The sequence below is a fragment of the Apis cerana genome, linkage group LG11, assembly GCF_029169275.1.
Source record: "Apis cerana isolate GH-2021 linkage group LG11, AcerK_1.0, whole genome shotgun sequence".
NCBI lineage: Eukaryota > Metazoa > Arthropoda > Insecta > Hymenoptera > Apidae > Apis > Apis cerana.
Window position 1 is genome coordinate 690,403 of NC_083862.1, and position 1,153,433 is coordinate 1,843,835.

Here is a 1,153,433-nt window from a genome sequence, read left to right on the forward strand (position 1 = left end):
TTACACAGCCTTCTCTTATCCTTCTGAATCGTTCTCTCTCCGTGAACAGGGCCTGCCGTAAGGCTCTCCTTCTTTTCACGTGACCGAGGTGACTCGCTTTCTCGCTCGGCCCCGCTATCCCTCTGTCTTCCTCTTTCCTGCTCGAACTCGTGACTCGTCGGTGTTCGGCCGGTGCCTCTCGCGGCACCTCTCGCTTTCACTCGTCCGTGTGAAGAGGCTATCGCGGGCCCTGAGAGCTCAGTATCCGCCGGACCGTCGCGTGGTTCGATGTCGTGCACGCGCCACGACCGGTGCCTCGTCTCGGAGTAGAAAGAAAGTGTTTCTTTCCCGTCCTTTTTTCCCCATTTTCCTGTCTCCACCGAGTTGTTGTTGTTTCGCAGCCGTTCGAGATATCGTATTTCACTGTTTTCGGGCCGGCCAGATCTCTCTGTGGGCACGCGTGACCTTTGTAAAAATAGTGATTCGTTCCTTCCTTTCGAGAGTAGATAGAGAAGGAGAAAGATCTCTGGCCTAGGGTTTCTCTCGCGTTGCATCGAACATGGGGAGACTCGACTCGTTCAGGTAAGGATTTTTGCGATTAATTTTATTTGGGAAGAATTTTATTTCGACCAGATTCTCGGGGGTTAGGTCAGGGGTTAAAGTCGTTCTTTTGGGGGGGAGGGGGGATCTTGCTGATGGAATTAAATTTAATTTAACGATTAAACGTAGTTTTGTTTTTATCGACGAGTGCTTTACTCGTTGTATTGGTAAAGGGTATAAGAGATCAGTTTTGATTTTAGTTTCAATTTTTAAAAATAACGATTGTTTATGTTATTGGCGTGAATGTCGAAGTGTAATTTTTCAATTGATAACTCGAGTTGTCCTGACACGACTATGTACTATGATTTTTGATAGCTCAAGATAATTTATTACTAGGGAATTCTAAGGGTAAAATTTAAAAAATAAAAAGGGTGAAAAGATGGATTTTTATTTATTTTCATGTAATTTGTAACGAACGAATCAAACTGTATTATCTATTTTATTTCTCGAGAAATATTTTCCTCGAGTAATTACTTTGAAAAAATAATTGAAAAATACATCGATATTTTGTGTGACCTCCTTTTGCCGATCTCAACATCAGCAGATCTTTTGAGAAAGTCGTTGAATAACTTTTTAATAAACTCGTCTGACATTTTCTATCATTTTCTCTTCGATATTTCACGTAGCCGATTTCCATTTTTTGACTTTCTTCTCTTTCCCGCTCTCGTTTAAATAATTTTGTTTTACCACGATTTTACACTCTCGTTAATTAAACCGATATTTTTACAAATTTTATAAAATATTGTTCGTAACAAACAAATTTTATTGGATGCTTGTACATATATTTGAAATGATCGAACTATGCGAGAAACTACTAGAGAAACTATTAGAAATTATTCAGAATTTAACAATTATCGTTAAATAATATTCATTTTAAGAGAAGTGCGAACACGAATGAATTGTTTTGCTATACAAAAATTATTAAACGGTACAAAATTTTAAATATAAAAAAAAAAAAAACAAAAATCGATCAAAGATATCGATCCAAAATATCAAAAAATTTGGTAAATGAGAAGAGTTAACTGGTATTACAAGTCTTTCCAGTTTCTCAAATTGATTATAATTCAAAGATTATGCGTTCCACATTACGTAGTAAAAACCACGAAAACTTTCAGAAAATGCACCATTAAGAATCTCATTAAATTTCAAGTCACGAGTCACAGACCAGTCGCGTCTCAATTGTGCTGCCGTTGTTCAGAGTAATACTACAATGAAACTACAATAACACTACAATAGATACAATTTCTAAGCACGTAAGACAGTTCTTCCTAGCGAGTCTGACAACCAAAATCATTTATTATTCTTGTAAAACCCGTTATACGAGTCGTATCATCCCGATATCTATAATATTTTAATTAAAATATGGTATTTAGCATTTTTTCGCGTTTCAAAATCATTTTCTTTAACTCATAACTTTGCGTAGAGGGATCTAAAATCTAGGAATCCCTAGATCTAGAAATATAATTTGTACTCTTTTTAACAAACATCTTTTCGCACGCGTTTAAAAAGAAATTATCAGGAACAACGTATTCTAGAATACTATAATTATCACATCCACATCAACAATTTTATTATTTTTCATTTTTTAAATCGTATCGAAATACTTGAAACTATTCATTAACCTTCGTTTAACCGAGGCCATTACTTTACGTAGAGATATCTAAAATCTAGGGATCCCTAGATCTAGGAATCTAATTTATACCTTTTCACGCATGTTTAAAAAGAAATCTAGAATACTGTACTCCACGTAGTAGATATAAATTAGAATAATCCCAACTCTGAAAATTCCTAATTCGTTCTCAATTCCATCCAGACAGAGGATAGAGAAGAGGAGGAGGGGGTCAATCGCGTGACTCGAAAATTTGAAAAATGGATTCGTCCGTCGACTTTCACTGTTCGCCCGGCCACTTCCTGTCCCGAAAGACCAATTCATCATCGATTCTCATTCCCCGCACGCGTCTGAAACGGCGCAACATTACCACGAGAAAATCTGACATTTCTGTATCGCGTACTCGCTAACACCCACGCGTTACTTAACTCGTTACGTTGATACACGTCAGATCTTAGGCAACCGTGCACAATTAAACGTGTACACACGCAACGAGCGAGGATTCATCAGCCTTCGAGTCTCCTAGTTGTTTCCTAGTTTCGCCCGAGCAACTCGTACATCTCTTATTGGTTTGCGGATGAAATAGAATTCGAGTCGAAAACGGAGACTAATTTTGGAGACACGTATTATTAAAGTCAAAAGAGTGATAAATTTTAATTGTATACACATATATAAAATAGTGATCGTGCTCAACGATTATTAAACGGTAAATCGAGAAAATTTTTACTTGCTCGTGTAAAAATTATGATTAAAAGCAAGAGTTTTAGCAGTTGATAAACGTTTTGCTTTTCCTCTTCATTCAACAAAGTGATACGGAGGAGACGTCATCTCCATAAGGAGCCGTTTCCTTTCCGGTAAATTGTTTGACGTAAATGTCGAAGAGGATCGCGAGTGGATTTTCCTTGCCAATTATCGCTGATCGATCGACGTAATTGAGAATCATTTAATCATTTGTACAATTAGCGTAATTCTTTTATAAGCTCTTTAATGTTAAGAGAAAAATGTCTTTATAAAAGTTTTTATTTGCTCTCGTCGAAAAATTAAAAGGTAAAATTGAATTACGCGGGAGATGAACGAATTCGAAGTAGCTCGAGGAAAATTCGCCCGCTCGCGTCCGACCTATATCGCCTCGTACTACTTGCGCTGGAATCTCCATTTCTCAGTTCTCGAAGCAAATGCTGTCGCCGTCGTTGAGAAAATATCAGTCTTGCGAAATTTTTAATAAGGATTCCGATATTATAACGTCGTCACGCGAGAGAATGATTAATTGTTAAAAAAAATTGTTAATTTTTTATCATGATTATTAATATCTTTAAAAGAAAATCTAATTGGGCCAAATATAATTCAATCGATATCAGATTTTCTTTAACATTTGAGAGTAATTATTAATATTTAAATTCTTTTTGCGGATATAATATAATTCTATTGGATTATTTTGAAAGATTCGTATTTAATAATCATTCGAAGAGTACGTTTTTTCTTATTCGATCGGAAGAAATGTTATTTGGAAACAGAGGAGGAGGAGGAGGAGGAGGATGAACGGTTTGATTGAACCGTGCAATTTTCGATTAAATGACTCGAATCGATGCTTCTCGGAGTTCCATGTCATTTTATCGTGACCGAGAATCTTTACTTCTTTCAATTACGCTAACTACTCGTTGCTTCCTCGATTCAACGAGATATCGATCTCTGATTTCGAAGGACTGCGCGATAAATCACGATGAAAAATCCGAACGTTTATTAAGATGTACAATTTTCTAATTCGAGTTTTTTAAAAATTCGAGAAACGTTTTGTAATCGTGATAACACGATCTTTCAAGTATCTTTTTAGTATCTATAATAATTGAATTAAATTTCGTTTCTTTTCCTTTTTTTAATTAGCCATCAGAAGCAAGCGATTACGAATAATTGAATTTAATGATTAACCTTCGATGATATATTGAATCACAGGATAAATCGCGCGGGCAAAGGTTCAACGAAGCAATAAGAAAAATATTAAAATTCATCGAATCAAATTGAATCTATCTTTCAAATAATATTTCATTCATCGATATTTATTATTTGTATTCCTTTTTCGCAGATAATCGTCTTCTCATCCTTGTAAATAATGTTTATAAATTGCTGCTATTTAGTTATAGCAAGGGATATCCCATGGAATATCCCTAATTAAATTCCAAGCTTGAATAATCGTGTTTCGCAACGTTTGGTTGTGCATTATATAAAATAGACAGAAACTCATTATTTTATACATCGTTAACTTTATTACCATCACTATGGTAATCGTTGCAACTCATTTCAATATAGATTAAACATCACGTTTTAGTCGGCCGATACGTCTACGATCTTACACTTGCATGCGATTTTTTCATCAGTGTTCCATGATACCAGATCGACGCACAAATATTTGAATATCTCTCGTAGAGAAATCGTACAAATGATAAGCGTACGATTACCCTGTTCTCGATCTAGGGATCCCTAGATTCGTTTCTCTGTTAATTTTAATCAAAAGTTCGATCAAGTGCACAAGATTCTGAGTATTTCGATACGAACACGGTCACATGGTCGGAGACATTTCGGGAAATTTTTAAACGGGTCACAGTTGCTCTCCGCGATGTTCAATCGACTCGCGAGTTCCGTTCGATAAGATGTAATTTTTTTCATCTTGCCGTTTGAAAATTTCCTGTTCAGTGAAATTAAGGACACGGTGGAACAGGGGAGACTATCTCGAAGGACGTTGCACTCCGACTAAGAGGATGCTTGTGTTTACAACCGTAGTGGATTTACGGTAGAACGAGCACGTGCGTTATTAAATTATTAATCGTCGTAATCGCTCGTATAGGACGATAACCGTAACACGAGTGTGTTCCACTTTTCGTGAAATTCCACGGTCAGAGTAGCGGTGATCTAGCGTACGAAACGTATGCGAAAATTGGAAACGAAAAGACTCGGATAGGTGAAGTAAATTTACATTTTCTAGGGATCCCTAAAAAAGGAACGATTTCTTCGATAATTTGAACCAAGAATTTCGAGATCTGGGGATCCCTAGATTTCAGGTATATTTAAAATTCGAAAAATCTGAACAAATGGTTATATATTTTGCCTGACTTGTTCATATATTTTGTCGATTGTCAAGTTTCGCGAGAAGAATTATCGAACTAGGAAGACTATACGCGCATGATATAGAAACGAGATGAAAAAGTTGCAGAGAAATCTGTCGAACAATGAAAGTGGATTTCATTGTCGAATGATAGTAGAATAATTATTCTTTTGAGTTTACGATTCTTTAGAGAGAAATTTACCAAACGGCTCTCGTGTATTGACATTGAAACACGATTTTATTGTATTTGTTTAAAGTAAAAGTAAAAGATCCCTGACTCATCACAAGGATTGTGAAATTAATGTGAAAATAGAGGGAAGGGAACGAAATTGAATAGAATTTTATACCGTTACGATGATAAACAATTTATTTCGCAATACATGAAACTTTTATCCAAGATTTCACACGCGAGATTATTAAATTATCGATTTCCTTGCTCCCCCCCCTAATTTCTACAACTGACAATCGGCCAAACCGTGGCAAATGTATAATTTCAATCGTATCTCACTTCTAGTTATTATCCCGTGATACGTCACGAATATGTGAATCGATTCCAAACATACCAGAGCTCCTCTTTTCCCTTTTTTGCGACGAGAATGCATTAACCTCGAACCAGCACAACTACACTTTCTCTCTCGAAACTACCACAGCTATCAGACGCTTTACTCTTCCCAGTCATTTTCGTCGTCCTCGCCGTCCCATTGATATACTCGAAAAAGAGGAAGAGGCATCGTCCAATTGGCGACGTACGCGACGGATCCTTGGCTTTCTCCTCCCGGCGCAGCTCGAAATTTGATAGGGGAAATTATGCCGTGGCGGATTTCCGGGTATACACGCGAAGAATCCGTGGAGGGACGTGGAAATATGATATGGAAAGAAGGCAGAAATTGGCGAAGATGTTGCCGCAATAGAATATTCGTGCTTACAAGGATTACAAGTTTCCCCGGAAGGCGAAATCGAGTCGAAATTACGTTTGGAAATTGGATAAAAATTGTTGGTGATTTTCTAAATCTCCAACGAGTTTAATTATCCGCGGCGTGGGATTTTTAGATGAGAAGAATGGGGCGATTTCGAGCGAAGGAAAAATTGCCCGTTGTTGCCCGCATCATAAAAATTGATCGACAATTCGAGTCTTTGTCTCGTTTCAAAAGATGATCCAAATCTCGAGCTTGTACGCCTAAAATTGCGATATCGATGGAAAGATCGGGCGAGGATCGAGTAATCGATTTTAAAAGAGCAACGACACGCGATCACGCGGCGAAAAGTTACGTAAAATTATTGTCACACCTGCGTGTCGTCCTCTCGCGATTATGGTAAGAAGCGTGCGTAACGAGGATAACGATGTCAAAGACGAGACGAAGTCAAGGAGAGCGACTTTCAACGTAGATCTTTCTTTTTCTCTCCTTCTTATTTTCCCTTTCTTATTTATCACCACTACGATTTTTTGTCAACGTAATCGTGCGCTTATCGATTATCGAAAAGAAAAGAAAATTTCCTCGATCTGGGGAATTCTTCCTCTCAAATTACGTAGTAAAATTTCAATCTTTCTTCTTTCTTCTCTCTCTTATTCTTCCTATCTCCTATTTCCAAAGTGTCGAAACTATCATTCTCTCTTTTTCTCAGGGAACAATAATTAGTCTTACTGTTTCTATCGATGATTTATTCGGTTTAAATGTCATTGCTGCAACCTAACCTAACCGAACGTAAAATTTAAAAAGCGCGCGTGCTGAAATTATCCGTGGTACGATCGTATAGGTCGATAATCCGCCATTCCATTGTTCAATGGGAGCACGTTCTGTATCTTCGATACATAGAATTCTTCGAGGCGTAGAATTATTAAATGGAAAGAGAAATCGAACGGGCGATCGATTGTTTAAAACGTAATAATAGTAATTGATGTATTAATTGCGCATATGCACATTCTTAATTAGAATTTATTTGCATTTTATTTAAATGAATTACAGATTTATTTTTAACCTTCGAGATACGATTGTATTATTGGAAATAGGAAATGCATTCTTTCGCATTGTTATTTAAATATTTATAGTTAAATATTTTTTGGAATTTTCGTTATTTAGAGATGATTCTTTTTTTTCTTTTTTTTTGAATTCGATAAAACAAGAAAGATGCCAAGTTTAAATTTAGGATTTAAGGGAGATGGATTTATAAGAAAAGGAAAAAAAATACTTGTGACAAATATCTCTAGTTGGCAAATGATTTCACCTTTGTTGCATAATAAAAATCGATATCCTTGAGAATCAGAAGAATCGGAAGAGAGGAGAGAGAAAAAAAGAAAAAAATTCAGAAATGACATTCACTTACATAAAAATTAACGAAATGCGCCGAATTTTTGATTTCGTCGCTTTCACTTTTATTCGCCTGCCTCAAATATTTGTAATATGCACAAACTTGAAAAGTTTATTCAATTTCAAAAAAAGACCGAGCAAGCGCACAATTTCGCATGATTTTATATGAAATTTCGAAAAGTAACTTTTTCCGCAATTATTTAAAGAGAAAAGATTAGATACGTTTTTTATTGTTCAAGTTACGTGAACGTATTATTATTTTTGATTAATATTTTCTTTTTTTTTTTTTTTTTTTAAGAAGCATTTCCGAAAGTCACTGAAAAGATGCGTGAAATTTCACGTTGCGACACATCTCGAAAAAAAAAGTACTAAAAAAGATAGCGTATTTGAACTATAGAGATTCGAAAGTTACCAAGAATCAAACGTTATTCGCCGTTTTAAAAGAGATTCGCATGTAAGTTCAAACATATCGCAACATTGCGACTCTTACGAAATATCGCAACTTTGGAAAAAAGAAATAAGTTAAAAGTTTAAGCTCGAATATCTTCGATTGACATCTTTCGAAAAGGAAAAAAATTACTAGATTTATAGAGACTTGAATTGCCCTAATATTTCCCTAGAATTTCTAGCAACGGTGGAGTACTTTCGAATTCGGCAAAAAAATAGTAGATTACATTCGATATCGAAGAATAACGGATTCTAGACAAGACGGTTCAAATAAGGATATCTCAACTGGATTTCAACTGGATAATCGTGGTCACGGCGACCTTCGATCGCGAGTTGGAAAGACTTGTCCGCCACGGATCCGCTTTTCTCATGGGCAAACGTGTCGGGCCACTCTCGACGAACGTCGTCCCAGAAGCACTTTCACCTACGGATACTTCCTCGACATCAACATCGATTTTATTCCCGTTTTATCGCTCGAGGAAACGGCCGACCCTCGCTCGTTCACCGGACCGCTCTTCTTTCCTCCCTTTCCACATCTCGAAATAACGTTTAGGTTAGGTCGACATCGATATCTCCTCGCCAAATTCGTGCTCTGGGATCCAGAGGATGTTACTTTCTTGCATTCTTTTACGATATTTAAACGTGTTTCGGTTTGGGTTTTAGATTAGGTTAGGTTAGGTCGAAATTTGCCGCGAAATTTCAATTTCAAATCGTACAGTTTGCTTTAACTTTCTGCACATTGAAATTTTAAAGTACGATACGTGCAGTTGGTCCGTCGTTTCTATGAAATGTAGTCTCTTTCCCTTCAGGCACTCGAGATTTTCTAATTTCGAAATAACGTTTAGGTTAGGTCGACATCGATATCTCTTCAAATTCGTGCTCTGGGATCCAGAGGATGTTACACACTTTCTTGCATTCCTTTACGATCTCATACTTTTATTTAAACGTGTTTCGGTTTGGGTTTTAGATTAGGTTAGGTTAGGTCGAAATTTGCCGCGAAATCTTTTAACTTTCTGCACATTGAAATTTTAAAGTACGATACGTGCAGTTGGTCCGTCGTTTCTATGAAATGTAGTCTCTTTCCCTTCAGGCACTCGAGATTTTCTAATTTCGAAATAACGTTTAGGTTAGGTCGACATCGATATCTCTTCACAAAAATTCGTGCTCCGAGGTTCAAAGGATATTTATATACCTTTTTATATTCTTTTACTTTGCAATATTTATGCGTAACTTTGGATTGGGTTAGGTTAGGTTTTCGATAAGATCGAAATTTGCTGCAGTTAATTTATTGTTTCCTTTATCCTTATTACGTACTTTCTTGCATTCTTTATGCTAGTTTTAGATTAGGTCACCATTTTTCAAGATGGATTCTTTTACTTTGCGATATTTATGCGCAATTTTGGATTGGGTTAGGTTAGGTTTTCGACAAGATCGAAATTTGCTGCAGTTAATTTATTGTTTCCTTTTCCCTTATTACGTACTTTCTTGCATTCTTTATCCTAGTTTTAGATTAGGTCACCATTTTTCAAGATGGATTCTTTTACTTTGCGATATTTATGCGCAATTTTGGATTGGGTTAGGTTAGGTTTTCGACAAGATCGAAATTTGCTGCAGTTAATTTATTGTTTCCTTTATCCTTATTACGTACTTTCTTGCATTCTTTATCCTAGTTTTAGATTAGGTCACCATTTTTCAAGATGGAATTCCAAACCCCAAAATATTTGCTTTTAACTTTCCGTAGATTTAGTTTCTTCGACAAAGTGCAACATCGAACGATCCAATAAATTTTCGTTAACGGTATTTACAGCAATGATCGAACGAAATTGACCATAAAATATTGTGAAGCGCGTCTTCCAAAGAAAGAACGGACAAGGTCTCTGCCTTGCGCGTTGTGCAAACAATGAAACTAGCGCAAAACGATCGTGCAATCGCTCGAGCAGAATTGCCCAACGCCTTTGATCCTTCGATGCGTTTCTCGATATTTATCCTGTGCAAATCTGAATTCCCCTTTTTCCTCGTCCACTTATTTTTCGCAAAAAAAAAAAAAGAAAAGAAACGTCCCATAAAATATCCCTCGTGGACGAAGCCTGGAAGCACTCTCAAGTACAAAGGGTTAATTTACGACCTTGCTTATCTCGCTTTATAACATTCTCGACTGGATACGAGTCACGAGCACTCGTTGATTCAGTGTCAGTGGGTCAACGGAAACTGGAGAAATCTTTCTCCTCCGACAACGCGCCGTGCCTCTTGCATTTTCACCACCTCCAAAAATCGAATCGTCCAAAAGAACGTCAAACACTCTCCGTGTATATAAATTTCTCGTCTAATCCATCTACTCGATCCCTTCTCCCTTCCTTTCTTTTCCAAATGTATGTATATACATGTATACACACACCTTTTTCCTCTTCTTTTTCTTCTTTTCTTTTTGGACTCGATCCTATTGCACCGGTTACTGTTACTTTCACGTCCCCACGAAGAGAAGTGAACGTACCGATTTTTATTTAAAGCGATTTTTTAGTAACAATGCAATTATCGTCGTTGATAAACTGTATCGGTGAGTGGAGAGAGGGTCCTCACTTTCTTCCCTTTCCCTTCCCTTCCCTTTTTAAGAACTCTGCATTGCCGACAGAGGGATTAAACTAAGAGAGCGATTCGATTGGAGTATCGATTTTCTGAAAAAGAGTTGGATACGAAAAGCTGGTGGAAAAAAGGGGAAAAAAGGAAGGATAAGTATTTATCGATTCGGCTCCTGTTTGCGCGTACACGTTTCTCCTACACACGCGCGCATCCGGTAGCTGGTAAATACCCATCACGCTCGTTTAATAATCATTATGCGCACGATCCTCTCCAACAGATCGTTCTCTCGCGATAGAAACCGTTGAATGTATACCGGTTATTGTGGTTTTTCCGTTGGAAGGGAAGAGAGCTTATCCTTTTGTGCTTCTTCTTGACAAATTATACGTAATATATATATATATATATATATATATATATACATTTTGTTACACACTTTAGAGGATTGGAAATGGCGAGTTGTTTGCAAGCGAATAATTGTTTTTCGAGCCAGTGGAAACTTTTTCTATGGAAATGATTCCTTTTAGACGAGGTGTGCAGCACGTCTCGTAAAATGTCGAGCGAGATTTATTTTGAAAAAGTGGAAAAGCGTATTCTCTTCTTTTCTTCTTTCCGATTTTTCCAGAGTTTTTTGTCAGGGAATTACACGAAGAAGATGAAAGAGATGTCGTGCACTTTCTACGTTAGCCTCTGAAAGTTGCGAGCAAATACGATCTTTTTAATGCGGGAGAAACTTATATTTGTATCAATAACGGCTGAATTGTTGGGATTAATAATTATCAGCGTATAGCACGCTTGATCTGTATCTCTATGATGAGAGAATCAAAACGACAAACTGCGTGGTTTATATAAATTGCATTGATGGAAACTTTTACTTTTACGTGAAAAAAGAAAAAAGAATTATATAAAAATCTTTCTATTTCAAAAATCTCACGCAACGAATTAAACACTTCGCTTGGAACAACTTTTAATAAACCTTCTTATCTAACCCGAAATGGTAATTTCCTTTCCATAGCTTATAAAATCCACGAAGGAATTTTCTTTCTTTCGTTTTCTTTTCTCTTTCCTTTTTTCCTTCCTGGCAAAGCTCGAGTACGGTAGAAAAGGAAATCGTTCGAGACCGGATTAAGAAAGGGGACTACTTCCGCGTTGGAACGAAAATTACTTACCTCTTCGATTCTTAATTGCTCGTTGATCGATGACTGGTGGATCGTTCTGACAAGGTGAAATCCGTGTAAAACCGTGTTTGGAAAATTGTCTCGCTCCGTAAACTTCCTTGCGTATACGTACGAAGATTAAGGAATTACCGACGCACGGTATAGAAAATTTTACTAGAATATCCCTAGGAAGTTTATTAAGTTCGTATATGGAAGTTTTGTTATCGCAGATGAATGGAATGAAAAATTAAATATCGAAACGGAAATCGGGGCGAGAGTCGGAAGTTTTCTCGTTACACAAGAATGTGAAAGTTTTGCACCACCCGGTCGGGGAAGCGAAATTCCGAAAATTCATCCGCGTGTCGAAAATCGATATCGACGATCGGGATGGACCGATCTTCTTCTGGACGTTGAATCGATCCATTCGGAGAAACGAGACGAGGAAAAGTTTCACGCATCGAGCGTCTCGTCGAGCGCGGTGAAGGTGAATAAACGGTGATGGAGAGAAACACAAAGTCGACATTTATTGGCGTGGAAAAGAGAGAAGGAAAAAGAAAAAAGGAAACAAAGTCCGTTCGATTTCCAGAATAAAATAGGAAAGAAAAAAATGTGTGTATATATATATATATAATAATAATAATAATAATAATACGTCGATAAAATGAAATAAAAATAGCGTTATTGCGTAATAACAATAAAATTTCACGATAAAATAATTTGTCGGATGGATCAGATGCTTTTTTACTCGTTAAACTTGTTTTACGAATTATTTTATACATATATATATATACAAATGAAGATGGTTGTCAGGATTTATGAAAGGATACGAGAAAGTGTTATACAGTGAATGAGTTAAGTATCGAGAAAGTAATAATATTGCAGATGAGTAAGATACTCGTCGCAATGAAAGTAACATTATGCGTGAAATCAACGTTGATTTATTGCCAAGAGCGTGCAACATGTCGATCGTTTTTGATATTTCTTTCGCCTGTTACACGAGAATGGAGCGAACCCGTAAAACGGACGAGCGATAAATTCATATTCGAATCTATCCAAATTTTCCGATCCCAATATCATCCCAATCTCGAAATCGAAAATCGTGGCCCACCTCGAACAAGCGAACCCGTTCCGGCTTAAACCCATCACTCCCGTGACCCCGTATCGCGGTTAAGGTCGTCGCGGTTCGAGCTCGGCGATTTAAAAATGGCGCTCGTGTTTTTTCCCACGGATTGGAAAAGAAGGAAAAGAAAAGGGAAAAAGGTAAAAAAATTTCCATACAAACGGACGGCGAGCGTGGCGTTCGAAGAAAAATAACGAGTCTTTATTAAACAGGTTCTCTTTCTTCCACCGACTTTCTTAACGCTTTCGAAAGCCGTGAAAGGAATTTCGTGCCGCGTTCCCCTCGATAACGCCCGATACATGCTTTAATTTCGCTCTTCTTTCCTCTTCCCCTTCGAGGGGACCCGATCTTCTTCCAGTCTCCGACGTATACACAACCTTGGACCCAGAGAGACGCTCGAAAAATTTGGCAACAGAAATTTTCCCTATTTTCGACCGAGCGCATTTTCTCTTCTACGGAAAAGACGAGAGATCCACGCTTGCTCCGGTTTCCGCTTCGCCCCGAGGGAAGAAGACGACCCCACCTTCTCCTTCCGTCCACCTACGTGCGCGCGAATATCGTCGAAAGTCGAAATCGAGGGCCCAGTGTTTCCCAACTCGGCCCCTGTCGAAATGCAACACTCCTCTTTCTCTCCCCGTGTAAATATCGTGGATTGGCAAACGGCCTGCAAATACCAGAAAAGTGCTTTTTCGATCTTATCGTTTCGAGAGCGTGCGATTACGGGGAGCAGACGAAACGGGTGTGAATCAAACGGTATCATCTCGACGCGAAAGAGAATTCAGCCAGTTTGAAAGTTGAGTGAAAGGTTAGGTTTTGGATCGAGTTTGAAGGTTAGGTTGTAATTACGCGTTGTAAGTACAAGGAGATTTGAATGCACGAGGCTCGTTAGAAAAAAGAAATAAAGGAAAATTTGGATGGAAAAGGATCGAGAAGAAATGTTGTAAAAGTTGGGAAGGTTCGTCTATTTTTACGAGCGCTCAAGCGAAAAAGGAATGCGCGAAAGATGTTAAGAAATGAGAATAACGAAATACCTATTCGACGCGATTTATGGTATGAAAGGTCAACGATTACGAAGTAATCGGTGTCTCTCTCTCTCTCTCTCTTCAGATCCTTCTCGATCCTACTCACCCACACACCCGGCTCACTTTCGAAAAAATTCCGCTTAATTCAGTCGTTCTCAACTCTCCGTTCTCTCTTTGTCTTCTCGTAATCTCTCTTTACGGATCGTTGTTATTAATAGATCGATCGGACTTTTCAACTTTTTTCCGATTCGAATTTATGGCGCCAATTTTAAATAATTCGAGGGGAAAGAAAAAAGAAAGGAGGATAATCGATTATTCGTTGCGGAAAAAAATATATAATTAATGCCTTTTCCTAGATTAATCTCTACAACGAATACTTTCATTCATTCAAAAAAATAATTATAAGATTAAGAGAAGTCGAAAAATTTCACCAAGGATTCCTGCTCCTCCTCCTCCTCTTTTCCTTTTTCCTCCACGGAATACACGTAAGAATTACTAGTGCGATAAATTCGCGATAATTTTAACGGTCGGACGATACCATTACCACAGGACGAGAGGGAAAGGTATAAAGTTCTCGACGCGTAACTCGAGATTCGGATGGCAATATAATCGAGAAAGAAAAATTTTTTGCAAGACATCCTCGAACGAACCAGCTCGCTGCTCTTGATCTTTTATGTATATATATATATATATATACCTTTCTCTCTTTCCGTGTCTATCTCTATCCTCCTTTCTCCGTCTGTCTATCCTTTTCCAGCGGCAGAATCCCCCCCTGCTCCCGCGGAGAAAGTATGCGAGGTTCAGTGACGACGACATTCGTGAACTCGCATACCGACGATTTTAAAGATATCTGGAAGCACTCGGCGAATGACGAGAATCGCGTCACGTCGAGTTATACGGTAAAAGCGATATTGTTAATTATATCGCGTGACTCGGTTGGTAAGTAGGCCGCTTCCCTTATCTATGGAGAACGTCGATGAATGGGAAGAAATATTTTTTTTATCGCTTTACGGAAATTACACGCAAATTCAAATATACGAATTCATTCACGCTCGTTTTTCCAAGCATCTGCAAAAGTATTTCTCTCGTAACGGGAAACTAATTTTACGTATCCGTTGCATTTTTTGGAAGAATTTTTGCCAAGATATTGAAGGAAAGTTAAAAAAAAAATAATAATAAATAACTAATGTTGAATTTTTCGTACGTAATTAATTAATTACGATTTATTCGAATATCTTTGGATGACTTCGTATTAAATTGAAAACTGAATTCTTTTTTTCGTTTCCAGATGCAGTTTGGGATTACTGTCGATCGTAACTTTTACGACGCTAGTGGCGATCGCGTCGACGACAGTTCATCAATTCGATATTTCAGGCGAGTAGAAATTTTTAGTAGCAATTTATATTATGTAAAATGAATAACAATGAATGAATATTTATGGCCTGTTTCAAATATTTGCATAATATTCTACCATGTCTTGTTAATAATTTAAAATAATGATAATGAAAATGGAAATTTTTCCGAAAAATCTTGATCAAATGTATAAACGTTTATTTTTTTCTACACTTTTATGAATTATGAATCTTAATCAATTCTTACTTACCGATTATACTAAATTTCACTATTTAAATTTCGATTTGCATATGGCAAAGAATTTGGCCTTCAATTGTGCAAAATTGGAATTTCTCGAAAATTCCCCAATTTGCAAAGTTCAAGGAATATCTCTGCCGCACGTGTTTTGGCAAAATCGTGATGTAAAAAGAAGAAAATAAATATTACGCAACTTTGGAAAGAAACGTTACAACTGTTACAATTTTGAGGGCAACGATCGAAGACAATAGTGAGATTCCTCTCACGCTGTATCGAAAATCGATCGTTGTTGTTGTTGTTGTCGTTGATCGCGATGATGTTGCATCACGAACTTCGACTTGGAAAGAATATCTCGTTAGTATTAAGGAACTCGTTAATGTAATCGTCCTTTGTGTCGCGTGCTAACATGCTAATTAATAATCTTTACGATCAACAAAAAAAAAAAAAAAGATAGTAAATAATTAAAAAAAATTTCAAAACAACAAATTTATTTCGCGAGTGTTTCTTTTTCTTTCTCTCTCCTTTTTCCAAACTGTTAAGAGGATATCGTTGGATAAATTTGTTTTTCATCCACAGATTATCTGTACGGGATAGATCACGATTTACAGGCAAGAGCACGTGCAGGAATCGAGGCCGAAAGATTTACCTATCAAACGAAGGCTAGGTGAGCAGTATCCCCTATCTATTCTCATTAATTTTATAGTAGTAGAAACTTCGATACCCATCATAACGATTTTTACATATTGATCTTTATTAACCATCTTCGTTCTCGCATTTAATTATAATATTTAAAAAAAAGAAAAAAATCACCGTTTATGATAATTTCGTTTCCATTAGTCATTAAAAATGTTTAAGAAAATTTAAAATATTAAAAATAAGTGTTTATGTAAATTATCGTGAAAAGAAACTTGCATTAAAGTATACGTAATTAAATATAATCGAGTGATAAAAATAAGTTTGTTAAATGCGCGATTAAAAAGTAATTATTCGCAGCCGATTGAACACGTTTGAAGAATAATAAATGGCGTCGAACTGCGTCGATTCGTCACTTTCACGTGATTAATTGTGCAACAGAAGCCAGTGTTACTTTTCATTCAAGGTAACGTGACAGTTTCGTTAGGTTCAATGTAATTACCTAATTCGCTCGGCTCTCCTCGCTGAATTTTTCTATCTACTGGAGATATAGAAGGCCGCTTGCTTCATTGAATTTATAATGGAACTCGTCACGGTTGAGTTACTGCAACTTCTTGATGAAAAAAAGATGTTACTTTTCGTGAAATAATTTTTATCCAATTTAAATTCAAAAGAGAAAAATTAATTATATCGTTGTACGCGTTATAATAGTACTCGACTCGATGCTGATACTTGAAATTTATTAAAAAAGAAAGAGAGAAAGAAAGGAGGAAAAAAGTTAGGTTATGTTTCACGCGCGTATCGCAAAGGTACATGTTTGAAAATAATATTTATCCTCGGATAGTGTAGCATCATTTTTCAGAATCCTTACGCAACGTTTCTTTCTTTCCAAAGGAAAGAAACTTGATCTAACTCGTGGAGAAAATCAAAAGCTCGTCAATCTGACGAAACGTAAGAGATCGTTGCAGCGCGCGCAATTATCGAACTATACACCTTTCGCCGAATCGGAGAACGTGTGGTTGAACGTATAGAAAGTGAATCGGAATTGCGAGAAGATACGATCTCCTCTTCTCTTACGAAACCTCGGAAAGATTTATTCCAGAAGAGAGGAACCATGTTGGGAGGAAACGGCGAATATTTATTTATTACGCTTTTGAGTAATTCTCTGAAAGGATCCGAAAGATTCGCTGTCGACGAGTGACTATCTTTTTTGGAATGTCGTTTCGAACAAAGAAACGAAGAGCTTTAAAACGAAACTACTCTTTTCAACGTCTTAAATTTTACATCGAATCGTTACTTCGGTATTCGTCGAATTATCGAATATTTAAATGTAATTAATGACTCGGAGTATTAATAAATATAATCGATAGCCACGAATGATAAAAACCATTCACTTTATCTCTTTTCCTATTCATACTATTGTGAATTATCGAAAATTCGCTGAAATTTATTTCCTGTATTTCAATAAAATTTTAAAATCCCGATAATTAATGAAGAAAACATTTTTTTTCACATTACAATAAAAAATGACATAACCCGTCGTTTACCTCGTTTATTTATGCCCGGAAAAATGCAAATTTCTTCACAAACGCTTCGCGCGAATGCCGAAACCGTAACAAAGGGGCGTGTTTAAATCCATAACGCGACGCAACACAATCACCTTGCCTTTAAACTTCAATTACCATACCTTGTTGTGTCGTTATTATTACTCCTCTTTCATTCGTCAATTCGTTGGACAAACGTAAAGGCAAACAAATAAATCAGTTTGGCAAACAAACGTTGAAGAAAGGATCGCCGACGACGAGATGAGGAAGTCGAAGCCGGGCCGAGAATAATAAAAAGTATCGAAGAGAGCGAACGTGGCGAGCGGTCCGTCCTTCCTGCTCCATTTTCCTTCTTTTTCTCGCCGGTGGGAGCGCCACGAGCGAACTTTTACTTTCATGGCCGAGAAAAGGAGTGTCGGCGTGCCGTCCTTCCGCGCAGCAGCGGCATTTCAACCACGAGGAAGGTTTCTCGTACGACCGTTAACGGTGCTATCCCCTTTCCACGGCCGTGCGTTGGCAAGCGCCACACCGCAGGCCCTACCACTTCCTCGCCACGATCGAAACCATAACGGTAGGCTGGTTTGCGGTATTCCATTACCGATTTCTTTATTTTCGAACGTTTAAATTATTCCACCGGTCGAATATACCTTTTCCTTTATATATACTCGAATATACTTTTTCCTCCTCGTTTCTTTATTTTTTACGAGATAAAATTGATTTTAGGGGCCAAGTCTAGATATTAAATTAGACTTAAATTATTAGATTAAGTCAGGATTAGGCACGCGACTTACTTTTCAACGGATATGGTTGTATCTCGATTTCAGAATCAATTCGTACAATCTTATATATCTTGTTGTGAAACGCATCGCCGGGGGCCTTCCTGACTGACCGAGAATTTTATGCTCATCGTTCTTTGCTCCCTGTCTCCGTGGTTGGAAGGCCGGTTCTTCTTTTTTTCCCCTCTTCCTTCCTTCTTTCTTTCTGTCTCTTTTTTTTTCTTACTACCGATAGAAAGTAGCCACGGTCGGTTTAATTACAAGCGACAGGGTCGCTTCTTGCTCTCTTCCTTTCCTTTTCTACGGAGAAACGAACTGTATCGTCATGCGCATGCGTGTTTGTCACGTGTGTGTACATATATATATATATATATACACACGCTTGAACTTGATTGCCGGATTGCGTGCACACTTTTATTTCTTGTTATTCGAGCGAAGCGTGAAAAATGTTTAGAATTTTTCTAAAATTATGTAACATCCCCCTTACATAATTTTTTTCCCCTCTCCCTCTCTCTCCCTTTTTATATAATAGAACGAGATAACTTGTTTCCAAATAATTTTTCTCATCAAATAATAATAATAATAAAACTAAATTAATCCAACGAATTTCCAAATTAAGGATAAAGAAGACGCATAATATTCTCTCTCTCTCTCTCTCTTTCTCACGCGAAAAAAGATCTCGTTCTTTCGATTATTCTTCGTTCGCAGGGAACTGTAGTTCCTCTAATTGATAATACTGTCATAAGAGCCACGATACAAGTACGGATATTGTTCCCGCGGAGCAATTTATACGTACACGCATAACACGCGATCCTTCACCAATTTGATTTATAGCCGTGCCACATGCATCGGCAGATTACAACTTCTCTTATTGTTGGAAGATTCGAACGTGGGCTCGCATATGACTCATTCCCGTGAATTAATACTTCCTCGTTATTGATGGAGACGACGATAGCGTGAATGGAAAAATTCTTTCTCTTTCGTATCGTTTTTCCCCCCTTTGTCTCATATTCCCCTCCTCTTTCTCTCTCTCTCTCGCGCGCGAACCAATCGATATTAGAATGAAAATGAACGAATTTTATAGATATTTTATAATCATTGAAAAAATAATGGATGGTTTTGAGGATGTTTAAAATATCCATGCATTTTGATTTACACGCGAGTTTTATTTTTAATTGTAATTTTAACCACTCGTCTACGAAGATGGATCAGATATCCCTCTCTTCCACTCGTTTCATGCGAATTATCCTTGGTGCATTTTATTTTTAATTGTAATTTTAACCATTCGTCTACGACGCTTGGAGAAGATGGATGAGATATTTTTTTTTTCTTTTTATTCGTTTCAATAGGTATCAAAATACGAAAGACGCGCCTTGCAGAATCAAAGGGGACAGGCCTTGCCCGCCAAGCAAGTATAGGACACCTTCCGGCACGTGCAACAACGTCAGGCATCCTGTTTGGGGTGCTCGCAGCGCGCCCTTTTTGAAAATGTTGCCACCGGCGTACTCGGACGGTGAGTGATAAATTTCGAACACGACTATTGATCGTTGTTTCTTTTTCCTTTTTTCCTAGTTACTTCCCAGTAAGATTAGATTCGTCGTTATAAATTTCTTTTAAATATTTTCTGCTTATCCCGCGTATGGGATGTGTGGCTGCGTTTTCTAAACGTTGGTTTAGAAAGAATTTCAGAATTATCAGGGATCGTGTATTATCGGGATATCGAGATTACAAGAAAATTGAAAACTCGTAAAAATATACGATGTACAAGATTGAAATGTCAATTTTTTATTGCGACTGCAATCAAACTGAAAGAATTTCTCGTGGAATTTACGAGCTACAATACTAACAAGAAACGTTAATAACTGTATCCGACATCGATAATTATTATAATATAGGAAAAGCGGGTAGTAGCGAGAAATTATCTTTCTTATTGCAAATCATTAAACGAGTCGTACGTGCATACAATTTAATACTTTAAAACTAAACAATTAAATAACTAAAATTATTTATGAATGCCTCATTGAAATTTTATCGAACCTCGCAACATCTCTAATAAACCGTCTCGTGCCTAATTTCATCACGAATTATCTTTTCCCCTTGCAAATCTTAAATTTTCCACGAACGTTCGACATTTTTAAATATTAATCAAGGGAAAAAATTCGAATATTAAAAACTCAAGAAATATCAACAAATATATCTAAATCATCTACAATTATGAAATATTAAAAATTCGATTATTTCTACGAATAACGAATACGTAAAAGTGGCCACTATTCGTGGACCGATCTATGATTCCTCAATCGATAACCAGTTCTAAACGAGTGCCGCAGTTGTACGCACTTCCCGCAACGCGAAAGGAAAGTGAAAATTGGAACGAGGCAGATTCATTTCGAAGAACGTTGGCATGCTTGTCTGGATTAGAAACTGCGAATTAGCATGCTGGAGGGAGCGGAGAGCGAATGAAATAGAGAGTCCCTAGGCGAGCATCGATTGCACCATCGTCGGTGTGAATAATAACCTATAACACTTGAGTTCACCGTTCGATTTGTCCAAGTCTTGCGGATCGAACACAATTGTTCCGGCAATATTTTTCGGGGGAAAGGAGTACACGATAAGAAAACTTTTCTCGAGAAAAAGAAAGTATATTGGAAGAATGAAGTAAACAATGTGCGGTTCGATGGTTCGATGTGATATTACGTGCGATGATTAATTAATTTTGACGTAACTTGAAAGCTGCTGAATCGACACGGTGAGAGTTGATTAAGATAGATTGTACATGTGTATAATTCAATATTATTGGACCTGTTTTCTGGATTTAATTAGTAAGATTTAGATTAGCTGTAAAAGATAAAATATAATAAATAAATGAATAAAAGTGCCAATGAAATGTTGAAGAAAAAGTTAGCTAGATTTGAAATATCGTAACTTTCGAAAGAAATGGAGCAGAATGCTCACTCAAAGCTCATTCTCAACAGAAAAGAGTCTAAAATAGCGTAGGATGCAACAGACTTTTCTGGGTCCTATTCAGTGACGAATTAAATGAGACGAGCGTATCTTGAAACTCAAAAAATTCACTAATCCTCGAAATAGCATAACTTTCGATACAGAAGTCGTAGAATGTTTAGTCAAAGCTCGTTTTAAAGGAGAAGAATTGTAGAATAGCGTAGAATGCCACAATTTTTCCTAATACTGCTTTCTAATCAATGATGAGTGAGTGGAGGAAGAGGAATTGATAAAGAAAAAGAGGAGGATTGATAAAAGAAAGGACAAATGCTACAGTTTTCTCGGAGACTGGTTTCTATACAATGACGAATTAAATGAATGAAGCGATTCTTGGAGAAAAATCACTAATCTTTGAAATGGCATAACTTTGGATACAGAAGGCGTAGAATGTTAAGTGAGAGCTCGTTTTGAAGGGGAAGAATTGTAGAATAGCGTAAAAGTACGGAGTTTTTCCGAGGCCTGCTTCCTATTCAATGACGAATTAAATGAATGAAGCGATTCTTGGAGAAAAATCACTAATCTTTGAAATGGCATAACTTTGGATACAGAAGGCGTAGAATGTTAAGTGAGAGCTCGTTTTGAAGGGGAAGAATTGTAGAATAGCGTAAAAGTACGGAGTTTTTCCGAGGCCTGCTTCCTATTCAATGACGAATTAAATAATTGAAGCGATTTTTGGAGAAGAAATCTCTAATCTTTGAAATAGAATAACTTTGGATAGAAATGGCGTAGAATGCTCAGAGAGAGCTCATTTTAAAGGAGAAGAATTGTAGAATAGCGTAGAAGTACATAGTTTTTCCGGTGACTGCTTCCTATTCAATGACGAATTAAATAACTGATGCGATTCTTGGAGAAAAAATCACTAATCTTTGAAATGGCATAACTTTGGATAAAGATGGTGTAGAATGCTCAGTGAGAGCTCATTTTAAAGGGGAAGAATTGTAGAATAGCGTAGAAGTACGGAATTTTTCTGGGGACTGCTTACTATTCAATGACGAATTAAATAATTGAAGCGATTTTTGGAGAAGAAATCTCTAATCTTTGAAATAGAATAACTTTGGATAGAAATGGCGTAGAATGCTCAGTGAGAGCTCATTTTAAAGGGGAAGAATTGTAGAATAGCGTAGAAGTACACAGTTTTTCCGGAGATTGCTTCCTATTCAATGACGAATTAAATAATTGAAGCGATTCTTGGAGAAAAAATCACTAATCTTTGAAATGGCATAACTTTGGATAAAGATGGTGTAGAATGCTCAGTGAGAGCTCATTTTGAAGGGCAAGAATTGTAGAATAGCGTAGAAGTACACAGTTTTTCCGGAGATTGCTTCCTATTCAATGACGAATTAAATAATTGAAGAGATTCTTGGAGAAAAAATCCCGAATTTTTGAAATAGCATAACTTTGGATAAAGATGGTGTAGAATGCTCAGAGAGAGCTCATTTTAAAGGGGAAGAATTGTAGAATAGCGTAGAAGTACGGAATTTTTCTGGGGACTGCTTACTATTCAATGACGAATTAAATAATTGAAGAGATTCTTGGAGAAAAAATCCCGAATTTTTGAAATAGCATAACTTTGGATAAAGATGGTGTAGAATGCTCAGTGAGAGCTCATTTTGAAGGGCAAGAATTGTAGAATTTCATAGAAGCACACAGTTTTTCTGGGGACTGCTTACTATTCAATGACGAATTAAATAATTGAAGAGATTCTTGGAGAAAAAATCCCGAATTTTTGAAATAGCATAACTTTGGATAAAGATGGTGTAGAATGCTCAGAGAGAGCTCATTTTAAAGGAGAAGAATTGTAGAATAGCGTAGGATCCCAAAGCATTTCCGGAGATTGCTTCCTATTCAATGACGAATTAAATAATTGAAGCGATTCTTGATGAAAAATTGCTTCTCTTGAGATTTATATTAGGAAACTATAATCCTATCGAAAGTTATACGTGAAGTTTTTGTTATAATTTCGTATATATTAATATATTTACCTTTATGCTTACCTTTTTCCATTGATATATTTAGGAATTAATTAATTAATTATTTTGTTCACTATTTTACTTAAATCTATGCGATTTAGGACAGTTCTATATTTCTTCTTCTAGTTTTATACTAATTACAATTATAAAACAATATATTTTATTAATAATATGTTATAATATTTTTTAGTTACATAAAATATATATAGAAACTTAACTGAAATGTATAAAAATATATATATAAACTACTTAAAAAAATTAATTACATTCTAATTCTTATTGTTTTTTTATTATAATAACGCCAGGTACTCTCAGTTGCTAATTTTAGTAACATATTATCTATAAAATAAATAGTTTAGTACTCTGTGCACTATATTTTATACAATTATAAAAAATTATTTCGCATGTTCGAATATACAGAAATGTTTGCCGTGAACGTCTGTCACGTCGAATTGAAATCTATGAAGCACGAAGAGCAGGATTAAGCGTTAATTGACAACTGGAGATTGTGGCGCTTTATCAGAAATGTGCCTCTAGACATTGCGAAAGGGAAGGCGATTGACACCTGTGCGAAAGAAAGAAAAAAAATGGAAACGGAAATATGAAAGTGAAAAGAGGCGAAGAAAGTGATTCAGGTGTTCTTCCATGACCAGTGGCTCCCTGCGCCAACGTTGCCTTTCGACTACGTTGACCCAAAATATTTCGATCGTCATCGTATTTTCGTCGCGTCGATTCAATTGAAAGTCTCTGATGAGTGGCTAAAATGTCGACGTTGACTGGAATAATAATCGAACGAGTTGATAGATAGATAGATTGATGGACTTGTCAAATTCACTTTTCTAAATAGCTCGATATTATCTCGAATTTCATTATTTCACATTTGTTTGAATGCAGCATACCGTTGATTCGTTCGTTAGATTTATAACAAGATCCTTATATGTAATTTAATCAAAACAGCCATAAATGAATATCCTCTAGTTTTAGAATTGTTGACATTGAAATGCTACAAAAATAGAGTAAGAGCAATTATCTATTAGCAGAGTAAAATAATAAGAAGTATTCTATAAATATAGTTACCAATCTTTATATTCTAAATTTCTATTATATTTATTGCATTATACCTATAAAAAAGTAGAAATGGAATTTCTTATCGTATGACAATTAGTTGAATTCAAATACTCATATATATATATATGTATGTATGCATATGTACTATTATGATAATTTTAAAAATTTAAAAGAGAGAATTATCAATTCCAATTCCAATGACAATCAGAGGGAACAAGAAACAACGTATTATACATTTATGGCAATATTAATTTAAAAACCGCTGTTTCTGTATGCTCCAATGCTGCGAACTTATCTACATGCGCATGAATCAATCTTATTAGGGACGAGGACGGATCCTATTATAAATACTTTTTCGCTCGTTTTTCATTGTTGGACAAATAACCATATCCACATCGTCATCATAAATTCTGCCATATGTATACCATCATATATTCTGAATATAGATGCGTCGAATCGTAAAAGCACGTGTTGCTCGTTGTCGATCTTCTTTACCCGTTGAGATTCCGTCGAGAACCATGCGCAGCCATGACACAGAATTCGTCACAAATTGCGCATCACGAGACTAGGTTAGGTCCTCTTTCTCTCGTGCCGTCGCTTGTCGGTGATGAACGAAAAAACTAAAAATGATATAAATAATCTCGGGTAAGAACGAATTATTTTATTGAAATTGAATAAAATATAACTTTTATGTAACTTACGCTACAAAAATTCGAATTCCAGTTTTATTGTACGTGTTCCTTCTTTCATTTTTTTTTTTCTTTTTTTTTAGTTTTAATTCATTCGTTTAATTCATTTGTTTAACTTTAAACGAGGATAAAAGTGATATATTATCTAATAAAAAAACGATAGATATTTCCATTTAATACAAAACATTGATAGGAACATGCATAAAACCGCAGAACGTGCTTATGGCATTCGTAGTAACAATAATGACGGAAGACTTTCGATTTCTAACCAACGTTATTCGGTTTCAATGTAGGACGTAATCGGAAGATGAATAACCACTTCGGCATCGATCTAGAAAGTTGTGCGTAATAAATTTCACTATCTCTAATAGCATGCAGGATCAAGCAGGTGTATGCATGTGATATAATTATATCGGAATAGAAAGTCGCTTTATTTTATGAGATAATAGAAAAAAAATTTAGACCGCGATATTGCGAGATAAATTTATGCGATTTATTTAATTTAATTTGACTTATCTCTGTTACTCGATCTTATTCTTTTCTCGCTGTATTGTATTTATTATATTTTTTAGAATTGAAACGTAATTGAAGATTAGCGAGAAAATTAGAAAGAAAAAAAATTTATACTTTACAATTACTATACTTTAGACATTTTTGTTTTAAAATTTTCCTTATTTAGCGTAGAAAGTTTTATAATACGCTATATAATGGAAGATGAAAGTACGATTTATTATAATATCCAATCTTCAGTTACGTTTATTTCATAATTACGTACAATTTCTCGTTTCTCACTCGGGTCAAAAGCAGGTAAAGGTACAATTACGCTAATTTGATAAAATTTGTCGCGTTGAAATCTATAGAATCATGTGCGCATAGCGTAAAATCGATTTTCCGTGTAATATAACCGAGAATAATAAACTGTGTTAGGCAACGTCTAATTTGACACAGATATTATCAATTTACTACGTGCAACGATTTAATCTCATTTACATCGTACATCCTCGTGAAGTAAGAGTACAAACCGCAGCTTTATTATATAATAAACTTGAGAGAAAAAATTATTTTTCGCTTGTGCGACCAAGTATTAGCGCGATTTAAAGAATATCTCTGTACTGTACTTTCGTAACGAGAATTCCGACAATTCACTCGACAATTGATGCGATTGTTGTTTGAAAAATTTGCGTGAAAAATCGAAGAAATTTATTTTGACACCGTATGAAATATATCCGTGTTTTATACCAAAATTTTATACCATTATTTAATATTTTATTCAACAACGAATTGTCTATATTACGATACGAATTATTAATAATATTTCTAATTAATCATTTCGATTAAACGCTTCACAATTTTCTCTCTCTATTACAACTAACCTTTTTGTCTTTCTCGAGACAATAATTTTTCATCTAAACACGCGTTTACGTTTCATTGTCGCCAGATGTCGCCAGTCCTCGCCAGTCGGTAGGAAATCACGTGCTTCCGACACCTACGAAAGTAGTGTCGTCACTGCTCAACCATTTACGCCCCTCTCCGGAGGCTCACGAGGGTCTGACCAGTTTATCGGGAATATGGTCCGAACTAATATTCAACGACATCGCATCCGTCGTCTATCCATCCCACAAACTGGAGCTATGTTGTTCCGGGAAAGCGAAGCATCCAGAATGTTACGACATCCGCGACGAGCAAGATGGATGTATAGGTTATTGGCGGTCTGTACCGACTCTCTCTGTGCACAAGTGTAACTTCGAAGGCAGGGAACAGATGAACGGTGCATCGGCGTATTTGGACGGTTCTCACATTTATGGATCCACCGACGAACAGCTGCACCGAATCAGAACGTACAATCGAGGAAGGGTCGACATTTCTGCCTGCCAAGTGTGCAACAGTACCAGGGACAAGCCTCTTGGAATGGTGTACGCTGCCTTTTTGAGCGAGCACAATCGCATAGCGGAGGCGTTGGCCGACGCCAACGAGCATTGGGACGACACTAAGTTATTCTTGGAAGCTCGACGATTGGTCATGGCGCAAATTCAACACGTCACTTTGAACGAATACGTACCGAGTATTCTCGGGGAGGGTGCTCGAACGGATCCGGAATTAATGCCCGTTTCGAGCGGGTTCTACAACGGTTACTCGTCCTCCAACGTAGGGGGGACGTACGATGCTGTCGCGCTGGCGGCTCTGCGCGCTCTGATGTCGCTGCGCAGCCACAGACTCGACAACGCCACGTGCTTGGAAGACCACGTGATCGCCTCGGCCAATCGCGTGAGCCTCGATCTCAGGCACTCCGCTTTCGAATCGAGAGTCGACGCGAACGCGCGCTTTATACACGTGGGCCGTGATCATGGAATCCCCGGATACGTCGAGTTCGTAGCCGATTGTTCCGGACACAACGTGACCGTACGTTTGTGCAATTTGCATGTATAGAATTTTTTTTTTTTTTTCGTACTGCTGCGATATAACTTTGAATATTTGAGAAATTCATTTCATCGATATATCTGAAACGTATCTTTTGTTTTTTTTTTTTTTTTTCATAGATCCAAAATTTCATGGATTTGGAGCATCTAATGCATCCAGTGCACGCGGGGCTCTTGGAATCCGTATACTCGCGGGTGGAAGATATAGATTTGCTGCTCGGTGGAATTTTAGAAATTCCTAGAAGGGGTGCAACGGTAGGGCCGACGTTCGAATGCCTTCTCAAGAGGCAATTCATCAAGACGAGAAACTCTGATCGATTCTGGTACGAGAATGACATCCCACCGTCCGGACTGAATCCAATTCAACTGGCTGAAATTAGAAAAGTTTCTCTGGCCGGTATCCTGTGTGCCAACACGAAGATCGATAAGATTCAACCGAAAGCGTTCATACAGCAGGATCCGTATCTGAACGCGAGGATCAATTGCGACCAGCACAGTGTACTCGACATCTCTCCTTGGCGAGAAGAGCCGCTTCCAGAGCCGGCCAAGGAGGTAGTGATTGGCAGCAGATCAGCGATCCCTGAATTCATCCCAGAACTGAGCCCGAGTTTAATAGCAGCAGCCGTGAAGAAAGCTGAAGCAGACTTGATCGAGAGAAAACAATTGGAGTACAATTCGTGGCTGCAGCAGAGAATAGCGGATCCCAAATCTCCGGCTGGAACGGCTGCCAGCTTCTCGAAAGCGAACAGGGATGCCCTCCTGTTGGCAAATTCCTCCATCATGTACGAGTTGGCCACCAATGAAATTTTGAACGGGATACACGGGCTAAAGCGCAAGAAACGACAGATCTTCGACACCACGGACAACATACTGGGCTTTCCCAACAACGATTTCTCGGATCTGCTGCAGAACGTGGACATTTCCGGATTCCTGTCCCAAAAGAAGCCCACGAATCACGACGAAGTCGAGTGCCCCGTGGACGATAGCCCCTGCGACCCAACCTCTCCGTACAGAACCCTCTCGGGCCACTGCAACAATCTACGCAATCCCAACTTGGGCAAATCGTTGACAACGTTCGCCAGGTTGCTGCCTCCGGTCTACGAAGACGGGGTGTCGAAGCCGAGAAGCACCTCCGTGACAGGGGTGCCTCTACCAAACCCCCGAGTGATCTCCACGGTGATCCACCCCGACATCTCCAACTTGCACAATCGATACACTCTGATGGTAATGCAGTTCGCCCAATTTCTGGACCACGACCTCACCATGACGCCTATCCACAAAGGTTTCGCCGAGTCTATACCCAGCTGTCGTTCTTGCGACTCGCCCAGAACGGTTCATCCCGAGTGTAATCCCTTCCCAGTGCCACCTGGCGACCATTACTATCCCACGGTGAACGTGACGTCGGGCGCGCGGATGTGTTTCCCATCTATGAGGTCGCTGCCCGGCCAACAGCATCTCGGGCCGAGGGAACAAATTAATCAGAACACCGCCTTTCTCGATGGATCCGTGGTCTACGGAGAGAACACTTGCATCTGCAACATACTTCGTGGCTTCAACGGTCGCATGAACATCACTCAGAGCCCCCACAGAGGGGCCAAGGATCTCCTGCCTCAGTCGCCCACGCATCCCGAGTGCAAAGCCAAGTCCGGTTACTGTTTTATCGGCGGAGACGGGCGAGCCTCCGAGCAGCCTGGGTTAACCGTCATGCACACCATGTGGGTGCGCGAGCATAATAGAATCGTGGAGGGATTAAGGCAGATCAACCCCCACTGGGACGGCGAGAAACTGTTCCAACAATCTCGACGCATAATCAGCGGGATGCTACAGCATATCACGTACAATGAATTCCTGCCCCGGATACTCGGCTGGAACGCTGTCACTCTCTACGGATTGAAACTGTTGCCGCAAGGCTACTACAAAGAATATTCTCCCACCTGCAACCCGAGCGTGCTCACCGAATTCGCTTCGGCGGCGTACAGGATCGGTCACTCGTTGTTGAGGCCGCATCTGCCGAGAATGGATCGCAACTATCAGAACATGGAACCGTCCATCCTGCTCAGAGACGGTTTCTTCGACCCGGATGTGCTCTATCAGTCGAACATGATGGACGAAATGACGCGAGGATTGGTCGCCACCCCTATGGAGACTTTGGATCAATTTATAACCGGTGAGGTGACCAATCATCTGTTCGAGATCCGCGGAATACCGTATTCTGGAATCGACCTGGTTGCTCTTAACGTTCATCGTGCCAGAGATCACGGTATACCCTCGTACAACAATTACAGGGCTCTGTGCAATCTGAAAAGAGCGACCACTTTCGAAGATTTGTCGAGGGAGATGGCGCCAGAGGTGATAGCTCGGATGAAACGCATCTACGCTTCCGTGGACGACATCGACTTGTTCCCAGGCGGGATGAGCGAGAGGCCTCTTCAAGGTGGATTGGTGGGGCCCACGTTCGCTTGTATAATCGCGATACAGTTCAGGCAGGCGAGGAAATGCGATAGATTCTGGTACGAGACCGACGACCCGAATATCCGCTTCACCGAGCACCAGCTCGCCGAGATTCGTAAATCCACCTTGTCCAAGGTTATGTGCGAGAACATGGACAATCAGAACGACATGCAGAGGGCGGCGTTCGATCTGCCGAGCAATTTTCTGAATCCGCGAGTCCCTTGCGGCTCGATGCCGCAAATGGACCTGACTGCGTGGAGAGAAACGAGGCACGGTTGCCAGATCGGAGGAAGGAACGTTGCTCTTGGAGAGTCTGGCTTCCCCACACCTTGCACCAGCTGCGTTTGCACCGCCGAAGGCGTACGTATTCGACTTCTATTTCGTCCTTTCGCGGTTGTATACACATTGTTTCGTTCCTTTTTAAATTCTGTCCCACTTTTACGTGTACATACGTAACTGAATACTCCTTGAAATCCGATACGCGGTTATTATGAAATTGGATAGCTCGCAGGGATATCTGGTTTCACTCGACTTTTCGAAGTTCGGTAATCGAGAGATTTCTTCTGGAAAGCCACTTGCTTTTCACGCGATATTTATACAGGTTAATGAAACGAATAATTGGGGGACGGATATGAAAGATTAAATTACGATTCTTTCTGTTTTCAGACTCAATGCGCTTCTCTGAGGATTACCGACTGCAATCAGCTCTTACGCGAAGCTTCTCGCGAGGCAATTCTACGCGATGACGTGTGCACGGCTCAGTGCGGTTTCGTTTTGGCAGCGACGGAAGCTTCCTCGAGACTTCAACAATTTACCACGCCGACCAGTTTCCCCGGTTTCGTGTCGCACAGAAATAGTTTGAGAAGCGCGCCGACGCCAGTTTCGTTCAACGGATTCAAGTTGCCCGATCTGTCGCAATTCATAGGTTGAGCGGTGGAAAGAAACGTTAACAAAGACTTCTCTCCTATAACTGGTTGCTTACTAACTATCACACGCAAGAGAATCACTGTCTTCCTTCCGAGAGATCGTACAACGACAGTGATGTTAAGGTTTTTTAACGAGCTGCACTCATCGTAAAAGGTTGAACAATTTTTTTGTAAGGAATACGAGTCAAGAATCACGGTGAATGTGTTATGCGCGCGAAGAGAGGTTAAGAAGTTAATATGTATTAAGATTCGCTCATGTATTATATACTCGACTGGAAATGTTTTAAATATTTCATTTTGTAACGAATACCTCTCTCTTTTTCTTTTGTTTTTCTTGTTATGTTTAGTACTATTTTGTAGATTGTAAGAAGTATTTAATTTATATTTTATATATATATATATAATAAATATATATATATATATACATAAGTAAGAAGGTGTACTGGAATAAGGAAAGTCAAAAGAGGTCGGTACACGATACTACTTGTATAAAACTGTCATTGCCAGTTTGAAGGAAAAATTGTGTACAGTGATCTCGTAGTACGTAATTGCTGTGTGAGGAAAAAGGACTTTAATAAATTGTCACGGTATTGTGACGTTTGTTAGACAAAAGGAATAAAAATGTGAATAATAGGCGAATGAGTGATATGTATATTAAAAAAGTTGCGCTAGCAGTGGCCCAAATAAATCCTTTTTATACTTGTATAGTAATGTTAACGCGAAAATAACAAATGCGAACACAAAATTTAATTCTGAATTGTCTTTCTTTTTGTCATTACACCTCTATCTAATTTTGTAGTATAATAGTGACATGTATAATGTTAATAAATGTTAATATTTCTTTTTTTTTTCTTTTCTACAATAAATAGTAAACGGCGTCCCAGACTTCCATTACTTATTAAACTACGATGAAATTGCTTCTCCCGGAATATCGCGATTATTTAGGCTGATTCAAGACATATCATAGAGATCTGATATATGTACAAAACATATGACAGACATCAGCCGATTAAATACAATTTCAACGATATAAATTGCCATGAAAATTCGTGATTTATCATTTATATAATACGTACATCTCTCGATGAAGTATTCTTCTCTTTTTTTCTCTTTTGGAAGGTATTAAAATACATTATTTATGAATCATCAGATCTTTAACTGGCAGGAACTTCTTGTTTATTATTAAGCACAGCAGTATTTTCTTGTATTGCAGGTGTTTGTTCTATACATCGCCAGAGACCGTAAGTTTTGCCAACGGTTGTTTGCCATAATCTCAATGTACCATCCTCTGAACCACTAGCATATAATTCACCATCCGGTGAAAAACGTACACAGTGCACAGGTCCAAAGTGTCCTTTAAATGATTCTAAAAATAACATTAAATATTTGTAAATATGTTAAGTGTAAAGAAATATAATATAATTATGTTATCAATTTCCTAGTTAATATTAATTTACCAATTTCCGCGCCCGTGGAATAATCGAACTTGTACATTTTTAAATCTTCTCCTCCACATACAAAAATACTACAATCTGGATGCAAACTGGCACTATTCATTTGCGTTGGTGCAGTGTATTCGCGTAATTTGGTTAATCTGTACAGATAATTAAAACTTTTATTAGTACATAATTAAAAAAATATCGAATAAAAGATACAAAACTTTATTAGAATGTAAAGTATTGTACTAGAAAATATTTCCTAGTGAACCAAGGCTAACTTGAAGGTCCTACAACAAATCCATGCTCAGGATATTAATGTACCTGTACTATAATAAGTACATAAAAAAATATATATTATATATTAAGATATCTTGAACTTGTTTTGTTATATAGCTTCTTATATTTCTTTCTTTTCAATAATGCAATCTACAGATTTACAATTACAAATTTACAAACGCAAAATAAAATATAAAAGAAATGTACATACTCTCTACTATTCCAAAAAGTAACTATGTTGGAATGAGTCGTGGTAATGATATTTCCATCTCTTGATACTTCCATGGAATTTGGAATTGCCGGAAAATCTAACCTTTTGACTTCTTGGCCGCTATTCCTATCCCAAACTCTTAATGTTTTATCATCGCCACAAGTAATTAATGCAGTATTATTATTGAAAAAGGTAACATGTCTGATACCATTTTTATGACCTGAGAAAACCTGTTGATATTATTATTGATTAAAAAAAAAATGCAAAATATTATTTTTTCAAATATGAATTTATGAATATATACTTGTGGTGCTGCATCTGGTTTGTTAAGATCATAAATTCGTACAAGTTTCTCGTTAGAGCCAGTGCACAAATAATTAGAATCTGTACTAAAGTTGACAGATTTAACAATATGTTTATGTTGAAACGAATGAATTTCTTCTCCTTTTATTGCATCCCAAACTTTAGCATTAAAATCTGCAGCACCTGAAGCAGCTCTCGTAGCCTGAGGATTTAATGCAACACCCCACACTGCTCCTTTATGTCCTTCAAATGTTCCAATCCAATCTCCAGTATCTCCTTGTCGTAACATAGGTTTGCCATCTAAAAATGTAATAAAAAATTTTTTTTCTTTTTATAAATATATATATATATATATAATATATATATATATAAATGATTTATTAAAACGTTATATAACTTCAAAAATAAAATAAATAAAACATGCACGTGATTCAATAATAATCTTCGCTAAAACAGGTTAGAAAAATTTTTATCAAGATAATATATAAATACATATATGATCAATGTATAGGCTAATTCGATCAATTCATACATTCGTCTTGAAATTATCGAATGGAATACAATAGGAAATCGTACGAACGTCGCAAATATACAGTATCTAACCTCGAAATACGTAAGTTATAAAAACCTTGGTTTTCGAAGAAACTGGGCCAAGGCGAACAAGAACGTGTCGGTCGTAAAGAAAAAAAGAAAGAGATTGACCGATACGAATCACCGGCGAGTTTCTCTTCAAGGCAAGAAAAATCGAAAATTAATTACCTTTGCACGCCGAAATCAGATAATATCCAGATTCAGTGATATCGGAGAATGCGAGATGCACCACGGGTCTAGTATGTCCACTACACGTCAGTGGAGTTTGTCTTAAATTTGCCATAATGTACGATTGCAACTGCGAATGACGATACTTTTCCCTTTCTTCGATGCACCTACACTCGGTAGAGCGCGAGGAAGAGATTTATTCGCAAATATACTTCCACATTCCCGGTGAACTTTCCATTAACTAAAAATCCTCTTCCAACGAACCGTCACCATCTACGTACGACGCGACACTGAACGTAGTGAACGTAGCAAGCGCACAAAACTGTAGGCCAAGTTCAGGCAGGAAGAATATTATGGCGGCCTCGATGATGTTTTTCAAGTCGCTTTAACCAGTTTCGAGGACGAGAGTGTTGTTTATTCCTGTTTTTCCATTAACAGCCACACATAAAATTGTTTCTTGTCAATAATTCAACAAATATGATAAATAATTTATTTGTAATATAGATTTTATATATGTTTATAAAAAAAATTTTCATCGAACTTTTCTTAAAAATTTTACAACATATAATATAATCTAATTAATAAGAAACGGATAAATAATAATTGACGGATAAATAATATTGATACAAAAGATCAAAAACACGCCAAATTTATATATTTTAATTCTAATTCATTTAATGATATTTAACAATTAATTAGATTTTAAAATTAAGTTTTTAATATCGTAATGTATATTAATAAATTTTTAATATGAAAAATTTATATAAGAAAAAATAAAAAATAAAAATGAAATAAGAAATATTAAAAAGAATATTAAAAAGAATTATAAATAATATATATGTAATAATTATTGAACAACTTTTTACATAATTTTTTTTTTAATTTTTTAATATATGAATGACGTTTAACGTTTCAGTAAGTAAAATCTAAGTTAAACTTATTCGTCCTTGACAATCTCTTTTGTCTCTCTTTTAAATTCGTGGTTTGTTTACGTAGTATTTATATCCATCTTTGTCTATCATATGATTTCGTCGGCGACCATGAATTGCAACCAATCTCTCTCCCTTCGAATAACCTTAACGCCTGTTCTGGGAAATGTAAACTTGTACATCGTGCTAAGACTGACAAGCAGCAGGATATGTGAAACAATGTGATAAAAGTAGGTCGAGTTAGAGAAAAGAATGACGAATGCAAAACCATGGACAATAATTTATCCAGTGAGTATTATTGGAACTTGACCAATTATCGTAGCATATTGTTAGTACGTCAATGAAGTTCAACAAGTGTGCGATACGATAAATCTATAAATCCTTTACGATATTTATTTATTTTAATATTCTATTCAAATCGATATTAAATTCAAATAATTGTTATATAAAATATTCAAAGAAGTTTATATCACGAAAGATTACTTTATTTTTATAAAAATATTAACATTTAGGTTATGATGTTTCGAAATGCGTGATAATAAAATAAAAAAGATAGAAACTAAAAATTGAAGATATATTTTATATTGAAAGAAAATGCATCGTGGTTATGTGAAAGAAAAAAAAAAAAAAAAAAGATTAATTGTATTTTAGAATTAACGAAATGACAAGTCGATCGATCTTTTTAAATTTAGTAAAACCGCCATTAAAAATTTTAATAAAACAAGCCGAAATAGCTCAGCTGGGAGAGCGTTAGACTGAAGATCTAAATGTCCCCGGTTCGATCCCGGGTTTCGGCAAAAAATATTTCTTCTTTTTCCATCTTTTATTCTTTTACGAATATTTAAATATCATATCCGAATATATTCTATTCAAATTTATCAAATTTTTTTTTGTATCGACAAATGTTATAAATTAAATCAAATATCCGTATATAACGTAGAATTATAAATAGATCTCTTATATTTAAAATATATTTTATAATTTTTGATTATTATTTAAGCATTTTTAATAACGAAAAATCTTTTTTTGTAAAATTATTTGCAACCATGTTTACGGTTCAAATAATTCTTTGAAACTGGTCTACTACGTTGAATGCGTCTGACAGCGACGAACAATCTGTCATGCGAGTAAACAGGGGGGAAAAAGCTGGTTTTTCGACGGGAAACAATATGCAGTTTGAAATTACGACGCGTAAATAATTCACGAACAAACAAAATCAAAATGAGAATTTCCATAATATGTTTTAGTAGGAGTTGATAAGCAATTTTTAAAACGTGGATTTGTTTCAATATATAATACAAGTAATTTTATTATATACGTAATATACGTATGGAATTTTATATAGTTGAGAATATGATAAGGCTAAATGATAAAGGAATGGAATTTCAAATATTATTGTTTTTAATTGTTATATTATTTATTTTTTGATAATTTGATCACATGCGAATTTTAATTTTCGTGAAATGTGTAATTTTATTCATAAAAAATTATTTAAAAAGATTATTTCTACCTTTGAAAATTACATAATATGATTAGTTTTTATCGTACGTTTTTTTTCAAATAACGTTATAGAAACATATTAAAACAATATGTCAAAAGGTGCTCCCGTATTTCGATAAAAAAATGTAATCCCCAAATATAGAAAAATAGTCGCATAACACGTAGTTTATATTTTCAAAGTTAGAAACTTTTAATTAAATTTATTGGACAATATATATGCACTTTTTTGAAACGAATGAATAAAATTTACGGGATATGCATAACGAGAAGAGATTAGAAACCCATAAGGCGTGAATATACACAATGTACTTTGATTCAATATAAAAATGTATTAAAATCCTTGCTTTGATAAATCATTGATATTTTAACTAAATAAAAATAATTCGATTACTCTAATATCATGGATACAATTACATAAAAAAAAAAAAAAATTCTCCGAACAACTTACAAACACCATTATAATTCTCATAAGCATCGTATACCAGAAAATTACCTTTCTCCATAAATCTGTTTAAACACCGCAAGTTCAGATTTCACGTTCTCGCGTGCCTGTTGCGCTGCAACGCGCGTGTATGCATACTCTGGAGCGTGATGTGCACACACGACACGCTCGATCCGAGTCTCGCGTTACGCGAACGACGAAAGAAAAAGCCTGGTCGGATGTCAGAATTTTACGGCGACAAGAGGCTGGCGGAGTCTGTTTCCATGGATCTCGTGTACGAAAACAGGGAAAGGCACTTTTTAAATTCGAGAAAAAAAATCGCGGAACATCGCGTGCGGTTAGCAATGGCCATTCGTGCGTTGCGATTGGTCGACGCTCGCACGTGCGCATAACCCCTTTTTCGGACAACGATGCAAAGGGGCTCGATGCGCCGTGCTCAGTCGGTTTCGATCCTTGTAGGAGGGAGGATGTTGTCCGCTCGTTTGCCGGCGACGAAACGTCAAGCGAAGTTCGGTTAACGTTTCTCGCTTCCCGACATCGAAAATATTAATTGTTATGGGACGATAGGGGTACGCGTCGGATCGTGTCGGATAGTTGGACGTCGAGAATCGAACGTGGTAACGTTATCGCAAATGTTTATTACGTGGTAAGAGCCAGTGCACGGACTGAGAACACAGAAGGGTTCTTCGCGATTGTGCGACGTTTACACGTGCGTTCCTACGATATATATACGATCATCGATCGATTTGGCGAGTTGGTCTGTCAGCAGGGCTGCGGTTCGAATCGAGTGAAAAATGAGAACTACATCGTTGCTCGCTCTCGTTGTCTGTCTGCAGTGCCATATCGCTGGTATCGTAGCTGGTAAGTCATATTTTTCGTCCATTTATTTGCCTGTTTGTCATTCGATGACGGATCACGTGATTCTTGAACATAGAAACGTTTCGTAATTAAAATATACACGAATGACGATATAATTGTATTTTACTTTACGTATCGAATAAAATAATTTTCATAATTTTCTTTCGAGTTTTTTTTCTTTTACTCCGTTATTTTTCGACTTGCGAAATTTAAAGAATAATGTTTTTTCAAACGTATTATATTTCTTTTATTTCAAAAAGGAAAGTATAATATTCTCCGGTATAAACGCTTTAAAATACGAAGCGAAAATAAATATTTGCATCAAGTACTATAGGTAGAAGGCAAGACAGGGATAGAACGTGACAAGTGATGTAAGACCTCTATTATCATATTTTACTCGTTACTCGACATTTAAGACATTATATTACGCGGGCAACATTTTATAGTAAAATATACGAGATCCAAGACAAGAATTTAAATTTGAATAAAAATTCAATTATTTTCTTTCATTTCACTCGTTCGAAATCTCACCAGAAGTGTATCAAAATTCAATAAAAAAAGATATTTCTATATCCTATTAAAACGTACGATTGTTTACACTATTCTTTCACGTCTTTAAAATCAGTCTAATCTCTAATCGAATTTTCCTTTGTAATAATCGATATTTGTTTTCACATTCTGCTAAGTTCATTTTTGTTCCTCGTGCACGAGTGAAATACAATGCGAATGCTGCTTGTGGCCGTCTGTGCATTCGAGATAAGATGCTTTAATCCGTCGGTATAACGCATTCGCGATCGTAAACGAGAAAATTCCTTCGAATAAACACACGTCCAAATCGCTCGAATTTTTCTCCCCTCGTCGTTGCAATTTCCTAAAACTCGAATATATTATTCTACGATGGAATTTCACAGATTTATCCTTTTCTTTTTTAAAGAAAAATTCACTTGTCCAAAATGTTATGTTTAAAAACGAGGAATTATCATCATCAATTAAGATTATTTCCTACCACAAAAAACAATTCAAAACAATTCTCTCTCCCTCTTCCAAATATTCAAGCAAATTAATCCAACCAAGTTTCGATTGGATATAAATTGAAATCGCAGCCAAGCCTGGCACACGAAATCTCACACGGGGGGAGGGGGATAGGTTACATGGAATGGTCGAGGCCATCTTTATGGGAGGGGGAGAACAGGGATCTCTTCATGCCCTCTGCAAGTTGTAACAGCTAACGAGCAGGGTGGAGGCCACCCTTCCAAGTTTCCTCTCCGCCTTTAAGAAGCTCTCTCTCTCTCCCCCTCCCTCCCCTCGCACCCTGGTCCCCCGGAACGTTTGTTTCCATCCTCCGGAGAGCGAGCAATTTCGAGGGAAATTTTTTGGAGCTGAAGTAATGAACAATTTCGACGATAACCCTCTCCTTCCCTTCCCTTCCCTTGCCCTTTGTTCGACCTGTTTGCATGGCCGCCTCACCCTCCTCGTGAGAGATTTTTCGAGCATCGTTGTCGGTGTTCACTCGCAGCGCAGGCACAGACAGCTCGTCGAGCAATCGTGAAGAGGGACGAATGAGGGAGGGGTTCGAGTAACAGGTTTCGTCGATTTGCTTCGTGACGATCTTCTTAATTTTGCTTTCGAATGCTTCATGCTCTTCCTTTTTGTTGACATGTAGACTCGTATATTATTGGATAAGAGAATGAATAATGGAAATAAGATAATTGGTAGAGAATTTGAATTAATATTACAACGGAAACAATTGGCTGCTTTATTCAAAGGAAATTTTTCTTCAAATTCCAAGACGAGTAATTAAGAGGAGAAGAGAAAAAGATATGTACGCGTCTCTTAAAATAAGAAAGCTGATAATTAGAGAGTGAATAATTAAGAAGAAAGTGTCGATGAGATTTTTGTTCAACGCTTGGGGAAAAAAGGAAAAAATGGTAAAAGTGTGAATATTCGTCGTCACGAGATCATCGTAAAATTTAGTCGAATCTCCGCCTGATGATTCTTCGTTTAGCAAAGCGTGTTCCACGGAGAACCCGTAAACCCGCGCATTCTGGGTGAACAGTAAAAAGAAAAAAAAAAAAATACGAGCACTTGACCCTTTTATAATTAGCGCTCGTTGCTCTTCCCATTTCCTCCTTTGCCTTTTCCTCCAATTCATCGTCGAATTCTATCAAGAACGTCGTTAAGATGAATTAAATCTACTAATGTACGAGGTGTGGTGGATTGCGATACCAAGATTTGGTTATTTCATAATTTAATATTCATTTTTTAACGTAATTTGATTATTTACTTCTTTTTCTATTTTCTTTATTCGTTGTACAACAATAATACAGGTTGAGAATTGTGAAAATTTATCACTATTTCACATATGATCGTGTGACATGGAGTTGACTCGGAATTTATTGGTGTAAACTACTCGTAGTGCCTCTCAATGCGTTAAAATTTCAAAAAAATCGTAATCCTAACCACTTTTTAAAACTATCTCGTTTTATAACGTTTCTCAGGAATCTTAAAATTTAAAGAAAAAAAAAGACTCACGAAATTTCAATTAACACCATCGCAAACGATTTATTACAAATATTGAAAAATATCGGAGAAAGAGATTTTAAACTACTATTTGGAACTCATCCAAAGGACGAACCAGTTCTATTCCCGTGAATACGAGTCCCGGGGGATCGAAGAGGAAGAGGAGGTGGAGGGGAGAATCTCCTCGTCGACACGCCTAATCGACGGGTTAAATCTTAATTTTCTTCAGACACGTCTTTTCTCGAGAAACGAGGCTTTATATTACGCATTGCGCCAGAGAACATCGTTGGAAAAGAGAGGGGGAGGGGGATGTTGGTAGGGAGGAGGAGGAGGAGGAGGTGGAGAGGTTGATTAAATTTCTTGATTATCTTGATTCACCACGGCTCGATGCAAATGGACGAGGAAGGTTTCGAAAACGAGGGTTTTCTTCTTGCAAAGAGAATATTCCCTCTTCTTTTGCGTCCCCTTCTTTGTTTGCGTTTTGGACGCGGTGATTGTGACGCGTCTGGTAAAGTCTGGTCGTTTGATGGAATAAATTTTTCGCTTCGACGAGTCGAAACAACGGGGAAGGGTGGTAAAAAATCATAACTGACGACATATTTCAAGGATACTCTTTCGTTAAAAATGTATTAAAATGAAGGTTGTCAAGTTGTGATAATTTCGTTCGAATATAAATATCGAGCGTTAATTTTGAATGTTAATTTAGTTTCAACGACTATATACTTCTAATATTTGCAAAAATAATAATAAACTTTAAGCTTTAAAAGAGGAAATCAGGTTTACTTTAATATTGCGTGCAAAAAAAAAAAAAAGATCGTGAAGGATGAAGCAAAATCTACTTAACTTTCCTTTTCCTTCGCTCTTGTTTATATAAATTTTATTTCGCACAAACAAACTCCAATCTAGAGACGAGAGGAAAGAACAGAAAAGAAACTAAATAAAATGATTCGAGTGAAATGAGCAATAAAGAAACGTTTAAGAGAATAAATTCTATTTTTCACCTCGATGAAGAATGTACATTATGTGATCGGTAAAATATAATCTCTCGTGTTTCGTAATACGTACATATTTTACCAGCCCGAAGAACTTTTACGAATCCATCCATCCTTTATATCGACAGGAAAAAATTAATCGTGCAAAACAACGTGCGATCCAGCCACGTGTTCCAACATTTTATTCGCCAACAATTACCGCCGCGTGCATTTCGCATAAATCCATTGGTTGTGCCCGTTATTTCTGGAAGGAAAAATGGGAGAGAAAAGTACGAGGAATAAGGAAATAAAATAAGGTTGCTCCGCGGGATATTTTGCCCCGCGTAAGTGGGCCGCGACCGAGAAACTTCGAGAAACATCTCCGCCTACCAAAGCTCGTCCATTCGCAATTATATGGTTCCACACGCTCGCCACGCCTAGTAAACATCTCAACTGCGATAATAAGAGTCGAAGAGTTGTGAAACCATTCGTGTACAGTTTTATCGAATTAAATTTTCTTATCTTCCGATCTTATCCAGTTTAATATCTTCGTCGATTCGGTTGAAAAGATAACCGTAGATCTTTTTAATCATTTCTTGCTATTTATATATTTGTTACATAACACGCTGAAATACATTTCACCGGATCTTTCAATTATTCCATCGATCGATAAATTTATACGATGTAATTTATTTCTCAAGGATTAGAACGTATATATACTCGTGGCGTTCATCGAGAAGCCTTGCTTACTTGTAGCAGAGAGTGTACGCAGCACACGTGTGCAAACAAAAACGACGACTATCTGCTGTTTTTCGACCTTCGGTCGGTTATTAACGGCGAATTTAAATGTCCTTTCTAGCAAGCGGAGTGGAAAAAATCTCTCGTTATCTTTGAAAGCGATGTTTCGTCCCGTGGCGGAGTTTCCAGTTCCCTCTGCACGCCTCAGGGACGCGAAAATGCGAAATAAAGTGAAATTGAAAGGAGAAAGAGAGAGAGAAAGAGAGAAAGAGAGAGAGAGAGAAATTCTGCCTCCGATCCACACCCTCTCCAGGATATCCCACGTATAGTCTCTTTCTTACCCGACGGCGAAACGTTATACGAAGTTGGATACGAGGTTCGTGCAAAGCTCGAGGCTTTGCTGGTGTTATTTAAGCTATGGTGGAGGTATATATTATCGAGGTCTGACTTATTCTTTGCCGAGCTACTTGCTCTCGCGCTGACATAACTTATTCTCGTTTATTTGTTTATTATTAGGTATGAGAATGTAAGATTTGAAAGGAATGTAAGATTGTATATAAATGGTGAAAAGAAAAATTGAACGTAAAAGTAAAATTTTGAAGAGTAGCCATTACAAGACTTATCCTTTGCATGTGAAAAAACGTAAAATTTAATCGTTATAAAAGATCACAGGGTTTATTCGTTAGTGAATGCGAGAAAATGTAAAATTCGATTGTGAAAGGTAAAATTGTAATGTACAGATGGCGAAGAAAATAAAAATTTGTTCTTAAGATAGTTAAAATTAAATTTATCTTTTCCCTTTTATTTAATTAATTATGCATGAATTACTTCTTATAGAAATTTCAATATTGAAATTAATTATTTTTTAATACGAGTTTTTGTGTAAAACTCTAGACAGTGATAGATCTGTACGCTTGAGCAGACGAATCGCTTCAAGTCTGGCTTATCCTTTACCACGCTACTTACATAATAAACAGCACTTATGTACTTAGAAGGATAAAAGGAATTCTTTAGAGCAGAAAAACGACAGAAATAAAAATTACGATTTTTTCTATAAAAAAAATTATATGTAACCTTAAAACCTTTGATACTCTCTACAAATATAAATAAATTCCTTAAATCAAACGTTTGCTAAAATATTAAATTTTACTGGAAAAAAAAAAAATAAAAAAAAGCGTTAAAAATTATAAATGCATATAAATGGCGTAACAAATGATTAAACGAAACATTCCACACAACAGCTACTACAAAAACCAATCAAATATCCAACGTTTCACGCGAAGAAATAACACCCGTTCAATTCACCATAGGCCATAATCGCAAATCGAGAAAAAATTCAAGAAATAAAAGAAAAGAAAAATCTGTATTTTCCCTGTAACGAAATTTCGGAATTAACCGGTCTCCAAAAAAAGGAAAATCGTCGACAAAATTATTTACGAACCGGATTCTGAAGCCGAATTCGACCGAACGTTTATCGTGAACGAGAACATTTACAACATCGACTCCAACCGCTCGATTTCTTTTCTCTCGCCATCCGACATTTTTCTTTCCCCTTTTCCTCCTCGTCGCGATATTTTCCAACCTTTCTTTCGCCGCTTAGCAACGAAAACGAGCAGTAAGCCCCGCGGTAAGATAAATCGCCACAGGTCCATTGCCTTTTCGCCCATTAAATTACCTTTGCGCGCAACGCGCCATTTATCCCGCGTGGAGAAAAACGTGTACGGATATAGATGGCGCTGTTCCACATCTGATACAACTGCATTCGAGAATACTGGTCCACAAGTTCGAGGAGGAGAAAAATTTGAAATGACGAAGGGGACGAGATTTATTATTATTATTATTATTATATTAACTCTTTTACATATTAAACTGTATTTTTCATCTTTTTCTAGGAGGCTTTGGAGATCTTCAAATTAATGAAATATCGAGATTCCTTGTCATAAGCGTTGCGATATTTTTAATACGAAACGAAACGTATTTAGAAATTTTATACGTCTATTTTGATAATTCTTTTTGAAAATTTAGAAATTTCGATTAAATTAAAAGTTAGACTGTTTCGTTACAGAAGTAGGTAAAATCGCGTTGATAGAACGCGGATCTTTTAAAAATATTAGGAAAAATAGAAAAAAAAAAAATGGAGCATTGAAGGCGATTTCAACTTCAGGAGTGTTGCAATAAAAGTTTGCGAAAAGCAGCCGGTATTAAAAGCGGAAATATAGCGCAAGGAAAAAAACAGCTTGGCAGTCGAAATAAAAACAAGCGTTAAGAATATTCAAAAGTAGTTTCATCGAGTTGTAAAACATTTACAATGATGTTACAGAAAAGAAAAGAAAACTTTTATCGGATTAATTAATTGGGAACGTAAACTTTCACAGAGGAAAGTGATATCGAATATTTTCTCAATAACGTATTGTTTTGTGATTAATAAAATAAAAGAACGAAGGATAAAAATTCGTCGCCTCAAAGATTCGAAGAGAAAAAAAGAGATTTAAAAAAAAACAAAAATTTTAACATCTTAACATCACACTTTTCGTTCATTTTCACGTACGTAAATTATCAATAATCCAAAATCAGTCGGATTCGTTTAAAAACTTTCCAACGAACAAATTCTATCCCTCGATATATTCCATTTATTTTTCGTAGAATCCTTGCATTATGCTCAAATAACCTTAAATTCAATAATCAGGAAAATAAAAAAAACCGACGAAGCGAATTTTTAAACCAGGAAAGATATTACATCAATTTGCGCAATCGCATACGTTATCGTTGGCGAGGATAACAATACTAACGTGAACAATCCAGACAAATCTTATTTATAATTTTATTTTCGATATTCGCCGTATGCGTCGCTGCACGCTTTTATTCCCTTTGACGAGCGATGATTAAAGCGCTTGGCATACATCCGTTTGTATCGCGATTCGTTCTTCGCCTTTTTTTTTTTGGGGGGGGGGGAGGACTCTAATTTTTTTCCGACTCTTTTTGTGTCGCGTCTTGGTTGAAATTAATTTTTCAACGTCGCCAGTTACGATTATTATCGTTATTATTATTTTTCTAGGCAGAGTTTTCAGACTTGACGCGGAGGAAGGTGGAAAATGGACTTTTTTTTTTCGCCAATGAAAGAATTTTTAAACGTCGGTTTAAAAATGTTTTACGTCGACTATCGGGGAATGAGATTTCTTTTTTTTTTTTTTTTTGGTCGGAGAAAAATTTGAATAAAACCTTCTCCTCTTTGTTGTTAATTAACGTCACGAATAAAATCTGGAAATTGAAAATTTTCGTTTGAGAAACGCTTTTTACATCATTGGATGGGATAATTAACGACGTGATGCGAACGATTGGGGAAAAATGGGGCTCGATTTTCCAGAAGAATGGAAAGTGTACGCGTTTTTATTATTGGTGGTGCAAATTTTAATAAAGACGGGATCTCCAAAAGGGATAAAACCTATCTCGATTCTCGAAAGAATTTTTCTTACGAGATTCTCCCAGAGAATTTTCTCCCAACTTTAAAGAATTTCTAGAACTTTGAACGAAATTCTCGAGCGCAAAATATCGGAGACCTCGACCTTTTCTCGTCGATTAAGCTTGTAGAAATAAAATAATTTAATCTACGTAGAGGAATTCCTGTTTAATTTGTTACTTTCTATTCCCAGTTGTATTTTATTTGTGTTTTATTAATACAAATTTACGAATAATAATAATAATAATAATAATCCAACCTCAACTTCTGTGATTAAAAATCTGCTGATTCGAGCTCAGAAACTACTCCTCAAGTACTCGACTTAATATCTGTCAACTAGGAAAATTATATAAAAATTAACAGTTTTTACTTTTCTCGTTGCCTTCGAGACGAGATCAATCCAGTCTATCCATCTTCAATCTAATATCTGCTCAAGGTCGAGATCCCAATAAAAATTCATCGACCAATTTATTCCTCGGCAAACTCTATCAAACTTACCGGTTAAACTGGATGCAGGGTCGTCGCGAGCGAAAGTCCAAGTTCATCCCTGGTCCCTGGTCTTTCAGGCACCGAAACTTTCCATCAGGAGTTCCAATCTTATTCGCGATACTTTGTCGAACGGAACAAGTTTCTCCCTGTGATCTAAACCGTATCGAGACGATGTATTTCCGTTTGGGACTGTTTGTCGTATAGCTGCTACCGGCTCACTTCGACTTTTAGTCGATCTAGAGTTATCGACTGCTTGCGAGGACGAAAAGAGAGTAATTTTCTATAAATTGGAGGAAAAGTTTCTTTTTTCGTAAGAATTGTACATATTGTGTATATTAATCCGTGACTTAATCCTCTTCGAATTATTTTTAAACATTTTTAAATTTCTTTTTCAGGAATCGTCTCGTGCTCGGTTAAATGATACAGAGAATACGAAGTCTATGAGTTTATGCTACGAATATGTACGTGTATAGGCTCTGTTTTGTTAAGTTGAACGCTATTCAACGATAATTTACGATTAAATTGAAAAATAAAAATATATACGTACGCGAGACAATATTTTTGCACAGTTTCTTCGTTTTAACCTCTCCAGAGTCGAGCCTCAAAACGTATCCTACGGAATATATCGAACACAAAACGCAATGCAATAATGTATAAATAAATATAAATAAAAGAAATCTTCCAAATCCCCCAGAAGATAAAAGTAAAACTTTTTAGTTAAAGAGCACACGTAAGCCCTCGAAAGCGAATAGATTCGCTTAAGAATCGCGACATTTACGGCCACGTGGTCCGTCCAAAGTGTCTTTTGTTCTTTCGCGTGCATTAACCAGGCGTGAGTGTGTATGGCACATAAAAAGCGCGCATACACTCGGACACGTTGCGTGCGCATACGGAGGGATAAGCGAGCACGAGCGTTGTACACAAGACCGAGTGCTTTTTCGTTAAAAGCGGGTAGCCACGGAAGAGCATTTAGGCGAAAAACGGCACAGCCTTATCTTCTCAAGTGGCAACAGCTAAAGGACGCCGGTTGCCTTTAATATTTCGCATTTTCCTTGATTACTCTCCACGTCCCCCTCTTTTCTAACTCCTCGATAAAACGTATCTTTTGTATATTGTGAGTAAGAATGAATTCGTGTATATTACGGAGCAATATCTGGTTACGACGTATCGTTCCAGTCGATAAATAGATCGCGTTGTATGTAGTTTCTCGATACGTATTGAAGTGAGAAGATTATTTTCGTGAAACATAACCTCACTTTACGATGAACGAACGATGTATGGGGCATAGTGTTGGTAAAGATGGCGTAATCCAGAGTGTAATTCGAAGAATAATCACGGTAATTTTATAATTGGCTTAATTTACAATATTAAATTTATGAAATAAGCAATGAAATGACAATAGAAAAGAAATAGGAGAAACGTTATGCGCGATAGGCTCAATGATGGAAGAATTTTATCTATGTAGTTGAAACAGATCCGCTCGAAATTTCGCTAAGTTTAACATCTTGGTGGGAAAGAACCTGAGGAGAATCACGGGTTCAGCTTTCTCGCCGGCGAAATTAGCGATTCAATTCTGAAAGTTGCGGGTGGAAAAGAGAAACTCGCGAAGAGAACAGTTTAGGAAAGTTCGTTCCTCGTTGTTTGAAAATTAGAGAGAAGTTTATCCGGATGCAAAGGAGGAAGAGACGAAGAAGAAGAAGAAGAAGATTCGTGCAAGGTGCGAGAAGCATGAGGTTTTCGTGGTTGCATCGAGGGATTGGCAAGCCACTTTTGATAGCCGCGAGTTGTTCGGAAATTCGAGTTGAAGGAATCAAAAGTAAATTTGTGAAAATAAAATGGAGAATTTTATATCGATTACATAAAATTATATTTAGAATATTTTATTTGCACACTAAAGATTAAAAATTTTAATTTTGAACATGGATTCTCGCATGATGATAACTCTAATAATTTACACAAGAATAAAAAATATTAAATTCAGTCCTTGAAACGATATTTTTTTATAATTCCTTGTATTAATATCTGTGAAAAGCAAATATTTTGTTACTTCATTTTTTCGAATTTATATATTCAAAAATTAAGATAACTATTAAAATATTCAGATGAAAATTAGTCGACGCTTTGTCAGAGATACCTTGTGACATTTTTTCCACAAACATTCAGGCTCACGCTATACAATTTCAGAAAGGAAAAAACTCGCGTATCAGTGAAAGCTTCAGCTTCATCTCGATTGTTGCATACTGGCTGTAGAGAACGCTTTTTCTTCTATTTTCCCTTCTAAACTGCAGGTGGAAGCGCACAAAAGGTACTCGGATTGCGTAACTATACAATTGTTTTGCCTTTGTTTTATTCCCCCATTGTTTCATATTTCTAACAACGGCGCGATTGTCGTTCATAAAATTAACCATATAAATTGAACTCTTTAACGTTTCAATTCTTACTTCGATTCAATTGTTCGTGAATCCCCAAGTGGATAAAGGTAATTAAGTATATTTTAAATGCGTGGCAAATTTCTGTTCCGGAATAAATTTGCACCAATTTTTTGCAAATCGAATGTAATTAGAAATAAAGAAGAATTACAAAGAAATAACGATAGAAAACACTTTTCCCTTTATCGTTTGAATCGTATTTTATTTAATTGGAAAAAGACTTTGAATATCGTTATCCCTTGCGGAGTGGATACAGTCGTTCATATTCGATCATCAAGTGCAGTAACGTTAGGCACGATTAATACTTGGATGGGTGACCACCGCTTAGAAAAACACGAACTTTGTGCGTTGCAATTTATATTATTCCGAATTACCTATTTCGGCCAAAATATCACCCTATTTTCAACTAAAACTTTGTTTCCAACTTATAAAGGTCTATATCTAACTATAACCTACTTTTAAACATTCAAAAACTCTAAAATACACTTATGACACAAATTGTGTGCAGTATATATTAGAAATTGGTTTTCTCGTTTGTTTGATCACCAAAATCCGTCACAATTTATAATGAATAGATTTTTCGTATGTGTGAAGATGATAAAATGAAAAAAATACGAAACAACTCTAATTTAATGTCTAAAATATCAGAAAATTTAGAATCATTTCGATTCTCTTTGAAAATCTTGGAAAGGTCTTCATTTAGACGATAGGGGTGTGTTTTAATTTAACGAAATTTAAATAAATCTTATTAAATAATAAAATAAACAAAACTTCATTCTTATATATAATATATATATTAAAGTGATCTTTGAAAATCTCTGACCCAAAGTCAATTTGCAACACGAATATGTGTGGTTAACACCAAGCATAGTAGCAGCACCTCCCATAAGCTATGCATATAACCAGCTTAATACAGTATAACGCGTTTTGCACGTGTACGGACAGCCGCATGCGATACTTGTCGCCGTCTAATTTCCGGTGGCAGTTAAAGTCGTAGGCGGCGGGAACTTTGAGCCACGACACAATCTGTGTCAAGTGAGCCTGTAATTGGAAGGCACTCGTATAACCTCGTTCCACGCGTATAAGGAGGAATACAGTGCCCTTTTAAATACGTCAAACCTCCTCGAACGCGGCTCACAGACTTTTTGCTTTCATCATGGACAATCGAAATTTCACGCTCGATTAACCGTGCATATACCATTATTTTCCTTGTCTTGGTATTGCTCTGGAAAATTCCACATATTTTGGATATCGATAAAGGGAAGAACAGATAAATATTTGAATTGTGATATTTAAAAAAAAAAAGAAGAAAATTCATAATTCACTCGGTTATTAGCTTCTAATTTCCAATTCTTGTCTCGCGTTATAATCGCGTCGATATGCCAATTTGCATTCGTTCGATCACCGTCCACGCGCAAATTAGATTTAATCACTTTTAATAATTACTAAACAAATACATAAACGAATTAATTAGCGACGATGCAACACGTACAATAACCGATGCCACCGACTGTATTACGCCACTAGGAGTGTTCTATAATACTCATTAAATAAGTCGGATTACGATCACTCTGGTTTAATTAATTGAATTTGCGATAATCGAGTAATTAATAATTTTCTTCAAACCACGTTCACTCGATATTAAAGAACGACTGGAATTATTATAAATTATAATTGCTTTGCGTTATTGTCTTCCCCGACGATGAAAAAAAATTAATATACATTCGTACAATTTTTCCATAATAATCGTAACAATTTCTCACAAACGCATAAATATCCGTAAATTAATTACAATCGAACAGTTTCATTCGTGGAAATATGCAAATACATCATTATTAAAATGAACGTAAAAATAATTTGCATAACGCTCGGCGCGCCCATCAAAAATGGAATAATATTACATATCCTTCAATTATAATAATTACATTCCCGTTTGTTTAATAAAAATACACTCGTTTGTAAATTTATTCCTGGAGGAGGGGAGGGGAGGGAAGAAAGAAAAAAGAGCAACACACTCTGTTCCCTCAACGCAAAAATAATTCTGTGGACGTGTTTAAATCGGGATAAATGCGTAATTAATTTATCGCCATTTATTAGAGGTAAATTTATTATCGGATCGGTCAACCGAATTATGATTTATCTTCGGCCAATTGCTTGCAAATCGATCACGCGTACGCAAGTGTATATATACGCGTATATATACTTGTTTTCGCACGCCTACACGGATCGTTTGATCTAATATAGCGGTCGGTTTCGATGGCACGCCACAATTTCTCTATTTTAATGAGAGACGTGATTAATTTTCCTGCGGGGCGGGTAACGCTTTTCGTAAAACGGTTCGATTGTTGGTATCGAGATTTTCGTGGATGGAAAAATATCGAGAATGAAATTGTATCACTCGTATGTCGGCTATTTATACCTATAAGATTATACGCATAAATATGCATACTGTATTTATTTAAAAAAAAAAAAAAAAAACGACGCGAAAAAAAATTAAACGAAGAATATTAAACGTTGAAAAATTTATTAAATCTCTGAATTGTATAAAAAAAAAGAAAAAAAATTGTACGAGAAAAATATTAAGATAGAATTTTTTAATATTAAATATTAAAAATACCGTATGTAGAAAAATTTGTCCCTTGAAACGAAATATTTGAATTTTTATTTATAAACACCTTCTTTTTTCCTGCATCCTATGATTTTCAATTCTTCGAGTTGCGAAAAAAAAATTGCTTTATCAAATTAACGAAATAACGAGAAATTGATAAAAAAGAAATTCGTAAAAATTTAACAATTTTCTGAAGTATCCATCGGATTATCCAGTGCAGACAAGTATAACGCGAGTGCAATTTAGGAAGGATTTGGCTGGTAGCTTATGAGTCGACGGCGTGCAATCCTCTTGTTTTTTCCGCTTTGTCGAACGGTTAAAGCGAGCGAGAAAATGGGTCAGCGGCGCGTTGCGAAATCACCGGCCGTGCCTTATGAACCGCTTTGTGATTTTCTATGTTTCAGCCCGCGAAAAAATTCCTCCCCTTTTCGCGAGAGAGCGAAATCACGAGATCTCGGGCCGCGTAAATGGGGCTTTTTATCGGGGCCATTATCGAAAACTTGACTGCTTTACCTCGATTAGTGCAAAATTGTTTCAATATAATGTGCATAATAATATTTGTCGAAAAAAGTTATCCTGTAATTATTGGAATATTCTACTTACGTTGTTTCTACTTATTTGTTTCACGTACGTATTTAACGCGGAGATATTTTAATAATTATCCTTGTCAGTAGAATTTAAGTAAGAGAAAAATAGGAGGAGAGATTCGATCCTGTGTACGATTTCAAAAATTGGACAATTCAAAATTGGACAATCAGGAGCGGATCGAGATTGCGTCGATTAATTTATTTGCAATATGACCGACCGAGCCAATAACGACGATACACGTGATCGGAAATGGTCGAGCTACGTAATTCGATTCGTCGGTAATTTAGGATATCTGGACGACATTGCGCATCTGTTGACGGATATAGCGTACCAGTGGACTGTCTGCAGACAATGTCTGTCAATAGAGATAAATCTTTAACCAACTTGTATTATCTAAAATACTAAATTGGAATATCTAATATTTCTTTCATTCTTCCACATTTATCGCGAATATATTTGTGTAAATATATAACGATTAGAAATTAACGATTCAACCTACTATTTCCTTTATTCTAATATCCATCGGAAAATTACAACTTCTCACCGATCTCTCGATATATTTATCACGAAATCTTTTTCAATCTTTCTTTTTCAATTTTTCTCTCAAAATGCTGATACACTCCGTTCAGTGGTTGATCGTTAAATCGACGCAATTTTTCCTCCATTCTTTTCCTCTGAAAGAAACAAAGAGAGAAAGAAAGAAGGAAAAAGCGATTATCTTTCGATTCGTATTCGATCTTTGACCGAATGTCCTAATTAACTTAATTTCTCTAGTTGGAATGGTGAGCGGGCGCGTATCGGCGTTGCCGTGCGGTTTAAATGCGGCAATTTGTAGATGGCGTCGTGTAATTTGCACTCGACAGTCGAGTGCAATTTCGATGGGTTCTCTCCCCCACCCTTCTCCTCCCTCACTCTCGATCCGCACGCGTACACATTGTGTCACGGAACGCTTCGAACAATATGCACGGCTTGTTGTTTTCCGTAAGGCTCGCCTGTGTCGGATCAAACGGCCGTTTGTTAACGCCATTCGTCTTTGCTCCGTCGGTAATGAAACGACTTACGATCATACACAATTTCTTACGTAACGCGATACTCGTGAAATATTTCGTTGCTCGACGATGAAAATTTGAAAAGAGACTCTGTTTCGCATTTCTCCAGGATTTAAATATTTAGAAATTCGAAGGACACGAGTATTCCGATATTTTGAGAATTCGCTCTCGAGCAAATATTAATATTCCTTGTACTAAATACAATTTAATACAATGTTGGAATGTAGGAACGCTATCCATACTATTAAATTACCCGAATCGCATTTACAATTGTGACAATGGATAAAGTCACAGGCATGGATAGTCCATGAATTATATAATCAATAGAAGATAACACGTAGATCGATCCATTTGAAATTATGCGAACTGAATTTGCTTCGTCTGAAATAGATAATATTAGAGTCACGTTTGACGATGATTTGTTTGAACGAGATTGCAACGAGAATATCGAAGAGAGGACAACTCGACAACCGAGTTAATTTGAACCAATTTAAACCAAAAACTGATAACTATGATTTTAAAAGAATAATTAATCCCTTAAAAATAAAATAATTGAATTCGCTTTTCAAAATTTTCTCTCAAGAAACTCTTTTAATACATTTTCTCCAATCATCATCGTAAACACTGATATAGAATAAAAAAAAAAAACATTAAAAATCAATAAACGCGTATAAATAATAATTGAGAAAATATTTGGCCTGGTGGAGTAAATGTTATCTCTCGAGAAAGAAACTTTCCGCGGATATGGAATTTCTCTGAAGGAAAAAAAAAAAGTGGAACAGAATTCATCGTTCTATTTTTCCTCCCTTTGATCGACGATACGAGAACGACGAGGTGTAACTTTTTCCCTTCTCACGCGAGAATATGTGACTTTTTCCACCGAGCGTTGTCTAGCTTTTGATAAGGAATCTGAAGTTTTGGAGAGGAATCGGTAGACAAACGGCTCCTTTCACTCATCCTGCACCCAGTGGCGAACAGAAGGGAGAGGGAGGGGAGGCGGGGATCTCTCTAGCGATTTTTCAGCGGGGAAAGAATATCGACGTTTTTCCACGATACCTGTCCATTGTTATCCATATTCCAGTTTCGAGACGAGATTTTTCGGCGCGGGGAAAATTTTATTCGAGGAAAGTGTGAAACGAAACTGCAATTTATTTATTATAATTTTAATTTTACGATCTAAATCACGTACGGTGACGAATAATTAGTAGAAATTAACGAAAGAGGAGGGAATTTTAGCAATTATTCCATATAATTAGAAAACTGTTGAAAATAAATAAAAAATAATAGTTAAATAAAAATTCGACGAATAGAAATTTTTATCAGGCGCATTCTTAATAACGCCAGAAAAGAATACGTCTCTCTGCATTCTCTGTGTTTAAATATTCGTACCGTTGAAGAATAAAACAAGGAATAATTTACACAGCGTGGATTATTAAAAATCGTTTAAAACTCTTTGATGTTATAGCCTGTTTTTTTTTTTTAATACTCGATAAAATTTCTTTTTTTACAACATCGTATTGGAAATGAACGAGGTGTTTCAGCTTTAATTGTTAAGTAATTTTATTGTGAGTAAAAGGTGACGTGGAATATTATACAGATCGTAAAACAAGATTATTTCGTGGGTATGTAGCGCGATATTAAACGACGGAAGAAAATATTGAGAGAGAGAGGAAGGTGAGAACCGGGAATGAAAATTCCTCGTTGACCGATCCTTGGTCTTTCTTTATTTTCTTTTTTTTGTATCATTTTCCATTCGTTTCCACTTTTCTTCCCACTTCTTTTCTATTATTCTTTTTCCTTTGAATATTATTAATTCGTCGATTCGAATAATTACAGAGAATTTATTTCTTTTCCTTTTCAAGTTATTTCTTCGTTTCGATTAGATCGATCTTATGCAAGATGAAAAGTGTGGATTTTCTTTACGAGTATTATTATTAAACCAGGAAAAATTCTGTGTACGTATATATATACGCCACATGATATCTTATTCGAGACGGTGCAAAGTTCTTTATCAAAAGTACTTCAAAATTTAATATACGCCATTTTGTATCCTGTATGTAGGACAAGTATATTCTCTTTGACTAAAGAAACTGTTGGAAGTGGTTTTCTGTCAGAGTGATACATATTTTTACGTATTCACTTTTGCAAACTTTTGAAATTGTAATAATCATCGTTGCAAGTAACGATTCAGAGAAACGTATGATAAAAGAATATACATGATCCATCGAATGTGAATGCAAATAAAGACAGAATTTGATTGATTTATAGAAATCGTGGAATGTCGAATCAGATTTTAAAAAACGAGTGATTAATCGAATAAGGATGATGTAATGCTAAAATTGATTAATAATTAATAATTAAAAACGAAAGACAATCTTAAAGGATAACATCAAGATTAAATTTCAAATTTTGTAAAATTTCCAATGACAAATAAAATCGCCCAAATTAAGCGTCCAATCAAATTATCCGATAATAATCGAAGAATGAGAAAAAATTCGAATATTCCACCGACGATACGAAAAAACACAAATTGTAAAAAAATTCCGATATATTATTAAAAATTTTTCCGAAATACGAGCGGAAGTTCACATCCACGCAACTTCCGCTCGAGGAAATATCGGTTTCCGCGAGACGGTTCCCCTTTGTGTCCTCGAGGAGTGATCGCGATGAAAACTGATCCGACATCCCCCATTAAATCGCAGCTATGCGACATACGTCGATCTGGCTCCCAGTTACAGAGCATAATGGACGGAAGGAATGCAGCTGCACGTAGTTCGATAATCACAGGCACGTTGCGCCGTATCGGTATCGTAGGAAACGAATCATCTCTCTCTATCTGTCTCTTCGATTTCTCATTCCGGGAAAATATAGCGAACGAGAAAGAGATTCTTTGTGGAGAGGAGTCGATATCCGTGTCAGCGAAATTTTTCCAATTTTTAGTTATATCGAAATTTTCTCTATCATAATTTTATCATTGTTTTCGTCAATGTTTATGTATCGATGTTATTATGGATTTATCGAAGAAGTGATCCTCCGTCGGTAAGTATGTACTCTACGATACCGCATCGAGTTGTATCGAGTTTTTCTGTCGATGCTTTTTTCATTAATATTTTTAACGCGTTTCAAACACGAATTTAAGTTTTTCGTTAAGAGAGAGGAATTTTTCTTTTCTCTTTCTCGGGGACAACGAAGTTTCTCGAGAAAAGAAATTGGAAAAAAAATTTATCGATTTAAAAATTTTTCGTTCGATGTAAAAGTTTCGCGGGATATGAAATGCTCAAATATTAGCAGGAACGTGATACGAGGATTTATGGAGAAAATTCTAGAATAAGGAATATTCTTTTGAACTAAATGTTAAAAATGTTGGCAGAGATATGGGGATTTATAGGAAGGAAATAGAATTCTTCGAAGCGCAGAATAAATAACGAAACTAAAAAATTGTAAAAATATCCCTTCTTATTTGTTAAGAATGACGTAAAATGAGATAAAATAAAATAAAATAGAAAATATCAAAATTGTATCCGTCTATTAAAATTTTTATATACCGTTAAAAGTAAAGAACGAACGAGATATTATCTGGTGAAATATTAAATTTAACAAATATAACAAATATAAAATGTACCGGGAAAAAGATTAAACGTAAACTTTCTGCGGAATTTATCTTATGTAAATTACAATAAAAAAGAAGGAGAGAGAGAAAGAGAGAAAAAAAAAAGAAAAAAAGTAAACGAAGCTAAACATTTCTCTAAAGCAACATAAATAATTTCGTAAAAGCAACCGAGCATAAAATACCGCTTTATATTTCTGTTTCTCATAATTTACGATATTACGTTTCGCGGGTAAGTTCATCAAATTTTGTTTTACATAATTTACACCCCACCCTTCTCAAAGCGAATACCGTATAAGCAAACATCTATCTATCCTGCTGAACTTTAAAATTTATCTTACGTAAATAACCGAATCTCCTTAATAACGAAATTATAATTTGTAATTTCTTATATAATATTATTACGTGTTATATTTAAAACGATCTAAAAAAGGAAAACCGTAGCTTATCTCCTCCCTCGTTATCCTAATAGTCGGTGCGAAATCGCGTTTCAAATTCAAATCGACCCCTTCGAAAAAAAGTCTATCTCGCGAAAGAAGGCAGCGTTTAAAACGCAATTACTATCGACACGTTCGATCACATTCCCAAATCCAATCATCCTTGTTAACTATTTCTCCCTTCCAACGCGTTCTTTTAACACTGGTTCCACCACGATAGTTCCCCTTCGATCGTCGAATTTCTAACGAGGCCAGGCTTTTCGACCGATCATTTCAATCGAATTTCACCTCCTTCCGTATCCTTCCTTCGAAACCATTTTATTTTCGTCCCGTTCAATACAATTCTTTTTTCCAGATTCCATGCGTTCTTTCAAAGTACGGCTCGAAATCTAATTTATTTCTCACATTAAAATATTCTTGAACGAAAGTGAAAAATCTTTTTACGCGTTTTTCTTACAAATTTATTCTTTGAAAATATATATCGAATTATCTAACATTTTAACTAAAATGTTGTTTTTACAGAATCTAGGGGTCCCTAGATCCGACTTATTCGTCCATAGGGAAACATTACGAGAAGAAAGAAACGTTACGAAATCCCAGCTAGGAAATTTTAACGTTAGAACATTCCCTCGGTTGATCGTTAATAAATTTTCAACTAAGCTGAGCTTTTCGATGTTCGACCGAATTTTCAATCGAATCCGGTGAATTAGAATCCGTGCGACTCTAACCACGACCCAATTTCGTTAAATTAAAACGAGGCGTTAAGCACGTGTCCGACCAGATACGGGATACGTCTGCAGCCGATCAATCGTTACCGATCGAGCGAAAGCCGCCGCTCGTGTCGCGTTAAACGCGGACCTCTTCCACTGGATTAAATCTCGGGGAGGGGAGTGGCCGGCAGCGGTCGAGCGATTCAACCGGGTCGAATAATTTATTCGATCGTCGAAGCGTTGACTTTCGACGCGTTTCGAGGAGGACAAAGATCCCGCACACGTGGTTTTCCTTGCTCTTTTTATCGTTACAAATTTTAGTAGCGGAATAACGTTGCTCGATCTACGCATCTTGTTGGATTTTTTGGAGGGAGAGGTAACCGAGAACTGTTTAAAATTAAAATTTATGTTATATTATATTGTTTTTGGAAATTTTTCTGTTTCTCAATCTGTTATTAAACTTTGCAGAAACGAAATCATCGGAGTTTTAATCAACAAAAGTTACACGATTATTTATATATCGAGCACGAAAATCCTACAGAAATTTCTCCCGTGAGAAAAGGCAACGAACAATTTATTTTCGTGCTTTAATAACAGCTTGATGATTTTTTTTTCTAAAATTGCATCGTTTCGTTTAAAATAGTAATCAGAGATCATGGATATATTGGACGTTCAAAGGGACAATAAATATATCTAATATCAAAGCAGTTCGGTGATTCTTGTGATTTTATCACAGAATTCTAATCAGCATTTATCCAAAGTACTCGTGAAACTCCATAAAGCAATGCAGGAAATCCGTGATCCTTTCAACTTAAGTTTTTCACTTTTCCAACTTTTGGATTTTTCCAACTTAAATCCTGGCAGTGGGCGTTCGTCAAAGATTCAAAAAGCCAATAAATAGCAAAGCAGCAGTTCGTTAAAAGATAATTCCATCTTGTACGGAACTCTAATCTCTTCAGAGATTTTTATTCGATATTTGTTATTTACGGGATAGCGCGTCGATCCTCCCAATTTTTCAGATCACCCATCTCGATTCATATCTTTCGATTCTCAAATTAAATTTTCTGATCCTCCAAAATTTAAATTCCTTCCAGCTTGTGTCTCACTTAAATCACATTTAAATAATAATCTAAATAATTGTGTCTCACTTAAATCACACCCATTCCTAAACAATAATCTAAATAAATATAATTGTGTCTCATTTAATAATCTAAATATAAGCATAATTGTATTTCACTTAAGTCACCTATTCCTAAATAATAATCTAAATAAATACAATAATAATCTAAATAAGCATAATAATAATCTAAATAAGCATAATAAATAATTTAAATAATTGTATCTCACTGAAATCACACCTATCCCTAAACAATAATCTAAATAAATATAATTATGTCTCATTTAAATCACACCCATCCCTAAATAATAATCTAAATAAATATAATTATATCTCATTTAAATCATACCCTAAACAATAATCTAAACAAACATAATAATAATCTAACAGCAACTAAATCAAGCTCGATTAAGAGTGGAAGAGATATTTTCGTTGCAAATACTTTCTTCCATCCAATTCGATAATTTCATTCTCTCGTTACGTGTTGCATTGTCATTTCAGCGGCTTCGTGAATCGTCCACGTTCGTAATCGAGTGAAATTGGTCGCCGAAAATTCGGGCATCGATCTCGCCTCCCCTCCAACAGCAAATTGTCTGAAGGCGACAATTAGGATAATTGATCCCCGTTAATTCGAAATAGGGTTTGCTTTAAAGAAGAGTTATTTAAACTCGTACGAAGAATTCTTTCTCTTTTCCTCCAAAGGAACGATATCCAAACATGTTTATCCATTCAATTGAGTCTTCAATGCTTTTTCAATCGACTCGAGGAATTGAAAACACTGGAAGCAATATAATAAAGGAAAAGGCGAGAAGGAATTCTCGACAAAAAAATATTAAGTCCGTTCGTGGTGTGGAGAAAAGAGCAGATATAATTGCAAAATTCACAAATTCACAGCTCTGAAGCATTATTCGAGTTTGTAGTAAAGTAATAATCGATCGATTTAATTTTATTTACGTAATAAATAATAATTGAAATGTAAAAAAACCTACAAGATGAATAATTAACGAATAATACTTTACAAATGTGAGTTACAAATATGCGCATGGTATATTCTTTTTAAGAGTGTCAATGTGTTAGGCGGTTGATTAATAATTATCGTAATATCTTCTTTTCATCTCTCTCTCCATTTCTCTCATCAATTTTTAATTTTCATTGGCGAGAGCAACTCCATTCTCTTTTCAACGAAGCTTTTCTCACTTTTCTTTCTTTTTACATAAATTTACGAATCCTAGAGACAAGTCTTTTCTTTTTTCCATATCTAGAATAAGGGAAGAAGCAGCCTTCGAATCGATATCACGAAGAGACGAAAATAGAAACTGCTCGATTTCGAGCCTCCCCTGTCCTCAACCTTTCGCTTATCAAAATTTCAAAGGGCAACGTTTCTTAAACTCATATCCCTGTTCAATGAACCGATCCGATATAATTTCCAAATATTCCAATTAATAAATCCGAAACGTCCAAATACGCGACTATTTTTTAAATAGAGTTCCCTCCTCCCCCTCTCTCCATTGAAATAATTGATATTTACGTTTCTCTACATCCCTGCTACACCCTGAATTGAAGCAAAAGGGTCGAGAAGGATCGTTATTTTTTTTTTTTTTTAGGAAAGGTAGGGAAACTGGAAACAAAAGGCACGTTAAAACGTGGATATCAAAACTCGTGGAAAATTTTGAGCTTGCTTGGAAACCTTCCAACCGGACTTTTCAGTCTGGGTAGATGTCTCCAAGCTGGGAAGAACACGAGAGAGTGCTTGGAAGAAGGGGGGATGGCTGGCAGTAATTAAACGTGTCTCGTCCTTTCGCTACTTCCAAAGGATATCTTTCCATTCCCCTCCCTTTCGTTTCTCTTCCTCACTTTTTAATTTCTTATGAAAAAGGAGAAAAGAAAGTGAAAGTTGGAAAGAATTCTAGTAGGGACGAAAAATGAGAATTCCTTGAAAAGAGAATGGAGTTATTTTTAGTAATGAAAATGAGTTGATGAGAAGCGAGAGAGGGAGAGAGAGAGAAAGAAGAGGATGAAAGAACGAAGTTGAAGAGGGGAAGTGGAAACATGTAACGAATAATGGAAACACTTTTTTCCTTTCTTTTTCTCTCTTCTTCACTCTTCTTACTATTGCCTAATTAAACGCATATTTAGAGTAACATTTTTTGCCTCTCTTCACTTACTTTTCTCATTCCCCCTTTTCTCATCCGCATTTCGCTCGTCTTATTCCCTTCCTTCTCTTTTTAATCCTCTCTCTCTTTCTCTCTCTCTCGCATTTCCATTCGATGGCCCAATTTCTTCATCGAACCGTGAAGATCGCAAGTAAATTCTTCGCGTCATATTTTACACGTCACACGTTTGTTTTAACGTTGTTTTAATTCATATATATATATATAAATATTTGTATCTTTCCAACGATTTTTGCAAAATTAAAATTAAAATTCCAAAAGCTTAAAGTTTCTCTTTCTCTCTCTCTCTCTCTCTGTATATATATATATAAAATATTCCAATGACTCGATGATTCCCTGCAACAAACGTTAACCCGAAATAAGAGAAACGTAGAACCGGCAAATTGCAGAGGACACAAACTCGTTCCAAACTAAGCGAAAGATCGTATTACGACATTCGCTTTCATCGTCGTGCCAGATGTCAAGAGGACGACGGAACGAAAACAAAAACAATAACAACGGCAACTTCTCTCTCGCGCTACACTTTTCTCCTTCCCTCGACGTAAATTATTACTGCCCGATCTCATTCTCCCGTTGAATAAAACGAAACGTGATACACACGAAACAGAGAAAGTAATAGAGGGTATTGGGAACGCGTGCAATTATATATTTTCGGATATATTTTCATCTGTGTGTGTTTATCGATTTTTGTAACACTTTCTTTTTCTCTTCGATCGTTTCTCTTCGTCCAACGTTCGAAAGTCGAATCGTATCCGACGAGGAAATCCATTTGTTCCATGATTAACGCGATTGAATATATCTGTATTCGCGTATACTCTTGATGAAATTTTTTCTTCTCTTTGATCTGAACGCACGACGAAGTTTTATATTTTTTGGTAACAAGTGAATGACGAAGACTGGGAATTTTTGTTGATACTTCAAAGCCAGATATTTGGATCTCAATTAAACGCTATTCAAATTATAGTAAAAATTTAATGAATATCATAGTGGCTACTATAGTTTGGCCAGATATATAAAGTTTAATAAATATTACAATAGCTATAGTTTGGATATTTTCAAGGCTGGATATTACGATTAAATCCAAATTATAAAATTAAATGAATATCATCTTAACTTTCGAAGCATCAAAGAGTAGTATCTTTCAATCTACGCATCTTAGATCAATTCCAACTCGGATTCCTTTATACGGAGAATGAAACTTTCGAGTAAATTCGATCTCTGAGATCGGCTCGGGCTTTGTCCGCTTTTCTCCATCCTTCCCTCCTCTTCCGACCAATCGTGGACGCGGTTCGCATATGAATCGAGCTTAACGAGTCGTCTGGAGTCTCGTAGCTTCAGCTTGCACGAGAAGAAATATGAACTTTGGCCCAAGATTTTAAAAGTGGCGAGGCGACACTTTCCCCTCCAAAATAACCGCGCTAGAAATTTTCTTCAGCATAAATTAGTCCCGAGGAGAAATTTCGGGAATCGCGAGAAATGCGCGACTCTTTCGAGCAACTTTCTCGCCAAGTTTAAAAGTGGGCAACGCCGCATTAATTTCTCCGCTGGGCCTCTAATTAATCCCTTTCGAGCGTTTCTCTTTCCCCTCTTCTTCCTTGTCTCATATTTCATGATTCTCCCTATGATAAATATTTCACTACGTGTGCTTTTACAAGGAAAATTTAAGGGAGAATATTTTTATCTCGTTATAAGCACATTCTCGTACGATTACAGGAAGTTATAATATCGTTGCTGGAAAGTTTTTCGTCAAAATTGCTGGTCCAGAAGAAGGGAAAATTTTCTCATTGAATCTCAGTTTTTGATTCATCCCGATCGCCTAGATAAAAGCGCTCGAAACGCCCATAGCGCTTGAGACAGTAGAGTAGAGATTATGAATGAGCCGACGGCCCAGTAGCCTATATTTTCTCCTCGACTCGTGTCTGTCACTTGTCTGGAATTTGGGATAGGCCAATGAGAAACGAGAGCTCTTCCTCTTTCTTTCCATCGTCGTCTCCTTCGTTTCCTCTTTATTCTCTCTCGCGGAAACGTGTATTATATTTCTCCGAGTAAGACGGTGAACGATTAAAAAATTATCCTTTTCTTTACACGACGATATCCAGGGAACCGAAACTCGTAGCGAGACGAATGAAAAAGCATTTTAAAGAGGAAGGTTTAGCGCTTCTAACCGTCTTTCGTTTATCAACCGGAAGTCGTTATCTTCGGAATTATAGCGATTCAAAATTTTCCTAATTCCGATAGGATTTAATAAAGGTAAAGTAAACGATCGAAAATTACTTTCTCTCAACACGATGATATCTCGGGAACCGAAAGTCGTAGCGAGACGAATGAAAAAGCATTTTAAAGGGGAAGGTTTAGCGCTTCTAACGGTCTTTCACTCATGAACCGGAAGTTGTTATCTTCGGAGTTACAGCGATTCAAAATTTTCCTAACTCCGATAGGATTTAATGAAGGTAAAGTAAACGATTGAAAATTATTTTCTCTCAGCACGATGATATCTCGAGAAATGGATGTCGTAGCGAGACGAATTCTCAACTAACACAGATATCGCTACAATCTTCGAAGGTACAGCAGTGGTTCAAAGTTATCCGAATTTTTGTCGTCTCGTTTGAACGACGATAATTTTGAAACCGGAAGACGCATCGTGCGGAATGAAAATACGTTTTAAAGAGCAAGGTTCCGCGCTTCCAACGATCTCATTTTAAAGAGGAAGTGCTTCTAATGGTCTTTCATTTATTAACCGAGAGTAATTACCTTCGGAGCTGTTAAAATTTTTCCTAATTTTAATACGATAAAAAATTGCCCTCTTTTTCGCGTAATCTGATATCTTGGGAACCGGAAGTCGTGTCGGAATAAATAGAATATTCCTTCCAATTTTTCTCGAAGTTATAACGATTTAAAACTCTCTCCATCCAACACAGATAACACTTCCTAATTATCGAAATTATCATACTCGTCGAAAAGAAGGAAAGGAAGAAAAATATCGTTAACAAACATTTAAAGAAAAACGAAACGAAATTTCCACTCGATACGGGATAATTCAAGTTCAATTGAATAGTCACACTCGCGGATTTCATTTTACACGGTTTGTTGTTTCGCGTAAACGCATCGTTTAATTAATTCGCGTAATTTCTCGCGTAAGTCGATAACGGGAAGAATCGGTTCGCTTGTTTCACGAAGATAACCAGTTTCCAATCGTTGTTCCGTTTCGACAAACGATGGAAAATATAACGATATACAAAATTACACTTTTTTTATTTTTCATTTCAAATTTCATCATATATATATATATATTTTTATATTATTTTTATATTAAATAGCGAACCAAGTGGCTCGAAGATTATCGAATTTCCCAGTGCAAACAATGGAAATGCAGTTCCCGGTTATAAAATAGTAGAGGGATACTGTTTATACAGAAAAATCGAGTCGAGGCGAGTTTCGATCGAGTTTCGATGTTTGACAACGGCGTCGAACCCGTTTCGAGTTAATTTCAAGGTTTTGATTAAAAATCCCCCTCCCCCTAAAAGTTAGTCACCGCGTTAAATAAATAAATTCGATATTCGAAATATATTTCGATTTATGCATACAAAACGAGATATTCGAAATATTCGTCTCCTCTTTTAAAAAACAATTTCTCCTTCTTTCTTTCTTTTTCTTTTCAACAAACTCTCCCCTTTACAATTGTTCATAATTGACAATCACGCGATCGGAAGGAACAATGCCTCTCCAATGTTTATTTCGATCCACAATGGGTCCAATCAACTGCACAAAACTCGCATTATCATTATTTCACACCGCCCTCTTCCCTCTCGATTCATTTCGACCGACGCTATCGATGGACTGTAAAAGGGCGAGGGGAGGGCAGGAGGAGGAGGAGGAGGAGACACAACATTTGGGATGACATTTAACTAGTTAACGCCCTGAATAATCCACCATTTCGCGTCGATTCGGACAACCGAATCGAATACAACACTTTTCACGTATTCGCGTCGCGGCCGATTAAATCATCGTCGCGGATTCGACGAGATTTTCGGTAAATTCGACCGGTTTCTCTTGTTCCTATACCATTCTTGCCAAGTAGAAAATGTCGTGGAAATATTTCCAAATATACGAAAGCTTCGGGCACCATCTGTCCAGTGTACAGTTTTTGGTAATAAAGAAATTGTTTAAATAATTTTCTTATAAAATTCGATTAAATTGGGTCGAAATATTCTTTCTTCGAGTTTATGGGGTTTAAACGCTGTTTCCAAGATAACGGAGTGGCTCGGAGGAATTTTTCGACGAGACGAATTTGCCAAGATTCGAGGAATTTTTGCTTTCACACGCCTGAAAAGATGTATTTGAAAGTGAAAGATTCTGGAGAATGCGATGATTTTTGATAATCATTCAGGAATTATTTCAATCAACCTTCAAGATATTGATTTAATTTCAAAAGTTTTACTCTCGAATAATATTCGTCTAAAATCCACTCGATAAAGTTCTTTCAATCTTCGAAATATTAATCTAATTGCAAAAGGTTTACAGTACTCGAGAATCATTTTTCAAGATACCAACTTGATCCTTACTTGCAAAAAGTTTTGCTCTCGAATACCTTGAAACGAAGAAGTATCGAAGAAACCAGAACAATGATGGATAAAGTATGGAAAAAATAGTAAAAAAAAAAAAAAGAAAAAAAGGAAAGAAAAAAATGGACGTAGGTAATCTTGATGCAGGGAAGGACAGGTGACAAACGGCGGGAAGACGGCGCGCAGTTAGGTTGACTGGAGGTAGAGAATCGATCGTGGGGGAAGAAAATTGGATGGCACATTGTCCCGCAAAACAAATGAACAGCGGCTGTGCCACGTGATTGGCTATCAAGTTGGGAACGATGTTGGGATATTAACCGATCGAGAGACGGTGGTTTCTCCAACGAGAAATCTGGAAACGGAGCGTGGACGATGACGAAAGTGAAGACGAAGAACGAGCACGATCCGCGCGTGATACGGCAATGTATATTCGAACGAGGGGACAAAGGGATGGAAATTGAAGTTTTGGAATTTATAATTTCTCTTGTTTATTGCTGATTCCACTTTTTTAGATTCTCGAAACTTTCGTGAATGGTGTATGTAGGAATTTAGGATTTTCGAATATTTCAAAGTATCTTGAAAAATAAATTAGATTTATATCCCTAAATCTAGGGATTGCTACAAAGGCACGTACAGCTTTTTATATATTAAAAAGAATAAAGAAATGAATACATTCCGAATATTTTAACGAGAGGGTAAAAATGGAAAAATCGAAATTGAGACGTGATTTGAGAAACGGAATTCGTAATTTTTTTTTTTTTGTTGAATTTTGTAGAATTTATAGAACCTTGAACTGAACAGCATGTAGATTTATAATAGCCTTAGATCTAGGGTTCCCTAGATTTTCTGCAAAGACACGCAGAATTTTCTACCTGTATTAAAAGAATATATATTGAACTCTGATAATATATTGAATTATACTTTAATAACGAGAGGATAAAACTGGAAAATTTCAAAAATAGAATTCATAAATTTTTTTATTAAACATTTTTCTAATTCAATTTCTAGATCTCAAGATTCTAAACTTTCTGAAACAGTATATAAGAATTTATAAAATCTTTGGATCTAGGGATCCCTAGAAATAAAAGTGGAAAATCGAAATTGAGACGTGATTCGAGAAATAGAATTCATAAATTTTTTTATTAAACATTTTTCTAATTCAATTTCTAGATCTCAAGATTCTAAACTTTCTGAAACAGTATATAAGAATTTATATTTACAAAATCTTTGGATCTAGGGATCCCTAGATTTGCAAAGAGTTTTCTATATGTATTAAGAGAATATATATCGAACTCTGAATACTTTAAAGAGAAAATAAAAGTAGAAAAGTCGAAATTGAGTTTGTGATTTGAATTCAATTTCTAAATTCCTAAACATCATACAGAAATGTAGGATTTTAGCATCGAGTATTTCAATGTATCTTGAAAAATAAATTAAATTTACAATACCTTTAGATCCCTAGATTCCCATAACTTTCCATATTAAAAGAATGCGCACTGAATACCTTAATATATTTTCAAAAAATAAATCCAAGATATTTTCCTGAAATCCTGAAATCATAACGTATACACGAATACCTCGAAAGAAATCTTCCATTTAAGAAAAGGGAGGAAAAAATCCAACGATTCTCAACCTCAAGTTTTATCCCATCCTTCCACTATGCGGTCCACAATATCTTTCACAGAACAATGTCCTCACATCGTCTCTCTCTCTCTCAAAACATTTCAAACACTCGTTTCCATAACAGAGACAACGTTTCATCCCCTCGATCTCTTCACTCGTCCCACCACCAGCCGGGATAATTCGATGAAAACAAGATTACGAATTAAACAACACCTTTAATCCCTCGATCATTCGAAATTCAATTAGACTTAAAAGCGATCATTCACGCGACGCCCGATTAATTTTTCATCGCGGATTATCCCTTAATTCTTGATTACCCTAAGCGCCCCTCTCCTCCCGTCTCTTCCCCTCCTCCTCTTGTTTGCGCGGTTCATTAGAGGCTCCGCGGGACCTCCAATTTCCCAATCCCTCTCGATCGAGCTTCGCCAGACTGCTCCTCTTTACTCCTCCTTGCGTTTCCCCAACAGCTTTCCTATCGTTTCATCTTTTCCATCAATGAAATTATCAATTTGCTCCAAATTTTGAAGAAAAAAAAAAGGAAGAAAGGAAGGAATAAATAGAAGAAAGAAAGAAGATCCCCTTTTTCCAAGGATTAGAGAAAGAAAAAGAAAAAGAAAGAAAGGGATTCGTTTCAATTTTCCATGGACACTCGATACAGGGGGGAGAGATCCTGGTTTCGAGAATATCGAGAGATCTCGCGGTCGATCGCGTGGAAACGCTCGATGCACGCACGTACAAACGTGCAAACAATGAGAAAAGGGGATAAACGAGGGGAGGGGAGGGGAGACAGAAAATGGCGCGTTGTATTCGTACGAGACGAGACGAGACCCTCCCCTTTTCGTCGATTCTGCTCTCCGAACGGGGATTTCGAAAGTTATATACCTGGGAAGAGAGAACAAAAGAGCTGGCAGTACTCGAAGTATTTGCTTCCCTTTCCTTTTTTTCCTAACCCGTGCGTTTAATTGCGAAAATTTCATACAATTTATTCCTTTCACGGCTCGACCATCCGATGAAAATTTATTATCGTTGCGAAGGAGACGAATAAATATTTTCGAGACAATATTTTGAAAAGATAAGGGATCCAAAATTTCTATGCAAAAAAAAAAGAAAAATGAGAATGTAAGAACGGAGATAAACGTTGCGAGGTTAAAAGATCGGAGTCGAGGAATATATCGCGTCGATTCCTAATTAGAGTGGTTTCTGGCTACTCTCCATCCGAGCGAGAAGCTCGATATCCGCGACGCGAGGAAGGATCTTCTTAGGCAAGGAGGGATTTTAGGGATTAGGGTCGTTCGTGACTTTTCCTGCGCCTGCGAAATCTCTTCCCACCCCGAGATTACATATCGTCGAGGAGAAAATTGAAAAAGTCCCTGTGCGTTCCATTTTCTCCCTTTTTTTTTTTTTATTCCTACTCCGCCTTTCATCCAGCCGAGACGTCGCCGTTCCTTTCATCCATCGTCCATTCTCAATAGTTTATATATAGATATATATATATTCGAAAAATCGGAATTTCTCTTGAATTATCACGAATCGTCGTGTCTAAATTTTCTTATTTATAACATAGATTGAAAATTGATAAAAAATGTGTGAAACGATGTTGGAGAAATTGTTACGTAAATATTCGTACGATTGTGAAATGTTGAAAGAATTTTCGCGGATCGGTACACGGCTATTTTGATCAAAATTCTCGTAACAAGGACAAAACAAAACGTGGACAGACAAATCCGATTAACTCCTCGAAAATTCTATCCTCGTGTATCGGATATATCATTCTTTTCCACCCAACATCCACGCATCTGGATCGTAAAATTATACTCACCTGTTATACCGATCGAGCGTTTAAATTTTAATTATCTCGAACGAATGCAATCTGTGTGTAAATCGCGATACGAAAATTTAGGAAAGAATGTGAACGATCTTGGAAAAAATTTAATCTACTCGAAATTTTGGAGAAGATTTTATTTCGATTTAAAATATTCGCGCGCGGATTATTAATGCATCCAATTTGAGCAAACTTGATTCGAAGGCACCAATTGAAGCGAGCATGCAGTGTCGATCTCTGCTTTCCAAATAACGAAAATATTTTATTACCTACCGTGGGTAAACGTTCAAACATCCGCGATACAACCAATCGCAAAAGTATTGTATACAATCGTACGATAATTTCGCGTGAAATTTTTTTTTATCACTTCGAAGAGGTGAAATCGAATCTCCTTAAAATATTATTTTCCTTCTTTTTTTTTTTTTTTAGTATACGAACAAGTTGTACGTAAAAGAAAAAAAAAATGATGAAAATTTTGACGATAAATTTTTCAAGATGGGATGAATTTTCATACTTTTGCGATTGACTGTACGTTATCTCGTTTTGTTCCGAGCTCGCGATAATTTTCGGTATATGCGATATAATGCGAAATAAACAATTACACGGGAAATGGAACAAGAAGAATTCAATTATCGCGATGACTGTATTTCATAGAATCGTTATTTTTATACAGTTACATTCTCTGATTTTTTCCCCCTTTTTTTTCTTTTTTTCTTTTCTTTTCTTTTTTTTTTTGTTTTTTGAGCGGAAATGCATTTACCGTTTCAATTAAAATTAAACGATTTCGAACTCGAAATAATGAATCAGGTATTCGTTTCATTTTCGTAATTATCGGTCGGGAAAAAATGTACATTACTATATGAATGAATAATGAAGATGTGATCGATACGAGACGAGATCGAGATTATTAAATTAACCGAGTGGCGAAAATCAACTGTCGAAAGTTTTCACATTAAATGGAATAAAAAAATCCAGTGAAAAGATAGAGTTTTTTAAAAAAAACAAATCGAAAATGAATTTTGTAAAATTTTGAAATTTTAAATTAATATATAATACGAATAATCGTACAATACCTTCTTTATCTCCTGGATTCGACAACAAAACGAAACGTGGAGATGTATCGTCATAATTATCGAAAATTATTTAATTAATAAAAAAAACCATTTCGTCGACTTTAAAAGCGCAGTTACGACTTAATTGTTCTCGTTGCGAAATTTCCTTCCCACATCCTCCTTTTATACAATCTCGTCGCCATTTGCAAGATTGAACGAGTCACAAATCTTGGGAAAATTAAAAACGTTCGTCCGATTCAAATCATTTCTTTCGAATCTGTTTTACCTACAAACGATAATCGTTATATAATCCCTAAATTCCAACGCCTCTTCAAAATACACAACGTCCTATTTCAACACCCTATACACGTCTAATTAACCGAACGTTTCAAACTCGACGATCAATTCCCACACACACAGAGATAGAGAGAGAGGCACGACCGATCGTGCAACACAATTTATTCACAACCTCGCTGCGATCCGATTCCCTAGCTGCGGGCGCACACACCGCTATAGTACAGTGCATACGCGCTGGCAGGAATTGTTGAAAGGCTTCCCTCTAGAGAGAGAGATAGACGGATCCTAATCCTATAAACATAATCCGCAAATCCTAACCGTCTAAGCACCTCGTTGCACGGTGAATATCAAGAAGCAACCGCTCATCCGGCTCTTGCCTCGAGATTTCTCCTGTAATCAAGGGATCATGCTGCTATATACGTTGTGTCTCTCCGCCCCTCCTCGTGCAGAGAACGAACCATTTTTTTTTTCTTCTAAAACTTTACGATTATTTATCGTGTTTTCCTTTTTATGTCTAGATTTTTGTTCATGTATAAGTGAAGTCAGTCTCGGATGAATTTTCTCGTCTCGTGCGATCGAAGAGCAGATATTTAGCAACGAAATATCGTATCTCGATCGGACAATTTTTCGACTCGGTTCGATTCATCGATGCCAAAATTATATTCGATTTGAAGTGAAATGTCGAATCATTGAAATTAAATAATATGGCGGCTTTTTATATCTAATTAGAGAAACTTTGTCTATTAATTTGATAATCCAATTTGATAAGAAATATTTGAGTTTGAGATATTTTGTAAAATAATAATTCAAATCAAAGTATAGTATACTCGAGGTTTAAGACGAGTTTCAATAAATTTAATTTTTGGAATATTTATTTTAAGTATAAAAGAGAATTTAAGAGTAAATTGAAACTCAAGTTGACGTATTTAATATTTAATTGTTAAACTTTATATATTTACGAGATTAATTTGAGTTTTCTTTTGCGTTCGATTCACCGAAAATTGTTGTAAGTTGATGTATTTAATATTTTTTTTATACGCTCTTAAATTACTTTCCTTTCCTTTCCTTTCCTTTTTTCAAGGCGAAGGAAACGAAGAAACACAATCGTATCGCGAGAATCTTGATATCCAAATTAATTCACCCGGCATCCTCGTAATCTTTCGTTTCGTTCACGGAATAATCCCGGAAATTTAACGAGTTATCCGACTTTAATCCCTGAAGAAGAATTCTCCAGACCCTTTGGCGAGAGAGTTCATCCTTTTTCCCCCCACGATGGATCTCAAATCTTCCCTTTAAAGCAACTCCTTGTTTATAATTTCCTTGTTGCTCCAGAAAAATTGTACAATCGTCAACCTTTCGTACAACCTTTTAAAAATACCAAAATAATCGTTTCCAATTACCCTTTTACCCCCTTTATCGCTGCATTCGTTCAAGAAAAATTGAGCAAATTAATTAAGCATTTAAAATAAATATGATAAATTTAGAAGAATTTCTGCCTTCCAATATTATTTCTCTCGCATTCTACTACAATGTTCTATTACAATTTCATTGATTCAACGATATCTAAATTAATATTCTTAACGAAAGATTCTCAAGAAGCACGTCCACGTTGAAAATTTTAAAAATACAGAAAACGGAATCTGGATGGAAATCTGGAATTTTATTTCATTTCGAATATGAAAGAGTTGAGAGAAACCGAAGCTTGATAAACTCGATATACAACGTAATTTCGATATTTGGTAGCGCGAAATTTCGACCATGTCGCGAACTTTGATGGCGAATAGTCGTGAAATTTAACTACCCCCACCAACGTGAGATTCGACTGTGAAATTTGGTATCGCATTTATGCCAAATTATGCGGGGAGATTCTTGTTATTTCAAATAACAATCAATCGAGATTGGTATATTTCTTTGATGAAATTTTTACGAATATTATTACTCGTTTTTTTTTCGAGCTTGAAATTTTTAGCATCCTTTCTTTTTCGTAAGTTAGAATTTAAAATGGAATCCGTGCGGCGAAAATTTTATTAAAAAAAAAAAAAAGTGAAATAACGACAAATTGAATTACTACGTTCGATATAATAATATAATTCGCGAAACATTGAGCGCGAAAATGTTGAAATTCGCGAAATTTGATAAGTTTGAAACTTGCGAGCGAAATTTAGCGGTGCGCCATCCTGAAATTTTTATCGAAATTTTTCTTCCTCGAGAATTGAAAAAAAAAAAAAAGGGAAGAAAATTCGATATATAAATTCCATCATCCGGAACATTTCATAACGATCGCTTTTTCTAAAATATTCGCGTAAACCGAGAAAAATAATTGAAGAGGGAGGGGGAGGAAGATCAAGATTTCTCGTAAAATTTGCTCTTATATGCTAATTGGTTTATCGAAAATTCACGGGGACGTCGGTCTCTGTACCCATTTGGTCAGTTCCTGACTTCGAGATAAGCCAGTTTCCTCGAAATTAGGAACATATGGGACGCAATCTCGTATTGTGCGTGGTTGTGGTTGGCGCGAGACAAAGATGCGGTGTATTATGCAAAATTTAGGAAACGTATTCGAATTCTCCGTTCCGTATTTTCCCCGTGCTTTTGCGAACTGATTTTCTGAAAAAGAAAAACATTCGATTTCGAAAACGAGGATAAATGGAATAATTCGAAATGGGGTATTATTTAAATTGAATATTCGGCAAAATTATTTTTTTCTTTTAAAATTCTTTTAAAAAGAATTTTAAGGAAATGAAAAACATATTAGAATGTTTTACACAATTATCGAATCGACGTGTTTGTAATTAGAAGATTTATCTTAAGGTGAGATTATATTAATTGTTGATTAATATTGGAATTAATTAGAGACTCTAATGTATCGTCCAATTAATATTCGAAACAATTAGAAAGCTGGTGGATTAATGAGCAATTAGGTTCGAGTAGCAGTCTCAAAGGGTATCCGATTATGAATCAATTGTTAACGATTATTTCATCTCTGTTAATTAATGCAAACGTGCTGCGATATCCAATCTTCTTAACTTAATTCAATCCTGTCCAATTCCAAATTTTATCACTCGCATCACTTCCCCTCGTAATCCAATATATCCAATCAAAAACTGTTAATAAGCAATTGCTTATAAATTATACAAGTACATAATTTTTGTATTCTAACACGTTAAATTCATTCACAATTACCTCTAATTAAAGATTCCGTCACGTGTAATTTTTCCTCTGAAACTTAACAGTAACAAAGTCGCGACATCTATCCAATCCTAATCAAAAAATTTCTTAATAAATAATTTCTTTATAAATAATACAAATATATACTTAATTTTTATATTCTAGCACAATTACCACGAACTAAAACTTAACAAAATCACGACATCTATCTAATTCTAATTTCTTAATAAATAATTGCTTATAAATAATACAAATACATATTTAATTTTTATATCCTAGCACAATTACCACGAACTGAAACTTAAAATCCCGATATCTACCTAATTCTAATTCTAATCGAAAACTTTCTTAATAAATAATTGCTTAAATAAATAATACATATTTCTGTATTCTAACACGTTAAATTCATTCACAATTACCTCTAGCTAAAAATTCCTGTAACTCTTCCTCTGAAACTTAACAGCGCGTAACAAAGTCGCGACATCTACCCGACCGACATCTAACCAATCTAATCATATACGAACAAATTTTCCAATTGTTTCTCCTTTACTTGCACGGATTCGAAATCAGCCTTCGACGAAATAAAACTCGTTCACTTGTCTCGCATAAAACAAATCCGGACCGAGCGTTTCGTATCAAAGCGATCGGTGTGAAACGAGCCTAAGACTTTATTTTCGCGTATTCAGAACACGAAATCAGCCTTCGACGAAATAAAACTCGTTCACTTGTCTCGCGGGAAACGAATCCGGAACAAGAACCATTTACCCAATTAAAACTGGGTACAACTTGGTCGAACAAACTCAAACGATGTCCGACCGAGCGTTTCGTATCAGAGCGGTCGGTGTGAGACGAGCCTAAGACCGAAACTCGTGGTAACCAACGTGTTACGTGGCTCGGTCGCGTGATCCCGGGCCATGGTTGGGTCACGTTTTCATTCGTGTTTCCTATCAAAGCGGGATAGCACATCCCCGGTATCTACGTTAATTTTCGAGGTGAATTGAGGGGGGATGGATTTGAAACGATCCGAAATCTCTTGGGCGGCGAGCATGAAACTTTGGCAACACTTGGCCAATATTGGAATTATCACATTAGGTTCGTTGGAATAAATATATTTGCTGGGGAGTGGAAAATATTTATTTCGAATTATAGGTTTTTTTTCTAAATTGCCTGGAATAAATATTCGTGAAAATATTCGATAAAGGGGAAAGAGAAATAATTCTAAATTAATTTTTACGTTTCCCTCGTATCTTGAGCTTTGGTTCGAATCGTTTTAAAATTTAATCCAGAAATTTCGCTCGATAGTTTTACGAATTTTCTGAAGCTCCGCAAGTTTTTGAATTTTTTATAGCTGGTTCGAAAATCGAAGCACCGAATGGTTCATGGATAAATACGAAAATTTCGAAACGCCAATTTTTCGATCGAAAACAATTCAATCCCTCCGTTTCTCTCGATTTCGCCCTCCCAAAAAAAAAAATCGAAATTCGATCGAAAAAAGACAAAAAAATAAATAAATTTCATCTCGAAGAATTTCAATCAGCGCGCAAAAAGGAAAGTAAAAAAGAAAAATATCACCCACACTTGCCTATATACGTCTCATTGCTCTCTCGATCTAAAAAACATATTCCAACGAATCGAATTAAAATGTAAATTTCGCGTTCTCGAGGGGGAAGAAGTAGCGACGATTTATTAATTCCACCATGAAAATAGAAGGAAGATCTCCTCGGTTCAGGAAATTTTCGAACGTTATTTATCGGCACCGATCGTTCCACGGATTCGCTTCATCATCGATAAAAGCATTCTCCTCCTCCTCTTCCTCCTCCTCGTACTCGACACGCGTCGCGATACCGTATAGGATTTATTTGTATCCCGAATCGAAAGGAGTATGAGAATAGGTGTATCTCCAAGGATATATGGATTTTTGAGAAGAATAGCGCCTCGTTGATTCGCTCGGTGGATAAGGAAGAAATTATTATCGACGGACGCGTAGAAATTTCGGGAACGTTCGAAGAAGAAAAACGAAAGTAAAAGATGTAGATACAGAAATCTCCGTTGGAAATACGAAAAACTTTCTAAATAATGATAGGTAAAAGATGAAAAGAATAAAATGTTCTCCTCTCTTCCTTTATCAATTATAACAAACAATCTCACCCGATAAGTCAATCCTCTTCCCTTTAAAACGACTCTAGTCATTTTCGTCCCAATAAATATCGATCGCCTCGCGATTCCAAGAGCGGAGCACTCGACAGAGAGGTCGAAACATATTATGAAGGAAACGTAGCGTAGCCAGTAGAGCTTTATTAGCCGGTAACCCGTCATAGAGAAGGAGGAGGAGAACTATTCGCCCTTGTCGCGGTTAATTAAATTTCGGCCGATTAATGGGCCGACGAGGAAGAATGGGGCTCGGTGTCACGGTTGATAGATTCGATTCGAGGCGGCTGGTTGGAAATTGCGGGAAGAGAATTTCCAACTTAGGGGAGTCGTTTTTGGTTTGGGGAGGGGGGAATATTGATATTATCGATGGAAGGAGATTTTTTTCGTCGAAACAAGGGTTTCGTTTTTTTTATTACCGATTTTTCAAAGAATCGTTTCGTTCGATTCGGTCGAATTTTAATTGGAAAGGATGGAAAATTGGTGAGAAAGAGTGAGAGAGATCTTTTTGAAAATACGGAGCAGAGAAAAGGATTAAACGTTACGAGCGTAATTCATCTCATTTCTTAAATATTTGCAAGTATTTTTTTTACGAAAATTTAGTTTTATTCCGAGCGTTAATTTAAACGGAGTGAAAAATTTGACGGAAGTGGACGATGCTCGATAAATTTCGACGCTTGGACGGGGATACATAATGCGAAGAGCGCTCTAATTAATTCGCCAATTTTGCTTTCCTCGAGTTATCGTTTTTTCGAAAGACAAACGCAAAAACAAACATAAATCGAGACGAAATAGTTGAAAAAAAAATCTTCTCGTTTGATGCTTCCTTCGAAAAAATAAAAAGAGATACGTAAAATTGTATTTTCTCGTGTCACCTTATAACTAAAAATAACACGTAAAAAGAAAAAAAGAAATTATTTAATTTATAATATTGGTGATTTTTTTTAATTAGTGAAAATTACTTAATAATTTAATTTCTTAATAATTAAGAATTTCATTCGAGAATAAAAAGTAACTTCGATTTAGGAAAAATGAATTTAATGGAGAAAATAATTATTGCAATTTTTATTTCTTTTTTTTTTTTTTCTATACTTCGAATGAAATTTTCACGTTTTCGTCACGTTGGGAATTTTTGTACAACGGTAAGTCAAGTTTTTAACAGTCGTAGTAGGAAATCGATACGAGGTTTTAGACCCTCGAGGAAATTCGGCGCGTTATAGCGAACTTTCATCTACGTGGATGAAACGTGGGACAGAAATCGTTACCCCTAAGGGAAAGCACAGGGGTGAACGAAAAGGCGCGAACCGAGCTTTGTTTTCAACAGCTTTCCTTTCAAAAATTCCTCTTCCTTCTTTCTTCAACAAAATCTGCCGATCGAAATTTTCAAAATTTCTCCCCCTCCCTCTTTTTTAACGAAACTCCTTGGAAAGAGGTTTCTTCCAATTTTCCCAATTATGCAGAAATCTAATCTAAAATATACATCTCTCCATGATTGAGCGACTGTAAAAAAGAAAAGGGGAGAAATTTTGAAACGAGATGGTCCATCTTCGATAATGGAAATGGATACAATTTATTATTTAAAAATTGTTTGGAACGTTTTTTGGTAGCTAAAAATCTGGGTAATTAATCAACAGGAATCGAAGAACGTTTAACCATTTAGATAAATTTTGTAATTGTGTAAACAATATTAAAAATATTACTATAAATATACATTGTACGTGAAATTGAGAGATTGGCCAGATCTCACACTGTGATTGTCCAAAAAATTTATTCCAACTTTCCAGAAATTGTTATTGCTTTTCCTAATTCGACATGAAAGAGTGAACGAATCTGAAAATAAAATATGGATTATGCTGCTATTACACTTCGTATCAATATTCTGCATTTTCATCCTCATGAAAATGAAAAATAATTGATAGGTAAAAAAAAAAAAGGAATAAGCATCTTTTACGAAGCATTTTCTATTTATTTTATCATCCACGTGGCATGCACTTAATTATAAATACTTGATCGATGTATCCTTCAAATTACTTATGTGTGTTATTATCTTAATTGAAACTGATCTGTCCAAGCAAATTAATTTTCTAGCCACATAAGTTATACAATTTATTTATTAGAGGAAAGGAGAATGTTTTTCGCGTTTCTTGTGTCAGAGAATATAAGGAAACACGATCAAGGAGACGTGGATAGCTATAGAAAATTTGTTAGAATGTGTCGACAAAATGGGAGAAGGCCAAGATGGCGATAAAGAGTATGAGGAGCAGGATGGCATTTACAAGAGTGAAAAGTACATTGTTTATTTTGACATTTAATATTTCTTATCCTACCTATCACAAATCTATGTAAAAATTTATCTATTGCTTTCCTGACCATATAAAAATCTAGATCCAATAAGAATATTGAAAGATTGCTGAAACAAAATAATTAGTAAAATTCAATAAAAAATAATTAGCTCGTGAAATCCAAACTCCGTTGTACGTCTCTTTTTTCTTCTCCTTTCATCTTCCTCGATTCGTATCTGTAACAAACTCGATAGCAGGATTAAAAAATAATTTATATCTAAAAAAAATGTCAAGTAACTCATAATCTTTCACGTTTCACAATTTTGAAAATTAAAAATTTTAACAAACAAAAATTTATTCGCTGATAACGAATATATATTTTTTAATAGTATTTTTAATAATAAATTCTCTGTTTACAAAGGGCTGAAAAAATAAAGAAATGATAGTCAGAAGGATTACCAAGATGATGTCCACTCAATGTAAAACCAAATTGAGTGGTTCTTTTCTTTTTTGCAACATTAATTAATTAATTAATTATTGATAATTAATTAATTAATTAATTAATTAACAAAATAAACCGCTTGAAGAGTGCTTCAATTTTGCGATACAATTATTAATTAAAAAATAGTAATTGAAAAAAAAAGGATGAAAAATTTCCGAATTTATTTAACACTAATCGATATTTTAATTTATGCACTCGTACTTTAATATACGCAATTCTAATAGCGAAAAACTGCAGCCATATCAGACTGCGCCGTTGTACAACCACCTTTATGCGGCTCTTGTAACTGCATTACGTGATCCAGCAACATTTTCCACATTCATCGTGGAAGAATATTGGATAATCGAAAAACGCGATCGTTTATTTGCGAAACATTATTATTCGAAACGATATTAATTATGTTATTGTGAAAAAAAAATGTACTAATTTTTTAAAAAATTAAAAACAATATCAAATCATTAAAGGAACCGCGATCGATAATTTCTTCGCAACTGTAATTCAAACCGAAATTTATTTATCGCAACGCTAATTCAAAAATCGCGATTTGTCCATTAAAATTGGATGGGCGATTATTTATTTATTATCGATTGTAGAATGAATTTAAATTCGAATAAAAAATAAAAAAATAAAAAAATTATACCAATTCCTTATAATTTATAACGCAACGCTAATTCAAAAATCGCGATTTGCCCATTAAAATTGAATGACGATACAAAAACGTATTACTAAAACGAGCACAGTGACGAGGTAGTAACAATGACTTCCCATTCTTTGGACCCGAAACGAGATCCAAAAAATGAGGAGCCATTCGTTGCAGCCCTCTTGGCGACAATTTGTCGGGCCTCTTCGGTCTTCCTCCTTCGGGCGCGATGCCCGCTGAAACTTAAATCTAGGCTCGAGATTCCCTACTCGCGAAAAAAATAAAAAAGAAAAGAAAAAAAATCACGGAAGCTAAATACGGAATCTCGAGCGCGACGTTCGTTTCGAGACCGAATCGCAACCGCGAAATTCGAAAAATCGATGAGCGAAGCCTGAAACGAATGACGCACTTCGCTCGTTCCAGCTTTGCCCACGATTCTTCCAATTTTATTCCCTGAAACAGATTGCCACGCGAAAACGCGCCTACCCTACTTATCCACTAACATTCGCACCAGAAAGTACGCTACCTAACCTGCCTAACCCTATATTTAAAAAATGGCAAAGCAGGCACACCAACACATTCGTTCCAACGATTCTCACGCATAACGCTCGGGCGCAAAGAGCCTACACTAGGGAAAGCGTCCCGGGACGCCTCCGACACCCGAGCTTGGCACACAACTCGCACACTCTAACTTTACGTACCATTTTTCCTGAAATCGATCGACGATGGCTAGTGACCATTGCGTGAATCGCGATAAAATCTTGTACGCATCCCAATTTTAATCGTGAATGTTCATAATTGAAAAAATACATGTATTTTCCAAAAAACTAAATAGATAATACGAATTTTGATATCATTATTATAATTTGAGATAATAGGATTAATAATTTATTAATTATTTGATATTGTTACTGTGCAGATTCTTGTGATAATTCGATAATTGCGAATTAAATGATAGTCGTAACGACGCAATTCCACAGCCTAACCACACACACGCACACACAATGTGGAAAATACGTCGCGCACGATTCACTAACGCATCGTCAATCGCTGAGAAATTGTTAGAAACTTATAAACTAGGCTCGTCATGCTCGTCACCTTTCTCTCACTCAAGTAGCACCTGGGCACATGAGCGAGATCCTGGCAATGAACATGGAAGGGGTTAAATCTGAAAATCCTGAACTAAAAAAATTATTATAATATTACATTAACGGGCTAATTTATTACATTAACGGACATTGATTTTCTATATTCTTGTCTTATTTGACATTTTAATCGCTCTATTTTATTTCCAATGTAATAAAATATTGAATTCTAATATTCTACACAAAGAATAACTAATCAAAAGAAAATGCAATATTGAAAAAGAGATTAAGTTACAATGCAATGAAGTAATTGATTCAAATTTAAATATTAATGAAAATACCCTCAGGCGATTCCTCCATCAAAGCATATTTTCAAAAATGCAACAAAAGTATTCAAAACTTGTAGCTTTGATATCAAAATCTACCTGTCGCGAAGTATCTTCTTGCATTAAAATTTATTACATTTTTGCCATCTTAAAAATGAAGCAACTAAATCATTTAAGACGTTATAATAAAAAATTATATATCATATTATTTATTATTTGTTATATTTTTCGAATATTCGTATCAATGTATTATTATTAGAATAATATTAGTATTAAAAACGCAATATGCAAGAAGATCTAGCCTGATCTAATAAATAAAATATAGAAAATGTTACTATACATGGGTATAAATACTCATGGTCACTGTGCTCGTGCAAAATTCTACGTATACAACCAATCACCCGTGTCGATTCGGACCTTTCATCCTACGACATGATTGAGTGATTGGAGGAACCAAATGCATGCGACTCACCATTAGATGCGAAGAATCTGCTCTGTCATCCATAAAAAGTCATAGAAAAGTCATCTGATAGCAAGATCTATATAAAAATATATAAAACATTGATTATTTAAAAATATTCAAATAAAAAAGAACAAAAAATTAATGGGAAATATATAAAGATATTTATCTCTTCGCGTGATAGATGATTATGCTCTTGAAAGAAGCACTATCTCTATTCTGTATCGAGAACGAAAGAAAGAAAAAAATGAATAAATAAAAGACTATTAACGCGTGAATTATAATCGAACAAACACCGAATTTAATTTCGCGTATAATTTTAATTAAATTAGAAAGCATTTGTGCTCTAAAGAATATGAAAAATATCACGAAACAAACACTGACTCTATCAACCGTATTGCACGCAGTCATAAAAGTTTTATTTTATGATATTTATTTTTCTATCGAGCATTTGTTCCAAAAATTGATTATTAATTTTTCAGGAATTAACAATAATTGCTAATAATGAAAGTAGAGAGAATATATATGATATAATATATCAAACTTTTCCATGTCTTCATGAAAAAGCAATATTGGCGCCATATTGGAACTTTTCCCGCCTTTGAAATTTAGCAATCTAGCAATCGGCTAATAATCCGTACAAAAAATCAAAATTTGAAAAAAATAATTATAATATGTATAAATTTAATCAATTATATAAAATAAAACAATAATCAAGCTAAAATTCCACTTTATAAAATCACAATATGAATTATTCGTATCTCTAACCTTCAAATAAATGGATAAAAAAAAAAGAATAATTTACCTGTCAAAGAATTTTCAATAAACACAAATAAACACGTATAAACAACTATATTGATATACAAATAATAAACAACAACTACGGAAATAAATTTTATGTAAAAAAAAATCACATACTTCAAAGAAAAATGACACGTCTTAACAACCATACAATAACCGACACTACAATGGCGTCCAACATCGCGATCTCGATTATCGAAATAGAAATTAGAGAAAGAATCGATAAATCGAATATATAACATGAATATATAATAATCAAATATATATTAACCAATCATATTAAAATTAAATAATATTTAAACTGAAATTATTTTAAAAAATTATTTGAATTTTGAATATAAATTTTAAAAAATCATATATCATTCTCTCTAATTTTCAAATAGATGAATAAAGAAAACAAACACTTTAGAATTTTCAATTATATCAATAAATATAATATTAATTTATTGTATTACGATAAAGAATGATTATGGAACTAAATTTTTATGTAAAAGATAAATCACATATCTCAAGGAAAAGAGACACGTCTCGACGATACAATAGTCGACACTACAATGACGCGTCGCACGCGATTTCGATTATCGAAATAGAGAGGGGATACGGTTGATTGTTCCACGCCGAGTCGAACGTGGCACGAAGGCAAACGAAAACAAAACGAAATTTCTTTGAAAAGTTTTATATAGACGAAAGAAAGAGAAAGATATATAAACAATATAGCTAAACTTGGCAACAAAATATGCATGCGTTATTAAAATAATAATATTATATTAATTAATTAATATAATTATATTAATTATTAATATAATTATTATTTATTAATATAATTAATATAATTATTAAAATAACTTGAAATAAAATTTATTACAACGAATTGTTAAATATTTGTTTCAGTATCTATCTTTATTGTTTCATATATTTATCTTTATGAAAAGAAATAACGTGTTACCTGATATACGAGAAAATCGTTGGCAATAAATTATCATGACGTATGCATGCAATAAATCATAATTTCGAAATTATATTGACGCAATCAACCGTTAATCTAGACAAATAAAAAGTAAAATTATAAAAATAAATATATAAAATAAGAAATTATAATTAAATAAAACAATAATAAAATCATGATTATAATACGAGCTATTGATAACCTCAACTTATATAGATGTTCGAAGACCGTAAAGAAATTCGAAAAATAATAATTAAATAATTTTTTATTATAATGTTCAATGGATTACTAAATAAACAATAAATTATATATTTATTAATAAAATAGAAAGAAAATTACTTACTACATAATAGGAATCACGAACCGGCGTCCCTTCACGCTGATTTCCAACCGAAGAATGACGCCATACATCGTACGATCATCTAGAAGCTTTCTAATTGGCTAAAGCAACTAGTTCCTTATTTATTTAACCGCGCGAAAATTAAAAGATTGTATATCGCATTTTTAATTATAAATTTCTATATATTAAAATACAAAGATTCGATTAAAAATATAATAAGAATATAATAAAAACAAATTATGAAAATTATATGTAAATTATATATAAACATTTTAAAAAAATTTAATAATAAATATTTATAATATTTAAATAATACTTTTATATATTATATTATAAATTGAAAGATAATATAATATTAAAATGCTAATGTGAATAACTATAATATAATATAAAGTAATTATAGAATACAAATCTAATTTACTAATTTACTTAAAATTTAAGTCAAGCTGTACATCACGTTGACAACTATATCCCACGATGCGAAAACAAAAGATAAACTTAATCTATCTTAATCTATCTCCTTTCACGACTTTAACAAATTTAATCTATCTTAATCTATGTCTAAGCACAACATCCTTAGTCTATTTTAGATTTCGAAAATTTAAAAAGAACTTTTGAAAATAGACTATAATATTTTAAATTTAGTATATATATATATATTTCTTTTGATTAATTCTAAATATCTACTTTATCGATTAGAGAATTCAAACAATATACAAAAAAACTGGTCATTTGTGCGTTATTTGGATGAAACACAGTTTTCTTATATAAATAAAATAAAGAAAAGTTTCGAGAGAGGAATGACTTCGTCGTCTTCAACATCACAATTGAAAGAAAAATCGTTTTACCGTTTTGAAATCCAATTTTTATGCGAAAAATGAAAAAAAAAACCACTGGTAATAAAAGAAATCCTCCACCAATTATTAAATCTTATCAATAGATATTATTACACAACATATTCTACTTATCTAAAATCAACTTATCTAAAACAAATAAATTCTTATATCCTTAAAAGTACCAGATCAGAATTATTGAGACTGCCCAGCACATTTCGGCCTGTCTAAAACCTAACCTCACTATCTGGAATCGTCATCTCCTCCTCTCGGATGCCATCTCGATAGTATTTTCGTTACTCGTAATAATTTTTTCCAAGTGGAAATGGGCAACGGTCCATGATAAAAACGGCGAGACGATAAAAAGAAAAGAAGAGGCGCGATAAGAGTTGGATCTCGCTGGTAAATCGGAATATCGTGTAAGCGTTCTCCTCGGTCGAAGAAGCCAGGAGCCTAATTAAAAATGCTTCCGTCACGAGACAAAAGGAACTTATGAATTACGCGAAGAATTCTTCAGCGGTCGCTCGTTTCTCGACCACGGGATAAAAAAGGCCACGAGAGGCGAAGCGAAGAAAAAAAAGGAAGAAAAGAAACTTTGTAGCTTTGGTTTTGAATCGTTACGTTGTCGCGAACGAACAAACGAGAATTTCGATGGAAATTAGATTTTTTTTTTCGCTTTTTCGAGTTAAGGAAAAAAATGTATGTATTTTGTATTTTGATGCATATTTTGTTCAAGAGATTAATTACATTTCTGATAAGTTAATTCATTTTGAATATTTGGAAATATTTGTACAGTTTATATAGTTATTAGAGAACCAATTAAAGTTATCGAATAAATAACAATTTTATAAATAATTTGTGCTTTGAGAGAGAGATTAATTATATTTTTTGATATCGATAAAAATTGATAAAAATTAAAATTGAATAGAGGAATAGTTTACTTTGAATATATATTATCGAGTAATTAATTGATTATTAGATTATTAAAAAAAGAAAAATAGGCGTTGATTAATTTTTCAGAATATAGAATTAATCGATCGTATTTTAAATAACTTTTTGAATAAATTACAAAAGTATATGGTTCCAAAGCATTGTGATATATTCAAATCAGTGGTTATTACCTGCATAAGCCTTTTTAAATTAATACTTTCACGAATATTTAGAATGCATTCCCCAACTTGAAACTCATAAAAAAATTACTGGATGATATACGATATGAAATAATGAAGTTTTAATAGTTTTAGATACTACTTTTTTAATAGTATTATTTAATATTCATAGACGCACTTTAATATTCAACAGACGAGCATCCTATCAAATTTCTTCCATATTTATCGTAGTTTTTAACAATTGGAACAAAGTTTAAAATCCTAAATATATACACAAATTAAAATAACCTGCTTCATTAAAACTATATAAAATTTAATACATAATAACAATATACTTTTATAATAATTTAATATATTTGATATCTATAATAAATTTAATATAACGCACGTAATTTAATCGTAATTTAATTCTTAATTTAATAATCACAATTTTGAAATGTATTATATAATCTATCTTGTACAAACCATGTATAGAACAATTATTATTCTTTTTTTTTTACTTCATCATATTTTATCCATCTGACATCCTATATTATATTACATAATATATTACATTCATTAAAATTCTCCACGCTAAATATTCAAATATTCCAATACTTGTTCCACTTTCCATCTAATTGACACAAATGATGAAAATATATATTAGATTATTAATTAATTTATGTAAAAAAAATAGCAAGAATTTTTATATTCTTTAACTTTCTATCGTACAAACAATATATCAATTACTAAGATGAAATTAAAGAAAAAATTATTGCTATTTATGCGTTGTGATCCTATGATCCATATATAAACTGTCTCCATTACACAGATTCGTCGACGAGCCGATTAATCACTGTCCGTCCGCGTCAAAGTCATTTCTAATCACTGGATGCCATCTTCGTCGCACTCTCAGAGAGAAACTGACACGATATCGACCTCGTACGGATTTACCTACTAACCTAAATAATTTCAAATATGCCTAAATCCGAAGGATTCGTTTGCCGCAATATCACTGAATGGAATGGAACTTCTCCCTGTTTCGTTCTTCGAATGAATTCGGCTATTCCTCGTTATTTAATTGTTATTCCAATTGCATATTTCCAACTTTCCTCGTGATAATACTTAGTTTCAATTAAAAAATTTCTACCAGAAATTGTACTCCACTTATATTCCGAGTGCAACGTAGCCAAAATAATTAATTGTATCAAGTGGCGAGAGGATAGGATAGGATTCCAACCTTAAATATATCCTCGTGTAAACTTGTATCCATCCTCGCTCGTTTCTGTAAAAAAAAATTTCGCAGAAAATAATGCAATCAATGCAAAAAGTACGTGTGATTATTCGCAACTTACCTCGAACTTTTGCACTTGAATATTTGATTGGATATTAAACTTTATGCGTACCTTTTTTGAAGAGGTTAGGAATTCAATTCTCACCTATTCATCCCATTTCAAATTCATAGGTTGCGAGAAATCCACGTCCTCGACGATTTTGACTCTAGTTCGAACCATTTCTGAATTTAATCCGGTCAACATCGATAAAACTTGAAAAACTGTAAAGTTTCGGGAGCGTGCGATAAAAATGGAAAAAAAAAACTTGAATCAGTCGATGCTCGAGCAGCGACGGTTAAACGCCGCTTCCGCACGTTTCAATTAAACGGCCATCAACACCGAAAATTCGCAAAATCTGGTGAAAAAAAAAAATTGGTCACGTATCAACTGGTCGATTTGATTCGCCGTTGATTGGCCGATTTGTGAATTAAGCCGTGGGATAACGAAGATAACGTTCGATCTCGGGCACGATAACAGGTTTGAAATGATAAAATAGATCGAATCGAGATATCGAACAATGATCCTCTATGATCCTCGAAATCCTCGAGACCTTATCGAATTAAGGGTTCCGTTAATGAAGATGGAATCCATCGTTATCCAATTTGCGATGGTTAGGCCATCTGGATCATCGCATCCAGATGGCGTAATCGACAACGATAATATCAACGATAAATTTCGAGTCGGTTTTGTGCGAGAATTTTGGATTTTCTTGTTGAAAATCGTTCGATCGATGAAAATTCAGAACGTGCTTTTTTTCTCTGGGAATCGAGTTGTGTTTGTCACTCGTTATTCGTAATTATGATTCCGCAAACTCTTTGAGAAGAGCGGGGAACAACGAGTTTGTTTAATTAATGAACGTTGAACGAACGTTGAGGCGAGTTACCATGCGAGTTAAATTACACTTCGATCACGAGCATCGTTATAAAACAAAAAAATTGTACAGCCGCGTGTATTAAATCAATTTTAATTATTACGAATCCGCGCATATTGCGCGCGAGGAAAATTTAAATATCTAATTTTGCGCCATTAAAGCAACGCGTTAACGCGGTGACAAACACGTCCCCGGTGGGAACATTGAACGATTTGCATTTGCGGAAATGAAATTGTTATGGGGCCGCGAAACGCGAAACAGTGAAAGTGGCATCGTTAATGGGCGAAATTCATAAACGAGAGAATCCTTTGAACACGATGAAAAATATTTCTATTCTAGATATAAAAAGTGTTCAAAAATTTCAAAAACTTGACTATCCGAGGCCGAAAGACAAATTTTTGCAAAAAGCACGAGAAGAAATTAGAACAATTTTGTCAAATTACTTACTCGAGAACTTAGAGGAAATCACGCCATGGAATTCATTTTTTGATTCATTCCGATATCTCAATCGGTTGTCGAGATATAAGCGCTCAAAGTGTCCATAGTGTTTAAAATTCTAGGAATTATACACGAGATTTTACCAATGGTCGATATTTCTTTTTGGAATCGCATACGTTTATCCTGGAATCGTGTCTGCCATTTATCTGGAATTTAAGATAGAATAAGCGAGTAAGGCGTAAGATAATAAACGATTAAAAATTACCTTTTCTTTACACGATGATATCTCGGGAACTGGAAGTCGTAGTATAACGAATGAAAAAGTATTATAAAAAGGAAGGTTCAGCGCTTCTAACGGTCTTTCATTTATCAACCGGAAGTCATTTTCTCCGGAATTATAGCGATTCAAATTTTTCCTAATTCCGATAGGATTTTAATCAAATCTAAGGTAAACGATTAAAAATTACTTTCTCTTTACACGATGATATCTCCGGAACCGGAAGTCGTAGCGAGACAAACGAGAAAGCATTTTAAAAGGGAAAATTTCGCGCTTCTAATGGCCCTTATCATTTATCAACCGGAAGTCGCTATCTTCAAAGTTACAGCGGTTGAAATTTTTCCTAATTTTAATCGAATTCAATAGAGTTTCGAACTAAATTTTACTTTTACGACGAACATGTTCATTTCTAGAAGAATATTTCACAGTATCTCGTTCACGAATTACGAAATATTCACGGTATGAAACAAGCGTCTAATTAATCTCGTTTCTACAAAAAACGACTGCTATTTTCAACTCAACGTCCTTTGTCAGCAATTAACTTCCTTCAAAAAATTCTCCTACCTTTCGTACGGTGTCTAATCGCTCGTTCATGCACAACGTACATGGCACACATGGTCGCACGACACACACGACGCGAATAACAAGCGTTTAATTAATCTCGAACGATAACGAGCGCTACTTTTAATTCAACGTTCTTTGTTCGAATGGAAAGGAAGCACGACCGTTGTCTCGATGAATAATACACCCATTACGAATCCCATTGTGAAACAGGTCGCCGTTTAATAATGCCGTGTCGAAGACGCGTTTCAGTATCAATAGCTCCTCCTCCCTGGAAAATATAATCGATGAATTAATTTTTAACATGCAATCGCAATAGATCTTCCGACATATACGATTAATAGGATCGATGGACCCAAGTATAGATTCTTAAACGCAATATCGATCGATTTGAAAATCGATCGGTCGAAAATTTTTCATTTCTCTGAATTCAATTTATTTCAAATTATTTTTTTATTTATACTCTCGATGGAGATGTTCTAATTTTTTACTCCTATATCATAAATTCTAAAATCGCTCGAAACTATTAATTGAACATACTAAAAAATGCAAATTTTGCTTAACAAGAAACAACGTCCAGGGGATTCGTCTGCTCGAAAAGTGGAGGAGGATCGTAAATCACGTCGTTCACGAGCCTAAGAGCTGGACACGTGTCGTATCTTGAGCAGGGGAGAACTTTATCATACGGTTGCCATATATTCGATACGAGATGCAAATCTAAGTCAGGAAATTCAGATAAAGGGGACGGCACGTGAATAGAATTTCACCCGGAGAATTTCGATCATGCTGGACGATTCGAATTCTATGGATGAATGCGGAAAAATCGTATACTATATTGCGCGTCATGAAAATCAATTCTCCTAATAATGCAAAAGATTTCTCTTCTTCTCCTTCTCCGTATCCTTTCTGTATTTCAATAAAATTTTATATATTATATATCATCGATTATATCGCGAAGAAAATTTTGTTCGAATATTTGGGCAGGTAAAGAAGATTGGAAACTCAAAATTTGTGTATTGATTAATAATTATTGAGATTGAAACAAATTTTCACTGTTAGAAAATAATACTTTTAAAATTCTTAGTACTTGTAATAAGAATAAAATTTTACTATAAATTATATATAACAAATAAAATTTTTGATACTTTTAACGACCTTAAAAGTAATATTTTTTAAAATTCAGAAATAAACTTTATCAAATCTTGTCTATTCTAAATTTCAAATTATACGGGCAACTTTTTTCGATTATTAGAAAGTAATAAATTTGAAACAATTGCAAGCAATTACTCGCGTTCCAAAGATATAACGTATCTAACGTACCAAAGTTAAGCAAAATTTTAATAATTGAGGTTAAGAATAACTTGGATAATTTATCACCATTCGAAGCATCGAATAATCGCAAATAAATAATGTCAAAGTTATTCGAAGATCGGATCAATCACAATAAATGTCAATAAATAAAGCATTGGATAACTTTATTCGAGATTTTTAACTAATTACTTACTAGTTCTAGTTACTTTTTTACAACATTCTGGCACACGCTTGGTAAGAGTCGAGTGATTAGCCGCTCGATAAACAGTAGTAACGAGCGTTTCTGGTCGGACAGACGCGGCCTCTCCCACGTGCAGTGATCGATACCGGCAATTGGTCGGACGGAAAGGATGGTGGCAAGCCATATGGAACGCGTGCTATCGCCGCGAATTTATCAACGACCGGCCATTTGTTATGTTTATACGGCGAGGAGCGAAATTAATCGTTCCAATTGAGCCACGATCGGCCATGATTCGAAATTCTGGGATCGAATTCGCGATAATTCGCTGTGTACATTGCCGCGCTCGAGTTTACTTTTGCGCGTTCGCGTGTTTGTCCACGAAATAGAAATAGAAATCCGTGCCCGGATTTGCTTCTATCCGCTCTCTTTCTCTCTCTCTCTCTCTCTCTGTCTCTCTCACGCAAAACGTGAAATTGAAAATCTTTTTTTTCTTTTTCCTTTCTTCCGTTTTGTTTTCGAGAAAGGGAAAGAAAGGGGTTTCTTTTGGGGAGATTTCTCATTTGGTAAATGATGAGACGAGGATGATGGATGGATTGCATTATCGAGTCTAGTTAAGATGAATGGAATCGAATCACGTGGAAAATAATCGTTTCGTTAGTTACAAACTTGGATATACGGTAAAATTGTTGAAGTTTTTGAGTCGAAGCAAATACAACGAGGAAAAAGAAATCTTAATTTTTGATTCATCGTAATCGTTCTAAAATGACAATTAATAAATTTAAAAATGAGAAAATATTTCTTCCAACCAATTTCACCGATTCCATCATTTCCACGATGATAGTTTACTCGTATAAAAAGGATATCGCGAAGATCGAATAGTTTTTCTTTAATCTATAATAAGAAGTGGCATAAATTAAATTCGTGATAAAAATGAAACCAAGCCTTAAAACTTATTTGTCGCGTGCATACCGCGCGAATGTACACAGTAATTTTACACGCGGTGTACAGTTTCATAAACTCGAAGTGACGCGAGGCACAGGCATTGAACGAAGAGAAAAATAAGACGGTGTCATTCGTGTCACCGTTTTTATACACAAAAACGGCGACGGTTAACCGGGACACTCGACCGCGTTTAAATATCCGTCCGTCCCCACCACATTTGCATCCTTCGAGGAACATCGGCCTACGTAATACCAAACAAAATAAATATTAACGAGTCGTATACCGCCGTTAAAACTTTTTCCCAACGTTTTTCATCGACTAATATTTATAATTTAAATTACTGGTAAAAATAGAATCGTCTCCGAATATATCCGTTTTCTATATAAATTTTTAACTTCTTATTAAACGAGCGTTTCTTTGCATGCTCGTTTAAATTTATGAAAAAAATGCAACACTTTGAATCTTCATCGATCCTCCTATGATTCTATGAAGATTAATTAAGAAAAAAAAAAAAATGAAGAAAACATTCCTTCGATAAAAATCTTGTAACCTAATTTCAAATATCTTTCAACACGTTCACACGGTTTACATGTACTTCGAACTTCTCTTCGATGTACAACAGCGAAAAAGATTTCCAGGGAAGGAAGGGGGGGAAGGTTAAGTGTTTTCCGGAGACGCGGAGATCGAGAACATCCGCTACTATGTTTCCGTATCGAGGCGAAAAAAAGAGAGGCCATTCGTTGCCCGAGAAAACTGGGGAAAGTTCGTGATTTAAGGATACTTTGAAAATCTTTCGCCCCTCCACCTTCCTCTAGCCTAGTTTTAATACAAGCTTCTACAGAGACGTCCTAAAAATCTTAAAAGTGAGTATTTGAGAATTTGTTGTAGGTAATTTTTTCGAATAAATTTTTCTGCCTTAACGAAAACAAGATGGGTGATTGTAGACTCGCCGCGGTAGTGTTGGGTATGTACCGTCCGCTGAGCTTGAACAAATAATCGAGGCAAGTGTTGAATAATTATCGAGAATCGAGTTGTACATAATCGGTGAACAATCTAATTAATTTGAACGAAGTAAGTGAGGTGAACGATCATTTTGAATTACCAAGTGAACTAATTAGTTGTTCGTTAGAGGCACATACCCAACGCTATCGAGTACGTATTTGTTAATAGCGTTAATAAAATATCTTAAAATATTTTAAACGATAAAACGATGATAATCGTTCCAAATTTTTAAATTTCTCTGAAAAACCCATTTCTCGAAAAAAGGGAAAAGAAAAAAAAAATGTTTGAAACGGACACAACACAGTTTCGCTTACCCAACAACGGTTAACCCATTCCCGATGTTTTTTTCACTTGCCCGGCATTTTGCGCGGCATACTTCGGACAATCAGCATTGTTATGCCAAATAATGCTCCCGGTTCTGGTGTTCCTTTGTGCGGGGGTGGTTGGTAAATGGCGTGCGGGTAGGTCGCATCGTTTTCCCTTGTCGTTCTTCCATCCGCCAGTCTTTTATCGCTCGTTGAAAAGGGGCCAAGAGGCAGCGAAAAAAAAAAAGAAAGAAAAGAGCAACAGTGCCGAGCCGAGTGCAAGCATTCGAGGGGAAAAATTGTGCCGGGGATATATTTCCTATCTAGCTATAGCTGGGAGCAGAAGGACTTCCTCCTTCATCTCTGGCTAACTGAATTTCGAAATATCCTTTATCTAATCTAATGTAATTTTCCGTTTGTTACGCGTGATTTCGAATTCTTTTTGATAAATTGAAGCAGAAGAAGAGAGAATAATGTGGGATATTGGTTTGGATTCATATATTTGATTTGATATGTTTGAGAATTGGAATATTAAGAGTTGAATTTAATATTTCTATTTACTTTTTTATAGATCAATTAGGTACAATTATTCGATTGAAGAAATATATTTGCTAATCGATATTAAAATATTATTTTTAATATTATTGGAATATTTTTTTATTAAAAATTTAAAATAGAATTCATTTTACATTGTTACGAGTATTCCTCTCTTCTTTTTTATCTAATAATCTCAAATTTGCCGTGTCTTGGATAAGCTTCCGTTTAGTAAGCTTTCTTCTAATTGCACTTATGCATTAAGCTTTCTGCACGAGTCGAGTATGCTTTGAAAACATACTTGCTTAGTTCTGGCTAAATGGCGTTATTACAACGAGTCTGGAGGAGTTTTGATTTTAATAGCGAGAGATTAAAAAATAAATTGAAGATAAACCACGCGAAATTAAATTATTCGCATAATTTTACATCAATTTCTTATATTTTTATTCATATACCTTGTTGATTATAACGCAATCGTAATTACAATTATCTCTCAGTAAATGCAACAAGAATTACTATGAAATTAATTCAATGATTTGATTTTATTAATTCAAGCGTATATTATGTAAATATTTATTTTTAAATTTCTATTGATCGAATGTTTCATTTTACCGATTTTCTTGTGAATAACCAAAGGGAAAAAATGAATTCTATTTATACCTATTTGAAACAGTTGACAAATTAGTATGTATATTGCACCAAAAAAATACAGGCGTGAAAATATTGTTTTTATTTTCCTTGATTCTTGAATTCAACTTGTAAAAAACAATGGAATTATGAAATAATTAAAAAAATTCTATCAAACAAATTATACAGTTATAATAAGATAAGATTAATTTCAGGAAAACAAAATTTCAATAATAAAAAGAGGTAGAATCGAAAAAAATTCCAATCTCAAAGATCGAATTGAAAAAAATTTGATCGCGATAAAAATGGACATAAATCACAGATCGACGATACCTCAATCACATTTTTATGACACATACGGGGCACATTGCGATCGATGTTTGGATAAAAACAATGTGACAAGAATGTTTAAGCAACCGTACTTTGACATCCACGCACATATATATCCATATATTACATAAAAATTTAACAATTCTCAATGCATTTCTGATAAAAGAACGATAAAAGAAACATAATGTACAATCTATAATTTGTAACTTAACCAACTCGAGCAAACGTAATATAATCCATCAACTAATATTATTGATTGATAAATCATGATATGAGAGGATTCTGATGTATACAAGAAAATTACAACTTATAATTCAATTAACTTATTCGTAATTTATATTTTAACTAATATTAATAATTGATGAATTATTTTATTTAAATATATATCTAATCTAACCTCCAATTTGTCAATCGATTAATCAATATTGTTAAATTATTATACAAGAAAATTGTATCATCCAAATATTTTATCTATATTGCCATATGAATTCAACGATTCTTGATATATTTCAAAGGGGCAAAAGGAATGAAAATATTCGAATAAATATTTCGACAAAGTGCAGGGAATCGTTTGCAACGATTTCAAAGTGTGGAAATGGAAGAACGAGATTCCTTCCCTTCCAGAACGAGAATGCACACATGGATCGATGCTTTCGGCCGTGCAGTTAAAACAGAACCGACACGGGGTTGGGGTTTGCCAGGGTTACAATTTAAACGCAAATGTAAACGGCCGGTTTGCCAGGGTGGAGGCGTGCAACAACGTTCATGGCTGGCAGAAATCGATTGTTGCCGTGTCAGTGGCCCATAGTCGTAGCAAGACGGAGAATAATGGAATCTGGGATTAATCGTGAGAGAAGGATTGCTTTTTCGTCTATTTTGCTTTCTAACTTGTATTCGTATTCCTCTTACATTCGAAATATGTTCTTTTGTATATGAGATTGACGACACTTTTGATTTTATCGTATGAAGATACAAGCAGATTGATCTAATAATGGAGACAATAAAGTATCCAAATTGTTATCTAATATTTATAAGAAATACTAATCAGAGTTACAATAAAGAAAATAAATTGTTATATAAGATGATTATACAGTAATAAGTTCTTAGTGAGGATAAGGAGATCCTAACCTATCTATCTATTGACATATCTTTTTCTATCGAAGATTACGTTCTTAAAAACTTAACCTAATCTAATCTATCTAATCTATTAAGCTATTTATCGACTGAAGATTTTAAGAGAATTTGTTTTCTTTCGTATTTTTACTTACTGAGCAACTGTATCCTCTGTAGAGCCATGTTTCAAACAATTCTATGTATAAAAGGAACATATTGAAAAATTCAAAATATTTGACTCTGTAGGTACATCACCAAAGGACTTATCGATGTGGCAGATCTTTTTCTCGGCATATACAAATATTGTTATGTTTATTATATTAAACTTATTAGAATTGTCAGATGATCACTATTTAAAAATTTTTGATGATTTGTATATACGATAAATATCCAACGTATGAATATGAAATACTTGTATGGTCACGTGTCACGAGGTTTAAATGAAAGAAACGTGTCTCGAAAGCCATTAGTCCCTCTTGCGGAATTCATGTCAAATTAAGTAAAAGAATTTGAATTTTTCTTATTTGATGAATATATGACTGTGTACATATTAAATTAAGAAAGATCTAAATTGTATCTTCTCTGAGATGAATCAGGAAAATATAACTTGCTTTTTTTTTTCTTTCTTTAATTTTTTAAATGACTAATTGGAATACACAAGGTACAAAATATTAATATTCTTTGTTATAAAGAATCAAAATATTTTTACTCTAATATAGAATAGGATTAACAGCAACTGATAAATATTCTAATCTAACATTTTATCTGAAGAATAAATAAAATTAATAATAAATAAGAATAAATAAGAAAATAATTTATTAATACATGTGCGAATGAAAATTACATAATTATTTTTATATATTTCTTAAGAATATATTTTTGTGATTATTAACTTTCAGATCTATATATATAATATATGCATTTTCAGTCGATACTTGCAACAAAACTTTCCAATAAATTGTTGTATACGCGTAAAAAGAAAAAAGTGAAAAAAATATATTCTTATACGCGATATTTCCACAAAATACTATAAAACTTTCGAAATCGATGATTCTTTAATTACTTTCGAGCGGAGTACACTGGCATCGAAACTTTTTAAAACTGTAATGAAAAGAAGTTTCGAAAGATCTGTATCCTCTTTACCATGCAAGTCTTGTTCCCCAGATTTATCGTCTCCACCGTCTTCGATGGAGACGAAATTTTTCATAAGATCACTTTGTATCCTTCCTTAAAGTGCAGAAAAAAATCTTCACCATATCGGCTCTCCCAGATTGAACAAGAAGGTTAAATGGCACGTTGAAGACATTGCACCTCAGCTGAGAAATCGATAAGTTTTAAACGTGGAACAGATTGATCGTTGATATTTTCTGAAATAAAAGGTTAAACGATATATTATTGAACGATAAAATAACGAAATATCCTTCGTTTCATCCACAGTTTTCACCGTTTACTCGATAATTAGAGTAATCGTTCAAAATTGCTTTTAATATTGAGATAATTAATAACAATTTTAAGTACAATTCTTATCTCGATAATTAATGAAATATATAATAAGTGAAATATTTGAAAAACGAAAAACTAAAAATAATGAATAATTACATAAATAGAAAAATGTTAAGCTATTAAGAGTTAATAGCTATTAATTGTAATTGATATTTTTAGTTATCTATTTTCGTTGAAATTTCTTTTTTGAATATTTTTTTAATAATGAATTCGAATGTTATTGAGAAAATAAAATATTTAGAAATGTTTATTATTGAATTTTTAAAAATCTAGAATTTTAAAGAAATTTGAATAGACGAAATAGATTATTGACCTTTTTTTCATAATTTTGAAAGTCTATATAATATTGAAAAAATTTGAGTTTGAGTTTGAAAGATTGAAATGGAAAGGCTTTTCAACTACTAAATCTTAATCAAAATTCAACAGCTTGAAATCAGAGAGGTATCAATGTAAACGATATATCTCTTCAAACACAATTTCTTTCGAGTCTCATCACTTTAAATGAACAAGCATCATTCGAAACAGAACGTTATATTCAAATTGATTATCTCTGTTATACCTCTCTCGACGCTTTATAACTAGATTTTCTTTGCTCGTGAATTCTTATAGAAGAAGATGAAGCTTATTCTTGTAAAAAGGATTAGAAAATTGAATGAAATCAGGAAAAACGAATCTTGCCAATTCTCTATTAATTTATTAATTTATATCTTCTCAACAAATCTAATGAAAAATTCATTTACATATCCCAAGATGTTTCAAAATAAAAAACAATTAAATCTCGTTTTAATATATTTACAATAATTTAAAAATTGGATATAATTTTAACAAAATTTTCAAATTTTAAAATACTATAAATACAAAATTTTTTATCTTCCTTTATAATCTTCTTCCTTAAGAATATAAATTATAAAATCTTTTTTACAATCACTTTTAAATACATCTTCGTCGAAATTCAACAAAGAAAGGAAATGTTCTGTTTTCGAATTTCTATTTCCGGCATTATAACTTCTCTGCATAACTGTACTCTGTATATCCTGTTCATGTCAGAATATCCTATATCTACGCGTCATTCAACAATAATTAAACACTCTGGTTAATTCCATATGCTCATTGTATTCGTCCATGTACGACTTTAGCCTTTGAATAACTTTGCGACTTCTTTTTGCACTTTGTTAATTCGCGACACGAATTAAAAACTCTAAGTTCCATTGGCTACGATTCATTCCTCGAGGCTACATCGATATTCAAAGTTATCCACAACAGCAACAAGTAACAAAATTCGTCGATCAGTATCGTCAAATAGCTTTTTCATCTGTGTGTAAAACTGGAACTAGTGAAAAACTCTGTCGACAGAATGACTGTATATTTTTCAAACGTTTGAACTCGAAGCCACGAATTATCACTCTTCGTTTTGTCATACACAAAGTCTTTTTCATCAGAAGATTTAAAGGTAATGGCATTTATTACATATATCTTTCAACTTGATATCGGTTACTTATATCACAGTAAAAACGGATAAATTTATTTTCGTTATCTCGTAATCTTTGTCACGTAACCATTTTATTCTATTCTGCTTCACTTTATGTAAGCTTCAATAAATAAACCAAAATCGATACATCAATTTTTTTTGTTCATTTATCTGTAGAATCGACCCTTCAAAGATACATAGGAATAGATTAATACGTCTTATTCTAAAATTTTACAACTGGAATAATAACATTAGAACAATCAAATCCATCAAAATGACAGATTTCATATTTTTTGTTTTACGATTATTGAGAATGTAAAAATGTTTTTAACAAAATTAATATTCCAATCGAGATTTATTTTCACGACATCGCTTTAAACATAAATTCATAAAATAAATAGATTAATAAACTTACGTTTAATTTAATGTCCAATTACTCATAGATGTAAAGATCGCACCTATGTACAGTTATCGGAGAGGAGTAAGTGTAAGAGGTAGAATTTAAAGCGGGATCGGGAACAGTCTATGTACAGACCGACTTGGTTTCGTGGAGCGTGGAAATCGATTTGTCGTGTTCACGCCCTCGAACAGAAGGGAGACAGAGGATGAATGCAACGGGTAATGGGATGTAGGATTAACCCGGTGAAGAAGGATTGCCCGTTCCTTCCTTTCCGCGAATTACCTTCCTCTACTCGAGGAAAACGCTCCTCGGTAGTCTGGCACTATGGGTTTTCCATGGATGGAAATGTTGCCAACACCACTCTCGCCTTTAAGATCTCCACTCAACTTTTCCTCCGCAGTTTAATCCGCTCGAGGAACGTAAATCTGGAGCGTTGCAGATGCTCGTCGTGGAACACAACGACGACGCGACGAGGATTTTTGATGTCGATGAACGCGATTGAGATGAAGATCGCGATGGAAATTTGGAATTTTTAGAGATACTGTCTTTGATCTTGCTTGTGAAAATAGTACAAGTAGCGTACTGGTTAGAGGTTAAGAGTGAAATTATGACAAGGGATAGAGTATATAGTACTTTTTTATTCACTAGGCTAGTAATTATTATTTACTAGGTACATTAGAATTAAACATATGATTCGTCGATGTATATTTATCTAATTTGATCGATTTATGATAAAATTAAGGATAAAAAATAAGGATAAAAAATGATGTATAATATTTTTTTACGAAATCTATCAGTGTAGTGATACACGATTTATATTATATACAGCCTTAACTTTCATATGTTTATACTAACAGACTTTGAGAGAATCTTATTAGTTGAGAAAAAAGTAACTAGACAAATAGAACAATTTAAAAAAAGTACAGTTTCTTAAATAAAAAATTCTTCTCTACACACTTTTCAAATTATTAATTTCACAATACATAATAATATTCTAGAGAGTAAATTTTCCTTTATTAAATTAATCTCTAAACAAAATAATATAGTTATTTGTATGCATATCGAGTTTCACATACTAGGAAATTTTCTACTTTCTAATTTATATTATTAACGCAAAGTAGTTCACGTAAGTGGCGTTAAGACGCAAATTAGGTGAATTTCGAAAACTCGAGGAATTAATTTAAGGTAGGCGATATTAATTTATGATTACGTTGTAGGTCGATAAGTTTCAGGTATTCGATTAACAGTCAACGTCACCGCTTCTCACAGGAACAATGAATCGAGTGTCTCTCGACTTTTAAAGCCGATATTCCAATATAAATATCGGTGATTTAGATTCAAAAAGGGTGCAAGCTTCGTATTCTTGGCATAAAACCAGAAATAGTGTGGCCCACTTGCATTCGTTAGTTCGAAGTGGATTTGTCAGCACGGGCAACTCGAGTTAGCGCGAAGAGACTGCTTTCTTCATTAAAATGTAGAGTGTTCGTCTTATTACCGGCCATCGTTTTCCATCGTAAATGACAGGTGAACGAAGAGAATGAACAATTTTCATATTTTAAACATTTATAATTACAGATAAACCATAAAATGACAACATTTTGGACAATTAAAATAATTGTATATTAATTAAATTAATTTAATTAAATTAAATTAATAAATTATTTAATTTATGAACTAAGTAATAAGGTTATCGCGTGAGCGAATAAATTATATTATCGATATCATGCCTCCAATGAGTTTCGAAGGTTTGATGTAAATATATTATGACATAATTTGAAACTGTTAAATATATGTATGTAAAACAGAATAGGAAATATGTTTCTCGAATTCACGTTTGTCATTCACGATATAATAATAATTTTGTTACATGCTTTCTTTTAAAAAATTTAATCAAAAAACAATTTTCGAAATATTAATAATTAATCAAATTTTGTGATTGCACGACAAAGACATGAAATAATATTTCACTGAATTTATCTTTGGATAAAATACTTTTTTTTTAACATTATCATTAATAAAAATCAGCTTATAAATTTTCTAAATTATATATAATTATAAAGTATTCATAAATTAGAGATTTTCTGCTCGTTAACTCATTCAATTTATCCACAAATAAAACCGCCTCATTTCTCTCACTCTCCCGGGAACATTATTAAAATTACTTTCCATCTGTCGCATGTAACACTGATATTCGTTACCATCATTATAAAGCTTTTGATTCTGACGAATTTCTCATCTGTCTGTATTAAAGTTAAAGTTAAACGAGATCAAATAGAAGAGAAGATTTAAAGAAAGAGAAGAAAATATAGGAATATTTTTATCACGAATCGTTTTTTTCCATGTAGACTGAAAATATTCTAGACTTAATATAGTCACGTTTGTATGTCAAGTTAACTCTTGTGTTAACATCTAAGTTTTCTTGATACAAAGTTCCTGTTTCTTTTACAAAATGTTCAAATCTTTATTTATTACATTTCTTTCAACTTATATTACAAATTTGAGATTTTATTATCCAAAAATGATTAAAAATTAAATAATTTTATTTACAGTATTTATCTTTTTACTGATTGCAAAACGAATTTAAGTCGAGAAATCTAATCTAATCTAATACATGAAGTAATGGAAGAATGATAATGGAAACGCAGATTTGCAAAGAAAATATAAAAGAGAGAACTATCGACGACTGTCTACGATATTCTAGTCGAAACGATGTAATCTCATAAACGTCTCGTATCTCGATTACATCGAATGGATTTAATTTGTCACCCCCTATTGGACAGCTTGTCAATATTTATCAGCTGTTTCCATTTGTTTTATTGCGTCCTAGACGAGAAGGTTCGACATAGATTATCCTTGCTTATCCCTTTCTCATTCTTTTCCCAGTTTTATGAAGCAATAGTGAAGTTAATTGTCATCGAAGATGATTTTCACAGTCCTGTTTATTAAATAAGAAATTTAATATTGCAACATTAAGATTACCATTAACATTTAATTTTATTTTATTAAGTTCTAATAAAATAGTGATCTTATTTTTAAAAGAACAAAAATTAAATTGTATCATTTTTTCTGTTAATATCTATCGACATCAGACATTAACTCAATAAAAATAGAATAAATTCCCTTTAAAATAAGAATAAAAAGAATATTCTACTCCAATCCAAAGTTACAATAAATCGAAATATGCCAATTTTTTCATCAAAAATTCATGATACCCTTTGTCAGTACGTGAAAAAGCATCCCCCAAAAAACTGATAAACACTATGAAGGCTTCTATCCCTTTAAAATGAATTCTAAATTGTTACTTTATTCTTATTTTGTTGAAAGCTATGGTATTTCAAAGATTGATAATTTTTTTTTTTACATATACAGAAAAATAGGTTGTTTTTCTTTCAAAATGAGTTCAAAAGGACTATTGTATTTAGTGTTCATCTAAAATTACAATAATTATTGGTGTTATATAATAAATTTTGTTATGTGACAGTAAATATATTATGCATCTATCGTATAATTCATTATATTGTCTCTATTTATTTTACTTTTAAATCTAGTTAAAAAGTTTGTCAAGAATTATTTTTCATTATCTTCATTAATATTTAAATCAATCGATTATTAATAACAAAATAAAGAAAAATGATTCTTGTCCATAATTTTCATGTTCATCTTACTTTTATTTATTTATTTATTTTTTTTTTTCTATATAATTATATAATTGATTCCAACTTCAATTTAAAAATAATCATTCAAGAAAAGAGAAGAGCAGGTATTTTTAAAACCTATATCTAAGAGAATTCCATTTTGCAAAACGATAAAAGCGTCGTTAACCAGCTCGTAGAAATGGAGCCGTGAGAAAAGCATTAGATGTCGATGTAGTAAGTAAATTTCTCCGCAAAAAAATCGAGTAACGTCGAAGTTGCAGGATAATGGCGTTTCGCATGCAGCGGTGGAAACTTTTCCTATAACGAACGAAAATAAAACGATTCGAAAGTTCGGGGGAGAAATTGGAGAAGAAAAAATTTCATGTAACAAAGAGGGGAGAGGGGAAAAGCGCGAAAGAAAATTGTTAAAAAATTTTTAAACTTAAAATGGGATGGGAGAAACATTTTCCATTTTTAACAATTAAACTTAAAAGAGATTAAAGCGCTTAATTTACAAAATATTTCGATATCTCTTTCTGTAATTATTAATGAAAATAAAAATTCTATAATTATGATAAAATTTACTCGATTTCGAATGAATATTCTATTTTCTATCCACGAAGCAAGGCATTTCTGGAAAATTTTTATCTCTGTTAATAGGGAAAATGGAGGAGTTCAATGATTTTATAGAATTTATTCTCATTAGCAGTGGAATATTTTTATTTAGTTCAAAATTCATTTTAGTTGTGTTTCAAGTTTATTTCATTCTATTTTCATCAAATTCTCTTACAATTCCGCATAATTTATCCTCTCCTAAGAATAAAATATTTCTCACCGTTCAATTTTCCTCGTACGACCAACATTTTATTAAAAAATATTCAACCGATATCAGCTTTCTAATCTCCATACTTTTCTTTTAGTTCCAGCAAAAACGACTGGGGAAGTTCTTCTCGGGGAAGTAGACATAGCGGTGCAAGAAGATGGTAGGAATGAAATAACGACGGAAGAATCGTATCCGAAAAAATGCATCGTCGATGAGAATACGTATTCACACGGGCAGACGGTAGGTAAACAGAAATCACGATCACTCCCCACCCCTTTCCTTCTTTCCGCCATTTTATTTATTTTATTTTATTTTTTAATCGACTCTCACAATTATAAGATACGAACGAATACGTGGAACGATGCCAGAGATTTTTGTTTTCATAGATAGATAGATATACGTGAAATGAAATACCATTTTGATAATGTTTGCGTACATGGAGATTAATGCACCTGAAATCCAACAAACGTTTCCGTGTGTTTCGAGTAAAACGCTTACACGTATCGTTCGATAAAGGGGTTTTGAAAAATACACGGGAAATAAAATATTCATCGGATCTATCGCAGTATCGTGCGAGACAATTTCAAAACGCAAGTATCCGGCAGTATTTTATTTCATTTTGAAAAGTAAATTTGTATTTTTATATAATTTATCATTTTAATTTTAAATTGAAATAGACAGAAAATATTTTGGGACACTGGGGAAAAAGATTTGTCATTTCTTTGCAACAAGGATTTTTTTTTAATTTTCACTTTAATTTTTGTTAAAATCTAATAAATTGTACATTTTTTTTATAAAATTTTGATATTGTCACGTTTGAATTCGACAAGAACGAATAATGGAAATATACAATTAATTGATAGATACGTACGAGATACATACACGAACGTTAATTAATAATAGAGATCAATAACAATGGCTGCGTGGAATCAATGTGTATATGCCAATTAACGCAGTTAACAGTTTCCCGCTTTCGATTGTCTCTTCTAATATTTATTCAATCCTTATCTCTCGTATCCTGTCTACGTATTAATAATCTGATATGAATATTCGTAGATATATATATATATTCTCACACGTGCTTTTATTGCTTTAAACAGCACGTGCTTCGAACACGAAAGAAGAAAGAGAAAAAATTTTCACTCGATACGTTTGAAATAATATAGTACAGATGTATGTTTCGAATGAATCAATCAAAAAGACGGAATCGAATGTGTATCAAAGATATTCGAAATATGGAATGCTCGAGCAAATTCGGACAAAGTCGGGTAAGCTCGGGAAAAATCGGACGGGCTCGAGTAAATACCGATAATACCGACCGATCCAATACATTATTCTATGTTTATTCTTTATTATATTCTCTTTTGTGCTTCAGACAATCTGAAAAAATTCTTTTAAAAATTCAGAAAAATTGATTAATGTAATTTCAAATATCTATTTCGAGGTTAAATTTATCTATATATAAATATTTTATTCTTCGAATATATAGAAATATTCGATTGTTCTTTCTCAATATCCAATTGCATATTCTCTCTTTTCGAGTCTAACAAATATCCTATCCTTTCTATGTGACTGATACAAGCTCTATCCGCCATAATTTTCAATCAACCTTCAGTAACTTTACCTCAAAGCTAACATTCATCATATTTCTCATATAAATTCTCGATTACCCTCTTTGAATACAAACGAATCTTTGTTTCTGAAGTCTGAAGCGATAGCGATTTCGTGAATAAATCTGTGTTTCTATGCATCAAATTAACTCAATTAAATTGAATAACTATAACTATAAGATAGAAACGATTTGATTAAACGATATAACAGTTTCAAAAATATCTATATTTGGTCATCTCTGGACCAAAGGCTCATCGTACAATTTGTACCAAATTTCACTTCGGTTTTGTAATAAAATCGATAAATCTTCGATGTATGGCGTGATATCACAAACAAGTTCCATTTTGCCAATCGCATTATTACGTTATTGGCTACCTTGCGGAATTTTCTCGCAGTGAGACATGCATCCTGCTGCACGTCGAACAGGCGCGTCACGTTCCAATAATGTTATCGATGTTACCGACCGAACACAGGGATAAACTCGGACGTTAATAACGAACGAATGAACGAACGGAAGGCGATCTCGACAAGGGGCCACTGTGAAAAATGAAATACGTGCAACGAAACGATTATATAGTTCATTGCTATCGTCTCGAAGGCTGGATGAATGGCAAGTCTCGAACAAGGTTCAATTTGTGGACTGTATCTTTTCGATATCGTTACGTGATATCAATACAAAGTGAATGATTCCGAAATGTTTATTATTTTCATTTTATTTTTTCAAAAGATTTTACTTGTAATAAAATTTATTTTTCACTGAAATTATTTCAATTATTCTTTTGATTCTAAAATATCTATTTTTTTTTTAAATCATTTAAAAAGTTTACCAGTTTCGTCATACATAAAATAATACGAAAAAAATTCGAATACAATTGAAAAGATAAGATTGAAAAAAATTAATTAACAAGATCGATATTTACAAATATTTCTAGTATTTCTTTCAATAATGATATGTCGTAAAAAAAAAAATTCGAAATCTAGTATTTTTTATATATTTCGTTGAAAATTGGTAAAAATAAGAAGAAAAGCGAAGCGTATTAAAAGAGCTCGACGAGTCGACGAAACGTGTCATTAATTACTATACACGCTGCTCTCGTAACGAAGAAACGTGAATCCGTCGCGACGGCGTCGCCTCTCGAAATTCATTGGAAGTCATCCCGCAGGGCCACCATTAATTAATAATATTAACGCTCGACGTGGCATCGACGAGCAAAAGGACATCTTTCGAAAAGAGAAGAGAAAAAAGGGAGAAAAGGGGAAAAGAGAAAAAAGATAGTAGATAGTAGAAATCGAATGAAATCGAGGAAGGAAGAAAAATATTAATTTAAAAAAAATAATATAATAATTATTCGAATTAAAAAGGAATTGTAATAATAATAATAATATAAAATCTAATGAAAGAAGAAAGAAAGAAAAGTGGATCAAATTAAAATTAAAAGCAAAAGCAGAGAATAATAATAAGAAGAAAAAGATTTGAAATTGAAAAACGTTAACGCGGGAAATTTGAAAAGATTTCTCTTCTGACGACCTATTAATTGGATAAACAAAAAGCCGTGAAATTTTACAATTGACATAATAATATTATAAAATTGGGATAAAATTGTAGAAATTTGGAACAATTCGAGAAGATTGTTTCGAAAATTTTCGAAACATCGATCATCTTGTTGTAACGGTTATTACGTTTCATGATAATTATTCGGGGAAAAAATCGAGAAGAATCGTCATCAAAAAAAAAAAAAATTAACGCAAGCGGCAGACAAAAAAAAAAACGAAGAGAAAAATGGAGGGTGAAGAGTCGGAGAAACGTCACGAAATTATTAATTTCACGACGCGACGATTTTCGATCTATTCTCACAGGTGTTGCCCGATAACGCTTCATCCTATTAATTGGACACCTATCTCGAGAGAGGGACTGTTGTTACTCGCACAAACTTCTGACGAATGTCAGTGAAATATTTATGACGCGTCGAGAACACTTGCGAAAATATAAAATTCGAACGAAGATTATAAATAAAAATTCTACTCTTCAAATTTAAATTTCCAATTTTTTTTTATCTATTCCTCTTCACGAACCAGTATTGTTTATTTAAATTGTAAAATACAGAGATTTAAACGAAGATTGAAAATTAAAATATTGAAAATTTATATTCTTTTTTTTTTTATTTATTTATTCATCTACCAAGAATAATTGTTTATTTCAATCCTTCGTATTTATTGCAAATGTGGGCGGAATACGTTTCCAGAATTCAGATTGATTAGCGATAGATGAAGATCTTGTTAAATCTTAACAATCACGTTCGAATAAGCCCTCTTCAACGAATCACCGAAATACACACATATATCTTTTAATACGTGAATTGAAAAAATTGAACTGTGCATTGTTGCACAATATTTTTGGAATCGAAGATAAATTCTGTTTGAAATGAAAAAATAAACTTTCTAACTATCCTGATTTTCATTTAATTAATTGTAATTTATGACATTATTCGCTGAAATTAAACAATTTTATTTATAATTTTATTACCGAATGTTCCCAGCAGCGCTATTTCATTTGCATACGCTCTTACTATTACATCTTACAAAATCGTAATATCTCTCTCTCTCTCTCTCTCCTCCAAAGAGCCCAATCCAAACAAGGTATCCAGCTACAGGATAAAACCCCCTTTTCCCTGTTTTCGTCATAATCGTAATAGCGAACGTATGAATTTTCTCGTTCCAGATACCGTCGTACGACCCGAACTCTCATTGCATGTGCGTCGCCGGCGAGGTGTATTGTTGGTGGCAGAATTACAATCCGAGCACCGACCCCTCCGCCGGCCCCTCGTTCCTCCCATCGACCACGATAGAAAGTAATTACACGCCGTCCCTGGAAGGAAGCACGGACGCCGTAGACAGTTTCGAAGCTTCCGGTGATCCAGCGCAGGAGGCATCGCTCGAGCAACAACAGGGATACGGGGAGATTAACGCGACCTATTCCTCGACTACATCGCAACCGGCCCCAACTACGTGTCTCGTCATGGGTAATGGATCAACTCGCTTCTCCCCACCACCTTCTCCCTATTTCTCTCTCCGCGATTCTTCGCCGCGAGATATCGATTCATACGCGCGGTTAGAAAGCCGTGGAGGAGTGGGGGAAGAAGGAAGGGGGGAGCGCAATTAGTCTCGCGTCGCGCGGACGGATTTCCCCTATACGGAAATATAGGGGAAATATCGGGAGGATGTATCGTTGATCGACTCCCCTTTGTGCGACGATTGGTCGGAATAACAGTGTTCCGACCCTTCGAGCGATTGCCTCGATGTTTTGTACTTAACTGGCTCGTAATCATTAGGATTAGATGGGCGGGAAATTTAATTGAAATTTGATCAAAAATGATTTCCTATACTGTTACCGACTGAGATATAACCAAAGACAGTAGTAGAAATTACGAATGGACCGACTGTCTATTCTTTCCCCGAAAAGAATGAAAGCAACGAGAGATGATTTTCTTCGATCGAAAATGTAATTCTTTTATATTCGAAGAAAAGAAACGAGATTAACGAGATTAATAACCAAATTATGAAGTAAAAAACGATGCGGCCTTCGATTCAAATTTTCAAACACCTGTATGATCCACGAGAAAAGAAAGAATACGTGAAATGGCATGTTCTGATGGATGGACAAAATCTGATTACAGGAAGGGAGTATCGCGAGGGCGAGTTGCTCCCGCACTCGACCGGGAACTGCATCGAGTGCAGCTGCGGATCCGAGGGCCGCGTCGAGTGTTCGCCGCGGGACTGTGTCGCCCTTCGACCCGAGATACCAGTTGCACCGGATATACCGGACGCACCGGATGGCGATTTCGAAGTGTTCAACCTCGCGAGGGACCGAGGGATCGACGAGAGCTTTTAAAGTATTCGATGAAGTCGATCGTCGCCTGTTCGAAGGATCGAGACGCGAGCTACGTTTCTAGATCTTTATTCTTTATTGGGGAATTGTCGATCGATATGAATTATCTATCAATTGAACAGAACATTTAATCTGATTTTTAAAGATCGAATGTAAAGAGAAATTTTCGTGAGAATGTGATATGTTTTGTGAGTTATACAATGTATATATATTTCGAATAGTTTTTTAGTAAGGTTGGAAGTTTATTCTAATGTGATAATTAAATATTTATTTCATTTAATATAATATAAGAACAGCAATAATTTTTCTAAACATAGTTTCGAGACATATCGTATGTGTATATTATTATTGTATTAAAAAAGTAACAGAAAGTACAATTTCTTCCCACGATTACTTTCATATCGATCAACAATAATAATAATGATTTTGATAATAATTTTAATAAACGCTTATCGAGTTCTCAACCGTGTATAAAATTCTTCCAATCACGAGAAACAATTATAGAAACATTTGAACGGGAAAAATATTCCAAATGAATACGATTACACGGTTGAAAAATCTGTAAGTATTAATTAGTTCAATTTATATATATATATATATATTCTTATTCGTGTTCTCTCGAGCTTCTTCCCTCCCTTTGTTCCGGAATGAAAGAGTTTCCGGTCGAAAGAGAACTCGTGAAAAAATCGATTATCGATAATGAAACAATAGAAACCTTAAACGCTTTCTTTTCGCGCACCCGAACGATTAATCGAGGCGTAAATATAAAGAGAGAGAGATAGCTCTTAATTGCAAGGAAAATTATTATCCATCTATCGATGGGAATCACAACGATGATTAAAAAAAAAAATGACCAATGATTCTATTTCCACGTGGTGATAATTATTATTAGATTAAATTGTGGCCGAATAACGTATTTATGTTCGATTTAACCATTCAGCAAGATCGATAGTGGGACACTAATTAAGTCAGGGATGCTCTTCCGGCATTCACGAGCAAAGTGTAATTTTATTACCCTATGGGGTTTCTAAACGTTTCATTGGCGTGGGCCTAATTTATCAAAAGATGGATCTTGGCCACGATCCATCTTGTATCGATTCTCGTCTGGCCTCTATCGCGTTATAAATTTCATTTCTCTGTGTAGATTAATATCGATGATACATCGTTACATTATTATCTATCAACAGATTTCGATGCGGTTAAAATTTTTATATCGTTATTTTTCGATATCGTTATTTTCCAAATATTTATCTATTGTGCAAGTAAAATTAATACTGAGAGAAGAAAGTATATTTATTTATATAATTTATGTAATTTGCGTAAAAATCAGCAGTCTAATTATCGCGTAAAAAAAAAAAATCTCGAAAGAATGTTCCTCAGCGCCACGAAAGTACCAAACGATAGATCGATAAGTATTAGATTGTACTTGTTACATAAAAATTTTCGCTTATTTCGAACATTTAATATTTCCTTTCAAAATTCAAAAAGTATTTCTTTTAGGTTCCAAAGTCGAGACTCGCACACTAAGATAGATCCTCAAACGAAATAATTTTTCTAACAGGCGATCTATCTTCACACGAATCCTCGCGACGATCGTCATCGAGTAACGATGTGATCGAGGCAGAATCGAGGAGCTTGCAGCAAAAAGGAGGCAAATTCATTTAGAGGAGTTACGTAATAATTTTAGAGAAATTAAAAGAAATTGCTTATAATTAACTTATGCTAATTAGTAGTTATTGATTTCCCAAGTCTTTAAAAACAATTTAAAATTAATAGAAATTAAGTCTCAGAATATCATCGAGTTTCTTGAGTCTCAATATTCTATTCTATGTTAAAATTTAGATAAGAATGTTTTTAATTTTTGAATAATTAATTGAAATATATTTTTTAACACACATACATATATAAATTTCATATTATTACCGTATCAATATTACCGTCAATAAAATTAATTTCTGCATCCAAAAAGGTCCTCTAACATCCATACAAATATTTCTGAAAGAAAAGAAAATTTTTCAAATCTAGATAAAAATTGTTCTTAGATACTATAACTACTTATAATTAAGATTATTCGCGAAATTAACTAAAAAATTATCAATGGATCCGCCTCCCTTTTACCACAAGATCCTCGATTCTTGGCCAGTTTGGCCGCAAATTTTCTATCAGATAGACAACCCCGTAGATTAGCCGCAGGTTCGAACGACAAAATCCCGCGCGCTTTAGTTCTCCAAAAATAAGTTAGGGAGCGTTCACTCGTCTGTCGTGGTTTTTGTACACATTCTCGAACGAGAACGGGGGAAATATTTAATTTCCACGTTCGACGACACAGCGATGAACAAAATATAATTGTGTAGACGTCGGCCTACAAATGTACGAATTAATATTGCCGGGTATCAGGAAAACCGTGGTCGATCCGGTATTCCGTTTTAAAGGATGAAGCATTGCAGAGCTTGATAGCCCTCGATCTTTGTGCGGTGAGACGGTAGATGGCACTCGCGTCTCCTTCGTCTATATATATATATATGTATAGACTATATATAACCGAGACGTAGTCATATCCTGTTCGAGGCCGTTTCGCTTGGCTCTGCGTCATGAATCCTTGCGACGACCACTTCCTGTGCTTCTGCGAGTTATCAATTGTACGAGGTGTTCAGGAAATTTATTGAGCGATCTGAATTTGGCCTTTGTGGATTCCGTGAAACGAATTCTTTTCAGTTGAATACAAAATATCAATCCTTACGACCAGGGAAGATATACTTTAATAGTGAAACCATCGAAATCGAATTGACTTGTTTCGGATTCGTGTTTTCTGCAATTGTTAAGAAATGGAATAAATAAAAGTATGTTTTGACAAAATCAGATAGAAATAATACTTACTGTTGTTAAAAATTTAGACTAACCGATGATATGTGAGGATCGATTAATACTGATCGAACATTTCGTACATGTATATCATATCACGAGTGAATATAACAAATCATCACTGGAAAGAAAAAAATTAAAGAGTTTTAAGATGAATCGATTAGCATTAGTAAACGATTAATTAAGAATTATAATTAGAGAAAGTGAAAAAAAGCGTAGTGTGGAGTAAAGTTCTCGAGGATATTCTTAATTTCTTTCTTCTTTCTCCCTTCCTTGCTCAGATCAATGATTTATTAAGTTGTCCTTAAAATTTCTTTTCTAAAATTTATTTCCTCTATTTTTTTTTTAAAAAAAGCTTCTATTTTTAATACGCATTTAACATTTTATTTTGATTTACTTAATAAGAATTAATAAGAAATGAAAAAATTCTTTTCCTTCATTTCAAAACAGAAAAGGATATTTCATACAGAGTTAAAAAAAAAATTTAAAACATGTTTATTAAATGACCCGATCTGTTAAAGTTTGCTGATCATTGGAATCGAAGAGAACTTTGAGATAACCTAATAAAATACGTATATTATCAATTAAAAAACCACGTTATATAAGATAAAAGAAAATTAGAACGATACGAAGCGAAAAAAGTATTTAATAAAAATCGATAGCGTGATTTCATCATCTGAATCCAATCTTAAATAGCCTCCCGATCTATATACCGTATGTATATGTATTGCTCTTAAGAAGAAAAAAAAACAAATGGAATCCCGTGTTGTATGGATCAATTATTGATTAATACATACATACATATATATATATATATTCGTATATATACATATAAATACACGTATATACACGTATCTATATGCATTACACAAAGAACCAAATTATCAAGAGATAATATTATGCGTATTTATGCATATAAATATATATATATATATTTAATTATATATAGGAATAGGATATCCAAGCGTTCCGACTTATGCACCTTTTGTAGATATATATCCGCCTATCCGTTTTATGGTACGTATTTTCCTGTATAATTGCAGCGTTTCAATAATCGAGCTACGTTTGCGAGAGACGCGGAATTATTTCGAAAAAAGAAAGATAGCTCTGGGTTGTCAGCTACACGCATTCTAATAGCCTATAAATATAAATGTAATATTGGAAGATAGATGGACCACCTGTTTTAAGTACTCTTGACTCGTTATTTTCAGAAAATTAAATAATTTAAAAAAATAAGAGAAAAAAATAAACGTTGTGAAAGAATTTTTTATTTCTACAGAAAAATTATTTATTATTTGTGAAATAATGAAAGAAAGATTATTTTAATCGGATAAATTTTATTAAAGCAATGATAAAAATGGTAAGCAATAATAATGATAATTATTATCATTAAATACATATCGAGAGAAATGATCCATCTATTTTCAATATATTTCCATCTATTACCATAAATACATATGATCATGAAGAGAATATATCTCAGCGTACAAATAGTTAATGATCTTATGGTAACATCGATTACGATACAGAATCAGATACGAAAGAAGCGAAGGGTTGTAATTATACTTTTATGACGAGTTAATTGTTCATAGTTAGTCGCATAGTTAGGTAGAGATCCAATGTGATATATATACATTCAAAAGGTAACTTTGTCTAAAAGTTTTACAATACGTATATAGAAGGAGAAGCCACGACGTCTTATTGCAAGATTTGCCGTAACTTCTATGAACGTTCGTTCAATTAGATGTATACTATCATAGAATATCGAGCAACGTTTTGAACAATATCGTCGGGTTCGCTTTTTGCAACGATACGAGTTTACTGTCACACACATACGTATTAATCGCATTTTCGTTGAACGAGCCCGCGTAATCACATCATGACACGGCCTGTATACTTATATTATATCTTTGATGATAGTCAAAATAGAAAACAGGATGATCTCGAATGTTTATGACTACCGTGGAATAAAGATCGAGACTACTATTTTTTAATTGTGTCATTTTTCGAAGGAATCGCGAACAATCGCTATATTATCGTTTCATAACGATCTATTTCCTCGAGATTCAAATATGAAATTGCACAAAAAAAGGAGAAAAATAAAAAAAAGAACAAATGGGAGAAAAAAAATGGGATCATCACGAGATCACGCGGGACCATCATGGCAGTTCGTTTTTCCGTTAATCTTTTTCGTAACGATCTCGTACGTCTTCCAATCATCCCACATACTAATACCATTGTATCTGTCTTGTACCCGTGGGATCTCCTGTCTTCTTAAAAAACGCTAAATAAAGAAAGATCTTATGATACGTGTCAATTTTATTTCAATTTTTACCTATTGTAATTTTACATTTTATTATTTATTATTTATATATACAAAACTCCGAGAATTTTATTCACTACAGAATTTTATTTTTTATTGTCAAATTGTTTCGTTCAGTTAAGTTAGATTATTGATTTCACTTGTTTCATATTAAATTTGACTAATTTTTATCGAAATATGTTGGATATCCTATATGATATTTTAAGGTTAAAATAATTCATGAGTGATTAAAATTAATCCGAGATAACTATAGTATATGTTTAAATATATCATAGAAACAAATGAATAATTTAAAGAAGTATTTATATGTTACTTACCTGTAAAATTTCGTTTTCGATTTCGATCTTGAAAAATGTACTCATAATAAATTGAAAGGATCGCGTATATTTTCAAAGAATGCATATATATATATAACGTGACAAATAATTTCTATAAATAATAATTGCTAAATAAAATTTATTTATTTATTTATTTATTTTTTATAACAAACGATCTTTATAACGGCAAATCACAATTAACTCAACAATACAAAACCGATTTTAATATCGATAGTTCGATAGCTAATAATTGAACTCGCAATGTTTATCACGTGATTTGATTTGTAGCAAACTTTACTTATTTCCGAAGAAAAAATGAATCAAGAATCGAATGATATAAAAAATATAATGAATAGAAGCAAAAAGTGAAATCATCACGAAATCAAGCGATGATAAAAAATATATTAATAAGATGTTACGTAATAAAAGTATTATAATTATTTATGTATATTAAAATAACGAATAGTTTACAATACGTTTCATCGAACTGATATAGTAAGTGATATAAATTCATAAAGTTATATAATCAATCACAGAATCAATGATCGCAAACTGCTTTGATGTTCATTTTTTTAATGTGTTTAATTTTATTCTCAATTGGTACTATATGTAATGCATCTTGTATCGAGTTATTGTATTGAGGAATATATTTAGCGTGAGATGCGTAACGTATGGATGGAATGGATGTATACATATATGTATAATAGAACATCGATGATGTCATATAGTAAAATTGTGTATTAATTATGCATGTAAGATGACTAATTCAAGAAAAATAAGAAATAACGAATTAAAAAAAGAAAATATATGAATGCAAGAAGATATTAAAATTTTGAAATAAATGTAAAATGCAAGTACGAAATAATCTTTAATAGCAAGCCTAGTAAATAAATCTGTGAGAAAATAAAACGATTTTGGTACTCAAGTTTTTTTGAATTTTTCACGAAAAATTTAAATAAAAATAATCCCTATATTATTTTTGTGAGTGTTTATTTATTTTAATTTATAATCAGTTTTTTTATTGATACGTTATTTTTTTATTTGTTAATCGATTACTAGATATGTTCATATAGATTTTTATTATTAAATAAGTTACGTTATTTTTATTAATATGTGTTAAATGTTAATTTTTATTATTTTTTATAAATAAATTCCCTTTGTATATATATATATATATCTATTACATTTATTCAAAACAATTAGATCTCAATTAACAATTATAAGAAATATATCATGACAGCACAAGTTATATTAGAGTGCGCTACAATCATAGTTAAAAAAAGTTTAATTTTTAAAATTACAAAAAAGAAAGTATAAATTTTGTTTTGAATAAAAAATATTTCTAAATATTGATAATTTTAAAAACTGATAAAAAGAATGTTAAAGAGAAAAAATACTTTTAACAATATAGATGTATACCGATTTGATATCAATGATATAACCTGATATTAAAGGTTAGGTGTCAAACATTATATATTAGAACGTATATATGTTAAAACATTTATTCAATTATATTTATTTCAAGTTATTTTAATTTTTATAAAATATATATTTTTTTTAATATTTCTATATTATAAATATACGGAAACACCTGTTAAGATAATTATGTATATATATATGATTTCATAATTTCATTTTATAGATATATAAATGAACATATTTCGTTATCTATATTAACAGCTGGCAGATATTAAAACATAACGTATATATATATAAATACATAGATATAGAATTTCCGTTTGTTGAGCCTGTTATCAACATAATAGATTTTTTATATCATTATGATTCTTCCTATGACATAAATAGGAAAGAAAATCTTTGTTTAAATTAACAAATTGAAAATTATTTCAAAGTTATCTACAGAACAGTGCAAATTAGAAGGATGGAAACTGAAATCATAGAATCACAACCATTTAAGAATTTACAAGAATTATATGATAATGTGGATAATCTAAAACCATGGCCTGATATTAAGAAACTAAGAGAATCAACAGATTATGTGTATAATGGTTCGGAAATAAATATACAAAAGTTGTATTTGGAAAAATTTGATAGACAAGAACAACCAAGAACATTACTATGTCATGATATGAAAGGTGGTTATCTGCAAGATAGGTAATATGTGTACAAATTATTATGTTTGTTATGATATAAATATATGTTATTCATAATATAATTTTCTCTTCAGATTTATAGATGGATCAAAGTCTTATGAGTCTTACTTATTTTATCATTGGAGTGTTATTGATACATTTGTATACTTTAGCCATTATTTTATTACTATTCCACCTTACGGATGGATTAACGCAGCACATAATCATGGAGTTAAAATTCTTGGTACTGTAATAACTGAAAGAGAAGGTATATGGGATCTTATACTTATATCTCAGGAGGATGTGAGAAAATTTGCAGATGCATTAATAGTTGTTGCAAAATTTTATAAATTTGACGGCTGGTTATTAAACATTGAAAATGTGATTAAAAATGAACAAATCAATAATTTAATTTATTTTGTGAAATATCTAACAGACAATATTCATGAAGCAATAAAAGATTCTGAAATTATATGGTATGATAGTGTGACTAATGAAGGAACGTTAAACTGGCAAAATGAACTTAATAATAAAAATATGTAAAATTATTATTTCTATATTTTTATAATTATTTTTAAATAAGTAAGATTATTTTTATAATTATTTCTGTTTTTTATGTTTCAGAGATTTTTTTTTAAATTGCGACGGTATTTATTTGAACTACAACTGGAATAAATCAAAATTAGAAAATAGTTATGCACTTGCAAAAAATCATAACAGAAATGTTCATGATATTTATGTGGGATTAGATGTTTGGGGAAGAGGATGTCCTGGTGGTGGTGGATTTAATTCAACATATGTAATTATAATGTTTCATATTTAAAAGAAATGATTATTTAATATCTAATTATAATAATTTCCAGGCTTTACGAAAAATACGGCAAGAAAAACTTTCGGTCGCAATTTTTGCTCCTGGTTGGACTCATGAATTTTTCGGATCCAAAACATTTCAAGAATTAGAAGATTTATTTTGGGCACAATTGTTTCCTTATTTATATATTCATGTACTTATCTATGAAGAAGAAATATTTAAAACATCATTTTGCCGTGGAAGTGGTAGTTTGTATTATAGCTGTGGTGAGGTATATTAAATATTTGATATTATTTTTAAATATTATTTAATAAATATATTAATGATTGTATTATTATGTTGTTATTAATGTATTTGTTTGAACGTATTAATATATAAATCTTTTATAGATACAGTTAGATATGCGTACTGTAGAAGGTAAAAATATTTGGGAACAAAGATCATTTTACAACTTATCCAAACAAATGCCACAAATATCTGTACCTACACCACATTTACAATTTACATATGTTCCACAACTTCCTGAACCAAAAAATGAAAACGATCGAAATGAGTGTTCAAAACAACCGATACAATATATTTACGAAACAAAGAGAAACGTTATTCGAATATTAGAAAATGTTGTAAATATTCAAGACAAAATGCCAATCCTAGATATAAATTGCTTCGAATTTTGTAATCAATTTTCTTTTGAAGGTGGTGGTTGTTTAAAATTAATTACGAATGATCTTAGATCGTATCATAGGTAAGAATTTTACGTTTTATAATTAAATTTATAATATGATGATTATTTTAAATTTAATTTATATATAAATAAAATATAAATTTATAGTTTAAATTATTTATAGATTATTTCTTGTTCATATCGAATTCCAACAAGACATTGAAGCAACTATCATTTACGAAGAAATGATATCTTCTATGACGAACGGAACTCGAAGTGAACCAATTTTAATTTTGGGCAATGATACTGGCTTAAAATCTATTATCCATTATAAATCAGAAAATTTAAACTCAAGATGGAAGAAATGGTAAATTTATAAAATTTAAATTTAAATATTTTAATGTTATAAAATAAAAGATTTATATCGAATTATAAGAAATTAATAATATAATTAGTAATATCATCGTTCAATATAACGAACGAACGAATATAACATCTTGAAATTATTCTTGATTCTCAAGAGTCAATAACTTTAAGATAATTTTACGCTACCATACTCTTGGGATCTGCCATTCCGAAGTGCGATAAACTAGAACTCGAACTTATATCCTCAGATACAAAATACATCCACTATCTCGCGAGATACAAAATAGAGTTTCCAACTAAACTAACAAAGAACTTTCAAATAAACGTGCGAAATTTATTTATGCGCCTTTTAATCAAAGTGATTAATCTCGCGAAACAAAAAATCTAAAAGTACTAAATATATGAACTAGCAATTGAATTCCAAATCTCATTTATCGAACATTCAAAAAGTAACGTTCATATCAACGAATCAATTCCATATTTGTCTAACAGGAAATTTTCCTTTTTGCCGGCAGTGTTTATCTAACGAATATGAGGACTGTGAATGAGATCGGTATATCTTTCGCAAAGAAGAATATCTGTTATCTAGGAGAGATCATTCTCGAACAAAAGGGACATCTGAACTGTAAGTTTGCCACTTCGTAATGTATACTATCGCTAGCATTTTGTGCTCTCTCGAGAAATGTAACTATGTATATAACAGGTGGATTGCGTCACGATAAAAGTGTATCGCAAAAGAACGAGGTTCTCGACCGTGTAAAGAACCGTTCTCCGATTATCAGATCGAGTTGTGTACACCATTTCGTCTTTGAGAACCACTTTAGTGAAAGGAATACCGACGTTCCAACGCCTATTCAATATAACTTATCGCTCGATATTTCACAGGTCGATTTCGCGATTATGCGATAAGACCATTTCACATTCGATGTTATTAGTTTAAGATCATAAAACTAATCATTTTTTTTTTTTCATTTTTTGATTTAAATTTAAATTTATGCTCAATTCTCACTTGCAATTTCACGTTTTACTACCGTTATTTGGTGTTATTGTCACGATGCAAAAGTGTCTGCATTCCGCGGCCGGTAATTTGTTTGACGGAAGGACGAAAAATGTCCGAGAACCTTCTTGTATGGAGAACGAACGGAGCTATAAGAACGAGGTCACGACACCATAACTTCCACTACTTTTTTCATTCATTAGTCGCATTTCATGCATTATGCGCGGATTATTTTTGATTTCGATTCATCATTTTTGATTGGCATGTAAACTCAGAAATGTGTTAAGACGATTGATAAATTGACGATTGATAGAAAAATTTTTTTTTAATTTCATTTATAATATTTTCTATTTTATAAATACAATTTTCCATAATGTATTCATCTTATAATACACTACAATTCATATTTTTAGTATTTAAATACGTTATTATAGATACTATGAAATGAAAATATCGAAATCTTATTGAAAATTTTTATTTTTTATCTTGAATTAATTTCTTAAAAGTAGTATATATATTCTACTTATTAATCAATAGAATATGCTGGTATCTTTCATATCATAAAAATATTAATCATTGTCAAATAGAAAGTTCTTCAGGATACAAGCTGCATAAAATATTAAATAACCGCATTAACCTTAAAAAAATTGTGTCAGTGTAACAATTTATTAATATTAGTTTGCTGTGATCTAAAAGTCGTCGATAATTTTTCCAATTGACAAGTTGCGTAGTTCAAAATTCATGACAATGCACAACACCCACTTCAAAACGAACGGTAGTTGTAAGGAGGACAATCTGGTTGGGATTATTCGCAATGTATACGTTGATGTGAAATATTTGCAACTGTGGAATGTAGTATATTCCACGTATTCCATTTCAATTTTAAATTAGTTATAAATTATTAACTCATCTTCTTAAAATTCATTCATATTAGAAATCTCACAATTTGGTTAATTTATTATTATATTAACACAATTATAATTTATTTGTTATTTTTCCTCATCGGGTTAGATTAGATTTACAATAATAGAAATTATTTCAGATTCGCTTTTAAATTGCACTCAGCATGTGAAAAAGGCAATCGCTTGAAATTCGGCTGTGTAATCGATGCGATCCAATGATTTGTCGGAATATGGCCTAATACCGTTGAACCGTGACCAACAATCAACAATTTCACTGGCTACAGTGATGAAGTTAGCGCCAACAATTTTCAGGCGTGCAACAGTCACTAATGGTGCACCATTCATTACGGACCTCTAGATGTTCTCGAAGCAAACAAGTCATGGGCCGGTTGCTCGTTTGTTTTAGCAGTCACAGCGCAAATGAGAAACCCAAATTACGTTTTCGAGCTGTTATATGTCGCAACAGGGACTATTTGTAATCGGAGAATGTGGCCAGTTCATTGATATTCCTGCGGTTATCGGGTCGAATTTTTTTGTGGTTCTATACCTGCTGTTACACTTTGCATTATAAAACTTCTTTTCTATTCCTTTTTTCTTTTTCTTTTTCTTTCTTTCTTTCACGATGTGTTATTTCACTCGTCAGTTACATCAAGTATATACCTTCGCATTGTAATACATACGATTGCTTTCGATTTGCATGTAACCTTTTCGAGCGCATTGTTTTTCGATTTGCACGTGGGTATCGTACTTTTCATCATAAGTAAGTCTCATAAGTACTTCAACAGTTTGGCCAACTGTTTGATAACGGTATTTGAATTTAACCAAAATGTACAATAGAAAATAACCATAAATTATTTGAAAATTATTATTTTTATTCTTTTTACGGGTCAATTGTTATAAAGTATATATTGTTTTGAATATGTAATTTTGAAAATAAAAATAAAAAATTTATATAAAAAAATAAAATAAAATTTATATTCACAAAATTTTATTTCGTAAAGATATTCCATCATAATTTTCCGTCCAGATCCTCAATTATCCTCAATCGGGCAGAATCGATTCGAAAAAAACATCGAACACGCTAAAATTTGTCCTAAAGCCACAATGTTGGGAACGAACCGGTGTAAAAATAAAATTCATTTCACAAGTGGGACGATAAACGGTACCAAAACGATTGCGCGATCGAATCTATTCGAAAATACGATAAAACATACGGCAAAATAATGGTTCGTTATCTCTATGCTAGGTGCTTGCTCGACAACAACTACAATATTTTTAGGATCCTTGATACGACGTTTAAATTACCTCAAGGATGATCAGATCGTACGATTTATGAAACGTATAATCAACCGTGGCGGGGATCGGCTCTTGTCACGGTCGATAAAGCGAAAGAATGTCGTTTTTGGTCCTTAACGTATCGCATGGATGTTCTTTCGCAACTATTACCATGAGTATCTTCGACGTTTCTTTCAAGCTATCGCGGCCGTGTTTACGACAGAAGATCGATGACTCTTCTCCCTTCCGTCATCGTGTCGGCGCATCCTCCACCTTCTATCAGCGTGTAGGAAGCAACAAAGTGGGTGTTGAACTCCGTTAGAAGCGTTTTACGAGAATTTACCACAACCTTGAGTGCATTCTTCGAAGAATGCGCTTTCTTCGCGCCCATTCTTTCGTGCGATTACGTGATTTTTCTTTATTCGTGTATTTTTTTTTCTTCTTTTTTTTCTTCGATTTAATCCTTTGTGAAATGTCAATTTGCAAATTTGAATAATTTCTTAGTTACATCATCATCCATGGAACTGTATAAAGTAGCTATCGTGGAATAATGGAAAGTGAAATAAATTTTATTATAGGTCCCATTTCTTTAGTTACATACATAAAATGATGCATATAAATAGTAGATATGAATTTTTACATAAAAATGGTGATAATAAATGAAATACCGGTTGTTCTTTTGAATTTCTCACATGTTTGAGTCATATTCTAGGATTGCTAATAACTTTCTATTGTTACTCGAATGAAATTTTCAAGGCCTCACTTGACTATGATCTTTATAATTGCTAATTTTCTAAGCTTCTAAATGTAAATTACTTTTTTATTTATTTTTCTTCTTCTTTTTTTTTTCCTTTTTTTTTATATAAAAGTATACCTACGAGGGACTTCGACGATGGATTCGTTATTACAAAAAATTTCAGATCGTATCAATAATTTAATAACTAATTTAGCCATTTAAATTAATATAAAAAAATGCTATTGCAAACTAATTACAAAACAATTAACGGGGATATAAAATAAAAGATACGAGTATCTAATGAATAGAAATGAATAATATGATAATTCGAACCTTAAAAGAAAAAAAAAAAAAGGAAGACGCGTATTTATAGTTTTATTATTTTAATTTACTCGAAGGTAAACTTTTACGTGACTTTTGATTAATTTTCTTATAAATTTTTCGTTTCTCTCAGAAAGAAAAAGATTAAAAAGTGTGGATATTTATGTGTTTATCGGTAATAATTTATTTCTCGCTAGGAAGACATGACATAATTCTTGCACAGAGGTTCAATGACACACACTTATTTCTATTTCACTTCTATTGGGTCAACGACCAAATAATTTCCCGGTGAAATCTTAGAAACATCTCTGCACAGGTACTGTTTTACACCGCTTCATTGTATATATTTTCAGACAAAAGATATTTCACGTAATGACAAAGTATATATCAAAATAATAACATTTTATGCAACGCATAAATATCTTTTCATTAGAAATTACAAATAACAAATTATTAATGTTTAATTGACTTGTATTCATCGTTTAACATAATTTTTCTTTCGTTTAGTAAACGAAAATAAAAATTATAAATTTTCTTCTTTATTGGTATAATTGAATCGGTATAATTTTACAAGGAATTCACCTATCTAATTTTTTCTTATTGCCTTAATTTCTAAGATATTTATCAATATAAAATGTATAAAAATCCATTAACCAGAAATAAAATTCCATGTACATGATTGAATCGAATACCCTTTTAAAAAAGGGAAAGAGAAACATTTTTCACTGATGATAGGCTGCATTCACGATCTCGCATTACAGGCTGTAAAACCTTCATCAACGAGCATACAATATATTTTGATCCTCTATTTCTCCAAGGCTTCCAACTTCCGCCTCCAATACTTCCGTTCGACTCTCTCGAACGATCGAGTATAATGGAAATCGATGGGATTCTAAATCGTTGTTTCTTCTCGTATGGAAGAACGTTTGTGCCATTTCCATAAAATCTCCGCCATTTCTCGCTCGCGAGAGGCAACGAGAGAAGTAACGTTCATATTTACAAGATGAGATCAGACTGTTTTCCTGCTCGGCCAAGGCGATCTGGTCGTGTTGGTTCAACATGGACGAGGAGAGAGATGAAGAGAGGTCTCGTGCACGTCGGCTCGTGCCTCGATCAAGGAAACATTTTCAACAGGACAAACCTCTCTTCTATCTTCCACCGCGTTTTCTGCATTCCGTGTACGAGATACGACGGTGAAGTCTTCCCCTGAAAGGGATTTTCTTTTATTCTCATTAATGAAAATATCTTCCTTTGTTATTTTTGTTTTTGGGAAAAAAGTCACTGAGCTTCACACGTGTTTGTACAAATACATCTTACTTATTTCTATTATATATATATATTATCTTTTCAAAGTTTTCTCAATAATAATGTTATATAAGCATTATTGTGATGCAAGATCGACGAGTCGCTGGTGGAGGAAAAACCTTTTTAATACTTTCAAGTAATAGTCCTGGCCGACTGTTTATCCACCTGATACAACTTCATAATCGTGTATATCAAATATAATCGTGCAATATCAATAAAAGTTAGTTAATATTTCTCAACTTTTGATTCGGTCTAACAGAATCTTTTTTCTCTCTCTCTCGTAAAAATTTAATGGTCTTCCATTCTACGGCAGCTTCGAGAAAAGCATTACTTACTTACTTACTATTCGACAAAATTATTTGCTCGCCTCCCAAAACCGCTTTGGAAATGATCATCGCATTCGGCAATTAACGTTTTATTAACGATGGATTTTATCACTGCGAGATCCCCCGCGAATAAACGTCACGTTCGAAAGCGAAACGTTGATCTCGAAATCTGCTTGGCAAGCGGATCAAATCGTTCGTGAGATTGCTCCACGGGGAGTTAACCACTCGGGGTTGTAGCGTTCGAGCTTGAAACTGTTTTCCCTGCTGGAACCTGGAGATGTGTAACGAGTCAGCAAATGTTTTCACCTAACAGTGGCTTGCCAAGTTTGCCAGATTGTTTGCTGGAGATCTTAGGGACCCTGGCAATTGTCCGGATTCCAGTTTTCTAATCAGGGATTGGTTTCTGACAAATTGGAACTGAAAATAGAAAAGCTGCAAAAATATAAAATTTTTATCGTTGGAAATTTTTGTATTCTCGAATTTCAGTAGGAAATTCTATCTCTCTGAGGGAGGAAAGTTGAGAAATATGCGAGTCTGATCGATCAAAAAAAGGAATATTTGGAGATTTTATTTTCTGATCAGTCAAAAATGAAATGGATCGACTTAAAAATGGAATAAGTAAAATTAGATCCGATTCACTTTTACTTTATTTTACTTTATTTTCAATTTATCGCACACGTCCCCGATTAACCGTGACTTTCTACAGCGGAGCAATTAACGCATTCCTCGGCCGACAAATCGCAATCACGGACGTGATCGCGTTAGCAAAAATATCCGGATGGAAGTTAGTTTTCGCAACGAGGATCGGTTCCGCCATTAACCGGCCAACAAATTAATTTGCGGCGCCGAAAGTAAATCCAACGGCGAAACCTATCGCGCATTAATTAAAATGGGATCGTGTCTTAAATGTTGAAAGGAATGAAAGTAAAAGAGGGAGGATATTTCGAAATCCGATGATGAAGCTATTCTTTCGGAATACGATATGAATCGTGATAAATTTGAATCGTATTGAATGTTCTCGAATATTTTCTTTAATATCGAAAATAATTTCAAACGAGTTTACATCCTAAATTAGCGTCTCAGATAAAGTAAAATTGTAATTTTCTTTTTTTTTCTCCACAATTTTAAAATTACAAAAAACGATTTTAAATTCAGGTCGATTAAATATATCGAAAAATTATAGTGTAGAATAATTCGAGTTAACCTTGCGTTCATGCAAAAATATCTCTCTCATTTTACTGAGCATATTTCGAAACTTAAATCGTTCACGAGACATTCTTTCTCACGTTGATTCGCTTAAACGCCTATTTCCTGGGGAATGCGTAAGAAAACTTTCGATTCGAACGTTGCGAAGAGAATTAGAATTAGAATTATAAAAAGAAATATAAAAATCGTTCGTTAAAATTTTGGGCTTATTACCTTGTTAAACAGTAAAATTATATCGATTTGATATTCCATTTCCACGTAGATACAGAAATGCGAAAAAGAGAATAATAATTATTCGTATTTTATTAAAATCAAATGATGCGCTTCAGATAGCGGTTTTGTATCGTAGAACGATTGTTAACGGGATGGATCGAGATAAATCGATGAGCCGAGAAAAAGTGGACGATCGATTCGTTGTTATCCTGTTTGCACGAAACAGGCGATCCTCATTTGCAAGTAATTGCATTCGCGATGAGCTTACATTTCATACGTGGAGAGCGCGGAGTAGGGGGTATCAAAATTATTTGAAAAAGAAACGACATTTAACTCGTTAGAATTAATGAACGAAGTAAAATTTAATGAAGTAAAATTGCACAATCTTCGTCGTTATCTTTTTCAAATTCCTTCAAACACGATATTTAATCTTGAAGTTGCACCACCTAACCTCGTATCGTCATAATTCTTTAATTATTGCGAAGAAAAATAATTATAATTATTTCAACTTAATTATCTCAATTCATTAACTGCTCTTTACTCTAATTCAATCTAATCTAAATTGATTCCTATTTTCAGGCACCTGCTTCTACACTGTCTGCAACATTTAATTTTTAATCCTCCTAGCCTACATGCGATCCTAATACTCCACCGTCGTTTAATTTCACTGGATGCGACGCAGCTTCGACGTTAAGTATATATATATATATATATAAACTATAAAATTCATACTATTAATTACACAGAAGCTGGTCATTACATCTTATCGTTTTATTTCAATCGTAGAGCTCAATTCAAATGGAACTGAAAATTAAAGATGCGTAAGGACAAGGTACGATCATAGTTGAGAATTTTTATGGATTATTTGCTTGTGATGATTGATTTAACAATCAGTTTCACAGGAAACTACATACACGAGCCACTTTCGAACAACTTTAAAATTCAGGATCGATAATAGCTCACGCGAGAAATGAACGCTGTCACAGGCATTGACAAGTGAATGGCTCACTTGTAGTCGGTCGATGAACCTCTCGATTGAAAATCAAAAAAGATCAACGGGCAGAATCCGTGCAACGAAAGTCGGTGGTATCAGGTGGAGGAGCGGTCATTAACTTTTCCCAATAAAAATTCATGACTCTCTCCCTGTTTGTCACGTGTTCTTTATACACTTTCACCTCTGCCTATCGTTAAATAAATGAATTGTTGAGAAGAAATTGTCAAGAATCATGACGTGTCTATTGTTTATACTCGATCTATTCTTTTGTAAAGAGAATTATATTCCAATATCATTGTACCGTCGCCAATAAAATTGATGCAATAAAATTTTTCATTCGATTGCTTAATCAGAATGACGCGAACAAACAACTTTTTACCGAGTATTTGGCTTAGAAATTCAGTTTGATCGATGAAGCATAACTGTGAAATAATTATTTTCGAACGAATACCATTAAACGATGCATGAACTTTGTAAAATGCAATTATTAAGACGTTCACGCGATGTATTACGTTAGATTGGCTTTTATTGTTAAATGGAATATGCTTTTTTGAACGATTTAGCGAATTTAAAAGTAAAATTCAAAAAGTTAGAAATAAATTGAACTTAATACATAAAATACAATCCGATAAAATTGTAAAATATTTATAAAATTTTTTTGAAAATTTCTTAGAAATAATAAATTTGTAATTTTAATAAAATAATTTAAATGTGCGATTTACACGAAAATTTTTCGATAAAATTTCGATAAAAAATAATTTGTTTGTAAGAATAAAATTCTTTTTTAATTTGGAACATTCGTTGAAACAGGCGATCAAACACATCATCACCTATAATCAAAAATATGATATAAAATTTATATTTATTAAAGAAATTCAAATTAGAAATAATTTTATCTTTTCTTTTCTTAAAATTTAAATCACTACTATGTATAGAGTAGGATTTGAAAATTATGTCTATTATAATCTTATAGGTTAGGATTCGAAAACATTAAGCGCTTTATTTCAATACGTTCAATACGAAACTAAGCCAACAGGATATTTGTACATTCTAAATTGAATGGAAATAAAAGTTGGTAATGCTTTGAAACATCTAATAAACATAAATAATGAGAGAATTTCAAAATAATGATTTCCTTTCTTGCTAGAATACTTCCCTAAAAGGAGGAATAAAACGATCGGATTACAATCAATTAATTTTTCTCATTCGATCTTATAGACAGATATTTCATGGATCTAATACATATATATAAAAATAGATCGTTTACTGTGTCGGACATGGCTACCCTGGTTTCCTCTTTCCGCTCCACTGGTGTTGCATTTTATCACGTGTTATCGCGATTCGCGGATAAAAAAAGGAAAGGAAACATCATAGAAACTGGATTTTCCGGTCAACGGTGTTTCTTTTTATTTCGACGTGCACACGTTTCGACCGAATGAGATAATAACAAAATAATTCTTGACGGATAATCGTAATATACGTCACGATAAATTTCAAAACGAAAGATTGTAAATATTGTGCAATTCCAATTTGAGGTTAGATTAGAAATTCGTAAGTTGATTTTGTTTGTTATTAATTGAGTTTGTATGTACATCTTCTGGATTAAGATCAATAATCATTTATATTCTCTTTCTTTAGATGACATATTCGATATAAATACCAGATCAATTTATTATTATATCGTAAAACTTTGTAACCTAACATACGGATTCGAATATCGTTATTTCGTGTTATAGTATGATTGATTATCATTATATTATTCTGCTGTACGAGATTATTAAATGTAATAAAAATGCGAGATATTATTCTACGTTTTAGAAAATTCGATTAGAATTTGATCGATCTTGTTTAGAAGCTTATTCATCGTTAAGGAAAGTGACAGAGCGATTTAAACGAGTGTTGTGCAAGCAAAGGTAAGAAATAATTTCCATAAAGCACAGGTGCAGGAAGATCAAACGTGTGATTGAATTCTTTTAGATTTCAATTATCGGGAATAGCTGTTAACTGAATTTGTTTTTGCGTACACGGGTAAAGGTATCGCGTAAGATCCTGCGCGATGCAACATGGGATCGCATTCTTTGCCTTTTCTTGCGACAGTGCTATTTCCCTTGTAAATTTTATTCGGGAAAAAAATTCTAATCACGCGATTGCGAAATTATAAAACAATAAATTAGTTGTAAAAAATAGAAAATATATATATATTTTTAATATATTAGTTATATTTATGATACGAATGTATTTAAAAAAAAAATAATTTAATTTTTAAGAAAGACTTTTAATTTTTAATGTATGTGTTAAAAAATTGTATTGTAAGATATTTTAATATAAATATGATTCGATAATTTTTTATCATTATATCTATCACATGTAACTTAATAAATATATTTTTTTTAATCGTTTCAAAAAATTTCTAAAATTTTTCTACATACCTTTTCATTTACTTAAATAAAATTCAGATGTAATAAAGTTTAAGCTTCATAATGTGATTAAGTAGTAACGAAAAAAAGAAGAATTCAAAAAAACAGCAAAAAAAAAATAATAATTATCTCTCTCTTATTATTAATTTAAAATTTTTGAATATTTTGGCGTTAGGCCAATGGAAAATATATACTAATGCTTTCAACTCTTCATAGTCAATAAATTTGAATAATTGCGTTACGCATATTAACATTTAAGATATGAAATAATTTTATATCTCTCAGAATTCCCATAAAAATGTTTAACATCAAAGAATATCGCAATCCAAACTCTAAAAATACTTAAATCTTTTAAATTCCTATTAAATCTTAAACTTTGCTTTCTATAGAGAGAAAAAAAAAAAAAAGAAAAAAATATGATTCGACGTCTCGACGTTTCGTTTCATTGAACCGCAATCTCGATTCATCCGGAAGCATCCAAAGAGGAAGTGGACAATTTCGATCCTAAGATGAAAAATAACTGTTTGATCCGCGTTAGAACGAAAGTAAGAGCGAATCAGAGACCAATTTACTTTTAACGCGTACCTGTGTCGGTCCATTGCACTTGCTGGAATATAATATCTATCTATAATAAGAGATCGATTTCGTTCCGATCGGCAAACGTATCTCACGATTTCCATTTTCAAATTGTTACGGCAAATGCAAACGGGAGAACGCGTTTTACTTGGAGGAATAATTGGTATTAAGTATCATATACATATGATAAATTTAACGATAATAATGATTTTTGTCGTTAAATGATAAAATATAATAGAAAGTAAGGCAAATTGATCAATTTTACTTTCTACGAGATTTTTAATTTTAATGCTAATATAAATGATTTTCAAAAGCTATTAAATTAATAAGTTAACTATTAAACTAATCAGCTTTAATCGTTTTTTTAATTGACTCGTGTAAAAGTTTCATTTATTTTATTATATATAGCCTATAAAATATGAAACAAAAGAATATTTAATTTCTGTTGAAAACAACACCCACGCATAAAACTTGACCCGCTCTATCTAACTTTATTTAAAAATTAAAGAATGCATGGAACGTAAAATATAGAAAAAATAAAGAAATGCTGAAAGAAAGAAATTTATCTTAATTAAATGAAAATAGAAAGATATTTCCCATAAAATTATCGAAAGTCCAATTGACGAACGAACACCGATGACGAAACTTCCACTGAGATTCTCTTTTGTCTTGAACAAGTGTAATTACTTCATCATGTTTCGTACGCCAGTCGTTATGTAAATTAAAATTTTGCAAGCGTACATAATTACTGGGTCGTGGTTTTCGTTATTCGCTTCGCAGTTTCTTTGACTTTTCATGATGAAAAAAATAAGAAATTCGATTCCACCGATCTTTTACAACTTCCGCGACGAATCGTATTAACCCGTCCTTCTTCTTGCATATATCCGCTTGTATCGATTTGCATAGATATTTTTTTTTATTTTTCTAGAAACTATCGTTATTTCGTAGTTGGTCTTGGTCTATTAAATTAAGCAAGACTCACACGAAATTCACATTAAACACGAAGGATTAAACGCGACTCTTGTCAATTTTTGTCATTTTCTCTAGAAAGTAACAAAAAATTAATAACATCACGTTATTCGTGTTCTCTTCTACACCATGTAACATTTTTTTATGAGATATTTGTTCATATAATGAATAATTTATGATATTCAAATCGCATTACGGTTTATTATACACGGCCTATCCTGTATGATAATAAATTTCGATTAATGTAAAAGAAAAATTTACAAAAAGAATTTCATAAAAATACAATATGATACAAATAGTAATTTTTTCTCGATTCAGAATCTTCGTTACAAAATATCGAGTAATTTAAGTAGAACAAACGTGGAGGCAAATACTAAGTTGTGCTACATAACCTCTAAAAGGAACGCAATGCCGATGCAAAAGGTCAGGTTATTGCATCCGGGCAGATTGTTTCTCCGGCGAATGCACAAGGCAATACGGTTCTATTGCGATTTCTATACGTTAATCTACACGTGATTTCCCACGACCACCGTTTTCTAACTTTCCTCTGTATCTAGCTAAGATGAATTTGCAAAAAGTGGACAGTCAAACGTGCGGAACTTTCGCTCGTTCCCTTATAATGTGTGCATAAATCATTCTCTAACGAATTAGTATCTATGCTGAGTGTCGCGATCCTCAAGAGAATTGCAAAGTGGTTTTCATGATTACTATTTTATTTGCAATTACCTGTACTTGTAAAATTGCATGATCAAAATTTTCAATATTTATTTATTACAATGTAGAGGTAACGTATGATCTATTCAATGGATAATTCAATAAATATTAAAGATTCATTATGATCATTGCATATTTTATATTTACGACAGCTTTCTAATATTTTTTTTTTATTTTCTAATTTTCATTGTGCACAATTCATCTCTAAAATAATCCATCTAAAAATTATTACATATGTATTCGTTTTAAATTTTTATATATTTATAAAAATTTTTATATCTAATTAATTTTTGATACCACTATAAGCGTTTAGATCCCGATTTTCGAGCAATTTTGTTCAATTTTTATTGTATAACGATTTGGATTGGAACTAAATATTCACTAATGATGGATTCGAAATATACAGAAAAATTAAGCGAACGAAACCGACGTGCACTGGTACCTCTGGAAAATCCTCGTGGAACGGTACGTCAGCGATAGCGATGCGAGACCGCGTGTTCGTACATGGCCTTCCAGACGTTTCTCCGGCCTTTCTAAAGCGACCTCGAGAGAAATGCGAAGAGAAGCAGGAATCCTCCTTTCGATCTGACCACAACTCGGATCTTTTCATACTTTTTATCATTCCTATCACGTACACGCAACTTTGCCTCCTTCGATGTTTAGATCATCATTACGCAAAAGTTAGGTTAAGTTCTTATATTAATACATTTAAACATAATATACTTTGACAAATTTGGTTCTCTAATTTCTATTTTATCAAATTTATCATCGCAATTAAAGATACTGTAAGTAGATTCATTCTTTTGTTTATTTTAAAATTATTTAATATTTAATAAATAACATATATTGTAGAGTACTTGTTTAATAAACCGATTTTCTCTTGATTCTGTATAATATGATTTCCGAAAAAATAAATTTTTCTTCAATTTTTCTTCAAAAGACAAGTATCAAAGTATCATTCTAAATCATCTTTTTTATCGTTTTTAAATTTCTTTCTTTCTTTTATCTAAAAATTCGAAATTCATTCCCTCTTCAAAATAAATTTGATCTACAAATAAAAACAAATATAAAAACTTACCTTAAATCTCTTTCACCGGTTGTACATATTACTCTCTTCTTAATTCCTTTCAATTCTTCCAAAAATTCTTAAAAATAAATTATATCGCACCAATAAAAAGAATATTTTGATTTAACGATATCTCTAACATCTCTAAAAACTTACCTCATTCAGTTATCTATCAATTCTACAATTCTTTTTCCATACTCACTTTTAAAAATTAATTTCAATGTTGAAAATTTTGATCCAAGAATATTTTCAATATCCAAAATAATAGTTGTATTATATAGATATTACATTCATATTATAGTCACAAATTTTCCCTTACCTCTCTTTCGTATAAACTCCTCAAATTTTTTTAATACGAATTCAATCTTTCAAAAAAAAAGTTTCACTCCCGTTTCACACGTTGACGTTTCATTATTTTCAAGAACGAAACTCCACAACATGCGGAACCTTTGATTCCCACGGTACAACGCAAGGCGTGCGTTATCCGCGATTTACCTAACACCTATGGGATCGTTGATCGGTCGTTGAGCAATTTTCGGGGTGTTCCTTTGGCAAAAGGAATAACAATCCTTGGAGAGGGACAGAAAAGTAGAGGGGCGGTCATCGGTGTTCCACGATGCAAAGGAAGAAAGAGAGACGGAGAAAGGCTTGAGGAGAGTAGCAGTACCGTGCGAGTCCAACACTCCAGTCACCGATCGGATGCACGAGTAGCCGGTCGTGCGATAAAGTGTTCGTGAATTTCCGTGTCTTTGCTTTTCGCAAAAGTGTCTTGTCGTGTTATCTGGCCGCGCTCTGAACCAGGTGTAAAAGTGCGACGTGTGACGTTTCCATTAGTGAAATGTGTGCGGCGACGTTGTGCGGCTGATCATGATGTGATGATCAAAGGAGAGAACGTGACAAGCTACGACCTGGTATGTTTATTTCCTGAGCATTCTAAGACCCAGCAGGGCTGCGACCTGGCAAGTTCATGATATTAATAAAACCGCAGGATACAGACCTAGATTTTCGCCTTTGTTCTTTGGGAAAGATGTTTTTCCTTGATTAGTAAGCATGTGCTAGTATCTTTAACAAAATTAATATTGATTAATATCTGAACAAAAATATAATTAAACATATGTAAATATTTTTATAATGTGTTTTACTATTTAAATATATTATAAATCTATGTGTTATACGATTAAATATAAATGTTATCTATAATATTATCTGTAATATTGCAAAAGAATTTTTTGTTAGGGATATTTGTTGAATATATATAAGAAGATATTAATATCAGATTCAGATAATATAGAAAAATTTTGCTGTAGCTGAGAGATATTTCATCTGAAAACATTGTTGAATTTGAAAATGATTTTATAGGATTAAATATTGATTTTAGAAGATTGTTCAAATAATACAAAGAAATGTTTTTAGAAAGTTATTATTCTGAAAGATTTTAAAGAATGTTTCATTTGAGAAAATTTTTAGGAGATTCATTATAGAAGATGAAATATTTTTTTTAGGAAATTGATTAGATGATTTGAGAAATTAATTTAATATTAATTTTTATCTATACAGAAACGATTAGCTATATATGTTAGAATTATAGATTGATAATTCTGATATAGAAAAATTCTGATTTAGAAAATAGAACATTATCATAATTGAAAAATTTTTTTCAACAAAAGTTTTAAATTATATAACATTTTAATTCTAAAATATTTTTTAACAATTTAACAAAAATAAAATTTCTTGTATTATTTCGTAAAAATCATTATGTTTTTTAAATCATCAAAGAATGTTGCAAATCATAGATAATTGTTGAGTTTTTTATTTAAAAAGCAAGATCGCGTGAGATATTTAAGTTTGCCGATCGAAGAAAGTTTTTTAAGCATTCTAATAATAAAAATTTTTATCGTGTATAAAAGAAAAGATTTCACTGGCGGATCTTCAATAAAAAAATCTTTAAAGATTATTCAGTTTGGTTCTGGTACAATTTTTCTTGTAATTTGGTGAAAGGTTTATATATGAGTTATTCTGAGAAAGATGCGTATCTTTGCATGAATTTGTTCTAGTTCGATAATGGAATTAAGTGAGATACGTTGAAACATAGACTTTGGCTGTTGAGCAATCTTTTTTTCTTACGGTAATTTGGTGAAAGGTTGATAGAAATTATTCCAAAAAGGATTTCTAATTGTGTATAAATAATTTTTCTTTGAGTTAATAATGAGATTATGTGAGAAAATATTTGAAAAGTAATTATTTGGATGAAGAGATGACTTGGATGGATTTGTCTTGTAATTAAATGTGTGAATTATTTTAGAAGAAATTTATATTTGTATGTTAATCATCCTATATGATAAAAAAATCCTAATAAATCATAGACCCAATTTCTTTTCTTTACAATTTGTTGAAAGAATTACATGAATACGATCATAATAAAAATTATTATATTGTAACATCTTTTTAACGGAAATTTTCACAGAAAACTTTTCTTACAAGGAAGTTTCTTTTATAATCATATTTATTTCCTATTGAAATACAGATATACAATTGTATCTTCCTTATTTATTTGAAAGTTTTAGAAAAATAATGAAATCAGCTTCCGATATTTATTACTAATTAATCGATATTTAATGATATTTTTTATTCAGATATATTTTCATATTTTACATTATCAATATTCTACATAATCATTCTAAACTTTCAATTCTATTTTAAATTCCATTTTTAAAAAATTCGATTCTAATTCTTTCAAATATTTCAACACATTTTTACATTTTTACAATTTCTGTATAATTATACAAAATTTCTAATTTTACTTCGATTTCAATCTTTTCAATATTTCAGCATTTAAAATAATTTCAATATCAATTATAACAAAAATCGTAAAATAATAACATTTGCAATCTGTCCAATTATACAAGAATTCCATTTCTACATAAAAAATCCATTTTCTCAGAACTTCGATTCCAATCTTCTCAAATATTTCAACGCATTTCAAACAAACAATTATACTGCAATTACGTGTAGATTTCGCATTCAAATTAATGCGAACGACTCAATCTATGGTAAATCGTGCCTACCTTCAAGCAGCTAGCCGCCATATAGCAAAACAAGCGTGTATAGTTAACAACGTAACTGTAAAGCTGTACATTTACGTGTGAAAGTTCTTGTATGTCGTCCAATAGAAATATCGCTTAATACAAGTGAATGAAGAAATCACTATTCCTTTGACTAATTCATATATTATCGCATAAACAATTGTAACATTTAATAGACACCGTCGACAGTTCTCTATGCGTGTTTGCTCGCAATTCATTGTGATTCCTCGGCATGATGCGTGCGCACAAGCGCTGAGGATTCTTTTCCGGTCAGAAATTTACCGTACACACCAATCGCGGTTTCGTCTACCGTGAAGTATTCATCCAGTGGTAGGTTTTATCTGGAATAAAAATAACAAATAATAAAAAGAAATAATTACTTAAAATGCAATAAAAGATAAATTTATTTGAAATAAAATTGTTTGCAAATAAATGTAAAATAAAATAAATTATTTTTTATTAAATTTTAATAAAAGAATGGAAGATAAGGAGATAAAAAAAATAGAAACAGAGTAAAAGATAATAATAATTATGTATAAGGAATTCATTTTTAGATCAAATGTATATTAACTATTATTATTATTTAAATAATATTATTTAAGATAAAGAAACATAGCAAATAAAAAGAAAAATAAAAATTTCATTTGAATACCTATTTTGAAGAAAAATTTACTTCAATAACTATGTTCGTAGTGAAACAATATCACATAAAATATTTGTGATATTTTTTTAGAATTTTTATAAAAAAATTCATGTATGAAAGTAGGTTGAAGATAGTTAATTGGACAATTAATTGTGTGTATTAGAAAGATTTGAGAAATTGTGAATCATATAGATGAAAAATATTGTTTTCATTAAATAGTAAAATTAGATCGGCTGTAAAAGAGAGTTGTTTGATGAATCATATCTCATATTTCTTATTAGTTCATGCAGATATTTATGCATTTACAAAAAATTAAAAAGCGTGCAATATACAAAATATATTATATTCTTAAAATAAAATACTTTTTAGTGATATTTAATAATAATTTAATAATGATACAATTTCAAAAACTTTCATTTTATTTATATTTGTAATTTGTTCATTATTTCAAAATTAAATATATAAAACTATAAAAATAAAGTGTATTATATGAAAAAGTAATCTCTTCTTGTAATTTTAAATTGTTTCAATTAAAAATAAAAATCTCTATTTAAATTTCATTTTTTTAATTATATTGATAAGAAATTTAATTTACATAAACATTTTACAGTCTATTTATTATTGAATACAAGCGAAATTTAATAGGAAGAAATAAATGAGTTATGAAATTTATAAATTCTATCTTGGAAATTATATTTTATTTTTTGTTTTAAATATCAATAAAAAATAAAGTTTTATAATTTTTTTTTTATAAGTTTGACTAATTTTACTCAATTTACTAATTGCTAAATATTGGGTTTGTGAAATATAGAAAGATCAGTTTCTTTCTTTAATGTTTCCTGTTTAACCACGGAAGAAGGACAAACTTACATATTAGTTACTTCAAGGTCGCTGCACATCGTGAACCACAGAATTTTTCCGGACTGTTCATCTTAACTGTACTTGATTTACAGACATCATATTTTTCTTGTTCAGAATGTACTTTCCTTGAAATCATTCAACTTTTACCTGAAACATTATTTAATATTAGTAAAAAAAAAAAAAAACAAGATATTCTAAATGATAAAATTATATATACGATTCACTTTATATATTTCTGAATTCTCTAAACAGAAAATTATAAAATTGTAAAAAAACGATAAGTATTTACAAAATTAAAAAAACTGCAAAATACTTTCTATATCAGAAGAAATGGCAACTTTGTTAAGTACTGCAAGAAATAAATATAATAAAAAATAAATATTTCATAGGTAAGTAAATTAAAATTTATACAAAAAAATTTTCTTATAATAAAATTGTAGTAAAATTTTGCATGCTATTTCCTTATATATTTTGATATAAAATAACAAAATTAATCAAAATGATTCAAAATTCTAATTATATATCTAAATATTTTTTCTTTAAATTTTAGGAAAAATTTCGTTTGTCATTTCTTTTCAGATTATATTCTCCTAATATAAAATTTTAGTAGTAAAATTTTTTGTTTATATATATAAAAAATATATATACAAAATATATTAAAATATAAATAAAATATTATGGTTTTTTCTTTTGAGGATTCTAAATCTTTTTTTTCATTTTCATTTAAGACACAATAATCAACTACATTTATAAATACTATGGATGTATTCTACCTATCGTGTTTTCGAAATAAAATATAAAAATCATTTTTTTATTTTCTCTCTTTTTTCGAGTCCTATACGATTCATTATACTAGAACATCTGAAAATATAAAAATTACAAAATTTTGGGCTGATCAAAGAACACATTATGCACATTTATTAACGATAAATTTTACCTGAATATTACACACAATTTAGCAGGGATATAAAAGATCATAGACCGTTATCTCTTATTGCTTTAGCTTTGTACATAATGTTATATTACATGCTATATTACAAATGATATCTGCAAAATGTTTATCGTCTGAATAACAGATAGAGAAGAATAATTTTTTATTTATTTTATAAATTTATTTTACTTCATGTTTTCAGATAAATTAATTAATTTAACAAGATTACATTAAGTGTACTTTTGAAATTGCTTTGCAAAGATAGGATCTAGAATAATTTTTTTAATTTTTTCTTTGTTTATTTATATATTCAATAATTAAATTGATATTACTTATTCCATCTCGTTACGTTCATTTTTAATATATTGATATTTTCTTAATTCGAAATCTGATTTTTAAATAAAACTAAATGAATAGTTATTATAAAATGATTTATTTATAATTAAAACATACTAGCTAGTCGAATGTTTATAAAAAAAATAAAAAAATATGTGTTGTGTACATTTATTTATACATATAAACATTCCTCGAATACATATGTGCTTCCAAGAATATTACTTCTTTATTATTTCTCTTTACACTATCGTATATTCTCGTTTAAATATTTTATAATTAATCCACTGCATTCTTTTCTTTGATCTTACGAATTTTTAACGAAGAATTTTTCTTATAAATTAATTCGAAAATTTTTGAAGATCAGTGCCATCTAGCGTTTGGATCACCGAAGCTCCAACTTGTTACTAGCATAGCAGAATATGCAAGGAGGTATGCGAATTCGTGTGACGTCACAGACAAGGAAAATAATATTGTGCGAGAAGGATAGAAAATGTTTTCGGCCATTTTGACGCTATGTGGAAAATTTATTAATAACTAATTTTTTACGCAAAATTTCTGCACTTTTAAGCTTGCATCTTGAAGATAAAACCATAGACAAGTTTCTCGAATCAATTTCAACATGATTTTCGTTTCCATTAATTATTTATTAATGATTAATGTATCATATAAAATTCACATCGTTGATACGCAATAGATTTTTCATTAATTTTTCATTAATATAGGATTTATTTCTAAATATAATTATATGCATTTAAAACGTTGTTTTTCCCTCTATTTTCATATATAAATTTTATTTGTAATTTTGCTCGTGTTTAAATAAATAATATAATTGTTTGTTACTTGATTACAGAATAGAGATTTGCATCTGAAATATTCATTGTAATAATCGTTAATAAATAATTAATTTAAAGGAATTTTACATCAAAATTAATAAGAGAAATTTATATTTGAAGATCTTTAACTTACAAATTCAAAAATATAAATTTTTATTAAAAAATGAATAATTAATGAATTTTCAATATGGCGTCTTGATGCATTAGAGACTAGGAAGTTAATCACTAATAAATAATTAATCAAAGAGAATTTCACATTAAAATTGATACGAGAAATTTGTTTAGGCTTCTAGCTTCAAGATGCGAGCTCAAAAGTGCGGAAATTTTCAGTAGAAAACAAGTAATTAACGAATTTTCCATGGATCGTGGAGGAAAATTCTCTCTGTCCTTTTCGCACAATATTGCTTTCCTTGTCTGTGACGTCACACGAATTCGCATACCTCCTTGCGCATTCTGCTATGCTAGTAATAAGTTGGAGCTTCGGTGATCCAAACGCGAGATGGCGTTGATTCTAGAAAAATTTTAAACCTTCGTTTTTACAACTTATCGACAAAATGGATTCCGTCAACGGTGTATAGAATTAAAGAACAAAAAACAACACGTAATATTAAAAAATACTCATTTAAGAAATACCATAAAGAAATTTATTAACAAATATAGGAATTTTTTGCAATTAAAGGTAAAAAATATATCCAAAATATATTATGACATATATGTTATGAACATATATAAAACAAAAATATAATTTACAGAATATTATATATATACATATAAAATAAATCATTACATTGATTATCGAGAAAAATATAGAATGAATCGAATCGAATAATTTAACGTAATTAATTAAAACTAAAATTGAGTTATTAATGATGAACATGTTTTTTTTTTCTATTTATATCATATATAATAATAATTAAAATATAGGGATATAAAATTAACGGAAGATATTAATTTTACAGATATATGAATTAATAGTGCAAGAAAAATCTTTAAAAGTTTTTTTTATATACATAACATACTTTTTTCATTGCAATCTTGATTTTATTATCTCACAGGTACCGTTCCATATTGAAATCGTATTTATAATAAAATGTTACGTCACAATGGGATTATTATCTCTCAATAGAAACCGAAAGATTCCCTCTTATCGCAATTTCGGTCACTATTGAGCGTAGATTATCAACACAACGCTGCTTGCTTAATTTACAGAACGTTGGGATTCAACGGACTGTGTCAACCGGATCAACGACTTGAGCGTCTATTGACCTTTATTAAAATACGAAAAGTTTGAATAAATAAAAAAAAAAAATAGATATTTCTATCCGCTTAAAAATAAATTTATTATACCAATTAATTCAAGAATTCTCTAATAGAACGATCTATCCACTCGTTCAATTAACACAAATAAATTGTAAAAGTCAGAGGAGAAAGAAAAACAGTATGCGTTCAAACATATTTAAAATTCAAATTGAATACAAATATTTTACATGAAATAGGAAGAAGATAAAATAAAGGGAAAAAAAGGTTAAAGAACGAGAATAAATGAAGAAAAAAATGAGCTAAGAAAGGAATCTTCTATTAATAATAAATTCTTTTTTAATGAATAAAGAAGTAAAAGGAAAGAGTTAAATAAATAAATAAATAAAAAGGAAAGGAGATCGAAAAGAGATCTTTTCTAATGAATAACATATATTGGTTTAATAAATAAAAAAAGAGAGAAAGAATTCACGAGAGGAAAAAATAAATGATTGAACGTACCTGGAACGCTCCATGTGAAGAAGCAGGAAGGAACAGGTGTGTACAGTGATGTATTAGAACGCCTTTAAGAAAAGAAAGAAAAAAAAAAGTATGGAGAACGCGGCGATTGCACTTGACTCGACTGTTAGAAGTCAGGATTCGAATAATTCAAAGAATTCGAAGGACTCGAAGGACTCGAACACATCCGATTCGAAGCCAGAAAGTTGCCTCGAGTCTAAACATTCGAAGGAAATCCTTATTTCTGAGAAGCAACAACGGCAACAACCTCGAACCGTAACAAGCACGGACGATCGACAGAAGCTGAAGAACAAGGAGTCCAAGGATGAATCAACTATTCTGATGTTCACTTCTTGTGGGCAATTGCTTTTAGGTACGTTTATCTTTTCTGTAATTTTATATTTCTTATTATTTTTATTATTTTGTAAGTAATATCTTTTCTTTTGTTTTATTTTATTTTGGTTCCATTATTAAAATACATTTTGTAAGAATTTATATTAAATTTTTTTATATTAATATCTATTTTATATTTTATATGACAGGATTGTTTGAGTAGAGTGGAAAATAAATAATAAAAAAAATAAATAAATTTCTGCAATTATTTAATTCAAAATTATTTTGAGAAATACATTATTTAATGGTTAATTAATTAATTGTTTTTATAAATAATATTGAGTAACTTGATTGCATATTTTCAATTAATAATATTAGATAAAGATATATTTGACACTTGAAAAACAATTGACATTAGTTTGCAATAATGAGCGCAAAAACCTGTTTCATTGGAACTAATTTAATTAATAACATCACGGATTCAACGGATTCAAATGTATTTATCAGATATTTTAATTTCAACTGGATAGCGAATTTCTATTAATTAAATATGATATTTGACGGCGATTACTATTTAAATTTATGTTAATATGTATATTATTCTTACAAGTTCATTCGTTATCGTCCTTGATGACGCATTTTTTTTAAAAAAACATTTCTTGAAATACTTTAATTAATTCCAATAAAACAGAAAAGATATTTACATTTATATTTTAAAAAATCGTGATAATAGAATACATAATGTGTATATAAAATACAAGTTTTGTTCATGAATAATAAATATGTCGTTGTAACAAACAGTATTACATATTTCTTTATTTAAATATATTCTATTACATTTACAATTCATTATGAAGAATATAGTCCATAATTTTTTAAAATGATCCTAATAATTACAAGAGATAATGTTAAGAAAGCAAAAAATTTGTCTGAAATTATAATTCATATGATTCATGAACAAGTAAAATGAATACAAAGTTGTTAGTGTGATTTCTACTTTCGCGTGGTATCTTGATTGTTTTAAAATTCTATAAATAAAATATATACGAATTTTCACTGACTGACCACTGAGCAGCAAACATTTCTCCAAACTGCATAGAAATCGGTGTAAAAGTGAAAACATTTCACTTAGAAAGTCATACTTGTGTAACTCCTTCCACAGATTTGCAAACCGTAGAGAATTACCATGCTGTAGTTCATTGTTATTCCATATTCTCTGATATTGAAATGAACATAATTATATTCATGTATATCCCAAGTACATTTTATATTTATACTTTCTTATTATTTATATTTCATTCCTACAATTGATAAGTTCATGATCCTTACTAAATTTCAATTGCAAGTTCCACTAACTTATAATTGATTCTGCTACGACATAATTGTAATAATAAACCTAGAATGACAAAAAAAAAAAGAAATTAAAGATCCTCAAATATTTCTTCTCTAAAGATTATTTTTTATGCGAATTTTTCAATTTATAATTTAAATATATTTTAATAACTATTATCTTAAAAATTTTAAGTAAAATAAATTTAATATTATAGGTGTAGTACTTGTAGTATTTGGTATCCTGGTATTGGTCCATGGCGCTGCATTAGGAGGTTCCGGTGCAGGATTATGGGCAGGTGCGGGTGCTCTTGCCGCAGGAGCGTTTGGTGTCGTAGCAACACTTGCAACGTCAACGAGCAAAACGAATTCCAGCTTTTCCACGGCTCACCTTGCAGCGAGCCTCATTGCCCTTGCCCTTTCGAATATGGCTGCAATCACGGCCTTGACTGCTATTGTCAGGGATTCCCAGAGAACACCGGAAGTGACCTTGCTCACTGTTCCGGTACGTATTGTCTGCACTTTCACTAGTTTAGTATTCTTTTTTTTTTTTCTGAATATTGCTGTATGTAATTGTACGTTTGTACCTAAAAAGAGATTTAAAAAATTAACCTATAAATTAATTGAGAAATTTTAGAAAATTAAGATTTAATTTAAGAAATTAGAACAGAATTTTTATCATCATTCTTTTTCTTGTTTCAGAGATTTTTAAAGCTGATAAATAATCGTAATGAAATTATTGTAACAATTATATTTTCACAATTTTATTACTTTTCATGATCTCTTATGTAATTCATCCTAATAACAAAAATTTACACTTCTCGGATTTCATTAGCAATCGATGAAGAGATATATTATAACGTGAAGGTATCAATTACGATCAATCATTAGCGATAAATATAATTCAATACCCGGAGAAATTTTATTGGCGCGTGCCTATTCCATGAAGCTAACGGTGACTTCATCAGGAAATTATTACTCGAGCTGTCATTGGATATTTACTGCTTATATCTATAGAAAATAGAATCTATGGGGATTATTAAAAATTTTTCATATAAATGAACTGGTATGATCTTTGAATTAGTAATTAGCTGCGAAATTTTATTCGAAATATTATTTTATTTATCTTTGTTCATTATTTTTGTTTCTAAAATAATTTAAAAATAAGTTCATTTTATTTCAAGATCAATTATATATAATATATATAATTTTTTTTATTTTAGTTCATATTATTACGAGCTGTACTTACTTAAAACTCAATTAGTAAGCGGTATTGGTGGCCCAAATTCGTTCTTGATCATTTTCTCGTTCACCGATCAGATCGACGAGTTTTGGCGTCTCAGACCAACCAGAACAGGGCCGTTGGAACCGTTTGACCGTCAGAGAAAGTTTCCAATGCCAAGGCTAAAACGCGGTCAGGGCATCGTGAAATTTCACAAATTGCCTCTCTGCCTCTGAATCTTGAACGCGGTGAAACGCGCCTCTTCCGGTCAATGATCTATTACAAAATGTTTTGCTATGCAGTAATCTGAATTTACAAATATTTCATGAATGTCGAAGAAAATAATAATGGATTAAAATAATTGTATTTTAATTTTTTTATAAGAGAGAATTTTATTTCGCTAAATTTCCTAAAACAAAAAAAAGTTTTCAAAATAAAATATTATAAAAAAATATATTAAATTATTTAAAGCAGTAATTAAAAGTATGTAATATTAATATATAAAATATAAAAATAAAAAGTTTAAATATCCTATAATATGAAGTTACACAAGTAAAAGTAATGATGTTACTTTTCTTAGGTCAAAGTAAATAGACTTTGACGGATATACTTCCAAGTGTTTGGTAGGAGAAAGTCTTCTGAAGTAGATGTATCTTGTATCTATATTTATATTCGATTTTTAAAATAGTAAAACTTTGAAATAATACCAACAATATATGTCTTTAACAACAATATATATTATTTATTTTTATTTATTTTATTTATTTTTTATCAATATCAATATATATATTTTTTCTATCAAAATTTTTATGAAAATCATCAAATATCATTCATAAAAATAAATTTAAATCTTGCTATTTATAATATACTTGATAGTTTAAATATGAGTAGATTAAAGAACAATAGGAGATGAAAATAATAGCACAAAAGAGTATCAAATGTTAGAAGCTGCAAGATAAATATTTCCATATTATTCAAATGTTATTTAAATTATATATTTCAATCTTTAATTGAGATTATTATATATCTTATAAGTATTCAATAATATTTAAAAATTCATAACAAAACTTTCTAGATAAATAAATAATGTTATGCATTATTTCTTATCTTTATCTTATTTCCGGAAAAAGTGAAATTATACTTTCTCACCGAGAACTCTTTGTTTATATAATAATATATATTATAAATGAACAAATTCATTACAAAACATTAATTGTAAATATTAATTGTATAATTAATACAATATATATATATATATAATACGTACATTAATTGGAATTAAAATTTTTATTCTAAATTTCAAATTATCAAATTTTTTAGAATTAAAAATATTTCGAAGTACAAAAAAATTAAATTTCTTTGTTACGAATAATTAAAATAATAAAAAAAAAATAAAATAACCTCAATTGTTAAAGAATGAAGATGGAGACGCAGCAGAAGTAGAAGGTACCTGGGCAGGTATATTGGCTAGCATTGGATTACTGATAGCTAGTGTGGCCGAATTATTAGTTTCTGGTTACATTTGCTTAACCTTAACCCCTAAACTATGCGGATGCCTTCGAGCGAATAATGTCGACGAAATTGCAAGCGACGGTCGACTGAAAACCCGCAACATGGTCCATCAGTGGGTCACAGCGCAGAACCATGTACCGAAGAATCAACCGATTTACGTAGTGCAACCGATGTTACCGATACATCCGATGATCCAGGTGAGGCCTGATCTTATCTCACGACCCTTCATTCTCGACTACTACGGCTCGACAAACTGGAAGGGATAGGTCAGTGACACATGAGCTAGAAAGTTTAGACGACGAACGTTGAGAGAAACTCGTCGAGTCTTAGCTTCAGGCGATCTTTGTGCCTACATTTCGGTGATGCACGAGCTCGTTGCAGGCATTTCTGTGTCAGGAGGATAAAGCCAACCAACTTCTTCTCTCGTAGCTTTTCGGATTCCTCTTTGAGCGAAGGATGCTTGAGGCATAGTACGTGTTTGCGGTCAGAATGCCTGAGAAATTCTTGTAGTGGATGGTTGTGATTGGTTTCTGCAAGGAATGCATGGTATGTTTGTTCTCTGGCTGTTGAATTTTGTTTCTTGAGAAGATATAAGATTGTTTGTTTGATAATTGGATAGTTGAATAGAAAAGATTGTTTAATGAAATATTAATAGAGAATGATCATGAAGATAATGAATATATTATTTTGATTATTAAAATAGTTAAGTTATAGATAAGTTAATTAAAAAGAAATTGATATCTACATTTGCTTAAGAAATTTAAAATAGATACAGTAAATGTATTTTATGTTATTTTGATTGCTAGATTTTATTTAATGATGTATGAATGTTGTTTTGTTCAATAATTAAAGAAGATGAATTAAAGAAAAATTAATTTCTAATAGAATGATGAATTGAAAATTTAGAATGAATTGAGTGAATATATTTTATGGCTATTTTAATACATAAATTTTATTTTATAATAGATATTTTATAATAGATATTCTGATTAATATTTAAATAATTCAAATAAAAAGATTAATATAAAATAAATATTAGTAATTAATAAATTTGATGAATAAAAAAATCTTAGACAAAAAAATTAAAAAAAATAAAACAATAATAGTAACAATAATAACCATGATAAATTTTGTTTTGTTATAGTCACCATATGCAATCTCTGGGGCACCTGCAAAATTTCCTGGAGGATTTATGCCTACTGGACCTTTGCCAATAGCTAGTCCAGCTTATGGTGCCGTTCCTATGTTACCGCATATGCCATATGCTGCTCGTGCTCCATCACAAATTGTACGTATTCTTAATATATCATTTATTTTCAATCTTTTAAATAATCATTATTATATTCAATATCGATTCTAATTATTTCGTAATAAAATCTAAATATATAAATATATAATATAAATATTATATTAATTATATGTATAATTACGAATATAAAATATGTATTATAAATAATGATAAAAAAAAATGATAATGCAAAGTTTTTACAATTGTTAAAAGATTCGATCAAAACAAAAACGTCACATAACTGAAGATACTATGGAAAGAAAGAGGCAAACTGAAAGAAAATCGGAATCCCCGAAAAGAATGTCTTCTATAGGAGAAGATCAAGTAGATTTAGCTCAAACATATACAGGATTGGATAAAAAAATCTCAGAAGAGTTCATTTCAATTGCCATGGATCCAGAAAGGAAATCTAAAGCCTCCAGTAGTCATGGCAGTGAAATTGGTACCGCGAAAACTTCTTAAAAATGTGATGTTTTCAAATTATTTCGAATTATTTTTATAACCAATGCAAAAAAAATCCTTATACATTTACGCATGTAAATGTATATAATTTAGCATTAAAAGAAAAGTTTTGTATCATTTGAATATATATATATATATATATATATATATATATATATATATACTATATATGAAACAATTTAAACACTCGAGGCTTTATTTCTATAATTTCGTTGTATCAATTTACATCATTACTAGTATTCACAATACGCATTGCAATTTTAATTGCTATTGTAGATATTAATTATTCACCGTTCATAATTGGAAATTGTAATGAAATTCTTGAAATAAAAAATAGATATATATGCTTATATATATATTTTTTTAATTGTATAAAAATGGTTATATTTAATGAGATTTTAAAAATTAATAAATTTATTTATTTCTTATGCTATTTTATACCAATTGTTATTCATACTGTTGTATATTATTCATTAAAAAATGATATGTATTTTAAGGAGAAAAAAATCCAACTTTGAAAGAGTAACAATATAATAGCTTTGAATATTTGTTATATAATAATTTCAAAGGTAAATTATAATATTTCAAAATATTATATATAAAAATATAAATTTATTTTTAATACATAAGAATTTTTAAAAGAATCATTGGAAAATAAACATAAGAATTGTTAATATTTTGTATTTTATCTAATAATTAAAAAACTAATTTTTAAAATTTTATACTGCCAAAGTTGTCTATTTATTTTTTTAATATATACTTATATGATTACAAGAATAAATACAATAGATTTTTAAAAACATTTTTACATTTGCTAGATTTGTAAAATATACAAAAAAATGTTTTAATTTTCTATTTTTTTTAAGTTATTGAAGTTTTTTTTGCAAAGAATAATACATTTTATTTTATTAATAAATACATATATAAATTAAAACAATCTATACAAATATTGAAATTAGTTTTTAAAAAATTTTATCATATTTAAAAAAATAAAAGAATTTAAAATAATTAATATAAAAATATCTTAAACTAATTTCAATATAAAATTTCAAAGAAATAAGATAAAATACATTAAAATATTTAAAATAGTTTTTTGAATAAGATTCTATTACATTAACAAGAAACTTCTAGATACCTGATATTAAAATAGGTATTTAATGCATAAAGTCATTTGAATCATTTGTAATTATTGTCTTTTTTTATAATTTAGTTTATGAAATGTTATAAATGATGTGTAATATCGCCACTTTATTGTACAATTATATGTTAATACTCGAAGTTAATTCAATGCGAACTTTATCGTGTATATATAATGTATATCCTGTACTGTTATGAAAAAATAAATTTAAAAAATAAAACACATTATTGAGTATAATTATTATTGCCAAATAGTAAAATAAAAATTACAATATTTTTTTTAAATATTTGTTCAGTATTTTTTTTAATATAAATATTTTAAATAGTAGTATTGTTTACAATTAAATTCACTACAAGTTACTTAAGATTACTTGTAATCACATATGGCATATATTGCGCGTCTTTCAAAAAAGATATATAACTAGCATATATCTTATATACGAAATATAAAAATATCTCTATTTTTTTTAATAAGAGTAAGTTTTCTTTATTATTATTATCCATTCCGTTTTCATTATTATTTCTATAACAAAATATATAAAAATACATACATAAAAGCATCACAATTATTGGAATACTTAATATATGAATGAGATTAAAGCAATATAAAATATTAAGTTCTTTAAATGAACAAATAAGATTATTGGTATTTTTTATTTCTTTCCCTTTATATAGGTAATTTTTATTTTTTATCAAATAATAAATGATAATTCATTAATATTATTATTTATATCAAAGTTACCATTTTTATTACTTTTATCAATATCTATTTTAAAAGTAATTTTGATAAATATATGGATATATTTTGAACATTCTGGAATATAAATTGAGAGTGTAAATATTTTTATAAAAATGCTACGATATACACAATCTTAAGTACTTAATACCTAATATTGAATATCTATTTATTATCTTCTATTTTGCTTAAATAAAATTCCCATGTATCAAATTCATTCTTTTTTTTTTGCATTTATCTATATATAAGCTCTTGTTGTATTATATAGCATAAAAGTAAATCAATATTTTATCACAAAGATAAATAATTAAAATACTTATTAATATTAAAGATATAATCTTTAATATTAAGTAAGTATTAAATGAAATTAATTCAAGTATAATTGCTTTATAAGTTGTGCAGTATATATTTTTTGCTGATTCACTATTATTAATTCACATATTATTTTTTCTATTTGAAAATAATTATGGATATTATCATATTATATCAAATATCAAATAATGAGCGGTTTTTATTTATTTAAAATTATAATACTAATTTGTAAATAGACTATTATTGTTTGTTGCATCAATATGAACGTGTACATATTGAAGCGACAATCCTGTTTCTACATATAATTCACTACTATGTACAACTATAAATTTCTATCATACACTTTATACATTTTCTAAATAAGTATAGAACTTTACATTTATTAGTCAAAATTGAAGACTATATAATAAATATTATTAATATATATATTGCTAATAAAATAATTTGTTTTTTTTAAATATATTATTTATTCTAAATATTAATTAAATATTTTCATTAACTTTCATTTTTTAAACCAATTTATTAGCAATAAATTATATAGTAAGTGCCAAAACAGTTTTATGGAAGACATATGTAATATGGTATCATAATATTAAATTATTAAATTTGCTTAATATAAAGAAATATTTTAAACATATTATATATAAGACACTTGTTTAGTTTAGCCTTACAATCTTCAATTTTGATAAATAAAAAAAATATTAATCTTTTATAAAGTTCGATTTGGATTTGTTCTAACTAAATTCTTATAAAAACTGCAATGAATTTAATACAATATTTTTTTAAACTTCCAATGAATAAAAAAATTGAATTAATTTCAACTAGCATTTGATATATCTATATCAATCGTTTCTTCTTTGAGTAATGTTCGTTTATCTTCTTTGGTATTAGCTTGTCTTTTACCACCAACTTTGCGTTTACCTCTATTAAGTACACCATTTTCTTCATCCATCATGCGCAAAATTTGTGTCTGATCAGAACTTTCTATCGGTGCTATCGATATATCACGAACAGCGCGAAATTTACCGCAATTATTTAAATGTTCGTTTTCCAATCGAAAAAAATTCCAAACGAACCGCCTTAAAATAAAAATATAAACCAATTTTTATAAACCAATTGATAATATAAATATTTAGTGAAAATTAATTATATAATAAAATAATTATTAATTGATAAAATATAGCTAAAGTCTTACCTAAAAACTTCTAGAGGTGCTACTATAGATGTCATTAAATCACTGGATACATATTCACATTCGATAAGAACAAAACTCGCAATCCATGCAAATCTCAATATAAAATCTTCGATTATAGCAAAATAATAGAATCCCTAGAATAAATATTATATGCGATAAATATTTAAATAATGAAGAAAAATTAGACAATAACTTTATTTACATACAGCTGCTGAATATACAACTTCTTCGCGTAAAAATTTATTTTCACCAGCATTGCTATCTAACAAACCCCAATCCATTTTCAAATCCCAAGTTACTGAATAAATTGAATTGACAATGCAACTAATAATCCAAAGCCATAACCATGGATTTTCCCAACGAGTTTGATATTCCACTAAAATTATTATTTTTTTATCTTTTTGTTAAAATATGATTAATAATATAAAAAAATCGTCCTTACCAGCACGATAAGCACACATAGTATTACATATTACAACAAGGAATGTAGTTGAATATTTGCCAGCATTAGCTAAATGTGGAAATGCTTCTTTGGAATCACGATATCGTCGAATACATTGTGCAAAACGAAACCATGCAGGTAGACAATTAACAATAGGTCTAACAATTAAGGATCCAGACATACATTGCGTGGAATCTCCTGCCTCTAACCAATTTCCATTGGTAATATAAAAACACGCTAAAAAATGGAAATCTAATAATGCTGTGGCCATACTATTTAATTGATCCGCCAACCAAAAATCAGCGAAATTTACATATGCGAATGGCGATATTAAAACTCTTCCCTAAAAATAAAAATAAAATAAAATTTAAATTTTAATTAATTGCAATTATTTACACTATGTTATATTAATACAACTTACGATTATTTTTAATAACCAAAATCGTGCTTCATGGCGGAACATTTTTAGCGGATTTAATAAAAATGCTAACATGATACAAACTAAAACTAACGGATTTACATATGGTGGAATGCTTAAACTAGCACTGTATAAAAAGCTTAATAAACTAAGAGTCCATATAACTCCAAGAACTGCAGCTAATTCCATAAGATGTTGTTCAGATAAATGATTTCGTGGATCTAATTCAAATATCAATACATGATTCACACCAGATGATCGCCATCCATAAACATTTACACCAATAAGAAATAAAAATTGTATAATAAGTAAAGGTCCACGATATAATCTAAATGCAATTTTTAAGTTTTCTCCGCCATCGTGAAATATAGCTAAAAATAAAATAAAGAAAATAATTATAATTAATTATTTATATAATTTAATTTATATAATTATTTATATAATTTTTGCTATTACCTGAAAGTACAACTGTTACGAATAGGACAATGAAACTACCAGAGAATAATCCAACCTTAAAAGTGGTCCATGGACTTTGATGTTCTCCTAAAGGTGGAACGCGTAAACGTTTCATAGCACGTTGTCTATCTCCACCTTCTAAGTCATTTGTTACTGTAGTTTCTGTATCTTGTATGAGTTTGTCTATATCTTTTGATGTATAGAAATGTGAAGTTTCTACACATTCGACCCTCCATTTTGATCCACTATCTACGGACAATAACTGAAAATAGAAATAAAAACAATATTACATCTTGTATATATAAAAAACACAAGTTGCTACAATGTATGAGGTGTGCTGAGTTTTTACTTGTGTTTAATAGGATAAGGGACTTTAAAATAAGTATTAGTTCTTTCCTTATTTTTTCATTATTGTTTAAATGAACCTGTAAACCTAGAGAAATACAAAAAAAATTAAGTATGAATTAATGCAATGATAACTAACAGAATCTCTCTTCTGATATACCTTGTCATGTTTTTTAAGAATCTTTCGAAAACCAGTGTAATTAAGATTTTGATAATTTTGAAGAAGTATAAGAGATAAGTAAAATTCTGAGAATGCAAGTTTCAATTCTCTCAACTTTCTTGTTGGTAAATGAGGTTTAGCAATCATTTTCCCCTTATTTTTTCCTCCACCTTGTTGTAATTCTAGTGCTGTTTTCAATTCATTTTGAAGAGCTGCATATTTACGTGTAGCTTCTGCTAACTTTTCTATATATATAAAATATATAAAAATATTTATATAAAAAATAAATATTAAATATAAAATATTTTGTTGTTAATAAATATTCATTAATTTGATTTAATTTATATATAATTCATATATATTTAATCTTAACAAAACTCTCTTACCAGAATAAAATGTATTGATTTTCTTTAATTCACGATCACAAAATGTAAAAAACACTTCATCAAAAGAAGCAAAATGTCGAGATATAACTTCTGGTTCAACACTTTCAGCTGATGGTGCTTCTTCTACTGCAGTATAGAGCATAGCCTTCATTTCCTATTGATCCAAAAAGGATTATCAATTATATTAATTAATAGTTTTAATAAGATTATATTTCTATTATGTTTCTATAATAAATTTGAAATAAAATATTGATATCTTAATTTTTCATATTAATTTATTTTACCTCATAACTAATATATTGTTTACGCCATTCAGGCGTAATATGAGCAGATAGATGTTCTGCAAACTTCATCTTATTTCAATTAATGTAACAATCTGTAATAAATAAATTCATTTAAATTATTTAATATATAATATCAAAAATTTATATAACATGATTAAATATATAAATAATATATAAATAAAATATATATAAAATAATGAAAAGTAAAATAAACAAAGAATAACTATATATTAAAAAAATTATTTTTATATAAATTTTATTAAAATTTTTATATAAAAAAATATATATTTCATATATAAATTTACAATGAATATCAAAGAAATAAGATAATAAAATAAACAAATGTAATTATAGTAAAAAAAAATATAATAAATTAAATGTTTGATACTTACCTTCAATGAATTAAACAACAAAAGAGGTTATACGCAATACATATAATGTTCTTAAAATCTTTGTCGGCAACACTAAGTCAATATTTTTTCAATCCGTTTACTTCACGATAAATTATTATTACTTGAAGATAAACGTATTTATCTTTACTCTTTACGTTTAATTGTCAAATTTTACATCGACCGCAATATCACTATTTCTTCGTAAATATAAAGTACATTCTGTAAGTACAATAAATAATTCTTTTATTATCAATATTTTTCGCAAAGATATTATTTATTTTTTAATAATAATAATTCTTAATAAGAAATTGGGTAGAAAAGTTTTGCAATTAAGTAACTTTAATTTGCACATTGCACTAACTTATTTGAGATAGATAAAAATACTTACATACGTAAGTACTATAAACGATAATCTTGTTAATCTTGTTATAATTTTTAATGTTTTATATTTTTTACCTAAGATTTGATTCTAATTTTTAAAATCTATTGTTATATATCACATTTTATTGATTTTAGATTTTATTATGAACGATAATTGTATATACTTATATATGTATATATATGTATATGAATATAAAAAAAATATACTTACATATTTTTTTTGTTTTTGTATGAAAATAATTCTAAATTATAACTTTTTTTAAAAAATCAAATAAATTATTTAAAAAATATAGTTATAAAACATCGTCAGCATAAGCATTTATTTTTATTTTGTCAGTATTCGATAATGATTTTTTATTAATATTATTTCTAATATTTTCTTAATTAATATGCTCTAATAAATAATTTTTAAGATATTTAAAAACATTTTAAGATTATTTTATTGAATACTTTTTTCTATTTCATACAGAAAAAAAAAAAAATATATATATATATATATCACGTGATTAATTTAAAATGTTGTAAACTATATTTAATATTTTAAATCAATACATAAAATATTACAAGTAATTATAAAATATTATAAAAATAATTAATATTCAATAAAATAATGTTGAAATACTAAAAAATCAATTTAAGATTATTATATTATTTAAGATTATTATAAAAAATTGTAATACTTGTATATAATAAATATGAAAAAATTTGTGTTCTAGTTCAAATAATATTTTTATTTTTTTATATTATATAAAAAAATAATATTATCTGAAATTTTACTTCTATTAATTTTTATAAAAATATGGATTATGTTTATAAAAAACAGTTTTTATTTATAACCTATAATAAAATATAATTTATACTGCGTCAAAAATTATTTTAGAGATGGCACTATAAAAAAGAATATTCAATATGAATTATATTATTTACAAAGTAATAAATAATAATATAAACAAAAAAAAATAATATTTTTATTTAGATGATAGATGAAACATGCATATAGACAAAAAATGCAAATAGTTAAAGAAGGACAGAGACAGGATAAAAATATTGAAATCAATGCAACAAATGAAACACGCAAGCAAAGAACAGAAAATAATAGAAAAAGTATAGAGATAAAGTCAAAACTAACAATTAATGCCATCTTTTAAATATCAAAGATATTTTTTCGAAAGCAAAATAAGATAAAATAAGAATTGAGAATCAGCGTCATCTTGTAAATATTTTTGAAATATATCTTTAGAAAATATTTCAAAAGATTGCGTTGATCTTTAATTCTTATCTTATATTTATCCTTTTTTCACTATTTTCTGCCCTTTCTTTTTGTATTTTATTTACGGCACTCTAGAAGATGATATTACTGATTTGAATATTTCTGTTCTTTTATTATTTACTCTCTTTGTTTCATGTATGTTTCATCTAGTGACAATCTAATAAAAATATTACTTTTTTAATGTATAAGATAATACTTTTCATTATTTTTGACTCTATTAAAATATAAAATCAATAAAATAATATTTACAATTATTTTTTTACATAATATAAATAACAAATTTTTATTTTTTCAGAAATTATCATATAATTAATCCAGATTTGATATAAAATGTATCAGTTTTTATATCTATTGTTCTTTATTAACTTAATAAATAATAGTATATCATGGCAAATATTTATGAGAGGTCGAAGTAAATATGGTAATCTAGGTGCTCCAATTTTATCTGAAAATTATAAACTTCCAAATGAGCAATGGTTTACACAGTTTTTAGATCACTTTGATCCAACTGATGCACGTGTTTGGCAACAGGTAATATAAAAATATATACATATATATTCATATTCAAAATTCTTGAATTTGTAATTTAAATAAATTATATATTCTTTATGTTATATTTATATTTAAAATTTTTTAATTACTTTTTTAGAGATATTTTATAAATGGAGAATACTACAAAAAAGGAGGACCTGTATTTTTAATGATAAGTGGTGAAGGTACAGCAACTGCTAAATGGATGGTAAAAGGTCAATGGATTGAATATGCTAAACAATTTGGAGCATTATGTTTTCAAGTAGAACATCGTTTTTATGGAAAAAGTCATCCTACTTTGTATGTAATATTGTTTACAATTTAAAATTATAAACACATTTTAAATTATAATACTATATTTTTGATATTTAGAGATCTTAATGTGAAAAATTTAAAATATCTTTCCTCACAACAAGCACTTGCAGATTTAGCTTATTTTATAGAAATTATGAATATTGATTATAAATTACCAAATGATACTAAATGGATTGCATTTGGAGGATCATATGCTGGATCATTAGCTGCATGGTTGCGTTCTAAATATCCTCATTTATTACATGGGGCTGTTTCTGCAAGTGGCCCTTTATTAGCAGAAATTGACTTTCAGGGTAAGTATAATATTTATTATGAAACATATTTTACATTAATAACTATACTTTATAGAATATTATATTGTTGTTGAAAATGCTCTCAAACAATATTCTGAAGCATGTGTGAATACAATAATAGAAGCAAATAAACAATTTCACATAATGTTACGTCATCCGATCGGTCAACAAGGAATAGCTAAAAAATTTGTGTAAGTAGAAATGGAATTTCTTATTTATCAATATAAATATATATGTTATTATTGAAAAATTGTTTTTACTTGCAGTTTATGCGATCCTATTGATTCTGGATACACTAAACGTAATGATATTTCTAATTTGTATGAAACACTAGCGAGTAATTTTGCTGGTATTGTACAATATAATAAAGATAATCGTAATAATTCCGCAATGGCTAATATGACTATCGAAAGCGCTTGTGATATTTTAACGAATGATAGCTTAGGCATTGCCATAGATAGACTTGCAATTTTAAGCACTAAAATATTGAATGCATCAAAAGAGAAATGTTTAGATTATATGTACAATAAAATGATTCATAAACTTCGAAATATAACTTGGGCTAATGAAGAAGCAGAAGGAGGTAATGCAATACTTTTTTAAAAATATTACTGGTGATTTTATATTTTTATATTTTATATTTTATAAATATAATAATTTTTTATATACTTTTTAGGACGACAATGGATGTATCAAACGTGTACAGAGTTTGGATTCTTTCAAACTTCCACAGCACGTCCAAAATTATTTAGCGAAACATTCCCAATAGATTTCTTTGTGCAACAATGTATCGATGTGTTTGGCCCAAGGTTTGAAAGATAAATATATTTTTAATTATCATTAACTATATAGAATTAAAACATTTTTATACTTCCATAGATATAATATTCATTTACTGAACTCGGCAATAAATAGAACAAATATTTTATATGGAGCATTAAATTTAAAAGTTACAAATGTAGTATTTGTACATGGATCAATTGATCCTTGGCATGTTTTGGGACTTACGAAATCATCGAATCCACAAATGCCTGTTATTTATATCAATGGTGCATAAATATTAATACGTATTAATACGTATTTTTTATTTTCTAATTTCTATTCAATGTTGAAAATTAATTAAAGCTTATGACTCACAGGTACTGCTCACTGTGCCAATATGTATCCATCTTCCAAAGATGATCCACCTCAATTAAAAACTGCCAGAGTAAAAATCGGAAATCTTATCAGTCAGTGGTTGCGTAATTAAATGTGATATATTTTTTTGTTTTATGTGATACACATATTTATGTAATAATAACAATTAGATTTGCTATTATTTTTTTTTAATGAAACAATAATGATTAGAAGAATTAAGTTTTATTTAAGTAAGTTTTTAAACAATTTGAATTCGTTCTTTATAAACTTCTGTAAAGCAATCATGCTATATAAATATTTTTAATTCAAATAAATGGTGCATTTATTAAAACTAAAAGTAATTATTTACGTATATAACAAGTTATTTGTGATATAATGTTTACTATTTTATATGTCTTTTATATTAAACCACAAGAATATATGTATAGTTACAATTAAACAAATTTGCCCATAATGGCACTATTACAATTTCTTGTGATTATTGATATATTAAATAAATACATGTACAACTTATTATGAATGTATCTTATATCAGTCAACAAATAAATACATACTATTTATTAATTATGTATGTTTTATTCCAGACGAATATGGGAAAAAATGTTTAACTTGTTAAAATAATATTAAATATAAATAATTAATTAAAATATATATAGAACAGATTTTACATAACGTTTTACACGTAGCTTGTCTTAGAACGAGCACCGTATCTAAATAAATTTTGATTCTGAAATGGATAACGTCGGCCTTTCCTTAATGATATCATTTTTAAATGTCGATTTATTATGAGAAATTTGTTTAATCTTTTTAAGGCGAGGCCAAGATACCCATAACAGATATTGATCTTATCGAATATAATTTTTGTAAATTAATACCATTCTTAATATTGTAATTAAACATTCATATAATAATTTATATTAGAATTCGTTTAATCGGTAATTTTATATATAAATATATATATATATATTATTCTCATTTTTTTGGCATATCCTTTGATCAACTTATGATCCTTCTTATTCACAACTTGCATCATTAACTTACGCTACTGTAATATACGATATTTACATTATGTAATAAGATATTTGTAAATGATTTACTGTATAATAGAACAATAAACATTTTTATCTATCAATCACGTTTTAAAATTCTTCTACACAACGTTTGATTCACCACGTTCCTTTAAATTCTATTTGGAGTTACAAATTGGAATTACAATTTCATAAATGATGGCATAATGAAGTAAATGCTAATTTTATATAAAAAAAAAAGTTTTTTTAATTACAATTTGAGTTTCAATTATCTATCTCAAAAATATTTTGAGATAAATGAGATTGTGAACTAGGAAATATTTAAAAATTATTTAAAAATTAAAACTAAATATCTAAAAAAATTTCTGATTTAATAATTTGTACATGCAAATATTATCACAATTATCCAGAAATTAAAATTAAAATAAAAATTAAAAAATTAAAATTCAAACAAAAGTATTACACACTTATTTAAAAATAAATTTAAAAATCACATTGATAAAAATTTTACAACATTGCATACTTCACTTATTTCTCAACATAAAACCATCATTATTCCTCATTGTATTACCATTCGTAAAACATTAAAAAATCGCTTACTCATGATCTAACAGCAGCAACTCGTCACAGTTATCGATTCACTGAAAATCTCAAGAAAAAAATATAGGATCTTAAATAACAGATCCGGTACTCAATATCTGTGATGGGACTGGGACTGCCTCCACTCAGGCGTAGAGTTACCGTGGTGATGATGATGATGATGATGATGGCGTTTCTTGTCGGAGATGCTGGCGTGCTTACTGGTAGGATATGTGGCTACATCGCTCACAACTAATTCCGAGCCATCTCTCTCGGTGTTGTTACCACGGTAATTTTCTCGATATCCTGGTTCATCCAGGGTCTCCTTACGACGAAGAGGAGGATGATTGGTCTTATGACCAGCCGTTTCATGCAGATTCTCCCAAGCTTGACGGTAGTATCGGTTCAAACCTCCTCGACTTTCGGACGAACTGCTTCCAAAGCTGGCTACAGTGTTGCAATCAGGAGATGCACGATGCCGATAATGCTTGCTGCTTCTACCACGATTTCTGTGTAAATACATTAACAATTGTTTATTAATTTATATTAAAAATAAGGATTCTGTTCTTTTTATATTTCTTTTTTTGTTTTTCTTTAAGCGGTGTAAATGCATTATCGATATGACCTTCAGATTTTTTATATTATCTTTGTAAAATGTATATACGTGTTTGGATAATATTCTAGCCAGTGTAATTGAAGCAAATAAATTGTAACACCATCACCAGTTCGAAGATAAAAGGAGTAAGAAAGATTTAGATATAAAATATAGATGCGTAATAATATTTATACTATCTCTTAATGCTTAATCTCTTGATTGATCCCATAATTTTAGTAACTATTATTATTAAGTAACTAAACTATTCTGTAAAAATAAAAATATCAAATCATACGTTTAAATTTAATTTACATTATTATAATTTTACTTTTCAATTTTATCATTTCTCTTAATTCATTATATTTTCTAATTACATTATAATGTGGTCTGTCAATTTTTAATTATAACAGGTCACAAGATACAAGTTATAAACAATTACAAATAAAAATAATTGTGGCAGCAATTCTTTTTCACGTGCCCTATTCAAAACTACTGTGCTACGAACGTGGTACGTACAAACCAAGCCACAGGGACCTCGGTGAGGAAGTGCACAAACGCTGCATCACGTGCACCCGGAAGTGAAGCATTGAAGTACTCACTCAAGAGTGAGACTTGGTGAACGAGCTATCGCTATATAAATATTTGTGCTCATTACAAACATTGCTCGTTTACCTTGACTAGTAATCACTCGCGAGGGTGGCGCATGGCGGTTGTAGTGGTACGTGGTGATGGTTGATGTAGTGGTGGGCGGTGGTTGCGTGGAGGGTGAGGGCAATAATGGTGGACTATATATATATATATATGTATATATACACAGGAGATAAACATGAGAGAAAGAGAGAAAGAGAAAAAAAAGAAAAAAAAAGAAACTAGAGGGATGGATTGGAAAAGTATCCAGCGCGATGGGCCGCCGAGAGACCAAAGGAGTAAGGATGATCAGTGCCGCGGCGTACCGTCAAATCGCGGCGCCCCAGGTGCTGGTCGGGGAAGGGCAGCGCCAGTAGTGTGTACCAACGCGAGGGCATCCCGGCGTCACCCCTTCCAAGGCCACCACTACCCCCACCCCTCAACGCACCAACCCCACCAAGCCCCCTGCGGCGCCTTCCTCTGACCCTGCCACTGCCGCTAGCCACCGCAACGCAAATGGGCTCAGTGTTAATTGTTATATTCTTGATCGTTGCCTAATTTCCTCTGATCAATCTTTCTTTTTTTTTGTTTCTTAATTTTTTTTACCATATATTTTATTTCTATTTTGACCATGGTTAGATTAAGTTTCTATTCTTCGATTCTTTTTTTGACCAATTTTTCATTGGTTTGAAAAGTTTAGATATATTCGTGGGATAATTTTTTAAGGATTGATTTTTAAGGTTAATGAAAAGGTTATGTAAAAAAGTATATATAATATGATATATAATTTATATTCGATTGTTTATAGCTTAGTAAATAAACTTCAATCAATATTTTACAAAAACTTTTGTATTTAAAATCAACTATCCACGAATATATTAACACCCTATATATATATAGATATATATATAGTTATTATAGGGTATAACAGGGTATTCGATTGGCAAAAAGATGTCCAAAAAAAATTTAAGGAATGATTCTTCAAGGAACGATTTTTCGTTTATTCTTCTTTGTCTTGAATAATCAGCTCTTAAATTTTTTGATATTATAATTCCTATCATATTCTAAATGTTTGAATTTATAATAACAATTATTACTTGATATATAGATAGAAATTTCTTAAAAATTATTTTCATCTTGATAATTTTATATTTTTTCACTTAAAATAGGGAAAGCTTTTACAGTTGCAACAAAATTACATTATAATATACTATCAATTGATAATATTGAAAAAAAAATACAATAAAAATCAAGAGGACTTAAAAATTGTTGATCTTTACACGTAACAACCCTTTGTTATACTACAACAAATTACAGTATTTTGAAAAAATACGCGATTAAATTAGAAGAGATTAGATAAGAAGATAGGCGAAAGAATAAAGACAGTTTGAACAAATATAGAGTAAGCGATACAGTTACACATGTAGAGTCATGTATTGTATATATAGAAAAGCTATAGTATAGTCTGCCCAAGAAATAATGCCTGTTAAAAAATTGAAGAAAGTTAAAAATAAAATTGCAGATACTAAAATACAGATGATATAATTTCATGATGTGAAGATCTTCAAATCAAAAATATACAGGGTGTTCAATTACAAATGTTCAAAATTTCAAAAGATAATTAATCATCATCCATTAATTTGGAGAATCATTCCTTAAATTTCTGGTAATCGAACACTCTGTACTATTTAACGTATATCAAAAAATTCAGTCTTTTGGAAAATAAAAGAATCACTATCCTAAATTAATTTTCTATTTTGATTCTTATGAAAGTTAGCATGAAAGTACAGTATATTACAGTTAGTAATAAACGAATAAACAAAAAAAAAACAATATATCACAAACAAAAATAACATAAAATACAAAATATACAAAGTACAATCTAATGTTACATTACAACAGGCGTTACTTTTGGTGCAACTAAAAATCTTGACATCACAGAGACAAAGAAAGAATCACGCGAATCGCGGATTTATTTTAATGATTTTCCTTTACCTGCGTATAAGTATTACAACGGTGGTGATTACAGCGGCTAGGAATACGAAACCACCGAAGACACCCAAGGCGATCACAGCGCCTAGATTTAATTTCGCTTGATGAGTGTTACTCGTGTGGTCGGCATTGTCCACCCTGTAGGGTCCAGAAGGTTCTGGAACACCGGTTCCAATCCCAACTTGTGCATTATCCACCCCACTGCCCGAAATCTCATTGTCCTGAGGATGATCACTGCTATCGTCGTTCAAAGGTGGCGAAGGAGGAGGTGCTGGCCTCTGAAGACCCACATTCGGTTTCCTCGCGATAGTCTCGCGAACCGTCGCGGGTAATTCAGCGGTGCTGGCCACTCTTCGAGGTGGTACAGAGGTGGTGGTCGTGGTTGTGGTCGTCGAGATTGTCGTAGGTCGAACTCGTGGCGGTAAGAATGGTTGCCGTGTTCTGGCGGTCGTTGTTCTTACAGTTATTCGAGGTGGGGCGGTCACCGTGGTGCGTGGTTCCTCTGTAATAAAATTTGTTCATTTTTTTCTGATTTTCTTTCTTACTGTAAAGAATAGAAGTCCATTTTGAACCATATGCTGTCCTGTATCTTGTTTATAAGAGATTAGATTTATAGTGTGACAATTGTCCAAGTATGTAAATATTTTTAGGAATTTCTTCTTTGAATGAAGGAATTTTTTTTCTTTTTTTGCGATGAATGAAGAAATAGATATAGATTTTTTGAGCTTGTAGAAAAATTTACAAATTTTTCGTTATTTATATTAATGAATGAATCAATTACCTATGCAGGTGGGTGCGATGTGATCGTACAATCCAGTGGGTAAACATAATATTTGTCGGTGCCCAGTGAGTCTATAATTCTTTTCACAAGTATAAGTGACGATACTGCCTACGAGAAGACTTCGATTGAAGCTCGATTTCGATGGCATTGTTTCGGTTTCGTCGATTTCATCGATTTGAATATAACTGTGCGGCACCGGTGTTGGAGGGTCGCATAGGATTGGTTCACAACGCGGCGGTGGTCCATTCCAACGCTCATCGATATCACAAGTTAATCTTGCACGACCTTTAATGGAAATTATTTAAGAATTTTTACATAAATTTAAATTAAAAATTAAATTAAAATAAAAATTGCTTAAACAATAAAATTCTATAAAGATCCATCTTCATTTGTTTTAATTTCCATTATTACTTACTATTAATTGCTTTACAAATTCATTATCATATTTCAAACCATTTCATATATTGCTCCAAAAAGTAATAAAAATCAAGATACTAAAAGAAGAAACAAGCTGAAACTATTATTATTATCATTTACCAAAAAAGACATGCTTACCAATTTCCTCAAACTGCTCCTTTATGAAGCATTTTCGAACATACGTATCAGAGTATTATTTACAAACGATACCCATTTATCAAACAATCAAGAAATAATGGCTAGCGCCACGATAAATTCTTACCAGTCATCTCGAATCCTTCATCGCAGGAATAAAGCACCTGACTGAGATAAGTAACGGTATTGTTGATAAGTGTGTAGCCTCCGTGTTTTATGTTTGCTGGGTAACCGCACTCGATGCCTGAAACGAGCAGAATGTTGAATTTAACATCGATATAACATATATGGTTCACCAAGTTGGTCTCTATATTTCTCTGATTCTTATGCTGTCCAACTATGAGAGAGAAGCAATGCTTATTGAAGAACTTAACTAGAAATCTTCAGTCATTGACATTATTTTGCCATTAAGAAATAATATTTTAGAATACTACTGTTCTTGTATTTACATTTCTATTTTAAGGAATTATTCTTTGCAATTATTTATGAAGTTATTAATAACAGTTACTGTTCTTATTAAGAAATAATATTTTACAATACTTTATAATACAATTATTGCTCTTATTATTTATATTTGTGAATTTGTCTTTACTGTGAATGATTCTTACTTTTGCACACAGGTGGAAACTCGTTGTAGAAGCCAGTGTCGAGACAAGTGCGAGTGGACGGTCCTATAAGAAGGCTGCCAGCGTTACAGGTATATTCTACGGTCGCGCCAACTTCGTATGCACTTCCGGAATTCCGATCTGCGGTTGTGGTCACCGTCATAGTGGAATTCGGCGGCTGTTCTGGTCGACCACATGCTCGTGGTTCTAACAGCAAACAAAGAATTTCATTTTTTTTTTATCTTTTTTTACTTGGCTGAAATTGCTTGCTATTTTTATGTTCAGTGATGGAAAAGGAATTATGGTGGATCATAATCTGTGGTTTATAGTTGGGAGAACTTATACTGATGATTTTCTTTTTTTTTTTTTGGAATTTATATATAAGTATATGAAATATTCCTAATTGAAACTTTAAGTTGAAAAATATTATTAGAAAATGTTATTTTTATTTTTAAAATTAAAGTTTTAAAAAAATAAAAATTCAAGAAAAATTTATTTGTTAGTTCTTGTTGAGAGTTTGAAAATTATATACATGACAAATAAATAAAATTCCTAACAAAATTTATAAAATATTAACAACACATGCAAAAGAATAAAAAATATCTAAAATATAATACCATTAATTATGATATTTGAGGAATAAAGCAAATTTTTATTCAAACTCCATTTTTTTATAATCTTATAATTATTGATTTATAAAAATTTGATTTCACATGAAAATCCAGTGATTATTGATTCTCAGCTTGTCACGTTACATCATTCATCTAGCGCATCCATAGATAGAAAAAGATATTCGTGTCATCATATAATTTGATAATAATGAGAGAAAGGAGTACGGAAGCGACGTTAGTTTGAAACTTATACCAGGTACTCACGGTGTTGACAGATGAAATTTAATCGAGCCGTGCAAGGAGTATCAGACCAAAGCCAACCTCTGCTACCATCGTATCGAGCACAATCCTCTTCTGTTCCTTGAGGCAAGCTCCAGAAAGAAACGGATACCTCCTCGCCGCTTCCTGTCCATCTCCAAACCGTGCGATCCTTCTGATCTCTCACTGCACCCATCCAGTATTGACTCGAGGTGTCGCTCCTTAACAGGGACATAAGATATAGAGTTTTTAAAAATCTTTATTGAGAATTTTTTCAATTATTTTTTACGTTAATTATAATTTGTAAATAACAAAATATGAATAAAATTTTGTCACTTGAATTAATTTTCAACTGATTGAATTATATAAGAGGATAATATTTAGAGATGCAATAAGTGAAGAAGAATATAAAAATGTTCAAAGATCTTTCATTCAATGATTTATATTTGTTTCATAGAATTCTATATTGTGATTTTTCTAAACGACTACCTATGCCTCCTCCACAATTCCCATGAAATAAATCCTTGCAACGCAGGATTGCTTTCATCCACTAAAGTTCCACCTCGTGCACGACAGAACGATAACGCCTCCCTGAATATCATTGGTTGCCGATTATAGAATATATAACACTTTCCATTATAAGTTGCTGTTGAACCTGGTGGCTGATCTCTGAATTGTGGACATCTCTCAATAGGAAGTGCCTGTGCAAAGAAATAATTAATTAGAAAAAAATACTTTTCAAAAACCTTACTTATTGCTAATTTATTATTAAAAATTCGTATTTCTAAAAACACAATGATACAAATAATAAAAAAAATGACATACAATTTAAAAAAAGAATTTATTGAATATTGATGAGTTTCCAAACTGAATTGAACTCTCAATTTTGATTGAGTTATATTTTTGTACATTTTTATATTCAAAGCTCTTTAAAATCATTAATTTTGAGACCTTTTTCCAAATCAGATCGTTCCAAAAGATTATTTTTTTCGTACTTACAATGATATTTCATAAAATTTCATAAAATTGCCAAACCAAAGAAAAGAACTTTTGGCACAACCTGACATTTTTTACCCATTTCAAATAAATTGTGGTACCTGATCGGTATACACGAAAGCCTCGCACAAAGAGAGTTGGACTGGGATTGGTGTCGGTGTGTTTGCCTCCAAATGCACGGAAACGAAAGCTCCTGGCATAGGAGGATTGCAGGGTAGGAAAAGAGGTTGGCCTTCTTCGAGAGGGCCGGTGAAACGATTGCAAATTGGATTCGTTCCCAAGTCCGGCCGATTGTTCCCGACACGAACCACGATTGTTCCTGGTATATCGTCGCCTGTAATCAGAGAACGTGCGTGAGAAATTTGAATTCGATAACCTATGCGATAACGATATTAATATTGGAAACAATCAAAATAGACTGATTGCATTTTTTTTGTATAGATTGTTATCGATTTCGATTCAGGCAAAAATATGGTTATTCAATTATTAGCTTTAATGCTAATAGATAATATAAATAGAGAAAAATTTTGTTCCAAATTTTACACAAAATTCTGAATACTTTTATCTTTTTTTCTAACTTTTTTCCTAATTGTACAAGTTAGATATAGTGAATTGATGCAGTATCTTTACATAGAAATTGAACAGAATTTTTCATCATAAAAATATTTAAAGAGAATCGAATATCTTCCAAACCAAAATTATTGACATAAATTACAATTCAATATCTCTTTCATTCAACGGGGTAACAATGCACAGAACACTCCAATCCATCAAAGAGAGGAATACTCTCCCGCATTAAAACGATAAACTATTATACATTTTTCACATGGATCGGAATCGATCCATGCTTTCACTTGCCGCACAAATTGCTACCCTGCAATCGCAAAACATTTGAACGGATAAAATAATGTGAAATAATCCAGGTGCCTAGGCAAGGACTACATCTTCCGACCTGGAAAGTATTCCAGGTGTGACCAGATGGATGGCCAACACCAATTACATGCTTTCCACGTTTTGTCCCCGTGTAATCATCTTCTAAACAGCGACAATTTCTTGTTTATATATATATGTATATATAAAAAAATATCCAGCCTGTCGAGAAACGTCACGAGTCATCCCGTGATATTAGAAAACGCGTTTCTAACGATGCGGCATGGTTGGTGATGGTTCGAGATCGTTCGAAGTCGTTTAAAAAAATTTTTGAGAGTTTTAGTGTACCTTATAATCAAGTTTATTTGTGAATTATCTGTATATAGTCTTTAATTAATATAGATTGAATCAAAGTTATAAATGAAGCTAGGGAAATAAATTGTTACTATTAGTTAGCTGCGAATTATTTGAAATTGAATTTTAAAAAATAAAAATTTGATTTTGTACAAACTTTGCAAGTCTAAAGAATCAATTCTCAATTCTGCATAAATACAATTCTACTTGTAAACGTGTATATTTTAGTTTTTAATAAAAAAGAAAAGAGAGAAGAAAAATAATACCTACATAAAATAATACCTAAATACACACTTTCGAAAATTTTCAGGATATGCAACTTTAAAAATCAATTTCTAGTAACAAGTAAACAGAATTCTTAGAGAATAAAAATTCCCTATTTTTCTTTCATTCCTGGCTATCGAGTTGCTCTGTTTATTTTACGTATGAGTTATAATCATAACTGCTTGGCATTTTCTTTTCATATTGCCGGAAACGGCGAGCTCGCGTTTGGTGAACGATAACCGATCTCGATCGTAATTAAAACGCTCCGCTAACAGCCTCTTATCTATTAGCCGCGTGAAAGTTGCTTCTCCTTGTAAAATATCGAGTTGATTTAATTACGATACACTACACTTGTTCATCGGCGAAACACGAAGATTATCGTCACGTGCGGATGTTAGGTGAATCGTGACCAAAGAGGAAACGAGTGTTGGAATAAGGCTGCTATTTATTTGGATAACACGCAATTTTTGTACGTAACGAAAGTGTAGCTTAGAATTATAGGAAGAGAGAAAAAAAATAAATAAAATGGAAAGATATAAAATTTAAATATTCGTAGTAATTATACTCTCGAGTCCATTTGCATGTTTGCATATGCAATGTGGATGGACTAATGATTGGATTAGAAACGTGTATTTAATTTTGAATTTGTTTGGAATTTTTAATGTATATTAACTTAGGAAACAATTGTTGAATTGATGAATTAGAGATGTTAAAATTTAAATTTTTAAAAAAGGAGATTTTGTAAAAAATTGAAATGAGTTAAATTATAAATTTAAAATTTCCTCGAAAAAGAAGAATTCTTCCTATTTAAATATTTAAATAGCATCGGCTTTCCTCAAGTAAGAAAGAATTAAAAAAAAAAAAAAATGCTTATACTTATATTTGCACTTTCCTGAGAAAATAATCATTTCGAATCTTTTCTTGAAAGTTTATAGTCTTTTTAATTAATCGTCTAACAATTAAACGAAAAATATGAAAGTACATTAACAAAAAAGAAAGCAAGTTTCCAAAGAATTTTCTAGACTACGTCAAATCGATATACCATCTCTAATATGCATTATTATTATACAATATAAAATTTGCGATGCATACTGTTTCGTGAAAGATTGAGAATTATCGTTATTATTATTATTTTTTTTTTTTTTTAAGGAAGAGTGCAGTAAATTTCTTCCAAGAATAACAAAACTACTCTCACTCTTTATTTCCGTGTAAACGGCACGCCATTATCAGCCATTTCGTTTAACGGTGAAAGTTTTCCCTTGTTTGATCGGTAATACGAATCTCCATTACTTAAACTCATAACTTTAAATTTATTCCAACTAAAATTGCGGAAATTGTAATAATAAGAGGAATAAAATAAATTAGTAATGAAAATTTACGAGTGATTCGTTAATAAATATCTATTATAAATTCCGAGTAACATAAAATATTATACGGTTTAAAAGAAAATTGCAACTTTGTTTTCATAATGACATTATTGGCAATTTGATAGTTTTATTATTGTTCGTAAAATTTTATGCCAGTTGTGTAATTTTTTTAATACTTTTCTAAGATATGTCTTTAAACGATTATAATACGAGGGTTAATGGAGTTGATAGACGATATAAAATAAAATAATAAAATGGAAATTAATTTTGCAATGGCACGATATTTTTCTGTTTTCCTTATAGAATAGTACATTGGAATTTTGAATTCTCGCGTACTTTCATGCTTTTATATGATATTCAAAAAAATCAAAATGTTATTAAATTAATATTCAGATATATATTTTGAATAATTAATCGATACTTTCTTGTAAATATATATCGATTAATGATAATGATCGATACGTAAAATAACATCGTGTCTTTTAAATAGATCTTTTCTTTTTTCTTTTATCTTATTATTGGCACGCGTGAAAACTTCTAGAAACTTTCCAGTTCGACAGCAAAAATCTTTTCACTTGATCGATAAAAAACGATGCCATTTATTTTTTCATGCATATCAATTTACAGTATCAATTAGATTAAATATTTTGAATATGTATAAATATACTACTCGAAGAATTTAATTTTTTAACTACTAAGTTGAATCACAATTTTTTCAATTATTATATAAATATTATTAAATGTATCTTTGACAAAATTGGAAATATCTTTGGAAATATTGTAACTATGTCCATGATTTTCAACTCTTCCATTTATTACTAATCAATTTTTACAATGATTTTCTGATTAATTCTCTTAGAAAATTTCAAACTTCAAATTTTAATTAATTCAATAATGTTTCAATTTTTCAAATGTACACGAATTTCACGAGGATAGTCCTCTAACGATAAAATCTACGGGACAGCGTGAAAGTATCGATAACTTCTTCATCAATCGTCTACAATTTCCGAATTGTGCGAAAAATTTTCGCTCGTAGAGCGTCATTATTGCTCCCATAATTGGCTGTTTATCGATAGAAAGCCGAGGGAGATCGCGTCATTGAAATGAAAGTGGCGTTCCATCACGTTACAGGGATTAAACTTTGTGTTTACGCTTCCTGACCATTTTCACCGACGATTCATTCCTTAGCCTTTGATTTGGTATTTGGAATTTTCTGATTATCGTATTGCTGGATATTGTCGGATTGATTTTAACTCTATCCATAACTATTCGTTTATCTATTTATCCGAAAATTTTTATTAGATATTTATTATATTTCTGGTGGATCTGTAAATTATGATTTTGATAAATGAAATTAAATAAAATGAAGTTTGTATCTCGAAATTTGTTTCTTTCATTAAACAATTGATAAAGATGTGAATATATATATGAATATATATATATATACAATCATTCATTAAATCAAATGTTAGTAAAAGATTTAGAATTTTGGAATAAAATTCTACTCTTAATATGTTACTTACCGCAACACGGTTTACCAAAGTCAAGTCGTACCAATTGTACCATATAGGGTTCAAGCAGGTTCACGTACCACCAGGGTCTGTGCTCTGGTCTGGTAAGGGTGCAAGTTTGAGGGGTGTAAATTTGTCCACTGCTGCCATCCACCGCACGCTGTGGAATTCCACCCTCCGAGGTGCTCGATTGCATAGGAGCTTTGCCTCCGGCAACATTTAAAACTGTAATTTAAAAAACAAAAATTAGAACCCTTAGATTTTTCACTTAAGTTTTACATTTAAATTATATAACGAGGAAACTGTAAAATTGAAGAGAGAAAAAAAAATCATTTAAATTATATATAAATCTGTTTAATAAAAAGTAACCTTATCTCAATTATTTTATTTTTTAAAAATAAAAAGTATAGTATACTACTTATACCAGAAAATATTCCAAGATATCTAGGAAAATATTAATTAATTATTTTTAATATATTTCGAAATTTTACGAGCAATTTATTAAGGGGTTAAAATTTCATATTCAGAGCAAAACGAGTTTGAGAAATTCCTTTCGAGGTTTTCATCGAGGTGATGACGGAATAAACCGCAAGACACGCGACGGCCAGATTAGTCTCTTCTTATGCATCCCTTGTGCGGTTTCTTGCATTCCTAGATACCAAGTGTACAACACGATGCATCGCACACGACGTGCCCCGCCCCAATTGCGGTACTTGCCACACGTGCTCATAATGTGCAAAACGTCGTTACATTAACTCGTATACTATTATAGTTATTAGAGACTATAACTATCTTGAAACTGGTTATACCAGGTTTCGATCCCTTAACAATTATCGTCGATTAGAACGTTTATTCGTTACATTAAATATGTATTTGATAATTGTGAAACTCAATTGAGATTTATAGTCGAAGAAAGATTTGAAAACTCAATCAGCATAAATCATGTTTTTTTGAAAATCATCTATTTGTTTACATTTTTTAGTGATTCATTTCGATAATTTACCAACGACTGATTGAAAGTTTTAAACGATAAAATGATTTTTGAGTACTTGAACGATTAGTAGTTCTTCCGTTGATTATCCTTCTTCCGTTACGTAGATAATTTAATATATATATTGTTCTAAACTTTTTATCTGGAAAGACAATAATTTAAGATATATTTATTTGAATAAAATATAATTTTGATCGAGAAAAAAGCGTATAAAGTAATTTAATAATAAAAGTATCTAATGAGAAATTAAAATTAAGATTAAAGTTTTTATAAATAATAATCCGATAATTTAAAAGGAAATGTTATAAAGTAAAACAAGAATATCGAAAGTAAAGTAAAAACATAAAGAATCACCTTGCTCGCAATCTCATGCCCTGATTTACTTAAGATTATTAATTAGAATGTTCCACATATTAACGAGCATTATATTAAATTACATATTCATTTATATTTGACACCCTTTACATATTCTTCGTTATTCTTTAAGAAATCTCAATAATTAGCATTATTCCAATAAATTTAATTATAAATTGATTCACTACATCTATTACCAATCATCAAAGTAGTATAATATTGTATTATTATATTACATTAACCTTGTATAAAACAATTTGTAATATAGTTTCAATAATTAGCACAACGGCAATCATAAAGCTGACTCACCATAAATTATTGATTCAATGATATCCTACTTCCACTGAGTCTCATCGAAAAGACTTTGAAGACATCATAATATATCATACACCATGCAAATAATTAGTAACATTTTACTTAATAATCAGCACAACTTCTACTAATGAAATAATCCTCCATTTTGTTCGAATTTTATCAATTTACAAAATTAAAAGTTACACTATATCGATTCATAAAATTATGTTATACTTTATACAAAAACATTCGTATAATCATAAACATAACTGCAATTCAATCGCAAGGCTGATTCATAACATCATCGACAACCTATTTCCAGCCTCCGTCATAGAAGGACGAATTACTTCTCTACGAGGCTTTGAGAAAATCTACGCGGCTCATTGCCATTCCCATTGAGCGAGAAGAAGAAGGTCGGGTATCGTACGGTTGAACACTCGTTTGGCACGCAGATGCTATTCGCGAAACTTTTGTGCACATTGCACATTCGCGAAGAAGTTACCGGGCTTGCGGTAGTTTTACTGTACCGTAACGTGAGAATTTTATCGGCGCCTAACTGGCATTACCACAATCGCGGCTAACGCATCACTCGAAACAAGATCGCCATTTTTGTCATCTAGGTTAATCTCTGATCGAAGCGCCACTTATAACTAGCCAAGTTCTATGGATGAAAAGAAATCGCAAAGTTAGGTTTGAAGATTTTTTTTTCTCGATGAAAATTGGCGCGTAAAAAATAGATCGATTGTAGATTGAATTTAATATCGATATTGGTATTTGATTATATCGCGAGATAAAATTGAGGTTAAGTTGGAACATGATAGGTCATTCTAAAAATTTTCTTTTCGGATGAAATAAATATTGATAGATACAAAAGAAAAATGAATGAATGAAATATACAAAATATAAATTTTATAATTGTTAAGAAAATACAATGTACTTACGATCAATGTTATTTTTATACTTGCAGATAAAATTAGCAATATAAAATAGAATAAGTATAACGAATACAGTTATAAATCATAATATCGAAATATAAATAGAAATCGTGATTCTTTTCTATAAATGAAGAACGCATAATTGGTAAAAATTATTTTACCATGAAGCAATCGAGGTTAATCCTGATCGACCCCTATAAATCGGCGTTGCTAATTCATTCAGACGATGGGATATTATAGCTGAAGCCAATGTCACTGTGAAATCTCTTTAATAGGCAAACCTCTAATAAACGTATATGTATAGAGGCATTAGATTAATGATGCGTAGTATATTAAGGAAAAAATGAGATTTTAAATATATTTATAATATTATGTTATAGAATCTATTAAAAAATTTTCTAATTATTAAAAATTCGAAAAAATTGACAAAAACCTATTCGATATGTTTCAAAATCGAGATCCTTCAAATTTGAAAAAACATGTTATTTTCTGATTATGAGAATGATGAGAGTAGATAGTATTATACAGTAGAGAATACTGTTTTAACATTATCTTATTTTTTAAAAATTCACGAGTACGACCTGTAAAGTCACGACTTTAAAAATATATATACTTGCAGAACAATTGGAAGATATACGAATGAGACAGCAAAAGCATTGTGCGGAGGACATTAGCGAGGAGACAAGTCTGTTATAACGTTACATTGTGCACACCGTGCAAATCATATATTCTATGATTTCTAACTGTTCAATTTCTGTAGATGTTTCGAATAAAAAGCTGTGACTTATATCCTAATTATATTACAGTTATTGGACAAGGATTAGTCGAGCAGTGTTTCATCTGCATATAAAATTGAACGATAAATTATTCAAGATTTACAAATATTTCTATAAATGTACAGTAAATACTTTTATGACTCGATACGGTGGAATTATAGAATAAGATACGATCATCAGATTATATTATGATCAAAAGTCATAAAGGGAAATTTTTACTTGCTTTTATGGTAAAAAGACATCAAACGTTCTCCTTGGACGCTTTACTAAATTCAGTCATTGTAAATGGCACATTTTGCACGTACAAACATCAACATTTACGTTATACAAAATCCTTATAATCCTACTATGTACAGATTATAAATTATATAAAGTAATTATAGTATAAAATATAAAGTAACTATATAAAGATATAAATTGTGTATTGTATTTAAAAAGAATTTTATCGAATAAAAGAAATTCAAAGTTCCTCAGACATTTAAATAAATAAAATATTAAAAATACACCTGATCATAAATATCTATATTGATTATTATTCTATCAAGCGAAGAATCCTGAATATTCGAAGTAAGAAGTCGAAGCCAAGAAATTTAAACTTCTAAAGCATTGGAATAGACTTTTAAAAAAGGTATCCGATTCCAAAATCGATCTATATTCTAGAATGATTGTGAGTAGACTACATTGACTATCAGAGAATTACGTGATGAAAATATCAATGTTTTCTCAAGCAGAGAATCATGAATATTCCTAAAGCAGGAAGGCAAAAAATTCGAACTTTCAATTTAAGAAAGCAATTAAATAGATATTGACTATATTCAAATACAAGAAAATGACAACTTTTTATTATAAAATTCAGAATCTGAATAAGCTATTCTTACATTCTGCATTGACTCAATATATTAGAGTATATAGGTGTGTACTATGTATATATAAACATAACCTAGTCGTACCTACCTCGAGCGAAGAAAACCGTGAATATGCGAAGAAGGAAAAGAAGCCAAGACCACGAAGCCAAAGAATTCGAATTTCGAAAGTATTCGAACAGTTCTTAAATAGCTTTTAAGAAAAAAAATTATCCGATTACAAAGTCGAGATACGTTCTATCCAAGCGCAGATAGACTACACAGAGAACGTGTAATTGATGCGTTCTCGACCTAAACCTACATACCGACTCCTTTCAGTTATACTCGTTCCCACACGCGTTCTCGACACACACGTGGATACGTCATAATTTACAGTTACTTCTTACACGGATTATTACGAAAGGTTTCAATATATCTATTCAAACACGTTGGATCGAGCAAAAAGAGAGACGAGTTTCACCACGTGCTGGTATAGTTATCGGCCAAGACCGGAACAAAGGAAAGCGGTTTCTCGTTATTGTAGAATTTTTTTTAATTGCAACGTATAATTGACAATATATATATATATATATATATATATATATATATATATATATATATATATATATATATATGATTTTAAAGAAACGATCGAGTATTTTTCTTTAAAGTATGTATTTTTTTATATATATATTGTTTAAAAAGTAAAACAAGAGAAGGAGTTATTGAAAACCGATGAAAATATCCTCGATATTTTTCAACATTTTAAACGCAAAACATGTATCTATATACACAGGTGCATTATTTGAATATTTATAAGTTCGACTAACGATTGGAATACAGATACATGCGATTTACATGCTAAGAAGCGTTGAAGCGATTAAACCGTAATTGGTCGATTGTAATAGTTCAATTTTAGCACGTTATTGCCAGTTAGTGGTCACGCATATGCATGCGAAGGTGTTTTCTATTTCTATACACGGAACAATGTTAAAGGTGGAGAATGTTAATCGTAAGTATTTGCATATCATTGAAACTCTAATTAAGATCAGAATAATCGTATATATATATATATGCAAGAAGCGATTTAAAATTTCTTAAAAGGTTATATATATATAACCTATATATATATATATATATACATAACCTATATATATATATATAACCTATATATATATAACCTTTCAATTTTAAATCGCTTCTTGCATTATAATTTGCTTAATTTGTAAGATATAAAATGATCAAATATCATTTATAATTCTACATTCGTAAAAAAAGCTACGTTAAAAAAGAAATGATCTCGCATTTAACGGCAAAATGCTAACTGCGTTTTACATTCGTAGAAAGTATCGAACGAGTTCATCATCGTGCCAGTCATAAATACCACCGTAGTTTACGATCTCTCCGAGAAGAAAAGAATTTGCAAAAGCACAAACGGTGTTTAACTCTCATCGGAGCTTTGAAGACGATGATTAGAACCTTTACGGATGGAAAAATCGAAAGAAAACAAGTGAAAGTTGGCGTAAAAATTACGCGGTGCGCACTTAGCGGATGCAAAAAAAAAAAAAAAAGAAGAAGAAGAATTTTACTCGATAACTAGAAATGAGATCATCGGTTCACTCGTTTCGTTGGAGTGCAATTTTCCAAGAACGGTCGTACATACGTTCCGAGACGGATTTATTAAGATGATCTAAATAAAGGTATTCACTTTTCCCCTCTTCCTTCTTAAAAATTATTTATTAATTAATCTAGCGCATATTTTTTTTTAAGGTCTCTTTAAGTAAGAATAAAAATCAAGAATTAAATTAAAAATCAATGAAAGTGGCTCGCTATCGAGGAAATTTTTTATCTTCTTATCTTCACACCATTATTAAACTATTGGCTACTGAACATATAGCGATTATATGTACAGAAATTTTTTGATCTCTCAATGAAACTTGGAAATCATTGGCCAGTGTGTATCACAATATGGAACAGTATTCTTTTATTTACACTCGGTAATTAAAATTACGGTAAATGAACGCGATTACGTCGATCCAGGTAGCAGTGAACGGCGTACAAGTTTACCTTCGAAAAGTCAAGTTCACGCATAAGTGCGTAAGTGGCAATCCGCTGTCGAGGCTGGCAGAAAATTACGAGAAAACGTTTACCGACACTGCGAAATCTGTCTGCTTGTTTATTTATGAAATCAGTCCATGTCAAATTATAATATGATGGTATAATGGTAATTGATCCCGAGCAAATATATTTATATCTAAGAAAAAAGGAAAATTGCAAAATGTGATTTTTTGTGTTCGTTGCACAAATAGGAATGATAATAACAGTTGTTTAATACTGTTATGTTGTAAAATTATGTAAAAAATTACTCTTAACCAGTTGACCAATGCATTTTTTCTCGAGTTGTACGTAAGTAGAATAATCTAAAGATATTTTTGTATAATTTTGTATTACATTTACAATATATTCGTATTTATTTATTTATTTATTTATTTTATATATTTTATCCACTCGAAAACCAATCGAAACTTTCGGATTAAACGAAGTTGAAAGATCGAAAAGATCTTTATGCTCCAATTTTTATGAACATCGTTGAGTGACTAAGCTTTAAACATCGCTTCATTGGCTGTTCAGGTCTGTTGGTTGAAGTCAAACAAAGTGGTACGGTTTCCCCCGAGCAATCGAAATTACTTAGAAAACTTGAGAAATATCGATTAAAATATTCACAACTCAGTGAATATCATCAAGATTTTTGGATCTTCAAGAGGATTGCTTCAACTATTTTTCGAAGCATTGTTTCCAGGAATTTGTTCCTTTAAAGTTCCTCTACTTTTTCATTGGGAAAGAATTCTAATGTATTGCAATATTATGAAAAAAATTGAAAAACAATTAATTTTTTTCTAATTTCACTTATTTTATACGGAGATTAAAGAGTCGTAAATAATTCGAATATTAGTAAAAGAAAATAGCAAAAAAACGAAAAAAAGCATGAAAAGCATTTTTACTGTAGTTCGAATAAGGAAATGTCCATTAGTAAAACGATAAAATTCAATGCCATTATTTCCATCGAATAAATATAAAATTTAATATTATTCCTCGAAATAAAAAAATAATTTTAATAGTAATTCTACAAGAATATTCGTACACTGATCCTCATCGATCGCGAATCAATCGAACCAACGTAATATATCCTCGATAGATAGCTCGTCTAACGATCATCCGGATTGCCAATAATATCCTTAAATAATATCTTTTATCCAGTCAAAGATCACTGCACGATAGAAGTTCAGCAACGGTAAAAGGATTGATGGGATCCTGGATTCGAAGCTACTTTCCAACAGGCATACTTTATATGCTTCATCGACTTATTCAAACTTTACTTACATATATGCCTTTTAGTTTATCATTTATGCTGATCGAATGGAAATTTATGTAACGTATCGATTAAAGTGTACTTTGGAATTCTTTTTCGTCTTATCGGTAAATAAAAAAATAGGAGGAAAAAAAAGGTAAAAATTAACTGTTCTTTAATATTAGACACGAGATTGGAATGTGCGTGTAATTTTTTCAGCTACAAAAATACTTTGAATAAGGCGGAGGGCAAACGTTGCGATCGTTCCACCGTGTCGGAATCACGTAGTTCTAATTCGACGCCATGACGACCCAGTTCTTGGATATTTTATGCCGTTTCTTTTGGATTGTCGGTTACATCTCGTATCTCGTACGATTTGAATAAATTCACGTTTGAGACTGAGTGATTAAAGATAAAAATAAAATTATAAAAGCAGGTATTTATTCGAGACTTTGGATTTATCATTATAATAATAATAAATAATTTTTTTATCGTTCATAAAATTTGAATCGTTAATGTTTAATATTTTTTTTTTCTTTTTAAATTTCATTCATTCAGCTATTATTTTTGTTGTTATTGGACAAGACGAATTCATTTCGTCATAGATGATAACTGTTCGTGCAATAAAGTTCCATTAAATTAAAAACGGTTGTTCTCTTTTAAAAAAAATCTCTCTTAAGTAACAAGGCAAGAAGAATCGTAAGCGATCATTAAAGTGATTGATTTTACTTTAGAAGAAGGAAAGGAAAAAAAAAAAACTCAAATGTCATCGTTTCTTTTTTTTTACTTTACTCGTTTTCTTCCATCTATTTTGCAATCATCCATTAAACAATTTTAAAATAAAATTTTAATCGCCATTTATTTACTTCATCACGAATTATTTTACGCTCAAAAAATTTACAACCGAAATAAATAAATGCATTTCGAGCGAAGGATCGATCTCGAGAGATCATTAAAGGGGGAAATAAATTCGACGTGGGCCAGGAAGGACAGAACCTATGCGAGGAATGCGCGCCAGGTTGAGAAGGCCGCGGGCGTTGTTAGGAGGTAACAGGTTCAGACTTAACGGTGTAAGGCCCCCACTATCTTTGCCATTTCTTTTACTGTCTCCTCGGTCAAGGACACCCTGAATCAGGTCACTTGCCTCCCGAAATTTCGTACCAACGATTCGTACGTACATTCTCCTTGCAGAATTCTTTTTCATTGGAAAAAGCGAAAAAAAAAATTTTTTTCTCAAAAAGCATTAAACCGATCCTTTTCTCAAAAGTGTAACGCAACATTTTTAAATTTTGTTTGTTAAAAAACGTTTCTGATCTATTTAATTTGATTTTTAAGTTTCAGAATTTAATCATTACCATTCTTGAAAATAATTTAATTATTGCTCAACGATAACAATAATAAAATCTAACCTTTTGGTGAATTGAATTTTTTTTTTTTCTTTGCTTGAGAATTATTTTTATGCTGAGAATGTATTCTATGCATCATAAATATCAATTCGATATTTGATAAACGCTAAAAACAGGCGTGACCGGAAGTACGTATACAAGTTTCCTCCGAACGTGAAACTTTCTCTTAAGCCTACATCCGCAAACATGTTTGTACCCCGATTACATACCAACACCTTTTCCAACAATTCTTTTGTCAACGCAATCTATCCACCTCGTGTCTTTTACATACAATATTCCTTTCTCATTTTTCATTCTTCACAATCTTCCAATACAACCTATTCATCTTCGAACGTGAGAATTATAATACAAAAGAATATGCACAAAAATCAAAAGATAAATATTTACTCTACTATTTAATATTGCTTCATCAAAATACTCGATAAATTAGTAATTGAAATTCACTCTCCATCTTGTATTCGAAAAAATTTTATAATGAAAACTTACCGCAAAATGGCACTCCTTCCGGTGTCCAAGAGCCATCAACTTGGCACTGTCTTCGCGCAGGGCCGAGGAGCTCGAAGCCTCGTTCGCAGGAATACGTAGCCACGGTGCCCTCGAGCAGCACCGTGTCCTTTAGAAGGGCATCCTCCTCGTCTATAACGTCCTCGGCACTTGCACCCGTGAACCGGACACTACTATGCGCTGGGGCCCCAGGATAGCCGCATCCGGCACCGTTGCAACCTGTAAACCGACAGAGACATCATCATTATCGAGTAACCGGTGCCATTTATCAAGCTTTAACGCGCTAAACATCGGCATAACAACTAATAATAATAATGATCGTGTAGTTGGATAGTTTCAATCGTGTTCGAGCCCCGATCGATAATGTAGAGTTGTAAGAAAACCACGTTCTCGTTTAATTTTTATAAATGACACTTCGATATATCGCTTCGATAATTATATCGGAACGTCGTTTATCCGCAGTTCGATACGATAAACGAGATTCTATTGCATGATCATCATCGTTTAATCATCATCGTGGAAAGACATAAGAAGACACAAGAAACTATATAATTGATCGAACAGCTTAAAATATTGGATCATTAAACAATGGATAGTTCGAACTAACCTTAGATAATTCATACTGCTGTTGACATATTTCAAAAATGATTTCTCTACTTTACTCGTTAAAACGAGATACTCGAAGAAAGAAGTCATTGTATCGTATTATACGGAAAAAACTAAGATAAAAGAAACTCTTATACATTATATGAAAACATAATGAAAATCGACAGAACAAACGAGCAGTGTCTTCGATCGATCGTTGATTCTAATTGCGTAAAGCGAACGGAAAGAGGCAAAACGCAAGGGGGAAAAAAGACTGAATCGGTGAGCTGGATGTCTATTCGTGTTCACGAAGGCGACGAGGCTGGCCATTGAAATCATCGAGTTGAAAACTCCAACGCTCGATGAGGCAACGTCCCGGTTTACAATGACTTTAATGCAGCTCGTGCGTGATGACGTGAGTTGCATGTCCTACCTGAGGCCAACGGCAACAACATTGTGAGCCACGGTGCATACCACGTACGCCGATTACCAACCGAGCAATAAAACGTTGCATTATTCGTATAATTAGTCACGAGAGATCGAAGAATTGCATTATTTTTTAGGGAAAATGTTTCGAGATAAAGCTGATATTTATTTTATAAATGAATATGAGAAAGAAATACATGGAAAGTTTTATAAAATACACGATCCGAATATAAAATTTACTCGTGAAATCTGAAATTTGATTATTATTCAAACAAACATTGAATCTACTAGAAAATAACATAAAATCTACGTACAATCATATATAGAATATAGAAATTGTGACGAAATATTCTTGTCCGATTTTAATCATGAAATAAGAAACAGAAATATTAAGAATTTTATTAACGAAATAAATAATCAAAAAGTAGAAGAATAATATTCATTGTAATTCATTTTTTACATCTTTCCGTTCCAATGATAATTCAAGCTTCGCTTATTTAAAAAAAGAACCAACTTTTTCCAAGCTTTTCTCTTCTGATTTTTATTACCAACAAAATACCTCTCCTACTCTTCGTTCCACTCTACCCTACCAACAACCAGTACGAAACTATTTCGAGCGAGATTCTATCACGAGGGCATCACGAGCCGTTAAATCAATAATCTTTGGTAACTAGCTGCTCGCTGGTGGGCGTAGATAAGCAGAAGAAAACGCCACGGACCCGTGACGGAAACGATAATGCAAGCAGCTCACATCCTGCGGCTTTCGCGCAATCACCTAGGAAGTCATCGACTGTGCCGATGTTCTACGTACTTGCACGCTCGTCGAAGGAAGGAAGGGGAGGAGAGGGCGAAGAAAACCTCGCGAAATTTCACCTCGTCCGACGCGTTTGCGTAACGCGACGGTTTTTCCTTCCTCTCCTCTTCCTTCCACTCGGTTTTTTGTCGCCCATCCGCCATCGCCGTTCTGGCCATTGAATCGAGAGGATTCAAAGCGTTTGCTTTCCAACGATTCGATTTGCATTCCAAACACGGGGATTCCACGCGGAAATCGGAATCGATTCCTGCTCTTTTCAGGGATCCAGAGAGACGAATTAACGGAGTCGGATGTATTTATTAGCTTAATTTGTAACACGCGATGGAACGGAATGGAATATATTTAGGTGAATGGAAAGTGGAGTGAATTATACTTTGGAATTTCACTGGCTTCTTTTCTTGCAACGTGTTTTATACGCTCCAGAGAGATTAAATATTTGCATAGATACGTTGATCTTTCGTATCTTTCGATTAACGATGTTTGTAATTACCTTTCGATCTCGAAAAATTTGAAAAAATTCCGAGATATCCAGAATTGAAATAATCCTGTTTTAGAATCAAAATATCCAATTTTGAATTCTTTTCGCTCTTAAAAATTCCTGCCTCGAAGAGTTCAAATTCATGGAAATTCGGCGAAAGAATTAACTCTATTTAATCACAAAATCTATAAGTGTGCGGATCACGTGGTGGAGAGATTAGATTAGAAGGAAAGTGGTCTGAAATAGAATAGCGTCGGTATTTAGGTTTATTGCAGGATGTCGATTATCGAAGGCGGAAAAGAAAAATGAGAGAAGATGAGATTTATACAGAAGATAACGGCTTCTGGCAACTCCCGAGTAACAACAAGCGTTAACTGTAAAAGTGTTAACTCGACGAATTCATTTAGGAGACAATGGAGGAATGGCACGTGCGCGGTTACAATACCTTGAAACATATATTCGAGAAGATAACGGAAGCGTTGCGAAATGAATTCCTTTCCAGGATTTAACGTAGAGGCGAAACGAAAAAAAGACGGAAAAACAAAAATACAACTTTTTTAAAAATTTTATTCTCCGATTATCATCGATACCTTCTCGAAATCGAGTCTCTCCGCCATTTTCCTTCCAAACGGACTAAAACTGGAGCCTGAATCGATGAGGGGCTAAAGGGTTAAGCACACGAGATTCTCATTGGAATAATTATAGTCGACGTCGGAAAGTTTGTCTAAACGGCACTCCTTAACGATCTTGGTAAACGGTTTCGACTGTACACAGAGAAATGGCGACTTGACGTAACGGTTCGGTTGTACGCGATTTACATATTTATCGGCAACTTTTGTCTTCCTGTCCCAGGGGAAGAGTTATCGAAAAACTTATCCATTCCTTTTATCCAAACGCGATCCGAAAAAAAAGAAAGAAAAAGAAGAAGAAGAAGAAGAGAAAAGTGAAACCATAACTGGAAATCTAGAATCGGCCACTGATGCAATCGGTGTTTGCTAATACGGGCGATGTTATAGCCGTGTAAGCAATGATGTCAGCCGATGTAACTTTTCTCGAAATTATCGAGCGAGCCTTGTTTCCTCCCCCCCTCGTTTTACGCTTGAGATGATTAATCGAACGAAATTGCGTATACATCTCGAAACAAAATTTTTAAATACATTTTTACACATTTCGTAAACTTAGGTTACTGCATCGATTAAAAAGTTCGATGACACTTATTTCTTTTCGATTCGAATCACGAACCTCGAAACTTCCGTCTTTTGAATCACGCGTTCGGCAAAAGCGAGTGTAATGTAACACGAGGAATAAACTTACGTTTCTTTTTTTTTTCTTCTTTTTTTTGTTCTGCCCCGATTTACGGCTTAACAATTACGATGATCGACCTACATCGAGCGGATGCAACGAAGCGTCGTCCGAAGAGGAGGAGGAGGAGGAGTGGAAACTTTTGCGGAAAACGAGATGTTGCTCGATAATCTTCGGCAAGCATAGGCCAGACCTTTGCGGAAGGAGGTCGCTGGTGAGCACGATGGAAAAAAAGGAACGCCGTGGAAAGAGAGATAAATCTTTCGTTTCTTCTTTAAAAAGAAGAAAAATTTCCTTCGAAACTCGATCCTTGAAATTTAGGTGGTAATTTTATCTCAAAAATATCTCCTCCTGTTTCTGCTATTTACAAAAGGGTCAAGAGTCCGAGTGTTCTGGGATAGTAAAAATGATTTTTTTTATTCCTTCGATAAAGAGACGCTGCTCAAATAAAAAGATGATTGAGCAAGATTGGCACAGTTGTCGAAAAAGAGGGCAAACAATCTCGAATATATAAAAATTGGGAAAAAGAATTAGCGGAGAAATAATATAAAATCTCTCTCTCCATCTTTTAACAGATTTCGAAGAAATATTAAAATATTTTTTTTTTCTTTTTTTGAAATCATTTCTGATTCAATTTAAAGCTCTTATATTATATGTATCTTTGTTTTTAGGTAGATTATCTCTTACGTTTCGCATATATACGGGCGTTATATGTGGGTCAGTGGACACAACGAGTTACAATTGCAAGGGTAAAAGTTGTTCCGGTATCACCGCTATTTCAACCGTTATCCTTTGATAATGAATGGAAGTTTCATCGATTGAAGAATTTTTCTTCGATACCCTCTTCCGAGAGAGAAAGAAAATCTTGCGATTTTATATTTATAATAAACACTCTACTAGAGATTATTACAATCTCTGGAAAATTTAACGCAAGAACAGAAAGAAAAGATGATATTATTAACGAATATCCGAATATCTAACTTGACGAAGGAAATCCAGGCCAATGTTTACTTCACAAGATCACACATTTTATCGTTAAACTTTCCTCCTTCTCCCAAGATTCCTTCAAAGATCTCTCACATTATTATATCACATCCGTACAAAAGATTCGATCGATGTAATCGAATTAATTCAAGTCGATGCGAAAACTGTTGGAGCAACTTGGAAGAAGAAGTCAAATTTTTAATTTCTTTCGCATCCACCCAGGACTCGATGCAAGCTGGCAGCAACACGTGGTTTCGCCCACGTTCGAGGAAAAGTGGATAATCGGGGCAAAAGTAGGTGAGAAGAGGAGGAAGGTCGAACCCCGCCCTCCCCCTCTCCTCCTTCGCCGCCTCTCCCGTTACTTACGGGAATCGTGGGAAATTAAGGAGCCGGGCAAGGCTAATTAAACCATAGCCACGTCTTCTTTTGTTTTCAAGAGACGACGTTCATATAACAAGTTCGGTCGTTTCACCCCTCCTGGGATGTCGAATACCAAAATGTCAACTGCTTTTTTCCTTTCCTTTTCCACGATTTGCAATTATTTAAATAAAATCTAATCCCTTCCTGCTCGAAATTTCGAAACGAAGATATCTCAATTCTTTCTCCAATTTTTTTTACATCGACTGTAGCTCGTCTATTTACCCGTTTAACGCTACAATTACCAGAGATGGACATATATTTTTATTTTTTCAAAATGATTTATATTAAAGAAACAAATGAAATTCGCAATACTTAATACTTGTAAAAGTCATCTTATCTTTCAGACAGAAAAGTATTTAAAAAGGGAGAGGGGTTTACCAAAATTTCTTCGCTTGTTTCTACAGCCAAACGAAGGGTTTTTGGCCTGGAAGAGATTTAAGAGCTGGCAATTTTGACTTGAAGGCGGCGGGAAGAATTTAATAATTGGATCGATCGAAGGCAGTTGTTGGGGAAGATGCCAGATAAGTGGGAATGAAAGGGTTGGAAAGGAAAGATTGACACGACTGACTAGCGATCCGAACGGAAGAGTGTAATTAGTTGGGAACACGTACTCAGGAAGCGGTTTAAAAACTGGGAGAAAAGTGTGTGTGTGTGTGAGTGTGTGAGGAAACGACGTGGGAAATGAGAGGGAAACGAGGATTGTGATCGTCGAAACGAGTGGAAGAGGATATTTTCGTTGGCGATATTTTTTTCCGTGATAAATTTGCAATTGAATGCTTGTTTGTTTAATTTCGATTGAATTTAAGATCGGATTTATTCACTCTTCAATTACTTGTTACGGTTATTTTAGACAGACTTTTCAAATTTGTAAAGGGAAATTTCACGATTCCAGGCGATAATTTCTAAAATATCCAAAAGGGGAGGGAAATATACGAATTTCTCTTTCATCGCGATCAATTTTCAATTTTCTCGAATTTTTTCGTATCGACACCACTAACTTTTCGCAATAATTCTCCATTCCGTTTCTCGATTCGCGAAAACAAGTAATAAATAATAATTATCTGGAATAGAAATCGAAAATTTAAATTTGAATAGGCAAATATTCGTTTTCTTCCTTTTTTTTTTTCACAACTCTCCTATCTGTTTTCAACCATCTCTGAAATTACTTCACGCTTACTATTGAGCAATTATAATAACAATAATAATAATAATAATAATAATAATAATAATAATAATAATAATAATAATAAGCAAATCAGAATGGTCGTCAATGGAAACTTACAAGTCGTCGAAAAACGTTGCCGCGATAAAGATATAATATCTTCCAAGATTTTTATCTTCCACAAAAGAGAGACACAGAGCCTCTTTGTTCCCCAAGAACATTTTCCCGAGGATTTCCTTAATTAGATAATTCTAAACATTTTTCCACGTTTAATCTAAATAGAACAGGACGCCCTCTTTAAGATAAACGAGATATTTCATAAACGTTATTTCGAGCATTATCCCCCTTCTTTGCCGTTAACAATCTCGTTCAACGATCGAATGAAACTCTCCGCTCTCCCAACAGCATCACTCGAAAGAAATATCTTAGACCTATTCGAAAAAGATTGTCGAATTTTTTCCGAACGTGATACAAACCTCGTGCAGCCAAGGCGACGACGACGACGACGACCAGGATCGACACGGCCCTCCTCTCCATCTCTTCACCGATGCAAACCCCCTTCGAATCAGCCGTACCAACAACGCGCTTATCACCACCGACCGTCCTCGTCAAAATCCAGTATAAAAAAAAAAAAAAAGGAAACAAATCACTCTCGCCGATTCTCACCGAACGTATCTCGACGTCATTTCGTCAATCGTCGCAATTTTTCCTACGAGCTACGACCGAGAACACGAGAAAAGTGTCTCTCCTCCCTTATCCTTATTCTTCTTCTTCTTCTTCTTATTCTTTTTCCTTTCTGTACGTGTGAGAAGAGAGACGGGAAGGGGGAGGAGAGAAAGAAAGAGAGAGAGAGAGAGAGAGGAGAAAAGTGGAGCTCGAAACGACCGACGTGAAACGATCTTTCCTGAAGACTGAGGTGCTTACTCCCCGGCAGGAAGTCGTCCAGGTGTTCTGCTCCCCACTTTGGCTCTTACCACCTCCCCGGACAGGTAACGACGACCGATGTGCCGGTTGCCATCGGGAACGAGGCTGACTGACTCGCGAGAGGCTGATTGACTGACTGACTCCTCGGTCCCCTGCTACTCACGCGGTATATTTACCAGGTATTCAGGCCAACTTTTCTGACAGGGGCAGAGGGTCGTGGATGACGAGGGGAGACGTGGCGAAAATTCGATCCGGACGAAAGTTTGGCGGGGAACAGTTGTGCTGGACAATCATGGTCGACAGGTTGATGAGCAGGAACGTAACCTGTAATGATCAACATGTTGGAATGCTTGTATGCTTGTTGATAATTGATGATCTAGTTGGAGAGAGAGAGAGAAAGAGAGATGTAAACGGTGGTTGCAATATTCGATTAGGAGGGAAAAGCAAGAGAGAAGAAAAATGAGATTGTAATGAAATGAAAAATCATTGTAAATTGTGGGTGCATTTATATTTGTGCATAACGTATTTGGAATTAATTTAAACAATAATACAAGCACTCGAATTCGTTAGGTTAATGAATTAATTAATATTCGTTGTTATTAATTAAAGCGCGCATGGTTTACTCACACGAGAGATACGAACAAGAGATCGACTTTAAAAACATATCAATTTACATTTAGATGCTACTAGAATTTTCCAGTCTGTGGTGATAACGGGATGATGTGTGAGCAGTTTGCAAATTTGTTCGAATCGTGACGGATATCGTGATTGATTTTTAAATAATCATATCACAACGAATCTTTCACTTTACTACGAATAAATGTGTTTCATAAGCATCAATTTCGAGCAATTTTTAGAAAAATATTATTTTTCTTGTTTTCTCATTTCCCTCGAAATCAAACGTTTTCGTCGAATGCAGTATCGAGAAGATTCACAGCGATAAATATCGATAAAAAGAACAATGGTAAAACAAAAATTCTATGTATATTGATGATACAATATTTTGTCATCTTTTAAAATTCTTTGGAAAAATTTATTACGTACGCGTCAATCGTCGTAGAAATCCTCGTAAACGTATTAAATTGCTCCCACAGTACATAGACTATTTCGTTGTCGAATTAATTATTAATATTATTACAATTTTTTGCACATTATTCCACAGTATATCGTAAGATTATAAATAAATAGAATCGACAATTATAAACATCGGTTCACGTATCCATGCGTATTTCTCCATTTCCTAGAAACGATCGAAAAGGATATATACAACGATGTAGCTCGAGCATGCGAAACACTTTCTCGCGGACTATTAAATTTCACGGCTACGTTAGTCAACACGTTCGAGGTGAAGGTACGATCGCATCTCATTGTTGGCGCGAGGCAGAAACAATTAAGTTGAATAAGGAAGCTCGACCATCGAGGGTTAGACGGTCCGGTTTAGGATGACGCGGTTCGTTGATATCATTCTACTGTTCTTCCTGCTTAGAACGCCACATTGTTTCGAATCTCATTTTCTTTGCTGAAAATAAATTGATTGTATCTGCAAACCAAGTTTTTGCTATTTTAATTTCAATATAATTAATGAAACTATTATCGGAATTAAAAGTTAGTACGGATCAAATATTTTCTAATTTCCTAAGTTTATTGTATTCATTATAATGGAATAAATGAGCGTCGAAGATTTCCATTATAAAATTTTTTTATATAAATAATAAATACTTGGCCATTACCTAACGCTCGTAAATGTAAAATACGAATAATGTATATCTATTCAATCTGTTGTATATTGTATTATAAGTTTATATAAATTGTAGAAAAAAAAAAAATATACATCTTTTTATTCAATTAAGCATTCTATTCAGAAAGCAGCGATCTCAGCGTGAAACTTTACCACGAATTAAGATTAATATAGATGTGCCGACGCGTCAAACTTGGAAACTTTCTGTATCGTTTGTTAAAAAGTAGCGTTTAACCGTGTTCCTCGTCACTATCGACGTCTCTCTCGTCTTTTCCTGTTGCATTCCGTGTCAGTTGACCGAGAAGAGGTCACGATTGGATATTCGATTAGAAACGTAATGCACAAGCACGTGAAAATATATATTTCGTCATAAGTAAGAATTTAATTAAGTTATTAAAAGCAAAATGAACTTGAAATGACCGATTAAAGATTTGAAGTTAAATTTTTCAATTATACGTCGATATTCGACGTTTCTTTTGTCGACTTTATTATCAGTGAACCCGTTAATTTTCAGATATTAATAGTAAATTCATTTACATCGACGGATCGCTGCCGAAAAAATTTTTTGAGGTTAGAAAACTTTATTTAAATTTTTGAAATCTTGGATTACGTTTTAATGATTTTTGAAAATTCTATCGAATATAAAATATACAATCTCGAGAATTGTGGAATTCATAATTATTTATAATTTTCCTTTCATTTTAGAGAAAAATCTTATAGGAATGATCCATATAAAGATAATCGACTAAATATCCCAATCGATATAATGACAACGATACAAAAAGTATTTTATATTCGCAATATCTGGAAAGATTGAATATTTTTGCACCGCAAAAGATCGCAAGAGAACGTATTTCGAACTTTTTACGATTAATCGATACACGAGTCTCGCCATTTCTCACTCGACTTCCAAAGAATACATTTACCAAGCGTTAAACTTGAGATCAGGGGGTCACCAAGCACGTTGTCGGCGCGATATACTTTTTATTCCACGTGACTGAAATTCGCAAGGGAGTACGATCGTCCATTGGCGGAACTAGGTGACTCACTGTCAACCCATGCATTTTTAGGACACTTTCAGCATCACGGTAACCGACGAATTGCGTAGGACCAGATTTGGTAGAGGCGGAAATTTCGTGGCGACGAAAGCTAGCGGTGTCGAGTCACTTGTTAGTAACATCGGCTTCCTGACCCACATACCACGACCGCCATACAAACGTAACGTCCACGCATGTAGGTGTGCATCCACGGACGTACACTCAATATCAAAAGCCATAGGCCACCTATTTCTCGATAACTAACGTTGTGCATGTTTATGAAAAATTATATTTTTTGTGTTTAAATTTGTACTTGTTTAAATATTGTAACGTGCATTCTGTTTCTTTACACACTTCTAAATTTCACATAAATACATTTAATAATAATATATATTATAATATATACATCTTAATTACGTCTCTTTGATAATTTGATGAAGATATATTTTAAATTTTAAATATTTCTTTAGAAAGAATTTGAACAAACTGTAAATATCATGTTTGAGTCAAAGTTCTACGAAAATTAACATCGTATTCCCGATTAAACGCGTCATCGTTTATTCCTCCGAAAGATCAATGAATAGGTAACAGAATCTTGGACTATGTAAGGTCATCGACCGAATAGACGTCTAATCTGACCGAATCAAGTTTCTCCGTTAGTCCATGACTATATATCGATGACGTGACATCGGTTTCATTCGAGCATATGAATTCGATGGCCAACGTCCTAAAATTTTTATGCCCGTCCATTAACCTATCCACCCTACGACTTAAGGTAAAAATATTCAAATTCTTTTCTCCGGATTAGAATGATTAATGTTTCGGAATTTTCCTATAAAATGTTCTTTTCAAATCTAAAACTTCCATTTCTTATTTTTTTTTTTTCTTCGCGCGAAGAAAAAGAAAAATTTAATATCCTTCAAAATTTTAATCCTTCCTGTATTTAAAATTATCGCTCGGAAACGATTCGAAGAAATTAAAATCCATATTTTATTTTTTATAATTAACAGGGATGTGAAAAAAATTAATATCGAGATAGAAATATAATTAAACATATACCTATTTCATTTTCCTTACGGTTTATTTTAAAAATAGATAATTCTCTGAAATTACAAACGGATAATTTTAATTTTAAAGTAATTATCTCGAAATTATTCCCTAGCTATTTAACAACAATACACATTTCTTCCACGATACAATTTTCTATTAATCCGTCAAGCGTGTGTCAAGCCACGAGCGTTTCATAAAAAAAAAACCTGTTATTCACCTTACGAAATTTTGGTCAGTTAGAATAATTAAACGTTAATTAATAAAAATTGCACAAGAACGGTGGATAATGGGCCGGGAAAAAGATAGAAATTGTGAGAAAATAATACGTATACGAGCGTTGCACATGTGAACAAGGAACAATATGTATTAACTTATATCCGTATCTAGGATCTTCTTACTCTTTTGACTTTCCATGAACATCGGCCGCCTCGAGGAATCTTTGCAGGTGCTTAAATCGGGGTCACGCCGGTGCTACCGGTAACTGTGTGCAACTGTTCTATGGGAATACATTGCACATGTGTAAACAATATACACATATTTTACTGTAACAGCACGAGGAAGAAAATAAAAAATCATTAAATCCCGTACACGTTGCGCATATATATGTGTATTAGATTAGATCGTGTGTATAATTAAACGATAAATATTGTCAAGATATTGACGACACGATATATCGTAATTGTATTTTCTAAAAAAAAAAATTCTTAAGCAAAATATCTTTTAGCGGATGTGATTGACTACTTCCATCTTCTACGTCATTAATAAATATAATAAACGAATAAAACACACATAATTGTCCAAAATTCATAATCCAATTATAATGCAATTATAAGAAAAGAAGGAAAAAAGAATAACACGCCGATGCGTTAAACGCGACACAATTTAGGTTAGTTTCGCGCGCAGCGAAAGCAAAATAACATTCAAATTATTCAACAAGAAGTCGAAAAACGAACAAACAATTACAACATACGCGTGTAATACGCGATATTGCGACGATAACGAGCGATCGATCCCATTTCGAAACGAAACGATGATGGAAGCGGGGCAAGAGGCGAATTTCGAAAGACGGACGATGATTGCGAAAAGAAAAAGAAATGAAATGAAATAAAATGGGAAACGGATGATCGTTCGAGTTTGTTGGAAACGAAGGAAGGCGGAAATAATTGTACAATCTCGGCTAAACGTAAAAAAGGGGACAGGTTGTTCTCGCGTGACAAGTCGAAAGCGAGAATACGTGGACGTTCTCTCAAAGATGCTATTAAACACGTATATTCTTGCAAATGTGTTAATTATTACGCTACTTTCGAAATGGTACGAGTTAACATCTTGTTTGTTCTACCATTAAATCGTATTAGATCATCTTATAAATTATCTCATCTTTTACAAGCCCAAGTTTCGGATATTTTCGTTATTTCGAAATTCAATTGGGAAGGATTGTTATTTGTTATAAAATTTTTTCGATATAAAATTATTATGACAACGAAGAAAGAATTGCAAATCGGATCGTACGTAAAGATTTTAATTAGTTTTGTTTAACGTTTATGTTTTAAATAAGAAATTGTCCTTGTCTGTTTAAATTTTATAATTTACCATTTAGTTTTAAATTATTTAATATTTATTGATCATTAATGTAAATATATCGCAAAATTTAATTGAAAAAATGAAAGAAGAAAAAAGAAATAATATTTTTACTACGTGAAATAACAAAGCTACAGAAAGGTCAAGTTTCTATTATAACATGCTTTCTCTTACAATTAAATTAGAGAACATGTATTTAGTGGAATCACTGAAAATTCTCGTTAAAAGTCAAATTACTATTTCGACCCATTTAAGAAAGAGACAGACATTTATTATAATTAAAACCAGATGCGCAATAATTACCGAAAACTTGTACTTTTGACGTTTCCTTTACGTTTCAAACTTTTACTTTGTGATCAAATTTATTATTGTGATCAAATTCGTAGCATTTCCGTATTCATTTTGTACATTCACATTAATTTGCACAGATACAATTTTCATCATAATTGCATAATATTTCTTTACAAAACATACGAATTGTAAATATGTTAAAAGAAGATCAAATGACCGATATTGTAATAAAAATAAAAGTACACAAATTTTGAATAATTATCTAAAAATATAAAAATATATTATTTAATTTGATATTGCAAAAAAAATATATAAGTGGTATATAAGCTTATAATTTTTCTTGATGCATGTTTAAGATTAATCAGCAAAATCATAACCTCTTTCTTTCTCTAATTCTTATATTCGTTGCCATAAATTTTACCTCAAAATTTTACTTTTTCTCCAATTATAATATACCATAACGACTTTCTTTTTTTTTTTTTTTTTAAATTACGTAATACAATTTCTACGCACGTAAAACTATTATTACAGTACAATTTCTATTATTCTTTAACTTTCCTCATACGCTATAATAGTAACGACTATAAAGTACCGTTCATATCTTATTACTTCTTTCCCTATTATTTTCTTCTATTTCCCTTATTGATATCTCATCTTTTTTTTTTTTTCTATTTATGAGTTTCATTAACGTTACATTCTTCTCATAGTCACTTCCTTTGCTACGAGGAAATTACAATTGAAAAAAATTGAATTTTTTTCATTTCTTTCGGTTATTCCTTTCATGATAACATTTCTATTTTTTATTGAAGTCTCTTCCTCGAAAACACATTCCTATTTCTTTCTGCACTGCTCGACTGCTCGGATGACAATTCATTGAACTTTATCGATCAACCTTTCAAAGACTTTTTACTTTCTCCAGATCTGTTTATTCCTCGAACTTTCTAATTGATTTTATACGTAGTAAAATGGATTTAGAGATTGCATTTTTGATTGTAAAGTTCATAATAACGATGTTATTATTATTATATCGTTTAACCTAACCTATACGTACGTAAGTTGAAAACTTTTATAACTCGAATCTCGATAATTCTTAAAAATTTACGTAACTCTGATTCGAAAATCTCTATAATTCAAATTCTTTTTAATTTCTTTTTAATTCCAATCATTTATAATTTGGATCTATGATTTGAAAATATTCGAAAGTAACGAAAGTACGATTTCAATTTCTGTGATTCGAAAACTTCTATGACTCGAACTTTCATAATTCAAATATCCCTAGAATTATATATTGCTTATATTTAATACATGACTATATATATATATATACACGATAATCACGCGGATTATGTAGCTTTCTATGATAAGAATAATTTATATATCATGGCAGTTTTCCTCAAAAAAATTATATCCCAATAATGGAAAAATCAAATATTACTGTTGTCGAGATATTGTCGCAAAACTTGCTCTCGCCAATTTACTCGCGCATAGTTTTCGCTCTCTTTAAGTGACAAATCAGATATCATGGGATCTCTATTGGAGCGTGAAAATGGTAAAAGATGCGATAAGTCTGAGAAAATAAGGTCGAACTAGATCGACCAAACGAAGGTCTCGAGCTGCCACTTATTTCGCTTGTTTGCGGGAGAAAGCTACGCAAATTTACTAAGCGTGTGACTCACGTGAAATCGTTCATGCAAAATACTTAATTCTGTGTCACAGATACATCCGGTGCAACATGGTCAGAAAGATCGTTTTGTCACCTTCTCTCCTAAGTTTCACTTTTTACGTATGCATCGTTTCCTCAAAGATTTATCTCTTCTATTATCTTCTATTACAGTGTTTTCCAATCTTTTTTGTGAGAGACGACCTTCTTTCTATAATAAGTCAAATATAATCTATATGCTCTCTTCCTTTTCACATTCATTAAAAATGATGCATTTAATAAATATTGTATTCATTATTTATATTTATATCTACTTATAAAGTTTTATTTATTTATAAATTTATCTAATTCATAAATTAATGAAGTAAATAGATGCATTTTAAATTTAAATATTTTTTTTATTAAAAATAATAAAAAAATAATTATATAAAAATATTTAATAAGTTCATAATAATATTCATTATTCAATTGTGTCTATTTATAAAATTTTATTTGTTTATATTGTATTTGTGTATTGTGTATAAATTAATGAAATAAATAAACTTTAAATTTGAATAAGGCTTTGTTAATAAATATGATACTCACACAAAAATAATTTCTTTTTTGTTGCATGTTCCATGTTGTTAAAGTATAACCAATTCCAAGTATTATCTACGGAAGTTCGAAGCTAGTTGCATTAACGGTCCTCCACCTGTTAGTTCTATGCCACAGTCTATTTCAGCCTTCTGTAACAAATAATTTAAAAAAAATTTATAGAAACTAGTATTTGGTTATTAGATAGACATAGATAGATATAAAACCAAACATTATGATATATCATTAACTATACTCTTCTTTGACTTTATTTTCAAAAAAAATTATCCACATATTGTATTGATATAAGTTTTTATCCGAATGTTTTATATTAAAAACACATAAATAACTAAATAGATAAATAGATATAAATAGATATAAATAGATAAATAGAATTTACGTTAAATCTATTATTATTTTCAATTATTTATTATGTTTTTAATAAAATTGATAAAAAAATAAAAAAATTCTTTAATTAATGCATCAAAAATTGTTAAAAATTATTTAAAATATTTTTAAAAAATTGATTAAAAATTTTATTATATTTCTACAATATCGAAAGATATTCTATTTTATTATACATATATAATTATACATTATAATATTTTATTATACATATTATACATATTATACATATTCCTAACTTAATGATGAAATAATAGTCAAAAATGATAAGGTATAATTCTTAAGAACAAGATTAATCAATGATGAACTGCTCGAAATTGTGTAGTTACTGACGTTAACACAATGACTGAGATCGTCGATAAATCGACTAGTTTCACCGTATTAAATTAACCAATTACGAGTCAAATTGATCGAAACAAGATAATATCTCGAAGAATGTAGTGTAATGTGAAAGTTTCTTTCGTGGATTAAAAAGAAAAAGAAAAACATAGCACTGCTCTTTAATTAAAATTAATAACTTTTCTTATTTTCTACAACTATTCCAAACTGATTACTCAAGAAGACATGACTGAAAAACATTTTGAATGATTAAATGAATCATATTTTTCAAATTCTAATTTTCTAATGAAAAAAATTAATGAAAGGAAAAACAATGCTATCATGACTAATTTTCTAAAATTGTATTCCATATTTCCTTAAATTGGAATGATTTTTAAAATATTTTTCCTATATGCATATCGTATATTTGTATTGAATAAGAAAAACTGTTACAAAAAAACTCTTATACAAATCGAATACTGTGATATATGATGTATACATAAATATATATGATGTATACATAAAATGAACAAGTATGAAAAGTATATATACTATGTATAAAAGCATAATCAGATATACGTGTAATTAGATATCTCGTTTTATCGTGGGAATCATGAATGTAATAACAATGATACTATCAATGATGCTGGTTAAAACAATTCTGAGAGGAAAATAACTAGAAAAGGAGGTCAATTATTATAATCGATAATTATTATTTGATAATACTTAGTTGAAATAGAAAATATGTAATAATAATAATATGTACAATTTATTGTAGAAATTATTATATTTTCAATTTTCTTCAAATATAATAATTATTTTTTATTATATTGATTATAAATAATTATAATCAAAATAATGATTATAAATATAATAATATTTTAATTTAACCGCTAAAATGATTCTATTTTAAATTTTTCTAATGGTAATGTCACATATAATATTTTACTTATGTTATCGACATATGGTAATATTAATAAATATAAACCATTGAATCAATGATTACGAATTGTAAAGAGAAATTAAATTAATTATTAAATTTAATTAATCTGTACTTGCATTCAAGAGATAGCATGAGTAAATCTAAAAAATTACAGCCGAAAAATAAAATAAATATAACATTGAATGAATTTGTATCCGATGTTTTAAAATATCAACTTCACAAAAATCGAAGTATAGCCCTCTAACATAAAATTAAAATACTATAAAACTACAAAGTAAAGCTTGATTCTATTAACCATATTGCAAAAACTTAAAAATTTTTGGAAGATTTTCTTCAGATTAATAAGAAATAGAAAATAAATAAAATTATTTCCATATTTTACTTCTTTTCTTCATCAAATATTTAAAAAATAAAAATATTTAAAAAAAAATTATTATTTATTTAAAAGTATAAAAAATATTTATCTAAAGTACGTGATTGTTATTAATTTTTCATCATATAAATACGTGATATTAAGAAATAATTTAGATTATTCAAATTAGTTATTAATATATAAAAGATAATCTAATAAATATATATAATATGAACTTAAAATAATAATTGAGATCAGATTCCATTTCAAAAGTCTATAATATAAATTATCGATTCTAATAGTCACATATACATCATATACATCACAAATAATATAAAATAATAAAAAAAATAATTTTATTCTTTGAATACAATTACAATATTCAATAAATTATTGAATAAATATATTAATTGAATAATAGTACACGAAAAATAGAAGAAATAATTATTAAGAGATTAAATAGATAAATTACATACCTTAAAATAAAAAATTTAAATACTAAACTTTTAGACGATGAAATGATACGCCATCATACGCCATGATTTCGATTATCGAAATTTGGAAAGAGATCGATTTATGTAAATCGAAACATGTCAAGCATGAATGCTAATCGTCAATTTTTTGGAAACAACTATTATAAGAAATGTTTTTAACTTCGAGCAAAATAATAAAACATAGAAATAATGTACGAATTAAATTTATATTTATATATATTTATATTAATATAGATAATATATTTAGGAAAGAAATATATGAAATAAAGTTGATTGAATATCTAATTGTTATTTCCGTATGAATAAAATAATGAAATAAACTTGATAATGTTTTCTGTTAATAAATAAAATCTTATGATTGCATGGAAAATCATTAAATTATTTTTTAATTATTGTTTAAAGACATAAATTATTACGTGAATTCGAATCATATCGACAATTGAATAATAATCTGCAAATAAAAATCAAAATCCATAAAAAAATATATAAAATTAAAATTATAAATAAATTAAAATTAAATTAAAATAAAATAATAAATAATGAATAAAAATTACCGATAACTTTAACTGTAAATAATTAAATAGTTGAATAATGAAAAGCGACAAAATGCATTGTATTAAATATATTAATTTATTTAATATATAATTAAATATATATTAATTAGATAAAATTATTAATAATCTATAAATTATAAAATAATATCTTATCTATAAAAATTCTATATAATTACGCACCTCAATTGCTATAATACATCTTTTCACCAATTTTCAATAATAGACTGATGTAATTCGTCTAATGGCCAATTATAAAAAGGTGCTTTCTGATTGATTGGAATTGTATGATTCCTTATTTATATCAATCCGTGTAAAAATTAAAATAAGTATTGTATAAGAATTGTATAAAAATTTATTTTTATTATAGATCAAATATATAAAAATCAATTTTAAAAATATAATAAGAATAAATCATTATATATTATAGTATAAAAATAATATATAAAATTTTATATAAATATTATAATAAATAGTTAATATCTAAATTAAAGTTTAATTCAAGAACTATTTACTTATCTAAAATATTACTTTTTACTTATTTTTTTTTTTTTTTTTTTAATTAATTGAGTAAAATCCAAAAAGTTTTTTTTTTGGAATTTATGTTTAAACTTTAACAATCTATATTTATATTTTAATAATTTATACAAATAAAATATTTATTATAGAAAAAAATAATTGACAATATTTTCATGTTAAATTTGAATTCTATAGATCGATCACAATTATAATTCTTATGTCAAAAACAGTTGACTATTGCTACATTTAATTACTATTATTTTCATCAACAGGAGCACTGTTGTCTTATTCCATTCTGAATCGATAATATCACGTATGATACGAAAATGATAACAGAGAATATTTTATCTTCGGATGATGAGTCTATTCTAAACTTAATCTGTGGTGGTACGCCAATTTGAAGACTGCGAGCGCACACAGTGTCACGTGGTCAGGCGCGACAAGCGCATATTCGAGAGAAACCTGGCGCCCTGGTGGCGGTCTTTAGGGCGGCCATATTTTCTCTCGTGGATTTCAGTCACGAAGGTGGTGGTTCGCTGACAATTTTTGGGATGCGCCGTTTGAAGACATTCTTGTGTGTTTTATATTCGTAAATAAGTGACCAGTGCCAATCATGGCTAAAGGGAGTAATAATTTGACTGGAAGACGGTCGTCGTCGCATAATACAAAGCCTTACGACGCAAACAATGTGAGTAGTATCTCCTTGGCACAAGTCTCCTGATAGAAAGTTCTCTGCCTCTCCTCCAACGGTTATTCGCGCGTTACCGCGCAAATTAAATCTTTCGATAAATTCACACTATGTACCAAATCTTTTATAGAATATTCTTTACATGATTGCTCTTTTTTTAAAATATATTTTCATTATATTTAGACGATGTCACGGTTATGTGAGTCTACTCGATAACCTCAATCTTTTCTATACTACTTCACTCATGAGATATCCATCAAGACGCCTATAACATGTAACCTTGAAATATTGTTTTTTCTAAAAAAAATTTTTGAGAATTTGGCATATAATTCAATTCTTGTAAACTTATCATTTTTTTAATTTTATAAAATTTAAATGTTATTAGTTTACATTCATATTTAATACGTGTGTAAAAAAGGCACGCATGACGTTGGAAAATCATGTTTTGCGCAAATTCACGCAATATCTTGTAATCTTTTTTAAAGATCATTTTCCTTTTTTTGATAACAATATTCGTTTAATTCGATTGATTTAAATTAATATAAAACTTAATTTACTTTTCAAATGAACGTTTTAACCTCAATTTTAAAAATGACTTTTTATGTATTGTAATTGTTACTGTATTATGTTCTTACACATATTAATTTCATAAAATATTTATAATTAAATAATATATTTAAGTAATTAATTCATTCTTTGTATATATTTATTCAATTATTATTTAACATATTAATTCAAGTAAAATTATACATAAAATAACACATATATATATATATATATATATCTTTTCTTTATATATGATATTCAATTTCTTTTTTTTTTATTAATAGTTTTTTATTTTTTATAATATTAAATAATTTTTTAGACTATAAAGTATTTTTAAATATTATTTAGTACATATCTTTATTTTATTTACATTTCAGTCTTTTGTAAAAAAAGTGGCAACAAAAGTAACAGATCTTATACCACAAAGATTATGGATCAGTAAGTGGTTTAACTCATCTCAAAATGAAGATGTATTAGAAGATAACGAAAATCTTGAAGAGGTTGAATCAGAAGAAGATATACAAAAACCTCCACCTTTAAAACGACCATGTATTCGTATGGATGTCACTCATCCACCTGGTACATTTTCAATTCAACCAAGGACTAAATCAACAATCAACAAAACCAGTGTAGCTAAACAACAATATTCAATTCATAATGAAGTGGTAAATATATTAAAAAATGTAAATTTTAATCAATAAAAAAATTTTTTAATTAATAATTTTTTTCTAGAGTGAAGATTTTTGTAAACCTGGAATGGCCGGGCCAAGTGGAATTAGTCATTTAGTATCTTCTACACCTACAATGCAATCGAGTATTAGAAATGTAGCACCTCAGAGATCTGAATTAAATTCATTAGTTGCTACTACAAATAATGGAACTACAAATGGTACAGATGATAATTCTGAATCCAGTGAAAGCACTAGTGGTTGTAGCTCTCTTATTCCACAAACAAATAGACAAGAAGCTCCATCAAATGTCTCTTATCACTCACCATTTTCAAAGAGAAAAAGATTCAATGATGATAAATTAAGTTTCAGTAAGTCAAATTTTTCTCTTTTTTTCTTGTTGATTATTGTAATATAAATAATCATATTTTTTAATATATAAATTTTTTTTAGCCAATCATATGCAGTCTCCAAGATCTTTATTTTTAGATAATAACAACCGAGATACTTTAAGTAGTCGTAGACCGAGCTTTAATGCATCTATCATGACAAACACGCCGGATCGTGCATCTCCCTTGGCATCTCCTTTTTACAGTGGAAATATTACTTTTGGTGGAGCAAATGCAGCAGGTCTTTATAAACAAGGTCGTAATCTGTTTAATAGTTCAAATGAGGTATGAGTTATTAATTGAAATTAAAATTATTTTAAATAATTTTTATCATTTACTATAAACATTTTTTATTAATATTAGATTCAACTTAAAGTTCCTAAAAGAACAAGTGTTGAAGTAAAACCATCTAACACAGTAGGAATTGATTCATCTGGTATGAGTCAAACTGCTAAGAAAATATTGGAAGCATTAGAACATTTTTCGTCGCCAATAACTGATGCTAAAAAAATACCATTAAAAATGATGAATAATACATCATCAATAAATAAAAAAAGGACAAGGGAGGAAATGACATCAACAACTAAAGTTGGATTACGTCATTTAACTCGTGAATTAACTGTACCAACTGTACCCGATATATTAAAATTAAGACGGCGGCAAAAATTACAAGATACAACAGTTGCAGCTAGAAAAATTATTTCAGCTCGAAGCGAACCACCGCCTCCACAAGAATATCATCTCAGGTAGATATATATAATTATTTTTCATATAAAATATTTTTGTATGTATGTTTATTTATGTTAAATTATTTATGTTACTTATGTTATAAACAATTATTATATGCATTCATTATGTATAATCATTTTTTAGAACACAAACTAATGAAGATTTAAAACATCATGGAAAAACTAAAGGAGCAAAACTTGAACAGGAAGATACAATTGAACCTGTCAATTTACCAAATATACCTTTACCAATATCTTCATTACCTAATTTCAATTTTATGCCATCTACTAATACAACGATAGTAGATGAAGCTAGTACAGATAAACAAAATACATTCACATTTGCAAGTCCTATAAAAGTAACAAGTACTACGAAGAATTTAAAATCGATTAATAATTTTACTTTTAGTAGTCCAATTAATGCTGATAAACAATCAATTGATAAATCTAATGATATAAATTCATCTTTAAACAAAAATGGTATTAAACCTAATATATCTTCTAATGAATATATACCTCCTGTAATACAAAACTTTATTTGGTCTGATTCGTCTATAGCTCCTAGACTAAAAGAAAAAATAAAAAATAGTGATGGCACTATTTCTTCAGATGAATTAAAATCAGGAAGTGTTATGGATGTTCTTTGTTCTAAATCTGAAAAATTAAATGAATCAAAAATGCAATTAGATTCAGAAACAACTATTAATAAAATAAATACTGTTAGTCCAAATATAAATGATAATATTATTAAAGCTCTAAATTCACAGTCTAATATGTGGGAATGTTCTGAATGTTTGTTCAAGAACAATGATTCTGAAACACATTGCTTTACTTGTAAAGCTATTAAATCAAATCTTAAGGATAAAAAGATTTCTGAAATATCAACATCTAATAATGCCAGTGAATTAAAAACTACAGTAAAAGATCATTTTGGATTGCAATTTAAGCTTTCAAGTAATCAATGGGAATGTACATCATGTTTCCTAAAAAATAAACAAAGTGATACTAAATGTATTGCATGTAGTGCTCTTAAATCAGATATAAAGCAAGAAATTAAATTTGTTAAACATAAAGAAAGATTTGAAGAATGTCCTAAATGCAAATCAAAAGATTTTGAAAAATCAACTACATGTTCTTGCAATACATTTAAATCAAATGAATTAAAAATTACTCCACAGAAAAATACGAATTCTACAGATAATACAGATATATCTGCAAATGAAGATAATAGAACCAATACATCAACTAATACATTCTCAAATATAGATAAATTAAAATCAAGTAAAGATACATGGGAATGTCCTTCTTGTATGGTTAGAAATCTTATTTCTATTGATTCTTGTCCATGTTGTAATACAGCTAAACCAAGTATTGGAATTACTACTAAGAATATTGTGTCAACATTTCCAAATGGATTTGGAGATAAATTTAAAAAACCTGATGGTGCATGGAATTGCAACACTTGTATGATACAAAATGAAGAAAAAATTACTATATGTGTAGCTTGTGGTGATTCAAAGCCAGGTTTAAAGAAATCAGATAATTCTACTTCTGCAAATACTAGTTCCAATTTACAATTTAATTTTGATATGCCTGCAAATAGTACTGGTTTTAAATTTGGCATTGATAAGGCTGGTCAAGAAAAGACTGATAATACAATATCTTCAAATGGTTTTAAATTTGGCGAAAATCAACAAAATAGTCAAACTGGTCAATTTACATTTGGTATACAAAAAGAAGAAAAGAAAACAAGTGAAATACAAAAATCAGAAAATAATATTCTTTCAACTTCAGAAAATGCTTTTCAAACTAATGCAAGTAATAGTGAAAAGACTGATATAAAACAAAATCCAGAAAAAATAGAGAAAAACACAACATTATTTTCGTTTGGTATAGCTAAAAGTGAGAGTGCAACAATAGAATGTAATAAACAATCTGCAAATGTAACAACTGCAACAATTCCATCTACATTTACATTTGATACATCTAAACCTACAATGGTACAATCAGATACAAAGGAAGAAAAACAAATTGAAAATACTATAGTAGAAGTTTCAAAACCAAGTACAGGAACTATAGAATCTTCTAATACTATTAATACAAACACATTATCTTCAATAACTCAAAGTAATACGCAAGAAACTAAATCAACTGCTACTTTCTCATTTGGGGTACCAAGTAATACAATTGCAGTTACTAGCAGCACTTCTACAATTGTAGTATCAAGTCTTCCATCTTCTACTCAATCTTCCTTTACATTTATTGAATCAAAATCAACTACACAAACATCAATTGTACCAACTTTTGGTCAAATATCGACATCAGCTCCTACAGCTAATTTATCTAATACCTTTACATTTGGAGATAGTAAAACAAGAGAAGGATCTTCAATGACTAAAACTTTTGGAACATTACCAAATGCTCCTTCTGGAAATACATTATTCTCAAATATTTCTAATTCACCATCATTATTTAATAATGATACAAAAACTACACCAACATTTGGACAAACTTCAACTGAAGATAATAAACAACCTGCATTTGGTGCTACAAGTACAAATAAATCCTCAACTTTTGCAATACCAGAAAATAAAGTACCAATATTTGGAAATACAGAAAATAAACCAATTTTTGGTTCACCTGACACAAAAATGCCTGTATTTGGAAATACAGATAATAAAGTAACATCTTTATTCAATCCACCATTGCAACCATCAACTGCAACACCAATACCTTTTGGTGGACCATCAGCTACACCAACACTTTTTAGATCGTCCGTTACTCCTGTTTTTGGTAATAATACTACTTCAACATTTACTACTGAATCAACACCTAGTATATTTGGATCTACCTCAAAGCCAAATGAAACTGGCACATCAAATTCAAACATATTCACATTTGGCACTAGTCCTCCTCAAGCAGTAGCAAAATCAGGAACTGGATTCAATTTTTCTGCAAATACTAATCCTGGTGAATCGACACAGAAACCATTATTTACATTTGGTAGTCATACATCCACTCCACAAAGTAACAATTTATTTGGAAATACATTCAATAATCCTACATCAACAAATGCTGGTTTTACATTTAATGCACCTAAACCAGAAGCAACAGCATTTGCTCAATCTGCAGCTACAACTCCTACAATTTTCGGTACACCACAACCTGGAGTACAAAATCAAGCATCATCTTCGTTTTCATCTACTCCTTCAAATACAGGATTTAATTTTGGGACTACAACACCTGCTGTTACATCATCAGGAGGTTTTAATTTTGGTGTAGTTGTAAGTAAAATAATTATAATTAAATTAAAAATTATGATTATATTTAATCAATATATTTCAATCTATTAATTGTTTTAATTTATATTTCAATATATTGAATCATTATATTATATTAATCTAAATAATTGATTTCTATTTTTAGGCATCTGCTTCTACACCATCTGCAGGATTTAATTTTAATCCTCCTAGCAATACACCTACATTTGATCCTAATACTCCACCATCATTTAACTTTACTGGTGGCAATGCACCTCCAACATTTAAGTATGTATAAATATATAATGTATAATATAAAAAATAATTTTTATATTATAAAAAATTATTCGTAAATTATTAATTGTAGAGATTATATATTATATGTTATTTTATTTCAGTGCTACACCTACTCAAACACAACGGAAAATTAAAAAAGCTTTTAGAAGGATGCGGTAGAAGGGCAAGTAATATATGACCATAGTTCAGAACACACTCGGATGCACTTTTTTTATATCTATTTCATGCAACTGCGTGTGTAAATATGTTTTTGAATATATGATAAAGTTATAGTATGATACAATGAAAATATCATATACCGATCGGTCACATCAATGTGGTGGTATACCAAGCATTTTATGTAATATATTAATTTGTCAATAGGATATGCTTGCGTACAACCACTTGTGTTCTACAGGATCTGTAAATTATAAATTATTTAAATTATACAATAATAACAAATGATACTTCGATGTTGGCATGAAGCCAGTTTTGCAACTAAAACAGATCATAATGCTATTGCATTATTAATACCTTGCCCAAACAAGACACTGTATATGTACTGACGTGACAATTTAATTTGCTGAAACGAGATAATACCTCGATAAAGAAATTTAATAAAGCACTTAATATGTGCAATTTATTGAAGATAATGAGTGGGAGTGTATCCCTCAGGTAAGTATAAGTCATTCACAACTCGTGACAATGATTTTGTAACTAATATAAGAAGAGAGAGGGACTAAACAGTGCCGAAGTACATTGAGTAAAAATTATTTTTTTGTAAAATATGAAAGAAATGTTGCAATAACTTGCAATGGCTTTATTCTTATATTTCTATGTAAAAACAATCATTCTTACCTGACTAGTTATTTTTAATAAATTCAGTATACACGATTTTACATAGTCAGGTACACGATCTTAAAGGAGCTTAATGGAAGAGAAATATGTGCTTAACAGATGGAATTCTTTTATTCATTTCTTCTATAAATTTCGAGACGTTACGAGTCTTGTGAATCGACTGAATATCAATGATGTCCCACTGCGTATAAACATTAATTATATTTTAATTAGAATTTTGTGGACAGTTCTACAATCTTTGTAGTACTAGTCCAAAAAAACGTGTATCATATAAAAAAAATGGCATTCGGATAGTACAAACTCACGATTACTGAACAATTGCATTGAGTAGTCGAAATTGTATATTTTTTTTATATATTGAATGAGCTAATCCTATAAGAATATACTGAATGCCATTTTAATAGGATTAAATTATAGTAATGTTGTGTGTTTTATCATAGAATGAATGGAAAATGAATCAAGAAGTATGTTGAATGGAAGTAAATTATTATGGGGCTTCTAAAGAGTTACTTCTTTTTGTTACTAAATTAAATATATTTTTATAATGAGTTTCTAAAATTGATATCAATTTTGTATATTACTGTTATTTCTACTACATAAATATATCATGGAAACGTATCATTCTGTATTAACAAAACTAAGTATATATTACAATAAAATTAGTAGAAATAAAATTAAAAAATTATACTTAATTGTTAAAAGATATAGACGAAAAGTCATATTCTGACATACTTTTATAAGATATACTATTTTTTTTTCTTTTTTCTTTTCTTTTTCTTCTTTTTTTTTTTTAAGATTCATTTCTTTTATAATATTTTTCGTTCTAATGACAATGTTTATACAATTACAGATTTTAACAATGAGTGCAATTTTATCAAGAGTGATATTAATTTTTATAAATGTAAGTATAACAAAATTGTTTCCAAAACATTAAACAACCATGAAATGGATATTCTTTTTAGAAGTCCCTAAATACAGAAAGTAGTTAGTTGACGTGTTAATGATTAATGAATTAATATAAAATCATACACGTCTTATTTAAGATTAGGATAGTTATATCTATAATGTTGGCTTAAAATTGACAGTAGCCAAGAATAACTCGGCACAAGACCCACCTTCTGCCATAGTAGATATGTAAGTAGGTACAAACAACTCTGTTATATATTGTTGCTCTATATATGTTGTGTAATATTTACATTATAGATTTTAAGACATTTTTAATTTCTGTATACATTATCAAAACACAAGGATAATATATAATAGAGAAATCTTGATTTCATGTTGATAATTTATAAATTGCAAACTCTGAAAATACCCTTCGTAGTTGTTACCTATTATACTAAAATAGTATTGCTAAGTATGTAAAAAATATATCAACGTAATTAGTCCATTTTTTTTGTATAATTAAAAATGCAATTATTCTACTGTTTAAATGTAGAACAAGATTTATCGTAATTCAGTAATTGAAATAGACTAGTTAATACTTACAGTACCTCTTAATGTTATCCTTTATAAAAGAAATGATCTTCTCTACGAAGGGTTCTCTTCCGCACATAGTTATATTGTCTAAATTAAAAAATTATAGCTTTGTATAATTACCAGCTGAAATACTAACCAATGGTAAAGTGAGGCTGCGCTGAGATATGTCTATGCTGCTGTCCTACACTGTGAACATTCTCTGTCGAGGCTGTGTCGTCCATTTGTCTATCCCTAGACAAATTTCCAAATTAATGAATATATCAAATGCTGCCTAAAAGAGGCAGTACCTTTGTATTAAATCTCGTATATGGCCTTACAAAACATAACGAGCGCGTGACGTAGATGTATTAATGATTGTAAAGCAAATCATATTGGAATTGTTTTGTAGCAGTTTGTACTCTCCATTGCAATGTGTTTGCATAAATACTTGAAGAGCACTACATTAAAATCGTTCAACAATAGATATTTAACATCTTATGACTCATAGAAAATTTGCTTTTATCATTGTAACTATTGAAAATATTATATTTTTATGAAATTAAGTATTAATTGTTTAAATTAGTCACTTAATATTATAATTTATAATTTTGAACCATATGTAAAATAAAAATATATGTAATAATTATAAATATTTTTTTTCTTTTTTGTTAATGAAATCTCTTTTCTAAGCATGATGTGCAAAAATTCTGTGAGTTATAAGATGTAAATAATGAGTCAAATGTTCTGAGGCCTTATTATAATCTTAGTCCATGAAAATTATGTATTGTACTGAATTTACATGAATATCTGTAATGATTATATTGAGAATGTATTAATCAATGATCTAATGTTCACAAATGAGAGAGTTTGTTATAAAATAAGTCCAATGACTGCCTGTAATTAAATAAAATGTACATGGGAGAATGTTCACTGTATGCTTCAGGTGCTATGGAGATGTTATAACATTCTTATGTCATGGTATAATGTTAGATAATATTGTGAAAGAGTATCGGTGTTTCTCAACCGATAAATTATTAATAATTTAATAATTTTTAGTCGCACAAATGAAGCACAGAAAGCTATTAATATTCTCTTATTTCTGAATAAAAACAAAAATGTTTTATAAAATTACAAATATTTTATTTAAAAGAAAACATGAAGACGTATTTGATTTATTGAAAAATACGTAATAAACACAAAATTATATAATTAAAATAGTAGTAATACATTACATAGAATAAAAGTAGATCTATTTGCGAACGAATATATAAATATAATTATGATAAATGAAAAACTCGATAGCCTCATATAATATAATTTATTGAATAAATGTGACATTGCTTTAATGCGTAACATTTGCAATGACGAGGGCTATTGAGCTTGTGTTGAGAAACACCGTAAATAGGATACATTCACGTTAACATTATTACCATTATTATTCTTAATATTATTATCCTCCGCTGTATTCATAATAATTATATTATACAGTACTAGGATATATGAAAAATATCAATTGAAAACAATGACGTTTAATTTTGGTTTACAATTTTATTTTATAGCTAGTAAATAACGATTTTAAGGAGGGCATTTAGATAATGATGCGAACCAAGGAGTTTTTAAATAAGTACAATTATCGTGTAATATAACTACACTTTAAATTTTAATTTTTTTTTTTTAGTAAATAATGTAAAATGTACGAGAACAAATAAAGCACGTGTAGTACTTCGTAAAAACCCTTTGGTTCACATAGAGAAAGTAATCTGAAAACGAATGTTAGAATTCAGTCGCAGTCTCGAATTCTTAGGTCAAATGTATTTGTTTAATGATTACATTTCGCGTTGCTTTTTATTTCTGTAAGTATCAAGCTCACTCCTTAACAGTTCCTCAAAGAAAATATACAAAATAAGAAATCCATATTATAATATAATATTATAGTATTTGTGGTTTTATCATCCTGAACAATCATATGTCTGTTCTACATGTTTTTAGTAAAAAAATATTTTATTTTAGTTACATGATATATTTAAATGCAAAATTCAAAAAAAGCAAAGGAAAGTAATCTTCTTTAAATAGTTTGAACAAAGTTAGAGTGGGCAAAATATAAGTATTTTTTTCACACTTCAAAAAGTTTTATAAAAATAAGTAATTAAAAATTACAAAAACAAATGATTAAAAATTAAAAAAATATTTTTTTCTACATAAAGTAGCCCAGTTATTATTAATTAAAAGTTCAAATTGATTATCGTGTTGTCTACTATAAAATCTACGTATTCAGTTTCCACTTACTAGAACTATACAATAATTATATAACGTTAATTCATTTTCTTATGTTGCACAGCTGTATGAGGAGTTATGCAGAAAATAAAAATTATCTACGATTAAGATACACTAAGTGTTTGACTTATTTGATTTTGGCACACTGTACAATCTGCATTAATGATACAATGTTAAGGTGCTTTCAAAAAACACTGAGAATAAGTAACATATATTAGATTATTGTAAATCTCTAAAATTATTTACAAATTTTATACAAGTTTCAATCTTGTCCACTAAAAATTTTTGTTACATAAAATGTACTTTTTTTTTTTCTTTTACTATTAATATATTAAGATGAAATTTTAAATAAAAGAAACAGATTGCTATAATTACAAAGCAAAACTATTTTTTTTCCAAATATGTGGGAATTAGGTAAGATAATGGCGATAAAGAATTGAATTAAAACTTCTGGCACGAATTTTATTCCGAGATTTACAACAAAAATGTTTCAACTAGTTAAAATGCCGCTTAATCTTGGGATATGAAACATTGACACGTATAACATAGGTAATACAAGACGATGTGGACAATTCAATAGTTTGCAATGAACTGATAGAATAGATTCATTTTCTATTTACTTAGTGTGTTGTGTTTGCGTGTGGATAGGCCTTCTGTGCTTCCTAGAGAGGTGGGTTTCTTAATCAATTGTAATAAGACTCGTTAGCTGATAAACGGAATAGCCAATCCTCTCTAGGCAGCCCATATTCATTACTATTTTTATCACTTCTATCATAATATTATAATTTAGGTACAATCTTAATTATTCAATATTAATGAGAATATTAATAATTATGTTTTATTTTTTGCATGAATTAATTATAGATTGTAATTATAATTACTTTATAAAGTTTCTTACACTAAGAATCGTCAGACATGAAGGAATTTTGGGATTTTAGCTCCTCCAATGTTTGAATTTGTTGACGGAGAAATAATATCCTATAATATTAAAAAAAAGGAAATCAATTTGATTATTTTGATTTTTGATTTAATTTTATTATTTTGTACAATTTTAATAGTGAAAAAATAAGAATGAATATATATATATATATATATATATATATATTGTACCTTTGTTCCTGTAATGTTGCTTGAATTTCTGTCAGCCTCACTATCGATCGTGCCGTTTTTAATTCTGCTGATACTCTTGTACACTGTAAACTTCCCATTGTATGTGCTTCTTCACTAAGTTTCTGTGCCTGAAAATAACAATTATATTACAAATATGTTAAAGTATATCTTATATTATTAAATATTTCTATTATAACATACATTAAAAATAATTATTTTTATATAAATACCTGTTTTTCAAGAATATCAGCAGGAAAGGCACGCACATGTTGCGTTAAATCTTCCCGATAGTGATTAGCAAGTGATGGTGTTAAGGAAGGAGTTAAAGGAGGCTGTACTCTAGCTAATGCTTGTAAACCTGTATTACTTAAATTTCCAAGGGAACCTAATGTACTAAGATTTTGCAATGAGCTTAAACCTTGTACTCCAGAATTCGTGCTCCCAGGACTTGTTACTGTGAAAGAGAAACTTGTAGGTAATTAATTACTATGATTTTATTAAATACAAATTCATCAATTATTAACATACATTTTCGAGCATCGATGCAATCCTGAGTTTCTGAATGTGTTGGAGTAGGTGGTCCCTCACTTGTAACATTACCGCTTGTATCAACTTTTAGTGGGACCATTACATCATTTCCACTATTATTTCGTTCTCCACTAGTCGATTGCTATAAAAAATATTGAATAATATGAATATAATTATTATATTTTTATATTGAGATTAATCATACAATTAAATTAATATATTAAATTATAAATATAAACTTACTTGTCTAGATAATAGAATGGCGGCTGTTTGAAGTGTTTGTAATGCTTTTTGTGGTGTAATATCAGGTTGATCTTTATTGCCTGTGATTTGAGATAAAAGTCTCGGAAGATTTGCTAGTGAAACTGGTGGTCCTGGAGCATTACTATTACCTTGTTGCGTTGGTGAACTAAGTTTTCCAGGTGTTTGTGGTGTAGATGGTGGATGTGATGTTAACCGAGGTAATGCTATAATAATATATAAATCATTATTAATATATATTTTTTCAGTTTCTTTATCATTATACTGTTAGATACATACCAGTAGCCAACAAAACAGGACCTTGAGGCAGTGGATCGTGAGTACAAGATGTTAGAGGTTCGGAAGTTGGAGTGGAATCACCTGGAGAAATATCCATATCCTGTGCTTGACGCTCCACTCCAGTTTCTTCTCTACATGATTCCCGATCCCTTTCACGTTCTCGTTCTCTTTCTCGTTCTTTCTCTCTTTCTCTTTCTCTAATCGAAACATCTTCTCTACTACTACCACCACCACTTCCACTGCATGAACTCCAATATTCTCGTTTGTCAGACTGACGCGATTTACCATCTCGCACACTGCTACTGCTATTTGACCGCGAGTTGGAATGTTTATCGTGACCTACGAACAAAGAAAACAAAAAACCTTCTATATTGAATAATTTAACTTATATAAATTAATTTTAGAAAAAATAAAAAAATTGTATAACTTATATATATATTTAATCCAATCTATATTTTTCATATAAATGATAAATTTACATTCATTTGAAATATATATTCGATATATAAATATAATATTAAGTGGAAAAAATATTTATATCTTTATATTTATTTTAATTTCTTCATTTATATCAAGATCAAAAAGTTAATCTGCAAAGAATCGATAATAATTGATAATAAAGCAACAAATTATTAAAATAGAAAAAGATCATATTTTTGCAAAAAATAATAACAATGAATAAAGAATTTTTTAAATTTAAAAAATTTATTTAATAATATATCGTTAGACGTACTTGACCTAGAAGAATAATCATTGGATTGACGTTGTCGATTTTCTGTTCGACTAATCCATTCCCGTGGTTTTTCCCACTGAGAAACTTCTGTTTTACAGTTGTAATAATACTTCTTGCCTGAAGAGCTCATGTGTTCTGACCAATCACCAAACCTGGCTGAACGTTCCATTGCACCTCCTCGCTCATCACCACGTTTGTCCTAAACATACTGTTCTAAAATTTCCGGAAACAATTGAATCGATGGGAAATATTTATAAAAATTCCAAAACTTGTTCGAAAAGTTGAAATTACATTTGTCCACGTTGATGACTCCGTACACCTATCGAATCTCGATATTTGATAATTTTTTAATTTTCAAAATAATATATTGTGTATACCGTTTTAAAATGTTAATTATTATTAAAATCCTTGTTTATCATGTCAACTTATTTATAATATATTTAGAATATATATGAAACATATTTAAAAAACAAAAAAATTCATGATAATTGGAAGAGATATCCCCACAAAAATAATTTTAAAATATATTTTCATATGAGATTTTATTTAAAAAGACTTATAAATTTCATTGATTATACATAGTTTTATCATTATTCGTTTTGTCTAACTATAGACAAAATGAATTTTTATTGATATTTATATTTATAATCATATTTGTAAAAATATTTACAGACATGTTCCATTCTATTTTCATAATTAATTAATTTGAATCAAGACATTAAGATATTTATAAGAAATCTATATATATTAAATATAATGAAGTCATATATATTTGAGATCTAATCATAAAAATTAATCATAAAAGTTTAATCATAATAAGTTTAATAATTAACAAAGAATCATGAATTAATTATTTAAAAATTTATTCATAATTTATTAATAAAATAAAAATAAAAAAATATAAGAATATATTTTAAATGAAATTTCTATTTTCTATTTCTGTTCTATTCTGTTTTCATGAAAATAAAATCTTATATGATATAATTTATTTTAAAATTCTCTTGTTATAAATTTTATGACAATCAATATATTACAAATATATTTTAATCATTTCTTATATTTTTATAAATATATTTTTTTCTATAATAATTATATGAAGTACATTTTACTGACCTGACAGGAATTGTGTGATGGTTTTCTCTGAGATGAAGATTCTCTTGATGAATTTGACGATAATTTTATAGGATGTAAAATCTGTAAAAATCAATAAAAAAATCATTTAAATATTATATAATATAATATTATATATAATCCAGAATATTTTTGATTCATAAATCAATTATTAAAGAATATTCAAAGAAATTATTGTGTATAAATTGTTTCACAATATATAAATGAATAAAATGAATAAATGAAAAAATGAGTAAAAAAATATTTAAAATAGAATTAGAAAAAAATTCAATAAATTTATAGTAATACAGTAAAATTCAAATAAATTATTTTATTTGTTAATTACTTTAAATTGTTAATTTATATTTGTAATAATATATGATTAAAATTTTTATTGTAACATTTGAATTTATTAAAAAAAAAAAAATTAATATTTCTAAACTACATTAATTGAATTAATACATTTTAAAATTTCTACTGAAAATATTCTTACTTCTCCACTACTCCTATCATGGTTGGTCCTGTGTTCTGAATCTCTGCTCTCACGGCTTCTCTTGTCTTTTGGGGATCGTGCACAATCTACACATATGCAAGCAAGCATGTTACAGCTGAAAATGTTAAGACACAAGCCTGTTTTTATACTGAAGAAAGAAAGAAAACTTTAATTCTCAAAGTCATTATACAGTCGATTTTGCCATAACACAGATTCTATAATTTAAATAATAGTAAGACAAAATGATAATAAGCATTATTCATTAAAAGATAAAATAATTAAATATATAACATCTATTTTTTTTTATATATTAATTATTTTATATTAATTTCAAAACTTTATTTATTTTAAATCTTTTAAAATAAAGGTTAAATATAAAAGTACTATATAACAAAAATAGAATATTAATCTTCTAAAATATATTTAAAAATATTATGAAATTTATTATGAATTTATTATTTTATATTAAAATATAAAAATATAAATTTTTAAAATAAAAAAATATAATTAATTTTAATTTTTATATTAATTTCATAAATATATGATAAAATATTATTGATTACAATAATAATTATAAATAGTAAATATTATATTTATGTAAATATATGTTTGTAGATATTAATTTTTATTTTTATTAAAAATATTCTTTTAATATTATAATATTTTAATATTTTTATTTAGTCATGAATAAAGTTGAATTTTAATTGCTGAATTTTAATTATATAAATCTTTTACAAATAAAATTAAATGTTTTACAAATAAAATATAATAAGGTTATAGCAAAAATGACTGTATTATTATTTCTCACAATTTAAGTGAATCTAGTAAATTTTCCTAATTAAAATATTTGAAATACAGTATTAAATTTTTTTAAATATAGTTTTAATATTTTCCATATTTGCGGTATATATTTGTTTTATATTTTAAAATATGATAATTTTACATTACTCTAAAAAATTTAATGAAAATTTAAATGTTAATTACCTGAATACTTGTCCCTAGAGGAGGATAACTTGTAGTCTCTGTTTTCTCTCTCCTTCTTGTATAGGGGCTTGGATGTGTAACTGCGAGGACTATCTCTATCTGTTCCCATGCCCATACCCAAGCCCCCAGCTGGACTATAAGAGTTGCCATTTGGGGAATCTCGCATACGTCCTTCGTAACGACTATCTGATGATGTTGTTGATGAGGAGTAGCCACCCTTAGAACTACTATACTTTGCGTTCTGTAAAAAAATATGAGATATTAAATATAATTAAAAAATTATTTTAATTAATTATCAATTATCAATAAATGAAAAAAATATTGAAGTTTTTTATATTCTTCTTATATTTTTATTGTTAACTAATATAAAAAATAATTATTAATCAAAATTGTTATTGTGATAAATTATATAATGTGTAAAAATTAATATATATAAAATTGTTTATTATATTAAATTTCAATTATACACAAAAAATATCTAATTATATATTATATTTTACATAAAAAACATAATATAGTATTATTGTTGTGACTTAAATAAAAAAAAATTCAATGCATTAAATATAAATGAAGTATCTGAAATTATTTATTATTTTTATTAAAACACACAACTGTTACAAGTAATGTATTACAAAAAAAAAATTATAATTAATATATTTATGTAATATTTCCAATATACTATTAGTAATCTGCATAATATAGAAGAATGAATTATTGATTTTCTAAAAGTGAGGTTATGTTTACAATATTAAATAAAATTTGTATCTTTTAGCAAAAACATTAAAAGTGAGCAATTTATATAATATTTACAAGATATTAAATATAAATTATAAAATTATATTAAAAATATATGCAACTATTGCATGTTTATAATAATATTGATAATTAAATGAATATTTCCAAGGACAATATCTAGTTAAAATTTTTATATGAATTTTAAAAAAGAATATCAATTCTTTTGTTATGTTTAGTTTTTATATATTTCTTATATGATAGTAAAATAAGAAAAATAAAATAAAATAACAAAAATAAAGCTATAAAAAATTTTATACTCATATATATATATATATATAATTTAATAATTCAATGTTCTTTTATATTCATTAAATAAAATTTTTGGGATTCATCAATCGAAAAATAGGCAATAATCAATTCACTTGTAATTTTAAAATATATGTTTTTTAATATATAAAGATCAGCAAATTTATATAGAAAATAAAAACAATATTTTTTTTTATGATACATATGATTTACAAGTCATATTTTAAATTTTTTAAAATATCTATGTAAACGAAATTATTTGACACTCGATTATAGAAATCCAATATAAAAAAAATATATATACAAATATACACATAGTATATGTCGTATATATATATATATATATATCTACATATATATATACATATATATACATACATACATATATATGTATACATCAACACATACAAAAGCTATGCGATATTTGCGCCATACGAAAGGGACAAAATAGGCGGGCAAAATACATAAGAAATATTGGACACTAAATAAAAAAAATGTCGCGTATTTGGAAATCATAATGAAATTCTTATAAATAATTTGTCTATAATATCTAATTGTGACTTATTTAACAACGAGCTATAAAAAAGAAAGTAATGCAAGAAATATGAAAGAACTATTGACATAGTTGATTGCGCGATTATCGAAATAAAAAGCGCAAACAAAAAAAGAGAATTTTATTTCTTTTTTAGTGAGAATGAAAAGAATCGCGGTAAAATTGTGCATACAATCGCACTGTAGACGAATTACCCCACTCCTAAACCCCCGACACCAATTGCTCGGATGATATTTACCTGATAGGGATGGGCCTGGTGCTTTTCGAAGTACCTGCAATCATAGAAGATAAATGGTGAATAGAATTACAAGACAGCGGACATTCCAGGATGGAAAATAAAATTTCCATCGAGGAAAATCTCCCGCGAATGGCGGTAGTAGTAATGTCGAGTGGGTCGGATGGACGGACTTTGAAGATGAGAGGTGAGGTGAGTAGAGGTTGGTTGTGTCAGGATTGGGTATTTGACGGCGGTACCCTACCCATCGCTGATCCTTTGTGGTTTCCTCGCATGCATTACCATCAATGCCGGTGTCTGTGGGAAATTCGCGGCCTCGGATGTTCCCTTTTCGGTTGGTCAATGTCATAAAAACAACATTAACGCTTATTTAACAGTCAACTTTCTTTCTACCCGGACGCCATGTCACATACGTGATCGGCCGCTAGCGGTTATTATAGTCGAAAAGTTCGAGTAACGTCTGCGCTTCGGTGTGCACTTCTCTATTCAGGAGCGTATATACTAAAATCTTTGAATTGATCCATTTAACTGCACGTGACAATGTGTGATCTGTGTGCTTTAAAATTCTTTTGTCAATTTGATTGATACATTTTATATTTAAATTACATAAAAACTTATTAATTTTATAGTTAAGATAAATAAAATGATTATAATATTTGATGAAAAATTCATTTGTGAAATTTACGTGTAAATTCATAATAGAAATGATTATATTTGTTCATGTATAATCATGAAAATTATATAATCATATTATTCTATTCATTTTTTAAATATCATATATAGAAAAAAATATATATAGTTTTTTTTATTTTAAAGAAATTTATATTCGTTATAAATGTAAAAATATTCAAATATCAAATTTAAATAATTCTCGCAATGTCTGTCAGTTATACAATTATAATTTCTAAAATTTGCATCTATTGTAATAAACGGAGAAAAAGGATTTATGAAAGTATAATAACATTTCAATATATCGCCAATTTCATTATCAGTGAAAAAATATTTTTAAATTAATTTTAATAATTTTAAATTATCAACAATGTATTGGGGTTCTTTAAAGGGTGCGGCCGTACCTGTATTTATAATTTCCGTAGCAACGTTCAAATTGTTAAGATAACGGCGGCGTTGATTCAGCATTGACGCGAGGCGTCGTGTTTTACTCGATTTTCAAAGAGCTATCATAAGTTTCGAGCACATCGACAACAGGCGGCGCAAGTTGCAATAAATTTACAATTGTATGCGGCTATGCTGTAGAAAACGTAAAGAACTAAAGCTATGAGACGCCTTATTACGACAAAATGAAAGTGATGATCGTTTCCATTTAATTTCATTTTGTTGCAGGTATGTAGTAATAAATGATATAACAATGCATATTAAGAAGCGAAGATTATTTAATCTTTGTATTCTCGACACGCTTCTAAAAACAAATGCACATTCAAGGAAACTTGTGTTCTTTCATTGTTGATTGTTATTATTTAGACTTTTATAATATAACATCGACACGTGGTATTATGAATTGTAGCAATATAATATAATTGTATTAAATATTATATTAACACATGTACGTTCATTGTTAAATTTTATTTTTTACAATTTGATTAATTTATTTTAAGAAAAAACATATTTTTTATTTTATTTTATATTAATATATTATATTATTAAAAGAATAATATATTATAGTAGTATATAATATTATATACAATTATATTAAATTTTAAATTTTAATAAAAATAATTTTTAAATTGTAGTTTATTCTATATGATACAATTATAAGATACAAATATAAATAATTTTTATTTCAAATTCAGTAAATAATTCATCAATAAATATTGAGAGGCATACAAAATATAAAAAAATATATTAATAATTAAATTTTTTCAAATTTATATAAAAATTATATTTTATTTTTTTAAATATTTGTATAGTTTAAAAATAATTTTTTAAATTATATCTAAATTTAATATTCAAATTTTATATTATATCTCTTATATAATTATAAATGTATGATAATTAAATATAATATTAATTTTAATAAATTTACAGCAGAATTTTATAAAAAGAAAATAATGGATAAAAGAAATAAAGTAGATTTAATATTGACATGCAATAATCCTATAAGTATGTCAAAAAAATATGTAAATCAAGAATATACAATTAGTCATTTCAATGATATTAAATCATGTGAAAATATATTTCTATGGCTTGATAAATTTAATAATCTAATGTGTTCATCTGTGGGACATAGAAGTTACGAATTATTAAAACATTTACTTTTCCTTTATACTCAGTAAGATTATTATATTTTCTAAGAAAAAAATATATAATTTAATATATATATATATTATATATATTAAAAGAAATAAAAATATATATATAATATATAAATGAAAAAATTATTTACATTGAAATATAATTTTTATAATTTATAAAAAACTAATATTAATTAATATTATGTATTTTAGAAATATTTTAAGTAATATAAATACATATTGTGAAAAAGTATTGGATATGACAAAATTAAAAAATCATCTAAGTACTACATTAACATTTTTTCATCTTTATTGGAATGATATTAAAGAGGTATTATTAAATCATTAATTATGAATATAATAAAAATGACAATGTATTTTAAAAATTTACTAATAAATGTTTTTAATAGCATGTTAATGATTACAACTCGTATTTAAATGAAATGTCAATACTGTTAGGAATATACATAGATATAGAACTTAAAACTTTTACACACACTATGGATTCATCTAAAATTGCTTCAAAACTGCTTTCAGCATTATGGATATATTTAAGTAAGTTAAAAAAAACATTTAAAATTTAAATAAAAAATATTAAAGTATTATTTTTATTCTAGGTAACTCAGAAAAACATATTTTTAGAGTATTGCTTAAACTAAAATTTGTTACTAAAAAATATTCAAAAATTTTTGATTTTATATTCATGTATGTAAATATCTAATATTTTCTACTTTTTATTATAAAATTTTCTTACATAATATAAACTATTTTTTTTTATATCAGGAAAAGTTTTACTAGTTTCAAAAAAAGTGTGGAATCTTTAACAGATATAGAGTATGTTAGATATTTACTTGTTCTAAAAATATGGAAAAAAATGAAAGAAACTATAGAAGAAAAAAAGGAAGTGAATAAGATAGCTTTAACAATATTAGGTCCATGTATTCCAAAAATGCGCGATGAATTATTGAAGATTATATGTAAAGTTCCAACAGAATTTGAAAATGGAACTCTTACCTTATTACAACCAAATGTATTTAATTTAAAAACTGCATGTAATAATTTTTTAATATTTGAAGAAGCAATGTTTATTGAATCTAAAGATAATTTCATAACACAAAATTCTGATTTATATTTACAGGTAAATTTTTTTATTAAGAATTATAAATTTATAAATATTATTGATTATTTTGATTCGGTTATTTTTAGGATTTATATAGTGTTCAAAAAAGTTTTATAAACTGTGAATTAATAAAAAATGATACAGAAAATAATCATGCTTTTAAAGATGGAATAAAAAATAATAAAAATAATAATGAACTTCTCCCATCAAGAAACAAATTTAAAAATTATAAAAAGATATCAAAATTAAAACCCGGAGAATTAATTTTAATTGATTTAACTAAAGAAGATGAACTAAAAACAGATAAAAAAAAAAGAAAGAAAAAATGTCAAAGAAATTTAGAATGGTTAAAAATGGTAAAAAAAAAATATAAAGTACAGAAACAAATTGATGAATTAAAACATAGAAATCAAATAAAAATTTCAGATGTTCATAATATGAAGAACTCTGAAAATTTTTCCCATAATATTCTTCTTGAAAAACAACCAATTTCGAATAATAAGATTAATGAAAATACAGAAAGTAGTACTTTAATGGAACAAAAATCATTTCAGGATAATACTCATAATTTAAAAAATATGCAGGATTATATTCTCAATAAAAATGAAGTAAAATATATGTTTCAACATAAACAATGTGATACATGTAATTCATCAACAAAACAAACTGATACACAACTCAATAAAGTTCTATATTTGCTGGAAATTCTAAGCACTATGGGACAAAATATTAAAGAACCAAAAGCTATATTAAATCTACTGAAAGAAAGTAGGAATGAAAATAAAATATCTTCTGAATATAACATTTTTTATAAAAATACACTTAATGAATGTAATGAAATGAATACTCAACAAGAAAGTTCCATAAAGACAATATTATTGTCAAAGGAGTGCCAAAAGGATATTACAGATGTACAATCCATAAAACAAGAGTTACCAACAAATATAGATCTCAATGTGATAGAAAAAAATACTTATTGTCAAAATGAATCTATTTATGTACAAAGTGATCATTTGCAATCCATGAATAGTCCAGAAATAATAGAAACCATGAAACAAAATATTGCTCATGAAATTCATGAATGTACAAATTGTTGTAAAAAAATTGATATAAAACCTTTTTCCTACCATAACAACAGCATATTTAATATCACAAAAAACGATGTGGCGCAAAATACAATAGATAAGAATGCTATTGGTAAAACATCAATTTGTGACAAAAATATAATGTGTATATTAAATGATCTTGATAAATGTATGGATGTTTTAAATCGTATTGGCGAACATATTATGACTGTTTATGCGGAAAAACAACAAGAAGTTTTGGGAACTCAATCTACAGAATCATCATCAAAATGGATACAAAACATCAATTCATTGACAAATGCAGAAAGAGAAGAACTTAGCAAAATTTTAAAATTTCATGGTAAAAAAGACTTATTAAATGTATGCAAATGTCAAGATATTAATTTTTTGGATAAACTTTATAAATCAATATCTCAATCAGAAGAATATTGTTCTCATGAAAAAAATAATATTCTTCTCGAAAATAAATCACTTTCAAATTCTATAGGTAACTATATAAAATCTAAATTTGAACATCCCATTAAAGAAGAAAATAATGAAAATTTTGAAATTTTAAAAGATAAAATATTGAAAACAAATGAATGCAAAATTAGTACATCAGATAATCAGATATGTGATATATCTTCTATACATGATTTGAAAAATACTAAAGAATTAGATCAAGATATACATTGGGAAGTAGAAAATTCTAAAATAGAAAATTTGCCACAAAAAAATGATGCAAAATCATGTTCTATAGATGAATTTGAAAATATTGATATTTTAGATAGTATTCTAAATGTACATATAACTATTAAGGATGAACAAGAAATTTGGGAAAATTCGCAATCTCCATTGATGTCGCCAATTAATTATGATAATTCAAATAGCGTTTTAGATTGTATTAAAGATTTTTTTTCACCATCTGAATATATACATTCTAATGAAACAGAAGAAAAATATATTTTATCAAATACAGAAAATTCTCAAACATTATTACCTGAAGGTAGTCTTGGAATAACTGGAATATTAAGTAGTTTATTTGATTTTGATTCTCCTTCAAACGATTTAATGTATTCAAATACACAGGCAATTAATCCGCGATTAATTAAAAAAACTTTTAAAGATGAAATATCAACAAAAAATTCTAATATATCTGAATTGAATTTTGAAGAAAAAATTACAGAAAAGAATGACTTAGAAAATACATTTTTACAAGAAAATAAGGAATTATATAGTAATCAAAATCGTTATGTTGATGATAATATGGATATAGTTGGATTTGGATTGAACTCAAGTGCAGAAGAAATAATTGATTCTTATTCATTGAATAAAAGTATACCTTCATTTTCTGATCATTCAACTGTTTTAGTCAATTCAGGTAACATATCTTCTGAAGATAAAGAATTATTTCCTAAATACAGTCTTTCTAGTCCTACTGATAAGTTTAATACCAGTAATTTTATAGAAAAATCATATATTTTTCAAAAAAAAGATATTAATCAAGTTCAACCACTCAGTGATACAAAAAATCAAGATTTACCTGAAATTTGTATTACTAATAACATTTCATCAAATATGAATTATATATTAAATCAATCAAGAGATAATGTTCAGTCATCACAAAAATATGCATATACAGAACTTGAAACTAGTCCTTTTGTAAAAAAACAACCTTTAAATTCTTGTGATTTATTGTCTTCCACAGATTCAATATCATGTAACATTGATACAACATTTCAATGTGTTAAACAAAAACATAAAAATTCTATGAGACAAAGAAATATTCAAAAAACTATGCAATACAATAAAGAAAAACAAAATCATGTTACAAAACGTAAAATAAAAATTAGTACACAATCTAAATTACCTAAATGGACATTAAATTCTAAAAGGAAAATTAAAATGAAAAAAAAAGAAAAAGAATCATTTACATCTATTATTCAACCCAATCAAGATGAATTAAACTTAAGATGTTCAGAAATTACTATAATTAATCCTTTGAATTATCAAAATATACAAAATACATGTGAATCACCATTTCAAATGTCATATTCTCAAACATCTTCTAAAAATTGTACATCTAAAAAGAAAAATAAACAATTAAATTGCTCAGGCATAAAACATATGTCTCAACAAAAACAAATTTTATTAAATCTTTATGAAGATTCTATGGTGGATACAATCTACAAAGAAGATTCTAAAGTAGAAAATCCTCAAGATATCATGGAAGACATCTCAGAAGATTCAAGTATATCAAATATATCTGAAAAATCACATATATCTAAAAATAAATCTTGTTTCAAACTATCAGAAAAAAATATGGAAATTGATACTGATATAATCAAAGCAAATATCATAACAGATAAGAATACAGCTAAAGTTTCAAATAATACTGGAAAATCTAATGCCAAGTGGTCATTACAAGATATAGATATGCAACCATCAAATTCTATTAAAGAACAAATAATTACAACTTTGAATGAAGATATATCTTTGAAAAAAAGAAAATTACAACTTCAAAATTTTATTCAGCCAACTTCCACAAATGGAATTCTTTGTTCTATAAATCAGCAAAAAAAGAAAAAAAATCATTGTGTCTCTATAAAAAAAAAAGGTAATTTTAGTTTAAATATTTTTGATAATTTGTTTTACTTTAAAAATAAACTAATTATTATTTTAAAATTTATTTTATTTTCTATGTAGTTTTAGAATATCATCATGTTGAATAAATAAATATAAATTTTGTATAATTAAATATTTTTATGAAATAACTATATTATGTACAATAAAATTTATATATATTTCACATTTTGTCTACATATTCAAGTAATGGCATCAAAAACACAGTGTGGTAGTTTTATCAAATAGAGAAGTTTTAATATTTAATTAGATTTAATATTTTAATATTACATTTCAAAGACTCCAAATTAATAATTCTCCTCACGGAAGATCAACATTGGAAGACATTTTATTGTTTTGAGTGCCTTTTAAACATCTTATAAGTAAAATATTTTATATAATCAAAAATGCATTTATGCATAGAGAAGAATAAATTTTGTGTCATTTTGCAATTCAAGACTGATATTTAAATTTTAGTAACACGGATATTAAAATGTAAAAAGAAAATTAAAATGAAAAAAGAAGAAAAAGAATTATTTTTATCTATTGTTCAATTCAATCAGAATGAATTGAACTTAAAATATTCACTGAATATTATTATGAATTATCAAGATGTGCAAAATACATGTAAATCACTATTGTTAACATATTTCACATATTGTCATATTGTCAAACATCATCTAAAAATTATTATACATCTAAAAATATACACAAACAACTAAAATGTGCAGGTGTTCAACAATTAAAACGTATATCTCAACAAAAAGAACAAATTTTACTAAGTTTTCATGAAGATTCTATGATGGATACAATCTACAAGGAAGATTCTAAATTAGAGAATTCTCAGTGTACCATGGAAGATAACATCTTGGAAAATTCAAGTATGTTAAATATATTTGAAAAATCATATACACCTGAAAACAAAGTATTTTATTTTAAAATATAAAAAAAAAACATAAAGATTAATATTGATGTTATCAAATTGAATCTCATAACAGATATAAATATAATTAAAATTTTAAATAATATTATAAAATCTATCACCAAGTGATCATTACAGAACATAGATACATTATTAAATCCTCTGAAAGAACAAGTAATTGTACTTTTGGATAAACATATATCTTTGAAGAAAAAAAAATTAGATTTAAAAATTTTTTTTCAACTAACTTCAACTTTAAAAACAAATATAATTGTTTACTGCACAGTCAACAAAAATTTAAAAAAGAAACAAAATGTTATATATCTTCAAGAAAAGGTAATTATTTGAAATTTTATTTTATTTTTAATATAATAAAATAGTTTGAAAATATTATCATATTAATGTATTATCATATTATCATATATATAGTATTATCATATTAAACACACATATACACATTGCAACTTTTATAAATTAATTTTAAATATATTTTACATACCTATTTTTTAAATAATACTATTAAAAATATAATGTTAAAATATAATGTAAAAATATAATTTTATTAAGAATTGTAGAAACTTATATTTAGTTAATTTAATATTTTGAAATTATTATTTGAAATTAATAATTTGAAATTAATATTTTGAAATTTAATATTTTAAAACAAAAATAAAATATTAATAATTTTCTATATAGAAAATAATATACAACATTAGAAGATATATTTTTTTTTGAGTATCTTATACATATTTCATAAATAAAATACTTTATATAATTAAAAAATGCATTTATGCATAGAATTTGTTACAGTTTGCAAATAATAATTAAATTCTAGTACATTCAATATTTGGATAAATTAAAACATGATATAATATAATATATACATATGTTTATATTTTTTGTCTATATTTTATATGTCTCATTACAAGATAAAAATATATTTTATAAAAATTATTTAAAAAAAATAATATTAAATTTTTAAAAATTCTTAAAATAATATTATAAAGGTAAGTAAATAAGATATTTAATATTTTTAAATATATATATACTTTATATAAAAATTAAATAATTGTAATTTATTTTTTATTAATTGATTAAATACAATATAATAATAATTTTAATAATAAATATAAAATTATATATATATTTTTATATAAAAATATTATTTAATTTTTTATAATATATTAATATATATATATATTGTTTTATATTAACTTGTGTTTTTGTTTATAGGTATGATATGTACAAATAAACAGAAGAATATAGTAGGTGAGTTGATTAGAATTTTCCCAGAATAAAGCTTATTTTTTTCCAATATAAGTAAATATTTCATATATATTTGCAAATAAATTTATATTAAACTTCCAAACTAGTAAAAAGAAAAGGAAGAAATGCTAACTATTTGAATATATCCTAAATACATACATTTTTCTTAGGAAACAATAAAGTTTCCAAAATTATAGAAACAATTATTATTTGAAAATAAGATATATATCATGAAATTATAAATGGTAATTATCATATACAATTCGTAACTATATAAATAATTATACACATTGATTGTGTTACTTATTAATTTTTAAATCATGAAAATTTTTTATTATAATTATATATATTGGTAATAATTTTTTTTTATAAATTGGTAATAATATTTTATAAAATAGAAGTAGTAATATTATTATACAATTTGCACAATTGTAATATTATTTATGTGATAAAAGTTAAGTTTATTTATGTTTTTAGAGTTAATTATTATCAAAATTATTTTTATTAATGAAATAATTGCGATGTCTTTGTTTTCAGTATTAATAAACCTGTACTATATTTTACTTAGATATTTATTGATATTTTTACGATTTTTTTTATTTATTTTATTTCTTGAAAATATATATTGTTAAATTTAAAAATAATAACAATGCCATTAATTATAATAATTTTATATTATGATGTATAAAAATATTATGAGCGTATTATTTCCAAAGATTTTTTGAAGACTATTCATTTTTTTAAAAAGTCTTCAATTCTTAGTATAAGAAAAAATATAAATTATATGCACGTGAAAGAATCTTACTTTTTAATATAAAATTCTTATGCATATTAGAATTTAGAATAAATTTAACAGTTATATTAATATATAAATTTCGTATTTCATACTTCATATCTTTTAATTTTTTTTAACTATTTAACTTGTATATAAATGTGAATAATACATCAAAATATACTTTTAAATATAAAGTTTATAAATGAAAAAATTTCAACGATCTCTTTAATAATGTTTAAATTATTTTTTTTAAGACTTTAGTTACTATCATTTTACTTCTATTTTTTGGTAATTATTGCTAATTTTTTAAATGTACAAATTACTAAAGCTTTAAATAAAATTTATAATTAATATTTAATAATTTATAATAATATATCGATATAATAATATAAATTTTTTTTCATTTTATTTAATATTGAACATTATATCTCGTTAAAAAGTGTTTATTTGTAATGAGATATTATTTAATGGTAAATAATTATTTTTAATAATATAATACAGTAAAGTATATCAAGTTATTATAAATTAGAAAAATACTGTAATAAAATTTTAACTCTCTCATTTTAAATCTTTTCTAAAATGAATAATATTAGTTAATTTTGTAAAATTTGTTCAGACAGATATTGCGAACTTATTATAAACTTATTATTTAATTAAAAACTTGACAGTAATGAGTGGAAGGCAATATTGAAATAACATGTGATATTTTTCTTTTAAAATGGATTTAATTTAATTTATGGAATTACATACATTTTATTATGTTAATATATAATATTTTTTTTTCAAATTTCTTACACTTGTAATTATAAAATTTATATATAATTTTTTTATTATCAAGCTATTATTATTATTTGTTACATATTTATAATATTTATAGCAATTTTAATATTAAATGTAAATATATTTTTTTAATTTTTATGTAAAAAGTACAAAAAAGATCTTTTACAAAGTTTAATATTAGTAAATATTTTTTATTTTTAGAATAATTTTTGTTGATTGAAATTTTTATGAAAAAAATAACATGTTCTAGTTAATTTTTTATTTTCATATAAAAATAATTACAATAAAAAAGAAGTAAATTTTACAGAAAATTTTTAACATATAAAAGTTACATATATAATGTAGACAATTTATTACTATTTATTACTATATTTTTTATGAAAAAAAATAAAATGTTCTGATTAGTTTTTTCAATATAAATAAAAAGATTTAATTTTCAGTATTTTCAAAGTATTATAAAAATTATAATAATTTATGATAGAGATTAAATATAATATTTATATTTGTTTATGATAATCAATATTTCATATTTATTTCTAATATTATTTTTAATTTATTTAATTTATATGTTTGTTATTTAATTCAATTTGATTGCCTAAATAAAATTTTAAGAAATTATGATTATTTTTACATAAGCAATAAAGCATTGAACAAAATCATTATTTTTATATTATGTCAAATAATAAAAATAATTTTAAATTGAATTATATTTATAAAATAAAATATTAATTTAAAGTTTATTTAAATCTAGTTCGAAAAGTCATTTATCTGCAATTTATATATAAATAAAATAAGCAAATAATAATGTTAATATAGATGCTTGCAGAAATGCAAAAAGCCTTTTGTATTTTGTAGAAAATTGTATTCTTATTGAAATATTCAAGAAATGAATTTAAAAAAATATATATATAAAAGATTGCTTATATTATACTTTATAGTATACTATGTATACATAAGCTAAACATAGAATAAGACTAGTATTCATATGGCACAAAGAAAAACTTATTTATAAATTAATAAAATATAATGTAATTAGATATAATTTTTCATTTATGTTGTTAACAAATTTGTTTTTTTAATAATAATTTTTCGTAATAGATATTAATAAGAAATTATTCAAAAATTTATACATGTACGTTTGATTATATATCAAAATGTTTCTTTCAATACAATTCATCCATTAATGCCTACTATTTTTTTTTCTCTTAAGTATTCAAATATATTTTCAAACGTGGATGCTAATAAATATTTTTATAATTATGTATAAAATTAATTTTTATTTTCATTTCCAACAAAAACTATTAAAAAAAAAAAATAGTGTACAATATTTAATCAAGAGATGAGAAATTGTATGTTTATTTATTTCATATATTTGTTTTACATTTAATATATATTATAGATTTGTACATTTATTATTATTGTCTTATCTGAAAATGAGTAGTATATTTATAAAATATTACATATAATGTTAATACATGTTTAAGAAAATTGTAGTTAACAAAAAACTAAGAATAAAAAAAGAAAAAGAAAAATTATTTTATTAAATTAATATAATTAATATCTTAATAAATTAAAATTAATTTTATTAACATTTATATAATTTTAAAGTTTTAAGTTATTTAAAGATATTGCTTATCTGCTCCAACAATAATTTATGTAATTAAAATTTTTGAATTGATACAAAAAACATTATGTTTTTTTGAATCAAATACATAATATACTTTTTAAAATCTTTTTTCATTCTGATATTTTAATATGATTATAAAAATTTATGATTTTTTAAAATTATGACATTGTTGCAGTAAATAAGTGATATATAAAAATAAAAAAAAATAATTTCAGAATTTTCAATAGATTTTTTTTATCAATTTTCAATTAATTTATATATGTAAATAGAAAATTACAAATACTATAATCTTTTTACAAATGAATATATGAAAAATTAAACGTGTGCCATTGCATTTAATTAAACAATTTATTAATTTTTCTGTAAATTTTAATGTTAATCGAACTTAATAACTTTGTTAGATTTATGTAATTTATAATCAAAATATTAAATTATATTACATTGTCTATAATGTACAATACAGAGACTGAAACAAAAGAATAAAATTTTTTTTAAATTAATATCAAAATTTTCTATTACCAATAATATTAATATGTATATATAAATTTAATAAATAATGGAACAAATATAGATTTTTGAACATATTTTAATGAATAAAATTTATTTCATTATATTTCATGTTATTATTTTTATATATTAATAAAAAATTCACAAATACTTCAAGATTTATATATATTTACAGGTTGTTATACAGAAAAATTATTATTATATTTCTAGACTTTTTTAAACTTAAAATAATTTTAATTTTTATAATTTTAAACTTTTCTTTTTTTGAAAAGTTTAATTAAAAATATGATATTTAATATTACATAATTTTATAATATTTAATGCCTAAAGCTATATGCATAATTTTTATTATCTTTTACTTTTTCTTTTGTATTTTATTATATCTTCCTATTCTTTATATGAAAGTGATGATAATTATATTCATTATCATATATTTCGATGTTTCGATGATATTTATAGGATATTATATAAAGGATAAAAACATTTTTAATGAAATATAAAATAAGTATATTAAAAACGCACTTTACAAAATGTATCCTTGCATACAGATAAGTATTATTATAAATGAAATAAAAATCACATAGAGATATGATTCCATGTGTTAAACTAAAAATAATTAAATATAAAGATATTAAAAAAATATTTAAACAAGTACCCTGTTACAAACTACGTCTAACCCTAATCGTAAACGTAAAAAATTTACGCTGGGGACGTAAATATGAGGTAAATGTGTTTATATCATTTTTCTCAAAAAACCCAGTCTATGCATTGCATAATGCATATAATTTACAAATATAGGTAAATACAAGTTTATTCGAGATTATGACAGAATGTTCTACACATATACAGTACTTAATTTTTTTATGAACACGAATGAATGAGGCATCCGATGTAATGTTACTCTAAATTGTATCTTAAGATATCAGACTTTCCTTAATAAATGCTTCACGCATAAGATAATTTTGTCAATAACAAACTATTCATACATTCATGTGCACACATGAAAATTTTGCAATAATTTGGCAATTATTTAACTATATATATATATAATATCGACTATCAAATTAAAAATTTATTTATATTACTTCAACTTAAAACTATCAGACTTCTTTTTGAAAATTAAAAAATAAATAATGATGATAAAGAAGCAAAAACAAAAATTTGTCTTTTTATATTTTTCATTTGCAACGTGAATTCAATATTGTAAATTTTTGCAATTATAAAGTTGCAAAAATAATATATTTTACTTATATTCATTTTCATAAGAAACATAAATAATATATTTATCATTATCAAATGGAAATTAAATGAGTGAGATTGAAATGACAAAATATCCAACTTAATACATGTTTTTTCTATAATAAAATGATGTAATTAATTTAGCATTAGTTAGTTAATAATCACAGATATAAATATCAAAACATTAGAATATGGCACTGAAATATGCAAATGATTTTGTAATTTGAATAATTAATGACTGAATATAATTATTAAGTATATATAAATATCAAGAAATATCAATTTGAAAAGAAAACTGAAAATTTTTTTAAATTATTGCTTTATCTTTCTAATTATGATTAATCAATAGAATTTTTTCATTATTCGAATTTTCAAATATATGGGATGATTCTTTATTAGAGAACTCAAAGGATTTATTATTTAAAGGAGTCAATGTCATAATAATATTATATTGCTTATATATGTGATATAGTTATTGATCTTCACTATGTTTTTTTCAATGTTATAAAAGGCTAATGTAATATGTATATTCTATGTATATATATATATATATATATGTATGGAACCATATATATATATATATATATATATATGGAACAAAAATAAAGTTAGCATGGCCTTTGAATCTTCTAGCAAGAATTATCCTGTACTTTTTATTTTGATTTGCAAAAAAAAAAATAATTTTTAAGAATATATGTTAAAGTTGAACATTTTTAAAATATAAATTATAAATTTACATTATAAATTTGGATATTATATCGAATGATTTTTTATGTGATAAAGCTCTATCATTTTGGTACATATATAAAATCTAAGTACATCTTTTTAATTTTATGTGATGTTTCCACTTTCAAACTGAAAATTTTGAATATATGTTAGTTGAATTTCTATTTTATATAAATCAAAATATTAAATTTAATTCATAATTAAAAATGATGACATTATTTCATAAAAATTGATGACTAGCTATGCTACTTGCATTGTGATATCTAAGAGTATATTTATAACAAATAATATTATATGTATTAAGAGGACAGATTAAAAGTTTAAAGGAAGTTAATATTTTATATTCTATTCTTGTATGATGGTACTATTACTTCTATGTTATTTGGCAAATTTATTGACATCACATTTTGGAATTAAGCATTTCCTTGAAATTTTCCAGTATGAGGAAATAATTAATCTGAAATATAAAATGAAATATAAAAAATTTTTTAAATAAATTAAAAAAATAAAATAATTAGAATATATTATAGAATAAAAATAAGAATATTTAATTATAGAATAATTGAATATATATTCATAGAACATAATGAAATATATATTATATAAATGTAAATAATATATAATAACATATATACATACAATAATATTGATAACATTTCATTTTCAATCTTACCTATTAACATTTTTTTAGTAAATTATAATGTCATCAGCCTGGATTTCTTATTTCGCTGAATTTAAATAATTTTATGTCATTAAACTGAAAAATGTAAAATATTAGAAAAAAAAATTATATATGAATATGAAATAATAAACTAAATCGTATTTTGCTACATAAAATTGTATTATATCATTTATCTATTATTTTTATGTAGCATAATAATATATTTAAAATTATTTGTTAAGGATAAATTATCTCACCTTCCATATATAAGAGTTATAAAATTGAAACGTTTGCATAAAATTATTTTAAATTACTATATTACATTTATATAATTATGTACAAAAGTAGTTTTTTTATCTGAATATATAAAACATTTTAATTGCTCTATAAACGATGAAATTTTGCATTCTATACGATATCTATCATACTCAGTCTAATTAAAATTATTAGGATTCTATCGAAATTAATTAGTCATCAAAATCTGATAAAATGTAATATAATACTGCATAGCTTTATACAAAGCAAATTATAAACATTAAAGAATATCTTATCATTTTAGTACCAAATTGTCTATGTTCAACAAAATACAGGTACGATCTGCAAAATCTATACATCTTTTATTGTTGCTTGAAACTCTTCGAAAAATTACGCTAATTTGTTAATCTTCGGGTGTTGTACTATGCCAGTACTATCGCCAATATGCAAATATTTTCTCGAGATGATATATCTTCCCATTTATACAATATATACAAGTTTACGATGCCACAGTCTTATAAGATTAATGTTCACTCATTCATTTAAATTTCAGAAAAATTTCTTACGGTAACGAATTTTCATAATGAGGCGATATCGATCATCGACTAGTCTTTTTACGTTTGCGTTTTGACTCACCGGACGGATTCCATTCTGGATCAACATCGGTGTAAGAATAATTTACTTTAGGAACGTTTCGTTTTGAGCTTCTTGTTTGTCGTAGAGACGACTGTGTTTTCTTTATCTTTTTGTACGTTCCTTCTTGTTCCATTGGTTCTATCTCAAATTGCTTCAAAGATGCTACGTCTGACAGATTGATCTCTTTCCGTTGCGCAGATGTTTTAACTGTCCTCTGAAGACAAGATTCCTGACATATCGTATTATCAGTCTGATTATTTGTCGATCGAAATTGACATTCGATCTTTCTTGTATTTTCTTTTGCGAGATTCTGATGTGAATTAGCAACATGCATATCCTTATAATAATTTCTTCTTATCAAATTTGAACTACAATGATAGTCATTATGTGATTCTTCTTTTTTAGTAACAGATACTTCGTATTCAGATTTAACGATTTGATCGGATCCTTTTCGCGTATTGTCCAATGCTTCTAAAGCAGCTATGGACATCATAGGCATAGCAGGATAATTGTCTATATTTTTTGTTTTTATCTGTACTTCACCATATGCCATTGCATGCGCTTTTAGCCTTTTCTTCAAAGGTAATTTATTTTCTGCAGCTTTATCAAATATCCTTTCAGAATCACATTGTACTTCCACTTTTTCCAATGAATTATTTTGCAAAAGATTCTTCTCTATCTTACACAATAATTGATCGTCGTATAATTTTTCTATGACTTCATTCTTTGCTCTGTCATGTTCTTGGACGGCAGGGCTTTGTACTGAAGAGTGCGTTGACAAGAAATACGGACTACTTTCGATACAAGACACATGAGAATCCGATGCCGGGTGCATACATTGTCTGCAATGGGCAACGATATCATAAGTGCAATTTAAACAAGAACAATGCGATCTTCCACACGGATTGCCCGATTTCGCATGCGAATAAAGAGAAGAAGTAGCATTAATTTGCAAATTACACGATACCGAAGTGCAATGTTTATGATATGGTACACACAATTCCGTGTTGTCAGCACAATTTCCATAAATCGCTGGTAACGTCGTTGGATGAGTAGCGGGAATATGTAAGGGGTGTTGACTATCAACTTCTCGTGGATGCGAGTGAATTCCACTGAATCCTGGAATTGCACAATTCGATGCTATGTGATTGGAGATATTGAACTCTTGCTTGATATTTTGCCGAAAAGTAGAATTTGATTTCCTCTTATCTATCGATTTATTCATAATATTTATATCCTGATATATTTGTGAATTTATAGAGAGCATGTCAGTTGATAACTTCGTGGAATATGTTTTCATATCTGAAAAATTATCTTCCCATTCTATTTTTATTCCTTTACCTCGCACTATGGAACACTTGTTCTCTTGATAAGGAGTTAAATCCAAATTACACGATACATGATCTAAAGAAGATAGAGTTTCAAATTGTCCACAATCTTCAGTTTGAGATATCCAATTTTTTTCCTTTAATCTATTGTTTTCTTCATCATTATTGTGATCTTTAGAATTTTCAACTGCTTTGTTTATAATGTAAAGATTACTATTAGGAGATTTTTGCAGTAAAACTACAGTTTCTCCGTTTAATATTACATTTGTATTTTCTTTCACAGTTTGCACATTATTTTCTATAGGAGTTAAATTATGTGTTAATGTATCTGTGTCATAATTTAGATTTGTTTCCGGTTGAAATATGACTTTACATAATTCGCTATCATTATTTCCATTATTTGTTTCATTAGATGTTACTTCTACATGAAGTGCAACATCTAAGGCATCCTCAGGATAAATGCCGACAATTCTATTGATAATTTCTGTGGATGGATTTTCGAGCAATTGAGAAACAGTGTTTGACGAATCATTTGTATCTGCCTCATCGTCAGTAATTTGATTATAACATGCATATCTCAAAGATGCGTAATCTTTTACTTTTATTTGATCACATTTTATATCAGATTCAGGCTTTAAATGGGGTATATGTTGCGAAACACTAGCCAACAACGATAAACCATCGATATTGTCTTGTAATTCTTGAGTGATGTATTTATTTTTGGCAACATTATTCACATTTTTTTCTTCTATTATTTTACTACATTTTTTTGTCTCTATTTCCGATGACACAGAAGATATTTCGTTAGATTCGCAAGAAATATCATCCTTATTAGTACATTTTCCAAACTTATCATCGCACTTGTTTTCTATTATATCATCTATACATCTCTTAAAGTTTGTATCGATACAAGAATTTTTATTATTCTCAATATTTTCATTTGGGCACGTTGCATTATTTGTATTAGAAATATTTTTCTTATCCATAGAATAAGATTCGAAAATAGATTCTCTGATATTAGCGATGCTTGATTTATCTTCTTTTATATTCTTGTTTATTTCTTTACAAATTTCTAATTCTGTTCGCGGGCAGAATTCATTTTTTACTTTGTTTGTACATTTTGACGATTTCGATTCTATTTGTGATTCAGACTTTTCTTGCATTGTTGAAATTTTGACAAACACATGTGATGACTCTTGCTTTTCCTTATAATTTACTAAACTTTTAACAGAAGATGCTTCAATGTTCTTTATTGTTTCAGTAGAAATAGTTTCAGTTTTATTATTTTGTGCCGTAATTAATTCTTCACATCTAACTTCAGAATTAAATATCTTATTAGAATCAGATTCAAGAATTGTTTTATTAAAACAAACATCTAATGTTTTGTTATTCGGGATATTTTGATTACTTTTTTCTGTATTTCTCGATAATGTTATCTTATCGGTTATTTCATTATTAATTACATTGAAGTTAGAATGATTAGAATTAACGGCATTATCTTTGGAATTATATGGAGTACATATTGTGATACTATTTACATCTGGGCATTCTGTTTCTAGATCACAGACTTTTTTAAAACTTTCAAGTTTTTCGCATGTTTCAGGTTCTGAGAAATCATCTGTTTCTACCAGTCGCTTGATCACAGTTTGTTTATTAAATCTATCGTCTTTCTTTTCTTCATTTTGTATATTCGAATTATCTTTGTTACTTAAACAATTACTATTAACAATGCTATTTGAAACTTTTGATACTTGTTTTTTTAATGAGAGTATCTCAGTCAAAACTGCTTTATTGGTTATTGTAGATGTTTTAATTTGTGTTTTTTTAGTATTGACTTCTATATCGATTGATTTTGTTATGTTTTCTGTACAAGCTATCAATTTTTTATTATTTTCGCTATTTTTAACATCAATAACCATCTGGTTAGATTCTTGTTTTTTAATGAGATTTTCTGTGGCATCTACTAATTGAGATGATTCTTCCAATTGATGACTAACACTTCGTGAAATATTACTTTTTTGCTTTTGTTTCTTCTGTGATGCTGTTATCTTCGAATCGATGTTCTTCTTTGCCTCTTCTAACCATGCTAATTTTCTAGATTTCCTTTTCTTTATACATTTTTCAAGCACTACATCGCTAGTTAAGTCAATAAGTACAATCTCATTGGTCTTTTTACATTTTCTCCGCAAACGATTTTTGTTTGATTTCATTGTTTTAGAATTAACATGCTTTGTAGAAATATTATTCGAAAACGTACCTAAACATTTAAAACTAGTTTGTTTTTCCAAATTTAGAGATTTAAAAGTTTTTAGCAAAGAAATAGATTCATTTTGTTTATTTTTATTTGAAATAATTGAATTTATGTTATTATCTATATATTCTACATCTTCCTTAACGATATCTTCCGGCTGAGACATGTTCATAAACATAAATATTATTAATTTTATCACAACAATACTATACTTATTAAATGGAACATAAATGAAACAAATTGCCAATAAAAAAAATTAATAAATCAAATAAATATATACATACATACATACATACATACATACATATATATATATATATATATATGAATACATACATATATAAATACCATTTTTGAATTAATTCTACTGGACGAATCAATGGGAGTTGCAGGTCCGTCCTTCTGGTATACATTTCCATTGTTTTCTTTGCAATATTGTGTAAACATTACACAATGTTTCTTTATATCAAATTTTTGTTGTAGAAGAGACTTTGTAGAATTTGGTTGACTCTTTGGCACTTTTGGCAATACATCTTCTAATATACTTGATGAAAATGTTAATGGCAATGGCCCCAGAGATGCAATTGCTGCAGTTGTTATTTGATTTTTTACAGCTACATTCTCATTTATTTTTCTCCATAAACGATAAATAAAAAAGTAACGGATATACATTATATCTGATTCTGGATGTATGGGAATACTTTTTATTATTTTCCTATAAAAGAAAAAAGATATTTGAATATAACATATTACATAGGAAAAAAGTCATAAGTTTTTACAAATAATAAAATTAATTTCATATTTCTTGATTAAAATTTATAAAATGAAAATTAAATAAACAAATTAGAATTTTTAAATATTTTTTTTAGATTATATTTTATTTATTATATTTTTAGATTATATTTATACTTACGTCATAATTGGATCTAAAATATGATGATAACTGCGACACATAAATTGTATTTTCATCAATGTATCTAATAAATAATCCATGGAATGTTCTGAAAAAGATATATATAAATTCTTTAAAAATATTTTAAAAATATTATAAATTTCATTGTTTGTGTATTGAAATTTATTTTAATAAACAATTTTTAAAAAATATAATTATACCTAGATAAACATATAGACAAGAAGTAATCCTTGCACAAATTTTATCATGATCCTCTCTGCTTTTTCTAGATGCTTTTAATTCCATATCTATATAGAATGCTAATAAATCTGACATAATATTTAAATAACTGAACCTATCACAATCCTAAAAAGTAAAATTTTTTTATATTTGTATACAAATATAAAAATATAATATGAAAATACAAAGAAATAAAAATTAAAAAGAGCTTACCTTAGAAAGTTCACGATAAATATATAAGAATAACATTAAAGAATCACTAATAAAATCTTTTAATTTTCCAGCTCTCAAAGGCCTTGTGTAACACTCATTTACACTGACACTTATATTTCTGTAAGAAAATTAATTGCTGTGGCACTTTTTATTTATTTTTATGCAAATGATAAAATTTATAAATTTATAATATATTATCTATTTTTATCTCAACTGTTTTAATATATAATAAATACATTAATGGTTAAATTTATAATTCTATAACATATTTTAATCATGTTGTTATAAATTTTATGTATGTTTTATTAATTTATAACTACAAGATATCTAATATTATATTATTATAAAGATTATAACTACATATCTTTTTGAAATATAAAATTTATATTATTTCTTATTTAATATTATTTAATATTATTTCTTTAAAATCATATATTTTAAAAAATGCTTGATGTTTTTTTAAAATACAATAAAATATATAATAATTTAAAATAAAATAATTAGAATAAACACTAATTCTATTTGTAAATAATAATGTAAATAATAATTTTTTATGTATATAATAAAATTATATTATATATATTATATTATATTATATTTAATAATATAATTATTAAAACAATATATTTATATAATTATTTCATAATTTGATAAAAATACTAATAATAAATTTAAAATTTTAATAATTACTTTTATTTTTTATTAATTATTTATTTGCACTAATATTTTTTTCATTATAAATATTTTTAATAATTTCAACTTATCATTAATGTAAAAAACATCAATCTAATTTTTATCCTTTAGTTTTTATTTTAATTATATCTATATATATTATTATATAATAATATCTATAATATCTTATATATATCTTATCTTATTTATTATATATATATAATATATATAAGATATCTATTTCTACTGATTTTTAAACCAGTTCCCAGAAAATACTTTACTGGTAAACTGAAAACAACAATAATACACAAATTTATGATAATATAAATCATTACCTTAAATAAAATTTCATAAGTTCTTTTAAAGATGCCATACTTTTTTCTGTATGTATACATTTACACATTTTTCTAAATTCTAATATCCATGGAAATAATTCAATAATAGATAGTTTTGATTCATCATTGTTCAATTTTAATTTTCCACTGTTTTTAATCATTTCCTTTTTGGTATCTGTATTGATAAATAAATATTTTATAAAAATGTTTTATAAAATATTATAATAATAATAAATTAATTTTATTTCAAAGAAATAAACAAATAGTTTAAAAAAATTATTTTAATAATATTAAAAATTATGCAATTATATTTTATAATCATAGTAATTTGTACAAAACGTAATAATTAAATTATTCGAAAATATTTAATAATATATTCAAAAATATATTTTAATATAATTTTAACATATAATTTTAATATATTTATATATTATCTTTTTCAAATGAAACAAAATATTAGACTTTTTTTATAAAAAAATATAAAAATTAATTTTTATATGAAAAAATAATTCTAATTACTTTATAATTTAAATTCTTTAAAAATTAATTTCATGTATATTTGACTTAAAATTTCCAAATAATATTAATAATATGTATTTAATACTCTTACATAACATAATAGTTGGAGTCTATAGTTATATTTTATATTGTTTGGAATGAAATTTTTATATTTTTACAATTTATATGTAAAAAAAAATTATTTTTTTATCGATATTACATATCCACTTATTGTATCACGAATTCACTAAACACTTTTAATTACACTATATATAGAATTTATGAAATAATATAAAACAATTTAAAAAATTATTTTTGTTAATTATTTAATGTTTTTAAATAATATAAATTGATAACAATATCCGATGAAAAATAGACAAAAAAAACAATCATTTTAAACACTTTTTATTATTTATTATTTATTATTCATTATAAAGTATTAATAATATTTGAGATTTAGAAAATCTATTCAATTTTCATAAAAATATTTAACATAAATGTAAAATTTATACATAAGAATTATTTAAAAAAATTTGAAAAATAAAACTATTATAGAAAATAATAAAATAAATTTAATCAAAAGTACAAGAAAATAATTTAAAATAAATCTGATCAAAAAATAGTTGATGTATCTTGCTGTTACACAGATGCATAGCTCACTTAACACAAGAATGATTTTTCACAGAAAACTTATAAAACTATCACTAAAGGATATAATGTACTTGTTTAGAGATTTCATTTGAATTTCTACAAATTCAGTTCACATTTGTTGAATGACAACGCTAATAAATGTGGGGACAAATCGATTGAATGCGCGTTGAGAAAGCTAGCGTGCTTGTGGCGATAAATATTTGTAAATGATTTGAAAAACACTTTTAATCCCGACAATCACGTACCTTGTATTAGAGCATTTTCGCTTTGTATGTTATTTATCCGCTCTTCCACAACACAATTCATTTTGTTAAGATTTCAATAACGTATTAATATTACGTATAAACGTTTTTGCCTACCGAAGCGTACCTCATATTAGAGATCGAACAAACTATCGCGACCACGTCTTTCCACATACTGCGCTCTCGGCAACGGCCATATTGACACTGGCATTTGGTATACCCACCACGAGAGAGCGTCCTCTACATCCCACTGTTACCAAGTTCTCATCTATTCTTATACACTTAAAAACATATTGAAAATGAGAATTACACTTTGTAGATGTTTTTTTTAATTGTACTAAATTTATTGCTACTGTTCTATTCAAGTTTTTCAATGATATTATAAATTATTTTTGATATTGATAACTTTTGAATAATAAAATTTTGATATTTAATATTCTTTCGAGGATTAAAAACGGCGAGGATTTAGATATTAGTGGCTGATTTGTCGGTCTTTCAGGTAACTCAACCAATGGAGACTCGTCAAATACGTAGCGTACAAATCATGTACTGGAAATACTACCATAAAAGAGTCCAATCAAAATCGAGCAATTAAGTAATTGCACCACATGGAAACTTGTAAATATATATATATATATATTATTATTCATATTATCCATTAAATATTTTTTAACAATATTTTTATAAAATATTCCAGTTATAAAATAATAGAGATCAATTCTGATTCTAACAAAAATATAAGGAAAATATAATTTTTATATGATAATAATATAAAAATATATATGCAAAAGTATAAAAGATTAAAATTTTTAATTAAGTTTTTGAGGATAAATAATTTTTAATAAAGTTATTTAGAAAAATATAAAAATAATACGTTTTATAATAAATTTATTGAAATATTAATACAAATATCATTTTAGTTAAGCAATTAAATACGTATAAAAGAAAGAGAAAAATAAATTAATATAATTATTTAATTAAAAAATTAAATAATTTAGTTATATTATTTTATAAATTATATAATAAGAAAAAAACAAAAAAAGAAAACAGTTCAAACTTTGTGCATATATTGTATATTTATATATTTATTGTATCAATATTTAAAATTATCATTCTATAAATAAATTTCAATTAACATTTTACTTTCATTTTTAACGAAATTTTATTTATGGTATAAGTAATGTAATTCAATATACCTATATATTATGTTCTCATATTCATGTTTTTTGTAAAAAAAAAAAAATTAAAGTCATTAAGAAATAAAAATTAATTGATTCGAAATCTAACAGAATTTTCAATAGGTTAAAAATTGATTCAACACTGACATGCAATGCAAGGGCGCGTGCGCAATAACATCTGGAAAGCTCGGCTTGCTCTTTCGGTCCTTGTCGGCCGTAACCGCGATCCTCTGTTCCGACGGTGTCGCCTACCCCGAGCTCAGTGAGCCGATGTGTGAGCGCCGCGACGCCCAGAACAGCCTCAACGTTAAGCGTCGCCGACGTGGGTTTGACGAGAGGCCACGTTTTCTTTCTCGCCCTTGTCGTCGTCATCATTGTTGTCGTCATTTTCGTCATTCGTCTTTTTAGTTATCTTTTTTCGATTAGCTATTGTGGTGGCGCACGCGGCTACACATCGCCGATCGGTTTGGTGCGCGACGAAAGAGAAACAGAGAGAAAGACAGAGACAGAAACGTGTATAGTATATCTTCCTCTTTTTCTCTCTTCTTTTATCAGTCTCTTTCTTTCTCTCAATTTTCTCCGCCCTGAGCATTTCTATCTTTCTCTATCTTGACAATTGTATTCATTCGCTCGACATCATCGTCTCTTGCTGTCATTGCTGTCTTTTCCATCGGTGGTTCACGTGTCTCGCGAATGCGTTGCAAAACGCATCTTCTCTCTCTGATCTCCATCGGCTTCTCGTTGTTTGAGGAACGTATGGCTACAAAAAGGAAAGAGGATGACCGCGACCGAGGAAACGATCAACGATGAACCATCGACCAGCAAGAAGAAAAATGACATAAATGTAAAGGGTACATAACATACGTATTCGATCTATTCTAATCTCGTTCAATTTAATTCGTATCGCGGATCCTTCTGATATAAGAAAATCATTTATAGTCGATGCTTTTTTCACTCCTTCGTTCAAACATGTCGTTTCTTTTTCTTTTTTCTATATTTCGTTATATTATTTATTTTTTGCTTTCTTCTTTAGTTTCATTATTTTGTGTAAATTAAATATACATAAAACAAAGATAATTGGAGTAAGAGTTGAAAATGATACTGTATTTTGAAAATAAGCGAAAAAAGGAAAATATGAGAAATGAGAGCGAGAGAAAATGTGCTGTGGTTGAGTGGGCGGGTGAATTATGGAAAGAGGGTGAAAAGGAAGGAGATGAGACCAATGGTAGTATACGTGTACACATATATATGTATATATATATATACATACATATATATATATATATACATACATGTATATATATATATACATATATATATATACATATATATATATATATGTATATATACGTAGAGTGATTTGTATGGAATGCATGAGTAAATAAAGATAGCGATATATTGCGACATGATGTTTCTCGAGGATTCTTTTAAATAATGTTGAAGGAGCAATTATAAGTTTTTAATTACGTGACAATTAAGTTTATTTGATGTTACATCTATTCTTGCGAATTTTTTTTAATTTCGCTGATTGAACAATAAGTGTCTTAAATGTAAACAAAATATCGTTTAAAAAGCATTCAATGAATTATTACATTTGAGTCAAAACTTTTCTTTTAATAATATTACAGAAAAGTATTATTTTTTTTTGTCCGTATTACATTTTCAGCATGTATCGTCTGATCAACACAATGGTTAATAAGGATTTGATTCAGATTTGACCTGTTGATTCTGCAGAAAACGCTTGTATTATGCGAGATATGCATGTTACCTGATGTTAAATCAATTGAAATATATATGCTATTATCGTGCATACAATGTCATAGTTTAAAATATTTAATTATCATATAGGGAAATAATTTATTGCAAATCTTATAATTATAATATTTTTTAACAATGTCATTTAAATTTATATAATTTATATTGAAATTTTTTTGAATACAAATTTTAAATGTTCATTGACTTTTTTACATAAAAAGCGCAAAAGTTTACATAAAATCATAAAAAATTGTTATGTAATGATTGATAATTTCCATGTTATTATTCATGATGCGCTTGCATTTTTTTAAATAAAATTTATATTTACACGATTGTTAATCGATATAAAATTAAACTTGTTGAATTCATGAAAAGAAATTCACGCAGTTTCACATAATTTTATAATATAATGTAATATATTAAATATAATATATATTAAATTTCTAAATAAATATAATAATAAGTAGATATTATTTTTAAATTTAATATTTTATTTTATTATTTTTGTACTATTAAAAAAATAAAACAATGATACAAATTTAAATGTTATATAATAATTCCGCAAAAATTTTAAAAGTTAATTCTAGAAAGCTGAGAATTATATATTTGTAGAAACAAGAATGAATACAAGCTTTAAATAAAACTATAGAAATATAATAAGATAAATAAAATTATTAAAACAATCGATAAAAACAAATTATTGAAATAATTTTATATATAATATGTATACTTTTCATAATAATACAAAGTATAATACATGTAAAATAAAAAAATATTTAATATTGAAATATAAAAATATTGTACTGACATACATATTATGTATACACATGTACTAACATGTCGAAACTTTTAAAATATTGATCGTACTGTCCTGTGAAATAGAATATCTGACTACACGATCTTTTAATTAGTTTAAGTAGCGTCTATTCAATTAATTCCAATAAGTTCAAGTTCGCATTAACGACACATTAATTATAATAAATATAAATTTATCTATCGAATGACAAAGAATAGTTTTTAAATTTTTTAGGTTATCGTATTTTTTAGTCCATTAAAATCTTCTGCTGCGTCGAATCGACAATAATGTAAAACTGCAGCCAAAAGTTACGATACTTTGTACGTGGGAGTGAAAATGCACGGCAAAGAACGCGCATACATCGTTCAATTTCTCATCGCTTATTTTCTACATCCATGCAAATATTCGCGGCAGTGAACCGGCTTGTGACAAACATTGCCACGAAGGAAATTTAAAATCATATTTTTGTGTGAATCGCATGTGTTGTCGCACACGGGACTAAAGTATAAACAATGAAAGTTTGATAAAATATATTCGTGCATACAAGAGAATTGATTGCTGGACGACATCTATATGGTGAGTCCTATATGTATTGTTCTTCGTATACATATATGTTGTCCTTTTAGAGTTAGTCGTTGTTTAGAAATTAAAATTTGTATACGTTAGTTGAGGAATCAATCGATGTTCGTACTTTTGTATTTATCCTAAATCAATTTGTTAGAAAATAAAAATATGCATGTTTCGATGTTCTTTATGTTTGTATACGTAAACGAAACAATATAGAGAATATGAACTATATAATAACATTTATAATATTCTAAGAATAATATTTTAAGGTATAATGCATTTAATTTCCCATAACGTGTTTTTGTGCATAGCTGTTATGATGTATAATTCATTTACTAAAACCAAAAATTTGCAAATATATCTGTGTAAATATATAATTATAGAATTCATCAAAAATTTAATCAAAAATTTGTAAATGATTTTTGATATGAATATTATTACTTAGTTCTAAAAAATCTAAATATTCTATATCTCAAAACAATAAATTTATAAAAGAAAAATATGATATTATAATAAGTTTATTTTAATAAGTTAATTTTTTATAAATCTAATTATAAAAATAAATATGAATTGGATAAAATCTTATTTATAAATAAGATAATATAATGTTGAGACTAAACGAGAAAAAAAAAATATATATTCTTCTTTTATATCATTTATTATAATCAACACTTTTTTTTAACAATATATAATAAATATATATTAATTATTTTATAATTATTGAATTGTACATTATTAATTTGATAAATAAAATGTCTTGTAACATGTTAAAATAAATATTTGATAAAAAATTTTCAATGAAAAGAATATATAGTTTTTTGTAAGAGATTATATATATATTTTTATAATTGTATTTTAATAATAACGAAAAGCATTTTGTGTTTTCATATAATTTTTTTCTGAAATCAAGTTACTGCAAATAAGAAAAATATAATAACGAAAATTTATATAAATTTATATATAATTATTTATTATAACGTTAGTTAAAAATTTAAAAAACAAACAAACTTTTAAATATTTTTGGAACTTAAATTTTATATTATTTTTAAATTTTTGATTTTTATGTTTTATATAAGATTTTTGATTTTTAATATTTTTTTTGTATAATGCAATTTACATACTTATTAAGTATCTGATTTTATGAAAAAGATTTTTTTTATATTCTTAAATCGATTAAAAAGGGTCGAGTAAATGATATAGTATACTTCAACGCCTATCAATCTCTTTAATGTACGCTGTCACATCGTTGTAACAGGCGATAGATCAAAGGAATTGATACGTAATGTTCATTCAAGTAAGTGGTAGTCACACTTTGCGAAAATACAATATGATTTTAAAGTAATATTAAAATCAGCAGATGAAATTCAATTAAAACGAATATCGCAAGTGGAATAATATCATTCATAATCAAATTTATAAGAAATTTCCTGCAAAAGAAGTCTTAAATATAATCATTATTTTTTCATTTTATTTTATATATTATATTAATTGATAGAAATATATTTAAAAAAAATTATTTAATAAGATATAGTATATCATTTTTCCCGTTATTGAACGTCGTTATCAAAATTATCAATTATTAAAACTATATACATGTAAAATAATAAAAATAATTAAATATTTAAATATATATAATAACGAATTTAAATATACATATATCAATATTTTATTAAAAAATAAATATTTTATTCAAAACTATATAATTAATAATAAATATAAATAATAATTTCTTCATTGTATATAAAATATTATTATATATTATTACAAATATTATTCATGTAAATATTTCATTTATTGTAATGTTATGTAATATTAAAAAATTTTTAGCGTGTGCATTATAAAATTTTTATATTAATTTTTAACGTATAAATATTCTTGTTCAATAAACTTTTTTAAAATTATATAGTAAAATTATGTGGTAACTTCGTTGGAATAGATTTAATTATTTCACTTTAATCAGTTTCTCATTGTTAGTTGTTCAATTTTAATGACATTAATTAATCTATCTTATCATACAAATAGAATATATTTCAAATATGGATTTTAATAAAACAAAATGAAAAGAATATTTGAAAAAAAAGTTGACTGTATTATAAGTTGTTTATATAAAAATATTACTTTTAATAAAAGGAATTAAAATTTATTTAAAAATTTTTTTTTTAATTTTTATTTATTTATTTTATAGTCTTATATATTTATTTTGTGGAAACTTTTTATTTAAATAATTTAATGTAATTCTAAACCGATGAGATTTCATACGGGTCCGTTCATATCCCAGTATGTATAATGTTTCTGATCGTGTCACATCTCGTAAATCCTGCTTCTTTGTACTTTTTAAGTCAACCCGTATTCAAATGCCAAGTCGAGACATAAAGGACTATAGATATTTGAGTCCCACATAAGCTATGTAAATGTATACACGGATTCTTTAATTTCACATTGCTTTTACGGTAAAACGATAAATATGCCACTCACGTATTTTTTATTTCTTTAGTTCATTGATTCATGTTAATAATAATATTAATAATATTAATATATTAATTAATATTCAGTAATAATTTTTATATAAATTTAAATATAAAAATATTGAAAATAAACACGATATAAATATAGAAAGAATATAAATATCATATACTTTTTGAATATTCTTCTAATCAATTTAAAATAATAAAAGTGAAAATATATTAATCAAAATATTTCTATAAATTTCTGTTAAAAGTTTATGTACTCACCATGTTTGAAATTCGCGCCATATAAATATATATCCGTACGTGGTTCATCACGAATGATCTAACCTTAAACACACACTTAACACATTGACACATTGTACACGCGATGCATACAATCGATTAAAATCGATGTTTGTTTCTGTTTATAGGTTTTTCTTCTAAATATTCTTCAATATTATTTGACTATTATCTATACACGCGCACTACATCGTAATACTTTTTTTAGCTCATTTGCTTTGTTTTACGTTCTTTTTTTTTCGTAAAATCACTTTCTTATTTATAATTAATTTGAACACATAGTTATAATATTTTTTCTGTAAAATCTACATATATCTCAAAATGATTGTTATTGTTGTTCAAATCACAGAAAGAAATATTCTTAGAGTTTTATTAACTTGAAAGTTGTTTACCGTTTAAAGGAGATATAACAATCATGATACTTATATATAGATATTTTCATAACTATTACTTCTTTCAATTCATGGATGAGATGGAAATCAACGAATTTTGATCATTCATTAGAATCTAATTCTGTTTTAACTAATGATATTTCTTAAAAAGAGGTTAGGTATCGATAAGAATACAATTTTATAAAACGCATTACGACGTAACTCGAAAAAACAGCTGTGTGGTTTGTATGTAATTAAATTGTATGAAATCATAAAAGTTCGCACAATGTGAAATGAATAAAAGTATTGAGCTCAAAATATTGATCAATAAATTTACGTATATTGCACTTAATACCATTTTCATCTTATATACAAATATACTATTTTAATAAAACTCGCTTCGCTATGCTAAGTTGCCCAGGGCCACTAAACCAAGGACTAACATAAGAGCTCGTTTGCTGTTTTTGTCACAAGTCGTTGAAATCGTTCACAACCAAAATATACTTGATGAGAATATATCGGTTTAATCTTTTTAAACACACAGACAACGTTGAACTATTTCTTTCGCGAGGAATTTAATATTCGTCACTTCATCATTCGTCTATTAGTTACGAGATGCGATTGCTTTCAAAACAAACACAACATGAAGTTGATACGTCTTCATATATACTACGTCAGTGTTTCTCACGTTCATTTCAAATGATCAAAAGCTTAGTAAGTATGTAGTTTGTTATATATATACTACGTGACGATGCGTAAGAAAAGTGGAATGCTTCTCTGATTATAGTTATCTGTTTGTTCGTTATATTTTTTTTCTTTGCGGATTTTTGTTCGTATTTACTGTTGAAATCAATTTGTTACAATAAATGAAATATTTCGTTACGGATTCGTAGCATTCGTATATATATTATGTAAAGAATTAGAAAATTATTTATAATAAAATTTTAATTTATATTTCTTAATAATTATTTAATTGACATAAAGAAGCTTTAAATATTTCATTTTTTTAATTTTATATTAATATTAAATAATAAGAATATTATTAGTATTATGAATATTATTAATTTTTATTTCTATAAGAAAATATAAAATGTTTCGATTGAACTTTTCACTAATAATATAATAAGAATAAAAATTCACTAATAGTCAAATGCATATTTGTATATTTATATATAATAATATATAATATATATGTATATATATTTTTTGTAGACAAATTTCTGTAAACATAATTTTTATGATATTTGTATGCACAAAAATAATGGAAATGAGCAATTATGGGAACTTCATGCTGCATTTATGTTTAATATATTAATACATTTAATTTAATTTATATTTAATGTAATACATTAATACATTCTATTTAATATAAAGTATATATAAATATACATATCTAAGCGAATGTTTCAAATTTATATTATTTATAGATATTCATCGGATAAAAATTTAAATTTACATGCAAAGTTTTTAAAATTCAATTTTAGAAATTTATATGAATTTAATATATTGCTTTATGTATTCTTAAGATAAATATTTGTTTTGCTATATGCAATATACAGTGAAATGCCTATTTTAAAAAAAAAACAATTGTATGTCAGTCCTGTTCATGATCTTTGAAACATTATTTCGTGGTCTACTTTAAATAGTAACTATTTATTTTAAATTCAAAATTTATATTATGTAATATAAACATTATGCTTAATCGATATCTGATGTTCGATTATTTTTTTATATGAATTTTTATATTTTTTTCTATACCATTTATTAATATCTATTTATCTGCATTTAAGAATATTGTTGTAATAGAAACTATTCAGAACTTTAAAATACTATTCAAGAAAGAAATGCAATTGACTATAAAAGTTAAATATAGAAAATTATTGTTTTTTAAACGTTTTTAGAGTAATTTAAGTGCAAAAGAAGTAAGGAAGTTGCACTGAATTTTTCCGATCAAGATCAATTAGTAATTTGTTGAAAATACATTTTTATCTAAATTTTTATATAGAGATAATATTTGGAAAAAAAACAGGATAAAATAAGCAGTATATGTAATATATTATTTATTATACGCTATGAATAATTTTCTTCGATAATATTGAAGACGAGACGATTTGAGTAAAGTTTTTAATGCATTCATCATATGTATAATATATATGATGATTCGTAATAACAAATATAACGAAAAATTATGGACTTTCTTATTTGGGTGTGTTGAATTATTTAAATAATAATTAATTAAGATCAAAAAATATTTACAAAATTCATTTGGTTAATTTAATTATATCATAATTATTATTTATCACATCTTTTATTAATTTTATGTGCTAATTTTTGCTTAAACAATAACATGTTAAAAATGTCTAAAGATATAATGTTTAAGAAATATTAAATTTTATATGAATTAGATAAAATTAGATAAAATTTTTTCTTAATAAAGAAAAAGTGTATATCTTTATTAAAAGATATATGTATAATATTATAATGTATAATCTTTAATTTTTTAAAAATCGATTGATCTGAAATAAGTCAAGATCCCGTTAAGATTAAAGATGTTATCTTGCGGCGTTCATGCGTTTCACAATACGAAATGTCAGATTGCATTAAATTGCTTGTTATGCAGTTCGAGGAGATACAATCGAATTTCTCCTTTTATTGGTGAAGGTCGCCACGAAATTCGTGCCAAATTATAATACGCGCTATTCTTTCACTGATATAATATTGAGTCAATTGGAGCAATTGTTTTACTTGTTTTTTTCGTGTAACAAAATTTTAGATCGCAGCTATAAAAATTTCTTTTCTTTATATATTAACCTGTTTGATATTGAAAATTATTTTAATATAATTTAATAATTTAAAATATATTATAATAGCATGAATATATTTTAAAATAATTAATTATAGAATTAACGATCTTTTTTGCAATCTAATGTAATATAAATTTAATTATGTATTTAGATAATATTGTTATGTAATTCTAATTGATTTTATTAATAATAGATTTTTTTTATTAGTCATAGTAAATAATAGGACACTTTAAAATATTTCATAGTTTTTAATATTTATCATTTCATACAATTTTTGATTATAATTTTTTTACGCGATTTTCTGTTAAAATTTATTAAAATTTAGTTCATAAAATGACTTTATCATAATGTATCTCACTTTACTAATAAATATATATGTCTCAAAAAAATATTCAATATCTATAACTCTTCACTTGTCAACAGGTTTACAATCAGGTTTTTATTTTTTCTTTATTTTTTTTTTTTTTTTGACTTTTTAAATTCGTGCATTTTATTTTAATTTACATAGAGAAAATTTGCTCCAGCATCAAGTATAGCATAAGAAGTGCAGTATAAGAATAGTAAGGTAATAAAGACATTTGGCCAAAGCCCAGAAACGCATATGTAATTCTCGTGTGTTGTAAACAACTACAACAAAATCCAGCAATCGTTTTATTTTACTAGAACTTTGCTAGATCTTATTTAGTATAAATAATATACATAATACATATATACATAATATAATATATATATATATATATAAATAACATATTATAATCTCTACTCGAAATATAAAAAAAAAATTAGATTAGATTATTTATATGGAAAACTATAATTGATCGATTAAAAAAAATAATGAAACAAAGTAAAGAATATTGTTTGAAATATTGAGAATTAAGTATAGCTGTTGTATATTTCCCAATTCTATTTTTATTTTCTTCAAAGAATGTATAGTAATACATCCCCTAGAGTTAACACGTGTTGTGGAAACCAGATTTTTTCTACCTACTACTATTTAATGGTTCTAGACTAAATAAAACTAAGTAGGAGAGAAAAATTTTGAAAAATTTCATTTTGATGATCTCTCAAAAAAAAAGTTTCCTCTATTAAATTATGTTAGATTTAAACTATTAAAAGGAAATAATAAATTCATTATACATTATATTACAATTAATATAATATTTGATTTTTCCAAATTCAAATTTATGTTAATGAAATATTAATTTCTTATTTTGGTTTAGAAACAATTAATTGTTGTTAAAGAAAATTTTCTTTATAAGTAAAAATAGATAAGAAAACTTTGAAAAATTAAATATTGTACATTTTATTTATTTTTATTATATTAATATCATTCTAATATGCATACGTATGCAAATTTAAAAGTTTAATTTTCTTAACAGATATTGCAAGCATTTGATATACACGTGTTACCTTATTGCATCTGTTATAATTCATTACAACAGCTGTTCTTGTATGAAAATATAATAAAATCATACGTTACGTGTTTGAATTTTTGATATTTAATTTTTAAAAAATTATTATTTTGTATATTATTTTGTATTCTTTAATTAACTAAAAAAAAAAAAATTAATATCGTTATTATCAATAAGAAATATAAATTAGATAATTATTTCTTTGTATTTTTGTAATTTTAAGACTGCTTGCATAATTATAATTTATTTCAAAATGTATTTGAATAAATTACAAACCGTCGCTTTTCTGGTGTTTACCACAATTTTTTATCATTTCTATCTTTTATCTCTTCTTTCTTTTCTGTGGATCAGATTCTCTTTCGTTTTTTTTCTTGTTCATATTCCAAACGCCTGTATTTTTTTATTTTTTTCTGTGTTCATTTTGTCTCTCGATACTTCTTCTATTATTTTTTTCATTTCTTTCTATTCATTTACTTTTATAAAATACATTTCGAAAGATAATTCATTTTTCGTGCATTTCTGCATTCGTGATTTTAATATTTTTTTATTACAAGGAAGGAATAGAATTTAAGAAAAATTTTTCTCTTTTTATTCTTAATGTTTTTATTTTTATTATTATTTTTTTAACGAAGCAATGACATCAATAATGCATAACTGCTTAAATCTTGATCGTTAAAAAAAAAAGAATTGAATGAACGTGTTTTCAAATTCCCAAAAGAATTGCGATCCATTTTTTTGTTTCGTCCAGTTTGTCCTTTAGCCACTCCCTATCGAATAGACCCTTTTTTCAACGTCACACCTGGTCTGTTTTTCACAAACTCAGAGATCCTCAAACTTCTTCGTACACTTCTTCCAAAAATTAGTGAAATCAATAATTGTGCATTCTGATGAAACGAGCATTTATATTCATTTCATTTTTCATTTCAGATTTCATTTTAATCGTATAATTTAAAATTTATTAAAATATAATAAAGAATATTCTTTTTATCCGCAGTATTTTAAAAGATTTTACGGTGTCTTATAAACAATTTGTTATGTATGAACAATTAGAGTTTAACAACAAGTAAAATAATATAAATCCAAAATGGCGATTCAAATTAATCGATAATATATATATATATATATATATATTGTTCACACTATGTTTGAAAAGAATCATGAGATATTACGTATTATAATATAATTATACGTAAAATATTACGCGAGATATAATAATAAATAATAAATTTGAAAATAATATCGTTTGAAAGCGAGTAAATTTGAAAGTATTTCTGCTCTTTTCTGTTCACATTCATTGAAACGAAGACAAAAAAATAATCTCATAGCTTGGCACTTTTATCCGAATAGACATTCTTTTTTATCCATGGCAATTCTTTTTTAGCTTCGATAATTCAAGGAAAGAGTCTTACAAACGGATGAAATTTATTTCTTTCCTTTTTTTTTTCTTTTTTTCCTATCTTATGAACGACAATATGAAAGGGGATATTTTTCTGCAACTAAGTTCTTTCATTTATCTTGTATCCAAGTTGAAATACTTTGAAGAGGAAAGCGATTGCTTGAGAAACTCTGTTCAGAACCATTGCCGGTTTTGGGAAGACTGTCGCCTGCACGCGTTCGTCTAAATTAGGCAGACCTCATAGTTAAGAATTTAAAGGTTCCAACTAGAGAAGGTTTGGAAGCTTTCCCTTTTCTTTTTTTTTTTTGAACGCCAGTACGATAATATCGATGGATTTTTATTATTTTTAGAAAGAAGTTTTAAAAGTTTCAATAAATTTCTTCTACGCTAAATTTAATTAAAAAAAATAATTTTTTACGAATTACACGTATATTTATAAATTAATTATTTAAAAGTGTATTTTTTCTTTACTCGATAACTCAGATGTATTACAAAAATGAAAAATGAGATTTAGAAAGATGAATATATATTTATTTTACTGAAACAGAGAAAATTTAATGATTACACTTTAATTAACAACTTTTTCTCAAACTCATAATTAACTAATTTATAGATACAATTAAATAGAAAATTTTAATTGTACATAAAAAAGTCTCAACGTACTATTTAAAAATTTCATTATTCGAATATTTCTTTTCGTCTAAATTAATTTTAAAGGATCGATCCTCGTTTTTGCTCAACAATATCGGTGCCAATAAATATTCCAAAGGATCGATTTAATTAAAAGCTGAAAAAAATTCTTTGTGATTGGTGGTGCTCACTTAATTGCTATATAACGAACCGCATTTCTAGACAGAGGCGGAAATCACCGGCACGAATATTTGAATTTCAAAATATGTCGCCTGTATTGGCCGTGATTTGCAGCGGGTTCGCGCGAAAAATATTTCATCCGCGAGATCACGTATTCGTATTCACGGATGTGGAAAACACATCGATCGTGTTATTTATTATACCTCGCTCGAAGTCAAAATAGTGATCCGAGGAAAAAATTCGAGGATACACTCGAAGTCCTGTAAATTTTTACGAGTTAAAAAATTTTTTTTGATCCAGCTATATATATTCGCGAATAAATAAATAAAAAAGAGGATGTTCCAGATAACTTTACTATCTTAATGCCTTGTTTTTGAAGATATCGCTTTTACAAAAAAATCGTAGTTTCGGATAAAAATAAAAATTCTTCTTCCAGAATGGTTATTTTGAGTAGTTTTATATGTATTCTATATATTCCTTGTAGAAAATGCGACTTCCTGGACAATTGTACAATTATTTATAATTTATTCTTCTTCGAAGGGATATTTTTATTTCGTCGAATAATATATTGAGCGATATTAATATTAACTCGGTACTAAGTATAGCATATACGAAGAAAACGTTACTGTGAATGGAGCAATTTTTTAAATAAAATCTATTCTCAGCGAAACACATTGGTTGGACAATGTTAAGAGAAGAGATCGTAAAAATAAAGTACAGAATACTTGCGAAACAGACTTTAAATGACAATTTTCTTGCTTTTTATATACATTAATTTATTCGTATATATATATATTTTTTTTTAATCTAAATTTATTAATTTAAGAGAATTACAAAGCACAATTTCGAACATCTATATTATTTTTGTTTTAAAAACAAGGCATAATATTATTTTAGCATCTATCTTAACTGGAATTCAAAAGTGTATCGACAACATGCTATAAAAATATCATTTCAACTCTTAAATTAAAGTTTCCTTTCATCTTAAGTTACATTAAATGATGTTATATTAAGAAGGATTAAAATTAGCTTGGTAAATCTTTTTTCCAGTGACAACAAATCTATCTCTTTTTGTTAAATAAATTTAATACGAAACAATGGTAATAATAAGGCGTCTTTTGCATTGAAGTTGATTAGAAGATAATTATATCAAAGATTATTTCTTAATATTATAATTTAATTTAAACTTAAAAATTAATTTAAACTTAAAAATTCATTTAAACATCTCTTTTAAAGAGCTTGCAAAATTAAAAAATTAAAAAAAAATTATTCCTCTATTCTAAAACTAAATATTCAATATTCAAATGAACCAAAATCTTATTAACGCCGGAAATAATATTAAGCTCTATTTGCATGGGAAGTTAGACAATCGAGTAATCTGGTCAGTTTCACTGTCAAACCTTTCTCTGTAAAATGTCGTTGGACCCTTGACTAAATTTATGGGTCGACAACCAGCAACATCATCTCAAATTAGGAAACTCTGCAGCCTGCGATCTCAACGGTGTGTCTTCTAACGAGCATTGTAAGAAAATGTATATATAATTGGCAACAATCTGGATCAGTATTGTACTATTTTATGCAAAAGAACAAATTACAAAAAAAAAAAAAAAAGAAAGAAAATATTTACAGACAACTTTATCAGAGAAACTTTTTTCCAATTAATATATAAATATTATAATGTAAATATTTCTTTAAGATTCATCTCATAAATTTCACACGTCGACGACAATTGAAATAAAACCCTATTTTTATACATTTCGTCGAAATAAAATTTCTTTTTTTTTTACTTGAAAAATCGCGTCTCAAAAAATTAATAAAAAATTATCATTAACAAATGTACCGATGGAATCATCACGAATGATCCTTGGTATCGTCAATTCTAAAAATGCACACTGCGAATTTCGAGCTAGATCGAGGAAAAGTATCAATTCCGTTCCTCCATCATTAAAAAAAACTCTCTTCCACTTGGATGCTCGCCCGAGTTCCGCTAATGACGACAGCGTTATGGAGATCGCTTGTGGACGATCCGATAAAGGGCTCAGTCACGGGAGATATCGGAGAATTACTCAAACATCGAGAAAAGTATAATTTTCGAGTGGAATGCGGGTATTAAAACGGGCGTAGGGAAGTTTACGATGTGATTTGCGCGAGCAACTCTTTCAAAATTGCTAAAGTCAGCATGTAAAGGATGGTGGATGGTTGGAAGTAAACGCCCTCGCATTCCACTATAAACGATGCACCCTAAATGAAATTACCCGTTAGAAATTAGATCGTAGTCAAAAGGTCTCTTCCTGCGGCAATGTCCGACCGAAATTTCTACGTTGAAATTAGTGCGCCACGGGTATACGTACTGGCGTTTAGTAAATACATCGGTGTGTGTGTGTGTATACACGTAACGTTTCAGTGGCATTTGGTAAGAAACGCGGTAACTGCGCAGTTTATTTCGGGCGTATCATACACGCGTGTGTATGTACGTGCGTGGTAAACCGAGAACGTGTAAATAAGATTTTTGGTGAAGAGGGATTTATTATGAATCACTCTTACCTGATACGAAAGAAAAGATAATACAGGATGTAAAGATTATCGAAAGAGAGCGATCTATGATATCAAGGTCACATTTGTAAGCAGCGTTGTAAAAATTTGTTATTGACATCTCTAGAATATGTAATAATAGTAGACGAAGTTTTAAAATTTTATATTCTATCCTTTCTCTCCAAATTTTATATCGATCGATTATCGAAGTCTTTCGGAACTTTTATTCAAATTGAGTGAGTTTCAAACAAGTTCTTTTTATTTCTACAATTACGTCGAACGGAGTCTAAGTCGACTCGAAAGAGCGGAAAAAGCACTTAGGCGGAACTAATACGATCGGCTTTGAGCTAGAATTTTCTAGAGATTTCTAGTAACGTTACGATCTTCGAGCAGGAGACAACCGTTGTTAGGCACAGTGCCTCTTCCTATTCGTCGTTCTTCACCTGCTGGTCAACGACATGGAAACTTTCTTCGTGACAATTTGACGTATTCACCGGGGCTACTCGGCTTTTGTTGCCTTTTTAAGCGTGCAACACGAGACTCGCTAGTTGCGACTTCGCCGCGCTCGGCACGAACAACTCCAGACTTTCTTTGAAGCTACCCGGCCGAGTTGCTCTCAAGTGGAAATCCATTGTTTCTTTTTGCTACGTGCTCTAGTTTTTCGATTTAAGAGAGCTGTCAGTGTTTCTCTTTTTTTTTTCTTCCCTTCTTTTTTTTTTTTTTTTTTTTAAAGGAATAACTTTGATTGACGACTGTTTCAGTTCAAGGAATGTGCATTGCAATTGGATATTTGAGATATTTTAAACGTGAAAAAATATACGGACATGTATATACAAGTTATACAAAAATAAATAATGTACATATATATATAAATATACATATGTATTACAAAAAATATGTTAGGTTTAATTCTTATTAATTTTCACGTACGTATTTTATTTTACAAATTTACAAAGAAAATAATTTAAGAGTATAAAAAACAAATATTGTATAATTATTACAAATGATTAATTTGTTAATTAATTTCTTGTTGTATTGTTAATGTAATTAGATATTTGGCCTAAAATATTACATATTATTATTATTGTGAAAACTAATTGATGATAAAATTGAAGATATATTGTATTTTCATTTATATATATTTGTATCATGTAATAATTATTGAAATTCTTTTTATGTTAAATATAAGTACATAATTTTTTTTGCATAATTTATTTCTATTTTTATTTAAATGATATTCAATATTGAATATAATAATTAAAATTATATTTTTATATTACAAATATTTAAATACAAGAATTTAAAACTCAATTGGATAATTGTTTAAATAAAGAAGTACGATTAAAATAAATGGAGATAAAGTGTGATGAACGATTGAAATGAATGTTCAAGTATATAAAATTGGCGAGTCAGATAAAAAAAGGTGATTATTTCGCCATTTAATAAAGTAGGAACGAGAAGGTTGAATGACACGAGAGGTGTGCGAAAATGACTGTGCAAAATTTAAAAGAGAAATTCGAAACCAAATAAAAGAATATAGAAAAGGTAGAGATAAAAGAAGAGGTTCAAATTTAATGCTAAAGCATGATCAAATATACGAGGCAGAAATAAACTGCATCCATACAGATGACAACCATCATGACAAGGTAGATTTTTGTTCTTTCTAATTGTAAATCTTCAAATTTTGAATAGAGATATTTCTTTCTTTATTTATTGTGAAATCATTATTTTTAATTCTCAGGAAAAATTGATAGATCAAATAATGTACTACAAACAATGAATTAATTAGAGATTGAAATATTTTTTTATATATAATAATATTTTTTATAATTTCGATTCGATGTAAAGTCAATTTCTTCTGAAAAGAATTGTATAATATTATTTGAAAGATGAAATGCAATTTATTCTAAGCATGTCAAATATTTATAGTCCATTTGTAAATCCCAATAAAAATAAAATAAAAAATAAAAGAAGTAAAAATTTAAAGAAAAACATATAACTAATTACGTTACAACCAAAATTTATTTTTTTTCCAATTTTAAAATTCTATGTAATTACATCTATGATATTAAGAATATTTTACATTCTATCTGCAATTTTTATTATTTCTAATCCCATTTCTTTAACTAAAAAAATATATCACAAAGTTTTACATTTATTTAATATTATCAGCCATAAAATTCATTTTCATTCTAACTCGTGGATAAATTATTCAATCCTCTTTTAAATTAAAAAAATTTTGCTTCAATTAATCGATCTACATTAATTGGTAACGCCTAACTTGCAGTTAATTATAATGTTCAAGATGCAAAAGAGATGTCGAGGTAGTTCGAGTGGTCTGCTCGTTAAAGACAGAAGGTCGCAGATTGGCTTATCGTTTCCAATCGATCGAGATTTACGTTACGTGATGTTCCATATCAAGCCAACAATCGTTCCAACCCCGTTTGAGATGCAAATCGTGATCAGTGACGTGCTTCTTCTACCACCCCATTCGATACGCCTCCTCACCACTTACACGCGTATAATGATGCTGAAGATTGATTAATCACTCGGTTATCGTTATTACGTTATCGAGATTACGCTAGCTGAATTTGCAAAGATATTCTTATCGTAATTTTCTTGAAATAATGATATTTTTATTCACGTTACAACTGCTAAATTAAGTCAAATTTTTTGGTTCAAATTTTTCTTGCAATTGTTAAAAAAATGCACAAACGGTTTTGGCAAAATTAATATTATTTTTTATTAATCACATATATTTAATTATTTTTATCATAGCATTTTGATTTTAGTCATTCTCAATACGTATATAATTGTCGATTCTAATGTTAAAGAATTTTCTTTACTGTTTCTAATGCATATAAATGAATATTATATACCACTGAAATTTGAAATAATAAAATATGATATATAATATATTCATAAAAAAAATATATTTTTCAGCCAAGAAAAATAGAAAGTTAATTTTAGTTTTAGAATTTTAATTTTCTATAATTCTCTTTTTATAACTAATTTTGTAACTAATCGTACTTGTTTCTTTCTCATCTTTTTAAATTGTCTAGAAATATATTTGATAAAATATATTTGATAATGATGATGCAATCCTGGAGAACGAGATTTATCTACATATATCAAGTATATAATTAATTATTTAAAAAATTTTTTAATATATAATGGATGTAGATATATTTATATAAAGATAAAAAGGATGAGTTAATTGGATTGCTGAATAAGGCGAAAGTAATTAAAACTTGATTTTAAATCTTCTCTTGAATTCAACGTTGCTGAGATCTTGCACATTCGAAGTATTTGAAATGAAATAATTGCATTTATTAATAGTATGTAAAATAAAATTATTTCATTTATGTAACTAATTTAATCGTTTATTAAATACGATCTTCGTTGAATATAATTATATTATATCATATCGTAAAATTTTTATTTTAATGTTGTCGATGGAAAAAGATGAAGATTTTGATCGAATTAGATCAAAATTAGAATCAAAATTAGATCTTGTATTTATCAATTAAATTATATAATAGTAAATAAGCATGATTCATCGTATTATATTCATTTTAGAAAGTCACTGATAATATTATAAAAAAATAATTATGTATCAAGTAATTTATATTATTATACAATCAAAAGTGTTGTGAAATTACATAAGATATTCCAGTTTCTTAAATATCAAATGTATTTTATAAGTAAGAATAAGAGAAAAATCTAATATAATAAGATTTTATTATTTTTCTGATTATTTCTTAAAAATAAAAATAATGGAAATATCTGAAAAAAAATGTTGATAATGATAATGAACAGATTGTATAGATAATTATGCAAATCCAAAATAGAATAAAATTAAATAAAAATTTATTTTTTTAAAACGTTTATTTTTGTATTTTATAGATTTTTCTTTTTATATTTAAATTTTTCATAAATATCATGTATAAATATCTGCATACTAATAATATATTAATATTAAATTTAAACTTGAAATTATCGTAAATGATCTTAAATCGATCCATATTAATTATTTTACATTGAAGAATTATCCTTTTACTTTTTTTTTGGGATACTTGCAGTCGAACATTCCACATTCAACAATGTTTTCAAACTAACCTCAACATTCACGTTCCAATCACGTACGGCCATATTGAATAGCATTTGTGCTCGTGCACCGACTGTTAGTGTGAATTGAATGAATTTTCTTCCTATATATACCAAATCGCATACAACACATTTGAATCGGATAGACAATGGTATTTTCTCATTTGCAACTATTTAACCAATGGAATTGAATTTAATTACTATCACGATAGCTGCTAGTTCCATTTTAGTCGGTTGATTCGAACCACAATTTGCGGTTCATCTTTTTCGTCTTAACGTTGGCTGATGCATTTGTAACGTTCATTAACCTCGAAAATTCTCTATATAATGAAGAGTTGCTTTTCGATCCAATTTCGAATTCACAGCGGTATTACTCGTTTAGTGGCAATTGATTGTCACATGATTCGAGTGATGAGCATGGTGATTTGCGCGTACAACTTTACTTGTACTTCCAATAATATATATATATATATATATGTAACATATAATTATTTTTCTATTTAAATAGAAATTATGTTGAAATCTGCACATTTTTAATGATTATAAAATATTATAAAAAATCTGAAATTGAATTCGATATCTTCAATCATGAATTCGATTTTAGAAGCAATCAACGAATGATCGTCAAATCCCGATTCAAATCCCGAAGAGAATTAAAATATATTCTAACGTACACGCTTTTAGAAATTCATGATGTACTACTTTAAACTCCAATAGTTAGAATGGTCGTGGCGGGATTGTATATTAAGCCAGACCGACATGTATGCAGAGACGATTCGATTAACTTAATTACAGGAATCACGAAATCTGTTAGTCGAGTCGAGACTCGGGTCTATTCATGGCAGCTCGAGCAAGCGGGACCTTTGGACATGGTCGATGGAACACGTGGTGTAAAATTCGTTGGCTTTCCAATGGCGAGATTTGGAGGAGAGTGCAGGACCAACGGAAGCTGCCGGTGGTTACCCAGCAAAGCCTCCAATCGATACAGCTTCCCTTTACGTTCTACTCCCCTTCGTTTGGGTGTGGTGGTGGTGCTGCTGTCGGGCTACCTGTTAGATATGCTACATGTGTGTGTGTACATTCGATGATTGCTCCTCTTTCGTTTGGTCTTCTTATATCCGAGTATTAATTTCTTGGGTATGAATTCTCTAGCTTCAATTTTGCGCTCTAAGCGAAATTGGTTGTTGAATCAACCGTGCAAGATTGGTCTTCCTATGTTAAGGCCATAAATTTTGGGATCTTCTTGGCTTTCCCTATGTTTGCCTATACTTGGGTCCTAAATTTTAGACTTCTCTGCCTTCTTTCTTGCGGCTTATCTTATCTTACGTGCACTGGTAGCTGAATCAACCGTTCAAAGGTTAACCTTCCTATTTTAGCTATATAATTTCAGATATTGAGATATGGTTCTTTAGAATTTTTCATGTGTCTTAGAAATTAATCGTTGTATGAAATAATGTAAAGTCTAGCCTTTCCATGTTTAAAACTTTTAGTTTAAATTTCTTTATATTGTAGTCTTTCTATATGCGCTCTACGAAAAGCTGATAATTAAAGCGTGCAAAAATTGATTTTTTATCTTTGCGCTATAAATCTCAGAAAATAACTCCTTTAACTTTTTTCTTGCGCTTTCTCTTTGTCCTATTTTATGCGCTTTAAGAAGAATTGAGAGGACAAGGCGTTTGTTCTTTCTATGCTTAGGTCTTAAATTTCAGGACCTAAAAGATTTATGAGCTTATTTTCTAGCTTTTTAAAGCGGTTAAGAAAAAATATAATCACTGGACTATTATTATACCTGATATTACACATATTGGCTATTCCCAAATATATCTTTGAAATATTATCCACATGAAATTAACTTAGGATAAAATAATACAGATTCGCAAATCTCATGACATTTGATTTTTAACATTTAAAACCAACATTTTATGTGGCTGATTGTTCTGAATCCCTCGTGTATTACAAATCTATCCAATATTGCAGTTCTATCGCGTGTATTCGTTCTTCCCCTGCATCAGTTATATCGGCTATGCAACCAGCCAGCCGCATTCAGCGGAATTTCCACTCGAACCGTGCAAAAGCGTAATATAAAAATTTAAAGGGCGATGTTTTAATTCAAAATAAGACAAAAATCAAAAATAAAAAAAATTACCTGAAACATCTCCTCGCTCTCAAGTATATCTTCGTCTATTTTCAATCGTTAATAACTAAAGTCCTTTTATCCTTTTATTTTTATTCTTGACAGCCATTTTATTTTGGCTTCTTTTTTTTTTTTTTTTTAAATACCTATAGCCAAACTCCCTGTGTATATATTTCAATTCCGCTCCATCACGTTCGATTCCTGTGATCTCAACATGACAAGGACCGATCGCATTTCACGCTTGTTCCCCGAACAGAATATTTCCGGAATAAATAAATGCACGCTAGCCTGCTTGTTAATTACTTTCCGAAAGGCAAAGCATACTGCAACACAGTTTTTCAATGGTGAATCAATCGCGCGGAATGAATTGCATTTGACGCAACAATCCAACGAAAGATATGGCTTTACAAAGGCACGGACGCATATTTAACGGGCAAATGACGAAATATCGATGCATCAGCGAAAATCGATAGACAGGGAATCCATTCGATTATCGATGCATACTACAATATTGGTAATCGTGGTGCAATAACGGTCCTCTAGATCTAATTTTCTCCTTAATCGATCCGGAGTAGCGCTGCGTGGATTTTGGGAGTCTGGGAATTTGCAACGAGATGAACTTTGTTTTGCGAATAATTCCATGGATATGATGGAAGTTTTTATTCAATATTTACCTGAAACATTTTTTGGTATCAAAAACAAATTAAATTCTCAATAAATTTGACAAAGTTACATGACTTACTTTGTAAATTCCTGAAATATTCTATTAGGAAAATGATAAAAGAATATTTCATGTTGCGAAAAAGGCAATTCTAAAAAAGAAATAAGTATGCAAACGGTAAGTATCCGTAGAAGAAAACTGAAAAAAAAAAAAAGAAAAAGAAAAATGTTCTTAAAAAATGGCAGCTGGTAAGTATTATAAAAGGTAAGTATTTTATAGGTAAGTATAATAAAATTTGAACAAAATAAAATTTTAAGAATTTTGCCATCTCTTCTCAACTTATATTCTTCTAATACAATTGAAATTTTTATCAGAAAAAAATTTGTGTTTAAATACACGTAAAATATATATCAAACATACAAAAAAATATATATATGTAAAAAGATTTTTTTTATTGTTTGAAAATCTTTAAAAAAGTTCCTTTCATTCTGGTCTTTAAGATACAATTATCAAAGATTCTTCTGAAAAAAATTATTGGTACATTTTGTTCGTCGTGTTTCCGAAATGAAATACATTTTTCTTGCTGTTTTTATTTCTATTTTTTCCCTTCATTTCCTAAAAAGACACAATTCGCTATAATAAGAATATCTTAAAGTATGGTTTAAAATTATATTAAGAACATTTTTAAAATCTGAAAACATTTGAAATCCAGAACAATTTTTGTAATTTTTAGCTATATTTTCTTTACAGTTTTTATATTAAAAATGATCGATATAAATTAATTCCAATTCCATTCTTTTAATTTTTAACATAGCAATATATTTTCTCAATATAAAACCTGTTTTTTAAGTAAGAATAAATGAATGATTATAATAATGTATACGATTTATTTATAATAAAAAAAAAAACTAACCTAAAACACAATGTATTATTTATATTGATGAAATATTTACTTACATATGTATAGCACGTATATTCTTCAAATACAATTTCTTCAGAAAAATATTTTTTCTTTATTACTCTTCTTTATATTATTAAATATTCTTATTTAAATAAATAATTTATAAATTAGACTTTATTTATTAGGCTCTTTCCTTTGATTCTATAAATTTTGAATAGAATCCATTTTATCGATAAGTTAAACGAAGATTTAAATATTTTCTAGGATCAACGCCATCTCGCGTTTGGATCACCGAAGCTCCGACTTGTTATTAGCATAGCAGAATATGCAAGGAGGTATGCGGATTCGCGTGACGTCACAGACAAGGAACGCAATATTTGCAAGAAGGACAGAGAGAATTTTCCACCATTACAATGACACTACATGGAAAATTCATTAATTTCTTGCTTTCTACCAAAAACTTCGATACTTTTAAGCTTGCATCTTGAAGCTAGAACCTCAGACAAGCTTCTCATAACAATTTTAATGCAAAATTCTTTTTAAATAATTATTTATTAACGATTAAGTCCTCATAGTCTCTATTGCATCAAAGACGCCATATTGAAAATTCATTAATTACTCGTTTCCTACTAAAAATTTCGTCACTTTTAAGCTTGCATCTTGAAGCTAGAACTTCAGGCAAGCTTCCCATAACAATTTTACTATAAAACTTGTTTCAATTAATTATTTATTAACGATTATTGTACAGAATATCTCAGTTGTAAACCTTTGTTCGATAATCGAGTAATAAACAATTAATTTATTTATTTAAATAATAGTAAAATTATGCATGAAATTTATATGTAAAACTTGTCTGAAGTTCTAGCTTCAAGATGCAAGCTTAAAAGTATCGAAATTTTTGCTAAAAAACAAGAAATTAATGAATTTTCCATGTGGTGTCATTGTAATGGTGGAAAATTCTCTCTGTCCTTCTCGCACAATATTGCGTTCCTTGTCTGTGACGTCACGCGATTCCGCATACCTCCTTGCACATTCTGCTATGCTAATAACAAGTCGGAGCTTCGGTGATCCAAACGCGAGATGGCGTTGATCCTTGACAATTTTATTTCTGTTTAACTAACAGTAAAAGTATATTCCGTTTACAATTGCAGAATTAATACAAAGAACGATCTTTGTCAATTGTTTACAAAAAATGAAAATATTTAAAAATTAAAAATTTTTTTTAATAAATTCAAGTTTTCCTGAGCGAAATAGTCGTTATACATTGTATTGCATAATTATTGCGTGTAATGTTTGTAATTATATGCAGAATAATTATATCAAATTAAATCATAAAATTCTGATATATCTTGATTGAAACAAGGATCGTTTTTATTATAAATCCTTCATATTATAGAATAGGAAATAAATATAACAGCAATTCTATAATATTTAAATATTTGTTAATAAAAGAACAAAAAATAATCTGTATGTGTTCACAAGTAAGAAACTTGTCTTGAAAAAATTAAAATAAAATTAAAACAAAATTTCTTGAAAAAAAAGGGGAAGAAAAAATAAAAAATACATAAATATCAAAAAAATATATAAACTATATTGTTCTATACCATATAGAAATACAAATATACAATATGCAAAAATATTTGAAATCTATTACGATAGAAAATATTTTCCAATAGTCCAATTTCCATAAAATTAATATTATACGACAATAAAATTACAATTATAAAATAATACTATAAATAACACTTTAATTATTCCTTAAATCAATACTGTCAATCCAAAAATTTAAAATATAAAGTTTTAGAATATAATAAAATATATAATAAAAGTATAACATATATAACAAGAATTTAACAAAAAAATATAACATTTCTATTATAAAATCTATTATTGCTTTATTTTTCTTTGAATTTCTCCAATTTTCTGTTTCTTCTCTTTTTTTTCTTTTTTTCTCTCTCCATTCTTTTTCTTATTCTTAATCTTCGTCTATCTTCTCTTCATGTCTATTTCTTATTTTTATGATCCTTTCATATCTTTTATCCTTTCTATTTTCTTCCTTAAAATTTACTCTGCTTTGCTGCCCTTTAAGATAAAATTATATATAAATTATTTATGAAAACACAAAAAAATATATAAAATATGCGACATGTAAAAATATATTATATATCTCAAAATATTATAAAAATTGATTAAAAATTTAATCTCATCATAAAACCAATATTTCTTTAAGAAATTTTATCAAAAATTAATTCTATGTCAATCTTTATCAATCTATAAATAACATGAATAACAAAACAAGTTATTCTCTAATTTATTATAAATACAGAGAAATAGTGTACCTGCACAATGGTTCAAGCGGCGCGATGAAAAATTTCAATTTTCGCCAAACTATCTCCAATATACAACGGATCATCCTGGCAGCCGTTCTATTTTTCAAGGGATTTTTCACTTTCGAGGGCTTCCGCTGATCGCCATGTTTCAGGATGCAGGGGACGTATAGCTTCCGTGCCTGTGTTATAAATTGATTGACGCGTCTGTCAAATGCAGTGACAATGGGTATAACGTGATCAGCAGTGTGTCGATCGACGTGAATAATTGTGATGCTATTACACATCGAATGATCATTTTGATTCAACTGTTAATTAACGATGCCTGTGGCCAACACTCATATATCTTGCATAATGCGTGATGTATGGATCCTCATTAATGAACACATTGTATTAAGTTGCTCCAAGTGAATTGTCGTTTTCTTTCTTACTTCAATTAACAATACCAAGTTTAACGTTATTGTGTTTCTTTTTTTAAACTATATCACATTAAATTTAACTTTCTTACACAATTATTTTTATAACAATTTGCTATTTTTGTACAATTATACTATTCTATGAAATTAGATTTTAAACAAAATTTGAATCATGTTTAATTATGTGATAGAATTTTAATATTGGATATTTACTTTTTACTTTATTTTCTTAAATAATATAAATTATATTTTATATAATTATATGAAACTAATGATATATCTAAACAATAGTATTCAATAATAAAGATAATAAATTTTTTCTGAATTATTTTATACATTCAGTAAAATTAAAAAATTCTTTAAAAATTGTTAACTTAATATATATTCGAAAGAAAATAAAATACGGAAAATGGTAAATGATAAGTTATAAGCAGATAAATGTTAATTATGTCAGAGTTATTTTAATCATAAATAATGTCAAAGAATTTAAAAAAAATTGCTTCTAAAGATAGTACAAAATATGGATTCAAGATTTTTTTTCGCAATCTTTAATTTGAACTTTGAACCATAAACTTAATTTAGATCATCTTTGGTTAATGATAATTATATTAGTTGATTAAATGCATGTCTATAAAAAATTGAACGTGTAATATATTATTCTCATTTAAAAAATGGAGCTAATTTCATCAGATTATCTTCAATTGATCGTTGTCATAATACGATTAATTTTAACATAATTACATTTATCTTCTAATCTTAATTTTTTACTTTCTAAAAAAGTTTTTCCATTAAAAAGATTAAAAGATTGCACAACGAAAGTATAATTTGGTCTTCCGTAACTAATTATAAAGTTCATACTTTTGTATGATAATTCTGATTCAATTATAAATAAAAATATAAATGTTTAAAATGTTCTCATCTTTTCTACTAATATTATTTATTTTAATTTTTCTTATTAAAATTTTCTATCTTCCTATTAGAATTTACTATATATTCAACATTTTATTACATTAAAAATAAAATTTCTTGTATCACAAAAATTTAAACGCTTTTTCAATCTATTCCTGCAAGAACATCCATAGAAAACACGACCAATGTTTTCACAGTGCTTCACGAATTCGTTTACACGATCAAATTTATATTCTCCTCGAACGGGAGAAACTTTCATGGTGTCAAAATATTCATATCCATTAAAACTGGAATCTTTCGCTCGCATGAAGTTATCGAAGCGAATTAACTTTTTATTCAAAGATTCAACGTTCCAAACAATATCACAGCTTCACGAACAATTTTTAAAATTTGATTATTCTTTCATGCAATGAAACTCATCGAGAGCCAACTATTTGTTCAATCCTCTTACACGTTTGCACTTCGATCTTACCATCGGGAAGAATTAATATCACGAGTCGAGAACTCGTTTTTAATGAACTGGATGTCCTCGAAATATTTCACGTTATGGCCAGGTAATGAACGGCTTTTAAGAACTGTGACAACTCATTGAATTTTTTTAATGAATTCTTTTATCGATTGTAATTGCCTGATTTTGTTACTGAAAGTTAAATACCGTGAACACAGGATGTTTCATACAATTTGATCTAAACCTGTAGAGGATAAAGGAAAATTTTATTAAAATTTTTAATTTTATGAGAATTTAATGTAATAATTTTAAATATAATACCTTTAAATCTTTAAGAGATCCGACAATTTATTATATTTTTAATGGATTCTTTTTATTAATTGTAATATCAGGATGTTGTTACTTGAAACGTTCATTTATGGATATAGAATATGTCATATAACTTATATTCATTAACTATAATCAAGTTCTGAAAATAGAAATATGAAAGAGGATAGAAGAGGAAAATTTTAATAAAATGTAAAATATTGTAAGATATTTTATAAAAATGTAATATAATTTGCTTTAGGCTAATACCTGTAAATCAGTACAAGATAAAAGCAAGTTAAATTAAAATTTAATTTTATAATTTCGATTTTTGAAGTATTATAAAATATATTTATGACAAAACAAGTGTGATTTTCGCAATACGACTCTAATATGATGCAGATATTTCTTCAAATTAATTCTGTAAATAAAAATTAAATATATTTTACAAATGAAGTTTTGTAAAAATTAAGAAACATTTCTTTAATTGCATAATGTAATAAATATATAAAACCAAATCAAATATCAAATATGCAAAGAATGAATCTACATCTAAATTACAAGTAAAAAAAAAAAAAATACCTACTACATTATTCTATAAATTTATATATTTCAAACGAAAATCTTTCTTGAATATAAAAGTGTTCTTCTCGACTGCTTCATTTCTTTTTTCCTAGAACTCTCGTTATGCATCGAGGATCTTGATGTATATGAGACTTAATTGAACTGACACGTGGAATGCGAGTAAATACATATATCACCCGCACAAAGTGAATCTTGGATCATTTTGAAGCATCGGCATTGCCATGTAATTTCAAACATGATGGAGTATTTATTAAGATGCAGTTAAATGCAAAATAGATACTCTTAAAAACGATGCTTATTTTTTGCACATTTTTCTTCTTTTTCAGCATTCATATTTAAATATTTCAAATAAAAAATATACAGCTCTCCCTTTGTGTTTGTAATTTTCATTCAGTTTTGCAATAGGTAACTTCTTTTTATCAACAACATCTGTTTTCTAAGAACAGAAATTTTTTTTCAATTTTTATTACTCTACTACATTCACAAAAAAAAAAAAAAAAGAAAACAAACTTACCTTCGAACTTTATTTCAGGTCCCTGAAATAAATCATTGCTCCTGTAACAATAGAAGAAACTTGGATTTATAAAAGAAAATGTTCTTGGTCGCCATTTCATTGTCAAATTTCAGAACTTCTGCCTTACAGAACCCTGTGTCTATTGTATAACACGATCACCTCGTGAGTTCCCTGAAGTTCCCTGAAAAAAGGGCAGGAAATAGAAAATAAATAAACGAAAAAAAATCCTAAAATTTTTAATTATTCAACATTCTTAAAATAAAATTCGGAAATATATTATCAAAAATCAAACGATTCGCTATAACAATCTGATAAACCAACGATAGATTCATATTCGAAAATTTACAATTTAATTACTATGAAATCGAAATACAATAATATCAATTCTCTCTTAGAATAAAAAATAAAAATCTTCCCTTTATATTCAAATTACAAAATTACAAAAGACCATTTTTAAAATTCCCCCCCAAAAAACCAAATATTTTTACAGCCAGCCCTAATAATAATAATAACAATAAATCAAAAGACAACAATCAACAACCAAACAAACAAACTCATATATCTAGAAACTATCTTTCCCCGAGAATCCCTCTCTCTCTCCTTTCATCCCTTTTCGAATTACAAATGCATCGAGGCAAGGTTCAAGGGAATCGAGCTTCATTTCCGCGTCACGCATCAAAGTGCAGAGAAATTCACACTTTGCCGAGCCGTCCTTACGAGTCGAGAGAAAGAGAAAGAGAAAGAGAGAGCGAGAGCGAGCGGGCGAGTAAGAGAGAAAGCGACATCGAGCAAGCGAATACGAGAGAGAGCGAGAGCGAGAGCGAGCGGGCGAATAAGAAAGAGAGCGAGAGCAAGCAAGCGAATAAGAGAGAGAGCGAGAGCGAGCGGGCGAGTAAGAGAGAAAGCGACATCGAGCAAGCGAATACGAGAGAGAGCGAGAGCGAGAGCGAGCGGGCGAATAAGAAAGAGAGCGAGAGCGAGCGGGCGAGTAAGAAAGAGAGCGAGAGCGAGCGGGCGAATAAGAAAGAGAGCGAGAGCAAGCAAGCGAATAAGAGAGAGAGAGAGCGAGAGCGAGCGGGCGAGCGAATAAGAGAGAGAGAGAGAGAGAGCGAGAGCAAGAGCGAGCGGGCGAGTAAGAGAGCGACAGATGGAGTGAGTGAGAGCGAGATGGAGCGAGTGAGAGCAAGAGCAAGAGAAGAGAAAGCGGAGTCGGCGGCCCAGCAGGGCATACACACTGTGCCGCGATATCCTCGTTAAATCTTATCCCGAGAGACGGTGGACCCGCGGCGGTGCTCGTTATCAAAGGGATCCCCCTATGTTTTAACAATATACTTGCGAGACGGTGTACATACTTTGCCGTGAACAGGTCTGGCTTTCGCGTGAACAGTTGTGCGCACTTCCGTGTCTAGCCGAGGGTTCTGATATTTTCTCGCGCTTCTTCGCGACGCAACCTCGAAGCAACGGGGAAAATTGTCATTAAAGGGAGGGGGGTTTAATGAGAGAAAGGTTTTGTTACACGGTTCAGGAAATAGTTTTTCTAAATTATCCCCTTTTCTCATATTTTTCGCCTTCTTTTAAATCATTTTCGAGATGTTCTTTTTCGATTGTTCAATCTCTATAAGATAAAATTAGTTCGATATATTTTCTATTCCTTTTTTTGAACAATATTTCTCAATCAACACAACACAACAATTTTCATAATCGGCGGATTGGTAAGAGGATAAGATACGATAAAAGAAGAAGGGTAAGTAATTACGAAGATGGATAAATTTTGAAAATTGTCAACTAAAAATAACAGATCATCTTGATTTTAAATTATGGTTCGGGAAGAAAAATCCAGCCGGACTGAGCAAGCTTATAAATTCATGAACAAGATGGAATGGAGAATTTACTTCTTCCAAGTGCACAAAGTATAAATCCTAATTTTGTATTTATATTAATTTCAGCTTCTTAAAAAAGATGAAAAGTTATATTCACGAGGTAAAAATACATTTGATCGCACGGCAGGAAGTTAATTACATACTAGACTTTTTCGAAAAATCTACCCTCTCCAATTACGTAAAAACTTGACTTGAACAGGAGAGAAACTAGAACCCCATACTCTTGATAATTACAAGATAGGCAATGCATGCCGTATAATATATTTTATAGATCGAGTTATAGAATGATTAAATTACAGAGGGATATGATAAAATAAATATTTCGATAAATACGATGACGTTAATTTCACGATAGATATTATAATTTTCTCGCGTATTATAATTTCTGATCAGTAATTTAAAAAACATATATACATGTACATAATCATAATTTGTACTACGAGCTTGACAAAATTGACACGATCATGAATAATAAATTCATATAATAATATAGAAGATTATATTTTCTGGCATGCAATTTTTGTAAAATTCTAATCGAGACTTTTATTTCTAACATTTAAACATTTAAACAATTTTCAACAAATATATATTAAAAATATTAGAATTAGATTTTGTTTAAAGGAATTATTCCGACTTTGGTCATTAATTCTCTCGTTCGAAGAATCAGTGTTACATCTAAAAAAAAAAGAAGATATTATATCACATTTTCCAAAATTCGTAAAAAAAAAAAAAAAAAAAGAAATCCAAATATGTAAATATCCATTAACAAATATCGCACTCTTGTCGTAATTAGACAATGGAAGAGTTGTTCGAGCAAAATTAATTCGCATTACGCGTTTCTCAAAGTGTTCAACAACTGTCCCCAAACGTCGCCGGTGTGTCAGACATGAAAGCGAAGCGCGCTTTAATTAATGCACCGAGTAGGCAAGCCCCAAGTTTCCGTTTCCTTGAATTCAAAGCAGCCATCTGGGCATAGGCAGAGTCCCTGTTCCACTACCGAAAACGCGGCCCATGTGACGGTCAAAGCGACCAACTTCCGCTCTATCCATCATTACCTCTCGCTATTTCCCAATTTTCCACGTGGACGATCTTCCTTTTATCCTGGACAAATATATATTTCTCTATTTAAGCGAATATATTCGAATATATTTCGCGAGGAATTGTAACCTAGACGTAGGGTAATTTGAATGAGATTTTTAAAATTTTGTCATCGATTAAAAATCATTTGAAAATTACGCGAGATAAAAAGAAATCCAATGAATAATTCTTTGCACATTTGTCCGAGAAATGCAATGTCTCGAATCGGGGAAGAAATAAAGAGAAAAAAAGAAAAAAAATAACGAGACATAAATTCAAGTTTATTTAAGCTCGAATAAGCAAGAATATTCCACTGTATCTTGTAGATGGTTCGTTAGCTGTCTTTGTATTATACGTAATATATCATGTATCAACCGCTATAAGTGACTGCTCAATCTCCTTTATTACCGCAACTGAAAAATCCAACGAAACCCATCGTGGCAATGTGTGTCGAACCGTATAAACCGCAAGAGTTAAATCTGATTAAAATGGATCGCTTGCGTGCGTTTCGCCATTAAAAACCTATTTTCCATGCTCGACTAAAAATACGTGACGACAATAACAAGTCGTCTCTGCAGCGAAATCGTACAATAGCTCTGTCGGTGGACCGAACAGTTTTCAGGAACGATATTTTTCGAAAATAATGAAAACTTATTTCACACGAGATGATTTAATTAACGATGCCGTGTAATTTTCATTTTCATTTTGGAATTTTTTTTACGCGAGTACAGCGTTTGTTGTATTTCGTTTAAAAGTATCGAGTGTTTTATTCATTTCTTTTTTTCTTTTTTTACAAGATGTTGTAATTTTATTGGTATTTAAACGGGATATAATTTCACTTTACTAGCGTTTAATTTAATACATAAAATTTACGTATAACCTAATTACATATATTTTACTTCGCGATGTAACATAACCTCACTTAATAGATAAAATTTGTAGATCTTCGTTCGTTTCATCGCGTTACTTATTACGCAACTTGGAACTTACTAACGTGTAACTTATAAAATTTCTTTAATAGTATTATTTTGATTGTGTAAGAGTACGCACCGTATGTCCTTCGATCGATTAATCTAAAAAAAAATAAAACTCGTGGGTCTTCGTTTCATTGCGAAACGTGTTACCGTTATACAAGAAAATTCACTAGTCTAGTAACTTGAACAACTAATCTAACCTAAAATATAAAACTCGTACGTGTTTATTTGCTTCGTTACAAAACTTGTCACTAATAAGGAAGAAAATTAATAAATTATAAATTATTCATAGACGATTATCGTACAATTGATTGAATCGTACAGAGAGACAAATATTATTTATCCATACGATACGCTTCGTATAAATATACAATTCCACTGGAAAATGTCAACGAATTATTCAAAAATACAACTCGTATTATATTTTTCCACCAGTTACCACCTTTCTCTATGGTTGGACAGTACATCAATGTTCATTTCACGCCATCATCGCTCTCTTTATTCTCATTCGCGATATTTAAAAAAATACACAACACTGCACGTTACGAAAAATTTGCCGCAATATGCATATCTCGACGTGTCGTTTCATATGATGTCACTGTCCTCCCTCGAAAATACAACATTTTACGACTTCTCTCTCTGCCAGAACTGGAAAGAACGGATATATCTGTTGCATTGGAACTGACAGTCTCTTTCCATAGGTTGTCGTTGCCTTTGAACGAGGCTGGCATATAAATGCATCGTTGCCCGTGACGAGAAGGTTTCCAAGCGATAAAAGCGTAAACGCACGGGTATATCGACGACAGCTACATTCACGCGATTCGATCGTGCCAATCGTTTCGCTCGTGTCTGGCCTTCTTCTTATTCCTTATCTCCTTTCCTTCATCTCTTACTAACTCGGGCCAAATGTTTGCACTTTTCAACTTCAACCATATATACCTTATCTTTCGATATTTTCTCAGGAATATAGATATGATTGTTTCGTAGGAAAATAAAATTTGTGCGTCTCGTGTCAATTTTTTTCCGGGAGAGAAAGGGAGAGGAGGAAAATTAGGAAAAATTGGAATTTTTTTTCTGTTAATAAAATATGAGAAGAGAATAATAAAAACGGCGTGTTTTCAACTTTATACGATATATTTCGATATTTTGTCAGAAATGTAAATTAACGATTGTTTTATGAAAAAATAAAATAACTTTAGATGTTAATACTATGTACTGTATCAACGTTAATATCCAACGATATTTATGTAAAAAGACAATAATTTAATGCATTTTCGTATTTATATAGTTAAAAAAGAGAAAGAAGGTAATGTCGTAATAAAATATTTAAATGAAATGTAAATATTTGTATTTTTACATTGCTCAGCAAAAGTTCCTGCCAGTTTATGGTGCTATTTGATTTCGAGGAACTGGCCAGGACGTATAATTTCTTCCATCAGAATGAAAATTGCGAAGAGCCAAGTCTGGCATCGCGTTTAATCAGATCGAATAAAGGGAACCAGACTCTCGCTACAATTTCAAAGGGATTCGTGGAAAGTTTGGAAAATACGCAAGAGGCGGGAGGTCTTGCGGAAACGAAAAGTGAAAAGTTTTGCGAAAAGTTTGAGAATAAAACCGAAGATCGATCCGTGGTTGATGAAAAGACTGTTCGATTGTTTCAATTTGGGAAGATTGTCCGCATCGTTCCACGTAACCACGCTCGCCAACTTACGACGAGTTAAAAGTTCCCAATCTATCTTAAAATAAAACTGGGGAAGCGGAAGATGGAACGTTTCGCAAAATAAAATTTCCGATTTTGATTATTTTTCTTTTTTTTAGAATATTTGAAATATTCAAACATCTTTTACGTCTCATAAAATTTTATTGCAATTTGGAAGCACAAGAAGTAATGATAATTTATGAAAATTTTTACATTTGAGTGGAAAAATAAGTGAAAGATATATGATATGATATTATATCAAGATCGATTAAAAAAAAAAAAAAAAAAGGAAAATTTAACCGTATCGTAAAAAATAAAATATATTTTCTAATATCAGTTTATAAAATTTATTGGAACGATTTTATAACAATTTCTTTTTTTTTTTTTACGATCGAAGAGGTGTCCGTGTATCTATAAATGAGAGTGTACATTTGTCGAGAAGCGGGCGGAAACAATTTCGAACGAGCAGTATATACGTTTTCCATTGGACCGTATGTTATTGGAATTGTGTTTAAACCGCGTTCCGTATTCCCGCGCGCGCCAGTTTCGACACCGATAACGAATTAACGCCATTGAAAATTATTACACCTGGCGAAACCACCTGAAAATAATTCCATTCTGCCAGAGATTCGAAACAATGGGAAATCTCTGGACGGAATGGAACGATAAAACAACTGGTGCTATCTCGCCCTAGTGTTTGGACACTTTCTATGTTAATGGAATCCTGGCCTGGATTAAAACATTGGAGTAAGTCTTGGAGAAATATTATACAAGTTTGATTAATACTGAATGGGTTTGTTATTAGAGTAGAGAATTTGAATGAGAGAAGCGTGAAAAAAGAAAAATTGAAGAATTTGAAATATTTTGAATTTTGAAACGATTTTAATTTAAATGGAGAAATTGAAGAGTTCAAGGAAAATAAAATTTAAGGGATAGTTAATATTTTGAAATATTTTGAACTTCGTTCGATCGGGCGTTGTATTATTTTTCTGAAAATACACTCTCGTGCATTTTTCTTCCATTAAATTAAATTTATTCATTTTTCTACCTTTAAATTACAAACAGTTTTTATGCACTGTCACGCTCACGTATGCATGTACACGTTCCACTTTTGTAAATAAAGACTCAACATTCGCCCTTAGGCGAATGTAAAGTGTTAAAATAGGACAAAAATAATAATAAAAAAAAAAAAAAAAAAAAAAAAAAAAAAATTGAAAGTGAAAAAGTTTTTATCCTATAACTAACTTCATAGTTTCTCAAAGTATAATATATAGAATAGATTCAAAAGTATAGGATATATTTGTAATTCATGAGAAGCAAACTCCAAGTATGCAAATTGCGTGATATTTCAAAAGTTCCTTTTCGATTCTTTTTTTTTTTTCTTATTCATCGCACATTATTGTGATCTATCTTTTATAAAAATCAATTCGTATCATTGTATTATAAATAAATTGTAACAAATTGAACGAGCTTTAAAATAACTTTTTATTTATTTAATAATTGATAAAAGATGCTAAATAGCAATTTCAACAATTGCATAAATTAATGTACACTGCAAACGAGAGAGATCGGCCAATAATGAGTTAATTTTAACTCAAATTATTACAATATAAGACAAGTCGTTGATGTCTGAAGATGACTTCAATAACAAAAGGTCGTTTAGTAACATAACAGCTGGTAAATTAATGGTATTTGAAGCAATGACTTGCATCGTTCATATAACCAATTTAAACGATAATGTTTTGCTCCATTGACATGTAACAAGCAAATATACTACACGCGCAATTAGAATACATACATAGTTTCTTCTGGATAACATTGCATTCGTGATAAAAATTTATCAATCTTGCAATGGAACGTTACTCCCCTGTTCTATTTTACCTACAGTGGGCAACCAATTGGTGACAGTTGTTTCCGTTATTCGATTTGAAAGTTCCCGCGTTTAATTCCGCTACCGGAAATAATCTTAAACTTATTAAACCGTCGACCAAACGATTTCCTCCGTCGAATCGAGCCCAGATCCCAACAATTATAACCGAATCTCGCGAATAGTCGATTGGGTTAGATGTGGTTGCAAACTTACCGCGAACTCACCAAGGAACTGCAACTCTAATGGCTGATCAAGCCGTTACAGACACGTAAACGAGATAAAGGCCTCTTTTCTCCTTTCATAATTGCTCGTTACATCGTTGCTAACAGGCAGGTTGAATCGGTTAATTGGTTTTAGTTGGCAACGCTGCTTTGCAGCTTTTCGGATACAATGGATTGAATGAAATTTTAATTAAAGAGCTCGGAGCTGACAATGAAAATTTTTGGCCTTAAAATGGAGAAGAGAGAGCGATTTTGAATTTTACGCCAGATATGGTTGAAATCATTACTTTGTATAAGCCATTTTAACGGATTAGAGCTGCAATGGAAAAAAAAAATTTTTCTTTACGACGTAATCTTCATTTATTTTAAAATTCCTTAAAATTTTATCTTACTTTATGATGATCCATAGATTTAATAATAACTTATATAATAATTTTATAATTAGCAAAATTATCATTCAAAATCTATAATTATTTCTCTCCAAGTGGCTTAGTTAAATTTACTTCATTAAAAAAAAAGAAAAAGCAAATTATTTTACAAGGAATTTTCAAAGGAATGTTCTATACGAGTTGCAGCCCCATAACTTATCGATGAATTATAACAGGGACAATTATACCAGTTTTCCCATTCCAAAATTGCACTGTTGGCAACCGGCTCTGGATTTAATGGAATTAATTTGATAAGACAGAATGTGTAAACTCCATGAAATCGCATTTACTACATGGATATCTATCACCGACGATTTCGAAAACCGATAATCCTATAAACTGGCAAGATACGTACGAGAATTCCATAAATTCCCCGTCTCGCGTTGCAAATGGCCGATTCGCGTTTTCCCTCCTTCTGTCCAGGCTAAGGTAAAGAGGTGCAGAAATAAAAATGGGAAGAAGGCAATTTATCCGCGAAAAACGATTAATCTTCGGGAGTTTAATGCGTTCCTTGCGTGGGACAACGGTGACTCGAGTTATCAATTATAAAAGTTGGGTGGTCGAGGTTATGAAAAAAGGACGAAATGATTAAAATATTGTGTAATCGTTATTCTTCCGTAATTAATCATTTTGCAATTAAAGGGGCTATTATCTTTTCGCTTAGTCTCGAAATTTTCTTAACGTCTTATTTTTCCACGATAAGAATAGATCTATCGGACACGATGAATTTTCGTAAATTGGATATAAATTTTATTATACGTAAAACATTTCGACAAAATTAGAAAGATATATATATATATATTAATAATAATAATAATGAAATAATAAATTTAAAAATATTATTCAAGTATTATCTATGAAATATTCAATAGAAAAATTTTTATCGATCGTATTTTATTCAATTATGTTCTATAATATTCATCTGACATAATAAAATATTGCAGCGAGACGATAATAAAAAATTTCGCAAGAAGATTATGAAAGAATAAAGTGTTTACATGTGCTATGTAAATATGGTGGTATTCACAGAGATATTGTAATTCAAATATTAAATTTTCTCTTTTATAATATCAAACATCTCATATTAATTATTGAAAAAAATTTATTATTCGCAATTTAATACTTTTTAAAATTGATATGAATAAATGATAATTCTTAACGACAATATTTTTTTTTCTTATAAAAAATTATATAGTTGTATTAAAAATAAGAATAAAATTAAGAATAACAAGTATCAAAAATAGAAAGAATCCTAATTATTTTTATACGAGATATTAAATTGTACCGTTAAAAGCAATAACTTGTAGTTTTAAAGATATCCAACTTGACAATTTATTAAATTTATTCAAACTGAAACTGTTGTAAAATTTACACGATAGTTCTGAAGTTTGTATAAGTTGAACTGTTAAAGATGTCCAACAACTGACTATTAAAATTATTCATTGAAAAAATTTAGACAGTTCAAGGACTTTATAGGTTAGAAAAGAAGTTGCGTGATATACGATACCTCTTTTAAACGAATTGTTCTCGTTTAAAACGTTTTCTTGAAGGTTTTAACACTCATTAATACATATCGACAGGTATACAGAGAGAAACCACACAAGTGGCTCGATATTTTCGAAGAAGCTTAAGTTACAATCGATAGGAATGTTCCTTAACAACGTACGCCTAACTAATTCTATTTCCATCGTTCAAGAGTCTCTTACCTCATCGTACCGTTTATTCTAGAAAAAACGTTCGTTGGAAATTAATTGCAGGATCACCATAGATCTTCTGTACACACTTTAGAAATTTTTGAAACGAGCAAGCAGATGTATCGCCTAGTTCAATAATTACACAAAGACGTATACTTTATAATACCGGGTCACAATTCTCAAGGGGGAGGGGGGGGGGGGAATAATTACGTTATTTTATCCTAGATGGCACTCTCGTTTTCCTTATTCTTTTTCTAGTTATATTTTTAGAAACGATGATATTTACATTTTAAAATAAAAAAAAATGCAATGTAACACAAGTTTAAAATATTATTAAATATCACGAGATTAAATTAATCGTTTCAAAAGATCTTGTAGAATAAAAATTTCAAAATCTAATTTATTTTTTTATTAATAGCCTAGTTATTCTAGGGACAATGGTTCTTTTTTTTTTAAAGCAGCACAACGCTGCATACGCGATCATCTTTGTTTTGCTTGCTTACTTCATGGACTGGTATGTTCTAGATACAACGATCCTACATTCAATGACGACAAGATATTCTAATAGTTCGTAATTCATAAAACATTACACAACACAAAACTTTAAAAATGAATTTTCCGGTTCGATTTTAATTGTCAGGTTGGATAGTCTAACATTATTATATTTCAAAATACTACACGAGGGAAATGTCCATTGTTCGTGTCCCTGACATAAATTGTTCCAAAGCTGAATAGCTGTCTGTGATAAACGAGCAAGATCGATCTCTCTTAGTCACCCCTGTTTTTCCGTACTTTCATTGAATCGACCGAACTGTCTGATTCATCAGTCCCTCCCAAACTTGGGTTATTGACACAAAAGTTAGATTTTACGTCAGTTTGGATGATTCTTGACAACGATGGTATTTAAAATCTGCGCATCGAATAATAATAGCGTGGAATAATTTCAATCTCGAATTCTAAAACTCATCTTTCTGCTAATTTCCGAGTTTAAATTCGTAATTAAAAAAAAATCTTACGAACATTCTAATTATTACGTAGCATGTAATAGAAAATACGTATAAATTAAATTCTTCCTATTTCTTTCTTAATGTTCACACATGCGATATTTGAAAAATTTTACCGATTAATATTTCATTGCGTCGTTGTTAACACATTATTATTGAAGCTACGTTTCTTTCCGAAAGAAAGAAAAGAGAAGGAAAAAGAAAGAACGAATATCTTCTTCTCTTCGAAATTGCAATGGTAGAAAACTGTCTTATCGATTAGCCACGCGACTCGCATCGTGTAGCCGGAAGTCAAGCATAAATCGGGTTTATATCGGCAGTAAAATTCTCCATGCTTGAGCCGAATAACGAAATGAAACCGATCCGACATAAACTCTGACATCAAACCGATATTATCATACCCCGGGGCACTAACGAATCTCACTATAACCATAAATATAAAACTTTTTCATCCCTTCGGTTTATTTAAAGAGAGATTGTATAATAATATAGGTTAGGTTTGCACATTCGTATACGCAAATATTTGTAAAATATCTTTACTTTGAACTCGTAGAAATTCCACATATGGTATGCAAGTATGCACAATTTTACGAAAGAAAATCGAAATAGAAATTGATCGGTAACTACTATTGATCGTGCAATGAGGTATTAAAATTTTTACAAAATTTTTGAGAAAATTTACTGGTACATTACGAATTTTCGATTTTTTCCATTCAAAATTTTTATTCATAAATTAAGATAGAAAAATTTTAATACGACGAATATAAATTGTTTCATTTTATTTTTCAATTATAAATGAACAGAAGAAACACATCGCGAATTGAGAGACCATATAAAAGATCAAGAGGAAATTTCATCTTTTCTAAAGTAATTCGTGCCAATTAACTTTTCGAATCTATAAGTTTTAATTCGTTGGAGAACGATTGGAACGATTAAAAAAAAGTGCGAGCGATCTTCGATACCGGTTTCGATTGCTTCCGGCTGCGAATGAAGAGACGAGAGATAAAATGGGATCATAAGCGAGCTCTGTGTATTCTCAATACCGGTCAATTGATACCAAGTAATCCATCTTGTGTAATTGAACGCGAGGACAAGTGTAAGGATAAGCAGAGATAATTGGTATAAGAATTTTCCCTCTGGAAAAATTTTAATAACTAAATTTAAACATTTATTAAACTTGACAAAACGATAATTACTTACCTTAAACCTATTTATAACGTAATAAATAAGCGTCTTCTTCGTTTAAACAATAATTTTAATCGAGAATATTCCAAAATGTACGAGAGATAGTTTGAATGGAGGATAAATTTCACAACGTGCCAGTAAAACTAAAATAATGTATTTATGAAATATAAAAAAAGGGGGAAAATTACAATGAGCGACATTATGATGATGATCGAATAATGCACCGATAACGATATCAGCTCCGTATTTATCGTCGCAATTTCGCCCAAGGGGGTTGTTTTACATTTTATTTTCCCATTTCATGGAATATCTACAAGCTCTGTGGATAGTAAATAGCAAGTATATTAGTTTACCAATTTTATATATATATATATATACACATGTAGAAACAATAGGATCGTTCAATAGAATTTTCAATTATCGACAGGCGTTTAAAAAAATGAAAAAATTGAAAATTGCCAAGATTCTCTTTCGCTTCAAAGGTTAAGAGATTTTTAAAAAAAATACCTTCCTCTCCCCCCGATATTTGATTTTATTTTTATTTCACAATCTCGAGGTACGAGATGCTCCATCTTCCCCCCTCTTTTCTCCCATTTTTATCACTGGTCTGCATAGCAGCGCATCGAAAAGTTGCCAAAAAAGATAAAGAACTCGGGACGCAGCGAAACGGTGTATTATCTTGTCTCGATGCTTCGTTATCCTCGCGTTCCATTCATTTAAAAATGAATTATTAAATTCGAATAAATTAATATTTTTATTCAAATCTTTAGAAATCCATAGGAATACCTTTGATTCGATTCATTTATTCATCGTTTTAAGCAGCTAATTATTTGTTTATAACAACACTTTTCGGGAGAAAAAGAAAGAGAAAGAAAAATTCTTGGACGCAGTGACTCGTAATTTATAATCTCGTTTTTCCTAATAAATATTAAACGCAGCAAGGTCTTCTTAGGAGTCGCAGTCTTGCTTGGTATCGTTTCAAACGATAAATCAAGAGAGATATGAACATTTTAAATATTTATTTTTAGTTACTCTCGTACACAGTATCCTTCCATTTCCTCTCCCCGTATCTTTTTCTGTTTCAGTGCATTTCTAAAAAAAAAAAAAAAAAAAAAAAAAAATGAAAAAGAAAAAAAGAAGAAAAATCGGTTTATGACGGAATATTTCATATTGCGGGTCAGCAATTGTGCGCTGACGTATCCTGGTTCGTATCCAACCAGTTTTAATAAATAAAACCAACTGCCTACATCTCTTCCGGGATTAATTCGTATCTCCACGTTGACTCGATATTATATACATATAAATTGCTTTTTTCCCTTTTTTTCTCGAATCACGTGCAATGAATTTTTGAGATATTACAGTTTGGCAGACCGTTTTTTCTTCTCCGAATAAACAGATGATTCCACGTTGGGTCTCCTTTCCTACGATTCTCATTCCATCGTTAAATCGTGAATTCGAGAAATATCGATCGAATTATTTAAATCAATAATAATAATAATAATAATAGAGAATCTAATAAAAATCTAACAACAAAAAAAGAAATACCATTTACTCGGTCGTTAAATTAGCAAAGTTACTAGATCGTTATTATCGACGGAGATAATTTTTCACGAAGAGACGAAAATTAACAACGCATACGCGAGTCAATGAAGAGAAGTTGGTAAATTCCCTTTCACCAATGAAAATTCTGAAAATAATAATATCCCCGAGTCAGCGAAGCGAGGATACATTTATCCACCATTGTTCACCCGGCCGACCATAACTAGCGAGAACTCGACTATGTACAGCCGTAACTTCGTTCGACAATACAGGCAGCGGACGTAACTTTAAGGCTCATCTTTGCTTAGGTCATCATCGAAGCTTTGCCTTTATCCGATCCGAGGTAAAACTTCTCTGGAGATGGAACAGTCGTATTCAACTTTCTCTCGAGTTCTAACGAGTTTGCATTTAACATTTTTAAAAAAAAAAAAAAGAAAGAGTTATTATATAAAACAGAGATATTAGAAGTTTTATTATTACATCATTAGACTGAGGAACGAAGATAGATTTTATATCATATATATATTGATTTTGGACAAAAAAATTTGAAGAGAAGACAATGGGTCCGAAATTTTTATTTTGATCCTCGTTAAGAAAAAAAGAAGAAGGAAGGAAATTTCTTTTTTTACAAATCGAACACTCATAACACGTGATATATAACGACACATGTTTGAAGCGGAAAGCAAAAGTGTTAAGAGATAAATTTTGTTTCACAGTTATGAATATCTCGCCGTTGCTTTTCTCCGATCGTATTAATCAATGTCGAGCGGAAAAGAAGGCTTCGAAGGCTCGTTCGAGCGTACATACGTAACCAGAAAAAGCGGAATGTAAGTCTGATAAAACGAGCCAGTCCTCTCGATTATTTATTCCTAGCATTCCATCGAAAAACGCCCATCGGTTATATTTTTCCAAGTATAAATTTTTAATAAAAAAAAAAAAAAAATATTCACGCACAATTAATTTCAATCAGATCCTCGAATTTTCAATCTTTTTTTCTTTTTTAAAACGCGCAAGATGAATATTCGAGCTTCCCTTCGAATATTTAAATAATATGTGCAAGGTGATTCTTTTTTACGAAAAACTCTTCCCCTTTCAATTATCTTTTTTTTTTTTTTCCTCTTCTCTTCTACGAGGGAACGAGTAGAATTTCACACAGAATTTTCGAGGGGAGGGGAGAAAAAAGCGCGGCACGCTAATACGTTTACCAAGTAATGGAGATTCTTTCTCTATGCAAATTCGTTGAGTGCACCCCCATCATTGACGTCACACTGTTTTAATTCGAAAAAGCGTGGGACACCGGATAAGTTTGCGGTGTTGGCCAGCTGCGTGCGGCTCAACCTAGCCGCCACTTACCGTAATTTCTCCTCGATATTGCGATATCTTGTGTAATATACACGGTTGAAAATTAATGAAATTCCTGTCGTGGATCGGCCCCGCTCGAAAATCGCCAACCTGCCATCTCTCTGTACACACATATATATATATGATCCTGTGCTAGGAATTTATCTCGAGTCGGACCATTTTAATTTATAATTATACTAGGAAACAATATTATCTCTGTAATTACAACAATATAATTTTCGATCCATTTTTAACAATTACATATTTATATCACAATTCTCGATCATATGTTCAATCATATGATCGAATCGTGAATACGCGGTAAGAAATATTTGAGGAATCAAATTTCAATTTATAATACTAGGAAACAATGTTACCTCTGCAATTACAAGAATAATAATTTTCGAAACGATTAAAAATAAATAAGGGACACGCGAGCGCATAAAAGTGATAAGAGATAAGAGATCCTGTAGATAGAACGCGAGTTAATACAATACGAGGTTAATACTTTCGAGGAGTTTGTTTGCCCGATGCGTACGCTCGAATCACGTCGAGAGATGTTTATCGGGTCGATTTATAATAAATTACGAGATACAGGTGGTGACAGTAAAAAACCGGTTCGAGTCTTCGACCGGGCGGCCACCGATCCCTTAAAGGATCCCCGAGCATCTCTTTCTACTTGCTCATTAAAAGCAATTCGAGCAACGGTTAAAAACTTCTTGCCGCCCAATTATTTCAATGCCCGATATCTTCCATCTCCGGGCAAACGAAAAATAATTTAATAAAGGCGCGCAAGACCTTCATTACGATTATCGAAAATTACAAATTTTCGTCACGAAAGAAAAATTTACACGTAAAATAAATAATTATTCTCGGTGCGAGTACATATATATATTTGATTCTGCGTCGAACGAGCATTGCTCGTTGTCTAAATAATTTATTGGATTTAAGAATAATTGTGCAGAGCAGTGGTTCTCAACTTACAGATTGTAATACGTAAGAGCGTTGTTTGTTTTAATATGCATGGAAACACTGGTTCAGAAAATTGTTTTAAAGTATATAAACACTTGTGTGTAGATAGATCTTGTATGCGAGTCTCATCGAACCTTAAGATGCAATAGAATCTTCGATATCCGAACTGCATAACCATACGAGAGGATATGAGAATTGGAAGACATAACTGTCTGAAAGAATTTTCCAATATATTGAAAACACTCTTTTTCTGAATATTTTCGACATTCTGCAAAAAAAAATTTTTTCGTAATGATCTAAATAAAAGAATAAAAGATGCTTCCGTTTCTTTTCTTTCGCGCGAAACAATAATTAAATAATCGATTGGACGGGAAAGGTGGCTCGCGAAAAAGGATTAAAAAGTTTTCCCGTTTAATGCTATTCAATTTAATTGCGCGCCGCGAAAGGATGGCGATTAAATAGTTGGTCAATCGCGTTGAAAATGTTCAACGACCATCGACCTGTTCTTGTTCTTAATTAAAATACCAGGGAACAAAACGCACCGTTTTACCGAAATACCGAAATACGTACCGCTGAATACAATAGAAATTTTCCGACACATTTCGAGACGAGTTACGATAACAAGTTGTCGAGTTTTACTTGTTTTCGACGTGTATTAAATATGGCCGCCATTGTGTCACGTGCTCCACGTAACCGCAGGCCCGGTTGGTTGGTGGCGCGCGATTCGAGTTAACGAGAAGTTACAAATTGCTATTCACGATCGAAGGTACTTTGGGTACCATTTACGGTTTACATAATTAGGATTAAAGCTCGAGCTTTTAATACCACCACGGTGCACTTTTAGGGAATAAAAGTGGAGAATGAAAATGAATATTCAGAAAAATAAATCCTCTCGTTACTTTCCCACGCGTTTTCTCTCCTCCACCAATCTACATATTCATATTTTGTTAATATTAATAATAATAATTTTAATAATACTTCGCCGTTATTAGAATTTTATCGCTACCGTTATTGTTAAAATATCGAATGTTACGTTAAGGGAATATTGAAAAAAATCACTCGCGGACAACTCTTTGCGCGTACATCGTTTGCGTGTATTAATTCATTTGCATATTTGATTATCGATCGTTGAAGGTAAGCTGATTTTCATTCCCAGTCGGGCACTGATTGATGGAATGCTGCCGCCACGTTGATTTGTTTATTTTCGAGGATTGAGCGCGCTATGATCGAACAGCAAAAATAAATTCGATAGTAGGATTGATTACAATTAAGCGAAAATTTGCAACGTGATATTTTTACATCTTTTCCTTTTTTTATTAATCTTAGATATAAATAAATAAAATTATCGCTACTTTTAATCTAACTTAATATTAGATTGCAATTATAACCTAACCTAACCTAAAAAAATTTAGGTTACTTCATCGTCTCGATACGAAAACAATTTGTCTCGATACGTACGAATAATAAACGTAAGAATTAAATAAGAAACGTAATACGAATAATTTATACATTTTCCTAAATTTATTACACATTTATATTCGCTTCGTTTAAGCGCGATGCAACCTCGAATGCAATACACCGTAATACGCGAATGCGAATAAATCAGGATCAGCGGGCAAAGGAATGGAAACTCGCCGTTACTTTATTAGCATAAAGAACAAGAAGAAGAAGGAGAAGGAGAAGAAGAAGAAGAAGGACGCGCTCCTCTATTTTGTTATTTGAGACGTCGAAAGAACGCGGCAGTCGGGAACACTGTAAAATAGATTTTAAACGAGTGATGTTGGTATCTTACGCACACGTACACACATATACACGTACTCTAATAAAACACAGGCGAATGTTTGTCGTTGCGATGCAGGTTGTTTGCCTTGAAAATTACTCGATTAAGCGTTTGATTCATTTCAATATTTGCAGTGTAAAGTGTTGCTATAATTGGTAAATATTTTAATAATCCGTATCAATTTGCATCGATATTTGTTTTAAGGCCGTTATATATCGTAATTTTAAGAAAAATTAGCGAGATGAATATAAATTTAAAAACGATGATCGATGAAATAATGATTCGTAAATTTTCCACAATGTTCCTCGAGCATTGGAAGGAAGAACTTTATTTTTCCTGTTTTTTTTTTTTTTTTAAGAAAAGCAAGACACAATTCGGATAAGAGAAGTTTCTTGCTTGGAGAAAGAAAGGTTCTCGAGGTAAATAAAAAAGGAACATAAATCAAATGGCAACTGGCCATCGTATGAAGGGGGAAAAAAAAAGAACTTACTTTCATCGTATCACAATCCACGCTCTGAAAAAAATTGTGTACTCGAACTGAACTCCTTTAAAAAAAGTGTATAAAAAAAAAGAAAAAAGTAACGTTTCGTTACGTTAAAATCCATTTGAAAAATTGTATGCTTGACGACACGTGGCATAAAAATAAAGATGGACGTGAACTGGTATAGTGGAATGGCATGCCGGAGATTGCGAGGCAAAGTAATGAAAAGTTGCAAACAAATTTGAAATTGTAGCTATTACAGAGAAGTCGTTCCAACAAGGAAGGCTCTCTCCCTCCCCCTTAGTCATTCAAACGTGAAGAGAATTCTTACCTCACCTACTGTGCGCGCAACTTTGAAACCGTATCTTCGAGTTTCACAAGTTTCACAGTCGATCCATATTTTATATTTCTTCGACGCGATTCGGAATAAATAAATCGACGAATAAATTAATTCGTTTTTCAAAAATTACGTAATTACGATCGATATCAATTATAAACGATATCTTTTTATCTAATTCGTATTAATTGTTCAAAATATCCCCTCAAATATGTATTTATTTATTTTGAAAGAGGAATATCTTTATCTCCATCCTGTGCATACACGTACGTCCGTGTAAATATTTTACAAATAAAAAATTTGCACCGATACGGAAAAAACTGGCTAAAAGTGACGAGTAAAATATTCATAGATTTATGGACCGGCTTGCTGGTTACAGGAGTTAAAAAAAAAAGAAAAAAAAAAACTTTTTACTCGTTATTCGTTTGAAAATCAGTAGGCGGGATTAATCTACTATTCCGTGTGTCTCGATAGTGATGCTTTGAGTGGAATGTCAAATATTGCTTTTACCTCGAAGGCATAGCTACGGTAGGAAGGGTTGGAAGAATACCTTTCAACGTACATTTGTATACCGCCGCTGTCTTATACCCTTAAATCGTAAATTATTCTATCATAATTCAAGCCATACGTTTTGCATTATTCAAAGATAAATCGTGAATTCAGGGGGCAAGTTTTCCATCTATTTTTCTTTCTCGATGAATCTTTCGAAATTGATTTTTGATTAAAATAATTATTAAACTTTGCATAAAAATCCTTGGATACGTTTTAAAATTATTATCTCTTATTAATCGATGAAATTGAATGAAAATGGACGAAAATTATTCAATACTGGTGATTTTTAACTATTTTTAAACCAACTTCGAAACCAACGCGAAGAATTTACTTGGCCAAAACCGCAGCACGAAAGTTGAATTAAAATAATTTGACCACAGCCCGTTTATTACGTCGATACGTGAATGGAATCTCACGCCTACGCAATTTTCCGACATGAAACAATTTCCTTATAAAGGGCATCGATAATTGAAATTTCTTAGTAAAAATATTCTTTAGTATTATTTTCTTCGGCTACCGAAGAATTATTTATTTCGAAACATTAATGAATCTTCAAATTTATTTTCTAATAATATCAAAAAGTGGATACACATAAAATATCTGGACTGTCACACACGATAGATATATAGCATGTTATCTGTTGCTGAATATATCGAGATTTAGTATATGATTTATGAGCTACTCTTTATCACCAAGTTCTACGACATATAAATGTCTATTTAAAAATCCATAGAAAAGATTTTTTCCCCCTCTACGTGTAATCTGCCTATAGTGCTTGCAACTATGTTGAAAAAGATAATTCATATTTTTCGAATTTTATATTTATAGCTACTCTTTTTTTTCTTCCTGTTCAATGTTTGTGTTGATATATCGTGAATATTTATTGATTTTTATATATTAATTTGTATTAAAAAAAAAAACGAGACGATCGATGAGAATAATTAAAATCAGGATATTGAATTAAGTCGTTCAAATAGAATCTTTGGAATCTGTCTGAAATTTCAATTTTTTTTTCCCCGTCCATCACAAATTCACCATTCGAAAATTATTCGATTCTCCTATTAACGCGTTCAATCTTCGTTTGATTTTTCGTTCAATTTTTATCAGACTTCACACGTCGAAAGGATTTATATCGTCTCTGTTAACGAAATTTAGCTGAAAAAATATTTTCAGCAATATACAATAACAACAATTAATTACTAATTTCCCCTGGAAAAAGAACTATTTCCTAAAAAAAACAAAATACTACAAACACTCTACTAAGCCGTAATCATTTTTTTCACGGTCGAGAACGCGCGTTCGAAGGCGGCAGACGAGAAAGAGAGGAAAAAAAAAAAAATCAAACGACTTCTCGAAAATCGAATTTCCCCTCCTTGTATAAAAGCTTTTTACGTAAAGCACAAGTTGCGTGTGCCCCGCGTTCATCGATCTCCTCCTTGCAACGGCGTCTAAAGGGGTGGCGGATTGTAAAACGCCGTCGAACGACGGAAACAGCCGAGATTAGCACCGAGAGGTAACACGAGAGGTTTCCACCAAATAAAAACGCTGCGAGGAAAATTGCTTCCGTGATATATATATAAATATATTTTTCTTTCTTTTTCCCCATCTCTTTCCAAAGTTGAAGAGGGGGAGGAGGAGGCGAATGTCGAAAAGTTGGCTCTCGAAATTCTGTCGCGATGGAATTGCATTCGGGGGATCGAGGGAGGGGGAACGTCTTCTTCTTTTCGATTTCTACGAAGGGAATGTAAATGTGAAGATTAATTATCGATATTATTTGTTTTTATTAATATTTATTATTACTGATATTCGTCGATGGAAAGTAGAATTATCACGCTATGATTATCAAAATTGCCCACGGTCAGGAATTCCTCGTGTCACTCGAAATGACGGTCTGTACACGAGAAGTCGACGTAAACGGGTGAAACTCATTTCTATCTCAGCTTTGGAGATTGCGTTTATTTCGGTTGAGGAAAAAAAAAAGGAGAGGAGAAGAAAGAAAAAAAAGGAAGAATGTTCCCTCGAGGTAAAGGAAATTGCAATTTAGCTGCATGGCTTTGCCGGTTTCGAACCTTGAATTACTTCTTGTTAATAGTATCGCGTATGCTTTTCACTTTTTAGAAACTTTTGAAATAAGATTCTCGTTCCTCGATTGAAAATTATGTGAAAAATATAAACGATCATTTGATTATATATAGAAACTTTGGGAGAGATCGTTTCAAAATCGTTGTTTGATTCTAAAGAAACCTTCTTATACGATCTTTGCACATTTTCGTAAAGATAATTATGTTTTGGAGTCAGATTTTTTATTTGCTACATTTATCAAACGTGTTTTATTATTATTCCACGTAATTGAAAAATTATACACATTTTCTAAAATGCAACTTAGAAAAATTGGAAAACGTTTTAACTTGAATTTATAAATGTATAAATTGAAATTATAATTCGTGCGTAAGTGTAAGTAAATGAAAAGTGAGCTGTTGAACTTTTTAAAACTAATTTAAAGTTGGTGTATAGGTTACGAGGTTACGAGTTCAATGTCGACGTTTCACGAGTAAGAAAAGAGAGTAAGTTTTAATTCTACTTTTGTGCAAAATATTCTTATGCACGTGTTATATATACAGATAAAATTGAATTTACCATTTTAATCATAATTACCATCACGGGAAATTCTTTATTCCGTTTTTACAAAAGTTTTCTCTTCGAATAAATAATTACAAAAATTTGATTGTAAATTTTTCGAGGAACAAAGATATTAGCTTAATTTAATTCAATCACAGAATTATACCATACGCATATCTAAATTCACTTTGTTGCCAAGATAACGGATAAATATTTCCCTTTTTCAATTTCCTCACACGCGAGATTATCTCATTAGTATTATTTACCGTGAAATTTTAATTTAATCCTAATCTGATTCGTTACATCTGTCGCCGCACATTTCTTTTTCCTTCCCTTTACGCGATATTTCATCAATGCTTATCTCGAAATCAGGCCACTTTTGTTGAAAAGTGACGTGGAAAACACAGGTTTCGATCATTCCATCCAGTGTTCAATGCAGCTCTAATGCCACGTCGTTGAAAAGCCATGCCACTCTCCAATTAAACCCCTTTGATTCCGTGCATGTGGACCCCGCCCATCTTTTTGTCCCCCAACGATTTTCACATCGATCGGCGCAATGTGCGCGGAAATATTTCGTATTTAGAAAATTGAAATTTGAGGTTGGAACCAGGTTGGACCAACTCGTCTCCAACCACCTTTTGGAATTGTATGAACGAAGCCACGATGAATATAACATGACGCAGATCGGTTGTTAGACTGTCGAGAGGATATAATGGATGGTATGATGGATGACGAAATTTACATCTAAACGTTTGTTATAAATACGACGGGAAAGAATGGATCCGACAGGTGTGATGATTATCGTAATTAAAATTCGTTTCTGGATTATTTCGGAGAAGAAATCAAAATACGGATGATCGAATCAGATGATTGAACGAGAATAACGTACAACTTTACGGTTCATAAGGTGTTTAAATTACTTTCAACGGTAAATAATTCTTGTTTCTCAAACGTTATACAACTCTCTTCGAAAAACAATCCCCTCTTTTAGAGCAAATATCTATAAGAAGAAGTGTAAGTTCGAGAAACTCTCTTGCGCTTCCTCACCCCGACTTAAGACCTCGAGAGTTGTAGAGTTTAAACCACACTTCCAACACAATCACTCCTTCAGCCTCTTCTTCTCTCACAACTATCCACCGTGCTCGAAAAACCTTTTTTTCCTCGAGAAGCATTTATCACTCGCCTCATATTCGCCTTTCTTCGCTGGAACAAAGTGTGTCGCGTAACAACGAGTAACACGGCAAAAGCCCTTTTCGCTTTCGACCGAGTCCTTCGCGAATTCATGAAAACGCATCCAAGCGGTGCTTTTGAACCTCGGCAAAAATACCCTGCTTTCTCCTCTATTTTTCCAAATGTCGGTCATCCCGTAATGACTCGTTCCACGATTTACGTAATTGCGTAGCCACAATTCGCGAAAGTAGAAATTTTTTCCCAGATCTCCAGTCTCTCGAGATTTCAGTCGTGCAAACAGAGAAGGCAGAACTAGAGAGGAAAAAAAATAACCGTCCGAAGGGAATTCGATGTCATAATAAGGATTAATGGAGGATAATTAATGGAAGAGACAAAGGAGATTCTAGAATAGATATTGTAATGTGAAATTCAATAGTTGGTATAGTTGGTATATAGACGGTAATAACAATACGTGTATATTATCCAACTTCGAAGTATCAACTCGAATCTGCCTATTCGAATGCTACCTTTTACACGTCGAATCGAATAGGTAAACTTCCCGATGCGGGTTAATGGAAGCAACCGTCTATTCGAACATCACCGATCACAAAAAATCTCATGTTATTCAACACTTACGATCGTTATTTAATCAACGTTAGTATCGCACATATCACACATCGGATCTCTTTATAGATATTTAATAATTACGATTTTATTTTACTTAATATTTAATATTTAATATAAAGATTGCATTCTAATTTATACGCACTTTTAAACTAGCTAATATTTTGAATATACCGTCAGTCATCCGAGCTCGTCCGATTTTTCCCGAGCTCACCCGAATTCTAGAGTATACGAACCGAACCGATCTTTCCCGAACTCGGCCGAATGATTACCGAATGTTACGCGACGCGACATACGTAAATTTTTAAGATATTAATATTACTACTTCTCGTTGAATTATTGGAAATAATACGCACAAGTTGAATTAACAAGTGATTCTGAATGAAGGGAAATTTTTTCGCAAGCCTGGTCAAAAACATTCGGCGACTACCGAAGAAAGGTTTGAGAGAAAAAAAGTTGGCAGCTATTACCATGCTTTTTAATTGGGCTTACGTATAATGACTAGCGCGAACGATTTTTTGCGCGCACGAGAACTTGCTTGCCAATTTTTTTCTCCTCTTTGTAAAGCTGTTCGGAGGAGGAGGAAAAGGAAGAGGAGAGATCAAGGGAAAAGCTGAATGGTTGGAAAGATGTTAAATATCTTTTTTCCCCTCTTAGTTGATTACTTTGACCAATGCTTTTGACTACGTTGTACTCTTTTAAAATCAGAACGATAGAAATATCTTTCATAATATCTTTAATGATTCTTAAAATTTTGCAATATTTTTTGAAGAATGGACATTGACTTAAAAAAAGATTAACTTGGCACAGTTAAAGTTTATAATGGATTATAGAGGATAGAATAATTTCAACTTTTAGAAATCAAAACAAAATCACGATTCATAATTTAGCAAGGTGGTAAGTAATTGCAGCACGCTAGATAGATTTTAAAGTTTGAAAGTTTGAAAGCCAAGTTTTCTTTTTTTAATGTCAGAACTATATAATATGGCATTAATCTCCAACCTCCAAAGGATACTTAGCGGAAATTGCTCAACGTCATCAAGAAATCGGTTTAAGGGGAAAAAGTGTACTATGGTTAATCCGTAAATATACGATTTTCTTAAGTAAACAATCTAATTAAACCGGTGTACGTTACGTGAGTACTGCATACTATAGTGGATAATGGAAACCTTAGCGAGATAAATGCGAAGGTACTCTCTTCTCTCTCTCTTGCACAAAATCCATCCGCTTCTAGCATAACCATTTTTACGTTCTATCGAAGCTTTTCCTTTATCAAATCGCGTGCATAATCCTCTAAAATCGTTCTTTCTAATCGAAAATATTAATTTTTTCTCTCTTTTTTTTTTATATGGACTTTAAAGGGGGGAAAATAAACGATCGATACGAACCACGTTACGTAATGGAAGATTAAATTTTTATGGTTTTCTCGTTATCGCATTTTGATGCAAGATAATAATCGGTACATTGTACTCTTTTTTTTTTTTTTTTTAAAAATCGACTAACATTCATAGCCATCAAAGACACATCGTAAAAACGAATCCTTTCCTAACATTGAAAGACGAGATATCCTTGGAATTTATCATTCCATCCCAATTACCAAACTGATCCTAATATTAACCGAAATCAACGTATTATTACCACGAAAACAAACTCGAGTGAAAAAAGAAAATACCAAAATAATACCTTTTTACATCAAATTTTCAAACAAAAGCCAAACGCCTTCAAACACGAGGAGATTAATATCTGCCCATCCTCGGCTGAAAAGATTTACTCTCCACTACTTATTATCCCCTTAAAAATTCCTCCTCGCTTCTTAAAAAATCTCGCGTCTGGTGAGGTGAAAAGAGGAATCTTAATTATTTACGGGACGGAAATGACTCGTGATCTCTAAGCAACTCTGAAGAAGCATTCTCTCGATCCGGGGATGTTTACATTTCCCGGTTGAACAGGGTCGTTGGAAGAGGAAGAAAAAGGAAAAAAAGAAACGAGAAAGGGTTCGAGACCGGGTTCCACGCCGGTCTGGACCTTCTATGGGCGGATATCGAGCGAGTCTACGGCTCGAAGAATCTCGAGTTTCCGGTCGAGCTCTCCTCGACTAGGAGAACGTTTACTCGAACGAGACGACGCCTTTGAAGCCCCTTTTCTAAACGGCTAATTAACGAGGTTGGCCGCCTCGTTTAAGTAGTATGCCCGCTTCTTTCGCGAGGCTTAACATCGCCGGCCGATACGTGCCTCGATTCCCTCGACAGGTGGTGTTTAATTATTTAAATACGCGATCATTTCGAGGGAATTTTTTTTTTTTTTTTTCGTAATCGGATAAATCGACAAAGAGTGGACAGTAACGAAGGAATTAACTCGTTTATCGAGAGTGATTCGATTTGAAAGGAGAAATTAATATTGATACAACTTTTCTGCAACGAGCTTATCTTGCCCATTCCCCTTAAGATGCGAGAGACAAAAAGGAAACAGTATTGAAAAAACGATTTACAAATGTAGACCGAGATTACATCTATGGAGGACAAGTTGGGAAAGGATGAACAAAAAAAAAAAAAAATTTACTTTATCTCACCGAGAGAAAATCCGATTTCCTTTCTTAAGGATTTCTTGCTCCCTGGCGAGAGGAAGGAGAGAAATAAAAGAGAATGGGAGAATCGTCTTATTTATAGTTAAATATTTATCGTATTATAAATTTTATCAAGCATTGTTAAAAAGAATTATATTCTTTTTTCCCATCAATTATCTTTATCAATTTGTAAATTAAAAATTGTCCTGAATCGAGCACACGTATTTTATTAATCGTTATTAATTGAAAGGGGAGGAAGGGTTTAATTTGCCGCAACAAAGAGACGTCAATTCCTTTGGATTATTTTCATTATTAAAAATTGTTGAAAGAGATTCGTTTTCTTAGATCGAGTGCAATTAACGAGGATCCTGTAAATTTAATTATTGAGTAGCTTAGTCGAGATGGAAAGACACGTTTTCGAAGTGTGCCATACTGTTAGGATTATAGTTAGTCGAAAGTTTGTTTTGGATTAGTTCACAGTTTACGATGCAGCTTAGCATAGAGTTTCTTTGCTCCTAAGTACGTAGTTTAAGCGAATTTTAGAGATTTAAAAGGGAACGACAAATCTTAATATCCTGTTTAGTTCCATCCTCTTTCCACTTCTCGGGGAGGGAAAAAGTCGATCATCGATCAAAGTCAAAACTCTGCGAAAATGCAACAATAGCGGAAAAAATAAAGCAACGAAAATTTTTCACTCTTCGTTTCCCTCCCAAGAATCACTCTTGATCGAAAAATTAGAAAACAAAATATTTCCATTCCGAATTTTCATATTCCACTCCTTAAGAAAAAATTCTCGAATAACTTGAAATTTTCAATATAATTTTTAATTTCCATCTCCATCTTTAAACCTTTTAATCCCACTCCAATAATTTCCACTGCATAATGAGAAAACGTGGGAAGAGTTCTCTCTTTTCTTTTTTTTTTTTTTTGATCACAGATGTGACAGCGGCGCGTGATACGTTATCAGAGGGACGGCAGGGTATATAGGATAGGAGCGAGACGAGATCTCGATTAAATTCACGATACGTGGCCACGGGAGAAAAGGGAGCAAACAGAGGTGAATTTATTACGTCTGTTCTAGGCGTTTGCTGTCCACTGTCCTCCAAGCAAACGGAGAAAATGACGGTGAAACGCGCATGCCTCGATTCACGGTCCGCGTAAATCTTACACCTGCGTGAAATCTGATTTCGAAATGTGGCGAGAGAAAGAGCGAGACCGTGCGCGCGCGCGAGAGAGAGAAAGAGAAAGAGAGAGAAATTTCATATAACTGGAACGTGCTTGTTATTTATGCGGGAAAGGAGGGAGGGGGTGTGTGCATTTGGCCTGCAAAAATCGATTTCTCCCGCGAGCCTATTATATACGGTGTATTTGAGCGAAAAGTATTGGAAATAATTATTCGAATGAAATAAATCGAAAGAATTGTTTTATACGCGAAATATTCGTTACTTGAAAATGGTTTATTAATTGTTTAAAATTTTATAAATCAATTTACAATACTTTGGATATTTCGTTTCCCTAGAATCGTTAAAGAAATATCCAAAGTTTAAATAAATGCGCTTACGAGGTTGGCAATTCTGGCCAGCTAGTGCCAACTAGCATCGAGGATGGTTGAAATTCTAGAGATAATCTAGGCGCACATCGAAACGATGAAATCATCGGTGAAAAACGTATTTCCAGCGATCCGAAATTACGGATTCTCCCGTTTGAACGAGTAGACGAGGCCCCCTAACCGATACAGGATAAGCAGAAACACGGTATAATGGAAATGATGGAATATTTAGATTGGCACGATGCATTATGCGCTATGAAATATTTATGCCGGAATTATGAAACATATTACGTGTCTGTAAGGATAAACAGTGTGACTCTTGAGATCGCTATTATGATAACGCGACAATGGCGAATTACGATGTATCATCTGTCAACAGTCGAACGTTATCTGCCGGTATCTGTAACAACGATCAAATGTCACTTTTATGTATTTTCCACTTATGGAACAAGATCATTTCTTTCCATACTTTAATTGAAAATGTATATATACAAATGTATATATATATATTAATTTGTAAGTAGTTTCAGGAATAATTAATGAGAATAATTCTATATTATTTATTGTTAGAGATCTGACTGAAATATCCTAGAAATATTTAATGGTATCGTGATGGTATCAAATGTCCCATTTCTTTTCATTTCACTGGTAGATATATAGTAATAATTTTGGTGGAATATACAATATATCAAACTATATTTATTTATATTTCCAAGTGAGAATAATTCTAGGGTATTATTTATATCAGTAGAGATCTGATTGAAATATTTAATGGGATATCGCGATACCATAGATCGTTAATCAAAACATTTGTAATTACACTAATGTTTGAATATCGAGTTTCACTCGCCATTATATCTAATCGCTATATCGTGATTTTAATCCACGATTTTGAAGCGATGTCGTAAAACTCGTATTTTAAGTGGAAAAGCTTTTAACGCAATTTTCGTAAGTTATCATAAATCGAAGTTGGAAGTTATCTCCTGTATTGTGCACGATCCTCGTAAAGATGGAGTAAACGTCAGAGGAATGCCAAGAAAACGGTTCTGGAAGCTCTGAGAAGATGGAGGAGAGAAGGAGAGAGAGAGAGAGAGAGATAGATTAAGATGATAAAGATATTTTTTTCTGGAAAAGTCAAAAGGCAAAAAAGTAAAGTTCGGATTACGAGAATCCACCAATGGAAGTGATAGCAATTAACTGTTGTACATTAAAAAGAAAATAGTCTCGCTTGTTTAAAACTTAAGAAAAGGTGAATATCTTCGTCAGAGTATCTAATTTGGACTGCTACTAATTTATGGTTATTCGAGCTTGAAAATAAGGAAATGAATTTTTTTGGACGAATTTATAGAATAATTTCATACTATATTTTCATCTTTGATAAAAATCAACCCCATGGGGATAAAATTACCCATTTTTTTTTCAATAAACAGGCTAAAATTGACTCAACAGGAGACGATTCGGCTATAAATTAAATCCTCCACCCTCCATCCAGTGCCATCCAATGGCCGTTCATTCAAAGAGATAAGTGACACTATTTTTTGGACGAAATCCAGACGATTCCGGAGGATTCTTTATTACCGAATTTCATACGTGACCTTTCGTCGCTTCCCGTTCGAATCTTAACCACCACCCTCCCCTCCAAATTTCATACACCATCCTCCTTATCTATCGCATTATCTTTTTATCTCATCACTCGGGAAGAAACGTCGAATTTTCAAGAAAAATCAAATCTCTCTTCTTTCCTTTTCCAAATTTCGAATTTAAGGGAAACGTGTAAAATTCCTATTAGAATAGGAATAGATTTTCCAAAACTGCAACGTTTATCTCGAGGGAAATATATTTTGGCGGGAAATTCGAATCTCTTTTCAAATATATATATATATAATAATGAAAATATTTTCTTCGAATTTTATCAAAGCTTCCCGTTTTCTGTTACAGAAACTGGAGTACCGAAATACATGCAGCTCGTGAACGTAAGTTCTATTTATCCTTCATATTTAATTACATTATAAGTGTATCTCGGTTGAAAAGCGTCCATTTATCACGCGCGTGTGAATCGCGCGGCTCGATAATACGTTAATGACACGGTGTACGAAGAACGAATTGGATAATTACGTTATCTCTATCAGCGGTTAATGACGATTATCGTGATAAATTAGGGGAAATTAGCCAGGCTGGTGAACCTGGTAATTTTATAACGCCAGCCTCGATATTCTAATTCTATTCTTATCGCGCTCAACATTTATCGAATATACCTTTTTTAATAACAATGTAATCCCGATTAGTAGATTGAAAAGGGGGATGGAGATAAAATTCATGAGAATTTTCATTTCCATATTCGATTACGTGAAGGGTTATTAAAAGGAGTTTTGATTCAGTTTGAACAGGTGTGCCGGATGCAAATTTTTGGAGAAGCAGCGATTATCCTAGACCTTCTTTCTTTTTTAATTTTATCCTACTTTGAGCAATCAGGCTCATTAAAAATCGTCGATCTGATTCTTTAACTCGTTCACAGCGACTTTAGTCGCAACCATTGTCATTGAGCTACGTTTCCTTCGATCAATAGAATTAAAATTAACTCTTGGTAAAATTATTTAACTGCGTATTATTCGTAACGATTCACAATCTCGAGCAATTCCAAGCAATATATATATATATTATTATTATCATTTATCTATTATTCACATTAATTAATTTAATATTAATTTTATTAGTATAAAATATAATGATTACATATTAAAAAATATGAATAATAAGTTTATTTATTACAAATTAATTTCAAGCTTAACTCGTTGATTTTCGCAATCTCTTCTTTTCCCTGGACCGAATAAAAGGGAGAAAAAGGTCGGACGACTTGTTCGGCGACAAAATGGAGTATTTTCGCGGGCGCCTTTCACTCGCAGACGCACACGTTGGGAAATATACTATGGCGGAGATATGTAAATCGCGGGGAGAAAGGTGGGACGAGCGTAGGGAATACTTCACTCTGATGCACTTCTCCCGTGAAACGTATGTTTGCATTTCGTATGGCGCGAATTATTGCCTCGTGTTTTTTGATATATCGCGCGCCGTTCTCGTGATAATACGTGTACATGAGAAACGATACCTGATAGCGAAAATTGCAATGACCCACAAACTGGAGAACGGAATATATATATATATATTAGCGGCGAGGAAAGATATTTTGAAAGTGAATGGAAAACGATATTTAACGATGAAATATGATACACTTTTGCCGAAAAAATTATCTCCCCGATTCGAATTACACGAAAAGTAAAAATATTTATTTTAATTATGATAATTATTTTGATCATAATTATTTTATTTGGTAATAAAATTATTTTAATATATAATTATTTTAATTGGGTAACAAGAGGGAATTCAAGAAAGGATTGACACAGCTTTCGGATCGTTGACATTGTGCTGTACCGAATGTTTCAATTTCGCATCTCTCCAAGTATACGTAAGTTAGTCGTTACGTGCATAAACTCGGGAAAGATTAATGCGTAGCACGTTTCGACTCGTTTACATCAGTGAACCATACGTTACGACATGTTAAACACGAGCGTGGTGTTAACAGCGCGTCCACGATATCCGTCCAATTCATAAATTATTAATGGCTGCCTGTAAACCAACTGGCTCGAATCGTTAGCCGGTGATTAAACGGATCGAGGGATCTGAAACTTGAGAAAATTCGCGATTCTTTGCGTGCAGCAACGTATTCCTCTCCACTTAATCGATTCGATGCTTCTCCATTGGATTAGTTTTCTTTTTAATTCGTCGTTAATAACAATGAACCTGATTAAAATCAAAACCTAACCTAAAAAATATTTTTCTTAGTAACTTGTCTCTATTAGAATAATAATAGCGTAATAAAAGATAAAAGAGAGATCGATGATCGTTTTGTAAATAATTATTTATATGTGATAAGCGAGACCTATCTCGTACATTTAATATGAGAGAAATGGGATAATAATAACGGATAATAATAACTTTAAATACAAAAAAAAAATATTCGATTCAGATATATATTCGAAAAATCAATTTTTGCTCGAATAACGACTAATAGTGGCGCCAGGTTATTATGATAAACGAGGCTCGAAAACGAGGTTTAACCGGGCTGATAATTACTATTCCATACCACGCACGATTCAATTTTGGCCACTCGAAATTCACCGCGTGTTACTAGCCATCTGTTCATCCGGAAGACAACCAATTTGCAGTGCCATTGACCATGTAACCCAGTCTGACAAATTAAGTTGGAAAAATCTAACGAAATTCTATTCTGTACGAAATGAACATATCTCTAGGTGACAAGAATTTTTATGCAATACAAATGTTTTTTTTTTTCGCGAACCACTTACAGAATTGATTTCAGGTTTTTATATATATTCATTTTTTTCTTCATATTAGAAAGATAATAAACGACTATTGACAACACTTCGAATCGTCGAATTATAATTAATTGCAATATTTTATTAAAATTGACGCGATAAATTGACGTAGAAATATTTTTACAATAATCTTTGACTTTATTATTATTATTATTTTAAATAACAACGTTGTTCATTTGCATGTTTGATTATTAAAAGTAATAGTAATTCAATTTGTAGAAATTGGATAGAACGGATGGAAATTCGAATGTTGAAACACGTAACCGGAAATAAAAGATCGATATAAATTCACTGATATTTTTCAACAATTTATAATATTTTATTTCCAACGAAACAAAATATTTTGGTTTTAGAAAAATATTACGAAAATGTACACCGGATGAATATTTTAGAAATTAAAAGTTAAAAAAAAGAAATTAAAGACAAATATTCTTTGTTATTCAAATTTTACGACATGCAAAGTTCAATTACCAATTTACAGTTCATTACACTGTAAAGAGAATTTCCACGGAAATTCAACGACTGATGGATCCTCTTCCTACGCGATTACGCGAAAGGTCGAATGGATATTTTTGCCCCCTGTTGCGTACAGATAACGTTTCAATAGGAATCCAATAAAGATTCGATATTTTTTATTATAACCGAAAACCTTTTTTTCTTTTTTATTAATAAACTGTCATTCGATTCGACGATAACAGTCTATAAGAATATCTTGATTTTATTAAATACTTTTTTATGAATATTGGATTAATCGATTCTTTTATGATAGAAAAATATACGATAAAATGTAGAACTTTGTTAAATAAGAGTGTATCGTATGGAAGCACGAAAACTTTAAATTTTAATCAGAAAAGAGAGAAAGATAAAACTGTGCTAAGAAAAGTGGACTTGATAAAATTCAGATAATAATTAATGTAACTAAGTGTTAAGATAAAAGTTAGTGCTAGAGAAGTAAGAGAAGTGGATTTGATAAAGTCCAAGTAATGGTTAGTGTAATTGAAAATTCAGATAATATTTTTAGAGAAATAAGAAAAGTGGACCTGATAAAGTCCATATAATGATTGGTATAATTGGAAAAAAATAATATATGATAAAATAAATAATCATTTGTAAAATTTATATTTTATCTGGTTTACAGATATATATATATATATAAAACTGCAAATGATTGAGATTTAAAATTTATTTTTTTCCAGAAAAAAGAGAGAAATATTTAAAAATTATTAATTTTTCTTTAATAAAATTAAATTATGAATAAAAGTTATTATGAATTTCATTATTAATTTCTATTTGCAGAGATTCAGAATCAATCAGTGTAAGTCACATTTTCTGAATCTTACTTAAAATGAAAATTTAAATAATAAAGAAATTTTTGAATTATGCAAGTAATTTTCAGAAAATATTACTGATTGGTTTTTGAATTTTCTATTTATATATAATTTTTTTTCCTGTTAGGTCAAGAATATTTATTTCAAAGAAACAATTCGTTTTTTTACAACTTTTCTTTTCGCTTGCATTTTCCTTTTCCGGGATAAGAAAATGGCGAACCTTTCTTTGTTACCTAATAGTTCCCAAGAGAAATTGAAAGAAAATGTTGCGTTACCGGTTAGAAAAGACGAAAATTATTATTCCCAGGATCAGTGGCCTCATCCTTTCACTTGCAAATGCAGCCAAAGTTCAAGAATCCCTGCTTTCTGTTTATGTTCGCGTATTCATATTCAATCGGCAACTTTATCACATTCGAGTCGCGAGACACTCGCACTTCGTGGCCTTAACTTCCTTCGAGACGTAATTATGCGCATATTTAATTCGGAAGGTGGAAAAATGTGAACGTGGCTTGAAATCCGCGCGAAAATGGAAATCTTTAACCATGAACAAGTTTGCCGGACGAAATTCTCAATTTTCAATACGTGACATCACACTATTTGAAAGTAGTAAAAGAGAAAAAAAACTAACTGCGGAAAAACTAACACGACGCGACTACCACGCCGCCTACTAAGACACTTGTGTTAAGGTACGTTTTCAAGCGTATTAAATATCACGATTTTCATTATTATATTATTATATATATATATATATATATATTATATATATAACAAATTCAATGATATAATAATGTAACGAGGAAAAAAATTTATGATATTTAGTATTGTGGCCAAAAAAATAAAAATTCACTGTCGCGTGAAAATTTATTTTAACATATATATTCCGTTAGACGGCGTAGTAATCGCATCGTGTTAATACCTTTTCTGTTAACTTTTCCCCCCTCTATTATTTTCAAACGAGAATAAGTGAAATGAGAATAACATATACCGAAGATCTAGAATCTCCATTGAAATTAATTATAAATATTGGTACTTATTCGTTTTCGCTTCGTTTCAACATTCGTTTTGTGATTGTTTTTTAACAAAGGGAATTAAATATTATAGAAAAAATTTATTTTATAATAATAAAAAAATAAATTTCTTATATTTGTCTTATTTATATGAATGAATACGTATGTGAATATTAATTTTTCACTCGTGATATTAATAATTTAAAAATCAAATTGACTAGCTTCAGGTTTTTAATTTTTGCAATTATTAACATTAATACGATAAAATTAACATTAGTTTAACTAACCGATCAATTTGATTGATTTAAATTTTTTTTATTCCCGCAGTTATTAAAAATGTACAGATATTTTTCTAAAATTAACATAATTATGTGCATATAATTTGGAAATAAAAAAATGCGAATGAAGACAGATGTTAAGATTTGGAATCAATGAGAACAGAAAACTTTTATCATTAATGTGAATATCGGCTCGTTTTCGCTTTTTTTTAAGGTTCTGAAGTCGTGTGTTTTATAATTAATATAATTTCTTCGAAAAGTCGTTAATCGAAATGTGATTTGAAAGGTCACAGTGTGCTATGTAAAATTTACATTGTAGATGTATAATGTTTCAAGAAAAGTGAAATGAGACGTGAATAATCTGACTTGTTCGATGTGTCTGTGCATAATATATATATATATATATAGATTAGCTAATAAATCATTTTCTATTTAACTGGAATCACTATTTGGCATATCTGTCATTCATCTAGAAGATATAATTAAATTTAAATTAGATTAATAATCTTTCTACGATATAAGATTCTTGAGAACAATGGACAGTAATCAACTTCTGTCAAGAATAGAGCACATGGTTCATTTAATATCTAATTTCCGGCTACTTGGCAAATTTCACAATCTTGCGTGCCAAATCTCGTCTCGAATAACTTCACCTGGAAGCCATACTTGATCAGGATTTAACGTAATATGCACGAGGTAAGTTTCATATTTCAACCGCATAAAGAGTTTTGTGAATTCGACTATCAATTTATTATTTCTACCTTATTTGTGGTAATTTCTTTAAAATTTTCACCTGCACAACTCCGTTTATATACATTTTGATCATATTTTTGGCTCGTATGATTCGTAAATTTTAATGTTTTCGCAAATTACGGAAACGATCGATTGCCTAATGATCCAACTCTCTAGGTTATTCATAGAGTGTGATTAAACTATTATCCATCCTTTATAGGAGTGGTGTTCTATTTCTTTTGCGCAATTGTAATGGAAAATGTGATGGAAAAACCTTTGAACAACAGGAAAAAAATAAATTTTATACAGATAATTCAACATAAAGATATCGAGAGACGTGAAATTGATAAAAATTCATATACAAAGAGAAAATCTAATATTATAAAAGAAAGTAATAATTTGATAAAATAAATTAAAATAATAATAAATAAACACAACGATGATATTATTTATCTTCCAAGAGAAAAATTAGCAAATGTTGTTGCAACATAAATATTATTACCAAACATTTCAATAATTTATTTAATAAATGAATTTACATTGCTAATTTTATTTATCTATTTTTTTTAAATTCTCGTAAGTATCGTCATTAAAAATCTATCAAAGCTTCTAAATATTTAAAGAAAGAATCGTATATATAAATAGATAGATATTATGAAAGAAATGATGAAACATAATATTCTTCTCTTGTGCATTAAATTCTCTTCGACAGCCTTTTCACAGTTACGTAAACTGGTTTTCAAAATGTTTCTCATTCAATGAATAAAATTTCCATTTAATTAACGACAATTATGTACATTTAAATTTTACTAGAAAATAAGAACAAGTTACGGAAAGTTTCTAATTTTGAAATTTCAATGGGAAAAAAAATGTTATTTCATTAACCGAATATTGGATTATATATTGCACAGAAAAATCTTTGAAAATAACTATTCGGAGAGTCAAATTGTATTACGAATTTATTAAAACAAAAATAATCACTTGGGGATTTAAAATAAATTAGATAAAGCCAAGCCAAGCTAAAAATATTTTTCACTATTGGAAAAGGTACAAAATTTTATTCGAGAAACACATCAAATGTTAGTTTTACGTGGAAAAGAAAAATTTGATACAATTTTGACAGTGTTATATCGAAAATTAAACGACCCAATTTCTAACCATCAGAGAAAGTAAAAAATTTCATTCGAGGAACACGTCAAACGTTATTTTTTTTTATTACAAAAAAATGGAATAATATTTTACACGTCGCTACGTCAAAAATCTAAAAGAATCTAAATCTAAAAATCTCCTAACACCACACTTATTATCCAAAAAAGTTTTGAAAGAAATTTCAAAAATCACGCATTGCTGAACGATAAAATAATATATCCTGTCAAATGACAAAGTTTTAGACAAATTAAAAAATTAAAAATTGTTTTAACTTTTAATTTTTTTTTTGTCTAAAGTAATTACTGAATAAATATTAATTAAAAAATTCTTCGTTTCAGAAATATTGTTACTTTCAAAAACTTTTCAACGTCATTCTACATCGCTACCAGAAAAAGTAAAAAAAAAAAAAAAAAAAAGGCTTCATGCGAGGAACACGTAAAATACTATTTTTAAAAGGAAAAAAAAAAAAAGGCAGACTCGACACACTCTGAAATACTCACAGACACAATCACGAAAATCCTAATAGAATGTCCAAGGCTAAACCGTTTGGAAAGTTTCGGTAGCAATATCCCTATACGGTATTAGTAAAGAGCAAGCGAAGTCCATCAGCATCGACCCACACCATAACTTCCGCAACGAAGGTACAAATATACGTATATACGAAATGAAAAAAAAGAAAAAAAAAAAGGAAAGAAGGAAAAGAAAATCTAGCGTCGAGTTCCATCCATTTTCCCTTCATTCAGGAACTCGTGTCCATTGGGAACAAAATACGAGCCATTGAGAAGGCTGCCCTGTCACCCGTATTTGTATCGCGTGCCAATCCTTTTAGTCGATAGATTGATTTCGTGAGGGTCGTTGTCGTCCACGTTAGTAATCCACGACTACTGAACTGGAAGGGAATTGGCGTGTGAGATTCTATTTCCTTGTTTCTTTTTGGTAAAAAAAAAAAATCATTTTCCTATGAATATCTAAATTTGGACTAGTCGATCATTCTTCAGATTGTCCTCGTCGATCAATTTTTATTTCATCTTCTTCTCATTATACTCGTCAACGTTATCATCATCATCATCATCGTAATTTTTCTGATAAAAGAAAGAAAGGAGATCAACGGATATGATAGAAGAAAGGACGGTTGAATAATTCGATGCAAAGAGAAGGAAGCTTTAATCTTCTTTATGAAAATGAGGTTTACGTTTGAACAGCAAAATGACGGACTCCATGGGAATCAAGAAATCGTTACCTTGCTGATGTCAATTTAGCCAGGCCGTAACCATTCTTCTCTGACGCAGTAAAAGTGACAAATGAAGCGAAAAACTGGAACGTCCGCTTGTTTTGTACTGGCAGTTTTCTCTGGTGAGACTTAAAGTTCCACATGGACTGTACTGAACGTGCTCTTTGTATCGTGACATTTTATTTGTGCGATATTAGAGATGAAATATCATTGAGGATACGTAGTACCATTCACGTTCTTTCTGTTTTCTTTCTGAACTTGTTTTCAGAGAGAAAGATGCAACTGGTAACAAGTGTTAGTATTTGATATGATTTAAAGTGATTGTTTTATCAAGAATTATTGAAATATAGTAATTATATTTATTATTGCAGAATCTGAATGGATAAGAGACGTTACTTAGAAGATATTCCTTCAAAATTTATTTATAGTAAGATTGGATTATGATAATTCAATTCCTCCAATATTAATCTATTAATAGGAAGAGTGAATAATAAATCAATATATCAACACAGCTGCCTTGACATAATGAAACGTGCTTCTGAATAGATGAATTCCAAGATACAAAGTCTTTGTCAAGTTAGATATAGCTTTGGCTATACACTTTACCTTGAGCGATGCTTTGAATATAACTGGATTAAGATTAAAATATCCAATCTAGCACATTCGATTGATCGTGACAGTTACATTTCTTTTACATATATTATAATTTCATGACTATTCATGAATTTGTTGCTTATACGCAACAGTTCATTTTCGTTTAAAATCTTCAATAATTTTTGATCCATGAATTTGAAATCGTAACGCTCAACATTCTGATATTTATTCTTATATTTCAAAATGCCGATCTCATTGTATTTATTATCGATTAATTTCGAATTTATATCGAATAAGAATTTTTCGATAATCGATACTTTCTACCATTATATTAGGATTTTATCGATCGAGCAAGCATCGAAATTTATACGAGATTTAAGTTGCACGATAATATTAACCGCTTAACGTTCAACACGCCTACAACAAGAGAGAATTATACGTGTTCGCGAGAATTCACGGGCTTATATCATTTACTCGCTTTAAATATTGATCCGTGGCTCTGATATTTTTCACGGAAGTGTATGCAAATTTATGCTAAAAATACGCACGATCGTTATTTTTACGAAACTTTTGCGAACAATTTACACTTTATCCATGAATACAAATTTCAATTTTCTTTCAAAATAACACGTTCGTTCGTCCGCTTTCAATTGATCATAATTCAAAAATTAAAATATTCGATATTTTTATAATCAAAAATATTAAATCGGATTCTGATAAGACAATTCTGATAAATTATTTTAAATTACAAATTACAAAATGAAAAAAGAGAAAGTAATTATTTTCACTTGTTTCCTTAAAAAAAAAGTTAATAGGAGCATATTTTTTTCCCGAGCACGTTTTAAATTCACGTTTCTATATATAGCATCCGATAGTTATCGCGGACAATTAACGATATTTCCCTCGCATTTTTATGCGTTCGATCCACGAGGCACCGTTTGCACAAGGATCCAGGTTAATTGCCGATCGTGAAATGCACGCTATCAATAACGATTACAAATCCGAGAGTGTTTATCGAGCTAATTAGTATCGCATACTTGGCGCACAGCCAATTTTTAAAGGGTGATAAAACGGAATGATCACAATTAGTTCCGGTAATTGAGTGTTTACAATATCGACGGTTCATTGATGCGCTTCTCTCTCCCTTCGTCGGGGTATTGAATGTTAAGCGGCGTGTAAAATTATTTGAATATTTTTCCCCCTTTTGAAAATATTGATAAATGATTCATAATGTTACCAATGTGGGAGAAGAGTATATAAAAAAAAAAAAGTAGAAAAAGTAAATTAATTGATTTATACAGGACTGATTGCTACTAAATTTTAGGGAAAATCCTGTGGTAAAAGATTGGTAATTGCAAGAAATGTGATTGAATTCGATTATTACACTCTTCAACTTAATTTATCTTACAACTTGATTTATACTACTTATAAACATCTAATACCAAATTTTGCTTCGTAATTATTACAGATTTCAATATTCTGTTTTCAAAAAAAGAAAAGAAAGAGAGAAGAGGCGAATAAAGGTTTACACGAAGTGAAAAATGATTAAAAGTCGAATTACAAAAAGAGCTTGCGTATTATGCTCCTTGCAATTCCCCCATAAAAAATGAAAAAAAGGAGAAAAGAGAGAGGCGAAGCAAAGAAGAAGTGCATAGGGGTATAAGAAGCAAACTCTCTTATAGGTCAATGGATCCAGGGGGAAGGTTCGAGTGCTTAAGGAAGCCAAGAAACCGGTAGGATTATAATACCGGGTGAAAAGATCCTTAACAAACGTCGTAAAACGGGTAGTCTTGAATTTCTGGCTAAAGAAAGAACCGGTTCCAGCCTCTTCTGATGAATGTAATTAAACGTTAAAGTATTGCACTTACGCGTTTGTACTTGAAATGCGGACGGGGACGAAAGCAATTAGAAACGAAGGGAAAAGAAAAAAAAAAGAAGAAGAAGAAAGAAGGAAAGGAAAGGAAAAGGGCTCGCGTGGCGTCGATGGCTAAAAAATAGGGCTGTGCAACAGAGCAGAAAATATCGAGAATTGTTTCAGAGCAGCAACGACAAAAATTAAAAGAGCAATCTTAAAATCTACTGCAGATACAAAATATAAACATAATGGGGGTTGGTATCGACATTTGTCGTATCGTTACGTATTTGATGCTTTATAAAGATATGTTTTGATAGATACGTGGTTTATCCAACTTTTTTTCTTTCTTCTTTTTAGCAACCATGTTACAATGTATAACCATGGAATGGAAGAAAATACGAGGTCTAATTTTCAAAATGGCATATGAGATTTCATCTCTAATGGGATTAGACATGCCCCGATAGACCTCTTGTTAATAATGCTAGAAGAATCGTAACAATATCCCCATCTTTGGGGATATAAATTACTTTGGGACGTATTATCTTAATAGAAGGGGACTCGAGAATTTTTATAACAGCGTTTCTCATTCTTCCACTTTATAACTTAAACCTAGACTTGGATATATATATTAAAATTATGTATATTTGGACGCGGTTCAAATGTGTTTCGAACAGTTTGGAATAGTTGAGAGAAAGAATTCTTGTATACTTTTGTTCTACGACCCATTAAAAATCGAATACGCATAAATTCAAATTATTCGAATTAATTTCCATTTTTATGAGAAGAATTATTTTATATAAATTTTGTATTTAAAAGCGAGTCTATATTTTCAATGATTGTTTAACATTTGTGCAACATTGTGACGTGAGCAAGAGATGACAGGAAAACGGAAATCCCTTTCGTGCCGGGAAGCCATATTCTCTTCATACAAGGAGGATATGTACTATTGCGTGTGAAAGGCATAACAATACTGTATAGAATCTACATATTGTGCGGCTTCGCATTATAGTGTTTTATTTTTCTTATAGAAATATCAAGCTCCAAGTGAAATAGTAACATTGATGATAATAATTGCAAACGCACACTTTCCGTTCATTCCATCTTATTATTATCCTTATTTTAAATAATTACAAATTTTACATTAATAACCGAGATAAGGATACAAGTTTATAGGCCATAATGAAATTATATGTTTTATATACCTGTGTCTATACATGATGCATTATGTCGTGATATGCACAATTTATATTTTAAGAATAAGTTAGAGCAAAGATAACGGTAATTACGATTTTGTAAGAAAATTTTCTAGCTTGACACGTATAATTTTTTATAATTTCTCCTATAATTTATTACCTGATCTCATCAGAGATTTGTCTGCCAATTCATGGAAAATTAATTTTCTTTTCCAAGTACGGTTACACTTGTGAATAAGAAACGTATCAGATTAGATTATAATCAATTATGTTAGCAACTTATAGATGATTTTCTTTAATATTTGAATACTTATCATGGTCGAGAACAAAGTAACGAATACTTATTTATTATCCAATAAAAATTCATTATTTAAACTACTCTGAATGAAATCTTTCTTTTTAATAATTTCAGAAATAAATTCGCTACGTAGACTTCAAGAATCAAAATTACAGGTAGGAATGAATATTCGTGCAATTTCATAGAATTAAATATTACTTTATTGAAAAAAAATAAATAATCGAGTATCAAAAAATAGACTTATATCGAGTATCGAGATCTTGTCGACAAAGACACGTTTCGTACGTTTTTAATCCCAATGATTTCTCCATTTTTTATTCCAGTTAATTACTTATTTAATAAAAAATACGAATGAAAAAAAGGATTAAAAAAAAAATATTTAAACGCGACATCGAGATAATTTCTCCGCATTAACTTCCTCCGTTTCTTATTATGCACTTCGAGGCTCGAGATTAAGCGTTATCATTCCCCGTTTCGAAGTTCCACACATTGGAACGACCAATTAACGAAAGTTTATGGGTAACCTGTATCCTGAAGCCACTCGAACGCTCGTGGGAGGGTTCAATTTATTTCGAGATTCTCGACCGCGTTTTTCACCGAGACTGTCCTCTCATTTGCATCGTGGAAGCATCGTGCTGTTCCTGGTGGGGGGCAATAGGTGCCCCTTCGACGTCAGGAGCGGCTGAAGTTAGGGGCGACTACGTTTATTATACGTATAAAAATATATATTATCATTCTTTTTTTTTTTATACGAAAAAATAAATTATTTCGATACAGTGAAAATATGAAATAGCATACGTGATGTTCGATTGTAATAATTGACGAATTCGTGAAATAAAGATAAGCAAGAAGAGTAAACCGATTTATTTCACTGAAATTGAATGCTGATAATTATCTTTGCTATATATATTAATCTCGTGCTTACTCGTATAATAAACTATTGATCTCGAAAGAAATATTTTTTCTTTAAGGATCTTTGTTTCATTTTATAAAAATTAATATTTCATTTGAGTTATAATCATTATAGCGTTCAAAACTACGTGTAATGAAATAAAACATTGCATATCTAAGTTCTTGATTAAATAATATCGAATTAAGAAATCAGGTTAGAGGATATTATTTTGAAGAAAGGAATTTTTTGGAATCAATCTAGGTACAGCACTGAAACTCTCAGCTCACCCGCTAAGAAAGCAACCCTCATTACCGTGAGTGTTTTAGATTTCTTCGACTGAAATAATTATCGTGCGCTTCTTTACTATCATATCGAATTACAAATATGCAAAAATGGTGGATGCATTGAAGGATAAAGGACGATCTCGTCAATAATGAGACTTGGATCGTGTCGAATCATTTATTTTTATCTCGAAATTTTATTAACGAAATTCCAATCGATCAAAATAATGGATATTACCTATTGTTAAATGACGTATTACTGTATGTATGGGATATCTTCAAGTCTAGAGACAAAAACAAATATCGGTTAAAATTTATCGAGTTACAAGTAATTGAAATTTGCATTGGATGGAGAGCTATCTCACTTTAATGAAAACTCAAATTGCTCGTAATTTAATAAATTTTAATTGATATTTTCTTTTTTAGGTTAAATTTTGTATTTCTTTCCTTTACTCGATTTTGTCTGAAAAATTCACGAAATATTAATACTTTGCATATTATTCTTTTATAATTATAACAACATGCAATGGTATTTATTGTTATAATTAGTAGCGATATTAATTTTATTTAAATTATGCTTTTCCTAGATTCCTAGATTGTAGATTTTAGGATAATTTTTAGATAATTCATAATTTATTTGCAATGTATTTGCTAAAGATCTTAATTGAGAATAATTAAGAGTAATAAAATTAATTTAATAACGTGGATATAATTATAATATATAAAATTTTCATTATCATATTACATATAAATCAACACTCTTATTCTGATGCATTGTTCTACACAATATTTTAATTATATTCCTTAACTCGCTTATTTATATATTCGAGATCCAGTTTTAAATATGTTACATGAATTATAATAGAGAGAAATAATTTTTTTTAACGTAAGAAAATAAATTTTCATATACGATTATGATTATTTTATTCGATTATTATGTTGAATTAACACACGAAAATATTTTCACGCAATTTCAGATAATTTCAAAAACGAATAATTGCGAGAAAAATAAATTTTTCCTAAAAAATTAAATCCGCACAATCGTAATAATATTATAATTGTTATTCATAACCTAAAACGTCTAAAACACTTTGAATTAATTTTGAATTCTATACATTGTGAATGAAAGAAATTAAGAAATATATAATTTTGTAAATCGAAATCAAATAATTCAAATACGTAACAAAAAAGAAATATTAATAAAAGAAAGGACGTAAAAATAAATATCGTAACACGAACGATCACGCGCAATATGTCAAATTCACGACATCCATGGCCTACTGGCTGCGAATTGCGAAATGGGAAAAGAAGGTCACGTTTCCGGGGTTACCGACCGTAACACGAGAATCCACTAAAAGTGAGCGGGCCATTTAAAATTCTATTATTTATTTATTATTATCATTTCCATGCACGCTTGTAAATTACAAATTATCGTTGCAAATAAAATTGTCGGAATGTAATATGAAAGGAATAAAAGAAAATTAAAAAAGATATCGAGGTCGAAATAACGAAGAATATTTTAAAGCGAAGCGTATAAAAATAAAAAAAGATTGAAAAGAAACGAGAAAATAGTGAAAAGGCATAAAATTGATAATACCTATTTTCAGGGCTAATATTGTCATACCGTGTTTTATAGTATCCCCGACCGATAAATCAGAATTTATGTCCAATTTTACGTGGTAAAGCTGCGGTATAAAATAGATCGTGGCATGGCTATAAATTGCAAGATAGAGAGAGAGAGACATAGAGAAAGAGAAGAAAAGAAAAAAAAATAAAAATTGGCAAACAATATTTTCTCGTGAACAAGGATCCGCTTTCGAAAAACTACAATTTTAAAGTATCGAATCGAGGAGGTCCAAACATTCTCCTCGTTTTCCTTTCAACAGGTTGCTAGTTGTTCATGCTCACTATACAACACACGCGTCTTTGTTGTACCAGGAGTAGATTTCACGATTTTTCCTCACCGTTTCGGCAAATTGCTTCTTGAAATTGGCCCATAAGAAAAGATAAACGACAGTTGGCCTTTGATCCATTTCATTGCAATAAAGATATCCATACATCTCGTTACATCCGTTTACATATAGACGATAATGAAAGATAAATTATCAAAAATTATCAGAATTTCATTCACTTTTCATTTTCAATCGAGATTATCGTTGGTCGAATAAAATTTCTATCGCGAACAACACGATCGAACGAAAGATTCTCCTCGTTTTTTCCACCGCAATAATTTTCTTCCTTCTTTTTTCATCACGTACATTTACACGCAGACTTTAAATCACTCATTCGAAAACGCGAACCGCTTTCACAACTTAATATTATACAATAAATATATATTACAATAACACATTCGATACAGTGGTAATTGTCCACGGTACGATTTATTGGGCAACGCAATATTGCCATAAAACGTCACGTGACGGCCGCAATAACTATAACCAACCAATGAAACTTCATCCGTTCACGAACACTTGCGAAACTTTCGCGCATGCACACGTAGCACACGATCTTGTACATATACGATCAAACGCGTGTGCAACTACCCACCCACGCACAGAAATTCGAATCGTGGAAACGTCGTATACGAAAGTTGGCTAATTTCACGCGGACGCGTTCACAGCAATGGCGGATTCACACCGCCATGATAGAATTCGAAATCACGCACGCGGAGAGAATCCCTGACGAGCAGGCCAATCATAATCGCTTCGACCTATACCGAATACAGATCAGCCGTGTTAGAGGTGTCGTCTTCTTCGAGTTTTCTTTCGAAAAATGGATTTTTTTTCATTTTTTCTTTCTCTCTTCGGAAATTAATCTAACTAGATCGCTCGTCACGGGACGAGCAGGAGTGGATGTACGTGCACGAGAGCGGAAATCTAACTTTGCCTCGGGCCTCGAACAGATTTCCTAGATTTGTGGAGAATAATTTTAATTTTTAAACTCGAGGATAATTTTTAAACTCGATGCTCAAGAAAATGCGAATTTTCCTTCAAAGATGGAAATAAATGACGCGAATTCGGATTTTGTATCGAAATAATTGTCTTATTCAACAGCCAAAGATTTGAAACTCTTTTCAATCACGTTGTGCGTGGAAATGTTTTCAACGAATATAGAAACAATTATCTTATTCTTCGTTGCACTTTTTTCTGTAGAATCCAAGATAAAAAAAAAAATCGTTAAATCAAACGTGACACGATCCTCGCTAAATCGAGAGCCTCGTTAATTTATATCAAACGAAACCCACGAAGATCGGCCCCGGAAACCTCGCACTCCAATCTTGGAGGAAATCGATTTCCATTTGTCGCCGCATTCTTCAACACCGTTACCAACTTCTTCCATGAATTTATCAAGCCCGTATCTCACCGAGAAACCAGTAAAACGTCTCTTAATTATCGATAATTCCCAAACTTTCCAATTATCCTTCCAACCATATAATTTGCCCAAACTTTTAAAATTATTACCGATCCATTTCTCGTTTCCAAAAAAAAAAAAAAAAAAAAATAACTCGTATAAAATTGCAAAAATTTTTTTTTCTAATCTTTCTCCATATTTCAGCGTTGATTAAATCCCAAAAACACGACGATCGACTCTTTTCGTCGATGATAATTAGAAAATTTTCGCATCCAAAAAAATAATAATCTCCTCTCCCACTCTTTTCCCGCCCTCTCCACGTTTTCCTTTCTCGTCGCAGGAAAAAAAAAGAAAAATTTCATTCGCATCGCATCCCCGTTTACCGTTCGAATAATCAAATCTGGGCGAATCACAATTTCATTGACTTTCCGACTCCGTGATTTAATCGGCGATCAATCGGTCGCGAGCGTGGCCGGGCAAGGAGGATCGAACCAATCAGACGAGCGGGAACGTTCCAACTCTTAATTGCTCGTAATTGCATTTTTTCTTTTTTTTTTTTTTCATCCGTTTCGATGCGGTGGATAGACACAAGCCTGGACAGATTTCATATTCGTATGTAACACACGTGAAGGGGGAGATAAAGAGAGGGAGAGAGAAAAAGAGAGGCGAGTGGACACATCGATTTTCAATTATGGTTTATATTCCGTGGTATCGTCGCATTGGCGAGAGGTATTATTTTGAATTAACGTGCCGCATTGCGACTTTAGACCCCGTGTATTCTCTCTGCGGATGTCTCATGATCGGAAGTTTAAACTGCCTTGTGTTATTGGGCCCGGGGAAATTTTAATTTTGTTTAACCGGGGGAGAGGGAATTCGTTTGGTGGAAAAGAAAAAAGAAAGAAAGAAAGGAAAGGAAGAATAGAGGATAATAGAAGTTACAGTTACCAAAGAGAAATCGGGAACAATTTAGAATTAATTCGATTCGAGGTTAATTAAAACTCGAATTCCGAATCTGTTTGAACGTATTTATTCAAAATTTAGAAGGGAATCAATCCTCGTGAAATATTAAACTCGATCGAGAGTTAAGTCAATTCGTCCCCTTTAATACGAAATAACCAAATAACCAAATAACCTGTACACGTGTCGCTCTTGAAATTTTTATTAGATAAAAATTACCAAATACAAGTCTCCTCGAATTATTAATCATACAATTCTCATAGTTCTTCCTTCTCGTTTTCATATTCGCACGATGATATCTTCCGTCGATAAAAATAACTGTAACATACACGCACGTATATACATGTATATATATATATATATATATACGCATAAAAATTTTCACGGTAATATTATTTCCAAAGATATCCCCCCCTTCCCCCTCCTCGTGAGGATAACGAGATATTCACGTAACATTTTCACGGTTGAACGACGGGGCGGATCGATTCCCGGGTGTGTATACCTGCGGAATACCTAAACAGATAGGAGAAGAGCGGCCAGCCATCGTTTCCACGCGCCGGCGAAACGAATTCACCTGGCTTGGCTCTCCGTTTTAAACCATCCCTCCAATCGTAAAAACCTGTTCCGTGTTTCCCTAACGTAACGAGAAAGGTTCTTATCGCGGCTGCCTATAAAGCGACGCGGTTCGTTACAGTATTTCGCGCGCAGCAACCTTTCTCTCTCTCTCTCTCCTCCCCTCCCCTCACTTTCCTGCCTCGCCAAAAAGAGCAATTTCTCGCGCCCTTTTGATTCTGCTGCTTTATGCTCTTTCTCTCCTTCTCTCTTTCTCTCTCTCTCTCTCTCTTATTCGAAACGGACCAACTACGATTTTCAGAACCGTATACACGTATGCGCGGATACAGTACAGTCTCGTCGGTAAGTAAGAGTCGGTTATCAGCGAAGTTTTTGTTTCGGGGAATACATTATTGGGATTGGAATTATATTATACGTATATTATACGTATGGTGGGATAGATCGGTTGTTGGGTGAAGATGAATTGGACGAATGCTTTGAGTTTTATTATCATTGTTGTTTGAAAAATAGAGTTTTTTTCGGAAGAAAAGTGGAGAAACCAGATGAAAATTATCAACAAAGAAATAAAAAATATCTTGTAGATTCTTCTGATTGCTGTTTTCGAATCGATGATTCATTATTTTTCGAGATGTACTTATGAACGAGAATGTACCCTACGCGCCGCTTCACCTGTTTCCAGTTTTTCCAAACATGGGTCAAAGGAGGAAACGCGCGTGCAAAGTTAAACAAATGGATGAAACGAGAGGTGGAAGGGGGAGGGGGGGGAGGAAATGCATTTTCCAGAATACTTGCAATTAACGAAATGTACATGGTGTTTTCTAAAAAAAAAAAAAAAGAAGGAAAATAAGATAAAATCATTCCTTTCGAAAGGAAACGTTCGATTAATTGTTCTTTCTTTTCTCTCTTCTTTAATATAAATAAAAAATAGTTTGGCTCAGGTCCGTGGGCACGCCACCGCCCAAAGGACTCACGGGTACCAGGGGCTTAAATGGAATAACCGTGTCCCCGATAACCGCAAGTCCCCCTTGCGGGAAAATTATTCTCATTAACGATGATGATGAAAGAAAAAATTAATATCGAACCAAAGGAATATATGAAATAAAATCGTTACAATAATTCATTTTTCCAGTGTATTTCGATCCGCTTGATTACCCTCCGAGAGTAAATTATTATTACAGTTAGTACCGTATAATTGCCAATAGAGGGCGTCTTGCTATAGAAGAGGAAAAAAAGAAAGGAATTTGCCACGGTAGCAAGTTCCTCGTGCCAAATTTCCTCAAGATTACATCGTTTCGCCTAAGATTAACACAGATTCCCCTCCCTCGAAAGATTAAAAACGGAAAAGCGAGAAACAAAAATTCCCTAATTTTCCATTCTTCCCTTAAACGGACCAAGAAATTCTCTCTCTCTCTCTCTTTCTCGAAACCATACCTATCTCTTTTCTCGTTTCCACGGAATATCTCGTTTCCCTTAATGAATAAATGAATCTCGATCAAGGGTAAAACTACCACTACTACACAAAAGATACAATTATACACTCCTCGACTCCTCGTTCTTCAACGAGATTCCCTTCAACAGTTTCAAACACGTATGAATAATTCATACGGGCCACGCTCGGTCCTCTCGATCATTCTCGCCGGTATCTCCAATTTTTTTTCCCCCCCTCTCTCTCTTATCGATCAATTGCATAATTGCACGAAAACGATCGTCGATCGCGACGGAAGGAATGTCGCGATCCTACAATTCGACTGGCAAGAGGAGATGTCTTGGAGAGAGAGAGAGAGAGAGAGAGAGAGATAGAACAACTCGGATCGATGCTCCACTTTCTTTGGAGAAATCTTTAGGATTTTTAGATGGCGCATCCCGACCACGAATCACTATTATTCTATTTTCGCGATGGAAATCCGCGAGTGGACGCTGTTTGCCATTCCCTACGTGCCCTTTACTCTGCCCGAGCTCGTTGTTTGGCTTGCGGCTTTGATTAAATTTATCCCCCCCACTTGGGCTTGGAATTTTCGTTTTTACCACAGACCGGTGTTGGCAACTGATTAGATCCGGGCCAAAAGGGAGGGGAGGGTGGAAGTTGACTCCATCAAAGGTCATCTCGTTCAAACATTGATATCAGATGTGCAAATAAGTCCTTTTCCTTTTTTTTTTTCTCCCAAATTCAAAATTTTATTAACGTAAATTATAAGATACAGGATTCTTCTTGATTTTTGTCGAGCGATTCCTCTGGCTTAGCTCGACGATCCTCCAAATTAAAATTTCCAAATTTAAATCTTTCGTAGATGCAGTTTTTTCTCTTTTAGAAATTTTCCTTTTTACAGGCTCTTGAAATATAGAAAAGAAAAAAATGAAAAGCCGCGATACCTTTATGAACTGGATGGGATTATCTTTCCCAGGATGTGGTAATCCTGTCATATTAGGAGAACTGCATCGGGCCTAACGCCAGAATGGTTGCGGCCAGTTACGCCAGCAGCTGGGTCGTGCGAGTCGATAACAGGGAGAAGCAGGAAATGTGGATCGATAGAGGCGAGAGCCCAACCTTCTCGAATCCGTGATAGGTGATAACTAGTGCAGTCCCCAATCGAGCGAAAAAATGTGCATCGAGCGATGGTTGATCAAGATCGATTCGAATATTGATCGATTTAATTTGAAATTTCGCCAAACTTAAATTTAAATTCCTAAAAAATCTTTGAATCGAAGGTTTTACCCTTCTACGATAAATTCCTTCTACGATTCAATATCTTAATTTAAATCTGGTTTAAAACCGGATTAATTTACTACGTAATTAAAACGCATAACGTTATCCAAATACAAACAGAGATTTCGACTATTCGAATAACCGGTTCGATCGAAGATGGAAAGTTAAATTCTTCACCAATCTCCCTAGACCGTGTTGCAAATCAATCTCGAACGGGGGAGATACAAGCGGGTACGCTTTCGGTTGTCGAGGTGTCGATGGCAAATATTTCATAATAACCGAGTTACGTGCTTTGGATTGGCCGGCGACCGTGTTACGCGTCAACGTTTTCCCAACTTTCTTTGATCTGTTGCGGCAGGGCGATTCCCCCGTCAAAGCGTGCATCGAAATGCAACGCATCCGGTATTATGCGCTCGCTCGCATAAGAGCGCCGATATCGAGGAATGGTTGCGTACATGCAAATGAGAGAATGTGTTGGTTACGTGAAACGGAACGCTTGGCGTTGTTTCGTGTCGCGTTGTTGCGTTGCGTAATCGGATATTTTATGCAACGTGTTAAAACACTCGCTCCCCAACGATTTTGATGTTAAATTTGCCGGGGCAAACGAGTTTTCGATCTTTTATTCTCTTCTTCTTCTTCTTCGATTTCGATTTTGGAGAGGAATGGATTCTCATTTTTTTTTCACGGCGTGGAGACGTTCGAAAGAAAAATTTTGTTGAAAGAAGACCGTATTTCCTAACGATAAGATAAATTTCTCTTTATGCAAAATTTATTAGATTGGCCGTAACAACGATCGATAAATAAATGGAGTCGTTATATCGTTTAATTCGCCAAATTTACGATATATACATCCCTTCCCCTCTCCTTGGCCCGGGAGTAATTTCGATTTATGACGCGCCGATAAAGCAGAGTGCGCTAATTAACCTTCGTAAATAGTTCGTAAGTACATTTTCGAAACAACACTTGGCAACCAACCTCCCTCGATTATATTCAAAATTTTACGAATCCGTGTCCGAATCCATTTGCAGAATTATGCACTTACGGTGGAATTATTTGATCACGCTTCTCGGACAAATACGAATATTCGACGAGGACTGTCGGTCGATCGCTTCGAGCGATTCTTTGCGCGAGCGGATAACAAGGAAATATTTATATTGAGAAACGCACGCTCGATCGATAATATTTACAACGATTACTTGCTACGTGATAACATCGTTAATAGGATTCCTTTTTTTCTTTTCTTGAAACCATAACCGAGTTGAGTTTATACGTGTAAAGATGCGACTTACATCTTATTTATTTACGCGTGAACGTCGATTCCGTTTTCCGAACCATGCGATATAACGAGCTTAGTGTAGTAGAACAAAGGCACGACCCATATCCACGTGACGTAGCTTAAATATATTCTTTTCTATCGAGTGTTCTTTTTGTTCACAACGATTAAAAATATCGACGACAGTGCTTTTAAAATATACCTTTTTTTCTCGATTTAAGAATTAATTATCCTACGATCCTACACGGTAAAAAAATATTCATATACACTATCGCATAGAATCGCGTAAAATATTTCTCCAAATATTAAATTCCTTCTTGGCAAATAATCCGTGCGATTATCGCGACCTCCTCTTCCTTTATTATTTCCAACTTTGCATAACGGATGACCAAATGACACGTTGCGAAAGGGCAAAGGCGAGGAACGATAGAGAGACGCAGACGAGGGTGGTCGAGATGGTTGAAAAGTTAGGTTCACGTGGAACGTAAATGACACACTTGCACGAGGTCTCTCTATTGTTCCCCGACATTTCGCTGTCTAGACACTTGTTACGATCGATGCCATTTACCGACAGTCCGTCCACCCTCCCCCTCCCCCTACCCATATTCGATATGTCTTTCTACGTTTACTCGTTTTAAAGAGCTCGAATTAATATAATTGCCTCGCTCGCGAGACAGAATTAATCTCCCTTCCAATTGTAACTTTTCCCTTTCGAATCGAAATTATTTATTTATTTATTCGTTTTCGTTTAATTATTAATTATACGTGATTTAAAAGGAGGGAACGTTTCTTCGTTAATTTAGAAAATTCGCGTAGACCGATCGAGATGGCGCGGCTAGTTGTGTGCATAGATGGATCGATCCAGAGGCGACACCTGTGACAAAAGCAACTTCGTTTCGGGCTATGGCACAAAGGATGCGTGTGAAAATTTAATCATGCATGCGTTCGCCTGTCGACACCTGGTATATACACTCGTTTAAAATTGAAGATCGAACACTTTGTCAAGCTGTATACGGATTGCGGCGGTAATTGAAAGTCGCGCAACGTGAAAGAATAATCAATTTCGCTGGGAATCGAAGTTTTTGTTATAAAAATATATGAAACGACCAGATTTACGAAGAATAATCGTTATTTTTTTCTTTTTCTAAACCATTATTATTGAAATAATTTGATATTAAGGATACAAGTGTTTGTGTTTGTATCACATTTGCGCGAATACCTTCTCGATCATTCGCAACACTCTAGTTTCGTTAATATCGACATCGTGATTGTCAGAAATTACCGAAATAATTCATCTCTGTTTAACCGGTCCAATTTACCGGTCCTCCATACATTTACATGGATTTTCGTATGCAAATGGGTTAATATAGCCCCGCGATCAAAATTGATTTATGAAAGTGCTCGGTTTCATAAGGTTCTGTTATAAACTGTCAAATTTAATAATCCTTTAATTTAATTTGAAAAAAAAGAAAAGAACGAGAGGGGGGACGGAAATTGGACAAAAATTAAAACTACCATTCCAACAAATTTCCCACTATCATTTATAAAATATATTCTAAAATTAGAACACATTAGAAACTCTAAAATTAAACAAACCTTCGAATGCACAAATATAAAATAATAATTCTTTCAATTAAACCTTAGAAAGAAATCTCACAGATAAGATCTGGAACGGAATGAGAATAAATCAAGAGAACAGCTCCCTTGAAGATTGAAAGCGGCCAACGATCGGGTTAACAGAGTCGTCTGTCTCGTGTACGCTCGTTTCCGTTCCGGAAGTTGCACTCGGTTCCACTCGGTAAAAGCAAACAACAGTAACCGAAGTTGATCGCCGGTGCAAGTGATGCACGCGCAATTTCGCGGCCTCGTAAAAATTTCATAAAATGGCGGAACGACACGCGCCCACGGTAATTGAAATTTTATTGCCATCCCTGTAAAAAGATCCTGGAAGGAATCTGGGCCTCGAAACTCGAATCGGGAGAAGCCGATTATTTCCGACTCGACGAGCGTGCTCTCTCTCTTTCTCTCTCTCTCTAACCTAAAGTGACCAAGAATATTTGAGGGAGAAATAAAGAAGGAGAATGAAAAAAATTTTTCGTTTTGTTTCTAAGTCGTTGTCTTTCAGAGTTTGAGAGAGCGAAAATGAAGAATGGAAAATTGGGTTATAAAGCGGGTTATCAATAAGAATGAGATTTTTTTCCTTGTTTCCTTTTAGTCACAGTTAGTCTTTTAATTTTTAGCACTTCACGTTATTGTCGAATATAGAATAATAATTTTTCACACTGTGAAAGTTGTATATTTCGAGATGTTGCATTTGCTTGTCGAATTGGAGTCAGGATGTTAAATAACAAAGATACTGTCGAATGATCATTCAGAATCTCTCTATCGATAAAATTTCCCCGAATTTAGAAATTAAGCCATGGCCAGGAGCTTAAAATGGATCTGGAAAGTCGTTCCAGAACGGTCGTTAAAAAAAAAATGTGCTTTTAGAAGTCGGAAATGGGCGAAAAAGCGGCGCGAGAGGCTGACCCCTTCTCCCTCTCTCCCTCCCCCGGCAGTTATTCTCACTGAAGTTTAATTGCAAAGTAATTGCGCGGGGATGAAGATTCATGGAGGTGGAATTTCACGAGTTTAAAACAACATCATTCTTAAAAAAAACTCTTCCATTCCTTTTCTTCTCGCTTGTGTGTATGGGTATTTTGCCAAGTTCGCTTTTCCAAGTTGCGCGATGACACTTGGTAAGGAGTGGCGATAAACGTCGCCATAACGTTTTCCAAACATTGCGAAATATCTTAAAAATACCATTTCATGCGCTGGGAATCTTTATGTAACGTGTTCTTAATCATTCTGGATAAAGGAAAAGATGTATGGAATGTTTATTAAAAAATTTAAAACCCTTTTGTAGAGTCGATTCTTCAAAACAAAATTTTATTAACTAGAAGCTGATTCATTAAATTCCAAACTTGATTGAAATAGAGACAATAGAGACAAAATATCAATTGGAAGCTTATTCATTAAGTTGCAAACTTTATTGAAACAGAGACAAAATATCAATTGGGAGTTGATTCATCAAGTTCCAAACTTGATTGAAATAGAGACAATAGAGACAAAATATCAATTGGAAGCTGATTTATCAAGTTACAAACTTGATTGAAACAGATAAAATATCAATTGGGAGCTGATTCATCAAGTTCCAAACTTGATTGGAACAGAGATAAAATATCAATTGGGAGCTGATTCATCAAGTTGATTGAAACTGAGCACAAGATAATAAAGACAAAATATCAATTGGAAGCTGATTTATCAAGTTCCAAACTTGATTGAAAAAGAGACAAAATTTATCAAGTTGCTATCAACTTGATTGATATAAGGACAATGGAGACAAAATATCAATTGGAAGCTTTATCAAATTGTAAAATAAATAATTGAAATAGAGCACTAGCGACTTCCAAAGATAGTGTCCCACATTTTTAGAAAAAGCCAAATCTGTATATCCATATAAAGAAATTTCAAAAAGAAGAAGAGGAGCAGGGAAAAATTCGGATCAGCTTGATTCACTGAGAAACCATCAGCACAAAAGAAACTTCTACCACGCTTTTACAATCGTCCAATCTGCCTTGTTGCATTAAAAGTCGAACGAGCGATGAAAAGTGAAACGTGTCCTTGGAGAAATTTTTGATTCTCCCTTCTTTTCGTCGGTTCCTTCCAGAGGTGAAAAGACATCGGTGCATCGTTACATTCGATTCTACAGCGCTTTCTCGTCACAAAGGAGTAATCGGTTGAAAGAAGCGCCCCCTTTTCTTCGTCTTTCGAACGAATTCGGTCTTCCAATTTGAAATCTCGCTCCGCTGCTCTCCTTTCGATCCCATTAATGCCTCGTCCAAACAGATATTTCTGTTAAAATGTTTGGAATTTAATTCTTCCCGTTAATTCAACGGGTATATTGTGAACACCATGCTCTTACATTTTGCGCAAGATAGACAGTGGTTCGTAACAGCCATGCTCGAGAATCTAGAAATAAAGAAATAAATGTTCGTGATATTTGTAGAAAATATATACGTGTAGCAACTCGAATGTGAATGAAAAAGAAAGGAAGAAACAAATAATTGTAGAAATATATATATGTGAACCCTCTATTGCATCAATTTTTACGAGTCGAAAGAAAATATACATGGTTGTTAGTCTATTTAAAAACGAATATAATCATGAAATAAGTAATAACAGCATTCTAACGAATGAATCTTTGTACGTATTTTCCATCCATCTCTGCAATTGGGAATGCAATAGAAGGTTAAGTACTTGGGTAGTTAACCGTTGCGTGGCGCTAGTGTCGTTTCAATTGCGAAACATAACCAACCGAGTGGAGGACGAAATATTTATTTTAAAATATCATACGTACAGTTTAATATTAGTTTTTATGAAAAAACAAAGATTGTTCTTCAATTTCTTTAATTCGATTAATAACATTTATGAAGAATCAAAAGTGTCATCCAACATTGATTTCGTTAACCTTCTTCGTAATTTTTAATAACAGAAATTGATCGATATGAACAGGATAAGAATATTTTTTTACGAGGAAAAAATTTGATAAAACATTCTCAAAATTTCGTTCGTGGGATGAGAAGCGTTTCGGTTAAGAACCACTGATCCAGGGGGATGAATACAGAACTCATTGCATTACGAAGAGAAGTTGCAAGGTAATACCTTCTTTCTGCGCAGAGAGGAACAGTTGATTGCATTTAGCCGACGAGAGATATTTTCAGAAGCGGTTACAAATATTTGCCACGCGACTCGTTTATGTGGCTGGAATAACGCGAGATGGATTTTTCTACCCTTTTCTTTTCCCTTTTCTCCAGCGTATCGAAGAGGCAATTTTTTTTTCCTTTATCTTAATTTCCTCTAAAAATTATTCAAACGCGATTCGCTTACTTGATTAATTATTTTGAAAAAAGAAAAAGGATTGCACTACCTTTTCGTCGTGATCGAGTTAATTTTTTGAATTTTCATTTAAATGCCTGAAGGTTAAGCAGGATTAAATTGTTTTCTGATATCTGAAGAATCTTCTTTGTGCGTGTAATTAACTCTCGTTCCAATTATTCGGCTCACGGAACTCGAGCGATGCATCCCGCGGCAATTTTCCCAGTTTTAAAAAAGTTCCTGGAAATAGGAAATATTTTTTATCGAGTCACGAATAATTGGATTAAATCATACTTCCACGTCCAATCAAAATCTTCGCAATGTAGGGAATACTCGATATGAAACGACTTTCGTTTCGAAACAGAGGTTCTCAACCCGATTAATTTACATTACTATTTTATGAATATTTGTGAATATTGTAAAAATATCTCAAGTTTTAAACGGAGGATTGATTCTTATTTTAAATATCTTTGCTCCAAACATAGGAACGAATAATAATTAAATATTACTGATATATATATATATACACCAATTAAATTAATAAAATTACAATTATTGTTCTTAGAGAAATTTCTTAGAATTAATTCTGGATCCCTTAATGGATAATCCGATGCAATTCATCAACATCGATTATTATAATACGTTTTATCATCGTGATAATATTGGGAAGCATAATATTGGAAATACACAATCGTCTGCCTTATTACCATATAATATCGCACGTGTTAATTTTTACTTCCATCTTCAATCCAACTGGCGATTCAAATAGAATTTGCATCGATTCTTTTTCCCATTCTTCTATTCTAAAAGAAAAATAGAATAGGAAGAAGGAAGAAAGGAAAGAAAGAGAGACACGTGTCTCTTCCCCTGGAATGTTTCCCAGACAAAGTCTACTAAATGTTTGACTCTTGAGAGAATTCGCCCTACTAGAAAATGCAGAATGGTATTTCCTCTTTCGAGATATATCCCCTCCAACCATTCTCCTCCGTATAAATCTTTACCAAACCCTTTCCCCTCACCACGTATGAATACGTGAGAGATTTCATTCAATGAAGTCTCAATGCCTGACAAAGATATCTCCATTTCTATCTTGTTTTTCTGTTTCAAACACATTTTCAAACTCGATAATAACACTTTCTCCATTTCTTCCATTTTTCTGATTCAAATTTAAAATTTCTTTAAATTATTCTTCACGTGTTTTATTATTTCTGCAAAAAAGAGAGAAAGAAACTAAATCCTTTTAATCTTTATCCAAATTATTTTAAGAAATTATTATAAGAAAATTGTCGCTTAAACTATAAACAAAATTAAGAAATACTTTTCTGTAAATATTAACCTTGTAATTTCTTTTTCTCAAGTTTACCAGTTGAAAAATTCCTCGATAAAAACAACGAATTTCCCTCCACTTCCATCAACGTGGTGTGCAGACATTTTTAATTAAACCAGGAAAGAAGCAACGGGAACAACGAAGCGTAACTCGAGAGACTTGTTAGAGCACGTCAGTCTCACCACACCTAACTCATCTGACATCTTCGTGAATCGCTATGCAGACGTCTCCCCTTGGCGATCCCCACGTCCGATATAAATGGATATGCACTATTAAACAAGGTGGCTAGTGAAGGACACTGATTGCCACCTTCTCCTTCTCCAGAAACCTTCTCCGTACTTCCGTCCGCTGAAACAAGAACGAACGTTTTACGTATTATTTCACGAACGTATAATATTACATCTGTTTCATTTTCATCGAGATGAACAACCTAGAGTTTGAATTTTAATTTGTTGGAGGCTACGAGTATACACGTATCAATTATATTGAAATTCTTACCTTCTTATAATTACTCTTATGTTGTATATATTATTGTATAAATATAATTGTTGTATTTCATTATTCTTATATTTGGAGAATATTTGTAAATTATGCGGATGGATTGTCCGTTTTAATGCATCGAATCTTTGACAGGGGCTAATGTGGACATTTGTGCTTTGAAACCCTTTGTGATTGGACGGAGATCTGCGGTTCCAATTACCATGAACAATGGTTATTAACTACGGTGGGACCGTCGATTATCCGAATTAATAGGCAGACAACACTTGTCCCCATAATCGGCTTTCCTTTAATCAGTCTCGAGAAACGGACGTTTATTACGTAAAATTAATCATTATTCAAGATATCGACAAATGGATATCGTTCTAAATTTATATGTCTTCTCTTATTTCCATTAATCATCCCGTTAATCAATGCTTGCCTCGAAATATTGCTAATATTTTGTACTTATTTTTGATTCCAGTAAATAAATATATATTCTAATATTATCGCACGTGTTTTTTAATTAAATTCGAGAGAATGAAATTTTTCACCATTTTCTTTTCAAATATTTTATACCATCGACGTATAATTCGTTTCGTTGGATAAAAGAATCGGTCGAGCGGTGAATTCATTAATCTCTTGCCTACCTTTTTACGCTATATTTAAATGAAAAAATAAATTAGACAAAGAGTGAGAATTCTGCACGAAGCGTGTCAACAATATCAGGGTAAACACGATATATCATAGTTTGATAAATTAAAATTCTCGTACGAAAATTTCTATCATATTATTTTCAACGTGTCAATGAAAAATCAAAAGAGTGAAATTTTCCTCAATGATGAAAAATAAAAATAACACCTCTGATTTTTTTCAAATTAAAATTAAAATTTTCTACTATTCTAAATTAACAAATTCTTGCATCATTACTTACAAAAAAAAAAGAAAATTCCAATCGACATCGGGCAAATATCAAAAATGACGAAAAGGTTAATTCTTTTCCAGAAACTGCTAAATTAAAGAGAAAAGAAAGAAAACTAACCTCACAATTCCAAACAGTCGAGCACGTTAATATATCGAAAACGATACCTAAACACACAAGGAATACGATCAATTACATGCACTTTCCGCTTCATGGATCTCGGGGCTCATCATCATCGATCCCATGAAACCCAATATCCGCGTAATAAAAAGCTGTAGCGCGGGTTTCCCACCTTTCCTGTGAAACGTAAACCGATCCCAACACCATTCGAGTCATGCTCGGCGGAACAAAGCCCGTGAATTTTTCATTTTTCCCCCTCCTTCTCCCTCCTCCTATCCCCTCCCTTTTTTCGACACCTTGACGAGAACGGTGCACGCATCTTCCTCCAATCCAGCGTTCGATTTCGACTCCGGTCGTCGAGGTTCCTCCCCCCTCCATTGTGCATTTTTACCGATATTTGGAGATAAAACTACGCCGCCAGCCTTTCGAATTTCTATGAATTGATTCTATAAAATGGTGGACGATAGGACGGATTGAAATTGTCCGTCGGAATACGAAAGGGATATGATGTTTGGATATTGCCACCATGTATTGGGAAATAATTTTCGAGGTGAAATTGATTCGTGTGAATCGTGTTTCATTAGGCGAGAGAGAGAGAGAGAAATTATCTGGTTTTTTTTCCGAGAATCGAGTGAAATTATACAGGAAGAATTGTAAGTGTGAATAATAAATGATGGAATGTATAATTAATTTTATAGAATTCGACTTTACGAATGATACATTTGATACATTTTTTTTTTATAATAAAAAAGGAGGAAAAAGGAGATTGAATTTAAACTGAAAATTATAGATGATGCAACTATAGGATCGAATATCCGCTGAAAAATATTTTATTTCCAGTTTAATTTTTAGAATATATATAAAAAAAAGAGAAAAAGTAACTAAATAAATTTCTATAAAAAAAATTGTACTCGATGTTATAAATAAATATTAATAATTATTATTCAATCTTTAACTTATGTAAATAAAAAAAGAAAAAGAAAATTGCAAAAAAAAACAATGTTTAAATTGACAATTTAAAAAAAATTGTGTGACTTGAAACATTATCGCGTTACAATAACAATAATTCGTGAATTAATAATTCAACTTGCGTATCGACTTATGTTCGAAATAAAGCTGAAGAAGATTCCAGAAGAAAATTATTGCTTCATTGGCCGGTTGAATTAAGTACATCTGTTTGTTGAAAGTATACAAAAATATAACGTTCCATTCTATTTTAACTTTGGAGCAATCGGGGAGAAGTTTGGCTATTTAAGAAGAGCGCAACAAGTGTGAAATATTTCAGACAAGCAGTCTGGGAATAAAACGAGCTTCTTTTTTGTTTCACGTACGTACAATTTTTACTGCGTTATATGTTGTATAAGCAACAGCGATACTTTTATTTACTCTAACACTTGATAATATTCTGATTTAATTTTGTATTTTATTAATTTTCATCCGTATTATTTTTCGTTAATATTATATTTTAATAATTATCTCTCCCTCCTTCTTACTTTACAAAATTAAATATTTTATTAATTTAATGGAAACATTTTTTCACCTTATTTTTAATTATGAATAATTACGTTGCATCTAATGGTACGTCATTACAACAATTAAAATTATCTTCATTTTCTTTCACGAAGAAGAATAATTCGTTAAATAAACGCACGGATACGTTTAAATTAAATCTATCCTGTATAATAATTATTCGAAATAAAAATCGAGTTGAGTAAAATATTATTCGACAAAATAATCGAAAATACGTCATTCGAACGTACGAACGAAAATCGGAATACGAGAATATTCGAAGAGATACAATAAAATATTCAAATAATATTCGAGGAATAAAGCAAATCCCTGTTTAAGCTTCATTTCTTCCATAAAAATTCGATTTTGCATAAACGTAATGACAGATCGCATTTTTAACCTAGCAAGATGCAGGAACACGATATCGTAACAATGAAACGACGCATCACGACGTACGTTAAAAGCGTACGACTGTATCACAGAGGATACGATCCTAAAAATTTACGACACGAGCGATTGTAAACCGATCGTTGCCAAGGATTATATATTGAAACAGTGTATCATCTTTCTTAACAGATCAATACCTTGCAATTAGAGCTATTTGATATTATCAAGTTAGACACAATTGGTTTTTGATACAAAATCACATTTAAAAAATAAACAAATGATTTATTAATCTTTAAGAGTGATTTCACATAAATGAAGTTGGCATTAATGCCAACGTTTGATAATAATATTCCCAAGTACCAACCTACCAAATTAAATTTACCAATACGATTCTCACAAAAACATTATTTCACGTATCCTCGCTTCCTCGATAGTTATTATTTGCAACTTTAAACGGGATACCAATATCGAATTACGAATCATCCTTGTTCTTTTTTCTAATTTCCCCTTTTCCATTTTTCTCAACCGTGAATAAAACTCGAACGAATAAAACGAATTTTCCAATCGAAAACACTTCTCAACCGCTTACGCGAGGTTATATCAGAAAAGCGAGAATCGATCCGCCGTAAGAACGATCGATATAGATGGCGCGCAGATGGCTCCGTCTCCGCGAAATTTCATTCGATGAATTTGCATCCGAACGGATGCTCCTCGCTAATTGCATCCATGGGATGCGTTCGAAAAAGAGGGGTAGCTCCTGGGTTTAAACCGTGCAAAGTTAAATCTGTTTGCGCTGGGACCTGGCCAATTCCGAGGCCAGTGAATGGACCATGTGTAAACGTAACCCTTTGTTTCCATCGATGTTTATGGACGTTGAAATTTTCAGCAAACGTTTCTATCCATTTTTCTCCCATTGCGAGCGAACGAGAGAAAGAGAGGGGGAGGAGGGAGAGAGAAAGAGAAAGAGAGAGAGAGTTTTACGGAAACATTTCTGTGAAGCGAGGTTAGAAGAGAAATAAAGAATGAAAGGAAGGAAAGAACAATGTCCTTTCTGTCGTTCGTTCAACCGTGCGCGTATGAAAAGGAAATGGAGAATGGTAAAAGAGCAGAGGTTATGCGCCCTCTATCGCTAATTTTTCGTATTTATCTTATCCATCCTTCCTTACGTCTTTGTGAATTTTCTTCCTTTATTTTCCTGTTTATTCTATCCCCTCCTTTTTTACGTCTGCGACATTTTTATTGTGCGTTTTAAATTTGAACAGATAAAGTAACAGATAAATTAATCTTCCAATACGTGATATATATATGAACATTATTTATCCAATTAATTATACCATATTTATTGATTATTAAAATTATTAAAATTCTTGCCTCTGAATATTTGACGACCTTCCATCAAAAAATCATTTCGACGTTCAAATGCACCCTTTACGATGAAAAAAATCAGTATTACCCTCCGTAAGACCATTTTGTTTGCCTGTAAAGCGATGAAGTATTTTTTAATACGCTTGAAACATCTGTGCACATCGTTCCTCTGTAGAATTTTGTATACACTTATATATATATATATATATAAGTGGTGACTTTATTGGGCAACATCCCTTTACAGTTTTCTACCCTCTCTAATTAAAAACTACGATACCGTGTGCTTTGTACGATTTCACTTTTACCTCTTCCACGTTCCATTCTTTCTACTTTCTTTTAATCTCGCGTGCACCTACTTCATGCCTTCCTAAACAAAGAAAATTTTTTATTTAAAAAAAAAACCGACCCTCTTATTCGTCGAAAATTTTTCTTCTCAAGATGAACTCTTTCAGCTCCATATTAATAAATATATATATACACACCGATAATTCCTAACCTTTCTTTGACCCTCGTGCCTCGAGCATCGATGCTTCAAAAATTTCAATTATCATAGCTAAAAAAAAAAAAAAATTCGAAAAAGAATTTCCTTCTCAAAACTTATACAATTATCACGATCTCCACAAATAAAAAATTTAAATAAGCACAGTGAAAAATGAAGCTTCCTTTTTTCTAGTTTCAGGATGAACGCTACGACTTACACGAGCAGCACGTTGGCTGGAATTATGGGGCTCGAGTCAGAGATAAGGATGGATAAGGCGGGGAGCGTGGACAGCGACCTCGATATTTCCCCGGTCACGCTGTCCTCCGCGTGGTCCAGGGTGGCGAGGCTCCTCTTGCTGGCGTCGATGGCCGTCGGCGGCAGCGTTGGCAACGTCTTCATGATCTCCGCCGTGGTCGTGGAGGATCAACTTAAGAAACGAGGTAACGGAACCGCCCCGCTTTTCCCCGGAATAATTATAATTAATCTTCTCCCAACAAAGTAAAATTTCTGTGAAAAAAAAGTTTCCATATAAAATATCACAATTTATTTCTTATCTACGGAAGAAACGAAATAATAACGAATCCTTTCGCGATACAGCTTGGAATCCTGGTTCTCATCGCAATAAACATTCCCTCTTCTCCTGGGCTGCGAGAAATTCGCGCGTATCGCGTATATCCCCTGGAAAATAGGGGGAAGGGGAGGGTTTCGACCGGAGAAGGAAACCGATCTTCCACGGAAGACAGTCATCCGACGCTCTTTTGTGAAATCCACCCTTTTTTTACCTCTCGTTGCGGAAAGATCCTTTCGCTTGCTCCCGTGTGTAAAATGACAAAAGCCTGCCACGATTGGATATGACGACGCCAAGGATAATAGAAGGAAGGAAGGAAGGAAGGAAACGCTCTTTGAGTCCCTCTATTTTTGTCTACCCGAGGTAGCAGATATATATATCTCTCTCTCCTTGTATTTATTCAACCGAGGAGGAAGGGGGTGGCCATTACGATAACAGATATCGAGAATTTTCTTGAAATTTTTGTTCGAAACGTTTGTTAGAAATACAGGGAGAGGCATTGTACGTGTGTCGAGCATCGAATGATTAAAGAGAAAGGCGTTTTTAGTGGAAGAATCATGAACGAATAACTATTTTTGATTTTCGTCTCATTTTTTCTTAAAGTATCGTAGTGGAGGATGGATTATCGCGTTTCACGTTATATTACATTAATAAAATGTCGGAAAGACAGGAAATTATAGTGATAATCACGAAATAATCACGAGTACATTAAGTTCCAGTAGTTAATGGTCTCGTGGCGCTAGTGTCGCGTCATTAAGATATCCATTAATCTGAAAATTGTCCGTTCAACTGAATATATTAATATCGACAGTTTATGATATATATTTATATATATAATATTCAATAAAGAAATTCCAATCGCGTGGATATAATAATGGAAAAAATTAAATCTTCCAATTTAAGATTTATTTATTTTTTTTTTTTCTTAAAGAATCGTCTCGTAAATCCTTCGATTAAATCTTGGAGAAATAAAACGGTTTAAAAAGAGTAGTTACACTAGGTATATTTCCACTCGAGTGTCGAATATCGATTCCTCGTGAAGATGCTAACATGTAACGTGGAACAATCCGAATCGAAATAATCGGAATATTTAATCTCCTATCCGAGTTTAACGTTCATGCCAAACCAACCGTAAACGACAATTTTTACGACACGTGGGAATAATATCTCGAGTCGTAAACGATTCGACTTTACAACGTGCAGCGTCATTTATATCTTTCTCTTTTTGGTTTAATTCAATAACAACAAAATTGATCATTACGATTCGTAAATTACATCGAGCAACGATTATTACGACAATCACGCTGAGAATTATTTTTTTACGACTCTACAACGAACGAATAACGTTTGAAAAAATTTCTCTCTCTCTCTCTCTCTTGTATACTCTTTCTCTAAAAAGATTATTTTTAATTCGAGTTTTAAATAATTTTTGCAAAAATTCCCCCTCCTCTCCCCTTTTTCTTTCGAACAAACTTTCCACGCGAGATATTTTCACTCGAAAGATCCCTTTACAGGTAATTCATTTTCCGTAAATCTTGATACGGACGTAAATAATTCCGAGTTCCGCGCACTGGGGGCGATTCAGCAGGAAAATTTCGTTTCCAGTGTTACCTCGCCAATAAACTTCCCCCTTACATAACTGTTCAACCTTTTCCACCAACACAATCGTGATCACCGGCCTCCTCCTTGTAAGCAAAGGGAGGGGATTTATATCCGACTGTGTGCAACCATTTCGTGATTCCAGCGTGACAATAGCGATACAGGCCGTTTCACAAACTTGGGAAAACTCGTTTTTTTCGAACTATTCAAATTCGCTTGTTCCTTTTGCGATGGATAAATAAATTGAAAAAACGAAGAAGAAATGGATTTTTACTTTTATCAATATCGTTATTACTGTTATTTATTTTAAATTATTGGTATTATAAGTAAGATTAAAAGAGATTATTTTAAAATTGTTAACGATATAATACAATAATTGGAATCGAGGATCGATAGCAGGCGAAAAATCGAAAACGAAAAGGAAAAGAATGTACAGTTTGTGAAACAACCTGTACATTCGCCACGAGTAATAATAAGGAAGAGTCCAAGTTTCCCTGCTGATAATCTTACTTTCATCGACTTCTTTTATTTCTTACCGTCCAATCTCACGTGCCACGACGCGACTTTATTCAAATTGATCGATATCCTTCGTAAATTTATTCTGTAATTCGAGAACGAACACATCTGTGCCGATCGAAAATAATAGCTCTTACCAAAACAGGATATCGTCTATTCTCTCGTATTCTATCCATTTAAAGAACCGTATACGATTTACCCACGCTCGATAAACATTTGTTACGAATTACCATTATAACATTTACGAAAATTATTTTCGTATATTTTTGTAAAGTGATATATACGTTCTATACACAGACATCTTCCTTACCGATCGATAATAATCTCAAAAGGACGAAAATTCTTTCTCTCGAAGATTGGAAAGATATATAAAATATCTGGTCGAAATAACCAACACGATTTTTATGCTACCTTCCTATTAGTTTCGTTATAAACGAAGCCAATGAAATTAAAGCTCGTTTAAAAGAGGGAAACTGAAGTAGGCTCGACTCGAGCGCCCCCGAATTGAATTTATTTCAATTCCCAATTTATTTCACGATCATCCCGTTTTGCCAAATAGCACGCAAACACGCAGTGAAACGTACCGCAGATATTATCGATGATCTCACCACTCGAAAACTCGCGACACGAAAGTTATTAAACGCTTAAATTTGCTTGTAAATTAACCGTACGACGATCGAACGCGAAAATTCCACATTGCGATGGAGTGGCGCTCGAACGAGAATTTTATGACGAGATAAAGTTGGCCGAATGTATAACCTCCAACTTCATTAACTCGAGTTTGTAAATTTACGGTAATATTAAGTTCATTAGCGGACGGCAATAATTCGGATCATTAACACGTGAGACATTAATAGATCTGTCACTGGATTAGGCAAGTTAACGAAAAATTAGGTTAGGAATTCGATTTGCTTCCTCGATGCTTCGGCTGCAACGCATTAGAACTCTAATTTACGAAAAATTTTGATCGTATCACACCTTGCGTTTTGAGAGAAATTAAAATATTCATTTACGACGGAAATAAAGCGAAAGAGGCTTCGTTTCTCGATTTTTCGATATTTTCACCTTTCATCCTTTTTATATTTACGTCGAATCAGATTACTCGTTCTATATATTCATCGCAATTCTATTATTTTCTATTAATCCACAATCGATCTCGATTATAATTCGTGGCAATTATATATTCTGTTCCAGGGAACGCGTTTCTAGTGAACGTCGCGTTGGCGGATCTATTAGTGACAGGGCTCGTGATACCTGTGTCGGTGATCGTGATCCTCGCCGGCCATGAAGAGTCGTTGAGCACATGCCGATTCGAATGCACTCTGGAGGCCCTCTGCTTTCTGGTTACCGTACTAACGTTAACCACCATTGCCGCGGAGAATTACACTCGTTTGTGTCTGCCTCACGAAAGGTAAGAGCTCGTAACTCGTTTTATCATCGATGACGAACCTTTACCTTTGATCAACTTCAACGATGTTTAATAATAATAATAATAATCACAACGAAGATACTCGAGGCGGAAATTACCGATGTAATTAAATATCAAGGATGGAAGAATTTTATGCGGAATTTGATAATTGGGAAAAAAAAAAAAAGAGGACGGGGTGAATATTTTATATTATAAATAGTTAATATCTTCAAGGGTGAAAGAAAAAGTTTCTACGTGGAATTTGATAATCGAAGGAAAGTGGGCGAAGAATATTATGAATTCTTTTTTCTTTTTACTTTTTTTTTTTTTTTAATTTTGCGTTATTACATCTTAATGAAAATTCGCGATGTTTTATATCTATATAGGAGGTGTGCGAGGAGAAAAGGTGAAAAATGAATAATTCTTTGATTACATGCACATAATAAGAAAAGAAAAGGAGTTTAAAGGTAACGGTATGGATGAACGAATAATTTCCTTTTTTTTTTTTTGGTAACGTAAATTGAGAACGATTTTCAATTTTTGCTTCTATATTTGCTTCGTTTCGTTTTGAAAAATTACGTAATATATATTATAAATATATATACATACATATGTATCTCTCCCTTTCCGTAATTTTTAGAAATTTCATTATTTTTTTTCTATCTTTCTCACTCGATAAAGTAGCTACGATCGGAAAATTAAAATAGATCCTCGATAAACGATTCTAATTAACCTCTAAAAAAATAAAAACCAAAATTCCTCTTAACGTAATTCCAAATTAATTAATCATCAACGATTACCACTATTTGAAACACTATATGAAAACGCCTATAACGAATCAGTATTCTTAAAATATATAATTTCAATTTTTTTCTGTTTATTATAGCCTGTAATTTCAGGTTTTTAATTTTTCTTTTTTTATATCTAGAAATATAGTGAATTTAGAAAACGAAAAAGCCTGTTTAGAATTTCGAATTTTTGAACTACTTAGAAACCATTATTTACGAGCAAAACACGTGTTATCACGCATTTTTTTTACTTTGATGCAAATTTAATTATTAGATGAAAAGAAAAGTAAATAATAGCAAGTTGCATGCGAAGCATTTCTTCCTCCTCCTCCCTTTTCTTTCTTTCTTTTTTTTTGCACTGATTATTTATTACACGTTCAATTTTCACTTTTTGTCCAATATTTATTCTCATTTTATATATATATATTGCAAATAGCTGCGCAAAATAGAAACGCAATTAGTAACAGGCACGAAATAATTATCCCAAACAAATCGTAATGGCATCCACGATTATTCAATTACTCGCGATAAACGTTATGTCTTCTCTTCAATTTCTCCACTGAAAAAATACCACGAATAAACCGTATATAATTTTCATTAAATAAACCTTGACGATTTTAATAAATGCGTGTTCCAACAAAATATACAAATTTTCCTTTCTCGAATATTCCATATAATAGAAAAAAATCGTGGACACCATCCTACTTTTACCCTTTGCTTAGAATTTGGTTTTTCACGTTTAAAAAGGGGGAAAAAAAAAAATGTCCGAGCAACGAACGCAGAGCTTACAGAGTTGATCGAACATGTAGAATCGAAAAGGGATGAAAGATTTGTTTAAAGGAAAAAAACTTTATTTTCCTTAGGTTAGAGAGGAATGCAGCGATTGTTTCGATGCATTCGCTTCACCTTTCGCTTCGCCAAACAGAGCGAGTCTGTTGCAATTTCGAGTGCCTATTGTTGGCAACGGCAGAACGATCACAAGGGATTAAAGTGGTTTTCCAGTGAAGCTTGAAAAACCTGCACGTACCGCCATCGTTACCGAGATCTACGAGAAATACAGTTGCATGCACTCGCTTTAAAGATAGGAGGGGATAGATGCACGATCCTTTTCAGAGTGTCGTGGGAGAAATATTCGTAGAGAGAGGGAGGACAAAAAAATATTTGCAATTTTTAGCGCAGAAATTTAGGGAAGAATTTACAATCCTTCGAATTTATGCAGAATGTTCGGCTGGATAGATTTAAAAGTTGAAGATAATAATTTTATGAATTTTAATATTTGTTTCGAGATATTTAATTCATCGAGGATGATTAAAAAATTTTGTTCGAAAAATTATTTAGTTATTTCCTAGTTATTTGAAGACGCAAAATATCCCTAGTTGCTCGCACCAATCGAAAAAATACCGAAATGAAATTTTTGAATATTTTTCATAATTTTTAATCCCCAATAATGAAAAATGTTTATTCTTTGCTACTTAATTGAAAAAAGAACTTTTTTTATTCTTCATTCTTCCTTCTTATTTCATTTGAAATATTTGAACAGTTTTAATCGTCGATAATTAAAAAAAAGGAAAAAAAAATATCGAGGAATCATTTCTTTAATTTTTAAACACGCATGCTCGAACATCCTGCACATCTAACAGAATCGAACGACGATTTTTTTCGAACGTTGCTCCGCTACAAATATGATACCCTAGAGAAAAATACCCTAGACTTGTGCATCGTTTTTCTATCGCAATTTCTCCAAAGAGGGGAAAAAAAACGGCTTTCACTTTGAATGGAGGTCTCTTGAATACACTCCTCGTCCATGAAATTCCACGATATTGTTAAACTTGAAATTTTAGAGAGAATGGAAATTTTTTTTTTCCCCCAACGTGCTGACTGGAAGTTGGACTCGATAACGATTTTTTATTTATTTTTTTTTTTCACAATAAGTACACGTAAATTCTGCTTGATCAGGTTTTATGAAGATCTGGCTTTGATAGATTTACGATATTTCTTTTGAGGTAGATAAATTATAGTACTATCGTGGGGAGGGAACAATGTTTGAGAACTCGTGCAGCGTGCTCAGCAATTCGTTCCTTACCCCTGTCGTCGTCCACGTTTCAAACTAATATCGTGATAAATCACGTACCCACCATGTGAATAAAGGAAACCAAGTGGCTTTCTTTTTGTCTCTGCAAATATTAAACGAGATAATTTTTCATACATCATTCGATGAAAGCTATTGGATTTTTTTTTCTCCCTCCTTTCTTCTATCGAATATTATTTTCTCGAATTCGAAGGGAAGAGGGACTTTTTGTGCGGATTGTGTTCGAAATATATCGATGAAAGGATTGCAATTATATTCCATTAATTGTAATTATTTTATAATTCAAAATTAACACCAGAAGAATTGTATAAAACACACAAGATTAATTTTTTTCGCAATTCAGAAATTATGAAAGCGTGGTTCCATTTCACAGAAGGTGCAATTGCATTTGTCTCTTCAACTCTAAAATTTTCAACGTTAAAATATCCTAACATTCACAAAGGATATTCGCTCACCATTACGAGATATAAAATATAAAATTCACATATGTTTTTATAATTTTATCAAATTTCTCAATGACACTGAAAAAGTTTGCTCTCCGCCAATGGAATAACATTTATCCGAAAAATACGTGCGTGTATTTCATTATCGTCGATAAATTATCGAACCGAGAAACGGATTCGGTCGAATCACGCCCGGATGGTATTCCCAGCAATGCCATGCCCCGGATCTCTTTTGACACTTTGACTTTGATGTGGATCCGCTTTGTGTACAGCCCCACCAGTGTCACGATTGAGTTCCTAATTTCACATTCTACGCGGCCCAAACTCCGTGAAATTCGTGGCCTTCCGAGTTTTGGAACCCGTATCTATTCCAATATATTCAGACACAAAGCTCCTTGTATTAGATAAGTACCTTATTCCTAATCGATTGGCAAAATACTTGAAATTCCAAGAATAATTGGGCGTGTTCCGCGACAAAGCTCTCCGCATTCTTGTTTCAATTGTTATCGAGCACTTGTAATGCTTGTTATTCTTAATTAGGCAGCAGGATAAGAAGGAAGTCGAGAATTGAAAAAAATTTACTCCAGGTGACTAGATAAGAAAATATTCATTTCAAATTATAATTAAAATAATTGGGACCGAATATCCCACGATTCACATCTCTAAGAAACTAAGGAAACTATTTTAGAACGCTAGATTGCAAAAAAATAGTTTACAAAAGATTCACTATATCTAGGAATAAATTTAATCTACGATACGATTACTCTTATAACCATGTTCATTTATATCTAAGAAACTATGTTAAATCTAGGGGGAAATAGATCTCACAAAAGATCTATTGTATCTAATGTGATGTTCAACAAATAAATTTGATTAAAATCTACGATAATTGTAAGGAGAATGGCTTGATTCTCACGATTACGTTTCACCTACACAACCAAACCACTTGTTAAAATATACAATCCTAAGAAAAAGCTTGATCACTATCATACACAACCTAATTATTAAAACTTTTACTTGTATCATACCAGATATTCAACTACTTCCCAATATATAATATATTTCTCCAAAATATCTCAAAATCACCAGCATCGTTTCACTCTAACCTAATCCGTTCCACACTTGCAGGTACACCATTGTTTGATTTTCAAATCCAAGCAACCACCTTAAAATCCCCTCTTCTCTCAAAAATCCTCGTTTTCATCACATCTATTCCACTTGCAGATACGGCGTGCTGACCCCAAGTCGCGTCACAGCGACGATCATCAGCGTCTGGCTGATATCCGCCATGACAGTGGTGTTGCAATCATCATTGGACGTAGGTCCCGACTTCTGCCGGCGGCGTTTCACCGGTATAGCAATGGAGCAGATAATAGGCGCCACGTTCCTAGTAGGGCTGCCAACACTGACGACCATATTCCTCTACGTGAAGCTCGTGATCCATGTCCGCCACTCCACACGCGGCTCGTACAAGCCACCTATCGCATTCTCCTGGGACTACGAGTTAGCCAAGGCCAACATATACAGTTGCGTCATGTTCGTCGTGTTCTGGCTACCTTTCGGCATAGTCGTGTGCCTCAACTCGTTCAAACCGATAAGCCCACGTGTCCTGTACAACCTGGCCTGGTTCGCCCTCTCCAAATCCTGTTTCAACAATCTGATCTACTGCGTGGCGGACAGGCACTTCAGAAGCGCGTACGTCAAGCTTTTCCATTATTGCTGCTGCAAAACAACGGTGAGTTTTTCGAGGAGGACACGTGGGGAGGGGGGTCGGAACACTAGCGACGTGCGCCTCAGAGTTCACATTATACACTCGTACGCGAGTCCTGGCTCCTGTCGGCCACCTGTCGGCAGGCCTAACGGGCGTGACGTTTACGAGCTTTGAATTCGACGAAATCACCTTGTGCTTGGATTTTAAAAGGTATCAACGATCGCCGTCCAATAGAGAGATCGATTATATTTCGGTTTGTCGACGAGATATTCCCGTGATCGGTTAGGTTGTTCTTCGGTGTTGTAATTGAGATTTTATTTATTTATTTATTTAGATTGCGTTGAGGATTGAAGGGTTCATAGGGAAGACTATTCTTATGATGGCAATATTTTTTTGGTTGAGACTTATTTGTTCGATCGTTGCGGACATTTTTAATTCGCGTGAAAGAAAGATAGCTCTGTCTCCATTTAGCTTCGTCCAATGCAAACTTTAATTGCCTGTAATCGACAAGTTTCAAGTTTGCACTATAATTATTTTCCTAGACAATTCTGGGCTAACTTTAGCTATTATTCGGAATATAGTTTTGATTTTTTTTGTATCAAGTAGTCAAGCACTCTTATCGAGTTTTGTTAAGGGGAAAAAATTGGAGATTCTAAGAATAGTTTTTTGGAAAAAGAATTTTTAAGGATAGTTTTTTATTATAACCCTTTGATTTTCGAAGATAGGAAAAATCAAAGAATTTTTAATACAGAAGAACCTTTATTATCTGAAGATATAACAAGATATCATTGGAAAAATAGTTTCACTGTTTCAAAGCTACGTCTTATCCCGTTATATAGACGAAATTAAATTCCTACCAAATTATGTACATTCATAACTGATGAACATCGTAGATATAATATTCTCGTTTTAAATAACACACAGATAATTAAATGTTCAAATATTCGGATAACAGACGTTCTACTGTATCATTCCATTCTCTTATGTTCCTCTAACATTCAATTAATCGACATATTAATATGTCTTCTATAATTGTTAATTAACATTCATTTATTCATTTAAGAATACGTGGAGTATGGTCAGCAGTAAATCTTCGTTTCAAGAAGATTATGACCTTATTTTATATTTCTCGATGAACCCTTTTAATTTTCTTATAAATATTTAAAAAAGAAAAAAAAAAAAGAATAGTAATATGGCTAATGCGGATTATTTTGGTACTAACAAAGTTTAATTTAATTTTCTATTTTGGACATACACAGGATGTTTAACTACAAATGTTCAAAAATTTTTCAAGGCAAAAGTAATGAAAATTAAAAATAAAAATATTGTTTTCTTTCTTCGCTTTGTAACATTATTCGCCATTTTTTCGATTTTTAATCGTTTTATTTTTAATTTTCGTTCTATTTTGCGACGAAGAATTAATTTTGGAACATCTATGGCCAAATATTCTGAGCAAATTTTGTCCAATAGCCTGGCAAAAGTCAGACTACTCGTCTGGCATCGAGCATCGAAGGGACGTAAGTAGGATATTGACACTGAAACAGGAAATCGCCGTCCATTGGGAATTTTATCCTGTTGTCGTTCCGATACTAACGGATGTTTCCATCTTTCGGTCTGTATTCTTCCACTTTTATTCTTCCAAGAATCGTTTTACGATATAGTCACATATCCCGAAAAAAAAACGTTCGTCTGCTCTTCAAATAATAATTATTATCGTGGCCTTTTGCGATTGGTAAGATTATCCAAGATTTTTATTGATGATATCCGTAACGTTCCACGTCTTATACATGAATAAATAGTTATTCGTTGTAAATGCTCTATTTAATGTTAAAATTATCATAAATTTTTATAGCGATATCTACAGCCTGTACCACTCGTTAATTGCTATTAATTTGTAAATTATTACGCAAGATGGCCACGGTATCGACTCGACTCGGTTGGTAAGTACGCACAGATCGATTATTTAATTTCGTGTATCGATTTACAAAGTAGAATTTCTATTTCTTTCTATTTCTGTTCCGTTAGCGTTAGTTCGTTTCCATATGTCGAATATTCGAGCGTAGGAATCGAGATTCAATGGATTTAACTTTAAGATACTATTTTATGGTTTGGACGATGCACCAGTACTAACGTTGTGTGACAAAAGTTACTAGAAAATTTCTAGTTTCTTTTTACAGTGTTTAGTTACGCGTAATAATTTCGTTATTTTCGTGCGAATAATAGAAAGACATGAAATAAATCGAAGAAAATTAGTCATTTTTATTTTTTCCAATTAAATAAACACGCTTATCACGCTTTTAACGTATAAGTAAAACAACATAGCTAATATACTTCCATTTTATTTTTTCACGAAATTAAAAGAATTGTTTATTTCACAACAAATTTTGAAATGCATCATTCAATCGAAAATTGAATTATTAAAAAATTGAATAACGTTCTTTGAAATATTTGCCGTCTATTTACATTCCAAAAAAAAAAAAATAAAAAAATAAAAAAAAAATAAAAAATCGAATAACTTGGACCATAAACGTGATTATACAAAAATTTTTTCTTCGAGAATCCGCTTGGGAGGAAAGACTTGATACCTTGTTTTATTGAATTTTTCAAACAACGTTTAAACACGTTTGATTTATACAAGGACACGGAAGAATTTAATTGCCGAATTAACTTTGCTACGATTAAATTCGTTCGAGTTACGCAATCTATCTGTATTTAACGCTCGAAGCTAATCGAAGAAAAGTTTTTCCCATTTGAAGATCTGACAGTTCGAAACTTTGTAAGTTTACGAGTTAATTTAGCCGAAAAGTTCTTTTATCAAGCAACCAGGTCCTTGTACTTTCAACTTTACTCGTTTAATCGACGTTTATCCCGCCCACATTAATTATTCCAAATTTTTATTGCCATATTATGATTGTATTTTATTTTTCTTTTTTTGAAAATGAAAAAATTAACAAGATCGTTATGGAATATTTCAATTTACTTGATTCAACATATTTTTTTCATTATATTCAATTCTTATTATTTTTTTTTTCCTAAAGATAAAATTCTATTTTATCATTAACTTTCTCCACATTTTCTGATCAAAAATATTCTATATATATATATATATATATACACACACACACGATTGATCGAGATAAAAAAGAACTCCATTCTTTGGACGAACGTTTCAATTTTAATTCTCGTTTTCATTTTCCCCTACATTATCGAGCGAGCATAATAAAACGTGTAAAATGTTATCCAAACGTTCGCTTCGAGCGCGAAAGTATATATAAAAAAAAAAAAAAAATCACGATAAAGACTGGATCGATCGAAAGAACATTTTTCAAAAAATAATTAGAAATTCAAAGTCGTCGATGGACTGCGGATTTTTATGCAAAATTTTTTAACGATGGATTAATATAAAAGGAATGGAGAGATAAAGATAGAGATTCGTTTTATTTTCAAGTCAAATCAAATATTTACAAATTTTTGCATCGATATTCGCAGTTTAATTATTACATTGCGGGAGGCAAAAGGATGGAGAAAATAAGATGGAAGAGTTCTTATTATTGGGGAAAAGGAAATGCGACTGAATTAAATAATATCGTATTTAATATATTAATATATCAAATATATATATATATATATGGGAATGGGAAACAAGAATAAAGTTAAATATTATATTATAACGGTTCCAATATTATAAAGGACAGAAATTTACATGTTACTTGTTCTTATGATATACTATATATACATATATATATATATATATACATAAAATATAGCTTAAATAGTATTATATCACGGATTCTGATTGTAAGAGAAAGTTGTCTTAACTGCAACTTATTCTCGCTTCCGCGACAAATTTCTCCACGACAAATCTTATCTTTTCAATTACTATTTTACGTTTAACTTTTTTAAATTCTGTTTAAACTCGAAGGCAAGATCTTTATAAACTACGAACCTTGAAAACTGTCAAAATAATGAGTTTTTACATTCCTCTTGAATTATAATCGTTCAACTATGATCTATCCTATGAATATATTATAGATCTGAGCAATTGACAACAATTATTTTTTTTTTTATATATTTACGTATCTTTTCACGCGTTGGGGATTAATTTATGTTTTTGAGAGATTTGTCGTTTTCCACGGTAAAAAAAAAAAAAGAAAAGAAAAAAAACGAAAAAAAAGAATCAAAAATTATTCACACACGTTTCTTCTCGCATAAATACCAAATAATCTTAAGGATATTAAGTGTACTTTTAATTTTCTTCGCTCGTGAAGCGTGAAAAAATCAAGAAAAATTTCTAAACGAAAAATATGAAACGCATTCGTTTGTACATAAATAGCTCATATAAGTATAGCACGTCTTCGTAATTCTATTTATCATTATCGACCGAGAATTACCGCAAATGGCGTATATCTTCTTGACTGTATCTATAATATATTGTATGTTACATGCCTTCTGTCAATCTGTGATCACACATTTTTAGGTATTGGATTGTTCAGCAGCAACGAGGCGTGTGTTACAGTTTCCAATTTTACGTAATCTCGCCAATTTCGAAAAAAAAAAAAAAATTAAACGAATAAAGATCGTTATTATTTCGCGAAATAGTGAAATTAGTATCGATAAACATTCACCTTGAGGACCAAACTATAGCATTTTACGCTAGAATTTTATCGCGTACTTGATAAAGGAAATTTTTAAAAATTCGATTGTTTCTCCCTCGTTCAAAATCTCGTATCCATTTTTTCCAAAGGTATTTGAAAGTTTCGATGGAATTTTCGTTTTATATTTTCCACGATGAAAACAATATATTTGAAGTTTTATATACTCGAATGAAAGTAACGTCATAGCCATTAGAATGATTTTAAACGAGTAATTCACGAATAGAATATCTTTCGAAACGATGAAATTTCTAATACGTTTATCCGAAAGTTGGAAAATCGAACGCGAATAGGAATCAAAAAATGATCGAATGGGATATGCCTTCCGGAACGACGAAAAATTCTCCTACCAATAATTTTCCAAATCCCCTCTCGAAATTGGAAATCGAAAAATTCGACCGAATATTTCCGGAAAAAATGGCAAAAATTCTCATCGATAGAAATTACAGAGAAAAAAAATATCCGCGAGTGGAAATCTTGACAATTGCAAGGAAGTGTACACGCGAGAACATGGCGTGGACGGATGGAAAAATTCCGATACACCCTCGGAGATTCTATGCAAAATTGGAAACTGACGGTCGAAACGGCGCGCGCGCGACGGAAAGTTTTCGCTGAAAGTTTTCCGAAAAATCGGATCGGTTCGACTGCACGAGTACAAAACGTCGGCTATGGCAACTTCATCGGAAGCGTCCGCCATCTAAATCGGATGTCGAGAATATCGAAAGGGGCGGGGAGGTGGAATAAGGAATAGCCGATGATGATAACACGTTTGAGAAATGGGACCAGGAAAAAGTTTGTTGTAACTACTTTTCCCCCCTCCCCTACTACTTTTTTATTATACACCTTTTCTTTTTTTTTTTTTTTTATTCCGCGACCGTTGCAACGACTCGGGGCTTCGACGCTGGGTCCGTCGTCTCGTTTTACCACTTCCCTCGTACAAAGTCGTAAAAAAGGATACATTGAAAATTGCCACCGTGAGATAAAAGGAATTTCGTCTAATAATAGGATATTTCTACCGGTTACTGTGCTTCTCGACCTTGTTTTCATGCTTTCTTTCTTTCTTTGTCTCTCTCTCTCTCTCTTTATTTTTCTTTCCGTACGAATAGGACGATGAAAGGTTACGAACCAGTTTACCAGTATGCTTGTCCGATGTTTTTGATATTAATGGAAATTTTTTTTTGGTAAACGTTATATAACGATGAAAGTAAAGAAGGGAGATATTATTAGACTGATGAAAGGAGAGAAGTTGGAATTGAATAAAAGAAAAATCGGAGGCATAATAATCGGTACGAATATATATATATTTTGTATCCAGGATAATCTAATATTTGTTCGTTGATAAGGAAAATTAATATTGGATTAATCGCGGATAGAATAGAATAGATATATTTAACTTTGAACAATGGAACGCGTATAATATCGATGGAATTGAACTGAGAAAAGTAAATTTTTAAGTTTCGAAAAACGTGTAACGGTCGTGAAAACTTGTTTTATCGAGGGAAAAATTCTAGCGGTGCGACTCTTTAACGAATTCGTTAATAATATATATATAAATACATATAGGATATATCTCGCCTAAAATGAAGAATTATATATTTCACTTTAAGCAACACGAGATACGAGCCATTCTCCAACTTATCTTCGACAAGTAAACTCGAATTAATTCAACGAGTTATTCAACTTTGTCCTAATCTTGAAATATCTAATGATATTAATATAATTTTGTTATAATGAAATAACTCTATTTGTTACATTATTGTATTTTAATTTATATTTGTTCGTAGATATCATTATTAATACCATGTTGATTAATTTTGCTTTATTTATACACATTTCTTTGCATTTAATAACGTTAATTAATAATAAGAAAATTAAGACACCATATTAACCGTGTATACTATTATATAATGTATATACTTGTGGTCTTTTTACGCGTATGAATTGTATGCGAGAATGCAAGTAAACGCGCGACTAACATCGGTCGTTAATATTGAATGTTAGAACACGTTAAAGCGCATTTACGAGAGAGAGAAAAAAAAAAAAAAAGGAAGAAAAGAAGAAAAAAAAAAGAAACGACAGGCACTGCATGCGTACTCATATCGCTTGTCGTAAAAAAAAAAAAAAATTATAAGCATATCTTCGATATATTCTACGTTCTGAATATAATTGCATTTTCGTCTGAAACGCACCTACAGTTTATGCAGTGTCCGTCCAAAGGTATACTTTTAGAGAAGCAACTTCTTATTTTGTAATATAACTTATATATTATCGAGAATATATCCACGCAAAAGTAACTTGTACAAATGTTATACAATACGTGCGATTTTCAGGATAAACGATGATTTTATTGTTAAAAGGAAAGAAGAAAATATATTCGAATTTGTTACACGTGAAATAATTTTGTTTCTCTTTGCTATTTTTAATAACACATTCATTAACTCGCTTATAAAGAGTTGAAGACAATATCTCACTACTACACGATACTACACGAATTAACATAATATATAAAAAATATAAAAATAAAATTGTTATATTCCGAATTTTTTAATCATATGATTATTTTATTCAAATTGCTGAAGTTGATACGAATCGAAAGAAATCGAGTAGAATCGAACAAGATCTCGAAAGTATAGAGGATAATATAGAGTCCGATCTTACCCGAATTTTTCCGATTTCGTCCGAATTCTCCCGAAATGCATAATGAACTCGATATGCGTCTATTTATTTCGGTTAATAAAAATTACTTTCGTAATTGTTAGCAAAACACCGTTTATTTCTGAGATCAGCTGAAAGATTAGTACAAATAAAACGCAAAGGATTTTGTACCTAAAGCAGAAATTACCCTATTCTTTAAATTATCTCCAAAAAATAAGCGGTATGTAATACACCAAATGCCATTGCGATTCGTATGATTATATGGTGCTACGTGGTATATACATATACCATCGAGTATAAAATCTATTAACTTCATTTGAAATCAACAACTACTGTCTTTTGCGTAGATTAGTAGTAGTAGATGAAAAGTAGATATAATATAGTTGATGAATTAAGAAGCAGTATACCGATGTTGTAGAGAACAAAGATAATATTTGCAACGTTTTCCAATTACCAAGTTGAAATATTTCCGTTTTTCATATAAAAGTAATATTTTGATGTTACTGCTTCTATTTTTCGAAAGATATAATTCCTTTGAAGTTTTGGATACTCGTGTAGTGCATGAATAGTTAATTATTTATAGAATCGTTAATTTTGAACTCGCAATACTACTTGTTATTTATTATAAGAAATAGACGTATTACTATATTTTGCATTTTCAAAGATCCAATTATGCAAACATAAACATTATAAATATTCAATTATTTGATAATTCACTCGTTATCACAAGTTCTGTTTGCTTCGTTAAAAAAAAAATTGAGTTTCTAATATATAACAATCTAAAAATTATTTAAGAAAAATAGTATTGAATATAAAATCTTTAACGAGATATTACGGCATATCGGCATTACACATCATGTATTTCTACGATTATATCTCGTTTAATAATTTTTCGTTATTGCGAGCTATTATAATAATTATGTCGCGAATATTTCGAATTATTTACATATATTGCACATATGTGCATTTATATGTGAATTTATAACATTTCTATAAATAATAAGTACTTGACACCTCGAAGAAAAATTTATAAAACTAAACTTACTTCGCGATAATACTCGGATAGTCAATGCAAAAAAAAAAAAAAACGAGGACTGCAATTTGATATGAAAATTGAAACTTAATTACATTAGAACATTATTATCAATTGTATTGACAAATAAAAAAGAACGTTCCTTTAATTCGATTTTAAGGTTATAACAAAATTAGAATTATTCTTTATACCTAATGGGCAATGACTGTCTGGGTAAATTCATGATTTTTCGAACGAGATTGTCGAAAGCCACTCTATTTGAAACTCTGAGGACCATAAACTCACAATAAAATTTCTCGTTTTCTCCGTGTATTATATTAATCTTGATCGAAATGTTAGAAACGAAATCCATATCTATATGGAATATTCCATGTAGATTGAATTTCGTTTCGTATACTCGTGTAATGCTATTCTATACATTGTTCGAGTCAAGTCAGCGGAAGTAAATAAATCACGTGACAGACTATGATTTTAGTTATTTATGATTAATCGTGTCGTTGCACAAAATAAGTTGATATTTATTTGTTTATTTTGCTATAAAAATAAGTTATTTGTGAATGTATAATTTTCACAAATAATTCATGTTTATATCCACGAATAATTATGTGCATGAATTAATATGCAGTATAGTAATTTTTTATTTTATAATTCAAGATTGTGAATTTCCCTAGAGTGTAATCACGTGGTTTCGTTTACGCTCGATGATCACGACTCTGAGAACTGTGTGTAGCATGAAATAATTAAAATTAATCAAAAGAAAAAAGAAAAAAAGAAAAAGAAGTAAAATCGATGTTGTATTTAAATAAATGTCCATTATATCGTCTGCATGACGAAGCATACCAAATTATTTAATCATCGATTAAAAGAATTAGTTAGATTGATTAAAAAAAAAAAAAAAAAAAAAAAGAAATGTAGCATAGAAAAGATCGGTGTATTGTGTTAGTTTAGTCGAGTAGATGAATGTTACAAGCCTCGTTTAATTTATATAATTATATAATCTAAAGCAATGCGAGATTTTTTTTTAGTTAGAATAATATATTAATATACAAGATATAAATACGTTTATTTTGTATTGAATGTATTTCGCATTGATGTATTTTTCGCAAGCGTCAACTTAGACGCCAATTCCGGACACTATTAAAAATTAAAAAGAAAAAAAGTCGTCGCTTCATTTCATGAATGTACTTTATTGTGGACTATGTAAATGTAGATTTTATAATGTTGTAATAAAAGGATTTCTTTTTAAATAGATCGACTCAATTCTACGCTATTGTAGATAATGATGGTATTTATCCTTTTATAGCTTATTTACCCCTTCATTCTCTAAACATGATAGTTGTAGCGTTAGAAATGAAAGTATAGAGATATATTTATATTAATTTTATAAATATTGTTTGAATTTGATGAACTATAATTTATAAATTTATTTTAGAAAATATATATATACCTTCTATTTACATCTTATTAAATCTATTTTTATTATCTAAACGTAACTAAAGCAAGAAATATTAAATTAATACTGCTAAAAATAGAAGAAATTATTTTACTAATAATTTAATAATTTAAGATTTTATTAATACATTAAATTATGCATTGTATTTGAATATCCCGCCAATATTTAATTAGACAAAGCGATTTATAGATGGCGTGTACAATATGGCGTGTAAATATGACGTATACAAATATGGCGTCCAAGTACTAGTCGAAGTACTGATGTATAATTTCGATAACTGATACTTAATTTTATTTATTTACTATGTAACAAGTCATGACATCGCTATATTACATAGTTTTATACATCGTTATTAAAAAGAACAATAAATAAGACTGAAAACTTTTAATTGTGCATAATAGTTGTACATTAGTGATTACTTATTACTTAGGTTAGTATTGCATTTGAAAATAATAAACATTGATTATTAAGTTAATATTTTCTTTTTATACATATTTATACTATTATTTATAGTTCTTTTTTAAGTTGTTTCACTTAAGAAAATGTGTATTTATATATATGTTTCTTAAAATTCTATAAAACCAATATTAATAAATTTTTATATTTATTCTTTTAGGTATGGATCCAGAATTTCTTTCTAGATTAATACCACAAAACAAAGAGCATGTACGTCCAGCATGCAAAAAGTGTGGATATGCTGGACATCTTACATATCAATGTCGTAATTTTATTAAAGTTGATCCAAACAAAGAGATTGTTTTGGATGTTAGCAGTACTAGTTCTGATAGCGATGAAAATTATGTGACCCCGTTGACTGAATTACGTGAAAAGGAATTAAAAAAGAAGCTACAGGAAGCTAAGAAGAAACACAAAGAAAAGAAAAGTAAAAAAAAATCTAAGAAACGTAAAAGATCAACGCCAAGTGATAGTGAATCAGAAACAGAACTTTCTAATGATGAAGAAAGGAAACATAAGCATAAAAAGAAAAAAAAGAAATCAAAACATAAAAAACAAAAGAAACATAAAAAGGATAATTTATCAGAGAATGATAGTGATGATAAGAAAAGATAATTTCTTTTCATTTACATCTACTCTAATGTATATACTTTACTCAAATTATAAATACAATGTATATAAGTGATATTATACCGTTTGTAAATAAACGTTTGTAAAATTATTTATTTTTTTGTAAATAAAATGTATCAAATAATCCATTTAGTTTATAAAATAGTAAGAAAATTTTGTAATTGTTTTTTGTATAAAAGCTATATTTTATGAAATAAACAAATAAAAAAAGTAAACGTATTATGTTTAATTATATGTATTCAAATTCATATTATTATATATAAAAATATAAGTATATAACATTGAAGATAAAGATATTATAACAAGGATAATAATAATATTAGATTAAAGGAATTGCTGGAGAAAATTTAACATCGCCATCTATCCGATAGTACAATGTATTAATTCTAAGAAATAATAGATAGATGGCGTTGTATCATCGTATCATATTGCCAAACATTTTTCCCCTCCAGTTAAATTTCAGTTTATTGTTTCACTTCACAACTCTCAAATACGAAATGGATGTGTGTTAAACACATTTTAATTAGATTTAATTGAAATAAAATAAAGAAAAGATGACGCGACACGCGAGAAATTGCACAGCTGGAGCTGTTTATACATATCATGAAAAAAAGAAAGATGCAGCAGCCTCGGGTTATGGGACAAATACGCAAAGAGTAGGAAAAGATTCCGTTAAAGATTTTGATTGTTGTTGTCTGACCTTACAACCTTGTAGAAATCCTGTCATTACGTTCGTATATTTTGTATTAATTGTCATATTAGTACTTATTATTCTCAAATTATATTTCAAATTTATCATATTATTACAGAAAAGATGGCTACTTATTTGACAAAGAGGCAATATTGGAATATGTTCTAACCAAAAAGAAAGAGTATGCAAGAAAATTAAAAGAGTATGAAAAACAAAAACAACAAGAAGAGGTAAATAAAATATGAAAGAAAATTTTTTTCTAATATTTTATAAAATTCATAATTTTTACAACTTTTTAGGAACAATCTAATGAAAAAAGTGCTAACGAAGAATTACAAAAGTTGCAAAATTTTTTAAAAGGAGAGAAAAATATTGTTTCTAGAAGTCAAACTGTAGCCAAAGAATCTACATCTTCAGTTTCTAATATGAGCAATGGTAAAGATAAGATGCTACCAAGTTTTTGGATTCCATCTAAAACACCAGAAGCAAAAGAAACTATGGTACAGAAACCAGATAAAACAATCTATTGTCCTGTTAGTGGAAAACCATTGAAAATAAAGGATTTAATTTCTGTGAAATTTACCGAAGTAAAAGATCCAGATGATAAAAAATCTCTTATTGTTAAACAAGCAAGATACATGTGTCCAATTACACATGATATTTTAAGTAACAGTGTACCATGTGCAGTTATAAAAACGACGTACAATTTTTTTTATTTTCTAATAATTGTTAGTTCATTTTTTACATTTATTTTTTATTAAATGTTTTGATTTTTCTAGTGGTGATGTGATTACAATGGAATGTGTAGAAAAAATTATAAAGAAAGATTGGATTAATCCATTAAATAGTACAAAACTAACCGAAGCAGATATTATACCACTTCAAAGGGTATAATTTTTAATAATAATAATAAGATATAACGAAAATAGAATAATATAATAATATTGAATTGTTTTTAGGGTGGTACTGGATATTCAGCTGTTAATGATAGCTTAGAAGGTAAACATGAAAGACCCGTATTACAAGCATAATATAAATAAGTATTGTAAATTTTATATATATACAAATTTTGATGTACATAAATGGACTATGTTAATGTTGTAAGATTATAATAAAAAAATGACTAAAATATATATTATTTTGATTTAATTTTTAAATTCTATTCAATGATGTAAGAAAATTTAAAGAATTACATACCTCTAATTATGTAGATAGTAGTTATCAGATTTTCTTTCTTCTAAAAGTGTTTCTTCTTTTTTTTTTATTTATCTTGATATTTTAAACTTTGTCACATTCGTTATTGTCTAACTTAAAAGATATATATACTTAAAAAAAAATTATGTCGCACTTAACCACTTATATTACGTTATACGTTAATAACTATACATAATTACGTTAAATTTTATTTTTAAAACTTTCCGAATATGATTTTTAACACAATTCAATCGAAATTTTCACAATAATTTTATATATTCTCCGTATTTGTAAAAAGAAATCGAGCACGCAATCAATACGTCTTTATTCCATCACGAAGCTCGAATTTAAACTAATGATCAATCAACCGAATCGAAATCGAGTAATATGATTGGCCCGAATTTAAAATTTTTCTAGCGCGCTCTTTAGTGAGAGAAAGGATACTAATCCCATGATTCCTTTCGCGCAATATATCGATTCGCGATCCAATCGAGATTTTGATTTCTGTTAGAAGGTGTCGCCATCTCAAGGAGTACAATTTTTTAAAGCATTCCGAAATTCTCGCGCTCTGCCGGCCAGGCGGCAATCTGCGAGACTACGTTAGTGTTCGCTGTTCGCGTATAGTGCTTGCGCGTATTCTAAACTTCGTTTTTCCGCAACCGATTTTTTTATTCGGAAAATCAAGTGTCAACATCAGTTATGAAGTGCAGAAGTCATAATGATCGTACGCTAGTAGATTAAAGGTGAGTGACCGTTTAAGTGTGTCCTTTTTATCCGGATCATGTGTATTATCACGTGTGAAAATGCTATGTGATGGTAACACTTTATGCGCGTGGTAATCAGCGATTTTTATACCGTTCTCGAGTGAAAGAATCATCGAGCGCGATTATTTGCAAACGTCAATAACAAATCTTGTGTATAAATTTGACGTTTAAAAAAAATTTTTTTTTCTTTTCAATTTTATTATAAAATTTTGTTCGATATATATATATATATATACACACATACACACACATACATATATATATACATTGCAATAGCTCGATTTGATTAGTTTTGCATGTAAGTTTCCATCAACTCTGCAAATAAGCGTCTACGATAGATCCGTAAGTAGGACATGTAAATGCATCGATTAGTTGATTATCAGTGGCGGGATAATGTAATTGATAAGACGTAAACGAAATTTCAACGCGTTTCATATTCATTCGATTATTATACCTCGTTAAATGCAAAAAAAAACAATGTGTCGTTACATAAGAACAAATATGTTCATTAATTGAACCGATATGTTTTTAAGCGTCAATAATCAACCATAATTCATATTTTTCATCATTTTCATTTGCGAGTTCGCGGGTTTAACGCGATGTAACCCCACTACCAGACACCGCGACATCTCATTTTTCACGAATGTGCATTTTCTACGAACAGCATTTCTCGACGCGTTGAAAATCGTTTAAAATTAATTCATATTTGCCATTAAGCGAAACACATAAAACGTATTATAAATTTTTATTTTGTATAATAAATTAATAAAATGTATATATATATATATATATATTTAAAAAATATACGCAAAATCGATTACATAGTCGTTTATCGCATCGAATAAATCGATTTTCAGTTATCGATTTATATTGATTTTCGCGTGCCTCATTGTAACTCGAATGCCAGTCGATGCAATTGATCTAATCTAAACGATTAAAAACGAGATTGCAATTGCGTTACACTGTGTATAGTGGTTTGAATAGCGCATTATACGATGATAAAACATCTTAAGTAATTAATTAATAAATTTATATTCTTAATTAAGTTTCGGAAAATACGAAATTGAATATATCATATTGCATTGAATGATAAATAATCTTTATAATTTTTGCAAATTTTTATTTTCAAATCGTAATTGAATGTTATTTTCTTTTCTTCGAGAAAATCGAGACGCAAAATTTATTACAATGATTGTTTTTTAGTAGCTAATATTCACTGTAAAGCATTGCATACATAATGATTAATATAAAATCTACATAAACTTGTTGACATACACACAGGCACATATACGCTATATTAATCATCCGACACATGAGACAAAAAAAATGCAAATTTATCGGTGATACATTGCCATATAATAATAATAATACCAATGGCAAGATAATAACATGTAGATAATAATAATAATATATATATATATATATATATACAATTCATCACAAATATACGCGTATACAAGCGTACGCGAAACCTTGTTATATCACTAAGCACATCTGCACGCCGTCTACATAACCACAAAATATGTATCGCTCGCAATACTCGTATTTGTCATATCCGTGTTTCGTTCTTACATGCGCGCGCAAGCGTGTATACGTGTCATACGTAATAGAAGGTTAAGCTAGGTTGACCGACCATGATGCAGAGTGCATGCGTAACGAATAGTTCACGCCGATCGTACAAGAGAACACATACATACGCGAGGAGGAGAACAAAAACACGATATCGTGCGTGTGTTTTCGTGCATGCATAGATGATAAGAGGCGACACGGCGTTATATCATCGTCTACGAGGCACATGGCGAGTATTGCGACACGATTGTCGCAGTTCTTTCACCCATTCGATTTGACCGTGGTGTACAATGCGTTAATATGCATCTAACTGAAATCGGCTCGGTTGGTAATCCTTCGAGACGCGAATCGATAATCGATTCTCTGATCTGCACCAGTGGCGCTGACGATGAACCGGTCATCGTGAGTCAATGGGTGGACGAACTTGAGATGAATTGAATGTTGATTAGTCTTAAATTAGAGTTTTAATAATGGTATATGCATCAATTGTTACGGTCTGCGAGGTTGATGTAATGATATACGGATAATATTAACCGTGTACTAATATAGCAATGTCGTCACTTGATTCAGATGTGCTTTTTATTGGTGATGAATTAATTTACGGTAAATTTATTTAGTAATTTTTTAATAATAAAGATTATTTTTCGTAATACTTGGAATCTGAATTTTGAATCGTATTTCAGAATTTCTTTTACAGATTAGCGTACAAGTGTAAATTTATACAGGAAATTCCAAGTTCGAATATAATATGAAATCGTTTTATCGTATTTGTCGTAAATCATGATACGTTTTTCTTGAAATAAATTTACAATCTTGTATTTTTAATTTAACACTTTCCTGGAATCGCGTATCTAAATATCGTTCTTTTATAAATTGATTCAATTGATTTTTCAATATAAATCGATTTCTTGCATCATTATTATTTATCGTTACAAAAACAAATTTTTTTTTTTTTAAATTAATAAAGAACACGATCCACAATATATCTTCGGAAAAAGGAAAGAATTTTGTAATTTTTAATTCAAAATCGGATTTCTTCTTCGGGAAATCGTTCTCTCGACCTTCTCGTTGTTACTAATAATTACCGAGTAATTAATGTTATTTCTGTTCTTCCGATAATTACGATACGTTGACTGATTGCATAATGAAAATCTGAGAAACGAACCGATTCCTCCGATTCTGGAGCGAATTTTCTCGTCAAAGTGACTTTTTCGTCAACGAGATCAATCTCGTCGGCCACTTTTCAAGTCGGCCGTTTCATTAACGACCAAGTGCAGAGGAGAGAAAGCAGGAACTGGGCAGTAGTTTACTACCGCGTGTGGTTCGCCTTTGTTGCACAGACGTACTAAACTACTGACCTCCCTTCTCAAGAAACTCGCGCAGCAGACACACCCGTGCTTCTAAACGTAATCATAAATATGCCTGTCATACTTGTCGCACACGTTAACCTCTCGTATTCCGCGTTAGAATTTATCCAATTTTATTCCACGATAAAATAAAATATCCTGGCGTGGAATATTTTTAATTTCTTTTTTTTCGATCATTATCTTTCGACTTAATTTAAAATTCTTTTTTAAAATTAAAGAGCGAATAAAAGAATAAGAAATTTCTTCTTATAAATATACAATTCTCTATCCATTTTTTCCCCCAGACACGAATCTTTCTTATGTAAGGGAAAAATAGCAACATTTCGAAAGAAAAATTTAGAAGTGATTTCACAGTACCGGGAAATATGTTCGTATGTATGAGCCATCATCATCATTTTCAAAACATTTTCTACTTGCTTCGTCATTTTTTTTATCATCGAATTACGGTAAATCAACGAATAATGGAAAAACTTCCCATTCATCTTTTCATAGATGACACAGTAATTTCCAATCTTAAAAATTATTTTTAAAAATTCCTTTGGTTAAAAAGGAAGGTTAACGTCAAAAGTTCAATCCAAAATTCCACTTTAAGTAAAACTATACTTAAATATCTAATCATTAATACCAAAAAAAAAAGGAAGAAAAATGATAAGAAAATAATCGAATTAACACGATCGAAATAGTTCGACTCGAAAATGATCAAACTGGAATATTACTTGACAAATAAATCTAGATAAAAGGAAACTATTGATAATCATTCTCTCTCTCTCTCTCTCTCTCTCCTCCAAGAGGAAACTGTTAACCACGATCGCTCGTTAATAAATATAATACCACCAGTACCCGGTCACCAACACACCTCTTGCACACTTGAAACATTACGTAATAACGTCTTGCGTGTTTTGCGGTGCGCATTACTTCATATCAAAGCAATTCTCGAGTATGGCACGGTCATTTTCCCACCGTGGCCATACCTTCCTCCTCCCCCCCTCCACACACGCGTCGACTCGTTTCCGTTTGCAGAGAAGAGATTTTTTTTTTTTTTTTTTTTTTCTGTTAGAAAAATATTTCCGCCATTTCCTCCTTTCTTACGAAACTTGTTGGCCGCAGGACACGCGTAAAGTGGACGCTTACATCCATGGTAATGAGATTTAATTATTATTATTGCTATTTGCAATTTTAATTTAAAGGGGGGAAAGGAAGGATGGGGGAGGAGGGGGAATTAATTCATCTGGAAAATTGTGTCCTCGAGCCATCTTTGGAAATTACACCTTTGGTAAATAAATTGTAAATAAATAGTTTTTTTTTTTTTTTCCTTCTCGCCGCGATTTAATGAATAATAATCGAACGAAGTAACGAGATCCCTTTGAACAGGATTTCATTTTTGCGTTCGGAGATTCCTTTCTTTCGAATCTATCGTCGAAAAACGTAAAATAATCTAAACGCGTATAATTAAAAAACAATAACGAATAATGAAAAATATTATCGATCGATGATGCGAGGAATATTTTAAACGAGATGATATTTCTCTTCTACGTAATTAATTATAATTTTTTTCCACAATGTTAGACAACATTTTCTTTCAATACAAAACCAATGAAAAAAACCATTATTTACTCATCACAAAACAAATTTCAATATTTTCAATCCGTCTCTCTGAAAGGATAAAAATGCAGTCAAATCAGTAAGCACAATTCTCTCGAAATTCAACGATTACCAGAATCCTTATAACATCCCCCGAAATGCGAAATTTACACTCGTTACTTAAAGTTCCCTTTCCACTTTCCGCCATATTTCGATCGATCGATTCGGCGGAAAAGAAAATAAGCCCCCCCTTCCCTCCTCGCCTCATCGAGGTTAGAATCGAAATCGCATCATCGTCGCAAGGGTAGAATTCGCGAAAACGATCACGACTCGCTGCTTACGGTATATTTACGTAACGCGATATAGGCTGTGCACAAATCGGGGGAAGGGGAGGGGGAAAAAGTGAATCATCGATTACACTTGCTAGGCTGCAATATGGGCGATGGCTTCCTCGTTAAACCTTGAATGAGTAATCTGCCTCTGAGGTGCCTACGCGTTACTCGGGAAATCGCTTAATACTCTGGAAAAAAAAGGAAAAAAAAAAAAAAAAGAAAAACTTTCGAACTTTGACTCCCCCCCTCTCGATCGAACCGATGATCGGAACTGGAATTTTTCCATTTTTCAAAATTGGATCGGAACGATAAATTGCTGTGCGAATTTTTTTTTTTAACCGTGAAAAGCGAGTTCAGATTCGATATAGGTTTATTCTTTCTGTAGGAAAGAAGAGAATTAATTTGATTCTTGTTTTTCTATGTTAATCTGTAGATGAATAAGTATTAAATTGTATATATGTACACTTTAAGCACTTTATTTGTTGTGAATCTTGTGAATTTTCAAAATTTTAACTTTATACGTGTATATTTGTATTTTTCGTTCGAACGTTTTTTATCACGTCTTTTTAATTTTCCTCCTTATCTCCATACAACTGCTACAACTGCGTATCACGATTATGCGTAATTTTTCTAGTTAAGAAAAATGTATTCTTTTCCATTATCGAGTAAACATCGAACATAGAGCATAGAATGTTACATCATTCGTAGTTACTTGCAAGTTTCTCGCTGTTGACTTGGAAATTTAATATTTTACTCGGTGAAACCACCTCTCCCTCTCTCTCTCTCTCTTCCTCTTCCAGTTTTGCATTGTTCATTCTTATACATTCGTATATCTTCGTTGATGAGCGATCAGATCGCATCTTTCTGTTACAATCTTCCAATTTCAAAGAAATTAAAATATCTTGACGTTTCTCTAAACACTTATGAAAAAATATTCATGAATTTTATCAATTATATTTGAATCTATTCATTTACGTATAAGATAAAAATTATCTTATCTCAACGTTAAAACTATTATAAAACGATCAGAATGATCGTTTTTATCAAATAAGAAATATATATTTTTGACAATGTTGGTATTAAGTTTTATTAAGAAAAATCAAAAGAATGAGCGAATTCGAAGGCTAAAAATATCCCTAGATCGTGCCAACAGATTGAAAAAATAGTAATTATACTTGCAGATACGATCACAAATCTACTTGAATCACAATCGTTTTTTAATCATCGCGATTCGAGGAATGCAAGCAGGAAATACGCCGTACTTTGATTGGATAAAAATAATCGATAAAAGATGATTTTTACGTGGAAACAAGATCCAATCGTATTGAATATATATTCATATTCGTATTTCACGTTGTATAAATTATTTTGCAATTAATATTAATTCCGAAATAAACGGCGATATTCCCAGTTTCCGCTAGTTTTCTTGTATTGAAATCTTGTTGTTCGCAGATACGAGTCGGACCTTTCGACCTTCCTCGCGTTTATATAAACACGCATTCGCATATTTTCTTCCAGCATCGACGAGGGAAATGTGGATGACCCGATTTTCCGATCGATACGATTTGTTTCACAGAATAATTATGAAAAGATAATTTGCTCCAGATTATTATTGCACATTCTTTCTTAATATTCTTAATCTCTCGACGATTCTTATCTTGGAACGTGCGAAGGAACGAACGGATGATAAAGCGAACTAAAATTTGTAAAAAATATGGAGGATTAGTTTGATTTAAAAAAGAAAAAAAAGAAAAAAAAAAGAAAAGAAAAACAGCAAAGTGTCGATTATATTAAAAATTTGGACGTAAATTTGGATCGAAATGGAACAAATGATTGAGAAAAAATAAACGAAAATGAGAAAAATTCGAAAAGATAAAAATGTTTACATACCGTCTGCATATCCTCACGTAGAATTGTTGTACAACGCGAAATGGAAAGTCATGATTTTAAACATTATTGCATTGTTGCACGTGTATCTTTTTTTTTCGACTTTTTTTTTCTTTTTTTATTAATATTAATTTTACGATTATGTTAAAACGTGCATCGATGAAATAGGAAGAAACATTGGCATCGTAATTACGTGCTATTCGTGTCTTTATCATTATTACACAATCTCTGTTACTTAACGTTATCTCATTTTACGAGATTGAATTTTGCAAGTCAAACGAAATTTATTCCTCGATACTTTTCATTTGTATATTATTTTTAGTTTCGTTAGATACATATCTCGTGCAATTATGTCGTCGCACGCTTATTTGTCGTTGACGTATATTTTAGCGGAATAAAAAAAATGATAGTTCAAATTAGTAATTTCATTTATCGTGAAAAGTTTATCCATTTATTTGTACATAAAATTATAACAAGAGAAAATAGAACAGCTTTACGAATTTTACTATTTCCAATTAAGCCGAATAAGGAAATTATTTCCCCGATTAATTCCTAAATAAAACCTTCCATTTCAGCCTCGAAATTAGAAGCGAGATAAAACGAGTTGAATCGTTCCGTCACGCCACATATATTTCGCTGCATCTCTGCCTCGCTCGCTCTAATGCAAACTTACGAACGATCTTTATCCCACGAATTATTATTACAACTTTCTCTCGACCAACCCGCGACACTTTTTCACTCGCGTTTCCAATATTTAGTATCCATAATTGAGATACAGATACAGAGAATCTATAAGTCAACTCGATTCGATTACAATTAACCTAAAATTTTCGACACGAGACGAGACACAATAAACAAAAAAACATTTATCAAAATCTACTTTGCCTTAAGAATAAACGAAATCTTTGTTCCAATCACGAGAAAAAATCCGAATCTAGTACTCTCTTCCAAAAAGGATCAAATCCAACGAGTCTATCGCGTCACGTAGAAACGTTGAACGAGAAATTCGTTTCGTCTCCAGTCAACTGTGACCCAGTCAAGGCATGGCGCTAGTGTCGACCAGAGAAGCAGAGATCTCTCGCACGGCGCAGCAGATTCGAAAAGGTCGAAGCGTTTCAAATGCAAATAACATTTCTCTATTCGTAAGGGAATCCAAGTGGGTCCAGTTTCGTTAACGTCGTTTTACGTTTGATAATTATTCGCATCCAGCGGCGTGGAATATCAAGTTGGAATTCTTGAAACCACGCTACGATTCGGTCACGTCTCCACGCGTGCTGCATTCACTGCCGGCTTCACTTTCTCCGATATATGGCTCGCCGCCCCCCCCGCGCTCTCTTCTCCCCTTCGATCTTTATTATTTTCACGTCTATGCTTGCACGTTCGAGATGCTGAAACGGATTTTTCTGGTCTGATTGAATGGGCAATCTCTCATGGATCCTCTCGTATGTGTATTACATTTTCCAGACGATTAGATTAATTATGTTTCTCTTAGAGTTTCAGGCAATTTTCGATGGGTTTCGGTATCGGTCTAGAATTTTGGCATCTTTGTGATTAGATTAAAGTTTTAAATCGAGGAAGGTGCGTGGCTTTGAATACTTTTTTGGAAAATCTTCTTCGTTTAAAAATATATTCTTTTCCTAGCTAAAAATATCGAGTAGAACGTCGAAGAAAAAAAAAAAGAGAGATATCAGAACGCACGGATATTTCGAAAATTGATTTTAATAGTTGTGATTACGTTTCAAAGCAGTACACAACAATTTGTTTTACCTTGAATGCTAGATATCGAAGTGTCAACCGGTTTTTAAGTAGATAAAGTGTTTACGTGTCAGACACTGAATAAATAACTGTCAAACATAAACGAGTAACCGATAATCCAATATATAAGCCGTGAATTTTTGAATATCAAACGTCTTTTCATTCGATCCAACAGATATTCCGCGCGATACTAATAAAAAACGAACGAATAAGAATATAATAAAGAAAAATAAAGAGGTCATTTCGATGACGTGAAATTTAAATATACTTCCTCGAATATTTCCATCGATAAATAATCTCCAAAAATTTCATTTCTCTTCTAATAACGAACGATCGAGAAAAGAGGATAGATTCCACATCGATGAACAAGATGAACCCGGGACAACTCGAAGCGTGCCGCGGAGGAAGCTTGGCAAATATTTAAAACGGCCTTGCAACGCGCCAGTTCCTGCACAACTTTTACGTCACAGGTCAAGCACATAGGGGACACACGCTCGCGCTATCGGTGCACCGTGCTTCCAGTTCGTTACGTAATCCCGCATTGATAAGGAAATAAGTTGGTCGCCTTGACATTGCCCTCCTCGTAAATACGATTCTCCACTTCTTCTCGCGCTTTCCACTTTCCACGAACGTTCGAGGGAGGAGGATCCCGAAGAACATAACCTAAAAACATTTGGTTCGTCGGCGGAAGAAGAGGGAAAGATAGTCGAGAATCGATGAAATTTTATTCGAAATTTTTTCACTCTTTCATTTATTTATACCTCGTATATTCTTTAGTCTCGATTATAATAACGATATCGATGGTTAACTTGGGTTAGGTATTTAGAAAAAGGTAACGATTCGGATTTCGCGACTCCTTTAGCAGTAAATTTCGCATAGAGAATTATTTCCATCGAATTCTTGCTTCCATTTTATCTGACAGCATTGGTAGATTTGAGGAAAATTTTTCCTGCCTTCTCATCCCTCGTCTCGTTTTTGACAAACTGTAGATCGTCATATCGAATAAATATATCGTCTCTAGCCGAGGCTGATTCACTCGATAATTGATACAGTTTACGTAATTATACGAGTCGAATCCAAGTTTATGGTAATTACTCACGAAACGAGTAATTTTTAGAGATAATTCGTAGCAATTTCATTATGGATAATTACGATTATTAAAACCGAAAAGAGATATAGCGCACTATCGATAAAAAAAAAAGGAAAAAAGTTGTTGAAGTCATCTTCCATTTTATCCTCCATAAAAATTTTCCATTATTTCCCTTCCTTCGAAAATTCTTCCTCTCTCGAATCTTTTCATCGAGCCGCAACATTTCCTCCAAATTTATTTGTCCATACGCGTTCAAGATCCTCGCCACTCTCCTCTCTCTTCCTATTCTCTCTGGAAAATGGAAAAGCATTGGAATTCTCGCGCGCGGAGGGAGAATTTATTGCGTAATCGCGTTAACCATAAGCTGGATGGAGCGAGTCTCGCGTACACAAGTCACAGATGATTTTATAATAGTCAAATTGAACGTATTATATCATAGAAATACATACAGGCACGACTCGCGCGCGTAACGAGTTGATCGCTCCTCCCCCCACCCCGATTACGTTGTATTCAGATGTGTGCACAACATACGAAACGCTTTATTAAGTTTTTGCGTTCATATATATATGCATTACGCGATGGAATTTATTTTTCGCATTCTGCGTTGTAATTCATCGAATTCCTTTTTTTTTTTTTTTTCATAATCGATATCGTTAAAAGTATCGTTTACAAATTACTCTGAAATTATCAAGAAGAAGATATTTCCAAGAGCCGTGGAGGAGGCCCTCTACGGGGCAAAATTTCAACTAATTTCTTCGAGAAAAGTACAGGTTAGGATAATCGATCCTCGACAACGACGTTATTTATCGTCGATGAAATTGCGAAGTGGAATTACAAATTCGTATTTTACACTTGTCTTTCGCGTACACTTATCCGTTTCGATGCGTGGACAATGTAAAGCTGGGTGTATATAAAGCTGGTGATGGGTCGCGAATATGACAATAGGTTGGAGGATACAGATGTTCAGAAACGGACGAGGCGACGTATTAAATGAAAAGATTCTAACGACCCTTCATTCCCACCTGACACTCTTCCATCCTTGTATCGATGCCATCGTAAATACGATAAATTGAATATTTAGCTTTGACCCCCATTCAATTTTATACAATCAATCGTTATACAAATGTATCTTCACGCGGCTTTATTCGTTATTTTCATCCGTTCCTGGCATCAAATTTTCTTTTTTTTTTTTCTCGATAATTATGAAAATATCGTTCCATCGAATTTGATCCACCTTATTGCGATTTAACGATACCAAAATTGGCGAAAAAAAAATACTCGCGCAATAATTACTTACGGATAAGAATTATAACCAATTTGCATCGAAAACACAATAGAAAGTTTGCGAACAAACGAAAAAAAGGAAGAAGGAAAATGCTAATTACCATTCACGTTCGGAATACGAAAAACGTATAAATACGGTTTGCGCGGTATTATATACAACGCGTATACTGCACGCTCGCCTGCCACACATTTTCGTGCTTCTCACCGAGAACTCCGGTTGAATTCCAGTTACGTAAGCTTGTACCGACAACAGTACAACAATTTAACCACGTGATTATATAAACGTCATCAAGCCTGCGCCTGACAGATTATGTCTTGTCGCCGACATCCCCTATCGTCGGATCGGCGAGTCATAAAAACGGCTCCTTTCTTTCCCCCGACAATGAACGGTGTACACGGTGCGTAGAGCATCGAAAGTAACGAGATAAATGCGATGGAATTATTTCGTTATCCCTCTTTGCCAAACGAAATTTTCGAGCGGATTTTTTCAATCTAAATTTCTCGATTTCCCTTCCCTCTTCGCCGTAGAAAAATACGAAGATCGAAAAGAAACGTGGATTCTTACGTGTACGTAAGAATACGTAAGAGTGTCGGGGCGCTAGTACCGAGCAGTGCCGTGGCGCTAGTGTCGCCTCGACATTCGTCCACGAATATGCACAAAACCGTTTGTATCTTGAAAGCGTGATGCGTTTCAACGATCGATATTCGTACGATACGAAAAATTTTAAGAGATGCATTCGATCCATTTAATTAGCAAGGTAAAATCTTATCTTATAATGTCTTATTAACTCGGTTTACCGACAAATTTCCGTGCGATTGTATTACGGTGGATAAAGTTAAAGCACGTGGGCGTTCCCATCGACTTGTTCCCCACGATTGTAATGAGAAGCTATAAAACTGTGTATATAATTTTTATCTCCGCATTTCTCTCCGCGTTATCGAGATTTCAGATCGGACGAAAGATAGTCACTTTTCACGCGCCAACGAATCGACTCGAAATTTTCTGATAATTTTGATAAGCGATTGTGCAACCTGTTGCGATTTATCGATCCGAATGAATAATTGTAATAATAATGAACGTCTCGTTCATTAATATTAAAATTTACCATATTTCTTTCCACGTATAAATTTGTCAAAGGAATTTTTGCTCATTTATTTCCACCTTTCCCCCCTTTTATTTATCGAGAATCGAAAAGTGAAAATGGAATACGACCAGGCTTCTTAATTTAACGCCTTGCGTATTCTTGTTTCGTTCACGTCTGACTGGACAATTCGGTGCTTAATTAACAAGTTGTATCGAGCCAATTATAAAAACGTAACAATGATACGAAAAGAAACGAGATCCGCTAATTTGTCACGCCGTCAACGTTATCGACCAATCTTTCCTCTGCAACTTCGTTTCTCGCAATATTTTCTTTCATCAAACTCAATTAAAACTAGGAAATTGGTTGAATTTCTCACGAATAATCAATGATACTCCATTTTTAATACCCCTCTTCTTTTCGATCTTTCTTGAAAATTTCTTTCGACAGGGGAGGAAAGATACAAGGAAAAAAAATTCTTCGATTTTACTTCATTAAACGATATCCCTGTACTTTTATAACGTGTATACATATATATCCGTGTAATTTCGAAAAACGCGTAATTCGAGCCACGTATCGTCCAATTTTCTGCAAATCGGGCAAAAATTCGAGTCGTTCGTTATTTCCTCCTACGAGTCGCACTGTATCAAATATTTAAAGAGAGAATGCTATAATCGAATCGTTTTAAATTGCAGATAATCGGGCCATGCAGCCAAATGAAGGGTCAAGCGGGACTGGTCGAGGTAGATTTGAGGGTATTTATCGTCTTTCCTCCCTAAAATTATACATTATTGACGAACAATTTTCCTTTCTCGATCGACGAAACGCGACAGAAAATTTTCACCAAAACGCGAGATTTCGCGAAATATTAATTGAGCAGGGAAAGGGCATGATTAAGGGACGAAAGAATACGATTTCACGGGTTCAACAGGTTGGGGAGGGTCGGCCGGTATTGCGTTGCACGGAAGATTGACCAGTGTTATCTTACCAATCAACGGGATTCTCTTCTGGTCACTCGAGCGTATCCTGGAAAATAATCGATACCTCGAGACGCTATTACTTCTTTCCGAATCTTCTTTTTGAATCCAAGAGAATTTTTATTCATTGTGTAAAGTAAAGCGATAAAAATTCACGATTACACTAAGTAAAAAATTAGTATATTCTATCGATAAACGAATTTGATGGATCAAGATAGCCAATTACGAATGCTAGATTCAGATTGAATATATATTTATACGTGAATAGATCGATTAAGGAATCGATAAATCAAATGAACTTGTACATAGCGGATCGACCGATATTCTTCGAAATTTTTATCATCGAGGACGTGTTGCTTCTTACACCCGCTTCAACGATCTCAAAAAAAAAATAAAAAAGATTCACCACCGACACCATCGATCACCAATAATCCAATATCTCTAACTAACCCGCTTCCGTTCGTCACATTTCCGGATTAACAGGGAATTTCAAAAATTGACCGTGTATCCTATAAGCCGATTGCCCAACTAACAAAGGTTAAGGTTCGATTTCAAAGTGCTCCCTGCGCCCGTCCCACGGCATAATGCGCGATATAATTGGCTCTGCAACTGCACGAGTCGACGCCGATCCGAAAAACGCAACGCGCGAAATCGCTCGATTAATTCGCCCCCCCCTCCTCCGAAAAATCATCGCTAATGAGAGCACGCCCCCCTCCCCCTCCTCTCTGTGGTCACTTCAAACGGTCCACGTCGGCTCGAGGAGGGGGGATGATATCGATGACAATTATCGTGAAACGGAAATCGGCGCGTGTACCACCACTCCTCTCAGGGATTATGCTCGAAGCAGATCGGGTTTGGATTCGCGTAATTAGCGTTAATTAAACGCGAACGTGCGCTTGGGAATGTTGGTAAGGCGGGGAGGGAGGGGAGAGAGGCGTTGGACACGTGTCGTCGCGGCGAAGAAGGTGGTTTTCCAACATTTTCCATTATTCGACGATTGGTATTATTTTTCAGGAATTTTTTGAAATTTTTCTTCGGATTAAGATGGATTTTTATATTGTGGTTTTTTTTTTAGAAAGTTCCATTATTGCGAAAGGTGGTAATTATCGTTAAACTTTTCGAGAGTGGAGAGACAAAGGGGAATTATCGTTGACTATTAACATCGGTTCACGGTGGGAATAAAAATAGATAACTTCGATAAAAGAGTCGATTGCTGTGTAAAGAAATTTCCAAGTTCTTTTCCACTACGATAATGCACCTCTTTGTACAAAAAGTGGTGATTAAGTGGCGCACGTGCCTCTTTTCAATAAGGTGGATACGCGAAACAATGTAAAAAAAAGGAAGAAAATAAATTTCTTGGAATTATTTAAAATTTCTCAAAGAGGAAAAGAAAAATTTGTTGTAAACACGCGGGTATAAATATTTATCATAAGCTTATCAGATATCGATAAAATAAGAGAAACTTTTTTCATAAAACACAACCACCCTTATTTCCCTTCTTCGAGTTGTTTACAGGAAGAGTAGTCTTTACAACGAGTTCGCAAACGTCATTCCACCATTTTCCAACGATGAATTTCGATCGCAACAACAACGTAAAAACACGGAAACGTCCAAGAATAATTCCGTCTGTCATCGGCATCATCACTAAAAATTTCCGAGAAATTTCGATTTCACTTCGCACTTTAAATCTTTCTTCCAACAATTCGGGAAACTTTGAAAACTTTTGTTCTCGATTTTTCTGAAAAAAGAAAAAAAGAAAAACATTCCATCAGAAAAATTGAATTTCTTCTTATTATTCCCCTTGCATCTTTTTCGCGCGTTCCAAGAAAAATTCACGCGCGTTTATCGACTCGATGAAATAACGATTTCTATCGAGCAGCGCACACACACGCGGCGCGAAATATGTTGGTATTAACGTCTGGCCCGAACAATTCGCATTTAACCGGCTTCCCGTGATAGATATCGGGAAGAAATTCCTTAAAATGCGTGTATATTTTTAAAGGTGACGATGCCTCGGGTGCTCGAGTGTCATGTGTAAAAGTTTCTTATCACCGAAATGTACACGTTCGCGAGAGATAAAGAGGAGCGAATTACGGGCAAAATGCAAATGGCGTGCGAAAATACACGAATAAAAAAAGGGGAAAACAAATCGCCATTTACTTTGCACGATTAAATCTAAATGTAGAATAAACAAAAGAAACGAGTAGTTTAAGGATTAAATGTATATGATACACTTTACATAATAAAACGTTTAATCCAATCATTTGAGATGTATGCAATCTTGCATTCGTTTCTGTTGCGCGAGATTAATCCTCGCCTTTCTCCAGAATAACCACCCTTAACCTTATTGAAACTTTTCACCCCTTCGAAGGGGATGGGACCCTCATTGTCCGCGCTCTTCCTTCGAATTTCGAGATATCGAGTATCTAATCTCGATGTCCAACGTCGTTTTCTTTTGTTCTTTAACATTACAGTTTTGTTTTATTCAATAACTACACTTTCTTTACTTGCGAGAAAAAATGGAGACGATCACGCGAATAAGACGATAAGGAAAATGAAGAATAATAATTCGACTCGATTATTAGCAGCGAGAGATTTCTTAGCGTGTAATATACGCAGTTCTCGATGCAAATATATAATATTTTAATATCAATCGAGTGTGTCGAACAGAAGAGATAAAATAAATACAATTATGAAAATACGTATCTTTCTACCTAATTTTCTACCTTTCTGAAACTTTGGAGACCAATTTCGGAGCGATTCGAAGGGACGAGGAGGCAGCGCGTGAACGTTTATTGGTCTCCTGTTGCACCTTCCCAAGGGATTAGACCTGCGTATGATGGGATCCCGGTACCATCACCGAGGTGTAGGCGGTTTCAGTCACTCCCACTTACGCCTGCGAAACGCAACCGGCGTGGCCCCATCCTGTTTCGAATTTACCGCCAAAATTTCGTCAAGTTTGAAAAATGATTTCTCATTGTTGCGAGCGATTAAAGAAAGAACAAATAATTAATACAAAGATAAAGAATAAGATAAAGAATTTTCACGACGAAATAAAACAATCGGTGATTATCTTTGAAAAAACTTGGCTATATTCTACACCTCGAGAGATACCGAGCGATATCCCCTCCCCTCCTCGGAGTACAACGAGCATCGGCTTTAATAAATCGCTTTACAACTCGACGAAATTCGACGAAAATTAAACGTATTATATTTATATAGCGCGCATCGCAGCAGCAAACTACACTTTGATTCTTCGTAACCAACACACAATAGTCGACACCGAACTGTCGATTCGCGAAAGCGACTGTCGAGAGAAGGAACACGGAAGACGCCGAAGGGAAAGTTGACGGAGAAAGAGAACGCGAGAAGCGAGCAGAGCGGTGGAGAAAGAGAGAGAAAGAGAGAGTTTAGGTAACTCCCACCTGTGTGTGTGGTCGGTGTGTGGCAGGAGAGCAAGCACGTGGTCCGGCCGTGGTTAATCCGCGGCGCGGCAGGATCTAAGCATCGGTGTTTCTTCCACTTCCACCACGGTCCGGGGTCCACCACCACCGCCCACCCGCGCTCAGTGTTCGTTGGCCGTCTCCGGGTGAAGAATGCGCGTGAGTTCGCAAAGTCGGTCGCCGTTACCACCACCACAACCACCACCACAACTCTGTGGAACAGTAGTGGCACGGTAAACGATCGCGAAGGTTGCCGGCACACGCGTTGTGGGGTCCTTCCTCGTGCACATTGTGTGTGGGTCGAGGTGGAAACACACACACCCCGCCGATCCGCGCCTTTTTTCTAATTTCGTCGGTAAGCACGTGGCGTGTGGTGGGTGTAGCGCGTTCGAGGAACTCGGCTGCGGCACACGCGAGAAGAGGCGCGCACACGGACCTCGTCGTCGTCGAAGAGACAACCCTCGAAGCACGAGGGCATTGGCCGAGAAGAGGGAAGGCGAGAGGCCTTCTGCGCTCATCGAGGATGCCGCCGCTTCCTCGTCGTCGGCGACGACGTGGATGTACGCGCTTCTCGGTAAGCCCGTCACGACGACGGCCGCTAATTTTATTGGAGGATCGTGGATACGTAAAAGCGTGGTTGCAACGTGTGAACAAGTGTCTCGACGAGTGGCCGTGAAACGTGAAATAATGATATATCCAAGCATGCTGGAATTTTGGAGGATTCGTGGAATAATCTCCGCTGCCGTTTCTATCTTCCTTTGTTTCGGAACTATTAAACTAACAGATACAAACAAACACTATATCGCAAAGGATTTTGTTTTTTTTTGTGTATGTGTTTCATAATATCTCTATTATAAATGTAAATTATTACTTTGTAACTGTAATTTACTTCGATGATGATCAAATGTGTGAGAAATAGTGAAACAATTCTTTTTTCGTCGTAAAGCTATTGTTTGCCATTTTCTAAATCCTTTTTTAAAATATGCTCAATCTTTTCTTATTATTATTATTCTTTTGCTTTTGTGAATGCTAAATTATTAGCCGATTGGCTATTTATTTATTCGGGGGGATCCAACGAATAATAACGAATTATTTATACTATTTCTCATAAGGAAAGATGGGTTTTTTTTTGGTCGCGGTCACCCATCCAAATACCGATCGCGACCGACGTAACTGCACTTTGATAATCGAAAGGGTATCGTTGGATCCACACGGCCGAAGAGCTTTGGCTCTTTCTTAAGATTGAATCCCAATGTTTTGTTACTGCTCGGGGATTCATCGAGTGCAAAAATGTGGTGTTGTTTTGATTTCTTGAGGGGAAAAGAAATGAATTAATTTGGTGGATTAATCGACACGTGTCAGTGAAAAAAATGTGCACCACCTTTCTAGGATGCTAGAATTAACTCGTGTCGACCAACTATGTGCCTCTGGATTTCCACGTCGCTTATTCAAGGTATCTCCCAAATTTCTTCATTAACATCACCTAAGACTGTCGCAATGAGTTCACGCGATAAATACTCGATTGCTCGCTCGTAGAACGCATAGGATCAGCTGATCATCCGGAAAAGGAAATTTCTAATCTCTTCTTCTTCTTCTTCTTCTTCTTCCTTCTTTCAACTTTTCTCGTCGTTTATTTATCTCTCTTTCCTCGTACCGTCCTCTTTGTTCTTTTGAAATTTCGTGTTTCGAATCACTCTCTTCTGATTCGATATGAAATTATCTCCTTATCTCGGCCTTGTTATTACACATCCTTTTCTCAATTTCTCAAGGTGAATCGAATTGCATCGCTCGAAAGAAAACTTTTGTTTAAAAGTGCATAACGATGCCTTTCAATTTCTTTATTTTTCTTTCTCCTTTTCCTTGATACTCTTGCATAATATATCGATTAAAATATTTATCTATTATATTGGCCTTCGTATAGTCACAAAAATTAAAATAATTGGGATATTCAAAGTTTACTGTTAATGATTCGAGCATTAAGGAGCATTAATTTGTGTGGCTGACAAGTGGGATTTGTTTTATTTAATAATTTTTACTTTCGAAAAGTAGTTTACCATCGATTTCCTATTAAAAAAAAAAAGAAAAAAGTGCAATTCGATCTGCGTCTGACCATTCATTTTTTTTTCTAAATTATTTTTAAACTTGCAAACTTTTCAGATCCTGTTTCATCATCGTACACATCTACTAAATACACACTTATCGAATATCAACCGTCCAGTAGTGAATTTCGATACCGTGTTTTAGAAAATGTTATTAAACGAGCGATTCGAAAAAGAAAAGTAGACGCACGCGTGTGTGGAAAGTATTTATCGATTTTCTTTTTTTCTTTTTTTTCAATTTGAAAATGCTCGATAAGTTAATCGTGAGAAGATCGAGCGATGAAAACGTAGATAAGGGAAACACTTGGAAAAAATCTTTTTATCACCTCAATATACAAATGGAAGATTCTTCAGATTGGAGTCAAAATAGAAGAAATCGAGAATTGAAAAAATTCTCGAAAAAATATTGAATTCGAAAATTTATAAACGGATGATTTATGAAAAACGATTCTTTTTTTATTATTATTCTTCTTGATTGAACCCATATTTTCAATTTCGTTTGGACTGAAAAAGGAACGAAAGTGTTCTTAACGAGGGAAAAGTAAGAAATATTTTCCACCGATGTTTATCGCAAAATTATACCGTCATCGTTAATGGATCGTTAAGGATGATCCTTAATTTTTCAACTTCAATACAAATACGACGTGAAATTTCGATCTTTTCTTCGATTGCATAATTAACAACATTCCGAATCATCAGAATTTCCTCGATTCTTCTCATCGATTCATCTTCAATTTTTCGACGTGTTTATGAATATTGAAGATTTAAGAATATTCGCGATTTATAGCAAAAGTCGCATTCATAAATATCAAACGTTTAACATTTGCACGAGATACACGCATAAATCTGGAATTTCAAAAAATTTCCTACTCAAATTTGTGCTCGTTTTTTTTTTTACCTCGCTTGAGAGAAAAAACAACGAAAAATTATTACCGAAATCAAACATTGACTACATCCCGAATATCGTCGAATCGAGTTTCCAAAAATTTCATTCAAATCTCTATCAAGATTCTATCTGGTTGGATAGATCACGCGCGGCGATGTTTCGAAACACCAACGACGAACGAAAATGAATGATTCCTCGAACGAAATGCAGCGATGTTAATCACATCGCGTTACGTCATTTAGGTATCGGTAAAAGCGTTCCACGTGTCGTGGGGTCGACACGTAAGCAAAGCCGTTAACGCAACGCTCGAACGTGTGTTCGAAATGTCATAAAAATATGAAATTGTCTGTCGGCTGAGAGAGAGAAAGAGGCGCGATTAATGTCTCGACTGTGTCCGCTTCTCTTCGATTCGTTACCCGTCTAATCATTATAATTCTTCCTCGAGCGAAATCGCGGGAAATTTATTTATTTATTTGTCCCTTGTTGTTCGTTGCGAAGGAAAAATCGAACAGATTCGAGGCGAAATATCGTTCGGAGAGTAATTTTTTCGAGAACGAAATATTGAAAACCAGTCTCTTTCAAACATCGTTAACACACTTTCCCCATAGATTTGGCGTAACTTTTTTCTTCCCTGAACATTATTCTTACCTTTTCGGTGATAAGAAAAATAAAATATGCTCCTTTCGATCTTGCAGCTTTGTTATCGTCGCACGAAAAACAAATCAAACGAATTTTTCTTATAAGTAAACCATGAAATACAGCCAACTTTCGAAACATATAATAACAGCACGGTTTAGAAGGAAGTTCGACTAGCGACACTCGTGCGAAGAAACGAAACTACTTTCCGAACGATCCAAGAATTTCTACACTAAAGTGAAGTTGGCTGGATTCGACTAGCGACACTCGCGTGAAAAAACGAAACTATTTTCCGGACGAGGAACGGAGAGAATGGAACGATTTCATTGTCGCGTGAAGTCGAATCACCTTTACTTTTACACTCCTCACGTATAATTCCAATTCCCTAGATCGATATTAGGCCGTTCGATCTCCGTTTCTTACTATTTAAGAAAACTTTCTCTCTCTCTCTCTCTCTCTCCTCGAGACGATAAACGCGTAATAAAATAATTACGTAATTAAGCAACAAATAGAATCTTATCGTAATAACGCGAAATCTTGATTCGAGGAAGAGTTAACGACACCCGATCGTCCAGTAATATTCCAAACCGATTCGACGATCCCAATATCCATTAATCGTACCCGAACAACATCAAAAAAACTAATTCGATTCGATCTTCGTTACTCTTCTTCTCATATACATAAAACGACGGAAATGAGAGATTTTTAACTTCGTTCGGAATTTCCAAATGGAAAATCCACCTTTTTTTCCCCGAGCAGACGAGAGTCTCGGAAAGACCCGATTTCGAAGAGACGCGTTAAAAATTCGTTTCCGAAGCTTGGAACTCGTTCACACGTTGCAACCGCGCCTCTGCAAGAGCGCAAAAGAAAAGAAACGGTGGTGGACGTTCCCCAGAGGGTGGATTACTGGCGGACACCGGTGGTGTCATGGGGGACGATGTCGCGGTGGTGGTCGGCGATGGCACCCGCGTGAACACCACCCCCCCGCCCCTCCCCCAGGCCCAAGAGAGCCAGGATCCACGCCGTCGTTATCCGCGCGAACAGCCGGAGATAGAAAGGTATCGGGAGCAGAGGGAGGAGTTGGAGGATCTGTTGTGCTTCCAAAGGGGGCCCGAGCAGGAGATGGTCGCCCAGGATATGGCGCAGAGCTACGCTCACCTCCTCCACCAGCCCCCCGGCAGGGAACACCAGCAGGAAGAGTTCATCTCGTTGGACGAGCTGCAGTCGAGGATCCATCAGGACAATCGAGGTGGTGGCCAGGTTTCCGCCATCTTGTCGGCGGCCGACCCCTACCAGCAACAGCAACAGGGGAGTTACTATAGTCTTTCGGCTGTTCAAGAGTAAGTGGAAAAAAAATAAAAGAGAGAGAAAAGAAATCTTGTTGCTTGTTTGTGTGCACGCCGAGTTTTTGTCTCGGATAATTTTGAGTTTCGTTTTATAAAATTCGTAATTTTACAACGATCGGACGGAATCGATATCGAGACTCTGATCGGCAGAGTTAAACGGCGTGTACATGGGAATGTGATGGTTTCGTGACATAACCAGACGCATCTGCCGTATAATAAGACGATTATTTCGCGTTGCTTTGGCTAGCCTTGAATCGTCCACGTGATCTCGTTAATCGTTGCTGGATTCCTCGTGGATTTCGATCCAACATTCTGCAACTTTGTCGTAACAGAGATCAATTTCCCCTTTTCTTTATCCGTTAATAATAACAATGATACAAATCATAAATCGTGCAGAATAAATTTAATAGACGAAATTTTCTCCAACGATGAGAAGGAAAAAAAAATTCTCATTTTTCCAATCATCTTTTCTTTCGAAAATTATTATTATTATTATTATTATTATTTTCGATAGTTTCAACAATGAAACAATGAATGAAATCACGCTCGACGGTTTGTCTCTTGTCACGTGATTATACGTACGCGGCAAACAATGGGGAATCTCGAGGAGGGAGAAACATTCTTTCGCGGTTATAAATCGAGATTAATACCATACACTTTTCACGGAATACCATTTCACTAAACAACACGTGGGGCGATGATATCGCTGTTCGTTATCGGGTTATTAAAGGTTCGCTTCCCTCTCGTTTTTAGGTTATGTATGACGGATGAGTTTCGTTGGAAATTTCGTGACAATAATTCAATCTGAAAAGAAAAAGAACTAACTAATTAAGAGTAAAGTTTCGATTCTTTCCATTATTTCCATTAAAAGAACGCGCGTACAAGAAGAATTTTCTTACATAAACCGGTAAAAGGCACGAATCCTGCCGATCAGGCAAGGAGATGGAAGATAATCGGCCCTGTTTCGCGTGGCGAAGGCGTGCCACGAATCCAAACCACGTTTCTTCGCGAGTTTCTGCGCAATTCCTCTGCGCAAGGTAGAAAACTCGAAAAAGGAGGGGTGCTGCTCCATTCCGACTTTCTTCTTTACCAACCGAGTTGAGAACCGACTTATAAAACGCCATTGCGCAAGACAATTCTATATCGGAGAGTCCTCGAAAGCGGTTAACCTAACCTTTCTTTCTTTCGAGCTGCCAAATCGAGCTTCCTTTCGCGATAACGATGCACAGTGCAAATACAGTAAAAATTCAATTATATTCTGTACACAATTTTCTCAACGAAACGATAAATAAATATAAGAAGAAATAATTTTCACTCCTATCTTTGGAACGTGTCGTGCGACGTTTTACAGGAGGAAGAATTAGAAATAGGGGAAAAGCGAGAGATGGAAAGGTTTTTAATTTGGAACGGGATTGTTCAAAGGGAACGTCTAATCGAGAGAAGAAAATTTAGACGGGGATCGTTCTCGAGGACGACGCGTAACTCGCTTGACGATAATAATTAATTATTGGAGATGATGTTGCGGTGTTAAAAACGAGCAGGGTTCTCGAATGTTGTTGAAAGGTAAATGGCACGGGTTGCAAATGTGCAATGGACGACGATTGCGTCTTCTTGTATTTTTCATACTCTTTTCTTCTCTCTCTCTCTTTCTCTCTCCAAGTTGTAATCGTTCTTCTGGACGATTATTGCATATGGATTGTGAAAATATGGAAATGTTAGAGAAACGAGTTTCAGCAGGGGATCCGTTGCACTCGCGACGGATAAAAATGATAAATTATACGTCGGTACGTGGAGAAATAGAAAAGAAAAAATTATTATAAATATTTGAATAAAGTTTCAGATATGTATCAATTTATCGATTAATTTTACAACAGATTTCGAATTTTTCGTCTCGAACGAAAAATAATCAGCCCTTAAACATTTCACGGGAATTAAAAATGAATCAAATAACAGAAGATAATCCAAATAATTAATTTTAGAATAATATAAAACATCTTAAAGTGAAAAAAAAAATAATCTGTCACAAATATAATAACGTAAACAAAATACATCGATCGAATTGTGTGAACGCATACACACGCATACACACACACACTCGCGCGCGACGCGTCTCCGTGTTACACTCGTCCCGCAATCTTCTTTGCGAAGTTACGTAACAACGTGTAACGTGTACATTTCCTAATCCGCGATGACGCGCAAGAGATAACGCCCGATCGAATATTCCGCCGAATAGGGATTAAAGATTACGGATAATATCGATAACATCGTAACAGCAATTTGCAAACTCGATACTCCTCGCTGCTTTCCATCCCACCGAATATACCAGTGTGTAATTTCGATATAACGAGAGAGCAAAGGAGATTAAAATTACGTTGCGCACGTTCGCGCAATTCTTCTGCGCATCGTATTCGTATCGAAGAGTGAATTTTTCCCTTTCCTAATATCGAGCGAAATTGATCATTTTTCTTGGGACAAACGAAAGCGATACATATATTTCATCATTCTTATATCTATATTGTTGTACAATATCTGGAAAGAGAGAAGGAAAGAGAGAAACAAAAAGATAATTTTCCTTTTACGAGGAAGAGAAAGAGAGGAAGGATATAATATAATCGCGCGGACGTAGAACTTGAGGCATCGCGTGCGACTGTTGCAAAAGCGGATAGCGCGATACCAGCAACGTCGCGTGCACTGACGTATCTATGAATAAATAGAATTACGCTAATCGTGTGGGTTACATCATAATATACGGAACTACTCATACGCCGCCGGCGTAGATACGTGGCCTTCGCCGTGTCTTTTTCCTCGACTACGTAGGAAACTATTGTCGAGCAGGGGATCGCTTCTTCTTTCTCTCCTCTTCTTCCTATTCCCCTCGATTCTCGATAAATCGAATCGATTTTTTTGACCACATCGAATCATATCTTTATATCTTCTTTCTAACAATAATTCCTACTATATTTAAAAATCCAACTTATCCCCGCTAATTTAACTAGAAATTTTGAAAGGCTTTAAAAATCTCGCTCCAGATTGGTGGAAAGGATAAATACGTAAAAATTACATAATACACGTTTATCTCGCGTCGAAGAAGCTCGATAATTTTGCAATTTCCAAGAAATTAGACGAAACTGTTCCAACAGATTTCGTTGGAAATCGAGAGAAAAAACTATTGCTGCATTGTTGCACTGTAAACGAGGTATGGAAAAAAGGGAAAAGTGCTCGATGAAGCGTGAAACGGTGCATGCAACGCGTCTGATATCTTTGAGGAAAAAAAATAAAACATTTAAAAAGTACGCATCGAAATATCGATAATTGTGGGCAAATTCGACACGTTCCGCTATTTCACCGCGAGAAAGACTCGAATATCGAACACATAGGTTGGCTTTTCGAGGAATTTTAATCCGTGCAGGGAATTTATTAACAGCGAAATATACGAGTATGGTCAATCGAGTTGACTCCAAGTATTCCAATGAATTGGGAATTAGAAAAGGAATCGGGTGGTTGGAAACTTGATTTATCGCTATATAAGTAAATTGATCTACGAACAACAAGTATACACTTTTGTTTTAGAGGTGTGCGCGGTTGCCATTGGAGGCGAGTCGAGTTAATTGCATGAATTAAACATGCGTGAGAAGGAAAAATTGGAAATTTTTAATTTCGACTCGAGGAATTTGACTTTCAAGCTCGCGCCATTACTTGAAAACGAAGCTCGTTTCAATAACTGTTATTAGAATCTGCAAGCGTTCTCGCTCGAACGATCATTTGTTTCGAGCAACGAGATCTGTATGTCAACCTATTGAGATCTAACATGGAAAAAAGCGGATATAAGAAGCGAAAAACCAGTTTGCAACTACCGCTTGTCAACGTGTAAGCTGTATTAATCAAACCGTTCAAATGCTCCGTCATATCTAGATTCATTCTCTATTGTGTTCGACTAGTTATCCGATTTATTTTTAACTATTCCAGTTTCTATTTATTATTTCAATCCAGACAGAAGGACGGAATATATTGTGGAAAAGCGATGGCAAACAGGAAATTAGACTTTTTAGATCGTTTATTGTTCGTATTATTACATTATTATCTTTTGTCTTCCGAATATCATCATCCTAATTTCTCAAATCAATCGACAATCATCATTTCCAATACCATCATCCTTCGTGTAACACTGTTACTCAACATTTTCCATATATTATCTCTCCCTAAATTGTTGCGTTTTTATTACCATCCTTGATGTTATAATTCAACATTTTCCACGCATATCTCTGCCTAAATTGTAATTACAAGTACCACCAACAAACAGTTTTTTTTCCCCACCATGCTATTATAATTCCATTTTCTACATATTATCCCTTTTTAAATTATTATTTTAAATAGTTATAATTATTATCGATAAACGTACACTTTCTTACTCCAAATTCCACTATTACTATTCTCTACATTGTAATTCCAACATGTAATTCAACATTTTTTATATATTATCCCTTTCTAAATTATCATAGTTACAATTATTATCAATACATTTTCTTATTCCAAATCTACTATCCCATATTACTATCCTCTATTATATGTATAATTGTAATTCCAATATATAATTTCTAAACGTTTTCTATTATATTTCTATTCCTTTCTATTATATTATTCTTCCTTAAATTATCACTTCAAATCCCACTATTATAATTCCAATATACAATTCAACAATTTCTACATATTATCCTTCCCTACTCATTATCTATTTACTATCCTTCATATTATAATTCAACATTTTCTATATATTATCCCTCCTAAATTATCATTTCAAATAGTTACAATTATTATCAATAAATACACTTTTTTACTCCAAATCCCACTATTCCAAATCATATTACTATCCTCTATTATATGTATAATTGTAATTCCAATATATAATTTCTAAACGTTTTCTATTATATTTCTATTCCTTTCTATTATATTATTCTTCCTTAAATTATCACTTCAAATCCCACTATTATAATTCCAATATACAATTCAACAATTTCTACATATTATCCTTCCCTACTCATTATCTATTTACTATCCTTCATATTATAATTACTATTCTCTATTATATATATAATTATAATTCCAAATAATTCCAATATATAATTCAACGTTTTCTATTATATTATCCTTCCTTAAATTATTCAAATACCATAATTACAAGTATACAGCAATAAATACAACAGCTTTCTTATCTTCTAATCCTACTATGCTATTATAATTCCAACATACAATTCAACATTTTCTACATATTATCCCTCCCTACATTATCATTTCAAATACTATAGTCACAAGTAACAGCAATAAATACAACAGTTTTCTTATTCCATATCCCACTATCCTATTATAATTCCACATTTCCTACACATTATCTCTCCTTAAATTATCATTTTAAATAGTTACAAATATTTCATCAACAAACATAACAACTTTATTCTATATCCCACTATTCCATTATAATTCCAACATACAATTAAACATTTTTTACATATTATCCCTCCCTATATTATCATTTCAAATACCATAGATAACAGCTTTCTTATTCCAAACCCCACTATCCCATTATAATTCAACATTTTCTACATTTTCCTCCTTAAATTATCATTTTATTACCTTCATTATTATTCATATTACTTAACGTTCTGATTCAAGATTTTCCACATATTATCATTTCAAATATCATAGTTACAAGTACACCAACAAACATAACAACTTTCTTATTCCAAACCCCACTATCCCATTATAATTCAACATTTCCTACACATTATCCTTTTCACTCTACTTACTTCATATTATAATTCAACATTTTCTATATTTTCCTCCCTAAACTATCATTTTATTGCCTTCATTATTACCCTTAACGTTCTGATTCAATTATCTAAATTTCAAATATCATAGTACCACCAATAAACATACCAGCTTTTTTATTCCAAATCCCATTATAATTCAACGTTTCCTACATTTTCTATCATTCTACTACCTTCATTACTACCCTTAACGTTCTGATTCAACATTTCTCACACATATCTAAATTATCATTTCAAATACCATAGTATCACCAACAAACATAACAGCTTTCTTATTCCAAATTCTATTATAATTCAACGTTTCTTACATTTTCCTCCCTAAACTATCATTCTACTACCTTCATTACTACCCTTAACGTTCTGATTCAATATTTTCTACACATATCTCAATTATCTGAATTTCAAATACCATAGTACCACCAATAAACATATCAGCTTTCTTATTTCAAATCCTATTATAATTCAACATTTTCTACATTTTCCTCCCTAAACTATCATTTTATCGCCTTCATTACTACCCTTAACGTTCTGATTCAATTATCTAAATTTCAAATACCATAGTACCACCAATAAACATACCAGCTTTCTTATTCCAAATCCCATTATAATTCAACGTTTCCTACATTTTCTATCATTCTGCTACCTTCATTACTACCCTTAACGTTCTGATTCAACATTTCCCACACTTTAAATCATCAAACACCTCTATAATTAAAACTCCAACGAGCAAACGTAACAACTTTCCCCAAATCCCACATATATACCACATCCTCCATTCCTCTCAACACCAACCTCTTCTTTCCACCTCTTCATTATTCAATTATCATCACAAGCGACGCGATTACTTTTTACAGAAGTTCGTGTTCCACGGTTTACTTCGGCGACATAGGTACGGGATCGGGGGTGGGAGAAGTAACCGCCGCCTCGGCGGGGGGTGGCGAAGGTCTCAGCCTGACTCCAACCCCCGCCACCAGCAACACCGACGACACCACCACGACCACCGCCACCCCCAGCACCACCACCATTACCATCGCCGCCACCACCACCGCCGCCGCCACCACCACCACCACCGCCAACCACACCACCCCGCGGATCGTGACGGGGGCTGAACCGCCCCAGCACATGGAGACACCCTCGACGATGGTCCCCGACCAGGCACCCGCCTCCGGCCATCACTACCACCGCGGTCACCACCACCACCACCACCACCACCACAACCATCATCATCATCATCATCGAAGCGCCTCCACCACCCCCACCCACGGACCGCCCAACACAGACACCTCGGACGAGTTCGTCAACGTTTCCAGGAAGCGGAAACTGTCCTGCCAGTGAGTGTCTCCTCCTTCTTTTTCTTCTCTTAAATCAATCGCGTCCGTCTTTTCCGAGATTTGAGTCGGGGAGGGAAATACGTCGTTCCGTACAATTGAAACGCAGACGTGGCAAGTCGGAGAGAAATATTCCAACCGTTACACACATTAAGCGTCCATTGAGAGATGGAGAGAGCGAGAGAGAGTGAAGCCAGATAAACGCATTCAAGAGTGACATTTCCATCTGGAAGCATATTTCTCCCCTCCTGCTTCCAACCCTTCTTGCCAATCGACGCCCCCTCCCCTTTTCGTTTCTCTTGGAGCCAAGTTGAAGTAATTACTCCAATCAACGTGTCGGTTACCCGCTCAAAGGGTTAAGTTAATGATTAACTTAGAGGCCAAGATTCGCGTCTCTCTCTCTCTCGGAGGAGGAGATTGTGGTCGAAATGGAGCTTCGGCTCAATCGACAGCTCCCTGACCGGAATCTATCCAATTTAGAGCGAGTTCGAAGCGTGTTCTCTCCCTAACTTTCCAATCTTCCTAACATCTGAATCTTATATATGTATATAATTTAAGGTGAATAAGAATTAATTTATACCAAGTTATTCCAAGTTAACTCTTTCCCTTTTTCAAATTGTTCGTTTAAAATCCCTGTAATCGATAATCCGTTTATTTTGATAAATTTGGAACATTATCCGAGAGAGAGAAAAAGAAAACGTGAAAATTAATTCTCGAGAAGCAGCGGGGAGGAGGAAGTTGGTGAAATTTTCAAAGGGGTCCAGGGAAGAAATTGATTCGTTAGTTACGTACCCTTTCTTCATGTTTCGACGCTCGTGTAGGTCTTCCTTTAATTATTATTCGCATTATATTTCCCACAGTCCAACGAAAAGAAGGGAACGCCGTATAATTTCCTTAGATTAAATTTTGCGATTTGGAAATATCGTGTGCATGACTGTGCAAGAAAAATACTCTAAGAATACCATCTCCTTTCTGTTCCAGCGACGGTAGTGATTTATTGGACGACGCGGGAGACGATGCCAAATCAGTTCGCACAAACGACGACAGCAAAAAGTAAGCATCTATGATCGACCTGAAAGCGACGGTAAATCGATCAAATCGATCGAGGAATCGTTTTTTATCGGGGAAACCGCACCAAGGGTTTTTAAAGCTTGCTCGACGGTTACGTTGTTGTATTATGTCAGGTATTATTGCCAAGGTACGCCACCTTGACCTACCTTCCTTCCTTCCTCTGGCTTCGTCGACCGCGTCATTAATCCAATCTGCTCTTGTGGATTTTAAAAGAGGAAACAGGGACGTTGCATCGAGTCGAGGAATTCGACGACTCCTTCGAGATCCCTCCTCTTTTCGTAAAAGGAAAAAAAATAAACGAGGAAAGGGAATAATAAGTGAATTCGTTGACGTTCGGATGGACAAAGAGTGGTATAGTTGTGGTTGGGCTCGAATAAATCGAAACTAGTTTCTCGTAGCCGCGACTTCCGGCCACGGCCAATTGATCGCCACGGGGGCATGAATGCGAATTCCTCGCGGTCGAATCACCGATGCGACGCAGCTCACAAAAGCGGCGTTTATCAGCTTGAATCGCCTTTATTTGTAATTGATTCCCCTCCTCCCGGCTGGGCCGCCGCGTCTTCTTCTTCGAGAGGGAGAACGAGTTTAAGAAGTCGCCGTCGATATTTTCGCGATTACTGCAATTTTTTCTATGGATTATCTTTTATGAAAGGAGATCGAGGAGAAAGGAAATTTCTTAGAAATTTCTGTAACTAAGAGTGTTTCTAAAAAAAAGTTTCTCGAAGAAATTTCTAGGAAAAATCTTCATTCGTTGCCAAAGAATTCTTTCCTTTTTCCTTAAAAAACATTCGCTCAAAATTTTATAACTATTTCGAAAAAAAAGTCTCTATCTAAAAGTACATCTAAAAGATTCGCAAAATTTCTACTCAAAGAGATCCCCAAAATTTTCAAAACCTCGAAAAAAGTCTCTAATCTAAAATATATCCAAAAGATTCGCAAAAACTTATACGATTTCTAAAAAAATTTCTAGGAAAAAACTGCATTGGTTGTCAAAGAATCCTTTCCTCTTTTTCTTTTCTTAAAAAGCATTCCCCCAAAATTTCCAAAATTCGAATCACATCTACCTCGAAGAAAATTTTCTATCTAAAAGTATTTAAAAAATTCGCAAAAAATTCCTATACGATTTCTAAAAAAATTCTTAGAAAATCTCCCAAAACGTTTCCAAAATATCAAAAAAAATCGCTATCTAAAATATATCCAAAAGATTCGCAAAAAGTCCTTATACGATTCCTAAAAAATTTCTAGAAAAGCTCCCAAAATATTTCAAAGAAATATTTCTACTCGAAAGGATCCCCAAAATTTCCAAAATTCTATTTTTTAAAAAGTACATCTAAAAACTTAGTAAAAAATCCCTATACGACTTCTAAAAAAATCCCTAGAAAATCTCCCAAAATGTTTCCAAGAAACTTCTACTCAAAGGGATCCCCAAAATTTCCCCAAAACCCGACTTACGTGTATCTCTAAAAATCTGGAAATATCGAATTCTAAAAAAACCCTTTCCCCTTCCTTGTTTTTCCAGGCAAAATCACAGCGAGATCGAGAAAAGGAGGAGGGACAAAATGAACACGTACATAACCGAGCTTTCGGCAATGGTGCCCATGTGCCACGCCATGTCCCGCAAACTCGACAAGCTGACCGTGCTCAGGATGGCCGTCCAACACTTGAAGACCATTCTGGGCGCCGTCACCTCGTACACGGAGGGCCACTACAAGCCGGCGTTCCTCAGCGATCAGGAGCTCAAGACGCTCATACTTCAAGTAAGTAATACGTCCAATGATAAATGAAAAAAATACCACCAAATTTTTAGAAATTTCCAATACGGAAGGATTTCGAAAGATTCGGTTTATCAAGTTTATTTCTCGAGGATTGGAAAGGGAGCGTAATAAACGATGGCAAACCGTGGTATTATCGCATTAGAAACGCAAACGTCGAATCGTATCGAATCACCGCGACGTTGCGCTTTATTGCGTCCCGTTTTATTCATCAAACAACGGATAAATGTCAATGGGTTTTTTCCTCGTCCCGTTTCGAATCGTTCCAACGAGCCCATATTTTTTCCGCTTCTTTCTCTTTTTTTTTTTCGAATCAGCAAACGTGCGAGATCAACGATTTCCAACGTCTCGGATGTCGAGACTCGTGATGAGCAAGGATTAGAAACTATCGATGCAACATTGTGGTTCGATAAATTTTTAACGAGCTATTGCACGGCTCGTTGCATCATTGGAAAATATGCGAACCTGTCGAATGGCCGCGGCACGTTGAGACAAGTCGCGAAACCTCGTTGCGCAACCGCGGCATCGAATTATTTTCGAATCGCGTTTGTTTTACTCGATCGAGAAATTTTAACGCCTTCGAGCTCGAGATACCCGAAAAATAATCGACTTTTTCTTCTAAAAATCAAACTTAAGAGTTAATTTGTCGAAAAATATATTCTTGCCCCATCATTGTATTAAAATAATATACAAAAATTGATTACGTTCGACACATCGAGTTCAAAATTTTGAAAAAGAGAAAAAGAATAAAACAAAAATTGAAATATACGATCGAGGTGAAAAGTTTAAAAAAAAGAAGAAAAGCGATGATAACAATCGACTTTTTCTTCTAAAAATCAAACTTAAGAGTTAATTAATCGAAAAATATCTTCTTGCCCCATCATTGTATTAAAATAATATACAAAAATTGATTACGTTCGACACGTCGAGTTCAAAATTTTGAAAAAGAGAAAAAGAATAAAACAAAAATTGAAATATACGATCGAGGTGAAAAGTTTAAAAAAAAGAAGAAAAGCGATGATAACAATCGATTTTTTCTTCTAAAAATCAAACTTAAGAGTTAATTTGTCGAAAAATATATTCTTGCCCCATCATTGTATTAAAATAATATACAAAAATTGATTACGTTCGACACATCGAGTTCAAAATTTTGAAAAAGAGAAAAAGAATAATACAAAAATTGAAATATACGAAAAGTTAAAAAAAGAAAAGAAACAGCGATGATAATAATGATTCGAACGGTGCTTGATAGGCGTTATTATTGCTACGATTGCAAAAAGGAAAGGGAGAAACGAGTATCCGTTCGGCTAAAAGTCTGAAAGTGACCGATTCCGACGATGAGATTATACGCCATTACCTATTCCGTATTCGGAAAACGAGATAGGAGATACGATTGTGCATACCATTCGAGTAAGACTTCCTGGTATTTCAGAATCACTTGCGTAATTCGAATAACTCGCCTCGAACACGTTTTCTTTATGTATATATATCGTACGCGACAATTTCGTTTCACCTTTTCATCAATTTTCCACTAAACGAATATAATTAGATAAGCGACAGCTGGATCGTAGATAAGAATCACACGCTATTTCTTTTTCGTGCACAATTTTTCAAAAAGAATCCCAATACTTGTAATAATCTTCTTATTGTGGAGGGGAAAAAAAAAAAAAAAAAAAAAGATCAAACGAAATCATCGGTCACGGAAGGGTTTCACTTTCGACCCCCTCTCCGCGCCCGTTTTCCCATGCGAGCTCGCAAGTGCGATCGCATTAAAGCCGAAGTCATTAATCCGCTAATTGGAAGCAATGCGGGGGAAAAGTTTTTACTCGTTGTAAAAGGCCGTCCCGTGCGTTTTGCAATCGTAAGAGACTGTTGACAGTGGTTCCCTTATTCGAAATCGAAAAATTCTCTCAAACTTCGATCATCAATTCTGTATCGCGAAGAATATTTCCATCGCTTTATCCATTTTTTCCAATTCGAAAGATAATTACTTTGAAAGAAATATTGATTTGGAACATTTTCTTTTTTTTTTTGTTTCAATCAGAAAGAAACTTTTCAATATTAATAATCGACCGTATGATCAGAACGGTCGATCGAACAAACTTCGCGTCCTGTCACTCGTGTTACGATATAACACGTAATTGAGAACCACTGAAGTGTGTATATAGTATATCTAATAGCCGTGGCTAACCTTTCTCCGGCGTGCTACACATTTTTCACAGAGATCGGCCTCTGTGACGGGTGAAAGAGAAGGGTACGAGGCATGTAGATCTGCAATTACGCGTCCCCGTTGATAATACCTTTTGCCCGAGCCGTTTACCTCGATCGAGCTTCTGATCATCATCGATTATCGACGGGGCCGCCGTGTATCATCGTATATCTGTTGATCCTACTCGCGCGATTGAATAAATTCGCTCGAGATATTTCGTGTGATTTTTCTGATTTATTTTTTAATAAAAATAATTATAGGCAAGAGAGTTATTCGACGAATTGAGAACGATAAATATTACCAACAGAGTACTTTGCATGGATTTTATAATCGAATAGGGATCGATTAAATTGAAAAAAAAGAAAAAAAGCCGTTTCTCTTGTATTTGCGAAGCGTTAGTTATCTTGCTTATTACTTGTCCGTTTCCTTTATCGTATGGCTGGCTCGTATTGCTTGGCTGGTAACGTAAGGCTGATACTAGATTGGATTAAATCATTCGACGTGGACGTGTTATGAAATTGTTAACAAAGTTAATTTTCTTCCGATCCTCTCGCGAATCATTTCCAAAAAAGTTTTCAACCAGAAAAGATATCTCGCGATCTCTATTTTCACGATCCAATTTTCAAACAAGCTATAAACAAACGTTTCGTAACAAGTGTAACGGTATGTCGCTAACGAGTCAAGGTGCAGGGTGTGTGCAGAAACGTACTCGGATAATATACATACGTAAGATGTTTCACCAATGAATCTATAGTTATAAAAGTTCTCCAATGGTGTATGAAAAGACAGAAATAAAAATTTCATTGAAATAAAATTAAATAATTCCAATTCTATTCTTTTTAAATAAAACAATCTTTATAAAATATAAAAAAATATATATACTTTGTATGTAATACGTTGTGAAAGAAAGAAAAATAGAGATAACCTCAAAATCTGTCAAACTCGACTTCGAGCGCGTAAGAAAACTTTTTCCATCTCTTTAAGAATCATAACGTAAGAGCGAGTATCGTGTAACGCCCTATACGTACATATTATACTTGAGCGGCGAGTCTCGAAGGTTTAAGAATGAGCCTCGACACGAGTTCCTTTTCACTTTAGATTCCGTCACGCGACTGAGCACGGAGCTCGTGTCGGCCGCTTGGCGGGCATTTTTCACTGTCGGCCAGATATACGCGGTAAGTAGATAGGTTTATCTTTTATCGGGGCGCTTTCCTTGCCGCGGCGCTCTACACCGTGCGGCTAAATATTCGAAACGAGTGACCACACCCGGCATACCAACCGGCTCTCGAATCGTAACCCACCGCCGCGCCAGCCACCATTATTGTCCATTGAAACTTTCATTGCCTCACCACCGTTCATTACCACCGTCGATATACGTATCCGGTTCGCGGATAAATTAACATTTCCAGGGACGTTAACCATGTAAAACCATGCATCCTTGGATCAACGTGCGTCGCGTAAAAAAAATGGAATAATTGTATCGGTTACTTGTGCCTCTTGGCATCCGAGTTTCTGAAAATAAACGCTTCGAAGGTAAGGATCGGTAACATAACCTCTTCGTTGCGTTATATCGATACGGTGGAACGTACTCGGTTGTAGTTCCACGCGTAAATGATTATAATTAAAATGATGAAATCTTTTCTTTTTTTTTTTTTATAATAAAACAGGACAGATAATACATTATAAATAAATAAATGAATCAATAATTAAAATTTATTTTAAAAAACTGGGGAAAAAAGCCCGAAACTTATTAATTCCTATTTAACACGATAATTGTGCGACAATAAAAATAGAATTATGAAATTTTTCCATTGTAGACTTTCCAACCGGATGAAAAAATAATAATAATTAATTATCTCGTATTTTAGATATATCCTCATTATGCAAATTAAATAAAACTGTCCATTAATCGATGAAAAACAACTTTTCTGATATTCAATCAATATACCGTGATGAAATATAAATTTATTAGACGTCAGGTATTAAAGACGAACAATATTATTCGATCCGTGCATTTTTATCGATGTCTTATTTAGCATTTTATTAGTTTTTTTACATCGAACGATAACGTGCAATTATACAGATACGCATCTACGTTCAGCGAACGTTACAACATCTTTCCAAGGAATATTATGCAGCCAGTTATTACTTCACGGGACATCCATCGATTGAATTGATTAACTGCTACGTTATAACTGCATTTTTGCCATTTAAAATCCGTAAAGATTCTTCTTTCTTTAAAGTTCGATATTTTAAATAAAAATTGATAATTACGCAGAAACGAGGATGTTAAAAATCAATTATGTTAAATTTCGAATATGTCGTAAATATAACAACACTTTTTCACTCTGCCTTTTTTATCGACCGTATCCTATTTTTACCCACCGAGTTTTTTAACCTGACTTATGTCAAATTAGATTGAGTTAGGTTAGGAAATTATCACATTCTACGCAAATCATCTTTCACGCAAAAAATTGTACACTTTCAAAGACATTTCTTTCTCTAACGGACCTTTGATCGTTGTGCAAAACGATTAAAAAAATTATGAGAAAAATTAAGGCCTAAAAATAAAATCTAGATTAACAAATACTTTCTATCGTTATATTTCATTTTCGTTATCGCGAAAATGAAAAATAATCGATAGTTAAAAAAATAAGCAAAATGAATGTCTCACATAAAACATTATTCTGCCTATTAATTTATCTATTTAACCTTATTTAAGCATGCACTTAATTATATATACATTTCATTTTTCTTATAAAGTACTCGTTCATCTAATGAAATTATCTTCGAGATAATTTCATTAATTATAAACTTAACTCTGCCTATTAAAAATATAATGATTCCTACCTACATACGTACAAATATCTTAAATTCTAATTATCAGAGAAAATGCGAATGAGATAAAAGAATGATGATCTAAAATTATAACTGTGGATTTGATTGCTTGGAACGAGAGAATTTATTTGGATGACTCGTTTTGAAGAATGTGAATGGAAATCTGATAACAAAATGACGAGGAAGGCGAGGGTAGTGTTCGACAAGGAGAAAAGCAGGATAAAGCTCGTAATGACTCAAGAATATTTCTAACATACAGAAATTTGAGAAATCCCACTTACCAGAGATCTAAAAATTTACCTGATCTGTTTCTGATCCCGCCGGAGTATTCTTTCTTCGCAAGAAGATGCTGAAAGGAAAAGAACGAAGAAAAAAGGTAGCCAGAAGGGCTGCCAAAATTATCCACTCAATTTGAACAAACCCGTGAGTGGATCCTTCATTAACGCTAAATTTTCAAAAAGAAAAAAAAAATGCGAAAAAAAACTCGATAAAAAAAAGAACGAATTATTGTAATTTTAATTTACGTAACACTATTAATACTAATTTATGCACTCGTATACAATTAAAACTAACAACGGATCCATTGTAGTTGTACAACCACGCTTATGTCTTGTAATCGTATTAAGTGGTCCAGGAATAGGACCATCTTCCACATTCGTCGTGTACGCGACACTACTTCAAAACTACGTTTATTGCTCATCAACGCGAAAAAGGTTGACGGTAATTTTTAATTCGACAAATTTATTATTACTACCGTATTTATTCAAAGCTACTTTAAAAAAAATTAAATTGAAACTAATATTTTTGCAACACGATTTTAAATAAAAAAATTATACTAATTGCAATTAATAATTAAAAACAATCGCGTAATATTTTAATACGCGACGCTAATTCAAAAATCGTTAAAATTACGTGATGGGCCCGCATGCGTCGGCCAGACGATACAACAACATATACTACGTATTACTAAAACGAGCACAGTGACGAGGTAGTAACAATGACTTCCCATTCTTTGGACCTAAATAAGATCCAAAAAATGAGGAGCCATTCGTTGCAGCCCTCTTCGCGACAGTTTGTCGGGCCTCTTCGGTCTTCCTCCTTCGGGCGCGATGCCCGCTGAAACTTAAATCTAGGCTCGAGATTCCCTGCTCGCGAATCAAGAAAAAAGAGAAAGAAAAAAGACTAAATCGCGGAAGCTAAGCCGAGGAATCTCGAGCGCGACGTTCGTTTCGAGAAGAAATCGCGACCGCGACCGCGCAATTCGAAAAGTCGATGGACAAAGCCAGAGAGGAGCGACACGCTTCGCTCTTCTCCAGCTGCATCCTCCACTTTTCAAATTGTATTTCCAGAAACAGGTTGCCGCGCGAAAACGCGCCTACCCGAGCGGAGACTGCGACAACCTGCCCGGCCCTACCTACTTATCCATTAACATTCGCACCAGAAAGTATGCTACCTGTCCTGCCTGACCCTATATTTAAAAATTGGCAAAGCAGGCACACCAACACATTCGTTCCAACGATTCTCACGCATAACGCTCGGGCGCAAAAGCCTACACTAGGGAAAGCGCCCCGGGACGCCTCCGACACCCGAGCTTGGCGCTCGTCTCTCACACTCTAACTTTACGTACCATTTTCCTGAAATCGACTGACGACGGTTAGCGACCATTGCGTCTCAATTGCGAATATTTAAAATCGAAAGAATATACGTGTCTTCTAAAGAAATGATCCTGTTAATCAGGATAAATGCTATAAATTTTAATATCATTATTATAACGTGAAATAATAAGGTCAAGGCTAAAATTATTATTATCGTAAATGTTATATTATAATAATGATTAGTAATTGTGAATAGATTAATTTTTGAAACGACGCAATTCCACAGCCTAACCACACGCACACACAATGTGGAAAATACGTCGCGCACGATACACTAACGCATCGTCAGTCGCTGAGAAATTGTTAGAAACTTATAAACTAAAATCATCGTACCCATTGCCTCTCTCTCACTCAAGTAGCACCTGGGCCCGTGAGTGAGATCCTGGCAATGGACACGGAAGGGGTTAAACCTGAAAATCCTGAGCTAAAAAAATATTAATGAATCTTTTTTCTAACGGGCTAGTATTCTTTAGTTTATGTATTTTTTTATTTTAATCTTTAAATAAATTCTACTATAACGACTTTAATATTAAAAATTTAATATTGAACGAATAAAAATGTTGATAAAAATTTATTGATAAGAAAAAATGTGAATACTGAGACTCAATTTAAAATAAAATAATTGAAACTAATTGAATTATTAATGGAAGTAAACCTCAAGCGATTCCTTAATCAAAGCATAATTCGAAAAATATATAAAAACAATGTTCAAAACTTGTTGCTTTGATTCTGAAATCTGCCTGTCGCGAAATGTCTTCTTGTGCATAAGATTTCACATTCTTCGACGAAAGTTCTATTATTATTAATATTCTAAGAATCGAATAAATAAATCATGTAATACGCTATTATGAAAATTAAAAATAATTTATTATCGCATTAACGATAATACTTGAACTCATAACTGTTATGCAATAATTGCAACGAAGTTGGATAACATCTGATTTCTCCATTATTTAATTAACGTTATTTCAATCATTTATTACTAATTGAAATGTACATTTCTAATTCACAGATAAATATTCACATAATATTTGACTCTAAAACTATTAAATATAACCTATAATATTACAACTTATTAATTTTAAATATCAATTTACTTTATTATCAATATTATATTACATGAATTATTATTAAAACATTCAAAAACGCGATGCACAAGAAAACCTAGCCTATGCTAATAAATAAAACACATAAAAAATGTTACTACTCACGGGTATATTAAGTACCCGTGGTCACTGTGCTCGTGCAAAAATCTACGTATACAACCAATCACTCGTGTCGATTCGGATCTTTCATCCTACGACATGATTGAGCGACCGGAGGAACATAAATGCATGCGACTCACCGTTCGAAGCGAAGAACGTTTCCACTAGGAAGTAATCGAGGAGGCCATTGTCGTAGCAAGTAGTTGTGGACACGATGAAGCATCTGTAACACAAAAATGGAACAATATAATTAAAAACACGGTTCAGTTGTTTGAAAAAATTGTAATAAGAAAGAATAAAATTCTATCGGAATTATATAATAATATTAAAAATTGAGATTTTAATACAAAGACTTGAAATTTTAAAATCTAATGGTTCCGTACGAATGGAGGAAGAAGAATTTGAATTGAATAAAAGATAATTACCTGTTCGAGTGATGGATGATCGTCTTGTCCTCTTGAGAGAAGCACTGATTCTAATTTCGCGTTATCCATTAAAGGATTTAAAAAAACTTTCACGAAGCAAACACTGATTCTAATTTCGCGTTATCCGTTTAAGGATTTAAGAAAACTTTTACGAAGCAAACACTAATTCTATTAACCGCATTGCACGCGGTCACAAATATTGTTGCCTTGTAATTTCAAGGCTAATGAAATGAAGTCTATCGATACCTTTAACAAAAAGAAAAAAACATTAAATATAATTTTTTTCTTATAAAATATAAAAATATAAATAAAATATAAAGAATTAATGAATTGAAAGAAAATATGAAATAATAACCTCTTCGCGTGATGGATGATCATCTAATTCTTTTGATGCACTGATTCTACTCTGTACCGAAAACGAATATTTAAAAAAGAAAAAAAAATAAAAGACTATTAACCGTTCGTTTATATTACAATCGTCGAATAAATACCGACTCTAATTTCGCTAATTTTATAGAAGAATTATAAAGAAACTTTTACGAAACAAACACTGATTCTACCGATCGCATTGCACGCGATCACAAAAATATTTTCAAAACAAAATTCTCTAAAAATAAAGTTGCATTAATAGGATGGGATAAAAGAAAAATGATATACGTACGAAATTTCAAATTTTACTGCGTCATTATGATGGCGTCCATATTGGAATTTTTCCCGCTTTCGAAGCTAACCCAAAAATTAACAGCCTAACGAAATAAAATCAAAACTATCAAATAAGAGCATAAAATGTATAAAATATATAAAATGAACCAAAAATATTAAAATAAAATATCGATCAAGCATAAATTTCACTTTAAAATGTTAAAATATGAAATATTCGTAACACTAACCTGTTACACTAAAATATAGATAAAATATAGATAAATGAAAGAAAAAGAATAATTTAGTCACCAAAGAAATTTCTAATTACGATAACAAACATGTATTAATAACACACACTAATATATAAACAATAAAGAACAATTATGGAAATAAATACTACGCAATAGATAAATCACACACTTCGCGAAAACACGACGCAGCCAAGCACTACAATTATCGTTACGACAGTGATATCTCGCACTCAATTTCGATTATCGAAATACAAGGAAACGCGATCGATAATTCGACAACAAATCGAAACTTGTCGAACGTGTTACGAACGAATCTCAATTTCTTGAAAAAACAGTATAACAAAAAATGTTTACAATTTTAAGTATAACAGACGAAAGAAAAATATATATCCATATAAACAATACAATTAGATACATTTGGAAAATGAATATGTATTATTGAAATAATTCGATGAAATAAAATATATTACGACCAACTATTGTACATTCATTTTTCAATACGAAGAAAAAGATAAAAGAAATCTATCCGAAATACGTCTATTTTTACGAAAAGAAATAAAATGTTATTACCTAATATACGGGAAAATTATCAGCTATAAATCATCATGACACGTGCATGCTATACATACAGCATTATTCCTTCGATACAATCGAATTATAATTTGCACAAATAAAAATACAAAACCGAAAAATAAATGTATATAATTAAAATTATGTTAAAATAAAACAATAACCATTTGAAATCTTGATTGAAAAACTCATAATATACGCAATACGAGTAATACCGGTAACCTCAACAATCAAGTAGTGGATCGAAGGAAGAAACACAAAGAAACTCGAAAGATTAAATAATTTTGTTGTCACAATGTTTAATATAGCGTACAAATTCCACAATAAAGTAAGAATAAATAGAATTAAGTACTTACTGCGTAATTGAGATCACTCGCACCGGTAATACGTCTTCTCTCGATGATTTTCGGCAAAAGTATGACGCCACGCGCTAGAGATTTTCTTACAAGCTTTCTGATTGGTTAAAACAATGCGAACCTATTTACTTAACCGCGCGAAAATCAAAACATTGTTATACATATATAATATTAATTATATAACATTAATTATAGTTTCCTATATATTGAAATTATACGAAGGTCCATTTCTGAAAAATATAATAAGAATTAAATACAAAAATTAATTTAACATAAAAATTAATCAAATTGAAGAGAATTAAAAGCATAATAAAAGAATTTAAAATAGAAATTAAATAAAATATATAATTATAACATATTAAATAAATATGCAATAATAAAAAAAAAGAAAATACAAAAATTCATTAAATTAGGGAAACCTGAAACAGAGAAAAATGAATTAAAGCGTAGTTCTTAGCTTGGCATCCTTTTCAAAAAAAAATTACTAGCAAAAATTATTGAATCTTTTTAATAAAATATTTTTCATTCATACTCTTTTTAAAAGAAAATTTTGAAAAGGAAAATTTTGGAAAACGATGCCAATTACCAGGTCTCACCAACGAGGAGGTGACTACGCATCGAGACCTACCTAAACCTAAATAATAAAAACAAAACAATAAAATTAATTATATAAATTAATTAAAAACATATAAAACAATTAGAAGCAAATAAAACATATAAAACACATAAAATATAAATTAAACATACAAAGTATAAATGACAAATATCAATTAAATTAAAAGATATATACAAAACAAGAAAAAAATAACATGTAAAAATTAAACAAATCTGAAACAAAATAAATAAATTAACGTACAATTATTTTTACAATAATCTTTACAAAAGTTTTTTACATTCGTCGCTCGCTTACTTAATTTACATCTTAATATTAAATCTTAAATCTATAACATCGTAACAAAAATACTCTCATACAACTTAAAGCGAAGAAAATACAATTATAACTAATCATTTATTTATTTCTTATTTATTAAAATTGCAATGCTCGATGAAAGGGAATCCCAGTATTTAAAAATGAAGCAAACAAACGCAAGAACATCGAAGAAGAAACGTAAAACACGATCGATAAAAATGAAGAAGAAATAAAAAAAAAAACGAACGAATCACTGTCTCCCTCGCATCACGACTTACATCAATGGACTCACAAAATCACGTCAGACAGATGATACTTGCCAGTCGTCAATAGAAGGTTACGACGGCGACCTAACAACCGAACGCCTCCCAACGACACGGGAAGGAGCATAGAGTTTTAAACTCTAGACCACCAGAATCGAATTACAAAGACACGTTCGACCACCAGGCCTAACTCTGATCGAGCACTCCAAGTTGCCAATCGAACAGAGCGCGGACCTTCGATTGGCCACCGGAAGTAGAGCACCCGTCCAACGATTTCCGCCATTGTTGCGCGACACGTGGTTGACGGTGACTTAATGGAAGAGAGGAAACAACTAACTCGTAAGAGACAAGGAACGATGAAAAAGAAATAAGAAATAAACGAGCAATTCGCAAAAGTGGAGATGAATAAATAATGAAAACGAATCGAGATTTATTTTAAAGTTAAAAAAAAAAAAATTGAAACTTTTATTCTTCGCTTTAAGTTATAAAGAGTGTATTTTTGTTCGAATTTGCGATAAACTTAAACTATCTTATAATCTATCTTATAATCTATACTTAAAATTAAAACGCATCCCACGACGATCCCACGATGCCCCCGCGGGGGGGTCTAATAAAGTGGTACCTGCAGTCCAGTCCAGACGACCAAAAAATCTCCCAAGGGAAATTTGGAGGAGTCTGGACCGGATTGCGGGTACTGCGTAGTTCTTGGCTCGGTATCGAATTTTAAAAAAGATTTATCTTTGGAAAATTTTCGCGCAGGAAATTTTTCAAAGATTAATCCAACGAAAAATTCGATACCGATTACCAGGTCTCACCACGAGGAGGTGACTACGCGAACGAGACCCATTAAAAGTTAAATAAATTATAAAAATAAATAAAACTAAATAAAGATAAATAAATTATAATAATTATAATAATGTTACAGTGATATACAATAGTAGTAAAAATTAACATTTTTAATAAAGAAGACTTGAAGCTTTTAAAATCTATATCTAATGGAAGAAGAATTTGAATAGAAGGTAGTTACCTGTTCGAATGATGGATGATTGATCTTGATATCTTGAAAGAAGCACTGATTCTAATTTCGCGTTATCCGTTTAGGGATTTAAAAAAACTTTCACGAAGCAAACACTGACTCTATTAACCGCATTGCACGCGGTCATAAAAATTTGCTGAAAATAAAATTGTATTAATGGAGAGGGATGGGAAAATATATAATTTCGAAAGAATTTTACTTTTTTTTCTATGGAGCATTTGTTAAAAAAAAATATTGTTCTAAGATTATTAATCATCAATAAATGAATTAATAAATATAAAAATAAGAAAAAATATAAATAAATATACGAGTAAGTAAATGATAAAGTAAATAAAGTAAATAAGGAAGTAAGGAAATAAATTAAAAAATAAAAATAAAAGACAGAAATAAATGTGAAAAGTAAATGAATAACGAAATAAATTAAAAAAATAAAATAAAAATAAACGAAGACATAAATAAATATGAAGGATAAACGATAAAATAAATGAATGAGGGAATAAATTAAAAAATAAAATAAAAATAAACGAAGACATAAATATGAAGAATAAACGATGAAGTAAATGAATAATGAAATAAATTAAAAAAATAAAATAAAAATAAATGAAGACATAAATAAATACGAAGAATAAACGATAAAGTAAAGAAATAAAGAAATAATAAAATAAATTAAAAAATAAAAAAAATAAAAAACGAAGGCATAAATAAATATGAAGAATAAACGATAAAGTAAATGAATAACGAAATAAATTAAAAAAATAAAATAAAAATAAACGAAGACATAAATAAATATAAAAAATAAACGATAAAGTAAATAAATAATGAAATAATAAAATAAATTAAAAAATAAAAAAAGTAAAAAACGAAGGCATAAATAAATGTGAAAAATAAAGGATGAAGTATGCGAATAACGAAATAAATTAAAAAAATAAAATAAAAATAAACGAAGACATAAATAAATGTGAAAAATAAACGATGAAGTATGTGAATAACGAAATAAGTTAAAAAAATAAAATAAAAATAAACGAAGGCATAAATAAATGTAAATAAATAAAGAAATAATAAAATAAATTAAAAAATCAAGAAAATAAAAAACGAAGACATAAATAAATGTGAAGAATAAACGATAAAGTAAATAACGAAATAAATTAAAAAAATAAAATAAAAATAAACGAAGACATAAATAAATGTGAAAAATAAACGATAAAGTAAACGAATAACGAAATAAATTTAAAAAATAAAATAAAAATAAACGAAGGCATAAATAAATATGAAAAGTAAACGTTGAAGTATGTGAATAACGAAATAAATTAAAAAATAAAATAAAAATAAACGAAGACATAAATAAATACGAAGAATAAACGATAAAGTAAATAAATAAGGAAATAATAAAATAAATTAAAAAATAAAAAAAATAAAAAACGAAGACATAAATAAATGTGAAAAATAAACGATAAAGTATGTGAATAACGAAATAAAAAAATAAATTAAAAATGAACGTATAAATAAGGAAATAATAGAATTAAAAAATGGAGAAATAAAAAAAGAAGAAATTGGAAATAAATAAAAATGTAAATAAATAATTAAAAATGAAAAAATAATGATAAAATAATAAATTAAACAGACGAATTAATAAATGAATAAATAATTAAATAAACAAATATATTAAATGTTAATCGAATATTGTTTAAAAAAAATGTTCCCTATTTTATCTAAAATTATTCAAAATTATAATATCGATCGATAGATTAGTTCGGAAACGAATGACCTGCTCGCTGTGCTCTGCCTTATATTTATACCTGCGGTACGGTTACGAAATTTAACGACGCCGCCCGATCTTTATCGATTACCTTAAAAATGATTTTTTCGATACTGCGATCAATAATTTGAGAAATTTTTTAATGTTTACTATTAATTAAAGAATTTTACAATTTATTGCAACGATAAATATAATTATTATTACATTTTTATTAATTAAAATTAGATTTATAATTTCTATAATATTAATTTTCGATTTATGTCGATATTAAAATATTCCAAGTTTTATTTTAAACTTTAAATATTTTATATTTGATTGTTATTTGTTATTTGGCTAATGTAATTTTTTAATAAAGTTTCAAAAAAACCTTATATTTATATTTTTACTCAAAAGTCTTAAGATTTAAAATATTTACATTTCTATAGATATTAATTTTCGTTTTATATCTGTATTAAAATATTCTATTTAATATTTTAAAGTTTAAATATTTTCCATTTATTTAAATATAATTCGATTTTCAATAAAACTTTTCGATAAAATTTCAATAAAGCTTTATATTTTGTGATAACAAGAAAGAATTATTATTTTATTTCAAATAAAAAAAATATATTTTATTAAAATTTTTATTTATCAATTTATATCGAATTAATAAAGTTTAAATTAATAAATTTTCTATTTATTTAAATATAATTCGATTTTCAATAAAACTTTTGATAAAATTTCAATAAAGCTTTATATTTTGTGATAACAAGAAAGAATTATTATTTTATTTCAAATAAAAAAAATATATTTTATTAAAATTTTTATTTATCAATTTATATCGAATTAATAAAGTTTAAATTAATAAATTTTCCATTTATTTAAATATAATTCGATTTTTAATAAAACTTTTTGATAAAATTTCAATAAAGCTTTATATTTTGTGATAACAAGAAAGAATTATTATTTTATTTCAAATAAAAAAAATATATTTTATTAAAATTTTTATTTATCAATTTATATCGAATTAATAAAGTTTAAATTAATAAATTTTCCATTTATTTAAATATAATTCGATTTTCAATAAAACTTTTTGATAAAATTTCAATAAAGCTTTATATTTTGTGATAACAAGAAAGAATTATTATTTTATTTCAAATAAAAAAAATATATTTTATTAAAATTTTTATTTATCAATTTATATCGAATTAATAAAGTTTAAATTAATAAATTTTCCATTTATTTAAATATAATTCGATTTTTAATAAAACTTTTTGATAAAATTTCAATAAAGCTTTATATTTTGTGATAACAAGAAAGAATTATTATTTTATTTCAAATAAAAAAATATATTTTATTAAAATTTTTATTTATCAATTTATATCAAATTAATAAAGTTTAAATATTTTCCATTTATTTAAATATAATTCGATTTTTAATAAAACTTTTTGATAAAATTTCAATAAAGCTTTATATTTTGTGATAACAAGAAAGATTATTATTATTTTCTTTCAAATAAAAAAAATATATTTTATTAAAATTTTTATTTATCAATTTATATCGAATTAATATTTGTTAATAATTTATTAATGTTTTTTTCAACCTTTAAACAAATATTTTAAGCAAATATTTTTTATAAAGAATGAAATTAGAAAAAAGTAATAAAATATTAAAACTTAATATTAAATAAAATATTAAAACCATTTGTTATTTGTTATTTGAATTTCTTCAAGTCCCAAAAAATTAAAATATAATCGAACCGTTGTCAATAACAATGTAAATCGATTTTCCTCGGTTTTCTTATTGCACAATTGTAATTAACATTTAATCTAAGTTACATAATCGAAGATCTTCTTCTCTCGTTTCAGGCTGCGGAGGGTTTTGTCTTCGTGGTGGGCTGTGATCGTGGAAGAATCCTTTACGTATCCGAGTCTGTTTTACAGACACTCAACTATTCTCAGGTATCCAATCTCTGCTTACTTTCATAATAAAATAGGGTAAGATTTTCATTTCAAAAATCTAAAAAACAAAAATAATATAACAACTGATAAAATATAGATAATTTCCTTAAAATGAATTTGATATATTCAATTATTTTATATCATTTTTACACGAATTATATTTGGTTTCTTTTCTGATCAAAAAATTATATACTTTTTATATATTTTAAAATTACACAATTTTTATATCTGTACAGGGTGACCTGTTGGGTCAAAGTTGGTTCGATATCCTGCATCCAAAAGATGTAGCCAAGGTAAAGGAACAGTTGTCCTCTTCGGATCTTAGTCCACGTGAACGGTTAATAGATGCCAAAAGTACGTACCAATATTACACAGCATTATACATAACATTATGTACTTTAAAAGTCATTCAAAAAACGACAAAGAAAACCATGCCATTAAAGTCACTTTTGATTCATCTTGATATCTCAATCGGTTGTCGAGTTATAAACACTTGAGGTGGCCATAAAGTTTAAATAGAAATTAAACATGAATGGTTAAATTATGAATGGACTGATTTAATGGTTCAGCGACCTATATTTTTCCCTGAAAATGCGTATATCCTTTCAGAAAACTATCTGTTATTTATTCATCCAGAACTTGAGATAAATCAATGAAAATAAATATACAAGAGAGAAATCCGAATAAACGAAAAGATCTCCCTAATTTTCAGTCAAACTTTAACTTATAAATTACACATAAGATATATTTACTCCTAGTGAAAATTATTACTTATAACGATCTTATTAACGATACATTTTGCAATTATAATCGTGGGAGATTCATTCAAAACAATTCCTTCTTACATACCTTTACCTTGCCTGAAATAAATCAGAACGATGTCTGAACATTTTCAAATTAATGTCATTATGAAAGAGGCTCGTGCCAAGAGGAGGAAGACAATGCTCATTATGCGTGGATCTCCAAGATGTTACGCTACTACGATTAAGTCCTGCGTGTCGTTAATCATCGACACTTGTTGCGTCGGAATTAATAAAGCAGAGGATCGGAGCCAGGAAAACGAGCGCTGACACTTCTGATGGCCGATTGATCAAACGTCGAAGCGCCATTGTAACGATAAGAGGTGTGCACATAAGAATGGCGGTAATTGCGAGATTTGTATTCGAAACGACATATTACTTAATGCCGACCATCCATTCTGATGTTTCAAATAGAGTAATTGGCTAAAATTATGGATGTATCCCCGTTGTGAAATGATTAGGTCCGGATTATTGATGGGTAAGAAGTAAGGATATATCGTCGTATTATTCTTCTGCGAGTCTTGCAGAAATGTTAAGGTTGAGATTTTCAAATGGAGTCCAAGTTACAGAAGCGTCTTGAGCAATAGATCCGTGCTTAACATGGATGTGAATCATCGGCCAGCGATTCTGTAAAGCATAAATAAATGAGAATTGCAGTTTCAGGTGAAATGTTAAAGTTGATATTGTGAGATTTTTCGAACGAACCGACTGGTTGAAGTTATATATACGTTCGTTTCGTAACATCGTAATCTCTGCTTGCAACGGCTTTGCTTTCGGCTAAGAATAAATTATCGTAAATAATTTTATGCCTACGCTTTCATTCAAATTACGGTAGTCGTTTTATTTTAACGCGATGTTAATCGAGAACTTTGGTACGTTTGCTCGTTGCTAGCTTATCTGTCGTTTGTTGTTTCTGGGTAAAAATAAGAGAAAAAGCGGTTGCATAACGCGATTAATGCTTAACAAACTTCCACCAGATAAATGAAAAATATGTCCATTGCATATCTGTAAAATGTTTATATATATATATATATTTGTAATTTAAAAAAAGACATGTTTGAATACTAAACTTGGTTAAATATTTATTTCTTTGATGTCCATAACGTGTGATTTATTTAAATTCGTTTCTTTTTTCTTTTTTTTTTTTTTTTTTACGATTCACTTTTTATGAAAGATTTATTATTTTAAGCGTAATATAAATTTACTCGAATGAACGAATCAAAGAAATTTCTATGCAAAACGAGGGAATTAAATATAATTTATCGCCTTGTCTAACAAGATTTTTTAAACAAGATTATTTTACTTATTTGCATTTACGATTCATTCGTAATTATTTAAAACGAATTATACGAATTTGATTAAGGCAAGGATTACTTCTTTGAATGAAAAATTGAAATGAACGATAATCGAAGCGTTAACCCATAATATTAATCACGCTTGGAAAAGTGTTCATACCATAAATTGACTTGAAACTAATTTTATCTCTTTTAGCAATTTCATTAATTTTAATTGAAAAATAAAACGGCTAAATTTATTGGCTAAATATTTGTTACAATTTCAATGTTAATTTACATCCATTCATAAATCGATCCGAGAAATTTTATAAAAAGGATAAAATATCGGAATTAGTGCGTGCCTGTCTTCGAGCCGCCTTTTACACTCCTTCCATCATCCATTCAAGGCCGATTTGACAGCAAATATGCGATACGCGCCATGCACGCGTGCATTTCTCTTCCAGGAAATTATGCGAAAAACTTTTTGATATTGGCACGCATCGATACCTGTACGAACGCAGGCAGGAGTAAGAAACGAGAACGAGAACATTTTCTTATAAATATAAAATGTTAAAGTATTACTTAATCTTACTAGAATATTATTTACGATTTATTATTCCATAGAACCGTCTAAATAATTTTCAGAGGAACGAAATTTGCATTAAAACGAATATAATTGCAGGAATAATGATACGTTAAATACGTCAAAGTGTGTTGCTGTTACAGCAATGTTGCCTGTAAAAACGGACGTGCCCCAAGGTGTATCGAGGTTGTGCCCTGGCGCGCGGAGATCTTTCTTCTGCAGAATGAAGCGGAAGGTCGAAGGGATACGTTGCGGCGAATTGCAAGTGAAGGAGGAATCCGAGTCGGCGAGCGGATGTCATCGACGAAAGAAGCAACAAAACGTTGGCAAGTGTTTTAAAATAAAATTTAAAGCGACAAATTCGAACTTGCTCCATCTTTAAGGGCGAGTAAAATTTATGAAAAGAATACCTCTGATGGAAATTCATGTTGATACTGTTCTGAATCGTAGAACGCATTCAATATTTAACGCGAGGCTCGAGATCTTCTGCTCGAATATTTTCCGGTTCGCTCGTCAAAGATGAATGGCGGACGCTATTTCAAAGAGAGGTTAAAGAGAATCGTTTCATACGTGTAAAATGTTGCAGTGTGTTAAGATATATCTGAAAATAGATATTTGAAAATGATTATTCCAGTTATTAATCTTGAAAGAATATTAAAAAAATTCAATCTCCTGGATGGTACAACCTTGCACAATTTTAAACAAGCTTATGCATTTGATTTTATCAAACTGATAACTGATTATTCAATATTTTTGCAGACTGGAAGTACTGTGTGATTCAATGTACTGGGTATTTGAAGTCGTGGGCGCCCGCAAAAATCGACCTCGAAGAACACGAGGGTGACGGAGACGGGGAGGCTTGCAATTTATCGTGTTTGGTAGCAGTTGGTCGGTTACAGTCCACAATTCCGACATCTTTGCCTAAGAAGCCTCGTTTGAGATCCATCAAGTTCGTTTCGAGACATGCGATGGACGGTAAATTCCTCTTCGTCGACCAAAGGTTAATATTCTAATCACTTTCTTAATTATTTATTCATTTATACAATTTTCAATATCTCTCTCTCGTTTTTAAAAAGAAAATATTAAAATAGTGGACTGGAACAGCAACGACAAATATTTGTTTAAATATTCTTCCTGTTGAAATTACGTAACAATAATAATGATAATAAATTTAAATAAATCTTGATGACAAGTAAAAAGTATTTACAGGGCTACGTTAGTGTTAGGTTTCCTGCCACAAGAGCTACTTGGAACGAGCATGTACGAATATTACCACCACGATGACATCCCTCATTTGGCGGAATCTCATAAAGCTGCTCTTCAAGCATCCGAGAGTGTCAGCACACAGGTAAGTTACCATGTTACTCATCGACACTCTTTTGCAATGATAATGATCATCATTTTAAATTTTAATTCCCGCTATTCTATTAATTGAGTCAATGTTGTCTCCACTGTACATGCATTTTCAATTTATTTTGAACCGTTGAATTGTTTATCCTTGCGTTTTCTGAAAATGTTTCCAATTTTGAACGAGAAAGTATATTTAATATGTAGTTGTAATCTTTAAAATTGTTAGATATCATATTTGTATATTAAAGTAGATTTTCAATCGAATAATGATTCAAAATTTCTATTTAATACGTAGAAATTTCATGGAACAAATTTCTGTACAGATATACAGGTTTAGGACTAAAGGTGCAAGCTTTGTCAAGCTTCAATCCGAGTGGAAATCTTTCAGAAATCCATGGACCAAAGATATCGAGTACCTAATAGCTAAGAACTCTGTCACTTCGTAAGTATCGATGATATTTTCTCTTTTAATCAACATCTCTATATCGAACACAAATATATAAAATGATATCTTTTAATGAAAATGATTGTGTGTTCAGCAATGACTCCCGATCGATCACAAGTAGTGGGAACAGATCTGAGGATTCCAGTGTTCAAGGCAATTACGACTACTTTGCACAAAGTGAGTGTAAAATACATGCTTGGTGTAATTTGCGTAATTATATTTGACTTGGTTAAACTCGTTTCGTTTCACGCGTCGAAAAATAATCGTAGGTAATGGCGGATTAGAAAGATTGATCTCGAGTCACGTAGAGGTAAGTAAAATTGGACGACAAATAGCTGAGGAAGTTCTGGATCTTCAAAGACGCGGTGAGGATTCTTCTTCCGGTAGCAGTCCTGGACCGGAATCTGCTTTATTAAATACAGAGGTAGTTATAACCATGGAAATTCCAGTTAAAAATTCTTGATTCCCTTTGAGATATGAAACAAACAATTTATTATATTTTTAATTTCAATGATCTTTACCGCGTTTAATATCAATATACCATTTTTATATCATTTCAATAATCATTTCAATGTCCCTTAGATTATTAAGATCGAACGTTACGTATTTTTATCATCATGAATGTTCGAGTATATAAATCGTATCAATTGATCAAAGGAAATTGAATAAGTATTTTAATCGGACATTGAAGGCCAGATTAAACCATCGATGATAGTTTTCTGTTTAATTTGTACTTTTTCCCCTTACAAGTCACAAATCACTACAACTGCATCGCCGGAGAGGGTGCAGGATGTGGCACAGTCAACCAGAGGCAGCAACAACAGCAGCAGTAATCCTACACCAACGTACAACCACATTGCAAACAACTTGCAGCTGAACAGCATCGCGAACGACCAAGGTCATAGCTATTACTGTCTCTAAGGAGTCGTTTTCTTGGTGTGTAGTGTGATTGCCGGATTTACCAAAAAAGATTAGGTCGCTCAGAGAAAAAAGATGATCAAGCTTTCGCTTGATAGATCGATTTCAAACGCGAAACTACAGTTTTCTTTGAACGAAATTGGGCGAAGGAAGTTCGTTCTGATGGCTCAGATATTTAATTCGAATTAATCTCAAGATAGATAATAATATTTATAATGTCTTTATGAAAGTAAATTAATTTCATTGTAATACAAATTTTATTTCTTTTTTTTTCTCTTTTATATATAACTCATCTCAAAACATCTCATTACGTGGACTGTTCATTATGAAAATGATGTAGGTCCTAGAAAAAAATTGAAAAAAATGAATAATTTATATAAAATCATTTTAATATTTTTGAAAAAAATTAAAACAACTAACCCTTAAATATCTCTTAAATACAAAAAGAATAGACTTACAGCACTTTTTAAATAAATGGTCCATATAAATAGCAATATGATCAACTTCGATAATTTTTCAAAGGTTCGAACATCCAGCAATCAAGCCCGCAATACAATTCTATTTTCCTTTTTTTCTCTTTTTAGCATAACGTTATAGTTCTAATAATAACGTTCACAGCAACACCGCGCGGACATTTTTGAATTGATCGTTGCGTATAACATAACATCCACCCCCTTTTAGGAGCGTCACCAGACGAAGGACACGAAACTACTTTTTTAACTAAGGATGTGATGGATATGATTGGTGGTACCACGATTAACGAATCGCCAAACCCAGTGCCATCTGATGGTAACGACGAGGCAGCAATGGCAGTGATAATGAGCCTTCTAGAGGCAGATGCAGGTTTAGGTGGTCCTGTGGACTTTTCTGGCTTACCTTGGCCGCTTCCATAGTACATTTTAATCCCTCTATTCGTGTGAACTGAAATTTCAAGTGTCGAAAATAACTTATGCCTATATGGAAGTTAGAAGTGTGTGTGTACATAATAGTATCAAGTGTGTGGACCAAGTTGACGTTCTTTCGATTTTTCTTGTTTTTGTTCTCATTGTGCTTGAGTACTTGATCAATCTTCAATTGTGTCTATATTCCAATTTAATGGAAAGTAGTGCACGAACGTCACCATGAATCGTTTTTCATTTGTTTCGAAGCAGTTGAAATATTCTTGGTGCTGAGATGGTGCTGCTTTAAGGAATACATAAATCGTTGAACATTTTAGTTTTATAGACATATCATTTCTGTGATCAAAAATGAAATATCAAACGTACAGAATGATTAATATATACATACGTAAATTGAAATGAACATCTATGTTCATTTTTATAGAAAATATATAAATTGAGACTGATCCAAAATTATTTTTTGGTAGCAGTCGATGAGAGATGAAGCATCATAAATAATAATGATAATTCAGAATAATTCGTAAATAGAATTATAATTCCCTCTGAAAATGAAATCAATATTTTTTTAATATCAGTCAATATCGGATCGTTAAATGATTTCCTTTCATAATTTGTAATTAAACGTATGCTGTTTTACGTTTTTGTACAAAATTAAATACGATTTAAATATTGTAATAAATTAATTTTTATCATAATATCTTAGTCTGATTTATTATTAATTAAATAGTTATTTAGAAATGTCAATTTCGAATTTTCGCTCAAGAGTTTCGCGCGATAATATTAGGTCTCCTACCTCAATTTGTATTTTATTGTAATGTATCAATCTACTTCCGCCTATTTTTCATCTTCAATAAAAAAAAAAAAATACACAAAATCACTCGGTAATTCTAGATTTCATCGAGACTATGAAAATAATTATTGCAAAATTAATTTATTTTATAACACCTTAATAATCAAATTTTCTGTATAAATAAATTCCATAACATTTTTTCAAAATTCATAAATGATGAAATTATTTTCAATTATTTTTTATACATCTATGAAAAAAAAAATAAAATAACTGTAATGAAATCTGCAATGAAATTATCATAAATATTTATTTGAAAAAAATAAATATTTCACATAGTTTCGAAGATATTTAGAAAAGAACGAATACCATACACCGATAATTGCTTCAAAGAAATAATTACATAAATATTTATATGTATATAGTATATTCATTGCACACTGTCCGTTTCGTAAGGCGAGGATTTAGGTTAACTGTACATATATGTATTCGAGATCTTTTTCACAGTAATCTATATAAATGTTTTGTCACTAGATGCAAATCAACGGATCATTTTACAATTATCGACCGCATCGTAAAAAGTGTTTTATTAAATAGTTTCCGGCAAATATATCGAGGAACGAATCAAGAGTGAGGAGATCGAAGTTCCTGTTCGTTATTTAGCGACAAATTATTGTTGCCTGTAAATATGTATTCTTACAGAACACGTGATATACGATATATAGCGTACCTAATTAAATTATAAGAAACCATAAAACAATATCGAATATTTCACAAATTGTAAACAATGTTTATCACGAGATAAACAATTCTTCATATTTCTTTATATGTCACAAATATATTGTTTTTAGGAAATGTTTTTATAACAATTAAATAAAATATAATGATGATTAAAAATCCATGAACGTAATGAACATATTTTTGATGTAAAATAGTGTTTTATGATAATACTGACATTTTTTTCATTAAAATTTTTAAAAATGTCATTTTCTTTTACTATTTACAAGCACGATAAAATCGAATGAAAATTCAATATTCAATTTGACATTTATTATAATAAATACCAAAAGAATTTTTTATTTTGAAAATTAAGTTTACATTTTCTATAAACAAAATTTCATATCGATATAATTTTTTCTCATAAATAATCGTACTATTTCTTATATTTTTGTTGTAAAATGGAGAGAAAAGAATATAATAAAACTGATGAAATTATTTTACGATGCAATTAAGTGAATCGATCGAATAAAAATCATGAGTTATATAATGTTATATAAAAATAATGTACATAAAGCGTGTATAATAGTGATAATAGTATATATATATATATACTATAAATGGTACTTTAAAAAATAAATGTTACTATATAAAAAATTATTTGATCACACTACTAAGTGTAGTGTAGAAAAAATGCTTAAAGATTGTAATTGTTTTTATATAAAATTTTTCATTGTAAATCTTCCGAAATAAACAAATTACTGCTTTTACAAAAACTTATTGACATATGAGTGAGAAAATTAAAAAATTTAAAACAGTTTTGCCATCAATAATTTTTTTATATGTTTTAATCAATTCACTCACAAAATAAAATATAAATTTTGAATAAAAATGTCTAGTTTACATTTATTTCAAGCTATTTACAATTATTTTTGTCAGATGAATCATAAAAGAAAATATTTCATTTATATACATTAAAAATATGAAAATAGCAAGTTAAAAATATATCAATAATTTTAATAGTTATTTTCTTTTTTATCTTGATTCTTCCACTTTGATTTCTTTATCTATCTTTATTTCATTTTCAAAAGATTCTAATTTTATAGAATGTTTATGCTTCTTATGTTTTATTGGAGAATCTTCCATATTATCATTTACTTCGTGTATATATGTATTGTTTAATTTTTCTATCTTAATTTCTTTATCGATTTCATTTTCAAAACTATCCAATTTTGGAGAATGTTTATGTTTTCTATGTTGTTTTTTTGGAGAACTTTCTATATCATCATGTACTTTATATACATATGTATTATTTAATTCTTCCATCTTAATTTCTTTTTCAAAGGATTCCAATTTTATAGAATGTTTATGCTTTTTATGCTGTTTCTTTGGAGATTCTTTTATATCATCATTTACATCATATATATATGTATTATTCAGTTCTTCTAATTTAATTTTTTTATCTGTTTCATTATCAGATATTTCCATCTTTATAGAACGTTTATTCTTTCTATGTTTCTTTAAAAAGTTTTCTGTACTATTATTTATTTCATGTAAATCAGTGTTATTCCATTCTTCCAGTTTAACATTTCTATCTATTTCATTTTCAGAAGTTTCCAAATTTAAAGAATGTTTATTTTTTTTACGTTGTTTTTTTGGAGAATTTTTCATCACATTATCATTTACTTCATGAATATTTGAGTCATTTAATTTTTCTATTTTAATTTCTTTTTCTAATTCATTTTTAAAAACATTTTTATGTTTCTTATGTTGTTTTTTTGGAGAGTCTCTTATATCATTTACTTCATACATATATGTGTCGTCTAATTTTTCCACTTTAATTTTTTTGTCCATTTCATTTTCAAAAGCATTTAATGTTAGAAAATGTTTATGTTTCTTTTGTTGTGTTTTTGAAGAATCATTTATATCATCATTTACTTCATGTATGTATGTATCATTTAATTCTTCTATTTTAATTTCTTTGTCTGTTTTATTTTCAAAAGCATTCACTTTTGAAGTATTTTTATGTTTCTTATGTTGTTTCCTTGAAGAGTCTTCATCATTTATATCATGTGCATATATATCATTAGATTCTTCCAACTTAATTTTCTTTGAACTTTTTTTATTTGGACTTATTGAATTTCTTACATATTTATTTGTACTGAAATCATCTAAAGAAGTATCAATATCATCTAAGTTTTTTCTTTTCTCAGATTTTATTTTTATATTAGATTTATTTTCGAGTATTTCATTTGAATGAAAATCATTTGTATAATCATGTATAGTTTCCAATTTAGATATAGATTCATTGATTTCTTTAATTTTTTTATCATTTTTTTTACTTTTTTTCTTTTTTTCACAATATTTAATTGACTCTTCTTGTTCATAGTTTTTCTTTGATTTTTTTTGTTGAACAATTTCTTTCTTTATTTGTGATATATTTTCATCAGAAGAATTTTTATCAGACTCAGATGTAAAATATGTATTCTTTGTATGTTTAGTATTTGTTTCTGAAACATTATTAACTGAAATTTCATTTTGAATAATATTTTCAGTAGATGATTTATTATTAATGTTTTTATGCATTAATCGACATCCATGTAAATAATCACTGAAATAATAGTAAAAAATTTATTATAAAATTTAATCATTATATAGAAAACAATGAAAAATATTATAAAGATGATCTCTTCTTGAATAAATAGTAACATTATTTTAAAAAACTTTAAAATTAATTTTTAAATATTATTATTAAATAATTATTAATTATTAAAATTAATAAATTATTAAAATTAATAAATTAATAAATTAATTATTAATTAATTAAAATTAATTTTTAAATATTATTATTAAATATACTTACTCTGAATTTAAAACTCCACGAATAAATGGTAATTTACTTGTAAAATCAAGAAGTGTTACTTGAAATCTCACTTCTTGGCCTATTTCAAGATTATCACCTGGCCAATTTTCTTCATTATCTGATTTTGGAATTGACACATTAAATGCTTTATGTACAAGTATCCCAACATGATCCAATCCCTTTTTATTCACTATTCCTACAAATAATCTATTGATAAGCAAACATTTAGAAACTTCATTATAACAAATATATTACCTTTCAATGTACACCCAAGCTTAGGTCTAAATATATAAAAATCTGCTTCAATATCAACATGAATGAAACATGAATCATAAAATATTTCTCCCAATGGTGTTAACAATTTAGGATTTTTATAAGCTAACAAAAATCCCTTTAAACTGCAATAAACATAACCTATATATTATATATAAACATAACCATATATTTGTTAGCTTTTTACATTTTATTTAAAGTTGTATTATTGGATTTCTAGTGAAGAATATATTTCATGAAAATTATACGTACTCAGTATCATAGGAATTTAAATTCGAACTTAAAATTTCATTCAAAGCAGCATTTATATTTGTTAAATGGAATGGATGTAAACCAAAATGTTTTGTAAATTTTTCAAAATACACACAACAATCTTCATCTTCCAAAAGACCTGTAAGTTCCAAAATGGACCACGTAATTCCTGTATATGCTTTAAATTTCATGTTTATTCATTAAAAAATGAAAATGAATTACACTCCCGCGTAAAGCATATGTGAGGTTATATCTATGTTTGGCCGGTTCAATAGACAAGTGGCAAAATTGACGCAGACATTCAAGAATCTTATTTAAATACAAAATAAATATTAATATTTAATTGCTATAACAAATTATTATACAATTTTCACAAAAAATATTTAAAAAATTTAATATTAATATATTTCTTTATATTATCATATATCGCATAAAAAATTTTGTATAATATTTATAATTTACAATAATTTTTAAATAAATATTGTTTGCAAAAAAAAGAAAATTTAAATTAAATTATATTATTTCAAAAAATAAAAATTGCGGAATATATATTATATGATATAATGTTTATATATTGATATATCAAGTATAAACAAAGAAAATAAATAATGGGAAAAAGATAGAAACGCCATTTTTTAAATGATAAATATCTCATAGTTACTCTTAGTCTTTAAAGTATAGTAGTGAAATGTGTTTTAATGTCATCAGTTGAAATGTAAAAACAAATAATTTTTATTTTCAATATTGTTCAAATATCAACGTATTCAATAAATATATACGTAATAATAAAAGTTTAATAGATATGAATAATAATAACAGAAATGATGGATTATTATGTGGTTTCACTACAGCTAGTGGTAGCTCGATTAATGTAACCGAGAAAGCTTTATCAAAAGCAAAAAAATTTTTCAATAAAGAACTTGAAGAAATTGACAATTATGAAGAAACATTCAAAAATGAAAATGATATTAATGTATCTAATGTACAATCATCAAATGTTGGATTTCAAACTGCAAATGGTCGAAATATTAATGTGACCAATGAAGCATTATTAAAAGCACAAGTATTATTTCAAGAAGAAATTTCCGAAAATCTTGAAAATACTTTTACTTTTTCTAAATCATTACAGAAACGAAAAATTAAAGATTTAGATGAAAATATATCGCTAAACAAGCAAATAAAATCTAATCAATTTAAAAAATTACGATTTAGTAATGAACTCCAAAATTCAAAAATTATTTATAAGAATACAATAAATATTGAAGAGGAAACTCAAAATACATCTTCAAAAATAATTTCAAATTGTAATAACAATAAATTAATTGACAATATTGATATAACTGAATCAACAAGAAAAAATAATGAAATATTAAATAATTCTTTCATTTCAAATGAAATTGCAGCTAGTGCAGTTGCACTTTTAGCTGATGAAAAAGATTTAGATTTTTCAGAAACATGGAAATCTCCTAAAGAAATAAAAAATAATGAAAAATTTATAAATGTTCCATCTAGTCCTGTAATAGGAGGACGATTTATTTCTAAAAAACGAAAAAATATACATAAAAGAAAAAGTATAAATAAAGTAGACAAATCTATTTATATAAATGATTTAGAAAAATTAAATGATACTTGTACAAATTTAAATCAATGTATAAACGAAGAAAATAAATATTTAATAGAAAAGGAAAAATTAATAAATATAGGAAACAAGACTAAATCTACAATTAATAATGATTTTGGTGATACTCAATTAATGATAGATTTTATAAATCAATCTGTAACTATATTAGAGAAACGTTTAGAAGCTGCTTCAAAACAAGTAGGCCATATTTTAAAATATTTATATTAATAATAATATTTATATTAATAAAAATGTTTTTTTAATTTATATTAATATATTTACAGGATAATGAAATTAGTTTAAAACAAAAAAATAAACCTAAACCAACAATTAGTAAATTATATTTTCATAGAAAAAATAATGCCAAAAATCGTATATCTTGGAAACAACTTAGCAAAGGAAAAAATCCTGTTTTATGTACACACGAAGAGGTACTAACTAAACAAAAAATTTTAATTATTTATTACTTAATTCAATTTTAATTATTAATTTTTTTTTATTAGCTTAATAACAAAAAATTGCCACTTGAAATTTTGGACATAACATCTAATAATGCATTAATGTATAAGTTTCGATGTATAGATTTTTATGGGTGAGATATATTTTATCAATAATTTTTATATATCGAATCATTATATTATCATTTATAAAATTAATATATATTATTTAGGGAAAATATTGTGCAAAATAATATTGATGGTATAAAATTGGAAGATGGAGCATATTTGATTTTGGATGAAAATGGTAATGCAGGAATAACAGAAATTAAAAGATGTTTTTTGGCATGTCCAGGTGTAGATCCTAATTTACTTTCATCTGGATGGGTAGAAAATCATTATAAATGGATTGTATGGAAATTAGCATCAATAGATAGAATAAAATTGGGTTCTGTTATGTTACCAAAGTATAATTTACATTTTTTTTTATATTTATTTTTTTTAGTTAAGGAATTAAAGAGTAAAAAATGTACGTTTTATAATGTTTATAAAATTTTTTTTAGAATGTTAACTCCTACTAGAGTGGTAATGGAATTAAAATATCGCTATGATAGAGAAATTGATAGATCTGAAAGATCAGCTTTAAAAAAAATTTTGGAAAAAGATGATGTTGCAACAAAACGAATGGTTCTATGTGTGTCATCTATTATTGAGGTAAATTTTTTTAGAATTAATTTTTATAAAGAATTTTCATCTTCTCCTTTTTTTACAGTGTGATGATTCTGCTATAAATAAAAGTCCTAATCAATATAAAATGTTATCCAAAAAATTGATATTAACAGATGGGTGGTATAGTATTCAAGCTTTAATTGATGAAGCAATGAATAAATATATAATGTCTGGTAAAATAAAAGAAGGAACGAAATTATTAACATATGGATCCGAATTGTTAAACTGTGCTCAAGGATGTTCACCTTTAGAAGTAAATATTTTTGAAGATTTGTTTAAATTTTAGCAGAAAATATTTATAATATATTATTTTTAGATTCCAGAAAATGTATATTTAAAACTTCATACAAATTCAACAAGAAGAGCAAGATGGGATGTGAAATTGGGATATATGATATCCCAAGGACCAATATGCATTAAATTAAAATCGATTTTTCCAAATGGCGGTTTAATTGGAAAAATTAAAGTTATAATTGCAAGAGTATATCCAATGTTATATCACGAGAAAACTTCGACTGGAGAATCTAGTGAGATTGGCATAATTATGATATATAAAATATATATTATTTTAAATTTTTATTTTCAAATATTTTATATTATTATATTTTATTATATTATATTTTATATTATTATATTATATTTTATTTTTCTATATTTTATTTCATTATATTATAGTTTTTCGAAATATTAGATGTGAAGAAAAAGCTAATATTATCTATGAAAAAAAATGTCGTTCAATGATAGAAACATTTTATGCTAAAGCGGAAAAATATTTTTATACCGGAAAAAATAAAAATGATTTAAATACGGATATTGATTTAGCAGCAATTGAATGGAATGAAAATTGCGATGGATTATCTAAAAAGGTATTAATTGAAATAAAAAGTATTATTTTTAAGCTTTAAAAATTCATATATTTATTTATTACAGGAATTTCTTTCAGAACAAGAAATTGAGCAAATAAAAAATGATTGTCGTTTGAAAAAAGAAAAATTTAAACAAGAATTAGAATCTAGATTACAAGAAAGTTTACCTCCGTCACGACAAGTTACACCTGTTTTGAAAATTCGCGTGATTGAAGAAGAAACAAGTGCTATTCTTTCAGTTTGGTCTCCTAGCGAAGAGGTTTTAGATATTCTAAAAGAAGGAAATTATGTATCAGTTTCTACTGTTATGCCCTCAGCAAAAAGGTAATTATTATATAAAATATTTGTATTGTATTTATATATTTTTTATATTTCTTTATTGTTTCTATTACTTATAATATAATTACAATTAAATGTAGCATAAAATCATTATTTTATTATATCATTAATTTATTGTAATAGAGGTAATGAGTTGCAACTGACTACAAATCGAAATACATTATTCCGCCGAATAAATGATGTCAATATAAATTTTTTTCAAAGAATATATACAGCATTATATGATATAAATAAGCCAATTTTTACTCCAGCTTATGGAGAATTTGATACAGTAGGAATTGTTACTTCTATTGGAAATGAACCTTATGTAAGTAATTATAAGTATAAATATATATAAATAAGTATAAATGTATGATATGCAACAATAATAAGAAATTTTAATGATTATTTTTTTTTATTTAAAAGGGTATGAAAAATTTTCAAGCTGTATATTTGGCATATCCACATATGGATTCTCAATCTTCATATTTATCAATATTGTTTTGGCATGGAATATTTTTTTATGGATATACAGAAATATTGACTGTAGGATCTTTTGTTGCCTGTAGTAATTTAGAATGGCGTCGTGCTACGACATGGGATATACCAATGGCATATTGTACAGAACGAAGTACTTTCACGCGCAATCCTCGACACAATCATCTTCAAAAACCTTTTGAAAATTTAAAACACTTAATAAAGGTAAACATCTAAAAAATATTAGAAATTTTTAATATAATAAATTCGTAATTTTAAATAATAACAACTTATGCCTATATATAATAATATAATAATTATATTTTTAAAGGATGTCAATATATATATAGATACCTGTGCAAAAGAAATTTCAGAGAAGATACAAAAAAAACCAATGACAAGAATTTCAGATAAATTTATACTGGATGCAAATAATCTTGAAAAAATTGCACCAGGAGAAAATATTAATTCTAATAAACAATTCAATGATCATGCTTGTCAAGAATTTCTAAAAAGAAATTTATTGAACGATCAACCAGCAAAATCTATCGCTATACAAAAAAGACTTGAAAAATTACAACATTATGGTGAACCATGTACTTTATCTCCAATTGTACTTAATAATAGCTCCAAACGAGTATCATTAGAATTCAAATCTCCTATATCTAGAAATGAAAAATCTACAAAAGCTCATATATCATTAAATGCTAAATTTGAGCAAAATTCGAGATGATATTGTATATTTTAAATTTTATTATATTTAAATATATATTAATTATGTACAGTATATTTTAAAATAAATTGTTAAAATTTTTAAAAATATATATATTCTATATTTCAAGTACAATGATTCATTATTTTTATTTTATATTATTTCATAATAAAATGAAAATAAAATTACGAAAAGTAAATCCTGTATATTGTATTTATTGTTAATATAAATAATTGTATTATTAATTTTAAAATTATTGTTGTTTATATTAGAAATGTTTATAAATACATATGAATATTATTTTTTAAATTCGTATTTAAAAGTTTTATTTAAAATAATGTTATATAAATTTTATAATTATTAAATATTTATATTTAAATTATTTACAAAATATAATGCAATTTCGTATATGTTGATATTTATTTTACTAAATTTGAACATCTTAATTACCACATAATTCTCATTTTTGCGTTAAATGGACCTTTCGAAATAGTTCTTTCCTTTCAAATAGAAACAGTTTCACCAACTATGTTTCCAAGCTTTTCACTAATCACGCTTTCCGTTTTTGGTGAAATCGAAATAAATAAAATAATTATTACATATCATGAAAAGCAATATTATTATTATTTCACTTTAAATATGATGTTTTACATCCTTATTTTTGAAATTAAATTTGTAGAAAAATTTATAATTTCAGTTACCATAATGATGAATATACAATTAGAACTAGCATGTATGAGATTGAATAAAGTATAAATTGTGGGACATATAAATTTTAATCGATCAGATGTTATCTGATGGTAAAGTCTTAGTTTTTGAATTAATCAAGGAAATTAATAAATCATTTATAATATGACAGCAGTAGAATGATTTAAATTCTAAGGTTTGAAGTAAAAACCTTGTTTTAAAAAAATAATCAATAAAATTACTGTGATCTGTGTAGGTTCTGTGTTTTAAGTACGGCGAAAGGATTGTTAGATAAATGATTAAAAATAAGTTTAAAAATTAGTTGATTAAAGATACTTTTTTAAGAAGCATGAAATGCATAAAAGGAAACTTAAACGTAACACGTATGTTTTATAATATCTTATTCATTTAATTTAGATGTTCAGATTTAAATATAATTTGTAAGCCATTTTTGTTTTTCAATTCGTATTTCTAAATATAAAAAATTATAAATATTAAGTTTATTTAAAAAGAAATCATTTACGTTTTTTAATAGATTAATACAAAATGTAAAATCTGAAAACTTATCAAGAGTGAAAGATTATCAAAACAATCAAAATGAATCAAGTGATAATTTTCAACTACCAAGTTTACAAAAGAAGAAAACTTGGAAAGATGTTGATGACAATTTATCAACTGATTGGAATAGTAATGCAACAGATATATTTTGTTCATCAGAAATTGAAAATATTGCAACAAGAAAAGTTATGCAGCAGTGGGAGACTATTGAAAGTACACTGTATGAAGATGGTGAACAAGTAACCCAAATGGCTGTTTTGGAAGAATGTTCACAATGGAAAACGCAAATACCTCATTTAAGAATAATAGGAAAAAATCCATTTCTTTCTAAAAATAATTATCAAGATTTGAACATAAATCATAATCAAATGAAAAATAATTCTCATAATGAAGATACATATTTAGAACATAATATTTCAATAAAGGTAAAAAATATATCATTTATAAATATCTTTAATATTTGATTTAATAATAGAAAGATAACAATAATTGATATTACAAATCTTTTTGTTCTTATAAGATAATTTTAATTTTATATTTTCATATGGTCACATTATATAATCTATTTGTAGGAAAGAAAAAATTCATCCAAGCATAAATTACAAAAAACTGCACAAGATGAAATACTTGATATGCTTTATGCATATGTAATATCAGAGCTATTTCCTAAAAAAGAAAATGAAATTGATTCATTACATGATGATTTTAATGATGTTTTACAAATACGTATGGCATCTATTCATAGCAATAAAAGTTCTGCAAAAAGTTCAAAGATAAATTGGTTTGAAGAAACGATTCCTCTTGAAAATAAATTTTCAAATAATAGTGGTAAATCTGTAGAAGATCATATTTTATCTATGAGAAAAGATAATACTCAAACAAACATGCAAGAAATTCAAAAGTATGTATAAAATACAATTTTGTATGTATATTACAATAAAATAGAAATTTTTTATAATGTAGGAATAAAAAACATTTATAATTTATTTATTTATTTATTTGTAGAAAATGTGATAATTTTATGAATAATGATAGAATAAGGAATGAAAAGGATGAATTCATCATGGATGACAAGTTTCCTAAGCCACATACTAGTAGAAATAAACTTGGAACAGTTTTCAATGAAAAGATTGTAGTTAGTCCTGTGCCTTATGTTTTATCAACTAGAGAAAGTTTTTCTACTGTAAGAACTACTCCAATTAAGTTCATGGCACAATCACTAGAAGTTTCTACTTTTCAAAGTATATGATTTTTTTCTATAATATTGCGTTTTACATATAGAATATTAAAAATATTTTTAATGTTATTAATAAATGTTATTTTATATTTTTTAGGTTCAAATAAAAATATCAATTATTTTAAAAATTCCGGAAAAAATTCAGCAAAAATTTCGAATTTCCAATCTTCTTGGCAAACTCCTGTTTCTCCTGCTGTGTGGGTAAAAAATGTAAAACTTGCTCCTCTAGATATGTCACGATTTCCGAACAGTAAAAATAGGTATTTAGAAAATATTAAGAATATTTTTAGCTATAACGAATATTTTTTATATTGTTTTTACAATTTTAGATCTTTAACATCATCAGTAGTATTATCCCGTAATAAAAAACCTTTAAGTCCTATTTCTCGATCTTCTTTGCCTGTTTCTGCACAAACAATTCATAATAATCGTGAAAGTTTAGAAATTCAAGGGAAACAGATAACTCCTAGACAATCTCCTAAATTAAATATGTCAACTACAGGTTTGGAGAACATCTCTAGAAATAGTACAAAAAAAAAGAAGAGAAGTCAAACAAAAACAAAGTTATAATGAATTACAATTAATTTTGATGGTTAGAAAAAAAATCGATTTTATAAATTCTATAAGATTATTTTTATCTTTGTAAATTTAAATTGTATTTCATTGTTTTACATAAATAATGACTGGGTAAAGCGTGGACCATGTAATTGAAAAAAAATTATATTTCTTTCTTATATTTAAATTAATTTCCTTTTATATATTTAAAGTGAAAATTCATTATTGTTTGTGATATAATAATGATGTATGATAAAAATTCAATTATTTATTTTTTTATTACAATTTACTAAAACCAATGATTTAAAAGTTCAAATAACATTTATAATTCAAATAGTATATAAAGTACATTTTATATAGTATATAAATACATCGTTATTGTTAAATAATAATAAGATATGTCACTATATTACAGTATTAAAATATACTTTAATTTTAAGAAATATTTTGCACTATAAACAAAAAAAATATTTAAACACTATGTTAAAAATAATAAGAACTAGTCTTCTAATTATAAAAATGTATATTTTAAATACTCTTGTTGTTTCAGAAGCGAATTTATTGTTGTAACTATGTCTACCTCACTTAATGTCTATTTGTTGTTTAATGCACACGCTTACGTGCGCAAGTAAATATATTTTTGTAACGCACACATCTGTATTGGTCGTGCTTATTGTAAATATATAATAATTCATAACATTAAATGTACTCATATTTTACTTTTACTCACATTTTATATATGATATAAAATTTAAATTTAATAACAATATATTATATTTAATTTTATCATTTATCATTTTTTAATAACAATATATATTTTTAAATAACGATATATCATTTTTAAAAATATTAAAACTTGATCGTAATGTTTTTTTTTTATTATTAAATATGGATATAATATTTTAATATAAAATCCACTAAAAAATATATATATAGTTGATTGTATTAATATTATATTTAATGTTAAAAATTATAAAATAATAAAATATAAAACGCGCGAGAGAAAAATTTATATATTAAGATTAAATTGCGCGTGCGCGAGTTTCGGCGCGGGGATAACCTTTCACCGGTAGAATTTATGCTTTCAGTTGCGCGTGGTCTTCGAAAGTGCGCGGACGTAGTGTAGTGTGTTGGAATTAATATTTATATTATCGAAAAGTAATCGCGTTATTTATTACGCTTTAAACGTTTTTATAATCATTTTTATTAACTTGCGAGTGTTTTTACGTTAAATAACAAATATTTAATTTATTATTTACCACATGGTGACGCAAATGAAGGATTTTAACGTATCATCAGAATCTAGCGGCATGTTCACATACGTTAGAAATACCGGCACTCATCTATCAACGTTAACAAGAATCTTGGGCGTGTGTACTGCAGTTGGTAAGTGAATAATTATTTTTATTGGTCACATCATTTATTTTTTTCACTTTTTATATATCTATTTTGTATATATTTATAAAATATATATAATTAATAAATAGATATAATATAAATAGATATTATTTATCTATTTATATATTTTATAATTTTAAATATTTTAATTTGATATTTTAAAAAATAACATATGCATAATATAAATAGAATACAAGATATATATTCAATATATATTTATTGTATTACATTTAATATAAGTTTTTTTTAACATTATAACAATAAAATAAGAAAATAAATTTTAAATTCAAATTATTAAAAACTTAATTTAGTTTTTATTATTTTGGTGATTCTGGTATGCGCATTAAACATTAATGATTTAAATATTAATTTTATATTTATATTTATATTTATTTAAGATATTTCTTTATGATATAAGATATATCATAGATGTTATATATGAATTATATATTTATATATTAATATATATATTTATTATATTTATATATTATATATATATTTATTATATTTATATATTAATATATATTTTAGTTATAAATATATATATATATATATATAAATTTTTAAATTTGATTTTTATGAGAATTAAACAAATAAATTTTATTTCATATTTTTTTTTTATTTTTTATAAAACTTAAAGATTTTCGGGATATATTTTTATAATTTCTATTTCTTCGTTAATTAGAAAAATATGAAATGTTATTTCAGAATACAAATGTTTTTTTATTTTAATTTGAAATATATCTAATTATTAAAACAGTTATAAACGGTGAAAATTTTAAATAAAATATATAAATTCGTAATGTAATAAGTTTGCAGTTTTGTTAACTCTCTTTTATTCGAAATTTTATGAAGTAAGGAAAAAGAGAAATTAACTCAGCCAAGTATTTTCATCTTTTCAAAAATTAAAATATTACGATTTATTTAAGTAATTAAAAATCATCATTTATAATATTTTTCATAATCATTTTTATTCGTAAATCATCTTGGATACTATTCTAATTATTTTACTCAATATAAAAATAATCCTGTTCTTCATTTTTTCACAAAAAATAGAAAATTAATAAAAATGGATTTATTAAGTCCTTTTTATCTCATTAGAAAAATGTTTTCGTAAAATTGATAAATAATTTCAGTTCTGGTCCGGTTTTCAATCTTGTATCGAAGTAAAAAAAAAAAAAAGAGAACAGCAATGCCACCTAGATAGAAACATTTAATCGTTCAGTCCGCTAACTTAGTTCTCGAAGTAATTCTCGACTATTAATATTTAGTGCGTCTAAAGAAGCTGGCGCGATAGAGGGCGCCAGTATCTCTCTTGTAAAGAAAAAAAAAACGAAAAGAAGAGAATTTCGAGAGCGTCGCTTTTTCCGTCGTTTTTACGAAATGTTTAACGGAATTTCGTTCTTTCTTGATGTTTACATCACCGTGTTTACGAAACTTTAAGGCAATCGAGTTTTTCCGAGCATTTTCACCGGATCTGCGTATCATTTTCACTGGAGCGTGTGTCGATCGAGGAGAGTAGAGGAGAAAAATCACATGGATTAACGTGGCGTATTTTTCTCTCACGGTTTTCGCGTTCTCGTAGCGTAAAAATATATTTTTCCCTCGCGCGTTGTGTATTCTCGATGAAACGATCGAATGAGAAAATGGAACTGGTTGCAAAATTGTTCTTTTTGTTCACGTTGATCTCACGTTATATGATATCATAGTCGGAGTGAGTTTTTTATTGCACTTTTTGTTGGTTTTTGACACGCCGAAAGTAAGTAAATAAATTATCTTTAATGATACAATGAAAAAAACGCAATGAGAATAAAATCTAATTTAATTTGTCTCGAATGAATCTCGTTTTTGCTTATTCCATTTCGTAGAGAAAATTTCGTATTCTCTATATTTTCATCGAAATATCTCGATATGTATCTTTTTTTTTTTTGTTTTTTCTTTCTTTTTTTATTATTTTTTAATTTATCCATATAGATTTTATAGAAAATGAATTTATGTAAAATCAAATTTTATAAAAGATACAATATATTTTATTCCATAACATACATTTTTTTCAAAACTAGATTTTATTTTCAAGATAGATAGTTTTAAAATTTGTCGAACTAATATTTACTTAAATTCAGTTTCAACGTATTTTTCCATAAAATTTTTCTTTTCCTTTGTTCATGGAAAATTCAATTTTACGTTTGTATTTTATTCCATACGAAAAATCATTGGCTATACTGTTTGTTCAATTGTATCGCAAATTGTATATATCTATACATTTCGAAATCATCAAAAAAAAATAAAAATGAAATCAAAAGAAGAAATTATATGTCATTTTAAACATTTTTAGGGATTCTTTTTTTTTTTTTTTATATATATATATAAATAAAGTATCGTAAATTTTATTTCACAACTTATTTTACAAGTTTGAAGTATCAAGATTTTATTTCACATTTCACTTCATTATATTCATTGCAATAACAGAAAAATTCTTTTCCGTTAATTATTTATAATAGAAATTTATATATTTTTTTAGATCTAAATGATCAAATTCAAAATAATTAATCTAAAATGATGGGACGATACATCGTCGATCGTTTTTAAAATTTTCGTCGATTCCGTTCCTAGGGATTCCAGTTAAACGCCACTGTAATACGATACCGTTGGCGTTGTTTGCCTGCAGGCGTTTTTAGTGCGCAAAATTAAAATGCTTATAACTTGATGAATAAATCTCAACCGCCAATTTTGCATCATCAATTTTTATATTAGTCTTTTTTTCAAAAATAGCTCGCGAATATATCAACATCTTATCAATGGATAAATTCGATCACATTTCTAACGAGGATACGCGAGAGTGGTAAATGGATCCGCGATTGATTCGCACACGATTGGTTGATTTAATTGCTCGTACCGGTTCCCATTTATTCGGCATTAGCTATTATCAATTAAGACCGACTAAATCGCGATTGTCACGGGCAATTAATACTCCGTTCGCATGATGGAAAACGGTGATTCAGCTTTCCTCGATGTCACCAATTCCGGTGTCGCGACGAGGGCGTCGCGACGACGCATCCCGGCAAAAAAACCGCCATTCATCTACCGATAATAGGCTTCGTTTCGTCACGGTGCAACGGTTCCCCACAAAAGTTCTGTCTTCAACTATTTACCATCTCGTATCTGTGGATTAAAGACGAGCTACACAAGGCCAGCCATCGTTTCCTCTTGAGATTTCGCCTCGTCTCTACTGTGCTCGGTTCGACAATGGCGATACGAGAATTGTGTATAGTCGGGTCGTTTAGAGGTACAGTGTGAATTACGAGCACGGTTTTCAGCTTCGGTGTTCCCGATTCGTTCTTGAAAGTGATCCCTTAAGACATTCGTTGAAAAATAAATTACTCACGGGAATATGGAATATTTAGTGGCGATAAGAATAGGTCTTATAATTCTTGTGGGAAGGAAGAAAAGTTTTGATCATTTTTACATTTTTTTTTTTTATTTCTTCATTAATTAAAAATTATCTCGCTTTTTCCCAATAAAATTCGAAACATGTTATCCTCGCAAATACTTTCTCCCGCGAAAGAATGGAATTTTGTACTTTTTTCGTTTTTAATTAATATTTTATCCTACTTTGATCGACAAGAATAAAAAATAAGGCAATTACCACAGATATCGGATATTTTAACGCGTAGAGAACATAGCCGTGTCAAATTTGATCGTGTCGCTAATCTTTAAACACGGAAGCAAACCACGTTGTAATAGGTAGCACCCGGTTAATTAAGCATTTGCTTACTTGCTCAGATTGCTTTCGAGATTGAGTTATTTTGTCGGGATCAGGTGAAAGGTACCTCGTTCCCCCCTCCCCCTATAACATCTTCGCGCACTTGTGGAAATACCGGGCGTTGAAAAGGAAGGGATTACAGTTTGAGAACACTGGGTTTAGTTGAGGACACTCGGTGGAAACAATATAGAGGTTGCGAACAATGTTATTTGGCGCAGCTTTAAAGTTGTACACAGCGTTCGCCGCGTTGGGATTAAGGTTTGTATAAGTAGTTTGAAAAGTCTCTGCTATTATCAGAGGATTTAATTAGGGGGAGGGAAAGCTTTAACGAAATTCTTTTGGATTTATTTTCTTTTTTTTTAGCGAATAATTAATTCGTATTATCGCATGAAATCGTGTTAAAAATTCTTGGAAATTCTTTTTCATGCAATGTCGACACACGTTTTTATTTCTTTTTATCTATTTATTTTCGCGGTCATTTTAATTGTAATCATTCATACAATGAATAAAATAAATGGTTATTAAGACAGTTTCTTAGAAGAATATTTAATACATCGATCATTCTCGATCTGTGAATTTATTATTTTCAAATATTTTTATTTGAATTCTGTAGTGCATCAAAATTTAAATTTCCGCAGATATCCAACATCAATCTATCTTTGTTACAAAAATAATCGAAATCGGAGGAGGACGATTTTGCAATTTCAGAAGAATTCAGAAGCATGAAAATAATTTTAAAATTATTAAAATTTTCTGTTTTATTTTTCGATCCATGCAAAGTTCCTCGACGTGTCTCAACCTTTCAGAAATTTGAAACTCTTGCCTATCCCACTTTTCCACCGCTTTTTACCACGGGATTCTGAACGTCTTTAAAATTACGACACGCACGTACCGCGATCCTCTACCGTGCATCTACTTGCTCTGAAAATTCCACGCGCATTCCTAGAGGCTACTGAAACACAAACAACCTTGATCCTTCGCTACGCCATTTCAGATGCTTATCGTTCGTGCTCGGTGTATAAAAAAATTCGTCGATCCTTGGGCGAATATGGCGTTCACGTTTTTATTAATGCGCAGACGCCTGCCTTCCTCGATAGTTGAAAGAAATCCTTTTAAACGAAAAGTATTCCTCTCGAATTTTATTTGCAAAGATTCGCGTTTATTAGATTATTTGTTATTCTCTGTGCGGGTTATTTTTTCTCGGTGAAAATTTTCCGAAAAATTGAAAAGAAAGGATATTTATATTGGATCGAGTTTCGAATATTTTTCAAATATTCTTTCCTACGCTTTCCAGTGTTGAAGAATACTTTTTTTTTTTTTTTTTGCTTCTCGTTTAATACGAGATGGATATTTATCGAAAGTTACGTATTACGAAGCAACTTGTCGGTGAAAATGTTGCTCGAGCGGTGAGTAAATATAAATATATCTGGGAATTTTTACGTATGAAGCGTATCGGCCGCGTGGACAACCGCGGATATCGGTTTTTATATACGATTCTTTGATATCCACTGTCCAGAAAATGTTTCCACGTCGTCTTCTACATTTTCTCGAGATAATATTCGAAAAGTGTACGCAGGCAATTTATCGTCGTCATTTTTCTTTTTTCGACTGCGTATACACGAAATTACACGTATAAGTTTTAACAGGTGATCATCATCGATTTTTAATAAAAGATATTCTGGCGTCGATCGAGTTTTTTATCAAGTACGCTTTTCGATGTTAATTCGAAAATATTTCTCCGTGTAGAATTTACTATTAATTCGAAAAAAGGAATGAAATTTGGAAATATTAATTTCCAATATAATTTCCAAAATAAAAAAACGCACACGCGCGTTTTAATCTAGGAACATTTCCATTTCGTCCCTCTTGTTTTTCCACGATCGAAACCATGCTTCGATCGCCTCGTATTAGGGGGAAATTTGTGTTTCCGGTCAGTTGGACGGAATATCAAGACGCGGGAGTGAAAACTGCAAGTAGGTAACGAAATATCCAATTTATCCTTGTTACCAAGTTACCGCCAATTGAAAGTTTATCCCCAGCGGGCGCAACGTGGATTGGTCGACGCTGACACTATCCATTTTCTCTCATTTCTCGCTCCCCCCCTCCCCCTCGTTTCCCAGTTTAAAACCATTGTGCCCTCGTACGGGCAAGTCGTTACGCTTTCCGTATTTTAATGGTAATTTCTACGCGCGTCGTCTCGATCCTCGCTTTGGTTATGGTTGGTTTTAAAATTAAAAAGAAAGAAAAAGCGGGGCTGTTTGAATTACGTGGCTAATTTTTTGAATTTCGTCGGCGAGGATTATGAAGTGGGATGGGTTTGGAGGAATTCTCTGTCCCCGAAAATTGGGAAAATATAATAACGCGTTTTGTTATCGAGCTTGAAGTGAATCTGAAGAAAGGTTAAATATTTGTGAAAGTATATACTTTTTTAAAATCATGGTAATATTTGAATTTGTATGTGACGTGGAATTAATCTAAGGGTGTAAGATAAATTTTGAAAAAGCGTAGAAAGAAGAATCGTTATTGCTACAATTTTTATCGTCTGGAAACGGAATAAGGAAGATTTAAATGTCTTGTAAAATTTGGAATAGATTCAGTTTCAGCGTCTTCATTTTCGTATACGAATAAACCGATGTACTTGTCTGAGCCATATGCGCGTAACTACTGAAAGGAGGTCAGATCATACGTTTTACTACTGCCGAAGAGTTTCATTCTCGCGGAAATCGTGTTTCCGCGCGTGTGCGATATTGCGTTCTGGAAACTGGCCACTCGTTTCGTATCTCTACTTATTAAAAATTTCTTAACCTATTTTTCCATCGAACATTTTTCTGTGAAATCTTCTCTAAATATCCAAAAAATTGAAAAAGTATCTCGTCAAGTTAAAATAACACGAAGATTAAAAATTGTATCGCGTATAAAACTCTATTAAAATTAAGAAAACTTCGAACCGTTATAACTCTGAAGATACTCACTTCCGGTCAACGAATGAAAGATCGTTGGAAGCGTGGAACTTTACTCTTTAAAACGATTCTTCGTTCGTCACGATACGACTTCCGGTTCTCGAGATATCATCGTGTAAAGAGAAAGTAATTTTTAATCGTTTACCTTGCATCCGAATAAGTCCCGTTATTAATATTAGGAAAAGTTTCAATCGCTGTAACTTCGAAAATAGTAACTCTCTAACAACGAATAAAAGATCGTTAGAAGCGTGAAATCTTGCTCTTTAAAACGGTTTTTCATTCGTCACGATACGTCTTCCGGTTCCCGAAATATCGTCGTCTAAAGGAAACCGTAATTTTTAATCGTTTATTCGTAACTCTCGTTTACACGCCTATCCTTACTGACTTACTCCAACCTTCAAACAAGTGGAAGACACGATATAATTATTTCCAGGAGAAGATACACGTCATTGAGTCGTCGATCCATTCCTAATCTCCACTACTGTGTTATACTATGGCATATATCTCGGTAACCGATCGAGATACGAGAACGAATCAAAAAGCGATTTCAATGGGACGATTTTCTTTACTTTCTCAATGGACTTTGAACAAATTTTGAATTTCTCTATTTCGAACTTTGTCTCGCAATACACGATGAACATATTAATACGCGTAACATATTAACGTGACGCAATAACACACACGCGTTGCGTTAATATTGAAAATGATTTCGTGTATCGCGCGCTCAAAATATATCGTCACAATGGCCGTGTGATAAATCAAAATCGAACAAAAGTCTATAACGGTCCAGTAAATCGATACACGGGGCGGAAACGGATCCCGAATGAATCATTAACGATGAACAAAATATTACAACTCACGATACGAAATTGGCCAAATAGTAATCCGTATAACGGGGGCAGTGTTGTACAAGTAATTAAGCCGCAATGTAAAACGCGAGTTTACGAAACTTGTTACATTCTCGCTCGAACAAGTTGGAAACAGAAAGCGACTGACTTCCTGTTTACTCCGGATAAATTGTCGCACGGTCTCTCACTCTGGGACCCTCTTTATCTCATTGAACTGCGGCTTAATTCTCCTGAACAACAGCTACCGTTGTCATCGTTAATTTCCACGATGTATAACTGGATTCTTGTTATCTTTAGAACGAGAAAAGTAAAGAGATAAGAGGATTTCAAAGAAGAAACAACGCGATTCCACAATTTTTTTTTAAATCGTATGTTACGATTTATTTTGAAATTCGATATTTCTCAGGAAAAGAAACTAATGAAAGAGGAAAGGAAGAAGAATCGACAAAAGAGGGAAGGACAAGCAACTGGTGAACAATTGAGGAAGAGAAGAAGAGAAGTTGATAAATGAGAAGAGAAAGAATTGAAAAAGAGGAAAAAGACTTGGTGAAGGAAAAGAAGAAGTGATAAGAAAAAAGGAAGAAAATATTAAAGGAAGACAAAGAGAAAATTGATAAAGTGCAAAAGCATGAAAGGGGAATATTTATTGTACCCTGTAATCAATATTTTGACATTTTTTCGTTTCGATCCTACTGTAAAAATCGCCATTTTGTGACAAAAGAAAGAGGGGAAACGTTCAGAGATAATTCGTCACGTTTATAACGATCGCTGTGATTAAACCTGATGTAGAAGCATGAAAAGCACCGTGGTCAAACTGTTTTCCCTTATCGGTGCATTATCAATTGTCAGCCGGCCATTGAACAGGCGGCGTTAGGTCCAAGCAAGATATAATTTGTATCGCAACCTCTCTGATTCCCGGCAACGTAATCACATTGAACGTAGCCAAATTAGCCGTGGTTTACGCTTTGATACGAATACCAAATGCGGTCTGGTGTAGCCGATAAATTATCGCTGCCCGTGTAATTACTATCTCGTTTCTGCCCTCCGAGTAATCGCAATTTCTCCTACTTAACGAGCCACGATCGAACGAGTTTTCAATATTTTTCGAAAAAATCACCGCGGAATAGCTCGAAAGTTCGTTTTACGAAGAGAAATTGGGACGGAGATACGATGGGAAAATTAATTGCGAAATACTGTCATTCACAAAAGTGTTTATTAATAAATTCTATATCGTCGATAATTCTGTTTTATATGAAACTTCTGTTTGTGAGAGATTTACAGATTTTTAATCGTTCATAGGATTTAAAGGGAAATCAATCCATAAAGTTGTATTATTATTTTCTTTGATAAAATATAGCAAAATTTTGGACTGCACAGTAAAAAAATATTATATAGAAATATAAAAATAAATTGCATAAAATAGTTCGAGGCTTGATTCTTCAAGAAGGTAAATTTATAATTTTTAAATTTTTAATATAGGATTATTATGCACACGTTCTTCCTGTGCTCGATACTTAATCTTCTTGCTTGCGACCGCATACGTACGTACTAATGACGCGAATTAAGAATAAAAAGTAACGGTAAGTAAAAGGAATTAATGTCGAGAAAGTATAGGTATAAATGTAGAAAAATTTGGAAAATTAATTCTATTTTTATTTGTACATTTATGTAAATCCTTTTAAATATAAATAATGAATATCAACGATTCGATGAGACGAGATAACGAGGTGCACATAAATAGGAAAATTTTCTTCTCCAATAAAATATTTCATTTTCCTTTTTTCGCAAGTTAATTATTGCGCCATTTAATTATAATACATTTACATATTCAAAGCAAAAAAAAAAAAAAAAATTTTACTATCTTTTGGTTATAAATATAAATTAAGAATTGTTTTTTAATTATATTTTGTATATCGAAACGATATCGACCGCCATTGTACATCGAAAAACAAAATTGCACAACGAACTATTTTTTAACCTCATTATAACAAACTTCACGTGAATTTTCTCCTGAAATGGCAATAGCCTGGAAAGATTAACTTGAACAGGAAATTTCCATTTTTTTCGCCATTTAGGGAACAAGCACCCCCATCTCCATATCGATTTCTTCCATCGAATCTCTCGTCCTTTGTTATCAATCGCGCATTGATCTAATCCGAGATCTCATGCATTTTAACAATATCCCCTCAATGTCACTTCTATATTTTTCCTTCAAATTCTATTTCGGTTATCTATGACCAGAATATTTGCATTTTCGTGCAAGACTTTTTTATTTTTTATTTTTTTCATATTTTTATTAAATTTCACCGAAAAATAATTTACCGCGACGCGATACGTTCATAACGATCGTATATATTCATCATTTTGTCCCGTGTTATACACGGAATTTGCTAAAATATATAATTTCATTGAAATTTATTTTTTGACAATGTTTCTTTTATTTCTGTACTTGGGTATTAATATATCGTATAGAGTTTTTATGTTCGCATTAAATTGCGCGTGAAATTTCGATATTTTTTACGAAGAAAGAAAAAAAAAAAAGAAATATGAAAAATTGAAAGACGAATGTTTGTCGTCTGTTTTGCGATCCAAAATAGAAGGGTAAATTTTCACCATATACATTAATCAGTGTACAATATACTCATTACAATAAATTTATAATAATATATCGACGATATATAATAATCGATGTGCTCGGTAAAAGATAACCACTTTTCTCTTTCTTAAAAGTATCGAATACAATTTTGATGCGAAGTAGAACGAATAAATATCTGCAAAATCTTATAAATTAATGACCAAGTCGATCCATTTTTAACATCTTCGCTCAACATTTGCTCGAATTTATCGGATAATCGGAGCAGGAGGGATACCGCGTAATAAATTAGAAGCAAACAAACGGCACAAACTCCTAAAAGCTTCTCCCCTTTCTTATACACACACGCACGGAGTTCGTCTTGCCAGAGTTGCTAAAGCTCGTCGTGGCAAACTAAACCGTCCAGCAGAGAGATCGCCTTCTAGGATTTTCCACTGTGCACAGTGCAAATACCTCTCCATAGAATTGCTCGACTCTTCTTTGCGCTGTTTTTTGCGCGCCACCCTCCCCTCCCACCGGCGTAGCCGGCTTCTCGAGACCTCCTCTCGCCTAGAAAAACCTTCCTTGTCCGACAACGTGTCGCTCGCAACTGTCGCGTATCGGATCACTTCTCCCTCCCCTTCTATATCTCTCTCTCTGTCTCTTTGCTGAAACTTTCTTTGAGAGGAGGCGAGAAAGTAAAAAGAAAAAGAAGGGACACGCTTGTCGAACTTGTGATTTATCGTCGAAACGTCTACGTGCATCGCGTGTAGCCTAAATCGTGAGATTAAAGTTGAGATTATTGGCGAGTTTTCGAGAAACATTCGATTTTGGGTTGCTTTTCCCATTTGGGTTCGTAAAATTTTTCTTATTCTCGATGGAGAATAATTTTCTGATAATCTAATGGGAATATTTTTAAAAGAATATTTTACGAAATTTACGACGTTTATTATATAAATGTAATTCCAAAATCCAATTTAATATACAATACTCGATACAGAGGTTTGATCGATTATTCTTGCGTGCTAACTCTTTTTTTGTTTTTTTGCTTCTCTCTTCATTTCGTGTTACGAAGTATATATATATATATATATATATACTGCAGCATATCTACACACTCGACAACGTTTCATTTCGAAACAGAATTATCATCGTTGTTTAACAACTTATCATTCGAATTTACATGTGAAAACTTCGGCGACCGACCGTGTATAACAAAATTATTCCGCGACTCGGCAGAAACGAACTATCTACCGTTAAATCGAGGTTAAAGCCTTTGTGCTCGGGATTTTGCGAGGGGAGGGAGAATAAATCCTGCAATAAATCCTCGCGTTCCTATCCTCTGTCGTTTCTGTGTATATGTATCGAATTACAATCGCAGGAATCTATGCTCGATATTAGAATATTTACCAGTAAAGTGTTGCTGTTTTCGTGTCAAGTCTCAAGTATGAAGAAAGGAAGAGAGAGAGAGAGAGAGAGAGTTATACCGCACGACGTTAGATAAACTTCATCCTAAACAGTCTTTGCGAGGTTGCCACGTGATCCTGTTGTTCTGAGAATGGAATCGCGTGAAATCGTGGCCCTGAAACTCTGTTCAGGGATGCGCGTGCGTTCGAATTTGTTTTGAATCGAAATTATTCTAAAAAAGGAAAGATTGTTCGAGGGAAATTAAATTTTATTTTATTTGACAATCCTATGCTTTGTAAAATATCGACTTTGAATATTTTGAAATGTCGTTGAAGAGGTCTTGATTCTTTTGAAGAAGTTGATTGAGTAGACGAATTCAATCGACTCGAATAAAGTAAATTGTAAAAATTTGACCAGAGGCTCAATCAATCAATGGGATAAAGATTTTCTTGGAAACTTTCTTCGAAATAAAGTATAAATAAAGAATTCTAATTCCAATTAAGAAATTTAATGGGAAAAAGTTCTTCGGTTTTGAAAAACTGCTTATAAACCGAAATTTAAGCAAAGTGGCATGCCATGGTACATTGAAAAAATAACGATATAAATATTTTACACAAATGCGCGAGCACGAGTGCTATCTCTCCACTACCTTTTCCTTCTGCCTGTAACTGTGAAGGAAAACCAAGGAATCGCATTACAAATTCACGAATATATTTTCCCTTTTCCTCCAGGAAAACGATAAAACACTCCTTGACATCCTCGCTTTTATAATTTAAATTTAAACCTTTCCGCCTAAACGGACGTACCCGTGTCACGCGATTTAAATTTAAAATCTCCCCCCCATAAAATATCATACACATACATCACGAGATACAACTTCTTTCCATTTCCCTTCGAAACTATCGTCGTTCTTTTTTTTTTTTTTTTTTCTCTCTATGGTTGGAAATGAATCGTACGATTCATGGAATGTACAAAAAGGAGGAGAAAAAAAGAAAAGAATGGGGAAAAAGTTCAATTTTTAACACGACAATGGAATCAGCACGTATTCATATCAACCGCGACTAGTATGGGGGGAAGGGAGAGGGGGGTTGAAGGGTTACACGTGCAATCGAGTTGCTTTGTAATTTATATTTTTTCCCCCCCTCTCTCTCCGCTCTCTTCCCCTTTAATCGCGAAAACACGATCGAGATAACACTTTTGGGCAGGACGCGGAAAAAAAAAAATAAAATAAAATCGCGATGATGAAACAAAAGGTGGCTTCTTGATTATCGATATCGTTATCGATAAGTATCGATAATATCGTTGAGTTATCGATAAGAGACGAAAATAATTGGAATTTCAATTTTTTCTCATTCGAAGTTTTATTGCTTAAGAATTATTTGTAGATAATTGATAATATTTTATTCAATTTTCGAACGAATAAAAGTTGATTACAGTTTTTCAGTAAATTTTATTTTATTTTTATTGCTTATTACACAGATATTTTTAATGTTTTTAATAATTTTGTGTAAAGAAAAAAAAGATAAAAAATAATCAAGATATCGATAATATATCGACAGTCGATAATCGTAACTTTTTCTCGATCTTGTTTTATTCATCATTAACGGATTGCGACATTTTCATTATTTCGATACATTCGATTTATTTTCAGGATGACGCGAGTTTTTATTTTTACTCGTTATCGAGATGTACGTGGATACGTTTAATAAATTTAATATTCAATCTTGCATGGCTGGCGATAAATTAACAAAGTCAATTTTATTTTAATGGAAAGAGATTGAAATTGAATATTTTAACGGAAAAAGGATGAACAAGTTTTTTTTTTTTTTTTAGATTGGAACTTGAGATAGTGAATATTAAAAGATATATTTATAGATGATTAAATTTTATTTCAAGTTTAATTTTGATTTTAGTTTAAATATAGCGTCGTTTGTAAATGATAATTATATATGAAATTTGGATAACACGTATCATCAATAACGACCATTTTTGAACTGCATCTTTAAATTTTAATTTTATTACTGTTTTGTTATATGGAGAATTTTTTTTATTAAACATTATTGCGCTGAAATGAAATATAAGCTATATATATAAATAATTATCACGAAGACAGTAAAGAAAATTAAAAAATTAAAAATTTGTCGAATGATATCGGTAATTTATTTTTTTTATCTTTTTAATTATCTTGTTCTTTAATTTTTATTATTCTGTTCTTTCAAAAAACAAACAAAATTGACAAAAGTTTCTTTTTATCAAAATTTTTCCTTCTCTTCTCAATAAAATAACGCTTCGACGCAAAAATATAAGAAACGTGACATCCTGTATTTTTCGTATTCAGTTCATTAAAACCTATTTATTTTTATCGCAACTTAGAAAAAGAAACATTTTTCACATCCCTTAATAATAATTTTAAATAAAAAAAAGGAATTCTAATCATTTCTACGTATTAATGATATTATCGATGTATTTAAAATTATCAATAACACATCGATAATCGATAAACAATTCTATCACGTATCAACAGAAAAATTAATTGTAATATATTATACATATCCTTTCAAAATCTAGGAAATAGATATAAAGACCGTCGAATAGACTGTAAACACTATCGTGTACCTGTACACACAGCACGCTATATCGGAAGTCCATTTAGTAATAACATTTGTCCGGACCACGAGCATGGCGTGCGGCTCTATACCGGCATAAATCAAGGCTTAATAGAATCCCGATTACGCGGGCTAAAGTAGATCGAGTCCTACGGCGAACAATGAAAAATGGGGATAATGCGGCGGGAATAATTTACGACGTATAAACCGTGAAATACGGACGTTGCATCGTGGATGTTGTCATAGCGGCGAAACTGCTCATTTTCCACGGCGATATGCGACGCCACGTTGCATCCCATGATTTTCGTACGGCCGTCCGTGCTAAACATCGTTCCAATCGCTATTCATTTGCGCATGCGCCGAGGTATTATGATAAAAAGACGAATTTTCTTTCGTTTGTAAAAATGGTGGACAATAAGGATTTATTTCGTTCTAAAAATTATTCGAAAGTTGGAATTTAGTCAAAATTTGATTTTACAATGTCTTTAGATGGTGGATAAAAAGTGATTACGAATTTTTTCATACGAAATTATGAAGTGAGTATAAAATGTGGTTTTTGATTTTTCTTTTTAGGTAAATGGTCGATAATATAGAATGCGTTAAATTTTTTTGAAAATTGTTTTTGAGGTTATTTTCTTTTTTTCGATATATATTTTTTATTAATTGGTTTTTTTTAAAATGTCAAAACTGTAGAATTTAAACAAGAAAATATCGGTAACTAAATCATAATCCTTTTTATTTTCATATTTTCAACATTTAAAAAAAAATATGATTTTATAAATTTCCATCGAAAAAATACCGACAAAATAAACTCAAACGATGTCATATTTTTTTTTTATCTTTATAAATTTTTTAACACCTTTCCCGGAGAATGATGTTTATAGGTTATTATTTCCATGCGTTATTCACCAAAGCGATAATAAATATCTCTAACGAAATCCATTAAAACCTGTATACATTTCTCGTAAAATAAACCTCCAAATAAACCTAATACTTTCAATTTTTCTCGAAAAACAGAAACGCGTGTAAAAAAAAGAGGAAAAAAATATCCATCATACCTTTCCTATTTGTTTTTCCAAGAGAAATTGCTTCCCTTTTTTTCCAGATCGTGTATCACGGAATCATTCCACACATTCCGTTCTACAAAATACGAAATACCTTTACATCGAAAGTGATGACGTTGAAAATAATCGAAGTACAATTTTGTTCGAACAAACGATATAAATGCAATTGATAAAATGTACAAATAAAGTTGTGCAATACGTGGAATAAACTTACAAATCAATAAAATCAATTTATTTACAAATGAATTTTAATTTCAACTTATTTCCTTTATTATACGAACAATATATTTAAATAATATAATATAATTAGAAATAATGGTATTTCGTATATCTTTGATCGAGTTTTCAAAATTATTTTCAAATTTATAACACTATTACATATCTAAGATTATTAAAATTGCTGCTAGTAAAAGGTATAACTTGGTTATACCTTTGTCCCTCGATTAATTCGCATAAAACGTAGTTATAATTGAACGTTCACTTTTCGACGAGATACTTGCTACTTCAATGGCGTAAGAATTATGCGAAAGTTCCTCTCGTCGCGGTTGATGGCGCTGTGATGTGGGTGTGGGTAAGCCGACAATTTCAACGGAACCAATAGAGTTACGACTTCCACCGGTAGAAACGAGGGTTTAACTGCGCGTATAAACTGCTACCTTCAGAAATGTTGTCAAACTTCAACGTACGCCCTCTTTCACAACCGTTCAAACTATTAAACTGTACTGACATTTTGCACCTGTCGTGGATCGGATGATTGCGTCACGTGATGAGCATTAACGATAATTGATTAGATCTTTTTGCAAAGATTTCGGTTTTGCTCGAAAGACTCGGAATTTGGTAATTGAATTTCTCACTTTTTCTGCCTGAATGATAGTGATATATCGCAACTCATCAGCATCTCATTATGTGAAAGATAAATTCATCGTGAGAGCGACTTAAACTTATCTACAAGAAAATAGATACGTACATGTAATTTAACGTATTATCGTTTCGTCATTCTTTAAATTTTAAAATTTTTTGAAATTTTGAAATTACAATTCTTGTTTGATTAAAGTTTCTAGAAACTCGGCTCAACTTGATCATTCAGTGTAATCTGATCCTATTGACAAAGGCAGTGAGTTGCTTGGTTAATTATAAGGAGAGTAAACGAGAAAGGCATAATCAGCACAATAATTCAGATCCTAGATTATTTCAGGTTGTAATTCAATACAATCGTAATTCTTGTTTGATAACTTGGCTTTTATTCAAAAAGAAAAAAAAAGGAAAATCCATTATTATTTTATCATTCAATGTCTCGATCTCGTTGTAATCTGAACCTATTGACAAGGATGGTAAATAGGTGTAACGAGAGTAAACGAGAAAGACACATTGATTATATCATCTAAATTATATTAGTCGAACGTTCGATATACTTGAATATAATCTTGACCTCGCCAATTATTCTTTAAAAAAGATAATACGAAAATTATAGAAATCTTTGTAATTGCGGTATTAGAAACATGATAATTTTTTCAAAGATTTGTAATTGGAGGAATCGTGTGCAAGATTATACATTTTAGTAATTGAATTTCAGAGAAACATGAGTTTCTGTGTAAATTTACTGATATGGAAATGTAAAACTGTTGTACGGTGGAAAAAAAGAAGAGAAAGAGAGAGATTAATTAATTTAAAACGTTTCGTAAAAATAGTTATGGTTAGAAAATAGAATTAGCTTAAACGAATATTTTAATTAACCACCAGTTTTTTTTTCATTTCTGTGTTCTACTTTGTTTTCATGTTCATGTTTGTTTTCATTACTATTTTATAAATGTTGTTAAATATTAATTATCCAAGTATTGAAAGTGAATATATATTTTTTTGAAAGGTACTTTAAGCTTAAAAGTATTTTAATTTATGTATCAATGAAAGAAATGAAAAAAAAATTAAAAATCGTCGAGGCAGATATATCTTGCTCGTACATGCGAGGTAAATTTTTTTCTTCGTCTCACATCGCTTCACACATACTCCGCGTTCCTTCAACAAATTTATCAAATTCTTCGATAGCTATTCGCTCTTAATCATATGCTTAATTATTCTTCGAAATTTATACTTTCCTCGGGGAGGGGGGGCATAATAATCATACAATAAAATTAAATTACACGTTAAATTATTTGACCCATAAATTATAAAATTCGTATTGTTTCGTTTATTCCTCGATTTTTTGAAAAAATTCCAAAAGAAGAAGCTTTCGGATCGTTCGAAATGGCGCGCATAAATAAATTTTGAATGCGGATAAAAATTCTCTGTACATATTCATTCGTTCCAATTACGAATTTTTTTCTTACTTCCCTTTTCTTCTTTTTTTTTCAGTTGTTCTTCGCAATAAATATCTTTCCACGTGTATCAAAGCATGCGAAATTCGACAGGCCGCATAACTTTGGATTCCACGAAACGCAGTCTTCGGAAAATTATAACAAAAATTTGAATTCGCCTGCCCTGTAAAAATAGACTCGGCACACAAAAATTGAATTTAGAATATGTTCGATATATTCTCATAAGAATTAAAATAACACTCGTTGTTTTTAAATAACTGAAGCTGTATCTTTTTTTTTTTCTTTAAATATTTCATACACAAAATTTCATAAATTCGTCGTTTCATTGTAAGTAGACATGTAACAATTTGTGAATTGAAATTTATTTGGAATGTTGAACTGTGTCAAGTTAAAGGTAGATATTGCTCCATTTGTTGAAATATTCAATAATCAAGTAAATCATCTCCAGAGAATTTGTTTCACGATTGTAGTGTATGCTGTACAATATAAGTCTCCCCTTAACGTGCGATGCCAATTCATAATTCAAACAATTTCCAGTGGATTTCAAATATGAAATTTTGTTTCAATACACGGTAACAAACTCTCTAATTCCATCATTATTGGCTTTTCTCTCTTGAAATTTCTCATTGTGTCGAAATTATGAGATGATTACCAACCTGTATGATTAGAACTGAAATGATAATTTTTCAAGAGGAGATTGAAACGGCAAGATGTAACTGATTGAAATTAGTAAAAATGATTGGAAGAAAAATTTTTAACAAAGATTAATTTTTTATTACAAAAGAAAGTATGAAAAAATATTGAAAAATTAGATGGAATAAAAAAGTCGATGAATTTTTCTCGAAACGAAAACACGTACGTTTTACCCTCCCTTTGGTCAGCAGTTATTTTTAAAAATGATTTTCTTTTTTCATAAAATATTTCATGACGTTTTACACGGTATTTTCACGATAAAAAAAAGTTTCATTTCATTTTTTTTTTTTTTTTTTGAATTTCTTTCGATAAAATCGTATTTCAGGCCCAGAAAAAATAAAACTTGTAGGTTATGTTCTATAAACCTGACTTTGATAGTAAAACTTCACACTTCCTCTTTATCCTCCTTTCAATTTAATTTCTCACAATTAGGAAGAGAAATATTTTTGAAAAAGAATTTTCAATAAATTGTACCTTTCGTGTACAACATAATTCTGTAAAAAAGAAAAATTTTCAATCTCTCCATTAAAGAATTTTCAATTTAAACTCGTCTCTTTTTATTTCGCTTCTTGGCACGATAATTAAATTTTTTTTTCATCATCTTTTTTCACAATCAAAGATCACACAATTTCATAGAGTCGTGTAAATTATTTCTTATTATTCTTTCGTTTATCTAGTACAATTCTAGGAACTTTCACTTTTTCCCCTAACGTTTAATTTATCGAGCAGAGATACATTATTATTATTATTATTATTAAATTACAATCGACGATATGCAAGATCTTTTTTAGTTTTGTTTTATCAAGCGAGGATATACAAAGAATGACAGATTTAGATGAAAGTAGTTTAGCCAAGGGTGGGAAAAAACTTTTCTTTATAGTCGCGTAAGTGGAACAGGAACAGATATGAGCAGTTCCAGAAATAAGGATATTGCGTGTTGTTACAAAAGTGAACCGAGCAGAGTTTAAAAGTGCGTGTATAAAAGAAAACGAAGTGAAGAAATATTGCGGAAACATTTCTTTTCCTTTTACCCAGAGAAATTATAAATCGTTTTGCGATTAAGTTACAAATACTAATATTTTAAATTGACACAAATAAACTAAAAAACAACAACTTTTATATTATTCATGAATTTATATTTGCGGGACGAATTTTCACTTTCATTTTATTTCGCTATTGTATCCGCGTCAAATTTATAAACGAAACTAGCCTGTATCGTCAAAAGAGAGAAAATATTGTGAAGAATTATATATAAATTCGGTTACATATAAATATCGGTTTTATACGAAATTATATATATATATTTTTTTTTTCATGATTTATTATTTTTCGAAATTTTTATACTTTTCGTGAAACGCAAATAGTTATAAAGAGCTCGCGGAAAACGGTATCATATAACAGTATTATAAAAATTCTTTACAGCTGAATTCAATTATTTTTCTCTCGTATTCTTTATTCATATTCGTGATAATAAAACGTAATATTTCCCCTAGCAACTGTTCCCCTCTCCCTCATTCATCTACAAATTTCCTTCCCTCCTAATTAAAACGTAGTTCCGTAATTAACACGAGTCCGGAGTTAAAATTTCAGAAAAGTTTCTTAAATTTTGACAAGGAGCGTTTTGAAAGATCCTTTCCACGGAATTTCAAGCTGATAATTTACATATTAAATTGCATATAAGCAAGGATCGATCCGATAGAACGAAACTCCTGATTTAAAATTTGCAGGAAGGTGCAGTGGCGAAATTAGTAGACGTTTCTCGCTGGTTGCTTCGGCTCGTGTTTCACTCAACTACTTCACCGATACTTCTCCGAGATACGCATGCGTATACATAATTTAACGCTTCTCCAAAATATTCCCCCACCCCTCCCCGACACTGTGGATAAAGACGCGGCACGGTCTGGTGGAACATTCTTTCCCCACAAAGTTTCTCGAGTTTCGCGTGTGCGCCTGCGCGAAGGCCGACTCGTATAGAGACAAGTTTCAGCGCGTATAAATACAGGCCTTAATTCAGGGATAGGATTCGCACTCGCGAGCTCTCTTGACCGAAGTAGAGTGATCGAACTTCTCTGCGAGTACACCGAGATTACTTGGAAGAAATTAATTGTTCTCTGAAATTGCAATATTTGCTTGATATCTTGGATAAATAATTGTTATTCTTAAATTAAATTTGAACAGATATTAATTCAATTTATATTTAAGAATTTACACAGAGCAGGCCAACAAAAACTGTCTTTTCAGAAATTCGTAAATATATAATTTAAGATATATAGAAAAGCTTTTTTTCTCTCTTTCTTTATTACTTAAAGAAATTTATTTTTTTTCAGATTATTTAAAAAATTTTTGGTGTTGGAATTTCAACTCGATTTTCGATCGGAAATATTACAGGAAAGATCCAAAGGATCCTTGTATAACTACAGGTAATTATCCTGTAGTCTTGGATCACCACAAAGGATCTTAAGGGACGCCTTTGATTGAATAGGGTTTGGCGTGTACACACGAAGGAAGGCGCAAGATTGCAACGGGGATTAAAATATTTCAAAAGGCTAGGGTGGCCAGGTTTTCGGCCAAACGCAAGAGTAATGGTTCTTTTAAATTTCTAAGGTGACCCAGATACACGCGGGCCGAGAGACAGAGGGTGTGTACACGAGCCACTCCTGTGATCTTGCTTGAAGCAAGCGTCGTAAAGATAAAAAAAAAGCCTCCTCTTTCTCTTTAACGATTCTTTCTTCTGCGGTATTCATATTAATGGTCGTTGGCGTCTTCCAAAGGGTGATCACGTTTCTACTATAGCTGTATTTCAACCTCGATGTCGGCGGGGACCATAATCGTTTCAAGTGACCATGGTAATTATGCGCGAACCGTTTTCAAAGCGTCTTTCCGGAATTGGGTCGAGTTTATTCCGTTTCGAGGGACGGATTTTAAATAAAGAATCTTGAGAATATCGGGAATTTGATTATGTAAAAAGTATCGGACGAGGAAGAATGTATATAGTATTATAGAATTGTTAAATATATATTCGCGGGAGAAAACACTTTATCGATTTAAGATAACTTTTCATTTAATTGAAAAAGAATCTTAATAGATATATTATTAGTCGTGAAAAGTAAAAAAAGGAGCTATCTCGTAATATACGAACCGTTAAAGCTTGATCAAACTCTATTAAAATTAGAAAAACTTTGAACCACTGCAATTCCGAAAATAGTGACTTCCGGTCAATGAATAAAAGATCGTTGGAAGCGTGAAAGTTTACCCTTTAAAACGATTCTTCGTTCGTCACGATACGACTTCCGGTTCTCGAGATATCGTCGTGTAAAGAAAAGGTAATTTTCGATCATTGATCTTGAATCCGATTAAATCCCGTTATTGAAATTAGGAAAAGTTCGAATCGCTGTAACTTCGAAAATAATAACTTTCGAGCAACGAATAAAAGATCGTTAGAAGCGTGAAATCTTGCTCTTTAAAACGGTTTTTCATTCGTTTTCATACGTCTTCCGGTTCCCGAGATATCGTCGTCTAAAGAAAACCGTAATTTTTAATCGTTCATTATATCGCTTACACCTATTCTTACCGACTCTTATTCCAAGCTTCAGACAAGCGGCATAGAAACGATTTGTAGAAAAATATAATTATTTTGTCTTTTTTCTTGAAGTATATATACAAATTAATCAACGTGACTTTTATTTTTTATACATTTTATACATTCTTATATTAATAATCCGAGAGGAAGGGAAAAAATTAGAAAAAGTAAAAGAATCAAACTATAAAGATTTGCGTTTGAAAACATATTTCAATATTTACGCGAGTGTTTACTTGGACAATCGTAGCGTTGGTCATTTTTCCTTCGCGCAACTCCACCCTATATTTACAAGAGTTCGCGCTTTGTCATTGTTTCCCTCGACTCGTATTTCTCCATTCCACCAGCCTCTTTCTTTTCTTTTTTTTTTTTTTTTTTTCCTGTTGCGAAAACCAACAGGGAATTGGAACAATGAGCTCGTTTATAGTGACGATTTAATTTCGTTAATTAACCGGGCACTTTGCTTCGAAGCGAAAACAATTATGATATAGAAAACTGAAAATGTGATTCGTATAAAAAATTTTTAACCTCCATTTAGAAATAACAACATAATTTCTTGTTTTTCTCAAACTTGTTCGTCGCAACAATAATAATTTTAACGTGATGCAATATTTCTAGGAAAATATGAACGTTCCTCGTTAAATTGGAATAACAGTGCAATTCTAACTTGTGCGATTTATTCTTATATTCGTTTCATTGAAAGCTAATGGAAAAATGTTATGGATTTACGCGTATTTTCTGAATAGAAGAAAAAATAAATCGTTTCTAATAAAAGAACGAAGATAAAAATAAAAATAAATGGGAAATATTGTATTGCAAATTTGTTTGAATTATTCATATCTGCATCACGAAATGTTGTAATTTCTTTCTTCGTTTTTCTCACAGTCACGATCGTTTGAAGTATACCAATTGCATCATATTCCCACATTTATTTCTCTGTTACACAAAAATAGATAACCTTCACATCGATACAAAACGTTTCATGTATATAGATTATAATTAATTCCACAAACGTAGTGTGATAAAAATTTGTCGAAACAAAATTCTGAAATTTCTTACGGCACTCGAACCTAAAATTTTATAAAATTCGTTAAAAACTCCAACAATCGTGATCGCCCACAGGATGAAGCAACGTTTCTCAAGCAACTATCGATATTAATCGAAACGCATTAAGGGATACGATAGCACGGAAGCAGGGATCCATTGTTGCTCGACGTTACATCTCGATATCTGCTCGTCCTTGCAAATACCGAGCAAATCCATCAAGATTCTCGTCGAAAGCATCGACACGAGGCGAGAGAGAGAGAGAGAGAGGGATATTGGGAAGTAATGCTGGCCAAGTAAAACGAAAGATATATTCGACAATGAGAAATAATGGAAGATGGATAAAGCATCGTGTCCAATAATAATTCAATTAGCAATGAAGATTCTCTCAAGTTTGTAATTTTGAAAAAAATTTTTTAAACAATCCGCCCAACTCGAGATATTCAAACTAAATTTCGACAAGTTTCAATTGATATTAGTCTGATATTATTTCTTACTTTCAAATATTAAATCGATATACTCGACCATTTCCAAACGAATCTTACAACGTTTTGGATCAAAGTCTTCTAATTTCCATGATGAATAATTTGATGGTATTTCACGTCGAAGGATATCCTTTAAAAAAGGAGGGGGGGAGGGCTCGATTAATGAAAATTAAGATTAATGAAATAAAATTGATTTCGTCAAGGAAGAAGAGTGGAAACGAAAAGAAGGAACGAAAGATAAAGGAAGGGGGAAATGATTAAGAGCCATTACCTGTTCCCCCCTCGAAAACGTTTTTCACCAATCCAAAACCTTTCGATATTAAACCTGGTTATCAATTATTATTCCGTCTGCAGAGCGTTCGTTCATTTGTTAATCAATTTCCCCTTTCGATTAAGCGTACTGGAAATTGCGATCGAGGGTCAAGGGATTAATTCCACGGAATTCTAAAATAACGATTCCTCTCGCAGACGTTATTTTCATGCAAATGTCGAGGCGAAAGAGAGAGAGAGGGGGGAAGTGGCCGATCCCCTGGCTCGATTTTTGCTCGCTTTTCATACGCATCATCAAACCTTTATTCCTCCACTTTTGTATTTTGTTGTATATTTTATCGAGTTAGAAAATGGGTGACCGGAATCAAAGAAACCGGGATAAAAAACTTTTTTCCTTCCTGTTTGGCGCGAAAAATTCGTTGTTTTGAAAAATTCGGGGGGAACTATTGTGACCGTTAATCAAAATAGTCTCTTGTTTTTCGACGTGTATAATATAAATAAATATCGTTGCCAATTTTTGTTATAAAAATCTCAATTGACAAATTCTACTTAATCAACGCATTCACAGTTGTATGAGTTAGTTGCGAAATCAAATTAAAAAAAAAAAGAAAAAAATAACCGTTGTAAATTTTAATTGATAATTTTCAAAATGATCCGATTTCAAGTTGGACGAGTACTCTCGATCGTTTTAGATCGATAAACGTGTCAATCGCTACGTTTCTTTTTCTTTTTTACGAAAAATAAATTGATTCAAGTAAGTAATACAGATGTAGATTTGTTAGATATCGTTTTCTTCTATGATATAATTTTTATTTAACACGATTCTTTATGCTCATATAAAATATCGTTGAATTGTATTCGCGAATGTAATCGCATCTTCGAGCGAGAAAGGATGCAATGGCGGTTAATCAAAACAGGAGGGATTAACTTTGCAGGGAAGAAAGGCGTCGATTCCACCTCGACTCGTTCAATAAAAATTCCTGGTCAACCAATTCCAACTATTGTTCTTCATCCTACCTCCCCCTCCCTCTGATTGGGGAGGGGGACGGTTGAAACTCTTGTCCAAGTTTTTCGGCCGTGGACAGGAGAAGCGATTACGAATCGAACGACTGCCGCCACGGGAGGATTAAGTTTTCGTATTTTATTTCGTATCATAGATCGTTGGACGATCGAATTAAAAAAGAATCACTTTTTCCTCCCTTCTTTGCCGGATAATGCATCGATTTCGATTTATTTAACTTTTAATCGCCTCGTTTTAATTTTGATGCTGGGGAATAGCGTTGATATATTTAAATATGCCGCGCGTAGTATTTTTAATTGCTTGCAAAAAAAAGGAGGAGGAGGAAAGAAATATGAAATAAAGAAATATAGATAATTTTGACAATTTTAAGAATAATTCTAAAGTGGGAATAATTTAAATGTTCGACTCGAACGACAGATCCTCTGTGCTGAAGAATACAAGAAATAAAGAGAGAGAGAAAATAAGGAAAATAGTAAATGAAAGAACATTAGTGGAAAGGGCATAAATTATATGGAAGGAAAGCGAAAAGTCTGGCTCATGAATAATTCAGTATCATTAAGAGTTCACATACGAGGGGTGAAGGGTAAATAGAAAAGTTGTCCTTGGTTGAATTTCTCTCCAAGGCACCTTCTGGACAGGTCTGTATCCTTTCCCTCCTCGTTGTAATATCCTTACCATCGTTGCATCCAATCCCACGAACGATGTTTTCATCTCTCTGCTAAGCTGTCCCTATAGTTTCATAGTTTTTTTCATAACGCTGGATAAGTTGGAAACGAGATGCGTAGTTTAATCTAGAAAGAGAAAATAAAATGGAATATTGTTTATATCTTCTTGCTTAAAATTTTCTTTCCAACATTTTTTCTTTTATTTTTCGATAATCGTTCAATAGAGAAATACTTCAAGTTTTACGCGTTCTTTAATTTTTAAGTTAAAATTAGAAAGTCTTACGTGTTTTTTAAGGATCTAGGGATCCCTAGATGTGGAATATAAAATATTTCAAATTCTATGGGTCCTTTAACTTTTAAGTTAAAATTAGAAAGTCTTACGTGTTTTTTAAGGATCTAGGGATCCCTAGATGTGGAATATAAAATATTTCAAATTCTATGGGTCCTTTAACTTTTAAGTAAAATTGAAAAGTTCTGTGTGTTTTTTAGAAATTTAAAATCTACAAAGTCTGAATCTACTTTATTACTTTTTACTATTTTGAATTTATTTCCAGTTAGAATCTCGAAAATTTTTGACTTTAAAAATATCCAAAAATAATCGGAATCGGATTAACCTGGATCATCGATATCAAATAACTCTAACTTGAAAGCCGAAAGTGGAAAAACCGGTGATACACATTTTCGAAATTCGATCACCAATATATACTTGTCAAGTGTTTATCTCACGGGAAGCGCGTTCTCGTACACGATTCTGGGAATAACATTTTGCCACAGATAAATAGATACGTTCGACTCCACCATCACGAGTATCAAAGTATCAAAGCAACATGGCAATCAGCGGTTTATCCTTCCTCGTTTGTTCCGCGCCACAGTAATTGATTTCCTCACTGAAAATGAATTTATTTGCTCTTGCGCTAATTCGTAAGACGAGATTCCATTAATAACACTAATAACGATTCCCCTTTGCCGGATGATCAGAAATATTCATTAATTCTTTCGAAAAATATCGATATAAATGTCAAAGCTCCATTTATTTAAACCTGTTCGTTAACAAATCTTAATCTAAAATCCGCGAATATCCGCGATAATTATAGAAATAAATCAATTGGAATAAACAAAATTATTATTCTGTCGATTAAAAATAATTTTTAGAAAAAAGAGAGAGTTATTAAATTTAATCCAAAATTCCTCTTCATAATTACTACTTACGGAGATATCCAGCAAATCTGATTAATGCAAATTTCCAAAGTTATTTCGAATTTTCACGTATTCTATCTCTCTGCTCCCCCTCCCCCACCTAACGTTAATCCCAATTAGCCGATGAAATCCATTTTGTCTTCGCGATAAATTTCTGCGCGCGTTACAAGTGACGCCGAATATTAATCGAGAAATTCAATTTGCCAAACTCGAACGAAAACGATCGTTTAACCGAAGAACTCGCCGATAATTCGGTTTGGTAAACGTTTCCCTACTGTTCGATATATATATATATATATACATATATATCCCCCTCTTGTTTTCCGCAAACCAGAGTTTCGAATCGATCTCCTAGTTACACGAAATGGTCGTGTTAAATTTTCTGGAAAATCATTCGCGTTACGCGCGATCGAGCAGAGACGAACGAATATTCAATTTTAACTCTTGTCTCTTCGTTAACGGTCTAATATGTTTGTACACTTGGGTATGCTCGAACTCACGTTCCATCTCGTGGAAACGAAGGGAAAAGGGAAGATTTTTAACGAATAGAACGGATCGATACGTGGGATAGGTAGGGATCTTTTTATACAACAGGATCTTGCGTATATCGAATTAGTTCGCATTGAAATATTTAATGGAAGTGATCGAGTCGTGCGTTGGAGATTATTCGTCGAAATTTCCAAACTTTCTTATTTTTTAATAAGAAGGTAAATAAAATAGCTCGAGTAAATTTCAACTTGCGTAATCTTAATAATCTTTTGTTCTCTGGAAATTAGACGGGCGTTCATTACGTAAGTCATCTTCCTTCGAGCCATTGTGTTCATGCAAATAAAGGTATTATAAAGGTAATTTTACATCGTGTATTAATCCGATCTTTAAGAAATACCGTGTCACATTTTTTCTTTAGAAAAAAAAATTATTCATTTATACATCCACGTCCAATCATTTATTTCGAAAGAATAATTATCCTTTTTTTTCTCTGCAAAATTTTTATCACGAACGAAATTTATTCACACATCGAATCGTGGAAAATCATTTCCAAACGAGATGCAATAATCCTCCAGCGATTATTAAACATTGTAAAATATCGTAATTCTCCGTTTTTAACCGATCAACTGTTCCAGCTCCCCTGGAATCTTTATCAATTAACCGTAGTAATTATGGGAGCGTGGTAAGAGAGGTAATTTCTGGCTAAATACATCAGCGATGAGAGAAGAAAAATGTTTCTTTTTGCTCGAGGATTCGTAACTCAATTAAGGGGAACAGTTAATTTATATGCATATATGCATCGCTGAGAAAATATTTTCCACCTCGGGCTCCTGATTTGATTGTTCGTCCCTGATGTGCGCGTGACGCTGATCGCGATGTTTTTATTAAAATGCAAAGTGACAATATATAACGATATAAGATGGTTCGATTCAAGATTTCTTAATTTAACAAAATCTCTTAATTTTATTAAAACGGATTATGCGTGCAAATTAAAGTTGCAGCATAATTTAATTCAGATATATATTTAATTGGTTTTTGGTTTTGTTTCTTCGATATTTATGTTTAGATTTTTCTTAGATACTTTTTATGTGATCAATGCTTATTGGTATTTAGATAATATTGTATTATTTATTTTATTATTGCTTCGAAATTTGATCTAATATTTGAGGGATCCCTCCCTCCCTGTAATTGTGGTTAAGATGTTCGTTTAAGATGTTCAGAGTGCAAGATCAGGCGCTTCGATTGATTTAAAGCGCAGTCATCGAGTTGGTCGGTATAAGAGTCGATACGTGACTAACTAATTGCCGGATGTTTGAAGATCGGTGAATTGCTGAGTCTGGAGGCCGACGATTGCCATGATCCATTAGGTATCCAAAAGTTTTCAAGCTTGAGAACGTAATTATACTGTTCCGATCGTTTGATCGAATCGTTTCGGCAAATTTAGTAGCAATTTAACAAAGCAATTAATTTAGAAAATTAAAATACTCGTGTTTCAAATATTTACTCTCTCGTTTAATCAAATTCCTTTCAATTATTATTATCAGAGGAGTAAAATTATCGATCGAGAAAGATTCTTCTAAATTTATACCAGTTCTGATCGATTAATCAAATCCGGCAAATTTAACAAACGTTATAAATAAAAATAGAACGATGGCATCTAAGATAATTAATTTAGAAAATTTAAATATTCGCATTTCAAATATTTAACCTCTCGTTTAATGAAATTCGTTTTAATTACCAGAGGAGTAAACGTGGAATAAAATTATCGATCGAGAAAGTTCTTCTAAATTTACTTCTTCGCTTCACGCGACAACTATATCGTGGCTAATAATAATCTGTTCAAGCAGACAAGGTACTGCGTGTTGGATACATCCGTAAGGAGTAAAATCAAGCCGGGCATATTGCGCAAGATTGTACACGGGGGCTAAAGCGATGCGTTTGCTTTTATCCGTGAAAGCAAAGAGTGTTATGTACGTGGACGACGTTTTCGAGGTTTGAAGAGTCGGTTAGAAAGGCTTTGCATAAAGCCTTACATCGTATATACCGTCGAAAATTCCTTAGGGGAATTCGTGTATAGTTTTTAACAATGGAAAAATTCTGTTGTTTCTCCATTTATTTTTTCCTTTATATTCTTATATTGAGTGTCTAAGAACAAGCATTGAATAAACGAATGAACGATTATAATAGGTGGTAATGTAAATATATATTATATGTTTTAACAGTAAGTTTTTTTTTTTCATTGAAATTTGCTTCTCCCATTTTATCAAATCTTCTATCTTAACCTAACTTTTACGAATCTTTTCTTTAATTACACGACATCTTTAAAAAAAAAACTAATAATAATAATAATTCAATACGAAATAATTTAACGATTACATCCATCGTTATCATCATTTAAACGATATAAAACGCTACAAGGATTGTACATAGATCGAAAAGAAATTAGTATTCATCCAATTTCAGGGGGAGGCTTGTTGAAGTTAATTTAAATTCGTTTGAAAGTTTAAGTTTCGGATTCGGGTTGAAGCAGATTATTTTAATTTAATAATTTCGTGGTGCAACAGAGGGGAGAAGGATGAAAAGGGGAGACGTGGCATGGAAAGAACGGCGTTGAACCTCGGCTTCCGGTTGAAAAACTTTTACGGAAGAACTTCCTTGTTTCATTATCATTGTTTTGTGGCTTAAAGTTTGTTTTTCCTGTATCATTTCGTGGCCTTGTGCCCGTTTTAAAATTGTAATTCTGTAGAAACACAGTTAGGCCACCTGTTTACATCACAATATATATATATATATATGTATATATAAATCGTAATGAAAATAATTTATGTGATGTTATTTGACATAAAAAAATTACTGTTTAATTATTTATTAAAAATATTTTAATATATATATTTTTTATTTTAAATAAATTATACGGTGATATACGATTTCTTTGTTGACGTTAAAGTACTCTTTTTGTGTCCATTTTTCGATATAAATATTGATTAATTCTAAAAATTCTTATTCTATTCTTCTCTTTGAATTTTTTTCAGGTGTTCATTATATATTCTTGGCAGTATCATATTTCTTTTTTAACACCGTAATATATTTGGATCTATTTTTTTTTTAATAAATTCTCAAAATTCTCAAAGAAGAAAAAAATATTATAAAAATATACGTTTTATTCAGTAAAACATCTATTAATCCAATGAGTTTTTCAATTAATTAATAAAAAGATTTCTCGATTAAAATGATTAAAATATTAAAAAAAAAAAATAAATATAGATTAATACGTCAAATTTTTGTAAATTGATAATATTTAAATTTTATCGAAAAACATTCCATCATGTTAATATCATTTCCAAAATGGATCAATTTTATTCCCTGTATAAATTATATTTCTTATTCCCCTTGTATTCTCAATTCTATTTCATGCATTGATCAATGCGTAACATTGATTACATTGATTAATACAGTGTATTTATTTCGAAAAACGATATACATTATTTATGATAATAAATTCACCAATGCGACACTCATTATCATACAAATATATTCGTCGGAATAAAACATTTTTCCTTCGATTTTTAATAATATATCTCTCCATAAATAATTACACGACTGATCAGAGAAAACGTGCAAAATATATTTTCTTCTCACTTTTCTGTTTTTTCCTTGAATTGTATTGTCTGAAATTTCTAACGTTGGAGATCCACGTCATTTTAAATTTGCTTTGCATTTTGATGAACGTCTCCAGGTGTTTTTTTGCTCAACTTCTTTTTGTTATGTAAAATGTGTTTTTCAAGAGATAGAATTCTCTCTCTCTCTCCCCCCTCTCTAGTTGGATCCCTTTCAATGTTAAAGCGGAACTATCCATTCCACGAATTCTCGGTTATTTTGACCAAATGAAATTTTTCTGATTACTTTCAGTCGAGGATCGAATCAACGTCTTCCCTTATCTGATATCATCCCGAGGATATTCTTATTCCGGATTAAAAAATATTTGGAACAGAATAATTAATAACATATCAGATGTTCGATTTTAATTAATAATTTTAATTAATAACCATTCGTAACACTATAGCATCTTTTTCAAATTTTTTCTTTTAGCAAAAGTATATCATTCGATTAAATTTCCTCAATAATCTTAGATATATCCTTTCTCTATCTCCCAAATATTTTTTTCAAAATTTCATAGTGATTATTTTTACTATCTAATAAATTTTGAAGCTAATTATAAAGAAAAGATTCAAATGATCGAAAATAAAAAAATTTCTTTCCACTTTCCAATAATATAATCGTAATTAGTCAATTCACTTTTTCCTCTCGACATATAATTTTTTACCATCGTTCTCTCTTCTCTTCTCAAAATACAATACTTTTCTCTTTCGACAAAAACGTCATAGCACACTATCAACAACGAGTTCTCCCAACGTAATCGGCGATTTCAGTTAGTGCACGCACAAAAGGCATATATAGTTAAAATAAAAAAAGAGGGGAGGGAGGAGGATTAAAAAAAGCATAGTAACGGTCCAATTAAATTAATTGGTATGTCAATTACAAGGCCTTCTCTCGTCAAAATCATCGTACTACTGGTATTTCGTTGTGCATCCATTTCATTTCTTTTCTTCTTTTTTTTTTTTTTTTTGTTTCTTCCCTCTTTTCTTCCATTTCTCCTTTCTCAACAGAGTCATTTGCACGTAGTTAAATTGCTGTGAAATGTCACGACGATTAAACGTTGGCCAAGGGAGTTCCTTTCAACGGGGGTTTCACGGGTTGCAATTCATTTTTCCTACTTCCTAATTTATTCCAGGTTGTCCGGATCATTGTCGATCCTGGCAACCAGTTGGAAAAATCGTGTTTTTTCTGATGAATTGGAATTTATATTCGAGGAGGTGATAAGGGGATTCGTGTTAAAATTTTAATTACAATAAAACTTTTGGTGGAAATTATTTTTTAAAAAGTTCAAATTCAAATTGTACATTAGAATATACATTTAATTTCATAGGTTATATAATTGCAAAATTATTAATTTTGTATTTAAAAAAGTTATGTTATAAAAAGGTGAAAAGAGATTATTAAATTAAATAAATAACAATGATTGTGAAGATATAATTAATATGAAATTAATGATAATATTTATGGATAAATAATACACGAATATTTTATATTTTTATCACGTATTTCATAGATCTAAAAATGAATAAAAATCAGTTGTTATGAAAGAGAAGACAAAAGAGGGAGAAATTAATTTGAAGCATCGAATAAAATAATTTCAATCATGCAAAATTATTAATTAATGCAGGGAACGTACTTCATTTACGTTGCACGTAAACAAGTGCTTGTCGTTAAAATAGAAATTATTTTAAATTATAAAAAATGCAATTTTTTCCCTTTATTTATTAAAATAAATATAACGTATAACGCAAAAGGAGTTAGTTTATATTTACAAGATAACGATAATTTATTTTAAGCAATTTGGGATTAAGCGAAATTAAGACCGTTGTGATTAGTGAGTTATACCACTCGCTAAAGGAGATTGCTTTGTTAGAAGATAAGAGTGTGTAATCTTGGAATGGCCAATTCTAATGCGTGAAATAGCTACTTAATCTTTCCTGGATAACGTAGTGGCTTTAATATAATCTTGAGACAGAGATCAGAGGTATTTTCTCTTTATATTTTTTTAAACATCTTTTATCCAGTAATTAATCGAAATGAGAAAAGTAAAAGTGAATTAAAAAAAATATGTATCCGATGCAGAGATATTTTCTCTGCACGTGTGTTTTTTAAATGTTTTATATCAAGTAATTATTTTATCTCATAAATAGAAAGAACGAATGTTTTTTGCAAATTAAAAAAATTTCTCTTTAAAATATTAAAATATGTAAATATATGTATAAGATATTTTTTTGCACATCAAGTATACGTCTCTCTATATTCAAATTTTCCATAAATGCATAAACATCAGTCTACTTACAAGTTTCTTTATTTCAATTTTAAAAGTTGGGTTATGTTTGCTCCTCTACTTATTACTCTTATTACCATTTCATCACGTACAATCACCGATACCTTTCACATTTACACGTTTTACATTCTTATTATATTTTATAAAGTTTAGGTTATGTTTTTCGATCGTTTAATCTCGCCATCTTCTCTCTTATTAATCTTATTATCATTTTATTAAAAAAATGAAAAAAAAATACAATTCTTAATATATCTTATATTTCTACTTTTATAATTTTATGCCATTATAATTTTTATATCATGTAGATGTACGCGTTATTAAAAGGCAAACGAAGAAGATATCTAGAAAAGTTCAGAAATTCAGTTGAAATATAACCTCGAAGATGTTTGATTGTGAAACTGCCTAGTACCACTGTATATCTCCCGTATACAATACATATCGGATCGTTTTATGGATACTTGAGCCGAGAGCCATTTTCTTAAAAGGATCGTTACAACGAGCGATCGAACGATATAAGGCTATTTCCACGAGACATCGGCATACGAAATGAAATCGTAAAATCCGAAATGGAAGGATATTTTGATTTTTTTTAATATTACGAAATAAAATTTTGTTTCGTCTTTAGGAGAGATGAATAATCGAGTGATAAAAAATAGATATGAATTACAAGTAGAGAAAAAAATTGATTTAAAACAGAAAAAAACATAATTAAATCAATATTTATTTTGATGCTGATGTAATTTGGATTAATTATTGGATTATCAAGCCAGAAAGAAAGAAAATTTGAGACTTTGTTTTTTTAATTATTAATATTTTTTTCGAAAATTTTTTATTCTTTATTTTTTATTTCTCATCACGATTCATTCGCTATTAGATGGCAATTGAGCAACTATTTTGAAAACTATTGGAATGAAAAATTGGAAAAGAAACAAAGTAATTAAAACTTGAATTATAACAATTTGTAATGCTTTAATATCGTAAAGATAAAAATTATTTTCCTTTCTAACTACAGTACACTTTGTTATAAATATTTGCCAATTTCACAAGATTTTAGCTTGTATATACCTTACCAAGCAATTTAAGAAATCTTTATTTTTCCCTCTCCTCTCATATTTGCTCGACTATTGTGGTCAAGAAACTGTGGTTTAGATATGGTCTGGACCACTATTGCCAACATACTTGATGTTTCTAGATTGTCGACCATTTAAGTACCAACTATAGCTAACGCAACTTTAATTTAGCAAACTACTGTAAATATTGGGCAAATCATTAGTTTTTTTTATCTAGCAAAATTCTTTGTTTCTTTGATCATTGTTGAAATATTTATCGAAAAATTATATATATATATACAAATTTTAAAAATGAATTAATTTTTATTTTAATTAGAAAATTATAAGTGTTTATTACAAAATTCAGATACAATATTTCAAATTAATTATTTTATTTTTAATTGTAAATTTGTTAATTTCAACATCGTTATGGTAAATGATATGTAAATGATATGTAATGATAAATAATTTATAATGATTTATTTACATTCATTTTTTTTTATATTTATTTTTGTCCATAAAGAAATTCGATTCGCTTTTTGATTATATATCATGGTAAAGTAGCGTGTAACGATATACGAGGACGAGTGCAAATTTAGCTGGTATCATTAGCATGATTATCGAGTGTGCGATACGACATCGTTAATCCAAAATTGGAGCCACGGTAACGGAGACGATTTATTCGTTTGTGCTAACGATCGTTTTCTTAAAAATTGGAATTTCATCAACGCGTTATATCGTTGCGTTTGCTGGTGTAGAGCAGTGTTTCTCAGCTGGAGAGTGATTAAACGTTAAATATTACCTTGCCGAGAAAAGTAAAAAGTTAGGTTAGATTAATTTTTTAGAGAGAAATAAATTAGGTGATTCGATTCTGGATCCTTATAAAATACGTGGTTTCGTATTCGTATTATTAAATATTTTAATGTAATTTGAAAAAGAGAAAATACGCTGGTAAAATATTTAAATTATATTTTTCAGAACTTGATTAATTATTATGTTATAGAAGAGAAATAAAAATCTTTGAGGCATGGAACGAGAATATTTTTTATATTATTTATATTATAATTATGAGAATTGATAAGTATACGTTTTGGATGTGAATGAAATTTTTTCTTTATAAGAAATTTAAAAAAAAATTTGAACAAGAACGATAAATTTTTCTTCTCCTTAGTTCGTTTCATTTTTTCTATTTTTCTTGACATGCAATATTACTTTGTCAAAACGATAAAAGGAAATCTCTGAGGAATAATACAAAGTTTCGCAGTTTCCTATTTATCATAAAAAAGATATTCCAGCGAGCCATAAAATGACGAAAAAGTGTTTTGTTGCCTGTTAATAATAGTTTCAAAAGAAAGATTTTGTAAAACATGTGATTCATATATGCACGATCATGTAAATTTCATCTTTTAAAGTATTATTTAAAATTCTCTTTCTACAAACTTTGAATCACTCTGCTAAAAATTGAAAATCAATAGAAATTATCTTAAGATCAAGTTAAAATTAATTTCAGTTAATTTTATTAACTTTTATAGGATAGCCTCTGAATTACAATTACAAATAAAGGAAAGAATTTTAATAAAAAAAATCAACGATTGAAATACAATTTTCTATAATTAAAAACTAAAGAATAATTTATCATCTTCATTTTTTACTATTTTTCACTAAATGAAGGATCGAACACAAACGAAAGCAAACAGAAATACAAAAAAATAGAAAAATTTTCAAATCCATTAAACGCAATCCATTAATTTTCGAATTTTCAAATTTTTCTCTATTTTCGTTTGATAAAAAATGAAAAAAAAAACAAACAAAACGAAATTAAAAAGAAATTAAAAGGGCGAAAGCGTTGCCACGGAACGATTCAATTTCGTGAAAAATTTATTTCGTTAGAAAAATGAATTGTTCACGGTGAACGATATCTCTGCACGTGTGACAAAAGAAGAGGCAGCAAACGAATCGTTCTTTGCACGATGAATTTCGTGAATCGTGATTGGAGGAACAAGCCGAATGAAGAGAATTTCCGGCCACAATGCACAACACAATAGTTGGATCTATCTACAATAGCCTTAACTCTTTCTTTTTGTATTTTTATTCTATGTCTCTTTCTCTCTCTTTTTCCTTTTTTCTTTTTTGGATAGATCGATAGAAATAACAAAATAGTTTATTGCTTGAAATTGTTACTGAATAATTATCTCTCGAATTTTTCCTTTCTTAATTTTTTCCTTTCTTAATATTGCTGTTATTTTTAATAACAAAAACTTAATAACAAAATAAAGATCGTATATAAATTTTATATAATACAATCATTGGATCTACTTAACTCTTTCGATTCCTTTTTGTTTTTTTTTTTGCAAATTAATTTAAATCATTAATTGTCTAAATTAACGATAAGTTTCAATAGCAAACTTATTATATAAATTTATTTATTCTCAAAAGAGAAATACGAGTTCGAGGGTATGAAATAGTACACGTGCCTATGATCGAAAAGGTAAAATTTTTCACAAACATTCGACCAATCGACGGATCAGTGCCATTCGATCCTCCGTTTCCGGTATTCTCGTCAGGCGTGTTGTCCCTTTTTCTCGTTCGTTGGATCTCGATCCGACATTTTGTTCGGTCACGTTTCACGTCCCCCCCACTCTTTTTCATCGCCGTTAACCACGTATCCTTTTCCAACTCTGTTCGTATACGCCTCGCGTTCCTTTTTCTTCCACAATTAATACTCGAACCAACGTGCAACGTGTTTAGAAAACAGCGAGCATTATTCGAAACGAAGGAGAAAAATTTTGAAGAAGTGGATCGAAACCTAGAATAATTAAGTGTCAAGAAATTTTACTTATCATATCGATATCATAAGGTGATATTAATTTTAATATCTAATAACTCAAATTTTTATGTTTTTAATAATCTATTTTATTAATTTAGCTTTTATTATTTTCAGTGGACGATGACATTCGATCCTAATCTGCACCCTTGTTCCTCGAAAAATTTATTAGACCAAGAACATTAATCGGAATTTTTATATCTAGAAAAATGAGAGGATGGATACTCGTCCATGGCGCGAAACTCTCGTAACAAAACCTATAAGCAACCCGCCAACCACGACAGTAAACGTTCCATAAATTTTGCTTTCCTACGTTCGAACACACGATAGAATGCACTTTACAACAGCCAATACAATCTTTCCAATAAGAGACGATCAATTTTTCACCACCACATTTTATTTCTCCTCTCGCTAAAAATTTCGAAATTCTGTTTTAAAATTTATCTATCAATTTTTTTTTCAAATTTATTTATCTTCTTAAAATTTTTCTTCGTTATGCGTTATATTAAATATTAGTTACTTAACCTTCCGTCGATATAATAGATCGAGTTCGAGATGAAATTTTTATTTTCATCAATACAAGATTTTTAACATTTAATCATCAACAAATTAAGATAGAATGATGATAAAGGTGCTGAAGTATTATTTTTTTTTTGTTGATAAAGAATAAAATAGGAGAAAGAATTATTTTCACTTATCAATCAAAATATTTTCACTATTTATCGTGTTTTTATCGGTATAAAAATTCTATTTTAAATACGGATAATTGTAAAATATAGTTGATATTTGAAGGAAAAAAAAGAATATTCTTGAGAAATCTGAATCATCGATAAAGCACGATTCGATATTTCATTGTAAGAAATAATAATACCATTTTATCCACCTGGTCAGTTTATTAATCACGATATGGTCTTCTTTCGAAAAATCGTCGCACAATTATTCAGTCTTGAGGTAGTTCCAAGCTGCGAAATTACTAGCGCATCGATCAACCGTTGTTAAAAAGACAAGAGTGCAAATGGAGTGCAATTGTGTCGTCGATATTTCATAACGCGATAATGCGATCTGAAATATCGTGGTGATGGTGTGAATTGAAGGTGCTTGAATGCGCATTCAGTTCCATTCGGCCGGGATAGTTTTAATTTTATTGTCACCGCGTTATTTGACGCCATGCTGTCAGTAATGGCGTCTAAGTGCATTGTTAAGGAAAGGTACGGAGGAGTGAATGGGGAACATGAAAGGGCACGATATTCGTGTACCAAAGGGGATAATGCCAAGGTAGCTAGGATAATGAAGGTAATTTCAGATTGAAATTTTTCTGGAAATGTCGTGGCCTCGATATGGAACGAGTTTTGTTGTAAAATTGTGATAAATTGATGGAGAAATGAAATGGAGAGGCGATATTGAAAGATAAAAAAAAAAAAAAAAAAAGAATGGAAAAATTTAGGACGAAAGGGGGATCTTGGAGGATGAATAAATTTTTTTTTTTTTTTAATGGAATTTATCGCAATTTTAGTAAAAGTGAATCGGTGTTGTGAAAAAAAGAAATTTTGGGATAAAAATATTTTTTATTTAATTAAAATTATTTAATTCGCAAATTTCAATTAATTTAAAAAATACGCTTGATTCACAGCGTACATTTTATAATATGATTTCTGTAAAAGCAAAGTCTATAATAAAATATCCTTTTGTTGCGTGTTGAATTGTATTGTTCGAAATTGAATTAAATTAATTGAATGAAAATAAATGTATTTATAAATTTATAAAGGATAAATTAAAATTGGCAATTGTTAATTATGTGATTGCAAAGTGAAGAATTTAATGATAGAATTAAACGATAAATTAAATTTTACTTTTAGCTTTTATTAATAAATGCAGCTTTCCATGTACAATAATTTATCATCAACTAATTTTATGAAGAATTTAAGATGGAAAAATCATATTTTGAGGCTTTGTTTCTTAATTACTAGCAATTGAAAAATCGATGAAAATTGTCACTCGTAAACTAAACTAAAAAACAAAGCGATATTTTCTTATTCTTCATCTCCCTCTTATTTTAACTCGAACAACCATCCATTAATTTCTCGAACAATTTCTTTCACTTTTAATTAAAAAATCAATAACAACAATCTTTTCCAATTTCTCCCTTTATTGTAACTCGAAAAAAATCAGTCTAATTTTTCCATGCCTCTGCTTCTAATTCCCCTTTTAATATCACGCATCGATAGTAACATTCGATCAATCCCTCGCCCTCTTCGCCCTTATTTTTTCCCTCCAGAGCCAGAATCGATCGCGTTCAATCGTTAACTTGGCAAAGTTTCGTTGGACGCTGACATCGTGGAACAAATCGAATCGCCACCGATTCGAAAACTCGGAAAATTCAATTTCTATCGTCGAAAAAAAAAAAAAAGTTTCACGCGCGCGACTTTCGGATCGACCGTCTCTTAAACCGTGAAATCGAAGTGACTTTTGCGTCGTTCGAGTTGGCAACTGATTCTCGGCCAATAGACAACCTCCTCCTTGTCCCTTTATCCAATCGTTTATCGCGAGATATATTTCTCGCTCGAGATTGGAGACACTTCGACGATTTTTACCAATTTTTGACATTCGATATCGTGTTTTTCACAAGATAAAAAAGCGGAGAAATTGATCAAATTCGATGCACTGGTAAATTTTAGGTCAATGGTCATTCAATGATTTTTATTTGAATAATAATTCGAAATTGATTTGGGAAATTTGAAGAATTTTTTTTTATTAAAATTGAACTGGGTTTAAAGCCAATACGATAATTGATACATCATATTATATTATAATTGAGTTATATTAATAATAAGTTGTCGTACGAACAATGATTAAAATAAAATTATTTTATTTTCTACGCATTTTTAAATTATTTTAATATTTATTATTTTATTTGGTTTTAGGTATTTGTTAGTGGATTTCGCTGCAAAAATGTAAACGTATTCTTCGTTCGAAATTGGAATTCTATAGGGAATATCTATTTCCCAGAAGCCACATTTTCCTTTTTATCCAGGTTTAAGTATATTTTTTTTCATTTTTACATTTTTAAAATAAATCTACTCGTAAAATCTCTTTCTCTTCTCAAAATATGTTTCCTCTTATTTCATCATCTTTTTCCCTCTTTCCATTAAAACTTTTCATATATTAAGCTAACCACAAACTATCTTTCTCGTTCATCAACTACTATCAAATTATCATCGTTCCCATTCAACGTTTCCTAACCTCACTTAATTTTCACAGGTATATTCTTGAACCAACGACACGAGCGTGCTCGTTCGAGCGATCACCGCACCACCCACACATCCATCTTCCCAAGGAAAGAAGCATCGACCGCTATTCGGTCCCCAGTACTTAATTATTCTTGCAAGTGGCACCGGTGTCTTAATTATCACGCGCTTTCAGCCCTTTTAAGGGATACCTTTGGCAGAAGTGGCGAACCCGGCTAATTGCATTGCCAAAGAGTACTAAAGGTGGCGTGACAGCGTTGCTTTAATTGAAACTACAACCTTCAGAAGCACAAGTTTTTTGTCAAATAATCTTATAAGCAAATTTTTCCAAATTTCTTTCCGTATCGATTCGGTATTTCAATATTTTTTTCAATTCTTCGATCGTGTAGCTTTGATGGTTAAGTCAGGTTAGGTTAAGTTAAATTTGTTAGATATGTATTAAATAGACATTGCTGAAAATCTTACAAAATCGAAAAATAGATATTCTTTTTCTACAAAAAAAGTATTCAAGTTTTGTTCCATAATGCGAATAAAATCTCAGACACATTTTCTTTTATTTCATAATTAACAAAGGGAATTAGTTTAATTGTGTTCAGAACAGAAATTTTGTACGAGTTATATTCGTGAAAATCTTGCAAGTTCATATCGATTTTACTGATAATAGCAATAATAATAGTGATCGGTTGTACTTTTCCCTAACCTAACCTAAAAACAACAATCGTAGCCGATTACACCTCACGCTCTCGAGTCTCCCTGTTCGATGCGGAGAAAAAAAATATAGTTTCCTTTATTGAGAGACAAATAAAAGTATAGAATAGACGAATAGATAAGAAAGAAAACGAATGAAACGTTCTTCGAAGGTAGCTACGAATGAAAAGAGAAAAGCAATCGAATGGAAGCAAAGGAAACGAGGTTCACCGCGTGGCAATCTGTCTTCGTTCTTGCGACAGAAAAAGAAATTAAAAGAAAAAGAAGGGAATATCGAGCACCATTCAACCGAGAGGTATTCTCGCGACAGAAAAGAGAGGCGGGAGGCCTGTCTTTCTATGTCGTTTCCGGTTTCATCCCCTCCTTTGAGCTCTCGTCTTTTTCGCGCCACCACCAACTTTTCCACTTGCTTTTCCAAGCCATTTCGATGCTTTTACTTGTGAAAACTTAATTCCCCGCCAGATCTCTCTATGGTCGCCTTCTTCTTTGTAAACACTCTGCCTGTTTTTGTAAGGAATAAGCATCCTCGAAGAGAAGTTATTCGTCTCATTCCATCGTAACTCAACCATGTGGTTTTTATTTAACCTTCCTTTCTCTTGTATCGATAAATTTACCGATTCCAAGTCCATTAAGTGTACAATGAGAACGATATGGATTATAATCGATCGAAATATGTACGATGATGGAATTGTATTGTTAGAGGGAATGGAATGATGTTGGGAGGATTGATCAGTGATTGGAAGAAATTAATAGTAAAAAATTTAGATAGATATATATGGATATAAACATTAAATTTAATGGTTCTTTTCAATTTTGATAGCATCATGTTTTTTAAAACATTTTTGAACGAAATTTATAATTCATAGTTTAGTATATTTTCAAAATTCATAAATTAATTCTTCTGAAACTAAATTCTTTACGAAAAAATTTCAATGTTTCTTTTTTACAGATATAAAATAATGAAAATATTATCAATTTCTAAATTTTATAATTAGATACAGAAATTGATCCCTTTAAGACTACTTTTTTTTTTATCTATTTTATCATAATAAATAGTTATCTAATTGCAAAATGGCAAATGGTAAGTATTCGTAAAATTAAAAAAACTATTTAAAAATATCAAAAACTGCAAAATAAAGAGAGTTACAAGAGGTGAGTATTCAAATGGTAAGTATTTATAAAATTAAGAAAACTATTAATAAATATTAAAAACTGAAAAAAAATAGTAAGAGGTAAACAAGAGGTAAGTATTTACAATAGAATTTGGACAAAAATTAAATAAAAATTAAAAAAAATTCATATGATATCTATTTGCATATTATATTCTTGCAATACAAAATTTAGTTTTTGGCATAAAAAATTTTTTAAATTTAATATACTTACCTTGTGTATATTTACTTTCTTATTCTCGGCAACTAAATATTTTTTAATCTAAATATTTTGTATATATACATATATACATTATTCATACTATCAGTCCATTCTATTGTATTAGTTTTTAATATATGAAAAGTTTTTTTGCAATTTGAAGCAATATAATAATAATAATAAATTGGTGTTTATTATACAAATGTATATAATTTATAAAAAATTAATTTTAATTGTACAATTATAAATTAAACTAAAAGTAATATATTATTAACATATATAATGATTTACTTACATATGTATAACGTGTATTTTTCAAATAAATTTATTCTTTCAAAAATATTTTTCATTTATTTTCCACTTTACGCTATTATACGCTTCCATATAAATAATTAATAAAATTATAATTCGTTCATCGTACTACTTTCTTTGATCCTATAAATATCTAACAAAATATATTGCGTGTATAAGTTAGTTACGGACGATTAAAAAATTTTGGTGATCAACGCCATCTCGCGTTTGGATCACCGAAGCTCCGACTTGTTATTAGCATAGCAGAATGTGCAAGGAGGTATGCGAATTCGCGTGACGTCACAGACAAAGAAAGCAACATTGTGCGAAAAGGACAGAGAGTATTTCCCGCCAATCAAAAGACACCATATTGAAAATTCATTAATTACTCATTTTCTAATTAAATATTCTGCACTTTTAAGCTTGAATCTTGAAGCTAGAACTTCAAACAAGTTTCCTGTAACAATTTTAATGCAAAATTCTTCTTAATTAATTATTTATTAACGATTAACGCGACATATGTTCTAATGCATCAATGACGCCATATTGAAAATTTATTAATTACTCGTTTTCTAATTAAATATTCTGTACTTTCAAGCTTGAATCTTGAAGCTAGAACTTCAGACAAGTTTCTTATATCAATTTGAATCTGAAATTCTTCTTAATTAATTATTTATTAATGATTAACGCGACATATGTTCTAATGCATCAATGACGCCATATTGAAAATTTATTAATTACTCGTTTTCTAATTAAATATTCTGCACTTTCAAGCTTGAATCTTGAAGCTAGAACTTCAGACAAGTTTCTTATATCAATTTGAACTTGAAATTCTTCTTCATTAATTATTTATTAATGATTAATGCATCATATCGATAGATATCATTAGCATTCATTGGGTTTTTTGTAATTTTTTGTTGATATGAGATTTTTTTCTAAATATGATTATATACATTTAAAAAGTTAATTCCTTCTTTATCTTCACATATAAATTTTATTTATAATTTCACGAATATTTAAATGAATAAATTAATTGTTTATAATATGGAGATTTGTGAGTGCGACTTTCTGTATAATAATCGTTAATAAATAATTAATTAAGAAGAATTTCAGATTCAAATTGATATAAGAAACTTGTCTGAAGTTCTAGCTTCAAGATTCAAGCTTGAAAGTACAGAATATTTAATTAGAAAACGAGTAATTAATAAATTTTCAATATGGCGTCATTGATGCATTAGAACATATGTCGCGTTAATCGTTAATAAATAATTAATTAAGAAGAATTTTGCATTAAAATTGTTACAGGAAACTTGTTTGAAGTTCTAGCTTCAAGATTCAAGCTTAAAAGTGCAGAATATTTAATTAGAAAATGAGTAATTAATGAATTTTCAATATGGTGTCTTTTGATTGGCGGGAAATACTCTCTGTCCTTTTCGCACAATGTTGCTTTCTTTGTCTGTGACGTCACGCGAATTCGCATACCTCCTTGCACATTCTGCTATGCTAATAACAAGTCGGAGCTTCGGTGATCCAAACGCGAGATGGCGTTGATCACCAAAATTTTTTAATCGTCCGTAACTAACTTATACACGCAATATATTTTGTTAGATATTTATAGGATCAAAGAAAGTAGTACGATGAACGAATTATAATTTTATTAATTATTTATATGGAAGCGTATAATAGCGTAAAGTGGAAAATAAATGAAAAATATTTTTGAAAGAATAAATTTATTTGAAAATGTATACATATGTTATACATATGTAAGTAAATCATTATATATGTTAATAATATATTACTTTTAGGTTAGTTCTTAATCGTACAATTAGAATTAATTTTTTATTACAAATAAATTATATACATTTGTATGATAATTATCAATTTATTATTATTATCTTGCTTCAGGTTGCAAAATAGCTTTTCATATGTTAAAAACTAATACAATAGAATGGAGTGATTTATGTTAATATTTTAAACTATAAATAATGAATAGGTAAAAATTGAGAAACAATTGAATTGTTCTGGATTATATTTCTATAATAATTTCGAAACTTTAATCTTTAAATTAATTTATTTAAAAATATGAATAGGAGAAGTTATCAGAATATATAAAATCAATCTTTTACATCTTATATCTAGCATAGTAGATACATAATCCACAAAATTAATATAAGATTATAAAAGTGTTTTTGTATTTTTATATTCACTTCTGAAAAAGAAATATCATTTTCTTTAGTTTTTAAATGTTTATAATCATATATAATGGTATAAAAAAATATTATTATATATAAGACACATATATAAATACATGTGTAAGAAATAGATAATATAAGTAAAAAAAATCAGAGAAGGAAGGAATATACATAAATATTTCATCTATGTAAATCATGTAAGATATTAAATACAAAGATATCTATATTCATAAACAATTAACGAATAATAAAAATAAATAATATAAAAACGAACAATAAAACTAAAAACTAAATAAGACAAGAATAATACTTATAGTATACAATTCTCCACAGCAGCCACTCAAGAATTGGTCATTTTTTAATGTCTGGAACGCATTCTACTTTAAAAAAACTTATGAGCCAACTTGAATTAGGGTATCCATCGAGAAGAAAAATCCTTTTCTCTTCTTTCGCGGTTCTATCGTCCGTGCTTAAAGTCCGCAGTTTCCACAGGAACGAATTCGTGGGATACCGCAAATCTTGATGTTCCTCGTGCTAACACACATTCAGCGAACATCTTCGATTTCCCGTAATCTGTGAATCGACAGCTGAGCGAGATACAGTTTCTTGGATTAGTTACTACATGGAATAATCAATGAAGTTAATGGTAACATTTTTAATCATAAACCAAATTTAAAACTTAAATATAAAATCTCTTTCAGGTGTGTTATTCAAAGACCGCCAAAAATGGATTTGATTTCTTGCTGCAAAATCTACGATTTTTCTTGAACGATTTATCAGATTTATCAGGCGTCGTTTTACATATAAAAAAGTTAAAAAATACATATAAAAAAAGGAGAAAGAAAATTTATGCATTTTGTATTAAGATGAATTAATCTCGACTTTCTAAATTTGGTATCCCATCATTCTTTTCTCGTATTACAAATTTATGGTGGAGTGCAATTTTTCTTCCTGCAATGCATCAGTCGTTGAATTGTTTTTCAAACGTTCCGCAAACTTCAATGGAACTTTTTTAGAGGATTTATTCCAGTCGGAGATAAAAGTTGCTCTAAATGGAAATCTCAAGAGATTGCGATAGTTTCTCGAGGAAGATTCGAAAGGATAAGAAAATTTTTGCAATTAAGATTTTTTTAATCGAAGATCTTATTGAAAGATACATACGTCGATTAAAGTTATAGAGATATAGAAAATGTTTCACTTCGAACTTTTAACTTGATCGAACATCAAATGATTCGTTAAATTCTGATCTAATAATTATAATTCAAAACCGTAATTGAAATTAAATAAAAATATTTATAAAAATAATAGATACATTTGAATATTGAGAATATAGAGAGTAACTTTGAAAAATAATTTGAAATGAATCTATATCATGTTATAAATTAAGCTGTATGTAATTAACTCAGGTATCGCTTTTTATGATTTTGAATTTTGAATCGAATAAAGAATAAGATAACATTGATAATAACATTTAAATTTATTTTTTAGATTACAATTTACGATTAACGAAAAAAGAATCAACCTAGAATCAACTCTAAATTCATGGAATTGGTCTCTTTAAAATCCTGCCTTCCTTCCCAGAGTAGTCAAGATTTAAGTGGTAGGTCATGGACGGCGCCCTTCGATTATCAGCCCAATCGAATGCTTTTACCAAAGAGGTTACTCAGATCCGATCATCGATCCTTTGCCACCCTCATCCAATGAACATTTCTAAAGCTCTGCACGTGACACATGAATAACCATCAGCCACAAGGTGATACTCCTGGACCACAAGCTGATTACGTGCTATCGTATCCTCGAAAGTGTTTAAATAAGAGAATTTTTAGATTAGAATGAGAATTTTTAATTTTTTTTTTATCTTTCTTTTACATTCGGATTAAAATTAATATTTTACATATATTTAGTCAATGATATATATCTGATAATAATTAAAATATAATTAAGCATATAACTAAAGGATCTAACTAAAGGATGATAGATTTATTCTGATAATTTTTAATTATTATTATCTATAATATATGTAAAAAAAATTTTGCATCGATATAAATTGAATGAACTACTAATAACTCGATAATTATTGATTATTGTATGAAAATATATATATTTCTTTAATTAATTTTTTTTTTAATTTTAAGATTTTTTTGCTATAAAGTTTTCAATGATCATATAAAAAAAAATAATCGTATTATACATTCTATACTTACATTACATGTTATTATATTAATTTTCATATGATAAATAATGAAAACAATTATTTTAAAAAATTATTTAATTTCCAAATCTAAATTATTTTAAATTTCTTTAAAAAAAATCCAGTTATCAAAATAAATTTGTCTCTCTATCAATTCAGATAGTTAATGTTTCATGGCTCTTTCAATCGATCCATCCACTTTACAAAATTCACAATCCCTCCAATTTTCAATCGATTATAAAAAAAAAAAATTCAGTTATCAGAACAAATTTGCCTTCCTATTAATTCAAACAACCAACGTTTCACAGTTTTCCAAATCGAACCCCTCAATTTCCATTGAAATTTACCACTGTCATAAAAATTGAATGGCAAATATCGAATCATAAAAACTTGAATCAACGTCAATTACTATTCTCAATACATTTCAGTGCAAATGCACGATATAGATATAGTGTATATCATGTGACATAGTGGCCAGAGAATCTCTAAAAAAGAAGAGAAAAAAAATAATATAAATGGCCTCTCCTTTGAGGATCGGTTGGAGGATTTCATCTCGTGATAAAATGGACGGCGACAGAGTTCTTAGAAACTTTTTCGACGGTGTTACGTTATCTCGAAGATATCTTTGAGGAGTTTCGAATTTATCCTTCAAGGGAAAAGGTTTTGGGATTTCTTGTCTTTTCTATTTTTTTTTTTTTTTATTTTTTTTCTTTTTCTTGAAAAAATTCGCTAGTGAAAACGTTTGGATTACTTGGCGAGATGTTAGATGGAATCGCGCATCTTCTTGGCTTTATTAAAGTGCAAGATAGAAAGACGTTTTCACAAGCACCGGCTGACGTATTCAATAAAGAAGGATTTTGACGATAACGGTGCTGTAAAAATTGGCAGCATTGAAAATTGGTTGGTTGCAATTTAATTTTGAAAATTCAGATTGAAATATTACAAGATTGACTAATTATAAAGATATTATAAATGAAATAGAAAATTATTATTGATAATTGTTAATTGATTACAGTTTAATTTCGAATATTCAGATTGCAATATTTTTTTTGAAATGTTCCAAGTATAATTATATTTATATGGGTAATAAATAATTAGACATTATTTTAAATAAAATACTTTTTATTTTATGTAATTAAGTCAATTCTTATAATAATAATACATTTTTAATTGGATATTTATAAATTTTCTTATAAATTTTAAAATCGTAAAGGAAAATATACATATATGCATATTTCATATATTATAAATATTCATGAAATAAAATGGAATTTAGTAGAATAAAAAATGAATATAAATCTTACAAAGCTTTCAATTTTACAAATTATTATAAAAAATTACAAATTACAATAATGTAATTATATATATATTTATATATAATACAAATTAAATAAAACAATATAATATTATAAAAAATAAAATACAGAAATAAACATTTTAATTAAGACGTCAAACTTTTATAAAATTAATTTATAATAAATTACATCAAAATAACTTATTTCATTTAAAATTATTTTCTATGTCCTTATCTTTCAATTTATCTAATTTCTTTCAGCACAAAAATTCTATGCTTTCCAAATCCGCAACATCCATCGTGTCGGAGATCAACGACGTTACAAGTTTCTTGAAGAAATTAAATGTTTTGTTCTCTATGATTTTCCAGCTTTTTGATCAAAATTCTGAAAAAAGAAAATAAAATGAAATATAAGCGAAGACTTTTTCGCAAGAAGATAGTATAAAGGTTATAGTAAAGGGAATGAAATTTTCAGCAAATATTTTCTTCGCGATGAAGGAAATATCGTCGACTGCGTTTCCACAATGGCATTAAAAACTAACTGCGCGTTTTGCTTTTATTATCGTAGGTTCGCCTTTTGAATAATACATCGCGTTGTAGCGCACAGTTACTCAAAACCAATGTACAAAGTGTTAATATATTCGTGGGACATCTTGGAAGATCGATTCTAAACCGAATTCTAGACTGAAATAACCGAAATGAAAGTCAGTATGTAAAAATTATTATTAGATTGTAATTTATGTACGTAATTAAATTCTTTAAAAAATCAAATTGTAAATTTTTTGAATTAAAGTATGTAATTTATATCTAACTTCTTCGATGTATTCAAAAATACATATCAAATCATAATTTCGTTAAAGACATGCAATGCAATCGTTATAAAAGCAGTATCAATCCACGGAACATCTTGTTTTATTCATTGTTCTTCAGAGATCAAAAACCACCCGAACAATAACACATATCCGATTCTTTGCATAGCATGAATTTTACATAGAGGGCGCTTCGATACACCTTTATCAAAAGCGCCTATTCAGGAAACTCGGCGTTTCTTCGAGTTCGTCAATAGTGTTGGCGGTGGATTTCCGGTTACGCGGAGACGTGAAAGCGCAGCTACCGTTTCCATTTTTCGCTGAACCATCGGCCCGATCGCGAAATTGGAATTTTAAAAATACGAATCATGGGAAGGTTCGCTCGATTACCGTGTACGGGGGTTATTTGAGAACGGGCTGTCAGTTTCAGCGATGATCTCGATCTCTACGAGCAACGATCCAGCGAAATGGAATTATCGAACACACCTCTCCTCCCCCTGACCATGCGTGGAAAAAGATTGTGAAATTTTGTACGCGATGAATAGGTCGATCTGGAGTGTTCGTTGAATGGAATTAAAATATAATTTGGGTTGGGAATTGGATGTTGAAAAAATTGAAATGATACACGTAAAAATAAAATATTGAAAAATTATATGTAAAAAAAATCTAAAATCTTGTACTAGATAGATGAATTATTATTGTTTATTAAATGGAATTGAAATATAATTAAATTAAAATAATATGTACAAAAATGCGAAAGTAAAAATCAATGGAATGTAACAAATATTGAAGCAAAATTTGACACTTTTGTTACGAATAGATTTGTATCTTTATTATTTTGATTTATTAAACAAACAAAAAGAAACAATTACTTTTAGAAAATTAAAATCAGCAATATGGATTAATATTCATCAGTTATATAATATGCACAAAAAAAAAATAAAATCTTAGCTAGATATATAAAAATATCAATTCAAATAGTATTCACTGTAGATTTCAACTGAATTAAAATCAACTGAATTAAAGAAAAATATCATCCAGTAAAAGAGAATACACAACTTCATTTTAAAGAAGAAAAAGTAAGAGATGGTAATATATCAAGTTCGTAAAGGGAAAAAGAAAGATCTTCCTGTTCTTAGAAATCTTCCAATTACAATTATATAAAAAGCGGCACAGAAAAAAAATTCTGTTCAAACAAATAATTCAAACAAATAATATTTTCCATTATATGGACTTATATGGACAGGAAACCATATCTGGTTATAGTTTCATCCAATTCGATCATATAAATCATTGATCTTTGATCGTTCAAGATCACTGGATCAAGATTCAATGAATTACTTAATAATTATGCCAATAGATGGATGAAACTAGATAGAATATTAATCTTTTCGAAAATCGAAACAAAAAACATGAATTATCAGAATTATGCAATTCACAATTTTTTATATAAATTTTTATGGAAAATATACAAATGTTGAAAAGAACATAAATTTTAAATCAGCTTAATATAATCAATGTTATTAACATTACAATAGAACTTATAAAATAATATTATAAAATAAAATAAGTTTGAAGATAATTTTCAAGATAATTTAAAAGATGTTTTACGTAATTATAACTCTGCGAACTGTAAAGTTTGAACTGTATGGCTAATTTCCATCTGTTGAAATTCTAAACTATTGACTTCCATCAATAGCTATCCATCTCTGTGTAAAATAGCCATTCATTGAAAAATTCATAAAAACTGAAATAATTTTATTTTATATCATAAATAAAAAATTGTATAAAGTACACGTAGAACTTTATTATAAATATTTCTAATTATTTCGAATTAATTCAATTAAATAATTAATATACGTTAAATTAATAGCTATTCATTTTTTCAAGTATTTCAAAAACAAAAATATTTTGTAACATCGAGTGTGACTAATGCTCAGATCTTATAAACGGCAGAGTAATGATTATGAATGTATACGTTTTTAGGCGAGTGAAGGGTTCTTAAGATTAAATGGATGACTTGAAATAAAAATAAAAAATTTACCACTGAAACTTCACGTGAAAAACTTAATATAAGATTTTTAAAGAAGAGAGTTATTTAATAAAATAATTTAAATAAAGGATTCAAAGAAAAAATGACATTTCTTATTTTATTTGCAAAAAATTTGTTCATCACTTTTTCATCAATTTTTTGTTCTTTTTCAATAATGGAATAACAAGAATAACAAGAATAATGGAAACACGCAGCTGAAGAAAAATTATGTAGATATTATAATGTATCTACTCATTTTTTTTTTTTTTTTTTTTAATCAAGAAAAATATTATTTTCAAAGAAAGATGTTTTCATTTCCCATGCATACATATCAAACGTTCAGAAAAATACTACTGTATTGCAAATACAGGTAGATAGAACGCATACATAACCTAACTTATAAACGTGACACGCATTACCTCGAGAATCGAGCCTTCGTAAATCTTCGTGTGATACGTCTATATCACTCGCGATCGTTATATGGAATTTACCATGGAACAAATCCAGATATCTAACCATTTCCTTTTAAGGAATTCCTTTCACGAAGAAACGAAAATCGAATTTACTCACCGCCAATCGTGTTCCATTTCGCGCGAGTAATTTATCTTAACCCAATCGTGTTTTAGCTCCTCCGAATAGTATTTTTACAACCAATCGAATTTTGATGTTTTCAGAAGGAAAGATCGATTACACTAAATAGAAGGATGAGAAATTTCATGAAAAAAAAATCTCCAGATATTTCAGAAGAGATTAATTTACGATATTATTCTAATAATTTATTATACTAATTTTGCTCATTTTACAATTATAAATTTTTCGATTTAATAATTGCAAAAATTTTTATTATCTACCAGCTTGATTAATTTGGAAGTATAATGAGTAATGTTGACTATTCCAAGTATTTCAGAAATTGCACGTATTTTTTGTTTAAACTTCTACTTTGTCACTGTCATCGTGATATGAATCTTCGTATAATACAACTGGGACACGAAGTTGCATCATTTGTTTTAACATTATGTTTCTCCGATTGTCTCCGTTTTAACATAAATTTTCTCATTATATATTCCAATAATCATGCCAATTTGTATTATTATATTTTTATCCCTCCCTCAATGCTCTGCGTCAATATAAAATTTAACATTTAACATATTTTAAAAATATACGGTTTATAGGCAAATACAAATTGTTTTCATAATTGAAACTTTACACCAATATATCCAAACTGATAGATAATTAATATTTAAAACAATTTCAAAAATGTGTCGTTAATTTAACAAAAATTAGAGACATCTCAATAGAAAATTCTCTAATTCCAATAATTATTAATATAATCATATCTAAATCGAGCGAGTAATAAACGAGCAAGAACAATCATTACCAGAAGCATTGTTTTCCCACAGCGTTCGTAATTAACCTCATTAACTCGTAGAATAATTGCTGTTTACGTTGTCCGATCACGGACTAGCTTCAATATTCCATGGAATAGCATCTTTGTCAGATTGCATAACAGTCGTCGCCACTATTAATTTCTATCTACAATCGAATTTCATTGGAATACAAAATAAGTAATATCACATCGCCACGATTAACATAAGTAATATAAATCAAACATGTGGTGCAGATACATTTTGGTCAAGCAAACATCGTTATAGAGTACGTTATATATGATACGTAATATACTATAGATTTATTATGATCACACAAGTAGATATGGATTTCAATCAAACATGTTACAGTTACATGAACAATACTCATTGTAATACGAGTAGTAATAAATATTTGAATAAGTAGCCACTCAGGCAAATTATATTAACAATAGAATATAATTATTCAAGTACATAAAACTGATTCTAATTAAGGCACATTCCAATTTTTAACCTTAAGTACGAGACATTAAATAAATTTAGTTCAAAACGCATATTTTTTTCCCCTGTTTCATTGGAAAAGAGACTTTATGCAAATTTACTATCGAAATTGTTATCCCCACTCCCAACTCCATTAACAGGAATTCGTTAATTCGGACGAGAGTTGGTCGATGCTAAGTGATTAATTAATTTTCAATTGCCACTCGATACTCCCCTCTCGTTATTCCCGAATTACTTGACTCCCCCGATAGAGGGAGGAAGAGAGATAGAGAGGGCTAGAGAGGGAGGGGAGAGGAGGGAGAGAAGAACAAGCTCGAATTCCTTTCTTCTTTTCTTTTTTTTCTTTTGGCTGGTGGCGTTTTTCAACTTGAAATCGAGTTCATCGATTCGACGCCATTATCCTTCTCATTACGCGCTAATTAAAGCCTCTTCGCCAGCCCCGACAACGAGGATAAATGTGACAATTGAAGACAAAGTCGTAGTAAAAAAAAGAAAAAAGAAAGATATTAATCTTACAATGGCACATTGAGGTCTTTTTTCAAGAAGGAAAAATTTTCGTTGATATATAAAAATATTCGCGATTATCTCGCGTGAAAATAAGTTTTTGGCGTGTCATTTAGAGATGATGGAGGGAAGAGAAAAGAGGATTATTATAGGAAACACACGATGAAAGTGCACATCATCCGCGAGAAAAATGGCAATAAGTAAGACGGTGGAGACGAAGGAAAATCGATCGGTGCTCGTGTACAAACCACCAAGTGCCTCTTTTCATCGAGATGCGAGACGATTGGACTCGTGACACCGGATACAAAGACGTTCATCCGGAATCGAGGCATCCAGAAAATAGAGACTATCCCATCTCGGGGTACATAGATATTGCGTTCTAATGAAATTCGATCTGTCGAAACAAACGAAATGTTACGTAATAATCTCGTAAACATTGCTGTTGAATATTAAACGCAATTCTGACTGAATAAATTATTCTAAATTATTCTTGTACTATTTGTAGGATCAAAATCTGATAAATATTATAATATAGACAGGATACGAATGATGCAAGTTATTCGAGCAAGTAATTCAAAATATGTCGATTATGGTTAAACAAGATGGACAAACAGCGTAAGCTAAAAGTGGAATATACTGTTCACTAATGGAAAGAAGTCTCGCGGGGCGTAGAGGGACGAGAGGGGTCTTTTACGACGCTTTGTTGACATCACGCGCTACACACTATAGAAAAAATTCGAATATTCGAAATCGTAAAAATTATTTCGGAAACTGACTGGAAATACTTTCGAAATTATCTATACTAGAATATGAAATTATATTTCATAAATTAAACTATCGTCACAAATTAATTATAATTAACCTATACATGTTACGAGTAATAATAAAATTTTTACATTATATCGATACGATTAGAATATTCCGAATACTAAATGCCGATGCATTTAGATTTGGATACAGATCGTCGTTTTGGATTAATGTATAAGATAAATACCATGGTAGAGAAAGAAAAATGCATCAGTGAACAGTATATCATATATTATCATGCATACACTGGAACAATCGTGTCCAATGAAACGTTCCTTTTCGAATCAAGACCTATCTCCTCGATTTTCATTCTCCATTAATAACCTAAATAAAAGAAAAAAAAGAAACAGCATTAATATAGTGATTATTCGTTCAAAGCAACAAAGCAAAGAAGAACGGATTTTTCTCCTCTTCCATCCTGTCCTATCGACAGATAAATCGATCCGCGCGCGAAAGAACCGGCCAAATTATCCTTTCGCTTCTCCACTTTTCCGCTCGCGCCTTTGCGCCGTATCGATTCCCCTCTCCCCTCCCCCCTCCCTCCCTCGCCACTCTCGAATTAATTCGAAAGTAATCCGTGCCCGATCGAGCTCGAACAAGATGCACAGAGACGAGTTAGCTTCGATCAGGGAGGAGCTGATTGTGTGTACCGAGGCGAACTATTCCGAAGCGTTAAAGTTCAAATCGATCAGTCCCGGTTCGTGAGAGCAGGGGGGAGGGGGAAACGGTTTAATATCGTTCCCTCGGCCACGAGAGCGGGAAATTATTTTCCTTGGCGGTTTGCAGTCGTCCAGGCGCGGGACGAACAAATCGGCTCTTCCAAAGTGGGGAATGGCGGTGTTGCTTTTTTCCCTTTCTCCTCGACTAATAAGGGGGAAGAGAGAGAAGGGAGATAAGTACATAGACACACACACGCGTAGAAACGGCCGTTGTCCACTAGTAAATTAGCCGATTCCCTTCCTTTTATTTCATTATTCCACTCGGACGAAGCGCTTGGTGTTTGTACCTCACTTTAACCTCACTTTCGGAGTTTTTGTCAAGGTAAACAAGATTTTTCAACCTACGTTTCGTTTCCCTACACTTTACAAAGTGTATTTTCAATGTATATAATTCAATGTTTTTCTTGGAGGGAATTTTTTGTTCTCGTGGGTGAAGTGTGAAAATAACTCTCTTAGAGCACGGACAGAGACAGAGAGAGAAAGAGAAAAAAAGAAAGAAAGGCAATACTGCCTCTCCGTTTGTCGCAAAAACGGAGACGAATTACACTAACGGAAACAAACTTTTAAAATCTTTTATTTTAGATTTTAGTTCCGTGTATCAAGCGTTATAACGAGTTATTTATTTTTAATTAAGAAAAAAAGTAAACAACATAAATCCCTTAGGCTTCCAGCCCAATTAAAACTTATTCAAAAACGTAAAACGGGCGTTTGCAATTTATCGCGTGAACAAGAAACAGGGTAATCGGTAAAAACAAACAAATATCTTAATGCACAAGTGTGCCAAGAATTCACCCGTGTTTTCAATGCTCGTAAATTAGCACTTCGCCTATTATTCTGCTCGAGCTATTATCCTACTCGAATGGTAGCGAGCGTGCACCTGTATGTTTGCACACACAATTCTCCTTTCTTCTCTTCCCGGGGGGCGGGGGGGGGAAGAGAAGGAGAGGAGGGGAAGAGAAGAGGGCCACTCTTTCCGAGTGACCGAGTTTTCACCGAGCAAAAGCTGGAAAACGCGAATTTAATTGAGAAGACAAAGCGGGCAAAGAAGGCCCGGAAGGAATGGAGGGTTTGGATCGAGGATGGACGATTGTCGAAGGGAAAGGGATCCGAGGGAGGCTAATTTCTGGGATATAGATTTTTACGCCACTGATCCTTGGATCGTCTTACCCGATGGATTGAAGTTATGGCGGTAATGAAAAGAGAGGTTAATTCGTAAGATTAAATCCTTAGTGGGATTAAGAATTGTCGTACGTGAATTGGTAAAGAATCTTGTATAGAAAATATTTTTAAAAATGTCGAAATTCTATTTTGATTATTACAAATTTATCTTTAAATACGTACATCTTATTGCGAATAATTAATGACAGATTGCAAAATGCAAATAAGGGAAAATAACCTTTAACCTTTAAATATTTCTTTTCTTTCATAAATTTCCCTTATAAAGAATATATTTTTCCAAGAGAAAAATATAGCTCCCGCATAGATAGCTTCAACAAAATTGTTACATTTAATCTTGGCGATCGATTCAGCTCGATCCTGATCGTTCCCAATGTAACAAGTTGGAAATTTTTTTGAAATTCACAATGCTACTTGTATGGAGGGAGGGGGGAGGGGAGAATTACGGGCGGAATGCGAAATTTTTCCACCAACGTGGCTTTTAAAGCGGAAATCTCATTTCGGTGTCGCGGCCACGTGCGCCGTATAAAGAATTCATACCGGAAACCGCTTTGCATCCTACTTTCCGGATGGTTACGTGGGCAACATGGTTACGTTCGATGAGCGGGCGTATCCTTGTGAACACAGCAGAACGAGATATTCATTTTCGTCGATTCACCTCTTCTTATTTTTTTTTTTTTTTTTTTTTTAATTATTGAATTTTTCTGCCAATTTTCGTAACGTGCCAAATTACGCAAAATCGCTACGTTATTCACGAGAATGTCTGTAAAGATATTCTTTCTGGACCGTTTACTATTATCTTTTTTATTTTAGTTTGGCGTTTAACAAACGTATAACATAATACGTGCATGTATGATCATATATCAAGTGTTATCTATGATTAAAAAAATTTGAACGTTTGTTATATTTGATTCGAAAATTGGGGGGAAAAATGCAAATTAGATTAGATATTGATTCGATATTAGATTGAATAATTTTATTTTGCATCGAATTTATATATGGATTAATGTAAACGAAACTCAACAACAAAACGTAAATTCTGCCATTCAACGAAAGAAGATGAATAAATATTGAGTAAAATATCAACTGAAACTTGACTCGTCTCTCCATTGTTGCCAACTTTTAATCGTGATTCGAATCAAGATCAAAAGCAATACGAATTCCCCCGAGAGCATTGGATAGCGTTAATGTATTCAGGAGGTAAAATTGTGGCTGTCGTTATATATGTATCCGGTGATTACATTTTATTTACGTATATACGCACGTTCGATCTCTGGGAGGGGGAGGGGAGGTGTGTATAAGTTAAATTTCACGACGACGAAACTTAATAAAACTTTCGAAACCGGCCCGAGATCCTTGTATTGAACTTCTAAATTAACTTCAGCGCCAGTCTTTTCGAATTTGATCTTCTCTCTCGGCGATACAACTGAATATCCTGCTTGTTGTTATTCTTGTTATTCTTTAATGCGATCTCACCAGGAAATTCACCAGAATATGGGGAAATCACTAAGGGAATCAGTTTTGACTCAATTATTTCGAAATTCGTTTTTGTCGAGTAAATAGGATAAAATTGGAATATTTTTAGTTAACTCGTTTGAATTATTTTGAATGTTTATTGAGTTACATTTTATAGGGGAAACTAGAATAAAACTAGAATATTTTTGGTTAACTCTCTATTTTCCATTAATTGTTTTAAATTATTTTGAATATTTATTAGATTTATATTTAATTAACTTTCGATTTTCCATCGTTAATTCTTGCAAATTATTTTGAATATTTATTAGATTTATATTTTATAGGGGAAACTAGAATAAAATTAGAATATTTTTAATCAACTTTCGATTTTCTATGATTAATTCCTTTAAATTATTTTGAATATTTATTCGATTTATATTTTTCTATAATTTGCAATGAAAATGCGATGAAACCAAAAATTTCCGTTGGCTGATAAAAATTTTTCTTTGTTAATCGTGAACTCTTTCCAACAGTTCCTTACTTCCAACGTACATTTCGAATAATTAGAGCATTGCCTATAACGTTTACGCGACACAGTATTCCAACTATAGAAACGTTGTATGCAAATTTGAAAAGCAAATAATGAGATAATAAAGCAAATGCGGAGCAAACGTGCGCGCGCGCGCGCCTCTAAAATACAGGAAAACATTCAAATCATCCCGACAACGATAAACGCTTCTAGGATTATTATGCCGCGTGGAAATTACTAAAACATTACTAGCGGAAATTTGAATAATGTTACGCCTAATATAACTTAAGTACAACGCATAATTTCGAGGTTATTTTGAGAAAGGAGCGTTAGAAATTCCTGTAGACGAAGAAAGAATCGAATAAAGAAAGAAAGGAATTGGATTAAAGGGAAGAAGAAGAATGACTTTTACATCTTTTGCACATCTAAAAAGATGAAGATCGAATTTATTTAATCGAGTCGTATAAAACATGGGATGAGATAAAAAATGAATTAATCTCCTTCTTTCTTTTGAGGAAACACAAGAAAACGGTCCAAGCAACTTTTTAAAAAAATACAAAAAACCATTTATCCTCCTCCTCCATTTTCCTCTTTTTTTTTCTTCTTTTTTTTCTTATAAATTTAGGCGAGCATGTAAAAAAGTCGCGGCATTAAAAGTTATATAACGCTTGTTCGAGAATGTTTCAAGCACTTTGGGTAGTTCTAAAGATATCATCGGTCCAGGAAAATCTTCTGGCATAACTTAGACTTTCGTTTTTCCCGCGAAATAAGTTACGATTCCGTGAATTTATGTTTTCTTCTACGGAGCCAATGCCAAATTTCACAAAAAAAGAATTTTGAAAGAATCGCGTTATAATCGTATTGAAAATTCTTCTCTCTCAATTAAATAAGAAAATATACGTAAAAATTATACTTTCTTTTTTTTGTACAATTATACATAATTATTTCAAAAAATCTCATTTTTTTCTTTTTTTTATATATTATCTTTAATTATCCATAACTAAGAATCATCGAACGGTTAAGAAAAACAAGACAAACTTCTACCTTTATTCCTATATTTCTTAATTTAAGAACAAACACAAGTTTAATCATCAACAGGATTCGATCAAAAATTGTACCAACAAGTTTCTAATACACAATATTTTTAATCGTCCAACGACAAACATCGCTTGTTCCGATTCTCACCCGGTAGATACGCGATAAATTTATCATTCATCCCGATACATTTCCGCGCGCGAGATTGTTTTATTATCTCGTCCCAGTGGCGTTTTACATTTCCATAAATAAATCCGTATAAATTTCGCCTTGAAAAAAAAAAAAAAAGATAAAACGAAAGAAAGAGACGAAGAGTGGTATCCGAGTCGTGGACGAATTGTATCCAATTAAAAAAAAATATAATTCGTATTCGGTCACGCGGATGGCACACACGGATTCTCAACCCTTCCACTCGTGTTTTTCTGTTCCAGTTGTGTGCGGCGTCGGAGCGGATGTGGCGTACCATCAGCACGTCATGGGGTTTTACGTTACGTGAGGATAATTCAACATGCGTATGCCGTAATTCAACTCAATTATCAGATACAGAGGAGCAAATATCAAAATATTGGGATAGAGTGTGATAGAGAGGGAAAGAGAGAGAGAGAGAAAGAGAAAGAGAGAGGGAGGGAGAAGGTTTCGATTTCGTTTCTTTTCTTTTTTTTTTTTAACTTTTTGTAATATTTTTTATTTTTTAACTTTTGTAAAATTGATTGTATATTGAAAATTGAAAATTGAAAAGGGGATTGATGATTAGGTAGTTGTATTTTATTTATTTGTAAGTGGTGTAATTTTTTCTTTTTTTAAGAATTCGGAATTTGAAGTGGAAATTTTGAATTTTTAATTATTAGGTATTCAATGGAATGATTGAATAATTATATTCCTTGTTCGATTTACTTTTTTAATTTGTTTCGATTTATTATTTATTTATTGTTGTTGCAAGGAGGATATCGTAAAATTTAAAATTTAGCGTTTTATCAATTATTTGTATAGGAGGTTAATTAAATAATGAATTATTCAAATGAAGGGAGGAGAGAAATATTTGTTGTTTGATTAGTTTGATCAAGTTTTTGCGATGGAATATTTATGGATGTTAATAAGTTTGTAATTAAAAGTTTTAAATTGATTAAAAATCAACAAAAGGATAAACATCAGATTATCAGAAATGAAATGAAAATTAAAAATTTTATAGCAAAATTATGTTTGCGTAATTTTATTTTAAAAAATATTAGGAAATATTATATAAAAATCGTAAAAATTTTTAACAAAAATTTCATCTATTGGTTTCCATTGATTCGAATAATGATAATTAGAAAAATCTTAATTTTGATTAAAATCTCACAAGTGAGAAAAGCCATTATGAAACCAGGTAATCATATTCACTTCAAAAAGAATCTAAATTTCAATTTAAAATTAAAAAAGGAGATAATGACATATTAATCATTTTAAAAAATGATTCTCAAAAAAAAATTATGCCTTTTACTTTTTTCTATTCATTTTTATCTATTTTTAAAGGAGGCATAATTATCCTATTTTATAATATATGCTTGTGATTTCTAAAATAAAATTAAAATTATCAACATCGCATGAGAAACACGTGAATATCTAAAAAATATTATGTTAAAAATGGCAATTTCTTTAACGTTATATATTATGTCAAAACATATAGCACACGTATTATCATATCATTAAGAATATCCAATACCATCAAATTCAATACCGATAAACAAACTAGAAACTTGCACAACTTTGCTTAATCAAATTTCAATCACCAAGAAAAATCATGACCAGAATCGAATTAATTCTAGAAAGAGCATCTTTTTTTCCCCCTCCCTTCCTCCTTTTTAACACAGCCGTCAGTCGCGAATCGAATCTATCCACGAAGAATCTAATTTCAAGGCTCGATTCGATTACCGACAAACGGAAGCTTTCGCAAGCGGAAACCGCCTAAAACGAGGTTACCGGCGACGATTACCGAAATTTCTCGATATCCCGTAAAGACCCGCGTTTTTCCGTCCTTGTATACGTGACATCGATCGTTGCAATCCTTCTACGATTACTTTAATTCGGTTTAACAGGAAAAAAGAACGAAGGAATAGAAATTAAAATTTTTCGCGACGTACAGGTTGGAAAAATATTACGTTACGCGTGATAAGAGAAGTGAATTTGATTCGAAGCGTTGAGAATGTTGGTGAAAAATATCGAAAATATTGGAATTTTATTCAAATTAATTCATTTACTTCGTCTAGATTTGAAAATATAAATAATATCATCTTTGTTCGAAAGTATTGTTATAGGTAATATCAATTTATTTGGAATAAAATTAACCAACTATAAATTAAATTTTTACTTCTATTGAAAATACGACATTATTTAGTATTATTTAGTATAGAATATAATAATAATTTGAGAACAATAGATGGAACAATAGATGAAACGAAATTACTATGCACCTAACATTCCATCTCAATTTACTTATCCATGATTCATCGATGATTCGAGTTCATTTACGAAAATTTATGTATTTACGACGCTTTGTTCCAGCTTTTGGCACGCGACATCGATCGTAAAGAGCCACGTTTTGCCAGGTCGCGAGCGAAAAAACGCGTACGCAGTTCGTTCGAGCGTGGACTTTATTTTCGAGAGAAAAATAGCCTTGGCCTCGTAGTTTTTTGCCTATTGCTACAACGGTCGCGTCGTTCTTACGGTATCGCAAAGGAAGAATATAGAGAAAAGAAGGATGGAAATTGAGAAAAATGTTTTACATTTTCAACGTTATTGCATTACTTTGTACATCGGATAGTAACATGACGCATCCTTTGTAACGATGGAAGAGATTTGTATCCTCTAGCCCAGTGATAGGGAATAAGTGCGAATTAAAACGAGGATATTAAATGGAGGATAATAAATGTGAAAAGAATTCTCTCGAAAAGTGAAGATTGTGAATCGTGTGTGAACGAAGACTGGGTTTAAATAATGAAAAGTTTGTGTTTTTTTATCAAATATGAAATATAGTGGAAATTTACCACTGAAGAATATTAACAGTAAATTTAATAATTAACGAGTCCAAAAGCTACGGAATATTAAATTTAAAAATATTATTTTTAATAAATATTAGATTCGATATTTTTATGATATAAAATCATTCTCGCAATCTCGTTTCCAATTTTAAAATAATGAATTATTAGATGCAAATTATAGATGTAATATTTCAAGAATTTTGACATGATTTTAATAGCGACAGTATTTTGAAGGAATATAAATTAGACATTTATGAAATATGTCAAAATAGATGCAAACTGGATAGATGTAATGTGATGAATATGATATACGATCGTGTATGAGGTAACAAATATAGATTAAAATATATAAAGAATATGTGATATGTGCGATAAATATACACGCGCGTGTATATATATATATCGAGACCAAGGATAAAATAATGAAATCTCCATTATTTGAAATTCAAATATTAAGATTATAATTTAAAATGTAACAAATTATATTTATCTCCTCCTGTTATTAACCGTAGTTAATTAAAAAGCTTTATCGGCTTAAATTTATTTATTACCTGATATCTCTCTCTCTCTCTCTCTCTCTCTGTCTCTCTCTCTCTCTCTCTGTCTCTCTCTCTCTCTCTCTCTCTGCTATAACAGAGGCAAATTTAAATTTATTTTAGTATAGCGCTGTTTAACTTCTCGATTGCTTCTCGATAACTTTATCTCCCCAAATTTTGCCAATCTGATGCGCCGGATAATTATAAGTAATATTAAAATTAGAATTTCTGTTTAAAATCGGAAACGACGTTCATAAATTTTTTCCCTCCTAATTGCATCGAATTAATTAATAAAAATTATTCGAAACGACGAATATGTTTTTACTTATCTTTCTTTTTTTAATTTTTTTTTAAATGGTTGATAAAATTTGTTCAAACGTAGGATATGAAATGGATACGACAAATAATTTTATAAAAATATGCAAATATTATACCAATGCATGTTTTCGGGGAAAAAATATGCAAAATGTACGGTTAAAACTTTCCAAAGATAAAACAAGTTTTTTAACTAGAGGCCAATTTCATTATCAATTTTCTATCAAAATTTGCATTTTATAAATATAAATATGAGAATATATCTACGTATCTACGTTTAATAGTAACATCGGTAAAAAATTTATATTTTTCTTGAATTTACGATATTTTTTAATCGTTATTTGAATCGAACACAGAATCCAACGAGAATAATTAATTTCTCGAACTTATTAATTAATATATCCACTAACAAGTATCAAGGAATGAACGATATAACCCAGCCAATAATCCATAGCACAGACCTTTATTAAAATAACATTATCGATTCTAAATATAACGCAGTTAAAAACCGCAATTTATTTCCGGACAATCTAATATAGTACATATCGATTCACAGTGTACATCGAAAATACGCACCGGGTCATACACACGGCCCTCCAGAGTCTAAAACGCTACATCCACGAAATCCCATATTTAACTCGACAATTTGGTACTCGATATCACTCGATGAATAAACCAATCTGCGAATCGATGGAACTGCCTTTAACCGAATGAATGTGCGGTAAATAATCAATTTGGGAAGATGCATCGACATAATCGAGTCTCCCGTACGAGCAAACCTCGTTACATCTTTATTAAACGAGTCAAGTATATTAATATATACGGTCGCGCGCTGCATGTGGGAAGAAAGAGGGGGGGGGAGAGAGAGAGAGAGAGAGAGAAAGGTCAATACCGAATTACGATTCCAAGTGTACTTAACCCGGGGGATGCGTACGACAAATTGCAAATTCGCAGATCACAGCCCCCGTCGTTCCAGATTACGTTCCGCTAGCCTCTATGGAAATGCGTGTTTTGCATGCATACCGAACGAAACATAATCGAGAGAACGAATTACGAATTAAAACTGGCACGCACTTTGATAAAGAATCGAAAGGAATATTTGATTTCGCGCCATTTCCTCTCTTGCCGCTTTCTTCTTCCTCCCCCCTCCCCCCACGCACACTCTTCTCTATTCATTTCTTCTCAATTTCAGGCGAGAACGGTTTTTTGAGAATTGAAATGGATATTCGTTTGAATTTACGTTATACGATAAGGTTTTAATTAAATTTCCGGTGGAAAATTATTTTTGGAAAGATGTGAGTGTCGGAAGATTCGAGGGATAATGTTATTAGTTAAAATCGTTAATAAGGAAAACATTTTTCCAAGAATAAACATATTTATTGTAAATATAATTTACCTCGAAACTCGATTAAATTCTATTAAAATTGAGAAAAATTTGAATCGCTGTAACTCTGAAGGTAGTGACTTCCGGTCAATAAACGAAAGACCGTTAGAAACGCGAAATTTTTCCCTTTAAAATGAATTTTCACTCGTTTCAATACGACTTCCGATTCCCGAAATATCATCGTTTAAAGAAAAGATAGTTTTCAATCGTTTATTTAAATCCGATTAAACTCTATTAAAATTAGAAAAACTTCGTGCCGTTACAATTCGGAAAATAGTGACTTCCGGTCGATGAACGAAAAATCATTAGAAACGCGCAACCTTGCTCTTTAAAACGGTTTTTTATTCCTCGTTATACGACTTCCGGTTTCTGAGATATCATCGTGTAAAGAAAAGGGTAATTTTTATTCGTTTATTTTTCTCTTGTCGTTTACTCGACACTTACTACTTATCTTCTCGCTTGCACTTATTCTCACTAACCTATCTCAAATTCCAGACAAATAGATAGACACGATTCCTGGAAAAATGTAATACGTAAGAAAACGGATAGTAACAATATATCACTAGGCTGTCGTCCCATTCACAATCTCTATTATTGTCCTAAGCACTATGGACATTTTGAGTGGTTATATCTTAGCAACCGCTTGAGATATCGCGATCAATCAAAAAATGACTTAGTGACTTAATTTAATTTTTAATTTTTTTTCCTTTTCCCTTTTTTACTTGAAAATTTTTAGTTTTTATTTAATATATAATTCTATATAATTCTTTATCGTTGTTGCATTTTTCATAATTTAAGGATAATGGATTATAAAAGATATTGAATTTGTTATCAATTTATTCAACGTAGGAAATCTTTGATCAGAAAAAGTTTTAAAATAATTTTTATATTTTTGGAACAATTTATCATTGATGATTTTATACTTCACTGGCTCTACTGATGAGTTTTTTTTAGCCATGTAATGTTAAAGGTGACAAGTATACTTAACACTGCATTCTCGAAAGCGTTATTCAGATCGAGAAAGGTTTTGTAAACACAAGAGAAACATTTATAATAATTTTTTAATATTATAGTTTTAAAATCAAGATATTAAAATAAAAATTAGTTTTTTAAAATAAAACTTTTCCAATGACAAATAATTTTTTTTATAATACCGTGAAAACTCTTTTCAAAAATACATTTCAATGCAAAATATTTACTTCTTCTTCTTCTTCTTCTTCTTTGATCCATTCTTCTCTTAACATTCTTTATGTACGACTTCTATTTTCATCTGTAGACACACGATATCTCTTCCTTTCCTCGTGCGCTCATATCTCGTAAAACCTTCGATCGATCATCATTTTTCTAAATCTTACCTACATCTTTACTCAGATATCTCTCACATTTCACTTTTCAGACTGCATTCTGAGCTTGCAACTTAATGTATGTGTATGATTGATGAGATTCGTATTTTTATAAGTGTAAAATATTTTTACAAGCAAATTATTTCAATATCTATTTAATTAATCGATAAATTTTATCATGTATATACCTAATTTCAACATTTGTCAATAAATTACATTATAATACAAAGATTCATGCGTGTAATAGCAATTAAAGCAGATATATATACATATATATACATATATATATAATTCATCTATGATGAATAATTATTCGTCAAATTACTAATAATTAGCGATTTATCATAAACCACATTAAACTACAAACGATTAAACATTCTGAATATTCTCGTGGCTTTAACCTCCTACATCATATGTACGCCTATTACTTTAAAGTTACATATGTTCATTCTTTTACATTTAATTTCTTCCTGCTATATAAATAATTTCATTACATCTTTACTTTGCATCCCTATTATTACACTCTAATAAAACCGTACTAAAATTATTATGATAAATAAAAAATTATTAATTATTTTTTCTTTCATTATTGAAACATAATTAGAATAAGAATCATTATCTATTACATCATTGTAAAATATTTGGAAAATTAGGATATTTTATCTCGTTATTGAAGTTATATTAACTATTACCAGTAAAATCGAAATTATTATTTCTTTTTCATTATTGAATCGCAATATAAATGTTTACAAATTTTCACAATCTTTCGTCACAAACTTTTACATCTATATCAAATATTTCAATTTTGAAACAATAATTACGGTTCATCAAGCAAGAATTCAAAAATTTCAGAATCGTTCCAGATTTTTATATATATATTTCACGTGTACTTCACTTTTTCGATTCTGGTGACAACGCCGTTACGAGACGAGACGAGTTGAATCGCGACGTATAAACTTTTAACGATATCTTTACAAGATTCGAAACTCAAAACTCGAACGATACAAGAAAATATATCCCCCCCCGCCATATCTCGAATGAGGATATTTTTCTCGAGTAGTGTAAATAAATAATAGTGACACAACAATAATGGAATATATAAGCAACGATTAATTTAGAAATTTGAATCGCAAAATAGCTTTTAGTGTGGGCAATGAAAAACTCGAGCTTGCTTAACTAATTGTTCATTTACCTCTGCTTACCAGTGTTACCAACTGCTTTTGTTTAAATGTGATTGCCCTCGTTTGGCGACCATTCTTCTTGCCTTCCCCTTCTCCTACTCCTCGTGTATATATTAACGAACATGGTAAGAAAACCATATAGGACAAACATTGGATGAAATAATACAAACGAAATAGGCGTGGCGTGCAACTACAGTGGAAAGTTACGCAAGTAGTTCAAATTTGCTTGAATGGTAAATATAGCGTGTATATACACATACATATATATATATGCTATGTATATTCTTGTGTTGTACACGACTTTCCATCGTGTTTACGATTTTACGAGCTAGTGTAATGCTTGTAAACAGTTGTAGGAGGAAAGGGCATTAATGTTCGGAATAAAACTTCAAATAATCCGATGATTCGTGTGTTTTGTTTATTTATGAAATATTGATTAATATTATAAATTAATATAGATAATAGATAAATTAATATAGAATTTGAAAATATATATATATATATATTTGATCATTTAAAGAAATAAATTATTTCTCTGAAGTAGAAGTGCGTAAAAATAAGAGGAGATATAAATAAATCAAAAATTCCAAGGATGCCTGCAGAATTTTATGATATGTTTATGCATGCAGTTGCATCGGTGAAGCCTCGTTTACATTAGAGGCAACTTTTAGGTTAGGTCAAACAAGCGAATTGACCTCGTTCGAAATCGTTTGTGTAAACTTAAATTTCAATCGGTTTATTTTATCAAAAATAAACTTTTGTTAGTTCCACACACCAAGTTGCATGATACTTGTGTGTATTTTTGGTCGGGCAATATAACGATGTTATAAGTGTGATTGGCCAATCTGCATCTAATTTCGATAATGCTCAATATTTCTTTTTTCTTTTTTATTTTCTATTATTATATTATAACAAATGAATTATTTTATAAAAATATAGAAAGATATAGAAAAAAAGGAGAAGAATAAAAATTATATTAATATCTTTTTTTATCATAATTTCACATTTAACATTTTTTAAATTAATTATTGCTGTGTATTTATTTATTTAATATTAAAATAGAATATTATTCTTACATATTATTTTATCAAAATTACTAATTTCAATTAGCATAAATGATACAATATTGTATCGTTTATTTCATATACTTATTGCGTTCGTAAATATCGCAAATAAAAAATGAATGAATATTTTATATCTGGCAATATGGAATGTTAATAGACTCGATGTATATTCTCGATCACGATATCGTTAAAAATGTTATCTTTTCGTTATCTTTTATTGTGAGTGAATATAGATTGAAATTTACGGGAGGAAGATCTACCACTCTGATTAATGCAGTTGCAGGCCATAAATCGAGTTTGGGGACATTGCATTTAACGTACGACACTGGTGCGATTGTTCGAACAATGATGGAACTTTAACTTTATTGCTGCGCGATACCGGCCAATTTGAAAGGAACACGAGCTATATTATAATTTACCTATTCCTTTTTTTTTTTTGTTTTTACTTTTATTTCCAATTTTTTTAAAAAATATAATAAAATTCACCGTTTTAAAAATCGAATAAATTCGTCGATTATTCGTTTCACATTGATTTTTAATCATACGTGTGAGTTTGTTTTAAAAAAGCACGTAATGAAACTTTTAGAGATTTTAAAATTTCAAAAAATCCTATAACTAATTTTTGCGTAAAATTTTAACAGAAATATATGTCATAAATTATTCGCTCTTTTTTTTTGTATTATAATAATTATTCGTAGAAAAGGAAATACGTAATTCGTGCTCATATTTTTTACATTCTTCCCCGGTGATAAATTAATATCAAGAACGAAATTCGAGCATAATGGGATTAAAAGAGATACTATTTTCCATTTTATTCTTCTTCGCGTTAATTACCATAGCAAGCATAAAAATTACTCTTAATAAATCACGCGTATTTATACATGCACATTCTCTACCGTCAGTCAATGCGGCGAAAAAAAAATATAAAAAAATGATACGATAGGTGTAAAAAAATTGAGTAATACGATTCAATGAAAGAAGCAAACGTGAACTGTTATTACGCCCGATATAAATGTATCCGTACAAATAATATAAAATATATTTTCAAATTGTGTATTGATTTAAGAATTAAAAAAAAAAAAAAAATTATCGCCCATTGAACATAAATAAAGACTAAAAACTTTGTAAAATAAATAAATATCGAAATATTTTTAAAATATAATATCAATATAAAAACGAGGAATAATCCACATTACGCCAAAATATTCCGTCAGATACGAAATCCAATGTGGAACAAATGGTAAACGAGTCGCGTATCGATTCGTTTGCCCGTGGATTCTCATTTGGATAACAGTAGTACGTTCAATGATAGAAGCGGCAGTAGATTCGACCGCGGTATGATCAGCCACTCGGTAATACGCGTGTCTATCCCAACGGTCGACTGCATATTTCCCGCGTGTTGGCTTTATCCACGCGTGGTGGCGACATTAGCGCGTCTTGCCTTCCACAAAATTACTATAACGCGAAATATCCCGGGTTTCATCGTGAATTCCGACCGTGTCGAGTGAAATTAAGCGTATCCAACGTACGAATGAAATCGATGGGAAACGCGTTTCGAGACGAATGGAGAATAATTTTTTCGATAACTCGATTTTATTAAAGAAAAAGAATTTTGTAACTCGTTTTCGTTCGGAATGTATATTAATCAGGGAAATGGATTTCGAATTGAATTTAAAAATCGATTTTTTAGATTGGAATAAAATTTTCTACAGTTTTTATAATTTTTGTTGAAACATGATAATAAAATATAATATTAACATTTACTTGGTTAAAGAAATTCTGATAAATTGGTATTTAAATCTATGTAGATTTCAAGAGAACGTTACGTAGAGAGAATTCTCCATGTTTCTGTACTCTTGAGACCTACGAGACCTAATATGCAACGAACTGGAGCACTAGCTCGAGCATTTGACACGTTCATGTATAATTCAAGATAGATTATTATATGTTGACCTAAAAATATAAATTATCGTGGAAAAAAAATATATATATATTATAACACGAACATAAGAAAAATTAATTAATTCAATTAAAGTACTTGAAAAGAGAAAACTGTTGAAATTTTTATTTTGTTCCAATATCTCGATCAAATATATTATCTTAAAATAATACAAGAATTATAGAACGTATTTACGACTCGTTGACCTATTTTATTTTTATATAATTTCAATCTAAATTACAGATATTTTTATTTCTGTCAAAGTGTCTCTTAAGTAACATCCGTAAATATCCCTCGAGAGATATTTTTATTTCGAAATATTTAAAAATTCCTAAATTTTCTATTCTCCCTTCATCCCAGGAAGAACCATTCTTAAAATTCCTCCGAAATTCATACGAATTCTTGCACGAAACAATAGCCGGAGAACAGAATTTCCCACGTCCCTTTCCACGAACGAAATAATTCTCCCCCTTCGATTCGATTTCACCTTCTGCGGCTCGAGAAATCGCGAATTCGCTCGAATTTCGCGAAATTTCTCGCGCGGAACACGAAAACGAGGAGGAGCAAACGGCGATGAAACAACGTTTTATAGCGAGTGGACAGAGAATCACGGAGCCGCGAGTAATTCGCAGACTTATTTCCGCCATAAAATAAGAGTCGCGCCGCGGTAGGCGAGATACAAAGCGGAATCGCGCAAGAGAAATTGTATTTCGTCGAGTTGCCGTTTTTCTCACTGGCGCTTCGACGCTCGACGGACGAGAATTGTTTCGAAATCGTTCGAATCGAGAAAGAAAGGAAAATGAATTCGAAGGGAGGAGCTTTTTACAAAAGTTTGGCTTCGGAGATTTTTGCGATCAAAGAAGGGCGTTTAAACGAGTTTGGAATAAATTTGTGCAGCTTGTTAATTAAAGGAAGTCGAACTGTTGCGAAAAAGTGTGGAAATTATGTATACCGGGGAAGAAGTTGTGGAAGATTAATAGCCTGGGAGGGAGATAAGATGAGAGTGGTTTATTTTAAGATTATTGTATTAATATTGGAACATGATGAAACTGTTTAAGAATATTTGTAGTGAAAGAAAATTATTATAATTTTAATTTCAAGAAGAAAATAATAATGCGAATGTTAAAAGTGTAGAAAGAGTAAAGGAATATTAATTTTTAAATATCCTAGTTGTGTAAATAATGATTGTTATGTGGCAAAATGTAAGTTAAATTTTGATAATATAAAAAGGAGAAATAAAAAAGAATTTTCATGAATATTTTTTTCTTTTTCATGTAAATTTTGATTCTAAAAGGAGCAGTGAAAAAGAAACCAATAGATAGATTTTATTACTAGTATTTGAAACATAAATATAAATTGCAACAATATTCTTTCTTCTACTCGTTAAATAAAAATTTATGTGATTCTATTTCAGAGCAGCATCTGGTTTGATATTCTTTCTCGAGATTACATGGGCCATCACCTTGTTCGTCCAGATCTGTGTCAGGTAAATAAATTTAGCATATTCTTTCTATATGTTATTCTTATTCCTAAATTATTATAAATATTTTCATATACATGATTTTTACAGAAATATAAACGTTTAAATTATCACCGTCACTAAATTCATTTAATATTATACTAGATATATTTAATAGTTAAAAATCTGTAAAATGATCAGACAAATAGAACAAAATAATCACTATCAAGTTAATAAAACAGAGCAGACAAGTAGAATGCGTCAGTTGCTTCCAACCAAATAGAATAAGCTAGTCACGTCCGAACAAGTAGAATAGACCAATCATGACCAAGCACGTAGAATAAAACAATCATAAAAAAAATAAAATAAGAAAGTTACATTCAGAAAAATAGTTTACGTCAGTCAGATAAACACAATAACGTGATCAAAATAAAAAATGAAACATCTATAAATATCTTTCATAAATCAATTTCTACGTTCAAAACTTTTATTCCAAAAAGAAGAAGAAGAAGAAGAAAAAAATCAGTTCATTGAAAACAGATCTTTCTAACAAAATCCCTAAATAATCACACACTATTATTCCAAACCAGGAAAGCGAGCTCCTTTTCATCCCAGCTCTCTTCATCTCTTCGAGTATTTTCATCGAAGTGCAAACAAGCAAGAGGGAAGAAAATCCTCCACGGTATAAAACATCTGATTTTCATCGGTCGTAATAAGAAAGGTACAAAAAAAGGGGAGGGGGGAGGAGGCAGACGTTTATTCGTCGACTTTATTCCTTTTGATAACGTCGACAAGAATATAAACTCCCGAAACGAGTGGTGTCGAACCGAGATAGATCGTCGGAAGTTCGTCCGCCAATAAAATCGTCTTTTCCCTTCGGAAACTCCTTTCTCCCTTTTTATTCCACCTCGATCTTTCGCCGTATTCACTTCGAGCACGACCACCCTCCTCGGTGGCCTCACAATCGTCGTCGATCCCTTCTATTATACATCTATATCAGGTTCTTGCATATTTTCTTCGCCCATCTTCGTCTCCGCTTCCCCCTCCCTCCACTTTACACGTGGAGGTGAGTCCGCGATCGAGGAAATTGGGACAAAGTTCGAACGTGGTAATTACCAGTCTAGTTTTCCATCCTTGCCACCGCTTACTTTTTACTCGTGAGAATCCCTCGTTCGAGAATAGTTTGCACGATTTCGTCGTTTTTGCGTTTATTGGAATCTGGAATGGCATTAGGAAATCAATGAGATTCGGCTCGAGAATTCTCGACTGACAATGAAGGGAAAATGGAAAAAGGAGGTTAGGTTGGTTAAATAACGCGTGACTTGCTCGAATGAAACTATAGGATTTTTATAAAAAGATGTTGTAAGGGATATTGGCTTTTGTTTGAATTGGTTTAGGTAATTGTGGATGATTGGAAAATGAGAAAAATAATAGGAAATTATACCTTTGATTTATGGCTGGCCTGTTCTATTTGTCTGTCCGTGAAAAGTATTATCATATAATATAGTATAGTTTTTTGATTAGATTAAAAATGAGTTCCAATATATTATAAAAAATAACGTATCTGAATGTATTATTAATATTTATAATATTTATAATAAAATTTCCATTTCACAAAGATAAATTATTTTGAACTATTTTTTAAATAGTTATTAATTTAAAATGAAATAGGTAGAATTTATATATGTAGAATGTAATAATCTTTAAATCCAAAGGTTATATTAGAGAAGTTAATACAGATAATATCAAATATCTATAACAATAATTAATTATTGTTGCATCACTGAATTTCATCAATTTCAACAATGAATAGAATTGTATAGATATTATAGATTGAATCATTTCATTTCAATTTGTAATTCTGATTACAATCTATTATATCAATTCATTCATAGATTATTGTAATTTTATTTTCTCTAAATTGAAATAAATTATTAATATTACTAATTTTTAGTATATTTTTTAATTATTTATGGTTTATTAAATTATTTACTATTTTTAAATATTATTTGCTGATTATTTTTATTTGTTTCAGAAATACTCCAGTGAAATATAAATTCAAATTGAAATATAATATAAATTTAATATTATTTGCAAAAACAGTAAGTGAATTTATATATATGCTGAGATTCTACAATAAATTTAATAATATTTTATAAATAATTTAGATTTTATTTATTTCATATAATCTTTTTTTTTTTATTTTAAACTTACCAATTTTCAAATATTCCAATATGCTCACAAAATAAATCTATTATTATCTAAATTACAATCACAAAATTATATAAAAAATTATGTATTATTATCCAATAAAGTTATAAAAAAAATACATGTATGAATTATTCTTCTTATAATAAAATCTTCAACGCTTTATTGCATCTATAAATCCAATTTGAAAAGACTTAGTTCTTGCAAAGAACGACACGGACCTCGATAAAACGTTGTATATATTTTGTTTCAGGAACGACGAGTCTCTTTGTTCATGCTGTTGGTCGGCAGTGTTGGCGATAACAAGAGGTTGGCGGAGGGCATTGTTTTATCTACCATTATCCTGTATTTTGGCATGGAAACCGTATAGTCTATGGTTGTCCTATGTTGCGGGTAACTTGGCAAACTGGTTGTTTAAATATTTATAAGTTGAAAATTATTAATTAAAAATAACAACAGGAACCCTTTTGTGAGCTGATTCATAGCTTAATAATGCATTGGTAGAATTATTATTTCTTTTATTTATTTTTTTCATTCTATCATTAAAATTATTTAACGTATTATTTTTTGATATAATTTAACATGATTATTTTGAAAATATTTCAATATTATTTCATTTAATTAAATTAGGAGAAATTTTGTATTTTCTCATGTGAAAACATTCATTTCGATTTTGAAATAGATTTTTACCTTTAAAAATATATGAAATAATAGAATTTAGTAATGGAGAATCTCAAAGAAAAATAATAAAATTTGTAATTTAAAAAATAGAATATTTCTAAATTATTTGTAAATTAATTATGATGAATGAAAAAAATTAAATTGTTTAGAGATACGTATAATTTAATATAATTAATTATATTAGACTAAGATATACAATTGTTACATTTTAAAATTTTAAAAACTAATTAACAAGTCAAAATAATATATAAATATAATGCTATTTTTATCATTGATAATATACATTTTAACTTGTTCGTGAATATGTTATCACCCAAAGGATTCACGAAAACAAGTTCGGGTCTGCATAAATCTAATGCAGCACCTGAAAGCTGTCGCTCCTTCCTATGGATCTCATCGACTCATACCGACAGTAACTTACCTAAGTTGTAGAAGAGAATTATATGTTATCAAAGACAAGATTTAAAAATCACTATTTTTCATTTAAGATAGTTTATTTTGTTTCGTATAGAAATCCAAATGCAGAAATTGCATCTAAATTTATTTTCTTATTTATTTTGATTTTTAATTTTCAACATCTAAAAAATCAAAGGTAAAAACACAATTATTATTTTTCATTTTCAAAATTTTATTTTGATCCTGATCATCGAATTAGGAAAAATTATCCAAATATCAAAATTCTATAATTAACAATCAAGAAAATTGATCTAAAGAATCAAAATATAAAAGTTTTCATTTTCAAATTTTAAGAAAATTATGCAACTTTAAAATTTTTCGTTAAAATAATCCTAATTTAATGATCAGGAACTGTACAATAATTTTAAAAACATGTAATATTTTTAGTATATATTACAATCAAAAAATGATTTAATTTGACAAAATATTATATGATTTCAAGAATATAACCGTAATAAATTTTCATTATTCTGAAATTTTGTGAAAAAATATTTGAATAAGAGGAACGTGAAAAAGACAAGGATTTGACGTTAAGTAATAACATCGAAAGCAAACTGAAATGAAAGAAATATACCCCGTTATGCATTTCCCTTTTGTTTTTATATCCCCAGCCGGACTTTTGGCAGTGCTATCCTTGCTGCATATTACATCCAGTGCTTTGGGCATACGTGGTTCCTGCCAGATGAGCAATGCCACGGATTCAGTTGGCGAGAGCCTTCTAAATACTAGGCCTGAGAATTACGATCGTTTTGAAGAAGTTTTGGTAAGTATACGAGCTAAAAAAAAAAGAAAGAAAATAAAATAAAAGAAAAATGTAATTTTCTGTATTAAGAGATTAACGTTGAAAATCCTTAAATTTCTGCTATGAAGGAAATGTAATTTAATTACAGTTGTACAAGATAATCCTTTCATTGTTTTATTAATTTTTTTCAATTTATTTTAAACTGAAAATTTTCTTTTTAAGAAATTAGATATTTAAGAAATTGAAGATTTTTTAATAGTTTAAGTGAAAATGGTAATATATTAAATAATTGAAATGATTAAGATTGTTATGGAAAAAAAAAAGTAATTAAAATTGAATTTATTATAAAGAAATTTCAAAATTGAAATATATTTTAATTGTATATTTTATTAAGTAAAGTGATTCTCAAATAAATCATTTGTTATTATGAAAATATTATTTTTGTATTGAAATGGAATTATATGGTAATTTAAAAGAAATTGTAATTTTAATTACAATTATCATAATTTATTATTATTTTAAATTATTATTCAAATTAAAAGAGAAAATGAAGAGAATTATGATATATAACTTTCTTATTACTTTTTTTCAATGTGCATTATTTATATGAAAAACATTATATAGAACAATAGAATAGAATAATTTTAATTTCTTTTGAAAAAAGTTTACAGTTTAATAATTGAAAAATCATTATTGGAAAATTAATTATTCCACAGTTTTTTATGCACACATACATTTAATCTGTTTTTAACCTGTTTAGTGGATACTTTCTCAATATCAAATATTATTTGAAAATATTTTTATGGAAATTAATAGTAAACAGAAACAAATATCATAAAAACCATGGCAATGAGATGAAATTAAATAAAATTTTTATTTATATAATTTGTATATTTAATATTTACCAAAAAATATCCTATTTATCACTCAAACTTAAAAAAAATTAATATAAAAATATATTATTATTTCACATTAAAATAATTCATTATAGTTAGAAAAATAATTTTTAAAAATATTATTTTAACAAAAACTATCGTTTGACGAAAATGAGAATTTTTCATATTAAATTTATTATAATTGTAAAAATAATATCAACATGGCGACTCAATTCCATTTAATAGGTTAAAATGCAGCAAAACAAAGCATTAAATATTCTCACACTTTAACCTGCCCTTCTAAATCTTTATAATTTTTATTCTAATTTTAAATTTACTTATCCAATACATTTCGATACTGCAATCTTAATATGATTATTATTAATTTTATTACCTTGTAAATTATATAAATTTTTTTTATAATGAATATTTTGAGATTTTGAAAAGAACTGCTGATTTTTTGCCGATATTTTGACAACTACTGATTTAGCAGTTATCCCCACTATTTTTTCGCGCCATAAAAATTATCAATATGTTTACTTCGATTTTCAATTCTTTCTCTTTTTCTTTTATTCACTAATCTTTTTTATATTCGACAATCATATATTATAATTAGTAATTCAATAAAAGTATCAAATAAAATTAAAATATGTAAACATCTTTTAATTTATAAATTAAAATAAATAAATAATATTTTTCTTTTCAATTTTTACACCACTTTTTGATTTGCACTGATAAAACAGATGACTCATGTTCACTTGCACTTCTTTTTTCTTCTAAATACTTATAACTAGCTATAACAACTATCAATTTTACTTTTATGTATACTTTTTATATAAAAAAAAAATTTCAAACTCTGATCGAATCATATCGCCATATCTAAAAATTCATTTCGATTATTTTATAGATATGTGGTTTTCTAATTCTTTATTTTATTCAATGTTTGTTATAATTCACTCATGTCGATCAATTCCTTTCGATATCATTCTCGTTTTCTTTTACGAAAATCCTCGATTCACAATCATTCACAACATAACATCTCTTACTCGTGACATAACCTAATTCCTAATATATCATTCGTGAAAACAAGAATTGTCCGATGGCTAACAAATTCATTCTCCTGACCACAAAGAAAAGAACCTTTTTTCTAAGATCGAGTGCATCGCACAAGGTGACGGAAGTACTGGACGACGGTGTGTCTGGACCAACAGGACGAGTGGGAGACAGCGATGGGGAAATATGACACGAACGTCAGCCCTCGTGGGCAAGCGAATCAGACGAGGATAGTGAACCGGAACAAAGGACATGTCAAATAGCTACGCTATCTTAGTCGTTGATAGGAGACAGAAGAAACGCCGATCTCGACATTTTGCAAACGATGTCAAAATTCAAGCTTCTTCCGCGATATACAGAAGCCAATGGCATTTTTGCGAGAATGTAATATACAGAAAAGAAAGGAAGGAGAAAGCTTTGCGTGTTCGAAAAGTTACAGAAAAGTTGAACAGAGGAACGATGAAACTTTCCGAAGGAAGTTCAGCGGTCCAAAAATGAACAGGTAAAATACGAGACTCGTTGAGAAATTTGATCAAAGATGAAGAGTGTCGGATTATTGAGATATGTAAAAATATTTGCAAGATTTCTCGTTTTCGTTTTGCATAGTTGAAATTTTTTACGAGTCAATATAGTTGATAGATTGAAATATCGCATACGTTAGAACAGTGTTTCCTAATCAATGTCACGAAAATAATATTAAAATTTTATGAAACATAAAAATATGTAATATTTATTGATATTTATAAATAATGTTGAAAAATAGAATTTATATAGATCAATGCACAATAAAAATTCATGGTTACATTAAATAACATATGATATAATAAAGTATTATTTTTATCTACATTTGAAATAATCGATATTAAATTTTATTCAATTTTTGATTAAATCTTACTCTAATCCTTAGTTGATATGAATATTTTAAAATATAACAAATATACTATCATATCAAATTACTTTTAAAAAGAATCAGGAAACACTGGATTAGAGATTGTTGCATATGATTTGCAATCGGCCTTAGATCATTAAGAGTTCCTTTCGATATATATACGCGCGCGTTCAAATGTTATTTAAAAAAAAAAGCTGACAGTTTCTCATGCTCTAATGTTTAATGACGATGTTTTATTTGTATTTGTGTAAGTAGTAAATGTTTTAAAATAATTAATCATAAATGATTGTATTCTAATGACTGTGAAGATAAATTTCAGAGTGATGTAAAAAATTTGCGTAGGTGATTCGGAAAAAGAGTTATGAATAATAAATTCAATCATAAATTTGAGAATATCGTAAAATTATAATATTATTCTTTTTTTAAAATAAGAATAATAATTAAAATTATTGATATTATTATTAATATATTTATTAATTATAAAATTATTAATAAATATTAAAATAATTTGTATAAATAAGAATTTATTTAAATAAAAATTTTATTTCTGAAATTTAAAAATTTTTAATTTATTTCAAAACATAATAATGAAAACAGAAAAAATCTCAAATTTATGATGAATAACATAGCATGTATAAATGAATAATAGAATATGTGATAGTAAATAATATGTTTTGAGCATGTATTAATTTATGAAAATATAATTCTGATAATAATAGCTTATAGAATTAATATAGGCATTTATATTTAAATAGCTTTGCAATTTTAAAAAAATATAATAACTGTTTCTAAAATCGTAAAATTAGTGCAAAGTTATTATGATTGTTAATGATTGTATGAATGAATATTATTTATTTATATTTTTATCGAATGGGAAGAGAGAAATAAGAATGATATGTTTTTACAACTATGCTCGATTTTATGACTAATTAATAATAATTAATAATAATACAATATATAATTATTCAATTAACTATTATATATCATAAAGAATAAAAATGAAAAAATTATAAAATTTATAATTTTTAATACTTGTTTTTTAATATCATTATATAATGTTTTCCACGTGTACATGTCTAGATTTAAATAAAAAAAATAATAATTAAAATAAATTATTCTCATTCTTATTATTCCGTATATAAATTTAAATACATGTTTTTTAACATGTTACATATTCAAAATTATAGTTTTTACTTGAAAGTATGACAAAACATATGAGAAAGAATGTGATAAAACAAAAATATTATAAAACATTATAAATGCATTGCTAAGATTTAAAGAAGATACATTTATTTGTTACAAATGGTTTTGTATGTAACAATATATATTATATCACATTATCAATTGTACAGCATATGATCGCATGATGTATAAATCAGTAGTAATATTTCCATATAAGCGAAATTAATTGTAAATTTAATATTAAACAATGTTAATTAAATTATTATATATGTATGGCAACCTATAATAAAAATCAAAATATAATTAATAAATAGTCGTTTTACATGATTTGTTTAATATAATTTTTCATTTCAATTTTTGATTACAATTGTAAATTTACTTTAATTTATTATTATTATGAATATTTCTAAAATATAATATACATCATACTGAAAATCATTTGTCAATTTTATTTTTTAATGATACTGTCAAGAAAATGTTTTACATAAATATACATTTATATAAATTTGTAATTAGTGCAAAAATAATCCATCTATATTATTATTTAATAAATATAATAAAAATGAATTTATTAAAATTATATTTAAAAATTATATGTAAAAATTCAACTATAATATTATATTATTAAATTAAAAAATTTATCAATTATCTTTGATTATTTCTTAATTAAGATTAGATTTATTTAAATTCCACTTTTAAAATTTTTTTAATAAAATGGAAGACAAAGAAGAATAAAAAATAATTAAAAAAATAGAAATTTATATGTTATCAGGAAGAATTTTAAAAAAATGAAAAACAATAAATAAAAATTAGATCAATTTACTATATTATATTATTAAAAAATAATAAAAAATAATATAATATAGTTTTATGTGCGGAGTTCCATATTCATTTATAATTTATTCATTTGTACAAATATACTATATATTTTCAAAGAGCATAGAAAATTAAGATAACAAAATTAGTTAAAAAATTTGAATACTTATAGTTACAGATATTTTCATATTGAAAAAAATGTTAATATTAATACTAAAGATTATTTATTCTATTAGAGATCTTTCATTGAAACTTTTATTAAAAATGTCATATATATGTATATACATATAATATTTATGTATATATATTAATATATATATATGATTAAGTTGATATCTTTTTGTATTTCTATGTAATAAGTAATATTTGAATCTCACTTATAATCAATTGAAAATATGCATGCAGCAAATAATATTAACATTTTTATATAAATTTTGAAGTAATTCTTATTGTTTATCATTTTATTTGTTAAATAAAGAAAAATTTTATATTTTTCTTCCTTTATAAATGTAGCAAAAAAATATTTAATTTCGAAATATGTATATTAAAAAAATGTACATAAATTAAATATGTATAGACATAAATTTTAAAAAACATAATATAATTAATTTTTTATTTTTATTCATTTCCTGAGTGTTTTGCATGTTTCCAAGATTTTAAATTATCTAAAACTTGAATTAATAAGGGATTTCCACCTAAACGTGCAATTTCATCTCTTGCTTTCTTATCCAATTCTTCTAATAAAGTTCTTGTATAAGTAAAAGATCCAAATTTTTCTAGCAATTTAACACAATACCGTTTTACCTCAATATCCTTTGTTCGTTGCCTAAGAATATCTTTATCAATAATAGCTAAGAATATAATATATAAGAATATTTAAAAAATTAGATTATTTAGAATTAATGAAAAGGATACTTATTATCTGTCTATCTTCTGGATGGCTTCGTATAGCATGTATAATAGGAAAACTATATTTTCCTTCAGAAAGATCCTCACAGTAGCCTTTATTATCAACATACTATAAAAATTTTTGGTATACTATAACTTTTATTTTGTCATTAAATCTGAAAGCTTACCTCTTCTGAAGATAAATTACAATAATCATCACGAATTTGAAAGTAAAGTCCTAAAATACTAGTTAAAGGTACAAAATCTTCTTTACATTCAGAAAATAATTGCATTAATCTTACAGCCAGATTAAAAAGACCACCTGTTTCTATAAGAAAAAATTTAAAAAATTTAATAATAAAATATTAGCAAATATAAAATCACTTGAAAATATTATCAATTTAAAATTTACTTTGAATTGTCATCTGTTTATAAGCTGCTTCAGTAGGACAAATATAATTATCTCTCCAATAAATTTCCATACCCTGACCTCTATGAAGTTCTAGTAACTGTTCTAAATATATTTGTATACCCTAATATTAATTTTAATATTAAAATCAAAATTTATAAAAAAAAATAAAAATTTTTACATAGAACATTTACCTCTACATGATTTAAAGCAAGTACTTTTTCCAAAGCAATAAATATGGCATAATTTGCAGCATTCATTGTAGATGCTACACCGTAAATATTATGAGCTACAGGAATACCTCTTCTTAAAACTGAATTATCTTGAATATCATCAATTCTGTAAAAATTATAATAATCAATAATTATGTGATTCTATAAATATATACAATTGTTTTTAATGCTGTAAATGTATCCAATATATTCAAAATATTTGAAAAAAAAAAATGATAGTTTGAAAAGTTAAAATAAATAAGATTTGTGAACTCACAAGAGGCTGGCATTATGAAGTAATTGTATAATATCTCCAATATCACGAAGTTTATCTGATTTTATTTTTAACCAGTAATTGAAAGCATGTGCTAATGTAGCTCTAATTTGTTTTCCAGGAACTTGAAGAATGTAATTATATGGTTCCAATAATATCTACAGAAAAATATATTGTCTCTTTAAAATGTAAAATTCACGATACAATACAATTTAAAATACAATAATAAACCCGATTGATTCTTGTCATTTTGACAGTTTTCTTAACCTCATTGACCACGATTCACAACAAACTAACCTCATCTTCTTCCTTGTTGCCGGTACGCGAATAAGGAACAATTTTATCTTTCTCCATAACGTGTTTACACACTGTTGAAATAATCAATTTGTATCGTTATTATATGTAATTATCACTATATGCAATTATTTGAACTATTATATGTAAGAAAATTAATTATACCGATGAACCGCAATACTTACTACATATATATAAGAATCGCTACTGCTTATGCGATATCGTCTGCTTATATTGGTTATACTGATAATTTCTCTCAAGGTAATAATTAATTGATAATTAAATATTTAAATTTATCTGAAATAAAATTATATAAATGAAATTTTCTTCAGAGATATCGTATAACAATTATTTAAAAATATTAAATTTGATTTGAATTTCTTCTTTCTTCTGTTATATACCGATATTTAGATTATATTTAAAAAGAATAAATTTGAAAAATAATGGAAATGTATTAGATTACAATTTATTCTTACTAAGGTTTAATATTTCGTCTAGTTTGCACTTCAGTAGTAGATTTCATTATATTAAAGAAGCAGAATAAGCAGAAGCTTGTTTTATTTTTTAGTTTTATTATACTTTTATTTTATAATAAAAGTATTTAATATGTTAATAGAATTCTATGTATTTTTATATTATTTATAATTATGTCAATTATGTTACATATGTATGTTTATTTAATATAAATAAACAACATATAAAATATGTTGTTTATTTAAATATATTATTTAAATATGTATATTATTCTATGTTTAATAATACATAAAAATACATATAAATAATTATAAATATGTATAAAATCTATGCATTTCAATGCAAATCAATCTATAAATACATTATATTAAAATAAAGCAGAAGTAAAATACAAAATTATTTTCTATTCTATTTTTTTATTCATATCTTCTATTTATGATATTTATGTTATTCATAAAATCATAAAAAAATGGCAAACATGTTATATATTAAATAAATTACTAATTTTTTCCTATTTAATAATTTTTTAAATAATTTTCGATAGTCATTTTTTCGATAATCGTAATAATTAATAGGCTAATAATTTTTGAATAGAAGAATATCAATAAATTAAAAAGAAAGACAATATAATTAATAATATAATAATATAATAAAAATAAAAAATAAGAAAATATATTAAAAATAAAAAATATTTACATATTATGTAATGTAATAAATTTAATTAATTAATGTCATAAATTTCAATATAGTTTGATGAAAAAATTGTTTATTTAAATAATTTTTTAAATATAAAATAAATGGGTAAATTTTAAAATGATGTATTCATAGAAACAAAAGAAATAAATCATATTAAAATGATTTATTTTTACAAAAAAATAATTACATAATAATTTATTAAAAATCTTACTTAATATATATTTACAATTCGCATATATATAAAAAAGTTTTTTTACCAGAATAATTATCTCTTCAACATATTTTTTTTTTCGCATGTTAATTAATACACATACAATCAAAAATTTATTTGAACTCTGACTAGTTCATGACGCCTTTATCTCTTCAGAATACTTACAACTCGTTCAATGCGTGAAATTATTTATTATTCCACACATTTATTTATTAATATATACAAATTGGCGTAATTCAGGTAAATCGTCGATGAACTTAATCTCAGTAAACAGGTAAATAGATTTCTAGTACATTTAAATTTTAAGATTTTCAAAACACTGATTGAATAATTGATATGACGCATAACTCTATTTTATTATTAAAATATTTATAAACTATAATATTTTAATATAAATTATTCTGCATATTTACAAATTGAAAAACAAAGAAATTATTGTATAATCATTGTATATCAGTGCTCCAAAATCGTATTAATTAGCCTATCAAAAATTTATCAAAAATTCATACAAATCAGTCAATGATATTAATGTTATATTTTAGATACAATCATTTACAATTTCTCTCCGCTGAGATTTAGCACGTTGTAATACGAATGGTCCGGGAACCTATCTAATTCAATATAATCAGTTTCGTCGAGTAAAAGACCTTCTGTTAGGCTGACGAGTTCTCCAAAGGATGGCCTACATGCTGGATCTTTGTCCCAGCAATAATACATAATATTATAAAGTTCTCTTTTACAATGTTCTGGCCTGTCTAGTCTGTAGCCCTCTTTGATCCTCCTCATTACCTACAAAAATAATTTTATATAATTTTATATAAATATAAAATATAAATATAAGAAATATAAATATTTCTCTTTTTTCTTTGAATATTAAAATGATTTATAATATATTAATTTATGATTAAAAGATAAAATAATAATAAAAATTAATTGAAATAAAGTATTAGAAATCAAGAACATTTTAAATTATATTATTCAAATTTAATTCTGTAATAAAATTTCTCATAAACTTTGTAATTATTAATTAATTACATTTATTTAATTAAACTTAAAATTAAAATTAAATGTTTATAAAATTATAACTTTAATAAAAATAAAGCATATAAATTTTTTAATTGACAAAACTCTTACAAATATTCTAAATTAAAAAATTAAAGAAACAATTCTATCTAAAATTGATTATTTAAAATTTTTATATGTATATATTTTTTTTTAAAGAGTTTTGATAATTTAAACAATTTTTAAAATGAAAGAATAATCACAAGTGTTGAAAAATTAATTTTAAAAGATTGCATTTAATTTTTTTTAAAGGATAGCAACTTTAAGATTAATAAACTCCGCTAACCCTAAGACCCTACCTCTGCTGCAGCTAAGCCGGGATAAGGCGTGGAGCCCAACGTCACGATTTCCCATATTAATACTCCAAAACTCCATATATCCGATTTTACAGAAAAGATGTTGTCGTATAAACTCTCAGGAGCCATCCATCTGATAGGTAGCCGACCTTCGGACTTCCTTTCATAAATTTGATTAGCGGCCACGTCTCGAGCGAATCCGAAATCCGCAACTTTACAAGCACGATTCTCGTCGATCAATATGTTCCGTGCAGCTAGATCTCTATGTATAATTCCTTTGGAAGCCAAATATTCCATACCTTTGGCAATCTGTGATATGTAAATTATTATGTAAGTAAATAATAATAATAATAATAAGTGTAAAATTTATTAATATCTACATCTGTATCTGATATATATTGTTGAATAATAATAGTCTAAAATAATTAAGATCATTTACTGCATTTTTTTTTCATTATTAAACTATATTGATTCTATATAAAATTTGAGAGATATTTAAAAATTATATTATACATAATTATGATTAAAAATTTATTGTTATTGTATTAGATCTATTGTAATAGATGATGTGAATTATAAAAAAATATCTATCTTAAATAATCTTTTAAAAAAGATTTTATATTACATAATATATAATACTTGATAAACAAATCCAGTTAAATCCCTAGACGTCAGTCCAGGTCCACCGTGGTTTCTTTCTTCTCTAGATGCTCTCAGAAAGCTCTGAAGCTTTCCACCACTTACATATTCTAAAATAACGAACATAGGTTCACGTTCTGTACAGCAGCCCAATAATCTGACTACATTGGGATGAGGATCCAAATTTTTCATGACTCGTAATTCCTGAGCGAGATCTAGTCGTTCTCTTTCCGTGGCATTTTCTTTTAATGTCTTCACAGCGACTATAGTTGCTCCTGATTTTCCATCAATATCTAAGGCTTCGCATTTCCATACTTGACCAAAGCAACCTTCACCAAGAATATTGAAAACCTATTTAATGAAATAATTTGTTTAATTACTTTTTTGATGAAAAAAAAAAAGAAAGAAATATTTATTATTCAAACACATTTAAATTTGAATGATAATTACACATAAAGAGGAAAAACTTAATAAAATCATGTTTTTTTAATTAATATTAATTATCTTGATTAATTAAAATCTTAATTGATTATAAATATAGGAAAAAATGTTTTTTAACTACGTAAAACATTTTTTTTTAAAAATATATAAAAAATAAAGTTTTCAAATTTTCATTACGTTTACATATATATACATATATATTAAATATATATTACATTTAATTCAAAATGTATTAAAGTGAAAATGAAGATAATATTTGCTTCAAGATGATTTTTTTTTTATGTAATTACCAACCTTTAATCGATGTCGTGGAAATTCCCATTTATCTTCTTGCTTATTCTGAGCGCCTTGATTCTCTTTTTCCCATGGCTCGTATCGATTGTTGTACGCTTTTGGTCCTCGCCATCTTTTCAAGACAAGCGATGGATCATCTGATATGTTCGAGACGCTAACCGAAGCTTGTTCTTTCTGATATTAAAATAAAAATAATTATTTCAAAATTTTATTTAATGTTTTAAACGTAATAGAATATCAAAGGTTGAAAAACATATTCATTATATTTATTTTTAATTATAATATTTTGAATATGCATTTATAATTCTTTTTAAATGTTTAATTTCTACGTCATTATTCTATATATAAAACTGTATTTATACTTACTATATTAGAATTATTAAATATTCTTAACAATATAAAACTACACAATTTCTATCAAGAAGTTTTCAACTTTAAATAAACAACACTATATTATTACTACGTTTTATAATTATTCTCATATAAATATCCATAATCCCAAATTTGTATTAATCACAATTAAATAAATGAACACTAACATTCAATTTACATCATTTACAAACAGACACATTACTTTCATAAATACTAATTATGAATATTTTCATACATTTCCAAATACATCCCAAATTCACCTGAAAACCTGAATATCCCCTTTCTTTTATCCCATCTTTTCCATTTTTTAAATTAAATAATTTTATAACTATCCCATCCTCGTACCGTGTCTTCCTTAGACTTTCGATTGCCGCAGAATTTGTTCCTCATTGACCACACACCCATGCCCAGTCCCACGACGAGCACGCAGACAGCCGTGACGGGTACCAAGGTGATAGCAATATCTTGCGAAGGCGCTGCGTCGGCAGGTGAGATTTTCGAGCTGAGAGGCGGCCCCTCGACCTCGTTCTCCTCTGTCGCCGGTTGAGGGACACCGGCGGTGGTCGGATCCGGATCACCCTCGGCCTCCTTCGACTCCTCCGGCTGCAGCTTCGTCGTTTTTGGTATATTGGCCGGCAATGGCGGCGGCTTATGAGGCAACGAAGGCCTGGGGTAGTTGGGCAGGCTGGACAGGCCCAACAGCGGCGGCCGGATTCTGCCGGAGCCGTGCTGACCCGGAAACGGGCTCCTGGAACAAAAGGAAAATTAGAAGGTGGAGTACGGTTTAAAGACTCTGGGAATTCCGGGAAGTGGTTGAAAATTGGGAGGATGCTTCGAGAGATTTGGAGAGTTGTGCTCCAAAGAAAAAAATTGGAAAGAATAAGGAATTATTGTAAAAAATTGGAGCAAAATTAAGTTTAAATATTGAAATGGAGTATTTTGTAAAATATCAAGGAAAATCTGATCCTGAAAATTTGAACTAATAGCAAGTTTTTCGATCGTTCAAAGTTTGGAGCACGGTCAAAAATTGGAAGAGTCGAGATACGTTCGAAACGATTCGAATCGAGCGTTATGAAAAATTGGGGCAAACAGAGTTTGTCGCTCAAAACGAATCTGATCATCGACGAACTGGAGCATGAATAATGGAACGGGCCACTGAGAGTCCTCCAAAAGGTCACGCACTGTTCACCGTGATTTATCGGGGAAACTTTCTTGCAGGTTGACTAGGTCTCGCAGATTCACCGGAACCTCTGCTCGGTCAACTGAAAAACTGTTTCAAGGAAGATTGGGGCTGTTGATTTTCAAAGGGATTAGATCGAAGAGGTTTGAAACAACGACACACCGAATATACAACCGTGCGTATTCCTTTCTATAAAAATCTTTGAACGTTTTAATTCCATTTTATTTCTAAAAATAATATTTTTAATATAAATTTTAATCGAATCCGTTTCGCAATAAAATTAATGATGATTTCTTTAATAATATAAACGATGCTTCTTTGATTCGTTCTTCCATTTTTTTTTTTTTTAAAGAAATATAAATAATGAGGTATTTTTATCTATTTTTAATTTTGATGTACCGTAACAAGTATATGGTAAATTAAAAAAAAATAAATAGTCTGTTAATATTCAAAATGAAATATATAATTTTTGATGATACTACAAGAATTCTATTCTACAATTTATCCTATCTCGAGATTAACATGCTCAGGCTCAATTTCCATTCGTGATATAAATATTTTAAACGTCGATATAAATTTTAATATCATACTTTTTACTTCCACAGCAAACGATCTCTCTCGAATCAAAATCAGTTCATCGATCTTGCGACCAATTTTATCCTCGACTCACCTGGTGTGTCCTCCATTGGGACCCGAAGTGTTCTTGATGGTGACGTAGACCTCGGTCTTTGTCGTGAGTTGACCGTCGGAGACGGTTACATAAAGGAACAGGTTCTGCCCTCCCTGGAAAGAAGAAGCAAGAAACATCGTTCAATTCTCGAAGCGACCGTATGCAGCTCGTGTTACGTTCTTATCGTCTTAAGCAAAGGAAGAAAAAAGATGACACGTAAACGCGTACTTTGCCCTCGTCCAACGTACACGAGACTCGTTTAAATGCATCACAATGATGCGCAGTATTTCGTATCTGATGCCAGTCCAGACGTATAGAATGTAATAAAGAACGGTTAATGGTATATGTAATTCCATTTGAAGAGATAAACTTGACCTTTGAGTGATCTCTGCTATTTAAATTCCTCGTTTTTTAATTTTTTTAAATTTCACTTAACGACAGATATTATAATTAAATACTGTTATAAGTAAAAAATGATAGATATTATTAAAAAGTACGTTGAAATAATTGTACATATTTTATTTGGATGTACGACAACTGTTAAATTACCATTCGAGTCTAGCGAGAATTATTAATTACTTTGGTCTTATTACCTTTAGAGTAAATTATGTGCCGATATAGAAATTATGTAAAAATATCATTACCGATATGTTCTGTTTCCATTTACAATTCATTTTTTTTACACGACGTTGAAATTCGCTTCATAATAATTATTGGGAAGAATTTCGTTAACGGTTTTAATTTAAACGTGAAAATAATTAAGATAGGGATTAGAAGGTGCATTTACTTTATCTTTGAGCGTTTCATTAACGTAGATAATGCCCGTGCTATTGTCGATGAAGAAAGGAAGCGAGGGTTGCGGACTCTCGTTTCCGTTGTAATTGTGCCCAAGAGGTTCCAAGCCATAGGTTAGCTGATCCTGTTCATTGTCCTCGGCACGGGCTCTAGTCACCACGCTTCCTACAGGCTCCGAATCAAGAAGCACCAGATTTCGGTCTATCCACATCACGGGTGGTGTATTGTCGCTGAATTGGCTCCCTACAATGAAAATTAATTGCCAAGATTGATTCACGTTCAGTTTGCATAATTGTACTTGAATTGGGCAAATATTTAATATATTTTCGGTAAATTGAAAAATTTTATTTTCTATCATTGATAAAATAACTACAAATTATACGTGATAACTATGGAAACGAAATTAGTTGCAGATTAAAATTCAAAGTAAAAAATATAAAATAATCTAAATATAATTAAAAATTACTAATCAATCGATAAAATTAAAATCTAAAACGTGTATGTGTATCACTTTATTGTAACGAATTTACAAAAAAAAATTTAATATTACCTTCAAAAGAAAACTACTTTATCGATTAATCGCCGACTTATCGATTAAAACTGTTTTATCGTTTTTTCATGGAATACAAATTATCGCAACTATCGTAAACTTCCTATTCTCGATTCTCAAATATTTACTTCCATCCATGATTCAGCGTATCGATTTTGAACTTCGTGTAATCGTTCTTTTCTTTTTTTTTTTTTTTTTCTATCGAATTCATACACAGAACGAAACGGTTTTCCACTTGAGATCTAATTAAGTTCGGATTTACTGAACGATAATGAGAGAGAGCCGCGGATGGCTTGAGAGATCGGCCTTGATATGCATTCTTATCCTAGATTTTGAGTTCATATCGTCAAGTAGAGTGTAACCTTTCATGTATTCAGAGATTGCAGATTTTTCGTTCTTTTTCGTGAATAACGAAATAACGAGATCCAAGTCTTTGAAATATATCCTCTCGTCTCGTCTCAAACATATACATTAGAAGTCGTTCACTCTGCGAATTCTTTACCTTACCTTATGTTCATTCAAGTAAAATTTTTTCCTACTAATTTAATCCAATCATTGGAGAATAAACGATTGTTTTTCTAAAATTTTTTAATCCTTTTAATATCTTGTTTCGATGTAATCTCGAGAATTTTAATAGAAAAATTATTTTTGTATGTTTATTTCATTCTATAATGCTATATTTCGCGTTATTCGTTTTACAATTTCTATATAATCTCTGCAACGCTAGCGTCTATATAATTTAAGATAATTTAATATACATTTTACGATATTAAATTCCATATTATAATTTAAAAAAGGAAAATAATGAATTTATATATTGCATTAATTATATATTTATTATTTTCTTCCTTTTCAAATATTTTGTTTTCTAGTTGTTTTCTAGAGAAATAATGAATTACCTATAAAAGAAACATAAAATTCTTCAGACAACTACTTTCTACGTATATTTTTTAACATATTCTACGGGAAAAAGCATTTTATTATTTATTTTATAAAATAAAAATATTTTTCTACAAACACATTTATTTCTATATACTGATCATTGCATTGCTCTGAATTATCATCTCCATAATTACTCATACATTACGTTCAATTTTACCATGTCGATCACATAAATTATCCCATTTGTTGTGTACCTTCCGTGTAAGAGGTCGTTCGTGCGTTACCAGGCGATCTAACGTATGATCATTCGTCGTGCCGGTTCAATTCTCGGTAGTATAAGATACCGTTGCACCGAGTATCGGTATTACCACTCTTATCTACGATTTCGAGATCTCAATCGGCAGTTCTTCTCAACCGAGAAAACACGGTAGCTGTTTGAAATAATAGATCGTACGTCGCCTACCGAGTTACCTCGTTCGTTTTAATTTATATTCGCGTTGAATGAAACGGCATGCACTTGTGCTATAACAGTTTCGTTATATGCGCTACGTGAAAATATTTTTATGCGATTTGAGAATCTGAAAAATGGATTTCTTAGAGATTGTGAAAAGAAAAAAGAAAAAATAAAAATAAAAGATTGTGAAAATGGATTGATTTTTTTTTTTTTACAAAAATATAATTTTTCATCGTGCATGAAACGATTGGGTAATTTCTTTCTTGAAAAAATTTTAAATTTGGCGCCATTTATGCATTTCTATCATAGCATAGTTATAATTATTTTATCAAAGTTTCTTTCAGGTTTATTCGTTACACATGTTACAAAAGAGGTTAAGAGATATAAATTATTTATCTTAATTTAAAAGATGCACAATTCCATCTGTGTGCATTGAATTCCATCGTCTATAAATATATTTATATTTTTAACCTAACCTAACGCAAATTGAAATTACTTATAACTCAATAAGCAAGCTTCAACTGGTATTTCTGCGTATTACGTTTTATATATTTCTTTTGATTCATAAAATTAAAATACTATTTTCAAGGATTATTCCATAAATATATCAACATTCCGTACAATTTCTACTGAATTTACTGAATAATTAAATTAGTTATAACTAAATAAGTAACCTTCAACACACATTTTTTTTACTAACTTCTAACCTCTAATTTGTCTCACAAATATATCAATATCCTGAATAAGATATACACAGGAAGAAGAACTGAATAAGACAGTTCCGTTAGTTAACAAACTTTACGATCTCAGTAATTATTCGCTAATGTTACAGCACACTGTTCATCGTTCCAAAGGCTCGAGCGTTTGTTCGGCACAAGCATACCAATGAGCTTTCGTGCGAACAAGAGAAAGTCCTCATTATCAGCCTGTTTCCTTACCATGTTTCGCAATTTCGATTTGATTTCAATATCGCTAGACGTTATCTATGCATTCTCGTTGGATTCCAACCTGATTTAAATAAGATAGTAACAGAGTTGATGTTAATAACATGATAAAAAAAATTTGGATAATTTCATTAGAATTTTAATTAATACAAAATGGTGGTTTAAACATGAGATGTATGATATTTTTATCAGTTGTAATTATTCATTATAATATTTTGGATTCCAACCTGATTTAAATAAGATAATAATAGAGTTGATGTTAATAACATGATAAAAAAAATTTGCATAAAATAAATTTTAGATAATTTCATTAGAATTTTAATTAATACAAAATGGTGGTTTAAACATGAGATGTATGATATTTTTATCAGTTGTAATTGTTCATTATAATATTTTATGAAATTATACAGATATATATATATCTGTTACAATAGGTACATATATAGAATATAAATATATTTTTTCTTATTTATAATCAAGTGAATACTTGAACATTCTTCTAATCAGTTTATCCATTAAAATAAATCCAAAAAATCTTAAAAAACGTTTCTTCCTCTCTTAGAAAATTCATTTAAAGTAGAAACAGCTCAAAAATTATCCACAGAAAAATTAAAATCAATCGGCAAATATTCTATCGACGAATAACTATCAATAAGCTGAAAGAACCAACATTGCAAGATAAAAATAAAAATTCAATTTATTTTGTAGAAAACACGCATTTGGTAAAAAACATCATTTCGATTTATTCGCACAGAATTCCCTCAAACCTTCAATTATCGATCTCATGATCAATCTTCTAATCGCGATAAGAGTCAAGGAGAAGAAAAAAAACGCCAGGAAGCGGTGGCATTTAATTAGAGTAAAGCAGGCAGCGCGAAGAATCGAGAAAAACACGTACTCATGACTGGCAAATTTGCCCGCAACGTGGGTCATTAAAATTTATGGATGTTGCCTGCCTGATGACTTTCTTCGTTCGCGTGTTTTCCAGTCGATCGGAGGAACGCGAAAACACAGCTCTAATGGACAGTTCGCATAGCCCAGCTTTGTAATTAAGGCGTGAAAGATTAGGCCTCGATTCGAATTCGTGGTAATTAATGTTGTAGGAAGTTTTTTTCTTTTTTATGGAATCTAAGGATGGTTTCTTATGTCTTTTCCTCCAGTATTACGATTTTGTTTGATCGATTTTGCAAATTTGAGCAACATTGAAAATACTTGGTTTGCAATTTTTCTGGAATCACTATGGTAAATTAACACGGTGTAAGATGGTTTAAGTTTTTCAAAAATATTACAAGTTAATTTATAATTTTGAATATTGGTATTTATTGGCTTTTTATCATTTTCCACGAATGAGTATTTACAAAAATAGCCTAATATAATACATAATAAATAGCGAATAGGTATATTAAGTTAAATTAACTGTGAAATTAGTTTCTTGGTAGTTACAGTATACATATTATATTTGCTATTTTTGAATTAATGGCAATAATTATCTGTTATTGTTTAACAATTTTATAAACCACAAAGAAATTCCCGAGTTAATAAGTTCCAAATATTACATGACAATCTCGACTCTTTCACTCAATCATGATAATTCTATCACATGATAAATCAATCTCAATTTCGTGAAAAAGTTAAACCAACCAATGGTTTCTTCTCTTTTTCGTGTTAAAAAAAAATGATAGATTATATTTAACTATATACAGTCATCGATTTGAAAAACGATATTCCAAGCTATCCTTCGTTAACCTTATATCTGATGATCCTTTTGGATACATTCGTGACAAAATGACAGCACAATTTTTTAAATATTTAAAATTTACGTATCTCGGTAAAAATATGATTATAAATCAAAGAAGATTATTTTCTTCTTTTACACAATAATTAATATTATACAGGATAAAAGATTGATAAAAATAATATCGTAAATGTAGTAAAAACGTATTCCTCTTTCACATGATTAAAGAAGGAATATTTTACACATAATTTGCATTTAATATTTGTCCCGATGTTAATCTCGAGGGGAGTGAAAAATGAGAATCACAGAGTGCGTTATCATTTTGTTGCGTGAATTCATAAGTCTGGAACAGCGACTGGACAAATAAACGATAAGCATAAATTCCGCTTCTGTTATTGCGGTCGCGGCATTACAATGCCACGAGTCGCGACATCGGTGTACAAGGTGCTTCTTTATTTCGAGCACCGGCGTGTTATAGCGGTATTGAAGTCACTGCACCGTGAGAATACAGTTACGCGGTTATTCTCGTGAAATAATGGCCGGCATTAATGATCGGTATAAAACATAATACTATTAAAATTTTCGATAACTCTTTTACCGTTGCTGAAGAATATTTAAGGTTAAGAAATTTTTCTTACGAGCGGTATTTGTCAAGTAAAAAGTATACTTAAAGATTAATAAATATTCGTAATTTTCATTTCGTTTTTCTCTGAAATTTGAAAATTTTATTTGACGATACAAAGAGTATAAATCCGCGATACATCTATATACACATGTATAATAATTTATATATACAGTTTTATTAGATTTGATCATTAACCAGTTCTATATTTTTCTCACATTAATATCTCTCTACATACACCTCCAACGAAAGACGTCAACGATTCTCCCCCAAAAAAGAAGAAAAATATAGGAGAAAAAAAAAAAACAAAAATTAATAATTACTGTACAATATTCAAAGAGTTCAAATTTTTGTTTTTCTCTATCTTAACGAAGGAATTCCAATAAACAAAAAAAGAAGAAAAAAAAGAAAAATTAATGGAGTGTAAAGGTTGACTGGCCAACAGTGTGGTCAACGAGCAAAGGAACAAGACGGAGAAAGTGGGACGATGAAAGTGCGACCAAACGACAGGGCTGCCACTGCTGCGTGCGCATGTCAGTATGACCTGCGTCGAATCATGGGTTTTTCACCGGCGTCGGAAATGCAAGGGATCTACTTGTTGCTCCACTCTTCCCTCGAGTCAGGTGTCGCGTACGAATCGGGACCATTAACGAGACTGTCAATCTGTCCCACTTATTTAATTACAGACAAAGGAAAAAAAGAAAAAAAAGAAAATAGAAAATAGTTTCCGGAAGTTGGATAATCTATGTGCATAGTATTATTGTCAGAGGCAGAAAATGATTAAAGATTAGATAATATTTGTTGTAGAAATTAAAGGAATAAATAATCTTTGGTATAAAATTATGATTGACAAATGTAATTGTAAAAAATGAAGTTAAGCAATTATTAATAAGATTAAAATTGATATTAAGATTAGGGGTCTTGTCATCTATTGCTCATAGAATTAGTGAAAGTAGTTTTTGAAACTCTTTAGGGAAAGTTTTTAAGAATTTATAGATACACATGTATATATAATCTATGATATAACTAATATACTCTTAAACAAAAATAACTTGATCACTTTGAATGTCTCACTTGATAATAGGAATATTACATGTTAATGATAAGAAAAGTTGTTTCAGATAAAATTGGTTATGCAGATAAATAAACGTGTTAATGTCACATGAAGGTCAACTTTATCTTACGAAGGTCAAAGAAAAATGTTACGAAGAAAAACATTACATTAAATTTAAAAAAAAAAAAAACAAGTACTAATTAACCTCGATAGATGCAATTTTAGGATCAACATAATTTTTAATTAGCTGTCAATTAACATGTAAAAAGTAGTATTTATTTAGAAGAACTAATGAAAAAATTATTTATACATCAATGAAGGATTAATAAAATTATTGATTAAAGAAATTTTGTTGATTTTTGAAAAAATAACATCTCCATCAATTATTCGTAAGGAAATAAATATAAATATTTCTTTTGAGTGTTCAATTATAAGCATTCAGCAATTATATTTATCAATAGTTTTAGCACAAGATAGACAGAAATTCTCGTTAATGGATAGAAAGTCAAGCGCTCTCGACTTTGATATACACTTGGATGGCAAGACTCGAGTCTTACTCTCTTAAAATATCTGAGAGCTCTTTCAATTATCTGTATTTGTAATGCCAGCGTATTTTAGGCAGCAGTAATTTTTTACTGAAAAAAGAATTTTTTTTAAATGTTTCAAGATCCAATATCGATAATAAATTATCAATAAATCTTTCTCCCTACGAATTATTCGATTCTTATCGAAATTTCGAAAATAATGGGACAAAAATTCGAAACAGGTTTAGAAAATAAATAATCTTTTCATCGTGAATTTTTTTTAAACTTCTTACGTCAGAAAATATATTTTTCCAGCTATTTGTAGACGATCAATTTTATCTTCTTATCAGAAATAAAAATATTTAAGATATAAAGTTTGAAAAACTGTTCTTCTGAAACTCGCTATCGAAGGACATAACACATAATAAATATCAAATATCGCGTTAAGTTGAAAAAAAAAAAATCAAACAAACAGATTCTTTCTACCTTCCCATGTATAATGTTCTTAAACAATTTCTCCCTAATATAATACTTTCTAATTTTTTCTTTAAAAAAAAAAAAAATAGATTAATCGTATCGCACGTAACGATTACACATGCAACTTTTAAAGAATGATTCATGGAGAATGGATAGACCTGCGAGTACTTATGTACTTTAAGTAATGTGAGACGCAACAGGATCTGAAAGTGAACTATTCGGTTTCCATCTTTCGCTCTAACACTACAAAAATATACCGCGGATGGTTTCTCATTTCTACGTGAAATTTCATAATGCAAAAAGATCATGAATTTTTGGAATCACGACTGTTGTTGTCTGTGGCTAATAATTGATCCTATAACGATACAACAATGTCAACCAAGATTTTCCTTTTTTTTACAGTATTAAAATAATTATAAATATGAAACTTATGAATAGATTTAATTTTATATTATATTTCTTTCAAATGTTTTTATTATTTAAGAAAAATTATATTCGGATTGGAACATTTCAAAATGTTATTGTTGGAATTAAATCAAATCGATCATTTAATCAAATCAAATATTCTTTAATCTAAATAACGAAAGGAATTTTTTTAAAAATAAAATTAAAAAGAAATACACAAGATTTAAAATTTCCAAGTTAAAATAAAGAAAGTGAAGAAATAAATTACAATAATATTCGAGAGGAGCATCGAAAAGATGATGTTTACACATCACGAAATAAATCCCCGAGAGAAAGTTTTGAAGATTTACCAAATATCCAAACCGAAAAAAAAGAAAAAAAGAACTATAATTTAACATCTGTTCCCTGCAACATAAAAATCCACCGTCATTATTATTGCTTCACAATCGTATAGCAACCCAAGCGGTGAGAAAATCTTTCGACAAAACTCGAAAATCCGCTTAATCGAAGGCCGATCTTTCGAAACCCATCGATTTCGTGGTATCCGGCCAAGGTCGTGACGTCAACGAGGAACGCGTTGCCTTCCGGAAGCGGATACGTCCAGCGAGGCTTATGGGCGCTCGAAAGAGGCCGAGAGGCCTCTCCTTCTCTCTCTCTCTCTCTTCCTTTTTTTTTCACCTTCTCGTTTTAACCGACCGTAGGGAACAGAACCGGAGAACTTTCACTTCGGTGAGGTCATCGTCGGTCCTTAAATATATTTCTTAGCATGACGCTTCACTTTCATGCACGGCGACACGCACACCGAAAATTCGTTTAGAGATTCGTATGGAGATTACGTCTTTTGCCTGCAAAATTTCCTCCTTTGGTTTTAAGTGTTTTATATATATATTAATAAGTATTTAGTAAGTTGTTATATCTTTAGATTATCTAATGATTATTCGATACAGGATATGTTTTTTGTGAGAAAATAATGGTTAATTGGTTAATTTGTACATTTTAAAAAATAATCGACCTTCGTGTGACATATAGCCTTCATCTATATCAAAGCTATTGAATGTTACATAATTTATCTTGTCATGTCTAACAATATTTTGTGCAAGAACTTTTTTTTTCCATAACATTCTTTCATCAAAAGATATTCCATTGTATAAAACAAACATGTTATAGTAAATATATATATATATATGTGTGTGTGTGTATAAGTTATATTAAGAAATTTTTCTGTTAAAACTAGTTGTCTATATTAATTTAATACTTGTTTAAATAATTAGGAAGTTTATGACATTAAGAAAGACATTTGTATTCGCGATAATAATAATATTTTAAAAAGGGTGTACAAAAAATGTTCGGTATAAAGCCTTGAAATCTTTTCATCGGATTGCCTTGAGCGAATCTTAATGTGGCCATATGCGACTTGTAACATTATATTCAGGCATAAGTATATGTTTCGCGGTTTTGTGAATGCAGACGAGTTAAAATTTCACGAACAACTTTTTCTTCTTCGTGTCACGCTAAAGGGGACACGAATCTCATTTGTTATTTTACATATTAATTGGAAATTTATAACGTAGATAAATAATATTTTTGGTGGCAAAAACTAAGAATACGCAATTTTATTTTTATATTGCCATTTTGATTTAAATTTAAACGATACATAAAATTTAACGAAACCTAAATTGCTTAGTAAATTGAATATGAAATATTTTTTATTAAATTTATGAGATAAAATTCTTTATAATTACTAAAATTTAACAATGCTAAAAAATAAAATAAAATGCTACACTAATTAATTATATAACAAAGATACGAATGAATCGATTTAACTTTATTTTCTAATTAATGTGTCGTAACAAATAATAATTGTTCGTATATGTTAATTATACGATTAATTATTTTCTGTGTGACGTATATATATTACATTATATTGCATTAATGGTACGTATTTTATGTATAATTCATTATTAAATGCGTTAAATTTATAGAAGTCAATTAGTGCCACGAGAAGTTTGTAATGGTTAAGTAATGGTTGTTCTATGAAACAAGTACCTGCGCCTGAATTACCGCACAACGCCGAGATTTTCTCAGAGACACGAATGTCGGCACAAGAACGATCCTTCCTAATCAATTGCTATGTATTTAACGTGTAACACATTTCCAAGATAATTACTATTTAATTATAATTTTCGCATATATACATATATAAAGAATAAATTTATTTTTAATATAATTTTAATATCCATTCTCTAATTCTATTTATTTTTTATATCATTGATATAATTAAAAAGGAACATTATGAATCACGTTTAAAAAAAAATACCGTTATCTTTATTGAATTATAAATATTTTTAACGTTTGCACTGGAATAACTGTAAGTCTTTTTTACTAATAATAAATAATATTCAATCTTCGTTTTAATTATTACAAATTTTTGTTTCGAAAGCTAATACGTTAATTATGGATCAAATTAATTTTCAAATATTAAGAAGCCCATTTAAAAATGTATCTAATCTAATAAATCCCTTTCTAGATAAACAGACATATAAATAAAGAAAAGATAAAAAAGAAGATAAATATCTATAAAAATACATATAATACATCCATCTTTCATTCCCAATAAAATCCCAAATATCCGAGAAACTCTTCAGAAATTTTCACAATGGACAATCCATTGTGTATCATTGACTGAACGAATGTACGTTCACTAAACAGAAAGAATGCGATTGATACATATGTGAACGTGATCATACATGATCGATAATGCAAGAATGTGTTCCGAGAACGACTTTTCCGCACTTTTTTTGCATCATATTTTTCTGCAACGGTTTCCTTTAACGAACGAAGACCAAAAGCACGATCGTGATCCCTCTTCAACCAAGGAATTCGAGCGGAAAAATGGCTGCGCGACAAAATAAAACGACGAATGACTCGACCACTCGCCAGACGAATTAACGTTTAACAGCCGGTCGCATAATCGGGTCGCCAGACACCAAACAAGAAGTCGTGTATCCAACCTTCACCGATAATCGCTCGTCTGCACAAGATTTGGTCGAAATACGAATCCTTGCCGAACAATCTCGGTAGTTTTCCAACAAATTGTCGCAAAAATATTTGGACATTAATATATTTTTCATCTTTCTATCTGATATTTATCAATAAAAATCTAATGAATATTTAAAATGAATTGCAATAGCTGAAAAGTTTTTTTAATTAGTAAATGAAATTAATTGAATCTTATTTTATAGGTTATGTTAGATTATAGATTAGATTACTTACTATTTTAGATTATTAAGAGGAAAAAACTTTGATTGTCATAATTTAACATTAAAATTCTTAATGAAATTTTTATCGTAAAATTCTTTTTTTATCAATATAATAATAATAATAAATTATCTATTAAACGGTACACTAATTATAACACATAGAAGCAACAACTTTGTTTTATTCACAGATCGCAAACTGTTGAACGGAAAAATGCCAAGAGGAGGCGTACTTAAACAGGAAGCACGTGTAACTGAAGAGAACAATAAAAAAAGGTTGGCAAGCATGCGAAACAAACGATGAGAAAGAACATGAGCAAGCGAAATAAACTTTCCTAATGCATACCCGGGGCAATTGGTATTTTCTTTTGACAAAAAGCCGTTATGAAAACGAATATGCAGTTGATTATTTGCAATCACCAATCATAACTACATCAAATTTTCTATTAATTTTATTACTAATTAAAAATTAATTCTATATACAATAATAATAATAATTTCAGTTATTCGTTAATAAATTTTTTATAATAGAATTTTTGAGGTTAGAATGATGAATTCTTGAAATTTATTCAAACTTTTAATTGCTAAAATTATATTGAGAATATCTATATCTTAAAAACAAATATCATATACATATTCGTTTATTAATAAGAGTTAATAAAATTTCTTTCAGATAAAACTGCCGCATTCTCCTGTATTCTTTAAAGACTCGTGGAATCGTGCATCTTTGTGTCGCAACTGTTATCGCTTATCGGTCAACTGGCTTTTTTTTCCGATGGTATAAGTAGTATAAGTATCTTTGAAAGTCAGAACCTTCAAAAGAATGAGTTTACGAAAGAGTAATGGCACTACATCTATCGCAAGTATGTTCAAATATTCGAATCTTTTATAAATATCTTTTTAAAAATTTCATGAATACCAAAGATCAAATACTTTATTATATCTTACTACTATTATATGAATCCTATAGAATGATCTTTTTGGTTAGATTTAAATTTATTTATAGATACGTAACGAACTTGATTCCATCACTAGTTAAAAGAATTTTACGTGCAGGTGTCTCTCAAGTCGCGACAACGACTTTCTATTTAAGTCTGTTTGGAAACTTCCTGGGCCTTTTGGTTAACAAAGCTATTTGAAGAATAATTTTTTTTTTAAAGAATTTACGCTGACAAAAGAAAAATTTTCTTTCTTTGATATGAGATGTTAAAAATAGTTTCATGAGAAACCTACTACATACTTTCATAAATTTCAATACTTTAGTTATGGAACAGAGCACATATAATTCTTAATTTATACAACTTTGACACATTTCTTTATTCTTTGTATAAATGCCGTTGCTCTATTGTAATCGAAGTAAACACCGTTACTTTTTACAGTAATCAACATCACTATAAGCATTCTTTTAATGTATTTTGATTTCTCAAATAAATGTTTCCTATTTTTCTAAATTTTTATTTCGTTCTATAATTTTATATAGTTTAACATATCGAACATAGAAAAAAATAAAAAAGGAAAAGGAAAATCGATAAAATAAACGATAATTCGAATAGATCGGATACATGATTTAAGTAACTTTCACTTATACCCTTCATCGCTACTCCATTAAATCACGGTATAGACTCGTTTACAAGTGAATCTGATATTACTAACTAGTCGAAGTTGGAAAATTCATATTTAAATCATAAATTTGAATTCCACGACCAGCTCGAATATTCAAATTAATTCGCCGTACATCTCTTGCCAATTTCTTTTCTATTTTATTTAACGTACAATTATATATTTGAAAAGAAGATAGGCATTTTTTTTATTTCGTGGCATCAACGTTAAATAGAAAGGAATCGCTCGCAATGAACAGAATTCATTATATCAAAGGTGGTAACTTAATGAAATATGAGAAAAATGTTGCGTAGGTGCAATATGCATATATGTATATGTATATGAAAGTGAACCATGATAAATAATTTGCAAACTAAATACATGCAAATATACATTTATTGTAATATTATGTATTTGACGAAGATGTAATTTTATAGAAAGATAAAAAATTATATATGTTTTTATTTATTATTTTGTTTTTAATTTTTTTTATATTTATTATATTTGCTACATTATATTCAATTCCATTTTATATATTCCATATATAATAAATTGTTTTAAAAATAAGAAAAAATTATTTCGAAAATTTCGTTAAGATTATTTATTTCTGTTGAAGAAATCTCATTTTTTATTTATTGTAAGATGAGAAAAAATCTTTTTGTATCTTTTTTGATTGCATACATCACAAATATTATTTTCAAAAATATATTTCCTTTTCTTTAAGTAATTAAAAAATATATATTTATGAACTTATAATATATTTACGATAAAATAAATAATAAAAATTATAATAAATGAACCAAAAATACCAATAATTAAAAGTAGAATACTTTTTTCAAAAAATCAGGAAAAATCTAGATTTTTTTAAAGTGAACTAAAAAAATTTTAATAATATTTATTGTTTTTTTGATATTGTAAAATCGTTCATTTTAATTTCCCAAATTTAACAAGCTTTAAACAATTTTTTTAAAATATCATAAATATTGTTATATATTTTTTTATAGTTTTTTATAGAATGACAATTCACATTTATTATTTCACAATTTTTCTATATTTCATGACATACATTATAATATGCTTTTTCAGGCCATAATATTTCATTGAACAACAGGTGAGAATCTCCATTATAGATTGAAAGCTGTAACAAATTTATCGCCAATGCATATGGCAGCATTTCGTAGAGAATATGACTTAAATATACATATTGTCCCGTTTATTAAACTTGTTTAAAATGCATAACGAAAGTAATTTAAGATTTATTTAAAAAATAATTATTGTTAATAATTATAAATTCATAATTAATTTAAAAGAAAAAATGTTCATAATTAATTCGAAAAAAATTTTTCAATTTTATTATTAGATGATAAATTATTTTAAAAATATTTAATGATTAACTTCATTTAAAATTAGGTATGAAATTTCAATAAATAAATAATTGATTCATTTATATAGTAAACGATCATTTGTTCGTTAAATTTATTCCTCTACATTCTGATTTCGCATTATTTGAAGCATGCGTCAGAAGAAGTATTCTCGACGCTTTCTCCGGGATATATTAGAAAGTACAGGCTATAAAATCGTGGTTGAAAAACTACAAATATCATAGATTATTGGTAAAAGTTTTTCAAATTTAAAATGATTGTTCATCATTAAAATTTTCATTCATATTTAAATCAAAATTAAATAAATAATTATTGTAAATATTAAGAATTATCGATCTTTTAAACGAATGTTTTGAATATCACTGTCATTATTTTTCAAGAAAATAGAGACAAAATTTCGATTATTTATAAAATCGTTAATTGAATAATATATCTATCAATTAAAATATATTAAAAAATAAAAAAATATCTTACCGGCTCCATTCCATAGGCACAGCGCCATAATAACGATAATCAATCTGACAAACATTGCGCTACATTTGTCTACGATACATGAAATATCAACAGAATCACATTCGACTCGCTCATACGTGGATCGATTTGAGCCACGATAAATCGAAACACTTTGATAGCCAGTTCTATCGATGACATCTATCGAACTATTACACTGTCAATCATATATATGCAAATGCATCTATCATTCATATAGATACATTTATTATTTTTTTTTTGTCGATCTATTGAATATTTCTTCATACTCGATGTCAATTATCATTAGATACATTGAAAAACAGATGCAAATTATATATAAACATTCTTCGAATATATTCGATAACAAACACAAATTCACACAGATTTTTGACAAACTTCTTCACCTACATATTACACGCACAATTTTAATCAACGTTGATTAATGCACAATTCGAAAACACCAGCTCGAAAGTTTTGCTACTTGTTGTAAAATCAACCGGTCGGAACACGCAAAGCAGTCGACTTTCTCTCGAGTCAGATAATTAACCGGCACAAGTTTTTAGAGCGATCACAGTTCGCAGCGAAATATTAATTACGAATACAACAAATACTAATAAATCATCACTGAAGTGAATTTCAAAAAACACTTGAAATATTTCGGCCTCAATCGTATTAGAATTGTATATATTGTCTCCAAGTTTATCATGATCTTTCTTTCATCTTGGTGCAAATAACATTATACTCCTGTCAATCGATTTCTCGATCACTTTTCACTGACTCTAGGTTAAAAAATAACATAACTGTATTTGATTAGTCGAATCACTAATTTAAATTAGAAAAACATCTTACGCAGTTTCGAATTAAAATTGATCACTTGTTAAGCCTTCTGATTTCGAAACAACGCCGCTCATGAACCAAGTACTGACTCTACGTGCATCGCGACGCGATCTGTTCGTGAATGCCGTGGCAGCCATGCCGATCAAACTGAAAGAACGCGTATCATTGGCGTAATTACTAAAGAATCGAGTATCGAGTTCATCATTTCGATTCAATCGATTTTGCTGAGCAATTAGACAATGTATTGAATGAGTTGTTATATATTTTATTTCTTTTATAATTTTTTTTTTTATTTTTACATCTTCTATAATTTTTAATTAAACATTATTTTCTGAAAAATATTTTATAAAATTAGATAAAATTAGAAATTGAATAAATTATTTGTTTATTCAATTATGAAATGATTGAAAAGTTAGTAATTTATTTGAATGAAGCAATATCGATCCTTCCGAAATTTTTTGAAGTTTTATGCGTGATTACGCTTATGGTTTACTGTCAATTCTGTAAAATGTAAGAAAACTTCATTGGTCAACTTGCCTTCAGATTCTAAGAAATATATACATACACATTATATGCATTTAATCAAATTTTTATAATTCAGAATTGAATAAAATAAATAATTGAATGAAATGATTAATTTATTAAATATATATTTTAATTGTATGAAAAAAGCATTTTTTAAAATAATGATTAAGTTTGATAAATCAATTTTATATAATTATAATAATTTGTAATTATAATAATATAAATATAATTTATGTGATATAATTCCAGGTAAAATAATTTAAATAAATAAAATTAATTTTATATAAAAAAAAATATTGTATAACGATTCTAAGCAACATGTTAAAGTACTTATATTATTTATTAAAATAAAATTTTAATAATTAATCAATAGAATGTTAATTATAAAAAAAATTTTCTTTAGAATTAATTATATATAAGAATTCTTTAATTTATTTATTTAAAACATAATAATAATATATTTAATTTATTTATTGTTTACATGTATTAAATAAATTTTTTTTCTAAAGAAATAAATATTCTAATACTAATCACTTTGTTTTTATTTCTAATATGTTTTATTATTATTATTATTATAAAAAATAGAAATTATTTTTAAAAATGCTTTATTATCAAGATAAAAAAATAAAATAAAAATTATTTAATGTTATCGAAAAATACTTTCACTTATATAGTACTTATACATATATGACATATATATATATATATATATATATATATATCTTTTTCTTAACTTTCTAATATATATTTTAATAATTTTATTTTATATAACCTAATCTAATTTTATCTAATTTTATAAATATTTTCTAATATAAAAAAAATTGTGTCAATATTAAAATATTGCACAAGTTATTAACATAATATATTTTCTGCTATTTATTATATCAAAGACACTATATATTTTTAAGATCTTATATCTTTTATACTTTTATATGAATATAGCAATTATGATTTTTAGTGCTTTAAAAAAATGTGATTTTATTTTGTTATATTATTCGAATGATATAAACGTAACCTTTTCCAGGCGTTAAAGTCTCAAAATTAATTGGTAACTTTGAGGTTTTGTAATGTAATGGATGTTTTTAAAAACCGACAAAGATACAAACATTATACATGTCTCTGTTTTTCAGTAATGGGACAGAGAAGATTTAGAGTTTCGGTAATTCATAGAGATGTTATTATTACATTTTGTAATAAAATTAATATCATTTTATTATTTTTTATTTTATTATCACATATAAAATATTTTATTATAATTCGTTTTTCTAATTTTTACATTTTTTTATAACAAATATTAATACAAACTTTATATTGGATCAATATGACTTCTAAATAATTTAACAATCATTGGATAATTTAACAATCATCATTTTGAGATGGGTGTCCTTATTGCTCCGAAAACAGGAGATGCATCAATTAAGATTATACCACAAATGAAGAAACATACTACCATTTCTGATGAATCTTCTAAAAGTTTTATTTCCACAATATCAGAAAGACATGCAATTAAACAAAATGCTTTGATTATTGAATCGAATTACAATTCCATTAACAGTATGAACAAAGATTCACATAATCATTCAGTAACAGAAAATACAATTTCTGATGAAATGAGTAATTCTACGATTCATGATAGCTGTCAGTTTCCTTATTATAGGTTAATATTTTTATTATATTATTATTTATTATTCAACATTTTTATTAATATAATTTTTATTTTATCAAACTTATAAATATCAAATGTCAATTTTGTTGAAGATTTTTATTCTTAAATAATCATTCATTAAATAATAAAAAAATTATTTACATATCTTTTTCTATAGGAGTAATAAAAGTAATGGATGTCCAGATGCAGTTTTGGTAAAGGATATAGGTGTATCGTGTATGCTTTTAAATCAAAATACTTCTGAAATATCTCCTGAAACAAAAACTATTGTTAAACACCTTAAAAAAGAATACAATGATTTGTCTAACATTACAAGTAAAATAACTACATATACAAAAGACATATTAAGTCATTTATCAAAAAAAAATCAAAAAAAGCAGCAATTTCTTAAAAATTTGGTATTTAATTTTTTATATCATCTATAATGATAAAAATAAATTTAATATTCACATAATATGATATAAAATACACATAATTTTTATTTTATATTTATTTTTTCATAAATCTATATTATTATAAATAATATATATCTATAATAATTATAATAATAATATATCTATATAATAATAATAATTATATATAATATATTTATAAATAATTATAATTATTTCATAATTATAAATATAAAATATGTGAATTCTATAGGTATCTTCAAAACATGCAATGGCATCTCAGTATATAGATACTGAAGGTAATCTCTGTTTAAAATTAAGACTTTTTAGTAATGCTGAAACTCAATGTATTACTCAACAAGATGTTAAGAATTTCAATAGTATATTAAGCAAAGATGGATATAATATTAAGAAATTATGTAGTAAACATTGTAATTATTACATTTATATTACATATTACATAATATTATATAATATTCAAAAAAATAAAATAATTTTTTTTATTTATATTTTTTTATATATGTGTATACATATACATTTTTTATAGTTTTATTTATAATATATATTATTATTTTTATATATACAGCTCAAATTTCAAGTAAAGAAAGTATAAAAATAAATAATACGAAAAAAAATTCAAAATATGAAAAAGACATTCAAACATTGGTTCCGTGTCAAGAAAACGAAACAAATACTTCGAGTTCAACATCACCTAGTGCATCTTCAGTATTTAATTACTTGATATTGAGTAAAAAAAGAAGATCAAATGAATTTTTAAATTCTAAACCTAACAAATTTGGTGATATGCATAAACATAATAGACATCTTAAAAATTTCATTGATAAAGATGGCAAAGATCATTTAAAAATACGTAATCCAATATTATTTACTAATTGGAAAGAAATTTCAAAATCAAAATCCAAAAATAAAACTTTTTTCAGTGAATCACAACAAACGGTTTGAACATTACAATTTAAAAATATTATATTATTTTATAATATAATTATAATTGTTTTTTTTAATTTTAATTACAGACTAATACAAAAAATAAAATTTTACAAGGAGATAATATGATCAACAATATATCTAATACCAAGTTTCACACAGTTAATATACGTATTATAAAAAAAAGTAAAAAAAATGTATAATTTTTATATTTTTTATGTTTTGATATATTCATATAATAAATATTTTTATATTACTATTAAATATTTGTTTTATTTACTCAATATTTATAATCTTAATATTTTTAATGATTTATTCTTAATAAAAATCTTTTATTTTAATTATTTATAGTCATTTATAAATTTATTTAAATTATATATATTATATATTTATACATATATTTTATTGTTATAAATATGTATGAATAATTTTTCTATTTTTATATATCAATATCGATATTTTGCAAATTCAGCGTTTGACTTTTATATAAAAGTGTGAAATGTATTAAAATTTTATCAAATATAAATATATAAAATTATATACTATATACATATAATGTATACTTATCAAAATATACATTTATCAAACTTAAAAATTTCTAATGAATATAAGTGTTTTTAATGAAACAAAAGTTTAATAATCAAAAATATAGGTTATGTTTTACATAGTCGTAAATAAGAGAATCTAATTTTACAACAAAAAAAATATAATTTATGATAAAATCTTATTTAAAATCTCCGTATTACTTACAATAAAAAACATGATTTTTTATTAATATAAAGAACATCATGTGGAATAGTATAAAAATAAATAATGATACTTATATGATTTCTATTATACATAAAAATGATACAATCAAAGTTTTTTTAACTAATCTTATTGAAATATGGATAGAAACATTAACAAAAGAAATTATTTTAGACAGATGTCGGGTAATTAATAAAGTATTATACAAAAAAAAAATGTAAAAACAAAAACATGTCTTTACACTTTTATAATTAATCAAATTTAATTTTATAATATTTTATTTTAGAAATTAAACCCACTTTTAAATGTTGAAACTATTGATTGCTATGATATTGCATTGAACATTTTAAGTAATATGTCAGAATATATTGTGGAAGCATCTATAAAACATATAAAATTACGAGCTCAAATAGATGGTGGTTCAATAAAATTTTCTGTAAATTTAGAAAAAGGCACATCTCAAGATTTTTGGGAAATTATAACTAAACCTTTATATATATCATCAATGGAAATTATTCGTCAGCATAAATTTCTTTTAGATTTAATAAAAAAAAAGGATAAAGAAATTGCAGAATATAAAGCAGAAGGCGCTGAATTAATAAGAAGTATGTTATTTTCTTTTATGTTAAGTATATTATATTACATTAATTTAATACACATTTTTATATTTATACAGAAAATATTGAAACAAAATTTTTTACGGAGGAACAATTTAAAATAGATATTCCTATACCAAATATTATTGATTATACAAACACATTCCAAAGAATGATGAATTTTTATAATGAACTGAATTTCTATGATATAACATTTAAAGAATCAACAAGGTATTCTTTAATTAAATATTATTCATAATATTATAGTATAATAAATTCTTTATATACTAAAATGATTTCTATAATAAAAATAATTATAAAAAAAGTTTATAAATAATTTTATGAATTCAAAGAGCTTATGATTTATTATTATATAGCAATGATCATAATGAAATACAGAAAACAGAAAAATTGAAACAGAATTTAACAAGTTCAATCCAGAATGACATTCCTAATGATAATAAAAATATATCTAATATTGAGGATATGAAAAAAAACACAGGAACTACATTTTCAGAGAATAAAAAGAAAAATGTAACTAATAAAAAAGTAATTAATAAAATTGGAACTGCAAATTTGACATATAGACCTGTCAAAATATTAAAAAAAGGTTTGAATGATTCTATCTTGTGAAATATGGTATTCAAAGTATAAAAAATTAATTTAATATAATATATTCTATAATATTCAGAGGAAAGGGTAATTTTTGTAAAAATATATCATTTGAAGTATTTTTTTTTTTTAATTCTATATTTATATCTATCTACATATATGAAATAACTTAAGAATTAAAGCAAATTAATTTATTTTAAATTGATGATGCACCAAGTAAGTATATTCTAAACTATTAATGTAAGTAATGATATGTATTTTATGATAAAATTAATGTATAATGATTATTCAATACTCAAAATGTTAATTAAAAAAATAAGATTGTGTGAAATTTAAATATTAACAAAAAATTAAAAAAAATAATAAAATAGAAATTAATATTAGATTGAAAATCAATTGAGATTGCTGAAATTTCAAAATATATATCGAGATAAAAAAGATTTTATATTACATGATACCTAATAAAAATGAAATTATAAATTGATAATAATAATGTAGCAAAATAAATTGTAATTTATTTGAAAGGATATTAAAAAAAATATGTAGATAAAAGTGATAAAAGACTTTCGTCTGAATATTATCGATAATTTTGAATTCGAAAATTATTAGGAAAATACTTCTTTTTATTAGAACCTGAACATCTACCTGAAATGTTACCTAGACGAGGAAATAATAAAATAAAAAGAAAAAGATGTCGACAATGCACTGCTAATGGTTTACGAAAAGAAACAAATTATTTCTGTCCTGGCTGTAAAGATAATCCTGGTTTATGTTTAGGAAAATGTTTTAAAGAATATCATAAACTTATATGATATTTAATATTGTGTATTAGATTTTATTCAATATTTTAATTTATTTTTGCATACACCATGATTTCTTTATTTAGTACATAAAAGAATTTATGTACTAAACCAGGTTCTGATTTTTTTAATATATGGATTGTTTATAATAATTGCTATTTATAATAATTTATAATATTCTATATAAAATATATAAAATCTCTCTCTCTCTCTCTATATATATATATATATAGATTAATTAAAACATTATCAAATTAAATTTAATGAATTCATATAGGATTTTAAGCCCTTTCCCTGGATATTACTCCAATTGTAAATAAATCAATTTATTACATTCATTAATTGTATTATAAATAACAAAATTGTAAATTTTGAAATATAAAATTGTAACGATGCATAAATATAATTATTTTATTTATATGAGATTTATAAAAAGAAAAAAAAAATATGTAATAGAAAAATATATAATATTTATAAAAATATATATTAGTATAATTTACTTTTTACTTATATTACTTATATTTCATTGTTTATTATTCAATATTTTGTTAAGAATTTAAATAAAAAGATTTAGATTATTAAAGACAAGACAATTAACAAAAAAAAAACCGCAGGGCTCGTCCGGGATTTGAACCCGGGACCTCTCGCACCCTAAGCGAGAATCATACCCCTAGACCAACGAGCCATGTTATGTGATTTGTTTGTTAGAAGAGATATCTTCCTTAATGGCGGCTTCGTCGCCTCATTCAAAGTGTTATCACTCTTATTATTTAATGATAATTTCTCATGGTATAGTATCATATATGCAAGATGGCGGAACAGAGCCAACAAGATTTTAATAGAAGTGCATTGACAGTTCGATATGGACGGGTAATTAACATATACTTTTATTAATATATGTTTCAAGTGTTATTTAGTGAATTCTAAATTTTAATGTAAATGGATTGTTGTAAACGTTTTCAAAAATCTAGGCTTGGTACACAGGACAACGGGCAGAAAAGATACCTGGAGGATTAGTGGGTGTCGTTGGTGATAATTGTACAAGTTTAGATCTCTCTTATAATGAACTAACCTCCATTACTGCTGTTAAATACTTCGAAAACCTACAGGAACTGATACTCGATAATAATAAACTTCGGGATTTAAAGACATTACCTCCTATACTAAATTTGACTACTCTCAGTTTAAACAATAACAAGGTTTGTTTTACTTATTTTTTTTAATTTTTTGTATTACAAAAAGAATATTTTGATGAATTAAAGTTATTATTGATAAAAGATATTGATATAGGATAGAAATGAATTATTTACTTCATGTGTATTAAAAAATTTAGTTTAAATGTTTTTCCAGTAACTTTTTAATTATGAAGATTTAATTTTTTAGTATCATTATTTTCAATTATTTGACATTATATCAAATTACTTGTAAAACATATTTGTGCATATGATATTAATATAAAAATTTATTATTTCTTTTTATTGAAACATATAATTAATAACATAATTATCGTTATGTTTATTTTTAACTTATTTTATACAAATTTTATTTCAATATATTTACTTCAATAAATTTTAGCATAATATTTCATTATTATTATTTCATAGGAAAACGTATTTATTTTGTTTAAATGTTATAAAATATCTATTTATAATTTAATATAATTTTTTAAATTTAATATAATTATTTTGATACTAATTTATAATGAATTCTAATTTGATTTAGATTTCTTATTTTTGAAATGAACGATATTTAAAAATATGTAAATAAGATAAAAATATCAATTAATTAATCGATCAATAATCTTTAAGGTTAAGAATTTATCTCATGTATTATCACATTATTTTTAAATTATTTCAAATAACAATTGAAAAACAGATTAAGTAAAGATGATACATCTATTATTGCATCATACTACATATTGTAATTTAATGTTTTTTTTTACTAAAAATAACTAATCGTTCATGTTTTCAACATATATTGTTAGTTTGTAATTTTTTAATAATTGCGAAACCGATAAATCGAAAGAAGAAAACTAAAAATTAACTGTATTCGTTTTAATCCGGGAATTTTTAAAGGAATACTTTATGAATTATTCATTCTCATTAAAATTCTAAACGTTTACGATTTTTGATATCATCAATGCAAATGGGTTCGATGACATTTTTGATGCCATTCACCTCGTATTGATTGTTACGATTGATGATATAATTGGATTGCGGATTTATATAATTTCATTAAGAATGTTCCGTTTTAACAATAAATTTTACTATTACTATTATTTTCGATAAACTGTATGTAATCAATATTATTAATCAGTATTGATATAATTAAATAACGTAAAATTTTTATTATTTGACAATTATCTTTTAGAATTAAGTTTTGAACTTTTTTAAAAATTATTATTAATTATTATTAAATAATTATATTATTTGGAACGATATGATTAATATACGTATCATTTTATTTAAAATATAAAATTATAATTAATAAGTAAAAAAAATTCTAAAATAATAATCGTTGAACAAAATTAAAATACGCTATATTGTATATAACATCGTTTATAAAGTTTCATTTGTATATTTTATCATAATGTATCAATACCATTGTATTATAAGTTCATATTCTCATATATGTTTGTGGTTTGATTTGATAAATTTACATTTATTATATGTATGAATGAATCATGTTTTCACTACATAATTTGTTTAAATAAAAAATTGTTTAGATAACAGATATAGACAACGCATTGAGGAGAATACAAGAATGTTGTCCAAAAGTAATGTACGTGAGTTTACTGGGTAATCCAGGATGTCCCGATCAGTTAACGAATCCAACGTCAACCGATGACGAGGATTATAATCGTTATAGACTCTATGCTATATATACGTTACCTTCGACACTTCGATTTTTGGATTCACGTCCAGTGACGATGCAGGAACGAAAAGATGCCGAAAGACGAGGAAAATATTCGAGGACTATTAAAATGGTTCCAGATTTATCACAGAAATTCGTTTCAAATACAATCGAAGATTTCGATGATATATTCTTCAATATTCATTATACTCCTTTGCCAAGATCAATCCGCAATCCCCTTGATCACAAAGGTATAATTGTAATAATATAATTTCTTTAATATATCTTATTATTTTTTAATGATGTATAATATAATTGAATAATGATATTTATTTGAAAATTCTTATTTAAAAAAGAAACGAAATTAAAAATATTTTTTATATATAAGTGATAATAGAAAATTGATTACAGGAAAAATAAATTTGATTTTATTAATATCAAAAGAATTCTTAAATATGTTAGAAATCTTAAATATGTTATATCAAATCTTACTTATATTATTTATAAATCAATATTTTATGAAAACATTGATTGCAAAATTGAAAAAACATGTTCATATGAATGTTAAACCATTTGATAAATATAAGAATTCAAAATGATTAAATTATTTTTAGATTTAATTTTGAAACTATTTAATTTTAAATACAATATCATTATTCAATTTCATTTTATCTATTGATTATTTAATTAGAAATAATGATTGATTTATTGATTATCTGATTAGAAATTTTATTAATTTAATAAATTAAAAGTATTTTAATTATTTTATATTCCAGGAGCATTTGGAAAATGTAAATATCGATATTCTGGAAAGAATTCAGAAGGAAACCGGTTCATTTCTAATAATGATCTTTGAATGTAAATTGAGTAAGTCAAAATATTTTTGTACATAAGTTGCGATTTTGTTTTTTTTATAAATGACAAAAGAAATAGCGATTAGATTCGTAAAACTGACAATGAATGAAACGATGCACAAATCAAATTTTCTTGATATTTTCTTTTTCTCTTTTTTAACCAAAAATCTCATCTATGTGCCTGTTTGTTTGTTCAATATTTACCTAATAGATGTTAATTTTTTATACATATATACATCGAATAAAATATAATTCATTATGAGTAAACGTACAAAATTTTATTATCACGTACACTGATGAGTGACATAAATAAATGTCAAAGATTCTCCGTTTTGTTCCGAGCGATCCGAGCGCCACATTATCCTTCAGAAACGGTCTTAAGAGAAACAAAAAACGCGCGCGTGTTTTGAATTCCAAAACTCTGTTTTTTTTCTTCCTGTTATCGTATTAGTTTTATTATCATAATTTAATGTTATTGGTCCTTAAATGTACACAACATAGTAGTCTCGCAACAATATTTTCTACGCGCAATTCGATCCTCGACAAGCTACGAACAAACACAGCACATTCAATTCCAAACTCATTTTTTACGGACGTATTGGGCAAATTTTTCTAACAATCGTTTCTTTGACACGCGTTTACGAGAAGAACTTACGTCGAAGGCAGTTTAAAGTAGTATCGATTGTTAACCCTGTATTTAGGAAGAACCTTATTGATAAGTATACACGATCCATGTGTTACGCTATGCTTTCCTATATACGATAATACCGAAAATTCGGTATTGTAATATAATTAATTAGTTAAGTACGATTACATCAGCCTTTCGATTCGTCCCGGATGTAATTAGTATTCAAATACTAATATTATTCTTAAAAGGAAGTTTCGTGGATCAGTGTTTTGCATATATTTCATAATTATCATAACGTTTCATATATTTTATCTCGAAACACTGATATCTTTTTATTTTCTTTTTTTTTTTTTTTTTTTTTTTTTTTGTTAAGAATTCCTTCCGTTGATAATGATCCAAAGCCCCATTGGCCTATCTATATTATGTAATCTTACTGTGAATGTATAAATATAATATTTATATGATTATATTTAATAGGAATAGGTCATATTTAATTGCTTAAATACACCATTCCATCGGTCTCTGACAACTCAGCGCGAGAAATCGTTTCGAGTATTGTACACACTGGAAGCATCTTTCTCTCCAAGAAAGGAAAGTGTCCACAATGCAAGCCACGTTCCAAACGCTGGAACCTTTTGTCCTTGGATTAATATAAAGTAAAATTTACTTCGTAAAATATAGTATATAATATGTATATATATATCGTTTTTTTTTCTTTCTCTGGAAGGATTTTAATAACAATATTTTATTGCTGCGATCGACGAACGTTTCCCAAAAATGTGTACGTTTGGAACGAGGCCGTGTCTATTAAAATTATAATGATACGATTGGCCACGAAGAATTTTCATGCATGATGTTCTATAGTCAATCTCGCCTTATGATTGGACGGATGTCCGTTTTAAAAATTTTTTCTTTCTTTATCATTTAAAAATTAATTATAATCAACGAGAAGAATCAAACGTCTTTTTACGGTACATTATATTGCACGAATTTTGCATGTCCGTATCGATGTTCCATTGATCATCTGGCTAGGACTTTCTTTGCTCTGTAATAATATATAACATATATATATATATATATATATACGATGATGAAAGAAAAGGAAATTAATGAAGGAAAAACAAAAGAAAACGAGAAAGTATAATCAAAAAAGAAACTTAAAAGAAATTCACTTGAAAAAAAATCATATATAGTACGATTTTTCATACAGCAGAAAAGAAAAAAAAAAAAAAGAAATTGCAAACAAAATACCTACAAAGTAAACTTATCGGAAGCAAACGGAAGCTACAGATTAAAAATTCTAATTATATCGGCTATGATCATTTACAAAGTAAACCGGACCGGTAAATAAGGTAAATACTAATTTTCATGACCAAGATTTGATTTCTTGGATCTTTTTCAGAGGTTGATACCTCACAACGACCACTTTCTATTGCATTCTCGAGAATTTAGAGTCTAAATGATAGACTGTGCCCTGTGGACAGGATTACAATGCGTTTACATTGGCCCCAAAGGCACTGATATTTTTTTTTTTTTTTTCGAAAGTTGCGTTTCGAAATTATTAGACGAATGTGGTCCGCTTACACTGACACATAATACATATTTGCGTTTGAAGTTTAAACTAGGCCGAAGCGTAACGAGCTTCGTTGAGATGGAACTAACAAGGTCCACGAGTGAACACTCGAGTGTCATTTAAGTACAAAAGAAATCACTGAGACGATGATTAGGTGTTGCTGTTTTTCCCATGATTATGCAAATTTGGCCTCAAAGTCACGGCACCCTCCACCCAGAAATTAGGCCTCTCAAGCATGCTCTGCCAAAGGGATAATTCTCGACCGGTTGCGTCCATCCAATCTACTGGTTTTCCATAGTGTTTTCCTGCAAAAAATTATAATTAATAAAAAATCATATAATTCATTTGTTTATTATGTGTATATATATATATATTATATAATAATTTAAATTGGGAAATTTTTTATATTAGTAAGTATAAAGTAAAATATTATTTTGACTTAAAAAAATTTGGTATTGTATTATTTTTTAATAAGTTGAATCATAGATTTTATTATTATTTGAATATGGTTTCTAGGAATTGAATTGAATTTGTATTTGTTGGTTACATAAATTTTAGACTATTTTAAACAAAATGTTAAATACTATTTCAAAAGATAAAGTATTAAAAATAAATTATAATTTATATACCTGTGCCAAGATTAAATCGAACACCTCCTAAAAATTCGTTGCTGGCGATACGATCGTGATCCCAGACTGTTAATTCCAGTCCACGTTCTGCTAATTCTTGAAGACTCACATCTTTATAAATGAAAGTGTGACCCCATACTGGTGAACCACCAGATCTGCGAACTACTCCAGTCTTTTGTTTTCCTGAACGACCTTTGTCAGGTAATAAGTAACTAAAAATAATACAAATTAATGTAAATTTATCTTTTTTTTTTTATTTCAATTACGATTAGATAATAATAAATAATAAAGATATGTAAATTTTTTAATAGTCTTGTTAATCATTCATATCAGAAATAAATAGTAGATTATTTGTTTTGTTGAAATTATGTATATATTGCATATTTTACATGTTTACGTTACATATTTATTATTAATTATAAAGATGGAAAAGTGCAAATTTGTTTAAAGTCAAATTAGAGAATTAATAATTATATAAATTCTAAAAAAAAAAAAAAGATTAAAAAATCGATGGTTTTTAATGTCTCTCCTTATTTGTTAACAATAGGAAGGAAACAATGCAAGTATTAATAAATGATACCTTTTGCAGAATGGATCACACGTTCCTGAATTCTTTGCCCTGGTTTGCAAATTTCTAGCTTCCTTTACGAGCACGTGTAACGCGCCACGGCTCATATTCTTCTTAGACTTGGAGGTACTACGTTCTGATCCTGCTTCTCGATCACGTTCCTGTTGCGTAGGATCCGGTGGCACGAACTTCAAACCGACGATCACCTCGCCTTTGTATGCAACAGGGTCATCGAACGGTTCTGTCTAAAATTTATAATTGCGGTTAATTGATAATTTCAAAAGTTTGCAAAAAAATATTTTAAAATTGTCCAAATTATAGGGAGTAATTTTCATGTATCAATTTTAATATTTTAGAAATAAAAAGAAAATTATTTATAATTTGGATAATATGATATTAAAAGAGATCTTACAATTTTTAAATATATTTAATTATATCTATTTTATTTTAATTTTTTTTTTCTTTTGTACAGAATCTCTAGAAGTTCAAAGGATGATTTTTCAAGTCAAAATATGAAGAATTATACTTTTTGGATACCTTGTATGGTAATATTATTTTATATATCGTTATAATAATTATAAAACAATTATAAAATAAAGCAATTTATCATTTCAAATATAATACATTTATGTATATTACTCACTTGACAAGAAGCATTTAATAAATATATTTTTCGTTACCTCAAGAATAGAATAATTATAAAAAGGTGAATATATAATTTAAGTAAATATACATATTTTAATATTAATTATTCGATAAAAAGGTTATACATAATGTAAAATGGTAAAAAACAAGAGGTTTCTATTAAAGACTTTTAATTCTTGTGCATGCAGATACATTGCAAAATAATGCAATCAGATGTATGATGTGGTCCAATCGCAATATAATATTATGTATCTTTTATAAGATTAGTCTCTTCGTCTCATGCTGTTTCTTGAACTTGAATTTTTCTTCTGGAATTGACAGATAATGTAACAAGTCGTGCAATATTGCTTTCCTATTGCAAAGTGTGTCAATTACCTTCATCGAGATAAATATAAATAAAAAAAAAAACAAATAAAAGAAGGCTTCTAATTACGTACTGGGTAATAATCAAGACCTGTAAGAAGACTTACTTTCTCCGGCCCATTCTCGCCGCCTTTTTATATCTAGAACGATCTCTTACTATTGAATAGTTACTGGAAGAGATACAAAGACATAAAATTCAGTTGGTTGATAAAGAAATAATAATAAAATTAAAACATTACAATGACTTTTAACTAGATAAATTAGTCAAAGATAATTTTAATCCTCAAATGATTGATTATAGACCATTTCTAATATTGTAATGTATAATTTACAGTTTCTCTACTGTAAAGTAATAGAGATAGTTTCTTTAGAAAAATTATAATGTACTATAATTTTTAATAACGCGTAAAATTAACAATATTTTTAATAAGACAGAATATTTGAAAAGAGAAAGATAAATTCAAAAATATGTAGAATTTTTAAAAATGTTTAAAAATTTGTCCAAAATTAAAGTAAAGATATCAATTGATCTTCTTACTTCACCTCTTAATTATTCTCCAATGAAATAATAATAGTTTGAAAACTAATTAAAATGAAACTGAAGTTAACGTAAATTAATGACCCATTTAAAAAGAATTTTATATTTTTATGCCTCTTATCTTTTGTATCTCTTCCATCAATAATAAACATACAGTGACTCATAGACGCTATATTTTAAAAAATATGCCTATCTCTTACTTCTACTTAAACTTACAAATAAATGTAGATATTTCTATATGTGTCATATTATTTTCTTGATTTATATTGGAAAAATAGTAAAAGAAAAAAATGTATGCGCATGAATAAATCCGTGAGTCACTATATATCTTATTCTTTATTGGTAAAAAATATAAAATGACGAACAAACTATTTCATAAACTTACTCGTTCTTGAAGAGGATACCATTTGGGTGTAGGATCATCGAAGATTTTGTTCTCCAAGGGCATTCGAACCTCGCCGAGGAAATCGTTGCGTCCAAACATGTCTGAATGCCAAACAGTCAGCCATAATGTTCTGGTCTCTAGGCCGCTCAGACTCATGTGGAACTGAAATATGGTTGCGTACCGTCCAAGCTCTAACTCTCATGCAGGAACAATGGAGGGGCAAGCAAGAATTTTTTTGTGCTCGAGATTTGAAAATGAAACGTCAATCTTACCTTCAATGTCTCGTTAAATTCAGGATTCAGTGTGTGCTTCTTCACTTTCGTCTTTCGTTTCCCGCTCTTTGATTTGTCAGGTAATAAATACACTTTCACGTATCTGAAGGAATAGTCTGCGGTTAATTTATTGAAAAGGGAATTTTCTTTAACGCATTAACTGTATATCGGAGTCACATATATATATGTTAATCAGAATTAAAAATATTGATCTCGTTGTACAGTTTTTGCAATCTTAATCTTCTCAAAGAACGAAATTGAAGAAATTTTCAACTTTTACAAGTTTCTTTTTTTTAAATTTCATTCTATCTATCAAGATACATTGTTATGATAATAAATGGAAATAACTCTACTTTACTATCTGTAAGAAAGAAATGTACTAACGTGTTGAAAGCTCCTACAAATTGGCAATAACTATTCGCAAGTAAGACAACGATTAGTAAATTAGAAAGAACATTATTTCAATACAATCAACTTTTCCAAAGCTCGAAACAAAGTACAAAAGTCGGTATATACAAAAAACTTTGAATAATATTTCATTCGACAAATAATCAGATGACACTTTTACATACCAACTTTTGTCTTCATTTTCGCCTTTAGAATTCGTTAGTGAATAGCCTATATCTCTTCGGGACGCATCAATATGCATGACGGAATATTTTCAAATGCAAAAATAACCAGAAACGCAAGCACAAATTACACAATGTCGATACTCCATTAACCAAACATTCGACCAATTTACTTTTCCGTGATGCTTGCTGAAATGCAACTTCTCCTTTTTTAATTTAAAAATTTCTATCCCAAAGAGACGTAGTAGACCAATCCGCCGGATCATTATGCCGTGAGTCATGCGTTACTTACGGATCCGAACGTTTGCGTTTTACGTCAACGGGTGCTAGATTTTTGCATTTCGTTACGTGCACTTCGAACGTTAGGTGTTTATAATCGTATTGCAGCGCGAATTCGACTTCTCCTGTGACGACCACCGAGCGACAGCACCGTCCCTCACCAGCACCGCTGTAAACCGACGCCATTGAATCTGATCGTGCCTGAAAAAGACCATCCTCGAACAACAAACTCTTTCAAATGAGTAGCAGTAATTTTCTTATTTACTTACTCCAAGACTGGACAAAGACGCCCTCGTGGCAAGGTGTCCAGAATGCAATCCAGAATCCATGTCATCCACGTCGATCACCGTGTGACTAGATCCTGCCCGTGATCCCGCGCCGATGATCGGAGTGCTGCACGCTTCCGACAAGCTGCTTCCATCATCTGCAAATAGAGGAAAGGTGCAACTTAACGCAGTCGTTCGAAACGGTTCCAACTTTCGCATCCTCTAGAAACAAATTTCATTCTTTTCGATTAACTTGTTCCATCCTCGGCCGAGTCGTTACGCCTCCCCCGCGCCCGACACTTGGCAAACAGCTCCTCCTCCTCCGAGGACAAACTCCTCGCGTCCACCACGCGTTTCCAAATTATTTCACCCTCCTTCTTCCCCGCGCAACACACGTCTCTCCCCATTCTGGGGGCCACGAACGAGGGAGCGGGGCTGCTCGAAAGGGGCAAAGGGGTTCCATCATCCCCGTTCGATCCTCCGCAATTATAATTCGGATCGTCGACGGCGACCTCGCTCTTGGTCAGCGGCTCTCCCTCCCCTCCCGGCCCGCGAAAATCCTCGCCCATCTTTCCATCCACTTCCTCGTCGGTCCTCGGGTAACAGGTTAGGGCGAGGCAATCCAGCAGCAATCCTGGAGTGACGCGTTGGGCCAATTTTCTCAGCGTCCACCTCCGATTCGACGCGTTGAACGCTGTGTAACCGCCGCTCTTCATTTTTAATTGGATTATGGTTATTTTCTTTGGTTAGATTCCTTTGTGAAAATTTTTCTGATCGGTTGTTGGGAATTATGAAAGTGAAACACTCGAGCAGACACTTGGAGGAAGTTTAATTCGAGTAAGTTTAAATTTGAATCCTGGACAGAGGCGAAACGTTCGCGATACTGGCGAGTTGGTTTGTGATAATGCAGCGAAGGGGGGGCGATAAAACTGATTTTTGCTTCCTGTCTTCCGGCTTGAACGCGCAGGAACTTTCACGTTCAAGGTTTCATGCGATAAGGGATTGAATCGTGTCTCAAATTTTTCGATCGACACATCTGCTCCGATTCTCCCGTTTCTATATTAATTCAATATTCGATAATAAATATTATCTTTGCAAGTTTGTCTAGGATTTAATGTCACGGTGGATCAATTATTAAGAATCAACAAACACCGTCAAATTGTTGTCAATTGATCAGATTTGTTACTTTTTGGAAAACTGGTCTTGATGATTAATTAGCTTATTTTCAACTATTCGTCCGTTGGTAGTCTTGTTTTTTACTTTTTAAATTAAAATAAAATTATAGATTTATATTAGAAATTTGTATTTACGTTGCTGTGGCGATTCAGCTGCAATTTCTACGAGAGAATTATGGGAGAAATGTGTGTCAAGGTGAATGCTTTTAGCGAGAAAAACAAAAACCTTTCGTAACTCGTGCATTTTACGCTTAAGAATTTCAGCATCGAAATATTATTTTGTTTAAGAGCAAAACACGTAATTAATTGTAATATATTAATCGTGTCAATTACGTACAAGTTTCGCTACAATTCGAAAAATTTCTCCCTCTTTTTTTCCTTCGTTCTTCCACGAGTTTTAATTATCGATTCTTCGCAATTAATGAAGCTTGAGGCTTATTATGCTCCCGCGTTCCTGTCACACTTTCTTTACTTTGGCGGCTAGCAGTTCGAATTAATTGCAACAAGGTATTTCGCTTAGTTGAAATTGCGTTTATCTCATCGCAAGAAATTAATACGAAAAACATTGTTGCGCTATTTCATTACATTGTGCTTTAACGTAGAAGAGAGGCATGATCTTTCTAAAAAATTTCTATCAAGTTGAATAAAACGTGTTAGTTTTAATAAACACAGGCGCGAATCGTTCAATTTTAATTACAAAATTTCTTAATGATTTCAGAATTTTCAATTGTGTATAAGTGAAGTACACTCGTATAATGTAATTTAATTAAAAATTAAAGTTTCTTTCTGCAATCTTAATCTTTTTTCTTTTTATTTAGATCAAATAAATAAACAACGATTAATAATTCGATGATTTAAATTGATTAATAACTTGATCAATTGACTAATTACTCAACTTTTATTTATTGAGGTTAAACCGAATGAAATTTTAAATAATCCGCCGAAAACACGTGACTTCCGTTCAACGCCATCTGTCATAATTTTTTCCAAATAATTCGTAACAGTCTGTCGTGTCGATTAAAATCCATCCGTTTCCGTGTGAATTAATAAGCAAAGTTGTGCGAAAATATTAAATCGATTAAAAAAAAAGAGAATAAAATATTCTTCGTATATGAACGAACGTTATTGTGTCATATTTATCGGACTACTCTATCGAAGCGTAACTCTTGAATTGGGCAGAAGATAATAATCGCATGAAAGAATGTATTTTTCCCAAGTGAAAATATACCCACTATTTCACGAAAAGAAACGTAACATTATGCTGAAAAATTTATTACATTTTGATTAAAATTTATTAATCGAATTAATCCTTGCATAAACTATCTCATCTAATCTAATTAATTTTTATATATTTAACGTAACCAATAACACATTAAATATCAAACCACAATAGTGATTATAATTTATAATTTTCATTCAATCAACGAAATGTCACAAATTTTGATTTTAATTAGGATTAATTAGTTTTAAAATTTTTACGAGATTGAAATAAAATTAGATTGTAATAATAGATGCTTGAAGAGAATTAATGTTCGGAATAATTATTGAAATTGAAAGAATCGTTTCAACTCGTTGTACTCTTTTGATGAATAATTATGAGAGGCAGTGAAGTTGAACAATTTTTTTTTCTTTTTTTTTTTTTACTTTTTTTTTGCAAGTAACAGTACTTTTCACCGAATAGAAACATCGAAATCTCACGGAGGAAGAGTATTTATGGAATTCGAAGATTGAGTTAATTTTCACAACAGTTGCAACTGAATTAAAAATCGTAATTTGTTTATATGCGATAGAATGATTTGAGTAGTCTGAATGTTTATCGTGGTTGAAATATTGTTACTATCGAATACCACCTAGTTGAAAGTTGTTAACATTGAATATCAAGACCTGTATATCGAATACCCAATATTCAGGGATTGTTGATATCGAATGTTACCTGAATTCCATTTGGAATTGTAAATTAATATATATATATATAAATATCACATTTTTATATTTAATATATATTTGATATTAATTCATTTGCATATTAATGTAAATGTAATTAGATCTCTTACGTAAATTTAATAACGAAGCATGTGGAAAATTGTACGTTCGTGCATTAATCGAATAGCATTGAAAAAATGCATAGAAACAATGATTAATCAGAAAATCTAATCTAACATCGTAATAATTTTACGTTTAATTTAAAAAAAAAAAAGAAACATGATTTAACTGTTAAATTATTAAATTTTGCGAATATATCAATTATCCTAAAAAGTCCAGTTGAAATTTCAATTTTTCAATACTTTCTTTTCAAACGTAAGAATAATTGTAATTTACAAAAATCGTGTTGTCTCTTCTTAAAATTTGGATATTAAAATTACAACAATTTATAAAATTTATCATCTCGGTTCGAGCGAAAATTTTTTTCAATCAATTTTGTTCGTTCTACTATTAAAAAAAATGAATCGACGCAAAGTAGTGCAGTGTAATTTGAACGTAGCGTGGAATGGAAAACGTCCGATCGTCGTGTGCACATTAGAAGAAAATGGAAGAAAAAAAGCGGTGGAAAAATTAGAATGTTGGAGCTCGTCAAATCGAGTACCGTTTTCTCGATCACGCAAAAAGGTGACACGCATTTCAAAATGTCGGTACCGGTATACCAGCTGTGTCTATCGACTTTCCAACTAACATCGTTAAAAAACACCATGTCTAGTTCTGTATTCCGTATGGCGATAAATTATGACCTAATCCGCTTATTGATCGTTGCCACTTTTCATTTTCATCATTATGTAATTAAAAGGGCAGTATCATTTATAATGCTTGAATTTTTGCTGTTGGAAAATATCATATTTTGCATATTAATTTTTTTTTTTTCATGTTTCCAGTGATCGAGTTATTTTACGATTTATTTTTGACTCGGGGATTTTTGAATATTTATAGTATCGTATAATACGAAGGTGTTGTATATAAATTTTCCTCGGTTTTTTAATTTGTATATATTTAATGAAAAATATTGTCCAAATATTGGATTAATTTGATAATAAAAAAAATAGATTTAGAAATAGATTTATTTTAATATTCATATTGCTCATATGTGGAGTATCGTATAATACGAAAATTTTAGGAAGATTTTTTTTTTCTTTAGTTTTATAATATGTTTAATATAAAATATTGTATTATCGATAAATTATTTTTTAATACCAAAATTATAGATTTTAGATTAATCTAGTATATTAAAAATTAAATTCTAAAACAAAGTTTTTAAATAAAGTATTTAATCAACGACAAAACATTAACTTCTTTCGCAGGAAATGTATAGAAAATTGAGCAACGGAAACACGTGCGTCTGAATTTCCTGCAACGAATGAAAATCTCGACTAATGTGTAGAGTTGACGTGTAAAAAAAAAAGATATCTCTCGAGAATGATTTAAAATAAAAATATTTGTGTACAATGCACTAAGCCGTGAAACGTGTACGGAATTAATATGGAAAAATGGCAGAGTAAAACGCTCGTTGAGACCTATCTTATCGTTTGGTAATGTAGAGTCATTCTAAAGTGTCTTAGATTAAAACTAATTCGTGTAATTTTACAAAATTTTTAAATTATAAAGACTCTTAGTGCTTTTTAATGTAAGTACTTTTTTAAGTACTTTAATTTCTTTAAAAATAAATTCTAGATCAAAAACTTGTTTTTCAATTGTTTTTGTATTTTTTCTTATTTTATATAGTTATTAACATAATTTATTTCGAATTATTAACAGAAAATTATTTAAAAATAAGAAAAAAATGTAGAATACAATTTTTTTATTTAGAAAATTGAAATTGAACATATAAAGCGAAGACTCATTATTAGCTAGCGCATTTTTCAAGAACGTTCAGATTCCTCGAAAACTATTCTTTCAAATCGACAAATTTCATTCTATATTTTCTACTTCTTTTCGCAAGTACCTTTTGTCAATTATTTATTCTAATAATAATTGGCAAACTTTTAAACTCGATTCTTTAATACAACAAATAAATATATTATTTATCAATACGATATTATAATAAAATATTTCTATTTCGTCTTCAAATAATATAGTTAGGTTAGGTCTCTAAAAAATTATACCCTCCATTTCCTTCTTTTCACGATTATCTAGTAGGAATCTAGTTCCTTTTTTTATTTATACACAATCTTTCGTAAAATACACAGTGATACTTTTGCGACAAACTGTATCTATGTTTTCAGCTCACAGTATCCAATCGTGGATAGTTCATCGAAACTTTTCGCTATGCCAAGCGTGCTCGGCATAATTTCGCGCGTTCCAGCAACGCACCGTGTGTTTCACGCGCGTACGTTCTCCGTTTACGAGTTAATGCGCGCGCGCATGCGCCTGTGCACCGTATGAAAAACTCGTGGAATATTCGTACGTAAGTGAGTAACATTGCGACCGGTTTGCTCGGTATTGAATTCGAACGCGTGTCGCAATTCTCACGAGCTATTGCCATTTTACGGAAGAGTAACTGATGATAAATGTAATTCAACAATATCTTTTTCATTGAATTTGTAAGAGTACGAAGAGAGAAAAATTGGGAAAGATTTTTGTTGTATTTGGACGTAACGAATGATGCAGATTTTTATGAGTGAGAATGATGACAAGAGAGTAAGAATATGGAAGAAGAATAAATTGAAAATACAAAGTATAGACTTTTTATAAGGAAAAAACACTTCAAATATGTATTATTCTAACTTTATGAATAATTCAATAAAATATAAATTTCTAATTCCATTACAATGACAAAAAAAAATAGTATATAAAATGGTTGATTAATTTTTTTTATCCTTGATTTTTTTTTCTTTCAAAAAATCACGAAAAATTGTTTAATCATATTGTTCATCAATGAAAATGATTGCTCGTGATATTTTTGTTAATTAAAGAAAAGCTTCAAACGCATTTTTTCATTTCCATCTTATTCCTTCTCGAATAATTTTGTACAATGATCTGATAAAATAAAATGTCCTCCTGCAACTCTGGTGTGCAAAGTGAAATTGTATTGTTCGCCACCATCTTGCCGACAAATTAGTAGAGCAGAAGAATATGCCAGGAAGTGATGTTACAGAAACTTAATTTCTATTTAACCGTTGTGTTTAATTGCCTTACAGTGAAACTGATCACATTTAAGCGTGCAGAGGAACGTCTTTACCAATGTATATACCTTGTTCTTTTCTGACTAGCACAATTTTATAATTGTATGCGATATAACTGTTGTTAATTTTAAGCGAATAATTACAAGGATGAGAAGGTAGTTTTTTTTTTAGAATTATAGGAAGATATGTCAGTTTTGAAGATAGTTTAAAAAATGAAGTAAAGAAATTGAAGATATTCATGAAAAGAGGTAAATGTCAAAGATTAGATAATGGGAAGGTGAGTGAACTTACAGAAGTAAGTTCTCTTTTAGCATGTGAATAAACTTTTCGTGCAAACGATAATGATTTTAAGAAAGTGTGACAAATTAAGTGAAAACAAGTGACTGGAAAATATGAAATATATGTTGATATGAAATTAAAAGAATTATTATTTATTCCTATATATACTTATAAATAAAATTTCTATTGAAAATTCAAATAAATAACATAATATAAGAATTGAATAAATAATCAGTAACAAATGAATAGTATTAAAGTAAAGAAATTTATATTTGGATGAAGATGTAGGATAGATTTGAAAGTAATTGAAAAAGAAATGGAAAATGAATTAATTTTCCAGTAGAATTTAATTAAGACCTAAAAAGCTGAACAATGAAGAATTAATCCATTCATTTTAATTTTTAACACAGATTTCAATTTAATATATATTTTTATATATATTTTATTACTTATAAAATCAATACTAATAATAAAATTATGACTAAATCATATCTTACAAAAGATCTAATTTCAATCTTAATAGAAATCTCATCAAAATTTCACTGACTCGTTAAAATTAAATTTGACATTATTCTTCTCTCCAGAATATTGGAAATGAAAAAAAGTGAATCAATCGAAAATTGCTGAAGTAAGAAATTGAAATTCTGATCTTCCATTTTCTGAACGACTTATTTAAAACTTATTATTCAGGTCGGCAAAAATTACTCCTTTTATACTGAATCTTTTAACCGTACAACTTTAAATGCCTAATACCGTTCAATATACGCTTCATTAAACTTTATGTAAATCACAATGATGGATCGTAAAATTTTTTGAATTAATTCCATATTTTCTATTATTTCTCAATTTTTCTTAATTCCTCAATTTATAATTTAAAAATAAAAACGTAATATCTTTCTTTATTTAACTATTGAACTAAAATATAAATAAATATTTTTTATTCTCATACAAATTGAAAATAAGATCAGTTGTTATATATGCACAGAATTAGAATATTTGAAATTTAATTTGTAATAGTCAATGTCAAATTATAAAAGATAGATAAATTAACTTGAAAATCAAAAAAAGATAATGGTCTAAGAACTATTAAGAATTAAAGTTTAAAATGTGTTTAGATAAATAGTCAGAGAATGGTCAGAGAAATAATTTATGGCATTGTATTTGAAATCTAATTTTAGATCCAATTTCTTCTATCTGTGCTCAAACGAGCACCCAAGTTAGAACACTGTGCTTTATTTGGCAACACTAATGCTTCATTTAAAATACGTGTAGTAACTAATTTGTACTCTATACCCGTGGTTCTCAATCCTTTCGTACAAAAATTTTGATGGACCAATCCATCCATTATTGAAAATGATAATTTTCTAATTCTTTTGAATTAATGGCATTTGATGATTGGAATATAATACATCACTTTCAACCCATGCTAAATTCCTCTATTCAAACGTTACGTACGAAGTAAAATTTTATTATTTCGAAAATATTTGTAATTTATTCGAAAAGCAAAATCTGTAAATTGCAATTGATCCTACGAATTGTTAACAATTTTAATTTTCTAATTTGAAACGGAATATGATGTATAACGAATTGCAAACACGTTTCTGATAAGATACGAGTATTATCATTACCTTTTTTATTTTTCCAACGAAAATGCAATGGTTACTGGCGACTGAAAGGTGATCGTTTCCACAAGTACACCGGTTGAAATAATTTATATATCTTTAAAGTTTCATACACGGCCACGAGAATGGTTGGAACGAGGGATCGTTGGTTTCGAGAAAGTGTATTGTCTTGTTTGCCTCAGAAAATAAAGTCTCTTGCAACAGTTCCTCATGTAAAAAGCAATGGCATAAGATTAATTTCCACTCTTCCACGTCTAATAGAAAAAGGAACTCGTTTTGCTAAAACTTTTTTGGTTTTTGTTGGCTCGTAAATTGTTTCTTTCAATAAGAATTTCCTTGTTGTGCAACTTTTTATATGAATTGATATAATGTATCATTGTAAATTATTATTTTTAATTAAATTACTTTTCAACAAATTCTTTTGGTAAGAAACTCCTAACAGATCTAAAATATAATTCTTATAGAACTTCTATATATTTGTTAATTATTATATATCATTGTATTCTTTAATAATTCAATTTTCATTAAAAAAATATACAGGTAAAACTATATCATTTATCATGATGATAAAATTTAAAATATTTACCTTCATTCTAATTAAACGGTTCTTTAATTTATTATTCCTTCTTTAATTAATTTCTCTTATCTTTCTCTGTAATCAGTAATTAATTAAAGAGTTTCGAATCACAGTGGTCTTCTCGGTTATTGATCCATACGAGCCATGCAACGGGGAGTGGCAGTGAAAATAATATCATCGGTCTGTAGAGTGAAGGACCTCTCTTCTTCCTTTTCATCCCCCATAAAAATCAACCCTTTCGGGATGCCATGTTTTAAAGAGGATTCGATCGATGCACGAACGACTGTCCAAAAATAAAGTTGATTCAAATCATAATTCTTCTCTTCATTCCTTTTCATATAATTGAATTTAAAATCCTACATATATCACTTAATCAAAATTTTTTGTCGTTCTTCTTATGATTTAATAAGAATTACAATTTTCAAAAATAAAAAACAATTTTTCAATATTTTCTACTTAGAATTAGGATAAGATATTCAACACTCCCTTTGGAAATGAATCATTTAAATAGATTTATATATTTCTTAATTTTCTTTTTGATGTTTCAATTCAATCAATTGAAATTTGCATTAAATAAAACAAAAATGAGATAGAGTGCAATAGTTCTGTCTGTATTACCATCGTTTCGCTTTTTAAAATCAATTATCTAAAAATGTTTTATAAATATATATTAAATATCCTTTATAATATCAACTTACAAAAATTCGAAATCGATCAATCAACGTAATCCATTATTTTTAACGATTTCTAACGACAAAATCATTTTGCAATCCCTTACTTCAAACGTGGTTATGAAACAATTTCTACGGTACGTGACACGAATCTGGAGCAAATTTCACGAGTTTGCCACAGAAATGGGCCCACGAATCACTGATTCGCGTGATTCGAGCCGAATTGAAAGCAGCGGAAGTTTGCAGTTCTACGCTATTTCTTCCCATTCAAGCTTAAACTGAGTAGTGTTGTAAATATCATAAAATTTTTTTACTATCGTTTCATTGGAATGCAAACGCGCATATGCAGTGAAATGTCTATCATAACGTTGTGATAGTTTGATGGATGTAGATCTGGAATTGGAAGCATTGCTTTTGTTAGGTTAGGTTAGGAAAATTTGTGATAAAAGATAAGAGGAAAATTTAAATATATATATATATATTTATTTATTTAAAATTGTTACCTATATTAAATTATTATTATATATGTTCTGTTTCTTTTAGAGAATTTTGATTGGAGTTCCGAAAAAACTAATTAATTTTTTAATGATTTAGAATAACTTTAAGTAACATTTAAAAGTTAAAATTATGAGTATAAGGTTTAAATATCATCACGGAAGATTAAAAATTTTAAATGTTATAGTTATAAAAAAATTAAATTTTAAAGGTTACGATTGTTATAAAATTAATCTTTAAAGGTTAAGTATACAATATGTTATTTATCACGTATTAAAATTAAAAATTTCTTTATAATATATCATATAATTATATATCACAAATATTAAAATTGAAATAATATCACTATAATATCACTGATAAATCAATACTTTATTAAATGAAATAAAAAAGAATATTTTCAAAAAAATCTATAAATCTATATATTAACAATAGATACTTGGAACAATCGACTATAAAGATCGATTTTGTAAATCAACTGTAAACAATCGTTATAAAGATTCGTAGATACTATCGAAAATTAAAAATCGATTCTTCCTCGTGCGAAATTAATTTGATCAAAATTAAAATTCGTCAAATAATACTAAATGAAATAAAAAAGATTATTAAATTAAATTAAAAACAATAGACGATCAGAAAAATTGATCATATATAATTACTAAAAAAATTTATCGATATTATCTAAAATCGAAAATCGATTATTTTTCTCGCAAGAGTAACTTTCGTAAAATTCGATCTGTGACACTCGAGAGTCACGACGATAAGTAGAACGCTATTTGTAAATGGATGACGTTTTAAACTATTTACTGGAGTGTAACAGGTGTAACTGTTTTATCGAGATTTCCCTTCTTTTTCCGCTTTTCTTCCTCCTCCATCTCCACCTCGTTCCGACCCATGGTACGACAATCGATCGGTATAACGTTGTGTCTCGCGTATGCGTACTGTCAGATTTCTCTTTGGCTGTCGTCTTTTTCTTTTAAATATTGACAATTAATTTTTTCCTACTTTCTAGTTGTCTCGTTTAGTGATATTAACGTATTGTATTGTTGGATTTGACTTCAAACTATGAAAACTTAGTAAACATTGTAAAAATGTGTTAAATATTCATTTTGATAAGTTGAAACGAATACTTTTGTTTATTTTATTCTATTCATAGCAAATGGCTCATGTAATTTGCATATGTCAAATAAGTTTTAAATTGTGAAATATTTAATGAAAAATTGATAAATATAAAAGTTGCGTAGTTTTAAATTTCTGATATATTTTGAGGTTAACTTTATTTCTTTCAATGAAATCGTATATTTTATTCGTTGTGCACGAAAAAATAAAAAAAAATATTATTTCAAGTAAAAAATATTAACCTATATTGATAATTTATAACAATAATAATAAAAAAATATATTTTTACGATGATTATTTCAATTTTTAATTTAATAAATGATTTTGTTTTGAATATATATATAGAAATAGTAGTTGTAGAAAATTCTTCAGGATCGAGAACTTTCGTAACTTTATTTCAGTTTACGTTTCGCAATTAATCGTGTTGATCAAACGTGGAAACGAAAATGAGAGATTGTTGATTAATCAGCGAAATCGCGAGTGATTGAGTAACCGAAAGAGTATTAACACAAATCATATAATGTAATTCTTCTCTGGATGCAAATTGCAGAAATAAAATTATTTCATAATTTACTTGTAAAGATTTTTATGAAACTTTTATGAAATTAACTTTTATATCATAATCTTTTCAAAATGCATTCCCTTATATTTATTTCTATTAAATTCAAAACAAATTTAAGAAATTTAATAAAAAAATTTTAAGAATAAATTTATATCATTATAAAATTCTTTTAAATTATTTTTTATCTAGGAAAATTTTGAATCACAAATATAACAAAGATTTTCTTTGAAGAGTTTCGAAGATTCGAATTTCTTAATAAAAACCATCATATCTTCATTTATAGCATGCTTTTATCAACCTATCTTTCATCCATGAATACTACGTAAATAGATTTTCACTTTAAATGCAGATCAATCTTAATTAACTCGTTTCGGTAAGATATAACATGCTTTTCCATCAGAATATGTTTAAATACAAATTAACATCGACTTTATAGAGCACGGATTCATATTACTTTTCCTGTTTGCAGATTTTCTTAATTACTCAGATATATGATTGCATATATTCATTAAGGAGTTTTCTAATGATCTGTAAGTTTTTATAATTCTTTTTTTTTAATCATCATGCTCATAGAAACATATACAAAAGACACAAGAATAAATACAAATATATATTTTGAATATTAATGCACATATAATTTAAAAAAAATATGCATAACAAAGAAAACTTGGAAGAAGACTTACCAGGCGTGAGAGACATAGTCTGCTGCCTTCTCGACCTCGAATTGTCCCGTTTTCCATTGGAAGACTGAGATCCCGAGACTTGGAGTCCTGGAGCACTGACCGCACGTTTTGGTCCACCCAATACACCAGGAACGTTGCTGTTCCTCGCGAATCCTGGAGGACGATATCTGGCCGATTTCACGCCAGAATGTTGAGGCAAAAAATGATAGACACTGTGCGCTTTGTGCATTGTCGTTGATGGCGTGGTTGACGTCGTCGTTAAACCGGAAGGTGCAGTGGATGCTGGTAAACGAGGTAAAGAATTGGTAGCAGCAGTGATGGCAGATTGCATTCCGCGTGGAAGAGTCGTTGCTCGAGATTCACCACTGTATTCGAGCTCGTCTTCAGTGTCCTCGTCACCTGTAGACGTATCTGTTAATATATTGATTTGCATTTTTATTCGATTGACGTTTGGTGGTAGGTATAATTAAAAATAATAGTGATTTTATTTTTTCATCCCTGGATTCTAACAATTCAATCCATTTAGATTTTTCTTAAATTTTGAGTTCTGGATATATTTTAATTTTAGTGACCAAAATTTATTCACAAATTTTTTTAAAATTTAACAATTTGATGTGAACTAATATTTTATATTTTAATTTTAGACTCTGATGATCCAGAAAATATTCTTTTGAGTTTTCAATAAAATTTGGAATTCTAAATATAAATATATTCTATAGAATCTAATGATTTCAAGGTATTGGATCAAGAAATTTTTTAAAATTTATTACTTCAAGTATTCTATTGTATATCGTATATAACTTTAATCCTAAAAAAGAGGATTTAAATCCTTCATGGATTTTAAGAAGTAATTGAAATATTTAGAACTAAGATCAATATTAAACAATTTACAATATTATTCAATATTAAAAAAATTTAATTAATCATATTATATTCTTAAAGATACATTCTTTTCGTATGCAGATAAATCTTCGTGATATCATACATTCCAATCCTCATTTATATTCTCAGAATTATTTTCACTCGCAATCAATACTCTAAACATTCGCTCAGCTCAATTATTCTTTATCCATGTTGCATCCACGTCATTCATTACGATATACAATTCAATTTACACTTACATCAGTTTTATTTTTTATAATAGAGTGATATTATGCACAAAAAAATATTTAAAAAATTAAAATGTAAACAAAAGAATTAGAATCAAAAAGAAAATGTTGGAAATGGAAGTAAAACAGAATTAATAATACACATGGTTAAAAATGATTTAATCTTGAAATAGATTACTTTCAAAATAATAGATAAAATCAGAACAGAAATTATTTCTATTATGTCATTAGCATAATTACATATTTCTTAACTCCTCAAAAGAAATCTACATATATATAGGAATTTTATGTTTATTTTAAAGTATTATATAAGAATTTAAAAATGCAATTTACGATTATGTAACAATTTATTAAATACTCCTCTATTCATCATCAAAAGTATACTATATTATGTCACACTTGTGTAATGTTGTTTGTCTTCATTTGAAATGTAAAGAATCATAAGAGTATCACAAATGTATTCTAAAGTTCAAGTTGATATATACTTTTCACATTGAATAGAGTTCTGTTTATCAAACCATTTTTAATTTTTTAATTTGTTTTTTAATTTGTATTTGTATTTTTTGTATTTCAAAAATACTTAATTTGTTTTAAATCATTTCATTCTTTCATATTAAAAAATTTAAAATTTATAATAAAAGAAATTTAAATAAAGAACATAAAATAAACTTACCAGATTCCCCTCTTGTGTTAGCATCAGGAACAGATGATCTTCTTCTATTACTCCAAATCCTTTCCTCCACTGATCCAGCACTGGCAGCACCACCACTTCCACCCCCAATGGAACCACAGCTTCTAACTCTGTCCAATTGTTCTCTTGAGAAGCTTTTAGGATTGAACAACAAATCTCCAGCACTTCTTCTCTTAGCCGCCATTGCTAAGGCATTAGCACTAGCACTAGCACCGACACTATCTCCAGAACAAGCCAAAAGGCTTAATTTCGTCCTAGAATCAGCAGCCATTAGCGCTGATTCAAAGCTGCCTCTCCAAGAGAACCTCTCATAATCACTAGCTTCTCGCTCCTCTCCCTCTTGTCCAGTGGAAGCTGCTGGATGACTATTAATCAACAGTAAAGGATCATGAGATTTTGATCTGGGTAACTGCAAATGCGTCGACGAAGGTGCATTAGTAGAATCTGAAGTGGAATCATCATCCTCGGTGGTAGAAGCTGAGGAAGGTGTTCTGTGATGTTGAGAATAACGTCTCCAACTGGTAGAGTGATGCTGCACACTTGGCCCACCTTCAGAGACTTCATGCATTAAAGCAACCAATCTACTACCTATATGATGCATCACTTTAGCTATCAATGGTGGACTACTGTGTGGTGTCGAATTGGCGTCAGAACTAACTCCATCACCTGCCATCTTTGTGAAACTCTGAACTAATTTCTGATACACAAACGCAGTATCTCTGCCTAAACAGGGTGGCTGAATTCCAGGAGTTGGCACAGTTTTATCTTCTCTCTCTTTGTCTAATAGATTGTCACCTGACGTCGTGTCAAATTTGCTGATAATTTGTTGACAACTCTGCGAGATCTGTTCCTGTAAAGCTGATCTGCGACCACCTGCTGCTCCTTCCAAGTCGGAACTAGTGTAATCAGAACTATCATATGAATCTGACCACGTGTCTTCAGAGCTAAGGTATTCCACTATTTCTCTTACTTGTTCGTCTCGAATTCCTGGTACTGTTTTCATTAATCTAGTCAATTCATTTTCAAAATATACTAGTTGAGGTGGCTTTGTACGGTTTTGTGAACATAATCTGGCTTTTGATGCATAGCCTGCCAATCTAGGGCTGGGTGCAGGTGAAGCTGCGCTTGAATTCGCATTGGTTGTATTCTGATTCTGCCCATTCGAATTGGCCACCATGGTTTTGAAGAACTGTCTCATCTTGGACATCATCAAGTTCGTTTCCTCGTCACTGGACCAGTTGTTGAAGCTATCCTTCCTCGAGAGAGAAGCGTTTGGCAAGTGAGGCAGTGCAGTGTGACTCAAATGATGATCTACCTTAACCACGTTTCCTTTCTCGATTCCAGAGGTACCTTCATTGGAAATTTGATTCGCATCTTGAGCATTCTCACCAGTTTCATTATTGGAACGATCTTTTCCACTCTCTTGGCTGATTTCGGAACCAGGTTGGCCGTCCTCTGGCAATTTCTGATGTTGCAGAAGATCGTCGCAACTACCTACAAATCCAGAATCTCTTGACTGCTGTTTCGACCTTTGATTGTAGTTCAAAGATTCTCCTGAACTCATTTGTACATTCCTGGAAGAATCGACAAGCGACGTTGAAGTTAAAGAAGCATTGACGGTACCCGATGGAGAGGAAGAAGAAGACAAAATACATTCCGGTTGAGGCGTTTTTGCTCGTTCAGAATCCTCAGAATTGATAGCTTCCGCGTCATTTTCCATCACTACTTCTCCAACCAACACCATCTCTCTGTTAGGCTCAGGAGTTTTATTCCTATCGTCAGGAACACGTGGGCTCTGCGTGCCCAGATTTCTAGGCTTCTTCTTCTTCCGTTTCACAGTGTCGAATTGTCCATCCGTTCCAAAGGCCGCGGTTTGTCCATCATCTGCTCCATCGGTCTCGGTCGATGAACCTTCTGATTGCGTCTCTTGCGCATCCTGGTTCAAACTCAAATCTTGAAGAGAGTTCTGCGAGCTCAAGTTCTGCGAACTTTGAGTGAGAGCAAGTAAATTGTCCAAGGAAGAACTGTGCGACCTACCGGTGCCCCTCGCGCGCACCAGCTTCTTTCTTCTCTGTGCCTCAGGACTGGGTCTTCCTTCGGAATCACTTCCTACGGAACCATCCGAATCTCTCCTGTCTTGATCGAAGCCTAGAAATTCTGACAAAAAGTATTTCTCCAATCTGGACGAGTTCAAAAATCCCTCTCCAGAATTCGATCTCTCCTGACTCTGTCCATTTCCCGGAGCCTCGTCCTGTCCAAGTGACTCCAAACCCTCTGAATAAATGGACGAAGTCTCCGAAAGACTGTCCACCTCGCGTGAACCCATGCTTGAATTATTTCCATCACCTCCAAGGCCAAAGAAGAAATACTTCTCCAGTTCAGAGGCCGACGGAGGTCTCTGCTTCTTGGATGGACTGCCAGCGGCCAAACTGGGCTCGGCTTCGCTCTCCTCGCAAGATTCCTCCACGATGGTGTGCAAAGTAAAGTCGATAGCCTGTCTGTGATAGCCACGAAGTTCCTCTTCCCTATCACCGAGGTTGTTGGCTTCGTCCTCGGAGCTTTCCTCGGTGGCAGTCGTAGCTCCAGGCTCATCCTCATCGTGAGAAACCTCTTCCACCCATGAATCATCATCAGCCAGGCCTTCCTCCAAGATCACCACCCCACCACCAGCAGAATTTTCATCGCTGGACTGCGACGAGACACGTGTCCTTGTGCCATCACGATGCTCGTTATTAACCAAACGCTCTTTGCCAACGTTTTCCTCGCTGCTCTCCACTTTGCTGCCAATTTTGGCCGAATTTTTCACCGAAACATCGTCGCTTTCACTAGCACTACCAACACTCAGCCCGCTGTCTACCTCCGTTTCCGAATGATTCGCAGTCACACTGGCCAAACGCTTCACCATCAACGGTTTCCTCGGCCCCTGGCCATTCTTGCGATGCGGTTGCTCCGAGACGGCCTCCAATGCCAGCTGGAAGTAGCCAGCCAGGCCCTGGCTAGCCTGGTGCACTTCATCCGGCTGCAACAAGGTTGTCGTATCCGAGGTGATCACGCTCACCGGCTGGTACGATGCTTCCTGGGTGATCATCACGAGGCTTCTGTACTTGTTGCTGTTGTTTGCCGTCGTTGGCGAATACTGATGAACAGAACAGTTGTCTCTGATGTTAGAATCCTTCGTCGACGCAGCAGCAGCAGGGAATCCATTCTCCTTTCCAATGGACGGGCGTCGCTCGACTGAGAGAAACCGTGTCGAAACCCCTTCTATCCCCTCTTCCACGCCGTCACCACCACCACCACTACCACCTTCACCACCTCCACCTCCAACTTCTCCTACCACCTGACCAGAGACGAAACACTCGCCTCTCACCGTGCTGTCATGCGCATTATCCGCTTTACCTGCGTCCAACGTCTCTTGTATCTTGTCCACCATTGTTTCGATTTTGTTCGGGTCTGATTTTGGCTCTGAGTCGTCTTCTGTCGCGCCATCTTTCGCCTCGAGTGCAACTCGTCTCGATCGATCATCCTCCGTGGCGATTGGCAGTGAATCGATCTCGGTCACGGCATCGATAATCTCCAACGGTTGCTCAACGATCGTTCCCTCGAATTGCGATAATAATTGCTCTCTCCATCTCGTGCTGCTGTTCGATGCCGCGGATTCCTCGTAATTTGCGTTCTTGTTGTTGCTTTGTTGTTGATTCAACCACGACGTCCTCTCTTCGTTACTTTTGTTCAATCGTGACAGTAAATCGCTGTTTTCGAAAATGGTGACGTTTGACGATGTAACCTCGTACTCGTGAAGCTCGTCGCTGCTTATCTCACTGCCTGTCGTGTTTGTTTCGTTGCTGGTGAAACTGTCGCATCCTAAAGAATTTTCCGTTATATTTAAATTTGAATCAATTGGTGGGCACGAACGATGATTATCATTGATTATTTTAGAATTACCGATCATTGTTTCAAAGTGATTATTATTATCCTCGGAATTAATACGATCTTCGATTCCCGAGGCGTGAAACTTCGTACTCTCCTCGTTGTCGTTCACAATTTCTTGCGCGGAGACCTCCAACGAGTCTGGAATTATGTTAGAGTCCCAGGTATCGGTGGATGACAATTGGGTTTGATTATCCAAATTATTTTCATTATTGGATTCCGTTTCATCTTGCGAGGTAATCCCGTCGATTTTTAGGTTATTTTCTTCCGTAACCGTCTCTACCCTTTCTACGACGCTCTCGGTCGAGTTATCGAATATAACAGGTTCTATGCTGTCAGGATCCAAACTCTTTATAGATTTTAACTCGATCTGACTCTCTGAACAATCGTTGTCACTCGCTATGTACATTTCCTCGGGCATCTCTCGTTGCTGCAACGACAAAGAAATCCTCTTATCGTTTATTTCTAAATTATGCTTTCTACCTCGAGATCTACGTTTCTCATTAACATTCCCGTCTCGCTCAGACTTATCGTTCATCTCCAAGCTGTCATCCTTGCGGCTGGGTCTCGTTCTATCCTTCTCCGAATCTCCCCCATTCGCATTCTCAAAATTCGTGTCCTCGTTGAAGAATCTAACGTACTGGAGGACGACAGGTTCCTCGTCGGGAAGAGCCGTGACTCTCTTCAAAGTGATACCGTCCTCGGCAACCGAGTCAGAGTCTTCGTCCTCGTCTCCATTATCTTCAATGTCATTGTCGCTCGTGAGTGAATCGTCATTCACAACGAACACCCTGGAGAACCTGTGAGACGAGGAATCGTCCTCCAAATCGCTGCTGTCCGCCGAGGACCGGCCAGAAGAGCTGCCAGAGTCCTCGTACATTCTTTGCCCCCTTCTGTTCTCAAAAGAGACGCTCACAGAATCTTGACAGCTCGTTTTCTCGTCTTCCTTCGCCTCTTCCGTTTCGTCATCGCTTCCCACCTTCTTCGACTCGTCCAATTTATCCTTATTTATCTGTACATCGGTGGATAATTGGTCAACAACTTTCAACTCGCTCGAAACGTCCAGCAAAGCCGTCTCCTGCCTTCTCGCTTCCACGGGTTTCGTAGCATCGTCGTTCTCGTCTCGATTGATGTGCAGGTTGGTCATTCGTTGACGAAGCTCTTCGGTGGTCGGTATGGAGGATGGTTCGATGGTCGAGTACAACACTTGGTCGGGCGTGAAGGAGCCTAGGGTAGCAGGGTCGAAGACGTTGGTCAGCCTTGGATCGAGTCTGGAACCGTGCAATGGTTGGTTGAATCGTGGGTGCCAGGCGAACCAGGGCGCAGCTGGGTCGCCTCTCAACCTCAGTGTTCCCGGTTCTGAGTGGGCATCGCCGCTGCGACTTATCATGGAGGATGCGGCTGCTGCAAAGTCGCTGGTCCACAGAGATGCCGGAACTGGGACCGGATATGGGACTGGAACTGGAATTGGTACCGGTACTGGTAACACGTTTGCTCCTCGAGAACCTCCACAGGCCTGGAAAGGGAATGATGAAAAGTTAGAGTTGGTATTATTAGGTTTTTTGTTGAAATGAACAGTTTCAATTAGTAGTAAAGTATTTAAATGTAGAATGTATTTAAATATTTAAATACATTTAAATACAATAATTATAAATGTATTTAAAGTATTTAAATGTAGATGTTGAGTTGAAACGTCATCTTAAATTATTATGGAAGATTTTTGTGAAGTTTCTTCATTTTTTTATTTGTGAAAATAAGATAAATATGTGATAGATGTTTAAATGCGGAAATATTTATAAAATTAGCAAGAGTATATTAATATTGTCGTCTTTTTATTAACAAGTAATTCAATTCAATTTTATTTTTATAAGTTATAATGTAACGTGTAATTCTATTTGACGAGTAGTGATCATTTGCAAGAAAAATGTTAAATTTTTACAATGACGATAAAAATTACGTAATGTATATAGATACAGATTACAGTGCGATATTGATAAGAGATAGACAAGAAAATGCAAGAGAAATTTATAAAATTATTTCATATAAAATTTAAAAAATGATTTGTAATAAATCTAAAAACTCCTATATTTCAATCTTTTCCTAAATTTTGGACATTTGTAGTAATATAAATACTTTATTTAATATTATCACACTGTTTTTCTATTTATTTTTTTCCAAAATAGTTTCATTTGCTATTTAAATTATGTTAAAAGTTAAAACATTTAAATTAAATTTCTTCCATGCAATTTTGATTAGATAATAGTATCAATCCAACTTATTTGTTAAGACGTGACATCCAAGACAATTTAAATATTTAAACAGCAATTTAAAACAAATAAAATTTTTTGATATTTATAATTAAACACTCTGATCTCACATCCTTGATCAATTTTCCAAAACTCTCTCTCAAAAAAAAAATCCAATCTAAAAATCTTTCATGCAATTTTGTTCACCTTAATACGATGATAGAGATAATAAATATCGTCATCCAATATCCAAGCTACCTAAAAAATTCATTATCAGCTGAATCTTTAAATCATAATTTTTCAATCAACAACTAATCTCTTAAATTCAATTCATCTGACAAACAAAATCAAAAAAGTGTCTCAAAAATTTATAGGATAATTTTTTCAAATTAAAATAAACACATAATTTTGAATATTTTAACAAATAATACTTCAATACCCTTAACAAGATACTTTCCAAACTTCTTAAAAAAAAAAATCTTCCATGCAAATTTAATCACCTTGCAACGACGAAATTGATAATAGATTCTTTCATCCAACATCCAAGCTTCCTAAAAAATGCATCGAATCAATTGAATCCGCACACAGGATCTTTAATAACGTAATTTTCAATCAACAGTGACAAACTCGACCCACCTGACAAGCAGTGGAACCGCGTCCAGGACAACAGCTCCAATCCTGAGCCGCGCTCGTCTCCGTGCCAACGTTGTTCGTGCTTATGGCAACCGGAACTCCAGCAGGCAGCGGCAGAGACCCACTCTCGAAATAATCCCAGTCACAATCCTCCAACGACTGCGTACGGCTGCCTGCGCGCGGCAAACCGTTCAAAAACGAGGAACTCGAGCAACTGCTGTCAGCGTCGTCCTCTTCCCTTCCCGAGGACGAATCCGAGCTGATGAACACCAGCCGCCTGTAGTCGACCAGCGGCTGCTCCTGTTGACTTCCCGTAGGGCTGTGCTGCCTTCCGTCCCGACCAATCACGTGCAACGTTTGGAAACCTTGCAATTCCTCGGCACAACAGGTCCTCGCGTGTGATCGGCCTCTTCGTCTGGAACCTTTTTTCCAAAACACGATGTTTCGCGTGTGATTAGAAGACAGTGATAAAATCGGAGGGGAAAAATGAGCAGATAAGAGGGTTTTATCGACTGTTATTAGCGACAATTATCGCTATTGATTTCGATGTTATCAGAGTGATAATACGTTTGTGGATCGATGGAAGAAGACTTTTTTGAAAAGTTGAGGGAAAATTCTTGATCAACTGCGTGTTTTGATATTTTTTTCAATGTATGATATAGCAATAGTTCGTGATATCTTACTTGGATGGTAATAAGAATCGCGCGTGTTTATTATTTCGTTGGATGTAATTCTTTGTAACTAAAATTTGTAGAAATTTGATTTTTCATAAAAAGGAATGATTTAATTATTTTGAAGTTAAAGGAAATTTGGTAAATTTCAAAATATCAAACGTGTAAATATATAAGAAAATAATTCGACGAGTTCAATTTAAAATTTTTTTATTTATCAAATTTCTTATTTTTAATTATTAATATTGTAAAGCAAAAAAGTATTTATGATACAAGTATGGAATAGATAACGTATAGTAATGTATTTTTTTTTATTTGTTAATAGCTAGCTGGAATATTATTGATGTTCAAAATTAGTGAAAATAATGAATTCGTTGAAAGTTCATTCGTTTTATCGCAAGGTGCATCGACAAATTACGATCTTAAGCAAATATTCCACGAAGATAATAAACGTGTTTACTCTTGACCACTAATGAACCATTGGCGAATTTTGCTCGTTAACGATTAAAGTACCCAGGCATGACAAAATGACTCACAATAAATGGCTGCACTATTGTGTATATGGTGCAATAAAGAGGGATTAAAAGAAAGGGATAATTTACTATAGAAATTTTTCAAGTATCTTTCATTATAAATTTTTTCATTCTAATTATAATCATAATAAATTACTTCTGATTAATGTAATGTAATAATATTGTTTTTTAGGATTACTATTTATTTAATATAATTTTTAATTAAATAGATGATATAATTGTCATAATAATAAATAATAAATTTAACAATAATATGAATCAATAAAATTGAAAAGATAAAATCGAATAAAAGAAACCACTTTATTTCCTTAAATTTTAAATAAAAGGATAGAATAATTCCATCAAGATTCAATGAATGAATCGACTTTTCAATTTCTTCAACCAATATCCACTAAAATCACTAAATTCATCTTTATTCAAATTGTAATCATCAGAGTAAAATTTTGAGGATAATAGTGCATAAAATTGAACAAACGATGAAAATCGTAGAAACAATCAAAAGAGAATAGTGGAGGATCTGATCATGATCTGGTCTTAATTTGCAGTTTTACCGACCTAGCAAAATTCGGAGCGGAAAAAGATGGAATGCGGAGATAGAGGGAATTAATTGTAACATATAAACACGTATGCCATTCTTTATTCGCCAAAAGTAGGCTGTTTTCAACGTATTATTGCTACCTGTGTGAGAATAAATTAATCTCGTCCAAATAGCTTCTAATTGCGTTTACCTCGTCGTTTCCTATCAAGTTTATTTATCGTTTTCAAAATTCAAAATGAAAGAAATTTTGAATCGTTATAAACGCTTGGACGATTTAGCAGAGGTAGAGTGCTAAATTTAGCGCGCGATTCGCGGAGAACACCTTAAACGGCCATTTACATTTCCACCAATGAGTTTCTCGTTCACTGTCACCTATTCCGATGTTTTCTTCGTTTAAAATTCAATATTGTAAGTAAATAAATGTAAATTGTAAGTAACAAATAAACAAAATGTAAATAAATTGTAAATAAGTAAAATAAGTAAAATAAAGAAAAGTAAATTGAATAAAAATATATTGAAAATTATTACTATAAAAGTACTATAAAATAATTACTATAAAAGTACTATAAAATAGTACTTCATTATTTTATTTTAATTTATAAAAAAAACAGAGTAGATTAAATTATTTTAATCTAAAATCTCATATTGTTTATACTATTTCTTAATAATCGAATAGCGAATAATAATAGATTACATTTACATCTGTATTAAATTCTCGTATTCGAATTTAACATATTCAGTTTATGAAATAAGTTTTATTATTATTAAATAAATTATAATATTATATATTTGAAATAATGCAAAAATGCAAGTTACAATTTATTTGCAAATTAAAATTTGTGATTGATTTAAAAATTCCTAAACATCAATTTCTAACCTCACAAAACGGAAACTAGACATAGTGCCGAACAAAAGAAGCTTTAAAGAAACATGACACTGTAAAAGTCGCAAGACACGAGAGTATCGAATTCAATTCTGTATGAACCCTATACGGTGTCCAAAAAAATTTCAAAAAATTATATTTATTATATATAATGACTCAGTATGAACTTTACATGATATCCAAAAAATTTTAAGAAATTATATTTATAGTAAGTAGAATAATTTATATTTTTTTTATGCATTTAAATTTTTATAAATATATAGATTTTCACAATTTACTAATGATATATTAATAAATTTTATATAATTCATAAGTATATATATTACATAATATATATATGTAATATATGTAATGTATTATATATAATATTATAACATATATAATATATTATAAAATCTCTAAATTATTCAAAATATGATTAATTGTACCAAACAATAATAAATTGTGAATGTTTATACAAAATACAATTTTGTTTGAAGATAATCAATGAAATTATATAGAGATTTATCTTATTCTTCAAATAACATAATGCATACTATATTTTGAATATTTCATACATTCAAATTTTTGCATAAATACATAAAAATCTTATAATAATGAATATTCTATGACACATTATTTCCAACTCTATTTCAAATTTTATTTATACATAAAATATTCAAAAGACAGGATATTTTTCATTTTCAATACAAAAAATTCAATATTTAATAAAGATTTTAAATTTCATATTCTTTTCAATATATTTATTATTTAATTATATAATACATTTATTATATAATTATATTTTCCTTATTATTATATAATTATATTTATCTTATCAAGTTAACAAGTTGAATTGCAAGTGATTTTTTTTTCATATATTTTAATTTATATTTTAATCATTTTTCATATTTTTGTTAAGTTTTTAATATTAAAACTACTAATTATAATACATATCTGAATATATGTATTATATAGAAATAATTAAATACTAAATACAAAATACTAAATACAATCAAATATCATTATAAAAATAATCAGATTCATATTCATATACTTATCTTTTTATCTAAATAAAAACTAATATTAATTTTGCCAAAAGCACTTGTAATTTTAATAGTTAGTTTTAAATAACAATGATAAAATAATATATAATGAAAATAATGATCAATCTGAAACCAATCAATTTGACTTAATTTAACTGTTTTAATATTAAAATAAATTAAATAAATTATATGTTTTTTCACTAATTTTCATATATATGTTTATATTTTATATTATTATATATGTATATATAATATATTATATATTATATCCCTAACTAATAAAAATTAATATTAATTTATTAAAAGCAATTACAAGAAGTCTAGTCAAGTTAATTTGATTTAACAATTTTAATATTAAATTATTCTATTTTGAAAATATATATACAATTTTTACAATTCTGTCTACTTACACTTGCAATAATATATTCTCAAATACTCTTATGAGTCACCCTATAAAGCACCAATACTCCCACTAATGCTTCTACCAAGTGTTCACCAGCAACTGTCACTGTTTACAGTTCTTCAATTCCCATCTTCAACAACATTTATAACTCACTATTCCAACTCAAAACTCAAAAACACCTGCTGGGTCATACTTGCAATCAAGTTCACGAACCTTGGTCAAATTGATGGAAAACTTAGCAAGGGTCTTATCCAGTGTATCGCAACGGAGACCGGTGCGTACTCAGGATCTTTCGTCATCGTCTCGAGGTAAACGACACACTGTCAAAGAAAGAGCAGTGGCGATTCGCGTGGGCTACCGCCAGAGAACTAAGAGCGTCTGAGGCACACCTGAATCCCAACAGCATCGGTCACTACCTTACTACAGCGCGGAACAACCTCTATAGTGGCGTCGTTGTGTATATTGTGACGCGTATACTGGGTGACATAAAAAATATAATGAAAAAATAGATTGTGATGTCCGTGAAAAAAGGCGATAATAATAATATAACTGTCAGTGAAGATTAATGAGAATTTAATCATACCTATCTTGACTAATAGATAATAGAGAATGAAGACAATTGTTTTGATTGAATTGGATTTTTAGTATGATTAGAATTAAATTATAATAAATATATAGAATTATAGAAGTAAGTACATAGATATTGTATATATTATAGTATTAATTAAAGGTAAATGCAATTATTTTTTATTTTAAAATACGATATTAATTTTTCAGACAAGAATATATATGTTTTTAATTATAAAACAATATGAATCATTTTAATGGGACTAATTCATATTTGGATTAAATGTTATATACAAGATTAGATTTTTTAATGTGTAAATAAATAAGTTGTTTTTAATATAGCAAATAAGTAAAATTTCTTATTTTAATAGGATTAGTTCTTTTTGAATATTATAATGTATAAAAGATTAACCTTTTTTGATTTATAAATAAAAGAAAAGATAATTTCATTCAAATTTAATTTTTAGTGAGATATGTGTAAATGATACGTGTATACGATTGATCAATATGAACAACTAATTTTTTGTGAAAATGAAAATGAAAAGAAGAAAAAATTGTTTCATTCGCAATTGAATTATATAAACAAATACTTATGGTAAGTAAAAGAAGAAAAAATTGTTTCGAGTGAATATAATTTTTCTATATAATCGAAAATGATTGTGGAAAATATAAAGTACTAACCTTTTTTAATTTTTTTCTCGTAGAATTTTAAATATTTGGGTTACTATAAATCGATGTGAAGCTCACTATTGAAATGGCAGCAATTATGCAAAATTTTCGACACCTTGTATAAGCGTCGCAGGTGAGCGGACTATGGAGCGAAACAGAGAAGTTGTTATACTATTATTTCTATGCTGTTTTCCTGAGCACCGCTTCGCTTCGTCTCACCTGCTTGCTTACTTGCTTCTCCTGCGCTCAACCTTGCCTCTCAGGGTGTTAATATGTATGTATATTCGTAGAAAACCTTTGTAGGATCGATTCTAAACGTCAAAACAAAAGTTGATATACAAAAATATCGATTATTATTTATTTATTAAGTTATAAATAATTGAAGTTTCATTTGGATGAAGTGAGATGGAGATAGAACAAGAAGTTAGCAAGATGAAGATAGATTTATTCTAACCTAAACTTCAATTAATTATAGTCAATAAATAAGATTTGATCTTTAAACGATATTTTTATATCAACTTTTGTATTTGACTCGTAGACTCTTCAAAAATATTTTATAAATATTAACAATATATATTATTATTTAAAAATCTTATTCTTGTTTTTATTCATAAACTTTGATATATGAATCATTTTTTAATCAGATTATTAATATATATTAATATTTCAAACTTAATACTTCAAACTTTCTTTTTTGTATACCAAATTAATTAATCTAGGTACCAGATAATTAATTATTTTTTTAAGAAGAAAGAACCAAATTTAATCCTCAAAATATAAAGTTGGATTAAAATAATTATTAATTTCTCTGCTTAACTGTAAAATTTTATTTTGATCATATTATTAGAATTACAAAGGAAAAATTTGCGAATACCGTAAGAGAGGAAACAATTGAGACGCCTAAATTTCCTCCTATTCCTTGTACCGATATAAGCCATTATTCACGAGAGCAGCTAATTAATTAGAAGCGGATTATAAGTGGGCGTGTTGTTCTCACGTTTTCAGCAAAGATTTTCTTCACCAAGTTTCATCCAACGATGTTGTTATGGAATTATAATTTTTTTTTAATTATACGAGCTCTCTTTGATCGAAAAATTTGATAGTGAATTATTCTCTGTTTGCAATTCATTCACATATAAACGATTAAAAAAAAGAGAGAAAAACAAATGATTATCGATAGTAACAATCACAAATAATAAATAATAAATAAATTTAACTTCGAATTCACGCGACTTCTCGCTAACTGCTGATCTATATTTTCAAAACGAAACTACACACAAAAATCTAAACACATTAAACATTTTCATGTTTTAAAATGTTTTTTCCATTTTCTTCAACAACAAAAACCGTTCGTTTAAATGAATTAAATAAAATTTCTTTGAAAAAAATCTTTTTATTTTGAACGTATCTATCCTATCCAAAGAATGTAGAAAAAAACGATAATCCCGGCGTAAAAAAGCAAAAAATACATGGACACGAAGCCGGTGATTAATAGTTGGCATATTCTTCTCACGTCCATGTTTGCAGGATGCTCGGGTCCCTCCAGATTGGATGGATATCTCACGCCGTGAAACATGCGATTTGCATTCAACTCGGATCCCCTGCTCGTGGCTTGTATCATGCGAAATGCACCGAGAACAACGGTATACGTGGATTTTACCTCGAGCCTGCTGTATCGAATTTTTCGATACAATCGATCGAAATTGTATAAATTTTTACCGACCGAAGTTATCGAGACTGGAGAAAAGGGAAAAGGTTTTTTCTTTCTCAATAATCGTTCAATTATTAATTTTATATCGAATTAAATTTTTTTCCAAATTATTCAGAAATTGTGTAAATTTATTTATTCGATGGAAATATTTAAAAGAAAGGAAGACCTTTTGATAATTTTAACTTCAGCGTGTTTTTATATCTATCGATTTAAAATATTTTATTAATCGTTTAACAATTTTTTAATTGTTAAAGATATTTCTTTTTTACTAATTTCAACGAACGCCTATTATTTCTTTTGTTTAATTCGATTAAAATTTTCAATATTATCGTCGATAAAAATATCTATCAATGATCACTTCTATTAATATCGTCCCTGATCGCGTGTTTATATGCCCACTTATTACGTATTTTTCACACGTTCACTGATACGAGACTGTATATGCAATATTTTTTCTTATCAAACATGATTTCGTGTTTGAAGTTTGATACGGAAACAATATCGCGCTCGCAACGTTGATAATACTATTCTGGAGTTCGCAGGTTTCACGAGAGGCATGGGCTGGTTTCATACAGGGCTAGTATGCCAATGGTTTCGATAATCGATGGACTTATCCAAGCATGTGTTACATACGCAAGCTGGAAGCTGTTTCTGGCAGGCATGCCGATAATGTAGTTTTAATTACGAGAGATACTACGTACACGTGAAATTCAATAATATTTCAAATAGGTTGAAAATAATTTAAAATATTTTAAAATGAATTTACATTGAATTACATATTTGTAAATTATATTCCACGTATCATATTTTTAAAAATTATTTGAAACAATTGTTTCAAAGTGATTATTTTTTATCTAATTCAACTGTTTTTGTTTAGGAAGAATGATATTGCCTTGAAACAAATTTTACTCACAATGCAAGTACGAGAAATACAAATTATTTACTATAAACAAACTCTATGATTATAAAGGAACGATAATCGGATGTTATGTTAAATTTTGGAGGAGAAATCAAATAAGACTTGAAAATTAGATTTGTGTGACGGTGGTGAAGAGTAAATGAGAGTACTTCAAGATAAGTAGCATTAAATAACTATTTATAATTTTATAAATAAATTATTAATAAACATATCAAACAATGTCAATTTCAGCAAACGAGGCTGCGTATATAGCCAGGAACAGAAGAATATAGCGCATATTACACGCAAATGTACACACAAAACGCATAAACGTACGAAGGCGGTCGCGAAAGCGAAATGTTACTCGCTCCTACGATAATTAGTAACTCTATTAGTTATGGCTGTGCCTTCTAACCAGCCTTAGAATACAAATGCGAACGAGCCTTCCGATCCAGTGTTCAGTTACACCTTATATCTCTACGCTTCGTTCCACTGATTAATGTACACACCGTGGCAAATCGTACCTTATGATTCATGAAATCGATGAAAATTTGGCGGATGACATACCGTATCCGATTTTTGATTTATATACCTGCGATTGTTCGTCGAACGCCGATGGCAATTGCGAGAAAAACGCACAGTGTTGTTCTTAGAAACGGATACTCGATTATGGGGATTGAATTGTTTCATGGATCGTTTGCTTCGCCAAGATTTCATCGTTACTTTCGTTTGTTTCTTTGTTAACAAGCTTGATGTGCATCCTGGGATGCATTTAAATGGATAAGCAGTAAGATTGCTTTTATGCAATGTTATGGAGGTAATGAGGACTGGTGAAAATGATAATTTTTTGCTTTAATTTGAAAACAAGTGTAATTGGAATAATTTTATTTCAAATAATTAGATATAGTGGAGAAAATTTAACGATCTATATATAGTGGAATTTCTTGTTGACGTTTGTGGAAATGCTATGCAACGTGTGAATTTCTATATTGTTTTTCTAGAAATAATTATTATGAAATAATATGTACGTATAAAATTTGTATAGATTAATTACCAATCTTTGATATAGTAAGTGATTTGTAATGTAAATTATTCTCTTATAAATAATTAATTTAAACTTTATTTTTAAAATTAAATCGAATAAATTAAATAAATGGGAATGATTGAAAGTTTATATTTACATACCTTGGGCGTCAAATTGTCTTCTTCTACGAAGCATGCTTCTTCCTTGAGAAGAAACAGGACCTGTTCTTCCATGATTATCATCGTGAGGATCATCTTCACCTGCACTTGTTGCGCTATCGCGTTGCACTACTTCATCACTTCCGATCGTCAATGGAACCGTGCCACTTCCGTTACCACCGAAAAATTTCACTTTCCTAGCCAGTTCTACGTATCCATGAAGACCAGTCTCACTTAATCTAATCGAAAAAAGTAAAAAAAATGAATAAACGAATAAAAAGTGAACTCGTAATAAATAATAAAAAGATTAACAATAATAATCAAAAATAGCAATAATAATAATAAATATATATAAACAAAAAGTTGAGAAAAGAATAAAAGTAATGAAAATTCATAATAATATCTTTTAGATAAATATGAATCATTATTTTTTATATCTATTTGACTAATTTATCGAGAAAAAAAATATTTGTGCTTTTCATCATTAAATAATATTTTAAAAATTAAAATTATTTCAAATATTATTCATTCTATAGTTATAGTATGTACAATATATATTTTATTGAAGATGAAAGTACAAAAAATATATTTCTTCCTATAATGAAATTTTAAAATTATAATTACATTTTCTCTTCAAATGATATCATAAATATTAAATGATAAATATTAAATATAAAAACTTTCTTGCAAAATAGATTACAAAATAGACTTCTTATTCTTACTTTTTTTTTTTTTTTTTTTAATACTTACAATCTAAGAATATTTCTTAAAACTTTCAAACTTTCAATCTAAAATTTCCAAAATTCTTAATAGCTACGATTCTTCTCACAGATTCGATTTCTAACACACGCACAGGCAGCTGAAACTTCCGCTATTACTTCCTAATGATCGATCATTCGAATTGATCATTCGAGGCACGTGTTCCGACGATGGTGAGCTAAGTTTCACGATTTAACCGTCGCGTGATTTAAATTGCACACACCTCACACTCTCGCTACCGCTACTCTCGTATCTAGTACTGCTATTCGATTCCCTTCTGGTCCTCGTGATCGCATCCCGTATTCTTTGGGATGCCGAGCACGAGTCGCCTGTTTTCCGTGGAAGTGCCGGGGTTGGCTCGCTCTCGCTCTCCCTTGGGCTGTATCTCGAGGATCTTGTGCTCAGTGGACTCGCTTCCGGAGATAAATGCTGAAAAGGAATTTAATATTTACTTTATCATCTTTTGAGGGATTAAAAAATAACTGGATTGAATGGATTGAGATTTTCTTTTGTTTAAATAAGTTTAAATAGTTTTATATCAATGATTTAAATTATTATATATAACTATAAATAACTATATGTTTCAGATACATTGTATAATTAGACGTGAATTGGTATCAGAAGGCTGATATGTAAATAGCAAATATGTATCTATTTTTGAGTAGAACCGGTTTTACTTGAACTGAAAATTGACACATATGTTGCATATTTTCATGGAATAGTATAAACATGAGTTGAAAAATTATTTCAAATTAGAAGAAAAATATATAGAGAGTTATTTATTAATTCATTTAAATATATCATCGTTTATAAATATTGCTTGATTTAAATTAAATTTTTTAAAATATAAGTTCGATAAGTTATAAAAAATAAATCTTTTTTCATGAATAAATGAAATTTGATTAATACGTAAAACTAATTATTACATCAATCAGGTATTTTATATTTATATCATTTAAATATTTGACAAAACTAAGATCTAATTTTAATAATTGATTAAATTATATGTAATCCTATTTTAAAAATTATAAAAGCTTCTATTTATATTTTAATACAATAAATATGTTGTATATTAATTATAGAAACATATAATTTCATAAATGCATATCTATATTATTATCCCATTATTCTTTTCTTTAGATAATAGAAAGCATTACTCATCAGCAACAATGCATCATGTTACAACATCAATACTCGATGAGACTAACAGTGAGAATTGGGAAACTTACACTGGAACACCGTTTATTAGGAGTGTCATCCGTGTCATCAGGATTAGAAAACTCCTCTTTTGAAAATTTCCTCCGTACCTAGATCAAAAACAATTGTAAAAATAAGAACAAATTCAATATTTATTTATTACTAAAAAATATACAATTTATTAATTATACTCCTTTTAGAAACTTGATCAAAATTCAAATCATTATTCTTACAGTCTGTTAATCTCAGCCTAGCAAAATCTCAACCTACCACTTGAAAATCGTCGGATCTCCTTCCATGTATTCCAATATCCTTCCTCTCAAACGTTCCAAACGCATTGCAATCGGGTTCAGAGTTTTCTATCAAACTCTCACTAGTCTCCTTCATAGAGTCCTTATTCTTATCGTTCTCGAATACTTCTGCCTCCTCGACCATCGACTCTCCTTCTTTCCTCGCCTCCGTGCATCCACGTATCTCCTCCTTATCTCCTTTCTTCACGCCCTCTTGCTCTTCCACCAGCTTCTTCTCGTCGTTGACGACCACGTCGAGCATCGTCTGTTCCTTGGCCTCCACTTTCACTCTCTCATGCTGGCTCGCACATGGCCCTTCCTCGTCATTCCTCTTCCCATCCAGACTCTCCTTGCTGCCTTCTCTTGCCTTCGTCTTTCCTTGTTCGTGCACCGTCGACTTCGATTTCGACGTGGTCGAGACGCCCACGCGTTGTTCCTCCGTCCTCTCCTGCTTCTCTTCTTTACCAGTTTGCTTTCCTTTTGCAGCTAAGGCCGAGCTATTCGCATTTGAATTCAAACTATCCCTACCCACGTCCTCCCGGCTGTTGTCCCGCCGGAATAGTCGTATAACGTATTTAGAGTCCTCCTTCCCTGTCGATTGGACGCCAGATCCACGAGTTTCCTCTTTCGTATCCTTTCTAATCGATTTGGACGAACAACGGATGTCGTCTTTGCTGTCCTGACGTTTCAATCGGTCCTCCTTGATACGGGGAGAGAGCAGTTTTGGGATCAAACTGGGCAAACTTATATCCTCGCGGCTGCGACGCAAATCATCGGTACTTCCTCGATATCTGAAAAAAGTTTTGGTGATTAGTGAAAAGTATATCATTTTTTAGATATAGAAGAATTTTTGTTAACAGAGTAAGTAGATGGAAGATGCAAGTTTTTCTTCACTTTTGTGTACAAATCTAATTTGTGATTATTAAAATTTAATAAGTATTATAAGTGGAAATAAAATACAAAATTTAAAGTTTTTATAATTTATACATATAGTAGTTGAACAAATAAGATTTATACAGTGGAATAATTTATGTATGTATTCTACGTTTTCTTTAATTCCATTCATTGTTTATATATGGTAATTATTTGAGTAAAATGATGCTTTAAAAATCCATGGTATCAGTTTAAAAAACGATGGAGTGTAAAGTAAGCTGGGTATCAATATAGAGTAGAATGAACATAATTATATTTCTTTTAAACGTGAATTTTCAAAATTGATTTCTCATAGAAAAATTCTCAAGAAAATTAAAACTTCAATTTAAGAAACAATTAAAAAATTATATATTCATACATAATTACTGAATAGATGTATCTTTAGATCAATTCTCAAGTTTTCAAATTTATGAATAAAAAATATTAAATTCCATTAGATTCTTGCAATCTTATTAATAAATTATTTTATCACATAATACAGGATCATCTTTTAAGTAAATCACTCCTGATGAATCAAATATAATTCTGTGATCTCTCACTAACAAAAATCAACCTTCTAACCCTAGAAAATATTACCTTTGAGGTATGAGGGAACGTTTAGGTGATTCTTGGGGGCTTCTAATATCCTCAAACTCCTTGGAACTTCTCTTAAATATCGGTATGTTCGATTTTCTCTCCCCATGCTTAATCGTGCCCGATTTTATCTCCGGTGAAATAAACTTGGACAATATCCTCGGTGGTTTTATCAAAGAGATCCTCGGCGTGCACTGCTCCTGGCTACCGACCTCTTGCTCCTGCTCTTCGATTTTCGTTTTATTACCATTGGCCAACGAGGATCGCTCGTTTCTCTTCGTTTTTATGGCATCCAACGATGGCACTTCCTCTTCCTGTTTATTGCACGATTTCTCCCCTCGTTTCGGGTTCGTTCGTTCGTTCGTCTCGACTCGTGGCGTGAATTTCTCGTGAACAGAGATCGATTCGCCCTTCGTTATCGCATCTTTGCACGGATCCTCCTTCGCGGAATCATTACAGTCGTCGGTATGTAAGGTTGCCTCGTTGGTAACTGGTTCCTTCGTATTATTCGACGTTTCGATGTCGCCCGATTTTACGATTTCGCTCTTGGTAATGATTTCTCGGTACTCTTGATGACGAGACGGCAAACTCCGATATACTCGAAACTCGGCCGATTTCCTGGCCGCTGACCAGCGTGTGGGTGGACCTGTACGCGCATGCAAAGTGCGATCGATTATTTATCGTGTTTCTTTCGGTGTTGAGGTGCAAATCTTTTTGCTACGCGTGTTTTACCTTTTCGAAGTAAAAATAAAATTTTTGTTGAAGTTTATTTTTACTTTTTTAATTAAATTTCATTGAATTTAAGTATCCTTCTTCTCGAAAGATTCAGAAAGTGCTGTCATTATATAATTATTGTAACTGTTATTTTATAACGTTTACTGAGAATAGATATTCGTTGCATTTTAAAACAAAATAATATCATAAATCAGAGATAATATTGAATTAAATATTTCATATCGATTATTCGCGTAAATTTATATTTGTTTAGGATTTTTATAAAATTTTTAAAAACTTATACGTAATGTACAATTGAACAGAACGGTAACAAACCATTTATAGTCCAAGCTCGTCTGATGCTATGCTTCAATAATTCTACGGGCGACGCTGCTTTTCCATTTATAGATCCTTTACATACCGAATTTTCGAAGGTCCATTTCTCGGTGACAACATGCAATTCCCTAAAATAAATAAAAAAAAATCACTATAACAAATTTAATTTAAACAAGATTCAAAAAGAGATCACGAAATAATTAAAATTTTCCTCAAAAATTGCAAACAAGGAGGAGTATTAGCAAAGGACGAAAAATAACCTCTCAAAATGTAGAAATTTCGGAAGATCAGAAACTTGTTGTTTGCCCCCCCAAAAAAAAAGAAAAGAAAAGGAGAGAAGATGTGTAACAAAGGATTAACTCACGCGATCTTGTAGCAAACGTTACAGATCCATTCGACTTCTTTGTTATCGGTGGGGCTCCTGACCTCGATACGGCACTGCCTGCAAACTCTGTGCCTGCACCGCGTACACGGTGCACCGGTGTTGTAAAATCTACCAAACGGTGCACCGCATCTGGTACATTTACGTCCTTGGTACGATAGTTCACCAGACGCCTTCAGAAGTCCCCTCCTCCGCAGATATTGCAGATCAGCCTTCAGTCTTCTGCAAAACAGTACAGTTTCCTTTGCATCTTGGTTGTACCATCGAATCGAAATTAATTTCTTCCTTTTAAGAGATCTTAATTTCTACAAACTCGCAAAAAGATTGAATTATCGTAATGCCGATCAAATTGGATTCTCATTATCGTCGATCGAATGGAAATTTCGAAAATTCCCGAATTTTCCCCGGGAAAAAGTTTCACCCCTGATAATTAAATAATTGCAATCCCTGTGGGCGTTTCTTTACGCGCTGTCTATCGGTTATTCATTGACCGGTTAAATCGAAGTTATGACTATGCGCTCGCCAAGGTATCGCGATCGTCAACACTATAGTACTCGCGCAACGAACGCACGTGATGCGTTCCTCGGCGGAAATTAACGACGGCATTCGAAATAAATGTTTTAGAATAAAACTCTCGGGCAGTTTCGAGAGTTGGAGAGTAATTATGAAGGTGTTAACAACTTTGCAGAATGGATAATTATGAATAAATTATCGGTATGATCGAGGGTAATTTTTCTTCGACGGAAAATAAAAGTCTCGGGGATTTTTAATCTGAAGAAGAAAGCGACGTTCTTCGATCGTCGAAGGACATCCGCCTTCGCTAAATTTGACATTGGATGGACAACAATCGAGGCGGAAATGCATAAGGTAAGGTTGGATGTAACGACAAATTGCATTAGTGTTTTATTAATTGCAGTTATTGTATAACACTTGACTATAAGGCAACCGAAATTCTTTGCCGGATTTATTGTTAGCCGAAAAGTTGTTGTGAAAATAGAGACGTCGTACAATTGGTCATAAAGGTTATCTAATTGCAAGTGTCGTACGGTATAGTATCTTTTCTCGGTATATTCTATTTTGCCTTTTGATCATGATGAAATAAAATTATAAGTTATTCTTTTCCACGTCTGACGATTTTAAACAAAATAAGGTATATCTAATATAGGTATGAACATTCATGACCAACCGTAGATGGATAGATTATAGAAATTTTTTTTTATTTATATTAATTTCCATCTTAAATTGATAGTTAATAGAAATCATGCACAAAGATTAATTGCTTACTTTTTTTCAATTTTTACACACTGCAACCATTCTTGAGTAAGAATTTCTAATAAAATTAACATACAATTCTTACACATTAGGCTTAAATAAAATTAAATTTTGATACACAATATTTCTTCGATTCACCAAAAATAAAAATCAAGTAATATTTTATCTTGAAGATAAAACGATTAACTTTAATTTTTCCATCAAAATTAAAAAACGTATAATTTTCCTCAAATTCTTAGAGATATTTGGAAGAAATTACACATAAATATTTTTTTTCAATTTACTTCACTTTTTCTCTCGATTCACCAAAAAAAAAAAAAAAAATCATACAAGTATAATTTTCTTCAAATTTCCAGATATTTCGATTAAATATTTTCCATACACCACTTTTTCCGTACACCAAAAAATTCCAAAATTCTAAAAAATATTCACGAAAGATCAAGTTTCAACGAATCCGCTTTCTCTCTTAAATTTCATTTGCGACAACTTGACTGTCTTATATCCACTCAAGTTACCGAAGGATAATCAAGAACGTTCAAACGACGATATATCGAAACGATATCGAGACGAGTAAAACGAAAGTTTCCCCGAGATTCGGCTCGATGACAGTGACTCATGTCCAATCGTGCAGTTGACGTATCTAGTCCCTTTTGTTATAAAAAAAGAATGGACACAGTGCGCAGAGGAAAGATTGCTACATCTTTCTCGGTTGGTGCCAATGTTGCGTTAGTATAGCCTCGTAGGTGTAGCCTGCCGGGTATATATCTGGTTTCCATTCCCGTCAAGGCACAATGATAAAGCATATTAACGCAACACACTGTACGGTGCAATGGACACGACCGAATAACAATGAACGATATTTCCTTTGGCTTTTAGATATCCCGATCGAATACCTTTCTCCTATCTCTCTTTCTCTCTCACTTCCTATTCGAATATCGTGGCTGGACGCCGCGATGTAGGAACATGGAACGTAAATAAACGGTAGCTCGATTTAAAACGTTTTTATCATGCGTGAAGAAAGTAGATTTTTGTTTACCTTCTGAGGTGGAAGGTATGTTTTGTGGAAAATAGAAAGAAATGAAGATGTTTGCGAATAAATGACGAAAATAAAGATGTAAAATTTCTATTATGACAATTTTTTATTGAAAAAGAATAACACTGTCTTCTAATAAGATATAAAATAATATTATCTGATGATATATTTAAAGCTTAATTAATCAACGTGTAATAAAGATATTGATTTGTAAGTACTTTTCATAAATAATATAGGAAATATATGTTTAATTTTTAATTATAATTAATAACTTATTATAACTAATAATTAATATAATTTAATTATTATATTATTATATTTCTAAGATAATTTCGTCAATGAAGATAAATAAATGTATTTTTTAAAAAAAGAATATATAAATGTAAACTAAGATGCAGATTATATATCAGATGAAAGGAATACAAAACAAAAGTAGCTTCCTTTCAGTTCCTTTCATTGGTTTTTTTCAATTATATGTATACCGTTAGCCTACATACCTTTAACCTCCATCCATAGAGAACACAGTTCCCGAAGCAAACATTTATCCTTATATCATTAGAAAGCAAATGTTTATATCTTATTAATTTATAACATTACATAATCCTAATGGTACTTCATTTATATTGTGATAAATTGAACAATCATTTTAACTGTTAATTATTTATCAATATAATGAATAACACATGATGAATAATTGTTATGCAAAAATTTTTAAAATTTTTAAATTTATCATAGGAATAATAGGATTTCGACCAGGTAGTCGATATCTGGTCAACTAAAAAAGAAAGACGAGTCATAACAATAGAGGCAAACCCATAAAGTATTATTGTGTACCAATCCCACGCGATTACCTTAACAGCAATAAAAATTATGAGGATTTATGTATCAACTTTAAAATCTTGGACAATCACAAGAAATAATTAAAACTATTCTATTCAAAAAGTTTGGAACTAATTATATTTCTTGGAATGCAAAAATTTAAAGAAAAATCAAATTATTAGAATAATGTAGAATATTAATTACAGAAAATTTGTTTGACTAAAATTTATTAAAATACTATTATTTCTAGCATTAATTTTGAATTAACAATAAAATTAGCAGAAAATTTAACTTAATTATCTACAATTGGAAAAATTCCAAACTTTTTCATCTCAGTGTACATCCTTTTGCCTAAATAAGATAGAAATAGAATTGCAGAAAAGAAAATAAAAATCCAAAAAGAAAAAAATTAAAAGAAGGTGCATCATTTTGAAGAAGATACGTAATTATAATTGCAACGGTACCCCAAATTTGCATACAAAATTGGAGAGTTTCAATAGAGTGGTATCCTAACTAAGGATTAACGTCTTTCACAGAGAACAACCTGGAAATAGATGAAGCTGGTTGAACAGCTTTATCTTTGAGGAGAGATTGCTCCAAGATAAAGTTGCAGTTTCTATATCCTGTCTTCTCAAGAAGTAATTAGTCCTTTATACCATTACGTGACCGGAATTTATCGATTTTTTGCTTGATGATTCTATTGAAGTTAAATATAATGTAATAATAATAATAATAATCATTTATCGATTAAATTATTAAACAAATCCTATTAAAAGTGCTCAATAAAATATATTCGTTTATATTCTTATATTTTTATATATTAATATAAAATGGATAATATAATTGAATATCTTAGCAAATTAAAATTAATAAATGATGAGTCATCAATGATATATATAGAATGTACATAATTCTGAATAGTCTCTTGTTTTACGCTTAGATGACGAATCAGATAAATGTTAATATATCCGAGATGAAGAATTCATAAATGTTTGAAATATCGTGCATATAATCAAATTAATTAAATATGTCTTTTATAATCGAAAAGTATTCGAGACACAATCAATTAGACATCCAGAAACAGAACTTATAAACAGCTGTAAACTTTTTTTTTTTAGATGTAGATAAATTTTATTTGAAATTGAAATAAAATATAATTTCTTCATCATTTTTAATAATGCTATCTAAAAATATAAATAATATCAAATTATTTAAAATAATATCCAATAATAAATTACTTTGCAATTTATTTATTTCAAATTTGTCCAAAGAAATAATTCTTAAAATAATTCAAACAAAAAATCTTTGATAATATATAAATGTAAATGATAATATAGACATCTTTTAAACATATAACAAATATTTTTATTTTAAACAAATAGAATTTTTCATAATTTATAAAATTAATTAAATCAGAAAGCATTTTCTTATTTATATATTCACTATTGTGTAATTACCAATATATATTATTAAATCAAATAATCAGGTTTTATTTTTGATAGAATTGGAAACTTATGAAATGAAATTATTTCAAATTATTTGAAATATTATTGTTTAATAAGTATTCAATATATTTATATAATATACTATTCTTAATTTCTATCACTGTTATTATAATTATTTTTTTTATCAAATTTGAAATAAAGAAATAATGAAATAATATATTATTATTTCAAATATTTTTTATTTCAATTTCAAATTTATCTAAATTTTTACCAAACACAATATATCATATTATTAATTTACTTACAATCCAACGGTAATGAAATAACTTCTTTTCAATATAACGAACACTAAAATGCATATAAACCACTGAATACCACAAGCTCTTTTAAATCGTCTCACTGAACCATATTAACCAAAATTAAAACAAACTCAATGAATTGGACAACAGCGAGTTTCGTTCTCTCCCCAAAGTAACTTGGTTTTCACTTCTCCATTGTATCAAAAACATTGGAAGGAACCTTGCCTCTACACCTACGCATCCCTCTAGTTCCTCCGAGATCCGATCTTCGGGTCGAAGACACGATCCTGCTACGACCGCATCCGGTCAAGCGAAACACAGCCGCTAGACTGTGGATCGAGAACCACCGATGCTCGTTCGCACAATAAAACGAGGCAACCGCGGTGCAAGCTGGTGTCACTTTCCGCGACCATTACCGACCGATATTAAGGGCACACTGACGTATCGAAGGAGCGCGTCACGTAGTATTCGGTCTTTGGATCTGTGTTCTATTCTATTCTATTTTATTAGAAAACAGTTACGGATGGAAGGATTACAGATGATAGGTCAACGACGTTTAGTGTCTAATAAAGAAAATCGTAAGAACAGTAATAGTAAATGGGAAACGTAGTACGATCAAGTACGTATAGTTACTTACCTGGACCGCGCAGCCGCTTTAGGTCTTGAACCGAACAGAGAAGCAACCGGTGAAGCGACCAATCGGCGCTCTTTATCGCTGACGCAGCGTGCAAGTGACATGGTGTAGGTGTGCGTGTGCCGATATACCGTGGTTCAAGATGGAAAATTATTCGAACAGTTACAAATATTGTATAAATATAGCAAATTTCAATTAAACCTAATTTCAATCTAACTTCTATCTTTTTTAATAAATTTTAGATATGAAATTGAAGAGAGAAAATATTAAATTTTGATTAGAGATAAGTAAAAACTTAATCCAAACTTAACCTAACCTAATCTTTTTCGTAAATTTTAGATTTTAAATGAATCAAGGGAAGAAAATATTAGATTTTTGATTGTTTAGAACCTGACCTAACTTTTTTATTAAATTTTAGGAATTGAAAAACTAACTTTTCAATCTGTAATCTGTAAAACTCGAATCCGAAACTTTATTTTTCGAAACACAAAATTTGTTCTATTTTCTTCCTCTTTCTAACAAAATTTCAAATATTTGTCCGAGTTACTGCATCTACTGTATATCTAATATCAGTATTATATCAATTGTGTTTAATTCTTTGTAACTTTTGCCGCACTTTTTTTTTGTAGCTATCGTAGCTTTTCGATATACTTCGTTTTATTTTGGTTCGATTGTGTCAGTCCCTTCGGTAGAATTCAGTTTAGCTGTTAGTCCCTTCGGTATATTTCGTTTTGCTTCGGTTCGCTTCGGTTATTCGCATTTACCTCGTACTACAGTGGAGGTGTAACTGAACGTACATTAGACAGTAATGTTCCATCTGTGCGATGTCAACGACTGCTACAGACCGTGACATAGTGATTCAGAAACTCGGGAAAGATTCGTTTTTTCAGTATGTGTGTGGAAAAAGATTTAATGCATGAGATAAATATGATATTGGTGTCTTTATTTCTCATAATTCAATGTTCGTACCTATATCTTTGATAGAGATCATTTTAGATTCGACTTGTGATTTTCTTCATTTTACATGAGGTTTTTGGTATTGATTGTACGTTTGTATGTAAGGTGATTGATTACAATCGATTTATGTTTTTGACACAGGCGTTCTGATAGGAGATAAGAATGATTTATATGCGCAATATGTATGCGCTGTTGACGTTCGTGTAATTATTTTAACGACGAGCATGTGAGTGTTTAGACATATGGTCTACTCGATTATTTCCTTATGCCTTTTTCATTCTTTGAAATATAATAAACGCAATTATTTTTCCTTTGCTAATTTTATTCTATTATTTCGTTTTATTTATTTTAGGTATTATATCATTTCTAAATAATATTTAAATTTTATTTTGCGTTTCTAAATGATATTTTTGTTTTCTATTTTTAAATAATATCATTATCGAATAACGATGTTTGTCATAAAATGATGTCTATCGTGGAAAAAAATATTTTTGATTAATCATTGTCAGATAATCGTTTACGAGATATCCTAACACGTACTTTCTAATATTTAATATTTAATATTTCCTATAATGGAATATTAATGGATAAAATAAATTAAAATTTCGAATCAAGTTAGGATAATGATTGGTGAAAGTATGTACATATTGCAGCATCTTAAAATATTAATTATACACTATTGACGACAATTTCGCGAAAAATCTTATATGTATTTTATCTTTTCTGTTTTGTACTTTGAATTGGATTCATGTTTAATGATTCACTAACAATAAAATTACATTAAACATAAATGTTTCATAACTTTGTTCTTTCATTTCCTTGTCGCGTTCACAGTGAATCACATCATCGGTAAATTTTCCACAATCAGTTTCATGCAAAACCATTGCTTGTGACTTAATTATGGAGCATGAACATAAATGTGATCCTGCATCGCTTTATTGAAGATCAAAATAATGACACTGCAATTCGCGAAACAATAGCTTTTTAAAACGATTTTAAGAAATTTTAGATAAAATATTATACAATTTCTATTTTGTGAAATATTTATTCTCAATGAATTTTTTTTTATCGTAATTTTACAATACAATATTTTCAATCAATGATTACAATTTTTTCATCAATGATTCTTTTCCTTTTTTAATCTTCTATGCAGCATTCTTTCTGAAAAATTCTTAGCAAATTTTATTACTTATAATTTTACAATATTTTTTTTCTTCGAAAAGTTTATTATTTAACGGTTCTCTCCTTTAAGATCTGAAGTAAAATATTGCTTGATTTCACGCATAGAATTAATGTGCATGTGCTGTCAAGTATCCATAGATTTATATACAATGACATAGCTTTGCATCTCACCAATTATTCCAAGTAATACATCAATTTAATATTATTCCTATATATGATCATTATAAAACAGTATTAATCACGCCAATTAAAAAATAACTTCGTTAACATGTGTAACGATGTCAATTCAGTCTAATCGGTGATCGAGATCGCGTAATTGTATATCCGCTCCTATTTATGTCTGGATAATTTATATCGAGGGGCGTAAAACTGTGACTTTTCCAATTTTTCTCCATTTTTACAATTGAATAAAAAAAAATATAATCAGTAAATATAAATGAAAAATAAGTTTCTTTCCTTTTATAATTATATTGCAATTGCTTAATTATTGCATTTATTTATTTTATATGATATATAAAGAAGGGTCTGGTTCGTGTGTCACGATATTTTTTTGAATATGTAGATTGGTTTCCATTAGAAAGTTGATGAAATCGCCTATCTTATCTTTCAAGAACAAAGTTGTCTTTCTGGTGGATCGAGCCTATATGTTTTTTCTTTTATCTATGAAACCGTACTTCATACACTGCGTAATATATTTGAGTGTAAAACTCTCGACAGTTGTTATCGAACGTGTTTGTATTTTTAACGCATAATGTAACATAATAAAGTAGAAATAGAATTGACAACTCTCGATAATTTTAAAAAAGGTATCCTTTTAACCTAACCTAACTTAACCCAATCTGAGAAATTAATCTAACACAAATTTAACAGTTACTCGAAAATATGCAAATGGATATAACGGAAAAGAGTTAACGACTTCGAGGAAACCAATCATCATTTTCACCAAGGTTAGTATTCATGAAATACTTGTATCGTTATAAGAATCCCTAATGAAACGGTAAAAGTTCGTGTATTATCGACAAATATCTCAGACGATAGGTCAGACTATTCGGCATGCAAACACACTGGGATACTAATGGCAATGATTCTCGTTTAGGTAGAGTTCTATTGCACAAGCACACCTCTAATCATGGCAATACCATTTACAGATACCACCAGGAAGAGTGGACCTCCATCCATTCCCCATAAATGGCGCACCTTCTCGAGGAAACGAGTATCCAGTTAACCGTTCTGGCATTAAGAACTTGTTACGTACAGTTTTATAAATGCGAATCATCCTTGTTATCTAAGTTATCTTTTTAGTTATCTAAATTTTCAAACGTCTCGAGTTTTATCCTATTTCTTTTTACCACTATTCTTCCTTGGAATAAAATCAAACTGTTTTTAAATTTCTATTCAATGAAGGATAAAAGATAAATTTCAAATATATCTCAAGTTTTCCTTGTCTTTATACTTCTTATAAATTAAATTACTTTTAGATATTCCTAATTTTTCGACGTATTTATGCAAAGCGTACATAGATACGATTGAGTTATATCGAAAAGTGGAATATTTTATCTAAAAATGGGATGTACAGAAATTTTCGAATTAAAGAGGTCGCTAAGATTTTTTCACCGATATTGATGGATATTTTTAACTTTCTCACGGTTTCTGGTCAATCGCACGATCTCTTCGAATGCACGTGAAAAATATGTGCATATATCGATGACAAGTTTTTAATACATTAAAGCGGAAAGTGGAGCGGAAACGCGGAGAAGCGTGTCTACCCTCGTGATTACGCGCTGTCATTTAAACTTCACGCAAGAGAGAACAATAGCTTTCCCCAGTGGTTAATTTAATTAATTATTAGCTACATAATAAAACGCGTGTATCATATTCCTTACTACTTCACCAATTTTTTTATTCCGACCTCGTCTCCTGAAATATGAAAGTGTTGAGTTGATGTCTCCTTCGTTTGACAAAAGATTATACTAATTTTGATTGAAATTTTCTGAATTCTAGAATTTCCATGTATCTTAAAAAAAATAAAATATTAACTACATAGGATAGTATTCTATATTTTGATACGTTCAGGATAATTTCACTTGTTATCAACTATTAGATTTATAACTTATATTTCGTATTCTAAATGACTACGATTGATTAACATATATCCACGATTTATTATTATTTGACGTTTCAATAAAGAAGTATAAGGGAACTGGATTATGCATATGAATATTAATTAGGTTTGTGAAATAAATGTCATTTTAATGGTAATAATCGGATAGAAATACTTTAAATATTATAAAAATAAAAAAAGAAGAGATTTTCAAATTATAAATCGAGCAAGGATTCTCGAATTATACGATAAATTATATGAACATACGAGTAATTAAAAATTAAAAAAAAATTAGATATATTATGTAAAAAAAGTAATATAGAGGTTAAAGTTACCAACTATCGATTGTATTATAGCGAGATTCGAAAGGAAATATGACGGCACATATTTCTAATTCTTTATCAACAAAATTTTTTATCAACATTCCGGCAAATACAGTATATTACGGATCACAGGAATTGCAACGGCAATCACTGTATACAGTATAGTACGTACGGACGCCGGAAGTCCCGTTAGTCAACCTTAAGGTTTAAGGTTCGTTTCTCCGAGAGTATTACTTCGATCTCACTTGCATTAATATCTCCACGGAAAAATATAAATAATAATGGAATTGATAAATAATACTATAAATTCAATCGATTATAGGGTCAATATTAAATTGTTAAGAACAACCGCGGTAAATTTACGAGAAAAATTTATTGGATTACCTATTACTGTTCAAAGTTTTATCGACGAGATATTTACGTAGAGATAATTTTCAGTGAAAGTCGTAATGGAACCTGAACTGGTTTCGATAATATCTCCTTAGTTATAAGTCGATAAGTTATACAGAAATTCCCGATGAAAACTCGGCGAAACTCATGGGAAAATTTTTTCGAAAAATTTCTCCCAATTACTAATTTTATCGAATATTTCATTCTAATAAATTTCAAGAAAATCCTTTTCTAAATTTAAATTGGATTGCTATTCGCGCGTCGAAGTTACCGCGGGAAATATGATTATCTCTAGTGTTATTTCGTTTGACTCGAAACAAATATCACTTGCTTATAATTCTTACCAGATAACAGTATTTTATGATTTTGTTTTATATAATTTGGTAATTACTTTACAAACAAAATTTTTAAACTGTTTTTTATATTTTGCTATTAATAATTATTATATTTCTTTAATATTTGAAAAATACCAAGATAATACAATTTTATAATCAAAAATAAAGAATTATATTGTATTAACATATTTATTTTGATGCATCATCAATTTTGCATATAATTGATCGAAAGTCTATATACAAACAATTAAATTATATCGTTAAATTAATTTGCAAAAATAAAATTAAAAATAATTACATTATTAATGTTATAATAATACAATTCATTATTTATTTCTCAAAAATCTTAGGACATTATTATAAAAAGTTTTGTGCAAGTTGATATTTAAAATATGATAAGGAAAATATAAATTTTATCAAAAACAAATATATGATTTTTTTGCATAATAGGTCAAATTAGACCAAACAAAACAGCAGAGTTAAAAATATTACCTATTTTTATACCTATTTCGTACATTTAGAAACTTGTACCATCGTTTCAGACACAATACGTATATATATGTATATATAATATAAATAATCACGACTTCTTTATGGCTTCGTGTGAAAGCGCCATTCCACTTGACTCCTGCTATATGCTACGACATACAGAAAGACGAGACTCTCGTTCGCACGGGGGGTCACAGCTAGCCCTGAGGGAGCAGTCATTGACATTGAGAGAGAGAGAAGGGAGAGAGACCGTCGAGAAACGTGACTAATATCGTGGTGCTACCTTTATATGGAAGCTTTTCGTATTTTCTATTCGCCGATAGCCACCTGTGGAATCGGTGATCATGAGCTCGATTTAAATTGAATCATTAGTGCCCGAATGTGTACACCATTGAATCGTTTTTTCAAGTTCGTGCTATGAATCGTATTCATTGTCTATTGGTCCATTGTAAATTGAATTTATCTTATATCGTTTATGAAACGAGATATATTAGTTCGTGAAAAATAAAATAGAATGGAAAGGATCGTTTAAAGCATGTGAACAATTATGGTAGCAACATCGAGTAAATTATATGGTAAGATAACATTAAAAAGTACACGCACGTTATCTGAACATTTGTCTAATTATACGCTTGTTGGCGCCAGAAAGGATCAGTAAAAAAAAAATGCAATTACTTTGTGTTGAAGATTTTATGAAATATCATAAAAGATATAATTCGTATGCAGAATGGAAGATATGACTCAAAATAATATTGGAATCCCGAAATTAATGATATCATTTAATTTTCAAGAAAATTAGTCGAATGCACATACACCTAACCTAACTAATAATTGATTTCATTATAGTTTACTATTTCAATACAAGACACATCATTAAAACTTGTTTATTAAAAATATTTACCAAAAAGTTCAATATTTATTCAAAGAAATATTTTATCGATTTTAAATCAAACGAAAAAATTATTACTTACAATAGAATCATTTAAAATATTTTAAAAGATGTTCTAAGAAATGAGACAGAGATACCGTATACGATTTACCGTATTTTAATTTGCTTGGTTGATATAGAAATTCTGAATAGTGTTAAAACAGGTTTCTCGCGAACGTCTCATTTCCGACGATTCAGTATTCGACAGTCGTTCTGCTGGTTCGTATTCGTCGAGGTTTATTGCCTCAAGCAGCGTAGAAAGTATAACGCAAATCCTTTTGATAAATTGTAAACGGTCATGGAGATATATAAAGACAAATAAATAACGAACGATTCGTTTCTAACAATGTTCGTCCAAGTGTCAATCTCGTAGCGGGATTTGATCATTTTATCTAACAGAAATGAAAAATACTCTTTTGGTATATAAATTTTTAGATAAAAATTTAAAATATCTGTCAAATCTTTCATAAAAACACTTGATTAAATGACTTTTCAACACGACGATTCCTATCGACTATACCTCCCCTCTCTTCGAAACGATCACTTTTAAAAATGTATTCTGAGTCAAGCAATACGTAACTGAAACTTGAACAAAAACATTCCTGTTGGATCTTCCAGAACAATCACTTGTATTGACCAATCACGTAAATTCCTTTGAACTCTTCTCACGAAATAGAAAGATTATTTTTTTTTTGCACGAAAGCAAAGGATTAGATTAATCCTAAATCGCAAAATAACACTTTTGATAAACGTTACCCTTGTTCCTCTTCAGCAGTCGGCGGTCCCTGTTGCGCGATGCGAAACACGTCCATCGTCGACATGGTGCTCCGCTGGCCAGCACACTGTTGACACACGATCACAGGTCACATATCGACGCCACTTTTCTCCTATCATCCGACCGTTAAGGATACTTTCCTCGATTCGAATTCACGTACCGATGCCGCGCACTCAGTGCGATCCACGTGTGAATGCGCGCTAGCTGTACAAGTTAAGTATATGTCCAGGTTAGCTGGCGCCCGTCAAGGCTAATACTGCCACAAGAATGGTGCGTGTTGAGGCCGATGTATGCAAGATTGTGCCGGTAGCGTAACAGGTTGTAAGTCTACATCGATTTTCTACGATCTACGGCTGGCCCAGAGCAGTCGATCGTTCGTGTCGATCGAAAAGCAGTGAAGAGCGACGCACGGCAGCGACCAACTCACTGCAGTCTCGTGTAGTGTCGCAGCGAGAAGCGGTCACGCCGCACCTCTGCCTCTGTTGCCGCTGTTCCTTCTACCTGTGCACAGCTACGCACACCATCATTTTTCTTTTACTTGTGTGTACCGGGCCGTCGTTGTTCGTAAATGCTCGTTTGTCCGCGGACGAAACGCGTTTCTTCTACCTGCGCGCTCAACACTGTCAGAGTAGTCGTAGAGATGCTATTAACCACTGTATACACCGCTATCTTTCGGTCGTCGTGTCACACTTATACATATAAATTTTTCCACTAATACTACGACGCGATAATATACATATAGACGCGGATATTTATCTTTAACTATATTGTGTACGAACAGGTTCCACGCGGTTGTATATACATATATAGAAGTACGCTTGGTTGACACCAGTCGCGCTTGTGTTGCATGATGACACACGTGTCTTTCGCGTATGTACAGATAGATGGTGTTCCTTTCATTTGCATATTTTCTTGCACGTATACATTTCAATGAACGTCGAATGTTTACCATATCTGTGTATGTACTTGCTTTCTTTGGCTTATTAGAAAAAAATACACGCGAGGACTTTTCCCTTTTCGCCAATGCAACATGCAGACGTTGATATATAGTTTGCTTGTAAAGGATAGGTTAGTGTGCTTCGTCCTATACCGATACGTTTAACTCACGTTCAAACGCATTTCCGTTTACCTGCGTTGGGGATATATACCGACATGTGATTTCCATCTGTGTAACGGTCCACGTATACGAACGGAGACATTTATGTACCATTCGTGAAACAGTCGTACGAACACGTTCTTCTATCCGATTATATGTACAAAAATAATATTTCTTTGATTAGTGTGTGTATGAGCGGTGCTACAAAGAAGAACGGTTTCCTTTCATTCGTGTATCGATTCTTATACATCGATATTTATCCTGGCTAGCGTGCGTAAACGTTACACGAACACATTTCATCATCTATGCATACATGCAACGGTAAAAACTTACTTATTATATATATATATATATTCACATCGGTTGCTCAGATATAGAATTCTTTTGGAGCAATCTTTTTGAGTATTGCGATCTTCAGTATACGAAATTGTGATAAATCTTATATTATTTTTGTAATGTTAATAACGTAATATGTTATATAGTTTGAATTTAAAAAAAGAAAAAAAAATAAATAGAATGTTTGCTTGTACGATGAAAGTATTATTAACATAATTTCCTTTATGAAGATTGTCTTTTACTTTCACCTATTCTGAATCCTAGTATTGCATATTTAATATCACTTTATTTATTATGGACTTTATTTTACATATAACAATTATTTTTCATAAATATATATTATCTAATTTAAAAATATTCTTTTTTTTTATTAAAATATATTAGCAATCGTTATAAAGTATATGAAACTTGAATGACTGTAAACATTTAAATAGAAAATGCTAATGTTTGAAGAAAGCACAGTTCGTTAAGTGAAATATCTCTGATTGGGTATTTCTTATTCGGTTTATTTAAGATGTTTGCAAGTGTACTAATGAATCTATTTGACATTATATATTTTTTAATTTCGATTATAATTTTAAAGATATATTTTTAAATTTTTTCTTTAGTAAAATATAAATAATTTTTTGATTTTAATAAAGCATTTAAAATGTATTTGTTTATATAATATGAATAAATTATATTATTTTTAATCTATTTATAAAATAAAAATTAAATATTTTCAATAAATTAATTGTAAATAAAAAAATAATTTTATAAAATTATTTTCAAAAAAATTTTAAAATTATTATAAAATTAACATTAAATATTTACAATACATATAATTATTGTAATATATAAAAATTGTAGTAACATATATACAACAAATTTTAAATTTAAAAAAAAAAATTAATACTGTTGATAACAGAATACAGATAAAATAAATAGATATTTTTGTTAAATTAAATAAATAAAAGATATATTTCTCTCTATGTATAGTTTTGGATAATATATTTCTATATGCGATTCACGTTCACACTCCGGATGGAAGTGTACAGTCACGTAAGATGCATTTGATCGTAAGTCATTGCTAGTGCAGCAGCTTTGAAATACATGGCGACAAAATTGTTAAGCAAATAAGAATTGAATAGATCATTATACATAAAAAATTGTAATATTTTTTTATTTATTAAATATTATAAAACAAAATGTTAAATTATTATTACATATATTATAACATGCACATGCAAAAAATAAAAAAAGAAAGACCATATGATAATTATAATTATTAATTATATTTAATATTATTAACACAATTTGAATAAAATTAAAAAATGTTATTGAGATTATTTACTTACAAAACATTATTTATAAAACACAATCATGTGTATATAAAGTGAAGTCTTCATTTTTCATTTTCTATTAATTATGTATATAGAGTGTATAAAAAATTTATACATTTATGTAAACAAAGAAATTGAACATGAATTGCTTAATTTTTCTACAATTTTTATATTTTTTATATATTATATTATTCCATTGTATTTTTTATTTAATTATTTTAATTTTATATTTAGAAAAAATTTTCATATCGAATTGATTCAGTCACATAAATGTTCTTCATACACCCTAAGTGGAATTATTAAATTATGAATACTCGATATATATTGTATTTACATTTTATATCTCATGGACGTTATAATGTACAAGATGAATACATTAATAAAAAATTTTCGAATTAAATAAAAAACACAAATTATCATTAATGACTTATATTTTACAAAATGAATTTTTTATCGTTTCAAATAATACTATGACATATTTATTTATAGTTAACACTTACGAGTGAATGAATTAAAATCAATTGAAACAAAATTAATTTTTTAAATAATCATAACTTATTCATTATAATTTCATCCAATAATTATAACTAATTGATATTTTTATATATAAATAAAAATCATAAATTTTTTTATTTGTTCCATTATATTCATTATTATAAATATATTATAAATAAATGAGGCATTTTTCAAGAGTAATGTTTAAAGCTAGTTATTTTTAAGTTATTTTATAATAAATCGAATATATTGGACTGATATAAATTTTATATAATTTGAAATTATATATTGAAATTTATGGCATCGTAGAAAATCTCATTTTATGAAAAAAAAAAAAAAAATAAAAAAAATAAAAATAAAAATTATATCGCGTTACGATTAGTTCGATTTTATGTCTTTAATAAAAATTTCATTTTTTATATACACATCCTTTCATTCATTTATTCTCACGATTGCACTTGTACGACATTTACTTTCATATGTTAATAAGACTATTCAAAGTGACTTACAATGAGAAGTGCAATGACTTACACTTTAGAAATTTTCTCTTTACAATAATCTTATAAATTACGATTGGACCAAGTGTACGTTAAGATATAACATTCATTATGCGAATATATCCTATTTGAAAACCGGAAGTTATAACTACATGGCCCGTTAAGTTATTTTCATGATAGTGAAATGTAATATGTATTATGTATCATTTTGCTTATATGAGTTTTTAAATCAAACAAGCATAATTTGTTTATATCTCTTGATTTTTAAACGAAATATACATCAAAATATTTTATATATAGATGGTCTATTGTTACTTGTAGTGTATTTGAAACGATCAGGAAACAGCGGGAAGAAACGATTAAAAAGATTCAATTGTCAATGTGATTAGTGTATTGTCAATAGTGAAAAAAATTTAATTGTTAAATTTGATTGTAAAAACAAATTATTTGTTAAAACAATAAAGAAAACAAATATGAAGAACACTTTACTTCATTTGCACTACGTATGTATAAAATATATTTTTTTAAAACAATATAATGATTATATCACACAATTTTACGTAGCATTATGTGCATTCGCGATGTAGTTATATAAAATAAAATAATATTATATTAATATTATAATATTATATTAACATAACCAGAGGTTATGTTCAATAAAAGAAAATTTATACTTTACCTTTGTACTATATTGTGCTTCAAATCATTTTGTAACATTAAAATGTAACAATATTCATTAAATTATTTGAATTATTACTTCAATATATACAAATGTTCTCAATAATTTGAGGAACATATAAAAATTTTATAAATATTAATTTAAATTTCATTTGACAAATTTGACAACTTGAATATTTTTCTTTTTCAAAGTATTGTATCATGTCATTGTATATTTCAGATAAAAATATGAGGTACATGTATATCATAAAATTGACATTTGTTATCCAACAATTTATAATACAAATGTATAATCTTAAATTTTATGCAATAATTAGATCAGGTTAAAGTATTATATTAAAGTTGAACTTTTTCGGGCCATGTAAGTATATCACAACTATATACGTTCATACATACATATACATTCAACAAACATACAAATTATTCTTGAGATACATACATTAACCATACTCACACTTTGCTGCTCAATGTATTCATTCTGTTTACAACTAATTCTCTACTTTGATACCTGATTTTGATGTATATTTAACTAGATTTAAATCGCAAATTTTTAATTAACAAATAAATTTTAAACAAGAACAATTCCAATTAGTTTTAATAAATTCAGAAATCTGATATCACATAGTGAGAACATGCTATTTAAACTACTTTTTTTTTTTTGCAAGAAATATGAAATATATCAAATGAAAGAATCTATGTCAGGCATCAGGAACAATTATATAATTATCGTGATTCAGCTTTCGTTTTAGGAGGCCTAAAAGCTTTTAATTTTTTTGCTTTCTTTTGTTTTGTGGCATTAGCACCAGATTGAAAAGCTTTCCAACTATCAACTCTTGATTGTCGAGATTCCTCAAAATTTTTTTGCCACTCACGTTCTAATGCAGCTTGTGCTTCTGCAGATAATTCTTCTTCTCGTTTCCTTTTACGTTGTTCTGCATCTCTGGTTGCTAATTCTCTCCTACACAAAAAAGAAAAAGAAAAAAATAAATTAATTACAAATAATTGGATCAATTTTGTGAACTTTTGAATTATTATTATTATTATTTAAATTAACCTTCTTCTTTCCATATCAGCAAAGAGTTTCATTGTCATAACCCAAACTGCATGCTTGTAACCTTCTTCTGTTTCTTCTTCGAGTATATTTGTACTTTCTGTTTTTCCTTCTTTTTTCATTTTTTTCTTTTTTTCTGCAATCTAATAAATTTACAATTATTATATTTATATATAATATATATTTTTTAAATAAAAAAGATTCATTGTTTATACCATATGATCAGTTCTAGCTTTTGCTTCTTCAATAACATCCATGCATTTAGCTCTAGTTTCTTCATTTTCCAATGTTTTCCATGCTTTGTTAACAACTATAATCAAACAAATAATATTTATAAATTGAACATTTAATCTTCTATGAAATAAAAATTGATATATACTTTCAAATGCTTGTTGTGCACGTTCTGCATCATCTTGATTTTTATCAGGATGTACAAGAATTGACATCTATAAAATAAAAATATATTATAATAATTAACATATATTCTAAAATTTATACATTATAATAAAAAAAAATTAACTTACACGTCGATATTTTTTTTTGATTTCATCTATAGATGTGGATGGATCAATTTGTAATACTTCAAAAGGATTTAAATTAAAATAAGATGATCCGGGTCGTAATAATCTGTCGATTTGTTGTTTAGGAGTTAAAACCGAATCTCTTTTTTCTATTTCTTTTACCTAGAAGAAAGAGAATTTTTTACAGCTCATAAAATATCTATTTGTTTGGGCGCGAATATATTCGTACAGGTTAGGCTTATTTATAACTCGAAAGTTTATTGAAAAAGCAATTCACTTTATAATATTTTAAGAAATGACAGGTATTAGTTTTTAAATAACGAAAAACTATATAATATATTGTAGTTTAAATACGATTTATTATTATTGTTTAAAGCATACATAGTGACGTTTGTTAACCCTTAAAATAAGGTAAAAGTATTTACAGTTATATAATCGAGAATTTTATCAAAAATTGATTTTTACACAGGTGAATATTCTAACGGTATCACATCATTCTGAATTTACATACTTCGGAATAAAATTCATTGAATTCGTCCTCTTTCTTAGTTGGACTATCACTGGATATATTCGAGTTGGTAGCAGCCATTTTGATTGTTACTAACTTCCATGCTGTTAGTAGTGCCGCCTGTTAAAACTTAACATTTCGAGTAAATTCATTTTTTATTTATTTATTCAAAAAAATTGATGCAAAAATTTATTACTTTTGCATTCACTCACAGAAAAATTTAGTAATTAACCGATAAATTAAATTACTAAAATTAATTTAGCAATAATATATAAATAATATTATATAACTTATATAAATAAAACAAAGATTTAATAAAATTATATATATATATTATACACGATATATATAATTGGAAATGAAAGGAATTTAAATTGAATTAAATAGTCTTTTAAAATCTTATAATATTTTATTAACAAAGCTTAACAACCAATAAACAAGTGAAGTTTTATAGCAGTAACAAAGATATATTAGACGAAATTAAAATCGTACATTTAATATACACTGCATAAGATTTTTTTAAATCAATGGATTAATACTAATTTTTATGACTAGTCTAGCATGTACACATAACTACTTTCTATCTTCCATTAGGAAATACAGAATGCGTAAATAGGAAGATGTAAACACTAGTACAACACTATAACATATAGCATATTATTATTTTTACTAATCTAGCATGATATCTAATACCTAATCGTGTACTATTGAACACCAGTTCATACATAAACGCATTACTTTTAATGTTATCTATGAGAGCCAGTCTGTTTAAGGAACGCGATTACAAACACACACAGTTTCCTTGTAACATTTTCTTTACTTATTAACATACGTCACGTTCATCTGTTAACTAGTTACATGAATTGCAAACTAATTGTTTTTACTTACATACATCGACATTATGCAACTCGCCGCCTATTTTCTGTATTTTTTTTTTAATTCTATATTTTTTAACGAATTCTTTTTTCAAAGAATCTTAACATTTGCTGTCACAAGATAAAGATTTTTCTTAATTCTTTCAATAATATGATCAATTTATATTGAATTCAGATTTCTTCAACTGAATCAATATACATGATATAAAATTAATATAAAATGTTAAATAAATATAAGTTTATTAAATATTAAATATAAAATAAAAAAATGAAAAGAAACTTTGACGAATTTTTAAATATATATAATATATATTAATATAAAACTTGAAAAGCAAATATTTAGTGAGGTTTTTTTTAAATAAGAAAATTATTAAACTATTTGTTTAAAATAATACATATTTTATACATATTTTAAATGTTAGTAACAACAAGGTTAAGATTCTATTTTTTTATTGAAGCAATTATTAAAACATCAAAAACTTTAGTTGAACACGAAATAGTCAGGACATTGATGTTTTTTTACTCTTTTTTTTTTTGTTTTTAATAGTGTACGTCATTTGCATCAAATATATCATTTATGCATTATACTTATAAAAATGGTTTTCTTCATCATTTAAACGTAATTTATAGAATCAAATTTTTCACTTTAACGAACAAAAACACACACGAAATATATAATATAATTTACAATCAATTAAAATTTATATTATATTCTAATTACACTTCAATAAATTATCAAATATATATTATAAGAACTGATTAAAATTGAAATATTATTATATATGATTTAATATAGTACACTATGCACTTCTAAATGAATCCAACCTCTACGATACAATACAAACATCACAATAGCTTATCTCCTTTTTTCTTGTTTGCCACACACGTGATTATATGTATATTAGAAATTCTATACGGACTAACGATTAATGATACCAACGGTCGAAGTTCGAAAAGCATTTGCGAATTGTTCGCGACGTTAAAACGTATGCTTAAACTTCACACACTGATTTGAAAATCTCGATAACTATTGACTGCAAAGATTATATGATATAAATGACAATAGATAATTTTTATGATTCTATATAATTCTCTCAATCGATCTAACCTGATGATTGACTTATTCTTACAATTTGACTATTTATTAAATCGCATGTCTTAGGCCCGGTCACACGTGCAAATTCTAGAGAGATTAATAATCAAGAATGCGAATATATTTGGAAGTAAAATTCTCGAGAATAATTTTTGGACACTGCATTGAGAGTGAAAATTACTTTTGAAAGCAAAAGTTACTTCTAAGAGATGTACAAGAATCCGAAAATATTGGAATACTCGGGACGGGTCGGGTTGGCTCGGGTTGGATCGGCTTTGCTCGGATCGACTCGGATCGCATCGGATCCTGAAAGTATCTCATATTTCGAGAATTTTAGAATTCTTGAAAATATTAGAATTCTCTAAAATTTCCAGGAATTGAATAACATTTTTGGAAATTTTGGAAGTACACTTTGTTTTCCAAAAAAAAATTGAAAGAAAAAAATTCTCTTTCCTGAAAAAATTTTCAGGAATTCTGATATCGAATCGAGATAGTTTTGGGACTTTGATAAGATGAATTCTGAATTTGATCTGACCTGACATTTTTGGATTCTCGCACATTAATCTCTCGAGAGTTTTATTCTAAAATGTATTTGCAACTATACAATGTAATACGATACAATGTATATCGATGCTCATATGACCGAACTCTTATATACAATGAAATACATAAAGCTAGCTGTACTAACAATATCTAGAAATTTCTCTCTTTATTAATATTCTAATATATAATGCGTGAAAGGAATGATTCTGTTTAATGAAAAACAAGCAGTATAATTGCGAATAAAATAATTAAATTTATAGTTACTCTCTAATGGTTACGAAATTAGAAAATCTCTATCTTTAAATTCTTCGCAAATTTTCTTTTTTTTTCTTCATTTGTTTTCAAGTTGGACTGTGTTCCCACGACTGTGTTTCTCGTTCGGAATATGAAAGTACTTAAAAACATTCAAACGTCTGAATTAATATGATCCGCAGCGACGTACAATATATCAGAAAATATCACGAAGATATTAGAATTCTTTTACACGGAGTTGATCACGATGTTAAACATTTTTAATCGTGAAACTGTCTTATTGAAAAATTGTTTGCATTTAAAAGAACAGTCTCGATTTAAAGGTCCTCCTCAAGATTCTCGCGAACTTCTTCGTGAAGTTTCTGTCAAAATATATATATTTGTATTTCTATTTTTTTTTGTTGTCCGTAAAAATTTACATCTATGTGACTTATCGATATGCACCCAAAAGCTTATCGTAATAAAGCGAATATATTATGTGTTATATCTGACTTATCAGAAATATTAAATCGCTTAGATGAAAACATGCGCCGAATAGCATATAATTATACTGGTTATAGACATAGAGATTGGTCGAATTTTTCATTGATGGGTCGATATATGTATACACTTACCAAGAGCGCAAGATGAAGTTTCGAAAATCGAATTCTTCGCAGAAAAGCTATAAATTTTTTTTTATCGATCGAGTAACGGTTATTGTACACTTATGTATATTTTATTCAGCGGATAATGGTCCTTTGATTTCGTAATTGATCTTTATATATATCTTGCCGATTTTTGTAGAAATTTAATATTTTTACAAAATAGCATATATTACGTCAAAGCAAATTTTCTTAGGGTTTTCTTTTTGGGTCGTTTCTATAAATTTTATCGCACTGTACTTGCTATAATCAAAAAAGAAAAACACATGACACTCGATTTATACATTAATATGGGAAGAAAAAATTTTAAAGGGTGTTTTTTCGATTTTATTTTAAGTTAATTTTATATCGTTAAAGACTTAAAGATGGGAAACCAAAGCACCATTGAATATTATACATTTCTATGAGACATTAACACAGTTATTACATCTACCATATACACACTTTTTAAAACACATTAGGTAGATCTCTCGTTTCAGACATCTGTATATATTTATCGTAATTATACTTAAATTATCGATAGTTTATTTTGCTGGAATGAATTTTTAATTTTATTATTAATATTTAATTTTATTAAATTTTGATTTTTTTTATTAGAGAAATTAAGCTTTTGTGTTCAATTAATCCTTAGAAAAATAAAATTATTAAAAATATTATTATTATTATAATGGTTGCAATTTATGAATCGTATTATACGAGAGTTGCTTTTCCAATTTAATTTAGAAATTATATAATTTAGAATTAAAAGGAAAATTATTAATTTATTAATTATTATTATTTTAATTATTATTATTGAAATCGTGTTATATTGTCATAGTATAAAGATTTCCAATTATGAATCGTATTGTACGAGAGTTTCTTTTATGATACGCAATTTAATTTCATTAATTTAGAAATTATCCATAGGTAAAAATTAAATGAATCATAAATTAAAAAGGAAAAATTGTTAAAATTGGAAAAATTATTAAAACTATCAACATTATTAAAATTATCAAAATATTATACGAACATTCGGTAATTAAATTCAAATCTGAATTTTTAATATTTTACGTATATAATTAACAATCAATCCAGCAAAATAAAGCTTGTTATATTATTATAGATACAACACACTATATAAAAATTTGACAATAACATTCGCAAATATATTCGCCATATTTAGCGAATCAACGCTAATATTCGCACACACACGTATAAACTTTCAAAATCTATTTGGCACTCTCCTAGTTTCATGAAAAAGGCGAGCACGCTTGCTATATTCATCAATTCAAAGACATTGCATCGAGTATAGCTTTACTCCTTCGCTACGTTTTTGCTTTATACTATACTTTAAGTTTTTCCTTAACGTTAACATTGGTCTAAGAGGATATTTTCTTTTTAATCTGTTTATTTTGCATAAAAAATATCAATTGTTACTTCGCGAATGAATTATCCCAACGTTCATTTGTCTTGCTATAATATATGTTATTATAAATAGAATTTATTCAGTCAAGATATTTGAGAAATAAAATTTAATAATTCAATGTATATCAATATATGTATGCAACATATAATATATATTTCTGTATATTTCTTTTTGGTCTTCGCGTTAATTTTAAAATAGATATAAGATATTAATTTTTTATAAATAATTTTTCTGATTTTGACTGAATTTTGATCTTTCGATAACAGATTTTTTTGATTTTACAAGTAATAGATTTGATTATGTAATTTTTTTTGATGCAAAAATTGATTTGCAAAAATCATATATGTAAATAATTTAGAAAGAAAAAAATATTTTTATTTATGCTACAGAGCGAAATAAAAAAAATTGAAAATTATGAAGCTAGTGTAGATAGTGTTGATCGTGTTGTAAAATTTCTTTAAATATTTTCAGTTACTTTATTTACATGAGTTATAGACTAAGATAAATATCTTACGACAAAAGCACTATTCTATATAGTCAGTACGATATATATTTTGTTTCGTGTATAGACTTGCTGGATTCAGACAAAGTAATAATTTATTGTAAATATTTATTTTCCAATTTTTGATCTTGCAAATTATTCTTTGTAATTAAATTTAAATATAATCTTCTTAAATCGTTAATTATCATTATATATTTATTATTAATTATTTTAATTACGTTCAAAGCTTCTTAAGTTTGATTCACTGCAAAATTATAAACTATGGATTTTGGAAGAACAATTAATTATATATTTTAATCCATCTCTTTTTTTAATTATTCTTCTTTCGGCATAGATTTTATTAACGTACAATTTTGATACAGAATATTTTTGAAGTGCACTGTAGCATAGATCGTAAATGACCTAATTGCTTTAGCAGATAAAATTTATTACAATTGCAAAATTATCACGAAATTTAATAACAATTAAAGCATTGGTTGTTGCATAAGCTCTTGATTTATTTAGAATTCTGCTTAGAATTTGATTTTGCGGATATTATGTTTATTATGATATTAATAAACCGAAATCGATGCGATAAAAAAACGAATATTCTTCGAAAAATATTTCATTCCTTGGAAAAATTTAATTCTCAAATTTCTAGAAAAGATTTTTTATTCTCAAATTTTCAATTTTATACTTTGATCTTTCGTTCGTTTTTTTTATATCGATTTACAAAGAGAATACAAATTACTTTCTCAATATTTTAAAATTGACAATTGAATTGTTCGTTTATTTTTAAATTTCAAAATAATTATTATTCATTTTGCACGCCTGTACCCAGCATTTCTGTGAACTGTATTATTTTGATCCACTATTTCGTGTGTCATGTACGTCTGGAATACAAGAATGAATTGTAAACATACGAGGGAACAGATTGTGTGGGTCACTAGGCATCGACACACATTGAAAACGATCCACGTTTTCAATTAATGGATCATTTTTATTTTGTCTCAATGTGTGTCGCGCATTTATATGTTGCATTTTGATTTCGAGCTGTCAGCCATTGGTTTATTATTATTATTATTATTATTATTTCTTATATTATTACTTACGTAATAGATTATTATTTCGTATTTTATTATTATTATTATTATTATTATTTCATTTCCTTTAAGACTAGATATCTTAACGATAGATCATTTAAAGGCTGTCAAGTGTTCCGTTTTCAAACGAAAATCAATATCACAATAGTGTGTATTAAAATAAATTATAGTACTTGTCTCGAATGTTAATGTAAATTATCGATTATTAATTATGTTTTGTTTAGATGTGATGATTTCTTTTTTTTTTTTTTATGTAGATGTATTTATATTTATATTATGCGTGTAAATGCAATGTGATGATATGTTTTTATTATATCAAATTAACAGTTTTATATATATTTTTGGAATACGTTTTTCAATTTGTTTGCCTATAGTATGTAAATATATATATATATATTAATGTTATGTGCGACCTATGGCTATCGTTATTTCAATATATATCTATATATGAATTTCGTTTTGAGGTTAAAAAAAATCGTGGGACAATTTCTAGATTTTTTCTTTAAAAATTAGAAAAATTTTTAAAAGAAAATTGAAGATCAGTAATCCAACCTAACCTAACTAATTAATGGATGGCTATAGGTTATTAATTTCGTTATAATTCTATATCAACAATTTTACTATAAGATGCATATAAATAAAAATTTAACATTTAATACCAACTGCTAAAAAAAATGTATATAATTAAAATTACTACAATTTATACTATATCAGACATTAAATTTTTATTTGAACATGTCCAAGAGCTTTTGAGCTTACGTACACTTTATCGTCATTCAATAGATGTAAAAAAAAGCTCGTACAGGACATTGAACTGCTTCCTGCGCGAAACGAAAATATCAATTGGCAATTATTTTTTTTCTCAACAGGCTCAAAAAAATATATTCTCATACTCATTGTAGATTAAATTTAATTCTCAATACATTTTGCTTCATATGACTTTAAGAAGACTATTTTATATGTATATATTCTTTCTCGTTATATATTTTAATTTCTAAATATCTTTTTTATTAAGAGATTAAGAAAATTAAAAGAAAGAAAAATTTTCAATGCAATCTTTCTTTTTTCTTTTTAAATTAAATTCGAAACTAATAAATTTCTTTCTTTCGAACATCAACATGCTATACATAATATCATGTATTATTCATGATTTTCAATAATTTTATATCTAATCATTTTCACTTTAATCGAAGCAAAAATATTTCTCATGTTACGAAAACCGGTATCGCCATTATCGCGATACTGTATGCTAATAAATATAACTACGTAACTACTGTTTGTCCTGTTCGTAGGTAAAGAGAGCTCTCCTTCCCTTAACAAACTATTATTAATTTTCACGATGCTTAATGGCGACGTATTACGATCATTTATTAGCAGGAAGCAGAATATCGCGTTTCATATTTAATCCTTTAACCCTTTAACCGGTCAAACGAGTCAACTCGTCACTTGAATTAACGTTAAATCTCTCGATTATTCCTTTATTTATATCTCGCATAATTTTTCGTTAAAAATAAATTATTCTATTTTTTTTTTTTTTTTTTTTTTAAGAATAAGATCATAGAAATAATTCCTCCTGTTATTACTCTTTCTAAAGAATCTCTTCTGTCAAAGTAATTTTTTTTTCGAAATTTATTCTTCTAGATCAGTGTACTCCTTCTGTAATAAATAAATCTTAAATCTCCTTTAATTTTTTACATTTGTATAAAAGTGCATAATTGACAAGTGAATAAATTTTCCATATAAAAAAACAAATAATTGCAAACGAAGCTATAATAACACAGGATTGAAAATCTGGGTTGAAAAGTAAATAAATTTTCAATATAAAATAATCGCAAACAAATGTGTAATAAGACAATTGTTGTTGAGAATTTGATTTGGATTAATTTTGATTTTGGCGAATGCTCAAGATTTTGGATGAATAATAGTCCGGTTAACAGGTTAAACAATCTCTTCTCTTCTATTCCAAATAAGCACACCCACGAGCATACGATATGGTATAATTTGTCCACACAAAGACACTCGCACAAACAGTCAACGATGGGGAGGGCGCGTCTTATCTAACATTTGCAGGATTTTTCCTGTAATGAGCGACATTTTTAGCTGCCTTAATAAAAATTCTACACCATTCTTCAGTCGCGTGAAACGCGAAGGTGTAATCTCGTATTTTTTTGTGTTTCAACGTGCAAGCGGCTATTCCGATTGGAATTAAGAAACTATGATGATCAATTTTTATTTCTTCTTTGTGTGTTGGAATTACTTCTCGTTCTGTTACTTGGTGTTTTTTTATTTTTTTTTTTTATGTAATATTGCTTGTTAACTCTTTAACAGTGTGTGGTAAATAAGAATATTTGAAATAGGTAATTTGGAGAATATAAATATTTTTTTCAAAATTTTTGAAAAATACCAAAGGTCCATCTTTCTTTCGAATCCTTTGATTTTTCGTGGAATTGAAATTTTATGAATTATTTGACAGTGTAATTAATGGATTTCATCATTGGATTCAAATTGTTCGTTAGCATCGTCTGCAAGTAACAGATTTGATGAGTTTTCCAAATAAATACACGGCAAACACGATTCGATTACACTAAAAGCATCATTCCAACATGCTCCAAAAGAATCTTCCCTTCGCAATTATATAAACTTGCTAATAAAAATCTCTCCTTTTACTTCTATCTTCACAACATTCTCTATTATTATTTCTTTAATTCACATACTATATAACTCACATTCACAAACTATAAATAGAATATTCGAATCAACTTGAAAATAACATACAATGTGATATATGTGTATGTGATTCCTTATAAATTTGTTGTATCAGTACACAATCAATTAAATAATATAACGATATGATAAATTATCATTTTGATCAGCGTGCAACAAACATAGATATGTATATAAATGTCCATAAAAAGGATATTATCAAGATGTGAAAGAAATTTACAGAATTGGAATATGGTGAATATAGTTCACCATGGATGAAGTAAGCCATGTCCAGGCTCGTTTCCGGTTCACCCCCTTCACCAACGTCCACGCTAAGACCTTGAAATTTACAAGGTCATACGTGGAGAACGGTGGAGGGGGTCTGGCCGCTATGCTTGATCCACCTCGTGACAGACCTCCATATAGTCTGGGTTGTGCATTATATCCTTGATCATGTCCTTTAGGATTGGGTAACGAGGAAAGATTGGATACACTTTTGAGCTATTGTACTCCTCCTGTAGCAGATGATATATTAATGTTATCAAGGTGATAAAGTGGATCTTGATCGCATGGAGTGATAATTAGGAGAGGAAGATGAGAAAATTGTGTTTGATCTTCTTTGATTGGATAGAGATTGGTAATTTGTGAGTGAGAATTGTCATTTTTCTTTTTATGATGCTTCTTATTGAGCCTAAATTTTAGATTTATAAAAAGCATATAAGATTTCTTTATTTTATTTAAAAATTAAAAAGACTCATATCTAATACTTTTTATTAAAAAATAAAAAAAGATATATATTAGATAGAATATTTTAATTAAAAAAAAAAAGATAAAAGTTATGATTATACATATATTCTTTCATATAATATATATAACTGGTTTGGTAAAAGTATAAATATAAATTTCATTAAGTTTTAATTATTAAATGTTTCTTATATATATATAAAGCCTGTTAATTTTCAAATAACATCATTATACATTTTTTTTCAAACTTGATGTAACTTGATAATAACTCCTCTCATAAGTTTCTCTTTTTTTTCAATTCAAGTAATATAATATGTACAATAAAAAATATATGGGTAAATACATACATATATAAAATAAAATGGTTTAATAATTGGATACTGATTAATTCAATTGAACAACACAGATGAGACAAGTTAAAAATAAGAAATTCTTTCTTGACATTTTACAAATATGATAAGCTACTGTTAATAATTCTTCAGAGATGTTTCAAATATATTCTTGAAGGTTATTTATTCATTACTTCACATTCAGCTTCGATGAATGTGCAAAAGGAAGAGTTAGAGGTACTTGGTTCACTTGTATATACCTTTAAATCTCGGATGAGATTTCTGAGTCCTGTATATTTTTTCAATAATCTATAAAGGTCGTTAGTCATTTGCGTGTTCTCTGCTTCGATTTGGGCTGTTGTCATACCTGTGCATATTGAAATAAGTCGATGTAGAGATAAATCAATAATGAATAAGCATAAATTGCATTCGATTAAAATGAATTTTAGATTAAAATAATGAATAATAAAGCTAGCATTTCTTCTATAAAATATAAAGTATTATTTTTATTAAATATATCATGGCTTTTCTATGAGGATAAATTTGAAGTACGTACAATAATATTGAATGACAATACCGCCAGAATACCATAACCGATCTCTTCTTGTCCCTATCGAGCATGTATGATAGTAGGTAATATATTATTCATGCTTGGAAACTTTCCAAGCGACAGCCATCGAGTTGTGTCTTTTCCTCACAATTTGTCCAACAATTTGAAAGATTGCTCGCGTTCATTAAACCTTTTTTTTTTCTTTTCCATAATAAAATAATAAATTAAACAATAAATTTGACCTTTTATTTAAATTTAAAAAATTATAGACCTAAAATTTTAAGCATCTATATCTTGTCTGTAGATTTCTCTTAATATTTATGTACATACAATGGTATTATATTGATGGACGAACTTTGAAAGGTTCATTCTTCAATCCAAAAATAAACATAAAGTTGGTGTACAAAGAGTTTTGACTTTATTCGTAGACCAAGTATATACTTATTAAGCAATTCAAGTCGAATGAAGTGAGAGGTGAAATAGAATCAGATGCTTGTGTGACAGAGATATCTAACGTAAACTTTAATATATCCTTATAACTTGAAGTAAATAAGTTCTAATCTACATATTTGTATTTGTATATTTTTTCTATCTCTATAATTGATCTTCTAAAGGTGAGCACTTTGATTATATATTTTTAAAAAAATTTCAACTCACTCTCGAGTCTTTCAATGCGTTCTCTCTTGGTTTCAGCTTCTTCGGCCAGTCGGGCCGAAGTCTTCACGCCTTCCCCGCTTTTGTGGGTCTTCTCCATAATGGAACAGGCGCGCAGGACAAAGGCAGGCACGGTCTCCTGTTTCTCCTGCTTCGGTATATCCACCAGGGTCCAGTATTGAGTCTCCAACTTGATCACATCCTGAAAAAAGAAGAGGACCACACACATCTATATATTATTATTAAAAAATAATTTATTAAAAAATTGTTAAAATTAGGCAAAAGTTAGTTTTAGATTCAAACATTGAATTAGATTATGAGAAATTGAATACAGGCTTAATATATGAAAATGAAATTTTATAATGATTTTGATGGATTTTATAATGAAATTTAGATTTTAGAACTTTGGATTAGTTTAGAATGTTCGATTAATTGAAATAATTAAGGAAGTATGTTGTGATCAATAGAGTTTTGTTCAATACGAATATTTCTTAAAAAAGAAAATATTATGGTTACCTTAATCATTAGTTTTAAGAGGTTGTAACGTTGAAACACGTTGCGTACTTGCTTGCTGTCGGTATATTTGCACATAAGTTCAACGAGGGCACGTTTCGCAATCTCGTAACTTCCATCGAGGCGTATCCTCACGATTCTTAGTCTCTCGTTCGTTTCAATCACCTCTTCCTTAGTTTGTCCACCTGTTTAAGAGTTTCAAGAGTTTGTTTAAAATTTTTATATAAAAAAGTTCTAGAAAATACGTTCCTATCGTATACGACAAATCAAAATTGACTAATTACAGATTTTTTATTTTCAAGATTTTTATTCAAACAGAAATATTATTATACATATTTGGATAATTTTTATAATCATTGCGTTAATTCTGTCTCCAATAATAATTTTCATTAACATTTTTTTTTTTTAAATTAAATTGTAATTGATTTATTACATTCATCACAGTATTTAACTTTCCATTTCTGTTACAATATGATATTTAAATTATTTTAAACGGTACATACATTAATAAAAATATTAAGTAAAATTAAGTAAATATGAAATATTATATACAAATAATTCTAGATAGTATGTATATCACATGAAACAACCATGATCAACTTTAAAGTATATAAAAAAACCCTGTTAAATTGCACTAATTTTGGTATTAAAAAAAAAGGAGATGTACTAAAAATAATATTATCATTATTATTATTATTACCATCATTATCGAATTATTTATAATTTAAGAAAAAATAAAGAGTCGATAATAAAGGGACTCAAGTTGCCTTGTCACGAGCATCGCCATTACTTCATACCATTCTTTGCCCTTAACCCTTTGCCGATCCTCGAACATTAATAAGCGATGCAATCTCCACATACACATGCACGTGCAAACACGTTGTGTGTCCATTCACGAAGCCGGTTTAATAACATTATTGCTTTCAGCCGTATCGTGTACGCCTAATGAGAAAATTGATGTTGCCGCTTGGTTACAGGGAATTCGTTTCTGTTTTAATTAAACCTCTCCTTTATTGCCGTTGAAGGAGGTAAGTGCATGGTTTATTCGAGGATTTATATTAAACGAAAATGGTTCGAATTATATTATTGGTTAATAAATGATTATTCAAATATTTCAAATATTTGTAACGAGATGGGGCAAAATTGTAATTAATTTTGCAAATATTTTTCGTTCCGACTAAAAAAAATATTTCCAGGCGAAATTGCATGAAAAATAATAAATATCGAATTTTTGATCGGATCGATTTTCCAAAAAAATAATTTCTCCTCTTTTTACGACGCAATTTCATATAAATTCACTAAAAGTATAATTTCATAATGACATAATTTTTTTGCGAAATTCATTAGAATTAAAAATTTTCAAATTAAGTATTGAAATTTTTTTTTAAATTCCCTTTCTAAGATATCCCTTTCTCTAAATTATCAATAAAATATAATATATTATTTTTATTCGAAAGTAATTTAATTCGAGAAAGGTACACGAATCGTTGATCCAGCTTTAACGAATTTATCCCAGAGGAAACGTTCGCGACTATTCCAAGTGCAAATACCACTCTTGACGCGTCGTTATATCAACTGACCGGGTGTAAAAGCTTCTGCTTCAATTCCATTCATGAGCTAACAGCCGACCACCACCTGGCACCCGGCCAATACCTTATTTCCAACAGTTGTCGGCGCACGAACATCTTCATCCCGGTTCTCTTACATTCGCTATCCCGCGGACAAATGCTTCGAGAAATCGAAATCGAGAAAAAAGAATAACTTATTGAAAATTTTTTTCTCATTTTCTTTTAACGCGAAATAAAAATTCTCATCGGGTATTGGAAATTGATAATATCGATACAATACAAATAAGTCTATTTTTTAAAGATAGTATATTTTTAGAAACTTACTCGATGTTCCTTCATCCTTTACATCTTGGACGATTCTTCGGACACTTTGTGTAAATTTGCCCATAAGATTTGTGCCCGCTGAAAAAGAATAATTATAAAACAAATTTTTATTTGATTGAAATGATAATACGATAAAATTTTATAAATTTATATTTATTCTTACTGAAATAACTCGATACAATAATTATTTTTTTTTTTTTTACATCAATATATATCCAAGTTAATGTGTTATAACATATAGTAAAATTTCAAATGACTCGTTTTCAGTTCAACCTCTGTGAAAGTAGAGAAATGTGCAAGGAATCCTGTACATATTTTTCAGTGGGTAAAACATTTTCGTCAGAAAGAGAGAAATGTGTGTTGGTGCACATCTATTGGTCGGTTGACATAAAACGCGATAGGGCAGAAGAGCGAATAAAGCTTCTTAGTCGTAAAACATAGAACTGTCCTTAAGACCGCCGAAGTAGGCTTTTAAAAGCATTTGAAGCTTTCTCTAGAAGATAACCTATTGTCCATAATACTTGGGAGACTTCTGTAAAAGCACCACTGTCAGATATACATCAGACTTAACAGTTGGCAAACTACTCTCTTGAAAGTGTACACAATTTTAGTGAGAATATTCTTATGTTGGTATACTGAAAAGATGGCACTCAAGATTGTACATAGTCAAGATAGTATAGTTAGGTTAGATTAAGTTAAGATTACACATTTATAAAATATTCATTTATTACATATTCATTATACTTATTTACATTTTATAAAAATTTCAGGTGTCAAATTTAATATTGTTTATTAAATTTATAAAATTCAATATTATTGCTTGAATTGTTTTGCAAAGAAATTTTGAAATTTGGTATTGAGCACAATTTTTTCATATTAATATTATTTATGAACGTTAAATTCATAACAACATTATTTTTCTATACGTGATTTATTAAACTTTATGATAAAATATAATTACATATTGTTGAAGCAAAATCGCGTGATAAATAAATAATAATTGTTTGTTAATAAGAATATTGCAAAAGATATATTTTACCTTTGCATTGTATATCATCTGTTCAGTGCATTTATACGGTAAATCTGTGGTCGCATTTACGAGCAAAAGAGCATTATTTGGTATCGTTAGAAGAATATGATTTGCGTTCACGAACTTGGCTGGATGCCAACATGGGATAACCTAAACTCGCGCCATTATTCCGAACAATGATCTCGTTAAGAGAATGATCACATTTTATCATTGGAAATTTGTAATGGTTCTTATCTAAATAATTTTTTTAAGTATTAAATAGATCTAATTATTTTTATAAAATTTCTTTTTAAGATTTATTCTAAAATTAGATTATTGTATTAAAATGATTAAAAATTTTCTTTTGATACTTTTTCAGTAATATTGTTCTTTATTTCATTTATTTTCATTCCACATGCTGCTTCTTTATTATAGTTTTAATATAATTAAAATAAATAAAATGGAAAAAGATTATCTGTAAGCTTTAATTTTTAATATTCATTACTGATAATTACTTTTTATTTTTTCACTTTATCATTTTTCTACTTTGTCGATTTTTTTTCATATTTTACAAGAAAAAAAATTTACTTTTCACAGATGATACAGAAAGAATTTAAATTTTAGAATGAAACCTTAATTTTCTTGACGTTTCATATCTCGCGAGATTGGCGCGCGCGCCAAATTTAAATCGAATGTCAGCGCGTTGACACGTTTACTTTCAACTCGCCACTTGTTTAGTTTTGATTTTCGCAAGAATTCTACCGTGAATGAAGAGTACGCGCATACACATATATATTTGAGGTAAAGAACGTGTCATCCTTAGATTGGTACTATCAAGGGAATCGTGGAAGATCTACGTCGTTCCGAATTTTCCTGTCTGACTATTCGGAAAGTTTGGACATGGATATTGAAATTCATCACGGTGCCTTCTACGTGATGTTTCTATTTTCGAAACTGCCTCTTTTGCCTCGAGAAATAAGGAAAAAGTTTGAAAGCGAGATAAAATTGAAACACGCTTAAGTAAACTTATCATTTATTGCATCTATATAAAAATATATTTATAACAAATTCTATTTTTGCTTAATATTTAACTGAGCATAATTACTTAATCTTTATGAAATTTTATTTTTTATTTGATCTTTTATGCTATAGGAATTATTTATTATTTTGGATATAATATATTGTGATTTATCGAATGTTTATACAATTAGCGATTGAAACAGAGATCTCAAGTAGGAAACTTTCGTTTGCTTCCTCGGGCTAAATGCCAAAATGCAACAAGCGTTCGATTTCATTCTCCTTTCATTTGGAAGAAGAGACATCGTGTCCAATTCGTTTAAAGAGAATTCTAATAATTTTCAGTAATATTTTTTTCTTTGTAAAAACTGTGCGTATAATTTTATTTTTTATAAAAAAGATAAGTTTTTTTAAAAATTTTAGTAGATAATATTCGACAAACGAAGAAAAAAATTTCTAATAAATATAAATCGAAAAATAAATATTTTAAACAATTTTATTTTCAAGTGAATACTTTTTCGAACAATGACACTAGAACCACACGTGATAATTAACTAACAGTATTCAAATATTTATACATATATTTATTCATTCAAATTATATTTGAAAAATTCATAAAAAATTCATTTTAATTAATATGAATGCAATTTATTCGAATTTTAGATCACAATTTTTCTCATAATATGATCCGAATTAAAGTCTCGTTTAATATCGTTTTAACAATTGTCAACCAGTAAAGGATTGATTTTTTCGTTCATCGTTCGATATAGACAAAAAATTAAAGCGATATATCAGAATTGATCGTAAAATTCTTGTTCGAAGTGTTGAGTCTTTTAAAGATAATAATCCAAAGGAGGCAAAACGCGTCGGAATACTCTATTTTTTTTCTTCAATTTTCCAGATTTTTGCTTTAATAGCAGTAACCCCAGCGAATCGTTAAAGCTCGTAAGAGGGTCGTTCGACCTCTCTAACTTCAACCTTGGTTTAACGTAGTAACCACCGTTATACTCCTCGTAGCTGCGCAACTTCCGGCAAAATTATAACGAAGTATATATAAGTATAGCTCAGTATAGCTCGTTATGGCTCTTTTTTACAGTTTAATTCGATTCTTGTTTTATGAAAAAGAATAATGATTTTTGTTACCGATTCTTACATATTTATTACAGTTTTATTTCATGTAGCTTTCGTTATATTGGAAGCAATTGTTTTTATCAATTATGAATATAAAATGATAAAAAAGATAAGACATAAATTTAAGAATGAATAGTACTTTAAATAAAGGGGGAAAAAAATAAATTAACAAATATGATAAGATTCAAAAGATTAATATTTTTTTAGAATTAATATTTTTTAGAATGATAAAAAAGATAAGACATAAATTTAAGAATGAATAGTACTTTAAATAAAAGGGAAAAAAAATAAATTAACAAATATGATAAGATTCAAAAGATTAATATTTTTTTAGAATTATAAACAAGTTTTTTTTTTAATATCAAGAATTGACTAGCCTTTTATTATAACATTTTGGACAAAAAGAGCTTAAAATGTAGTCTTGATGTGATATTTAACTCTAATTTTGAAAAAAAATATTAAATCATATGATTATCATCGTCATTTGTAGATTACCGACTGATGATAATTAAATTAAATTATTATAAGTATTCTAATTTCAATTTTTTTTTTTTAATTAAATTATTTTTTATTTAATTTTAAATGTCCAAACATTTCCTGACATATCTCGTACATACCAAAACTATGAAATTTCTCCGCGTACATGCAGATGACGTTCCTCGCGCTGTTGGTCTAATTATTCCAGAAATTAAGTACACTCGTGCGCGCGTAATCCTTTGCTCGTATATACCGTAGTAGTTGTACTCTTTGAATCCATCCTTGCGTATTTAACGCGCCGCATTTAAAATTATTCTGATAAAGCGAACTCTAATTGCGAAACGATAAATTTATATGTTCAATCTATTTTGTGCTTTGTTATTGCATTATGTTATATGGAATATGAGAAATCAAATTTCATAAGTTTTAGGTTAGGTTAACACGTTGCTTTCTGTCTGACTACATTTAATGTGAAATTACTAGATGAAAATTTTTTTCTCTTTCCTTTTATACTTTTAAATACTTTTTAGTGCTTTGTTAATTTTCTGCCCATTTAATAAATTTCTAGAACTGGAATTTTAGATGCTTAAAATATAATTCAAAATACCCAATTGATTTTTGATTCTATAATAATTAATAAAGCACTACTGTATGTGTTTTTTTTTAATAAATTAAATATAAAAGAAACTATTAATGCGATTATTGGATTGCCATCAATCAAAATTTATAATATAAAATTATAATATATAATATATAATATATAATAAAAATATAATTATTATATTTTTTTTATTGCTCTTTAATCATTACTATTTCAAATAACTATCTCATCCTTTCCTCTTTAAATAAAAATACTTCCTGTTAAGTTTTTCATTTCCATTATGCATTATGCATTCAAACAATAATAAGTAAGTAGATATAATTCAGGAAGAAAGGCAGGTAAAAGACGTTCAATGGGAAATATTAAGGTGGTTAAAGTGGCATTAAAATGACTGAAATCTTTATTTCAAAAGAACTTCTTACAACAGTTTTATTGAACCTTATTCAATTTGATCTTCTTTGATGCTTAATAAAAAGAAGAATTATTTTCTTATATAAAATATCTGTATAAAGTGATTAAAGCTTTTTTTTAATGATCTATATAATCTATTAACTTTCAATTTTTTTTGTATTTTTTATTTTCAATGTATTTTTATTAGTATTTATATTATATGTAAAATTATTTAAAAAAATAAAAGTCAAAGTATTAATTTTTTTTCTATTTTTATATGTTTTTATTACTTTTTTCACTATTATAATTATTTATTATTTATTTATTGATTTTATATTTACTAAAATTCCTACAATAATTGCATGATTGTATAGTCTTATGTATAAGTAGTATATACTTAGATTGGATATCATCTTGTCTGACCATATACAAAACATAACTACTTAAATTATGGATAGCAAAAATACAATAATTTGATTAATAATTATTAAACATTGAAGATATATAAATTAAATACATAATTTAATAATATATTTAATAATTTCCATGTTTATATTTATTCAATTTTAAATGTAAAATCGATAATAATTTCTCTCTTTCAATATGATATATAAAATTTTAATTTTAATTGGTACATACAAATATGAATGAAAACAAATAATCTTTATAAATAATTGAAACGTTATAACAAAGAAAATGTATAATTTATATTGCAATATACTATAATATTGATTTTTCAAATTTTAAAGCTTTTTAATTGTATAGATATTAATTTAAATAAAATTATAGTCGATATCTGCATTATAAATTATTAATATATCTGAAACACGGTATACTCGTGGTATTTAATCTTGAAATGATAGTTTTCTGGATCGACCACCACAGCTACGCGATATTATTGCAGGATTTAAAGGAATAAAGGAGCTCTGAAAGTTAAAATTGAGCATTAGGAGCGTGAAGCGGATATAGCGTTAGAGACTTTTCCTTTAAAATGGATGTATCACGCTCGAATATAGAGCAGAAATATATCGTGGTTCGAACAAAAGCTATATATTTTTTTATTGAAAAAGAAAGTTGTTTTTTTAAACAATTTTTAATTTTTTAGAAAAATAAATATTTTTTTCAAAAGTATATTTCATTTTAGAGATTAAAATAATAGATGTAGCGTATTGTAAATTAAATTTTAATTTATAATTTTCCTTTCTTTCCATCATTTCTTTCGATCGAATTCAAAAGCAAAACTTTATTTCATATTATTTCAATTCCAGCAAAATATCAAACGCTTCAAAAATTCCTTCTCTTTAATTTAAAGTGAAACAATCCGTTTCATTTTATCTCATAACATATCATGTTTTATACACCCATATTTTTAACTTAACCTAAGGTAACTAACCTCCAAAACTCACATCAAACAATGAGACGATCCAGAGGTAACGATGCGTGAATACGCGCAGAATTTGAATAATAAAACAGTCTCTGCCAGGCCCAAATGCGTATTAGAGGAAACAGGGAAAAAGCAGGCTTTTGTCCACGTTGTTCGGCGCCATTGCGGCGGACAAACGTTTATTTCCGGCCGAGCTTTGAAAATCAGTAAACTGTGCTTTTTATCGGGGGCATGTGAGCGCTCGAGCAGGGATCAAACGTATCGACCGCAATTCTGCGGTTCTCGTACGAGATCTCGCGTAAGTGATGGGGGGAGGGGGGGAGACGAGCACGACTATGCAGATCACGGATCTAATTACCAGATACGAGCATCGAGGTCCACGAAAATTGGTCATCCGTGAGGCGTCCAATTTATTTTGTGGCCGGATTTCACGCTGTTCCTTCGGTGGATGGATGACGATTTTATTGTTTAGAGTGTGAAAAGATAGATTGAGGAAAGTGTGAAAAAAATTTTTCGTTAATTTATCTTGTAAACATAACCTGCAAAATTTTTTACTTGACTTTGTACAATATAGTAGTAAATATATTTTAATCTAGTTTTCTTTTCAGCTTTGAATAATGAACGATATATATTTTTTTGGACATGTTTGTGATATATTCGATAGTCAATTCGATAGTAATCTGCTTACAATTAATCATTAAAATTAATGGAAAGAGAAATCTTATAAGGAGATTTTTTTAATTGCTCTTTAAGATTTTCTATTAAGTTTGAGCATGATACATTAATAGTGAATGTTATATATAGTTTCTTTACTAAAAATTCTTTAGAGGTAAGAATAGATATAAAAAATAATTAAAAAATAATAAATAAGATATTATGGAAATTAATTTATGCAATAATTTCTAATTCGGTCGTTTCTATCTTTTATCAAGAATTTGCATAAGAATCATAATTTTTCGCTTATGGAATATACACGTTTTATAATACACGTGCGAAGAAGAGAAGTAGTGGCAAAAATGATGACGAGGGTTTTCGTTACGACTTGTGACACACGAACTGATGATTATCGCGAAATTTATATTCAAGTTGGATCAGATAATGTTACAGGAAGCTGTAATCTTCGCCAATCGTTTTTAGAGAAATTAAATAACAATAAATTTATATCGGTATTAATTTTTTTAGATAATAATAAGGGAATTTGAGAAATTCGAAATATTATGGTTCGCTATTGAGACCAGCCAACACCAATCGTTAACAAGATTTGGAAGGTTACGTTGTAGAATTTCATGACTGGATCTGAAGATCCTTTTGTCAAAGCCCAGCTCAAAAGAGGATGCTCTCACTTTGTGGTCTACAAATGGCTACGAAATTTGTGCTCCCCAAAGTACCTCCCCTAGACATGTGTCCAGTTTATATAACAAAAGACTTGAATAACATTTTACTATACACTTTTAACGGATTTGCACAACGGATTTTGAAATTTTTTTTTGTATAAAAAAATTCAGAATTTAGTTGGATTAAAAATATAAGAGAAACGTAAAAATCGTATATTAATGGATTTTAAATTAATAAAATGACAATAATATATTGGAAAATCTTCTCGTTACAAATTCGCAGAGAGAAAATTTTACATGGATAAATATTGATAACGAACGAGAACATAAAAAAGAGTAAATGGAAATAAATAAATCTAAAAAAAAAGAATACAGATTTTTGAACATTAGGACAGAAATAAAAATTATAAACATTTCCAATTATACAATTTTCCCTTTGAAAACTCGCAAACGGGAAATACCAAATTTTACATACGAATAAATGGAATAAATGACGACCACTAAATACATCGAATTCGAACGAGCAGAAAATTTGAAATTAAATAAAGTGGAGATATTTTTAACATCGTTTTAAAGTTTTCGAAATTTTCGAGGAAATCGATGAAAATTTTAATTAACAATATCAAGTTTTTTAAGAATGTCTCTTCAGAGGTAAGCTTCCTTGAATCTCGATCGTTAAAAAGAAAGTTTGGCGAGGAGCAGAAAGAAAGTTTATCGGGTGGATTCGAAACGGTTGTGCGTGGATAACAGGCTTGGAGGCAGGAAGTCGATAAACGAGCGACATCTAGCGCGTTGCTACGCTCGATATTTTCTCTTCCAGCCAGAAAAATGTCGGACCCGATACGAGGGATCGTTTCTCCGTGAGATCGTACGATGATTCCTTCCGACACCCGAGGAAATATCCCTTCTTTCTTTCTCTCTAATATCACTCGAAACGATGAATTTTGTATCGAGTTGGATAGAAATGTAATATCGTAGAACTGATTATTAAACTGTTTCACATTTTTCCTATAAGGAAAATGAGAAGAAAAATGTTTTATTACACAATATGTATAATAATCAAGTTGGATAGAAATTTAATGTTGTAGAGCGTGGTTATTAAATTGTTTCACATTTTTCCTATAAGGAAAATGAGAAGAAAAATGTTTTATTACACAATATGTATAATAATCAAGTTGGATAGAAATTTAATGTTGTAGAGCTTGATTATTAAACTGTTTCACATTTTCCTATAAGGAAAATGAGAAGAAAAATGTTTTATTACACAATATGTATAATAATCAAGTTGGATAGAAATTTAATGTTGTAGAGCTTGATTATTAAACTGTTTCACATTTTCCTATAAGGAAAAATGTTTTATTAGACAATATGTACAATATATATATGCATAATAAAAATATGTATTTGACATACATATTTATAAGTTCTAAAAATTGTTAATACAAACCTTGTTGCATGAAGTATACTTATATACTTTATTTGGTTACATTATAATGAAAAATAATGAATATAAGTATCACAAATTATAAAGTTATCATAGAAGATTTTATATCTTTTTTAGTTCATAATTTTTACAATCATCATCTTGAAATTCCAATTTCCAATTTGAACTCCGTATCCATTCAAGGTTCCATTGAAACAGTGTTAATAACGAGTGTACCCACCAAACCAAGCCAAACCGAATCGGTGATGTTATTACGATTATTAAACCGCGATTATTGGAATGCAAATCGTAGCTGCAAACCTGAATCGACACATCTTGTTTGCCGTACCAAGTTCCAGCTTTAATCGAGCTAATTCGCGATGGCAAACGTATTTCACCATGGTAATAATAATAATAATAATAATAATTCGGGATTAACGCAAGAATCGGTAAATATTTGACTTCCTCGTGGCTTCGCGAGAGAAATCGCTACTTAAACACGGATTTCAACGATAAGAGCTTACTAATGTAATCAGAACTTGAAACAAAGAATTCTTAAGTGATGCTTAACCAGATTCACTCGTTCGAAGAGATTGGATTGTGATGGAAAAATAATGTATGATTTATTTATTTATTAATTTATTAATTTATTAATTGACTCAAAGATTTACAGATTTTTTTTTTATTATGATTTATTAATATATATCTTTCTTTTACATCTACAATATACTACACAGCTATTTTCTTTTCAAGTTAAATAATTCTTTAAATTATTCAACATTTGTAATTTAAGTAATTAGAAAATTTTTCTAATTTATTTATCCTTCATTCCATTAAATATTGAACTGAACTGAATCAAAATTTTCCCAATTCGTTTGTTTTCAATATCTAATAAAATTTATTAATTCCACATATATTTTCAGGAAATATGCAGTTTCGAAAATTCAAACAGCAAAGGTTGGATGTATTCCACACATAGATGAATAAATCGTGTCCAAGTTATGTGGAATAATATGCACGATTGTTGAGCTTTTTGGTTGCAAATGTTTATTGCACGGCCTTTAAACTCGAGTAGTTGATCCCCAATTTGCCAACTTGCCAACTTCTCTTTATTCATATTATATTGCCGTATTAACAGTGACCTCTCTCTCCCTTAACGCCGTTTCGTGCAATTGTTCTTTAATATTTTAAGAGCGGATTGAACGTGGAGGAAGAACACGTGAAACGTTTATAATTTTAATTTTGAATTTGTAAAGAGGTTGAATAGATTTGTGTTATAATATCAGGCTTTGGAAATTGAAGATTGGATAGATTATTTAATAAAATAAAAATTATAATAGAAAAGATATTGATGTGTAAATGGATAATTTAGAGATATTACATTAGATGCCAATTCTTGAATATTGAAAAATTATGATGTGAATAAAAAGAATTCAAAGTATTTTTCTGAAGCTTATTATTTAATATTATTTAATAGAAGTATTATTTAATAGAAGAGCTATTGATGTATAAATGGATAATTAAGCAGAGATGTTACATCAGATGCCAATTCTTGAAAAATTATGATGTGAATAAAAAGAATTGAAAATATTTCAATTTTCTGAAGCTTAGAGTATTATTTAATAGAGGAGCTATTGATGTATAAATGGATAATTAAGCAGAGATATTACATCAGATGCCAATCCTTGAAAAATTATGATGTGAATAAAAAGAATCCAAAGTATTCCAATTTTCTGAAGCTTAGAATATTAAAAGAAATTTCAGGTAAAGTGTTACGCTATTAAACAATTATTAATTAATAGAATTAGAATTTATTGCAAACATCACGAATTTTAATCTCTAATATAAATTAAATTTTAACATTTGAATCAGTCAATTCACATGACGTTTTTAAAATATTGTATCCTTTCAAACCAATTAAATTCTCATTATTGGTAATTTGTAATTAACATCGAGTAAAGGACAATCTCGGCAAATATGCAAATTAGTAATTCAGTGGAAGGATTATGCTTGCAGGCGAACCGCGAAGAGCCATTAGGATTACGCTTATGGTTACGTTTACATCTTCCGTCCATCTGGACAGATATTCTGCACCCATTGTTTGACCCCTTACCTCGAGGTTTGTAGATTAGGATGTAATTGCAGAATATCATTGTTATATCATGACGGTTTATAATTCTGGTGAGAAGAACTTACACATTGCAACTTATACATCATTAATCTGGTAATTTATGATTTGGAAAAGGAAAAGGTATAGTATTTAAAAATTGCAATGAAAAAAATATCTTACTTTTAAACTTTTCATATATACGTTTAATTCTGCTGAAAATTGCCAATAGATGCCAAAATATGTCTGTGTATCAATATTTTAATCTATTAATCTTATTTTATAACAAAAAATTATAGAAATCATTCTCATATCATAAAGGTTTGTAATTCTGGTGAGAAGAATTTACATATTGTAATTTATACATCATTAACTTGATAATTTCTGATTTGGAAAAGGAAAAGGTATAGTATTTAAAAATTGCAATGAAATATCTTAATTTTTAAACTTTCTACATGATATGTACTTTTAACTCTGTTGAAAGTTTCCTGCTAATGTCAAAATCTATGAAGCTGTGTATTTTTCTCTCATCTCATGACAAAAAATAAATTATGAAACAAAGTATGAAACAAAGGAAATGAGTATAACATATTTATAATATAATCACTATATATATACATATATTATAAATCATAAACAAAATTATAAAATTATTTTAATGTTTTCAGATTGAAAATGTCAAACGACGATTATTGTACACACTCATTTCAACACACCTTGGAATTCTCTCAACGTTACCAAAGCAACATTCCATCCTTAAAACTGTTATGAATTCAACGCGATTCAACATTTACATCGAAATAACGCAATATATTTTACACTGTCATCGCTTCTTCGTAATCGAGCACCACCTTGTTTGTCATCGATACAATTATACAAAGATACGGATCTCATCTGTTCTCCAATTAAGAGAGGAAAAAAAAAAAAGAATCTAATCGCATTCTCGTTCTTGCGATCCTTCGAGGTGAGTTAGTTCTCTTCGAGTTTCTAAATCATTCGCGTTTTCCGCCTCGTTGCCGCGAAACTTGGCGGAAACTCTGAGATTTGAGGAACAAATGCGCGCAACAAAAAGTAAAAATTTCGTAATTTCAGAGAATCTCTACGTGGCACGGATGGAAAGAGAGAAAGAAAGAGAGAGAAAGAGATAGATAGAGAGAGAATTAGAAGCTGGTAGGTAATGATGGAAAGTTTAAATATAAAAGTAGAAGGGATGGAAATTTTCTTTTTTTCTTTTTTTGATTTTAGATTGTATCGAGTGGAATAATGAAATTGAAATTTATAATTGAAAAATTTTGGAAACAAATAATTGAAGTTGAGATGCAAAAATCTGTATTAAAGATATTGATATATATACTGGATGTCTTAAAAGAATAATTTATTAAATTTATAATTGTGAAAATAAAAAGATCTGACTGTACTAAAGATATTGACTGCTATACTGTTTTAAAAGAATAATTTATTGAATTGAAATTGAAGTACAAATTTTAAAAATTACCAATTTTCATCGATTTATCCGTACAATTTATCCGTAACAATTGCCATAAAATGATGGGCTGGCTGCTCGATATTGCTCGACTGAGAATAATCGGGGGACTCCTCTTTTGCCTCGATCCGATGGAAACTGGCTAATATGTGCACCCAGTTACCGGAATTACCGGTGGCGTTACTGGTTTCCATGGGAATGCAAGCTTCCGGTTCCCAAGGGAATTAATTATGCCTCGGCCAAAGTGTATCCTCAAAGTAAAAAGCTTTTATGGCTCGCCTGTGTGCCCTTCACGAAATATCTTTGCAAAGACTTTTTTTACTTGAAGCCTTATCACGAGATATTTTTACACCAACGTTCTTTGGAAAAATATTATAGAAAATGGACTGGATATTTATTAACTCAAATATTTGGATCTTTTTACTTTACGTGCCATCGCAATATAAAAATTCAAAGTTTATTCACTTTTTATTTTTCTGCCACGATATTTAGTTTCAATAAATAGATTACGAGGATGAGGAACGTTTAAAATATCCAGAATATGAACGTTGTGTATGATATAAAATATAAAATTTTGTACAAGCGTTTTGAAATTCGATCGAAAAAAAGAAAAAAGGCGTCGTATATTTTTTTTTCACGGTCGTGCCAGAATCGATATCGACAATCTAGATACCATCCTTTTTTCTTTTTCCTAATCGAACAATGAATTAATTCGTTCGCTCGTTTCCACGTGTTGCGAATTCTCTTGCAAAAAAAAAAAAAAATATGAGAAAAGTATTCTCGACTCGCAATTAACGGCGCGGCTCGAGGCAAGTACATTATATGCACGTGGACGGCAATTACCGTAGGAAATTGTTAAAAAATGATTGTTAATTCCCTCGGCCATTCCGCCCGATTTATGCTCCGTGGTTCGCCACTGTTCGAGGAAACAGGTTGGTTTAACGAGTTCTTAGCTTCGCGAGTCGCGTCGTGAAAATGCATTTTCAACGAATAAACGAGCCGCCATTTTTTTTCCCCTTTCTTTTTTTTTTTTCGCTAAATAAAAGTCCGTGACAAGCCTTCTTTTATCCGTTGCAAGTGCAAAGTGAGATCAACGAAAAAGTCCTCCATCTTTTTCTATCACCCGCTTTTTTCGAATTTTTTGTTTTCGTTTCAGTGATTAGATTGCATTGCCTAATCTAGAGAAAATACCTTTCCAATGATTAAGCAATTGTTTCCCTTTTCAAAGTGGAAATTGATAAATCTGATTGAATTGTAAATTCAATTGTCTAAATTTTAGAAGAGCTATGGTAAAAATTGGATAAAATTGGAAAAAAGCAGTTTTAGATCCAATTGACTAAAGAAAAATGGATTAAAGGACACGTAGAATTTCATTTCGTTAAACTTAATTCTATCTCCTCGAATCTAGGGATCCCTGGATTTTAAAAACTTTCATAATTTTACTTAAAACTCAAAATATCTCGATACATTTTGAGAAATAAAAGCAATTACAATTAATCGTCCAAAACTTCGGAATACCGTCTAATCTTGTAAAAAATTTAATCGCTCAAAGGATAAAGATCGATCGATTTCATTTTATATCCATGCTTTTCCAACCGAACCTCTAAATTTTCATGGTGGAAAAATAATCGGCTCATTTTTCCTTTGCCTTTCCATTACGCCGATAATATACACGGTGGACACGAACTCGAGACGTTCCAACGATCGTAAATCACGGGTATTATGCGGCGTTGTCGATTCTTCTCCTTCCTGTCTGGATCGCCATTAACGAGATATTTGATACACGCCCACACAGCCAACAGCAGGATCGTTTTCATGCCTCATTACGGAGTCATGATACAGCCCTATACAGTTTCCATCGTTTTAATCGAGATAATCGGCGTTGTTGTGTGCACGCCTCGAACGTCGGAGAACGTTGTCACCTTGTTCACCTTTTAACGTTAACCGTAAAAAACCGTGTTTCCAGGATTTTTAACGATTTATTATCAAACATCTTCCTGAAATCCCTACCGATTCGAAGAAATAAAATTTTAACTAAGAATACGCGATCGAACCATAATTTGATCTCAACAATTGTTAATTTTTCAATTGAAATAATATTTCAAATGGAGAAATATTCCATTCGAAAAATGATGAACGATCTTCGAGGGGGATTTCGTTTCAAGCGAATAAAATATATCTGTAGTAGGCGAAGGTAGTAGTCTGCGCGGATTAATTTCCACAACTTTTCGAGGAGAGACAGCCTCCTCCTTTGAGCGAGTTTAAGCAACGAGTTTCGTATACATTCGTCGAATACCAGCGCGATTTCCCTGCAAACGGTTCTTCGACCGTTCCCTCGTTTCCGATTTTTCTCTCGAGACCAAACACTGGCCCTGCAATTTCTCTCTTTATTACTCTCCTCGTGCTCCCTCGTTTGATCATTGGGGGACAATAAATTTCCCTCTGCGAATTTATTTTGCAGGAATTATTGTCGTCGAAATTAATTGTCGCGTGGAATTCACTTCCCTTCGCCAATCTACTCTTTTCAAGAATTATAATATTCGTAAGAATATTATTACACGAGACAAATAAGAATATCGATCATTTTGTACTGGGATATTTACATTGGAAAAGTTGGAATGCAGATCCTAACAAAGTTTTTTGTTTTTATTTTTATTTCATCACAATTTGCAATCAGATTTCGTTCCGAATCAGGATTTCACTGAAATCCTGTTCCCGTTCCACGCATTAATCATCCAACGTATCCCTCAAAACTTGGAGCTTAGAGATTGGTGAAAAGATGAAGTTGGCATCGAGTCCGTGGTCTTTCGACGTTACTTCGAGCAGTGGTAACAATTTTGAAAGAGGAGTTAATGCGAGAAGTTCCGGCAGCGAACGCAATTATCCGCCACTGCTCGAGTGCCGTAACTCAACAGACTTTCAACGTGTTCAACGGAAATTGTATTTTCTTCTTCTTCTTTCTCGTTCAACCGTGCCACTTTGTCTATTGGGAGGAGAAGGGAGGGGGAGAAGAGGGTCTCTTGCCTCGAGAGATCGAATCGATAACCGATAATTCTTGGTGAAACTTTGCAGGGAACATCGTATGTACGATTTGTTTCATCTTATGTTTTAACAAATTTCGCGTGGAATTAAAACTAAATAGAAATCTAAAACTTTGTGGCGAAGAACGTGAAAAGGTACGTTTCAAATTAAGATATTTTATAAATTCAAATTACTTTGTGATGTAATGGATAGATAGGTTAGAACAGATTAGATGATTTCTGATTTAAATTAAGGTTAGATTTGGGTCGAGTTTTCATCTTTAAGCCGTCCTTTTGGATAGTACAGGACTATGTGCTACTTCAGGAAAGAGAATTACATTTAACTTTGTTATAATTCAAGAGCAAAATTTCTTGCTTTAACTAAAAGATGATAGCGGAATCTGAATATATGTAATTTGATTACCAATGAGAAGTATACTTTACTATCTGTTGATCCTTGAACAAATGGCTTTGAATTATATAATAATCCTAAGATTTAGGTTAAGTCTTCAGGTTAGAGAAAGTGAATGCTAAAAATAGGTGTCAGAGACAGAGATAATAAACACAAAGGTGTAAGAAATTAAACATGAGAGAAAATATTATGGAGAATAATCTTATCTAAATGTCTTAATGTAAATTTGAATTTAATGGATTGTTTTATAGAGAAAGGAGAAAAATTAAACAAAGGTAAATATCATGGAAAGGCAACAAGGATCTCTTTCGTGTTCAACGAGTGTCCGATTGAAGAGTGCTACGCTAAAGAAAGTTTTAAAAGCATGCCTTTAATTCCATTCAATGCTATAGCTCGCCATGGAATGAACATTGAAAACACAGCCACTGTGAAACTAATGAAATTGATTTGCACCGTTCCTCCCCGAGAATCGACTTGGTAAAGAGTTCAAGCTCTCGAAGACACTGTTTCTTTTAATCTTATTTATTGTACTTGAAACAGAGCTGCCACTTACCACGGATCAAAAAAAAAAAAAAAATTGAACCAATAGGAAGATATACGTATATTTTTAATAATATTGCGAATATCAACGTTACGAAATATTTAACATAAATATCAATAAATAGTTTGTTACGTAATTGATGAAACAAACATTTTAAATTTTATTCTAATTATTTTTATCAAGAATAATTTTTTTTTTTCAGAATAAAAAGATTCGATTCTGAGAGCATCGAACGGTTTATTCATTACGTAATGAGATTACTGCGAAGAGAGATATTGTATCACGAGCTACGTAGTTTCTCCTCGCCTATATCGAACATCTTCGCGGAAACGGAAGTTCGACAAGGCACTGCTCTACTCCCTGCCTCTTCGAGACTACGCATTTTAATGAAGATTATTAAAATGAGATGGAGCTTAAGAAGTTCCGAAACAATATCTTAACGCGACTCGAGTTGCGTGGCGAAGATCAGTGGTTTAAAGCGTGGAAGAGAATCTTTTTCAAAACGAATTTTTATCAAGTAAATAAAATGAAGATTTAAAACGGTAACGGATGGAAAATTCATCTTTTCGTTTCGAAATTTAAGTAAAATTTAAAGTAATCCAATTTTTAATAACATTATCGACAAGAAAAGAATTAGAAAATTTAACCTAACCTAATTTAAATTGAGATATTCTCAAACTCGATTTTTCAGTGTTTTTGGCTTTGAAAAAATTCTGAAATTGCTTATCAAGATATTTAATATGGAATAAAACAAATTATCGTTGAATTAAAGTTGAACAAAACTTTTTTCCAACAATCTAACCTAATTCAACTCGGAACATTTATTCCAAAACTCTTTTTCTTATCTTTTTTTTTGGCTTTGAAAAAACTTTGAAAATACCTTTAATTTTGAATACAAATCATTAAACGAGAGTTTAAAACTTTTTCGATAAAAATAAAACCTCGTTTCCAAGTTATTTGACGATAAAAATTTCCCTTTGATCTTCGGTTATCTACGACAAGAGTTAATGATAAAATAAACAGAACGAAAAAAAGAAAAAAAAAGGTAATTTCAAATTTTTTTATCACCTTCGATCGTAGTTCAATGAACTTTTCACGAAAATCGCTTTTTTTTTTCTATCTCGAAATTTTGCATCGACAACAGGAAATCCTTGGCGAAGAGAAATTCCTTTGCAACAACGTCTGTTTTGGACGACAGGTTTGAAAGAAAAAAAAAAAATTGGAAAGAAGAGAAAATAGAAAAAAAAGTATAAACAGGCGAAGCTTAATTAAATTTCACGAATCGTTTTCATACTACGGCTCGATTCATCAGGTGACTTCGCGCAATCAAACCTCTCTGGCTTTTATGGAAATTTGGCCGAAAACCCTGGTGTTGGACAACTAAATTCGTAACAAATGAAATTTCGAGGATTACAAGCCGCTGAAACGTGAGAAAAATATTAATCCGAATGGAAACATATTTCGCGATAATTACCCGTTTGTCAACAAGCGAATAACAAGAGTGTTGTGTGATTGTGGTTTTCGTACAAGGTATGGAAATTTAACTTTAATTATCAGCTCGTGAAAAATATAATTATTATCGATTTATTTTCTTGTATTATTCGTTGTTTTTTACTTCTCTTTTGTTTTTCTTTTCAGAAGAAAAGAATGAAAAGGAAAAAGGATAAAAATTTCAAGTGAACGAAAATAGAGTAAAATTTTGGAACGAATGGAAAGCTAGACGAGTTTTCTTTCGTACAACCATTCAACGGTTCTCAATTCAATGTTTCTCAAGCAGAGAAAGAAAAATAAAAATTCCGATTATTAAAAATTCAAAAACTCGAATTTAACGGAACAGAAGGTTAGATGATTGATCAGCCGACGTTACGACATAGATTTCCCGTCACTTGTTCGATTCGCAATTCCAAGGTTTCGATTCAAGGGTGCACCGTGTATGCAAATGCGTGACGAGAGAGAAAAAAATGAAAACGAATGATTAGCGACTCCGCATCGAACAATCTCCGAGTTGGCAAGGTCTAAGTTGGCAATTGCATCGACTATGTGTCAAAGCAGATTAATAAAGCAAACGATATCATTTGCATAAAAACCATTCACGTCAAATTCAAAGTGTCAAAAAATGAGCAAATTTAAGTATGAAATTTTATCATAATTGCGATAGAAGAATATATTGCAAATTTGTTTTATATCAAATTCACGATCATTGTCCAAAGAAATTATTTTATGTATAAAGTAAATTTACTTAAAGCCATTTTAGGTTAGGTAGTATAACTAGGTATAACTTGAGTTTCACTTATATTTATGGAATTAAATACTATAATATGTAAGTCTAAGAATATTGTATTTTAAATTGGTTAGTTAGCCAATATTTTCAACATTTCTTGTATTTAACTGATTATTTATTTAAATCCGTGTGACCATGTGATGGTATTCGTGCATAACTTTTGCATTACCGTGATCATATCATCCTTGGATCAATTTTTGTCCAAGAAATTCCATTATTCCACGGTTATATATTGTATCATTGAAAAAGAGAAAATGCCAAAGTTCATTTTTTTTTATTCATTTCCGGTTAACAATCTCGGCATAGCTTTATCGATCATGCGTCACCAGGTTTGATATCTACAATGGAAGAATTAAAATCTCATCAAGCTTAAAGATACGCCTGTGTGAGAATAAATCAGAAAAGAAATTTTTCTCTTAAACTTCCATTCCCTTTCTTCCTTTTTTCTCTTGCTTCTACTTTAAAAGGAGAGCATTTTTCCTCTTTTCTCATTTCTCCCTTTTCCACCTTCATTCGTACGTAATGAATATTGTTCTTTTTTTCTCTCGATACGTCAATTTCGGATCAACTTCTTCACATGTATCAATAATTTTTTCGTACACTTGATAAAAATAAGAAATATTATCGACGTGGAAGGTAAAGTTCGTGAAAAAATATTACAATTTTTATACGCATCGGAAACAAAAGGGGAAATGCATATTCATGATCTTAACTGTCTGTGTCACAAGTGTGCATCACCATTCGCGATAATCGAGACATTGTTACGTGACATTTATAAATCATGATATCGGTGAAACGTTATCTAATACCTTGTGCATCTATTCGTTGTACTATTTTCACATCTACGTGTCGGTAACATTGACAACACGTATAAGCCGAGAATTCTAAGGGATGATTCTTAGAAGCAAGATAAATTGATATCGAAATAATTTTATCGTGTGAATATTTTTGAAAATAAAACTTTGTATCGAACAATAGATAATTTTCTGTGTCAAAGTAAAATTTAGTCATCCAGCAACCAGTAATCGATCTCGATGGATTAAAATATGGGGATTGTTATCATCATTACCGTCATGCGATTTACAAAATTCGCAATTTGATTTCTTTTGCTTCGGCACGAGAGGAAATTAATTTTTCGTTCGTCGATTAATCAATTATATCGATAACTGTGTTAATTAAAGTGCATTGTGTTTATTAAGTTGAAAGATCGATCGAAACTTATAAATAATTCATATGATTCGTACGATTCAGATACACGTGTATGTGAGTGTAAGTGGCATATAATCGTGAACATGTCTATTCAGCTTTTCGAACGGGGATAACAACGGCTCTTCAGATTACCAGAATATCTTGTACGTGGTTGCTTGACTCGAGATGACATTTAAGACGAATAAACGAAGCCGTGAATGGAAATTGTGAATTTTTAAATCGAATCATTATTTGTTTATTCGTATTTATTTAAACTAGTAATTATTTAGAAGATAAAATAAAATATGAATCCCCTGCTGGAGGATAAACAGGTTTGGTTTACAAGTAAATTCATGTCCGTTCTCTTCTCGCGAGGTTATGATTTTTCATTTCATTTTTTAAAATTCGTATTCGAGAGAATTTTGAACGAAAACTCATTTTTTTTTTGCAAACAAATTTTTATCAAAAGATACAATTTTTCAATCTCAATATCTCGCACAATTTACGTACACTTTGTTAATACAAATAACTAATTGTTAAAACAAATTACGTACTATTGTTAATACAAATAATTATCCAATATTATAATAATTTCGTATATCATGATTCATCTTTCTATTCTTTTTTCAAAAAATTATTATATCATTATTGTTATTATTATAAATGAAGTGGTGATTCATGAAAAGCATTATCTAAAATATTGTTTCCAGTGTGAAAATATTTTTTATAAGCTATTGTATTTTAATTGTTCCCAATCATACGTATTTTTCAATCAAAATTTCTAATTTGTTTAAACGTTTAAATGATACGTTTGCAGATATCGTAATAACATGGATGATCAATTTTCGCCACGTGTTAGCATGCTCATCTTTCTCGTATAATTCAACCGTGTCGTGTCGACACACGTGGGGAATTCCCGTGAAAAAAACACGTTTATGCTCATCAGATTGAGAATCTCATTAATAATATAATTCATAAATTCATACGATGACTTTAATATTCAGTGATTTTTACATCAGAGTGATTATCGATATTAATAGTTATTCAATTATGGAAAAAATTAAATAATAACTAAAAAAGGATAATTGTATTTTTTTTCTTCATATCTTCAGAACGAAGTTATAAGGAAATTGTAAATCAATGATTTTTTTAAAGATATAAAAACAAATGATTATTAATGAGACTCTCCTTGCATATAATATTACAAATGATTAAAATTTTCCAAAAAATTCATTTATATATATATAATAACAAGAAAACAATTTATATTATCGATACCATTAAATCGACAAATTCAAACAAAATTTATCTTATTTTTGTTTTCGGATAATTTTGTTTTTATAAAAAAAAAAAAAAAAACAGGAACGAGAAAATATAGCAAATGTATGATATAGACAGAACATCACTGACATCTCGTTCGATTATAAGATTATCAATTTTTCGTATTCACTGTTCGACCAACAGATTAATCCGATTGCAGAGAATTGTCGTTCGACTGTGTTTCAAATCGGGAGCTGTGAATGAATTATTAATAACGGAGAATCGTGGCCGAGCAACATGCGTATTCGATCACTTATTTGAATCATCGTCAACGTGACTATTACCTGATTGAGGATAATTATACCGATGTTGTCTGAAAATAATTACTCATTCGCCGATCTGAGTCGATCGACGAATTTCTTTGAACCCAGTAACATTTCCAATAAGTCAAAATCTTCGTGATTATGCACATGTAGATATTGTTATTTTCATCACTTTTTTTTTAATTAATTCAAAAAATTTCAAGTACTTTTATATATTTTCCAATCTTTCACTATAATAAAAAATTTGCAATTTGAAAATCGTTATCGTAAAAGTAGAATTGTTGTAGCGTATACGTATTAAAATAGATAGGACTAAAAAAAGAATGTTAAGTAAATTTAAAAATAATTTTCAAAAAGAAAAGACTTTTAAATTAAATAAAATAAACCGATGATAATAAAATCCGTATGAAATGGGTTTCTGGATTTGTTGTATGTGTAAAAATGTAAATTGAAAAGATTGCTTTATAATTCTTTAAAGGACACTAGATTGCAATTCACTAGAATTTAGGGACACTAGAAAAAATATTCCAAATATATCAATATCTCTAAAATTATCTAGATTAATAAACGCTAATAGTAACTTTCACTAATAATTGTCGAGAAATTTATTCTTAAAAATATTTTTACTCTGATACATATAGATACCTCATTCTTCGAAAACGGATGTTCTTTGTTACAGTCTTCGTTGCAATTTCATAGAAAAAGCCAGAATGAAGGGAAGTTTTTGAAATCGTTTAAACGAATCGATTGTACGATTGGAGATTACCATATGATGTAATGAGTATAAACAAAGCTGGATTTGTGAAAGAACAGTTCATAAAGTATGAAAACCGGGAAAAGTGTATAAAGTGTATACATGTATACAGATGTATACACGCATAATTGCAGAGAGAAACAGCTATTCGAGTCGAGTGTTTGATTAACGAGCTTGCATCGCGCATGCGCGCGTACCGCGTGCATTTAACCGAGTTATGTAAATTATCGGAGAAGCACTCGGTCGTATCGGTAACATGAAAAGGAAACGAATTTGTTTTATCGATCGAGCTGAAAATGAAAATGCGAAGAATGAGATGAATTTGTTTGCGAGATATTACAAGACGAAATTCTTCTTTTCCATATTGCTCGTTTTGAAATAAATAAGCAGATTGGATTATCCTTGTAATTCGATTGATTAAATTCTTTATGGAAATTGCATTATTCGTTTCAGTATTTGTAAAATTATGATACTTTTTTTAAATATTTATAGGGAAAATAATATTTTATTTATAAAATTTTGCCCTCCATTAATTGTTCGGATTAAGCAGTTTTTTTTTTACTGGTTTTATCGGAATTTATAATATATTTTAATATGAAATTATAAAAATAACATTTAATAGCATGTTTTATCTTCCATTTAGAATAAATGATAGATTATCTTATTAAGTGGATTGAAATTTTTAAATGTTTTAAAATTACACAAGATTACAATTTGATCAATAAGATATAAAAAGAATATCTATATATCTTTTGTAAAATCCATCTCGACTCGATTAACACGAAATGTGTTAATTAATCAATTATTACGAAGGTCCATCTTATCGTTAATTAAAAAACAATTATCATCGTTAAATCAAATTTTCTTGTTTATTAATTTTAACCATTTTTTTTTAATTTTACAAACATTCTTCGCGTAATTCAATAGTATATTTTTAACGAATGATAAATAGATTAAACTAAGTTTTAGTAGAGTGAAGAGAGTGCTACATTTCCTTACGTCAAATTCCAACTGTTTCGAAATTCACAAATTCTTTTTCACTTTTAGAAATATTTTAAGGATTTCGTAGTAACTGGTCAATATCACGTAGCAGATCATTGAACTTGTTTCTTATCAACTGCTATATAATGCTGAAAAAATGCATTCGTCGAGAACGAGATATTTTATCTAAAAACTGACTTTAAACATTTTTTTAAATTATTTATATATGTTTATCCTTTTTTCATCATACTTACATTATCAAAATTTACCTTCCATCGCATTGTATTTCTATGCATTACAAGAAAGAATTGTAAAATTTAAAAAAAAATTAAATTAGAAGATTACATTTCATAAATAAATTTTCACCTGTATTAGAAAAAAACCTATGTTGTAGTTCAAAAAAAAAATCCAAAAATTGTGATAATGAGTAAATACGTGATAAGTAAGTATCGATAAAAAAATACAAAGAAGAGATTTCATCGATAAAATATCCTAAATATCGATATCCTAATATTCGCAATATAGAACGTGCTATACGTGCGATATTTAAAGAAATAAAAAAAACAGATATATATAAACGAAGGTAATTTCGAAGCTTTTCGAAGCTCGATACTCGTAGCGACGAAATTTCGTGCTAAAATTTGCTTTCTCCGTGTCGTAGTTGGTGGCTGCAGTGAGATAACTGGCACCGAGATTTGTTAAACAAACTTTCCCACGCAAGATGACGCATGATGGGAGGAAACAGACGAGCAGCAACGAACTCTTTCATGTCGGAAAGGAGATAACCGCTGCAACGTGCAAATGTCTGCGCTGGAAGGATCTAGATACCGGGGAATCGATGCCGCCATTCATAAAACGAGACGAAAGAATCCTTGGAAATTAAAAAAAGAAATGAAACTCGATGAATTCATTTCTCGGAACGTATATATATTTCCAATGATTTCGATAAGACCGAGACAGATTTTCGAATCTGGGAATTGAAATTTTGGGACGAAAATTGGGATTAAAAGATTAAGAAAGGTAGGGAAATATTTTACTATCGCGCGATATAAATGCAAATATTATTTCACGCAATTTCACGGAATATTCTATTTACTTTCCCGTTCGAATTTCACACAGGACGCACGCGACGAACGAATAAGCGATTTCCCATTTTCCATTCTGCTATTCTATCTGAAAATAATTTTCTATTTTAGAATTTCTTAAAATTCTGATCAAACAGATTTGAATGCAGATTTCCACGACGCTCGATACTTCCTTCGATCACACGGATGAAATTCGATGGCACCCATAGATTTCTCGGTCAATATGTTTATGCGCCTCGTTGAACGCAAGTTTGCTTTTCACTCACGTTGCGCCACCATTCACGGCGAATATCGTGAAACATAAACAACGGGTATAAGCAAGCGATATATACTCGATCTTTTTTCTCGTGTTATTTTTAGCGAGATCGTTTCAAGTTTATCTCTCTTTGGCCGAGCTCTTTGCCTCGGTTGTTTAATTGTACATTCGCTTGGTGTGTCGAGCTTCGAAAACTCGAGTGGCCTTCGTTAAAACTGACATAATTAAACATAATTGAACCTATATACATTGTGCTTAATGTTGCGAAAGTTGCTCGATTTTGTTTCGTTACTTTCCTCGAATTAACATTATTCTTTCAAAATGTTATTTGTGTATATTTTAAACCGTCGAATTATTAACAAATGTTGAGTGAGATTCAATGGATAATTGCAATATAATTTGAAATTTCGTTGATTTCTCAATTTTTTTCCTTACTCAGATTAGATTATTTCTTGCACGATGTTTAAGCGTATCACAAAGTTTCATCATATTAATATATTTACGGTTATATTAAAAATCGTTCGATTTAAATTACGAATTAATTTTTTCCATCATCAACGATAGATTCACTTACTGGAATTCAAAATTCCCGCTTTCCACTGACTCGTTCAATATATATCACAAAATTTTAATTTTAATTTTTTTTTTCATCACACTCAAATACAACGACAGATAACTTCACTCAAGTAGAATACGAAATTCCCTATATCGAGCCACAAAATTTTAATTAATATACGTATGGCATCACAAAATCGTCATCTACATTCAATTATAGCATTATTCAAAGATCAATTATACCAGCAGAAATTTCGAAATTTCTCTCTTCTATTTTAATTAAAAAATTTATTTAAAATTTTACACTATCGCTAAATTAATATCGTTAAAATTCGTTCAAAGACGAATAACAATAGACAATTAATTTCTTTCAATTAATGATCGATCAACGTACAATTTTAAAATATCGAGTTTCACTTGTATCATATAACCGCGTAAGATCGACGGAAAATACATCGAAAGGGACAACTTCACTTTGGTTCAAGAGTCTCCCGCACGGTAGAGAAATGTCGGTGGAAAGCGGGGGGGAAGGGAGGGGGAAGAATCAGAGTGATCTGGCAGGGGAATAATAACGAGGCGGACGACACGAAGCGAAGTCAGAGAGCGGACGAGGCTTTATAAATCGCGAGGATGTTCGCCAGCGCCGAACCAGTGACACCTCGGCCGCGATCGATCGTGCTAGTGGTACACGGACCGTTCCACGACCACGTGCTCGCGATACAACATCCGCGAGTATCGATTTCCCTTCGAAATTCGAGAATTGTCTCGATTCTTTAAAGCTCTATATTGTTCGTACGTAGAGTGGACAAGTATACGGTATATATACATATGCGGGAAAAGTGCTTATACCACTCGGTATAAGGTTTTTCGAAAAAGAGTGGTGTTTGTTATAATTGGGAGAATATTTGGAGAATATTTTCGTCTTTAATGTGAGTGATTAATCGAATACGTGTTATTCGACTGCGGATGTTTATGCACTCGTGCATTGAAATTTAAACGTGAAAAAAATGCACCAATATTAATATTATAGTAATTTATATTTGTGTTGTTATCGGATGATTGTACGTTTATAATGAGAAATTTGGAATCGAGCTTTTTTAACCGTGCTTGTAATTTTACTTTGCATAAACATTCGTAGATCGATTATTTACATTTATTTTTAGTTTATTGAGTAGCTAGTTGTGACTTTTTAATTTTTTAATTTAGGATTATTTTATTTTATTCTTATTAAAATATATATCAAGTTATTATGTACAGTAAATGTTTGCAATTTCAAAGTGAAAAATTATATTTTGTTTCAAGACTATTATTAATGATTAATATTTTTTGATTTCATGCTGATTTTTGACAAATTTCACTATCGATCACCGTTATTTTGTTAAATTATATATGAAATAATTTTTTTTTTTAATTTCGTGACAATTATTTTTTATCATGTCAAATATAGATATTCGCAAAAATGATTATTTTACAGCATGTATAATATAATATTAATAGTTTAAAAAAATACAATATATTTACATAATCGTGATATATTTATATTTTACAAATTTTTTGTATTATATATATATATATATATATATATATATATATTTTATTCAACAAAATATTAAATTTTATCACGTATCACTATTGATCGAAATCCCTCCTTTCCAAGATTTCTTTTAAAAGTTTGTTCAATTACACATTATTTCCGTGAAAATACTCGTATTTAATTGCACAAAATAAAGTGCAGTTACCCAGAAATTTCGTTTTTTCATTCATTCACGTATCGTTTTCATAGAAACGATAATATAAATTGACAAGTTGGAAAAACCGACCAATTATTCATCAGTTTTATACGCATTCCAATTAGGTATGTTTACAATAATACGTCAATAATACGACTCTTATTGGATTTAAACACAGAATTAATATTAGTAATACAGAAAAACTCATTCCAGAAATTGTGTTTGTGTTATCATAGGAATCCAGTTAGTCGTATGAATTACAGTTAGTCAGAGAGAAATCTTCGTATGCAAATTCGATTAATAAGTGTGTTATCAAAACAGTAATTCTGTTCTGTATGAAATATTTAGATTATGTGAGTATGTATTATATGCATATACGTAATTATAGTGAAAAATTTTAAAGTTTCGATATTATTTTTTTTTCCAAAATTTCGAATTTTGATAATTTTCTAATATAAATTTTGTAAGGTGAAGATGTAAATCGATAATTAATACGAAGGATAATAATGATCCTGTTGAATTTGAAAATCTTTCAAGAAGATACATTTTCAATATTATTTTAAATGTGATCTCATAAATTTTAGTGCTCTATATTATTTATCCTGTTATAAAAAAATATTATTATTATATAAAATTATACAAAACAAATTTTTTTGCATATATCCAAATAAATTATCATTTATCAAATTTTCCAAAAAATATTTTGTTATAGAATAAATTTGAAATATGATTGAATGTTTTATATGTGTGTGTGTGTGTACACAAATTAATTATTTAACCATATAATATCTAGTTTTAAAATATCACTGTCATATTTAAAAATCTTCTTCTTTTAAAAGGTTTTAAAAGGAATTACAAAACCTTGAATAATTCCTCTCTATCTCATTCATTATTTCTATAATTTAGTCGTAGATAGTGAGAAAATTAATCATTAAAAATATAAATATAAAATATCGACTTAGGCCGTCGTATCAGTCGTTTACATATAAATGAGATTACTTTCCAATCATTCATTCAAATATAATTTCCAAGACATTCGAAGAACGTTCCAACACTTATCTATATATAAACGCTGTTTATTTTTGAATCCTTTACGATACTTGGCAAAACAGTTATTTTAACTGTATTATAATTTTTTTTAAGATTCGTTTTACGTAAATAGCTTGAAAATTAATTATTTATCATGTAATAAGTTTATTATTTACTTAATAATAATTGTTTAAATAATGTCTCGATAATTTTAATTATTTTACCATAAATAGATATTTATTTCGATTATTTTGATCATTCGATTTTTCATAATTTCATATCGAATTTTAGTTATTAATTTATCATGCAAATTTATTTTTCTATTTCTGGTAAAATTCGTAAAGATATAAATTGTAAATATACAAATAATATTATTTCAAATTGAATACAAAGGCATTGGTAATTAAAATTGCATATTAAGTAACGTAAATTGAGAAAGTTCAATTAGCTTAAAAGATGAAAATAATTAACTGTAAATCGTTTGTTATTTGCGCTAACAAATTACCATCATCGAATAATTAAATATTCTTACATTCCAATTAATTTCATTATTTTATCACGTGTTAGTTAATTTCTGATTAATGAATCACTTAATTAGAACGAGTCATACATCTTCTGTCGAGTAAAAAAGAAGAAATCTTCAACGGTATAATAAGAATTACTATGATTATACTGGCATAATGGATATATTTGGAAAGTGCAAGTGTTTTATCAGCGAATGACGACACTTCTTTCTTTTTCTTACGTACATTTTTTTACGAAAATTTCCTCCAGATTTTTACCCGCAAAATTGAGACGATAATCGATGATTCTTTCATAGAAGAAAATGATAAAAAATGACTCAAAAGAAATATAAATCACGATTGATAATGATTTTTCTTCTCACAAAATGGAAACGATTAGATAAAAAGGGGGACATCGAGCAGAATTAAGATTATTCATATAATAGGCAAGTGGCAAAGATTACGTTGATACAACGTAGATGATTGGAATAATTACTTTAACGTGTCCTTCTATCGTTTCATTTCTTAATTTATAAATCAATTTTCCTGCCCGCGAAATACAAATTTCCATGCAACAATTTTCCTGCAAGAAAACAACTTCCGGAAACCAAACCCTCGATCAACACATCCGCGCTTAGTCCCCAAACTCGTTAAAACTTGGCTATATTCGTTTATGAAACAACAAAATTCAAGTAACACCTCGTTTGAAATGAAATTTCACTCCAAACACATGATGTTTATTCAAATATAGGTATTTGAACGTCCAAAGTATCGTAAAATATTTTCCATATAGGAGGATTTTAATTATTAATACACGATTATTAATGCAGAGAAGTAAAGTGTTTTTCATTTTTAACTAGGAAGAAAAATATAATTTTGATAAGACACAATTATACGTTCTGTGACTAAAATTTTTACGCCTCGATCTATTTAAATTGAGAACCACTGTTTTATATAATTATGCGCGCTTTGCTATCTGCTCTCTATAGCTTTCCTTTTAATTCTTTGCGAATTATTTCTATTTCGCTTTTTCTATATTCTTCACGAGTCATAGGTTGAGAATCACTGCTCTATATTATTCGTGTCTCCTTTACTATTTTCCATTATTTACTTTCGACCCACTAAGATCATTTCTATTTCACTTTGTAATTTTTTATCTTCTTCGTGATTTCTCGATTTTGCGATATTTAAGTTCAAATAATTGCCGCTAGGGGGACAGGCGAATATTGGGATTCGTTTAGTCTCATGCTCGCTTTTGTGAATCCTTTGAGTGGCAATGTACCTATGGACTTAAGTCAAACGTTTTTCTAAGAGAATTAATTAGTCATGCTCTTTCTGTTACACATGCAAGTTGAAATAATTGTCTGTGGATTGTCTCAAGAGTTCCATCTTAGCTTTCATTATTGAATTCAGTATGGATAGATCTTAAGACTAATGTAAATATTCATTCATTCATGAATAAATATTGTTCACAAACAATGTACAACTTGTTCGTCAACAATATAAGTCAATAGTTGTCCCTAGATTATTTCTATGTGAAAATCAGTGTTTAATATTATTTAGATTTATCATTAGATATCTTCTTCATCAAGTGATCACTTATTCTTCAAATACAAGTTTCATATCTACAGTTTCTCAATATCTGTGAATATTTGTACCGATGGATCCGACTGATTTTTGTAAATTAGCATTTCGTATAATCTAAAATATAAATTTCTATTGTCACATCTCACGATATTGAAACTTGACCTTGTTTTCTTCGTTTCTTCATCTTTCTCACAAATGTTTCCAACATCCAAAACCATTATTAATAATTTTTTACATTTACTATTTAACCAAAATGCTCAAAATTCCATTAAAACCAACCATAATTCGTGATCAGGTATTTTATTTCATTGAACACGTATCATATCCACTTCACAATCATTCGTCGGTAAAACCTTTTTCCCTTAACCTCTTCAATTCAACTTAAAATAATTTTAAATAAATAAAAAAATTAACGTACACATACGCATCAATCAGAAAAGATTATAACATGTACAGAGACGCACTCTTCAAGTGTATAAAATCGCGGCACAAGGTAATGAGCCTGTTCGTTCCAAAAGATTTGCAGCGCGCAGAACAGGGTTACGGAAAGCCCGACACGAACGTTGGCTGTCGTCTCATCGATCGTGGCAAATTGGATTGCCGCTAAAACGGCGGGGCTATCTTATGGCTTATAGGGATATAGTGTCCAGTGCCAGTGGGAACTGTGCAAAGTTCCAGTAACGAGAGTGAATTCTGACGTTCTACGCGTGCATCTTCGTCCAAGGGGGAAACGCGATTATCGACCATCGGTATATGGCGCATGCAACCGGCCGTTTATCGTGATTAACGAAAGTCAACGTAGTCTAACGAGACCACGAACGACCGGCCTCGGTCACGTGCGCACGTGAATCACTTCTGCTTGCACACACAGCCGACTGAATTGTGAGAATGCGGCATTGTTAGAGTCGATGGAAGAGGAATGTAGGTGACTTGTGTAAACTTGGCCAGTTGCGAGGTGTAGAGTAAAGGCATTGATAACGTTCGAGGTCGGATGGAAAGGTTATGATGTAAGTAGGTAATTCAGTAGTTGGTATTCGTTTTTCTTAATTTTGATTTTGTTTTAATGGTGCTTTAGAGACTTTAATTCGAATTAACTCAAATATCAATCCGTGTATAAATAGAATATTTTATGATGGAACAGTTATCGTGTAAGTATGTTTTTTAGGGATTTAGATGTCTTTTTTGGTTTCGTTTCTTTTTTAATTTTAGATGAGACGACAATGAAAAATATTGAGCGTTAATGAAATTTTTTCCTGGTATAATTTAAATTAATTCAAATATTGTTATATATAGTTTGTAAATGATGAAAATTATCGTAGATTTTTCAGGAATCGATGGCTGTTGTTTTTGAGTATCAATAGAGATAGAACAGTTTGAATATCAACAGTATAATTTAAACTAGGTTAAGAATATTTTTTTTTTCTTCTGTGACGATTAAAAAGTATATATTTTTATTTTTCGTATTTTGAATCACAACACTTGAAAACCGATTTATAATGGAAGTTAAAATGTATTTGGTGTACAACTCTAATCGAGATCTTGTCGTTTTCAGTGGATACATTTATCGATTAAGTGTATATTCGTGTTTACAAAAAAATAGATGACTATATTGACGTTTGCACGTGCAATTAAGTTATATAATTATTAACATGTTTACTTGCTTGAATCTTTGGAATTATTACTCATATATACTTATATTTCTAAGAAAAATGGTAAAATATTTATGCCTCATCCATACTTATGGACATTATCCATACAAATTTATACATTCTTATTAATATTATTATTAGGGTAATTCAAATAAATTTTAAATTTATTTTAAAAATATTACATATATATATTATTTCTCTTCAAATATTTAACAATAGCACGTATTTCATTTTACATTTGGAAATTTCCAGGCTGTTCAGGCAAGCACAGTGGATCGATTAATTCAATTTCCAAGTGAGTTGGTATAAAAATTTAAATAATATTATGTAAAACAAATTATTTTATATCAATTAACTTATCTTACGTAACATTATTACGTATAAAGAAATATGAAAGTATAAGAGAGGTCTGAAATAATAAATTATAGAAAATTCATTTAAAGGATATTTTCCATAGAGACAAAAGTATTCAAACATATTTTTCGTGGAGAAAGGGAAATAAAGAGGGCGGTTGCATTGGAATATTCTCGTGACAAAGTTGTGAAATGCAATGTTGTTAAAACTTTTTCGTATATACATGTGTGAAGGTGTTTTCAGGATATATATTTTTTTTCTCCTTTCTGTTGGAAAAACATTTGTGCGCGCATCTCTCTCATAAAAGTAACAACGAAAAATGCGGTATTGTTAGAAATTAACGACCAACAGGATGTAATTAGCCGGAAATGTTTGCGTCGATTGTCGTAACGGTTACTGAAATTTTAGAAAAGGATAAATTTTGTATTATTGGATTTATTTGTCGTACGAATTTTTGAAAAATTTATTACAAATTTTTATCATTTTTTCTCATTATCTATTTATCTATAAAAATTTTGCAACACGAGGTATAATAAATTTAAAATATAATTATACTACGTTTCACACACACATATATATATTTTTAAAAAATCTCATTTTTATTAATATTGTGATTTACACACATGTAGTCTGTTATATAAAACAATTTTAGAAAAAAAAAATATGAATTTATTTTTTAAAACTAAATATTCATACTTGTATCTTGATTCATTTATGCATTCAGAGTCCTTGTAACACTAATGGCACTGTAACAAGTTGAGAATAATTAATTATTATTAGACAACAAATTACGTACACATATTTTCTTCCATAAGAATATGGCCAGCACATTTAACTTTGCTCGGTATTCACGCTTGTCATGAGATGCTTACATATCTAGAGTGATCAGAATCCATTAAACTTTTCCTCCTCTGATCTTCCGATCTTTTAAACTTGATCCTGTCAATTTGCGATCAAGATTGAATCAAGAGTAACGTTTCATTGTTCAATAGAATGAAAGTCGATAAGGATAAATTATCATTAATTCCATAAATCAAAATCAACTTTATTCAACGTTATCCAATGAATTTATCTCTCCACGAGTTACTTGAATAGAATGAATCAAACGTTGTTAAATATTCCCTCTAAATTTTTTACCAATTTAATTTTTTACCAATAAGAAATTTTAATAATTTTGTTTAGGGATTAAACGATATCCTCAAAAATTTATACAAATTTACAAACGACGCAACAACTCGACGACAACAATTTTTCAATAAATATTATTATCAAGCAACGTTTCTTCCTATCTCTTAAGAATATCCTCCAATATCTTCTCATTTTCTTCTCACTTCGACGTTTCTCTTACTCCTTCGCTTTCCTCACTTTTGGCAATCCTTGTCCATCTTCCCCTCCCCTCTCCTCCCCACTGTTTCTTATCCCTCCATACGTTGGATATCGTGCGACGTCTCATTTAGAGGACAAGTTATACGAGGTCATTACACGAATCGATGATTCGGCCATCGTAAGACCATAAATTCTGCCGGCCAATATCGATTTCACCCGTGTAATACGCTCGTCGTTATAACTGACACACGCGTGTCGCGCAATTTATACGGACGCGTGAGCACAAACGGATTGTCCTATACAGGGTGTCATCAGACGCGAATAAAACTTCGTGGATCGGATTCCTCGATGCAACGAAACAAAGAGAATCAAAAAATTTTGTTCTCGAAGCTTTTTCTTGGTTATTTGACTGAATCGAAAGTTTGTATTTTTTTTTTACACATCTTATTCATTTAATGGCGCGCAAATAACGTTATTGATCGTAAATATTAATTAATTACTTGAAATTTTTGTTACGTTTCTAACAGCAGCGATATTGGAGAATTGTTATTAGAATATTTAAGCAACAATTATACGAGGTGTTACGAAATATAAGAGTATAATAAAAAGATATGTAGAGATAGATAAATTTTTTCTTTCGTGAAAAATATTTACGTTTCTGATAATAGCGATACGATTGCAAAATAAGAATTATTGAAATATTTAAATAATTCTCGATTTGCAAATTCGAAGTATTACGCGATACGTATTTGCATATTTTTAAAGTGAATTATCGATTTCATGAATCTGCCTCATAAAAAAACAGGAAAAGAAAAAAGAAAGAAAGAAATGAAAAGAAAAGTAGAGGAAAAAGGAATTACATTTCCTTTGTTTCCGCTCGAGTACGCCATTGAAAATCACGCGAATCGATAGAGCAATCGATAGGATAGGAGAATTCTCCTCTATGTGTAAATATCAGTTTCCGATAATCGTAGTATTTCCAAGCGAGTGAGACTTTGTTCACGTCTCGAATAAAAACGTTTTCCTTTAACCTTACTAGTATAATTTCTTCGTAGTGTTGGAATTAATTTCATTTCGCCATTCTTTCTTAACTTAACCTCAAAATGAACGCAACGTGTATTCGTACGTAACGTATTCGTGTATACAAGTGTAATTTAAGTGGTTAAGTGATCCAACTCGGGACAAACAAAGAAATGCAAACTTTTTATTTTTGATTTTATTTTTATTCTGCCTTGAAGAATTTATCAATTGGAATCTTTTTATTTTCATGAGTGACTAGAATAAATATTTTCATCTTCGAGATATTAAAATAAGGTTAGAGTGTGCCTATGAATTTCTTAAATCAATCAAAGTGAATTCACCTTTTCCAATTGAACGTTCGAATAGAAAACGTTAGTGCTTATACTTCTGCATTCTCGCGTGTTAATTTCCATGAATACAATGGGAGGATATAACTTGGCGTGGCATGATAGGGTAAGAATGAAATTTAATACGAACATACATTGATCAATTGTCAATTAATTCGATCTTGTTAGTAAGTAGGCATACGATAATCAACTATGCCCATTCAGGAACACTGTCAATGAACGTGTTGACAAGGTTTTATGTACCGTGTCTCGAGCAACGTTTTAGTATCCTGCGTATTATATCGAATAATTGGTTCTTTGTGTCACGTGTTCTCCTCGTTGAAACGTACGAATGCGATCGATCAAAGGTATTTTTTTCTAAATTTGTTTATTCTTATATTTGCCTAAAATTCTGGATAAAACGTAATAAATTTAAATTAAGAATCTATCTAAATCTTTTGAATAATTGTATCATTACTATTTTCAATACTTGAACGTGAAAAAAAATTTAACTTGTATCGAGTAATTAAATTAATATTTACATTTGAAACTTAATAAAGAATATTGATAAATTATTTAATTAATGTGATTAATTGTAGTAATCGAACATTATGAATAATTTAGTTTCTATAAATATAAATAAGCGAGTAAAATATTATGAAGGAAAGATGAATTAATCCCTCGGTTATTAAGTTGAAAAAAACTTCATATCTCAACATTTCTTATATAACTGAATAAATATAACATAAACATAATATCATTTTTGACAGATAAATTTCTACAGTGAAGTTACAGATATGAGTGAAGTCCATCATTTAGATAACAAAATGTTCAAGATGTATATATGTTATCAAAAATTAATTACATTAAGATAATTACATTAATTTCTATTGAAATTATATGTATAATTTATAAGATTAATTTTCAAGAAATTGATATACATTTTCTTGTTTTTAAATCAAGTAAAATTTTAAATATAAACATATGTAAAAATGATTTAAATTATTTTCTGATTATTAATAGGAATTATTAAGATTATAATATTCAATATTTCTTACATGTCATCAGTATTTAATTATTTCTAAAATACATAAAGTTTTAGATTATCAAGATTGAAATGTATTCAATATTTTTTAGATTTTGGATATCTCCAATATCCAATATAATATCAATATTTAATTAACTGTGAAGTGAACTTCATATAAGAGTGAACTTCAAATTATTTTCTACTTATCAATCTTCAATTATAATTTATAATTAAAATGTTATTTATATATTCCAATTTGATTTCCTCTTTTGAATGTTTTTTTTTTTTTTGCATATAAAGAAAAAAGCTACATCTCGTCATCGACTTTAATGGAAATATTTCAAGATCATTGATCACGGCCATAATCTTGTTGCCAATGTTTTATGTTATTAACATTACGCATATTTTAAGCGATAACAAATAATTTTACGATATATTTTATCTTATTATGATATCAGGCTTCAATAATATCACTCATTTCCAATGGCACACATGTTTCATTCAAAAAAAAATAAACGAGTATCGCCTCTTAATGCGTTCCTTGGGTAATCCCTGCAAAACGAGGTCAGGTCGAAGTTCAATTCGACTTTGACGTGTATACATGTACGCATTATTTTATTTTCCTTTTCACGTTGCATAAAGTTTAAATGGAAATAATAATAGTGGCTATTCGATTCGGTTCCTTAATATTCATTTTCTGAAAAAAAAAAAAAAAAACTCTAATTTACTGGTCAATAATATCAACGAAAAACTAGTTACAAGTTATAAACGTTTGCATTGAATAAAAAAAATCAGATTATAGAATTTATTTCATTCGTTTTTACCAAAATTTTAAATACCAATAAAACTCGTAATTTTATATACTTTTAAATTTCATCGATAACATTATTTTCATTGCGCAAGAGATACGAATATTTTCATGATAGGTCAGATGTTTTCGAACAATGCTACACAATATTCCTTTATCTCTTTATCTTTTTTTTTTTATTACACTGTAAATATTCGAATAAAAATTAATATAAAAAAAAGGGACAGGCGAAAATGAAGGACAGAAAAGCGTGTAATGAGAAAAATGAAAAAAGAAAAGAAAAGATGTGCGAAATGAAATGGGGGAGAGAAAATTATCCTTAACTTATGACATCATATTTTTTTAGATATTAAAGCTAGTACGTATACTATACACTGCGGCATACAATATAAAACCGCTCTCGCGAAATTTAGATCTCGCTTGTGAAAATTGAATTGTTTCGAAAATAAAGAATAAAAAAGTCATAATTTTTTAAATGTTACTAACATCTTCAGCTAATTAAACTTTTCAAGAGTCTTACTAATTTTCGCTCTGAATACCCGTGACGTTTGATAAACCTAACCTTGAAAATTTTTTATTTCAAGCATGCAAACCTAACCTCTTTCTTCAAAATTCACCATATTTTCGTACACTTCTTCTTCCTTCCCCTTAAAAATTATTAAACGATAATAAATTTCGTCCAAAAATTCGTACAAAATACAAATTCGTCCAAAGTTTTTCTCTATAAATCGTATTTAAATATAACCGTAGCAATTCACGTGTACAATATATAAAAAAAAAAAAACTAGGCAAAGAAGAAATTGGTCCAGAGTGTTCAGACCGTGTCGGAAATTTATTGTCTGTTTTACAGGATGGCATTCGCGCGTTCCTCTTCGCTGAATAAATTCGGCCGTCCATTTGAACGGACGCGAGATTGTCGATAAGCCTGTCCGTGGACATTAATCTGTACGCGAGTGGACCAAGGGAATGGTCCAGAAGAGATCACGGACCTGCGACCCTTGCCCTTTCGAATTATTCCCGCGTTTGTACCGACCCGTCACGTTTCGCACGCCTTGTCGTTACGAGCAGTCACGAGCAATTTCGTGGAATACTATTACCGAGGGAGGAAGAGAAAAAGAGGGAGAGAGAGAGGAACGAGAGAAATTTTCGTTCTGTAATTTTCAGTGTAATTTGCCTGAGAAATGCCCGAGAATGGTTAGAATGATAAAAATAATTGGTTCAAAAATGAATTAGTGAAAATTAAAACAGGTTTGGGTTTCGAATTATGTATGGGATTATTGTAGTGAATGATATAGGGATATAGGGATTTAGTGGAGGTATAGGGATTTTTAGGACGCGAAAAGAAACGTGTAAGGGTATACCGTTATTTTCTTGCGTTCTCCCACCGGATACTTTCGGCGTGAGAGAAATATTGATAATTCAGTATGAATCGCAGAAAGGCGATCTTCATGTATTTATTCAAACTTTGGAGCATGGTAGGCGCGGCTGTAAGAGAATTTGTATTCAAACTAAAAAGACTGTTCGAAATTCCTATCTTTTGCGAAATGTATAAAAGATGTTACCAAGTGTGCGCGTGTGTGTACGAGAAATCAGAGTAAAGTTGAAACATTGTTTTCCAAGTGAAACAGAGGATAGTTCGAAACTTCGTGGAACATTTATGGAAAATAAATGTTGAATTGGAGTAGCCATTGAAATTTTATTTGTTACCTCGCATGTGTTATTTGGAAAAGAAATTCTATAAAATTAATATATTAAATGAAAGATTAATGAAAAAATTAATATATACACAATTATTTTTTCCATAAATTATATCACAGAAAATTAGTAACATTGTTACATGAGAATATAGTATAAAGAATAATTTTTTATCATGTGAATATATATATAAATATAGACAAAGTCAACCGATTATCATCGAAAGAATTACTTTCGAATTTTCATTTCGCAGCCAACACGTTATTAATATTTGAAGTTTAAAAAACGAAACATATATATGTAAACGTTTCGAGTCATGTTCAATTGTATAATACATATATAAATATGACGTTTCTTGCGACATAGAATACTTTTTCAATTTCTCAAAAATATCACAACATTCGCAAATATCGAAATAATCTTATAGAGTGCATTTCAAAGATAAAAGAGTGTAAAATAACATAGTGTTCATCACTTTGTTAAGGAATCATTTCCTAATCGATGACAAATTAAATAAGTCAAACAATTCTTGAAGATAAAATTGTCAATATTTGAAATATTATAACATCGGACAAAATAAGAGAAGATTATTCATTCTGGGCACATTTTAAAAGAGAAAGAGTCTAAAATAACGTAGAATTTTACAGCTTTTTAGGGACTGTCTGCCATTCAATGACGAATTAAAATAGTGAAACAATTCTTCAGGAAAAAATTATGAATTTTTGAAATGCCATAACTTTTGACAGGAGCATCGAAGAAAGTTCAACCAAAGCTCAATTTAAAGGAGAAAGAGTCTAAAATAGCGTAGAATGCCACAGATTTTTCCAGGACCGACTACCATTCAATGGCGAATTAAAATAGTGAAGGTATTCTTCAGGAAAAAATCGTAAATCTTTGAAATGCCATAACTTTTTATAGGGACATCGTAGAAAGCTGAACGAAAGCTCATTTTAAAGGAGAAAGAATCTACAATAGCGTAGAATTCCACAGATTTTTTGGGGACCGTTTCTCATTCAATGGCGAATTAAAATAGTAAAGCTATTCTTCAGGAAAAAATCGTGAATTTTTGAAATGCTATAACTTTTGATTGGGACATCGTAGAAAGCTGAACCAAAGCTCATTTTAAAGGGGAAAGAGTCTAAAATAACATAGAATTCCACAGATTTTTTGGGGACCGTCTTCCATTCAATAGCGAATTAAAATAGTTAAGGTATTTTTCAGGAAAAAATCGTGAATTTTTGAAACGCCATAATTTTTGATAGGAACATCTTAGGAAGTTCAACGAAAGCTCATTTTAAAAGGGAAAGAGTCTGAAATAGCGTGGGATCCAAAAGTTTTTTCGTGCTCCGTATTTCATTCAATGGCGAATTAAAGTAGTGAAGCGATTCGTAAGGAAAAAATTTTAAATCTTTGAAATGCCATAACTTTTGATAGGGATATCATAGAAAGCTTAACGAAAGCTCATCTTAAAGAAGAAAGAGTCTAAAATAGCGTAGAATTTCACAGATTTTTTGGGAATCGTCCCCCATTCAATGGCTAATTAAAATAGTGAAGCTATTCATAAGAGAAAAATCATGAATCTTTGAAATGCTATAACATTTAATAGAGACATCGTAGAAAGCTCAACCAAAGCTCATTTTAAAGGGGAAAGAGTCTAAAATAGCGTAGAATTCCAGAGATATTTTGGGGACCGTCTTCCATTCAATAGCGAATTAAAATATTGAAGCGTTTCTTCAGGAAAAAATCGTAAATTTTTGAAATGTCATAATTTTTGATAGAGACATCGTAGAAAGCTCAACCAAAGCTCATTTTAAAGGGGAAAGAGTCTAAAATAGCGTAGAATTCCAGAGATATTTTGGGGACCGTCTGCCATTCAATGGCGAATTAAAATAATGAAGCGGTTCTTCAGGAAAAAATTGTGAATCTTTGAAATGCTATAACTTTTGATAGGAAAATCTTAGGAAGCTCAACCAAAGCTCAGTTTAAAGGGGAAGTAGTCTACAATAACGTAGAATGCTAGGGACATTGTAGAAAGCTCAACCAAAGTTCGTTTTAAAGGGGAAATAATTCCTAAATTTAGCCGTTCACTCTGCATCTTAAATTTTTCACATTCATATAAAAGAAAGCATATGATATAACATCGAAACAAATATTTTCCAGATCCTTTCATTCTATTCTGAAAAGATTTATATTTCTTAATCCAATAAAACGTTCCTTTCTTCGTTCGTCAAATTTTCGATTTTGCGAAATGAACGGATCCAACGAGTTATTGAAGAAAAAACGTCGTCCTGCTTCTCGTCTCGTTTCGTCTTTATTCCACTGCTTTTGTTTTCAATGGCTCACGGGCCAAAGGGTTCTTTCGGTTAATCGAGTAAACTTGTTCCCCGAAGAATGGTCATCGAGCGGAAGCAATTTCAAAAAGGAGGTATGAAAAAAAAAATAAATAAGAGAAGGCGGTCGAAAATTATTAAGAGAATTAGAAGAACTTTGATCCGAGAAAAATGTGCAGCGGCCTCGATTCGTCGAGGCCATGTCGTAAAACGAAAGGAACTCGATGCTTAAAGCTTGGAGACTTCACGGAAGAAAGAATCGCTCCGTTATCGGCCGTTCCTTTAATTAATCTGATTAAAATCAGCCCGAAGAATTGCTCAACACAAAGTTCCTTCTAACTCTGTATATTATATCTAAAATATATAGTAAAATAATAATAATACATAATTTATAATGCATATCAAGGAAACTGGTAGAATTGAATTATTCTCTTGGCAATTTTCTTCCTCGTCAGAAAGTTACAAATTGCTCATCTTTGAATAATAATAGTCCTATAATCTATATAACTATATATAAAATTATATATATATTACGTAAAATGTGAGAAGATAGATTTATAAATAAATTTTAAATATAGAGTTCTTTTTGATTGCATCATGCGCATATATTTTAATCGAAACGGAAGATGAAAATTAGTTTTGTTTGAAAGAATCCATACGTGATCAATAATATTGTCAATATTGTGCAATTATCGATCAATGATTTGATCTGATTAAAATATTCTGTATAACAAAAGTGCACTGCAGTGAATAAACAATATTATCGATTATGCGTAAGCCTTTCGATAAAACCAGTTTCAAATCAAACAATCCTAACCTCAAAATCGGAACTCGCACAAAACACATCAAACACGAAACTCGCATCTAAAATTCATCTATAAACCTATCACCCTTAACATTTGTCAACATGTCTACAAACTCGTAACCTCTGAACAATACCTTATATAATCCATAAGATGAAATTGTTCGAAAATTCATCAGCACGAGATCCCTCGAATCATCCTCCATCGTATCCGACGAGTTCCTTGGAAACTCGAGCGCGACTATCTCGTTGCACAAAGCCACGACCTAACCTCTTTGAGCCATCTTGGATAAATGATGTGATCTGATTGCACGTCATGCTTTACACGCGCGAATCCCCCATTAGAGTGATTGATATCCATTCAGGAAACGACAACCGTGCTAATAACACCGTGTGCACACCGATGCCATCGAACGCACGGTCGATAAAGTAGGAACACTATGCTAATTGCCGTTCCGCAAGACGATCGATGCGAAGGAAAATTCGTATTATCCTGGTTCCTTGGTCTTTGATCGATCGAATGAAGGCCGGTGAGTATTCAGCGTGGATAGATAATTCAAGTTGCGCGCATCACGTGTGAATCGATGTAACACCTGATACCATGCCAGCATAGGTGTTGATTGTTGCTCATTCCGATATGCTCGCAAGATTGCATTCAGATAGGGACGTAAGATTACTATTATATTCTATTCTGTAGTTATCTATGAAGAAGGATATAAGATTGAGGGAAATAGAGTATCTAGTGACTACCAGGGTTGTCAAAAGAATTTATAGAGAAAATCTATCCAACTTAACTTGATATATCGAGATTTTATTTAGATAGAGTTCTCTTACAATTTTTGGCTTCAAGAGAAAAAAATGATCGATCGGAGAATAATCAGAGGAATTTTCTATTATAGAAAAAAGATGATGTAATTTACTTTTCGATTTTTACAGATAGATTGAATCGTTCTGTACTTGAAAAAACAAGAAACCAATAATGTATTTGGATTGAAAAAAATTGTAAACAAAATATTCTCAAAAATCCTTAAAATTCTTAAAATCCAACACGAATTCAAATATTCAAAAATGTTTTTAAAAAGCCCATCGACAGAACATGGAAAAATTGCTGGAAATTTAAAACAGGGCAAATCCAGATATTTAAAATTTTATAAAAATCCATCCAGGACAAATTAAAATATTCAAAAATCCCAGGCGCAAATAGCCTGACGCAACAAATCCAAATAGACATTCAGTTTACACGACACTTTCGATTTACGATTAAATCGTGCCCGACGCTCGAAATGTCCTCGCATAAATACAAACCGCAGCCACCGCGTTACAACGATCTAATTGTGGCGAAATTAGTTCACGTCGATACCGCGAGATATCGCGATCGATGCTCGAGAATGGATATCGTTGGTAATCAGCTCACTTCAAAGCGGTAAGAGTGGCGATTTCGAGGTACACGTTTTCTCTTCTATACCGATGTGTATCGGTGATACACTGTAACGACTGGATTAAACGGTCACTCTAAAGCGTGCTTGTCCGTATAATCCGATTATTTTCCTCGTCCTCGGCTGTCTGGTTTTAGCAAATGCCCTGAAATTCGTCCTGGTATCAGACCGGAATTTCCCGCGTTACGTAATTCCGGATAATTAACTGGCATCGAACGAACGAGATTGTATCAGGAGCAAATATTTGTACATTGTTACTTTTCTACAGAGTGTGCAAATTTCGTAGTATCGAAACATGATAATTGCGAATATTTAAAAATTTTTATAGCGAGCAATTTTTGCAATAAAATAAAAATATATTAAAATTAAAATATTAAAATATTATGAATATTTATATTATTTAAAATTATAATATAACATAAAAGTGTTAATTCTCGATAACTGTATTAATTTTTGTTCTATAAACATTTCTTTTCGATATTCTCGTAAATGAAAATCGATTGGTATCTTGATGGATCTATCCATCATTGAAGCTAATTTTTTAACGAAGCACTTACGAGAGTCTTATGCAAAAAATTTTTCTTACATTACATCATAAAACAGATGATATCGTTAGCGTATAATATATAAAAAAAACTATTTAACATAAAGTAACAAAGCAAAATTTTCTTTTGGGTAATTGTCAAAATAAAATATTATTTCGATGACATCTACTTTAATCAGAAGTATATTGGTAAAAATTAAGATGCTCTCTTTATCCATAATTATACATCAAAGTATAAATTTGTCAAAGGGGAATTAAAACGATGCCTCTTCTTTTGAATGAAGTAAAAGGTAGACGTTTTATAAATTTGATTGTAACGTAATTTGATTGGTCCTAGGGAAATTTTATAAAGCACCAGTGTGTAGGTACGTATCCAACGTTTCTAGGGAAAAGCATACTAAAAGCGACACTGATTACACTGAGACAGGACGGTTGGTAATTGAAATTGTTGAATATCAGCCAATCAGTGTAACTAGAATCGTTACAGGTACGTGCTTGAATTTTAGAACACACTCAAGTTACCAAAGATTAGTGAAACTGTACGTTATAACTTCGTTACGACTTCTGGTTCATTCTCGAGTTTCGAATCGTGTTTTCTTAAAATATCTCCTGTGAAAATAACGATATAATAATTATTGAAGCGTTGAGAAAAACTATTTCCTATATATTTATTCGTATTTATTTATAATTAATATCGGAATTTTTATTTTAAAACTTTACATTTTATTAATTTTTAATTCTATTTGTTTCTCCGTTTCGACACGTTCATCGTTAGAAATTATAGGATCGTAAGAGTAACTTTTATCAATATAGGCAACTATTGGAAAATTATGGAATAGCCACTATTGTGCAATTGTTTTTCGACTGCAGAATGTACAGCTATTCATATCATTTTGCCTTTATATGTCTAAAATATTCAGCTCACTGGTAGAGAGTGTTCCAAGAGTGTATCTCTATAATAATAGAACAATGCCACGTCGTTCGACGTTTATAACAATCCATAAAGGATTACTATCTTTTATTATTCCGAAATAATGCCAAGAACTGAACGAGAGTGATAAAAGTTCGCGTCACATTTGTTCACATTTAAATCTATCCTTTTTTAATTTAACAATTTTTCGATGTTACAGGTTAGATCGAAGGATTATCATCGAATATCGATCTCAATCTCTGTAAGTATCTTAAAATTTTCTACATCCTCCTACATCTTTAAATAAACAAAATATTACTCGACTTAATCTTCGATCGAATAGTTTTTAAACTTTTTAAACTCGATCATACTTGTAACTTTATAGTCACCCTGTATATTCGAAATGAAGTTCTCTTAAATTTTTACCTCTCCTTTATTAAAATTCGACTTTGCATCGATTCATTTTTGAATACCAGAAACTTTACTTCCCCAAATTCGAGGACACGATTTCCAAGACACCCTGTATACACACTCTTTCCAAATAACAGTTAACACAAGGATCAAACGTGATATTCACGAGCATATCTCGATATTTAAAAAATTTTCTTCGTCATCTTCCACCAACGAGCGTGGGCGCTAAAAAGAACGAGAGTTACAACTTGTCCACGACTTGGATCAATGAACGAAAACGCTTCAATTATCGATCATGCTCGAGAGAGATGCTGAATAAACGCTTTCTTTCCAAATATATATATATACGAAAGAATTTTTGAATTTCTCAATTCAAAATTAAAATTTCCAAAATTAAAAGTTCCAAGTAGAAGAAAGATGCATTTATCTCTCCTTCAAATAATACACTAGAAAGTAACTAGCCTAAATATCCTACCATTATCTTCATCGCTCAAAAAAAAAAAAAAAAAGGATCTCGAAAAGATTGCAGCTCATAAATCAATTCTACCCTGTTCCATAACACATCGCACGTTTAACGCTGCTGTTGATCGTTAACTCTCCCCCCTCCTCCCTCCTTTATCTGCGCGCTACATAACCTGTAACCCGCGGTGTACATAACCTCTTCTTGTCGCTATCTCGGCCGACAACGTGAAACGAGTGGCATTAACCCGGGCTGAAACTGCACGAAATAACGTATGCAAAGCGGTGCATTAGCCGAGGCGTACATACTTTATTTACCATCCTTGCTCCTTGGTTTCTCTGGCTGTCAATATTGTCCCTATAAGGTTATTATTAATGACACCTTGCCACGTTTTCTCTGGAGCGTACACGGTTTCTGTGTACAAGGAAATCGGGTATATCGTTTGGAGGGATCGATGTTTCTCTGGAATACAATAATATTGTGATATTGGATTCGTGTTTTGCGTTTTTAAATTTTTTTCCACAAATAAAATTTCTTCGTAGAGAGAAAAAAAGTTAAATTTCGCATTTTAATTGATCTCGAGGTTAAAATTATAAGGGGATTATATAATTTATTCTTAGATAAGGAGGGTTCATTTTGCGAGGTCTTCAAGAGAGATTCCTCTTTTTGTTTTTTTCTTTATTTGAATAATAGAACGGAGTATTTGTCACATTCGAGAACTGGGTCAAACTGGTGCGGTTCGTGATTCCTTTTTGTTTCTTTTGGTGTTTGAAACGCTTGTTAGAAAGTTTTTGAGAAGGTGATTCCTGAATCTTTAACTGTGTTTTTATTGTCCTGGCTCTTTTTCCGATATTCGCATTCGATATTTCATTCCCTAAGTGGTTTATAGTCGATAAAACGTTTATTTCTGTAACCACGAATAAAGGGGTTAGAAAAAAAAGTATGGGGAGGTGTTTATTGGAAAAATAATAACGGTACGTTTGCTTTAAAAATAAAAACATGAAAGCAAAAGGTTTAATATTTACTTATCTAGAAATATTCCAATACATTTGTGAATTGAACAATTAACTAATGTTTGTAATATTAAGAACCTTTTTATTTTTTGTGATAGTTTTCTACCGGTTCGTTGAATTTTTACAATATTTATTATTAACCTTCTTGATAATTTTAATTTTATTAATTGATAAAAATAACGAATAAAACTTTTCCATGAATCCTATCACGAATCCTTAACAGAATCTTTATTAATTACGTGTGAATAATTTCCTGAATGATGTGAATATAAGAAGTGAAGATGAACAAAAAAAAAGAGAGGGGGGAACAATATCTTATCTTCAGTTCTACAATTAACACTACTTAATTTACATGTTTGGAAAACTTTGTTATTTCTTCAACTTTTTTAACGTATGCACATGAAGGATAAACGTGAGGCGAACATTATTTCTCAAACAGGGTTTCTTTGTTGTAAAGCTTCTTTTTATGCTGTAATTGAAACCAGATTCTCCTTCAGCTATTCCATAAGTACGTAGTACTTTTATACATGTGAATGGTACTATTTAGAACCAAATTAACACGCAAAGTTAAATATGTTATTTAAAAAAGTAAAGACAATTTTCAGTTCATCTTATCATCCTTCATTTTCACAATTCATTTATTCTCTATAGATTACCACATTTCGATCACTACATTTCATATTTAATTTAATTAATCGATCTTCCTTATTTGTTGTTAGAAAACAATTAAAATCTAATTCTGTCGATAAAAATCGATAAAATATGAAAAATATTTCGAACATTTGTATAGATAATTTACAAAACAAAAAAAAAGTATAACTATAATGAATGCTACATTGGATATTAACAATTAATAGTTTCGTGGCGCTAGTATCGCGTCATCAATCACATCGCCGTATCTTTCTCTCCAATTTATCCAATTCTCCCCGAAAAGGTAAAAATTTTCTTTCGAAAAATGAAAATTTAGCGGCAGCAATCGGTCGATTTAAGTGGAAATTCGAACCGTGAACTGGTCTCAAAGGGAATCGCAAGAGAGAATTCGTCGAGAGAGGAAAAGCCTCCTTCTCGTAGACGTCTTGTTAAGATCGATCTCGCTTTCTTAGTCCCTTCCACTCTCGGGGGGGCTGCGATGAGCCGTATAATTAATAGCCTGTTGAGCATGGCAGGCTCTGGATAATAATTTCACGCGAAACGATCGTTCTCGTTCTTGTAAAAGCATACGTAAGTGGAGGAGCATAACTGTCTAACCGCTTTTCGATTCAGTTGGTGAACAAGACGTCGAACGAGTTGAATTCGAAATCAACAGGTGTGGCGTGTTTTTGAATTTTTTTTTTCTCTCTCTCCTTTAACTTTCTGAACAAACAAAAAAAAATTCAGATTCTTAGATCTTCAAATTTTTCTTGTCGTTAAAAATTGGGAAAATTAATATCAGACTTTTTCCTGATCTGATCGTTCGGATAAGAGTATTTCGAAAATGTGTGGAAATGCATCGTGTCGTACGCGATATTATTATCGAAAATCTGGTATTAATCGAATAGTAATATATGGAAGTATATGGAAAGGGTTGGTCGACAAAATAAACGGCGAGTATAGTTGTTGGTGAAAGGAACATATGCTGGACGAAGTAACAATATTTTCCGCTTGTCACGCGGAAACGCCATCGAAATTCAATCTGCTGTTCGAACGAACAGCAGCTGCAAATCGAATTTGCCGCCTGAACGATGGTGGTGGAACGCCATAATGTGGTAACCAAACGGGCGAAGAAAAGAAAATGGCGGTAAACGAGAGAAGAGGATATTCTCTCTCTCTTTTTTGCAATATTTAGAGAAATATGTTATTACAAATATTACTCGAAAGTATCTACTTAAAAATTTGAGAAAATATTAAATCTTAGGTTATTTTTGTTCTTTTGTCGATATCATTTTTCCAAAATATATTCCACTTTATTATTAATATGTGATTCAATATTCTATTCGTTATTCTGTTTTTCCCCGAAACTTTTGCTCGTTTTATTTTTGCAGAATAGTTGAAAAATCCGAGAAGGGGTATTCTAAAATAATACCTATTTTAAATTTTAAATATTCTTCGATTTTTATTCAAAGAAAACGCGTCAATTTTCATATAAAATTTCACATAAATGTCCATAAGAAAAATAAGTACAATTTTCCAATATGCGCATCTACGAGCCACGGACTTTGCTCAAGTGAACACATGTCGAGATCAAACACGTCGCCATTTTCCTCTTACGTTCTCCGACGACGCGGAAATTTAACGATTAAAGAAAAGAAACATCTCTCAACAGCTCTCTTTCAACAAATTTTTCCATTCTTTTTTTATTGCACATCTTGACTGAAACCGTGATAGCAACGCTCCCTCTTCGGGCGTAGCACGAATTGTACCGCAACTTTGACACCGTTCTTTCAACGTTAAAAAAACTAGGGAACGATCGCCGCGCGTGTGACAACGCTCTTTTTATTATGCTTTTGTAACCACTTTTTGTCCCTTGCTTGTCGCGCACTCGCCACGTGATTGTTTTTCCTTTCCTCGTTTCCTTGCTTTTTTCTCCCTTTTTCTCTCTCTCTCCCGTTATCGAACGATTTTCTTTGTGAACGCACGCTCTTTTACGGGCGTTAATTTTTCGTTGGAACGCGGATTAAAAGTTTAATGGAAAGGTGATGGAATTCTTGCGAAAACTTTCCACGCTCTATCGTTTGGAGGGAAAAAATTATCATCGGTTGGTAATTGGTAAAATTTTCGACGAATAATCTTTAACCTAACCTAACCACTTGATTATAAAAATATTGATTTATAATACGTGTTTGAAATGATAGAATTAATGTAGCAGGTAATTAAATACGTAATTTAATTTGAATATTTTTTTAAACGATTCATATCGTTTTAAAATAAAAACGATAAAACTGATAATTATGTTTTCTTATATAACGTTTCTTCCGTATACCTTTTTTTATCGTCATTAATCATTGTAAAGTAAAGTCGATTAAATAAGATGGAATTTGCTGCAATTATATTATATCTGAAATGCAAAAATGATTTGATAATATTTTAAAAAACAAATAGAATGGATTTTTAAATTGAAATTAAAAATTAACATCATGTTTTGCAATATTATTCTCATCGAAGAAGAGAATAAAAGTAAATCAAACGATTAATCTTGACTGACGTGCCGCTATGTTTCGAAACATTAAAAAGTAATCGTAAAAAAAAAAATACATAGAGACGTTTTAGATGATATCTTTCCAAAAAAGACATGTATCAAAGCCCTGTCATAAATCAATTGTAACTGACGTTGTTCATCTCTTTTTCTCTCTTTTATTCCCCCGTTCATCTGAAATGTTTATCTAGATTCTTTAAAGAAAATATTTATTTCGACTTTCTATCAAGTTACTATCTAAAAAAAAAAAAAAATTTATAAGTATCTTTATTTCAAATAATATTATTATATTATCGATTATTTTATATCTCCTTATATTATTGATACATAAAGTGACGTTTTCTTTTTTCGTCTTTAAAAAATCAAAATTGATCGATCTCTTCTCCTCGAGTCTCCATACGTTTGCAACAAAATTTCATTCCACTTTAACTTCTCTCTCCAGAATAACCTACAATTCGTATCGATCACACCGCTATCTGGCGGCGATATTATTGAAAACGAGCACGTAGTTGGGCTATCGCGAAACGTTCAGTGAAATTTGCATAAAATCAATTCTTTCAACATTTCTGACCGTGCCCGTACTTCGAATTAAAAAATAACAAAACGAGAATCACGCACACAGTTTCCCCAAACTCATAATTCCTCTTCTTCGTCCACCGTCGACGCAATCTCATCTTCCCATCTTTCGTTGGAATTATCACTATAGATAAATATCGATATTCATTGAGATGAAATTAAAATTCCTATTTTTTTTTTTAAATTAAATTTATAATTAGAGATGTTTGATAAATTTTCGAAATATTATTGATATATCGATAACGTGTAGAATAAAAGTAGTTGAAAAAACTTTTGTTATAAATAATATTTTTACGTACCTTAATAATTTTCGATTAAAAAATAATAAAAAATTCTGATTCAAATACATATTCAGAAACTATCGATGAGATATCGATAATCGATAATCACAATTTTACAGTCGCTCGCTCACTCATATCGTTCCTTCAAACGCTTCGAATTTCTTCTTCTCCTTTGCAATTTGCATTTTTTATCATTTTACTCGCGCCCGATCGCGATATCTGTCAATTTCTCCTTCCATTCCTGATTTTTCCAAGTGAAAAAGTAATTGGCAGCCGATTTGTAACCTCGATTATTTCCCTCGATGCAATTTCGCTTTATATATCGAAGCGTCGAGTAAATAGCGAGTCGCTGATGATGGAAAAGTTTAGTTTTAACATGGCGGAAATGATCGATTGTGACAGTTTTATTTTTCGAGGCGGGAACTAGTTTTGCAATAAAATAATTCTCCAATAATTTGAGACCATCTTTTTTTTTTTGGAATTATAAAAATAAAAATTTTTCGTTTCGACGGTTATCGATCGATAAAATTTTCTGTATAAAAGTAAAATCGTAAAAAAATCGCTATTTCCACAGGTTGAGAACCACTTTTCCACAGTCGCAGTGGATTGCCCTTTGATTCGATTTTGAATTTTTCCGCGTACACAAATACGAAAATAATAATTTGGCGAGTCGTTCGACCGATTTTTCGACAATGTAAACGATACACATCCGAAATTTTATCTCTTTAAATTCATTTCAATGCTCGGCTTTGTAGCATAATTCTGGTTAATTTTGAAAAAAACAAAAAATGAATCTTTCGTATCATTTTCAACTTTTATCTCGTTTTCTTTTTACTACTCATGCAGTGAAGGGTATCGTTTCTGAAGTGCTTCTTTTCTCGTTTTCATTTATCAGTATCACAGCAATATTTGAGAAAAACAACATTTCGAACGATTAATTAATTTCTAATAACGGATAAAGGATGTTCGATCGATTCCTTCGAATTGTTAAACTGATCGTAAAAATTCTATCAATTTATCGATATTATTGATTACTTTTCATTATCATATATTTTAATAGCTGAGGCTGATGCATCTCTCGTTGCATCATTCGATATGATATCACGTATAATATTGATGATAAAAATACGAAGGAATCGAAGATTGGAAGGCCATCTAGTAAATAAAATTTTTTTTTGCAAACATGACATTTGAAAAAGATTTTCATCAATGTCAATAAGTTAATCGCTTTAAAACGTTATTAATACGATGAATAAATTAACCATTCATACATCATGAACAATTTATGCGTACTACACCATCATCATCGTCGTGTTTATCTCATTTTTTAAATCAATCGATATATTTTTATAAATATCTCCAAGAATCCAAGATGTTTACATCTACGATCCTCGATCAGTGGTTCTCAATTCAAAATTTTTACTTTACAAATTTTTCCCTTCTTACTCGATTCTTGTTCGAATAAAGAAAGAAAAAAAAATCTTCAAATTCCAATATAAAAATTACAACCTCATCATCGTGTTCATCTCATTCTCCAGTCAGATAAATTTCTCACGAGTATCTTTTAAAAATCTAAAATTGCTCAAACTGTTAATCCAACAAGGTTGAGAGACACTGGCGCGGATGAAAGCCACTGATCGATTTCGGTGACGAGTAGCAACGATGATCACTCGTCACCTTGTGTTTCACATACGTGGTTGGGATGGAAAAGTTAAGGATCGATTTGGTCCGGTTGCCAATTTACGAGGCTGCTCAAATTCTCAGAGGGAAATGCAAATTACTCTCGTAACTGTCGGAAAGTCCGAACGCTTCGAACGGCAAGATGTTATTATTACCTGTCACGCGAAACTTTGAATAATTTGCCTTCGTCGATTAAGTGCATCGTTTGCGTGAGTTGGATCCGTATTTGAGTAGGGAGGGGGGGAGTAATCGGGAATGGCGAACGAACAGTAAATACACGAAAGTGCGGTTAATGTTTCGAAGATGGAAGATAATGAAACTCGTTTGGAATGACTTATTTATTTTTAAGTAGATTTTTAACGGGATCGAAAATATTTTATATTTGATGAATTAATAAAATCAATATTATAAATATCGTAATGTAATTATTAGATTATTGGGTTATCGGATCTTGGATTTAGGTTAGTTTATTCGCTCTTCTAATTTTTTGATTTTCGTGATCTCATTCGATAAACATTCCTCGCGTTGTATAATTTTAAAGATTTACACGTAACGAGGAATTTAATGAATCCATCGCGTATAATGGAAATTTAAATTAGATCGGCGAAAGTTTGAAATATTAAAATCATAAGCGAGGAAAAAAAATTATGATTCCTCTTTTAATACGCGTTTATCTCGGATTAATTTTTCAATTTATCCGATAAAAGAGCGCAAAATCGGTTATATAAATTGACAAATATCGCGCAATTCGTTCGATTGTATCACTCTCGCTTCGATATTCAATTTCCCATCTCTTTCTCTGCGTATAAAACGTCCCATTTAACTTTCAACAATATCAATTAACGTGCTAATTGCTTAACAACTTTCTATTTATATATCGGCTATGCGCTCAGATTATTTTAATAATCCCGCGTTAAAAATCGAATAACATGCGAGCTCACGCGCGAGTCGTAGGGAAAAAGTTTCGTGTTAGAAGCCAATATTGTGTAGCATATGGTATTACCCAAGCTAAAATTGTACCGTATAATTTGCTTCTCGCTCTAGAATTCCACAACACGCGTATTACGAGACGAGAGAGAGAGAGAGAGAGAGAGAGAGAGAGAGAGAGAGAGAGAGAGAGAGAGAGAGAGAGAGAGAGAGTGGGGGAGGGAGAAGAGAAAAATGTAATAAAATTGATTGAGCAGCAAGGAAGGCGAAGATCGATGAAAAGGTATTGTATGCACGAGGGAAAATTCACAACAGTGGAAGGGGGGAGGGGGTGTATTATAGTGGATTTAATTAAAAGTTTTAATTGAAAAAAAAATTCATACCAAATATTTAACTAATAACCCTTCGTTAAATTATTTCGAAGGAAACGCATTTTTCCTTCTTCCATTGTAACCTAACCTAAAAATATTGGGATAACAAGATCGTTTAAAGAAGTCTGATTAAAATTTAATCCAATTTGAATCACGATCTTCTCGTTTTATAGGAATTATTATTATTATTATTATTATTACGTTGTTTTTCGTAATGCGTTTTTAATAGATGTAGCTAATTATTGTTTACACGAGAAAAATATTTATTTGGTAATAAAGCATCTCCTCTCACTCGTTCAATCGTTCCACGAATACTCTTTCAGGATATTATATCATATTTTCCGCGATAGAATTGATCACTTGTTTGACATTTGAATCATACCATTTATAAACGTTTAACCTTATTAAAGAAAATAAGAAAGAAGTCGTGTAAATCGTATAAATTTTACGCACAGTTTTATTGCTTTAAGAACTGTGGAAAATGGAGAAAAAATATTTGTAAGTCGCGATAGATATATTCGGATATATCTATAGAGTATAATTAGAAATAAATAAATAAGATTTATAGAAAGAATTGAATTTAAAAAAAGAGAAAAAAAAATAGGGGGCCGAACAATTAATAAATTTGTCAACAAGAGGTATTACAATGATGAAATTCCAAACGATTTATCAAGATAGTTATCAAGATAATTTGTTTTACCTCGTGTTAACTAAATGATAGTCATTATTCATCGTTGGCCTAAGGAGTTGCAGCAGCAGTTTCAGGAGAAACTTGTAGACTGAATAATAAAGTTTCTCGGATGGCCAGCTATCCGAGCTTCAACTTTCTTCATCAAAGGGGAGAAACTGGTGCGTTTTCTGTGTGTTTCGGAATCCTTAACACCTGGGATGCAAAAAGTTCCCCTGTAAAACTGATAATGAACTTTGGACTCTACCCGAATTTGCACTCGAGTTCGTTGAATGCAGTCGAGGCGAGGACCGAATTGTATCGATCGACAGCCAGCCTTCGTTCCGCTTCCAATTGTTATATTTTGTTTCGATAATTTTTTTTCTAGCAAAGCCGAGGTTAAATACGTGTTTATCGTTCAAATTAGATCGAAATTAAATCAATTTGTCGAATGAAAATAAATTATATAAAAATATATTAATTTAAATAATTCAATAATATAAATTAACATAAATGTTCATCGTATCCTTTTTCATTACATTTATCGAATAGAATTTACGATTGAAATAATTAGAAAGAAAGGAAGAAAGAAAGAAAAATAGAGAAAGAAGTTATAAAGGGAAGGAAGGAAATTATTCTAATCAAAATTTATCACCGCGAGATAATGAAAATTAAAACATTTTATTTTTATCTCCTTCGAATTCGCGCTGTTGCCTCGCATTCAACCCCCCTTTTTTTTTCTTTTTGTTCGAAGTTAATTACAGTTAGAGAGCTAATTTCACAACTCCGCCTCGGCCTGTAAAACTTATTTAAGTTTTCCGCGTCGTTATTTAAGACGTTTAAGGCTGAAAGAATACACAATGTCCCCCGACATTGTTATTAACGGACCTCGTTAGAAGTGCGATGAAATTGGTCGGCTAATTTTCGTTTTGGGGAATGCGCGAAATATCGATGCACGATGATGAAATTTTTACTGATAAAAATAATTTAAAGCTTTCAAACGAATTGAGAAAGAGGTATAATTCTATTTTATTCATAGATGTGATAATCTCGTTTAACGATGATCAAATTCTATTTTTTTTCTTCCTTTCCTAATTTACATATCTTTAGAAATGATTACATATCTTTTATTTTTGTATTGCAATATTGGTTAATATATAGAAATAGGAGATGATTTCAAGTGATATAATCACAATTTCGTTCGTTCCTTGATAAAAAATTAACATTGAAAAAAATGATAAAATTCGTATGCACTTTGCCCACGTTCAGATTAAAATTAAATAATTCAATAAATGATGAAACGAGAGAAAAATATTATATTAAATTTAAGAATTCTTCAAACTGTGTGAAATAAGACGAAAATTAAGGATAAAAAAAGACGATTTCGACTTTATCTTTTAGCTATTAATTATTCTAATTCATCTCTCGAACTCTTCCCTATCTCCAGTCGATAATTATTGTACACGATAGAAACGAAAGATGAATGGCTGCAGCTCCTAAAATTATTTTATCATCCTCGATTCGATTTTTCGTTCCAACCACGAGGAAAAGTTTACGAGCCCCTTCCATCGTAAAGTAAGGCGCGCCATTCCATTTACTATCAACGGCTAATTGCTTTAATTGCTAATTACTTTAATGCACGATAAGGCTCGACGCTTTTTGCCCGATAACGCGATGCATTGAATTAGAGAACGCGGTTAAACGAGTTGTCTGTCTCGTGTTATAACCCATCCCTGTTATTATTCGTGTTAAATATGTGCCGCCACGCGAAATTTTATCTCTGCGATAATTTTATCAATCTTAAATCTTAAAATGTGCAAAATTTTGAGAATTTAGATATCTTATCACATGATATCCAATTCGATTCAATCGCGAAATTACGTTTAAGAGAAGTTGATAATCGTTCGGAAAATAATTTCGTTTTTATTCTCGAGTATTATTCGTCGCTTTGCTTCAATCGGCGTCTTTATTTCACCAGCTTCAACGAAATTTTGAAAACCAGTGGTTTCGTGTAACTTTTTTCTTGTCCTTTTCGGTAATAAAATATGCGGAAAATGATCCTTTCGATCTTGCATCTTTTATCACGCACGAGAAACACAACCGCGCAGAATCGAACGAATTTTTCTTATAAGCAAACCGTGAAATGAACAATACGATTTAGAATGAAGTTGGCTGGATATCGACCAGCGAAACTGAAGTTGGCTGGATAAACGTTCGACTAGCGACACTCGTGCGAAGAAACGAAACTACTTTCCGAACGACCCAAGAATTTCTATTCTAGAGTGAAATTGGCTGGATAATCGTTCGACTAGCGACACTCGTGCGAAGAAACGAAACTATTTTCCGAACGACCCAAGAATTTCTACTCTAGAGCGAAGTTGGCTGGATAAACGTTCGACTAGCGACACTCGTGCGAAGAAACAAAACTATTTTCCGAACGATCCAATAATTTACACGAATGAAATACATCGTTAAAATGATAAGTACAGAAACTTGATATTATATCTCACTGCAAATATTCATCCAAACGTTTTTTTAGATATCTATCTATACCTACTCGACTTACGATATCGTAAATAATAAACTTTTCCTTTTTCTTCGTCTTTGTACAATTTGCGTGCAACGAAGTCATTGAAATTACGTGCTCAGCGAAATCAAACGATTGTCCACCGATTTTAATTTTTTTTCGCCTTCTCTCGAGCCTAACTACCCTGCATAATTCGCTCGTTCTCGTTTCCAATCGATTTCACACGAGTGTTAAAAAATGTTAATCAGCGATTACTTTCCGCGGTTATGTACCGCGGCGATATAAATTCAAAAGGTTTAACACGTTGTTTAATCCCCTTCGTGCAACGGTTACAAATGGAAAATCGATGAGCAAACTCGTTGCAAAAATGCACTCGCGTCGCGTGCAAATGCGATCGTTTCATCGCGGAGGGAAGGAAGAAAAAGTCCTGTTTGGGAAAAGGCAACATGGCTGCCGCTTAAATTAATTTTAACGATTTAAGCGTTGCGAATATTTGGTTCGATGATGATTTTTCTTCCATTTTGATAATATTAGAATTTTTTTTTTTCCTCCAATCAAAGAAGCAAGTTTATTAAGAGATAGAATATTTCCTCTCTAATAAAATTTTTTTTAGGTTTAGACTAAATTTACGTGTGCTTATTTATTTAATCATATCTCGATAATTTCATTTAGAATCATCGCGAAAAAAGAGATCGACGAGCCAAGGAAATTATCCTTTTCTCCTACAAATTTGTAATTACGTGTCCGGTTTATTCTCTTCCGGTTTTAATTAAAACGAGCCGCAAATTTTACCGCACTCTAAATACGAGCCAGGGACGATTAATCGTTGTGTTATCGGTGTTGTCAACCGTTCAACCTGTCAACGCTCGTTAATTCACCTGGTTCGGTGTAGCTCGCAACTTTTCCAACAAACGAAGCGCCATTTTAATTTTATGAAACAGCGCCATCTGTTCTCGCGAGGTTTCAGTTCATCGAAAATCCGCCTATCTCTCTCTCTCTCTTTCTCGAAGTATTCTTTCGATCGGTCAGATTTATATTTAAACCAATTCGAGGCCAATTAGAAGGAATTGGATGGAGCAACTGGTGTGCTCGAAGAAGGTTCATGGTTATTTCGTGGCCAAGATCAAGTTCGTTTAGAACATTCGCTTGTTGCGATTGATTTATACGCGCGTAACATGGTTAAAGAGGTTGCGAGATTTATTCGTGATGGAGAGTTGACGTAATTACCAAAATGGTCATTGATAGGGGAATTGGGGATAACGTGCGAGCATTTCACGAGGGTGTGAAATGGATGGGCGATAAATTGTTGTTTGGAATCTTGTTTGGACGGATCAAGCTTAATCGTTTCGTCATTTAAGATTTTTTTACTCGAAGGGTAAACGATTACACTGCAATTATAATATATAAAACGGTGGTCTTCGTAATAACTTAGATCAGGTTATGTAAATCTAAAATGGATATTGATTCGTTACGATTCGTCGTTGAAGGAAATAATAACAATTTATTGACTAACGAACGAAACTTACGTCATCTGGCTAGGAAATCAATTGACAGCTTATGTAAAACGATTATAATATAATCTATTCGATTCTATAAAAAATCTCGCTCGCCCTCGAGTTTCTGTTAATCTCGCCGATTAAAAACGAAGAAACGTGCACCGAGAGCGTGAAATTCTCCCGTATCTGTTCACGCAGGGATCGTACGAGGTGTTGTTCAAATGCGAATTCCGATTTACGAATTTCCATCCCGACGTTCTTGGAATTTCCATTAGAGGGAGGCCTCGTCGCTCGAGAATCGCCTTATTGTACCATTATACCCGGAAAAATATCTGTCGAATCTAGAACCAGGTATCTTTCTACTTGTTTTTAATCCCACTAACGATACTTTTTCCAGTAAAGTAAAATAAAGTAAAGTATGGAGGAAATTTAAAAACTTTTGATAATTATTGATCATTATGACAATTGATTATTATTGGGAATAGAATATCAATTATCTTTAATTAAAAACAATTAGCAAATTCAATTGGATTTATTTCTACGTGACCGTGACAATTGATCACTAATTAACTCATATTTAATAAGGACAGATTGTGTCCAATACGTAATGTTTTGATTGCTAACAATAACAATTAGTCATATTTGATATTGTGATTGCATGACTAGCTTGAATATAAAGCATCGCTAATAGAAGGATGACACAATTAGCAAATGGATCAGAATATATTAATAAATTTGTTTGAAACGTAGTAGAAATGTTATTCTTTAGGAAGAATATAATTTGGCACAATTATTTGTTTTTTAACTATCAAAGGGAAGAATAAAGAAACGTTTTGAGATAATTATAATAATAATATAATAACGATTCAACAGAATCACCAACAAATCCCACGAAATCTCCCCTTCCATCCCATTTTTTTTTCAACAATTGCCAACGAAATCGTCGCCACGTCGAATCGTTCACACGTCCCCATAAATAGCAACGCCACCATTCCGAGCAAGGATTGGGACACGTGGCGACACCACGACGATTGTTTCCTCGAGTTTTGCACCGCAGCGCCTCGTAAACATCGAACAAGTTTCCCCCCCTGCCCCGTGATAAAAACTGTTTTGTTCGCTTTTGACCGTGAAACTCCGGGGAGCACTCGAATCGTAAAACGTGCCACGTCGCTGTAACGAGATTTTTCCAACGGTTTCCGCCATTCCCCCTCCCCTCCTTCGACCTCAATCTCGGAGACGAAAGGAAACCGCGTCGAATATTCAACGATCATCCCGCAATTTCCGCCACATTTTGTCGTAGACGTTGCTTGTTAGCCACAGTGAACTTGGGGGATTGAATTTTTCCTAAATCTTGTTTCGTTTTCTACTATTTCTTGGGGTGGCGCCTCGTTTCGAGGAGACGAGCAGTTTGTCGTGTTCGAAACGACAGATGCACGTCGTTTTTTCTCATTTTTATTTTTTCTTTTTTCTTTTCAACGATTTTGAGAGGGGAAAAAGATCGAGGGGGAGAGAGAGAGAGAGATAGATGTAAAAGTTCCAAATAATTAGCATTTAACGAACGTATGCGTAATTTGAATATAATAAATTAACGAGTTCGATATTATTTTAACAACGAACGAAATGCTGCACCTCTCGTTGATAATATACATATATAAAATATAAAAGTATTTCAAAATACACATAAAAACTGTTCCAAAGCGTAATTTCGTATTCCTCTAAATCCAAAAATTAAATTCAAATCCTCTATTACACTCTCCATCGATCGGTCCATTCAAACTTCCCGCGCAAATTTAATTAACGCACGTCCCCGCAACGCGGATTAAAGTCAATTTTGAAGAAATCGCGAATCCTCCCTCCGATTCGACGTGGGCCTCCTTTACTCTAAGCACACCGTCTCCACGACGTAGCCGATTAATAATCCAAGAGGGTTATCCGTTTAAACGGAAATAGGCTTTCCTCTACGTGGTGTGTACACACGCGCGCGCACGCACACAACACAGGCTCGTTCTAATTATTTTGCTCGCTCGGTTGCGAGTAACGTGATAACGGCCACCCAACACTCGCATCCTCTGACGCCTGCCATGCACTGATACTAATGCATTAATTTATAATCATCCTATAATTTGCGGTTGCATCCTCCTTGCCACGCGTGACCTCCATTCTAAACACGCTTACGCTATCCCCGCGCATTTCAATTTCCACCTCGAATCGGGCACCGTGTAACACAATCCGTTGTGCACTGGATGCACTTTGGAAAAAAAAAAGAACTCGATACGAGTTGTACGAGAGGAGTTTCAATCGATGACCATTTTTTCCTACCGTTGGAGAAGTTTTAAGAGGAATTTTCAAATTTTTCGTGGCTAAAGTATTTGTATCGCTACTTTGTTTGTTGTAGTACTTGTAATGTGAATTTTGTACACGAATTACTCTTTGAAATTATTTCAGGAATGATTTGTATTCGTAGATGTAAATGATTCATTATTATTATTGTTGTTTATAAATATCGTCGTTTATCATTAACATTATAATTTCTCTAATGTTATTTCGAGAAAAGAAATTTTCAATATTATTTTCTATAAATAATCGATTAATCGTTCAACTTGATATTCTCAAATTCCTCTAATTGTAAAGTATTAAAAAAAATATAATATAAATAGCGTAATTTGAAATAAATTTCCAGTCCAGGTGTGTTTCATTGGACGCTTCGCCGTGTTGTTTCAGCGAGAAAATATTTCGCAAAGAAAAATAGCAGGTTTAATTTATCCGTCTCCGAAAGAGGTTAGGTTAGAGTAAATTAAGTTAGAAAGTTTTGAGATATATATATATATCCTTCGCTAAAATGTTTTGCGTTTGTGATAACCAGGTACTGTAATAACTTGACGTGATGTTTGGTTTAATGAAATCGTGAAATTGAATATTTAAGTGATGTGTACGAATATGAGATAAAATGGAGAAACTTGGTTAATATTGCTTTTAATTAAATTGTATACACAAAGAGTATTACAACCTCAAATACTGAATTGAATAGAACTGTTTTCTATTCATTCATAAGAAACGAAATAATCGGTATTGTTTCAATTATAAAATCTTTGACTGTTAACAAGTTAATTTCTTTTTTTTAAATACTTAACTACCAATGAAAATATTTTCTGAAATTTATTGAAACTCGAAACTTCTCAGAAAAATTAAAAAAAAAAAGCATTAATAATTTATAAAATTTTATAAGATTTTAATCTCCTTTAAAAAAAAAAAAAAGAAAGAAAACTTTTCGCACATAAGTTTCAAAGTTTCGATCAAAATCATGAATCTCGATTCATTTCTAACCCGATAATTACAACGATTTATTAATAATTACATTTTCTCGCTACCTTACCTTTTGCCATTGATTCAATTTCTAAACTTTCGTCCGTACCATCGATGAATTCGTATTGTACACTTTTCTATTTCCTTGCCACACTGACAATTATTAAAGGAACGAGTCCATTACTCCTCTTGATAGCCAGCAAATCGTTCGTCATTAATAAGTAATCCCATTTAGAGGTTTGGACCCACCGATTAGCGACGGTGCTGCCGCTCACGTTAATTAGGTGACACTTTTTCTCGCCCCGACCATCGCCAACCTTCAATTGGTTTCAACTCTAATCGTTGGCAAGTACATCCTGCTTGGCTGCTCGCGTAGGTTAAAATCGGTGCTGTTTTTTTAACGTTTTGCGAACTCTTAACGAAAAAGCTTGTTTTTGGTAAATAGATTAAAGTAAACTGTGAATGAATTTAAATTATTTAGGTTATTTAGGAAACTTTGTTTTTGGTGAATAAATTAACTCGATGAAGTACAGACAAGGTAACGTTACAAGGTTAAGTTGCAGTAAGTTTTGAATAAATTTGAGTTATTTGAATTAAAGATTGGGCCGTCTCGATTATTTTCGTAATTGAAAAAGAAAAATTTGAATATTAAAGGATTAATTTTCAAAGATTTTACTTCGTGACTTTATTAGATTAATTTTTATTAGATTCATCAAAAATTTTCCGTAGTGAAGAAGAATACAGAGCGAGGAAGTAAAAGCTTCCTGTGATATTAATATAGCTTTCGGCGTACGTTAAGAAAACAAACAACTTCTTGTTGATGCGAAGAATTTAAACTTTGAAATACGAGGAAATCAAAAGAAACTATTTAATAATGATCAATTACCGATTCTATTTATCAAGTTTTATGTAACGTTATTCTTAATAAAATTATCAACGTCCAATACTATTATTTTCTTGTCCTCGATAGAAAAATTTTTAAATATAACTCTCTGAACAAGAGATCAAGTAGTGATTTTTACAAAAAGCACGAATTTTAAAATTTTAAAAAGTTAAATGTTAAAAAAAAGATAGCGAATCGTTATGAAACAAAATTGTCAAAATAATTTGACGATTCACAGTTAGATTTCGAAGAGAAATACTACGTCAATTAATACAACGATATCTTCATGTTCCACAATTACAATGGAACGCCGATTATCCAGACTATTCAGATGTGACCAGAAATTCTTGAACTTGGTAAACAGGAGCAGTTACACGCGAATTATTCTCTCTTATCTTTATAATAGATAAAATAGGATAAGAAAAATTAGATGCGAAAGTTTCAAACTTGACTCTCAAAATTTTTAAAAGATTGATCTTGATCTTCTAAAAAAATGAAAAAATAAAATTTTTTGTTTAAAACAAGAATATTTACACATGGGAATTAGATTTTGTAAAAATGTACCTTCTTTTTATCTTAACCGGAATAGAATAATAGGATAAAATAAAAAAAATAGTGCGCACGGGTCGACGTCTAATCAAGAACTGTCACAAGGTCGACCTTCGTGCAATAGTACACGTTGACTTACCATTTTACCCTCCTAAATTCGCTCTACGTTACTTTTTTCTAAAATTGTTCAGAAATATTCGAAATTATCCCTTATCGAAAAGAAAATTAACATTAAATTGAACGATACGTATATATTCTCTTCCGTAGTATTTAACGCGTTTACATTCCTTCGTATCATTTCGAAAAAAAAAAAAAATTTCCTGCGTTCGAACGATTCTCGATAGCCGGATATTTGTCATAAGCGGTAACAAGAACGTCGAGTGGTTGCGATAAGATAAAAAAAAAAAAAAAAAAATCTCGTTTCCCATCGGTACCACCTTGTGCCAGATCGTGGCAGCCAGAATTCGTGCGAAACGACGTCCCAATATTTCAATACCGTTATCTCCGAAAAGTCAGGCGGAAACTGGCTCGATCGATAAGGGGTGCATGACAGAACGATATAGTCTCCTGTGCCGTTTTTATTATCCCGCGGGTGCCATTATTCCATTGCTCGTTGACTGCGAGCTTTATACGCACGTCTCACGATCTCCAATTCGATCGTACGTTACGCGAAAGCACGAGTGGCCGAGTTTCGATTCCTTATTTTTCAGTCCAATGGTTGACAAATTTTCAAATCGCGATCAAATTATATCGTACATTCGTTTTATCCTATCGTATATATAAATCGAGCATAACCTCAAATAAATATAGGATTGAATCGTTATCGAAATCGATCACTTGACACGGAAATAATGGTTCAAGTAACTAGACTTAACCTTAAAAATAAACTATAAAATATAAATACATTGTATTTTATTCTATTCTTAATATCGAAAATTTATAATTCTAAGAATCTTTAAAATTTTCAATATACACAATTCTTTATTAGAGAACGAAAAGTTTTTTTATTTAAAAAAAAAAAAACGATATTGATATCGTATTGTATCACACGATACATTTCCCTTTTTTTCATAAAATTTTATTCTACCACTTACGGCCTGTATACGACGTATACTGAGCACACTGTAACAAATGCGATCGAACCAATTTTCTTTTTTCTAGAGAGAGTATGGTCTATCCTCGACCGTAACATTCCACCTCGTTACCACGAGGCGTGCAAAAGTGGAATAGGAAAGCCAGAGAGAGAGAGAGAGAGAGGAGTGGAGAGAAAAAAGGAGACGAGAAAATGGTTTCGAGGAGTTAGACGAGGATAATGGAGGTTAGGAGGGACTCTGCATTTTGGATGTCCCCGTTCGAAAGTAACTTTAATTCCCTCGTCTCTGGCAATTTGTACGATTTACATTCACGTTTCCGCCCCCCCATGCCATTTCTCCAAAGAATTTTCGATCAGTATATATATATATATATATATATATATATATATATATATATATAACGTCGAGAAAACTAATTAACAAGCGACAAAGATTTCTCTAACGTTTGAATCTTGATCCAGTGACCAGTGTTAGTTAATTAACTTGGTTTTTTGAAAGAGCTTTTTGACTTGTTTACCTCCGCATAGATGATTATAATTTTAGCAGTTCGTTCGTAATTAACCGTTGTGAATAGAGTTGTTGGCGACGTAATTTTGTTAAATCAGATTCTCGATGCTCTGAAAAAATGCAATTAAGAAATTATTAAGTTAAAATTTTAAAAGCGTTGAATCCAGGATTGAATTTGACAATATTTGTAATTTCGTTAGGTTACGTTTTCTTAAAATAATTCTAAACCAATTCCATTTCGACGTTGTCTCGAATCGTCGTTTCCAAAGCGTTCATTTGCGAGGGATTTTTTTTCTCCTTGTACATAATTATACGCTTGTTTTGAGCAGTTCTCTTCTTCCTGATAACCTTGTCGTATCAGCCGCGTATTTCAATTTCGCGTTGCATTCCTCGCAGAGGAGCGAATTTAAAGCCTCTTAACTCCTCTGCCGTTAAGGAGAAGGAAGGTGGGAGGGAGAGGAAGAGGGTGGGGGGAGATAATTGCGAGCGGGACAAGCAAAAGGAAAGGGAAACCGAGATGTCGCTCGCGTAGCTGTAATCCAAGATAGCGAACGAAAATTATTCGCACCGCTCTCGGTAAAAGCGTGGATCACGAGAGACGTATAAATATAAATTTGCGCGTGTCAGAAAAATTGAAAAATGGAGATTATACTTATCGCATATCCATATTTCGTATGAAATATCGTTACAGTAAACTCGTTTGTCATCCGTAACGTCTTCTTTCTTTTTTTTATATTAAATCTTGTATACACACTCCTTGCGACGTACGGATATATATTTTGCTCGACTATTTCTCTCTTTTAGGTTACGTCGTTGTTGACCACGCGCGATATTTGATTTAAGGAATCGATTTAAATTATCATTTCCATCGATCGATATTGATTATTGGACTTTAATTTCTTTCTTTTTTTGATGCTTCTTTATTTTTTTTTGATCGTTAGTCGTAGGTTTCGAAAGAGATTCCGCTACTTAATTTCGGATTGTGCGTCTCGATAGCATAATCCCTGGTCTGCAAGAAGCGAGCAACACAGGGATTACGTTGTCGAAACTTTCTTCTCGAGCTACAAAAATTCTGGGGACAGTGATTAATCGTTCGGCAGCAGACAGCTCGAGGAGTGTGTTTCTAATAAGATAGCCCATTATGGAGCTCGCCCAGTGAAAAAGATTCCCACCCCCGCTAATGTTAGAACTCGTGCGATCGAAGAAATGATCAACGATACGTTCAATTTCGTATTTGTACGAAAAATATATATTATGCAAATCGTATCCACGCACATTCGGTTTGCATCCATCGATCCTTTCCACGTGGATTTGTTACATTTCGAGAAACGTTTATCATCGGCACAATTTCGGATCCCTTCTCCTTCGTTTCGTCCATTTCATTCTTGCAACAGATACAACCATGAATAATAAATACAAGGGGAGGGAAATTTCGTTCCCAATCAATGTCAAGATCCCTTTTACGCGAAACCCTTTCCGCTCTAAATCTCTCAGGTTCTCGAGGTTCCCTTTCGTTCTTGGTCAACCGAGCGTAAGATTTATGACGAAAAGTTGGTAGAACCATCATCGCCTGTCCCTTATGAAACTTATTACGGGCAACTTGAGAGCGACGATTGATCGTGGGGGAAACTTGGATGGTTAAGAAACGATACTCGTGATTTCACCCTTTGAATTATTATCGTTGTTATTGTTTTCTTTCTTTTTTCTAATTTTAATCCTTCTTATAGCAGGATTAGAGTTCTAGAGAGAGGATTAAAATCCCCTTCGAGGAGACTTTACAAAATTCGTTTAAAATTTTAAAAAGTTTCCTTTTCAAAAGAATGTCGAACTTTCGATTATTCAAGCTTCCAGAAATTAAACGATTGGCCTTGACAGAGTTGATCAATTTGCCTTCCAAGTGACACCCACGCTACTTACAAAACTTGAACAATTCCTCCTTCACAATACGAGTCAATTAAACCGATTTGTCCGCTTCTCTCTAATTGCGGAGAACCTCGTCAAAGACCTTCTTGTTATTCTGATCTGCCAGAAGGAGCAACTAGTCGAAAATAAACTTTAAATGATTAAAATAATCGAATTTATATATAGCCGCATCCTTTTCCCATAACCTCGAATCAAATTTTACCATAATAATAAACAACGAGTGAAGATTTAATTAATTACTAAACTAATATTCCGATAATTTTCACAATCAATACAACACGATCGAGTGGTAATAAAAAGCGAACCTGAATTCAACGATAATTTAATGAAAGCAAGAAAGAAAAAAAAGATTCCGCAAGATCTTGATAATCGGTCGAAATTGTGTGTGACGTCACCGGCATCCGGAAGTGCACTTTAGCTTTTGTGTACGCTTTACGCCGGGAGGAGAGGCGGGGCGGGCAACAGGCGGGGTCTGTTAAGTTTAGCCGGCTCGACCTGGCAAGTCGACAGTGTGTCAAGATCACTTGATCCCTTGCCGCGCCTTCACCTAGAACCACGCCGTCGAGGGCCTCGATTGCCGCCTCTCTTTTCTGCCAACGGAGAACCCACTCGAACGCAGAGGAGAGAATTCGAATTCGTGGCCGAGGGTTTCTTCTTCTTCTGGTCGAGGGGGCAATCGAGTGTGTGTCGCGGGGGATCGATAGCCGGATTTTTCGCGTGCAACGACGAATGTGATCTTGTTATCCCTGGTACGAAAGGGGGAGGATTTTGGGCTTCTCGAATTTTGAAAAAAAAGTGAGAGTTTAGTGGTTGTGGGGAGAGGAATTGAATCGAATTGAATTTCGATTAGTAGGTGAGAATGGATCGATCTTGATCTCGAGAAATCTGGAAATTTCTTAATTTTAGAAAAAGTGGGATGAAAATTGGCATAAAGTTTTACATCGATGAATAGTTTTCTGTAGATAAGTCATCGTGAACAAATTTCTTGTAAAGGAGGAGGGGGGATTATAGAAAAATTAATGGGAGATTGAGATTAAATTTATTTCGATTTTACGCTATTCAAAGTTTCAAATTATCATTACTCGATTATATAGGTTATTCGATATCCATGCATTTGCATATCGTAATTCGTAATACGTCGCGAAGAAACGATACGTTTTACGATTCGTTTGATAACTAATCGCTATTGCTACGGTGACGCGACCAATTAACTTTGAATCGCGACTCTACGAATCGAGTGGCAGCGAGAACAACTGGTTAAATTTGCTGCAGCGCAAATGTGATAATGGATCCCTCCCGCGAGCTTTATAAAACCTAGCCTTTATAAAACCAGCCTCTGATCAATTCTCTCCTGTTACGAAAAATCAATATCTGAAAATCCGCCACCCGATTCGTTATCCCTTCGTCCAATTTCTAATCCAGCGTAAAAAAGTGGGGAAAAAAAAAAAAAAAAGAAGAGAAAGAGGTTGAAAAATATTTTTTTTTTCACGGCCACAGCTATATATCGAGGGCATTAAATTTGATGTACGATATTTAAAATTGCGTAATTTATTATCCTTTCGTCGGGTAAGTTTGTGAAAATGAATAAAAAAGAAAAAAAAACGAGGGGGAAAGAAATATGATAAATGGGATCAAAATTCAGTAACACAGGCGTATAATATCGCGGACATCGAACAGAGAACGATACACGCACATTTTTCTAGGTTAAAATTTATTGATATAATCGTCCAATCCTCGACGAAAAGAGTAAAGAAAGCTAAGAAAGATTGAATTCGATCCGTTTTATCCAATTCCCCAAGAAACGAAAAAAATACATTTTCACGGATAGTATAAAGTGTCACAAAAACTGTCGAGGTTAAAAACCTGTAAAGATCTACCGTCAAATTCACTATTCATCTTTGGTACTAACCGAAATAGAGAGAGGAGGAGGGGGAAGAAAGATATAAAATATTCTTCCAATCAAAATTCAGTGACACGGTCGCATAATATCGCAGACATTAAACCCAAGATCCTCGAGGTACATCCGAGATGCTCCTTTGACGCGGCACGAATACCTAATAAGAATTTCCATCCTCGTGCAAAGTGCTCACACGTCTCCGTTCACGCCGTTCCGGAATCCACGGAGCGGAAGTGAGAGCCACGTAGCTCGTAACACGGTCCCAGGAACCGTTTAAACCGCCCCTCCCCTCCCCCCTCTCCCGCAAACCCTGTAAGCGTATAAAAATACGCTCCTCCCCACCACTTTTCACGGCTCGGTTCACCGCCGCTACGCCAGACCCATAGAAATCAATTTGCCGGATCGAACGATAATATTCCACGCTGCTTGTTACAGGCAACAAGAGGAATCGTCGAAAATATAGTGGCGCTCGGATAATTGGAATCGAAACGGAGGGGTTTTGGATTTTTCGGGTTAAATTAGGTTAGGCAAAGTATCTAGATATTGCTCGTTTATACATTACAATTGTTTTCGATAAAGACACGTATTTTTCTTCTTTTTTTTTTTTTCCGTTATTTTATACCTGTCGATGTTACGAAAGGATTAATCAAGATAAAATACGAATATTTAATTGTCACAGTTGATAATGGAATCGGTTGAGATCTTTCTATACAAAGAAAACTTCAACTTGACGAGCGAGCCTCGAGCGGGATTTTCGTACGCGACACAATTTTCATTTTTGTTTCGTCTCTTGGAATCGATCCTTGTAAAGGTGGTCCAGTATTAACCTACATAAAAAAAATGTCTCAGAATGGGAAGAGGGAAAGGAAGGATACAAAGATCGGATCGTTCCAACTCCATTGGGGGGCAGAAAAAGAATAACAGAGGGCCGTATCCGTTTGATTTCAGAAGTATGCAGCCGGGGATGAGGGTGGTCCTGGCCACCGCGTTCTGGCTGGCTGTGCTCGTGGCGGGGACAGTCGGCCACCATCCCGCCGGTCGCCTTATCTTCGATCAATACTCCTCCCCCTTCGACCCGCACCAGTATGGAGTTTATCGAAGAGCCGGGGGCCAACCGGACTGGAAGGATCAGGATCCTGTCGAGAAGAATCACCCGTTCGACCCTTCGATCAATCCGCCAAGGTCGATCACCAACACCGGCCATGGTACGCCCGCTATTCGTTACGTCACGCCGTTTAATTTTGTCTTTCGCTCTCTCTCTCTCTCTCTTTCTTCTTGTATTTCTTATCCTTTTTCTCTCTGTGTCATTTTCGTTCTCTCTTTTTATCGTCATTCATCTCCCTTCTTCTTCCTTTTCTCTACGTCTTTCCTTCTCCCTTTTTCTTTATATTTTTCGTTTTCCCTTCGTGTTTTTTATCCTCTCTCTTTGTGTTTGTCTTTCGTACTTACTTTCTTTATATCTTTCGCCCTCGCTCCTTTTTCCTGTCCGAGTTTTTCATTCCGTCTCTTTCTCTCTTCTTCTCTTTGTATCTTTCCTTCTTTCTTCTCCCTTTCTCTATATTTTTCGTTCTCTCTCCTTTCTGTTCAAGTTTTTCATTCTCTCTTTCTCTCTCTCTGCGTCTTTCCTTCTCCCTTTCTTTATATTTTTCATTCTCTCTCCTTTCTATTCGAGTTTTCCATTGTTTCTTTTTCGTTTTCCCTTCGTATTTTTTATTCTCTCTCTTTGTGTTTGTCTTTCGCTCTCCTTTTTCCTGTCAAAATTTTTCATTCTGTCTCTCTCTGTTTTTTCTTTTCCCTTTGCACCTTTGTTCTCTCTCTCTCTCTCCCTCTTTGTGTCTTTCCTTCTTCCTTTCTCTATATTTTTCGTTCTCTCTCCTTTCGTTCGAGTTTTCCATTGTCTCTTTTTCGTTTTCTCTTCGTGTTTTTTATTCTCTCTCTTTGTGTTTGTCTTTCGCTCTCCTTCTTCCTGTCTGAATTTTTCATTCTGTCACTCTCTGTTTTTCTTTTTCTTTGAATCTTTGTTCTCTCTCTCTCTCTCTCTCTCTCTCTCTCTCTCTCTCTCTCTGCATCTTTCCTTCTTCTTTTCTCTATATTTTTCATCCTCTCTCCTTCTTCCTGTTCGAGTTTTTCATTCCGTCTCTTTTTTTCTCTCTTTCTTCTCCCTTCCTCTATATTTTTCGTTCTCTCTCCTTTCTATTCGAGTTTTCCATTGTCTCTTTCGTTTTCCCTTGGTATTTTTATTCTCTCTCTTTGTGTTTGTCTTTCGCTCTCCTTCTTCCTGTCTGAATTTTTCATTCTGTCACTCTCTGTTTTTCTTTTTCTTTGAATCTTTGTTCTCTCTCTCTTTCTCTGTGTATCTTCATTTTTCTATATTTTTCGCCCTCTCTCTTTCTCGTCCGAGTTTTCCATTCTATCTGTCTCCGTTTTCCATTTTCCCTTCGTATCTTTCGTTCTATCTCTCTCTTTGCGTTCTTTCTTTTTGCATGTTTTTTATTCTCTCTTTCTCTCCCTTCGTCTTTCGTTCTTATTGTCTGCGAAAGGGTGAATATATATATCGTTCCGGTTAACACGCTCGTTTCTAATGTAACCGAGGGCACGTGGGTCGGGTAATCAAGTTCTCGGCTACGATCGAGATAAGCGGCTGTGTTCGGATACTTGGAGACGGTGGTTGCCAACGTTGATCAAGGGAACGAACCTCTTCGCCGCGAGATTATACCGCTTACCGTGACGAACCTAATTTACGGCTAATTTTAGATATAACAATATCGAGGGAATCGTTGGACGATGTGGGTTTCGGGGGGTGGAGACTTTTTCTTTCCTTTTTTTTTCGTGTAATCCGTGAAAAATTGATCGTTTCGAACGGATTAAATTTTTGCATCTTTTTTTATTTTTTTTATTCCGTTATTTAAAAGGTATTAAATACTTTGAGATGAGAAAGATACTTTCAACAGTCTCAAGTTGAAGAATATTAGTGGAAAGATATCAATTTGCGAGTGCATAATTTCAATTGCTAAACTCGAACACTTTGTAAGTGTTGAAAATTTGTGAAAACAATTTCTTCTTGTATTTTCAACCTCGTGTATTTTCAAAGATGTTATTACGATAACACGAATTCGATTACAATCGATTATTTTGCAAATATTCTATTTTTAAATTCGGTTTAATATATTGCAGAGCTTCGAATGGTTATTTTTATTCGAAAATAAACCTTCCTTCCCCAAAACATTAAATTTCGTGCTTTCGTCCGGCGTAAAATTACATTATTAATATTTTGTTAACGTTAACGTAAACCTCTAAAACCACCGAATGTAAATTTCTAATGAAACCGGTTTCAAACTGTCCACAATTAAAGTCTTCCCTTTGATGCAATGTTTGTCTTACGTCGCACAACGAGCAGATGAAATCCAGAAACGTTTAGATTTTTCGGAACAACTATTTATTCAAAGTTCTTCTTGCTTCCAATTCCACTGAATTCCAACCTCGCAAAGATTCGACAATTTTCCAATGGGTCTTAAACTTGTTCTTTCGAATTCCAATCTCGCGATATAACACGATTTCAGATTTCACCGAGGCGCTGCTTCACCACGGGGCCAAGTACCTCTCGACGGACCCCGCCAGTCGCGACTTCTCGCCTTCCTCGGCCGAGGACAAGCAACCCCGTGATCCGCCCGTCGACGACGAGCTGGTCTCGAAGAAAGGCCGCGCGAAATCCAGGGAAGATTTATCGAGATTCGAGGAGTCGTTCGTGGCGGACGACACGTTCCAGGACCAGGGGCCCGGCTCCCTCGAGATATACAAATTGGATCTCCTTCGCGAGCGGCCGCTCCTCCACGGCCACCAGGTGACCATGTTCCCGTCCGGGAAGAGCAAAGTTCCGAAGAAGACGAGCCACGCCGCTTGGAAACCCGCGAAGACGGCCGAGTACGGCGGCAGGCCGCCCCCCGGCCTCCCGATGCTCCTCCGCAAACAGTCCAACTCGTTCGACGAGCCGAGCACAGAGGTCCCCCCGAGCGCCGATCTGTTCGGCGTGGGTGGCGTGCCCGAGTTGCAGGTAGGCTGCGAGGGCCTCGAGGCTGCCCACTACAAGGAGAGGAGGTCGATAGACGGGGTCAGGGGGCCCAGGGACAAGGCGAGGGATCCCTGGCTCGACGTGACGCCGATAACCTTGGACCTGGACTACGAGGGGGGCGGGGAGGAGGAGGAGGAGGAGATGGACGAGCTGCTGAAGCTGAAGAGACTGGAGACGACCACGAACGGGGTGAAGAGGAACAGGGGAGACATGGACGCGAAGCTTCACTCCGAGTTCCATTCCGACAAAGGGGCCGAGAAACTGCCCGTGCGCGGCGACTTGGGCTCGAGCCGTAACAACGGCTCCTCGGCGTCGTCCGCTCGTCCGAGTCGTAGATTACTGTGGGCGGCGGAGGGGGGAGCGGCGCACGGAGGCGAGGGAGAGGGGAGAAGGCGCGGGGAGCGCGGGAAACGCGCGCTCTGGGGTTTCGGGGAGAACGAGGGGGTCGCGGGCAGCGACGAGTTGCAGACCGAGAACCAGAGGCGGAGGATGTATCAGGAGAGGCGGAGGGAGCAGGAGGAGGAGGAGGGGAGAAGGAGGGCCGAGTCGGAGATAGAGAGGATCAGGGGGGAGTACGAGAGAAGGCTAGACGAGAGGCAGAGGGAGGAGGAGGAGAGGCAGAGACGGTTGCAACAGTCGAACAGGTGGCAGCTCGAGGCGGAACAGAGGCGACGTTTGGAGGAGGAAGAGGAGCGTAGAAGGGAAGTGTTGGAGGAAAGATCGCGCGAGGAGGAAGAGCGAAGGCAGCGGGAGGAAGAGGCAAGGAGGAGGAAGGAGCAGGAGGAGGAGATGGACAGGAGGAGATTTAAGGAAAGAAGAAGAGAGTGGTTGTTGAAACAGAGGCGATTAGAGGAGGAGGAGAAGGAGAGGAACGTGACCGCGGAGAGAGAATGGCTGAGAAAGTTGGAACGTAATCGACCGATCGAGTTTGCTCCTCTTCCTTCTTCTCCTCATCATCATCGTCATCATCAACAACAACAACAACAAGAACAACATCGACCTGATCCCTCGATGATGGATCGTCGAAAGGAGGAGCGGAAATTGCTCGAGTACGTTAGAAGGAATCAACCCGTCCAGGTGTCCAGGGCGAACGATTCTTACGAGAGAAACTTGGCGGAGCAGAGGACACAGTATGCAATATATAATTCGAGAAACGGAAGAAGAAATCACGGTCCATCGGCCCCCACGAATATCGATCCGAGCTCTTACGCGGAGGAGAGTAGGAGGAGGGAGGCTGCGAGGAGGATCGAGGAGGAGGAGGAGAAGAAGAGGCGGGAGAGGGAGGAAAGGATGAGAGAGGCGGAGAGGCGAGAAGAAGAGGTACGAAGGAGGTTGTCTAGGTTGTACGAGGAGGAGAGGAGGAGGAAGGAGGCGGCCAGGCTGGAGGCGGAGAGGATGGCGAAGGTGCAGAGGGAGGAGGAGGAGAGGAGGAGCAGGGCGGGAGGAAGGACGAGGGAGTACGAGGATCGTAGACGATTCGATCATAGAAGGAGGCAGGATCTTATTCCGGCCAATTTAGTTTTGAACCAGTCGAGGAGGCCCGTTGTTGAGCGCGCGAGACAAAGGCAGGAGGAGGTGGAGAGGAGGAGACAGGAGGAGGAGAGGAGGTAATGAAAATTCGGACGAAATACGGTTAACAGGGATCCGAGTGGTTGTATTAAATTATGACAAATTGCGTTAATTCGGACGGATTATTTGTTATATTTGAATCTGGCTTATTTGAATCCCTTTCTGTTCCATTAGAATTGGTATATATATTCAGATTGCGTAATATCTTCTCTCGAATTTTTCCATATTTTATTCAGGAATATATCTCCAAATATGATTCCATTAATCAAAATAATTTGTTAATAAACTGCTCTTTTGAGAAATTTTAGAGATCCGAATTATTTTTTACACGATGTAAAACGTGTATATGTATATAACGTAAGAGGAAAGTTGCTCTAATTTATTATCTCTATCATGCTCTAAGTTGGTAAATTTCTAGAGAGAATATTCCATGACGCAATAGATTTTCCTAGGCGATAAATACTCCAGAGCCCACACGTCGGCCCTCTTACTAATATTTATGATACCACGGCAACCCTATAACCTTAAAGCTTGACTTTCGGAATGTTTCTCATCGTTATAGATCATTTCCTTGAAATAGTTGTTTTGCTATCATTCTTGCTGTATCTCCTCTACGATAAATTTACATCAACGTTTTTTTTTCCCCAATATATTCTTTGGAATGATATTTTCTGGACTATATTCGAAAATATTTAATTTTAATTTATCTATCTACTAGAATAAAAATTTTTATTTCCTGACAACTACTTTCTTTCTTATAATTAATCGAATGATTTAACGATAATTAAATTTGTTGTTATCATTAAGCAAAATTTGCAAAGGTGTAATAAAAAGAATTCTTAATTTCGATCGTCGCAAGATCCAACAATAGTACGCTCATTATCGACTGTCGTGTTCAACATGACACGCAATGGCATCCGCTATTTATTCAAACCTGCAAACACAATCTCGCGTGCGTAACACCTTCCATGGCTACGATAAATGGCTTATAATTATAAGCTATTATAATTGAAAAGAGCTTGACGAATCGAGCTTTGCTGATTTTAAGAACTTTAATAATTTCATAATTAAAAAGATGCATAATAAAAAAAATTAATAGATATTCAAAAAAAAAGTAACGCATCAAATTTTCAATGAAATCTACTTACTTCAAGATTAGAAAACAAAATAACTTTCTCTCTTAAAAATTTCGATTTTACGATATAAAATTTATATCGCGGCAAATATAACGTCGTACATCTCTGTCGAATACGAGAAAAAATTCAAAGCTCTGAATCACGCGATACAGAGAATAGCTAACGTGTTAATTACAACGGTGGCGGGTCAAAAAAGGTTGAGACGGAGTTGTCGCCAGTTATTGCATCCCATAAGATCCATCTGCGACCGCCACGAAGATAAATATTCAGCTAAGAGAAGTCGTCCGACAATTTCGTCGTCTGCCCACGTTCTAACGGCACTCGGTTTAATGAAACAAACAGCCGCTTGGCGGCGCGCAATGAGCTTCCTCTTTCGGTCTACCGATGGTGTAACGTGTGTCTCGTTTTATTCCACGCAGGGCAAAGGAGGCGAGAGAGAGGGAGGAGCGCGACAGGATCATGAAAGAGCAGTGGAGACGACAGGAAGAGGCGAGGTTGAACGCGTTGCCTGTAAGCGCGAGAATAATAGTCCAACCTCAGAAGCCTAAGGTGATATCGAGGATAGGAGAGTTCGATATCGATTTCCCGGTGAGATATCCATTTCCTCAAAACGTCGTTCCAGTTACAAATGTTTTGTAATTGTGTCTCCAACTTTGAGCGTAACACCGCTGATCCTCAACATCCTTGTTTGTGAGAGAAGGTAAAGCTTCTGAAGCTGGGCTTGGGAAAGGTTAGGTTACGTAAGATTGAAGGCTGGTTTCAAGAACCAATAGTATATTTTGACAGTAGAATAGTTTGATTGTTGAAATGAAATTTAAGAAGTTTAAGAGTGACAGACTTGTTATTTGCAAAGGTAGCTTGAAATATAACTTTATGCTTGGAATAGAAATATCGTTCCTAAAACAACAGAAAGATGAAAATTATATTTTCTAAAATTAGTTAGTAAAGTGGGCAAGACAAAAATTGCTTTTGAAATACATAAAATAATATTAAATATATTTGAAATTGAATTCAAGATATTTTCATTCTTTTACTTATTCTTTGTTTAAAACTTAAGTTTACTTCAGTTCACACCACCACCACCCAAAGGATTCATGAAATATAAATTTCACAATTAAAAACAATTGAGTTTTACTCTTAAATACATTCACACTTTTAGTTATATATAGCCCTTCAATTAGTGGAGAATAGAATATTAGATTGAAAGTTGAAAAAAATTCAAAAAATACAATATTACATTCATTTTAAATGTCTATAACTTCCAATTTGAATTTTATTTTTTTAAAACCAAGAAATATTAATTCTGTGAATGTTGAAGCTTTGCATTCCCTCACACGTTCTTGCGTGTTATTGATGATATTGATAGCGAAAATTCGATGGGGCGTTAGAAAAATGAAATTGAATCGAGAGAAGCGTGGTTAGTATCGATTGGTAATGGAAGCACGTGATCGTTAAAGCTGAAATAATTGCGCACCGGATACGTGCAAGCAACGTGTAATAACTTACTAGCATATGTTCTGAATTGTTATAACTCGTAACAATTGTAAAAGGAGTAGATGAATTATGAATTACGCGTTAATCGTAAATTAAGGGCGTGAGAATAAGCTACTATGTTGCATGGAACGAACATATATGTGTGTTAATATATTTTACAGCAAATCTTTAAAAGGAAAAGATTATTTCTTTTTTTTTTTTTTTTAAATATATGAAATTCCTATGGAAAAGTTTAAAATAAAAAAAAGTTAAAGTTTCTGGATATATTACAGTTGTTCGTTATTCTTTTTAAGATTATATTATGAAATGCAGTAGAGATAAACTAAAAAAAATAAAAACGATTTATGAGAGAAATTATCATAAATATTACTTTTTCCTGCAACGTTTTACAGAAAATTATTTTAATGGGACAGTTAATCTCAAGTTTAAGGATAATTTTTATCGTGAATTATGAAGTTGGAAATAATTATGTCAATGTAAAATACACATATTACACGTTAATACAATATAATAATTATTTATACAGTATTTTCTTCACATATATCTGAATTCTTTTTAAAACAGATTTGCTCGTCCAATATTAACACAGATAAATAAATGTCAATAATTTTTGATACTTCTAATCTTAGAGTTGATATACTTGGACTTTTTCCCTTCTATTTCTTAAACGGAATCCATAAATAAAAATTTTACTCTAATCACGCTATTTTTAATGCACAAAAATAAAACTCGCTTCATCCCCAAAGGAAAATATACAAACATATCCACTTGCTGCTAACTTCTGTTTCTTTGCAGGGAGCTAATCCATTCCAAGGTGGAGTACGATTCCCCAACTTCCCAGCCCCACCCACTCGACGACCACCTGTACAAAGTCCTCCGCCCTGCGTCTGGGCTGTTATTCAATGTTGTCCATCGAATCAACGTCTGGTCAAATGTTTCGAGTCCTTGGGCTGTCCAGGTGTCAATTGGGATTCTAATCCTTGCAGAGACAATGTCTCTGAAGCTGCTAGGGCACAGGTGGAGAAATTCTACAGGGAAACCGAGGACGAGGAGGAGCGTTATTGAAAGGAAACGAGAAAGTGTAGATTGGTAGATTCCATGGATATTTTTAGTTATATTTTGGTGAGGAGCATTTCTGCGAGTCGGTCGAAAAATTCAATACGATCGGAATTTGGAATTTAAGCAATTTTTTTCGATTAAGCAGCTATTAATTATTGTGGCGAACGATATATCAATAAATGGAATTCGATGGAAAAGTGATTTTCAAAATTTTAAGAGCAATTTCGTAAAAAAAATTTTTTTATTAAAAAGTAATCAATTATTGGTAAATAATGATTATATTATATATGGATGAAAAATTTAATCCAGATAACTCTATCGTATTTTGGTAAAAAAAATCGTTATGAAGGAATAATACGTACAAATAAGAAAATCGAAACGTAATCTCGCTTTCTAACAAGTTACAACTATAAGAATTGTCATTTTCATAAATTTTCGATTAAATTTTTACTCGACTCGCAACTTCGTTCGAGAAGAAAAGTAATTCGATCTACCGAGGTGTGCCCTCATCAATATTTTTAAATAACAAAAATAACCTATGACACGTTGGAAGAAGAGCGCCGCTTGTGTTCTTCGTATTCTTAGAACGTAAGACGTAAAGACGTTTATAATACGATAGATCCGCTATTTTTCTATTCCGCTTCTATCAGATCGTCATACGACACGAGCCTTTTTAAATATAACAAAGCGAACGATCGCGCCAACAATGATTTCGAAATCGTTGCATTGTTCTTCTTATGAAATCGATGGATCAGAAATTTGGCGAACATTTTAAAATATTTTTTTTTTCTTCTTTCTAGAAATCGCTTCGATCGCTCTTCGATATCGCATCGGAATATGAAATATTTCGCGAGAATTTCGAAATATATATCGAAACGTAGAGAAATAAAAACTTCGAGAAAAAATAAAACGAAAAAAAAAAAAAAAATTCGAGCAATTGTGAAACGCTCTGTTAAAATATTCAACGAATTTTAATTATAAAATATAGCGTGCAGTATTTGCCCGGAATTTTTTCAGCTCTGATGATAGCTCATTTCCTGACGAATTATATTTCAATACCATCTTGTACATTTGATAAAATTTTAATACATCGACATCAGTTTTTATCGTGTATTAAAATTTAATGGATATTCTGCAGTTTTCAAATGTTTTATCATCTGACAAAAAAGAATTAATTTTAATTTATGTACGTGAAAAATAATATTCTTACTCCAAAATAAGATACACATGTTTACAATAACGACAATAATAACGTAAAAAGGAAAAATATATATAAGAATATTCGACGATAACGTCTTAAATCAACTTTCGAATGTATATTATATCTCGGATAAATCGGTTTGATCGGCTAAATAAGCAATAACCAAGATCCATTAAATCGTTCCATGCCCTCGACAGAAGGACCAAACGAAACAGGAATCGTTCTGCTTTACAGAGCTTGATACAATTCCGGGAGGGAGCCAATATTCAACAGAGAGTAACTGATCGTTTAGTATTGGCCGGTTGCCAATTTCGGTGCCGAGTCGGTAGCGTATAAAAATATAGGTGTAAGAGAGAGAGGGAGAGTGAAAGATACATAGAGTATGCGCGAATGAGAGAGAGAGAGAAAGAAACGCGACATATGTTCACGTCATAGACGCACGTGCTATTAAGCATGTTCGCTTTTTGCGTATAACGAATGTAGAGTTATTAACTGTACGTATTTTGTCTTTTTCCCTCTTGTACGTAGTCGTCGAGCTATATTACCGCAGCTTTCTCACATGTGATATAATAGATAGGCTCTTAATTAGCTGTAGCTGTAGCAAACGTATTTATCTCTGTAAGAGGAAACAAACATTCGACGAGTATTATTATTGTGGATCGTGTCAAAAATTGTTTCGAAAGTTTGTACATTTTTGAGAGGTGTTTAGAATTATTTTGGAAAGAGGATTTATTTTACTAGCAATGTTTGTGAATTTTCTTTGCACTTCGTGTGTATACATGTATATTTGCACGAAAGAAAGAAAGTATAATGGAACGTGTATAGTAAATTGTGCAAGGATAGTGCCAGGATACTTTACTGCCGTTTCCTTAGTTAAAAGAAAGGTTTTTTTCTTTTTTCTTTGTAACATTGCATTGTTGAAAGAAATGCGCAGACTTTGAGATTCTACAAAAGCACGTAGGACTTTTTTAACTTTATTTGAAAAGAAGCATAAAAGTTCAAATTGAAAAATTTCGATTTGACACATCAATTTTGAAGACAATATAAAATTGTTCGATATATGGGAAAATATTAAATAGGACATTTTAATTAAAATCACTATAGATTTCCTAAAAAACATGCACAGAACTTTTTAATCTTTTTTGAATTTTGAAATTTAATAGAATTTCAAATGTTACAGAAGATTGAAAAATAAATATTTCAATATTGTAAAATTTTTCGGTATATGAAAAATTGAAAAATGGAAAAATACTATAAAATATTTTAATTAAAGTCAATATAAATCCCTAGAAAACGTATATTACATACATAAAGAAAGTGTATAACTTTGAATATTTCAATATATGAAAAATTGAAAAATGGATATTGCAATACGTAAAATTTTTATTATATACATATAGAAAATTGAGAAACAGAAAAATTTTAATTAAGGAAGGCAGTTTGGACCACTATCTCAGATGTCTATTAATATTTCTTGCTTCTGATTGACATTTTAAACAAGGATAAGATATTTTTCTAATTATTGAAAAAAAGAACGTATAAGAATATGTCGTCCAAGTAATGAAAAATTTCAGAGATTCTTCTTAGCTCGCTGTAACATATATTTAACATTTAACTATGTAATATACGTAATGATTCTTTATAAATACGAATATCTAACGCAATGTGTTGTTTTTTTCATTTTTCGTTAATTTATTATTATAAAAAAAAAATATGTAAGTATATAAGCATTACGTCACTATTATAACATAAATTTAAATTTTATTTAAAATATCGATTCATTGATATCTCCAATATTTAACAGAAATATTTGAATAAAATGATTTCAATCATCCTGTATTTAATAATATAAATTGCATTAATTCGAAGAGTAATAAACTATTTATATAAAACTGTTTCCTCTCGAATAAAACTGGATATTTCGTCAAAAATCATGTGTCTACGTACGGCAAGAAATATATTCAAACAAAATGATTATTTGATTTAAAAAAATTTAACGAAAAAGAACATTCATTAATAAATAAAATTACCAATTGCATCTTTTTTCATAAGCAAAAATAATTGGTTAATTTTTTAATATAAAAATATAAATATCTCGTTATAGATTATTAAAAATATAGATAATATTTATTCAACAGTTATTATTCAAATTTGGCCAAGTTTTATAATTTAAATAAGAAAAAGTAACGAAATAAAATATAAATATAATTAAATACAATAAAAAATTATTTTATTTACAATAACACCTTACTATTCTGTAATTTTGTTTGCATAGATTTAGGTTATACACAATTTGTGCATATACGTTATTAAAATCAATTTTTATTTAAATAAAATAAATACCTAGAATAAATTTACATTTATCCTTATTTTACATCAAAATTGCAATTGCAAAAAAAGATGATAATATATTTAATCGTAAATCACGAATCTCATTATTCTTTAAATCGGCCCTAAAAAGAAAAATAACTATTTCTTCACTTACTGAAAGCGCGCAGTGAAATAGATCAACGCTTGGCGTGACGAAAGTTCTTAAAATTCCTCCTCTTCTCCTTCCCAGGGAGTTGGAATAATCCCGCATCCTATCGGACGCGAAATAGGCATTGCCTGTTGAGAAGTAACGTGACCAGAAGGTCGAACAGAAGAATTTGTTTTCTTCCCATCCTGCACCTTCTAAAACCACCCTGGACGTGATCGTCCCTCCGGGTAACCGATTTCTCTTCAATTTGTAATTTCACTCTCGGCTTTAGTAGATTTGTTACATAATCATTACCTTCTCCTGAATCCCTATTCCAGTTTCATTCAGACTTTCAATTACAAGCGAATATTCTTTCTTTTTTTTTTTTTTCTTTTGTACACGATTGACCGTTTTATTCTTGGAAATGTTTTAATCGAATTTTGATCCATCGTTCTAGTCGAGATGAGGTATACTTTTATACCTGTTAAATTTCGTTTGAAATCGTGACAAATGTTTCCACATCCAATACAACGATAAACTTTCGTCGTATTTAATTATTTTACGTTTCGAGTTGTTACGTTTAATTACTATTATTAACACTGTAACTCTATAACTTTACTTTAACTATATTAATTTTGACGTGATCAAAGTTCAGGATCACTTTCGGGTAACCTTTGAGAAACTCGAATCCGCAAGAATCGACCGCGAAACCTAACCTCAAAAAATATCACAAACTATGCCCGCCCCAATGTTTGAGACGAAATAACCCGTCATGGTCGAATCTAGACACGCAAACTTCGTCATATTCGCTCGATAAACCAATGTGTGGAGTTTAGGTGTCTCGTTTCATCCCGTGCCGCGTTTCTGACATACTAATTGCGGAGCAATACCCCGCAACGGTAACCGCACAGTTCATAAACGTATCCCTCCGTGGCATAATTACCGAATTTGCATGGAGAGTAGAGGGCCTGTTTTCACGAAATTACCGAAACTCGTCGTAACCAGAATTCGTAACAATTTAACAATTCACAAGTGAAAGAGTAAAATGGATCATTACCTTATCTTTTTTTATTTCGTAATTTCGCCAGTTAAATTTCATCGTCTTCGATCCATAATTTTCGTAAATATCATTCCAAATTTTTAACATTTGAATAAGTCCAAGTATATATCATTTAACGAAAATACGTAATATGTAAATACTCTGCATAACGGGAAAAAAAATGTTCCTTCGAGAGGGGGAATAAAGCGATTTAACGCCTAAAATGGTACGAGTTTCCTCGGTTTCAAAGGCTCGAAGACAAAAAACAGGAAAAATCGGCCGCCAACATTCGCGGTTGCTGATTTTTCGGCATTTGCATCCGCCTCGCGTCCTCTTCGCTCCGTTTTCCTTTTACACCGTAATCGACGGTCGATAATGAGGACATTCATCGGCGAAGGACTCGCGAGCTCTTTCCTGTCCAATCAACCGCATTGTTATTACCGTCGAAAATACTTCCAACGGCGCCATCTTGTCTTATTCACAAAGCCAACCAAAAGGGAATAATCCGGCTACTATTCAACTCGGTCGTCCTCCACGATCCTCGTTTCAACGCGTTATACACACGGTGACTCTGTTTTATCCGAAATGTCTTTTCCAAAGGAAGGAACTTTACGAAAATTGCATATTTTCGTAAAAGTCTTTTCATTCGGTTTAAGAAGACGCATTGATTCGACTTTTCGACGTAACACTCTTTCCTTAAAAGATATTCGGGCAAAATTCGTATAATTCGATTTCAGTTGGAATTTATTCGATCTTCGTTTCTGGCAATCGTAGGATGCATTGATGAGGTATAGTTACATCAACGTGTGTGTTTAATTGCGAGAAGAAGAACGTGATGTTCTGTTTATTTAATTGTTAATACAAATTGTCACGAATCTTTAATATTCTTTCAGTGTCCTTCATTCTCGAAATATACAAGTTAATGGAAATTTTTCGTTGTAAATTTTGTGTATAAATAATAAATATAACAAAATCAGGCACACTTTTCTGACTTACACACAAAAATTTATTATCTTTGAATATAATCCATTTCTTTAATAAATCGATATTTAAATATTTTAATAATTAATTTAATCGTTCAACGACGAATTTTTAGAAAATTAATTTAAGTAGGAAAAATTGAAATTCCCTCTCAGTAATATAATTTTACCGGTTGGTCAAAATACTTTTCATGGATGTAATCGATTTATTTATTTTCGTCGACACAAAAAAAATTTAAATTAAATCTAACAATCTCCTCCAATTTCGAATCCAGCAATTTCTTCATATTGCAATCTGTGTATATAATTATCTAGCAGACGCAATTGGATGAATATTGCAACAACACGTGTACACGTGCATGAAATAATAGGGAGCATAGACGATCAAAGCAACGTGACCAAATGCATTGGTAGTTTGACTTCCCAATAAACACCGATTTGTAACAAAGGTAAACCGAACAATCCCTTCACCGAGGTAACTAACCAGCTGGCTTTGTATATTACATCGATCGCACCCCTGTCAATAACACCCCTCTCGCTGTCACACACACGTGAGAGATTGGCATTTCGCGGCAAAATTGACATCCATCGCGATAAAATTGATGTTCCTTTTTTAAGAGTTAATATACCTCACTTTCCCTCTCTTTCTCTCTGTAAAGAGAGAACAAAAAAATTTATTTTTTAATTCGTGAAAAAAACGTGTTTCTTTCCAATTTTTCTTTCGCGTGCGAAAAATAGTTTCGTTTCGAAAAGAAAAATATGAAAAATAAAATCATAAATATTTTTAACGTAAAAATTTAGAAAATTTAGAATAAATGATCATCTCTTTTTAGGAATTTCGTATTTCAATTTGCGCAAACCTTCAAACCGATATGTTTGATATCGTTTGAAAGTCGATAAACGAAAAGAGACAAAACAAGAATGGGAATTGTAACGAACGAGCGGGGAATTTGGAGATGTAAGGGGGAAAAAGAAAAGAAAAAGGAAGAAAGAAAGGTCTAAAAAACCAAAGTTTGTAGAGCAGTAGACAGGAGAATATGGACAACAGCCTTGGGGATCCTTGGGACAGACGGCGCCTAGACGACGCACCTGTCTCGTGTCGATCCGTTATTGGGATTTCTGCACGCGTAAAGCCCTCGAGAGAACGTCCCCGACCTCTGCCTTCCGGTGAATTATTCGAAATTCTTCTTCGAGGGACGAATTTAATCACATCCAGTCGCAGTGTTTTAATAATAAAAAGCTAGGAATTTTCACTGGAATTTTATTCCAATGATTTTTTTTTCTTCTTTTTGATCGTTGTAATACGCGAAAAATGAAAAATGGAAGAATGTAATGTTTGTATTGAAAATGTGTGTACGAGTTTTTGTAAATTGAGGATATTGAGTGGGGAGAAGGATTATAAATCGTTGGGTTATCAATTAAATTGTTTAACTTGCAAAATGTTGAAAATGATTAGTAATTCGGGGATTTTTACGAAATTTTTGCGAACACAAAAAAAGTAAAATAAATATCTGTTCCACTCTTTCATAAGCGTCGTAATCATAATTATTCGTTGTAATAAAGTACAATTTTTTATTTAGAACGCGAACAAAATTGAATGATAAATAATTCTCCTAACCGAATTTATTATTAAAAAAGAAAAGAAATGCACCGTCGTTAATTACACGCCAAAACGTTTACCTTCAAAATCCTTTACAAATATCGTCGAAACTCTTAATTTAAGAAACGGTAACAAAAGAGAAATCCGTACACATCAATTTTACATCGAACGTACAATGCACGGTTTCGATCGTCCTAGCCGAGAACAGAACCGGAGCTTTATCGCCAAACAATAAAGCTCGGTTAATAATGCGAGACCGGCTAAATTATAATCGGTGCACGAGTAAAAAAAAAAGTGAGGAATAAGGCAGGAGCCGTCAGGTAAATAAGAAGTCATAACGGGGTTGAAAATAAACTTGGAGGGAAGTAAATGAAGATACGCTTAAAGAGTATTAGCATAACTTTCGTTAAACTTCGTTAAGGCCTCGTGAGGGGTTCCGTGGTCGAAATTCTAAGCGGTTGGAACTTTAGCTTAACGCGAACCAAGGCGTAAAATTTCCCTTTTTCCTAATACGAGCATTAGAAAATATGGTAAAAATTAGCAAGGTTATTAAATAATTATCATTTATGAGAATAATTTGAATTATACAATGCCAAATTTTAAATACATTTTTGAATCAATAAACTTTGTCGATTAAATATACATACTACCTTATCGACTGTGTGGAACCGATCTTGGCCGATGGTGTTCGGTTCTTTTCGACAGTTTCCGCTTAGAGATCCGACTCTCCGAAAACTAACGTTCCCTTTTTCGCTACGTATCGAGTTGAAATTTTATTACGAATATGTCGATTAAATTTAAAATATTTTCCATCGATCTTCATCGTTATATTGAGATGTATAATGAAAAGAAAAAGGGAGCATAGAAAATAGTGGTGTTAAATTTTAACGAACAAAAGCGAAGAATCAAACTGAAACAACTGGCGTAGATCGTAGATTCAAAGTAGATAGAAGAAAATAAAGCCGGTTGAATGGTGGAAAGTGTGAAACAAGCCCGGCCCATTGTGCCTTCTTGCCCCGTTGTCGAATGAATTGTGCGCAAGGCACGGCGCTGAGAGGAGGAGGTAAGAGGGGAGGGGAGTGGAGAGATGAAAGAGGTATTGCGGGTTGAGCGTGCGGCGAAAGAGAGCGAAAAAAGAAGACAATGGCCGCGAGAATTGTTGGAGTAAAGGCGTCTTCGCTTATCTCGAGGGCAGACGTTTTCTTTCGAGTAAAAAAGGAGAGGTTATTATCGGGCCTCCGCGTTTTTCTTTCTTTTCTCGCATCAAGACGAGATATATAAAATACACGGATATTTATTAATACCCATCCTTTCTCTTCCTTCCTTCTCTCTTTTTTTTCCTTTCTTACTATTACACTATATTATATCCGAAAAAGCATCATATCCAACTTACCAATCGCTTTATCTCAAAAAAGTTGAACGCTGATCGCACAAAAGTTTCGATGGAAAAATTGGAAATTTCCATTCCAAACAACCGGACGAGAAAGCGATACTCCGACGAATTCATTTCGACGATATCAACATCGCCACCGATTTTATCGCAGAAACGTAGCGTGCTGTGTACGCAGCGCAAATTGAATCGTCGGAGGAACAGACGAAAGGGCTGTCTGCATGTTTGCGGCCCGATCCTTTCGTCTATTTGCATGTCCCTATTTACAGCGGGCGGGTCCGATTTCTCGCGGCGCGGGATCCCGCATCGCGTGCAGTGACGAGCGATATCGGGCTGCGTATTTCTTCGCCGTTCAAGATTCGAGAGTAAAATTCGAGAGACGAATTTTAGAATTTTGGCTAGTATTAATCATTTTACTCGAAGAATAATTTATTGATTTATTTAATTTGAAAAACGTGCGATTGATCGATTTAATTCTGAATGCTCGCGAATGGCACAAAGGTGTGGGGAGGGGGTAAGAGTAGAGTGAAAGAAAGGATAAATTTCTGACTTTTGAGCGAGCAATTAGCGATAATGGCTTATTGTAAAGGAAATTAAGACCAGGATTTTATAGGTGTATTTTTAAGCATAGAGGAATAAAATCTGCTCATTGTCGGTAACCTAATTTTACGCTCCATTTAAATATCGTTGATTATTATCAAGTTTTCCGAAATATAGCACAGAACGGAATAAATATTAATTGGCATTATCGACCGCAATTTATAGAAATTTAAAATCACTCGCTCTCTATTATTAGAAATATACTTGTCGAGTAATTTATTTTAAAAGTGATAAAAAATTTAAGTAGTAACAATTTAAAGATTCTCTCATTACACCGTTAAATATAGTCAAGATTAATCGGATTGAGTGCGCGAATTTTTCCGAATTTAATTTTTCTCTAAAAAAAGAAAGAAAAAAAATAAACAAATTTCCTTCCATTTTTTAAATTTTTTAAAACCACCCTTTAACGCTCGCTCCTCCATACAGCCAACGAATTAAAAATCAAATGAAATTTCAAATGGTGTGCGTAAACGCGAGCGACCTCTTCACAGTGCATCATTTCTTCTCGGCCATTTTCCTCCTCTCCGCGCGAGAGAAAAACCGTTCTCGTCCGATATTCGGTGACGGTGGGTGCGTGGGCGTGGGGAATTATTCACACGTGTCGAGGAAATTCACGGGGGAAAAATATAGATCCAACGTAACGGTTCCATCAGAAACCGAGTATTCCCTTTTTTTTTTTTTTTTTTTTGGAAGCGTCACGCATCTCCAAAGCGCGGGACAGAAATGGGAAATTGCGAAAATTTACAAAGCTTTGCGGAGGAGGATTGGCGAGAAAAATGCTCGAGCCTTTGACGTGTTAATCGTTATGGAAGCGACCTTTCGTGTTTCGTGGCTGATAGTGCTTTTTCGTGAGAAGAGCACGAGTGGGAGAAAGTGTGTAACGGTTAAATGTTAATAGTAATTAAAAAAGGTAAAATTTAATTATTGTAAGTAAATGTGAGAAAGAAATGTTAATACGAGATTGATATTTTGAACTGTTTTTAGGTTAGGTTATACGAGAAAAGTTACATCGTAACAATTAATACATCGTTTTATATGTGAAAGCGAAGTGTTATAGGTTATGAAATACGAAAATATTGATTGATCTTTACAAATACAGTCTCGATGAATATTTTGTAATAAAATGTAATAAGATGTAACGATTTGTCAAATAACGATAATGATAATTATTTTATATGTGAAAGTATACGAAATATAAAAGTATCGACTAATCTTTATGAATACAACCTAAAATGAACGTTCTTCGTTTCAACAAATATTTCTTCCTCATCAAAATGTATTAAAAATACGTGTTTTATATCGAATACCCAGAATAATGAACGATCAATTAACGATTAATTACAATTAGTTGTTATTCCACGCAGTAAACAACGTTTTTATCGTTTCTTTTGCTCAGTTCACCCAGTTTCGTTTGTTTTCAAGCATTCCGTTCTCGCGATTAAAGACGATCGATTTAAAATTTAATGGATCCCGAATTGATCGAGATACGAGTACAACTTCGCTTCTGGGATTCTCATAATTTAATTTCATCCTGTTCAACGCTTTATCGTACCTGGATATTAGGAATTTCCACGGGAAACGACGTTGCTTAATCGTTAAATAAATTTTCACGAGCAAGAATTTACAATCCTTCTTGTTTTTCGATACAGTGGAAATATTTATTTACTTTTTAAAATATAAGTGTAAAATTTCCGCTAGATTCAACGAACGAGAATTATTACTGTACAAACAAACACAATCCTTTTCCTCGCTGATGAAATTCTCTCCGTTGTGTTGTAACGTAAAGGACAAGGCGAATATGTATGTATAAATAAATGTATCGAGTCTGTATAAACTATCCTCGCGTTCATTAACGGAGATAACATCGAAATCAGAGGTAACAACACACGTTTCTGACACATATCCGAGGGAAAAGTTTCGCGATAGTTTCCAACTATGATACCAACTTCACATCCGTTTAGCAGATATTGCCAACATATGTGTCGTAACACGTGCTGTCGATGTATGCGAGAGTTTAAAAATTACTGGTGCAGTGTTGCCAACCTTTGTATCATTATCATACACATGCATACCAATGAAGATACTTTTAGAAAATTTTTTTTTTTTAATTTTATTTCATTTTCGCGATGAGCGACACAAGTGATAACTTTTATCTCATCTCTTAATTTAATATCTAAATTCGATGTTCATTTCATTCGATAATATTTCGTGTAATTTTTAACAACCGTGAAAACAAGTTTTTTCAAGTAATCCATGTTTGGTAAAAAAAAAATTGGAATTTTATTCGAAGAAGTTCGTGGAAACGTTTATTTATCGTTAATTAATTAGTTAATTAAATAGTGATTAAAGAGAGATGAGGAAAAAAATAGTTTTTGTTTCCAAATTCGTCGTCGGAAAAGTTGTTTAGAAGAAGCAAAGAAAGCGAAAGATGACGACTTTTACATAATTCATGCAAAGCTTTAAAGAACTTTGGAAACTTTTGTACTTTTATTCTATATGCCTCGCATAGTTTTTTAATTTGTATTAATTACGAGTTTTTATATATACCCACGAGAAATTACAAGATAAAAATCTCGCGCGAACAAAAAAAGAAAGAATGTAAAATAATAATACACTTTGTTATGTACATACATTTCGTAAATCGTCACGAAAGAAAATTGAAAGCGATTCAACTCTACATCTTATGGATTTTCATTCGTTCAAATTTTTCATTTAAATGCACAAAAGGTCAGATGTAATTGACAGTGTACAGTTTTTCCGCGAAATAAAAAATAATCTCGAAATGTTCGAGGCACAGAAACCGTAATATCGAAGTCGAAATAGTTGAGGCGTGCAACTGCTGCCACACCGTTCAATTAACATTAAACAAACACTCACCGTCGCTGCGCTGCGCCATGCCCCTCTTGTCTCCCTTTCCCATATTTTCTTCTCCCTCTTTCCTCTAAGGTGAGAATCGCTTTCTTCCTCTCCCGCCTGAAATTCAATTGTAAAGTGCATTTGATTACTGCGCGTTTCTCTCCCCTCGTATCTGCACAACAGATACACAAAAAGCCTTCGATAAAGTGCGCGGGAGACACTTGTGTTTCGACACACATCGCCCGTTTTCTGTTCCTCTGCGTCTATGTGCACTCGAACGCGGGGAGAATTGGGTTCAATTTGTCCCTGGATGAGGGAGAAGGAGGGAGAATTTGTTGGGAATTGGCCGCCGCGATGGTGCAGTGAATAAAAAATGTTTTTCGAATTTACAGGGAAGTTTTGCGATGAATGATAAATTAAAAATGTGAACGAGCAATTGTATTGATTTTTATTCGTCGAATTATATTTTAAGGATTCGAATTCTGTTTTATCGATATATAAAGGAATTTGTGTGACTTTTGAAATTAATGCAAAAAAAAAAAAAAAAGAAGAAGATAGGAGAAATTTGTATGTAAGTAAAAAGCGCGAGAAAAAGGAAATTTTGTCGCGAAAGTTCATTCGGAAGATAGAAAAAATCGTGGCGTTGAAATCACTTTTTTATTCGTTCCGATATCTCAATCGGTTACCGAGATATCGTTTAGTACAGAGATTATGAATGAATCTGCGATCTAGTGACTTTCATTTTTTCCTAGATGAATGCATACACATGTCTTTTCAAGGATCTGCCGCTTGTCTGGTAATTTAACACCAGGTTAGAGAGAAAGCGCACCGAGCCAAGTGGAAGGAGTGGAAATGGAGCGAATTAAAAATTATCTTTTCTTTACACGACGATATCTCGGAAACCGGAAGTCATATCGAGACGAGTGAAAAATCATTTTAAAAGGCAAGGTTTAGCGCTTCTAACGATCATTCGTTCATCGGCCAAAAGTCGCTATGTACGGAGTTATAGCGGTTCAAAGTTTTTCCAATTTTAATCGAACTTAAGACAAATGATTAAAAATTACTTTTCCTTTAAATGACGATATCTCGGGAGCCGAAAGTCGTATCGGAACAAACGAAAATGTGTATTAAAGGGCAAAGTTTCGCGCTTGTAAAGATCTTTCATTCATTGACCGGAAATTACTATCTTGAGAATTATAGCGGTTCAAAGTTTTCCTAATTTTAATAGAGTTTCATCGAGTTTTAAGAGATAAAATTACGCGATAAGTATATTTATCTCTGGAAAGGTATTGCTTTTAGTGAACGATCTCTTGAAGATTCTAAATTGATAAAAAGTTATCTCGACTCCCTTCCCTGATTTAAGCGTGATCAATTAACGAAAGAATTTATATCCGTACTATATCATATTCCAATTCTCTAATTATCGTAAACAATTTTTTGGATATTAAAAACAGGAAAAGCTATATGGAATAAAGCTAAAAATTAGAAAAGAGGAAACTATTTTTTTTCTCCACCTATTTTTACAAGCCTAAGAATTTATATAAGGATTCTTTCACAAGTTTGAACCTTGCAAGTTTAAACTTTCGAATCGAACTTTTTCGTGCAGGCACACGATATTACACAATCCAATGCACAATTTATCATCGAAATGCATATTATTCTACAATTGTTGAAAATTTTTTTCATTTAAAAATACTAAGAAGTAAATACAACAAACACAAGTAAATTCACGTTCCTATCATCCTTTTATACGCACAAATTTTAACACGAAACATGCCATTATCGTTTCCACGAAATCTCGTCGCAATTTTTTTAATAACCTAAAAAATAATAAACTTCTCCCAATAACTCTCTAACTTTTCGCGACAAACGTAAAGCTCTTATTTTTAATTTCGCTCCATTCAGAAGAAACGATATGCATCGGGCAGCGCGAAAATCGCGGAATTCGGACCGGAAATTGACCAGGCTTGCACATTTTCGCGAGGAGCTCGCCAATGCTGCGATTGGAAATCGATATTGGCGCTTATACGTACACGTCATTATCAATCACCGACGCCGGAAATTATTAGCTACTACACGCTTGTAAATCGGAAAGTCCGAAAGATATTGACCGATATGCAACAACTCGTGTCTCGACTGTTGCTGTGATTTTCACGACGTTGCGAGAATCGAATTCACCTTTTCCTTTCTTGTAAAATTTTCTTATTTTATCGTTATTACTGCGAATATTTAGATTTTTAAATTTCAAAGAATTATGCAATTACAGTATATTTCTGAATTTTTGTTTTGTTTGAGATAGAATTGCGTCGAGATATCTCTGTTGCTTGTAAATGTGGAAGATTTATTTATTGTCTTGCTTCTTCCAATTTGAATGATTATATTCGTGAGAAAAAAAGAAGAGAGAGAGAGAGAGAGAAATTTTATTAGAAAATATTTCAAGTTTAAAAGATTTTGAAAGAAAGAGTTATTATTATTTTTTAGTGACAGTATTTTTAGCATTGCGATAAATTATACTACCAAAGAGAAAAGTGTAAAAAATACGGCGGAGTGTTTGAAAGTATCTTATTTGAAAATCAAAAGTTCAACTACTTTCATAGTACTACTTCCTGTAACATATACTCAAATATCACAAGTTTCAAGATAAAACTTTTTGCACGAAAATCCTCCTCCCTGTCGAAAGAAATCGACACAGAAAAACTCCAAAGAAAAATTTCTTATTCATTACTGCTAAGAAAGTAGTCGAGAGTACTTTAAAAATTCTTAAAAATTTGTATTAAAATCCTATAAAAAAAATATTGATTCAATTACAATCACATTTTTGAGAATTTTCAAAAGAAAAATTAATTTTCCATACCAAAGGTAATGAAATCTTCGAATAATGGAAATGATTTTTGAAAAAAATTTATCCTACGCGTTCGATTAATTTCGAGCCAAGTTTTTCAAAGTATAAAAACAAAATATACTCATCCTCGAATTAGATATTTTAGTTTCGTTCTTGAGAGCAAGCATGAGTTTTAAATTGGCACTAAGAGAAGCGTTTTCATCAGTCAGCCATTCTCAATCAATTCCTATTTCAAGCACTTGGATTTCAATCAGTTTAGGGAGCAATTAGATTCCACTCAAAGAGTTTCCACGACGTGAAAGATCATTGTTAGAAGTTCCCGGATGTATTCTCGTGATTCTGTACGTGATGCTCTGTAATATTCTCATAACTCCTCGGGATCTTAAAGTCTAATATTAAAAATCTGATTTTATTTTATCAGCCAAGGTAGCACATTTATTATATTCTGTCTATCATGTACAAGTTCGCAACATTTAGATAATGATTCTCAAGTTTTTCACTGCTGGATACGTAAAAGAATGGCAAGCAATGGAGATCCAAAAGACCTACCTCCATGATAATTGTCTCTTAGAATATTTATCAGTTTAGAACACTATTCTCCATTACTAAAAAAAGAATGGCAAACAATGGAGATCCAAAAGACCTACCACCATGATAATTATCTAATAATTTCTTAGAATATTTATCAGTTTAGAACTGCTAATTTCCATTACTAAAAAAAGAATGGCAAACAATGGAGATCCAAAAGACCTACCACCATGATAATTATCTAATAATTTCTTAGAATATTTATCAGTTTGGAACACTAATCTCCATTAACATATTCTGAAAAAAGAATGACAAGCAATGGAGATTTACTTTCATGATAATTGTCTAATCATGTCTTAGAATATTTATCAATTTGGAATATTATTCTCCATTACTAAAAAAAAAATGGCAAACAATGGAGATCTAAAAGATTTACTTCCATGATAATTATTTAATCATTTCTTAGAATATTTATCAGTTTGAAACACTATTCTCCATTAACCCTATTCTGAAAAAACAATGGCAAGCAAGGAGATCTAAAAGATTTATTTCCATGATAATTGTCTAATCATCTCTCAGAATATTTATTTAATTAGGTTGGTATATTATTCTTCATTACTGGATAAGAAAAGAATGGAGCAAGCAATGGAGATCCAAAAGAACTATCTTCATGATAATAATTCATCTATCAGATTTTTGGAACATTTATTGTGCAAGAGATATACCAAATTTTTCAAATTTCTTGCCTACTGAAAAATACTGAAATAGATATCTAAATATTGACTCAAAAGACCTGCCTTCAAAATAATTGTCAAATCATCTCTTAGAACATTTATCACTTTGGAACACTTATCGCGTAGAGGACACCATTCTCCACCACTGAATACAGAAAAAAACAACGCTCAACGAAGATCTAAAAAGCCAAATCTATTCGATTATTACTTTGAAACATTTATTTATAAAAGAAACCATTTCCTCCCAAATCTCTCTCCTATTTGTTGATACTGCTAGACACAGTCAAAGATAGCGAAAGACTTATTCAAAATACTTTTATCTCCACGATAATTGTGAAAATTTGTGAGCAAGCAATAAATGAAACTATTTTAAACCGAATTTCAGAAATCATTCAAGAATGAACGAGTAACGAAAAAACGAAAAAACTCTAAAAAAAGAAAAAAAGAGATCAGAAGACGTTTCTATCCGTTGCGTTCACAAAAATATTCGGCAACACAGCCATCTAGCTATAACAAATTTGCATAGATATCAGGCTGTCGTCGTCCACAGAGGCGCGGAGGAAAAATGAAATTCATCGGTTCTCGAGATTTCGTGCGCGAAATCTTTCACGCGCTGCACGTATTTTCTTCGAGCACGAACCAAGGATCCAATAATATTCGTATCACGTTCGATCGTGGTTGATAAATGTTGTTAAAGAGATCGGGCAACACGTGTTATTTTTCACCCCGATATTCCTCCGCGGTGTGTTTCATCTCTTCACTCTCCGCCATCTCTGTCGAGCTGATAAAATCACGCGGAACGGGAATTTATTCGCATTTAATCCCAATAAAAATTGAATCGAAAATTGTTTTTAACGAGTGGATCGTTACGTTGAATAATTGAAGCATGATAAAAAAAAAAAAGGAAAAAAAATGATAGCGCACCCTTGATTTTATCTCGAGTCGAAGAACGCGTTTCTAATTAAAAGTTTCTGTCGACGAAGCACGCGTCAAGTTGAAACGCACGTGAAAACGTAGAATTTATGAAGTTTCAAATTAGCAGATTAATATCGTATATTCGAGAGTTTGTTTTATTATGCAAATTTTGCGTGTCACGAGTTAGAGTAAAGAAAGTTATCGTTTCTCGAATATGTCAGGTTAAACTATGTCTGCTTTTAACTCGTGTTTCTGATATTGACGTAAAAATTGGAACGAAAGCGATTCAACGCGATTCATTTTTTAATTCGTGGATCAAAGTTTCTAAGATTAGTTGAATTATTGATAAATTATTTTCAATGTGAATTCAGAAAACGAATAAAATCAGCTCCACTCGATTGAAACATAAGCACCAATTTTGTGGAAAAATATTTTATTTGTTCTTTGTAAAGAAGACGAGTTTTATCGAAAAAAAATTTCCTAAATTTCTATTTCAAGATCTAACGTTCGATCTAGAAACTAAACAATTAGAAGAAAATTTCGATTACTTCGATCGAACTTAACGCACGTAAATACCAAAGTTTTTCATCCATAATCTAAACGCATCGAGTTTCGACGAACGTGGCGCCACCACTCGAGCAAGCACAAACAACAACCGAGATATATACTATGCTCAGATATGGAAGGAAGCGAGAAGAAGTAAGAGGATCAACCGCCAACTATTGCTTTTATCCGATCATTGCTCAACGATACATGCACACTTCATCAGCCACTAAAAGCGATTCGAAACCATCAGTTTTTTGCACGCCCTCTATCGATTGCCAACTCTCTCTCTCTCTCTCTCTTACACACGCACACACTCTCTCTGTCTCTATCTCTAGGCTAGACATCGTCGAGGGCTCGATAAATACTAAACTACGTTTAATTCACGTACATCATCGTTGACACGATTTTTCAAACTGGTTATTTCGAGTTTCAATTTGCGCCACGTGCGGTTCTGTGCAATCTGTGGAAAACGAGAGGCACTCTTGATTTTTTTTTTTTCGATTGATTTTTTTCTCCTTTGATTTTTTCAAAAAAATTTTAGAAATTCAAAATAAAAAACAATTTATTTACAAGTTATTTCTGTGATCTTTAAAACTTTACGACGAAGGAAAGACGAAACGTCTCGAATCACGGTTATGTACGTATTTACACGTGCGTATATAGTAGAATCGCGTAACTTTCAACACTGCCATCTCGTATCACACTCTCTGATCGAGCCGAATATTTACCCATTACTGAATCAATATATCACCAAAAACCATTCCGCCACCTAGTCTATTTCCTCCTTGACGCGCAAATTCACCAGGCTCGCAGGTGCAAGGTATAATTTAAATCCATTTTATCATCGTTAGATTCATCGAGTTCGCAACCGTTGCCGTGCAGGGAACCGACCAACCAACCTCCACCTCCTCCTCCTCCTCCCCTCCCCTTCCCCTCAAACGAGGAAATTATTCGATTCGTCCGGAAATTGTGTTGAAATTCCCGATAGCTAGCATCTAACCGGATCAACTTGTCCGCCATTCTCCTGTTCCACACGTTTCTGCGCACGTTTCTCAATGAAGCCAGCATGCATATACGTAAATCGAGGATCTTATCGAGAGAAGTCTATACTTTGGTCAAATTTGGTCGAATTAATAGGAATTTCTCGTAAAATTGTAGTTTCTTTAATTTTTAAAAACAAAAAATTCACTTGTGCGTCGAGTTAAACTTTCAAAATTGAAAATTGAAAAAAGTTTCTATTTTGTTTCTATTAATTAAAAAAAATCTGCGAATTTTTGTAACTAAATCGTTAAAAAATGATTGTTTCACCTTGATGACAGTTAGATAACAAAAGATACGAACGATCCAGAATTATTGCGGAATCAATTTTACAAAAAACCAGAAAACGATAAAAAATGTACCGTCGAAGCAGGTTCCTCAATTTCTAGTTCTATTCCTAGTTCGATCGAAGGGTTCGCTCTACCGTCCCCTATGATTGCTTCCAACTCCCTTTAACGGTTCTACATACAGAAAGGAGAGGCTTTGCTGACGCGGCTCGAGCTAAAAAGCGGATCGGAAAAGCTTTTTTCACGGTGGACTGGTAACAAGATCCCTGGGAAAAACGTTAATGAGCAATGGACGCCCATTGTCTAATGGCGGGATCGGTCGGCTTTTTCGTGCGCCCGCATGCACACGCAGCGCCATCTATCGAATCCAATTGTCGAGCGTATAGAGAGTTAGATTAGGAAAAATGTTTGTAGAAACGGGCGAGTTCGTTAGGTGAATCGCGGATTTTTCTTTCGCGTGGAAATTCGTGAAAGATGGAAGTTTTCGAGTGATCGAGTTTTTTCTCTAAAATATGTGGTTTTAAATGTGTAAGTGGAAACGTAAGTGCGTTTGTAAAACAGATTACGAATTTTTCGTTAAGATTTTGTTTGATGAGAGGGATTTAGGTTAGATCAGTGTTTCTTAAAAGTGAACTGTAGCTAATTCAGAATGAAAGAACACGATATTTGAACAATAAAATATTAATTCCCAAATTTAGCATTAATATTTATTTAATATTATTTGTTATGCCATATTATTCCTGAGAGTTTCTAAATAAAAAAGCTATTTTCCATTTTCTTTTCCATTCCTTTGAATTGTAACAATTAACAATAAATAACGATAAATCTATATCTATGACTGATCCATAACATTTGAATTTTTGAAATGAAAGAACAATAAATAAAATAAAATAACGAATCTTAAATTGTTCAATTTTCTTCGTATCTCGAAATGATAGTAAGAAAATAATTGAATTTTCTGATAGAGCGGAAAGTACTTGGTTTAACAAAATACAAAGTTTCCTTTTCCTTCTTTGTCAATCAAAGCAATTTTCATTCGTCAGTACTGACGTTGCTAATTCCCTTAGAAGCTCGAACGATCGAACGAATTCGAAATAAGGTCTCGCCTTTTCTTTCTTTTTTTTTTTTTTTTCGAAGAAGTGCTCTATCCTCGAAATACCCTGAAATTAATGCAAATTGCAAGATTTCGCGCATAAAAAGGAAGAAAGATATTACGTTTCGAGCGTAACGCGAAGATAAACTGCGAGTTCTTGAAAAGATCCTGTTAAAAATGTCAGACACTTTGTTCCTTGATGGAATTCAGGCAATATGGAGGTGTGTTTAGATGGAACACTTTATATACAATCTCTCTCAGGTCGCGCAAATATATTTTTACAATACAATCATTAAAAATTATATGACTGTAATTTTCATAATATTTTATGCAAAAAAAGAAAAAAAAATCTAAAAATAATTGATACGTTATACGATATAAAGCATAATAATGGGTGAGATATAATGGATCGACATTTCGCAGATTATGTGCCAACAGAGGAGATGACCATTTCGAAACGCACTCTACCGCAATTTATGCGCATTAATTTCAATGATTGATCTGTACTACTAAAAACAACTCGGGCAATCGCGTATATAAAACAAATAATAAAACTGGAAAGAAACATTAACACGATACTTTTTCTAAATTGTTAAATTTATTACGAATTCTTAAATTCATCTTTAACGTCAATTTCTAAAATACGAATCTAAAAATGAATCGATCGAAATGTTTCGAACGTGTGCTCGAAAATGAGAGAAATATAAGAATCAAAGAATCAAAGATATTAATTTAAAAAGAATAAAAATAAAAAAATTTAATTTGATCATACGTATCTACTTGTCAGAATCAATTTCTGTAAAATCGTTAACAACGATTCACAAATATTAAAATTCGTACTATTTTACTCGAACTATTTTATTTGCGTAAAAAAAAAAAAAGAGAGAGAGAGAGAGAAAGAGAAAGAAAAATTGGAAAAAATGTAGAATATGTATATTCATAAAAGAAGCGTATACGTAAGATAGTTGAAATCGAATACAAATTACGATGCATACGATTGCTCGAATGGACTTTATCCGGAGAAAGAAATAATCTTTTATGCATGCTTGAGAAGGATGAGGACATAGTATGTATCCGGTAATCTATCCGAATAGTGAAAAAAAGAAGAATGGCTTTTCAGTTTCCCATCCCTCGAGTCCGATATATTCAACGATGCCTTCTCATTTTCTCTGAATAGCTAATATCGTCTTTCGCATATACGTTAAAAAAAATATATATATATTTGTCATTCTCGTTACATTTGGAAGCTGGATCGAGTATCTGCACGATGAAATAAACGTTACAAGGATGATCACCGAATTATTATTAAAATTATTATTTTGTGATATTTAAAAAATGATAAAATTGATTTAAAAAACATATATCCGTTTTCGTGTTTCGTGAAGAGTGAAAAAAAATTAAACGAAGAATATCCAAAATTTGTTCGAGGACGCAATAACAAAATTTTCTCGTTTTCCTCGTCCTTCAACGCATATTATTTCTCACATTTGTGTAACTATGTGAATAAATTTAAACACTTTCATACAATAAAAAAAAATACAAAGTGTCTATGTGTTATCAAAGTTTCGCAAGAATCGCTAAAACCTTCGATAAAAATCCCAACGGAAAACTCATAAAAATAAAATCATTCATAAAGTCGGCCGAAAAATTGGATCGAAGGCGGCGGCGCTTGGTCCGATTATATTACGCTCGTATTTCACTCTTTCCTTTCCTCGCGATCCGAGCGTTAACTCGGAAGGAGAAAAAAAAAAGAGAGAGAAAGAAGAGAGGAAAGAAAGAAGCGAATTCCCGCGATCAACATCGGTCAACATCGTGGCCGAAAATTCATCATCTTTTTCGATCTTCTGGAAAAAATATTCGAGAGATAACAATCTCGCGGCGGTGAATCACGCGTTTTATTCGCGTTTTAAGCAAATTGGGTTGGGGGATTCATAAATTCGTGCGGTATATCGCGGCTACATTCGCGATATATTCCTCTCCCGTCTCTCTCTCTCTCTCTCTCTCTCTCTCTCTCTCTCTCTCTCTCTCTCTCTCTCTGCCTCGACTCGAGCTCGACTTGAATTTTAAAAGAAACGCCACCGCGCACGGTCTAAGAGATGAAACCGTTGCGCGCGGAGAGGGGGGAGGGGGGAAAGAGAGAGAGAGGAAGGGAGAAGGAAGAGGAGGAGAAAGAATTGTCGAATCTTCGCGTATGGCGACGTATACGCGTTGTTGTCGAGGATTTTGAGGATGAGGCGTCGATGAGCGAGAAGTGTTAAAGTGCAGTTTAATTCTTGGATTAATTTTTGGAATATTATTATTTCTCGAAGAATCGATTTATTTCGATTCATTATTTTGAAAGCGTTGATCCAAAAATTATGAATAAAATTTTTGGACGATCGATCAACGGACATTTCAAATGATATTTATCGACGAGCCTAAACGATATCTGTTTGGGAAATTGATTGCTTTGAATAATAATAATAAATTAAATCAACGTTACACACACGTATCGAGTTTACGTTACACGATACACGGTTGTGTTAATTTCGTTTAATTCGTTTACCTAATTAATTTATCGTGTAATCACATTGTAAACTTGCGAACGCGTTACAACGTTTGAAAATTGATCAATTAATCGAGATATTATAAGTATTTCCACCGACTTTTGCAAATATAAATATGAAAAAGAGGATGTTATTATTAAAATGAATTAAAGTGAAAGACGAAGAAAACAATTAATAAGAGAATTTGAACGGAATTAATAGTTGCTTGCAAACTGTGACAACAAATTGGTCTGTGAAACTTTACGGGATAACAATTGATAAACTTTGATAACCTGTGTTAATAATTGAAACATTTTACAACACGATACAATTACGACTATCCGAGTTTTCAATTATTTAAATTAAAAAAAAATCTAATTATCCTCGTATCGATTAATCCAATAAACCTAGAGAAGAGTATTCCTTAACAAACACAATTGAACGATAATTTGTTACTTTATGAATTCGATTACTTTACGAAAAATTATCCGAGAGGGGCTCTTTTCTCTGTGATTTGCGCGTAAAGAGATCGTAAAAATCGGAAGAGAGAGAAAACGGAGAGACCGATTCCGGATGTGATAAACTGGACTCGTTAAAAAATTAAAGAAATGAACGTTAAATCGATCACCGAGAGCAATTTCATTGGGATTAACATTACATCGTTTTTAAAATTAACTTACGTTGTATTTCAAACGTTGAAGTAATATCGTAAACGAAGAATTTATATTTATCGGCTGATGTTTTTAACTGGAAATTAAAAAGCTTAGTGGTAATTGAAATGAGCTCGATAAAATGGATTACGAAGTTTGCAGTTTTAATTCCAGGATTTCTAACGAAATCGGTGAATTAATTCAGTCAGTTTTCATATTCCTGCGAGATTTCCTGCGATCTTTGAATCTGCGATGAATTAAATCGAATTCAAACTCATAATTCTTACATTTCTACTTCAAAATTTAACAAAATTTAAATATTCGATATTTTCGTCCATTTTCGATTTAAATTGGTAAAACAGAATGGAAGAATTAAAATTTAAAAGTGAAACAAGACTCTAACTCCTGGAACAAGTGAAAAGATATATTAAAATATATCCGTTAATTTTGTCTCCTAATCTTCCAATTCCTCCCCAAAATAAATGCTCGTTCACTTTTCCAAGAGTTAAAAATTTAATTCGAATCAAAAATTTAAAAAATCACTATTAGAAACTATCTATTAAACGTGATAAAAAATTCTATCAAATAAAATTTTGCATAAATAAAACTTTGCTCTTAATTTATGTATATTTCAACGTCGAAATGTTTCCCTACGATCGATTGCAATCCTGCTCTGCAAAGAGTGCAATTCGATCAAAATTTGTCGCCGATACGTGACAACGATCCGCGCGTGTACCGTGCAAGAGTGGCGTGAAAAGGAAGGCGACGATATCGCTTACCTTTATCCTGGGATATCATTGGTCACGGGCGTGCCATTAGAATGCCTGACTGACCACACACCACGTCTATTTCGCGCGGAAAACTAACAAGAAGTTGATTGAACGGGAAACGATATCACACCCCCCTTCCGAAATTGGCTCGTTTTGGAATTTCAAGGGATAAACTGGCAAACACCGGTCCCTCGACTATCCGTTCATATCGCGTCGTTTATTACACCTCGTCAGCCGCTCATTATGCCGTATTGTTCTGGTTGAACCGAGTCGGTAATCCCCTCGAATCGACAGTCCTATCAAATGTACATGTCTATTGCCATTTTAAATATCGTGTCCCGTATAATGTCCAGACGTGAACGCGTTTCGGGACCGGCACCGACTAAACTCCTGCCGACAGGCAACCCGTTAGGACAACCGTGCCCTTGGCTCCTGCGCCTTATCATTCTTTTACAGCGACATCACCCGTTCAACCGAGCAAGTTACGATTTTACCAAGTGTCGGTAAAAGCGCGGATATTACAGATTTATTATCATATGAAATTAGAGTAGACGCAGAATTATACATTTTTCGATATCTTACCGACATATGTTCTGAAATATCGACTTTCTTACGTCCTTTAATATCATTTCTACGTTTATTAGTAAAATAGAGTTTTTAAAAAAATAATTAAAATTTAGAAAAATTACTAAAAAAACCAATCAACTAATATTATTTCCTATATAATTATTATTTGTATCACTCGTGATATTAGTATTAATTAGTAATCGTATATCAAATAATATTTACCCAAGTCTCACCTCACGTGGAGGTTGCTGCAGATTGAAAAATTATTTTCACATATATTCTCCTTTCGATATAAGTTTGCCAAACTTATCAAATCGTTACGCAAAACAAAAAACGAAAAGAGTCGAAAAGAAAACCGACGTGGAAGACTAAACCTGAAAATAAAATTTACATTAAGATATGCATTTTGCTCGATCAATATTTCACATTTTCATCTATACGAAAATGAAAAATAATTGATAATTAAAAAAAAAAGAAAAAAATAAGCGAAATAAGCATCCCACAAAGCATTACACTACATTAATTAATGCTATTATTTCATTTATCTAATTTATACCTTTGATTATGCATGCATAAACACATCATTCCATCAATTTTTTCTCATAAAATATTCATTCGTATCTTATTTTAATTGAAAATAACTCAATCATCACATTCAATAATCCTTCCTAGCTATAAATTTGATTAATATGCCCATTAAAAATCATATAATTTTTATAATTTCTATCTACATCTCTTACACTAAATTTGATTTAATATGCCCATTAAAAATCATATAATTTTTATAATTCCTACCTATATCTTTTAAACTACGTGTAAAATATATAAACAAAACGCAACTGAGGATGTTCAGATACTCAACAATGACTACTGATAACCAGTTAAGTATCCAAGAATTTGATGAAAGAGTAGAAAAAACTTAAAAACGATAAATCATCATTGAGGAATAGGAATAATTGGCGAGGAATTTGGCAACAATATGGAGAAGATTGCGAAGAAGATGTTGACATTTAAATCAGAAAAGATTTCAAAACAAATGATGGAATATCTACTGTGATTATAATTACATAAAAATCTAAATTTAATAAAGACATTTCTTCCTATTATTTTCCTCCAAAGAATGGATCCTGAAAAAAAATATAGAAGAAAAATTAATATGATTCAATGATAATTAGTTTACTTGAAATAAAATACCTTTTATTTTATTCATCTTCCTCAATTCACACCTGTAACAAACTTAATCAAATTAGTAATTACAATCAATAATTTAAAAAAAAAAGAACAAAGCATCAAAATGCTGTCAAGTAGTTCATAATTTTTTATAATTCTGAAAACTAAAAATTTTATAACTTTAATTAATGCGAATCACGATAAATTCTTGTTATATTACTTTAATAATATTTTCAATAACAAATACTTCGTTTAAGATGCTGAAAAGAAGAAAAAATAGCCAGAAGGGCTATCAAATTCATCCACTCGATAAACCCGAACAAACCGTGAGTGGATCTTTTCTCTTTCGCAACACTAATATACTAAATTTATAAAACAAACCGCTCCAATATATTTGTAATGTATTTCTTAATCAACGAAAAAAAAAGAAAAAAATGAAGATTCGACAGCATATATCCTTAGATAAGTGGTTATTATTACGGATTCATTGGAGCCGTTATACAACCATTCTTGCGCAGCTCTTTCACTGCGTCCAATGATTCAGGAATATCTTCCACAGTGATTGTGGAAGGACATTGAGCAATTGTATACGCAACGCTAATTCAAAAACGCGTTTACTCATCAACGCAAAAGAAAATAATATTAATTTTTAATTTAACAAATTTATGATTACTACTGTACGTATTCAAAGCTATTATTAAAAAATTAAACGAAAACTAATATTTTTGCAATAAAATTTTAAATAAAAAAATTATACCGATTAATGTTTAAAGACAATCGCGTAATATTTTACCACGCAACGCTAATTCAAAAATCGCGACTTGCTCATTAAAATTACACGATGGGCCCGCATGCGTCGGCCAGACGATACAAAAACACACACTACGTATTGCTAAAACGAGCACAGTGACGAGGTAGTAACAATGACTTCCCATTCTTTGGACTCGAGAAACGAGATCCAAAAAATGAGGAGCCATTCGTTGCAGCCCTCTTCGTGACACTTTGTCGGGCCTCTTCGGTCTTCCTCCTTCGGGCGCGATGCCCGCTGAAACTTAAATCTAGGCTCGAGATTCCCTGCTCGCGAATCAAGAAAAAAGAGAAAGAAAAAAGACTAAATCGCGGAAGCTAAGCCGAGGAATCTCGAGCGCGACGTTCGTTTCGAGAAGAAATCGCGACCGCGACCGCGCAATTCGAAAAGTCGATGGACAAAGCCAGAGAGAAGCGACGCGCTTCGCTCTTCTCCAGCTGCATCCTCCACTTTTCAAATTGTATTTCCGGAAACAGGTTGCCGCGCGAAAACGCGCCTACCCGAGCGGAGACTGCGACAACCTGCCCGGCCCTACCTACTTATCCATTAACATTCGCACCAGAAAGTATGCTACCTATCCTGCCTAACCCTATATTTAAAAATTGGCAAAGCAGGCACACCAACACATTCGTTCCAACGATTCTCACGCATAATACTCGGGCGCAAAAGCCTACACTAGGGAAAGCGCCCCGGGACGCCTCCGACACCCGAGCTTGGCACTCGTCTCTCACACTCTAACTTTACGTACCATTTTCCTGAAATCGACTGACGACGGTTAGCGACCATTGCGTCTCAATTGCGAATATTTAAAATCGAAAGAATATACGTGTCTCCTAAAGAAATGATCCTGTTAATCAGGATAAATGGTATAAATTTTAATATCATTATTATAACGTGAAATAATAAGGTTAAGGCTAAAATTATTATTATCGTAAATGTTATATTATAATAATGATTAATAATTGTGAATAGATTAGTGTTTGAAACGACGCAATTCCACAGCCTAACCACACGCATACACAATGTGGAAAATACGTCGCGCACGATACACTAACGCATCGTCAGTCGCTGAGAAATTGTTAGAAACTTATAAACTAAAATCATCGTACCCATTGCCTCTCTCTCACCCAAGTAGCACCTGAGCACGTGAGTGAGATCCTGGCAATGGACACGGAAGAGGTTAAACCTGAAAATCCTGAGCTAAAAAAATATTAATGAATCTTTTTTCTAACGGGCTAATATTCTTTAATTTATGTACTTTTGTTTTATAAGCTTTAAACAAACTCTACTTTGATGAATTTTCAATAATAAAAAATATTAAACAAATAAAAATATCAACGAACAATATGAATATTAAGATTTAAATAGTGAATCTAATTAAATTATTAATGGAAATAAATCTCAGGCGATTCCTTGATCAAAGTATATATTCGAAAAATACAAAAATAATGTTCAAAACTTGTTACTTTGATTCCGAAATCTGCCTGTCGCGAAATGTCTTCTTGCGCATAAAATTTCATATATTCTTGAACGAAAGGAATAAAGTTCTATTTTTAGTATTTTAAAAATCCAATAATTAAATCGCGTGATATATTATCGTGAAAAATGAAATTAAAAATAATTTATTATTGCAACGAAGTCGGATGATGTTCATTTTGTCATTTTCAATCGTTTATTATTAATTAAAATGAATATATTCTCATAAATATTTGATTCTGCGAATATCGATAAAAAATTTGTCATCGATTTCTTTCAATTTGTGTCATTTATTATTATCGATAGAACATTGGTATTGATAATTACTATTCAAAAACGCGATGCACAAGAAAACCTAGCCTGAACTAATAAATAAAATACGTAAAAAGAAAATGTTACTATTCACGGGTATAATGAATACCCGTGGTCACTGTGCTCGTACAAAATTCTACGTATACAACCAATCACTCGTGTCGTTTCGGACCTTTCGTCCTACGACATGATTGAGTGACTGGAGGAATCAAAATGCATGCGACTCACCGTTCGATGCGAAGGATCTGCATTGCCATGGATGTTGTAGTAACCCATGAGAAGTCGTTGAGAAGCTGAGCAAGTAGGAGGATGAAAACTGTAAAAAAAATTAAGTATTTTAATTCGAAGCATAGTAGATATATTAATTATTCGAAGCGAGGAAGGATAAAAATCTATATTAATGGAAAATATAGAAAGATAATTACCTCTTGGCGTGATGGATGATCACATTGTGCTCTTGAAAGAAGCACTGATTCTACTCTGTATCGAAAACGAATATTTAAAAAAATAAATAAATAAAAGACTATTGGCGCGTTTAAATTATAGTCCACGAAAAAACACTGCTTCTAATTTCGCGAATGGTTATTATAAATAAATTGAATTAGAGCAGTTGTGCTCTAAAAAATATTGAAAATACTATTTCGAAACAAACACTGACTCTATTGACTGCATTGCGCGCAGTAAAATTTTCTGAAAATAAAATTACATTAATAAGAAGGAATACGATAGAAAAAGAAGAAAATATTACTTTAAAATAATTACTTTAAATATTGTTTCAGAAAATATTATTCTATATTTTGAAATTTTAAATTACTTTTTTTAATAATAAAGAAATACTTAAAATATATAATGTAATGTGTAAATATAATATGTAAATATATATGTGTATAAAAGAATAAAATAAATATATTATGAGTTACTTACAACAATCAATAACAATCCAATAAAAATAAAATGCATATACATATAAAATATGAAATTTCACCAATCCAAATTTTCCATCTCCATAGAAAATGAATATCATAGCGTCCATATTGAAATTTTTCCCGCCTTCAAAGTTATTCCAGCAAGTAGCCAATAATCTGTATAATCTGTATAAAATAAAATCAAAACTTTCAAATGAATCTATATATAGATTTGATTGTATAGATCGATTATATTAAAATAAAACAATAATTACACTGAAATTTAATTTTAAAAAGTCACAAAATAAATTATTTGTAACTCTAACCCTCAAATGTATGAATAAAAAAAAAATTAATTTATCACTCGAAAAATTTTCAATTATATATAATAAACACGTATTAATTGATTCGTGTAAATGTAGAAATGATAAAAAATAGCTATGGAAGTAAAAATATTCGAAAAATCAACTACATACCTCGAGAAAAAAAGATGAGTATTAACACCACAATTAACGACACTACAATGACGCTTCGCGCCATTATTTCGATTATCGAAATAGAAATCAAGAGAGAATTCGATATGTTCGATAGTTTGACAAGTAATATATGTAATATAATATAAATATATTGATCAATTATATATTATTAACTATTTATATTAAATAATAAAATAATTACCAATTATATTAAAAATTAAACGATAATCTAGCTAAGATATTATTTTAGAAAGTCATAATATGCAACTTATTGTAACTCTAACCCTCAATATATGAATAAAAAAAAAAACAATTTAGCACTAAAAAGATTTTCAGTTATATTAATAAACACGTATTATTTGACTACGCGAATGTAACGAATAATAAAAAAATTGTTATAGAAATAAAACTATTCGAAAAATCAATCACATATCTCGAAGAAGAAAGACACGTCTTAACACCATAATAATCGACACTACAATGACGCCATGATTTCGATTATCGAATTAGAGGGGATACGATCGACAGTTTGACAACAAATCGAAACACGAGCATCGCACGAATGCCAACGATCAATTTCATAGAAGAATTGTACAACAAAAAATGTTTATATTTTCGAGATATATTCGAAAATACAGATCAAAGAGAAAAATATTTATATTTATATAAATAATATAGATAAATGTACTTGGGACAAAAATATGTCAATGAAATAATTTGATAATATAAAATTTAAATTATAATAGACTAATTATTGTATATTTGTTACGATAGGAATGAAAATCTAATAGAAATATATGTGAAATATATCTAAGTGAATCTGTTTTTGTGAAAAGAAATAAAGTATTACCTGATATACAAGAAAATCATCAGCATAATAAATCGTCATGGTGTGTGTGTGTAATAAATCATCGTTCTTTCATATCGGCACAATCAAACAATAATCTGCACAAATAAAAATCAAAATTATAAAAAAAATATATATATAAGATTAAAATTATAGTAAAATAAAGCAATAAATGAATTATATTTTGTAATATAAAAACTTATAATACGAATCATTCGTAATATAACAGTCGAATAAATGATCGAAGCAAAAAACAAAAAAATTCAAAAACTAATTAATTTTGTTATCACGACTTTATTTCTTTATTGATTCTATAATAAAATAACAATCGAATTACTTACTGCGTAGTCAAGGCCATGCACTCCAGCCGATGATACGTCCTGTCACGATGCTTTTTGCCACAAGAATGATGTCTCGCGCCATAATTTGTCTACCGGCTTTCCTAATTGGCTGAAAAATGGCTGCGCATCATGAATTTGTCTAATAATTTTCTATTGGTTGAAATAATTTATTCTTATTCGATAAAAATCGCGCGAAAAATTGAAATATTGTTACACTAATATAATTCATTAAATATAATTTAATTGTGATTTTGAATTGAATTGTGAATATAATAATGATAAAATATTAAAATTAATTTAACTTAAAATTAAAAAAATTAGAAAATTAAAATGTGAAAAATTAAATCTAAAAAAATTAATATAAAAGAAAAAGAAATTTAGATGTTTTTAATTATCGTAAATTATAAAATCTATTTTTTAAAAAGATATTTCAAAAAGCACAAAATTCCATAGGACATCATATTTATTTTATACCTAATCTGTAATGCTATTATAGTACTTATTCAGACTTATGTCAAATTTAAATATGTATATAAGTATATATTTATTTTGCTGTTCTGTATCATCTATGACAACGTAATAATAGATTATGTGTTAGATCTGTGAAATATTATGGTCTATGGTCAGTTTTGTACATAAAAGAAAATTTATGAATAACACGTGGATTTATTAAGGTTATATATATATAATAGTATATAATATAACATATTCCGTGAAAGAGTACTTGATTTATATATTTATTAAACATTATGAATTATGATAAATATTAATAAAAATCAATATGAAATTTTATACCAATTCAATAAAATCTTGTACTGCCCGTATTGGAAAGTTAACAGAATTTAATAGAATTCCCAATAGTAATTTTGAAACTCCTCTTGTTCTTGTTTATACAAAGGTAAAGTTTAATGTATATGATTTGATAACGAAATAAAAATATTTTATTCAAAATTTTATTATTAGGGAGGCAGTGTACCGCATTTAACAAAAGATGTTTTCAAAATGGTTACTTCAGATCCACAAGTGTTATCTGTTTCACTTACTTCTACGTATCAGATGTTAGAATCAGTAAAGGATAGTAATATTAATTTTGCACATTTTGTGGGAATGAAGGTATATTATATCATAAATTTTCAATAATTTACCATTCATATTCCATTCATAAAATTTAAATAATAAATATTTTGTTTTTTAGGAATATATCAATATTCTTACTTTGCATGATCCAGCTTACGCTACACCTTCAGGTTTTCAAGAAATGGATTTCACTCCTATATGGACTAGAAAAGGAAAATGTAAATTAACTCCCAAGGAATATATGGATGTAATTGAAGCATTTAAACCAGATATGTATGTTGCTTTGTATGATGGAGATACTAAAATTAATAGTAGTAGAAAAAGATTATCAAATGCTACACGACGTACTACAACATTTTTTGAAAAATGTTTTTCTATACATTCTTCATCTGAAACATTAAAATCTTCAGAAATATTAGGTGTAATCGAAGGTGGTTATGATAAAGAAGCTAGAGCATGGTCAATAGAATTTTTAAAAGATAAACCTTTAATAGGATATGTGATTGATGGATTGCATAATAATGGACCAGATGTAAAGGATATATCAATAGAACAAATTAAAGAAATAGTGGAATATACAGTTGTGAGTAATAATATCTCTCTTCTATATATCTGCATTTCTTTATTAAATATATTAATTGCAGAACCTTCTACCTGCTGAAAAACTTAAAGTATCAATGGGATGCTGGAATCCTCTTATAGTATTAGAACTTGTTGAGTTAGGTATTGATGTATTTGATACATCATATCCTTATATAATTACTGAAAATTTAGAAGCTTTAACTTTCTTATGTGATCATCATGATTGTAATAATATAGGACATGTAATATCATTTACAGAAGAAAGGTAATATAAAACAAAAATTATAAAAATCTTTTGTTTTAATAAGAAATATTTTATAGCAGATATGCAGATGACTTTTCTCCTATTTGCCATCTTTGTGAATGTCTTACCTGTAAAAATCATACCAAGGCATATCTACATCATTTGTGTAATACCAAAGAAATGCTTAGTACAGTTCTTTTAATGATGTAAGTTCTAATCATATAATAATATGATTTGTAAATAATAATTAATATTCTATGACAAGCATATATATATTGATTTACGATGAATTTTCAGACATAATCTACATCAGTATTTCGAATTTTTCAAGATTATTCGAGAAAATATAAAAAATGGTACTCTTGATGATTACAAAAAGAAAATTAATTTAAAATTTAAACAAAATGATGTCGTTCAGACAGATCAGTAAGATACCAAGTCTATATTTTCTTAATACAATTTTAAAAAAATATTAATATTTAATAATACTTTTTTAAAATAACAATAAATAATAGTAGTTGATAATTATTTTTATATTCTTTTTTTACAAATATAAATGATAAAATTTAATTAAATACAAATTTTATAAAATATTAATAATTATTCTGGTAAAAAATTAGGATCTAAGTAATTGTAAGAGGAATTACTGAAACTCTGTGGGAAATAATCCAAATCATAACTTCTAGTATATTGAGGTGGTTTAATAGGAAGTAATCTATGTAATGTATCATGTAGTGGTTTTTCAGCTTCTAATTGTGCTACTGCACAATCACCACATAAATCAATTCCATCTTGACATTCTGTACAATGCCATCTTGTACCTGTCAAAGGATCTTCCCCACAAACTAAACACTGTAAAAAAAAAAAAAAGAAATTAATTTTTTTTTAATTCCTTTACATGTTTTAAAAATATTTTATATGCATACTTTATATCCAACATGTTTATATACAAAAGATGAATTTTGTTCTTTCTCAGCTTTTACTTGTTTCAATAATTCTATATGTCTCAATTCTGGATTATCATCAATAATACTATTTCCAGCATCATCTTCCTATAAATATAAAGAATAAAAACATAATGCAAATTAAATTTTCATCAAATTATAAAATTGTTGCAACACATACGGATTCTTCTGTAATTGCCTGTTCTTTGCTTTCATCGGGCATTGTAAAAGACATATCTTGATGAGGAAAAAATGTAGAACGTCTGAATAATGAATAATTATTACGTTGATGTCTATGACCCATTCCTTTTTTAACATCCAATTTCATTTTAGGACCTCGACCAGGTATAGGTAATCCAGCTCTTAAAAGTTTAATGAAATATTTTTGGACTCTACTAGATACTTGTTTTGGAGTTCTGTTACCTATTAAAAATTAAAAAATTAATGTATATATTAAACAAGAAAGATAATAATAATAATGTACCTAAAGCATTAGCTATTTTAGTCCATCTTCTCATTTCTACATCCTCTGGTGGATATTCTATTAAAAGTTCTTCTAATCTTCTTTGTTCTTCTACTGTCCATAATTGATTGAAAGTTTCTGGTTTACTCTCGTCAAAAGCACGTCCTCTCACTAAAATCTAATTATACAGATTTATGTTAAATATATAAATATATTTTATACATACATGTAAAATAAAATATCAACATATACATAAAATGTGACATACTTTTCCATTCTCTTGTTCCGACTTTGTTTGTACATGAGGCAGAATGTGTCCATGTCTTGTTTGAGGTCTCATACGCATATCAGGTGCAGCTATATTATATTGGGTCCAATCAATATAAGGAATTTCCGCAATTTTTTGTGATCCTGGTAATTCTGGAAGTTCACCATTTTGTATCTGTGCTACGAAAGATATTGGATCCTTCAATGCTTTGGAACGAATTGATAAAAGTTTATCCAAATCTTCTAAAGCTTGAACACGTTGAGCTTCAAGAATTACGATTGTTTTTAAAAGACTAGTATAATCTTTATTTCCTTTTAATGCTAAATGATCAGATTCGAAATAAAATTCATTTGGTTCTTCATCTTGACATTTTTTTTGTTCATCTTCCATTGCTAATTAATATTTAGCATGCCCGATAGGTTATACGTATATTCACCGTAACACGTTAACCTTAAATATCCGTCAAAATAATCCACACTAAAAAGAATGTCAAATAAAATCGTTATTTATTCTAACGTTACTTATTCTAATTATTATTCTATTTTCAATGATATGTGAATTTAATTTAAAATATGAATGATTAAGCGCAAAAATTGCGAAAATATTTTCACGACGTGATTCTAAAACGCACATTCTTCATTCTAGACTCTAGACTCTAAACTCAACACATATTGCAAACATTATTTATATTATAAATATTATATTATAAATTCAAACATTAAATATATGTTATAAAAGAAATTGTTACTTTATGTATTGTATTTTTTAAAATTTTGATTTTTAATTATTATTAAAATAAATTATATTATTTTAATATATTTGTATTTTAAATATATAAAAAAAAAAATTTCAAAAAAATATATAAACGATATAGGAAATCATTTAAAACACATCATAAATGAAAATATTGTAGCTTTAAACTAAAAATCATAAAAAATTCATAAAATATTACAAAATTCTTCTTTTTTTATAATATTTATATTTCTTCATTTCAAATAAATAATATGCTTTCATAGATTGCGCAATCATTATTCATTACTCTTTTCAAAAATTTGCTTTATCTTTAGTCCAAATGTACTTTCGATAAAACTATACGAGGGATAATACAAAGGACATAATCAAGTTAGTTAGTCATCGGTGAAAGAGCACAAATATAAAGAAGAACATAAATCGACAAGATATTTCTTCCTATGATATATTACCATTATTTTATTAAAAATCAAATGGAAAGCGAAATTATCTTATCAAATATATTTCTTTGTAGCAAAACTTCACAACACTTCAAAATTTAAGTGATTTCAAGATGACGCACGTTCGGTTTCTTATTTCGATACGAGGACCGGTCAATTTTACGCTTTTTATAAGTTTATTAGCTATAAGATAATTATTAATTGATCGTAAAAACATACATCTTATACTTAACTAGAAACTAAGATTTCTATTTCCGCGTTTTAGGCTTTATTCGTCTGTATTCGCAAAATCTTTCAAACTCTTCTAAACCGCCCGGCTGATTGTCAAAGATATCGGTAACGATCAGGGTATGAAGTATTCTCTTATCAGGGGGACCATCGTGCGCCTGTAAAAATAAGCGACTAGCTGACCCGTTAACACTTCAGTCTCGTTCTGGACATCTTCCGATAACGTCATACTGTCTTCGATCCGGCTCTAAGGCACGAAGAAGCCGATTCGTGTCTTCGTCACACGGATTGTATGTAGAGCCTGATCGAAGGCGGTCTTAAGTTAAAGTTGGGCGTCGTGCGCCTCGCGCGATGTACGTTTGAATTCAAAAATAAAAAAAAGTTCGTGGTGCTGGTGAATTGGATAATAACGTGGTAATCGTTACTTGTCAAGAGTTCTAATCAAGCATCGTGCAAAATGGAACAAGTCGAGAAAAAAGGAAATGAAAAAATTGCGCTAAAACGAGAGTTAGGCCTGTTCAGCGCAGTGGGCATGATCGTGGCGGTTATGATCGGTATGAAAACAATATTCGAAAGACGGGGGACTTAAATTAATTTTACACGATGTAACAATTCGAGATTTCGTCTTAGTTAAGTCCAATTGAAAAATATTAAATAACAAGTGTTTTCTTCCGGCATAACGTTAGAGTACGTTGCACAGGGTCAGCAAGCATGAAATTATTGATTTTACACCTTTTACTTTTTTGTTTTTTTCGTTATTTATTTATTTATTTATTTATTTATTTTGCGCAATATCATTTTAATCAATTTTATTATAACTTGTTAATGAACTCAGCAGATAATTGGCGAAGGCCAGAAATACGTAATGCATTATCAGCATCACATATGTTCCACTTTATTATGCTTACATAATGAAATTTTAATCCTTAAACATAACATGTTGGAACAATGAACTTCTACTTAAATAGGATTTCATTGATAATTATCAACCTATTCTCTCGCCAAAACATATTTATATAATGATAAAACACTCTTAACAATACTTGGCAATATTTAAAAATAAAATATGTGAAAAAGTTTTAATCATACTATTATATTTTATCAATATTTGACCTAAAAGTTATGTAAATATAAAATGTGTTCGATACACGAATGGTATATGCACAATTATTTAGTTCAATGCATATGTTATTGCGAGTGAAAGTATCCCTGCATTTGCGCAGATAATAGCAAGTCAATATCGGTACTGTTACGTTCATTTGAGAGTTCATTTGAGAAACGATAACCAGAGCTACTGTTTAATTTTAGTAAATCGCATATTGTAAAACGTGCAATACTCTCGTGATCGGTTTTAACGATATTCTGATCTTTTCTGTCAATCCTTGATATACGATTGATATAATATCATAAAATATATACTTTATAGATAATGTTTCTTTATAAATCATATTTACTCTCGGTTTAGACAGTATTATCTAATAATAAATGATAATTGATCGTATTAAAATAAAAAAAGGAAACTCCAATAAAAATCTTTCTTCAGTATCATGTCTGGATTTAACAACACTTAAATGTAATTGCATTATTACACAGGCTTGAATAAAGTTCGACTTTATGCTTACGCAGATTATGTTCTTCAATAGACATCGTGTTTTTTTTTTATATTACCCTTTCACTGATTGTATTCATTAAGGGAGATTAAATCTCATTCGACAATTGTATATTTTCATTGTATATATCAATTATATGTACATTCAGCTATAATCGTACAACAATATACGTTTCATTTAACTGGAAATTATTAAAATAAATATTAGATAGAAAAAAACATTTTGAGCAAAAGTCATGCTAATTATAAAATTTTTATCATCGGGAATGTTTTTCGAGAAAGTGCACAACCGATCGATATTGAGATTTCTCAAATAGTTCTCTAGATTATTATTCTGCCGAACCAGTTGGAATCGAATTAATGAAAAATTCGGGGTTGTTTTTAGAAATTAATTGTTAATCTATAGAGTTCTGTGTGCAATAAAAAATAAAACGTGATGTAACATTTCGGTAATTATGCAGAAAACTTTGACACGATTATAAATTAAGGGGTTAATCAAGGTTAATTGCTGACCCACGCGCTCGAGTATTACGAGATATTTTCTTTAAGTATATCTAGTCAATTTTAATCAAACTTTGCAGTCTAATTGCGAATAGCTTGCTTATTATTTATCCGTATACTGTAGACTTACAAAATGACTTTTATTTTATTAAGATAATATACGTCAAATAATATTTTTAGTAGATCATTAAAAAGCTTAAACACGCGAATTTTTAACGTACGTGATCGTTTTGTAACATAACGTAAATTGAGAATGTTTTGTTTTAATAATAAAGAATAAAAATAATCACATTTTGAAAAACTGAAATACGAAATAAATAATGATATAAAAAGTAAAAACAGTCACAATAATATTTAAAGTTTTAATATACTTGCAATATCGCTATAATAAAAAAAAATATTTTTTAAAGATATTACTAATTGCTTATATTTTTTTTTAATATAAATTGATAAAAGTCACGATGATATTTTCATATTTTTTTTTTTTTTTTTGCTTCATATATTTCGTTTTTACAAATAAAACTGACGATCATTTTAATCAATTGATCATTTTTTCTTTAGGTTCCGGAATATTTGTATCCCCCACTAGCGCTCTCGAAAGATCAGGATCTGTCGGCCTTTGTCTGATCGTCTGGATTTCTTGTGGCTTGTTATCCCTTCTGGGAGCACTTGCGTTCGCCGAATTAAGTACAGTCGTTCCACGATCCGGAGCTGAATATGCTTATTTCATGGAAGCTTTTTCACCCCTGCATCAATATGCCGGCCAAATACCAGCATTTATATGTTCGTGGGTTTACGTAATGGTATTACGGCCAACAGAAGTGGCGGTAATCATGTTGACATTCGCCGAGTACAGTGTACAACCGTTTTCTGGATATTTAGAAAATCTTTCCGAAGAATGGATGTTCAGATTAAAAAAACTCATAGCTGTCCTAGCACTCGGCCTGATCACGTACATTAATTTAACCAGCGTGAAGTTATACGTGAAAGTTCAAAATATATTTACCGTATGCAAAATAGTTGCGTGTATTTTCGTGATTTGCGGTGGAATATGGTGGTTATGCACTGGTCATACGGAGTTATTGGAGAAACCGTTTCACGGTACTACAACTTCAGCAGGCAACGTGGCGCTAGCGTTCTATAGTGGATTATGGGCTTACGATGGATGGACGTCCGCCGCAATCGTCACGGAAGAGATTCAGAAACCGGAAATTAATATTCTCAGGAGTATTTTAATCGGTGTACCTTTGATCACTATTTTATACGTTTCGATGAATTTGATGTACATGGCTGCTCTAACGATACCTGAAATGGTAAGAGCGCCAGCTGTGGCAGTTCTCTGGGCGAAAAAGGTTCTACCCTCTTGGTTGGGCTTTGTGATACCTCTGGGTGTTGCAATATCTACTTTTGGATGCAGTCTTAGTATTCAATTCGGAGTATCCAGACTCTGCTATGTAGCCGGTCGCGAAGGCCACGTACCCAGAGTTTTCAGCTTCGTACATATCGAAAAAATGACTCCCGCTGCGGCAGTAGCGTTTCAAGGATTACTTACGCTACTTTATCTGCTCACGGGAGATATTATCGCACTTATAGAATTTGCAAGTTTTTTAACATGGGTATTTTATGGATTTGCCATGTTATCGTTAATAATTATGCGGCGAACGAAACCAAACGCATCGAGACCATACGCGGTACCGATTGTAGTACCTTGGCTAATATTAGGAGTTTCTATTTTCTTGGCTGTAACACCAATCGTGCACGAACCAACACCGAAATACTTGTTTGCATTGTTATTTGTTCTTCTTGGCATTGTCGTTTATCATACGTACGTGTATAAAAAAGTTAAAAGCAGTTTGGCAAGTGAGTATAAAAAAAAAATTTTGTGTAAATTCTTAATAAAAGTACTTATCTCACCTCTATATGTAATCTGTTTTTTTTTCTTTCAGCGAAAATCACGTACCTGATCCAAATATTATGCCTTGTTGTTGCTCCAGATAAAGAAGACTGAAAAACAATTTCTCATTTCACATTATATATAACACCATTTAAATTATATGATATGGTTGAGGTTGAAATATATTTAATAATTCAATTGAGAGATATTTTTAAATCTCTTAATATCCGTTATTATTATTAAAAGGGTAACAATATTAAATTTATTCATTTTACATTTTTTAATTAAAAATTTTTATAATGTATAACAAATTTTTATATTTGTGCAGTATTGTAAAATATTTAATAATGTAATTACAAAGATATAATAAATATTAATTACGATATGTAATAAGCATAAAATATAATTAATGGAAATGTCAAGTATTTATTATATCTTTACATAAATATACTTTAAATATCACAATACTGTAATATCAAAGTTCACAATAATATCAATATTTCAGTATTATGATGACAATAAATACTATTAATATCAATTATAATTCGACAAACGTAATCATTATTTATACGATATAAAATACTATAAAATACATAGAACTTTATAAAATACCAAAGATTAACATACTTTGGCATATATTCGTAGTCAAATTATAAACATTTACAATCATGTAAATATTTACTTGTCAACTTTTTGACTATATATATATATATATGACATACACAATATTTATCTATTAAAGTTGTATAAGGCACCTGTATAAGGCTTCAAAAAATTACATACAAAGTTATAAATTTAATACTAGGAAAGCTCAATGTACTTATTGTTAATTATATATGTTAAGAATTTTATATACATCTTATATATTTTGCATAAAAATTAAGTTATTTTGTATAAATTAATGAAACAAAAATGCGTAATGAAATGCATAAAATATACTCTAAATACATTTTTAACGAATAACAATTATTTATATTATAGCAATTTAAACAACAGAAATGAAATTGCTTATTTATACTAGTCTTTGCATAAAATATTTTATCAATATCAATTTATAAGTTTCTAGTTTATAAGAAGCTGCTACTGAGATGCACCACATTTTGAACAAGTTTGTCTTTCACTGAAACAGTAATTATAATTTTGATACTTATTATTATAAATATCATTTACTTATGTTCAATCATATTATTTACCTTAATATTTGATGTAATTTTTTGCGAAATTCATTACATAAAGCTGTTTCTGCTGCAAGAGCAGAATCTCTTTCTTTTAATTGCTGTCTTAAATGATATATAGTATCTTCTAATGCTTCAAAAATTGCCTGCAAGAAAGAAAGAATATAAATTTATTTTAATTAATAATAATGATAAAAAAAATTATATATATATATATAATCTTATTTACTCTAGATTCTTCTGCAGTATCAGATAAAGCAGGTGGTTCATCTAAACAAAAAAATTCTCTCACACATGCAGTTCCTATGAGAAGAGGACTGCTTAATATTCCATTAACAAATGCTTGAAGACCGCGTATTCTTCCTTCTAAAAAGCTTGGTGCAAAATTATCACCAAGCCATTTTTTTCTTGGTAAGCTTAATTGTGAAATTGGAATTTTCTGTCTTCTTAATTGTGATAATAAACGTACAAAATCTGTATATCTTCTAAATACAAACCAACAATCTCCATTTTTTAATTCTACTCGTAATTTATAAACCTGAAAAATAATTACTGAATATTGTTGTATATTTAGTATAGATAAAAGAAATTGATAGATAATTATAAGAAAATGATCATTTCAACTAACTGTAAATCTAGCTCTTTCTTCCATAACTTCATATCCAACAATTGGTATTCTTAAATCATCACTAGTTAATGGAGGGTGCAAAATATCTGAGTTTGCACTATCATTATTAGAATAATTAAACCGTTGCACAGTAAATGAGTTTGAATGTCCAGATCCATCAGAGTCCGGACTATCCAATGCTCTAACAGTGCCTGATTGAGAACCTTTTGCTTTACTAATTGCAAGTGTTACTTCACTAATACATCCCACACCAGATTCTGACGTGGACATTTTACCACCAATAAATTAAACGAAACCATGCATACTTAAAAAGAAATTAAAATAAAATTATTATGAAAACATACAATAAAATAATGTGGACTGATGCAATAAATATTATTTTTTTAATTGCATGTAAATCTATTTAAAATATTTAAAATACGTAAAAATTAATAATTAACATATTTATATATATAAAAAAGAAATAAAATATAAACGTAAAATATTTTATTAATACAAAAAAAGTAGAAAAGAAAATATAAAAGAATAACATAAATAATAATTTATAATAATTTTATATTATAATAACATGCTAAAAAATCTAATTTCAAATTCTAACGATAACAATACAGTATTATATGTTATAATTAAAAGAAAACACTAACCTCAATATGAATAAATAAATATAATATACAATTTTATAATTTTTTTTTTATCTAGACTATATTCGCAATATCATAATTCACGAGTCTTTTTACAAAATGTTACATATTTTATAAATTTAAATTTATTTAAAAAACAGAATAACACGAAAATTGCTATGACATATTGAAAGTTTGCAAATATATTGTCTCTGCGAAATTGTAATAAGTTAGATGGTAAACTAAATTATAAACGTAGATATGTATCAGAATTTCTAATTTATCATTGATATTTTAAACTTCAAAAATTCGAATTATCTAACTTTAAGTAATCAAAAAAATGGAATATTTTCTATCGTATTTTCTGTTTTTTCTATATACATAATTAATATTATTAATATCGATTTAATATTTTTAATTTTAATACAGCAATTTAAAAAATATTATATTTAACTAAATAATTTAAAAAATAAATCTTTCGAAGTTTAATTTTTTTAAAAGTTAGCATTTTGATATCTCCTTAAAGTCAATATTACAATTGCACATAGATGAGTACGTATTCTATAAATTCTATATACGTAGCTATGCGTATACTTTTGCTACGTGACATTTCTCAAAAAATAGGTTATATATTTCGATGAATTTAAGTGTAAAAAAATAAGATATTTAACATGGGCGAAAAAAACACTAATAATAGTTTAGTTCGAAGGGTTAATAAATTGCTTGAATCAAGAGTTGAGAATGACAAGGTATTTATATTATATTATATTGTAATTATATATGCATTTAATAAAAAATAAACATTCTTTTTTAGGATACATTGGAAGCTTTAAAAGAATTATCCACATTCTTTACAGAAAATACATTAAATTCTCGTAGAAATTTACGTAGTAAAATTGAAAGAAGAAGTCTTGCTATAAATGAAGAATTTTTATCTGCTTTTAGAGAAGTAAAATCTTCTTTAGACGGTATATATCAAGATGTTTTAGCTATGAATAATGCAGTTCAATGTATGACAAATCGTTTACAAACTACAAAAACACAAACATCACAGCTTATTGATCAAACTGCAAAACTTCAAAATAAAAGGTATATTTACTGATTAAGTAAATTTTTATTTAAAAAAAGAAAATATATGAAATATTAATATTTTTAGTCAAACTTTATCTATGCAACAAGAAGTTGCAAATGCATTTATTAAAAATTTTCAATTGACTTCATCTGAACAAAATATTTTACATGGTTCTACCAGGGAATCACCTATTACAGAAGAATTTTTTTCTGTAGTTAATCGTGTTCAGGTATAATATTTATAAAAAAAAATTTCAATCAAAAATGAATTAATAATAATTTATTTAACTTTGTAGGAAATCCATAGCAGTTGTAGAATATTAATGCAATCAGGATATCAAACATTAGGATTAGATATTATGCAAAGGATGACTTTGTTGCAAGAGGCAGCTCTTGAAAGGCTATATAGATGGACACAAAATCAATGTAAACATATTGAAAATGAACGTTTAGCACCATTATTAATTAAAGCAATGAATAAATTGCAAGATAGACCAGTTTTATTTAAGTATGGATTTAATATCTAAATATAACATTATTTGTCAAAAACAATTTATAGTTATTTATTTTTTTTTTCCAGATACGTGTTAGATGAATATTGTGCAGCAAGGAGAACTGTATTAGTGGGTTCATTCATAGATGCTTTAACATTAGGAGAAATATATGGTAGTACACCTAATCCTATTGAAATGCATGCAAATGATCCCAAAAGATATATTGGTGATATGCTTGCTTGGCTTCATCAAGTTATTCCTGTTGAAAAAGAAAATATTCTTACTTTAGTAAAAGGCTGTGATAAAACAGGTAAAAATTAAATAGTTGTTATTTTATTTTTATTTTTCTTATTTTTTTATTATATATTTTAGATTTATCAGATCAAATTAAGCAATCTTTAAGTAATATCACAGATGGACTTTGTCATCCTTTAAAATCAAGAATAGAAAATGTTATATCTATAGATATACCAGCAGCATTATTATATTCTATTACAACTCTTCTTAGATTTTATCACATGATAATTCAACAAGTAATACCAGATAGTACTTTAGATTCAACATTAACAGATTTATTAACATTAAGCGAAAAAAGTTTTTTAAATAGACTTCAAAAGGAGACGCGTATTGCACTTGGCGAACGCGCAGAATCTCCGGGAAATGATTTAGTACCTGCTCCATCTGTTTCCAGATTATTATCACTTCTCAATGAAATTCTTTCTGTAGTAAGTATTGCAGAAGATAGAGAGAAAGATATGTTGCAGGTTTGTGTCACATTATATTTAATTATTTTACAAAATCAAATATATTTTTAATTTCACAAATCAAATAATTTACAGATAGTATCGTGCATTATTGATCCTCTGTTACAAGAAGTTAATGAAACAGCATCAAGATTACCTACAGTAGACATGGCTGTGTATCTTTTAAATTGTATGCATCAGATACAATCTACTTTAGCATTGTATGAATATATGGATCAACGATTAGAAAGATTACAAGTAATTGAAGCGTTTTTATACACGAATTTTTTTATATACATCATTGTTATATTAAATAATTGTAAAATAATATTTTTCAGGCTCAATCTGATGCACAAATAGATACTCTTACATCAGAACAAGCCAGTTCATTAGTAGCACATTTGAATCTTGGTTCAATTTATACTATTTTACAAGGTCATGAACAAGGTCCATTATCTTCCATTCCTGGAATGGATCCTTTAAGTGTGAAAGAATTTACAGTATGTAATCATTATTTTATCAATTGATGAAAAATATACATTAATTTTATTTCAAATTTTTAATATGTTATAGAACAAACTGGAAGCATTTCTAGTAATGCCAGATGTATTGCTATTGCCACAAATAAGTTTATTGCAAAGCAGTAATCATCGCTCGATAGTACAAAAACGTTCTTTTGAAGTTATTGGAGCTATTTATAAACAATTATATGAATCTTGTCATGATCCAAAAAATTTGTATCAAAATGCAAATAGTTTATTTTCAAGAACTCCCGAGGATCTTTTACAAACATTGATTTCGGTTTAAATTCAAAAATTCAAAAAAAAATTCGGCAAATTCAAAAATTCAAATGCAAATTATAAAAAAACATTTTTTAAATATAACTATATGAAAATTAAATATGTAAATAATACACGATTGTAAAATATAATTTTGAATAAATTTATTAACTTATATAAAGAAACGGTTTTATTTTCGTACCGATTAAAAATTTTTTGTTAGAAAAATAGTAAAGAAATTTATAGGTTAATCCAATATGGTTATATCCAATTCTCTTCGATTGTATTTTTATTGTTTTTACAAGATATAAGTTTCCACACGATTAGTTATTTTACTGTTCTATCGGAATCAACCAATGAACAAAAGCTGCTTCAGTAAGATGACGTAAAAGTGACATCGTGAACGCACCTTTAGCGATAGCGGTGGAAGTATAGTGCGCGCGCCTTTGGGCCACGATTGGCCCGGCACTTTCCGTCAGTCTTCAGTCTGGTGCGGTGGAATGCGCTCGTGTCTGCATTTTGTTCGCGAGCCGCGCGTCTTTCATTCATATTTCTCTGTGGTAGTAATTTTTTGTCGTTTTCTATCCAAAGATTTACATTCAAAACATCTCGTCTTTAAGATCGAACGTGCGTGGTAATATATAAAATGCAGACACTTCCAACCAGATCGGTAGTGTAACGTTCATTGCTCGTGTAAACACAATGGACTTCGTCGTTCCATACACAAAGGACGGATAGAAAGCAGTGAGTGAGTGAGTGGAGTATAGTGTCCAAGATGGCGGAATCAAGCTATTATCAGGTGAGTCGCAGGTCCATCCACGCTCTCTTTACGAACTGGTCCGCGTTGGTCGCTACCCGACTGATGATTCCAGCCGCCATAATAAAAGATTGCTTTAAACATAATTTAAGCAGTTTGCATATTACTTTTTTTTTTCTTTTCGCGATCTTACGCCGACAACACGCTCGCACTTATCTCTACACATTCTGCGAACGTTTTTCGAAGATGACGATGATCAGTGATTTCTTCTTAAACTATCTAATATCTTTAGCCTGATCTAATAAGATAGATAGATTGTATATCTTTGATATCGCTTAAATTCGTTTACCGTATTTTCAACAAGTTTCCATACAGTTTCTGGTAGCACCTGTTCCTATCGGCAAGTGGTATTTCCTGACATTACCAGCATAGGTGTACAGTTTGAATACGTTTATCAAAAGTATAGTCGAATAACGGCCAAGAATCTTCTGACAGGAACATGACTGTATAGAAACTCCATTATAGCAGATACAGCTTTTAACGCATCATTGTCAAATTTTATTACGATTACGATTACGATTCTTTTAAACTTTGATATCGAATTCTTTTCTAACAAAAGATTTATATTGATCGAATTTCAGATTACGTTATATTTTCTGTATATATTATTCAAAAAAGTATAATTCGTCGTATTTTCAAGGAATTTTTGCCTGTTTACGCGCGATAACGAAATACGAAAAATTTTCTTTATTCGATTTTGAAATTCGCATGTTTAAAATTCATTAATGCAGTTATAATCATTATTATACAGCTTTATTTGTTCAACTTTACTAGATATACGATATACTTTCGCAATTTGCTAACAGATGCTTTTCGTTGTGCGTAACCTAAAAATAAAATGGTACACCTCACAGCGCTATACTGATCTCGAATTCTATTTTCTTGTAACGATTAATCATAACATAAATGGGTATAATTTTTGAAGGGCAAAACTTTTTCATTAACGGTATTGCTTCGTTCTATGTCACAACTTTTTGATTATTATTTTTATTATTTTTTAAAACAATATTTTTACCTCACGATGAATATATATGAACGTTACAAACACGACCGATTTTAAACTATCTCATCTTACTATAATATTTAGATCTGTTCTATGTCAACTCAATATCGATGAAGCTGTAAATGTTTTGATCACCGGATGATTTTTATGTTCTTGTTACAATGCTTGTGACGACTATTGACCTCTCGAGATTATTATGCATGGCACACATATTACGGAATGCATGAAAATAGCTCATGCGTCAGTGTGTCAAACACATATACAACGGAGATGCATACGTTTGTTTAAGGGTTCGTTGCTTCTTTCAATTCCACCTACACGATTTTGCTTCTTTCGTAAAAATCGTGTCCAATTTCTGAATTATATAAGTTTTTTATATTTTAATCGTTGCACGATTTAAACTATCGATGCAAATTTTTTTCTAAGCTTCTCGTCCTGTCCTTAACTTTGCCAAACAAAGTAAGGTTAATTATGAATATTGAAATTCAACATATAATATGTTTGTAGTAAATAATAAATAATATAATTTCGTAATAATTTAAATTGTATCGAGTGGTGGGAATTTTAAAAATAAGATTAAGAGTAACGTGAATAACATATATAATATCAATGATTCACATTGTCTCGAACGGCGGAAATTTTTGAAAAGAGATTAAGAGGAGTCCAAATAACTCCTATGTAATCTCAATTACTAACGGACATGTTTACTAGCAATTATACATTTGAGAACATATAAACGTATATTATTTTTCGAATTTGCCATTATTAAAATTTCAAACTTAAACATTTATAGATCACGTATCAGTCACGTAAATAAACGGGTGCAGAAATAGAATATTCTTTCTTAATATCCTTCAGCGAAGGATGTATAAATTATTATTAAGATTTTATACACGATTTCTTTTATATATCGTATAACAAATATATAGTCAGCTTAAACGAAAAATTAATTGTATAATCAGATTTGTAACGAGGTAGATGATTAATGCTGTTACTTGAGAAAGTCGCAACACTGTTATCGCAATACGATAAGAGATAAAACATCGGCAAAGTCTTTAGTCAGTATATAGAAATCCACAAGTCAGTCACGTACATGCCATTTCGTCCATCATAGATCTGTTTTATATATGTATATATAAATATATATATATGTATATAATTATCGTGAACTACCGTGGATCTCTGAAAATTGAAGAAAATTCATATCGATGCGACGAAAAGACATTGAATTTGTGAGATTATTTAAAGTTCGTCACGAAGATAAGGTTCATATACCGCGGTTTGTCGCAACAGGTGGTTGAAGAGTGCAATCTAGATTCTAACCGAGCATGTTTTCAACGAGGAATAATACATTTTAAAAATCGATCGCATTATATCTCATTTATTCATTTCGTTTTCTCCAATTATGTAAGTCGTCAAATTTTTTTTGTGCTGGCACAAGTTAACGACCTTTGTGATCTCGTTGGACTTAGAGTGCGATATAAATGTGAATTGGAATACGGTTTCACGTGAAGTAACGTGAATTTAATTTAATTCCGAAAACTGGAGAGAAATTTCGAGGAATCTGTTTTAGAAGAGATTAAAAATAGAAAATTCAAACAATGTCGTTCATTTCTTTACACGACAAGTATAAGAAGCCGAATACGTGTCGGTGTTTATCGGTAAGAAAATCGAGCAAACCCAAACAACGATGGAGCTGCATAGAACCATACGTGGTACGCTTTTAATGCCTTTAAACAATTTCGTAGGTTGCATCGATATAAATGTCTAACACGTGCCATTGATAAGTCAACTAATTTCATAACAGACATGTCGACCACGATGTTATATAAATATTTATTTAAAACAAATAAAATCGAACGTGCAGGAAGGACAAATATAATAAATCATTTCTTCGCGTATTTTAATTATATATTTTCGATAATGTTATTTTCGATTCTAGATACATATATATAGCACTTACATACGTGGAATCGAGATAGCGCGATGGCGCCACCAAAATTGATCGAGTCATCGTTGCCATACGTTCGATCGAAAAATTTAAATATAGAATCGGTGGTTAATTAGGCTGTTAACAGGTATATAGGATACAATATAGCGGAATACTTTATTTTAAGATCAATATTTCCCGCGACTCACCGCGAGTTTATAACCGTGGTTGTTCCGAGTAGACAGCGGTGTGCACATCCGCCGCAACGCGCCAGGCAATTTCCGGCCGCGCGCGAGAGAACGTGTATTATATTCCGCGATGTTTTTCCCTCGCAAATTCACAAGCCCAGCCTCATCCTTCTTTCTTCGACGTTCCCTGGAAAATGTAAATGTCATTGCCAGGATTAAACGTGGAAATAGAACGTAGGTCGACGTTGAAGGCGTTATTTATCACCCTGAAAAAATTTATTCTCGTTATTATATACGATTAAATTATTCGTGCTTCGTTACATCGTATAAAAGAAGTAACGGCATTTACGGTGGAAATATAACTCTGGATTCGGACTCGCGTTATTTTTCTTACTTAATTTCTCTACTTTATCGTCGAATATTTTAATCGACCGGAGTTAAAAACGAGCTTTACGGATTAAATGTTGCCCAATCACTATATTAGTATACACTGATAAATTGATCTGGAAAATTTTAAACTTTCCAATTTATCATCTTTTTTAATAAACTCGCTTTGCACGATAATACAAAGGAGGAGGAGATAGAGAAAGAAATAAAGCATAACGTTCGAATAATCGAATTGGAAATCTGTTCCAGGGCGATTACATCAGGCACCCGGTGTACGAACTGTCGAGCAAGTATGGAGTGGCTAGCAGTGACCAGGTGCCCTTGCCGGCTCGTCTCGACGAGCTCCGGGAGCACATACGCCGAGAAATACGCAAGGTATGTCGAGTTTCGTTTGTCCTTCTCCGCGCTACGCCTCTTCCCCGAACCTCTTTCTCTCTCTTTTTCTCCGTACACCGCAATATACACAGTAGCATGGCTCGCGCGAGAAGCACCGATCCCTCGCACGACAGAAGAGTATCCTTTCGCTGTTCCTCTCTGTAACGCGCCTCCTCTCGACGCTTTGTCTATCCTTTTCTGCTCCCCTTAAGGGGAGAGGAACGGAGAAATCCGATATGTGTCAGGCCACCGTCGATCCGTGGCACGCCCGTTGAAAACCGGCACGATCCACGTGACTAATGGATCCTGGCCAGAATTTATGGTTATTCCGCGGGAGGGGGAAAAGGAGGAAAAAGAGAGAGAAAAGCGAGGTTTCTTCATCTCTTTCGCGGGCCAGCAACGAGATAAGAAATTACGAGCCTCCGTTACCTTTTCGTTGATCGTAAATCAATAACGAGTCGGTTTTAATACTAACGTGACTCGAGGTGCTGCCAGGATGCCCCTTCGAGCGAGAACACATTTGGGAGAATTACTCTCGAGAATTATTTTTCGTTAGAGGACACTGCGTCGAACGTGAAAGTCACTTATCGGTTAACACGATCTAGTGTCTTCTAGCGAAAAATAATTTTTAGCGCTACTCGAGACAGAATTTTATCACGTACTCTCAAATGGATTAGTATCCTTTTTTATCATTTTTAGAATCTCTTTCGAAGGTAAAATTCCCCAAAGTTACTCTCGCTAGGGAATATTTTTTGCTAGGGAAGACTAGGTTGATCGAGAATAATTGTCACTCTGAACGCAATAACTAGAAGTGAGATGATATATGACAGAGTTGGAAATCGTATTCAAAAGATTTATTAAAATATAGTGTAATAACTTAAAAAGATCGCGAAAAATATTTTCAAATGTATCAGCACTTTTGTCACAATTTGAAAAAGAATATTTAAACGTGTTTAAATATTGCTGTAATGCTATTGGATTCCAACTATTCAAATATATTCAGTATATTCTTGTGATTTCATCGGAATAATTTCATAATAATCGGAACATACTTTACTATAAAAATATATACATATATTTGTACATTCGTATCAATGCAATCACAAGTTGGTGCCGTGCATTATCTTTATTTACGTAACATCTTCTTCGTGTTCGAATCTTATACGCGAACAGTTATAAATCATACTAGGCGAAATAAGTAAAACGTTTCACGTACCAATATCTCGCTTTCCTACTGGTAACCTAGTAATCATTCCACGCCGCTCGCAAATATTATTCACGGGTCAGTCATGATTAGAAGATATAGCTGCTGTCAGGTGTGCTCGCCGAGCAAAAGTTGGAGGGAATATAATAGAAGGTAATAGAATGAAAGGATAGGCTCGTGAAGCCTGATATAATTTTACGTCTCATTTGCCTCGGGAGAGGAGTGGTATCGACGCGCTCTAACGATTGATAGATCGATAACAACAATAGGCGGCCGAACGAATTCTGTGAAGCGAAATTCCGCCCTCTCTATGTGGTTCCATCTATGCGGCGCATCGCCGAACTATGTGGCAGGAGTACGTATTTGTTCCTTGGACGCAGCCGTCGTCGTGTAACACAAAAGGCTCGCCATAAAACGACGAGAAATATGCGTGTATATGGTCGCTGTTTGGTTGCAGGAGCTGAAGATAAAGGCCGGCGCCGAGAAGCTGAGAGAAGTGGCGACCGATCGTAAAGCGCTCTCCGACGTGGCGACGATCGTGAAAAAGTCGAATAGTAAGCTGAACGAACTGCAGGCCGAGCTTCAGCAACTGGAGAGTCAAATTATATTGACGCAGGGCCAGCCGCAGTCGCCCCAGCAAAATCACTCGAACGGTCAAGGTAAGGCAAAAGAGAGAAGTCGCACGGCCAACCGGCAGATACCATCTTTGTATTCGCCTTAACGCTGCATGGCATTGACCGAGAGGATAAGGCAGACTCATGCGCCGCCTAAACGGGTTTTATGTAATGCCGCGTGTTAGACTTCGTGCCGATCAATTACTGCTTCGGCCGAATGGCGGTTCGTGCGCGCGAATACGCTCGAGCCATCGATACTATAAACGAGTTCAAGGATTTTTTTAACCGGAGACCGTGCGAAATCGTGATTTGGCGCGGCGCGTTATCGTTAAGATTATTACTTATGAAAGAATCGTAAAGAAAAAAGCGTAGTATTACCCGATTAAATTTAACTAATCGTAAGTTAAATTTTCATTGTTAATATTTATTTTCTTTCCTCTTTCTGCCGAGGAGGAGGGTCGGCTCGGTGGTGTGAATTTTAACCGAGCATTTAAAATACAATTACGACGGTACTTGTTACCTAAACTATTGTAATTATTCGGTTTTAGATTTTTATTTTTATGTCCCCTCGTAAAATCGAGTCGAAGCGCAACCATGACTTCTTTTCGACGTGTCAATTAATATTTCTGCCTATTCGGGAACAACTTATCGATACATCGGGCTTAAATGGCGGGTATCCCGCTATGTATCCCTTCTGCTGTACGCTAACGACTGCTCTCTTTATCTCTTTTTCTGTGTCGTTAACGAGCAGCCACTTAATAAGTCCACCCGCTAACGAGTCGTCGAGACGTCTTCGCTTTATAAAGTCCAACCGTGCATGCGAGCTACTGCTTTATTACGGGCCTGGCAAATCGAGCATGTCCAACTATCCGGAGCCATAACCGTTTCGCTTAGCGATCGTTTCATCGAGGATCCAGCGATCGATGGCCCGATAAACGCTCGTTGAAATATGACTCGGTGGAAAATAGGCACGCGTTATTTTTTCCATGATAAAATTTAAAAGAAAAATTTACGATCCTCTTCAGTAAAATGTATACGATATTGTACTAAGAGGTATTATATCGAATGTAACGAACAAACAACACGAAATACGAATGAGAAGTATTGAATTCCGGGAATTGATATATTTAAAATTTTTCTGTTTCGAGAGGTATGGAAAATGGTATCTCGACCGGGAATAAAATTCAATTTACTCGCTTAAGCGCGAATTAATTGTTTACGCTATGAGTCATGGCTGGACTTTGAAACGTATTAACGTCTGGAAGTTTTTGAGAAATTATAGAGTTGCAACGATACTTTATACCGGAAATAGTGCTCTCCTGGCATTTCCAGTCAGCCTGGCTGGTCATTTCCCTCGCTTGGAATATTCTCCGCCGCGTGCGTACTAGCTGTGCAGTCCGTGGACATAAATTAGGAACGATTAACTGCGATCCTCGTAATCAGGGGTCGTGGTACTCTGAATAGTCACCGACGTAGCGTCAAATTTCAACTCTATCGTGCAATGCGCGATTGCGATCAATGCACTGTCCTATCTATTATTACAATCTAGCCAATCAATTTATTTCTCAGAAATCGAACGGTACGACACATTCTTTTGCTTGTTCCTCACGAATTTATTTATCGGATGCACATTTATTTTTCATATTGCCAGAATCTTTTATTTTTTCTTTTTTTTTTTAGATATTAAGATTAATCTTTCTTACATCAAAATGTTATTATTTTACGTCATATTCATTAGCATCGAAATCTGACAGATCCTATAAACGAAATTTTATTCTCGCTCGAGAATAAAAATCGACCCCACCCTGTTCAATTACGTAAGTACGCTGTTTTCACCCCGGCTGTCGAGGGTTAAAGTGAACGGCACGGGACGGCACGAGGCGTATGTACGAAATTGGTAGTGCTCATCGACCTTGAAAAGACTAGTTACGCCACTGGGTGGCACTTGGTTATCGGTGCCGCTTCGTGACGCGCCCGAGGCTTTCCTACGTATGTTCACTTATTCGCTTCGAAGCTCCGCGAATCTTGTGCTCTCTTTGAATTGATGGTAAGTGGTAACGTCTATTTATGGACCCATGGACCCAGACGCTCTCTATCCACTCCAGTTAAGTCAGTCATTCGTGCATTCTGGGGACCTGCCTCCGGACAGTCTCATTCAAGGCAGTCTCTTCGAGGGGTTGGAATCCATTCAAAATAGTCCATAATGCAACCATCTTCTTGAATATCGTTATATATTAGAAATAATTGGTTTTCAGATGGAGCGAAACTATAATTGCTTGAATCGCTGAAAAATTAGTGGATAAAACAGTATTTGCAATGTCTGATTCCAATCTTGCGAGTACTGCTCTATGGTATTTCAACATTGATTATAATGCGTGTAATATTTCGAAAATTCTGAAAGTGTTTAAATTTTTGTCGTAATATAATACGAGTTTGATAACGATTAATATATTTTTCCTGTTTATCATTTCTTTCATTCAGGTTAATCACTTATTATCGATGAATTGGACGATTTATAAATCACGTTTCTTCAGAGTTTCCTTTCTAACATTGTTATCGATGAACAACGAGAGCACACGAATTTAGAATAAGATGATATCGTGTGAATGATGCCGGATTCAGGAGAAAGTACTTGCATATTCCCCTCCTTTCCTCCGGCAAATGAACGCCGCGAGGGAAACAACGTATCTTTCGTTCACTTTCCAGTTCTTTCGAGTTCTCGCTGCCTGCGTGTAAAGGCTTGTTCTACACCGGCGGATAATCGCCTGCGGACAATCCGCGGATTATGAAAGATAAAATATGAATCTTCAGACAGTCCCATTATTAGCCTGTATTTTAATGGTGGTATCCTAGGAGAGAGAAAGTGGATATGCATTATTTATGTCTGACATCACAAGTTGTAAAAATCTTGATAGTAAAAAGATTATTACGTAACGCAAGTTGGGTTAACCTATATCAAATTACACGACGCCATATATACGTGTACGGAATTAATCAAATTAGAAATGGAAATCGAAACAACTTGCTTACTCGATTCGATTCGATAATTCGATTATTGTTGAAATTTTTGATGAACAATTTTCGTATATCCCTTCATAATTTTAACGTTTTGATCCATTTTATTCTATGTAATAAATCAATTCGCATGATTCAATGACACTGTGCACGGATAAATTAGTGTAAACGCATGGTCCTCGTAACGGACTGAGAAGATTCTTTTAAAACGATACATATGTACACATACTACGTATATACATACATACATACTTACGCACATGCGCACATCGTGGAAGGAACGTATCGGTCACGTTTACATCGAGCAACTTTTGACCGAAGGATCAGATGAGTCGAGAATAGACGAATAGGAGGGGCTACGTTTGATTGAACGATCAGTTTGTTCGGTTCCGTATACTCATCAATATCGACCGACAATCGAACCAACTTTTCCCATCCTTCAATCGCGCGTATAACCTATTCGTCTATTTTTGGCCGATCGATCAAAGCTCGCCTAATGCAAACGCGGCTTTACGTTCTCGAGAGGCGATCAGAGCGGAGTACCGTTGCGCACGCGTATTTAGCCTCCGGCCCTTGCCCGCCTCGATGTGGATCGAGATCGCGTTTCAGCCGAACCGAGGCGAACCCACGCTTTCGCATTCCATACGCTGTCGCGTATCGAGAAGCCCTCAGGCCCTCTCTCCGCCCCTCTCCTTTATCCCTTTGGGGACCTACCTACCTACCTACCTGCTTCCCCACGGAGCGGTCGAAATCCCGCGACAACTCGCGTTAGAGAATCGCGATGAATTCGATAATGGATAAATGGATATATGCATGTATATAAGCGAACGAATGAATTGTAAGTGTGCTACGTCGATTCTCTTTCGCTCCTCGCTCGTCTCGAAAATTACGATCATTTCGTTGTTCAGCGTGTATTTATCGAAATGACGGTCAATTCAGCGCGGTTTCCTTTCTTCCTGTCCGTTGCATCATGCACGCGTTACCTTCTCGGCAGAGATGGTTGGATTTCGTTTTGGGATATCGTTCTGTTTTTTTTTCCTCGTTTTTTGACGGTGTTATTTGATAAATAAAGACGAATATATCGATTCAAAAATTACCTAATCTATCTTAGCTAGATTTCTAATTCGTATTTATTCGTCGAATATCGTATAATTAAAAAATCTGATCCGTGATTCAGTCTTATTTATCGAATGCTATCGGAAAATATAGTAAATTTAAAGAAAAAAGAACGCTCTAATGTTATCAGGTCGATCTTATCCAACCGATAACTTTCGATTCTTTCTACGATAACTTAGCTTGATCTAACCTTACTTAATCCAACCCAATCTAAATAGTATCAAATTTCAAATACTTTTTTTGGATCAATGGGTTATATACGAATTCAAGAAGATCGTGTTGTGTATGGACGAAATAGCAAATCGGCAAAGGCATACGTTTTACGCGATATAAACGTACGTAGCGCAATTTGTAGCGTGAGAAGTAATTGGCGCACGATTCTCGAGAGTCGAGTTTGTAAATTTCACTCGTCGGGTCATTGTTTCCGATCTAGCTCGAGATATACGTCAGTTTGTAAAATAACCACGCGTAAAAGATTGTCGTTTTATCCACGTAAACTGTTACGCCTCTTTCTCGCCAACCGTTATCGTTTCTCGCGCGACATTTGCTCGAGTTCGCGGACTGCTTCTAAATAAACGGGACGCCATTACATAATTCTCGCGTTCCGTAACGCGAATCACGTTGCCACCGCGCACGCATCGAGAGTTGTGACTATCGATATCGTTTTATCGATAAATATCGATAATGGATAAAAATAATTGGAATTTTAATTTTTTCCCCCATTCAAAGTTAGTTACGATATTAGTTACGAAGTTAGTTATCTTAACGATACATCTTGATTCGGAGATTTTTTTTTTAACGATATTTCGATATTCGATTTAACGATATTTTTTTTATAACGATATAGAAATGGTCAAAATAAAATGTACAATATATAATTTTCCACGGTTCAAAGTTTATCTATCTATCTCTATCATAGGTAAAGCTTTTTTACGCGTCTTAATAATAAGTTGGAAGGAGAAAAAATAAAAATTCTATAAATTCTATTCTATCGATATTCTATCGATAGTCGCAACTCTAATCGAGAGTTTGCGGATCTCAACGTGATTCATCGATCACCGGTTGTCGAGAAATTTTTCTCTCTCGAGAATTCTGTTGATGCTCGCGAAAAATCCTGTTATCCTTTCACCGGGTGGTTTATAAACCGAGACCAGCGCGAACTTTATCGCACGCGGAGAGTCGGTTTTATGTTCGAGTCTCGAGGTTTGGCGTTCGCCCGGCGTCCTATTTTTGTCTCGTGTCTTAATCCTCCTTGTACACCGGATATTACGCAATTTTTTTCCCTTTCTTTCTTTTTTACGAAATCAGGAAGTCGTCGAAGATATTTTTTCACCTTGTATGGGATTTTATTAGGGTTTTGCGTGCGAAAATGATTTCGATAAATGTCTAAAAGAAAAAGTAGCCTAGGATTTAGCGAGTAAACGTGATTAAGTAGGTTAAGTAATATTCGTTGTGCGTCAATTTTGTCCTTGAGATTATACGATTCGAGCGCCATATTTTATTGTAAAAATGCAAATTGTGCGTTACAATCATTCGATATACAATTCAAGCGTTTTTCCCTTATACAAATTTAAGGATTCAACGATAGATAACATTGAAGGATATTTGAAAGTGTCAATGAAACGATCGGTGAAAAATTCGATGACAGAAAACGGGACAGCTGTTCCATAACGAATACGAATCTCGGAAACGTAAAAAGTTACAAAAATTAAAAGGACAAATTTCAAAGATTGCCGATCGCGTATATATACTTGATACAACTTGAGACATAACAATTCACGTGTTTAAAAATACTGAGTTATCAAGTTTCTCCCCGGTGGTCTTGATAAACGAAACAACCTAATACTTGGCTAACTTGACTATTTACCTTATCTCTGTATCCATTTCCTCGTAAATATCCGTGTGATTTAAACGCGTTTCGTGCATCCCGGCTATGCGCGCGTCATTGCGTGAAAATACGGTGGAAAAAAGAAGAATAGAAAAATAATCGATAAAATTTTATGAGTCACGAATTACAAAAGTCTCGTAACACGTCAACGTGTATCGACTTGGCTATTGGCGTGTAACACTCGCAAGAATGAATCGTTCCTGTGAGATTACAGGCTACGCGCGACGCCCACGCACGGTGAATGAGAGAAAACGGGCCCATAGATTTGACTGATATAGCCCGTTGTTCCATCAACCTTATCAAAAGCGCCCTCGGTGAAACTATTTTACGACACTTTCCCGGGAACGCGCGTATAATAATTTATAAGGTTGGTGCGTACAGTTAGGGCCAAAATTTTAATTCCAAGAGATTCAAAGAATTAAGAAATTCAATTAATATCCAAGATACGAACGACGCGACAGTATCATATTACATTCGTCAGTTTGAGCGTCGATTCTACGTCGAGTAAGAAAGTTAAGTATAACGCATTAAATTTGCTGGTAACGTTTGTCTTTAATTAAAAAAAAAATTGACGAGCTCCAAGAAAATTATCGACAATTGGGCAAAAATTCAGATCCATTCCTTTTATCGATATTCAACTCGAAGAACTCGTACGACGCGTGTGCCTCTTCTTCAGAGATGCCAAGTAATGAAGCATTGGGGAAGCGGGATACTTTTGGGATCAACTGTAACCGTGCTGGGACTTTCCTGCTATCGTAAACTCGTCAAGAAAATCATTCGCGGTCGCAAATAAGCGTTGCGATTTATATCAGTTAATTGACGGCTAGTATGAGATTTTAGTAGATTTGTGATGGGGAGGGGGGAGATTTTTTAGACGGAACGTTTTACAACAAACCGGTCGAGTGATTTTCTCGTTCCGCGCAAACGGTAGCAAAGCCCCCCATGCTAATAACTTAAATATTATGCTACAGTTGAAACTTTTTTTGGCTTTCATTAATCGAATTACAATTGATATTTCTGAGAATCAAAAAAAAAAATTGAAGTTTTATTTAGAATCGTCTAGGGATTTTTTTCTTTCTAACTTTACTCAAAAGAATAGAGAATCGCCGATTGTATCAGTGTGCGAAATTTGCATAGACCTTGAAATATTGCAAAATATTTCTCGAGGATATTATCGTTGGATGATTATCGTTTTTTTGAAATTTTCTAAAATTTGCAAAATTTTCAAGATATTGCAAATGGTTTTCAGAAAAGATTTACATTCCTTCAATCATATATACGTATACATATATTTCCTCTATCTTTAAATCATTTTCCCAAGAACGAGAGAATTTCTTTCCATCGACAGCGCACAATGGTTGAGCAATTGGTTCAAGCCAATTAATAAACGCAAGTTCCCCCCGCAAGTTGGCGCGAGTGATCGTTGCGCGACAGGATAGCTGACTACCTGCGCGTCCCTTCTTATCCTGCGATTTCTTTTTTCATATTCAACTTCGACCCGTGCTTAATTACTTTAATTTCGGTTTCGTAATACGTTTGGAGGGTATAGTATTAATACCCCACCATAGGAAGTGGTGGAAAATACCTCCGTCCAGGTTACGGTTTATGAGCACACGTCTGTGTGAATCGGCCGGATACGTGGAAAGAAATCATGAATGGGCGACAAGCGGGAGAGAGTCACTCGAGCGAGCGAGCATTACAGAGGAGGAAATCGTTGCGTTGTATCGCGAGTTTAATCGTCGATTACAGTTTTTAATTATTTCGAGCAGAGCGTTTTATTTTATTTTTTTTCTTTACTCTCCCTCCGTTCGATATCCTGTTTGATTTCTCATAGACTCGTTGTATGCTCGCTCGTTACTTTTATTATCGATTAAGTTGGATCAAAAGAAACGTGCATCCTCGTGCAATCGAATTTGTTTCGATGCGAAATTTCTTCTGGGAATTATTATTTTTGTCGGTTAATGGAAATTGGAAGAATGTGGGTTGAAAGTAAATTTTCGTTCCTTCGGATACAAGTGACGATTCTGAAAAATGTTATTACGGTGATGGAAAATTGATCTGTAGTTTTTTAATAGTTATATTTGTTTTAGTTTATTCGAGTTCGTGGTATTTTACCTCGAATTCGTTGCGATAAATTAATATATGTAATAAAAAAAATTATAAAAGTTGATAGAAAATTTTATTTCTATCGGCAGAAAATAGTCTCGAAAGTGATCTTTAAGCACTTAAGAGGATTTTGGAAATGGCCAGGATGCGAATATATTCTGGAATAATACTTCCGTAAGTTTTATTCGCGACTAGAAAGTCTAGGGTTCCCTAGCGAAAATTGCTTTCGGTTCGAATCTTGAGATATAACATAGTTCGAGAATAATTATTTACGAAAAAATCGCTTGTTTAATAGAGTTCCCTAGCAAAAAAATATTCCATCGACACGAAAATAACGTTGAGATGCGTTCGAGAATAAAATCGTAGAGTTTTTCCTTTCAATAGTTCCACGTTGAGAATAAAAATGACTTTTCTTCTTCCTATTATTATTATTCCAGTCCCTACGGTACATCAACAACCGAGGCGAACCCTTTGCGACAACCTCTTCCTTCCGCCATCCTCGCGTGGAACGAGCTCGATACGATGGAATGAGTCGAGCCTAACTGATTCTCAGCGGCGAACCTACTCTCGTATGCATTCCCATGCTCGATATCCTCCTTATTTTCCTCTCTTTCTCTCTGTCCCGCTCCGCGGCTCGCCTTATTCGGACATGTCAAGCTAACCTCCTCCCCCTCCTCCTCCACCTCGTGCACCGCCGAGTTACAAGTGCGCCTCGTGCATAGGCGTCGTGCGCGCGCCTCTTTACGTTGCCTCTTTGTCGGCGGTGGACGAGAGGAGAGTTTCTGCTGTACGTCGTTATATTACCGTTGTTTTCCGTGCCGAGTCCACGCGAACGCTTAAATATCGGCGGTAAAACCCTTCACGGTCCGCTTCCTTCCTCGAGAAACGAATCCTCGAACGAGGAGGAGTTAGTTAGGTTATGGTGGTGGTAATCCTTTGGGCGCATGCGTGAACGGTAGCCTCGACGATGCACGAAAGTGACGTACGATGTAATATTTTTCCAAACTGGTTTCGCGTCGGGCCAATCAAAATATTCTTTCACGCGTTTTTTGCGAATCATAGTTTCGAGTTGAAACTTTATACGGTATACAACCTTCTCCAATTCCATCCCCGTTATTAATCGTTATTCCCCTCTCTAAAATTTCATCAGTTTGTCGTTGAATAGAATCGGAACGTAAACCGTCGAATATTGGACGAGTTTCGGCACGAGGGAAAAGCGTGAGGATATTCGGTATCCGCGAATCGGCCTAATGGAAGGTGAAACGGTGGAAGAGTCGGTGTTCGGGACAATGGAGGCATCGAGGAGGTACGCGAAACCATGTCATTAGCGCAGCACCAGAACACGTGCCCCATTATACTCGGTCTCTTGCCGACCGAGGGTCGCTCGACAAAGGCTTTCCTTGTTTCCGCGGTGCAAAACTTTCCGCCGCTCCCTCCCCCCTCGTCTTTTTTCCATCTCCTTTCCAGTAGGAAAACAATGAATGGAATTATTGGACGCGTGCAACTTTCAAAAAACGCGGAGATGCACGCAGAGAGAACGAGCTTTTTTCCTCTTTCTGCGTTCGCCTGCGATGGGGTGGGGGAAGGGGCAAGGGAGGGGAGAGATGTTGCTATCTTTTTCAACGAGCAGCTCCAGCAGGGTGCAATGCACGCGAGCAACAAACACCCTTTCAAGAGAGATACAGAGGAGAGAGAAACCGGTGTACTCATCGCGTCTTTTCACGCGTGCATAATTCGCTTGCACGCGTCCAATGGAGGCATCATCTCGTACGAGGGGGCGAGAATATCGTATTTATACTCGCTATTCGATGAAAGCCGGATTATGGATTATCGCGTTCGTTCGAAAGGCTGAAGAATTTGATATTTCGTTCGTTTGGAACGAAAGAGAGAAGAGAGGTATTTTTCAAGCTTTCGTGAATTTAAAAATAGGAAAATTTTAGTTATTAGAATTGATAATTCTTTTGAAATTTTTTTGTAAATCCCACGGCATGGAAAAAGGTCTTTTATGGTGTGGTAATATCGAAACGCGATATAATTCGTCGAATTGATTAATTGTCCAAAGATATCCGGCCCGCGCGGAAACGTCGCTTATAATTCTGACACTTTCCTCTCAATGTTTCCGCGCTCCACGATCTACTTTTACGACCGCCAATTGCGCAACACGCCGTGTCGTGGAATGTGTTTATTTAGACTGCGATTAATGAATATATAATAATCGTGTATAAAAGATCGATGCAAATTTATTTCAACGATAAATCGGCGGTTAACTTTGTTCCACCTTAATGCCTTTGATGCGTATAAATGAACTAGTAATGAATGTGACGTGTAATGAAAATAAATAACTACATCTAGTTATATATATTTCCACCTCGATAAAATAACGCGTGTACAGAGTTTTTAGATAGGCAACGATGCAAGATCGCAGAGATACAATTGTTCAACTTTTTTTTTCGATAAATTCGAATTGATGTTAATTAATCTACACGCCGTTTGTCATTGGATAGTGAGCTACTTAGAAGCCAAACTGACTTTATTGTCAGATATTTTTGAAAATTAATTTATAAGTGACGTAATTATAGTTGATACATCGTGTATCTCGGTTTTAACTTTAGAATTATATGTAGATCCATAACACGTATTTAAATATTCCTTATTAAGATGAAAATTTTATCAAGAGCATCCTTCCAACAATTATTACTCGTCATTCACCAGCACTTGAAGAATAATTATTTTACAAATTCCCCATTTCCATTGCAAGAAGCTAAGTCAGAATTTTTTTGATTTTTAAAATTCTCAAAAGAATCTTGCGGAAATTGGCGAGCAAGCAGACTCTCGTGCGTGCCAAAACGAAACAAAGAAAAAGAGGAGTAGCTTTTTTTCTGCGCTCGCATTGTGCTTGGGAGTGCATTAAACACGTGGGAGTCCGCGGCACGGAGATATCTCTAGTAGGTTACAGGAAGTGGGATTCGAGTACCTTGCGATTTCACTATTGGACACTCGAGGCGCTTGCCTCGAGATGTAACGAGATGTACTGGCGCGAATTCACGCCCACGCTCTTCAACCGTTCTTCGCTATCTATTCTCACCGCGATCTGTTTTATTTATTTATTTTTTTTTTTTCTCTCTCTTAAATCGAGACGCTTCCATCCCTTGAACGTATTCTTAATTTGTCCTCGAAACAAATGAATGATCTTCGCGTATCCATTTGAGAATGTGAAAATCGTATTTGATGTTAGAACTTTTGCTTTTCTTGAAGTAAAAAGGGAAAAATAATTGAATCACTTTTTTCGAGGATCGATCGATAAATACGAAGGTTTATTTTTTTCCGTATATAATCGAAAAAGAAAAACATTTTTTAGAGCGTATCGAGAAGGGGATTTTTATTTTCAATGCCTATTTTCGTTTCAGACACGCCTCTGTCACCAATGGGGCCGTCGTCGCCGAGTCAGGAGGGTCTATTCACGGATCTTCGCCTTTTGTCCTTGGAGAAGCAGCTCAATATCGAACTCAAGGTAGACGTCGTTTCGAGAAAAATAGGGAGCGAAAACAAAGGGGATGGATGAATTGGATCGAGCATCGGCCGTTTCTCCTCTCCTCTTCGTCAAAAATCAATAATCTAAAATTACAGATCAATTTAAATTAATCGTAAGATAAGATTTTAAATAGCAGTCAATAGCAGTATTGAATACTTGAGAAAAAAAGGAAAAGGAAAAAGAAAGAAAAAAAACTCGAAAAGAGAATATTATAATTATAATCGACACGATTATAACCTCGTACTTTAAAATTGCAGGGCTTACCGACCGAGCAGAATATCTTAATATCGTGACAATAATGAGAGCCGAGGATATTTCCTATCGCGAATGATTACAGGGAGACACCAGAGTAACAGTTCTCGTTGCGTGAATCAGCAGAATGAATCGTCAGGATTTTTCTCTCTCTCTCTTTCTCCTAAACTAAAGATAGCTTCTCATTTCGTCATACGTTAATCGGAATAGCAAGCTTCGAACTTATTTTATTTCTTTATCTCTCTCTCTATATATATATATTGTAACATCAATCTGATTGTAAACGGATTCGAGTCAAAAGTTTGCTAGTTTAAAAAAATATTTGATGTTTAAAAGAGTTAAATAATAACCTTTGATATTCGGAATTTCTTCGAATCGTTAATATTTTAAACTTTCGGTTGATAATGTATTTTGGTCAATGATAAACATTCATGCTAAGACCTCGTTGCGTTGACTCACAGCAAATCGAAAGCTAAAAGAAGAAGAAGAAGAAAAGATGAAAACATTTTAGATAATTTCAATAGAAAAAATTATACGTCATCAGTCTTTTGGCATTCGGCCAAACTTTGAAATGTCAACGAATTTTCAACATCCACGCAATCGATATATATATATATATATATGTATGAAATCGTATCTCTACGTCATATTGCGCGATCAGTTTCATGTAATAGGTTTAACTATCGAGCTGGTGAATACTTACAATGTTTAGAAAACGCGTAGTCGTTTGTCAGATGTTGCCGCGAAAAGACAGCAGCAACAATGCCGAAATTTTCCTTCAAAAAGGTGAACCGTTCTCGATTTAGAGGGAAAATTATATTACTAATAAAACATCACTAGAATTAAATATTTTTCTAGTAACTTCATAGTGATATAACTCTAGGGATACGAGTGTCCTCTTAATTCAAAAACTGTAAACAATAACATCGTTGAAACTATAAAAATACACAGTGATTTAATTTTTGCATCAAGAATTCAAGTGGAACGGATAAACGATAAACTTTAAATGCTTCTTTTTAATTTAAAAAAATTAAAAATTTCACGATATCATATTAGATTATGTTACTAGATACGTGGGTCACTAGAGAATTCTCTCCTCAATTTAAAAACCGTGAATTATATAACAACGTCGTCGGAATATTTCGACTCCATATGTGACTCGTCTTCGTGTTTTGCAATTGCAGGTGAAGCAGGGGGCGGAGAACATGATCCAGAGTTTGACGAGCGGAAGAGACAAAAAGTTGCTGCAGGAGGCTCAACAAATGCTCGACGATTCTCGCGCTAAAATCGAGTTCCTACGTATGCGAATAATGAAAGTGCGGCAAGCCCGCCAGCAACAACACGCGCGAGGCGATGCACCGCCGCCGAATGGCGAGACGACCAGCAATAAAGGTACAAAATTGTACCCTCGCCCGATATCGAGACGCGTGAGAATTTTTAATCAGACCGCAAGGACGATTAATTATTGACCATGTCGTATACAATGCGTAGTTGTAGTATCACGTGGCGATTGGATCGTGATAACTGGCCGAATATGGGCCATGCGTGAAATTATGATTTGGATGGAGGTGGACGAGGAGCAACCTTTGTCAATTTGATGATCTTGTTTCTTTACTTTTCATTAACTCGATGAAGTTAGCGAAGAACCAGTGATTGGATAAATCTTGTGATCATCTGTTATTGTATTTCTTAAGAAATACGTCTCTATTTTAATTATAATTTCGCAAGTATTTTGCTCTATTTCTCTGCATAATATATCTCGTAATATAATAGTGTAATTATTAGATCATAAATTGTAACGATAAACATTTACTAAAATAATTTACTATTTTTGTATATCAGCAAATATTCGCATGTATATGCACGTATTATATGTACGTGAAACAACAAGTTGTATTTTACGTAACTGCACATACGTACCTTTTATCTCTTCGATTCGAAATTCATTATTCACTGGAAAAAAGAAAAAAGAAAAACCAAGTAATATATACATATTGATATTATTTGAAGGACAGTCCATTCTCGCGTGACGCAAAAACAATCTTGCTTTCAACGTATATATGTCGAGTTATCTAGTTCTATTAAATCATCCATCCATTTCCTATACTTTCACGTACTTTCAATTTTCGTCCCCCCACAAAGAAAAATCGTTGGAGCGAATACAAAACATTGTCACTCGACTCGCTGTGAGAATAATAATCGGTTACATAACTCGTTCAATACGTATGAAAACCATGATGGATAACTTTCCAATTACAGACAGGTACGAGCCTAGTTTGGAGTTGGCGTTGGAGGAAAGGGTGGAGGAGCTGCGACATCGTTTGCGGATCGAAGCCGCGGTTGTGGAAGGGGCCAAGAACGTGATACGTCTTTTACAAAGTGCCAAAGTCGCCGATAAGAAGGCCTTAACGGAGGTACGTATCATTTCCTCTTCAATACCGTGCCTCCGCCATATTGGAAATATATAGGTCCGATAATGAAAAGCTTTTGTGCGTACGTTTTGTGTATACGTTGTACCCGGATACGCCGTCGAAAGGGAGCTATTGATAGGTATATTCTACTTAACGGACGCGTCGCCCCTTTGAAAGCCGCCCGTATCATTGTACAGCTTTCATACAGCCGCGCCAAGAATATTCATTCCCATCGCTTTCCATCTACAAAATCTCGCTCCAAGTCGGATGTAATCCCATTTCGAAAACCAGAGAATTGGATTCGTCCGACAGATTAACTCAAAAAAGGGATAAATTTAAAATAAATAAAATTCTCGTGTATATATATATACATATATATATATGTATAAATTTGTATATATGAAGATTCGTAAAGCGTGGGTACTCGTCATCCTGACGCAAGTGCCATCGTGTCTACGTAAACCGAACGAGAGAATTCGCCATATGGACGACTTCGATATATCTCGTGTATCGAGTGAACGCGTTCGACGTAAACGACTACGTCGAGTTTGAACGGGCAGTGGCGTATACGCCACCAGTTCTCGAAATAGAATTGCCTAATCCCCGCTACCCCATCGCCTTTCTATGACGCCTTTTCGGGTCGCGCTTAGTTACCACTTCTCGAGGGGAGAACCCAGTCGTAAGCAACGCGATAAACCAACGACATGTGCGCCAATCAACCGCGAACCGACCGCTCAACAAATGTCTGTATCAAGTACTCGGACATTCCTGGATATATTCGTAGATAATTCACGCAACCGCCAATAACAAACTATGACCCGAATAGAACGAAGACTGACACGATATTCCACCCAGAGTCGTACTACCGTTGGACGTCGCTGCTCTTCTGCGTACGATTCTGATACGGCACATATTTCGAGAAGACTGACGTGTCTGTTCCGCGAGATATCGAAAGGGATACAGCTGTGAATGTGGGGAGAAAGCGATTTAAGAAAAAGCTCAAAAAAAAAAAAAAAAGAAAAAGAAAAAGAAGAGTTCCTAGTTTTCAGAGAACCGTCGAAAAACCGTCTTCCGCGAAGCACTTTAAATTCCAAGACGGAAGAAATAGAGGATGGACTGACAGAAATAGAGGATGTTGCACGTTGAATAATTATACGTTCGTGGAGAGGCGAGAGCCACGTTACTTTGATCGAGTCTGTTTCGTTATTCGAGGAGTCGAACGAGATAGAGATAAAACGTGCATTTATTCAGACTGGTTAATTGGATAGTATTTTTAAATTTTCTTCTTTCTTTTCGGACGTTTTCGTTACGTCGACGTGGGTGACGTATCTGTCAGTAGAGGCTAATCTTATACAGCGAATGGTATTAAAAGTTTCATCTGGTTCCAGGTATATTTGGTCCGACTGTACGTTGCTCCAAATTTATATTGTGCTAATTATACCTTGGGACGCTGCTCTAACGTATGGTTTGTCACCTTACGAGAAACGAGCGAACGATGGTAACTAAACTCGATATTCCAGATTCGTTTGTGCACCCCGATAAATTCAACCGAAAAGAAAAGTGCTCGTACATACAAGAGTGTGATAGTTATTGTTATATAGATTATTAATAATTTTTTAAAATAATTAATAAGCGCTTAGGAAATGATCGACTCCTCTACGATACAAGAGTCTATTTTATAATTTCGATACGTAACATCGATACGACAAGAGATTCTGAGATCGCTTGAACACGGTATAACACTGATGCTGAAAATAGATGACGGAGACGCAGTATCGCAGAATTGCCGTCTTTCCGCGAACAACTATGTAATATATGTACGGATTTGTGAAATACTCTCCGAAAATATTTTCGTTCGCATCGAGGGCGTTCGATCAATTTTTATAACAAATTACGTAATAAAAAGTGGCCAACGGATCGTCAAATAGCTGAATGTAATAAAATTCAACGGAAACGAGTATTGAGTAGTGCTTCCATCTTTCGCGAAATCGATCGACCGTTCGAATGTGCAGCGGAACGACACTGAGAAAGGAACGAGGACGGATTTTCTTCGCAAGGGAGGCGAGAAACAATTCCGCGAATGGATTTTCGCAACGAAACCGATTGAACGCTCGGGACGATGATGTTTTGCGGTGGATAACAGCGTGGAGAAGGTTGAAAAAAAAGGTACGACATGTACGGGCGACAAAGCGATTCGAATAACACGCAACCACCATGGTCGGTGCGTGCAGAAGTTACGATTCGCCATGGTACACCGGTAACCTCGGAATCTAGTCAACTACCTGTAGGTATATCTTCGACTGTCACGGATTCGGGCGGTGTTCGTATGATATATCGATGGAATACCACCAATCAATCGTCCCCGTCGCCGATAATTCCAGTCATCACGACTTCCGGACCATCCGCGTCTTCTGGCTCGTTTGGCTTTCAGCGAGGAAACATATTGTTCACTTCGACACCACCACCAAAATCCACGCAAGGATCTTTCACGATTCCAAGATCAGGATCGTCTGGAAACGATGAGCATACGCCATCTAGAGGACGTGGCGCGAACTTCTCGGATTCGGGCTACAACAGTGAGCGATTTTCACCTAATTCGTACTCTAGTTTGCCCGTTCGTCGACCTTCCCAACAATATAATCGTCGATGCAGGAGCACGTGCAGTATCGTACTGTCAGCTGTGGCAGACGGTTCGAACGAAGAAAACTACAGCAAAGTAACCAGCGATGAAACTGTCAAACATTCGTATGACAATTCTTGGCGCCATCCTTCGGCGTACGTTTTCTCGCGGCAGCAATTCACCACTGTACCGGAAGTTTGCGAGGATTGCCCGGAAGATGGCGCTTCCAGTGCACATGGAACGCATTTTTGCAGTAGCGTGAAAGAGGAGGAAGTTACGAGAAAATCGACCACGGTCAGCAAAGATGCATCTTCGCAAACCACGGATATAGAATCCCGAGAATCTTCGTCGATGGTCGCCGATAAAAACAAAGTGAGGAGGAGAGCTGCTATTGGTCTCCGTTCATTGGACGAGCAGAAGAAAAAGAAGGTAAATTGTTTTCTTCGGTCGGTTTACGATGAGTCTTGGTCGAAAGTTCTTAATTCTGAATTCTAAGTATTGTTAAAATTCAGCCAGAGACTTGTACAAAAGATAATTCTTCGAATCTACAGGAATCTACAATTCCGTTCAAATAATTGCGATCGTGTGAAAACTGTAGAAATATGAGATGGCCTTTTTCATTGATTAACCCTAAATTTTTCGACTTGAGATCTATCGTAGATCGATCGAGTTTTATCTCTACGCGATAAACGAACAATCTTGTATCGCAAATATCTGATTTTAGCCAGAAAGTCGATCGCCAACCACAGCTTCAGAGACCACGAGCATCGGTCCTTCAGCGGAATCGGAAAAATCTGATTCCTCGACGAAAGATGAAGAAAGTGCGAAGAGGAAATCGCGAACCGTGCACATCGACGTGTATTGCACCGGGTCCGATGACGACGAGAATGTCGATACATCGAGTGAAAACGAATGCGAAACTCCTATGACCGTGTTCGAAAATCCAGACGTGAAAGTGACACATACTCAGGTAGCGAGTAACGTTTTGCCCAGGGGATTTCAAGATGAGAAGGCTTTTCTGAAACGTGCCACGGAACGACGATGTGACAGTTTTAAACACGCGCCGATGAGAATGCCCTCTATAGCCAGTTCGAAAGGTTACGATAGCGACGATGTTTTCAGTTCGCTTTATCCTTCGCAATTCAGTTCTTACAGTGCCTTGAGAGATCCTGATTCGGCGCCTTGGTCTGCCGCGTCTTCCAATGTGGGTATTCCATTCGATTACGATTCGACCATTGCTACCTCGGCCAAAGATACATTATCCGACATAGAATCTTTGATAAACGCTAAAACAGACTTAACCCGTTGTGATAGTTTCGAGTATGCTAGTAGCACCGATCGTGAAAGGATACGCAGAATGGAGGAGATATGGGCCAAGGCAGAGGACAAAGAGAAGCGTTGGCGTTCACCGCAAGTCGAGCGTAAATATTTGTTGCGGAATCGAAAGATGAGGGAATATTTAAAGAAGCACGAGGTAGGCTGGTCGTCGGGCGACAGTGACGAGGAATCTGACGAGAGCGGTGCTATTGGATGGAGTTTTATGTCCGGCGAGGAAAATCAAGAAGAAATTAAAAAAGCTTCGTCCTTTCGAAAAGCGGGTAAATCTATCGCCGAAGATGGGGAGAGGAACGCAAGTATAATGGAAAAAGAACTTTCAAAGCAAAGGAATTCGCGACAGTATCATTCTGATTCGACGCGCAGCGACAGTATTCCTCGTGCTTTTCGTGATCAAATCGGCTTATTCGGCTCCAAGACTCCTTCCCCTCTTCCATCAAAAGTACCTTCGAGAGTTACTTCTCCATTCATGACGCCTCAGGGCGAAAGAACCGACCATATTTTGAAAGCCTCTATATTCGGCGCAGTGGTGAACGCATTTCGAAAGCCAGGCCATCATATAGGACCTTCCAAGAATCCTTCGTGTTCCTGCGAGCATTGTCAAAGATATTTCGAGGAATTGAATTCACGAGAACGTTCGCGTTCTATAAGCGATTTCGAACGACAAACGGGATTTCGTTTAAGGAATGAGAAAAGGATATTTCGTCCGATCCCGAAAAATGACAATTCTTAAGACTTGATTAATACGTTTTTGAAGATTTTTTTTTCTTTTTTTTTTTTTTTAAATAATAGTATGTATTTTACGTTTCGCAATGAAAATTCATTGAAAATATCATAAAGGTTGTGTTTTGTAATATATAAACGTGTGTTAAGTTATATTTATTGAGTACAATATCGTATTCCATACTCATTATCTTTTTCTATTTATGATTGTTAATAAATTGCTAAAACATTCTGCTGGATATAAAGCATTTATGTAAGCTAACAAATAAATACAATTATTTATGCTGTTAATGCTGTTAATAAATGTTGATTATATTAGTAATCACACTCGAATCAATTATTCCTACCGTTGTAAAAATTTATTCAAGGTTACGTTTCGTTTTCTTTTTTTATCATCTTATTTTGAATTACTTTAGGCTCAAGCAAGTCTTGCAGAATCGAGTAGAAAGTTGGATCTGCTGAGATTATCCCTCGAACTCAGAAGACAAGAATTGCCACCTGACAGTGGTACTGCTGCTCAATTGAAGAGAGAATTGGCTAGTGTGCAATCGGCTAGCCCCGTTCCTGTGACTTACACGTCGTTACAACCATTTCGCGGCCCTCTGGAGGGTAAAGCTACGGTGCCTGCTTCGGTTTCAAGATGTGCTGCCGTTACTGGACAATTAGAGGTGATTTAAATAATGATAATCTCGCATAATCTTTATGCGATATAGATAAATGAATATGAATTTACTCGAAATTTTAGGTAAGGTTAATGGGATGTCAAGACTTAGCGGAAGAAGTGCCTGGTCGCACAAGAAGAGAACATCCAGCAAGTCCGGATCTACGCAGTTTTGTTAAAGGGGTTACAGGACGTAGTTCGAGCAAATCGTATAGCGTTAAAGATGAAACAAGTAGTGAGTATCTTTTTGTAAATATTAATGAAATTACATTAGGAATTGGATGTTAAAATTAATTACTCCTTCTTTTTTTACAGATGATATTATGGCAGTTATTAAACTGGACAACCAAACAGTAGGACAAACTAGTTGGCGACCGTGTTCTCAACAAGCATGGGATCAAAGGTATTTTTTTATTGTATACAATATTATTTTTGCGAGGTATATCATCTTTATATATTGTTACATTTTAAAGAGATTATACAAATATGTCAAGATATATATGCCTACTATTATTTTTGTAGGTTTTCCATTGAACTAGATAAGTCGAGAGAACTTGAAATAGGCATTTATTGGAAAGATTGGAGATCCCTTTGTGCTATAAAATTTTTACGTTTAGAAGAGTTTATCGATGATGTGAGACACGGAATGGCTCTGCAATTGGAACCCCAAGGTCTTCTTTTCGCGGAAATTAAATTCTTGAATCCTATGATTTCGAGAAAACCTAAATTACAACGTCAACGCAAAATCTTCAAACAACAAGTGAAAAATTTCCCGAGAGCTAATCAAATGAACATCAATGTTGCAACTTGGGGTAGACTTTTAAAACGATCGGCAGCCCCTTCATTGCACAATTCAAGAAATTCTGAAAGCCCGCCATCAGGTACAATTACATATTCTCGATTGTGTGAATCTTTTTAACAAATTTTAACGTTGTACAAATTTTTATCTGCAGGACCACAACCTTTACAACTTGTTTTTGACACGTCGGTAGAAGATAAACCGGAAACACCCGGAGAATTACCTGACCCGGAGAAAGGAGGCTTAGGAGGCGCCAGACCATTAGGATTATCGACTTCTAATAGTCCTACATTACCACGTCCTCCAGAACATCCACCACCTCCACCACCCACAATTACAAAAAAACCTTCAATGCCCGCACCTCCACCACCACCAAAATTAGATCAAGAAGTAAGTCATACGAGATTTATATTATACCTTTTATCTCAATTTTTTTTTCTTTTTGTTATATTCATCAAAATGTTATATATAGAAAAGAAAAGTTTTGAACACTATATTTTGAACCTTCTTAGCGATATCATAATTATCCATCTTATTATAAACTATTTTGAAAAACTATCTAGTATTTTCTTTTACTTGAGAGGTTTAGGGATTGGTACACTTGGTTATGGGTAAAAATCATGTAGAGAACACGTACAATATGTTATACATAGATAGTTGAGTCGATATATTGGCTAATGTTTGTACATAGTATTATACATTTTGTCAAGGCATGTTAGAATACTTGATATATTGTCAATTGCGTAAGATATTGCTTCGAAGATAGCTATAAATATATCTTTTCAATAGTAGAACGCGATTTATAAAAGGCAATTTTTTTATATGCTTAAAATATACAAATCTTTTATTCATTTTTTCTTTTTTGTTAAATTTATATTATATTTTTTAATTTCTTAGCTTTTTTTACGCATAATCGTTTCCACAATGTTTAGCACCAATATGCAATGCAAATAACGTGCATTGTGCAATATATAGTATCCCTTCAACAAATTTGCAGCAAACTCCCTTCAACAATTGAATCGATTTATTTTCTCAAATTTATAATATCAATTCGTAATATCTCTATCTTAATTCTATTACATAAAACTTTGGTACGTTACAGTTTGAAATATATTGCAATCTAAAGTAGCTTTTAGAGCTAAGCAGATAGTGATGTAGTTACAGAGTGCATTAAGGGAGTTTGATTTCCTGCACAACGAAGAAAAGGGGGGTCCTCAGGGGGCAAATTTGAGGCCTCTTGTAACAGAGCCTCGTCCTGTGCTGATTGCACCACCCTCTCCACGCACACCCTCGCCCCAACCCGTCGTCGAGTTTCCTGAAGATGAGGTATATACCTCCAATACACACAGCTTTATTTATTTACGTGATTTTAATTTTTATGCTTCTTTATTACTAACATATTGAATATAAAATTGTTTTTTTTTAAGTTATTGTAATTTTGTTTATTATTAAAGTAACTTGTTTTTTATTATTTTAATGGTTTTCTCATTAAAAGCATGTAATCAATTTTTTTCGCATGATCGTATTTGCATATTATGTATCAAGGCTTTATAATACTAAACTTGTAAATAACTATATGTACTTTGTATGTTATATATCTATATCTTGGCCATTAATGGCGCAATATTTAATTATTCAACAGTTTTAGGTTTTTTTTCTCTTAAGATAGAAAAATATTAAATATATTTTTTTAAAAATACATTAATAATGTATGTATTGGATTAAAATTATTATTATTATTATTATTAACAAATATCCAACATATATGATAATTAAATAACAGCTTTCCATACTATCAATTAATATAAAAATAAGTAATATAAATGTGCAGTCATTATCTTATGATAAACACGATATTTCAAGCTGAACGTTTTAATGATTATAGGTTGTATACGAAATGCCGAATAAGCCTTCTCAATACAGAGACAGTGCCTACGAATCTAGAAGACATTCGCAACTTACTGGAATGACCATAGATAATTTTAGACTACTCTCTGTTCTTGGCCGCGGTCATTTCGGAAAAGTAATTCTATCGCAATATAGAAATACAGGAGAATACTTCGCAATAAAAGCGTTGAAAAAAGGAGACATAATAGCGAGAGATGAAGTAGAATCTTTACTTTCAGAGAAGAGAATATTTGAAGTCGCCAATGCTACACGTCATCCTTTCCTTGTAAATCTTTTTGCTTGTTTTCAAACTGAGGTATATATCTTTTTAATTATTTTTATAATAAATTTTTTGATCAAAATATCAGTGTTAAATTTTTATTTCTATAGGCACATGTATGCTTTGTAATGGAATATGCAGCTGGAGGAGATCTTATGATGCATATACACGCGGATGTATTTGGAGAGCCACGAGCTGTATTTTATTCAGCTTGTGTTGTATTAGGGTTGCAATATTTGCATGAAAGTCGAATTATTTATCGGTAGATATTTAAATAATCGTACGATTAATTTATATCAAATATATAATAACGATAATTTCATTCAATTTACAGAGATTTAAAATTAGATAATTTACTATTGGATACAGAAGGATATGTAAAAATTGCGGATTTCGGTTTGTGCAAAGAGGGAATGGGATATGGAGATAGAACAGGAACATTTTGTGGTACTCCAGAATTTTTAGCTCCTGAAGTGCTTACTGAAACATCATATACGCGGGCAGTTGATTGGTGGGGTCTTGGTGTATTAATATTTGAAATGCTTGTTGGTGAAGTAAGTAATATCCATTCTAGTTTTTTTTTTAATCATATGCTATAATCATTAATACTATTAATTGCCCTTTTATATAGTCACCATTTCCTGGTGATGATGAAGAAGAAGTGTTTGATTCCATTGTGAATGATGAAGTTCGTTATCCGCGGTTTCTTTCTTTAGAAGCAATTGCGATAATGCGGAGGGTAAAATATTAATTTCTTAAATATATATATATATATATATATATACACATACATACATTTTATTGATAAATATTGAAATAATTTTTTTTATTATATTTATATTATTATATTATTATATAATAATATTATATTTATATTGAAATAATTTTTTTTATTTATTTTCTTATTTATTAAATATAGTTATTAAGAAAAAATCCTGATAGAAGATTAGGTAGTAGTGAAAGAGATGCAGAAGATGTTAAGAAACAAGCATTCTTTAGGCATATAGCTTGGGACGATTTACTTCTAAGACGTGTAAAGCCACCATTTGTTCCAGTAATTGTAAGTAATTTGTTCCAGTAATCCATTAGTTTTTAGTTATTTTTTTTTTTTTTTTTTTTGATTCAATAAATATTATACTTGTACTATATTTGTATTTGTATTTCAGCATTCTGTGGAAGATGTCAGTAATTTTGATGAAGAATTTACATCAGAAAAACCTCAATTAACTCCACCTAAAGATCCTAGACCACTCAGTGATTTAGAACAAAGTTTATTTAAAGATTTTACGTACATGGCTGATTGGTGCTAGCCATAATTATGTTAATCATTTTTTTTGTTAAATTTGATACGCAAATTATTTAGCGTTTTAATATATTTTCAATTTTAGGGGCAATCAAATCGCAATTAATAACACCGATGATTATATATTTGTTTAATTTTCAAAATATGTTCCACATTTCATAATGTTATGTATTGTACAGATGTTTTATTTTTAATATCATGATATAATCAGACATATAGAATTAAAAAAAATTATGTTCAACAACATACGAATCTCAGGTTTTTAACTAATATGTATGAATGTCAGATTAACTTGTAGTTATACATTTATCACAATTGTTTCCAATATATAAATAATTATAATTATTTGACACGCTTGAAGTAATCAAGTGGAAGACCAGCAGTAAAACATAAATTGTATAAGCACTTTTATAGTATGTTAATATTTTGATACAAAACTACAGTTTGGAACCTAAATTTATAAAGATTTATATCATTTAATTATAAATCATTAGATCTCATAATAATGATTCAAAATATTGACCAAATATTCGAAAGAATATCTATTTGAAGTCTTGACTACTTTTACTTAGCACATTCATTTTTATGTATAGTAATTGTTTTACAACTATTCTACGATCATTCATTTAAAATAAAAGATATTTACTGTATAAAAATATATGATTCATAAAGTGCAGAAAATAAATCAAAAACAGTTATATTAGGTGTTTGAAAAAGTTTTAATAAATTCCATTATAAATAGACTGTATTATTTTACAAAAAAAATAATTATAAAACAATGATTATATAATTGATTTTTTTTTGTAAAATAACTATTTACTTATAATGAAATACAAAACTTTTAAATGCACTTAATATTTGCTCATGCTCATGTGATAGTGAATTGAATAAAGAAATGGCACTATGTATAACAGTGTTGATCTATATAATCACAAGAAAACACTGGGCGCTTTAATTATATTAGTCATGTGTACCTAATAATTAATACGACCAGAAATTAAGACCAGTTGTTACATTTAATTTGACAATTTAACTATATCAATTTTTCTTAATCAACAACTCTTGCAAGTTTAATTCCTATAATCTCCTTTATCCATTTGTATGCATTACTTAGTTACTTATTTTCATGTTTTCAGTATGTGATAGAATACTTGTGGTGTTCTAGTGCTATACCTTGTAAATATATAACCAAACATTGAAAAGTAATAATTCATAAGATTTATGAATACAATATAATTTAGTCTGATATCTAACACTGTATCAGATGTAATATCTCAAGTTCATATTTAGCATACTGTTAATAATCATATTTACATTTTATTCTAAACATCACTACAATTTACTCATATTTTTTAAATATATTTTTGGTTTTGTGAATGAGTATGAATATCTTATACAATCATCACAAATGTATACATTATATGTTAATTATATTTGATAGTGTTTTGTACTAACATTATATCAATGTCATTTTAGAAATTCTTTCTTTCATATTATATTTGAGCTTATTTAAAACAGTAAATTTATTATTTCCGCATAAATTATTTTCAAAAATATCAATAACAGTACATTATAATACATTATTTAACATTAAGAATCACATGCATATAATGGTAATTTATCTTGTAACAATATTATTGATTCATGAAGTTTGTTCATTTAATAGTTGATATGCAAATTTTATGTATAAAAGAATTTTTTAAATGGAACCTATTACAGTATTTTTAAAATTATTTATAAATTTAAATTATACTTTTATAAAATAATATTTGTTTAAAATATATCCAAAAAGGGATAATATAAATGGCTGATTTTTAATGATTAGATTACTGTGATAGCAATATCAAATGGTTTCATTTGAAATTTTCTTATATTTTAATTTTAGTCATATAAGCTTGAAATCATTAATCATATTCTTAAAAACAGTATTTAAAATTGTAAAACAAAAAACTAATCATGTCATTTGTGATAGTTTCGAGTACATCTCGAATTCTAGTTGCCTTAATGCACTAATAAATTAATAACCGTTTGGTAACTATTTTATACGGAGACCTTGTATATTAGAAATGAAAACCTATTTACAAAGGTGCTCATGTAACACATTATTCCTAATGTGCCTGTTTTTATACAATTCTCATATGTAGATCTTAAAATCTAGTTAAATAATTATGATTTTGGTTAAAATATATACAAACATTATAACTATATATCTTTACATTGTATGATGGACAAGAAAATATGGGAAAATATAAGAACATCGGAATATTTATTTTCGTCGTCTATTAAACATTTTTATTTAAATGAAAATAAAATATTATAAATTGGATTAAATTTTCAAAAGATTCATAATAAAAATAAAAAAAATATATTGTTTTGTTAAAAATTAGAAATATTTATTTTTGTATTTTATATGTAAAACGTTATATTCTCATGTGTTGAACTATCAAACAACACTCTAATAAAAAAATAAGTCACTTTTTATTAATCAATATTTTCTTGTCAATATATATTAATAATATACTCTATAATATTTAAGACATATATATATATATATACATATACATAAATGGTAGATATATATACTATAAACATTTAAAAAATATTACATTAAGATGTATACATAAGTAGTTTTTATGGAAACGACGTTCTTTATATATATTACGATATTAAAAATGAAGTGCGTCCAAAAAATACTAATTCAAAGATGTATATGTATGATACAAGTGTCGTAAATTTTTTTGTAGATAGATTTATTTTGAAAATTCAAAGTAGACTTGTTAAAATATACTTTCGTTACGTATTTTTATACATACAAAATATCGTAACACTATTAAGTTTTAATTTTAATTTAGATTGTTTAAAATATTTATCTGTAGTTAAGAATAATGAAACAGCATGTGCCTCATACTTGCAGTGTTTACTAAATCATATAGATAGTCTGACATGATAGAAAATGCTTATAATATATCATTAAGCAATAATTTATTTAATATTCATATTTGCAAGTGGCAGCTTAATACATATCATTTTAAGTAGTTATATATTTTTAGTAGCACTTCTAAACTTTACATATTTTAAATATATAAATAATAATTACTTTCAAATATATAAATAATAAACATTTAAAAGAAATGTGACAATTTATATTTTATAATCCTAATATTTTTTTTAATCCTTTTTGGAAAATTTATAAAAAATAGAATTAAAATATGAAGATTAAATAAAGTAATAAAAGTAAATAAAATAAAATAAATTTTATTTATCCGTTATTTTATCATTATGACTTATATCAGAATCCATTACTTTATTATTATGGCTTACATCACTATCTTTATTAGTATCTTTTTTATCTAAGGATTTGGCTAATTCATATAAATAGGAAGTATTTTTTCTTATTTCTTTTTCTAAATTTAATTTTTTTTCTTCTTTTTCTTTCCTCACTTTACTTGTTTCTGGATCAATAGGTTTCACAAGACCTTTAGTAGCTTTATAAATAATGCTTGTACTATCTTCAAGTTTAAAAACAAGAGTTATCCTATATTAGAAAATATATAAATCAATTTATAGATTATGATTATATAACTCTTAAGTTTTATTATCTATAATTTCTTACTGTTCAACATTTAAACCTTCTTGTATCTTCTCTATTGTTTTAAGAGAAATATTACTTGATGTAGGCCAAGGTACATATATTTCTATTTGAGAAGTTTTATTTTTTTTTACTTCTAAATATAATAAATCTAAATTTTCATTATATTTGTAATTGACTTCCCAATATCTTTTTGCTAAATATAAATAATAATTATTAGTGAAATTAATTTGTAACTTATATTTTAATTTTATTTATTTACCTTCACATAGCTCGATGTAAACATAAAATGTTGTGCTTATTTTTATAGGATCAGTACAACCTAATTTTCCAATATGATAATACTAATAATATTAAAATATATTAATTTCAAATTTATTATATTTGAAAATTATTTAAATATTATTATACTTACACTAGGATGACATATATCATACATGATTAACAAAAAATAATTTTTGTTGAAAAAATAACTTTCTTTTTATATAAAAAAATATGAAATATCTAAATTAATATAATTAGAAAACGATTTGAATCTACGATTTGAATATTTCAGATTCAAATAATTTTTTTATTTGAATAGAATATAAAATAAAAAATATTATTTTATATAAGGTTAAATTTCTAAAATTACATTTATACAGTACATACTTGGCATTTACACATAAAGAAAAATTTATTAATACTATATATGAAAAATGAAATAAATTTTAAAATAATAACGAGACAATAATTATTTAATATTAATAAAATTTCAATATCTTATACACATAACACACAAGATTCATATAGAATAAACATAATATACATGAAATTTGGTATCATGTGACCATAAACTAGATATAAAATAGATATATCATTCAATACTTTTTGTGTCATTCAATATGTAAAAATTAAGAATAAAAATTTATAAATATAAATAAATATAAAATATAAATAAAAGTATTTCCAGAATGATAAATTTCAATAAATTAAAATATTATTAAATTATTTTTAAAATTAATAAATTATTTGTAGTAAAAAATTTGTTAATAAGTTTAATCATAATATTATAAATTATTATGTTATATTAATAAATTACAAAATTAATAAAATATTAAAAGAATATCGAAAATTGTAATATTTTAATAATAATATATTTGAAAAATTATTTACAGACAACTGCTTATGCCGTTATCGATACAATGACCTTATACGCCAAGCTACAATTACCGAATGGGAAGACGCCACACGCCAGTTCCACTTTAACCGCGGTAGTGTTTGGACGTAGCGGAGCCGTGCGTGTATTATATATAATTTATATTTAATAAACTTCGTGTTAAAAAAAATATATGCTTAAATATATGTTTATTTGTGAATTTTAACACTATATATATTTATATATAAATTTTTTAAATATGTTTATTTACAAATATGATAATTGGTTCCATTTATTCACCTATATCCTACATATTTCATCATATTTATTGAAGAATAAAAAAATTTTATTGCATTTTTCTTGGTTAATGTATTATCTATAAAAGATAAGTTGCATGCTTTTTAATTTGATGATTGATTTACTATTTAGATGTCTAGAGGGCATAAAGATATTTCAATATTCGTGTATATTAATTTATTTTTTATTTATTTTGTAATTTAGTATATTTTTATATAATTAATAATTTCTCAAAAATTCTGATAACGAAATTAACAAATTTAAAAAATTTTTTTGTATTCTTTCCTTCGATTTTAGTTTTTAGTTTGATTAAAAGGTTAAGGTTATCGGTAACTTTTATTATATTATAAACTTTTCGATTAGTTAAAATTTCGATTCAATTATTGCTTTGTTTTATTATAATTTTAATTATATACATTTATTATACAATTTTAATTCTTATTTAAGAATTTATTATTCAATTGCATACATAATTTCGAAGAAATAATTCATTTATTGTATGCATTATACGATTTTCTTGTTACATCAGGTAATATTTTACATTCTTTTTACAAAAATAGATATACATAGAATTTTTACTATCTCTTTATTTATATTGAAATAAATATATAATTAATTTTATTTTTTATTTAAATTTATTTAAATTAAATTATTTCAGTGATACATTCTTGTTTTAAATGGATTTCGTTATATTATTTATATATGTATAAATGTTTTTTTTCTTTGATTGTGTTTTGTTCGAAATTGAATACATTTATTATAGTTCAATTTTACAAGAAATTAAACATTTATGTATTCGATACGTTTCGATTTGTTCTTAAATTATCGAACATGCCTTCCCTCCTAATTTGTAATAATTCGATAACCGTGTGAAGTATCATTGTAGTGTTCGTACTTGTGGTATTAAGACGCATATTTTTTTCTTGAAATATACGTCTTGATTTTTTGAATAGTTTTACTTCCATAGTTATTTTTTATCATTTGTATATTCAATTAATATGTGTTTATTAATATAATTGAAAGTTCTTTAAGAGGTAAAATATTTTTTCTTTATTAAACTTATTTGAGGGTTAGAATTACAAATAGCTTATAATACTGTTAATTTATTAACTTGTAATACTATGATTTTATAAAATTGAATTTTAATCCAATTATAGTTTAATTTAATAATTTGTTATTATTTTATTTCAATAATTAATTAATTAATGTATATTATACGATTTATTGTCGAATTATCGAACGATATCGAATTGTCAAAATATCGAATCTTTTCCTGATTTCTATTTCAATAATCGAAATTGTGGCATCATTGTAGTGTCAATAATTGTGGTGTTAAGACGTATCTTTTTTTCTCGAGGTATGTAATTAGTTTTTTGAATAGTTTTACTTCCATAGCTATTATTGAAAATTCTTTGAATAGTAAATTATTTTTTTTTTTATTCTTTATTCATACGTTTGAGGGTTAAAGTTGCAAATAAATCATATTTTCTAAAATAAATCTCAGCTTGATTATCAATTTTAATATAATTGATATAATTGATATTAATAATTCTTTCAATTTAATATAATTAATATAATTAATTATTATATTTATATTATATATAGGACCTGTCGTCGAACTATCGAACATATCGAATTCTTTCCTAATTTCGATAATCGAAATCGTGACGTCATTGTAGTGTCGTTAATTGTGGTGTTAATACTCATCTTTTTTTCTCGAGGTATGTAGTTGATTTTTCGAATATTTTTACTTCTATAACTATTTTTTATCACTCCTATATTTATACGAGTCAATTAATACGTGTTTATTATATATAATTGAAAATTTTTCGAGTGGTAAATTAATTTTTTCTTATTCATATATTTGAGGGTTAGAGTTACAAATAATTTATTTTGTGACTTTTTAAAATTAAATTTCAGTGTAATTATTGTTTTATTTTAATATAATCGATCTATACAATTAAATCTATATATAGATTCATTTGAAAGTTTTGATTTTATTTTATACAGATTGTTAGGTACTTGCTGGAATAACTTTGAAGGCGGGAAAAATTTCAATATGGACGCTATCATATTTTTCCATGGAGATGTAAAATTTGATATTTTGTATGTATACCGTATCTATGCATTTTTATTGGATTGTTATTGATCGTTGTTAAGTAATTCATAAATAATTCATAAGTAATATTCTTTTATATTCTATTCTTTTATATTGTATTTATTGATTTTTAATTTGAAATATTAGTTTAAAATTTCAGAAAAATAATATTTTTTGAAACAAAATGACTCGATAGAAAGAAGAAGGAAAATATTGAAATGATATTTTCGTATCGTATTCCTTCTTATATTAATATAATTTTATTTTCAGAAAATTTTACCGCGCGCAATGCGGTCATAGAGTCAGTGTTTGTTTCGAAATAGTATTTTCAATATTTTTTAGAGCACAACTGCTCTAATTCAATTTATTTATAATAACCATTCGCGAAATTAGAAGCAGTGTTTTTTCGTGGACTATAATTTAGACGCGCCAATAGTCTCTTATTTATTTTTTTTTTTTAAATATTCGTTTTCGATACAGAGTAGAATCAGTGCTTCTTTCAAGAGCATAATGTGATCATCCATCACGCCAAGAGGTAATTATCTTTCTATATTTTCCATTAATATAGATTTTTATCCTTCCTCGCTTCAAATAATTAATATATCTACTATGTTTCGAATTAAAATACTTAATTTTTTTTACAGTTTTCATCCTCCTACTTGTCAGCTTCTCGACGACTTCTCATGGATTACTACAGCATCCATGGCAATGCAGATCCTTCGCATCGAACGGTGAGTCGCATGCATTTTGATTCCTCCAATCACTCAATCATGTCGTAGGACGAAAGGTCCGAAACGACACGAGTGATTGGTTGTATACGTAGAATTTTGTACGAGCACAGTGACCACGGATATTCATTATACCCGTGAATAGTAACATTTTCTTTTTACGTATTTTATTTATTAGTTCAGGCTAGGTTTTCTTGTGCATCGCGTTTTTGAATAGTAATTATCAATACCAATGTTCTATCGATAATAATAAATGACACAAATTGAAAGAAATCGATGACAAATTTTTTATCGATATTCGCAGAATCAAATATTTATGAGAATATATTCATTTTAATTAATAATAAACGATTGAAAATGACAAAATGGACATCATCCGACTTCGTTGCAATAATAAATTATTTTTAATTTCATTTTTCACAATGTATCACGCGATTTAATTATTGGATTTTTAAAATACTAAAAATAAAACTTTCGTTCAAGAATATATGAAATTTTATGCGCAAGAAGACATTTCGCGACAGGCAGATTTCGGAATCAAAGTAACAAGTTTTGAACATTATTTTTGTATTTTTCGAATATATACTTTGATCAAGGAATCGCCTGAGATTTATTTCCATTAATAATTTAATTAGATTCACTTATTATATTTAAATCTCAATATTCATATTGTTCGTTGATATTTTTATTTGTTTAATATTTTTTATTATTGAAAATTCATCAAAGTAGAGTTTGTTTAAAGCTTATAAAACAAAAGTACATAAATTAAAGAATATTAGCCCGTTAGGAAAAAGATTCATTAATATTTTTTTAGCTCAGGATTTTCAGGTTTAACCCCTTCCGTGTCCATTGCCAGGATCTCACTCACGTGCCCAGGTGCTACTTGGGTGAGAGAGAGGCAATGGGTACGATGATTTTAGTTTATAAGTTTCTAATAATTTTTCAGCGACTGACGATGCGTTAGTGTATCGTGCGCGACGTATTTTCCACATTGTGTGTGCGTGTGGTTAGGCTGTGGAATTGCGTCGTTTCAAACACTAATCTATTCACAATTATTAATCATTATTATAATATAACATTTACGATAATAATAATTTTAGCCTTAACCTTATTATTTCACGTTATAATAATGATATTAAAATTTATAGCATTTATCCTGATTAACAGGATCATTTCTTTAGAAGACACGTATATTCTTTCGATTTTAAATATTCGCAATTGAGACGCAATGGTCGCTAACCGTCGTCAGTCGATTTCAGGAAAATGGTACGTAAAGTTAGAGTGTGAGAGACGAGTGCCAAGCTCGGGTGTCGGAGGCGTCCCGGGGCGCTTTCCCTAGTGTAGGCTTTTGCGCCCGAGCGTTATGCGTGAGAATCGTTGGAACGAATGTGTTGGTGTGCCTGCTTTGCCAATTTTTAAATATAGGGTTAGGCAGGACAGGTAGCATACTTTCTGGTGCGAATGTTAATGGATAAGTAGGTAGGGCCGGGCAGGTTGTCGCAGTCTCCGTTCGGGTAGGCGCGTTTTCGCGCGGCAACCTGTTTCCGGAAATACAATTTGAAAAGTGGAGGATGCAGCTGGAGAAGAGCGAAGCGCGTCGCTCCTCTCTGGCTTTGTCCATCGACTTTTCGAATTGCGCGGTCGCGGTCGCGATTTCTTCTCGAAACGAACGTCGCGCTCGAGATTCCTCGGCTTAGCTTCCGCGATTTAATCTTTTTTCTTTCTCTTTTTTTCTTGATTCGCGAGCAGGGAATCTCGAGCCTAGATTTAAGTTTCAGCGGGCATCGCGCCCGAAGGAGGAAGACCGAAGAGGCCCGACAAACTGTCGCGAAGAGGGCTGCAACGAATGGCTCCTCATTTTTTGGATCTCGTTTCTCGAGTCCAAAGAATGGGAAGTCATTGTTACTATCTCATCACTGTGCTCGTTTTAGCAATACGTAGTGTGTGTTTTGTGTCGTCTGGCCGACGCATGCGGGCCCATCGTGTAATTTTAATGAGCAAATCGCGATTTTTGAATTAGCGTTGCGTGGTAAAATATTACGCGATTGTCTTTAAACATTAATCGGTATAATTTTTTTATTTAAAATTTTATTGCAAAAATATTAGTTTTCGTTTAATTCTTTAATAATAGCTTTGAATACGTACAGTAGTAATCATAAATTTGTTAAATTAAAAATTAATATTATTTTCTTTTGCGTTGATGAGTAAACGCGTTTTTGAATTAGCGTTGCGTATACAATTGCTCAATGTCCTTCCACAATCACTGTGGAAGATATTCCTGAATCATTGGACGCAGTGAAAGAGCTGCGCAAGAATGATTGTATAACGGCTGCAATGAATCCGTACGATTAAATATGAGTGCATAAATTAATATTAATAGAGTTGCGTAAATAATAACCACTTATCTAAGAATATATGCTGTCGAATCTTCATTTTTTTCTTTTTCTTTTTTCGTTGATTAAGAAGTACATTGCAAACATATTGGAGCACTCTTCGCGGTTTGTTTTATAAATTTAGTGTATTAGTGTTGCGAAAGAGAAAAGATCCACTCACGGTTTGTTCGGGTTTATCGAGTGGATGAATTTGACAGCCTTTCTGGCTATTTTTTTTTCTTTTCAGCATCTTCTTGTAAACGGAGTATTTGTTACTGAAAATATTATGAAAAAATATATTAAGGTAATATAGCAAGAATTTATTGTGATTCGCATTAATTAAAGTTATAAAATTTTTAATTTTCAAAATTATAAAAAATGAATTATGAATTACTTAACGGTATTTTGATGCTTTGTTCTTTTCAAGTGTTCTTTTTTGTTTTAAATTATTGATTGTAATTACTAATCTGATTAAGTTTGTTACAGGTGTGAATTGAGGAAGATGAATAAAAGAAAAGGGATTTTATGTAAACTAGTTATTATTGAATCATATTAATTCTTTTTCTCTATTTTATTTCAGGATCCATTCTTTGGACGAAAATAATAGGAAGAAATATTTTTATCAGATGTAGATTTTTATATAAATAGGATAATAGTAGATATTTGATCATTTTGTCTGAAATTCTGATTTAAATATCGTCTTCTTCATAATCATCCTCATATTGTTCACTTATTTCCATTTCTTAACGATTCATTTATCGTTTCTAAACTATCGTTTCCTACTCTTTCTTTAATCAAATTGGATACTCGACTGGCTACTTGGCTATCAGTAGTCATTTTCGTATTCTTCTATCCTTATTTATGTATATAGTTTAGGATAGTATAGGTAGGATTTATAAAAATTATATGATTTTTAATGGGCATAATCAATTAAGTCAAACTTATAGTAAGGAAAGAATGTGATTGGATGAGTTATTTTCAATTAAAATAAGATACGAGTGAATATTTTATAAGAAAAAATTGATGTGTTTATGCATGTATAATCAAAGATATAAATTAAGTAAAGGAAATAATTAAACAATTAATGTAGTGTGATGCTTTGTGGGATGCTTATTTCGCTTATTTTTTTTATGCTTTTAACTATCAGTTATTTTTCATTTTCGTATAGATGAAAATGTGAAATATCGATCGAGCAAAATGCGTATCTTAATGTAAATTTTATTTTCAGGTTTAGTCTTCCGCGTCGGACTTCTTTTGTTCTTTGTTTCGCGCAACGATCAAAGATATCGAAAGGAGAATATATGTGAAAATAATTTTTTGGCTAGGGTGAATCTTTAATCTGCAGCAACCTTCACGCGGTGAGATCTGGGTAAATATTATTTGATATACGATTATTAATTATATTACGAGTGATATAATTATATAGGAAATAATATTAGCTGCAATATCGCGATTATATTTTTGTAATAATCGTTTAATAGTAATCCGTAGATTTTTCAAAAGTTTTATTTTGTCATTAATAGAAGAAATCATTATACGTAGAGGATGAAATATTTTCACCTTTTCGAGATCGGTATTTCAGAACATGTGTCGATAAGATCTCAAAATCTCTTTACTCGGAGGATAAGTAATTCCAGAAATGCGATTGAGCGACATCTGATGAAAATTTTAAAAAGTTGCAAGGATAACTGGTTTCTAGAGATATCGAGTAGATGGCGCTCGTGTACGATTTCATAGGCGGGCTTATAAAATACTCGATAGAAAATGAAATATAGATGATCAATTCGTCATTTATATTTAATCTTAAACATTTATACAATTTATTTAAAAATCTACACTTGAATAGTATAACAACACGCATAATATTGCAATTTCTATTTTTTACTACTTAGGTACAATGATTGTATTCACATCCTTAAGTGATAGAATATTTTACAATAAAATTGTGCGTAGTACACCCTGTATAAAAATTGTAATTTCATTTCCACGCTTACGGATTAGATGTATATTATGTATTTGGCTTTCGTGCAGATGCATCGGTAAATCTAAATTATATTGCTTTCGAGTGTTAAATTAAGGCACTTATAAAAACCATGATAACAATAATTATAGCAAAGAACGTGCATCATGCATCTCGTGTAAGAAAATATTGATGATCAAATCATTGCGTGCAAGTCTTCATCAAGAATAAATTCCTTTATAAAATTCTTATCGTTTTAATCGATAAGTCGTTCAGTCGATCGATAGGGCAAGTTTATCACCGGTAAAGAAAAGTGTTCCAAATGTATCTGGCTATTGCTACGAGCTCATCGCAATATTCGAAAATATTATTATCGCTAAATCATAATTTCAGTCTTTTTTAATATACTACATCAACTTTTCACCGATCTGTTAGAAATATTTCGAAATCATTATCTAAAGAGATCAGAAGACAAAGGTACACGATGATTCACTAGAACAGTGTTTCTCAACCTGTACAAGTCGCCTCGTATTACAATTTTTTTAACTTTTAATCGTAAGGTGACCAAATATATACCTTTTAATTTATCTATCTACACAATTCAGTCGTTATTTTTGAAAATTTTACGTTACATTCGAATGGCGAAAGGATCGAGAAACGCTGCATTTGAGCCTCAAGTTTTCGCGACAGATGTCGCGTCGGAGTTACGCCTACAGTTGCGCGGATCCTCTCCACGCGGAATCGAATCCGCATGCGGTGTCCGAATCCGAGTCGTTGTTCTGTTGCGTTTTGGAAGCTGCAGAACCGACGGCTGTCGTGGAGGTTGGTCGACGATGCATCTGTTGACTCGATCGAGAAACTTTCCCTTGAAGAAGCGGGGTGGTCGGTTGACTGGCAGCTTGGTGTTCCCTTAACGAACTGAAATCCTGAGCACGGCGACTTCTTCTTTTCTTGATAGGCGCGTACTTTGGCGGCGGCATCATTTTTTGATCCAACTAACAATTCGAAAAATTTCTTTTTTAATTTTCGCGGTATTCCTTTTTTTTTTCACCCTTGGACGAGGTTTTAAGTGATAATTACTTTTTCAACAGATTTTTATAATTTTGAAACGAAACGTTAGAGAAATATCCGTATAGAGGTGTTTCTTAAAATAATACAATTTCTCTCCAGCTGCGTTGATGTTAAATTCGCGAGAATGTTGGTCGCATAATATTCGAAGAGAGGAGGGATGAATGGATGGATGTGCGGTGGTATGCTTCGTCCAAGGGTTGAATAATTAGAGGGTTAACCAGTGGAGGGAGAGAGATCGGGGTATCGAGCAATTTTCGCTCTTCCTTTCTCCTCTACCTGCACATTGTCCGCCGATCCCCAACTCTTGTGTATCTTCTCGTGGTTGCTGCTGGCGCTGCTAGTTGCCACACCCAGGAACTGGCTGAACGCTTCCGTCGTACGTTTCACGCGTACGTTCAGCGAGCCAATACGCAGGAAACCAAGATCTTTCTCTGCGTGTTCAACCAATCATCGTGTTACCACTTTGCAATCATCCTCTCGCGCGCACTCCCTTCGAACTTTTCTCTTTTCTCTCTCTCTCTTTTTTTTGGTGAACTTGTCGAAAGGATACTTTTTTTTTCAAAAAACAAGCTTATTCTTTTTTCTTTTTAAACTGCCTTTGTTGCATTTTTTCGAGAATTTTCATGTTGCATGCATCTACCGTTGAAGATATCTAGGGATAACTAGATAATACGAGTGCCTCTTTATATGTCGTTTTCATTTTTTTTTTTTTTTTCGATATCGCAATTTACATAGGAAAATTTTTGAAAAATTAGATTTTTAAGATTTTTGTTGATTAGAGAGAGGGAGAGAGAAAGGTTTTTCAAGTAGGTAAAAGAAAGGTGTATTCGTATAGATATAGATCTATATAGGAGACAGATGCACAAGTTTGTAAGGGATGATTGTTCTCTACGAGAAATAAAAGTTACCAATATTCTAATTCTTTTTAAATTTCCATTTTCGTTCTAAGGAGATAATACTGTGGATAGAAAAATAAAATAAAATAAAATAAAAGTAACAGGTTGAAAGAAAATTGTACTACAAAAACCATATTCTACCATTAAACATCGACGTGTATATATATATATACTACTACTTCACAGAGCTGGTCGATGCATGCACTGACTACCGATTAAATTAGTAAAAATCGGACTCCATGCGGATTATTTCTTACCTGCATGCTTTTTCCTTGCTTTTATTTCTGAAATAAAATAGAAAATCATTTGAGACTGTTTTTGTGGAGACAGGGTTGGAATTCGAGGAAGAGCAAGGATTAATTAGAACACGGATACTATATATAGATAGACAGAATTAGTCATCGTGGTTAGAAGATGTTAGAACGACAGCTTGTGCTTGTATTTGCAAATCGTCGTTATTGGTTAATTACGATGTAGAAGAGCTCTAATAATTTTCAGTGCTCAATAATAACGAGTTAAAATACGAGATGAAAATAAACTTTGGAAAATTTTTAACCATTCACGTCGATCGAATAAAAATTGCCTCGATTAAAAATTGTTCTCCGATCGAAAATTGACGTAAAATTATCAAGCACCGATCCGAATACGAACTCTTTCCTCGGCGAACGAGTAGATAGATATCGTTCGTCAAAGACGATTAAAAACCGAACGGAGATACTTTAATCCGATTGAAAATTCGTGTTATCGTTATATCGCGAGATCGAAGCTGTCAGATTCCGTCCGGATTCGAGAGTCTGAATCGATTTGAAAGAGTAAAACTTTCGAAAAATAACGGTACATCTCGCTAGGGAACACTAGGTCGTGCTAGGGGACACCAGACACATTTGAAATTTACTAGGGAAAACGCTACATTTTTTTTCAACACCAGTGTCCAATAATTCTCTTTTTCAAACGAATTCACACCCTCGAGATCGAAGAGAAGCGAACAACTTGTGACGCGAATAATTGCCTCGTCGATCTAGTGAATTTAGATTTCTAGGTGCAACGCGTGGAAACGTGGGGAGTCTAGGGGGAAATCGGTCATGCTTTTCGACTCGCATGCTTTTTTATTATACGTTACAAAACTAGACGCGCAACTGAAAGTGACAAAACTGAAGAAAAAAAAAAAAACATCGACTGATCATTATTAGCCGGCGATACGTGTACGCGCGTGCGTGTGTCTGTGTGTGTGTGTGTAACAGCTCGAATTCTTTTTTCCTTTTTCCCCCCCCTTTTTCCACGACTCTCCCCGACGTCAACATCGTGTTACGCGATCGGCAAAGAGCATAAACGTGTAAATCGTGCGAGATAAAATCGCGAGGCTGTTATACAATAGGAAACGTTCACACACCGCCGGCTATGGAAGGGTTAAAGTCACATCGTTTCTACGGTGCAAGGAGTGTTTTCAGGTACTACTGCCACTTCGATTGATCGTTCCCGTTCTCGAATCGAGGAGCAAATCGTTTTTTTTTTTTTTTTAGGAAACAAACGCGAGGAATTATCTCGTTATTTCTTTTTTATTTTCTTGTCTCTTTTCTCTTTCTCGCCCTTTTTTTTCGAAACACGCGTTGCGTCAAGGCTTCGAGAGTATTCGCAACGTGAGAATATAAATCGTTACACAAGATGCGGTGTGATTTTTTTTTTTTTTTTAATCGTGTCCAAGTATTTGTTAAAAGCGCAACATAGTTAAATGACGACAACACATGACATCGTTAAATGATGTACATAAAAAAAAAAAAACAAACAATAAATGGTAAAAATCCACGCGACGGTGCAAATAGTCTCACATGTTTCGTATACGTGTTTTACAGAGAGCGATTAACGGAGCTGGGGAAATTATTTTTCCAAAAATAATACACTCTTCCCAAAAATAATTCAAACTCGATTTCACACTTTCTCCTATATTTTCCCCAGCTCTGCCGATAAGAACGTCACAAGAAATATATCGTAACATCGATTAATATGCAATTCACATTATCGAGAAAGCGAAGATTCACGTGACTCACAAATTTCGGGAATGAACGGGTCCACCATTCTCGTCGAGTATCGATCAAAAACAAAAAATGAAAAAAAAAATACACATTATTCCGCCCTCCTAGGTTAAAATTCTACCGCGATTCTAAAATCAAAAAAAAACAAAAAATAAATAAATAAATTAGAAAAAACCCCTCGCCAAAAGACGTCCAATAACAACATCCAATTCGTTTCATCGATCATTTTAACCAAAGTGGGCAAACGGATGACGGTATTCACGACAATCGTAGAATAATAATTCTGCCTCTCTCTCTGGATGGACCCGCGGATTCTCGCGTCAATACTCACGTCAGCGTCGACAAAAGTGACAGTGTTCATACGTTACTCTAAGGTGCGGCTACTTTAATCTTGCGACACAAGCGCTTTACTACTTTAGCAGAGGTGTGCTTCTGAACTTGCCTGAGCGTAGCGGCAGCAGTAATCCCTACAACAGAAGAATACTTCCAGAGCCCCGATACTCACCGAGAACAGAGGACAGAGGACGACAGAGGGGGCAGAGAGAGATAGATAGAGATAGATGGATGGAATAAAGAGCCCGAGAAACCATATTACGCCGCATTCTATTTCGACGCTATTGCGCTCGATACGCGGTACACCTGTCTTCACCACCTTCTCTTTGCTCTTCTCCTTCGAGAGAAGTGGGGGAACAGGAATTAACTTTTCCATTTTGCTGCTGTGTCACTTCGTGGATTGCATGGATCGTTCCTCTGATCGAGGAGAGGAGGGAGGAGGGATATTATGACAAGGCGAGAATGATGTTTAAGAAGAAGAAGAAAGAGGAAGAAGCAATTGCCAAGATAATCTACTCTAGAAATAGACCCCAGACTGGATGCAACAGTGGTGTATGTGATGTAAAATCGGGGAATTTAGAGGGAATGGAAGGGAACGGAACGAATGCAAAACGCCACGCATGCTGTGCTGCCCCGTTCGACAAACTAGAGAAAAAGAAAAGGCACTTGGGACATGCGCACGATCGGGACGGAGGAGGCTGAAAAAGTAAAAAAAAAAAAAAAGACTGGAGAACAATAACCAAAGAAGCGTACGAAAGCTGTGCAGCAAATTGCGGTGTACTTTGGTGATTTGTAATAATAATGGAGCGTGATATTGGTTTTATCCTAAATCTTCATTTCCCTAGATATTTCCCTAGGATGAAGGAGGAGGAGGATAGAAAATTAACCATCGTTCGAATTCTTGGAATCCTTTTAAAAAATCTCTTTTTTCGTGAATAACACGTTGTATAAATTTATATATCGACAGAAAAATTTAACTTTGGGACCCGACCCAAGTTTTCACCAAGAGTTGAAAAGCATCTACTGGAATATAAGAAGATGGAATAACAAAGAAGTTGAAGAATATGATAAGAGTGTCGTAACTGCTCGACACGTATCCGAGAGCTTCCGTAACCCGTTCTCGCGACGCAGTTTTAATCGAGTCGAAAACACGGGCCGGCTTTTAAGATACGATCGACAGGGGAATCCCCCCTGTCGGAATCCTTCCCCTCTCGATATCGCGTAACTTTAATCGAGTTCGAGGCGACAATCGTCCTCGACTTCTCAGAAAGGACTCCTCTGTTAGTTATATTCTCGAATTGCGCAATTCGTCGTTACGTGTAATGCATAATCGAGAATTTTTTAAATATGGTTTCGAATAAAGGAAATAATTTGGACACTCGAATATCTGTCGACTCTGAAAAATTTTCGTTCCTTTAATTCGTCCGCAACGAGCATATGGAACATTTAGAAGAAGCTCATTTCGTGAACAATAACATCTCTCTCGATTATTCAACTTGACTTGCGGCTCGTGTAATACAACAAATAACGTTCCTCTCGTTTCCTCTCGTTTCGATATTTTCTCTTCTCTCTTTTTCTTCTCTTGCTCTCGGAGAATTTCTTTTCTCCCCTCGCGCGAAACGAACAGTACTTACTGCGGAAGGTGTCCTGACTGACAGCGGCCTCCTGGGAGACCAAGTATTGTCTCGCCTTCTTCCCGCTGTAGTCCCGTATCTCCTGGTTCGCGGCTGTGAATAAGTAAGCGAAACGAGTAAATAATAAATGGGATGCAGATGTGGAATACTTGCGGGCATCTATGCTCGAGAAAGTTTTAAGATCAAGTTTTGTCATCGAGTCCGTTTATCGAGTGGATAATATTTGGATAATAAAGGATAATTAACACTAGATTCACTGTTGGACAGTTTGTTTTTTACTGAAATCCGAATCTTTTTGCCGGGTATGTTAAAATATTTTTGTAAATACTGCAAGAAATAAATTACAGGTAAACTCTATCTTGTTAGATTTAATGGAAATATAATTGGGATTGAATTCTTAATCGAAAGAGAGGATTCTTTCTCTGCGTAATAATCCAGGCATGGCTGCCAAATTGTAAAACGTAAAATATTTTCCTCGTTATCGGCATCTTTTATTTCAATATCTCAATATTTGAAATAATACGCGTTCTTTCGTTATACGGTTATTCTCGTGATAATTTTCATTCCCATCGTCGTTGGAATCTTTAATTTCGTTTATTTTTCTTATTATTCTTTCTTATCAATTCCATCAAGTCTTTCGAAGACTTGCACGTCATAATTTTTCTTTTTTCTTTTTAACGTTGAAATTATCTCTCACGAAAATTTATTTGTTCAATAAAATAATAAAATAGATTCGCTTACGAGAATCGCGAATTCTTTTCCCTGCAAAATTCACCGTTAAAGGGATTATTTGTTGTCGCGATTATAAACAATTTGTTCGATCATGTATTTATTAAACAGTCATTTGATATTGTTTTTCCTCATTCATTGTTAATTCATTTTTATTATTTAATTGATCTATATAAATTGACCCGTCAAATTGACGAGATTTCGTAAAAATATACAACATCTAGAAATAACAAAATATAAATGTTTCAGAGAAAATATATATTTGCTACATCAAGAAACCAATGTTTATAAGAATAATATTTGCATATTCGGAATTTTTCAGCATAAAATCCGTCAAATCTAGTGTTAAATAAGTGAAATGTATATTCTTTCGACACTTTGACTCTTGGAATCCAATCATCGAAACGACTCGATGATCACTTTTCACTAGAGACATCGAAAATGTTGATAGCTCGTTTTTTCTCAACGTTTCATCGTACTCACCGTACACTTGGACCAACAAGTTGAAGATATTCTCATGATCGAACTGCATCGCGATATGTAACGGCGTGTACCCCTGGAAAATTGGATGAATAATGGAGATTAAACGAGCCAGCAAAGATTTTCCATAAGATTTTTTTTTTTTTTCCATAAACGAGGGATCCACGTAACGAGGATCGAATCCTTAAACAGGAACAGGGAGCTCCGCGGGAAAAAAACGTTCCATCGATGGCTTATCGCCTTCCCATTTTCTCTGGGATGAAGGAAAGGAAAATGGAAAAGCCGACGGTGAAGGGAAAACAATGAGGAATTAATGACATCTTATTATGAATATCACTCGGTAGCGTGCGAATCCCCCAACGATATTATCTTGCTCGCCTTCCCGTGCAATCCTGAGATTGAAACGGCTCGCGTGGATAGATTGACGCACGCGTGAATTATCTTTCGAGATCCATCCCTCCTGATTCTCAACAAATTCGCTATTATTATATATCTTTTCTTTTCTTTTTTTTTTTTTTTAATTTAAAATAGTAAAGAAAAGTGGAATATTTTATTTTTCTACTTGGAAAGTTTTGTATCGATGAGCAAGATTCTAGGGGAAACTAGGATGAAGCAAGTAATTAATCGTTATATTAATAATCAAGGAATGAGTGTAATTAATCGATGAGTCGAATAATAATGAGAAAATGTAAAATTGTATCATAAAAAGACTTTTTTTCTAAAAGATGTGAGTAATCAAGATTCTAGGAGAAACTAAAATGTACAAGTAATTAATATTAATAATCAAAGGATGAATATAACTAATCGACGAATCAAATATTCTCGAGAAAATATAAAACTGTATTATAAAAAGACTTTTTTTCTAGAAGATGTGAATAATTAAGATTCTAGGGAAAACTAGAATAAAGCAAGTAATTAATATTAATAATCAAGGAATGAGTGTAATTAATCGATGAGTCAAATAATAATAAGAAAATATAAAATTATTATATAAAGACTAAAAGTTATAAAAAGACTTTTTTTCTAGAAGATATGAATAATCAAGATACTAGGGGAAACTAGAATGAACAAGTAATTAATATTAATAATCAAGGAATGAGTGTAATTAATCGATGAGTCAAATAATAATGAGAAAATATAAAATTGTATCATAAAAGACTTTTTCTAGAAGATATGAATAATCAAGATACTAGGGGAAACTAGAATGAACAAGTAATTAATATTAATAATCAAAGGATGAATATAACTAATCGACGAAGTGAATAATCAAGATACTAGGGGAAACTGGAATGAACAAGTAATTAATATCAATAATCAAAGGATGAATATAACTAATCGACGAATCAAGTATTCTCGAGAAAATATAAACCGAGTATTATGTGAATAATTAAGATTCTAGGGAAAACTATAATGAACAAGTAATCAATATTAGTAATCAAAGGATGAATATAACTAATCGACGAATCAAATAATCTCGAGAAAATGTATTATAAAATTTTTTTTTTAAAAGATGTGAATAATCAAGATTCTAGGGGAAACTAGGAATTAATCCTTATAACCGAGGGACGAATACAACTAGGATGAATTAAATTTCTCCTTTCCTTGTAATTAAGTGCTCGCACAACCCTGACTTATCTCGATACGATCTATCTAGATGAAACGAAGATGGGAGGAGGAAAAAAGAGATAAGAATCGTGTCACTCACGTTTACACTCTTAACGACACGTCCCTTTTTTTCGCGCCTCCTCGTCTATCGCCACTGAACGCGCAAAGAGGAAGAACGAAAAAAAAAAAAAGAAGAAGAAAAAAGAAAGAGTGGACGCCGTGAAATGGCGCGGAATCGATGTTACGCGAAATCGTGGTGGAGGGACCGTTATCTGGCAATTAGTATCTCGTAGGTAGATGGCGGCAGGTGAGAGAGAGGATCGCTTTTCCCGCGGCAGGAAACAGCCGCCAACCATTTTCCATCTACCCGTTCACTGTTCCACTCAGAGAGATATCAACGATACGCGATCGGTGCATCGAGTAACGCGGATAAATTAATAATTCAGCAGCCTCTTAAGATTTCGATCTTTCGAATAATTTAACAGTGGCCTGAAGAAAACTAGGAACGATTATAAAATCTCGGGTTAAGGATTCCCATTTTTATCAGACATTTCTGCTCGAGCAGGGAGATCAATTTTTATCTTAGAGCATCTCGAGGAAACGTTTTTACCGAATTTAACAGAGGCTACCAATATTTCGTTAGTATTTCTCCATTCTCACTCTTACTCTTCTTTCAAAGTTCCAATTTCTTATTCGTCGCACGAACGCGCGTCAATCATGGTGGCCGAGGATAAAAATCGCGCGGCCTTGAAATAACGTATGCAAACTCTGTACACACGAAAGCGAGCTTCGAGCACGTAGCCGGCGTCCACGATGTCCGGGCTCGATAAGTGCGACAAATTGCGCGTAATTGTGTGCGTGCATCGGTCATTATCCGATCGATCCTTTCCATCCTCGATTATAATTCCTGAAATAAAATTCAAACTGCCGCCCGTCTCGTCCAATCTCGAAACAGATTTACAGATTTTAATACCATTCCAAAACCCGTCCCCGCTAAAATAAATTATCGAAAATATCGCTCGCCCGATGCGAAACTGGCCCCCCAACAAAAAGAAGAGCCTTCCACGATAATATTCCAAATCCACGAATCTTTCCACCCGATAATATTTTTTCATTAAGACAGAAATTATAATAAATTCCTACAGCAATCCTACATCTCTCTCTCCCTCTCTCTCTCTCCCTCTCTCTCGATAACGTTATTCCTCGGATAATCGATGGTGACAAATGCAGCGAAAACCGCGGTATCATAGGCGGTACGCCGTTATCGAAACGAGGTGCCGTCGAAAGGAGAAAAAAGGGGAAAGGAGGGGGAGGGTGCCGTTCTCTCCGCAGCGAAACTCGAAAGAGAGGGACAGAGAGGGTTGGTTTTGTTCGAAAGGGTGGCTCTAATTTATCTCGCTTTAAAGTCCCCCCCGGCACGCGTAGCAGTAGGTGGGGATAGGAATAGGGGTTGCTCTTTGTCGGAGAGTCACCCTTTCTCGACTCCAATAGCGCGCGACACGTGTGCCCTCGCGACAAGTGGCGCGACACACGCACGCTCTCCCCCTTCTCTCTCTCTCTCTCTCTCGCCTCCTCCATATTTCGCCCTCACCCCTCTTTATACTTTCGACGATATTTTAAAGTAGCATTGTAGCCCCGACACGAGGAGTCACCGAGACAATATCGCCACCCCCTTCTTCTTTTTTTTCTTTTTTTTCCATTCCTCTGACCCGCTCTCGTCTCCTTTTTCCTGGGAGCAGGATTTCTCCTCTTCCTCTTTCGCGCGGGAGGGAGGAGGGGAGGGGGTGGAGAGAGTTTGGGAAACGGGACAGCTGCCGGCCACCAATATCGCACGCGCGTATATCACCCGTTGAGGATTTTCCATTTTAATATTTTTCCTACATTCGAGCCGCCTTTACGACGAGTTTAAATCATAACGGGGAGGGGGAGGTTCCGACATTTTGTATATTTCGACAGGATATTGGCTCTTATAAGAATGTGGATTCTATCTTTTTTTTTTTTTTCTTGTCTTTTATTTGTGAAGTTTTTCGGAAGCGATTCAATCACGAATAATTTGGTTTGAAGTATTTTTATATCAGGATGAGAATGATTTGTATTTACGAAACTTTTTTTTGTCTTCTTCTTCTTCGTTTGGTGAATATTAATCGTATTAATCTTATGAATAATCTTTTATCCTTATTTCATTAGTTAATTATTCGTTATGAGAATAATTTTTCATTGCGAATCGAATGTATTTGAAATGGATCATCTTCAACGATAATAAAATGAGAAGTATCAAAAACAAAGAGTACTATATTGGTCCAATTTCCGAATTAAATTAAACGTAATTGAAATAGATCACCCGGTGTGTACTTTTCACGAGGATAAACAAATAAACGAAGAATGTATCAGGGACATTCTGCTTCGGATTTTAAATCCTAGTTACACGATAATAAACGAAGAATACTATATCGTTCTTCTGAATTAAATTAAGTGTGATCGAAATGGGTCACCTGGTATAGGATAATCAATGTGAAAATATCAAGTAAACCAAGAATACTATGTTGTTCCAGTTTCTGAATTAAATTAAACGCGATTGAAATGGATCACTCGATATATTTTCCACGAAAATAAACGAAGAATATATCAGAAACATCCTGCTTCAGATTCTGAAGAACTCTATTTACGCAATAATAAATATCGAATAAACGAAGAATACTATTCTCAAATAGGTCACACCCAGTACACTTTCCTAATTGTACTCGTTTAAAATGGATCACCCAGTATAATTATTCTTAACAATAAACGTACAAACGTCGAAGAAACGAAGAATACTATACTATTCCAGCTTCTAAGTTAAATTAAGCGCGATTGAAATGGGTCACTTTCCACCCTAATTACGCTGTATTAGTTTGAAATGGATCACCCAGTATTATTATTCGCAATAACAAACGTGTCGAAGAATACTATACTACTCCAAATGGGTCACCCAGTATACTTTCCACTCTAATTATACCGCATTCGTTTGAAATGGATCACCCAGTATAAGTATTCTTAATAATAAACGTACAAACGTACAAATAAACGAAGAATACTGTACTATTCCAGCTTCTAAATTAAATTAAGCGCGATTGAAATGGATCACCAAGTATACTTTCCAGCCCAATTACGCTGCATTCGTTTTAATTGGATCACCCAGTATAATTATTCGCAATAATAAGTAAACGAAGAATACTATATCGTTTGAAATGGATCACCCAGTATAATACAATTATTCTTAATAACAAACATAAGAAATGTCGAACAAACTACACTGCTCCAGTGTTGCGAATCAAATTGCGAACGCGATGGAAATGGATCACCCGGTACACGCGAGGGATACCGCCGGTGTCTCGAGGGTCCGGCTGTGGGATCGGCATTGTCGTTGGATGTCGTACGCCCGGCAAGGATGCAGGCGCCACACGGGCGGCTTACGGGGCCCCCGTGGGGAACGGGGCACCGTTTTTTGCGGGGATTAAATGCGAGCCGATGCCGCGATAAGCCGTAGAAAACTACGCTGGAAGCGGTACCGGTGACAGATTACGCTCGTGACTACGGATCCGCCACGTACCCGGCGACATCTTGCGTTCGACATCTTGGACCGATTTCCTACCATTTGTCTATCTCCATCCATTTTTATTCGAACCAATGATATTCGATAAATCGTCTTGGGGTTGAGATTTTTTTTGCTTTTTTAATGATTCTTTTAGATTGGAGGATGTCGTCGCATGATTTGTATGAGAAATGTGAGGATCTTTCGAATTAAACGAGGGAGATTTTTAAAATTTTCTAAAACCAAAGAAAATTGTCTTGCATCAAATAAATATATAGCTAAAAATTCCATTATCTTTTCCCACCTTCGAATTCTAACCTTTCATCGAACATCGATGAGAGTAAAATTAAAAAAAAAAAAAAGAAAAGAATCTCGAAAAACGTCTCCTCGAATCTTTCTTCTCGAATTCACGAACGAGCCGTTGCTTGGTTTAATCTTAAAAATAAAAAAAAAGAAAAGAAGAGGAAAGAAAAAAAAAAAGACTTTCGTTTCGTTGCCGCGTAAAAAACAGACGCAATCCTCCGGATTCGAAACGGTTGGGATAAGGCAAGGATCGGATATTACACGGGTTGAAATTACGCGGGGCGAAAGAAGGAGCGGCGCGACGAAGGTGCCGCGTTTTTCCTCCTCTTTTTTCTCATTTGGCGGGGGAGCGTTAAAGCGGTCGAGGGGGGGGATAAGCCGCAGAAAACTACGGCGAGAGTGGTGGCTGTGACAGATTACGCCGTGCCGCAGCGATTCACCGTCTGGCGGATAAAAGGAGGGGGAAAAGGAGGGAGGGAAAAAAGAGAGGTGGCCGGATAGAGAGGATCCATTCCGGAGTGGATTAGCCCCGGGGCCGACCGTTGTTGGTACCTAACACGTATACACGCGTATTTATTAAATCGAGCACTAATCCCCGAAAACAGAGAGTCTGGCGTATTTCGGTGGACATGGGAGACGTTTTAAAAGAATCGAACCTATTTTCACATATATATATATATATATATATATATATATATATATACGTGTCCTTTTCTTGCATCGAGATTTTTCTCGATAAAGGATCCTAACCTCTTCTTCTTTCCCTCTTTAACGTTGTCTATCTAATTCGATACACGTTGATTTTAAGTTTAAAATAATCCAAGTAATTCATAATCGTATTTTCGAGAGCGAAAAGCGGTTGACTTCGAGACCGACCTAACCTAACTTCCATCTTCAACTTTTCTCAACCTTTTTTCCTCTCCTTTGATCCAACTTCGACTTGATAATTTATACGAATACGCATATTTTATAAGTAAGTTCAATCGCGCAACGATAACAACGATAACATCTGTTAACAAGAAAATGGATAAAAATTTCAAAAGGAGAATCGAGAGAGACGAGAGAAAACACCCCATTTATTATTCCTAACAATTTTTTTCTTATTTTTTCCAGGAATAAAAAATCCTCCTCTCAATTCGTTCCAATTATTCAACGTTAGAAGCGTTCGATCGCCCCTCCACTCGTCAATCCCAGGAGTGGTGGAACGTGGTGTGCTGCGGTAGTTCAACGAGCGTTTGTCGCGAGCCGCTAACGAGCAACCTCTCCCTCTCCCCCCTTCCCTTTTCCATCCAACCGTCTTCCCACCGCGAAGAGGGCGCTCCAGCTTATATAAGTCTTATAAAGAGCAAAGCGGCGGACCACACACATCCGATCCTATCTCGCGAGTGCCCACCTCTCTCGGTGCGTTGCGAATCTCTCTCTCTCTCTCTCCCTCGCACGCCGACCACTTTCAGAGATCACGGTAGATATCGCGATTTATTCATTTACTCTTCCTTCTCATCGATACCTCCCCTTCTTTTATTTATTCATTTTAGAATCGACGTTCAATTAGAATTATCTTAGATTATAAGGGAAGGAGTTCGATTCTTCGATCCTTGCTACGCGTTTCGAGAAATTGGTTACGTCTTTCTTGTAAATACTCACCCCGTTCTGAAGAAGGCGGATTGGCAGGACAGGCGGTAGCCGGGAACAGAGATCAGAATTTTAATTTAATTTTAGTAGGAGATTGAGTTTTTCAAAAGAAAAAAAAAGAAAAATAAATAAATATCTTGGCTTACCGAAGTTTCATTCACGCTCTTGATGTAATCCTTGTAGGTGCCAGCGATCAGCTTGACGATATTCTCGTCGCCGTGCTTGGCCGCCCAGTGCAACGCCGTCTGTAACACCGTCAACAACGTCAACCAACATCAACAACAAACAAGACGAGAACAATAAATCTCCTCCAACTTCGAGGGAATTATCCCTCCCCGAAATAAAAGCCGATTACAAGTCGATTCGAAGAACGGTAAAAATATTCCGCGAACGGCGGAAATTTACGACGAATATTTGGGAAAAATGGCGGGCGGAGGCCCGCTTGTAGACACGACGCGAGCAGCTGTAACGTATTTTCAGCCGGCGGTGAAATATTCGCGAATTAAGTGACGGGAGCGGGGTGGATGGATGGCGACGTCGGACACCACTCGAGATGGGGGAGGAGGGGAGGGGGGAGGGCACTTTGAGAGCGGTCGATCATCGACTAGGCGGATCCACGAAAGCTAGGAGGAGGAATCGAGGGATGTTTTTGACGAATTTTGGATTCGTGAAAAGGAAGAGTTACATTTGCGAAATGGAAGAATTAAGAAAAGGTGAGGCGACACTAGCGCCACGCGACTATTAACTAATGGTATCTTCAATTTGTTTATACGTATTTATGCGTTTGTTCAAGTACTTATCGATGATACTTTTTTTTGAGTATGTTTTTCTTATGCATTCTTCGAGTCACGAACGAAAGAACAGGATATTTTGGAAATTATTGGACTGGGAAGGAACTTCTTGGCTCTCGTCAGAGGAAAAAAGCGCTCTGGATTTCGAGAGTATAAAGTAATCCCTCGAAATTTTAGAACTTCGATTCTATTTCTAATCCTCGTTTTTATTCAATTGATAGAAGATCAAGAAAAAAATCACGAAAGCGCAAACCACGTATTTTCCTTCAAAAAAGAAGAAAAAAAAGAAAGATTTCAGACAATTATCCTTACTACACTTCCCCGATATATAAAGCTTGCATTCGGCTCGTATGAAGATCCGCCGACAATTCACCAACGAATTCGAAGGAGAGAGAGAGAGAGAGAGAGAAAACAAATTTCCACAACATTTTAATTCAAATCGGCGACGCGCGCGAGAGATGGAAATAACCAAAAAAAAAAAAAAAAAATGTTAAATAGCCGCGTTTTTTTAAATCCAAAACAGCAGCACGCGCCGAGAGTCGAGGCCGGGACGCGCGCGCGCGATCCTCCGTTTAAACGTTGAGTTATATCCGGTCTGGCTTGCTTTGACATCGAGAGTTCGTTCAAATAGCCCCGGCTATTTCCATATACCGGGTTATCCCCGACCCGGCTGGATTATTTCGAGCATATACGTTATTATTCTTTGCAAGTTAGCCGTGACGGCTCGTAAATTTAATGGCCGCGGGCAGGTCTCGCAAAAACGCGTGGACACGCGCGCGCCATTCGTCCGTCCGCGCTTAAATGTCGGTGTCGCGTGGAACCGCGTCGTATCACGACGACAGAGAGCGGCGTTGTCGATGCCCGGCTCCACGCGCGGCCCCCCTCCCTTCTCCAGCCACCCACGTTTCGTTAAACGTGTACGCGAAAATGGATTATTTCCTGGATAATCGAGCCACATCGCTGATTTTTCGTGTATAAACATACGTGTTACACGTTTCGGTGCAGGAGCATCAGGTGTTTTTGAAATTTGGAGAACGAGAGAGGAATATAAATAGTTAACTTCGTTAACTAACGTCTCGCAGGAGAATTTTTTAAATTAACGTGTTCGCTTTCGATATTTTTGAACTCTCATTATTTCATTTCTTGAAGTTCGTTGCACTCTACATCGAATAGAATTCCTCGTATACAACTAAATAATTTCCCTCGATTTATAAAAATCTATTATACACGTTTGTACCGAGTCTCACAATTTTAATAACCGATCTTCCTACATTTTACGTTCCCAGAAGAAAAGCCGACCGCAAGAAAGCGGATCCACGAAGCTTGGGAAAAAGGCGAGTCAAAAAAAAAAGAAGGAAAAAAGAAAAAAGAAGGAAAAACGAGATGTCCGTTGGCATAACATCCAGGAAGAAGCAGGATTATTCCTGGTTGTAGGGTTGTCCGCTAAGAGAGAAATATAGTATCCGCGTCAGGGGGATATAAGCAGCCGGCATGTATTTTAATTCCATAAAGTCCGCGTCCCGGGGGTGGATTAAAAATAGTGTCCAGGTCTCGAGATTCGCGCTGGGCCGTCACGGAGGGTCGGACTCCGCGTCCACCTGATCCACGAGGAGGGAGAGAGAGAGAGAGACAGAGAGCGCCCTCTACCTCGGCTGGACGAACCTCGTCCGCGCCGGTAGCGGTAGAGAGACAACTACTTGCAGGCCACCTCATTAGCGGCGGAAAAACTCATCCTAACGAGGCCACGTTACCTAATGACGCGCGCGCCATCTCTTCGTGTATGCCTATTTACCCCTTGGCCGTGTGTGTACGTGTGGCCACGTGTGGGGTGCACCTTGTGCGCCCACTGGCCCTGTACGCGCTCGCTCCACAGCGAGCAAATTAACGAGCGGACGCACCGTGGAGGATATACGACCTCCTGCTTGATATTAGAGGCACGTGGCGCCAATACCGATGCTCAACCCGCGTCGATCGAAATTCGAGATCGTTAAACGGTCGATAAACGATAGGTTTCTATTTTCGTTAAACGAGATTTGATCCAGCGAATAAAGTATTTAGAATCTTCGTCTCGTTTCTTTACGTCGATACGGTTGCATTCGTTATAATAAAATTATACAAGCGATGATTTATTCGGAGAGGGAGCGCGGTCGAGATTATGATCTACCGTGGATTATTACGCCAACAGTTCGCAATAGCGGGTTACGGAGGAGGATACAAGACCCGGCCGGACGAACAACGCGGTGACATCGGTATACACAACGGATGCGGGGATGCAGGTTCGAGGAAGAAGGCGCGATGAATCTCGTTTACGCGCGGCACAAAGGAACGTGGCGAATGCTGCTAATCAAGATTAGGATCGGACGCAGCGGCCGCGCTTGATCACTCTCGTGTTCGCGGAGGCGAGGACGAGGAGGAGGAGGAGGAGGAGGAGGAAGCAAGAATCCGGTGGTGAAATTACACGGGGAAGGGAGAAAATGAATTTTTACGGTAGCCAGCCGACTACCCTCTGAGAGAGGGGTCATCAACGCGGTCTCCTCTACGCCACGTTATAACGTTGCAGCGACCCGTCTACTTGCACAGCCTGCTAACGAAGTTTTATGAAGCGCGATAGCTACGCCATCCCGCCGACTTTGGCGCTCCTTAATTTGTGAACGCTGCGCGCGCATGCACACCGTCGACTGCCGCGAAAGAATGGTACTACGTCGGCCGACAACCGCGATATATCTTCGCCTCCTCTCTCTACTCGCGGTAGCCGTCTTCTTTAGTATCCACTTCGTCATGCGCGAGAAACCTCGATATCTGCCGATTTTTTCTTTTTTTTTTTTTTGGAATTTTTAATTCCATTAGTATCTTTCTCCATTTTAGACGCTTTGACAATCCTGACTATAATTTCGAAATTATAATATTATTGAGATCTCGTAAAAATTATTTTCATTCATGAAATTGCGTTAGATGATTCCAAGACTGTTCGTATTTATAAATTATATAGGAGAATAAAAATATTAGGAGAAACGCTAATGCATCGAGGTTCAAATAACCGTTAAATGATCCGTGTGAGAATAATCTTTCCACCAGTGTTGGGAGCAACGCTATCAAAAATATTCCAATAAAAACGGGGAAAAAAAGTCAACGTAACGAAACCTCTTCTTGCTCCCGCACCCAAGGTCACCTTATACGCGCGAAACTATGTACGAACCGTGGTGTGTGTATATACAGTTGTCTTCCTCCTCTGTGGATACTGATTAAGCCAGCCGGGAGAAGACTCGGCGAGGAGGGGGAGGGGGAGGAGGAGAAGGTCCTCTCGCCAGCAACAACGGCAGCCAGCTACCGCGGCCTCTGATGTATGCGAGCGATACAGATATCTCGTGGAAGGAATTTGCGTTGAATTAGCGTATAATCGGCGGGCCGATCTGCTCATACGGAATCCCGCTTACACGTGTCCCGAGAGCTGTATTCTCTGCGCGAACACAATATTTAGTGGCCGTCTCCTCTCCCTTTCGGCTCCCGTGGGACCTTTCCGCTGGTATGCCCGACCTCCGTTCGTCCAAATTTTTGCACCTGGGGAGGGGAGAGGAGGAAGGCAGGGAAATCCTCGCGGCAAGCTGATTAAAAGCGCCACTATCGCGCCGCGATCGGGCATTCCATATTAAGACTTGGCGATATTTGGTCGAAGCCAGGGGAGGGGATTTTTTTTTTTTTTTGACGTTAATCGGAATCCTCGAGGACGAAACGATACGTTCCAAATGTCAAAAGTATTCGATATATCAAACTCGATATTACAATATACTCGTCCATCTCTAAAAATTGTAAAACACTCATCCAAGTTTAACCTCCAAGATATTATTTGTCGTTCGAAACGAGGTCCATTCCCTTCCTCGAATCGAGGATACTTTCAAGATCCTCGAGAAGAAATATCGCGATGGCGGCCGATCAAGATACAAATTGACGCATCTGTGTGGGGACCGCTCCAACAGGCTGGTCCGCGAATAATCGGAGACGTCTTTGTTTCCCCGGAATCTTTGGAGGAACCGAGACCTCGCTCCCCTTAACTTGCTCCCTCATCTCGACGTGGAAGCCGGTTCCCCCCCCTCTCTCTCTCTCTCTCTCTCTCCGTTGTTCGTGGCCGTTCGCGGTGGGTCGTGGAGATCGTTTGTGGCGATTCGATCTCTCGAAAGTCGATTCCGGGAAATCGGGGAGGGGAGGGGAGGGGGGCGCTGGGCGCTGGGCGCGTGTCTTCCGACGGAGGGCGGAGGGGGAGGGGGGAGGAGGAAGGAAGAGGAGCGGAGAGGTGGAAGGAGTCTCCGGTCACGTGTACGGCGTCGAGATGTCAGATCTGTCGGGCGCGTGCTCGATGGCGCGTGTCCTCGCCTGTTGATCAGCTCGAGCGTTCGAGGCTGCCAAGATTCTCGAGATTCGATCCGTTAGTCACGGGTTTCCCCTTTCTTGGTCGAAAGGGGGGATTGATACGATTATATGAGAATTGGAGTTTGAACGTTTCTCTTTGATTCGAACAAAAGAAGTGATTTAAAAATAATAGCAAACTAATTCCAATATATTCGTGCTCCAACTTTCTCAAGCAGAACGAATTTCTTTTTCAGGATTAAAAAAAAGAGAAAAATAGAAATTGAGAATATTTCTATCTCATTTTGTTTGCCTAAAAACCGCAAGAGAGAAAAGAAAGAAAGGAAATTAACGGTATTGTATCTTTTTCTTAGAAATCACCAGATCCACAAGGAGGAAAAAAAGAAGAAGGGAAAAGTACGTACATAATCGAAAGAGAAATTTCTTAATTAACCGCCGCCGTATATTTCGGCGAGGAGATGGAAGAAAAACGGGACGGAGGAGGGCGATACATAGTTCTTTCTCGCGGCGCGGCGCTCGTTACACGGCCGAGCACGGTTGTTGCTTCCATCGCGGGCCTCTCTCGCGTTGTTCCCCGCGTTGAACGTCCGGGTAAGAGTGTTTTATTCCCTGCAATCGCGTCAAGGAGGTGTGTTGCCCCTTTAGAGGGAAAAAAAAGAAAAAAGGAGAGAAGAGAGAAACTTGGTGGCGTGCCAAGGATGCAGGAGGTGTCATTAGCATAGCGCGGAAGAGCCGTGCTTTATGATTTATCCGGCCCTTCTTTCTAGCCTCTTCTTTTCCCTCGTAATTCCAGTTGCACGCCGAGTAAACACGCAGATCTATGGAACTTCCAAACTCACAATCACAAATTCGTAAAGCGAAGAGACAATAGACGATTGAAATGTAAGGATAATTCGTGTACGGTTGATAAATCGAAAAATTGGCAATAAAGAAAAAGACAAAGCTATCCGGTTGTCTATGTACGTGCGATACAACATACCCATAATTTCTCCTCGATATTGGGCCGAGTGGAATCACGCTCAGAAACCGTTTCGCAACTGAGCGACACGCACCGATTGCACGACCGGCCACTTTTGATCTCTCGCACCGCGATCACAATGTTATCCGGCCCCCATCGAGCCTGCAATTTCAATCCAGCCAGATATCGAAACACCTATTACCGCTATTGCCCAGAAAATAATAAGATCCGCAAACGGATCGTGGAAACGAGGTGTAACCGGCTCGAAATCACTCGGGGCATCCGCTCAAACGAGCTGTGACCGAGGCAGATTTTTATCCCCCGTCTCGAGCTCTTTAATTCCATCGTCGATCGCCGGCCGAGATACAGCGCCTCCCCCTCCCCTCCCCATTATTCTCGCCACGATATTGGAAGAAGAATTATCGGACCTATCCGCGGAGTTGCGATGCGTGGAGTTGGAGAAAGAAAGTAATAATAATAATAATAATAAGCGAGATTCCTAACCTTCTGTTACTCTACTGCAGGGAAAGGAGAGGAAGCAGGATGCGCGGAGGGTGGGTCGATAACAGCAGCGAGCATCTTCCTGCGACAAACGGCGCCTCGATCCTCCTGTTTCCGGTCTCCCACGATCGCACGTGTGCAACAAACCCGTAAACCGAGATCATCGACGGTTCGACGAGCGTCGAAGCGAATCGGGCGTTTTCCAGGTTAACGGACGGCAGGCTGATGGCGATGCCTTGTCGCGTCGCGGATCGACGGAGCCACCTGCCGCGCAATTTCTGTCTCTCGCGATCCTCCTTCCTTTCCTACCCCTCCTTTCGCACCGAATTAAACCTGAAAACGATCACGAACGAGACACGATCGATAAGAGCGTGTGTATATGTATATATAAGCGATTAATCTGCGATAGGGGATATCCATCGATATCCTGGCAACTCGCCCGAACTCTTCGGCCAGCGTGGAGGATAGATTCCCTGGGTGTCTGGTGGTTTACGTGGATCACGTGGCCACCTCCTGAAGCGGAGTTTAAACGATTAACGCGGGCGGTTCGCCGCGAATAATCGATGTCCCTGCCCCTTTCCCTCCTTCGTTGTCCTCGGGCAAAGTTCTCGGATCCGGGCGCGGTATTTCACGGGGGATTACGCGGCTCGCGCGTTTTCGTTCGATCGGCGACCGACTCCCCGCCAATCTCTTTCGAATTATCGTGCTCGTTGTATCTTGGATGGAAATTTCCTTCCCTTCTCTTTTCTCTGTATATACTCTTTTCAAGTCCTTTAGCGGGATAATTGGCAAAGTGGTAAGTGTAAAATGCTAATTTTTTTCGCTCTTCCTTTTCTCTATTTTTTCTTTTTTTTTAAAGTTCTTTGTTCGTGATTATTGACAAAGTGAGTTGAAAACGGATTTTATTTATAATTTTGTTGATTTTGGTGGAGTTTCTTCTTCATTCTCCTTTTCCTCCATTGTTTTTTAAGTGCTTTATAAGTTATTCGTGATAATTGATAAAGTGACAAATTTAAGTTTAAGTTTAAAATGAATTTTATTTTTTTTCTTTTAAGTCCTTTATAACTTGTTCATGATAATTGACAAAGTTTAAGTTTAAAATGAATTTTACTTTTTTTTTTTGATTGTTTTTTTCCTCACTCTCCCTTTTCTCTATTTTTTTTTTAAAGTTCTTTGTTCGTAATAATTGACAAAGTGAGTTGAAAACGGATTTTATTTATAATTTTGTTGATTTTGGTGGAGTTTTTTTTCATTCTCCTTTTCCTCCATTGTTTTTTAAGTGCTTTATAAGTTATTCGTGATAATTGATAAAGTTTAAGATTAAAATGAATTGTATTTTCTTTCTTTTCAATTTTTTGTAAATTGTTCGTGATAATTGACAGAATGATAAGTTTAAAATGAATTGTATTTTCTTTCTTTTAAGTTCTTTGTAGGTTGCTCGTGATAATTGACAAAGTGAGCTGAAAATGAGTTTTATTTATAATTTTTTTGATGGTTTTTTTTTTTCATTCTCCTTTTCCTCCATTTTAAATCCTTTATAATCCTTTATAAGTTGTTTCTTTATAACTTATAAGTGACAAATTTAAGTTTAAGTTTAAAATGAATTTTATTTTTTTTCTTTTAAGTCCTTTATAACTTGTTCATGATAATTGACAAAGTTTAAGTTTAAAATGAATTTTACTTTTTCTTAATTGTTTTTTTCACTCTTCCTTTTCTTTATTTTTTTAAAGTTCTTTATTCATGATAATAAAGTTCTTTATTCATGACAAAGTGAGTTGAAAACGGATTTTATTTATAATTTTGTTGATTTTGGTGGAGTTTCTTCTTCATTCTCCTTTTCCTTCATTTTTTTTAAGTTGTTCTTTATAAGTTGTTCGTGATAATTGAGAGAATTATAATTTTAAAATGGATTTTATTTATAATTTTGTTGATTTTGGTGGAGTTTCTTCTTCATTCTCCTTTTCCTCCATTGTTTTTTAAGTGCTTTATAAGTTATTCGTGATAATTGATAAAGTTTAAGATTAAAATTTGCAGATCGCTCGTGATAATTGACAAAGTGATAAGTATAAAATGGATTACACGAGTTTCTCGACTCGTTCCATCCTGTGTATTCTTTAACAAGACTTTGGTATCGATGGAAAAATTTTTAGGAGCCAACTATGCACGAGGCTTTGCACAGCTTACATAAATAGACAGAGGGAGGCGTTTTGTTGCCAGTAGAAGTTTGGCATCGCTGTTATCGCGACTTTCGCGATCGATCTTGGAATTCTTTTCCTTTTTGGCTCGGCCTTTTTCAAGCCAAGTCGCTTTGTGTCGCTTTTCATCGACCTCGCGTCTGCCGGACGACAGATAAACCCGCCACGATCCGATCGGTTATCAACCGATGGAAATAACCGATACAGAGCGCTGCACTCCCATTGTTCTAAACTTTTTCCATACACACACACACATATATATACATATCTTTTATCAATTTCGACTCGAATACATCTATTTACATCGAACCCAATTTTTTGACAATCTTCCTTCACCATCCCCTTAGATTTCGAATGAAACGAAACGAAAGGGAGAAAGAATGTAACGTTCCTCCATCGTCTTCTTTTCCAAAAAAATACCCGAAAACTTCATCCCTCTCGAGGGAGGGAGTCGATACGATACGATTAATAACAGCGTCATCGTGGATCATTCGGATCACTTCCTGGACGACACTTGGACAAGCCCTGGACAAGCGTGGTTCGATACACCCTTCCCTCCTGTATCCGGCTAATTTCCAACATTTGCATGCCGATACAAGGATAGGGAGCGGTTTCAGTTTCGCCACGGCGATCCAATCATGTAAATCGGGGGTGGGGGTGGCGTTATTAGTGGCGGCGATCGAACTCCTCCTGGATAGGATAGGGAAGAGAGGAAGGGAGAGAGAGAGAGAGGAAGAGGAAGAGCGTCCAACTAATCCAGGGTTTACCTAATCGCCTGCACCCCTCCTCCTCCTCCTCCGCCCAAGCGCGATTCCGCTCGTTCGCAAAGCGGCTTACCCTTGCAACCAACCCGACCCTCTCTCGGGGAATTTCGCTCTGGCTCCTTGATTCTTAGTATATCGAGTTGTCTTTTTCTTTCTTTTATCATCAAAATGCAAAATTCAACGTTTGATTTTAATCCTTTGGGGTTGTTGGAGTATATGATTACGATGATTCTTAAGTTGTTTTCAAGTTATTTTAAGTTTCGGGTGTTTTTTCTTTTTCTTTATTTTTATTTTAAAAAATTAATTTTAATTCCAGGGAATGGTAACGCTCGCTTTTCCTCGATTACTTTGGATGCTTCAAGTTGCTTCAAATGTTTGTATTTTTGTAAAATTTTCTCTAATTTCAAGTCGTTATTATGCTATCTATTCAAGTTTCACGAATTCGTGAAATTTTACGTAAAATTATAAATTTCTAAAATCACGTTCTTCTCTAGAATGTGTTACTGGTACTCTCAATTTTTTATATAAAAACAGCTATAACAGCTTTATAACTCTTCAATTCTTGACGTTACAAATCCTTCTTTTATTTTCATCGAATATTCCATTGCCTTTTTTCATCTGGTTCAATGGAATAAACGTTCTTAAAAAATCCTCCAAAATCATGTTACTATCAAACAATTTTTTTCTCGCGTTATCGAGACCAGAATGCATCTTAAAATTCGAAGCGAGCCCCCCAAAAAGCGTTCCAGATCTACGTTTTTCAAAGATTTTTAGCGAAATTTCGCAAACAGGTACGATCACACGATGAATCACGATGCATTTCCGTATCACAATGCAACGAGTGTCCAGCTGACGGATATTTTGGAGGGAAGGACGGTGCAACGGTTCGAATAAATCGCGATCTTGGTCGTTGCGAGGTTGATTCATAAGGTACCAGCCCAGTTGGCATCGGCCAACCGCAATTTGTTCGGAGGATGGATCGTTGCACGATCCATGCCGGCTTTCCTCGTGTCGACGGTTCCTGTCCCTCCGCTACTTGAAAAGAAACGTTTCCACGTGATTGAGAATCGCGACGGAATTAGACGAAATCGCATTTCCAAGATTAAGGCTTGGCCCGGGCTTAATTCATTAATGTTAAAAATTAATCAATCTCTCTCAAACGAGAGATTAGGACGAGTAAATATAGTCGTTGTACGTAATTGCATCTAAATTTTTCTTCCGTCTATATATTCGTTTCCTTGGATTGCGCATGAGAAAGTTATCGCGAATTCGTTCGATCGAGACGGTGCACGATCTGTAAATCACCGGATAAATTCTGTTCGAGGTAACGATTATCCTATAAATTGAATTATAATCACTTTCTTTTATTTAATATTCCAAATATAGCAAGAAAATCCAAACGCGAAGTGTAAATAATTTCTCTGTGATCTGGGGTCCAAGAACCAATTCACTAGATAAATTCTGCTCGAAATAACCACGTATCGTTCTATGTAGTCTATATAAATTGAATTGCAATCATTTTTTTTTAAATTCAAATATTAAAAAATCCAAATATCTAAAGATCTAGAATCGAATCAATTTATTTTATCTAGAAATCACTAAATAAATTACATAAATAAACAAATGTACATCCATTTCTCTATGATCTAGAGTCTAAGAACCAATTTCTTTTGTCTAGAAATCACTAGATAAATTCTGTTCGAAATAACCAAGTATCATTTTATATATTCTATATAAATTGAATTACAATCTTTTACTTTTTTTTAAATTCAAATATTAAAAAAAATCCAAATATCTAAAGCCTCCATCCTTTGTTTCACGCAAACTGTACATCCATTTCCCTATAATCTAGAATCGAATTAATTTATTTTATCTAGAAATCACTAGATAAATTATATAATAACTACGAAATGTAGTTATTATATAGTGTATATAGTGTAGTTATTATATAGTATATAAATGTAGTTCTCTATGATCTAAAGTCCAAGAATCAATTCCTTTTGTCTAGAAATCACTAGATAAATTATATAATAACTACGTAAATAACTACGAAATCCATTTATATCCATTTTTCTATGATTTAGAATCCAAGAACCGATTCCTTTTGTCTAGAGATCACTAGATAAATTCTGTTCGAAACAACCACGTATCTTTCCACGTATAAATTGAATTGCAATCGCTTTTTTCTAAATCTTCCAAATATTAAAAAAATCTAAAGCCTCCGTTCCCGTTTCACGCGAACTGTACATCCATTTCCCTATGACCTAGAATCCAGCCAATTTAAATTCTGTCCTTTAAATAACCACGTATCCCATATAAATTGAATTACAATCACTTTTTTTTTTAATCTTCCAAATATATTAAAAAAATCCAAACATCCTTTGTCCCACGCGAAGCGTACATCCATTTCCCTATGATCTACAGTCGCTTTGGTTCCGGAAAAATGGTTGAGTGAGAGAGAGAGAGAGAAGAAGAGAGAGAGATAGATAGAGGTCGACGATTGTCGGAACGATATTGAATCGTTCCCTCGTGTCGAGGGCCACGGATATATTTCATAGACGATATATGCGACAAAAGAAGGAAACCCTCTCTCTCTCTCTCTCTGAGAGATTAGTATGCTCGTATCTGCATGCCGCAAGATCGTATCTCCGTTGACCGCGGCCCTTTGTGGCTTTTTGTTTGCGCTGCGTATACGTATTTATGGTGACCGTCCACTTCTCCTCTTTCTGTCTCCCTCCGCCGCCATCGCTCTCGCCGCCTTTTTTCACCTCCCTCCTCCTCCTCCTCCTTCCTTTTCTCATCTTCCTTGTTCGCCGTTCTTCACCCGTAAGAGGGCCTCTACGAGCCTCTTCGAGTTTGGATGATTTGCTTTGTACCTTTGCCCATCTCTTTCAATTTACCTTCTTTTCTTTCCCACCACTTGTTCTATTCTATATTTTTGGAGGAGGAGAGGGAAGGGGAAGAGAAAGAGAGAGTACTCGTCGCTCAGTATGTGGATTTTGGGAATTCGAGAGACCGAACAAAGTTTTGCTGTTGTTTGTATCGAGCAGCTTGCATTTTATGGGAGTAAAGATGTGTGTAAAAAGAGGGTTGTGAGAGGGTTTGAGAAATGAAGGAATAGAATAGAAAAATTGAAGATTGGATTATTGGAAATTTGTACAGTTTTGTAATTAGAAAAACCTTAAATTTCGTCCACCACTTATTTTATTTTGTATTTTTCTCAGAGGAAGAGAAATTGTATTCCTCGTTCTTAATGATATATGGAATTTTGGGATGTTCCAATGCAAGTTTTCAGTGAAAGATTTTGAGTAATGAAGGAATAGAATGGAACGTGTGTTGAAAAATGATTGAATTATTATAGTTTTGTATCTGATCTTTCAATTTAATCATTTAATTTTTGATATCATATCAATGAGAAGTACATACATTTTTTCTTTCAAACCATTAGAAAGAAACTTTAGAAAAACTTGATTCATCCACTACTTGTTTTATTCTGAATTTTTATCAGAGAAACAAGAAAAATTCTTCTTAATAATATATGAAATTTTGGACTGTTCCAGTGCAAATTGAGTTTTGAATTGAAATGATTAGTAAAGTTTGGAACGCTTTGTTGAAAAATGATGAAATCCGAGATTGGATATATTCTTTAAACAGAATTGAGTGAAGAAAGAAATTACACTTTTGCAATTTTCCCATCATACGATAACGATTCCTTCTTCAAAGAACTAGAAAGAAACTTGCAAACAAAAATAATCCTTAAAATACAATTCCTCTTCAAATCGAGCCTTCCACGTTTTGTATTTTCTATTTTCAGCAGAAGGAGAGATTACACTCGTCGTTCTTGATTATATATAAAAATTTTGACAACTTTTAACCTTGAAAAGTTAGGCGAGAAATACAAAAATACTCTCACCAAAAAAAAAAAAAAGGAAAGAAAAAAGGGAGCTCGGAGGAAATTTTAATTGAAGGCTGTCCAAATGGCAATTAAGAAGGGAGGGGCGGCGCCGCAAATGGCGGAATTCAGAGGCGGACGACATCCGTCGCCTTGGCGCACCCCCTAATCCCTCCAGTGTACCAATTACCTCGTCCATTTTGGCCGCGGTTCATGCAAATTGGATTTCGGTTGCGGGGGAGGACAGCAGGGGCTTTGTCCTCGTTCGCTCGAACCGTGAGGATTGAATGTCGCGCGACCGGAAACGGACCTCTGCACCCCGGAAGATAACCATCATCACATCGGAGAGTTAAACGACCCGGACAATCTTTCTTTCTCCCTTTCTCTTTCCTTTTTCAAGGTGAACGAAGCAACTTATTGGAGATGGCCAATTTGGCCGATAATAGACGCGATTTCCTTTTCGAATCGGTCCAAATTTTCCCCCAACCGGAGTCTAAACGTGGAGACTGTCTGTCCGTTTCGTAAAGAAAAAGCGTTGGGCTTGTTACGCTAATTCCATTCCCTTTTTTTCCAGGTTTTCCACGAAGAAACGAGTAATCGGAGAAAGTTGCAAATTAATAATTTTTCCCCTAGGAAGGGCGAGAGGTATTTCAGAAATTTTCCTATTAAACCACGTTTCGATCCTTCCTATCGTTGCCTCATTACGATTTCAAACGAATTCGAGAGTGGAAAGTAAAGAAAGAAAAGAGCGAAAAAAACCTTTTTCGACGCTTAAAAAAAGAGAGAGAGAGAGTCGAAGGGTGCATGGTAATGCGCCTCGGCATGGGAAACGCGGAGGATGGCTGGTTTCTCTGGGAAAGGAAAAGAACGATTATGTAAAGATGAACTTTTTGTGGCAATCTTTGCGTCAATTAAATTAAACCGCGATCGCGTCCGGGCCCTGAGGTTCGATCGAAGCACGAATCGTTCCCACGAAGAAGAAACGTATTAAAGATACGTATCGTGAGGGAGGTAAATTGGATGGATGCAAGTACGAACGTGATCTTTCCGAAAAACCCTGCAAAATATCCCGGGGAAAAGTTTATGATTCGAAATACTCGAGCCATCAACATCAATCGAGATCCGAGAAATGTTGGTAATCGCTAGGGACATATCTAGGGACATTTTCACTTCAATCCCTTTTTCTTCAATTTTGCCAACCTCTTGATATCCCAAAATGCCTATCAAAATACCAGAAACAATCTTATCCATCTCTTCTTTCTCTCCTAATTTCAATGCCCAAAAATATTACGAGAGCAGAAAATTTCCCACCAGTTTGGAAAAAGCTCGTGGGAGGTCGCAGCCGGAGGTCGTTAAGATTCCCGATCCATCGGGCCAGCATTGGGGAAGCGCGGGCACCAAGAGCCTCTCTCCACGTAATACACCAAACTCCAGGAAATCGACGACGCTATGTTTAAACTCTGAAAGACGCGTGAGAGAGAGAGAGAGAGAGAGAGAGAGAGAGAGAGAGAGAGAGAGAGAGAGACTTTGTGAATCACACGACGACGGTCGATTGGTAGTCGGTCGCCACACGATAGTCGTCGGGCAAGCGAGATGTCGAAGGCGCGAACGTATGCGTCGTCGAATTCTATTATTCTTTAGACGCTGGTCACAGGTGGGCGCGCCACTCGCATACGCAACAATCGTGCCGCATTTAAACGCAATTACCTTGCTGCCGTGCAGACGTGCGTGAAATCACGATTTCAACCGCCTGCCCGCCGCTTGTCACCCGCGCGAGAACGGCTCCCTCCTTTCCGATTTTATCGGAGGCGAAAATTTGATTCGAGCGTGGTAAAAAAAAGTATACACGTTCGTGGATAAGATGGAAAAAGAAAAAAGGAAAACGACCTCAGGAAAAGCAAAATAACACCCGTTCGAGGTAAAATTAACGAAACGAATTTCTCTCCTTGCTTCCGTCCATCCTTGATCGTCGTTGAATAAGAATAAAAGAGAGAGAAGGAAAAACAAGGTGTACGCGCGCGTGCACACGCGAGATCCGCGCGCAGGCGCTGGCCGGGAAGGAAGGGGAGGGGAGGGAGCAGAGGGGTCAGGTACAGATTTTTGCGGGCAGCTCGAGCGTTGGACAGCTGGCGTGCGGTAACCCGCTTCGGCCGCAGCTCTGCGTCGGTCGTGCATCACCGGCCACCGTATTAACCCCAAGCCCCCGACCACCACCACAGGCCGCAGAATACGCGGTCCATGGTGCCCCGTATGTCCCCACTCCCTCCCCATTCCTGTACACGGTTGTTTCCGTCGTTCGCGTTGGCACGCCTGGGCGCCCAATCTCTCTGTCTTTCTTTCCTCCTCGGTCGGTACCACTGCCGCCTACTTTATCGGCCATAATTGCTTCCACGTCGTGACCCCTCTCGTTGCTTTCTTTCTCTCCTCCCCTTGATTTTAGCTTTAAGTTTCGAGCTTCGAGCTTCGAGCTTCGTTCCCTCGATTTGAATTAAACTCGATTGAGTCTTTCTCCTCCTTTTTCCTTTTTCTTCTTATTCGACTTCACAGTCGATCCTTCTTCCGTACTTGAAGTTTTCAGTTTGTCTCTTCAGTTTGCTTCGCACCGAGTTTATTGAATTTAATTTATTTATCTGTTGTTATATCTGTTATTTTTCCTTTGAATCCACTCGCAAGTGTTTGTATCCATTCTCGCGCAACGAACGTTTCAACATCGATAAAGGAAAACGGTAAATGGCTCGGCATTTAACGCGCAGCGTTGTCGGTTCGAAACTATTGGGCTCGGATATTCTGCGGTTTCGATCGTTTTTGCCCCCGCCCCCCTCCTTTCCTTCTCTCGCTATACATATATATGTATATATGTCGAACGAATACACCTGCACTACACGGCCACCCACGATTGGCGAATCGGTGGCCGGAGCGTGGAAATTTGCTCGTCCATTTATTCCCCTCTCTTGTTTCATTTTAAAGGAAATATTGTGAAGGATCGCAGGATCATCGAAATGATTCAAGAATTCTAGATTTTTTTAAGATTTTACAGGTAGAGAATATATTTTCTCTGCTAATTCGGAATGTTTTTCCTTTTTTTTTCTTTTTTCTTTTTTTTAAACAGAGAAAAAGAATTACACAGATTGACGAAGAAGTCTAAAAAAATAAGAATCCTCCAATTCGAAAATTAAAAAATAAAATCTAATATCAAATATTTACCAAGAATCTCGAGAATACAATTCGGTAAATTTTTCAAAAGAAGGAAAAACAGGCTCTCGTTCAGACGTTCCCCGTTCTTCCAATTGCGAAATTTAATCCCGCGGTCGATTCGAGAGAGGGATCATCATCGATGGTGATCAGCCACGCGAGCGACAAACGAATAAATCACGTACAGACGAGAGAGGACTCGTTTCCAAAATGGATGCGTGTCGCTATACAAGCAATATCCCTGATAATGACAGGTTACGCGCGACGATACACGAACTTCGGTGTACGAACCGGCTACCAGGAAATGTCCCGCGAAGTTAAGTACCGTGGAACAAGTCCGCTCGTTTGCTCCGTTATTAGTAGCCGCGCGTATAGAAAGAGAAAGAGAGAAAGAGAGAGAGAGAGAGACGAAGATACGAAGATGGCGGATTAAAGCCCTCCCCTCGCACCTTTCCACGCTCCGTCGATAAAAAAACTTGCGTTTCTTTCATTTTGTACCCGGGCGAGGATAGAGATACGTGTCTCTTTCGTTTGTCGTTGTATCAAGGTCATTTACGGTATGAAATTTTTCGCCAGATGCGTGTATTTTTTTGTATCTTGAGGATGAAAAAAGAAAAAAAGAGAGTACGTTCGAATATATTACGACGTCGAAATGTGATTTCGAGTCGATCGAGAAAATGTCATTAATGTATGGGATTAATGGTATCGAGTGAAACAGGCTTTAAACGTCACGTTCGATGTCGAAACGTGTAATCATTTCTCGGTTGGTCCCCCCGTTCGACGAGATGGACTCGTCGACAGCTTCGTTTAATTACATTTTACGTTTCTTTTTTTCTCTCTCTTTCTCTCTCTCCCGTCGAATTTCTCGGTATTCCTTCGGAGATTGCCCTCGTGAAGTTCGTTAAATACGATGTTATTTACTTGTTCGTAACGAGATTGTGTTTACCGATACGTATTTGTTTTTTTTTTATGGATATTGGCGAGCGAAAAAAAAAATTGCAAAAAAAGGAGAGAGAGAGAGAGAGAGACACCGACCTTTGATTAAGTCATGATAAAAGTGTAATTTAAGAGTACGAAAATTAAGGAGGGAAGTGTAATATGAGAGTAGGGAGCGGCATCGTGATTGCTATAATGAGACGTTGACACTATAGTGCTACCATACCTGGACAACAGGATTTAATCTTATTTAACAAAAAAAAAAAAAAGAAGAAGAAAAAAAAGAGTACGAGAGTAAAAATTTTCCCAAATCTCGTTAATCTTTTAAATAGTTTCCTAGCACGAACCGTTAACAGTGCAGCCAACCTAATTCTAATTCTTCACGTTGGAAGCAATTTAAAGAGACGCCTGTACGTATGCAACCGCGTACACATATCATGCCATAATGTACTTTCCCATCCGATCCGAGTGCTTCTCGCGAATTTTAAAATAAAATTAAAACGTGAAAATTACCGAATAAAAATCGAAATTAATCTCGATTCCTTCCTCGATTATCTCTGTGACGAGTATTAATTAATTCTACGTCGATTTTCGAGAGGCGCGGATTCATAGATGTACAGGATGGATCGATCGACAGGCTCTGAACGGACGGGATGGAACGAGCCAGCACGAGCTCATATTCCACATAATGAGGGCGGCAGCAACATCAGACAGGCCGACACGGCCGGGTAATTGAAACCTACCGAGCTAACCTACCGTTCCTCTCCCACTCCTCACTCCCTCTCCCCCCGCCCCTCCTCCCACCCGTGCAAAAACGGAACTGCGTGCTCTCCGCGGAAATCGGACCCCGAACTTGGAAGCAACGCGAGATCCAACGTCGTAGAATCGTTTATGTACCGTCGGTAAAGTCGAATCGGCCTCGATCCACTGGTAATTGGATCGTTTCGAGAAAATTGCTCGAATTTTGGTACGGCATGGTATTTTGCGATCGTTCCCTCGAATTCACGGAAACATCGAATAATTTGTAATCTCCGAGAATATTAAAATGTGTATATATATATATATACTGTAGTTTTCCAATTGCAGTTATATCGAATAATAAATCAATGCTGCCAACATTAATGTGAATTTATGAAACTTGACGATTCCAAACTTTTAGCGTACACGCGACGTGACTTTAGCCGTTTGAACCGACGTGATCGGGAAAGTTGAGTGAAAATATTAGTGGATAGGAAGAGATCATTAGCTAGGTTAGATAAGCATGGATCGAGTGTAATGTTAAGGGGCGTAAATGATGATCTCTCGCGAAAAGAATTAAGTAACTGAATGTTTCGTTTCATCTTATCGGCCGATCTTAATCGACATCGCGGTGCAACGCGAAATACCGAATACCAGGAATATATTACACGTATATTATTACATTTATAGATGTATCAAACGATCCCTCGCTTCGACACGAAACTCGTCGATTACGCAACTGGATAAAGAACACGGCGTACAAATAGCGTTTTTATCCTTATCATCTTGAGGATTTTTCAATCCTCAGACTTGGTTCAGATGTCTAACCAACAATTCGTTTGTTAACTAATTATTCAATCGTTAAAAAAATTCTACCAAAATATTCAAAAAAGAAAAAAGAATACACGAGATTCGATAATCTTTATCTGTCAAAATAAAAAGCAGAGCACAAAAACATCGATTACTTACATACTGCAGCGATCGAGCAGCGGGCACGTGAAACGGCCATCCATCCATCCGTCCATCCGTCCGTCCGTTCGTTCGTTCGTCCCGTGCACGAGAGAGGGCGTGTACGGTGGCATCATGAAACAGAGAGAGAGAGAGAAAAAAAGACCAACGAAATTAACAAGCAATCATCATCAAGGGACATCGAGTCCCTACTTATATATAAAAGAGACATTCAACTCGAATAAAACGATCGACTGCTGTGTGTCCACAGCGGCGAGTGTCGTTAGCCGACGGGTTGAAAGGGGCTCGTGGGTATATAATAATCAGAGGCGGACGAAACGTTGACAGGCGGCAATCGAGGATTACGTACGGATACGATACGAGCCGCTATTAACGTCACTTTTTTTCGCCGCGAGCATGAATAGTGCGCGGCTATTCGACACGAACGGCTCGCGTGGAAAACGTTGGAGGGAATTTCCAAGGCAAAGTAGGGAAGAGGAGCGCCTCGATCCGTCACGATCAAACGGTACCTGTGATTTAATTGTCGTTCGAGAAATAGAGGTCGCTGCTCGACCCAGTTATCATTTTTGCCTTTTTTCCAGATCGTATCTCTCTCTTCTTTTTCTCATATCAACATTTATACGCAAGATTTCGATTCCTCGCAGTTAATGTCTATTCTAATAGTAATTATATTTTTTTTTAATCCGCATATAAGAAAAAGAAGAAACAAACTAATCTTCTTTAACGATCGAACTAAAAATGGATTATTTTTGATTATTTCTTAAGGGAGAGGGATTTAACTCGAGCTCAATCGAAGGAGAGAACTGGATTCGAAGGAGGCGGTGTATCTCGACGTCTATCTGTAATAATAACGTGTACGACAACATGTCAAATTATTCAGAAGTTGCGAGGCACGCAGGCGTGTACGCGAGTGTTTGCACGGGGGCGGCTCGTGCGTGCGTGCGTGCGTGTGCCACGTCGAGGAAACCACGTCCGGGGTTGGTATAGCGGGCAGACACGTGTTCGCGGTGGCGGTGGCTCTCGACAGCAGTTTTATAATTGCCGGTAATCTCGATGTAGCGCGAGATTCGATGATCTTTCGTTGGGGATAATAACGAAGAGATTCTTCTGTTGAAATAAAATTAAGAAAAAAAAAAAAGAAACAATTGCGAACACTAGCGATGATTAATTCGAAACAAGTCGATATTTATCCGGGCAACTGCATCGAGAATGGGACAAAGATCTCGATCGAAGGTATCCCGTTCACCGAGTTGTACGAGTTATACGATCGATGGAAAAGTCGTGATAACGACCTTTCTCTATCGAGATTGACATTTAGATTACACGACTCGTGGATTGTCATGCGAACAGTGGACCCCTCTAATAGGCTCTATTAGCATGAAACGGTGTAATCGGTTCGTCGTATGCACACACACGCCGGAGAAAAGGGAACGACGAATGGCATGCCTCTCCCCAAGGCTGCCACCTTTTCGACTCGACGCTTTCGCATCTCCCGAACACTACGTGCAATGCAACTATATTCCACATTTCCAATTTTTTCCAAACTTACTCCTCCCTTAAACCACTTTTTACCAAGCACCTGCGATCAATCTTGAAACGATCAAAACCTCCACGCGAGAATTGATCGATCACGCCAAGCGCCAAGTTGGCAGCCCTGCCCCTCCGTCTCTCTCGTTATGCGCGCGCATCACGTGACTCGAACTCTCGAGCATACCAGCTGGTAATGCGCCTCCTCGAAGGAGACGCGCACCTGCGGCCGCCCTTCCGTCTAATTATTCGGCCGGCTTTTTTAACTCGCGGCGATTTATATCGAGCAATTAGCCCCGGCTGTAGCGCTAATTGGAGTGAGAGCGGCGTATAAACGTGGCCTGGACCACGGGTCGGCCGATAAACACCGACTGTCTCGTTAGTGCCTCGCGTGGGGTCCTCGGTGCACTTTCGACGAGGAAAGTTTTCGAGGAGGGGCAGGGCTCTCGATTCAATTTGAAAAATACCGCGCTGTGTCCGGGGACGTTTTGAACGTGCACTTTCTAATTAACAATCGAGGAAGAGGATAAAGATCGAATTTTCACTCGAACGAGTTTCAAACTTTGAAAAAAGTTTGGAAAACTCATATTGCGGAATTGACTCATATTTAAAATTCTAGAATTTTGAATTTCGAAAACGTTCTTTGATATTGATATGAATTAAAAATGGAAAACACTGGAGCTAGAGAGACTGATTGCCTGAGTTTGGATCTTTAGAGAAGAGGATTAATTTCTAACGGAGATAAATCCTGTAATTCGATCTCGAAACCGCGTGTTTCCAAACACCGTTAAAAAAAAAGATATTCAAATTTCGCATCGGAAAGGGAAGAGAAATGACCGAGGCGTGGAATCGGTAAGAGTAGGTCTACAGAGCGAGAAAACGGACTAAGAAACGTTTAAGGTTTCAAGGTGTTTAGGAGCAGTTTCGTACGCGGCGAGCAAATTGCCCGTTTCGACCCATCTTACGTTCCCCGAAAAGTGGCCTGTTCCTGGTTAATGACGAGGCATTTTCGCGCCTCCCTTCGCTACCTGCCAGACATTGATGGATACTATCCTCGATTCCAGGCTATTTTAATTTATGTTTTCGCACGAGAAATCCGGATTTCCTTGTTTTATTCGCCCCCGTTTGGGACAGAATCGTCTAACCTCTTTCCATTTTGCATCCTGCATCGTCATCAAAAAAATTTTATTCGACTTGGTCTCCTTACCTATTTTGATTGAATAAAATTTAAAAAAAAAAAATATAAAGATAGATAATATTTATACTTTGCTGCCATCTTGGAAAAATGAAAAGTTAATTAATAAAGGTTGGCGGATTGGAGCTCGAATCAAAAATCGATCGCATCGATCCACACTGGAAGAAATGACGTGAAAGGTATGTGAATCCATATCGACATCCTACGTACGATCTACCGACTATCTTTCCCCTCCAGTCGAACTGTCTCGTCTATTCCCACAGATGATGGAATTTATAAGACGTGACACAACGACTATCCACAGCTGCATCGTTCATCGGTATCTTCTTCGTTGAGAATTGCCTCGTGCACTCGTCCATGCATATGCATAAGCACGATACACTGGCCGTTTATCCTCTGGTCGATTTTTAATAATGGTATTTAAGTCTTATCAAAGTGTAAAAATACATTGTAATCTCATATTTTAACATATATTTTACATATCAAGTAATATTATTCAGATCGTAATAAATAAAAATAAAAGGTGAATAAATTTTTAGACGTGGACGTTAAGTGACTGAGAGATTAAAATTTAACGGCAATAATTAAGTCTAATTAAAGTCAAATACAATTTATATCACTGGTGGATTTACGTTCCAAGATCGAGTCCAATCTTTTTAATTTATTTACGCAATATATTTTCCAAACTAATTTTACCGATTATAAATTTTTCTATAAATTCTGAGACAGATACGAATCGACTATTGTGACAATAGAGAAGAGCAGCACTGAGATAATCAAGTAGTTGGTTCATTGTTTATCTTTCGAAACCTATTCGTTCGTTATTATACGCGATTATACGTTTTCCAAATTGTGTATAAAGCACAAATTCTGAAAAAAAATGCCCGGATATTATATACACAATGAAAGGAAAGAGGGCAGCACCAGAGGGTCCAGTTGCGCGAGATCTCTCGTGGCAGATATGGCGTTGGCCCCTAAACATCCACCATTATATTAAATTGTGTATATTTCCCTTCATAATTACTCGAATTATGTAAATCGGTATGTTAATACGCTGCATCCACCCTCCTGAACCCCTTCCTCTTCGCTACGCAAAGCCTCTTCCTCTCGCGCAGTACCTCGACCGCCACGCCACCGTACGATTACAGCAATTTCGTTTAAGCGTGCGCTAAATGTTACTTTATGCGCTTTTTATTCAACCGGCATCCGGTCTCGCGGATACGTGCACCGTCGTCCCTCAGGTCCTCTTTTCTAGATCGTGCCCCGTTTAACGCGCGCCTCTATTTACATAATATTTCGCGAGGAGATACGTATCGAACGTCGTGAGCGTGCTCGACTCCCGAAAAAAGAGATCTCTGGTCGTCGTGAACGTTGAAAGTGAGTGATTGGTTTAAAAAAAGAAATTGTTCGATACATCTTCTTTTTCCAAAATTCGAAAATTGGTTGAACTGATGAGAAAGAAATAATCTATCGATATCAATAACAAGAACAAGATCCTAACCTATAAGCTTGAAATTTATACGACCAAGATAAATCGGTAGAAAGTGCATTGGGCGTAATCGGACTGTAAAAGAATTTTCACCGAAACGAAAAATATATAAAAAAAAAAAAAAAAAAGAAAATTCTTAATTAAACGAGACAAAGACAAATCGGTAGAAAGTAAAACACGACAACTACGAAAGAATTTTTACAGCGCAACCGTGGCCGTGCTCGTTTATCTCGTATAGTTTCTCGTCCCAATTATCCGTCGCGTGAAAAATTTATTCTTTCCGCATATTTTACGTTAGTCGGCCGGTGTAGCCGCCCTATTTACATAATTTTTCGCGAGATCGATATCGGGGCAGAGATTGCACCGCTTTAATGAGGCAGGGCAACGAAATTAGGAATCTAAAGCCATTCACGCGGACCTGACCACGCAAGGTGATCAACCGGCGATCGACGGATAAGTGCGATCTCTGTTATTAGCGATAGGAATCGATTCATAAAGCAAATCGACAACCACCGAAGGCGGTCGTACGAGGGCGCGCAACTCAATTCACTCATCGTGTTTCGGGTTTAAGTTTAGCGCCCTCTCTCGCGTTAATACTCTCGGTAATGTCGTGTAAACATGGTGTCGTACAACGTGTTTTTCGTGGATTCGTCGTTTTAAAAGTTTCGAGTCTGACAAGATTTCGAAAAATTATGACAAGATATCGTGGTGAGGTTATGATACGTGTGAGTAATGATTACGTTTTTATTAACGGTAACAGGGAAAATTTTATGTACGATATCTTTTCCTCTTTTGCGACGATATCGGAAAAATTATCAACGATACAACAATCGTCCGTATAACCTAGAACGACATATCACGCGTATATGATAAATGTCAAGTAATAAATATTATTGGAAAAAATTAAAGTATGATAGCTAATTGGTTATTGTGTATAGCAGTAATATACTTGCTTCTAAGTATTTTTTATAGTATAATAGTTAAATTCTTATTCTATATAGCAGTAATATACGTAATTCTATACATTAGTTATTTACTTTTTATTAATTACAGGTAATTAAAGAAATTTTCACTTAAATTAAGAATTTATCAATATAAATGAATTCAGACAGAATATACTACCGTTTATTTGCAGCGAAGTCAACGAATAGAACGAATCATTACTTCATGGAATTATTTTTCAAAACTATTCACACATTTTCTCAATAACTCAAAAACTTCAAGTCGAACGTTAATCTTAACAAGAGCACTCACCATGCCCCGACAGTCTTGCCAACATCTAAACGCTGTTCGATCCCTTCTTCCCTGAAACAGGTCTCGGAGACTCGTCCAATTGACACATCGGAAGGCACGTTTCCAGATCAAGTTCATCGAATCGGAAGAACGATATTATTAACGACTCGGTTCTCGTTTTTTCTCGTAGGAGAGCCGCGTACAGATTACCGAGTAATCCACGGCCTCATTACCGACGCCAATTATCGAATGGGACGAATCGATCGGTGGCAAACGATCCCCGCCGACTCTCAATCAACTTTCCGAGGCGAAGGACGCTGATCGACGAGCAGCCGGATGACGATCGACTGCAATTTCGATGATGATACGGAATTATCCATCTGAGAGAAGGGAGATAGCAGCAACCGGGCCCTGAACGACGAAGTGAGTCTGCCTTAGACGTTACCTCTCTCTTTCGCACCCTTTCCCTACTTTAACAAATGTTTCTCAAGGTACACACACACCCCACCCCACTTGCTCGATACGTGTATCGGGCCATCGGTGTACGAGAACGCTTGGAGAGGCTTTATTACACGTAGGACGGAGTGGAAGGACGATCACGGATCCGCGGGCGAACTTCGTTACGGACCTATGTGATTTTCCATGCAAATTGAGTTGTTCGCCTGTCATTATGCTAATAAAAGTAATGACGCGTCGCGTATGTACCGAGTAATGCAGCTGCTGTAATGAACCACGGTGTAGTATATCGGCTTTGGAGGTCCTCGCACCGTTTCGAGAAGCGTGACACCGCGACGTTTTCTACGCTTTTGTGGAACGCAACACAACGCAACACTCTGGCCGAAGCGAGAAAATATTAATAAAGAGAGTTGGATTCGTACGAGCAATAACCAGGTTATTCAAATTTCCTATTCGGTACATCGTTGCGATAGTCGTCTCGTTTCGAATCTCGTGCAACGCTTTTATTATTCTCATAGCCGAGAAAGTCCTAACCTCAAATACGATTTCCTCTTTATTATTCTCCATTCTCTTATTTAGTCTTATTTCGATTTCCATTAAAGATCGAATGTATTTCTAATTAAGTAAAGTAAATAAATAAATAAATAATTACATCAGATATCACGTTACGTAAACAAGTTTATATAACAAGAGACACGCTATTAATTACAATTTCATTGTATACCATCGAATTGTCTTTGTTGTATACGTTCGCAGTACACGTGCACATGCCTTCGCCATCTTATCTAATGATAAATCATTTATAAGGGAAGTGGATAAATGACATCTGTCCGGTTAATTAGTTCGAGAAATGTCGCGGTGCGGCGCATGCGTGAGGAAAGAGAATGAAGGATATGGAAGTTTGTTCTGGAAATCTGATCGAGAAACACGTGCATATTTTTTTTTCTTTCTTTCTTTCTTTCTTTTTAATAACGGGTTACGATCGATACGGAAAGTGATATCGAGGGATCGGAGGAATTCTTCGAAAAAATAATAGGGTAAGATGATAGTAATTATCGCGAATGATGTTTATAATTATTTCGTTAACACATTTGCATCATCGTTACGTGAACACGCGAGAAATTTAACCTTATATGTTATATAAATATTTTTTCTTGCATTTACGATCGAATTTACGCAAGAAAATTACTCGTGGAAACGATAATTATTTTTTTTTGAAACTCACGAGACTGTGAAAGTTAATTATGATGTATGCCATTACTTACTTTTTACTTTGTCATTATTTTTTATGAATTTTTTCAGTTTAAAGAATTAAAAAAAGGAACAAAATATGTAAAAAGACCAAAAATCTATATACAAAATCGATTTTTTCGTCGAAATTTTTCACAAAAAGCAGCACTTGTCACCTAACCTAAACCACACAAAGTGTCACGAGTATCGAGTACCTCAAATACGATTCGAAACTAGTTGAATTTTGAATCGACGGATTCTCGTGTTCAAAAAAATAAGAGAAAAAAAGGGAACGCGAGAGAGCGAAGAGAAAACGACGATGCATCGAGACGATGTCTATCATCGACGTCTCCGTTTCTCACAAAGCGGTACTCGTCACTCGGCCGATGCATCGTGGGAGTGATTGCGGAAACGTCTGACGGTGGCGCAGCCGCGTTTACGTGCGTGCATAATGCATATCGCGTGACTTCGTCACGGATCCGGACAGTTACAACGTGTACACGCGTAACAATATCGCGTATCAAGGGGAATCTCGTTGCTCCTCTCTCTCTCTCTCTCTCTCTCTCTCCCTCTCGTACACTCGCTCACGGCGACGTCTGGCATTTTAATCGAAGCTGCGAGGGAGAAATGGATTGCCGGCGGCGGAACGCGTTATCCTCGCGGCCGGGGTACCGTAACGATCGCGTTATAAAATAGAGACCGTAAGCCACTTTGCTACAATCCCATGACTTTTTCTCGAACGATCGTCCATCGCGGAAACCGTCATAATTAGGGACGAGTCGCGATTACGATATCCGATTTGTTGGGCTGATGAGGTCCGTTTTGGTTTAGTCTTAGTTTAGGAAGGATCGTTGAGGGAGATATTTATTTGATATTTGAACGATTTTTGTTATCGATAAGGGAGATGTTGATGGATGATCGAAGAGAATTAGGAAGGTGGTGCCCTCTAGCGGAGAATAATAAAAAATAATGAATTTCGCTCGACTCGTTCCTTTTCTTGTTAGGTTATGTAAGCGTGGAAAGTGATGTATTTAAGAAATCTTTCGGAGTAATTATATATTCGTTGGCAAAATTAAAAAATTTCCTCCAATTTCTTTCGAAAAACTTTTCGATCGACGATTCTGGTAACTAAATAAGAAAAATAATACATGAAGTAACGATTACCAGCAACACAATATCGGGAGAACCGGTTCAAAATTAAAAATAACGCGATTATTCGTTAAACAGGCCGAGTTTTTCACGTGACGCGATCGTGTTCCGAGCAATTTGTAAAACAAGAATCACCGGTCTCGCGTATATACGCCTCGGATCGCGGCCTTGCCTTTTTTCCAACGCGCGCCGCCTGTATCGCGAGCGGCGCTATAAGCTGGCAATTAAAAGCGTGCAGCAGGGACATTTATGTTGGCACTAACTGCCCGTTAAGACGAAGGAACCGCCTAACCGTGGAAGGTGTAATTGGCCGGCGTGGTGAACCCGCAGCTCGTAAAACAGCGGGCGTGCCTAGCCGAGGGCCGCAATTTTTCCGCCATCGCGTATCGCGTTACCGTGAATTTTTCGATCGATCCTTCGAAAAGGCCGTAACGCGTTTCTCCCTTTCCAATCCTCTCTCTCTCTCTCTCTTTCGATCGGTCGAATTCGTTTTATTTTCGATTAATTCGTCTCTCTACTGCGGCACGTATACCATTGACTCTACAAAATTTGATTCGAACAATAAATACGATAATAAAAAATAAAGTTGTTAAAATATAAAAAATGGTTATAGAATCGGTTAATAATTTTAGTTCCACGTGGTGGATACGACGTCTTAATTTTCATTCATTCGATATTTTTCAAGTTTCCAATTAATCTCTAAACTCGTTCTCCCCCGGTGAAATCTCGCCATCTTCTTCACGACTCCGCCACGACTCGGGGAATCCTTAATTTAATAACGAGAAGACTTAATTAGGGAGGAATAAGCCGTTTGATAAGCCGACATTGATCAAAAATTCACGTAAGCGACGTAATCGGGTATCCAATAGGCTACAATGTGTATATATAAGTATTCCGGCGTTATATCTTTTGCACGCATCGCGCGCACGAAACGGAAGAGCCAAGTCGAGCGGATCCTTCGAACACGCGATTATAACCACGGGCCAAGATGTATCCAGGTCTAAATAAATTCACCGAGTGTCAACACCGATTTATGCTTTAGGATTATGGTTCTAATTAGCCACGTGCACTCGGTACACCGTGTTTTACGGTTCCGTGGAATAAAAAGTGTGTGATTTATTGCTAACGGTGTTTCGTTCGGAAGCGAGGAGAGAGAGAGAGAAAAAGGGGGAAAAATGGAAATACTAAATATCGTTTCTACGATTTTAATTATGAATCCAGATCCCACTTTCTTTGCACGAAGAGTACATTCAACCCGAAGTAAGTTTTTCTTTTTCGACTTTTTTTCTTGACGAATTGTCGATTGAAAATTAATACGATCCAAGTATTTCTCTTTAATCACGATAAATAATAATAATAATCCACTCGTGATAAACTTTAGAGATTAAGAAGAGGATAAATAAATAAATCTTTCTTTTCTCGACAATCTCTCTAAAAAAAAAAGAAACTCGACTCGACAAAGATCGATGAAATTGACGAAGGATCGATCACCGGCGTCCACGATCTTCGCGCCTTCGGTTATCACCTCTCTCTCCCCCCTCCCCCTTTCGAATCCTCGTACGTCTCTCGACGAATAAAAGGAAGGGAGGGGGGAGGGCAGGCTCATTAACATCTCCTTTGGACACGCGTTCTCCGCGGATTTCGCGGCGATATATTTTAATTAACGATTTACGCCGTAAATATCGTTTATCGGCGCCGTAAGTCAGCCGAGGATATAACATTCGTTTTCGGGACGAGGAGTTGCGTGGGTGTGACATCGGTTTCTGCGTGGACCGGCCGAAGGGAGGGGAAAGGGAGGGAAGGGCCTGGGTCAATAAATATTATTTCGAGCAGCGCGATTCATTCACGGATCGGTATTCGAATTAATATCGAAATTGATATCTTTCCGAATCATTTTATCCGCGTCTTCACCTCGATGCGGTATCACGATCGTTTTGGAATTATTCCTTCCGTTTAAAGTTTCTATTACAGCGCATACATAATTTCGTCTCTTTGATTCTTATTTTTTGACGAATGTACGAGATATTTCCAACAAACGATTCGAAACGGAGGTACGAAAAAGTACAATTGCATGCCGAATTTCGAATACATAATTTCGATAACCTCGCAACTGGGAAAAATGGGAATACTTGAAATTCGGTTGTTATTAATTTGGTTTGGGGGCCCGACGGGGCGCTGGCGACCCCCTCGTGCGTGTCAGCCGGGGTTGGGCCCTTCCCTGCCTCGCCCCCCTCGCCCTTGGACTCCCTTGAGACAATGGCCGCCCGCGGTGCCCGATGTCTCCGACGACGTCTCCGGACCCCCGCCGGGCCACGCATGCCCGCCGTTTTATGCCTGCTATAGAGACGTCAGATATCCGTCCCGTCATTTCGTATTCGTGGCCTTCGGGTCCTCCCCACGGAACGCCAGAATTTCAGCTTCGCCTCTAATGGATATGCGTGAAACTGCTTATCGCGGACTATTTTTTTATTTACTTTTTTTTTTTTTTTTTCGTGGACTTTGAGATACGAATTTTGTGGAACGAGGTAATACGTTGCTTCATCTCGAAGAATATTCCGTATGGCAAATTCGTTTAATCTAATAAAAAAATTTGTTTTAGAAATTTTTAAATAATATTGGATATATATAAAAGAATAGAGAGAGAGGGGAGAATTTGTAATGAAATGTAATCAAATAGTTTCTCGAAATTTTAAAGGAAGAAAAAAAAAGATAATGTTCTCTGGATGTCTTCGAAAGAATAATTCAGAATGTATACGTCCAAATCATAAGTCAATAATAAATAATATTCTCTTTCAACTCGATGAAGATCTGGCGGTTAATATAAATTTATTCAAGAGAGCTTGGTCATTAACAATAACTTCAAAATTTCCAAAAATATATCTCAAGAAATCCCAAAGACAATCACAAATAAATAATATGCTCTTTCAACTTGATGACTCTTAACAAATCTAATCTAACCCAAGAGACTCTTGGTCATTAACAATAATTTCCAAATTTCCAAAAATATATCTCAAGAAATCCCAAAGACAAATAGATAATATTCTCTTTCAACTTGAAAGAGCTGTTTGATAAATCTAACCTAACCCAAGAAACTCTTGACCATTAACAATAATTTCCAAATTTCCAAAAATATATCTCAAGAAATCCCATATCATAAAAGATACCATAAACAAATAGATAATATTTTCTTTCAACTTCAAAGAACTGCTTGACAAATCTAACTACCTAACCCAAGAGACTCTTGGTGATCAACAATAATTTCCAAATTTCCAAAAATATATCTCAAGAAATCCCAGACACCCTAATCACAAATAAATAATATTCTCTTTCTTGAAAGAGAACTTGAAAGAGCTGCTTGATAAATCTAACCTAACCCAAGAGACTCTCGATCATTAACAGTAATTTCCAAATTTCCAAAAATATATCTCAAGAAATCCCAAAGACCCTAATCAAATAATAAATAAAAATAGATAATATTCTCTTTCACCTTCAAAGAACTGCTTAACAAATCTAACTACCTAACCCAAGAGACTCTTGGTGATCAACAATAATTTCCAAAAATATACATCTCAAAATGCGTACATAGAAACGGACGTTTCTGGAAAAAAGAGGAAAACGAATCGCAAGCCAATAACAGGTAATATTCCCTGTGGATGATCGGATGATCCGTCGATTAATTGAGACCTAACCCGATCACACGTGCCCCAGGCACGGTTTTACCGATCGAGATCGGGGGCCGCCGCCGCCGCCTTTCACGAAAAAAGGAGGTCCGCTCGATTTATCGTGACGCATCGGGACGCTGACAAGAACAGCTGTGCACGGGCCGCCCGGGCCTCGCAGCGGGAAACAAACGCACGATAACGATCCACCGTGTTTTGCGCCGCGTATGATGTTATTGTCGCGATTGATCGCGATTTTCAGCTTGGGATCAAATCAGAGCCCGATGATTTATCGAGACTCTCAGGGTCAGGGCGAGATGGATGGAGGAAAATGGATTTCCATTTCAAAATTTGGATTGGATTCGAGAGAGAGAAATTTAATTAGTTTGATGTGAAGTTATATAATAGTTCGAAACGTAATAATAATTGTGATGCTCGAGATTGTATAAGAGAATTTTATGATAAGTATATTTGCCTTGTTCGAAATTTTTAACTAGTTAGTTTTTCAAGTGGGTTAATGGTCAACTCTGATTGTGTTATGTTATTATTATTGCGCGATATGGTTTTTGGTAAAGTTTGAAAATTATTTCGTTAATATTTCTGACCACTCTAATGAACAATGAAAATCTTGTGAAGCATTTGTGATTTTCATTTGGTCGTTAAAAAATTCTCGCAGGAGGGACTCGCAGGTTCTGGGAGCTGGCGTCGGATTAGTGCCGCTCTCAGACTTGCTTTCGTGAGTCCTTTGGGTGGTAGCGTACCCACGAATCCGAGCTACTATTTGCAGAGTATAGCAACATCTAGTGAATGCAGAAAATAGAGCGTCACTTTCCATTTTATCTAATAAACTTGTTAAAAATTTAGATTATTAGAACCACTCTTAAAATAGAGTGTTCGCATTTTCATTTTATCTAACAGACTTGTTAGATTAAAAATTTATATTGTTAGAAGCAGTCTTGAAATAGTAACATCTAGTGACTGTAGAAAATAGAGTGTTTACATTTTATCTAACAGACTTGTTAGATTAAAAATTTAGATTATTGGAACTCACTGTTAAAATAGATCTAACAGATTTGTTAAATTAAAAATTTAGGTTATTAGATTAGAATTTAAGAACTACTTGAAATAGCAACATCTAATGACTATAGAAAATAGAGTGTTTACATTTTATCTAACAGACTTGTTAGATTAAAAATGTAGAATATTAGAACTACTCTTAAAATAGAATGTTACTCATGTTTCAATCTAATAGACTTATTAAAAATTTAGATTACTAGAACCACTCTTAAAATAGAGTGTTTATTTTCATTTCATCTAACAGACTTGTTAAATTAAAAATGTAGATTATTAGAACTACTCTTAAACTAAGTATCTATTGAATATAGAAAATAGAGTGTTACTCAAGTCTCAATCCAATAGACTTATTAAAAATTAATAAAATCACTCTTAAAATTTGAAAGATTTTTGATTATTTTTTAAGCTCCATTATTTAGATTTATCACGAGCCAAGAGATTGGAAGATTGGTTTTATCCAAAAAAGTTGAATGAATAGAATATCTTTGGAATGAAGATGGCTACACGGAAATCTAGCTAGCTCGTTACGCAGAATTCAATAACTGTTTGCGTTCACGCGATCGTAACCGCGGGCATATTTGACTGCTTCCCAACGAAAATCATCGATTCGTGCTGGTAAATGCTCTTTTTTTCGCCGGGGTTTTGTTTGCTCGTACGGTGTTCTCTCGCTCGATAGGCAGCGAATACAGGGTGGAGCACGCAATCACTCGCGATTAGTAGTATTAATCTATCCGTATAAGGCGAATCTTCTTCGCGTAATACTTTCATAGAAATTGCATCGCTAATTTTCTCATTTCCTTTCCAATTATTCTATTCCTTTTTCTTTTTTTATTATACTTATCCGTACGAGGGATGAGTTCTTTTTCTCGATAATTGGAAGACCAATTTTCTCGTCTCTTTTCATATCGTTTCGATCAAGGGAATTTCAATTTCGAGAACAAATCAATCGTAGGAATTAAATAAATCATTGTATTTCGCGTATCTAAATATTTTTTCCGCCCTGTATATTCGCGTATACGAACGAGATCGAGGATATAACGTGCAATTTCGAATATAGAAGATTTATCGAATGTTACTTACACCCTGTGTTTCGATTTCGATCCCCCAGATGGCAGGTGATGGCGTCGTAAAATGGCGTGGAGAAGATGACCGCAAGGTGAATATGGAACACAAAATATACATTAATATGCTCCAATTAGAGGTGGAAGCTTCCTGGCGCTTCGACTTATTATTATCGATTTTTATTCGTAGTTACAAACAGAATTTAGAAACATTTTTCTTTTTTCTTTTTCACAAAGATGCCCTCTTGCAGATCGCATCAATCGCTATCGATCATATCAGCGAATCGAGGAGTTAAAAATTACAGGTCGAGTCACACGGTTAAGATGATTTTCAAGATTTTATTCCCCGTTTACTCATAAAAGAAAAATTTAAAAAACCGAAATCGGGATCGAAAGGACAAAAGGAACCTTTGTGAAAAAAAGAAAAAAAAATTCATCGATAAAAAGCGAGCTCTCGACATCTCGATTACGATTTCTCTCTCCTTCTTTCTCTCTCTTCCTCTTTCTCTCTCTTCCTCTTTCTCTCGCCGCATAAGAAACCGCCAACGTTTCCGACCGGGGCCGATATCCCCCAGAGAAAGAGAGAGAAGAGAGAACTCAATCAACCGTGTCTCCCAGGACGAGAGAGAGAGAGGGGGAATAGCACAGAAAAAGCGAAGAAGAAAACGCCGCGTCACAGGCGAGAGCTGGCCATCTTACGACAAACGTGTTAATTAGAAATTCATCGTTCGCCTACTGATTCGAGAGGAAGGCAAGAAGCGGGCGTTGTATTCCAACCACCGTGAAACACGGCGATTTTTCGAAGCCGGGCGGGAGCAACTTTTTTTTCGCTCGACACCCACCCAGACCGATCGAAGCGAGGCGTTGTTGTTCGCGGCTCTCGCAACGAGCGAAACGCGATACGCGCGAGACTTTTTTTCGGGCATGCGCAAATCGATCACGGAAAGAAACCCGTCCGCTCGCTCGCGCCAACGGCTTCGTTCGCTTTTCCTTGTATCTCTTACCTTATCGCGCGTGCTTTCCCCTTCCCTCTCGAATAGACATTTCATTGGCGATTAATTGGATAACGGTAGCGATCTTCTTTATCGATCGAGCTCGATTTTTCGCATTTAATCAACCATTAGGAAATCTTTAATTATTGTTAACCGTGGATACAACGAATAATAATAATAAATTTATTATAATTGGAGAGAATCTCGTTACTCACGGATGTCGGATCCTGGATGGAGAAGGTGGCCCGTGATCGCAGCACATGGAAAAAGAAGAGCAAAACGGATAATAAAATAAGGACGAAAGAAAACACGTGGATCGATGTTGGTGGAGAAATTCGGAAATCGATTTAATTTTCAATTTCTCGTCTACCCTCCCGTCGTTCCTCTTTTTATTATCTTTAGTCGAAACGCGACCGATCGAAACGGTCGAAACGAGGAGGACGTTGGCCAAGTCGTTTCGAGACGAGGCGCAGTTTATGCAGGAATAATAATTGGATTGTAATCGTCGTGAGGGAAGCGCGCACTTTTCTTGGCCCCCGCGCTACTATCGGATCGCGCCAGCAGCTCTCAACCTTGCCTGCGTTCACCAATTTTCGATTTTATCGATCGAGGAATTTTTTATTTCGAAGCTCTTAAATTCGTCTTAGGTTCTTCGAAACCAATCGTCCTATTTTTTATCTCTCTATAATTATTGGATAGATACCATAATTCGACCAATTAAATGTGATAATTAAAATTACCATATCACGCTGTGCGGAATCCTTATTAAATAGCAAATTACAAATTCTAGAGAAACTCTACGAGATCGTCTAAAAACCTGGTAGTGGAGAAACACGATTCGACGACTGTCAGCCTTACATTAAATAAGATTGGGAATTACGCAAGAAAGAAACAAACGTCGGGAGGAAAAATCGATTGAGAAACTCTGCTCTCCAATAATCGGCCCAGTTTCGAAGTATAAAGACGTTCAAACCTCCCTCCTTCCTAACAATTTGTTATGCATACCTCGCACGCGGACAAAATTGCGTTTAATTCGCCTGGCTGCTTACGCGACCCTCTCCCCCTTTGCCATTCGAAAATCACGGCCCCCTCCCATAAAACGTAGAGATGTCCCATTTAAAAAGCCATTCTCGCGTGTTTAGCATAATGCGTAATCGCGCGAATCATTATCTCGCGTCGAACATACTTCTCTCTCTCTCTCTCTCTTCCATTTCGATCGTCTGCTCTACGAAAGAGGAAGGGGATGATTCCCAGAACAGATTTATATATATATATACACACACACACCAAGGATACTCGATCGAATCTCGAGTCGAGACGGCCGGGAAAGAAACTGGTGCCTCTTCCCTCTCCCCTGGCGTTGGTGGGGCCCCTTGATAAATTATTAAGAGGAGATAAAGGTGGGGGTAGCGTGTTCGAGGGGAGAAGGAACACGGAGGATTTTATTATGGGGACACTGGTATTTGGGAAATAATTACGGGGAAATTTGTTGTAAACCGTTCTGGTAATCGATGGTGTAAGGGGGTTGGGCAGGTCGATGGACCAATGGATTTGAGAAAGTTTTGAAAGTGTTGCTCGTCTCTTCTTCTCGAAGAATTTTAAAACAAAAGAAAACGGATCGATTGTGCGCCATGTTTTTCGTCCATGTTGTGAAACAAATTCGTGAGAAGGGAGCAGGAATCGTGATGTAAAACTAACAAAACTAACTTTCCTATGCTCGAAAATTTAATAATAATTTTTCGCTTTCTAAAAGAAGCTTTCTTTTCTTTGCTTAATTAAAAATACAAAAGTTTTAATTCGAAAAAAAGTCATCCTGACAACCATCGGGACAAATCTTTTCTCTCCAATTATTTTTCCAAGCCAACCTTGCCGTTTTTCGACCAAGTTTCCATCCAGTTGAAACAAAGTGGGCCAGAACACACGAGGCAATTAATTACCACCGATCTGATTGCGCGCAATTAATCCTGCCGTCTTCCTGCTCCTCTCCCCCCTTCTGGCATCGTTAATTAAGAGTAAACGAATGTCTCCACGGATGTAGACAGCGAGAAAGAGAGAGAAAGGAAGAGAGGCACGCTCGTTTATTTGGAATAATTTAACGTGCTGGCTAGATCCACCCTTATATCGGACATCGATCCTCAACTTGTTATAACTCATTCGCGGAACCTATTGCTATTCCTATTTTCCGATTCGATGGATTTGGAGAGGAGGCCGTTTCTAATAATATTGAGGAAAGAATTTGAAAATTGAGAGTAATTAAGTTCCTGGATCTGGAGGGAAAATCGTTGCAATGAGTTTAAATTTAAAAAAAAAGTCCCTAGACGTAATTCCTCCAGGTCGAATCAAATTATCATTCGAATTATTCTTCTCGTTCTAGCAATATATTACATAGTACATAAAGCAACTAATATTCGAACAAAGATTTATTCAACCGGGTTAAACAGCTCGCTTAACTCGTTTAAATCGTGTAAATTCAATTATTTAGCTGGGTTTTAATTTAATCTTACGATTGATCAATCCTGTTCCAGGATAGGATTATTTTTTGGAATTAATTTCCAGAGAAGAATCAAGGTGGAAATTGTGGTTGTACTTGATTTTAACTGCAATGCTACGTTTAACGTCGTCGATTAACGGTACAGTTTCAATCGAGATATTGCAAGGTGTCGGGGAAAAAGCAGGGTTCGCGTCAAATTTCTCCATTATCCTTTGTCCATGGGATCGAGCAATTTATAATAACACGACCCGAGAAGCGGGAGCGATCGAGGTCAGCGTAGGTCGAGGTACATAAAGATAATAGGCAGCCACCGGCAGGTCGGTAAGTTTTCTTTTCAAAATGTGAGTTCCAAGTTTGGGAAACGTTGGAAATTCATAGAGGAGACAATAATTTGCGATAATTTCCCTCAAAGATTATCAAATGATTCCTTCCTAATTCCATCTCCAAATATTAAACCATCTATTCTGCAAAAATCTACCAATCTCGAATCTCTTGTTCATAAATATTTCGTTATTGATATCACCGTTTTTCTTCCATTTCAACTAGCATTGATGCCACTTTCCATGGATATCGCACGCTAATAATGACATCAAACGGCGTGGATCGGTCAATTCAAGTTTCCGAGGAGTAATTCGATAATGATAATCGGTCGATCGAAGGTAAAAAAGTTGATTCGGGGTCCTTTAATGACGAGATCGGGGCCCGAGGGGTCGTTCGAGGGGTCAGGCCGCGCAAAAATAACAATCAATCGGACGGAGGGGGCGATTGAGAGGCGGCCAATTACGCGGTGGCGGCGGTGCCTCTGCTGCGGTTTTGCCCCGGAGGGACAAGGATGAGCAAGACAGCTTCCTTACCCGCCTTTAATTCAGCCTCGAACGCTCTTTTCCTGGCCCACCTCTCATCATAACCCAACAACTCCCTCGCTTTATTATATAAAAGATAAAATTCCGCTCGATCTTGCGGCAAACCGCTTCGACCTCGCTCCTCCTCCTCCTCCTCCTCCTCCTCCATTTTTCCTCTTTGCCGCCGATCTTTCTTGCCCGAGATTTGTACAGGGTGATTCTTGGTACGCTAAAACTCGCCCGAGGAAGGCAAAAAAACTGTCCGATTTTTCTCATCCAAGATTTATACAGAGCGATTCTGACCTGATTGAGTAATTATTAAATATTTTGATAAAATCCGTACAATTCGTGTCCAAGATATTTCCATTAATTACAAAAATAACTATAGCTAGGGTTTTTCAGATGGCGCTCTGTTTGGCAATAAAACTCGCTCGCTTTTGAAAAACGGTAAAACTGTCCGGAGGAAGGGATGGAGGGGGAAGGAGGGAGGCGAGGCCCGATTGCCTCGGTTTCGCGATGGAATATTTAAACGGAACAGGAGTCGGGAAACCGCAGCTCGTTTCCTCCTCGTACCTCCTGTGTCACCGAAAACGCACGGCCGCAGAACATTTTGAGGGTTTATAAACAAACGTATCTACGCCCGGAATGAGTTCCACTCGCTTGTTCCCCCGTGTCCGATCGAAACCGTGTTTCCCAATTCCGAGAATCCCTTGTTTCGAACTTTCGAATTAAAAATTCCCCCCTCCCCCTTTCTTGGAAAAATGTTTTAAAAATACGCGTGCTTCTATTCATTTCAGAAACCGCGAATTGCGAGAAATGGAGAAATGTAGAACGAGTTGCACTTGATTAAAATATATACGTGTGGAAATAGTAAGAATTGTAACAAGAGGTACTCGAGAAATTATTACCATTTCTCACGTTCGTTCGTATGGACACGCGTGGGCGTGTGCTCGGGTGACCTTACGACCTTCGACGAGTCGCGCTATCTCGCCGACCGACTGATAAGATTCGCGCGCTCGAGGAGATCGTTCGTCACACGAACGTTCGGACATGATCTACGCCTCTGGCGAACTCTATTTCCCCTGTTCCTTCTCGCGTTGGAATTACACAGGGTGGGATCGGGTCGAGGTTTGCGATAGCTTAACCTTTCCTCGACGATTCAGATTAGTCTTATTAATGGCCGCGAACCGTTATCTTAATAGCGACCCGACTAGCGGTGGAAGTCTATCACGTTAGACGGAGAAACAACGGTTACGATGGTGTGTACGTGGTCAACGTACTGGTGAATTGAATTTTCGTCTAAAATTGTAGGACAGGTTTTTGTCCGGGCTAATTTTGAAATTAAAATGTTGTAGAGGAATGTATATCACATATACTGATTTTATACCGTGTATTTAATTAAATTGTACTTGCGTTTTATGCTTTTAGATTGACTAGGGTAAAAATTTCTTGTTTACAAATGTATCTTGTCAAGTACGTACTATCTCGATTAATTACTCGAGATTCTATCTTATCTTGGAAATAGGTTAGGTTAGGACTATTTCTAAATCAAAGACGCGTATTAAGAAGGAAGTAATTTATAACGAGAGAAGTAACAGCAAGAAATATTGGAACGAAGGTAGATTAAGTTAGATTAGGTTATTCACATCCTCTCCATCAATCGTATAATTCGATCTTAAGGAAAAAAAAAAAAAAAAAAAGAAAGAAAAAGTGATTCGTCTCTCCTGGTATTACTTTAATTAACGGTCGCATGGAAAATTGTGTCGCGATTCGAGTTAAAATATGCGCTACGTGTCTCTTATTAGGAACGTGTTTTGGCTTCGCGTGGGTAAAAAAGAAAATTACGTTTTCAATTATCCCGTTGTTATAATAGCAACGGGCGATTCCTATCGGCATACCGCTTTCTAAACGAAATGTTCCTTGCTTTCCTGCTGCAATCAATTCCGTTGATTGCTGGGAATGAAAGACACACACACTCACATCACTGAAAAGTCGAATCTCTCACGCTTTCGTTCTTAAAACACCCTATCGTGCGTGGCCGATCGACATTTCTCGAATAATGCGATTCCACGTTTCTCGTTTCCTAACCTAGTTACTTTACATCTTACGCGAAAGAAATAATCCGAATAATTGTCTTCGCTTTGATCTTTGGCGACACTCGTAAGTATCGAGTTTCATTCTTTGTCGAGGTTAGAAGCATACATTTAACAGGGAATCTATTATTTTCTTTATTGGTCCTATTAAATACGATCACGTCATTGTCATACTCGTACACTTTAAAAACACGATACGAGGACTACCGACAAAGTTTCGCCACCGCGCACTATCGGCGCGCACCTCCGCCGATAAAACAGAAACTGTCCACCGTCTCGTCAAACCGTAAGCTCGAAAGGATAAGAAGAAGAAAAAAAAAAAAAATTGAAAAAAATCCTCCATCTATGAAACTATCCATTTAGAAGAAGAGAAAGCTAGAGTACGGTGAATATACACGGCGAGAGTTAATTATTCCCAGCAAATCAGCGATTCGTTCCCGCGTCCGCGTTCAAGAGATCAATCGGCCACGCCGATATTCCCCGATCCGTTTTCATCGGCGGACAGGGGGGAGGTCGTCCCGGATCCGGGCCGAGCCGAGCGTAACCGACACGTTTCACCGGCGAACGAACCAAAAACACGTTCCTTTGTGCGGATACAATTGGGTTTGACCGGCCACCACCACCATCACCCCATCGACGGAATAATTTCAGTTTCGAAGCGAACGAGTGCAACGCTATCCCCCTTCCCTCCCCCTCCCCTCCTCCCTCCCTCCCTCCATCCGTCCTCGCCCCGATACGCCGCGCGCTATCCCCCACCACAGCGATGCGTGCGTGGCCGTGGGCGGATCCTGGATGGACCTAATAAATTGTTTGTTGTAATTAAATGAGTTCGGGGGAATCGTGTAGGGCGTTTTGGCTTGGGAGAGGAGGGAGGGAGGGGGGAGCCACCGCACACGGACTCCTCTCCACACGTAAAGGAATAAAGATGAACGGCCTATGGACGGGCCGCTATCTGCGCCTGTGGAACGGAAACACGCTCGTGCCGCGACAGCCCCTGACAAATGACGGCCCGTGAGCGCGGCTATTGCCGCCGCCCTGCCAACCCCTCCTCGCCTATTGGCAACCCCTTTCCACCCCCTCTCGCCCCCGATTTCCCGTCCATCTTCTCTCTTTCTCACATGTGTATATATATATATATATATATATATGTATGTATCGCTCAACGATCCCGGGACCATGATTAAACAGGGGAGAAAACGAAATTGAGCGGCGAATATTCCGTGGCACGCCGAACTCTCGATCGGCCGCCCCCAGGCTTCATCCCCTATATAGGATTCGCGAAAGGGGTTCGTTCTGAGAGCGAGAAAAATCCAAGAGAGTTTGGAAGAGGTAAGAAGGAGGGTGGATCTTTTTTAATCTTCCATCCTGATCCGAATCCGCTCGGTTTCGAATAATTTTCGAAATTTACGAAGATTCGGATTCGATTTAATTTATTATTACGTATTCTACGTATCTCGTCGAATGACATCGTTCGTATCATTCCTCTCTGTCTCTTTCCCTGCCTCGCGGTTTTTTCTCGCGGAAAATTCGCGAGGAAAGGAAGACGGAGGAGAGCTGCGGCGAACGAATATATATCCCCGGCGAGCTATTCTATTTGATTTGCAATTCGAATCGTCTAGCAGCGAGTGGAAGAAGTGGAAGTGTATGTGTGTGTGTTCACGAGCATCAGAGAGGGAGGGAGAGAGAGGGAGGGACACAGTAAGGGAGGAAGACGAATCGAGGAGGTTCCACCCCACGTTGCTCTTGGGGGTGAAAACGCAATCTCCGGGAAGTGTCTATCGCGGATATACGAGCAAATTGATTTTCGTTTCTCCGATTCCTCCTTCAGGGATCGCTCCTAATCTCGGCTTCTCCTCCATTATTCGCCCATTCATCCGTTCTATGATGTTTCCACGATATTTTTTCCCATTTTTTCTTTCCTTCTATTTACTTCCAGTGATCGTAATGTTCCTATCCACACATCCTTTCCAGTAATATAAATCGCAAGGTGCTCAAGAAGATGCTCGAGAGAAATGACACTTTGAAAGAAGATGTTAGAAAATTGTTCACGACAAGAGCAGGTTGCTTTCAGCGATTACTTTTAATTGAAATAGGCTCTAGAAAAAGATCGATTCCAGTAATATCCGACTCTAAAAAACGGAAAAAAAAAGAAATAAATAAACAAAGCGAGAAATAAAAGTATCAGAAGCGGAAGGGTGGGTTCCAGAAGTGATTTTCCCTGGCCGGTGATTTCCATCGTGACCCTTTCGAACAACAGTTTCGGCCAACAGTTTCGCCCGACGGTTCCGCCCTCGCGCGAGACAGAGATGGATTTATTTCCAGAGGCGTTGGGGGGGGGTTTCGAGTGGAAAGAGAGGGAAAAGTGAGCGCGATGGATTTGACAGAAAGCTTTACAAAGCGGTGTCGCGCGCTATTTTGTATTTTATTTTCGAGCTGCACGCGGATTGGACACGGACGTTAACAGCACTCGTTGTAATGCTTTATAATGCTCTCTCTCTCTCTCTCTCTCTCTCGCTCCTCTTGCGCGTCGTCACTCTCTCTCTCTCTCTCGCTCGGTCGACGCCGCTTTGGTGGATAACACGTGGAAAAGGGGGCCCCATCGTCCGATTTTTCGCGATAAAATATGAGCACGATGGAGGGATGGAGTAATTTCTCCCCAATATTGGTGAGATTAGACCGATTTCTGATTAATTATTCTTACTTGAATTTGATCCTTCGATGCAGGAGATATTTTAATAGGAAAGTGGACGAATCGAGGCTAACTTGAATAATTCAATCTGCAAAAATCTTCAAAACGTTTAAATTACAATAAAGAAAAAAGAAAAATAATCCCTTTCTTATTATACTCGAAGCAATTCTTGAAATCTCAAATGAAATTTTTGAAAAAAATCTGTCGAATCGAATAATATCCTAGACAGGGATTCTTTGCATAGTTTTCTACGAGGCTTAGAGTACAAAAAGAGAGATGGAGCATAATGGGCCCACCATTTGGCCCCTCGCGAGCGCATTATTGCGCGGCCTCCGTTGGCCGCGCGTGAGCAGGAGGCGAGCGCATCTTTTATTCATCCGACAGAGTGGAGCCTTAATTTGAATTGAATAGGATTTATAAATTATTTCAAATTATAGTTGCGACGCATGACCGGTACGGAGACCAGGAGGAGAGACCTGGCTACCGGTTGCTGCGGGTATCGTCGACAACGACGACGCTCTAAGCCGGTGGCGACGACTCCTGAGAAGAGTCTGGGCCCCTGCAACCTCTTCTCTCTTTCTCTTCATCCAACTCGAGAGATTCGGCGATTGCAATGACAGGTGTGGAAAGCGAAATTTGATTTGATCGTTCGAAATCGGCAAAGGAAGTAGTCCTAATTTTGAGGTTCCAATTATTATTAAAGAGTTACGATGTTCAAATTATGAATTTTTTCAGAGAAAAATAATCCTCGAGCTTCCGTAAAATAATAATCATTTCAAATTAATGTCAAGTAGAGATTATTTAATTATAGTTTTACAACATTTTCAAATCAAATCATTTCTCTACTTTAAATGACCACGTGTTATTTCCTTCAAATAAAAATTGCAATTACAGTACACCTAATTTATAATAAATCAAACTTCTCTTTTTCCTCAAAAGAAAAAAAAAACAAGACTTAACATCATCCTTAAAATTCGAGATTCGTCTCTCTCCACTTCTCATCTTTCCCAAGAAGATAGATAGAGAGAGAGAGAGAGAGGAGCAAGCCACGATCGCGAACCTCCTCCCCCCTTTTCTTGCCGCGGCTTTTGCTCCAGGTTTTCTTACGTAAGCGGTCCGCGCAGGCATCTCGATCCGGAATTCCAAGTCCCCCAAGAGCATCGTTGCACCGAAGAAAAGTATCTCTCCACCACCCCTTCGACCTCCTTCTTTCCTTCCCCTCCTCCTCCTCCTCCTCCTCCATCGATCCGTTCGGAAAAAAGGCGCGGGGCGCGAAGAAAAAGTTGAATCGCGGGCCCCGATGGATACGTGGAGGCGAGCGGAGCGTGTAACGAGTTTCGAAGCCCAGGGCAAAAAGAGGAGAGAGGGGGGAGGGCGCCACTTTATTGCTCCCGATAGAAATGTATCGAAGCCGCCGCTATTTGCCAACCTCTCTTCCCTTACCTCGTTGGAAGCCCAGGGTGTCCTTTCATCTCACGATCGAAACTGGATTGCACGATTCGACGATAGTTTTCGAGATGGCGGATTTTTTTCGAGATCGATCGAAGTTTGTTTCGGGAGGTTTGAGCGAGCGATCGTGGAGAAAGTGTGCGAAAAGATGGTGTAAAAATAAAGTTACTTTGAGTGATTACTTGTCGAGTTTATTCGTACATCGCTGGAGATTTTGGGAATGGAAATTTTTCAGGGACTCGCCGAGAATGTATCGACCTAACCTAAAAAGAGGTTGATCAAACTTATGCACGATTGAACGCGATATTCAAGAATATTAAATACCGTTTTCGAGTTCCCGCAAAGAGAAAACGCATCGACTCCTTCCTTGGTGTCGCGCTTCCAGGTTGAAGAAAAGACTCGAAGAGAGGAGGGGAAGGAACAAAGGGTTCGCGATGAGAGAGTAACGTTCGAGAACGACTCCGTCGTAAATATGGTAATCCCAAAGTATCAGCGCTACCCGGTGGGTCGGGGACGATAACGACCATTATGCGAATGCTCGACGAAAAGAGAATTAGGGGAATCATTTGTTAGGCGAGCTGTCCGTCGCAGCTGATATAATCCCCGGATGTCGTCGGCGCCGAAAGACACTCCCCGCTAGCCTACTACACCCGCGACACACAACGTCTAAAACGACTTAGAATATCTATCCTGTAAACCTGTTCCACCGGTACAACGGTGGATCGAAAAGAGGATTTGTGTATTTTCGTCGAGTTCTACTCTTTTTTCTTTCTTTCTTTCTTTCTTTTTTAACGAAACGAAAAAATGTATCTCGAATATTTGCAAAGTGTCCATTAGATGGATCTTGGGTAGATAGGAAAGTCTAATGGATAGATCTCACAGGTGGATAGAGGTACACTTACTGGCCACGTGGCGCTGGTGTCGCAAATATCACACTAGTTGGAAATATCAACACTTTATATTCCCCTAAAAGGTTCACGATCTTGCTAAAAAGAAAAACACTTGCTTCAAACACGTGTATCCATATTACTATCTAAACTATCCAAGTGGTAACAGCCTCGATAACTCGAACGTCCAATCGTTCCTTCCTCCTTTCTAAACGCGCGATCCCATTGACCACAAATCGAAAGAAACGAATTTTCTCACGAGCGATCGACACACATCGATCTCGATCGGTCGAACGATTACGGATCCTGGATCGCAGGGATAGGTGTCCATATATCTGTCACCCGGTTCGTTGACGTCGTCATTCGCCAGCTGGTATTACATATCCTCCCTCCTTCCCCCATGGAAAGACGGACGGATCGCGGTTTTGCCCTCAACGTTGGCCAGGTCAGGTTTTATCCCTACGAGACGCTCTCCCTTTCCATCCTTTCTTTTCATCCACACCGGTTTTATTATATATATAAAATAAAAAACCTCGATCGTCCGCGTTATGAATTACAGATTGGCCAATGCGTGAGCAATGCGCGAGCATCGAGTCGTGGCAGCACCGCGGGTAATGCATACTTGGCCAAGAGAAGGGGAGAGGAGAGGAGGGAAGGGGAGACTGGACTGTTGGTATCCGTCAGTCTCGCGTAGGATGAGTGGGACGAGGACGAGGTAAAAGTACGACGACGATCCATCAGATTGTTACGAGCGGTGAAATTTGCAACAGTGAGTTCTTATGTTCTTTTTCTTCTTCCCCTTCTTCTTCCTTTACGGTGACTCGAATCGTGAAAAGTCATCCTCTTTCTCTCTCTCTCTAAACAACTTCGTTGCTCGAATATCATTACGAGAGGCGTAGAAAGATTAACGTAGAAAGAAAAATGAACGAGCGAGTTAATTAAATTTACGCGATAATGGTATTTGATTAAGACATATTATAACTTGAGCAATAAATTCGAAAATTTAATTACCTAACCTCTAAACCCACTTTTGAATATTACTTACGAAACTTTAAGAAAGCAAAGAACAATTCACAATAATTCGACCAAATTATACACACACACACACACACACACACACGAAGAAAGAAAGAGAGAAAGAGAAAGATGGACGTAAGAAGCGGAGACGAGTATAAATATAGCGGTATATATATATATACGCGCTCTCCAGGATACGTCACCCGATTAATTTGTTGTTAGCAAACAGGTTGGCAAACTGCGAGCGGATGCTGGCTCGAGAGCAAATAAAGGAGCCTCCATTTATTAAGCCGGCAATAAAATAGCGCTTCTCTCCTCTTCGTTTCGCTGTCTTCCCTCTCGATCCGTTCCGAGGCCCGTGGGTGGAACGTCGAGGTGGACCAGAGAGAGAGAGAAAGAGAGAGAAGAGGGGACACACGTCGGGGGACACGGCTGATTTATGCGAAAATCGGGAGGGGGGACTCGGGACCGAGGATTCGAGAGCGCAACACCGCCGCACGAGGTAATGCCCTGCTACACACGTTGAATCGGGTTAATCCACCCCGAACCCTGTCCAAAGGGGGAAGAAAGAAAGGAAGGAAGGAAGGAAGGAAGAAGGAGAAAGGTGGAAGTCGGTAACGTTGGATGAGGTCGAGTTGTGTGGAACAATCGGTGGAAAATTTTGCGGAAAAATTCCAATTCCCGCGTGTGGGAATATTTATTTCAAATAAGAGCGAACTAAGGATGAATATGAATTGCAATACCCAAACTTGGTTCATGAATGTATTAATGAATAATGTAATTTGATCCACTTTGGAAACATTTATTGTATCATTTATAGAAAAGTCTCAATTTTGTATTTTGATGAATATGGAAACATTTGTTATAACTTTAGATTGGATAAATGTAAGCTAGAACAAAAGTACCCAAGCTTGATTAACGAGTGTAGAAACATTTGTTACACCATTAGGAAAGAAGTATCCAGGCTTGAATTAATGAATAGAAACATTTATTATACCGTTGGATGAGTGCAAAGTGTGCAAACTTGTGGAAGAAGAATCTCAATTTTGTATTTTGCTGAATGAAAACATTTGTTGTAACTTTAGATTGGATAAATGCAAATTAGAACAGAAATATCCAACCTTGATTAATGAATGTAGAAATATTTGTTATATCTTTGGATAAGTGCAAACTTGTGGAAGAAGAATCTCAATTTTGTATTTTACTGAATGTGGAAACATGTATCATTGGATGAGTTTAAAGTGTGCATTTATAAAACAAAAGTACAGAGTATTTTGGAAGCTTGATTAATAAATTTAGAAACATTTACTGCATTATTGGATAAGTGCAAAGTGTGCATTTATAGAAGAATCTCAAATCTCTTTGTATTTTGCTGAATATAGAAACATTTATTATACCATTAGAAAAGAAGTAATGAATATAGAAATATTTATTATACCATTGGATAAGTGCAAAGTGTGTATTTATAGAAGAATCTCAATTTTACTGAATATGGAAATATTTATTATAACTTTAGATTGGATAAATGCAAACTAGAACAAATGTATCCAAGTATCGAATAGAAACATTTATTGTACTTTTTAATAGATTAATAGAAATCTATTGGATAAGTGCTTGTAGAAGTACAAATTAGAACATGAAACAAAGACATATAGGTTAAGACATTTAGGTTAAGTCAACTATAAATTGTACATTTATGGAATTCAATCTCAATTTTGTTGAATACAAAAACATTTACTTGGATAAATACAATTTATAAAATACAAAATATATTAATTCTTCAATTAGTACGATCAATGGATACTTTCAAACATTTATTTATCCTATGTTAGCGAGAAATCATTTTCAAAAATCGTTATCACGGAAAAGTTACAAATTTGCGCATTTTCACGAAAAATAGAATGATATTTACGTAGCCTGTTACGAAACCAACGACAAGTTTGTCGTATACACGACGGAATGAATCGTGGATAGGACGATTAGCTCTGGTGATTTGTTGCTTCCCTTCGGTTCTTCGGGTCTATCGTCACCCAATTTGGACGGTGGCATGCGGTGGATCTCGAGGAGCGCGATCAGGAAAATCGATAAAGGGGATTCTACGAAACCTTTGGAATAATATGCTCGTTTGCTTTAATTATGCAAACGCGATCCAACCGAAATCCGCGTCTAGGCGACGAGTTTATCGTCGGACAGATCGATTGCGCCACAGATCCGGGCGTTAGATCGTTATCGTCGCGTTAATTCCTTCTCTCAACCTGTTTAACATAAATCACATAAAAAGATTGAGATTAAATTCTTTTCTCTCTCTCTCTCTCTTTCCCATATACCATCTTCTCCGATTTCTCTTATTAATTTTACAATTCTATTCGTCAAATCGTTTTACATAGAATATATTAAAAATAGTGTACGCCGATTTTGCAATTGTCGTAAAATGTATAGGTGCTTCCTATGAAATTAATCTTATCCTTTGCTCGATCGTTTATTTTTTAAACGAAAATGTATCTGATATTATACTTTGTTAATAATCTGATCGATTCTGGAAAAATAATGCTGTACAAAATTTAATTCGAATCAAAACCTTAAATAATTAAACCTCGTGTTAATTATTTAAATTGATTACGACTCGATAAATAAATTTTTCGATTTTTCTATACATATACGCCGGTGCAGGGATCGTAAAAAACCACCTTCTCGCGGTGATAATTAGTTCCAACGGTATTACCCGCTCCCATTATCCGGACACGTGTTTCCAAACTTTGAACACCCAACATGGCTGACCCGGTTTGAACACCGAGCACGTCTCGTGTATCGAAACCACTCGTAGAATTTATCCTTTCGTATCGTCTCCTTCACGAGCGAAAATGTAGTCGAGTTTGAAAATTCGAAAAATCAAAATTTTCCAAAAACTCGTCGTCCCATATTGGAACAAAAAAAAAAAAAAAAAACCAAAGACATTCGCCAAAAAGAATTCACCTCCCCCTCCTCGAAAGACGATACTCCGTAGCAAAGGCCGTAAACTCGAGTTCCCCGTGGAACACGGGATACATACACGAATACAACATTAGGGGATGTATAGAAAATTCCTGTTCACGGAGAAGAAGGAATATTTAATTCAAAGGTTAAGGGGGAGGAGGAGGGGAGAGAGGCCTGCGGCGAGCGCGTAAAAGAGGAGAACGTCGTTTCTGAAAGTATACGAGAGGAGGGGGTGCGCTTCTGGATGCCCTCCCCCTCCGGCTCGAGGGTAAAGGCACCGCCAATTAGCTCGAAATAATGAACGCATTTCGGCGTCTTTTGTTTTGCTTCCGTTCGCCGCCTAGCTAGCTAACAGAGCGCCCCGAGCGAGAAGCGTGGCATTACAATAGAGGAGAGCCTCTCCCTATTTCTCTCTATCTCTGTTCTCTGTGAAAACTCGCCAAGTTTTAAAAAATTATGGATGAAAAAAGGATGGATGGGTAGAACGTTTTCGAGATGGAATTAGTAGCCTTTCCTTTTTCCCTCTTCCTTTTTGGAAAAATTCGATTAGCAAAGTTAGAATACGTGTAGCTTCGAATTATTATCATCAAGCTACGTCAGTCACGATTAGGTCGGTAACAATTCAATCTACGTCGATCACGATAAAGTTAGGTTAGAATCCAACGAAATGGCGATGGAAAACCCAATTCAGGATCTTGCCAATCTCGAACCATTCTATAAATTTTTCGATCCGTGAAGCAAAGAAATCCTCTCTCGCTCGTTGTTCGTTCGTCCAACGAGGAGATGTCGCTACTGTGCTATGTGTATCGTATACCGGAAAAGAGAGAAATCTCTCGAAATCTCTGGGGCTGGGGGGAGGAAAGACGGGGCCTGATGTACCGGGTGGTTGATTCAGGGTGAGCCGGTAGTCGAGACGTTGGGCGAGCACGGTATGCGTACACGAGTTACGATAAGTATCGCGACACATGTCGGCGTAAGTGGCGCGATCAATAAGCTCGCGCGCGCGAGAGCTAAGGAGAAGAGATTCGTCTCTTTGGCGCGGTTGGAAGTCGAGCCGCCCGATGGGATTGAAACGGACGATTCGTTCTCGTCCTGGTTCGTTGCTCGTTTGCTTTCGAGGAGAGACAATGACCTTGGCTCTATTATTAGTTCCTTGTTCGACCACCAGAGTAGTTTTAGATTTAACAGCAGTAACGTTCCTTTTCTTTGTTGGTGTTATTGATGAAAGACTATAATAGAAATGGGATTGCGATATTTATGTGCATAGAATTCCGTGTATTTTGCGTTATGATGTGTAACGTGTAAAGAGGTTAAGAGACGATGATATTTGTATGGAATTCTATATTTTGCGTTGTTATGATATTTTGTGGTATTGTTGATGAAAGACTGTTTGTGGATATAAAATAGAGAATTGTGTATAAAATATTACAAGGAGGTTAGATTAGGTTAAGAGACAAGAGTTTGACTTGGAGGATCTATTAGTTAGTTCACATTTTTTGATGTTGTTGAGTAAGAGTATATTTGTGAATATAAAATAGGATTGTGCATAGAATATTTTGTGGTATTATGATATAAGATAAGGAGATTAGGTTAGATTTATTATCATTAGTTCCTTGTTTGATCACCAGAGTTTAGATTTAGTAATAGTATTCTTTTTTCTATTGATGAAAGACTATCTATGGATATAAAATAGAAATAGAATTGTGATATTTTCTGGTTGATAACAGATTACAAGAGACATATTAATGGAATCTACTCATTTTGAATAAAATAGAAATAAGATGTGTGTATATAAAATCCAATCCATATTCTATACTAATATGAAATAATAATCAAGATTATAAACTTATTTATAAGGATTGTAGCTTCACCTAACCTATCCTCATGAATCAACATTGAATTATAGATAATTGTGATATCAACAGATCTTTATCATAAACCGAAGCATTCTATCTTATTCAAATTCTACGTATACATAGATTACTCGCTTGGTTCACGATATAACAAGAAAGTATAACGAGAAAAATCGTTATAAATAAAATTCTCCAAATACAACGATGCATCCCAACTCCTCCTCTATTCCTCCTATTCTGACCGTGCGAGCTATGGATCATCCAGCATACCCGCGTTCGGTAGCCCGCGTTCCACGACGCACACTTGCGTCGTTCACGCGGGAGGAGAGTGCAAGGACTATACATAATATTGCGGGGCGCAACGTCGCGTCGTTTGGTTCCACAACGGACAACGCCACGTGATGGTAATGGCCGCGATAATTATTTAGATAGCGGAGAATATATGCTTCCTAGCGCAGCATGGGACCTGCCCGCCGTCGTTTCCATGGTGTTCCACGGTGTAGCCGGGGTCCCCGTGGTAGCTCCAATGCAAGTCGTTGGAGCCGCTCGATCGAGAAGATTTTCTTGGAGAATTTTTTTTCGACTCTCTTTCTCGATCACTGCGCCAATTTCGTATCCCTCCCCCCTCTTCTGAATTTTCTGGCGAAAGAATAATATCGCAACGATGACTCAACTGTATTCGAGGAAGAGAGACAAGTGTTGTGACGAGTTTTTTTTTTTTTTAGTTACGATAAGAGCGTATTATATCGATATTACATTATATATTTCATCGATTCTTCGTGAACTTTCTCCCAAGGAACAATATATTATAAATGGTGACGGAGCATCATGGAGAAAATTAACGCGCAATGGAGATTGTTACGGGAGATTAAGAGAAACTTTCGATCGACGAATCGATTAAGCGAAATTGTGGAGCCCGTTGAGCGCGAGTTTTCCGCCTTTTGAATCGGCCAGCGGCGCTGTACACGGGGAGATAAGGTTTGGTGGTTCGTCGGTTTCGAAACACCGCTCCGTTGAAAACGAAGGTTGGATTTCTCACGCGCGTGTGCCCGTGTGGTTTCACGTGCTCGTTCGTCACGGCTGTACGCCCACGCGAACGCCCACCACTCGACAAAAGCTAGAGAATTAACGTAGGAAAGTAGCATTTTGTCGAGATTAATATCCCCATCCAGTATCGTCGCGAAACGCGCAGTCTTCCGTCCCTCCTTCGAGCAAACAATCTTTCTTTCTCCACTTCCTATTGTAATATATAATATAATCTCTCTCTCTCTTTCTCTTTCTCTCTCTGCGACGTGTTTCATGCTCTCATTCTTTTTTCAGGTCATCGGAAGATTTGTTTATTATTATTATTAATACAATAATATCAATAAAAATTATTAATACAAAAATCTAGGCAAGATAACCGTACAGTCTGAAACCGTGGCGTTCGATCCACGGTTCGTATAGATCCGGATGGAAAAAGGGCGAAGGAGAGGCGGGGAGAATCGCGAGGGGGAGCAGCAGGGGGGAGGGAGAAGGTAAAAGGAGAAGAGAGCTCCGGAGAGAATCTTGGGAGCGCAAAAAGCAAGCGGCGCGATCGAGTGAGAACGATTCAATCAGGAGCCACATAAATCTCCTCCCCGCGGACATCCCGGGACCCGGTTCCCCTCCGGTACCAACGGGGACTTCCCTTCCTCTTTCTTTCCACCGTTCCACGATCCGCGCCGGGTCCGAGGAGACCGCGTTTGCCTTTCTGCCATCTCTCTCTCTCTCTCTCTTGTTCGAAGGAAGAGAGCCTCTTCTCTCTGTGTGTTTGGTTTGGAGAGAGCCGAGAGAGGCTCGCCGCCGCTCCCTCGACCGTGGTATTAATTATGCGTCGTGTGCGCTCGCGGGCATTCCACGGCTGGTACCAGTATTTGCGGCATTGTTAATCCGCGCTCCTCGTCCGCTACCGTTCCGCGAGTAGTGGTCTCTTTTTTTTCCTTTGTTCTCTCTCTCTTCTTCGATCCTTCGAGTAGTAGAGTCGAAAGAGAATTTTCTCTACTACTCTCTCTTCTCTTTTAAAATTTCTCTCGTTTATTATATGTAAACTTTGACGAATGTATTTTTTATCTATTGTGTTACGTATATACGTATCATCTTTTGTGAATTTTTACGAAGGAAAGTGAACTTTGATATCTTTTCTTCGTTATTTAACATTGTTGATGAGATTCGAGAGCATTTCTTTAATTAAATGTTATTGTATATAGAGAAGATAGTTTTTTTTTTAAGCGGTCACCCATCCAAGATACTGACGCGACCAGTGCAATTGCACTTTGATGATCAAATAGAAAGTGTCAATCTTACTACGTTGCCAACGTCGACAAACATTGTTGTGATGTATTGTTATTATTAATAAACATAGATATCCATGCCAACAAATATCTTGTTTTACCAAAATGAAAATAATTTTCGATAATTTTAGATTCGTAGAATCCTGACTCGGAGATCTCAAATTCGTTTTTATCATGGAGAATAACGTCTATGGTGACCGCAAAATCGAATTATTGCAAAAAATTTATTTGCGCAACGTTGTTATCCTTGACTACAAATTATCGTTCGATTCGCGACTGGTGGAAGAAATTTCCTCTACTGTTTCGCGTCACATCGGTCGAAAAATTATTACCCCCCTTCCCCTCCCCTCTCCCCCTCGAATAACAAGATCCATCGTAATCGTCCGTAATCGGCTCGCGAGCGACACGATCGTGGATTAGACGAGGATCTCCGGCCCATAAGTTAACCGGCGACGAAACCCGTTTTTATCTCGAGATCAGAAAGTCGTTTCATCGGGAACGGCTCGCTCGAATTCTCCATGACGAAACGCGAATAACAAACGCGTGTGTTTCGTTCGATTTAATTTATTCAGTAGGAAAACCCATTAGTGTACAAATATCCTACAATTGACGCAAGTGGTGGGAATATTTATAGATGGAAAAATTTAAACACGTAAACTTTTCTTCCGATCGAGGGGAGAGGGAGTAAAGGGGAGAAAAAAAATTGGGAATCGAATCAAGAATAACACATCATCAGATTAATTAAAGAAGACGAGAGTGCCACTTAACCTCTGAAACGAATTTCGAATCTTTCAATTCTCTTCAAAACTTGGCCAAATCGAAGACAAAAATGTCTCCGAAGAAATCTATCCGAAAAAAAATCCAATTCGAGAGGAACTCTCCCTTGACGTGCACTCGAAACGAATCTTGGCCGCTGACGCTTTAATGCCTCTCGCGTTTCGCGGCCCGGCCCATCTTTTTCCCGTGGCCGCGTCATCGCTGACATAATTGTGCACGCGCTGCCGGCCCGTGTACCGCGGCGGGACGAGGCCGTGACGTTGATTACGCCCGAGCGGAAAACACGTATATATCCGTCGCGTGGACGCGTCGTAATTTCGTAATTTCGCCGTGTCAAACGGTGCTGGGAGGGGAGGGGAGGGGGAAGATGACGGATGGCGGAGAGGCAGAAGGATGGAGCACCGTTACCGACTATAAAGTTAGGCGGCCTGTCCCCTCGATCACACCTAAACGCTCGTTCAAAGGGAGCTAGCTTATTTGTGGCCCCGAGATAAAATCGCTCGCGCCATTTTAATAACTCACTCGCGCCGAGGCGAGCTGCTCGCGACTTATCGAGAGAGAGAGAGAGAGAGAGAGTGAGTTTGGATACGTCGGTTCCTCCTTCTGGATTCTTCGCCGCCATTAACGATACGATACTTCGAACCGCGTCCGCCAGAGGGAAGTTTAACAGGGAGACTCGATTTCTCGAGTTCTCTAAAAGAAACAATCTTTTGGAGAATGAAAATAGGGATGAGGTCGAAAAGAGGCAATTTCTTTTTTTCTTTTTCCTAGTTTAAAAACTTTAGTTTTTTAATTTCGTTATGGACAGATTCGTGTATTCAACGGATATCGCGACAACGTTTTTCCAACTCGACGTTGACGATTATTATACCGTAGTGGAAATACTGGGAATACGGTAATTCATCGCGGTTTACGAGGTTGGAAGAGAGGCGGGAACCAGAAATCCCATTTTGGCGGATGATTGATTCAATTGCATCCGCGTGCCGGCCGGGCGCAGGACATTTCTCTTTCCCTCTCTCTCTCTCTCTCTCTCTCTCCTCTCGTCGAGGACCCTGGTAACCCCGTTATTATTTTCAGGTCTGCGGCCTGTGTTTTTCGTCCCGTGGCGGGCCGGTATAAACGCCATTTAAATAAATGGTACTTTTAAACCGATATATTATGCGCCCGACCCGGCTACGCTTCCACCCAAACCCGCTGCCTCTTTCTCTCTCTCTCTCTTCCTTCGTGCTTCACAGTTTTTCTTTTTTCGTCGCTCTATCCCTCTTTTTCACTTTATTTTTCTCTTTTTTTTCTTCGAATCTTTCTTTTTCTGCTTCTTCTTTTCCCCTTTCTATCGTCTAATTTAAAAGTTTGTACAAGTAATCTCTCAATCTAAATCTTTCCACCAAATTTCAATCTTCCTCGATTTTCCTTTTTCCCCCTCTTTAATCTCCAAATTCAGAGGCTATATTGATACGTAAAGGTCTCGTTCCATTTCTCCTTCCATCTCCCCCCTCCCTCTCTATCTCTTCGCTCGGAATAATACGTGTATCTCTCCCCTTCTCTCTCTCTCTCTCTCTTTCCAACGGCACACCACCCGTCCAGCCAGAAGTGATGGACTACCGTGAGTGCACATGGGTGGCGCTGAGAGTGCACGGATGATGCGCTCTTCGCGTATGCGTCAACGCAAGGGACGAGAGTGGATGTTTTGACAGCGAGTCGCGCTAATCGGTCTTTCCACTTTGGCCCGACGTACGGGGTATGCGTGTGCGCGCGCTCCGGCCACAAATTTCTAATTGGGCCGGGAGAACGCGTTGGTTGGAATAGTTTATTCCCCCTCGTGCCGATTGGCACGGACAAATGCGAGTGTCGCCGAGCGAAGACGCGCGGGATACGTCTCTCGTGGAACGGACGAATTGGTGCAGGAATATAGCAGACTGCGAGAGAATAAGTAGTAGTCGAAACACACGTTCTTATCCCTAGAGAATTTTGAGAAATATTTTCGATCTTGTTATTCTCTTTGCGAGAAGCTCGTTATTAAATTAGACTTGATTCCATTTGAAATGGCATTTCAACTTTGTTTCTCCGAGATGGAAGAAGACGCGTGAAAATATTTTTAAAAAACTCTTTACAACAACTCTTTACGGATAATATATAAAAGCGTCCCTTCGAAAGATTCGAAAAACGTCAAAGAAATTTTCAAAAACCTTGAGCGGTCACCCATCCAAGTTCCAATCGCGACAAATGCAACTGCACTTTGACGATCGAATGAAAATCATCGATCCAACGTGGCAAAAGTCGTCGGTTGAAAAAGTGTTGCTCGATACGCTATATGATCGGATGAAATATAGAGAATTGATTAAAAATCAGCTTGAAGGAAAAGTATAAGGAACATACAAAACTCCGCTTCACAAAACAGCTTTCACACTCGTTTCTCTTCTTTTCTTCTTTATACATCGTCCGCGAAACTGACTCGTAATCCACTCGTCGCCTCCACACATCACCCTCGAAAACGACGAGGGCCTCGAGGAGCAAGGAATACAATCACCCCCTCTGTGTTCTCTCAGGATCTGGCTCGAATCTGTTACGGAAAATTACGAGGTTGCACACGGCCCAAGGGTCTGGTATGCGCGCGTGTAAACAGATTTCCAGACCCTTTATGGGGCTCGCGATTCCATCTCTCTGTTTGGATACATTTCTGCCTGATTTAATGGTCTTTAGGCCACGCGAGCGGAAGAAACGGTTTATTTTCTTGTGGCGCGAAAACGATTTCGCTCGTTCGACTAATTGCCCAATAAAATTATCAAACAGCTTCGACAAAATAAAATTCATATTTCTCCTCTCCATCGAAATATATATACATATATATATCGAGATACGAATGAGCCACCAAGACTCCCATCCCAATAGTCATTGAACTCTCCCCCTCCCCCTCAACCAAACCAACGAGAAAGAGAGGTGAGCTCGGTTTTCCAGCTGCGCGGCTCTCGTCAACGTTGAGGCGGCGGCCACCCTCGGCGAGCCTCTTGGATACCCCGCAAAAAAGCTCGCTCCCTCGCGCGCATAATGGGCCACGTTCTCTCCGTGGGGACCGTTTTTTCGACTCTCGAGGCAACGGGGACTTTACAGTCCACCCGATCCCCCCCGTTCTTCTTTTTCTTCGCTCTGTTTTTCTTTCTCCCTCCCTCCGCCTCGTGGTTTCCGCCTACGAGCGAAATTCCGGCCGAGGGCCAACGGACGAGCAGCTTTGTTCCTCGAGTCGAGAGACCGTTCGTTCCAGATTCACGGGGCTCGATATCACGTTGCTGGTTCGACGGATTGCGGGAGGAAGCCTCGAACAATACGAGTGAACGTAGGAGACGGTTCGTCTTATTCGCTCGACGTTTTCCAAGTCTATTTTAACGAAGGTGGCGCGAGCAGGGTGGAAGAAAACGGAAGCAAAGGGAGGGAGGAGGAGCAGTTCATCACTGGGAGAATCGGCGGTGTAACGGTCATACGGTGAATCCGGGCCGTTCTGTCACTGCTAACGCGCGATCCTCGCCTCCCCTCCCATTTCCAAGACCAACCCTCTCTCTCGAAAAAGGAAGAAGGAAAAATAAAATCGCGCTTAGACGAGAGGACAGGCTCTCTGTGGTTAATGGCGGCGATTACTCAACGAATCGAACGAGCAGCGGCCTCGTGCCCGACGTCGGCCCCGTAACGAAATACCAAAATAACGTCACTAATAAATATAGGGGGACGGTGTGCGAGGAGGTTGGGAAACCGCCTCGTTCCGTCCCGTGTACCACCGTTTCCGATGGTTTCGCCGATGCTCCTGGACTGACAAACGGCTCCAGAATTAACCCGAGTCGTTTTCCAAACCGAACCGACCTCCCTTTTACACCGAGCGGAGTTGGAGGGGGAGGGGGGTTATCGCTTGGTTTCCTTGCAACGGAATTTCGTGATATTTGATCGAATTCGAGGGAGGAGAGAGTTTGGAGGGATTTGATTTCGAGCTTGTTTAAATTGGTGTGAAAGAGAGGTTGAAAGGTGGTCGGTTATTTCCTCGATGGGGGAATTTTATTTGGGATCGATATTTGGGTCGAATTCGAGAAATTGATCGAAGAAATTTGACGTTAATTTTGTTTTAATCGAATGGTTTACGGCGAAATTGAAAGCTGGTTATCTAAAATTATCTGTTTCCTCGATGGAATTTCGTGGGCCTGATATTTGATTGAATTCGAGGATCGAAGAGATTTTAATCTTTTTTTAATCTGATCGTTTTAAATTAACACTGAAATGAAACATGGCTGTTTATTGCTGTTTTTTTAATGGAATTTTGTGAGGTCTAAAATTGACTGAATTTTGAAATTTGGCTTTTACACTGAAAAGATTGTTGTTTATTGCTGTTGAAGAGATGATTAGTTATTGCTGTTTTCTTAATGGAATTTTGTGGGTCTTAAAATTGACTGAATTTGGAAATTTAGCTTTTACAGTGACGTTGAATAGATGATTGGTTATTGCTGTTTTCTTAATGGAGTTTTGTGGGTCTTAAAATTGACTGAATTTGGAAATTTAGCTTTTACAATGACGTTGAATAAATGATTGGTTATTGCGTTTAAATAATTGCATAAAAGAGATATTTCAGAAAATATAATATCATCGAACAAATCTGAGTATTTTTTGTTATTTGATTTATTTATAAAGTATTTATAAAGTACACAGATATTCTGATCAGACTTTATTAACTCGATATTTCCACAAATCCTATTCTAATACCCGTATTATTTATCAACTTGAAATATATTTTGCAACTTGTCGATATCCTCGTCAACTGCAGCAAAGAATTTTCAAACAATTTTCGAACAAATAAATAAACGTAACTCAAAACTAATAAATCTTCTTTCTTTCCAGCCAATATCAAATATCGCGTAAAAATCAAGCTTCCTTCTCTCTTTCTCTAAAAATTACCCTTCCAAACGTAAATGTTGACAACAAAGATATATCAAGGGAATAATAAACTAGAAATATCCAAGCATTCGCTCCAATCATCGAGCCTTGGTCAATTTGAACGGATTGCAAACCGACTTCTAACCTCCTTAAAATCACAAAGATGAATCGAGCCACGTTGAAAACGTCTCGCGGGCATTAATCCATCCATAAAGGCCCCCGCCGCTTAAATAATACAAACAAGTCGGCCGTGGAGAGAACCGTCGTTGGAAGGTGCGAGAAACACAGCCGTGGACGAAAGCGATAGAGGCATCACCGATTCACATAAATTATTCCCTCTTTCTCTCCCCTCCTCTTCTCGATCGCACGTACCCACGAGTCGCAGGTCGCTTTTACCAATTTTCAGAAGAGGAATTTTAATTTTTTCCCTTCTTCTTCTTTTTGCTCCGACGATCCTCTCTTCTCGAGCCGTTCTTCTCTTTCATTCCCATTTTCGAGATCGATGGAGAGGATAATGAAATCGTCGAGGATAACATAACAAATAACGACGGATAGTTTGAGTTTAGATCGATATTAACACGATAATTTCTGTAAAATCGCAAGGTGAACGGAATTTCGTTCGAAAAGTGTCTCCGTAGAAGTGAATTTAATCCCGCAGTTGCCGCCATGTTGGATTTTTTCCGAGTCACCAGCGCCATCGCTCGTCAAATTCAAGTACCAGTCTTTACAAAACAGCTCGGATCGCGTTCTGAAATCGCGGTTAAAGAAAAAAAAGAAGGAAAGAAAAACTATCTCCCACAAACTTTGGAAATCTTTAGAGAACGATCGACGAAATTATTTATTCTCTCTTTTTCTTTTTATCATGACGATCAGCCAAGCGGAAGCGCGGTTTCCTTTGTCCTCGAGGAATTAGGCAGGATCCGTCTCGACGAGCGTGACGCGACGAAAGATCCGACTGGCGAGGAAAAAACCGCCCGCCCCATCGGAAAGTTTTACGAGCGAGGAGGGCTACTTGTTTCTCTTGCTTCTTCTGCAAACATTCGGAAAGTTGATATAAGGACGATAAAACGAAGCGTGAGTTTATAGCCTCGGAGGCGTTAAGACGAAGGAAGTTGTTAACTAGACGGACCGACAGACGTCCTCATCGCCGTTGTCATCCGTGTACAGGCCTCCTCGCGCACCTCGAGGGTATTTTCGTGGATAGCTGTTGAAGTCTCGCCTTTATAATTCGTTTTGGTTATAATTCGAAATTTCTTCTATTTTTTCCCCCCATTCTTTCACTCATTTATTCGAATTCGATTAATTTTCCGTGGATACACGAATGAAATTTGTGTCTTCCTGCAAAGAAAAAGAAAAAAAAGAATCTTGGGAGTCGAAGTTTAAACTCGAAATCATCCGCTTATATCGAATCTTTCCAATTACTCGGTCGCTGCCTCATATTCTCCCGAGTCCACTTTGTCTTCCTCCGAACGAATATATCGTATACAGTTGCGCCGTTGTGTTTTCTCCATTATATTCCGCGGCATTTATCATTGTATCCTTTTTTTCAACGCAATCAACGTTTTATCGGTCTCGTATCTCCTTCGTCCCTTTTTCTCTCTCTTCTTTATTCTCTTTTTCCACTCTGCACTCTTCTCTCTCTCTCTCTCTCCATGTTCTCCTCCTCCCTTTCTTTCCTTCCAACCTCGGCCAAGCTCCATTCAACAGCTCGATTCACGTGTATTTCGATTATATTATAGAGATTATTTTTAAATTTATTAAATTTTCAAGAGACGTGTAATTATATGTTTTATATGGATGGTGTAATTATTGTTTTGAATATATTGTACAATTTTACATCATGTTCTTCTTGTTCGAATTTTTTTAATAGATTCAAAATGTGGTCAACTTATTTTCATCTCATCAAATAACGATATGATAGTGTTGTTAAGATGTAAATTTTTTAGTAAATAACACGATGTGTGTATTTTTATATTTGTAGATGGATATATTATGGACACTTTCTTCTTGCTCAAACTGTAATATATAATACATGTTTTTGAGATAAGCAAATTTTTAATAAATAACATGATGTATATATATATTCAAAATTATTATTCTGGGCATACACTTTCTTTTTGTTCAAATTATAATATATATTTTCAACAAACTGCAATATATTTATATTTGTAGATAGATAGTATATATAATATATATTTAAAATTATTATTCTGGACATACTTTCCTCGTGTTCAAATATATATTTATTATATATTGTAATATTTATTTATAATATATATTTTCAAGATAAGTAAATTTTTATTAAATAACATATATATTTTTATATTTGCAGATAGATCTTTTGAACACTTTCTTCTTGTTCAAACTATAATATGTATATTTATAATACATGTTTTTAAAAGAAGTAAATTTTTAGTAAATAACACGATGTGTATATTTTTATATTTACATAGATGGATATATATATATATATTTTCAACAAACTGCAATATATTTATATTTGTAGATAGATAGTATATATAGTATATTTAAAATTATTATTCTGGATATACTTTCCTCATGTCCAAATATATATTTATTACATATTATAATATTAATTTATAACATATATTTTCAAGATAAGTAAATTTTAATAGATGCAGATAGATAGCATTATTGTTCCAACATATTTTGATGTCAAGGGAACTAGTGAACAAAATAACAATATCATACTAAAATATTACTAAAATAAAAGTTGTTACCAAATAACGATACATTTTTACATTCGTATATACAAGTTCGAAATTACAACATCTTCAAACATTTTTATTAACAAGAGATTACGACTTACTTCAAAGCGAGAACTGACACGAACGATAAATACGACGCGAAAAAAGGAGAAAAAGTGGTTCTCGAAAATTTTAACCGGTCATAAAAATCGGGAGAAGCATCACGACTCCATCCCTTCTCCCTTTTCTCCTCTCGCGAGCAATGGGTTACTCGAGAGCCACTCGTTTATCTTGCTTGACGAGGAAAGGAGGAATTAACGAGGAATTAATAGTGGATCCTAATGATAAATGATTCGCGTTCAACCAGCCACCCCTGCCCGCCTGTCCTAATTTGTCTAATTATTTCGCTTAATTCCCTCTCTGAGAGCAACCAGCAAGATTTCGCGCGCGCGCGCCTTCGCTTGAAACGAAACGAAACTAATTAATGGGGGATCGTTAACCTGCGAACCGGTTGTCTCCGCCGTTGAAATCTCACTTTCCTGCCGATTCTCCTTTTCTATTATCCACTCTACACGATGTAACGATGCAGGAGGAAAAGTGCAGGAATAATTCTCTCCTACTTTTTAAGCATTTTTAAATAATCTGATCTCGAGTGAGAAAGATAGAAATCTCTTTATTACTCGATGATAAATAAAGCCTGGAAGGGGAGGAGAAGAATAAATAAAACCCAGCCGATTCGAAAAAGGAGAAAGAGAGGGCAGCGCGAAAGAAGAAGGCACAGGTGGTTATTATGCCATCGATGGCACAGGTGAGAGCTGTTTGTTTTAAGCTTGGAGAGAAAACCGAGCCCTCTCGCGTTCTCAAACACATCCTCGAGTGGCTCTCCACGGGATGCCCGATGCTCTCCTGCTCGAGGAGGGCCATTGTAATACGGCGTGTCCCTGAAGAGCAGCTCGTGCCGCTCTCTCTCTCTCTCTCTCTCTCTGATGCTTCGTCCGGGGATAGTCGAAAAAAAGGAGAAAAGCGAAAAAGAAGAGGAGGAGGGAAGGGAGGAAAAGTGGCGGGTATCGGCAACCCTCGAGAGTGTATCCATCCATGTAGGCTACATGCACGGCCTTCTAAGGATTTCCATACTACGTGTACTCGAGCGAAGAAAACAGTGGATGCGGATGTAGAGGCCGGTGGAAATTTACGAGTCGGCGGAGAGTACCGTTAATGAACGATCCTGTTGGCGTTCTTGTCCAACGGATTTTTGTATCGCGGCACGAGCGTTGGAGGGGCTGGCTTTTATAACACGTTGCGAAATTTTTCCAGCGAGATTTTTCCCCGTTTCTTTCTTTGTGAAAACCGAGTCTTTAGATAGGAGGGTGGGGGTTTGAATTTTTAAAGGAGCCAAGCTTCGTTGGACGCTCAGAGGAGGATGCTATTTTCGTGAAATCGAAGATTGCCAGATTTTTGCGGTGGTGCTGTTGCTTCTCGGAATTTCGACCAGGAGAATTGTGTGCAGCATCGTGATATTTTTTGAATCATGCTTCTGTCGTTGAGAGGCATTTTTCAAGAGTGTATATCATTGTGAAATTTTGAAAATCAAGCTTCGATGGATGCTGAAAGATATTTTAGAGAAATTGAAGATTTTTGCATTTTAATTGCTTTTGGATGGAGATTATGTAGCATTGTGAAATTATTTAAATCATGCTTCTGTGAAAAACATTTTTGAAGATTGTATATCATTATGAAATTTTGAAAATCAAACGTCGGTGGATCAGTTGAGATGTTTTTTATTTTGTGAAATGGAAGATTTTTGCTTTTGAATCGATCTGAATATTTTTAAAGATCGTATATCATTGTGAAATTTTGAAAATTAAGCTTCGATGGATGCTGGAAGATATTTTATTAGGGAAGGTTTTTGCATTTTAATTGCTTTTGGATGGAGATTGTGTAACTTTGTGAAATTATTTAAATTATACTTTTGTGAAAGATTGAAGATTGAAGAAAAATTTTTGAAGATTGTATATCATTATGAAATTTTGAAAATCAAGCTTCGATGGATGCTGAAAGATATTTTAAGAAAATTGAAGATTTTTGCATTTTAATTGCTTTTGAATGGAGATTGTGCAGCATCGTGAAATTTTTTAAATCATGCTTTTGTGAAAGGTGCATTTTTGAAGATTATATGTCATTATGAAATTATGAAATTTTAAAAATCAAGCTTCGATGGATGCTGAAAGATATTTTAGAGAAATTGAAGATTTTTGCATTTTAATTGCTTTTGAATGGAGATTATACAACATTGTGAAATTATTTAAATCATGCTTCTGTCGTTGAAAAGCATTTTGAAGATTGTATATCATTGTAAAATTTTGAAAAATCAAGCTTCGATGGATGCTGAAAGATATTTTAGAGAAATTGAAGATTTTTGCATTTTAATTGCTTTTGAATGGAGATTGTACAGCATCGTGAAATTTGTTAAATCATGCTTTTGTGAAAGGTGCATTTTTGAAGATTGTATATCATTATGAAATTATGAAATTTTAAAAATCAAGCTTGGATGGATGCTGAAAGATATTTTAGAGAAATTGAAGATTTTTGCATTTTAATTGCTTTTGAATGGAGATTATACAACATTGTGAAATTATTTAAATCATGCTTCTGTCGTTGAAAAGCATTTTGAAGATTGTATATCATTGTAAAATTTTGAAAAATCAAGCTTGGATGGATGCTGAAAGATATTTTAGGAAAATTGAAGATTTTTGCATTTTAATTGTGAAGTTATTTAAATCATGCTTCTTGGAACATATTTTTGAAGATTTGAAACATTCCATTTTTTTTTAGTACAAGATTTCTTTGGATAATTTTTTGAATGTACCCACGTTTGGACAATAACACAAACTCTATGATTTTGTATATTTTTACATATATTACAACATAAAACACTATTTGATACGATCAAAAAATCGTTGCATATTTTTCCAAACTCTGTGAAAAAACTTGAGATTTCTTATTTCCCAGTAAAAATTCTCGTCCCTCTGATCATGGAATAATGTTTAGACACGCGTCAAAAGCGTAATTAAACAAATTAAATTTCGAGACGACGATTTGATTTTCTCAACACGGCGAGCAATTTATACCCGCCCGTTGGTATGATTTATCGCCGGTCACGGTGCTCGCTTAATAAAAGTAACGACAGTTCTAATTATGGTCGTTAGCGGTTTATAATGCCGAGATAATTGGTGGTCGGGCGACGATGTAAATCTTTTTTGCCCGCCCCGTGAATAAACGTGTTAAAAACAGAGCCCTTCCCCCGCCAATCAAATATTAAATTTTATTCGTGAATCGAGGAGAAGAAAATGGGAAAAACTTGGCTCAAAAATAATCGCGCGTCTTTTCTCCCAATTCAATTGATCGTTCCATAAGAATCCACCTTTTGTTCTAAACCTCATATACTTTTCCTCCATCTCCTGATGCAACAATAACGAGCCTCGTTGAACATCCTCCACTTGGACACGTGACAAGAATCGCATCGATCGAAAATAAAAAGCTTGGACCGAACGAAAGTCAGCAAAGGGATGCCAGAATTATCGAGGAGGGGTAGGGTTTCGTACGTCAGGATCGTGATGTGGCGAGACTAACCGATGCACGCCTCGTTGCCGCTGTCACCGAGCCACTATCTCACTCGCTTCGCCCAGCGTGTGCGTCCCCTGCTCGGCTCGAGAGCGAGCCACCCTCGTAAGACACGGCCAACAAACGGGTATTTATTAAGCGTGGCAACCCGTGCCGACAGTTATGAGGAGTGGGTTTATTTGTATCTGGATATCAATGTGCACGATATGCAACGCATCTCTGGATACCGATATACACAATAATAATTTGTTCTGATTTGATGTTTGTATTACGGAATAACTATAGAGTTATTATACGACGTTTATCGCAACAATAGCAGAAATTGAGAAATATACTTGGATAGTTTCGTCGAAACGTTTCGGGAAAGAGGAGGGAGAAAGTTGAGAGAAAGAGGGTATCCTCGTCCACCCTTTCGCGATCGGTAGTTTGTCATGCGTCAACGGGTTCGCCGTTTACTTGGAAGGGGTTGCACCTGCCTCCGCGAGAGTTGGAGAGGCCTGGCCAAAGATAAACGGGCCGCGTTAAGTCTCGAACATTAATTATCAATTCCTGGCCACGAAGGCGCGGGGAGCTGAGAAAGCGCCTTCTAGATTTCTTCCCCCCTCTCTCCCTCTCTCTTCTTTGGCGGCCGTTTATTATTAGGACCGCGTACACGTGGCTACAAATAATGTTCACGGCGTTGAGTGACGCGCGCCACCACGCAGGAAGCATTCGGGATGATCCGCGAGGCTTACACAGGCGCGTGTTCTATTTGCGGTACAATGCGCTGTGGAGATTCGTGGAAAAAGGGAAAGGAAGAAAATTTTTTCTCAGCCTTGGAGAAAAATTATGGGTCGAGCTGTTGATAATAATAATTAGGGCAAAAGAGTTCGCCGACGAGTTTGGCACGGTGGGATTGATGCTTCCTATTCGATTAGCAAAGTGCAATTACCTTTGATCGCGGCTCGAACTTGGATGGGTGACCGCTTGAAGAAATATATTTATATGTACAACGTTGTTTCGTTTTTTTAATTGTTAATTAATATTAATATATTTGCATTAATATTACTATTATTAGGTTCCAGTTATAAAGTTTTCAAACATATATATATATATTTACTCAATGTGAATTTTTAAAAGCTTTTTCATATTTGAGTAATTACGATAAAATTCGAACCTGCGAGAATACTTGTTTCCTGTATTTCGAAACTCAACTATTAAAACGATTAGATTCTTCCGCAATTATCGACGGCGATTAAATAACAGATAACGATAAAATCTTCTTGATTTCACGGGAAGGCGGAAGAGAGAAGAGAAAACGTGTCTTTGGAAGGGAAACGAGAGAGAGAAAGAGAGAGGGAAAAGCGCCGCAGGGGTGCTCCGTGTCCCGCAGCTGCGCTGGCAACGAAATGCGCGCGATGCGTCACGAAATTAATTGGACGCGCGTTTAAATCCGAAGGCGTTAACTTTCGCGTATACGTTTCTTTATCACCTGCGTTTATACGTTTTAATAACGCCTCGCCGGGATGAAATAAGCGCCTTGGCCCGCGCCGACCCCGCCGACGTTTTACAACCGCGCATCATTACGCGATGGAAAAGAGAGAGAAAGAGAGAGAGAGAGAGAGATTTTATAATTGTCGGCGTGTCGCGAATATAAGAGAAACATTTCCGTTTCGATACAAAGAGAAACGGACGAAAGCATTCTACGAGTAGTATGTTAATTGAGTTATCAAGATTAGTTTTTTAAATATATTTATAGCGAATAATTTGAATTTTAAACCAACTTCATCGCCCCAGCTCCCCCCCTTCTTATAATAAATCTCTTAATATCAAGAAATTTCGAATATTGTCGAATCAATCGTGCCAAATCGCGCGACGACAATTACCCGTATAGAAATTTCGAATCTCTGAAAATTCTCTCCGCTTATTTGAAATTCTCAAAACGAACAAGTATAGGTAAAGAAGGAGAAGTAGAGGGGGAGAGCCAGGTGCCCGTCCGTTTGTTAAGCACCGAATTGGCCACACAGAGGCCAGGGGCCCGGGGGCGCAAAAAGATGCGTGTGGCATCCGCGGTGGCTCATTAACCGAGCTGCCTCTAAATTGGCCTCGCGGCAGCTCTCCATAGCAGCTACTTCTTAAGCAACCCGTCCAATATTTATGCCCGCCGCGTGGCCCTGGGCCCACCTCGGCCACGGCTTCGTTCCTACCCCTTCCCTCCCCGCCCTTTACCCACGAAAAACGGAACGATACTTCTCGCACCTTTGATTTTTTACCGCGAGGAACGGTATTGGAGAGGGAGAAGAGGAAATAACAGAAGAGACGGCGGCACCGCAGCTCTTTGAAATTGTTACTGTGGATGGAAAAATGGGCTAGAGATCGTAATCTTGGATCTTGGACAAGGCGTAGCGAGATCGAGGAGGGACTATTAAGAGAACTCCTCCCCTCTCGACATTTTCATTCACGAAACGACGAGATGACAACTTCCGATTGGATGGAGGAGGTTAGAGAGGCGAGTTTGTGATTTTTCGAAAATCAGGATGACGGAATTAATTCGATCGAATTCCTACTTTTTCGCAAAGGGGCAACGTACTACTCCTCTTCCCCTTCTCAGGGAGGAGAAGAAACGAAATATCCCAAGATAATCGCGTTTCGAAATTTCTCCACGGGAAAGAAGATGTTTGCATATCGATCAAGAGGAAGACGAAGGGCCCCAAAAGGCCCCCGCCGATCCTTATCCCGAGAGTTTCGCTCGCGGGCCCCTTCCCCTTCCGCGTCGAGGCCGAAACCCGTTAGCCACACCGATATCGAGATCGGTGTGGGACCCGGATCGAGATTATAAAGGGGGCCTTATCCCCCGCCGATTTACAAGAGAGGCGCTCGGCCTATTATATACAGCGCCGCGCATGTCCCGTTAAAGCTGCATTAAACGGCTTCGCCATTCCACCTTCCGCGTTAGAGTCTGCATACACACACATATACGTATATACCTGTACCGCGCTGGGCCCTATTGAGCTTCGTAAATCAGGAACACGAGCCAGGAACAACGATCGTGGAAAAAAGTGTCCAACGTTCCACCACGACCGGGGCCCTATACTCGCCTTAGACGATGCTAACTTATGCCCGCGCGGCCTTAGGCCCGATCCTGCGCGCGCATGCCGGGTCCAGCGATATTTACGATTCGCTGGGAGCGCAGTAAACCACTCGACGCCGCTATCGTACGCCCCTTCCTGCGCCCGGCCTTGCGCAGGGGCCTTTCCACAGTTCTCAGGCCCCGCCGCGAGCTTTGGAGAATTCCTCCGAGCTGGAGAAATGGCTGCAATGCGATGGATACGCGCGCGTGTACGTGTGTGTGTGTGAGAGTGTCTCTTCCATATCTCTTCCATAATCTTTTAGTCTCCTCTAGATTTTGGATCGAAAAGTGTATCGGCAAAAGTTTCGCGTACTGGGCAGAAATGGCCGTAAAACGTGCGAGCAGGGATCGTTTCTGCGATACAAAGTGATAAGCACGCGGCTGCGTGCATCGCTCGTTTCGCCGATTTCTAATTGCAATATTATCTCGCGTCCGTGGCTGGAAACGAGTCACGTAACACTGGTAACACGCGGTAAAAGGTGGCAAATTGGCAAGGGATGTATACAGAGTGTCTGATAGAACCCTGGACGAAAGCAAAGAACCGCGAGCTTCAGTAAGTGCTTTTCGCGATATTCGATGAACTCGCATATCCAATACTCGGAGACCACCCTGTATACCCTCCGAGTTATCCTCGCCGTAGGAGGAATCGTGCGATCGAGTTGAATAACCGCCTCGTTTTTCCAAAGAAGGCCGCGCCAGGGGCCGTGGAAATGGAATCACCCTGAGAAAAAAAGAGTTTTTCCCGATCCCCGCCTGGGGCTGGAGGCGTGGATGGAAACGATCGTAATCCGGGGCCCCAATTTGGCAGGAAATCGCGTGCCGTCCCAGGCCACGAACGACGACGACGGCCCATGGAGGAGCGGATGGAATGTTGTAATTGGCGGCAGAAGGTACCACGGGTCCACCGATGTCCACCGCTGATATCCAACCTCGCCACCCATTCATTTTTAGGGGCAACGTGTTACTTGGTACTTTTTGCGGGGTTTCTATCGGGCGAAAAGGTAAAACGTTCGTTTCAAACGGGGCAACGATACACACGGGTTAATTTGCTTTTTGCCATTTGGTGCTGCTCTTGTTTCCAACTTGTCCCTCGTTTCTTGCCGGGGATAAAAGTCGGATAACGAGTGTCTCGGCCCATGAACGAGATTATTTCGAGTCGTTTGCCGATGTTTCTTGTCGTTTGTTGATGTTTGTTAACGTTGTCTCACAGATACGCGTCAAACATCTCGACCCATGGACGAGATTGTTTCGTTTAACGAGATGTTTGTTAATGTTTGTTGACGTTTGTTAACGTTTGTTAATGTTTCACAGATACGCGTCAAACATCTCCACCCATGGACGAGATTGTTTCGTTTAACGAGATGTTTGTTGATGTTTGTTAACGTTGTTTGCTGATGTTTCTCGTCGTTTCACAAATACACTACGGAGACACGTTTGTTAATGTTTGTTAATGTTCAACAAATATACCGCTTTCATTTTTGCGACAAGTTTTTTCGCAAATCGTGAATTTTAGGAATTCATTTCGCAAAGCATAATATTCCATCGAATATAAATCGAAATTTGAATCGATAAAAAAGTTCGCGTCAATCGAAATATCGGCACCCGTGTCGTTTTAAGCGCGCGACATTACTTTCCCAACGTCACTGACGAACGAAAGTTTTCAATGGAGGGATAATAATCGATGCAATTTTCGCAGCCAGCCCTGAAACGACCTTTCGTGCGGTGTACACGTAACGGTAGTACCTTTTATGCGCAATATCGCGTATGCAGGCAATGGTGTCACGGCAATTGCAAGCACTGGGGTTCCAGCACTGCAGCTGCTGGTTATCACTGCGCGAGTGCAATCTACGACGAGGGAAAGAGATCGTTAACGACGCAGTTTCGCACTCACTGTCTTAATTACAAGATGCACGCGTTTCGTTCGTGGACGAAACAAAAAAAAATGAAATGAACAGTTTTAGAATCAACATTAGTTAGTCGTTAGTTTTAAGTATTCGTCACGATCGTGATGAATGAAAGATGCGATTAAGAATTAAAGTTGATTGAAAAATTGTAGGAATTGAGGATTAATCTTCCACGAGGAATAATCATTTCTCTATATTATGTATGTATATCTTTCTTTCTTATTCTCAGTACTAGATTATGGAAGTTTATTCATTTATGGAAAATTCGAGAAAAACGTTCAGAATGATATGCGAAAAGATATAGAAAATATTCAAAGCAAATTGCGTATTATATCCACTATTTTCCACTCCAGTTATGGATAAGAAATTTTAATTTGCATAAACATCGTACAATTAAGCCCTTGAATATTAACCTTTCAGCGCACGAATATATTTCTTTTGTACACCAAATATACAAATAATAACCGTATAGTTTTACTTTTTTAACTCGAATATTCTCTCAATGGTGTGTGAGACTCAAAATCAGCCTCAAGATTGAAAAGATATTAAACACTTGAACTCATCAAGATATTTGTCTCTTTTAAAACAATCTCCATACCTAAGAGCCCTCAATTATGAAAACACTGTACTACAAAATCTCTTTTAGTCTTCGACGAAGAAAAATTAGAAAACAAGTATCAATAACACAATTAAAAACTATTATCATAATAATTAAAATTTCCTCAAAATCGAGACGAGGAGAATACGATCAATTACAATTACGAGGATTTATTTAAAACTCGAATCGATGGTAAACAAGAGCAAAAAAACGAAAGGAAAGGTTAGGAGACGAGAGCACACGTGTAGGGCACATTGCGCGGATAGATGGCGCTCGATGGAGCACGCTCGACGGGTATCTGCGTCTTTAAAGTATAACTGGTTCGCGTGGCGCCCCCAAGCCTGACATGTTTTGATACAAATTAAGCAACCAGCCCGGGACCCGGTGATAGAGTGGCTCGAGGCGCCAGCTTCCCATCGCGGATATATATTTTCTCCGGCCGTGATTAGTTAAACGTCGTTAGGATAACGGGTGACAGCCGTCCCCGTGGAGGGGCCGGCGAAACCTGGAAGCGATTTATAAGTCCCAACCACGTCCTCCGAGCTCTGTATTGCCGAGAGAGCCAGTATCCTTCGTCCTTCTTCGTTTCTCTCTCTCTCTCCCTCCTCTTTTCGTCCACGCACAGTCCTGACACTCTCGACCCGAAATATTTCTCGACGAATCACTAGTCGTTCGAGCTCTAATTGACCGTACTCGCTGCGACGTAAAGCCTCTTTCACACGTACGTGATACATACTCGCGTGTGTCGAGAAATGTTTTACGATGGATATAAATTATTCGTTCCGATAAATTCCGGGGTTGATTATAAATTTAAATCAGCCTATCCAATCTAATCTGTCGATTTGCGTGTTGATCGTTATCGAGAGGAGAAATCGTGGAAAAATTTTTTTTAAAAAATTGTTACGAAGATAAGAAGAGAAGTTAGAATTACTCAACTTTTCGAAGGAGAAAGCGTTGCAACTTGGAGAATTTCGAGAATTATGACAAGGAACACGAAGGTTTGGCATCTTTGGGACCGGCGATCCCTCCTAATTATCGGGTCGATGCGCAGCCTCGGTGTCGGGTGACAGACGTATCCGGGTCAGACTCTGGAGATTGTTAAACGTTTATACACCCGACACCCGAGTTTAAACGGCATCGTGCTAGCGCCACGTCGTGTATTCGATTCCAGCAGCTTGAAGTGTCAGGTTCGAAAGGTTATGTTTTCGTGTAACGTAACAGGACTCTCTGGCTCGTGTGTAAATACTCGAACAAGAAAAAAAGGAAAAAAAAGGAAAAAAATATGTATCCCTGTGTTAATAGAAGGGACACAGTTTCACCATGTGTTCTCTATTCGAACGTGTAACAATTTTCTGTGTCATTCTTGGAATGAAACAGACCGTGAATACACGAAGAGAATCTGGAATCTGCCAATTCCCCCATTGTTCTACTTCCGTGTTTCTCAACCTCTCGAGTCTCGTCTAAGAGACTTTTTCTCCTTCTTTTAAATCCTAACCATTAAATCGCAGATGCAATAGCAGAGATGATATATCGTACGACGGAGCAATTTTTTCCCTCTTCGTATATTAAAAAAAGAAGAAAATTCCAAAAAGATCAGAGAGTGATCAGAGACAGAATCTGGCGATTCTACGCCCATTATTCCTACCCAAAAAGAATCGTTTCAGAAACACGACCTACTGCTACGTCTCTGGACAACATCAACCCAACTCCTCCCCCTTTCTCGCGAAAGATCTCGCAGCGAAAAAGCTCGAAATCGAAATTGACAAAATGTGGTTTCCAATGCGATTACGTGGGTGTTACGTTTTCGAGGTTGGTCACGTTACTCGCCGAGGATACACGAGAAGTGTTCAAGTTGCGCTGTTACGCGCAGTCGCCGTTTTCGGTCTCCTGCGTCATTTATCAGCGCGGGGAGGACCAAAGGGGGCTGCTCGCCGGATCGACGAGTGATTGATCGGCGGCAACGCCTCGACGACTAACCGGCGTCGCTCCGCTCCACCCTTGGACCCCCTCCCCCCTGTTCGCAGGAAATTTGGTACTTCCTGCGTTTGGATCGTTGAAGACGATGCGTCGGTAGGTAAATTAAATCGTTTCTTTCGATTCTCTCGCGATATTACCGACATCACTAGAGCGACACTAGCGCCATAAACTCGATCGTAAACTCTACTACCTAGTGATTGATTGTTTGGTTAGTTATCGTGAAGTGGCATTTTAATCTAGGTTTTTAATTTTTCTTTCCTTAATTTTATATATATATATATTTTCGATCCACGATTTATTATTTTTCTTTTTATTATCAAGAGAAATTTGAAGAGAGATTGGAAAATAGTGGTAAATTCTGCGTCGAAAATTCGACATTGGTTAAAAATTGAAGGAGCTGTTAGAAATAAGAGAATTATTGCACGGTAAAGGCGTAGGTTAATTACCTGTCACTCAGGTTGTCCGGTTTAAAAGGCGTGACCGTTGTTCCGACAGTAATGAGAGTTGGACGCTATTCACTTTAACGGAAAGTGGATTGCGCAGGTGATCGGATTCATTTGTATGTACACATTTTTTTCTCACGCAAACGAGAAACTATATCGAATATCCTTGGTAAGGAAAAATTAATTTCGAAATAAAATAAAGTTTCGTCAAATTCAAATCTACTTTACGTTTCCCTCCACCCCTGAGAAGACGAATCAAACAAAAGGTGCAACAATTTCCAACCAGATGGACAGAAACGATCCGAAACGGGGTTGGCTTGGATCCACGGCCAAGTTTCGAGAAAAGGGAGGTGACTAATGCAAGAATGGGTCTTGTGGAACGATTGCACGGGAAATGTCTCCCTCTAAACTACTAATCACCATAAACCACGGGGATACACGTGTTACGAATTCACGGTGCAGAGGAATCACTACGTCTACTCCACCCCGCATTTGTTGCTCTCCTGGGGAAACCGCGCAACATTTCGCCCTCCTTTGTTTCTTCGCCCATACAACGCCCTGTGTCTTTCGTTGGACGACGTTGAACAGATTCGAGTTGGGTGGAAAGTTTCCAGTGGTCCTCGTTTCGGGATAAAATGATAATTTTCAATAATCTTCGAGTATTTCCCGTTCGTGAATTTCATAATCGGATATAGTAATTTTTACTTTATTTCAATTTAATCGTATTATCAACATCATTCAATTCCTACGCGCCAACTGTATGAATTTTTGGTTTAATTTAAAAAAAGTAGTAGAATAAATCGTTCGTTCGTAAATTTAACGCTTATTTCAATAGATCGACGCGTATACGTATATCTCCATTTCTCTCTAAGCGGCGCCTTGTATCCCCCTTCTATCCCTCCATCCGAAAGAACATTGTCGGCGTGTATCAACTGGTATCCCGGGCCCTGGTATCACGATAATTCCGACTAATCTATCGCGGTGTCGATAGGCAATCGATTGCGCCAAAGGAGGCCGAACACCGACCGGAAAGACAGAAAGAATGGAGGAGAAATAGAGAGAGAGATAGGTGAATCTGTTGCAACTGTCCCGCCGAGGACAGAGAGAGAGAGAGAGAGAGAGGAGCAAACACGCCCACGAGAAGGGAACGCATCCTTGCTAAGTCGTCGTCGAGACACACACCGTGCACCAAGGCACTGTACACCACCGTCTTTCGGAGGCGAGACGACAGGGAAGGCGCTACGGGAGGAGAGACATTCGTCTCGCATTAGCATATACACGAGGAACCATAGAGGTGGAGACAGAAAGAGAGAGGGAGAGAGAGAGATAGAAACGTTTCTGGCGAGGAGCACGGAACGATAAGTTCTAGCGAATGGAGAGGATGGTCGTTACTGCGAGACCCGACGCTTTCTAACCTGTACACCTGCGATTGGCAAGGTTCAACGGTCGGTCGAACGAATTTGCCGGATGAAAAATCGATGGGATTGAAGAATCAATTCGAAAAGATTATAACCGAGTTAAAAAGAACACGTTCATTCGTGGTGGAACTCCAATTAATTTGCGCACGACGGAACGTTACAATTATCCTTGCACGTACATCAACCGTCTATACCACGCGTCGCTATAGTATAGCGAAAGAGGAGTCGAGTGGCTGTCCTAGCAGTGGGCAGAGGAGGGGGAGGAGGGGCGAGAGGAGCAATCGCGACCGTTAGCCGGCGTAAAACAGACGAGCGCTCGTAAAAGTCGATGTGTCTTTGAAGGCGGCAGGGAGGAGGAGGGGGGCTTGGGAAGAAAAAAATCGTACGACCGTGTATATCTCCGGGACACGTGCTTGGGCCGTTGCTTGGACATACGGTCGTAGAAAAGCGCGAGAGAAAGCTCGATGGGACGCTTATTATCGCGTCAATAATGTTTACATCCGACGGACAGCCGTTGACGAGATAAACGGCTTAAGCGATAAGTGTACCAGTTTCTTTCCCTTCTTCTTCCTCTTTTAATTAACACCTTCTTCGCGCAGCGAGACGGATAACGAGATGGAAACAATTCTATTCGTTTCTTAAATAATCGCAAGATCTAACAATTATAATTGCGTCGATCGAAGAAGACATTCGTGTATACGATGTTTCCTGCTTCGAATTGGAAAAACAAGTCGTAACGAATACAAAAATACGTGGATCTGACTTTTTATTAATATCGTATCAATCCCGATATCGATAAAACCTTGGAGCAGAGCGTGTACGTGTGCTCCTCTTCTCTCCGAGGAGTAAAGGATATATGATAAAGCATCGGATAAGGGATCGGGAGACAAGGATTGGCAGCAGGGTGGAATGGAAGAAACAGGATAGACGGAGAAGGAGAACGTGGTCGGGCAAATTAAATCCTCGGACGTCGAAGAGCCGTGGAGGACCGTTTGGTCGGGGCAAAAGGATGGAGAAAAAATTTTACGAGGGTCTAACGGGTGGGTTGGGTCGGTTGTGTATACCAGAGAAGGTATATCCGGACCCATGGGCCGATGTACAACGTCAGAGGGGTCCCACCATGGTGCACCGTGCTCGGACCGTTCGAGAGAACGTTTCTGGCGCCGTACAGAGACCTTCTCTCTCTCTCTCTCTCTCTCTCCGTTCCTCCTTTTCCCACCGCCGGTGCTAGGCGCGGCTAGCGAGCGTCGTTAAAAAGTTATATCGGGCTGGAGGATTGGAAGTGGCGCAAAAACAATACGACTTTATTGCCGGGACGGAGGAGGGTATTTACATGGCGGATGGCGGGAAACGAAGTGACACTTTTACGAGGAGGGGGGAGGGAGGGAGAGGAGTGGAAGGAAGCGAGCTCGAGCTAGAATTCTCGGAGGCAGGAAATTCGATATATAACCGGGGGGAAACGAAACTACGGATCGATCTAGGAAATGAACGAACCTCGAGCGAACCTTGATTCGCGAAAGAGAAGAAAAAAATCTTTGTCCGCGCTGATGCGTCTCGGAGGCGCGTATCCCTCGCGTACGCCCACGTGCAGAAATGGGTCCTCGAAAACGGTACGTACGAGGTCGGTATACCGTGGAACCGGTATACCGGGCCCGCCATTTTTGACAACAATTTCCACTTAGTGCCTCCGCGCGACATTCGAGACCCGTCGCACGGCTCGGATGTCCCCCTCCCCCTTCCCCCTTCGTCGAAATTTTCGTTCCAATACATCCCTCCTGGAAGGGATGCCTCTCGATTTTTTCTGGCCTCCTCGTCTTTCGACACGCTCTTATTTTTATTACGCTTCGTAGATAAGTCGCGATCGTTTGAAAATTTTCAATTACCGTTCTCTCGGTTAAAACGAAACTTTCAAATTGGTATCGATCGAAACTGTGGACTGGACATCCGAATAGGTGCAACAAAAGTGTGGGATATCGAAAGGATATTAATTAATTTTGCCTCGCAATCAGGTTTAATCGGGGAATGCGAGAAACGATAAATTCAGTAATCCTCGTGTCGCTTTATCGAGATTGCGATCTCATCGATCGTTGGAACGGAATTTCGAACGCGCGTGTCAAATGGTGAGGGGGGGGAGGGGGCGAGATAAATTTCAGATTGGAGGTTAGGATTAGATCAGACCGGGGACGCTATAAGCGGGCACTATAAGTCGTTTAAACGGTTACATCGTTCCCGAATCGGTACAAGACGCGCCATTTGCCGCGCCCCCTTTTGGCTCTTCGACCGCCACGGGATTCCCAAGGATTTATGGCGACGAAAAATATTGCTCACCGAGGCTGGACTATCTGTTCGCGATAAATACGCCGGCTTGCCTACCGATTCGTGAGCAGATTTAAGAGGGGGGTTAGATAAGGGTTGGTAAGAATTATTCAACGTCCCGAATTTTTTATTTATTTACTTTCTCTCTCTTTTTTAAGATTCTCTGCGGTTGATGTATTACTTCCGCTGTTTTTTTCATTATTTTAACGCTGGATCGTTCCGTGTCCACTCGAGTTATTTACGGATAAACAAATTTCTGCTCCTTATCCCTTTGCTTTATAAGGTAAATATTCTTTCTTGCCTTTTTATCGATTTTTATCGAGCGAGCAAAGTAAAAAATTTCGACTTTGAAGAGGAACAAAAGATGCACTTTTACACGGATATAGAGGATATAGAGAAGAACTCTTCTCAGTCATAATCTTTGAACCTTTGAAAATTTTGCCAATTCGAGTCTGCGACCACCTTTGAACGAAAGTTAACAATTCCACGAGAAAACGATTCCCTCTAGTTAAAAGAGGGGAGGAGGGGGAAAAAAGCTCCAAGTTTCGTCCAACAGCTCGATCCTCTCCAAACCTCTCGAAATCGTGCGACAACCTCGATGACAAAGTTCTCCACGATTCTGTCCCGGAGATGAGGGAGGAAACGAGAGGGGCGGAGGTGTGAATGAGGCTGGAGGCTTGTAGCGACGCCTCCAGCCGCGGCCCCCCCTCGTCGTGTCAACACCTTTGACGAAACTTCACGCCACCCCACGGCTTCGCCGCAACCCCGAGCGCCCTCCTCTCTCTGAATTCGTTCCGAACGATAAACATCTTGGCCTCGCATAATCCATTCAACCGATCGCCTCGCGCCTCTCAATGAGGATCGATGAATGGCGGCTTTATCCACCGTCGGTACGTATATATTGCAAGGTCTTGCGAAGATTTAGAGCGTAAAATTTTTAAATATTCTACAGATTCCAACTGTTCGTGGCTAGATCCAAAAAATGTAATATTCCCACGACCACCAGCATTACTAAAATATCTAATAAACGGGAGAGGTTTGAGGGAGATCTCAAGGAAGTGATTATCGATCGTAAGAGAGAGAAAATAGTGAAAATGGGTCCGATCATGGGGTATTAGGATCGATTTAAATTAGCCTCAACTCCGTTGAGCTTGAGGAAAGGTGAAGGGTGAGTAGGTGGAGCGGGACAGGACCACCCAGCCCGTGTCGGCAGCGTTAGTGTTAGCATAACGCGTGGGCGCCATTCTTTACATCCCTTTCCGGGTCCGCACAAGTTTTACGCTCGACTATGCGCCAGGGCCGGCCATTTCGAAAATGGCGCCCGACATTCTTCCTTTCGAGCACAAGGAACACAAGATCCTTGTTCTTTGGTTTCTCCACTTTTGGAGGGATACTTTTTTTCTCTCTCTCTCTCGTAATATATAAAATATAAAATATAAATCGTTAGTCAGGAATCTCTTGTGATGTGCAAGAACGATCGAGCAAGCACTTGGTTAGATAGGATAGATTGTTTAATGGATCGTGGAGGCTGGATATTGTAAATCATCGGGCCGGATACAATTTTTCACAGTGGCGAGGCCGAGCGAAAAATCTCTCTAATTGAACAACGTCTTTTCGGCATTCTTCTGGAATTTTTTTCTTTCTTTCTTGCTTTCGAAAGGAATGGAATCCAAACGGAGTTACCAGATTAGAAGCGGGCCAAGAGGATCATTAATAAACGGGCCGAGTCAGCGCGTGTAACCGATCCGCCATTGTCTCGAATCAACGTCTCCGTCGTCCTTCTCGAGGATTCTCGAGGCGCTCGTCTTCGTTGCGATGACATTTTTAAATCCAATAAACTATTTCGAATATCCGTGAAAAGCGTAGCTATTTTAATTTTTCGCGCGCACAACAACTTTCTCCGTGGAGGGAGGGAGGGAAGGAAGGAAACACCCTTCGAAATCTCGAGAGGAGAGCTTATGAATAATTCGAGAGGGCGCGGCGAATAATCGATAAGTTTGTGAGGAAAGAAACGCGTGTGTCACAACCTTCTTCTTCTTCGAAGAAGAAGAAGAAGAAACGGAAACAAAAGAAACTTTTTAATACTCGAGCTTCGACTTCCTGTCCTCCTTCACATCCCTCCAACCAAATGAAACGAACGAAACTTTCTTTTCACAAATTTTTTCTAATTCACAGAGACGATTGGCCCGGATCGAATCTAGCTCCGATTCAATCGAGATCGTCAAAAACGATGATCTCGCCCTCTCGTGTGGTGGTGGATCGTCTTAACGACCATCTAGATACGGTGAAATGATCCGTAAGAAAAGCGGTGGCGAGGTGGTGGTTGTCCTCCGGCGGCCATTAATCAAAGGACAGGAGCGCTAATGAAGCTGTGCCCGGTGAATCGCGGAGGGGGGAAGCCCGCCATTCTCTCTTGTCTTTGAATCCCTGGAAACCCTCGAGGGCGAACGAATCGAAACGAGCAAACAAACGAGGAGAGGGTTGATCTCCCTCGAGAAAGCTTGACTCGCCGCGAAAATGATCGAGAGATCAAGAGTTTACGGTGAAGGAGGGGAAATGTTTCGTTTGTTGTTTGAGATCGAGAAAACTTAAACCTTTCGCTTCTCTTTGATTAAAATTTTCCATGATCGTAAGTTAATTTCTTTCAAAAATTAACTTATATCGGCAAGATTCGAGTTTAATGGATACAATGAAAATGTTTCGTTTGTTGTTCGAGATCGAGAGAACTTAAACCTTTCACTTCTCTTTAATCAAAACTTTCTATGATCATCGTTTCTTTCAAAATTTAACTTATATTGGCGAGATTCGAGTTTAGTAAACAGAGAATGTTTCGTTTGTTGTTTGAGATCGAGAGAACTTAAATCTTTCACTTCTCTTTAAAATTTTCTATAATCATCATTTCTTTTAAAAATTAACTTATATTGGCGAGATTCGAGTTTAATAGATACAATGAAAATATTTCGTTTGTTGTTTGTGATCGAGAGAATTTAAATCTTTTACTTCTTTTTAATTAAAACTATATTTTCTATATCATCATCTTTTCTTTCGAAGATTAACTCGTTATATTGGCCAAATTCGAGTTTAGTAGACAGGTGAGAATGTTTCGTTTGTTGTTTGAGATCGAGAGAAACTTAAACCTTTCACTTAAACCTTTCACTTCTCTTTAATTAAAATTTTCTATGATCATTGTTTCTTTCAAAAATTAACTTATATTGGCGAGATTCGAGTTTAATAGATACAGGTAAGAATGTTTCGTTTGTTGTTTGAGAGAACTTAAACCTTTCACTTCTTTTTAATTATAATTTAAATTATATTTTCTATTATCGTTTCTTTCGAAGATTAACTCGTTATATTGGCCATGTTATATGTTTAGTAGACAGGTAAGAATGTTTCGTTTGTCAAACCTTTCACTTCTCTTTAATCAAAACCATATTTTCTATAATCATCGTTTCTTTCGAAAAATATTTATATCATTTTCGTAAAATGAGAGTCTTGGAAAAAATTCATATCGATCGTTCGCGAAAATCGATTCCCTTCGAGGGACGAGAAGAAAGTTTGGGCCCGCGATGTTGCTCGAAATAGGCGAAAACACGCGACGATCGGTCGAACCTGTTGTCCGATTATATTTCGCGGCCGTATACAACGATAAGTTGTATCGAGTGTAATTTGCTTTGTGTTATTTGCCCCTATTGTTTTCCACCGGTGCTCCCTTCCTTTCTCCAACGATCCCAATTATTCCACGCCCCGGGCCGCTTCGATCTCTCGCCATTATCGGATGACACGGACCCAAGCTTTTATGTTTAATTGATATTTTTCGTAATTCCCCGGGAATCCAATACAGGGACGGTCCGGCGGACAGATATAATCCCGGGGCACGACATTGCTCTCGTTAAAATATTTCCCGATAGAAAATATTGCAGCGGATGTATTTGGACGTACAGTCCGATTCAAAAGCGAAATCTCTGTTATATACTATTCGAATTATATTATTACGAATAGGCGAGCATTCGATTCGTCTCTGGATCCTAGTCCTCAACTGTCTAGAAATAGGTAGGCGCAATAAAGAAGGCGCTGCTCTTCATTCCGTAACACGGTGCAATAAATATAAATGGTGGCCGTAAAACCTCGTAAAAACCAGATAATATCTCCGAAGGGAAGGTTTTTCTTCCCACTAACCCGATCCAAACTGTCTTTCCCCTCTCTCCCTCTCTCTCTTTTCCAAACTTCCAGGCCCTTAATGTTTCTCCTCCCTCCGCGGAAGAAGGCAGCATTTTTTCTTTTTCTTTTTTTTTCCTCTCCTCTCCAGGCACTCTCCCCTCCCACCCCGTCCCCCGTCGTTCCGATTTATCGGAACACGGTGTCGAGAGCCCGGCCCGAAAATGTTCGCCGAAAATTAAATGAACAATTCGTTACGGGGCGGCGACAAGGTTTCGCATCGAACCACGGCTCCCTCCTCCCCCCTCCGCCGTCCCCTGCGACCTCGTGCGCCGGGAGGTGAACCGGCGAATTTTGTTCCCCGACTCTATTAATTAATCCGTATTTATTCACCTCTCGAGAGGCATTTCAAAAGTTTCTTCGCAATAACGATAGTGATTCGTTAGCGGAAATTGTGCGACTTATTATCCGAAGGGCACGTTCAAATGAAGCCAGAAACTGTTTTAACAACGCGTGGATTAAGTGCGCGTAGTGTTATTTTTAGCAACTTGGAGGATACACGAGATTGGTTCCTGGAAATTGTGTTCTTGGTTTTGTACGAAGCCATAGATCGAAGCCGAGATGTGCGACGCGACACTAGCGCCACGCGGCTATCAACTATACCAATAACCTAACGATCCATCCTACTATTTTACTTTTCAAAAACAAATTTTCTTTGAAATTTCACGACTTATTCAAGATTCAACTGTTTTGACAATCGTAGATTAGATAGTTTTATCAGTGAATATCCGAAATTGGTCGATTTGATTCGATTTATTCTTCATTTATTATTATTATTATTTTACCTTTCAAAAACAAATTTTCTCAGTCTTTGAACTTGAAATTTCACGACTTATTAAGGTTCAACTGTTTTGACAATCGTAGATTAGATAGTGTCATCAGTGAATATCCGAAATTGGTCGATTTGATTCGATTTATTCTTCATTTATTATTATTATTATTTTACCTTTCAAAAACAAATTGAACTTGAAATTTCACGACTTATTAAGGTTCAACTGTTTTGACAATCGTAGATTAGATAGTGTCATCAGTGAATATCCGAAATTGGTCGATTTGATGCGATTTATTCTTCATTTATTATTATTATTATTTTACCTTTCAAAAACAAATTTTCTCAGTCTTCGAACTTGAAATTTCACGACTTATTTATTACTCGTTCGACTGTTTTGATAATCTTAGATTAGGCTGGGAATATTTTTAACAATATTTTTACGACGAAAAGTAAGAATATCCGAAATTGGTCGATTAGATTCGATTTATTCTTAATTTATTAGGTGATTTAAGATGTTGTTATGCGACACTAGCGCCACGTGGCTATTAACTTATCAATACAATGATTCATTCTATTTTACTTTTCACGGCTAAAACAAATTCTCTCGATCCTTGAACTTGAAATTTCACGACTTATTTATTACTCGTCCAACTGTTTCGACAATCGTAGATCAAGTAGCGTTATCGGTGAATTTTTAACCGCGAAAAGCAGGAATATTCGAAATTAGATTCGATTTATTCTATTTTACTTTTCACGGCTAAAACAAATTTTCCTCGATCCTTGAACTCGAAAAATATTTGTATAAGGGAACAAGAAATTATCTCCGATACATTCAGCGGTTCGAACAAAATTTTGCACCAATTTCTGCCGATCCTTCCGCTTAGTAGACAATTATAAACGAGAAGGGTTCCAATTCTGGTTGAGAGTTCTCTCAAACGCGAGAAACTCGAGCTGCAAATAGGCGAAATAGGACGCAAGGGGAGATTTACCGCTAATATTTTTCCGGTTGCAGACGTGGCGAGCTTAAAACGGTCGAGATATATATATATATATGGGACAATACTGACTTTGGAAAATTTATTAGCCCCCTTCTGGCCTCGTGTTACGCCTGGGGCCTGGCGCCACAACCGGGAACCGTCGTTAAACGATAGATTCCAGAAAGAGAAAGATCGGTATCGGTTTTTGGGTCTCTCCAAGGGGCTCGATTTCACGAATTTTCCCACCGATTCACGCGAACGACTAATCCTGCCCATTTCTGCGGGGAGCTCGCTCTCTGAAACCGATACCCTCTTAACCAATACCTACTCTTTTTACCTGCAAATCGTTCCATTGTTCCAATTCTTCGTCCTTCGTATATATATATTTTCATTATTCCTTCCTGTTTTACAATTAAACCTCAACATCTTTTCCCATCCCTTCCTTTTTCTCGACAAACTTGGACCAGCTCCCTGCATTTTCAACCCTCGCGTAAACGTGTTTACGACTATGGCTCTTTCACGGATCGATAATTTTTTAGAAGAAGGAAAAGAGGACGAAAGACTGAAAGACTCTTCCATCATCGAGAGGACATCGAGAAATTCGATTAATCAATTTAAGCATCCTCTTTCGATCGCCAACATTAAGAATCGATCGAAATTCGCTTGGAAATCGGGGAGGGGGGACGACACGAACAGGTTGAACACCCCAGGTTTACCTGGCCGATCGAGGCGGAAGTGGGCATCGAAGGGAGGACGGTTTCGGGACAGGTTATGGCCCCTCCCGGGTATAAAGCGGCTCGTTAACACGAGACGGCGACCTGGGGACAGATAGCGATCGGCTAATCTTCTCCTAGGCTCTGTTTTTGTACTCGATTCCCGTCCCGGCAGATGCGGCCTGGCGATTCTCCGGGAGAGGGCGCCACCGCAGAGGGAGAAATGTAAAATGGCGGGGCGAAAACGAGACAACGAGAGGGATAGAGTTTGCTTCGTTCGTTCGTTTTATTTTGTTTCGTTTATCGTATATTTGTTGTTACCAACGGGAGGATTTCATTACGAAGAGATGAGTACGAGGAGATATCTTCTCGAGGACGCGGTTATTTCGTTTATCCAGGCCAATTTGTTATTATTAACGTCGAAATAATGAAGCCATGAGCAATTTCTCGCTAGGTAAAAGTCGAATTCCGAGCGATAATTAAGCAAGTCACAAGCGTGTCAAGCGATTAATCAACCAGGTTTTAATCAAAGGGGTGTCTGAGCGCGAGCGTCTAATTAAACAGGCTAATTAACCGAGCCAATTACTACGAAATACCAGTATCTTCCAGTACCTGTTCCCTTTCGCGATTAATCTACGAGGAATAGGCAATTAACAAGTTGTACGTCAAATTATTATTTATAAAACGAGTTGTTATCCTCCGTTCGATATTATTTATGTAAGATGGAATTAGAAAGACTTTAAAGAAGAAAGAAAGAAAAACTTTGAAAAATTCGTATTTTAATCCGAAGAAGAAGATTTTTCTCGATTATTCCACGCCGGAGAGCACGTACAAAGAGTAGTCGGAAAATGTCACGGAACCGTGTAATTACACTCTAAACTCGATTTAGCTCGGAGAGACAGAGACAGAGACAGAGAGAGAGAGAGAGAGAGAGAGAGAGGTGGTGCAGTCTCGTCCGATCCGGTCCTAAGGCCGGCCGTACAAATGACAAAAACTTGCGCCGCTGACACTGAAATATCAACGACGGCTCACCGAATTCATCAACCCGTGCCTTCTTCGCGAGCGAAAGCCGCCGCGTGTGCACGAGAGAAGAAGAAAAAAAATTCACTCCAGAAAGAATATTCGATGATCTTTTCATTTACCGAACGTACATGCATATATATATATATATGTGCATATGTAAAAAGAAGGAAACGAGGTAAAATCTCTAGGAGGAGCCATTCGTCCAAACAAAGAGAGAGAGAGTCGAAAGGAAGAGCGGGTCGGCGTGGCGTGTACGGGCTAACAAACAATGGCTTTGTTTCCACGCGAAAAAACGTGATACAACTGTAAAGTAACAAATATCGCGGCCGTAGATCGACACGCGATCCGCTTGGGCCGCCCTCCTTGCGGCGCACTAGCGCCACGACTGTCCGTGGTTGCGCGCGCAGCCTCGCCTCGTCTCTCGGATGTCGCGACGCGAGTACGGCGATTAACGTTTCGAAACTCGTGGGACATGATAGATGTATTTAGGTAGAATTGGACGGTTACTATTATTACATACAGTAAATTCTTAAATTTAATCAATTTCCCGAGACTAATCTCTTAAGATAAGTCTCTCGAAATGTTTCTTTTATTTCTAACCTCAAACTTTGTTTCTTCGTAGCGCGAAGTAAATATCTCGAGCTCGATAATTGTTTCGTTTGTCAATCTATTTGACATATCTTGGACAAGTTTAATTCGAATTAGCAATTACTCGGTCTTAATATGTGAAAAACCGTATCGCGTCTTCACGAAGAAATGCAACGGCCGAATCTCCATAATGGGAGCCCCGCCCGTTAAATTGCGCCCCGTTTTCTCGTGCAACGTAACGCGTGTAATGTGTGCTCTGTACCCGTTATCCGCCATCGTGGGAGAAATCGTTGGATCGACGACGACGGCGTAACACGCGATTCTCGACCAAAGGTCCAGATCGAAATTCCAACCGTTTGCAAATTTTTCTTTTCTTTTTTCCTTTCAAATATCCTTGTAATACTTTACACTCGATATTTTCGATCGAGACCTCCTTTGAAGCAAAATTAAAGAGAGTTAAAAAATCTCCATTCTACGATCTCCCGAAAACTGGAGACAGATATTTTCTTTATCACACCTGTTCCCGAGAAAGCATCGCGCAACCAAACTCATCGCGTCCAAACGTCCATTTATATCGATCGAGCGCATATTTGTATATACATGAATGGGGATGTCGAGAGCTGATGCGTGACCGAAAGGGAAGGGAATCCTGCGTTACACGGAGGCATAATTATCGGGAATACGGGTATACACGCGTGTTATATATTATGAATTTTAAAAGTGTACAGCTGTTGCGCGCGACTCTCCCTCTCTCTCTCTCTCTCTCTCTTCGACGAAATAGGACGAAAGGTAATGGTGGGGGTTTAAGCTGTTGGATCGCTCGGCTTGCAAAGGAGCAGAGTTTCCTAAACGGAAAGGGCGTACCGGATGTTTCAGCTCGCCACTTTGGGGGACATGTGGCCGGACAGATAGCCATCGATCTCGAGGCTAATTAGGAGGGGGGAGGACAGTGCGAACAACACGGCAGCGATATGCGTGCGTACCTTTTTTACATTCCTTTCTTCTGCATCATTCCTCTCGCTCGCTCTCGTGCTTTCAACGATTCTTGGAGGTGACCTTCTTGAGCGGAATATGAAGGAGGATTTGGATTCGAATTGGTTGTGGACAAAATTGAGATGAATTTTTTTTAGATTGGCCTGAAATGGAAGGAACTATGTTTCTTGTTTATAATGACGTAGCAATATAATTGTAAAGTCTATCGAAATGATTATTTTAAATAGGCGTAAAATATCGATGAAATGTAAAAATTGTTTTATTGTTTAATTGGATTGGGTAGATTTATATCTTTTCTACAGCTTTGTCTCGATCGTTTTGGAAATTATCTTCCTTCAATGTCGATATCGATATAACAAAATTTATTTACATTATTTTCTTCGTTTCTCCTAATATCAATTTATAAATGTAATTTATAATGTATTTTAATTTTGATATCAGCGATGGGGAAAATTTAATAAGTTGAAGTTTGCTTTAATGAGATTATATTTTCACAAATCGTTCGTAAACAATTCGTAACAGTAATTGGGAATAATTACAATTGTCTGAGAAATCTTTAACTTTTGCGATTAATGCCCATAGATGGAAAGAAAAATGCGTGCGAAAATAAGGAAAAGTACCCTCTTTCTCCGCCAATCGGAACAGTAGTCGAATTTGATCGCCAATCGCCACGATCTCAGGGATCGAGACGAGAAATTACGCGTGGAAACGAGGCCATCAATCACGTGGATCCGTCGTATTTGGCTCGCGGGGAGAAATTCTTGCGAATTTGCGGCAACGTTCCGTGTATCGCTTATTTGTCATCGGGGGAGTTCGTTTGGACGAATTTGAAGGGGAGGAGAAGGAGATGATTTGAAATGTGTCGCGAGGTTGAAAGTCTTGGGTATATTTTTCATTTATCGAAACAAAGAGGAGAAATTAGTAAAAATAAGAAAGAAGAATTGATAAAAATAAGGAGAAATTGATAAATTTGGGGAGGAAGGGATTTAAAAATAAAAATAGGGAGGAGGAGGAGTTTGTAAAAATAAGGAAGAAGAGGAATTAATAAAAATAAAGAAATTGGTAAAATTGATAAGAATAAAAAAAGAAAATAATAAAAGATAAGGAAGAGGAAGAATAAAAATAAAAAAGAAGTGATAAAATAAAAGGAGAACTGATAAAATTGATAAAAATAAAAAAAAAAGAAATAATAAAAAATAAGAAAGAGGAGGAATTGATAAAAATATGAAGGAGTTTGTAAAAATAAGTAAGTGGAAGAATTACTAAAAATAAAGAGAAGAAGGAACTGATAAAACTGATAAAAATAAAAGATAGGAGGAGGAGGAATTGATAAAAATAAAAATAAAGAGGAAGAATCGATAAATTTGGGAAGGAAGAGAAAAAATACAGAGAAGAAGGAGTTTGAAAATAAAGAAGAGGAATTAATAAAAATAAGGAAAAGAAATTGACAAAACATTTGATTATTTTTCTCATCGTTTTTTCCCCGGAAAAAGTGTAAAGTTTGAAGAGAAAAAATTTACACCCCGCATTTATTATTATTATCATTATTATTATTATATACAGGAAAAATAATAATTTCAAGGATTTCTATTCGAGCCAATATCGAATAATAAATTTCATCCGAAGGAGGCAAAGTAAGAGAGTAGAATCCAACGAGACGAGGCTAACCTAACCCGACAATACGAATATCCCCTCCGAATTTCAGCCAACTAAGACTCTATCGACTGTTCGGTTCGGTTTGCACGACGACAAGAAGACACTCGCACTCGTAAAACGCGTATAGACAAAATTTCGCCTCTCGAGTTTCACTCTCGGCCTCCATTGTCTTTTCCATCCCTCCCCCTCCTCCCATTTCTTTCCTTTTCCCTCTTATTCGCTGCTCGAGTTAAAAGAAAGAGAGAAAGAAGGCCGGCAACGACGAGACGTACGAAGAAACTGTTGACTAATTCGAGCGTGAGTGGTGGAGGCACGAGCTCGGTTGGGGAGGAAAGTTGAAATTCTAGAAGGCTGTTGGAGAGGTGGAGGGGCCCGAAAGGGGGCCCATGGGTCGATGCCACGGGAAGATGGCGCCACTATCTGCGACACCCTGCCTCGTTAAATCTCTCCCTTCTGATCCACTATCGACTTCCTGCTCCTACCTTCGACTTTCTCTACTTTTCCAAAAAGATTCGATCCAATCTTTTCCCATTACCAATTTGTCGAAAATGTGATAAAATATTTCGTAGAAATACTTACTACAGATTTACACGAAATATCACAAATTGCAGTGATTCGGCAATTTTTATTTTTAAAAATCTACCCGAGTAAAAGCGATTTATTCCTCGAAGAAAAGAAATTTCCGATTTCTCCGCCCCTCCCCGTGCACTTGTCAAGAGAACCGGTCCCCCGTCAGCGAGTTCGATCTGACTAATAGCCGTTTCCAAACGATAAACGCGGCGAGACTAATTCGAAGGGATGCCAACCGATTCCCGCGCTAATTACACCGCGACGGGCCACGTAATAATCTTTGGCCGAAAATATATTTCGCGCTTCGAGGAGCGCGTATATAAGAGGTGGGCAGGCACGATAAATGATGACCGGGAGGAGTGAATTCGAGGAGAGATCCTCGAACGGATAGCGAATTATAAGAACAAGGATTATGAAATCGTATTAAACAGTCACCATTTTGTCTAATTATTATTAGGAAACAATATTTCTCGTACGAGTTATCCTCTCGCTCGGAAAGATATGAACGAGTGAAATTGTTTCCCTTTAAATCAAATCGAATCTAATTAATTACACTTCTTCGTTCGAAGGAGAAATTTCAGAAGGAGATGGCAAGAGGGAGAGGAAGGACGGTTAATTTGTTGCCGAGAAGAGGAGGCCAGGGTTAAGGAAAAGGGAATGAGCCTGAGAAAATAACTAGAGATAATTACGCGCATAAATCAAAGTGTTAATATTAACGGGGGCGTATATATATATATATATTTATGTACACGAGAGAGAGAGAGAGATATCGGTAGATCATTCGTGGATACGCCTCCTTGTTAGCCGGGGTTTACTTAGGCCCGTTTGCGACGCTGCCAAGACGTGCGTTACGCCCGCTAATAGCCCACCGGTAACGAACTACCGTCCGCATTTTTCGACCACCTTTTTTCACAAGAGAATAATACGAACGACTCTTATCGATCATCCGAGTGGAGGCCCCCTCTGGAAACGAATTCCTCCGTATAGAGAGAGAGAGAATTTATCCGGAGGCAGATTGTTTCGAATTGGAAAAATTGGGAAAGAATGGAATTACTTTTTCTATCTGAAGAGTTAAGGGGGGAGCGGGACGGGCTCTCGAGCTTCGTTTGGAGGAACTGGAGGAACGCACAGTGGCGTCGAAACACTGCTCATAAGGCGCATCCTCGAGGTGGGCGGTCCCACACTCCTTAAATCAGCCCCGAGCCACGTTAAAGGATCGCTGGTGCTGCTGCTGCTGCGCGCAATCCTCCTCCTCGTGTTTATTTGTTTGCTTAGAGCGAGTAATTAGAATCCGATACAAATGGTTATTATTTATTGGAATATATATAGGGAGGGGGAGGGGCATACCTTGGCCCCTGATTGCCTCGCGTTAATAAACCGACCGATACCAGCTGATAAATACCCTCCCCTCCTCTTCTTTTCTTTACGATGTATATAACCGATGTGACGGCCTTGGCCAGCCTTTCCTCCTTCGCGTGCTCGCCGTTTTACAGAGATGAAATTCCCCCCCTGGTCAGGGACGGGCAAAATTTAATTTTAGTCCAAGTCGGTTCGATGTGATTTATCATCGTGTAATAATAATAATAATGATAATAATAATAGGCGGAAGTAAGAGTTGCTCGTTTTAAATACAATTTTCGATCTTTCGAAAAATCGGTCCGGTATATTCGATTTTTCTTTTCAAAAAGTAAGGGGAGGAGTATCATCCGGGAATGAAAAGTTGTTTCTTGCCAAATTTGTGTCTTTCACCACTCCTCAGCTCTTCGATTCCACGTGGAATCGTCGTTCAATTTAGGATTTGAAGAAACACGTCTTGGAACGATGGTGTGAAAAAAATCGAGGAGGAAGAGGGAGGATTTACCATCCTCGTCGAAGAAGGATTTTCCATATATTTATCGAAAAAAATTCGAGAAAGAGAGAGAGAGAGAGAAGATTTCCTGAGAGAGAGAGGAAGATAATTTCTTGTCGAAAAAGGATATCTTGGATTTTTCATATATTTATCGATGGTGTAAAATAACTCGAGAAAAAGAAGGAGAGAGGATTTTTCGTATAACAATAAATTAATTTTTAAAAATAATTATTAATATTCCATCTAATTTTAGGACATTTTGGATTTTCCATATATTTATCAATGGTGAAAATTCGAGAAAGAGAGAGAGGGATAATTTCTCGTCGAAGAAGGACATTTTGGATTTTCCATATATTTATGGATGGTGTAAAATAATTCGAGAAAAAGAAAGAGAGAGGATTTTTCGTATAACAATAAATTCATTTTTAAAAATAATTATTAATATTCCATCTAATTTTAGGACATTTTGGATTTTCTATATATTTATCAATGGTGAAAATTCGAGAGAGAGAGAGGGATAATTCCTCGTCGAAGAAGAACATCTTGGATTTTCCATATATTTATCAATGGTGAAAATTCAAGAGAGAGAGAGGGATAATTCCTCGAAGAAGGACATCTTGGAACGATTTTCCATATATCGATGGGGAAAAGAAATTCGACAAAGGGGGAGAGAAAGAGAGGAGAATTGGCCTGCGTTGATTACCCTCCCTGTTGATTTAATTACCAAAGAGGGGAGGGGAGTAATTGGAATGCCTACGTTCCACCCACAAACGACACCCTCGTGTCGTTTGCTTCGCTTTGTCTCCCGTCCCGGACCATATTGCATATTCATCGATGGATTAATATGTGGCTCCCTGGTCGAACCAACTGGGGGGACCTGGTATTGGATAAATTTTCCTTTTTATTTATATAGAAATGTAATTTCGTTACAGAGATACCGTCGTTGCGAATTTCTGTCTAATCCAATTTGAGAAAGAGCGTAAATTCTGAACGATGTTTCTCGTGGTTCGACGAATCACGAAGAATGCAATCTTAGAGGCACTTTTACGTAAATAACGACTCCATCGATTCTTATTTTTAAAAAGTGAACGAATTAATTACGATTAAAATTTTTCGTGCAACAGTAAATTCGTTTTTAAAAATAATTATTATTAATATTCCATATATTCCACAATTTTAGTATAATCGAAAATTATAGGGAGCTTTTAATAATGAACCAAGGAATGAGTAAATTGAAATCTTTACCAAAAACGATATCAATAAATAATGTTATTACGAGAAAGAATGGAGAGGAGAATAAGAAAAGAGATTCCAAATTTCTTAAAGCAACAGAATTTGCCAATTCTATTTATACGTATATTTTGTAAAATTTTTAATCGTATTACATATAAAATTAAAAAATGGAGAACCGTATCCCGTCGAATTTTCGTTCACGTCAATTCCTAATATCGATCATCACGATAAAAATTAAACAAGAAAACGTGGAAGAGAGAAGAATCGCGCGAAGAAGAAATTTCGTTTACATCAAATATAAATAAATCGAAGTGGCAGCCAGTAATTCGAGAATTTCAATATCGAAATCGACGATCGATCTTCTTAAAAAGGAGAAAGAACCAGCTCCGACTGGAAAAGGCGCGAGTGGATGAATCCCTGTGGAAAGTGGAGAGGAGGAAGGGGCTGCGTGCTGAATTCATTCCGCTGGACAAGCTTGCTCACCCCTCCCCGCCTCATCCCTCGGGATAAATTGGCCGAACCCGCGTGTTTGCGGATAACATCGCAGCGATATACCGCCTCCTATGCCCAACGTAACCGTACAACCCCCGCTCTCCCTCCCTTTTTGCTGGCTCCCCCGAAAATTGGCAACCTCCTCTCCCTCTCCCCGCCTTTTTCGCGTCCCTCTCCGCAAAAAAGCCCATCCCCCCTTTTCCTTCTCTCTTATCAATCAATTAATCCCTCTGTTGTTTTCAATTGCCCAGAAAAGGGGCGCGTTTCCTTCGCCGGGGAAAGGAGGACTTTTCGACTCGAGGAGGAGAGGAGAGTGTGCGTGTGTAAGGGTGATGGACAAGCGGTGATCCGTGCGCACGTATCGGCGGTTTGGTGTAACAGGGGCCGGCTGATTGCCACGGGGGCCCTTAGGATTTATCGACCTGTCAATGGCGGGGCGCGAAAACGGCGAATTTACAACGCCGCAGGTGTTAAGTTCCGCCGTGCGTGTAATAACGCGCCTGATCCCCGGGTATCCACGGTAAGCCACACCGTAATTATATTTCCGAAACGGCTACGAAAGCCTTTGTCGTTGTACGAGTATCGAAATACCTGGTCCTCTCTTTTAACTTTGAATTTCTTTCTTTGTCTGTTTGGTTATATGAGAAAGTGTAGTTTGTTTATTTTAGGGAGAATATGGCGTTTCTTCTAATTTATGATGGTTAATTTTGGGTGATACGAGGATTTGTTGGGGAAGGGAGGGGTGAGATAGAGATGAAGAAGAAGAAGAAGAAGAAGAAGAAGGTGAGAACGTACCTTGAGCCGGGTGAGGCGAGGTTCTTCGGCGGCCAATTTCGCCAAAGCCTGATAATCCCCTTGCGCCGCTCTGACCAACCACTCCCGTGACTTGCCGTCCAGTTGCTACTTGCCAAAGCAATAATTGGCTCAATTAACAGGGGTTGGCTCGCGATATCGAGCCAGCTCCAGGCCGATAACGGGGAAACACGGGCGGGACAAGGACGAATATGAGATGCGTGGCTCCGATTACGAGGGAGGGGAATTTTAATTAAGATCTCCGCGCGGAGATCCCGTTTATCCGGGGCGAAATGGGGGTAGAATAATCGGGGAGAAGGGGAGAGTTTTCTGAAAATTCTTCCACTCGAAAATATTGGTCTGAATTCGTTCGCTTTGTCATTTCGAGAATTCCGCTTCTCTTGTTTCTTTGATCGTTTTTTAGAAAATTTATCCTCTTTTTATTAATCCTCTAATCGTTAGAAAAATATCTCGATTCATATACGTCGAAGAATGTTCAATTTCGATCGAATTTCATTTCGAAAAATATTCTTTATTTATTCTACATTAATTTATCCCGCGATCTCCTTTTTATTATTTCTTTGATCGTTAGAAAAATATCTCGATTCATATTTCGAAGAATTTTGATCGAATTTCATTTCGAAAAATATTCTTTAATCGTTAGAAAAATACCGATATTTAGCCTATATTAATTTATCCCACAATCCCCTTTTTATTATTTCTTTGATCGTTAGAAAAATATCTCGATTCATATTTATGTCGAAAAATTTTCAATTTCGATCGAATTTCATTTCGAAAAATATTCTTTACTTATTCTATATTAATTTATCCCACAATCTTCTTTTTATTATTTCTTTAATCGTTAGAAAAATATCTCGATTCATATATCGAAGAATTTCCAATTTTGATCGAATTTCATTTCGAAAAATATTCTTTATTTATTCTACATTAATTTATCCCGCGATCTCCTTTTTATTATTTCTTTAATCGTTAGAAAAATATCTCGATTCATATATCGAAGAATTTTGATCGAATTTCATTTCGAAAAATATTCTTTAATCGTTAGAAAAATACCGATATTTATCCTATATTAATTTATCTCACAATCCCCTTTTTATTATTTCTTTAATCGTTAGAAAAATATCTCGATTCATACGTCGAAGAATTTTCAATTTCGATCGAATTTCATTTCGAAAAAATTTCTTTAATCGTTAGAAAAATATTTTAATCGTTAGAAAAATATCTCGATTCATATACGTCGAAGAATTTTCAATTTCGATCGAATTTCAATTCGAAAAATATTCTTTATTTATCCTATATTAATTTATCCCACAATCCCCTTTTTATTATTCTAATAATATTATTCAAATTCCCTAATCGTTAGAAAAATATTTGTGTCGAAGAATTTTCAATTTCGATCGAATTTCATTTCGAAAAATCCTCCCCTTATTATTCCTCACCGTTCCCATACCCAATCTAAATACCACATACATCGCGTATTGAACGGACAAATTTCACCCCCCTTCTCCCCCTTTCTCGCTTGACAAGAAAGCTGGCTCGACGATCAACTCTTCCCCCCAATGCACGATGAACTTACCGAGGCAACGGAAGCGCTGTCATCCTCGTCGGCGCCCTACGGAGAGAAGAAGAGAATCGGTCAGTCGGCTCGCTCGAATCGACGCTATGCGCTCGAGAAGGGAGAGAGAGAGAGGAGCGATCGCCGTGAACGGCAGAGGGAACCGGTCTTTGGCGCGCGATCGCTCTGTACGCGACCCTCTTCTCTCTCTCTCTCTCTCTCTCTCTTCTCGCCTTTATCCTCCTCGTTCCTCCCTCGAGGAGGAACGTCTCGGAAAGAGAGTCCTTTTTCCTTCCAAGGATGGGTAGGGAGGGTAGAAAATGCGTAAAAGCAGCGGGGGTCCGGTCATCGGATTGATATACGGGACCAATAATTGATTCTCTGACGCAAGGCCGCGGGTGGTTGGGCCAACTTACGCAACCGAAGCGCCCCCGCCGGCCTGCGCTTGGGTTAGGCTAGGTTAGGCTCTCTCGGCTCGAGCTCTAATTGAATGGATTTTTAGCTAGAAATTTCGGTAATCCGTTTTACAGTGAAATTATAATTCGTACGTGTCAAAAATTTTGTGTATCGTTTAATTCTTAATCTTGGTAATCTTTTTTTAACGTGTAAAAAGTGAAATTATATTCTTGACTCGACATTTTTTTAGTTTTTCAATTTTGCTAATAACGAAACTACCCTTGGAATTTGATCAGGCAGTCGATTTTAAAATTTGAGATTATTTTTAATTTAAAAAAAAAAAATCATGATAATCTACATAATACCAAGTTACATAAATACACGTTATCCTATTTACGATCTTTCGATTCCATTCGAGACGCACCCTCTCCATCTCAACCCCTTTCAATCTCCAACTGCTCGAAACGCGCGCGACCACACCTATGTCCACGAGGCATTCGCAAAAAAAAAAGAAAAAGAAAAAGAGAAAGAAAAGGAGCGGCTGATCCGAAGGAAGGAACGTTAAACGACTACTCATCCCTGTTAAACTGTTTGTATTTTCACTCGTCACGGCCTGCTCCGCGCGTTTCGAGGTGCTCACATCGACACTCCGTATCCGAATCGATCGTGACTCCTCTCGTAAATTACTCGGAGGCGAATTCGGCCGAGTCATCATTAACCGGCACCGATATATCTCTATCGATCGACACCGACTCGCGTGTCCTTAAGTGAAATCGTGATTTCAGAGAGAGAGAGGGGAAGCCCGACCGCGCAGACATTCCGCCCTTAATTTAATTTCATCCAATAATCCTGGATGCCCTCTAACGCAAATTCGATGATCCCTTTCCCCTTCGGAGATATATCGATTCCTTCGAATTTCACGTCAATTTCATCTTCCCTCGAACGGTGTTCCCCTTGAAAAACTTTATATAATCGTAGAAATACAATTGCAGCTTGTCGAGCTAAACCGAGCGCCTTCGATAAATAAATCTCCGTGAACGATCGTAATTGGCGAGCGTAGCGATTTCGATCGAGTCGAGAACCACTGACCCCCCGTCGCGTCAGGTGGTGCATCGAGCAACGTTCCCAGCTCTCTTTCCCTCTATCTCCCTCTCTCAGTTGTTCGAAGCTCGATGCAACGGTACACACGAGGAGGGAGGAGAGGGATAGTCTTTATTAACGGGAAGAGGACGTTATCCGGGATCGAATACTTTCAATAAGCGGTCGTTTATCGTCCGAATGATTTCGGTTGCTGTCACCTTTGCAACGTCACTTTTCGAGGAAGCGAGTTAAATTGAACGTAGGCGTGTACCGAATATAGATACAGATCAACCTTCCTATTATTAGTTCCTCGTTTACGTAACTCGAGCGGCAAGTGTAGATTACTTCCTTACCTTCGCGACAAATAAGTCGCGGTTGCATCGATATTTAAAAAGTTCGCTCCGCGTGTCGTACGTATGACGAGCGAAGCGATTCGAGTTACATCGAGTATCTTTATCGCTCGTTTCTCACGCGATCTACTATCATCAACGTGCAATTACATCGCATTATTATATATTCTGTAATGGTATTTGATTCCGAAGCGAGTTATAAATATAAAACTCGGAAGTTTTTCTTTCCAATAAACACCGTCGTAGCGCTCGGGTCGCGTAACGCTGACGAGTTTTTCGACCGAACGATAATCGCAACCGTTGGAAACGAGTCTATTTTTTTATCAGAAAATCAAATCGAGTAGGAAGAATAATAATATCCCGGATCGGATGAAAGAGACGAAAGAGAGAAAAAGATCATCTGACCCATTGTTTCTTAATATTTTAATCGAGATCGGAGGGGATTAATTAACGCAACGGCTTGGTTCGACTCCTCGGTCCGGGCCCCGTGGTTCGTTTAATCGATCGTAACACGGCGCCTGTCGGATGTGCACCGCTCGTCCCATGAATTTTCGTCGATTTCACGCTGCGCGTAGACGCCCCTCAGATATTATCTCCGGGCTAATTTCTTTACTCCTCGTTACTCGTATTAACCGTTTACCATTATGCCTCCCGATTTACGTTCCAACAGGAGGCATTTTAATTTCTTAAACGTTTCTCAAGTATATAAACGATTTCGATTCCTGTAGAGAGAGAGATTTGCGTTCTCTTTCCCGTCGAAAAACTAAAAACACGTGTCCTTTCAACGAGCACGGAGAAAGCTCTCTCGTCTCTCTCAAGGAGAAAAAGCGAGGAAAATTTAACCATGCGCTCCGCTCGATTTCGAAAACATTCCCTCCCTAATTAAATTAAATACTCCTCCCTTAATTTTGAAAATGCGAGCGAGGCCACGTGTCGACGCGATGAAAAGAAGACGAAGAGGAAAGGAGAAACGTTTTAATAAACGGACGTGCGCCACCCCCTCCGAGGGGGCGTATAAATACATTCGGTTGTTCCAACGCGTGGAAGAAGGCAGTGGAGGGGGGTGAGAGGTGGATACACGGATGGAGGAGGCCGAAACATGTTGCGGCACGAGCTGCCTCAAGAGCACCGCAGAATTAGCTTTATTATAACCTGGGGGCCATCCATACATGCCTAACAGAGAGCAGGAACATTTCGCAGGCCAATAAGCCGAATGCTGAACCAAACATTTTCGCGACCCGGCTCTCGCCCTCGAATTTTTATTAATTTTGTTCTTTCGAGATTGTATTTAAAAATTCATTTTTACCGATAATTTATTCCTGATAATTTTTAAAGTTCCTGATATTGGATAACAGTTTTTAAATTTTAATATAATTAGTCAGTTTTTGGTACCTCGATCGGAGATCCTATTTCGTTTCACGAATAATCGTAAATAAATTTGCATCGAAACGACTCAACGATAATTGTTCATTGACTTTACATTCGATAGAGAATTTCAATACAATTTCAATCCTCCCCTCCATTTTACACTTGTCTACCGTCATTCTCATTCCCTCTCAAAATTCTCCACCGAATTCTTCTACCGTTCTCCAATCTCAAAAAATCCATTCTCTCGCCCCTCTCCTCACGGAGGAAATTTTCTGACGGGGACGATCAGGGATCAGATCGATTATGCTGCGAAGCTGCGGATAACGTTGGACCTGATTTATTCCCCTAATGGGCACGGTTCGCGCATTCATTTCGTTTCGTGGCGGAGGGGGGGAGAGGGAGGCCGATTCCACGGTGCTTCCTCGTACTGGCGGTGACAGGAAAACTCTCGCCGGGATGATTCAGCGTTCCGTTTCGGCGACGCCTCCCCGACTCGGCCACCATAATGCCCTATACACCTATATACCACCTACCTAAACGCCATTCCCATCGCCCGTTATCGCCCGGGATCATAATCCAAGGTTTAACCCTCCCCCTGCCCGCCGGAATCGGACGAAATCGCGCCCAAGTGCGGACCGCTGTTTGAACGCGTCGCGCGGGGCGAGACGCGGCAACGCTGCATATATATATATATATACGTAGATATATAGGAGCAAAGTGGAAAGAATTTACTCGAATAATTTTTCGAGATTATTCATCGAATCTCCGTTGGGGATTAACGATCGTCGCTCGAGTCAAATATATATGTTTGCTCGATCGAATCGGGCGAGAAATTTGTTGGACAAGGGAGAGGACGATTACAACACGGGCGGAGAGAGAAATTCCGGATTATTGGCCGAGGCGTTGGGTGGTTGTGGTGGTAATTCATAACCGCGGGGGTAGGTAGCTCGTATTTCCGCGGACCGACGCGACGTCGAATTTGGTCCGGATGGAGAACATGGCGCATCGACGCGACCCGGCCACTCCCCCCCTCCTGCCGCGTCTCGCCTCCGTTGACAGGATTATATTCGTACGTGCGTCCCGTCGTGTTCCTCTGGAACTCTGCTGGTGGCCGCAATACGCGTCGCGCGATCATATTCCCGCCGACTAATAAATTTCGGCGCGGCCCGTGCGCTATCATCCGTACGAATGTCGTCGCTCGATCGCCCTCCTCCTCTCCACTGTGCAACGTCACACTGTTTCGAGGGCCGGCGATGCACGCGTTCACCTCGTCGACGTTAACGGTGGATCGAGCGTGGAACAAATTTTGATTTCGATTCTTTCTTCTGATCGAAATTCTAAGATTCTAGAATATTCAGGTCACGCGCATCGGTGAAAATAATTTTTCCGATCTGATTAAAATTTTGAAATTGTCGGTATTTAATATCGATTTAAAAAAAAAGAGAAAAAAGAAATTGAAAGATTCAGATTATGCGCATCGATCGTGGAAAAATTTTTTCGATTTTTTTTTTCTAGTAGATTTAAAAAAAAAAGAAATTGAAAGATTCCATGCGATTACGCACATCGATAGTGATCGATCTAATTAAAATTTTGATATTTAATGTCGATTAAAAAAAAAAAAAGAAATTGAAAAATTTCATATGCAAATCATGCGCATCGATCCTGGAAAAATTTTCTGGACTTTTTTCTCTAGTTGATTTAATTAAAATTCTAAAATTATCGGTATTTAATATCGATTTAAAAAAAAAGACAAGAAAAGATTCCATGCGATTACGCATATCGATAGTGATCGATCTAATTAAAATTCTAAAATTTTGATATTCAATATTAAAAAAAAAAAAAAGAAATTGAAAAATTCCATATTCAAATCATGCGCATCGATCTTGGAAAAATTTTCTGGACTTTTTTCTCTAGTTGATTTAATTAAAATTCTAAAATTATCGGTATTTAATATCGATTTAAAAAAAAAGAGAAAAAAGAAGAAGAAATTGAAAGATTCCTTCCGATTATGCGCATCGTGGAAAAATTTTTGTAATTTTTCTTCGATTACTGGAAGGGAGAATTTATTAAATTCATTATCGAGAAATCGAGATATAAATAAATAATTTAAACTGATATTTATTTCGTTTTATTTATACACGGCCGTATAATTTGACGGCTCTGCGTGTCAAAATTTTGGAATTTCTTCTTCTTTTTTTTTTAAAGATATTAAATATCGATAATTTTACGTAGAATTTAAATTAATTATGCGCGTACACGTGTTATTCCGTTTTTTGTCTGTAATTTCTCTCCGATTATTGGAAATTTAGGAATTTCATTATCGATATTGTTTCGAAAAGATAACGAATAGTTTAAAATGATATTTACGTAATTTTTTCATTTTCTTATTTATTATGATGATGTCTCTGTATTAAAATTTTTTTATTTTTTTAATCGAACATAATTTTACGTAGAATTAATTACGTGTTATTCCGTTTCTCGAGTTTCGATCGTGGAAAAAACTATTTTAAAATAAATAGTTTAAAACGACGATATTTACTTCCTTCTGTTATTTATACGATAATGCGTTAACAATTTTTTTAGGAATCTTTCAATTGTTATTCCTTGTTTTTCTTTTATTTTTTCCTTTCCTTAATTGAACACCGATAATTTTACGCGGAATTTATTCGATTAATTACGTATGCACGTACGTACGGTGTTATGTTTTCGAGTTTCGCCATCTTTTGGCCAATATAAATATTCATTTACCACGAAAATTAAAAATTTAGATAGACCTTTATCTCTTTGATGTTCTCTTGAAGCAAGCTTTTTTTTTTTTTTTATCGAGAGATTTAAATTTCGCAATTTAAACTTAACACCCGTTTCAATCGATTTAATCTAATCCAACTCAACATTTCCAACTATATATAATGTAAACACAGGAATAAAAATTTAATCGAATTTAATCGAAAACAACCTTTACCGAATAACCTTTAACCAATCTTCATTAAGAATTCACCCCCTCTCCCAAAATATCATCCCCTTTAAAACAAAATCCTCGACTCTACAGAATTTTCGTCGCTCGCAATTTTCAAAAAAAAGAAAAAAACCTGATCAGCTCAACCACCCCCATCCTCCCCCCATAATTTCATCTCCTAACGAGTTTATCGCATCCTCTTTAACGTTATTAACACGGGCTAACGAACTGGAAGTGCCGAGTCACAGGCGGGTTCCTCCGAATACTCCGCTACCCCCCCCCCTCCACGTGTGTGCCGTGCGCTGTGTGTACACGGTCAGGTGTTTGTAAGTGCGGGACGAGAGGCAGTGTTACGTGTATAAGGTGGGATAAAGGTATAGGTAGAGGAGGCTGGCCGCCTGTCTGCACGGCCCTGATACCCCAGTCTCTCGGCTAATTCCGAGGTGTAATCTGCGGGTACCATCTCAATGGATTAGCATATAGATAGCGAGGTGGGCCGTGAGCGTATATATATATATATATACACACATATATATATGTGTATATATATATATAGGCTACGTGGGGGGGAGGAGGACGTTGGCCACGTCCGTTTCGCTCTCCAAAGGACGTAAGGGGGTCAGTCGGCGGCGCGACACCCCCGCAATTGGCCAGAACGAACCCCCAAAGCGTGGCGGACATGGAACGTTTCGAGGGGAGGATAATCGATTAATCGGAAGAAATTTACTCGTTGCACTGTCTTTCGATCCTCTGCTATCTCAATTTCGATATTGAGATAATATGTTCGACAAACGTATATATATACAGTAAAATTTGTGATCGATCGAATTTCCTTTTCCATCTAAATTTTTTATCTTTACGAATTTTCAATCTCAATAAAATTGAATATATATATATATATGTATAGTAAAATTTAGGGAAAAGTGCGTGGAGGACGTTCGAATTGGGGAAGAGATGGCGGTTGACGGGAAGTGTGACCGGCACGAATGGCGGTTACGGAGGAGCGTAGCGTTATACGGGGATATTTGGCTGGAGGTGATTTCGGTCGCGAGGTAATTTGTGCTCACAGCGGGGCTGAGCAAACACGCGCGGCGGGGGTGCCTCGAAAAATTAAATAACTCGATGACTGGTCACATTCTCGGCCGGCCACGCGTGTACGAATACAGGCGTACGCGTACACACGGCGGAGGAAACCATTGAAACGAAGAAAGAAGGTCCGCGAAGGTAGGCCGCCTTCTATAGGCGGTTGAGTGACGTGGCTCGACGCTCGCGCTGTCTCTCTCTCTCGAGTCTTTTCTATTTTCTTCCGCCGCGCGTCGCTGTGCACGGCGATCGAGGACACGTCTATCCTTTTACAATTGTACGTACACGCTACGATTCAAATTCGTCCGTTCTGGCACAAGCGCAGTCTTGTCTCGTCTTTTTAATCGAAAAGTTAGAGAATTAAATAATTTAAATCTTTGAGCAACCATAATTTCTATCTTTCTATTTGTACATCTTATATCTTTTCCAATTCTTCTGTATATTACATTATACATAAATTTGATTCAAATCTTTCTCCAAATCGCTAATGGATACCGATGAAAGACTCTTGTCGAGTTTATTTATCTATCTATATATTTTATATCTTTTATAATTCTTCTTTATCGAATTACGTGTAATTCAAGTCATTAACAGATAATGATTAATGAAAGATCCTTGTCCAACATCTAATAATAATTTATCTAATACTTTGAACAATCTCCATCTCTTCGTATCTTTTATAATTCTTAATTGACTCGAATCATTCTCCAAATCATTAACAGGCAGTGACGAATCAATGAAACGTCTCTTCCTTTCAATTTCTATTCTCCAACATACATTTGAACACAACGTTGTACCATCCATCCAAGAAAATTGTAAGACACCAAACATATATATATATATATAAAACAATCTCAGGAGAGAACGATTAGATCGTACTACTGCACAGTTTGCACAGTTCACCCTGTACATCACCCCGGGGAGGAGTAAGCGAAGGCAAGGAGAGGCCTTCGAAAAGGGCCCGAAGAGCGACGAGCGCCGGCCTCCTGCGGACTTATGAATACAAATAGCCGCTCACTGCGCGACTCAGATTCCCGATAAGAGAGTGCACTCCCGGCTTACCACCGACTAGCATAAAGTACGAGCTTAGGCCCTTGTCCCGCCACCACCACCACCGCCGTTTAACGGCAGATTATCCTTGGAAAGATTCGCATCGGACACGATATCGTCCTTGTATCGGCGAGGAGGACGGACTCTGCGGAATTTCCCCTCCAGGATGACCCTTAAGGGTTGGTATCGGTTTCGGCCTCCTTGCGAAAGAGACGTTATTGGGCCCAGAGATTCGCTCAAATCGAGCGAAAAATATTTTTCTTCTCTACAAATAAAGATATCCATCGTTCCACTCATTATGGAAACTCGATCGCGCCTATTTCTCTGTTTATATATCAATGGAAAGTTCGAGAGAAATGAATCATTAGGATGACGAAACGACGAGTGCTACTTGACGAAAAAAGAACGCAGGAGAGAAAAGAATCGAGTATTCGGCCGGCCACGAGAATGCACTTCACAGAGCCGATAACAAATTACGCGTCTTCATCCATGTTCTGGCTTCGAAGCCAGGGAGGAATGCCATCGGTCGATCGGTCATTCCCCGGCCTCGTCCGGTCGATCAGCGAGAAGATACCTACGCTCCTGCCGCGCGCCTCACGATTGGAGACAGTATCTGGCTTTATCTGCGGCTAATGTCGTGTAAGAGCTGCGCCTCCTTCGATCCACTGACAACCATTTGTTCGGACACTGTTGGCCGCGCACCGCTCGGCCTCCTAACTCGAAAACTTTCTAATGAATTTACAATGTACGTCCCTTGCATGTCGAAATGTGAAAAAAATAAAGGGCGAATTACCATACGCACAGTCACGGAACGAGGCAAAGCAATTCCTTCTCTCTTTTTCTTTTCCTTCTTCCTCTTCGGGGGAGAGGAGACACGAAGAAGAATCTTTGTGAATCTTTGTTTCTTCGAAGTGGAAAAATATCGAATAGTTGTTTCGTATAAATTATTCTTTAATTAGGTTTCTAATGGTTCCTACGAATTCGTGTGAGATGAAGGTGAAACAGAGATCGAAACTCGACGGATCTCTGGAAAAGATTCCTGAAAATTTTCAACGTCTTTTAAAAATCTCTTAAAAATCTTAATTTTAATATAAGATCTCGCCAATTTGTCGCCCTGGAAAGGTGTCCCCTCCCGTAATGGGACCACCAACGAACGCGACCCGGAAGGGTGGAGGCTCGTTCACTATCGTGACAGTCACGATCAGTTTTTCGACGCACATCCCGGCTGTCACTACGGGGGACCGAACACCCGTGGATGGAGAGGAATCTGGTTAGTTACGCGATTCGGCACGGTTCTTCTTTCTCTTAATTTTTAACGATCAGGTCAGAGGGAAGTATATTATTGTAATAGAAAAAATATATTGATTAAATATCAAGAAGGCAGTATCGAAAAACTACTCGATCGTTCGGTTACGAGACACTTGAAATAACATTTCTTTACGAATTGATACGAATAAAATATTCAAAGTTAATCTCTATTAGCAGCGGGTAAGAAACAAAAATTAGAAACCGATTCTTAATCGAACGAGCGATCTCGGATGTTACGCAATGAATCGTCGAACAATGGCTTCACCTTTCGAGGACGCAAAGAATCCCGAACAAATTTAACGCTCGTGCGTGGACTACCGCCAATTTAAATGATAATAAGCGCGTATATATAAATATATATATATATATACAAGATTAACTCGTAACAGGGTAGTATAAACGTTAGGCTGCTTACGCATGGAGAACAGTAACGCGCTAACCGTTCTTGCGGACAGGCTTGTTTATATCGGTGTGGTGGGGACGAATTTGCTCGAGGAAATTGGGTCGTCATCGTCGCGTGCAGCCGGATACACGAGAGAAAATATAAGTGGAATAAAATTTGCTCGTTCTCGAGCGGGACGAGTTAGTCGAGCGTGATTAAAATTGAAATTTTTTCCCCCGATCGATTATACACGAGCGAATTACCGATAGACGGTAAAACAGAAACTTGATTAAAGGCAATTTTATTTTTAGCTCGAAAAATTTCGAGAAAATTTTATGTACCACCGTTTTGGTTCGATTACCGTGGATTATTATGGTACGTATATTTATAAATTATCCTCTAATAAACATCATTTAAATCGTTTATTCCAGTTTATCGTGGAATAATCGACGGTGAATAAAATATGGATTCCGATCGTTTCGCGTGGAAACGAGAGAGAGAGAGAGAGAGGGAGAGACGAGTTTCCCCGTGGAACGCGATCGTTTGTCACTCCACGGTTCGACTAGATCCGTTTAATTAAGAGAACAAGGCATAAACCGACTCGCATTTGCCAAGGTTCCACGGTATCTGTCCATCTGAGCCGCGCCAAGAACGAAACGACCATTAATAACGTCTCGTATTACCAAACAACGACCAAAATATTTCTACCTCGTGCCTCTACAATAACACTTTCCTTCGTCATTTCTAAGAAAACTTTTTCCTTCTTCTGCCACGACCGAACGCTCGAGAACAAGGTAAATAAATAAATAATAAAATGGTTGGCGAAGTACGAAATTCCCGATTCGATTGAAATTCACTTTCGTCGTAAATAAGTATAAACAAAATATTCCAAAATATTCGAAAGACTGCCTCGCTCCTTAACCAACTTCTTAAAAAGCAAGACACAGGGAGCAAAGGTCGAACAGTCTTGCTTTTGAAACTACGAAGGTAAGTTTCCCCTCCGGGGGTGTCTTGTCGGTGTTGTCGCGGATGGGATCATGCAAGCTGTGCTCCCTCCCTCTCTTCCTCGGCGGAACCTCTTTGCATATACATTCTGTAAGATTACTTTGCGCGGTTTACACCCAGGCCTTGCTCGTCCTTCGCAACGCGGCCCCCGAATTCGAGCTCTCGCTTCCTCGCTTCCTTGCCCACCTTGCAGGCAAACTACCCTGCCAAGAGTTTCGCCTAGAAGAGAGGCTCCCTAATGTATGCGGAACTATATATATATATAAGGGAGAGAGAAATTCCAAGTTCGGCGTGTTACCCACCTTTACGATGAGTATCCTTCCTATCCTCGTCTCTCAGTCACGGTTAGAAAAGGGGGTCGACGAGGAGAAGAAGGGAACACGCGTGATCCTAATTAGAACGCGTCCTCGTCGAGGTGTCGAAGTAAAAGCGGCTTTCTTGTTTCGAGGGAGTTGTTGGGGGGAGAGTCGCAATTGAAAAACGAACGAAGGTAAGATCCGTTCGAGGGGAGGGGGAAGAAGGAAAGGGGAGATTCTCGGGGAAATTCTCACGGATGTACACGGCTTAATAGTATTCTTTACCACCCACATTTTTTGGGAATTTACATAAAAACGAGCCGGGGCCATTTTGTACGGGGCCAGAGGTGACTACGAATAACCGCATTAACTTGGCCATCGTTTTAATATTTTTCGTTAACCGGAGGGAGGAAGATGAAATGAATTTCGAATATTCCGACGTCCGCTGCTCGTTTGAATGTATATCTCGTACACCGAAATAACGACGAACGCGTATTTTTAATAAGAAAACCGTCATCCATCTTTAATAATAAAAAAAAGAGAAAAATCGAACGAATTCGAATTCCCAGACCTCTCCCTAATCGGTCGCACGATCATTCGTCCCGTCGCGTATCAAACGGCGGCTGCATTCAATGAGCCATAACGAGGCGTTCGAGGAAAGCACGGCGGAAAATTACGTGAAACGTGTTGGCGACGCGGCACGCGACACAACGTTGGCCGAGGGGCTCATTAAGGATTCGAGGGGCGGAATACAGGCGGCCATGCCGCATGATAATTACAGCGAAAGAAAGCACCGGCCGAGAGAGGAGAGAGAGAAACAGCTCCCGAGAGATTACAGGATGTCCGGAGGTGAGAGGATTCCCCCGAAACCCTATCTCGACGACTAATAAAAATTAACAACCTCGAGGGCCGGCTCGAGGGAGGATTCGTGAAGAAGGATGCGATGAAAGACGGGCCGCCGCAAATAGATGATGACGGGTGAATAATAAATAATTATCGTTGGGGCCCACGCGCCACCCGTGAGCCCCTTTGCGGCTCGCGTAGAGCGCATATTCGGTTTCCGGTTTATAAGTTTACGTACGCGCTCCTTGGGAGGATGGACAATCTAGATATGGATAGGAATTGTAGGCCACCCAGGCTACGCGTCGGAGACTTTTACGCGATTATTTATAACGAGTTATGGGAAAATTAAGGAAACGCGTTGAAATTAATAAAAAGGAATTATCGAATAAAACGTATTGTCTTGGGGATCGATTCGAAAAAATACCACGTGGCCGATCCTTTTAATCGTCCGGCACGATAAACACATCGAAATAATGATGGAGGATCGAGTAAAGGACGAGCATTTGTGCGAGTGGTTCGTGGCGGAAAGGGATCCTCCCGCCCCCTCCGCGTACACCTTCCTCCACTTTTAATTTTCAGGCGCGGCTAATTATGATTTACGGCAACATCGACGCAACATCCTGATCGGTACGCGAGATACCGCCCGCAGGATATTCAAATGCGATGAATATTGCTCGCCGCGATAAACGGCGCACGAACAGCGACAGACGAGATGAGAAAAGGGAAGGGAAAGAGAGACGGAATGGCTGCGAGACGAGTGGAAGGGAGAGAGGCGACGCAGGGGCCGAGTGGAGGGGAGGCGCGCGTGTAAAGGATACGAGAAAAGGATTCTTAGTAGTCTATTCGGTATGCAAGATGAGCAGTCAGACTTGTACGCACCGCGTCCCTTCTTCGCGAAAGGGGAAGAGAAAAAGAAAGGATGCGTATCCTTGCGTGCGGATTATTCGATGTATCGAGAGCCGAGAGCATCGCAGCCTTTTCTCGCCGATAACTCAGTGTCAAAGAGTTCGAGGAGATGAGAGGTTATGATTTGAAAGAGAAACGTTTAAAAACACACCTTGTGTTATTAACCGATCTTATCTCTCGGGGGAAATAAAAGATACGTATTTATAACTGCTGCCGGTTCATACGTGTTCTCACATGAATTACACCCGCGTGAAGATCGTAGCCAGATAGCGCAAGCATTCTGTTAGAGCTTAAGTAATTTGTCGATATCTTATATGGGACGAGAGATGGGCAGGAGAATTAACCGTTGATGATTACGCCACTCGTACGTTTAATGACTAATTCAATGCTATTCGAGTCGAACACGCGAATAATTAACTGCGGACAATACGATTTATCGCATTAATAATGATACTATTTCGATATTCTTTCATCCGGGCTTCTACGTTTACATATTTACTCGTCATAACCTCAAAACTTGAAATTAAATAATACCGAAAATGGACAAAAGTAAGCGAAAGTTATCGTTAGAAACGATATTTCGTCGAATATGAATGATTGAAATAAACTGTGATATAATTTCATTATTAACAAGATTAATAATTCTAACCTCACTTCACCTTTTCGTCGATTGTAAAATTGAAGAATCTAAGCGCTTTTTAAAGAATTTTACCATTTTTATTTCGATATTTGAAATTACTCGCTTCACTAGTTTCAACGTATAACAACATATAACAAATAAAATAATGATAACGATCGAATAAAGAAATAAACTCGTTGTATCTCGTTTATATCTCGTAATCGCTCGTTATTTTTTTGCGAGCCATCGATTATCGACAGAGATTAGCCAGTTACTCGAGCGTGCCTTATATAGCGCAATGTATCGCGAAGCAACGATAGAATGCACGATTTGTTAGTCAATGAACCAAATAGCTACGAGGTAGTGGACGAACGGCGAGATAATTGTCTCCACTCCCGTGGTAAGACGGTGAGAATATTACGCTCCGGTGAACGCTCGTGATCGATCGATATAATCGTTTTAAAGGTTATGTATTAAAGAAGATTATCGATTACCTTGTCAGATCGCTTTTTAGTAGGTGTGATAGTGCCATTAGGCCTGCCTTGGAGATCGGTTTCGCTAGCCATCCGGTTGAAACGTTGCATCCGCTCGCGGAAGCTTAATTGCTCGGTTGAGCCCGGATTCGTCGCGACAGCCTCATCTTCCTGCATGTTTTAATATCTCGAAATGTCAAGTCTAAGAGGATAGCGACGCTACTACGTTCAGCTACTGATAAAAGCCGGAACGAACAAAGAGGTAGCGATAGAGCAACAAAGAGAGTGACAAGAAATCGTATGCGACATATATGGATATATAATACTCGACGCGAATAACACACACTGGGAAAGAGTGCTTATCTATGCCATTACTATCATGCTACGGTGCTAATTAAAGCGAGACGATATATGTATATATATATGGTGTTTAAAGCATGCCAAATGACTGTAAACGAATAAACGAAAGTGTTTTGGATATTAGGTTTAATCGTTCATGGATACGGATGTCATTATGCGCAGAATGTTAAGCTTTCGATACAGGATGAGGTACACGCCACTGTCGTGTGGCGCTGTGATCGGTAATATACTGCGTAAATGACATTTATTGTAACCATGAACACCTTTCTACATAACCAAACCATGTACAACGCAACACTATTGCTCAATAATACCAAAATTATCTAACCTCAATAATTACCCGATAAAGCGAAAACATGTTCAACCATTTTATCGTTTGCACACTTATTTACATATACGACCACAACCAGGATACTATAAACAACATAAGTACTACATAACGTGCGTATAAAAAAACGTGAAATTTTATCAAATTCTAATCGGAATGTAAAAAAAAATATTTTTTTAATCGTTATCTTCTTTCTTTTTCTTTTTTTTTTTTTCCACTCTTAATAAAATTCCACGTTTTCGTATTTTTATGTTTACATACATATTTAAAAAAGAAAAAGCTAACCTTGATAACTGCCTCCGATCCTCCCCTATTTCTGTCGACATTCTCCTTATTTTCCATCTTGACTTTATCTTGACTTTTACGACGCGGTGGCACAGGAGGCGAGGGTGTTGAAAATCCTGTCTCGACGCTTTCAACGCCATTTTTCCGCGCATTAATAGCGGCCTCTTCACGGTCAAAATTCGAACACGATTCTTCGCGGTTCGTATTATTGCTCGGAGGACTAAGAGGCGCGGGAGGTGGTGGTCGGTAAGGTGGCGGAACTCGTAAAGGAGAAAGCGGAGTTGATATATCAGGAGTATTTATGGGCGATGTAATTTGGTCCGAAATCCCCAGATCTATAGGAAGTTGACGATACTTCTTCTTGAGAACTAAATATTTCTCACCCTGCACAAATAATTCTTTTTGTAATATTTTTTGTTATATTTTTAGCGTACGATGAATACGTGGGAAATTTAAAAAAAATTTACAGAACGATATGCAGAGGTATTAAATATTCAAAGCACAGTATATATCACGATATATATCACGATGTATAAAAGATAAAATAAATAATAAATTTGTATAAACATTTAAAATTTAATGATAGCATACGCAATATGTGATGTATAATAAAACGGAGATTGAAAAAAATGAGAAAGAAAATTTTTCCCGGATAACATTGAGTTTTCTATTAGCCGCGCGAGACATTGAAAAAACCGGCAACGTCGCAAAACGCGCAACAAGTCGCTCCTGTCAAGGCGGAAGGAAATTGTTAGTCGATGACGTACCTCTTCGTTCTTTATAGTAGCCAGGGTGTTTACATATTCCTTGAACTGATTTCGTGCCTCGACTGTAACGTAAATTTAAACACTATTCACCAACTGTCCTTAAATTTAAAGTTGAATGTGAAAAGTATTAACGTCTATTCCGTGTTTACACACAGCATGCCGTGTAACGTTCGAGTCACACCTTGCGAAAGTAAGACACTCGTTCAACTACGTCGTAAATCGGATTTTCAACGTACCTCGCGTTTCTGAATCCGTCAAAAACTTCTTAAAGTGCTTCACTACATCGTGATTACGAGCAGTACCCCCATTTTCCAATAAATATTGACGAATTTCTTCGAGAGACAGTTCACTGGGCGTCGCCATCTTGTCACTACTGGCCGACGCTACAGCGCCGTCGTTTCCACTTTTCACCGTACTGTCGATAAAGACGACTTCTGTGACGCACGATACGCACAGTGAATTTAGAATACGTTAAAATTAAATCAATTCTCTGGAACGAACGTAGCTATTGCATGTAATATTTTTTAAATCCAAGATAAAAATTTAAGAATCGTGCATCTGGTACATATTAATACATTGTACGTGACGGTATTATAAAAACGTAGTAACAGTATTATCGTCGTCTGTATTCGCAAAGCACAATATCGGGCCAAGTGAAGGATGTCTAATTGCTGCTTCGAGATGCAAATAAAAATTACGTATGCGTGAAAATGAATACATGAACGCAACGTGTAATTTTTTTCTTTAATAACGTACTAACGAGTTGTAATCGTATCGCACCTTAACAAAAAAATTGTTAACGTTATTAGTAAAGAGTGCGATCGTTATTTCTCATGCATAACGCGTAATATACCAATCAATTTAATTGCATTATAATTGTGTAGGATTTGGTGGAATCCTGTTAGTTCGAATCCCACGTCGTCGATACGTATAAAAATCGACGACCATGCGAAAACCAATTTTTCACTTCGAAGCCAAACATATTAACCAACGATGGAACTAGATATTTGATTCGATCCGCGCAAATAGACGATTCGTAAAACCTTTTAGCAGCCCGACGCGTTATATTCCATTCATGCAAACATCCGGCCAACGAACCCGCCGCACAAACTAATGCGAGTAACCATGCATCGCCAGATGGAGTTTTAAACACTGCGATTTAAGTGCTGCTATACGCATCGACAATGACCGATCGAATTGATTCTGATTTTTATTATGTTATCCGTTTATGAGTTCGAATTTGTCCACTTTACTACCGTATAACTTATTTAAAATATACGTTTTGATTAATCAAGTAAACGTACACGAATATTTCAGAAATAAATTGCAGTAATCGCATTTAGTTAATTATGTAAATGATACTAATTATTGTATACTAATATGACCGATAATGGTAACAAGCGTTGCAAAAGTAAAAATGATCGAATACTTATTTTGCAAGTATGCAAAATTAATATTGTTTCTTATTCACATAGAAACATAATTATTTTCAACATTTTTGAATATCATCTGTATTACGAAATTATTACTTAACAATTATTAGAAACATTAAATTATAACTGAAAAAATTAAGATTGGAATTATCAATACAATGAAAAGTTAAAATTGTAGATTTCATCCGATATAAAGGAATCTCGAATTTTTATATTCTATTCTACAATCAAGCAGAAAGTTACTTAATTTAGAGCAATTACATCTTAATGGTGTTGATAATCATACGTGGGACTTGCGAAGAAAGTCTGATTTGCATGATACAGTATAGTCTTGAACAAAATTATTCAGATAACGATGCACTTCTATAATGAGAACAATTCTTGGTAACAATGTTTTGTAATGAAAAAAATAGCCTTACTAATCACCGACCGTGTGTAAAAATATATAATACAAAGTACAAAAGACGAAGAAAGGGGACACGGGAAGGAGCGAGCGTAGCACGCACACGAGTCTCCACGGGCAGGAAGCGTTACGGCGAGCCTTTATAATTAAATCCCTTTTATCGACGATATTCTAATGAAACGGCGAGTAATGATCGGTCCCCTCGAAGAGTGCGCAACGATCGAGTCATCGTTTCCGATCGAAATGTAATTCTCGCGATGTTTTTAATGGGCCAAGATCGCTGCGTCGAAACGACTGACAACGCCGTTTAAACGTGGCCACGAACGCGCATTAAGCGCACTTTGTAACGCCGTTTACAAGGGTCATCACGATCGGAGAGATCAGCTCGATTAAAATAATTACAACCGCGCGGATACGGGGGATTCGTGTCTCTGGAAAGGTGAAAAAAAAGAAAAAAAGGGAAGGAGTATTACTACGCCGAATAACAGTATCAGAGATCTCGAGGAGATGAGATGGTAATCTTTATGCTACAGTAGCTGGCACGCAGCGTGTTTCTTTGATACAATTCTTCAAACCCAGCAGGATTGATGCACGAGATTGGTATTTCCGCGAAGAAAACGTGTGTGCGGCAAGAGGTCGTCCGGGGGCGAGGCGTTTGCAGGGAAGAAGAACGAGCGGCCAGGAACGAGGACAAAGGAGTCGCGTCGACGCCCCGTGGCCCCGTAGGTGCATCCACGATATCATCTACCCATGTTCCTCTGCGTTATGCTTATGCTCGTGCATACGTAAAAGATGCGCGAGGTTGGAGCCGCTGCAACATTTTATCCGGTCCCGGTGCAAACTGCAAAAGAGTTCGTGTGATCTACCGCCCAGTGATATGTCGCCGCCGGGATTCCAAAGAGAACCGCAGCCTTTCTTACCTCTTCTCCGCCCCTCCTCCTTTTGTGACTCTGGCCGGCCGTTTGTTCTCGCGCCATTTTAATTAATTCTCGAACAATGCGACGGTGGAATGATTTTTTATTGTGCACGATTATCCGTGTGCGTGTACAAGAATTCATTATGTAACGTATGGTTCTTCGCAGACTTCTTTTACTCTCTCCGAGCGACCTGAAATGTTGTTACTTCGGCCGCACGCTTGCTCGTTTGCGTACGAATGCTGGCTCAGGAAACGAGGCGGGCCTTTGTTAATTGCCAAAGGTTCGAGAACGAGTTCATTCGCGAAACACGGGTTTTACTCTTCCTCCTCGAATTGTTGTTGGAACATTTTTCCCGCTCCGATATAATTCGAGGTGAATGGATTCGAAATTTCGATAAATCTTTTTCGAACGGAACGATAGTTTGGGAACGGGCTATTGTTTATTTCGTACACTCTCGTTCTATTGATAGAGGTATTGTACCGTGTTATTTGTATTTGAAACAAGACCAAATTGCAGAACAGATCCGTGAATGTAGCACGATTGGTACAACGGAACGAATAATCGACACTGTTCGCGATTCAGATCCGAATTCGCCAATAACCAATAATTAGATCAACAAATTAACCAAATTCGTTGAAATCTGTGATCTCATCCGATCAATTTACAGGTAATAAAGTCTGATGTACGATAAATTAAATTCACAAAACGAAAATCACCAAAAAACTTTGCTTCGTTCTTTCTTAACCTAACCTAATTTAATCGGTCTTTCTATTCGACCCACGACCACGAATATCGATATAAAATTCTCTTCGTTTCCTGTCAGAATGTAGATATTTTATAATCCAAAAAAACAAGACAAGAACAAAAGTATCGGTATCACGCTCAATTTTTGCCGAAAAATTCGTCGATTCGAAATGGAAAGTCGCGAGTGGAGGCGCAAATTCGCTCTGTTCGCAGCGTCTCTAGCGGCAAAAAACAGCATCTAGATCATGCCGTCCTTTCCACGGATGGCAAGCGACGCCGCACTGTAACAGTAAATTCGAGGCTGAACCCGATGATGGACTTCGCGCTCTCTATAGTTTTTGCCATATAAAGGGTCGCAATGGTATCGTGGTATCCGACAGGATTCGACTTTATATATTCGTCCATAATTGGAGCGACTGCACTCACTCCAATTGGCCACGGATATAAAACATCCCGTATAAAGAGCGTACTTTGGTGGGTTTCTTGCGTTGTTTTTAGTCCCCGTACCTTTGGTGGTCTCGTTAGAAGGACAGTGGGAGGTCCTTGGGAAAAACGGCAATAACACGCAACAAAGTCCTCGCGTTTCTAGTCGATCTCGTCGTTTCTGATCCCCTAAAAACCCAACGAGGCGCAGTAAAAAAATATGACGAGACTCACGTGGCCTCGTATCGTTCGTCCGCACAATTATCATAGCATTATATACGTACATCGAGGTAGCTTTGGTCAATTTTGAAACAATCATCGCGATTAATGCACACGGATACCTGGAAAAAATAAACTTTCAGATTATTCGAAAACGAGGTGGAATATTGAAAGAAGAAAGTATCAAGATTATTGAGGTTATGTTATACGTAAAGTAAACGAGTGTGAATTCGAACGAGAAAAAAATAGGGATAATCTAACCTGAGTATTTAAAAAAACTTACAACTTTTCTTATTCTGCTTCGATCCGAGCGAAAATGTAAAAGAAACAGATTTAAAAAAAAAAGTAAAGTGTGTAGTTACGATTCTACTTCTGCTATCGAAGCAATCTTAGCATTATATACGTACATCGAGGTAGCTTCGATCAATTTTGAAATAATCATCGCGATTAATGCACACGGATACCTGGAAAAAATAAACTTTCAGATTATTCGAAAACGAGGTGGAATATTGAAAGAAGAAAGTATCAAGATTATTGAGGTTATGTTATACGTAAAGTAAACGAGTATGAATTCGAACGAGAAAAAAATAGGAATAATCTAACCCGAGCATTTAAAAAAACTTACAACTTTTCTTATTCTGCTTCGATCCGAGCGAAAATGTAAAAGAAACAGATTTAAAAAAAAAGTAAAGTGTGTAGCTACGATTCTACTTCTGCTATCGAAGCAATCTTAGCATTATATACGTACATCAATTTTGAAATAATCATCGCGATTAATGCACACGGATACCTGGAAAAAATAAACTTTCAGATTATTCGAAAACGAGGTGGAATATTGAAAGAAGAAAGTATCAAGATTATTGAGGTTATGTTATACGTAAAGTAAACGAGTGTGAATTCGAACGAGAAAAAAATAGGAATAATCTAACCCGAGCATTTAAAAAAACTTACAACTTTTCTTATTCTGCTTCGATCCGAGCGAAAATGTAAAAGAAACAGATTTAAAAAAAAAGTAAAGTGTGTAGCTACGATTCTACTTCTGCTATCGAAGCAATCTTAGCATTATATACGTACATCGAGGTAGCTTCGGTCAATTTTGAAATAATCATCGCGATTAATGCACACGGATACCTGGAAAAAATAAACTTTCAGATTATTCGAAAACGAGTGTGAATTCGAACGAGAAAAAAATAGGGACGATAATCTAACCCGAGGATTTAAAAAAACTTACAACTTTTCTTATTCTGCTTCGATCCGAGCGAAAATGTAAAAGAAACAGATTTGAAAAAAAAGTAAAGTGTGTAGCTACGATTCTACTTCTGCTATCGAAGCAATCTTAGTGGAATAGAGCTCCCTTTCGATGGGCTATGTACTTAAGTATACTTACATCGCACGGCAACGAACGTAAAACGTTTCGGTGAGCAGAGTTATGGGCTCTAATGAGTCGAGGGGTTAAAGCGCGAGTCCCGAGATCCTCGTGGCAAAAGAAGAGAGCTAAAACCGTATCGGACCGTTCAATCTATCCTGACTACCGTTTACCACGGCATCGTTTAAAGTGGCCACAGGTGCTCGCCCGTATACCATACCGCCCGTAACAAAAAGAAAAAAAAAAAAGAGGAAGGAACGGATATAAGGCCGGAGGGGACGACGTCGTCGAGTATGAGATGTAATGTTTGGCTTTCTCATAGTTTTGCCGGGATGATTTTTAATACTTGATCGGTGCCGGCTCGGGTTTGTCGGCGGAAAGCCAGCTCAGAACTTCAAAGATTCGCGATCGACCACTTGGCTCTATACAGGCATTACATATTATCATGGCTGGTATCCAACCGAAGCGCGCGTGTCCCCTTGGTTCACGTCGTAAAGCGGCTTTCCGTGCATACAAAGTCGAGGGCTCAACCAACACTTTACGGGGTCGCGTTGTCGTCGGTTGGGCTAGAGGTCCGTGAAAAGAGCAAAGTATACCTCGGCGTACGCGGCTAATAGCTCGGCATTTTTTCTCCCGCAATACATATACCATGGAAATTGACCGGCTGTTTGAACGTTCCATGCGAAACATTTAACGCGGGATCGTGGATCAATACGTCGCATTAAGTAGATCGAAAATACCTCGACAAGTGTTTATTTTCCACGATATGCGCCTCGATTGTCATTCTTCAGATTGGGAATTTTTTTTTAAATCTGTTCAAGTATTATCGGGAAATACGACGAGATATTATTTCGAGGCAATCCAAAAATATATCGACGAATTTTTCACAGCCAGTCATTCAGATCGGTTTTCGATGCGACCAAACCAATTGCGTTTATCGATGCGCCCGACGAGAATGTCGCAGTCTGGCGCGATCAATCTTTGACGTCGATGTGACAGCTCGTGCTATTTCAGAGTGTGTCCCGCGCGATAATAGCGACTGCCAAGTGGCGACTATTAGTAGAATTTTAAGCCAGATACGCCAATCGCCGCGAGCGACGGAAGAGCGAATTAAAATGCATCCAATAGGGAGAATTCGCAAAATAGAAAAAAAGAGAGAACGATGGTAGGAAGAAGGGCAGAAAGTACTATCGACGATTCGTGTCGCTGTCAGTAACGACGCATTAACGCATTCATATCTCGCATCCCAACCCTCCGTTCGACTGCTGCTCGATGTCCGCACACTCGTTCTTTCGTACGCGGCTCGCGAACATTCGAAAAATATCCGAGACGATCGGACCGCTACACGAGCGAAGAACGTGTTAATTACGTGTCAACTTGTAAAACTCGCGAAAACTCTCTGCTCCGTATGATGTTTTATTCGTACGCCAAGTATCGGTGGCAAAAAGTGTGTCGCTAAATATAAGGGTTCGTTGACGTATTATACGTTGACTGGAATCACGCTCAAGGCGGCAATTCGAACGGGCGTCCATCGCACGAGTCACTCTTGTAGAGTATTACAATTTGTCATGCGAAATAACGAACGTCGCAAGAAACAGTGGAAAAAGTTGCGAGCGAGTTACGACGGTGACAGCGTGTAATAACGGCGGTTGGTAAACCGGCAATTTAACTCTTGTAAAGTATTTTTCTCGCGTTTCGCGACTTCTGCACAATATGAATACGCGATGGCGATAAGTACAATTAACTTTTAACTCACCTGCGCCTTTATTATGCAATCAGTCACGAAGAGTCCTCGAGAAATTTTTACCTCGATTGAAGAAGGAAAGCAATCAAAGACAAAGTATCAAGATCAAAGTTTAATTGCACGTTTCGTGCATATGTTTGGAATACAGGGTAATAGATGACCGAACGTTGATACGGCTTTTTATTCCTAAAGATAAGAAAAGTATCATGTAAAATTCATCTTTTCAAAAAACAGGTGTAAATTTCGTTAAAAAAATAATATACCTTTAATAATATAATAGAGATGAAAGATCGTATCACGATTTGTGACGATCGTGTAATTCCAATAACAAAAATTGTTGCAAAATGCAAAATATAACGGAGAGTCGTTCCATACGCATCTTGTACGCCTTCCATTTCCAATTAACTTTTACTCGAGATATTCCGACTTTTATAGTTTTCTATAAAGCATCGTCGGACCAATTATATTCAAGTTAACGAATGCTCGCTTTTCATTGGTGCAACGGTGCTACACTCGTTGTTACACTCGATCTTTTTCAGTTAGCTACTATATAAAATATTCGCGTTTCGTTACAGTTGCTATAATAACGCAAAATAATCGTATAATATATCATTATATATTTAATGTAACTATACAATGTGTATATCTTTTGAAATTTAAAACTTAATTCACCACATAATTGTGAATTCGATCGTGCAGTATCCCCACTCCTGACGTCATCGCAACACCATCCATCTAATTTTTAGGCTGTCAGTCCACGCGAACACGTCGGTAACGTTGGTCTATATTTTCTAACCTCGCGTGACAAATTCTTTGTTTCGTTATATTTTGTGTTAACGGTACGTATAACACAACAGCGATGGAAAATTCGTGGAATAAATCTTATTTTATTTACGAATTCGTAATATAATTCGTCCGAGGACGAATACGTACGACGTAAATTTACGCGTGTCGATTAGTGAAAGACGTAAACATACCGAGCCACGCATTCGCCACAGTTCTTCGAGCTATGGAAGAACGAACAACGTACGGATCGTGGAGAAATCGAGGCATCCTTTGCGAGTTCGAGGTTCGCGTCGTCCCAGGGAATCCGCTATGCCGCCCACGTCGTCGCCGATTACCGGGAGGTATACGTGAAAGGTAAGGGCAGTTGGATCGAGGATAACGATCGTTTATCGGCGCCAATGAACTATCGTCCTCTTGTCGACAGATCGATTCGAGGAAATGGAGAATTGCGGTAATTGCGATAAGTGATATCGCTCGAAAGAACGATTTCGCGGTGGAGAAAGATGTTAATCGCTCCAATCGCTGTTATAAAAAATTTAAAACATTCATAGATATCCGAACCATTCGATTCACAGATCGAGGATAATTCTCGCGTCGCGAAATGCGCCGTTGTCAATATTTTCTAAGATGGCGTCGCGCAAAGAAAATTTCACGGTTAACCTATAGAATAATAGTCGAGCATAAATGTACAAAGCCACGTTATTCGAATAATATATCGAAAATGTGAAATATATAAATTATTCGGCTCGTATATGTTATTTATCTCGTTCCATTTCGTCTAATTTATCATTATTAATTATCCGTTACATAATATTATTGATTTCAATAATAATCTAATAAATCTCAATTTCTTCAAAAACGAAGCCCTGTATTAATCTTCTTCGCGTTTCCTTCCAGTTTTCCATCCCTCTTCAATTTTCACTCGATATGCACTCCACCCTACGTATGAGAAAAAGGGACATCGAGGGGAAGCAGCAAGCAAACGAGCCACGTAAAAAACAAGAGGCATGACGGAATATAAGTGAAATCGCAATAATTACAGGCGGCACGGATCGCAAATCCTGCAATACGGTAGTCAGTAGGCGGTATGGCCTACCAACAGGCGCATACAGGTATACGCAAGCTCTTTGTCGGACGGAGGTGGAGTACGGGTTATATTGGCGCCACCTCCTGCACGGTTAAGCGAGCGACTAGGGCAGACTTACGCCTTACGCCTCTCTCACTCCAACCCCACCCTCTGCCTCGCTACGCTATCTCGCTCGATCTCCCTTTCTCTCTCCTCTCTCCCTCCTTTCTCCAGTTCCACAGTCCGTCGCTCCTCGTTCTCCCTCGGTGCTTTTCCCCTTCCCCGCCGCTCTCTCTTCTGCTCTTTTCTCTCTCTCTCTCTTTCTCTCTCCCTCCCTCTTTCTCTACCCTCCCGCCCCTTCCTCGTACACGGCTCGTTCGCTCGCTCGCTCGCTCGCTCGCTCGCGCGCTCTCTGCCCTCCTCTCGTCCCTCTCTCCTCGCTGATGCTGCAACTCCGGCTCGGCTAACCCAACCTAACCCGCGGGCCAACTTCATTCCACGCCGACTGACCACCACCGACGGCCGTCGTCGTCCTCGACGCCGTCGTCGTCGTCATAGAACGCGGGTCACGCGACACGCCGTGTCGACGTCGTTACCGTGTGTTCGTGCGTTCTCCGTTCGGTTTTTTCGCGGGTCTTCCGGCGACTATCCTCGAACGTTTTATATATATATACATATGTATATATATACATATATGTATACATATATGTATATATATATATAATCCTTGGTTCACGACAGTGACAGGGAAACGGCCACCGTGTGAGGGGGAAAAAGAGGGAAGGCTAAGAAACGGAGAGAGAGAGAGAGAAAAAAAGAGGGAGGGAGGGAGATAGATAGTGACCAAGTGCGACGAAATATAGTTTTTCCGACCGAACCGTTCAAGGGAGGAAATCGGGAGAAATCTGGGAACCAGACACCCGGCGTGGAGACACGGATTGATCCAGACGTCCCGCCGCGCGGATTTAGTGTCCCGTTTCGACCCTTACGCATTTCGATTGTGGAACGAGGAGGGACGATCATGGACATATCGGAAGATTGTTGGGAGCACGTGGGACTGCTTCAAGAGGTCTCCGCCGCGGAACCACCCCCGCCACCACCCGCTCCCGACTTCCTAATTCAGCAACAGGAGGTGAGCAGCCCGTTTCTTTTTCTTCGGTCTCGCGATCGAGCGTTGTTCGGTCGATACGATTCGGGAGAAAAAAGCGCGGGAGATTGGACGCGTTATAGTTTTTTCTGCAAAGTGTCGGTTTAAACGTTCGTTTTATACTTTTTATTCTATTTTATCGTCCCCGTTAATGCACGTAGCTATTTACATTATTTTTTATTATTCGTGAAAAAGTATATACGGTTGTTAAGATAATATTACAAGGAGACGTGGTATAATTATTGTTTAATTGCTCGAGATAAAGGGATACAGTTGACATCACTAATTATCGTTAGTGACGTAAGATTTTTAATTTTGTAGTTATCGGTCATTATTTTACGCGATATCGCTAGATTTTCTTCCGTTCTTAAGTAGGATAGAGCAAAAAAAAAAAAAAAAAAAAAATCAAAAGTAGGCTAGTTGTGGTAGATAAAATAAATCGGTTGATCGCTTGATTTTCCTTCGGAACATGGTGTTTAAATTAACTGGAACTTGTACATTTAATAAAGCTAAAGTATTTAAAGTAATTTATATCCACGTACTTGGCGCAAGTGGACTATACACATTGTCACACGTTATCATAATAACGCGTAGTGTGTGCCGGTTTTGTTTCGTTGGAAACGTACGTAGACATTCCATAAAGCGACCGTTTCAAAAAATGGTCGTCGAAATTGGTAACAACGATAGCGTAAATTAATCCAATAATCATCGTGAATATCCAACATGTTGGTGGAATTGATATTTCGGACGAACGAGATCGATAAAAAAAAAAAAAAAAAACGTTCGAACGATTCTATTTTGTGCAACGAGACCACTTCGTCAACGAATTTCAATTGTAGATATGAAATCAAATCTCTGTTACCCTCTAATTGATGCATTACGAATTAAAACGTGCACGCGATCATCTAGTATTACGTAGCTTTTATCGCGATATTTCGATGGCATCGCTGCACTTTTCTCTCCAACAATTTCGCCAACGACATCGAATCACTTTTACCGAATTAATCGGCCGACATGTAGCCTCTTAGTTCGCGCCAATTATTCCCAACAAAATGTGTATCAAAATCTTCGATTGCACGAATTTCGAATTTTGAAGCGTACGTGTATCGCTTCCTCTTCTCTTCTGTTTATTATTTCAAATATAAAGGACGCGAAATTCGATCTCTCAAATTTTGCCTCCGGACGGAATGACGGAATTAGCGAAAGGCACGAAGAGGTATCGAGAAGGCGAACGTTGGAAAAAAATTTATGACGTATTGTTACCGTGTGAAACTAGTCGCCTCGGTGGTGGGGATACCAATACCCTTAACACGCGTCCGCAAGAAGTGGCCGCGCATATAACGAATTAAATACCGTAATTCTCTGCCCTTCTAAAAGCATCGTGTATCCAAGCTGGACGTGACGGGACTTGGAAATCGAACGAACCGCAGCTGTCCCTCCCGTCCTCTCGATTTCTCTGTTTGCTCAACCAGAGCAGCCGGTAATAATCGCGCGATCAATCGAAGAATTTAGATATCATTACGGCGCTCGGGAAGGAACGTGACGGTTGACCCGTGGCTCGAGATCCGAGGGGGGAGGATGAACGGAAGGCACTCGTTCCGTTTCAATTTCGGGGTAACGAGCCTCTCTCGCGGCTGAACGGTACGGATCCATAGAGGGCGTCCGGTGCCCTGTAATCATCCCGGAAATTATAGGCATTTATCCGCGGCATGAATGAACGCATAGGAAAGTTTAAGAAGATATCGGTGGCATCGAGGTGCGTCAGAGGCGCGTGCAGGGTCCCCTTTGGAGAACTCTTCGCCCCTTCTGCCAATTTCTAGAGGCACCTGCAGCTGTACAAGACTCGATCGAGAGGCCCAGATTCGTGTATTCCGTTCTTCTTCTTCTTCTCCTTTTTCTCCTTCGTTATTTTTCTTATTCTTTTTTTTTTTTTTTGATTCTTTTACGTGTGCGTGTGCACATGGACGAAATTCTGGGACACGAACTATGTATCGAGGCTCGGTTAATTCTTCCTTCCCGACGGTAATAACTGCGCCAACATAAGTTGCAATCAGCTGTCCGTACGTATGGGTGTGTACATTACGCGGCACGCATACTCGCGTGTGCATTATTATGATAAACGATTATATTATATAGGGTGTTGCAATTTTTATGCGCAAACTTGCCGATATCCTTATAAATAACAACGATGGTTTTTCAATCGTAGATCCTCGTAGATAAGTCGCTGTATTGCACAGGGTGTCCCATTTTTAAGCGCTAAAATTTTTCAATACGTGAGAAGGAAAGAGGAAAAAGACAATTATAAATTATAAATTAATTAATTTTACGATAAACCGACCAACGCGGTTTAGTTTCGCGGTAATGGAGTTTTTAAAAAATACATTCGCCCAAGTTTTAGCTGCTCGACGGACGGTTAAAATTCATGGTTGCTTATACGCGACGTCGAGCGTGAAAGAGAAACTGTACACCCTGTATACACGTATGGATGTACACTCGGCGCCGCGTAGAATTCTCGAGAGCCGCTGCCGTTATTATTATTAAATTGCTTCCTTAGTGCACGCGAAGAATTATAAACAACCGATACACAGCCTTGCAGCGTTGTTGCTCTTCCTCCCGGCCGATTTTAATACGTTTCAGAAGATTAAAACATTAAGTGTTCCTCCTTTCTCTCTTCGATTGCAAAAATTAACAATTGTCACTCGAGGAATTTCGATTACCTGTAACGATGTCAAAATTCTTGGTTTAATTCGGGATGAATAATTTTATTATGCGATTTTAGTTGGAAAGCATTCGAACTCGCCCCAGGAAACACAATTTCTCGAGATTCGTTTAAACAAAGATAAACGAGAATTAATCAAGCGTTAAGAAAATATCACCTTGTACGATGGAAAACCCGTTTGAACGAGTAAATAAAAATGAAGAGATATAAAATTGCGTTGCATCTTCATTTGCATTTGTTGGAGGCCCGTTTAAGTGAAAATAAATAAGTTAAATTAAAAAAAGGGGGACAAGGTGAAAAAAGAAGAGAAGGGGAGAGACACGAGGAAGGAATACGAAAATCGAGGATCGAACTCGTGTTCACCTATGCTCGAGTAATCAGTCCCGATATTCCCACACGGGCCCATTCTGGCCCGCCGTGGGAAACTCATACGTGAGTCGTATCCCTTGCGAGAGACTTGTCCGTTTTTCGACCGGCTCTCCGCTACCTCCAATCGTGCAAATATAATTTTTCCTACCTTGAAACGATATTTTTCATAATTTTCCATTAGAAGAAATAGCTCGGGAAATTATTATTTATCGTAAATTTCATTTTTCCTTTCGCCGAGTAATGAAAATCGAGAGAAAATCTCGAATTGAGAATCAGAAAAATCGTATAAGATCGCACGGGGAGGAATCGGTCGGTGATTTTTTAATTCCTAGGATCGGAGGGATGACACCGAAAAAACGACGCTTGTCGGAGGGAATACGAAGCACGGAGCACGTAGCAACTTCGTGAGAGAACTCGGCCGATTCGTACGATAACGACGGCGTACGAGCTGCTTCCGAATTGCTTCCTTTGCCGCGGTGTGCGTCGTCGTGAAAATTGAAATGAGAAGTGGAACGAGGCCTGGCCGCCTCCGCTGCGATTCGCACGTCCGTGGAATTCCACGGACGATCCCAGGACAGACTGCAAGAACGCCCTCTGATCCAAACCGATCGCCGATGCTAAGATATTCCGTTCTTCGCCGAATCGGAATGCGACGCGCGCCAATCCATTGTGTCCACAATTGCCGGGAAAATGAAGAGAAGCGATTCGCCGAGTTTTAATAATTGGACGTATTTTTACCCAGCTTTGAAAGTTGAAGAAGAGAAACTTTGTATTTTTTTTTTTTTTTTTTTTACTCCTCGTTGATTACCTTGGGGATGGGATTTTATCGAAGAAACGTGTTTTGAACGTGTTTAAATTTCGTCAGGACATTAGTTCTTCGATCGTATCGCGGCACGAATCAACTATGACTTTATCGCGTTTATATAAGCGGATCATTTTAAATAAAATAAATTGCTCGAGTGGAAAGAAAAAGAAAGTTTCATGATAAATTATCGGTACACCTTTCTCTCTCTTTGGCATTATTTTCCCTTAATGCCGCCCCTAAATATCCCCGAGATCGCTTTATGTCCTCCCGTTAGAACGCGACGATACGAGTCCAGATTCGAGCGTGAACCGACGAACAACAAGATTCCCGATGAAATTTATTAGCTGGCCGTAAATTATGGCACGGTACACCTGTGCTTTACCACGTTTCGACTTGTCTCGGGCCCGATCACCTCACGAAGCGTCTCTTTATAGGACCCGAGACTTCCACTTCCGGCCGAAACACGGAACCCCTTTGATATCAGTGCTCTCGAATCCTCTCGCTGCTTCTCCAATAGCTTTCGAAAGAAGGCGGTTTCGTTATCCGGTTAATCTTGACGTTGCTCCGTAAGGATACGTAACACCTTTACCATTTTGATCCAAACGCCAGCTGCAACTTGTGCTCTTGCCTTTTAATTCCTCCGGGTCCGGATTCGATCGCTTTGTATTAATTAGGGTTGATTAACGGCCGACGATTAAGGGATCTCCGCAGATACGATCCGGAAATTTTCGCGAAACTCCGAATTCTTTGTTATCTTATTTGCCGTTTATTATTTCTTGTTCTTTCTTTAGTACGTATTCTCTGGTACGTATCTCGTCGCTCGACGACTGAAATGAACGTTATTCGGTTGGAAAGGGTCGATATCGATTAGAAAAACGTATCAAATTTTTCGATATCGAATGTATAAACTTGTGTTACATTTTTTATCACAGTTACCCAGTCTCTATGGGTGTAATAGGTTATAAGAGATATATCGTACGGAGCTAGTACGAGGTATACGATTCCCTAAAGACGGTGCTGCCATCATTTGCCAATTTCGAAGATCGTTTGAAGCGGACAGATAATACCTGTCTCGTTTATAAACCGACTGTCTCGCTAACTGACCTATTTCGAGGATTCCTTGGAGTGTAATGTCTCGAGCTATTGTCTGTTCAAGCCGAATGGACGACAGGGTAATGGCGGGCTTTACGATTTAGAGATTTAATATTCGCGCGGTAAGTGGCCGCCGCGGCTTGTGGGCCGCTTTACAACGCGTCCGGGCCAGATTTACCCGTTTACGGTCCAATTTACTGTCGTGGTTAAAACCGTGCCGCGTGAATCACGTGGAAAGAATCGTCCATGTTCACGCGAAAACCGGCATAAATCCCCTTCCAGTATTTATTCGTTGCAGCCTTCCTTCGAATATTTGTGGAAACTGAAATTTTCTCGTTGTCTTTCTACGGTCCTTTTTCAGACGAATAAAAGACGAGAATATTTCTATGTATCGCTATTTATTTGTGCATCTCGGTTCCGCGTGAAATTATTCGTTTTACCGGGTCCAAGGACGATTCCACCCGAATATGATCGACGACTGCCGAGCATAGTCGATGATTCCCGAACGTATACGAGAAGCGCGTATAACGTATAACGCTGCATATATCGGTTTCAAGGATAGAAAAATCCCTCGCCCAAGAAAATAACCCGCACGAATACGCATAATTACAATCGCGCCGATGAAATATGAACGCAGTTAATCAAAACGCTTTTATTCGAGCGCGTTTCTCTTCGGTGAGGGGAAAAAAAGGGAAAAAGAGAGGAAGAGCGGGAAACATTACAGGCTACACACACACCTTTGGCATCAATCTTCTCCAAATCGGGCTGGAATTATCGGGCATCGCGCGAGATGCATGAAACGATACGATACGTCGTTCTTCTCTCTTTCTCTCTCTCTCTCTCTTTCTCCTACTCTCTCGATACTACTAAATTTCGTACCGGCTTGATACCATCTTCCCACAATCTAAGCGTCCCACGCAGAGAGCTCCCATGGCGCTTCGAAGAGGGGAAAGATGTCGCTAGACGGGACGCTCCATCGGGCGTTCCGCTCGATGATATCTCCTTTTCCCGAACGCTCGTTGCGACTGTTCACACGGCGTGCAAGTAACACACCCCGATATTCCGCGATCCTCTTCGAGCCAGGATACGCACTTGTCGTTCAGCCACTTGTCGCCCTTCCTGCTTCCACAGGCTCCGGTTTCACCCTCCGATAGTCGTGCGTTGCTAGCATCGGGGCGCTGAATGGAGGCTTTCTTCGACTGAAAACACGCGACACGTGCATCGACCGGACACGTGCGTCCACCTCCGGTTCCATGCTCGCCGGAACCCCGGGGTTATGGTCTTATGACCATATTCTCGCTATCGCTGTTCGAGGGCTTACCGCTACAATAACACGGTCTCCCTGCCCGCACACGATCTTCCGTTTCTATTATCGAAAGCGTTGCGTCCCATAATTGAATTTAACAACAAATCTATCTTATTTTTAAGTCTCGATCTCGTTTGATTCTCTGACGTCGGCATTTTTATTGGTTCTAACGAGATAAGCCAATTTGCACGAACGCAAATCTATATCTATATCTATATACACTCATGTTTATAATTAAATAAACTCGTGAGCGGAGAAGCGTACGGTATCTTTCTTCCATTTTACGGCGTACTAGCAAGCGGTGCTAAGAGCCCCGCTCGAAGGTTGGCTGGAAAATTGGCTGGCTCCAGAACGCATTCGTCCCGAGCAGAGGTCGGACCGCAAACTGTTGCGTGAAAATAGCCGCGTGTCGCTTAATAAAGGAGGGAGGGGGGAAGACTATGGAGCGTGTGCGTGTGATAAAGCCGGTCCCTCTCTCCTAGGCGCGCGTTGACGCGCGTCAGGATAAATCCACCCTCGTGGAGCGTGCTGCGGCCGGGGAGGGTCGTTCAATTAGAGAGAAAGCGGCCCCCTTTCTTCGCCGAGAGGCGGCTCGCCGTTTACGGCCAAGGGTCGAAAAGTTTTTCAAGGAACGGGACGGAGGAGGCGGAAAAAAAAGAGAAAAAAGAGGGGAAGGGCTGAGAGTGCAGTTTCTCTCGGGGGGTGGAAGTCAAAGGGAAAAGAACGAGGGAAAAAAAAAAAAAAGGAAGAGACACGAGATGAGGAGAGGGAGAGTCGGTGTGTGCGTGATACACGAGTGGCCGCAACGACACAGAAAAGATTTTTACCGCTCGCGGGAGAGATTGAGCGATGCTTGCTCTCTCTCTCGCGGTACTTTTGTGTCTAGGAGGCTCGAAGAGTCACGGAGTACCAGGAGAGCCGTAATCATCCCTCTATTTCTCGATTGGTGGACACTTTACAGCGCGGTTTTTCCCGGTACAAAGACATCATATTCTTCTCCATACTCGAGGATCCACTGTCGCCTCTCGGATGCAATTTCTTTTTTTTTTTTAGCAACAAGTGGTCGACCTGCACTTCTTTACTCTTACTGTACATAAGTATACACGGGTTCGATTATCCGTGATATTACGACGGGCGGTAAAATAAATGTTTCGAGAGCGAAACAAGCGAGTTTATAATCATTTAGACGAGATGTAATTATTTGGAAAAAAATCTTGTAATTTTTTTCACGGAGGCAAGTCTCGATGGACGATATTTGAGGCACGATTCTTCGCAATAGAGCATTGCTCCGTTCTCTTCAATGTATTCCCGTTTCCTGAACTAAAGCCAAAGCCATACCTGTAAAACTCTTTATGATTTCTACAGGCTTCCCCGAACGCTCTAACACTCTCTCTCCCTCTCTCTATATATATATATATATATATCGACTTTGAGTGACGAAGAAGGAAAGAAAGAGAGAAGGAAGGAAATAGGTATAGAGCAATTGGAAAACGCTCGACATGACAGAGGAGGTGTACCGATGAGCCGGATGGAGAGCGAGCCTGGAACGTCTGCGGGGAGGAGAGTCCGAAACCAGCCAGTTTCCCGCTTATTCAGCAATGATTCAATTCGGATGTGCTTTTTACCGCCCAAAAGCGGTGAGCTTCGATGGGTGGTTGCAGGCCAAGCGAAAAGAAGGAGGGGATTGAAGAGGGGTTGGAAACAGATTGGCCGGAATTCAGCCACCCTCCTTTCGCCCCTCAGCCCACCGCGCGTCGGAGGGTTTCGTGAGAGAAGAACCGAGAGAGGATAAAGTCGAGCAACCAACAAGTCGTCGTTCCTTTAATTCGTTCTCTTTCTCGGTGAAACGCACCCTGGTGCAATGTACCACCTGTCCTCCGGATCCTTTTCACTCGACAGCGCAACTTCTTGCGCGTTTACATGTCTTTATCGAGCGCCATCTACTCAACGTAATTTTTATGCATATCGAGGGGACCCTCGGTTCATTGATGGAACGTGAACTGGAACGGGTCGGAACCTCTTTGTGAAGCCTTATTTGTCTTTGTATGATGGACTGTGTTGTCGGTGGTTGAATATAATTGAGGTGGTTTCCTTCGGGGAAAGGAGGGTTTAATTAGCCGCCATTATTGAATAATCTTCCTTTTTCGTGCTTTGTATTTAAAATAATATTTAGTCCAGAATGTGTATATATATATATATATATATATATATATATATATATAGAATATATTCGACTTTAATTAACCGCCATTATAGATACTTTATATTTAAAATATATTTAAACCATCTGGTTTACGTGTATGTCGTATACGTGAGTTTAATTAACCGCCATTATCGAGTAACCATCTTTTCTGATATTTTTATATTTAAATACAGGATAGTAATATATTCGTGGAACGTCTTGTCGATTTTTAAAAGGCGGTAAACAAAACAGAAAAATTGATGTACAAAAATTTCGAGACTTGTTTATTAAGCAATTGAAGTTTACGTTAGACGAAGGGAGATGAAGATAAAGAGAGAGAGAGAGAGAGAGACACGTGTCTCCGTTACACCATCCTCGTTTATAACTGAATGAACAAGTTTTTTTGTATTTGTTTCGATCTTTGGAATCGATCCTCAAAGATATCCCACGAATATATTAATACACAATTGTATTTAATTTAATTTATATGTGTACGTGGTTAAGTTATTACACATATATTTGCATTATAAACATTTTTTATATATATATTCATTTAATGTACATGACAGGATAATTTAGAATAGGTTAATTAGGTTAGTCGACGCTAGATGGCTTCATAGAGCAACGTTTGTGATATATGGAGAATGCGATTACAATTGCGTCAGTCATTGTTTCGTCACTTTTATCGCACGTTTTACCATTTTAACACGAATGACAAATTAAACGATGCAAACGTTTGAAATTATTGTTATTGGGAAATCGGTGAATTCTTCGAAAACGCGATACATAAATTAACCGCAACGAATGCTCGTAGATAAATTTTTGTTAGCAATGAGAAATATTTTCTCTATTCATTCACGTTTTCTTTTTTTTTTTCCTTTTTTTTCTTTTTGAGGAGAATAATTTATTCTCGGTCATCCGTCGATCCAAAATTTGTAATACGTAAACACGTATTCTTAGAAGAATTAAGAACGAAAGAAAAAGTTGGGTTAGAATCTCGTTATCTCGAGAAATGTTCTCCTCCGAAGTTAATTACATATTGATAATAAAATTATCACAAATATTGAATGTTGAAACAAGAGACAAATGATAAAAGGTTAGGTTAGGTTATCAAACTTGACATTCAATTTACACGATTTATCTTATTTTCTCAAGAGCCCATCCTTCGAAAAAGCTTCACAATCGTAAAACGAGTTATCCGCCGTCCCATCTTTCTCTAAAACGTTTCGACGACATTTGACGACAATTGTAACCATTCTTCCGTTCGACTTTCTCGACTTTACGCGTCCGCCATGTTCGTACAACTATCGAACGCGCGATTTCCACGGTTTCTTTAAAAAGAGAATCGCGCTCGAATCTCCTTCCTCCCCCCACTTCCCAAACTATCGTTGCGCCGAAAACGACATCAGGCGGAACACGCGTGTACCAATAGAGAGCAGCGTGATCGAGCACGAGCAAAATGAATCGAGCTTGCAAACAAGGAGCTGTTTCGACGGAAAGAAGAGCGCGGCGGCGAGTCGTTGTCAGTTGCACTAAAAACTCGGACGAAGCTCGTGTTAAAACGCCTTCCTGGCGTAGAAGGTATCTTCGAGATTCGAGCCTTGTTCTTTGTCGGCGGTCCAACCTGTCGATGAAAAAGCGCCCTTTCTTAAGAAACTGTAATGACGGGATCGAAACACCGGGCCCCGTTAATGCTTCGAGGCCGAAGTGTATCGGCAGCCTCGCGGTATAAATCAACAGATATTCGCCCGAGGGCGTGCCCGACTCGAGATATAAGAAATTTCTTATCTTTTTTCTCGAAATCGTACTTGAATCCAAGTATTTTCGTACTTGAAAAATGAATCGAAAAATTGAAGAAAAGATTTTTGAAAAATTAATATAATCGTTAAAAGAGACGAGCCCGATATCCTGCGAAATATTATACGTATACGTGTCGTGTCTCCGAGCCACGTTCATCCGTCAATCGAGAATATCTTACCGCAGGGATCGCACCTGCGCAAGGAATCACGCGACCATGTCGATAATGAGAAGGTTTCTAACTTTGGCAAAGACTGCTTAGGATTTTGTCCCCGGGTCAAGGGACGGATCTTTCTCCGATGGAGTGGTTATAATGGCAATAAGTGGACGATTCGATCGATGTATGATTTTCACCGATACAGACGAGCGACGTAATTACGAAATGGAACGTAGCCAAGGAAAGTACACTGCGATTCAAAAGTATTAACTCGTCTTTCTTCGTTTCGAGAAATCTCTAACAGAATATACATCGTAACGATGTATAAATCGTAATATGTTTTCAATAATCACATTTTGTCGTAGACGTAAAATTTTCTTTAGAACAGCAAAAGGATAAAAGAAAAGTATAAAAGACGTATCGTTGCAGAATCAAATATACGTGTATATATTTTATTCTTGATAAAATTTGTAAAATGCGCAAAAGATAAGAAACGATATGCACTTTTGTACGTACCTGCTCATCGCTACCAAAGTGTCAGGAGAGTTAGAATCGATTGGTGGTGCACGAAAATCAAAGGGTATTCGATCTAGCTACGTTTCTCGATCGACGTGACGTAATAGGATGGTACGGTGTAACAACTAAAGCATCGGTCCCACTCGGTCAGTCGCATATTAATAGCTGGGACCGTGTAGCCAGGAGCCGGGCAGCTGCCGGCTCGTTTGCAGCACGCGATACTCGCGCTCTCACCTGTAACGTATATCTCGACCTTTCTCCGTCTTCTCTCCATCTCTTTCCTCGGCTGCGCTGGTCCGTTTCATCGTTGCCTCACCCCTCGCTCCTTTCACTGGTCCGTGCTCGTATCTATCTCTGCAAGGAGCACTCGAAATTATTATTCCCGTTCGCCTGCTAAAGGGCCCCGTATCTCGCTCGCTTAATGTGTACAGGGTGTTTCGATATTCGAGTACCGAGCGCCTCTCTTCGTTTATCTTCGTATCTTTCCGTGCGGACGATTTCTCGCCGGGAATATATGTACGCATAGGTGGGACGCGCATGCGCTGTTCGATGATTTTGCCGTGAAATAAGCGTGTGTCAATGAAATACATTCGCGGTTATTGCTTTACTTTTATCGCTGGTTAATTATACATCCACCGCGTTATCTCTCAGGGCGTGAATTCATAAGGAATAAGAAAAGCTTATCTGAAATCGAGCATCTGGGCGCTACGAGGATTCTCTATAAATAAAGATTATGTTATTCGTTACTTAACCTGCATTCGCTGTTACGTGAGGACGTACGGTTTGAATTGGATCTCCAGTCATCTGCCATGTTTGTAAATATTTTATATAAACTCTTGCGCGCGTAACGTATTTATCCGTGTTCAAATATAATATTTTAAGAATATGCGGGTAGTTTTATAGTCGTGGGATCTTAAATGTTTATTTCGCGTAATTTGAACGAAAAACTTGATCCGATTCGTACGATAAATTTTTGATATAACGGCAGAATTTTGGATAATTTTTACTGAATAATTCATTCTCGCCTCTTCTTTCTCTTTCATCGTTACCTTTCTTTTGGCGAGATCAGCCAAGCTGCTGGTAAGCAGCGTCTTCGAGGTCTCGCATAAGCGCGTCGTAGCGATTTCGATCACGCACTGCGTCGAGCCCGCCTCTAGTGATCGATGATCGTCGCGAACCAACTCTGGGAATGTTTCGAGCTCTATCCTATTGACAAAGAATATCGACGGCCGGTTGCGAAATCGAGCGGCGCGCTTCTCGACAATCTAGGCACGATCGAGCTTAAACGATTGATAAAAGCTGCTGGTGCGATCCATCATGATGCTCGACTCGTCGCGAGACTGGATCGCGCGGCTGTAGAAAAAAAAGAGAGGATAGGTTATCCTCGACCCGGGGATAATTTGTATTGCTTTTCTCGATCGATTCCTCGTAGTTGTCGGCTAGTAGTATAATTATTGCCCCCCCTGATAAATTAATATCGCTTAATGCTCGATGCTTCTTTTGGTCATCATAACAGCTAGATTATTTACTCCTTTCGATCCAAAAGCAGTTTAACGAGTGGAATGATGATTTTATACTTACTTGGGACGACGAATAATGCTCGTAATCTTTATGTACCTTCTCGTCCAAAATTCGTTCTATCGCACAATTTCCTCCAAGTGCAGGATTAATAACGTAAAGCAAATGGTAAAAGGAGGCTTGATTTCGACGAAAGGACTCGAATCGTTTCGCCCCCTTCTTTCCGATTCTTCACGGTGACCCGATATCGGCTTACGTATACGCGTGTACCGAACATAATGCCTGCCCCGGCTACGTCGTCGCGATAAATAATCGTAAACGCATGTTAACCGCCCGCCTTGGATATTTGTTAACAGGTTAGAGTAGGCGGCTCGTGTGTACTCTCGTTCCGTCGTTACACGTACGTTTATACGCGCATAAAACGTGCTCGGTTATGGTCGGCTCCTTCGTACGCCTCTCCGACCCCCTTCTTTTCCTCGCGAGGATCCGACCCTTCTTTTCATTTTTTTTTTAAAAAAAGACTACGATCAATCAAAATATAGAATTTATACATCTTCAAAGTTATTCGAAAAATTTTGGTAAAAATATTTATTTAAATTTTTACGAATTAATTTTTTTATTTTCTTCTTTATTCGGAAATCCAAGTTTTAAAATAAATTATTTATTTTATTTCACGTTCTTTTACTTTAACGAATGGAATGATATACACGGCTTCGAATACATTTCATCGTTAATTTGATAAACGAGGAGGAAAATCGTTCGATCGGAATGGATTCTTTTGTTCGTGGAAAATTTTTCTGCAACCGTGTACAACGGGTATGAATATGTAGCAGATATGTGTTTCACTCCGTACTCGCTCCCTGGAAAACTAGTTTCGAGGGCTGGTTCGAAACGAGATTTCATCCGCTACTTTTTTCCTGTTCCCAGCTCCCAGACACGAGCTTTCTCGTTTATCATTGTGCTTTAACTTTTTCCACGAAAAGGAGTTATTAGACGGTGTATCCCGGATGTAACTGTGAAACGTCGAGATTTGGACATGGTTTGACGCACAGATGGATATTCGTGTTATGGATGCAAAAATGGGATCGCAACGCGTATTCTGTACATATTTCGTTCCACTGAAAACAAGTATCCTTTGAAACGACAAAAGTTTAATAAAAATCTCTCGCAATTTCGAAACCTTCTCCTGAATGATGAGAAAAAAGAGAAAAGATCCCGATATTTTCCGTTGTTCAAAATTGTTTCCAAATATTCCTGAACGGGAATAATACACGATTTTAATCTTTTTATTAGTCACCGATAAGCGAGTCGAGAAGCGTAAAAATGATCTTGAAACGATTTCCGGTCGCTGCACGCGAGTCTCTTAACCTCGTCGACCTCGAGGAGCAGCGGGATCGAAGAATTTGGAAAAAATCGGTGTAGTGATATATTTCCACGGAGGAAATTTCACCCGTCCTTACCTATATATTATACAAGATGTCCTTCTGAATCGCAGAGAGACGAAGCAAGTTCTAATAATAAGATGGATTATACAAAACACCGGGACGTTTTAAGTGGTCGTGTGAAGAAAATGTAAACACGGGGATCGGACAATCTATTCGCTACAGATATTACAAGAAAAGGATTTTAAAAGAATTCCAGGAAACGAGCACGAAATTTCGTTTCGATGCGGCCACCATTACCGGCGTAATAGAACTTGAATAATTTAAACACTCGTGTTATCGCGAGTACAAGTGGTAAGTGGTCGAGTGTGGTTAGCCTTATACGTGAAAATCGTCCAAGTCAGAGGCATCGAAGTCGCGGTAATACGTAACGATCGGGCACAGGAACTAATTAACTTCTTTACAAGGAACGACCATTACGATCAAGTGCGTTGGAACACGATTCTCGAGTGGAAGGAAATCGTGGCGATGTCGCTTGTGTTAGCTACCGGCCGTCCAGTCGCTCAACCATCTCGAGAATTTCCTGATCAGTGTTTATCCGACGGAAGTGACGTCGATGAATCCTATCCATCCTTCCAGCATTCTTCGAAAAGTGAAACTTGGACCTCCGAATCGACACATCTAATTAATCGTTGTTCCGATTTAATCGACGGATGAAAGAAAATTAGGTTTTTTTTAAGAACTTTTGAACTAAGAATCTCCGTAATCCTACTCGAATGGCTCGAATGCGAGGGATTTTTTTCACGCCACGAGTTCAAGTTACTTATTCACCGAGTAATATTTCACCGGTCCGCGTAACGTCCGCGTTATTAATCGTGGCAACATTAATAATCAGCCACGCAGACGATAACTTAGGTTAAGCAGGGAGTTACGGTCCCCTGCTACTAGCCAGTCCTTCGTTTCCGCGTACATATCCGCCGATCGTTTTCGCGGACGATATCGTGTATAGAACGTCCCATAATTCATGCTATAAATAGGGCCAGGAAGCTCGAAATATGATGGAAACGAAGAAATTATATTGGAGGTAATCGTTTTAAACGTTTAAAACCGAACGGTTGCGTTTGGCTAATTAATTGGATAAATCGGTGTTAATTAACTTAAAAGCTTATTTTTGAAGCAGGGATCCTGATTCGTGCAAGGACATTAAAAAGAAATGGAATAATTTTCGAGAATAGTTTTCGATGTTAAGTTAACGATCTTTCCTCCGTTTTCTCGAGAATGGCGACGTATATATGCGATTTCGAACCGCGCCGTCGGTCCGCGTTTCAAAACACGCATATGCGAGTACTTATATGCGTGTCGTTTCGTGTAGCTTCGTAACGCACACGATGCACCACGGCGGTATCGTTGGTCGGTCGAGTAGGCGCTACTTGTCCGGTAATTTCACCCGGATCTGCATATTTTAGCACGAAAACTTCCGTCGATCATTATCCTCGCGGCGACGCGGCCAAGCCGCGGTTCCGTATTCTCGCTTCCACTTCGTAGCGCACGCTCGTTGCGAGCCACGCGAGCCTTTCGTGCCTCGATCCATGGAAAATCGTTGCACCTAAAAGAACAAAAGAGGAGGCCCTCCCTCGTTCGTTCAAACAATTTCGAATTTCGAACCTAAAGATGTGCAGGAAGCGTTGTTTCGCTCGGAATTTCAGTTCCACGTTCTTATTCCGCGTCCTCTTCGAACGGTGAAATCGAGAGGAGATCGAAATCGATAGCGAACCACGACCGATGGATTCGAAAGCCACCGTAATAAAGCGTAAAGTATTCGTTCTTTGTTATAAACCCTATTATTACAGCTCGGAATCGCAAGTACGTAATTGCTAGGGATAGCTACCGTACGAAAAGTGAAATTCGAGGCGAAATATTTTATCTTTGCGGTCGACGACGGTTAGAAAATGACGACAAAAAAAGGACGAAGAAATTTAGGATCCGTTGTTTTCGTGCGAAATTATTCGCCTCGCCGAGAGTCGAAGGGCGATTCTTGCCGAATATACTCGATGATTCCCGAACGTGTATCCTTGAAAAATGCTCGAACATATCGCGTCGTAATTCGACGAGTGTTTCTGCAAAAATACCGAGGCGCAAACAGAGCACGGAACGAAAATGACGCGGGATCGCATGATACGGTACGATTGTCGAATTAGTTTCGAAATTATCTGTTGATGATGGAGAGATATTTTCTCGGAGAAAATATCGGCCCGTTTTATCTGCACGCACTACTCTCGTCGCCCCTATACGTGGCCTCCAGCCTGTTTACAACGGCTAAGACGCGGGTCACCGTTGTAAGAACACTAGGCTTAATTGTAATAACTGTAATTAGCACCACTTGTACGGCTGATAAAGAACTCGAGTATCGAAGAGGAAGAGAATAAATTCTACACTGCACTTTTTTCTTTATTTTTTCTTTTTTCCCCACGCACAACATTCTCCGACACGGTCGATCACGTTACTTCGAGCTCTCAAAGGTAGAAAAATAAATTAATTTTAATTCTCCATGTGAATGGCTTAAGTCTTTCCGTTTTTCTTCCCGTTTCGCGTGTTACTTTTAAATCTCCAAGTGTCTAAAATGCACATCCCTGACACCACGAAATAAAAATATTTGACTTGAGATATTAATAACTTTACGTTTTAATGCTTACGCCGCAAAGTTTAATGCTGTTCCGTATCGCGTTAGAGGCCATAGAACGCTGTTAAACCTTCATTCGTGTTGCTCCGTGATGTTAGATATAACGATCCACGTGGCGAAAAAAGCCAATCAATTTTTACTACCTAATATTGAACGATAATTAAGGCGTTATAATTTTCCGATCGATGATGTGAAACGGAAACCGTAATGTGTAATCCGGGAATAAAAAAATGTACCGTTTTCATAGGAGCAAATTACGAGTCCTCTAGCAAATGATTAATCAACTACGGGAATATCCCGTGTCGAGTCGACACCTTCAAAAAGAACAAATTATATCGGGTTGTTTTCAAAAACACGTTCAGTGATTCTAATCAGCAGAACGGCTAATAAAGTCCAATTATAAAACCCCACGAACCGAGTGCACGATCTTCGAGTTTCTTCGTTGAGATACGACGTTGGCAAAGTGGCTTGAAACAAGAGGCTGAGATAACAACCTCGGCCCCGGGTAAAAAGAGAAAAGCCGCGAATGAATTTCAACGAGGGCCGCGATTTGACTTGAGAGGTCCGCGGTGGTCGCCTGCCCACAGGCGCCCTCTCTGAGAGGCGACCTATCGAGCCAACCATCTTGCCTTCCCCCATTTTTCTTTTATGGACGCGTCATAATTATCTATTCGTCCTCTATAGGCACGCGTAACATCGCTCATGCGACGCTTTGCATCCGATCACAAATAGAGAACGTTTGTGGACGGAGAAATTGCTATAACGTGTCGTGCACCGCGCAACCTGTCGTCGATTGTGTGTACTCGAGGATGTTAAATCGTGTGTGCACGTACATACACATACACAAGGAATTTGAACCATGCTGATTCTCGAGTACGTATTAGATGAGATGAAGAATCTCCGATCGTTTTGAAAACTTTGAATTCCACTTTGCATTCGATATTACGTCCGTTTAAATATTTATATCATAAGTTCACAATATGCGTGAATTCAAAAGTTCCTCACTTTCACGATTCAACAATTTCTTCCTAATGGTGAGGATAACTTCGTACAATATCTGCAAAAAAATTGGAGAATGTAACGAACTATATACTAGTTTTGAAAATTATATATTTCCAATAGAAATGAATATCCTCGGCGATGATATGAATCGCGAAAGCGGTACGAAACAACACTCGTGAATTTTTCCAGATACTTTTCCCCGATACCGATCGTGGAATGGACGTAATAACATCACAGTCACATTATAAACAATTTATGATATCCCAACGATGAGCTCGCGATCGCGATACGGTCGAAACATATGCTTCGTTAGTGTTCCTTTTTATTTTTTCGCAATCGCCCTCTTCCTCGCCATCGCTCTTCTCCGCTCTTTCCGCGACGTGCACGCCACGATCGCGCAATCGTTTCACGCGAATGTCGGACGAATGGTGGCGTGCGTGTCGCGAGTGTCGTGACACAATGAGCACGTGACAGAATCGCAAAATGGAGGAAGGAGGGTCGCGGTGTGCACGCATATTTGTCAAACGCTCGGTTATGAAAACGACCCCGGCTATTAGTCGACGGTATTTTCGCGTTGCGTTGTTCAAAACGAACGAAGAGAATCGAGCCGCTTTTGTTGCCACGAAAACATCGACGCAACGCTTGTTCTTGCAACGGAATCGAAACGAAGTCTCGAAACGGAACGGATAGAGTGATTCGATCAGTTACAAAATCGTTTAATTGCTCGCATGCGAGTTTATCGATCGGTAAGTGGAATAAAATATTAACTTTCCGATGCGTGTATTCTGTGTTTTGTATCTATAAATCAAAATCTACTTTATCATTCGTGATATATATATATATACATGCGAATGAAAATTTATTCTTGAAATTAATTAGATCTTTGCTTTCATTCGGTGGCTGTGCTGTTGTGATTAATATAAATTAGGAAAACTGAATTTAACGATTTCCAATACTTTTGTAAAACGAAATTTGAAATTCAAATCGGAATTTACATCGAAGCATAAATCTTTTTCTAGATATCCGTTTCGATCGTAATTTGTCACGAAAATAATTTTTTTAATTAATGATTGTATCGTAAAATTTTTTTTCCCCACTTGTACACGCAGCTAAAGTCGATTACCGATATTTTATTGACATTTTTATATCGATATCGATATTATCGTATCGTATAACATGTTGATATTAAATATCCATCGATAACATTATCGATAGTCACAGTTCTGTCCACGCTTAATGAATAATTTTACGCGAAACTTATATAGATAATTCTATTACGATTCTTCATTCATGCACCAGTTCACAAACTCCACGCGACATAAGCGCCCCCCGAGCATAACTCAAAACGTTTTCACTCGGCTCGAAACACGATCGCCCACACGACTAATTAGCCCAGAGAAAAATTGTTTCCCGCTCGAGGGCCGATCGATCGTTCATCGAGCGAGAGAGAAGACGAAGCTCGATCCGAGATGGTTATTTTTCAAACCACGTCGTCGAGCTCTCGTCCCCGAAGCGGCTTCTAGGAAATCTCTTTCTAGCGACCGTAGAAAACACGCAGGAGGAAGGGAGTTGTCTTGGCAATCTTTGGTGGTATCGACTGTCTTCTTTGTTTATAAATAAAGTTGGAGGATGTATACGTGGGCGTCGATGTATACAAGTGTCTCCGCATAAAGTATACAGGGAGGTGTATCGCGACGCCCCGAACCGACGGTGGGGTTAAAATGGAAATGCATGGCAGCGGGCGGTATAGGCGAAACCCCGCGGTTTCGACTCTCTCGGCCGAGATCTACGGGTCAGCGGGAGTGGGAAGGGGAGGGGTGAATATTTTGGCCGAATGCGCCATCTATCGGTCGTACGCGGAGAGAAAAAGCGCGATTTATTTCCTACGAATGTTCGTCTGTCCCCCTCCCACTCGTACGAAGTTTCAATCGTGCGCTAGTTCCACTGTTCGAAAACCTACCGTGCCTTTCCACCGCTTGTAACTCGGAAGAATCGATCGTTACTTCCTTAATGTGTGTCTCCGTGGAACGTACATCGCGAGGACCGGTAAAGATTGCCTCGAATCCGGAACGAAAATTCTCTCGTTCGGATTCTAAGCGATGGCGAACGAATTCTTTTTGAGGCCGCGCTAGACGCGAGGGCGAAGCGCGGAGAAGGGAAAGGGGAAGGAGGAGAGAAGGGTGGACGAGAGAAGGCAAGAGAGCGGCGCTGAACGGCGCAGTTTATTTCGGTCGGGTTAATTAGTGTTGCCTCGCGAGGTTTACGGTTGACATTTCGTTGGTCGTTCGTTCGTTCGTCGTTCCATGGGAGGAGGCGGGGTGAGGTGAGGAGGAGGACAGACAAGGGGAGACCGGCTTTTTTACGGCAACATACTGGTCGGCCATACCGAGTGCCGGTGGAGGAAGACGAAGTCGCCGCAGAGGAGCACAGTGTACAGAGGAAAGGAGAGGAAGAAGAAGAAGAAGAAGAAGAAGAAAAGGAGGACGGAGGGACAAGGACACACCGGCCAATAAAACTGCAGTGCCCCTCGAAGGTGCACCGAAGGCGCCAGGGCAGTCTGGACCTCCCTTATTAGCTCCCCTCTTTTACCATCCACCTAACGTCTCTCCGCAACAGCCTTTGTTTTATCCTACGGTGTGAATATCGCACCGTTTTACGGCGTTCAGATTAGACCCACCTTTGTGACCGCCTTGGCCACGAGAAGCCGCCGATACACCATGGTCGAGCGAACGTTTCAAACCGTCGAATAGTTACGAGATCGTCGTCGAAAGAACTCGAAAAGAGAGAAAGAAACAATTCTATTTATATATTTATTCGTTATTCTCTTCTCGCGAGTGTGCGCTCGACGGTTGTTCCCATTATGAGGAGGGGGGATATCTCCTTCGGACTCGGCGAAGCGACTAATTTGTTCGAATGCTCTCTATCTCTGTTCTTCCTTGCCATTTCGTCCATAACCATCGTACGGGCGAAACGAGGATCGAATTTCGTAAATAGACGGTTCCAAGTTCTCGTGAAATACCGAGCTCCCTTCGAGAGCTTTGCAACCTCGTGGTTAGTAGGCTAGTTTACGGGCCCCTCCGTGTTTCTCGATTTCTCTTACGTTTCGCCTTGAATTAGGTAGTTGAAATCTTTCCCTCGTTAGGCCTGGACGCTCGTTGGCGAGAAGAGTAACGAATTACAAGAAGCTGGCAACGGTTGGAAAGATAAGGGGAGAGAGAGAGAGAGAGGAAGGCCTTACCTAACTGGGTCGAGGGTGAAACAAAGAAAGAAACGGTGAAAGAGGGACGAGCGAGATGAACGAGTAGTGAAGAAGGTGGATGGTTTGCTGCCTTATTAAGCGGTCTTATCGCTAGAGACAGCCTGCCCCGACACGGCCGTTTAACTTTTACTCGACCTGCAAACAAGTAGTGGACACACTGGCCAGGGAGATAGGACTCGGCCGCGTTACCTTCGCCTCTCAGCCTGAACCTTCTGCCTTATCACACTTGAAAAACTTGACGGCTGTAAACACGAAACGACGGTGCAACTGGCCCCCGGATATTTCTCCGCCCTGAGATTTACAATGCGTCTTTAACCGGCGTTAACTACACACTCTCTGATGCGCGATTCTGGACAATGATACACCCATAAAGTGTCTTTTTTCACGTATCTTCGTCTCGTGCAATTAAGCGGCGAAAAATCTTTTAGGTTACACTTAAAGCGCATCGAGACTTTTGTTATTTTTTTTAAACATTTTTGGTAAGGTTTTACACAAAGGTTTTAAACAAAACGTTTAATCGAATTTGAATTTCGTCCAATCTCCCGTTTAAATACTCGATACGTTAAAAATGCGTAAGGAGTTAAGAGGCTCCTTATACCATTGCAAGGCTAAGTAAAGTGGCCATTTACACTTAGTCGAACGTAACCTCGTTCTTAAAACAATCATACATTATTTTCACAAATCCAAGAATCGCGTCCACTTAATCTCGAGCGTTCCCTTGTGTCGATCGTCGGCCGAGCGTTTCGTGGCTTCCTCGCGTCCCGAGAGCAGCCGGCAAAATATTTGCCGCGCAAACAGAGAGGACATCGAACGGGCGAGGCCTCCGTTTTGCGGCGGAGCGGGTAAACAAAGGTGTACGCGCGCGAGCCAAGTTGAAACAGGATTAAATGGGTTATTGTGCGGTTTTGACGGGCCACGTTGACTGTTTGAAAGGGATTCGTGGCACGAGACAAGTCGGCACGGCCGAGATACAGTGGCCCGCAACGTATCCTCGAAAATCTGGCATTATGTCGGCGACTGTTCCTCGAGAGGGCGTGATCGGCAGGTCACCAGGTTTACGCAGCGCAATAAATCATTCGAAAGGGCCCTCCTTGGACGATCCTCGGCCCAGGTACACAGGGTACCTCCTCGGGATCCTTATCTTCCAAAGACCTCGTCGACCTGTCAGCTAATCCTATTAGCGGCACTGAATCTTGCGTTGCCACGCAACCACCATTTTCCACTCTCTCTCATTTTTTCCTCCGCTTTCCATATTTCCTCCTCGAACACGTTTCCGTCTCTCTCTCTCTCTCTCCCCCTCTATAAATCGTGTCCACGGAGCGTTTCTCGCGCGATAAACTGCCGATACGAATTGCGGGGAGAGGGAGAAGGCTGTCAGAACGTTTCACGCGTCCCCACGTACGGAGTGCACGTAGCACGCCGTCTTGCAAATTGCTCGAGGCAGCGTGGTGGAAAATCGTCCGGCCCGCATTGACACGAATAAAACACATGGCCGACCAAGCATGGCACGCGGAAAAACGCGAAACATTCGCACGCTCTCACGGGAACCGGATCCTCGTTTCATTTTTGCCGATAAATCGTAGAAAATCGCAGAGAATTAACAAGAGATTGGAGACGAAATCGAGTTCATTTGAACGGGACGGGTTGCTGGTGATTATTAAAATTATCGAAAAGCGCGCGAAACTTTTCTTTCGGCTCGACGATGATGAGGAATGACGGGCGAAAGATGAGAAGAGAGATTGCGAGCACGAGAGAATCTTGATCGCGGTGCTCGTGATCCGCGATAAGAATTGCAACGTGTAACGAATAAACACGGTACGGTAAATACGGTAAGCGCCATCTTGAACGAGGCGAACGTTGGAAACAACTGTTAATCCAAGACACTCTAATTTGCCGGATAAATACTCGTTTGCGGGAAACGGTTGTAACCGCCGTCTAATAACCCGTGAAATTATTCTAAATACCACGGAAACCGAACGATCCCCGTGGCTAATCCTTCCGACGACCGGACCACGTCCGTGAAATCTCCAAACCGTTTCCCTCGGAATATTCGACTCGATTTAGAGCGGAGAGATTTATGCGCTGCTCGAAATAATTGCGGGTTTCGGGTGACTTTGTCGTGCAGTGAAGTTATCCAGGTTTTTGAGCGGCTCGCGTTAGGAGAATAGGCCTTGGAAATTTAGAAACTCGACGATTTACCCGCCGCATTTTTCGAAAAATAATTTTTAGAAATCGGATAACGATAATCGACGTCACGATTAGATTTCGTAAAGACTAGATGCCAGGGTACCGTGAAAGTAACCTGTAATAACTTACCCGTCCATTAATCTTTGCCGGAAAGATATAACGAAGGAGATTTGAACGGCAAATTAAAAAAAAAACCAGCTATTTAGTAAATAATGTGAGCGAAAACAAGAAACTGGTTTTCTAAATGGAATAATACGCTACAAGGGGGACGATAACGATCTAATGAATGCAGTTCGTACACCTTCTATTGTTTTATTGTTTCATTCATACGTGTTCTATCCTCGTTCCCTGCGAGATCTCTTCTCGATCCTCCCGAGCCACTCGACACGATTCGAGAGACTCGCATTTTTCGCGACGTATCTCCAACTTTGTCGCGGTTACGATCCACGGGATGGCGGAAAAAAATTTTACGAGGTTCGTTCCGCATGCAGCTCGAACGCTCGAGAACCTTCGACGACCACTTTTTATTTATAAACCATAGAAGCTTCGATCCACTCGAATTCCTCGAATCGTTTCTCTTCGTCGTCGGACGTTACTCTCCGACTCCCCCGAAACGGTCGTTGGAGTGTTCGTCCCTCGCAAAACTCTCGAGAAGGGTGTCCTTGTAAACCGAACGTTTCGCCGTTTCGTGTCACGTAGCCGTAACAAAGTTTTCGAGGGCCGAGAAGCGTGGAAACAGGCGGCACGACGCATCGTGGTACTCGGCGATTTCACGAAGCCGGACAATGGCGCGATATAAGCCGGAAGAAGGTGGCTCGTCGGAGGATAAAGAAAGAAAGATAGAGTGGGTGGTGGGTAGGATGGGACGGGCAGCGAGGGTTGGCGAGAGAGCGCGGGAGAGGCCGGCAGATTTATTTAAGTCCCTCGCCGTCGGGTTGACAAGAGTAGACTCGCGTAAACATACTCGTTTCTCCTTGTTCCGCCGTGGCCGTTTGTCGAGTCTTGGCGGGGGGAACAGCGGCGGGATCGTTTCACGGTAGTTTCTCGGCGGGTGGGGCAGAAGGCGTCGTCGCGCTCGTGGGCAAGTTCGATTCGAAAGGACGCCCGCGCGCCAAACGCCCGGCCAATCCCCTGCCACGTACCGTCCCACGTGACACGCCCGCAGGGTAGTGCGAAGCGGCCCGATTGGACGGTTCCGTAAGAACCACGTCCTACGCTGCGGTGGTGGGGGCAGACGTTGCTTTCGGTTTTCCTCGCCAGAGGGGGAACTGGGACGGAGCGGAGTGGAAGGCCGCTGAAGTGGTGTGAGTGGTGGCGAGTCAGTCGCAGACTGGAGTGCCCTGTGAGAGCAGGGGACGGACCGAACGAACGAACGAACTCTATAACTAATCGCTCGTGACGCTTCGTCGTCTGTCCGAATGTCCGTCCCATCGCCCGACGCGCCGCTACAACGTTCTTCTATTCCTATTCTCTTTTTCTCACGGTGACGTGAACCCAAAGTGTGACGTGTTTGCGCTCCGCGTTGTTCGACCCCGAGATTTTCCATCAGTGCGAATTTCAACTTTGAATTTCAACTTCGTGCCCCTTCGTCGTCCTTTCCTCCTTTTCGTCTCGTGCCATTGACTGGATTCATCTGTGAACACTTTCGGGACATTGTTGGATATTCGAGTCTGGATATCGAGCTGGCACGTCCTCCCGACCGAGCACCACGGGAAATACAAGATTCGACATGTGGTCGTCGGTCCAATTCTTCTTCGGTCACGGCTCAAAGACACCCTGATGGCAATCACCGTTCGCGATATATCGCGATCATTCGCCGCCACTCGACTCGTTACCAGTTTCGTGTTATCCTCCTATTTGTCGATAGTAATACTGACTTAGTGAGAGAGTGTAGTGCGTGCAGGTGCGATTGTGACCCAATTTTTCGTTAAGCGAAGAGACATTGAGACAACGTAACGAAAAGAAAAAAACTGTTCGTCGAAACCGGCTGAGATGTCAGCGTACGCGCAGTTCGGATACTCGTATCCGTCGGCGTCCCAGGTGAGTCATAAACTATAAATTTCGTTTCGTCCAATGTCAGATTCGAATCTCCAAGATTTTTATTGGATTCCTCCTCGATCGTGTTCATCACGAGAATGTACGTGTATCGTGATTAGAAGCATTTTCGAGAATGGAAAGTTGTTCATGATTTTGACGCGAGACGACATCGTTCGAAAGAGATTATCGCGTAATCTCTGCGTTACAGCAGAGTTATAATTTCGAGAAAAATCGCGTAGTAAATAATTCGTAGTCGATACCGCGGTGATGATGGTGTCGATAATGAGTTTTTTATCTCCTTACCGCAAAATCAGATTCAATTATTCCTATAATGATAGTTGTTTATCGGTTGGCAATTTCAAAATCCTTTTAATCACGATGAATGATCGTTCCTGTTCTCTTTTTTTTTTTTTTCTCGTGAAAGCGAACGTATTGTGAAGTATATCGCGGTTAATTATACGCTACTTTTATTAATTTCCGCATTTATAAGAATATCCTATTCACGATGTTTCATAAAGTTGCTTCGATATCGCACACGTGTTATTAATTTATTTATCGATTTATGTTTTTGATAATTTATATTTTCTCTTGGAAACGTTTGCATAATTAATTTATAAACGCATAAAAATTATTTTTAATCAATTCCAGTAGATTTTGTGTAATGAAATGTTAGGTATGAAACTAGGTGATTTTCTATAGCTATACACCTGTTTCTCGGTAAATGTGTACCGACGGCCGTCGCTTACAAGTTATGATATCTCGCATCTAACTATTCGATAAAAACATTTAATACCAGTTCTAAAGTTAACAACTGATCTGTATCATAACGAAAATTAATTTCTCCCGTGGAATCATTGGAGAAATTACTACTTCAATTTCATTGATTACGTCATTACGAATAATTTAATGCAAATAATTCTCTAATCTACAGTTCATTCAACTTTCTTTTTTTTTTGTATTTAAAGATTAGCTGGGAAAGTCGATAGCAGGCTGTAAATATGAAGATACTTGTGACGTCTCAAATCGTTGAATAATAGGATGGTTAATAAAGTGGATAAATACTTTTGTCTTTTTGTTACTTCAATGCGATTAATACAATTGGTATTTACGTAATTTTACGATTATGCGAATTGACTAAAATTTCTTTGTCCGCATAGATTCATCTTTCTCATTCCTATATATTAATATTCCGTATGTAATACTCGAAAAAAAACTTTAAGAATAAATTAAACCAATTCAATTTGAAATTTCTATAAACATCGCATAAATCCCTCTTATCTTCAATGGAGTATCGTCATCTACTCTTTAGAAGCATACTACTAACCTATATTCGATCACGGTATCGTTTCCCGACCGAGATTAATCGTTCGATCGAAACTCGGGCGTAATAATTTCCTCGAGTTTTATCCGCGCGTGTACCCGATTTCGTCACTTGTTAAATCCGTTGCTCGTATCTGGTCAAGAGGGAAAATTAAATTCTGATTTACGAGATCGGGCCATGATCATCACGGAGGCGGGGAGCGTGCGGAAAGGGGTGGCCACGAGAGAGAGCCGCGCATGCGCGTAATCATCCCGCTGCCGAAAAAAGGAAGGAGACTCTCAAACACGAAATAACATCGAAACGACGCACTTACGCGCAGGTGCAACGGCAAGACTAGATAATAATACGGGTAGCCTTCGGCGTATACCCGCATGGGCTCTCGCGAGAAAGGTGCGAGAGGAGAGAGAGAGAGAGAGTCGATTCTCGCACTGTTCTTTTTAATCGCGCGCTTTTAAAGCTCGGGCTTTTCCTTCATTTCGATTAACCCGATGATAAAGGGGACGCGGCCCCTTTCGTTCCATTAGCCGCGTTTCAATCGCGCGCGCAAACTTTAGACTGAAGTAAGCGCCGTTAAAAGGCGCATTGAAATCGTCGTTTCATCACCAACCGTCACTCTTGTTCGTCGTATTGTTCAAGTATTATTGGAATCGTATTCGCGGCGCAGCGAGATTGCTTTCATTCGTTTACCTCGCGCGTGTGTATTTACGTTTTATTCTATATTTATGAGAAGATTAATTTGTTCAACTGATCCCTGGAAGTCGGCAATTAGCGTAGATTTTTTTTTTTAAGTACGTTCTAAGTAAATTAACTAATTGCCTTCCTGTACTTAAAATCTTGAATAACCAAGCGTCTTTACCACGAGTAACAATTTCTAGCATTCTTCCATGTATTGTATGCATAATATTTCCGTTAGCCAACGAACGAGGGTAAGCTTTTAACTAAGTAAGTCCGTCATCTGTAACTCTCAAACGCCGATACGCGGCGCGATATGGAACAACGATAATTGGTCGGTTATCTTCTCTCGTAACCGCGCGTGTTTCCTATCTTAACGTATTCTCGATCGACGAATTACCGGGCCGTTTACATGCGCGCAGGTTGCAACGAGGCTTATAAAGTCGAGGCAGCGAAAATAAGGAGGGGGAGGGAGGAGGCCTTAATTGCCGGCAGCGGCGAATAGTCGAAACGGTTCGTCTCTCGAGCCGTCTAAATAAACAGTTTACACGAATGCTTTCGCGGATGCTTTACGATCGCGAGGCCAATTCTCGTCGTGCAGGATAATAAATATTTTACGCGGATCATTTCTACGGAAATGTGCGTAACGATAATTGAAGTTTATAGCCTACTTACGTGAATTTATAATACGATCGCCGGGCATAGCGCGTCACCTAGGAATCGTAAAATTCGCGATTACAGATTAGGTAGTTAATATATTTACCGGTAAGTGGAGGGATTCCGGTAGTGCTTATTCCCCTCTCTCCCTTATTCCTTTCTTTCGGCCGGTGTTATTGCGAGTTAAACGATGGGAGTCGTTCAATTTTTCCCCCGGTTTGGTGGGGAGACGAAGAGGAGAAAGGTTATGTTTATCGTCGGTCGATTGAAAGCATGCCTTATAATGGTGGCTTTAATTAAACGAACCCGATGGATATTGCCACGAACGAGTTATGTACCGTTTTATGAAATTTCTCTCTTTCTCGTCCGCACGTACATTTTCGTGTGTCGTTTAACCGCGAAAAAAAATTTTCAAACGGCGGTGATTAATCTCGTCGAGGTTCCCGCGCGCCCGTTTAACGCGCGCGCCACGTTCAATTTTCCACAGCATTTTCAACGGTTACGTGCTAATGAAATTCTTGCCGCGGAATGCGTTCGATTTTACGTGCGATCGTTTAATTAACGAGAAAGTTACGTCCAAGTTTACGTTTGGAAAAAAATTTATAGGCCGATAATAACGTGTGTTTTAAAAGAAGGTATACGTTCGAAGAATCCGACTCAAATCTTTTTACAACAATGGCCGTTATCAAATTATTTCATTCATTTAGCTGAATACAATTAATAGATTCGATAAATATTCACGTACACAGGTGTTAACGAAAAAGTAAGATGATACTTTTGCACGAAAACATGGATACGAAAGAAGGTTCTTTACGTTAAAGGGGTGCGTTAACACGAATCCAACTAATATGATGTTAATGATATGCCGGCGGGACACCTGTGAACTGGGACGCGTGTGAATAGTATATATTCAATTTCAATTAATTGGATTCGCGTTTCGTGATTCGAGATATTGATTGATTCATCATCGAGGGAAGCGACAGTTGAAAAATAGGCAGAAAAATCGAATGGAAGCGACGCAGCAATTCAGTTTCACTCGCGTTCGGTTCATCTTGCGCGAACGTCGCCACTCTACGGCGAAACGAGCAATTACAGGCAGAGAAAAAGAGGCGGTGGTGGGGATAAAGGTTGAGGGCGCACGGCTCGCAGACACGGTTTAAGAATTCGGTTAGTTAACGCGTAATGAGAAGCAGCAATTGGCCGTGGCTCGTTAAGTTCACCGAGAACGCATCGATCGCCATTCTTCCGTTATTTGTCAGCAGCCGTAAAACACGTCGAACAGGTCGACTTTCTACGCGGGAACATCTGTTGGCCGATTATGCGCGACCGCGTAACGACGGTAATTACTTTTTCGTTCGGCGAATAATTAGTAACAAAGTTATTAGTACCGCTGTTCTTTCTACGTCGTCACTTGTTAACAAGTCACCGATAAGTGCGCATTAATTAAACCGTTCAACGAAAACGGAATGATGTTTTATCATGTTGCAAGAAGCATATTCGTATTCTCCAATCATTACTTTGGCGAAATTAAACTGTTCGATTATCGACATCGAATTATCTTGCAACGTAACGTGTTTATTCCGAATCATTTATTTAACAGAAAGAAATCTTTATGATGTGTTCCGTCCCAATGAAATTTTTACCTGTAAATTAACCGTTGATTGATTCGAACAAATATGTGACAAAAACTCGATATTCTTTTAAACGAGAGCAACGAAAAATCTGGATCTGCTTATGCAACAAACGTATCTGTGTACATATATATATATATATATCTAATGAACGACGACGATTAGGTCCGCGTAAATTTACGAGCTAGCCATGTCAAACCCTATACCCCTCTTTTCTCGCTATCGTTCTCAGCGGAGCGCATCGCGCGATTTCGATATCAACATCGAAGCATCTGTTGGAGCAAAAGTTACATCCGCATAATGGCAATAACGCGCATGGCGCAATGGGTACATGGTTGTATAATTACGGCCCTGGACACGGAAGCGCTCGATATCTCCGTAATATCAGTTTTCAGGATCGTGGCCTACGCTCTCCTCGCCTGTCTCCCTTTCCCCTATTCCTCCCCGCCCCTTCGCCCTTCTCTTTCGCTGTCCTTCGTCCACTCTCTTTTTGTTTACCGTTCACGGACGAAACGTCGGCGGCGAAGTTTCGATTGGAAGGACGCGTCTTCGAGTAAAATGCGCGAGTCTCGTGTGTGTAATCGATAATCACGCGGCGAACGAGATTAAATGCCGTTTCGATTTGCACCTGGTATTTACGAATTTCGTACACTACACTTTTTCGATAAGCCTGTACATACAAACGTGCATCTCGAAGCTCACTCGAATCGTTGCAACTGTATATCTCCTCCCTTATTGAAGGTTGAAGAATTTAATCGCGGTTTATTTGACGCGTAGAAATCTCTCCCCGCGTTTATTTCGATACACACGCGGCAATTTGTAACGATCCACACAGAAGTCCGTGATCGCCGCGCGATTACTCCGTGAAAATTATTACTTTGTCGACGGCGTGTGATCGGCTACAATAATGCCTGGCGAGATATCGAGCCCCGCGCGCATGCGCATCGCATGACCGGACAGGGGAATTTTCGTGGTCCGTTCACCTCGTTAACTCGCGCTTATTATACCATCGTTATCCGGTTATACTTTGTTATTATCCACTGTGTTTATTCGGGATAAGAAGATTCGGTGGAAGGCATTGAAGCTCGGCTGCCCTCGATGATTGACGGAATCGGCAATTACGCCACGGATTCTCGCACGTACTTACCTACCGGGCACACAACGACCGTCCTGCTGCACCGACGTTACACGCACGCTCGCGGAAACCGGTTGCTTCTCTTTAAAAGTGCACGTGTCTGATCCGCACGGAAACCGAGACTTTTGGTAGTCGGTTAAACTTCATTTTCGGGAACTATTTTTTTTTTTCATTTATTTAAGTATTTTATATACGAACAAAATCGAAATATAATAATTTTTTTGGATCTAAGATTACATCGGTTCGAAAGTTGTCCAACTGATCGATGTATTTCGTCTCTATACAATCGAGTACGAAAGTTAGAGACTACGAAAAAGAAAGAAAGAAGAAAAAAATGCCGTTCTAAAACAAAGTTTAACCGTGGTCTCTTCTCTTGGCCGCAACAGGGTGTATACCCGTTGATCCGGCAGGAATGTCGTTTCTGAGAAAAACGATCGATATGTATATATCGTATAGATTGAATTTCACAGAAGACGGAGAGTGCCGAGAGTTCCGAGAGTTGAATTATTAAAGAATGCTTCGTATTTTTTCTCCTTCCTCCTCTTTTCCCCCCCTCTTCTCTTTTGCATCTCGATTTTAACATTGGACGATCAGGTGGAGGATCGAGCGAGATTTTCTCCGACACGGAATCGTAAAAATTTCTGGTCGGTAAAGAGACGCGTTTCGGCAAGGCGCGTAAAAATACCGTCAGACCCGTCGCTCGTACGGTTAACGTTCACGCCTTCTTAACGTCGAGTTACAGCCACTTTAACGGAGTCTTTAAGGCTTCAAATAGATCCGCGGCCCCTCGCGCGCATCCTTTTCCATCTAGACGTTTTTAAAGCCGCCACGAAACCGTTCTTGGCATTCCGTGGCGCCCTTTAGCCCTGCGAGAGGTAATTAACGTTAAATTGTTGCCAACATCGATATACGATATTTCACCGCCATCCGGTGATTCATTACTGCCGATTCTTTTCCTCGTTTCCATTGTTACGACGGCTGTAAAGCGCGCGAATCGAATATTAAAAAACTTATACTCGCCGTAAATAGGAACTTTATAAAAATCGAACCATCTTCTATTTCGCAAGAATTTTCTTCGCGCGAGGATGGACGAAAGAGAACAAAAAACACGCCGTTTGTCACCCTTTTCCCAAAATTTTAAATTCGAGCGCGCCCCGTATAAATAAATATAAATTGCGCTCGAAAATAATAAATAACAACTGAAAGTGAAACCCGCCCGCGGGCAAGCATATGCGTACGCTTATCGAGACGTTTAAGATAAAAACAATATTCTACGCAGCGCGGAGACAACAGATAACACAGCTCGAAATCCGATTAACTTCTATTTCACCACCGATAGAGACAAATTGCGATCACGTGACTCGTTGTATTTAATCTGGGACACGCGAGAGGGAGCGAAAGAGAGAAAGGATCACCGCGTAACGGTTAATTTGTCGCGGAAAGGAAGGGCGGCCGAGGGGTCCGGGGGGGCCGTAAATGCCGTTGTCGTACAAGATCTCGCGCGTGGAAAGGTGGTGGGGGCCGGGCGGAGGGGTGGAGAGAAGAAGGTTCCTCTCCCCGTGTGCTCGGGATTTCGAGCGACGAGAAAAAGACACGTGGTGGTGGGAAGCGATCCGCGGGAAGGGAGACGGAAGGGGAGAATCGGTCTAGAGAAGTCGTCGAGGCTGTCTCGTTCTTATCCCTCCTGATCCGCCATCTTTTTCGTGCGAATTGCGCGCGCGTATCGCGTTCCTATTGGCCTCGGTTCGTGTTTACGACGCTTGTCCGTTACTAACTCGCGAAAAAGTGAGTTTCGGGCTTTCCAGAGAACGACGGCTGTGTTTGCGAATTTCTTTCGCTTTCGATATTCGAAAATTAAAATTCGCTCAAACGGGCACCGTCTAACTAGTTTAGAATAATTTTGATATTTATACGTCTCGTGTAACGAACGTCTCGTGGAATAAATATTATATTCCGTGTTATACGAACGAGAATATTTTTTCTTCCACTTCTCTCACTGGATCGAATTATCGCGAGGATTAAATTCGAAATTGTGTCGCGTGTGCCCCAGTGGTGGTGGCTCTCTAGGAGAGCCGCATTGTCAAGTTTCTCCGGTTACTTTGCACGAGAGGCGATAACTCGCGATCAAACCGCCACTTAGCTCAACTTTAACACGCGTAATCCTGTTTACGAAGAACCCTTTACACGGGTCCTGTTCCAGAGAGGACCGTATTCTTCTTCGTTTCGCGTCGAGATTCCCGAAAATTACGAGATCTACCGCGATAATCCGAAATTACAGCCTCGTGGACGCACTTCCGATTCGTGATTGCGTAAATCGATACGGGATCGTGAATACGTTTCGATTGTTTAATAAAACGCGGGATTATCTCGACGGAGGCGACCGATCAGTTTGGCGTGTCGATACATTGTATATTCGCGGCCGTCGGGAATGAGAAGGGGTTGCCGCGCTTACGTCGAAATTACACGTTCGAGTACCGGAGTAAATTATTCCTCATCATCGACGTCGAAAGAGGCTACGTTCTCTTTACACCTGCGTCACGCATCGCTTATTCGTGCGCTGCGGATCATCGATAAACCGTACTTAACGTTTTTTCCAACCATCGCTCGCGCTTACACTCGAAAACCAGCCTCGTACCGCTTCGAGCGTCTTCCAATTAAAACATACGTTATAATTATCCGGCTATCACGATCGACTGTATTTTCCCTCCTCGATTTCGATTTTATTTCTCAATTATTTCTCGCCTTTCTTTCTCTGTCTCTGGAAATATATTTTATTCTTCAATTTTAGATGTATTCTATATGATTTTTAAACCTAAATTGGATTTCGTTCGAGTCGAAATTACGTATTAATAAGATTCTGAAAATAGGATATTTGAATAAATTAAGATAATTTAAAAACCTGTAATGTCACTCCAACGATACTGCAATACATATTTCAAAATATCAAATATAATAATAATAATAATAATCTACGTTAGAAAATCCATTAACCAAAAAACTGGACTCGCACCGTTCTAAACGACGAACTCCGTCCACATATCGACGGAGGTTAAGCGTGGAAGCGAAGCGTTCTCTCAGGATTATCTCGGTTGGTGCCGCGGGGGTGAAAGCGTGCTTTTAAAAGGTTCCGATGGGAAACCCAGCAGGGCGTGAATGGCTCGAGACGCGTTCCGAGGAGCATTCCGTGAGAGACGAATTGGCGAAACGAGGAGGGAATAAAGGCAGCGCGACGCACTCGTGGGGGGAGGCTCCCTGGGTGTAGACCCCAGAGCGTGCTACGGGGCGCACACGCGCGCCGCCACGCATGTGTCTTTATTCACGAAACTTCGGTTTACCTTCCGGCTCTGTCTCTGCCCTTTTTCCTCTCGAACAGGAGAGCAGGAGAGAAATTAGAAGAGTCCACTTATGGCAATACCTCGACGCGTACGTCGTCGTTGGGGCTTTGTTTTTCATCGAAAGTGGTTGGACGGCCCGGGCGAATAAAAGTCGTGGGATCGTACGGGTGGCGGTGATCCGCGCCCGTCCAATTTCCTCGCCGGGACGCTATTTAGGTATATCCATAGGCGATAAATTATCGGGTGAAATTTGTAGCCGGCGCGTCCGCGGGGCGTCGAAATATCTTACGACTATTTAGCGCGACGTGGAATCCCGTTTTTCGTAAACATGTCCGCGCCACGAAAGATACGGTCGTTTTATATAAAAAACGGTGGCGACGCTCGGGATTTCTTCTTCTTCTTCTTCGTTTTCTTCCTCTTCTTCTCCGCCGCAGCGAAAACAAAAGGGAGGGAGGAAAATGGTGCGTGTGAAAATAATGTTTTCGTTGATCCTCGTTTGTCACGTGGGCGACACCGATTTCGACACACCGACTCTACGAATAGAAAGGTTATACGTGAGCGAACCTCTTTTCCTTCGTTTTTCCTTCTCCCCCTTTTCCTCCGTTTCCACGAATATTTATTTTCGATCGTTTCGTTTCCAAAAAGTGTGATATATATTTTTATAGTTTGAAAATTTTTGTAGTGAAAAATATGTGAGAGTTTCTACCTATCGGGAGGAAAAATACCCAAACCAAAAAGGTTAAAAAGATTTTATTTACCGATGCTCTACTCAATTCTTCTCGAAATAACTCCGCGCCCCTGCCGTATTAATTACCAGGATTCGTTTCATCCTCATTTACCGCGAGCTAATTTACCGCGGAGAAGCCGTATATGCGCGCGATCCTTCCCTCGCGAGCACTCCGCGAGAGAGATCGACGACGTACGCCGCCTTTGGGAAGCGATTAATCGCGCCACCGTTGCCTCCCTTACGACAGAATTTCGCTCAGAGTTGGAATAAACGGAGAGGAAGTGGCGACGCACGTGGGACTTTGGGGTATTTTGGGATCTGGAACGATTAAATTTATTGAAAGTTTAAAAGTTTAAAGAAAAAAAAAAGAAAAAGTGACGCCTCGTGAAATTGAAAAAAATTGTATTCCGTAATCTAATTTAACTTGGTTACGCTCGATTCTCGTACGTGTAGATAATTTGTAAATATTATATCTTACACGCGATTATCTAAATAGGCTCCGTGAATTATATCCTGTAACTTATCATCGATGTTATTCGAGAACATTCATAAGGATTCCATGCAAAAATGACAGGTTACTCTCCGGCCAATCGTATGATTATTCAAATGGAAGTCCCAGTGCACTTAAGAGTAAGCTGGATGGAGAGTACTTCTCGAGTAGAGAGATCTCTCCACTTGAAAAGTTATGAAGGAACTAGATGAGGCATAGCTGCTCGGAATTATTATTATGTAAATCACTCTGCGTAATTAAATAATCAATTGGCGTGTTTATTATTATCCTCGACAATTCTCTGTCTCAATATTGCATTCATTTGTCGCGTTTTTTTTTCCAGCGCGTGCAACAGGTATAATCAACGAGATAGACTTTTTTTCCTTTTTTATTCTTGTTTAGCGATTCCGTATTGTAGGAATTATTAATTTTAATTAAATAGTTACCGCGACGTTAATATCTTGTTCTCCTTACGCGATACAGATCTCGTTTCTTTTTTTCCGAGCCAAAAGTATCGAGGAACTTGTTCAATTAAATATATATTACATAGGTTATTTTCTTCGATCGCGTATGGATAGTGTTTATATTGATTATCGATATTATTACGAATCTTCCAACTTGGATCAATTATATATCGATAGATCGTTCACTTTTCATTTATTATTATCTACTTCGGAAATACGAAAACGCTAGCTCGACGGAAAATAATATAGCTAATGAAAGGCGAAATTTATGGTATATTTTTTCGGTACGAAATTACACGCTTCGCCGAGTTTACCGAACTCGGCCGATGACTCCCGAGTATAGCCGAGTGTAACCGCGAGAAGCCGAACAATAAGAAATAAATACTTTAATTCCAACTGTTGTGAAGTTTACTTTTATTTTATTTATCTATTGTTGTTAGCGTACCGATATCGTAATAATCTTTCATGTTACATAAACGTAATAGAATATTTTTATGCCCGTGTACAACAATTAGGCACGAAAACGGTATACGCGACAAGATATTTGCTATCTTTAGTCTCCATAAGCTCATCGTTGATATCGCTCGAACAAATGAGGGTATTTTTATTCGGTAAAAAGGGGTCGAAAGCATTTCTTACCGCATTAGCATGCAACGAGTATAATTTTCGTGCGATATTTCGATCGTTTATAAAAGTGCAAACACGGCTCGTTGATGTACGAAGGTTGATCCCGACAATTTGACTTATTCGAGCGGCGAGACGATAAATTTCCATTTAATTTATTCGGTCTCGAAACGCTCGAGTGGCATTCACGGTATACACGGCTGTCATTATACGAAATTACGTGACAATTATCGCTATCGGGGAACCCTGATCACGAGGGGACATCGATGTCGCGCTACATAATTCCAGTTACGAGAAACGTGTACGTTGAAAACTTCCATCCAAGATTTTTTTTCCCTCCCCCTTTCTTTTCTTTTCTTTTCTCTTCTTTTCCTTTCGAGTGAATTATAACTTATTTTTGTTTCACCTCTTCTCAGTCTCCTCGCGTCGACGGTAACTTTTTAAGAAGTTAATTGTCGTGTGTCATCTGTTGTTTAATAACGACAGATACCGCTACTCGATCCTCGATTATCGTCCATTAAAGTAACACGGAATTGCTATCGAGTTATCGAGCACGCATTTATAATCGGATCCGCGGCGATAAGCTTGTATCACCTGGCTTTCGAAATTACCGTCATTACCGCCATTAACCCTTTGCTCTAGAATTATTTTTAAACCCGATACTCGACTTTACAACTTCGTAATTTATTTCCGTGTACATACACACATTTTATTCGTGCTTTGGCCATTTTTTACGCGCATTGATACACGGTGTTAACTAAATACCTGTTGACGGAAACGAGAACGAGACGAGGTAATATGAATCATCCTGGTCTGGTAACATGAGTCACGGACGAAAAAGGTTGGAGGATACGTGAAGGATTTTATATCGTGTCGTACGCAATATATAGAAAAAAAAAAAAAAAAAGAAAAAACGATTTCACTGCCGTATAATTTGTTTATGCATAACTTTTTGATATATCTGGTAATCAACACTCGAGCATGACTATCTATAATTCATTAGATGCTGGCGGATAATTTTTCGAAATTCATTTTTTTTAATGTTAATTCAATTAAATTTTTTATCTCGCTGATTATCTTATTATTATTATTACGTGTTCGAATCACTTGAAATTTCATTGACAAGATCTCTTATCTATGCTTTCGTCGAAAGCATCATTAATCGAGTCATTATCGAACAATCGATGATGTGTTTTACAATATTTGTTCACGTTTTTTTTTTTTTACGAAAATTGTAAAAAATTTTCTGGAAAATTTTGTTTATATATATATATATATATGAATATTTTTCATTATTTCTTGATGAATTATAGATTCTAGAAGGATATCACGAAAAAGTTCTTCAAAATGTGCCAATTTTCAATTTTAATTTCGAAATGATACATTCGACGTTCGATTTCCACGACAGAATAAAAAAAAAAAAATTGAAAATTTTTCAGCTGCTGGTGAGCGGCGGACAGCCAACAACGGCGACGTCGCCGGCGATGTCGTCGGGGGGCGCCCTAAGTCCTGGCGCCCTCTCACCGTCGTCGACGGCGACGACGACCGGCGCCGCGGCGGCAGCCGCCTCCGGTGGGGCGAGCACCCCCGTGGCGGGTGCCACGGGACCCGGTTGCTGCGAGAACGGCAGACCCATGATGACCGATCCAGTCACCGGCCAATCTGTGTGCAGTTGTCAGTACGACAGCGCGGCGAGGCTAGCTTTGGGAGCGTATCCAAGGCTAGCACCGACCGCGACCTCCTACTCGTCGTATCCCACGCCGACACCCTCCACCACCGACCAAGGACCCTATCCTAGCATTGGAATGGACAGCTCCGCGTTCTACCCTCCTTTGGTGAGTAGCTCTCCTTAAATATTTATCACTGGACTGGTTTTTTAGTCCCCTTCCTTCCTTCCTTATTTCCTTATTTCCTTCTGTTTCCATGCAAGAAGGTCGCCGGGTTAATTGTTGGAAGGCAATTAACGGCGTTTACACAACAAACGATGAATTATTCATGGTATATTATTTAAATAAATTATCATCGTTTGTGGGAATGTTTTGACGAGTGGTTGATTCGAACATCTCGGACGGGAGAGAGTTGTAGGGTTTCGAAAATAATTCCCAAGATTGCGATCGAGATGTCAAAGTGGAAAAAAAAGTATCGCGTTTGACGAAATAAATATCACGGGACGAATAAATTAGTCCAAATAGCACGTTCCACGGCTAATTGGAAGACTTACGAGCACTACGTATTTATAAACGCGATCATTAAACGGTTTATTAGCTCCATTTCGAAATAGAAAAGCAGATGTATCCGTCCGCGTTTGCGATACGCTTTGTAACGTTTCACGGATGAGATATACGCGGTTATCGCGGGCCCAGATTGATCGAGGCATCGTGCTAGGCGTGCCGGACGATTATTACTCCTGTTGCCCGAACTCGAGACGGATTAACGTTCGGCCCTGCCACGAATTAGCTTGGAATCCACGGTAATAGAAGCCACGAGAAATCCATACGTGTCTGTTCCAAGTCGCGCTTTCCAGCCACGCTCCGTCGCCGGCTGCGTCGAATTATTCACGCGCGGCTGTCGAGAGCCGAGCGATAATCTCGTTTAAGTTTCGGTTCGCGGAAGACGCGTCTCGCTACCTCCTAACGAGGGCTCCGTGATGGATTCGCGGTTATATATTTCGTGGGGCGAATCTCGCTCGCGTTTCGCCCGAGAATCTTGTGAAACACGCGTTTCTCGTCGCAGACACGCACCGAGCTCCTTTTCATCGCGTGGAAAAAACACCGGCTAAGAATAAGTTTCCGAACAGAGTCACGTGACGTTGCGTGGAGAGAGAGAGAGAGAGATGGCGCTCGCGTGCCGGTGGACGAAAGTGTCGGGTAATTAAGTCACACCGCGGACATTGAAATTACGTCGAATCGGTATCGCGTGCGAAAGGAATGGGTAGGCGGAGACGAGAAACGTTCAAGTTCGTTGTAAAACTTGTTCAGGGTGAGAAGGATTGACGTGGTGAGACTTTGTACATGTGTTTAGCCCATGGAATGCGGAGGGTTCTCGAGGTACAGGTTATGATGTTGGTTAAGCGATAATTAGTATTTTAACAATTTATCGGATTTATTTTCCGAACCATCTCTTGTCCTATATGGATATTTGAATCCAGCGAAGCGAGTAATTTGTGTATCGGAAAAATACATGGTAAATTTCTTCTCGAATGCTCTCGAGTTCTCTTTGTCTTTCGCTGTCCTCTTTCTCTACGGTCTCTCGACAAAAAACGAAACGAGTCTCGAAGTTTCGTCTTTTTTGCAGATATAGGTATACTCGTAGTTAACGTAGTTAGTTTCATATACGTTTAAACGTCCAGTTATAACAAAATGTTTCTCGTCTCGATGAAAACGTGGTTTAAAATTAGTAGTGAAAATTCCAATTTTATGATATACCTGCAAATTGATGATTATCGAAAGACGTCACGTGGACGGATGAAGTGTTTTTGAACACAAGGAAAAAATCAAGCGGCAATTGTAACGAGATCACGCGTGTTGAGAAAAAACGCGTAATCATGATATCGACGATAGGACTGATAAAACGCGCGATTGACGTAGACGTGTAGAAATAGGCAGTCGATTGTATCAGCGTTTCGGCCAATTTATATCTGCACTCGAGCGTGGATACTCGCTACAGGGAGGTAGGAACGATAAAAAGATTGCCGTGGAAAACACGCTCGCCACACCAGATGTTGCGAGTCCATTTGAAGCGACTTCGACTGGGCGCGAGTTTCGACTGGAAAAGGAACAGAGAGAGAGAGAGAGAGAGAGAGAGCTGATAATTAAATTCTGCGTTTATTCTCAGCTCCTTTTTATACTCGTGGAGACCTCGTTTCGACCGATAAGATGCATTAATCCTACAAGAGAGTGAAAGGTCAAACCGAGGCAAACCCGTATCAAACGTTAGGATATCGTGTAGAGAAATTTTTTTTATCGTACGAAACACGCGTTTCCTGTAGCGTGCATCGAGCATAAAGGTATGCACATTTTCTTTTTCATATAACGAATTATTTAGCTTTATTAATATTATTATTATTATTATTTTCGAATATTATATATGCGGAATATATGTTAATTGGTTGTTTGGATTAAATTATGTAATAATCAATTTTTCCTCTCTCTCCTATCAGTCAATCGAAACTGATGATCGTATAAAAGCAATTTAACCTTCTATTTGGAATGACTCGTAGTTTTATCACTGCCACATTTAAATCTTCGTATAGAAAAATTGAAATTAAAATAAGTTCGACTGTCTCGATTTTGACACGGAAGCGAGATTCCACGATTCGGAAATAGCCGTTTCCGTGACAAAAATGCCCGTTTCTTATCTCGACAGTCTCTCCTCGATTTAATTAACGGAATACAACCGAGATATAAATAGGACAAGGTGACGAGATAGATAGAGATAGATAGATAGCAAGGTGTGTAACCAAGTATCGAAGTACAATATCGTCTTCTTTAACGTTTCTGGATTTATTGGAAAAAGTGATTTCTTTAAAATCGTGGATATTTTGCTCAAAATAATCGATCGGAATCGATGTTGTTGAATTTCGTTCGAGATTTTTAAAAATTGAGATTTCAGAAATAAAGAGTACATCATATACGTATATATAATATTTGTACGTTATACGTTTGAATTCTTCTTCCTTTGACTCTGAAGTGAAGTGAGGCGAGTAATTTCACATCGTAAATTTTTTTCAAACACCTAAGTCCAGTTTCTCTTCGTCTTTCGCTAGCTGTCATTCTCTACGGTCGTCGTTACGCAAGCTAGAATTTCACGTCTCTAGCGAGGAAAACTATAGCCAAAAACGTGTCGATACTCGTGGCGCTCGAGTTTATAACGAATTTCTCGCACCCCAGGCGCGAGCCCGAATCGCGTTCGGCCAATCAGCGACGCGTGTCCTCCGATAACCGGGCCACCTTTCATTGGTCGAAATTACACGACCGTTTTATACCTCGACAAATGGAACGAATCGGATGGAATCGCAGATAACGAGCAATTTCTATCCCCCATCGCGTACACCGCGGTCTGCCGCGACGTTCGAATTTTTCTTTCGTACTTTATATTACGATCGTGTATCGATTATGAGCGACACCGATCGTCGAGCCGGAGAATTATCGTCGTGACTCCATCTAGCGGCCGATAATGCGCGCGTGTCGCTACACGCTTTCGTTCTTTCCATGTTCTTATCTGCACAACCGCAAATGGTAACCGCGGTCTTTTGATCTTTGCCGCACAATCAGTCCAGCTCAGAACTGATAACGGAAGATAGTATCGCTTCCAAGCTTATCTCATCTCGTTGAAAAGTAAAAATTATGTTAGATTTCTTCAAAGAGGGTTGCGTTTCTACGATGATTTCATATTTGGTTTGGTTGATCGTAAGGTATCACGCGGGTAGTAAGTGAAATATAAGGTCAATTGTTATTTGTGCGTTATATACAAGATAAAGCATTTACACGTGAGCAAAGTATTGTTAATATTAGTGATCGTATTAAATCGAATAAACGAATCGATAATCTCATTAATTAAAATTAACGCAATATTTCAAATATATTTAAAATAATAAAATAATAAGACAATTTCTAATTCTTCTCAACAAATTGCAATAAAATTTTATGGAATTTTATTTTCATGATGCGCGATGGATGATTATATGCGTATTAATTTACGGCCAGTCAGAGAGTGTCGACAAATTAATTTAGATCGACGTTTTATTGGCAATGGGAGGGAGCGCGGAACGCGAGGAATGCGGATTTAAACGGTCGGGGTGTGATTTCGCAGTTCGTTTCACGGACCACAGCGTTTCAACGGATGTTAATTGCTCCCTGGATATTTCTCCACGCAACGCGCACCGATTATGTCACTGTTCCTTGCTAATACTGTTCACAAATTGCCGATTAAAGGAACGTTATCGTACCTCGACTCGATGAAAAATTGCGTTTCACCCGATTTGTACCGGGAAATTGGTCGAAAGAGGAAACGAAGAGAGGCAGGAAGCAAAAGTAGCAGCGAACCTACTTACAGATCTCGGTATGGACTGGTTTGTCGTCCAGTCTTTGCTGTTTTCCGTTAATTAAATTGAATTGCGTATTGAAGCTACGTAAGAGAATTGTGGAAAAATTTAAAGCGCGATTCTTTGGAAAGAAAAAAAATTTCATTAACAACAAGAAAAAGAGAGTCTTACACAATATACCCGATACATCAATTGAGTTAAATAAATCAAATCTCAAGATATGTATCATAGATCAAAATGATCCAAGATATTCCCAATAGAAAAAAAAAAGAAAAAAAAAATTTCTCCAAACCTGGTTATCCGCTCGAAATTTCACTTTCGCCGCGGACCACGTGTAATGGAGAGATCTACGCGTTCCAATGGCTCGAAAGAATATTTCTTCCTTATCTCTGCACCGACGTTGTCGCGCGATCCCACGCGATCGTTCGAATAAATGGAAATATCGAAAGCTTGCCCCGTCTCTCCTTGGGTCGCATCCGCTCGAATCTGCTCGGTCGCATGTCTGCTGGACGAAAGAGCGCGGCATTCCGATCCGCGATATCGCGAAATGCGTTACTTTACGGCTCATTGATAAGCGTAACACACGTAGCACTCTTAATCGCGGACCGTTTACGCTCTTATAATTGGCAGTTACGCGCGGCTCGCATGCGATACAATGTGCCTACACGGTTCTTGCCTCTGTGAAACGCGTGTTTCGCGCTACGCTCGCTCTGCTAATGTATGTAAACGCGTATCCGCGTAAATACACGCCTATTTCCCGCCGATCTTTATTTCCCTTCTATTCGTTATGGCTGAAACCTCGTGTAACAATCCTGCTAGTTTGAGCCAGACGAGCTCTGGAAACGGTTCGAATTGATTTAGGACGCTTGGAAGAGAGAGAAAGAGAGAGCAATGCTCGAGGAGAATACAGAGATACGGCGGCAGCAGGCTCGTTGAAATTAGTCGCTCAAGGTTAACCTCCCCACCACTAGGCGGCTCTCTCTCCCCACTCCGTTTCCTGTGAGCATGCAATGGGTCGGGAGTGGGGGAAGGGAGAGGGAGGGAGGGAGGGCGAGGTTATGAGGTATCGAGTAGCGGTAATGATGAATAGTGGCATCGACTAGTGGTAATTCATACGGTGACGTTTAATGACGAATTGAAACGCGTTTCTTACGATCTTGCGTTGTATTATATTTCCAGTTTGATGTAGACGTGAGTTATTCGATATACTTGACCAGTATTCAAACATATTCGATATTTGAAAGGAAAAGATACTTGCATGTATCTAATACTGGAATCTGTTATCGGTCTGACAAAACACTGTTTAGCGCTTAATTTTATACGAATCGGATGGACTTATGGAAAATATTCGTAATCGAATTTTTCGGAATGAATTTCAAAGATCACTTTCAACGCTTATAGAAAAAAATAAAACACACACGTGGATGCAACGTCGAGTAAATGACACAATGATAAAATTGATCCGAAGAAACCACCCACGATCGTCCCTTATATCGGAGGATCCCCTATCCGGTAGTTGGCGTTATTAGTCGGGCTTGACCGATCGACGCTCGAGGAATGCCATTTGTCCTGAGACGATGCGTCAAACGTCATAGCTTTGCACCTTTATCGCAATAAATTGCAGCTAGCCCGCGGCCTTTGCCCGCCTTGGTCAGCAGCCCTTCGTGGAATTTCAGCGGCGTCGTGCAATTTCGTGCACGCGACGAGATCGTTCAGCAGCCTCCCGCGGCAAACGAGCGCGACAACCAACCGCTGGAATGTCATAAGCGGAAGACCACGAGGAATTTGGAGAATTTTCACGAACCCTCGGCTCTCGATACCGGCCTCGTTTAACCTCTTTATAGGATGAATCGTTTATAAAATGCAACCTTATTCAGATTCATTTAATAACGTTCAAGAAGTTTGTATAAACGCCTTTAGTACAGTCTCGTTTAATCTCATTAATAATCGTTTAAGAAACACGAGACTAAGATATAATCTGATGATACTTGGAACTTTTATTCCACCTCTTTTCTCCTTTTCTAATTCTTCGTAATTCAATTATCGCGCAAAACACGAGCTTTAACTGGTATAAATTACTCGATATGATCATCGTTAATGATGAATCGTATGTACGTATACATCTGGTAACATTTAGGAAATTTTTATCGCGTCCATCTAACATTTAATTCTTTGCCGCTCCACAAACGCGAGCCTTTAGCGATATCTCGTATATCGCGCGAGGCAAGTTAGCATCGATTTGCAAGTCCATATTAAGAGGACGTCCATAAACTCGCGAAACATTTTTCTTTACACCTCGCGCTGCGTGTGATAAAGCGGGCGAAGCAATGATGGCGTGAAAATACGGCCCCGCCAATACCAGAATCGGTAATAAAGTTGCGTTATCGTGTGGAAATAGTTGTTGCTCGCCGCATAAACTAATCTTATCTGAGAGGGTGAAGTTATTAGTAACGTATATCGAATATAACGTAATCTTATCGGCTTGCTCGGATATATCGGCTACAAAATGAAATAAAACTTTTGTCTCTCGGGGAACAAATTTCACGTTCGCAGGTGTTTCATCACTCTCCCCTCTTTCATCGTGCTTTAACCCCGCTTTATTTTCCACTTAACCAAGAACGAACTATTTCCCTTTAAATCTTCTCTTTCCCCTTTTTTTTGGTTTTGAAAATTTCCACGACGATCGCCGCCAACGCGGAAAAGAAGCCCTGAAGAAGAAGGAAGTCGAATAAGGGTTCGAAAGTTTCAAATGCCGAGTTGAAATCCGTTCAACGATTATCCAAGCGATGCTCGAAGCTCAGAGACATGAAATTCTTACGTAATGAGGGGACTCAAATAAGGTCATCGACAAACTGCAGCGTCGACGCGATCCGATGGCGGCGCGAAATTTCCTCCTTTCAACTTGTCTCTCCCCGCCGTTCACCGTTATTCCTGTTCTTTCCTTCTTTCACCAATCTTGGTCTATTTCGATCGGAAAGAGAAGGACCGTTGAGACCGGGAAGCACGCGCTTCCAACGATTCGAGCGGCGCGACGTCGTTTCGACGAGCATTATAATATAATAAGAATCGGATTAGCATTGAATGAAGTGGGTGGCGCGAGAGCGGAGAGCGATAAAGGAACTAATAAAAAGCGGCCTTTTTAGGGCGAGCACGGTGGTCTTCGTCCAACGAAAGCTCTTCTGGAATAAATAAGAAGAAGAAAAAAAAATGGCATTGCCGACTGTACATACTATTCTCTTTATTTAAAAATGTCCTTTTTTCATCGTTCTTTTATTTTTTGAAACGTATCGAAATATTTTAAGTTTTTAATTTTTGAGTTGAAAATTGACAAAACTCTGTCTGTCTAAAATTTATATTCCCTAACAAAATTGTATTTTTAGATCTTTTTAGGCAAGAGTGTATTCGTTCGCTCATAACGAAATGAAATTTGATCTTTAGTTTATCTTTATTGGCAAGCATAGAGAATGACAGGTAGCGAAAAGACGAAGAGGGATCGAAAGCCCAAGTACTCGAGGAAATTTATGACGTACTGTTTCAGCGTGAAATTACTCGCCTCACTGACTTCAAGGGGGAGTCTCGCGATAAAAACTCGAGCACACAATAAATAAAATTCCGTATTCTTGAAATTCATGATCCTACAAATTTTAAACAAAGAACGCTCGACGAATATCAAATTAACGTTAAATATATCGATAGAATTCATATCAAGAGTAAGAAATTTTTAAAATTGTTTGATTCTTGTCTTCTCCGGTGAGCAAGAAAGAACGAGTAGTGTAAAAGAGCTTAAAATAAATAGTATATAGGATTTTTAATCTCGCGAAATTTACTCGCGGACGATGGAAGCTTCTGAAAACTGTTGTCCCGCGCGTCTCTACGGCTTCATCATCGTTTCACATCGATACTAAATACCCTCCTTTCCCCTTCGGCGCGCCCTACCCCTCAGACAGTTAATTAAATTATCGTCAGACAACTGCTAGACGAACCTCGAACTTTTTAACTTTGTGGGTCTCGTGTCACGTCGTTGTGTCCCCTCTTTGTATTCAGCCAACTTTTCCGCCGGTTGTCTTTTGTCGCTGACCCAGACTTCGCGAAACGACCAACTTGGCGTTACGCTCCGTCGTCAGATGAATTTTCGACGATGCATATGTTAATAAACGTGTGTATACGTTTTCTCATTTCAATTAAGTTTCGAATTAGTAATTTTAATAGAATTTATTTCCGTTATACTTTGTCTCGTTTAAAAAAATTACTTCTTTTTTATTATATGTAATTAACATTTCTAGAAAAATTATATAATGAAAAAAAAATTAATCCTTAAGTGTCTCGGTATTTTTTTGCTTAAAATTTTTCCGTTTTCATTAAAATATCCTCCATACATGAAATACTGTTTTTTTTCATATATCGTTTCACTTTGCGAAAATAAAAGATTTCTCTACGGTTTATTTCTATCGTAGAATTTTATTTTTTAGATATTTTTTGGTATTTTCGATACCAAATAGAAATAGAGAATTGAAAAGTCAAGAACGTTTTAATTCCAAATAATATTTAAATTTCAGAATTGAATTTCTTTTTCTAGAAAGCTCATATTCATAAGATGAATTTATATATTCTTTCTCCTTACCATTGATGTAAATTTACATCGATTTATTCTTTTACTTTTTCTCATAATTTCTCTAATTATAATATAATTTATATTTTCTCTCTATGAATTTTTTTTAATTTCAAATTTTGTCATTACTAATTAATTCAAAATGTATTATCTATTTTTAATGATAAATTTTATAACTTTTATTTTTTTGCAGTGACACGAATATTTTTTTTGACAATCAATTTTTATATTTTTTTTATCACAAAGAGAAATAACGAAATAATCGCATGACATCGAATATTAAATTTTTGAGACTGTTCCTTCTCAATAGTATAATACAAACGTGCATGTAAAAGTCGTATCCGTATAATTTTTCCCGTGAATCATTCTCACCCTTTATTCGAGCGCAACACGATCGTCGTATCAGTTAAAATCATGGACAATAAAAAAAAAAAATAAACACCATTCCCGCTTATTTGGTCTGAAATCTAACATTAATCGAATTGATACGTGTCTCATTTACTATTTAATAAATTCTCGTCACGTGCATTCAAACTGCACGTCAGTTTTAAAACTCGATCTATCGATATACGTATCTGCAAGCATGAATCTTCGATATTCGGTCACGATATTATTTTCCACACAATATGTCGTGACACACGCTGAACAAACACCTGGGAAGATACCGTCTCTATAGTTTTTACGAATAGAATATCAATTTCTATTCGAAATAATTGTAAGAAATACTCTTTAAAAATATTAATTTTCAATACCACTCTCTACATCTGATTTGGAAAATGAATATCGAAATCAACGAACATTCGTACATTCATCGATTTTTAAAATGTCAATTTCCAGTAATATCTCCTATATTTTTGATTCGTAAGTATCGAAGCTGTTTTTCGTATTTTCTAATTCGATTCAAGAATAAACAATTATACGTTTATATCATACGATCAGAATTTTTTTATTGAAAACGAGAGTCTTAATGGGATTTAGAAAATTCGACGTATACTTATTGCTACGTAATGTACGGTCGTTCGTATAATCGGTTTGTGACCGTTCCATGCTCGGTAACAATAGTTCGAGGCGTCGACGCTGGACCACCCGCGGTTCACCATTAAAATCACCTCCGTAGAAAGGATACGTATCGAGGACTAGCAACAGGGGGACAAACATCGCGTACTTCTTTCCTCTCTTCCGTTTCTTTTTTTGCATATTAAGGAGAAAAAAGAAGCACAAAAGTAGCTACGAATCGAGAAGAGAAAATAAGAGTGGAAGCTGGTCGAATGAGTCGACACCGATCTCTGTGTAACACGGAATTCCCTGGCGCCAAATGCCTTTAAACCTTCGCTCTAATAATATCCCATTGTGCTACCATTAGCCACCGAACGCGCCGCCACCGTCCCTTTCGTGCTTCTTCTCGCTGAAACTTGGCTTTCTATTCTTTTTTTCTTTTTTTCTTCCAGATCCTTTTGTGAACCTTTACCTCCTTTACCTTTACCAGCGCGAGAGGCGCTTTACGACGCGCTTTGTAGCGTCCCCCTTTGTGTTCTTCTCTAATTTCGAAAGGATTACTAAGCGAAAAAGTGTTAAAATTCAACAACATTTATGCCAGGGAAACGAATTTCCAACTCGCAAAGTTTATTTTGCTTCTTCTCGATTTCTTTGTTTTCTTCGAAAGGAACATAAAATTCTGAAGCGAAAAAAGCGTCGAAGCGATAAGCCTATTGCTAGGGATTGGCCACGAGCCATCCATAACTGCAGAGAAGCGAAATTCGATCCTCACTTTTTCTTCGCGGACCGTGACTCGTGAACGTAGAGAGTGACAGATTATTTGAGAATAGCGAAAGACGAAGTGGGATAGAGAGTTTGAACGTTTGAAGAAATTTATGTGAAATTTCTGGCTTCTTATTGGATCCAACGAGAATTTATTTTCGATGGTGGGGATAAGTGCCAAGTATATAACGGATAAATATCGTCGAATCAACGTTACGATGGGATCTTTTGGCGAGTGTACCTCGATTAACGGACGGTCGGTCAGTTGTCGATGGATTGACTGATTCGTCGCAACGAATTTGCTGTGAAATCGCCGATTAAGATGATGGATCGATCGATTTTATTTCGAACGGGCCGTTCGCATAAATCGTGTCACCCGAGTGCAGACCGTTCGATACGTATATTCAAGTTTCGAGACGAAATTAGTCGCGAAGCAATGGCAAAAATAACACCATCGGTATCATTCTTCACGGTCGCGATTCACGTGCTTGTGTCGTTCTTGTTAACATACGCATACGAGATACCTGGTACGTCGCGTGTAATCGTACGGATAAATGGTACACGTTGTCGAGTTTTATACCGTAGTGGTATTTATTTCAGCTCGAGGGAAAGTGCAGGTACTCCGAGACAATGTATTCGTTCTTGGTAACCGTCGTTGCTTGTACTTGATCGATCATCGTTTTAAAAGTCGGTGTAGCGCTGTCATATAGTATTCAGTGTTTACAATAATGCTAGATGTTACGTTGCCAGGTCTTAACCGCCTCTCTCAACTGACCTTAATATACGGATAGATAAAAGGGTGGAAGATGGATTGTGTCTGCACCTCCCTTTATATAAATAATTCTCGTTTAATAACAATCTTTAGTATTTTTTTTATTAAAATTCTTTAATTTTCTTAATTAATAAAATTACAATCGAAAACATTTAAAACAAATATACTTATAATTCGTGCAAATTGAAAATTTCTTCCCTCTCGTTAAATTTTCCACCCTTAAACGAACGTGTTACACTTGCAACCCTCAGGTAGAGTAATTAATTATGCTATTCGATTGCAGGGAAATCCGTACGGATTGAAGGACACGACGGGAATGGGGATGACGGCGGATATGGGTGCAGCATGGGGCACGGCCGCCCTTCAACCTGCCGCCACGGGTTACTACCCCTACGATCCAACCCTGGCCGCCTACGGGTAAGTTTATCACCAGGTTTCATGGTCTCTCGGTTCCATTAGATTAAACCACCAGTCGCGTTTCTCTCTCTCTCTCTCTCGCAGCTTTCGAGAGCCGCCATTAAAACAAGAGTCACGATCCTCTCGTACTCGTTACACATATCCCGGCAGAAATGGTTATCGTTATCGCGAATCCGTAATATCTTTCCCTCGATGTAACTGGTACATACGTAGCTTTAAGCGGTCCGTTGACGTTTATTTCAAACGGTCTTTTTATTTAGATTCTTTTTATCCAATAAAAATTATCGTTCAACGAGATTCTTTAAAATTCATTTGCATTTTCCCTGTTTGAAGCAAGATAGTTTTGTTTTTTATTATTTTTCATATCAACGTTAGATCGCTCGATTTTTAATATAAAAATTAATCACGAGGTTGAGCTATAATATCGTAGCTCGATTAGATATAAAAGTTATCATTGCTACGAGGTTGATCAAGATGAAAATTTTATTGAGAGATACATGGAGGAAAAAATTCAAGATACGTTTGTTTCGTAAGAGAAACAAATTGTCAAATTCATCTCCAAACCGATCCTACGAATCATTCTTTGCCCAATTTCAATCTTATTCGTCCCCCCGGAGAAAAAAAGTAGAAGAAGTAGTATATTTACAAAACAACGCACGTCCACCGAAGGTGGCCGACAATTAATCCGTAAGAAGGGTGACGAGCAAACCGGATGCTCGTTCTTGCCGCTCGTGGATAAGAGTTACGAGGGTGCTGTCAACATGAGGACCCTTGTACTTCATCTTGTAGGGAGACTGCGGAATATCGATGGCGAGTCGAGTGAGGACGACACCGTTCGCCGCAAATATTGTATATCGGCCGAGTTAAGTGATTTCCACGCGTGTATTTTCAACGGATTCCATATTTTCGTTACGGATCCGTGTTTTGATTAATAATGGCCGGCCACGGGCGAAAAAGTGACGGCCGAATTTACGACGGATATTTATTTCGCTCGCGGATCCGTTGTATCGCGATACAACGGCGATATATCAAAATCTGTCGGAACGGTGGAACGATTATTTATCGAGGATGGAATTAAAATTATAGGGGAGAAAGTTGCTTTGTTCGATTCGGCCGACGGCTCGTTTATTCGAAACGCGGGAAGAGGGAAGAAGAGAGGCTTTCTTTTTCGATATTTATTTATAACTATTTTTACACGCTCGTTGGAATTTGTTTTCTATGTTATTTCATAATGCAATGTCGAATCTTCAGAAATCATCAACGCTCTCACAATCGGAGAGTTTCGTTGCTTCGTGAGAATATTTGACGCGAGAAAAGGAGGGAAACAACCCGGCCCGATAGATGGCGCGCGAGGTCTTGGAATCTTTTGAGCGGGGCTTTCGTGGGAACGCGGAGGGTTATTTTCGAAAACCATGTGTCGCGTGCCGTTGACAAAATGAGACATTGACATAGATTTCGACGCTAGGCGTAATTGGAAACACTTGGTTCCCCACGGGGCACTCGATTATTCTCCTCCCTGCCTCGTAAATCTAAATCCTCGTTTCTTTTCCGCTTTTCCTTCCTTCCTTTTTTCCCCCCCCACTATTTCAAAACACATTTTATCTCGCGCCCTCGTTATGCGCTACTCATCCGTTATAACGCGAGCGTTTTCGTATTTCGTTTCGCGAGAGGGAATTTCGATGAGGCCTATATAATTAGAAGAAGAAGAAGAAGAAAATTTTCAAGGATTCGATATCGAGCTAGATCTCCTTCGAGACCCGTTCCCGATTCCTTTGATCTCGCCGAACCACGGTTCTCTCTCGTCATCTTTGAACGTGTGTGCAGGCACGTCGTCTCCGATTCCTCCACCGTTTTTCTCTCTCTCCTTCCTTCCCTCTTTCTCGCAAGGGGGGTGAGGAGATTCGAGAGGAAACCGTGCACGGCGAACGGTTACAAAATGGCTGTAGGCAGGCCGAGTGGGCGTACGTAATGGAGGCTTCCAGGTTGGCTGTATATATAGTCGCATTGCGAGCGTAGGGAGAGCAGTAGTAGGTCTCTCTTCGTAGGAGAGCGAGTGAGTGAGTTTATTGATTGGCTTCCTCCCGGGGTTGGCTCGCCTGTTCGCCAGGCCTCTCTGTTCTCTCTTTCGTCCTCCTTCTCTCTCTCTCTCTCCTGCCCCCTCCTCTTCCACCTCTAACGTGGCGACCTCCTTCCACCCTCGAAAGCGAGCCAAGCTCCCACAGGTGCTTTACTTACTTTGCTTAGCAACCCTCGTGTCCACACACAAACACGGCTCTCCTCTCCACTTCTCCTCGCTCGCTCACGCATCGAGCAACGTAGTTTTGATTCTCTCCGCCGAGCGCTCTGTCTCTGTCCCTCGCCGCCTCTTCTCCCCACTCCTCGCGAGGATCCACGAGTTCGAACGTGTACTACGGCTCGGTGTGCAAAACTTGGAACGAACCGTAGGCATTGTTTATCGTGGAATATATCCAACCCTCCTCTCCACTCCACAGCCTCTATTAATTTACTTGCTTAATAATACGACCTCTCTCCTTCTCCTCGGCTCGTCCCTTTTATCCCTCGTCCGCTCTATTTGTCTCTCCTTCCACCTCCTCCCTCTCTTTCCCACTCGCTCTCGCGTCACTTTCGTCGCTGACGGACCGTTATTGTTTCGACGACGACGACGACGACGGTTTGCATTTCGGATGGAGGGTGGGGGGGACGAGGGGATGAGGTTCTCCGATTACGGGAAACGAGAAATATTCTCAAGTCCTTTGGGAACTCTCTCGATGCGCTTTCGAATCCTTTCTTCCGTGACGATGAATTCGGTTGCGTTTTCTTTCTTTTTCGATCCGTTGGAATTTTGATATTCTTGGAAATTTGATATCCCTCGAACATTTGCTCGAGTTTACGCGCGTATTAATTTCGTTAGGGAGTTGAGTCGTGAAATTTCGTCGATCTTTCGTGGATATCGACAAAATGGCTGGCCGATCTGGCAGTATCGTAATAATACATGTTTTTATCGTGTTTTTATCGCGTTTGCGGAAAATGTAGGTGAATAAATAGAATCTTATCGCTGTAAAGGAAAATTACTGGAAAAAATCTATTATCGTAACAAAGTTCGAAATCTACCAATCTGTAGTCGATCTAATCAATTAATTAGTAAGAAATTTAAGATTCTAATGAAATTAATTAAAAGAAGCATTTTACACTCGAATCACTTTTATTTCTCTTCGTTTTGAGATACTTTATGAACGATTGAACGAAGATATTAGAAAATTAACGCGAGTTGGAATTTATTTTCATTCGTTCTCACGCTTGGTAAGCGATACAGCTCCCTTAATTCCTTCTTCCTGCGTTAATTTCCCCCGTAGAGAGCGCTAATGGACACCGGGTGATCAATGTTTTCCTCTCGTCTCGTACGCCTCTTCGATCTATTCCTTGGAACAATTTTTATCGAGAGAAGAGCGAGAGAGGCGCAGATGCGAAAGAGCCGCCGCACACGTATCTCCTGTGAAGCTTCCCCATTCGTGAGCGCCATTTTTCACGCAGATCCCTCGCCCTTCTGTTCTTCCCATTTTAACTCTCCAACTCTTCGCGACACCCCCGCTATTTCACTGAATAAAAAATCACGCCGCCGATCTTCCTAAGGGAAACTCTAAAACACTAAATTCAGAGGAGAAACCGAAATTCCAAGTTTTCTGCGCGCTGTTCGATTTATCATGGAATTTGTATATTGATTTATTTAGATCCAAGTGTGATAAAGCAGCCTCATTCTTCTGCGACAGAAAGTTTCACGACTATAAAGTGTCATTCCAAAACCGATTTCCACACTTTTGCACGCTCTCGGCGTCGTTACGTATAAGTAAAAGTCGATTATAGGAATAGGCGCAAGTTTTTTTCTTTTCTTTTTTGCGAGAAACGGATATCGATCTACGCCGAAGAAAAATCGAGCGAGCCCGACCGGTCGCGGCTCCATCGTTGGGAAAAAGCTCTTTCTCGCGCGAGAGAGCGTTTCTCGTCTCCATAGGCAGACGTCTGTATCTAACCGGGCGAATAAAAAGTGGTATCTCCGCATCGGGTCGGAATTGAGTTAGCTCGAGCCAGGCGTTCGAGAGCGTCGCCTCGATTTCGTCGTTTAACGACCGTCGGAGAAGACGAGGGGAACGTTCTTTGATTGCGACCGATTTTCTCCGTTCTCGACGAGTGAGAAGCCGCCGATCGGCCAATTAATTTCGACCGTCAATTTGGAGAAAAAGAAATGGCTCTTCTTTTGACGCTCGATTTTCGAACGCGAACTTTGTTTTTTTCTGACCTCCTTCTCGCTTTTTCCTCTGTTTCGAATGTCAAACACGTAGCGTGAAACAGTGCACGAAATTTTAACGAGAAATCGTGTATTTCTGTCTCGTCGAGCGAATGAAATTAGAATTTGATTTTAATTCTAGTTATGTACAATAGAATTCAATATATTTCAATATAAATCGAATACTTTTAAAACGTTAAGAATCTATATTACACTTTTTCTTTATTCCATGCACAAACTTTTCTTACAACGACGATCGTCGTAGAGAATGATAGATAGCAAAAAAACGGAGAGCAGTTAAAGAAGTTTACGATGATTGGCTCCGCCGAGTCCGAAGGAGATTAAACCCCGCCCCTTTTCAATGTCGAAAACGAATATAACGAATAAACGCTACGTACGAGCCACGTTTTCCAACTAATCTCCTTCTCTTAATCTTTCCACGGTTAATAGGACACGTGTAACCAACTATCGCGAGCAATAACGAACCGCTACTTAAACTTTCTTTCTCGTAAGAATAATACGAAGGGAAGAAGAAACAACGGCGAAGCGAGATTCGGATTAGATAAGAGGTGGCGAAGTAGTCGCGTAGCGCACCAGTCGTACATAGTTACACGGATAGGGGGCGGGTCAGTCGGATGCAGCAGCGCTTGCGGAGCAGACGCGGCGGTAGGTTGCGCGGTGCAAGCACAAGGTAGGTTGGTTGGGCTGGCGGGTTGGTCGGTTGGTTGGTAGGTTGGTTGGTAGGTAGGAAACGTTTGCACATCCGGGACCGGGCGTAACTATCGGCAGGCTATATACACGGCTCTATACGAGGCCGGAGGACGTAATTACGCGCGTTCTGCCAATATTGGTTAACCTTTCGAGGTTGACGCCACCATATGCAAAGCCCCTAATGAGTCGCTCGAGTGGCCCCGGTGTCTAGTATTACGCGCTCATCTCTGCCCCCCTTTTCGCGTCGTTATTACCTCCACCAGAGGAGATATTCGACGATATCCTCTCTTTTCCTCCATTTCCACCCCTCCGCGTTTATACGTGCATACCATATATATATATATACTCTTTCTCTCCCGGATAATACTCGTTTGCTTCCCGATCCTGTTCGACCGTGTTTCGCCTTTCTAAATTTGCGCACGTCTCCCAAGGACGATGAAACGCAACGAGACGGGGAATAGCCCGACGACGAATATTCGACGAAACTGCACACTCTTGCGGTTATGAGGATCCCGAATATGAACGAAATATGGAATGGTGGGTTCGCTCGAGGGAAGAAAAGGCGTTTGATTAAATTTTTTCATAAAGCTACGTAATTATATATCCATTTAAAAGTGTAAAATTCCGCTCAATCGAATATACCCTATCTCGAACCCGATTCCAACGATCGATCGCGAGCCCACGCAATCCGTACTCTCCCTTCTTACCCTTTCCCGCGAAAGGCCGTGTCGCGAACTCTTGAACATGCCTCTCGATCTAACCTTCCTCGTAACAAGAGCCTCTCGGCTCGTTGTCGCATCTGCATTGCATCGGCGATCGCGTCGATACATCCGAGTTGGATTCTCCGCTGGCACGCAACGCCGCACTTAGTATGTAAATCGGCGCGCTCTCGCCCCCCCTCTCCCCATACACACGTCCACGCGACGTACGTGTGGATAATTGCGCGGCGGGTTGGCGCGCGTGTGGGTGGCAGTCGAAATTGCGCATATCAATGAGGCGTGGGGCGTCGATTAAAATCTAGAGAGAGGCCGCCTGTCAATTTCTAACTCCCCCGGCTATTCGCGGAACGAGTCGTCACGTTTCCAACCGGTGTGCCCTCTCGCGCAACTTTATATGAACCGTGTCTCTCTCGACAAAGAAGAGGGGCCGGCCGCCATTTCGCAAGCGATTTTTACACGTTGCGGATTGATACAGTTTCGGGCCGGGCCAACTTTTCGTATACCCTGTCTCTGCCGTTGATTCGTCTACGATATATGTGGAGGATAGAATTTGGAATTTTGTCAGGAAAATAATAGGTATTTATCTTGAGAGTGGATGGAAATTAATTCGATCATTCTTGCTGTAATTTTTAAATCTCCATCCTCGGGATGTAAATTTTCTAATGTACGTAAAATAATTGTACAAAATTGTTCGATATCTTCGAAGAGGATAAATTCTCCAAAAGTCGGAGGGATGAATCAAATCGACCGCAGGGAGGAGGAGGGAAAAAGCGGTTGATTAGGATCGTGTGGCCGTCGTTGGAGGAACACGGGAGAGAAGATTGTCCGCGATTCCCCTTTCGGAATCCGGGATCCTTTCCTCCCCGTACGTCGTCACTGCAATCCACATCCGAGATTGGCGATGACCGCGTCGATGGGGAGAGGGGGGGAGAGGCGCAGGGCCCCGTCCAAGTTCGAGGACGTTTCACCCTCTATTAAACTCCCTTGGACAAGGGAAAGGCGGCCGTCGTTGCCCTTGGTAGCTCGTCTGTAAAATCAGCCTTTTTTTTTTTATCTCTCCCTTTTTCTATCGATCGAGATTGTTCGTGATTGGGAAAAGAAAGCGAGGCATCGACTTTCTTCTGGTAAAAAGGTGTCGAATATCCGGAATAAATCATCCAGATTTCAATATTTAAACTCGTTATTGTTATTGATAGGTTGGGTTGGGTTATCTCTTCTCTTCTTGCTTTCGTCCAATTCTTTAAAGAGTAGGAAAAGAAAATAGATTGGAGGCTAATTACTTTTTATATTCTACGATTGCATACGATTGTATTTTATATTATACATTCATAACTAACGAAACAGGATACGTAGAAAGATATTAAGTTTCTAAACTTAACTTCCCTATGTCAATTATTACAAATCATGATTAATAATAGTCTTTGCCATTTTCATATTTGTTAAAAGTTATACAAACAATTTTCCTTTCTTTCTTCTAATTCTACAATCATGGAATCTTTTTAAAATTCCTCCTTTAACAAAATTATAATTTATATACAAAAATTTAATTAATTTTCATAATCATTTTTAACTATATATATTGGAATCATTTGTGGATTAGAATGTATTCAACAGATTTTCCTTTCATAGAATCTTTTTAAAATTCCTCCTTTAACAAAATTATAATTTACATACAAAAATATAATTAATTTTCATGATCTTTTTCAACAAGACAAATATACATTTGAATATATTTGTGGATTAGAATGTATTTAACAGATTTTCCTTTCATAGAATCTTTTTAGAATTTAATTTCACATTATAAGTATAAGATTTCATTTTATAAGTATAAAATATTAAACTTTCCAATTATACAAAATTATTTGTATACAAAAACAGATTTTCCTTTCTTTCTTCTAATTCTACAATCATAGAATCTTTTTAGAATTTCTTCTTTAACAAAATTATAATTTATATACAAAAATATAATTAATTTTTATGATCCTTTTCAACTAGACAAATATATATTTACATCATTTGTAGAATTCCTCCTTTAACAAAATTTAATTTAACATTATCATTTTATAAGTCGAGATATCAGACTTTCCAATTTTTGTATATAAAATTATTTGTATACAAAAACAGATTTTCCTTTCTTTCTTCTAATTCTACAATCATAGGATCTTTTTAGAATTTCTTCTTTAACAAAATTATAATTTATATACAAAAATATAATTATTTTCAACTAGATCCTTTTCAACTAGACAAATATACATTTGAATACATTTGTGGATTAGAATGTATTTAACAGATTTTTTCTTCATAGGATATTTTTAGAATTGCTCCTTTAACAAAATTTAATTTCACATTATAAGTATAAGGTTTCATTTTATAAAATATTATACTTTTATACAAGTATAAAATATTAGACTTTCCAATTATACAAAATTATTTGTATACAAAAACAGATTTTCCTTTCTTTCTTCTAATTCTACAATCATAGAATCTTTTTAAAATTTATCAAAATTATAATTTATATACAAAAATATAATTTTAATGATCCTTTTTAACTATAAATATTTGAATGCATCATTTGTGGAATGTATTTAAGAGTGGTTACAATGGATTAGAAAAATTGTGAAGAACAATGGATGGAACTTTTTTCACGAAAACAATGTGTCTCGGTATTGGGCGACGCCTGAGCGGCCAATATTTTAGGGAGTCTCGTTCCAGCGGCGAAAGCCCGAGATTAGATCACGTCTAAACTTGTAGTAAGCCTGGACAGAAGATTTCATCGGGCCATTTGTCGCGCACCGTCAGAACAGAATCGGTCGGATAGGCGCGCGATCGTAAAACGCGATTTAGTCGGCGGGAAACGTCTCCATTTGAATAAACTCTTCCCGCGTAAGAAAGGATCTTTTGATGATCTCGTCCTGCGAGAACGTAAAACGGCGATAGATTCCATTTCGAAAACCTATGTGTGCGGAGGCCGTAAAATTTTCGAAACGCGCGAAACGTCGCCCTTCCGCCTCTATCTTATCTTATTTTCCTCGCGAGAGCCGAAATTATCATTCCCCGTGTGCTTCAATCAATTTACGACTTTCTCGATAAAATGGAGAACGTCTTTTCGAAAAGATTCCATTTTTATTTATTAAGATGGAAGAATTTTCAAAACTGCTTATCCTTACAGCTGAAGCAAATTAATTCTTTATTTTATTATAATTAGAAATTTACCATTATTATGATCATTTTGAATGAAACGAAGAAACTTAAATTATACCGTATTTCAAAATATTACCGATATTGTATTTAGAACGATATAATACCACTCCTCGAATGCAAAATCATTCGCCTCCAATCCTTCCTTCCGGCAAGATCAACACCCATAGTATCGGCAATCGCGCAAGGATTTCCATTAATCGTCCTCCTATTCTCGCGTGTCCTTGCCGAATCCGATTCCCGGCACCCCGTCAAGCCGCGTCACGCTTCGTTGTCGGTAACCGCACCACCATCAGCCACCCTTCCGATGGATCGTCGATAGGTATTTTAGGCTACAGTATATAATAGTACATACCTATAACAGGCTCGCGTGGGAGCAGCTCTCCCCAGTGGGAGAGGATACGCAGCGAGAGAGAGAGAGAGAGAGAGCAGGAGCCAAGAACAGGAGGTATCTAGAGAGCGAGAGAGAGAGAGAGCAGGAAAAAGGGGAGAGAGGGAGATCGATCGAATCGCCATTACGGCGAGTGAGTGGCGGGGTTGCTCGATGGAATCACGCCGCCGCTGGGGGTTTATTCTCCGTATATATTTGCCGGAGTATCACCCTCGACCCAGTAGGATGTCGCTGTGTGGGGAGGGTTCGATGCTTCGGCGCGGCCGCCCAGCCCGCGGCCAGGGGAACGAATCTAGGAACGCCGACTTTCCTCTGTCTCTGTTTCGCTCTTGTCTCTTTCTCTTTCCATCTCCCTCTTTCTAACCGATAATTCCTGTTTCACTCTATCCAAGCGGCTGGCACTTTGGATCTTGGCAAAATCTACGGGGAATTCGCACCCCTCGATAGGATGCCACTTTTCCAGCGAAGTGGCTCGACTCGACAAATGTTGAACAATGGTTACGTTTTTATACCGTTCGTTGTGTCGGTTTTGGGACAGGAGATGCTCGGTAATTGGAATATCATCGGTCTCAATCGCGAGATATTTTTAAGTCGTTCGAAAGCCAATTATTAATTTCTATCCCCGAAATTAATTCGTTTTCGTGATTAATGCAAGGAAGATGTCGACTTTTAAACAAGAAATGTATTTTAAAACCGGAATATACAGGCAGAATTTGTTTAGACTCGCGCTACTGATGCGCGAAGAGTTATTCTGCCCGAAAAAAGACGACTCAAGCCGAAGATACACGAACGTCGAAAAACGAACGTTGCGTTGTACAGCATAGCGATATCTTACCGTTCGAATACTCGAACGAATATTTTTCCAGCGAAACGTTACCAGTTCCCAAGCATATTAGAATCGCATTCACTTTACAAGTGAATAGTTTCCCGTTTTGGGCGGCCATTTCACGATACATCGAGAGCAATTTACGAATCGATACAATCTTTCCAGATACGGCGCCGGATACGATTTGGCAGCGCGGCGGAAGAACGCGACGAGGGAGTCGACGGCCACGCTGAAGGCATGGCTGAACGAGCACAAGAAGAATCCTTATCCGACCAAGGGCGAGAAGATCATGCTTGCGATCATTACGAAGATGACACTGACGCAGGTATCCACTTGGTTCGCGAACGCGCGGCGGCGTCTGAAAAAAGAGAACAAAATGACCTGGGAGCCGAAAAACAAAACCGACGATGACGATGACGCGGTTCTCACGGACTCGGAGGATAACAAGGAGAAGGACGATCTCGCGGGTGACAATCAAGGCGACAGGGTCGGAGAGGAGGCGAGGAGAGGCCTCGAGGAAAATGGTGAGTAATTTTAACTCGATATATAATTATCCTTTGAATCTTCGAAAAATGTCGTTTCTGAAAAAAACATTATAGATACATGCATTTTTTAAGACGCCATAAGAAACAAAATAGTCGGATATATACGTATAAAATAGATGAAATATTCAAGGTTATAAAACGTAGAGATCGTTCTTATTCGATCATTTTTCAAATATTTATTCGTTACGCGTTTCTTTAACTCGAATAAACTGACTTGTTTATTTTTACATCGACCGATGTAATATAACCTCAATCGTTCTTCGTCTTTCGTCGACTGTCCTTCTTCGTTATTACCTGCGAACAAAAAAAGGGTCGAATTTCGTTTCTCCAATAGTTACTGCGTTCTCGCGGTCAGTCTCGAGCTTATAACACGAGTGAACAGTAATATTTCGAACGGCGACCAGAGAAGACAAAAAATACACGTTCTCTGGGCGAAAAAGCCAGGGTCGAAACCTCGTTTCGACGTGGCTATGCGCCGGCAAGTTTAGTCGATAAGCTTGCACGCGTGTAACAGCACGAAACGCAAAATAATCCATGCAGTCGTGCATGCATTCGAGCGAAGAATGTTCGAAGAACAGCCCGTGTCTCGAATCTCGGAAGAAGCACCGCCATTAGGGGCCAATTATCGATGTTCCAACGATGTATAGTGCATGTATATACACAATAGCGACGAGACGCGGTCGAGGGTGAACCTAGCCGCGGAACGTATATACCGATCTCTTCGAGGAATGTCGGTAGCGTGTATAGCTCGCGTGACTAGTTTCCCCGATATCGAGTGGCCATCGGTCGCCGCGTTTCTGATATTGCGCAAGCATCCATTTCGCGCACAATAACTGTACGCGACCTCACCCTGCATGGATCGGGCACCATTCACGGAGATCGGCCACGAGATCCTCGAGGAACGTGGAACGTTACCAGGGACAAAAGCGGAGCTTCTGTGATCCTTTCGAGTACCGCTACGATTTACGATAAATACCACTCTACTCTATTGGATTCCAGAGGTATACGAGTTTTTTGTGATATATCGTTTCAGGGGTGCGAGTACATTTGGTTATTTTTTCTTCTATTGGAAAAGGATGATTCCTTTAGTACAACGAATAAAAATATAAATACGTATTTAAATACAAATTTAAATACAAGTTTCGGAAATTCTTTTTTGTAATGGATAAAATTACCATTGGATATTCGTTTCGTCCAATCTGACACAATTTTTCAAGATTTAAATGTATTTGTATATTACGATTATTTGATAACATGATACAATCTCGTTTATATATAGCACCTTCGACTTTTCCATGTTCCCAGTTCGATCGTTCGTTTTTGAAATTCCTCCTATTCCAACCTCGCTATCCGGGCTCGTAAATCCTCCAACCACGTTTCCAATGCAACCGTGCGACGTAAGAAGCAGATCGCAAGTTTCAAAGTCGCCATATAGCGTCGTTTGTCCCACGCGCACAGCCTGTAAATTCAATTACCCAAACTCGAGTGGCGCTGAAATCGGTCGACGAGCGAGACGTCCAGTCGTTTCGTGTCGCGCGCCCCCTAGTCTCGGCTCTCGGCCATCTCGATAGGCCGCTATACTTATTCAGGCATTTTGCCCAACGGGCGGAAACGGCGAGTTAGAAATTCGCTGCGAAACCGGCCGTGTGTCGGCCTCTATATCGCGGAGGCGGACATAATGGTTCACATGTGGGTAAACACAGTGACGGGTTGCGGGTTGCCGCGCAAAGAGATTAATGGCCTTCGGTTTGGTCCCCTGGTGGACCGCTCGGTTCGTCGTGTTGGTATACGTGCGCTCACGCTTTCACCGCGCATAGCGGCGTGCATATACTCGTGCGTGTGGTGGTACACTCGCGTATATAGGTGATCCGCTGCGCGCGCTTGTGCTTCGACTCCCTAAGCGTGCCTCTGCGAGAGGCGGAGGGTGCGCCCGGGTTGAGTAGCCATCCGTAGGACCATATACACTCCGTACGGCTCCATATATATACATATATATGTACATACAGTGAATGTATATAGATACATGGCGCAGTGGTGGTTTGAGGCACGGTGATGTATCGGCGCCCGCGGCGAGACGAATGGTACGGACCCTCGTATGGCCACCATTACCCCACCGCACATTGGCCAATATCGGCCCTCTCTGTTCCTCCCTGTCCTTCTCTTCCTCTCTGCCTTGTCCACCGCCCTTTCTCGCATTCTCTCTCTCTCTCGCATTCTATTCCCCCTCTGTCTCGCTCGCCACGTCTCTCGGCTCGATTCCGGGACATTTAGGTGTTGCGTTGTCACGCGCGTGATGCATCGTAATTTTAAAGGACCACGCCACCGGGAAATAAGCCCGCCCGAGTATATCCGGCGAGAAGGAACGATGCCCCGTACGAAAGCGATTTGTTTTCTATTTCCAGACCGCTCTCCGGGCCCGTGGTGATTTGTGATCGCGTATGAATATATCCCGACTCGTTTCGAGGGATATCGGCATCGAAGGAGACGCGTGTGTATACCCGGTCGTGCGTGTTGTGGATCGTTCCACGCCTATGAATGTTGAAAGCGGTTTCCATATTGCTGGACCTTGAATACGGTTGAGGTTATGGCGCGTACCGGGCCGAACGAGACAACCGCAAGGTTTGCCAGGAAGTTTGCTAAATTCAAGAGAGAGCCCTCATGAATTTCCATGCCAAACGTCGGAGGGAAGAGGTCACTCGAGAGCACGAGAGCTGCTTACGAGCCTTGTTGTAAGATTCCCTCCACGAGTGGTCCACTTGATTCTTTTTTTTTTTTTTTTTGTCAACAGCAACAGGCTATCTTTATTGTCGTCGGGAAAATATCAAAGCTGTCACTTTTTTGAAATATTTATTCGTCACGAGCCCATACAAGCACGTATATTAAAATTTGAGATCGTAATTATATAATTGCAATTAGATGAAATCATCATCCTAGGTCTTTAAAAAAATTTGATGCATTGTTTTCGAGAATTACTCGAATTTTTCTTCTTCTTTCTTCTCTAGACTATCTATATTCCTTGTCGTTTACAAGGATAAAAACACAGCTAAAATTCGTAATTGTAATAAATCATTCCTACGGGAGTTTGCGCGATAAAGTAAATATTGTATCTTCGCGAACATCACAGAAATCGTGGAATAGATTCACCCAACGAAGATTATGAGATTAACGTCTGATAAAAGGGGGTCAAAAGTTAAAGAGCCACTTGTGGACTCGACGGTGGTATCTATTTAGTTGGCCCATAAGGTTCCCTTTATAAGGGGCCGGCACCCTAAACTCCTCTGTTTCTCCGATGATATCTCTCCATCTCTCTCCGGCCCACCGTTCCACCCGTCTATCCGTCCATTTCTGTTTCCCGTACACGGGGAGGCGGTCGGCCCCTTCTAGCTTGGGAATTATCGCTTGACGACCCATCAAGTAAACCCTCTGCCGACTCATTCGAACCTCTTAATGAAATTCTCACCCCTGACTGACTGGCTGGCTCGGCTGGATGGCTAGCTGGCAGACGCTTGGGACGATCCTAGAGTGCCCCGAGAGAGAGAGAAAGAGCGAGAGAGGAAGAAAAAGGATACGGCCTTCCCTATTTTCCCTTCTCGATGTGTTTCTCCGCTGCCTCGAGGGGGAACTAAAATCTCTCGCGCCTCAAAGTGGTTGAAGGCTTCGCTCCCTTTTTTTCACAGCATCCCTTACAGCTTAACCGTATAAGGGTCCGAGGGAGACTCCCGATACATAGCACTCCCTCTCGAGCGCTTCGATATATATATATATATATATACACCATCCGACTTCTCGCTCGTAGATCTCACTTTCACACCAGGGATTATAAACCATTAATTCTGACATCGCGTCCAGGCCAAAATAACGAGAGAGAAGGGGCGCGAGCCTTAATGCGATACCGTTGACCGTACTGAATTTTCTATCAGTTGCGTCGCCTTCCCCCTCCACCTTCTCTCCACCGTTCCCCCACTCCGGCCCGCACATTACACCACAAAGGAGAGGGGGAGCGAGTTTTACGAGCTATTAAGTTCACTTTTATTCGATATATACCTACTTATACACTCGCGCTTGGGTATATTTGTACCGGTTACCGTGACCATTAACGTCACTTTCACAGTTTTTGCTCCGGATAAATATTTCTGGATCCAATTTTTCCTCTCCAACTCTCTAACAAATTAATTTTCATCCTTTTCTGTGGATTTAAGGAGAAAGAGAATCGTTTCGTTTTACGTCTCGGAGACTTTCGATCAGGACAAAAAAAATCGACACATCTCGACTCGTATTTTTTATAAATTTCACATAACGTTTCGTACCGCAGTTTATATCATTGGTGGCGATACCACGCCCGAGCGGCCAATTTACCAAATTGACCTGTCTGTTTGCAGAGCCGATGAGGCACGTGAAAGCGGAGCACTTGCAGCACGACAAGGACCTGGACGAGGAGGACGACCTCGACCTCGAGGAGGATCCCCGCCGGGGCGAGCACCCGTTTCACCACGCGATGCAGCACCACCACCACCACCACCAAGCGTACCCGGGCGAGGACCACCTCAAGGACGAGGGGATCGTCAAAAGCGACTGCAGCGCGGCGGGCGTGCCGATACCCGCGACCAAGCCGAAAATCTGGTCGCTGGCCGACACGGCCGCGTGCAAGACGCCCCCGCCCCCTACCCACCCCCATCATCAGCAGTACCATCACCTTCATCACCAGCAGCACTACGGCCAGCAGCAGCACCACATGCCCAACCAAGGCCACCACCATCACTCGCAGCAGCCGTGGCTCGGCTCAGGGGGCGGGGGCGGGGGCGGAGGCAACCTGAGCTCGTTCGCGCTTCCGTCCTCGGCGTCGATGAGCCCGTCCGCGGCCGCCACAGCGCCTTACTCGAGCGCCGCCGCGAGGTACGGCGGATTCCTCTCGTCCTCGTCCGGTGGCCAGCTGCACTACAACCCCAACTCGTCCTCCGGCTCGAGCTCCTCGGCGTCCTCCTCGGCGGCTGCGGGGTTTCCCGAGGTTGGTACGGACACCCCACCCCAGACACCGCCCAACATGAAGGTGGCTACACCGAATGGAGTGATCCAGGCACCACCGGGCGGTTACTGCACTGGTGGCAACGGCAACGCGACGACCAACGGTAATCCAAATCCGTACGGGCAGAGCCACCCGGCGGCCGCCGGCTATCTGTCGACCAGTTCCGGCTCGGCGAGCAGCGGCTCCTCGTTCAGCTCGAGGCTGCAGGCGTCCCCGCACAAGGACTTCTCGCCAGCGGGGCAGAATTCTATTCTCCACCAGCACCAGACCACTGCCAGCTTGCCGCCCACGGAGGCCACCACCGCGTTCAAACCGTTCTACAAGGGGTAGGTTTTCTTGAGATTCTAGAGATTCGAATGTAGGCGGAAGTTGGTCGATTGTTTCGGTCGAGGATTAATAGTCGAAAAGTAATTTTGAAAATCGTTCTCCGTTCCAGCTCGCAGTCCATGGGTAGCGGATTCGTGTCGCCGGTCTAAGGAACTCGCTGGATCGATTCTGGATCGACGTCGCGTTCCTCCAGGTGAGTTCGGATTATTCCAATAAGAATTGTTACGCACGATTTATCGATTTTGAAAAGATTCTAGTAATTCTAATTTTTTAATCTTTAAAGTGAAATTTTGAAATATTGCGAAACGCGGTATTCAAAAATTTATATATTCTCGAAACCGGTCACCGGAGCGTATATTTGCGACCGTTTTATCGATAATTATATAAAAAGTGACAGCGAGAAACAAAGAGAGAAGTCGAACGTTTAAAGAAATTTACGACGCATTATTTTCCACGCGAAATTCTCGCAGCAGTGTAGTAACGAGTGAATACTAAAAAACGCGGAGTCTCAAGTTTTTTTTGTCATTTAACGAACCAGCTCTTCCATCTTTCTCCAACCTCTACTATTATGTACACACATACACACTTTTCCGTCGCTTCGGGCTAACGTCTGCTCGTCCGAAATATACGCGTCTCCGCGCGAAGGAAACGTTCACAGATGAATCACTATCTCGATCAACGTTTAAAAGAGACGATGACAAATCATAAGCGCGCCAAATAACGCTAATCGTGCGCGCACGATCGTAATTTATAACACACATAGAGGAAATTTGTCGGGCAAGTAACACGGGTCCGATAATCGGTTTGCAAATCGCTCGACGAAAGCTTTCCACGGTACGCGGTGGAAGGAAAATCGATAAGAAATTAATATTGGACGCGTCGATTGGTCGTTAAGGGTCGCCTCTCTCTCGTTGAAATAATAATGGGCCTGGACCGACGTGCACACGAGCGGGAAGCGGAGAAAGAAAACGGGAGAGGAGAGAGGCTATCGCCACCTCCTTGACAGTGACAAATGGACGGAGATTTCAATCGGTGAATGGAATCACCACTGGACTAGCCGCGTCTCTCTCGCGCGCTCGGGCCAACGCGCGTATGACCGTGCTCTTCCAAGTCTCTCTCGACCCGTGTGTGCACCGTTCGCGCGTGTATACAGTGGAACACATCTCAACCTGTCGCGCTGGCTGACTGAACGACCGACCACAGTCCACTTGTGCGTACTATATTCTCTCACGAGTAGTAGCGCTCGAATCGACGGAATAAGACGCGCGTTTCGTACGAGGTCGTGGGCTTTTCCGTATAAAGTTTTTTTGACCGATCCTTGTGCATTTGATTTGAAAATTCAGATTATTTAAAAAGTAGCGTGTGTACGTATGATTTTAATTAAAATTCGAAATTTAAAATTCGAAAATGTTTAAATCGTATCGTACATTACAGGGATATAATTAAAATAGTTTTGTAGAAGACGATAAGGTTATCACGGCGGATAGTTGATATATATATTTTTGATTTAGGAAAGTGATAAAATTTCAATTTTCGAGATTTAATTAATTCTAGATCTAAAAGTTTTTATTAAAAAAACTTTTTTACAAAAAAGTGAAGATAAGGAATAAATGTATTTACAAACACGATTCTAATTACTAAATTTACCGAATAGAATTTAATAAAACCTGTTACAACGCAATTAATCATTTCTTGTTTACTCAACGCGAGATTGCGATGACGCCATTAGGTTTCAGAATAAATAATCAAATCCCCTAAATTTGAAATAAATACAGTGGCTCTTTCCAAAACCAGTTTCCCAGCTGATTAAAATCGCTTATCTCCCCGTCTCCCCGTCATTCGTCACTTTCTTCGCCCGACGATGACGCGCAAGGGAAAACGTCGTCGTAGATAAATAGGAAACGCGTAAATTAGGCGGATATATCTGTCTTTCCCCGCAATAACTCTTTCAACGTGCCGCTAATAGAAAAGTAGTTGGACCGTTTCACAAAGAGAACGAGATTCGTCTAACAGCATCCTTTTCTATTTCCATTTTTTCCTGTCTCGCTCGCGCTTTTCGAAGGTATCGCCCTCCCCCTTTCAAGGTCATCCGATTCATAGCCGTGGTAAACACGTTGTCGGCCAGTTTGTTGAGAAAGAAAAATTTGAAAACGATTATTAAAAATATATTCCCGAAAGAGACGAATAAACCCCCCTTTATTAATTAACGCGCCGGTTCGGAACAAACGATCAACATTTTCCCCGCGTTATTCACCGTGGATAGAGACTCAACTTTGAGAAACCCAACTTAACCGACTCCTTCTTCTTCTTCTTCTGCCTCGTCCACTCCCTTGGCCAAACAACAACGAGTGAAAGAAGGTGTCGAGCAGGGGGGAGAGAGACGACACCTTCGAAGACAACGCGAAGGAGAAAGAGACGCGCCACGTTGGAAAGGGAACCGGGTGTTAGCCGGTACTCTTATCGCGTGGCGATCTGATCCTAATTTATAGCCGCGTCCCAAATAAACTAGTTTTCGCTGTCGTCACCTCTCGGACCTCTCCTCTCCCTCCCCTCCCCATCGAGTTCCATGCATGTGGATCGGGAGGGTCCTTCGGGGCCCCGTGGCTTATAACGCTTCCCCTCTCCACCCTTCCTGCTCCCTTCGGATCTCGACACGGCTCTACAAGGAGGCCAGGTATACGTATAAGCCTCCTCTCCCCTTGTTGCACCTACCTGCCAGGAACCTTTTTTTCTCTCTCTCTCCCTCCTCTCCGCTTCTCTTTCCCTCGAGAAGTGGAGGAAAGCAAACGGAGAATCCTTCGACACCCTATAATTGTCAATTAGTTTGGGGATATTTAATTGCCATTAGGCTACTCCCGAAGCTGGGGCCTTAAAATTCGAGTCTTTGTTGCTCTCGTGTTTGTCGATGGAAGATAAATTGAATTTTCTCCCTTTTTCTCGCCTTCGAAATAATCACGACAATTTCTTTGATAAAATTTGAATAAGATATACGTATATCTGATATATATTGAAATATATATATACAAAAGGTAATATTTAGAAATTTCGTCGGTAGATAGCAGCAGCGGTCGAGAAATCGGATGCACTTGTTCGACCGTTACGCGTTAATGGATTAAAATTCTGGATCTTTTCAACGGCCAGATTCCAAAAGAATTCGGCTGCCCCGCCGATAAATCCTTCGTGTTCGATCCTCGCGAGAAACTGCACCCGCCACTTGTGGAGGTTTCTTCTGTCCCCTGTTTGCGTGTGTGGGTGCGCGCGCGCGTTTCTCGAATTCTTGAAAGGCGTTTCACACCGCGTCTCGGCGCTCCACGAGGCGCGTCCTTCTTTGTCCTCGACCCCTATTTTTGCGCAGAATCTCGGGTTTGTTACACCGCGAGAGTCGTGAGAAGACGAAACGGTACGCTTCGAGTAGAAGGTTGTCGGATTTGGCCCACGCCTGCTACCTGGGTAACCGGAGAACCTGCTGAAACTGCCCTGAATCCGCTCCTTCCTCTTGCGTATCGGTCTCTCTCTCTCCTTGTGAATTCGTGCGCGCTTCTGGAAACGAGTTATTGAACCGTGTACAGTGGCCATTGCACAAATATAATGCGAGTTTACGAGTTATTAATTAGAAAGATGTTGCAAAATAAGGAAATTAGGAGTTTGGCTTCAGCTTGGGATTTCTAGAAAGTGTGACGACGATAAATAATAATGGTTTGAGATTATTTTCTATTTTTGTTCATTTGTATAACGAATTTCATTATTATTACCGAATCTAATCACCAACAATATGGAATATGGAGTATAGCTTGCGTATTTTTAATTCGATTTGAATTCTAACGCTGTGATTTCTATTCTAAGTAATTATAAGAAGAAATGTGTGCATTAATAATTTATGGTACTCTGTAATTTTTTCTCCCCCTCCGCATAATATCTCGAATAGTTTTAATTTATGTATGTAACAATCGTGCGAACTTCGCAAAAATATAATGTAAAGTGAAAATTTAAATTTTCAACTTCTTTCGAGCGATGTATATATTAATTTCAATTCAAGGATTTCAAGCAACCAAGTAAACCGTTGGTTGAATTTTCCGCTCTCATAAAGCGGTACATCGTATCCGAAGTACACAGCATATCTAAGACTTCATCCGCGAAAACCGCCTAACGCTGTTTTTCCTCGTGGCTTATCGGCATATAATTTCTAATTACGTCGCTCCACCGCCAATTAATCACGCTCAATCTCCCCGGAAAATGGAACCCGCCACCGTTAACATACTCGCCGACGATGCGGCCGAGTGTTGTAATTATACAATTAAACAACGACTCAACATCGTCATTTCGGTTGAGATCGTATTTATCAATCTTTATAACCTTTATAATCTTGCGGAAAACACGTCGACGTCGCGTCCGGTAATTTCGACGAGTATACCAATACTGCGAGAATCAATTTTATAATCATCGTTATTTTACGCTCGTTCCCGCCAAGGTATGCAAAGAGAACATGGAACCGGAGGGGACAGATAAGGTAACAATGTGGTAATTAAATTCTGCTTTTCCAACGAATTTGCTTGCTTTTCCTTCTCAAAAGCGCGTACAGTTCGAATTTCGCGCGTTATCGTCGTCCTAGATCGTTCCCATCTAGTTACTCGTTTCGTGGTTGGCGCACGTGTCGATTTCACCAGATATCTTAACCTTCCCTATTCGCGTGAAATTATTACGTTGCCGGGAATGGAGATGATCGCCGCGATTACGTGTAAATTACCGTCACACCAGAGAAACGTTCTCCTCCGTCTCTTCCGAGAGATCTTAATCCAGCTTATCCAAGGATCTTGCTCCGCTATTGGATATACGAAAGGAGAGAGAATGGAAATGGAAAAACTTGCGACCGATTCGTGTCCACGTTCTTTGTCCGTGAATTTTTCAAAGTTAAAGAGAAAAGGATCGAAGAATAAATATATATTTGTTAAATCTGATTGTCAACTGTCATTGGAAGAAAGAAAATTGATCGCGGTAGAATAATTTGTTCGTTATATCCGTTGAGCTCTTCTCGCGGATATACGTTCGGCAGTCTTCGGCTAAGTTCGGGCGAAATCGTTTTCGGACCCACTGAAGCGTGATAATTTCACACCGAAAGAATACATCGTAAACTTCTTTAAATGCCCAACTTTTTCTTTGTCTTTTATAATCGTCGCAAAAATAATGTAAAGATCGAATTTCGTTTTTCCAGCTGGTAAGTGCACAACGAATAAATATTCTGATCCAAATTACATCGAATTTGATCTTTTATTTTCGATAGATGTTTTACTTGAGAAGAATCAAAAATATAGAAATTTTAGCTTTGGTCGAACTATATCAAAAATATATAATATAACTGCACGTCATCTTTTCACGAGCTCAGCGAGGATTGTCGTAAACGATCGAGGGGAAATTAATTCGATCTTCCTTTTGTTCTCTCTCAAACGTTTCGCTTTTTATAGTTCGATTATTCAGTGAAAATCGAGGCGATTTATAACTTGGACAAGAAGACATAGGAGAAACGATGCGAGAATAAGCTTGCTGATGGAATTGAGAGGAACGCGAATCGCGTAAAACCGCGCGGAATATATCACGGCCGTTAGAGGAGCGTTATGTATGCCAGCATCGTGGTGGATCGACGTTTTACACGGCATGCGACTATCGATACGCGATTACCGTGTCTCACCTAGGGAACGAGTCTCCGTGTACGAGCGCTGCCACGATCCCCGCGGCCGATAGAGCGTCTCCGCCTCCGTCTAGCGGAGATTCTGTGCGCACTCTGGATGGAATGCTGCTGTTTCTCGGCCGTGGATAGGGGAAAAATGAAATGGTATAATCTTAAACGCTCAGGGATGGAAGGGTTCAATCGATATATATATATATGATCAATAACATTAAAATGTGTTTAAGCAGAGATTTGCTTCATTCCTCAAATATAATAATCGTACGTGTATTCGAATTTTGCATAAATGCATAAATATCCATAATTTAATGATCGGTAAGTATGTCGAGGCTGGGAAGATTACTAGAATTTTTTCTTAAAGACGAATCTATGTTTACGTTTTCGAGAAGTTAATAAAGTAAAGAAAATGAAAATGAAAATGAAAATGAAAATCAAATCTCGGTACTTATTAAAATTAACCAATTATTTATCTGTTAAATAATTATTCGTTGTTACAATTTAGAAAAATACGAAAAAAAGTTGATGATCTCAATCGATTATTGCAGCAATTCGATTTCTTTGTCTGCAAAGGATCAAACCTATATGTAAAAAATTTCCTTATATTCTCGATTCGATTCGCAGTGCAGTAAAAAAAAAAAAAAAAAAGAAACGAAAGAATTTCTCAAAAATACAAACTAGATTGCATCCGAGCGGCCTTCGGAATCCCGAGCCAACCGATCAAATAAAATTTACGACGCGCGATAAAAAACGCAGGACATAAATAACCAATCAAAAAATATATTCGCTTAAACTCGATTAAAATTAATAAGCGTCGGGGAAAACAATTACTCGGACACGACGAATGAATCTACATCAGCGCGGTAATTTTTGCCGGAAGCTATGAATCCCGATTAAACGAAACTCTATGTAGCCCATTTGTTCGATGTTTCAATGGTGTGACAGTGGCCGACGAATATTTCAAAGCGCCACGGGCTATCCGTCGGTATGGCCGCACCTCTCTTTATTTCCTCCATTCCGTTCCAAACTCGAAATGACGCGAAACCGGATGACAAATGCTGCACAATTACGCGACAAGTCGTTTCGAGGAGATCCACGTTTCTCGCGTGTATCCAACTTTCACGATACTTTTTACACGGGAGTCTCCCTTGTAACGTCCATCACGCTCGTTGTGTGTGGTTCTCTTGAAAATACGGTTGAAAGACTGAGAAAGATCGAAGCTCCGTATGCTGGACTGTATATTTTTCCTTTTTGTTATCGTTCTTTGCAGATTTTTCGTTTCTGGTATTTTGTTTGAAATATTGGTTGTATGGAGAAATTGTAATGAATTTCATGAAAATATATTTGCGATATAACAGTCACAAAATTATTATTGAAAGATCGTGCGAGTAATGTAATTTAATGTGACTGAAGTAGTAAAGTGAAAAATGCTACTAATGCTACGAAAATCTATGCTTAAATTAAATAATCCGAAACGCTCGGAACGCGAAATAAAATATTATTAATCTACAAGTTGAACTCTTGTCAAACCTTCCGCTTTCGACATATATTGAAAACCAACTTACTCCACCTCTTCTTGTTTCACTTTGTTCGTCCAATAAAGACACGTCGTTCCTTCGCTCAAAGAGATCCGTCGGCGCATGTATTTTTCATTTATATATGAAATTCATCGGACACGATGTAGAGAGTCTCTCCAACTTCGATCCATTTATTCAAACGTCCAGAGAATATTCATGAACACGGTCGAATAGTTGCAAGAAGACTACACCTAGGCACAAACCATCGTTGTACGAAAATTCTGCTTTCGCGCTCACCTTTCTAAAAAAACCGGAATTTCATTGGTCAGACGGAATCGATAGCAGTGCCTCCTTCCGTCAAAAGCGGAACCATCATTCGTGCTATCGGATTCTCCGTAATTACGAAGCTTTTAATACGGCTCCCTCTAGCGGAACGCGAGAAACCTGTTTATCCGTGCTGTACGTTATCCTCGACGCGAAAAGCGACGTTACGAAACAAGGTGTTTGCAGTTAATCGCGGTCCCCAACTTCTCAGACGTATCATTTTCTCGATGAATTTCACACTGTTAATAATAAGGTGAATTAAACTTGTTTAATCTTGTCTCTTGTTGAAAGTTAGTAGCGAGAAGTCGACGCGTTGCATAACTTAACCTAAAAACTACCGGACAATGTAGGAAAAAATGTGTTAATGAGATGAATTTGGTAGACGGTGCTTCGTTATTTATTTGTCGTAAATTCATATTTATTCGAGAGCGAGCGTGAGAATCTAGCTACCAGGTAAACGAAATTCGATCCTTATTTTATCTTTATGAGTAATTAAAATATAGATCGTAGAGAATGATAGCCAGCGAAGAACAAAGAGGGATAGTTTTAGAGAATTATTCGAAGAAACTGACGATCATTGGTCCGCTATAAAATGAGCATAAATCTTTTAATTAAGTAAAAAAATAATTATGCCACAGATATTATAAATATATATATGATCAAAGAGGATCCGTTTTACAGATTAAAGAACAAACGAAAAAGTATTACATCTACCATCTACAAATATATCAATATTACGTATAATTGCAAAGGTTTCGTAAATCTATATTTAGCTATAATTATGATTTTCGGCACGATCGGAATCCGCTATCGTCACATATGCAAATTGAACGAAGCAAGGGACAAAGAGGATAGACATTCGTTCGAAGAATTGCGAAACAATCGATTAATTAATTTTTTGCGACGATTTTACCGATATCGATCTGGCTAATATTAGAGCTTCGAGCACCAATGAAATAAGTCCAAGAGGCCAAAATAGTCATAAATTTAATTTCATAAACCCTTTCACCTCGATAAACGTACGACACAAACAAAACGCGCACTCTCCTTTCCAGATACACTTTCAGAAAAGTGAACGTTCTTCGAGTCGCTTTTCCGATTAAAAGCATCTTCACCAGAATCTTTCGCATCCTTTTTATCCTCGTAAACGCATTACATCTTGCACCAAGAGACGCCGGGGGGTCAGATATGGTCGGCTGTAATCCCGTTAATCACCGTTGGTACGCGATAACCGTGCAGAAGCGCCGCACATGGAACTGGTTATACGGAACGTGTGACGAACCGCGTTAGCGACGTTCCATTTGCAACAGCGTGTTGTGCAAACCGAGAAGAAAGAAGCACGAGTCGTCGGTATCGGTTCTCGGCGATCGGTTGTGTGCGCGAACGCATGTGAGAGCACCACTTGTCTCTACCAGGTGAGACGGAGGGTAATCGCGTATCGATAGGTGGCTACGACGTATATTGGCCCGATCCACCGCAACGTCGACGTGTATTGCGGCACGCTAATAGTTAACTATGATCTTACAAGTCGTTTACATACAGGCCATCTGGCCGCGGTTGCGAAAAGCTGCGGAGCAAGCCTTCTGGTGGAACGTTAACGTGTACGATCGTCAAAGGTTGAGGTTATGTTGATGTTTTTTTTTTTTTTTCTTTCTTTCTTTCTTTTTGTGTAGATGTATCTACTCGCGAAGAGTTATTTAACGTTACGGACAGTGCGGTGTATTTTGTTTTTCATTTATTTGTTGCGTCGAAGAATCGTTGGGTATGAAAGTTGCTAGATTGAATTTCTTTCTCCAGAGTTGAGGTTATGTTGGTATACGCTCCTTTTTTTTTGTAGGTGTATCTACTTGCGCAGAGTTGTCTACCGTAATGGATAGTGCGGTAATTTATCTATTGACAAAGGAGAATATTTTTTCTTCTTCTTTTCTTTAATTATTTATTCGAGCGCGAAGGATTTTCCTCGAACGCAAAAATTACGAGATGGAATCTCTTCTTTGAGGTCGATGTTTCTCTACAACGTAGTTTTTTTTGGTTATTTAATTTACTTCAATTATTGTTCCCAATTGTCGATTCACCGAAATAATTCTGCGAGAGAGCCAAACTATTAATAAGGAAAATTATTAAGGAAATTAATAAGGAAAATAATAAAATATCCATAATTCGGTTAAGCGTGTACAAACGATATTTTCTTGTAGAGTCTCGTAGACAAATGGAACCTGAATGTATTTTTTCAAATTTCCTTGCATCCCTTAAATAAATCTGACGCCATTCTCGTGTTTCTGTTGCAGGATCGAAGAAAAGGGCTGTAAATACGCTCCGCAGAGGGACTCTTCGGGATTTGCCATCGCGACTTCTGCGCCAGGAGGAGAGAAAAAGAATTAGCGAGGGTGGAAAAAATATATATATACTCTAAAAGAAACGGAAGTATCGTCCTTGAGATACATAAATCGTGACGCGGGGGCACGGAAAGACGAATGGGGAATGCGAGCGCGTGCGCGCCAGAGTCGGCTCAGAGGAGATTTAGGAATTAAGGGAATTACGTCCAAGTGCCTGCTTACGCACGAGCACGTAAGGGAGAAGAAGGGATAGGTAGATCTCGAGGAGGAGACGTGCGCTGAATCGTGGAGATTTTAGGTGAGGATCGCCTATGATTTTTTGAAACTGGTCGAGCAATTTCGAAAAGATGCTTAACATAATGGAGGAGGAATGTTTCCTTAGTCAACCAATTCTTCGATTCGTCGTCCCTGTAAATAACGTAGGACATCTTGCGGATGATTCGAGAGCTAAAAGAGACCGGTAAGAAAGCGTAATGTAATAGGTCGTTTTGTACATATATATAAAAATTGCGAATGGATGGAGAAACGAGAGTTTCGTGCAGAATTATTTTCTCGTTCGTTCCATCCGTAATCTGTTCAGTCTCGCGATAGTCCACCAGCCGAGACCCGCAAAATCATACGGGCAACGTGCAAAATAACAGCCATTTTCAGCTCCAAAAGCGAGCCCTGATGCGGTCGTGGATCACCGTTCCATTACACGGTATTTATTCGTTACACAAGTTTTTTTTCACCGCACCAACGTAAATTCCTTTCTTTCTTTATTTCGCGAAGATAAAACGAAAACTTTTCGCGTTACGTTTTGTGTCGTTTAAAAATTTTGTTTCTCGCCAAAAAGGAAAAAAGCGAACGGAAACGCGTTTATATGACGTGCGCATTGCCGGTAGCGCCCTCTTTGGCATCACAGATACGCGCGATATCAAAGTTATCGATACACTGCTGAAAAAAGTGTTTATTTTTAAAAGTCACTGGAGTCGTAACGAATATATACGGTGTTGTGAAATACGAGCGACTCTTGTACAAACTTCCCGATATCCTTCGACCAACTCGCGTGTCCTTTTGTCCTGTCCGAGGATTGGCCGCAGCGTCGTCGAGGAGGCGGAGAAGGGGAAGAAGGAGGAGAAGGCGGATCGCACAGGCGCTACTCTATCCTTAACCTACCGGAGTAACTCTTTAATTAAACTCCCGATGAATTATTCTCGTGTACACGCTGTTTGGAAAAAAAAAGAAATGACTTGGCGGATCTTTGGAAAATTTGTCAAAGTCGAGTCCACGGTGTGAGAGAAGCCGATTCAAAATTATTGCAACGCATAGGCGGAAGCGGAGTGACGAACAATTTTCCCGCTGTGCCGTATAGACTATTCGAAACTCCGTGATCTTTTTCTCCCGAATACCGCTCGAGTTTCATATCTCTCGAGCGACCGAAGTTCGTCACTCATGGATGTTGCCCACCATGGATGATCGTCGTATGGTGAAGAGAATGGTTAATGAACTAATTAAGTGTAAAAAAAAAAAAAATTCGTCCTTTTCCCGCGGCGGGCATCGTGCACACTCCCAATATGGACTCTCCTGCGACACGCGCGCCACGAGACTTCGACGATAGCAACGTGTTCCGTTTTAATTAGCATCGTATTTCATTACTTTCGACCCGACTCTGTGCAATATATTTCTTTTTCCTTTTATATATATATTTTTTTTTAGATCGTGCGCTCGTTGATTGTTCGCGTTTCTCGTGGAAATGGAACATTTCGATATATAATACGTGTATGTGTGTGTGTGTGTGTGTGTGCGAGTGAGCGAATACGTGTGTTCGTATGTGTAACAATTTTAATCTCTTTGGATCCCTTTGATTCGATTAAATTTCGTGGTTTTTGGCGATAGGAATTTTCAAAGGGCAACCTTTGACCCGTGGTTTCAGAGAAACGAAACGGTGCACGGTGCTCGAGATTGTTAATATTTTTTTATATCGTACGTGTATATCGTATAAATCATCCCTCCTTTCGATATTATTGATGGTAGAGTTGTTTCTCGATTTCTTTCGAACGAGCGGAATGGACACGAAGGAAAGGCGAAGGCAGGAAGGGGAGAGAAGAAAGAAAGAAAGAAAACTAATTGTAGAAATCATTTTGTACTTTGACACAATGTGTAAGTGAGTGTGGTGCGTGATTTGCGTCGTTTGCTTCGAGAGAAAGAGAGAGAGAGAGAGGAGGAAAAATTGGAGGAGATACGAGAAAGGAGCGCGATAGAAGAAATTGTACATTGTTTTGTAAAGAGTACATTTATTTATATCTGTGATAATGGGCAAGGTTAAGTAGAAATGGAAAGAGAAGAGTTGCAAACGAGAGAAACGGTTGAGAGAATGCGAGAAAGAGAGGAAGAATGGAGAATATACACATGGACGAAAATATATATATATATAACCGGAGGAAATACTACTGGTACCGATATACCACGACGAAGATGGTCGGTGCTCGTGCATTCGTTGACACGTATGTATATCGTATATAGACTAATTAAATAATAGAGACTCGATCATGATTTTTGTAAATAATAATCAGCGTAGCCAGGGGAGATACCATCATCGAGGGTCGAGTGTATCGTTTTATGAATCCATGCGAGAAAATAAAAATTGAAAAAAAAAAAAATTAAAAAAAACGAAAAAAAAAAAAAATAAAAGAATCGTAAGGTCGAAGAAAAAGCGAAGGACAATTTTGTGCGCTTCTTGTATGTACACGATCGTACCCTCGACGCAAAAAAAGAAAAAAAAAAAAAAAAGAAAAAAAAAGGGAAAGAGACCTATCTGTTGTGAATATATATAATACAGGTATTAGGTATATATATAAATATAAATATATAAATATATATATACATACTACACACGATTAATAGGTTCTATTTGGTTGTTCGTACGAATTCAATTGTAAATTAATTAAACTGTACATAGTTCTGAATGTGAATATAGACAGAATATATCTATTATTATTATTATTATTATTATTATTATATTAATTTTATTATTATTATTATTATTATTATTATTGGCACCATCATATATTATTATTATTATTATTATTATTATTGTCTATTACTATTATGAATTCATTATATTAAAATGGAGACTATTATGTTGTACATTTACATGTTTTATTTTCGTTTTTTTCTTTTTTTTTTTTTTTTTAACCTTCATCCCTTCGTCATTCTGCGATCTTTTTTTATCAATTTTCTTTCTTTCCTCCCATTCAAGAAAGAAGATATTGCAGCATTTATAATGCTGCATCGTGTTTGTTTTAATAATTATATTCTTGATAAAAGTCCAATTATAAAATGGTAAAGGAGTATTTTGGTGCAACTATTACTTCGATATTCCATAATGAACGCAGCTACGTTTTGAAAACACGTGGTACCAAACTGAAAATCAAAGAATTTTAAACTTGCAATCAATTTTAAAATTAATTGATCTTTAAAATAAGTGTATCTATTTTTTTTTCCAAGATAATTTCAAGATCAGAGAAGTAATGCAAATATAATACAATTCGGATAAATAATAATTATTTAATCTTAATAAATTCGATTCTCGAGAGTTTAATTTAAAAATAATTAAAGTAACTGCCTGTAATGATATACAAACTGAATATTAACTTTCCAATTTCAGTACACCGGCTCTCTAAATAATAATTCCCAAATTTATCCAATAAAACGAGGGAAAACGCGCACAAGGATCGATTAAAACGCGATATCATCGAACATCGAGAGCTGCCTTAATTAGAAAGGATCGATGAGATATCGGTAAACCAGCCGGCGGTTAAACGGCCGGCAATTATCGACGTCGCAAATTCATTATAAACTAATTTCGGTTTATCGCGTGAATTGACCGCCACGTCAAGTGGAAACGGATTGTTCGAGCAAGTGGAGTGTTCGTGTCTTTTTACGATCGTTTGGCGCTCTCCAACTCGCTTCGATCGCCCACGGCGTTATTTACAGGTCGGATTTATGCTTGAAAACTTCCCACGAAGATTCAAGGTTCACCGGTTCGTGACCCATAAATCAGGCATACGTTTGTCGCATGTCGTTGGGAGAAAGCTCTTCTTCGAAAGCGCATCTTTTATTCCCCGCGATTTATGCCAATTTATCGTTGCCGTTGTTTATCTAACACCAATATCGAAAACACAACTCTCTTTTATTTATTTTAATATTGTTCTCCTTTTCTACTTTTACTTTTTTTAATTTTCATATATTCATGTATAATGTTTTCCTTTTCATTGTTATCAATTATCGTTATATTAATTATTTATTGCCATGTTATCGATTAATTTAACTATTTGTTCAATTGCACGTTAAACGAGATCGTTGATTCTAAATCGTAAAAATCGTTGTCTACGTGACAAACATTATTGTCGTTGTTATCGTAGAATTTGCTCGAGGAATGCAAAAAATTAAATAATCATCAATTAAATATTCTACTCTCCGTAATAAAAATTTATCGCTAGTTTCAAGAAAGAAAAAAATAATTCTTCTCTTAACTAAACTTTTACATAACCTAAAAATAAAAAGAAGGAAGAATACCTTTCTTCTCCATAAACTGCCTACAGTCTTCACGATCCTGCTCGACTCAATCAACAGAGACGTAGACCCATATTGCCATGCACTAAAATTCTAAGACCCGTAAATTGGACAACAAAAGGCCCCGTAGAATCTCGACAATCCACTAAGACAAAGGATCCGCGGGGCTATAAAGTCATAAGCTGTTCGGTTATGGCGTTCCATCTTGCGGCGGTGGTGGCGCCCCCTAGGCCGGTGCACGGCAGATGCGCGGCGTGGTTTACAAGAGGCGGCCGTGCCGCGACGGCCCTTATATCATTCGCGACGAAATATATGGGATCTCGGTGCCAGTTGTTGAACGTGTCGCGAGGCTCTACGGGTGCGCGGAAACCTTTCGCAACGCGGTTAACCGTCCTCGCTCGCTCCAAGCACGAAAACGGCTCGAATACATCTCGTCTCGTTTCGTTTCCTTCCGATGAATATACGCATAGATCGTACGAAGGGGAACACCGCGTATTAAGCGATGATTTAACGCGTGTGCCGCGCGTGCCTAAGAAACGAGCGTAGAAAATGTAGGATAAGAAATTTATTCGTTATATACGGAATATTGGGAATAAAGGGTAAGTAGAAAATTTCAGGTATGAAAATTAATATACGAACGCGTTCGCTGGAAATATTTTTTAGGTTATGAGCGATTTCATTTTGTGCTAATTAAAATGAGACGAAGAGTGTGACAAAGATGGATTTGGTACAGTAAAAAAAATAAATTCATCGCCATTTCGTTTTATTTAACGTAATTTTTAATTTGCTTATAATTTGAGAAATACGATTCGATGAATATTTTTATCGATTTTTGGGTTGAATAAAATTTTTTAATTACGTGTATAAATTATTCTATTTATTATTAAATAATAAATTTTTCTGTATAATTATTTTTCATTTCTCTTCGAGTGCTTTAATGAAATTTCTCAAAGGGCGAAGTTTAGTCACGAATATGGTTACAATAGTAATATTAATAATAGGAATAACAACGTGCAAGGACCGTATCGATAACCCCGTGCAGAGCGGTCGAGCATTATCATAAATTTGAACGTCCACGCATTCCTCTTCTTGCATATACGCTTTGGGCCCCCTAGTATTGGGCCATGATCGGTGTTCTTTCTTCGCTTAGCCTCACCTTCCTCACAGTCGAAACGTCTCTGCCCGCGACTGCAACCCCTTTTACGGCTTACTTTATGGCAAAGACTCAATTTGAACCCGGCAGTTGGTGCCCGTTCCCAGTGACTAATATACCGAGATGCACCGCGTGGGGTGTAGCCATGATACATCGTTCGCGGTGCACTGCATTCATGCCAGGTATCTTCTCTCGCCTCGAAGTGAGAGATCGTTCCTCCATTGATTCTTTAAGTTGTAAGTGGCTTGTTTCTTCGTGCTGCTATTTGATTAATTCGATTCTTTTACATGTAAAAATGAAATCGCAACGAAAAAATCGGATAAAATTTGTAATAATATAAAAATAGTAACTTTAAATAAATAAAACTACGATACTAAATAATTATTTTTCAAAATTTTTTGGCTTTTTTCATTTTTCATATTTAAAATTCGCAACGAAAAATTTTGAAAAAATACTTATTCTTTCGATTGACTTACAAAGTTTTTTGAAATACAAGGTTCTCTCTCTTATAATGTTAATTATCGTACGGTCTAGCAGATTAATTCGATTCAAAAATACTTTCGATACATTTACTCAGTTATGTTCCGTTGTCAATCGTCAATAGACGACGGATGATTGTTTTATATGTTGGATGAATTGTGCAGATAGGATGTCAGTTGGAAGGATCGACATTGTTCAAGGAGATAAACTGTGCCATGTAGGCATGGGAGGTCTTAATCGATCTAGTATCTGATCGTAAGTGTCGCGTTGCATTGGAACGCTTATTGATCGCTTATGAAATTAGTTTGATATGCTTGTTAGAGCAGCGTTTGTAATGTAGATCGTGACAAAGATAGTGTACGACTATGTTCGGGTTGCGTGCCTCATACGAAGGGATTTAATGAACCAGTAGTTAATGACAACGAAATAACGCATAGAACTACTGTAAAATTGTCGTGTCAGTCTGAAGTGTTTAATAATAGAAGTTTAAAATAAAAAATTCGATATAAGAATGTCGATTATATAAACTAATGAGAGGATCGAATTAGGCAATGTGTCATAAAATAATTATATTGGACACAACAGAAGTAAATGTATTTATTCTTAATCTAATAATTTGGTAAATTTTTATACGACTGCCTTTTAAAATCTTTTAGCATTATAGTTAAGATTAATTTAATTTTTATTTCTTATTACTTTTTAATTTGTTTTTAACTAATTTTTTAAATCTTTATATAATTATTTTCTAAACTATATAATTATACAAATAAAATTATGACTGTTAATCTTATATTCAATTAAATCATAAATACTTTTTGCAGATCCAGGTATAAATCAAAAACAAATATTCGATCAAATTTTGATTTTTTTAAACACTTATTCCTCGTTGAACTTTCCTTGAAGAGCCGAAGAAAATGCATTTGCTCGAAATTTTCGTTCGTAAATTCCAAGACATTTTATTTTCGACTTCTCGCAACAGCGAGGACCACTCGACTTGGAAGCAAGACGACTATTCACCGGTGCATGCAGATCTTTTACGAAGAGCACCACGTTGGACTTCGTCTTCCTCGCCATGGGACACCGCTCCGCGTTAACTTACGCCGGATTACGAACATTATTTCATCGCACCGTGGACACCTTTAGACTCCATCGTCATTTTCTTCCTTTATCTTTTTCTCTTTTTCTTATTGCGCGATTCCTTGCAACGAGCTCTGGTCCTTTGACTATCATCTTCATTTCTTATTTTCTATCTTTAGTGTGATTTTGATGCTGTAACGATATCATTTTCTCGTATATTAAAAGTATCGAGATAATTTTAATAGAATTTTTAATAAATTATATATATTTTTTAGTAGAAATTATATGGAAATTAGTACTTACTAATGTTTATTTCATGTTTTCCAACTTTTAAGTGACTGTAATAAATATAATGTAAAACTTTTAAATACATGCTAATCTTTATAATTATTTGTTCCTTTCCTTAATTTTTAAAAGTTCTTTCCAAGTTAAAGATATTACTGGAAATTTTTAATATATTTATCCTCGTTATTTAAAATCTCAATAAAATTGAAACCTTAATAAGCTTAATCTACTTACAGCCTTCTTCATAACCTTTTTTTCTAAATTAATAATAACCTAATAATAACTCGATTCAATATGTTATGTATAACGTTGCAAGCAAATGTCAAAAGGGAAATATAACGAGAAATGAAGCAGGGCCGTATCAACTCTGCGTAGAATCCCTTTAGAAGTTTTCTTTTCAAGGTGAGGCTCGGTATATCGAAGTCAAAAATCTGTAAGCCAGGTATGCAAAGCGTGTGCGTGATTAAAGCGAGTTGTGCACTACTTCGAATCGGATTTGATCGGATTGGATCGGATCAGATCGGATCAGACATTGTATCGCGGAACTAGTTGCGCAGTGGTGCGAATCGGATCGAATCGGACAGTCGGTACCTAGACCCCGCCACGTGGTACAGAGCAATAGCGCGAGTGGATTGTCGCTGAAAGGAAAAGAAAACCCGTCGATAGATCTATCACGATTCCTTCTTTACCATGGGAGGAAATTAATAGAACGATGCGAATGGAGAAATCGAGAAATGTGAGCGTTCGTACTTTAGAAAGCAGTTGAAGTTGGGATAAGATGCGGTAGAGTTAGGCTAGGTTAGGTTAGGTAGACATGGGCTTTTATGTTTTCAGAGACTTTTTACCTTCTACCAGGATTGGATTCTTAATCTTGCGATTATTATGGATTTTACGCTTCTTGCTGGTGAATTACTGAACCGAGAAGTCGAGTTTTTGTTTATGGTAAGTATTAATTTTGTTTTTATATAATTTCGACTATTCATTACATTCATCATGTAACTATACGAGATGAATCTCGCTTGTTTTTGATAATATTAAAGAATTAATAACATTACGCTCTTTCGAAATCATTCAATTTTTATTTGAAATTTTTGTAATATTACTAAAAACAAATGAGATATAAGCAAGATTTATTTCTCGATATTCTAGTATTAAGTAAAAAAAAAAAAAAACAATTCCGAAAGATAAGTATGCAAAGTATCTCTAAAATTAAGTAAACTGTTCAAAAATTGTAAAAAAAATGGTGACTGCTTATTTTTAAAAAAGGCGAAAAATTTTATCTTTTTACATTTATTAAAAATTTTCGCATGCAAATTATATTTTCTTAATAGAAAAATCGAAAAATTGGCCAAAAATTTTCATCTAATTTAAGAATTTGACAAATTTCAGGAATTTGACTTTCAAAAATTGGCAAAATTTCTAGAAAAATTTCTCGAGCAACGTCTTGTCAAATTATATATAAATTATAAAAATCGAAATTTAGTAAAAATTTCCAATCAATTTTCAGATTTTACAATAAGAGAATATAATCTGAGAAGAGAGAATTTTTGTATTAAAAAATATAATTTTAAAAAATGTGGAATAAATACTTACCTATTCGTTAATATCTTTTGCATATTTATCTTTTTAAATATCTTATTTTCAGGAACTAACGATTTTTTCATCATTTTACTTACATGTAAAGAATTACTTTCCAAAGAATCGAGAAATATATGCACTTATTTGTTTATATCTCTTTAAATTGTCATTTTCAAGAATTAATCGTTCCTTTTATCGTTTTACTTGATTCTATTTAAATCGTAGAATTTAATGTATCTTATCTGTTTGATATTTACCTTTTATATACTATTTAAAACATTTAAGTAAATAATTTCAGATTCTGCAAAAAGAAATGCAAAGATATATCGTACATAAGAAAATACGAAAAAGAAGAGCAAAATATATAGAAAAACTTATCTATGTATACAAAAGTATAAATCAACGTATAATTACAAGCGTTTAATTAAATATCCCTATATGCTTGGAAAATCTAGATTTCCTTTTCTCCATTTGTCAACAGAATCTCGACCAACATTGAAACGAAACCGCTGAAACCGGTCGGGGAGAAACTGGATGGAGTCATCGAGGAAGAGAGGATCGTCGCGATCGGGTGGACACCCCCGACGGCGCGACGTTGTCTAAAAGTTGGTCGCGATGAATGAAGAAAACCGAGAGAGCAGCGGGTGCGCGGACTAGGACGAGTCGGCTCCACGCTGCGCAGGAATGCCAACTTCCATTTGGCCGCGTTCCTCGTTGGACGACAGTGTTCTTGGCTCAACTGTCGGCTTTCTGTATTCTCGCGACTGATCGTAAAACTGATTGGCCAATTGTCCAATTGTCCTCGTCTTGCTTTCTGTTCTTTCTTTATTTTTCGTTTCTTACTCTGTAAATAATACGAAAATTAAAAAAAAAAAGAAAAAATGGAAATAATAATAGAAAAAATTTGAATGATGATCAGATAATAGTATTGAATGAATAAGTGTAATAATGAATTTGATTGCATTGTTAAGGTTAGAAAGCAGTAATATTTGTATCACAATTAGGTTAGAAAGATTGAATAGATTTAAAAAAAGAAAAAAAAAAAAGAGGAAATAATAGAGAGAAAGTTAAGCAATTAATTAGGAATTAATGATATATTGTTGATAGAAGCAAATGTAAAAATGAACTTACTGCTAATTAGGTTAGGAAGGAACATCATACGAGTAATCATAATTGGATTAAAAAGAAGATCAGAAAAAAGATGAATAAGAAGAAAAGAGAAATAGTAGAAATAATTATTTTTACCTTTCTTTTTCAACTACTTTTTAACTTCATCAATCTAATCTTTTGTATTATCGTAGATTATCGTAGAGTGCCGTACATATGGAATTAAGAAGTACGTTGTACATGAAAAGTGACAAAAGAGAATATAGCGAAGGAAAATCGATAGAAAAGAGTATACCGGAAGACCTGCCGCGTCCTGTTCACAGAAGTGTGCATTCGCCACGGATGAACTGGCCATGTAATTTAATTTAAGTTACGAGCACCGATAGCAACCGAGCCACAAATCAATTAGAGTGGTCCGTTCTTTTGGGGTGATAGTGATAGTGGCGGCGCAGACCGCGCTGTAAACATCTTTACTGCCAGATAAGTGTGCGAGCGTGTTTATATGTCCCATCGCCACGCGGCCACCCTCTTTTCCTCTCTGTCTTATCTGACCACCATTTTGTACTCTCGATTATTTCTCTCATTCGGTTATTGCTATTACTGTGGACCCATCGACTTTGCTTGACAACTTTATATTTCTTTCTCCCTCAGTTCGTGTCTTTTCTCTGTGAATCGCTTTCTGTAAAATTTTCAATAAAAAATAATAGTTTCTAATTAACGTTACTTAATTTTTTAAATTTTTTAGTAGAATAATTTTAAACGTGAAAATGGGAAGCTTTCTGACGTTGCTATAACATTGAAAATAATAATTACAATGTAGAATATTTATCGTCCGAATGAGATACGATTTTTGAATGGAAGAATCGAATTTTTAGATTATCTAAAATTTTAACTATTCTCGATTTAATTTTAGTTAAAATTATCAAAGTTATAAATGAAACATTGTAATTTTAAGAAATTACTAATATATATATATAAATATGTAATATCTACATAAATATGTAATACCTCAAAAAATAGCGCATATCTAACCTAATTTTAGAATTTCTAAAATTCTAAAGTTAAAAATCTAAAGTTAAAATTTAAAATTTCAAATGTAAAAATAATTGATAAAAGCTACGATAATTCGATCAAGTTTTCATATTTTAATACATTTCGTAATAAATATTCAAAGTTTGCAACTTAACCTAATAAAATTCTTATTTCCTAGCCATGCGCGACGATTCAAAAAATCGCAATCCTTCTGTTTCATACAGTTAATAGGCGAGAGTTAGGGATAACGATATCTAAATGACTTTAATATATTACGATAAGTTGCAACTCGAGACCAGATATACTTGTTCGACCGAATCGAATTCATGAAAATGTAATGTTCCTAAAAATAGCACAACGTTTAAAACTTTATTTTCAATAAGTTATATATACGCTTACCTCGATTAATACGAATACGTATCTGTTGTGAATTCCATTTCGAAATTGTCCGTCAAATTTCATCCAACTCGATACAGTCCAATAATACGTGGTTCGCGTATTAACGGAAATCGTTCCAACAGAGAAGGAGAGGGAAAGTTAGATGGCGTGACGACTGGGTTATTCCTAAATAAGTTCATTATCGCCAGTGACCAATCAGTGTCAGTCTATGGGGAAAGGTTCTGTCTGGTTAATTACCAGGACACGGTCATTTCGAGAGACGATAATTGATTTCTGTCAGTGATTGGACCTGTCGTCCTGGACACGCGACTTAATCTTCTCTGTAATCCCTGTTTAACAATATTTCTTCCGTGATTCTCTCGCGTGTACATTTTCCATGATTTTCCACGATTTGTACGAAATATTGGAAATATTGAATAATTAGATACTGATGAAGACAATATTTAAAGATATCCGTTATACTTATTCAAGTATACGATTTTTATTCTTTTTGATACCCTAAATTATTTTAATAATGTATTTAATAAAATTTAGAATTTATTTGCGAACATTATTTAAAATAATTATTCATCATTATTATTATAAAAAATACTCAATCTTGAAAATATGAAAAGTTTCTTAATTTACTGAAAAAATATCTTGAAATAATTCTTAAATAAAAAGGACCAAATTTGATACATATTAATACAAGCGTTGTAATATAAAATAGTGTCTTGAAGAGAATTTACTCGAGACGTCATTGAAACCCTACTCATAGAAAGTCCACAGGACCCTGAAGTGGTACGCTTACCACTGCTTTATCTATCAGTTTCCTGGTTCTAATGAAAAGAGCCAACGTCATCAAGTATCGCGTGGCTTCCGCAAACGAGATACAACCGGTCTCGTGGCCGAGGGGACCACCCGTGTCCAAGCACGGAATTCGGGGTCCACGTCCACGGACTATCTATCGTCGCGCGAGTAGGTACAAAACTGTTAGACGTGCTCGAAACTGGGCACCGAATATTCCTCTATCTTATCTGCAAAGTTGGCCAGAAAAACAACCCTCGTCGACTCGCACGACACACCATCCTCCTCTCCTCTTCTTTTTTCCTCTTCCACGTTTTCGACATGCTGGCTTGCTGTTTTCACTCCCTCGGTGATTTAAAGTTACCAGGTAAACGAGAATTCGGTCGAAGGTATGCTCTCGCGAGATACGAGGACGTACCTTTTTTGGACATGAAGGAAAATTTCTGAAAATGAAACAGAGAAAACAATAGGAAAAACAAAGGAGCCTGGTTCGAGCAACGACATAGATAGTTACTCGGATTGTTCGGGATTAGCAGAAGGGCTCCCCTCTTTCTCCAAGCTTACCGCCTCCGCCAGCCTGATCCTGCTCGTTAACCGAAATTACACGACACGTCGATCGTCCTCCGCTTCCTCTCTAGTGAGGCGTTGTTAACAGTTTGACCATCTGAATAACTGGTTTCCGTTTTTTTTTTGAACGTGGGAATGGGATAGATGATGAATATTTCTTCTTTCTTGTTGTTTTTTTTAAAAAGTTTTTATGTCTTTATGTACAACAAATAGTAACGAGAGGAGGTAGGATAAAATGGAGTATTGAAGATATTTTTTCTGTCAACAAAAAGTACTTGTAAAGTAATAAAGTAAAATGAAAAAGAAAGCAAGAAAATTTTTCTTTAATTATTTTCATTAAAATATTGTTTTGTGAGTTAAAGATTTTAATATAATCGTTTACTATTTTTTTCAATAATTTTATACATGTATCCAAAAACAATAGGAATTTTAACGAAAAAATAACTGAAATCTTCACCCTGCAATGTCATACATGTATAGTAATACCTAATCATAGAATTATCCTCCATCATTTTCTTTTTTTCTACTCAATATATAGAAATATCTCTGTCTCCCTTGGTTCTGCACATTCTATAATACTTTCTTGCGACAGTTAACCGGGCGCTCTTGCGCTCACATTTACAATCCTGCGAAAGAGGTACGGTGCGTTACATAGTCCTGTTACGTACGACGGCCCGTTAGTCGATAAGGATTTCAGGTGCGATGTTACGTGCATGTCGCGGGACAATAAACCTCGCGAGGCGAGGCACGGCGGAGCCGGCTTTCCGCGGCATATCAAAATTTACGACTAAGATTAATATTCCTCTCGTGCCGGGGCACCGGTGTGCGTTTGTTCGAGACTTTTCAAGATCAAACGATACCACCATTAAATATAATTACCGCACTCCTAAATTACATCAAATTAACGGAACGCTTCCCCTCGGCCGTGCACTCTCGGAGAAGGAGAAGCTACGCCCTCGTGTTTTACGCTTCGAGCCCGTTCCGCGAACCCGTATTACTATGCCAATGGCGCGCACCAGTGATTTAGAGTTAGTTTTTTTGCGAATATTTTTGTGAAATATTATTGTCAAATAACCTAGATGCTCTAAAATGTACAGCATTTAAGTTTCTACACGCAAACAATATTCAAAGATAATAGGATCAACTTAACTTAAGATATAAATATAATTTTGAAAACTTTAAATTGTTAGTAATTAAATGGTAATATCTTAGTGTTATTGTAAATCCAGAAGATACTAAAATAAATGAATTTAATTGATACGAAAAAATTAATAACGTAAAATGTCAAAGTCTTCTTTATCGAACTGTCGCAAGATCAAAACCAGAATATATAAATAATCCGGAGATGAAGATATTTTAACTTTCTAATATCCGCTTCAAAATTTTCCTTTCTTCGCTTTGCAGGAATTCCATAGCAGAAATTTAAACGCGTTTAACTGTAAAGAAAAGAAAAGAAAATTATAACATTGAACTTATAAAACTAGGAACAATTACTTTTAACGTATAATTCAAATTCACAATAAACAAAACCCAGCTACTCATCCATCAACCTAAAATTTGTCCAATACAAACCCCTCCATTAAACGTTCCCCTTTCCATTCTATAATCGATCTTCATAAATTCCACTTTTATACCTCAATGTGTAAAAAAATCGCTATTCGAATCTCTGCTAGCGTGAGAGCGGTATTCCCTCTGTGGGATACTTGTGATCTCCTCCTCCTCGGTTCGTTCATTCACGCGCCAAAGTTCCCATTGATGATCGCGGCATCAGCAAAGGAGGGAAACTATGCATAGGATGGCGTAACGAGGAAGGGCCCTGGCATTAATACTCGCCGAAAATTCTGCGTCTATTCTTTTTTGCAACCGGTGCACGCCGTGAGAGAGCGCTGAAAAACGCTCGAATCCTGTTCGGTGAGCTTCTAAGACAAGAGAAAAAGCGGGCGGTCAAGGCGTTCCAAGGATGTCGCGGTCACACCTGGACGAGGTATGCGCGGTTTTCGGTAGGAACGGTCGGACAGTTTTATAGTAATTGATCGTATCTGGCTGCTGGTTCCGTTCCTCCGCTTCTGCTTTGTTCCTCCGAAGTGGGTGCCGGTCAATGGGGGGGTCTCGTTGCTCCTTTTTCGCGATCGGTCCAAGGAATTTGCTGGAAGAGGATGAGAAAAGATTAGTTAAAAATAGTGAAAATGTTAATATCGAGTTATAATTACCAGTTATTCTTCCCTATCGTCGGAATCAAATGGAATATATCAGGTTATTTTGTTGTAGCGAGATATAAGATCTTGCGGAGGATAACGGAATTTAATTTATAAACGTGGAATCCCTTATGATTTATAAGTAGATTGCAGATCTCGATGCTAATACGTACCTCTTATATTAGATATACGCGATTCATAAAAATTAGATACATAACGCTTATCCTCCTTTCTACTGTGAATTCTGAAAAATGCAGAACAGATAATAATTAAAGAGAGAAGAGGAGGAAATTTATCACAAAGATTTAAACGTTATTTATGATATGTAAATACCTATCTCGAAATGAAATGGAAACGTATCTACTTATTTGACCCAGCCACCGATGATGATGGATGATGGCCTTCTCTGGAAATCGGTCTCGCGGAAGGGTCAGTCTGCGGTCACACGCCGCAAACGAGAAGCTGATCGCGCAGGTGACGCTTCCTCCACTAATCACCATCGGTTTTAGATTATTCTAAAATAATGACGAGACCCCTTCTAGCGAATCGATGGTGACAAATCGCTGGCGACCGTAACCGACGTCCAGCGTTCCCGGCGGATGGGTCACGGCGAAACGGGGCTCTCAGGTGTCGTGGAGACATCCTTGGAACGTGAATCGCGGCTCGACACCCTTCTCGAATGCCACGAATTGTTCGTAACCCGACTTGGTTGCCGCAGGAAATCCTAAATCAAGCAGCTCGATGGAAAACGTAGGTGTCGCGTGAGAACCAGCTGGGTAAAAGGTCCGTGTATAATGGATGTTGAAGACTTGCCTGTCGTCCATGGCGTTTGAATTAATAAGATAGTTGGCTCTTTTCGATCCTTATCTCGGTATTGAATCTTCGTCTCTCCTCATTGCGAATTTTTATCGGGTTGGTTCGGGTATTGTTGGCTGCCTCCAAGTGTCGTGTCGATGAAAAATATGGTAAAAATGAATTTAATGATCTGTTGAGAAAATATCCTGTTTGAAAATTGAAGAAATTACTTATGCTATTTATATATATATATATACTTAAATTATTAATGATCTTAAAAAAAATTCGTACAATTCAAATTCGTCGTTATTACGTACCTCGTGCAATTTATTTGAAAATTATATAAAAATCTGCTGGTTGTATTTTATAATTAACTTGGCTGAAAAATACTCGCAATTTAAAACGTATCGTCGCATTTATGTAGATAAGATATACGAAGAATAAAGAAAATGCTTCAACGAATATTCCTTTGTTTAATATCAATGTTTTTTCAAACCGGTAATTTCAAACGATTACCTCAAGTTTTTCAAACTTGTTCGTTTGTTTCCTTACTTCAAAAGTATGGTCCAAATTTGTGGAACGATTTCTCGATGGCTAAGCCCAGGGGTTCAGGTAGAAAGCCGAAAGTTTCACGAAAACCGACGTTAATTATTCGAAAATGGTCAAGGATGGCACCGTCCTGGCGATCCCTCTTCATCCGGCCGAAGGGACGTCTCGTTCGCGCGCCACTTCGATCCCTCGTAAACGTGGAGGTCTCGTGGCAAAATGTGATATTTCACGGTGACGTAGCTCTGAGAAGCGTGTAATATACGCCCGACAATTTGTCCGTTCTTTTGCTTTACCACTGACCGATACGTCTACGAACATTTTCCTTGTATTTTCCAACGATCCGTGCAACCGTTTGGTTTGAAACTGGAGAGAGATACGATAGGACAAGAATGAACGATATCCAAAAAGAATTAAAAGAAAAATTTAACTATGTCATTATTTACGTCTTTGGTATTTGCCCATTGTAATAAAAATATTTTGTTATTCCTATCAAATAATACGTTATACGTATAATTGTATAATAGAACGATGGTAGTAATTTGATAATTACTTAATATTAATTATAGGTTATATTTCAATTATGTATACCGCATATAACAACTGCGCATGTCTAACGAAGCCAGACAAAATGTAAAATTATGAATATCTCCGCAGAACCGACGAATTGTTGAAAAACACTTTTAAAAGTAATACGTCGCTGAGAGAAATTACCTTATTTCTCCTTGATTCTCACCAAATTATAACAATAAATATAATTGTAGATTATACCATATACCGTCATCGCTACATAACCACTAGCAAAACTACGCGTTACAATAATGCGAACTGCGCATGACAATAATGAGACTGCGCAATTCGCGCAATAACGCAAACTGCGCATGTCTAGCGAAGCCGAACCAAGTTACGACAATTACGTCTTTATAGCAGAGCTAGCAAAGATTAATTCTCTCGAAACGATTTTTGAAAGTAAACCGTCCCTGTTGGAATATTTTATTCGAGATTTCCCTGATCTTTCCCCGATTCTTACCAAACTAACAAGTGTAAAGGGACTAAGAAAAGCTGTTTGCGCTAGAAAGGAAACGCAGCGTGTCTCGGATCGGAGGAGATGGTATTGGTGACGGACACACGAGGATACGAGAAGACGGTGGTGGTAAGTATGGTACCCCTGGAGCGGGTGTCATCATTTATCTCGCACCGGAGATCGGGCCCGCCGATACAGCGGGACGTTTTAATGGCCGAACCATGTTGGAATTAACCAAAACAAAGACGAAGCATCAATTAGGCGACTTTTTCTTCCACTTATCCTTCTCTCTCCGTCTCGCTGCTGGTCCGAGCCGATCTCCCTCCCTCTCGGCCCCTCGTGTCAAAGAAGAGGATCGGAGAGGTGCATACACTCCTATACGCGGGCCCACCTATGTACTCTTCCGACTCTGTCCTCCCTTACCTCGGTATCAGGCCCCTTTCCTCGCCGCTTTTACGTATCCTCTTCTCCTCTCCTCTCCTCCGGCTTTCTCTCCTCGCTCTTGCTTCTTTCCCCGCGCTTTCTTCTTCGAAACCCTCTCCCCCTCCGTGCAAACCGTACGCGCCCTTTGGCGCACAGGTAGCCGCGCATTGTCTCAGATAATGGCTAATAAATTGCCCAAAGAAATCGCGGGGACCACCGCGAATCGCTCGCCACGATTTTCTCCGTGGCTGAACCGGATCTCTCGCCGGATTCCTCTTCGATTCATAGAAAGTTCTGTACAATTTTATGGGATAAGGAAGACAAGTTTTCTTATTTCGTCACAATGAAATTACCTCCTCCTCTTTCTCTTCGGTTGCGCGTCCGGCATGCAAAACTGTCACCCGGCCCCTCTCCTCCTCCGACCAAAAGGAGCCTCGTATCTCCGGGAGCAGCGTCCACGTTATTAATGGCACGTCAGGTGAACGAAGAAACACACTTAAGGAGCTGTTGCGCAACCCGGCTCGATCGGGTCGCGAGGACTCGTTATCGGGTCGCATCGATCACGAGGAAGTTTCCGCGAGGCGAAGGTGGATCGGTCAGGTGGACATCGAGGTCGCCGCGGAACCTGGAATAAGGTCAGCCGAGTCTCTCTCGGCCCGGCCGAGTGGCCTCGCCTCTCCTGGCCACTCTTGCCTCTGAACGTAGATATCATATCGGAGAGGACGAGCGACCGGCAGAGTGTATAAATTTGTAAAGCCGGGAGCCAGGCCACTCAAGCCGGAGTGGCATTAACGGCCGGCAATCGCCACTAAAACACTAAAGTATTAATGTAAAACACATTCTGATAGAGATACCCCCACGCTACGTAGGCTTCGAGACCGGACCCCGGCCGATTTTGCGCGGTTCTCTTCCTTTTTCACGCGTACGCTTTTCTTCGAATTTCTCTTGCGAGCTGCTTACGAAATTACGTAAGAATCGCTCGAGGATATTTCTTAAAGTAACAATTGAAGTCCGATCGATCCACAATTTCGAGTGAAAGGGTGACGAACGTTTCGCAAGACGGCGGCGCATCGAAGAAACGAATGGTCGGAAGATCGGTCGGCTGGCGCGAACTAATTGCCGCCGCTCGTAATCAACCGATCGTCTCGCTTTATCTGCTCTCGAAACCTGTTGAGAAGCGTTGCACGATTTCCAAGTGTTCGCTGTATCGCTTCCTGTATGTAAGAGCACGGTTGTAAACCTCGCTGCCTCGTTGAGAAACGTGATTGATGAACGTCCGCGATGCTCTCGACGGATCGGTGGAGAAAAACGAGCGGAGAAATCGTAACGCGATTGATGTTAATCCAGTTCCAGCCTTGTAGACGTGGAACGGATCGATACGATTTCTCGAGTGTTAGTGTCGGATCCAGCGTTGCAGGAGAAACGAAAAGTATCGGGGAATGGATTGGGTTGGAGCGTGCTCGATCGCGTGTTTTTGCCGTGTTTTGCGAAAGGGAAAGTTTGTAATAATTCCTCCTAGTGAAAACTTAAAATGAGCGTAAAAGTTGTTATCGCGTAATTTTCATGTATTCCTTTCCGCAAAGAAAAAAGGAAATTATCTATTTATGACGCGGATGTAAATGACGAGCCATGGCTAAGGTCATTTTTTTTTTTTCTTTTGGACAAACCAAAAGACAACAACGCACGTTTGAATCGAACGGGTAGAATATCCATATTAATTATACAAATAATACAAAATGTGGATTATTTTTGATTAAAATTAAACCAACTATTGAATCATTAAGATTGACGTGATCATTTTTCGATTAAAAATTAGGTATAGATCTGGTTTCATGGCAAAAGGCTTTTGTTTCCCGGATTGGTAATTGGGCGTTCTATTATTTCGATGAACCTTACGGGCTACAAATTTAATAAAGCCGGGTTAGGTTTAATGGTCGAGCAGTGGTCTGTCCATGCGGTGTACGAAGTGGGGCGGAAGGGAGGTTTGATGATAAAACGACTAGATCCTCGGAAAGATAACGGCGCGTAATTAAATTCAACTTGATTTTATTGCCACGGACTCGAGGCCGCTTTATGTGGCTTTTATACCATCGCGAGCAAATTCTCAGGCCACGCTTCGATGCTGACTCCAGAGATGAGCATTATACGTCAGTCAAAAGGTTCTTCGACATTTTATCACCCGTAATTCCGTGCTGCAAATCCTCGTCCCTTTCGTTAGGTACACGATAAATTTCTATGGGACAATTAACGAAACTCCAGTCGATCACTCGATTCTTCGTCGATAAGCATTGCATGTGAATTTAATCCTGATATTTACCCTAAAATTTTTGAGTAAGTGATTCTGTAATAATAAAAAAAAATATAATCTTGAAACAACGTTTGAAAACATTTATTCTCCAACAAAATTAAAATATTAACAATAACTTACGCTCTTCTCGATTGTCTCGATAAATTCTGTGCTTCTCATATTCCCAGTTTGTATTCGCTCAATCATCGTCGGATTTGTACAACCTGGAAAACATAATTGCATTTATTCCTATTATTCCACGTTATATCGCTATGTACGTATCACAAAGCTTAAAAAAATCGGAACGAAAAGAAATCTCAGATTCCCAAAATGTTCGATTTCCATGCTTTCCATTCCTATCGTGTACGAGCCGAGGAATTATAATCGAAGGGAAGAGAGAATTCGAACGACCGGATGTCCCGAAGACAGAGGCGGCCTCACGGGCCCTCGTAAAGCGTGAAATAATCAAGCGGACGAAAAGTGGCAATAAAATGTGTCGCCAGCCTTGGTAACGAGCCCGAATGGGCCGGCGACGGAGGCGGCGGACCACCCAAAGAATCTCGTACGGGGGGCGGCTGTGGTGGCGCAGGGGGAGCGGCGGACGGGGTCACTCGGCTACTCATTATGCATCTCGGATCTCTGCTCGCACCTCTGTTGTTAATCTCGCTAAGCGTTAATTTAATTAAACGCCTCTCCACCGTGGTCCGCGACCGCGCCATTCATTCTCTTTCTGCGTTCCACTCTTGTCCTCTTCCCCATCCTCACTGTATACTGTGGCCAGATACCGCGGGGTACGGTAATTAACGCTGGTCGCGATGGAACGCTGGCTATCCTGACGGAATTATTCGCCTGTGAAAATGCGCACTACTCAAAATGTTTCTCGAGGGAATCAATTTTCTCAGTTCATCGAGAAATATTGGATGATTTTCGACAACGTTGTTGTTGTTTATTTTAAATCGATTACTGTATCGATAAGTTAGAAGTAAATTAGATTTTATAATTTTATCTCACCTCATTGCGCATTCCTTTTCGATATTGCCACAATGGCCATATTTAAAATTTCTCTTCGTTCGTTGTCGAAGGCTAAAATGAATTGACAAATCAATTAAGTTACTATTTTCGTATTATTTTATGTAATTTTATATATATATATATAATTTTCTATTAATACTCGTTTTTAACTTTTATTGGCTTACATTAACTGGTTTCTATTTGATAGATTAGCTTGTAGAATTTTTAAGGAGGAAATATCGAATGAATCATTCATAGAAATCTTTCGAAATATTCGGTTTGTTTCCTATTTTTAAATACAAGAAACATTGTGTGTGTTTTATGAAAACACAATCTAGGAAATTCTTACACTTGTACTTTTATAAAACATCCTTTCACCTCTCCCGTGTGACTTTCACAATACGAACGAAAACAGGTATTCCCACCAGAACGAAATATTCGAACATTAACTAACCTCAAAACATTTCTTTAAAAATGCACCGAACGTCGCTCAATGATTTACATCTACGTATCATTCAGTCACTCTTCAAAGGATGATTCTTTTTATATTTCTTTCTTAAGCTTCATTTCTTTTTTACACAATCGACAATAGGGTCGATTGTCTTTGGTGTAAACAATGACCATCCATTGTCCCCATTATCACAGGATTACATGTCGCTTCTGGACGCGTAGAATACGCAAGAGGGCGCAGGAAGTCGAAGGTAGAACGCGCGTCTACTAGGCGTCGCATCGGTCGGATTTTGACTCGATGGATCGATTGAAAATCAACGCGACATCTCGTTCGACTTGTCTAGCCTTTGAGTCATCGATTCACAGACGCGTCTATGGTGTAGACGCGCGACGCCAGGTGCACCCGGAATAATTATGAACGTGACACGTGGATCAGTGGCGTGTAATGGTTTCTAAGAAATGGTAAAGTGCTAGGATAACTTTTAATCAAATAAAAATAAGAATTTAAGATACTAATGAATCTTGTTAACAGACGATGATATAAGAATATTTTTTGATCAAAGAAAATTATAGGTTATGTAAATTAGATAAATTATCGAATTACATTACGTATAGTAGCAAGTATACAACATTTTAATAAAATGAAAGGATAAGAATGTACGAGAATAATGAAAATGATTGTGATAACATATTCGATCAAATTTTTGTATTTACCATTTTTTTAATCGAGGTGATCTTCCGTTTTCCATAGTGTCTCTTTCTGGTGTTTATCGTTCTCGGCGATTATCTAATTTTGGTTCGAAACACTGTTTATGGGTATATACCAATTAGGAGGATCCGAATTCGTGGCAGAAGCATGTAACGGTCCAATTATCGGCTGCCATATATCAACCGCCAGAAATTCGATATATTCGACACGGTGATCGATCTACAGGTTACGTAATAATTATGGCTCATTAACTCTCTCTATCTTTCGATATTCAATTTCGACAATTTCTCTACCTCTTATCAACATAATTTTTAATCAAAGAATTCAAAGCTTCAAAGAATTTTGATTCAGAGAATTAATTTACTTTTGTCTATTATTATTATTTATTTATATAGATGGGCATAATAATCAAGAACATTGGCCATTGCAGAAACACTATGAACGAATAACGGACGTCAAATATTTTGCAAGTAGTCTAACGAAGGATGCAGAGGAGTAAGAAAACATTTTGATATTACAAATTGAATTAAAAGAAAAACGTAAGTTTTGTCAAAAGACCAGATTCCGATCGTATCTTTTTTTTTTTTAGCTCCAAGAGGGAAGAAAAGGCAACAAAAAAAATTTTCATACGAATCGAAGTATGATTCACTTTAATGCGTTTATTATGCGCGACAAGGAATGTCGGCGTGTCGCGTTTAAGTGACAACGACAATGGCTCCGCCGGTTGTAACGATTTAGCTGGAATACACCAGGCCAAACCTAGCGACAATAGGCCGCCACGCGAATAGAGAGGAGAAAAAGGAAAAGATGAGGATAAAAGGAGGGAACGTAAGCCGGTGACGATGTTTCTCGTGATACGTGACAGGATGCACCGCCACGTGCCCGCTTTGCGGGTGGTTGGCGAGCACATTCAAAGGTGGAACTTCGTCATCGAGTACGTGGAAGACACTGGGCACACGCTGCATGTAGATATCTGGACAATCGACACGCGATCAACCTCTTCTTTCTTTCTTAACGAGGCTTGAGAGAGGAACGCCTATTTCGATGTGTGGAAAGAAATAATGCTTCCTTTGTGACTTCGTGTCGCGTTTGCTTAAACTTAAACGGAATACTTCTTTGGTTGGTGAAACATTTTAGAATTCGAAATATCCCTAAAGTTTTTCAGAATCTTTATATTAAAAAAAAAAAAGAAACGAATAATAATTATAAACAATGGATGAATCATTTATGCACATAATCTACAAATATCAAATTGTATTTATCCTTATTGATCTTTTCTTTTTATATTTCATACAAAATTGATGAAATGATTATCTGAAAATAAATGAAAAAAATCCATTAATTTAACATTAGAATTACAAACTAAATCAAATTGATATTAAATTTTTCGATTTCTTTTAGATTTGTTTTTGCAATTAAAACAAAAATATCCTAGTATCTTAATTTTATTATTAACGACTCATGTCGTGTATTGAATTTTTATTAAAAGAACAACTCTCCTAAGATGTTCCATCGATATTGCTCGCAGGAAGTATCTGTTCAACTCATCGCAAAACGCACAGCTCCACCGGGCCCAGGACAAAGACAATAGCCGAGATAGATCGCGACTTCCGTCTTCTTCGGTACCCCGGAAAGCGAGGAAAAAAACCGGGTGTCCTTCTATCGCGCGATCTCATCTCCTCGAGATGGCGACAGGCCCGGCTGTCGGCCAACGAAGAGGGGCCAACCGAGGAACAACTGTGCGTAGCCCGAGCAAGAAGAGAGCCAAGCCAAAGGAACCAAGAAAAAGAAACTTCGGTCGGAGAAAAGTCAACCGATGGAACAACGACAGAGGACAACTCACCGAGAAAGAAGAAGAAGAAGAAGAAAAAGTCGACGTATAGACTCGTGCGGCTGGCCTTGATTCATTCAGACCCTTTTTATCTCGAGAATTCGTCCCGGAAAGGACGCTCGATTTCTCGGAACCTTCTCTCGGTCCCCTCGGGGTCCGAGATTTAGGCCGGGGCCCGTGGTCGCTGATAGCAGAAGAGAGAAGCGGACGCATCAATGGGCTCCATTCAAACTCGGGTCCAGATCGTATCTAAGAGTGGTTTTCGGGCCCAGGACATCGATCTTGGTCCCCCTAATTATTTCCAAGATGGAGATCATCGTGGTCCTAGCACACGGCTCGGTATCGAGGCTATTTTGGGTCCACGAGGAGAGAGAAGGAGAGAGGGAGAGAGAGAAAGAGACAGAGAGGAGTGTACCTGCTTTCTTTAGGGCCTTGCGTATCCTATGGCGACGGACGCTTGGCCGATTGGTCACGCTCGCGGGCCCGCTTCGAAACGATTTCGCACGGTTTTCGTGGACATGTCTCTCGATGCTCTTGCCGACTTTTGTACTGGAGACACGAGAAAGATCGCCGTGGATAATCGCTTCTTGGCATCGGTCAGACGATGTTGTATCAATTTAGCTTCCGTTCCGACTTTGTTCAGAAAAGTGAATATAAACTGATGCTATATATTCTTTGATGTTTGATAAAGCGACTGCAAAATAGTCGATTCCAAAACATTAAAATTTTTATTTCACATGTTTAATTTTTCATGCAATGTCGCATAACGAAATAATTTTGATTCGTTTGATGTTGATTTTATATACGTATCTTGTTTGCCATCGTTTCGACGTTACAAGGATCGTTGTAGCATGTATTAACGTAATCAAATGCCACGTGATAATGAAGCTATTTAACATAATTTAGAAACCTTTCATCCATATTATCGCGTGACGACTTTCCATTAATCCTATTCATGGGTTTACCAAGAATAAAAGCTCGCCAATTCTAACCTATTTGCAACAGCAATCGTATAAACTTTGTGCAATTTTCTTGAAATTTTTCCTGGCAATGCATTCTACGTAACCTTTATATCATTTATATCTGGAACAAAATTTTTGAAAACAATATAATATAATATAAATTATTTGTGTGAAAAATATATTTATCGAAAAAAAGGTTACATATGTCCATATCCATTTCTTACCTTTTTACGATTCTAAAATAAATATATCGCGCTTTATACATGAGGTAATTAATGTTTGAATAATGTCTGTGATTAAACAAATATCCGTTGAATAAGTTATAACTGATCGATTAACAACAAAACACCTTTACCCACGAGACAATGGTTCGAAGCGAACGTTCTATCAGCCTCGTGTCAAACGAGATCGACAACTCTGCGGATCCAGCCACGAACTCGTCCGCGAGTATCGCTGATATCTGGCGTCTAATGAAAACGTATCGTCGGAACGAGGCGACGAGGTACACAGAAACGTCGTTTCGTTTTAACAATAAGGGGCGTACAGTTTGGGCCGACAGCGACCCATCATCTCTCCTCCTCCTCAACTTAGCACGGGGTAACGGATGAACTGGAACACCACGAGCATTTTTCAATTACGCGCAATAGGATCGGGTTGTTAGAAGGTTGGATGGATGGAATTCGTCTGGTCGACAGATTCGATACGTATACGATATCCACTCACCTGTACTTTATCCCTTTTACTCTTCCGTTTGGTCGAAGAGCTGTCATATACATGAAATTCCATCCGTCTTTCTATACGAAATTTAAAATATTTGGAAATAGTTTTGGAAAAGTTCTAAACTTGGTTAGCTTCTAACTTGGGAATGAGAAAATAATAGATTACATTCAGTGCTGCCACCTAGTTAGAATTTCATCAGCCTAGTTACCTTTATGAAAAATAGAAAGGAGTATATCCTGAATTCTTAACCTCTGAGAAAATAGACGAAATGTAATAATCATATCGTAGTTACGAATAAAAATTATATAAAAATAATATAAAAGTAAAGATCAAGTGATTATTTATTATTCGTTTGTTTATATTCGTTAAGAAGGAAGAAAACGAACATTTGTAAAATGAAAATTCTAATATTATTTTCAATTTAATTCTATTACATATATAAATTCTTTCATCATTGATAGATTCTAATTCTAATTGCATGTTATACAAGAAATAAAAACTTTTCTTCTGTAAAAACTTTTTTCAATTTTACGTATACAATTAATTATTACATATTACAATTTAAACATCCGAATAATATAATACTCGTTATAAAACAATTGTCTAAATAGTACATTTAATTACTTTTTAAGTCATAGATATTCCGTATATTTTCCCAAATTTCTGTGCAATTACTCTCGTTCCTATCTATAATTTTACTCATTCCTTATTCTACATAAATATCCATCAACATCCACAATATTTTACAATACAATTTATTCGTCATATTCTCAGCACCAAATTTCAAGTTTCAACCAAAGTCTCACAACCGATTACACTTTTCAAAATCGCCGCCATGTCTTCACTCGAACAAAAGTCCAAATAAAACGCAGTTTCGGGACCCGAGTTAATGCCGCGGGAAGAGCGGCGTCCGTGTTCTGCATCTCGCGGCCATGTTTTGGCCGGCTTATGAATTTATTGGGGGCCATTCATTAGACATTAGGGACAGCCCCGCGAGCGCGTAGGAGTTTGGAAAAAGGATAGCCACTCTCCCTGCGGGTTACCGCGTCTCTAGCGTCCTTTCTTCTTCTACCTGCGCCCTCTTGCAACCGACCAACCAACCATTTCTGTATCTGCATATCGACTCGAAACTCGAGCGTACCCGCGGCGTGAAACAAAACGCGCGACCCGCGTACACGCGAGCTCGTTAGAAACGGGGCCGAAAAGGGATCTTTCCACCGTTCGTTGAGGTTAAGTTCGCGGATTCGGTCCGCGACTCGGTCCGCTGATTTATCTGCGCGGCGAGGAAGATCGGGCAAGGCTACTTTTTTTCGCAAAGGTAGATCGTGGTGATTAAGTGGCCGTGGTACCGCGCTGGACCGTTCGATAAATAAATAAACCGCGGTGAATTAATTGGCGCACCCTCGGCCGAGTTCACCTCGTGTCGAGCGTGTTCTCCACCGGGCCTTTCATTTCTCCGCGATCGATCGACGCCATTTTGCTCGCCTTCTCGCTCCCGATAAAACCTGAATTGGGTAAATCGTTTATTTATTCAATTATTTTCCTTCTTTTTTTTTTTTGAATGTACATCACAGAATTATATTGTTCTTAAAAGATTATTTCGATAAATATTATCCTACTCGTTTCTACTTTGAATTTATACTTACACTTGAAAAAACACTCGAAAATTCTGGAGAAAAGGAGGAATATACATATATCGAGAGGAATATTGAGAATCAGCTTATGCTCGAAGGAACAAAATTTGGGAATACTAAAACGTAGAGAATCGAGAGAGCGAAGATTCAATTTACGCTTAAAAGAGAGACTTATTTTGAAGAAAAAATTATCTTGCTTTTCTAAATCGAGACGCACAGTTAACGCTCGGTTTAAAAAATTCGTTGCACGCGATCCTTGGAAAGGAAAATTAAGGAAACTTCGTGCGTTGGAAACGAAATAAAGAGAGAGAACGATCTCGAAATCGAAAAGGCGTCGAGCGGATTGATAAGAGGGAGCACGAGAGCCGCGTATCGTGGGTGCATGGAGGCGCGTAGATACGCGCGAACCCGCTCGCTTTCGTGGCCGGTGGTCGTATCCACGCGTTACGGTGATACGGCACAGTTTACGATATCGCGTACCGAGGTAGGCATGCCGTGGCGTATTCATTTCCACGCCAACCTCGTAAAACTGACTTAATTTAATGCGCGTCGTCTCTTCCACGCGCGCTTCTCCTCGACACCGCGGCGGGGCTCTGGTGTCGCGGGGTAACGTGCCAGAAATGAAGGGCTTTTATGGCGCGATAATGGTTTTCGATAATGGTGATAAAAGGTGGGATGGAGTTTAGTTTATTATTAGCGTACGTATACTTTGCGATTTTAAGATGTTAATCGGTGATAAACTCGAGTTTGTTTTTTTTTTGTTAAATTTATCCGTTTCCAAAATTTTAATTGTTGGAGTTGAAAGTTTTTGCATTCTCTCTCAATTATATCAAAGTTTCTAATATTTCAAAATGGAATATTTTATAATTATATTCAGTCCCCCTTTGATCAAAATTCGTTCAAGTTTTCGAATTTAAAATTCAATATTCAAATTCCAAAATTAACTTTCGATTCGAAATTCATCAATATCGAAAGTTATAATTAAAATTTTGCTAATTTCAGAATTTCAAGTTCTCGAAAACTTCCATAATTTCCAAATATCCCATATCTAAACAATTTGTTAAAGAGGAATTAATTTTTTATTTAACTGGCGAACAATATAACACAAAGAGTACTAATTAAGGAACACTTTCAAAAATACATAAACTCGACGAATATTTTTTGGACCGTGAATGTAATTTGCAACAATGTATAACCATTCATCGGCCCGATCTCCTTTTCTCCCCCCTGTGTAATTACGCTCGAGTAATTACCGGTTATAAACATAAGAAAGATGTTGGATAACATTTTTTCGAAGCTCGATCGTTGAAATTGCGTTAAATGGGTAACTCGTTGGTTAAGCAAACGAAAGACACGCCCGCGGCGTATCGCGTGTTCGGTGAAATTTTTCGTCGGGCCGGCTTAACTTTTCCTTAATATCCGGCGAGCATGATAATTGGTCGTTGCGAATTAATTAGACCCGAGAAAAATCGTTGTAATCGTATTTGCCTGTTTCGTGCATGCATAGATGTAACGTAATTACCGGCGAACACGACCGAATTATACCGATATATACGCTATTGTTGGCTGAAATTTCGAACGAAATCGAGGCAAAAATCGGCTGATTAAAATTTGTCGCGATCAAATAATAAAATTTACTAAAACGGAAATAAAAACGAAAGTTCAAAGATTCCTTTATTAAAAAAGGGAATTTTAAAATTTTGAAGCTCAAAGTATAAGTAATTTCAGAATCTGAATAGAAATTAATCTAAATTTCGAAAATTCCTTTACTCAAAAACTGAATTTGAAAATTGAAGAAAAATTGGAAAATTTTGAAGGTATAAATGATTTCGACGTTCTTATCTTCTCGAAGTTCCAACGATAAAAGAAAAATTAGAAATTAATCAAAATTCGAAAATTCCTTTGTTCAAAAACTCGCCAATATTAACGAGCAAACTTGACTTAAAAACAAAATTGCTTCGACGATTCATCATTCAAAACAAACGAGAAATGTTATTTCAATAAATAATTACTTTCAACTTCTTAGTCAACGTCCAACTCCCGGATCGACCCAGTCCCAATCTCCATTCGAGTCGAAGCTCGTCCTTAAACCACGATCGATCCTTACATCGTTCCAGAATTCGACCATCCTCCTTGGATCATCCTCGATCTCTCGAGGAGACTCTCCTTCCTTCCTTCCTTCCTTCCCTCGGTAATGAGAACAATGCGAGGCACGTGACGCGCCGTGGCCATTCTTATCCCGAGATACCTTCCTCTCCCTCTCTCTCTCCCTCTCTCTCCTTCGAAACGCCCAACGGAAAGTCGGGTACGGAGAGCGAGTTATAGCGGGCACGGATCGAGGTAAATAATATATTAATATAAGATACGAGTGGCGGTTCGGTGGTTGGCAGGGCACCAGGAGGTAATGGATGCCCGGTCTCGGTGGAAGTGACGGCTCTCCGCTGGTTGCGTGGCCATTCGTGGTTAAATTCCTGGTTCCACCGGGCGAGACCCCCCGCGGACTCTGGGCCCCGCTGTCACCACCCCCCGCCAAGGGCCCCCCTCGAAACTGCGCTCGCATGCCTCGGGGTTCTCCGCGTTCTCCGCCACGTTCCATCATCCGAAGCAAAATCGCCTCTCTCCCTCTCTCTCTCTGGTGCCCGTTGCGTTGCCTCGAGTCGCTCCCATTTGTCCACGAGTATCGTCCCGTCCCTGTTTCGGTTTCTTCGCTCCTTCTCTTGCAACTCTTTCGCGCGAGCTTTCCTCGATAATCTCTTAATCCCCTCGGTATTTCGAGTTTTCTGCTCGGGGAAGATTGGTCTGAATTTGGATGGGACGAAAGAGGTTGGAATTCTAACCTGAACTTTTTTGGTTAGCTTCGTTGTTTGCTCACCAATTTACTTGGCACGATTATATTTGGTAGAAATTTATTTCTGACATTTATCTCAGCGAGTTGGCTCGTTAATATCAACGAATTGTTGAGATTATCGAATATCGGAGAACGCTGTGTAAGGAACGCGACGCGATACAATCGTAGCGACGCTAGCGCCACGTGGTTAAACTATATTGTTTATTCTTCTCTATTTATACTCGTGTCCATATATTTTTTATTTCTTAATCATTAACGTCCTCGTTCCATTCGATCATCACAATACGTGGATACACAGATTACGTATGAGAAGCAAGTTGATAAATCTACGAGAATTAATATTGGTTTAAAAATGTGATATGATCGATATAAATCAAGAAAGATCGAGATTATATCAGGGAATCCTTCTTCTTAACGAGGAACAGGGAACAAGGGAGCAATTACCAGGTACACCCGAATCGCTTTTAACTAGGCATACAGTTACCGACGCCCACGCGAATTCCTTTCAAATGTACGCGGAGGATGGAAATGCATGTGGAGAGGCATGGCGGAGAAGAATCTTGGCGGAGTGTAAAAAAATATTTTTCACCGACAATGGAGAGGAGGAGTCCGCGGCTTGACTTTCGACGCAGCCTCCTGAATTTCTAATTGACTTTGGAGGGCTCAGTTCGGAGGTCTCGTGACCGCGAACTTCGCCATTGTATTCAACGGTCCCGCGATTCGTCGTGCACGGCGAGAGCTCGTTAACATTCAGGGAGGCACGATTGCCCTCCTCGAGGACTGTAATTCGTCTCTTGCCTTCCTTCCTCTCCTCTCCCTCCCCCTCTTTCTCGCGTCAAAAACGATTCGAATTCGGTGGTCAAACTGCGGTGGATAAAGGTAGAGCTCGATACAGCTTGATATTTTTTGTGAAAGTGTCAAAACGGACGAAAATGTATGGACACTCGTTTATAAAACACTTCGTTGTTCGTATCTTATTCGAAAAGATGATCGTTATCGGCTGAATACAAATTTCGGTTTGACGGATTTTGGAAATTAAAATTTTATTCGCTCTAACGAGAGGTGAAATCCTTGAGAGGATCCAGCATTCGTATCACGGAGCAGCATATTCTCATCCTTTACGACGAAAGTTTTGCCCGTGTTGAGACAACACGACACGGGAGAAGACTCGAGACGCTTGCAGCTACCGGAGTAATACAAGTCCCCTGTCGATTCAAATTTTGCGGAAAATTGGGAATAAAGGCTATAATGTAACGAACGATAATTTCTTAAAAAAAATTTCCTTGAAGAAACGTTGCTTCGATCCGATCGTAAAATCGACAAGGACAATTCTTGATTAGTTGTTCCGTTGAACTGAAGATGGCAGTGATTGAGACAGTAGCGCCACGCGACGACAAACTATCCTATGTACGTCTTTAATCGTCCATTCCTTCGTTTTTCCATTTATCGCAACGTTTCCACCAAAAGTATATTTCGTCGATCGTTAAGCAATTACTTGTAACTCGAATATTACTTATAACATTTGCTCGTAGCTATTATTCGTTTGCCGGTTACCGGTTACTCGATGTTTCGAGCGATAAATTATCGAGGCAACTTTATCCGTTCAATTTCAACTATTAAATTTTGCCCATCGCCCGAACACGAGAGGCCGACCCATAATTCCACCGAGCAAGCAAGCCACAGTTACAAACTCAATCGCCTCATCCTTCCTTACACCTTCCCAACGAAGAATAATTCCCCCAACGGCCATACGGTCGAAAACGAACTTAATCCAAGAATAAAGTTTTCCTCCGTGTAGAGGGGCCGAAAGGGGTGAGCGGAGGGAAGTTGAGGAAGGATCCAGAGAACTCGCTCGCTCGGTTCAGACTGTTTCCACTTCAACGTTTGCCGACACGTGCACGCCTCCCTGCCCCCCTGCCCCCTCCCCGCCCCTCGCCCCGTGCATTTCTTCCTCCTTCTGCCCCGTTTCCATGCTCTCGCGAGCGACGTTGTGTTTCCGTCGAAGCCGAGTTTCCACCGCTCTTTTCGCCTCCCCCCACCCCTCCTTCCCAACGAAAGTTCCGTGTAAGTTTTGCTGCGTTACGACGCCGTTATATACCCAACCATCCCTACTTATCCGCCTATGCTATACGCGCCTCGTATATACTTGCTCGAGTCCCTGTCGAAAACGTTCTACGTAGCAGTTTGTACAAGTACCCGAAACTTTCGTCCCCGATGTGTGTCGCCTCCATTGGGGGGAGAAGGAAGTGGGGAAAAAAAGGAACGGAAAATAAAGGGTACTCGCGAGTTTGTCTACAGACCAGAGAGAGAGAGAGAGAGAGAGAGAGATTTTTTTATTTTCTTGCATCTTGTGTTAATTCGACGGCCTGTATGGATATCGGTTTTTTCGAAGAAGAAAATTTCGCGATCTTATTACATAATTCGTTATATTTCGATCGACGAACTATCATCTCTTTTCGTCCATTTTTCTCGAATACATTATCGATATTAAATATCGAATTAACGCAGCGAGAGGGGGAGGGGAACGTCTCGAGGGTTCCTCCACTGTCCTTGAGGATGCGTTTCGTTGCTCGTTGATCAGGATTGGAGGCGAGGAGAAGGAGGAGGGGAGGGTTGTGGCGCGCTCGCGTCCTGCCCGACGCGGCAATAATTATTCCGATGTAGATAGGGGCCGCGTAACTCGAGCGTTAATGCTTGCCGACGGCGTGTGTGTGTGTGTGCAAGTCGGCGAGTTGCAACGGCGGGAGGGAAGCGAAACGGGGGAGACAGATCACGAGGCTCGATTGCCTCACGGCTATAACCCGGAGCTCCTGAACGATATTCATGCCGGTCAACGGTAATAACGATAAATTGGCCGGCGGTAATGTCCGTACATCCGACGGCCAATCGAAGAGAGAGGATGACTCGCTCGACCCGCCCTCTATCGCCGAAAAAATTGAAACTCGGGCCGAGGTGTTCTAGGCTAGAATTCGCGATGCCGATCATCGTATTTCGACGAGTTTCGGTTTCGATTCGTACGTTCCTCTGCGAACGGGAAAATTGGAAGATTTTTAGCTGGTTTTTCCGTGAGCAATTAATAACGTATCGTTAGGTTATGTTTAACTGATCGATTAACCGTGTCGTTATTATTATTATTAATCGAACATTATACGGTAGAATTCTTTTTTGACGATTCAATTCGTTCAAAAAATACTTCGAAACATTAATGGATCTAACTTCAACTTCTTCGATCTCACTTTCAAATCCAAGCGGATCGTAATTAAAATCCTCGCTCTTACGTACGTATGCGAATGAAAACGAAAAAATCGAAGCAAAAGAGGCGAGTATGCTCGAGAAATTAATTACCCACGAGTCAAGTTCGATTCGAAAGGGTCCAAAGGGTTAACAAGAGGGTGATGGTTCGAGGAAGTGTTCGATCCACGATTCGCCATCGGCGTTCCCTTGGTCGCGTTTAAGGGCACACGATCCGGACGGACATTATTCTCCGGTCACGGTCCATTGAATAAATCCGAATGGACCGCGATCGGGTTGCCGTGACTGAACCGTCGACGCGGGGCCCGCTCGTGTTCGTATTCCGGGCCCCGTATTAAAATGTTCTTCATGCTTCACGGTTTGATTAATTCGGAGACGCATTTCCACTTCTCGGGGGAGTAGGATAAACGTTGATAAGAATTACATAAAGAAGATATGGAAGGAATGGAAATATCATTGCGTACGTGAAAATAAGGAATAACGTGTGCAAGATATATTTTTTTTTATCGCCCGGCACGTGGATATATATATATATTTTTTTAATCTAACTTGTTTCCGTGAATCTTTATGCGATGATGAAAATTTGAAGTCGAAACAAGAACGGAGCTTAATAGAAGCCGCTAATTGCTACTTATTAGAATTACTAATTCATATTGCGTTTTCATATATTATGCAAAATATTGCAGGAACAGTGATACATTTGTAATTATGTTTCTATTCGATAAGTAAGTAAATAATAATAAAAAAAAATATTTTCTTAAGAGAAATTGAATTTAGTTTTTATGATAATTGTAAAAAGTGAGCAACATGAAATATTTAAAAGTTAGTTTGAATTTTTGATTTGTTTCGAGTGTTTTTTTTTTTTCTTTTATTATCCTTCGAATCTGTGAATCTATTTCACGTTATGCATTTTATAGTAATATACGTAATATTTATGCATATATATTTTTGCATGTAAAAGATAACTGTATCCTTCAAGTATTTACTTATCGCTTTGAAATTCCAAATTAATTGTTTAATCGATTGAAAATCCTAATTAAATACCATATTCTCAAAGTACTCGTATTTTAGAATTCATTCAATATTCCAATAAATAATAAAAAGTAACGGAAATTTTCTTTCCATCAATATGTGCTTGTTCTTATAACAACTTTTTTATAAATTCGATAATTCGGATATCGATTAACTTTTTTTCAAATTTGATTAAAAGTTTCCGTAACATCTCATATTTTCATCCGATATTTACGTATTACACAAACTTGCATAATATTTATTTAAACGATTAAATAAGTTTCTGGTTAAGTTTCAATTACTCGAAACTTAATTAAAAAAAATACTTTATTATTAAATGTTATCAGATACAAATGGTTATAAATTATTTGCACGTATCATTTTCTGAAAATTAATTGCACGATATAAATATACGGAGTGTAAATATTTTCTCTCTTGTGTAATCATAATAAAATTACTCCAACGATAATAACTTAAATTACAATTCATCCTTCCGCTCGAATTGGCACAGGTGTCTACAAGTGGAAAGTAGAAAATTTCGTGGCGGCAAATGACAGACTCGGTTCGTTAAAGGATGTCCCTCGCGCTCTCGGGTAACGATCTAACGACACTTCGCACCTTTCGTCGCCTTCAACCAACAGCTATAATTACGGCAAGGGGAACATAGTGTTTTTCTGCACGTAACCGTTTCATTCTCTACCCGCAGTGATTATCGAGTTCGTGCTGACAATCAGCACTCGAATCAAACCTCAAAGAAATCCGCCATTTTAAATCCAGATTACGATTCGATATTCCGTTTGCGAAACACTATGCTCGAATCGTAAACAACAATATTTCAACGACTTTTAATCTGAAATTCGTGTTACCAATTCTTTGTATCTCGTAAATTTACTTCATTACATTTCCATTCTCTGTTATTTTCTCTCTTTCTCTCTCTCTCTTTTTGCTCAAGGTTTTACCTAGCATCGACTACAGAGGACGCTAACAGTGTGTTGTTAAAACTCTCTAGAGGCACTTTCGTTATTAGAAAAAAAAGAATAAAAAAAAAAATTTCGAATAGACAGATTATTTCTTATTCTTTAAAAAACGCGATATATTTTTGATTTCATGGCATGGTACGACCGAGTATTTTTTTGTAATAATAAAATTGTAAAGTTACGTTGCTACTACGTGTTTATTTTGCTCATTGATGAATGCAACGTCGCGTGTTAAGTAAACAAGTTAATTAATTAATTTTATTAAAAGTACTAATTATTTTTTTTATCGTTTTATTTATTTATTTTTTTCCCCTCTCTTTTTTGTTATTTTATACACTGTGCACCGTCACGTTCGAACACACACATATACGTACACACACACACACATACACACTGTCGAGGAATGGGATCGTTGTTCATTAGCGGACTTTTATCGTCCAATCTCGGTTGCAGCAATCCCGACTCGTGTACTCGTAGTCATTTATTGCTGATAAGCCGGTGGAAAAGGCGGCGTTTATCGGCGCACGCATAATGGCAGATTTAGTATTCATTATCAGCGAAATGGCAGCTCGTAGCGTGATTTTCTGTATGACGTATATCACTTCGATTGGAATTATACTCAGTGGATGCAAATCGTAACCGTGTCAGGGATTTAATCGAACATGGAACGTCGTTTCCTAGAAGAAACTCTCCAATGTGCTCGTTTAATAAATTTTCGATGGTTAATTGTAGGTTATGTTATCGTTGGATGAAAGGTACGGTAAATGTAACAATAGAAAATTCTTTCGAAAATATCGCAGCATTTGGAATGGTACAATTAAACGTGAAACATTATTTTTGAACAATTTTGTGTTGCCGCGTTTGACTGAAAATCTTTTGGTTTAAAAAGTTAACCTTGCTAATTTTTATATTTTCTCGAAAGAATATTAGAGAATTTCTCATCTTTTCGATAAATTGAAAGATTCTGTAACTTGATTATAAGTAATCGAATATAGTTACTTCAAACGAACTCTATTGATAATAATATAATATTTATTTAGTTTATTTTCATATCTTTACCGTTCAAAAATAAAGGTAAGCGAACTCTCTTCTAAAACTTCGCGCACAAGACCTTATTCGAACCAACATGGATACCGATAACCGATGCAGCCATCGAGCCGAATTAATCCTCGAAACACGCATTTGCATTCGCTTTCGCGATAAATCATATCGAAAGAACGACCACTCTTCAAGACTGTTCAACGAATCGCTTTAAACATGGCGAACCTTTGCGCCAACCGTTGGCGCGCAATAATAAACCAAAGTATTCGTCAAGTGTTACGACGCGTAAAAACGCTTAGTTCTCGCAAGTAGCAGAGGGCAGCACCGCACTGTGCGGCATGGAATTAAAAAAGCTGTGGAAGTGGAGGAGGACGAGAAGGAGGAGGAGGAGAAGGAGGAACGGTCGAAGGCGGAGAGAGGAGAGATGAATGAAACGGAGAACCTCCGATCAAATGGACGAAGATGAAAACGCGAAGGAAGAAGACGGAATCACGATAAAAAGGATGGAGAGAGCGCGAGAAAAGGTGGAAGAGAGAGACAGACGCGAGAAGAATGGCCGGTGGAAGGGGTACTACTTGGTGGAAGTAAAAGAAGAAGCCAAAGAAGTCTAGGAAAGGGCAGCTATAAAGATAAAAAGAGATAGCACGTTCGTGCGTGCACCACGTGACTGTGTGTGTGTGTTTAATCTCCTCTATAGCACGGAGGAGGGCTGATGGGAGTTCAGTCCGCGCCTCTTTGGAGGGAGATGACTCGGCCGCCTTAATGATTCCGGAGGAAAATAATGAAACATGACCAGGTATCAGAAAGGGGCGTTACTGAACGGCGAAAAGGGTGGAGAGGGGCGAAGTCGCCCTTTTCCTACGCGTCGTTGATATAAGGACCAGGATACGACGTCTTGTCGGCCTGAGGAAGGTAGGAGGCACTAATGAGGATCGTGAGAGCTCGACGAAGAATCCGAAGGCACGAGAGAGACGAGGTAACGATCAGCTTATTCGAGGGAACGAGATGGAAAATGAAAGGAGGCTGTGGCTCTGGACCAACGATCATCAGCCGGGATTGGCCCGTGGGCCCGACCACCGGCGCGACCTGGTTGGACGAACCGGACCCCTCGGTGCACCAGGTGAGAAAAACTCACCTGGAGAAACCATGCCTACGTGGCTGGGAGTGGTGAAGCTGGATGAACGTTACTCGGTACAGAAGATCCGCTCTTAGAACGTGAACCAACGAGTTCGAAGCGTCCATATTGCTCTACACTAGCGCCACCATCTTTCTAATCGCTTCCCTCGTGGGCCTCGACGCTATTCGCGATTTATGGAAGGTTGGCGTGAGAATCGTAAAGGTTCTGCTTTATCGACAAGTCCTGATCCAGCCGCGATGGAAGACGAACGATGTTTTCGAGGCAGAAGAATCCTCGAACACAGGTTGCTCGTTCGAGGATTTTTACGAGATGTAAGGAACGTGGGAACGGGTATACGGGTATATTTGTTCGTTATAAGCTTGTAGAAATCTAACATTATTTTATTTTTCAAGATATATGAAAATATTTGAACTTTCTAAAATTAAGTCTATTTATTCTTTTTTTTTTATCTCTTTTACTCGAATCTCATCTTATCTTTGCCAACAACGACGATCGTAGAGGGTGATAGCTTGTAAAAGATGAAAAGAAATTGAAAACAAATTAAAGGAAACGATGTATCGTTTCATTGAATCAAAAGAAAATAAGGAATATATAGAAATATAGGGAAAAAATATACATCAAATACTTGCTCTCAATTTCTCTTCTGTCTTCTACTATTATTGTTCATTATTGCAATGAAGATGGAATAAGTGAAAATTTCATATGCTTGTAACGAATAAATAATCATTGCGAATAAAAATCAATATCTCTTGTTGAACTCGACGGTAATATTTATTCTTATCGAAAGATGCAAAATGTTCAAACACATTTCTAACGTATCGGTTAAATTGCTCGACTTACTGTTTCACGGGCGATTTCTCCCGAATGTAGCCGATTTTTCTCGAACATACCCGAGTATTTCCGAACATGTATTCGCGAAAAAAGTACCGTGGAATCGATATAACGTGTTGAATTGTAAATAAAAGAAGCGAAACGTGGTTATGAATAAGCAGTACAAGCAGAGGAGGTAAAAATATTGCGGTTTTTCGCATAAAATGGGAATGTTTGGCGTTTACCACCAGATCTCCCGTTCATGGATCGAAGTTACAACAGGAAGCGATTGTTACTTTGTTATCGAGCGGATGGAAACTCACGCAATTATCTTTAATTACCGTTTAATAGCGAGTGGAACGATAGCAGCACACCTGTCTTTCATCGGCGGGATGCATCGACATGGTGCACGATGTAGCCATTTAATTGCTTTGATTATTTGAAAAGATTGTCGCGATAAGCGCACAGGTTATGAAGGATAAATTTCGTTATTGTATACATTAATACGTGTATAAAACGTCTCGTATAATTATCAATCAGCTTCACTCGCTTAATACAGAAATATTATTTCGATTTAATTGATATGATTTGATAAATAAATAATAATAAGTTATTTGAGATTATCTTACCGTTTTCCATCGTTTTTATCGCCATTGTCCGTGAGATCTCGATTGGCGTGAAATTAATTGGCCGGATGAAAAGGAGTGTAACCCGTTACAATGCACATTAATCTCTTTTTAATCGTAACGATTAAACAATTAAACCGATACTTGCTGTATCTTCTATGATGAATAATAATTAGTCGAACTCGCTTCTTCGCGACGTTTCCAGATAAGAGAAATTGAAATATCGATAATATTTATACGTTATTCGATATATTGACAACGAATGAAAAGAAGCGAAGTTTTGATTTTTTTTTCTTACTTCGAAGTTATAAAACGTTGTTAATCCATTAATTTTCGATGATATTTAAAATATCAAAAACACGGATAATATTTTTATAACATCCTGAATAAATAAATCAAATAAATCATCTTATCGTGAAATTATCAACAAGATGTTGATAAGGTATCGATAATGTAGTTTTCGAAACATAAGATTGTGAATTAAAAGAAAATCGTCATTGTCAATGTCGAAGTTATTCGCGTTAGACACGTGCACGTTAATTGTATACACGATGACATACTCGTTTCTAGATATGCATAATTGTGTGCATAATTAACGTCAAAAGTAACTTTATCATTTCCGTTCGGCACCAAGTTTTTTAATAGAACAACTAAAATCGTCTTCTATATTGCATTATGTAAAAATAGAAGAAAAAAAAGTCGTTCCTTGGCTTGTCTCAACATTGTTTTCCTACGTGTTAACCGTATTTACAATTTATTTGAATCATTTGACATTGCGACATTTTTATGCAACTGTTTATCATTGGAGAGTAATTAAGATAACTAGAGAATAATTATTTATTCTTTTTAAAAGTATTTTTTTTTTTTAACAAGTATAATCTCTTCAACATGTGCCTAATATTGGCAAAAAAAAAAAGAAAAGAAAACTATTCCTTAAATACGTTACGACGTGGGTAAAAAATAATTCAAGGTCGAGTTTTCAAAGATTAAAATGGAAAAATAGTACAATTCTATTTTTGTTCCGAAATTAGAGAAAAATGGTACGAATGTCTTTTACAATGATAATATTGTAATAACATCTTAATTTCATGGAAGATTCCTTCGTATTAAAGTTTAACTCGGACCAGAATCTCCTCGAGCTACAGATTTTGTCACTCTGAATCCCTCAATTCTTAATAATTCTTATTCCAAGAAAACTTCATCGAGATAAGATATATACGCTTCGCTGACTGAACCTTTTATTTGTTGCTTCAGAATATTAACGGAACGTATTTAAATTACGCTTCCATTATCATCAGAAAATTCTTCAAACTAAATAATTATTGATAACAAAATATAACAATTAAACAAAATTTTCAATTTCTCGTTTCTCATCGCGAGATAATACACGTAGATTAAAAATATATCCACGCAATCGCCAGAGTGAGAAGTAAGATCATAAATTGTTAGATCTAGGGAACCCTAGATATAAAATGAATGTCATTCGCTTCGTCGCCTCGAAACACTTTGCATCAAAGGCAGAATGCCAACCAAGTAACGACGCACACCGTTCGTTTATTCAATAGAGAAATAAAAAAAGCAAGCGTGTCGCTCGCAGCGCCGCCAATATATCCCTAGATAAGGGTGTGCAGCCTTAAAATCGCTCGAAACGCGATTATCGACATTCGAGTGCTCGAGTCGATTAGCCTGGCCCGCCTTTCCTTCCCCCTACCCTAGCCTTCCACGCTCTGTCGATTTCGATCGCGATAAATACGTACGCCATTAACTCGGACAGATACTGAATTTCAAGCTCGTTTCGCCGGATGTTGACGATCCGCATCGATTATCGTCGAGGACGACCGACATTGGCCCCCGGCGGGAAGGAGGAAGGGGGGGGGGGCTCCTCCGTCGAACGATAGTTCTTTCATCGGTCTTAATATCATCCCGTGGTACCTGTGCATCGATCATGCTCTTTATCATTTGGGAAGAGTTGGAAATTTTTTTAGAAAGCCGCCTCGAGATAATTGAACGTCCCCGACGAGATAAGGGGACAAGGTTCCTTTGCTCGCCGAGTGATAAATCCGGAAACGTGGCGGGGAGAGAAAACCTACCCTTGGATCGAGAGGAGTGGGACGGATTGAAGGGTGATTCAGGACGAGTCGAGGCTCGAGTCGAGCTGAAATCGCGGTTACGGGGTTGTCATCCGCCGTCTAAATCGCGATCCATCAGCCAAATTCGAAAGAAAGTCGTGGCTGTCTCCGATAAATGATGAATAGGCTCGTCCGCGCGATGGATACAAGCGACACTTGTGTCTCGTCGTTCTCGATTTGATTCGCACGCCTCGTCCTGTATTTGTTTGAAAGATCGCATCGTTAATTAATTATGATAAATCTTCGTTGAAATAGCCTGCGAAAAATTGGAATGTTTCGCAAGAAGGGAGCAAGATTTTCAGTAATAAAAAAAAAGTCCATCGAAATCGATAAATTTTACTTTACATTTCCACCGAGTATCCTAATCGTTGACTTTCAAAATTTTTGGCCTCAAAATAATAATGTGAAGGAGAATTACGAAAACTGGAAGGGAAGATTTGTTTTCGTCCACAATGCTAGGTACACGCACTGGCCGTCGATCCTTTGTTCCATTCATTTGATCCGTCCCAACAGTTTAACGACACGAGGGTAAAAAGGGGGGCACCGGGGACGGATTTACGAATCGGTCGATCGACTTTCTGCCGGATGATCGGCGGCTCCTTCAGATCGTCCGTGGGGGTTGGCCGTTTTGGAACAAAGGAGAGGTGGGGCCAAGGAAAAGGGGCCAGAGGGTTGAGAATCTCACGCTTCGTTTAATTAATGAGCGCCGGCACCGTTCCACCTCTCTTCCCTTTATAGGGTGGCCGCGCCGCTCATCTAGCCCCCCTCCATTATCCCCCTCCTCTCTCTCTCGCTCCGACCGGCTGGATTCTTCTCACGTTTACACGCCCGAGTCCTGTGCGCGGATAGCAACGATCACACTGTTTATGGACCACTCAGCTCGCGCCGGTGTATAGGGTTGGAACGGAACACGGACGAATCCGGCTTTTCTACCACGAACAATCTTTCATGTTGCCGCTCGATGAGATACGAGCCCACCTTTTCCGATGGACGAACATCGCTGTGTCGGACGAGGGAACGTCTGTCGACGCTGATCTGATATATCGAACCGTTTCTAGCCACCGGCCGTACTCGAGTTTTTTCGTCGAATATAATTTTCTCCGCGATTTCGAGCGTGCTCTTGAACTTTGGCCCAATTTTTCACTCCGCGTTTATGTTTTAAAATTCGAATCTGAAATCTGAATGTTGAATATACCTTTATTTTCCTTCGCTTGATCCGACCTTAAACTTGCCGAGTTTTTTTCCGAATGGAATATAGGCTTTTCGTGGTAATTGTGTCTCGATGATTCGTTTCCTTTCGAATACTTTTTTAAAATTTAGCCCACGTGTGTGAAACGTGTGTGACGATTATTTCGATGAATTGTGAATGTTTAACAATTCGCGATTGTTGACGGTTGCCTCCTGCACGGGACACAGTCGACGTGCCGAAGCGCAGACATATTATTTACTCGGACCAGATTTCAGATTTATCAGCCGATAGACTGACAAAGGGTCGGCCGAAATCCTTTGAAGATATCGGTTATCGATCGATTCGTTGTTTGATTTGCGTCGAAACATGGACGAGCACTTCGTCCATCATTGATAACGGGAGCGTGATCGTCGATGGTTCCAACGATCATGAGACGTGCCACTCATCCTGGCCGATCCTTATCAGCCACCAGGTATTTGTACTTATGTCGCTTGAAGTGTTGCCGAATTGGGATCGGCGCATGGATGACGAAAAATATTTCCATTTATGATGGTTTCGCTTAAAATGTTCCGAGACTAAAGCAAATTTGTGAAGCAAACAGAAACATATTCGATCCTTGCCCATTTTTATTTAATAATATGACGGAATTATAATTATAGGCAACGAAAAAAATCTTTAACATCTTTCGACAATAATAATATGTATCAATGATAAAATTGAATTTCGATTAATTATCAAGTAAAGGTAAATTTATCTTTATTAATAATATTTGTATGTACCGTGGTTAAGATTTGACTACGATCGGACGTAACAACCGCTATCTTATTTATAACTTGGGAATTACCAAGTAACGTAGCATTCTGACGACGATAAGTAGCAATGACTCGCGATATCTTGCAGTTCACAAGATCGCGCAATCCGTTCGAAATACCTAGGAGAATTCACGCGATGGATTTCATGGTGAAGTGATCATGGACAATGAAGGCGTGGAAACACCATCGCAGATCACCTTGTGTCAACTACGCGCAACAACGGCGTGCTTATGTACGGTAGGCGATATTAATTATCCCCGAGCCTCCTTATAACGTAATTTATGGGAGCACAAGGGTACGACCGAAAGGGGAGCGTTATCAATCCGGTAAGATTAATCACGCAAGTTTATACCCGGGCTTCCTATCCACTTCACTCCATAAGTAGTACACTTCGCTTTGCTTCCAAGGCTTTTCGTGCCTTACCGCCTTTAGTCCTTAGCATCTTTGATTTATGAGCAACCGTGCGTAAGGTGTACGTATATTTTGACGGAGTTTTTAGCGAGTTTTAGTCGAAAAAAAAGTACGAAGAAAACTTGAATATCGTTTCGAAGGTGTATTATATCGTATGATTTATAATTATATGTAATTACGAATACGAATCGTTCTTATATCTGTTATTCGATGCATTAACCTCAAAATTAACGATTAATTACGATATTTGTAAGAATCGTGATTAAAATTTTCAATCTCGTGAAACTTCTCTTTTAACGATAAAAATGTGATTGTGAATATTACTTTTAACACGGCTCATAGATTACTTCTTCGACTCGAGAGTCCGTTTAAAGACAAGACTACGTTACATCCATGTCGATGTCTGTTCATGCCGATTCGAGAGAAAAATGTAATGTAAGATTCAATTCAAAAATGCAACGGGCGCGCACTCTATCGAGTACAGGCTGAACCCGTCCATGATTCTTTCCTCGTTGCACCGCGGTTTAGCGTTAGAAACGTCTCACTCGTGGAACCTGTCGAAGTGCGGGTATTCAACACGGTGACAACCGTTGCTGCACACATTGTCGAAAGTATACACGTCACCCCTTCCGTCCCTTTCGGTGCGAGAGGGACGAGTAGTAAGAGGGGTGGTCGCGTGGAAAGTGGAAAGGGAAAGCCCCCACCTAATGGCCCCAAGCAAACCCCCACTTTTCCCACTGGCAATGATGCCAAGGTACCAACGAGGAGGGTCTATAACCGTCCTTTGTCGAGTCGTGCTGCCACCTGTGCAGCAGCTTTCGTCGACCTTGCCCGTGACTGGTCGCCAACCACTTCTTGACCGTCGATCTTGCGCAGGAAAAGTCTCTTTTTAACCGTCTTCCTTCGATTTTGTTCGAAGAAAACGTCGCATTGGTTCGATAGCAGCGTCTTAAATTCGCGATGAAACTCCTATGTGACGAGTTTCAATAGCGGCTTAATTTTAACTGAACAATATCGATAGTGACGATATATGGAACGAGATTCGTGTTTGCATCTAAAATTTTAGTAGCTTCGGCGTTCGAAACAACACAAGTGCACGAGGATAGAAAGGCAATGTTATCGAAGTAATCGGATGAAACGTGAGCAAATCGAATTACGTGTGGCACGCGCTTGTCGTTGAATCAGATAAGCTGTGGAGGTTATTTAGGAAAATTGTAACCTTTGAATATATTAGATAAACATTTTAAACATGCTCGCAATATATATCGTGCAAATAATTATAATGGATTCAACCTATAGTTTAATCTATACGCGGATGGATTTACATTGGGTATTACGTATGCTTCTCGTATCGTGCATAATCTGCAATTATAGACGATAATTGTATGATAGCTCGTACGCATTTTCAAAGTAATGGATAAAGTAAAAAAGTATTCTTGCATACAGTAGTCATTGTATACCTAAACGAGCTTCACGTGAGAAATTTTATTACAGTGTATAATAATACTTACTATATATATGTAATCTTAACTTGTCCATGTTCAGGCATTCTAGGGAAATCCGGTGATAAAGAGCACGATAATCGTGTTCAAATATATTACAAAGGGAAAGTATAATGTATAACGAAAGTATAATGTATTTTTACAATCGAATTAGCATTTCGTTCTATTTTTAGTTCAACTGTTTAATAACATGTTGCAAGAATTTAATTACACATTATGAAAACGTTCATTACATTTAATAAATATGAATGACTTCTATATAAATACTTCCATATAAATACTGTATTAACAAACATCCCATCGAAAAGAAAGATTTTTATGCATTATTTTAATTATTTTTTTCAAAATTAATATCAAACGTGTATTTATCGATTTAAAAATGCAAGCCGATAACATATTATGCATAACAGTAGCGTTAAACCCGTATCATCTTTCCTTTCATTTACATTCAAATTCGCGGCAGAATGCGAATCATTAGTTGAAGCGTAACAATGCGTAGAGCCGATGCATTTAACATGAATTGCATGTACGTACTGTGCTAGACTATAGCCTATAGAGTAGGACGCATTAACATGTTAATGCCTTGTCTCGCGCTACAGTTAACTGTCTCGTCTCACTACAGTTAAACGTGTTGGTTGATCCATGGCATTAGTAATTCAAAGCGTGGAGACACCTATATAGCGGGCACAGTCATAATAAAACACCCCCAATGGTATACCACCGTTTGTAGATCGACTCGCTACAAATTGCTCCATTACGATTAATTCCGTTTTGCAAATCGATATTTTGATTACGAATTAAACACGCGCGAAAAAGAGGAGGAAAAATGTCGATAAAAAAGATATAATTTTTAATAAGGAACAATGGTCACTCGATGAATAATTCAACGTTTTATTAGATAAACGTAACGTAGATATTTTAAAAATCCTTTACCGAGAATTTCGTGATATTAAACCTCGGTAATCGCAATATAAAGGAGCCACGATACAAAGCCACTATTACTCTGTTGGCTCCTTAATTCCCGATTCCGAAGACGCGCGGTTGATCCTCGTAACACACGCACAGAGACAGGAATCCAAAATCGATGTGCGATGACATCGGACAGCGGCTTAGCTTGGGCGTAGTCGTAGCGGAACGTCGACGTTCTGTGCCGTCGACAAATTCGGTATCGCATTCTCGGAAAGTCACCGGTGTAGGGATAGAAACTGATCGGAGGAAGGGAGTTTTAAGGTGGAGTCAAAGAGCGGAAGAGAGAAAAAGAGAGAGAATGAATAAAACAAAGAGAGAGAATCCCTTCGAGCAAGAGCACACACTGCAATGACACTCGCGTATATTGACTCATACACTTGCACGTGGGCTTACAAAGCGTATACGCATAGTAGCGGCCTCTTGAAGTCACCAGTGGTAGAAGGGTACGGAGGAGAGGAGTGAGAGTTGCGCGCGGCTATGTGTAGACCGCGGTGTTAACAAACGGTACACTAATGTTTCACGTCTCGGTGTGCCTCCACCGTATGTTTCCATCTCGCTCCAGTTTCTAGACTCTCTTTGTCCTGCAATGTGTTCCTCCGTCGACGTCGCCGTGGCGAGCAAGAGCGCGAAGTAGTAGCTCAACGTGCTGCGCACACTGCGGGGTGACGAGAAAGGCAGTGGCACACGATTTGGTGGTAGTACGAGTAGCTTCGAGTATACAGGAGGGGATAGGGAAAGGTGGTAGGGGGCGGAGCAAGGCTAGTCCGCGCCCACGGAGGGGAAAAAAGCCGAGCTCCGCACCCACCGCGGTATATTAGAGGGGGGGCGAAAGAAGTGTGGAAGGGGACAATTTATCCAGTTTGTTCTCTCTCCCTTCCTCTTATGCACCGGTATGCACCACTACAAAGATCCGTTTAAGCGAGGGGGTAAACGCGAGAGCGTGTGAGTTTCACCACGAAACGGCAAAAATATCTTCGCTGGCAGGTACTTCTCGTAGGTAGGTGTGTATATCGGCAATCTGCCGGCCGGCGAAAAATGTCAGTGCACCTTTTTATTCACCCCGCGAACCACATCGTCCCCTTCGGTTGTCCCCACCGCCGTTCCACCGAATGTCCTCCCCCGCAACCTCTATGCTCGCGATCCACCACCTACAGCCGCCCCTACCCGCCCCTTTGATCGGCGGTCGCGCCAGGAGGGCGACAAGTAAGCGCGAGGAGGCGAGTTCCCTTGAAAGAACTGCGCAAAACACACTTTCGCGATGCCACGGCCGAAGTCGTCGTTGTCGTCATCGTATCCGTCGCTCGCCGGATTGTCAACTTGTATATTGTTAGTGATCGTCGGCACGTTGCCGCATTCGCGTACAACGGTAGACCAACAACAATCATTTGACTTGGTCGGTCTATACGATCGAATTTGTCGCTCGACGTGGATCACCTTTTTTTTAAATTCGACCGTAGCTACGTGAACAAAATTTGAAAAGTCAACGATCAATAGCGTCGTTTGTTATCGCGACTTTCTAAAAGCCGATGACAATTGGTGGTGAAACGCGCGATGGGACATACACGCATCATCAGCGCATTAAACTGCTGGTACGCGTTTATGTGCCCGCGTAAATGTGCCCGTGTAATACGTTCATCAGCTGGTGATGTTCGTGCGTTTCACTGTGTATGTGTCGAGCGAGAGAGACATCGCAGCGGTGGTATATTGAAGTGAAAAGCAAACGTGGAGTCAAAGTTGGAGGGAAAGAGAGAAAAGTTGTGTAGTCAAGTGTTACGTTGTGTGTGGAGTAAGGAGGAGGATCTCAGGAGGTGGGGGCCAAAGGTATAGCGAGGGGGCACGAAGTAGTTGACGATCGCCACGGTGAAGGAGAAGAGAGAGAAAGAGAAAGAAAGAGAGTGGGAACACCGCGGTGGTGGGGAACCGTCAGAGTGTGCGGTCGTGTCCAAGAAAGAGGTGGAGAAGCGAACAGCAACGGCAGGGAGGGGACGACGGGGGGAGAGCGAACAAACTACCGGGAAGAAGTCAGCGGCAAGTAAAGCAGCGCCGCTGAGGCTAAACTTCAGGATCTATCGAACTAAAATTGTCGTGTAGTTTCTGCCTCCTCTTCTCGCCCCTCCTAACGCAACCTACCTCTCCCTTGACCCCACCAGAGCCGAACACGGTGGCAACGGCAGCATCTCGGCCGGTTGCGCCCCCTCTGGCTCGAGCACCCATCCCCTCCACAAAACGAAAGCCGAACGAAGAGGGAAGAAAGCGGCGACGGTGGGGCGTCACGAGGGACGAGGAGCGTACGGACGAGGGAGAAGAAGAGATTGGAACGTGTCGTGAAAGAGAGAGACGGAGAAACAGAAAGAGGAAAAGGAGAGAAAGAGAGGGAAGAACGGGAATCGGAGTGAGAGGGGGTAGGCTGGGAGCGCGTTAGCTGGCCCCACGGGCGACTCACCATATTTTATTGTCGCGTTTGCCGACGCTAACCGCTGGTGTACGGCTCCGTGCCCGATCTACGAAGATGCCGACCTGACTCGAGAGAAGAGAAGTATACACAGAACACTCGGCCTACTAGTAGAGTGCGGTACGAATTCGCGTGGGTACGAGGTGCCGGTAGTGGCATCATCAGCCACCAGCAGAGGTGGCACCAGGCTCCCCCACCACACTGCGCGGCGTGCCGGCCTGGACCCTCCCACCCGTCTCACCGAGGGCAAACCATCTCGCAAAAATCGTCCCCCTTTCCATGGAAGGAAAAGAACTACGGCGACGACTCTGCCACCACCACTGTCGAGCCGACCGTTTCTCGTCACTACCACCACCACCATCGGCACACTACCATCGTTATCGCCAGCGCCACCGTCACTGTACCGCCGCCTCCTCCTACACCGATCAACCGTCATCTCGAGGAACGAGGATACCAGAACTTACGGATTTGGATCGCGTTATCCGGACCTTCGACGAACGCTTTACTTATAACCCACTGTTGGATTTACCATCTCTTATATATCCTTATTGGTGATTATCCGATCAAAATCGGATATCAGTGACGATTTAGAAAAGTGCGCGTGTGAATAATACTAGACGGATAATTGAAAAACCTCGTACTCGTTCGAGTAATTATTCCGTAAGCGCGCGCGAAAGAAGTTTCCGCCAAGTTTGAAGGTAGAGAGGGAAGACTCGTCGCATGGACACGCGCCCTCCTTGTACCCCCTCTAAACACGAGTGAAAACATACACATACATGTGGACGCACACGCACGCGAATCACGCAGAGGTGAAGACAGAAGTGCCGAGGCGTTATACACATGTGACTCGCGCCAGTTCGTAGTTACTATTTGTTTAAAGTGCGCGTATATAGATAGATTTGGTGATACCGATATAATTTGTGAGTTAAAAAAAAATTCATATCGATCGATTTTCGATTCTAATTGTTAAAAAAGATAACAGGAACGAATACGAGTCTCTCCATGTCGTGATTTCACGGGATGCAAAGCAATTCAACGTGTGGACGGATTTTACAAGCAAGGAAGGAAAAAAAAGGAGATCGGTGCGCGCGAACAAGTCGATCCTCGCCTTTCCTTTTTCACGAGTCTCTTCGTCACCATCGCTCGAGTTCTCGATCTACCACTCTCTCCCTCTCTATCTCTCGTTTCGCCTCTTGTCCGTCCCTCTAGCGCTTCCTCTCGCTCGCTCCTCCCTCTATTTCGTCTTGCTTTCTCATTTCCTCTCTCTCTGTATCGCGCTTTCTTCTTCGCACTCGTACTTACGTACCTCCGCCTTCCTAACCGCTGAGCGGAGGTCTGGATTCCGTCGAAAAGAAACGACGATTCAGAGGATAGTCGCGACCGATCATAGCTGGCGCGTCGATCGGATCAACGGCGTGAGTTACACGAACGAATCATCCACCGGCGCATATGATACTTACATTTAAGTAACGCGTTAGTTATATTTCTATCGTTATTAATTTATGATTTATCAATTTCGACTCGTGTCACATCATTTTTATCATCCGGACAAATCTGCAATCTTTGTTTTTCGATCTCTAGTGACCAGTGTGAACTGTTCCTGTTGACTTGTAGTTATCATCAGTCTGTGTTCATCGTGAAATCCCGAAACCGACAGTGTCATCTTTATAACTGCATTGTGGTCGAAGATCGGAAAACTGGTCCCTGCTTCTCGCAAGTGTCTGCGTTTGTGACAGTGCAAGTGTATATACGAGCGGAGACCGCCTTCAGAATCAAGTAGAGTCGGGTACTAGACAGTGCAATAAAACAGGCGTGAGTTTTATAGTGAAAAATTTTTTGCCATTTGTTTTGCATTTAGTGACTTCCTCTGGTTCTTCGACCGGCAATTATATCCGCACGATTTTATCTTTCTCGTCGTGTTACGTGGTGAAAAAATAAAATTAAAAAGAGAAGAAAAAACAAAAGTGATCTGATACTTGTTCCGAGTGACTTGGTGAGACTGCAACAGATGCTACGGTCTGGAAGGATGATCGCGTAGCGGCGCCCGACCATCACGGCCCTGAGTGGCCGACACAACATGTCACAGTTCTCTTTTCGAGGATCGCCAAATCTACAGGTGAGTCCTCGTCATTTCGTGTTAATTCGTTTTTTCAACTCTAAATTCTATCCACCAGTTTTTTGATACGAATCTAGTGATACGATTAATACGCGATGGATACATCTTTAAATCGATATCTTTCGATGACATCGATCGATATAAGTGAAATCGATCGTGTCGCGTACGAACTTGGTTACTTCGTTATTAATACCATTGGAGAATTTTTAAAATTTCAAACAATATTTAATATTTATTGGACTATGCGATAGTGTTTTAACAGGTAAAATTATTAGGTGGACTGATCGTAAAACATATTTATGAATTCTTTTAATTGTTGTTCGCATTACGTTAAAGAATTCATTATATGTAGTTCATTATCTATGACGTCGACATAACACTTAATCACAAAAGTATTTATCATAAAAGTATCGCAAATTAGTAAAAATTCTAGCATATTTTATTTCAATATTATATTAATTTTAACACATTTGAAAATCGTCGTACAGAAATTCGTGTATGCTACAATGTTTGTTTAGGTATTTTTACAAAATTTTTATCATTTAAAAAGTATGATTATCAAAAATTATAAAAAATAAAATTTTGTTTTGCGAGAGGAAAGTCTTACAATGATTGGAAAAACAAAACATGGTATCGAAATATTCGTGACAAGTGCACATATATTTCAACATTCGGAGTACACGATTCGAGAAACTATGGTCGTTGTATTTCAGGTCTGTAGATATATGAATCCGGATATAATTTCAACCGTTTGAAAGTCAAATGTATTCAACGGTCAAAAGCCTCACCTATTTGTGTCTATCTGTTCTCTTCCCGTGTGTGACTTCGCATATGCCAGGCTAACCAGCGAATGAATCGTTTATGTTGTTGACTATTCACCGCGAAAGCGGATATCGTCCCTGCTGTTTGCGGATGCGCTTTTACGAGCAGTCGAGGAAGTTGCTTTCTTCGTTCCCCCGAATTACGATCCTTGCTTGATTTCGTTGGAAGAGGCCATTAATGAAATTACATTTTCAATCCCTTCACTTTCTTTATGTACGCGATATTAATATATGAACGTATAAAACGAATTAACTAGCAAAAATGTAATAAGATTGAAATTTTATTTTGTAATACGAACGAAATTTCGATTTCTTAACTATACAAATTTAAATCAAATATAACGTGTATCTTCGTTAAAAAAATGTTAATGAGTTTCTAGAAATCGAGACTTGAATTAATCTTCAAATTGGAAAATATAAAATTTAAAGTTTGGAGATGGTGCTGTGGTAAAATCGTATCCTACAAATTTCGATATATGGTACGTGTGATGGATTTATAATTTTTCAACTTACTACACGTTTTATCGATCCGAAATGGATTATCTATGAAAATTCTGACGAGTTGAAAGCATAATTAGTCGTTGCACCGATTCATTTCGGTTCCGTGACCGCAAGGGATAATTTGTAGCGTGGGATCTTGTTCGTAGCGAAAATGGATAGCCGTTGGCAAGCCTGAGAGATTCGGTACCACGTGTCCTGACATGTTGCATATAGGTATACGTTGCATACCTATGCACTGTGCATAGCGCCGAGCTGAGAACATGTGTTGCCACGCCTAAAGCAACGTTCCGAAATGATCGAAGAGCTTGCGCCGGGCTAGAATAATTATCTCGTCTTACCATCAACGAGCTTTTTGTTACCATATCCTCGCCATTGTATGGCCATAATGGATCTTCGAAATGGCGACTCGGACATTCTTTTTTTCTCTAATTACATCTCTACTTTCTTCTGACAAGGAAAATTTTCTAACAAGAAAAATGATTAGAGAATGGCAATTTTTTTTCTTTCTCGTAACATTTATATCGTAATTTCTGTTTCCTCGAGACAAGTTTTAAAGTATGCTTTCTAAATTTTTAGACAGCGTTATTGATCTTCTGTTCCACGCGAAAACGTGCACGTGTAATGAACTGGAACCGAGCACCTTGTATAAAATACAACACGTTCGAAAGGTAGCGATTCTTTATGCGAGCAACGAGGCAGACGGTGGAATCGTTCGGGTATCACATATTGTTTAAGTGCCGATAAAAATTAATGGCCCATTATCTATGAATATTATTCCACTTATAAAACAGAGTTAAACAAACAAGCAAGCACTTTAGTCACGGTTGTCGTTTTATCGTCGACACATTTTTCTTTCCAATTCCTCGTCATCTTTTGCACGTTAATCAATCGCCTTTACTCCACACGCATCATTCGTCACCGCTTGTACATAGATCGTAGTAATTAGTATTAGTAAAATCGTAGCGAACTTGGCGTTTCAATTTTGATGAAATAAAACGGAGAGAAATGGAAGATGGCAGTTGAATCATCGGACGTTACTTTCTCGAAATTGCGTGTGCTCCTTATCGTAATTATGTCACAGGCTGACTAAAAATCAGTGATAAGCCGATTATTTCCATTTCGTTCGTAAAGTTCAATACTCGATCGCGTACGTACGATTTATTTTTTTCCCATTTTTTTTCGGCCCGATAAAGAGAGTTAATCGTCGTACGCCTCTATTATTGTCAGCTGTACCGGAATCGGTTGACATTTGCACCGATGATGTAACGAGTCGCCGGAGAAATTGGCGGTAATGAACACGGCACGCGAAACGTGTAAATTTTATCATTAATAATCGTAAACCGCGTTCAGGTATGCTTATACCACTTTCTTAATTTCCAACTGTGTACTCGGAGAAACGTTCGACTTTTATTTCTTCATCACGGCAGAAGTGTTTCTGGTATCCCTGTTTCTTGCATCATCGTTTCGATTAGATTTCTCTCATTCAAACCGACACCGACCCTGTGGGTCATTTCTGATCCGTGTCATTATATACGTAAACAGAAATAATTTCTCTAATAAAATTTATAGATACGTTATTATATGATCGTTAATTCTCCGCCGGCGGGCACCGAGTTTTACGACGCGACGCTATTTTATCGTTTATTCTTAAATACATTATATTTTGAGCAAAGAGATAATACGTATGCGGGTTAAAAGCGACCCGACGCTAAAGATTTTTTTTCTTTTTTCTAAAAATTTTTGTGACACGAGCGAGGGAATTTTGGATGCGAAAATGACCCGTCATCTTTCGAGAGTTTAAAGAGAGTCTTTTCAAAAGTTAAGAAGATTTTAAAAAAAAAATATGTTTTAAAAGATAATTAATTATCGTAAATATTTGAGAATGTTAAAAAAGACAATGAACGTATTCGAGTGCAACGTTGTTTACAAGGAGAGGAATCAAGGAATGTGTGTGGCAACGAGCTTTAATTTTGGCCCGAAAAATTCAGAGCCGCACCCTCGAAGAATGAAGATGCCACAGCGACGACGGACGTGTATATTAAATTTAGAACGCGGCGAATTCATATCGCTAATCTGCGTCACTCGATCTAATTGAAGTGAAGATCCTTCCACTGCCTCGTATTCTCTTTCTTTCTTAATCCAACGTGTATTTTTGGAATTTCGTCTCGAGGGAAGTCAAGTGTCGCTGGATGTATCGTAAGAACGAGTATATATATATAAGTAAATATCGCAGTTTGGACAGTAAATTGAATCGAACTTGCGATTAATCGTCACTTACTTGTCTTGTAAACGATATTATAATTGAAGGAAAGGAAAAGAAATCGAGAAGAAAGGCCATCTTGCTGCTGAGGTAGAAATTTCTGTGCATGCTGTTATATAAATATTAAATGAAAAATAAATTTTGTGTATATGGAATTCGACGTATAATCGCTCTTCGCGCATTTATTTTTTCGACCTCTATTTAGTTTTTGTACGTCAAATTTGAACATATGTTCAGCATACGTACAATTATTTTCATTGTGCGTACGATTCAAAAATTAAATGATAAAATTTTCGAAACTCGGATAAAAATAGTTCATTGTCAGTGATAATTGAATTCACTTTACGTATGTAAATTTTAGATTTATTTTAATCGATTCATCGATGAAAATTCAACTTTCCGCAAATTGAAAACACGATTGTTATTATTATTATTTGAAGAAAGGAAAAACGTTCCCTATTTCGATTTCGAACGTAAAACTCGAGTTTCGAATTTCTTGTCGATATAAAAATCGGCACATGATTTATAACGTCCCTCCGCTCCTCCCAAAGTTTCGTAAACTCTCTACACCTCTCTCTCCGGGCACCGGTTGTCTTCGATACGGCGGCGTCCCGCGTTCGAAACCGCAAAAAGGCGGCCCGTCGAGCGCGATTATAGCGCAAGCTCGCCACGAAATTACCTTCGTGGCCGCCCCTCGCGACCGCCCTCCCTCGACCAGTCGAATCGTGAGTCTCCATCCGCCTTGGAATCCGCGAAATTGCGCGATCTGCGGCGCGCAAGTGTGGTGGGCAGAGGGAAAGAAAATTCGGCCGCGTTTCCAATACCTTTCGACTCAGGAATGCGCCACGAGCAGAGCAGAATTCCTCAATGACGCTTGCTCGCGTAAAAATTATGAATGGCCATATTATTGCAAGTTGGCAGCGCGATGCACCGCGGCACGATATGTCGCTATACAGATACGATCTCCGGTAGTAGTTTGCGCCCGGCAGTTAGCGCTGTTTCGCTCGCTGACTCGGCGCTACTCGATCCAATCGAGCTGACTCAGATCCTCCGCCCTCACTCTCTCGCACTTGTTCTTCCTCTCCTTCTTTCTTCCTCTTTTTCGCTTCTTTTCTCCTGCCTCGGCCACGTTGCATTCATTCACTCTCGCATGCTCGCGTTCCGTTCTTTTCTTTCTGCTTCGGTCTCTTGTTCCTTCCGATCCTTGTTACCTTCTTCCTCTCGCCTCCTTTCTCTCTCTCTCTCCGTTTCACCGGTGTCTTCTATTCATTCACTCGAGTGCACCGCTGCGTTTTGCACTCGATTTTCTCTCTCTCTTTCTTCTTTTTTTCCTCTACTTTTTTTTCAATTCCTCTCGCCATGACCGTAGCCTACACGGGACAAATGGGGCACTTGCTTTCCCGTCTCTAAAAAGTGTTGAGACTCGTCTAAAATGATTAGTTTTTTTGATCTAAATCTTTTTTGATTTTATTCGAGCATTAATGTACGTGGAAAATAATATTGGTCTTTTTCTTAGTCGTTTCTTTCTTCGAATCCATTCGGCCAGACTACATAGTTCCGACTATCAATCCCCCCTTCTTGCGCGACGTTAAAGTTAACATGCGCGCAAGGAGCCGTGCGCGCGACGTTATGACAGAAACATTGTTGCTCCTGAGACTTCCGGCGGTCCGATTACGTTTCGACACATAGCGGTCCAATTGTCGCCGTCGATAAATCATCCGGCCATTATCGTTCGCGATTAGTCTCGTGAAACCTGCTCTCTCTTCCGCTTCGATTCTGCTACGTAGAATCGGCAGATAAGAGGTCGAGAAGCGAACCTTTCGCGGTTCTCTCGAGCGCACGTTCCGACCATGTCAATACATGCCTCCTGCTTTCTTTATCTCTACATAATTGGAATAAATTGTATCAGTATAAAAAAAATCATTGAATACGTATAGCAATTAAGAGATTCGTGGAAATTTCGAGTGACGAAGATCCACAAAGAAATCGTTGAATGGGAATAGAGATTATTCCAAACTGTGTTTTTAATCTAGAAAAATGTCTTCACTTAGTGAAGATTAACTCGATTTACGAACCTCTCTCGTGAAGAATAGACTCTTGACAAGTTAATGATTCCCGGATATGGAAACCCCTTCCCCCGAAGAGTTCGTCAATACCTAAAACCACTTATACTTCATCGATCCCGAGCTTTATCTCTTGGAAAACAAAAACGCCCGTCATCGAGTGGCTGGTCTAAAATAATCCATTCGTATACGCCGCAAGAACCACCTATAAAGAAACGCCCCTACCACAGAGCGCGCATCTTGTCAAAATCTACCACCAGATGTCTCCCTAAGAACGTCTTGGGAACAATGGTGATCCTCCCGCGAGGATATTCGATCAGTTTTTACGCGGAGAGACGTCGCTCGAGGGAGAATGCAGATTCATCGGAAGAAAGAGAACGCGCCGAGACTCCGGGTAAGAGATCGGCATGTAATCGATGTTCGAGGAAAGGCGATCTCTGATCGGTCGCGTACCGCGGGATAATTTATTGAAATTGTCGTTACGGGAGTCGTTGGCTGTTTTATCCGCGCATGCGCACGCGCGTGCGCATGTGTAACAGCAGTGGAGAAGGGTTCAACCGCGAATGCCTAATCTTTCTCACGGTATAAATCATTGGTTCGCGGGCAACGATCTTTGTGTACGTGTTGTGTATGTTCACGCGGCGATGCAATAAATTCCGCGGGGCCGCTTGTAAACGAACCATTACGAATTCGGTGTCCCGTGACTTTCCTGTTCAAGCGGTTTCCCCGTCTGTCTCTCTGAATTCCGAGATCGTTTAACCCTTAGCCGGTAACGCGGACATTGCCGTGCTAGATCCAATTCGTGTTGGAGCGAATTTTTCCTTCTTTCTTTCTTTTTTCTTTTTTTTTTTTTCGAGATATAGGAGCTTGTACAGCAGAGGAAACGGTTACGTGTTACGTTAGGCTGGACTACGCGAAACTTGCTTTCGAGAGGGAAGTAGATTTTCTGGTAATTGATGTTGTTAGAGACGTTTAGGTTATGTTTCTCTTTTGGTGCGGTGTTTCGATTTTATTCGAAAGGTGAAAAATGTTCTCGGGAAGTGTAACGGGAAGTAACGATTTCCTCGAATTTTGTGAATCAAATTTTTTTAGCGGTAAGAAAGCAATTTTTTTCTTATACCCTCCGGATCATTTTTGTTACCGTCTATAAACAGAAAATTGCATTTTAAGGAATCATTTATTACTTTTAATCGATCAAGAACCTCTTTATTGAGACAAATCGATTGAATCCGTTCTCGGAACGTTATACGAGAACCGATTATATTTTATTTCGTTCCTATTATCAACACAGAAGAAATATCGCTTAACAATGTATTAAGAAACCACGATGAATATCATTAATAAATACGTAACGCTATCCCTAATCTAACTCGAGTATCTTTCTCGGCTACACCTAGACCACACAGCCGAATAAAGAAGAGTTCCTTATCGAATTACATTTAGATATCTATGTAAGCGGTTTGATCATCGAAGGAATGAGAAAAAACAGATCGCGTCCCGACTGGTCTCAGGAAGACCGTGTCTCGAGTTTTGTTTCTCTCGGCGCAACATCTAACACGTTGCTTCGAGATTACAAAGTAACTCTTTTCCTCGCGATAAGAGCCGGTATATGTGTATGTTTAATAAATAGAGATCAGGCGCGCAGGGTCTATAGGGTATAATACAGTCTTAGGAGGAATACGATCGTGCCAACGAGGACGAAAGTATCGCGCGACAATGCGTAGAAGACAGACGTATACCTTTATCGTTCGAGTGACAGTGTTAGCAAATGACGCCGGATGCGCCATTGTATCGTCGCGGGTTCTCTCCCGATAACGCCACTCACGCCTTTAATCGCTTTACGGCGAAACTTGGGTGTCGGATGGCCGATCCTGCGGCGAGAGACTAAACCCTTTTGTCGAAACGCGTGCACAAACCTCCTTCAATTCTTGAGGAATAATCGTACCCGGACCTGAGAACATTAAAATAATAATAATTATTATTATACGTAAAATATTAAACTTCAAAAATATAATATTTATTCACCAATTATTTGTTCGAAATTGCGCGCCACGTAAATTTCTTCCGCCCATTCGTAATTTCGTAAGTTATAAGAAATAGAAATAACAACACAAATGTCGTTATTCTTTCGAAAATAAATTTAACGTTAGATTTAGCTTCGAATTTTTATTATTAACTAATTACACGTGTCTAGTTATTTTATAATTTCTTATCTCAAACAAAATTTCTTCAAATCCAACGTTTCGTTCGCGCAACCCTTCCAAAGATCCTAAATCGAGATAATGTGGTTCCGACCGCCGCGTCGCGAGTGTGAAGGAGAGTATAGCGATTAGTAAGGAGGAGCGAATTAATTTAGCCAGATACCGAGCGGTATCACGGAGAAACCCCGTGAGAACGAACGATTTCACGGTTTATCAGATTTCGTTTACATTCGAGGCCCTAGATCTTGGCTTCCTTGCCTTTTTCGAGTGGTTCCCTCGGGATTCCTCTAAGCTTCTGCCTTTAATGCTATGGAAAATGTACGAATTTGGGAACTTAACTCGAAATCGTCGTGCTGTATTTATAATTTCAAAATTGCCGAAATATAAAGTTTGATATAGGTATTCAGGGAAATGGATAAAAATAAAGAACTTCCGCCACGTGATATTTCTCTCGACAAAATTGGCAGATCAATTTCTAAGAATATACGTGATTTCGGTGCGTTACTCGATCAAACGTTTTGCGATCGATGAATTGCTCGATTACAAGTAGTTTGTTTTCGTTCTGTTCCCTTTGCAGAGCGGAAGTCGTTCCTGATAATAATATAAAACCTGTATCAATGTTCCTAGAAATTATTGTAAAACCAAGTGCAAGTGGATATTGTTTAACAATGTATTTTCTACGAAGGATTTCTTATTCAATTGTAAAATTTGGTACGATTAAATTCTAAACGAAATAATATTATTAGTAAAATTTTCGCAAAATTACAAATCATTGTTAATGTTGATATTATAAAATTTCCAAAATAATTTAACAATTAAAAAAAGGATTTAACCAAACTTTAAACTTGGAACAATTGTCAAAATTAGATTAGCACAATCCGCCATTTTGCAGCAACTAGTTAAAACGTTCGAGAAACTTAAAGTTTTCATGCCATCTCTACCAGGGATAAACAAATTAAACCGTTTCCAGACTTTTGAAAAATTTATACGAATATTTTAATTCCGCATAAAAGCGAGCTGTCTGCGTAAAAAAAAAAGTATAGAACATTCTACATTTTAAAATATCTCGAAAAAATGAAAAAGTACTAGATAAAACATTCTAGCTGTATAGAGGATAGAATGGAAGTGAACAGGGACTGACTAACGAGAACAGGGTGGAAACATAAGTGAGTACCGTGAGGCCTAAACACACATGCGAAGAAGGTCCATCAATCTGGGCTGGGGTCAATATTGACTCGGCTGGGCCTCGTTGCAAAGAGGGCATCATCTCTCGACCGGTCCCTTTTCTCTCGCCCAGGACACGCGTGACAAATGCTCCGTGTGCAAACAGCGGCGCATCTGTGTCTACAGGATAACCGATTCTCTTTTCGGGATCTATAAATCGTGGAAACACGGCGCACCTCGTTGCTCCTGTGGATCCTCGTACAGATCCAACGGAACGTTCTCCATCCGCTTGAAATACTCTCTCTTTTTCTACGAGACGTCGTTTTAACCGATTGCGCAGTTAGTCACGATTTTTTAAGAATTTTTTCTGCAAATGCTTTCGTTCGTTCGTCTTGAGGATTGCATCTGGTGCTTTTTAGATTTCTTTTCAGAGAAAAATCGATGAAACGATCGGTGTATATTACGTATATTCGTTCGTTACACGTATTCTTGGATATAATTCTCTAGAGTCTTCTTCCTTGGACACAGCGAAGCGAGTGATTTAGTTTCGAATCGATATATTTCTTTAAATGCTTGAATTCTATCCCTTCGTCTTTTGCTATCATTCTCTACGGCATCTCTGCATTGGCAAAGATAAAATAGGACTCGAATTTTACTTAAAAAGTAAATTGAAGGATAAACCTCCTCATCTGAAATTAGAATTATGGTGAAAAAATCAATAGACTCGTATCTTTGTAATTATTAAAATCAATATTACTTTTTATTCAAACTTAATGTGTTGCTTTCGTTATTTATCTCTGTATATTTAGACACATTATAGTTCTACCAAGCAAGAATCGTAAATTTACAATTAAATAAATATTTTTCCTCTTTCCTTTTCCATTCCCCTTTCGTTCGCGGAAAAGCACGGACGAGCGGCACGAGAGCGACGATGAATGCGTTAGAGCGAACGATTGTCCCTCTGAATATGGATACGCAATAAATTCGAAGGCAGGCCGCGAGGCGAACCGCGAGCAGCGCCAAAAAAACCCATTGGTCAATCTCTAGCATCGCGATCGCGTGCCTTTCCCCCCTTGGCCCCTGACCGTCTCTCTCTCCCCGGCTCGGAACGTAGAACGAAGGGTGGGGAGTAGGACAGTTCTTGTCGGGTCGCGCAGAAGAAAGGAACGACACGAGATCGCGACGTAACCGTGTTCCCACGTCGACGCGACTGTTACATCGTGCATATAAATCGCGTCATAAAACGCGTGTACACCGGGGGCTGATCTCTCTCTGCGCAACACACGATTCGAGGGAAGAAGCGAGTGTGTAAGTCACTTACTGGTTTCTCTCGATCGCGCAGCGAGCCATTCGTTCCACCACGACCGTTTCCACCCGAGGACTTCCAGTTTTTTTCCTTAGTTGGGATCGGACGTCTATCGATCATCCACTCTCGAGAGAGGAAGAGAGTTATGCGAGATGTATAGGTTTTTCGAGGGGTCCTATGAGGCAGGTATGCGCCGTGGTTAGAGCCAGCCTTGCCCATGAACGGAATCGCGAAGAATTTTCTGCGCGCACGAGGTGTCATACGTTTCCTCGGCCTTCCGCGAACCCTCCTTTTGCCCTTTTCGCGTCGATACGGCTAATTTCTAATGGTATTATTGGATAGTTTTTGTACATCGAAGGAATTGTAGTACAGCTTGGGACGAGAATATTTGTTATTAGTCGAATAATTGTTCTATCGATGTAAAGAGAAATATAGTAATAATAAAAGTAGAAGAATCGAGTTAATTATTTTTCTTGTATTTTTTTATACATTTATATTTCAATTAAAATTGTTAATCTTATCTCACAAGCAACTATTGTATAACTAATAACTAACAATTAACGTTTGTTACGATGCTTGACTTTTTTTTTTATATTCAATACATTTTATTTTTATGTTTATTCATTTATCGTCGTGATAATTTATTTTTAAACCATTTAACCAAACATTTATCAGTGTAGCCAGTCAATAAGCTATGTTTCTTCGGTTATTTAACACAGTAATGACGCACAAAGGTATTCATTCTGATTATTATATCGCGGAATAGTTAAAAATATGCAATTTGCATAATCATTTTTCGAACTCTTAATTATTCTAATCTAAAAATAGATATATTAATGAATTTTTCTAGAATTTTTAATCAACCCCAAAATTACCAACTTGTATATATATAGCATTAATTTTAACAGAAAAATTAAACGGAAAATCTAAAATCAATTATTTTCAGTCAAACATCAATTATCGATTCAATCTTGTCACAAATAATTCCATCTCTGTCTCAACGCTTTAAAAATACTTTAAATCGATCTTCAACCTATACTAAAATTCTTTCTCAACGCGTAGACAGGGCAACGTACCAAGAACATTTGCGCGTAGCAATCGTATCGTAATACATCCCCGATACGCTGTTCTCGCAGCTTCCGTTTCCCTTTAGAGCTGCGCGAATCCCGGGGAAGGAATCGTGGCTCCGGCAATTAGCATCGTCGTGGAACAAACGAGCCATCCTATCGGGCTAATGCCTCGATATATCGATGCCCCGGCGCACGAATAATTATCGCCCTTCGCGGTAGTCAACCTTCGATGAACTCGAGGACAAGGATACAACCGTGGAGCGGCTACCTCGAACGCTACTTTAAAGGCGACGAACCAGAGGCGAAACCGTAGTCCGCGCGAGGCACGCTGGGTGTGATATAGTCCTGCGCGCACACGGTTGCGCGGTGCATCGGGACTCACTTCGATGCGATCGCGTCGAGTAACTCAGGGACTGGCGGCCGCTTCTTCTTTCCCCGTGGAGGACCGTGGAGGACTGAATTATGGGCCGTGGCCGTGGACACTCGGCAACACGCTTCGTCGTTTAACCCCTTGCCCGATCCCGAGCCCCGAAGCGCATTCTTATACCGTCCTCTCCATCCTCTCCTCGTCGAGGATTCTTACGATTCTTGGTGAGAACGGCTGCATAGCAGTATATCTGCCGCCCCGCGCACACTCTTCCTTCTGTCTTCGGTTGTATACGGGGACGTACCGAATCTTGTCTTTCGAAGTGTGGTGTGGAGTAGTTGTTCCAGGATCCGTGCAAATGTCGAGCTTCGAAATTTATGCGAAAGTGGGATAAATTTTAAATGTTATTAGTAATAAAATAAATTCGTGATATTTATAGACTCGCGAAAATGAAAAATATAACGTGTACGTACGAAATAAAACTTGGATAGATTCTTGTACGGGTCGATTTTTAACGAAATTTTCTCGAATCGATGTAGAGAGGAACAAATATATAAATCGCAAAACAGTGTGTCAATCGATCATCGCGGTCGCGATTAAAATATCAACCGGTGTAAGCCTGACTAGATTACAATCCATGCGCGCGCGCGCCAATTACTAAAAACTGAAACGTGGCAGGAAAGAAGGATAGCATGCTCCCAATATATATATATATTCCTCTATATCGAATTTAAACCAGCGCTGTGGATCGTGATCATCGCGTTGTTATTCCGCTAGGCAGGCAGTTGGAAGCGTCAAACGGAAAAGCGTAACCGGGACACGCATTAACGCCGCTCTCGATACGCCATAATACGCGGCGGGTCACGTTTTTCGTCCTCGAACACAATGCACGCTCGCAGCGCGCTATCTCTCTCTCTCTCTCTGCCTTTCGGCAATATGTTCGACGGATGGATGGATGAAGAGAACGGGCGAATAGGGACGGTTCCACACGCCGGAGGTTTGTTTAGGCTCCGCCGCGCGAAAGCCACTCAACCCGCTAATCTATTTAGCCGTGCTGTTTGATATGGAATTAATGAGGACCCCCTGGTATTATGTGCACGGGCCTGATTTTCGGTTTACCTTGCCGAGAATGGAAAGGGAGGGGACCTCGTTCGTGGCCTCGACTTAACAGTTGCTCCTCTGCCTTTTCACACTGTTGTTGGAAAAGTCCTTTTAGGATGATCGTCGCCTCTCTTTCTTTCTGGGTGTGGTTCGTAGCGCAGCTGCTCTACCGTTGGCTGTCGCCGATTATCGGCATCGAACGTGCCACTGGAGGCGTTTATTGTTTCGTAAATCGGAAACAATCGCGTTGGCAGGTGTGTGTTTAACGGAAGTTCCCTGGAGACTGCGCGCTAGGGATATATTGGGTTAAGTGGATACGTTTGGTAGTAGTGTGTTTCGCATACACGATGTAGCAAAATCGTGATATAGTATTTATTCGTTACGAATAATGTGCTTGGAATATTGCCGTGGAAGAATCATTCTTGAATTTAACGAGTGATATATTTTAAATTTCTTGAAATGTTCGCTCTCTCTCGAACTTTTCGTTTCTCGCCAACCGTCATTTCTTATATAGTCGTAGAGATAAAGAAGCTCGAATTTCGTATTTATGTTTGCGGTCGTAAACTTGTATTGAATAAATATTTCACAAAATGATTCTTTTACTTCTGTACGGAAGGAAAATATAAAATAATAATTTTTAAGATAATATAGACGATAGAATAAATACATCGATTTATTTGATATAAATTTGTTTTCTCAATTATTGATATATTATGAATATTATGAAAATTAAAAATTTTTTTTTCGATTTTTCGATATACTTTTTAGACTTGCATTGCAATTTTCGGTGCTACATTTTATATACACGTTTGTCGAGAGAAAGTTGTTCGATTAATATGGAAATTTTACATCGTTTATTATTGTGTTCAGATAACGTTGGATAAATTAAATGCATGTTTCTTGGAGAAGTTGGCCAAATTCAAGAACATTTGATATAATTTGTAATAATTTCTAGGATACATAGAACACTGTCTCTCTAATCTTGCCTTGCAATCTGATTCGCGTATCAGCAAATCCACCGGTCCGTTTCGAGAAACGTTTAAATCCAACCGGATCTGCAACGAGATATCTTTCGCAGTTTACCTCGTGAACCATTTCATAACGTGATTCGATCAATTTTCCCTTCGATCAACGACCATTAATTCCCTCTTAACGAGTTGCTGGCAGAGCGCAACGTTGATCTCTCCAGCAAAATGGGAAGCTCGCGATCCGCTTCACTTCGCGTGCAATCCGTGCAATTGGAGAACGTGTAACACGGCTCGAGATCGAGTGACGATTAAAACGTCCGAGTCTCCCGACGTTGTCAGCGAATCTTCGACGGTGATACCGGTAGCATCCACGAAAAGCAAACTTCTCCTATGTTAATATGCCTCCCCTATATGTGTACCCAGTCGCGTACGGTCATAAGAGCGAGACGTGACGTGTATGGTAGTGTCGAACGAGTGTCTACAAACGCGAAAACATGATCGATTACAAGTTTTCGGATTTTGTAGCCGGTCAACGGTATTTGGAGTGATATCTTAACGATAAGACGTAAAATCATTCACGATCACGTTCTGAGGTTAGTTTGGTCCAACGAATCTCTACATTTTTTCGCGTCAGGCAATAATCGAACCATCTTTTTTCTTTCGCTCTCTCTATAAAGTGAACGAATCAAAAAGTAAGCACGATAATGTCGAAAATATTTTTTAAACTTTTTCGTTAATAGAATATTTAGAACCTTGCTTTTGCCAATTGTACCGTTATAAGAAAATAACCGTTAAAGAAAGGCGAAACATTTGACGAAATTGTTCGCTTCACTGTGCCCAAGAACGATTATTGCCGAACATAGTCGATGTCTCCCGAACTTATATTCGCGAGAACGCATAAATACTGTCATGGCGGCGCGAACGGACGACGATTCCTCGCACCTGGTACACGCGGTCGGTCATTCGTGTCGTTGTAACGACGAACGTAAATCTGACCACGAATGGGTCAAGAGCTGGAGGTAAACGTTAACCTCCCGCTATAAAAAATTGCGGGAAAAAGAGGAGCAGTTAGCGTGTAACGCGAGAAAAGGTAAAGAGAGGGATCCACGGAGAGTGGGTGACCCACGGTAACGTAAACGTGTATACTCCTCCCGACCAGGGTTGTTTGCCGAGAGAAAGAGCGAGAGAGGGAAAAGAAAGGAGCGAGTCGCCGGGAATTTTCAAGCAAACAGTGTCGATGTAACGCGTCGTTGTTTAAGCTTCTCGTTTTCGAAAACGATTTTGTCGAAAGACGCGTACAACATCTTGTTTTCATTAAGATACGCAAGTTGTCCTCTTCCCCCCTTTCGAAGCACGGCTCGATACCGATACAACGCAATGCAAATATCATTCGGCCAAGAATGTATCTCCTGTTTAGATTACGATATGTAAAGAACGAATGTTCGAGACACCGGGCATGTACGCCATCGATCACGTAACCGGCTGTTGTTTGGTAAATATAATAAGACGCTGTGTTTCTCTCGAAGCTAAGAAATATTTTTATCTAGAAACATATTTATTGTTTGATATTACAATGTGTATCGAGCAAACGCTATGTGTATCCTAAAACTTTTCTTTATACGTTATTTTTTAAACGGATATCACGCATGATCTGTATTGAATACGAATTACGCAACATCTATTTATAGTGAAATCAATTCGACTGTCAAGTGTAATTTCTATAAACACTTTTTATCGTCAATGATAATTATCTCGTTCGATAAATTAATATCACGAAAACATTTTCGAGCGATCCTCGCTTATTTTAACCATTTACATTTCGATACATCTATTTCTCAATCCATATGCTTTTCCAGTGTCCTGTGACAGTGAGTTCGTCGCTGACGTCTTCTTCGGCCTCGCCGGTGTCCGGCGCGATCCTGAGCGCAGGCGGTTCGTCGTTGGTCAGCGTAGCGGGCACTGCCACGAATCATCCCCTGGGAGTAGCTGCCGGCCTGTCGAACGCGAGGATGGCGGTGACCAGCGCGGTTGTGAGGCCGCCTGGCAGTCCAACCACGTCGGTCAGCCCGTCGCAGGGTCATCCGCCTCCGACGACCGGTGGCCCAACGCCGACGGGGCGATGCTGCGACACGGGGAGACCGATCTTCACGGACCCCCTCACGGGCCAGACCGTGTGCTCCTGCCAATACGAGCTTATCGGCGGTTATCAACGGCTCGGCGCGCTACCGACGGCCGCGCTTTCCATGTACAGCGCGCCGTACGCGGCTGCAGCCGCCGCCGCCGCCTCCGAGGGCATGGCCGCCTATTTTCCAAGCCTGGGGGCCGAGCAGGCGCCCTTCTATACACCTACGGTGAGTTAACGAGTTGGATATTATCGAGATGAACGAGAGAATAAAAATCGTTTCATGATTATTTTCCAAAATTTGCCTCTCGTTCTGTACAACTAGTTGTTGGAATTTCAAATGAAATGCTTAAATTTGTTTATGACTTTCATTGTTTAAATTCAGAAATATTATTGGAAGGTAACTTTTGTCCACTATTGGAACTCGTGAAAATGGATTTTCGAGATGAAGAATAAAAATTGTTGTATGATTATTTTCCAATAGCGAAAAAATTTGCCTCTCGTTCTGTACAACTAGTTGTTGGAATTTCAAATGAAATGCTTAAATTTTTTTTTTATATTAAAAATTAAGAATACGTAAAAACAAGTTGTTTATGACTTTCATTGTTTAAATTCAGAAATATTATTGAAAGGTAACTTTTGTCCACTATTGGAACTCGTGAAAAGGGATTTTCGAGATGATGAATAAAAATGATTATTTTCCAATAGCGAAAAAATTTGCCTCTCGTTCTGTACAACTAGTTGTTGGAATTTCAAATAAAATGCTTAAATTTTTTTTGATAATAAAAATTAAGAATACGTAAAAACAAGTTGTTTATGACTTTCATTGTTTAAATTCAGAAATATTATTGAAAGGTAACTTTTGTCCACTATTGGAACTCGTGAAAAGGGATTTTATTTGATAAACGTATCGTTAAATGGGGATGGTTGATTTTTGAAAAAAATTACCGTCAATTAAGGATTGTGTTAAATAATGGCCGTCGAATAAATTATTCTCTAAACTTCATCCATTTGATCTTAATAGCTCGGTGGTGCGTACTTTCCCGATTTCGCCGTGCATTGTTTAATTATGCTATCATGGCTCGCGCGACTGTTCCCGCGTAATAAACGTCAATGCGATGCACGCCCGATGTTCATACAGGCGTTTCACCGAACCTTAAAAATTCACTTTATTGCATCCACGGTCGTTCGAAGATACTTTCGAGTTTATTACCATCGCCGTGAATTGACTTCGTGGATCTTTTGCGAATTTTTATTCCAAATATTTCGCCTATTCCTATTTTCCTAATCCGATGATCGATGAAATGATAAATAAAGTCAATGGAATGCGAAGTAAGGATATATCGAATGTCATGTCGTGGTTAGATAAGGGTTTGAAATTTCCAACTTTACTTGACGTAGGTCGATGTCGCCATCTAATGATTTGATTTATGATATATTTTATCGTAACTATAATAACATTTGTACCAATACGCCGCTTATCTTTACTCGATACTTCGATCAACGAATTTCGAGCAAACGAAATTTTCATCTAAACGATAGCGAATTTATAAGTTGCCTAATTCTAACCCGCCACCATTTTCTCCTTCCATCGTATTTTCACCTAACATTCACTCCACGTTCAAACACATTTATTCTATAAATATTCTATAAATTCACATTAAATAGTTTCTCTATGAACTATCCAGTCCCGCTTATGTTCTATAGAAAAGTTAGAGAAAATACGTATTCGAATATCCTAGCCAGCAATCCACGATTCTATCCGTCCACTACCGAAACGCCCTCTCGCGTCTATTTCTCATAGCTTTATTTCCTATATCGTTCACGAGGCGTGCGTCGAGTCGAATTTTTCTTCCCGACCGTTAGGATAAAGAAACACGTACACGCTTGTTTTAGTATATATGCTCGCGAGACGTTCTATAATAATCGAGATGTTATCGCGGCGAAAAGTTCTGCGATGTTAATATGCGAGCAAGAGAAAAGAGAAGCGCTGCGATTTGGGATAGGCAATCGCGTGTATTCGTCGGGCCCAGAGAGGTTATCGGACCACACACAAAGCGTATACGCGAAGAAAATAGCCGCGAAGCGTAAATTTATGAATCCGTCCTGCCGTAACAGTGGGACACTGTCGTGTTCGAGCCGTCGCCGGGGCAAGCTTGTTATCGTCGCTCTTTATGATCGAGCTTAAAGGCCGGACGTATAGAGTGGGGCCTCTCCTCGTAACCGGATTGCATATTACATATACAGGTTGATCCACGTAACAGAACACCTTCGATATTAACAAGATTCTGGTACTTATTTGGTAACGTTTTTAACGATAACGATCTTTACGTACAATTTTTTCGATTTTCTGGTCTCGTTGATAAGTTTGAGGTTATATAAGTCGAAAGAGGGTTATAGGTTATGGGATTCTTTTTTCTTTTAATCTTTTTTATCAGTACAATGAATAGAAATAGAAATATGGAAATTGGAATTTTAAATCCGCGAAACTGATCGTTGCAAAATTAAAGTGTTAAATAATTTCGAAAATTTTAGATATCGATGTAAAATGACGTCGATCGAATTATAAAATTAGAATAATATAAAAGTTCGATGATGAAAGATGCAATAATTTTGGTTACTAGTAAACACGTGTAATTAAACGCTTGGATTTTAGAATATTTCTCGTCCGCTTTTGAGTTCAGTTTAAACACTCGAAAATTACACGGATCGAGCAACGGTTTTCAAAGAGTTTCAAATAAACGATGTTGAATTCTTGATTGAACTCTGGCCCCTGTTCACTATTTTCGAGTGCTAATTACGCCAGTTCAACAATGACTACGTCATTCGAAACACAATGTATAATTAATGCCATTAATACAAGATTAAATGCATACGAAAAAAGCGAGGCAGAAAGAGAGAGATGGAAGAAACGTTTTAAATCGAGCCTTAGATGAGAGGAGGGGTTCTATAGTTCTATTATTCTATCAATTGATGATTTAAATATTGACTTGATATAACAGTAACAAACAAAACTGGCACGCATCGATTCTAATTATTATTATTGGTGCTTTGTCAGCTATTTTTCTCATTACAATCGATGAATTGTTAATCGATCGCAGTGGCGTTGCTTAATTGCGTCGTGTTCTTATAAAAGTGGGTATTTCCGTTCATCAAGCTAGTCGAATGTTTTTTTTCTCTATCGTTTAACGGAACAAACGCGAAAACTAATAGAAACGTTATAATATCGAGAAGATATCCATTTTTGCAAAATTAATCGATTTTGATGATTATTTCGTCGTTGAATGGCGCACATTTTAAAAGTAACCGTTTGTTTCGTTCGTTGTGTAATTACGACATATTATTCGCGTGCGTTGGAACCTCTTATCCCCACCACTGGAATTGCTCTTGAACCCAGTGAAGCGAGAGTAATATCGCGCCATAAATTTTTAGTGTCCTTTTTCGTCTTTCGTTAGCTGTCCTTTTTTATTTCCTTCGTTACTTCACGAAGGACGTAAAGTTAAAATTTCGTATCCTCAACATTTGGTTTCGAATTGTTAAGTCAACAACGAATAAATGGTGTATTTGTCGAGTGTTCTAGATCGAAACGAAAACCTCGAGCAATCGTGGAATTCGTCTTTTTCAGCTGCGATAATTAATCACGCGAGACGTTGCTATATTAACAAGTATAATCGGTTACAGGCTGCTGGCCTCGATCTGAAGGCGGAAAATCTTGGGGCTGGAGCCGCGGCAGCATGGCCTTATCCTTCCGTGTACCATCCCTATGATGCGGCCTTCGCTAGTTATCCCTTCAATGGGTGAGTTTTCAATACATTTCAATAATTCTTTTATCTTACGCAGCGTGTCCTAATTATCATGATACAACTAACCAAGAAAATTTTCGATTTCTTTATCTCTCTACGAATATTGGAACACTCTGTGTACATATATATATATATATATATCATCTTATTATTTTCTTACTCGAGATAATAAAAACGAAATAAAATAGACGAGTTATTCTTCGTTCGAGAAATCTACGTTTCTCCGAGAAAGTAACGTCCGTGACAAATTTCAAATGGGTTGTATCACTTTCGACAATTAGGGGATCTTTATGGACGATTTAAAAAGAAATACCGCGTATTTAAAGCAACGACGCCTAGTCGAAACGTTTCCAAAGTATCGTACATTTCGTGCAGCGATAGCCACGTTCTAAACGACACACAATGAAACGTTGCTTCCAACGAATCTGAAAGTACGTAACAGGATAATTATTTCTCAAGTCATACGTTTTTTTAAAAGTAACGTCGATGGTGTTTTCTCCCCCCTCCTCGAATTTTCATCAACGCAAGTTAACATATTCGCATTTTCTTTCGCGTTATTGTCAGGAACAAAGTCGAAGAGACAAAAGTGGCTTGGAAAGTTTTTCTGCCCGTTATCTCAATAATTGCATTTCGATTCGAGGTATCGAATCTTGAACCGCTCCTGTCTTCACGCGAAACGGAGGATTCTCCCCTTTCACGTGCATTCGAACTAGCGTTGTATATATTTCTTTTGCTCGCGATGTCGAGTCTCACGCGCTTAAGCTCCGATAACGCTCGACAGAGAAACACATAAACATTCCAATAAATTAGCGCTCCGTTGACCCGGGACTGTCGCCTTGGGCGTTTTTATTCTCGCGCTCCTCGAATCGGTCAACGCGTGTCACGATGCGACCGGTGAAAGGTCTTACCCGCAAGATAAGTCGGAATCGTATTTATCGGCGCCGGGCGAGATTACGGATATTCGGAATAGTGGAGTGCCTCGAACTCTGCCGATGATTAATCGGTCTAATCTGAGTTTCCTGAATTTTTCAATTTTTCCTTCGTCTCTTTTTTTCCCTCTCCCTACAACGAGTCTCGTTATCGTGTACCGTTATCGCGGCTCTCGTCGTTGGAACGCGTGCACGGATGCTAAACCGTGCGTGAGTACCGCGAGCGATTTGTAAACTTGCTTTTTACGACTCGCTAATTATAAACAATTAGAAAAGTGGGAAACGATTGTTGACTCGGGATATCGACACGAGTTATATCGCAAAATATGAAAACGCTCATTTCTAATTCAATTAATTAATCTATCTATATAATGTAAAAATAAAATACGTTATATTTACGATCAAAATGTATATTATACTTTTCTTCCGTAATACGTATTATCAACCGTAATCGTATTCTTGTTTTAATTTTCATAATTACGAGAGCTTGCTTCAACAAACTTGGAACGAGCTTACTTTGTAAACCGCCTAGCTACACTTGTTAACGCGTTGCGGCAGCGGTGTTTTTTTAAGGCGAGCGATAACGTTGCAGAAGATGAAACATCCTGCTTATATCAGTGGTCTCGATCAATCATTGCCGCGTCTCGTTATCTGGCCCGTGGAAACGCGATCCTCGGTCACGTAGGTATTATCCAACGTCCCGGTGACGAGTCGACGACGTCGTTCTCTCTCTCTCTCTCTCTCTCTCTCTCTCTCTCTCTCTCTCTCTCGCTGTCAATCTCGTGGAATCTACACTGTTGCCGCGTGACGCACTTCCGGCGGAGACTGCTTCGTATGCAAGGAAGCGATCGGGTACTACAGCTTGCTTAGCATCCATTCGCTCTGGTCGGTTCGCGCACCGGGTCTTCCTTTGGAGGAGACCTACCGCCGGTCCACACCGGAACCGAGACTCCTCCGCGCGATAACAATTGCCGGAAGATCCGGGGATGCACCTGTCCCTCGAGATCCCTTGTCTATGAATTACGATTTTTTTATATATTAATTTTATCGAAGATTTTAGAGTTAAATGAGAGATTTTTTTTTTATCTCTTAATGTTATTCCGAAAATTGGTAGAATCGATACGTGATACGTGAGTGATTTAAGAAAATAAAATTCGAGTTATACACGGATGAGATAACGCGAACACGGGAAAAGTAATTCCGAGTTCCGTTTAATTATTTTTAAAATAAATTAAATTTATTATTTATTAATTTATTGCATAAAATAGTAATATACAAAATTAAAATTGATATAACTAATCCAATTACTCCGCCAAGTTTGTTTGGAATTGCACGTAAGATTGAATAAGCAAATAAAAAATATCATTCTGGTTTAATGTGAGTAGGTGTATTTATAGGATTAGCAATTTTAAAGTTATCTGGATCTCCTAAGTAGTATGGATATTGAAAATTAATTATTATGAAAATAAATAAAATAATATAAAATCCTAATAAATCTTTAATCGAAAAATAAGGATGAAATGAAATTTTATAATTGTTATAATTTGATCCTAGTGGATTTGAAGATCCGGTTAAATGTAATGCAAATAAGCGAAGAATTACTATGAATAAAATTACTAGAGGAAGAATAAAATGAAGTGAAAAAAATCGATTTAATGTTGCATTATTAATTGAGAATCCTCCTCAAATTCATAAAACAATCGTATCACCAATATATGCTTTCGATTTAATTATTTTTAAAATAATTCAATCAAAGGTTAGATTTACTTCCACATTGTCGAAAAATTATCGAAACGGTTCACGTAATAAACTTCGTTCGACGTCGAAACGACACGTTCACGAAATATGCATACGTGTTTAAATTTCCTTCTCGATTGATTGTTACACGATTCGGGCGCGTAATTCGGTTCGACGCCAATCTTCCACGTTTCTTCGTTCGGTTTTTCACCGGACATTTGCCCCACAAGAATTAATACGCTGATTAATGCAAACAACGTATCGATACGTGAAGATAGCCGCGCCGTTACCTGACTAATCGAATTCAAATTTAACGCGATATTATTGAAATCAATTTTCCTCGACGACATATTTGCACCGTCATCGAAACACTCGCCAATAATTCAACGTGCTATTAAACGGCGCTAATTTCCCACCTTCGATTTCGTTTCCGCGCGAGCGGAACAAACAATTGCCAATCTTCCCCCCCCTCCCCCTTTTTTCGCATCGTGATATTTTAAAATGTCGAGGTAAAATTTTATTTATTATTCCGCCTGATTGTTTGCTTTTTAAGAAGTTAAAAGCAAATTGTTTTGTTACGTTACGTTTTTTTTTTTTACGTACGTGTTACAACGCATTACAATGCAACTGGCGAATTTTTACAAATAATACACGAAATTAATTTTCTAGACTCTTGCACGTGGATAAATTCCAAAAGTGCGGTCTTTTCTTACTTAAAATAAGCGGATTAGAAAAAGATACTTGTCGAAACCTGTATTTGTATTTGTATGGACGAGATTTATTTCTACGATGCGAAATTTTTCAACTTTTGAGCGTGCAAGCCACGCTCGAAGATACTTTACCTATTTATACCCTCCCCCTGTGCGCGTGCAACCCTCGACGAACAACAAGTTCCAACTCGTTAATGCAACCGAGTAGCAGATGAGGCCAATTAAAATTAAAATTCAAACGCGTCTGTCATAAATTCATAACTAATAATGTCGACTAATATCCGTGGTAATTAACCTTTTTCTCGTGGAAAATGAAATCCGTTCTCGAGCTTCTTAATTTTTTCCCAGCTGCTCAAATAATAATCAATCTTTATTCATTCGAATCGGCGATGTTCAGTTCGATTCAATTCGCTTGGATTAATTATTCGACCTACGTTTTCTCGTTCGCTAAACAGAATCGAAATACGCACCAATACGTGCACAAAAACGAAAACGGTGTCGCAGACAGTATCTTCTGTCCGTCCGTAATAAAGATGAGCGAAACAAATTCGAAGCTAGCAAGCTAAGCGAGAAAAGAAGAAAATGAAAATCGAATATACGCACGCCGTATAGGCCGTAGCCTGCACCATCGGCCGCTTTAACATAAGCGGCATAAGCATACAAAAAGCCAATAATGCAGAGTTGGAATGCACGGCCGCGAGGTCTCGGGATCGTGCGGGTTAACGGTCCCGTCTTTCCGGCGGATTGGCCCTGCTTCCGGGGACATATAGGGTAAACAATAAGAAACACAACCGGGCAGCCACTGGTTGTACGAACACGGCTGCTTGTACGGCTCCTATGTCCGGCTTCGGCCCCCTCCTCGCCCCCCACCCTCGATCAAACACACGTATTATTAAGTGTGTCCGTACAACGACCGATGTGTCGAAGGCACGCGCTTCACGGGCGCTTTAAGGACGTCGCGACGATCCGCGAATCTTAATGATCGCTCGACGCTTGGCCAGGGGAGGGGAGGGGAGAGGGACGTTCGCGCTCGTTAAGATTACCGTCGAAACGGAGTTGCTGCGAGGAAGGAAAGGAACTTGCGTTTTTCTGAAAGCGTTTGGAATTTGTACTTTGTTAGTGAACAGACGGATTTCTTTCGTTGATCTATTTATTTATTTGCCGCTTCCTTCTTTCTCTTAATTTTTAAGGAATCGTGAAAATTGTGTATACGTTACGTTACAATTCTTTTTAATTCGATGTTACATTTTTATATCGATTTCCCATTCTGTTTGACGAGTTATTACTTGGGGGACCTTTATTTGCCCACGACGGCAATTGGCTCTTAGTCGAATTGATTTTCACCGATAGCCTCGGCTTCCTTTCTCACGGCAAGATTCGATAAGATTATTGAACATTTTTACACGGAAACGTATCTTGGTCTCCTCTATTGTTATATGATTTTATTTTCGTACAAGTCTGAACAATCTTATCGATATTGTTTTGCGTAAAGGGAAGAAAATTCTTCAAAAAGAGGAAAAGAATTCGAATAATTTATCTATTGAAAGATGATTTTCTGTTCTGTGAAAACTAAGAAAGTGAGGATTGCGCACAGTTATTAGAACTGCTAATTCAATTTACTTAATTGTCAGAATTAGAGGTGACAAAATCGCTTATTCGATTTTAACGTTCTCGATCCTTTTCAGAGGCTTCGACAAATAGAATTACATGGAATTATTCCATGTTTCTGATCCATTCTACGGTCGACTATCTAACAAGATTCGACACATAGATCCTTGTTCTATCCGTGTAGAACGTGCAACAATGCGCTGAAATCTATTTAATCTTGTTTTCTAAAGCGTCTACACAGTTTAGGTTGATTCTAAGTCGAAATTAACTTGTAGCTCATTGGTTGGCGGCCGTTCAGAAAATTCGATAATCGATACGACTGAAAGTCGTACATCCCTCGTCTAATCGCGTTTCAAGGAAATTGAATTATTGCAAGAGGTTTATTTCTATTCCGTTTATTTTATTAATTATTATTCCCCTAATCCTACGAATCGACCCAAACATATTGTCCATTGCCAAACTTCTCAAATCTCAAAAATATACGTATCACACGGATACAAACGTACACTATGAAATTTCTTCGACTTCAATTAACAAATTCATACCCAGTTCCCTCGTGAAAGGGAGGCCCATATCCGGGCCCCGAACCGGAGGTATACGAGCCTAATGAGGGTTTTCAGGACGTGCCACGTATGATGTACGACCGTTTAATGACCCGGTTGACTCCCTCTGAGGGGTGGTTTTTGCAAGGTTGCCCTTTTTTTAAACGATCCCTCTCCCTCCTTAGCCCCAATGGGATCGACGTCTAAGAGAATAACTTGGGAAAAATCTATAGCATACATATTCTTCAATTCTTTTTTTGGGCCTCTCTGTACATAAAAATTAAAATTCCCCCCTTATTAGCCCTCTCTTCTCTCCTCGCAGCCAAGCAGGCCAGCCTTTTGTATTTTCGCTGTTGGTTAGCCATAACAGAGAGGGGCGGCGCTGCCGACGATAATTCAGCGGCTTTAATCGCCGCGCCTCGTGATGGATTTAAGCGATCGTGTGACAAAGTAGCGAACCGTGTATCATTTTATATAAACCCGGTGCAAAGAGAGAGAGGAGGAGGAGGAGGAAAGGGAGAGAGATTGTATAATCTTGGTCGGCGAGAGGGGGAGGCCGTGTTTTCCCTTCAAACTTGCTACCTAGAAATCTGCCCTGTGTATTTACGCGTGTGCACACGCGCAAACAGCGAGTTCACGATCGATCTGTCACGTCACGTTTGCGAGCAACTGGTAATAAAGTTGGATGTGGAACAACCGACTGTCACCTATTCTATTCTGCCAAACGTGTTGCTAATTGTCTCTCTCTCTGTTGGCGCGATTCAGAGCGATGGCATCGTCTCCAGAGAGACGAAAAAGTAATTTGAGGGAGGAGTAATTTGATTTGAAAGGAGAATTAAGCAATTTTTAATAATTTTTACTCTCGGTTTATTCGAGAATTCTGGAGGATCGATAATCGATAATGTGAGAAAAGAGAAAGATCGATGTAGTCGATATACCCCGTCTGACCACGGAAAGGGCGGAGGCGGGCGGATGAAAGGGGCCGCAGAAGGTTGGCGTGGCTTCGCGGTTGATTAAACCGAAAGCGACCACGAGACGCAGGTATCCTGCCTTCTGGCCGACTGAACGCGTGCTAGGGTTCACCACGTATGCGTGCACGCGAGTAACTTGGCGAGTAAAGATGGCGACTCCACCGAAATGGCTGCACCTTCTTCGTTGATAAAGCGCGGGAAGCCCCATACCTGTGAAACGTGTGCGTCGGCGATAGAGGTTTAAGGGTGGCGTGGAAGGGGTTGGTAACGGGAGAACAGAGGGGGGAAAAAAGAAGTTGGATAGCACCCCTAGTTACGAGCGGTAACGAGGGGCGGAGTCGTTCGTGTCTCCGCACACCTGCCTCGTTTCGAACTGGTCACTCAACCCTCTGTTCTTATCCCCGTTAAAGGCTACGCCATGACAAACGCGTTTACGGTAACCGCGGTGCGGTTGAAGGGTCGCGAGAAATGGTCGTTTCGGCGGGTTTTAATGGTTGATTCGGTCGGATCGTTCTTTCGAGGGGTGTAGCTTCCGCCCCTTTTAAAAATGCCCGATCCCCGTGCTTCGAAATATATGGAAAATTAGATGTCTTCTAATCTAGGGATCCCTAGATTCTAAAAAGTGTGCGTACAGCTCTCTACGATTTGGTTAAAAATAAAAGCAAACGTAGAGGAGGAATAAAGATTAATTAGATCCAGGGATCCCTAGATTAGAGAAAAATGTATCTCGAAGATTGTTTCTGTTCGAAGGTAAATTTCACCGAATGTTAGAATGTTCCTTTTTTAAAACGCGGAAAGCTTCGAGTGGGAGCGAGAAATACAAAGGATCCCGTTCCGATTAGCGATCGCCATGGAAACACGAGCGCGTTGACGCGCGCCCCTAGCGGAAAAGGAGGAAAAAAGCCGATCATAGCTGCGCCTATATACGCGTATATAACGCGATTTGTATATATCTGTACGACGTCTCTATCTGCGACCAGGAACGGTATAACGCTTATACACATCGGCCGTATTTAACTGTGTGTGCCTCTCCCCCCTCCCGCGCGCCCACGGTGCGGTCGTATAGAGACAGATTGGGAGAGAAAAGTTGGGACGCGGTGGTGCGCCGCGCGAGGAAAAGGAAACAGAGAAACGGTCGAAAGAGAAAGAGAAAGAGGAAGAGACGGATGGACGCGGAAGAGGCGGAGAGATAGAGGCGCTCGACAAAAGAGTAGTGGGGTGGCAGCGCTGGCAGGGAGAGACGGAATCGGTAGAAAGCAGCAGTTCCCGCTCTCGGGAGCCGGCTGGGCTGTTATCATGAGAAACAAGCTTCCACTCTGATTTTTTAATCCGATCCGCACCCCCTGCCACCCGGTTGAATTTTAAAATAACTGCAGAACGCCATTTGCTCCTCGCAAACAGACCGGGGGTTAAGCCATCGTATTCCGTCTCCCTTTCTCCCTCCTCCGTGCCACTTTGCTATCTTCCTGTACCTCTCTGTTTCACCGGTACGCCGCGCGATCCTGGCGTCGCCACCTCCACCCCCTTCTTCCTACTTCGCCGTTTCTCATTCTCTTTCGCGAGCGTTCCACGGGAACGCGGTTCGGATGGATGGGATATATGTGGATGCTCTGGGAAATGTCGTGAATCGAGTATCGTTCTATTTTATTTTAACGTTTTTTCTTAATGTTTCTCGGTCGAGGTTGCGAAAGTATCAATTATTTTAGGCAAATATAAATCGTTATTTCGTCCGTTGTACCAAAATGTTTTACGTGTCGCAATATTTTTATTGTCAAAATAAAAACAAGTTGTTATTTTCGAATTAACCGTACCGATACGGTCGAGAAAATATTTTTCGCGCAAATATTTTTATTCCTCTCTTCCAAATACCATTATCCAAGCCGGATAAAAACATCTACGATGTAGATTCTCATCCACGCGACGTCAAATTGAAATGTTTAGCGCCTCCTTTCAGCTGTTGCGAATCCCTCGTGTGAAAAACAGAGAGAGAGAGAGAAACAATCGGAAAGAATACAGGGAGAGGAGAGATGGAAGAGAAGATAGGTTGTGTAGGCCTGCCTCGGGGAAGGGTAGATAAGTGACAGTTTTATTAATTTCCCATCTCATCCTCCCCAACCCCCTCGACACCAGGAACGTCAGTCCACACACGTTTCTCCTTTCATCCCTGTTCTTCCTGGAACAAAAGAGGGTGGAAATAAAGCTCGATAATGGCGGCCACCCGTCACGGCCATCACCAAGGTGCACTTCCGTGTTCCGTCTCGTCCATATTTATTATTGGATATACAGTAACGAATAATTACTTCGATCGAAATAAAAACTATTTTAACTATCGAATAATACGAAACTTACATCTCCAAGGAAGGGCATCTAAAAAAAAAAAACAAGATCGAAACTTTAGAAAGGATGTCGAGATGTCGCTAAGGGGATGGAACAAGGGAAAAAGCTCAACTGTGCTCTGCAAAGGAAGAAAGAAGGGGGGGAAACGGAGAAGAGGGGTGGAAGAGGGAGTAAGCATCTCCCAGCCGCGCTCGCCGCTGGAAAATTTAATTTCGATCCCGTCGATTCAGCAGTTATACCGAAGTTTAATCTTTGATAAGGGTTAGTCTTTTAGTAATGGGATCCCAGGGGTCTCTCCGTGGGCGAAGCGTTTCGAGGGGGTAAGAGAGAGGATCGCTCGTTCCACTCTCGTTTCCAGTCTCCTCCACTCCTCTGGAATGGAAGGAAGGAGCTTAAACCGTTAGATAGAGATCTGCTCTTGGGATGAAAGTAGTAGCTACCCGCTTATATCGTTCCTCTAACCGAGCAGGACTCCTTGGACTTTTATACCAAACTGTAGGGGAAGGCGTAACGAGCCTCACGATTGGATAAGTTTCCCGACACGAGCTTCCACCGGAGCCTTCTTCCTCCTCCTCCTCCTCCTCCTCTTCTTTGTCCCCCTCCTCCCACTTGCGGTTCAACGTGTCCTCTTTGTTGCGTCCAACTGGCTCGAGTAACGTATCGAGACTCGCGTGCACCTTGGCTTTACGGCTGGGTCACGTGCCACGAGAACGGCCGACGTGGAAAGTTTTTAATAAAAGGATGATCGAGCGGCTATCCGTTTCGTTGGAAAGCTTAACCACGAAGTGGAGTTGAAAAAAGAGTAGCGAAAAATATTAATTTTCCGACGCACTTTGCACTAATAGCGATGCTGGGGTTAAAATCGTTGTAAATCAAGGAAAGATATAACTTGACGCGTGGCTGATTCGTATCGTTTCAGTTATGGGATGGACCTGAACGGGGCCAGACGAAAGAACGCGACGCGAGAGACGACGAGCACGTTGAAGGCCTGGCTGAACGATCATAAGAAGAATCCTTATCCAACGAAGGGCGAGAAGATCATGTTAGCAATCATCACGAAGATGACTCTGACCCAAGTGTCCACGTGGTTCGCGAACGCGCGGAGACGCCTGAAGAAGGAGAACAAGATGACGTGGGAGCCGAGGAACAGGGTCGAGGACGAGGATAACAATAACGAGGACGACGACAGTGGAAGGAAGAGCGTGGACGAGAAAGATCGGCTAGGTAAGTGGCTAATAATTTCTCGAAACGCAGAAGCATCGAACCTTCTTCTCTCACCGAAAGCAAAACTCCGCTCCTCTGCCGCAGACTCGAAAGACTCTGGAACCGGATCGAGCGAGGACGGCGAGCGGCCGGCGCACCGGATGGACCTGCTCGGCACCAGCGGCGGTTCCACGGGTGTCCAGGGGAGAACCGAGAGCGAGTGGAGCGAATCCCGAGCAGACAGCGGCCCAGACAGCCCGGAATGCCTCTACGACCAAAGAGAACCTCCCAGACACCCTCTGCAGCTGCAGCATCCCGCCTATCTCGCCTCCTCTCACGGCCGACTGTTGCGCCACCCGTCTCCCGAGAGCACGCCACCTAGCAGTCACCACGTGCCGCCGAGCACGACAGCGTCCTCGACGGGCAGCGGCGTAACCACGAAACCGAGGATCTGGTCTCTGGCAGACATGGCGAGCAAAGATGGCGAGCAGCAGAGCCCGATACCGACCACTATGACAGGCCTCTCGTCACCTTACGGCGGAAGCGGCGGAGCTGGCGGAGGAGTGGCAGGCGGGGGCGGAGGTGGGGGCAAGTTGATGAGCCCTTTGGCCAGTCGTCTGCCGCCTCATCACCCGCTCGCGATGCACTCCGGGACGCAATTTGTCCGACATCACCCGGATTTCTACCGCAACCTGTACGGGGCCTCCCATCTCGGCTCGGGCGACATGTCTCTGCTGGAGACTTACTCGAGAACCTTGGGCGGACTGAGCGGCGTCATGCCCCCCTCCACGGCGCCCAGCATACTGACGTCGTCCGCGTCAGCCGTGTCGGCCAGTGGCAAACCTTTCTCGATCAACGGTGGCAGCACTGCTCCAGGTGGCGCTGTGCTCCTCACCACAGCGACATCTGGCCTATCTCCCTCGTCCTCGTCCACGGCGTCCTCGGGTGGGTCGGATCAGTCCCCTCACCCGAGCCTGTCGTCCACGCAGGAGCTCAAGTCACCCGGCCGAGTGTGATTACGAACGGGTGAGTGTGACGATCACGGACTTTAATATTAAATAAGTTTCGCCGCGCAGGCGTTGTGTGGTGTGGATGACAATAATAATCAGAGACTATGATCCTTGTAATTAGTGTACAGTTGACTGGAAACGATATACGAACGAGTCGGAACGACGATGTAACTGCCCTTGAGACCCTCGATCCGCTTCCACCGTTCTTAGTCCGTTTTCTTCCCCGCCCCCTCGTTTCGCTTACCCTCTCACCCCGCGAGATTTCGTCTTCGTTCCTTTCTTTCTCTGCGGAGGAGTCCCACGAGTGTCTAGATTCTGCGTACCGACAAGAAAATTTTTCAATTTTTCTTTCAAAAGCGAAACTATTTACAGGTTTAATTGTCACGATTATCGCGTTGAAACGGAAAACAGCCTCTCGAAATTCGCCCAATTCCTGCTCCCTCTATCTTCCTTCGTTGCGAGCTTTCTCCCCGCCCTCGAATACGAGAGTACGCGTGTTGAAGAAGAAGAAGAAGAAGAAGAAGAAGAAGAAGAGAACCGACGAGAGGAAATGAAAGGAAAAAAGAAAAAAAAAAGGAAAGAAAATGGAGGAATCGTAGGAACCACTTTATCACTTCCGTTAGAGCAGCGTCGCGACGTAAAAAAAAAAAAAATCGCGGTTTAAAAAAAAAACAGGAAAAATAAAGAAAAGAAAAAAAACGAAGAGACGCACTATCCTAGGCGTGTGTCTACTTACGACAGGTAATATTATACATAAAGAATACTATATATATAAATACACGATAATAATTAATAATTATTTATGCGTTTGTAAATAGTAGAGAGGGCCCAGTAGAGAGCGTCCGGCCAGTGTATGTATTGTATGTAGAGTAGGTACGATATTATTATTATAATATTGGAGATCATAATTCATACTAACGACGACGATTATTATTATTATTATTATTATTATTATTATTTCGATTAATTATTATTATGGATTATTATTATTTTGATTAATTATTATTATGGATTATTATTATGGATTATTATTATTATTATTATTATTATTATTATTATTATTATTGTTATCGCAATGTTTACGACGAATTATCGATTCACACGTCGGCTCTTGTCGATCATGACGAGGTATGGATCGTTTGGATTTAATGTGACAGATTACGGAGGCCGAGCGCGGGACAATGTTTCAAATTGAAAAAAAAGAAAAAAAAAAAAGAAAAAAAAAGAAATTTACACTCGTGCCCGTATTTCTCCGTTCTCATAAGTATTATTTATTTATTCCTCGCGAGTAGGACGAAATCGTTGGAGAAATCGTTGCGTTCCTCGTTTACATTTTTTTTTTACTTTTATTTCTATTTTTATTCTAACCCCCTCCCTCAACGTGCTCGAGTCTCCGTTCGTAATCTGAATTTATCGGAAACTCGCGTTGCGCCCCGCGACGAAACAGGGTGTGGTGTGCGTGCCCCACCTTTCCTCCCAGAAATATATATATATGTATACGTACTATACATACGCGTGAGAGCGAATGAGAGCGTGCGTCTCCTCGTCGGACGAGTTGGAGAGAGAGGGGCGACAGCCGCAGGGGCGCAGCGACTGTCAACATATCATGTCATGTCGAGAGTGAACGATCGCCATCACCTTTTAGTCATTCGTGTCCAAAATTTCACGCGAGCTCGCCGATGCCACATTGGCAGATGGCTTGCAGACTGTGTCCTTTCGCAATAAACGAATCATTATAAAAAAGAAAAAAGAAAAAAAAAACAGGTCTACGAGGTCTTGATTCATTCTTCTTTCTCTCTCTTCCTAGATCCACCACCTCCCCTGATCGATCATCCTGTCCCCTCATTGCAGCCACGCGCGATCCGCGTGAGAAGATAAATTTTTTCCTCGGGTAAGATTTCGTTTCTCCTCTCGGCGGAGAAACGGGTAATTTCGTATTTTTATTTTACGCTTTCAAGATATATTCAAATAAAATGGAATCTACGAGCAGGTAAAGAACTCGATTCCACCTAACCTCAAACGTCCAATTTTCGGTGTCTCGGCGAGGAGAGGATCTCTCTGGACGGCGTCCGCATAACTCTGCGGGGTCTGGCACGGAGGCAGGGCCCTGCACAGCAACCCTTTGAAGGTTTATGCCGATTCAGGAACGAGTTGATTCATGAAGACGGGATGGACCTCCTCGGGATCCGCGGCTCGGTGCCCCCAAGGCCGTGGCGGGTGGTCCGCGGCTTGATTTCTTGTTTCCTCTCCTCTCCTCTCTCTCTCTCTTTCGAGAGATCAGAATGGAACGGTATTATTCGTTGGACGGAGGGAAGGAAGAAAGAAGAGGAGGCAGGCCTTCCTCTCCCGTATATACCTATAGCGATTGTCGATTTAAATGTTTACTAATAACCAAGCTTGTCCCGCAACCACCCAGAAGTCGGCCGCTTTGCATTTTTATAAGTACATCTTACGGCCGGTTCCAAGAAGAAGAGAGGAGAAGACGTTTCATATTCATCCGCCGACCGACTGTCTCCCCGAGGATAGCCTCCTTCTGGCGTGTATTGTTTCTCCAGCATGCGCCCGAGATTAGCCGGCAACCGGCATAATCGTTCTCTCGGTGCTCGGTTTGGATCGTTAGGAAGAAATATATATATACGCGGTGAATCAATCCCGAGTTTTACCTTCGATCCTGAATTTTTATTCGCTTCGTTTGTTGGGAAATAAAAATAGTTGCAATTTCTTCTCTCGTTGGGGGTTGCGCGTCTAATTTTAGAATTGAAAAGAAAGTAAAGGGAGGAAGGAAAAATGTATCGGGACACGCGGTTAATGCCGCGAACGGTATTTAAATTGCTGGGTAAACTCGTTTTATGCCTTCCATAAAGATAGCAGTGCGCAAAAATGCCAGGTGCAGGGGAGACCTAAGGCCGCGTTTCCACCGGCCGACTCTCGGGGCGAGATAAAACCGACCCATTACCAATATATAGTAGCTCAGTTGTAAAATGATCGTGTCGTCGAGTACTAAACCGAGACAACACTATCTGCCGCCCAACGGGGCGTTCGTTTTTAGTGGCATTACCCGACCGACGTACGATAATCGACCACTTCTCCTGCGTGTATGTACCGAATGCCTCGGGATGGGTGGTACGAGGAGGCAGAGGCCGATTCCGAGGCGCAGAAACCTCTTTTCTTCGGAAAAAAGATCAAGTTTAGAAATTCTTCGATACACTTTTCCGCTTGCCCACAAATAATCCCAAAAAATCCCGTTCAACGACAATAATTCTCGAATAAAGTATTTATTGTTTAGATAGATCTTGCCACGAGATACATCTCTTTTCGATTATGGAATGGACGAACCACTAAACTTTTATATACACCCCTCGTTCCCGAGATAAAATCATCGAACACGGAGGAAACAAAAGGAGAGGGGGACTTGCAATAAAAATTAACAGCCCCAGCTTCGGATCCTCGGCTCGCCAGGTCCTCGAACTCTCCCTCCCTCTCCCGTTTCCTTAGAACCCTCGTAAGTCTTATCCTGGAACGCTGCAAATGGTCGCAGGTTGGCACCGGTTAACTCTGGACACCTCTGGAGTTCGTAGGGCGATAAACTATACTAAACTGCCGCGCTCTCTCGATGCTTTATTGGCTTTTATCGAGTTTTAACGCAAGCACACCACGGATTCCTTTATGGAAACGCCGTTAATTTTACGACGCGGGCATATTTAGCCCGGCGGGCTTCTCGTAAAATCATACTTCAGCCCGCGATAAAGTTAAAACATCGGCAGGCTTAAAGCAAAGTTCGCCTCGTAAATATGACGGGGGTGGACGGTGGGTGGAAATAGCCGTGAGACACAGTGTCTGTACGTGTGCGTTTGGAAGGGGGTGGCTTCGCTTCCACGTTCGTTGTAATTAACTTATGGTAATTAACGGAGTCGTGGGGGAAAAGATTTTTATTAGGCTTCGCGTCTTTGCAACTTTCCCTTTTCGATACAGGTTTTTGATTTTCCAATCATCTTCCATTCGAATTCAAACTCGAGTAACCTATTTAAGTAATCCAAAATGAATAATCTTTCAAAATCTTCGATCAACGAAAACATTTTATCGTAGCGTATTTAACCTCACTTTACAAAACACAAGGTTCTTTAATCACGTCTCTCGTGTCCAAAGCTAACAAATGAATATCAAAACGAACGTTCAAATTATCCAATAAAACAATCAAATTTCTCAAATTCTCCTCCCCCCCCCCTTCAACATGCGTAATTTCCAAATCCTCGAATCAAGGGAAACATCGAAACAGTAAAAACTTCAGCATAGCGCGCCTAACCTCACTTTACAAAAAGCTTTACTTTAATACCCATAGCTCGTATCCCGCGTGTCGAAAGGTAGCATAGTTGTGTAGGAGGTGAATAATGAATGGCAACGTCGAAACAACTTGCTGGACCAGCGTCTCCTCGTTCGGTAGAGGGCGCAGTTACCGCGCGAGTTCCGGGTGGAACGACATGAAAAATTAACGGGCCCGCGTTTTGACGTCGCGTCAAAGTTTCGTTGTACGGGTGATAGATCGTCCCTGTGACCGTGTAGATTACTCTCGAACCGGAGGATTACTCAACAGCGAGGGGACACGAGGTGGAAAAGGGTGCCACGATTGGAAAAAGGTATCGCGAGGAGGTTATAAGACGGTTTTGAACTTCTCTCGAAGGCAAATCCGAATTTTACGAGCCATGTGCTTCTGCTAGAATCTGCTATCGTGTTTCGAATGCAATTAAAAATGTAGATTCATTATTCTTCTTTCTGTGAATACGAATAATTTACGGCGTTGAAAGAAAGCTAACCTCTTAAAGTTATTCTACGATATGAAATACTCGTGGACGATGCATCGATATTTATGTTGCTACGATAAAATATAACGCGACGTGCTACATAACCTCATCGCATAGGGCTTTGAAATTTTCTTAAGGATCTTTTCAACATCGGAAAAAATTGATTATTTTTATCGTTTCTCTCGATCAGAAATTCAATTCGGTCACAGAGATTGCTTGTAAATTATAACGAATAATATTATTTTATCTTATATTCCCGACTGCTTACGGCGAAGAAAAAAATTAATTATTCTCCTATTCCTCATTAATCTAGAACTAATCTTTTAAAAAATTAATATACAACGGACAATCGCTCAATTTACATAACAAACCACTCAAATGCTATACCTTATCTCGCAACTCGTTCAAGAATCCGTTCCGCGAAATCAAAGAAACATCGTTATAAAGGAATCGGTACGGTCCGAGTTATCAGAGATTAAGTTATCACGATTGCACAATTCCTCGCTCGAATTGCAAATCCGGACACAAGATTCCCTTCATCGGTTCTCGAGGACGTTGAACGTTAATGCGAAATAAAGAGGGGAGAGGAGGAAACCATCTCGACAACAAGTTCGCGAATTTTATTTTCCCTCCTCCTCTCTCTCTCTTCTCCAACCGTTCTTCCTCGACATGAATGCTCGAGTAACAGCAGCTGAATCGGTAAAGAACACCGGGGACGTCCGCGATGATCATAATATATCGTCGACGTCTGGCTTCCCGATTTGTGGCCTCGATATCGAATGTTTGATGCGGCCGCTCCTCTCTTCGACGTAGGTCCCGGATGCTGGCTATCTATTGTTCCTGAATAAACCATCGTATGGCCGAATACCAAAGGCAGGCAGTAACTCTTCGACTTCCTGCGCGATTACACGAAAAAGTCGCGTGTCTCTTCCTTCTTCGCTCTCCTTTTTCTATTTTATTTTTTAATTTCTTTTCTTTTTCCAACTCGTAATTATCTTAGAAATTATTTCTTTTTTTTGATTTTTGAACTTATTTTCCCCTCTCGTCTTCTTCCTTTCTTTCTCTTTTGAGCGTATTTTTAAGAAAGAAAATGAAAAGAAATTTCGAGGAATTTGATAAAGTTTTCGATAAATTTTGGTAATTGTTTAAACGTTTGGCTTGGTTTAATTTTATAATAAAAAAAAATAGAGAGAAAGAGAGATTTCGAGTATATTCGAAACGTAATGGAAGAAGGACATTTATTTTAAAATATTTTACTTCCTATTTTATCGGGGAGAGGGGAAAAAAAAAGAATGTAAATACGTACTCTTGCTCCGTGACACGTGTAGCGAATGATAAATGATTCTTTTTTTAGTTTCTATAATTTTTAATGATAAAAAAAAAGACTATACATTTTTCCTGCGCGATACAAGTAATGGATGATAAGTAAGCGTTATTATTAGTGCTACTTAAAATCGAACGACCTTCGCACACTCGCGCGGATGTTAATATTTTTACATAAAAAATTATTATTTCGTACACAGCGATCCAAATTCCGAAATTTACTCACCACGATTTTTTTTAATTTGAAAAATTCAAATCCGTTCGTTATTTATTTCTTTCCTCGAGTTCTCGTTTATTCTCGTTTATAGAGATTTGAATCGAAAATTCTTCTTACTCAAATGCACTTGAAAGAAAAAGAAAAAAGATATAGAAATTTGACCGCGCGAGACAAAGAGAGGCGAGCGAAAGTACGGGCAACAAATTTCTTGGAAAAGCGAGAAGATCGTCGCCTCGGTTCACAGCGCAATAAACCGATTGAGAGACTTAAGTAATCCCTGGTAAGCGTGTATCCGGGCGGAGGATTCGTTGGAAGCTCGAAAAGAGCCACGGTGATATTTCATTCGGCGTACGATCCCGCGAATTCGGCCGCTCAAAGACATCAAAGGAGCGCTCGCGAGTTGCCGGATGTCCGGCTGAGAAAAGGAGGAGGAGGAGAGGAATTTTCCGTCACTTGGACGGTATTAATGGTATCGTAGAGAAGAACGAAATAAAATTAATCGTCGATGATCCTAACGTAAATTCTTAAAAGGATTTAGACAATTTTAACAAAGAAGAATCTTTCGTTTCAATGATACCAATAAATTTGAATGAGAAGAAAAAATCTTCAGATTCTTAAAATTCATAATTAACCTCAAAATTTCAAATAGTCCCAATCCTCGAAATTTAACTCGATTCCAACGTATCCTGTATTGATAATATCAAGAATTTTTTGGGCGGTTTAATCTCCATGACTTAACCTCAAAATTTAATTCCGACGAACCCGTTTCACGCATCCACGTACCAAGTGCAGCACCAAGAAGAGGAAGAAGAATAAGAAGAATGAGAGGAAGGAGACGACAAAGAGGAGGAGATGGAAGTCTACCGTTCAGCGAGGTACTCGAATCCGTCCGGAGACTTGTCGGCTTGCGAGTACGACATAAGTCACCTACTAAATTAGTGGGTAAGGGGCGGTGCATAATTCACCGTGGGTTAATTGGCGAGCGTTTTCACGCCAGCCGCCAGTCTGTCAAAGGCGGTTGCAGTTTAGAGAGAGGAAGCTCGTAGACACCGCGCTGGTATAGAATCAATTTTTAAGCGGTTAACGGCCTGTCTGCCGGCGGAATTCCGATGGAAACACGGAGATGGTTTAAAAGCTGAATTAACGACCGACAGCGATAACTGGTTTACGTCGTTGCGTAATCGTGATTGTTTCGGGCGGATGGATGGGGCTCGAGTAGCTTGAGGAATCTATTTGTCAGGTGGAGATCTCAATTGTGATTTTCCTCGTCTTCTTTTTTTCGATAATGGAATTATCATAGATGGTCACGTATCTCGATTCGTAGAGATAAATAATCGAACGCTTTCAGATTGGATCGAAATAATTTTAGAACGATAGATCGAATCTTTTAACGACGCATCTCTCGTATATTTCGTATTGAATTTTAAATAACACATTTTATCTTGTCGATTCTAACAGCAGAAATGGGAAACTGTGTTACGTTCATAAATATTAACCCGTAATAATCTTGCTATAATTCTACGATGTACGAGTTAAAATGAAAATAAATTCATCTTACCTATCTTTTTTTGCGATAAAATTAAAAATAAAAGAAAACAGTCGTAAATTATCCTGTCTCGATTCCATATCCAGACACATCCTTGCACGATTTAATTTACCAATTGACGTGATATTAAGAAAAATTGACAAAATAGTATAGGTTATAATTACAGGTTATAACAGCGTAGACACAAATGTCGCGATGTTCACTTTACCGATGGCAGGAAAAATCCACGTGCCGCTCTCTTCGCTGTCTCCCCACTTGTTTATAAATACTGCGTCTGGAAGAAAGGAGAAGCGAGAACGGAAAAAAGAAGCCTCCTCGTTGGCCGAGAAGCGCGAGAATGCCGCGGCGCTTCGTTAGGGACCGCGATGATATGACTTATTTAATCGTCCGGGATGAACGTTGATGCGCGTTTCTATGTGGCTTCCTCGAATACTTGGGGAATTAGGGAGAGCGATTTACGAATGCGTTAACGTGAACCGAAGTAAGGTGGTTTTTATTTGAAAGATAAATTTATGAAAGATGTGAGATGATGAATAATATCTTTGCCTAAGCTTGTAATTTATCGTAATTATTGTTCGACGAGTTTTAATAAAGAAATTCTCGAAAGAAACGAAATCGTGTTTTGCGAAGAGAATCTTTGAAAGGATTCGTTATGTGGAATCGAGTCTACAAGTTTAAGAGGTTAGGAACACGGACGGAGGAAAATTTGGGAAGGAGTTTATAAAAGTTGGAAAGAGATTAAGAGTCCCCCGGCTTGTGTCAGGCTTGCCTCAAAACAGGGAGCCGTCGCTCGGAGTCGTTATAATGATTGATGTCTTTCATATCCAAAACCATCTCCGGACGAGAGTGTTCTAATGCCTCGTTTCGTCGGCCGCCGTTTTACACGCTGCAATCTCGCGCGGTATAACCTGTAGGGACTAAAAAGCGGTAAACGTTAAGCTGGTGAAAATAACGTGGAAACAACGTAATAATTTTCGAAATTTACATACCATATTACCGTTTATAAGCCTCGTGTAACCAATTCGTTTTCCAAACCTGAATAGAATAACCAATTTCGTATCGACAACTCGTAAATTTTTACGTGGGATAAAATGCTTGAACATATCGCGTCGTGTCATTAAGCGCCTTTTATCGTTACGAGTCACGAGTTACAAGATATTTGAAACGATGATTTATGTTTTAAATAACTGAAAAGTAATTAAGGTTAAGTTCGCGTATCCGCGTAGATAAACAAACGGAGGGATCGAAAATAAAATTTACGATTCCGTGTATTTTATTTTATAATTATTCGCGATCGAATCTCGACAAAACGGGGAAAAACGGAACGTTCGCTCCCCGGGATTAAAAGAAATCGCCCAAGAAAACGTCGACGAACGAGAGAACGAAATATTCTTGTACTTTAGAAACCGTCTCTCCCCCCTCCTCCCCTTTCCACCAACCGGAATCTTCTCTCCTCGATCGAGCCAAGGTAACCAAGGATCGATCGACGTTCAACGTCGAGGAGGATTGATTCGTCATCCATCCAGGGGCCGCTGCTATCGTGTTTTTTGCCCGCGATCCCCCGACTAGTCACCAGTCATCTTCCACGTCGTAGTTTTCGTGTTCTTGTCGACGGACGCCGTCGTGGATCGGTCCCGGATCGTTTAATTAAATACAGTTTTTCATACGGTAGGCCGAATCCGCGGTCGCCCCGCTGGGACGAAGGGAAGACGCGATGCAGGATACGCCGGCAAATAAATCAAAAGAGGTAGAGGACACCGTCTTCCTGGAAGGAAGAAACACCAATCGACGGTGTAATTAGCGGACGCGATCTCCTTTCCACTCGATCGTGGAGAAAAATTGGATCGAGTGTCGAGGATTGCGAGCGGAGAGAGGTTACGTGTTAAGTAACTAGGGTATTTTAGGATTAAGCAGTTAGGTTAAGTTTGCTAGGGAAGTGTATATAGTACCTTTGTAGAAAGTTGCTCATCGTTTTACCTATATTTCCTACTCGACAGAGTAGGGAAAACTTTTTAAATTGTAATTTTATTGGAAATCCAAAAACGCTTAACCTCGAGATATCTTTTTTTTTATACAGAAAATAGGAGAGAAATAGTCGAGAAGAGAAGAGACAACGAGATGTATACTTCGAGTGGAAGACACGACACGGGAGTGAGGAGTTGGGAGTGTCAACGTTACTTTTCGACACGAGTTTTAAACCTCTTCACCCAGGTTACAGGCATAAACGTCCCGTAACTTGACCTGGACTCGATCTCTCCAGCCAGGAATGCGCACCGTGACAACCGATGCGCGTCTGTTCTTCGTCGATGGCATCCACATGTCACCAATCCTTGTCCGTTGGCTACCCAACGGTCCCATGGATCGTGTACTACTCTGTTAGAATTGCTTTCGAGCTGTAACTCATGTCTCCTGCTTCTTTGTTCGGATTCCAACATCGGCTGCACACGATCCTCATTTGAGTACTTGGATTAATCCCATATATCGGGACGAAACTCGTTTCTTCGACTTGTGCGTGAAATTTCACTTTCTTATCTCGCGCATACGATTTATATTGCAAAAATGAACGGATTATTATTAATTTTGAAACGCCTCCCAATTCGACAAAAGTCGAGAGGTATCGATTTGAGGATCGTTGAAGGAGTTCAAATTTAATTTCCAAAATTAGAAAAGAGTTGAAAATTCTTGATTGCAACGGAGTCAGAAATGCACAGCGGGGCAGATTGGCCAGAAAATTAGCATTATCCCCGTAACAACCACGGTCCGAAAAACCGAGCCCGAAAACGGGAGAGGGAAAAAAAGAAGAGGAAAATAAACGGCAAGGCCCTATAGAGAGACATCGATCGGTCGTTTAATTGCGCTTTTTACGGTCAATTATCTCGTTAGACGGCGGTGCCCCGCTGCTTCCAGAATGTTAATCCACGAGGACTGCCGCCGGCCCGGGCAGAAGGCGGACGGTGGCGTTTCTTTCCGTCCGTGCCCCTGCGGTCCCATAATCGAGGTGGGGTGGGGTCTGGCGAGATTCGAACGAGAACTTTTTCACCTGGGCCCCTCGGGAACACCGGGAACCCCGCTGGCGTAATTAACATTCGCCACGTTTAGCCGGTCCTCGCCGTGCTTCTTGCCACCGGCCATGCGCCCCCCTCTCCTCCCCACCCAACCCTCCCCCTCCTCTCCTCTCCTCCCGCGGCCAGACGCTGATTGAGACGTGACTACGGGATGACGTGCCGCTCCACCGCGCCTCGTTCGCGCTCCCAGCGTGGTGAGGTTATGTTCGCGATTCCGAAGCAACGATACGACTCGTTTCGTTTGTAGGTGGATACTTCGATGTGCGATTAGAAATTGTTAAAAAATTATTTGATAATAAATTGATGATAATTCATCGGTTGATCCGTGGATCGATCGCATCTGTCTTAATTATTAATTCTTTATCGAGTCTCGACGCGTGGTCGATAATATTCTTGCATTCGATTCGCTGTTGCGAGGTTAGATCTCCGAATGAAATTAAAATAATCGTATCGATGTAATTATTCCGCGAATGGGGCGAGAAATTTGATCTCGGTTCAAATAAACGGGATAAATTCGAGGCAAGATCGACGCGTTATCGTTCTTTATCCCAGAGGACGGGACGCCGTCTCGCGCGGAACCGTGGCATAAATCCGCGTTTGACGGCTCTCCTCCCTTGATTCTCTCATAAAATAAACGTCATTTATTTATACGCGCGTGCACGGAAGGGAAAGATCGACGGCCACGTCTCGAAAAAAGCTCGGCTCGCCACCCGTAAATCGCGCCGCCGAGATATATATCGCGCGCGCGCACGTGGAAAACGGACATTAATAGAACGAAACTGTTGGTGCAAGGGTGACACTGCCGACCCTCCCCCCCTCCGTCCTACGTGTATTACTAATTATGTTACGACGTGCCGTCGAGGACGGTGTCACAACAAGCGTCGCCGGATGTAGGCTTTTCGGTTTATAAAAGATTTCCTGGTTGAATTACGAGCAACGTGGCGTGCCGGATCAAAGCTCGCCACTTTAACGAGATATCGCCGATAACCGGGAATTTTTTATGGAAATTTCTGCTCGACTTTAACCTAACCTAAGAATTGGAAAGAATTTGTCGACAGACAATATGATCGTTATCGTACTTGACAACAAGAGTTAATTAATGATACGAGAGTTTAAAAAAAAAAATGGCAATCGTATTTTCGAAATCGAATCGTTGTTTCTCGAAGAGAGAAAAAAGGAAAGATGATTCAGCTTCCTTTAATGTACCGACTCTTTGAAGGAAAAGAGCTATACTTCAGGATCCATCACACTTAACCCGCTCCCTCCGGTTAAACTCCATTCATCTTCATACGATTCCATCCGCGATTTCGAACGGAGGCATCGCGAAGGGCGTTACGTTGAAAACGCGTCGCGGATTCGAATCGAGGGGGACGCAGAGGAGAGATCAAAGGCGAAGGTTCGTCTTCTCTGGTCGAGAGAGTTTTGTGGGAAAATATCATAAATCCACTTTGACGGCTCTCTCTCTCTCTCTCATAATAAACTCTCATTTATTTATAAGCCGGCACGAGGAAAGCTTGATACGTGATAATTTGGTATATTTGGTATTAAATTTGGATCTATGATAGTTGGATCGTTATATAATAATTTGCCCCTCCTTTCAGTGGATTTCAATATGTCAAGGTAGTTGGCAGAAATTTTTTTAACTTGATCTATACATATCGATAGATTGTTATCGAATTTCGGTTACGCAAATTGTACATAATTTTTTTTTTAAATATCGCAAGAATAAAGATTCCGTTTCCTCGAGGGAAACTTCCGGTGCACGAGCCTCGAAGGATTAAATCGTCCGCTCGCGGTTCGGCTTCCATTCATCTCACGTGGCCTCCGACCAATGTTGATTTATTTACCCGATCTATTTCGCGTGGCTGGCGCAAACACGTATGCACTCTGCCGTGATCTATGCATCGATGCAGATTTCTCCGTTTTTGGTACCCTTCGAGTCGATGCTCGTTTAATTTCCAAACGAAATTCGAGAAAAATTTGATCTTGAAATTAACACGGAGAAAGTAAAAGGCTACTTTTCGAGATATAAAAAGATATTTGCGAATTTGAACATCTTACTCCGAGAGAAATAATTTATTCGTCGTTTTTAGAAAATTTTTCCAAAATAAAAAAAAAAGGAACACGAGTTGCTTATCTTTTGGCATTCGAAAATATATTTTCGCCTTTCAAGGGTGCAATTAATGCGGGATAAAATAAAAAAAAAAGAAACGAAAACAATTATTCGAGTCGGCTTAAATCGTCGCTTTCAACACACGAGGAAAAAAAAAAAATCGGCGAAACCATTACATCCATGCATCGTCAAGGAGAATATACGAATAATATGAAAAATCGAACGACTGAACGGATGAATGGGCTCGTTCTATTCCTCGACGGAGAGTATATCTCTTCCAACAACCGCGGGACTGTCTTAAAGATAGTCGACCGAACGAGACTGCCGCGAAAACGGCCGCGTTATTTTCTAGGTCACCGAGTCACGTTGCACGAAATTACGATACGACCTATTTGGTAAACGATTCTCGGTCTTGCGAGACGCGCCGTAATATCGAGATTCAATGGACGATTCCGGTCGAAAGGAGGGGGAAACCAGGATTAAGACTTTTCCCCTTTCTTCAACCGGTAAGAGAGGAATTCCGTTGGATCTATTCTATTCTATTCTCGGGTGAATCGAGGATCAATTGCGCGGCGTGAAATCGACGGAATCACGAAACGAATTCGCCTTTGGGCGAATTTCGATGGAACGGGAGCGAACGTGACGCCTCTCTCGGCGATAATCGGAGTTTTCGTTAGGGAAGGTCAGCTATCTGGTTAATTGTGCCTCTTTGCCCAGATCTTGGTGTATATATATATTTTCTTCCTCTTTTATTTTATCGTTAATCTTTCCATTCTCAAAATTTTAATCTCTCTCTCCCTGGAATAGATACGTTTATTGGAATAAATGAAAAAATCCTGCTTAAAAATTTTACGCGCTTACAATTGGATACGAGGCGTCTGTGAAGCTAAAAAGAATGAAATTTACAAGATATCTGGAAGAAAGAAAGAATTAAATATTTTACTAATTTTAAAAAATTTCTGTCATAAACACGTGTCGTAAGTAAGTGAAAAATTTCACGAACAGTTGACACACACAGATACACGCGGTAGAAAATCGAAAAGTGTCGACGAACGATTTCAAATTTGGCCAGGAACCTTGGCCGCGGACGTGCGCCACGGCGACAAACAAGAAGGACGACACTTCCTTCGTCGCTTCGAACATCGAATACCTAATTGCACGCCACGTCGACACGGTCCTCCTCTTCGTTCGCGCTGCTGCTAGGTGCCAGCGGCCGTTAATGACGCGTGCGTATTAAAAACGTGACTTAAAATAAACGGAGTTGCGGCCCACCGGTGATTGATGAGGAACACCGCTCTCTGAAACCACTAGGGATCGCTAAATGCGCGAGCACGTTTAGAGTCGGATATCTCGACGATTTGTGCCCGCCTCGTTTGCGCACAAAGCGAGTCTCAAATCGGTTTTCCTCCTTTTGGAGATTGGACGTCGTTTAGGCGGTTTTATTGGAGAAAGAAGGTTTCAAAAATATGAATTTTTTGCTTGAAAGTAAGAACGAAATTCGAGACTTTCTTTATTAATTCGAGAAAATTTAAAGGTAAAGTTTTCTAAATCGCACCAATTCGTTCCTAACCTCTTTCTGCTATTTTAATCGATACATAACGACAACTATTTAAATTAAATATATATTTAAACGTATATTAAATTTAATGTATTTGAAAATAAAAATATTTTTAAAACGGACATTGGGAACGATTAATTTTTCCATCTCGACACCACATTCTTTGTTAAAAAAGTATTCTCTAGAATGCTCAGTTTCTCAATAGTTTCAAATAGATTCCCACTATAAATGAAGTGTGTATCACAAAACTCAAAGTGTGATAAATACAAAAGAATGGAAGACGAATCGTGACAAGTGCGAAACATTCTCGAGAACTCGAAAACACTCGAAAACACGGCGCACCAGTCGTCAAAGAGGTTTCGAGGCGCCACCATGTGATTTTCGTCGCGCACGAGAGCCACCTATCCGTCAACGTAACGATCTTGGTGACGCGTCAGTTCTTTCCATCGCGAAGATGAAGTAGAGTGACGGAAAAGATCCGGATCGTTCGTCTGAGAGCGATCGTTAAGCCAACCCTCGCCGTCTGTCACGAATTATTTCGGTTATTTTAACGAATCGCGTCTAATTATTTATAATTAATTATCTCTTCCGCGTGGATACGATCGAAAAGTCGTATCGACGATATCGTCGTATATAATTTGTAATCGACTTTGGGCGCATCAATCTTTGTCTTTTTTGCTACGGAACTAAAAAAATTGGTTGAAAAATGGAACGATTCTTTTTTTTAAACGTACGCATGTGTGGAATTTTCGAAGAGATTTTGAGACTCGTGGGGATCGTTAAGCTGGAAGAATTATTCTGGTGTATTTTTGTCCCGTTGAGAAATTTTTCTATCACAAAGTCATAGAAAATAATTAGAAAATTTGACGAAACATAAATTGTGGATAAAGTTAAACGTGATAATTAAAAATTCAATAATACGGATAACGATGTTGCCATAACTCTTATTTATGGAATATCGAAATAATCGAAGACGAAAATCTTTGAATATTGGTTGTCGGCCATATTTTCATCGAATATGCAAATATATCGGGGAGCGATAGGGGGCGCATTGGCTACTTTAAAAAACAGCCGTGTTACGAACCAGTTCCGGTGGACTGTGCGTATGTGCACACCTGTGCCGTGGCAGACGATAAAACTTTCGCTCGATAAGTTCCGGCCTTTTAATGCCGTTACGTATTCCACGAATAAATAGCGAAGAAGCGTCATATTTCGATCGCTTCCGGCCGTTTGTCAAAAGAGTTGGAAAGAAAAACGCAGGTAATGAGATAAGGTTACGCAAGATTCAAAAAATTCTCTTTCTTTCGAGTTGTTTCTTCGTTCATTTGAATCCTAACCTATAACTTTTCGTTACATTTTGAATCGTTACAACAAATATACATTTAACGATCTAATGATAAATGATTTAAAATACGAGATTCCCAAAATATCAAAAGTATTATAGAAAGATCAACTACATTGAATTTGCATTTTGTAATTTTTTTTTCACAAACGTTTCGAAATGTTCGAAAAAGTCGATCGAGTAATTTCGTCCACCCGGTATATCTAAGAAAATTCCACAAACCGCACGTTCGCAAACCAATAATTCCAAATACTTCTCCCCTATTAATCTTCCATTGTTCCTCCCCCCTTCCCCCTCCATTTCCACGCCGCATAACTTGCTCGCGAGCCGAAAAAATCGACGATATTACCGGCGGAGAGTGGAGGGGGAGGAGGAAAGTGCGCGAAATACGAAACGAGACGGCGAGAAGCAAAGAGATTTATCGGGCAGGCGGCGAATCGGCGCAAATCTTCGGAAGCGACGATTTAGAGGCGACGCGGAGAGGCACGCGCAGAATGTTTCGTGTCACGGAGCCACCGTACATGGAAAACCATCGACGCTGCAATCTCCGCCATTGTCTGCCCGCCACACGGATCGTGTACAACGGTGCAATACACTTCTCCTATGGTCGCGCCTATGAATTATTGTCGTGCAACGTTGGGATTCGTGTTTTTTTCCCCCTTTCCTTTTTCCTTTCTTTCTTTTTTTCCGCTTTTCGTCCCACGTTTACACATACAGACGAAATTCGGACCATGGTGGAGCGATATATTTGTGTACTTTGCCGTTGTGTCGTTTATTAGATTTTCAAAAATCGGGGAAAAGAAATATTTCAGAACCTGTGTTTAAGATTCGCACGATTACTCGAATGTATATTTGTACAATTATTTGTTAAATACTTTTCGTATTTTATATCAAGATTTGAATGTCTTTTCTAATTTAATCTGTCTGAATAAAAAGATTGCCTCGTAAAAATTTCGCTTTCAATTTACATTCGATTTTCGAAAGTGATCACGAAACATTTTTATCGAAAAAGAACCTGAAAGATGAACCGTTTATCTCATTTCGATTTGCATTCGTATCGAGCCACACCACAATTTTTGACCAAGTTCTTAAAAATTGTGATAAAAATTCCTCAATAAGAGTTCCTATGGAATCGAAAAACCTGAAGAAGAACCCGTCCTCTTAACTCACCACTCAAACGGACATGTCTCGATACATCCAGCAGATATCGACATCCCTTCCGGCCTCGTCAACCTGGAGCTTAAATATATCCCTGCCACGACCACGACCCGCCCACGCCGTCTCCAAGGGACGTCTCCAATTAACAGAACGTCCCCATCTCGCGATCTCGATCTTCCGACGGGTCCCGATTAAAATTCATTAAACCCTTTTCGAGATTAGCGCGGTTCTGGAAATGAACTCGAAAGGCCGCACGACGCATATCAATCGGCACGAAGCAATGGCGGATTTCGAGAGGGAATCATTCGATGAAATGATTCGTCCGTCGAATAAAATCAGGATAGGAAGCGTTTTTTTCCAGTAAAAATTTATTGGATAGGATAATTTTGCATTTTCGAAGATTTCGGGGAGAAATGAGTTCGAAAATCCTTTGAATATTATTTATGGAAAAATCGTTCTCAAATAAATTTGCTTGTTCCTATATTTTTCGTAAATATTTACGAAAGCATTAAGACGCGGGTAAAAAATGACACGGTTTACAAACTCGTAATCGAGTTAAACTAAGCAGTTTTGCACGTCGATAATTACTCTGGCAATATTATCCATCTCTACCTTACCGTTTTTACCATCATGTAAGCCCCTCTGTCTTACAAGATCCGAGATGACCATCTCGTCCTCTTATGCGTGTCTAAATCCGCCACTGGATTAAGAGACTAATAAAAGGATCGAAACAGAGTGTGAAAACGGCGATGAAGAGAACACGGAGGCCTGATGGGAAGAGGAGGAGGGGGAAGAGGAGGACCAAGGAGAAGAAAGATGGCGAAAGTGGAGGAAGGGGTGCCGCTAATGAGAGCGACAATTCAGTGTGTCGAGCACAGGCAGCGTGGAATGCAGCCAGCAACCGGGTTCCAGCATTCATAAATTTATTCCCGCCTGCCTTCCTTCTGCCAGCTTCGTTTTATCGCCTGACAATATGCTTCACCGGTCCTCCGCGCACGAACTTTGGAAATCGAGTCCCCTTCTGGTCAAGTGTGATGTGTAGTAACGTATGCACGCTTGTTCTCGAGATTAAAGTTTGATTTCGGCTTTGATTTTTACTTCTTTTCCGATTCGATCGTGGACTTTGGCTGTGGACTCCTTATGGAGACAATCTTACGTGGAGTTTTGTGTTTGAGGTTAGTTGTGTGAATCTTAGGATTGACGTCGCGTCGCGATGAATACGAAAGAATTATATTATTGACAAAGTACAAAGCTTTCTTCGTTGTTCTAGATTGGCTCAGTTTTTTCGTGTAGGTTATGAATACGATACAAATTCTCGTGTGTTTTGATTAGATTTTAACTTTCTGTGCTTTTATTTTTATTAAAAATATTTCTCAAGTTTCAGCAAAAATGCATTTGTGCTTTGTACCGAGTCTTCCATTTGTTTCGAGCAAATTGAACTCCTCGCATTCACGAGGTATCTCGTGATGTAACGAATTCGTGTCACGAAATATCTCGCGTGTCTTTTAATTAAGACGTCAGATACCTTCGTCCACAAATTCGTATAAAAGTCAGTTAACGAGATAATACGAAAGGATTAACGAGAAACTCGAACTATTATTTACGATGTCTTTTGTTTTATGTATTTTAAGAGCGATATTAAAACTAAATAAAACAAAATTAAAAATTAGCGATATATTGATCGAAACGTTTGGATGTAAATAAATTTAAAGCGAGTGGTTTTTTTTATAACAGAAAATTTCCAATAATTAAAAGTTAAATTTCGAACGATTTTGACAATTCGATTCGTAAAAATAGCAAAAATAGCGTAATTTTTTAATCTCGAAAAGTTTTCAATATTTTCATATTTTCAAAATACCGACAAACTTATTTATTATTTCAAAATTTCAAAACTTTCGAATCTTTAAAATATAAAAAATAGCAAAAACAGTATCCAATACTTCGAAATTCAAGTTTCCGAATAACAAAAATTTAATTTTTAAAAATATTATTTCACGAAAACATTCGCTCTTGTTTCAATTTTCGAAATATTTCCCTCCAAATTAGCCACGCCATATTCTTATTTATCCGAAGTAGGAGCTGGAATAGAGAGATTAGCCGTGGACCAGCAGGAAATCTGGTAACGATTCTCCCCTACTTAACCCGAATTTTACGCACGGCTTTGGGTAAGACAATGGCGAGGTTCCAGGTTTACATTATTTAATGCCCCCTTTGGTGGTCGGGGCGTTAATTAGGCGGCGCTCATATGCTAATACGTGGGACTAAGCTTCGCTTATTCGCATAGTAGCTGCCATGAGCCGCGTACAAGCGTACTGCGCTCACTTGGTTACTCGGTTATACTACACGAAGCCTCTTTCGCTGGCCTCCTGCGTGTCCTACCAATCTGAAACTAACACAGCCTCCAGCACTGTATACACCGACACGTTCTCACTTACATCGAGTTATTTGTCTCGCTAATATCTCCCTGTTTCCTATTCCGTGCCTTCGTGAAACTGACAAAGATACTCTAACCTAACCTTCCAAGTCTCTTCAACGAACGTGTACGTATCCACCTATTGGGAGAATCTAGTCAACTGTGCTATGATTTTCGGTGGTGTTTGGTTGTCGATAGAGATATCAATTTTTGTGAAATTGTTTTCGAGTAAAATATATAAAATATAATATAAGTTAATCGTTTTGAATAATTGTGAAACTGAAGAATTTGGTAATTTTAATATCATATTGTGATTGAATAGTGTTGTCTCGAGTTATTATAGGTTAGATGAAATGAGTAGGTTAATGTATATTATTTTATTTAGCATAGTTTTTATAATTTTCTTTATAGTTATATAAATATTTTAAAGGAATATTATTCAAAAATTTATAGATCAGGTGAGTATTTATCTTGTTTCTGAATTTTCTTGTTCCTGTGTTCAAAGAATATATAACTATTTATAGAAACAATTTAATATAGGATTTCTGTTGTATCTTATGAATATTATTATTCTGAGATTTATTTGCAAGTAAAATGAATATTCTTGAATGTTTATTCGATGAATAAGGATGAATTAAGACAATTTGATATTGGGTATTATGAATTATTTTATATACTTTTTACTATATATACATATAAATTTATTAATTTCTAAAATTTTATCAATTACATCGGTTCCATTGTATTCCTCTCCCGATACAATTATAAATTTTGCATGCACGTGTAATTTAAAATTTATCAGCGCTATTGACACGTCTATTTTGAAATAATTTCTCACTCTTTCGACAAACTCTCTTATTCCCAAGCGCGACACGGGATCAAAGAGCAAATAAACAACACCTTCACCCCTTCCACACCCCCTCCAACTCTCGGTTCCCGCAGGAAACATTGTTGGCTCGACTCTCAGCGGTTCGGATCAAGGCAGAGCTCTTGTCGCCTAAGATTCCACCGATAGGAGAACCCTGTGCCCCCGTCGAGATCGGTATCTGTAGACTAAATGGCCTCTCGAACGGATTCGTCATTCTAACACACGAGGGATCGGCTTGGTGCAACTTCTCCTCCCTCCCTCTCTCTTTCTCTCTCTCTCTGCGTCCTCGGCCGCTTTAATTTATCCGGGCTGACGCCGAGGAAGCGCGAACTGCGCATCCTGCTCGAATTGTTCGACTAATTCTAGCCTTGGACCACCATGAAATCGCTCGAGACTTTGATATTTGAATGAGAATCCTATTGCCTTTTGAAATTGCCGCGGAATTTTTTCAAATTCCGGATCGTTCCTTTATTTCATTCGAACGTGTCTCCTTTTTATTTTTATTTTATTAACGAGGTGTTATTTTGAGTCGGAAATGTTTGTTATTTTTGATAATTTTTTATCAAATCGGACATTTGTTTAATTTTAACCTTAATGGGATAACAACTTGAAGTAATTGATATTTTTTTTACATTTAAAAAAAAAGTTTGGTATAATTTGAAAATTGTTTTAATAGATATTGATACTTCAAAGATTATAAATTATAGGTTACGTAGATAGTTTTTTAAAGTTGACAAAATATTTTCTAGAATTTTCGTTTATTTGAATGTTTGACAATCGATTCTTTGTTTCTTTACAAATAGATGATAACAGACAATGTCTTTGATGGTCATTTTGTATCTCGAGGAACATCATTCGAATTGTTAAGAAATAGGGTGGTCAATGATCGAACAGCGTTGGAGATTGACCTAATTGAATGTGTTTAACGTCATTTGGGTAAATTGGTAGGCGGTCATTTCGAAGCACGATGGCTATTATAATTCAAAGTGTTAATGAGGGTTTCTGGTCGGCGCCAAGAGTTCGTTCACGGAGTGCTTCATAAATCACAATGCGGCGCACGGCGAAAATTTATTGTGAATCGTATATTTCCTCCGTGCAAAATAATTCAAAAAAGAATCCCACAAATTCTCAACCTTAACAGGATTTCCACTAATTTACCATTTATATCACTGGACTGCGCGTGTTTATGAAAATTCATATTTCTATGAAAGCAATATCATGGAAATTATTCGAATAAAGTGATAGTTTAACGAAATAAACAATATCGTATAAAAAGGAAATAAGTTTTACTGCCATTTTTATCCAAGTTTGTTGAAATTAATCAATTTAAATAATTTTCCTAACGATCAAATTTAAAAACGACTATTATTATTAACTGTTATTAAACTAAATTTAATCTAATTAAAATTTTATCAACCGTGTTTAATTTATAAATCGACAAGACGACTGTTAACACTTTTCCATCAATCAAAGATCGAAATATCGAATAAACTCGTCTCCGATCGACCCATCATCCTCTCCGGCAACTTCTCTTTATATACGCAAAAACTCTTGCACCGTTTCCTTTTTCACTTAACCTATAATTAGTCTAGCATCATAATTTCATGTTAACAAGGTCGACGATTTTAATTAAATCACACTATTTATATATATATACCCCGATCAATCGCGACAGCGCTCCCGTCGTTAATTGCATTTTGCAAAACCATTAATGCACGAAGGATCGAAAGGATTGCGTCAGCGAAAGAAAACTCGAGCCTCGCGGCGATTCTCGCCACCGTTATTTACCGATATAGAAGAGACTGATTGATCGGCCGAGTCGGTGCCTTGTCGCTGCGCCCTTACACGACCGACAAAAATAGATTAAGCTCATTAGATGCATTAGGCAGTGGATCGTGTGTGTGCTTCGACCGGCTGTTACGGTTCGCCGGCTCTCGCTATTTATTAGCTTCGAATCGCATCGTGGTCGCAGGAACGCCGTTTATGGGAGGGACTCGTGTCTGTTCGCGGGTGGCTGGCAATTTCTCTCGGCTCAAACCGCCGGTTTGCTTTGTGATTGAGCGTAGATTCCGTCGACGAGCGTCATTCCGTTTCGGCTTCGAGTTTATGCAACGGAATATTCCTCGAGGGGAATAATTGTATCGCGGATTGAGGTTAAGGAGCGTGCGTTCAAAGTACAATGCAGAATTACACCTAATAACGCTTAACCTATAATCGTCGATAGATATGAAATTTAACACGAATTCCTTTCATCATTTGGAAGATCAACTTTACATAGGCAGTGATAAGTACAGCTTCAAAAATACCTTTTTAAATGTTAAAAATTTATTTATTACGAGAAATATCTCCATATCCCCATATTTTGACGTATATCGTAGAGTGTGAGAAATCGATTCTCATTTTTCGCAGAAACCGTTACACCTTCGACTCCCACAATGCCAGAACCTTTCTCAAACATCCCACACCGAGGATACTGCCGAGGAAGCATCCTCGAAGCGGGGGCGCATCCCGTATATACCTTGGGACGCGGCAGAAGTCCTTACGAACGATGTTTCGCATTTATAACGAAAGACATGGAAGGAAAGCAAGGTCGCGGGGGAAGGGGGCTCACGAAGTTACACACACGAGCCGTCGTCCACCGAATACACGCTGCCCCAAACGTGGCCTGTAGCTCGATCGAGAGGAAAGTGGGAGGGGGACGGGAGGAGGAGGGGGGAGGGGAGACGCACACTCCCTCTTCTGGCGGGAGTGATCGGACACCGGGAGTATCCGGAGAGGTATTCGAGACTCTTGTAGCCTGTCCTCGGGTGGATGGACCACGGAGAGCACGGCGGTGGGTGAGCACCACAAGCTGGAGGGAGCTCGCGGCGCATCAAAGGGCGCCGCCACCAGGATATAGGGTTACCGACTCGCCATAGGCCAGGTTATTCCTCCTAATAGCCTGTATTGGGTTAGGACGGCTGTACACAGCCAGTTTCGAGCTTCGTTCTCCTCTCTCTCTCTCTCTCTCCGTCGCTCTCGCAGAGACACTCGACTCTTCTCCGTCTTTTTGCTCGGATAGTGGGCGCGAGTCCTCGAGAATGAAACGCGAGGATGTTACTATTCCTAACCCTATTTGTAGCCGGCCAACCGTGAGCTGTAGACACGACGCGTCGTTGGATCGACAATGGAGTCTCTTTTCGGGCTCCTTACGAAAGCGTAGCTACGTCACGAATACGTACACTTGATACGCGGCCGCTCAGAGAACCTTGACCATCTCTGAGCGTATATTTGGAAAGATCGTGGAAAGTTGGCCCCGTAAGAAACAGGTGTCGCGCCATCTTTACGAGTCGCGTGTGAGCACGAACTTATCGATCGACTTGATCTGCGCACGATGCGTAGAAATGAATTTAGATGCCTTTTGAAATATTTCGAGAAAATTAATAATAGAAACTAAGATTGTGTTATGGAAAAATAAAATAGAAATTTTAGTCGTTTCAAATTCCAATCCTAATTTTCCTTGTCCAAGAATGATACAATGTTACAAAGTGTAAGATAGTATCACGATTCAAATCTATTCCAAGTATATATGTATTTTGAACTATTGATAGATTAGATCATCAAATATTAATAGTGGCACAAAAATTTTGACACGAAAGCAACGCAGATAGTATTGCAAGATGGTGGTCATATTTACTTATTTAAAATCAAGCCATCTATGACCCAACACCATTTTGAGGTTAGGTTAAATATTGGTAGAGGTTTATCCTCAAAGATTTTCTTAAACGAGGAAAACAAGGGTGGGCAGAGATTACCTCTGTTTAAAGTAATGCATGCACGCTTATTTCAGAGCTTTGGGATCCATTTTGAGCTCAGGTTAAGATACACGGAGTCCGGTTACCACGGAGTCTCGTGGTCCTCCGGCTCTCCCTTTCGTTCGACGTGGTCTTCCACATCTTCGAGCATGTTTTCACTCGGTCTCTGGTTTCGAGAAAACACGCCGAGGTTTCGGAGACCTTTATGGGCACGGTTTAATGGCCGGGTATGCGGTTAATGGACACAAACACCGTCCTCGAACTGGTTATGTCTCATTTACCGATTAAGATTACATGACACGGGGCCTCTCCCCTGCCCGACTTTTATTTTTCCTCCCCGCAGGATCGAAGAACATCCGTACTCCCCTCTCAACCTTCGTTCGTTAATTTTTCGATCCTAAAGATGTCCTCGCGGTTCATTAACAACAATGGCTTCTCGTCTATACTTTTCAATAATTAGAGACAATACGTTTTTTCTTGATTGATTTTTTTTTAATTTTATTATTTGCGAATATAATCGGCAATTTCGCCAAATTTTTCTGTACCGTGCGACATCGAACCGAGCACAAACGAAAGACGTTTCTCGATAACGAGATCCTCGATTCCTTGCAGTTTCTTGTCTCCTGCGACGATTATCCTGGCCGATACGCGGCACCAGGTCGATCGTTAAGGCGATGTCGGGCCTGGTGTTCGTGGAAACGGCGATTCTCATGCCGCGAATCCTTTCTCGAGCGTGTCGAGTCACACCGTCCAACGAATGGACGAGCTCTCCTTGATTGGATGCAGATTACGGTTGATGGAGTTGTGCGCCAGATCGAAAGTGGACGATCCGATAGTGGCGCCGCTTATGGCGTTCGAGTCGTGCTCCTGCAAATAGGGGCTTGATTGCCCTCACTTGCTTCTCGCTTTGAATATCGCTGCGTGGAATACTTTTCTCGAACGATCGTTTTAAAATCAATGGCTACCAGTTTTTGAGATCGAGGCGAGTGTATTTATGGCTTGTATTCTGTTTAGTGGACCTTCGATTGAAAACTTGGTGTCGTAAATGCATTATATATATTTTTCTTACCATGGAGTATATTTAACTTTATTCAATTATGAAACGTATATAATTTATTCCTAGATAAATCCCTAGATATCGTGGAAGTTAGGTTAACTCGGATTAACTCTCTTCGAAATCTAATTATTTAAAAGTTCCTTCGAAATAAACTCGTCTCGAAACGAATGATATTACGAAGTTGGTTAGGTTAGGTTGTTACAAAATAAACGCACACGAATCTTGCGAAAACCATACCTCCTCGTACCTATCCCTACCGATATTTAAACTTTCCAATCATCCCACTCGAAATTGCTTTCGTTTATGAATATCGGTCACCATGCTCCCATTCGTTCATCGAACGAAGCCTATCACCCATCACCGATACCCAAAACCTCACTCCCCTCCCCGTCTCGGATGATAAACCAGAGCTCTGTCAAACTGTGGAGAGAGAGCTCGCCAAGAGCTCGTCATTATTTATAATTTTCCGCTCGGTCGACCCAGCTTCCCCTCCACCCTTCTGTTTCCACGATTCGAAAGAATAGCATTTTCCAAGCTGCTTTTCTTCTCGTCCACCTTCGCGGCGATGAGGAAACGAATCGACGGAGAAGAAAAGAGGAGCGCAAAAGGAGGAAGGAAACGAAAAAAGAAGAAGCGAAAGAAAGAAAGAAAGAAAGAAAAAGAAAAAAGAGAGAAAAAATGGAAGACCAAGGGGTCCCGTTCGCCCCCGCAAGTGGAAGAGGCGTCGAGAGATGGCCGTCTCGATAATACCTGAGACAATGACCGACCGGCATCGTTACTCGGCTGGAAACCCTCGCGCATCCGCGACAAAGACGGGGACACTCTTACACCTGGAATCAATTTATCAAAGGACGAGGCGGCCGTGAGCGTCGTCAACTCGGGATTCCAACTTCTTTCGCGTATATATACGCATTGTTGCAGCCCGGTAACGATGCCTGGTCGACTGATTCAATGGATGGGATCGAGAGATGGGTCGTCTTGCTTGCGCGATCGCAGCGCCGCCACCGCTCTCGATGGACGATACGCGACATTTCACTCGAGATCGATTTGGAAACTCGTATATAGCTCGAAAAGTGTTAATATATGGGTGGAACGCGTACGCGTAAAGGTCGAGTCGATCGAAGTTTGATGAAACCAGTTTTCTATTATTATATTTGAAATAATCGCGCTTTCGATAAACGTATCGTTCGTTTTTCAAATGAGATTTCAGATAAACAGTATTCACGAGACACCTTTGGATAGCTTGATTTATTTATCAAGTTATAAATAATCGAAGTTTGAAAGATGGAGTTATCCTTTTATGAATACGCAGATGTAAAAACGATAAGAATCATAGGTTAAAAAAAAGAAGGAAAAAATTCTTAATAAACGCGACTTTTACTATTTTTTGTTTCAGCATGTTAATTTTTATTCATAATTTTGAAGCTTTTCTCTTTCGTTCAGTCTAGTATTATCTAGTATCGTCTACTTTTTCTTCTTAAAAATAAATTTTTCTTTCATTCGATTTTCCTTACTGAGAAAACCAAAACAACAAAACTCCACGAAAGATTTCAAAGATCCACGACCTTTAAGATGCGACCCGATGATTAAGTCACTTGTTTAAGGATCACGTACCTCGGACACACGCACGTACGGGCCCTGTTCAGAGGTTGGATAACGAGAGCGTGGCTCGAGAGGGAGAGAGAGAGGGAGAGAAAAGAACGTACACAGCGGAGAGCTCGTTAGGCGGCCTACGCGGTTCACGCGTCCGTTTCTCTTCTTGTTCGTGCGCTGGCCTCGCCCCGGCTGTCCGTCACCGGGAACAACTTGGCGAATCCAGGCCCTTTTTCGCGATTCTCTCGCCCTTTGACGCGACGTTAATGACGCGTTTCCACTATCGAGGATCTATTTGGAAGATGTTATCTACCCGTAAGAGTGATTCGTAGACGATGGGGCGCGTGGAGAGAGGTTAGGTTAGGCGATAGCTTCGCAGAGAAGGATGTTCGAGGTTAGAGGTGCAATGCACAGGTACAATTTATTTTAATACTTATTATTGATACGTTTGTACGTTAATCGCTTGTCGATAAATTTGTAATATATTTGTATGCATACATTTTTTGAAATTGTAATTACGAAAGAGAGATCCAGGACTTTGCTTCATGTTTATTCATCGTTTCTTTCTTTCTTTCTTTTTTTTTTCTTTTTTTGGTTTGGAATTTATTGAATTATTCATGGCACTATTATAATAAAGGTGTAAAACATGTCATTAAATCGTGGAACGTTATTTTATGTCTTTATTTCACGTAGTAGATTCTTACGTGGATATCCTACATAATTTAATTTAATAACCTTAATCTTAAAATAGCCTCTCGTTCGACGTTGAATTCCAATTATCGTATCCTATAAAATTTTCTTCAGTTTTGATTTATTCGTAGTAAGATTAGACGATATTTTTTTTTTTTTATCTTTCAATCGGATCATTAACATTCGAATCGAAAAATTCGATTTTCTCGGAAAGGCTGCGCGCGAACGGTTGGTCACACAGAGTTACGCTCCATTCACCTTGCGCCAAGGCAAGTTGATCGACGAGTCGATGAATACGAGACGCGGCTCTCACAGGCTCCGTTTCCCAGAAACGTGCAACGATCAGCTGAATTGCAACGGGAGAAAAATGACCCCGCGGCTCGCGCTAATAATGCTTCGACAAGACGGCTTATCGCCACCGTCGATCTCCAGATCTAACCGCTGGTTTGTCGCATAAGTAATCGTTTTAATATCCACGCGGAGGTACGCTCGTTCCGTTTGATGAAGTGCATCGGTTCAAAGCGACGTGAGAATAATGTAAGAATCTCGATTTTATCTCCCATGAAATTCGAACCATTTTTGGAATTTCTTTTCCTACATTATAACGCGGTACGATTAACCGTGCGTAATCGAAAGCAATTCTCATTCAAAATTTTAATAATCCAAATTTCTTTCGAAAATTGTGATCTCTAATTATTTTTCTCCGATAACTGTACTGTAATTATATTTATCACACCGATGTGCAGTTTATTTATACAGTGACATATACATACATATATACATTTTTAATTTGAATTTATTTAAATTTATATACCGTACATTTACCTGCGCATATCCAACGATAATTCAAGCAATCATGGCGGCAAATTCGAACAGTATTACACCATATTTACCCCGAAGGAGAAAATGAATCGAGACGTGTACATCTCTAATTATCGCGATAATTCAAGCAAATTGGCGGCAAATTCAAACTTGGAAACGAAATTACGCCGTTTATATAGGTAAGAAACGAATCGAGAATTAAAAATCTATTATTAAACTCATTAACAACTTCCTTCTCCCTTTAATAAACCCCTCGAAACTTGCGCCCCGAAACGGCTTATACACCACCGTCCCGATTAAAAACGCTGGAACCGGAAGTAGCTGAATTAACCATCGGGAAAGCAGGCTCGCCCATAAAACAAAACTCCCCTGCCAACTTTTGCCACGTCCCTTACCACGAGTTTCCGCCGCCTGCGTTGCACGCTAGTAGTTGAAGGAAAGGGGGGTAATTGTAATTTATCGTCGGGAACGGCATAGCGGCGTAATAATCGAGGTAGTCGAGCGCATTAATAGGATTCAGCCGTCTTGCACACTTGCTTCTTCCACGATGGCTCTCTGGTTGGAACGAACGCACAATTGTATCTCCGGCGGGCAGAGGATCCACGGCGGAAGTGGATCGACGAGCGCCTCGACGACGCCCCCCCGTCTCTCCCCGCGGAAGCGTAGCGTGGCAGCTTCAGAGGGATCGAGGTTTCGTCGAAGGAAGGTGGATCAGGCAGATTTCTCCGCGAGGTGAAGCAAGTTGATTGTTGCTTTTATTAGCATACTAATTGGAAGAATTTCTTCGCTCTCGTCGATTGGGAGAGATAAGGGGAGACGCGGATAACGGTTGTCGGACGAACGGTCAGGAATAGGAATCCTTAGGAATTAAAAGTTTTGCGAGCTTTTTTTATATTTTATATTTGCGTTTTTATTGTATTTTTTTTTTTTTTAGGTTGGGATGGCTTTTTTAAATCTGGAATATCTCTAATAATATTGGAATATTGTTTTGTATGAAAGTTGAATGGTGTCAGGAGAAGCAGATTTTTAGGTGAATTTTGATCTTTTAAATGAAATCTTTTAAATAATTAGAAGATATTTCAAAATGTTTAATTAATCTTTTAAATTGACAAGTTTTTGATTCTTATGGCTTGATATTTTTTTAGAGAGAATATAACGCATTGAGAACGTACGATTCCATTTAAAAAGAATAAGTTGATCTTTATAGTTTCTTTGTGAATTCATTTATATATAACATCAGGAAGTAATTAATTATTCGAAACATTTCTTACTATCGTTAATATCGTACCTTAACGTTGAGGAAATTGTGAAAAAGATTGAACACCATAAGAAAGTAATTCCAAAAGGTAAGTAGGGAAAGGTAAGTATCTCTAGAATTAAGTAAACTGCACGAAAAATGTAAAAAAAACAAAATAAAAAGTCAAAATTTTTATTTCATTACATTAATGAAAAATTTCGCGTGCCATCTCCTGTAAAATTATATTAATACAAAGTCAAAAACTTGAAAAATTTCAGAAAGTTGACGTCAGTTCCAAGAATTTTAGAAATTCTAAGAATTTGACATCATTTCTAAGAATTGGCAAAATTCCTGGAAAAATTTCTCGAGCGACCTCCTCAAGTTATATTCTCCTGATACAAAATTGAATTTTTGGCCATAAAATTCAAGAATTTGGAAAATTCTAGGAATTTGACGTTAGTTCCAAAAATTTTAAAAATTCCAAAAATTGGCGAAATTCCTGGAAAAATTTCTCGAGCGATCTCCTCAAGTTATATTCTTCTAATAGAAAGTCAAAAATTTCAATTTAAGTTCAAGAATTTTAAAAATTCCAATAATTTGACGTCATTTTAAGAATTGACAAAATTCCTAAAAGAATTTCTCGAGCGACCTCCTGTCAATGTTATATTCTCCTGATACAAAGTCAAAATTTTAGGAAATTTTGGGAATAACAGGAGAATATAACTTGTAAGATGGCATGAAAAATATTTCTCAGAGATTTGGAATTTTATGGCAAAATTTTCGGTGAAAATTTTTTTCGAATTTTAAATTTTGTATTAGGAGAATATAATTTTAAAAGAGGTGGCACGTGAAAATTTAACATTATTTATCTTCTCACTATATATTTAAAAACTTATCATGTTTTCATTATTTTACTTAACTCTATTGAACTGAGAAATATTCTTACCTGTACTTATTTGTTTTATAATTACCTCTTTGAAGCTACATCTTCTACATTTTTTAAACATTTTACTTAATCCTAACTAATAAAATTTGATATACTTACCTATTCTATACTTATCTTTTATATACTTGCTTCTTTGAAACATTCATCATATTATCAAAAACTGAAAGAAAATATACATAAATATATATGTGTACATGAAACATGAATATAAAAATATATATAATATATAAAAATTACCCCTACTATTCCTAGCATTCATTCGTATTATCCGAATGTCGATAATCCTAAATAATTACCAAAAATATAATCAAAACAATGGATCAAAACAATCGAAAGTTAATCTAATCACAACGAAATGCAAACACGAATCATCACGAAAATAGCAACGCTTTTGAAGGTGACTAAACCGGAAGTAGCGAGAATCCGTAAAGTTACGAGCAAAAATAACGAGGGACGATGGTGACCGTACCTCAACACAGGATGCAACCTGTTATTGTCGCCATTAATGTTAATTGTTCCCCGTTTGGCTAATGCGCGAGGCTCGAACTCGGTGGCGGGACGATCAACGTCTCGGTGAACTATAAAATCGCGATAAATCGCTAACCGATGCGCCATAAATTACGCGAGGAAGACGGCCAACGAAGCGTGAGGCTGGAAGATCGTTCGCGATTGCCTCCGTAATTTATACTTTACCGGTTAATATGAGATTGAAATTGAAAGATAACGACCCGCTTGGAAGTCCATTAAGCACGCGAGATATCTTTTTTTCTTTTTTTTACAGCCACCTCCTAACTCAGGTACTCACTATCGTACTTTCATGTTGTACAAAACTGGCATAATGGTGGGAAGAATCTTCGTGTCTCGAAATAATCATCTTTCGATTTAATCTGTAAGCAGAAATATTTATTTTAGCATTAAAATCTATTGAAAGATCGGCATCTATTCATCGAGATCTAGTTTTAGATTCGTTAGATAGCTTATTGAAATCTAGTTTGATCACAAATTTCATTATCGATCAATTGAATCTGACAAATATTTCTTGTTATTAAGGAACAATGATTTACCATTCTTGTATCCTAAATGTCTTAATTTTATATTCATATCTAACTAGATTATTAGCTATCTCAAATTTAGATCAAATCTTATTACCAATTAGTAGAGTTGGATAAATACTACTTAAAATATTAAAAGAAACGAAAATCTCTTCTATCTTAACCTATAATTCAACTATTCTAGATCTATAATAAGATAAATTACATTTATCAAGCTAAGCCATTTTATCTATCAAATCTACACACAACAGACTTTATATCTTACTCGATCAAATATAACCTTAACCTCATAATTTCACCAACAAAATTCAAGTCTTGGTTTATATACCTATCTAATTTATCAATATATCAATATATCAATAGCCAACTTAATTAAGAAGAACTCTTCTCTTCTCCATTATACTCAAAATCACTGCACTTGTTCTAACCTGTGATTCAACTCTAGATCCATAACAATTACACTTATCAAAATCAGACTTCAACTCGGTCAGTCAAATACCTACTATACCCACAACTTCCATCGAAACACTTAACCTCACATCTGACAATCAAGATCCACCTATTGATCTAAACTGTTTTATCTCACGCTACGTTCATCTGCCGATCCAACTTCAACAGACTTCAATACTAGCCTCGAATCTCGCCTTCGATTAATCCTCTCAATCACCGCGCGAAGAACTTCCAGAATATCGAAACTTCGCAATCTCGCCATCTACCATACGATACGGATCCAGACGCTCGACTAAGAATATTTCGTGCTAATTGTCAGAGGAGAGAAAGAGAGAGAGAGAGAATCGGTTATCGGCGATCTCATTATACGCATACCAGCTGCGTGTATCGTTGCGTTACGGTTGTACACGGTTGAATCCTGTCGGTCTCGTCCCGGTCCAGGTGCGAGCGAGAGAGACGGCCGAGCCGTTGGCGCGAGCGAGAGGCTCGATGCCGTGAGGGGGCGCGCAGGGAGGTTTTACACGAGCGAAACGTTCCCTCCACGCTCGTTTAGTTGGTTCGCGCGAACGAGGGTGATGTCACCGTGCCTGTTCGATCCGCTATCGCGAATTTTAATGATGGTGCAAATGTCTCGGCGGACCGGCGCTATATTATCTTGCGAGTTTAGGCCGGATGCGAGGCCGCCCACGCTCGGGCCCCGTCCTCCTCTCGCTACTTATAGCCGTGGACGGGCGTCCACGGGATTTTCGGCCTTTGTCTCTCCTCTGGCCAGGTGAAAAATTTCTTTTTGGTTATCGGTGGAAATTGATCGAGCGTGTTGTTGTTGTATAAATGTTTGTATAATTGTACGTATAAAGTTAAGGTAAAATGTTTTTTATTATTTAAATGTGAGCATTGAATATGGTGTATTTGAGTATATATATAATATTCGGAATTATTTTGTGCAAAGAATCTTAAAATTTAAAAATGAAACAGTCAGGATAGTAGTTGAAGTATATAAAAATATAAAGAAGAATATTCGTTACGATTTATTGTAAATTTGTATAAGAAATTATTATTGAAATTATCGGAGGATTTTTTTACACTAAATAATTTTCCACACGATTTTTGAGGTTATACTCGATATGCTCACGTAGTTGGTAAAAAAGGGCATTCGTCTTTTACAAGGAATAAAAAAATAATTTCTCGTTTTGGCACCCTTTCATCCGACTCTTTTCTCGTTTTTTGGATGATGCTGGATTCTCCACTGATGCGTTTTTCATTGGGTTTCAAGAGTTGGAACGCGTTTCTCGATGACAAAGGGTGGGTTTCTCAGTCGTTTGTATCCTATTCTTATACGTTTCTTATAGAAAAAGACAAAACCAAGGAGGGGACGAGGGAATCTTTTGCAAATTTATATTTAAAACGTTTGGAGATTAGTAGAGAGATTATCGTGAATGCGAAAGAATGGCACACTTCAAAGGAGGAGGGAACGGCTTTGGATCCATTTTTGTTATATTTTATTTCTGAAGATACGTCTCATATTTGTGAAAATTCAATGAACAGATGAGATGGATACTGTCGATTATTTTTTAAAACCGGGAGAAATTCTATAATTAAAAAGAAAGAAGGAAAAAGAGGACTAGGATGGAGAAGAAAAATTGAATGATTTTGGTGAACAAGAGGAACAAGAATTTATGGAAGAAAAGGAAGAAAAGGTCGAAAACTCGCGAGCGTAAATGGAAGAAAGCGACTGAGGAACATCGTGCGATGGGATGAAGACAGAAGAGAACAGGCAGAAGATAAAGAGCGAAGTGAAAGACAAAAAATGAACAGGACCTGGAAAGCGTGGATACAAGGCGAGAAGACTAAACTGCAACCAGAAAGGAAGAAATAGAAAAAGGACGAAAGATTGGATGTCGAGAAGCTGGCTGAACAAATCTGCTTCATATCGTGTATCGTTCTTTTTATGAAACTTTTTAAATTTTAGTACGTTATATCTTTTCAATAAAAAGAAAATGTAAAAGAATAATCGACAATTAAATTTTTTCTTTACCCTCAAGAAATTTGATCCTAAATCGTTCCTTTGAAAAATTATTTCAAATAACCTAAAAATTTACACCTTTTCTGTTCTATATTAAATCTAAAAAGAAGAATACAGCAAAATAATTATTCCATCCAAAATCCAAACTCTTTCGCCCATTCTCAAATAATATAAGTCTGTAATTAAAATAATAACCAGAGAGTCGTAGTACTTAAAAAGGCATCAAACGCAAACTTGAATCGGAAAAAAAAATTTATAAAAAAATGACCATTTCCGGTGGCGAGACTCGGATGGGTTGCGCAACGCATAGATGGCGTGGCGATCGAGGATCAAGCGCACATAATAGGGATAAATAATTGTTGCGAACGGGTCGAGTCGTGAGCCACGTCTCCGATTAAGTTGACGTTAATTTAGCCGATGAAACGGTCGAAACGAGACTTACGAGGCACGAGAGACGAGGTGAATGAAAGGAAAGGTGGTGTACCTGGGCGAGAGATTCTTCGACGCGATCGTGGTGCCACTACGCGGCAGAAAAACGACGAAAAGGAATCGTGTATCACGCGATTCGGCCGGCAACTTCGTAAATTTCAATTTATACCCGTGTCCAAGGGCCTTGTTCATCCGTTTAAGTGCCACGCGAGCGCTACTAACGCGCCAAACGAAAAAACAGGTGATTTCTACGCGTTTGGGATACGACATGCACATCCGAAACGTCGATCGAGGTTATATTGCACTACTGGTAGTGGAAAGAGCGTGGATATATTTGTCAAATTATTTAAATAATCAAATAAGCCTCGATCGAGACTTTTTGTACGTCAATTTTTGTTTTAAAATCAATCCACCAAAAGTGTTCTATAAATGTAATAACATCTGGTATAAGAAAGATTTTGTTTCTCAATTTTTATATATGGTAGTATTTGCATTGTATCTCTAATTTATTATTTAATTATCTTTTAATTAATATTCAAGTATTGATAATATCTGATAAATACACATTGAAATACTAAGCCACTTTATTTAATTTTATTATTCTTGCATTATTTCAAAAAATTTATGACAGTTATACAAATAAGAGCAATATAAATGGCAAGATTCTTACATAATACATTTAATATAATTTTTTAATTTTAATAATTTAAAAATACGATCGACTAATTTTATAACTTTCAAGAAATCAACAAAGTACATTTTTCTCACGTTTGACAAATAAAATGTAGAGGCAATAAATGGATTACTTACTATAGCCTTAGAGTATTAGTAGTTAATGGTCGCGTGGCGCTAGTATCGTCTCGCCGGCCACCATATCTTCCATCAATATTCTTTTTAACTTAATTTAACGGTCTTAGAAATCAATAAAATCAATATAATTAAATTAAACTCATCGAGTAATAAATGATAATATCCATGTAAATTGTAATTTTAATTCGCCTACAATTCGTTTTTACGAGGAGCAAAATATTCTCAGGCATAATTCGTCTCTTAATTTTCATGTTAATTTCCCAATTTAAAACTAAAGCTGTGTTTCGTTCACTTACTGGAAATTGTCGATGTTATTCACGATTCGTAATTACTGATCAACAGCAGGATAACTGCTCGACAAATGGGAATTATTTCTTCCAAGTGTTAATTATTTATCTTGGACGAATCAGGAGATTCGATTGTGAAAGTTTCGACGTTACAGATAATTTGTAATTTTATTCTAAAAATATTAATTCAACAATTTTTGACGTATGTACAATAGAAAAAATAGGAAAAGTATAAGAATATCAACTAGTTATAGAAGATGTATCTGATTATACGATGAATCTTTCAATTGTTATATTTCCATAAAAATAAATTAAAATAAATAAAAAAATTTTCATTATCAAATTTTCTTTAAATAAAAGTAACTATAATGGCCTATAAGTTCTTTTTTATCTACAAGAATATGTAAAAATAAATTAATAATACTTTTTCTGGATGGAAGTGACAAAAAAAAATGAAACCTATCTTTAACAAACATATTAAATATATTTAATAAATAAAAATAAATAAATATAAATTTTTCTAGCAATACTAATTTTTACTTCCCTTCAATTGCAATCCTTAAATCAAGAATCCTCGAAACGCGAAATTTCCACAAGCCATTCGACAATAATCACGGGAAGGAAAACGGCAGCAAACGATCGCTATCACGCGAAATAAAACCCTTATCGAGGATCCAAGGGAAACTTTTAACGACAGCCATTAAACACGCTTTGGAATGTTTAAAAATACTAATAATGACAAGAATCGCCAGTATCGGGCGATTCCATCAAAATCTCTGGCCCCTCTTAATCGAAAAATAAAATCTACGATTACCAGATGCAGGTGTCCCGACACGATTGCTCGCGACGTCTCGTTTAATCAAGGCCGAAAGTTTTACGCGCGATCATTAAAACCGAAACGGGCCGTGTTATACGCGAATGCATAAACCCGAACGACGATAGTGAAGAGATTTTACGCGGCTTTTATTTAAATATACTTGGCGACGAATGTCGCGAAAGATGGCTTTTTGAGCGAGGAGCAGGCACTAAAATCGTATTTTGTTCAACGGATATTCGTTATATATTAAACGATTAATTAATCGAAATGCATTTTAGCCTGTCTGAAGACTAATATAAAATTATCGTTGTATCACTGTTAATTAAAAATTTAAAATTACACGTAAAATCATCTCCATTACAATTTAAAACGATTTAAAAATAAATTCAACACTTCCGATAAAGTAGTAATCCAATCATGTTTACCGACATAACCTCTATATAAGACCCGCAAACAAGCTGTAATTATGAATCGGCTCACTCGTGACAAATTTTAACTTTTTCCAAGATGAGACACCAGGTCCACGGAGAAATAAGATTACCGAACGATAGCAATATGATCGAGAAATTTCCACCTATCGTATCCTAATTCGAATTCTTTTGAATCAACGCGGCCGGTCGAGGATTCTCCGGGAATTTCCCGTTCACCACGAGTCGAGGCAATCAACGCCGGCGCTCCCGTAGGACACCGCGAATCGGTTCCATTGAATTATTCAAGAGGCGTCGCTCGCCAGAGTTTGCCGGATTTGTAGCGCGACCGCGCGCGCCCTCTTCACAAAGAGACGAGAAAAGAGGCGAAACGGAACGCCTAGGAATGCTTGACAGGCCTGTGACGATCCTGCGTCCGTTAGATCTATGGACTGTCCTCGAGCGGATCCCACGATCCGGCAGTTTCGTGGCTCCCTCTCTTCTCGTCGTTGTCGTTTGGATTGAGAGTTATTGGAGACGGTGAGAAGAAAAATCAAGTTTTGGATTTTTACCGAGCGCAGTGCATTTTTTTTTTGTTATTTCTTAATTGGGATAATGGAATGAAATTATTCTATATTGGACAAATATTGGATACGTTATTAAAAATTTAAATTCGTTACGAGTCGTTGAGCAGTTGAGCTGATTTACCGACAATTTGCAGTTTGTTGGAGGTCTTATATCGAGGTTATGTGTAAAATGGTTGGATGCTATTTCTTGTTCTATTTTTCAAGCCGTGTTTATATTAAATTTTTTGGTCATTTGGCGAGTATTATTTTGTTCTAGAAATTATAAAGTTTCAGTTTCGTGGATACATAGACATTTAATTGATTTATTATTAAAAATTTAGTCCATTTCCGTTATTTCGACAGATACATTTTTGGATCGCTGAATTCGAAAACCATGATCATTTTTAAACGAATGCTTCTCGTATCTCTATTCTACTAATACAATGTAATATCAGAATAAATTATTACACGATATGCCGCTATTTATAATACGCCACGATAAATATGATGTGTTACATAACCCGATTAACAAAAATAGACGAAAATTCAAAAGAAATTGAATTCTATGCACCAACTTTCCTGTATGTTAAACTTAAATCCTTCCTCGATTTATCTTTCCAAAGGTTCAACTGCTACGAAATCCCAAAATTCTGTTTAAGAGGACAAAGGGTGTGGACATTAGTGGGTCGGTACCTGTCCGGCACAATCGCATTTCCATCAGAGTCGATCTGTTTATACACGATGCCTGACACGCCCGACAAATATTTTCCTTGGCGAAATTCTTCGGGAACGTCCCCAAGGTGACGATAATGCCCGTGGACCGGGATTATAGCAGGAAATCGCGACGAGTTTCCGCGGCGCAAGGTGAAACAACTTTCGACCGGTCGTGCGACCATTCGTTCGATTCTCCCAGCCAATCGAATTTTCTTCCTTGGGAAATTTCAACATTTTTTCGAAGCAAAGTTTCGAAGGTCTTTGTTTGGTTGTATCAAGTTGTATTACGTGAGCAAATCTAAATTATTTTACGAATTCATTTGAAATAATAACAATATCTTGCGTCTTGTAAAATTATATATAAAAATAAATGACAAATCGTAAAATATTTACAAATTTTCATAAAACACGCTCAAACGACCAATCTCTTTATTCTGCTTCTCGAATTCAACTTTTACAAGTCAAATTTCAATCTTTGCAAACCTAATCAAACCTAAGCAATCCTTTCACGATCTTCAATTCCTCCGCGAACTTAATCAAACGTTCCAATTTTCTTTCCTTCTTTTTTTTCTTTTTTGCTCTTTCACGAACTTCGAAACATCTAGATACCAAGCGTGAAAAATGAATTTAGAATCGGTGAATTGAATCGGGGAAACGTCTTCCGGCGCGGGGTCTCGCGCTCCTTGCCGGGTATCAGGGTTGGTTGTGCGCTCGTTAATCTTTTTTACGACGCGTCTCCGCGCGCGGAAGGCCACTCTGCGACCCGGCGAAGGAGGCGTCCCGCGCTAATAAATAATTTCTCGCTTAGGTCCCTGTAGATCTGGCGATGATAACCCCGGGTTGAAATAACCACCACCCGGGGAGGGGAGGAGGGGAGATTACCAACCGTGGCGCATCTTCACGCATACACACTCACGTATGCCCACTTTTGCGCGTGCATGGTTAATCGCGCGACCAAGAAAGGGTTGAACGCCTACGCGCTTAGCGTGTCCTCGCCTTTCTCGTGGAGATGATGAACGACGTGATTTTCCAGAATTTCAGTTTCTGGAAAATCCCAGAATCACTTTTTATCGATCGCGTCTATTCTGGAAAGGCGCTTGTTAATTCATGCAGAGTAATCGATCTATTACCCTTAACCATCGTATTGGTTCATCTTCACGAAATTTAGGTTATCTCGATCATCGGTCTGTTTCTAGAATCGAAAAGGACAATAATAATAATAATAATAATAATAAAGAAAGGGAGAGATAAAAGAAACTTTCAGCTTCGTTATACGACTCCCTATCTCTACAAAAATCTCCATCTTCCCACACTCGTCGAACAAGCGCCACGGCGCCACCTATAGCAAAAAACCTCCTCGATAATTCGGTCCGTCTCGGTGTCCACCGCGCCACCTTCATTTCCCACGTGTCGTCTTATACCAAACCTCGACCAAAACCTTACGTATACACACAACGCGTAGGACAAAAGAAGCTTCCCTCCCTGAGAAGCAAAACGAAGCAGCCGACCGAGAGGGAATCGGCGGAGTTGATTTGCTATAATACACGTACGCGACACCAAACCTCCCAGAGGTGCGCTTTGCTCTCCCTCTCCCTCTCCCTCTCTTTCTCTCCAATAAAGAGGGGTAGTGGTGGGGTCGGTTAAGGGAGAGCTAGGAGGACCCAGTGGCGGGCAGGAGGGCCCGCTGCTATTGCTGTGCAATTAAAATGCCGCGCTAGCGCCACTCAACGGCAACCGCCGATAAATAAACGCGACTACCGGCGCACGAATAAGTGTGCAGGAGGATCGTTCCACGGCCGGCCAGCCAGTCAGAGGTGCCAGCCTCCTCTCTTTCTCTCTTTCTCTGTTTCTCTCTCTCTCTCTTCCCCTCCTTTCGCTCTTTCTCTTTCTTTCTCGCGTACCGAGGCTGCAAGAGAGAGTTCGGTTCCGCCACCAGCGCCACCTCCACCACCACCACCGCTACCTTTTCTTCTTCCTCCACCTTCTCTCCACACCGTGTTCCTCTTCTTGCGCTCTTCTTTCTCGTTCTTTCTCGTGTGATCATACACACACACACGCACACACACGTGTACGCATACACAGTGGAAGCACGGACAGACATTCTGCCTTCTGCCCGTGGCGCTCACAATAAAAAGGTGGAGACGTCGAGGCTGTGCGGCCATGTTCCCCATCCCTCTCGTGTCTGTTGGTAACCTCCCGCCACCCCGTGGTCGCTTTGCCTCCGGCCACCCTCGAGACGAGGAAAAAAGCGAGTAACGTATAGCCCGAGATCTAATTGTCGGAATTATTGTCCCCGGCTCCTGGAGGTAAGAAAACCGTAGCTGGTTGAAAGAGGGGTTGAAAGGGGGTGGGAACTGGAAGTGACGGTCGGTCTTTGAGGGTTTTTATCCGTGTTTTATCGAAGGGATATTTTGGTTGGCGGTTTTCGAAAAACGGGAAGAACTTTTGGCTCGGTTTTCTAGGAGAAATTATGCGGTTTCGTTCCGTTTCTTTTTTCTCAAATAAATAAATAAAAGAAACTCACCAAACGTCGATCGCAAGTTTTCTCTCGTCTCGAATATACGCAAAATATACTCTCCTTTTATCCCTTTTCTCGTATCCGACGTATTATTGTCTTTCGATCGTTATTATCGTTAAACAATAACAATAATAATCGTTTTTAGAAGCGTAATCGAGCGGAGCGGAGGCAAGGTGGGGGAGGCGGGGAGGGTGATCTCTCGATAGCGAAAGCTCGAAACGCGGGTCCCATTGTTCTGCCAAGACGGCTTTCTGGTTTCTCGCTATCGCTCTATGAAAGAGTGCGGTAATTGCTGTGCTCGTTACCGTTCCCGCCGATGCGCCGCAATCGACCACCCCCCTGACAGTGAGATAATAAGTGGTTTTCCTTTCCGTGGCGAGGCGTACGCTCATAACCGGGCCCATTGTCCCCCTGCGCGCTGTGAGAGTAGCCTTTTTCACGTGCACCGATTGTAAAAAGCGTCGTAGAAACGAGGAGATAATTAATCTAATTGGTCGTGGAGCACCACCGGAGGGGACAGCGAACGAAGTGTGGAAATAGGCGCGCGATATTCCGAGCTTCATTTTCTTTGTATTCTTAGTTTTTATTTTTCTTTTTTTTTTGGAAATCGAGGTGAAAGCGAAGATAAGAGAACGAGAAATTGAACAGTTTTAATTACCGTAGCTTTTAACTGTCCACGATCCGTGAAAAAAATAAACGTATCATGTTGGAGTAGTCACGAAAGTTATCTTCTTCTTATATGATAAAAAGGGAGAAAAAACAAAAGAGAGGTTATAATTTGCATATTTTATAACATCCTCGAGTGAACGGACTGTCCAAAGATGTCTTCGTTCTCGCGACAAAAGATTTGCACGGTAGGTTAACCTCAAAAAAAAAAAAAAAGAAAACAATGTTTTATCTATTCGATCCGTGACGAACAAGTAATGCCGATTGTGAAGTAAGCGGAATCTTGGAGGGTGACATTCGCACCCTCTATGCGACAAAAGAAGAAAACTAAGTCGAAGAGAGAGAGAGAGAGAGAGAGAACGGAAACAGTGCCGCGGCTCGAGGGCGCGGAGATATTTACGAGGCAATAATTTAACCGCCACTTAGCCGGCTATTAATTTTGGGAATCGCTGAGAAAGGAAGACGTTATAAGAACACGATCGGTGGACCCAAGACTCAAGGGCTCCTCACTCTCTCTCTCTCTCTCTCTCTCCATCTTAACGAAAGATATATCGTTGTCGAGTCGACAACGATCTCCTTCATAACCCCTCTCGTCCATCCGTTCCACAACCTTTTCACGAAAAAGGCGTCGCGCCAATCTTTATTGCCACACCGTCATAAAATTCATAGTATCTCTCTCTCCTCCTCCTCCTCCTCCTCCTGGGCCACGTCGATTAATTACGAATCCTGCCCTGTTCCAACCAGATTACATTATACGTATTTTGCAAGTAACTTTCATCGTTCACTTTTCTTTTTTTAACGATTAACGACAAGTTTATAACGATAACATGGAAGTTTCAATTTACAAAAATTTACGAGACACCAGTTATATCGGTGATTACGAATCCAGGTCTACTCCGCGTGTATAAGAAATTCGAAGCCGGTTGTATGGTTAGATCGACACGGATCTCATTATTTTCGCGTCACAACCGCCTCTAGCAGCAAACTGTCGAATTAAACGAGCGGCCATGACAGTGTCGATCACGAGTCTGTACGCCTGTTCCACGTTTCTTGGCTCGCGTCGTCGATCGCGATTTTTACGAGTGAACGCGAGGGAGTCGAGCGAAGGAGGTTGGAGGAGGTCCAGGCAAGGAGAGATCGCGACAGATTGATTGGAGCACCGATGCCGTGTTTGCCGGATGGATTCCAATTATGCCGTACTATTTGCCAAGCACTCCCTCGGCCACGATCGTTTCATATCGGCCTGGCTGGGCCACTCTCTGGCCGCCGTCCGATACGCGATATTAATACGACTGACCCCACCAGTTCTCTCTCTGTTTCGCCCCTTCTCCCGTCTTTGTCCATTCTCCGCTTCCGTTCTCTGTGTGTTCCGCGAGTGATGTTTCCCGTTTTTCGTGGCTAGGCGGCGGTGCGTCGGTCCGTGGTTATAACGGTCTGCGGTTAACCATCTAATTTGGACATTTTTCGCTACTCGACGAGGTTCTCGCGGTTCCGTGAATTTTCATATCGGAGATTTTCGTGTCTTTAATTTTTTTCTTTGCAATTTCTCTTGTATATATATATATATTTGTTGAAATTAATTTATTAAGAACGGAAAAGTGGAATACCACGTTAATAACGGTGATACGTTTGAACTGTATCGATATTCTTTCCGATTCGCTTTGCTCGAAGGAATTCTCCCCTCCCTCCTGAAGTAGAGAATGTCAAACGATTTACCTGTGTATTGGAATTTAAAAAAAAATTTATCCAAAACACCATTTCCAAAAATCCTTTTTCCCTTTATCCCTCTTGTCTTCGATCAATCGATGTTTAAAGTTCTTTCGACATAACCTATTTCAACGATCGTTTTTCTTTACTTTTCCTTGTTCCTTTCTCGCTGAGACAAATCAACCCAAGCGGCCCAAACCAAAACGATGTACCAACGGTGTTCCAAAAGCTGGCCGCCTCGCAACAGAGGCGGCTTAATAAGCGTAAGCCGGCAATTAAGGGTGAGACGACTGTTCCCTTCCTGGAGGAGGAAGGGCCCGACTTTAATGCGACTTAACGTACGATCTGATACGATTGGATAAGAGGGAGAGGAGGGAACCTTATTAGAATACACGTTTCGTTTGATAAATAGCTCGTATATAGCGTGTACGCGTGATTTAGACCTCTCCTCCTCTTCCCATTATCGCGGATCTACCTGCGCGCTTTCCTCCTTTCTTTCTCTCCTTCCCTCCCCCCACTCCTCTTCCTCTTTCTCCTCCTCTTCTCTCGAGCAACGGAATAGAAATGTTACGACGTTGCGGCCCTCGAAAGCTCGGCTCGCAACGCGAGATAACTGGATTTACCACGAGTATCCAGTTGATAGGGAAAGGGGACACGTGAGAAAAGTAGCGTGAATCGAAACAACGAGTGTTGGCAGGTTTTGGAGGATTGTTGAGTTGAGGATTGCGAAGGTGTGAATTTATTTTTAATTTGTGTCACCTCGCTTTATTTAAGATCTTTTTTCGATATATTCTTGTTTTCTGCGTTTATTGTCTACGTAAGCAAAGTTTGTTACAATGTGGGGATTATATTTACATTCGATATAATTGTGAATTTATTGGAACTTTTTCTCAACTTTTTGTGCTTTGTTGCTTTTATATGTTGATAATTTAACATTGGAGACGAGCAGATTCGAATATCGATGGACGCGTCGTGGGATACATCCGCATCGTTGTTTCCAGATGAACCCACGCTGCGAGACGTATGCTTCTGTAACCATGACCAAATTTATCTCGTCCTGTCGGCGACAGGGCTCGAGGATTTTCACGGTATGTCCCGAAAGAAGGTGGTTCTGATCAAGTTTGACTCGACGACAACGATTATTTATCTTCTTTTGAATCGTATTAATTTAAATAATTGTAATAAACGGCGTCCATTTTAATAAAATTAATTAAATTCGAGTGTTTGATGAGTTTTGGTTATTAATAAATGGAGATTTTCAGCTTTCCAACTCGAGGAAGCAAATATTTTTCGTTATTGGAATAGCGGGAAACAGAAATAAAATCTGATCTCGAAAAATTGAAATAACCAGAAATACGTAAATTGCATTAACATCCAATTAACTATCCAATTAATTTTTCAGTTTTGTTCATTTATTATCATTTTGTTATACGGATATTTAATCAGAATAAAATTTCCTTCCATGTGCAATTTGAAAATTTTTCCATTTCAAAAATACAGTATCCATTTAATAAGCATATATTCCATTCCAAAAATATGCGCATTCTTCAAAGTTCAAAAATAATACTTACTGTTCCATTTCCAATATTATGGAACATAATTCGAACTTTGAATTAATCCATTTGGAAGCCACATAAAAGGACACAAATCGAGCTTCGAATTCCATTCCAAAAGTACACTGTCCAAATTTACAATTTTTACAATTTTCTGCAACATTTCCAATATTACATAGTCAAAATACAAAATACGAACGAAGCTTTGAATTCCATTCCAAAAGTGTACTGTCCAATACAAAAATTTACATTTTTAACGCATTTACAGTTTTCTCTGTAACGTTAAAAAAAATAATAATCCAACAATCCATTTAATATATCGAAAACACGCGAATCGAGTAAATAAAAAATGGAAAATGTACATTTACAATTTTCTCAACGTTCAAGAATAACACCCGTTGACAAAAATACCTCAAATCCATACCGATATCGATGATCCATTTCTGAATAATATCACAAAAACGGGGGAGGGAATCACGTACACCGAGGAATCACTTTCGCAGCCTCTCGAATTCCGCCACGGAATTCCGCCGTTGTCCGGAAAAATTGGGTTTCGAAGTCGGGCGGAAAGGCTAACGGCTAACCAGACGTATAGGTGGGGTGTGACCGTTACGCCGCGCACGGCCGAGTTATGAAATATATCGCTGCAATATACGTTTACCCGGGCGCGGATTGCCACTACGCTCGGCTGGACTCGTATCTCATATCTCGACGGAATCGGTGGGCATCGCCGATATGCGACGAATGAGACCAGCTATGCCGCAGGTTTCAGATGATCGGCCTCCCACGTACGTGTTTATTGCGCGTACCTTCCACGCCTCTCTATATATGATACCAATATTCTCAATAACCTTACAAGCGGTTGGTCAAGCAGGAGGTGGGGGAATCGAATACCAGCCGCATATCTGTTCGCTCGACAATGGCCCAAGGCCTCCCCTCTTCCCTCTCTCCAGAAAATTTCCAAAATTCTTCGACGTTTATAAGGGGGGAAGGTCTATTTCCTTCGTTTAGCTCTAATAAAAGTGCGTTACGTGAAAAATAATAATAAAAATTTTCAATTTCTCCCTTTTCCCGTGAAAACGTTACGCGGTCTTACTCGACTCTCTCAGGTGATCCAATCGTCGTTTCTCCTTTGTCCTGGCCTGCGCATCGATCGAAAGTCGAGCGGGCAAACGTTGGAAAGGGATCATCGTTAAGCTAGCGTCACGGAGCCGTCCGTCGTCGGCAATAAAACACAGTGGCCCCCGTGAATAATCATAACGCGTTCTCGAAGCCCATAAACTGCAACTCCTGGGCCCAGGGCGTCGCGCGTGTCTCGCTCGTTCACCCCATTCGTTCCGAGATACGCACGTTGTTTGACGATCATTTTCCACGCGTTGATCGGGCAGATGGGCGTGTCTCGTCATCTTGAATGTAACGCTGAGTCCTTGTATGCGATTTTCCAATTTTCTCACTCTTTTATATTATTATATTTATTATATTATATTACTATATTATTATATACTATTGTTATTGTATTATTTATTATTTGTGTCATTGCGTACGGAAGAAAGGGTCTTTCGAAAAGATTTTGATTTGTAATCGAGGGTAGCGCGAACGAATAACGAGATAAAGATTTTTGGACGGGGAAGTTGTTTCTCATTAGACAGGAAGAGAAAGGAAATAATTTTAATTTTATCGAGAGGAACTCGGATGTATATCGAGTTTGATACGACGCAGTTTTGAACGAGAGAGAGAGAGAGAGAGAGAGAGTGTTTTCTACTATTGCTTACCGCAACGAAATCCAAATACTAGCTACGTTTCGCAACGCCGCTTCCTGTTTTCTGGGTACGGCCTCGTCGTACTAATGCAGAAACTTGTACTTCCTGTGTAATGCAACTTGATCGTTTTCAGGGACGTCAGCGAATTTCGCGGAACGCGACGGCGAAACCGATTTCGTATAGCGCAGTTTCGCGGTGAAATCGTGGAAGAAATCGAACGTTACGAGTGTAACACTCTGTTGGAAATAAATACAACGTGTATATACATTCTCTCTAGGAAAAATATAAGGAAAAATTCGTAATGTGGTCAGAGGAATATTTTGAAAGTAATTTTTCCTAGAGAGTTTTAATAAAAGATATAATTTATGTGCTTTTGTTATTGATCCAAGCTTTTAAAAATATCCATTAAATTTTCCAATCTAGTATAATTTTCGAAATGATAATTCAAAATTAAAATTTCCTTCCTTCGGCCAGAATGTCACAATAATCATTATTACTATTGAATCATTGCGAACTTACTGCGATAGGAATTTCAAATTTCATCCTGTTCCTCAATAAAATCGTCTTTAGAATATATATATATAAATACGCGATATTTTTAAATTCCATCCCAAATTTTTCAAAATCGTCCAGAAGCCAACAACAATATCGATAATTCAATTAAAAAAAAAAAAAATTCATAAAAATTACATATTTTCAAATTCTCCTCACTCGTGTTGAAATTGCATCAATCAATTTTCTTCCATTTAAACGATCAAATCCAATAAAAGAAATTCAAAAAATTACAAATACAAGATATTTCCTCCTCACTCGTTCCAAAACCCACAAAATCACCAAGAATCGAGAACCAAATCTTCTGCCATCTCATTTCTATCTACAATTCAATAAAAGAAATTACAAATATACGATATTTTCTCCTCCATTGTTCAATCGGATCGAGGGAAAAAGGAGAGAATTCAAAAATTCAAAAATTGGCAGATGCCATAGAAAATGCAGTATTTCCAAATTCCATCTGCCCCCCTTGCGAACCACGCGTCGAAGAAAATCTCGCGTCGGCCGAGAACAGCCATTTCCCGTCGGATTATCGTACTCGGTCGGTATAACAAACCGAATTTCACGGGCTCGGGATACACGGTTGCCTCGGTCATCGAGCACACGGGACACTTAACCGAGATGGGGAGGGGGGACGCTCCTTTTAATGCTCGGGCCTTTGCCCCGAATTTATGTGCCGTCCCGTGCAGTTTAATTCGGATTAAACTTATACTACGAAGGAACGAATTAAAGGGATTTGCGATTGGACACGTTGTATATGGACGTTGGTGGCCATAGGAGGATACTCTGGCTGCGCCCGACGTCGCAACCAGTCAATTTGATTTATCGATGTCGCGACGCTGTTCTCTCTCTCTCTCTCTCTCTCTTGGATGTGTCTCCTCTTGGAAATCGTTCCCTGTTGATATATCTGTCCTATGCGATATATATATATATGTGTACATTCGAGATAGGTGTGAAAATTATCTCTTGCGAACGACTTTAGATTTAGGAAGATTTCGATCGATAATGCAGTTTTATCGAGTGTTATCCTTATGAATAATTTTACGTACGTAGGGATCCGGATTTATCTAAATATAAGAACGTTGTACAAACGTACGTCTGATTCTTTATTCGAATCGAAAAGAATCGTTTACGTTTCCATTTCGAATGCAATTTTTTTTGTATATAGAGTTGTTGCATCACTGTACCGAATGATGGTTCGTATAACGTTACTTAAGGCAATATCGTTCGAAATCACTTTTTCAACTCTTCAAATTAATTCCCAAGGGTCTGACAATACTATTTCGCGTAACTTTGATCGTATACATTTAGATTAATTATCCCAATGTCGAATGAGAAATAATCAGGAAAATAATCGGTAAAGAAATCATCGCCCAACCAGCAAAATTAGGAAAGATCTCTCGCACAGCTACCGGTGTAAAACGCGTCCCAGAGATGACCCAGAACCGAAGGAAGGCGTGGCGAGTGTCGGCTGAGCGGGGATCAGCCGGATTAGAGCTTCCTTACCCCCTTAGCTCGTGCCTATAACTGCTGATGAATACGGATTAAGGGTGAGCTGCCTGTGTGCACCTAGTGCACTGCCTCCCTCCCAAGAAATCTTCACCTTGCTTCTTCTTCTTCTTGCTCCTTGCTTCTTGGGGAGGGGCACGTTAATCTCTTTTGCAGGACCAAACACTCCTTACTTCCAGATTAACTCGGACGACCGCTCGATTCCTCGTGCTGGGGGCTAATTAATGCAAGAATTTCGCGAAGGAAGGGGTGAATTATTGGCCGAGTACCCTCGAGTTTTGCTGTGGATTCCTTTTAAATGTATTTCCCCGGTTAATCAGTTTTTCAATCGATCTTCTTTTAGAAGAGAATTTTCCTGGAGGAGAGAATTACAAAATCTTGATTCGAAATTGCCAATTATGGTAGGAGGCTCGTTCGATAACGTTTGGTGGATCAAGTTCTCGGCCAAGGTGGCGATAAATCTTCCAGTAAACGTTCGGAATCTGTTTAGGATTTCGGGGTCCAGGAGAGCGCCTCCACGGAATCCTCTTTCGAGGCCATTCCATTCGAATCGATGGCGAGATTTCACCCTCCATCTTGAAACGAGCCTTCCACCTTCTTCAACGTTTCCTCCAATACAAATTCCAAACGCAATTATCAAACGATTTCATCATCGATTTACGACGACGGGCTCCAATGACGTGGCGAAAATCAACCCGATTTCCAGACTGAAAATTCATGAATACATCCTCCGGATCCGTCATCCAACCAATTTCCCAGATCTCCTCCTTTCAATCGAATCTCTCTCCTCCTCCTCCTTCCTCAAACCCTCGAAAGAACGAGCTGGAAGTCTTCTCCTCCCCCGGAAATCACGATTCATCCTCGATTCCCCGTTGCTTCCGCAACGTCCAAACTCGAAGGCGGGGGAGGAGAGAAAAGAAGAGGAGGATAATATACTTCGCGAAGTACGCTCGTCAAACACAAGCGCGAGCAAGCGGGGCTTGCCGGATATATTAGAGGATGCATCTCCATAAAAGTTGGCCGAGTCAACATCCCTTCGTTTCGCCGTGGTCGGGGAGGTGAGAGAGGAGGAGCCATCTTCCCTTTTTCTCGAGGTCGGATCGCAAAGGAGCGTCTTGCAATCACCGATATTGAGGGTTTCATTTCGGTCCTTGCTGGCAACGAGATAGGAGGGGGTTGGAAAGTGGAACGGCGGGGTGGAGGGATGCTCGATGCGGTTTTATTCCAGCTTCGTTATCTTCGTTTCGAGCGAGAGGGCTGGTCTTCCCTTCTCCGAGGATACAAAGAACGAGGTTATTCCTCTTCTCTTGCTGACTATCCGAAGGGAATTACGATTAGTAATCGAATTTTTCCCAACGAGATTTTGAAATTCAATATTTTTTTTTTTTTTTATTCGTATTTCAAATAGCGGTCCCAAATTTTGCTATTCATTTTTGGGTTTAGAGAAAGAGAGAGAAAGAGAGAGAGAGAGAGGGGGACAGATAGGGGAAAGATCGATCCTTACTTACCGATATAAATAGCCTCGATTAGCGACCGCTCATTGAGTAGGGTTAATGGATCGTCAGATCGCGACGTGTTTAATCGGCTGTCGTAGCTATTGAACCGCTCCTCCATCCATCCTTCTGTTTTTTTTCTCCCTTGAATCTACCTATCCTGCGTTTCGATATATAATCCCCGTTTTTCTATTTTAGAAAAATTAGTCGAAAATTGTATTCGCAGATAATTTATAATTAACAACTGTACGCCAATTTTTTACTCGTTCGATCTCTCTTTCGCTCTGAATGGGAAACGGGAAGGAATTTTGCTCGGTTCGAAACCTGGAAATATCCCTGGAAAGTCGGCACAGGTATCGTTGCCATCGGGTTTCTCGGCTGTCGGCCTGGCTTAACTTATGGCCGGAAGTATTATCCGCTCGCCGACATCGTATTGTTTTCATTTAAGGGTATTAAACCGGCTTATATCTGGTTGGACACCGGTGCTTCGTTAGAGAAACCCCGCCTTTAAATGACTCGTCGATACGTGGATACACGCGGGACCAAGGAATGCAATTATCCTCGCCGCGAAGCGGGTACGCGCTGCCAAAAAAGGAAACGGGAGCGAGAGAGAATTTTCCTGCCTAGGAAAAATATCATATTCGACCGTAATTGCCGTTAAAATCCCTTTCGATCGAATGAAAATCCAGTTTGAGAGGAAGAAGGCGCATGACGGTTCCCCCTTCTTTCCGACCAAACTTAAGATAAACCGAAACTTAAAAACTCCGATGAAAAAAAGCAAAATATCTTCGAGTGTTTGCAGAAAAAATCCGTCCAACCGACCAACGAAAAGCCCTCTTGGAAGCGCGGGACACGGAACTCGTGACGGCCGGGGGGGTCGAAGCGGGCCCACGCGGGGAGGGGGAGAAGGAAGCCGAAGTAGGCGGCTCGATTACACGAGGAGAGAGGGATCCCCGTCCGGCATAATGTCCTCTTCCTCCACCGCCGTTTGCCGACTTGACCCGCGGGCCCGCCGGGTTAGATTCCTACGCGGGGCCCCTCGCGCACACAATGCGAGTTATTGCGGCATCCGCGGGCCAAGGAGGAACGGCAGCGGCTGGCGCCAGCGCCGACTCGGGCCCGCATAAATCCTGCCCTCCCTCCTTTTGTCTCCCTCCACGACGGAATCCTCGTTCGACGGGGGCCCCCCTTTTTTCTTTCCGGCCGAGACGACCCTCCACCTCCGGCGAGGTGGAGGATCTTGCCTCGTGTCAACGGGAAACGAGAGTGTTTTTCGCGGATTCGGCCGAAACTGCCACTCTTCCATCTTCAAACCGTAACCTTGAACGGAGAAATTGTCGAAAAAGTTTTCGAGCGAAGATCGTTTTTAATTTTCTCGCGTAACGATCTTTAAAAAGATCTGAAAAAAAGAAAAAAAAAGAGGAGAAAATTCAGCTCCGGGTCAGAGAGATATCAGTGGCAGAAACCCCACGCCAAACACGCACCTGCAGCGAGCGATATCGTATTCGCGCGTGGCCATGAATGGGAGGGGGGAGGGGCCCACGATCCAGATTCATCCTGTAGCATAAGCAACAGCTATCGGAGGATATCCCTTTTTGCGCGGCGCGGTTATTGTCCGTCCGACGAAAAAGGATTTTATCCAATCCTGCCATCTCCTTACTTCTCCGCCGCGAAGCGAGAGGCGCTGGCTGCGGCATAATGTAACAACGGTTCTTCGCCCGGGCGAAACGTCAAACCCACTGTGTTTCGAGATTTAGAGAGGGGCAGGGTGGGGTGTAGGGGTACCCGATGAGTTATGACCTCGACGTATCGCTCCCCCCTCCTCCTCCTCCTCCTACTCCTCCGCCTTCTCCCCCCACCGCTCCCTTCTCACGCGTGGCCCCCTCGATCCACGCGAGATACCACCACCTCAATCCTCATTGTCCCTTGTAGTATCCTTCGGCTACTCTACGTGCAACGCCACCTTTGAGCCTGAATCCATCTGGAGATTGCCAGTGTTGATGAAGAGGTGGTAAGGAGGAATCCGAGCTGACGAAGAGGGGAGGGGAGAGAGATCGGACCAGTTTTGGCCTATTGTGTATTTGATAATTCCGAGTTAAAGCGCGATATCTTTGGAGAGTGAAATTCTAGAGGCACCACCGGAGGATTCCACTCCCGGATTCGAGGTGGTCTCCTCGCGAGGCGCAGCACGGTAGCCAAAGCTCTAAGGAGGGCTTATCTGACGCGTCATCTGCCTACCGTGGACTCTATCTATACGCCGCTCCGCGTCCTCCTCGCCTTCCAACCGGCCGGATGCGTGCGAGCCGCCGCTAGATGGCCACCTTGTGGCGCGTTTCTAATAGCCTGGTATAGAGATATACGGGAGATACGCGCGGGCCGAGATCATTACGATCGATTCCGCCTGGTTAATGGCGTGTCGCCCGCGATTTCTGGTATCGCGGGCAATCTCTTATTGCCACGCTTGATTCGAATTGGCCGAGGAAATAAAGGAAATTGACCGTTGAAACGAAGGATTAAAAACTACCAATCTCAATACAGTCGGTCTCTTTCCCCGTTTCCACGAATTCCTCGCAACGAAATTGGCGTGTCGATCATCACCGAACGGGATATATCCTCGATACACGTTGATCCTACACTTAATATCCTCAAGCTGACACTTCCGCGCAAACGCACATTCGGTCACAGAAGGGAGAAAGAGAATCGACGACATCTGCGGACCGGAAGTCGACCCACCTCTCTGATCCTGATTTAGATTTCCCTCCCCCTAATCTGGCCAACCGTCGTCCCATCCCTCGTGCGCGCCGCACACGGTGGTTTAAACACGCGTTCGATTCGCCTCGTCAGCTCCTCTCTTTCCCCCTCCTCTTACTATTTCCACGGTAATACGCGGTCGTATCTCAGGATTGTGAGCCCGGTCGAGAGACAGTCCGTATATTCGTGGGAGAGGAGCGGAGGGGAGAAGGAGGAGAGTGGCCCATTCCAGCGCGAGTCGAGGAGCGGGGAGAGGGAGGGAGGGCAGAAGCGTGACGTGGCTTTTTGCTCGAGTGTCGACGATACGACGCTTTAAATCCGAGGACACGGGCGGCGGGCGCGCGGAACAGGGGGGTGGCTTTCAACGCGAGCATGTGTAATAAGGAGCGAGGAAGGAGTCTCGAAGGTTCGATCCAGCTTTTTTTCTCGAGGACGCGTGTTTGAGAAATTTTTAATAAAAAAAAAAAAAAGAATCGCGGAGAAATTGTTCCTTTGACTTGAACGGAAAATTTGCATCTTCTTTGTGCGATGAAATCGTAGGTTGGAAAGAGAAATTTAATATTCGAAAGGATGTTAATGTAAACGGGACACTTTTTTTATTTGTCAATAGAGGAGTTTCCTTGCGAGATGAAAGTTAAGATTGATTCTTCGGAGAGAATTTTAAGATTCACCACGATCAGATTGCAAAAACTTTTGTGCATTGTGTGGAAAAGGATAAGGCTGTCTCGGTTAAATTCGCGATTAACTGAAACGCTCGTTGATTCAATGGACACGTTTCGTGCGTGTGACTTGGGTGTACACACGCTGGGGGAAGGGAGAAAAGGAGGGATAGTTGTACGAATAGAGAATGTGGATCTCTACTGTGTATATCTGTACCAGTAGTATATGAACACAATTTCGGATCGGGAACACGTACCACCGAGGGAAACTTGCTGTTTGTCCACTTCGTACGGCCGGCCGGGATCCACGTACACGCCATCAGGAAATTACTACTCGAAGTAGTGTGGAGGGGCCGGCCAAGGCACCAAGGAAACACAGCTCACCGAGTTTAATTAACTTCGGACGGTTGTTTTCTGTCAATATTTTCGCTCGCTGCCCGAGGTCGCGGTTTGCAGCCTTCTTCCTTCACACGCGCCCTCGAGATCGATCTTCCTCCTTGCGATGGAATACTTTTATCCAAACTTTTTTATCTCGCTGTTTCACGCTGTTTCGCGCTGTTTCCAAACTGTCTCGATCGATTTGAAAAGAAAAAGGAAAAGTTATAACGTATATGTTTTGAGTAATTAAGTTTTTTAACGCGCTTGGAAATTTTTCTTGTTCCTTTTTTTTTTTTTTGAAATATTTGTATCACAGCATTTTTTTTTTTGGTAATCGTTTTAAAATGTCTTGAAATTTTATTTCGAGTAAAGGAAATTTTTTTCCTAAGCGAGACGTGAAAAATAAAATTCAATCTAATATAATATTTCTTATTTATATTCGTGTTATTGATATTCATGTCAGAGAATCTATATTTGTTCACTATAAAAATTAAATAATGTGAAAAGTCGTATCGTTTTGTATTATAATCGTACACAATCATAATTTTGAATCAAAATTTAATAGTTGAAGTTACTTTGATAATTTATTGTTCAAAACATAATAATGATAATCGCAAATAATTGTACCAAACGATAATATCAACTATAATAACTAGCTAATAAATATTATTATTATTTTACATCTACTTACAACTTTCTCTGAACCATATTTTCCAATTTTTATGAATAAACAAAATAATCTTATAATCATTACTACAAAAATTAACATTCAAAATAAAGAGACTAGAATTAAGTAAAGATTGGCCAAAAATTCGCATAAATACATATAAATTCCAATACCATCCACAAATATCGTTACATACAATTATACGAGAAAACTCCATGTCAAACCCTTCCAAACTGTTTTATAAAATCCTTAAAATAAGGAAATTGTAGTCAGAATTAAGAAGATTTAACAATTAAAATCCAAAATAAGGAGATCAGATCGTCAGAGTTGATATAACAAGAATTCCAATATCATCCACAACTTATCAATTATGAGGAGAAGAGTCCTCGTCAAACTTTTCGAAACCTTGTATAAAATTCCTTCCAAAATAAGGAGATTATAATGAGAATTAAGAAGATTGGCTAAAAATTTGTATATATCCATAATACATAAGAAAACTCCATCAAACCTTATCAAATCATTACATCGACCAATTAAAACACAAAATTCAAAATAAAGAGATCAGATCGTCAGAGTTAATATAACAGGAATTCGAATATCATCCACAACTTATCAATACAATTACACGAGATGACTCCAAACCCTTCCAAACCGTTGTATAAAATCCCTTCCAAAATAAGGAGATTATAATCAGAATTAAGAAGATTGGCTAAAAATTTGTATATATCCACAACCCATCACACAATACATAAGAAAACTCCATCAAACCTTATCAAATCATTACATCGACCAATTAAAACACAAAATTCAAAATAAAGAGATCAGATCGTCAGAGTTAATATAACAGGAATTCGAATATCATCCACAACTTATCAATACAATTACACGAGATGACTCCAAACCCTTCCAAACCGTTGTATAAAATCCCTTCCAAAATAAGGAGATTATAATCAGAATTAAGAAGATTGGCTAAAAATTTGTATATATCCACAACCCATCACACAATACATAAGAAAACTCCATCAAACCTTATCAAATCATTACATCGACCAATTAAAACACAAAATTCAAAATAAAATCAGATCGTCAGAGTCGATACAACAGGAATTCCAATATCATCCACAACTCATCAATTACACGAGAAGACTCCACGTCGAACCTTTCCAAACCTTTGTATAAAATCCCCCCCAAAATAAGGAGGTCATATCACAGGAGTCAGGAGTTAAGGAGACCGAAAGCTAGTTGATACGAAACTAGTTTCGCGGGCCGGGGTACACGAGAGGGAGGGAGAGGAGGACGTGGGCAAAGAGTCTTGTTTGCCCTTCGAATGGAAGTTGCGGGAGGGGTCGAGGGCTCGAGTGGTACTTACCAAATCGACACGGGCCAACTCAATACATCAAAGACCTTCTCGAGGCTTGGGACAGGGCGCGGCGGTTATATGGAGCGCGCCACCTCCGATGTCCATACATAATCATGGCGGCGGCCCCCTCCCTCCCTCCTCCCCCGTCTTTGTCCCTCGAAATTGATTTATTATTCAAAGTGACGCGTGTTTCACAATGTGTATTTACCACGATACGGTTTCGGGCGTGAAACACGTTGCCCTAGGTGGCCACCTTTGTAACCCTCGCATACACACACACACACATATATATATACGATGAGCGCGCGCGCAAATCGACGCGAAGAAATTTAGCTTTTGACCTCGAGGGGAGGAGGGTGGTTGGAGTGGACGCTTTTGACTCCGGGGAACAACAAAGGTTTCCACGATGCTTCCTCCGATTGATCTTGCCTTTTCGGTTTCGAGGTGGTTAGGTTAGGTTAGGTTAGATTGGCGCAATCTAATGCCTTTAAATAAACGAGGAGGGCCGATCGATATTAAGATATTAGAGATTATCTCGTTCGTCTGTTGAAATGGCCAACTTGTGAATAAACTACTCTTTCACTGCTACTTTCGAAGTAATGTATAGAAGAATAAAGGCAAGAGAAAATAAAAACTATCATCCTCTCTCTCTCTCTCTCTTTCTAAAAAGCAATTTCGCCGCAGTTTCGATCGCTCCGTGTTACAAATTTCGAAAAACTTGGATGCACAGGGTGTCGTAACAATGGCTATGATTTTTCGAACCGATTATTCCCATCTCGAAACGATCTCCATCTCCAGGACATGGATTAATTTTTACGATCGAATATTCGAGAAGAAAAGAAGAAAGAAAGAAAGAGAGAAAGAAAAAAAAAGTTCTCCCCGAAATATTAAAAATCTTTAATCTTCTTTTCGTCTCTTTCTCTCTCTCTCTCTCTCCATCCACAATATCCACGACACGTCCCTCGTATATAAACGCGTATATATATATATATATATATATATATATATATATATATATCCGGTTCCAGGTGATAAAAATTTCGCGAAAATTACGGCCGGGCTTCGAAATTAGCCGAGGCGCAAAAAACTGTCAACACAACACCAGCGAATATCGTTAACGAGCTCTCCTCCCCCCTCCCGGCGGCCTCCCGCCCCACCCGGCGTGCACACGCCACGCACGCACACCCCGCCACCCACTCCTGTCCATTGATATTCAACATTAAATTTGCATCGCACGCACCGAGGCCAGAGTTTTCGCAGAGGCGGAACGATCGGGTGCCTACTGAGATTCGAGAGGAGGGCGATGTGGGAGGGGGAGGGTTAGGGTAAAACAATCACGCAGGCCTCATGCATGTTAATGCGTTGTTAGGGGCGCGTGAGAGAATCGGGGTTGGCTAGGATTGAATGCCCAATATCAGCGAACCGCCCTCCATACCGAGGACCCGCTTCAGGAACCAATATCAATCTCGTCGCCGCTCTGCATGCGATCACGCAAAAGCGCAAAACGAGTCCCTCTCTCTCTCTCTCTCTCTCTCTCTCTCTCTCTCTCTCTTTGAGCGACCGATTTCTCGCCGCACCCTCGTCACGGCTCTCTCTTGTATTCGATGCGCTTTTTTTTGGAGGAGGAGGAGGAGGAGGATTGGCGTGTGGGGGCAGTCGAATATCTTCGAGGAGAGGAGTTGGTCGATTTGGACTTCAGGAGGGGCGAAGAGTATTTTGTTGTTATACTTGTTTTCGAGAGAAAGTAGAAAGTAATTGAGTTAAGTTGTAATTATTGTTTTTTGTAGAAAGTAGGAGAGAAAAAGAAGGATCGAGTATATAATTATTGCACACACTTAGGAATACTCGAAATGTTAAATTTTTCGAAAGAAATCCTTTCCTCCTCATCCTCGAGGACCATCCGCGAGAAATACGGAAAAAGTGTATATCCGAGCGCGATAACACGGATTCGACGATAAACGTTATCGATTGCCACCATTCCTCCCAGCGCACGTTAGAAGCCGATAATATAGCCGTTGTAAAATTATGGCCGCCATCGTCTTGCTTGCCTCTTTCCTCGAAGGATCGAACCCCCTCGCTTATATATATATATATATATATCACCACCTTCGAGCCTATGAATACTAAGCAGTTTATAAAAATGTTGATTTAGCACCTTTGCCAACTTATATACGCCACCCTCTCGACGATGTCGTTGCTTCTTATGCCGATCGCCGCCGATCGAGGCGGAATCTCCTTTTTTCGAATCTCTTTTTCATTCTCAAACTGATCTAGAGATTCAACTTTTAGCATCATTGGAATATCCTAATTAAAATATCCTTCGTCCAATACTAAAAAAAGTATCTATATTTTTTAAATATTAAAATTTCCTCAACACTTGTCAATTATTTACATATACGTGTATAAACGCGATTGATTTTGAAAATGATCGAAAATAACGAGCAAAATGATAGACACGTATTTCGACGAGCAGCTAATATACTCTATTTCAACTAGTACATCGCGAGAAATCTTTTCACAGAGAAGGGGAAGTCAAAAGAAAAAAAACGTTTTCGCAAACGTGATCCCAAGCTCGTTAAAAGATCCCCCCGCTCGAAAACCGATTAAAACACGCCTAAACACACGGATCCACGAACAATAAACGTCGGAGAACAAATCCAAAGCAGGCCGAATCCCGCGCGCAAGGTCTCGTAATCCCCCCCCTCCCCTCCCCCAAACCGACCAATCCAAACGAAGAAAATTCCTCGAACCCGGATTAATCGAATAAACCTTCGGAAGTCGTAATAACGTTCTCCGCGTTTTCCACGACGCGCGACGATACCTTTTCCCCCATGGCCAACGTTGAAATCAGATAAGACGCCATGTTGGGCGAGGGGGGAGGGAGAGGGGGGCACTTTCGTGTCATCCCTGGCCGGCCAATCAGCGGCAGGCCGGGGAAGCCCCTTTCGCGCCGCTTAAAAACGAACGGGGAGGGAGAGGGGGTCGGGAGGAGGAGGAGGAGGAGGGGCAGGGAGGATGAGTTTTAAACTCGTCCACGCTGATCCGCTGTAATTAGCGTCGGTGATCACTGGTGCGGCTAACCCGTTCGTAAGGATGCCCCCTCGAATCAGAGACAAAGGCTGCTTGCCTCCCTCCCTCCCCCCACCTCCCCCCTCCGCTATCCTCTCGATTATAGTAGGCCTCGGCAATCGATACGGGATTTAATCTCCTTAATCGGTAATTATCCCCACCGATTCGGGCCCCGGTGGGATATACCTGTGGTGCACGGATGGAAATTGGGTTATGGCTGAAACCTTCGTTCCTCCCTCCTATTCGGTTTCGTATGGATGAAGATACGTTTGAAAACGTATCGACATAGGAGGGAGAGGGGAGGGGGTGGGAGGAGGTGGAGGAGGCGGCTCGATCTCTCTGTCCGAGCCGGATAGGGTTTCTTCTTCGATGGAGGATACGTGAACATCCGTGGTCACCACCCTTGGCAATTGCTCTCTTCTTCCATGGATATGGGAGGATAGGAGGATAGAAAAAAGGGAGGGAGAAAGGCGATACTGGTTAACCGAACGGTATTGCTTTCGTTGCGGCTCTTGACTTTTATTGGTCGGCGAGTAACGGTGGAAATGGTCGTTGGATCGAGGAGTTCTTTAAATAAGTTAATTTGCCAAATTTTTATCTCGAAATGTTTGGTATCGAAAATCGAGGGGGCGGGGGACCGCGAGTTGTTCGTATTGCACCAATTGTTGTGCTTTATTCGCGCTTGTATTCTCTCTCCTATCCACTTATCGCGTCGCGGCAATGGCTTCCGCGCGCGGACAAACGCGATTACCAACAGCAAATCCTGAAGCCCAAGTGCTTCTTCCGTTTCTCTCTCACTCTCTCTCTGTCATATTTCCATTCGTCCACGGCGCGAAAACGCCACCTACGTCTGACTGAAACTATATATAGCGACCGTGGTGCCACACTGTGGTGGACGGACGACAGGAGACACGTTCCCCTAGATTCGTGAATTGCGAGATACAGATGTTCTACAAAACGTCGGAGCCACGGCCGAGCCAATAATAGGCGACACAGGGTTTATGCGTGCGCGCTAAGTAGCGATCCCGCAGGAGACCGCGGGACAATGCGAGACCCTTCGTATATTTTGACTTTTTGACAGATGGCCGGTGGTTCTCGTGCCTTGTATTTCCAAACGTTGGTGAGACGAGGTGGAACGAGGTGTGTGTTGGAAACCGTTTCAGCTTTCGCACGGAAAACGGATGCTTCTCATTCATTTATGGAGGGATTAAGGAAGAGGGGGGAGAGGAAGTTCTATAGAGACGAATACGCGTGTACTTTTTACTAGCCGAGAGATCACTGTCGTGATCACCGTGGCACAAAAGGGAAAGTTCGTAGTCACTCTTGGATCAGACAATTTGCTGCCTTCTAGTTTTATTTGGGATCGTTCTTTTGTATAGGACGTGTGACGAGGTTATGTTTGAAAAATGTTACGTTGGAACTTTTTTTTATGAAATATTCATTCTATACAGCGTGCACGTAAATTGTGTTATACGTAATTACACGAATTTGGATGACTTTCTCTGATAAATCAAAAGTTTTGTGTATTCTGAAATAAAAATTTCAAATGTTTATTACTTGTAATGTTTTTCTTTTGCGTAATGTAAATATATTGACACTTGCTGATATTTTTTTTCTGAATCTCCTTTTGTAATCCACTTTGTTGTAATAATATATATTCAGAAAGGATGATTCAAGAAGAAGATATTCTTATGCCATTTTATATTCTTCAATCCATTTTTTTTATGTAGCAACTTTATGAATTATTCTTCTAAGTTTTTTTTACGTAAGTAATAATAATTTTAATTACAAAAAGTGTCGAAAAATGTCGAAAGATACAATAATAGGAGATTTTTACAACTTTCTCAAATTGAAGATATATTCTTATCCTTTGAATAATCTTCAATCCACTTTGTGGTAATAGACATAAGTAGAAGATATTCTTATGTCGTTTCTTCGATTCATTTTCTTTATCCAACTTTACGAATGTTTCTATTTGAAAAATTCAATTCCTTTTCTAAAATTTAAAATCAGAAATTTCCCAAACATTCTCGGTTGTATCGATACTCATTGTTCTCTATCTTACAATCAAATCTCAGTCACAAAAAGTCAAGTCACAAAGCGACGTAACCCAAACATTCTTCGTTCTCGAGTTAAATTAAAATAACTCGGGTAAATCTTTCACCCAAGAATACCTTGTTGTCCATTCACGAACGAGTGTTTACAAAAATCAGGAATGACAGGTAGATGATAGATGTACGCCGTGCACCAGATTCCCAGCTTTTAGACTACGAACAGTGGGACGATTCTCGCAAAAGGCGACTAACGGCCAAGGAAGAAATAATTGGCCGTAAAAGCCACGTTTCTCTAACCTCGTGACGAGGTTGAATGCACCTTGGCAGCGGGGTACGATCTGTTGTGACCGTCATCCCACAATGAGGCCTTTTAGAGGTGAACAGGATGCTGTGTAAACGCTTCCCGCCAAGCTGATGACTCCTTTTGCACCGAGCCACCTCCTTTTCTCTACCACCTACCACGATGAAACAGGAATTCGATTCTCTTTTGTACTGCGTGCTCCCTCTTTTTGAAAACGATGACTCTATTCCCAACGGGGGTCGCCTCCCGTTTAAATTTCAAAAAATTTGGAATTTTTTTTTCTCTCCGATAATCAAATCCTTCAAATTTCACAAAGAAAACAACAAAGAAAATTGTCCACTTTATATGCAAAAGATTTCAATTTTATTCTTCGCGAAAATAAAAGTTCGATAGTTATCCATTTATTGAATTATTAAAAAAAAAAAAGAAAAAATGATTCCTTATAATTTCTAAATATTCGGATTTTCACGATTTTCCATTATTATATATATTACTTATCAAAAATGGCCAATTTAAATTTCCATTCGCAAAATCTTCGACACCCTGATCCCAATTTGCAAGCTGACGATGACGCTAATACACGATTCGATATTAAATCGCGAGCTGTTTGCGGCTCTCCACTCGGCGGCAAGGTCCCGCAAGGTGTTTCACGGTGTAATTCTCGTAAAGTTCAATCGTTCGCGCGGCCATTTCGGCGGAAACGGGTATTCACCGAGGGCAGCAGGCGATCAACAAATATCAGCGGCCACGTTTAAGCTCTTATGCAAACTGTGGCGCCCTCCTGTTATTTCGTGAACGTGGTGGCCGCTGATTTCGCGGCCGAAATTATTATTGTGTCTCGTTACGAGCTGGGGCTGTATCGGTTTCTCTGAAGGACCTCCATTTACCGGAGGACAATCCTTTCGAAAGGACCTTGTAACGAAGCAATTGTCGCGGGATCCAAGGTTTATTCGACAAAAGGAAATAAGAGAAATTGTGAGTTTTTTGATTAATTTTTAATCGATAGTTATTTTTATCGCCGCCAGGCGGCTGGTAACGTGATATGTTTATTCAGAAATTCGATTTCAACGAGTAATTACACTTACTCTCGATATACGCGTTTTTATACCATGTTTCGTTCAACAACAATCCATTATCCGAGTGAAACTTTTGATCCTCGACGAACAAGTCAAGCTTGTTCCGTTCAAAGCTGGTTTCAAAAACAACGAGAGAAATTTTCTAAGAAAGGGAAGGAGGTGGACAAAGGCCGAAGCGTTGAACAAAACGGGCGAGAGTGTCGCGAGCGTACCATTCAAACAACGACGCGTGTAGACACATTAGACGGTCATTTTTCCTCGTGAACAATTACCAGGAGGATGGACGCTTTTTTTTTTATTTTAAAAGACGCGCCTCGAGGATCCCTCCCATACGTGTGCACGGAGGCTGACCACCCTGGCGCGCCATGATTTATGACCGGCCAGAAAATATTTGTGCCTGGGTATCCGATTGTGCGTGGCCCGAGATCTGGCCAAACATTTTCATTTGTGAAAGAGAACCAGTGAGAGAGAGAGAGAGAGAGAAGCAAAAAGGCAAGATGCACATAAGGTATATAATGCAAATCGTCGAATGAATGAGAAAAGCGTTATGAAACGCTCTATGGCGTTTTCCTTTGAACGGATAATCACGAACGATAATTTGGATATAATTTTTCAATCAGGAATTGGCAATTTTACATTTAATACCAAGTGTCAGTGTTATGTGTATAGGTCTGGTGAAAATAATTTTTAAAATTAATGAAAATTGTGACGTTCATATTTACTTTGTAGCCATTGTATTTTTATTTACATTCTGTAGGTTAAAAGTGTCGTTCCGTTAATATCTGTTCGCTGTGAGAAAAAGTCTCGCGGGACGGCACAGGGGCAAGAGGGGTCGTTCGCTATGACCGCCTATCTCCACTTCGGACGCTTTGTTGACAATCCACAACACATTCTAATAGTAGGAGAGTTATAATTTGAATATTCAAAATCGTAAAACTAATTTTAATTTATAAAGTTACGTTAGGATAATCATTTAAGATTGGAAGCTAAAATTATTAATTATTTCGATATGATATTAATACATATGTCTGGTTTATTCGTGTACGTGCAATTATTATCTATGCCACTTGAATACGAGATTATAAATTAAATTAATGTTACAAATTACAATTAGTCTACGCATATCGATGAGAAATAAAATATTTTTTATATTATCATATCGATTCTATGCCTATGATAGAAACGAAACAATAAATATCTATTTTGAACGATTAAAATAAAATATAAATTAATTAAATAAAAATTATGAAAACAAATAGATAATTATTACGTGTTTTGTGATAATCGTAAAAGAAGAAAGAATTATTCAAATATAATTTATCCTTTGAAACCGATTATAATCGATAAAGAGAATAAAATCTGTCCAATTCACAATCAGGCATGGACGACCACCTGCCTTCCGACGTCTTATTCCATCGTGTAACGATTACAAGCCTTGGGATACCTGTAACGCCTTCATTCATTACCACCTACCGCTCAATGGGCCCAACGTCGCCAATTAATTAATCCCACCGTTGCTTTAGTCCCGCTGCTCGGTTAACGAGTCGGTTGATCGGCTGGCACGGGCCCCGGAGAACCGGTAGGCCAGTAAAAGGTGAAATGATTGTACGCTGTTGATTAAGTGTTTTGATTGATGGGCGAAGAGTGGGAGAGATTGATCGGAGAGAGCGTGATTGAACACAATCCGTGTGTTTGTGTTTTATGGGGAACGTTAATGATGAATGCTGAGCGTGACGCGATGACAGGGTTTCAGTATCTATCTTGACACTCTTCTCCTTCGATGTAATAATATAAAGTACGGATTGTTGTTCGATTTTTTAAAAGATTGAATTAAAACTTGAGAAATTTATTCGTTTTTTTAATTCCAAAGATATCGTATAACGTAATTAAAATCGAGGTACGAGGTGGATAGAAACTAATATATTAATGTCAAAAATACTTAATGTCGTTATTAATTGGAAAAACGGAAAATCTATAGTTAAAATTTTGTTTGGTAATTGTTACTTGGAAAGTATCGAAGAACAATTAATTTAAAAATCAATTTAATATTTTTATCTTTTCTTAAAGCGAATCCATAAATTTTCTTCTATAACGCAGCGCAATAAACGATCAAGTTTCTTGTCACTTCAATTGTGTTCCCTTCTAATAAAACATAACCTTATCCCACGAGCAAGCAAACAATGCGTGGAACACATTATCCGATATATCCAAAATACGCATTAATGAAGTATAATAATTTCACTTAGGGATATGAAAGAAGCGACAGAAAATAATTCTACGCGAAGAAATAAGTATTTCTCTCGGAAACAGGAGCTCACTATGCTAGAATCTAAATCGAATTTTCACCAAAAAATAGATTCACGTTAGGTTAACTTTCCCAGCGACGAAAGAGACGTCACATTTAGAATTAGACCAATCGTTGCACTTTCTGCCCTATTGTGCACAAGAAAGAGACGTTTCCATTCATCCAAGAAGCGGATCTCGTTGTGGGTGGCATTTTCTCGACGCCAGTTTTTCGCTCCTTTGAATAGAGACGATCTCCAAGATCTCCTGTCCTCCTCCTCCGTCTCTCGGTGGCGGCGCTCAAATCGCATTTATGCGCGAGTTACGAGCCGTCCCCTCTTCTGCCTATACTCCACTTTCGTATATACCTTTATGGTAGCTCCATAGAGACGTCAATCAGTCGGCGTTGCCTTCCTTTCACGAATAATTCTAAAGTCCCCCTCGTCAATCGATCCGCAACCTTGCCGTCTCCTTTCCTGTCCTTCTTTGGGATCTTCTTTCTTTCCCTTCCTCGTTCCATCTCTCTCTCTCTCTCTTTCTCTCCCCCTCGCTCTCCAGGCTTCGGATACAGAGCGAGAGCGTTGGAATCCGCAAATCGGAAAATGGGAACGTCCGCATCTGCGTGAATGCGAAGAGGGAGGGGGGAGGAGGAGTGTATCGCACATCTGCGAGTCTCGGAGTCGCAGGAGCATGGAGTATCGTGAAATCATAACTTCTCGTCAACTTACGGACTTGAAGTATTAAACGTTTTTTTTTTTTTTTTTAAAGAAGAAATAAGTTTTTCCCCACCTCCCAATTTTCGATATTGCAATTTGCAAATTGCCGATTAATTAAGCCGATTAATTTTGGCTCGTTTAAATTGCACTTTATCGTGTTAGCGTTAATTATCGACTAAAGTGGCATTAGAACGAAATACGTTTCGAGAAACGTACATTAATTAATATTATCCTTTAAAGATACCATTAGGAATAATATATATCGAATTATCTCGTTTTATTAGAATACTTGTGAATTTTTTTCGAATCTCGCACATTAGTCTAAAGATAGAAGGAACCGCGTATCTCATCACCGGAAGAGGCATCCAGCATCGGTTGCTTTCGATGGGCTGCGAAAAGATATATTCCCTCCGGCGTATCGAACGATCCTCGAGATTCCACTTCTTGGAAACCGTTTTAACCGGTAAAAGTAAACGAAAATTGCGCTTGTACGATCGAATGATTTAGATCGTGGTCGGTCGTTAGACTGTCGTTTCTTGAGAAATTTCAAAATCAGCAACCGATTTCTTTCTTCCTCTGCTTAATTTTGTTATCGAATCGTTATATATATATATAAAACTGTCCGCTCTATTACCACTCTATTTCTCATTCCATGCCCACTTTTACTTCCGCTTACAACGCATCGAAAATATCGCAATATCGACCAACCGCTAATTCTATTTCTTCCAAAAGATCGATCCCTCATCGAGCATCCGCCGATACGATTTTATTGGCCGCGCTTTTAGCTCCCCTCCCCATCAATCTCTTCCCTCTTTGAGTTCAAATAAATCGGATGGAATCGGGCAGGTTGCTCAGAAGGGAAACAGAAGTATCCAATCGGCGAAATTGTCACCTCTTTCTCGTTCCTCCTGCAACGCACCGGAAGGACTGCAGCGGGGGAGGCGGCGGGAGGGAGGGGGGCGTCGCGCGCGCGCGGGGGAAGGGGAAGTGGGAGCGAGGAATGGGTGGGGGGAGTGTGCGGCGGTGGTTCAGGTGGAAGGAGAGGAAAATTCGAGGACAGGCGAGACGCGGCCGGCCCGTTTGTGATTGACAGCGGCCAATATGGCTGTGCCCAAGTCTCCCTTTTGCTCTTTGTCGGCCGCGTTACGCAAGCTGTTGCACCCGCATCTGCGCATTCATGCAAAGTCAAAACCGTCGGCCCGTCCACTCTCGCCCATCCATCCGTCCATGCGTCCGTATCACCTCTCTCTCTCTCTCTCTCTCTCTCATACTCTCGCCTCCGATAATCGCTCCAGGCGCGTCGCTGCACCGCTGCATTTTTTCGCCCGCCCCTCTTTAAACGCCGTATCGATTCCCCGGGATACAAGTAGTTCCAGAGGAACTGCATCTCTGAGACGGGGTGACACCTCGATCGAGTTGAACTCGAGGCGATCCAAGGATCAAGCGATCGTATACGAAGTTAACAATCATCAATTTTTCTTGCTTCACCTTGTTGTGTAATTAATTTTGAATGAGTTTATCCAATCTAAATGATAATAGAGTCACGTTTAAAAAAAAAAAAAAGAAGAAACTCAATACGAACGGAAAAGAAGAAGAGTAGAGGAGAGAAGAGAAGGAATCTCCACGAAGCCGGCTCAACGTCTACGTCAAAGTTGTTCCTTCTTCATTTATATATATATATGTGTGTGTGTGTGTGTGTGTGTATATACGTATAATATGTATATGTATACATACATACACGCATACAGGCAGTATCGTTTGTTTCTGCGGCCCGTTTAGCCAATTGCCGCAACAAAGGCGCTGCTGGCTCGCGGAGGGGTTGTTTGTAGCCGGAGTAATGGCCGCCGAGGTAAACCCTCCCTTGTCCCTTCGTCGAGCTTCCTACTCCCTCCCCACTCCCCTTTTATATCTCTCACCTAACCAACGCGCGCGAGAAACAGAAAGAGAAAGGGAGAGAAAGAGAGAGAGAAAGAGGAGGAACGAAGGAGGAAGAGCGACAGAGGACGAGATAGCTAGACGAGGAGAAGACTAGAGGAGGAGTGAACTCGGCACTCGATCTACCCTCTACCCACCGGCGGAACATTCTCGCGCGGGTGCAGCCTCGTAGGTAGATAGGGGGCGGGTAAATCCGAACAGGAAAGCAGCCGCGTTCGAGGATCGGGGATTTATTCGGAAACTATTGCGCGAGGGGGGTCTAGGCGGAGGTGTAGTAGGTGGCGGTAGCGGAGAGAAGAGAGACGTGGATGGGGGTGAAGTGTATATATATACGAGCATTTATTGGTTGGTGTGTTAAAAGAAAAAAAATGCGAGATTTCATTAGAAAATATTTCGATTTTGACTGAGTTTCGAATATAAGTATGTACAAAATGATCAGGAAAAAAGAAACATCGTTGTTTCGATTGGAATTCGAACAAGAAATTCGAAAGGAGGAAGAGGACGAATAATTAACGAATAAAAAAATCTAGCCACGTTATATCTAAGAAAAAATGGTTTAATTTCGAAGGATAAACTATTTCTATTTACGTATTCGACTATCAAATAATGCAAGTGGGTCCAATAAGAATCGTAGGTGGCGCCAGATACTATTGCTAAACTCACGTTAGAAAGACAGTTTAAAAAGGATTAATTTCGATAACGTATCCTTTCTTACGTCATGAACGAATAATTAGCGGCTAGAAGAAAACTACGAGTGAAACTTGAAGAGTTAATTTCGACGAACGAATTATTTCTATTCCAACGCAGTTCTTTCGCGCATTCGAAGGAACGAAACGAGATTACGTCGTGCGAACGGGTCCAACGTGAGTTGTAGATGGCGCTAGGCGCGCTTGGCCGAGCGAGCTCAGATTAGAAAGAGAGAAAGAGAGGTGTGTAGAGGTGGGGATGAAAGGGTATCCGCATGTGCTCGCAGCTAAATGCTTCCCACCTCTTTCCGCATCTTTCGGCCTCTAAACAGCTCGAAAACGCTCAAACGTGATATATTATCGGACGTATATACAGAGCACAGGCGTATTTATCCGTGGAACGGCGATGGCACACGCCTGTGTACGGGAAGGGGAGAGACGGAGAGAGAAAGAGAGGGGTCGTAAACCTGCCAGCGCAAAGTATTGCATAAATAAGTGCACCGGGCGAAATATTCATGGCCGTGCCAAACCGTCCTCCCCCCCTCCACTCCTTTCCACCATTTTCACGGCACTATCCACCTTTCCGTCGCTCCACGGCCTCCTTTTTTACTCCGTGGACCATCAAGCCGCGCCGGCTGAGCCGGATATCCACAGCGCGTCGTTTCTCCTCTTCACGTATAAGCGAGATACCCAACCCCCTCTCGAAAAGCGCGGATCTATTCATGAGAGTCTCTATCGGTGGCGGGCTCGTCGATAAATTCACCTCCCCCTCCAAAAAGGTGTGTGTGTATCGCGTGTGTGGGACGAGGTTTTGCGCGCAGGCCAACTGGAGGAATAGTCCAAGGATTCGCGCGAACAGGACGGTTATAAATTTTTCTCAGATCCCGTGGAAATCGAGTCCAAGTTATCTCGTTACGTCTTTGAACTAACCCGTGTTCCACGTTCGGTTTTCTTTTCGTATTGAAAAATTAAATCAACGGGATTTTTCTTTAACGCTCGGATCGTTTGCTGCATTTTTAATCATATTGCCCTTTATCCATTATTCCAAATTCTAGAATTCTTTTTTTTCTCGCGATATCGATATACTTCCCCACACCGATCGTCTCGTTAAATAAAAATTTCTACGAAGCGAAAACGAAGATTCGTCCACAGAGAGAAGTAACGATCATCTTCTCATCAGCGAAGTACGACTGGTAGTAGTACCTCGCTTACACGCGAGACACGGCGAGAGGCGCGAGCGGAGGAGGCCGAGCGAAGGAGAGAGGAAGAGAAAAAGAGAGAGAGGAGGAGAGAGAAAGTCGAAAGAAGTCTCCATCAATAACGCACGTCCGCGCCTCGAAGACGTGGAAGACCGCAAGATTAATCACCCTTCTTCACTCGCTTTCTTGCCTACGTTTATACGCACGACAATCGGGAGAGGAGCCCTCTCTGGGGCCACCTCCTCGAACAAACGCGGCTCCTCAAACTTATCCTCCTTTTCTCGCTTTTTACTCCACGATACCCCCCCTCTCTCCCCGGTTTTCTTCGCATTCCACGGAACGAATAAGGACCGTTTCACGAGCGCGAGCTGCGACACCCGCCGCCACTTTTTGCCACGGCATCGAGGCCCTTACACGATGCTCAATTATACGAGAGAATATAAATGGCAATTCGAACGATCGATCTCGATTTCGGGGAGGCAATTAAAAGGGAAATTTATACGTTTCAATCGATCGATAAAGATGATTGAAATTATCTTCGATTAAAGGAAGGTGTAGGGTGTAAAATTTTGCCATAACGTTCGTGCATACTTTCATACGTTGTATTAGTAAAATTCGTACGTATCAGTCATCTACTACGAGTTGATAACGCGCTTCCGACACCCCTCGACGAGGTGGAAGAAAGTCCAGTTAGGAGAGGTGGTTGACGACCGCATCGTTTCTCTTCATCCGCAGCTGTAAGCCGAAGAAAGAGAGGGCGGAGCGGGTTTACGCGGTTTTTCTACCGCGCGTCATTAATATCCGTTGCCGCGACGCCTCCTCGCAATTTGTCAACATCTGATATTTAATTTCACGCCCCCTTTACCTTGTCCTGCCTGCGTGGAGGAGGGGGGTGTGCAGCTGCTGACCACTGTTGAAAAAGAGGGGGAAAAAAATCTGGTTTAAAGGAATGCAAATAAATGCTTTGCTTTGTTCGTTCGTTTGTTTGTTTGTTTGTTTGCAAGTTCTTTACGCACGTTGCGGTAATTCTTCTGATTCAAAATTTCGGTTTTAGGCTCTGGTATGCTGAAATTTGCAACGAGTTGTAATTAGAGAGGGAATGGTTTTTGATTGTTTTCCCAAGGATATTTTTTATCCGTTAAATCGAATGGATTTTCCATGCTTGCGTCAGTTGGTAGTCGAGGAAAGTTGCGTATTCGGGAGATAAACAACTGGTAGCCATTAGTAAGTTTCGATAATACTTTAGTTCGAATTTTGTTCGGGAACCGTTAAAATGTTAATCTCTAGGTTATTTATTGCGTCGAAATCTCCATCAATTTCTCAAAAATATCGAGCTCTAACCCATAAACCCTATTACAGCTCAATTTCTTATTATCACGTTAGATTCAATATCGTAAACCAAGTTATTTAGATCGATCAGATTATTTTTGTCGTCACACGTTCTACACTCCAATTAATAATTTCAACCCTCCAAACGCTATAAACTTTCCCAAAAGTAATCCTCCTCGATAATCCCTGATAATTAAATCAAGGGGGCTAAAACAACGGATAAAGAGAGACACGCGTCCAACCGGTACGCGATTTGTAGCGATTAATTAAGACGGAGCAAGTATAACGACCGTTGGCCCAACGTCCATCTCGCAGTGGCCCACGGGATGTGCCTATTGGGCCGGCGTGCGGTCACTTCCGCTTCCCTTGGAACTGACCAACGCCATAACCTCTTCCCCTCGTGCTCTGTGCTCACACTCGTGACCGAGCATCGTCGTATCCCTGCGGTTTCGCGTACACCAGGCCTCATCCCGGATGATTAACGGCACCCCAGAGGTTGGCCAGCGTCTATTATCTTCTGGTTTCCTCCGCGTTTATATCTAGTCGTATAACCAGCTAGATCGGGTGTATCGATGGAAAAAGAGGGAGGGGGAGTTTGTCGAACGATGAAAAATATAAATTCTTCTGGTAATAAAATTCTAAATATCTTCAATCAATTCCAGTTTAGTATTTACAAACATGGTGATTGGGTGGAGAATAGAAAGTGAAAATTCGATGGAATATCGTCACGTCATTGATACGTTTGCCAAAAAATTATTTCTGTTCGATGCATCAATCATCCGATTCCTGAATAAGAAAATTACGAGAGAACAAGATACGATGAAACGCGGGGTCCAACGGAACGGAAGGTAAACGCACAGGCGGTTAGGAACGGCGTGTGAAACACAATTGGTATTAATGCGGGAGAAGGTATAAGGTCGAGATAAATGATGGCTCGCTTTTAGCCTTTTGCTCCTTTTCCCATTCGAATGGGGAAATGGATATTAATGGGTTCTGGGCAAGAGATGGCCACGCGTACGCACACACGCACGCACGCACACACACGCCTCTAACCGTCGCGGATAGACTCATCAGGCTGGACATGCCTCGCTGATTATACATACAAGCGTGCTGCCTCGTTACCGACGTTTAGCCGCGATCCTCGCGCCATCTACGCCCTTTGTAAACACGTTTGAGCGATTGCCTGCGTGCAAAGACGCGGTGGATTCTCCCTGGTAATTGGCCTGTTACGCGAATGGAGAATCGTTCGAGGTTTGAATCGACCGTTTTCACGCTTTCGGTTACCGAGGATTGTTGGTTTTAGCGGTGATGGTGCACGGCCAAAGTGCTCACCGACTCGTCCCAAAGAGTGTTTTGGTTAGGTATGAGTGACGTTCGAGATGTCGTTGAAATTCCAAGGTGAATGATAAATATTGTTGGATAGATGTTTACCAGCGATGGGTGCAAACGTATCGCAGGTGTTGACGAACAAGAGTCGAATCGTAGAGGAGAAAGAAGTAAAATTTCGCACCAAGTTTGAATAATTTTAAATAAATCGAATCCATTTGCTACCGTGCGATATAACTGTTATAATTTTCTTTGATTTCGAACTAAAATTTTTCGAAGATTATAGAAATTTTCTTTTCGAAATGTTCGCCGAGAAACTAAATCGTTGCACCACGAGCGACCCTAATAGCGCTAACGGGATTGACAGCGCGCTTTTCCGCGAGCCGTTCGATTGGTTTCCAGGCCTAATTAGAGTGTACGAAGCCGGCCGATTTCGTAATTGCCCGCCATGTCCTCTATCGGCGGCTAATTCCATCCCCTCGAGGGATGAGCCTAAAGCCCCGCCGCTCCAAGTCCGATGACACGTTCAACCGGCTTACGAAACCTCCAGTTTTCCAGCAAATTAATAGACAGGAATCGATAGAAATATTGCCAGATTTCCCTTTTCAAAAATTTTATTCCATTTTCCATTTCCATTAGTTTCTTAAATAAGTCTCTAAAATCGCGTGCGTAAATTCATATCGTAAATATTCAAATTCGCAAAAATCAGAACGACATACACGTGGTGGAACTTGAGAGTAAACAAGAAAGTTACTAGCAACCATTCGGTTACTAAAAAGTTACTAGACACTAAGTTGCCCTTATATATTTATCTATACTAGTGAAAAAAACGACACTGGACACTATATTTTCATTTATACTTTCATTATTACAGTTATTATTATCGAAAATATCCACTAAACCATCTTTACGCAACTCTAACCTATAATTTTGCAATTCCAAGGAAGGATAAGGACAGGGTAGAGGCTCGGTAAGAAACTCGAAACTCGGCCCGTGTCCAGTGGAGGGTGGTCGACTTTAGGTGTATATTAGGTGGCTACTGGTAAAGTAGGTACCCAGGCCACCGCACCAGGCGATAAGCTAATGCGTTTCGTGGCTTTAATGAGGTTGATTGGCGGCTATGGCGGGTCGCCGCTTTAACCGTCCTCCTATCGCTCAGCCGAGTGTGTTCACCTCTGTTCGGGGCCGAGCAACAGATTATTACTTACTTAAAAAGCTGTTAGCGACGGTTTCGTAAGCTAAACTGCCCTGTCCGTTGGGATAACACCCAATGGATACTCCGTGGACACACGGGGCGCCGATTGTAAATTCAGGGTGGAACGAAAAAAATCTTGTCCGCCTTTCGTGATACTTTTATACGCGATACTTTTTGACGAGATTTTTTCGTTGTTTTGGATGAAAAAAATTGGACTAAATGGATAAATAAACCGTTATAAGTGTATTATAATTTTTTGTTTCTTTTACTGCTTAGAAAAATAATCGTACAATTTTGATTATGTAAGAAACTCTATCGATCAACGTATTATTATTGCACATTGAACGTACAAGGAACGCGATGTTCCTTTAACGGAACAATAAACTAAGCGTGATCGAGGCTTACAGTCGCAAGACAGATCTGCAACGAGACTTTCACTTTGCCGCGATAAAGATAATTTACCTTTGTGTAATACACATCGTCTCTTTGACGATTCAATTAACTTTCGCAATATTTAATTAATACCGCGATCGGGAAATTTATTGCCCCTGTGTTCCACGCGATCAAATTCGTTAAAAGAACAGGAGAAACTTGGTCGAAAGCCGGGCTTAACCTCATAACCGAATGTGTTTCCAATCATCCGTATTTATCTAATGGCCACCAACTGTGGCCACTTCTATCGAGTTAGGCCGCTAGTTAGCGCCACGTACGGTTCGCGCGTTTAACGCTCATTGACTCATCCACTAGAAGGGAGGGGGGAGAGGCATACACTTTCCACGGGAATATAATTAAACGCGATAAGAATTCGTAGGGAATTCCCCATCAGCTAAGCGGCGATCGAATCGAGGGAGCTTTTTATGACCCTTGGTATATATATACGTTGCGATCCGGATAAGCCGTCCAGTTTATTGAAATTGGCTATTAATGTCCGACTCAATTCCCGAGCTACCGTTTCGTTATACCAAATTGCGATTGTTATTCTTGCAGTAAGAAAAAAGAAGAATAATCTAAGGCAGAGTAAACATTTCTGCTCCCAATTCGTCAAAAGATGAATAAAATGAGAAAATAAAAATTTCTCAAGTTGCGCAGCTTGTCAACAACGGAGCCAACCATTTATTAACCCGATATGTAAGGGTAACGCCATCGTGCAACTCACCCACGCCGTGCCCAGTAGCACGGCGGACTAAGGCGAGAAAAATCTGGCAGGGTGGCAGAGTCACAGATGGCCAATTACCCCCGACAATAAACACAATTTAATTTTCTATTCATTCCACTTAGCGCTTAGGCAGGGTAATCCATCACGCGGGATTATTTCGGCTATCTCCTCGCCGGCCCACAGCACACCTACCCGACAGAAGAGAGCGAGAGAATAAAAGAGAGAGAGAGAGAGAGAGAGAATCGTGGCACGTTGCACTGCAGGCCAATGCATTACCATCACACGTGCGCGTTGCACTGGCAACACCAACGACGTCCTACGTGCCTCTGCCCCCGGCTCTCTCGCACGCACGATATCCGGCCGGCTAATGCGTTCGTGCGCTACATATTTATGCCCAGAGATGGCCGATAGACCGGGCTACTGACCGGCGATCGCTCTCCTCCGGTGGGCCTGGATCCAGCCTCCCCTGATCCTAATCGTTCCCCATTGTGCCGCAGGAAAGTCTGCCGGGGAGCGGCGAAACGGGAACGCGATTAAAATTTCCTAGGGGGCCCTAGGTGAGAATTGCTCGAACCGTTTAGGGGAAAATTGAACGAGGAATGGATGTCTTGTTCGAGGTGAATCTCGATTAATGTTGCGATAATATCGGATGAAGATGAAAAGGGAAATTTCTAACTCTTACCTCGAAGTGATGTAATCAATTCACGATATTTTTTTTTTTTTAATTTTTTCGAAACATCATCAAATTGGTTAGTTAGTTAATTGGCGGTTCAATGATAATTTTGAATAGGAGGAAATAGATCGGGGAAATTAATTACGGGATTAGAATGTTCTAGGGAACCCTAGACGAGAAAGCGTTTAGGGAAAATTGAACGAGGATGAAAATGAAAAGGAAAATTTCTAACTCTTACTTCGAAGTGATGTAATCAATTCACGATATTTTTTTTTTTAATTTTTTCGAAACATCGTCAAATTGGTTAGTTAGTTAATTGGCGGTTTAATGATAATTTTGAATAGAAGGAAATAGATCGAAGAAACTAACTATGCGATTAGAATTTCCTAGAGAGCCCTAGACGAGAATTACTCGAAGCGTTTAGGGAAAATTCAACGAGGAATGAATGTCTTGTTCGAAGTGATATTATTAATAATTAATTCACGACATTTTATTTTTTAGTTTTTTCGAAATATCATTAACTTAGTGTTTGAATGATAACTTTGAATAGGAGGAAATTAACTATGCGATTAAAATTTCCTAAAGAGTCCTAGATGAGAATTATTAGACGTATTCAAAATAGTATTATTAATGATTCACTATGGATTCACGATATTTTATTTTTTTAGATATCGGCAACATGAATAGAAATAGCTAACAGTAAACTTATAAACGATACAGCTTTTAATAATAATTTTGTTAAGTTAAAGAGTTAATTAATACCTTAATAATAAATTTGGATAGGAAAAAATACAAATTCTAGTTCTAATTCTAAAAAATCGATCAAAGTATACAGAAAAAGTCGATTGGAATTTCCAAAGAGTGATTGAATTGGATATATTTAAGGAAAATTAAGAGATTGGATCAGAGATGTGCGACAGTGAAGTCGCGAAGATTCGTGACGGAAGAAGAATATTTGTGATGTGCGAATTGAAAAATTAATCTAATCTAGTCTTGATACGTATCGATGGATCTAAATTTACGTAATTTTGAATTCAATAATCTATAAGTGATCCAAAACTGATCCACAGAAGATATCATTTGAAAATGATAGTCTTCCTAAAAAAAGAATTATATATTTTTGAATACGTATTACTCTCTATAGAGAAATTATTAAACTGTCCATAGAAAGATATAAAATAGTTTAAAAATTATTCAATTATATAATCACATCGAATATTAAAGCGACATTGATTAAATTTAAAATATTTTTAAAGCCAGTTACATATTTCCAAGTGATAAAAGTTAGATTGTATTTCGATCATGACCGATGCGAATCAATTTATAGCTCGTATTTACACGGCTGTACACAGTGATCCCGCCATTGAATATAAACTTGTTAAGAGATTGCCACGGACAGAGCAAGGAGAATAGGATGTATCATCCGCAGAAACGCGATCGGACTTGTTCAAACTGCGTTGCAACATCAGGATCAGTGCCCGCAGGTGGGATGCAAGCCGGGCTGATTCGTGCAATTTGAATGGCGCGTGGGTGGAGAACCAGTTAATTTCACGCCGTGTGCTCACTATATCCATCCCTTTCGCCCCAACGAGGAACAAAACACACAGATACCGTGCGTAGATGTAAATATCCGGTATATACTTATATACAGTTACTCCCAAAAGTATCCTCCAACCATTGTTTCATACTCCATTACAGTAAAATTCCTTTTCCTCTCTCTCCATTATCCCCACGATAATTGAATCCTCCTTCTTCTAAAATCTAACCACTATTTAATACAGAATAACACGGAACGCAACGATAACTTCTTCGAATACCTTTAGGACAATTATCACGAGATTCAAAATTTTCAAATAAAAACTTTTCAAAAACCTTTACATCTTCGGCTCGTCATTGTAAACCAATCTTTCTCACCGACTTTCGACATGTAAATAATAACAAAGCCCGATGCTTTTGAATCCAACTGTACAACGCAGAAACACAGAGGGGAGGGGTGGCACCGAGATCCTCGCCAACGTCTCCTTGGCCGCTTCTTATGCAAATCAGGCGGAAAAAACTCGCGTGTTTTCAACGTGTTTTAATTATTCAAGCGACAACTTTCCGCAATGAAATTAGAACTCGCGCCTCTCCCAGTCCCGACTCCCTGCGACAAGTGTTTCGCTTATGGCCGCCGCCCACTCCCCCCTCTCTATATACATTATACATATACTATGTATAAACGCGTCTGAATCAGCGGGCAAGAAACACGAGGAGGGGAGGAAAGAAAGGTGGATATGGAAGCTGCCGTTCCTCGGGGACGGAGGAAAATTAAGAGAGAGAGAGAGAGAGATAGAAAGGAGGAAAGAGACGACGTGTATATATATACACCCCGCTGGGTACGGAGCTCAGCTCGACGAGAACGATGTCAAGCGGCTGTCTGCTCGAAACTTTTCAAACAAAACGACGCCAGTCGCGGAATCTAGGTTGAGTCGTCGTCGTCGTCGTCGTCGTCGTCGTCCCCGCGGATCCGCCGCTCGGGATTGTACCAGGTCGCCTCGGTATCGACGACAAAATTCCTGGGGAAAAAAAAGAATAAAAAAACAGCTTGTAATTCTTGAAAAGAGAAATTATAAATCTAATCGAATACACGTAAAACGTGTAGAATGATTTTCGCTTCTCGACAATTTTCTTCAACCGCGATAATCGAATCCGTTTCCCGGGATCGGTGCGCTCGAAACGATTCCGTTTTCATCCATGTGTCATGTGAGAGAGAGAGAGAGAGAGCGATACAGCGAGGCAAATATAGCGAGAGACGTGACGGGTGTACGGCCGCTGGTTATTCGGTAGTAACAATAGCGAGTCGTGCCAGCCGGAGCAGCATACAGGCCGTTTGTACGAATGAAATTATTCGCTTCTAGGAATATATAACCGTGAGGCGAAGAAGGCCTAGGAAAGGGAGGGGGGACCCTCCTCCTCGCGAGGCCACGGTTATACGGGTGTTGATTGCACGGCGGCAGCTGTGTTTTATGCGGCGAAGTAGTCGCGACATAACCTTTCTCTCTCTCTCTCTCTCTCGTTCCCGCCTTTTCTTATATTATATATTATATCGGCGTGTTAAACGCCTGCACCTTCCTGTTCCGACAAACTGTGAATATTATATTCGACGTGGCGCCGTTTATGCGCCAGACGAAGGAGGTGGAAATGTTTTTACGGAATCGCAAGGAATCGCGTGTTCGAACGACGACATCTGTTTTTGCACGATCGAAGGTATTGGATTTTCTTTCCTCCTCTTGAACCGTTAATTTTATAATTCAGTGTAAAGAGACAATTTGTGAAGGAGAAGATAAATAATTTCGAAGCTCGATTTAAGGTTAGGTTCGATACTCGAGATATTCTCGATCCGACTAATTTTAGAGAAGATCGAGAAGAAATTTTTCTCAACTCGGGCGGATGGATAAATAAGAATTTCGAGAGTATTCTCGTACGAATACAATGGAGGGAGGGGAATACGTGTATGAATACGAAAAGGGAAATAATGTAAGGTCCCTGAATCACGATTCAAAAGTCAATCCCACTATTCTTCCATCATGGAACAAAAGGTTCTAAGCGTTAAGTGATTGCGACAAAGAGTCTACAAATCAGTCGCAAAACCAGCCTAGACCTTGTTCCACCAGGCACGAAAATTTCGAGCCTAGCGTCTCAAACAAAGGAAAAAAGAAGAGGAGGAAGAAGAAGAGGCAAGAGGGAAGAGAGAAGAGAGAGAGGGGAGAAAAAGAATCGATCAAAAGAAAGGGATACGCGTATTCGTTGGCCGCCATTGTGTCCAAGCAGACAACCACCGGTCAAAAAGAGAGAGACGCTGCCAACCAAGAGCAAAGTCAGCTCTTATTTATGGCTATATTAATCCTTAAATGGTATCTAATGTCACACCAGGCACGGACAGATCTATCCCGGAGCCGGGGTTACAATCCACACTCTCCTCCCGGCTCTCCTCTCTGTAGGACTTGCTATTGTCGGTATACGTATTCATACGTGTGTTTTTGTGCTGCCGCTGCCAGCCACTCCTATATACCACACCGGAGTACAAACGACGGTGTCGAGTTACCGGATGGTACACCACGGGGTGTCCGTGACTTATACCCTGTTTGGTTACCCTGCTTCTCGACCTCGCCTCCTTCCGTCCTTTTCCTTCCTTATTCGCGCGGTATACGCCCGTCTCCGTCTCACGCGCAGCCTCGACGCGGCTCGGTTCGTGCCTGCACCGTCGATCCTTGCTGGCCAAGATGTTTTGCGAAACGCAAACGTTTGTATCCCCGCACGCTCGACCGAGCGGGCCGACGATAATAGACGTGCGACCTTTCTCGTTTTTCGTAATTACCTCTCTGTTTTTAATCTATAACGATAAATTTGGAGGGTTCTGGTATATATATATCGATTACTTTAGACCTTTCTTGGCGTGTACCCGCGATCTGTCGCGAGATAACTCAAACCGTTAAACCGATCCTTACCGGAAACGACATTTCTCCCTCCATGCAAGGATAGAAAGGATCCCAAAGATCGAGAGAAGCAACACGATGGCCGATGAACGGGAACGCGCAGCATTAGTCCGTCGAGGAACGGAACGATTGGTAGTCGAAAAAGCCGTGCAAGTGGTACGTGTCAGGGGAGAGGGGTTGGAATAATGCACGGCGGGGTGCACGGTCGCGCATTTAATCCAAGCAATAACAGAAATATCAGTGGAGGAGCACAATGGCCGGCGCAGATATATCTGTTATATACGAGGTACGACGCCACCTATCCACATGTACGGTGTCGTGTAGCCGAACCTTTGGAACGTACAACACAACGGGTAACCGTGCGCAGGCCGGCCGGTTATTGAGGTGTCACAGGCAGCGGCACCAAACAACGTGCGAACCAACCGAGCCGGGGCTAATGAATGGCGTCCTCCCTTTTCTTTTCCGCCTATGAAAAATTATTGTTGCTGCCTTGCGCGCCCCGCCGGGAGATCTCCTCTCACGGTGTCGACCTACCACCGTGCCACGTTCCCCATCCTCGTCTCTCTCTCTCTCTCTCCTCTCCTCTCCGTCCGCCTGCCGATGCCTCCGATACTCCTTGCGTCTCCTCTCTTGCTCGGATATATCGTGGTGCGCGTTAGCTACGAATCGTGTATACCGTTGATACTGATAGTCGTGCCACGGGCGCTCGTAGTGGTGGCGCCCCGTCGAGAGGCCAGCTGGAACCATCGCGCTTCTTAACGTGGCGTGCCTCGTCGCACACGCGTCTTTCTTCGTGCATGTCTACTACGCGTTGTGTTCGAGGTCAGTGAGCGAGGATTTAAAAGAGGCGAGGATATGGACGGACAAGGATTGTTTTTCGAATCTCCACGAATAATCGTCCTTCCTTATTTTTACTATTCGTATCGAACGTACGTGTCTGCTCGTGCTCGTGCAACGGTTGGACGGACTGTTTGCGGACACTGTTTGAAGATAGTAGATAGCAGAGCCGCTATAAGTAAAGTGTACGGAGCGTGTATCGGTCTAGGAGATTTTTGGTTTCGATACCGTGTATGTTGTGTACAAGCAACGTGGGTGTACCGTCCTCTCTTTACAGGGTACACCGACCTAACCTATAAATATCGCTCAAATATCGCATTCTTTCGAATCTCGCGAAAACGTGTCCGTACGAAATTATCAATCGATCCGAACATAGAGGATAGAAAATAGGAGTTCCGCGCGAGAGGACGTTCGATTGTTGGGTTGGACGCGCGGCACATTTGTCTTGATAAAAGGGACGAGCAAATTAAAAGTAATGATTTGTAGAAATATTTTCGCCTCCCCACGAGTCTCTCTGTCCTTGTCTCGACCCTTCGCCCTCTCCTTTTCCTGTCTCGGTCCGCTTCCTCCAGGGAAATGGAGCCATTACGGTGCCTAATGCCTCATCTGTTAGCCGTGCGAATCCGGCTCCTGTGGCCCATGCTTACAACGGCCCATTTATATAAAGCGAAAGGATATTCTCTCGACTCTGCTTACACGGCGAACAGGATACCGCCGGTTATTCCGACGTTTTTGCGAGCCTTCCCCATTCCTGGGATGTTGTGTATATATTTGGATGTTGAAATTATATTTTCGAAATCTTCAAAATTTTCGGACGACCCTTAACCCTTCCTTACGTTCCTTATCCCCTCGAAGCCAATAGCGAATCTATTCCGGGACAGAAGGTACGATCGGAGGTAAAAAGGGTCGGAGGGGGTGAGGATACGCGGAAAACAGCGCTCGCCGGGTTACGGTGGGGGTGTGTCCAGGACAAGGAACGGGCGGGCTCGAAATCGCGCTTGCTGAGCTGGCTGACTCGCATCGTTCGCCAACATTGTTCCCCTTTATTTGATTACAGGCATTCGTATACACGATTCAGCCGCGTGGCTTTCTTCTTTCCAACCGCTCCCGCGTTATACGACTGTTGGAAAAAAAGGGTGGAGATGGTTATCGAGCGTGGAAGAAAATCCCTGCGATCAGGGGCGAATTTCTCTCGTCAAAGCTGGATCGAGCTGGACGGGAGGTTATCACTCTCCCTAAATTTTTTCCAAACTTTCGCATAGATGGAATTTTTTCCGAATACCTCGAGAGCATCTCTTTAACATGTCGATTTAATTAAAATAGCCACCCCTAAACTGGCTTAACGACACTCGAGCAAACAGCGACGCAAGTTCTGGCTTAAGGACGTACGAAAAATAAAGTCATCGTACATCCTCCCCGGGGGAGGGGGAGGAGGAGCTCACAATGCCTCATCCTGATGAATATTCCCCGAAGACCGGGTGGAGAGGGGGCAGAGGCAGGAAGCCCCCGATGGTAGATAGCGTCGGTACGTTTGTCTTGGTAATAATATTTAGTTTACAAACGCAAACACGCCGTCCGTTAATTAATGCGCCACTTGTAACCTTGACGTTAATCCACGGGTAATAATTTTTCACTTTACAATAAACAAATATGTCCAAATTTTTTAAAAACCAGACCGTCATCGTGTCCCCCCTCCTCCTTACCTTTGCTACGTGGGTGTCTTCCTGCTCGCAACAACGGCCAGGAAAGGAGTATCCACGAAGAGAGAGAGACTCCTTTGATCAGGCGCCGAAGACGTATGCGGTTTAATATTGGCTGACCCGGGAGAGAGAGGTCAGCTCGCCGAAGGTTCGTGGTCTCGGTGGGATACACGTACGGCCGCTCGCTCGTCTCGTTGACAAATGTCTCGGCCATCCCCCGGGCACGGCTCCTCCTCGAGGGCCGCCGTCATCCCTTAACTCGCGACTCGGCTGTATCCGTGACACGGGAGCCCAACCTAATCCCGAGTCACCCTTGCTCCCGGAGGCCGTGGAGACCGTTCAATTATTGGCGAACGTGCTTCCGTCTCGTGATTGCGTATTATTTAAAACGGTACGCGTGTTTTCTTTTCTTTCTTGGAGAAATCAAGGTTTTTACTGTTTCTTGGAAGATTCTCGAAAGTAATTGCTTAAAAACGGTGGAAAGGATTTTCGAAAATAATTTTTATAGGGATCGAAGATGGAAGCACAGTGAATATCGTGGATTGGAAGGGATAAAAGGGATTAAAAAGGGATTGTAATTAATCGAATTTCAATCGCGAGTGAAATCTTTCGAACGCCTCGTCTCGAATATCAAATATTGAAGCGCAGGTCGGTTAATTATTCACACCTCTCCAATTGTATCGTGTAAAGAATATAACCGGAATAATATTCATAACTCGGCGACGAGAATAATTCAAACCCATCCCACCCGCTCGAAATAACCACATAACGCCGTTACATCGACGTGTTTCTATTTTTCTTTTTTTCCTCTTTTTTATCCCGACGACGGACGAGCGTCTAAAAATGCATTTATCGAATCTATGGCACGTTGAGAATCTAATTTTACGCTAGCGTATTCCCGGTCGGTAACTTACCGGCGCGATTTATCCGAAAAAAGAATCCCTCTTCCGCAACGAATACGAGTCAATTACGGTATAATATTCGAACTCGCGACAAGTTTCTAAATCTGACCCCGTCATCCTTGAAATATTACCTCCAATATCTCGAGGAAAAGCGCGCGACTAGAAAATTTTCAAAATCGCGTCTCCTTTATTTTATCGATTAGAATTTTTCGTTCCACGTTTTTGGCCTTCTACTCTCCAATGACAAGTGAGGATTCTTTCGTTGATTATTTTCTTACCCGAATTTCACCTTTCGTTATAAAACGAATCCAAGGAAGAAAATTGGAAAATTTTGATCGTTGAATATTTCCTCCTCCCAGTGGATGGCAAGCGATAACGGAACACCCATCATCAAAGCAAAGGACAAATAATATTTCATCCGTGGATGCACTCGCTGGAACGAGGATTTCATATCGCGAGATGGACAGCTTGCGTTATCGGATGCCGAGGATACGTTCCACAAAGAGGAGGAGGAGGGGGAGGGAGAAATCATATTGACCCCGAGCCATACACGCCTCGACGTCGGCGAATCAATAAAGATTTCCCATCGCGAGCTTTCAGCCGAACGGGAGAATATTTCAAACATCCAACCCCTCCGTTTCTCTCACCCCCTGCTTATTCTCGCTTTTATTATCTCGGCGCGAGAAACATTTTTTATCGACTGGACACGGCCTCTAAACTTTCCTCTCCGTCTCCCCAACTTTGCTCCTTTTCTCAGCTTCTTTTTTTCTCCTCCTTCTCGTGTAGAGGGCATGAATACGTAAGGAGGATGTTTTCACGATGTTCTCTTTTTCGAAAGAAAAGAACATTTCCAATCCTTCCGATCCTTTTATTTAAAGTTTATATTTAATTGCGGGCTCTGAAAATCGGAGGAAAGGCTGGCTATCTTGTAAACGAAATATTTGCGTTTCTTTTATTTTTTGGAGAAACTTGTAACTAATGAATCGCGCGAATAATTTTTTTAATACATTTTTGATTTTAACTTTAGAAAACAAACTCTTTTAACAGATTATAATTAGAAATGCTAAAACGTATAAATTGGACGCGCTTTTAAATTGTCCTTCTTTTTTTCCCTGAAAATTATAATTTTCATGAGAATATACCTGGAATAGGTTTCCTATAATAAGAGTAAATTTCCCCGATCGCTTCTATATTTTGAAAAAATCGTATAGAAGGAAAAGATTCGAAGCTTTCCATTCCAATCGTATCAATATTTGCGGTGGAAAG

The 1,153,433-nt window shown here is 34.5% G+C and overlaps 41 protein-coding genes, 36 long non-coding RNA genes and 2 other non-coding genes across 257 annotated transcripts; 45 read left to right on the forward strand and 34 right to left on the reverse strand.

The window, feature by feature from the left end:
• Positions 1 to 227: 227 nt before the first annotated feature.
• Positions 228 to 31,728, forward strand: LOC107998560 (uncharacterized). The gene is made up of 7 exons (XM_017057892.3): positions 228 to 561; positions 15,200 to 15,285; positions 16,078 to 16,165; positions 19,804 to 19,967; positions 26,623 to 27,584; positions 27,722 to 30,412; positions 30,719 to 31,728. The coding sequence occupies exons 1-7, from the start codon at positions 539 to 541 to the stop codon at positions 30,980 to 30,982; spliced, it is 4,278 nt and encodes a 1,425-aa protein (XP_016913381.2). The 5' UTR covers positions 228 to 538; the 3' UTR covers positions 30,983 to 31,728.
• On the forward strand, positions 16,183 to 17,507 carry LOC133666888 (uncharacterized). The gene is made up of 2 exons (XR_009831714.1): positions 16,183 to 16,943; positions 17,029 to 17,507. It is a non-coding gene; the product is annotated as an uncharacterized LOC133666888 (long non-coding RNA).
• On the reverse strand, positions 23,571 to 35,527 carry LOC107998561 (serine-threonine kinase receptor-associated protein). 8 transcript variants are annotated; one of them, XR_009831704.1, is made up of 9 exons: positions 33,967 to 34,810; positions 33,209 to 33,507; positions 32,905 to 33,134; positions 32,436 to 32,572; positions 32,055 to 32,344; positions 25,197 to 25,515; positions 24,921 to 25,115; positions 24,327 to 24,430; positions 23,571 to 24,203 (listed from the first exon to the last, which is right to left on the reverse strand). XR_009831704.1 is itself a non-coding variant. In XM_017057893.3 (5 exons), exons 1-5 carry the CDS (start codon positions 34,079 to 34,081, stop codon positions 32,133 to 32,135), a joined length of 993 nt encoding a protein of 330 aa, XP_016913382.1. In that variant the 5' UTR covers positions 34,082 to 35,527; the 3' UTR covers positions 31,724 to 32,132. The 8 variants fall into 8 exon arrangements, 1 of the variants encoding a protein (XP_016913382.1); XR_009831700.1 differs by adding an exon at positions 24,505 to 24,548 and having other exon boundaries at positions 23,571 to 24,430; XR_009831703.1 differs by having other exon boundaries at positions 24,505 to 25,115.
• Positions 35,528 to 35,619: 92 nt separating this feature from the next.
• Trnaf-gaa (transfer RNA phenylalanine (anticodon GAA)) lies at positions 35,620 to 35,692 on the forward strand. Its single transcript has one exon. It is a non-coding gene; the product is annotated as a tRNA-Phe (tRNA).
• Positions 35,693 to 36,509: 817 nt separating this feature from the next.
• LOC107998536 (kielin/chordin-like protein) lies at positions 36,510 to 114,140 on the forward strand. Of its 3 annotated transcripts, XM_028667082.2 has the most exons (5): positions 98,852 to 98,943; positions 99,028 to 99,282; positions 102,314 to 102,456; positions 106,547 to 106,847; positions 107,502 to 114,140. In XM_028667082.2, the coding sequence occupies exons 2-5, from the start codon at positions 99,276 to 99,278 to the stop codon at positions 107,714 to 107,716; spliced, it is 666 nt and encodes a 221-aa protein (XP_028522883.2). In that variant the 5' UTR covers positions 98,852 to 98,943; positions 99,028 to 99,275; the 3' UTR covers positions 107,717 to 114,140. The 3 variants fall into 3 exon arrangements, with proteins under 3 accessions (XP_016913340.2, XP_028522883.2, XP_061937180.1); XM_017057851.3 differs by lacking the exons at positions 98,852 to 98,943; positions 99,028 to 99,282 and adding an exon at positions 36,510 to 37,698; XM_062081196.1 differs by lacking the exon at positions 98,852 to 98,943 and having other exon boundaries at positions 98,952 to 99,282.
• LOC107998537 (uncharacterized) lies at positions 84,875 to 98,020 on the reverse strand. The gene is made up of 9 exons (XR_009831712.1): positions 97,774 to 98,020; positions 96,819 to 97,543; positions 95,531 to 95,754; positions 91,793 to 94,109; positions 88,046 to 88,313; positions 87,470 to 87,498; positions 87,214 to 87,410; positions 85,524 to 86,250; positions 84,875 to 85,195 (listed from the first exon to the last, which is right to left on the reverse strand). It is a non-coding gene; the product is annotated as an uncharacterized LOC107998537 (long non-coding RNA).
• On the forward strand, positions 113,228 to 127,831 carry LOC107998534 (cytosolic endo-beta-N-acetylglucosaminidase). Of its 24 annotated transcripts, none has more exons than XM_062081176.1 (12): positions 114,454 to 114,669; positions 114,858 to 115,330; positions 115,404 to 115,847; positions 115,933 to 116,107; positions 116,172 to 116,390; positions 116,509 to 116,864; positions 116,968 to 117,150; positions 117,665 to 117,774; positions 125,010 to 125,262; positions 125,333 to 126,975; positions 127,063 to 127,337; positions 127,402 to 127,831. In XM_062081176.1, exons 2-9 carry the CDS (start codon positions 115,098 to 115,100, stop codon positions 125,039 to 125,041), a joined length of 1,752 nt encoding a protein of 583 aa, XP_061937160.1. In that variant the 5' UTR covers positions 114,454 to 114,669; positions 114,858 to 115,097; the 3' UTR covers positions 125,042 to 125,262; positions 125,333 to 126,975; positions 127,063 to 127,337; positions 127,402 to 127,831. The 24 variants fall into 24 exon arrangements, with proteins under 24 accessions (XP_061937156.1, XP_061937146.1, XP_061937150.1 ...); XM_062081180.1 differs by having other exon boundaries at positions 125,010 to 125,124; positions 125,217 to 125,262; positions 125,325 to 126,975; positions 127,063 to 127,831; XM_062081181.1 differs by having other exon boundaries at positions 125,010 to 125,119; positions 125,217 to 125,262; positions 125,325 to 126,975; positions 127,063 to 127,831.
• Positions 127,832 to 130,890: 3,059 nt separating this feature from the next.
• On the reverse strand, positions 130,891 to 131,319 carry LOC114577643 (uncharacterized). Its single transcript, XR_009831713.1, has 2 exons — positions 131,179 to 131,319; positions 130,891 to 131,106 (listed from the first exon to the last, which is right to left on the reverse strand). It is a non-coding gene; the product is annotated as an uncharacterized LOC114577643 (long non-coding RNA).
• A 615-nt stretch (positions 131,320 to 131,934) lies between these two features.
• On the forward strand, positions 131,935 to 147,116 carry LOC107998596 (uncharacterized). The gene is made up of 6 exons (XM_017057948.3): positions 131,935 to 132,077; positions 139,063 to 139,981; positions 141,489 to 141,775; positions 143,908 to 144,201; positions 145,149 to 145,292; positions 145,506 to 147,116. The coding sequence occupies exons 2-6, from the start codon at positions 139,702 to 139,704 to the stop codon at positions 145,752 to 145,754; spliced, it is 1,254 nt and encodes a 417-aa protein (XP_016913437.1). The 5' UTR covers positions 131,935 to 132,077; positions 139,063 to 139,701; the 3' UTR covers positions 145,755 to 147,116.
• Positions 140,194 to 144,034, reverse strand: LOC107998597 (uncharacterized). Of its 2 annotated transcripts, XR_009831710.1 has the most exons (5): positions 143,894 to 144,034; positions 142,520 to 142,768; positions 141,498 to 141,857; positions 141,271 to 141,337; positions 140,194 to 141,157 (listed from the first exon to the last, which is right to left on the reverse strand). It is a non-coding gene; the product is annotated as an uncharacterized LOC107998597 (long non-coding RNA). The 2 variants fall into 2 exon arrangements; XR_001766237.3 differs by having other exon boundaries at positions 140,194 to 141,337.
• LOC107998577 (solute carrier family 53 member 1) lies at positions 147,117 to 152,158 on the reverse strand. Its single transcript, XM_017057915.3, has 10 exons — positions 152,018 to 152,158; positions 151,626 to 151,717; positions 151,342 to 151,495; positions 150,956 to 151,200; positions 150,451 to 150,712; positions 149,998 to 150,365; positions 149,577 to 149,919; positions 149,341 to 149,510; positions 149,135 to 149,268; positions 147,117 to 149,018 (listed from the first exon to the last, which is right to left on the reverse strand). Exons 2-10 carry the CDS (start codon positions 151,692 to 151,694, stop codon positions 148,757 to 148,759), a joined length of 2,007 nt encoding a protein of 668 aa, XP_016913404.1. The 5' UTR covers positions 151,695 to 151,717; positions 152,018 to 152,158; the 3' UTR covers positions 147,117 to 148,756.
• Positions 152,099 to 156,281, forward strand: LOC107998579 (putative serine protease K12H4.7). Of its 5 annotated transcripts, none has more exons than XM_017057917.3 (9): positions 152,099 to 152,238; positions 153,964 to 154,199; positions 154,318 to 154,499; positions 154,572 to 154,807; positions 154,863 to 154,998; positions 155,074 to 155,390; positions 155,484 to 155,616; positions 155,687 to 155,856; positions 155,947 to 156,281. In XM_017057917.3, exons 2-9 carry the CDS (start codon positions 153,999 to 154,001, stop codon positions 156,054 to 156,056), a joined length of 1,485 nt encoding a protein of 494 aa, XP_016913406.1. In that variant the 5' UTR covers positions 152,099 to 152,238; positions 153,964 to 153,998; the 3' UTR covers positions 156,057 to 156,281. The 5 variants fall into 5 exon arrangements, with proteins under 5 accessions (XP_016913406.1, XP_061937171.1, XP_061937172.1 ...); XM_062081187.1 differs by lacking the exon at positions 152,099 to 152,238 and adding an exon at positions 152,376 to 152,409; XM_062081188.1 differs by lacking the exon at positions 152,099 to 152,238 and adding an exon at positions 152,949 to 152,964.
• Positions 156,282 to 156,500: 219 nt separating this feature from the next.
• LOC107998574 (uncharacterized) lies at positions 156,501 to 185,474 on the reverse strand. Of its 4 annotated transcripts, XM_062081151.1 has the most exons (12): positions 170,589 to 171,198; positions 170,280 to 170,521; positions 169,984 to 170,067; positions 168,947 to 169,159; positions 164,670 to 164,902; positions 164,062 to 164,273; positions 163,579 to 163,793; positions 162,707 to 162,910; positions 162,226 to 162,342; positions 161,547 to 161,831; positions 160,769 to 161,267; positions 156,501 to 158,060 (listed from the first exon to the last, which is right to left on the reverse strand). In XM_062081151.1, exons 4-12 carry the CDS (start codon positions 169,128 to 169,130, stop codon positions 157,664 to 157,666), a joined length of 2,346 nt encoding a protein of 781 aa, XP_061937135.1. In that variant the 5' UTR covers positions 169,131 to 169,159; positions 169,984 to 170,067; positions 170,280 to 170,521; positions 170,589 to 171,198; the 3' UTR covers positions 156,501 to 157,663. The 4 variants fall into 4 exon arrangements, with proteins under 4 accessions (XP_061937135.1, XP_061937133.1, XP_061937136.1 ...); XM_062081149.1 differs by lacking the exons at positions 169,984 to 170,067; positions 170,280 to 170,521; positions 170,589 to 171,198 and adding exons at positions 178,368 to 178,604; positions 185,033 to 185,474; XM_062081152.1 differs by lacking the exon at positions 170,280 to 170,521 and having other exon boundaries at positions 170,589 to 171,207.
• LOC107998575 (uncharacterized) lies at positions 173,446 to 177,121 on the forward strand. Of its 5 annotated transcripts, none has more exons than XR_009831709.1 (5): positions 173,446 to 174,138; positions 174,470 to 174,826; positions 174,897 to 176,304; positions 176,385 to 176,632; positions 176,695 to 177,121. It is a non-coding gene; the product is annotated as an uncharacterized LOC107998575 (long non-coding RNA). The 5 variants fall into 5 exon arrangements; XR_009831706.1 differs by having other exon boundaries at positions 174,897 to 175,532; positions 175,670 to 176,632; XR_009831707.1 differs by having other exon boundaries at positions 174,897 to 175,532; positions 175,758 to 176,632.
• An 11,533-nt stretch (positions 185,475 to 197,007) lies between the features above and the next one.
• Positions 197,008 to 208,248, forward strand: LOC107998576 (nuclear pore complex protein Nup153). Of its 2 annotated transcripts, none has more exons than XM_017057913.3 (8): positions 197,008 to 197,677; positions 198,601 to 198,888; positions 198,956 to 199,262; positions 199,345 to 199,565; positions 199,644 to 200,026; positions 200,154 to 203,292; positions 203,435 to 203,556; positions 203,667 to 208,248. In XM_017057913.3, the coding sequence occupies exons 1-8, from the start codon at positions 197,603 to 197,605 to the stop codon at positions 203,722 to 203,724; spliced, it is 4,593 nt and encodes a 1,530-aa protein (XP_016913402.1). In that variant the 5' UTR covers positions 197,008 to 197,602; the 3' UTR covers positions 203,725 to 208,248. The 2 variants fall into 2 exon arrangements, with proteins under 2 accessions (XP_016913402.1, XP_016913403.1); XM_017057914.3 differs by having other exon boundaries at positions 199,381 to 199,565.
• Positions 205,565 to 215,918, reverse strand: LOC107998495 (WW domain-containing adapter protein with coiled-coil homolog). Of its 3 annotated transcripts, XM_062081217.1 has the most exons (13): positions 215,706 to 215,901; positions 215,465 to 215,498; positions 213,633 to 213,873; positions 212,649 to 212,734; positions 212,159 to 212,239; positions 211,046 to 211,244; positions 210,313 to 210,651; positions 210,016 to 210,239; positions 209,773 to 209,914; positions 209,475 to 209,698; positions 209,245 to 209,372; positions 209,033 to 209,112; positions 205,565 to 206,112 (listed from the first exon to the last, which is right to left on the reverse strand). In XM_062081217.1, exons 1-12 carry the CDS (start codon positions 215,744 to 215,746, stop codon positions 209,034 to 209,036), a joined length of 1,818 nt encoding a protein of 605 aa, XP_061937201.1. In that variant the 5' UTR covers positions 215,747 to 215,901; the 3' UTR covers positions 205,565 to 206,112; position 209,033. The 3 variants fall into 3 exon arrangements, with proteins under 3 accessions (XP_061937201.1, XP_016913290.1, XP_028522869.1); XM_017057801.3 differs by lacking the exon at positions 205,565 to 206,112 and having other exon boundaries at positions 208,583 to 209,112; positions 215,706 to 215,918; XM_028667068.2 differs by lacking the exons at positions 205,565 to 206,112; positions 215,465 to 215,498; positions 215,706 to 215,901 and having other exon boundaries at positions 208,583 to 209,112; positions 212,649 to 212,763; positions 213,633 to 213,775.
• Positions 215,294 to 223,203, forward strand: LOC107998494 (repetitive organellar protein). 5 transcript variants are annotated; one of them, XM_062081205.1, is made up of 8 exons: positions 215,294 to 215,653; positions 216,522 to 216,802; positions 217,505 to 217,748; positions 217,924 to 218,041; positions 218,121 to 218,265; positions 218,328 to 218,415; positions 218,494 to 218,848; positions 218,917 to 223,203. In XM_062081205.1, exons 3-8 carry the CDS (start codon positions 217,528 to 217,530, stop codon positions 222,598 to 222,600), a joined length of 4,611 nt encoding a protein of 1,536 aa, XP_061937189.1. In that variant the 5' UTR covers positions 215,294 to 215,653; positions 216,522 to 216,802; positions 217,505 to 217,527; the 3' UTR covers positions 222,601 to 223,203. The 5 variants fall into 5 exon arrangements, with proteins under 5 accessions (XP_061937189.1, XP_061937191.1, XP_061937192.1 ...); XM_062081207.1 differs by having other exon boundaries at positions 216,556 to 216,802; XM_062081208.1 differs by lacking the exon at positions 215,294 to 215,653 and having other exon boundaries at positions 215,919 to 216,802; positions 218,917 to 222,511; positions 222,601 to 223,203.
• Positions 223,204 to 228,876: 5,673 nt separating this feature from the next.
• On the reverse strand, positions 228,877 to 247,327 carry LOC107998492 (metacaspase-2). Of its 5 annotated transcripts, none has more exons than XM_062081202.1 (9): positions 246,261 to 247,327; positions 239,236 to 239,513; positions 237,842 to 238,016; positions 236,835 to 236,952; positions 236,603 to 236,747; positions 236,403 to 236,490; positions 235,838 to 236,204; positions 231,032 to 235,646; positions 228,877 to 230,815 (listed from the first exon to the last, which is right to left on the reverse strand). In XM_062081202.1, exons 2-8 carry the CDS (start codon positions 239,294 to 239,296, stop codon positions 231,873 to 231,875), a joined length of 4,728 nt encoding a protein of 1,575 aa, XP_061937186.1. In that variant the 5' UTR covers positions 239,297 to 239,513; positions 246,261 to 247,327; the 3' UTR covers positions 228,877 to 230,815; positions 231,032 to 231,872. The 5 variants fall into 5 exon arrangements, with proteins under 5 accessions (XP_061937186.1, XP_061937183.1, XP_061937187.1 ...); XM_062081199.1 differs by having other exon boundaries at positions 235,826 to 236,204; XM_062081200.1 differs by lacking the exon at positions 228,877 to 230,815 and having other exon boundaries at positions 231,075 to 231,115; positions 231,277 to 235,646; positions 235,826 to 236,204.
• Positions 240,035 to 342,209, forward strand: LOC107998497 (RYamide receptor-like). Of its 20 annotated transcripts, none has more exons than XR_009831717.1 (8): positions 240,035 to 243,537; positions 298,406 to 298,440; positions 305,694 to 305,996; positions 306,354 to 306,880; positions 306,958 to 307,013; positions 308,649 to 308,913; positions 309,005 to 309,289; positions 309,393 to 315,203. XR_009831717.1 is itself a non-coding variant. In XM_028667070.2 (7 exons), the coding sequence occupies exons 5-7, from the start codon at positions 332,262 to 332,264 to the stop codon at positions 341,356 to 341,358; spliced, it is 1,119 nt and encodes a 372-aa protein (XP_028522871.1). In that variant the 5' UTR covers positions 240,109 to 240,925; positions 241,181 to 241,261; positions 243,196 to 243,537; positions 298,406 to 298,440; positions 332,255 to 332,261; the 3' UTR covers positions 341,359 to 342,209. The 20 variants fall into 20 exon arrangements, 15 of the variants coding, with proteins under 15 accessions (XP_028522871.1, XP_061937208.1, XP_061937211.1 ...); XR_009831716.1 differs by having other exon boundaries at positions 240,109 to 241,261; positions 243,196 to 243,537; positions 308,649 to 309,289; XR_009831718.1 differs by having other exon boundaries at positions 306,452 to 306,880; positions 308,649 to 309,289.
• Positions 259,433 to 263,297, reverse strand: LOC107998503 (uncharacterized). Its single transcript, XR_003697857.2, has 3 exons — positions 262,584 to 263,297; positions 261,497 to 262,515; positions 259,433 to 261,419 (listed from the first exon to the last, which is right to left on the reverse strand). It is a non-coding gene; the product is annotated as an uncharacterized LOC107998503 (long non-coding RNA).
• On the reverse strand, positions 264,973 to 395,632 carry LOC107998504 (uncharacterized). 14 transcript variants are annotated; one of them, XR_009831724.1, is made up of 14 exons: positions 361,452 to 370,859; positions 353,952 to 361,257; positions 332,280 to 332,569; positions 332,064 to 332,134; positions 331,887 to 331,948; positions 328,321 to 331,693; positions 327,300 to 327,937; positions 326,811 to 327,149; positions 268,909 to 269,089; positions 268,396 to 268,830; positions 268,080 to 268,230; positions 267,825 to 267,972; positions 265,743 to 267,747; positions 264,973 to 265,485 (listed from the first exon to the last, which is right to left on the reverse strand). It is a non-coding gene; the product is annotated as an uncharacterized LOC107998504 (long non-coding RNA). The 14 variants fall into 14 exon arrangements; XR_009831730.1 differs by lacking the exons at positions 327,300 to 327,937; positions 328,321 to 331,693; positions 331,887 to 331,948; ... (2 more) ...; positions 353,952 to 361,257; positions 361,452 to 370,859 and adding exons at positions 391,387 to 394,169; positions 394,372 to 394,617; positions 394,727 to 395,117; positions 395,262 to 395,632; XR_009831727.1 differs by lacking the exons at positions 327,300 to 327,937; positions 328,321 to 331,693; positions 331,887 to 331,948; ... (2 more) ...; positions 353,952 to 361,257; positions 361,452 to 370,859 and adding exons at positions 391,387 to 394,169; positions 394,372 to 394,617; positions 394,727 to 395,632.
• On the forward strand, positions 341,075 to 352,278 carry LOC133665622 (protein SREK1IP1-like). Its single transcript, XM_028667072.2, has 2 exons — positions 341,075 to 341,208; positions 351,594 to 352,278. The coding sequence occupies exon 2, from the start codon at positions 351,596 to 351,598 to the stop codon at positions 352,046 to 352,048; it is 453 nt and encodes a 150-aa protein (XP_028522873.2). The 5' UTR covers positions 341,075 to 341,208; positions 351,594 to 351,595; the 3' UTR covers positions 352,049 to 352,278.
• On the forward strand, positions 352,491 to 353,887 carry LOC107998498 (nitric oxide synthase-interacting protein homolog). Its single transcript, XM_017057810.3, has 5 exons — positions 352,491 to 352,793; positions 352,873 to 352,984; positions 353,054 to 353,454; positions 353,534 to 353,642; positions 353,714 to 353,887. Exons 1-5 carry the CDS (start codon positions 352,618 to 352,620, stop codon positions 353,783 to 353,785), a joined length of 870 nt encoding a protein of 289 aa, XP_016913299.1. The 5' UTR covers positions 352,491 to 352,617; the 3' UTR covers positions 353,786 to 353,887.
• LOC107998496 (protein cycle) lies at positions 367,350 to 409,059 on the forward strand. Of its 5 annotated transcripts, none has more exons than XM_062081214.1 (15): positions 371,019 to 371,653; positions 375,596 to 376,040; positions 382,723 to 383,199; positions 384,178 to 384,249; positions 385,787 to 386,024; positions 402,003 to 402,095; positions 402,332 to 402,449; positions 404,896 to 405,078; positions 405,512 to 405,752; positions 405,962 to 406,100; positions 406,426 to 406,544; positions 406,642 to 406,724; positions 406,817 to 406,971; positions 407,298 to 407,483; positions 408,050 to 409,059. In XM_062081214.1, the coding sequence occupies exons 1-14, from the start codon at positions 371,638 to 371,640 to the stop codon at positions 407,466 to 407,468; spliced, it is 2,550 nt and encodes an 849-aa protein (XP_061937198.1). In that variant the 5' UTR covers positions 371,019 to 371,637; the 3' UTR covers positions 407,469 to 407,483; positions 408,050 to 409,059. The 5 variants fall into 5 exon arrangements, with proteins under 5 accessions (XP_061937199.1, XP_061937200.1, XP_061937198.1 ...); XM_062081210.1 differs by having other exon boundaries at positions 407,298 to 407,445; positions 408,147 to 409,059; XM_062081215.1 differs by lacking the exons at positions 371,019 to 371,653; positions 375,596 to 376,040 and adding an exon at positions 367,350 to 367,414 and having other exon boundaries at positions 407,298 to 407,445; positions 408,147 to 409,059.
• Positions 376,513 to 378,675, reverse strand: LOC133666889 (uncharacterized). Its single transcript, XR_009831734.1, has 2 exons — positions 376,946 to 378,675; positions 376,513 to 376,850 (listed from the first exon to the last, which is right to left on the reverse strand). It is a non-coding gene; the product is annotated as an uncharacterized LOC133666889 (long non-coding RNA).
• A 1,627-nt stretch (positions 409,060 to 410,686) lies between the features above and the next one.
• On the reverse strand, positions 410,687 to 413,455 carry LOC107998505 (putative histone-lysine N-methyltransferase 1). The gene is made up of 4 exons (XM_017057815.3): positions 413,257 to 413,455; positions 412,987 to 413,129; positions 412,732 to 412,927; positions 410,687 to 412,479 (listed from the first exon to the last, which is right to left on the reverse strand). Exons 1-4 carry the CDS (start codon positions 413,445 to 413,447, stop codon positions 410,904 to 410,906), a joined length of 2,106 nt encoding a protein of 701 aa, XP_016913304.1. The 5' UTR covers positions 413,448 to 413,455; the 3' UTR covers positions 410,687 to 410,903.
• A 336-nt stretch (positions 413,456 to 413,791) lies between these two features.
• On the forward strand, positions 413,792 to 418,526 carry LOC107998491 (breast cancer type 2 susceptibility protein). The gene is made up of 12 exons (XM_017057795.3): positions 413,792 to 415,075; positions 415,162 to 415,308; positions 415,381 to 415,469; positions 415,548 to 415,781; positions 415,878 to 416,028; positions 416,087 to 416,296; positions 416,360 to 416,570; positions 416,719 to 416,909; positions 416,974 to 417,233; positions 417,372 to 417,555; positions 417,654 to 417,929; positions 418,036 to 418,526. The coding sequence occupies exons 1-12, from the start codon at positions 414,059 to 414,061 to the stop codon at positions 418,435 to 418,437; spliced, it is 3,372 nt and encodes a 1,123-aa protein (XP_016913284.2). The 5' UTR covers positions 413,792 to 414,058; the 3' UTR covers positions 418,438 to 418,526.
• A 374-nt stretch (positions 418,527 to 418,900) lies between these two features.
• LOC107998507 (uncharacterized) lies at positions 418,901 to 422,157 on the forward strand. 2 transcript variants are annotated; one of them, XM_017057817.3, is made up of 6 exons: positions 418,915 to 419,486; positions 419,639 to 420,086; positions 420,234 to 420,562; positions 420,667 to 420,902; positions 420,996 to 421,158; positions 421,228 to 422,157. In XM_017057817.3, the coding sequence occupies exons 1-6, from the start codon at positions 419,458 to 419,460 to the stop codon at positions 421,466 to 421,468; spliced, it is 1,446 nt and encodes a 481-aa protein (XP_016913306.1). In that variant the 5' UTR covers positions 418,915 to 419,457; the 3' UTR covers positions 421,469 to 422,157. The 2 variants fall into 2 exon arrangements, with proteins under 2 accessions (XP_061937202.1, XP_016913306.1); XM_062081218.1 differs by having other exon boundaries at positions 418,901 to 419,486; positions 420,996 to 422,157.
• A 365-nt stretch (positions 422,158 to 422,522) lies between these two features.
• Positions 422,523 to 502,496, forward strand: LOC114577630 (uncharacterized). 7 transcript variants are annotated; one of them, XM_062081239.1, is made up of 6 exons: positions 422,523 to 422,839; positions 482,293 to 482,353; positions 494,055 to 494,126; positions 496,561 to 496,700; positions 498,056 to 498,207; positions 500,194 to 502,496. In XM_062081239.1, the coding sequence occupies exons 1-6, from the start codon at positions 422,716 to 422,718 to the stop codon at positions 500,302 to 500,304; spliced, it is 660 nt and encodes a 219-aa protein (XP_061937223.1). In that variant the 5' UTR covers positions 422,523 to 422,715; the 3' UTR covers positions 500,305 to 502,496. The 7 variants fall into 7 exon arrangements, with proteins under 7 accessions (XP_061937223.1, XP_061937221.1, XP_061937225.1 ...); XM_062081237.1 differs by having other exon boundaries at positions 500,214 to 502,496; XM_062081240.1 differs by having other exon boundaries at positions 422,524 to 422,839; positions 500,233 to 502,496.
• On the forward strand, positions 443,102 to 447,934 carry LOC133666892 (uncharacterized). The gene is made up of 2 exons (XR_009831739.1): positions 443,102 to 443,323; positions 443,404 to 447,934. It is a non-coding gene; the product is annotated as an uncharacterized LOC133666892 (long non-coding RNA).
• Positions 457,163 to 464,387, forward strand: LOC133666890 (uncharacterized). Of its 2 annotated transcripts, XR_009831737.1 has the most exons (5): positions 457,163 to 457,639; positions 457,796 to 459,674; positions 459,759 to 460,934; positions 462,563 to 462,672; positions 462,900 to 464,387. It is a non-coding gene; the product is annotated as an uncharacterized LOC133666890 (long non-coding RNA). The 2 variants fall into 2 exon arrangements; XR_009831736.1 differs by having other exon boundaries at positions 457,245 to 459,674.
• On the forward strand, positions 465,906 to 469,794 carry LOC107998564 (uncharacterized). Of its 2 annotated transcripts, XR_009831735.1 has the most exons (4): positions 466,858 to 467,016; positions 467,159 to 468,091; positions 468,147 to 468,851; positions 468,934 to 469,794. It is a non-coding gene; the product is annotated as an uncharacterized LOC107998564 (long non-coding RNA). The 2 variants fall into 2 exon arrangements; XR_001766227.3 differs by having other exon boundaries at positions 465,906 to 468,091.
• On the reverse strand, positions 470,741 to 473,934 carry LOC133666891 (uncharacterized). The gene is made up of 2 exons (XR_009831738.1): positions 471,743 to 473,934; positions 470,741 to 471,614 (listed from the first exon to the last, which is right to left on the reverse strand). It is a non-coding gene; the product is annotated as an uncharacterized LOC133666891 (long non-coding RNA).
• LOC114577632 (uncharacterized) lies at positions 494,137 to 500,335 on the reverse strand. 2 transcript variants are annotated; one of them, XR_003697842.2, is made up of 4 exons: positions 500,202 to 500,335; positions 498,019 to 498,220; positions 496,529 to 497,566; positions 494,137 to 495,317 (listed from the first exon to the last, which is right to left on the reverse strand). It is a non-coding gene; the product is annotated as an uncharacterized LOC114577632 (long non-coding RNA). The 2 variants fall into 2 exon arrangements; XR_003697843.2 differs by lacking the exons at positions 494,137 to 495,317; positions 500,202 to 500,335 and adding an exon at positions 499,456 to 500,194 and having other exon boundaries at positions 497,464 to 497,566.
• Positions 502,497 to 503,585: 1,089 nt separating the features above from the next.
• LOC107998508 (terpene synthase) lies at positions 503,586 to 505,410 on the reverse strand. 7 transcript variants are annotated; one of them, XM_017057818.3, is made up of 8 exons: positions 505,264 to 505,410; positions 505,082 to 505,152; positions 504,788 to 504,942; positions 504,493 to 504,637; positions 504,302 to 504,422; positions 504,078 to 504,217; positions 503,917 to 504,019; positions 503,586 to 503,852 (listed from the first exon to the last, which is right to left on the reverse strand). In XM_017057818.3, coding segments are annotated over exons 1-8 (969 nt in total). In that variant the 5' UTR covers positions 505,265 to 505,410; the 3' UTR covers positions 503,586 to 503,619. The 7 variants fall into 7 exon arrangements, with proteins under 7 accessions (XP_016913307.1, XP_016913308.1, XP_061937219.1 ...); XM_017057819.3 differs by having other exon boundaries at positions 503,586 to 503,837; positions 505,264 to 505,405; XM_017057821.3 differs by having other exon boundaries at positions 503,697 to 503,837; positions 503,917 to 504,003; positions 505,264 to 505,408.
• Positions 505,411 to 506,396: 986 nt separating this feature from the next.
• LOC107998567 (tyrosine kinase receptor Cad96Ca) lies at positions 506,397 to 527,546 on the reverse strand. The gene is made up of 8 exons (XM_017057903.3): positions 526,568 to 527,546; positions 512,201 to 512,451; positions 511,414 to 511,526; positions 509,909 to 510,311; positions 509,192 to 509,365; positions 508,457 to 508,807; positions 507,821 to 508,126; positions 506,397 to 507,248 (listed from the first exon to the last, which is right to left on the reverse strand). Exons 1-8 carry the CDS (start codon positions 526,620 to 526,622, stop codon positions 507,012 to 507,014), a joined length of 1,890 nt encoding a protein of 629 aa, XP_016913392.1. The 5' UTR covers positions 526,623 to 527,546; the 3' UTR covers positions 506,397 to 507,011.
• On the forward strand, positions 510,196 to 511,920 carry LOC133666893 (uncharacterized). Its single transcript, XR_009831740.1, has 3 exons — positions 510,196 to 510,335; positions 510,782 to 510,918; positions 511,349 to 511,920. It is a non-coding gene; the product is annotated as an uncharacterized LOC133666893 (long non-coding RNA).
• On the forward strand, positions 516,950 to 518,796 carry LOC133666894 (uncharacterized). Its single transcript, XR_009831742.1, has 2 exons — positions 516,950 to 517,328; positions 517,770 to 518,796. It is a non-coding gene; the product is annotated as an uncharacterized LOC133666894 (long non-coding RNA).
• LOC114577633 (uncharacterized) lies at positions 523,357 to 524,563 on the forward strand. The gene is made up of 2 exons (XR_009831741.1): positions 523,357 to 523,653; positions 523,786 to 524,563. It is a non-coding gene; the product is annotated as an uncharacterized LOC114577633 (long non-coding RNA).
• A 1,191-nt stretch (positions 527,547 to 528,737) lies between the features above and the next one.
• LOC114577629 (uncharacterized) lies at positions 528,738 to 531,193 on the forward strand. Of its 2 annotated transcripts, XM_062081285.1 has the most exons (6): positions 528,738 to 529,085; positions 529,303 to 529,583; positions 529,750 to 529,990; positions 530,238 to 530,415; positions 530,571 to 530,941; positions 531,019 to 531,193. In XM_062081285.1, exons 1-6 carry the CDS (start codon positions 528,999 to 529,001, stop codon positions 531,130 to 531,132), a joined length of 1,272 nt encoding a protein of 423 aa, XP_061937269.1. In that variant the 5' UTR covers positions 528,738 to 528,998; the 3' UTR covers positions 531,133 to 531,193. The 2 variants fall into 2 exon arrangements, with proteins under 2 accessions (XP_061937269.1, XP_061937268.1); XM_062081284.1 differs by lacking the exon at positions 528,738 to 529,085 and having other exon boundaries at positions 530,238 to 530,283.
• LOC133666898 (uncharacterized) lies at positions 529,113 to 531,810 on the reverse strand. The gene is made up of 2 exons (XR_009831756.1): positions 531,680 to 531,810; positions 529,113 to 529,844 (listed from the first exon to the last, which is right to left on the reverse strand). It is a non-coding gene; the product is annotated as an uncharacterized LOC133666898 (long non-coding RNA).
• On the forward strand, positions 531,718 to 534,166 carry LOC107998527 (uncharacterized). The gene is made up of 5 exons (XM_017057843.3): positions 531,718 to 531,861; positions 531,963 to 532,281; positions 532,353 to 532,503; positions 532,650 to 532,882; positions 533,515 to 534,166. Exons 1-5 carry the CDS (start codon positions 531,718 to 531,720, stop codon positions 533,694 to 533,696), a joined length of 1,029 nt encoding a protein of 342 aa, XP_016913332.2. The 3' UTR covers positions 533,697 to 534,166.
• Positions 534,167 to 534,297: 131 nt separating this feature from the next.
• On the reverse strand, positions 534,298 to 534,369 carry Trnap-agg (transfer RNA proline (anticodon AGG)). The gene has a single exon. It is a non-coding gene; the product is annotated as a tRNA-Pro (tRNA).
• Positions 534,370 to 534,383: 14 nt separating this feature from the next.
• LOC107998515 (leucine-rich melanocyte differentiation-associated protein) lies at positions 534,384 to 537,658 on the forward strand. The gene is made up of 4 exons (XM_017057836.2): positions 534,384 to 534,554; positions 534,656 to 534,883; positions 536,410 to 536,788; positions 537,314 to 537,658. The coding sequence occupies exons 1-4, from the start codon at positions 534,495 to 534,497 to the stop codon at positions 537,391 to 537,393; spliced, it is 747 nt and encodes a 248-aa protein (XP_016913325.1). The 5' UTR covers positions 534,384 to 534,494; the 3' UTR covers positions 537,394 to 537,658.
• A 690-nt stretch (positions 537,659 to 538,348) lies between these two features.
• Positions 538,349 to 592,892, reverse strand: LOC107998510 (uncharacterized). 25 transcript variants are annotated; one of them, XM_062081251.1, is made up of 22 exons: positions 584,776 to 584,917; positions 579,253 to 579,492; positions 578,889 to 579,016; positions 577,842 to 578,484; positions 576,313 to 577,123; positions 576,075 to 576,152; positions 575,069 to 575,274; positions 574,090 to 574,325; positions 565,010 to 565,428; positions 564,874 to 564,924; positions 564,581 to 564,631; positions 562,143 to 563,643; positions 558,183 to 562,061; positions 556,401 to 556,811; positions 544,110 to 544,264; positions 543,854 to 544,041; positions 543,377 to 543,406; positions 542,993 to 543,095; positions 542,721 to 542,882; positions 540,802 to 541,034; positions 540,222 to 540,433; positions 538,349 to 539,897 (listed from the first exon to the last, which is right to left on the reverse strand). In XM_062081251.1, exons 1-22 carry the CDS (start codon positions 584,874 to 584,876, stop codon positions 539,743 to 539,745), a joined length of 9,993 nt encoding a protein of 3,330 aa, XP_061937235.1. In that variant the 5' UTR covers positions 584,877 to 584,917; the 3' UTR covers positions 538,349 to 539,742. The 25 variants fall into 25 exon arrangements, with proteins under 25 accessions (XP_061937235.1, XP_061937232.1, XP_061937240.1 ...); XM_062081248.1 differs by lacking the exon at positions 584,776 to 584,917 and adding an exon at positions 592,234 to 592,892 and having other exon boundaries at positions 558,183 to 563,643; XM_062081256.1 differs by lacking the exon at positions 543,377 to 543,406 and having other exon boundaries at positions 556,401 to 556,799.
• Positions 546,193 to 554,024, reverse strand: LOC133666897 (uncharacterized). The gene is made up of 3 exons (XR_009831752.1): positions 553,649 to 554,024; positions 552,880 to 553,516; positions 546,193 to 552,500 (listed from the first exon to the last, which is right to left on the reverse strand). It is a non-coding gene; the product is annotated as an uncharacterized LOC133666897 (long non-coding RNA).
• On the forward strand, positions 554,634 to 557,864 carry LOC107998521 (uncharacterized). Of its 2 annotated transcripts, XR_009831751.1 has the most exons (4): positions 554,634 to 556,090; positions 556,187 to 556,247; positions 556,380 to 556,856; positions 557,045 to 557,323. It is a non-coding gene; the product is annotated as an uncharacterized LOC107998521 (long non-coding RNA). The 2 variants fall into 2 exon arrangements; XR_009831750.1 differs by having other exon boundaries at positions 554,965 to 556,090; positions 556,187 to 556,856; positions 557,045 to 557,864.
• On the forward strand, positions 569,043 to 574,064 carry LOC107998518 (uncharacterized). 6 transcript variants are annotated; one of them, XR_009831747.1, is made up of 6 exons: positions 569,043 to 569,747; positions 569,837 to 569,940; positions 570,094 to 570,221; positions 570,331 to 572,050; positions 572,549 to 572,735; positions 572,884 to 574,064. It is a non-coding gene; the product is annotated as an uncharacterized LOC107998518 (long non-coding RNA). The 6 variants fall into 6 exon arrangements; XR_009831746.1 differs by having other exon boundaries at positions 570,331 to 570,569; positions 571,823 to 572,735; XR_001766201.3 differs by having other exon boundaries at positions 569,044 to 569,747; positions 570,331 to 570,569; positions 572,542 to 572,735.
• Positions 585,593 to 588,957, forward strand: LOC133666895 (uncharacterized). The gene is made up of 5 exons (XR_009831748.1): positions 585,593 to 585,733; positions 585,871 to 585,955; positions 586,082 to 587,717; positions 587,782 to 587,858; positions 588,060 to 588,957. It is a non-coding gene; the product is annotated as an uncharacterized LOC133666895 (long non-coding RNA).
• A 135-nt stretch (positions 592,893 to 593,027) lies between the features above and the next one.
• LOC133666896 (uncharacterized) lies at positions 593,028 to 610,633 on the forward strand. The gene is made up of 2 exons (XR_009831749.1): positions 593,028 to 593,669; positions 610,169 to 610,633. It is a non-coding gene; the product is annotated as an uncharacterized LOC133666896 (long non-coding RNA).
• On the reverse strand, positions 595,327 to 598,896 carry LOC107998514 (dnaJ homolog subfamily C member 8). The gene is made up of 6 exons (XM_017057835.3): positions 598,760 to 598,896; positions 598,252 to 598,410; positions 598,107 to 598,173; positions 597,943 to 598,037; positions 597,731 to 597,870; positions 595,327 to 597,634 (listed from the first exon to the last, which is right to left on the reverse strand). The coding sequence occupies exons 1-6, from the start codon at positions 598,835 to 598,837 to the stop codon at positions 597,400 to 597,402; spliced, it is 774 nt and encodes a 257-aa protein (XP_016913324.1). The 5' UTR covers positions 598,838 to 598,896; the 3' UTR covers positions 595,327 to 597,399.
• LOC107998516 (uncharacterized) lies at positions 598,757 to 714,471 on the reverse strand. Of its 3 annotated transcripts, XM_017057837.3 has the most exons (7): positions 713,748 to 714,471; positions 701,832 to 701,927; positions 612,535 to 612,612; positions 610,646 to 610,827; positions 610,133 to 610,331; positions 609,186 to 609,292; positions 598,757 to 608,367 (listed from the first exon to the last, which is right to left on the reverse strand). In XM_017057837.3, the coding sequence occupies exons 2-7, from the start codon at positions 701,872 to 701,874 to the stop codon at positions 608,242 to 608,244; spliced, it is 735 nt and encodes a 244-aa protein (XP_016913326.1). In that variant the 5' UTR covers positions 701,875 to 701,927; positions 713,748 to 714,471; the 3' UTR covers positions 598,757 to 608,241. The 3 variants fall into 3 exon arrangements, with proteins under 3 accessions (XP_016913326.1, XP_028522876.1, XP_061937271.1); XM_028667075.2 differs by lacking the exons at positions 701,832 to 701,927; positions 713,748 to 714,471 and adding an exon at positions 673,577 to 675,771; XM_062081287.1 differs by lacking the exons at positions 701,832 to 701,927; positions 713,748 to 714,471 and adding an exon at positions 612,698 to 612,839.
• LOC107998517 (uncharacterized) lies at positions 618,850 to 624,838 on the forward strand. Of its 3 annotated transcripts, none has more exons than XR_009831755.1 (6): positions 618,873 to 619,372; positions 619,476 to 621,916; positions 622,224 to 623,968; positions 624,076 to 624,371; positions 624,500 to 624,577; positions 624,653 to 624,838. It is a non-coding gene; the product is annotated as an uncharacterized LOC107998517 (long non-coding RNA). The 3 variants fall into 3 exon arrangements; XR_009831753.1 differs by having other exon boundaries at positions 622,224 to 623,064; positions 623,317 to 624,371; XR_009831754.1 differs by having other exon boundaries at positions 618,850 to 619,372; positions 622,224 to 624,371.
• On the forward strand, positions 627,911 to 631,625 carry LOC107998523 (uncharacterized). The gene is made up of 5 exons (XR_003697863.2): positions 627,911 to 628,066; positions 628,574 to 628,799; positions 629,066 to 629,908; positions 630,008 to 630,393; positions 630,502 to 631,625. It is a non-coding gene; the product is annotated as an uncharacterized LOC107998523 (long non-coding RNA).
• Positions 637,142 to 692,551, forward strand: LOC107998511 (trichohyalin). Of its 11 annotated transcripts, none has more exons than XM_062081272.1 (6): positions 637,142 to 638,475; positions 656,843 to 656,884; positions 681,308 to 681,564; positions 683,920 to 686,035; positions 687,553 to 687,721; positions 689,423 to 692,551. In XM_062081272.1, coding segments are annotated over exons 1-6 (2,856 nt in total). In that variant the 5' UTR covers positions 637,142 to 638,473; the 3' UTR covers positions 689,693 to 692,551. The 11 variants fall into 11 exon arrangements, with proteins under 11 accessions (XP_061937256.1, XP_061937258.1, XP_061937266.1 ...); XM_062081274.1 differs by having other exon boundaries at positions 638,146 to 638,475; positions 681,311 to 681,564; XM_062081273.1 differs by lacking the exon at positions 637,142 to 638,475 and adding an exon at positions 643,183 to 643,402 and having other exon boundaries at positions 681,311 to 681,564.
• LOC114577639 (uncharacterized) lies at positions 648,121 to 654,491 on the reverse strand. Its single transcript, XR_003697864.2, has 2 exons — positions 653,870 to 654,491; positions 648,121 to 648,794 (listed from the first exon to the last, which is right to left on the reverse strand). It is a non-coding gene; the product is annotated as an uncharacterized LOC114577639 (long non-coding RNA).
• Positions 714,472 to 715,499: 1,028 nt separating the features above from the next.
• LOC133666882 (uncharacterized) lies at positions 715,500 to 720,738 on the reverse strand. Of its 2 annotated transcripts, XR_009831679.1 has the most exons (5): positions 720,641 to 720,738; positions 720,303 to 720,397; positions 719,057 to 719,162; positions 718,497 to 718,761; positions 715,500 to 718,387 (listed from the first exon to the last, which is right to left on the reverse strand). It is a non-coding gene; the product is annotated as an uncharacterized LOC133666882 (long non-coding RNA). The 2 variants fall into 2 exon arrangements; XR_009831680.1 differs by lacking the exons at positions 720,303 to 720,397; positions 720,641 to 720,738 and adding an exon at positions 719,453 to 719,730.
• A 393-nt stretch (positions 720,739 to 721,131) lies between these two features.
• LOC107998512 (queuine tRNA-ribosyltransferase accessory subunit 2) lies at positions 721,132 to 724,208 on the forward strand. 3 transcript variants are annotated; one of them, XM_017057831.3, is made up of 6 exons: positions 721,132 to 721,538; positions 721,604 to 721,753; positions 721,836 to 722,300; positions 722,362 to 722,564; positions 722,621 to 722,749; positions 722,841 to 724,208. In XM_017057831.3, the coding sequence occupies exons 1-6, from the start codon at positions 721,422 to 721,424 to the stop codon at positions 722,971 to 722,973; spliced, it is 1,197 nt and encodes a 398-aa protein (XP_016913320.1). In that variant the 5' UTR covers positions 721,132 to 721,421; the 3' UTR covers positions 722,974 to 724,208. The 3 variants fall into 3 exon arrangements, with proteins under 3 accessions (XP_016913320.1, XP_016913321.1, XP_061937284.1); XM_017057832.3 differs by having other exon boundaries at positions 721,134 to 721,538; positions 722,624 to 722,749; XM_062081300.1 differs by lacking the exon at positions 722,841 to 724,208 and having other exon boundaries at positions 721,135 to 721,538; positions 722,624 to 722,816.
• LOC107998513 (ZZ-type zinc finger-containing protein 3) lies at positions 723,059 to 724,888 on the reverse strand. Its single transcript, XM_017057834.3, has 5 exons — positions 724,219 to 724,888; positions 723,972 to 724,128; positions 723,669 to 723,910; positions 723,470 to 723,595; positions 723,059 to 723,395 (listed from the first exon to the last, which is right to left on the reverse strand). The coding sequence occupies exons 1-5, from the start codon at positions 724,606 to 724,608 to the stop codon at positions 723,144 to 723,146; spliced, it is 1,167 nt and encodes a 388-aa protein (XP_016913323.1). The 5' UTR covers positions 724,609 to 724,888; the 3' UTR covers positions 723,059 to 723,143.
• Positions 724,889 to 725,185: 297 nt separating this feature from the next.
• LOC107998487 (b(0,+)-type amino acid transporter 1-like) lies at positions 725,186 to 730,184 on the forward strand. Of its 2 annotated transcripts, XM_028667055.2 has the most exons (3): positions 725,186 to 726,190; positions 728,308 to 729,606; positions 729,693 to 730,184. In XM_028667055.2, exons 1-3 carry the CDS (start codon positions 726,094 to 726,096, stop codon positions 729,752 to 729,754), a joined length of 1,458 nt encoding a protein of 485 aa, XP_028522856.2. In that variant the 5' UTR covers positions 725,186 to 726,093; the 3' UTR covers positions 729,755 to 730,184. The 2 variants fall into 2 exon arrangements, with proteins under 2 accessions (XP_028522856.2, XP_061937283.1); XM_062081299.1 differs by having other exon boundaries at positions 728,308 to 730,184.
• Positions 730,185 to 730,486: 302 nt separating this feature from the next.
• Positions 730,487 to 732,231, reverse strand: LOC107998551 (sorting nexin-16). Its single transcript, XM_017057884.2, has 5 exons — positions 732,088 to 732,231; positions 731,444 to 731,747; positions 731,045 to 731,353; positions 730,834 to 730,961; positions 730,487 to 730,760 (listed from the first exon to the last, which is right to left on the reverse strand). The coding sequence occupies exons 2-5, from the start codon at positions 731,711 to 731,713 to the stop codon at positions 730,721 to 730,723; spliced, it is 747 nt and encodes a 248-aa protein (XP_016913373.1). The 5' UTR covers positions 731,714 to 731,747; positions 732,088 to 732,231; the 3' UTR covers positions 730,487 to 730,720.
• Positions 732,232 to 732,588: 357 nt separating this feature from the next.
• Positions 732,589 to 735,335, forward strand: LOC107998550 (conserved oligomeric Golgi complex subunit 6). Of its 2 annotated transcripts, none has more exons than XM_017057883.3 (9): positions 732,589 to 732,812; positions 732,878 to 733,152; positions 733,220 to 733,364; positions 733,431 to 733,642; positions 733,715 to 733,938; positions 734,001 to 734,392; positions 734,468 to 734,629; positions 734,710 to 734,871; positions 734,945 to 735,335. In XM_017057883.3, exons 1-9 carry the CDS (start codon positions 732,735 to 732,737, stop codon positions 735,176 to 735,178), a joined length of 1,884 nt encoding a protein of 627 aa, XP_016913372.2. In that variant the 5' UTR covers positions 732,589 to 732,734; the 3' UTR covers positions 735,179 to 735,335. The 2 variants fall into 2 exon arrangements, with proteins under 2 accessions (XP_016913372.2, XP_061937282.1); XM_062081298.1 differs by having other exon boundaries at positions 734,001 to 734,353.
• Positions 733,697 to 735,700, reverse strand: LOC133666899 (uncharacterized). Its single transcript, XR_009831758.1, has 2 exons — positions 735,560 to 735,700; positions 733,697 to 733,887 (listed from the first exon to the last, which is right to left on the reverse strand). It is a non-coding gene; the product is annotated as an uncharacterized LOC133666899 (long non-coding RNA).
• LOC107998548 (serine/threonine-protein kinase N) lies at positions 735,580 to 768,728 on the forward strand. 9 transcript variants are annotated; one of them, XM_062081291.1, is made up of 18 exons: positions 735,604 to 735,949; positions 739,725 to 739,850; positions 741,512 to 741,713; positions 753,201 to 753,304; positions 754,762 to 754,969; positions 755,837 to 755,991; positions 761,083 to 761,334; positions 761,412 to 761,562; positions 761,643 to 761,730; positions 761,850 to 762,208; positions 762,281 to 762,516; positions 763,285 to 763,452; positions 764,012 to 764,329; positions 764,404 to 764,555; positions 764,628 to 764,847; positions 764,925 to 765,032; positions 765,213 to 765,353; positions 765,460 to 768,728. In XM_062081291.1, exons 1-18 carry the CDS (start codon positions 735,926 to 735,928, stop codon positions 765,601 to 765,603), a joined length of 3,156 nt encoding a protein of 1,051 aa, XP_061937275.1. In that variant the 5' UTR covers positions 735,604 to 735,925; the 3' UTR covers positions 765,604 to 768,728. The 9 variants fall into 9 exon arrangements, with proteins under 9 accessions (XP_061937278.1, XP_061937275.1, XP_061937276.1 ...); XM_062081292.1 differs by having other exon boundaries at positions 763,291 to 763,452; XM_062081290.1 differs by lacking the exon at positions 735,604 to 735,949 and adding an exon at positions 737,379 to 738,685 and having other exon boundaries at positions 763,291 to 763,452.
• On the reverse strand, positions 752,018 to 754,765 carry LOC107998553 (uncharacterized). Its single transcript, XR_009831757.1, has 4 exons — positions 754,281 to 754,765; positions 753,928 to 754,049; positions 753,590 to 753,850; positions 752,018 to 753,408 (listed from the first exon to the last, which is right to left on the reverse strand). It is a non-coding gene; the product is annotated as an uncharacterized LOC107998553 (long non-coding RNA).
• Positions 756,158 to 760,988, forward strand: LOC107998549 (uncharacterized). Its single transcript, XM_017057881.3, has 2 exons — positions 756,158 to 759,037; positions 759,333 to 760,988. The coding sequence occupies exons 1-2, from the start codon at positions 758,162 to 758,164 to the stop codon at positions 760,674 to 760,676; spliced, it is 2,220 nt and encodes a 739-aa protein (XP_016913370.2). The 5' UTR covers positions 756,158 to 758,161; the 3' UTR covers positions 760,677 to 760,988.
• A 107-nt stretch (positions 768,729 to 768,835) lies between the features above and the next one.
• Positions 768,836 to 770,023, reverse strand: LOC107998552 (uncharacterized). Its single transcript, XM_017057885.3, has 4 exons — positions 769,601 to 770,023; positions 769,448 to 769,529; positions 769,210 to 769,381; positions 768,836 to 769,131 (listed from the first exon to the last, which is right to left on the reverse strand). Exons 1-4 carry the CDS (start codon positions 769,622 to 769,624, stop codon positions 768,852 to 768,854), a joined length of 558 nt encoding a protein of 185 aa, XP_016913374.2. The 5' UTR covers positions 769,625 to 770,023; the 3' UTR covers positions 768,836 to 768,851.
• A 7,574-nt stretch (positions 770,024 to 777,597) lies between these two features.
• LOC107998559 (ankyrin repeat domain-containing protein SOWAHB) lies at positions 777,598 to 902,510 on the reverse strand. Of its 4 annotated transcripts, none has more exons than XM_062081305.1 (12): positions 902,351 to 902,510; positions 902,115 to 902,176; positions 901,348 to 901,731; positions 900,396 to 900,545; positions 886,281 to 886,316; positions 884,687 to 884,791; positions 792,209 to 792,307; positions 784,955 to 785,027; positions 783,743 to 783,835; positions 780,003 to 780,029; positions 779,126 to 779,280; positions 777,598 to 778,773 (listed from the first exon to the last, which is right to left on the reverse strand). In XM_062081305.1, exons 1-12 carry the CDS (start codon positions 902,475 to 902,477, stop codon positions 778,489 to 778,491), a joined length of 1,596 nt encoding a protein of 531 aa, XP_061937289.1. In that variant the 5' UTR covers positions 902,478 to 902,510; the 3' UTR covers positions 777,598 to 778,488. The 4 variants fall into 4 exon arrangements, with proteins under 4 accessions (XP_061937289.1, XP_061937290.1, XP_061937291.1 ...); XM_062081307.1 differs by lacking the exon at positions 777,598 to 778,773 and adding an exon at positions 782,218 to 782,242; XM_062081306.1 differs by lacking the exon at positions 780,003 to 780,029.
• Positions 812,119 to 820,227, forward strand: LOC114577640 (uncharacterized). The gene is made up of 2 exons (XR_009831763.1): positions 812,119 to 817,227; positions 817,296 to 820,227. It is a non-coding gene; the product is annotated as an uncharacterized LOC114577640 (long non-coding RNA).
• Positions 834,388 to 839,692, forward strand: LOC114577641 (uncharacterized). Of its 2 annotated transcripts, XR_003697866.2 has the most exons (3): positions 834,388 to 837,321; positions 837,436 to 837,645; positions 838,116 to 839,692. It is a non-coding gene; the product is annotated as an uncharacterized LOC114577641 (long non-coding RNA). The 2 variants fall into 2 exon arrangements; XR_009831764.1 differs by having other exon boundaries at positions 834,388 to 837,645.
• A 1,363-nt stretch (positions 902,511 to 903,873) lies between the features above and the next one.
• LOC107998529 (uncharacterized) lies at positions 903,874 to 906,647 on the reverse strand. The gene is made up of 3 exons (XR_001766207.2): positions 906,319 to 906,647; positions 904,871 to 906,223; positions 903,874 to 904,791 (listed from the first exon to the last, which is right to left on the reverse strand). It is a non-coding gene; the product is annotated as an uncharacterized LOC107998529 (long non-coding RNA).
• A 3,725-nt stretch (positions 906,648 to 910,372) lies between these two features.
• LOC107997777 (uncharacterized) lies at positions 910,373 to 911,589 on the forward strand. The gene is made up of 2 exons (XM_028666681.2): positions 910,373 to 910,503; positions 911,160 to 911,589. The coding sequence occupies exons 1-2, from the start codon at positions 910,373 to 910,375 to the stop codon at positions 911,329 to 911,331; spliced, it is 303 nt and encodes a 100-aa protein (XP_028522482.1). The 3' UTR covers positions 911,332 to 911,589.
• A 505-nt stretch (positions 911,590 to 912,094) lies between these two features.
• LOC107997154 (homeobox protein caupolican-like) lies at positions 912,095 to 990,577 on the forward strand. Of its 4 annotated transcripts, none has more exons than XM_062081301.1 (7): positions 912,095 to 912,347; positions 949,866 to 950,261; positions 961,892 to 962,025; positions 972,318 to 972,676; positions 977,077 to 978,046; positions 978,157 to 978,240; positions 987,854 to 990,577. In XM_062081301.1, exons 1-6 carry the CDS (start codon positions 912,237 to 912,239, stop codon positions 978,194 to 978,196), a joined length of 2,010 nt encoding a protein of 669 aa, XP_061937285.1. In that variant the 5' UTR covers positions 912,095 to 912,236; the 3' UTR covers positions 978,197 to 978,240; positions 987,854 to 990,577. The 4 variants fall into 4 exon arrangements, with proteins under 4 accessions (XP_061937285.1, XP_061937287.1, XP_061937286.1 ...); XM_062081303.1 differs by lacking the exon at positions 912,095 to 912,347 and adding an exon at positions 930,601 to 930,633; XM_062081302.1 differs by lacking the exon at positions 912,095 to 912,347 and adding an exon at positions 936,603 to 937,373.
• LOC133666901 (uncharacterized) lies at positions 988,635 to 992,642 on the reverse strand. Its single transcript, XR_009831766.1, has 2 exons — positions 992,462 to 992,642; positions 988,635 to 991,306 (listed from the first exon to the last, which is right to left on the reverse strand). It is a non-coding gene; the product is annotated as an uncharacterized LOC133666901 (long non-coding RNA).
• A 3,384-nt stretch (positions 992,643 to 996,026) lies between these two features.
• Positions 996,027 to 997,645, forward strand: LOC114577440 (uncharacterized). Its single transcript, XR_003697538.2, has 3 exons — positions 996,027 to 996,189; positions 996,288 to 996,395; positions 997,513 to 997,645. It is a non-coding gene; the product is annotated as an uncharacterized LOC114577440 (long non-coding RNA).
• Positions 996,909 to 1,006,800, reverse strand: LOC107997247 (uncharacterized). 5 transcript variants are annotated; one of them, XR_003697570.2, is made up of 9 exons: positions 1,006,259 to 1,006,800; positions 1,005,173 to 1,006,199; positions 1,003,451 to 1,004,824; positions 1,003,291 to 1,003,361; positions 1,002,557 to 1,003,068; positions 1,000,870 to 1,002,358; positions 999,570 to 1,000,798; positions 998,277 to 998,817; positions 997,738 to 997,875 (listed from the first exon to the last, which is right to left on the reverse strand). It is a non-coding gene; the product is annotated as an uncharacterized LOC107997247 (long non-coding RNA). The 5 variants fall into 5 exon arrangements; XR_009831759.1 differs by having other exon boundaries at positions 1,000,870 to 1,003,068; XR_009831761.1 differs by adding an exon at positions 996,909 to 997,332 and having other exon boundaries at positions 997,446 to 997,875; positions 1,000,870 to 1,003,361; positions 1,003,451 to 1,006,199.
• A 1,134-nt stretch (positions 1,006,801 to 1,007,934) lies between these two features.
• Positions 1,007,935 to 1,009,037, reverse strand: LOC107997183 (uncharacterized). Its single transcript, XR_003697573.2, has 3 exons — positions 1,008,842 to 1,009,037; positions 1,008,334 to 1,008,416; positions 1,007,935 to 1,008,246 (listed from the first exon to the last, which is right to left on the reverse strand). It is a non-coding gene; the product is annotated as an uncharacterized LOC107997183 (long non-coding RNA).
• Positions 1,009,038 to 1,009,869: 832 nt separating this feature from the next.
• Positions 1,009,870 to 1,013,416, forward strand: LOC114577460 (uncharacterized). Its single transcript, XR_003697572.2, has 5 exons — positions 1,009,870 to 1,010,115; positions 1,010,405 to 1,010,587; positions 1,010,758 to 1,010,857; positions 1,010,952 to 1,011,481; positions 1,011,891 to 1,013,416. It is a non-coding gene; the product is annotated as an uncharacterized LOC114577460 (long non-coding RNA).
• Positions 1,013,417 to 1,035,543: 22,127 nt separating this feature from the next.
• On the forward strand, positions 1,035,544 to 1,069,994 carry LOC107997155 (homeobox protein caupolican). 3 transcript variants are annotated; one of them, XM_062081309.1, is made up of 6 exons: positions 1,035,544 to 1,038,792; positions 1,054,471 to 1,054,965; positions 1,058,418 to 1,058,533; positions 1,068,293 to 1,068,597; positions 1,068,682 to 1,069,602; positions 1,069,708 to 1,069,994. In XM_062081309.1, the coding sequence occupies exons 1-5, from the start codon at positions 1,038,754 to 1,038,756 to the stop codon at positions 1,069,590 to 1,069,592; spliced, it is 1,866 nt and encodes a 621-aa protein (XP_061937293.1). In that variant the 5' UTR covers positions 1,035,544 to 1,038,753; the 3' UTR covers positions 1,069,593 to 1,069,602; positions 1,069,708 to 1,069,994. The 3 variants fall into 3 exon arrangements, with proteins under 3 accessions (XP_061937293.1, XP_061937294.1, XP_061937295.1); XM_062081310.1 differs by having other exon boundaries at positions 1,069,959 to 1,069,994; XM_062081311.1 differs by lacking the exon at positions 1,035,544 to 1,038,792 and adding an exon at positions 1,049,092 to 1,049,110 and having other exon boundaries at positions 1,068,682 to 1,069,994.
• Positions 1,069,995 to 1,153,433: the final 83,439 nt, after the last annotated feature.

What these genes read in the sequence shown, in the direction of transcription:
- LOC107998512 (XM_017057831.3), top strand. Translation starts at nt 721,422, where the DNA reads ATGAAATTTTATACCAATTCAATAAAATCTTGTACTGCCCGTATTGGA. An exon ending in ATATCATTTACAGAAGAAAG is followed by an intron (nt 722,565 to 722,620) that starts GTAATATAAAAC and finishes AATATTTTATAG; the next exon opens with CAGATATGCAGATGACTTTT. An exon ending in AGTACAGTTCTTTTAATGAT is followed by an intron (nt 722,750 to 722,840) that starts GTAAGTTCTAAT and finishes ATGAATTTTCAG; the next exon opens with ACATAATCTACATCAGTATT.
- LOC107998527 (XM_017057843.3), top strand. Translation starts at nt 531,718, where the DNA reads ATGTGGAATAGTATAAAAATAAATAATGATACTTATATGATTTCTATT. An exon ending in ACATTTAAAGAATCAACAAG is followed by an intron (nt 532,504 to 532,649) that starts GTATTCTTTAAT and finishes ATTATTATATAG; the next exon opens with CAATGATCATAATGAAATAC. An exon ending in TGTCAAAATATTAAAAAAAG is followed by an intron (nt 532,883 to 533,514) that starts GTTTGAATGATT and finishes TCTTTTTATTAG; the next exon opens with AACCTGAACATCTACCTGAA.
- LOC107998487 (XM_062081299.1), top strand. Translation starts at nt 726,094, where the DNA reads ATGGAACAAGTCGAGAAAAAAGGAAATGAAAAAATTGCGCTAAAACGA. An exon ending in GATCGTGGCGGTTATGATCG is followed by an intron (nt 726,191 to 728,307) that starts GTATGAAAACAA and finishes TTTTTTCTTTAG; the next exon opens with GTTCCGGAATATTTGTATCC.
- LOC107997777 (XM_028666681.2), top strand. Translation starts at nt 910,373, where the DNA reads ATGGAAGAACGAACAACGTACGGATCGTGGAGAAATCGAGGCATCCTT. An exon ending in CCGGGAGGTATACGTGAAAG is followed by an intron (nt 910,504 to 911,159) that starts GTAAGGGCAGTT and finishes ACAAGAGGCATG; the next exon opens with ACGGAATATAAGTGAAATCG.
- LOC107998508 (XM_017057818.3), bottom strand. An exon ending in TAAACAGATGACAATTCAAA is followed by an intron (nt 504,218 to 504,301) that starts GTAAATTTTAAA and finishes TTTTTCTTATAG; the next exon opens with AAACAGGTGGTCTTTTTAAT. An exon ending in AGAAGATAGACAGATAATAA is followed by an intron (nt 503,853 to 503,916) that starts GTATCCTTTTCA and finishes TTATATTCTTAG; the next exon opens with CTATTATTGATAAAGATATT.
- LOC107998561 (XM_017057893.3), bottom strand. Translation starts at nt 34,081, where the DNA reads ATGGCAAATTTAAGACAAACTCCACTGACGTGTAGTGGACATACTAGA. An exon ending in TCTGATTTCGGCGTGCAAAG is followed by an intron (nt 33,508 to 33,966) that starts GTAATTAATTTT and finishes TTACATTTTTAG; the next exon opens with ATGGCAAACCTATGTTACGA. An exon ending in AACCAGATGCAGCACCACAA is followed by an intron (nt 33,135 to 33,208) that starts GTATATATTCAT and finishes TAATATCAACAG; the next exon opens with GTTTTCTCAGGTCATAAAAA.
- LOC107998497 (XM_062081221.1), top strand. Translation starts at nt 332,262, where the DNA reads ATGAACGCTACGACTTACACGAGCAGCACGTTGGCTGGAATTATGGGG. An exon ending in GGATCAACTTAAGAAACGAG is followed by an intron (nt 332,503 to 335,939) that starts GTAACGGAACCG and finishes ATTCTGTTCCAG; the next exon opens with GGAACGCGTTTCTAGTGAAC. An exon ending in TTGTGTCTGCCTCACGAAAG is followed by an intron (nt 336,157 to 340,697) that starts GTAAGAGCTCGT and finishes TTCCACTTGCAG; the next exon opens with ATACGGCGTGCTGACCCCAA.
- LOC107998577 (XM_017057915.3), bottom strand. Translation starts at nt 151,694, where the DNA reads ATGAAGTTTGCAGAACATCTATCTGCTCATATTACGCCTGAATGGCGT. An exon ending in AATCAATACATTTTATTCTG is followed by an intron (nt 151,201 to 151,341) that starts GTAAGAGAGTTT and finishes TTATATATATAG; the next exon opens with AAAAGTTAGCAGAAGCTACA. An exon ending in GCACCTCTAGAAGTTTTTAG is followed by an intron (nt 149,019 to 149,134) that starts GTAAGACTTTAG and finishes TTTTATTTTAAG; the next exon opens with GCGGTTCGTTTGGAATTTTT.
- LOC107998492 (XM_062081199.1), bottom strand. Translation starts at nt 239,296, where the DNA reads ATGAATTGTGTTGTGGAAGAGCGGATAAATAACATACAAAGCGAAAAT. An exon ending in CTTATGAAATTTTATTTAAG is followed by an intron (nt 236,953 to 237,841) that starts GTAATGATTTAT and finishes ATTTTCTTACAG; the next exon opens with AAATATAAGTGTCAGTGTAA. An exon ending in CAAAAATGGTATTTATATAT is followed by an intron (nt 235,647 to 235,825) that starts GTATGTATTCAT and finishes AACATGTCTCAG; the next exon opens with CCGGAAGATATCGTTAAGGA.
- LOC107998559 (XM_062081305.1), bottom strand. Translation starts at nt 902,477, where the DNA reads ATGGCGACGCCCAGTGAACTGTCTCTCGAAGAAATTCGTCAATATTTA. An exon ending in CTACTATAAAGAACGAAGAG is followed by an intron (nt 901,732 to 902,114) that starts GTACGTCATCGA and finishes TTATTTGTGCAG; the next exon opens with GGTGAGAAATATTTAGTTCT. An exon ending in GATCGGCGGACAATGTGCAG is followed by an intron (nt 778,774 to 779,125) that starts GTAGAGGAGAAA and finishes TCGAATTGTTAG; the next exon opens with TTGGATCAAAAAATGATGCC.
- LOC107998516 (XM_017057837.3), bottom strand. Translation starts at nt 701,874, where the DNA reads ATGGGAAAGGGAGACAAGAGGGGCATGGCGCAGCGCAGCGACG. An exon ending in CATGGCGCAGCGCAGCGACG is followed by an intron (nt 612,613 to 701,831) that starts GTGAGTGTTTGT and finishes ATTCTTTTTCAG; the next exon opens with CGGGCACAAATCTTATGGGC. An exon ending in TCTTAAAACTAATGATTAAG is followed by an intron (nt 610,332 to 610,645) that starts GTAACCATAATA and finishes TTCTTTTTTCAG; the next exon opens with GATGTGATCAAGTTGGAGAC.
- LOC107997154 (XM_062081301.1), top strand. Translation starts at nt 912,237, where the DNA reads ATGGACATATCGGAAGATTGTTGGGAGCACGTGGGACTGCTTCAAGAG. An exon ending in TCCTAATTCAGCAACAGGAG is followed by an intron (nt 912,348 to 949,865) that starts GTGAGCAGCCCG and finishes AAAATTTTTCAG; the next exon opens with CTGCTGGTGAGCGGCGGACA. An exon ending in CCGCGTTCTACCCTCCTTTG is followed by an intron (nt 950,262 to 961,891) that starts GTGAGTAGCTCT and finishes ATTCGATTGCAG; the next exon opens with GGAAATCCGTACGGATTGAA.
- LOC107998491 (XM_017057795.3), top strand. Translation starts at nt 414,059, where the DNA reads ATGAATAATAATAACAGAAATGATGGATTATTATGTGGTTTCACTACA. An exon ending in AAGGATGTTCACCTTTAGAA is followed by an intron (nt 416,297 to 416,359) that starts GTAAATATTTTT and finishes TATTATTTTTAG; the next exon opens with ATTCCAGAAAATGTATATTT. An exon ending in GCGATGGATTATCTAAAAAG is followed by an intron (nt 416,910 to 416,973) that starts GTATTAATTGAA and finishes TATTTATTACAG; the next exon opens with GAATTTCTTTCAGAACAAGA.
- LOC107998515 (XM_017057836.2), top strand. Translation starts at nt 534,495, where the DNA reads ATGGCGGAACAGAGCCAACAAGATTTTAATAGAAGTGCATTGACAGTT. An exon ending in TGACAGTTCGATATGGACGG is followed by an intron (nt 534,555 to 534,655) that starts GTAATTAACATA and finishes TCAAAAATCTAG; the next exon opens with GCTTGGTACACAGGACAACG. An exon ending in TCAGTTTAAACAATAACAAG is followed by an intron (nt 534,884 to 536,409) that starts GTTTGTTTTACT and finishes AAAATTGTTTAG; the next exon opens with ATAACAGATATAGACAACGC.
- LOC107998494 (XM_062081205.1), top strand. Translation starts at nt 217,528, where the DNA reads ATGGATAAAAGAAATAAAGTAGATTTAATATTGACATGCAATAATCCT. An exon ending in ATTTTTGATTTTATATTCAT is followed by an intron (nt 218,416 to 218,493) that starts GTATGTAAATAT and finishes TTTTTATATCAG; the next exon opens with GAAAAGTTTTACTAGTTTCA. An exon ending in ATTCTGATTTATATTTACAG is followed by an intron (nt 218,849 to 218,916) that starts GTAAATTTTTTT and finishes GGTTATTTTTAG; the next exon opens with GATTTATATAGTGTTCAAAA.
- LOC133665622 (XM_028667072.2), top strand. Translation starts at nt 351,596, where the DNA reads ATGGATCCAGAATTTCTTTCTAGATTAATACCACAAAACAAAGAGCAT.
- LOC107998507 (XM_062081218.1), top strand. Translation starts at nt 419,458, where the DNA reads ATGCATAAAAGGAAACTTAAACGTAACAC. An exon ending in AGGAAACTTAAACGTAACAC is followed by an intron (nt 419,487 to 419,638) that starts GTATGTTTTATA and finishes GTTTTTTAATAG; the next exon opens with ATTAATACAAAATGTAAAAT. An exon ending in AGAAGTTTCTACTTTTCAAA is followed by an intron (nt 420,903 to 420,995) that starts GTATATGATTTT and finishes TATATTTTTTAG; the next exon opens with GTTCAAATAAAAATATCAAT.
- LOC107998560 (XM_017057892.3), top strand. Translation starts at nt 539, where the DNA reads ATGGGGAGACTCGACTCGTTCAG. An exon ending in ACCTATCAAACGAAGGCTAG is followed by an intron (nt 16,166 to 19,803) that starts GTGAGCAGTATC and finishes TCGTTTCAATAG; the next exon opens with GTATCAAAATACGAAAGACG. An exon ending in GTTCCGGACACAACGTGACC is followed by an intron (nt 27,585 to 27,721) that starts GTACGTTTGTGC and finishes TTTTTTTCATAG; the next exon opens with ATCCAAAATTTCATGGATTT.
- LOC107998552 (XM_017057885.3), bottom strand. Translation starts at nt 769,624, where the DNA reads ATGTATGATATATGTCATCCTAGT. An exon ending in ATGATATATGTCATCCTAGT is followed by an intron (nt 769,530 to 769,600) that starts GTAAGTATAATA and finishes TAATATTATTAG; the next exon opens with TATTATCATATTGGAAAATT. An exon ending in GAAGGTTTAAATGTTGAACA is followed by an intron (nt 769,132 to 769,209) that starts GTAAGAAATTAT and finishes TTTCTAATATAG; the next exon opens with GATAACTCTTGTTTTTAAAC.
- LOC107998548 (XM_062081289.1), top strand. Translation starts at nt 738,572, where the DNA reads ATGTCGTTCATTTCTTTACACGACAAGTATAAGAAGCCGAATACGTGT. An exon ending in AGCTCAATATCGAACTCAAG is followed by an intron (nt 753,305 to 754,761) that starts GTAGACGTCGTT and finishes TTGCAATTGCAG; the next exon opens with GTGAAGCAGGGGGCGGAGAA. An exon ending in ATAAGAAGGCCTTAACGGAG is followed by an intron (nt 755,992 to 761,082) that starts GTACGTATCATT and finishes GAATTACTTTAG; the next exon opens with GCTCAAGCAAGTCTTGCAGA.
- LOC107998549 (XM_017057881.3), top strand. Translation starts at nt 758,162, where the DNA reads ATGTACGGGCGACAAAGCGATTCGAATAACACGCAACCACCATGGTCG. An exon ending in ACGAGCAGAAGAAAAAGAAG is followed by an intron (nt 759,038 to 759,332) that starts GTAAATTGTTTT and finishes ATCTGATTTTAG; the next exon opens with CCAGAAAGTCGATCGCCAAC.
- LOC107998536 (XM_017057851.3), top strand. Translation starts at nt 37,632, where the DNA reads ATGAGAACTACATCGTTGCTCGCTCTCGTTGTCTGTCTGCAGTGCCAT. An exon ending in TATCGCTGGTATCGTAGCTG is followed by an intron (nt 37,699 to 102,313) that starts GTAAGTCATATT and finishes CTTTTCTTTTAG; the next exon opens with TTCCAGCAAAAACGACTGGG. An exon ending in AACTACGTGTCTCGTCATGG is followed by an intron (nt 106,848 to 107,501) that starts GTAATGGATCAA and finishes ATCTGATTACAG; the next exon opens with GAAGGGAGTATCGCGAGGGC.
- LOC107998576 (XM_017057913.3), top strand. Translation starts at nt 197,603, where the DNA reads ATGGCTAAAGGGAGTAATAATTTGACTGGAAGACGGTCGTCGTCGCAT. An exon ending in TGATGATAAATTAAGTTTCA is followed by an intron (nt 199,263 to 199,344) that starts GTAAGTCAAATT and finishes AATTTTTTTTAG; the next exon opens with CCAATCATATGCAGTCTCCA. An exon ending in CCACAAGAATATCATCTCAG is followed by an intron (nt 200,027 to 200,153) that starts GTAGATATATAT and finishes ATCATTTTTTAG; the next exon opens with AACACAAACTAATGAAGATT.
- LOC107998534 (XM_062081162.1), top strand. Translation starts at nt 115,098, where the DNA reads ATGGAAACTGAAATCATAGAATCACAACCATTTAAGAATTTACAAGAA. An exon ending in GGTGGTTATCTGCAAGATAG is followed by an intron (nt 115,331 to 115,403) that starts GTAATATGTGTA and finishes TTTTCTCTTCAG; the next exon opens with ATTTATAGATGGATCAAAGT. An exon ending in GATCTTAGATCGTATCATAG is followed by an intron (nt 116,865 to 116,967) that starts GTAAGAATTTTA and finishes AATTATTTATAG; the next exon opens with ATTATTTCTTGTTCATATCG.
- LOC107998550 (XM_017057883.3), top strand. Translation starts at nt 732,735, where the DNA reads ATGGGCGAAAAAAACACTAATAATAGTTTAGTTCGAAGGGTTAATAAA. An exon ending in GATAGACCAGTTTTATTTAA is followed by an intron (nt 733,643 to 733,714) that starts GTATGGATTTAA and finishes TTTTTTTTCCAG; the next exon opens with ATACGTGTTAGATGAATATT. An exon ending in GAGAGAAAGATATGTTGCAG is followed by an intron (nt 734,393 to 734,467) that starts GTTTGTGTCACA and finishes AATAATTTACAG; the next exon opens with ATAGTATCGTGCATTATTGA.
- LOC107998505 (XM_017057815.3), bottom strand. Translation starts at nt 413,447, where the DNA reads ATGAAATTTAAAGCATATACAGGAATTACGTGGTCCATTTTGGAACTT. An exon ending in TTAAATTCCTATGATACTGA is followed by an intron (nt 413,130 to 413,256) that starts GTACGTATAATT and finishes TGTTTATTGCAG; the next exon opens with TTTAAAGGGATTTTTGTTAG. An exon ending in GCTTGGGTGTACATTGAAAG is followed by an intron (nt 412,928 to 412,986) that starts GTAATATATTTG and finishes GATTATTTGTAG; the next exon opens with GAATAGTGAATAAAAAGGGA.
- LOC107998567 (XM_017057903.3), bottom strand. Translation starts at nt 526,622, where the DNA reads ATGTTTGTCAGATTGATTATCGTTATTATGGCGCTGTGCCTATGGAAT. An exon ending in ATGAAACGCTCAAAGATAAA is followed by an intron (nt 511,527 to 512,200) that starts GTAAATGCACCT and finishes TCTTCTTTCCAG; the next exon opens with GGAGGGCAGAACCTGTTCCT. An exon ending in GAAAGTCTAAGGAAGACACG is followed by an intron (nt 509,366 to 509,908) that starts GTACGAGGATGG and finishes TTTTAATATCAG; the next exon opens with AAAGAACAAGCTTCGGTTAG.
- LOC114577630 (XM_062081237.1), top strand. Translation starts at nt 422,716, where the DNA reads ATGGTGACGCAAATGAAGGATTTTAACGTATCATCAGAATCTAGCGGC. An exon ending in GTCATGGGGTTTTACGTTAC is followed by an intron (nt 482,354 to 494,054) that starts GTGAGGATAATT and finishes ATTCTATTTCAG; the next exon opens with AGCAGCATCTGGTTTGATAT. An exon ending in ATCGTTTTGAAGAAGTTTTG is followed by an intron (nt 498,208 to 500,213) that starts GTAAGTATACGA and finishes CTTTTTTCTAAG; the next exon opens with ATCGAGTGCATCGCACAAGG.
- LOC107998596 (XM_017057948.3), top strand. Translation starts at nt 139,702, where the DNA reads ATGGAGAACGCGGCGATTGCACTTGACTCGACTGTTAGAAGTCAGGAT. An exon ending in TTGTGGGCAATTGCTTTTAG is followed by an intron (nt 139,982 to 141,488) that starts GTACGTTTATCT and finishes TTAATATTATAG; the next exon opens with GTGTAGTACTTGTAGTATTT. An exon ending in CGATACATCCGATGATCCAG is followed by an intron (nt 144,202 to 145,148) that starts GTGAGGCCTGAT and finishes GTTTTGTTATAG; the next exon opens with TCACCATATGCAATCTCTGG.
- LOC114577629 (XM_062081285.1), top strand. Translation starts at nt 528,999, where the DNA reads ATGGATGTTTTTAAAAACCGACAAAGATACAAACATTATACATGTCTC. An exon ending in TGTCAGTTTCCTTATTATAG is followed by an intron (nt 529,584 to 529,749) that starts GTTAATATTTTT and finishes CTTTTTCTATAG; the next exon opens with GAGTAATAAAAGTAATGGAT. An exon ending in TCAGTGAATCACAACAAACG is followed by an intron (nt 530,942 to 531,018) that starts GTTTGAACATTA and finishes TTTTAATTACAG; the next exon opens with ACTAATACAAAAAATAAAAT.
- LOC107998551 (XM_017057884.2), bottom strand. Translation starts at nt 731,713, where the DNA reads ATGTCCACGTCAGAATCTGGTGTGGGATGTATTAGTGAAGTAACACTT. An exon ending in ATACTGCAGAAGAATCTAGA is followed by an intron (nt 730,962 to 731,044) that starts GTAAATAAGATT and finishes TCTTTCTTGCAG; the next exon opens with GCAATTTTTGAAGCATTAGA. An exon ending in AAATTACATCAAATATTAAG is followed by an intron (nt 730,761 to 730,833) that starts GTAAATAATATG and finishes TTACTGTTTCAG; the next exon opens with TGAAAGACAAACTTGTTCAA.
- LOC107998574 (XM_062081149.1), bottom strand. Translation starts at nt 185,093, where the DNA reads ATGGAGAGGAGGGCCGTGTCGATCCTGGTCGTCGTCGTCGTCGTCGCC. An exon ending in CGTCGCCTTGGCTGCACGAG is followed by an intron (nt 178,605 to 185,032) that starts GTTTGTATCACG and finishes GTCGGTTTACAG; the next exon opens with GTTGCAACGGTGCCGGATGC. An exon ending in GTTGTAATACTTATACGCAG is followed by an intron (nt 158,061 to 160,768) that starts GTAAAGGAAAAT and finishes GTATTTACACAG; the next exon opens with AAATCGTGGTAGAAGCAGCA.
- LOC107998513 (XM_017057834.3), bottom strand. Translation starts at nt 724,608, where the DNA reads ATGGAAGATGAACAAAAAAAATGTCAAGATGAAGAACCAAATGAATTT. An exon ending in TAAAATAGCTAATGCTTTAG is followed by an intron (nt 723,911 to 723,971) that starts GTACATTATTAT and finishes AATTTTTAATAG; the next exon opens with GTAACAGAACTCCAAAACAA. An exon ending in AGGCAATTACAGAAGAATCC is followed by an intron (nt 723,596 to 723,668) that starts GTATGTGTTGCA and finishes TTATATTTATAG; the next exon opens with GAAGATGATGCTGGAAATAG.
- LOC107998495 (XM_062081217.1), bottom strand. Translation starts at nt 215,746, where the DNA reads ATGGTAATGCATGCGAGGAAACCACAAAGGATCAGCGATGG. An exon ending in TCCTGTTTTGTTGGCTACTG is followed by an intron (nt 210,240 to 210,312) that starts GTATGTATCTAA and finishes ATATTATTATAG; the next exon opens with CATTACCTCGGTTAACATCA. An exon ending in CCATTCTATTATCTAGACAA is followed by an intron (nt 209,915 to 210,015) that starts GTAAGTTTATAT and finishes TATTTTTTATAG; the next exon opens with CAATCGACTAGTGGAGAACG.
- LOC107998579 (XM_017057917.3), top strand. Translation starts at nt 153,999, where the DNA reads ATGTATCAGTTTTTATATCTATTGTTCTTTATTAACTTAATAAATAAT. An exon ending in GGAAAAAGTCATCCTACTTT is followed by an intron (nt 154,500 to 154,571) that starts GTATGTAATATT and finishes TTTGATATTTAG; the next exon opens with AGATCTTAATGTGAAAAATT. An exon ending in GCCTGTTATTTATATCAATG is followed by an intron (nt 155,857 to 155,946) that starts GTGCATAAATAT and finishes TATGACTCACAG; the next exon opens with GTACTGCTCACTGTGCCAAT.
- LOC107997155 (XM_062081309.1), top strand. Translation starts at nt 1,038,754, where the DNA reads ATGTCACAGTTCTCTTTTCGAGGATCGCCAAATCTACAG. An exon ending in CGCCCTTCTATACACCTACG is followed by an intron (nt 1,054,966 to 1,058,417) that starts GTGAGTTAACGA and finishes AATCGGTTACAG; the next exon opens with GCTGCTGGCCTCGATCTGAA. An exon ending in GGACGAGAAAGATCGGCTAG is followed by an intron (nt 1,068,598 to 1,068,681) that starts GTAAGTGGCTAA and finishes CCTCTGCCGCAG; the next exon opens with ACTCGAAAGACTCTGGAACC.
- LOC107998498 (XM_017057810.3), top strand. Translation starts at nt 352,618, where the DNA reads ATGACGCGACACGCGAGAAATTGCACAGCTGGAGCTGTTTATACATAT. An exon ending in TGTAGAAATCCTGTCATTAC is followed by an intron (nt 352,794 to 352,872) that starts GTTCGTATATTT and finishes ATATTATTACAG; the next exon opens with AAAAGATGGCTACTTATTTG. An exon ending in AACAAAAACAACAAGAAGAG is followed by an intron (nt 352,985 to 353,053) that starts GTAAATAAAATA and finishes ACAACTTTTTAG; the next exon opens with GAACAATCTAATGAAAAAAG.
- LOC107998511 (XM_062081271.1), top strand. An exon ending in GAATATCGATCTCAATCTCT is followed by an intron (nt 656,885 to 681,307) that starts GTAAGTATCTTA and finishes GTTTGATTTCAG; the next exon opens with AAGTATGCAGCCGGGGATGA. An exon ending in AGACAGGAGGAGGAGAGGAG is followed by an intron (nt 686,036 to 687,552) that starts GTAATGAAAATT and finishes TATTCCACGCAG; the next exon opens with GGCAAAGGAGGCGAGAGAGA.
- LOC107998510 (XM_017057824.2), bottom strand. Translation starts at nt 584,876, where the DNA reads ATGTCACTTGCACGCTGCGTCAGCGATAAAGAGCGCCGATTGGTCGCT. An exon ending in AAGACAATTTGACGCCCAAG is followed by an intron (nt 565,429 to 574,089) that starts GTATGTAAATAT and finishes TTTGGAAAAAAG; the next exon opens with GTTCCAGACGAAGAGGCCGA. An exon ending in TTTGTAGGAGCTTTCAACAC is followed by an intron (nt 543,096 to 543,376) that starts GTTAGTACATTT and finishes CTATTCCTTCAG; the next exon opens with ATACGTGAAAGTGTATTTAT.
- LOC107998496 (XM_062081210.1), top strand. An exon ending in AAGCGGAAACTGTCCTGCCA is followed by an intron (nt 383,200 to 384,177) that starts GTGAGTGTCTCC and finishes TTTCTGTTCCAG; the next exon opens with CGACGGTAGTGATTTATTGG. An exon ending in TTACGACTACTTTGCACAAA is followed by an intron (nt 406,725 to 406,816) that starts GTGAGTGTAAAA and finishes AAATAATCGTAG; the next exon opens with GTAATGGCGGATTAGAAAGA.
- LOC107998514 (XM_017057835.3), bottom strand. Translation starts at nt 598,837, where the DNA reads ATGGCTGCTACCAACTCGAATATATCCAGTGATAGTCCAACTAAGAAA. An exon ending in AAGCTAGAACTGATCATATG is followed by an intron (nt 597,871 to 597,942) that starts GTATAAACAATG and finishes TAAATTTATTAG; the next exon opens with ATTGCAGAAAAAAAGAAAAA. An exon ending in GCTGATATGGAAAGAAGAAG is followed by an intron (nt 597,635 to 597,730) that starts GTTAATTTAAAT and finishes TTTTTTGTGTAG; the next exon opens with GAGAGAATTAGCAACCAGAG.